Source organism: Megascapheus bottae, chromosome 5, assembly GCF_031878675.1.
Source record: "Megascapheus bottae isolate mThoBot1 chromosome 5, mThoBot2.hap1, whole genome shotgun sequence".
NCBI classification, from domain to species: Eukaryota; Metazoa; Chordata; class Mammalia; order Rodentia; family Geomyidae; genus Megascapheus; species Megascapheus bottae.
The window spans coordinates 4,833,454-5,986,886 of NC_143513.1; the positions used below are offsets into that span (position 1 = coordinate 4,833,454).

Consider the following 1,153,433-nt stretch of genomic DNA (forward strand, 5'->3'; position numbering starts at 1 on the left):
TCGTAGGACTTGAACTCTGGGCCTGGGAGTTGTCCCTGAGTTCTGCTCAAGGCTATCGCCCTACCCCTTGAGCCACAGCATCACTTCCAGTTTTCTACTGGTTAACTGGAGATGAGAGTTTCACAGACTTTAGTGGCTTTGAACCTCTATCCTCAGATCTCAGCTTTCTGAGTAGCTAGGATTACAGCCTGGCCTATTTCAGTACTTTTAGTTAGTGTTCATAAACTCATGAAAGAAAAAATGGAGCTTGGCACTGGTAGTTTATACCTATTGTAAGCCTAACTATTCAGGAGGCTGAGAACAGAGGATAGCTACTCAAAGTCACCCGAGAGTTCACTACCAGAAAACCAGAAGTGTTGCTGTGTTTCAAAGTAGAAGAGTGCTAGCTCTGAGTTGAAGAGTTCAGTGACAGTACTCGGGGCCCAGAGTTCAAGCTCCACAACCAACAGAAAAAAAAAAAAAAAGGAAACTTTGGTTTTTTTTACATTCCTGGGGCTTGAACTCAGGGCCTGAGCACTGTCCTTGGGCCTTCTCAAGGCTAGCGCTCATATCATTTGAGCCACAGCACCACTTCTACCTTTTCTTTTGTGTATGTGGTACCAAGGAATCAAACCCAGGTCTTCATGCATGCTAGCAAGCACTCTGTTGCTAGGCCAAAGTCCTAGCCCTGGAAATAGCTAAATAGGCAAATTACTAGTTTCTAGCAGGATTCCTGGTGTATTATCTTGATAATAGAAAAGCTGGTCACTGGAGGCTTGTACCTATACAGTAATCCTAGCTACATAGGAGGCTGAGATGTGAAAATCACAGTTCCAACCTAGCTCAGGTAGGAAAATGTATGAGACTTTCCAACTAACTGGTAGAGCTGTCACATGGAAGAATGCTAGCCTTAAGTGGGGTGGAGAGGGGTGTAAGGGAACAGCCTTGAGTTTAAGCCTCAGGACTAGCATATAGACACACAAATTCCCAAACCCTTTGAGACTTTTTGCCCTTCTCCTGGGAGGATATTGTGCTGCTCTTTTTGTAGTGATATGTCTTAATCTTTCACGTGTTCCTATTTAACTCAAAAATGGTTAGCTCTCCACTGATTGCTTTAGATTTGCCAGAATAAGCCCAGAGTCCTCAGTATAGTGAATATTCTATTGTCTTAACCTTGTTCCTTCTAGAAAGAGGGCCAGAAAAGTGAAAATCAGAATTACCTGCAGATTCCCTTTACATAAGTTATATTGTGCATTTTATCTGTTTATAGGTAACACCACTGGACAGCCAGCCCTTACCACCTTGCTTGTGAAAAACAGATAAGTTAGTCCAAAGCCACTAGATGGTGCTAGTGGACCCTAGTATAACAGAACTGCATGAGTTTCATTCCTAGCTTAAGTTCCTTTAGCATTCACTTGTCACAGGACAAAAAACTACTAATGTCTCTAAAGGGATGTCACATTGAATCTTTCATATTATTAAGTGGGTGAGGATTTTCTAGTTTGTCAACAAGGCATTAGAAGACAGTTGAATGCTAGTGGTTCACACGTGTAATCCTGGATACCCAGGAGTTGAGATCTGAGGATCACAGTTCAAAGTTAGCCTGGACAGAAAACTCTATGAAGCTGGGCATGGTGGCTCACACCTGTAATCCTAGCTACTCAGGAATCTGAGATCTGAGCATCAGTGCCAGCCTGAGCACTAAAGTCATTGAGACTCATCACCAATTAACCACCAGGAAATGAAATGGTGCTGTGGCTCTAGGGGTAGGGAGGTAGTCTTGAGCTGAATAACTCAGGGACATGCCCAGGTCCAGAGTTCAAGCCCCACAGCTGGAAAAGAAAAGAAAAGAAAACCCTCTATGGGACTCTCTTCAACCATAGAAAACCAAAAGTGGAGCAGTGGCTCAAGTAGTAAAGTATTAGTTTTCAGCAAAATTGCTCAGGGACAGCACTGAGGCTGAGAGTTCATGCCCCAATTCTGGCAAAAGAAGAAAAGGAGAGGAGGAGGAAGAGGAGGAGGACTATGACAACAACGACAATGACAGCACTCTTACTCTTCAAAGCTCTGAATCCTGTGTGGATTGAAGTTCAAAGATGCCAGTGTAGGAAAGTCTATGAAATTCTTTAACTAGGAGAATGCTGGAAGTGGAGCTGTGGCTCAAGTGGTAGAGCGATTGGGAAGCAAAGCTTTGGAACAACAACAGGTTCTAAAAACTAAAAATAGTCTTTTTTTTTTTTTTTTTTTTTTTGGCCAGTCCTGGGCTTGAGCTCAGGGCCTGAGCACTGTCCTTGGATTTTCTCAAAGCTAGAGCTCTACCACTTGAGCCTCAGCACCACTTCCGGCTTTTTTCTATGTATGTGGTACCAAGGAATTGAACCCGGGTCTTCATGCATGCTAGGCAAGCACTTTTAACCACTAGGCCAAACTCCTGGCCCCAAAAAATAGACTTTCTTTATGACCCACAAAAGCACTTACTTATTACAAAACTTTACCATAGCTGGGCCCTGTGACTTATACCAACAATCCTAGCTACTCAAAAGTCCAAGATCTGAGGATCACAGTTCAAAATCAGCCAGGGGGGGCTGGGAGTTTGGCCTAGTGGTAGAGTGTTTGCCTCGCATACACAAGGAACCAGGTTCAATTCCTTGGTACCACATACATAGAAAAGCCGAAACTGGTGCTGTGGCTCAAGTAGTAGAGCACTAGCCTTGAGAAATGCCCAAGGACAGTGCTCAGGCCCTGAGTTCAGTCTCCAGGACTGGCAAAAAAAAAAAATCAGCCTGGGCAGGAGAGTCCATGAGACTGTTTTGTCAGCTGTGGGGCTTATGTCCCTGAGCTCTTTTCACACTCTACCACTTTAAGCCACCGAACCACTTCATTTTCTGGTTGTTAATTGAAGAGTCTCAAAGACTTTGCTGCCTGAGCAGGCTTTGAACTGCTATCCTCAGATCTCAGTCTCCTGAGTAGTGAGGATTACAGGTGTGAACCAGCACCCAAGAGACTTATCTCCAATAAACTGCCCCCTAGCCCGCCCCCAGCCCCATAAAAAAAAGTCAGACATGGAGCTTTAGCTCAGGTTTTAGAACACTAACCTTCAGGAAAAAAAGCTCAGTGACAGTTCCTGGGCTGTTAGTTCAAGCCCCAGCACCAACACAAAAATAAATAAAACTAAGCACAGATTTTTCACCAATCAGCTATATTAAACTTTACTGCTTTCAATCTCAAATGATGCTAATTAAACATTTTCATTTGAAACCATTTTGCTCTTCCATTCAAGATGCCAAATGATGTATTATTAACCTGTGATTTTAATCTTCCTGTAAACACCTATCGGGTTGACAGGACGTCTGGAATCTGGCAGTCTTCATCAGCACCCACTTCAGTTGTCAGTCCAGAGAACAAAGCAGGACCTTCGGAGAAAAGTGGCAGTGACTCTGAGGTCAGGATAGGATCCATTTTTACTGGGCTGCTACAAGGCCTCTGCCTCTTGTGTGTGAACTTGATACCTCTGACCTCATGCGAGGCCATCCCTGTCTCCAAGGAAGGAACAAGAGGACAATTGGCTAATGGCAGGTGGTGTTCAATTGATGGAAGGAATGATTGGAGAAGCAGACCAAAAAAAAAAAAAAAATCAGGGTAACTTTCAACTTGGTATAGCAGGCTATGCATCAAATCAAAATGTTCATAAAGTCTTGTGCCTGGAATTTGATCAAGGAAAGTAGGCAATTTATATATTTTTTTTCTTCTTTCATTGCCAGTCCTGGGGCTTGAACTCAGCCCTTGAGCTTTTTCTTTGCACAAGGCCAGTGCTCTACTACTTGAGCCACAGCACCACTTCCAGCTTTTCTGTGTATGTGGTACCAAGGAATCAAACTTAGAGCTTCATGCATGCTAGGCAAGCACTCTACCAGTAGGCTACACTCTTGGCCCAATTTATGTATTTTTTTAAATTGTTAGATTGAAGCTCACAAAGGTAATCCGATTTGGAAAAGAAATATTGGAAGGATTGCCATTCATGACCAGCCAGAGTCCCCATCTTTTCAGAAAAAGCTGGAGCTGGTGGCTCACGCTACTTAGAAGACCAAGGTCTGAGGATCATGATTCAATGCCATTCTGAACAGGTAAGTGCAATGAGACTCTTACCTCCAATTAACCCAGAAAACTGGAAGTGGAGTTGTGGCTCAAAATAGTAGAGCACCTGCCTTGAGCAAAAAGAGTTTGGGGACAGCACCTAAGCCCTGAGCTCAAACCCCAGGACCAACAACAAAAGATTTCCCTAGCTCCCTTGGTGGATTCACACTGTTAATCTTAACTACTTAGGAAGCTGATGTCTGAGAATTGAGTTTAAAGCCAGCCTGAACAGGAAAATCCCAAGTGGAAATAGTACTGTGGCTCAAGTAGTAGAGTACTAACCTTGAGCATGAAAGCTCAAGTGCCCAAGCTAAGTTCAATCCCCAGGACCAGCCAAAAAAGAAAACATTTTAATTAAATTGAGTATTTCACACTCAGTATATTGTTTCCTTTTTTCCTATGTAGATTGGACTTCCATATTTAGATTTGTATTCCTCCTAACTACTGCTAATAAAAGGATAATCCATTTTGATCACTTATTGCCAAGTAAGCCTTTATGTTTTCCATAATTAAAGGTAATTTACTTAAGTACCTGACATCTCCATTACAAACTAGGTTCCTGTTTCCCAAGAGGCCCATCAGGGTAATTCCCAGGAATGGCAGCAGAGTCTCAGAGCAGCTGCCAGCAGCCAGCATTTAGGGAACTGAGCCCTCATTTCAGGAAGCTCTGCTTCCCAGACAAGTCACCCACCACTCTCAAGACTAGGGCTATGTATGACTCACCAGAAGCAGAAGTCCCTCTCCAAACCTTAGGACAGAGAAAGAAAACACCTGAGGTATCACTAACAAAATGTGTGCTGGTTTTTTATAGCACTTGGTTGGAGAAGCAGAGGAATGCGGAGCACAGAGAAGCAGATGAGCCAGGAGCTAGTGGCTCATGCCTGTAATCCTGGAATCCTAGTGTTAGGGTCCAGTCCCCCAATATTAGGGTCCATGATCAAAGGAACGAGTCTGACACAAAAGCGGAAGTTAAACAGTGTTATTCCGCGCCTAGCATCAAGAATCATACTGACCTGTCAGGGCCGTCTCTAAGATGTGAGTGAGAGAGCGACCCCGCCTAATCTTACAGGCTACTTTTATAGGCTGCCAGCCATGTGGTTGGGCTTGGCCATACACAGGTGGCCAAGGGAATCTCAGCATACTTGAGTGATGGCTGAGGCAACCACTGACACCTTTGCTGTTTGAACTGACCTATCATCTCCATGGGCTTCTGGCGCACTGCTCTGATGACAAAGGAAAGGAGTTTCCTGGCAGGCCAAAGGGGTGGGGTGGGGGAGGAATTCTGGTAACTCCACCTGGTTTAACTGCTCTTGTAATCTGAGCTGTTATCAGGGATTTTACAGCACCCGCCTTAAATACTCCTTTGTCATGAAGATGGGAAATGCCTATAGGGGATGGATTTTGGGAGAAGTCAAGAAAGGGGTCCCTTCACTAGCTACTCAGGAGACTGAGATCTGAGAATCTAGGTTGGAAGCCGGCCCACGCAAGAAAATTTGTGAGACTCTTACCTCTAATCAATCGTCAAAAAACCAAAAGTAGAGTCATGGCTCAAATGGTAGAGCACTAGCCTTGAGCAAAAGAGCCCAGGCTCCAGTAGTGGCACCCGAATGCACGCGCGCTCACACCTGCACGCAAACACAAAGTTGTACAAAGGAGTTTCAGTTCAACGTGTGTAAGTACAGTGTATCTTTATCAGTGTTGTCCCTTCCATCATTCTACATACACACAATGTTGTTTGTTGCCAGTCCTGGCCTCTCATGGCCACTCATGGCCTGCCACTCATGGCCTGGGCACTACTATCCTTGAGCTTTCTCAAGGCTAGCACTCCACCACTTGAGCCACAGCACCACTTCTGGCTTGTTTTATATATGTGGTAACCAAGGAATCAAATCCAGAGCTTCATGTATGGTAGACAAGCACTCTACCACTAGTCCAAATTCCCAGCCCTGTTTTTTGTTTTTCTTAAATTAAGAAAAATATGCCCAGATATACCTGTAATCTCAGCATTAAAGAAACCAAGGTGGACTAAGATAGCCTCTTCTAGGTATCAATACTGTCTCAGAAACAAAAGTAAAGCTTCTCTAAACATCTGCTTGTTTATTATTTTGTTTATTGTATGTTTCTCATTAAAAGGAGATTTATTCCCCTTCTTTGAGTTCGAAAACATGGCTGTTGGTGGCTAAAACTGGTGATACACTTGGGGTGAGCTGTGTGGAAACAGTACCAGATAAGTTGGAGAGGAGATTCACAAGCTCAATTTTTCCTACGGAGAAAACATGGGCAATGAATGTGAACCATGAAGAAAAGGTCATATTTCTCATTTTAATATGCACCTTGCTCATTACCAGTCTGAAGAACTTAGACGATGGTTCATTGAGGAAGAAATGGATCTCCATCGATTTCACTTCAGTATTTTACCCAAGGACAACATTTACAGTTTCTTAAAGGATAGCCATGTGCAGTTTCAGGCTATAAGAAGTCTTATGTGCAGTTTCAGGCTATAAGAAGTCTTACCATGAACTGAACAATATTTCCTCATCACCAAGTGGTGTTAAATTGGCATTAGAGTCTCCTGCCTACGTGCTTGATTTCTTTGTTTTTTTTGGGGGGGAAAGATGGCTTTATATACATGCCATATAAGGATATTGTGGCCAACATCCTGAATCAGTTTATAGCCAAACTCCAAGGCACTGGCATTAACCACCAGGTCCTTGCCTACAGACAGTTGAGAGACCCCAGCCTCTGTTCCACCACCTCAAGCCATTCTTACACTGGCCAGGATCACAGGGAAAGTGTGAAGATTTCTTTAGATCAGGCTGAGTCGCTTGCTGCCAAGTACTTCCTGGCCTGTATGCACCACCTGCACGAAATCCTGCCTAAGAACCACCACCGGTGGCATGGCCTCTTTCCCAAGGGCCTTGCCCTTACCCTGGAGCAGGCCTCGCAGTTCTGGAAGCAAAAGTTTGTTAGAGGAAAGATGGATCCAAACAAGTTTGATAAAGGTGACTCTTATGAGATCCACCATAGCTATGGAAAGGAAGAGAAGAGGAGAAACTATACACCTTTCAGTTGTCTGAAGATTATTCTAACCAGTCCACCACACCAGTGGATCATGACCTTCACTGGTGCCTATTTCCTCACAGTGACCCTGAGCTGCTAGAGCAGAAGCCACAGTCACACAAGATTTCTCCTGCAGCTATAAGTGAGATTTTGGACTTAGTGAAGAGGTCATATTACCAGGTAGCTTGTCAGAAGTACTTGGAACCAGGCCCAGTGACTCATGCCTGTAATCCTAGCTACTCAGGAGGCTGAGATCTGAGAATCACAGTTCAAAGCCAGCCTGGGTACTAAAAAGTCTGTGAGACTCTTCATCTCCAATTAACCAGTAAAAAAAATTGAATGGCTCTGTGGCTTTAGGGGCAGGGTGGTATCCTTGAGCAGAAGAGATAAGAGACAGAGCTAAGGCCCAGAGTTCAAGCCCCATAACCAACAACAACAAGTGCTTGGAGATAATACATAATGTGGACGATGTGGTTGCTCTTTGAATCCTTAGAATCATTTTTCCCCCCATCATTCTTGGGGCTTGATCTCAGGACCTGAGCACTGTCCTTGAGCTTTCTCAAGGCCAGAGCTCTCCTACTTGAGCCACAACACTACTTCCAGATTTTTTGTGTGTATGTGATACCAAGGTGCCACATGCCAAGCAAGTACCCTATCACTAAGCCACACTCGTGGCCCTATCAGTTTTTTGAGAGTCACCAACACTCACTGATGATAAAGACACTAAGGGGGAATCCAGGTGGCCAGAAACCCTGCAGCCTAAGTCAAGTGTCCAGAAAACCAGGAATGCACCCTCTGCCCTGGCCATATTGAACTCTCTGGAGATGAAACTGAAGGGGCTGGAGATCACTTCAACCCATGATTGGGGCCACACTCCCCCACTCACTCCTGTGTCCATAAATGTTTTTGTTTTTTTCTTCCATCTCACTCCAGTCCATCTGCATACATTTATAGGAAAACAGGCTTTCAGGCAAAAACAAAGACTTCCACTATGTTGTATTTTGCTAGAAGGAAAGAGGGTACATTCCTATTGAAACTTCTCAGTTGAATATTGTGTTGAATCCCTGTTTTAAGAAATGAAAACAGCAGCCTCTGGACTACTTAAAGTCCCCAAGAAACAATGCAACTAAAAACAGCTTTTACTTTAACTCACAACACTCTGTCATTTGGCCTAGTTCTTTCTGGACCGCATTTTTGCTAATAAAATCAAATGTATTTTAGGTGTCACTTAGGGGTCCTGCTTCTTAGTGGGTTGGACATCACCCCAGTAGTTAAGGCAGCGTCTAGAACACCCAATACCATTTGCAATCACTAAGAGAAGGCTCTGCAGTAGCCGGCTACGGCTATTGTACATCAGCTAGGATGTTGGGGCTCCCTTAACCTACCAAATTCTGTTGATAAGATTATGACTTCAGTTTTAAAAAATAAAAATAAAATAAAAGTCTGCATAGCTCTTCACAATAAGAAATGGGACTAGCCTGTAAACAGTGGCACTCCTCCATTAGCTTCCATTCACTTTGCAGTCTGTTCATGAAGAAGAGTTAAGTACTAAAGCAAGAAAGTTTAAAGTCTAAAGTGTTTCTCCCACCATCAGCTTTCATACCTTACTTTTTCATTAGCCTTACTGATGAATACTCTGATATTAGTAAGCCCGCCCTCAAGCAAGTAGTGGATTGTGACCTACACAGTGTCTGTGCTCCCTGTGCCAGGTGAGGAGGGTGGGGCTGGGTGGGACCTCCTCTGTCTCAGAACCCCTTTCTACCCCAGGGTTTCTACTCACCCAGAGGCTCTGCAGGTTCTAAGGAGACCAAGTTTGCGATGTGACTCTTCACCTGCTACCTGGAATTGTGTGAACAATGTTAGTCTTTATTCATCTTCTTCCAATAACCAGGAGGACTTGTCCTTCCTTCTCTTGAATCAAATACTAGCTACATTGAAATGAGGCTACTGGATGCAGAACACTGAGCTGTCAGGAGCACCACATTTTTCCCTATATATTTTTTATTGTAATGAATAAAAGAGTTACATTATATTTGCCAGATAGAAGGTGCATTACTTTACATACATTGATACCCTTTCTCATGTCTTGGTCCCCATTTCCCTTCCCCCACTCCTGCCCCCCATCTTGTTTTTCCCCCTTCCCTATCTGATTTCAAATAACCAAACACACACATATATATAATATATCAGGTAACAAGGTGAAATACTGTAACAATATGAGATAACCAAGGGACAGCAAAAGAGATAAAAGATAACAGTACATTAAGGACAACAATCACTCATTATAAGGCTTTTGTTTCTATATCCTGAGGTCCTTTCATTTAGTATCATACTATATGGCCTTATGTATCTAGGTTTTGTTCCATTGTAAATCTCTGCTAGGAGAGCCCAAGGTTTCTAATGATTATGACAAATGAGAGAAACCACTGAGCCTATGTTCCTTTGAGTCTGGCTTACTTCACTTAATATGATTTTTTCTAAGTCTTTCCATTTCCTTACAAATGGGGCAATGTTGTTCTTTCTGACAGCAGCATAGAATTCCACTGTGTATAAATACCACATCTTGTTGATCCACTCATCAACTGAGGGGCATCTGGGTTGGTTCCATATCTTTGCTATGGTAAACAGAGAAGCACCACATTTTTTTTTTTCTTTGCTAGTCTTGGGCTTGAGCTCAGGGCCTGAACACTGTCCTTGGACTTTCTCAAAGCTATAGCTCTACCACTTGAGCCTCAGCACCATTTCCAGCTTTTTTTTTTTCTATGTATGTGGTACCAAGGAATAAAACCCGGGTCTTCATGCATGCTAGGCAAGCACTCTACCACTAGGCCAAACTCCTGGCCCAAGCACCACATTTTTAATCTTGTGATTAAGAAATGATTCAATAAGAAAATGATTCAAGCAGGATCAGATCACTAGAACCTTAATAGGTCAGCTGATAGGATTTTTATTTTAGACTCCCAAATCAAAGATTTCTTGGAATTTTATTTTATTTGTCAGTCCAAGTGCTTGAACTCTGGGCCTGAGCACTGTCCCTAAGCTCTTCAACTCAAGGCTAGTGCTCTACCACTTTGAGCCACAGTGCCACTTCCAGTTTTCTGATGGTTAATTGGAGAGAAGACTCTCATGGACTGTTGTGCCTGGTTTGGCTTTGAACTGCAAAACTCAGATCTCAGCCTAATCCTAGCTACAGGCTAGCTAGGATTACAGGCATTAGCCACCAGCACCCAGCCTTCTTGGAATTTTTGTAGCACAATTAATCATTCTTTTGTTGCTATTGGTCATGCGGCTTAAATTTAGGGCCTAGGTGCCACCTCTGAGCTCTTTTGCTGAAGGCTAGCCCTCTACTACTTTGAGCCATAGCTCCACTTCTGGTTTTCTGGTAATTAATTGAAGAGAAGGATCTCATGGGGACTTTCCAGATGGAGTTGGCTTTGAACCATTATCCTCAAATCTTAGCCTCCTGAGTAACTAGGATTGCAGGTTTGAACCACTGGCATCTGGCTAACAGGGTTTTGGGGTTTTTTTATGTAACATATGGGATCACATTTGAAATTTGTATTCTATTCAGGAGCAAACCATAGGGACTCAAAGAGACATCCAGCAGAAAGGACACTGGAGATCTAAGAGAACATCTGGCTAGAGACACATTATTATTAGGTTGAAGCTATTGAGTGTATCTTTAAAAGATCACTAATCTGCTGGTGTCAGAAAGATGGCACAGGCCAACCCACTCAGCCAACAGACTGCAGTAGCAAAATTAGGAATACAGTTTGGCTTTTTTGACCTGCAGGGTTAATTAGACCATACCCTTCTAAAGGTTTCCAAATTTCTTGCCATGAATAGAAACTTGTGAAATTAGAGCTTTCCAAGTTGTAGAAACTGCATAAAAAGATTCCAATGATAGTTTCTAAAAAGATTTGCTTTGTAAATATTCTAGAATAGTTTCTCATTGTATTAACATTCTTGCACATCACTGGTTATATAAAACCTAAAATGACTATACCTACTTCTGTGTGTATATATGTGTATGCATGCACATACATAACAATACTAAAACTTGAGCTTGAGGTCTCACACTCTTGATTAGCTATTTCACTCAAGCTTGATGCCCTACCATTGAGCCATAGTTCCACTTCTGGCTTTTGAGAGTCTCGTGGATTTTTCTTATCCAGGCTAGCCTCAAACCTGGATCCTCAGATTTCAGCTTCCTTAGTAGCTAGGAATACAGGTGTGAGCCACCATACCTGCTTATAACTGCTTCTTTATTTAAGACAAAGTGACAAAATTCCTACCAGTGGGGACACTATTATCATATTTCCATAACTTCAGTTTTCACATTTAAAGATTCAGTCAACTTTGGTTTAGAAATATTTAGAAAAAAATGCATCTGGCTGGATATGTGACTTAGTGTTAGAGTGCTTGCCTAGCATGCATGAAGCCCTGGGTTCGATTCCTGGGTAACACAAACACAGAACAAGCTGGGAGTGGTGCTGTGGCTCACGTGGTAGCATACTAGCCTTGAGAAAGCTCAAGGACAGTGTCCAAGCCCTGAGTTCAAGCCCCAGGAATGGAAAAAAAAATGCATCTGTACTGAACATGTACATACTTAAACAATGTATAACAATTTACAAACAACATCTTATAACATTGAATTAATACAATCTAAAGATGTATTAAGTACTAATATCAATCTAGAGATGGTTTAAAGTTTATGGGAGGATGTATATAGGTTATATGCCATTACTATAGAATTCTATACAAAGAATGTGAGCATCAGTAAATTTGGACATCCAAAGACATTCTGGAGATAAGCTCTTTCCTTTCTTCTCTTCCTCCCTCCATCCCTTTCTCCCTGCCTTCCTCTCTCCCACATTTCCTCCCTCCCTTCCTTCCTTCCTTGGTACCTGATACTTTTGTTCATTGGCTAGCACTCTACCAACTGAGTCATACCACTCCCCCCCAATCAATCCCTGTGGATATTAAAGGATGACTGTTCATTATGTCTCTTCCTTCCATTTACAGAGGCTCATAGAAAAATGACATCAAAACACAAAGGTTCTGCCAAGAGAAAAACTCAACTTACCACAGCTTGAGATCATTGTTTTGCATGTGTGCTTGTACTCAGAATTGAACTCAGGGCTTGGGCACTGTCCATTTTTGCTAAAGGCTAGTGCCCTACCACTTAAGCCATGGCTCCCCTTTACTGCTCATTAATTGGTGGTAAGAGTCTCACAGACGTTCCTGCCTGGGCTGGCTTCAAACCTTGATCCTCATATCTCAGGCTCCTGAGTATTTTCTATGATTTTTTTGTTGTTGTTGCTGCCAGTCCTAGGGTTTGAAATCTGGATGTGGGCACTGTCCCTGAGTTTGAGCCACAGCACCATTTCTGGCTTTTTCTGAGTAGTTTATTGGAGATAAGAGTCTCACAGACTTTCCTGCCTTGGCTAGCTTTGAACCATGATACTCAAATCCCACCCTCCTGAGTAGCTAGGATTACAGGTATTAGTGATTGGCATCCAGATAATTTTTCCCGTATCTTTTTATTGTAATTAATAGAAGGGTTACATTATATTCACCAGATAGAAGGTGCATTACTTCACAAACACGGATACCCGTTTCTCATGTCTTGGTCCCCATTTCCCTTCCTCCACTCCCACACCTCATCTTGTTTTCCCCCCTTCCCTATCCTATTTCAAATAACCTGAATATGCATATATACAATATATCTGATACCAAGGTAAAATACTGTGACAATATGAGATAACCAAGGGATAGCAAAAGAGATGAGAGATAACAGTACATTAAGGAAGCAATCACTCATTATAAGGCTTTTGTTTATATCCTGGCGGCCCTTTTGTTTGTGTCATACTATATGGCCTTATGTATCTAGGTTTTGTTCTATTGTAAATCTCTGCTAGGAGAGCCCAAGGTTTCTACTGATTATGACAAATGAAGGAAACCATTGAGTCTATGTTCCTTTGAGTCTGTCTTACTTCACTTAATATGATTTTTTCTAAGTCTTTCCATTCATTTCCTTACAAATGGGGTGATGTCATATATAGATGATTTTTTTATATGTAAAAGGAAACCAGAATCTCTCTTAGTTTTTCACTGAGATCTTAATATAAAATACTTAAAAGAGGAAGGATTCATTCTGGCTTATGATTTTACAAGTTTTGGTTCTAGTGATTCCTTTGGAAGTTTCAGTTCCATTAATTCTGAGCATGTGATAAAACAGAACATCATGGTGGCAGGAGAAAATGGTAGATATTGCTCACAAATAGCAAACAGAAAGCTGAGAGAGTATAAGGGACTAGGGACCCTATATAACCTTCAAAAGTACTTCCCCATGAGCAAAAAAAAAAAAAAAAAGAAAAGAAAAGTATAAGGTCTTAAGTTCAAGTCCTAGTACAGGCGCGCACACGTGCAAACATGCACACACAAATATGTTTGTTAAAATTTAAAAAGTCAAACATACGGGCCGGGAGTTTGGCCTAGGGGTAGAGTGCTTGCCTAGCATGCATAAAGACCCAGGTTCTATTCCTTGGTTCCACATATATAGAAAAAAGCCAGAAGTGGTGCTGAGGCTCAAGTGGTAGAGTCAAGGACAGTGCTCAGGCCCTGAGCTGAGGCCCAGGACTGGCAAAAAAAAAAAAAAAAGAAAAAAAGTCAAACATACTAAAACATGGATTATAGGAAAGTTGCCATCCACTGAGAGTGACAGAGACTGGCTTGTATAAAAATATCTGTGTTTCCCTTTCCACCTGTGAATAACATGTGATTTGTTTTGTCAAGGAATTATGAGTAGATGTCATTTCAAATTCCTATAGTGCTAGGGTCATATAGTCTATAGAGAATCATAAATTCTAAGCTAATCTGAGCTACATAGTGAGAATATATATGTATTTGGGGGTGCGGGTGGGGGTGTGGTTTAGTGGTAGAGTGTTTGCCTAGCATGAAGCCCTGAGTTCAATTCCTCAGTACCACATAAATAGAAAAAGTCATAAGTGGCACTGTGGTTCAAGTGGTAGAGTATTATCCTTGAGCAAAAGAAGTTCAGGGACAGTGCCCAGGCCCTGGGTTCAAGCTCCAGGACTGATAAAAAAAAAAACAAAAACCCTAGTATTACAATAAGTGACCTACATATTAATACTCCTTTTCTGACTCCCAAAGCATAAATCACCTAGATTTTTCTGAGTCCTAGACAGATGTTCCTTCTTTTGTAAGGTACTTAGGACAATGTCTGCATCACAGTAAATATTCAGTAAGTGGTAACTTAATTCTCTCTCCTTCACTGTGATCTTAGCTGCTTCATCACTTGGGGCATTCAGTTATCCTTCTCTCATTTATACCTCCTGGTCTAATACATAACATCTGCCAGATAAAATACCTTCTGTTCTCCTCTACCCCTACTTCTAAACTTTCCCAGGAAAAATCAACCCACTTACATTTGAATTTGAATAAGTTTTAAAGACTAAATTAGTATTCTACATGAAGGTATGAAGGTGTTTTCTGTAAACACACCTTTGAATACAGGAGCCAGTAGAAACTGATGCTAGGAGGGTGGTAATTCCTTTGAAAAATAATGAAATTTGTAAAATTAAAGTAAAAGTAAAATGGACATCAGTTTCCATGGTGACAGATGTGGACCAAAAGCAATTTCCCACACTTTGTCCAAGAGTATCAAAGAATACTTTAAAGTAGTACACTGGGTTCTTCATTAGCTAGTAAGAAAAATACAAAATTTTATTTGTAATTAGCATTATTTATTATTCATAATTAACATGTATAAAGCTTGTTCCAGATTTGTAGACTGAAGAAGCCTGCAGACTAGGGAATAAAATCAGGTATATTTATTACTTCCTGTAAGGAAAGTAATTGACGTGAAAGACCAATCTGAGTAGACAAGTGCTTTAAACAATGAATGCTTAATTGGACAACAATGAATCAATCTCTGAGGAAGGGAGTAAATACTACAATATTTATACATCCAAAATTTAACTTTGCTCCTTATCATTTCATATACCTCCATAATATGGTCAGTAAAAAGAAAGCAAGAGTCCAATGAAATATAAAATAGTATTTACCAAAACGAACTCCAGGAAATAGAAATGAGGTGGTTTTTTTTGTTGGTTTAGGGTTTTTTTTGTGCTTGTTCTGGGGCTTGAACTCAGGGCCTGGGCTCTGTCCCTGAGCCTCTCTGTGCTCAAGACTAGCACTCTACCACTTGATTCACAGCACCACTTCTAGCTTTTTCTGTTTATGTGGTACTGAGGAATTGAACCCAGGGGTTCATGCAAACTAGGCAAGCACTCTACCACTAACCTATATTCCCAGCCCCTCTTTTTTTTGGCCAGTCTTGGGCCTTGAACTCAGAGCCTGAGCACTGTCCTTGGACTTCAAGGCTAGAGCTCTACCACTTGAACCTCAGCACCACTTCTGGCTTTATTTCTGTGTATGTGGTACCAAGGAATTGAACCCGGGTCTTTGTGAATGCTAGGCAAGAAGTCTACCACTAGGCCATACTCCAGGTCCATCTTTTCTTTTCTTTTTTTTTTTCCTTTTGCTAGTTCTGGGGCTTGAACTCAGGGCTTAGGCATTGTTCTTGAGCTTTCTCAAGGTTTAGTGCTCTACCACTTCGACTGAGCCACAATACCACTTCTGGCTTTTTCTGTTTATGTAGTACTTAGGAATTGAACCCAGGGCCTCATGTATGGTAGGCAAGCACTCTACTACTAGGCTACACTCCCAGCTCCCTCTTTTCTTTTTAATTCTGGTCTTGTTCATTTATCTGCCATTGGAAAGGTAGAGGGCACAGAAAAGTGGAGGGAGAAAAGGTGAACAAATGCAGCAGTGGTACTCACTAGACACTGTTGAAAATGGACTATAAAACCTGTGGGTAGGGACAAGAGGGAAAAACTGGAAGAGAGTAAGGGAAGGGGTGATGTTGTCCAGAAAGAAATGTACTTTTTACCTGACTTATGTAAGAGTAAGCCTTCTGCACATCACCTATTTAATAAACAATTTTTCATATATTTTTATTGTAATTAATAGAAGGGTTACATGATATTTGCCAGATAAATGGTGCCTTAATTCCCACACATTGACACTCTTTCACATGTCATGGTCCCTATTTCCCTTCTCCCCTCCCCCACCCCTCATCTTGTTTTCCCCGTTCCCTATCCAATTTCAGATAACCAAAAATAAAACAATTTTTAAAAAAAATTTAAAAGGCTTATTTTTGTTAGTCTTTCTTAGCTAATAGCTGGAATTACAGGCATGAGCCACTGGTGCCAGCTGTGTCTGTTTTGAAATAGGATCTTTCATGTTGCTATGCAGGCAGCGATTTCAGGAATTGCTGCTCATAAGCCCTACTGGAAATGGCCTGGAGTTGTACTATATATTAGTGCTAATTGTTAATGTACACTTAGGATGCCCTTTCATCTCAATTCTTCAAAGAGCTCTTAAAGCATTAGTTATTTCTTATAATTATATCTGAGACATAAACTGGTAGAAAGTTAGTATCTTTATTTTATAGTCAGAGAAACTAGGGCATAGACAGGTTAACTGACTTTGCAAAGGTCATATGGCGACCAAGTAATAAAAATGGAACTCAGGCTCATTGTTCTTAATTTCAGTTGTGTGTATCACTTATTATATGGTTATTTAATTTACTAAATGCATTTCTATTCTAAGGAGACTGAGGATAATGTATTGAGAGCTAAAGGTAAGTGACTAGGTCTCTAACTTTGTGCTCAAAAAGTTTTACAGGAATATATTTGGTTTTGCCAGTTTGGGGGCTAGGTCAGGGTGTTGTCCCTGAGCCTTTTTGTGTTCAAGGATTATGCTCTGCCACTTGAAACATAGCTCCACTTCTGGCTTTTTCTGAGTAGTTTATTGGAAAGTCTCATGGACTTTACTGCTTGGACTGGCTTTGAACCAGGATCCTCAGATTTCAGTCTCCACTGAGACTGGCATCCAGCTTGCAGTTTTTATAGGACTTGCTATCTCTGGCTTTCTGAAGCTTTTGCTTAAAATGAACTGTGATTGCATTAGGCCACGTTAGTCTAACTGTGAACCACCACGGAGCAGCTGAGACAGGCTGTCTAATGGATCTAAGCTGGTCCTTCTTGTTACTCCTATTGCTCACTCAGTTCATCCTTACTTTACATTCAGCCTTATCCATACAGTCCACCATCCTCAACGAGTCTGTGGATACTGCCAGTGCTTAGCGTTTAATGTTTAAATATATCATCACAGACACAATTTTACGTGAAATCTATGATGCCATACTAGCTTGTCCTATTCATTGCTGGTATAGCCCTTGGACCATTTTGGCATTAGAATGCATAGTGGATGGGCATGCATCACTACCTGGTGATTCGTTTGTTTTTTAAATGTAGTGATTTCAGAAAACTTCCCAAGGAATACCTGGAAGGAAAAGTGGTTTGGAAACTGGTGACTGTGAGCACACGTGTGCTTAGCTGTGATAACAGGAGCAAGCCTAGGGCATCTCTAACTTTAGCCCAACTCCTCCACAGAGCTCTGAATTCAAAGAGCAACCACCATTAGACAGACATCACTCTCACTTCAGACTCATTGAGTTTCCCTCTTACAATCCATCCATCCTGATCCTCTGGTAAAATATACCTTTATCCTGTCCCATTCCCAAAGCAAACCAACACATCATTGCCTCTTCTTTTCCTCACCCACCACTGGCCCTCACCATCAATTCTCAGATGATCTGGTTTCAGTATTGATGGAATCCATTGGATGCCAACTGCCACTCAAGGGTCTTTATCTTGTGCCTGTGCGCTAGTCCTGGGGTGTGAAGTCAGGGCTTGGGTGCTGTCCCTGAGCTTTGTTTTGCTCGTGGTTAGGGCTCCACCAATGAGCCACAACCCCATTCCTGGCTTTCTGATGATTAATTTGAGTTCCATGGGCTTTCCTGCCTGGTCTAGGCTCCTCAGATCTCTCCCTCCTGCGTAGCTAACAGGTTTGTGCTACGGGTACCCAGCTATCCTTTCTGCCCCCCCTCCATCAGAGAAGCCGTCCTCCACCAAAAATGAATACTTTAAATTATACATCTTTCTAGGATCACTCGTCTCCTGTGGCCACCGCGAAGCCTGGGAGGAGCAGGGTGGGAAGAGGCCCGGGAGCCCCGGAGGCCGTCCAGCCGGCGTGGACGCGCCTCGCCGGCGTTCGGGGCCACCGACCGCGCGCAGGCCCCGGCCCCAGGCAGCCCCGACCCCCGCAGCGGGGGAAGGCGCGGCCCCCGGGCAAGATGGCTGCCTTTCCCCCCACCCCGGGGCTCCACCTCAGACAGGGACGACGCCGAGATCGGGAACGTCCGCGAGGCCCGCGGCCACTCCCGGGCCCCGGGGAGGTGACTTCGCCCATCAGGGCGGGGAGAGCCTGGGTGCGGCCGTCCCGGGGGGAGCGGGCACGGGAGGGACCCGCCTGCCAGCGCCCCTCGGTCTTTGTTCCTCCCGCAGGAGCGGTCCAGCGCCGCCGCGCCGCCGAGGGCGGAAGCCGCTTCCTCCGGGCCCCGCCCCTCTCCCCGGCGACCCGGAAGTGACCTGGCGGCTGCTGCAGCGCGGCCCGGAGGAGGGTGGGTCTCCCCGGAGCGGAGCGCCGGAGTCCTCCACCTCCTCCTCGGCCACCTCCCGCCACCCCGGCTCCCGCCGCCCGCCGGACTCCTCCCCCTGCCGCGCCCCGCGCGCTCGGAGCCTCCCAGACGACCGCGCCGGGAGCCCCGCGGCTGGAGCCAGCGCGGCGAGGGACTGGGAGCCCGCGGGGCGGCGGAGCGCTCGCGGTGCAGGTGAGCTCGGGCGGCCCGGGCGGGGCCCGCGGGCGGCGGCGGCGGCGGCGGGGGTGTGGCCCGGCCCGGCCGGCCGCCGAGATTGCACAGCCCGCGTCGTGCTCGCGGACGAGCCGCAGGACCCGCTCCGGCTGGATCCCTGGGCGGGAGGCGGCGGCCAGGGCCCCCGCGCACGGCCGCCGGTCGAAGCGTAGCTCCTCGGAAGGTCACCTCGCATCTCCGCTGGCCCGAGGAGCCCCGCCCGGGCGGCGCCCGCGACCCGGGCCTCGCCGCTGCAGGCCCCGCAGCGCCTGCCCCCTCCCCCTGCCTCCGGGTTCCCGGTCTCTCCCACCCGATCTACCGCTGCCCCCTGTCCCCTGCCCCCTCGCCCTCTCACTCCGCAGCTTGCCCGCACCCGACCTATGTCTTTGAAGGCATCTGTGCCTGAGTTTTGTGACACTTAGAGGAATGGCTTTTTTCAGACTGAAATCTGAACCGGCTCCGCACTGGTTCACCCTCTATTCAGATAACCTCGGCAGCGAGGAAGAGAACGCCAAGTAGGTATTCTCTTCCGAACGATTCCCAGAAGTGGAGGAGGATGAGATTGGTGCGAGATGACCTACGGAATGGCCGGGGCACGGCGTGTGTGTGTGTGTGTGTGTGTGTGTGTGTGTGTGTGTGTGTGTGTGTGTGTGTGTGTGTGTGTGTGTGTGTGTGTGTGTGTGTGTGTGTGCGCGCGCGCGTGTGCAGGTGGGCGGGGGTCAGCACGCCGCGGTGGCCAGCGTTGTTTCTAGGTTTAGGGGAAACTGGGGAGTTCACCCGGACCTTTGCTCGAAAACCTGAATGTCCAGATTCGTGAGAGCAAATCCTGGTGTCATTGAGGTAGTGTGAGAATTCCAGTGCCACACCCTACCTGTCAAAGCTGAGAAATAAAAAACACCTAATTTATAAGTAGTCTGCTGTGTGTGTGCGCGCAGAGGGGTGGGGAGAAGCTTTTAAAAACCAGTATTCAAATTTCTTCTGAAAATAAATTACGACTTTAGTCATCCAAAAATTGGATGACAGATTTTATTAGGATAGTTGCAGTTGAAGGTGTTGTTTTTAGCTTGTGTTGATTAATGAATTTGAATGCATCTTATTACCTTTCTCTAACTCTATTAATACAGTGTTGTTATAACATGACTCTTGTGACTCTTAAGGCATTGTTATTAGACTGAATTTTTTCAGAGCAGGAACCATGTCTTACTCATCACAGGGTTTCTGTACATTGTGCCTGAAAACATACAAGTGTTCACACATATTGCCTCCCAGTAGTAATTTGTTTTGGCTTGGGATGTAATTCAGTGGTAGAGTGCTTGGCTATCATGCCCACCACCCTGGGTTCAATGCCCAGGAACTCACACACCAAAAAATAATTCTATTGGACAAGAGATTTTTCATTTTTGAACATCAATTAATTGTACCAAGGGGTTTCATTCTAGGTATACAATACTTCTAGGTCATAATCACCCCTCTTCCATTCTCCCTCCTCTACCCTCCCCTTTCCCAAACCAGTCTCATCAGGTTGCCTCGTTTGGTTTTCATATATTCTGGTTGTCAAGTATTTTGTTTCACACATATACCATGCTTTAGTCATGTGTGTATGGTATGTGATCTCTCTCTGTGTATATATGATCATACACTTAGGATCCAGTGTGTGCTTGCGTAAGTCTATTTTTGCTGTTTTTATTTCAAGTTCTTGGTACATTTTATTCTGTTCTTCAGCAGGGTTAATAACTCTTCACCTCCCCAAACCATCCTCCCCTGAAAAGCTAAAATATTTAGGAGATTATGTGTGGGTGATATGATCATTTGTATTCCACTGTTAAGTGTTTACTATTTGAACTTATCCGTGGCTAGAAGGAAGAAGTTTCTTGGCTAAAGACAGTGTTTATTAATAATTATTATTATTGGTGGTGGTAGTCCTGAGTCTTGAACTCTGGGCCTGTAAGCTGTCCTTGAGCCTCTTTGTGTTCAAGGCTAGTGCTCTACCAATTGAACCCCAGGGCCACTTCCAGCTTTTTCTGAGTAGTTTAGTGGTGATAAAGAATCTTGTGGACTTTCCTGCCCCATCTGGCTTTGAACCTTGATCCTCAGATGTCAGCCTCCTGAATAGCTAGGATTCCAGCCGTGAGCTGATAACTCTACCCAATCTTTGTCAAAAAGAGGAGACTGGGAATTAATACTGTTTGGAAAATGTGGTACATCACAGAAGTGCTTGTACTTGTGGCGGTTCATTTTTTTCCATGAATACATGAACATCCTCTGACATCGGATGTGTCCTTGACATGATTTACTGATAGGCATTTTTCGTATTAGTGTTCCAAGATCCAGATGCTCTCTAGTGTCTCTGCTTGGTGTGATCCTCTATTTTGAAGCAGTACTTCAGTACAATACATTTTCTAGGATTTTTTTAGCTAATTGTAGGAATCTTGTTTATGATTTGTTTTTTTTTTTTTCTTTTTTTTTTGCCAGTTCTGGGCTTGAGCTCAGGGCCTGAGCACTGTCCTTGGACTTTCTCAAGGCTAGAGCTCTATCACTTGAGCCTCAGCACCACTTCCGGCTTTTTTTTTTTCTATATGTGGTACCGAGGAATCGAACCCGGGTCTTCATGCATGCTAGGCAAGCCCTTTAACCACTAGGCCAAACTCAAGGTCCTTGTTTATGATTTGTGAAGAGGCTATTACTGTTATAGATAGTTGGATTGTTTTTACTTTAGGGAGGTGGAAGGTCCTATTTAAAGCTGAGTGCTGATGTGGTCTTTCCTGTTTCCTGATGGTGGGTCTGCATGCGTTTCCCAGCTTAGCTTCTACAGGACATGACTAAATGTGCCAGTATCACTTCTTATACTTGGGTTTATCATTGTAATAAGTACTTATTTATTGGTAGTTGAGTGGTGAGGACTGTCACTTTTAAAATACTGTAATAAGAAACTGCAGATGTTAATGACGAAAAGACAATGCTGTATGTGTGTGCATGTGTGTGGCGTGTACCCATGTGTGTGCCAGTCTAGACATTGAACTTAGTGCCTGAGCATTGTCCCTGAGTTTCTTTTACTCAGCGCTAGTGCTCACCCACTTGAGCCATAGTGCATATCCAGCTTTTCCTGAGTAGTTTGTTAGAAATAAGAGTCTCACAATCTTTCCTGCCTGGACTGGCTTTGAACCAGTATCTGTAGATATCACCCTCCTGAGTGGCTAGGATTATGGTCTTGAGAGGCTAGTGCCTGGCTTACATAATGCTTTTAAATTGGTAGGAAAGAGTTAATGATTTTCATTGTTTTAGAAAATGTTTTAATTCTTAGACTAAGAACAAGAAACCTGTAATTTAATATCTTGTTCCTTTCTTTCCCTCCCTCCCTCCCTCCCTCCCTCCCTCCCTCCCTTCCTTCCTTCCTTCCTTCCTTCCTGTCCAGGGACTTGAACTCAGGACCCAAATGCTGTTCCTGAGCTTCTTTTATCAAGACTAGCACTTTACCACTCGAGCCACAGCACCACTTCCGGATTTTTCTTTTTATGTGGTACTGAGGAATCAAACCTAGGGCTAGCAAGCATTCTGTTACTAAGCTACCTTCCAGCCCAAGAAGCATATAATTTCTTATCTCAGTGACACTGCTACTATGTAGAGACCAAATTTCCCTTCTTATATTCAACTGTCCTCTGGGTAAAAACATTTTTCATATATTGATTGCCTGCCAAGTACTGTGATAAGAGCTTCACTTATTTTTAATCTCCACAGTATCTCTGTAAGCTGGGTAGTTTCCCAGTTCTTTACTAAGGCAATGTGAAATAATTTGCCAGAGACTTGGCTCCTATCTTGTGTGTATAGAGCCTGAGGAATGCAGTTAATCCTAAAGGCTGAGAAGAAGGTAATTGAGATTGTGCTGAGCTTCAGCAAAATGCTGACACTAAGCTTAGCACTCTTGGTCATCACGTTTGGCCTAGGGTCATGGGTGAGGCTGTCCAGAGAGCCTTACACAGCAGCTGCTCTCCTTTTTCTGTCTCCAGTGTGCTTACAATACAGTGATAATGTATCCATTGTCTGTGTTTGCTATGATGGAAGAAATACAGTTGGCCAGTCTTGAGCCTGAATGCTGGGCTAGTGCTCTACCACTTGAGCCACAATACCATATCCTGCTTTGGGGGTTTGTTTTGTGGGAGTGGTCATAGGGCTTGCACTCAGCCTAACTCCTATCCTTGAGGGTTTTTTCTTTTTGTTTTGCCAGTCCTGGGTCTTGAACTCAGGTCTTGAGTGCTGTCCTTGGACTTTCTCAAGGCTAGAGCTCTGCCACTTGAGCCACAGCACCACTCCCAGCTGTGTATATGATACCGAGGAGTTGAACCCAGGTCTTCTTGCATGCTAGGCAAGCACTCTACCATTAGGTCAAACTCCTGGTCTGATTTTTTTTTCTTTTTGGCCAGTCCTGGGGTTTGAACTCAGGGCCTGAGTACTGTGTTTGGGCTTTCTCAAGGCCTAGTGTTCTACCACTTGATTCACAGTACCACTTCTGGCTTTTTCTATATATGTAGTACCAAGGAATCAAACCCAGGTCTTTGTGCATGCTAGATAAGTTAAACCTCGGCCCCTCCTTGAACGTTTTTGTTTTGTTTTGTTTTGTTTTGTTTTTTGCCAGTCGTGGGCTTGAGCTCAGGGCCTGAGCACTGTCCTTGGATTTTCTCAAGGATAGAGCTCTTCCACTTGAGCCTCAGCACCATTTCTGGCTTTTTTCTATGTGTGTGGTACCGAGGAATCGAACCCGGGGCTTCGTGCATGCTAGACAAGTACTCTACCACTAGGTCAAACTCCCGGCCCTCCTTGAACTTTTTCACTCAAGACTAACACTCTACCACTTTAACACACAGTGCTACTTCCAATTTTCTGGTGATTAATTGGAGTTAAGGGTGTCATGGACTTTTCCTTCAGAGGCTGGCTTTGAACCATGATTCTTAGATTTCAGCCTCTTGAGTAGCTAGGATTACAGGTGTGAGGTACCAGCATCTGGCTTCTTTACAACTTTACTTATTGCCTTATTGTATATTCAGAAGTATTTGATTATCATTTAGGAAAAATGAAATTCAAGCTCTGTGAGCTTTGAAGAGTTGAGCAAAATTTAGAAGAGAATTTGCATCTTTGATTTAATTATACATGAAAGTGAAGATTTATTTCCTGGAAGTCAAAGAGAATACTCAGTATAAGCCAAAAAAGGGCGGGGGGGGGAGGAAAGAGGGGAAAAAAAATGAAAGCTTCTACAACATATTATGAAAGGTATACACTTCCAGAAAACCAGAAATGGCGCTGTGGCTCAAGGGGTAGGGTGGTATCCTTGAGCTGAAGAGCTCAGGTACAGCACCCAGGCCCAGAGTTCAAGTCCTACAACTGACAAAAAACAAACAAACAAACCCCAAACAAAAAAATTTCAGAGCTAGCATTGTGTAATGAAAAAAAAATTTACTGGAAACATAATTACTGTGAAGTATCTATACAGTTTAATTGTTGACCTCAGTTTTAAGTGTCAGGGTTTGACTTGACAGTATCCTTTTGGACTTCAGGTACAACAAGGTTATGAGATGATTTTGATTCCCAGATGCATTGTGAAGGTGAAACAAAGGTCCTATTTCTACACAGGTCACCTAAGCCACGGGATCTGGTGTGGATTATTGTATGATAGCTAGTAGCTAGCATAGTAATCCATTGGACATGCAAGTTACCCTACAGATTGCAGGTGCTTTCATACATCTATTCTTTCTAGATTTTTTTTCTCTCGAATTGCCACAATCTAGCCCATGGTTCACCTTTCTGTAATCTTTTTCTCACCCTTGCTTGGAACAACCATGATTAAAATCCAGGTTTGTTTTTTTTTTTTTTTTTTTTTTTTTTTTGCCAGTCCTGGGGCTTGAACTCACAGTGCGTGGGCACTGCCCCACAGCACCACTTGCAGCCTTTTTTTTCTGTGTATGTGGTATTAAGGAATTGAACTCAGGGCTTTGTGCATGCTAGGAGAGCACTCTACCACTAGGCCACGCTCCCAGCCCTCCTGTGTACTCTTGACATAATTCACTGCCTTTCTCTTCATGATACTCAGTCCAGCAATACTGTGTTGGAGTGCTAGTGTTTACTTTTCTCCCATTTTCTTGCTTGAATTCTCGTCACTCCTCACTCTAATCTTGTATATTCCCGATGTTCCTTCAGGCTGTACCTTTCCAAAAATTATATATAGATTAGGTCCTTTCCCTAGTGTCTGTGTGGAACAAAATCTTCAAGATTGGGCTGGATAGTGTGGTGTAGTGGTACATGCCCGTAATCCCAGTACTCAGGAGGTTGAGACAGGCATTAACTCAAGAGGGTAAGACAGAGAAGGCGCAGGAGTTCAAGTCCAGCTTGGGCTACATAGACAAAAAAATAATAGACTATACTAGTTGCTTTTCTTTTGTGCTGCCATAACATCTGTCCCAAGTACTTCCCACAGTATGAACAGTGCCTTTATTAACATATTGCCAATTTTATGACCTCAGTGCATTTTGTGACCTCACAACCAACCCCCACACACACCAGCACACACAGACACATGCACACCTGCCTCTTCTCTCTTTTCTCCTAAAGACCTTCACAAGTTTTTTGTCAAAAGTTCATAAACTTTCTCAGTTCACAATACTCTTACTATATCAGTAATTTGTTTGTTTGTATATTGCCTATCCTAGGGCATGAACTCTGGGCCATGGTGCTGTCTCTGAGCTTCTTTCCCCCCCCCCCCCCCATCCATTGTGGGGCATGAACTCTGGGCCTGGGCACTGTCCCTGAGCTCTTCAGCTCAAGGCTACCACCCTACCCCTTAAGCCACAGTGTCACTTCCGATTTTGTAGTGGTTAATTGGAGATTTAGTGCTGGGGCTGGCACTTAGATCTCAGCAGCCAGAGTAGCTAGGATTACAGGTGTGAGCCACCAGGCCTGGCTTCTGAGCTTCTTTTGCCCAAGACTAAGCATTCTACCACTTTTGCCCCAGCACCACTTCCAGCTTTTTTTTTAGTAGTTTTCCTGCCTGTGCTAGCTTTGGACTGAGGTCCTCATGTCTTCAGCCTCCTTAGTAGCTAGGAATTACTGTTGTGAGCCACCTGTGCCCAATTTACCAGTAGTTTAAAAAAAACAAAACTATTCTTAGGTCAAAAGGAAAATATTAAGTTTTATTAAGTAATTGAGCCTAAACAATTTAGTGTTTATCTCCTTATACCTTTAGTCATTTGAAAAACCAATACACAAACCAATAGAACGCACTAAGTATGTAGTTTTCTCTTGTGTGTGGCATGATTTTTCAACTACTGCCCTACTTAGACATAATTTGCAGTATTTTGCAGTAACAATGTCACTATGGAGAAGATTTGCACAGATGTATTTTCTCATTTTTGGAAGTATATGTTCAGATTATTGTGTGTGTGGATTTGCCAAATACTGTCAAATTCCTCTCCTTATGGGCTTGTGTTCATCATCTCTTTCTGCCAGCCTGGTGAATGCTGTTCTCTCTAGCCACTGGTACCTGGCTCAGCATTTGTATTTAAGAGCATTTGTCATTTGCCAGGTGCTGGTGGCTCACACCTATAATCATAGCTACTCAGGAGGCTGAAATCTGAGGATTGCAGTTTGAAGCCAGCATGGACGGGAAAGTCCAAGAGATTCTTATCTCCAGTAAAGAACGAAAAAGCCAGAAATACTCTACTTGAACAAAAAAAAATCTCAGGACAGTGCCCAGGCCCTGAGTTCAAGCACCAGGTCCGCACAGACACAGCCACATACACACACACACACACACGGATACTAGTGATTTAAGTTGTGTTTTTCCCAGTCACCTTTGACATTGCTTGTTTTTTTGCCATGTAAAAGTTTGTTTTGCATAGTTATATATATATTATCCTTAAATTCAGTTTATCTGGTTTGTTTTATAAAGTCTCTCCTCTTATGCTCAAATTGTAGAGGAAGCTTTCATTCTGGCAATGCTCATGTCATTTCCATGTGAAATGTGGTTTTGTATATATTCTATCATTTTCCAAGCCCAGTTATTCCAATGCTGTTTATATATATATATATATATGTATATCTGTTTATATTTTTAAAAAATCTTTGCCTCATTTGTCATGTACTCTATTCAGCTGGCTGTATTTTATTCTGTTGGGTTGTCAGACCATTCATTACCAGTACTACCCTGTGTTAATTGTAGTGGCTCTGTAAATTTTTTTTTTTTAACCACACTGAGGCAAGTATTTATATGGTAGTATGGTCCCCATGATAGCACCTCCTCTCCAATGTTGTCCTAGCTCTTGAATAGTTTATTGTTCTATATGAAATTTAGCATCAATTTGTCTAGTTCCATTAAGAAACCCATTGCCATTTTTATTTTATTAAGTTAAACTTAATTTACTTTGAGAAAATGGATGCCATGATGGTGTTGATATAACCTAGCATAGACCAATCAGCAACTTTGTTTACCACTTTTTCTGTATCTTTGAAGAGTGGCTTATTTACCTTCAAGAAGAGAAGATTTCTTGTTAGGTTTATGCCTATTTTGAGTTAGATATTAAAACTATTAATACTGTATATGATTTCTGCATATTTCCCTGTTACTTTGCCAATTTTTTGGTTTTTGTTTCTGGTTTTCTGTTTTGTTTTGTTTGCCAGTCCTGGCCTTGAGCTCAGGACCTGAACACTGTCCTTGGACTTTTCTAAAGGCTAGAGCTCTACCACCTGAGCCTCAGCACCACTTCCAGCTTTTTTCTATGTATGTGGTACTGAGGAATCGAACCTGGGTCATCGTGCCTACTAGGCAAGCTACTACTAGGCCAAACTCCTGGCTTTGCCAATTATTTTTAAAAAAATTAATTTTTATTGTTATAAAGGAGATAAAGAGGTTATAGTTACTTACATAAGTTAATAAAGAGTACATTTCTTTTTGGACAGTGTCACCCTTTCCCTGGCTCCCTACCTGTTTTTTGTGTTTTTTTTTTTGTTGTTGTTTTTTTTTGTTTTTGCCAGTCCTGGGCTTAAGCTCAGAGCCTGAGCACTATCCTTGGATATTCTCAAGGCTAACACTCTACCACTTGAGCCTCAGCACCACTTTCAGCTTTTTTCTGTGTATGTGGTACTGAGGAATCGAACCCAGGTCTTTGTGCATGGTAGGCAAACACCCTACCAGTAGGCCAAACTCCCAGCCCTACCCATCTCCAGCCACAAAGTGTGTAGTTTGTTTTCAGTATAGTGTCACTGCTACATTTGTTCATCCTTTGTCCCTCCATTTCTATCCCCTGGCCCTTATCCTCCCAGACAGATCAATGCACAAATAAGATGAAAAGGAAAGAAAACCAACAACAAAGGAAAAAAAAAACCTTGTTTTGTTTTTGTGTGGATTGTGGGGCTTAAACTCACCCTGGTCACTGTCGGTGCCCATGGGTAGTCTTCTACCATTTGAGACAAAGCTCCACTTCTGCTTTTTTTGTTGATTAATTGGAAATAAGAGTCTCACAGAAGGCTGGGAATTTGGCCTAGTGGTAAGAGTGCTTGCCTAGCATGCATGTAGACCCAGGTTCGATTCCTCAGTGCTGCCCAGAAAAAGCCAGAAGTGGTGCTGTGGCTCAAGTGCTAGAGCACTAGGCCTTGAGAAAGCACAAGGACAGTGCTCAGGCCCTGAGTTCAAGCCTCAGAGAAAGAAAAGAAAAAGAGTCTCCAAAGACTTTCTTGCCTGACTCTGAACTGTGATACTCAGATCTCAACTTCCTGAGTAGCTAGGATTACAGTGGTTCTGGGCTACAAATTCCTTTTCAAGCCCCAGGAGATTCTTTTGCTCAAGGCTAGCATTCTACCACTTGAGCCATAGCACCACTTCCAGCCTTTTCTGTGTATGAGGTACTGAGGAGTCATAACCAGGGCTTCATGCATGCTAGGCAAGCACACAACCACTGAGCCATATTCCAAGCCCTGGGCTCCAAATTCTTATTGTTAATTTTATCATTTTTTCTCTTCGCCTTTCCAGGTACACCATACTGTCTTCTGTAAATGGTAGGTTTCCTCTACTTTTTCAATGTTTATACTTCTGTTTATCTTATCTAACTGGGTTGGTTGTCTTATATCTCTGGAATGTTGATAAATGGTGTAGAGTGGAGATAGAGAGTCCCTAATCTTCTCTGGATTAGTAAGTGGTGTGTCGATGCTGGTTTTCGGAGAGCTCTAAAGGAGATGCATGAATGAGGTGAAGGCAGCCAGGCTAACCTTCCTAGTGGGCAGTAGCAAACACAGCAAGTAGAAAGCAGGTGAGGACTGCTCTGCAGCTTTCCTGTCCTGCAGCAGCAGTCCTGAGCCTTCTCCACACAGATGGCCCACTTCCCACCAGTCATAGATGTCACAGGTGACGCCCTTCCCCATGTAGGCTAGAGCTGACAGAGGTATGTGAAAATTGAGGGGTTCTCTCCTAGACTTTTCATAGTCTTATATAAGTGGTTCTTTTGCTTTGCAGATGAGTTCAGTTTAGTTTGTATGGACATGCTTCTTTAAGTCCTTGGTTGTCTAGTTCACATGGTGGGGCAAGTTTGTAATTAGATGAGGTAATCCTGAGCCTGGAGGACCCTAGAGTACTACTCAGTGATGGGTGGTTCTAGACAAGATGATCCAACAGTCTGAATAAGATGGGTTTGAGGCTGTTCTTCAGATTTGTTTATGCAGACCCAGTCATCTGCCTAAAATAATGTATTAGTAAGAAATGAGGTTTGAAGCTAGCCAGGGTAGCTCATACCTATAATCCCAGCTACTTAGGAGACAGAGATAAGGAGGAAGATGGTGGTTTGAGGCAAGCCTGTGCACAAAGTTAGTGAGACTTCATCTCAGCAGTCAAGTTAGGCATGGTGGCAGATATCTGTCATCCCAGCCACAGAGATAGTATAAATAGAACAATGGTCCAGACTAAGTATAGGCAAAAATGTGAGACCTGTTCAAGAAATAAATAAAACAAAAAGGGCTGGAGGCATAGCTCAAGGCACCAGTCTAGCAAGTGCAAGACCCTGTGTTCAAATCCCAGTACTGCTAAAAAGAAAAAAAAAATCAAATATCGGCCTTTATTCATCCTGCACACATTCTGTCCACGTAGCCATAGCAAGTGTATAAGAGCACTCAGTTATCTATGTTCTGGAATGTTTTTCGCTGCCTCCTTTAACTCATCCACAACATTCAAGTAATGTGTTCTAGAGCCATAAAAATTTTAAGGTTGGATCCATCTCCACTGTCTGCTGTCATTCCAAAGGCCCCTTCCCAAGGGAGCTGGCTGGAAGGACACTGCATTTATTTTCCTTATGTCACGGGTCTTCCTATACTGTGCAGACTGTGTTGCCCATGCTTATTGCTGGCAGACAGGGTATTTAATGCAGTCTTCTTGCCAAGTCAGTGAGTTGTCACTTACCAGGTGACTCTCTTGTCCATGCCAGCTTGCATCCTCCCTTGGCCTGTGATCCATACAGCCCTTTTCTCTTGAGACTTGCTGCCTCAGTGGCATGAAAGCTTACTTGAAGGAAAGGCTAGAGACTTGAGTACTTCCTTGGAGAGCCTCCAGTCTTACCTTCTTTACAAATTGTCACCAGATACAGGGATTGGAAAGTGATATTTTGTTTCCTTCTTTTGTCTTCCACTCTTCTGCCTTTAGTCCCAGGGAAATCTGTGTTCCCTTTTGTCTTCCTTCTTTCCTTTCTTCTTTCTCTTAAGCCCCTTCTCTTTCTTCCCCTGACTCTCTTTCTGTCTCCTTTTGTTCTCTTTTTTGTGGTAGTAATGGGGCTTGAACTCAGGTCCTCGACACTGTCTCTGAGCTTTTTTGCTCAAGGCTGGTATTCTACAACTTGCCATAATTCCACTTCCAGCTTTTTGGAGATAAGATTTTCACAGACACCTAACCTTTTCCTTCCTTCCAGTCCTCTTCTTCACTGTCTGCTTTTTTTCCACTCCCCCTTCTTTCTTTCATAGGATCTCACTTTGTGTTCCAGGTGGAACCCACTAAGAAGCACATCCTAGCTTTGAAGTCATGTTCCTCTTTGCTCAGCATCCCAAGTGCTGAGTTGATAGGACAGATGTGTACCACCACATCTGCTCCTGTTATCTTTTTGTTGTTTGGTTTTTGTTGTTGTTGGTGGTGGGTTTTTTTGGTGCTGATCCTGAGGCTTGACCTAAGAGCCTCTGTACAGTTCCTGAGCTTTTTATGCTCAAGGCTAATGCTCTACCACTGGAGAGCCACAGGACCACTTCTAGCTTTTTCCTATGTATGTGGTACCAAGGAACCGAACCTGGGTCTTCGTGCATACGAGGCAAGTACTCTATTACCAGGCCAAACTCCCGGCACCTACATGCTTTCTTTATTCCAAAAACATTTTTTGTGTGTGGGTCATGGGGCTTGAACTTGGCTTGGGCCCTGTCCCTGAGCTCTTCAGCTCAAGGCTACTACCCTACCCTTGAGCAAAGCCCCACTTCCTGTTTTCTAGAGATTAATTCGAGATAAGAGTCTCTGGTCCTTTTGTGCCCTTGCTGTCTTTGAACCTTGATCCTCAGATCTCTCTCAACCTCCTGAGTAGCTAGGACTACAGGTGTGAGCCATGGTACCACCTCCCAGCCCAAAAACTCTTTTAAGTGTGATTCCAACTGAAGTTCTAAGTGAACTGTTTGTTTTGCTTATTAACAAGATCTCATTAGTGAGTTGTTATCATAGTATTGAGTACAAAATTGACCCCCCCCCCCCCGGGGCCACGAGTTTGGCCTAGTGGTAGAGTGCTTGCCTAGCATGCATGAAGACTGGGGTTCGATTCCTCGGTACCACATACTTAGAAAAAGCTAGAAGTGGTGCTAAGGCTCAAGTGGTAGAGCGCTAGCCCTGAGAAAGTCCAAGGACAGTGCTCAGGCCCTGAGCTTAAGCCTGGACTGGCCAAAAAAAAAAAAAAAATTGACCCACCTTATTTACAAGCAAAGTAACCAAAAAATAATACTGTGTACAACCTATTACAAAGTTTGAACATATTGTTACACTTAACAATTTGATTGGAACTTAGTACTTTTGTATACATAATCTCATTTGCTATATATACATATGTATATATATAGTTGTTGTTGTTGTTTTGGACAGGGTGTTGAAATGCAGGGAGGCTGACCTCAAATGGATTCCCTCACCTCAGCCTCCTGAGTGGCTGAGTTTACAGGTGTACACCTCCACACTCAGCTCATTCAGTCTTCTCTCTGTATGCCAAGATACACAGGAAAACAGGCCTAGGCTATGTAGAAGTTTCAGGTCAGCCTGAGCTTCAGAGCAAGACCCTGTCTCAAGAAATAAATTTAAAAAAAGGAAGGGTAGATATTATTGACCATCACACCAACAGTGTTTTCCTTTTTAGTCCCACCATTTGAAACATAAAGTTTTCAACACCATTTCATAACTATGTTGCTTTGATTTGATATTCCAAAAAGATTGTAAATGAGAGCATTTTTATAAAGCTTTAATTTGTTCAGTCTCTACATACTTTGTACTTTGAGGTCTCATTGGCTCCTTGTTTGTTAACAGTCATCACCTGTAGTGACTGCATTTGGACATTGCCTATGTGCCCTTCCTCATATGCACAGACAGCTGTGTAGTTGATCTCCTTCATGTTTACTGACAGTGTCACAGGGCAGTGCTGTCCTGACTCTGAAGCCCATGCAGGGTTCACGCTCTCAGTCCTCCTGCCTGGGCCTTACCTGATTAATTAACAGGCCTGAGCCACCACACCCCCAGCCTTGATGTTGTTAATAGCTTTTGTCTCCGCCTCTGTAGTCCATGATCTCCATTTCTTAATTATGCCTTCAGTCTCTTTGGTCTTTAAGACTTTTTATTAGACAGCTGAATATAGAGAATTTCAGTGTGACATTTCTATATGCAAACACTATACCCCATCAGCCAGTCTCCCTTATTCTCTTTCTCCTTTTTAAATTAATTTCTACTTGCTTGATTGTTCTGTTTGCATATATGCACATAAGTATTTCAACCATATTGGGAAGGTCATATTTGCTCTTGCCTCTCCCAGTGATGCACATCCTCCACGATACTTCCCTATCATTCATTCTCCTAAGCAATCTTATACTTGTCTCTTTTCCCTTTTAATTAATTCTTGGTTTTAATTTATTTATTTTGGTGTCAGGAATTGAACCACCCAGTGAACAAAGCAGAATCTGGAAAATCTACCATTGAGTTATATCCCATTTCATGCTGACTACTGAGTTGTGTTGATAGTCACCAAAACCTGATTGATTGATTGATTGATTGATTGATTTCCAGTCCTGGGCCTGAGATCAGGGCCTGAGCGCTGTCCTGGAGTTTTTTCTCAAGGATAGAGCTCTACCACTAGAGCTACAGCACCACTTCTGGCTTTTTCTATGTATGTGGTACCAAGGAATCGAACCCAAGTATTCATGCATGGTAGACAAACACTCTACCACTAGGCCAAACTCCGGCCCCACCAAGACCTGATTTTAAAACATTTTAGTTCTTGGGTTTCATGCCTTGATATTATTTCAAGGGGTTCAGACCCATTTCCAGTCACACTTCTAGCACAAGAAAACCATTAGTTCAAATTGTGTCTCGAGATTTGCCATTTCTGTGTAGTACCTCTGACCCGTGCATGTTTTATGTTGTCATCGTCGTCTTCCTCCTCCTCCTCCTCCTCCTCCTCCCCTTCTTCTTTTTCCTCTCTCTCTCTCTCTCTCTCTCTCTCTCTCTCTCTCTCTCTCTCTCTCTCTCTCTCTCACTCTCTCACTCCCTCCCTCTCCTTCCCTCCATCCCTCTCTCTCTCCCCTTCCCTTCCCTTCCCTTCCCTTCCCTTCCTCTCTCTCTCACTCCCTCTCCTTCCCTCCATCCCTCTCTCTCGCTCTTCCTTCCCTCTCCTCCCCCTCCCCCCATTGTTATTTTTGGTAGTATCAGGAATTGAGTCCAGGATTTTCTACTCTACTTCTTGAGCTATATCCCAGGCTATTTTATTTTTTTAGTTTGGATCTCCTTCACTTGGTTTGAGTTGGCCTGGAACTCAAAGGTGGTCCTGCCCTAGCCCCTCGAATACCTGGGATTGTGTAGCTGGGTGAGAGGGACTAGAGTTCTTAATTCCTGCAGAGTGTAATCCGCACACGCAATTTGTGTGTGTGTGTGAGTGTGAGTGTGACAGAGAGACAGAAACAAGAGAGTGACTGTGTATGTGGGATGTATAGTTAATTGGGGCTAAGAGTCTCATGACTTTCCTTGTCCAGGCTACCTTTGAACCTCAAATCTCAAACTCCCTAAGTAGCTAGGATTAAAGATATGAGCCACTGACACTCAGCTCTGAAACTGATTTTTTCTGACTAGTTTGCTTCCCCTCCCTGCCATTTTCCTCAGATTCCTAAGCTATGTTAGTGTCCATATGTTGCATGACTCATCTTGTGAAGTGATCTGTCTTAAAAGTACGATACCTCCCAGTTCCTTTTCCTTTGGGTGTGTAGAGCATATAGTGGCTGAACAGGTACTATAGAATGAGTTGTGATTTTCCTTCTCAAAAAAAAAAAAAATAGAAATAATGTTTTTACCTGGCCTTGCTGTTCTCATTTTGGTTGTTACTTTCTAACTTATATCCTGATAAGCAAGCCTCTAAAAATAGTAGAGGCTGGCAGTGTGGCTTAAGTGCTAGAGCACCTGCCTACCAAGCATCGGGCCCTGAATTCACACCCTAATACTGCCAAAAAAAGAAAAGTAGAACTAATACCGTCATGTTCACTTATTTGAAGCTCAAACTCCCTGGCTTAAATCCACTTGAGGAAGGAGGAAGTTACTAAATCTGTAGCTCTATAAGGTGGATCTTAACCTAGGCAACTTAAGATTCATTATCTCTATTTACTCATCCAAACACAACCCTATGAACTAAAAGGTAAGGAAACAGGATGACATCACTAAGGACTGGAAAATGTGGCTTAGTGATAGAGTGCTTGCCTAGCATGCATGAAGCCTTGGGTTCGGTTCCTCAGCACCATATAAACAGAAAAAGTCGGAGGGATGCTGTGACTCAAGTGGTAGAGCGCTAACCTTGAACAAAAGAAGCTCAAGGACAATGCCCAGGTCCTGAGTTCAAGCCCATGATTGGCAAAAAAAGGGGGGGGGGTTGTAATACATCAAGAAAAAAATAAAGGGGGAAAGGGCCTCTTCTGGGCATTTTAGAGATGCCCAGATGCTCTTGCTGCAGGCTGCCAAGAAAGTGGGTCAAATCCTGCCTAATTTTGAACCTAAGAGGGAGCTTTCCTGTGTTTTTTAGAGGAGAAAACATATAGGTAGTCCTATTCACTGAGCGACCTATGAGAGAGGTAAAGGCAGAAAAGGCCAGTAAAAAATTCAGTTTTGCAGTCTAGAACTATTAAATCCAAGGTAACTTTTGGTTACCTGGAATTACTTAGTTCATTTTTTGTTTTTTAGGTCCTAGGGCTTGAATGCTAGATGCTAGTCCCTAGATGCTGTTACTGAGCCTCTTTGTGCTAAAGGCTAACTTCTGGCTGATTCAGAGTAGTTTATTGGAGATAAGTCTCATGGACTTCTCTTCCTAACTGTGATCATCAGGTCTTAGCTTCCCAAGTAGCTAGAATGACAGGTGTGAGCCACTGGCACCCTAGAATTTTTTAAATAATAATTCAGTTAAATTGAGGAATTGGTGAAGCATATGAAATTCTGAACTTAAAATCTTTGCTAAGGAAGTAGAATTGTGGCTTGGAGTGGTTGAGAAAAAAAGCTCAGAGACAGTGCCCAATTCCTGAGTGACTGTTTTGTTTTTTTTTTTAAGCAAATTACATCCTTTTGTGCATTATCATTAATCAAAAATATGCATTAATCAAAAATAACCAAACCAGAGTTACTGCTTCTGGTGGTTAAATTGTTTCTTGTTAATTATAGCCTTACTGGAAAATTGTCATGCTTGTTGGCATTTTAGGATATGCGTGTTAAGATGATAATGGTAAAAAAAAAAATTATTGCTCATCAATGATCATTTCTTAGAAACATGGCTGAATTACCCTGGTTTTCCCATCTTTTCTCTAAGAAGTTCCTCCAGCTTGATGTCCCCTGTGTCACACTATAGGCTGGTCCTTCTACCTGCTATTACTTGTCTTAGATGCTATTTTTGATCCATTGTAACCATTAGAAATTGAACTTGTGCGTGTGTGTGTGTGTGTGTGTGTGTGTGTGTGTGTGTGTGTGTGTGTATGTATGTGTATGTTTACAGTCTTGGGCTCTGAACTCGGGGTCTGGGCACTGTTCCTAAGCTTCTTTTGCTCTAGACTAGCACTTTATCACTTAAGCAACAGCATCACTTCTGGCTTTTACTTCATGCATGCTAGGCAAGCATTCTACCACTAAGCCACATTCCCATCCCAGAAATTCTAACATTGACGGATAACATAGTAGTTAGGTAAACTTCAGATAGTCAAAGGGATATATATATATATATATATATATATATATATGTATGTATGTATACACACACACACACCTATTAGCTACTTAGGAAGCTGAGAACTGGGGATCACAGTTTGAAGTCAGCCTAGGTTGGAAAGCCTATGAGACTTATCTCCAATTAGCCAGCAGAATGTTGGGAAAGTGTAGCTTAAGTAGTAGAGCACTAGCCTTGAGAAACAACGACAACAAAACACCAACCTCAGGTACAGCACCCAGTCCCAGAATTTAAGCCTCAGGACTTACACAGACTGCTAGATGGACAGACATATCTGAGCATAGTGTTTAGGAAATACCATTGTCACTGGAAATTCACTTCGGGTGTGCCTTCTGTCTATTCAGCCCTCCCAGGCACCATTGTTTAGCTGCCTGCAAACCTACTGTTCTTGTTGTCATCTACCTAGAGTAATCCCAAATTGTCCACAGACATTTCATTATTAGATAGAGATAGAAAACTGTGTCAGAATCAAAGTGAGAAGGGAAATAAGCAGTTAGATTCACAGCGTCTAACATAATGTAATATTCAGGAATTGTGATTTTTAACCTATAAGTATTATGTAGCCTTAGAATGTTAAATAAGCTGTGTCAAATTAATTTCACTTATTCCTGTGGTAGAGTTTGCTTATATGGAAATATAGGTAGTATTTCAACAGGGCTTACCATCCCTTAAGTTTTTTTTTTGTTGTTGTTTTGTGTGTGTGTGTGTGTGTGTGTGTGTGTGTGTGTGTGTGTGTGTGTGAAATGCCCTTTCCTGCTGCCATCCATTGTTAATCCCAGGCTTTGTTCATTATCACATCCTGTCCACTGAAATGTAACTAACAATTTAGCATTCAGAGTACACCAATTTTCCTATTTCTAAATGTTCTTTGGACTTATATGGGGATGACAACTATATTTAGGCTTAAGAAATTATTCTGCTGGAATTAAAAAAGTACAAGCTTCATCTGCTCAATGCTTGCAGTTTCTCAGTTTGAAATCTTGTAAATGAGCATGTAAGAGCTTTAATTTTTCATTTTTCCTCCTTTCAGACCTTTAGAGTCAGGGCTTCCCAATTAGTGATTGGTTATGAGGTCACTACTGATTCATGAGACCAGTAAGGGTTAAAGGAGATAACTTGTGAGCTGCAATCACTTATCTGAGAGCTAGAATGCTTTGTTGATAAAGATCGCCTACTGAAAAGAGTCTCTGTCTTCAGACAGCACCTGTCACTGTGTAGCCAGTAACATGTTTTTAAATACCTGGCATAACATGAAACTTATAGGTCACATGTGCCCAGTCTTGCGGAAAGCTAAACATAGGCATGACTAGTTAAACTCAGTCCTTGAGTAGTACAGGTTGGTGAACTAGAAATTACTGGTGTGAATCTACTTACTAAGGAAAATAAATACACTTGGCCCATCCCCTACATCTCCTAGATCATATCATGACTACTCTAATTTTTTTTTTATTGTCGTGGTAATATATAGAGGGGTTACAATTACATTTGCCAAGTAGTAGGATCATTACTTCTCACACATTGATACCCCTTCTCGTGGTTTTTGTTCTCATTTCTCTCCCCCCACCCGCTCTCATAATCTAGAATTTTTTCTGAATGACTTAACTCTTTTGTATCCTTAGGGCTTAGATGAGTTTAAATTTCCTTTTGTGGCTCTTCAGTTCCATTATATTTATTTTTTTAAATTTTACAGTGACTCAGCTTAATTTTAATTATGTTCTAAAATCTATGTGCCAGTGATTGCATATAGATTCCCTTCTTGAATACTTGTTTGTTAAACATGCCATTTGAGATATGTAAAAATCAGTGTTAATTTTTTAAAAAATCTTACAGTGAAACTTCTAGGTAAAAATGAAAAAAAATTAGTGACATGTATAATGTACACCTGTAATCTTAGCACTTGGGAGGTAGAGGCATGAAGGATCAGGAATTGGAAGTCAGTCTGAGCTACATAGTCAGATCCTGTTGCAATTAGTTCATGGTTCAAAGCTAGCTTGGAGAGGAAAGTCTGAGAGACTCCTATCTTCAATTAATTATCAGAAGGCTGGAAACAGAGTTGTGGCTCAAAGTGGTAGAGCACTAGCCTTGAGTACAAAAGCTTAAAGCTAGCACCCAGGCCTGAGTTAAAGCCCAAGGCCAGCATCCCCCTCCCCCAAAACAAAAATTTGCATCTGCATTGAACAAATACAGACTTCTTGTCATTAATCCCTAAACAATAAAGAAAATAAATAGTAGCTTTTACATTGTGTTATGTATTATAAGTAGTCTAGAGATCATCTAAAGCATGCTAGAAGAGCATATTTAAATTATATAAGGGACCAGAGCATCCTTAGACTTTGATAGCCAATCTTTTTTTTTTTTTTTTTGCCAGTCCTGGAGCTTGAACTCAGGATCTTAGCACTGTCCTTGGGCTTTCTCAAGGATAAAGCTCTACCACTTGAGCTGCAACACTACTTCCTGCTTTTTCTATGTATGTAGTACTGAGGAATCAAACTTGGGTCTTCGTGCATGTTAGACAAGCACTCTACCATTAGACCAAAGTCCCAGTCCAATAGCCAATATTTTGCTGATATAAGATGCAACTCTAATACTACATGTTAAATTTCTTTATTCTCTAGCTACTTTTTATTAGATGAACTAAATAAAAATGCTGTTTTTGTATGAAAAAACAAAACCTTTCCTATTAATGATTCCATATAGTTTAACTTTAGTAGATACATACAGTGATGATGTTTTGTTCTGGTGCTGGGGTCTTACACCAAAGTAAGAAGTTCCACCCCTAGCCCTCAGTAATGGTTCTTTTTTTTTCTTTTGCCAGTCCAGGGGCTTTAACTCAGGGCCTGGGCACTGTCCTTGGACACTTTTTGCTCAAGGCTAGCTCTCTGCAACTTGAGCCGCAGCATCACTTCTGGCTTTTTCTGAGTATGTGGTACTGAGGAATTGAACCCAGGACTTCCTGCCTGCTAGACGAGCACTCTACCACTAGGCTATGCTCCTGGCCCTGTAATGGTTCTTTTTTTATTATTATAGTTTTTCCCATATATTTTTATTGTAATTAATAGAAGGGTTACATTATATTCACCAATAGAAGGTGCATTACTTCACAAACATTGATACCCTTTTTCATGTCTTAGTCCCCATTTTCCTCCCCCCATGTAATGGTTCTTAACTAGAGATGTGGAAACTTAATTAAGGCAGCTTGTTATAAGATAATGTGCCATCCCTAACCCAGACAGAATTCACTCAGTGAGTCTTTGTTACCTGGTATATTGTATATACTTTATTTGTTTATTTGAAATAGGGTAGGGAAGGGGGGAAAACAAGATGATTGGGGGGAGGGACAAAAACATGAGAAGGTATATCAATGTGCAAGAAGTAATGCACCCAGTACCTGATGAATGTAACTGTAACCCCTCTATATATTACCCGGGCAACAAAATAAAATAAAATAAAAATTTTATTGTTACTATAAAGGTGTTATACAGAGGGGTTACATAAATCAGATAATTAAGTATATTTCTTTTTAGGCAATGTCAACAATTTCTTTTCCTTCTTTCTTTTCCTTCCTTCCTTTCCTTCCTCTTTCTTTCTTTCTTTCTTCTTTCTTTCCCTCCCTCTCTCCCCCCTCCCCCCGTCTCTCTCCCCCCTCCCCCCATCTCTCTCTCTCTCTCTCTCTCTCTCTCTCTCTCTCTCTCTCTCTCCCTCTCTCCCTCTCTCCCTCTCTCCCTCTCTCCCTCCCTCCCTCTCTCTCTCTCTCTCTCTCCCTCTCTCTCTCTCTCTCTCTCCCCCCCCCCCCAGAAATTTTCTACTATTCCTGAGCCAATTTTGGGGTGACATTCATGAAGACCACGTCCAGATGATTCCTTTAAAGAGATTACAGATGAGTCCAGCCCCCACCAGCCCTGCTTTTAAGGGGTTCCTGATGAGCTGATTCAGCTTTCTTTTTTTTTTTTTTTTTGTTTTTGCCTGTCCTGGGCTTGAACTCAGGGCCTGAGCCCTGCCCTTGGGTTTTTTCAAGGCTAGAGCTCTACCACTTGAACCACAGCACCACTTCTGGCTTTTTCTGTGTATGTGGTACCAAGGAATCGAACCTGGGTCTTAGTGCATGCTAGACAAACACTCTACCACTAAGCCAAACTTCCAGCCCCAGTACCACATTAAAAAAAAAAAAAATCCACTCATCTATTGTAGGGGCATCTGTTCTGTTTCCATAACTCAGCTATTGTGAATTGGGCAGCAGTGAACCTGGATGGGCAAGTGTCTTTATTGTATCTTGCTTTGTGATGCTTTGGGTAGATGCCCAGGAATGTATAACTGGATCTTTTTTGTTTGTTTGTTTGTTTTTACTGGTTCTGGGGCTTGAACTCGGGTCTGGGCACTATCTCTGAGTTCCTTTTCCTCAAGGCAAGGGCCCTACCACTTGAGCCGAGGAATGCACCACTTTCAGCTTTTTTGAAGTTTATTGGAGATAAGATTCTCATGGAGCCAGGCTGATGGTTAACACCTTTAATCTTAGCTACTTAGGAGGCTGAGAGCTGAGAATTGTGGTTTAAAGCCTGACAGGAAAAGCTATGACATTCTCATCTTCACTTAATCACAGCAAATGCCAGAAGTGGCGCTGTGGCTCAAGTGGTAGAGTGCCAGCCTTGAGCAAAAGAGGCTCAGTGACAGCATCCAGTCCCACAGTTAAAAGTCCTAGGACTGGCAAAAAAAAAAAAAAAAAGTCTCACAGAGTGTTTTTTTTTTTCCCCCTGAGCTGACTTTGAACCACAATCCTTGGATCTCAGACTCCTGAGTAACTAGGATTACAGATGTGAACCCCTGGTATCAGCTACATGGCTGGGTCTTAGAGAAGGTCTATGTTTAGTTTTGTTGTTGTTGTTTGTTTGTTTGTTTGTTTTGCCAGTCCTGGGCTATGAGCTCAGGGCCTGAGCACTGTCCTTGGACTTTCTCAAGGCTAGAGCTCTACCACTTGAGCCTCAGCACCACTTCTGGCTTTTTTTTCTGTGTGTGTGGTACCAAGGAATTGAACCCAGGTCCTCGTGCATGCTAGGCAAGCACTCTACCACTAGGCTAAACTCCAGGCCCCAGTATGGTTAGTTTTTTGAGTAACCTCCAGACTGCTGTCCAGAGTGATTATACTAGTTTGCATTCCCACCAACAGTTTCATAGGGTTCCTTTTCCCCCACATCCCTGCCAACATTTGTTGATATTCAAATTCACTATGTTGACCAATCTAACTCGGATGAGATGGAATCTCAATTGTTTTTATTTGTATTTCCTTTATGGTTAGAGATGTTGAGTATTTCCTCATTTGTTTCTTTACCATTTTTACCATTTTTACCACTTGTGGGAAGTCTCTCCTTAGCTCCTTTGCCCATTTAGTGATTAGTTATTAGGGAGGAGTCTGTTTCTTAAGCTCCTTTGTATATCTTGGGTGTTAGACCTTTGTCAGATGTATTACTGGTAAAGATCTCCCACTCTGGTGGCTGTCTAGTTTTTCTTTTCTTTTCTAACCAGTCCTGGGCTTAAACTTAGGGCCTGGGCACTGTCTCTAAGCTTCTTATGCCCAAGGCCAGCACTCTCCCCTTGAGCCCAGCACTGCTTCTGGCTTTTTCTATTTATGTGATACCAAGGAATGGAACCCAGGGCTTCATTCATGCTAGGCAAGCACTCTACTACTAAATCACATTCCCAGCCCTGTCTTTCTTGTTACTTTAATAACAATGTTCTTTACTGTGCTGAAATTTTTAGTTTAATGTCATCCCATTTGTCAAGTCTCTCTCCTGTCTGCCTTACTCCTGGGACTCTTTTATGACATACAAACCCTCAGCTTAATTTTAATTATGTTCTAAAATGTAAGTGCTAGTGATTGTATATAGAAATTCCCTTCTTGAATACTTGTTTGTTAAATATGACATTTGAAATACGATGTAAAAATCAATGTTAATAAATTCCTTAAAAAAAAAAGTTTCTGCCTGAGGCTGGGAATTTGGCCTAGTGGTAGAGTGTTGCTTATCAAGCATAAAGACCAGAGTTGGATTCCTCTATACTGCATACATAGAAAAAAGCCAGAAATGGTGTGGCTCAAGTGTTAGAGCACTAGCCTTGCGAAAACCCAAGGACAGTGCTCAAGCACTGAGCCCAAGCTCAGGACTGGCAAAAAAAAAAAAAAAAGTTTCTGCCTGCTGGGCACAGTGACTCATGCCTGTAATCCTAGCTACTCAGGAGGCTGAGATTGGAGGAGCACAGTTCAAAGCCAGCCCGGGCACTAAGTCTTCCGGAAGTGGTACTGTAGCTCAAGGGGTAGGATGGAAGCCTTGCGCTGAAGAGCTTAGGGACAATGCCCCTGTCCCAGAGTTCAAACTCCACAAAGGATAAAAACAAAAGTTTCTGCATATTCCTGTAAGCTCTAGTGTTTCTCCTTCTCCCTCCTGTAATTTCAAAGTTTCTGGTTTTATATTTAGGTCTTTGATCCACTTTGACTTTATATTAGTACATGGTGACAAATAGGAGTTGACTTAGTTTTCTGCATGTGGATGGTTGGTGGGTACAATTTTTAAAGCACTATCTAGCATTTGTTTACCCTTACCTATGAAATGCAAGTGATGAAGTTGTTATGACTATTCTGTGGGATGAGCACAAATAATACACACTTGAAACATGGAAAATACTTCCCCTGAGGCTATTGTCCTGTCCAGGTATTGTGATTTGTTTTTAAAAACCTCTATTTTTCCTGCTTTCTGTAGAATTTTCTCACCAGCTTCCTGAAGCATGTGGTTGGCTGAATAACAAGATTGTCCTAAAAGAAGTTTTAAAAATGTTGATATTAGTACTGGATAATAAAGCCTCCGAGGTAACATTTTCCTGCTCTTTAGTCTTCAAGTTACAGTGATGAGCATATATGGTGAAAAATAGACAAGTGCTCAATCCCTTACAATCCTAGTTGTTCAGAAGACTAAGATCTGAAAGATTTGGCTCAATACCAGCCCAGGCAGAAGAGTTCAAGAAATTGTTTCCAAAATAACCAACGAGAAGCAAGGCTGGTGCTAGAGCTCCAGCTCAGCAAGCTTGGAGACCTGAGTTTGAACCCCTCCCTCATAAAACAAAAACCTGTTGGGCACTGGTGGCTCATGCCTGTAATCCTAGCTGCTCAGGAAGCTGAGATCTGATTCTTTATGTGTGAGCCATGGTCATCCAAATCAGGAAACTGATTCCTTCCTTCCTTCCTTCCTTCCTTCCTTCCTTCCTTCCTTCCTTCCTTCCTTCCTTCCTGTCCTGGCTTGAACTCAGGGCCTGAGCACTGTGGGCTTTCTCAAGGCTAGAGCTCTAACACTTGAGCCACTTTTTTTTTTTTTTATGTATGTGGTACCTAGGAGTTGAACCTGGGGTCTTAATGTCTTAATGCATGGTAGGCAAGCAGTCTACCACTAAGCCAAACTCCTAGCCTCTTCCCCCCCCCTTTGTTATTTGATTATACTGGGGTTTAAACAGCCTCACACTTGCTAGGATGTTACCCTGTACTTGAAATCTCCATCCCTATTTTTTCCAAGGGTGTTTTTGTTTTTTCTTTTTGGTGCTGGTCTTGGAGCTTAAATCCATGGCCTGAGTACTGTCCCTAAGTTTTTCTTGCTCAAAGGGGAACTACAGTTCCCCTTCTGGATTAATTGGAGATAAGATATTCATAGACTTTCATTCCTGGGCTCATTTTGAACTGTGATCCTCAGATCTCAGCTTTCTGAGTAGCTAGGATTCCAGACATGAGCCACAGGCTTCTAGCTTGCCAGCTACTTTTAAGATAGGGCTGGCCTCAAACTTTGATCCTTCCACTCTTAGCCTCCTACGTAGCTAAAATTGCAAGTTGGAACCATGATACCCAACTTAATTTATTCTTAAATTTGCAGTTTTTGGGGGTTCCAAATCTAGTGAGATTTTAATTCAGCTTTGCCATGAAAGCCAGTAGAGTTCAGAAATCCAGGCATCTGTCTCTCACCCCCAACTCCCTGTAAAATGACAAAATTTACAGGCAGAAATTTGTAAATTCTTAACAGCACTGAGGGTGGGAACAGATGGAGCCACCATCAGCAGAGCAGACTGCAGGTTCTAGAAGACAAAATGCAAATGGCTTGGCTGAGGAGGCCCGGTAGGGAAAGCCCACTGGGCAGAGCATGATTGAGGACTGCAGGAAGAAAGGCTGCTTCCTTCCTCCTAGAGTCCCAGAGGACTCAGCCTGAGTCTGTAGCTGCCGGAAGTGGAGAGGTGTTAGGACATGTTGTTCATTAGAGTGAGGTGGATGTTAGGCGCTGCCCACCTACAGCCCACACAGATAGAGCATCCGTCACTGCACTCATTTTAAAACTGTACTTCCAAAAGGGTTCTTTTTGAATTCTGTCTGGAGAGACTGAGAGTTCTAATGAAAGTGTTCACAAACTCACATTAACTCTCCCATTTTGGTATCAAGAGAAAAATCCTGCTTGTCAAGCTTTTTCATTGCCTATGGCCTGAAGTGAAGTGTGTCTGTAAATACTACACAGACTAGTCTCTTCCTAGTCTATTGTGGGACACAGAGCTATACAACAGGAAATCCACTGCAGTGAATTAAAGAAGCAAGAGGGAAAAAAGAGTAGCAGCTAATTGTGATGGGAAATTAAGCAAAACGTGATGCTTAGGACACTATTGCCAGATGTGTAAAGGATATAAAGTAACAGGTTTCAAGGCATATCAATACTAGAAAAATTTCCACTAGGCAGGGAGTGTAGCCTAGTGGTAGAGTGCTTGCCTAGCATGCACAAAGCCCTGGGTTTGATTCTTCAGTACCACATATACAGAAAAAGTCAGAAGTGGTACTGTGGCTCAAGTGGTAAAACCCAAGCCTTGACAAACAGAAAGTGTCCAAGGACAGTGCTCAGGCCCTGAGTTCAAGCCCCAGGACTGGGAAAAAAAATCTCCACTAATCTGGTTCTGGTAGCTCAAGCCTGTAATCCTAGCTACTTAGGAGGCTGAGATCCTAGGATTGTGGTTCAAAGCCAGCCTGGGTGGAAAAGTCTGTAAGAGGCCAAGCATGGTGGTTCATGCCTGTAATCCTAGCTACTCAGGAGGCTGAGATCTGAGAATCAAGGTTCAAAGCCAGACCTGGCACTAAAGACCCAGAAACTCTTTTTTCCAGTTAATCACTAGAAAGCGGAAGTGGGGCTGTGACTCAAGGAGTAGGGCAGTCGCCTTGAGCAGAAGAGCTCAAGGACAGCACCCAGGCCCAGAGTTAAAGCCCCATGACCCACCAAAAAAAAAAAAAAAAAGGCTCAGGGACAGCACCCAGGCCTGAATCCAAGCCCCAGGACAAGCCAAAAACAAAAGAAAACAAACAAAGAAACACTTTTTTCTTAACTTTATTTTTTTAATTTTTTTGTTGGGGTAGTATATAGAGGGGTTGCAGTTACAATCACCAGGTAATATGTGCATTACTTCTCATACATTGATACCCCTTCTCGTGGTTTTTGTCCCCATTTCACTCCCCCTCCTTCCCTCTCCTATTTCAGATAAATAAACATAAATACAATATACCAAGTAATCAAGTCAGATACAGTAACAATATGGGATTAACGAAAGGGTAAAAAAAGAGAAGAGAAAAAACACTCTTATAGACATCATCAATTGTTCTTTTTAAAATTAGACTTGTGCTTCCTGGCTTTGAATATTACTTTTTTTTTTTTTTTAGACAATGCTCTCTCAGCCTCTTTTTTTGATTTTGTATCTGTGATCTAGCTGGTCAGGAGGGTGAGATTTGAGGATCACAGTTCAAAACCAGCCTGGGAAAGAAAGTTTCTGAAACTCCTCCAGTAAACTTCTTAAAAAAAAAAAAAAACCAGAGCCCAGTGCAGTGGCTCACGCCTGTAATCCTAGTTTCTCAGGAGACTAAGATCTGAGGATCATGGTTCAAAGCACAAAATGATCTGAGACTCTTATCTCCAATTAACCTCTAGGAAAACGGAAGTGGAGCTTGGCTCAAGAGCTCAGGGACAGGGCCCAGGCTGGGTTCAATCCCCATGACTCACAAAAAAAAAAAAGTGGAACTGTGGTTCAAGCGGTAGAACATTAGCCTTGAACAAGAGAATCTCACAGCCAATACTCAGGCCCTGAGTTTGAACCCTGGTAATGGCACAAAACAAAACAACAACAAAAAAAACCTGTTATTAATTTACATAGTTAAAAATTTGGAAGTGTACAAACCCTTCTAGAGTTAGCATAAAAAAGTACAACATGTATCATTCATTAGTAGTTATAAATGCTATTCTAAACTGCATGTAAGATCTTGTTTATAAAAAACACTATTTAAAGACCAGTGTTAAGCTACCTGTAAACACCAGTCCTTACTGGACGTTATCATTTCCATTTTCCAGCCTGTTACTAGAGCCCAACACCATACAAACATTCAGCCATAATGTGGTCAGCAGTTGGGTTAGACCTAGACTCTACTTGTATATTTCTTTTAAAATATTTTGATCTTTTTAAGGATGAGTGCATTGATACCCATCATTTCTTTGTGCCAACTCATTTCTCCGTAGCTACCCAACTCTGCCCCCAGAAAGCTGTCATCTCTGTGAATACTGACTGCCTTTGGTTTATGCTGATTGCAACATGTGCATTAGCATATGAATTTATCTAGTTGTTCCTCTTGTTAATGCCTTAGAGATAGAGACCTTCCCTAATGCTTAGGAGACTAGAGACTCTTGAAGGCTTGCTTGCTGAGTGAATGAATGGAAAGGAGTCTAGATTTCATCAGTGGTTCCATGTGGTAGCCAGGGGTTGCACAGGGCTGTTTAATTAGAACTCAATAAAGTTTAAGCTTCGGTTCCTTAGTTACACTAGCCACAGTTCAAGGATTCAGCCACCACGTATGGCCAGTGGCTACCATACAGGATAGAGCAGCAAATAACCCCATTATTACAGACAGTCCGACCCAGATTCATTTCTCTATTTTGCAAATAAAATGAGCTCAGGGAAGTTGCCACTTTCTTGTTCACTATTAGACCATCTGAAAGAGAACTGGGATTCAGAACTAGAAGTTTTGAATCCTAGGCCTTTTTCAGAATTCCAATTAGATGTAAATCCAGCTTAGAGTGCCATGGTACAGGACACAGTCCTAACTCATCCTTTTCTAGTGTTGACTTTTCCAGGAAACAATTTGTTTTATGGTGTTATAAAGCCTTTTTTTTTTTTTTTTTGCCAGTCCTGGGGCTTGAACTCAGGGCCTGAGCACTGTCCTGAGACTTTCTCAAGTCTAGAGCCTAACACTTGAGCCTCAGCACCACTTCGGGCTTTTTTCTATGTATGTGGTACCGAGGAATCAAACCCGGGTCTTTGTGCATGCTAGGCAAGCACTCTACCACTAGGCCAAACTCCCGGCCCTCCTTGGATACTTTTTGCTCAGGGCTAGTGCTCTTGTCACTTGAGCCACAGCACCACTTATGGCTTTTTCTGTGTATGTGGTACTGAGGAATTGAACCCAGGGCTTTGTACATGCTAGGCAAGCACTCTACCACTCTACCACTCTCAGCCTAGGCCATTTCTTTCCTTCTTCCTCTTCCTCTTCCTCCTCCCTATCTCTCTCCTTCCCCTCCCCCTCCCCCTCCTACTGCAGCTGCTGCTGCTCCTCCTCCTCTTCCTCCTCCTCCTCCTCCTCCTCCTCCTCCTCAAGGCACTCAAAGCCTGGCCACTGTCCCTTGAGCTTTTTTCGCTCAAGGCTAGTACTCTACCATTTTGAGCCACAGTGCCACTTCTGGTTTTCTGGTGTTTATTTGGAGATGAGAGTGTCACAGACTTTCCTGCCAGGGCTGGTTTTGAACCAGAATCTTCAGCTCTCAGCCCCAAATAGCTAGGAATATAGTACAGATACAAGCCACCAGCGCCTGGCCATTTTTATATTTTAATTGATCAATTTGCATGTTTCATTAAAAATATGCAATAGTTGAAAAATATATACCTGCAAGTTTCTGTGCCCCTTGTGTAAATGGAGAAAATAAAGTGAGTTTACAAAAGCTTCCCTAGGCAAGGGGTGTAGCCTGTGGGCAAAGCATAGCCTGGCAGGCACAAAACCCTGGGTTTTGGTCCCCAGTTTCACAAAAATAAAAAGAAGAAAGTTTCCCACAGAGTATTAAGAATTTGTCCCAAAAGAGTAGAGGGAAGTCCACTCTAGGAAACATTTAAGCAAGGTAGCCGGCAGTCCCTCTGCTAAGTATTTGCCCACCATGGCTCTGGACCTGTTTGAGATAGAGTCTTGAAAACTTTTGCCTTAGCTGGCCTCCAGCAGCAATCCTAATCCTTTTATCTCCACCTCTCACAACCCAACTATGCAGAGATTACAGGCATGTATTACCCACCACACCAGCCTTATGGTGGGTTCTTTTTTTTCCCTTGTATCTTTGTAATTTCTTTTTGTAATTTTGGTCTTTGTTTTGTTTATACTATATTGCTGTGACAGTACAGCTGTTTACTCCTCCCCCCCCCCCCAGGACTCACCAGCTTTCCCTCACCATTTTCTGAGGTTTTCTTTTTCTTCTTCCCCTTCCCCATGTGAGTGCCTCATTGTTATACACTGTGCCCGGTATGTATTTAGATCTATTTCGGTACACTTAGTCCCACTGATCTATTTAGACAAGCTTGCTTTTGAATCCTCATTTTCTCACTAAGTTCCCTGTGTGATCATATTTCATAGGAAGAAATGCAATGCAGTTAGCTAAAGAAGTTGCATCCTTCATCTACAGCCTAGTTTTTACTTGTCTTTGCCTCCCATCCTTCCACAACAAACAAAGAGCTATATATCCCAGCATCTTTTGTGACATGGGTCCTAACTCCTTTGGTGTAGTAAGGGACACCGTTGCTGGAATTACCCTTTTGTGCATGCATGTGTGTGCATGTAAGTCTTGGGCTTAAACCCAGGGCCTGGGTGTTGTCTCTGAGCTTTTTTACTTAAGACTAGCACTCTACTACTTGAGCTTTAGTTGAGGATTTTTGTCATTCATTCTTATGGATTTTCTTGTTCAAGCCAGTTTCAAACTTTGATCTTCAGATCTCAGCCCATTGAGTAGCTTGAATTACAGGAATGAACCTTTGGAATTACCCTTTCTTCTGCATCATTTATTTGTTCTTTTCTGGATGATGGGTATCCTTAACAATAATAGAATAAACCAAACAATAAACCTTGTCCCTGCTAATACTCAGCTTTGACTCCATTTCCTGGGTTTTCTGACTCTTTTTTTGGTTTTCCAAGTGAAGATCCATTTCTATGCCTCCCCTCCCCATTGGTGAAAGGATGTTTCCCCAGGTCACAGCAACATCTATGTCGCCAAGCCCAGTGATCACTTCTGTGTTAAGGATTTGAGATTCTGGCTTTCAGGACTGCCGGCACTTTGTTACCTCCTGAAGCAGCCTTTCTCAGTGTCAGCTCTCTTTCTCTGCTGCAACTCATATCTGATTTCATCTTACCCAAGAAAGCCTGTCACTTGTAAACTGACATTTAATGTTGGTCTTCCACTAGATGCTGGTGGCTTACACCTGTAATCCTAGCAACTCAGGAGGCTGAGATCTGAAGATCACAGTTCATAGCTAGCCTGGGTAGGACTCTCCAGTTAACCACCAGAAAACCAGAAGTGGAGCTGTGACTGAAAGTGGTATAGTACTAGCCTTCAGCAAAAAGAGCTCAGGGACAGTGCCCGGGCCAGAGTTCAAGCCCTATGACTGAACAAAAAAAAACAAAAACAAAAAAAATGTTGATCTCCATCTCTGTTGTCACTCCTGACCTCCAAACGAGGCCATCCATTTTCCTACTGAAAAATTTAATTATGTGTCTGTTGTAGGTAGCAGTAACAGCACACGCTCAGCTATTCGGGCCAAAAGCATAGAAGTTGCTCCCTCTTTCCTCTCCTCCAGTCACCTAGCATCCTGTCCATTGTTTCTCCAAAATATCCTAGACAGCACCTTGGTTAGAGGACCAGCTGCCTCACTGTGATTCTGGCCTGCCTGGAGCAACTCCACATCCGTGACCCAGGTTCCTCATCTGTTAGGTCAAATTAAAATAGTGTGTACCTTCTCTATGTGCTCATTGGGGTGAGTGTACAGAGCATATACAACGCCTGGCTCCTGCCTTGGATTTTCTTGTAGTGGGATTGGGAACTAGTATACCATTTCTGTTGCTGCCTGCTGCTGAAGCCCAGGCCCTGTCCTGCCTACACTTGCAGGGGCGCTTCCTGTGAACACTCTCACACTCCCTTATCTTACCACACACCAGTAGCCTACCCAATCTTCATAAATGAAATTAAGACACTTTCCTGTTTAGAAGCTCTCCAGTGGTATCCCAGTGCAGGACTTTGCCCTGCCTTTCTGTCTCACCTCATTTTACTTTGCCCATCACTCACCAGGCTTTATCCTGTCTGGCCTACTTCTAGATCCTTCATGAGATTCTGGTCTCAGCTTCTCATCTTGAGATGGGGCATTCTTGACCATCTAGTTAAAAAAAAAACCACTCATTATCCCATTATCACCCTCTATCCCATTAGCACCTTGAACTTATCATAAATATACCTGTCTGTCTAGGTAGAAGTTTTGGTCAACAGCAGCACTGACCATCTAGACCAGGTGTTACAGTTTGGATCTTAAATGTCCCCTAAAAGCTACTGAAAGTATGGTCACCTAATTTATGGCATTGTTGAGAAGTAGTGGAGCCTTATTTAGGAGGTAGGCCCTAAAGAAAGGAAGTTGGTCTTGAGGGGAACACCCTTGAAAGGCATGCTGGGGCCTCTACCGCCCCCCTCCCCCCTCTCTCTCCTTCTCTCCCTATCCCCCCTTCCTGGGGCTTGAACTCTGGGCCTAGGCACTGTTGCTGAGCTTTTGTGCTCAAGGCTAGCACTCTATCACGTGAGCCACAGCTCCACTTCCAGCTGTTTGGTGGTTAATTGGAGTTTATAGAGTCTCATGGACTTTCTTGCCTAGGCTGACTTCAAACTATGATTGATCCTCAGATCTCAGCTTCCAGAGTAGCTAGACTTACAGAAGTGAACCACCAGCACCCAAGCTAGTTTTATTTTGGGGACAGTGTCTTAGTAGTAGGCCCAGTCTCACTGATGAGGCTCAAGGTCACCATCCTGCCTTTGCTTTGCTTCCCAAGATTCGTAACAACAGGCATATGCCACCACACCCCAGCGCCCTTTTCTCAAATATTTTCTCACCGTTACAGCAAGTTAACCCACTAGAGAGAAGGAGTTAAGCTGCAAAAGGGGTCTAGGTTTATTTAATGATAGGTGGATATTATTTCCTTGATGGGTACTGCTTTTCCTGGATAGCAGTGTGCTACTCATAGATATATCCTTGAGAATTTTATTTTCTTTTTCACGTATGTACCAGAAACTCCTCTCTATATCACCTTTAAAATAACAATAATGTGTTTTAATTTCCCAAAATATTCTTCATTTTTCAATCATCAGTGGACTTTTTTTTTTTTTCCTGTTGGTCAAGGGGGTAGAACTTGGGTCCTGGGTTCTATCCCTGAGCTTTTCACTCAAGGCTAGTGTTCTACCACTTTGAGACACAACTCTACTTCTGGTTTTCTGGTAGTTAACTAGAGATAGAATCTCATAGCCTTCCTGCCTGGGCTGCCTTCGAACTGTGATCCTCAGATCTCAGCTTCCTGAGTAACTAAAATTACAGGTGTGAACCGCTGGTGCCCAGCTTCTTTCTGTTTCTGGGTCAGATAATTTTTACATTATTCTGAGAGGTAAGGTAATAACCATTTGGTGTTATTGCTTAAACACACGCAGGTTTTAAGAGTATTAATTGGCACTCAGTGCTGGTGGCTCATGCCTGTAAATACTAGCTGTGCAGGAGGCTGAGATCTGAGAACCAAGATTCAAAGCCAGCTAGGGCCAAAAAGTCTGCAATACCCTTATTTCCAGTTAACCTGGAAAAAGCCCAAAGCGGAGGTATGGCTCAAGTGGCAGAGAGCATCAGCCTTAAGTGAAAAAGCTAAGGAAGAATATAGAGCTCTGTGTTCAAGTAATAAATACCCAACCTCATGTGGTCCATACTGTTTTAAAAATGAAAAAGTAGTTATGTAGCTGTGAAATATAATTGTAGTTATCTGCAAGGGAATATCATAATAGTGAGAAGTCAGTCCTTGAATCATTAGTAATCCAGATTTGCGGCGGTTACCTGAAATATCCTATAATTATCGCTTTCTGAGTGGTGATGAGAACTCAGAATCTAGTGCTTATGTTCTCAATTCCTAAGTGAAGAGGGCATTGGCTGCCTTCGTTCGGTTGAATTAAACTCAGCCTACAAGTTTGTATTTGCAGCAGAAGGAAGTGCAGCCCCTCTCTCCCCCCACCCCACCCCCACTTGAGCCTACACACACACTCAGTGTTTGTGGTGACCTCAGACCCTTTTATTCGTAAGGCCTGATGCCCTGGCCAAAGATTCCTGGGTGCTGTTGGCTGTTGTCATCACTTGGCTTATGCAGGAAACCTGGTCTCCATACTGAGCCCCTGGTTGCATTAAACAAGTGCATGAGGAAAGTGAGACGTGCAAGTCCACCTCAAGCACCACAGATTCTCTCATAAAAGGGTGGTTGAGGTATTGTGTTGGATTCTTCCTCTTTCTGTGACCAAATGGTTGAAAATAGGGTTGCATCATGTAGAATATTGCCAGCCGTTCAGTGACATCCTTACCATTAGGCTTGGCAGGCGTTTTTGTAGCCATATGTTTCTTACTGAAATTAGAGGGAGCATCAATATGTACTCACAGGAAAACCACATGATCCTCTCACCTGTTTTCCTAATCTGCGTAAATACTTGGTGGCTCCAGTAGCCGATCACTGTCAGTGTGCGGCTGCCCAACGAAGTTTTCACATTTGGTGCACGGTTATTATAGAAGTGAACAGTGACAAGAAAGGCCCCCCGAGGGGCTGGGAGTTTGGCCTAGTGGTAGAGTGTTTGCCTAGCTTATACAAAGACCCGGGTTCAAGTCCTCGGTATCAGGTACATAGAAAAAAGCCAGAAATGGTGCTGAGGCTCAAGTGGTAGAGCTCTAGCCTTGAGGAAAGTCCAAGGACAGTGCTCATGCCCTGAGCTCAAGCCCAGAACTGGAAAAAAAGAAAAGAAAGATGCCCTGAGACATAGTACCATGGCATTCGCTGCTATCACTTGTCCAAATGAGCATTCTGTATTTGCTACCTGTCTACAATCACTTCAGAATGGAAGCTAGTGTCTTGAACTCTGAAGACATCAGATCTCTCACCTAAACTGGAATTCTGAAGAATGTACTGAGTGTTCCTTGTTCCTTCGTTTTCAGATTCTTCATAATCCTCTGGAGAAAACTACGACACAAGATGGCTGCAAATAAGCCCAAGGGTCAGAATTCTTTGGCCTTACACAAAGTGATCATGGTGGGCAGTGGTGGTGTGGGCAAGTCTGCCCTGACTCTGCAGTTCATGTATGACGAGGTACGTGCCAGCTTCAAAGTGGGCTGCCAAGGTAGGCTTTGAAGCCACAGATTTCTACCACGGTTTTGGTACAGTTTTGGGTGAATTCCTTGAATCTTTCAAAGCCGCTAATATTTGATTCCACTTTTAAACTTGGTGCCAATATCTATACATAAATTTATGGGCAGGAGGGAGAGACAAAAATGGAGGGACACTTGGTTATCTCATATTGTTACAGATCTTTGTTATCTGGCATATTGTATATTTGTTTATGTGTTTATTTGAAATAGGATAGGGAAAGGGGGAAAACAAGATTGGGGGAGGGAAATGGGGACAAAATCATGAGAAAGTGATAAGTAATACACCTTCTATCTGGCGAATATAATGTAATCCTATTAATTAAAAAAAAAGCAATGTAAAAAAAGATGGAGGGAGAAAGAGTGAACAAATGCAGCAGTGGTACTCACTGAACACCATTGAAAATGAACTATACAACTTAAGGGTATGGATGAAGGGAAGACAGGGAGAGAATGAGGAAAGGAATGACATTGTCCGAAAATAAATGTACTCTTTACATGTAACTGTAACTCCTGTCCATTACCTTTATCATAACAATAAAGAAACATTTTAAATTTTCCCCAAATATTCTTCATACATTAATAACCATGAGTCTGGGGGTTTGGGGGCCTTTTTTTTTTTTTTTGGTCAATTGGGGGACTTGAACTTGGGACCTGAGCACTGTCCCTGTGCTTCTTTTTCCTCAAGGCTAGTGCTCTACAACTTTGAGCCACAGCACCACTTCTAGTTTTGTTGGTCAATTGGAGGTAAGAATCTCATGGACTTTGCTGCTCAGGCTGTCTTTGATCTGCAGTCCTCAGCTCTCAGTCTCCTGAGTAGCTAGGATTATAGGCGTGAACCACCAGCACCTGGCATCATCATGAGGCTTTTACTGTCCCAACTTGCACTTACTTCTTTGCTGTTATTAGTTCTCTGTTCCCTAAGAAAATCAAATCAAAATGTTCCAAAATTGTTATGAGACTATTATGAGCTGGTTTGCTTTCTCTTTCTTTCTCTCTTTCTTTCTCTCCCTCCCCCCTCTCTCTTTCTCTCGTTTTCTTTTTTTTTTTCTTTTTTTCTTTTTGCCAGTCCTACGGCTTAAACTCAGCACTGCCCTTGGGCTTTCTCAAGGCTAGAACTCTACCACTTGAGCCACAGCACCACTTCTGGCTTTTTCTATATATGTGGTTCCAAGGAACTGAGCCCAGGCCTTTGTGCATGCTAGGCAAGCACTCTACCACAAAGGCCAAACTCCTGGCCCATTATGAAACTATTATAATACTTACTAAGGCTAAAGACTTGGAAAGACTTCAAAAAGTAACTTTATAAGTAATACAAGTTTGAATCTTTTAATTTTAGTATTATAAGAGGCCTTCTACTTTAAATTGATAGAGCTGATGGATACAGAACCTAATTGAGACTTGATTGACATATAGAAAATATTAATAACCTCAGTGAGCAAGTTAGGTTTTATTGTATAGTTGACATGTCGCTACACTCATCACTAAATAGGTAAAGATAGTGTCACTAAATTGGAAATCAAATGTTTGTATCAGATTTTATGTTAAAGTCTCAGCATGCATTCTTTCCTTAGGCAATTGTCAAGTCTTAATGATTTAAAGGTTGCTGAGACAACAAGCTGGGTGCCAGTGGCTCACACCTGTAATCTTAGCTACTCAGAATTGCTAAGATCTGAGGATCACATTCAAAGCCAGCCAAGCAAGTCCATAACATTCTTATCTTCAATTAGCCACCAAAAAGCCAGAAGTGTAGCTATGGCTCAGGTGGTAGTGTTAGCCTTGAGCACAAACTAAGGGATAGTGCCCAGACCGAGAGTTTAAACCCCAGGAGCAGCAAAATAACAGTGGCTTCCTCAGTATTTACTTAAAAGTTACTTCCACAATTCTAGGACACACACATTTAGAGTTATTTAGAAAGGGGTTCTTGTAAAGTTGAGACAAAATATGTGTGTGATGGTTTTTGCTTGTATGGTGTCTTAAGAAAGAAAAGTGTGGAAGCGGGCGCCGGTGGCTCACTCCTATAATCCTAGCTACTCAGGAGATCTGAGATTGTGGTACACAAGACTGAGACTCTTATCTCCATTTAACCACCAGAAAACCGGAAGTGGTGCTATGGCTTAGTAGTAGAGCACTAGCCTTGAATGGAAGAGCTCAGAGACAGTGCCCAGGCCCAGAGTTCAAGCCCCACAACCAATGGAAGGAAGGAAGGAAGGAAAAAAGGAAGGAAGGAAGGACGGACTGGAGGGAGGGAGGGAGGGAAGAGAAGGAAAAAAAAGTCTGCTGTTCAAGCTATAAACATCCTGGAAGTACGTTCAGCCCCTCTTGCTTGCATATAAGGAGTCCAACTAGTAAATATAGAAATTAATATAATTTTTACCACTAAGGGAAACTGGACCTCTGTACTATCAGGGTAACTTCATACGAATCTGCAATGATTTCAAAATGTTGCAAATGTGTTCTTCCCCCCTTGTAGTTTGTGGAGGACTACGAGCCTACCAAAGCCGACAGCTACAGGAAGAAGGTGGTACTGGACGGGGAGGAAGTGCAGATCGACATTTTAGACACTGCTGGGCAGGAGGATTATGCCGCCATTAGAGACAACTACTTCCGAAGTGGGGAGGGCTTCCTCTGTGTCTTCTCTATTACAGAGATGGAATCCTTTGCAGCCACAGCCGACTTCAGGTATGTCTGAGGGTACCATTGCTCACAGTCTACTATGTACTTTTGGCTTACTGTATACAGTTCTTCCTAGAGGCAGTGGACAACTGGAACTTCTCACTTAGTAGCTTCTACTGTCTATAAGCATGTGACTGACTGTTCGAGGGCTGCGCATGTGAATACAGATATTTTATATTTTGTGTAATCCTACAGCTATCTTTTGCCAGCTGTATCAGAGCTTGAGTTTGTGACAGCTTGAGAGTACCCAGAGTCCCTTTATATTGTATTTCCAAAGGATTTGTCTTTAGACAAAAGGATTACTACTACTGCCATTTATATGTGGGTCACCTACTTCAGCTCCCTAGCTGTTCAGTCTTTGATAGTCATTGGTGTCTCAGCACCTGTGTAATGCTTAGTGGGCACATTGTCTGGCTTCTCATGATGTGGGTGCCCTGAATTCCTACAATAGAAGTGATCCATTCAGAAATTGCAGAATCTGTAATACACAAGTCATCTCACTATAGACCAGCATGCTTGGCTGTGTTCTAGAATATAGCTCATTTATTCTCTACTAGCCCAGATCTCACATTTGTTTGATTCTGAGGAACAATTTTGATGACTGGGCAGTGGGTTTTTCTGCATACCTAAGAGAAATTCAGCACAATGTTCTTGAGTTGTCTGACAAATATACAATTTAGGAGGTTATTTTTGTGATTTTTATTTCTTTATTAGTAGCCTGCTTTGGTTATGAGGGACACATAGGGAGTGTGGCATGTATCCTCTAATGGAGATTACACAACCTCGCTGAATGTGCAGGCCATGGAAACAGGAGCAAGTTGAGGGCAGAAGGGGAAACATGAGCAGTGATCATTGCAGAGGAAAGGGGTGAGAGGCCATCACGAACTATATGAGTTTAGAGAAGAGGACTTCATACCAGAGAAGAAGACATTTCAGGTCATTGAGTGAGAACACTGAACAGGGGCTGGTACAGAGAATTCCTTTCTTTGTACTTGAAAAATCTCAAGAACTTAAAGGATTCTAAGAAAACAGTCTTTGCAAAAAAAGACATGTTATTGAGACACTTACATTTTTAGTAATTTACTTGCAACCTGGAGTTTGTTGAAAGGAATTGCACATACTGTATGTTAAAAGTACAAAGGGCAGGCCCCAGTGGCTCATGCCTGTAATCCTAGCTACTCGGGAGGCTGAAATCTGAGGATCATGTTTCAGAGCCAGTTCAGGCATGAAAGTCCATGAGACTCATCTCAAATTAACCTACAGAAAACCAGAAGAGGTGTTGTGGCTCAAATTAACCTGCAGAAAACGTGTTGAGGTAAAGAGATCAGGTCCAACACCCAGGCCCAGAATTCAAGCTCCACAACTGACCCCCCAAAAAAGTACAAAGAGAATTGATCTTGAGGACCTCAAAGCTTTGGAAATGTGGAAGTTATGTAAGTATTGATAATTATTCATTCGTTCAACAAATATGTGAGTTTATTACGTATCAGGCCCTGTTCTAGGTGATGGAATAAGTTTTGGCTCCATAGTTACTGAAGCTAAAGTGGCATCTCAAGAGAATAAGGTATTTTTATGCCATGTAAGAGAATCTTGGGGGATGACTATTATAGAAAATAAAGCTGATTTATTCTTCTGGTGCGCCTGCAGTGCATTGCACTTCCCATATGTGAAGACAGCCCTGGTGACTCACCCACAATGGGGAATGCATTTGAGAAGTTCTAAATGGTTACGGGCGGCATCCCCCCCCCCCCCCATGCTCTCAGTGCTGCCTTCTGTCCCATTCCTTCCTCCCCCACCCCCCCCCAAGTCCAGGAGCTTGAACTCTCAGCCTGGGCACCATCTCTGAGCTTTTGTGCTCAAAGCTGGTTCTTGAGTTACATGTAGCTCTACTTCTGGCTTTTTGTAGTTAATTAGAGATATGACTGATGGTCTTTTCTGCCCAGGCTGATTTTGAACCTCAGTCCTCAGATCTCAGCCTTCTGAGCAGCTAGAATTACTGGCATGAGCCACCATACCTAAAATGGTAGAAACTACTGAACCAGACACCTTTTTTTTTTTCCCCTCTCCAGTTGTGGGGCTTGAATTGTAGGCCTGGGTGCTATTCCTAAGCTCTTCAGCTTTGAGCCACAGCACCACTTCTGGTTTTTCTGGTGATTAATTGGAGATAAGAGTTTCACTGACTTTTCTACCTGGGCTGCTTTGACCTGTGATCCTCAGATCTTAGCCTCCTGCGTAGCTAGTAGCTATCCATGATAGAACAGACAGTCTAGGTCCAGGGAACGTGCTGCACACAGACTAGTAGAAAGTGTACTCCTATGGGTAATCAGATAATGAAGTTACGACGAGATAACGGCAGGGCGAGCATACGAGAGCAAGAGCATAGCATACAAGAGTGCCTCCACCAGACTCCTCTAAGCAGTAACATGACCCTACCCAGCCACCCAGGAGGAAGATACCATCATGATACATGCTGTAAGTTGCACATTTCCTAAACACACAGCTGTCCTGGAATCTTACAGTTACCATTGAAAGGTTGTGGTCATTCATAAGATATGCTCATAGTTGGTGATTTATTGTTGTTTGTTTTTTTTGTTGCTATTGTTATTTTGTGCCAGGTCTGGGGCTTGAATTCAGGAATTCTTGCTTTCACTTGGCTTTTTTTGCTCAAGACTGGTGCTCAAGCACTTGAGCCATATCACCAGTTCTAGCTTTTTTGCTAGCCAATTGGAGGTAGCGTCTCAGGTTTTTCTGCTCAGCCTGGCTTCAAACTTGAAGCCTTAGATCTCAGCCTCTGAGTAGTTAATACAGGTCTGAGCCACCAGTGCCTGGCCACTAGGAGTAAGTTCTTCAATTTTATTTTAAAATTGTGTGTGGGGGTAATGGGACTTGAACTCGGGCCTGGGTGCTGTCCCTGAGCCCTTTAGCTCAAGGCTATCACTCTACCCTTGGGCCTGGGCGTTGTCCCTGAGCTCCTCAGCTCAAGGCTACCACCCTACCCTTGAGCCAAGCCCCACTTCCCATTTTCTAGAGGTTAACTGGAGATAAGAGTCTCATGGTGAATTAATGTACCTTCTATAAGGCAAATATCATGTAACCCTTTTATTAATTACAATAAAAAAAATTTGTGGGAAAAAAAAAAGAGTCTCATGGTCTTTTGTACTCAGATTGGCTTTGAACCATGATCCTCAGATCTCAGCCTTCTGAGTAGCTAGGATTACAGATGTTAGCCACCATGCCCAGCTACTCAGAATTTTTGATGAATAAACTGAAACATAGGGAAATTGAACAACTTGACTTGGTCAGGCTATTAGTTAGCTTGGGCATACAGTTGAAATCTGAGGACTCCCATATTTCTGAACTTAACAGTGATGCAATACTGGCTCTCATTTAAACCATTGATAATTCCTTTATTTATTTATTTATTTATTTATTTGCCAGTCCTGGGCTTGAGCTCAGGGCCTGAGCACTGTCCTTGGATTTTCTCAAGGCTAGAGCTCTACCACTTGAGCCTCAGCACCACTTCCAGCTTTTTTCTATGTATGTGGTACCGAGGAATCGAACCTGGGTCTTCGTGCATGCTAGGCAAGCACTTTAACCACTAGGCCAAACTCCCGGCCTGATAATTCCTTTATTATGCTACATCATCATATGTAACTTATGGGCAGGGACAGGGAAAGGGAATCGAGAGAAATCAAAGGATGACATCCAAAAAAAGAAAGGTTTTCATTTCTTGACCTATGAATGACAACCCCTCTAATACATCACCTTAGAAAGAACAATAAAAAAAATAAATAACAAAAATAAGCAATAGACCAGCTGCTCATGTGGTGTGCATCTAGAATCTCAGCCACCTGGTGGTAGAGGTAGGAGAATTGTCAGCCAGTACAAAAAGGCAAGACTCAAAAACAAACTGAAGTACAAGTAGGGTGCATGGCTCAAATGATGGATCACTTGTCTGATATGTGCCACAGAAAATCCTATGACATTGCATTAAAGACATCACTCACTCTGTTACTATTAATTCTAAATCTTAATTGAAACAGTTTAAAACATTTTAGCTGCTCAGAAGGCAGAGATCTGAGGTTCTCATTTCAAAGCCAGTCCCGTCACTAAAGCCCGTGAGATTTATCTCCAAATAACCACTAGAAAACCGGAAGTGGTGCTGTGGCTTCAAGGTTGAGGCCTAGAGTTCAAGCCCCACTATCAACTCCCTCCCCCCCAAAAAAACCATTTTGTTTATAAAACCAAGATTTTGTGATCAACATTTTGCTCCCATTTTCTTCGCCAGCTTTGATCTGATTACTGCATGTAAAATAATGGCCTTTTCCTCCAACCAGTCTGAAAGGTGCTGTTTGGGGGAAAAGTCCTTCTCCATACTGCCCACCCTTATCAGAGGGTGGGGTCTGGGTTGTTAAAATTGGAGATCTTATTTTGAGCTCTGAGATGCAATGAGTTGGTTTTTATACAAGGTAAGAGAGATAATGCAGTCTCAGCCTCCTGTAGGTGTGTGACCAGCCCATTTGTTAAAGAGGCTCTCTGTCTCCATTGTAGAATTTTTTTGTCCTGTTATTAAATATTAGTTGGTTGTAGGTATGTGGTTTTATTCCTGGATATTCTGTATTGTTCCTTTGGTCTTCATGTCTGCTTTTGTATCAGTACTAAGTTGTTTTTGTTACTATTTAGTCTGGTATGGTGACACATCTAACAGTGTTCCTTTTACTTAGAATTATTTTGCTACTTAGGGTCTGTTATGCCTCCATAAAATTATTTTGATTGATTTCTCTATTCCTATGAGGAATGACATTGGAACCTTGATAAAACAGCATTGAATTTGTAGATAGGGTTTAATCAGTATGTTCACTTTTGCAGTAGTAATTCTGCCAGTCCATGAGTATGGGACAAGTGTATATTCTGATGTCTTCAATTTCTTCAGGTTTTAGTTTTCATTGTAGCAATCTTTTACTTATTGGTTAAATTAATACATAGGTTTTTCATTATTGGATGCAGGGGTTATTATAAAGGTATTGTTTTCCTAATTGCTAAGCCTTCTTTGATCAGCGTTTGCGCCCTTTGATATCTGGTTTGGAAATTGAGTGTATCCTCAGTTTTCTGGTCCAAATAACACGGTAACATAGTTTCTATGTGCCTCTGCTTCTTTCTCTATAGGAAAACAAGAATAATAATGCTATAACTTCATAGGTTTGAGGTAGAATATATGACTTGGCATAAACAAAACTCTAAAAACAGTAATGAGCATGGCTTACTTGGTAGAGCACTTGCCTAGCAAGCAGGAGACCTTGAGGTTAAACCTCAATATCACACACTCACAACAATAAGTGAATTAAGTTAAAAAAATAAGCACTTAGGCGCCGGGAGTTTGGCGTAGAATGCTTGTCTTGCATGCACGAAGACCTGGGTTCAATTCCTCAGTACCACATACATAGGAAAAAAAAGCTGGAAGTGGTGCTGAGGCTCAAGTGGTAGAGTTCTAGCCTTGAGAAAGTCCGAGGACAGTGCTCAGACCCTGAGCTCAAGCCCAGGACTGGCAAAAAAAAAAAAAAAGCACTTAAAACAGGGTTTGGCACATGTTGCGTACTTAGTAAAGATGTTACTGGTGGTGGGTAGAGGTGGTGGTGCTTAGGAAACATTGTTTAAGAACAAAGTATGATGCTGTGCACTCTGTCTCTTCAAGCCCCTCTATAAGGTCTTGGTAAAATCAAGTGTATTTATTTTACTTACCTGCTATTCAGACTATTCATTGTTGTTTTTATAAGTTTTTAATGTGTTCATTGTTATTGTAAAGGTGGTGTACAGAGAGGTTGCAGTTATGTAAGTCAGGTCGGGAGTACATTTCTTTTTGGACTGTGTTGTCAGCCCTTCCCTCATTCTCTCCTAGTTTCTCCTTCTTGTCTCCACCCACAAGTTGTATAGTGTCCAGTGAATACCACTGCTGCATTTGTTCACCCTTTGTCTCTCCATTTCTGTGCCCCTCCCAAAGACAGATGACAAGACAAAAAGAGAAGAAAAAAGCAGTAACAAAACCCCACCTCTTGTTTCATTATTTTTAAAATTTGATGTGCGTATGTATGTATGTATGTATGTATGTATGTATGTATGTATGTATGTATGTATGTATGTTAGTCAGGGACTTTGAGCTCTGAGCCTAGGCGCTGTCCATGAGGTCTTCAGCCCAAGGCTACCGCCCTACCCCTTGAGCCACAGCACCACTTTGGTTTTCTAGTAGTTAATTGGAGATAAGAGTCTCACGGACTTTAGTGTCCAGGCTGGCTTTGAACCACAATGTTCAGACTCAGCCTCCTGAGTAGCTAGGATTACAGGCGTGAGCCACCATGCCCAGCCAAATTTATTTATTTTTTTGCCAGTCCTGGGACCTGAACTCAGGACTGTCTCTGAGCTTCTTTTGCTCAATGTTCAGCGCCAGACATGAAAGTCCATGAAACTCTTATCTCCAGTTAACCACTAGAAAACCAGAAGTGGAGCTGTGGCTCAAGTGTAGAATGCTATCCTTGAGCTGAAGAGCTCAGGGACAGCTCAAGGCCCAGAGTTTAAGCCCCTGGACCAAAAACAAAAAAAAGTATAGTGGAATGAGCATATAGCTCTGTGGTAGAGCACTTGCTAGCATGTACTATGCTCTGGGCTCAATCTTCAGTACTGCAATAAAAAGCAAAATAAGCATCTTCCTCTAGCAGGTAATCAAAAGAACAGCTGACATTTGCTGAATATGAGCAGTTACATTTAACCTGCATAACAGTCATATAAGGTATTGTTCTGTTTTATAGAGGAGGGCTAGAAGTACTTTGCTTACAGTCACATTACAAGGAAAAGCAATTTCAGTAATACTCAACATTTTAGACAGCTCAGTGTATATAATTTACCTCTAAATGCTCAGATTATTCCCCCTCATCTCTGTCTGCTATAAGGCTTTAAAAACATTTCAAGAGACCCTTGATATAATGTGATAAGATGTATCAAGAGTAGGACTCGTAACCACTCTGGCCTTCCCCAGCAACCCAGAACACCAGTGTGATCCTGAAAAAGACATACAGCCGGGCGGGGTGGCCCACGCCTATAATCCTAGCTACTCAGGAGGCTGAGATCTGAGGATTGCAGTTCAAAGCCAGCCAGGACACAAAAGGACCTGAGACTCTTATTTCCAGTTAACTTCTAGAAAATGGGAAGTGGGGCTTGGCTCAAAGGCAGGGCAGTAGCCTTGAGCTGAAGAGCTCAGGGACAGCGCCCAGGCCGAGTTCAAGCCCCATGGCCCACTGAAAAAAGAAAGAAAGAAGGAAGGAAGGAAGGAAGGAAGACAGACATTACACAGATAGAAAGACATTCTGCAAGTGACCGAATCATCGCCTCACACTGTCAGTCATCAAAGACTAGGGAAGTCTATGTGGAGGCTTAAGAAACTAAGTCATGTAGGGCCCTGGATCAGCTCCTGGAATACAAAAAGGATACTTTGTACAAACTAAGACTCTTGGGTGGGGACACATGGCTCAGAGGTGGAGTAATTGCTTTGCATGCCTGGGTCCTGGGCTCCATACTTCACTACTTCCAAAAATCATTAGTGATGCATTCAGTGTGCCACATTCATATCATAGTCAGTGCTACTGGACTGTGTTTGAACTAGAGACTATCTAGACAACTTTTGTGTCTGTAAAAGAATATAATCAGGGGCCAGGAGCGTGGCCTAGTGCTAGAGTGCTTGCCTAGTATGCACAGAAAAAGCCAAGAGTGGTACTGTGGCTCAAATGGTAGAGCAATAGCCTTAGGAAAACCCGAGGACAGTGCTGGGGCCCTTAGTTCAAGCCCCAGGACTAGCCAAAAAAAGGTGTGTGTGTGTGAGTGTGTGTGTGTGTGTGTGTGTGTGTGTGTGTGTGTGTGTGTGTAGTACTATATAATATAAAAGGAATATAAATATAATACCAAAAGAATTACTGAAGTAAATATGAAGTAATGATACAATAAGGAAGAACTATCTTTTGCCACATAATAGATGAACTTGTTGCTAGTAGGCATATAATTCTAAATAGAATGTGATTGCAGGTGGCTGAGCACTATTTCCTTGTAACTTGTAGCAGTTTATGTTAATGTTTCTCTTTCTAATTTTCTCCTAATTAGGGAGCAGATCTTAAGAGTAAAAGAAGATGAGAATGTTCCATTTCTACTGGTTGGTAACAAATCAGATCTAGAAGATAAAAGGCAAGTCTCTGTAGAAGAGGCAAAAAACAGAGCGGACCAGTGGAATGTGAACTACGTGGAAACATCTGCTAAAACCCGAGCTAATGTTGACAAGGTACCGCAACTCCTCCCCACCTGCCTGCTGCTCTGCTGTCTGTCAGCGAGGTCCCCGTAGGGACTTATTAATACGTGTTGATTTTTATCATCCCAGAGCGCTCACATGTTAAGGGCTAGGTAGTTCCAACTCCCATGCCCTTAGCTTTTTAACAGCTTGTAGAAAATAAGACACTGCAGCTGAATGCACTTTTCTATTTTAAGCACTAATGGTATCTTTCACCCCAAACCTCCTCTTTTTCTGGTTGCTATAGAGCTGCAGAGTTCATGAATTCTGTCCTTCCCAGGACAAAGGAACCCCAGATACAACTGCCATCTCCCCGCCACTGCTGTGGTATTGCATGCCACTTCCAGCCTGTCTTCCTCTGTCGAAAGGGGAGTTCTCTCTCTCCCATCCTCCCTGTTTTCCCAGTTGTGCAGTGGGCCCTTTACTGGGACCATGGGGAGCCCCCAGCCAAGTTCCTAGCAGCCTCCCCAGGTATTTCATTCTGCTGCTAGAAGCCCCTCAGGATTGAGGGAACCCACCCTGTGGCTGAGGCAGCCCCGAGCTCAGGGACCTACCTTCCCAAAAGGGACACTCTACAGAGGTGCCATTTAAGCTTTGTGTGCAGCTTAACAATAACACATCATTGGAATAAGAGTCTCTCAAATTTGTCTGCCTAGGCCAGCTTTGAACTTGGATCCTAAGGTCTCAGCCTCTTTTTTTTTTTTTTTTTTTTTGCCAGTTCTGGGCTTGAGCTCAGAGCCTGAGCCCTATCCTTGGATTTTCTCAAGGCTAGAGCTCTACCACTTGAGCCTCAGCACCACTTCCGGCTTTTTTCTATGTATGTGGTACCGAGGAATCGAACCCGGGTCTTCATGCATGCTAGGCAAGCACTTTAACCACTAGGCCAAACTCCCGGCCCCTGGTCTCAGCCTCTTGAGTAGCTAGGATAACAGGTATGAGCCACTGCTGCCTGGCCAGGACTATCCTTTTTCAGCCGGTCTCATTGGAGAAAAGTGAAAAGTCCATGAGACTCTTACCTCCAATAAACCGCTAAGAAAAAGCCAGAAGTTTGCTGTGGTTCATGGGGTACAGCACTAGCTTTGAGTGCAAAGAGGCTCAGGAACAGTAAGTATAAGAAGTAGGTAGGACCAGCAAAAAGTAAAAAAGAAGTGAAAAGGATCCTCATAAACTCTTGGCAAGAGGGTAGAAAAGCAGGAAGGTCTCCAGTGTTGGCCAGAAAGACAACATGGGGATGATCTGTCAAATTCTGATTCTACAATTCAAGTTTTAGAGCTCGTTTTACAGGGGGAAAATCTTTACACATCTGTATTCCGTGGTAGTCACTGAACCAGCTGGGAACCAAATGTGGGGCACGTAAGCCCTTCACACCTGTGAGGCTGTGCATCACCAGCTGTGTGTTGTAACATCCACGCCTCATGCTGTCCAGATGCCCCAGCTGAACAGTTAACCACCAGAGAGCCGGAAGTGCAGCTGTGACTCAAGTGGTAGAACACCAGTCTTGAGTGAGAAAGCTAAGGACAGTGCCCAGGTCCTGAGATCAAGCCCCAACACACACACACACACACACACACACACACACACACACACACACACACACACACACACACACACACACACACACACACACTGTACCTATTTCCATGACTCTTTATTGAAAGTATTTAAATGAGTCTGGGAAAAACAATTGGCCAACATAATAGCTATTTAATCCTCACAATTGCTGTTAACTATGAATTAGTGAAATATATACTAGATGCTCGGAGCCTGCTTTCTGGTCTTTACTGCCCAACTAGAGCTCTTCGGGCAGGGTGGTGTGGGTTCCTGCCTAGTGTGTGAGGCCCTGATTCCCTCTGAGCCTCCACAGGTTACCGCAGTGATGCTCATACTCTCTGCTTATTGAACTTACCCTACTTTCAACTTCTTTCTAGGTATTTTTTGATTTAATGAGGGAAATTCGAGCCAGAAAGATGGAAGACAGCAAAGAAAAGAATGGAAAAAAGAAGAGGAAAAGTTTAGCCAAGAGAATCAGAGAAAGATGCTGCATTTTATAATCAAAGCCCAAACTTCTTTCTTATCTTGACCATACTAATAAATATAATTTATAAGCATTGCCATTGAAGGCTCAATTGACTGAAATTACTTTAACATTTTGGAAATTGTTATGTATCACTAAAAGCATGAATTGGAACTGCACTGAAAGACAAATTCACTTAAAAAAGAAATTAGTGTGGCTTCACCAAGAAGCAAAGTTCAACTCCTTTCATAATTGCTTCCATTTCTCACAGTCCTGAATGTAGCTTGAGCTATTTTCTTGGCAGTCCTCCTTGAACTGTTAAATAAAGAGGTGAGATGGGGTGGGGGCCAAGAGGAAAGGCCACTTAATCGGGTGTTTATGACAAAGCTTACATTTTATATCATTTAAAAATGTCTTGGTCTTCTGCTGCCTTGAAAAATGACAATTGTGAATATGATAGTTGAGCTGTCACTTTTTTAAACCATTGTTATGCAAAATATAGAGGAAAAAGTTATTGGCATGGTTGTTGCATATTGTTAAGCTGAGAGTAATTGTCTGTGAGTCTTCATTAATTACCTGGTGATTAATTACATGGTGATTAACTGAGAAAAAGTGGTGTGAACCTGTAAGCAGAGGTTTTTGAATATGCCTTAATTTAGAAACTGAAAACCATCGATTGCATCTCTGTGGGTGTGGGCTGCTATCTGCCCCCACCCCCACCCCCCCTGTCCTGGTGACAGAGTTTTTAATCTTCTTGCCTAGACTCACTGCAGCTTCTATATGGTAGATTCAGAGAAATTACTGTCAGCTAGGAGTCTGTTCAGACTTCTGAAAATGTGTGCCATACTCTGGATCTTGAAGACAAGTTTCAGAGCACCAGATTGCTTTTAGTAACTAGAAGGTAGTTTAAAATAAAGGGCCAGCAGATGCTTGTAAGATACATTTTGGCTACAAAGGTTTAGCCCTGTTCTGTTTGATGAACTGGGTTTTCCCTGAAGTCACTTGTAGGTTCCATCTCCAGAGGCTGGCCCAGGAGGAAAGGCCCACAGCAGGGATGCAGTGTGCACTAGGCCCTGGGGGTGCCTCGAGCTTGCCCCTGCTCCTCCAGTTAGCAGGTGCATGTGAGGTCTGTTCACGTCCACAGTGAAGAACACGGTAGCTGATTTCCTAAGGTCAGCATCAAGCAGTCAAAATCAGGATTTAGTACAGAAGGTGGGATTGGCCTGCATAGACTGCGCCTTTTAAGTGGTCTCCATGGTGTGGCATTCCCATCGGAAGAATTCTAGCCCTTTATCTGGGAGTCTAATTTCACTGGGAGACAAACCACTATCAGTTGTTTTTTTCTTTTCCTTTTTTTCTTTTTCTTCTTTCCTCATTAGAATGGAGCTCAGATAGTCAATTCAACAAGCGTTTTCTTCTTTGTTCAGTTCTAAATTTCAACAGATCAGAGGTGTGTTCAGGCATTCTGGGTAACAGATGTGTATGTATGTAAAGTTGATCAAAAATAGGCTATTGAGGCTCTCAGCTGTAGATACCCCATACAGCTTGTCACGTGAAATATTTGTCCTTGAAGGGTTTGAGATGTACATCTTTCATGTCACCATTTTCCTAGGCTAAGCCATGTGCAGGAGCAGCTTTGCAAGCGAGCGAGGCAGGCCTGCAGGCCTGGCATCCTCCATTGTACGCATTGCAAACTGGAACCAGGGGTTCTAACCACTAATGTTGTCTTTGCTTTGAGACCTTTCCTCTCCTGGGTACTGAGGTGCTATGAAGCCAACTGACAAAAGATGCATCTTTTCTGTCTTAGGCTGATGCCACTACCCAATTTCCTTCCTTTGCAATTTGAGCCATTTAAAGACCAATAAAACGTCCTTTTTACAAAAACAAAACAAAAATGTGTGTGGTGTTAATTGGTGTACACCTTATGCAACTTTTCCCACCAGGGCAGCTTTATGGGAGATTTAAGGACAACTCCTCTTCTAGAGACCTTATTTTTGGACACTCTGGAATGCTGGATTTACTAAGTGATCAATGCTGTTTAAATCAAAGGTCAGAAATGGGAGGCTCCCGTGGGGAGTCCCAGTGGTATGGAAGCCATGTGTGCTTCAGGCCAGCAGGAAATTCACAGATGTGTGTGATGCTGCTAACGGCTAGAAAGGGTGGATGGCAGGTTTTATGTTCATCTTCAAATCAGCACTACCTCCAAAGACAATTTAATTTCAGGTTGCCACCACCATTACCTTTTCACTAAGACATTCTCTTTCATAGTGAATGTCTGGTAGGAAATAATAAACTTGAAGAAATAGCCTTGAGCTAGAAACAATTCAGTGAAATATTGAGGCCAATATTTTGTAGTTTAGCTCATATTACTATCGTCACTGGTAAGCAGTACTAGAATTGACAGTTCACAACTGTCAATTCAGATGAACGTGAACTGAGGAAGTAAGTAAGGATCCATGAAGGACGGGAGTGCAGTTAACAGATCAGCCCAGCTCTAGTGGCACACTTGTAATTCTACCAAGGAGGCTGAGATCTAAGACTCATGATTGGAAAAGAGCCCAGGCAGGAGAATCCATGAGAATCTCACCTTCAGTTAACCAGCAAAAAGCCAGAAGTGGTTAAGTGTCAGGCCAGGAGTTTGGCTTAATGGTAGAATGCTTGCCTCGCATGCACGAAGACCTGGGTTCCATTCCTCAGTACCATCTGCATAGAAAAGCTGAAGTAGTGCTGTGGCTCAAGGGGTAGAGCACTAGTCTTGAGGAAAGCTCAAGGACAGTGCCCAGGCCCTGAATTCAGCCCACAGGTCTGGCAAAAAAAAAAAAAAAGTGGTTAAGTGCCAGTCTTGAATGGAAAGTGAGAACACCCAGGACCAGAGCTCAGGCACAAAAGAGACTAAAGCCTCATTCTAGGTTCTACCTTCTTGTTTTGTTGGTGGTGGTAGTGGTTGTGGGGCTTGAACTCTGGGCCTGGGCACTGGGCCTGCAAGTGTTCTACCACTTTAAGCCACAGTGCCACTTCCAATTTCCTGTTAGTTAACTGGGAAATAGGAGTCTCAGACTTTCCTGCCCGGGCTGGCTTTGAACCTTGATCCACAGATCTCAGCCTCCTGAGTAGCTAAGATTACAGGCATGAGCCATCAGCTCCTACCTTCGGCCCTGTTATCTTTAATGAAATTCATCTAACAATAAACATTTTTCAAGTAACAATGTGTTTGTACACACTCAATATTTAACCCAATGAATCAGATGCCTGCATTAGTGTCTGCCTGTGTGCACACAGCCAGCTCAGGGCCACAAAGCTATCATAACCAACTGAAATGGGAGGTGGGATCTAGTCATACTTCTCTGTACTTTTAAACCCTGCACCATGCAGAGGAGCTGAGTTCGATTCAGACTAATTAATCAGTTGGCCTGCACTGAGGTGGGAAATAGCCAAGGTTTCTCATTCATTCAAGAGCCCTCTTCTGAAAGATGGCAGGTGTGGTACCCAAAGGGCTGGGAGTGAGGGAAGTCCCATTCAGAGCCAGCTGTGGAGTCAGGCCCTACTATGCCTTTATCCATAGTGTCAGCAAAGAAGCAAGACTCCTTTAGCAACCCACAGTATCATCTCATGTTTGTTTAACTGTAAAATAATTTCCCAGTCTTTGGCTCCAGCTCTGCATGCTATTGCTGTAGACAATTGCTTGAAGATACAGGCAGATAAGCTGGAGGCCCATACAGTCAACTGCATTCTCAGGCTGTAACCCTCCATCATTTCTTGAATTGGGAAATGGGGTGGGAAATGTTTAACATCTGTTTAAGATGTTGAAGGGGCTGGGAGTGTGGTCTAGTGGTAGAGTGCTTGCCTAGCATGCCTGAAGCCCCAGGTTTTATTCCTCAGTACCATATACACAAAAAAATTGGGACGTGGTGCTGTGGCTCAAGTGATAGCGCACCAGCCTTGAGAAAGCTCCATAACAGTGCCCAGGCCCTGAGTCCAAGCTCCAGGACTGGCAAAAAAAGAAAGAAAGAAAGAAAATTTGCATGGTTAATCTGATGAAAGGGTTTGATTTTCTTTTTTGTAAAATCAGAAGTGGTTAAGTACCTGCAAGCTCCTATCGATTAGAAAATACTCTTGAAAGCTGTTTGGAACAACCAAGGACTGCCCTGCCCTGCTGATAGGCAGCTGGTCTACCCCCTGCATTTTAGGTTGTATCACCCCAAGTCAAACTTTGTTCTGAAACTGATTTTTGTAAAGGATGCCAGATGTGCTACTTAGATGGTTTTCCTAGGATCCTAGGAGTTGTCTTAGAAGGGACTTTAGAAGCCTTGTTGAAAGTCAACAAAGATTTGCCCCAAACGACACAATCACATAAGAACTGAATCAAAGAGAGAGAAAGAATGCCATTAATTCCTGTCTCAGCCTCACAAAGGCTAGAAGTATTGAGGAAGAAGAAAATTTGAGAAATTATTCGTGTTTGGATCCTATACTGAAGGGCTTCAGTTCACTTTCATTCATTGAGAAACCCCGGCGACCCAGACTTTCAATGCTTTCATGCTAGATTTTTCAGGGAGTATATGGTTAAGCATTGCTGAAGTTTTCATTTTTGGTTCAGCTAGTTGTGATCATCAACAAGCCAAAGAGGACAGGACAAGAGGATCACAAATGGAGATCACCCTGGACTATCTTGTGGGGGAAACAAAAAACAAAACATTTTTCAAGAGCAATTGGGGAAGTACCACCTCCTAGAGCTTGTGAGGATTAATCGGTGCAAGAGTTTCCATGTTAAATGTCCCCACAAAGTTCATGTGGTAAAGGTTTGGCCCAATCATGATGTGATAGGGAGATGATGGAGCCCTTAGGAGGTGTGGCCTAGTGGGGCTATTGGAGGTGTGTCTTTGAGAAAGAATTTGGAACCCCAGCCTTTTCCTTTTCTTTCCACTTCCTGGCTATGTAGTGACAGTATTTCCAGATTGGCAGGTCTCTGGTAGAGCACTTGCTTTGTACAAACAAGGCCATAGTTTTCTTAGCACCACACACGCAAAAATTTCTCCAGAAAACCCCTGGTGAAGTCATGAATCAGGCAACTCTTCAAATCCTCTGGAAGCTCTTCTTTGTTCCTCACCGACATGCACATTGCTTTCTTCCACCACTCATTCTTCTTCTAGGCTGAGCCCAACTTACTTCAGGATTTCACTCTTTTCTCAGTGAGGATAGGCCCAAGGCCAAATCCAGTTAGGAAAGAACATACAAGGGTTCCTTGCCCTTGCCATTAATTGGATTAGATTTTGTGTATTTCAGCCACAGGATTTGAAGAGTTGCCAATTCATGACTTCACTAAAGTTTTTTGGTTTTTTTTTTTTTTTTTTTTGCTTGCTTGTTTGGTTTTTGTTTGGTTTTTGCCAGACCTGGGCTTGGGCTTCGGGCCTGAGCACTGTCCTTGGGTTTTCTCAAGGCTAGATAGATCTCTACCACTTGAGCCACAGCATCACTTCTGGCTTTTATCTGCTACTGAGGAATTGAATCTGGATCTTCGTGTATGCTAGGCAAATACTCTACCACTAGGCCAAACTCCTAGACCTCACCGAAGATTTTCTAGAGAAATGTTTTTTGTGGGTGGTGCAAGAAAACTATGGCCTTGTTTGTGCGAGGCAAATGTTCTACCACAGACCTACAAATGCATCATGAGTTATTTTCCCCCTCAGCATTTTCTGTGCATGTGGCATTGAGGAATCAAACCTGGGGCTTAATGCATACTAGGCAAGCACTCTAATACTAAGCCACATTTCCAGTTCTTGGCAGATATTCAAATCATTATATTGCCATTAAATTATATCATTTCAGTATACTAGAAAAACAGATAGGGTTTTTTGTTGGTCCAGGGCCTGATTGCTGTCCCTGAGCTTTTTTTGCTCAATGCTATTACTCTACCACTTGAACTATAGCACTACTTCTGGATTTTTTTTTCTTTTCTGCCAGTCCTGGGCTTAAGCTCAGGGCCTGACCACTGTCCTTGGATTTTTCTCAAAGCTAGAACTCTATCACTTGAGCCTCAGCACCACTTCTGGCTTTTTCCAAGTATGTGGTACCAAGGAATTGAACCCGGGTCTTCGTGCATGCTAGGCACTAGGCCAAACTCCTGGCCCTTCTGGATTTTTTTTTCCCTTGTAAGTTAGAGATAAAAAAGAAAGAAAGAAAGAAAAGAAAAAGTTGCGGACTGGAAGTTTGGCCTAATGGTAGAGTGCCTGCCTAGCATGCACGAAGACCCTGGTTCAATTCCTGGTACCACATACTTAGAAAAAGCTAGACGTGGTGCAGTGCCTCAAGATAGAACACTAGCCTTGAAAAAGCCCAAGGACAGTGCTCAGGCCCTGAGCTCACAAAAGTTTCATAAAAACCAGTCTCAGGCTGGTTTTGAGCTGCAATTCTCAGATCTCAGTCTCTTGAGTGGCGAGAATTACAGGCATCAGCCACTGACACCAGCTACAATAGTTTTGAACCCCAGATACGTGATTTATTTAGAGTCTGCCTGCTTTGCATATCCTTCATGAGATAAGGTACAGCCTGTAGCAACGAAACCCCAAGCTCCGGGGACACCAGCTTGTCACTGAGGAATATCACCCAGCTGATTCCCCTTTCTTTCCTTCTTCCTCCCCTTTGGGGAGGGCTCCCTGTGCTTAAACCCTGCCCCAGTGCTGCTCAAAATGTGTGTGTGTGTGTGTGTGTGTGTGTGTGTGTGTGTAGGGATCCAAGCTCTCATCACCCCTGCCTTTCTTTTTTTTTTTGCCAGTCCTGTGGCTTGAGCACTGTCCTTGGGCTTTCTCAAGGCTAGAGCTCTGCCACTTGAGCCACAGCACCACTTCTGGCTTTTTCTATGTATGTGGGATGCTGAGGAATCGAACCCGAGTCTTCGTGCATGCTAGGCAAGCACTCTACCACTAGGCCAAACTCCCAGCCCCCCACCCCTACCTTTCATCCCCGCCTGAAACCCACTCAGAACAAAACCTAAGTCCGAGAGCAGATTGCCTAGCAAAGCCCTCTCTGATGATATAGTCCTAGAATAACAGAAATGAGGTGCTAGCCTCGAAAGTGAAGTCAGGAGAAGGGAGAAGGGAGGGGTGCCCTGTTTTTCCCAGCCCTGTCCAGAGGCTCCAGATGTCTGGCTAACGTCTAAGCCAGCGCCTCGAAATCTGCCTCGTTACTGGTGATGTCACCGGAACACGTCTCATTCATTGGTAGCTATTTCCTACCGCTCCCTGGTGGGGAAAGAGGAAGGAGGGAGGGGAAGAGGAAGGGGGCGAGAGTGAGGTCGAGCTGTGATCCTAGGAGACAGGAAGGGAAGTTTCCGTGACGATGGTGAACAGGTGGCACTTGCGCCTCCCCCAAGGGCCTCCCCGGTCTCTGCTGCCATAAAGCCCGAAAACCAGAAATTTGCATCTTGGATGCTGGCTGCCCCCTGGATCTCCATAGCAACGCCCAGGAGGCGTGGCCAGAGCTTCAGCTCTCCATGGCAACGCTTGGGAGGAGGCCTTGGAGCATCCTCAGACTGCTCAGGTCATCAGTTTTCCCTATATAGAACCTGGGAATGATACCAGACCATGATATCTAAGAACAACTCTTGCTTTAGATTTGGACTCTGGATTCCAGATTCGACCTTGCTATGGTGTCAGTGTTCTTACCTGTCAAAATGGAAACAAAGTGGAGGGCCATTAGAGCCCCTGGAGCCATATGCTTCTGCCTCTGGAGTCTTTCAAAGGCCAAATGTCTTTCAGGAGTTCACTGAGAAGTAACATGCCTCAGTTCTCAGCAAGAGGCCATGCCAGAAATGTCATCTCATCACTCTTCATTGGTGAGTTGTCTTCAGATTTAGAGGAAACCACTGCAAAAAGGTGCCAGACACATACATGTACTCCATAATTCACTTAAAAACATAAAGTCACTTGGTAGTCATTATGAGGTCTTCAAATAATTTTTTTTGCCAGTCCTGAGGCCTGAACTCAGGGCCTGGGCACTGTTCCTGAAGCTTCTTTTTTTCCATGTATTTTTTATTGTAATTAATAGAAGGGTTACATTATATTCACCAGATAGAAGGTGCATTACTTCACATACATTGATACCCTTTCTCATGTCTTGGTCCTCATTTCCCTCTCCCCCCACTGAAGCTTCTTTTGCTCAAAACCAGCACTCTACCACTTGAGCCACAGCACCACTTCTGGCTTTATCTGTGTATATGGTACTAAGGAATCAAACTCAGGGCTTTGTGCATGGTAGGCAAACACTCTACCACTAGGCCACATTCCCCACCCAATTAAATCACATTCACTGTCCCAGTAACTTTTTAAAAATATTTTAATAACATCTTTTTGAATGTTTATCTGTTATGTGGTAGGTCTGTGCTTAACTCTCTGTTAACTTTCCCCCTTGATCTTCCTCTGCTCTTACACCATGCCCCTCTTCTGTAATTTATCAGGTGTCAGATTGCTTCTCTTCCTGGCTTCTTTGCCATCTGGGGGCTGTCTGCACTCCAGTTTTCTGTGCCATGAACTTTGTCTCTTAGGTTCTCCCTGTCTTCACTTTCCCCAAAGACCAGACCCCACAACTCTGCTGGAATTGAGGGATCTACAGTTTCTACTATGGCAACACACGTGAGAACACAAAATAATGAATGAGGAGCAATTCAAGAACTTAAGGAAATAATGCCAAGATGCCATGTTTGCTGTTCTGTTGGGCCCTGAAATATTGGCAGCTCCTCCGGGTCCTGGCCTAAGCTGGCTTCTCACCTCAAGTGCCTTCACTGCAGATGTTTCCCAGTTTCCCTGAGAGCAAGCACCCAGCTCTCCCGAGCCGCATGAGCAGCAGCATCCTGTGCATTCCATGCCTCTGTTGAAGAATGCTGATCTCTGCGCTGCTCTGAGTGAAATCTCTTCAAGAATAACCCACGTTGAGACAAGTGCCCACTACTGATTTAACAAAGGACCGGGACCCAGCAGGAGGTGGCTGACCTCTACCAGCAAGGATGGGGTGGCTGTGCCAGAGAACTGAGCCCCCGCCAAGGCACGTTGCACTTGATTTCAGATCTGATAGAATGGGTGTCTGTGTCTCTGAGAAGAACTGAAAGTAGACCCCCCCCCACGCACACTTAAAAAACAGCACCAGGTTTAGTTCTAAGAAGGAATCTTGTCAGCCATTTTGCCTTCATCTGTTTGTTATTAATAACAGTGCTGTGGATAGGGTAAATTGTAATGAGATGAGGTTATTTGGGCTCACTGTTCTTGAAGCCCAAGGCTGAATGCATCTAGTGATCATATTGACCAGGCACCTACCACTTGAGCCATCTGCCCCAGCCCTCCCCCTCTTTTTTGTGCCAGTCCTAGGGCTTAAACTCAGGCCTTAGACAGTGACCCTCAGCTGTTTTGCTCAAGGCTAATGTTCTACCACTTGCACCAAAGCTCCACTTCTGAGTTTTTCTTTTGTTGTTGGTCGTGGGGCTTGGAGTCTTGGCCTAGCCTCTGTTCATGAGCTCTTCAGCTCAAGGCCTATCCCTTGAGCCACAGCATTACTTCTGGTTTTCTAGTGGAGATTAAAGTCTCATGGACTAGCCCAGGCTGCCTCTGAACTGTCATCCTCAGTCCTCAGTCTCCTGAATAGCTAGGATTACAGGCCTGAGCAACGGAGCCCAGTAACTTCTGACTTTTTGATAGTGAACCGGAGATAAAAGTTTCAGACTTTTCTACTAGGGCTGGCTTTACCCGTGATACTTAGCTCTCAGTCTTCTGAGTAGCTGGGATTACAGGCATGAACCACCAGCATATAGTTGGTTATTTTTAGAAAGATGGTTTTGCTTTATGCCTGGGCTATCTGATCTGGACTACCATCCTCCTATTTATGCTTCCATTCATAGCCAGTTAACAAGCATTGCTTCAGGCCACTGGCTGAGGTGGAGTCTCTTGAAGACTTTGCTCAGGTTGTTCTCCAACCTCGGGACTGTTCCTCTGGACTTCTGCCTTCCAAGTAGCCGGGAATATAGGCTTGATCCACCACACCCAACTGCACCCAATATCATCTTCATGAATTTATTGTCCCAGTGGTTGAACATGTCAGTAGATTACTCATTTTCATTGCAGTGTTTTTTTTTTCTGTTTGGATTGTTTCTCAGTGATTATTCACATGTAACCTTCCAGAAGCCTCCTTTGTCACCCTACTGGTCACGTTCCCCCCCCCCCAATAAACTCCCCTCCCATCTCTGTCACTCTATGTTTGTTTTGTCTGCTATATAGAAATGAATCACTTCAGAGGAATTTTTGGATGACTCATTACATCTGGTTCACCCAGGATAAGGGTTTGACAGGAATTCATTCTTTATTGTTGTATGATTATGCAACAAGTTATTCTGCATTTAGATTTCCTCTAAGTTCTAGTTATTATTAGCAATGTTACTATAAACATTTTTGCAATCTTTTAATATTTACAGAAAAAAAAATCTCCATTATTGCTAGGCATCAGTGGCTCAGACCTGTAATCCTAGCTATTCAAGAGGCTGAGATCTGAGGATCAAGGTCCAAAGCCATTCTGGGCATGGAAGTCCCTGAGACTCTTATCTCCGATTAACCACCAGAAAACCAGAAGTGGCACTGTGGTTCAAGGGGTGGAGGGGTAGCCTTGAGCTGAAGAGCTCAGGGACAGCACTCAGGCCCAGTTCAAGCCCTACAACCAAAAACAAAACAAAACAAAAACAAAAAACACCAAGGTATCTGGATGCTGGTGGCTCATGCCTGTAATCCTAGCTTACTCAGGAGGCTGAGAGCTAAGAGTAGCAGTTCAGTGCCAGCTCAGGCAGAAAAGTTGGTGACCCTCTGATCGTCAATTAACTACCAAATAGCTTGAAAATGGGGCTAGAATACTTGAGCACAAAAGTGCTGGGACAGCGCCCCAGCATGCCTAAGGGGTCAGTAGAGCCTAGAGGAAAAACTGGGCCACTGTTTTTCAGGAAAGGAAACAGGTACAGAGAATGAGCAGAAAGATGTCACAAAGCAGTTAAGCCTGGCTCTGCAGACAAGAGGGAACTTGTCAGGTATCTGTGCTGAGGCAGGGAGTTCTCAGCTCCAACAGCCAAACAGCTAAGTGCTGGTGGTTCTCACCTGTAATCTCATCAATCCAGGAAGCTGAGATCTGGGGATCTCAATGTGAAGTGAGGCCAAGCAGTCAAATCTAAAGAGACTCTTACCTCCAATTAAGCAGCAAAAAGAGCTGGAAGTGGAGCTGTGGTTCAAATGGTAGAGAGCTAACATTGAACAAATAGTTCAAGCCCCATTATTGGCAAACAAAACAAACCCCCAATAACAACAACAACAACAACAAACAAGCATGAGGCTGGGAATGTGACTTAATGGTAGAGTGCTCACCTAGTATGCACAAAGCCCTGGATTCGATTCATTGGTACCACATACACAGAAAAAGCCAGGAGTAATGCTGTGGCTCAAGTGGCAGAGCACTAAAGTGTCCAAGGACAGTGCCCAAGCCCTGAGTTCAAGCCCCAGGACTGAAAACAAAAACAAAAACAAACAAAAACCCATCTAGGGGGTCGGGAGTTTGGCCTAGTGGTAGTGTGCTTGCCTAGCATGCATGAAGACCCGGGTTCAATTCCTCGGTACCACATACATAGAAAAAAGCCGGAAATGGTGCTGAGGCTCAAGTGGTAGAGCTCTAGCCTTGAGAAAGTCCAAAGACAGTGCTCAGGCCCTGAGCTCAAGCCCAGGACTGGCAAAAAAAAAAAAAAACAACAAAAAAAAACATCTAGGGTTGGGAGTTTGGCAAAGTGGTAGAGTGCTTGCTTAGCATGCATGAAGACCCAGGTTCGATTCCTGGTACCACATACATAGAAAAAGCCGGAAGTGGTGCTGTGGCTCAAGTGGTAGAGCTCTAGCCTTGAGAAAGTCTAAGGACAGTGTTCAGGCCCTGAGCTCAAGCCCAGGACTGGCAAAAACAAACAAACAAACAAACAAAAAAACATCCAAGCAGTCATAGTTGGCAGTATATGTGAACAGCAGTGAGGCCTAGGAGGAGGAGACTGGGATTCAAGGCTGCCCTTTTAGAACAGCTAGTACCAGGACCAAGGTTGGGAGGGGTGAGGAACAGCAGGATCCAGATGGCCTGCAGGAGGGGAAAGGAGGGGCCGAGCCTTGGACAAGTTTATCTGACATCAGCTAGACTTCCTGTGGGAAGGACGGAAGTAGGGACAGGATGTGGCCAGACAGAAACAGGACAAATCCCACAGGTCTGTGGGGACTGTTTAGGACTAAGCACAAGAGGAAGTCTTTAGACACTGCCTGAACCCAACTCTCCACTTCTGCTTGGTGATTTCATCTTTGGAGAGAATCTGTATTCTCAAAAAGGCCTACGTTCCAGGGGCTGGCTGGGGAAACCCCGTGCTTCTTCCCAAGGCTTCCTTCCTTCACATTAGGCAGATTTGCTAAAATGCATGGATGAATGAGCCTACTCTTGAGTGGTCTCTGAGTGGGTAGAGCTAAAGGGCCCCCCCATTCTGCTGTGTGTGTGTGTGTGTGTGTGTGTGTACTGGGACTTGAACTCAGCTGGCATTCTACCACTTGAGGCACATTTCCACTTCCCATGTTTTGGTGTTTAATTGGACATTAGAAGTTTCCTTGTCTTTCCTTGAACGAAACTCAGAATCTTCAGATCTCAGTCTCTTGAGTAGCTAGGATTACAGGTGTGAACCACTAGTGCCAGGCTCCAAATTATGCTTTTAAAAGTTCCCAGGGTGGGCTGGGAGTTTGGCTTAGTGGTAGAGTGCTTGCCTAGCATGCTCGAAGACCTGGGTTCGATTCCTTGGTGAGGCTCAAGTGGTAGAGCTTCAGCCTTGAGAAAGTCCAAGGACAGTGCTCAGGCCCTGAGCTTAAGCCCAGAGCTGGCAAAAAAAAAAAAAAAAAAAAAAAAAAAAAAAATTCCCAGGAGATTTTGATCCAAGAACTATGTTAAAAAAAAGTCTGAAGGGGCCAGCAGTTTGGCCTAATGGTAGAGTGCTTGTCTAGCATGCACGAAGATCCAGGTTTGATTCCTTGGTACCACATACACAGAAAAAAGCTAGAAATGGTATGAGGCTCAAGTGATAGAACTCTAGCCTTGAGAAAGCCCATGTATAGTCCTCAGGCCCTGAGTTCAAGCCCCAGGACTAGCAAAAACAAAAATCTGAAAAGCTTTGCTGGCTCTCCCTCTGACCTGGGACCCAGGAGATAGCCGGCCAAAGGTACCTTGTGGTCAAAGGCACCTTGTGGTCGTGGAGCTGGCTTTGCTGATCAGTTCCCAGCTGTGTACAAAGGTTATCCTGCATCTCTGGAGCTTTTGCAAAATGGGAGGTAAGTCAGTATCAGTGCATTTAAACCTTGAGCTAAAGAAATGTGCTCTTTTCTCTGAAAACTTGGTAGGGTCATCTTATGGACACGGGAAAACATGCCACGATCCCCCAGTGAGCTCCTGCCCTGAGGATGGTCCCATACCCCAAAGGAATTGCATTTTCCCATATATATGTGTGTGTGTGTGTGTGTGTGTGTGTGTGTGTGTGTGTGTGTGTGTGTGTATGTGTGTGTGTATTTCACAAGTTCAATGCCATTTTTTTTCTTTTTCCCATTTTAAGGAATCACATCACATTCTGTGGCCGCAAATTGAGTTGTGACTAAGAAACTAACACACTCTCTTTTTTTTCTTCCTTTTTCATAATTTCACAGGAGATAGTTATTTCTTGTGGTTGACTTTGAAACCTCAATATGTGATTTAATTTCCTTCCTTGGTAAAAATGGAGGGGCCGGGAGTTTGGCCTGGTGGTAGGGTGCTTGCCTAGCATGCATGAAGACTCAGGTTTGATTCCTTGGTAGCACATAGAAAAAAGCTGGAAGTGGCACTGTGGCTCAAGTGGTAGAGCTCTAGTCTTGAGAAAGCCCAAAGACAGTGCTCAGGCCCTGAGTTCAAGGCCCAAAACTGGCAAAAAAAAAAAGTGGAAATTATCCCAATTTCACTGAAAACACTTTAAAGCTTCTCATCGACAGATCTGACCTGCCAGCTACATTATTCTTGCCCATTTTTGTGTCATTATTAAGTAAACATAACCAGTATGACTTCATGTCAAGTCTAATAATCCAGAAAGCTACTAATTGACAGGTAGTATGTGCAGCATGGATACACTAGAAAATTGTGAATCACTTTCCAGCTAGACAGAGTAGCACCATGAGAGACTTTATCACAGAATTGGGAATAGTACACAGCTTAAAACTTACGAGTTGTTTACATCCTGTGAGTTCCAGTTTACTATTTTCAACTCTGGATAACTAAAATAGGGAAGAGCAAAAGCAGAGATGAGGAGGGCAACAAATAACAGCCACATGCTTCTTAATATAATGCAGAAGTGGGGCTGTGGCTCAAAGGGAAGGGCAGCAAGAGCTCAGGGACAGCGCTCAGGCCCAAAATTCAAGCCCCATGACCCCCCCCCCAAAAGGCATCTCAATTTGCAGGGAGTTTGACCTACTGGTAGAATGCTTGCCTAGCTCACATGAAGACCCGCGTTCATTCTTCGGTACCACATACATAGAAAAAAGCCAGAAGTGATGCTGAGGCTCAAGTGGTAGAGCTCTAACCTTGAGAAAGTCCAAGGACAGTGCTCAGGCCCTGAGCTCAAGCTCAGGACTGGCAAAAAAAAAAAAATATATATATATATATATATATTGCAGAGATTTTTCTGATTGGAACTTTAGACTTATTGATATTGAAAAACTGAATCTTTTGTGTCAAATCTTTTGTCTCTCTGGTGTCAAAGAATGATTCCATGAGCACAGAGGGAAAAGTAAAATGGCAAAGACTTATTGGAGAGAAAGATAAGCAGAGCTATCCCTATACTGGAGAGTTTCAAGGGTAGGCACTGCTAGAATGCAGTGGGCAGGGGATAAATAAGGTGTCTAGGGGGCAGCTATGTAACTCTCAAAATCATAAGAGTGTCTATGAGCCATAGCAGTCCCCACATCCAATCAGAGGATCAACGCAGCCATGTTTCCTTAGGCCCTCTGACTAGGTACCCGTCCAGGCCAAGGCCCTGGTTGGGGGTGCAAAAACACTAGGGGAGCAGACCTTTGTGCTGATGGCCCAGCCTGGCTTTCTCTGCCCTTTCACATACATACACTATCAACATCTTATAGGTGATTCCTACATACCCAAGGGTATGTATGTCTTGGAGTCATTAGAGAATGGAGAACTGTTCTTCCTCAGGGTTCTGGTTTGCTGTTGGGCTACTCCAATCTCCATCCCATCCCACCACCACCCTCAGTCCTGAAGGTCCCTTGCAGTCCACATATGTGGAGCAAAATCTTCACTGATGGCAATGTTTCAGCAGTTCCAGTCTCCTTAAGTTTAGTCCTGCCAGGCTCAAGTGTGAGGCGCCACCTCCTGGCACGATAGTTTTATTTCATTTCATTTTTCATTTTTTTTTTCCTGTTGATTTAATCAAGTCCTCTTCCGGAAACTATTCAGAAAAAGAATCTTGCTAATGTCAGAAGGCAGTGTGATTCTCCAGCATGTGGAAGGTTTTAATACCTTTCTAAATGTCTCCTCTTACTTGTGATTTTACTGGTCCAAGGCTTTGGAAAGAACTATTCTTGGCAAAAGTGAAATGCAGGTTCGCCAGCCTGTTTCCTAAGGAATAGAATGGCTTCTGTTCAACTGTCCCATCTCATGCGGGAGTGTGGCTCACAGTGCAACAGTAACTCTGGGGGCTGGGAGGTACTGAAGGGGGGAGTCTGTGTGCAGCTGGATTCCTCTTGTGGCTTGGTTCACAGTCCCTTCCCCTAGTCTGGTAGAAGCATATACAAAACATGAAGTAGCCATGTGGCAACTACTTTGGAACAAACGCAAGTTGTTCCAATGCAAAAGTGACTGTGTTGCTATAGGACTGTAATACCACCATTAAGAATGTGCAGGGGGCCGGGAGTTTGGCCTAGTGGTAGAGTGCTTGCCTAGCATGCACCAAGACCCGGGTTCAATTCCATGGTACCACATACTTAGAAAAAGCCAGAAGTGGTGCTGAGGCTCAAGTGGTAGAGTGCTAGCCTTGAGAAAAATCCAAGGACAGTGCTCAGGCCCTGAGCCTAAGCCCAGGACTGGCAAAAAAAAAAAAAAATGTACAGAGAGGGCCGAGAGGGCCGGGAGTTTAGCCTACTGGTAAAGTGCTTGCTTAGTATGCATGAAGACCTGGGTTCAATTCCTTGGTACCACATACACAGAAAAAAGCTGGAAGTGGTGCTGTGGCTCAAGTGGTAGAGAACTAGCCTTGAGGAAAACCCGAAGACAGTGCTCAGGCCCTGAGTTCAGTCACCAAAGCTGGCAAAAAAAAAAAAAAAAAAAAAGAATGTTCAGAGAGAACCAGGCACAATGGCTCATTCCTGTAATCCTAGCTACTCAGGAAGTTGAGATCTGAGGATCAAGGTTCAAAGCCAGCCCTGGCACAAAAGGACCTGAGACTCTTATCTCCAATTAAACTCTAGAAAGCGAGAAGTGTGGCTTGGCTCAAGGGTAGGGTGGTAGTCTTGAGCTGAAGAGCTGAGGGACAGTGTCCAGGGTGAACTTAAGCCCCATCGCCTCCCTCCCACATTCACACAAAACGTATAGAGAGCAGGGCACCAGTGGCTCACACCTGTATTTCTAGCCACTCAGGAGACAGATCTGAGGATAGTAGTTAGAAGCCAGCCAGAGCAGGAAAGTCAATGAGACTCTTACTGCTAATTAACCATCAAAAAGTCAGGAGTGGAACTGTGGCTCAAGTGGTAGAGAGCCAGATTTGAACAAAATGAACTTCAGGGACAGTGTCTAGACACAGTTCAAGTCCAAGGATGGACACAAAAATAAAACAAACACAAAACCCAGGAATAACTAGCAGGGGCTGGTTCCTTCTGCTCGTAATCCCAGCTAGCTCGTAATCTCAGGAAGGTTGAGCTCTGAGGATCACAACTCAAAGGCGGCCTGGGCAGGAAAGTCCATGAGACTTTTATCTCCAATTAACCACCAAAAAAGCCAGAAGTGGTGCTGTTGTCCAAGAAGTAAGAGTCATCCTTGAGTGTAAAAGCATTATGCACCCAGCACTGGTGGCTTATACCTGTAATCATAGCTACCCAGGAGGCTCAGATCTGAGAATATTGATTCAAAGCCAGCTTGGGCAGGAAAGTCCATGAGACTCTTCCAATTAACCATCAGAAAATGGCACTGGGGCTCAAAGTGGTACCCTTGAGCAAGAGAGTTTAGGGACAGCACCCAAGCCCCTAGTTCAAGCCTCAGGACAAAAGAAAAAAAAACATAACATGTTTTAACATAAAACAGTTTGTGCACTATTATAATATGATACATTAGGAAATTCCAAATTGTAACATACCTGTCATAAACATGGTATCCCTGAAATTTTAAGCCCTAGTTCTTTTTCCCCCCCAATCCTGGGGCTTGAACTAAGAGTCTGAGCACTGTACTTGACCACTTTTTGCTCAAGGATAGCCCTCTACCACTTGAGCCACAGCATCACTTCCAGCTTTTTCTGTGTATGTGGTACTGAGGAATCGAACCTAGGACTTCAAGCCACATTCCCAGCCCATGCCTCAGTTCTTTTTCTGATGTCACCTGTCCACTTCCTCAGTTCCTTCTGCACTGAGGGTTATTTTGATGGAGGCTATCAATTCATCCCTCCCTCCCTCCCTCCCTCCCTTCCTTTCCTATTTTGCTCAAGGTTAGTGTTTTACCACTTGAGCCACAGCTCAACTTCCAGCTTTTGGGAGAAAGGTAGTTTTTATAATTGAAGAGTCTCACACGCTCTCCTGCCTGCCTTTTCTATTTAGCACACAATTTGGGAGCAAGTTTTAATTGAAGCCTGATGTCCTCCCCTCTCCTCACCCCCCAATCTTCTGGAGTAGTATGCTCTTGCGCCCTCTGGTGGCAAATTGATATAAGGTACTACTTGCTCAATGTCAAACCTTCCACTTCTGAACTCCAAGTAATTTGAGTTCTTCTTACCATTGTTTAATGCTGGTACTGGGGCTTGAACTCAGGACTTGGGCACTGTCCATGAGCTTTTCCCCTCAAGGTTGGTGTTAATATCACTTGAGTCACATCTCCACTTTCAGCCTTTTGATGGTGAAGGGCTAGGAGTTTAGCTTGGTAGAGTGCTTGCCTAGCATTCAAAAAGCCTTAGGTTCAATTCCTTGGTACCACAAGAAAAAGCTGGAAGTTATGATGTGGCTTAAGTGGCAGGGTGCTAGCTTAAAGAAAAGTGCTTAAGGACAGTGATCAGGCTCTGAGTTCAAGCCCCAGGACTAGCAAAAAAAAAAGTCTCATAGACTTTCCTGTCGGAGTTGGCCTCAAATCATAATCCTCAGGCCTGGGTAGCTAAGATTACAAGTGTACGCCACCAGTACCCGGTGAGGATAATCATCTTTATAGATAAATATAGATAAATATTTTGTTTGTTTTTTGTCCCTGGGGACTTGAACTCTGGGCCTAGGTGCTGTCCCTGAACTCTAGAGCTCAAGACTATCACCCTACCCCTTGAGCCACAGCACTACTTCCAGTTTTCTGGTGGTTAACTGGAGATAAGAGTCTCTCAGACTTTTGTTCCCGGGCTGGCTCTGAACCATGATCCTCAGATCTCAGCCTCCTGAGTAGCTAGGATTACAGGCCTGTCATGTCATGGGTACCCAGCTTATAGTTAAATCTTTATTCACATGTTAGAAGAATGTGTTTGGATAAATTCTTGCTCTTGTAATTATGGGATTAAAGGGCGCATTCATCTTTAAAGCTACCGACACTGTTCTGCATTACATGGACAACAGTGGATTTTTATCATTTTAGAACTTTATCATTCTTTTTCCTTTTTTTTTTTTGCCAGTCCTGTGGCTTCAACTCAGAGTTTGGGCATTATCCTTGAGCTTTCTCAAGCCTAGCACTCTACCTTTGAGCCATAACACCACTTCAGGCCTTTACTGTGCATGTGGGGCCAAGGAATCCAACCCAGGACTTTGTGCATGCCAGGCAAGCATTCTAGGCCACACTCCTGGCCTAAAATTATCTTTTTGGTTAAGAACAGATTCTTAGAAATACAGGCTCATACCTATATTTCTAGTTACTCAGCAGGCTGAGATCTGAGGATCTGCCAGCCTGGGCAGAAAAGTCTCTGATTCTTATCTTGAATTAGCCACCAAAAAAGCCATAAGTGGAGGTGTGTGGTTCAAGTGGTAGAGCACAGCCTTGAGTGAAAAGCTAAGGGATCGTACCCAGGCTAACTGCTATCCTCAGATCCAACATGGTATTAAAGTTAAGCTCCTTCATGCCTGTCTGTCTGTTTTTCTTTCTTTCTTTCTTTCTTTCTTTCTTTCTTTCTTTCTTTCTTTCTTTCTTTCTTTCTTTCTTTCTTGTCTGTCTCTCTCTCTCTCTCTTTCTCCTCCCCTCCTCCATTTCTTTCTTTCCCAGTCCTAGGTCTTGAACTTAGGGCCGGAGCACTGTCCCTGAGCTTCTTTTGTCCAAGGCTAGCACTCTACCACTTGAGCCACAGTACCACTTCTGGCCTTTTCTGTATATGTAGTACCAAGGAATCAAACCCAGGGTTTCATGCACGCTAGGCAAGCACTCTGCCATTAAGCCACATTCACAACCCTTTCCTTCTTCCTTTCTCTTGCTCTCTCCTTTCCTTCCTTTGCCTGCCTTCCTTCTTTCCTTTCTTCCTTCCTTCCTCCCCCCCTTTCTTTTTCTTTTCTCAATTCTAAACCGAGCATTGGTATCTCATACTTGTAATCCTAGCTGCTTAGAAGGCTAAGCTCTGAGGATTGTGGTTCAAAGCCAGCCCAAGCAGGAGAATCTATGAGACTCATCTCATTATCCATGAAAATGCTGGATGTAGAGCTGTGGCTCAAGTGGTAGAGTGCTAGATTCAAGCACAAAACTAAAGAAGGGGCCTGAAGTCAAGCCCCAGGACTAGCACACTAAAAGAAAAGAAAATTCTGAATTGGCTTGTTTTTTCTTCTCTTCCCCCCCTCTCTTTTTGAGGGGCATAGGACATGAACTTGGCCTGGGCACAGTCCCTTAACTCTTCAGCTCAAGGCTACCACCCTACCCCTGGGCCTGGGCGTTGTCCCTAAGCTCTCCAGCTCAAGGCTACTGCCCTATCCTTGAGCCAAGCCCCACTTCCCCTTTTCTAGAGGTTAATTGGAGATAAGAGTCTCAGGTCCTTTTGTGCCTTGGCTGGCTTTCGGCACTGATCCTCAGATCTCAACCTCCTGAGGAGCTAGGATTACGGGCATGAGCCATTGCGCCTGGCTTTTTCTTCTCTTTTTAACAAATGCTACCTGTCATCTTTGTGATGATCACAATAATTCATTTTTCTCAGGTGGCTGAAATTTGAGAGTTACAATTCAAAACTAGCCGGGGCAGGAAAGTCTATAAGACTCTTACCACCATTTAATTAGCAAAAGGCAGGAAGTAGAGGTATAATTCAAATAGTGCCCAGACTTAAGTTCCTGCTCCAGCACTACACCAAAAGCAAAAAATAAAACAAAACAACAAAAAACACACAAGAAAACAATAAGAGAGATGGTAAGCCTGAGGGAATTCTGAGTATAGGCTGAATGCTATTATCCCCCTACTATCTCCAGTGCATTGTCCACACAAGTTCCTTTGTCAGGAGGTTTTATGGTCAAGGGAGGCCATGTTTGTTGATAGATCTAACATTAGGCCATCACCAGTGGGACAGAGGTAAGTAAATAAAGTAAATACTTGAAATAGCATGGTAGTAGTCAGTTTCTCCTAACTATAACTAAAAACTCTAAGGTTCAGAAAGGAAACCTGCCACATGGTTCAGGCAGAAAAGAGCTGATTGGGTGGGGGGTGAGCAAACTGTTGGGCTCACACAAGATGGAGGTATGTGGAGACAGAGGGGAAGGGAAGAAGAGAAGAAGGGGAGGAGACTCATGTTGAACTGTATTATATAGGGAAAGGAAGGAGGCAGGATCCTGAGTAGCTAGGATCTCAGAGTCTGGTGAACCACTCACTGTCTGAGGGAGGTGTGACCAGGGCATGCAGGATATGATCTCAGCAGATGAGGAAGTGACCTCAGAGACTGGGGTCCTTTGCTTACAGTCAGGTGACAGCAGGTGATTACTGGTTTCAGACAGGTGAAGAGAAAGTGGGGAAGGGCTGTTTTCTGGGGGTAGGCCTAACAAAAACCTCAAGTGAAGCAACTTTATAAAGAAATGTATTGAGCCTACAGTCCTGAAGTCTCAAAGTCCAAGACTGAGTGATCTCATCAAAACAGCCTAATGGTGTGTGGTGTCATCCCAGAAAGGGTTCATGGGAAAGGAAGAGAAACATAGGGCCAGTCAGGAAGCCAAACAGATGGGCCAGATCCACTCCTTTCATAACAATTTTCAGTCAAGAAGGAACTGAGGGAGGCCTGGTGAAGTTCAGCATTCCTCCAATGGACTCTGGCTGACTTCAGGACCTCCCACTTGGCCTCATCTCTCGTCATCACACGGAAGAGCAAACTTCCAACACCACAACCTTTGAAGGACAAACCTCATGCAAACCATAGTAGCCACAAGGTATGAGAGAAACCTTAGCTGGGTGGTGGTGGCTCATGCCTGTAATCCTAGCTACTCACGACACAGAGATTTAAGGATTGTGGTTTGAAGCTGGACCAGGTAGAAAAAGTCGTGAAAACTCTTATTGTCAATTAATCTGCAAAAGGCTGTAAGCAGGCCCTGATTTCAAGCCCCAGTACCAGCACAAGAGCAAAAATAACAAGAAGATAGCAAAAAGAAAAGAAGAGAAGCAAATTCGATGCTACACTGGGCAGTGGGGGAGCCAGGCTGCCAGGCCTTGCACTGGGGAGTCATAAACTGAGGCATTAGAGACCTGGTGAGCTCCACTGAGCAAGAGGCCAAGGTTCTGGGCTGGGGGCAGGTGGAGGGTAGCCAGCCTGGCAGGAGCAATACCCAGGCACAGGGATTGTCAGTGACATTGTGCAAGGGGCATAAGCACTTCAAGTGTTTGGTCCCACTTGTGGGAGTGGGAATGGCAGTCTCGTGCTGTATGACTGTGCATATATATGTTTTTTTTTTCTGGTGCATCATGGGACTTGAACTCTGGGCTTGGGTGCTATCCCTGGGCTCTTCAGCTCAAGGAGCTGGAGCCACAGCCCCATTTCCAGTTTTCTAGTGTCTAATGAGATAAGAGTCTTATGTTCTTTAGTGCCTGGACTGGCTTTGAATTTCGATCTTCAGTTCTCAGCTTCCTGAGTAGCTAGGAGTACAGGCGTGAGCTACTGGGCCTGGACACAGCAATCTTTTGAAACTGAAAAACTAAGGCCCAATGTTCCCAATTGCCTCAGTGGAACTGATCTCCATTTTTGGCGAGCACAGTGGGAGATCTGGTAACTTTGTAAACATGCTTGTTCTAACTTTCCAAGAACCACCTATGTGCTTTCCTCCTGCTAGGCCACAGGCTCAGCTCTGGTGGCCTCTAATTCCTTGGATCTTCTCAGGCTGTTAGAACCTGATGGTATTCTGCCTCTAGAATTTTCATTCAAAGAGATTAGACACACAGAGTGATGAGAAGTCCTTCAGGAAAGACGCTCCACACTGCCATGAGGAGAACTCAGAAACCACTAATAGAATAACAAGCTATGAACTGTTATGTTTGTGAACGAACTGGTACTAGAGTTAGAATTCAGGGCTTCACCCTGTTGCTTGACATTCTACCACTTGAGGTATATCCATTTCAGCTGGTTAATTTGAGATAAGAGTCTTAAGGACTTTCCTGCCTTGGTTTGCATTGAACCACGGTCTTTAGATTTCAGCCTTGGCTGGTTTATTTATTTATTTGCCAGTCCTGGGGTTCAGTGCCTGGGCACTGTCCTTGGACTTATTTTCTCAAGGCTAGCGCTCTGCCACTTGAACCACAGCACCACTTCTGGCTTTTTTATATATGTGGTACCGAGGAATCAAACCCGGTCTTTGTCTGTGCTAGGTATGCACTTTACCACTAGGCAAGGTCGTACTAGACTGTCCAGAATGGTCTCAAATATACAGTCCTCCAAGTTTAGCCTACCTAGTGCTGGAATTACCATTATATACCACCACACTGAAGGGTCTCATGCCATCTTGAAGGCAGTGGAGATCCACTGAAGGGTTTTTGTTGGTGGTAGTGCTAGGGCTTGAACTCAGGGTCTGGATGTTGTCCCTGAGCTTTTGCACTCAAGGTTAGTGTTGTACCACTTTGAGTCACAGCACTACTTCTGTTTTTTTTTTTTTTGGTGGTTAATTGTAGATAAAAGTCTCTCAGACTTTCCTGTTCTGGCTGGCTTTCAATTGTAATCCTCAGAGGTCAACCTCTTGAGTATGAGGATTATAAATATGAGCCATCAGTGCCTGGCTTTTTTTTTTTTGTGTGAATATGTGTGTGGGGGTGTAGTCATGGGGCTTGAACTCAGGTCCTGGACATTGTCTCTGAGCTTTTTAAAACAAGACTAGCTTTCTACCACTTCAAGCCACATTCCACTTCTGGTTTTTGAGTGGTTAACTAGAGATGAGAGTCTCATGGGGACTTTTCTGTCTAGGCTGGCTTTGAACCTCCATCCTCAGATATAAGCCTCCTAAGTAAATAATAGGATTATAGGCAAGAGTCACTGGTGTTCACTCATTGATAGATTTAGGTGCTGCTTTTTTTTTTTCCAGTCCTGAGGCTTGAGCTCAGGGCCTGAGCACTGTCCTTGAGCTTTTTTAAGGCTACCACTCTACCCCTGAGCCACAACACCACTTCTGGCTTTTTTCACGGGGAGGTGGCATGGGACTTGAACTCGGCCTGGGCGCTGTCCCTGAGCTCTTCAGCTCAAGGCTAGGGTAGGGTGGTAGCCTACCCTTGAGCCAAGCCCCACTTCCCATTTTCTAGGGACTAATTGAAGATAAGAGTCTCAGGTCCTTTTATGCCTGGGCTGGCTTTGAACCTTGATCCTCAGATCTCAGCCTCCTGAATAGTGTCTGGCATACTTCTGGCTTTTTCTGGGTATGTGATATCAAGGCATGGAATGCAGGGTAAGCATGCTACCATTGTGCCACACTCCTGGCCCAGGAGGTTTTGAACACATTTAGTGTGGAGAAGGGTATAAGGAAGATAGTTGGGTACTGGACAAAACTTTGTCCAGCTCTCCTGTCTTAGAAGGAAGAAAGAAACATATTAGTTTCTCAAATTTAATCAAATTTGTTTCCCTTTTTTTTGGTGGTACTAGGGTTTGAACTCAGGGTCTCAAACTTGCTAAGCAAAGCCTATTACTACTTAAATCACCCCTCTTTTCCTGTTTTTATTCTGTGTTTTTCACGTCTGGTCTCCAATGTTTGCCCTGGCCCAGGCTGATATTTTCTTACCTATGGCTTTGTGCATAGCTGGGAATACTAGCTTAAGCCACCACATCTATCTAATTGATTACAAGGGGGTCTTACAAACGTCTGGGCTAGCCTTGAATCACTGCCTCCTGAGCACTGCACTGGGCTCAGTTTCTTAATTGTGCTCAGAAATCTCCTAGAGCTTGTGTAACCACCTAAATATATTAGCTCCACTTGCATACTTCATGTAAATGTATCTGCTAATGTACTGAGTTTTTATAAAACAAGAATTTCAGGATCATCTGGGTGTTATTCTAGAGAGGATTCTCTTGTAATCTCTGGTTTTATTGCTTCAGATTTATCTTTTGAAATCAGTCATGCCATATATAATCAACAGCTGAATAATTAGAGGATCTATACTGCTTTTTTGACAAGTACAAATAGATTCATGAAACACAGATGACACTTTGTATGTTTATCACTTGTCATAGGTTACTAGAAATGGAACTGACAGAACATTCTCTTTTTTGTTGGTTTGGGTGGTAATATACTAGGACTTGAACTAAGGTTTTTATGCTTGATAGGCTGTTGCTCTATTTTTATCATGCCTCCAAGCCCTTTATGCTATTTTTTTTTCTGTGACTCTCTCTGTCTCTCTGTTTGTATCTTTCTTTTTTTTTTTTTTTTGTTCTGTCCTAGGGCTTGACCTCAGGGTCTAAACACCATCCTTGAACTTCTGTGCTCAAGGCTAGCTCTCTATCACTTGAACCTCAGATCCACTTCTGGCTTTTTTGGTGCTTCATCACAGGTAAGAGTCACATCAAGGCCAGGCACTAGTGGATCATGCCTGTAATCCTAGCTACTTAGAAGGCTTGGTCTGAGGATTGCAGTTTGAAGGTAGCCGAGCAGGAAAGTCCATGAAAACAAACTACTCAGAAGAAGCTAGAAGTGGTGCTGTGGTTGAAGCAGTAGAGTGCTAGCTTTGAAAACAAAGAGCGTCAAGGATAACACCCAGGCCATCAAGCCCTAAGGACTAGGATAAAACAAAAAATCACATCACAGGTGGGAAGCATAGCCTAGTGGTAGAGTGCTCACTTAGTATGCAAGAAGCTCTGGGTTTGATTCCTTGGTACCACACACACATAAAAAAGCTGGAAGTGATGCTGTGACTCAAGTTGTAGAGTGCTAGCCTTGAGAAAGCCCAAGGAAAGTGCCCAGGCCCTGAGTTCAAGCCCCAGGACTTGCTGAAAAAAAGAAAAAAATAATCACATGGACTTTCCTTCCCTAATTGGCTAACTACTATGACTCTCAGATCTTAGCTTCTGGAGTAGTGAGCTAGGTTTACAGGAATGAGCCACTGACATCTTGCTCAGTCTCACTTTTTTCTGGCCACTCCTGGGGCTTGAACTCAGGACCTGGGCACTGTCCTTGGGCTTTTTCCTCAAAGCTAGCACTCTGCCATTTGAGCCACAGCACCATTTCTGGCTTTTTTTTTCTATGTATGTGGCATTGAGGAATTGAACCCCGGTCTTTGTGCATGCTAGGTAAGCACTCTACCACTTGGCCAAACTGGCCTTCAGTCTCCCTTTTTGTCTGAGGCAGTTTGATCCATGCTCCAATTTATATATCCTGCCATAGCTAAAGGCACACAGCACCAGACCCAGCCTTCTCTACTGAGATGGGATCTCTCCAAAATTTTCTATTGGACTGTCATGGAACCTGTATCTTCTTCTTAGTCTTCCACATAGCTAGAATGACAGGTATGTGCCAAGACACACAGCTATTGGTGAAGATGAGTCAATTGTTTGCCCTCAAACTGCCTACCTCCTAATCTCTTCTTCCCAAGTAGCTAGAATTGCAAGCTTGTGCTACTAGTATCCAGCCTGCAGAATAGTCTTGAAGTTTTAGCTTTTCAGTATTTAAACTTAAAAGATTATTCAGTGATTTCAGCTACATAGTTTAAAGTATAGTACGTTTTATCCATTCTGGATTTCAGTGGTAGAGCACATGCCAAGTACATGCAAAGGTCTGAGTTTGATCCTCAGCATTAATAACAAAATAAAGCCTGTCATCAATGGTGGCTCAGGCCTGTAATCCTAGCTGCTAGGAAGGCTGAGATCTGAGGATCTTGGTTGGAAGCCAGCCTAGGCAGAAAAGTCTATGAAATTTTATCTCTAATCCAAAAAGCTGTTAGTGAAGCTATGACTCAAGTGGTAGAGTACAAGCCTTGAAGGAAAAACGAAGAAAGATGTCCAGACACTTGAGTTCAAGTATGCCATACCAGTACAACAAAAAGTAAAAAAAAAATGCTGTTGTGGTGGCTCATGCCTGTAATCCTAGCTACTCAGGAGGCTAAGATATGAGGATCACAGTTCAAAGCCAGCCCTGGCACGAAAAGTCCAGAAGCCTCTTACCTCCAATTAACCATCAGAAAACCAGAAGTGGTGCTTTGGCTCAGGTGCATTAGCTCAAGAGCAGAAGCCTTGAACTGAAGAGCTCAGGGACAGCACCCAGGCCCAGAGTTCAAACCCTGTGGCCAACCAAAAAAAAAAAAAAAAAAAAGAGATAGTCATCTGCCCCTTCCCCATGGCTTTTCCAGAAAAAGCTCCCTGGGTTGGTCTTTCTTTCTTCCTTCCTTCCTTTCTTTTTCTTCTTTCCTTCCTTTTTCTTTTCTTGAATTCAGGGCCTATACACTTTCCTTGGTCTTAAGGCTAGTGCTCTACCCTTCAGCCACAGCCCCACTTCTGGCTTTTTCTGTGTATGTTGTACCGAGGAATCAAACCCAGGGCTTCATACATGGTAGGCAAGCAATCAACCACTGGCTTTTTATTGCTATTTCTTAATGAATTGAGTTTAGGAGGTGTGTGTATATGTGTGTGTTTACTTCCTCCACTGGCAGTTACAGATGTATGCACTTATGCCACATCTCAAGTCACCTTCCTCCCTTTCACATTGTTAGTCTTCCTATTTAGCTGCTCTATTGCAGAAGTTACAGACAGTCTACAGTCTGGATCTGTATCTGGATTACAGTGAGGCTTTTAAAAAAATTTTTTTAAGTCAAACTGCAAAATTTGGGTGCTGGTGGCTCACATCTGTAATCCCATATACTCAGGAGGCTAAGAACTGAGGATTGTGGTTTAAAGCTAGCCCAGACAGGAAAAGTCCATGAGATTGTTATCTCCAGTTAAGCACCAAAAAACTGGAAGTGGAGCTGTGGCTCAAAGTGACAGAGTTCTGTCTTTGAGCAAAACAGCTCATGGACAGTGCCCAGGCCTAGTTCGTACCCCTCCCTCCCCCCACCCCCTGCAAGTCCTTCCAAAAAAGGAACAGAACAAATTATCTGATTTATCATTAAATAAAAGAACACCACCTCCCCCCTCCAAAAAATATGGTCAGGTTGGACATACCTGTCATCCCAGCTACTTAGAAGGCAAAAGTAGGGGACTGAAGTTTGAGGCCAGGCAGGGCATAATTGAAATCCTACTTCACATAAAGTAGAATTGGTAATTTGTTGGAGATAATAGTCTCACAGACTTTCCTGCCTGGGCTAGCTTTGAACTGTCATCCTCAGATCTCAGGCTCCTTAGTAGTTGGGATTTACAGACATGAGCCATTGATTCCTGGCTCTCTTAGATTTGCTTAAGGTTGGTACTCTTCAACTTGGGGTTTTGCTGGTTAATTAGAGATATGCCTCTCGTGGCTTTGAACCGTGATCCCACTATCTCAGCCTCCTGAATATCTAGAATTATATGCATGAGCCACTGGGTCCTGACTTGAACCCCGTTTGTGCTAATAAAAAGTAATATAGTGGGGCCAGGAGTTTGGCCTAATCGTAGAGTGCTTGCCTAGTAAGCACAAAGATGGGGGTTCAATTCCTCGGTACCACAAAGAAAAAAACTAGAAGTGGTGCTCAGGCCCTGAGTTCAAGTTCCAGGACTGGCAAAAAAAATATCGTGCTAAATGTATGCTAATAAAAAAGTAGTTAAGGAAAAAGGAGAGGAGAGGAAAGACAAAAAAAAGAAATGAAAAGAAAACAAGTCTGGGAGATAGACTTCTGGGAGACTCCTTCAAGGCTGCTCGAGGATACAGATAAGATATGAAGTTTTGCAAATCTCAGCTTCTATTAGTAAAATGAGCACGGGACAATTGGGTTAAGTTGAAAGATTTCAATAATCTTTGAATTTTTAAATTATTGGTTTACATTTTCCAAAACTACATTAAAAAACTTTCACTTACGATTTATTGGCAGGAGCCAATGACTACATTCCCCCATATGGGAGATGTAGTTGTTAGTCAAATACTCACATTCTCAATAAAACCAGGAAAGACTATCCACATAGGAAGTCTAAGTTTTCTGTACCATTCTTGTTCTATAGTTGGGTTTTGTTTTCATTTTCTTTTCTAACTTTTTAATTACTTTAATATTTTATTGGTACTAGGATTGGAACTCAGGGGCTCTTCCTACTCGGCAAGTGCTCTGCCACTTGAGCCACACTCTTAAACCTTCTGTTTTGTGCAGATGATGTGCTTGAACTCAGGGCCTGGGTGCTGTCCTTTCTCTGTTTCACTCAAGGCTGGCACTATACAACTTCAGTCACACCTCCACTTGGGTAAGAGCCTTCTTGTAGCATCATAACTTGGCAGAAGACATCACATAACAGCAAATGGCCCTCTTTCACTTCTTACAAAGCCACTAATACCAACATGGGGTGCTTATCCCAATTAACTCCTAAAGGCCCCACTCCAAATACCACTAATGCATGACTTTGGGGATTAAATTTACAATATGTGGACTTTTTTTTTTTTCGAGTGGGGCACATTCAAGGCCACAGCATCACTGTAAGTGTAGAACTGGACTTAACAGGAAGTTCGGTAGCATTATTACTGTGAAACATATTATAATCTTAGAAGCATGGACTTCAAAGCCAGACAGAGGCTGAGGGGACAGTGGTAGATTGTCCAGCAAGCCTGAGGTTCTTGGTACAATCTTCAAACAAAGCCAAAGATCTGGATTAGAATCTCAGACCTACCCTTCCTTCATTTGGGTTTCTCTTTATATACTAAATTTCCCTCATTTGTAAACTATGAATATTATTGTTTACTGGTAGAACAATCAGATAACTAACGTCCAAAGAAGAGAATTCATGTGACTGAATATTTCACATAGTAATTACAAAGACAAGTGGAACAACCAAGACCATTTCAAGCAAACTTAAGGACATGCTTGGTCATCCTACTTATAGGTATTGTTCAAAGGATAAAATAAGTAAATACAATGCTCTCAGTAGAGACCTGATGCATAATATTTAGAAGCTACCAGTCAGTTTTTTTTTTTTTTTGTCAGTCCTGGGGTTTGTACTCAGGGCCTGAGCACTGTTCTTGGGCTTTCTCAAGGCTAGAGCTCTACCACTTGAGCCATAGCACCACTTCTAGCTTTTTCTTTTTCTTTTTGGTGGGTCATGGGGCTTGAACTTGGCCTGTGTGCTGTCCCTGAGCTCTTTAGCTCAAGCCTACCTCCCTGCCCTTGAGCCTAGCCCCACTTCCTGTTCTCTAGAGGTTAATCGGAGGTAAGGGTCTCAGGTTCTTTTGTGCCTGAGCTGGCTTTGAACCTTGATCCTCAGATCTCAGCCTTCTGAGGAGCTAGGAACTCCAGCTTTTTCTATGTATGTAGTACCAAGGACTCAAACCCAGATCTTCATGCTTGCTAGGCAAGCACTCTACCACTAGGCCACACTCCCGGCCCCTACCAGTCAGTATTTAATTAAAAAATTCTGTCCCTTCAGTTTGATTTTGCAGTAATATGCTTGACTTTTTTTGGCCAGTCCTGAGGTTTGAACTCAGCACCTGAGCACTGTCTCTGAGCTTCTACCACTAGCATTCTACCACTTGAGCCACAGCACCACTTCTGTTTTTTTCTGTTATGTGGTGCTGAGCAATTGAACCCAGAGCTTTGTGCATGCTCGGCAAGCACTGTACCCCGCTAAGTCATATAAGTCACATTCCCAGCCCACATTCTTTCTTATGATGGAAAATATTATGTAGAAATATGAGGAAATATGAGAGAGAGAGAGAAAGAGAGAGAGAGAGAGAGAGAGAGAGAGAGAGAGAGAGAGAGAGAGAGAGAGAGAGTGTTTGAACTCTGGGCTTGAACTAAGGAGTAAGGAGAGAGCAAGAGCGAGAGCAAGAGAGACTGCTTGAACACTGGGCTTGAACTCAGAAGGAAGCAGTATATTTCTTTTTTTTTTTTTTTGGCCAGGCCTGGGCTTGAGCTCAGGGCCTGAGCACTGTCCTTGGACTTTCTCAAGGCTAGAGCTCTACCACTTGAGCCTCAGCACCACTTCCAGCTTTTTTCTATATATGTGGTACCAAGGAATCGAACCTGGGTCTTCGTGCATGCTAGGCAAGCACTTTAACCACTAGGCAAAACTCCGGGCCCAGGAGTATATTTCTTTTCAGACAATGTCATCCCTTCCCTTGCTCTCTCCCAAAGAGCTATTTCCCTTTTCCCCTCCCATGTCCAAAAAAGTTGTAACGTATCTAGTGAGTATCACTGCTGTATTTGTTTACCCTTTGCCCATCTAGCTGCTTTGGAAGTTAACTGAGCTTAGGTTGGCTTCAAACCATGATTCTCAGATCTAAGCCTCCTAAGAAGTTAGGATTACAGGTATTAGTCACCAGCAACTGGAAGAAATATGAGTATTATTTTTTTTCAAGACTGGAATAAAACTTTAATTGTAACTCAAACAATCAAAAGTTCAGGTAGGGGCCAGGAGTTTGGCCTAATGGTAGTGTGCTTGCCTAGCATGCACGAAGACCCAGGTTTGATTCCTTGGTATCACATACATAGAAAAAAGCTGGAAGTGGTGCTGTGGCTCAAATGGTAGAGCTCTAGCCTTGAGAAAAATCCAAGGACAGCGCGCAGGTCCTGAGTTCAAGCCCCATGACTGGCAAAAAAAAAAAATGAAAAAGAAAAAAAAAGTTCAGGCAGCACCTAGGTCCTGGATTCACGCCCCAGGATCAGTGCGCATGTGCACGCGCAGTATTTGGGTTGGGTGTAGTGGTTTGAATGCCTCAACTCTCAAGAGGCTGAGATAGGAATTCAAGGCCATCTTGGGTAACATAACAATCATCAGGCTGTCCTGAATTAAACATAGACCTTCCCTCAACTATATCTATATCTATATCTATATCTATCTATATCTATATATCTTTCTATCTATCTATATATATAATGAACACATTCATGCTTAAAAATAACTGCATTATATGTTAGTTATGTTAGTACAACTGAAGGTATACTTACAAAAGAAGTTGAGAAGTTTTACCCTTTGACACATCTTTTTTTTTTTTGGTGGGTCATAGGGCTTGAACTCTGGGCCTGGGAGCTGCAGCCTGGAACCACAGCCCCACTTCCCATTTGCTAGAGATTATTGGAGATAAGAGTCTTACATTCTTTAGTGCCAGGATGGCTTTGAACCACAATCTTCAGATCTCAGCCTGCTGAGTGGCTAGGATTAGAGGTGTGAGCCACTGCACCTGCTAGCACTCTACTACTTTGAGTCACAGCTCCACTTCTGGTTGGGGATGGTTAATTGGAAAGAAGAGTCTCAGACTTTTGTACCCAGGCTGGTTTTGAATCATGATCTTCAGATCCCAGCCTCTAGAGTAGGTAGCTAGGACTATAGGCATGAGCCACCACTGCCCAGCCTCTGCACATTTTTTTATTACCCAGTTTAATAAAATTGGATCCTTATGTCTGCCTCTTTATAGAATTTGTAATGTTGTTTTGGTTGGTGAAAGTGTGCTTGGGATATATTGTTGGAAAAGGGAGAAGTGTTTTAATAGCCTTACCGGGTGGTTATTTTTTGATACTACCACAAAATTACATGGTGGCTTCTCATTGGTTAATAGAGTCTAAAAATATTAGTGAGCATTCTATAGTCTACTATATTCAAATCCATCAAGTCTGTTTTGTACTATCAATGATGCTTTTACTAATGTTTTGTAACTTTATTCATTATTCTCTTGGAAAATATTAATTTTATGATTCATGCAGCCTTTCCAGATGTTTACACAATTCAAAACCCTACTAATGTAGAATATTCTAAAAAATATGAACTCACAGGCACATATTCCATTCATTAACCATTAGAATGATGTTAGGGTATGTCATGAAAACTACTGTACCTGAGACAATATGAGTGAAAAAGGTAAACTATTTCTCATTATTATTACAGGTTTTAACTGGGAAGTTACACTAAAAAAACCTTAGTGTTAGAGTACATTTTCAAAAATAGCTGATATGGTATGATAATCTGTCAGACAACAACAACAAAAAAACCTTTATTTTTAAAACCAGGAGGCAAGCCAAGTTCTGGTAGCTCATGCCTTTAACCTTAGCTGCTCAAAGAGAGGCTGAGATTGACTGCAGTTAGAAGTCAGCTGGGGCAGGAAAGTTTGTAAGACTCTTATCTCCAATTATCTACCCCAATAACCAGAAATGGAGCTTTGGTTCAAGTGGTAGAGTGCAAGCCTTGAGCAAAAGAAGCTTAGGGACAGTGCCTAGGCCTTGAGTTCAATCCCCAGGGCTGACACAAATAAACAACCCAGGAGGCAATAGGCACTCAACTACACCACCACCGCAAACAAAATAGCATAATGCAAAACTACAGTTTAAAAGGCAACTTCAAATGTCTATTTTTTTTTGCCAGTCCTGGGGCTTGAACTCAGAGCCTGAGCACTGTCCTTGGGCTTTCTCAAGGCTAGCCTTCTACCACTTGAGCCAGAGCACCACTTCTGACTTTTTCTGTGTATGTGGTACCAAGGAATCAAACCTGGGTCTCTATGCATGTTAGGCAAGCACTCTACCACTAGGCCACACTCAGCCTCAAATCTCTTTCTATACAGGCAATCCTATATACTTACAGAAAGTTTCCAATCTAAAAGTTATTTCCATATTTCAGATTTTGAATCTTACTATTCCAAAGCATGTGGAATATTCAAATATTTCAAAGCTTCCTATAGGATCTCTACTCCTCATCCCAACAGAGAATGTTTGAGGAAATGTGGGTGACAGAACTCCACTATTTTAGTACATTTTTTTCCTACTGTACCTTGGAATGAGGCCATCCATTTGCTGTGGATCAAGTTTTCTTTGTAAGCATAAGGTATATGATGACATTCTCAAGTGGAACTGGTTACACAGAAGGAACGCCTAGACAAACCTCATTTTGCTCTTTGCTCTTGTATTCCAGGCTATTAGTGGAGAGGATGGGGCAGGTTAAAGCTGTGTTTCAGGAAACCTTCCGAGAAACACTTCTTCAAAAAACCCTAAGGAGAAATGTGCTTCAGGCACCCTACTTTTCAGTCCAGCTCTCCAATGTCCTTGACAGGTTTTTCTGTCTGCACAGTGGATCCCCACTGTGTGGCCTACCAAGCCCTGGGGTCCTGGGTAACACTCTGACTTCTCTATTTCTTTGTCTTTATGATACATTTTTGTATTGTTAGTGCAATTTGATATGGTGACAAGCCAGTAAAAATTACTTACATTGAAGTATGAATTATGAACAGTGGTACCAAGTGTTTAAGAACTAAGAGCCAACTGATGGCTTGAATTCAGGGCCTGGGCGCTCTACCACTTGAGCCACAGTGCCACTTTGTACTTTTTCTGGGCAGTTTACTGAAGTCTCACGGACTTTTCTGCCTGGGCTGGTTTCGAACTGCGATTCTCAGTTCTCAGCCTCCTAAGTAGCTCAGATTACAGGTGCCGGCCACCAGCTTCAGGCTAGCTGATGATCGTAATGAACTTGGGAAAGGGCGAAAGGACGGCTTAGCTGTTCTCTCCAAACACCCTCAATGGTGGTGAGCCATTTAGTTTTTAGTCAAATTATACTCATCAGCCTATTAGTGAAGGGCGATCCGGCTAGGACAGAAACACAGTCTGGAGTCATTACTTGGTTACGTGTGGCGGCGCCACAGGTTTGGGTTTTCGACAGTGCCATGGCCGTTTCATTCGTTGCCAGATGGAGGCGAGGCTTTCCCCTCCGCCCTCATTAAACGCAGAGTTAGCCAGCTCAAGGCTGTGTTTACCAAGTGCATTTGTGCGCTAGGACGGGCTCCGGAGCTCGGGAGCTCGCGAGCCCTCTCCTCCCGCGTTCAGTCCCGGGGCCTGGCGGAGGTGGACGCGGCGACGGCCCGGGGTAGTCACCGATAGCCTGTCGGTCCCCAGATTGCTGTCCCCGCCTTTAACTCAGCAGGGAGTCTGGGCCTGAGGTGTCCCGACGAACAGCGGCCGTGAGCCGCCACCTCCGAGAGCATCCCAGGACGCGGAGGGCGACGGCGGAGGGCGACTCCTTTCTTTAACTCTTCTTCACACGCAGCCCCGCCCTCTCCGGAAGTCCACCTTACGCCACTTCCGGTGTGGAGGGGCCGTCTCCCATCGGGAGCGAGCACGCCAGTGCGCGGCAACTGAGTTCCCGCCTCCCTTGTCCCCCTCGCCACCCCTCCCCTGAGGCCTTCACAGAGCGTGACGTGCGTGCGCGCTCCCGACCTTGCGTCAGGGGTGAGGGGCGGGGGAGTCGGGGGTGAGGCCGAAAGAGTGAAACGGGGAGGGGTTGTAGAGGGTTCAGTGCCCAACCAGCGAGCGCCGTCGCCCGCCCTCCTAAGGAGCAGAGGGGGAAGGGGAGGGGCGAGCCGCGGCCGGCCGCGCAAGCCCGGAGCCTCCTCGTGGAGGGAGGAGGGCCGTTCTGCCACCTCTGTTGGCGGCGGCTGAGGGAGAAGAAAGTCCAGGCCCCAAGCCCGCTGTCCCCGACTCCGAAACGCCCCCGCCCCCATCTCCTCGGAAACAGCCCCCCGCCCAGCCCCGCACACTCGCCGCCCGGGCCGGGAGCCGCGGCCCGGCTGCCCCCGCCTCGCCCCGCCCCGCCGCCCGTCCCCGCGGGCCGCGGACTGCGCGAGGCCCTAGGCCGGGAGTTGTTGTCAGGTCCAGGCCGCTTCCTTCCGAGGCGCCCGCGGGGTGTCGCCGCCGCCACCCCCGGAGGACGACGTCGACGCCGAGTAGCGGGCGGCGGAGGCGTGTTGTTGTCTCGCCCGCTCCCCTCCCTCCCTCGCCCCCGACGTCAGGGCGCCATGGAGTGAAGCGGCGGCCGCGGCGGCACTTCCGCGTTGCGCGGCCCGAGCCCCCGCGCGGCCGAGCCGCTCCCCCACCCCGGGGGCACTTGGAGGACTCCGGCCTCCCCGCGGGCCGGCGCCCGGCGCATCTGGTGGTTGTTGTTTTTTTTTTTTTCCTCTTTTTGCTGCCGACGGTGGGACAACGAGTGCGATCGCCGCCAGCGCCGCAGCCCGGATTCCTGCTTCCCTCGGGCCCGGAGGCCTCTGCGTACCCCGCCGCGACCTGGAACCCGGGGACCCGAGTCCCGACCCGGATTATCGTGGCGCGCCTCCCCGCCGGCCCCGCCGCGGCTCCGTGTCCCTCCGCCGTCCCCGCCGCTCCCGTTTCCGGCGGTGGACGATGGCCGGGATCTGACCCCGAGGAGGCCGCACCCGCGCCGCGCTGTGCGGCGGGCTCCTGGCGATGCCGAGCAGCTCGGACACGGCGCTGGGGGGAGGCGGGGGCCTGAGCTGGGCGGAGAAGAAGTTGGAGGAACGTCGCAAGCGGAGGCGATTCCTGTCCCCTCAGCAGCCGCCGCTGCTGTTGCCGCTCCTGCAGCCGCAGCTCCTGCAACCGCCGCCGCCCCCGCCGCCTCTGCTCTTCCTGGCTGCCCCCGGCACGGCCGCCGCCGCAGCCGCCGCCGCCGCGGCCTCCTCCTCCGTCTTCAGCCCCGGCCCCCCTCTGGAGGTCAAGCGGCTGGCGAGAGGCAAGAGGCGCGCAGGAGGGCGGCAGAAGCGGCGCCGCGGGCCCCGCGCCGGGCAGGAGGCGGAGAAGCGCCGGGTCTTCTCGCTGCCCCAGCCGCAGCAGGACGGCGGTGGCGGCGCCGGCCCCGGGAGCGGCGGGGGTGTGACCCCGCCGGCGGAGTACGAGGATGTGAGCTCCCAGTCCGAGCAGGGGCTGCTGCTGGGGGCGGCCAGCGCGGCAACGGCGGCGACGGCTGCCGGGGGAACGGGCGGCAGCGGCGGGAGTCCGGCCTCCTCCTCCGGCACCCAGCGGCGCGGGGAGGGCTCGGAGCGCAGGCCCCGCCGGGACCGCCGCGGCAGCAGCGGCCGTAGCAAGGAGCGCCACCGCGAGCACCGGCGGCGGGACGGCCAGCGCGGCGGCAGCGACGCCTCCAAATCCCGCGGCCGCCACGGCCACGGCGGCGAGGAGCGGGCCGAGGCCGCCAAGAGCGGCAGCAGCAGCAGCGGCGGCGGCAGGCGCAAGAGCGCGTCGGCCACGTCCAGCAGCGGCAGCGGCAGCCGCAAGGACCGGGACCCCAAGAGTCACCGCAGCCGGACCAAGTCGTCCAAGGAGCCGCCCTCGGCCTACAAGGAGCCGCCCAAGGCCTACCGCGAGGACAAGGCCGAGCCCAAGGCCTACCGGCGGCGGCAGCGCTCCCTGAGCCCGCTGGGAGGCCGGGACGACAGCCCGGTGTCTCACCGGGCCTCGCAGAGCCTGAGGAGCCGCAAGTCCCCGAGCCCGGCCGGAGGGGGCGGCAGCCCCTACTCGCGGAGGCCGCCGCGCTCGCCGAGCCCCTACAGCCGCCGCCGCTCGCCCAGTTACAGCCGCCACAGCTCGTACGAGCGGGGCGGCGACGTGTCCCCCAGCCCCTACAGCAGCAGCAGCTGGCGCCGCTCGCGCAGCCCCTACAGCCCGGTGCTCAGGTGAGTCCCCCCGCCCGCCCGGCCGGCCCGCCCCGGCCCTGGCCGCCTCCCCGGGGGCCCCGGGGAGAGAGGCCCGCGCAACTGCTGGGAGCGGGAGGGCGCCGCGCGCCGGGAGCGGTTTGGGGGCCTCCGGGGGGGGGGCGGGTCCTCGAGCGGCCCGACCTCGGGGGTTCCGAATCTTAGACTTGTTGCGCCAACAGCGCTAACAGCCCCTCGGCGCCGCCTTTTGCTTTCCCGGCGCCGACCCTGTGGGTCAGGCCGGGGCGGGGCCCGGCGCGCCCTCCTGGGAGCTCCGTGCGGGGGGCGGGGGGAGAGGCGGCCGTGGCGCGGGGTTGTGGGGGGGACCCTGGTCGGGGGGCCAGTCGGCATCAGGTGCTTGGGCGGGAATTAGACTTGGGTAGTGAAAGGAGCTTCTGAAAAGTTTCCCACGTGGAACTTGGTAGTAATGAAATTTGAGGACCTGGAGATTAGTTTGCGATATTCTCACGGGGAAGAGCCATTTGCATGACCTCTCAGAAGTAAAGTTTTAAAAAGTAGAAAAAAAAGGACAAGACTGTGATGTCTCTGGTGGCTTGTGATCCCACTCAACGGAGCCAGTAACATGGGTGGCGTTGTCTCGGTGTAACAAGTGAATTACGGATTAGTATGTTCTCACGCTACGATAAGCATGAGACTGCTGTGCGGTTAGCCAGACTTTTAAATATTAGAATCTTTGTTCAGACATTTTTGAAGGGTATCATTTAACCTAGTGACATTGTAGTGAATTGTATGTGGTTATTATGTCCGGTTATCCAATAGTTTCCTACAAATTTACGTACATTGATACATCCTGATCCATGATACAAAATCAAAGTTTTTGATTTTTTTTTTCTTTGGCCATTCGTGGGACTTGAGCTCAGGGCCTGAGCGCTGCCCTTGGGCTTTCTCAAGGCTACTGCTCGACCACTTGAGCCTCGGCACCACTTCTGGCTTTTTCTGTGTTGATGATACCAAGGAATCGAACCTAGGACTTCATGCCTGCTAGGCAAGTGTTCTACCCCTAGGCCACTCTTCAGGGCCTGTTTGTTTGCTCTTCAGCTCATGGCTACCGCCCTACCCCTTGAGTCACAGTGACACTTCCGGTTTTTTGGTGATTACTTGGAGATGAGTTTTCAGTGCCCGGGCTGTCTTTGAACCTCGATCCTCACATTTCAGCCTCCTGAGTAGCTAGGATTACAGGCATAAGTCACCACACCTGGCCCTTGAATATTTTTTAAAAGCTTTATTTTATTATTTTTTATTTAATTTTCAGTTGGCCCAGACCTGGGGATTGAACTCAGGGTCTAGGCACTGTCCTTGAGAACTTTTTTTGAGCAAGGCCAACCCTCTGCTTCTTGAGGCATAGTACCACTTCCATCTTCTTCTGTATATGCAGTACTGAGGCATGGAACCCTGGGCATTGTGCATGCTAAACAAGCACTCTACTACTAGGCCATACTCCCAGCCCAATATTTACATTTTTTGAAATTGAATTTGTATTGTAAACTGATTTTGGTCTCAGAACTTTATACCGGTTTTAAGTGTGTGATAAAACTTAGGACTGCATTTATGTTATTAGGCTTTATTTTCTAGACACTTTAGAAAGGTCCTTTATTACCCAATAATGGTAAATCTTATGTAAAATATGGTAAAATACTCACTGAGCACTTGTTACCTGCTCCTCAGTACTGTTTTAGGGATTGGAATTTAGTAGGGAAAAAGGTAAGTCATTGTTCTCATGAACTTTGCTTTCTAAAGGATCATCAGTTATTCATCTTTTCCTCAGGTGTGTAATGACCACCAGTATTTCTATTTTTTTTTTTTCTTTAGCCAGTCCTGGGGTTTAAATTCAGGGCCTGAGCACTGCCCTTGGGCTCTCTCAGTGCTAGTGCTCTATCACTTGAGCCACAGCACCACTTTTAGCTTTTTTTGTGTATGTGGTACCAAGGAATAGAACCCAGGGCTTTGTGCATGCTAGGCAAGCACTCTAATACTAAGCCATGCTTTGGAAGAAGCTTTTTGAATGTCTTGGCCAACATTCCTCACAGCTAGCCATTTGGTATGTGCTGAATACATGCAGGGATAGGAAGGATAATTGAGGCAGCCAGCTTCATTAGGTTTTGGATTTGAGATCTGGTATTGGTTTACTTAGATTGCTTTCTTCCTCTCTCTTTGTCTCTCTCTCTCTTCTTGCTTCCTTTCATCCCTCACCTTCCTTTCCTTTCCTTTTTCCTTCTGATACTGGAAATTAAACCTGGGATTAGCACAGTTTCTTAGCAAGACTATTGAAGATGTTTCCTAAAACCGAAATAGGGAAGTAACATATATATTCTTTTAATTTCACAGAGTAAGTGAAAACTTGCCTTTTATATTCATCTTTACAGATGTCTAAGATATCTGAATTATTGTTGAATAGGTTGATTGTTCAATATCAACTGCTTAAGTCTCTGGAATGGTACTGAACAACCTTGTGTGGTAGGTCAGTGGTGATGATAAGTGCCATACTTTTGGAGTCCTTTTCTCTAGGCCAGACTCATTTTACCTAAAGAAAGTTTTATAGATTTTTGTTGGGAAGGGCATTATGTTAAATATTGTTTATCACATGTTCTGCTTAAATGTGGACCCTAGAACTAACAGCTAAAACAGGTGATAGGAAAACTTAATTTGGGGGCTGGAGGTGTGGCTCAAGTGGTTAAAGGCTTGCCTAATTTTACTCATGTTATCCAAAAAACAACAACAGGAAAAAAACCATCAATACAAAAACAAAACAACCCCCCCCACAAAAAAACATAGGGCTTTGAAGATAAATATATTATTACTGTTTTGGAACAGTTAATTGAATTCATTTGTAACATTATGTAAAAAAAATCAGAATTATCTTTAGTTCTATTTAGGTCAGGTGTTGGTGGCTTACTCTTGTAATCGCAGCTACCCAGGAGGCTGAGATCACTGAGTGTGGTAGAATGCAAACCTTGGGCAGAAGAGCTCAGAGGTAGTACAATGCCCAGCCCCTGAGTTCAAGTACCACATTATCTTCTCCCCCAAAACAACAACCCCCCCATCTCCTCTTTAGTTTTGTAATTGTGTTAGGTGACTAAAGTTTAATGAACAGATGACTGGAAATGTAAGCTCCATAAGGATAATGGAGCTGTTTTTCTCACAGGTAAATTCCTAGCATTCAGCTGGGTTTTTTTTTTTTTTTGGGGTCGGCCATGGGGCTTGAACTCAGGGCCTAGATGCTGTCCCTGAGCTCTTCAGCTCAAGGCTACCACCCTGCTCCCTTGAGCCACAGTATCACTTCCAGTTTTCTGGTGATTAATTGGAGATAAGAGTCTCACTGGGCTGGCTTTGAAATTTAAACCTCAGATCTCAGCCTCCTGAGTAGCTAGGATTACAGATGTGAGCAACTGCACCTAGCCTACTATTGAACTTTCTGTTCAGTATATTTGCACCCTCAATAATTGTTGAATAGATAAATTAAAGACTGATGGTGTTTACTGAACAAACATTATGAATCTGGGCTACTTAAAGTTGTATTATAAATCATATGCTATGCTATGTAAGAAATAGGAATGTGATATTTCCTTTGTTTATCCATTAATGAACTGTCAAGGTAGATATTTTTAAGGAAGTACATATACATTTAAATGGCATTGAAATCACAGTAAAAAGGTTTTCTGCTGTAATATCCTACAATAAATCCTCTCTATTGAACTGATTTCTATTTCACAGCCTACTTTTTTCATTTGAATCTTCAGTATTTAGCTCATGCATTAATTTTAATTATTTGCGTTTCTTATTTGCTTAGATTTACTCTGTTTACCAATTTTTTTCCACTACTTTTTTTTGATCAGTCCTGGGGCTTGCGCTCAGGGCCTGAGCACTGTCCTTGGGCTTTCTCAAGGCTAGATCTTTACCGCTTGAGCCACAGTACCATTTCTGTCTTTTTCTATGTATGTGGTACAGAGGAATCAAACCCAGGGCTTTGTGTGTGCTAGGTAAGCACTCTACCACTAGGCCAAATTCCTGCCCCCCCCCTTTTTTTTTTAATTGGCCACGGAGCTTGAACTCTGGGCCCAGGTGCTGTCCCCCTCAAAATTTTTTCACTACTACTTTTTTTTGTTCAGTCCTGGGGCTTGCGCTCAGGGCCTGAGCACTGTCCTTGGGCTTTCTCAAGGCTAGTGCTTTGCCACTTTGAGCCCAACCACCGTTTCTAGTTTTCTGGTTGTTAATTGCAGATTAGTCTCATGGACTTTCCTGCCCATGCTGGCTTTGAACTGAGATCTTCAGATCCCAGCCTTCTGAGTAGCTAGGATTAATGTACAGGTCAGGTATGTGTCACCAATGCCAGTCTATTTCTTGACTTTTGAGATGTTCAGAGAGAGAGAACCACATAATCTTCCTGGTAGTCCTTGTATAATAAATGTGAATTGTAATGAAAAAGGAAAAGAGAATGATGTTACAACGTTGTAGTGTACTGCAGAGTACCAGGCATCAAACCTTTGTGATAAAAACATTCCCATTGGTGGTTTGGGAAGCACAAGTTCCAAAAAGTTAAGTGATTTGCTTCAAGGTTAGCTTGGATTCACACTTAGGGCTTGGGTCAGGAGTGTGGCCTAATAGTAGAGTGCTTGCTTAGCATGCATGAAGCCCTGGATTTGCTTCCTTGGTACCAGATACACAAAAAAACCTAGAAGTGGTACTGTGGCTTAAGTGGCAGAGTGCTAGCCTTGAGAAAGTTCAAGGACAGTGTTCGAGCCCTGAGTTCAAGCTCCAGGATTGCTCCCCACTCCTCAGAAAAAAATACATGCTTTGGTATTGTGTTGAACCAAACTGCAGTTGGTATCAAGTGTGCTGGCTATCTTCCTTACTGACCTGTTTTGCTAAAAAAATTTGAGACTAGTCTTGAGTTGTCTATCTTGTCTGTCTGTCTGTCTGTCTGTCTGTCTATCTATCTATAGCTAGTCCAATTTTGTTTCCAAATCCAAACAAAACAATGACAAATATAAAATTTCTAGAGTTTTTTTTTTTTTTTTTTTTTTTTTTAAATTTTGCCAGTCCCAGGCCTTGAACTCAGAGCCTGAGAGCTGTCTTTGGGCTTTCTCAAGTCTAGAGCTCTACCACTTGAGTCACAGCTCTATTTCTGGCTTTTTTTCTATATATGTGGTACTGAGGAATCAAACTTGGGCCTTCATGCATGCTAGGCAAGCACTCTACCACGAGGCCAACCTACCAGCCCAAATTTTCTAAAGTTTAATTCAGCTCATTTGTATTTGTAGGTTATTTATTTCTATGCAAAGGGCCGCTCTCCTGCTAGACAAGGTGTCCACTGCTTAATACTATGGTGAACTTACATCTCTGCCCCTAATTTATAGTGTTTAGAGACAGTGAGGATGTTTCAGTCGTCTAGATTTTTTTTTCTATTTTGTACAAAAGTAATCCAGAATACTTAGACTTAATTACATGTCAAAAGTGACAATTCCTTTCTTGTAGGTATGTTGATGCAAAGTCACTGAAGTCAGTTTATTTGCAATCAGTATAATAAATTATTGTATATAATTGGCTCTTCCTCTACATCAGTAGAACGTTCCGTTGTACCAGGAAGCAGTAGAAAAATTGATTGTAGAATATCAGCATCCGGATAATCTGAAAGAGATGGTGGTCTCCAGAGGTAAAGAAGTGAGATCATTGGTAAGCTATTAGATTGCATACTTCTGTTAGAGTGTTTTATCCTGAACACTCAAGATATTCAAAACCAAGTAAGTGAATATTTCAGAATTTTCAGAGCTTCTGTTACTCATAGATTTAATATATACTTGATGGAAAGAAATAGATTACAAGAATAAGTGCAGAAGAGAATGGGGTAGAATTTGGATGAACTATTTTAAAGTCTTAAGTTGTGATCATACTGACAATTTTTTCACTTTCACCAGTCCTTACCTGATATTTACATCTATCCAGTCGTCTTTTGCATTTATTTTCCTTTAGCAGTAAAGCATTCCTTACTTTCCATTTCTAGCTTAGTTCATTCATTCATATGTTCATTCATACCTGTATTTATTTATTTATTTATTTATTTATTTTTGCCAGTCCTGGGCTTGAGCTCAGGGCCTGAGCACTGTCCTTGGACTTTCTCAAGGCTAGAGCTCTACCACTTGAGCCCAGCACCACTTCCGGCTTTTTTCTATGTATATGGTACCAAGGAATCGAACCCAGGTCTTCGTGCATGCTAGGCAAGCACTTTAACCACTAGGCCAAACTCCCGGCCCACCTGTGTTTATTTTTTTAGGTGGTTTTTTTTTGTTGTTGTTGTTTGTGAAGTTCTGGGTCTTGAACTCAGGGACTGGGCATCATCCCTGAGCTTCTTTTGCTCCATGATAGTACTCTACCACTTGAACCACAATACCACTTGCGGCTTTTCTGTTTGTGTTGCTGAGGAATTGAACTTAGAACTTTGTGTGTGCTAGGGAAGCACTTTGCCACTAAGCCACATTCCCACCCCTTACTCATATATTCGTGTATTCATTAATTGTACTAAGGCTTGAACTCAAGGTTTTTACTACATGTTAGTTCTCTACCCTTCTTAGCCTTGGTTTATACTGCCTGTTAGCATTACATTCCTTGTTTTGGGGAAGGATTTTCTTGTTTTTCTTTCATTTTTTGGTTGGTTGTGGGGCTAGAACTCTGGGTCTGAGTGCTGTCCCTGAGCTCTTCAACTCAAGGCCAGTGCTCTTATCACTTGAGCCCACTTCCTAGGAGGATTTTCATAAAATCTGGTGAAATCATGTCCCTTCCATTTTGTAGAATTAAGACTAAACTGCTGGAAGGGTGACTCATTCCAGTAATCCTACCTACTGGAGAGGCAGAGATCAGATTAGCCACCCTGGGCAAAAGGTCCCATATCAGTATTAAAGGTGGGCATCGTTACGTTCATATGCTGTCTTACCTTTTGAGGAACATGTAAATACAAAGAATTGAAGTCCAGGCTGTCCTAGACAGGAGTACAAAAACTCAATTAGAAAAATTACTAAAGCAAAAAAGTCTGGGGGTATTTCTGAAGTGGCAGGTAGTATATGCCTAGCAAGCATAAGGCTCTGTGTTAGAACCTCATTACTGCAAAACAGCTTAAACTGTGTGTCAGCTGGTTGTGGTGGAACCTGCCTTTAATCTGAGCTTTTCAGGAAGCTTGAGGTAACAGTGCTTGTGGTTGGAGGCTGACCTGGGCAAAGTCTGGGGACTCTTGGAAAAACAAACTAAAAGCAAAGGACTAGGGATACGGCTCAAATTGTAGATAGCTTGCCTAGCAATTGTGAGGTCATGAGTTTAAGCTCCAGAACCTGAAAAGGAAAAATAATGCTAAATTTTCAAATACATTTTCATTTAGTGCTTTCAGTGATTTGCCTCCCTCCTCTGAAAACTCTTGTTTTCTGAGGCATTTTTATTTGTCTGTGTATTTACTTACTGTTCTCTTAGGCTGGAAATGGTGAACTCCAAACTCTTTTCCTGTCTTTAGTGCATCCCACTTTGCATTCAAAACTTGTCTCAAATCACACTATCTTGTAATTTGATATTCATCCATCTAGAAAAAGTTATTTTTTTCCTGTGTTACTATAGCACTTAGCTTTCTTTCTTTGTTACAGAGCTTTAAAAATTATGTTTAACCTTCTAGTTAGTGGGCTGTCTATAGTGGTGTTTCTCCCAATTAGATTGTAAGTTTCTTGAAGACCAATTATTTTTCTACAGAGATACCAGTTTCATCTCTAAACTTGGTTTGCAGAATTGGGGAAGTAATTGCTTTAAAAGGAGATAATTTAAGATTGTCTCTCTTCTTGCTTCTTTAATGGAATGAGTAACATTGCTGGTCACTTCAGACCTATTTATATTTTCACTGTTTTCTGATCAGAATAATTGATGCTTTCTTGATGAATTTGAATTTATCTTCAAGTGGAAATTTTCTGAACAGTTAGGTGCCCATGGGTCATGCCTGTGACTCTTAGTTATTGAGGAGTGAGGTTCAGAGCTAGCTAGGCAAGACAGTGCAACAGATCCCCAGTTAATAAAAGAGCTGAAAGTGGAACTATGGTTTAAATGGTAGAATGCTAGCCTTGAGAAAAAAATGTTGAGAAAGCACCAAAGCTCTGAGTTCAAGACCCAGATTAGGCATGCACAGGAAAATTTTGTGAACTTGTTATATCCAATTTAATTTTAAATAGACATTGCTGATGAATATTAGTTGAAAATGTTGCTCGTACTGAATGAAAGTAATTCTGATTATTTCCCTTCTGTATTTTTTTTTTTTTGTGATTGTGGTAGCTTTTGTTATTTTTAATTTGGGTTGGCTTGGTTTCTTACAGAAAGATTTATTATCTTTGCTGTGGATATTAGAAGCAGAAAAATCCAAAAAAATCCTAAAAAGCAAGTTAGACTCAGAAGTATGGTGTTATCAGTGCTTTTTGTTTCTTCAGATTCTATACCTAAATTGGGAGGATGTTATTTGTGACACATTTTGAAGGTGAAATGGATGTTAGAGGACAAAATGTATCTAAAAGCTGGAATGTACATAAAATTTTTAAAAAAGGGTGGGGAGCAAGAGTAACTGAAGGGGTCAATAAGTTTATCAGATTCCCTGATTTTCTGCATTTTTAGTTATATATGGTCCTTTTCCCTGGGATAATTTTACACAAAGTACATTTTGTCTAAGATTGTATAATGTTTTTTTTTTTTTTTTTCTTTTTTGCCAGTCCTGGGCTTGAACTCAGGGCCTGGAGCATTGTCCTTGGGCTTTCTCAAGGCTAGAATTATACCACTTGAGCACTTGAGCCACAGTTTTTTTTTTTTTTTTTTTTTTTTTTTTTTTTTAATGTATGTGGTATTGAGGAACCAAACCAGGGTTTTCATGCATGCTAGGCCATTCTACAACTAGGCCATTCTCCTGGGAACCCTTGCCCCCTCTTTGTGCCAGTCCTGGGGTTTGAATTTAGGGCCTAGGCTCAGCTTCAGAAGGCTTTTTAACCAGTTTGTTTTACCTAATAATGTGGAAGCACCCATTCCTTTCCCTTTTACCAACACTCGGAGTTTACAAATATTCTATTATTGTTTTTATTTGCAGTTTTTGATATTTAGTAAGGCTGAAAACATTGTCATGTTCATTTGAATCACTTAATTTTTTGATTTTGTTTTTTTTTTAATTTAGAGGAGCTATTTAGAGATTTTTATTTTTATATTATTGTTATTATTTCTAATACTATTACTAGTCCTATGGCTTGAACTCAGGACCTGGGCACTGTCAGTGAGCTTCTTCTTTTTTTGGGGGGGGGGGAGTCATTTGTGGGGTTTGAATACTGGGAGCTGTCCCTGAGCTTTTCAGCTTAAGGCTAGTGTCTACCACATTGAGCCACAGTGCCTTCTGAGCAGCTAGGATTACAGGCATGAGCCACCAGCCTTTGGCTGTCCTTGAGCTGCTTTTGCTCAATAGCACTCTATCACTTGAGCCACTATGCCCCTTTCGGCTTTTTCTGCTTATGTGATTCTGAGGAATCTATCCCAGGGCTTCTGGCATGCTGGGCGAGTACTCTTACCACTAAGCCACATTTCCAGCCCCTGTTTAGAGATATTTTGTATTCTATTAGCAAGTTCTTCTTTTTTTTTTCTTTTGTTGATCATGGGGCTTGGATTCACTGCTTGGGACTATCACTGAACTTCTTTGTTCAGGGCTAGCACACTTCTACTAGAACCACAGTATACCACTTCTGGCTTTTTATATTTATGTGATACTGAGGAATTGAACTCAGGGCTTCATGCATGCTTAGGCAAGCACTCTACCACCAAGTCACATTCCCAGCCCATTAAGGAAGGTTTTAGATTTATTTGTGGGCATAGGTGTATGTGTTTTGAGTGACAATATTATATTCACAGACGCCCATTGTTAAAACTAAGTATCTTTCTCCCCAGTTGTGTGTGTGTGTGTGTATGCATGCCAGTGCTGGGTTTGAACTCAGGGTCAGGGCTCTCTGTCCCTGTGTACTACCACTATAGCCACAGCTCAACTTCAGGCTTTTTTGTTGATTAATTGGGGATAAAGAGTCTCTGAGATTGGTGAGCTCTGCCTAGCATCTGAACCGTGATCCTCTGATCTCAGCCTTCTGAATAGCTAGAATTATAGAGCACTACCAGCCATAAGCACTCCTAGTCAAATCTGCTTTCTTTTCCTTTTTCCTTCCTTAAGGCTTGAACCCAGGAGGCCAGGAGTTTGGCCTAGTGGTTAAAGTGCTTGCCTAGCATGCATGAAGACCCGGGTTCGATTCCTCGGTACCACATACATAGAAAAAAGCTGGAAGTGGTGCTGAGGCTCAAGGGGTAGAGCTCTAGCCTTGAGAAAGTCCAAGGACAGTGCTCAGGCCCTGAGCTCAAGCCCAGGACTGGCAAAAAAGAAAAAAAGAAAAATTGGCTTATGTTACTTATACAGGGGGGATTTCATTGTTATACCTCCACAAGTTTATCCTGTGTTCCAATATGATCTCCTCTATTAATTACACAGCTCTTCTCCTCCTCCCCCAGTGTTACATCCTCAACAGGTTTCTTTGTTTCATTTTTGTAGTTACAAATAATCTATCTGGACTATATTCCATCTTCTTTACCCTCCCACTAGCATTATTCCTACACCAACATAGTCTGTTTCTCTTCTCCCAGCCTTTCTTGATTATAAACCTTCATTGTCTTTTTTTTTCTAGAATCTCACTGAGAAACAAAATTTCACTGTGAAACAAAATCTCACAGTGAGCAGTCTAGGCTAGCCTGAAACTCATTGTATATCCCAGCCTGTCCTCAAATTCAAAGGCTTTTCTTCCTCAGCCTCCTGTGTGCTTGGATTGCAGCTGTCCACTATGCCCCAGATAACCAGCCATAGGTTTTTTGTTTTTTGTTTTTTGTTTTTTTTTGAGACAAGGTCTGCCTGTGTAGACTAGGCTGGCCTGAAACATCCTTCTCCCTCAGCTTCCTGAGTGCCACCAATCCAGGCCCAAATCTAGTCTTGACCTCAGGACCTGGACACTAACTTGTTTGCCCTAGGCTAGCATGCTGCCATTGAGCTATATCTCCACTTCTGGCTTTTTGGTGGTTAATAGGTGATGCGTCTGGTGGACTTCTTGCCCTGGCGCCTTCAAACCTTGATTCTCAGATCTCAGCCTCCTGAGTAGGTAGGCAGGAGCCATGGTACCCTTTAAATCTAGTCATTTTATTTTATTTTATTGGTCATGGGACTTGAACTCTGGGCCTGGACGCTGTCCTTGAGCTCTTCAGCTCAGGGCTAGTGCTCTACCACTTGAGCCACAGCTCCACTTCCAGTTTTTTGTTGGTTAATTGGCACTTTCGTGTTCGGGTTGGCTTAGAATCTCGATCCTCAAATCCTCAAATCTTAGCCTCCTGAGTAGCTAGGATTACGGTGTGAGCCACCATCAGTGTTGGCTTAAATCTAGTCTTTTAACAATTCTTTGTGTGTATATCTGTGTGTCTGTGTTTGTCCGTCCGTCCGTCCGTCCGTCCGTCCGTCCGTCCGTCTGTCCGTCTGTCTGTCTGTCTGTCCTAGGGCTTGAACTCTTCAGGCCTCTTACCAGAGATATGGTGTGCAGAAATTTGTCAGATAGTAGTTTATTATTTTTTTTCATGTTTTTATTTTGTTGTTTCCTGTTCTCTCTCTCCCTGTCCCACGATACCTTTGGAGTTCTAGCAGAAAAAGAAAAATGTCCTACACATTGCCCATGAACTTTCTCCTTTTCTTTTCTTAGTACGTTTAAAGTTTCAGGCTCTTGTTTTAGTCTTTAATCGAGTTTTAGCTAGAGCTACTTAACTAATACTAGTTCTAGTCTTTGGTTTTTGTCCCTTTTGAGTAGAGTAGTGGGATTGGGAGTTGGATGTTGGATGTTGGATTTAGTAAATGTGAGATTATTTTCCAAAATAGCTGTCCCTGTTCAAATTTCACTCAGCAGTGTATGAGCTATGTTCCATCTGCATTAAGGTTTTTGGGTACTCTTATTTTAGCCATTATAGTGGAGATACAGTGGTACCTTGAAGTTTTATTTGAAGTTTTCAAATGATAATATTGAATCTCTTTCAGGCTGGGAGCATATCCTAGTGGTAGAGTGCTTACCTTGTATGCACGTAGCCCTGGGTTCAATTTCTTAGTACTTCATACACAGAAAAAGCTGGAAATGGTGCTGTGGCTCAAGTGACAGTGCTAGCCTTGAGCAAAATGTGTCTAAGGACGGTGCCCAGGCCCTGGGTTCAAGCCCCAGGACTGGCAAAAACAAAAAACAAAAAGACTTTCCCAGTTTGTGGCTTGCTTTCCTTAAAAGTAGTTTCACAGAACAAGAGTTTGAAAATTTTATGAATTCTAACTTAGTCTTACTATTAGTACTTCCTCCTCCTCCTCTTCCTCCACTTCTTCCTCTTCCTCTTTTGTTTTTTTCCTGGTCCTGGGGCTTGACTTCAGGGCTTGGACACTGTCCCCTTTGTGCTCAAGACTAGCACTGTACCATTTGAGCCACAACAGCACTTCAGGCTTTTAAAATTTTTTTTATTTTGTGGGCCCATGGGGCTTGAACTCTGCCTGGGCCCTGTCACTGAGCTCTTCAACTCAAGGCTACCACCCTACCCTTGAGCCAAGCCCTACTTCCCATTTTCTAAAGGTTAATTGGGATAAGCGTCTCAGGTCCTTTTGTGCCCTGGCTGGTTTTGAACCTTGATCCTCAGATCTCAGCCTCCTGAGTAGCTAGGATTACAGGTGTGAGTCACTGCACCTGGCTTTTTTTTTTTTTTTAAAGTTGTTTATTCGAGGTTAGAGTCTCTTGGGACTTTTCTGTTTTGGCTGATTTCAAACCATGATCCTCAAATCTCAACCTCCTGAGTAGCTAGGATTACAGGCGTGAGCTAGTGATGTCTGACATACTACTTAGAGTATGATTTATAGTTTATACTTTTTGGTTTGAACTTTGGGCCTCCAACCATGCCATGCCTGCTTTGGTTTAGTCAGATTATTCAGTAACTATTACATTTTTTTTTTTTATTAACACACAATATAGCCAGGGGTATTTTATTGTGATATTTCTACATGCGCATACCAGTGTGTATCTTAGTCTTATTTCCGCCACCACTTTCTCTTATGCAGCCCCATTGTTCCATTTTTATACATTCAAACAATTTCAACCATATTCATCTTTGTTTACCCTCTTTCTTGTGTATTGTTGTATGCTCCTAACAGTGGTGTGTTAGGAGTCATAGAGGTCTATTTGTGTTTTGAGGATTCTTCATACTGGTTTTCATAGTTGTTGCATTTAGTTTAAACTTCTTCCCACAGTGCACGAGTACCCTCCCACCCCTACCCCCCAAATTATTGTCGTGTGTGTGTGTGTGTGCGTGTGCCTATGCTGGAGCTTGAACTAAGTGGTGGGGTGCCATTTCTGGGTTTTTTGCTCAAGGCTTGTACTGTTTTAGCCATAGCTCCACTTCTGTCTGTTTTTGTGGTTAATGGGAGAGAAGAGTCTCAAGACTTCCTACTTAGGCTGGCTTCAATCCTCAGATCTCAGTCTCCGGAGTAGCTAGGATTACAGGTGTGAGCCACTAGCTTTTTCACTGCTTTAACATGTCCCACTTCTGTGTTTGCACAGTTGGATGAGAATTTAAGTACTGTTTTGTTTGCTTCAACCTTTTGAGTTAGTCTCATGAGGTTTTTTTTAAGTCATAGTATGTATTAAGCACCTAGGACAACACATGATAAGTCCTTCTTGCTTTAAAAACAGATCTCAAGGCATGGTTCAGTGAGGTATGCTCATTTCTCAGTGAACCAGAACTTGTTTAAGCAAATGTGTCTAAAATCAACCATGTGTTCTCCCCTCCCCCTTGTAATGTGGCATAAGGAAATCTTTTTTTCCCCTATTTAATGTGGCATAAGGAGTGTAAAGGATAGTACAGTTAAAAAAAAAAAAAGACATTGAGGGCCAGGAGTTTGGCCTAGTGGTAGAGTGCTTGCCTAGCATGCAGGAAGACCTGAGTTTAATTCCTTGGTACCTCATACATAGAAAAAAGCTTGAAGTGGTGCTGTGGCTCAAGTAGTAGAGCTCTATGCCTGAGAAGGCCCAAGGACAGTGCTCAGACCCTGAGTGGAAGGCACGGGACTCTCCAAAAAAAAAAGAAGAAAAAAGTTTTGCAGTGTTTCTGTAATTTATAAAGTCAATACCATTGAAATGCTAACAGCTTCTTTATTTTTTATTTTCATTGTAATTTTGTGGTGGTGGTTTTAGATAGGATCTCACTAGATTGCACAGTCCAGCTCCAAACACCTGGTGACAGTGTTCCATCTGCCTCAGTCTCCCAAGTAGGTGGGACTACATGCATGTAGTACTGGCTGTTGATTACTCTTTTACATCATACAGTTCATTAATCTTTAATGGGCTCACATCACTGAGTTGCATACTTATCACCATTAATTTTAGAGTATTATAATTACTTCCCAAAACACTGTGATGTTAGCCATCACTCCTCATTCCTACCTTTTTCAGACCCTGGCAATTCTTAGTGTCTGTCTGTGGACTTAACTGTTTTGGACATTTAGGTGGAATCATACAGTGAAGTTTTTGTGACTGATTTCTTTCACTCATGCATCTTTTCTGGTACATCTGACTGTAGCATGAATCAATACTGTATTCCTTTTCATATCCCAGTAACATCATATTATATTCATCACAGCATTTATTACCAGTTAGTGGACAATAACTTGAGTTATTAATTTTAAGCTATTATGAGTTATGCTATTATGTATTTGTAAATTTTCATGTAAGTATATGTTCTGGGGTATGTATCTAGGATTGCTGGATTATATAGTCTATGTTTAACTTTTGAGGAACTGCCGAACTTTTTCACAGGGGCTGCAAATTTTTTTTTTTGCAGGTCCCTTTCCTTGAACTCGGGGCCTGAACACTGGACTTGGGCCTTCTCAAGGCTAGAGCTCTACCATTTGACCAAAGCACCACTTCCGGCTTTTTCTATGTATGTGGTACCAAGGAATCGAATCTAGGTCTTTGTGCATGCTAGGCAAGCACTCTTACCATTAGACCAACCTCCTGGCCCTACAATGTTTTTAATCTGAATGAAGGGTCCGATGTTTAATGAAGTTGAACATTTAATTTTTTTCCCAGTCCTGGGGCTTGAACTTAGGGCCTGGGCATTGTCCTTGCTCTTGCTCAAGGCCAGAGCTCTACCACTTGAGCCACAGTACCACTTTTAGCTTTTTTCTGTGTATGTGATACTGAGGAATCCAACCCGGGTCTTTGTGCTTGCTGGGCAAGCACTCTACCACTAGCCCAATCTACCAGCCATAGTTGAACATATTTACATGTGGATTTTGGACTTAAAAAAAAAATACTTGTTTTTTTTCCCATTAAAAATTTTAGATTTATTTATTATTATTATTATTATTATTATTATTATTATTTTGCCATTTCTGGGGCCTGAACTCAGGGCCTGAGCACTGTCCTTGGGATTTCTCAAGGCTAGAGCTATACTACTTGAGCCACAGCATCACTTCTGGTTTTTTTCTGTGTGTGTAGTACCAAGGAATTGAACCCAGGACTTTGTGCATGTTAGGTAAGCACTCTACCATTAGGCCATGATCCTGGTCTCATTTTTTTGTTTTTGTTTCTGCTTTTATGAGACAGGATTTCATTGTATAACTCAGAATGGCCTCACATTTATAATCTTCCTGCCTTAGCCTTATCAGTATTGAGATTACATGTTGGTAATACCATGTTCTTCTCTGGTTGTGTTCCTGTTATTTAATCTTTTTTTCAATATTTTTTAAAGTTTGTTATAATTAATAGAAGGGTTACAGTTATATTTGCCAGATAGAAGGAGCATTACTTCACACACATTGATACCCCTTCTTCTGTTTTTGTTCCCATTTTTCTCTGCCCACCCCCACCACCTGTTATTTAATCTTAAAGGCTTATATAATTAGGGGCTCGAGTTAGCCTAGTGGTAGTGTTTGCCTAGTATGCAGGAAGACCCAGGTTGGATTCCATGGTACCATATACAAAGAAAAAAGTTGAAAGTGGTGCTGTGACTCAAGTGGTAGAACTCTAGAGAAAGCCTAAGGAGAGTGTTCAGACCTTGAGATGAAGGCCCAGGATTGGCACACACACACAAAAAAAAACATTTATATAATTAGATAAATAAGTTACAATTTGCTTTTCATTGTCTCAGTTGTTAATAGTTGTTTTAAAGGTGTGTGTCTGTCTGTGTCTGTCTGTGCGTGTCTGTGTGTCCTGGGGCTTGAACTCAGGGTCTGACCACTCTCTCTGAGCTATTTTGGTTTTTAGATGGTTAATTGGAGATATGAGTCTCATGGACTTTCTTGCCTGGGGCTGGATTTGAACTATAATTCTCAGATCTCCTGAGTAGCTATGATTACTGGCATGAGCCACTGGTGCCCAGCTTTCTTAACTTTTTCACTCTAATGTTCTACCACTTGAGCCACAGTTTCACTTCTGGCTTTTTGCTGGCTAATTGGAGGTAAAGAATCTCCTGGACTTAACTGCTCAAGCTGGTTTTGAACGTAATCCTTAGATCTCAGCTAGGATTACAGGTATGAGTTACCAGTGCCCAGCTAATGCATATTATTATTATTATTATTATTATTATTATTATTATTATATTTTGGGGGGGGTGCCCGTCTTAGGGCATAAATTCAGGGCCTGGACTCTGTTGCTGAGCTTTTGAGCTCAAGGCTAGCACTTTACCACTTTGATTCACAGCTCCGTTTTGGGCCTATTAGTAATGCATTGGAGAACAGAGTCTCATGGATATTAGGTAGTTGTACAAAGAAGTTCCAATTTCATAAGTCAGATTGGGAGTACATACATCTCCATAAAGTTATCCCTTCTACTATACACAGTTCAGTTTTTTACATAATATACATTGAATGTAATGACTGTATTTGCTCATTGTGATGTCCTTTTTCTATTTGTGTGCTCCTCCTTGCTGTCCCCCCCTCTCCAAAGCCTCATATTTTAGCTTCCTTAAAGCAGTAATTGAATTGTCTTTGTGCTCTTATAAAAATCATGTGTCTGTAAGTACGCAGGCTGATTTCTGTCTGGATTCTCAGTTCCATTTCATTGACTTATGTCTAACATCCTTATTTTAGGACCCGGACTTTTTAACTTTTTAGAGGCCTTATAACTTAATTAAATATAAGCAGTGGGGGCCAGGAGTTTGGCCTAGTGGTAGAGTGCTTGCCTAACATGCACAAACACCTGGGTTCGATTCCTTGGTACCACATACATAGAAAAAAAGCTGGAAGTGTTGCTGAGGCTCAAGTGGTAGAGCGCTAGCCTTGAGAAAGTTCAAGGATAGTGCTCAGGCCCTGAGCTCAAGCCCAGGACTGGCAAAAAGCAAAAAAACAAGCTGTGAACAATTGTTTGTGTTCATTGCACATTTAACAATCTAGAGATATTAGAATACCATTGTAAAGATAAAAGTCTTATGTTAGGGCTAGGTACCAGTGGCTCACACCTGTAATCACGGTGACTCAGGAGGCTGAGATCTGAGGATTGTGGTTCACATCCAGCTCAGGCATGAAAGGCCATGAGACATTCATTTCCAGTTAACTGCCAGAAAGCTAGAAGTTGTTGTAGAATGTTAGCCTTGAGTGGAAGAACTCAGGATCAGTGCCCAGGCCTCAAGTTCCAAGCTGGATGGCTGACCCGCCCCCCCCCCCAAAAAAAAAAAAAAATCTTTGTTAGGCATCCAACTGGCTCATACCTACGTAATCCTAGCTACTTAGGAGTCTGAGTTCTTGAGGACTGGGGTTCGAAGCTAGTTCAGGCAGAAAAGTTCATGAGACTCTTATCTCCAATTAATGACTAGAAAACTGGAAGTGGTCCTGTGGCTCAGAGTGGTTACATACAGCTCTATCTTTGAGTGAAGATGCTCAGGGACAACACTTAGGCCCTGAGTTCAAGCCCTACAACCAACCCAAAAAAGATCATGCATTTTGTTTTTATCCTTGATTTTAGGTTTCAAACAATGTTTAGTAAAATCAATAAATATACTATTAGAGTTTACTAGCAGATTTTGCCATGTATTAAGTCATAAGTAAGGAACTTAAAAATTTTAAAAATTGTTATTATAAAGGTGATATACAGAGGTGTTAAAGTTATGTAAGTCAAGTAATGAATACAATTCTTTTTTAGACAGTGTACCCATTCCCTTGTTCTCTGCCAGTTTTTCCCTCTCCTTCCCACTCACAAGTGTGTAGTTCACTTTTAACATAGAGGAAGGAACTTTTATAAAGAAATAGTGAAGATAAGAAGAATAGAGTGAATCTGAATGAAGCAATGGAATATAATGATCAATACTGTAATAGTGTCATTTTCAGTATTCTGAGGTGCTAGTCTTGATCTTTTTATGCTCAAGGCTAAAGCTCTAACATCTGAGCCGTCGCTTCACTTTAGGCTTTTAAAACAATTTTGGGGTGGTTAATTGATATAAGAATCTCATGGAGGGGACCGGGAGTTTGGCCTAGTGGTAGAGTGCTTGCCTAGCATGCACGAAGACCCGGGTCAATTCCTCAGTACCCCACATACATAGCAAAAAGCCGGAAGTGGTGCTGAGGCTCAAGTGGTAGAGCTCTAGCCTTGAGAAAGTCCAAGGACAATGCTCAAGTCCTGAGCCCAAGCCCAGGACTGGCAAAAAAAAAGAATCTTATGGACTTTCCTGCCCAGACAGACTTCAAATTGCAATCCTTAGAATTTAGTGTCCTGAGTAGCTAGGGTTATAGTCATGAGCCATTGGTGTCCAGCTTCCAAAATACTCTTTTTGCATAGTAAAGTCTTAACTGGGTGTGTAAGGCCTCAGGGCCCTGAGTTCAAACCCCAATACCACCCCACCTCTAAAAAAAGAAAATAGTTGAGTATGAGTGGTTCATACCTCTAAACCTATCTATTCAGAAAAAAATGTGATACTGAGAATCACTGTTTAAAGCGAGAACAGGTGGAACAGTATATAAGACTGGCTCCAAAGTGACCAGCAAAAAGCAAGGCAGGAGGTAGGGCTTAAGTGGTATACCTACAGTCAAGCAATCAAGTGGACCTCCAAGAACACCAAAGACAAAAGTCCTTTCTCCTGTCTCCCATCCTCCCCCCCCCCCCACCCCGTCCTCAGAAGTAGGGCAGATTGAGCCTCATAGGATGTTTTGTCAGGAAATTCTCAATTGACAAGAAGCAGTGCAATGGTATTGGAGCCTGGTAGACAAAGAAGGTCCTTAACAGGAGGAGAGGTGGTAGAGGGACATAACTTTTTTCAGATAATGTGGACAGCAGGGGCCAGGAGTTTGGCCTAGTGGTAGAATGCTTGTCTAGCACGTACGAAGTCCTAGGTTCGAGTCCTCAGTACCACATGCATAGAAAAAGCAGAAGTGGTGCTGTGGCTCAAGTGGTAGACCACTAGCCTTGAGAAAGTCCAAGGACAGTGCTTAGGCCCTGAGTTCAAGCCCCAGGACTGGCAAAAAGAAAAAAAGAAAAAGAATGTGGACAGTATTTGGGAGAGAATAAGAATACTTAGTATGCATATCCTGATCTGCCCGTGACTGTGTTTTGGGTTCTAGAACTCCTCTGAAATGTATCTGTATCTGTTGGGTTCTCTTGGGTATGGAGAAGAGCAGAAGTGAATTTGCTGATTAAGATAGTGGCAATAAATCAATGACCTACACAATTGGTAATCAATGTGAATTTGACTTGCTTGTTAATAACAAGTCAAATATCTTTCCTATTAACTGTATATACTCTCCTGTTAATCTTTCCTGTTAACTGTATATCTATCCTGTTAACTGTATATACTCTACTAGGTTGATGTGAGTATTAAATGAGATAACATAAAGTAGTATAGAGCTTTGTCATGTGAACTTTTTTCTTTTTTTTTGGGTGGGTCATGGGGCTTAAACTCTGGGCCTGGGTGTTGTCCCTGAGCTCTTCAGCTCAAGGCTTCTGCCATGCCCCTTGAGCCACAGCCCCACTTCCTGTTTGTTTGTTTTTTTTTAGTGATTAAAGATAAGAGTCTCTTGTTCTTTAGTGTCTGGACTGGCTTTGAACAGTGATCCTCAGATCTTAGCCTCCTGAGTAGCTAGGATTACAGGCATGTGCCACTGCGTCTCTGGCTGTGAACATATTTTTTTTTTTATTAAAGAATTTATTAACATTGATTTTTACATCATATTTCAAATGACAGGTTTAACAAACAAGTGTTCAAGGAGGGAATGTCTATATATAATCACTGAGACCTAGTTTTTAGAACTTAATCCAAATTAGGCTAAGAGTTTGTATGTCATAGAAACTTATTAATTATGAAATTAATTTATGAAATAAAGCATTATGTCTATAGAGTCATAGGTTTTTATGTCTATGTAATTATATTTCCATTACCATGTCCGTAGCATTGGTGGGTATGCAAATATTGAGTCGTCGCTCTTGTACTCTTTAGATTTAATAGCCACATATTAAGGATACCATGCGCCTTTTGATCCTTAGGTCTTGACTTGTCTCACTTAGCATGATTCGCTCTAGATTCATCCACTTCCCTGTGAATGCCATTATTTTATCTTGTCTGTTGGCCATGTAGAATTCCATTGTGTGTGTGTGTGTGTATATATATATTTATGTATATATATATATATATATATACACCACATTTTCTGTATCCATTCGTCTGCAGTAGGGCATCTGGATTGTTTCCATCGCCTGGCTATTGTGAATAGTGCAGAGATGAACATAGCTGAGCAGGTGTCCTTATCATATCTTGGGTTATGATGTTCAGGGTAGATGCCCAGAGGTGGTATGGCGGGATTGTAGGGAAGGTCTATTTTCAGTTCTTTAAGAAACCTCCACATCTATTGCTTTCCAGAGTGGCTGAACTAGTTTACATTCCCACCAGCAGTGTAGTAGGGTTCCTTTTTCTCCACAACCCCGCCAGCAACTGTCATTGTCTGAGTTCAAAATCTTGGCCATTCTTGTTGGGGTAAGTTGGTATCTTAGGGTTGTTTTTATTTGCATTTCCCTTATGACCATAGATGATGAACATTTTCTCATATGCTTCTTCTGATAAGTCTCTCTTTTGTTCCCTTGCCCATTTAGTGAATGGTTTGTTGGGTTTGGGGGGGGATTAGTTTCTTGAGTTCCATGTAGATACTGGATATTAAGCATTTGTCAGATGTATTATTATTATTATTATTTTTTTTTTGCCAGTCCTGGGCTTGAGCTCAGGGCCTGAGCCCTGTCCTTGGACTTTCTCAAGGCTAGCACTCTACCACTTGAGCCTCAGCACCATTTCCGGCTGTTGTCTATGTATGTGGCATCAAGGAATCGAACCTGGGTCTTCGTGCATGCTAGGCAAGCACTTTAACCACTAGGCCAAACTCCCGGCCTGTCAGATGTATTATTAGTGATATCTTTTCTCAGTTGGTTGGCTGTCTCTCTGCTTTTGCAACTATGTTTTTATCTGTACAGAAACTTTTTATTTTTAGGTAGTCCCATTTATCCAATTAGTTGTGACCCTGGGATTCTGTTCAGGAATCTTTTGCCTGTGCCTGTGAGTTCCAGTGTCTCTCCTACTTTTATCATGTAGCAGTTTCACGGTTTCTGGTCTGACTTTGAGGTCTTTGATCCACTTTGAGTTAATGCTTGTGCATGGCAAAAGGCTAGGGTCAATTTTTAGTTTTCTGCATGTGGCTGCCCAGTTTTGCCAGCACCAGTAATTGAATAGACTGTGTTTGTTCCACCATATATCTTTGGTTCCTTTGTCAAATACAAGTTGCCTGTAGGTATGTGGTTCTATTTCTGGGTCTTCTATTCTGTTCCACTGATCTTCTGGTCTGGTCTGTTTTTGTGCCAATACCGAGCGGTTTTTGTTATTATGGCTCTATAGTAGAGTTTGAAGTCTGGTATTGTAATACCACCAGCATTGCTCTTTCTGCCTAGAATTGTTTTGGCTATTCTAGGTCTTTGCTTGTTCCATATGAATCTTTGGATTATATCTTCTATTTCAGTAAATAATGTCTTTGGGATTTTGATGGGGATTGCATTGAATTTGTATATCAGTTTTGGCAGTACAGCCATTTTCTCCCTAGCCATGAGCATGGGATGTCTTTCCATTTCCTAGTGTCCTCTTTAATTTCTTTCATTAGGCTTTTATAATTTTCATTGAATAATTCCTTCACTTCTTTGGTTAAGTATATTCCTAAGTATTTTATTCTTTTGAGGGCTATTGTCTTATTTGCTGGTACTGGGAATTAAACTCAGGTCCTCAAGTTCTCTCTTAGCTTTAAAAAAAAACAACTCACAGCTGGCACTCTCCCCCTTTCGCCATGCCTTATGACTTCACTTACCCTTTTCATGATTTTTTTTTTCTTTTTTTTTTTTTGTGGGTCATGGGGCTTGAACTCTGGCCTGGGTGCTGTCCCTGAGCTTTTTTTGCTCAAGGCTAGCACTCTACCACTTAAGCTCCACTTCAACTAACACTTAAATGAACTGGCGGGGACTTTCTTTCCTTGGCTGGGTTTGAACTGAGATCATCAGACGTCAGCCTCCTGAGTAGCTATGGTTACAACAAGATTTTTTTTTGAAGGTGGGTGGCGGTTAGTCCTGGGACTTGATCTGAGGTCCTGAGCCCTGTCCTTGGGCTTTCTCAAGGCCTAGTGCTCTACCACTTGAGCCACAACACCACTTCAGGCCTTTTCTGTTTATGTGATACTGAGGAATTGAACTAAGGACATTATGCCTGCTAGGCAGGAACTCTACCCACTAGGCCCTACTCCAGGCCCTAAGAATTTTTAATTCTTAGCAATTTTTACTATTTACTTTTACTGCAGGTTGAGAATAGGTGTATTTTTTTTAAATTTTAGTATACTTTCTGTTTGAAGCTGTACATCTTGAGATCCTATCTTATGTTTATGTGGGTACAAATATTGCTCATGTGTATTTTAGTCTGTGACTGTGAATGTCTAACTGTGATTCTGAAATGAGTCCTCAGTGCTGGTTATTTATTATCTTTTGTGGTAAGGTAGTTTTTTTCACTCTTGTTGAAAATAGCTTGCTTACTTTTGATCTATAGGAGTTTTGAGGTGTAGAAACAGTAAATATGTAGGTCTGATTGGTACTGTTATTTGTCAGTTGTATTTCCTTATTGGATTTTTTTTTTTCTGAGGGGTCATGAAGGCATGTTTTTCTTCCCAGTTTTATTTTCTTCTTTGAGGTATCTTTTCATTTAGCCCTATCTTTGAGTATTTATTGGCCAGAGAAACATAGGCTAGTCTGTTTTTTTTTTAAGTGGCAAAATCAAGGAATTCAATATAAAGGAAAAAAAGAGAATACCTTTAAGGGAAATGGCATGAGTTACATGGCTGAAGAGATAGCCAGCCTATTTTTAAGAAAATTATTGTCACCAGATACTTTGATTTATGTTTGTTTCTTTAGAGTTAAAAAAAGGGGGAGCTATGAAATGATTTTGAGAATAAATAACTTGGTTACATTTTAGAGATTCAAGTTAATATTCTTTTTAAATATTAGTCTGAACTTTTCTAATGACTGATGAAGTCTTTACTAATTATTTTTTACCAGACGGTCGGCCAAGTCCCGAAGCAGAAGCCCGTATTCATCTAGGCATTCAAGATCTCGTAGCAGGCACAGATTATCTAGATCCAGAAGCCGTCATTCTAGCATTTCTCCCAGCACACTGACTCTGAAAAGTAGCCTGGCAGCAGAATTGAACAAGAATAAAAAAGCACGAGCTGCAGAGGCAGCACGAGCTGCAGAGGCAGCTAAGGCTGCAGAAGCAGCTAAGGCTGCAGAGGCAGCTGCCAAGGCTGCCAAAGCCTCCAACACTTCTACACCTACTAAGGGGAATGCAGAAACCGGTGCCAGCGCGTCACAAACTAACCATGTGAAGGATGTGAAAAAACTTAAAGTTGAGCATGCACCTTCTCCTTCAAGTGGTGGAACTTTAAAAAATGACAAGGCAAAAACAAAGCCACCTCTTCAGGTAACAAAGGTAGATAATAATTTGATTGTAGATAAATCTACCAAGAAAACAGTTGTAGTTGGGAAGGAAAGTAAATCTGCTGCTACAAAGGAGGAACCAGTATCTCTTAAAGAGAAAACCAAACCACTTACACCAAGTGTAGGAGCCAAGGAGAAGGAGCAACACGTGGCTTTAGTGACTTCTACATTACCACCATTACCTTTGCCTCCTATGCTACCTGAAGATAAAGAAGCTGATAGGTAAGTGAAGGCAAATTTGTCTCATTAACTACTTGAAGGGAAAATGTTAGTTTGAAGTAAGAAGTGACTGCATTTTTCCTTTGTTTTTCCAAAAAAAGTTAGTAAAAACTATAATGGAATGCATTTGCTTTTTTATATATGCCTTACACTGAAATACATTGCTTCTATACTGAGAAAGTTGTAGTTTATGCTCAGAAATGTAGGAAAATTGCCTTTGAATGTGTATCTCATGATGAGTTGGTTTTAGAAATGTCAGTGTTCTCTTGCCATACTTTTTCTTGATGATATTTCAGCTAGGACATTTTATGTGTTTGCCCTGAGTGTTACAATTATTGTAAGCATGCATTTCGGTTTTTTATGAGTTTCTTACATAACTTTATTGCTTTTAGTGATTTTATTACCTAGTTATTTTTAGTCTTAACTCTTAAACTATTTAACTCTTAAATGTAAGAATACTTAATTATACAGATAAAAGTATTTTTTGAATGTGTTTAAATTTTTCTATTATGAAAATTGAAGATGTAACTACTTGGAAACATTTTCTTAAAGGGCTGAAGGTTATACTATAAACATACAGTAGAATACATGTACCTAAATATTGACATGGATATGATTGTGGTATTGTATTACATCATTCATTTTTATGAAGATATTGGAGCTTCCCTCCCACCCCCCCCATTTTGGGGCAGTTTTCTAGGTGATTTTCTTTCCTTTTTTTGTTCATGTTTTTTTTTTTTTTTTTTTTTTTTTGCCTTGGGCTTGAACTCCTCAGGGCTTGTGCTCTGTCTTTGACCATTTTTGCTCAAGGCTAGCTCTACCACTTGAGTCATATCTCTGCTTCTGGCTTTTTGGTGGCTAGAGTCTCGTGGATTTTCTTGCCCCAGCCTGTCTTGGAGCCATGATCTGCAGATCTCAGCTTCACGAGTAGCCAGGATTATAGTATGAACCACTGGTGCCCTCCTCTCCCCTCCCCCTCTTCTTCAGAAGTGTTGTGGTTAATTAGATAATTAGAGGTTAAGAGTGTCACTGATTTTCCTGTTTGGGCTTTGTTTTTCTTTTACCCCCCCCCTCTCTTTCCTTCCTCTCCTCCCTCTCCCTCTCCTCCCTCTCCCTCTCCCTCTCCCCCTCCCTCTCCCCTTCCCTCTCCCCTTCCCTCCCCCTCCCTCCCTCTCTTTCCCTCCCTCCCTTCCTTCCTTCCTTCCTTCCTTCCTTCCTTCCTTCCTTCCTTCCTTCCTTCCTTCCCTCCCTCCCTCCCTCCCTCCCTCCCTCCCTCCCTCCCTCCCTCCCTCCTTCCCTCCTTCCTTCCTTCCTTCCTTCCTTCCTTCCTTCCTTCCTTCCTTCCTTCCTTCCTTCCTTCCTTCCTTCCTTGACCTTGTACTGAGGGCCTGGGCATTGTACCTGAGTTTCTTTTGCTCAAGGCTAGAACTCTGCTGCTTGAGTCATAGTGCCAGTTACACCCTTTTCTGTTTATGTGGTACTGAGGAATCAAACCATGGACTTCATGTATGGTAGGCAAGCACCCTACCATAAACCCATGCTCAGCCCCTGGTCCAGCTTTTGAACTGAGCTCCTCAGTTCTCCTGAGTAGTTAGGATTACAGGCATAAGTTACCAGTACCTCGCTTTGTGATTTTCTTTCTTCTTCTTTTTTTTTTTTTAATTTTTAATATATATTTTTTGGAAGTTCTGGGGCTTGAACTTAGGACCGGGGCACTGTCCTTCGTCTTTCCTCAAGGCTTGCATGCTACCACTTGAGCCACAGCACCATTTCCAGCTTTTTTCTGTGTATGTGGTACTGAGGAGTCAATTTTGGGTCTTGGTGCATGCTAGGCAAGTACTCTACCATTAGGCCAAACACTTAGCCCCTCTTTTTACCTTTTTTTTTTTGGCCAGTCCTGGGGCTTGAACCCAGGGCTTGGGTACTGTCCTTGGGTTTTTCCTCCAAGCTAGCACTCTACCACTTGAGCCACAGTGCTACTTTTAGCCTTTTCTGCTTATGTAGTATTGAGGAATTGAACCCAGGGATTCATGGATAGGCAAGCACTCTACCACTAAGCCACATTCGTAGCCCTTCTTTATTTTCTTTTTGGTTCTTCAATTTAGGGCCTGGGTGCTGTCTCTGAATTTTTTTTGCTCAAGCCTGGTGCTTTACCACTTGAACTACAGCTCCACTTCCTGCCTTTTTTTTTTTTTTTTTTTTTGTGGGTCATGGGGCTTGAACCAGGCCTAGGTGTTGTCTGTGATCTCTTCAGCTCAAGGCTACCGCCCTACCCTTAGCCAAGTCCTGCTTCCCATTTTCTAGAGGTAAGAGTCTCAGGTCCTTTTGTGCCCTGGCTGGCTTTGAACTTTGATCCTCAGATCTCAGCTTCCAGAGTAGCTAGGATTACAGGCATGTGCCACTGCTCCCAGCCCACTTCCTGCTTTTTGGTGATTAATTGGAGATAATAGTCTCAGGAACTTTCTTTCCTGGCCTGGTTTTAAATATCCATACTCAGATCTCAGCTTCCTGAGTAGCTAGCCTTACAATTATGAGCCACCAGAGTCCAGCCAATATTTTTATTCTTTTTTTTTTTCCGGTGGGTCATGGGGCTTGAACTTTGGGCCTGGGTGCTGTCTCTGAGCTCTTCAGCTCAGGGCTACTGCCCTACCCCTTGAGCAGCAACCCCACTTCCTCTTTTCTAGTGATTAATTGGAGATGAGTTACATGCTCTTTAGTTCCTTAGTCCCTGGGCTGGCTTTGAACTGTGATCCTCAGATCTCAGCCTCCTGAGTAGCTAGGATTTTTATTCTTTGGTAGGCAAACCTATTATTTTTCCTGTAAAATCACTAGGTTCACATTTGTTTGCTTGCTTGCTTGCTTGCCAGTCTGGAGCTTGAACTCAAGGGTAGGGCACTGTCCTTGAGCTTTCTCAAGACTAGTGCTCTCCCCTTGAGCCATAGTATCAGTTGTAGCCTTTTCTGTGTATGTGGCACCAAAGAATTAAACTCCAAGGCTTCAAATATCTTGGGCAAGTACCTTACCAGTAGGTCATATTCCTGGCCCTCTATGTTTATTTTACTTGTTTATTTATGTGGCAGTTCTGAAGCTTGAACTTAGGTCCTGAGCACTATCTTTGGACTTTCTCAAGGCTAGAGCTTTTCCACTTGAGCCAGAACACCACCTCCAGCTTTTTCTATATATGTGGTATTGAGGAATTGACCTCAGATCTTCATGCATGCTAGGCATGCACTCTACCATTATGCCAAACTCCTGGCCCTATTTTATTTTACTTTATTATTGGTTGTATGGCTTGAAATCTGGGTGTGGGCCACTGTCCCTGAGCTCTTGAGCTTAAAGGTAGTGAATATTCTACCACTTTGAGCCACAGTGCCACTTCCAGTTTTCTGGTGGTTAATTGGAGATAAGACTCATACACTTTCTTGCCTGGGCTGGCTTTGAATTGTGATCCTCAAATATTAGCCTCATTTGTAGTTAGGTTTGCTAGCTCCTGGCCTAATGTTTTTTTTTAGGTATATGATACACTGATTTTTGAATTCAAGTCTTTAATTAAAGAGACAGGCAGATAACATAAGAGTGAAGACCTGGGAGTAAATTAATGATTGCTGGGCAGCTCTGTTGGTTGAGCTCAACTTTAATGCTGCTATAAAATCTAGGAAGTTGAGTGTTACAGAGCTTTTGCTCTTTTAAAAAGGAAGTCTTAGATTTGAATGTTTATGCAAACCTATCACTTAGAAATAAGGACATCTTGGTGGCAGCTCACGCCTGTAATCCTAACTACTCTGGAGGCTGAGATCTGAGGATCAAGGTTCAAAGCCAGCCCAGGCACAAAAGGACTCTGAGACTCTTATCTCCAATTAACCTCTAGAAAATGGAAGTGGGGCTTGGCTCAAGGATAGGGTGGTAGCATTGAGCTGAAGAGTTCAGGGACAGTATTCAGACTGAGTTCAAGCCACATGAAAGGAATTTTGGGGCTGGGAGTGTGGGTGGCATAGTGGTAGAATGCTTGCTTAGCCTGCAGGAAGCTCTAGGTTCAGTTTCTCAGTACCATATACACAGAAAAAGGCAGAAGTGGTTCTGTGGTTTAGGTGGTATAGCCCTAGCCTTGAGAATGCTCAAGGACAGTGCCCAAGGCCCTTGAGTAAAAAAAATATCTTGGATTGGAATATTTAAGCAAAACTCTAATTGTTAAAAATAATGACAATTCCAATAATTTTACAAATCATTGGATTGGCTGCTATGTATTCTTCCATTTCAACTGTGTGTGTGTGTGTGTGTGTGTGTGTGTGTGTATATATATATATATATACACATACATACACATACATACACGCATACACATTGATCTTTTAAAATATGTTGACTATTGTACTTGACAAAAATCATACTTTGCTGTTATTTTGAGAAGGCTTCTTCATAACTTGAGTTTAGTCTGTCATTACTTGGAGTTGGCCTGTACTTTCCAGGCAAATAATTTATCACTACATGTACTGGCAGCATACCTGTAGCAGAAACAACTTGTGTGTGTGTGTCTTTTGTAGTCTAGTTTGTATAAGATTTTGAATACTAAAATCTTTGTCATAAGATTAAACCTAAAAGGGGAGGGGAGGGAAGGTAGATAAATAACTTTCCAGCCAAATGCCAAACAAGAGGAAGGTGCCAAGTTCATGTCTATTAAATGGGGAACAGGTTGATTGTAAAATTACGATTGTATGACTTTATGCCCCCTCCTCGTGCTGTAAAATACCCCAGAATAAAAATCAAAGTAACAACAATAATAATAGAGAATCCCCGAATTAATATGTTTTCCAGCATGTTTTTCCTTTTTTTTTTTTTGGTCAGTCATGGGGCTTGAACTCTGAGCCTTTGCCCTGTCCCTGAGCTCTTCAGCTCAAGGCTAGCATTCTACCACTTGATCCATAGCACAATTTTTGGTTTTCTGTTGGCTAATTGCAGATAAGAGTCTCATGGACTTCAGTGTCTAGGGTGGCTTTGAACTGCGATCCTCAGATCTCTGCCTTCTGAGTAGCTAGGATTACAGGCAGGAGCCACTGGCACCAGCCAATATGTTTTCCCTTTTAACTTCACTTTCCATTGAGTAACAAACAAGTGTTAATGAAGAAAATGCAGCTTTACTTTGTCGAGCAGGTTTTTTTTGGGGGGCAGTGGGGGGAGTCATGGGGTTTGAACTCTGGGCCTGGGCACTGTTCCAGAACTATTCAGCCTAAGGCCACCACCCTACCCCTGAGCCACAGCCCCACTTCTCCTTTTCTTGTGATTAATTAGAGATTAGAATCTTTTGGTCTTTAGTGCCCAGGCTGGCTTTGAACCATGATCCTCAGATCTTACCCTCCTGAGTAGCTAGGATTATAGGCATGAGCCACCTTGCCTGGCTAGTAAGCAGTTTTTAATCATGTGATGAAACTAATAAAGAATCACTTACTTTATAATATTCAGTAGGAACAGAGAAGTGGCAACTAAAATTTAATTGTGTTGATAGCATGCTTATTAATTATGAACCACAGCAATGCATCTCTGTGAAATATCCATTATTAGACTCATGGCTGCTGTAAAAGACTTCATTATAAGACTTTCAAAATGTCATTATTAGATAGCAGGTTTTATAATGTTTGAGAAATTCTAAATAATTATTTAGTTAAAATATAAGTTAAAAGTCAGTGATTTAGCTTTAGCTCAGTGGGTGTTTGCCTAGCAAATGTAAGACCCTGAACTCATTCCTTTGCACCATTAAAAAAAAAATAGACACATGCATGCACAAATGACACACACACACGCACACACACACGCACTCTCCTGGGACGCACAGGCCAGAAGTTTGGCCTAGTGGTAGGATGTTTGCCTAGCATGCAGGAAGACCCTGGTTCAACTCCTCAGTACCATATACATAGAAAAAGCTGGAAGTGGTGCTGTGGCTCAAGTGATAGGGTTCTAGCCTTGAGAAAACCCAAGGATAGTGTTCAGACCCTGAGGTCAAGCCCAGGACTGGCTGAAAAAAAAATTATATATAAAGACCCTCCTTCCTCTCACCCCCCCCCCACCCTTTCTCTTTCTTTCTGTTTTATCCTTTTTTTTTTTTTTTTTTTTTTAAATTGGTCCTGGTCTTGAACTTGGGGCCTGGGCACTATCCCTGAGCTTTATTCTTCTAGGCTAGCCACTACTCCACCACTTTGAGCCAGAGTACCACTTCTGTTTTCCTGGTGGTTAATTGGAGAGGAGAGTCTCATGTACTTTCCTTCCCTTGGCTGGCTTCAAACCTCTATCCTTAGATTTCAACCTCTGAGTAGTGAGTCACTGGTGCCTGGTGGGATTTTTTTTTTCCCCTTTAATGTTTGCCAAGAAATGTACTCATTACCTTGTTTATGTAAATGCAATCCCTCTGTATATCACCTTTACAACAAAATCAAAACAAATGAAAAGTTGTGTTTATAAAGGTGATCTAGAGTAGTTATAGTTACATGTTAGGTAAAAATTATATATGTATATATATATATATATATTTAATGTTACCCCTTCCCTCTTCCCCAGTTTTTTCTCCTGTCTGATCTTTTTATTTCTTCATAAAAATAAAAATATAGACTAACCAAAGTAAAATTTCATCTGTAAATTCTTGTAAGCTGGAGTCCTAAAAAAATAAAAATTAGAAAAATCAGGTAGGCTCTTGTGGCTCATATCTATAATCCTAGCTGCTGCATGTTTGAAACCAGCCTGGGCAAGAAAGTCTCTGAGACTCTTAATCCCCAGTTATCACCAAAAGAACCTGAAGTGGAGCTCAAGTGGTAGAGGGCTAGCCTTGAGTAAAAAATATTAGGGATAGTGCCTGGGCCAAGAGGTTAAGCCCCAGGACTCGCATAAAAAAAAAATCACTGGGTGCTTGACTAGCATGCATGAAGATTTGGGTTCGATTCCTCTGAACCACATACATAGAAAAAAAAACGAATTGGTGCTGTGGCTCAAGTGGTAGAGGTCTAGCCTTAAGAAAGCTCCAGGACTGGCATAAAAATGTATCTCTGCATAATTCAGAAAAATTAACCCTGAAAAGAGTTGGATGCTGAATTGTTTATGATTATTTAAGTGGGAAATTTAAGTAATAGTTAAGCATATGACTTTATTCTTATAGGAAAGCCTCTGTGGTTACTCCACTAGAATCAACATAAATGATATAATGAAATTAACGAGTTTCCTTGCAAAGCATAGTTTCAGTTTTAAGTTTTGAAGTTGAGGCTATTTATATATAATTTAAGATAAACTAATCTTTACATTTATAGGAAGATTACAAAAATATTGTTGTGATTTACCTTGTAGCCATTTTCCTACTTTTTCATGTCTTTAGTGTGTTACCTTTGTCAGAATTAATCAATATTAGCATATTACTGATTAAACCTCACATTGTGCACAAATTTCCTTAATTTTTACCTGTGTCATTTTCACCCTAAGCTTTGTATTTTGGTATTGAACATTGTGTTTTAGCTAAAATGTCAACTCTGCTTAGTGCCTTCCACTGTGAAATAGTGTAGAATATTCATGGCTGTTACATGCCACCTAATGTATACATGGCCACATTTTTTAGTTTTATTAATTATTTTAAAGGTGATGTACAGAGGAGTTATATGAGTCAAATAATGAGTACTTTTCTTTTTCAACAGTGTCACTTCCTCCCTCATTCTCTTCGTCTTTCTCCTCCCGACTTCCCTTCGCCCAGAGTTGTATAGACCATTTCCAACAGAGTGTCTCTAGTGGATTTCACTGCTCACATATTGAATTGTATGACTTTTTGTTGTGTGTGTTTTTTTTTGTTTTGTTTTTACTTAGCTTAAGAGGAAATATTTCAGTTAAAGCTGTTAAGAAGGAGGTAGAGAAGAAACTCCGATGTCTACTTGCTGACTTACCACTGCCCCCTGAGCTACCAGGAGGAGATGATCTTTCCAAGAGTCCAGAGGAAAAGAAAACAGCAGCACAGTTGCACAGTAAAAGGAGGCCAAAGTATGTGCTTGCTTTCTACCTGCTCTTAAATTGGCCAGAAATTATTCCAGGTCATTTAAATTTATAAAATATACAATTAAGATTTAATTTACTTAATACTTAAGAATAAATTTAGTTTTGAAAAAAATTCATAACTGTGTACTTATCGCCTAATAAAACCAAATCAAATTTTCTCTCAAGGTTTCCAATTATTAATTACATGAATATTTTATGTATTAAAGATAATTTCTTTAAAATAGCTAACACAAAAACACTGAAATCAAACAAGGTGGGAAGTCAGCATTAGTGAGTGGGAATAAACTCAATAATTGGCAAACTGCTTTGTCTTTCTTTACTTATAGTTTCATTCTCCACCCCTCCTTAAGCTCATTACCCATTTTCTCAGAGTCAGAAAGGAGGAAGACTTGGAAATCTGTAACCTAAATTGGTTTCAAATTAAGTGTCTAGATATAAGTCTTTCTCTCAGATACATTTATTCGGTAAGGCAGTAAGTTACTCCTCCATCCCTTTGTTTTGGTGCTGGTACTGGGGCTCCAACTCAAGGACTTGTGCTTTTTTGTTGGCTTTTTCTACCACTTGAGGCACAAACCCACTTCTGGCTCTTTGCTGATAAATTGGAGGTAAGACTCGGATTTGTCTACTCAGACTGGCTTTGAACTGTGATCCTCAAATCTCAGCTTTCTGAGTAGCTAGGATCACAGATAAGAGTCAGTATTGTCCAGTTGTATTTTATTTCTAAAAACCCTTCATAAAAGCCTTCCTGCTTCTCTCTGTTGATTCAAGTAATAGTCCATAGAAGAACCATTATTATTTTTCATTTTATCTTATAGTAGCAAATCAGTGTAATTGGTCTTAGATCACAAATATGCAGGGTAAATGAAATAAAGGATAAAGATTGGGCAGAGGGTGGGTATTGAGTTTTTAAACAGTTTGTGCCACTTTCTTGATTGTATATAAGAACTTCAGAACTATATTTAATAGAATATGTGGGCCTCGCTATGGTGAAATCAAAGAAAAAGATATTGACTGGGGAAAACGCTGCGTGGATAAGTTTGATATCATTGGAATTATTGGAGAAGGTACTTATGGACAAGTTTACAAGGCCAGGGATAAAGACACTGGTAAGTACTCTCAAGTTTGAGGAGCATTTGGGCCTATGGAATGTACTTTGTGTTTCTCATCTAATGTATAATCTTGGGAATTTCCAAAGAGTTGAAATTGTTTTGTTGTACTTTAAAATCTTGTCTTAATTTTATTATGTGTATGTATATACTTATGTAAATATGAGTTCATATAGGTGAGTTATATGTAAATATGGTTTTAAATCTTTGGCATTTGTGTTTTATACTCTATGTTAGTATTGGGGATTTTTTTTCCCACCTCTTTTTTTTTTTTTTGCCAGTCCTGGGCTTGAGCTCAGGGCCTGAGCACTGTCCTTGGATTTTCTCAAGGCTAGAGCTCTACCACTTGAGCCTCAGCACCACTTCCGGCTTTTTTCTATGTATGTGGTACTGAGGAATCGAACCTGGGTCTTCATGCATGCTAGGCAAGCACTTTAACCACTAGGCCAAACTCCTGGCCCCCCACCTGTTTTTATGGTGAGTAATTCTTAAACTATTATTAGTAACTAAGGAGAAAATGACTTGAATTTGTCTTTAAGTTGTAGATTTTTTTCTGAAACTACAACATTTTACTTTTAGACAGTTCTTTTCCTTTTTCATAGAAATTACTTTGTGAGACTTTTAGCAGCTTAAGGTTTTAGAACATAGCTTGGGTAAAATTTTAAAAACTTAGGAAGAAGTAACTGTTAAAATTTGTTTACAGATGCTGTACATTTCCCTAAGCAATGTATACAACAAGTATTTATTATTTATTATTTAGTATATATATATATGTATATATGCATGCCAGTCCTGGGGCTTGAACTCAGGGCTTAGGCACTGTACTTGGACATATTTGCTCAAGGATAGTGCTCTACCACTTGAGCCACTTCAGCTTTTTCTGTGTATGTGGTACTGAGGAACCGAACCCGGGCTTTGTGCATATGAGGCGAGCACTCTGCTATTAGGCTATGCTCCTGACTGTTATTATTCTTTCTTGACATAAACCAGTAGATTAAAATCACCAGGTGTATGAGGTCATGTAATATAGGGGAAGGGATCTTATGATTCTGAAAGACTAAACGCAGTTAGTACATAGAGTAAGAGTTCATATTTATCATGATGTACTATTAAACGAGATGAGGCAATAATTATTAAAAACTGGTAAAGCATGAAAATGTACAATGTTATAGAGAGACTTCATAAAATGGAATAAGTTTTAATGGTTGAAAGATAAAACATTTTGAAAAGACAATTTCTTAACACGTTTTTCTCCAAAATGAAGGTAAAATCAACATACTTGTGATAGTGAATTTTTTCTTATCCTAGTTGATGCTCAACTCTCAGATCTAGAAACATCCAAAATTTGAAACACTTTTGGCCCAAAGCATTGTGGACAAGGTACACTCAACCTGTAATAAGGTTGTGTGTACATTTTCTTTATTATTTAGATCTTCTCTGATACACTCAGTTATATCTAATTATGTATCAATTTACTGTAGGCAGAAAAACACAAACCAGTTGGGTGCCAGTGGCTCATACCTGTAATCCTAGCTATTCAGAAGGCTGAGAGCTGAGGAATGCAGTTCAAAGCCAGCTTGAGCATGAAAGTCCATGAGGTTTCTTTTTTTTTCCTTTTTCCCAGTCCTGGGCTTAGACTTAGGGCCTGAGCACTGTCCTTGGGCTTTCTCAAGGCTAGAGCTCTACCACTTGAGCCTCAGTGCCACTTGTGGCTTTTTTTCTATGTATGTGGTACCTAGGAATCTAACCTGGGTCTTTGTGCATGCTAGGCAAGCAAGCACTGTACCTCTAGGACAAACTCCTGGTCCAGTCCATGAGATTTCTTATCTCTTAACTGTTAGAAAATAACCAGAAGTGTTAGAAAATAACTAGAAGTACGCTGTGGCTCCAGCCCTAGAGTGATAGCCTTGAACTGAAGAGCTCAAGGACAGTACCCAGGCACAAGAGTTCAAGCCCCATGACCGACCAAAAAAAAACCCAAAACAAAACAACCCCACAAACCAGACACTGTTGGATAACTTGCTAGGACTAGGAAGTAATATGAATATAATTTCTCTGTTCAGAGAGATGTGATTTTAATGACTGTCCATCTTTCACTTAAGAAATGCCTTTTTAACTATCTACCAGTGGAAAACATACCACAGTGTGTACAAATTTGTCCTTTCTAGGCAGTTGTAGAATATTATGGGTCAGGCAACTTTCCTTTTTCTTTTTGGCAGTAGTGTTTATTTCAGGGCCTCATGCTTGCAGGCACTCTTTTTTCAGATAGGATCTTGGAACTTTTTGCTAAGGGGCAGGCAGCCTCAGACTACAGTCCTCCTAACTAAGCCTCTTGCACAGTTGAGAATTCATGTGGGTCTCACCATACTTGGCTCATTGAATGTGTTGGTTGAGATGGAATCTTGCCTACTTTTCCCCTGGTTTGGTCTTTAACCACAATAGCTGGGTTTACAGGCAAGCATGCCTGCCCCAAGAAGACTTAGCTTCTTGAAATTCAAATTGATATGTTAAAATCTGAAGTATTTAATTTGTAGATTATAATTTCAGGAGGTAGGAACGAAATTATGAATTAAACTAATTTTAAAATTAAGAAAAGTTATTTGCTTTTGTCAACATGTAATGTGTTTTCATTAATTTTCTAATAGGAGAAATGGTAGCTTTAAAAAAAGTACGACTGGATAATGAAAAAGAAGGCTTTCCAATTACAGCAATTCGAGAAATTAAAATTCTCCGGCAGCTTACCCACCAGAGTATTATCAATATGAAGGAAATAGTGACTGATAAAGAAGATGCTTTGGATTTTAAGAAGGACAAAGGTATGCACGCAGCTTTTCATGATAGTTTAGATGTTGTCACTAATGCTGACTGCATTTATTGGGTTTTAGTCAGTTAAATTGGTCATACTTGCCAGTAGAAGTCCTTTGTGTTCACTAGTTTTTATTTTTTTAACTGTTGAGAAAGCTATTTATAAAGTAGTAGTGTTCGAGTATATTTATCCTATACTTTTACGTTAAGAAGTCCTTAACTCATGGAAACACTTTGGTAGGCATATTTGTTTCTGAAGTATGTAAGTAAAGGTCTTGAAATTGCATTGAATAAATGATATTTGTTGAAGCTGTTATGGAGTTAGCCTGTTAGGAATGTAGTTACTTACCACAGTATATGAACAGTGAAATAAATGGTCTATTTCCTGTCAGTTTATTAGCGTTTTAGGGCAAGATATTGAAACCAAAGTTGATTTAGGTCAGAATTTATGCTTTTCAAATACAAATGTTCTTTTTCCCTAACTAAATCTAATAATAAAACAGATTTAGTGGATATGTTTAAATTCATCATGCTACTTGGCCTGCTCACAACATAAAGTTTTAACTCTTCTAGAGAAGACAGTTTAAAAATGATTTACATACTGTATGATCATTATTTTGCATCACTCAGTTTTTGCTTGGAAATATTCTTATGCAATGTGGAGATCAGAATTATCTTAATGGATGTTTTATCTTCTTTTTTTTTTTTCCCCCTTGGGTCCTGAGAAAACCCTTATTTTTTAGCTTGATATGTAACCTGGTTTGTCCTTTTAAACTTATTTTTCATTGCTGCTTATTGTATGATAGAAAGTAGAGTACTAGTTTGACTTCAGTTGAAAAGTCTGTGATTCAACCAAGCTTTGGTGGCTGATGCCTAGCTACTTAGGAGGTAAGGCTGAGATCTGAGGATCATGGCTTAGAGCCAGCCTGGTCAGGCTTCTTAAGAGCTCGGGTGTGAAAGAAAACAGTTTTTCAGTAGCAGGTATGTTCAGGTGAGAGAGCTGTAAGCCCATTACATGTAATGATTTGAACGTATAAAAATTTACCTTCAATTAACTGCCAAAAAAAGCTAGAAGTGGAGCTGCGGCTCAAGTGGTAGAGCACTAGGCTTGAGCAAAAAATGCTCTGGGACAGTGCCTAGACTCTGAATTTAAGACCCAAGACTAGAGCAAAACAAAACTCTGGGATTTGTGATATAGCTATATTAGTATTGTAACCTTATTATCAAGACTTTTTTCCTCTTTTGAGCCTCTTATTCCTTTATCCATAAAAAGAAAACATGATTTCTTACAATATAGTAAGAATTAAGACATTAAACATATGAAGGTGGTGTATAAGTGTTGTTCTGCAATAACATGCTAAATTAGTATATTTGCTTTTCCTCTAGTGTACACTGTACCTCCTACTTTGACCTATACAATCACCTTCCTTTCTACTCCTCTTATCCCCAATTTGGCATGTTTATTTGCTCACCAAGCTTCATTCACATTAGTATTTAGGATTCAGTATATTTTTCTGCATTCTGAGCTTTACATGTAATGGGCTTAAAGCTCTCTCATCTGAATATATGAATATACATGCTATTGAAAGACTGATTTTTTTTTTAACCCCGAGGTCTTAGTAAGGCAGTATTTTCATGTTGCACTGTATATAGACACGTAGTTTAGCATAACTTTCCAATCTGGGCTCTGGTGGCTCCTAGCTACTTAGGCTGAGATCTGGAGGGTTGTGATTCAAAGCCAGCTAGCTGGGCAGGTCAGTTCATGAGACTTTTTGCTCCTATAAACTACCCCTAAAAAGAGCTAGAAATAGATCTCTGGCTCAAGTGGTAGAGAGCTAGACTTGAGCAGAGGAAACTCAGGGACAGGGCCCATGCCTGAGTTCAAATGCTAGGATTGACATAAAATAAAACAAAAAATTAAAATAACTTTCAAAAATAACTTTCAAATCAATGAGAATATTTACGTTAAATTTCTCTGTGCTCAAGGCTAGCACTCTACCACTTGAGCCACAGCACCACTTTTGACCTTTTCTATCTGTGGTACTGAGGAATTGAACCCAGGGCTTTGTGCATGCTAGACAAGTACTCTTAATGCTATGCCACACTCCCAGTCCCTTAAACATTGTTTTTTTACCTGTTGTTTTTCATTACTGAGGGGAAAACAACAATAAATGAAACAATTGCAGCAACACAGAAGATTTTGAGAGACTAATTACTTAGCAAATAAATGAGCTGTACTTAAAATGATCCTGTCTAAACTGTAACACTTTAAAAAATTAGCATATATTAATTAAATAAGGGAGTTGGTGACATTTTCACACATGTATTTACTGTATCTAGAAAACTTCATTCCTTCAATCATTCTCTTATCTATTTCCCTACTTCTTAAAATAGTTTCATTAGGATTTACTATTCTGTTTTTTTTTTTTTGGCCAGTTCTAGGGCTTGAACTCGGGGCTGGGTACTATCCCTAAGCTTCTTTTGCTCATGTTAGCACTTTTACCATGTGAGCCACAGCAGCACTTCTGACTTTTTCTGTGTTTGTGGTATTGAGGAATTGAACCCAGGGCTTCATGCATGCTAGGCAAGCACTGACCACCAGACCATGTTTCCAGCCCCACTATTCTGTTTTTTTTTTTTTTTTAATGTGGTAATAAATACATTAACCATTTCATTCTCATTCAGCCATCCTACTCCTACTGGTGTGTCTCTATTTTCCTCTTGTCCTTTTCTTTTCCTTATGGGTATTCATTCCAATAAGGGGCTTTTGTTGTATTCAAAGCGTGTGTGTGTGTGCGTGCGCATGTGCGTGTGCGTGCGCATGTGTGTGTGCGCGCGCATGTGCGTGCCAGTGTGCCAGTTTTGGGACTAAGACTCAGGGCCTGGGCACTGTCTTTGAGCTTTCTCAAGACTAGCACTGTACCTCTTGAGCCACAGTGCAGCTTCAACCCATGGCTATGCATGGTAGGCAAGTACTCTACCCCTAAGCCACATTCCTATTCCCCCCACCCCTTTTAGCGCTACTACTAATGATTGAATTAATGATCTATTGCTCTTGCTCAGCGTTTTTTTTGGAGGGGGCAGTTCTGGGGCTTAAACTTGGGGCCTGGCCACAGTCCTTGGGCTTTCTCGAGGCTAGTGCTCTACTTACTGCTTGAACCACAGCACCACTTCCAACTTTTTCTGTGTATGTGGTAACAAGGAATCAAACCCAGGCTTTTCCTGCATTTGAGGTAAGCACTCTACCGCTAGGCTCTACTCTAAGCCCTACTTCCTGAATTTTTTTTTTTTTTTTGTCAGTCGTGGGGTTTGAACTTTGGGCCTGCACATTGTCCCCGAGCTCTTCAGCTCAAGACTATAGCCCTACCTCTTGAGCCACAGCGCTACTTCTGGTTTTCTAGTGGTTAATTGGAGATCCAAAACCATGGTTCAAAAACTGAGATTGGGAGGGTGTTGGGGAAGGGAAATGGGGGCCAAAACATGAGAAGGGGTTATTGATGTTCAAGAAGTAATGCACCTACTACCTGATGGATGTAACTGTAACCCTCTGTACATTATCCCGACAATAAAATAAAAAAAAAAAAGAAAGAAAAGAAAACCCCAGGCTTCATAAAGACAACAACAACAGCAACACCCCAAAAAACAAAAAAACACAAAAGTGTGATCCTCAGATTTCAGCCTCCAGATTAGCTAGGGTTATAGGTCTGAGATGTGCTTGGGTATTGCGCCTTAGTGATTCTCCCCTAAGAGTATCCTCTTTTGGTCTCACTGTATGTGAGTATCTAGAATCTGGTTTACTTTGTTATATCACTGACACTCATTTTGACTTACTATGATTCTTAAGCATTTTCTTGTACTTACAAGCCATTTATGTTTTTATTTATCTATTACCTGGTTATATATTTGATACGTTTTATTAGAGTAATAAGAGTTCAAAAATGGATTTCAAATAAATTTTTAAATTTTTTTATTAAAGAATTCATTAAGATTGATTTTTACATCATATTTCAGATGACATGTTTAACAAACAAGTATTCAAGAAGGGAATCAGTATTTACAATCATTGGCTCAAATACATTTTTTATATAGTAAGAATGTTCATCTTTTGAGTGTTATATCCCAAACTATAGAGGCATTTGGTTTCCTTGCTCTATTTGTGTATTTTTTGTTAATGATAACATTTTGTTAAATTGGATTTAGGAGAAATATTTAGAAAACAAATGATAGATTATCTCAGAATAGCCTAACATGATTAAGAATTCGACATAGTAGAAGGTACAGAAAACTATCTTAGTTATTTTATAAGGCAAACATAAAAAAATAGCATTAAAAGGAAAATAATTAAGACCTTAATTTGGAATGACTCCCTTTGGATATAAGAAAGCATAGAATTGGTAACATTTAAAAAAAACATAAGGAGATAAATAAATGTGTAGGTATTCATAGGGGATGATTCATGACAAAAGGATTGTCACGAATTTAAGAAAAAAATAATTCATAGAAAAGTAGGAAAAGAGTGGCCTGGCTTAGAACTACTGTGATCCTCAAACCTAAGCCTCCTGAGTAGCCAGGAATACAGATGCAAGTCACTGGCACCTAGTTAGACCCAAACACTTCTCAGTATTTTGGATGAGAGGCTCAACCTGTGTGTGCTTTGGAACAAGTGTTAGAAGGTAACACTTAAACGCATGAATTTGAATCTTTGTTGCTATATGCATTCTTTTTCTCATTGGAAAAAAGGATTAATACTTAATGCACAAGTTTGCTGTTGTCATTAATGTAATAATACACATGAAACAAATTGCCTCACATATGACATGCTTATAGATAAATGTTATATTGATTGTGAGGGCAGAATTAAGTCATTATTAGAATGCAGATTTGGAAGAAAGGAATGTTTCAGTTTTAGTTCTGTAGTATAATATAAAACATAGTTTTATATTTTAATTTTATGCAGAGATTAGATATCTGGAATGGTGTGTGCGTGCCTTGCTGTGTGTGTGTGTGTTTGTGTGTGTGTGTGGGGGGGTGTATTTGTATGTGTCCTGGGGTTTGAATTCAACTCAGGGTCTGGGTTCTGTCCCTGATGGATTTTTGGTCAGTTATGGGGCTTAGACTCAGGGTCTGGGCATTGTCCCTGAGATTTTCTTTTTTTCTTTGCTTCTTCTTTTTTTTGCCAGTCCTGGGCTTGAGCTCAGGGTCTGAGCACTGTCCTTGGACTTTCTCAAGGCTAGAGCTCTACCACTTGAGCCTCAGCATCACTTCTGTTTTTTTTCTATGTATGTGGTACCAAGGAATTGAACCCGGGTCTTTGTGCATGCTAGGCAAGCACTCTACCACTAGGCCAAGCTCCCGGCCCCTGTCCCTGAGATTTTCTGCTTCAGGCTAGACCACTACCATTTTGAGCCACATCTGGAATTTTGGTGGTTAATTGGAGTTAAGAGTTTGATGGACTTTCTGCCCCAGCTGGCTTTGAACTGTGATCCCCAGATCCCAGCCTCCTGAGTAGCTAGGATTACAGGCATGAGCCATCAGTTTCTGGCTCTGAGTGTTCTTGCTTAAGGATAGCTCTCTACCATTTGAGCCACAGCTCCACTTGACTTTTTGGTGGTTATCTGAAGATAGAAGTCTTATGCACTTGCCTGCTAGGGCTGGCTTTGGACTGAGCCTGTCAGATCTCAGCTTCCTTAGTAGGAAGGGTTGTAGCTGTGAGCCAGCAATCACCGAGCTCTAGAAGTTACTCCTCCCGCCCCCTTTTTTTTGAAGCAATGTATTCTGAAAGTTTAGAAGCAACTCAATTAAGAAAAAAAATGCAAAGTTTCAGTTACTTCTTATAGACTGATTGATCCACTAGAAAGACAAAAGTGAGACACTTGTAACAGTTTCAGGCAGGGAAAGGAAAATCGGAATGCAATAAGAAAGCCATGTCATCATGTGGACTAGAAACATACAGGGGAAATAAGATCCCTGGGCATTAAGAATACTATAAATTCAGATAGAATTTTTAGGTAAATTCTATATTGGAAGAAATGTAATATAGTGAGGGATGGGAGCCATAGAATATTTTAGAATATGCAAACCAAAACATAACTATTCTGTTGCCCTATAGTGTTTGAGCCCTCTTTAGGAAACTAATCTTCAACTTCATGGTGAAAGAAGGGAAGTGAGACAGGAATTGTTTTTTGTTGTTGTTGTTGTTTGCCACTTATGTGGTCTGTAAATTCTTTGAGTCTTGTAGGTTACAAAAAGGTAATTAAAATTTTTGAATTTTGGGAATAAGTGTGAAATATTTTCACCTGTTTAATTATTTGCCATTGTTGGTGCTTAACATGAATGTATCACTCTTATTATGACATGCTACAGGAGAGACTTGAATAGTTGTTACATTATACAATCACATAAGATCTCTGAGCTTCCTTTTTCTTTTAGTTTGTGTTTAGAATCTTGTTGAAAGTCATGTATTAGAGTTTAGATTTTGTGCCAGCTGTCATATCCTTAGAAGATTGAAGAAAAATATGAACTGTGGAATAACTGTTCTTTTCACAGGCATAGTTCTCCTTTACAGGGTTAATAGGAAAGGTTATAGACAAGCAGTAAGAAAAATAAATATTAGGGAAGGTTGCCTCATTGCAAAAAATGAAACTGAGTGGGATGCATTTTTTCCCTTATAAAAGTGGATGTGGTGCTGCTGGGCATCATGGAGTATGTCTGTAATACAAGCAGCTCTGGTGCTAGAGATCAGGAGTGGTTATGTCACAGGCTCAGAAAACCCTAATCTTTTAACTTTTTTCTACTTAGAGTTTTAAAATATATTTTCTTATTTAATCCCTCTCTGTGTGCCTTCCTTCCCTCTGAACTGAAGGCTTCACTCCGACTAAAGGATATTCTGTTGCTTGAGCCATGACTCTTTAAATCTCCTCTTCGGCCTCCCCCTTAACAGGCCGTCGTTAGAAAGTTCTCACATCTTCTAAATGGTCTTATTTCACTGATCCTTTTTTAAAAATTTCCTGCATCGGGGCGGGAGTTTGGCCTAGTGGTAGCGTGCTTGCCTAGCATGCACGAATACCTGGGTTCGATTCCTCCATATCACATACATAGAAAAATTGGAAGTGGTACTGTGGCTCAAGTGGTAGAGCACTAGCCTTGAGAAAGGTCCAAGGACATTGCTCAGGCCCTGAGTTCAAGCCCCATGACTGTCCCCCCCGCCTCAAAAAAAAAGTCCTGTATCATTCCATATTCTTTTAAATGTTGCAGCCTTATGCTGTATTTTAATTTTTGGTATTAAATATTGAACTAAGTTTCTTTGTCTTTTCCCTTAGAAAAGAGCATGCTTTTTTGGGGGGTGGGGGAATTGTAGGCTTGGATTCTAGGCCTGGGTGCTGTCCCTGAGCTGTTCAGCTCAAGGCTACCACCCTACCCACTTCCAGTTTTCTAGTGGTTAATTGGAGATGAGTCTCAAGGACTTGAGGGCCCTGAGTAGGTAGGATTACAGGCAAGAGCCACTGTGCCTGGCATGAGTATGCTCATTTTTATTCGTACCCAGGGATGTAAGGTTTGAAAACTTAACAGTGTAGTATTGAGTGGGATTATAATGATAGTACTTTGAGAAGGTGCAGGATTTAAAAAAATTTCAAGGGTATGAGATCATTTACATATTAATGTAATACTGTGGAGTAAAAATTGTAACATGGGAGATGAAGATTGTGTGTGTGTGTGTGTTTGTTGTTGTTGTTGATCCTGGGGCTTGAACTCTTGTCACCTATGGTAAGACAGCCTAGATACTCAGGAGGCTAAGATCTGAAGATCAAGGTTTGAAGCCAGCGAGAACAGGAAAGGCCAAGATTTAAAAAGAAAATAAATCTATTGTAATTAATAGAAGGGCTACATTATATTCGCCAGATAGAAGGTACATTCCTTAACAATCATTGCTACCCCTGGCTATGGTATTTTTATCTACAGCTAACTGGGAGAGTGTCTGAGTGTGGAACTGAAACTGAAGGTATAGGTCAAGCAATAATGCACTAGCCTTGAGCAGAAAAAGCCAACCAAGAGGCCCTGAGTTCAAACAGAACTACCAGCATACAATCAATAGACAAACTGGGTTCTCTTAAGTTGAGTCTGCTTCTTTATTCCCATTTTTGTTTGCAAAGAAGAGGAATAATCAGTGTTTGGTATCTGTATTTTGTGTCAGTCACTGAATTTTCTCACTACTGTATAAAGAGCATGGAAGTCTCATGCTAAAATCAATGAAACTTTCTCAGGCCTTTTTTTTTTTTTTGCGGGGGAGGGGGGAGGAGCTGGTCCTCCTGGAGTTTGAACTCAGGGCCTAGATGCTGTCCCTGCTCAAGGCTAGCCTTCTAACACTTGAGCCACAGAGCCACTTCTGGCTTTTTCTGAGTAGTTTATGGGAGATAAGAGTCTCACAGATTTTTGCCTTTGAACTAGATCCTCAGATCTCAGCCTCCTGAGTAGCTAGGATTATAGGTATGTGCCATCAGTGCCTGGCCTAAGGCCTTTTCTTATTTAGCACAGTACTTATTTTGATTGGCTTTTCTGAAAGAACTCTGTTCAGGTTTGCTTTCTTTCTCTTTGGCTGTTTCATTCATAGCTTTTTTCCGCTGGTTTTTTCCCCCTCCCCCCTCATCCATAAGTGCTGATATTCCTAAGAGATAATGGGCTTGGTGTTCCTTCTTTTTTTCAGATGCCTCATAATGGTGTTTGTTGTAATTGTCTCTGTGCCACTACCACTGCATAAAAGTATTTTCAGATCTGAACTCTAGATAGCTCACATTATTCACATTTACATTTCAAAAAGGAACCTCATTTTCAGAATGTCCCCATTCCCACCAACAGCCTGCTCAGTCTTGGTTTAGATCTCAGCTTTCAGATCTCTTTTCCTGATACTTCCATCAGGTTTTTTTAATCTTTGGGGATACTATTCCATTTTTAAGCCTTTTTTTGGGGGGGGGGGTCATGGGGCTTGAACTAGGCCTGGGTGCTGTCCCTGAACTCTTCAGCTCCAGGCTACTGCCTCACTTCCCATTTTCTAGAGGTTAATTGGAGATAAGAGTCTCAGGTCCTTTTGTGCCTGGGCTGACTTTTAACATTGATCCTCTGATCTCAGCCTCCTGAGTAGCTAGGATTACAGGTGTGAGCCGTGCCGGCCATTTTTAAAACATTTTGATTAAAACATTATAATGTAGTTATTTTATATGATGTAATTATTTTGTGTATGCATATATGTTTGTATTGATACATTATGAAGCTTCTCCCCATGCCTGTACTTGGGCTTGAACTCAGGGCCTTGAATTTTCCTTTAGCTTTTTCCTGCTCCTCCTCCTCCTGCTCCTCCTCCTGCTCCTCCTCCTCTTCCTCCTCCTCTTCCTCCTCCTCTTCCTCCTCCTGCTCCCCCCTCCTCCTGTTCCTCCTCCTCCCCCCTTCCCCTCCTCCTCCTCCTTTGTGGGTTGTGGGACTTGAACTCTGTGTCTGGACACTGTCCCTGAGCTCTTTCAGCTCATGGCTACTGCCCCACCCCTGAGCCTGGGCCTTGTCCCTGAGTACTTCAACTCTAGCCTACCAACCTACCCTGGAGCCTCAGCCTCACTTCTCATTTTCTAGTGGTTAACTGGAGATAAGAGTCTCTAGTTCTTTAGTGCTGGCGATGGCTTTGAGCCAGGATCCCCTGATATCAGCCTCCTGAGTAGCTAGGATTACAGGCATGAGCCACCATGCCTGGCTCACCTTTAGCTTTTTTCTTTTTCTTTTTTGCCAGTCCTGGCCTTGGGCTCAGGGTCTGAGCACTGTCCTTGGGTTTTCTCAAGGCTAGAGCTCTACCACTTGAGCCACAGCACTGCTTCTGGCCTTTTTTTTTTTTTTTTTTTTTTTGTAATTAATAGAGGGTTACATTATATTCACCAAATAGAAGGTGCATAGCTTAACAAACATTGATACCCTTTCTCATGACATGGTCCCCATTTCCCTCCCCCTCCCCCGCTTTTTGATTTCCCCCCTTCCCTATCCAATTTCATATAATTCTGGCCTTTTTTCTATATATGTTGTACCAAAGAATTGAACCTGGGTCTTTGTGTATGCTAGGTAAACACTTTACCACTAGGCCAAGCTCCAGGCCCATAGCTTTTTTTCTTAAGGCTGGTGTTCTACTACTTTCAGCCACAGCTACACTTCTAGTTTTTTTCACTGGTTAATTAGAACTAAGAGTCTCATGGACTTTTCTGCCTGGGTTGACTGTGAATTATGATCTTGAGTACTAAGATTACAGACACAAGCTACTGGCTGGGCTCAGGTGGCTTGTGTCTATAATTCTACCTACTCAGAAGACTTGAGATCTCAAGGTCCAGGTTTGAAGCCAGCCCAGGTTCTGTGGCTCAAAGTGGTAGAGTGTCTCGGAGCAAAAAAGCTCAGAGACAGTGCCTAGCTCCTGAGTTCCGGCTCCATGATGTACAAAGAACAAGGAAGTAAGCTATTGGCATACATCATGAAGCTCTTGATATTGGCAATTTTGTACATCTCTGTGCTTAAAGGTAATAAATTTGTTGGATATTTTTTAGGATACAAAGATAGTTTCAAAATAATAGAATATGAAGAGTTTAAACAAAGTGAGTACCTCAAAAATTAGATTTGTAGATACAAGCCTTCAGCTTTGCAGTTTTTTTTTTTTTTTTTTTTTGCTTTGAGTTTTTGTTTTGCCAGTCCTGGGGTTTGAAGTGAAGGCCTTGGCACTGGTCCTGACCTTCTTTGGATCAAGGCTAGCGCTGTACCACTTGCCACGATGTTCTTTCTAGCTTTTTCGGTTTATATGATACTGAGGAATTGGACTCAGGGCTTTATGCACGGGAGGCAAGCACTCTACCAATAAGCTACATTCCCAGCCCAGCTTTCCAGTTTTTTTTTTTTCCTAGTCCTGGGAACTCAGCCTATGCACTGTCCTTCAAAAGGCTAGAGCCCTCCCACTCCAGCCACAGCACCACTTCGAGCTTTTTTTTTTAAATGTATGTGTTACTTAGAAATCAAACCTGGGTCTTCGTGCAAGTACTCTACCACTAGGCCAAACTCCCCACCCCGGCTTTGCAGTTTTTATCAACCCTATTTTTTTTTTTTGGATCCCTGTTTCTTGAATCTACTTCCAGCTTTTGCAAATTTGCTAGTCTTGAACAAGTTATACATATCTAGGCTAATAACAGAGTGGTTAATTGAGAGTTGATCCTTTTCTTTTTATTTGTTATTCCTGGGCCTCGAACTTTGGTCCTGGGTGCTGTCCCTAAGCGTCTGCTCAAGGCTAGAACTCTACAAATGAACACTGTTTGTGGCCTTTTCTGTGATTTATTGGGAGCTAAGAAGAGTCTCATGGACTTCCTGCCTAATCTGGCTTCAAATTGCAGTCCTCAGATCTCAGCTTCCTGAGTAGCTAGGATTACAGGTGTGAGTCACCTAGCTTGATCTTTTCCTGAAATAGGTTTTCTCCAATGAGAGAATATTCTTTCTGAAGAATTTTAGGATGTTTTGTAAATTATGCTAGCTATAATTTCGTTTTACTTTTTGTGTTTTGTCATGTGTGCAATATTGTTTGTGAGTCAATAATAAAAGGAAATGAATGGCTTTACCTTACTTAAATCTGTGCTGTTTAATTTATTTTCGTTTTAAGAAAATATAGTTTTATTTATTATCAAGATGTTATGTAGAGAGGTTACCATTTCATAAGTCAGGAGGTTAATAAATATTACATTTTTAAAATACAGCTTCCACCTTCCTTTATATGGCTCTTTTGAGAATATAATCAGTAGAATCAAATGTTTTGTTTTCAATATTAGTCCTGTTGCCAGTTATTTTTCTATGTGAGACAGTATTTTCATTGCCAGAATAAGCCAACATTTAGACTCTTAGCTCCAGTAGAGGTGAGGCAAGTCAGGGGTCACCTGGTCCCTTGTGGCTGCCATGCATTGTCCTTCCTCTCTTTTGCTCTGTTTTGTTTTTTTCCCCCCGTAGCTAGAGTCAGCAGTCACAGAGGTGTGCTGGCTTTCATCTCATACATACTGATAACCACATAGGGAAAGTTCTGCAGTCTTTCCCGGAGAACAGAAAGTACCTCTTACCAAAATTGAAAGTGAAAAGAAACTGTATGTAAAAATACTGTTTTAAAATAATTTTTTTTCATCCTTCCCTCCTAAACTCTTCAAGGACCTCATAAATGACCACAAACTTTCTTCAGTTTGTCTACAAGGACACGTTGCTTAATTTCTTTTTTCTTTTTTGTGTGAAACAGCCAAACATGCTGTTGGAAGGGCAAAAGGTAGGTAAACTATACTAGAGAGAGAGAGAGAGAGAGAGAGAGAATGAATGAGTGTGTGCGTATGTGTTTTACTAGAGATTGAACATGGGGCCTCACATATGACAGCTCTTTACCACTTAAGCCACATGCCTAACCCCTCTGGGTTTTTTTATTCTGAGATATTGTCTCAGTAACTGCCTTACTGATGTCTCTGTATCCTCTGCCTTGCCCTCCTGAGTACTGGCATTACAGGCATGCACCATACATTTGGTGAGATTTCATAGACTCTTTGCTTTATTTCAGAGCTTGTTAATACCACTTTCCCCAGACATAAAACGAAGTGATAAACCATTCCAATTCCAGTACAAAAAAACTACAAAATGAAAATTAAGGAGAAATCCAAGTAATAAAATACGATAGTACCTAAGATGTAATTGCTTCAAAGTATTTTATTAACTTAAAATAACTGTATTTCAAGTTATATATGAATTAATCTGGCCTTGTTTCCATTGTTGACTGTTCATGTGGCTCCATGTGTTTCTGATTCAAGAACTGTGTTTAATTAAAAAATGTTGGCCATGTGTGTGAATTCAGATACTTCTAGAAATATCATAAAAAGGTAAAAAACCAACAAAAGTAGTTTTACTACAGTAATATGTTTAATCCCGAGTAAAAAAATGACTGTAAATTTTGTACTAGATCTTTGAAAATCTACTGTGTGTTGTGTTTTAACTGAATAGAGCCACAGTTAAAATGTTCAGCTATATGTGTTATAACAAAATGCCTTCTGAGTACATGTTGTTGCCTTAGATATCACATCTAATTAGATGTGTTTGGGATTACCCCTTGTCCTTTTGTTCTTGGTATCTACTTTGTTGTTGTTATTATTATTATTATTTTTGTTAGTTCATGTAGTTGTGCAGCTTCCTCTACTCCTAAAGGCACATTGGCCATTTCAGAGCTGTAAGGTTTGGCTCTCTGGGAGGCTGATCCCATGTGTGTCATGTGGACCTTTTACTGTGAACTGTGAGCCCTAGGCCTACTGCTAACAGCCATGTTGAGATAATATAGACTTAATAATCATTGATAAATGGAAAAAGAGATGTAAATTATATTTAAATATATATATATATATATATATAGTTATATATATATTTTTATTTGCCAGCTCTGGGGCTTGAACTCAGGGCCTGAATACTGTTCTTGGAATTTCCTCAAGGCTAGCGCTCTACCACTTGCACTACAGCACCACTTCTGGCCTTTTGTGTATATTTGGTACTGAGAAATCAAACTCAGGGTTTTGTGCATGCTAGGCAAACACTTTATCACTAAGCCATGCCCCCAGCCCAATAATTTTCTTTGGTGGGTCCTGGGACTTGAACTTGGCCTTGGGCGCTGTCCCTGAGCTCTTGAGCTCAAGGCTACTGCCCTACCCTTGAGTCAAGCCCCACTTCCCATTTTCTAGAGGTTAATTGGAGATAAAGACTGTCAGGTCCTTTTGTGTCCTGGCTGGCTTTGAACTTTGAACCTCTGATCACAGCCTCCTGAGTAGCTAGGATTACAGGCATGAGCCACTGTGCCCAGACAAGTTCATTTCTTGCTGATACGGTTCTGAGGCATTGAACTAATGGCCTCATGCATGCTAGGCAAGCACTTTGCTACTAAGCTACATTCCCTGCTGCAAATTACTTTTTTCTTTTGGTTGGTCCTGGGGATTGAACTCTGGGCCTGGACTCTGTCCCTGAGCTCTTCAGTTCAAGGCCCTACTGGTTGAGCCACAGCACCACTTTTAGTTTTCTGGTGGCTAATTGGAGATAAGAGTATCAGGGACTTTAGTGCCTGGGCTGGCTTTGAACCTCAGTCCTCAGATCTCAGCCTCCTGAGTAGCTAGAATTACAGGTGTAAGCCACTGGACTCCAGCTGTAAATTACTTTTTTTTTTTTTTTTTTGCCAGTCCTGGGCTTGGGCTCAGGGCATGAGCACTGTCCCTGGATTTTCTCAAGTCTAGGGCTCTGCCACTTGAGCCACAGCACCACTTCTGGCTTTTTGCTACATATGTGGTACCAAGGAATCGAACCCCGTCTTTGTGCATGCTAGGCAAGCACTCTACCACTAGGCCAAACTCCCGGCCTGTAAATTACATTTTTGAAGAAGTAGTTGAAGCCTGTGTTTGGTATTCAAATCAATGTTTTGTTCTACTATTTGGAGTAGAAAGTTTCAAGAGTAGAAGAGATACGGATTAGGGGATATCTTTCTTGGAAAAAATAGCTTTATAATCTTAGAGGAGTGCAGTGCTGCAGTTATAGAGAGTTGTTGGGAGATTGATTAGAGGGTTTCATTAGTTAAAATTGAGGTCCATTGTGTTATCTACCCCCTGAGATGCTTGAGTTTGACTGACTAGGTTTTGTTGCTTGTACTCAGGCCCTGTGTACTGTCCTTGAGCCTTTTTGCTTAAGGGTAATGCTCTACCACTTGAATCACAGCTTCTCTTTCAGCTTTTTGGGGGAGAATAGATTGGAACTAAGAGTCTCACGGACTTTCCTGTCTGGACTGGCTTTGAACTGTGATTCTCAGATTCCAGTCTCCTGTGTAGCTAGAATTACAGGCAGGAGCCTGTAATGATGCCTGATGCCTAGCAGTTTTTATTTTTATTTTTTTTTGGGGGGAGAAACCATTTAATGCACTCATGAGAAATTTTAGTTTGTATAAACAAAAAGCATAAAAATTTAAGGCACAGTGAATAAATTTCATATAAACTGACCACAACTGAACAAAGAAAGTAAAATTCAAGAAACATAAAATCTTCCTAAGTCATTATTTTCTCTTCCTGTGATAAACTCCTCCAAGATAAACTCATATATACGTATACTTTTAGGGAGAAAATATTCAGATATTACCTTTATACACATTGATCTTAATAACCAGATGTTTGAAATGAAGTGCCATCTCCAATTTAAAAACAAATCAGAGAGGCCAGCTATAAGAGTTTAGAACTGTTACTAAACAACTTATGGTGATACATAAAAATGAATTCTTTTAAGTACTAAGTTACATAATTTATAACTGAATTTTTTTAATGCCATTAGGTACTATGAACCATCATACCATGAATCCACACAGCCAAAGATTCCTTAAGAGTTTAACTATCCTTTATGAGTTTTTAATTTTTTTAAAGTATTTATTATACAGGGTTGGGTTGGGGGCTTATTGTGATATTTCTTCCCCCCCCACCCCCAACAGTCCTGGGCTTAAGCTCAGGGTCTGAGCACTGTCACTTGACTTTCTCAAGGCTAGAGCTCTACCACTTGAGCCTCAGCACCACTTCCGGCTTACCAAGGAATCGAACCCAGGTCTTCGTGCATGCTACCACTAGGCCAAACTCCTGGCCCCTACTGTTTTTTTTTTTTTTGCCAGTCCTGGGCTTGAGCTTAGGGCCTGAGCCCTAATCTTGGACTTTCTCAAGGCTAGAGCTCTACCACTGGAGCCTCAGCACCATTTCTGGCTTTTTTTTTCTATGTATGTGGTACCGAGGAATCGAACCCAGGTCTTTGTGCATGCTAGGCAAGCATTCTACCACTAGGTCAAACTCCCGGCCCCCCCCCCCTTTTTTTTTTTGTTTTTGTTTTTTTTTTTTTTGCAGTCCTGGGCTTGAGCTGAGGGCCTGAGCACTGTCCTTGGATCCTTGGACTTTCTCAAGGCTAGAGCTCTACCACTTGGGCATCAGCACCATTTCTGGCTTTTTTTCTATGTATGTGGTACTGAGGAATCGAACCCAGGTCTTTGTGCATGCTAGGCAAGCACTCTACCACTAGGCCAAACTCCCAGCCCCCCCCCTTTTTTTTTTATACAGAGCTATGGGGCAGACAGTTTAAAGAGTTCAGTCCAACTGTAGGGAGTGATTATGCCTAGTTGATCTTATTGAAGAGCATAAGTAATACAATAAATTTTCTCCGTGGTGGTGGTCTTACTGCCTCTTGGCTTTGTCTGTGAAGTTAGTTTATTGTGATATAACTTTGACTGCATTTAAAATCCCTTGTATTTTAGGCACTTTGAGCCATAAACTATTTTAAATTTAATACTTTTGTAGAAGTAAAATTTCTCTCAGAAGCTTAAAAGTAGACTGGTAGTTTGGTTTTATTATAACCACGAAAATAATGCACAAATGTCTAAAGAAGAAACATTCCATGTTTTCTCAGATCATTTTCTGCCCAATCCAGAATTACCAGCCTTTTATGCGATTTAAAGCACTTTTATACTTAAAAAATTAGAAATAATAGAAAATATTTTAAGTGCAGATATGTGGACCGAGAATGTGTGTCAAGAGAGACACTCTGAAGTCAATCAACTAGAAAGAAACAGTTTGACAGATAATCAAATACTTACAAAATTCTTTCCTGGCCTTAACTATTCCAAGTTGACTTCATTCATCCAATTTCTGCAACCCCTGGTAGTCAATAATGTTTTTGTTTGTGTTTTCTTATCTTAAATGTTTAATTGTAATCATATTGTAAATAACCTGTTCAGACTGGCTTCTTTCTCTATACTGGACTGAAGCCCCCCCCCCATATACATATCTTATCTAAAAATACCATAGTTTACCCATTCACCTGGTAAAGACATTGTAATTACTTCCAAGCTTTGGTGATTGTCACAGAGCAATAATAAATATTCCTGTGCTAGTTTTTGTGTGGGTATAATAGTTCTCAACTCTTGGGTAATATGATCCAAGATTGTTGAGTCATGTGGTCAGAGTATTCTGGGGTATAAGTTGGCCTAAAAATGTACTTTCTATAGCTGTCCATACCGTTCCGCATCCCACAGGTGACAACTGAGAGATTTTCTTGCACCACATTTTTTCATTAGCATTTAATGTTAGTATTTTTATTTATTTATTTATTTTTTGCCGGTCCTGGACTTGAGCTCAGGGTCTGAACCCTGTCCTTTGACTTTCTCAAGGCTAGAGCTCTACCACTTGAGCCTCAGTACCACTTCCAGCTTTTTTCTATGCATGTGGTACCGAGGAATCGAACCCGGGTCTTAGCGCATGCTAGGCAAGTACTCTACTACTAGGCCAAACTCCCGGCCCCTAATGTTAGTATTTTTGATTTTGTAATCCTGATATACAGTAGAATTTCAGTTTGCTATTCTCTGTTGAAATGTCATGCTGAGCATCTTTTTATGTCTATTTACCATCCCTATATCTTCTGTTTTTGTTTTATTTTTTATTTTTGCGTTTATTTTGTTTTAGTTGAAGTACTCGAATAATTTGTAACCTCCCACATGCTTGGTAAAATGCCCCACCACTAAATACCATTTCAATGCCCTTGTAAAATTTTAATTTGATGCAAGGTCTTGCTATGTTGTCCATGCTGACCTCTACCTTGCAACTGCCCTACCTCAGTATCCTGAGTATCTGAGTTTAGAAGCGGCTTCACCATACTCATCTTTGTTGCTGAATTTTAAGAAGAGTTTTTTGGATATATTAAATGCCAGTCTTTAACAGATACTAATATTGTGAAGCTTTCCTCCCAGCTTCTGATCTTTTTATTTCCTAAGGATGTGCCTTTTAGAGAAAAATTAACCTATACTGTATCCGTTTTTTCTTTTACATACGGTGGTTTTTAGCATTATTGCTAAAAAGTCATCATGAAACCTAGATTTTCTTCCGAGTTATCTTCTAGTAGTTTACTTTGCATTTTATACTTGGTCTGTGCTCCATTTTTACATCATTTTTGTAAGGTCTTTGTTTTTGTTGGTATGTTGATAGCCATTTGTTCTGACAGAATTTGTTGGAAAGACATTCTCCCTTGAGATGCCTGTATTCCATTGTTGAAATATTACTTGGACTGTTTTCTTGTGGGTCTACTTCCAGGAGGTTTTTTTGTTTTTTTGTTTGTTTGGGTTTTTTTTTTTTTTTTTTTTTTGGTTCCATCTGTCTGCTTGTCTGTCCTTTCCCTCTTCCCCACCATCACGTTGTATCGATTATTGTGCTTTATACATCTTTGTTGTTCTGTAACCATGTTCTTCTTCAATATTGTATTGCTGTCCATGTAAACTTCACAATCAGTTGGTGCTCACAAAATAACTTGCTATGATTATTATTTTTTCCATTTGGACTGTGTTATAAATATGTATATTAAGCTGGGAAGAGCTGCATGGTAATTTTCCATGGTGTTGTTATGAGTTATGTCTTTGTTTCTGTACAAAAGAATATGGGATGTCTGTTTCTGTACAAGACTATGGGAACATTTTTTGGTAGATGGTTTTTGGTTAGGATCTCTTACAAGATTGCTGAGGTTATTTTAGTCATTGAAAGACTTGACTGGTTTGGACTGTCTCTTTCTGTGGGGAGAGGAGGAATGACAGGAAGATTCTGGTGATTGAACTCAGGGCCTTGTGCTTGCTAGGCAGATGCTCTACCATTTCAGCCATATCTTTACCCACATGGACAGTCTGTTTTCAGAGTGGTCTTTCCTTCTACTCATGGTTTGAAAGTTGTGGTTGTTCTACTTCTCTTCACATGTATTTTTCCACAAGATTGTTCTTTACATATTTGGTGGCTGCCTTTTGTTAGGACAAATAAACCTTCACGTTTTTTTCCCCACAAGATCATTTTTCACATGTTTGGTGGCTGCCTTTTGTTAGGGCAAATAAACCAAGAAAGGTGGAAGGTTCTGTGTCTGTAACCTAGTCTAGAAGATTACATGGTCACTTCTGGTGATATTCTCTTGGTCACACATACACACCATACTTGTGGGAGGGCATGGATAGCTGGAAATTATGATCATTGGAAACTAGTTTGTGGAGGAAGTTGAGTTCAATTTTTGCTTTTGGTGCTGGTCTGGGGCTTGGACTCAGGGCTTGGGTGCTGTCCCTAAGATTTTTGTGCACAAGGTTAATGGTCTTCTACTTGGGTGACAACTCCATAACTCCACTTGCAGCTTTTTTCATGGTTAATTGAGATGAAAATTTCATAGACTTTTCTGCCTATGCTGGCTTTGAACTGTGATCCTCAGATCTCAGCCTCTAGAGTAGCTAGGATTACAGGTGTAAGCTACTAATGCCCAGTTTAATTCAAATGTTAAGATTCAGGATTTGTACTTATTTGATCTTATGGTTCTATTTATTTAATTTTTTAAAAAAATGAACAACCTAAAAGTCCTAGTTTCAGCCAGTTATGCACAGGTGCTGATGGCTCACATCTGTAATCCTGATTGCTCAGGAAGCTGAGATATGAGGGTTGAAGCTTGCTGGAAGCCAGTGCAGACAGAAACATCTGCCAGACTCCATTTCCTCTTGATCAGGAGGAAAAAAAAAGAAGTCTTGGTTCCTAGAATTTGGAGTAGAATTTTTGTTGTTTTTGTTTTTTTAAATCTATCCTGGGTCTTGGATCTATCCTGGCACCTGGATGTTGTGCCTGAGCTCTTCAGCTCAAGGCTACACCCTACCCCTTGAGCCACAGCGCTATTTCTCGGTTTTCTTCTGGTTAATTGGAGATAAGAGTCTCATGATATTTAGTGCCCTGGCGGACTTCGAACTGTGATCCTCACATCTCAGCCTCCTGAGTAGCTAAGATTACAAGCGTGAGCCACCTCGCCCGGTTTGGAGTAGACTCTTGATTCATACTTTTGATGTTTGCCAGTTTTTGTGATAAGTATAGTTAAACAACCCTCTCTTTGTTGGAGGATGATATACCTTCTTTTTGATAAGGTATTTGTCTATTTTTTATTTATTTATTTATTTATTTATTTATTTTTTGCCAGTCCTAGGGCTTGAGCTCAGGCCCTGAGCCCTGTCCTTGGATTTTCTCAAGGCTAGAGCTCTACGACTTGAGCCTCAGCACCACTTCCGGCTTTTTTCTATGTATGTGGTACCAAGGAATCGAACCCGGGTCTTCATGCATGCTAGGCAAGCACTTTAACCACAAGGCCAAACTCCCGGCCCTATTTATTTATTTTTTGTTCAAGACTGGTACTACTACTTGCTATTTCTTCACTTCAGGCCTTCTTTTTTTTAAAATAGTTTATTGGAAATAAGATCTTCGCACTTTTCTGACTGGTTTGGTTTCAAATTATGATCCTCAGATCTCAGCCTCCTGAGTAGCTAGGATTTCAGATAAGAATCCCTGGTTCCTGGCTTAGAGTATATTTTTAAAAGATTATTGTGACTTTTACACTATTTGTTTTAATTGCTTCTACTGGTGGTATCCTCTGTTTTATCTTTAGGCTGAAGCTAATGTTCATTCCTAGGATATGTCATACTGAACTGTTGTCAATTTTGTAACAGTGTAGTAATTTTTCCAGAGATTACATATCTTCATGTAGAGATTATTTTGTCTTGTCCTACTCTTGATTCTTTTACCTCTAATTTACTGATATTTAATAAAAATAGAAAATTAACTATTGTTTTCAAAATAATTTGATAGACTCCCTTAAAAACATAAAATTATATATGTGTATGTATAAATTAGATATCCAGTTATACACTTATGCAGGTCCTGGTGTTTCAACTCACCAGAGCTGTTCCTGAGCTTTTCTGCTCAAGGCTGGCATTTTACCCTTGACCCTCAAGGCTGGCATTTTACCCTTGACCCGCAGCTCTGCTTGAGGCTTTTTGGGTGATTAGTTGGAAACAAGAGTCTCATTGAATTTTCCTGCCCAGGCTGGCTTTGAACTGTGATCATCAGATCTTTGCTTTTTGAGTAGCTAGGATTACAGATGTGCCCATCGACGCTCAAGCCTTTATCAATGTTTTATTTAGTCCATATGGCAAATGGATTACTCATTGTATAGGCAGTATAACATGTTGTTGTTGCTGTTTTTGTCATTATTTAGATCACTATTTAGACACTTCTCAGTATAATACCCTAGACTGGCCTGGTATTTTCCACAAAATCCCATTTGGCTTTTTTTGGGGGGGGGAGGGGTCGGACGTGGGACTTGAATTCTTGGGTTGAGACTGTCCCTGAGCTCTTCAGCTCAAAACTACCACCCTACCTCTGGAGCCTTAGTCTCACTTCCAGTTTCCAGTGGTTAATTGGAGATAAGAGTCCCTTAGGTTTTAGTGCCTGGACTGGCTTTTGAACCACTATCCTCAGATCTCAGCCTCCTAAGTAGCTAGGATTACAGGCGTGAGCTACGATACCCAGCTTCTTGTTTGGCTTTGAACTTAGGATTCCTGTGCCTCAGCCTCCAGAGTGCTGGTACTACAAGCATTTTACATGACATTTGGCTTAGTGTACTTACTTTATAAACAAGATATTTTCTTTTGGAATTCATTTTCCTATGTATATTTGTTTCATCTGTCCTTATGTGTGACGGTATGTGTTCATTTTCAGCAGTGTCTTAGATGATGAAGTTTATTCCTAGTCATTTATGCTTTTTTTTCCCCTCTATTGTGAGGGTCATTAGATTTTCTTTTGATCTTTTTTCCCCCTCTTTTGGCAACTCTGGTGTTGGAACTCAGGACCTTGTGATTGTGAGGTAATTGCTCTATCACTTGAGCCATACCCTCAGCCCTAAAAGTTATTTTTAAGGAGTAACATGTTGCAGCAATATGAAGTTTTGTTTTTTATAGATTGATTTTCTTTCCTAACATAGTTCCTACATCTTCTGTATTCAGGATATAGTTATTTCATGTACCTATTATATTTTTCTCTCTTAATATTTATAATTTGCCTTGATTTTTGCGTATTAACTTCTGAACAGAGATGTTGTCTTATATACAACCCCTGACATTTTCTTAATACATACAACATTTTGGCTTTGGTAGTATTATAACCTTTCAAAACAGAATGTTTCAACTGGGCATAGTATCTCATGCCCGTAAACCCAGCTACTTAGGAGGTGGGAATGGAGAAAATGAAAGATTGATTCCAACCCCATCTAGCCAAATGTTAGCCAGGCCCATTACAACAACAAAAGGAAACAGCATGTCTGTTAGCTATGTGGGAGATACAAGTTGGAATATCACAGTCTGAGGCCAAGCCAGGGCAAAGTGTGCATGTGAGACCCTATCTGAAACATAATGTAAAAATGGTCAGGAGCCTGGCTTAAAGTGATAGATTCCCTGCTTAGCAATCACAAGGCTCTAAATTATAACTGCAGTACAGAAGAAGGGAACAATAGCAACAAAAAATAGCTGAAACCTGGGCATTGGTGGCTCATGCCTATAATCCCAGCTACTCAAGAGGCTGAGATTTGAGGATCACAATTCAAAGCCGGCCATGGCAGGAAAGTCTGTGAGACTTTTATTTACAATTAACTACTTCTCATTCCCTCCCCCCCCAAAAAGAATGGAGCTGTGGCTTAAGTGGTAGAGTGTTAGCCTTGAGCAAAAGAAGCATAGGGACAGTGCCAGGTGCACTGATGGCTTGTGACTGCAGTGCCAACTGGGCAGACAATACAAAAGAATCCATGTTTAATATCGCCAGTAAAAATCAAGGCTAGAGACATGAGTCAAGTATTAAAAATGCTTGCTGAGCAAATGAGCAAGCAAGCTGAGTAAGGCAAAGCCCTGAATCCAAAACCTAGTACTGGCTCTCTTGAACCCTGTTGAAAAATGATTACCTTTGTTTTACAAGTTTAGTAAGAGTTCTTTGCTCATTTAAAAATAGAGGCTTTTTTTTTTTGTTGTTGTTGTTGTTGTTTTGATTCTGGGGCTTCAACTTTGGGCCTGGACATCCCTGAGGTCTTTAGCTCAAGGCTACCATCCTACACTTGAGCCACAGAGCCACTTCTGGTTTTCTGGGTTTCTGGTGGTTAATTGGAGATAAGAATCTCATAAACTTTTGTGCCCATTCTGGCTTTGAACAACTCCATCCTCAGATCTCAGCTTCCTGAGTAGCTAGGATTCCATGCAAGAGCCATAGAGACTGTTTTATGAACTATGTTCAGATGCCTTGTCAGGATACAGTTTTTCCCTTTTCTAATATGATACAAGTTTTGCTAGCTTTTCCATTCTTAAATTGTAAATAAAATTTTATTTGATTATGATACTTCATTTTATTTATTTCATTTGTCACTTTGCCAGTTCTGGGGCTTGGACTTAGGGTCTGGGCACTGTCCTTGAACTTTCTCAAGGCTAACACTCTACCACTAGAGTCACAGCACCACTTTTAGATTTTCTGTGTATTTAGTAGTGAGGAATCAAACCCAGGGCTTGATGCATATATGCTAAGCAAGCACTCTACTACTAGGCCACACTCCTGGCTCTTTATTATTTAAAATTCAAGGTCTTGCCGGGCACCAGTGGTTCACGCCTGTAATCCTAGCTACTCAGGAGGCCGAGATCTGAGGATCATGGTTCAAAGCCAGCCTGGGCACGAAAGACCGTGAAACTCTTATCTCCAGTTAACCACCAGAAAACTGTAAAGATAAGTTGTACAAGTTTTTTTTTTTTTAATGTATGGATTATTCTTGCTTTTTAACTGGAAGTGTGGCTCAACTGGTAGAGTAGTAGCCTTGAGCTAAAGAGCTCAGGGACATCACCCAGGCCCAGAGTTCAAGCCCCATGACCAAGCATTAGGAGCACTATATTATTTGAATCATACTTGCAGCCCTTTTTGCTTTAGCTTAAGTAGGATATCAGGCTTTTTGCCTAAACCTCTTCAGACCACAATTTTTTTACCTCTACTCCTATAAACTAGAATTATACGTATGTGGCACCAACTTGGCTTTTTTTCCTGATTATTATTTTTTATTATCAGTGATGTGTAGGGGGGTTACAGTTAACATTTGTAAGGTAATGAGTACATTACTTCTCAAACATTGTTACCCCTTCCCATGTTTTTTCTCTTCCCCTCCCCCTCATTTATTTTTTGATTTAGGATTTTGCCTAAGCTGGTATTGAACAATGTCTTAATTTACTGAGTAAGCTGGGATTACAGGCATATATCACCATACCTACCCTGATTATTAGGTCTCTTCTTTCAGCTTTGGGTTCAATTTGTACAAATTTAATTAAGATTTTTAAAAAAGCTAACATACAGTTGCATAGTTATGTATACTGTGTGCTATTTTAAGTTAGCAGGCCTACAGTAGTTACGAAAATGGTTATAATTTTTATTCTTTCAAAATGATCTGGATTTTTATATATATTAATATATAATTCATTCATATATATGTAAACGAACAAAAATTGTATGTTTAGTAGAAAAGTAGAAAATTTAATAAAAGTGTTTGTAGGTATACACTCTTCCAATAAAAGCAATAAAGCAATTCTTTTTCTTTTCTCTCTTTTTTGGTACTAGGGGTTGATATCAGAGCCTTATGCTTGCTTGGCTGGTGCTCTGCCATTTGAGCCATGCCTTCAGCATGACTTTTTGCTGGTTAATTGGAGATGGAATCTCCTAATGTTAAATTTTCAGAAAAAGATGAATGTTTTTAAGGTGATAAAATAGCACTTCTTTTCAAGGATCAGTACCACTACAGGTATTTTATTTTTAAAAATAAAACCTAAACATTTAGTGTACACTGTGCAGAAAATAAGCTATGTAACTTGTGGGTAGGGATAGGAGGGGAAAACCAAAGGTGATACTGTCCAAATTAGAAATACATATTTCTTGAATTATGAAATTGTAATCCCTCTGTATATACTTCAATAATAGAAATAAAATTGTATAGTTAAAAAAAAAACAACTAGCTGGGCTCTGGTAGCTCATGTCTGTGTAATCCTACCTCCTCAGGAGGCTGAGATCTGAGAGGATCAAGGTTCAAAGCCAGCCCAGGCAGGGAAGTCCATGAGACTCTTACCTCCATTTAACCACCAGAAAGCCACACGAAGTGGTGCTGGAATTCAGAGTGCTAGCCTTGAGCAAAAAAGAGCTCAAGGACAGCGCCTAGGCCCCGTGTTCAAGCCCAGCTTACAAAAAAGAAATCCCCCCCCCAAAAGAAACCCCAAAAAACAAAAACCCCCAATCTATAAAGATAAGTTGTACAAGTTTTTTAATGTATGGATTATTCTTGCTTTTTAGGTGCATTTTATCTGGTGTTTGAGTATATGGACCATGATCTAATGGGACTACTGGAGTCAGGCTTGGTTCATTTTAATGAAAGTCACATCAAATCATTTAATTATTGTCATAAGAAGAACTTTTTGCATAGAGATATTAAATGTTCAAATATCCTTCTAAATAATAGGTATGGATGTGAGCTTCATCTGTATGTTCAAATGGAGTACTATATAATGCTTGTCTTGATTTTGTTGAAAACTTATTGTTCCAGATGTCTAATCAACAGCCCTGAAACTTGGTTTCCTGTTGTGTTGTATTTTCTTGGTTAGATTAATTTTCAATGACAGTTTATACTGTCATGTAATGGAAAGATACTAAATAGTTGGTCTTTAACACAGGAAAACAAAATTTCTGTATTAATATAGAACTTTAAATATGACTGAAATAAACTTAAGGCACATACACAGTAATACCTAATTGGGTTGGTTTGGTTGTTGTTGATTTTGGTTTACTATGATATCAAGTAATGTGAATGATCTTCATATTGGTTAAAATTTTTTTTTATCATGGTTTAACATGACTTCTTTCTTCCTGAAGTATGCATGATGCTTATGTTCAATGTTAGTAATAATATAACACGAACCCTGGTGAATTTTGTAATTATAGTAGTACTTTTTCAGTTTAACTGAGCATGTTTGGAATCATTGTTTTATTTTTATTCATTTACACATTTATTTATTCACTATCTATCTATCTATCTATCTATCTATCTATCTATCTATCTATCTATTCATTTACTGCTCCTTAGGACCTGGTGCTGATTACTTTACTACTTGGACCACAGCACCATTTCTGGTTTTCTGGTGGTTAATTGGAGATAAGAGTCTCACAGACTTTCCTGCCAGGACTGTCTTTAAACTGCAATGCCTAGATCTCAACTTCCTGAGTAGCTAGGCCTGAGCCACTAGTGCCTGGCATGGTCCTGGTTTTAAACAGTAGGAAATAGTGGATGTAGCTAGCATCTCCAAGAGCTAAAAATTAAATAAAATTTTAATTTGACCTTATTCTTGGGCATTGTTGGCTTGAGTAAATAATGTGTTCTAAATTAGAAATGAATAGTACTTGAACTAATATTTAAGCATTTTCTTTGGATCATTGGGGTTTGGTTCTAAGATTACTCACCCCTTTTCTAGAATCTGTAGATTCCAAGTTCCTTATATAAAATGGAGTATTGTACTCCCAGGTATTATTGTGTTATGTACTCTGTATTACTGATAGTACAATGGAAATGATGTATAAATAGTTTTACAGTTATGTAGGGAATACTAATACCAATAAAGAAGCTTGCACATGTTCAGTACAGACACATATTTTTTTTGAGGGGGGAATATTTTCCATTTATAATAGTTTGAAGATTCAAAACCTGGGGAACTAAGTGGGTTAATGTATTAATAATAATGACAACTGAAATGTGAGAGCAAGGTTAACTGTTACTCTGTGAATATATCTCCTATACTTCAGTGTGATCAAAGTTAAAATTTATATGTAGGCTTTTCATGAGTATGAAGTATACATTATCAATTCAGAATAGACTAATACCTTTGGTTCATTTTGTCTTATTTCTACCAGAGGGCAGATTAAACTTGCAGATTTTGGACTTGCTCGATTGTATAGCTCAGAAGAAAGGTAAGAGTACTTTCAAATGAATACTGTAGATATTATAGTCTAGTTTTAGAAGCTGTGTTTAGGGTACCTTATTGATAATTTTTTAGTTTTTATGTCTTTATATACAAAATAATAAATTTATACCATATTGGGTAGACTATTTTAATTCTATAATGTTATATATTCATTTAAAATTAATTGATTTTTAACAGGTGAATATAATTTCTGTAAAATGCTTATAACTTAAGACTTTAAAAATTCATTTGTAGATTTCTAATGCAGATCTAGATATTAATATGTTCTGAATTTTTGTTTTGTAAAAACTTGAGTTTTAAAAATTAAACATACACAGTTTGTTTTCATTATTGTTTTAGACTTAATCTTCGTTTTGATCTTAGTTTTTTTCTCTGTTTACGTGTTTTCCCTCTTCTCCCTCCCCTCCTCTTTTCCTGAAACTGTTTAAACAACCTACTGTGAGATCCCTGGCTGAAGCTGGGATGTGTTTCTAACATGGCTCCATCTGTACCTAGAACTAATATGAAACTTCAAAATGCACTATTTTGGGAGGGACTAAATATTATGTAAATAAACCCTGGAATTAATTAGATTTAATAAATCTAGTCAGCCTAGCCCATTTTTTGTGACATAGTTTCAGATTTATTTACCGTATTTTTAATTTTAACATACTGAAACACCATTTCATTTTAGTGGATTAATGTATTGAATAAATTCAGTAAATGGATAAGCAATGATGTAATAGGCAGATATAAACAATGTATTTTACTCTTTTAAAAGAATAAATTCTTACTCATTAATAATGAAATACTGGTTGAGCGTTGGTAGCTCATGCTTGTAGTCCTAGCTCCTAAGGATGCTGAGATCTGAGGATCACAGTTTAAAACCCAGCTTGGACAGGAAAGTCTGTGAGACTATTATCACCAGTTAACCAAAGAAAAGTCAGAAGTGGCTGTGTGGCTCAAAGTGGTAGACTGTTAATCTTAAGCAAACAAAAGCTCCGGCACAGTGGCTAGGCCTCTGAGTTCAAGCTCCATGACTTAAAAATAAATTAAAAAATGAGAGCAAAATACTGCTATTTTCCCAAACTGTAGAGCTGTATTTCAACAAAACAACTTAATAAAATAAGGCCCAATGCTTATTAAGGTAAAATTCACATAGAAGATTAATTAATATAAGATTTATGTTTTGATGTAATGGAGGGGATAGGAAATAGTCGAGAATTTACCATTATAAGGTAATATTTAAATTAGACATAATTGAATATATTATTATTGAATAGATATCTTGCTAAGAAAATAAAACTTTAGTTTTGAATCATACTACTGAATTATTTCACTGGAATTTTTGGCCAGTTCTGAGGCTTGGACTCAGGGGCCTAGGTACTGTCCTTGGACACTTTTTGTTCAAGGCTAGCATTCTGCCACTTGAGCCACATCACCATTTCTGAGTACTTGATATTGAGGAATCAAACCAAGGGCTTCACGCACACTAGGCAAGCATTCTATCACAGACTTTCCTCCCTCCCTTTTTTCCCTCCCTCCTTCCTTCCCTCCCTCCCTCTTTCTCTTCCCTCCCTTCTTCCCTTCCTCCCCTTTCCCTCCCTTCTCTTTCTTTTTCTTCCTTTCCTTCTTTCTTAAACTCACACATGTGCTTAATATATTATTTTAAGAAAGGGTTATGTGTGTGCATGTGTGTGTGCGCACGTGTGTATATGTATGTCTGTGAAAGAAATGTAAAATAGCCCAAGGGAGTAAATTTGTATTTGAGAAAGATCAAAACCCAGAGAAGGTTGGGCAAATTTTTCTCACTTTAAAATTTTATTTTTTAGCTAGAATATAAAAATTGTATATATTTGTTATTTATGTTTATTGGTTTAAAGTATGTATGCATTATGAAATGATTAAGTAGAGCTAATTAAGAAATTTTTTATGTCCAGGACACTTAAAATCTACTCTGAGCAATTTCTAAGAGTATAATGTCTTACTAACTCTATTTAAATACCCCATGTTGTATAAGTATCTGTTGAATTTCTAGTAATTGAAAATATGTACTCCCCCCCTCTTTTTTTTGGTAGTGCCTGAGTACTACCATTACTTTGAAGTGATAAGTGTTGGTTTTGAACTCAGGTGCTTTTCTGCTTAAGCCATGCTCTTAACTATCCCTTTTGGCCTTAGGTTATTTTTCAGATAGGGTCTGGTGATGTTACTAGGGGCAACCTCAAACTTCTTTCCTTCTCTCTCTGCCTCCCACATAGGTGAGATGACAGGCATGCAACATCATGCCTGGCCTGAAATTTTATGATCTTTGGTCGGCCTCCAAGTCCCACCCATGGAACCACCACTGTATTCTATCTATCTATCTATCTATCTATCTATCTATCTATCTATCTATCTATCTATCATCTATCTATTTTTTTTTTCCTGATTACATGTGTTAAGCTTCCTTTCACTTAACATAATCGTCTTTTGAGTTCATCCATGTTGTATCAAAGGTTAGGGTAGCATAGTATTTTGTGTGTGTGCACATACACATACACACATTACATCCTCATTACCCTTTCATCTATAGGTGGTCACTTACATTGATTCCATGTCTATTGTGTTGTGAAGGATTAAATTACTTTAAAAATAAGTGGCTTCAGGGCTGGGAGTTTGGTCTAGTGGTAGAGTGCTTGCCTAGCGTGCACGAAGACCCAGATTCAATTCCTTGGTACCACATACATAGAAAAAGGCCAGAAGTGGTGCTGAGGCTCAAGTGGTGGAGCTCTAGCCTTGAGAAAGTCCAAGGACAGTGCCCAGGCCCTTTGCTCAAGCCCAGGACTGGCAAAAAAAAAAAAAAAGTGGGTTCATGTTGTAATGTACACCCACGGTCCCCTATTTGGCTAGTAGTTGAGGCAGATGGTTGTAAATCTGAGGCAAGAATTGGATAGGTAAGAGACCTATGTTTCAAGATTTCAACTCTAGATTTAAAATTTTTTACATCATATACAATAGTGCCTCTTGGTAGAACTTGATCTTAATGTGTATTTAATTTAAAACAGCTTGAGTGACTTACTATGAAATTACTGAATTTCTCTGGCTGTTCTTTTTTTGGGGGAAATTCTGGTTAGGCATTCTATTTAATTAGCTGGATGAGACTTCACTGTCTGCTTTATCTGTAATAAGAGTGTGTTATATTTGAATATGAGTCCCTTCCTTTTTGTTAGGTTTCAGTGAAGATGGAACCACCTAGTTTCCATTCCCACCTAATAAATTTTATTATGCAGATATCCAGGCAATTTTGAGTGGATTTTAGTCTAGTAAATTTTATAGTACAGCCACATTTTATATATCAGCACTTTTTTCCCACTGGTTTTCCATTTGAAATGCAATATTGGGTTTCAGTAGAGGATTGGAGTTGCAGCATTTTACTGCTCATGGTCCCCTAATGTTGGAATTTTTTTAGTTTAGAGAAATAGGAAATTTGAAATTACATAACTGAGTCTTCGGGTAATATGGAGTAAGTTTTTTTGTTCTATCAAATATACTCTTTCTTTCATTTTTTTTTTTTTTTTTGCTGGTCCTGGGGCCTGAACTCAGGGCCTGAGCACTGTCCCTAAGTTTTCTCAAGGCCTAGTGCTCTACCACTTGAGTCACACCACTGCCAGCTTTTTCTATGTATGTGGTATGGAGGAATCGAACCTGGGTGTACGTGCATGCTATGCAAGCACTCTTACCACTAGGCCAAACTCCTGGCCCCTCTATATTCTTGAAGGGCTTTTATTTATTTGCGGGTTTTTTTTTTTTTTTTGCCAGTCCTGACGCTTGATCTCAGGGCCTGAGCACTGTCCTTTGGCTTTCTCAAGGTATGCAAACACTACCATTAGGCCCTGCCCTGGCCTTGAAATGGCTTTATACTTAAAATCTTTTCCCTCCTTCCCTCCTTCCCTTCCCCCTTCCTCCCTTATATTGGAATAGTTGACTTAAAATTCCATTTGTAAAGTAGGCTTTGTATGATACAATGCCTTAGAGATACATACTTTATCCTAGTGAATTTAAATAATTTAAAATCTACCTTTATTAGAGTGATTGTATTTTCCCAAATGTTCTGGAAATACATAGGTGTTTCCTGAACTTTCTACATTGTTATTGCAATTAGAGAACAAGGGAAAGCTTTACCATAACATAGCAGTAAAGATATTAAGTTGTCTTCAAGTATTTTCTAGTTAACTGCTGTAGTTAGAGTAATTGTGACATTCGATAATTTAGTATCAGTTTTTTTTGTATTCCCCAAACAACTTTTAGTTTATATATCTGATGCTATTACAGATACATCTCATTTGGTTTTGTGGGTTGCATTTGTTTCCCAAAGATGTTTAGTTTATTTCCATGATGAGAAATACTTGGGTGGAATTATACATAGTAGTTGGGCTGTCTTTATGTGACTTCCATATGAAAAAGTTTTCTACATAAGTTGAAATTAACTTCATGTTCTTACATACCAAATGTAATGTGTTTTAAATTCAATGAGTATAAAAACCCGTGGTCCTAACTTGGGAAACTGTAGTTCTGATTTTTTTCCCCCTAGTCCAATTGTATTATCTTGGTCAGGTGGCTTGCCACGCATTTGAACCTCATTATGGTCAATGTATCGTGAAACATTTAAAAATCTCCCAAATCTTGGGCTTTGAGAATAGAGAACTTGCCAGTATGCATGAAGCCTTGTCTTTGATCTTAGGCCTGCAAACAGACATCGCCAAAACAAAACAAGAAACAAAAATAAGATAAAAATTTCCAAAAGTATTGAGAAGTATACCTTTTATGATTCTAAAATTTAATGCAGTCCAAATAGAGTAGTTTCTTAATGGATTATGAAAGTCTACTGTGTTTATATGTAATGAGTCTATAAGGAGTACTGGTTTTTCAACACATTTGCCTCACATACATACTATTTTGAAGGTGATAGCGCCATCTAGTGGCTTAATGTAAGATTACCGTTAAAAGCAAAATTAAATGGCTATATGTACCACATGTCTGGACTAGGTAAAATTTAAAAAAATTAAAATTATTATTATAAAGTTGATATACAGAGGTGTTACAGTTACATAAGTCAGATAAGGAATACTTTGTTTTGGAACATGATGAAATTATTCATTAAAATTGCTTCATCTACTCAAGTAGTTACTAATCGTGCTCTTGTTACTCTTTCTAGGATTGTATCCTGGTTTATTGATTAATTAGACATTACTGTTAGTGTTTATCAAAATACGTAGCTCTGTGTGTGTGTGTGTGTGTGTGTGTGTGTGTGTGTGTGTGTGTGTGTGTGGTTTATAAAGAAAGGAAATGGAAGAAACTCACTTAGCATTTATGTATGTAGTCACTGCAAAAAGTTTCCTGAGATGATTTGTGTTGATACCATTATTCTTATGCACATTATAGATAAATTGAAATTTGGGAAATGTAATGCACTTGCAAGGTCACCAGCAATTGGTGGAGCAAAGAATTAAACCGAGGTATTTTTATAAAAGGCGATTTTCATTATGTTTAGTGATTCCTTGGTTGAGACCTTGTCACCAACTTTGCTCACATTCCAGATATGGATTGCCCAAGAAACCTCATAGTCATCTTTAGAAGGTATCATTCTTTAGCAGGTATCATTGCCTAGTGGCCAATCTTAAGAGTTCTTCTGTAGCAACGGGTCTGTGGAATTTTACTCTCTGCCTTTTCAGCTCTCTAAAAGTAGTAATTTTCTTTTTCTAAGGAGCTATACTTTAGTTTTAGACTAATGAATAAGCTAATTGTGTGGTGTTTACATTTGTGAATTTCAGATAACAAATTTTGTTGTTTTTAAAACATCTTTAAAGCTCCTTACCTAATAATGATCAATCTGTAAGTGAAGAGTATTTTGGTACCACCAAATATTTAAAATGATCTGAGAAGTTTTTATTATTTAGAAGTGTGATGAATTTTATTTTTATCTTGCTAATGACATTGATGTAAGAAGTTTATTTAGTTGAAATTGAAATCTAGGATATTTACCTTCCAGATCATTATTTTTGAGACTTTACAAGGCTTTAAGTTTTTACTTACAAGTAGCACTTTTCTTGAATTTACTCTTTTGATTTTCTAATCAAATCAGATTTTCTAATCAAAGTATAAATTCTAAGGACGTGACTACATGTTTTTCAGTACTGTGTGTTCAATAGGGGTTAATTTACTTTTTGTATAGACTTGGTTAGTATAAAAGTAAAATTTTTTCTTAAAATGAAAAATTGTTAATTCGGTTTACTTTTAAAACATTTAATGTTTATTTTTGCTCTTGTTAATTTTATTTATTTTTTGTTTATATTGTTTTGAGGATTCGAACCCAAGGTGTCACGCATGATAGGGAAGTGCTCTACCTACCACTAAGCCACATTTCGTGTCCTGTTTATTCTTTTTATCTGGTAAATGAATTAATCTTTAGGATACTGAAAACAGGTACCCAGATTTAGAGGGACCAAGTTTGAAATGTTCATTTTTGAGGATTCAAAAACTTCATTCCTTTGCCTTTGGATGTTCTATTTTCATTTTATAGTAGTGCTTTAAAATTTTCCCAGGATTTAAGTTTTTTGACTTCAAAACGTAATTTCAGCTGGGCGCGATGGCTATTCAGGAGGCTGAGATCTGAGGATTGAGGATCAAAGCCAGCCTGGGCACTAAAGAATAACTCTTATCTCCAATTAACCACTAGAAAACCAGAAGTGGGGCTGTGGTTCCTGGGGCAGGGCAGCTCTTCAGAGGTCAGGGACAATACCCAGGCCCAGGATGGGTGGGTAGGGCAGTAGACTTGAGCTGAATTGCTCAGGGATAGCACCCAGGCCTAGAGTTCAAGTCCCATGACCCACCAAAAACAAAACAAGCAATGTAATTTCTATCTGTTACTTTTTTGTTAATAAGAATATAGAATAAGTATTATTGAATGATGTTTATCTTGAAATTATCCTTAATTCTCTTCTAGCTCTGCTTATCTTCAAATTTGCTTTTGTGATTAAAATATTAGTTTTTCAATTTCCCCTTTGCCAATTAAGTGGTAGGTTGAAAGTGAGTTGTAGTGCTGATTTTGTAAGAAAAACCCTTATTACTATTTTGTAACATAGTCTTGCTCGGTAGCCTAGGCTAACCTTGAACTCCTCATGCTCTAGTCTTAGCCTCCTAAGTGCTGGGATAATCGGTGGTTTATTTTGCAAAATTTTTGCTTAAATTATCATGAGTATAAAAATCAGTTTATTATAAATGCATTTAGCACATAGGTAAAGCACCACTAACTTCTGTAAAGTTTTTTATTTTATTTTTTATTTTTCTATCTTATTACTCTAGAAAATGCATTTGCTCAGCCCTGTCAGAGAACCAAAGAGTCGTTGTAGTTAGAACAAGAAACATTATGTAATACTAGAAGAAAGCAATGTGTACTAAAGGTGTAACACAGTGTCATTACATTTTATACAATTATTTTGACTATTTTGAGGAGTGAATTGGTCTTTAAGACTAAAAACAAGGACAGGCAACTGGAAAGTGATGTAGTAAATTTAGAAAGAAAGCAGGATTTTGGCATAGCAGTTGAAAAGATAGGTAAATTATATCATAAGGATATAGTGGAGAATTGTTAGTGTTTAGTGACTGAATATGTGTTGTGAAGTATATCCTGATGCCTATTCTTATAACCTTGCTGGATGTATTATTAGTTAGGAAAGGCTAAAACTTGGTGACAAATATGGGCTATGAAATATAGAAGTGGTTAAAAAATGAGAGGCCTCTGTATATTTCACTTTACTGTTGAATGGTTGTTGCTTACCTTAGCGCACCATTAATGTGTAACCATATCATCAGGTCAAGTGGTGACTGTTTCATACAGTCATCCAGGAATCCATGTTGGAAGATCTGCCACGGCTGTTGCCAGAAGTGAGCAAAGAGGGAGGAATGTTATGAAACCAGGCCTAGCGATGACACTTACCACATACACTCCCTGTTCTGCTGGAGAGCACTTGGTCATGAGGCCACACCTCACTTCAGTGAGGCTGGGAATGTAGGGTAGCTGGGCAGCTGCCATAGAAGAAAGGAAGAACAGATTTTAGAGAACAGTCTCTGCCACAAATGGTGATGCTGTTTGCTGAGACAGGCAACAGGAAGAGAGAAGCAGTTTACAGCAAAAAGGTAATTACTTTTGAATGTGTTATTTTGTAGGTACTTATAGGAGCTGTAATTTACATATGTAATAAGAATAGACAGATAAGACAAGGAAGGTGACAGGATCAATTGGAAAACACCTTTATTTTTTATAGATGATAATGAAAAAGAGGAAAGGGCGGGGGAGTGAAAATGGGAAGAAGGTAATAGTTAATGACATAAATGGAAAGTTGATAAGTGCTTACTCTGCCAGATGCTGACCTAAGAAATACCTAATAGCTAGGTACTAGAGATGGAGCTGTTAGCACACATTAGATGGTAATAAGAAGAGTTAGCAGAATTTAAACTACTAAGCCCTACAGAGCATGTAAGACCAGTGGCTGCAAAGGGACATATGGGGTAATTTTTACCAGAATGGTTAATTTCTTTGAGTAAACTGGAGCAGAGACCTTTGTGATTAGTAAGAAAGTTTAATGAAGATCTGGGCAAAGAGCATTCTAAATAGAGGGTAGAAGGAAGTTAGCTGGTGGACAGCCTGGGAAGAGCAAAAGATGGACGTTTGCCTGAGCCAGGTGTGGGGGGGTGGTGGTGGCTTGTGCTGTAACCCATGCTGCTCTGGAGGCTCAGATTTAGAAGATGAGTTTGGAGCCAGCGCATGCAGAGAAGTCCTAGAAACTCCATCTCCAAAATGACCAGCAAAAAGATGGACTGGGGGCTTAGCTTAGCTCAGGTGGGTAGAAAATCAGCCAAGCAAGTGTGAGGTTGCGAGTTCAAATATTCGTACTTACTGGAGCCAAGGGGATTGTTGAGAGAGAAGGCTGTCATGTGGAGAGACACAAGTTCAGTCCAACCTCAGTGTTCAGGAATATCAGCCGAGATGAGTTTAAGTTTTACTTAGTTGCTAGGGAACTTCTGGACAGTTTGAAGGAGGGTGATACATTTTAGCTTAATACTCTTAAAAAAAAAAACACATTGAAATGTTAACAATGAAGTGAAAGGAAGGGATTGAAACAAACAAAAAATCCCTGAATACATTGTTGGAGTAGTACAAGTGAAAGTTACTGCCAACACCTACACAAGTCTCAGACTTGGATTGTAGTTCTTAAAATCACAAAATGTGAGGTTTAGGATCTACTTTGTTTATAAAAATCTGGAGAGAGAGGAATCAAGAATTTCTAGCCAGGTGTGGTGTTTACATACCGATAGTGCTAACATTCAGGCTAAGGCACTAATATCATGAGTTCAAGGTCTGCGCTGTATGGGGAGACTATGTCTCAGAAGAAATGAGGACAAGGTGAGAAAGTAGAAAAAAAAGGGAACAAAAGGCTCTTAAGTCTCCCCCCCCTCCCGCCCCATTGCAAAAGGTAGGTAGCTATTGAAAGGAGGCTTGGAATATATTTTGGGGTTATTACCTGAAGACTCCTTACTTGTCTGAAAAGTATTATTGGTGTTAGAGAGCTAAGCATCTTAGAGCTTGTATAGGTGTTTGGTTTCTCTTTCTTTTTTTAAAATTTTTTTTTGTATTTTTTAAATATTTTTTTGCCAGTCCTGGGCTTGAGCTCAGGGCCTGAGCACTGTCCTTGGACTTTCTCAAGGCTAGAGCTCTACCACTTGAGCCTCAGCACCACTTCCGGCTTTTTCCTACATGTGGTACCGAGGAATCGAACCCAGGTCTTCATGCATGCTAGGCAAGCACTTTAACCTCTAGGCCAAATTCCCGGCCACTCTTTCTTTCTTTTTTTTTTTTTTTTAATTAAATTTTTGTAATACTGTCTTTGAACTTGGGGCTGGGCAGGTGCTCTACCACCAAGCCACACCTCTACCAGGTATATTCTTCTATGTGATTCTATTTTAATTTCTTAGAGTGATTTTGTCAAGCCTTGTAGGGAAGACCACAACTGTTTATCATTTCCCTTGACCCCCTCTTCCTAATGACTAGAATAGAAGCAAAGTATTGGAATCTGTTACCAAATACAAATCATGACAAAAATGAATCTTTTAGAAATATTTGGAAAACTCTTTAATTGATATGCAATTTTTTTCTTTGTGCTGATCTTGGGGCTTGAACTCAGGTCCTACGTTTTATTCCCCCCCACCTCCCCAAGGCTAGTGATCTACCACTTGAGGCACAGGTCTACTTTTAGTAAGTCTCACGAGTTTTCTTGCCCCTGGCTGTTGTTGAGCTATGATTCTCAGATCTCAGCCTCTTGAATATCTAAAATTGTAAGCATGAACCACCAATATGGCTTATATGTTTTTCTCTGGTATAATTAGAAGATATTTTTATCTAGTTTTATATTTTCATTTTTAGAGATGGACTGCTGAATTTGATAAGGAAGTTAATCTTTTTAAAAAGCTAGTTTTAACTGCTCTAAAAAATATTGGCTACAGTTTGATATACAATTTGATCCCTTTAAAATAAATTTCTTCTCTTGAGTGTGTGTAGTTTCCCCATGTAATTTTAAGTAAAATTATTGCAGATTTATATTAGATATTTCTTTGAATTGTTATCTAGTTAACCTATTATAATTTGATTATAGGGCTTGAATGCTTATAGATGCTTGAAATGTCTTCAAAACTCATACACACACACACACACACACACACACACACACACACACACACACACACACACACACACACACACACACGGATTTTGTTCTCCAGTTAATTTGTGTGTGTCATCTGATGTTTTAGGGCCATGTACATTAAGGTGCTGCCTTGTGTGCTGTGCAGGGGGTCATATTGGTGGCAGCTAATGGGGTTGGGGCGCTGACGTTCAGTGAAGTACAAAATATGAAGTAATATGGAGATAAACTACTGAGACTAGAAATTAGATTTTATTGAGATGGATCATTTACTATTTGTGAAGGAGGTACAGGATTTCATTGAGGAAAAGTCAGGAAGGAATTTAAAAGCAGTTAAGGCACAAAAGGTAACATTTTAAAAGTGACTAAAATCTACTTGAACTAAATTAAAGTTCAAACCCTTTCGCATTGTGTGAAGAAAAGTGATATCAGTGAACAAAAATCACTAAGGAAGAGGTGGGAGTTTTTCCTAGTGGTAGAGTGCTTGCCTAGCATGCACAAAGACCCAGGTTAGTTTCATTGGTACCACGTACATGGAAAAGTTGAAAGTGGTGCTGAAGCTCAAGTGGTAGACTCTAGCCTTGAGAAAAGCCCGAGGACAGTGCTCAGGCCCTGAGGACTACCGCCCCCCCCCCCCCCCCCCGCAAAAAAAATCACTAAGGATCAAATAATGTTAATTTGCTATTAAAATATATATCTTTTAATCCTCTATATTATTTGTACTAACGCGAACATTTTTCTGTGGAATACTGTTAATAATGTTCTGTTTGTGGTAATATTGTGATGCCCAGGTTGATTGCTTTTGACTCTAATGCTTAAATTATTGAGAGAAATTTGACCAAGAGGGACAAAGCAGATCAGACAGTTTTCCCTGTCTGGAACTTCAGATCTGTAGTTGGTAAGAGGGAATTGTTATATCCTTTTTCTTTGTTTCCAAACTGATGTCAGCCCATTTATTTGAGATCAGCGTGAACTGACAACACTGCCTTTCTGAAAAAAATTTCCTATGATACGCCTTCTGAGTTCTTGTGATTTAAATGGCATCTAGAAAAAATGAAATTTAGAATTTGTTTGGTCACCCTGAAGTGTATACTTTTAACCCTCGTCAGTTGCAGGACCTCCTCAGATTTCCTAGGACCTGCTTCATTTGTATAAATCAGGACGAATGTGGCCCTTCTCTGTATTTAATAACGTTTAGCTGGCAAGTTTGTATTGTAATGCTTAAACTTGTTTGTAATATGACTTGGCTAGGAAGTGTCTCTTCTGTAGCAAATAAAACAGTATATGTGTATGGACTCTGTTTAGAAAGTGACAAAGAAATTATCCTATAATATATTATGCCTACTGCTTAGTGGTTCTTTGGGAAATAGACTTCCAGAGGCTGCATTTCTTTGCTTTCTATGTGCAAATCAGAGTGTATCCACATTAATGAAATGCTGCCAAAAGATATGCTCTATTATAATTTTTATTCATTCATTTATTTTTTGCCAGTCCTGGGCTTGAACTCAGGGCCTGAGCACTGTCCTTGGGTTTTCTCAAGGCTAGAACTTCTCAAGGCACCATTTCTGACCTTTTTTTGGTCTATGATACGGAGGAATTGAACCCAGGTCTTCATGCATGCTAGGCAAGCACTCTACCACTAGGCCAAACTCCCAGCCCCAGAATTTTTATTTATTTATTTATTTTTTCAGAATTTTTATTAAAAATATTTATTTAGCTGGGCTCTGGTTCATGCCTGTAATCCTAGTTACTTAGGAGGCTAAGATCTGAGGATCTCGGTTCAAAGCCAGCCTGGGCACTAAAGAATGAGAGACTCTTATCTCTAATTAATCATTAGAAAATGGGAAGTGGGGTTGTGGCTCAAGGGGTATGGTGGTAGCCTTGAGGTGAAGAACTCAGAACAGCACCCTGGCCCAGAGTTCAAGCCTCCATGACCCACCCATACACACGCACACACACACACACACACACACACACACACACACACACGAACTCAGAACAGCACCCTGGCCCAGAGTTCAAGCCTCCATGACCCACCCATACACACATACACACGCGCGCGTATGTGTGTATGTGTACCAATAGTGGATCTTGAACTCAAGGCATTGGCGTTATCATTTAGCTTTCTCTTTCAAGGCTGGCACTGTATTCCTCCAGGAATATCATTAGTTGTGGCTTTTTTTGGTGATCAATTGGGATTAAAACTCTTATGGACTTAAAAAAATTTTTTTTTGTTATAAAAATGGTAATATATAGAGGGGTTAAAGTTATATAACTCAGATAAAGAGAACATTTCTTGTTGTTGACAATGTCACCCCTTCCCTTGTACTCTCCCTTCATAGACTTTTCTAAGACACTTTCGTATTTTCCAAAAGAATATCATATTGCAACAAATACTAACTCTAAAGAGTGCCGTTTATGTTTTTTAGCCGGCCATATACTAACAAAGTAATTACTCTGTGGTACCGTCCACCTGAACTGCTGCTGGGAGAAGAACGATATACACCAGCTATTGATGTATGGAGCTGTGGGTAAGATAGGGTCCATTGATGGTTTATTTTACTTAAAATAAATCTGGTGGGGAGTTAAAATCAGGATATTTGGTAATGATGTAATTTATTTTTTCATTAGATGTATCCTTGGTGAACTCTTCACTAAGAAACCTATATTTCAAGCAAATCAGGAACTTGCACAACTAGAATTAATAAGGTAAGCTAATAATGAGTATGTTTGTAGGGCTGTGGATTTTCCATAGGAAGGTAAAACATTTTCAAGTTTCATTTTTGTGTTTTCAGAACAGCATATTTCTCTTGAAGTGGAATGATTTCTAAATGGAGGATGAATAAAAATTCAAATTCTTCCATACTTGTAGTAAATTTAAAGATTTTTTTTTTTAAACCAGGCCTGGGCTTGAGTTCAGGGCCTGAGCACTGACCTTGGACTTTCTCAAGGCTAGAGGTCTACCACTTGAGCCACAACACCACTTCTGGCTTTTTTTTTCTATGTATGTGGTACCGAGGAATCGAACCCTGGTCTTCATGTAAGCATTCTACCACTAGGCCAAACTCCCGCCCCAAGAATAAAGTTGTGTGTGTGTGTGTGTGTGTGTGTGTGTGTGTGTTTTGCCAGTCCTAGGCTTGAGCTCAGAGTCTGAGCACTGTCCTTGGATTTTCTCAAGGGTAGAGTTCTAGCACTTGAGCCTCAGCACCACTTCTGGATTTTTCCTATATATGTGGTGCTGAGGAATCGAACCCGGTCTTCGTGCATGCTAGGCAAAGCACTCTACCACTAGGCCAAACTCCCGGCCCCAAGAATAAAGTTTTTTAAGACTTGGAGCATGGTCTGGTGGTAGAGTGCTTGTCTAGCATGCATGAAGCCCTGGGTTTGATTTCTTGGTACTACATACAGAAAAAGCCGGAAGTGGCTCAAGTGGTAGAGTGCTATCCTTGAGGAAGTTCAAAGACAGTGCGGAGGCCAGGCCTCTCAGTCCTAGCCCCAGGACTGAATCCCCTCCCCAAAAAAGATGTTTGATAGTAGGTGTGGTTTTATAGAATTTTACTTTCCTTAATTGAACAAAATGAATGTGAAGCAACAAATAGAGAAAGATCCCTAATTTTTCTCCTAATCTGAAAAATATAACTCAGAAACAGAAAAGATCCCATTACTAGATAGGTTGGTAGTAATTATTTTTGCACTCTGTTCTTATGTTTTGGGTAAGATTTGTTTTACTATAGGGTATGGCAGATACGTTAGAGCTGATTTCTTCTCTAGGTATACTATAGCTAGCCTGTTAAGACCCAAGCTAGAAATTAGGATGCCTTATCCAGCTGTGGTGTCCGAGTACAGATTCATACATAACTGGGGCCACCTGCCACTTGTAGGCAATCCCTTTAACCATGAATGACAAGGGGAAAATAAAAAGAAACTAGCTCACTTCAACACCAGAGCAACTGGTTGCTTTTCCTACTCTGTTTTTTTTTTGGGGGGGGGGGGGGGGGGTCTTAAGTCTTTTTTGGTCCTGGGGATCGAACCCAGGATTTTAGACTTGCTATAATGCTTTGTCACCAAGCTACATCCCAGGCGGCCTCACCTACTCTTGAAGCAAATGTCTCAGACATGGCTGAGGGGATTTGAAACACAGTAGTTTAATAAAATGACCAGGAGAGAATCCCAGTTCCTTTAAAAATTTTTATGGGGTACTATTTAGGATTTCCAGCTTGCTAGTCTGGTGCCTCTACCATTCGAATAAAGCCTATAGACCTGCTTGTTCTGGTTACTTTGGAGGTGGAATCTAGCAAACTCTTCTGTTCTGGAAATTCTTGAACTACAATCCTCTGTATCCTACAATCCTAGCCTCTATGATCCTAGCCTATTCTCTACAATCCTAGCCTCCTAACTGGCTAGGATTACAGGTGTGACCTATTGGTGCCTGGCCCAGTACTGTTGCTTGGTTGCTATTGTCTGGATACCTCAGACTGGAGAATTTGTAAGAGTATTCATGATTCTCTGAAAGCCGCAAGTTGCGTCTGGTGGTGGCTTTTATTGAGACTCTGCAAAGTCCTAATGTGGCACAGGGAGAGGCAGCTTAAGCTAGCCAGAGAGAGCTAGCTATTAAATAAAGGCCCTTCCTTGATAATCCATCAATCAATGAAGCCCTCACAATCTTCCTACCTCTTAGAAGTTCCACTTCTCAAATACCATTGATATTTGACTCAGGATTAAGTTTCTAGAAAACACATGAAATTCAGAAGACATTTTCAAACCAAGCTACAAGAGGATGAGAGCTAACTGTAAATACCTAAAATAGTTATCTTACATAACTTTTTTATTATGTGACAGACAAGTAACCCAGAGTTAAAAATAATAAGTGTACATTTACAAAAGTGTCTTATATATTAATATAAAAGGAGAATGAGAATAAACTCAAGCAATGAAATTCTGTGAGACACATGTCCAGTTATTCACCAAAAAATCAGAAGTGGAGCTGTGGCTAAAAATGACAATGCCTTGTACAAAAAAGCTTAGAGACATCACCTAGGCCTTTGTTCAAGGTCTAGAATTGGCATAAAGCAAAGCAAAGAAACAGTCTCTTCAATATCTGAAAAGTGATAGCCAGGCGCTGATGCTCATGCCTGTAAATCCTAGCTCCTTAGGAAGCTGAGATTTGAGGATCTTGTTCAAAGTCAGCTGGGCAGGAAAGTCCCTGAGACTCTTTTCTCCAGTTAACCACCAGAAATTCAGAAGAGAGGATTTTATTAAAAAAAGGAAGGAAAGAAAAAAAGAGAGTAATAGCTCAATTATATTAGTTCACAGGTTAGACCTGTGCTTAGTTTTAAATGTAGTAATGACATTTCATTCATCTATGGTCCACATATGATGGTGGTTCCATAAGATTATATTGGAGCTAAAGCATTTTCAGTCACCTAGTGATGATATCATAGTGCAAAGATTATTCATGTCTATAGTGTTGCCAAATGAGCCTAATGTGATGCCAGACATGTAGAAGCATAGCATGTTCAATTAGATAAGTACATAATACTTGAGAATAATAACTATTTGGTTGGTTTATGTATAAATGTTCAATAATTTTTATAATTTTAGTGTATAGTATTTGTACTTACTAGAACAAAGTTTACTATAAGGCAGTATGCCATGTTTCATGGGAAACAATATATATCTGTGTACTGCCTCTTGATGCATTGAGTTCATATCAGCTGATAACATCCATCATGTACCATCTAGATTTGTGTAAGTAAACTCTATCATGATTATACCAACAGTCATCTAATGGTATAGTTCTCACAATATACCCAAGTTTGAGTCTTGTATTACTTACATGAACAATATAACTATAAATGTAGTTTCTTATGAAAGGACTGTAGAAAAATACTGGAAGGGTGATTGGTCAAGAAGCACTGGACACATTAATGGGACATGTTAAATTGTGACCTTGTACCGCCATTTGAAGATTTAAAAATTAAAAAGAAATAAAATGAAAATTAGATAGAAATTGACCTTAGCTATAAAGTAAAATTTCTGAGATCACTTATTTCCTCTAAATTGCCCCTACAACAGAAAATCCAAGCATATGAAGTAGTACTATCAAAGCATTACTCAAAGAATCAGGCCGCAACATTTTCATGGATAAAAGGCTTATAAATCTTGCAGAAACAAGTAATTGTAACATTCTTTCAACCATTTCGTAACAATGCAGTTAGAAGGAAGCTTATCCAAACTTTAGCCCCTCTGTAAGTAAACACTAGCTGATAGGACAAACTGTCTCATTAGTTTGAGTGGATGACCAAAGAGGTAGATATAGTTCAGTTTTCTTTTTTTCCCAACTTGATTTAGGTAAGAATGGACAAATGCATTTCTTTGCAAAAAAAAAAAAACATTGATGTATAATTAAGAATGAGTATATGAATTCAAAAGTAGAAAAAAATGTAAAAACCTAGAGGAATTTAGCATACTGATTGAATAGAAAATGTTTTTAATTTCTGACTTTATGCAAAGAACCAAAAATTTTTGATGCTGTCTTATGGGTATGACTCATGCAAAAACACTAATGCAGAATTCCATTCAATGACTCCTCTGTTCAAGACAAAGCCAAATGTCCGAAGATTAGAGAATGTACATTTATAAATTTTTCCTGAAAATAAAGTGCTTAAGTTATGTGTGTGTGTACTTATTTATTTATTTTTGCTATTCTGTGTGGCTCATTTTTTCAGTTAAACTGTAATTGGTCCTGGTAATATTGCATGCTGTTTTTTTTCTGGTGGTTAATTGGAGTCTAATTCCCAGCTACCTTCAAACTGTGATCATCAGACCTCAGCTTCCTGAGTACCTAGGAGTTACATGAATGAGCCACCGATGTCGAATGTAAACTTGAGTATAAAGTAAAGACAGGACTGTCGTGTTTGAATGTGGTCACACTGAACACATATGTACATAGAATATATCAGAGAATGACTTAAAGTGCCTCAGAATAAAAGGTTTGGTAAAATGACAGGAAATGTGTTATCTTACATCTAGAGACTAAGAGCTATAATTTTTTTGGTGCAGTTCTAGATAGCTTAAGGATAGCTTTCTACCATCAGAGCCACAGCTCCACTTACAGGTTTTTTGTTACTTAATTGGAGACCAGAGTCTCAGACTTTCCTTCCTGACTTTGAACTGAGATCCTCAGAGCTCAGTTTCTGAGTAGATAGTATTACAGGTGAGAGCCCTGGTGCCCAGCCAAGACCAGTAACTTTTTAGAAAATGCAGTGAAGAGAAAAGGTACCTTTAATAAAGCCATTACTGATTGTAATCCAGTAATATAAAAACTGTAACAGTCCACTTAAATTTTAGAGTGATTTGAAAAACTTGAAAGCAAAATGCTTTTGGCTAGGAGACCACAGATACTTTTTTTTTTTTTTTTGTGGCAGAGTGGGGATTGGTCATAGTCCTTGAACTTGGGACCTGGGTCATGTCTCTGAATTCTTTTGCTCTACCTCTTTGAGCCACAGTACCACTGCTGGCTTTGAACCACAATCCTCAGATTTCAGCGTCCCCAGTAGCTAGGATTACAGGTGTGAACCATCACCACCTGGCTGATTTTTTTTTTAAGCTAGTAGTTTATCCTATATTAACATTTCTAGTAAGAATTTTCAAATACTTGTTTGAAATTGGAGAATTAATGTTTGGGACATTTAACATGAAAATATCTGGGGAAGTGATGAGAACAGTCACCGTGGCTCAACTTCTATATTCCTAGCCATTCAGGAAGCTGAGATCTGAGGATCTCTGCAACCTGTCTGAGGAGGAAAAGTTCCCGAGACCCTTACTTATCTTCATTTAACCACTAGAAAACCAGAAGAGGTGCTGTGGCTCAAAGGGGTAGAGCTGTAGCCTTGATGGAAAAAGCTCAGAGACAGTGCCCAGGCCTTGAGTTCAAGCTTCACAACTGACAAAATAAATACATAAAACCCAAATTGTCCTGATTGTAGTGACTAAGTTCACTTTGACACAGTCAGTATGTAGCTGAGTCTGTAGAATTGTAAGAGAAAACTAGGAATAAATAAATTACAGATCATAGAATATAGTATTGGTAAATCAAGTGGAAGGATGGATAATATTTATTGATTATTGTGTGCTACTTCATAAGCCCTGAGGATACAGTAGAGACGGGGGAGGGGGGGAGGAATCCATTTGTTTTATTTCTAGTTTCTGTTTGGGAAAGTGTACTGATAAAACATAATGAAAATCACCAGATTTTGAGGGTAGAGGAGTGGAGAGTGTTGGGAGAGGTATGTATAAGGTCCCCCATAAGGTGATACTTGAGCCAGAGGTCTGAATGAAGTGGAAAACAGTGTAGTAAAGACCCTGACATGGAAGTATTGAATGTATTCATTGGGTATGTTTAAGTCCACCCACTTGGTAGTATACTGTACAGTTAACAGAAGGGACATGATGGGCTAGCAGATTCTCACTTGGACGAGCAGTATTTCAGAAAGCTTTGTTAACTTAGCTTTAATCCATTTAAGTTAAAAAAAAAAACCAAAACACCCTCACGAAGAACCTGGAATTGTTAACCTGATAGGGATTTGAGAGAATAAAGAGAAAATTTTACCATGCTTATATATTAGCATATTTTTATATATAGTAAGATGGTTCCATTTAAAGTTAGGAAAATAAACTTTGTGATAACAGAAATAAATACTTCGGTGTGGCAAAGTATAGTGAAAAGAGGCATGAGATGTAGATTTCTATAAACTGGGTTCACATGCAAACTTTAAACTCTAGTGGATCAGGATAAGTTCTATACTGCTTTGAATTTGTTTCTTCACAAATAGGACTAAATAGATACGCCTTGCCTTGTGTACATAATCTCAACTATTCAGAAAGGCAGAGACCAGAATAGGCTAGACCTCATTTCATTTTGTAAGCCAGATACAGTAGTGTACATATGTGTAATATCTACTCAAGAGGTATAGATATGCGGATCAAAGGCAGTGTTGAGGAAAAACCTTGACACCCACCTGAAATAGAACTAAAAAGTCAGAAACACAAGGCAGGGGCAGGGCCAGGGCCAGGTGGGTACATGGGTAGAGCACCTGCCTAGCGAGTAAGATGCCCTGAGTTCAAAAACAAAACAGGCTAGGCTAGAGTTTTAAATAAAATGCAAAGTAAAGTTTCCTAGACCATACTTCCCCGCTGATCTTCTTTTCAGTAATGTTTGTTTCCCTGATCTAAAGGATCAGCATTACATGATTATATGTAAACCTGTTAAAGAATGGTAATACCAATCAGAACCTGTTAGAGAATTTCACAAATAGTGATAGTTCTATTTTATTTGTAATTTGCTAGATGGTTCTAGAAGATACCATAGGCAGATAGAGTTCTGTTACAGAAGTACTGTGGGTTAAAAATGATGTGGAGAGTATAGAAAACAGACATGAATGAGGATGAATGAGGGTAAAAATGTTTTTGGTTAGACATGGAATATCCATTACACAAAGGTCATTTTCAGCCCAGATCTATCACTAGAGCCTTTATATTCTGCAAAGCACATGCTTATGAAATAACAAAGCTAAATTATGGAAGAAATTAAAAGATTAGAATTAAAAGTTCTGACATCCCTCTCCCCTTTGCCACATATATACAAAGCCACAGGCCTAGTAAAGGTTTTTAACTGTTAAAGGATTGACTTTAACAGTATTTTAGTTTTAAAAGTTACATACCTTTTCTCCCTCCCCCCCAAAAAAATTGCTGGTGTGAATTCTTGGCATGCTCACACTTCTGAATGTCTGGTTTAATGAAGTCACACTTGGATCTTATCTGTGATGTGTTATTCTCAATAGTCTTTTAATTTTGTGTATTTTGAAATTACTCAAAAGCAAGTAAGTAATAGTAGTCTTGTACAGGTTTTAACTTACTTGAAGTCTTTTTTTATTCCTTGCCATTCGTGGGGCTTGAACTTGGGGCCTGGGCACTATCCTTGGATAGTTTTTGCCCAAGGCTAGTGCTCTACCAGTTGCCATAGCACCACTTTTTTCTGATTATGTCGCAGTGAGGAATTGAACTCAGGGCTTCATGAATGCTAGGCGAGCACTCTACCACTAGGCTATGCTCCTGGCCCCTGAAGGAATGTTTTATACTGGATTTTACTGAAGCTCATTGGTGTTATTTTTCACTGCATGAATCTTTGTGTGTGTGAGCATGCACATGCGTGTGCATGTGTGTGTACATGCACCAGTCCTGAGACTGAAACTTGGAGCTTGGTAATTTTTTACTCAAGGCTAGAGCTCTACCACCTGATTTGCAGCTCCACTTCTGGCCTTTTAGTCTCATGGACTTTTCCTTCTTGGACTGACTTGAACTGAGATCCTCGGGCCCCAGCCCCTGGAGTAGCTATGATTACAGGAGTCAGCCATTCTGGAAGGCTGAATCTTTATGGTGATGATTTTTGTAACATTATGTATTACTTTTGTTGGGAGGAATATTGACTTACTCAATTGAGCAGATCTTCCAAATGTAACATTGTATGGTTTGTTATAACCCTAAACTTGTGAGAAAGCCATCATCATTCAAGCTCATTACATTTTCCAGCATTCTAATTTTCCTTTGAAAGGTAGACTTTCTTAATTTATAATACTGTTGTGTTCCTTGAAATGAACTGTTGTGTTCCTTGTCTTGGTTTACATTTGAGAAAATACTTGACAGATACGTAGAACTGTTATGAGCAATAGTTGGTTTCTGTAGCTAAAAGTAGTGGCTCATATAAAAGGTAGCCACTTAGTCTGCAGTTCAAATAACTCCACAAGTTGTTCTCCTTGTGGTAGTACACCTTTTTTTTTTTCTTTTTTTTGGGGGGGGGGCAGTCCTCGGCTTGAGATCAGGGCCTGAGCACTGTCCTTGGGCTTTCTCAAGGTTAGAACTCTTATCATTTGAGCTTCAGCACCACTTCTGGCTTTTTCTAGGTATGTGGTACCAAGGAATCAAACCCGGGCCTTTGTACATGCTAGGCAAGCACTCTACCACTAGGCCAAACTCCTGGCCCCTACACTTTTTTTTTTTTTTTTTTTAACATTTTTTCTCTTGCCCTTTATTGGTGGTACTGGGGTTGAACGTAAGAGCTTCATTTTTGCTCAGTTGTGTGGCTTTTGTGTTCACAGTTGATACTCTGTATCACACCACTGGAGCTCTACTACAGCCTGGATTTTTTTGGCTGTTAATTAGACATGGAGTCTCACAGACTTTTCCCAAGCTAGTTTCAAACTGTGATCCTTCAGGTACTACCCTCGTGAATACCTGAGGTATCTAGCTCTGAATTTGAGATTGTTTCACAAAGATTATAAGAATAATACGTCTTCAGCAGGTATTTTGTTTTTTTGTTTTATTAAAATCCAGATTTGGGGTTTGAACTAAGTAAGTCTTGAGTGTTATCCCTGAGTTTTTTTGCACCAGATTTGAGCCATAGTTAGACAGACTTTGGTGTTTGTTTTTGGTGGTTAATAAGAGATAAATCGGGTGGGGAGTTTGGCCTATTGGTAGAGTGCTTGCCAAACAGGCATGAAAACCCAGGTTCCTTTCCTCACTCAGTACCACATAGAATAAACCTGAAGTAGTGCTGAGGCTCAAGTGGGAGAGCTCTAGCCTTGAGAAAGCCTAAGGACAGTGTGCAGGCCCTGAGTTTAAGCCCCAGGACTGGGAAAAGAAAAAAAAAAGTCTCCCAAACTTGGCTGTATGTACTCGTATGGAACCTTGATCCTCAGATTTCAGCCTTATGAGTAGCTACGATTATAGATCTGAACCACTAGTGCCAGGTATCTGCTGTCTATAAATTATTCATAATATTATTTAAAAATTTTTTTGATGGCAGTAGAGTTTGAATTCATGGCCTAGAATTTGGTAGGCAAGTATTCTACTTTTCAGCTATGCTTACAGCCCTCTGCTATTATAGAGTTCTTTCTATTCGTGGAAAAAGTGAGGGCAAAAAATATTCTTTAATTTCTTGGCATGATTGTGTGTGCATGCACATGTGTGTTGGTGTTGGTTTTAAGACATAAGCCAGATGATTTGAATGTCACAATAAGATTTTTACTTTTGAAAAAAGGGTCCTTTTCTAAAGCTGGAATGTTTGAATTGTTAGACATATCTACTAAATGGATGGCCTACATATTTCTTTAGGCCTCTTATATTTTATATTGAGGATTTAACATTTGTTCATATTAAAAATGAGTTGCTGTTTCATATAACATACATATTATTTCTGTGTAGTGTATAGTGATGCACTTCTTTTTGTGTGTTATTTAGCCGTATATGTGGCAGTCCGTGTCCTGCAGTGTGGCCTGATGTAATCAAACTACCATATTTCAACACCATGAAACCAAAGAAGCAGTATCGTCGAAAGTTAAGAGAAGAATTTGTTTTGTAAGAAAGGGATAATGCTTAAACATCCATATTGCATTGAATTTTTTAAAGTTATTATGAATTCTAAATGTCACACTATTCTCTTTTGGGGACATTTCTAGGGTATTTGGGGTTTTCTTTGCTACATGCAAATTATCATTTATTATGGAATCAGGGATTTGGCTTGTATGTTTCATTTGGTGATTACCTTGAAGAACTTTTGTTTAGGAAATTATACTTTCAGTTTTTAATTTGTAACAAAATTTTTTTTTTTTTTTTTTTTTTTTTTTTGCCAGTCCTGGGCTTGAGCTCAGGGCCTGAGCACTGTCCTTGGGCTTTCTCAAGGCTATAGCTCTACCCTGAGCTACTGTACCACTTCTGGCTTTTTTCTATGTTTGTGGTACTGAGGAATCGAACCTGGGTCTTCGTGCGTGCTAAGCAGGCACTCTACTACTAGGCCAAACTCCCAGCCCATGTGTAACAAATTTTGATATTTAAGTAAGTATAGGAAACATACTATAAAATGTTAGTATTTAAAGTTTAATTTTTTGCTAGATGCTAATGCCTCATACATGTAATCCTATCTATTTAGGAGATGTAGATCTGAGGATCCCACTTTAAAACCAGCTCAGGCAGCGAAGTGTGTGAAATTCTTACCTTTAAAACACTATCAAAAACTATAGAAGCCTGATGTTGGTGGCTCATACTTGTAATCCTAGATACTCAGAAGGCTGAGATCTGAGGATCCTGGTTCAAAGCCAGTACAGGTATGAGATTGTTACCTCCAATTAACCACCAGAAAATTGAAAGTTGGTTAATACGATGGAGTGCTAGCCTTGAGCTGAAGAGTTCAGGGACAGCACCCAGGCCCAGAGTTGAAGCCCTGTGACTGACAAAAAAAAATTTAAAAAGTTAGAAATGGAGATTTGGCTCAAGTGGTAGAGTACCAGTCTTAAGCAAAAAATCAGTTGATGAGAGCACAAGCCCCTGAGTTCAAGCCCCAGTACTGGCATGCAAAAAAAAAACAAAAAACAAGTAAAAATAAGTAATGGTTTTAATGAAAACTAAGAGCTAGGCATGGTTGGCATATGACACTTAAGTTCAGCACTTGGGAAGCAGAGGCAGGAAAATTATGTATTGGAAGCCAGCCTGGGCTGTACAGTATGACCCTGTCTCAAACAGTAAACAAAATTTACTTTAAAAAATAAAGTCCAAAGAATCATCCAACTTGTGTCTGAAGAATACATATGACTTTTGTAATCCTCTCATGCTAGTATTCCTGCAGCTGCACTAGACTTATTTGATTACATGCTCGCCTTGGATCCTAGTAAGCGTTGTACCGCTGAGCAGGCTCTTCAGTGTGAGTTCCTACGAGATGTGGAACCCTCAAAAATGCCTCCACCTGAGTAAGTGATCTTTCACTTGATTTGATTCCACAGGGCTAGAACCCGGAGAATTTTAATAGAACCTGTATATGATGATCTGAAAATATTCCATGCCTTGTTGAATCAAAAGAACCAGAAAGATATAGGTAAAATAGAAATCACAGACATGTCACACCCAGAATGCAGATGCATGCTTAATGTTTAGCTAACACAGGACTAGCAAAGGCAATTCTTTTCTACCTAAGGAAGGACTGATTGACTTCAAGACTTTAATCTATTTAAATTCCTCAGAATCTACTGCTGGTATTTCTACCAGTACTTACACTGAAATTTTGAGTGCTATGCTAAACATTTTTTGTAGATGAAAAAGAATCCTCCAAGGTAGGTATTACTATCACCACCATTTCACAGATGAAGAAGCAGGCTCAAGGAGGTTAAAAAACTTGCCCAAGAATACAAATATAGTGAGGAGTGGAGCCAACCCTCAAACTTAGTTTAATATAAAAATGAAAATATGGAATTATTCTGACATTTTAACATTAAAATCCGTATGAAAAAGAATTTGATTCCACATACACAGATATATATGTGGAATTATTCCCATAGTCCAATAATCTTTGCAGACTTATTTATTTTGAAACTTGACAAATTAATTCAGAGTTTACACATTGTATTTTGTTGCTATTTCTCTTGTGTCTTTAACCACTTTTTAGGGACTGCTTTTATAATGTTCACTCTTCTGTTTTCTTCTTTTTCTTTCTTGGTGTTGGGAAATAGAGCTGAGGTGAGGCCCCCCACACAAGTCCTCTACTACGAAGTTACATCTCCAGCCCTGGCATTTGCATTTTTTTTAGGAATCTAAGATGGCTCTTTAGCAGATGTGTGAAAGCTATGATCAGCATTAGGTTAGCAGCTTTCAATGCAAGAAGACTGCCTTCCTGATGTGTGCTCTATTCCTTCACAGAATGTACCGTCATGTCCCAAGTGGTAAAAGTGTATGCGTATATTTAGTTGTTTAAACTTTTCCAAACAAGGGTTTAAACAGTTGGAAATGAAATTTTCAGCGAACTTTAAATAGTGACATTTTAAAGCAGTTCAACTGGAATAAGTCTACCTGAATATATATTATGCCCTTTCAGGGTCCAACAAAAATCATTTAGAAAATGTAAAACTATTCGTCATTTTTTCTCCTCTTGAACTTAAATTACTCCTGCCGGTTTTTATTCTAATTCTAATTAACATATTTTATTACATTCTTTTGTACTTATTTAAAGATACTTATTTATCAGTTGTGGGACTTGAACTTGGCCTGGGCCCTGTCCTTGAGCATTTTCTGCTCAAGGCTAGTACTCTACCACTTTGGGCCACACTGCCACTTGTGGTTTTCTGGTGATAAATTGAAGATAAGAGCCTCACAGACTTTCCTGCCTGGGCTAGCTCGAAGTGGAATCCTAGGATCTCTGCCTCCTAAGTAGCTAGGATTAAGAGATATGAATCACTGGCATCTGGCTTAAGAAAATGTATTTATATGAATAAAAATATAACTTTAAAACATGCTGATAATGTTCCATAGCAGTATATTTCACTGTATTAGTAGTATATATTTCAATTTTAAAAAATTAGTAAATTCTTTTGACCGGGGAAGATGATAGGGCTAAGAAACTTTTCCTCACATAGTTTGCATAGTAATTGGTTAGTACTATTCTAGAATGTGTACCCTTGTAGGTTAGCATTTGAGAATGAAAGAATTGTGTCAACTCATTGTGTTTGAACTCCTTCATTATGTACTGAAAGTAAGTCTCTCTTTCTTTCTTCCTTTCTTTCGGTTGCCAGTGGCTCATGCTTGTAGTTGTAGCTACTTAGGAGTCTGAAATCATGTAGGATTGAGTTTTGAAGGCAGTTTGGATAGAAAAGTACAAAGCTCTTGAGTTCAAGCTCCAATGCCACCTACTTGCCTTTCTCAGTCTTTTGTTTTCCTTCTTGTAGTGGTTCTAGGGTTGACTCATAGCTTTGTGTTTGTTAGGTAGGCATTCTATTGTTTGACCAAGCAGGTCTTTTTATCAAAACTTACTTGAGTGCCAGTTTTTGGTTACACATGCCTGAATGACAGTGCTCAGTAGACTTGGAGGCTGGAGGTCCAAGAGAATTCAAGACCAGCGTTGACTGTAAGAAATAGTCTCAAAAGAACAAATCTGAAAATTCTCTATTAATATTCTTTCTGCGAAATAGTTTATTATTTTTGTTCATGCATTTCCCTCTCCCCCCAATGGCATTAGTATACAGTACTTGTTTTTTAGGTCTGTCATGGGGCTTGAACTGAGGGCCTGGGAGCTGTCCTGGGAGCTCTTTTGTTCAAGGTTAGCACTCTACCACTTTGAGCCATAACTCCATTTCTTGTTTTTGAGGAGTTAATTGAAGATAAGAGACTCACAGGGACTTTTCTGCCCAGCTGGCTTTGAATCACCATCCTCAGACGTCAGCTTCCTTGAGCAGCAGCCAACACTAAGGTGTGAGCCACTGGTGCCTGACTTCAGTAGTTTTTGCTAAATGACTTCTTTTTTTGTCAGTCCTGGGGCTTGAACTCAAGGCCTGAGCACTGTCCTTGGACTTCCTCAAGGCTAGTGCACTACCACTTGAGCCACAGTACCACTTCTGGCTTTTTTTCTGTGTATGTGGTACCAAGGAATCGAACCCAGAGCTTCATGAATGCTAGGCGAGCATTCTACCACTAGGTCATGCTCCCGGCCTCGCTGTACTGCTTTATAAATTAAGACTTAATTTTTATCATCAACACACGTATTTACATCTTTCTATTTAAAGTATATGTTCTGAGTGACACATGCCTTCAGTCATAGGTAGCCACTTTGGGATGCATCAATCAGGAGTATCAAAGTTCTAAGCTAGTCTGAGAAATCAGTTAGACTCATTCTCTCCCAACTTAAATGGCAAGCTAAGTGTAGTCTGAAGTTCCAGCTATTCACGTCTCTAATCCCAGTTACACAAGAAGGTGGAGTTTAGAGGGATTGGTCCAAGTAAAAATAAAAATGCAAGACTTTACCTGAAAAATAAAGCAAAAAAAGGAGTGAGATCATGAGGCCATGAAGTAAAGTCCCAGACTCATAAAGGCATATGTATATACATGATAACAAACAATTAAGGATCATTCTGTGAGTAGTAATCTATTATGGAATGTATTCTGTTATTTACCAATCACTATATAAAGCAGTCAGGTTGGGATTATTAAAGACATTGATTCAGTACTTAAAAATGTTATATATACATGTAACTTTTTATATTTTCTAAGAGTAGCTTAAAATAGCTTAAAGGTAAGAATTGGAAGAAAGGTGTGATATTCCTTTGAAAATCAGGTGTATCAAACTAGTCAATTTTTTAGGAATAATCAAATGGGAGTTATGTAGTAAGTAAATCAGAAATTACTCCATTTGATCCTATTCAGTGCCCTGTCAGACTTTGCTGATGTGTTTAAGGGAAAAAGTACAAATAATTCAACAGTGAATTAAACTGGCAGCTAACCTGTAGGTTTCTTTTCTTTCTTTTTTTTTTTTTAACAGTATCTCCTGACAGCTGCATAAAAGCCATCAATAGTTTATATGGTGAACTATGTCTTTCATGACATGACTTGATAAAAGTAGTTTGACGTCATCTGAGTGATAATACATGATCTCAAACATAACTGTATGCCAGCTATGAGAGGCACTGTCTGTGCTTACAGATATTAACCTGCACAACCCCATGAGGTAGAAACTATTGTTATTCCCACTTTTGAGCATAAAGAAACTGAGCCACAGAAGTCACCTAAGGAGACAGCATTTCAGTTTTCAAGGGAGCTCAAGAGTTGGGTCAGGTGGAGGAAAGCTGGAGTATCTTATGATCATCAGTATCACACTATTTTATGTACCTGGAGGGTTTTGTTTACCTTTCGTAAAGATAGGTGCTTGCATTTATGGGAGAGAACAGCCCTTTTTATAGATTTCTTTGCTCTTTTCTCAAGAGGCTGAAATCACTTCATATACCCCATTCTGCAGTGCTACAGTCTTAATTTAATTCAGAGTATCCTGTGAGGCAAAGGCCTAACCCTATCTAATACACATATTCAGAAAGGAAAGTCTTTGGAGGGTTTGTGATGCCTTAAAGCTTCCCAGTATCAATATTTCAAATTGTCCCTTTGTTTGTTACTCCAGGAGGTTTTTACACGCTGAGGCAATGCACCATAGTAAGATGGCTGAGAGGTATGCCTTTGTTTTGTTTTCAGACCTCAGGTGCATAGACTTGGTTTAATCATAATCTTGTGTCACTCATCTTTGGTCCATGCATGGCTCTTTTTTAATTTATTTTAGTTACTTTAAATAATGTTATTAAGCAGCCATGAACCCACCAAACGAAAGTTAGAACCTTGAAAATAACCTACTTTAATCATACCATAACCTCTCCTACCCATCTGTTCCCTTGCCTTCCTCTACCTGAGGTAACCATCATCCCTGTTTTTTGTTTTTTTCCCTTGTATATACTTTTTTGTTGTTGCCTGTATGTATTCATAAATCTTTCCATTGCTTTTAATTTTATAGGATATCATGCTGTTTTTTAGTCTTTTGGAAATAGCTGTTTTTATTCATAATTTTACTATATTGCTAAGATTTCAACCATACTGCTGCATATGCCTTTATTTGATAATGAGAGATGAAGTAATTTTGAAAGAGAGGAGGTATGAAAAGAATTTTCTTGAATGTGCAGGCCCTTCTCAGAGCTCAGCTGTAGAAAAGAGGAGATGTTGCTCCAGTAATCCCCTTAAAACAATTCCAGTGGTCTCCCTTGGAAAGTCATTTTGTACCCTCGAGATAAAGAGCCAGGTTGAGGACTAAAGGTCCACATCACTAGATGGAGTTGCTTAAAGAAATCTGTACATATTCTGGGCAAGTTTATTAACCTTTCCAAGCCTCAATTTTCTCATTCTTAAAATAGATAGAATTAACATTAAGTTTCCTCAGGATTTTTTTTAGTATGGTAAAAAGAAAACATTGATCAAATATTTATAAAATATCTTTCTTTAAGCAAAGGTTCTGTGAAATTGCATGAAGGTACACTTGTTTTGGAACTGTGGGTAATTTTGGCAGTCCTAGCTGTTGAGACCTTTGTTAATGAGTAATGGACTTCTCTATGCCTGGTATGCATTTATAGAATTACTCTACTACTTTGGTTATAGAAGCAAGTAAGAGATTACATACATAGCTTCCATCAGAACTTTTTTGACAAATGTTTATGTTATTGCCTTGGTTCTTGTTTTTAAATCCTGTATCTGGTTTCTGTATCTGGCAAGTGCCGTGTTCAGCCTCCTCCTTCCTGTCCTGCTCATTGTATTACGTGCTGTGATAAAAACTGTCTTGAAAAGGTTGCACCCAGCATAGTCGTAGCCAATTTTATGAGTCCATGTTCTCCATTCATAATTTTGATACATGACTTTTTATTGATTTCTCAGAAGCCAAAAAAAAAAATAGTTTGTCTGCAAAGAATAAAGGTAAAACCATGAAGGAGATGGAGCACCAGGGATGATTTGTTTTGGTATTTTACAAACCTGTGCAGGAAATCTTCTAGATTTGGGGGGAATGGCTTTGGTGCGACATAGTAAATAGCTTTTTGGTTGTTAAAAATTGCTTTAAGTAATATATCTAACAGTAAATAACTATACATTCCACAATTTTATGTTCATATATTTTTTTCAGCCTTCCTTTATGGCAAGATTGTCATGAGTTATGGAGTAAAAAGCGAAGAAGGCAGAAGCAGATGGGCATGACTGATGATGTTTCCACAATTAAAGCCCCTAGGAAGGAATTGTCTCTGGGCTTGGACGACAGCAGAACTAACACACCCCAGGGTGTGCTGCCACCTACACAACTGAAATCTCAGGGCAACTCAAGTGTAGCACCTGGTCAGTAATACGTCCATGGATTAGTTCTCTTCACCTGCACTCCGCTTATTGTTCGTGCCGTTACTCTGCTTGTGGCTGGAAGATGAAAGGGAAGGTCTAGGGACTGAATTTGACATTGTCTAGAAGCTTCCCTGCTCCTGTCACAGCAGTATGAAGCATTCTCAGGGAAGAATATTTCTAAAGCAGAACCAACTTAGATTGGTGACTGGTCAGATTTCTTTTTTTCCTTTGTTCCTGGTGCAGAAGTCAATGTGTCTTGGCAGGGAGGGGGTGTGGGGTATGAGGCTTGAACTCAGGGCCTCAGTGCTATAGCTAAGCTATTTTGCTCAAGACTAGTCTAGTGCTCTACTGCTTTGACCCACAGTGGTACTTCTGATTTTCTGGTGGTTATTTGGAGATAGAGAGTCTCATGGACTTTCTTGCCTGGCTGGCCTCCTGAATACCTAAGATTACAGGCATGAGCTACCAGCAACTGGCAAGTCATTGTACCTTTTACTACCTACCACCACACATGCTTAAGTCTATGAATGCTTGAGTAGGAAGAGGAATATATCAAAGATAGCCAAGATGCATCATAGGTGCTATTTTATGCCATTTATAATATCCATAGGTGGAATCAAACTCATAGGTTGCTTATAGTTATAGATATTTCTCCTAATATAGAATGAGATTTCAAACATTAGTATCTGATATTAAGCCAAAAACATAACAATGAAGCATTTTTTTTTTTGCCAGTCCTGGGCCATGAACTCAGGGCCTAAGCACTGTCCTTGGACTTTCTCAAGGCTAGAGCTCTACCACTTGAGCCTCAGCACCACTTCTGGCTTTTTTCTATGTGTATGGTACCAAGGAATCGAACCCGGGTCTTTGTGCATGCTAGGCAAGCACTCAACCACGAGGCCAAACTCCCAGCCCCTGAAGCATATTTTTTATAAAGTCATTGTTATCTGAAATCTAAGAAAACCTAGGTTTCTTCCTGTGACTTAAACTTCATGAGAAGTTAAGTCTCTTCAGCATAGTCAGAAGTACTAATAAAATCATCTCACTTAGTTAACAAGCTTTTAAAAATCTACTTCTTGCTTTGCCAAATAATTGAAGACCATCCATCTTCAAAAGGAGTCTTTTATATGACAGAAAATGATAAAAATGAGTTGTAAATAAGTTACTATGTGAAGGTAGTAGCTTATTAAATATGGAAGATAGATTAGCACTTAGTGAGAGAGATGTTGATTAGTCCATTAGTTTTGGCTCCGTCAGCTGTATGAATCCGATTGGGCATTTGGTGGTTGATCTTAAATATGGAGTAGATTAGTTTAAATGGCATGAGGAAGATTACCTTGTTTCATATAATCTACAAGATTATCTTTGACTGTATATTAAAGTTCTTCAGATTTTAAAATACAAAAGCAGTGGTAATTTTTGTTTAGAGTGAATATCACATGAGAATACTTTTAGAGAACACATCTGTTTTTACATAGCGAGGGCTGATCTATCATGTTCAATATTACCTCTCCACATTAAAATTTGGAGAAAGGCAAAAGGGAAGCAACAGGACATTTTTTTTCGTACCGTCTACTGCCAAAGGAGGATGGGGCAAACCAAGTAGAGGGTAGTAGTTATTTTAGTGGATGAAAATAAATTGCTACCTAAGCACTGATGGTTCACCCTGTAATAGTAGCTGCTCAGGAGACAGAAATCTGAGGATTGCAGTTCTAAGCTAGGCCAGGCTGACAAATAGATTCTTGTATCTCCAATTAACCAGCAAAAAGTCAAAACGAGAGACACAGATCAAGTGACAAATTACCAGCTGTGAGGGAGAAGGGTGAATAAGGAGATGAGGCCCTGAATTCATGCTTCATCATGGGCACCAAATACCCCCCTAAACCAAATTGGCTCTTAATTCACAGCTCCAATAAATGATGGAGAAATCCACCCCCCACACCAACCAACAACCAAAAATTCTATATTAAGACGTGAGAATCTGAGTCTTTTGAAATAGGGTACATGCTCTGTACCCCATTTTGTTCCCCTTTGTCATCACAATGGTTTTTTTTTTTTTTCCTCCATTCTTGGGGTTTAACTCAGAGCCTGAGCTGTCCTTGGGCTTTCTCAAGGCTAGAGCTCTGCCACTGAGCTATAGCACCTCTTGCAGCATTTTCTGTGTATGTGGTACCAAGAAATGGAACCTGGGTCTTCCTGCATGCTAGGCAAGCACTCTACCACTAGGCTAAACTCTTGGCCCCACAATGTATTTTGAATAAGAAAACTGCTCTTTTTGAAGAGTCATTTTAGTTAAGAATGTTTTCCTGGGCTTACATGGAAACTTTCTGCTAAAATAGACATAATAAGGAAAATGGCTTATGGGGTGTGACAAGCAGACATTGTTCTTTTGAGTCTTTGTGAATAATAAGAAGACTTTGCAAAAGTATGTTTGAATTCATCTAAAGGTAATATTAAGAAATAATGAAAAAAGTCAACAAATATGAAAAGATGACATGAAAAATAATACTACTCATTACTCTTACATATGAAAAAATAGTTTTACTAAACATTACTTTCTTCCATTTGAAAAAATAGCTTTACTCATTACTCTTTTCCATTAGTCTTTCATTGGTGGTTATGGAAATTGCTGTTGATACTGTCTTATTATTACTTGACATATGTAGTGGTATATATTTATTTGAGCCTAGCTGTTAGGTGTGGTTAATCATGCCAAGGCTAAAACTGAAAAGCAGTTGTATCTATTTTGTTGTTGTTATTGTTTGTCTTTTTTTGGGGGGGTAAATGAATTAGTGCTGTCATGTGTGTTATGCATATAATATATTTCTAAAGTAGCTTGATTTTTTTGGGGGGGGGGGGTAGTTGGTTGTGGGGTTGAACATCAGGGCTTGCGTATCATTCCTGAGCCTTTTTGTGCTCAATGCTAGCATTCTATTATTTGAGCCACAGCACCACTTCCTGGGTTGTTTTTTTTGTTGTTTTTGGTCTATTTGGTTTTGGTCAGTCGTGGGACTTGAACTCTGGGCCCGGGCCCACAGTTCTTCAGCTCAAAGCTACTGCCCTACCCCTTGAGCCACAGCGCCACTTTTCTGGTGATTAATTGGAAATAAGAGTCTCACAGACTTTCATGCCTAGGCTGGCTTTGAACCGGTCTTCAGATCTCAGCCTCCTGAATAGCTAGGATTACAGGTGTGAGCCACCGTTGCCTGACTAAGCAGCTTGATTTTTATTTAAAAAATTTGAATTAATGTGCTTTATTGGAGTCTATAAAATCTTCTAGTTTCCATTTAAGGCAAAAGCAAGATTAGGTTCTTGTATAGTAAATTTTATTAAACATAATAAACGGTAGAGTGTAGTGGTTAAGTGTTCAGTTTCTATTGCCAGTTCTCATGAAATCCCTATGACTGATTAATTTGGGCGAGTTACTTAGGTAGTTCCTTCTGTAAAAGGAGGCTAATGTTAGAACCTGCCTTAAAAGGTGATTGTGAGGAATAAAGGGTATACAATAATTAGAAACTGACACTTGGCTACCATGACCATTATTCATTGCCTGCTCAGAAAGTCTTATTTCCTGGTTAAAACTGTAGCATGGGATTCTGGTAATCACTTTGGTTTTCCTTTTGAAGTATTTAGTCTTAAGGACAACACATTTAAAACTGACTGCAGTTTTCTTTTTATCTTAGTTTATGTTACAAGTACATTTCAAATGCTACGTTAGTGAAATAGACTGAGGTGCCCTTTTCACGTTCCTGAAACATCCCCCCCCCCAAATGTGCATTTTATTATGGTAGCATGGGACCATTTGGGGGATGGGAGGAGCTATGAGTTATGGCAGTTCTAATTAATACAAATTTTGTCTTTAGTAATAACAGGCCCTGGACAGCCGTTAAACCACAGTGAATTGGCAATTCTACTAAACCTACTACAGTCTAAAACAAGTATTAATATGGCTGATTTTGTCCAAGTGTTGAACATTAAGGTAAACTCTGAGACTCAGCAGCAGCTAAATAAAATAAACCTTCCTGCTGGAATTTTGGCAACAGGTGAAAAACAGACAGATCCATCAACACCACAGCAGGAGTCTTCGAAACCTTTGGGAGGAATTCAGCCTTGTCAGACCGTCCAACCTAAAGTGGAGGCAGATGCTGCCCAGGCGGCTGTGCAGAGTGCATTTGCAGTTCTGTTGACTCAGTTAATAAAGGCTCAGCAGTCGAAACAGAAAGATGTGCTACTAGAAGAGAGGGAGAATGGAGCAGGACATGAAGCATCATTACAACTCAGGCCACCTCCAGAACCCAGCACGCCAGCATCAGGTGAGTGTTGGCTCACCAGACTCCTAACAGGCTGCACTCTGCTGAGAATTGTTGAACCACTGTGATCTGTGTACTCTTAGGAATAAATTCTGTAACAAATTATCCATGAGTGATACAATTCATTCTGAATACTGTAGGTTTTTTTAAACGTAAACCTTTAATAAATAGTCAGGTGGTTGTTGTTATTTTTTGGTGCCAGTCCTGGGGCTTGAACTTACTTAGCACCTGAACAACTGTCCTTGAGTTTTTTAGGTCAAGGTTGGCACTATACCACTTGAACCACAGCTCCTGTTTTTAGCTTTTTGTTGGCTAGTTGGAAATAAATATCTTGAACTTTCCCGATGGGTCTGGCTTTGGACCACAATCCTCAGATCTCAGACTCTTGAGTAGCTAGGATTGCAGGCATGAGCAACACTGGTCCTGGCAGTAAATAACTTTAATTGTAAATATTAAGGATACTTGACTAGAGCATAAACTTTATGTATATAGTAACTTTCATTCCTCAAGAAATAAACAGGAATATAAGCTGATTATAGTTTTATGTTTACACTTACCTAATTTCTTTATAGTGACAGGCAACAGTAGCACTTGGAAACTTTTTTCCTAATCGTCTTTAGAACCACTCATTGGAAATAGGAATTATTTTGAATATTTTGTTTCCTGTGTGCCTTTCACTCACATTTTGCTTTGTTTTACTTAGGGCAAGATGATCTTATCCAACATCAAGACAGGAGGATATTGGAATTAACACCAGAACCAGACCGACCTCGGATTCTGCCTCCTGATCAACGCCCTCCTGAGCCACCCGAACCACCACCAGTCACGGAGGAGGATCTGGATTATCGGACAGAAAACCAGCATGTACCTACCACTAGTTCTTCATTAACTGACCCTCATGCTGGAGTGAAAGCAGCCCTGCTGCAGCTGCTGACTCAACACCAACCCCAGGATGACCCCAAGAGAGAAGGCGGTATGGATTACCCTTCAGGGGACACATACGTGCCCACTTCAGACTACAAAGACAACTTTGGATCATCTTCTTTCTCTTCTGCTCCTTATGTTAGCAATGACGGCCTTGGAAGTAGTTCGGCTCCACCGCTAGAACGGCGTAGCTTCATTGGAAACTCAGACATTCAGTCCTTGGATAACTACAGTACTGCTTCATCTCATTCTGGTGGTCCTCCTCCTCCTCCCCCTCCCCCTCCTCCTCCTCCTCCCCCTCCTCCTCAACCTTCTGCCTTTTCCGAGTCGTTTCCCAGTTCAGTAGCTGGATATGGAGACATTTACCTCAATGCTGGGCCCATGTTGTTTAGTGGAGACAAGGACCATAGATTTGAATATAACCATGGTCCTATTGCAGTCCTGGCAAACAGCAGTGACCCCTCCGCAGGGCCTGAGAGTACTCATCCTCTGCCAGCAAAGATGCACAACTATAACTACGGTGGTAATTTACAGGAAAATCCAGGTGGCCCCAGCCTCATGCATGGACAGACCTGGACTTCTCCTGCCCAAGGACCTGGATATACACAAGGATACAGGGGGCACATTAGCACATCAGCTGGCAGAGGTCGAGGCAGAGGGCTACCATACTGAGTATGTTTTTCCTCAGGCACATCATTTTTATCTGGAAAGACTTTTCTAGCTGCAGTTTAAGGCAGCAATCCAAGAGACTTGAATAATATTAATTCAACAACAGCTTTATTTTTATGTGGAAAGGGTCTTGCATACAATAGTGAAAAAAAAAACAAAAAAACCTTGCTTAAATTCATGCTGTTCTTAAAACTAGATCTATTGATTGTACATCTTCACGAATTCTAGTTACAATTTTATTTTGTATTCTTGCAGTTTTAAGTGGATGCTCATCTTAGGGACATAAGCTTTTTATGGCCCTCTTGCAGATCTTCTGAACTATGCACATTTGTGCTTTTTTTGTAAGTTTGGACCAACTTTTATGTAAAAACAATCCCTCGCTCCCCTCCAGTTTTACAACAATCAGAAAGGGCACTGATTTATTTGGTATTTTTCTTTTTACAAAGCTACCTTTAGTCAAAGGTCACTGTCAAGTCTTTGCACCTGCTTTCAGTGTTATTGTGAAAGGTGTACTTTGTGCTCATTTCAGAAAATAAAACACAACCTTTCTCTTGATGCAAGTTTTATATAAAAAAAATGGTCAATGTTATTTTTGTTTTGTTTTGCAGATTATCATAGCCTAGCAAAATGCATTCAGATGAAATAGTGGGTTTTCTATGAAAAATATGGGTGGGCTGGGGAGGGTTAAGTAAGTGCCTTAACAGGTAAGCTTAAGGTCTGAAAAAGTAGTTAACTTTTACACCCATTTGTCTTTTAAAGGGAATCAATGCATTGTATTGAAGAGGCAGGAAATTCTCCAGGTCCTAGGGTCTGCCTGATTGCTCTGTTAAGCCATCCCCTCTGCCTCCCCCACTTTGCCCCTTTTGCCTGTCATTTGGTTGTGCTCACTTTGACTACCACCTTCTCTCCATAGGGGAGTGAGGGCCAAGAAGGGAGTAGATAGCAATCAGTACCTTTTTGTTACTTCTGAGAAGTTCCACAACCTGTGTCATCTCAGTGGTTGAAAGTAAATAGCTGAATGAGTAGTTTAAAGGACTGTTTTCTTCCCGATTCCCATACTGACCTCTTTTCCATTTGGAGGACAGGAGTTTAGAACCAAGAATTAGTAACCAAATTTGCATAAATGTATTAAAGTTAATGGGAAGAGGGGTGGCGAACAGATTTTAAGTTAAGCAATTACCGTTTTAAGGAAAAAAGTTAAATTGTTAACTAGAAACATTGTCTACATTGAATTTGTTGAAACAAAAAGTTGTGAGAGAAAAGCTTTCTTTTCTCTCACTTCTATGAAATTCATGACTTCTGCCAGATAGAGCAACATTAGGGCATTTTAACATGTTTTTATTCTATTAAAAGTAACAAAGAAATATGGAATTACCCTTGCTTAAACTGTAATTTTGTGAGTCTTACATATGTTTTGTATACACACGTGTGCTCATGCACACACACACACACACACACACACTCACAGTAATTCTGGAAAGGAACCAAAGGAAAATAACCAGAATTTCCATCATCACTAAATGGAAAAAGACTCTGGGAAATTAAAAGTTGTGCCAATTAACCATTTATTTTCACTGTGCTGGTGACTTTTTGGTTGGAGTCTTAAATGGGAACAGCTATGAGATGGAAAGCTCCAGTTCTAAAGCCAGTTAACTGTGCTATGTATTTGACTTGTGAACCTTGAGAATATTTTAATGAGGATAATTTACCATTTTACTACTATAAAATGAGTTGATGTCAACTAAGCATTTTATTTTTTGATGGATTTTTTTTGGTTGAGAGAAAAAATATTTTGCTTTTATTTGAATATTGAGTACTAACAACTTATAAAACTGCATTACAGGAAGTGAGGAACTATTTGGAAATTAGCAAAATAGCTACAAGTATTCAAGTCTCAGAATCCTAATATGGTGAGTCTTAGACCTTTAGACTTTCCTATAAGTGACAGTATCTAAATTATTCCTAATAGTCACACTTGGATAATTCTGCTGACCATAGCAGCTAACCTAGAATTGAAGATATTTATGTGACATGAATAGCCTGTGTTTTAAAAATTAAATATTTTATATAAAATTGAACTGTGTTTGGATAGTTTTTCTAATTGAGCATTTCAGTTACATATTTGTGTTGGGAGAATGTCTGGGAAGATGAGGAAATTGTTGGCTTGAAATGGAAAACTTGAACTTTGCCTTCTAAGACAGCATTGCTTGTGAGACCTAGCAACATCTTACACATCCCTTAGGAGAAAAAAATGTTACCAGTGAAACCATAATATTGTGCCATTAATTATAAGATACCAGATTTGAAGGTGGTATTACGTGAAAATGTAGTCAATGAAATATAGTAGTAAAAAAATTAACATTTGACACTTTAGTGAAATGGATTGAGGGTTAATAATTACTAATGAATACTAATTAAAAATTAGAAGGCAAGTGAAATCTGAGATAGATAAAATATTGCCTTATTTTGGAAGAAGCATATGACAGGTTAGAAATAAGGTGAAAATAGGAAAGACTGATTTCTGCAAAGTGAATACCTGAGTGTCTCCTATATCAAGTTTCTGTTACTCAGTGTAGGTCCCAAGTATTTTATCTGTTGGAAACTTGAAATGATAAAGTATCCACTTTATTGATAGTTTGTGAAATGTGGGTTCTGACATAGATTAGCTGGGACTCAGTACTTCATTCTGTCAGCAAGTACATACTCAATGCCTACCCTGTTCCATATAGCTTTCTAGTTCTTGGGATAAGTTAATAAATATGGGATGTGTTAAATTATACACTTATGGTGGGCTGATCACAATGTTTTAAAATGTCTGGACAAGCTAGTGGTATTTGCTACTCTGAGCTGTATGTAAGTTATATGTAGGTAAATAGGAAAAATGGATGGAAATTTGAGTAGACAAAGAAGGATCTGGAAGGAAAACAGTTGAAATTCATGGTGAAAACACATTTTGGTTTAAATTTGGCTCCTATCTACAGATTCCCTGTGGCCCTCATTTGGGTATTTTAAGTCTGAATAGGATGTCCTAACAATCAAAACTTATGTGTTCTGTTTCTATGCTAAGAAACATGAGGCTTAGAATGAGAGACTGCCAAGACCCTGCCTTCTCTTCGTAGTCCTGAGGTCAGAGCCCAGAGCTGGGTGCACAGCAAGTTAGTTCTACCCTGAGCTGTGTTCTCAGTCCCAGTCCTTACAGGACCTCTTATAACCAGGCTGGTTGCTAGTGCTTACTCCTCTAGAGCCACATGTGAATTGGACAAACTATGAATAGCCTGAATAGCGTTACATAGAGTAAAATTTTGAATTAAAATTTAGAATACATTTCTTTTGGTGGGGGAAGGTGAGTAGGGGTGTCAGTCCTGATGCCTTAATTCAGGGCCTGCCCCTCAGCTTTTATGCTCTAGGCTAATGCACTACCATTTGAACCACAGGTCCACTTGAGGCTTTTTTGGTGGTTAACTTTGGTAAGAGTTTCTTGCCCAGGCTGGCTTTGAACTGGGATCCTCAAATCTCAGCTTATTGAGTAGTTAGGATTACAGGCCTGAGCCACCAGTGCCTGGCCACAAATGGGTTTATAAAAGTCTACATAAGAATAAGGTTTTCTAAGAACGAAACGGAAAAAATAAAAACAGAACTATAGAGAACTAGCAATTTGTATTGACTTTATTTCATACATGGGTAGTCCTAAAGAGATTCCTGTAATAAAAGTAACAGATAAAACTGAATAATCCACTGAAATGTGCATCCTACATGTAAAGGAGGATTGCTGTCAGCAAACTTATAATTTGCTTTATTTTGGTGCCAGTCCTGAGGCTTGAACTCTGGCTTAGTGCTGTCCCTTAGTTTTTTGTGCACAAGCTTGGTACTTTACCATTTGAGCCACAGCTCCACTTCTGGTTTTTTGGTAGCTAATTGGAGATGAGGGTCTCATCGGCTTTTTTGCCTGGGCTGGCTTCAAACCAAGACCCTCAGATTTCATCCTCCTGAGGAGCTAGGATTACAGGTGTTTTATATCAGTAGCTGATAAATTTTTATGATCTCAAATGGAAAAGAATATCCATTGTTAGATACTGTTTGGTGGTAGCTTGTAGCAAGTCTGATACACAGTTGAAGCAGTGGTGGGAGGTGGGAAAGGAGGAGGTACTCCATGTAAAACTATGATGGTTCACATTAAAAGAAGAACTGCAATTTAAAAAAGTTCCTGGGAGCATTTTTATAGAATAAGGGGCTAGGGTAGTTCTGAACAAGAATTTAGATTTGCCCTATCAGACTTTATGACCCCTTAGGACAATCTGTTTTCCATAAAGGGGGAAAAGAAACAACCAAAATTTTGAAATACTGAATTTGCATAGCTCTGAATGGGATTATTTTAAATGTTGAGTAACGAAAAATACATTTGAAGCCTGGTGCTCATGTCTGTAATCCTAGCTACTCAAGAGGCTGAGATCTAAGAATTGCAGTTCCAAGCCAGCTCAGGTAGGAAAGTCTGTGAGACTCATCTTCAATTAACCACCAGAAAACCAGAAGTGGCGCTTTGGCACAAAATAGTAGAGTGCTGGCCTTGAGCAAAATAGCTCAGGGACAGTGTCCAGGCCCCTCAACCAACAAAAAATAAAAAATACAGTTGACTTAGTAATTTTGCTCCATGACATTGACTACAGAGAATAACCTGTGCCATTACTTGTAAATGAAAAAGTATAAGTAGCTCTAATCTGTAATAACTAAAAGTCCACTGAAGAACTCCATGATTAAAGAAATGCCTTATCTACAGAGCATAGGAGTTTGAAAATGTTAACAGGCTTTGCCAATTATTGATTTGTATAGCTTCAGACAAATTATTGTTACTCTAGGTGGTTAGTGTTTCATAAATGTTAGCTGCTGATAACAAGGAATGGGTTAGAGAGGAGTGCTTCATTGATTTTATATTTTAAGATGTAATTTTAAATTAGAGCTGGGTGCTGGTGGCTCACACCTGTAATCTTAGTTACTTGCATGACATCTGAGGATTAGTTTGAAGCCAGCCCAGTCAAAACAGTTTATGAGACTCTTGCCTCCAATTAATCACCAAAAGGCCAGAAACAGAGCTGTGGCTCAGGTGGTAGAATGCTAGCCTTGATTAAAAAAAAGGGGGGGGGGAGTGCCTAGGCCCTGAGTTCAAGCCCCAGTGCTAGCACCAAAATAAACAAGGAATAAAGATTGTTATATAATACTCATCCTTGAGGTTTAAAAAAAATGGAATATAGAAATGAAAATGTTACTGAGGGAGGTTGGAAGTTTGGCCTAGTGTGGTAAGAGTGCTTGCCGAGCAAGCACGTAGACCCGGGTTGGATTCCTTGGTACCACATACATAGAAAAAAACTAGAAGTGGTGCTATGGCTCAAGTGGTAGAGCTCTAGCCTTCAGAAAGCCCCAGGACAGTGCTCAGGCCCTGAGTTCAAGCCCAAGAGTTGGCAAAAACAAAACAACAAAAAAGCCTTACTGAGGACTCCTAACATATATATGGTCCATCTGTTACCATGGAAAATGTGCTTTATTAATACTATTTCAGTTTATTTTCCTGTTTTCTCTTGGACAGACAAGAATTTTGTTTTCTAGAAGGAAACTGTATAAACATTCTATTAGAATTATTCAGTTTGATCACTTGGCAGATGTGGCTTAAGCAGTAAAGCACTTGCCTAGCAAGTGTGAGGCCCTGAGTTCAAACCCAGTATTGCATATGTGTATGTACACACACACACACACACACACACACACACACACACACAGAATATTTGGTTCTCAATTAGTATTTGCCTGTCTGGGTCAGTTCCACTATAACCTAACATTTTCAGAATCACATCTTGACTTTTAATACAGTTTTAAAACTATACCATGTTTTGAGATTGCTTAAGTTCTCTTAACATGTCTTGATGTTCACACCAGGCAGCCCCTTCAGTTGGGCTCACAACTTCCTTGTCAAGTCCTGGAAGGGCCACTGTTGGGGGGACGTATTTGCTTGGTTTTGCTTGTTCTGAGGCTTTGTGTTTGCAAAACCAGGCAGTAAATACTCTTTTACTTTTTCTTTGGCCAATCCTGGGGCTTGAACTCAGGGCCTGAGCACTGTCCTTGAGCTTTCTTAAGGTTAGTGCTTGACCACTTGAGTCAAGCACCACTTCCAGCCTTTTCTGTGTATGTGGTACCGAGGAATAGAACCCAGGGCTTTGTGAATGCTAGGCAAACACTCTACCACTAGGCTGCTCCCAGCCTCTAGCATATACTCTTACAACTTTGTCCCAGTGAAGTTGGCTAGTTAGATAAAATAGACACAGCTGAGAACAGTATATTTCAGAAAACAAAAGTTTCTATCTGAATGCTCTGCTCATGAATTTGTCATTTTCTGCATTCGTTCAGATTAGAAAACATGTCCTACCCGGTTTTGCACTTAGTATGACCAAAACCTGATACTTGACAGCAATGTTATAAGCCAGTATCTCACAAGAACATCCTTAATAAGGTATTAAAAAAAATCCAAACAAATTTTTAAATGAAACCAATTGACTGTTGTAAGGATAGGAATGGGAACTCCTTTTTTTTCTGTAGTATTTCTCATTAAACTGATAGCACAATTAAGTTCTTCATTCCTCCCTCTGACCTATTTAATGATACCTGATTTTGAGGCAGTTTGAAACAGTAGCCTTGGGAGAAATAATTCATAATCCTGTAGTTCTGAAAGATTATCTTGAGTTCTGTCTTCTTCTGAGGGAGATAATTCAGCATTTTAAAACCTCCGGGCTTCACTTAGGACTTGATAAAGCAGACAAGATTTTTGCTTTCAGCTAGGGCTACCTGGAACTAGATGCATCTTTTTTGTATGTTGTGAGAAATAAATGACATATTCTGACATCCTGAATTTCTACCACTTCTCTTAATACTAGGGATGTAGTCATTATCTCCATATGTATAAGGTAAGAATTTGACCAAATGGAGTCAGCTGAGACTGGAATAATGGGAGTCACACCCAATTCACCTCTTCCATCTTGTCAATTCTACATTTCTTGGTCTGGTACCTGAAGATCTCATTTATTTAATATTTTTATTTATTTTTTATTTTTAGCCAGTCCTGGGGCTTGAACTCAGGACCTGAGTACTGTCCTTTGGCTTTTTCCTCAAGGCTTTACCACTTGAGCTGCAGCACCACTTCTGGCTTTTCTATGTATGTGGTACTGAGGAATTGAACCCAGGTCTTCAAGCATGCTAGGCAAGCACTCTACCACTAGGCCAAACTCCTGGCCCCCTGAAGATCCTATTTCCTTTACCCAAATTCTGTATCAGGTCAGCATGTTTGGGCTATTGATAGCAGAATATCTAGAAGTGACATAAGCAAGAGGTAAGGTTAGGATTCAAACAGCATACAGTAGCACGAAAGGTGTGAAGCTTGGTTCTATCCTCTGAGTGATGGCTTCATCCTTGGTCTCATGTCATGATTATGCTAGCAATCTCAGGTACCAGTAAAAGTGGTCCAGAACCTGCCTCTTAAGAAGCACATCTCATTAGCTAGAAAACAGGCTACATGTACATTGCAAGACCAGTCAGTGAAAAGAGAACAGACTAGAGATAAAGGAATGTTAGAAAGTCCCTAAAGTTACTATTATGGCATTTGTTGAATTGGAAAAAAGACTGACCAAAGCCATACATGGCAGCTCACACCTGTAATCCTAGCTACTCAGGAGGCTGAGATCTGAGGATTTCAGTTCAAAGCCACTCCAGGCACTGAAGACCATGAGATTCTTATCTCCAGTTAACCATTAGAAAACCAGAAGTGGAGTTGTGGCTCCAGGGGTAGGGCAGTAGCCTTGAGCTGAAGAGCTCCAGGGACAAACCCAGGCCCAGAGTTCAGTTCCATGACTGACCAAAAAACAAAAAGACCGACCAAAGGAAGAGTCAAGTTGAGCACAGGTGGCTCATTCTCCTAGCTATTCAGGAAGCTGAGATCTGAGGATCATAGTTCATAGCCTACAGGGCAGACAAGAAACTCCACAAAACTCTCCAACAAACTAGTGGAAGTGCTAGAGTGTCAGCCATTGACAAGGCTGGCCTCGGGCACAAATGAGACCCAATGAGACATTTGGTAACCGAACAAAAGGGAAAGTCTGCCTACTGTCATTTCCTTATGAGTAAACTTCCCAAACTAGAAAGGTAAGAAATGAAATTTGGGCACTGGTTTCATAAAATCCAACCAAATCTAAGCATAATGTGCTCAGTTAAAGAGAACTGAAATTGAGTCTCTGCTGTCATATTCTAGCCTCTTAGGCATTAGATTTTGCTGATGAGTCCTTAGTCTTAGGCTGTGTTTAGTGACCTGTGACTTAGAAATCCACTGAAAACAGGCTAATGTATGGGGAGGAATCTACCTGGATTTAATAGGCAGCTTCGCAGGAGGTACTTGTTTTTGCATGGCCCACTACAAACATAGGCTGGTAAGTGTAAGAAGTGTGTTCCAGGTTGAAGTGAACAAGAGTCAAAGTCAGGAGTGAGTCAAGGATAGGCTCTACCACTTAAAAGCCACAGCTCCACTTACAGTTTTCTGGTGGTTAGCTGGGGATGTGCGTCTCATGGACTTTCCTGCCCAGGTTGGCTTCCAACCCTGATTTTCATATCTTAGCCTTCTGAGTAGCTAGTCTGAATTAACTAGCACGTGGGTGTGATTCAAAGGTGGGACGAAGCTGTTGGAGAAAGACAGGGCTGTGCTGATAGGTCAGTCTGGCGGCCATCATTACAGGAGATGGAAACAGGTCTTCCCTGCACTGACTTCAAAGTCCCACAGGGCTAGGGCTGTGAGGCTTGCTGGCAAAGGCTGTTTCTTTGTTCCCATCAAAAAGAATTAAACAGTTACCTTTTACGGATCTATGAACTAGATGATGCATTTCACCAGTCAGGGCTGGTCATGAAACAAAATGTAAGTACATGGGGACAGAGACATTAGGTTAAGAAAACTGAAAATGCTGAGATCACCACCGCCAGATACAGCATGCAGGCCAGATCCTTTTTGTATTCTTTTGGAGGCAGTCTTTATTGGGCCAGCTGGTTGTCGGTGGAGGAGTGGAGTGGTTGGAGGGGCCTGGGTCACTGGGGAGCAGGGAAAGCGAGTGGGTGGGGCCTCCACTGAGTCGGGGCCTCCAGGTGGGTGGGAGACCTGGCCTTCAGAAGAAAACAAAAGCAGCAGCGTGGGCTGGAGACAGGGGCGCTGGCCGTGAACCTCTACTCCCCGGGTCCTCTGGAGCCACAGGGACCTGCTGGAGGAGGAGGAGGTACTAGGCGGCGTCTTCTGAGAGATAAAATCTGGATGCGGCGAACCCGGGAAAGTCCACGGCTCCAACTCCCCGCGGTGTGGGTACTCGGACCTACGTGCTCGTCCCAGTTGGTCACTGAGGCTTCTGGTGCTTCTGGCAAGTTGAGCAGCGCCAGGTGCTGGGCAGGGCCGAGCGTGGGCCGGGGTCCTGCCCATCGGAGCCCTGGGTGGGGAGCCTCCAATGGGCACCAGGCCCCCACAATAACGGGGAACGGTGTGAATGTACTCATCATGGGCCTGAGTGAGGCCTTCAAATCCTTGACGCGGGGGCAGTGGTCCCACCTTGTCCTCCCTGGTCCGTCTCTTTTGTGGTCAGCCGGGTTCACCTCACTGTCGCCTTCCTCCGGAGCCGGCGGTCTTTGAGGGGCAGGAGAGAAGCAACCTGGACAGCGCCCACTGCAGAGGATGTCCCCGACGCCCGGCAGGGCGAAGCCCAGCGCCTGGACACTGTGGCAGTGTCCACATGCGCCTGGCATTGGCGTCTGTGCCATTACTGACGGACTGGGCCTTCAGAGCTGTCTTAGGGTTTCCTCTGTGCCGCACAGCCTACGGACTCCAGGTTTACACAATCGCGGCCTCGGTCCCGCACACGGCGCAAGCGCAATCCCGGCCCCCAGTCCCGTGTTCTTCCTCCCGCTCCCTCTTCTCAGCCAGTCCTCCCCACAAGTCCTGGGCCTTGAACTCTGCGCACTACCCTGAGCTTTTATTTGCTCACGGCATGTGCTCTACACCTGATCCACAGCACCACCTCCACCTTTTTCTGAGTGTATTGGAGAAAAGCGCCTCACCGACTTTCCAGTCCAGGCTGACTAAACTGTGATCTTCAGATCTCAGCCTCCTGAGTTTTACAGGCATGAGCCACCGGTGCCTGGCTTCATGCCACTCTGAATACCCAGCCACTGATCTTCTCTGCCTTCTCTAGAAGGCCATAGTTAGAGCCATATTGGCTTCTTTTCTTGGGCAATAGGAAGTTCTCTAGGGCATTCCCGTTGTTCAAGCACACCCCATTGCCAGGCTGTACCAGTTTGTCATGAAGTCCATTCATCTATTAAGGGCATGCTTATTGTCTACAAGTTCAGTCAACTATGGGTAAAGAGACTGGGACTGTGAAGTTCTTATATGCAGGACATAAACTTTCCATTTATCAGTTAAAAACACCAAGGAGCTGGGGTGGCTCATACCTGTAATACTAGCTAATCAGGAGGCTGAGATCTGAGGATCACAGTTCAAACCATCCTGGGTAGTTAACCTGTGAGACTCCTACTCCAATTAATGTACAAAAACCTAGAAGTAGAGCTATAGTGCAAATGATGAGTGCCAATCTTGAGTGAAAAAATGATAGTACCTAAGCCGAGTTCAATTTCCAGTAACAGCACATAGACATCCCTAAAAAATGAAAACAGCAAAACAACTTTGACAATTGAATACACACTAAATGGAATATACACTTTTTTTCAGGGGGAGGGGCAGTCCTAGTGCATGAACTCAGGGCCTGAGCACCGTCCTTGGGCTTTCTCAAGGCAAGAGCTCTACCACTTAAGCTTCAGCACCACTTCAGACTTTTTTTTTCCTGTGTATGTGGTAACATGGAATCGAACCCAGGTCTCTGTGCATGCTAGGCAGGCACTCTACCAGTAGGCCAAATTCCCAGCCAGACAATTTTTATTTTTTTCGGTCGGTTGTGGGGCTTGAACTCTGGGCCTGGGTTTTGTCCCCTGAGCTCTTTAGCTCAATGCTACTGATTGCACTAACCTTTGAGCCACAGTGCCACTTCCTGTTTTCCAGTGGTTAATTGGAGATCAGAGTCTCCAAGACTTTTAGTGCCCAGGCTGGCTTTGAATGGTGATTATAGGTGTGAGCCACCATGGCTGGCTCATGAAGACAAATACTTTAAAAGTCAGAAAAAGATCTACGGAAGTAGATTTTGGTGACTTGTAAGAATTTTCACTTTCAATATTTCATTTAACAGTACAACAGAAAAAACGCACATAAACAATTAAGAGTTACATTTCAATATCTTTCAATAATCATAGAAATATACTGACAACTTTTTTTCCCCTAATTCCCTTTTCTTTTTTGAGATAGGATCTTGTTAAGTTCTTCAGGCTGTCCTTGAACTCAAGAATCTTCTTGCCTCAACCTCGTATGTAGCTGGATTATAGGCATGCTCCATCGTGCCTGGTTTCTTAACTTCATCTTTGCAAACAACCCAACAAACTCGGGGACTTTAGCAATCACACTTCTTTATCAAACTTCATTATACATCATGACCTCAGCATATATTAAATAAGAACTGGGAATGTGGCTTAGTGAAAGAGTGCTTGCCTAGCATGCATGAAGTCCTTGTTCATTTCGAAACTCAGTACCATAGAAACAGAAAAAGCCGAGTAATACTGTAGTTCAAGTGGTAGAGTGCTAGCCTTGAGCAAAAGAAACTTAGGGACAGTGTCCAAGCCTGGGGTGCAAGCCCTAGGACTGGCCAAAAACAAAAATAAATTATATATGGATGGTAAATTAAAGACTTGTTTAAAATACTGGACAAAATTGCTGAATGCCTCATATACATGGAGGGTAGGCAGAGTAATATAACACTTGTAATCAGAATTATTATATTTAGGCCTTGAGTTCAAGCCCTAGTACTGGAACAACTTTTATATTTACAAAATATTTTTGCCTAATATTTTGCAGGCACAGTTCTATAAATGGACAGAAAGAGAAAGTACTTGATGCTTACTATGTGCTAGGCTTTGGCCTGAGTTTCACACATATAAACCCACTTATTCTTCAAACACAATACCTCTTCTTTTTGTCATTCTACTTCCTGGCCCCCAAGAGGGGATCCTCTGCCACATTCTCTTACAGCCATACTGCCAACTGCCTGAGGTCTAAAGTATGGATTCATTCAGTTGACTCTGGACCAACACTGCTCAAACAATGAGCCAAAATGAATCATTCCTTCCTTAAGATGCTTTCTTCACCATTGACTCTTGTCACAGACTCAAGAAACTAACCAGTATATCTTTTTGTCCTAAAAAGAAAATAACTACTAAATGGAGGAGTTTGGCCTAGTGCTAAGAATGTTTGCCTAGCATGCATGAAGACCCAGGTTTGATTCCTTGGTACCACATACATAGTAGGAGCTGGAAGTGGTGTTATGACTCAAATGCTAGAGCTCTAGCCTTGAGAAAGCCCCAGGACAGTGCTCAGGCTCTGAGTTCAAGCCCCAGTACTGGCAAAAAAAAAAAAAAAAAAGGAGAGATTCAGAGTGAACACAAATCTAGCTATGCTTGGGTTCTAGTTTAAGTAAGTATAAGTTTGTGCTTTAAGGTAGTTTCTATGACTTTAGATCAAGTTTTAATTTTGGCAGTACTGAGCTTTCAACTCCACCAGTCCCACATTTGGCTCCTTTTTAGTCCTGCTTTTCAGATTCATGTTTTTATCTGTATTGAACTCAAGGTGGGATGCTCTTGATTTCTACCTCCTGAGCAGCCAAGGTTACAGGCATGAGCCACCATGCCCAAGTTTCAAGATATAACCATTAGATAAATTTGAATGTAAAAGTGGTTATAATCAATATGAATTTAACTCTGCCAGTCTCTACTTTCTCTATAAACAGATTTGTTTTTTTTAAAAGATGGTCTATCTACTTAATTTTCAGAAGTTTTTCAAGAACTTTTTTTTTTTTTTTTTTGTGGGTCATAGGGCCTGAACTCGGCCTGGACACTGTCCCTGAGCTCTTCAGCTCAAGGCTACCGCCCTACTCTTGAGCCAAGCCCCACTTCTTGTTTTCTAGAGGTTAAACGGAGATAAGAGTCTCAGGTCTTTTTGTGCCTGGGCTGGCTTTGAACTCCGAACCTTAATCCTCAGATCTCATCCTCCTGAGTAGCTAGGATTACACCTGGCCAGGTGCCCGGCTTGAGTTTCCAAAACTTTTATCTACAAATCCAAAGTAATTACAGAGCATTATTCGACTATTTCTATTTAAAAAAAATTGTAGCACACAACCACACTACAACTATAAACACCAAATATTTTATTTTAAAGGGTTGGAAAAGCATCAGAAAACAAATGTTTGTTATATAGCCAGGAATGTTAAATATATGGAAACTATAAACCTGCTAAATGTGGTAGTCCCTTTCACAGAGCTAAATACTTAAAATTATCCTACTTTCTTCTCTAGTAACCACAGCAATGCTATGAGAAATGCCAACAAGATCCAACTAATGATTGATTATTCAGTCATTTTTGGGGTTCAACTTAATTGCACAAGTTAAGGTTCTGTCCAAGATGTTCCTGACACATGAAGCTTCCAGTTGAATTTCAGAAATGTTAACAAAAGTATCTTCCTTTTTTGCCTGTGAATGTTTGAGTATTGTTGTACTGTTGACTTATATCCACTACAGATACTGGTTCTAGGCCAGCCCAAGGGTCTTCAAGCATTGAAGGCTTGAAATAACTTTCCAACTCATTAGACATTCTTTTCTCTCTACCACGCCCTGATCCAAATGGTGTAGATGTCCTTGGAGAACCCTTCAGGAAAAAAACCATCAGTTAAAAAAAAATACTAGAGATAATTGGTATGTATCCTTCAGTTAAAGGGTAGTAGGAAATCACATAGATAAGTTTTTATGTGAAATCAATTATATTTAGCTACAAAGTTTATGCATCCTTTCATCTGTTTTTTCGTTTTTGTTAAGTGCTTAAACCAGTTTTGTATGCTTATTAATAATTCTTGCACAAAGTGACCTCAAATACTTTGCAGTTTTAAATGTATTAACTCTGCACAAATACAAGTGATGATAGACTCAAGTCCAATTAGTGATATAATTTTTCCCAGAAACACTTTATGAAATTAAGGCTTATTTTTAAAGTTATTTAAAGTGCTAGAACATGAAATTTTTCCTACATGCAGGCTCTACAGGGTACAGTAGGTTTAGCAAAGATCTTGGAAAACATCTTGTGAATCCAAGTTGTTGGCCAGAGTAATCTTCTGGCCACACCAGAAATATAGCCTACTTTGCATTGGCTCTCACTGAGGAACAAGAAATACCTGAAAACCCCAACTTTGCCCTCGAAAGAACTTGTAGCAGAAGACAAGGTAGCTCCAAGAAAGGATTAAAAAAGAAGAAGCGAAGAGGGGAGGTGAGTTACAGTAAAAGGGCACCAACCTAAACCAAAGACGCTATGCATCAAGGATTCATCCACATTTCTCTCGAGAGTCCGAGGGTTCCGAGACAGATCCGCAAGACCCTCGCCCCCCGCCCCCCACCGCCAGTCCAGGAGAGGAAAAGGAAGCTTAAGGAAATCTGTGCGTAAGGGCTCACTCATCTAAGCAGCAGGGCTAACACTCGTTATTATACACCAGAGAATCACGTCAAGGAATAGTAGCAGTCTGCCCGCCACTGCAGTAGAGCTCGGCAAACGCCGCCTGGTAGGTTTACCTGGGCGAAGGCCGGCGGTTGCCCCGGGGAGTAGCCGAATTGCTGCTGGGACCCCGCGGGGGACCTGGAGTAGGAGCCGGGGTAGCCGCCCGGGGACGGGGACCCGAACCGGCCCCCCGAGAAGCTGCCGCCGTGTCGCGGAGAGTGGCTGCTCCCGTAGGGCCGAGCCCGGGGCCCGAACGGTGGCGTACGGTGCGGGCTTCCGAACCCGTCCCGAGGGGAGGGCGGCCGTGGCCCGCCCCCGCCTGGGGCACCCCGGAAGCTGCTCCCGTTACCCCAACTTCCTACACCCGAGCTGGGGTAAGGAGGGGTCGGGGGTCGAAAATTCGGTCGCTGCATGCCAGGAACAAGAGATGAACGCCTCACGGCCGCGTTCTCCCTCCGGAACTGCACCGAACGCCGCGCCTCGAGAGAGCCGGAAGTCAGGGCCCCGAACGGTCCTCCGGCCGCGCGTCCGTGGGGTACTTCCGTTCCTGCTGACTAAAGGTTCCGCCAAGGGCGGTGGTGACAGAGCGCCGCGGAGGGCGAATGGATTTAAGTGAAAGAGGAAGGGAAAGCCGAGGCCACACTTCCCCTGGAAAGGATTCTGCACACCCGGCTCTGCTTAGTAGGAGCTGCAGATTTAAATTTACAGTTATCGGAAGGAAGGCTCCAGGAGATTCCCGCCCTAACGGATGAGAGCGTGCGCTGAGTGGGGCGGGGCCGGCGTGGGGGCGGGGCCCGGCGTGGGGGCGGGGCCTGGCGTGACGCCTGGCCGTCCGTGGGCGGGGCCTGTCGGGGGCGGGCCTTGGCAGGGGCGGGGCTCGGACGTCTCGGGTCTCAGGTGGCCGCGCTGCTGCGCTATTCGGGTTTCTTTTTCCCTCAGCCCTGCAGCCACCGAGCGGTGAGGCGGGCGATGCTGACGAGGGCAGCGGCCCTGTGGAGAACCGGCCTCCTGTCCGGCTGGGGCGGCGGGAGGGGGCTGTGGACCGGCCGCCCGCAGTCAGGTACCCGCGGACCCCCGGCCGGGGGCGGGCGGTGGGGACCCCGCCGGTGCTCCTCCGGTGTCCGGCGCCGCCGACGCTCCGCTTCCCCGGTCCTCCGCCCTCTGCGCCTCCAGCTCGGCGTCGCGCCCCCTGCCAGGCCGGGGTCCCAGGGGCTCGTCGCTGGGGTTCAGCTCCGGCGGGGGCTGCGAGGCTCGTGCTTTGCTTCATTACCCGTAATTCCGTACCCCCAACTTTAAATAACTTTCCAGACTTGGCAACCCCACCCCCCCACCCCGGCGGTACTATTGATGATTTTTACCACTGCAGACCACCGCTTGAATAACTCAGGGGAAAGGCCGTCCCATCAGAGGCCGCACTTTGTCCCTCTTTTTAGTTCTGGTTCAGTGGAAACAAGGTAGGAAGCTGAGTGACTGGTTTGCAGCAAGGGCAAAATGTGGCTCTTAAAATCTTGGTTGTTTCCCTGCCTTGTAGTGATAAAGGAAACTATATTAAAATGCAAGATTGCCACTTACCACAATAAAACACACCCTGGTACTGGATACTTGTCCTTGAATTTCAGGTGGAGAACGAAATTTAAATTTACTACATCCTTATAGAACTTATTTTTTGAAAAATGTTATTATCAAGTAGTTGTACAAAGAGGTTACAAATCCATTTCTCCCATCTCTTAAGGTACATAGTCCATATTTTACATAGCATACATTGCATATAACAACTGCATTTGCTTACCCTTCCATTCCTGTGCCTCTTCCCACTGCCTTCCTCCCCCAGAACATGTTGGCACTTTCTGGTATTCATTTTGTTAAAAAGAAGAACTTAGGGCTGGGAGCATGGCCTGGAGATAATGTGTTAACCTAGCATGCACAAAGCCATGGGTTCGATTCCTTGGTACCACATACGCAGAAAAAGCCAGAAATGGTGGCTCAAGTGGTAGAGCACGAGCCTTGAGGGAGCTCAAGGACAGTGCCGAGGCTCTGAGTTCAAGCCCCAAGACTGGTAAAAGAAAAAAGGAGTCGGGCGCGGTGGCTCACTCCTGTAATCCTGGCTACTCAGGAGGCTGAGATCTGAGGATCGCGGTTCAAAGACAGCCTGGTCCGTGAGACTCCTATCTGCAATTAACCAGCAGAAAACAGGAAGTGGTGTTGTTGCTCAAGGGGTAGGGTGGTAGCCTTGAGCTGAAGAGCTCAGAGACAGCGCCCAGGCTGAGTCCAAGCCCTAGGACTCGACCGGAAAAAAAAAAAAAAAGTAGAACTTGTTTTTACTCCTTCAAAATTTGGAAATGGGAATCTGCTGTGATCTTGAAATCAGCTTGTGGGATACAGAATCATGAAGAACTCCAGGACTTGTTAAATCAACCTGACTGGGAGCTTGGATCTGTGCTTTTTCTTCAGCAGGTGCATCTCTTGGAACCTCTGCAAGTTATTCTGCTTCTCTGACATGTTGTGGGACTTGCCTACTTGAACAGTATGAAATCTTCTCAGCTTGATCTCCTCTGCATCCCCCTTGATGGTGGTTTCTGGAGAAACTTGACTCACCTCACTTAGTTTGTTTTGTTTTTGAGGCAAAGTCACTTTATGTAGCTCAGGTTGGAACACATGTATTTTCTTCAGAAGAACTAATTTCTATGGTTCAATCAAGACAGGATAATGCCATGAACATTTACTGATATATTTAAGGCCTATAAGACTCCTAGTTTCCCAGTTAGTGCTGGCCCCAAATTTACTTTTTTATTTTTATTTTTTTTGCCAGTCCTGGGCTTGAACTCAGGGCCTGGGAACTGTCCTTGGGTTTCTCAAGGCTAGATCTCTACCACTTGAGCCATAGCACCACTTCTGGCCTTTTCTGTGTATGTGGTACAGAGGAATCCAACCCCAGTCTAACGTACATACTAGGCAAGCACTCTATCACTAGGATATGCTCCCAGCCTCCCAAATATACTTTTCTAAACATTCCCTTTAGTTTTATCTGTAACAGTTGGATAGTCCTGAAATTATTGGAAGAATAAGTTATATAATGTCACCTTTTATGTCATCAGTCTACTTTCAACTTTCAGAGGGGTCAGAGGAGTGCAGGTGATAGGAACTAAAATTACTTTTTTTGTTTGTATGTATGCATGCAGATCCTGGGTCTTGAACTCAGGGCCTAGGTGCTGTCTCTGAGCTTTTCTTGTTCAAGGCTAGCACTCTACCACTTGAGCCATAGCTCTTCTTCTGACTTTTTTTTGATGGGTAATTGGAGATTAACCACCATGGACTTTCCTGCCTGGGCTAGCTTTGAACCAAGATCCTCAGATTTCATCTTCCTAAGTAGAGAGGGTTACAGGTATGAACTACTGGTGCCCAGCCTACATTTATTTTTTATAACTGCCAAAGGTATGCAGAGTAAGGTATCAGGCTCATGCTTCTGGCATGTTTTTATCTCACATATATGTACTTGCATTAGAAATCTGGAAGAGAGAATGCAACAGGAAAAATTTGAAGGTAGATTATACATGCCAGCACATATAGGTATGTCTCTGAGGACAGATGGATAGTGAATCATTAATAGCTGCATGAAATTCAGATCTTGATTCAATGATTTCAGTGACCAAGAGAAATTAAATGACTTGCTGAAGTTCATATAGCAAGCAGAGCTGGAACCAGAAGTAAGGCATTCTGAATTCCAGGGTTATTATTTTTTTGCCTAAGAAATATGAGTTTATAAGTCCATCATTTGAAAAATATGACAAATAAAAATATAAAGTTTTGGAAGTGGCACTGTGTAGTTTCTTTCAGGTGTAATCTCTACATCTAAAAGCTACAACCTTAACTATTGATTCTTTGTAAGGATATCCAGGGTTTTCCTAGGCTTTAGTGTATAAATTACGGCTGGTGTCTGATGCAGTGCCCCTGTCATGTGCATACATTTGTTTGCATGGAATGTCAGTATCTGGTCCAGAGGAAGAGGGAGGAGGTTTTGTGTTGGATCTCCTGGAGGTAGAAAAGTGAAGATCTGGAATAAGCGATGTGAAGGATGAGACATGAGTATGTGTTGGCTGCCCATTGGAGGTAAAATGGCAATTCGCATTTTTTGTTGTTAGCAAATAGCCATCATTAGTGCAAACAGAATTGCTTCACTGTGTAGGGAGACCCAGATGAAATGAAAGCATCTATCTGCTGTCAGCCTCTGACTTCAGGTAACATTCTACACAGAGGCATCAACAGACAGAACTTCAAGGTGCTGGGTGCAGGTAACTCATACCTGAAATCCTAGTTACTCAGAATGCTGAAGTGGAAGGGTCATGGTTTGAGGCTAGCCTAGGCAGAAAATTTTGTAAGACCAGCAAATAACCAGCAAAACTCAGGTGTGGGCATGTAAATTATTTTGGTAAGGTGACCCTGGATGTGTAGGCTTATGAGAATGTATACTGTCGAACAAAAGAACAGGCCCAGGAATGACTTCAGCACCACCTTAAAATAACCTCAGCCCTGAATACCATCTGCAACAAGTACAAGAGAAATCAAGAAAGATCTTAAGAAAAAAAAGAAATGAAGAACAGATGGTGGAACTGATATAGCTTTAATGAACATTGAAAGATAGCTGGGTTAAAAACAATCATATCATTAAAAACAAAGCTGGAGATGTGATTTAAGTGGTATAGCACCAGTCTAACATGCACAAAATTCAATTTAAATACCAGTACCACAAAAAGGAGGAGAAGAATAAAGGGAATGAGGAAGAGGAACAGGAAGTGGAGGAGGAGATAAACAAGGAACTTGGTAATAATGATTATATTTGTGGTAGGGAAGTATTTCAGAAATTTAGAATTTAAGGCAAATTATGAGTACCAGCACAGGGAAATTTAGGTATGAAGGTAAATGAGACCTATTTGTTTCTATAGGGCTGTGGATCTTTATTTAGATTACTTAAGTTTCCCCCCTTCTTTTTGGAGAATGTTTCTCTTTTGAACTTGATTTTAATTTTTTTTCTTTTTCATTGAACCTTACCTTTAAAATATCATACTTGGGAGCTCAGTCTATAAAAGTACAAGCGCAGGCATTCAAGCAGGGGTTGTGAAGCTTAATTGATGGAGCACCAGCCTTGAACAACAACAGCAAAAAAGCTAAACAGTAGTGCCCAGGCCCTTAATTTAAACTCCAGTACCAGTTCAAAAAAATAGAAATAAAGCAATGATTGACTTCTCTGAGTTCATTGGGGACTCTTACTTTACCCTTTCTTTTTCACTATCACCAAAGAAACTCTGGGATTGCTCTGAGGAATTCCCAGTGTTGAACCACACTATTTTAAGTAGATGGCAGATTTAAGCAATGCTGTGAATATCAATGCTGTGGTTGCCTTTCGTTTTATTGTGACACATCAAGAAGAGAATATTTTCCTGTTTCTGCATTGTCAGGACTTCTAAATGGAGAAAACTGGAATCTGGGTTAAAGACCAAACCCTGGAAGTTAAAAAATGACAGAATGGGTAGTTTGAGAATTTCCAGGAGGCGTATGTTTTAAAGGGTTATAAACCCAGAGTCTTGAAGACATTCCCTAAGTTATAAACCCAGTGAAGCATATCTATGTCCTGGTAATGTTTGCCTCACTTCACATGAGTTATGAAGCCAGGAATAATCCTTTTCTAATAAGGCCTCTGTGCTTACCTTTCTTACCTATGTCTTTCCTTCCTTCCTTCCTTCCTTCCTTCCTCCTTCCTTCCTTCCTTCCTTCCTTCCTTCTTTTTCCTTTTTTCTTTCTTTCTTTTTTTTTTGTCCGCCATGGGGCTTGAACTTTCGGTCTGGGTGTTGTCCCTGAGTTCTTCAGCTCAAGGCTAGCACTCTGGCACTTGAGCCACTGAACCACTTCCAGGTTTTTTTTTTAAATATATATATATTTTATTGTGCACTAGTTCCAGTTTTATGGTGGTTAATTGGAGATAAGAGTCTCAAGGATTTTCATGCCTGCACTGGCTGAAAAACCGTGATCCTCAGATTTCAGACTCCTGAGTTGCTAGGATTACAGGTGTGAGCCACCAGTGCTGGGAGGGGGGTAACCTTTCCCCCTTCTTAGGGGAAGGTGGTGGTTGGGTTATTTGTTCCACACAAACTCACAGCTTCACCATTTTGAAATTTTTCTTCTGTGATTTAAGCTAACTGTTGTGCAGTCTTAACTACTTCTCATTGAATCATCTGTGAGGTATTAGGTGTGAAAAATGGTGTATTTTAATTTTTTTGTTTTGTTTTGAGACTGGGTCTTGCTATATAACCCAGATTATCCTCAAACTCAAGATCTTCCTACTTCAGCATTTCCTTTTCTTCCTCCTCTTCATCCTCCTCCTCCTCCTCCTCCTCCTCCTCCTCCTCTTTTTCTCCGCTCTTCTTTCTCTTCCTCCACCCTAACACTTGGGTCATTTCCTCAGCCCCTGCTTCAGCATTTACTGATATAACTGGTAATAACTCTAATCTCTGCTTCAGAAAACTTGAGATTCCTTCTAGGCTACAGATGAATGAATAGAGATGGAAAGTTTAGGGCAGGCACTGGTTACTTACACATGTAACCCTTCCTACTTAGGGGGCTGAGATCTGAGGATCATGGTTCAGTACCAGCTGGGGCAGGAAGGTCCCTCTACTAAACTATGAGAGAGAGAGAGAGAGAGAGAGAGAGAGAGAGAGAGAGAGAGAGAGAGAGAGAGAGAGAGAGAGAGAGAGAGAGAGAGAGAGAGAGAGAGAAAGCCAGAAGTGGATCTGTAGCTCAAGTGATAGACTGCTAGCCTTGAACACAAAAGCTCAGGGTCAGCACCCTCAGTTCAGCACTCAGTTCAAGCCCCAGAACTGGTGATAAAGACAGGAACAAACAATATAAGAGATGAAAAGTTTATCATCTAATGTTTCTTACATCTCTTTCGATTGAAGTACTTATATGTATACTGAGAGCATTATCACTTTCTTGCAGCATAGTCTTTAACTTAGTATTTCCTGAAATTTCAGGTTATCAGTTTTACTGTAGAGCTGTGTCATATTAAGGACAAAGTGCAATGTAGGTGTCATTAGCTCCCTCTGTAGCATAGGCCTGCTCTGAACACAGAGGATTTAACTATCATTTAGCTATCCTTAGGTCTTGTTTATAAAGCAAAAGTTAGAACCAGCATGTTTTCAAGAGTCTCACAGTCAAATTCCACTGCTTTATTATATCTTGAAGTCTTTGTAGTAATCACAAATCCACAATGAATGTTCTGTTTGTATTTATTTCTTTCTAGACTAGTGTTCTTCATCTGGACATAACACTGGTATTAATAATAATAACATATTACTAATTTAATAAAGTTTTCTTTGACAATCATAAAATTACTAATGTGATACTTCTAGATGAAGAAAATCTGAGCTTATGAATATTATTTTCCACATGCAAACACTAGAAGTTTGTTTTAAAGGAACCAAATTAAAAATAATATCATTAGATATTGATGATATTATTAGGTATTAATGATAATAAACTTGACAGGGCTGACTGTCCCCTCCAAAAGTCTTGTTGAAATTTAAGTGCATCTGTCAGTTTGATGGTGGGTGGGTCCTTTAAGAGATATTTAGGTCATGAGGACTTAGCCCGCATCCTCTGGATTTTTTTTTTACCAGTCCTAGGGCTTGAACTCAGGGCCTGAACACTGTCCTTGGGCTTTCTCAAGGCCAGAACTCTATCACTTGAGCCACAACACCACTTCTGAATTGAACCTGGGTCTTCATGCATGCTAGGCAAGCACTCTACTACTAGGCCAAACTCCTGGCCCCAAGATTTTTTTTTTTAAGAAAAAATTCAGGAAGCAATGACTTCATATTGATATAGGAATAGTTTCAGATAGTTTCAGATAGTTTAAATCCTGAAATAGGGAAATATAACCTTTTAAAATGCAGTAAATCAGTAATTATATGGTGTGAATTTGAAAGAACATAATCTAATATAGAATAATGGTGACATAGTAGACCTTGAGCTGCTGTCTGTAGAAGGACCATTTTCTGGGCTGGGAGTGTGGCCTAGTGGTAGAGTGTGTGCCTAGCATGCATGACACTTAAGAGTTTGATTCCTCAGTACCACATACAAAAAAAAAAAGCTGGATGTGCTGCTATGGCTGAAGTGGTAGAGTGCTAGCTTTGAGAAAGCCCAAGGACAGTGCCCAGGCTCTGAGTTCAAGCCCTAGGACTTGGTAAAAAAAAATCCAGAAGGACCATTTTCTTTTCTTTTTTTTTTTCATATTTTACCTATTTTATTTATTTTTTTCTTTTTTTTTCTTTTTTTAATTTTTTTTATTGTAATTAGTAAAAGGGTTACATGATATTTGCCAGATAGAAGGTGCATTAATTCACATACATTGATACCCTTTCACATGTCTTGGTACCCGTTTCCCTCCCCCCCCCACACCCCCCACCCGTCTTGGTTTTCCCCCCTTCCCTATCAAATTTCAAATATCCAAATACAAATAAATTCAATATATCAGATAACAAAGTGAGATACTATACCAATATGAGATAACCAAGGGACAGCAAAGGAGATGAGAGACAACATACTACATTAAGGACAACAATCATTCATTATATGGCTTTTGTTTCACTATCCTGGAGGTCCTTTCAATTAGCTTCACATTATATGTCCTTATGTATCAAGATTTTGCTCTATTGTAAATCTCTGCTAGTAGAGCCCAAGGTTTCTACTGATTATGACGAATGAGGGAAACCATTGAGCCTAAGTTCCTTTGAGTCTGGCTTACTTCACTTAATATGATTTTTTCTAAGTCTTTCCATTTCCTAACAAATGGGGCGATGTCATTCTTTCTGATAGCAGCATAGAATTCCATTGTGTACAAATACCACAACTTGTTGATCCACTCATCAACTGAGGGACATCTGGGTTGGTTCCATATCTTTGCTATGGTGAATAGTGCTGCAATGAACATTGTTGTGCTAGTGGCTTTAGTATGTCCTTGTTTCTGGGTGGTTGGGTAAATGCCAAGTAGTGGAATTGCTGGGTCATAGGGGAGTTCTATGTTTAGCCTTTTGAGGCAGTGCCACACTACTTTCCATAGTGGTTGAACGAGTTTGCACTCCCACCAACAGTGTAGTAGTGATCCCTCCTGGCCACATCCCCTCCAGCATCTGTTGTCATTCGTTTTCCTGATCCTGGCCATTCTAGCTGGAATGAGGTGGAATCTTAGAGTTGTTGTGATTTGCATTTCTTTTATGACCAGAGATGTTGAGCATTTCTTCATGTGTCTATAGGCCATTTTTGTTTCTTCTTCAGAGAAGACTCTCTTTAAGTCTTTGGCCCATTTTTTAATGGGATGGTTGTTACTTTGGAGGTTAGTTTTGGAGTGATTCAATTTTTTTGAGTTGTTGATATATTTTAGATATGAGGCCTTTGTCCGTTGTTTGGTTGGTGAAGATCTTCTCCCACTCTGTAGGCTTCCTGATTAGTTTACTAGCTATGCAGAAGGACCATTTTCTAAGTTTGGCTCTTAGCTGGTGTCTGGGAACTTGGCTCTGGAATTGTTGGGAAGCTACAGCAGAAAGATTACAAGTTTAGGGCTAGTGTGGTCTATGCAATGAGTACCAGACCAGCCACAGATACATAGCCAGACTCTGTCTCAAATAAGCAATAATTCAAAACAGATTATGATAACATTTAGTAAGATTGTATTTTGTTGACTGATATATACATTTGGGATTTACACCAAAAAAGGATAACTTTTAACTTTTAATGATCCAAAAATGTTAGTAGTTTCAATTTTGTTAGTGTTTATATGTGTGTGTGTAGACATGTGTGTATGCATGCATGTTTGCACACATATGTGTGCAGATCCTGAGGCCTAAACTCAAGGTCTGGGTGCTAAAAATTGGTTCTCTACTACTTGAACCACGACTCTACTTCTGGCTTTTTAGTGGTTAATTGGAGATAAGAATTTCATGAAAATTCCTGTCTGGACTGGATTCAAACCATGATCCTCAGATTTCTGCCTCCCAAGTAGTTAGTAGTAAAGCTTACAGTTGTGAGCCACCAGTACCCAACTAATTTTTTTTTGAAATGTGTATTCTTTCTTTCTTGCTTGATTTCTTGCTTCCTTGCCTTCTTGTTTCATTTCTCTTCTTTCTTTCATGGTGTCCAATTGTTATCCAAAAAGAAAATAATGGAAATTAATTGTAAAGTTGAGTTTCTTCTGTGTTTCTTGTATATTTTTGATTTGCTTAAAACAATATAAATTTATTGTGAGATACTTCTTTTGTGGTTCAGGAGGCTGACACATGACTCATTGGACTTAATTGAAACATCTGGTTCTTTGAGAGGTTCTATGTAGGAATCTGTTTCCTTATTTTTTTTTTCCAGTCCTGGGGCTTGGACTCAGGACTGAGCACTGTCCTTGGGCTTTCTTAAGGCTATCACTCTACCATTTGAGCCACAGCATCACTTCCAGCTTTTTCTATGTATGTGGTACCAAAGAATCAAACCCAGGGCTTCATGCATGCTAGGCAAGCACTCTACCATTAGACCCATCTCCTGGCCCCGTTTCCTTGTTTTTGCAAACTCTTACAGGTTGTCCAAGTTCCTTGGCTCTTCTCCCTTGCTCCATCTTTGAAGCTCTTTTCTTACATTTTCTCTACTCTTCACTCTTATCTGATATAAATTCACTTTCTCTTTCCTTCCTTCCTTCCTTCCTTCCTTCCTTCCTTCCTTCCTTCCTTCCTTCCTTCCTTCCTTCCTTCCTATCTTCTTTCTTCCTTCCTTTCCTTTCCTTTCCTTTCCTTTCCTTTCCTTTCCTTTCCTTTCCTTTCCTTTCTTTTGTGGGTCATGGGGCTTGAACTCTGGGCCTTGATGCTGTCCCTGAGCTCTTTAGCTCAACTCTACTGCCCTACCCATGAGCCACAGTCCCACTTCCTGTTTTCTAGTGATTGACTGGAGATAAGAGTCTCAGATTCTTTTAGTGCCTGGGCTGGCTTTGAACCGTAATCCTCAGATCTCAGCCTCCTGAGTAGGTTAGGATTATAGATGTTAGCCCTCATACCTGGCTCTGATATATTTTCTTTCTTTCTTTCTTTTTTTTTTTTTTTTTTTTTTGCCAGTCCTGGGCTTGAGCTCAGGGCCTGAGCACTGTCCTTGGATTTTCTCAAGGCTAGAGCTCTACCACTTGAGCCTCAGCACCACTTCTGGCTTTTTTCTATGTATGTGGTACCGAAGAATCAAACCCGGGTCTTCGTGCATGCTAGGCAAGCACTCAACGACTAGGCCAAACTCCCGGCCCTGATATATTTTCTTAATACTCTGATACAAGCTTCAAAAATTCAATTGAGTTTACAGATGAGTTTTTTCAAATATTTGTTTTTTGGGGGGATCTTATTGTGTTGCCTAGGCCCATCATGAACTTGTGGCCTGATTTTCCTATCTCAGCTTACTTGGGTAGCTGGTAGTTCATCATTATCCCTGGCTCCTATTATTTTTTTGTTGGTTGCGGGATTTGAACTCTGGGCCTGGGTATTGTCCCTGATCTCTACAGCTCAAAGCTACTACCCTACCCCTTGAGCCACAGTGCCACTTCTGGTTTTCTGGTTGTTAATTGGAGATAAGAGTCTCACAGACTTTAGTACCTGGGATGGCTTTGAACCTTGATCCTCAGATCTCAGCCTCCTGAGTATCTAGGATTACAGGTGTGAGAGCTACTGTGCCTGGTTATTTTTCTAAAAAAATTATTCATTAACTTATAAAACATTTGATGCTGAAGACTCATGTATTCTTTTTCCTGAGAGTTCAGAGAAAGAAAACTAAACTTTATCTCAACATGATTCTTTTATGAATGGTTGTGTTAAGCAGAAATAACATGGATTATGATAAGAGAATAATTGATCTGTAATTCCTATGCACATAAACACATGTAGATTTTAGTGACAAATAGGACTGAAAAGGTTGGGTGCCTATGACCCTAGGTACTTAGGAGGCTGAGATCTGAGAATCACTGTTAGAAGCTAGCCTGGGAAGACAATCTGAGATACTTTTTATCTCCAATAAACTACCAAAAAGCTAGGCTGGAGCTGTGGCTCAAATGATAGAGCACCAGCTATAAACATGAAAACGGAGTAAGAACATGAGGCCCTGAGTTTAAGTCCTAGTAATAGCACACACACACACACACACACACACACACACACACACACACTGAAATTATCTTGAGTACATGAAGATCTCTTATTCCGTTTTTCCACAAATCTTGTTTATTTCCTGTAAACCTGGAAATTGAAAACTATTTCCTAGTGATCCACCAGTAGGAAACATTGGTATTCATAATAGTATTAATTACGTAGTGTAATTTCCCTAAAATTTCTTCCAGACGATACTACTCTTCAAGGTAAACTTCCTTTCTAAAATTACATGTAATCTATGTTTTAGGAACTGAGCATTTTTCATTACTTTCTTTTGTGTGTGTGTACCAGTCCTGAGGTTTGAACACAGTGCTTGGGTAGTCTCTCTGAGCTTTTTCTATCAAGGCTAGAATTCTATTACTTGAGCCATAGCTCTGCTTTGGGCTTTCTGGTAGTTAAATGAAGAGAAGAGTCTCATGAACATTCCTGCCCAGGTTGACTTCGAATCACAATCCTCAGATCTCAGCCTCCTGAGTAGCTAGGATTCCAGGCATGAATCACGAATGCCTGGCTCTTCCATGGATTCCAACTTGTGTTAGAAAGAAAATGCCCTGCCAAATGTTGCTGTTTGAAACTTGAGCACCCCCTACTTGGGGTTTTCTGAGACAGAATCTTGCTGTGTATCCCAGAGTGACATAGAACCTAGAATAGCCTCATGGTCGCAATCCTGCCCTCAGCTTCCCTAGTGCTAGGATTAAAGGTGGGTGCCCACACTCTGTTAGATGTCTAGCTTTTGTTTTCTCACTCATAAGTTCTAGTGGTAAATTCTCTTGTAAAATAGCAAATAAGGGGCCGGGAACATGACCTAGTGGTAGAGTGCTCGCCTAACATGCACAAAGCCCTGGGTTTGATTCCCTGGAACCACATAAACACAGAAAAAGCCAGAAGTGGCACTGTGGCTCAAGTGGCCGAGTGCTAGCCTTGGGCAAAAAGTATTCAAGGACAGTGCCCAGGCCCTGAGTTCAAGCCCAGGACTGGCAAAAAAATAGCAAATAATTCTTTGTGTATGCATCTCATTTCCTGTTGATCAGTTCATTTTAGGACTTTGTTTTTTCAACTTTGTGTAGCTTGGAACAAGTGGAGAGAGATGCCACAGTTCCAGAGCCACTTGTGTGGGCATCTGTCAATTATTCCCACTTTGGTGCTGCTCAAGTTTATTTGAGTTGTGAAGCCCTTGAGCCTGGTTCCCGAGGCATTTTATCAAGCAGCTCTGGCAAGCAAAGAACTGATAGCAGATTCATTGTAATTATACTTCTTTGCATGGTTGCCCAGCTATAGCATTATAATAGCTTTTCATACTAGAGGCCAAATCAGACAGAGAGTTGTACAAGCTGTCAGTTATATTTCAACTAATCACATTACCATTGATGTACCTTCTCCAACTGGTTTCTCCTGAGGACTTACCCCCCACTTTTGCTCAGCCTATCAGTTCTTTTGCAAACACATACTTTTTCCATCCAGTGCAAACACATACTTTTAAAAGTGGAATGTTGAGCACCATTTGATAATGTTCTCAATAATAATCATGTTTCTTATTTTCTGTTTTTAAATTATTTCCCTTGCTAAGTGATAAGATCCTATCATAAATACGATGATGATGATAATGATAACAGTAGCAATAGTAGTAGAATCTTTTAATGAACTTACTATAGGCCAGCAATTGTGCTAAACACTGTATATATGACATTTTATGTAATTCTTGTAAGCCTTATGAGGAGAGGGAAGTTCACAGATGGAAAGTTGCCTTGCTCAAGGTCATTTGGATGGTAAATAGTAGATCAGGGTAGTCTAGGCATCTCACTGAAGAGTTCATGTTCTTAACTGTTCAAAATTTGTTCATTGGTTTTGGGTTGAATGTATTCTAGAAGTTCTGAGTCTGCTCTGAGATAATAAAATTCACTTGGCTTGTGTTAATTAAATGAATCCAATGTAAAAAGGTATTGCTTTATTAAATGGCCAACTATAAAAAATGTTCAATATTATTGGTTATCAGTGACACACCAACTAAATCTACAATGAGAAGACATTGTGCACCCATTAAAGTGCTGACATTAAAGAGATGAACAATTCCTGGTGTTGTACATCTAGTCCAGGTGCCAGTGGCTCATTCCTATAATCCCATACTCAGGAAACTGAGATCTGAGGATCACTATCCAAGAACCAAAGAAAGCTTGAGCAGAGAAGTCTGTGAGATTCTTATCTCTAATTAACCAACAAAAGCCAGAGGGCTTTTGAGCTTTACAGCTTTTTTTTTTTTTTTTTTTTTGCCAGTCCTGGGCTTAGGCTCAGGGCCTGAGCATTGTCCTTGGGCTTCCTTAAGGCTAGAACTACCACTTCAGACACAGCACCACTTCCGGCTTTTTTCCATGTATGTGGTACCAAGGAATCGAACCCAAGTCTTTGTGCATGATAGGCAAGCACTCTACCACTAGGCCAAACTGCTGGCCCTGAGCTTTACAGCTTTTATGAGCTATAGCTCAAGCGGTAGAACATTAACCTTGAGCAAGATAAAATAATGGCATTTGCAGGGAAGTGGATGAATCTAGAGCAAATCATGTTGAGTAAGACAAGTCAAGACCAAAGGAATAAAAGGCGCATGCTATCCTTAATATGTGGCTAGTAGATCCAAACAGTACAAGAGTGAGGACTCAATATTTGCATACCCAATGCTATGGACATGGTATTGGAAATATAAACATAACTACATAGACATAAAAACCTATGACTCTATAGACATAATGTCTTATTTCATAAATTAATATGTATCTATGATATACAAACCCTTAGCCTAATTTTGATTGTGTTCTAAAAACTAAGTGCCAGTGATTGGATATAGAGATTCCCTTCTTGAACACTCGTTTGTTAAACATGTCATTTGAAATATGATATAAAAATCAATGTTAATTATTTAATAAAAATAAAGCTCCAGGACAGTGTCCAGGTCCTGAGTATCCTAATACTGGCATAAAGAAATAAATAAAGAGGGGCCGGGAGTTTGGCCTAGTGGTTAAAGTGCTTGCCTAGCATGCACGAAGACCCGGGTTCGACTCCTTGGTACCACATACATAGAAAAAAGCTGGAAGTGGTGCTGAGGCTCAAGTGGTAGAGCTCTAGCCTTGAAAAAGTCCAAGGACAGTGCTCAGGCCCTGAGCTCAAGCCCAGGACTGGCAAAAAAAAAGAAAAAAAAATAAAGTCAAGTAGGGATAGAGATTCAGAGGGACTGTGTTTTAGGCAAAATGATTAGGCGAGGTATCTGAGAATGTCTGCTGTTCTGGTAGAAATTTAAATAAAGGGAGAAGACATGCAAATATACTATAGAAGAATGTTCCAGGCCTAGGGAATAGTATGTGCAAAAGCCCTATCAGTTTGCGTTCTTAAGAAATCACATATTAAGACCATCAAAAAGGCATTTTTATGAGCAATGCGGGGGGTGGGGGGTTAGAAAGTAACCTCTTTGAGAGGTGAAGGAAGGAAATCCAGTTGGGGGAAACTGGATCTCAACCTACATGCCATCCTGTTGAAGTCTCTGCCACGCCCAGCAGAATTTCACGGCCACTCCTCTGTAGAGTGCTGCTAGAGCAGTTGAATATTGGGTGAGAGAAAGTTCTTAATGCTCCCTATTTTGCTCATCCATTTGACTAGGGGCTTCCCTGGAAATGTGGTGCTCTTCAGCTGAGATAAGCTGAGGCGAATCCTGACTGAACTAACAGTGGAGGGTGTAAACAATTACACTCTTTACATGTGAGCAATGCTTGGTTTCTTGAAGGGGTGTCTGAGTGCTGTGTCTCTTCCCTAGCCTTCAAAACATGATCAAATAAGGGACAGCTGATTCAGCTGGAGACAAGGGAGAGAAGAGTGGGAGGGAATGAAGTTGCAGAGGTAGCCAGAAAGACCAGGACTTTGGGCTGTGGCAAGATACTGGATTTCAGAGGCACTGTAGCTCAAGTGGTAGAGTACTAGCCTTGAGCTGAAGAGCTCAGGGACAGAGCCCAGGTCCAGAGCTCAAAACCTATTACACACACACACACACACACACACACACACACACACACACACGAAGATACTGGATTTCAATTGGAGTTAGGTAGATTTTGAGCGGGGAAGAGTCTATAGTGTGTCTGACATTTAAAAAGGATCATTGGCTGATATAGAAGGCTATCTCTGTAATAAGCTGTCGTGTTAGTCTACTTATTGCTATATGAAAACATTTTTTAAAGGGCCTTGTGGTTTATAGGCACCTCCAGATCTTTTGGTTTTGGCTAATTTGTTTTTTTAATTAGTAGACATTACTTGTATGAGGAGGAGTTTCATTGCAACATTTCTACACATATACAATATAAACATATAGTATGTCATATATATGTACATATATGATATGCATACAATAGTGTATATATTCACTATATATAATATGCATGCATACAGTATGAGTACAATATCCTCTGTCACACTTCCCTTATCTTCATCCCATGATCTGGTTATTTTCAAGATTCAGTCTCAGTTTTTGTGTGACCCGGCTGCCTCTGATTATGCTTTCTAATACACCTGGGCTGAAAATTCAGTTCAACCCCGCAGGCCTGAGCTTGCTTTTTTATTTTTGCCAGCCCTGGGACTTGAACTCCAGGACCTGGGCACTGCCCTTGAGCTTCTTTTGCTCAGGGGTAGCACTCTACAACTTGAGCCATAGCGCTACTTCTGGCCTTTTCTTTGTATGTGGTACTGAGGAATTGAACTCAGGGCTTCATGCATGCTAGGCAAGCACTTGACCACTAAGCCACATTCCCAGCACTGAAATTGCTTTCTCTGTTGATATAAGATCTCTTGTACTTTTTTTTTTGGCCTAGGCCAAAGTTCCTATTACTTATAAAGCAGAATTATGAAAAATAGTTTACTTTTTATGGCAATAAAGATTGCATACATGGCTGGGAGTTTGGCCTAGTGGTAGAGTGCTTGCCTAGCATGCACAAAGACCCAGGACTGGCAAAATAACTAACTAAATACATACATACAAACATACATACATACATACATAAAGCCAGATTTAAAGAAACTTTGCATACAATAGGATATATAGAATTCTGTATTTTTTACTCTGGATATTAGCAATCAGTACTCTTCAAACATTTCTTCTGTGTTTTGCCAGACACTGACAATGCGAAGCCATTGGAAGGTGTAAAAATTCTGGATCTAACAAGGTTTGTTTTGATTTATCTATATTTTAGTGACTGAGATTTTCCTGTCTTTCAGAAAGTTGGTGTTTTGGGTTATAAGGGGATGATTACATTGAAATGCGGGGAAGGAAGAAGAAAAAAGAAAGGAAAAATTCCTGGATACTGATCTTCTAAAAGATACATTTGTGTAGTAGTCACAAATTTTTTGCTAATCTACATGTTCATATATAACATTAAAATCAGATAATACTTTTCTGGGGGCTTGAACCCAGGGCCTAGGTTCTATCACTGAGCTTTTTTTTTTTTTTGCCAGTCCTGGGGCTTGAACTTGGGGCCTGAGCACTGTCCTTGGGTTTTTTCCTCAAGGCTAACACTCTACCTCTTGAGCCACAGCACCATTTCTGGCCTTTTCTATGTGTGTGGTACTGAGGAATCGAACCTGGGTCTTTGTGCATGCTAGGCAAGCACTCTACCACTAGGCCAAATTCCCAGCCCACATCACTGAGCTTTTTAAAAATAGATATTTATTTATTTTAGTTCAAAGACTGGCACTTTCCCACTGAGCCACAACTCTACTTGCTTTCTATTTTTTTTTGCCATTCCTGGAGCTTGAACTCAGGGCCTGGGCACTTTCCTTGGGCTTCTTATGCTTAAGACTCTACCACTTGAGCCCCAGCGCCACTTCTGGCTTTTTCTGTTTATGTGATTCTGAGGAATTGAACCCAGGGCTTCATACACACAAAGCCACTTTCTCAGCCACAACTTCAGTTTGTGTGTGTATGTGTGTGTGGTTAATTAGAGACTTCTGCTAGGCTGTCTTTGAGCTATTATCTTCAGATATTAGCTTCCTAAGTAGCTAGTAGTACAGATATGAGCCACTGGCACCTGACTTAAAAATATTTTAAAATTCTCTTTAAGTAGTTCTTCAAAGGGTTTTCAATTCAACCTCTCAATTTATAAGTTTAATGCATCTTGATCAATGTTACCGGCTCCATTAGTCTTCCTTGTCTCTCTCAACCCCTCTGTCCCTGAAAATTACTTGGCTCCATTTTTTCACATTTGTCTACCCCTTTCCCCTCGACCTCACCCCATATTCAACAACACAGATTTCTGCTTCTTGATATTCATTTTAACCTATGAGTTAGTTGTTTGAAGGAGTTACACATTGCAAGCCCCCCTTGATACAAATGGCCAAATTACAGTTTTAAGCATTTTGATTCTTACTAGCGTTACTGTGCTACTAGTGTTTGATGCTTACTATTGTGATGATGTACTATTAATAGAACAATTAGTACAGAACTTTCCAGATGATCATTTACCATTGTTTACATTGCAGGGTGTTGGCAGGACCTTTTGCTACTATGAATTTAGGAGATCTTGGAGCAGAAGTTATAAAAGTGGAACGACCAGGTGAAGTTTTTGTGTGGATCAAATAAAACATTTCTCAGGCTTCCTGTTTTACAGGTTGTGACCTTTAACCTTGTACTCCCTGTCACATGTTTTGCGTTGATCTTTCTGCCTCTCTAAAACTTTGCTTTACTCCAAGACTTAAGCTTGCCTTCCTCCAGTTTCATCTGGCCTCATTCTCTATCCTTTTACTTGCTGTACAAGTTTTATATATTGTGTAGTTAGGTAGTAAAGCTTCTTTTAAAATGTACCATATATATTCAAGTACTGTTTTAATCTAGTTTAAAGCTATGTTAAATTCGAATAAAGTCATGGAACTTACAAAAACAGTGTAATATATATAGAGAGAAAGGGGATGAGGAAGAGAGAGGGAGAGGGAGTGTAAGATAAGACGGAGAGGAGAGAGAGAAAGAGAAAAGGAGAGAGGCATTTTGTGCATTTCTGGTGTATACTTCTGGCATTTTTTTCTACCTGAGAGAAGAATGGAAACACGGAAACAATCTAATTTTAGGGATCTCCTGGTATCTCCTCTCCCTCCCCTTTTTCACTCTTTTAATAGATCATGACTTAAAAAAACTGGGGTGGTTGGATTCTTTGGTAATTCTCTGAGAGCTCTTGTCTAAAGAGCCAGATTCACGTCCACATTTCCATGAAGCCATTGGCCAGTTTCTTACTGAGCAGTTCCCTTTATAGACTCTACTGTGTCACTGTGTCATTCTTACCTTTTGGTAATTAGCTGTTCATGCTCCCTGTCATTATTGATTTACCTCCGTTTAAGATAACAAGCATTTTCTCTTGTCCTGTTTGTCCTGAGAGTTTGTTTTTTGAATAAATGAATTTATTCTTGATTCTCTTTTATATTATAAAGATAATGCCTATTTTTTCTTGAAAAATTTGAGCAAAATCTAATGGCTATTAGATTGCTTATAACATTTAAATGACTATAGTTTAAGATATATCCATGCACACAGATTTAGTTTTAGCTATAATTGCCTACATAGGCAACTGTAATGTTTAATTTCTTAAGCCAATATTTACCCAGAACTTACAAAAATCTTAAGTATTCTATTGTATTCCATTTAATTATTTTTTTATTTTGCCAGTCCTGGGCTTGGGCTCAGGGTCTGAGCACTGTTCCTGGATTTTCTCAAGGCTGGGGCTCTACCACTTGAGCCACAGCACCACTTCTGGCTTTTTGCTATGTATGTGGTACCGAGGAATCGAACCTGGGTCTTCGTGCATGCTAAGGCAAGCACTCTACCACTGGGCCAAACTCCCGGCCCCTCCATTTAATTATTGAATCATTTTCTGATTCCTATCTATTTTGTGCTAAAAAGCCACTTGACAATGCCATATTTTACATCTGAAATAAATATGAGAACATTTAAGAATCACTCCAAGTAGATTTCTGGAATAAAATATTCTTTTTTTTTTTTTGGCCAGTCCTGAGGCATGAACCCAGGGCCTGAGCCCTGTCCTTGGGCTTTTTTCTCAGGGCTAGCACTCTATCTCTTGATCCGCAGCACCACTTCTGGCTTATTTTTCTTTGTATATGCTACCGAGGAATTGAACCTGGGTCTTTGTGCATGCTAGGCAAGCACTCTACTACTAGGCCAACTCCTGGTCTTTGTTTTGAAAGATTTTATTAATACTGATTTTTACATCATATTTCAAATGTCATTTTAACAAATAAGAATTCAAGAAGGGAATCTCCATATGCAATCACTGGCACATAGAGTTTTAGAACATAATTAAAATTAAGCTGAGGGTTTATATGTCATAGATACATATAAATCTACATAATATAACATTATGTCTATAGAGTATATATCCCATCATATATTTTTAGGTCTATGTAGTTACGTTTATAAAATGCTGACTCCCTGTGCTGTTCCAAATATTCCAGAGATAGAACTCAAGCCCTGAATGGTTTCTCTTAGGTTTCTCATTCAAAGCTAGAGTTAGAGCTATACCACTGAAGCTAGAGCTGAGTGATTCATTGGACTTTCTAAGCCAGTATCCTACTACCAGAGCCACTTTCCCAACCCTTTTTGCTTTGATTATTTTTCTAATAGTGTCACACTTTTTACGTGGGTCTGGACTGAACCACAATCCTTCTATATACACTTCCCTCCTTACTGAGATGACAGGCATACGCCATCATACTTAGTTTTGCTTGAGATGAAGTCTTTAGAAGTTTTTGCTCAAGCAGGATTAGAACCTTGATCCTGTCTCCTAAGTAATTAGGATTACAGGAGTAAGCCATTATGCCAGTTAGACTTTTATTCTGAAGTAATACCTAGATAACCAAAATTTTATTCCCAAGCAGTATTTAAAATTATTAATATTTTATATAGGGTAACCCACTTAGACTTTTCTGTTTGTTGTTGTTATAGATGTTATAGAATTAGTAATCACTGTTACATATTTAACCTCAGATATTGCTTTACCATAAAGACTCACATCATTTTTCTGATTTAAATTGTCTTTAACAAGCAACTTTTGCAGACTCCATCTTTTCTAAGAGACAGTGAAAGGGCTGAACAATGTGTTTGCTAAACATGTATAATAAGGGGCTTGGAGCTTGGCCTAGTGGAAGAGTGCTTGCCTAGCATGCACAAAGACCTGGGTTCAACTTCTCAGTGCCACATACACAGAAAAAGTCTCAAGTGGGGGCCAGGAGTTTGGCCTAGTGGTAGAGAGCTTGCCTAGCATGCACTAAGACTTGGGTTCGATTCCCTGGTACCACATACATAGAAAAAAAAGCTGAAGATGGTGCTGTGGCTTAAGTGGTAGAGCACTAGCCTTGAGAAAGCCCAAGGACAATGCTCAAGCTCTGAGTTCAAGCACCAGGACTGGCAAAAATAAAACTAAAAAGGATAGTAATCTTCACCCCTGAAGTTTGCCATTTATCAAATCTAAAGACTTGCCAGAGGAACTGTTCTTTTGGAATTAGACTTTCAAGGATGCCACTTAGGTGAGAAGAGATAGGGGAGATTTAGTGTTTAACACAGAAAAGTAAAGAGGTAGGCAGGCCCATGGAGCTCTCAGCCTGAGGATCCCCAGGGCTGAGCTGATCTGTGGGAACTTGTGGTGATGGTTGTGCATGTGGACCAGCCTGGTGGACGAAGTGTTCCGGCTGTCTCGGTGGTTCATAATGGTATATGTTTTTCTGCCTAGGAGTTGGTGATGACACACGAACTTGGGGGCCACCCTTTGTGGACACAGAAAGTACATATTTTCTCAGTGTTAATAGAAATAAAAAAGTAAGAATCTCTCTCTTTTTGCTTTATTTGTGTAATTTTATTATGTAATAACCAAACTTTGGATATTGTGGCTTACTTTTTTTGGTAGATTTAACTAGTATTTCAAGTATTCGCTCACCAAGTGTCAACTAAAATTTCTCCTAATCTTCCTTCTCTGTTAAGTAATTTAAAACATTAAAATTACAATAGAAATGATTTTATGAAAGAGAAATAATTTGGTTCTTTACAGTTGTTATTGATTTAAAGAACACTAATTGCCCAACACTTAGTATTTACTCTTGAAAAACATTCATTGAAATCTTTATCATCCTAATCTATCCTAGTTGTAAATAAAATCAGTAAAGGTTATTTAGATATTTCCTCATGAGCAAAATAAGCTTGCTTTAAAAGGAGAAACTAACATATGAATGGTATGCTTACTGAACTACCACTAGTAAATTCTTTGTAATAATACTTTAATTTATCTTTTTTTTCATTTTTAGAGCATAGCTGTTAATATCAAGGATCCACAAGGGGTAAAAATCATCAAAGAGGTACAGCATTTTCTACAAAGGCATCTTTTTATTGAGATTGAAATTAACAATCTGAACATTAAAAAAACATTAGAATAAAAGTGTTTTAAGACTTTCTTTTAAGGACAGTCTGTTGTTATAAATTCCATTCAACAATGTAGGCTGACATTTTAAAGTAAATATACTGTATTCAGAGCCAGCCTGGGTGGGAAAATCCTTGTGCCTATATCTCCAATTAACCAGCAAAAGGCTAGACTGAAGTTGTGGCTCAAGTGGTAAAGCACCAGTAATAAGTTAAAAAAGAAACTGAGGAAGAGCTTGAGGCCCTGAGTTCAAACTCCAGTACTTTCCATGTACGCACATGTGCATACACACACACACACATACACACACACACATACACCCAAAGAATATGTGACTTAGAATGTATGTGGCCTGGAAAATATTTACTAATTGATCTTTGATAGAAATTTTTCCCATTCTTGATTTACAGTGTTACTTTGTTATGTGTGTGTCTATGTGTGCATGCACACTCATGTATCTAAATCTGTTGATGATGCCAATGAAATTTTTACTAATTAGTATATTTATTTATTTGCAGTGCTAGGAATTGAACCCAGGACCTTGTGTGTGCTAGGCAAGCCCTCTACCACTGATCCATACTCCAGTCTTAAATTATTTAGTTTCCAAAGATGTTTTCCTAGATTTTGTGTACTTATTATCTAATCATTCTACCCATTCTTGTGACACTATATTAGTATGGACAATATAACCTGAGCATTTCTTGAATTTGGAGGGAGAAGAATCTAGTCAATGCCATGTTTCTGCACAGCAAATTAATAGCTATTATTTTAATGACAATAAAGACTTTTAAGTAGTTATGTTTAACTAAATTTTATGTTTAACTAAATTTATTTCCTCTCTTGTGATTTTCTGGCCTCTTACAAAGCCAGAATTCATTGTGTCTATTGAAATTACAATTATAAACATGGGAAAATGGTTGAAAGTTTGGAAGATTCTTCAGAAGTCTGACTCTTTTTTTGGCCTGGAGCTTGAACTCAGGACTTTGTGCTCTCACTTGGCTTTTTTGGCCAAGGCTGGCACTCTACCACCTGAAACACAGCTCCACTGGCCTTTGCTGGTTACTTTGAGATAACAGCCTAGGTTTTGTCTGCTGAGCCAGGCTTTGAACCTTGATCCTCAGATTTCAGCCACCTAAGTAGCTAGGATAACAGGTATGAGCCATAGCTCCCAGCTAGTCTGAGTCATCTTTACTTCTTCCTTCAGCTTGCAGCTGTTTGTGATGTATTCGTGGAAAACTATGTTCCTGGCAAACTGTCCGCAATGGGCCTGGGCTATGAAGATGTAGACAAGATTGCACCTCACATTGTCTACTGTTCCATCACGGGTATTTATTTCAACCCTGCCACACAGCAGTTCCAAGCTTTTCCAATCTCTGCCTTTGCTTGCTAGCTTGCTGTTGCTGCTGCTGCTTCTTTGTCCTCTACTTCCTCTTCTTCCTCTGTCCTGGGGCTTGAACTCAGGGCCTAGGCACTGTCCCTGAACAAACCAAGGGATAGAAAGGAGGGCTGGGAGGCCCTGATTGCTCATCTTGAATCAGAGGACTACCTGTGTGTATGGATGTATATGTGTGTATGTTCATGGTGTGTGTGTGTGTGTGTGTGTGTGTGTGTGTGTGTGTGTGTGTGTATGTGGGGGGATATGTCATAGTACTACACAGTTTTGTATATTTTATAAATTATTGCTAATTGGGGAATGTAATTTAGTAATTTAAGTAACTCTTAAAATAGGAAATTCTAGGGCATGACTCAAGTGATAGGATGCCTGCCAATGAGTATTGTCAGAGACCAAGTTCGAGTCTCAGTATTATATAAAAAAACAGAAAAGAAAAATGGGAAATTCTATTTATAATTCTGTCAGAAGAATTAATAATATTTTCAGTTTTTTTTGGCTAGTCCTGGGGCTTGAACTCAGGTCCTGGCCACTGTCCTTAAACTTCTTTTGCTCAAGGCTAGTGCTCTACCACTTGAACCACAGCACCACTTCTAGCTTTTTCTGAGTAGTTTATTGGAGATAACAGTCTTATGGACTTTCCTGCCCAAGTTGTCTTTGAATCACAATCCTTAGATCTTAGTCTCCTAAGTTGCTAGGATTACAGGCATGAGCCACCATGCCCCTGGCTTTTGGGATTTGTTTTCTGTCCAAGGTGGCTTTAAACCTTGATCTTCAGTTTTCAGTCTCCTGAATAGCTAGGATTATAAATGTGAACCATTGGCACCTATGTGTATATGTTATATTATATATACATATTTTTAAGAAATCATTTATTTAAATAATGGATTGTGGGGCTTGAACTCTGGACCTGGGCATTGTCCCTGAGCTCTTCAGCTCAAGGCTACTGCCCTACTGCTGGACCTGGACATTGTCTCTGAGCTCTTCAGCACAAGGCTATTACTCTACCCCTTGAGCCACAGCACCACTTCCTGTTTTCTAGTGGTTAATTGGCAATAAGAGTGTCAGACATTAGGGCCTGGGCTGGCTTTGAACTGTGGTCCTCAGATCTCAGCCCCCTGAGTAGCTAGGATTATAGGTGTGAGCCACCACACCTGGCTTATTTTTTCTTTCAATATCAGGGGTTGAACTCAGAGCTTCAATCTTGCTCAGATTTCTTGTCTTCATCAGCTTATTCACAACTGGTGCTCTATTATTTGAACCATGCTTCCAGTCCAACTTGTACTAATTTATTGGAGATTTTTTGTGTGGTCTAGCTTTGACCAGTGATCTTCTGGAACCTGAGTAGCTAGGATTACAGTGTGAGCCACCAGCCCTGAGTTATGTATATGACAGAGAGAAGAGCTAGAGAGGAAAATAAAGCAGAGTAGGGAAGACTCGTATTTCCTGATAGGTGCTGAGGCTTCACAGAGCAGGTGACACTTGAGCAGAGACTGGAGCAAAGTTAAGCAGTGAGGCATATAGATATTGGCAAAGGAGTCAGAAGATAAGCAGTGAGTACAAAGGACCTGGGGCAAGAAAGTGACAGGTGAGGCTGGTGTGGCTGAAGCTGTGAGAGCAAGGGATAGATGAGGAAAAAAACCCAGGGAGATGAAGGTTATTGAATCCATAAAAGGCCATGGGCTACTTTTAACAAGTTTGGCCATGCTCAAGTAAGATTGCAAACTACAGAGAGTTTTGAGCAGCATGATACAATCTGACATTTTGTATTACTACCGTTAGAATTACTGCTGTTACTGCTTTTTGGCATTACTGAGTTTTTTTTTTCTCAGTCATAGGGCTTGAACTCAGAGCCTGAGCACCATTTCTAGCTTTTTCCCATGTATGTGGTACTGAGGAATGGAACTCGGGTCTTACTGTGTGGTGGGCAAGCACTCCACCACTAGGCCAAACTCCCCGCCCCAGCACGACTAAGGTTTGAACTCAGGGCTCTGCTTGCTAAGCAAGTGCGCTACCATTTGATACACACCCCCAGCACTGATGTGACCAATTTTTTTTTTATGAAACAATTCCTGTATTTTTATTCCTTTTTTATTGTAATTAATAAAAGGGTTACATTATATTCACCAGATACATTACTTAACAATCATTGCTACCCCATTTCATGTTTTTGTCTCCATTTCCCTCCCTCAGCCCCTCCCCTCGTCTTGTTTTCTCTCCTTCCTTATCCTATTTCAAATAACCAAATAAACATATATACAATATATCAGATAACAAGGTAAGCTACTGTAACAATGTGAGATAACCAAGGGACAACAAAAGAGTTGAGAAATAACATAGTACATTAAGAACAACAGTCTGATGTGACCAATTTTTTTTTTTAATAAGGAAGGTGAATTTACTGGGGAAGAAATAGATGGTGAACTGACCGGCCAGGGACACAGTGCAGACTTGGGAGCTGACACTGTGACCCCGAGCAGCTCTCACGCTCTATTTCTTTTTTTTTATTAAAGAATTTATCAACATTGATTTTTACATCATATTTCAAATGACATGTTTAACAAACAAGTGTCCAAGAAGGGAATCTCTATCTACAATCACTGGCACTTAGTTTTCAGAACATAATCAAAATTAGGCTGAGGGTTTGTATATCATAGATACATATTAATTTATGAAATAAAACATTATGTCTATAGAGTCATAGGTTTTTATGTCTATGTGGTTATGTTTATATTTCCAATACAATGTCCATAACATTGGATATGCAAATAATGAGTCCTTGCTCTTGAACTGTTTGGATCTAATAGCCACATATTAAGGATACCATGTGCCTTTTGTTCCTTTGGTCTTGACTTGTCTCACTCAACATGATTCGCTCTAGATTCATCCCGATATAACCAATTTTTTTAATTAAAGAATTTATCAACATTGATTTTTATATCATACTTCAAATGACAAGTTTAACAAACAAGTGTTCAAGAAGGGAATCTCTATATACAATCACTGGCACTTAGTTTTCAGAACATAATCAAAATTAGGCTGAGGGTTTATATGTCATAGAAACATATTAATTTAAGAAATAAAACATTATGTCTATAGAGTCATAGTTTTTTTATGTCTATATAGTTATTTTTATATTTCCATTACCATGTCCATAGCATTGGGTATGCAAGTATTGAGTCCTCGCTCTTGTACTCTTTGGATTTAATAGCCACATATTAAGGATACCATGTGCCTTTTGTTCCTTAGGTCTTGACTTGTCTCACTCAACATGATTCGCTCTAGATTCATCCACTTCCCTGCGAATACAATTATTTTATCTTGTCTGTTGGCTATGTAGAATTCCATTGTATATATATATATATATATATATATATCACATTTTCTGTATCCATTCATCTGCAGTAGGGCATCTGGATTGTTTCCATTCCCTGGCTATTGTGAATAATGCAGAAATGAACATAGCTGAGCAGGTATCCTTATATAAAAGCATAGCTACTAAAGTAGAAAGACAGCCAACCAACTGGGAAAAGATATTTACCAATAATACATCAGACAAATACTTAATATCTAGTATCTACAGGGAACTCAAGAAAGTAATCCCCGCCCAAACCCAACAAACCAATCACTAAATGGGTAGGGAACTAAAGAGAGACTTATCAAAAGAAGAGGTTAAAATGGCAGAAAATCATATGAGAAAATGTTCATCATCCATGGTCATAAAGGAAATGCAAATAAAAACAACCATAAGATATTATCTTACCCCAATAAGAATGGCCAAGATTTTGAACTCTGACAATGACAGATGCTGGCGGGGTTGTGGAGAAAAAGAAACCCTATTGCACTGCTGGTGGGATTGTAAACTAGTTCAGCCTCTCTGGAAAACAGTGTGGAGGTTTCTTAAAGAACTGAAAATAGACCTTCCCTATGATCCCGCTATACTACTTCTGGGCATCTATCCTGAACATCATAACCCAGGATATGATAAGGACATCTACTTTCCATTTTTTAAGATACCTCCAAAATGCCTTCCAGAGTGGCTGAACTAGTTTACATTCCCACCAGCAGTGCAGTAGGGTTCCTCTTTCCCCATAACCCTGCCAGCATTTGTTGTTGTCTGAGTTCAGAATATTGGCCATTCTGATTGGGGTAAGGTGGTATCTTAGGGTTGTTTTTATTTGGATGATGAGCATTTTCTCATATGGCTTTTTTTGGTCATTTTAACCTCTTCTTTTGATAAGTCTTTTTTTAGTTCCCTTAACCATTTAGTGATTTTTTTTAGGGGGTGTTTAGGGGGGATTAGTTTCTTGAGTTTCCTCTAGATATTTGATATTAAGCATTTGTCTGATCTATTATTGGCAAATATCTTTTCCCAGTTGGTTGACTCTCTTTCTACTTGAGTAGCTATGCCTTTGTCTGTGCAGAAACTTTATTTTTAGGTAGTCCCATTTATCGAGTCTCCTTCCAGTCTGTTGTGACCCTGGGACAGGGACGGGAAGTTTTTGCCTGTGCCTATGAATTCCAGTGTCTCTCCTACTCTATCACGTAGCAGTTTCAGGTCTGATATTAAGGCCTTTGATCCATTTTGAGTTAATGCTTGTGCAGGATGATAGGCTGGGACCAGTTTTTAGTTTTCTGCATGTGGCTGCCCAGTTTTTCTAGCACCAATAATTGAATAGGCTGTGTTTGTTCCACAGCATATCTCTGGCTCCTTTGTCAAATATAAGTTGTCTATTGGTATGTGGTTCTATTTCTGGATCTTCTATTCTGTTCCATTGATCTTCTGGTCTATTTTTGTGCCAACACCATGCTGTTTTTGTTATTATGGCTCTATAGTAGAGTTTGAAGTCTGGTATTGCTCTTTTTGCCTAGAATTGTTTTGGCTATTCTAGGTCTTTTGTTGTTCCATATGAACGGTTGGATTACACCTTCTATTTCAGTAAAGAATGTCTGTAGGAGCCGGATGTGATGGCTCACATCTGTAATCCTAGCTACTCAGGAGGCTGAGATCTGAGGAGCAAGGTTCAAAGCCAGCCTGGGCACAAAAGGACCTGAGACTCTTATCTCCAATTAATCTCTAGAAAACAAGAAGTGGGGCTTGGCTCAAGGGTAGGGTGGTAGCCTTGAGCTGAAGAGCTCAGGGACAGCGCCCATGCCGAGTTCAAGCCCATGACACACAAAAACAAACAAACAAACAAATAAAAGAATGTCTTTGGGATTTTGATGAGAATTGCATTGAAATTGTATACCAATTTTGGCAGTATGGCCATTTTCAGTATGTTGGTTCTTCCTACCCATGAGCATGGGATGTCTTTCCATTTCCTGGTGTCCTCTTTAATTTCCTTCTTTAGGCTTTTATAGTTTTCATTAAATAATTTCTTTATATCTTTGGTTAAGTTAATTCCTAAGTATTTTATTCTTTTGGGAGATATTGCAAATGGGATCATTTTCTTGATTTCTCCTTCTGGTTGTATTGGCATACAGAAAAGCTACTGAATTTTGAAAGTTGGTTTTGTATTCTGCCACTTTGCCAAAGTGATTTAGTAGTTCTAGGAGTTTAGGAGTGGAGTTTATTGAGTCACTCAGGTAGAGGATCATGTCATCTGTAAATAGGGATACCTTAATTTTGTCTTTCTCCATGTGGATCCCTTTGATGTCCTTCTCTTGCCTTATTGCTCTGGCTAAGGGTTCCAGCACTATATTGAAGAGAAGTAGAGAGAGTGGCTATCCCTGTCTTGTTCCTGATTTTAAGGTAAATGGTTCTAGTCTTTCTCCATTTAGTATGATACCTGCTGTAGGTTTGTCATATATGGCTTTATTTTAAGTAATGTACCTCCAATTCTTATTTTTTTATAGTGCTTTCAACATGAATGGATGCTGTATTTTTGTCAAATGCCTATTCAGTGTCCAGAGAAATTATCATATTGATAATTAGCTCTATTGATATGATGTATTACATTAATTGATTTGTGAATGTTAAACCAGCCTTGCATCTGTAGGATGAAGCCTACTTGATCATAGTGTATAATTTTTAAAAATTTGTTTCTGGATTCTGTTGGCTAGTATTTTATTGAGGAGCTTTGCATCTGTGTTCATTAGAGAGATTGGTCTGTAGTTTTCTTTTTTGGTTGGTCTTTCCCTGGGTTGGTGATGAGTGTGATATTAGTTTTATAAAATGAGTTTGGTATGGCTCCTTCTATTTTTCAGAAGAATTTCAAGAGTACAGGTATAAATTCATCTTTAAAAGTCTTTTAGAATTCCGTAGTGAAACTATCTGGACTTGGGTTCTTTTTGGTTGGCATGTCTTTGATTGCTTCCACTATCTCATTGTATGAAATTGGTTTGTTTATTTGACTTATCTCTCCTTGGTTGAATGTGGGTAGCCTATCTTTATTTAGAAAATCATCCCATTTCTACTAAATTTTCCTGTTTCTTTGAATATAGGCCCTGGAAGTACTTATTCATAATGGACTGAATTTCTTTTTTTTTATTTTTTATTTTATTTATTTATTTATTTATTTATTTTTTGCCAGTCCTGGGCTTAAACTCAGGGCCTGAGCATTGTCCTTGGATTTTCTCAAGGCTAGAGCTCTACCACTTGAGCCTCAGCACCACTTCCGGCTTTTTTTCTGTGTATGTGGTACCAAGGAATCGAACCCTGGTCTTCATGCATGCTAGACAAGCACTTTAACCACTGGGCCAAACTCCCGGCCCCTGGACTGAATTTCTTGAATGTCAGTAGTGATTGTTCCTGTAGGATCTTTAATCTTGTTTATTTGAATCTCCTCTCTCCTTTTTTTGATTAATCTTGCCAGGGGTCTGTCGATTTTGTTGACTTTTTCAAAGAATCAATTTTTTGATTTATTAATTTTATGTATAGTAGATCTTATTTCAATCTCTGATATTTCTGATTTTATTTTTGTTATTTCTGTCCTAGTTGTTTTAGAGTTAACTTCAAGAAAGTTTTCAACTTCTTCTTTGATTTGTTCTCTAACCCAAGAGTTATTCAGAAGTGTGTTATTCAGCTTCCAAGTGTTTGAATATTTTTTACCCTTTACTATGTTGTTTAGAACTAGTCTGATTCCACTGTCATCAGATAGAAGGCAGGGGATTATATCAGCCCTCTTGTATCTGCTTAAGTACTTTGTGTGAACTATTATGTGATATATTTCTGGAATATGTTCCATGTGCTGCTAGAAAAATGTATAGTGTTTTGCCTTTGGGTGGAAGACTCTGTGTGTGTCTGTTAAGCCCAGCTGGGTTTTGGTGTCATTTAAGTCAGAGGTGTCTTTGCTTATCTTTTGCTGAGCCTATCTGTCTTTTGGGTGACAGTGGCATATTGAAATCTCCCACTATGACCGTGTTTGAGTCTGTCTTGTTCTGTAGCTTTACGAGAGTTTTCTTGACAGACTTAGTTACTCCCATGTTGGGGGAGTAAATATTTATTGCTGTAGTATTCTGGTTATAAATGGTATCCTTTACTAATATGTAGTGTCCATCTTTATCATTATGTACTGATTTTACTGAGAAGTTAATTTTGTCAGAGATTAAGATTGCTACTCCTGCTTTTTGCAGTGTGTTGGATTGGAAAATTCTTTTCCATCCCTTCACTTGGAGTTTGTCTCTGTCTTTGGCGGTGAGGTGGGTTTCTTGGAGACAGCAAATTGATGGGTCTTGTTTCTTAAGCCAATCTGCTGTTCTGTGTCTTTTGATTGGGTAGTTCAGCCCATTCATATTTAGGGAAATTATGGAGAAGTGGTTAATGTCCTTTGTCATTATTTATTTTTCCTTCTGTTTTTCTCTCCTTCTCTTTTTTTCCCTTTGTGTTTACTGATTTATAGGTGATAGCTTCTTGATTAGAATACTTGCTGCTCTGCTCTTTGTTCTTGATTACTTAATATTTTTTTGTTATGCTGCTTTAGTGTGCATAAATACATATAGATTCTCTTTGGGATGAAATACTCTTGTTTCTCCCTCAAATGTAAATGCTAGTTTTGCTGGATATTTCAGTAGTGTATGGACAAATGAAAATTAAAGGCTAAAATAAGATTTCACTTTATACCCATGAGATTGGCAAGCATTTAGAAGGTTACATATCCAAGAAGATGGGTTTCAAGAAGTGTAAAATGCACTTATCACATCATCCAGACAAATAACATACGTATCCACTTGGAAATTGTCACATTCCCTACAGGTTCACATTTGAAATGAACAATGGTTAGGATCACAGTTTTCTGGACATTCACATATCATTAGAGAATTATTTTCTTGCAGCTTTCACATTCTATATTTTAATGCAGCAAAGAACATTGGAAGAAGATTATGTGATCCTGCAGTTTTTAGCTAAGTGGAGAATGAGTGGATTGTATGGTTCTCAGTTTTAGGGATGGAAAAAGGAGGAGGTGATAGGCAGACAAATGTCTGAAATAGCATCCTTCATTATTGTAAAGATTGTCAGGAGGTGACAGTCACCTCCTGTTACAGCTCATTCTTCTTTATTTCCTGAGAAGGAAATGGGTCCCAAATGGCTGAGGGGCCTGAGATTACACAGCTATTTAATAGTAGATAGGTTTAAAATTCAGGCTTTTCAATTTAATGTTAAGTGACTCAAAGCCATTCTTAGACATATCATTGTGAAGTGCTGACATGGATTTAGTGATTATAAGACACTGTTCTACTAGAGAATTATTTTTGTCATCCTCTTTCATTTGTCGTCGATCACATTTGCAAAGATGGGAGTCATAAACAGTCAGGAAGTCAAAATTTCAACCAATTCCCTGGAAGCAGCAGTCATTTATGAGTTGTGACATTATATGACTATAAAGCAAGCCTCATCTCTTTTGTAGAAGTGTTGGCATTTTTTTCATTTTTAGTTTTGGTAATCGTTTGTTGTAAAATATTTTATTTTGTTTTTGCTTTTAAATCTTTTGATAAGGCTGCTTTATATTTTTCAGCCGAGAGTTGCAAATGTCATGAGTGGAAGTCTAGACCCTTCTGATGTTTCCCGGTAGAACTACTTCTGTTGTTAGCCCTCTCAAAGCCCAGGTCATCTGTTGTCACTCGCATGTTGGCCTGATGGGAATAGTGTTAGAATGGCTGTGCGATTAACATTAATGCATTCCGACAGCACTGTGGCCAAAATTGCCTCAGTTCATGAAAATCGGTCTGCAGAACACAAGTGCTAAACTGATCTCGGAGGAGGAAGGACCTAATTTATTTGTTTTTAAAATTTATATAGTTTTATGCCCTCAGAGAAGACTGAGTATGCACATTAGGGGGCAGTGTTGAGAAAGCTATCATTCTCTAGGAATCCCAGAGGGAACAGTAATGTATACTATGAACCACTGGACAGAAAGAAACATGTCAGGGACATATCTGAATTTATGTCTCTCTCTCTCTCTCTCTCTCTCTCTCTCTCTCTCTCTCTCTCTCTCTCTGTATATATATATATATATATTTAAGTTTGTTGGATTGTGTTTTATAGATAACAGTTCTTAATACTAAGAAAACAAGTCACAAACTTTACCTAGCACCTTAAATTTCAAATCAAGCTCTTATGACTTACTTAATAGGGCCTAGGTGGGTAACAAGGTCCCAAATAGACTTTTTAAGTTACTTGGCCACTTACTTGCCTCAAAAGGCTAGCATTCTTCTCTTCTGGTTTACCCTGAATACTTGAGGCAGGAAGTTCCTAGCAGTTTAATAAGGCAGTGAACATGATATATCCAAAATGTGTTTATTGGGACGGTTTCCTACTCATTTTGGTTCACAGTGCTTTTAGTGCTGATTCCTTCGGAAGGAACATCCTCCTGTAGGCTGGCAGAGGACAGTGGAGCAACCAACTCACAAAACTACTGTTGGTGCATGGCTAAAGACCGTGGTGATTTTATAGCACCCTGGGCATTTCACATCCATGAAGTAGGAGTTAGGACTGCACCAGGTGCTTCTTCTTGTGTTTCCTCTTCTCCTCTTCAGGAGGGATGAAGGAGATCCTTTGTGAGAGACATGTTTATATATGTTTCCTTTTCTTTTTTCTTTTTTTTGCCAGTCGTGGGGCTTGAACTCAGGGCCTGAGCACTGTCCTTGGGCTTTCTCAAGGCTAGAGCTCTACCACTTGAGCCACAGCATCACTTCCAGCTTTTTTTCTATGTATGTGGTACCAAGGAATCGAACCCAGGTCTTCATGCATGCTAGGCAAGCACTCTACCACTAGGCCAAACTCCTGGCCCTATTTATATTTTTTTAAAAAGATGTTTTTTATTTTTTTATTAGTGCTGGTACTGGGGCTTGAACTCAGTTGCTAAGACCTGTTTCTTAGCTTTTTTTTGCTCAGGGTTGGCCTTCTACCATTTAAGCCACAGCTCCACTTCTTGCTTTTTGGTGGTTAATTGGAGATCACAGTCTCTTAATTTGTGGCTTGGAATCATGACCCTCAGGTCTCAGTCTTTGTAAGTAGCTTGCTAAGATTATAGGTGTGTAATCAATTTTTCTGTTTTTAAAGGTTTTTGGAAATTAAATTTTAAATTATGTGAATTCCTTTATGGAATTCTTTTATCTGTCCTTGTATGGACAAATTCCTCTTGAATTAGGGTCCCATAAGGGACCTCAGACTCAATTCAGAGAGATTTTCAAGAGAATCAGATCCACTCTTTAGTTGTAAACAGAAAAGGCCTGGGAGTTGTACTTATGAAACAAAAGAAAAACATATATATGTTAGAACAAAGGGACAGGAACAGCCAAGAGATGGGGTTGGAGGCATTGCTCAAGTGGTAGAGTGCCAGCCAATAAATGAAAGTATCAGATACTGAGTTTGAGTCCTGGTCTTGGACTAAAAAAAAAGAGCCAAGAAAAATTGTAGGAAGGACATGATAGACAGATTCATCCTATTAGATACTAAGATTTACAGAATAGATTTTTGTAGAAATACGTGGGGAAACAATTTATCTTTATGGAGAAAGATAAAATTGAACTAGTGTTCAGGATAAACATTGCACATATGATTCCTGACTTGAAGAAGCTTACACTCCACTGCTAGAGACCTTCCATAAACTAACGAAACACAATGTTTTAGGGCTGGGAGAAGGACTCAAGAGGTAAGCACATAAAAAAAGAGGTAAGCACATGACTAGAAAGCAAGAGTCTCTGACTGAGGCCTCACTACCTCTCATCCCTCCTCCAAAGATAATATGCTGTACATTAAGAAATTGTACTTATGATGGCAGTATAAAGAGATTACTGTGGTAGAGACTCATAGAAGAGAACATGCATGCTTCAAATGGGTGATCAGGGAAAGCCTTTTTTGGGGGGGAAAACACTAAGCAGATCTGAAGGATAAGTTCAGCCATGCAATTAACCAGGCAAGAGGCAAACCAGCAGAGAGACTGCCATGTGCTGAGGCCTCAAGGTAGAAAAGGTCCAGATACTTTATGAAGAAAATGCCCATGTGTCTAGAATACTGAGTACAATGCCTGAGAAGATACTGTAGAGGAAGACAGTGGCTAGGCCAGGCAGGAAGAGGTTTGTGCAACAGACAAAGCTCATAATGGTCACAAGAAGCAGGACTCTGTTGACCCATCTCATTTTAAACCCTGATTTAAGAATGGGATTTGTGTTTCAGAAAGTAGCTGTTGAGATAAAATTTCTTTAGCTTATCAAAGGTCACTGTCGTGTTTCAGTCAATCTCAGAGAATGATGAGCACAGATGCCTATGACCAGTTGTCATGGCAACAGGGAGAATTAAAATAAAAACAAACTGCTATAGTGGGATTCCTATGGAGTGAGTTAGTTTCTCCCTCTTCCCCCCACCCTCTCCATATTTCCTGGTTATTTGCCATAGAAATTTTGAAAAGGAGAAAAGAAAGTCTAGAGATGGAAAGGGAGAAGGAAGAATAAGAAAGAAATGAAGAAAAAAGAGAGGAAAGAAAGAAGGTAAGATGAAGAATGAAGGGAGGAAAGAAGGAAGAAGTGATGGAAGGGAGGGAAGAAGAAATGACCGGAGTGAGAAAGGAGGAGGGAGGGAGAAAGGAAAGGAGGAAGGAAGCAGTGAAGGGAGAGAAAAAGAAAGGAAAGAATAAAAAAACCCTGTCCAGATTAGTTTTCTGAAGATGCTGACATGCATTATGAATCATTTCTACATTGAATAAATAACCAATATGGCATTTTATTTTACATTTTTATTAGCATCATTAGTTGTGTAAGTCCATATTGTGCACAATTTACCTTGATCAGGCTCATTCTTCTGTCACTTTCCCTCATCCCCTTTCCCCATCTCCCACATCAACCCCAACAAGCTTCACTGCTTCATTTCACACATGTGCAGAAAGTGTGTGCATATATACACACACATATATATATCTATTTAAGATTTTGAATGGTTCATTTATTAGTCAAACAAGGAGAGCTATTTACTAATTATAAATTGATTCAACTATTTTTCTTTATTCCTTTTAAAAATAAAGTTTGATTGGAACTCATTTCACATATTCATTTACATATCATCTATGGTTCTGTTTTTCTATATTGCAATTGTATGGCCTATAATGTCTATTTTTAAATTTTTATTTTTAGAGGGCTTGCTTATGGTTGGCTTAAGTCATTACTCTAGTCCAGTATTTTGCTGTAAATTGGAGATGGAATTTTTTTATTTTGCATTTTAAATTTTTCTTTAAGTAGTTGTCCAAAGAAGTTGCCATTTAACACAGCAGTTTATTACAAGTGTGTGTAGCTCACACCTGTAATTCTAGCTATTCAGGAGGCTGACATCTTAAGACTGTTGATCAAAGCCAGTCCAGGCAAGACTCTTATTTCCAATTAACTACCAAAAAAGCCAGAATTGGAGCTGTAGCTCAAATGATAGAGCAAAAGAAGCCCAGGCCCCAATTTCAAACCCCAGGACAGGCAAAACAAAACAAAATCCCCAAATAAAACAACAACAACCCCCAAACAGTTAATAACTACAGTTCATTGTGGTTAGTGTCACTCCTTTCCACATTGTCCCTCATCCCTCTCCTCCACTCCCCTCCCTCCTTCGTCCTCCTTTTGTAGGCTATACATTGAATTCATGGCTGTTTTCTTCCCACTTCTCTTCACTTGCCCAACCCTTTCTCTCTGACCCAGTCCCACCCTGCCTCTTTCAAGTACCAGATTCTTGACATTTATTATGTTGACCTTTGACTTTCTAAGCAATTACACTACTTGAGTTCTCCCTTGAATCTACCACAGTTCAGCCAACATTTCTCTACTCTTACACAACATCTAACAGCAGCTAAATTTATTTTCTAGTATGAGGAAAACAATGCAATCTCTGTTTCAACCTTTGTGTCTTAGGGGCATAAAGTATCTTGACCAAGTTCCCCCTATCTCATTCTGTGTTCCTCTCCTCCCACTAGGCTCCCCCGGTCCCCACACCAGACAGGACATGTTTTACATTCCTACCATTTATTTTTTTTTCGTGTATGGTGATTGTTCCCAAGGTTTGCACCATGGTATGTCACACACGCATGGACTGTATTTTAATCAACTTAATCTTTCGCACTCTCTCCCTACCTCTACTACTCCTATTATAATCCAATAGCTTTCAATGAGTTTTGTTTTGCTATCTTCATTCATAGATGCACCATATTTCAGTGAGATACCCCAGGCTGGCCTTGGATGCAATATCCTCCTAGTTTCTACCACCTGAGTGCTGGCATGTCCTACTAGACCCAGAAGTATATGACCATTTTGGATATAAAAAGCACCCCTCATAGAATAATAGGAACCTGCTGGTATAGTATCCTCCACTTCTATCAGGAAATATGTCCTCCCAGAATTTCAGAAAATTGTTGCTATTCACCCAACTTAATAGTGTGTGATTCCTAACAATAGTGTGGTTTGATATATTTACATTTCATTCTAAACACATTATTTAAAGAACCAATGAATTTATCTCCAATGGGAAGAGAAACTTACTAAACAGTTATGAGTTTTGAAAGCAGCCCCTAACCCTAAGGACTAACATTAGATTTTGTGTGTAGATGTGGACTGATTCCAGCAGTGACTTTATGCTTCATTTTCCCCTAGTGGTAAATATTTTTATCTTCAAGTACTTTATTTTATTCATACACATAGAGCAGATGTGTTATCAGCAGATATTCTTATCTCCCAACCCTATTCTTGTACTGTTGATTCATTTTCTCTGCGTGGATAAAGCCCAGGAAAATCCTGGTTATTTTATAGAAAGTATTAAAAATAAAATATTAGCCCAATATATGCTCAAAACTTCCTACTCCATTGAATATATGCCTTCTTTTTTCCAACTTGGGTCTTTTTCTTTTGGGAGGGGTCAGTTGTGGAATTTGAATTCAGGGTTTGGGCACTGTTCTTTTTTTTTATTGTAATTAGTAAAAGGGTTACATGATATTTGCCAGATAGAAGGTGCATTAATTCACATACATTGATACCCTTTCACATGTCTTGGTACCCGTTTCCCTCCCCCCCCACACCCCCCACCCATCTTGGTTTTCCTCCCTTCCCTATCAAATTTCAAATATCCAAATACAAATAAATTCAATATATCAGATAACAAAGTGAGATACTATACCAATATGAGATAACCAAGGGACAGCAAAGGAGATGAGAGACAACATAGTACATTAAGGACAACAATCATTCATTATATGGCTTTTGTTTCACTATCCTGGAGGTCCTTTCAATTAGCTTCACATTATATGTCCTTATGTATCAAGATTTTGCTCTATTGCAAATCTCTGCTAGTAGAGCCCAAGGTTTCTATTGATTATGACGAATGAGGGAAACCATTGAGCCTAAGTTCCTTTGAGTCTGGCTTACTTCACTTAATATGATTTTTTCTAAGTCTTTCCATTTCCTAACAAATGGGGCGATGTCATTCTTTCTGACAGCAGCATAGAATTCCATTGTGTACAAATACCACAACTTGTTGATCCACTCATCAACTGAGGGACATCTGGGTTGGTTCCATATCTTTGCTATGGGGAATAGTGCTGCAATGAACATTGTTGTGCTAGTGGGTTTAGTATGTCCTTGTTTCTGGGTGGTTGGGTAAATGCCAAGTAGTGGAATTGCTGGGTCATAGGGGAGTTCTATGTTTAGCCTTTTGAGGCACTGCCACACTGCTTTCCATAGTGGTTGAATGAGTTTGCACTCCCACCAACAGTGTAGTAGTGATCCCTCCTGGCCACATCCCCTCCAGCATCTGTTGTTATTAGTTTTCCTGATCCTGGCCATTCTAGCTGGAGTGAGGTGGAATCTTAGAGTTGTTTTGATTTGCATTTCTTTTATGACCAGAGATGTTGAGCATTTCTTCATGTGTCTATAGGCCATTTTTTTTCTTCTTCAGAGAAGACTCTCTTTAAGTCTTTGGCCCATTTTTTAATGGGATGGTTGTTACTTTGGAGGTTAGTTTTGGAGTGATTCAATTTTTTGAGTTGTTGATATATTTTAGATATGAGGCCTTTGTCTGTTGTATAGCTAGTGAAGATCTTCTCCCACTCTATGGGCTTTCTATTTAACTTACTAGCTATGTCGTTTGCCATACAGAAGCTCTGCAGTTTAGTGCAGTCCCACTTATCCAGCCTTTCTCTGATTTGTTGTGATTCTTGGTCTTTATTAAGAAAGTTTCGACCTGTGCCAAGGAGGCCTAGTGTATCTCCTATTCCTTCCTGTAGAGTTTTCAGTGTGTCAGCTTTTACCTCCAGGTCTTTGATCCATTTGGAGTTAATTCTAGTGCAAGGTGACAAAGAAGGATCCAGCTTTAGTTTTCTGCAGGTGCTTAACCAGGGGGCACTGTTCTTGAGCCAATTTATACTCAAGGCAAGTATGCTATCGTTTAAGCCACAACACCACTTCTGGTTTTTGAGTGGTTAATTGGAGAGATAAAAGTCTCATGAGGACTTTTCTGCCCAGGTTGGCTTCGAAGCACAATCCTTAGATCTCAGCTTCCTGAGTAGGTAGGATTACAGGTGTGAGCCACTGGCACACAGCTGGGTCCAGATTTTTCTTTTTTTTTAAATTTGAAGCAGTTTGTGTGTATATGTATGTGATATGAATGTGTATGTTGTGTGTGTGTATGTACATATGTGATATGAGCCTGTGTGTTCTGCATGTACATGTGGTGTGAGTGTGTATGTCTGTAGTGTCTGTTGGGAATGTGTGTTGTATATTAGGTGGTATGAACGTTATGTGTTGTGTATTATGTGGTGTGTGAGTGTTGAAGAGTACAGTAGGCTTCTTTGCTCTTTCAGGACCGATTGCTTCCCACTTGCTATTTGGGGTTCCCTCGGAGCTAGGCCCCTCAATGTATGAGGGACAGAGTGCAAAAGGGTTCTACAACTGTGGCAGTTTACCATGGCTGGGGAGTTTTGAGAGCTCTTCTCTGAGACTTTAGACCAGGTTTTTCTTCTTCTGTGTCTTTGGCTGTTTGCGGTGCTCTGCACATGGTGACGATAGAACTACTGTGCTATTGCAGCTCCCGCTGGAAGAATTCCTTTTAGGATAAACTAGTTCTGTTCTACTGCTCTACTTGGCCAACAGGGAAAATGTCTTCCTTCTTTTCTTCAGGTGGGGGCTGCAGGCATGGCTGAGTTGCTAGACCATTAGCCAATGAGCAAAAGTGGCTACAGGTACCCAGTTTGAGTCTGGTTGTGAACCTAGAAAGAAGTACAGTTCATTCCCAACTCTGTTGGTTTGTTAACATTTTTTTTGCCAGTCTTGGGCTTTAACTCAGGGCCTGCACACTGTCCTTGAGTTTTCTCAAGGCTAGAGCTCTACCACTTGAGACACAGCACCACTTCTGTTTTTTTTTCTATGTACGTGGTACCGAGGATTCGAACCTGGGTCTTTGTGCATGCTAGGCAAGCACTCTACCACTAGGCCAAACTCCCAGCCCCTAGTTTTTGTTAACTTTAGCTAATGGAACCATACTTTGTTATCTTTGGTATTTCTCTTTCATTTCTTTCATTAGTACACATTAGTTTTACAGGGGGATAGTTAAGTTGTGACATTTCCTCCCTGTGTATAAAGTATCCTCATCAGTCTCATCCCCTCAACACTATCCCTTATACCCTCCTCTCATTTACTCTGTTAGCCTAACTCTCTCCCCTCCTACTTCCTCAACAGAGCTTGTTTTACTTGTTTACTGTCACTTTTCCTGTGTGTGCATGCATGAGCGTATGTGTCTGCATTAATGGTACCAAAGTAATTTCACACACATTTTCAACTTTTTTTTTGCTCAGGGATAGCATTATACCACATGAGCCACAGCTCCCCTTCCAGCCTTTTCTTTTTGCTGGTTAATTGGAGATGCGTGTCCCAGATGTTTCTGCCTGGGCCAGCTTCAAATTGTTATTCTCAAATCTCAGCCTCCCGAGTAGCTAGGATTACAGATGTAACATGTTGAAGCCTGACTTTATGAACAATTTTACACATCACCTATGCCAGTTCCCAGGCATTTTCATTTTTTTCCTATGGATTGCTGAAACAGAAATCCAAAACTAAGTAGCAGATTGATCTTTTTATTTCATGCTCTTACAATTCTAGAAGTAGAGATATCCTAGTTATAAAAACTAATGGGTAAAGATCCACCTTGACTCTTTATTCACTAGTATTAGTTGGATTTGCACTTAATCTCTACTTGGGTATAATAACTCCCAATGTAAAGAGTTTTAGGGATCAGGGACCAGCAAGAGAAGGAAAGATGACAATGTTACTGTCAAAGCAGTACATTTTTCAAATTTAATGCTTCATAGACTGTGCCAGAAAAGCATACCAAGACCAAGCCACCCTCCAAAACCCTGTCATCAGAACAGAATTGTTTCCCTTTGTGGTAATAAGTCTGGAGGAAAATACATAAATTTAAAGGAGCAATGTTAGATAAGAACAGATTTTATACTTAAAAGGATAAAGAGTGTTAAAGCTTTGATAGCATTTATTTTGTGAATTCAAATGTTTTTTTCCCCCATTTTTTGAATAAGCTTCCAAACCAACATTAGTACAATACTCTAACTTCTAGTCCTTTACTGAATCATGGAATATTTAGTAGTTACAAAGATCAAAAGTATGTGGAGTAAGAGTCATGAACCCTGAAGGATCAGGGATGGTAATAATAATACCAATTGTTGAAATTGGTGACCCTTGGTCTATAAGAGGCAAAAGACCCCACCAACCCCAGCCATCAATTGAGCTGGGGTCTGACCTGGAATTATAATCTGAAATCTCTGCTTCTGAAGAAGCTAGGATTATAAGTAAGAACCAATGGCATCTGGCTCATTTACCTCTTTTGCCTGACTGTGTGTAGTTGAAGGTGCATAGGATCAATGGTCAGCAGCGGAGTCTAGTCTCCCTTTTCAAGATGTCCATGTTTCTTTTACTTCTTTGAGTGGGATTCTTCTCGTTTTTGCCTCTGATCACTCTGCCATTTCTGACGAGACATGGTATTTGGACTTGGACTTGAGCTATTTATCACATAGTCGAGACCATGGAGAGCACAGAGCATATGTGGCTTGGTCCATCAGTGGTCACCAGATGTGTTGTGGATCTATGACAAACAAAGCTGCTTGAAGAACACAGAGCTGTGGACAGTGTGACTAGTCACATCTCAGAAGATGACCATGGAGAAATGGCGTGATAAGGGCTGAGAATCTAGCGTTATGAGATGCAGGAGTAGGGCAGTAGCATGTTGAACTTGAACTCTCTCTCATGACTCTACTCTTGCCCTACTTATCTCTTCTGGATTTCTTGCAGCTGTGTAAACAGGGGCCTGTAAAGGCCTGTGGGCCAAATGTGACCAGCTGTCTGTTTATTAAAGTTCTATTTGAACCCCAAAATGCCTGTTTGTTTACATGTTCTTTTCTTTTTTGTAGATTGTGGGGCTTGAACTCTGTGCCTGGGGGCTGAGATCTTCAAGCCTAGGGCTCTATCAATTGAGCAACAGTGTCACTTCCAGTTTTCTGGCCATTAATTGGAAATAAAAGTCTCTTGGACTTGCATGCCTAAGCTGGCTTTGAACAGCTATCTTCAGATCTCTGCCTTCTGAGTAGACAGGATTACAGGTGTGAGCCAGCGATACCTGGCTCATTTACATATTCTTATGGCTACTTTGTATTGCAACAGTGGATTGGAGTACTTACAGTAAATACTCCAAACCTGACAAAACAGAACACAAAATGGAAAAAGTTCATAATCCTCTGATTTAGAGCATTAATATTCATGGCCTGAAGGTGGGGTTGACTCTCATGAGGGAGGGGAAAAAAAAACGTCCTTTATTGGTACCCTTCCTTTTGAGTTTTCCAAGGCTAGGTCCTGTGGATTCCTATGATTGAAAAATGTCAGGAATCTCATTGCTGAGCCCATATTCCCAAGTATGGGCATCATTCTCTATGAGGAATATGATTACAGAACCAGTAAGAAATGTTACCAAGAAAAAATTTTCATTTGGTTTGGCTCTAGAACACAATATTTAATATTTTCTCAGTGTTCATATGTGGTAGACACTGTGTGGACAGCATTTATTATGCTATTATGTCCTGTAAATGATAATTTACATATAGGCCAACCACATATAAGTCAGATTGTGATGACAGTATTTATTCTTTTTTTTCCCTTCGGTCATGGGGCTTGAACTCTGAGCCTGGGCACTGTCCCTGAGCTCTTCAGCTGAGGGCTTCCACCCTACCCCTGGGCCTGGTTGTTGTCCATGAGCTGTTCAGCTCTAGGCTACTGCTCTACCCTTGAGCCACAGCCACACTTTCTGTTTTCTGGAGGTTAAAGGGAGATGAGTCTCAGTCTTTAGTGCCCAGGCTGGCTTTGAACAATGATCCTCAGATCTCAGCCTAGGATTACAGGTGTGAGCCACTGCACCCCCAGCCTTCCAATATTTATTCTTAATAAATTGTAGGAAATATGTAATCCCAAATCTCTCAGCTTGGATATATGAGGCTTGTATTATAGTATCTGTGATACTGGAGAATCATTAACTGGTCAGGATCTGTTTGTCCTCATTGTTAAAATGATAAATCCACTCAGCTTTCTGCCTTGGAGTTCAGGCTTGATAGGCTAGTGCTCTATCATCTGATCTACCTTCCAATCCATGTCCTCACTGCTTTCTTGACTACTCATGACTCAAAGCTGCAATTCAGAAAATGTTAAGACTGTATTCTTCCATGGATATTAAAGGTATTAGGTCATGAAAATTTTCAGCTTGAGCTATGTAAATTGGGTATCTTGTATAATAACTGCTGTCCCTGGGCTTTCTCAAGGCTAGAGCTCTACCACTTGAGCCTCAGCACCACTTCCGGCTTTTTTCTATGTATGTGGTACTGATGAATCTAACCTGGGCTTTTGGGCATGCTAGGCAAGCACTCTACCACTAGGCCCCAGGAACTTTTTCTCTGAGACTATATAATAGAAAGCAAAACCTCAGTAGTCAAATCTGGATAGATATTCCAGTACAATTGCTTGTGCAATTTTGTTCTTGTGTAACGTTTGTTTTCTGGAGAGAAAATAGGAACAGTGAAGCTGGCACCTCCTTGGCACCTCTAATTATCACAATTAGAGTACAAATGGTAATAAAATGATATGGTACTGGCTTTGAACTCAGAGCATTGTGCTTGCCTAGGCAGGTACTCTTCCACTTGAGCACTCTTTTACTTTAGGTATGTTTTAATAAGATGACCCCGGCCAGACTCCAACTGAGATCCTTTTACCTATGTCCTCTTGTATAACTTAGATAATAGAAGTGAACACTCATCTTGGCTTATTTGTTGGGATGGGGGTCTCATTAACTTTTTTCTATAGGCTGTTCTTGAGTGGTGAGGCTCCTGATTTTACCTTCCAGGTAGCTGGGATTACAATTTAAGCTATTGGTCTCCCCTCAAAGCTGTCTCCCCTCAAAGTGATAATTGTGTTCTGATATGTTGTTATTAAAATATTCAATCCTTAACAACAATAATTCTTTCTTTCTTTCTTTCTTTCTTTCTTTCTTTCTTTCTTTCTTTCTTTCTTTCTTTCTTTCTTTCTTTCTTCCTGTCATGGGGCTTGAACTCTGGGCCTGGGTGCTGTCCCTGAGCTCATAGTGCCATTTCTGGTATTTTGGTTAATTGGAGATAACAGTTTCATGGATGTTGCTGCCCAGTCTGGCTTTGAACTGTGATCCTCAGATTTTAGCCTCTTGAGTGGCTAGCATTATGTGCACCCAGCTAACAACAATCAATTTCTGTAACTTTATGCATTTATTTATTTATAAAGACAAGGGAGTTTGCCTAATCATTGGATGATTAATATTTTCCTAATTCCTTTTCTATTTTCCTGAAAATAGGAGTATGTTTTCAAATGACTTTTCTTTTCCAGGTCATTTGAAGTGAGCTTGTATTATTCTGAGTCAGAATATGAACTGAGTCAGAACATATGATCTATCATTTAAGAATGCACTTCTTAATCCTCTGCATCAGTGATGTTCTCAGTGGAAATTCTCCACTATATATGGTATATGATGATATCTTCTTCCCTTTAAGTTTTCTCCCATTTTCCAGTTTTAATCCTTACTGTATTTCTGTGTAGGTGTTTTCATAGCTACTGGGTGGAAGAATTTTGGGATGACTTTCCACTGCCGTGTATCCCAGGAGATTAACAAGCCACTTTGGAAGCATTCTCTGATATTCCTTCTGGCTATGTAATAGGGTAGTCTCAGAGTGTTTATTTGCATCTTATATAAAGGTAGCATTAATTAAAAAACACAAAGCAGGGGCTAGGAGTTTGGCCTATTGGTAGAGTGCTTGCCTAGCATGCATGAAGACCCAGGTTTGATTCCTCAGAAGTGGTGCTGAGGCTCAAGTGATAGAGCTCTAGCCTTGAGAAAGTCCAAGGACAGTGCTCAGGCCCTGAGCTCAAGCCCAGGACTGGCAATAAACAAAAACAAACAAACAAACAAAAAGCCCAACACACACATAAAGGAGGCTGTGGAACTTGACTATACCGGGAGGAAAATTGGTGCTGTTTAATGAACTTATGACCAGCTTGTCAGTGAGGATTCTCAGTCCATCAGATACTCCTCTAGTTTTTTTCCATATATCATCCAGATTTTTTTCCATATATTTTTTATTGTAATTAATAGAAGGGTTACATTATATTCACCAGATAGAAGGTGCATTACTTCACAAACATTGATACCCTTTCTCATGTCTTGGTCCCCATTTCCCTCCCCCATCCCCACCCTTCATCTTGTTTTCCCCCTTCCCTACCAAATTTCAAATAACCAAATACGCATATATACAATATATCAGATAACAAGGTGAAATACTGTAACAATATGAGATAACCAAGGGACAGCAAAAGAGATGAGAGATAACAAAGTACATTAAGGACAACAATCACTCATTTTATGGCTTTTGTTTCTATATCCTGGAGGTCCTTTCATTTAGCATCATACTATATGGCCTTATGTATCTAGGTTTTGTTCTGTTGTAAATCTACTAGGAGAGCCTCAAGGTTCCTACTGATTATGACAAATAAGAGAGACCATTGAGCCTATGTTTGTTTGAGTCTAGCTTACTTCACTTAATATGATTTTTTTCTAAGTCTTTCCATTTCCTTACAAATGGGGCAATGTTGTTCTTTCTGACAGCAGCATAGAATTCCATTGTGTACAAATACCACATCTTGTTGATCCACTCATCAACTGAGGAGCATCTGGGTTGGTTCCATATCTTTGCTATGGTAAATAGTGCTGCAATGAACTTCATTGTGCCAGAGGATTTAGTATGTCCTTGTTTCTGGATGATTGGGTAAATGCCAAGTAGTGGAATTGCTGGGTCATACGGGAGCCCTATGCTTAGTCTTTTGAGGAACTGCCATACTGCTTTCCTTAGTGGTTGAATGAGTTTGCACTCCCACCAACAGTGTAGTAGGGATCCCTCCTGGCCACATCCCCACCAGCGTCTGTTGTTATTAGATTTCTTGATCTTGGCCATTAGAGTTGTTTTGATTTGTATTTCTTTTATGGCCAGAGATGTCGAGCATTTCTTCATGTGTCTATAGACCATTTTTAATTCTTCTTTAGGGAAGACCCTCTTTAAGTCTTTAGCCCATCTTTTAATGGGATGGTTGTTTCTTTGGAGATTAGTTTTGGAGTGATTCAATTTTTTGAGCTGTTGATATATTTTAGATATGAGGCCTTTGTCTGTTGTATAGCTAGTGAAGATCTTCTCCCACTCTATGGGCTTTCTATTTAACTTACTAGCTATGTCGTTTGCCATACAGAAGCTCTGCAGTTTAGTGCAGTCCCACTTATCCAGTTTTTCTCTCATTTGTTGTGTTTCTGGGTCCTTATTAAGAAAGTTTTGACCTGTGCCAAGGAGACCTAGTGTATCTCCTATTCCTTCTTGTAAAATTTTCATTGTATCTGCTTTTACCTCCAGGTCTTTGATCCATTTGGAGTTAATCCTGGTGCAGGGTGACAAAGAAGGATCCAACTTTAGTTTTCTGCAGGTGCTTAACCAGTTCTGCCAGCACAACTTGTTGAAGACGCTGTCTTTCTTCCATTCTATTTTTTTGGCTCCCCTGTCAAAGATTAGGTGGCCATAGGTCTGTGGGTTAATATCTGGGTCCTCATTTCTATTCCTTTGGTCTTCAGGCTTGTTCTTGTGCCAGTACAAGCTGTTTTGGTCACTACAGCTCTGTAGCAAAAACAATTCTTAGCAGAGAGAACACAGCAGAAAGAATTTCAATATCAAATTTTAGACTCTATAACAGAGCTATAGCGACTTTGTAGAATGAATTTGGCAAAGAGCCTTCATTTTCAATTTCGTTGAAGAGCTTGAGGAGTATTGGTGTGAGCTCTGCTTCGAAGACCTTATAGAATTCAGCTGCAAATCCATCTGGACCTGGGCTTATCTTGGATGGGAGGTCTCTTATTGCCATTTCTATTTCAGTGTTTGAAATAGGTCTGTTTAGGTGGATTAGGTCTTCTTGGTTCAGTGTGGGTATGTTAATATAGGCTAGGAATTCATGCATTTCTTCTAGATTTTCAAATTTGTTGGCATAAAGGTTTGAAAAGTATTCCCTTATGATGCTCTGGTTCTTGGTAATTTCTGTCATAATATTATCATTCTCATATGTGATTTTGTTTATTTGGGTGTGCTCTCTTCTTTTTTGGTAAGATTTTCTAAGTGTCTGCCAATTTTGTTAATTTTTTCTCGAACAACCAACTCCGTGTTTTGTTGATTCTTTCTATAGTTTTTTTTTGGACTCCAGTTCATCTAATTCTGATTTTATTTTATTTATTTATTTTTGCCAGTCCTGGGCTTGGGCTCAGAGCTTGATTTCTGTCTTGGACTTTCTCCAGGCTAGAACTCTACCACTTGAGCCTCAGCACCACTTCTGGCCTTTTGCTATGTATGTGGGGTACCGAGGAATGGAACCAGGGTCTTCATGCATGCTAGGCAAGCACTCTACCACCAGGCCAAACTTTCTGGCTCCTCTGATTTGATTTTAATAATTTTCTTCCTTCTACTGAGATTAGGTTTGGTTTGTTGCTCTTTTCCAAGGGCTTAAGATGCGACATTAAATTGTTGGTTTGTGATTTTTCCAATTGGTTAATGTAAGCACTCAGAGCTCTAAATTTTCCTCTGAGTACTGCCTTTGCTGTGTCCCAAAGGAGCTGGTATTTTGTGTGCTCCTTTTTGTTAAATTTCATAAACTGTTGAATTTCTGTTCTGATCTTCTCTGTGACCCACTGGTGATTCAACAATGTGTTATTCAATCTCCATGAGTTACAGGGTTTTCGTTGGTGGAGATTGGTGTTCAGTTCCAATTTGATGCCCTTGTGGTCTGAGAGAATTCAGGGAGTAATTTCAGTGTTTCTGAATCTGCACAGGTTTATTTTATGCCCTAATATGTGGTCTAGTTTGGAAAATGTTCTGTGTGCTGCTGAAAAAAAATGTATATTGTGTTGTTGCTGGGTGGAATAATCTGCAGATGTCTGTTGTTCAGTTCTGAGGTTTCTCTGTTGAGTTTTTGCCTGGTTGATCTGTCCATAGGTGAGAGATGTGGAAATTGTTCTATTCTTGGCATAATCCCACAAACAGATAGAAACATTCATTTTCTAGGAAATAATACCAGCCCTAGCTTAGTTTCTTTTTTTTTTTTTTGCTAGTCCTGGGCTTGAGTTCAGGGCCTGAGCACTGTCCTTGGACTTTCTCAAGGCTAGAGCTCTACCACTTGAGCCTCAGCACCACTTCTGGCTTTTCTCTATGTATGTGGTACCGAGGAATCGAACCAGGGTCTTCATGCATGACAGGCAAGCACTTTAACCACTAGGCCAAACTCCCGGCCCTTAGTTTCTTATTCTAGCATGGTAAATTGTAAATTACTTGTGTTTGAGCTAACTTTGGAAAACATTGAGTCTGAGATGACTCTCCCAATACAAAATGTTCTGATATCAGCTTCCTTCAACATTTGGATTTGTTGAAAAAACAAGTCCAAATTTCTCTCTCTCTCTGTCTATCTGTCTATCTGTCTCTGTCTCTGTCTCTGCAAGCCTGGCCCTTGAGCTTGGGGCCTTGGTACTATGCTTGAACAATTTTGCTCAAAGCTAGCATTCTTCCATTTTGAGCCACAGGGTCACTTCCAATTTTCTGGTCGTTAATCGGAGATAGGAGTGTCATAGATTTTTCTGCCTGGGCTAACTTTGAATCTCAATCCTCAAATCTCAGCCTCCTGAGTAATTAGGATTACAGGTGTGAGCCAGTACCCAGCTGTGAATTTCTTTTAACATCAACTTAGTTCTAACTGGGAAACCACATTATCTGTAATGAAATAAACTAACAGAGCAATTTTTATTTTAGTACCTCTACTACCTATGGAGATAACAAATACATTGGTATGGTTAGATATCTTCTTGGTATTTGGCATTCATTTAACAATAAATAGATAAAAATAAAAGGCAGTTTTCATCTAGAGTAATATTGAAATTATATTTTGTAATTATTATTGTCAGAGAATTAATTATGGACTAAGATATTTACATTATTTGTTTCAATCAATGAATAGTCTTTCTCCTTATGTCATCTTATTTCTCTGCCCTTGGATTTAGCATCACTAACAGTATTTGCTTATATAGGAGGCATTACTTAACCCGAAATCTGCTGTTTTTTATTATGTAGAAGTAATAAATGATCAAATGATTATTTTGAAAAACTTTGACAATGGGAGAGTTTGATAAAAAATAAGTATGGGCTGAATGTTACCACCTCGACACAATTACTTAATATTTTGATATAATTCCATAGTATTTTAAACAACCCCCCCTTTGAACCAAGTGAATGTTCATAGTCAGAAAAGAGCTAGTTGAATAGAATTTATAATTCCAAACTAAAGGAAAAAGCTTTCAATGGGACCTCTGGGAGGATTTGTTTTTGTTTCCTGGAGCTTGGTAGATTTATTTAGAGAGCCAGAGAATGTCTGCATGGCTGTGGATTAGGACGCCATCCTATCACTGAGTCCTGTGGATGTTGGGGCGGGATGGGGGGAGAAACAGAGACAGAAGGAGATAGACAGAGACAGAGACAGAGACAGAGACAGAGACAGAGAAACAAACATATAGACAGAGACAGAGAGATAGAGACAGATAGACAGACACAGAGACAGACACACAGAGAGAGAGAGACAGAGAGAGAGAGACAGAGAGAGAGACAGAGAGAGAGACAGAGAGAGAGACAGAGAGAGAGAGACAGAGAGAGAGAGACAGAGAGAGAGAGACAGAGAGAGAAAACACTGTATGCTTCCTAAGAGAGCAGAAGGAAGCCAGTGGGTAGTGAAGATGCCTGGAGCTGAGAAGCATTTCTAAGTGACTAGCTAGAGAAGAGAAAGTTTAAGGACACTCAGAAGTTAGAAATTTCTACTGATGAGATATGGGAAGTCTTTGCTGAACCTGTTTAAATATACAAGTAAGCTTTCATTCTCAGCTGCTCTAGAGAGGTACAATGTTAGATCAGCTTGTCTTACCAATCCTGTAATTCATTTCCTCTAAGGGCCTTTGGTCCCAAGGAATGAAAAACGGTATTTAAAAACCAAGAAAGGGTATTTAAAAACCAAGATCTGGATACTAGATATGCTTATTCTGTAATTATAAACTTTAAAATCTTCCCATCAGTTATAAGAGATTATTTCTCCTGGGGCCATCATACATCATACATGCCACTAAATGCTATTTCTCCTGATTTCATCTTCTTTTTCTGCATTGGGATTTAATGTTACCGACAGTATTTGCTTATTTAGGAGACATTACTTATCCCAAAGTCTTCAGTTTTGGGACAGCTTTAATTGCTCTCAATTTTGTGGATTATTTCAGTTCACTCCATATCTTTCCTACTTTGGTTACTTTTCCTCTGTTTCATTGATTTATTAAGTAAAGATGTAGACTGTACTTAATTGTGTATTTTCCTCTTGGCTGTGGAACAGGGCTAAAGGTGATTCCTGTTAAGTTGTTACTCATTTGGGTTATCCATTTGTCTGGATTTGATGGGGAATAGTGTTTAGTCTCGGTTTGTGTTCCTTGCCTACAGTATCCTCTCTCAGGCTGACGTCGAACTGCTATTTGGAGTGTGGGAATGCCGTTATAGGGAACTGGTATTATGTGAGAATCTGGCTGGGTTTTTATTTTCTTTTCTACTTGAAAAGTTTGTTTTACATTTCTGTCATTTAAAATTTAATTTTTCCCCCTGAAGATGAAAAATATATGACAATTATAATTATCTTCAGTCTTTAATAATTCTAGAGTGCATCTGTCAGAATGTGACCTATATTCTTTTATACAAAATGTTGAATCCTGGAATATGGAACTAACTGTTGATGTGGTTTCTTTAGAATAGAGTTTATGAAACTTATTTGAAGTGTTTGATTTTTTTAACTTAATTTTTTATTTTTTAGTTGTTGTACAGAGGGGTTTCAATTCAACATGTCGGTTTGTGAATACAATGTATCTTGATCAATGTATATTTTAAATCTTATTTCCAAGACAAATTCAGTTTATTATTTATTTTATCAGCATGGTGTATAATAACTTTCACCCTCCCTTCACAAATAAGCCTCCTAGGATTTAGAATAGTCTCTCTGAATGTTTTCATGTTCTTATGAGTGTACTTCAGGCCACTCTTAGCAGAATGTATTTACCCGTCATCAGAAACTTTGTAGGGGAAGATGACAATTAGAAGATGATAATTTCAAAGACATTACTTCCTTTCCATGAAAAGCAGAATGTAGGGCTAGAGGCATGGCTCAAAGAGTTTCTGACTAGCAATCATAAGTGTGGAAGTTCTAGTAACACCAAACAAAAGAAACACACACACACACACACACACACACACACACACACTGCATGGTGTATACTACAGGGAAGATAGTACTTTGATACCAATTATGAAATCTCCTGTCAATTCTAGAAAAGCCTTTATTTTTGTTTATGTAATGAATATGCATGGATTAGCGTAGAACAAGAAGATGACAAGTATGGAGTTTGTAAAGTCTACCTACCTGGTATTAGGCTGTCAAGTTGGGTCAATGAAATGTATTCATATAAACTAATTCCTTCCTTCCTTCCTTCCCTCCCTCCTTCCTCTCTGACTTTCTCTCTTTTTCCCATCCTTCCTTGCTTTTCTTTCTTTCTGTTTTTGTTGGTCCTTTTGTTGGACTTGAATTCAGGACCTGGTCACTGTGCTGGAGCTTTTTTTTTTGCTTGAGGCCTCTACTCTACCACTTGAGCCATACCTCTACTTCTGCAAAGCTAGGATTATAGGTGTGAGCCATTGGTATTCAGCTACAATTTCTTTTCTTTTCTTTTGTTTTCTCTAATTTTCTTTCTTTATTTTTGTTATAATACATCTTGATCAATGTTAGTTTTAGGTACAACTTCTTAAACAAAATATCCTTGTATATGTAACACTGCCATATTGAATATGGTAAAGCAAAAGGATAATTCTGTGATATAGACAGATGTCAGTGTAAACTTTTCTTTACCACGTTTTTTTACATTATAAAATACTATTTAACCTACAAAATTATTTTTTTCTGACTAGAGAGATATGCCCATTAATAAAGCTCACATGTTTAAGTGTTTTGTCATTGATATACCAGTTTGGCTGCCTCACAGTGACAGAGATGGAAGGCTCTCATTTCCAGAGTTTATTGAGGTAGCAAACTATGTTAGTCATAGTTTTGGTCTTTGAACAATGCCTGGATTGTTGGTTCTCAATATTCCAGCTTTGTCCTCAAGCATTTCATGAGTTGTTGATGCTCATGGAAGTATTTTGTGAACTGGTCTCCCCAGTTACGAGTTGTCATCACTTCAATAATTCCTTCTGGGATCAGAGTGAGCAGTGGAGAGTGACTTTGGGTAAGGCAGTCTCACAAAACCTCATTGTTCTCAAGAGTAATCGAAACAGGACAGTGAAATTTACTTCACTGAATTCTTATGTAAATTAAATGACATATCACAAGGAGCACAGTTATAGTTCCTGAAAACAGAAATGGCTCTGTACATGCTATTTCTGAACTCAGGGTCTTGAGCTTGTACTCTGCCAGTGAGTTGCATGGTTATTTTGGGGGTAAGGTCTTGATACTTTATCTGAGTATGCATCTAGATTGAGTACATATTACAGAAATACTGTTTCCATCCTGAGGGAAGGAGAGGGAGAGAAATAACAACACAAAATAACATAAGGCCCGGCTATAAGAATCTAAATTGTTATGTATATTATAGAAGGAAAAATTACATTAAATTAATGGTAGAATTTTGGACAAATGTCTTTCCAAACAACAGAGGGCATTTCTCAATGCTAATAGAAAAAGTCGAGGAAAAACACCAAGATTGCTCATTTGGGGAACATTACTCAGTTAATTCCCGTGGTAGAAGAAATGGCCCCAAGATAAAGCACAAAAGCAAAGGAAACCCTCTCCCCTCCCCAGAAAGATATTTTGCTTCTTAGAAAACTGGCTCTTAAATTATTAGTTTTTCAATTAATTCCTATAAGAACAAAGCAACTGTGAAGAATTTCAGAATAGAGTATGAACTCTTTTGTTCAGGCAAGGAAGAATAACATTGGGAAAGCTTAGTAACTTAACTTTTTAAATCATTCAAAATGTTTACTGTAAATGATTTTTATTTAATTAATTAATTAATTTTGGTGCAGGTCGTGGGGCTTTAACTCAGAGTTTGGACACTGTCCCTGAGTTGCTTTTGCTCAAGGCTAGCACTCTACTTGAGCCCCTTGAGTTTTCTTTTATTGACATTAATATTAAGGGTACAAGGCGTTTCATTGTGACAATGCCATAGATGCATAGACTATATTTTGAGAAAGTTCACCCTCTATATTATATTCCCCTATTCCTTATCTCTCCTCCTCTTTTCAAACAGTGCTTTAGTGGGTTTCATCATGATCTTTTCACAAGTATATATCTATCTATATGTATCAATTAACCATACTGTTTATACCTTTGATCTTCTTCCCTCTCCTAGTATTCTTCTCTCCCTCTCTTCCACAAAATATTACCCCTAGATGCTACAGGAAAAGGACTTTTTATTAAAATATAATAAGTGCCATTAGTATAGATAAAATAAAAACAGTTATTTGATCACATCTGAGCATTTGCTTCTTAGATTTTCCCAATTTCCCCTCACTGTTTCTCTCTCCCCCCCCACATTCGTAATTTGAGTTGGTGTCCAAATGAAGGCCAAAATTGATCAAAATTCTTACTTTTAAGTTACAATTGGTTTCCATTTTTTTTTGTCAGTGCCAAGTCAGGAGCTTGTGCTTTCTCAAGGCTAGGGCTCCACCACTTGAGCCACAGCACCACTTCCAGCTTTTTCTGTTTATGGTACTGAGGAATGGAACCCTAGTCTTCCTGCATGCTAGGCAAGCAGTCTACCACTAGGCCAAACTCCTGACCCTCTTTTTTCTTTTTCTTTTTGCAATTTGGCAAAAATACCAGCTTAACTGACCTGTTAAACAGGAAAAGGAAGTAAGAAACCTTGGAGAAATGTCTGGTTCTTGTATATTGCTTGTATATTGTTGAGCACATGGTCATGATGATTCAATTCTTTTTTTTTCTTTTTGCCTCTTATAATGTGGTTCTCCTAGGAAGCACATATGGTAGAATATTGCACTTTTTATGATAATAATGTCCATTAATGGTGATTGCCTACATTTATAAATTTATTACAAATGATCAATTTATACAATAATGATTTACTTTCTAACTCTGTTGTTTCCTCCATGTATTGGTTAGAAAAATCCTGTAAAACAGATCTTTCTCTTAACAACTGTTTGACTACTTTGAGTTATAGTTTCCTTAGTAAAGATCAGAGTAGATGTAGAAAATTTCCCTTTACTAATTATCATAAAAATGAACTTGTTCCTTAGTGTATGCCAATAGTGATGGTTGATTTTAAAAATATTATGAGCCCACAGAATTTAGCCATTTTAGGTGTTTGAATCCATTGTAGTAAATATCCATAGCAATGCTTAAATTCCCATCTTTGGCCAGTGAGAGCCAAGTTTTTGGTGATCCCGAGGTTTGAACTCAGGGCCTCCAACGTACTAGGCGGGTATACTGCTGCTTGAGCCACACCCCAGCATCGGTGGAGGCCTTTTCAATTTGGCATCTATGTCTGTTGGACATTGCTGATAACGTTTGGTAGTGTCCTTGATTTCTAGTATAACAAGAAATCCCAGGAGAATTTCCTGTAGTTCTCTATACAAAAACCAAGCTTTCTTACTTCCTTTTCCTGTTTTTTTCTTGCTTCCTTTTAATGGAAGGTATATTTAGAGACCCAGGTCTGGGTTATTGTAATACTCATTGCTACAGGTTTTTAATGAGCACAAATATTTTAAAAGATAATACATGCCAGGTACGGTGGCACATGCCTGTAATTCTAGCCACTCAGGAGGCTGAGATCTGAGGATTATGGTTCAAAACTAGCTTGGGCACTAAAATCCATGAGACTCTCATCTCTAGTTAATTACCAGAAAACTGGAAGTGGTGCTGTTGATCGAGGGGTAGGGTGGTAGCTTTGAGCTGAAGAGCTCAGGGATAACACCCAGGCCCAGAGTTGAAGCCGCACAATCAGAAAAAGAAGATAATAATACATATTATACGTTTATTTATATCCTATCATTTTAATTCAGAACAACCTCACTGAAAAAATTTGTAAGGAAAGGAACAAAGCAAAGTCTATATATTTATTGTGTACTCCCTAGAATTACATTATTCATTACAAAATACTTGTTTTGCTTTGTGTTCTTTAAGGTAAATGGTCTATTGTTGGAGTTTTTGTAGCTGCTGGAATATTGGTATCAGCTATCTAGCTAATAACTATAAGTACTAACTTTTTTTTGTTGGTTGTAGGGCTTGAACTCAGGGCCTAGGCATTATCCATAAGGGTTTTTTTTTAACCTCTCTCAAGACTACCATTCTATCCCTTTGAGTCATAGCTCCATGTCTGTTTTTCTGGTGGCGAATCGGAGATCAGGGTCTCACAGCATTTGTTGCCTGGGCTAGCTTCGAACTTCGATCCTCAGATTTCAGCCTCCTGAGTAGCTAGCATTACAAGTGCAAGCCACAAGCGCCTGGCTTACAGTATCAGCTTTAGTTTGTTTCTTAAATCATAGTAGGTATAGGAATTTGTTATGGCTTTGGTCACATGTGTTGAAAGCTTGGTCCCCAAGGCAACAGCTTTCAGAAGCGAGGCCTTTAGGAGGTGATTGGACATACTGGGTCTTTCACCCTACCAAAGGACTCATCCTTTTGTACATCCATACGATGATGGAAATTTTGGGGAGTGATGGACAGTGTAGGATGTGGGTCCATTGGGGGAAAGCAGGTGGGTGGTGTCTGGAGTGTGAGCCTGTTCACCTCATGTCAGGAAGCACAGTGAGAGGAGCCTGTGCTCTGGGTGGTCTGCTTTTCCCCTTTGATCCCACTGGGCCCCCTAGTCTAGGGGCTAGGTCTTCTCCCTTAGTAACTTCACTGTGGAAATGTCTTCGTAGATACACCCAGAAATGTGCTGAAGATACTGCAGAGATCAGATCTCCCATCCCAGCCTCTGTGGCGTTTCATTCTAGGGTGGTCTATTTTGGGTTGGGTGGTGAGGAAGGTCTCATGGAAGGAAGAACATTTTAGGTAGTGCAAAGGCTCCAGGGTAGGATAATCTCTTGATATATTCAGTGGGCCCTGAGGAGACCAGAGCATTCAAGACAGGGCGATGCGACAGTGAGCACAACAGTGTCTGCCACAGCAGGCAGGCCACTCCAAGGGGAAAGTCTCGGCTAGAGTGATGAGAGACCTGGATCTCCTCCAGTTGACTTAGCCTGTAGAAGCTTTGCAGGAAAGTAGTTTACTAAGTACATGTTAAAAAAAAAAAGATCCCAGGGAATCCTGTGTTAGTGACTCATGCCTATGATTCTAGCTACTAAGAAGGCGGGGATATGCAGATCCTGGTTCGAAGCCAGTCTGGGCAGAAATGCCCGTGAGACTCTTTTCTCTAATTAAGCAGGAGTGGAGATGTGACTCAAATGGTAGAGTCAGCTTTGAACAAAAGAGCCAATAAAAATTATGAGGCTCTGAGTTCAAGTTCCAATATAGATTTATTAAATACCAAAATGAGTATAATCAGGATTGAATAGGTGTGACCATGAGCTATTCAGGGAAAATATTAAGAGATAAATCAATCTTTCCCCTTCAGCTTCTTCTCCCACATTTGACATGTTCTCAAGAGTTAGTGTTCACCCAGGCCACAAGATGGCAAGGTTGCTCCTTCGAATAAAAGTAAGTGGATGAAAGGAGAGCTGGAATGTGGGGAGAAGAGAGAAGAGAAGGGGAACAACAAAGAGAGAGAGAGGCAGAGGGGGGACCGAGACAGATAGAGAGACAAGAGATAAGAGAGACAGACACAGGCACACAAGCGCACACAGACACATACACAAACACACACAGACATGGACGCTGGAGTACTCCTCTGCTTTTCTGTAACTTCCTTAATTTTCCTCATCTCTTCCTTGAACATAAAGAACTAATGTGCTTAAAAGTTTCCCTCCTTTAGTGTAGATTTTGAACATAATTGGTTTTGAAATTGTGAGGCTAAATTAAAGAAATTATTTGGATTCTGCACTTAGCTATGTTTCATCTCTCTTTTGAACTTTCCATAAATTCCATTTCACATGTAGCCAACAGAGCAACTTCAGAAAACAATCCTGTTAGCTCCTTGCTTTAAAATTTATTATCCATGATTCATATTATGGAACTATTTATTATTATTAATGTCACTTCTCTTTTTATTTGCCCAACAAATATAAATCCCCCCCCCCAAATATTACAGTTGCATTTTTCTTGAGTCAGAATCAGGCGTAAGTAGCTCAAGTTAGCCTTAAACTCTAGCTCTTCCTGCCTCAGCCTCTTGAATGCTGTCATGGCAGATGTGCTGCAGCACAACCAACTAAATTGTTTTATTTTGTGGTATGGTACTGGGGTTTGTAGGCTCACCACTTGAATTATGTCCCCAGCCTTTTGTGCTTTTAGTTTATTTTTCAGATAGGATCTTGAGCTTTTGCCCAGACCAGACTTGGACAGCTATAATGTTGCCTCTGTTTTTCCAGTAGCTGGAATTATAGGAATGCACCACTACACCTGGCCCTAAAATTTCAAAATGTATAGATTATAACATAGAATTAGTGCTGAGACTAATCTTATCATTTCAATATATCTGGTGGGACTTTTCTCATTATTCTATTTTATAAACAATATGTAATAATACAATCTTTTATAGATTGATAGCTTGATTAACACATACTCAGTGATGCTCAATGGTTTTGAAATGTACTTCACACACACACACACACACACACACACACACACACACACACACACACCATAGAGCTTGAACTCAGGGCCCGGAAACTCTTCCTGAGCTTTCTAGCTCAAGGATAATACTCTACCACTTTTAGCCACAGCACCACTTCCAGTTTTCTGGTGATTAATTATGAGAGTCTCATGGAATCTCTTTGCTCCCTGGACTGGCTTCCAACCATGATCCTCAGATCTTAGCCTTCTTAGCAGCTAGGGTTACAGTCATGAGCTACTAGTGGCTGCTGCTGTTGCTGCTGCTGTGTGTGTGTGTTTGTGTGCATATATGTATATATATATATATATATATAATAAAACTGAATTCCTAAAATAAAACTGAGATTGTGATGTGATTATTGCCATTTGACAGATAACTACATAGAGGTTCAGGGAGAGTAAATGAATTTTTGAAGATTTTGTAGTTGGCAAAGTCGTCATTTGAATACAGACTCTCCAAATGTACAACTCATTCTTTTTTTCCCACTTCACAAGTGAAATAAGCAACTATTTATATATCTTTTTAATAGGAAACTAGTTGGAGGTGGCAATTTAAAGTAATTAGGATATTTATGCCTTCTACTCGTTGTAAGCTAAACAAAAACAGAACTTGTATCACATGGCATTTAATAAGCTGTTGGCTTTTAGGCAGGCTTTTATTTAGAACACTCCATTTGGAGCTGTGGTGATGGGGTGAGGGATGGGGGAGGGGAGGGCTCTTAGTTTGTACCATTTGAAGGGTTTAGGCTTCTGGCCAGATGCCCCTACTGATTTCTCTAACCTGGAGTGGAAGATACTTAATCCTTGTCTGGACTTCCTGTTGAGATAACAGGTGGTTCATGGAACACACAGTTTCCTACCTTATGGTACAGCTTTTCTCTGCTCCTTGAGGCCTGTTCAATGCTGGGAACTGTTGTGTTGAAGACTGGAAGTCTGGACAAGGGCACCATTTGCAAATGTAAACTAGCTGCCCTCAGATTCATTCTCTAAGGCTCCACATACATTTCTCTACTTCTGCCCAGGGAAAGTAATTATTTCCCTTATGATCCCTTCCTTGCCCGTTTAACATTTTTTTAAAATTGTCTTTTAGCAAGTTTACAGCAGGATATTTCACTGTTATACCTTCACACATGGTGAGGAAGCAGTCCAAGTAGCCCATGAAGCAAGGCCTTTGGCTCACCTTCTTTTTTGTTATTTCTAAAGCAGCATGTAAACTAGGCACTAGTGGCTTATACCTATAATACTAGCTACTCAGGAGGCTGAGATTTGAAGGTAGCCTAAGTAAGAAAGCCTGTGAGAAGCATCTCCAATTAAACACGCCCCCCAGTCCCTAAAAACCCAAATCAAAAGAACAAAGAGCCAGAGATGTCACTGTGGATCAAATGGTAGAGTGTTAGCCTTGAGCAAAAATGCTCATGGACAGCATCTAGGTCCTGAGTTCAAGTGCCATGACTGGCACACACACACACACACACACACACACACACATACACACACACACAACTAAAGCATTGTGCACAGTGCATATACAGTGTGTATAAATACTGTCTGTATACTAGCATAAAAGATGGGCTTGGGAAGCTCTTGACTAGCTCACTCTCTGGCTGGTAAATGGGATTTGGAGAGATTCATATAGCTCTTGATATACTCGTTATTATCCAATAGTACACAGCAAGGCTGAGAGCAGGTTTCTCATTTTATCATGGTTCTTGCTGATGTCTCCTCATGTCAGAGAGAGAGGGAGGGAGAGAGAAAGACAGAGACAGAGACAGAGAGACAGAGACAGAGGCAGAGACAGGACATGAAGAGAGATAGACCTTAAAAAACAAACAAACAAGAACACTTTTAAGCTGGGCAGTGGTGGCTCATGTCTGTAATCTTAGCTACTCAGGAGGCTGAGATCTGAGGATCACAGTTCAAAGCCAGCCCAGGCATGAAAGTCCGAGAGACTCTTAAATTAGCCACCAGAGAACTGGAAGTGGCACTGTGGCTTCAGTGGTAGAGCATTAGCCTTAAGCAGAAGAGCTCAGGGACAGCGCCTAGGCCCAGAGTTCAAGCTCATGACCGCCAAAATAAAACAAAGCAAAACAACCAAAAATCCACTTTATAGAGATGCTAGTGGCTCTTACCTGTAATCCTAGCTACTCAGGAGGTGGAGCTATGAGGATTGTGGTTTGAAACCAGCCCCTGCAGGAAAGCCCCTGAGACACTTAACGACAATTAACCACTAAAAGTCATAAGTGGAGTTGTGGCCTTAAGTGGTAGAGTGCTAACCTTGAGCAGAAAAGCTCAGGGACATTGCCCAGGCCCTGAGTCCAAGCCCTAGGATTGGCACGTGTGCGAGCACACACACACACACACACACACACACACACACACACACACACACACACACACATGCTTGCCTAGCAAGTACAGTGTCCTGGGTTCAATACCCAGTACCAAAAAAAGAAAACACAAAGAAATACAGTTAAAAAACCCCCCAAACAACCTGGGGTTTGGGGGAGGGAAAGGGGGATAAAACCATGAGAAAGAGTATCAAGGTTCGAGTAGTAATGTACCCACCACCTAATAGAAGTAACTGTAACCCCTCTTTACATTACCCCGACAATAAAGTACAATAATATTAATAATGAAAAAACCTACACAAGAGTTCTGCGAGGCAATATAATTAAAACATCTGTTCAGATTTTTATTTGTCATATATAGTTTTTGTATTTTTGTGAAAATATGTAAGCAGAATCTCGGAAGATACTATCTGGATTTATTTTATATATTGTCTTGTACAGATGGAAAGTGTCATATGCCTATTAGGGGAGGGTCTGGAGGTAAGTAAAAGGTAAAAAGGTGAGGAGGCTGATATGTAAGAGAAAAGAGTGATAATCCTATCATGGAATTGAGAGTTTTTCCTCCATGTGGACTATTGTCATGGAAGAATGTACGTATAATCGGATTTTTTTCTAGGAAAGCCAGAAATTTGCATTTTGTATTATCTCTTGATTTTTAATCCTTGACATCATAATAAAATTATTTTTCAACCCTCTGCAGGGTAGATTAAAACTTCCTGTCTATGGCTATAGCCTGGAAGTCATCAGTTTTTGACTCACTGATTAATACTTCCTTCTTCAAGGGGTGGTATAGCTCTAAAAGGAACAAATGGTGCAGGATGGGGTGGAAACAAATGGCTATATCACATTTCTGAGCCCGTCCCAGTGTGGATCATTTCTGTTCTTGTTTTAGGCTATGGCCAGACAGGACCTATGTCTCAGCGAGCTGGTTACGATTCTGTTGCCTCTGCTATTTCTGGTCTGATGTATATCACAGGGCCTGAGGTAGGTATCCTTCTTACTGAGTTTATAGGTTTCCTCTTCATGAACCTGTGGGGTAAACTCAAGTTAGTGTTAGGAAGCAACCCAGAAAAGCAAGTGACTATTAAAATGAAATGGAAGCTTGCCTATTACAGATGTACCAAAACCTAACTCTTAATATGGCCCCATGGGAAACAATAACCTGTTAGCAAGAATCAATAGACTAGGTAGTCAACAGATTTTACCTCATTATATTATTCAGTCAAAATTACTTTTATGTGATCATGGATTGCTGTGAGATAGAACGGCTAACTAGACAATGAAGGTTTACTAGTACCAGAGGGCTTAGATATGTACACATAGTAAAGGCTCCCCCCCGCCCCCGGAATATTCTAAATAGTTCTGTATTTGAAAACTCATCATTGAGGTTTCAGATATTGTGTCTGATTTGTCATATGCACTAGAGTTGGACAGTAAGGGAGTGATTTGAGACAGTAGCAATTTATCTCCATTGATGGTGCATTGGGACGTTCTTAAAATACCAGATAAATAGCCGCAGTGTGGTTTGTTAGATTAAAACATGGACTCTTGGGGAAAATTATGTAGACAGCATTAAAGTAAAACAGACACAAAATAGGAAAGGCTAGTAAACAAAAGCACTAAGAAGGATCCATTTAAAAACAAATGGGGGGCCGGGAGTTTGGCCTAGTGGTTAAAGTGCTTGCCTAGCATGCATGAAGACCCGGTTTCAATTCCTCAGTACCACAAACATAGAAAAAAGCTGGAAGTGGTGCTGAGGCTCAAGTGGTAGAGTGCTAGCCTTGAGAAAGTCCAAGGACAGTGCTCAGGCCCTGAGCCCAAGCCCAGGACTGGCAAAAAACCCCCCAAAACCAAAAAAAACAAATGGACTGGTAGGCTTATACCTCCAATCCCAGCAGGTTTTCCTTTAGTTATTTCTTCAGGAAATACTGTTGTATGTTGGGATAAACTGAGATAGAATAACCTCAGCTCTTCTCCTTTGCATTCTTATTTTGAATTCAGAACACTATAGGTAGAGCTGGTGTCATGGCTCAAATGGTAGAGTACATACCTAGTAAACACAAAGTCTCTGAGTTCAAATCCCAACATCACCATTAACACCCCCTAACTACAACAACATTGACAATAACAAAAATTATGAAGCACTACTGAGGTATTAATATCTTAAGATATGTTTTTACAAATACATAATTTTATTGTTATTAAGGTATTGTACAGAGCTGTTGCCATTTCACAATTGAAGTAATGAGTACATTTCTCTCCTTCCTTCGCTTTCCCCCAAACTCCCCCATCTCATTCTTGTCCACAGGCTTCATAATTCATTTTCCATGTGATGGATATGGACTACCATGATTGCTTTTATTTACCCTTTCTCCCTTCTTTTCTTCTTCCCTTTTTATTTCCCCTCAGAAGCTGGAAAAAAAAAAGCCACACATAAACACCATCATCATTACCACCACCACCACCACCACCTCCATCAACACAAGGTCTTTTTGTAATTCCTTCTTCTGTTTTATTTTATTTCATTTTATTTTTATTTATTTTTGTGGATCGTACCAATTGAACTCCACCTGGACACTGCCCTGAGCTCTTCAGCTCAAGGCTACAGCCCAACCCCTGGGCCTGGGTGTTGGCCCTGAGCTCTTCAGCTCAAGGCTTGAGCCAAGCCACACTTCCCATTTTGTAGCAGTTAGCTGGAGATAAGAGTCTCAGGTCCTTTTGTGCCTGGGCTGGCTTTGAACCTTGATCCTCAGATCTCAGCCTCCTGAGTAGCTAAGATTATAGGCGTGAGCCACCGCTTGGTTTATTTTTATAAACATGAAATATATGTATATAAGCCTTTGCTTAAGATATGCCAGGGAGGATTTTTCCCCCCATTCACTGAAATAATGGAGCATGGACTTACCTCTCTTTGTCCCATAGACTTTCATCTGACTAAGATGTTATTATTGTGACTGATTTTATTTAAGGGCACTAAATTCAGCTGGGACTATGTGAAATGTTTCCATCTGTTAATCTTTTAAATTTACTATTCAAGTGTTAAAATGATTGAGAAAACCACTGAGGTAAAGAGCAGCCACGGTTCCTTTGGTGCCCAGAGATGTATTTCTACAGAGATGTCCACATAGTATGGGTGCAGTTTTATATTTATGTATTTAAATTTAGTTTTATTGTCAAGGTGATGTCCATCGGGGTTATAGTTACATATGTAAGGTAGTGAGTACATTTCTTGTCAAACATAGTTTTTCTCCCACTTTTCCTCCCTCCCTAAATTGTAAAGTTCTTTTTGAACATATTGTCTTGTGAGTATGGCTGTGGCATTGGTTCACACTTTGTCTTTTGTCTTATCATTTTTTGTTCCCCTTCCTTCCTTATTTCAGATAAACATATATAAGACACAGGGTACAAAAATCAAATATAGTGACAACAGAGGATAAACCAAAGGGGGGAAAAAGAAAAGAGAAATAACTTCACATAGTATGGTTTTATAATGTATCAGTTAACTGTCTGTGTTACCCTTCTTGGTGACTTTTGGTCTGGCTAAGCAAAGAACATTTATTGAGCATTTAGTAGTTGCTAAACATTATTTATATACTTTGCATTTTAAAATCAGTAAACGTGACTCCTATAAACTATGCTTTATTCACCTACATGTAATTATATCTCTCTAACAGACCCCAGTACTGGGGCTTGAATGTAGGGTCTCCCACACTTCCTTGGCTTTTTTCTTAAGATTGAGCTACAATGCCACTTCTGGCTTTTTCTGTTTATGTGGTACTGAGGAATAAAACCCAGGGCTTCATGCATGCTAGGCAAACACTTTACCAGCCCCCCCCCCCAGTTTTTCATTAGTATAAATTAATTATAATGATATTTTATTGTGATACTTACATCTGATGTACTTGATCAAATCCATCTCGTCTGTATTCCCTTTCCTTAACCCTTTTCTCTTCTTCCTCCCTTTTTAAAAACAGTTTCTAGTGCATTTTATTATACACACACACACACACACACACACACACACACACACAATATACTTCTATCATGTTCCTTTATCACTTCTTCCTCCCCACCCCCACTGGGTCCTTCCACACATAGTCTACCTTTTGCAATCATGTTTTATTATTATTATTACTACTATTATTATTGGTTTAAATTTCACATTTGAGCAAAACAATGCAAAATTGTCTTTCTAAACTTGGCTTAACTCACTTTACATGTTTATCTCTGGTTCCATTCACTTTTCTTCCTTCAGATGATTCAATTTCATTCTTTTATTGTTGAACAACTCCCCATTGTATACACATATCGTATTTTTTTCTCTGATCATTGGTTACTGGATTCCTAAGCTGAATCTTTATCTCAGTTGTTGTGATATCACCTTGGTGTACAGGTCGGTCCCCTTGTTCTGTGTTAACTTACATTCCTCTGGATATATACTCAAGATGGTGCAGTGGGATCTTACGGTAGTTCTACTTTTAGTTTCTTGAGGAAACTCCATACTGATTTTCATAGGGGCTGTACTAATTTACATTGCTACCACGAGTGTGTGAGAGTTCTTTCTTCCTGCTCGCTGCATCCTTGCCAGCATTTACTCTTGCCTGTTTTCTTGATGATTGCCATTTTGACTGGGGTTATGTGGAATCTCACATTGTTTTGATGTTGAACATTTCCCCATGTATTTACTAGTCATTTGTGTTTCTTTTGAGAATTGTTTGTTCAACTTGTTTGCCCATTTTTAAATTGGATTATTTGTACTTTTAGTGTTTAGTGTTTTTGAGCTCTTTATACATTCTGGGTATTAATCTTTTGTTTGATGATTAGCTTTCAAAGATTTTTCTTCCATTCTGCGGGTTGTCGCTTCATTCTAGTAACAACAGCTTCTTCTGATGGTCAAAATTAAAAAAAAAATTAAACTTTTTAAAAAATGTAATCCCATTTGTTAATTTTTGCTTTTATGTGAAGTCAATTCAGAGGAGTAGTTTTCTGTGTCTATATCTTCAGTTCTTTTAAGATCTTGGAGTGGGTGCTGGTGGCTCACACCTGTAATCCTGGCTACTTAGGAGGCTGAGATCTGAGGATTGTGGTTTAATGCCAGCCTGGGCATGAAAGTCCGTGAGAGTCATCTCTAATTAACCACCAGAAAACTAGAAGTGGCACTGTAGCTTAATTGGTTGAGTGCTAGTGCTGAGCTGAACAGCTCAGGGACAGCACTTAAGCCCAGAGTTCAAGTCCCATGACTGACCCCCCCCAAAAAAACCTTTTATTCATTTTGAATTGATTTTTATACAAGGTAAAATATAGGGATCTGGTCTCAGTCTTCTATATATGGATAACCTGTTTTCTCAAGACCATTTGTTGAAGAGACTGTTGTTCCCCTCCATTCATCTTTCCTTTTCTCCTTCCTTCCTTCCTTCCTTCCTTCCTTCCTTCCTTCCTTCCTTCCTTCCTTCCTTCTTCCCTCCCTCCCTCCTTCCTCTTTCCCTCCCCCTCCCTCCTTCCTTCCTTTTTTCTGTCTTCTTTTTCTTCCTCCCTCCTTCCTTTTTCCTTTGGCAGTACTAGAATTTGAAGTTTGCACCTTCTTCTTCCTAGACAAGCACTCTACTACACGAGTTATACCCCAGTCTTTTTTTTTTGCTTTAGTTATTATTTTATTACTATTATTATTAGTTTGAACACAGAACTCACAAACGGATGCTCTACAGCTGTACCATGCCTCTGGCTATTTTTTGTACTGTTTAGTTTTGAGACAGGGCCTTACTTCCTGTCTAGGCATGTACCTGACCACAATCCTATTTTCATTTCCTGCCATGATAGATATGCTCCATCATGCCCAGCTTCTTCCATTGAGATGGAGGCTCAACTGGGTGCAGTGGCTTACGCCTGTAGTCCTAGCTATTCAGGAGGCTGAGATCTGAAGATGGCAGTTCAAAGCCAGCCCAGGCATGAAAGTCCGGGAAACTCTTACTTCCAATTAACCACTAGAAAATTGGAAGTGGCACTGGGGCTCAAGGAGTAAGGTGGTAACCTTGAGCTGAAGAGCTCAGGGACAATGCCCAGGCCCAGAAACCAAGACCCATGACTCACACACACACACACACTCATCTGAACTGCCTGGATCTGTGATCCTCCTAATGTCAGTCTTCCTGACAGCTAGATGATAGCCACGTGGTACCACAATTTAATGGAGAAAGGGGTCTTCTGTGTATACCTGAGCTGGCTCTTAACTCCAATCTTCCTCCTTTTAGCTTCCTAAGTATTGGGATTACAGCATGGGCCACCAGTGCCTAGTTTGCTTTAGTTATTTTCACATAGTGTCTCTCTAGTGTTTTTTCCAGGGCCGGCCTCAAAATTCAATCTCCTACTTATGGTTTCTGGCATAGCTGGGATTACAGATGTTTATCACTGTTCCTTATTGGTTGAAATGGGAGTCTCAATAACTTTTTGCCTGTGCTGGCCTGGATCTTCATTCTAATCTTCATCTCAAGTAGCTGGGACTGTAGGCATGAGTGACTGCACCCAGCCTTAAGGTATTTCTTACCTTACAACATATCGAGATATTATTTTCTCTTGATTTCAATATTATTTATTATTCATGTTAATATGTATGAAAAGCAATCAAACATATAGTGCTTCTATTTTTAGTTACTTTTTAAAGATGTAAGTAGTCTTTTAAGAATAAATCAATGTATTAATTATACAAAAGGATTTCAAACAGGCAGATACTGTACTTTGATCAGATTAGCTTTAATTGTATTACTTTTTACTCTATTCCATCTCATTCCTATTTTTCACAGGTTTCAGTGAGTTGTCTAATACCATCTTCATAACAGACACAATGTGCCATTCTCTTTTCTTCTTTCCAATCTCTAGTTCCCTCAGACAGGGGGGATGGACCGCTTGTGGCTGCTATGGACTTTTTCTGCAGCTGGAAATGTGGTTCTGTTGCCAAGGCCCTTGTGTTGTGCTTGTCTTTTAGCTACGGGCCTTTCCCCACAAAGGGAGCTGAGGCTGTGCTTGCAATGTTTTGCTGTTTTCCTCTACTTCTTTTTGTTCTTCTGCTGTCCTGCCACCTCTTTAATAATTCCTGAACTTCTTCCCCCCTTTCTTTAGAATATAGTCTCTATGGAGTCATTTAACTTTTCTTATTCACCAGCCAAAACTGTGGATGCTTGTTTTCCAAGTTGCTTCTCTCCTCTTTTATCTTTCTAGTGATGTATTCACAAAATAATAAAAATGAGGGACTGGGAGTTTGGCCTAGTGGTAGAGTGCTTGCCTAGCATGCACGAAGACCGGGATTCGATTGCTCAGTACTACATACATAGAAAAGCTGGAAGTGGCAGAGCCCTAGGCTTGAGCAAAAAGCCCAAGGACAATGCTCAGGCCCTGAGTTTAAACCCCAGGGCTGCAACATACATACATACATACATACATACATACATACATACATACATACATACATACGAAGTAACTATTCTCCATCTTCTGGAGACTTTAAAATAAAGAGGAAAAGGCATCTTAGCTATCTGACTAGAAATTTACTGTTAAAGGCAGGGCGTTGGACTAAATGACCCTCTGAGTTTTATTTTGTGTGGGTCATTGGACTTGAACTGTGGTCCCTGAGCTCTTCAGCCCAAGCTTACCGCCCTACCCCTCGAACCACAGCGCCACTTCTGGTTTTCTGGTGGCTAGTTGGAGATAAGAGTCTTACGGATTTTAGGGGCCGGGAGTTTGGCCTAGTGGTTAGAGTGCTTGCCTAGCATGCATGAAGACCTGGGTTCGATTCCTCGGTACCACATACATAGAAAAAAGCCGGAAGTAGTGCTGAGGCTCAAGTGGTAGAGCTCTAGCTTTGAGAAAGTCCAAGGACAGTGCTCAGGCCCTGAGCTCAAGCCCAGGACTGGCAAAAAAAAAAAAAAAAAAAAAAAAAAGAGTCTTACGGATTTTAGTGCCCAGGCTGGCTTTGAACTGTGATCTTCAAGTCTCAGCCTCCTGAGTAGCTAGGATTACAGATGTGAGCCAATGCGTCCAGCTCCTCTGAAAGCTTTTTTTTTTTTTTTTTTTTGCCAGTCCTGGGCTTGGGCTCAGGGTCTGAGCACTGTCCCTGGATTTTCTCAAGGCTCGGGCTCTACCATTTGAGTCACAGCACCACTTCTGGCTTTTTGCTATGTATGTGGTACCGAGGAATCGAACCCGGGTCTTCGTGCATGCTAGGCAAGCACTCTACCACTAGGCCAAACTCCCGCCCCCCTTTTTTTTATAGTTTAAGTTTAAAGGAGGGATTGTTGAATGTAGGATTGATAATTTATAGATCTTGGTACATATGAATGCTGTTTGGTTTCTTTTCTGATTCATAGCACAGAAACATAGTAATGGAAAACTAAAGCATAGAAACTGTAACTAGCATAGAAAGTATAACTAGGAAAGTTTTTTTTCCTTGAAGAACAATATGGATAGAAGTAAAATAACTTTTCAAACTCTATCCTAGTCTCTCCTTTAAAAATATCACATTTTTCCAATCATTCATTCCATTTTTTTCCCCAGTCTTACCCTATTTAAACTCATGAGGACCGCCAGCTAGATGGTATTTTGGGCATCTCTCTGTGGGAGCTAAGTCAAAATGATTTAGATGGTTTTTAGTTACTAGAGTCATGAAAATAGTGTGATTGGTGTATTTAAGGAATTTTTGAAAAATCCTTAATTTTGTGGTACTTTTTGTTGTTGTTGTTGATCATGGGGCTTGAACTCTGGGCCTGGGTACTATCCCTGAGCTCTTCAGCTCAAGGCTATCCCCTTATGTCTTGAGCCACAGTGCCACTTCTGGTTTTCTGCTGTTAATTGGAGATAAGAGTTTCATGGACTTTAGTGCCCAGGCTGGCTTTGAACTGCCATCTTCAGATCTCAGCCTCCTTAGTAGCTTTCAGTTATTTTGTTTTCCATTTTTACAAGTAGAACATGGTTCTCTGTAGATACATAAAGTGGTTTGAAATTCACTCAGGTTGCATAGAATTGGCAACTATTGTCACTATTGTGACTGTAGTTGGAAAAATGACAAATCAGCTCATGTCCTTATAATTCTTGCTTTTTAGTGATGATCTGAAAAGGAGAAAGATTGAATCTCATGATCAAATGATAATATGGAGGTAAAGTGGTAACAGAAGAACAGAAGCTTTTGGATCAGAATCCCGAAGTTCCATTCTAGTTGTGTCATTTTGCAAAGTTAGTTTGATGAGTTACTTTGTTGTCTGTATATTTCTTTCCTAATCTGCAAAGTAGGAATAAAGTTGGTGCTTACAGCATTATTGTTGAGTGTCAAATATGATGGGATATGTTAGAAACATTTTTAAAAAGTGAAGGAATGTTACTTGTATTGTAGACTTAAAGAAGACCCAGAGAGAAAGCTTCTTACTGTTTTACTGACTACAATCTAGTTGAAAATTGAAACCTGATAATGAAACTTTGATTAAGGAAGGCAAAAGAGTCTTGCAAAATGGTCGAGGCAGTAGATGTGGGTTATTGGATTTGGGATATCCACTTGACTTCACTACTAAATAATTAATTGTAACTTGTTTTTTCTATGCTAGTCCTGGGGCTTGAACTGAGGAACTGGGCACTGTCCCTCTGCCTCTCTGTGCTTGAGCCACAGCACTACTTCTGGCTTTTTCTGTGTATGTGGTACCAAGGAATTGAACCTAGGGCTTCTTGCATGTTAAGTGAGCATTCTACCTCTTGCCCATGCTCCTGGTCCAATAATTGTAACTTCTTACTGTATTTTCTTAATCTAACTGTTTCTTAGTACATCATCTGTAATAAGAATATGCATTTAATGACTGTAAGCAGCAAGTTAGATAGTAGTTTTGAAAGTACCCAATAGATACTATATGTTATAAATCCCGCATCTCTGTGTTATACCTTTAAAGTTTAGAAGGAGCAGAAAGGTTTAACCTATTACTAGAAAGAAATGGACAGCATTAAGTTATGAATTATAGACAGCATGTTCCATTCTGCTATAGTCAGTCACCTATCTGATGTGGTGAATGCATCCTGGGATGAAATTCAGAGAGGTTTTTCATTGTCCTGTCACTCATGCCTCAGTTGTCTTCTTTTCTTCCCTCCCTGCCATCCCACTTTGTGATGTTTTGCCTGTGCTTTGTTGAGGTTGAGCTGGAGTTCTGTGAGTGCACGATGGATTGGGAGCTTCGAACCTTCAAGATGTGACTATGTGAAATGTTTTTCTGGTTCTGGTCTCTAGGTGAAGCAGGAAGACCTTTCTCTTTGGGACTGTCTACCACTCATGGCCTTCGAACAACAAATATAGCTTTTTACTCCTCTCATTTTTTTTTTTTGGTGGGTCATGGGGCTTGAACTCTGAGCTTGGGCACTGTCCTGAGCTCTTTAGCTCAAGGCTACTGCCCTACCCCTGTAGTCACAGTGCCACTTGCCATTCCGGTTAATTGGAGATAAGAGTCTCACAGACTTTAGTGCCCAGGCTGGCTTTGAACTGCGATCCTCAGATCTCAGCCTTCAGAGTAGCTGGGATTACAGGCGTGAGCCACTGCGCCCCGCACTCCTTTCATTTTTAACCATAAGGGAATTGAACTCTATAATGTTTGGGATATAGAGTAATGATTTATATCAGATATCTTAGTGTCACTGAGGAATCTAGGTGATAGGTTTTGTTATATCTATTTGTAGGAGAGAGAGTGAAATGAGAGGAAATTTTACTTTGAGTTCCATGTTTTAGCTAATAAATGGAAATTATTTCATGTACAGGAAATATTCCTTTGGGGGAAATTTGTAAATGAACACCACTGTATGTTTTTGCACCCATGAGTGGTTGGAGTAGGTTGTGCTTGGAATGGAAGAGGTATAGAAGATGCTGGATAGTTGCAGAGTCTGAGCCCATGAAAATTGAAGTGAGCTTCTGTGACAACCTTGTGTTGTGAACCCTAAAGTCTTTTTTTTTTTCTGTTAGTCCTGAGGCTTGAATTCAGGGCCTGAGCATTGTTCTTGGGCTTTTTCCCTCAAGGCTAGCACTTTACCACTTGAGCCACAGCACCGCTTCTGGCTTTTTGACATTTGTGGTACTGAGGAATCGAACCAGTTCTTCGTTCGTGCTAGGCCAGCACTCTATCACTAGACCAAACTCTTGACCCTAAAGTCCTCTTTTAATCAAATCACAGCATTGTTTTATTCCCCATACGCCTCTTTATTCTTCTATTAAGATGTTGTTCTTCCACAGATTATATAAATTCGTATACAAGACAAAGGGTACAGAAAACTAAAACAGAAAACAAAGAAAACTGCATATAGGACATAGTAAGAACTTCTTGTTTCCAATTCTTTAGTTCATGTTGATATGCTTTATTATATATGGTCTTATGCACTTAGCGATCAGTCTATTGAGATCCCTGGTTAAAAATATCATAGATATAATGTATGTGAAGTAATGCACCTTCTGTCTGGTGAATATAATGTAACCCTTCTATTAATTACAATAAAATATATGAAAAAATATCATAGATATATGAGGGAATTACAAATGAGAGAAAGCATGCAACCTAATTTTCTTTGGGCCTGGCTTACTTCATTTCATATATTTTTTTCTTTCCATTTCCTTAAAAAACGGCGCAGTATCATTCTTTCTGCTGTAAGCATAGAACTCCACTGTGTATATATACCACATCTTGATCCATTTGTCTACTGAGGGGTATCTGGGTTGGTTCCCTATCTTAGCTATGGTAAATGATGCTGCAGTGAACATGGTTGGGCTGGTAGGTAGCATTCGTATTACCTTGTTTGTGATTATTTGGGTAAATGCCCAGGATGGGATTGCTGTTTCAGTTTTCTGTACCCTTTGTCTTGTATCTAAGTTTATTAAATCCATGGAAGGGAAAGAATAAACACCAGGACAAAGGATGAACTAATGCAACAATGATACTTACCTGACTTTATGTTGGAAATGAATTTTACAACTTGAGAGGGAAGGGAGCAGTGAGGGGTAAATGGGAGAAAATGAGGGAGAAAATAACTGTTTAAAAAGAAATGTACTCATTATCTTACTTATGTAGCTGTAACCCCTGTTCATCACTGGTACAATTATATATATATATATATGTATATGATGTTGCTCTTATTAGTTAAAGCTGCAAGTCATACTAATTGTAGTTTTGCAATGAAAATATTGCCTTTGGGATCAGGAGCATGGCCTAGTGGTAGAGTGCTCATCTAGCATGCATGAAACCCTGGGTTCGATTCCTTGTTACCACATACACAGAAAGAGCTGGAAGTGGTGCTGTGGCTCAAGTGGTAGAGCGCTAGTCTTGAGCAAAAAGGGACCAAGGACAGTGCCCAGGCCCTGAGTTCTAGCCCCAGACTGGCAAAAATTTGCCTTTATATTAAGAACTCCTTTATTTATAGCTTGTGTCTCCAAAATGCCTTGCCTTTCTTTCCACATTCATGCACCATTAGTCCATACAAAGTTAGGAATTCAAGTTTCTAAGTGTTTCTCACATCCATTCCATCTGCTATGCTCTTGCTTGAGAGTCTCATCATGCCTCTCTCTTCTGAGAGGTAATCATGTTATTTAGATGGATTGCTCAGATCTGTACCATGTTCTTATAAAAAGTCTCATTAATCACTTATCATTTGTGTGGCTTTTAACATTCACAAAGTGCTCTTTTTTTGTGTGCTGTTACAGGGCTTGAAGTCAGCTTAGCATCTGTTTCTTGGCTTTGTTTTGCTCAAGACTGGTGCTCTACCACTTGAGCCACAGTTCTACTTGTGGATTTTTTGGGGGGGTCATGGGGCTTGAACTTGGCCTAGGCATTGTCCCTGAGCTCTTCAGCTTAAGGCTACCACCCTACCCTTGAACCAAACCACACTTCCTGTTTTCTAGAGGTTAATTGAAGATAAGAGTCTCAGGTCCTTTTGTGCCTGGGCTGCTTTTGAACCTTGATCCTCAGATCTCAGCTTCCTGAGTAGGATTTCAGGCGTGATCTACCGTGGTGGTGCTCAGCTCTACTTGTGGCTTTTTGATAGTTAACTGGAAATAAGAATCTCATGCCCTGAGCGGAGATACACAGATCTCCCTCTTCTGAGTAGCTAGGATTGTAGGCATGGACTATTGGTGCCTGGCTCACAAAGCGCTTTTTTTTTTTTTTTTAATTTTGCTAATCCTGGGTGCTGTGCATGCTAGGCAAATACTGTACCACGAGGCCATCCTCTTGGCCCTAGTGCTTGCTGTATTATTTTTTTTCCAGTCCTGGGTCTTGAACTCAGAGCCTGAGCACTGTCTTTGGGCTTTCTCAAGGCTAGAGCTCTATCACCTGAGCAATTTAAGACTCAATTTAAGTTGATGACCCCCTCAAACTAACCCTGGCGTTATATACTTATTAAACAGTTAGCTTGATAAGATGCTTGCTAAACAGTTTCACAAGGAGGCAGAAAAGGACAAAATTAGGAAAGAATAGCCAGGCAAGCAAACCCCTGTTCCTGTTTGCTCTGGCAGCTGTTTGTGGTTTTTACCTTTGAAAAGATTGTGTAAACTCTGAACAAAAACTCCTCCCGACCTTGCTGTGTGGAGTGTCTGCAGATGAGTTCCATGCCTGGCATGTATCCTACAATAAACCTTTGCTATTGCATTTTGGACTCCTCGATCTTGGTGGTCTTCATTGGGGGACCCCCTCCTCTGGGCACAACAAGCAACACCACCACTTCCAGCTTTTTCTCTATGTATGTACTTCTGAGAAATTGAACTTGGTCTTTGTGCATGCTAGGCTCACAATTTTTTTTTTTTTTTTTTTTTTTTTTTGCGAATCCTGGGTGTTTGTGCATGCTAGGCAAGCACTCTACCACTAGGCCAAACTCCTGGCCCAGTGCTTGCTTTTTTTATATTTAATTAATCAATGGTAATGCATCACTTGTGGTTGATTCTGTTGTTCTGCTGAGTTATAATAAGACAGCAGTGTGGATGGGGAAAAAATAAACATCTTTACATGTAATTGTATAGTCCTCCCCTTTTTCTGTAGACTATATATGTTGTTAAAATAAAACTAATTCCTGTCTCATGAAAATGATATTTTTATTTTCAAAGGAATATTTCAAAGTTTATTTAAACCTTTTTAATTACAAAATAAAAACTTGTAAAAGTATTTATAGTCTTTATACTTTGACTCAGTTACTTCTAATGTTAATATTTCACAAAATTGAGAAATACAGGAACTCTGTTCATTTTACGTAGGTCTCACTAGTTTTTCACTATCATTCAGATAGGTTTTTTTTTTTTTTTGGTTAGTTTTTAAGGACATGAATGAGAATGTAGGAAAACATCACAATGGGCAGAGAAAATGAAAGGATCTATGAATGAGTATGGAAAGTAAGCAGTAAGGAGACTTTATATTTAGTGTCTTATGCCTTAACTAGAGTCTCTTCCTTTCCAGTCTTCATGGATGAGAGGCATATCTCTTTGTTTCACAGAATGATGACAAATCATTCTTCACAAAGGATTTGCATGAATTGAAAGATCTAAATACATTTAAAATGCAGAGTCTGAGTAACCATAAAATCTAAAAATAGCACTGTCACTTCTAAAAATTATAGTTTAGTGAAATAAAAATATTTCTTGAGTTGTAACAGTCTACATATCAGTTTAAGTCTACTTTTCCAATAAATTATGGTGAGATGTAAGGGCATTTGTTGAACAAGTTTAATTTTATACCCAGAAGTAATTTTTGCCTCAGAGGTATTTTTATTAAGGGCTCTGAGTGATGAATCCCTGTTCTCATTTGTGTAAGCTCACATGAACACCCCATTGATCCTAATTTCAGGAGAAGGGAGTCCTTGTTTATTAGCACAGCACGTGGCATCACTGAAGCTTCATCTGTGGATAGAAATGCCATGTTTGCATTTAACCTATTTCATCTCGGATTCTGTCTTACTGCACTGAAATAGCTATTTCATAGCCACAGTGTGGTTCTCTGTGGGCCTTCCTGCTCAATAAATGCTAACAGGTTTTTGTTTCCTCATTCGTCTGGCATCCTGACAATTCTTTAATGACAGGGATTTATTTATGATGGTTTTTTATAGTGTGGTATCATAGCTCTGGGAAACCACAGCCAAATCTGAGATCCTAAAGATTCTTCTGTTCTATAATTTTAGCTCTTACATCTTCGTATATTTTTCAGTGTGAAATTTATTTTTATATTGTAAACGAACAATTTATAATTGTGTGTGTAAGATACAAAGTGATATTCAATTCATTCATACCATGTGGAACAATTAAGTAAATCCAGCTAATATATCCATTTCCCAAAATAGTCACCATTATTTTGTGGTGAGACTCTTTGAAATTTAATTTCTTGGCAATTTTGAAATGTATAATATTTATTAACCATTATGCTGAGTAATAGAACTCAAAAACAATTATCTCCTTTCTGACTGAGTACACTCTGCACACCCCCTTCCTCCCAACCCTCCCACCCCTGCCGGCCACTCCCAACCTCTAAGCCTAGGCGATTGGTGGTTATTTCTGAGTTTAACTGTATGTGAACAAGCGCTATTCATCTTTTAGTGTCAAGCTTATTCCACCTACCATAATTCTCTCCAGTTCTGTCCATGTCATTGCAAAGGACTCAAGTTTCTTCCAAAGGATGACTCCAATTTTATTATGTACATACATCATGCTCAGTGGATTCTGTAACTTGGCCATTGTGAATAGTATTGCAGTGAAGATGGTAACCTTTTGCTGAATAGATTTCATCTTCGGATAAATACCCAAAATTGGGTTTGCTTGGTCATATGATAATTCTAGTTTTAGTTTTGAAGAACTTACAGCTTTTTCTTTAAAAATTAAAAATTTATATCTTAAAATACAAAATTATTAAGTTTTTTTTAATAATTGCTAAATTAACTTACATTCTCCCCAACAATGTGCAAGCAGAACTCTGGTTCTTTTTTTGTGCTGGTGATTGGACTGAGAACTTACACATGCAAGACAAGAGCTCTACCACTGATCTGTGATTCCAGCTTGAGAGTTAACTTTTGTATTTACTATGAGGAGAGGCTCTCATTTTATTCTGTGCATCATCAAAAAATAATTTCATTGGTATCATTAAGGTATTGTATAGATGTGCTACCATCTCATAAATTAGGTAATGAATCCATTTCTTTTTTTGAACAATGTCACTCTTTCCTTTCCTTTTCCCCAGTTTCTCCATCCTTTTCCTGCCTACAGGTTACATAGGTCATTTCCCACATACTGTGTACTGAATAGCATGATTGCATTTATTCACCCTTCCTCCTTCCCTTTCTGTGTCTTCCTTTTTACCACTACCCCCCCACCACCAGAATAAGTCCCACAAAGCAAAATCAAGCACCACCACCACCATCACCACTAACCACAAACCCATGATTTCATTTCCTGGAGCTCATTTCAATCAATAATATATTTTATTACTATGATTATTTTTTTGCCAGTCCTGGGCTTGAGCTCAGGGTCTGAGCACTGTCCTTGGACTTTCTCAAGGCTAGAGCTCTACTACTTAAGCCTCAGTACCACTTCCGGCTTTTTTTCTATGTATGTGGTACTGCGGAATACAACCTGGGTCTTCGTATATGCTAGGTAAGCACTCTACCACTAGACCAAACTCTCGGCCCAATCAGTAATATTTTAAATTTTCAGCTAAGTTATACCTTTGTGTTTTTCCTGTAAGGTTTTCTAATTGAATTATCTTGGTAAGCTTATAAAAGAATCTGAGATTTTAACAATTATCTAAACATTAACCTTAAGACCAATACCATGTTGCCTTTATCATAATAGCTTTGATATTGGAGGAATTATTTTCTAACTTTGTTCTGTTTTTATATTATTTTGACTATTCATTGTTTTTGGTATATCTATATGACTTATAAGATCAAATTTCATTTCTAAAAAACAAAGGAGGTCGAATTTCATTTCTATTCAATCTCATAAAGTCTTATCTTTAGAGTCCTTTACAAATTCATATCATGCATCTACTGAGATTATCACGCTGCTTTTATCTTTTATTTTAATGATATATTACATTATATTGATTGATTCTAATATATTTAGCCAAATTTGCATTATTGGGAAAAATCTTAATTGATCATAGAAAATAATTTTTATATATTTTTTTGGTTCAGTTTGCTAGTATTTTTTTTTTTTGCCAGTCCTGGGCTTGAATGCATGGTCTGGGCACTGTCCTTAGGCTTTTTCAAGGCTAGTGTTCTACCACTTGAGCCACAGCACCACTTTTGTTTTTTTCTGTGTATTGGAGGAATGAAACCCAGGGCTTGTGTATGCTAGGCAAGCACTCTACCACTATAGTGGTCACACTCCCAGCCCCTAGTTTATTTTTCATATAAAGTGTCATGATTTTAGCCAGGCTGGCTTCAGACCAAGATCCTCTTACCTCTGCCTCCACGGAAGCCATGTAACAATTCAGGTTTTTATTTCTGAAAAATCACTACAGTAGTGATATTCTTTATTTCTGATTTCAGTTATTAACTTTCTTTTTTTGATAGTTAAGCTAAATTTTACCAAATTTGTTTGTCTTTTCAGAGAACTAACCTTAAAATGATTTTCTGTATTGGTTTTCTATTTTTTTACATTTTTTTACTGTAATCGGTAATATTTTCTTCCTCTTTCTTGCTTCAAGTTTAGTTTAGTCTTCTTAGGATGGAAGAAGGGTAGGTGGGTTATTAATTTGAGCTTCTTCTTTTCTTCTTCTCCTTCTTTTTTTTTTTTTTTTTGCCAGTCCTGGGCTTGAGCTCAGGGCCTGAGCTTGGACTTTCTCAAGGCTAGAGCTCTACCTCTTGAGCCTCAGCACCACTTCCGGCTTTTTTCTATGTATGCGGTACCGAGGAATCGAACCCGGGTCTTCATGCATGCTAGACAAGCACTTTAACCACTAGGCCAAACTCCCGGCCCTCCTCCTCCTCCTCCTCCTCCTCCTCCTCCTCCTCCTCCTCCTCCTCCTCCTCCTCCTCCTCCTCCTCTTCTTCTTCTTCTTCTCCTTCTTCTATACTGGCTCAAGGCTAGTGCTCTATCACTTGAGCAGTAGCACTACTTGTGGTTTTTTCTGTGTATGTGGTAACAAGAAATTGAACCCAGGGCTTCGTGCATGCTAGGTGAGCACTCCACCACTAGGCTACACTCCCAGCCTCTTTCTTCTTTTGAAATGCAGACATAAATACCCCACAAACAGTGCTTTAGTTGCATTCCATAACTTACAATATCTTGTACTTTTATTTTCATTCATCTCAAAATAGTTGCTAATTTTTGTGTTATTTCTGCTGCTGCTTATTAATATTTTGGGACTATGTTGCTGTTACATAGTTCTGAGTTTTCCAAAGGTACTTTTGTTACTAATTTTATCCCATTGTGGTTTGCAAATGTGTTTTGTATGAATTCAATTCTTTTTTTCTTCTTTCCTCTTTGCTGTTTGCCCCCTCCATTCTCCTCCTCCTCCTCTTCTTCCCCCTCCCCCTCCTCCTCCCCCATCTTCTTCCTCCTCCTTTTCTTCTTCCTAACACCGTGTACTCATAGGTTGCAGGGAAGGAAAGTTATTTCTAAAAATGATTCAACAGCAGCTAGAATTACCAAATAAGGGCCTGAATGAATGAATGTGTCAACCAGATGAAATATGAAGTGTGAGCTTTTTAGTTACTTGCAACGAAAGGCTTAGTGGAATTTAAAGTAGCAAAATGTAGAGAATGTCAGATACAATGATGAGTGGCAAGGGTGTCAGGCCCTCTTCTAATAGCTTTAGGTGTGAGACATGATTAGAATGTCCAATCAGACTAGTGTGAATTGGAGTTGTTATTCAATGCCAAGCTTTATTTATAATTTGAAGAATATAAGCAATTATAAGGGCTTGTAAAACAAAGAATGATTATGGATGTTGAGAAAGGTGATTGGATTCTTCCCTTTCATGATAGACAAAGCTGTCAATCCCAGACTAGTAGAAAATGTCCATGAAAGACATGAGCTGTACATTACTATATAACATTATTATTATACTTACTCCATTACATTATTGACTCCAATAACTCCATTTCAAACCTGAATTGTTACATGGCTCATTCTTTTCCTATAGATTCTAGGCTTATCTTATAGTCCTAAGAATTTTCAGCTTTTATAGACAATCATGCCAACAGGGTATTTACCAATCATTAGCATATCTATAAGGAAATTAAACTAGATTTTGCACTTTCTTTGAAGAAATCATTTTATTAACTTTAAATAGTTAAATGGTTGTACAAAGAGGCTTAATTTATCATGTCAATTTATGAATGTGATATGAGCAGTGTCACCCCTTGTCATTCTTTCTCCCTCCCATCTATCCCAACTCCAACAGCCCCCTCCATTTTCACATATGCACATTGAATATTATGCCTGTATCTTCTCACCATTCCTCTCTCCAATCATCTGCCCTCCCCTAATGTCCTACCCCTAAGTGTCAAAATATCTCAGCTTCCTAGTATTCATATGGCTAATAAGCTTCCTTATTCATTCAAAGTCTATGTGTTAATTTTTCAGAGGATGTGGAAATCTACCTCTATATGTACTATACTTTATTCAGTTTGATTGTGTATATATGCAAATTTCTCTGCATGTGTTTTCACATATGATTATATTTTAGGTATAGCTCCCACATATGAGATAAAGCATGTGCCTTTTGTGTCTGTGACTTACTTCACACAAAAATTTTTTAGGCCTACATATTTATTTGCAAATGGTAAAATGTTGTTCTTCTAGTTGTATACATAAAATTCAATTTGATATCTTACACACATATGTATATAATAGATAGTTATATCTACCTATATAGGGATAGGTATTCTAGTTATCTATGTTGTTTTTGTGGTTTCTATTTTTTTCCCCAGAGTCAACCCACTTTAACTTCTTCCCTAACAAATTGAATCAATTTGTTTGAATTTAATTTTTTTTGTATATGTGACAACAGTGAAATACACTGGCAAGGAATTTAGATAGTAAAATAAATCTTTTATTTCATTTAGTTTCGTTTCATTTGGTTAATAAGAGCTTGGGGAGAAATGTGATTTATACAGAATATATATGTGTTTATATACAGTAAATACCTTGTTTTCTATGCCTTTTGACTTTTTTGTAAGTTTATCTGTTTGGGGAGGGTAAACAGGAGAATAGAAACAGTGGGACAAATGCGACAGTGATACTCATTAGACACTATGTCGAAAATGAACTACACTACTTGTGGAGGGGTATGGGAGGGAAAAGCTGTGAGCAAGCAAGGGATGGGTGGCACTGTTCAAAACGAAATGTATTTATGAGTTGACTTATATAACATATGTATTTAACTTATGTAACCCCTTGTACACCACCTTACAATAACAATAAAAATATATTCCCATCATCAACAGGTATCTCCATAATAATTTGTTGTATATCTGCATATATAATTCTTATAATCCAAATATATAATTCTTTCTCTTAAGTAATTTCAGAGTATTTGAGAGATCATATGGTGGTTTCATGTTTATTTTAATCTGTTTTTCCCCACCCACCCATCACATCAGGATGGAGATCCAGTTCGTCCAGGAGTGGCCATGACCGATCTGGCTACTGGGCTGTATGCATTCGGAGCCATCATGGCTGGACTGATACAAAGATACAGAACTGGAAGAGGACTGTTCATTGATTGTAATCTGCTATCTTCTCAGGTACCAATCTAGCTAACATTTGAAATGATATTGTAAAAACATGTGTCTGGGTGATACCTTCTTAGAGTAAATCTTGCAATCACATTTGTAAAATGAATTAGAATTTATAATAGATGAACTGTGAAGATTTGGGTGTGAGATGACTATTTCTTTAGAGCCCTTTTAAAGCCTTTTTGTTTTTCCTAGGCTTGTTTTAGTACTATGGATGAGACCAGTATATTTGCCTCTTTTTTATTGTCTCATGATCTCTTTATCAACTTCTTTTCTTCTTCTTCCTCTTCTTCCTTCCCTTCTCCTCTTCCTGCTTCTTACTACTTCCCCTCCCCATTCCTTCTCCTCCGATTCTTTCTTCTTGTCCAATTTCTCCTCCTCTTCCTTTCTTCTTCCTGTTCTTCTTCCTCCGCCTTCTTCTTTTGTGTGAACTCAGGACCTCAAGCTCTCACTTTCAGGGCCTATCACATGAGGCACACCCCATTCCCAGCATTTTACTGATTAATCAGAGATAAAAGTCTCATTGATTTGTCTTCCCAGGCTGGCTATGAACCTTGATCTTCAGATCTCACCCTCCTGAGTAGTTTGGATTATAATTATGAGTCACCAAAGTCCAGCTCTGTAACTTCTTTTTACCTGAATATCTTCACCGAGTGTGTGTGTGTGTGTGTGTGTGTGTGTGTGTGTGAGAGACTCTTTTGGTAGTCTGGTGGTGTTTACCTTAGAATGATTCTTTTAAATTTATAAAATTAAGAAATTAGGATTCCAGTGTGAAATCATTTCTATGTTATCACATTCAATGTTTATTTATTTATCTATTTATTCAATGTTTATGTACTAAATCACAAGATATAGGAAAATGTTTAATACTATTATTTTGAGGCAATGCTGTGCATAAATGTTTTAAGAAATAAGCAATAACAAATATATGAAGATATGTTTAATATTTGTAGGTGATCAAGTCAGAGATACTGCTAAAGTAATTTGAAATTTAGTTGTCTACATGCAAACTAGTGAAAATGCTGAATTTTAGTCAGACGTTGGAAATAAAGATGTATATATATAAACACACATACATAGATATGTTTTATGGGTATATATATGCATATAGATATATGTATATTTCCACTTAGTGAATTAACTTCCAGAATTCTGTCTATGACTCCAGATGAAGAAGTTCTGGTTTAGATAGTTATCATAAGCTAGTGGATTAATAGGGTTAAGTCACTTTCAACATAACATTTTGCCTCCTTTTTTTTTTTTGAACTGGATCTGAACCAGATGCTGTACCATATGTGGAAGTTGATTCTGAATAGATAATTTTTCAAGGATAGAAAAAAGAAAATATTTAATTTGTGCAAGGAGACATTTTACTGTGGGAAAAATTACTTTCTAGACATAGAGACCTCAGTTGGGAATTTCAGACTTAAATGGTATACATGGGAAAATAGTAAAGTTGGAACACTGCTTTGGAGATTGTTTTTTTCTCTTAGTCAAAATTAAAGAGGTGTACAGAAATAAAACAAAAAAGCATCAGAATGGCTGAAGGTGAAATACTGATAGAGTTGGTTGTTTTTTTTTTTTAACAGTCTTTTTGAGTCATGGAACTTTACTGGCATAATAGAACCATCTAAGTTCTCTCCTCAAAGGAGATTTTGCTCCTTCAGGGAGAATCACAGATGCTAGTTATGGCAAGTTGCTGAATGTATTTTATTCCCTTCCCTTCCCTAATCCTTTTTTTTTTTTTTTTGGTCAGTTGGTCCTGGGGCTTGAATTCTGGGCCTGGGTGCTGTCCCTGAGCTCTTCAGCTCAAGGCTATTGCCTTACTCTTAGAGCCATAGCCCCATTTCCGGTTTTCTGGTGGTGGTTGGAGATAAGTCCCAGGGCTTTAGTGCTGGCCTGGCTTTGAACCATGATCCTCAAATCTCAGCCTTCTGTGTAGCTGGGATTACAGGCGTGAGCCAAGGTGACCGGCTCCCTTCCGTAATCTTATAGCTGTAAAAAACCCAAGGTAGTACGAGACATTGGATAAACGTTACAAATCCAAGCCAGGCGCAGGTGATTCATGACTTAATCCTAGCTATTCAAGGGTCTGAGATCTGAGGATTGCAGTTCATGGTGGTGGGTCTGGCCTGAAAGACTGTGAGCCTCTTATCTTCAATTACAGAGAAGTGGGGCTGTGGCTTAATGTGGTAGAGCGTTACCTTGAGCAAAAATGCTCAGGCCAGTGCCTAGGGCTGGAGTTCAAACCCCAGTGCCACCCTGCTCCTCCACACCAGAGTTTCATATTGCCATAATTATTTGATTATCATATAGCTTCATAGTGGTGATACTTTGATTAACTCTGTCTTTCAGTTTAAGATAACATCTTCAAATTCTAGGTAAAAAATCCAATCCAAAAAATGATTAAAATCTGTTATACTTAAACAGGTGGTGATTTTAGACACTTTTCAAAATAGCATAATAGAAAAACAGGGTTCTTTTTCTTCCAGTCCTGGGGCTTAAACTCAGAGCCTGGGCACTGTCTTTCCGTTTCCTCAAGGCTAGTGCTCTACCACTGAAGCCACAGCACCACTTCTGGCTTTTTCTGTGTATGTGGTACTGAGGAATTGAACCCAGGGCTTCATGCATGCTAGGCAAGCACTCTACCACTAGGCCATACTCCTGGCCCCAGGAAACCAGTTTTTAAGAATTGTTTTATCTAAATTTTTACCTGCATTAGATGTGTTACGCTTGCATTTAATTTCAGCTGTGTGGAAAAAGACTGAGTGGTAAAAACAGTTTTCTATTTGTTTTGATTGGATTATATAGCATGATGAATGATTATAACACAATGTCAGTTACTAAAAATGAAATTTTGTACTGCTTTTAAAAGCAATCTAGTGTACAACAGACAAATTACACTTGATTTCAATAGCAGCTAATGATTAGCTGAGAGATGATTGCATTGACCACAACAAAACCATTTTAAGTTGTTCATTGTGGAGACATAAGAATTGCCGGGATGTGGTTTGTACTGGGCACCAATTTTTTTTTTTGTAATTTCAAGGCTATAAACTTTTAACCCTTGTCATAAAATTCTTTTGATTTTCTTCTAGTCCTAATATGATTTAAAGCTGTTCATCCAAGATTGTCTAATGTCAGCATCTAAACAGTGTTCTCAGATGCTGTTGGTAAATAACAAGGAAGTGGGTTTGGACGTGGTTCTAATTATTCTATTGCTCTTACTCTTCTGTTGTGGCTTACAGAAATATTTTTGGGAAGTTCTAATATCCTTCCTGTACTTAATTGTACCCAGGATCCCTTAATTATACTACAATAAGTTCATTTGTTAACACCATAATTATTTTCACATATAGGATGTTTTGTCACTTCTGATGCCACCATCCTTTTCCGGTACTTGTGTATTGTTGTAAATGTACCTGAACATATTAGAGTAGAAGCAACTTCAAACTCACATTGTTTTAACATATTTTTATCAAAAAGTTCTGGATCTCAAACAAGTATAGTCATTTGAAATTCATCTTTCTGTGATTTTAGATACACCTGTGTTTCTGTCTTTTCTTTTTTACCTATGTCCTTTTAGAAAATAATTTTATTGATAAAAGAGTATGATGGGGGAAGATTGGAGTACCTTATTTACAGTGGTGGGAATGCCACAGTGAAATTCTCCCATGTATAACACATTATCCTAATAAAATAGAGGTGACTTTATTGAGGAATATATGATATATAAACTACACTACTTAGGTGACAACTTAATGATTTTTTTGTTAAGTTTAACCATTACTCTAGATTAATATTTGAAATGACTATTCAGTCATATATGGTCTGGGATTTACCTATGGAAGCTCAAGTGGATAGTTTTGAGTGGGGAAGAATTTAGTATTGGATTCCTTTAGAGAATTTAGAAGTCATTATGGTTTCTGTAGGCCCTAGGCATTTTTGCATTGTGAATTCTTTCATCTGTTTAAAACCAAAAGAAAGCCAGGTGCTGGTGCCTGTAATCCTAACCATTCAGGAAACTGATTTCTGAGGCTTGTGGTTCAAAGTCAGCTCTGGCAGGAAATTCTGAGAGGCTCTAATCTCTAATTAACCACCAGAAAACTGGAAGTGGCGATGTGGCTCAAGTTGGTGAGAGCTAGTCTTGAGCAAAAAAAACTCAGGGACAGTACCAGGTTCTACGTTCCAGCTACAGGATGAGCAATAATAAATAAATAAAATAAAATGAAAAATAAGTGCTCGCTTCGGCAGCACATATACTAAAATTGGAACGATACAGAGAAGATTAGCATGGCCCCTGCGCAAGGATGACACGCAAATTCGTGAAGCGTTCCATATTTTTAAGTGAAGTAAGCCAGACTCAAAGGAACTTAGGCTCAATGGTTTCCCTCATTCGTCATAATCAGTAGAAACCTTGGGCTCTACTAGCAGAGATTTGCAATAGAGCAAAATCTTGATACATAAGGACATATAATGTGAAGCTAATTGAAAGGACCTCCAGGATAGTGAAACAAAAGCCATATAATGAATGATTGTTGTCCTTAATGTACTATGTTGTCTCTCATCTCCTTTGCTGTCCCTTGGTTATCTCATATTGGTATAGCATCTCACTTTGTTATCTGATTTATTGAATTTATTTGTATTTGGATATTTGAAATTTGATAGGGAAGGGGGGAAAACCAAGACGGGTGGGGGGTGTGGGGGGGGGAGGGAAACGGGTACCAAGACATGTGAAAGGGTATCAATGTATGTGAATTAATGCACCTTCTATCTGGCAAATATCATGTAACCCTTTTACTAATTACAATAAAAAAAAGAGACCTTAAAAAAATAAAAAAAATAAAAATAAAAATAAATGAATACATGAAAAATCTGGCAGAATAGAGCAGAAACTTCCCAGTGCCCAGGCCCAGAGTTCAAGCCCCATGACAACAACAACCAAAACCAAAACAATAAGAATTATAATGTATGGATTTAAAGATGAGGATAATTTATTATACAATTTATTATATTACATTCACTTTTCCTTCTGACTTTAAAAGAAATTAAAATTAAGGCATTTTTGTATACTCAAAAATATTATGAGGATTAGGCATTGTGCTCTCAGTATCTAATTGATAAGACACTTCTGGAAGAATTACAAGAATAGTCTGTAAGTGTGCCATCTCTGTGAGGAAAGTTGCATATTCAGGATGCCTAAATATAGGTAGAAGACAGAGAGGTACAGAGGCTTAATAGTCTATGAGCAAGTAAGTTAGACAGTGGAGTAGGGGAAGAAGAAAGGGTTCAAGAAATTAGGGGGCAGCTATTTTGCATTTGGTTCTCTTAAAACCACAATGAGATATTAACTTACATTTGTTATTATGGAATATTACTCAGTAAGAAGTTTTGATAAGGAAATGGACAAAAGGCAGTATTTGCATACCATTGCCAAACTGATATGGCAAATGCATAGAGTTTTCCCAAAAGAACTAAAAATAGAATTACCAATGATAGTAAATAAAAATAATTTAAAAAAGGAAAATGGAACTACCATGTGAACTAGCAATCTTAATACTGGGTATATCTCTAAAATCATTTTCATTACAGCATTATTCTTTATAGCCTAGATATGAAAGCAATGTAAATATCCTTCAGCAGATGATTAAATACAGAAATGTGATATATATTTACCATATAATATTATTCAGCCTTCAAAAGATTAAAATCCTATTATTTATGACCATATGGATGAATCTGGAGGAAACAAGGAACAGAAAGACAAAAATATTGTCTCCTCTCACATGTGGAATTTATAAAAGGCAAACTCACGGGAGCAGAAAGTAGACTAGTAATTACTAATGACGAAGGGAATGAGAGCACTGCCTGCAGAGATGTTGGTCTAAGGACGCAAATGTTCGAGTAGACTGTTTAAGAGGTCTATTATACAACAAGGAGACTACAATTAATAACAAATTATTTTGTTTTTCCCTTATCTTCCCTTGTCAAATAAATAAATAAATAAATGTATTTACAGTATGTCAGGTACCACCTTCAGATATAGTAACAACATGCGATAAACCATAAGGGGAAAAGAAGATAAAAGAAATAGCTCCACATAGTACGTTAAGAACAACAATCACAAAGATTTATGTTGGAGGGGACTGGGTGAGGGAAAGTGGAAGTATAACATGGGAAGGGGTCACAATGTTTAAGAAGTAATGTACCCACTATCTGATGAATGTAACTGTAACCCCTCTGTACATCACCCCAGCAATAAAATAAAATAAACAAATTATTTTCTTGAAAATCACCAAGGATACAGATTTTAGCTGCTATCACTTCCCAAACTGATAAATGTATGAAGTGATAGATATATTAATAGCTTTGTTTAATAATTTCACAGGTTTTTTTGCCAGTCCTGGGGCTTGAACTCCAGGTATAGGCACTGTCCTTGGGCTTTCTCAAGGCTACCACTCTACCCTTGAGCCATGGCACCACTTCTGGCCTTTTCTGTGTATGTGGTACTGAGAAATCTTGGCCCCACATGTTATATATCAGTTAAGAATTTAGTTAAATAATTGAGCAGGAGTTAAAGCAAAAATTGAAGTGACATTTGCAAGAAGTTAAGAATAAATGATATACTTGTTGAAGTCCACAAAACTAACTTCTGCTGACAGCAAGAAATAATTTGATTTCTACCTTTCTAATACCTCTCACATCTTATAGTTGTGTTTATTGTTGGTAAAGTTAATCCAGAGCAAATGAGTCTAGGGATATAGTTTCTGGGCCTCTAACCCCAGCAATGGGGCACACAGCATAGAAGAGGAATGGTGACAGGATAGGAGGAATGGTAGATTAGAGCTGCTATTAATTAGTCTAAAAACCATTTGTTATAGCCTTAATTACTGGCTAGTCCATTAATCTAGCACTAAGCACCCTAAAAATAAGAGAATAAATGTTATAATTAGGAAGGCAAAGACATAAAAAAGAAAAATCTGATGACACGAAAAGAAAAATATGAAATATTTTAGATGATCTATTATTTATGTAATTATTTTATACTATTAGAAGAACTACAGGTTTACTTCAGTGCAAAAGATGGTCTTCTGTCTGCTTAAAGATTCAGTGTAGGGGCTGGGAGTTTGGTCGCGTGGTAAGAGTGCTTGCCTAGCATGCATGAAGACCTGGGTTCAATTCTTTGGTACTACATATATAGAAAAAGATGGAAGAGGTGTTATGGCTCAAGTGGTAGAGCTCTAGCCTTGAGAAAACCCAAGGACAGTGCTCAGGCCCTGAGCCCAACCCCAGGACTGGCAAAAAAATTCAGTGTAATGCAGGTCATGTTGGTTTTGTATAACTGAAGTTATAAGTTGTATTCATGGGCGTTATATATTTTTGTATATCGTGAGCTACAATCGAGGATTCATCAAGGCTTTTAATAGATAAATACTTGTGAATATCTCAAATGAGAAAAAATAAGAGAAAGACAAATTTATGGTGATTAAATTTAGCTACCTTATTAAATAATTTAGACATATTTTTGTGTCTTTCAACGTTCTGAAAAAAGTTGAAACAAGATGAAGATATAAAAGAGATAAAAAGAGAAAAATCTACTCGCGATTACATACCAGTAGATTTCTTGGATTTAGATTTTTTGGGGGGGGGTCCTGGGGTTTGATTTCAGCATGGGTGTTGTCACTGAGCTCTTCAGCTCAAGGCTACCACCCTAACCCTGGGACTGGGCTGGGTAATGAAGTTGCAGAGACTTTCCTGCTTGAGCTGGCTTTGTACAACAGTCCTTATACCTCAGCTTTCTGAGTAGCTGGAATTACCGATTTAGGCTACCATGTCTATACCTACCTTGAGTTTGAGTTTCCTTGAGTTGACTTTCCCAACTTTAGAATCACCTGTGTTCTCTACCAGAGTTAGAACAATTTTGTTTTGGTGTTAATTTGATCAATTCCACTTCATCTTTGATCTTATTAGGGTCAGGAAATCTTATATAGAATAAAATGAAGTCATATTCTCTTCAGTTATTAGGTGTCTTTGGCTCCAAATGTTATGATTTCAGTGTAGTAGAAAGATAAATAAAACATGAGTATCACACATTGTGTTTGAGACATAATTTTAGGAAAATTACTTTACTTTTTCACAGAGTGGATATGAAATGTAATTTTAAGCTTTTCCCTTAACATTTATAATTATTTGTTGAGTTATTACATACGAGAAATCCATAAGGGTTTAATTTACTGGACTTCTTCACAATCTAGACATAGCCAATTTCATTTTCTAGATGCTAAGTTAAAAAGCACTTTGGTTTCAATTATTATCATAGAAAGATCTTCTAAAATGATAAATTTAGTTTTCTACTATAGTAAGTGCTACATATGAAATATGATTATCTTATATGTTGTTATTTGATCCCTAATTACTTTTACATATTGATATACATGTTGGGAGTAAGAAAGAAAGCTATATTTGCACTGAATCCAGAATCCATCCATCCATCCATTTTCCCATCAAACTATAACTTGTTCCATATTTACTTTCTGCTTCATGAGACTTTTGCTGTAGTTGGAGATGGAAAATAAGCCAAGAGTGATTAAATATAAAGAGGAATCTAAATAGCTTGATAGACACTTGTCAGATTGGTTAAAAAAGATTAAAGAAATTAAAATGGAAGAGCTTTAATTGAATTTATCTGTTAAATATCTAGCTAGGTTGATTGTTCCAGACAGGGAAAAAGCAATGCAAGAATCTTAAGAATAAAAGTAATTATATTCTAGGAACTGATAAAATAGTGATGTGATTGGATAAATGACTTCTACTAGCTTTGTGATTGATAATTCAATATCTCAGATTTTTGTATCTTTTTTGTTTTTCTCTCTTGTTTTTGTAGGTTGTGGGGCTTGAATGTTGGCCTAGATGTTGTCTCTGAGCTCTTTAGCTCAAGGCTAGTGCTCCACCACTTTCAGCCACAGTACCACCTCTGCTTTTCTGGTGATTAATTGAAGTTAAGAGTCTCATGGACTTTTTTGCTCAGGCTGACTTTGAACCACAAAACTCAGATCTCAGCCTTTTGAGTAGCTAGGATTATAGGTGTGAGCCATCTGGGCCCAGCTTCTGTGTGTGTGTGTGTGTGTGTGCGTGTGTGTGTGTGTGTGTGTGTGTGTGTATGTGTGTGTGTGTATGTGCACGCAGGGCCTAGGTGCGGTCCCTAAGCTTTATTTAATTTAATATTTTATTTTTTTTTGCTGAAGACTAGTGCTCTACCACTTGAACCACAGCTCCATGTCTTGCCCTTTGGAGGCTGGCTTTGAACCATGAAATTCAGATTTCAGCCTCCTGAGTAGTTAGAATTACAGGTATGAGCCACTGGCACTCTAATTTTTTTTTTTGCCAGTTCTGGACTAGAGCTCAGGGCCTGAGCACTGTCCTTGGACTTTCTCAAGGGTAGAGCTCTACTACTTGAGCCACAGCATCACTTCTGTCTTTTTTCTATGTATGTGGTACCAAGGAATTGAACCTGGGTCTTCCTGCATGCCAGACAAGCACTCTACCACTAGACCAAACTCCTGGCCCACTGGCACTACATTTTTTTTTGTTGTTGTTGCTTGTTTGTCAGTGTCAAAGGAGTTGGAAGTGTACATTAAAATACGTTAACCAAGATTAGATGAAAAATATTCGTGATACACTGTGTATCAAAAATAGTAAGGCTGTGGATTCTGCTCATATTCCAAATATAGGAAGAAAAAGGATAATGTGAGAGTTCAGGAACTGGCCCTGCTCCTCAGCTTCAGTGCAAACCCGAGAGAAAAGCTCTCCAGTTCATCTTAGTCTCTATCAAAGACGATATTGAGATAATTCAAGTCCAGGTCTTGAGCATTATACTGACAAAAATATTGTCAGTATGTGTTACTGAATTCTTTTATTCTTTTATTTTGTCTTGGGTTCTAGCTACAAATATCTCTTAACTTTAGCTGGATCATTTCCTGAACTTTTCTTTTTTTCATATATTTTTTATTGCAATTAATAGAAGGGTTACATTATATTTGCCAGGTAGAAGGTGCATTAATTCACATACATTGATACCCTTTCTCATGTCTTGGTCCCCATTTCCCTCAAGCATATCCTGTGCGTATGAAAGGATGTTGAAACTAGATGCCAATTAATTTGAGATGAGTAATAACAGGATTTGTGTACTACTCCTACATAGAATTTACATAGCAATGTGAAAGGACATGCAGTTACCTTCTTCCCTCTTCTGAAAAATACATTAAACATACATTTTCTTTTTGGCCAGTCCTGGGCTTGAGCTCAGGGCCTGAGCACTGTCCTTGGATTTTCTCAAGGTTAGAGCTCTACCACTTGAGTCTCAGCACCACTTCTGGCTTTTTTCTATGTATGTGGTACTGAGGAATTAAACCTGGGTCTTCATACATGCTAGGCAAGCACTCTGTACATTTAATTTTTTATAAGGTTTTTTTAATTAAAGAATTTATTAACATTGCTTTTTACATCATATTTCATTTTATTTATTTATTTATTTTATTTTTGCCAGTCCTAGGCTTTGGCTCAGGGCCTGAGCACTGTCCTTTGGACTTTCTCAAGGCTAGAGCTCTACCACTTGAGCCTCAGCACCACTTCCGGCTTTTTTCTATGTATGTGGTACCAAGGAATCGAACCCGGGGCCTTTGTTCATGCTAGGCAAGCACTTTAACCATTAGGCCAAACTCCCAGCCCTTTACATCATATTTCAAATGACATGTTTAACAAACGAGTGTTCAGGAAGGGATTCTCTATATACAATCACTGGCACTCAGTTTTTAGAACATAATCAAAATTAGGCTAAGGGTTTGTAAACACATTTTAAACATATTATTTCCAAACACACATTCCTCTTTTGTTTTTCTCTTCTCTAACAATCACTTTCTTTCATACTTCCCTCTTTCTTTACCTCCATCTTTTCCTTCTCCTTCCTCCATCCTTCCTTCTCTCTTTTCCTTCTTCTTTCCCTTCCTCCCTCCTTTCTTTATTTCTCTCTTTTATTTTATATCTCTTTGCTTTTTTTGTTACAGTAAAATTGACCTAATTATAATTATAGAGGTCCAGGGAGATTCCTAAGTACTTGTGATTACTGAACATTTGGGAAAAAGAAAGGATTAAAATTCCAAAGAAAGCTGGCCAATATAAATACATATTGTAGGTAGTAGAAAAAGAAAAACTTTTCCCCTTTTTTTCTGCCAGTCTTAGGACATGAATTCTCAGGGCCTGGGCACGATTCTTGGACACTTTTTGCTCAAGGCTAGCACTCTGCCTCTTGAGCCACAGAACCCAGGGCTTCATGCATGCTAGGCAGGCACTCTTCCACTAGATCACACTCCTGGAACAAACATTTTTTTAAGGTGGTACATTTTCAATATTCAGGAGGCTGAGAGGAAAGACTCACCAGGGCTACATAGTGATACCCTGTTTTTAAAAATGTGGTATGTTTGGGTAGAAACTCCAGATATGCTTGTATTAACTCTTTTAAGTGGAAGTAATTATCACTAGGATAGTGTGTAGAAATGAAAACTCATTGATGGTTACTGGTTTAGGAATTCACTGGTCTTTGTTCTTACTCTTGTTTTGTCTTTTGTATTTGGTCTTGGGATGTTGGGAGTGATTTCTGGAAAATATTTTCCTTGATGAGAGTAGATGATGGCATTCATGCCTCAAGGGAAGGGTTTATAATGAGAGCATTATTGTCTTGGGTAACACAGACCCAGGTATTAAGGTTAGATAAGCACCCTAAGCACCCGTCATCTATATATGAATGCACCTGATGGACCATGAAAGGGGATTTTCCTGACCAGATCTTATCTGGTTTCATGTTCAGACATTCTGATTGATAGAGTCATGTAGTCAGAGGTCTGTTTGATGAACATTTTTCTTTTGGTTCAGGTTTTCAAAGTTTGCATCAAATATCCATTATAAAGCTTTTAGACAGACCAAAAGGCTTCATAGTTTTGAAAAGCAATGATGACTTTCTCTTTAGAAATACAAACTTTCATTTAATAGTATAGAATTAAATGTTGTACTCTTTAAAAAGCCCATTGTTCTGTGGATTTCTCATTTTATGACTTAAAGTCTACATTGCGATATTCTTTTGTATTAAATTGCACACTGGTTAGAACAAAGACAAAAGATATGTAAACATGGGGTTCCATTTTGTCCAACAGGGTAGACAGAAGCCTGGTCATTCTTTGCTTTTCATTTCAAGCAAGCACATAGTGCCTTGAGTTTTTTCTCTACATTATCATCTAAGCAATTGTTCTAGGTAGAGCATGACTATAAGCCAGGAATTATAATAGCATATGCTTGAACATACCAGGCAGATAGTCAGAATGAGTGAATTGAGTCTGATGAAAAGCAATAGGGAATCGAATTATATCTTGTCCTACCTAAGGGAATTGTTATTAGTCTAGCCATGTGAGATTATGATCCTAGTGCAGATATGCACTAGTAATATTTAACAACTGATCACAACACACACACACACACACACACACACACACACACACACACAAAGAGAAAGACTTTTCCTTTAAAATGGTACATTGTTGGGCCAGAAGTTTGGTCAAGTAAAATGCTTGCCTAGCATGCATGAAGACCTGGGTTCAATTCATTGGCACCACGTACATAGAAAAGAGCTGGAAGTGGTGCTGTGGCTCAAGGGTAGAGCTCTAGCCTTGAGAAAAAAAAGTTCAAGGACAGTGCTCATGCCCTGAGTTCAAGCCCCACAACTGGCAAAAAAAAATGGTACATTGTTATGGTACTCTGGTGGCTGATAGCTACTTATGATGCTGAGATCTGAAGGTTGAGGTTCAAAGTTAGCCTGAACGGGAAAGTTTGAGAGCCTCTCATATCCAGTAAGCTACAAAAACAAAGTTTAAGTGGTAGAGCACTAGCCTTGAGTACAAAAGCTCAAGGACAGTGCCCATGTCTTGAGTTCAAGCCCTTGGACTGGCATACAAAAACACGGTATGTTGTCAGTATTTAGGAGGTTGAGAGAATTAGGCTCTCTGGGGTTACATAGTGACACCCCGTCTTTAAAAAAGTGGCATATTTTAGAGTTCGAAATTCCCGATATTCTCATATTAACTGTTTTTGCCATGCAAACTCTTTTTCCCCTGGATAGATTTTGTGTCATTGAAAGATAGCAAACATTAACCTGATTCACTGTCTTACAGTAAAAAATCTAAGCTGTTTGGTCTGCATTCTCCCTCCCTCCCTCCCTCCCTCCCTCCCTCCCCCCCCCCCTCTCTCTCTGCCAGTCCCAGGGCTTGAATTCAGGGCCTGGACACTGTCCTTGAGCTTTGTTTGCTCAAGGGCTAGTACTTTACCACTTGAGCTGTGGCATCACTTCTGGCTATTTCTATGCATGTGGTGCTGAGGAATCAAACCCAGGGCTTTGTACATGCTAGGCAAGCACTCTACTACTAGGCCATACTCTGGCCCTTGGTCTGTTTCTCTTAAATAATGTTTTTTTTTCATTTTTTAAATTTAAATTAGCATCTATTAGTTATACAAGGCAGGTTTTGTTATGACATTTCCATACATGTATACAATGTATCCTGATCAACCACATCTCCCTATGTCTCTCCTGTATTCATTTTCCCTTCTTTAAGGAATTTTAACATGTTTCAGTGCTTATTCACCATCATTGTGAGCCTTTCCCTTCCTGCTGGTACCCCCTCCACTTCAGGGTCTGCTTTATTTTCCTGTCATTTGTTTTCTTTTTTCTTCATGGTATTATGTTTTAATTATACCAAGGGATAATGTGCTTCAGCATGGTAATCTTTAATATTTCTTACATTTGAGTATTTTCTTTCTTTCTTTTTATTGCCAGTCCTTGGGCTTGAACTCAGGGCCTGAGCACTGTCCTTAGGCTCTCTCAAGGCTAGAGTCCTATCACGTGAACCACAGTACCATTTCCGGCTTTTTTTCTGTGTCTGTGGTACCGAGGAATCGAACTCGGGTGCATGCTAGGCAAGCATTCTCCCACTAGAACAAACCCTGACCCCAACCTTTTAGTATTTTGAAAGGACTTCTTATAGTGTTATTCTGGAGTGAAGGTTATGGGGAGGTTGATGATATTTGGTGAACTTGATTCAGGGTACAAGACTTTACTGACTCTGGATGGATAGTGGAGAGGCTGAGCTTATTCTGAGGAGGCTTTCAGGCCTCTTGATGCTGGGCCTAGGTTTCTTTCCATTGAACTAATGTAAAAAAATAGATTATGTCCTTTTTTGAGCTGTCTAATCCTCCAGTTGTGCTAAATATAGACTTTGTAGTGTAAGGGGAATACATGGCCAAGAAAAGGATGGTTGTCTGATATGTATGAGAACTGACACAACAAAGCAGAGAGGCTTTATCATATTACAGAGGGTTTTATCATATTACAGTCTAATAGCATATGAAAACATGTTTGTGGCAAGTCACAATGCAGATCATATGCAAATGTACTGAATTTAGGACATATGAGAAGCTGGATATGGGATATAGTGTGTCATCAAAGGCTAATTATGTTGGTATACCTTTGAGGTCCCTTTAGAGGTGATGCTGAAAAGACCAGAGATGTCTACAATTGCACTTTAGATCTTAAAAGCCATCTAGCTTGTGGCATGTGGTCTGTCATTGATAAAAAAATTCTGACTATGATGTAAATTATTTCTGAGAGTGCCTTCTTCAGTTTTAGTCTCTGGTGAGATGTATTAGCAAGAAAAGGGAGAGACTGGCTAGGTATTTGTAACTGTGGTGAAGAATCTGTACTATTCTCATTCCTGTGAAGTGTCTCCCTACTTCGTAGAGATGACCAAAAAATTGTCATTAAAAACATTATTTTTAGTTTTTTAAAAATTTTTATTAAAGAATTTATTAACATTGATTTTTACATCATATTTTAAGTGACATATTTAACAAACAAGTATGTAAGAAGGGAATCTCTATATGATCACTGGCACTTACATTTTAGAACACAATTAGAATTAGGCTGAGGGTTTATATGTCATGAATACATATTAATCTATGTAATAAAACATTATGTCTATAGAGTCATAGGTTTTATGTCTATGTAGTTGTGTTTATATTTCCAATACCATGTCCATAGCATTGGGTATGCAAATATTGAGTCCTTGCTCTTGCACTGTTTGGATCTAATAGCTACATATTAAGGATATCATGTGCCTTTTGTTCCTTAGGTCTTGACTTGTCTCACTCAACATGATTCACTCTAGATTCATCCATGTCCCTGTGAATGCCATTATTTTATCTTGTCTGTTGGCTATGTAGAATTCATATATATATATCACCTTTTTTGTATCCATTCATCTGTAGTAGGGCATCTGGATTGTTTCCATCGCCTGGCTATTAAAAACATTGTGTGTGTGTGTGTGTGTGTGTGTGTGTGTGTGTGTGTGTGTGTGTGTTGGACGGAAAGTAGTTGTGGGAATAATGAACTTGTCATAAAAACTCCAATCACCCTTTTACCCTTAAACTTTGTAGACTTTTAAGTGTTTTTTGTTTGTTTTTATTTGCCAGTCCTGGGGCTTGAACTCAGGGCCTGAGCACTTTCCTTGGGCTTTCCTCAAGGCTAGTGCTCTACCACTGAAGCCACAGCATCACTTCTGGCCTTTTCTGTGTATGTGGTATGGAGGAATCAAACCCGGGCCTTCATGCATGCTAGGCAAGCACTCTACCACTAGGTCAAACTCTTGGCCCAATTTTAAGTGTTTCTAATGTCTTCTCACTATCTCATGGAAACAGAGAATCTATTTTCTTTTACCTCTGTAATAGTCGCATACTGGGAGAAAAAAATATATACTCAAATATTTAAAAATCCTCAAATAGGATTAGTACAGGAAGGTATAAAATATATTTTCTCTCTTGCATGTGTAAGATTTCTTTTCCTTCACTGAGTCTGTTTTTATTAATTTACCCAGCAATCCTTGGCATCATATGCCTATATTCCTTGCATGGATTGTTGCTTGGATTGGACTGATGTAATACATATTTCACCTGCTGAATCATTTGGCCATTGACATCATGATTTCTTTTTCTAGTCCACATCTGGCTTTGCACCTTCCCCCAAACCCTCATGAGATCACCTTAGGAAGAGTCATTACTAAGAACTTAGTATTCAAATAAGTTTCTGTCATTGTTCTGTAGATCAGAAGAACTTCTGTGTGACTTGGCCAGACAAGCACTGTGCCAATTGTGGGATGGATTATAAAAATCATCTTCAGATAACTCGTACAATTTTAGTGAATTTTAGTCATTCAGAATGTCCCAGGGAAGCAGCCTACAAATGAATTAATTCTGTTTTCATGCTGGAGCTTGGGTTAAAATTTGTTTTACATAGGTTTGTTATTTAACGGGTTTAAGAATATGCCTGAATTCCAGAAGATTTCTTCCATGAATTTAGGAATGTACCTGAAATTCTGCTAGGAGAGATTTACTTTTTTAACTGAAAAGAAGGCCTTTAGATCTGTAAAGGGCAGTGTCCTGAGTGACCTTACTTGTAACCATTTTCGGTGATTTGGCTCTGTACGGCAGCCATTTGCTTTGTCTCTTTCCTCCTTTTGGTGCCAAACATAATATGTGATTTGTATTTGAGGTTTCTTTTTCCTACTAATTCTTAATCCTCGGCTTCATGAGATGTGTACTCTAATTCCCCTATTGTTAGTGCCTTTGAAGTCTGATTTCCTTTTGTGCAGTCCAGAGTTCTTACTCTTAACTTTGATTTCCATACATTCCACACTATTCCTTTGGAAACACTTTTTGGTCTCCAGATACCCTTCAGTCTTTCCCACCTTTACAGCTTAATCTTTTTTGACCCTTCCTTGGTTGATGAGGGGCTTGCCAGTACTTTTCAAAACATGAATTACCAGCCATGGCAGTTATTTCAGTGGGGTTATTCTTCTCTCAGTTTTCTATTGCTGCACAGCAAACTACCAGTAATTTTGTATAAGTGTAGCTTAAAACAACGTAGAATTATTTCTCATAGTTTCTAGGGCAAGAAGCCTAGAAATGACTTAGCAGCATCCTATAATCACGTCTTAAAGGCTGCAATACAGGTGCGTGCCAATATCAAATATTTCACTGTTGCACAGAGATCTCTTCCATGCTCATTTTAGTTGTGGAAGAATACAGTCTCTGTGGCTGTAGAGTTCATATTTTGTTTCCCCCAGTCAAAGTCAGTCCCCTCCTCCTACCTTTACTTTTATTTTTGGTGGGTTGTGGGTCTTGAACTCGGAGCCTGGGTTCTGTCCCTGAACTCTTCATCTCAAGGCTACCTCTCCACAGTGCCTTTCTGGTTTTCTGGTGGTTAATTGGAGATAAGAGTCTCATATGAACTTTTCCATCTAGGCTTGTTTTGAACCATGAGCCTCAGATCTCAGCCTCCTGAGTAGTTAGGATTATGCATGTGAGCCACTGGTGCCCAGCTTACATATGCTTATTATTTCAAAGGAAAAGAATCTTTGCTTGATTTTCACAGTAGAAGATCCCATCAGTGAAATGTTGATTAGGGCTGATTAAAATTTAGCACATTATCTCAGATACGCATAATGAAAAATAGTATGTTGAGTCTATAGTTCAAATGAATGATAAAAATAAAAACAATCACTTCATGGATTTGCTGATTACTTTCTGTAAGATAAATGTCTCACTATTTTGTTATTCCCCTTCCCTTCCCCAACTCAGATAAACAGATATATAAGACACAGGGTACCAAAATGAAAAACAGTGACAGTGAGAGATAAATCAAAGGGAAGAATGAAATGAGTTTACACAGCAACAACAACAGCAACAACAACGAACCTCTGTTTACATATCTTGGAGTTCATTTTGGTTAGCATCACTTTATAGGGTCATATGTACATAGCTATTGAGCTACTGTGATCCTCTGATAGGTCTATCCTAGATATGTACTAAGTGTTACGGATGAGGGAAACCATGGAGCCTATATTTCTTTGGTTCTGGCTTACTTGACTTAATATGATTTTTCTCCCCAAGTCTTTCCATTTCCTTATAAATGGGGTGATGTCATTCTTTCTGATGGAAGCATAGAATTCCATTGTGTATATATTCCTCTGTGAGACTCTCATCTCTACTTAACCATTAAAAAGCTAGAAGGGGAGCTGTGGTTCAAGTGTTGGAGTGCTAGCCTTGAGCAAAAGCTCAGGGACAAAATACAGACAGTACCCAGGTCTGGTACACACACACAAAAGAATGCTTATTAGATATCTCTTAAATGGACAGAAGTAACTTTTATTACCTTTTAAAAGTTTTAAAACTAATATTGCAAGACAATATTATTTTATTATACAAACAGAAATAGTCTGAAGAACTGAGCTATTGAAAACATGAAACCATGTTTGAAGAAGACATTTGAAACTCAGGACATGCCATCACAAGAATAAATAGTATAGCATGTCATTAGATGTTGTTTCCCACATTTCCAGTTACTCATCACATCGTTTTAGTTGCTTATAACTACTTCTTGTGTCACATGATTGATTGGGTCAGTGGTTCATGGTAAGAAATATGTTTGATGTATTATCCTAAACAAGCTTTTGAAATTCAGTCTCTTTGCTGTCTGGTCTTAACTGCTGACACTTGATATCCAATTTCTTCATTTGTCTGATTTTGATTCAGATGGATTGGCAAAAATTATCAAGCCTAATACAAATCAAGTTTTTCTTTCGAATTCACATGTAAAACAAATATAGATAAATCATGATTTAAGTATCACTAATGACAATTCAGAGGAATGTGTGCATTGTAAAAATTAAATTGAGGAATTACTATGAAGAGAAGGTTTTGGTAATGCAGGTTTCTTTGCTAAGTAAATAAAAGTAGAGTTCTTAAAATGATTTATCAACTCGATTGGTTTTCAGTGTTTACAGGTAAAATGTTTATGGTTAAAGCTTATTTCTAATTCCATTTGAATAGTAGACAGGCCATATTGCAGGAACTCTGACAACTGCATTACATATTATGTAATAAGATCAAGTTTATCTGTAGAGGATCACTCAATTGAAAAGGTTGCCTATTTATTATTTTTTAAAATCAACTAGTGTGTTCCAATTAAATGCTTCTAAAATCAAGACCATTCAGAAAGTGTAACTAGTCTTATTCTGCATTTTATTTATTTATTTATTTATTTATTTATTTATTTATTTATTTATTTATTTATTATTCATTCATTTTTTTGCCAGTCCTGGGGCTTGAACTCAGGGCATGAGCACTGTCCTTGGGCTTTCTCAAGGCTAGAGCTCTATCACTTGAGCCACAGCGCCATTTCTGGCTTTTTCTATGTATGTGGTACTGAGGAATCCCATCTGTGTTTCTGTGCATGCTAGGCAAGCACTCTATCACTAGGCCAAACTCTTGGCTCTCTGCATGTAATTTATTGTGATGCTGTACTATTCTGAGCATAATTATTATGTGCTGACTTTTTCTTCTATAATGTATGGATATCATAGCTTGTTAAAGTCACCTCCTATTGATGGATCAAATTTAAATTTTTTCTAGTAGTTCGTACCTACGTCTTTAAAAATTTTTTTATTGTAAAGATGATGTACAGACAGGTTATAGTTACACAAGTCAGATAATAAGTACATTTCCATTTATGATTCAGGTAATGAATACATTTCTTTTTGAACAATGTCACCCTCTCTTTCATTATTTCTCAATTTTTTCCCTCCAGACTTCCATCCCCACAAAGTTATTCCTTTCCAACATAGTGTCTAGTGAGTTGCACTGCTGAATTGATTCATCTGTTATCCTACCATTTCTGTGCTTCCCCTTCCCAAATCAGATAAACTTACATACAAGACAAAGGGTACAGAAGTCATAGACAGTGACAGAAGGGAGTAAATCAAAGAAAAAAGGAAAAAAGGAAAAAAATCAAAAACAGAACCACAAAAGTACAATAAAAAGACCTTTGTCTCCTTTCTTGGAGTTTATTCTGATAAGTATCATTTTATATGCATATATGCATATGCATACGGCTATTGAGCCCTTGGATGTTCTCCTGAGAATATCCTCCTTTGTTCTCACTGTTAAATATTTAGACTGATGTTTGATTAATCATTTCCTGGTATATTATTATTTTAACTATCCATTGAGTTTACTTGTAGATTTATAGGCACATTCTAATTATTACAAATGAGGGAAACCATGCAGCCTGTGTTTCTTTGGATTTGGTTTACTTTGCTTAGTATAATTTTTTTTCATGTCATTCTTTCACATTGTGTATATATCACATTTTCTCGATCCATTTATCCATTGAAGGCCATTTAGGTTGATTCCATGTATTGGCTATGGTAAACAATGCTGAGGTGAACATGGTTGTGCTGGGAGCTTTAGTGTGGCCTGGTTTTTGATCATTGGATAGAGGCCCAGGAGTGGAATTGCTGGAGCATATGGAAGCTTCATCTTTGACCATGTCTGTAATTATACCTGCATTTGGCATGGATACATGACTTCTTTTTTTTTTTTGCTAAGCCTGGGCTTGGGCTTTCTCAAGGCTAGAACTCTACCACTTGAGCCACAGCACCATTTCCAGCTTTTCTATGTATTTGGTACCAAGGTATCAAACCCAGGTCTTTGTGCATGCTAAGCAAGCACTCTACCACAAGACCAAACTCCAGGCCCTTGGCTTCTTTTGTTTTTATAGAATCTCTGATTATTTTAGTTGCTCTATGTTTGCCTTTGGGTTATTATCTCCAACTGTTTACTCTCCTCCTCCTCCTCCTCCCCTGCCTCCTCCTCCTCCTCTTCCTCCTCTACTCCTCATTCTCATTTGCCTGTCCCTCTCTTTCTCCTCCTTCTTCTGCTCCTCCTTCTCCTCTCCTCTTTCTCTTTCTTCTTCTTTCTTCTCTCTTCTTCTGTCAGTCCTACGGCTTGAACTCAGGGTGTAGGCTCTGTCTCTGAGCTGCTTTTGCTCTGGGACAGTTTTTCACTACTTAACCTGCAGCTTTTGATATTTCATTGGAGATAAGAGTCTCATGGATTTTTCTGCTAGCTTAAACCATGATCCTCAGATTTCAGCCTCCTGAGTACCTAGGATCACAGATGATGAGCCTAGCCCAACTGTTCTCACAGAAAGCTCAGATATTTTATTTCCTCTTCAGTTTCTCTGATCTCATTATTTTGTTAATTATGGATCGAGCAAATATTCTGATAGAACATGGGGTCATATTTGGCCCTCCTCATTTTCCTTACTATTATGTAATTATTCCCCCTTTTTTTTCAGTTGTGTAGCTTGAACCCAAAGCCTGGGCACTGTCCCTGAGCTTTTCATGCAAGGCTAGCACTGTACCAGTTAGAACCACAGCACCACTTCTGGTTTTCTAGTGGTTAATTAGAGATAGTCTCATGAACTTTCTTGCCTAGGCTGACTTTGAACTGCGATCCTCAGATCTCAGCCTCAAGTAGCTCGGATTACAGTGGCTTGAGCATCCTGTATAATCTTTCATGCATTCAGTCTGCATTTCCTTTGACATACATTTAATCCCAAGTGTTTTTCTAAGTTTATTGATACCAGTTTATTATCATCAATCTGTCTAGACCCTTGCAGAATTCAAAAATGTCCTCTTTCTCTCTTGGCTCTTTTTTATTCTTGAGTATGATTATAAATGCAGTGGGAAGCCTTATCAGGTGCACATCTGAACAGTGTGCTGAGAATGATTTCTTTCTGTGACCTACATGAACTGGTGTGATCTCACCTTTATCAGTGTCTCTAATTTTATTCCTTATATTGTTTATCACCAATCTTTAGTTGTAGTGGTTTGCCTTCAGTCCTCCCTTCCCCCTATTTGTCCATCTCTGATGCTTTAGAAATTTACCATACTGCAAAAACTCAACAAAGAAACCTCAGAATTGAACAAATGTATAGACCAACTAGATCTAACAGACATCTGCAGATTATTCCACCCGGCAACATCACAATATACATTTTTTTTTCAGCAGCACATGGAACATTTTCCAAAACAGACCACATTTTAGGGCATAAGTCAAACCTGTGCAGTTTCAGAAACACTGAAATTACTCCTTGAATTCTCTCAGACAACAAGGGCATCAAATGGAAGTGAACACCAATCTCCACCAACGAAAACCCTATAACTCATGGAGATTGAACAACACATTGTTGAATCACCAATGGGTCATGGAGAAGATCAGAACAGAAATTCAACAGTTTATGAAATTTAACAAAAAGGAGCACACAAAATACCAGCTCCTTTGGGACACGGCAAAGGCAGTACTCAGAGGAAAATTTAGAGCTCTGAGTGCTTACATTAACCAATTGGAAAAATTACAACCCCCCAATTTAATGTCGCACCTTAAGCTCTTGGAAAAAAAGCAACCAACCAACCTCAATCCCAGTAGAAGGAAGCATATTATTAAAGTCAAAGCATAATTAAATGAATTAGAGTCCAAAAAACTATAGAAAGAATCAACAAAACAAGGAGTTGATTCTTTGAAAAAATTAACAAAATTGACAGACTCTTAGAAAATATCAATGTATGTGAATTAATGCACCTTCTATCTGGCAAATATAATGTAACCCTTCTATTAATTACAATAAAATATATGAAAAAAGGAAAATATTACCAAAAAAGAAGGAGCACACCCAAATAAACAAAATCACATATGAGAATGGTAATATCACGATAGAAATTACCAAGATCCAGAGCATCATAAGGGAATACTTTTCAAACATTTATGCCAACAAATTTGAGAATCTAGAAGAAATGAATGAATTTCTAGCCAATATTGACATATCCACATGAACCAAGAAGACCTAATCCAACTAAACAGACCTATTTAAAGCACTGAAGTAGAAATGGCAATAAGAGACCTCCCATCCAAGAAAAGCCCAGGGCCAGATGGATTCACAGCTGAATTCTATAAGGTCTTCAGAGCAGAGCTCACACCAATACTACTCAAGCTCCTCAACGAAATTGAAAACGAAGGCTCTTTGCCAGACTCATTCTACAAAGCCACTATAACCCTCATCCCAAAACCAGACAGAGATTCATCAAAGAAAGAGAAGTATAGACCCATTTCTTTGATGAATATTGATGCAAAACTTCTCAACAAAATACTGGCCAACTGTTTTCAGCAACTCATTAAAAAAATTTACACTATGATCAATCAGGATTCATCACAGGGATGTGAAGCTGGTTCAACATATGCAAATCAATTAATATAATTCACCACATCAACAGGAGCAAAGATAAGAATCACATGATTGTCTCAATAGATGCAGAAACAGCATTTGACAAGATCCAACACCCCTTTATGCTAAAAGCTCTGGAGAAACTAGGAATCCATGGAACATTCCTCAGTATAATGAAGGCTATGTATGACAAACGCACAGCTAGCATTGTACATAATGGTGAAAAGCTAAAGCCATTTCCTTTAAAATCAGGCATGAGACAAGGATGCCCATTCTCTCCACTCCTCTTTAACATTGTATTAGAATTCCTAGCCAGAGCATTGAGGCAAGAAGCAAGCATAAAAGGGATCCAAATAGGGAAAGAGGAAGTGAAACTCTCCCTCTTTGCAGTTGATTCTGTATTTAAAGAACCCTATAGACTCCACTCCCAAGCTGCTTGAACTGATTCAAAACTTTGGCAAGGTAGCAAGGGTATAAAATTAACCCTCAAAAATCAACTGCCTTCCTATATGCTAACAACGAGAGGATGGAGGCAGCAATCAGGAAAGCAACTCCTTCTCCAAAAGCCTCAAAGAAAATAAAGTACCTAGGAATCAACTAAGAATGTAAAGGACCTTTATGATGAAAACTTTAAAACCCTTAAAAATGAAATTAAAGCAGAACTGAGGAAATGGAAAAACCTCACATGTTCCTGGATTGGTAGAATTAACATTGTGAAAATGGCAATCTCGCCAAGGGCTATCTACAAATTCAATGCAATACCCATCAATATCCCAATGTCATTCTTTACAGAATTAGAAGAGGCAATCCAAAATTTCATATGGAATAATAAAAGACCACGTATAGCAAAAACAATTCTTAGCAGAAAGAACTGCGCAGGAGGAATTTCAATACCAAACATTAGACTCTTATTACAGAGCAATAGTGACCAAAAAGCTTGGTACTGGCACAAGAACAGGCTTGAAGACCAATGGAATAGAAATGAGTACCCAGATATTAACCCACAGACCAATGGCCACCTAATCTTTGAAAAGGGAACCAAAAAATACAATGGAAGAAAGACAGCCTCTTCAACAAGTGGTGCTGGAAGAACTGGTTAAGCACCTGCAGAAAACTAAAGTTGGATCCTTCTTTGTCACCCTGCACCAGGATTAAATCCAAATGGATCAAAGACTTGGAGGTAAAAGCTGACACACTGAGAACTTTACAAGAAAGAATAGGAGATACACTAGGTCTCCTTGGCACAGGTCAAAACTTTCTTAATAAGGACCCAGAAACACAACAAATGAGAGAAAAACTGGATAAGTGGGACTGCTCTAAACTGCAGAGCTTCTGTATGGCAAAGGACATAGCTAGTAAGTTAAATAGAAAGCCCATACAGTGGGAGAAGATCTTCACTAGCCATACAACAGGCAAAGGCCTCATATCTAAAATATATCAACAGCTCAAAAAATTGAATCACTCCAAAATTAATCTCCAAAGAAACAACCATCCCATTAAAAGATGGGCCAAAGACTTAAAGAGAGTCTTCTCTGAAGAAGAATTAAAAATGGCCTATAGACACATGAGGAAATGCTTGACATCTCTGGCCATAAAAGAAATGCAAATCAAAACAACTCTAAGATTCCACCTCACTCTAGTTAGAATGGCCACGATCAAGAAATCTAATAACAACAGATGCTGGTGGGGATGTGGCCAGGAGGGATCACTACTACACTGTTGGTGGGAGTGCAAACTCATTCAACCACTATGGAAAGCAGTATGGCAGTTCCTCAAAAGACTTAACATAGGGCTCCCGTATGACCCAGCAATTCCACTACTTGGCATTTACCCAATCATCCAGAAACAAGGACACACTAAATCCACTAGCACAATGATGTTCATTGCAGCACTGTTTACCATAGCAAAGATATGGAACCAACCCAGATGCCCCTCAGTTGATGAGTGGATCAACAAGATGTGGTATTTGTACACAATGGAATTCTATGCTGCTGTCAGAAAGAACAACATTGCCCCATTTGTAAGGAAATGGAAAGACTTAGAAAAAATCATATTAAGTGAAGTAAGTGAGACTCAAAGGGTATAGGTTCAATGGTTTCCCTCATTTGTCATAATCAGTAGAAACCTTTGGCTCTCCTAGCAGAGATTTACAATAGAACAAAACCTAGATACATAAGACCATATAGTATGATGCTAAATGAAAGGACCTCCAGGATATAGAAACAAAAGCGATATAATGAATGATTGTTGTCCTTAATGTACTATGTTATCTCTCATCTCCTTTGCTGTCCCTTGGTTATCTCATATTGTTATAGTATTTCACCTTGTTATCTGATATATTGTATATATGCATATTTGGTTATTTGAAATCAGATAGGGAAGAGAGGAAAACAAGATGAGGGGTGGGGGGGGAGGGAAATGGGGACCAAGACATGAGAAAGGGTATCAATGTTTGTGAAGTAATGTACCTTCTATCTGGTGAATATTACATAATCCTTGTATTAATTACAATAAAATATATGAGAAAAGGAAAAAATATTTTCCTATCTGGGTGATGTTAGTGAAACTTAATGGAAAAATTGGTGTTAAAATGAATTTTGGAAAAGTTAGAGATAGGGGCAGGAGCAGGGTTTATGGCTGGTACTTCGTCTTAGAGGCCAGAATGTGTGTGTGTGTGTGTGTGTGTGTGTGTGTGTGTGTGTGTGTGTGTGTATGCTTGGTATCCTAAAGAAAAGTGAAATGTTTTTATGCAATGGGCCATAGTTTTTGTCTAGTTTTTCCTGTTTCATCCTCAAACTTGTTTTTCTTTATGAGGATTGTATTATTGCAGCTTGATTTTTTGGAGGAAATGAAACAAGCATGAGGAAAATTGATAACAGACACCATGAAGCTGCTTTGTGAAATAGCTGGACATGTTTTTCCTCCAGCTTATAAGGGCTCTGCTCTTTGAAATCCCCTTTGACCATCCCATTGGTTCTCTCGTTAGATAGAAAGACCTGCTATGTTATCTAAAATAATAGTTTTGATGCAGAATGATTATTATTAAACCAAAGTTAGCTTTTTTTGTAGATGAATCCATATAAAGGCAACATTCTGTGTAAATTATATAGCATCCATTTGATGAGCCTAAGTTAGGGGATGAAAATAATGATCTAATGCAATATTTAGAATGGATATGTAGTATGTAGTTATTAACCTAAATGTCACATCCTGCATTCTTTTAATTTGTGGAAAATTTGTCATTAATTGCCCAAGAAACTTCTGAATTTTTATACATAATCACGTCATAGTTGTTGACTTTCTCCCCCTTCTCCTCCTTTAAAATATATCCTTATAAACAGCAGATTACTTTCAGATTTGTAATGCCTTCTTTAAACATGGAGTTGCTAAGTTTATCCCTGTTGCTTTCTTTTTTAAAATAGAATTCCCTTTCCCCTCCTAACTGCTTTGGAGTAGCTACCAACAAATCACACTTTGTTTTTTGATGGTAGCTGGCTTCAAACGTTATTTAACCCTTCTGCCAAGTAAGAGCCTGGTAATTCTGAACTGGTTTCTTTTCTCAAATTACCACCGTAGGTGGGAGATGAGTATGATCTTTCATTTAGAAACAGTTTGAAAGATAATGGCTGACCCTTTGTTCTAACTCACTCCAAGTGGGACAGGGTCAAAAACAGAGGAGTTGAAAACTACAGAGAACAAATAAGATTGTAGATTGATAGCTTTTGCCTCTTCTTGGAAAGTGTCTCAGGTCCAGATTTTTTATGATTAATTATGATTAGCACCAATTCACTACATAATGTAGCCTTGCTGATGTTGCTCTACTAACCACCAATTAACTTTGAAGCAAAATAATAGAAATAACTGATCTCGTGATTAATTGCTGCAAGGAATTATCTTTATTTATTTGATTTGTGACTTTGACAGAGCTAACTAGAAAGTGACTTTCATAAGTATTCATTCGAAAGGAAAATAAAAATAAAAATGAGTACAATATAGCTAGATCAAGAAAGTATTTTATAGGGCCGGGCATGGTAGTTCATGCCTGAAATCAAGACCCGCCTGGGCATAAAGTTAGCAAGACCCTTGTCAAGGAAGAAGCTATTTATACAGGAGGTACAGATAGGAGGATTTGAATCCAGCCTGACTTGGACCAAAAGGTATGAAACCTTATCTCAAAAAACTAAAGCTGAAACATTGTGGCTCAAATGGTAGAGTGCCTGCTTAGTGAGTACAAGGGCCTAAATTCAAACTGAAGTATTTCCCCTTCCACTAGGTATCTGTCTTACAGAAAAGATCTCACTCTTGAGAAATCATCCCTAAATTCAGAAAGAGGCATCCTGAGAGAGTGACTATAACTACCATTGTATTCCTGTTAGATTGTTAAGAGGAATAATAGAGTCAGAAATATAGACTTTGGAAGCAAATACAAAACCATTTTCTCTTTTTTTACATTGCCAGTTGTAAAGTTACAGGCTCACTGTTGCTTTATCAAAGACCCAGAGCTATTATCAGCTTATGTAGTAGGAATTCTGTATTATTCCATTTGATTTGAGAATTCTGACTTTTCAAAACAATTTTGAAAACTATCAAATTAGCTCAAGTACTTAGCACCTTATAGAGAATATATTTGAAGGTCAAAGAAATTGAATTAGGTACCATCAGCATGCAATGACATGTTAAGAGAAACTAGAAATCATGTATCTGTACTTCCCTTCCCAGGCATTTAAAAAAAACTATGAAATGTTATTTTGATTTTCTATTTTGAAAGACACAAAAATGGTCTACAAAATGGTGATTAGTACCAGGCAGCCCGAGGCAGCCCTGGAGTGCTCCATGGTTCAAATGCCCGAGACCAGATGGAAGTCCAGAAGTGGATGACTCAAAGTTTATTAGTTTTGCCACCTGGGCAGTACAGCCGAACCAGCTGCCACAAGGCAGTTCCAATTTCAACAGAGCAGTAAATGAACATAAAAATGAGTGTAAATTCCCAGAATATAGGGAAGGAGAAAGAATGCTCCAGCAAGGAAATTCATCCAGGGCGAGTGAGTCCTGCTGATATCTCTTGTAGGAAGTGCATCTGACATGCCAAGGAGAGGGCTAGAAAAGGTCATACCAGGTGGCACTAGGCCCTGGGGGGAAAATGTCAACCTTTGAGTCTTTCCAGTGGCCAGTATCATTTTGAAATGTGCTTGAATTGCTTGCTTGTTACATTCCCAGCCTCATCTGATGGACTAGAAAGGTCAAATGGAGTAAAAGTTATATTATGATCATGTAATCAAACAAGAAGCAGTTTTCCCCCCGTCTCTTGAAAACTATGGAAAAATGCTTCAATCATCTCCTTTTCACAGTTTGGGTCCCTGTAGTCATGGCTGTCCACTGGAACATAAATCCTTATGAAAGCTCTTGAGTAATCAAGTGGTTTTCCTCATGTTCTCTTCATATAGAGTTGAACTTGATGTATGCCAGGAAAATACTTCAAGATTCAGAAGTTGACACTAAGATTCTACCTGCTCCCTTTAATTATAGAGAGGTGCTCTAAAACCAAAATGAGAATAATGATGAGGGTATGGAGCAAGGAGTAAATGAGTAGAGGTACAATAATTTATTTTTTATTCAATCAGGTTGATTCACTAGTGACTTATTTAAAAAGTCAAATAAGTGGATTTACTAAATCGATTTACTTTGTCAAAAGCTCTTAGGCAGTAAGTAATAGAAAACATGAGTAGACTGGATTAAACAAAATAGAAGCTTACCCTTGTTCCTTTTTTAATGTAATGGAAGGTTCAGAGGAATGTGGCTCCTGGGATGGTACAGGTTATTTTGGTGACTTAAACCTGTAATCCTAGCTACTTAGGAGGCTGACATCTGATGATTGTCATTCAGTTAACCAAAAAAGAGCTGGAAGAGGAACTGTGGATTAAGTGGTAGAGCACCAGCCTTGAGTACAAAAGCTAAGGAACAACATTCAGGTCTTGTGTTCAAGCTCCAGGACTGGCACACACAAACAAGCACATTCAGACACATCGGAGAGGGAAAGGCCTATATCAGTAGCTAATCTGGTTTGCTAGGCTGGATGTTTTGATGTTCCAGGATGCACCAAAATGCCTTTTCTTGAGCAACTCTGCCTTTGACTGTTCTTTTCAGGAGCTGAATGTCTGTACTATATTTGTATAGTTCTCAATTGGTAATTGCTTGGTTCTCATGCAACAATGTAATGCTACTATTTGTTTGAGAATATAGACATATGGATATTTAGAGTGGATCCAGGGACAGAGGCAGATAAAAATGAAGAAAAGAGGGAGAAAATGCATACAAGAATGTAATGTATATCCTACGAAATTAAGAAGAGGAAGGGAAGAGAAGGGGAGGGGAGGGAAGGGAAGGGGAGGAGAGGGGAGGGATGAGTGAGACAGCTGAAAGAGGTGACATTGACCAAGACCTATTGTATTTGTAAAGTGCTTTGTTAAATGGCAACTCCTTTGTATAATTACCTACTATAATAGTAAAAATCTGTTTGGATAGTTTATTTTTCTTTTACAAAGTAAAATCACTTTCACATGATAATGTTTTGTGTACAAATAAAACTAAATTGCCTCTCTGTCTCTTTTTAAATTTTTGTTCTTTCCTTTCTGGTAGGTGGCATGTTTGACCCAGATAGCTGCTAATTATCTTATTGGCCAAAAAGAAGCCAAACGCTGGGGTACAGCTCATGGCAGTATCGTCCCTTACCAGGTAAGAATACAATTTTACCCTGAGTTACTAGGATCTGCAATTTTGTACCATTTGAGTTTGGGAAATGGATTTCTTCAAAAACCCTCCAGGGCATTCTGTAATGTATCTCTGTCTGGGTAAAACAAGGTTCTGTTGTTCTCTTTAAATTCTGTGTTTTGCACATTTCTTCATCAGAAGAAGATTAGAAACAGGATGCTCAAATGGATCAAAGGAACTTGCTGAAAGTGAGTGACTTTGGGGCTCATGTGATTTTTTTTTTTTACCCCAAAGAGGCAGTGACTGTAGCCACTTTAGAAAGCATGATTTGTTACCATGTCAGTTATAAAATGAATGCTACCTTCTCCATCTGACAATAATATTCTCACAGGGTTGAAGTGAAAGGAAAATTTGTGTGTGACAGATCTTTTTGGAGCAAAACAGATGGTTCAGTTGCTGCTGTTCTTTATTAAATGTCCAAACTTCGAAATTATGGACTTCAGCTAGTGTGAATGACTATGTGATGAAACTATGATCTTTGCAAAATAAAAACAAACACTCAACTACTTCTTCCAAGCCTTTACCTTTTTGTAGACCATTCATGTCATATATGATATGTATTAACTTATTTGCTTTATCTTGCACATTGTCTTATATTAGCTCTTCTTGCTATCACTGAACTATTTGTGGAATGAATGAGTGAATGTTACTAGTCATTTTAATGCTTCTTTAATGCAAACATAGATGTTACTGTTTTTCATTTGCAAGGAAACCCATCAGCATTACTAAGTATTGTTTAAGGAATAATCTCCGTAGGACAAAGCTAGTTTCTTTACTATTGAAAAATACCCAGTCGAATGTGATGGTTGGCATCTGAAATTCTAGCTACTCCAGAGAAGAGATGCTGCTTCAAGGATAGCCAGGCACAGAGTAAGGCTGTCATTTCAATCAATAGCTGGACATAGTAATGTACGTCTATCATCCGAGCTCTGTGGAAAGCATGAGTAGGAGGATAATGGTCCAGGAAAGTCTGCCCCAAAATAACTTAAAGAGAAAAAAAAAAGCCTGTGGCTGAAGAGGCAAAGCACCGGCCTAGCAAGCATAAGGACCTAAGGTTTTTTTTTTTGTTGTTGTTGTTGTTGTTTTTTTTAGATGTTCACTTTTCCTCAGCTTGAGTCGTGCCTCTATCCTTGCATTGCTGGTTATTTTGGAGATGGGGTCTTTCAGACTTTTCTGTCCAAGATAGCTTCCAACCTTGAACCTCCACATCTCAGCTTCTTGATAGCTAAGATTATAGATGTGATCCTCTGGGACTTAAGAGTGTGTGTGTGTGTGTGTGTGTGTGTGTGTGTGTGTGTGTGCACTGTTATGTGGGCCCTTGAACTCAGCGCCTGGATACTGTCCCTTAGCTTTTGTTGCTTGAGGCTGGTGTTCTACCATTTGGGCCACAGTTTCACTTCTGGATTCTTAGTGATTTAATTGATGATAAGAGTCTTTTGGATTTGTCCACCTGGGCTGGTTTCATACTGCTGTCATCAGATCTCAGTCTCATGAGTAGCAAGGATTACAGTATGAACTACCAGCTAGAATATCATTTTATAAAGCTCTCTGAAGACCTCAGCAATTTCTTCCGGGAATTCATGCCAAAATTTGGTTATCTTGTACATAGTCTCATTTTTTATCACTGTGAGGTAAAAAAAATATATGAATCTTTAATTTTTATTTTAGAAGTTAAATTATATAGAAATATATTTCTCTTGGTTGAACTGAGTCATTTTAGATGGATTCTGTACCTATTTGATCTTAGTTGATTGTAGCTCCATATCTATAGGAAATATATCTATCAGGGTTCTTTGTTAGGAGCCCAGAATTAATTTGTTTCCTCTTGGTAGAGAACTGGTTGAGCATAATGTTTAAAAAAATAAATGCAAATTTAACCTGAATGAAGCTAGTGTAGCAAGACGGGACCTAGATAAGGTAGAGATCCTGGTCTGTTTTCAATTTTTAAATACATTTGGGGACTATTTTCAAGGGTGAATGCCAAGATAATTATAATTCAGTTTTCTATAATTATAACTTTGCATATAGTTTCAGTTTGAGTTTTGAACTGAGCTATCATGGAAGACCCTGATCTTTCAGGAGTTAGTAAATGTACCCAGCTCACTTTCCGTACTTGTTAAAACCTGTCTTGAAGTTTGTATACCTTGCTATGTTGATTTATGGAAGTAATTATCCTTGATTTGTGTGTTACTTTATAAACATACAATTCTTAACTGCTCAGATTGTTGGTGTTCTCCTCTCTATTATTTGGCTGCCAACAGTTTTCTTCCTCTCCCTCCCTCCCTCCCTCCCTCCCTCCCTCCCTCCCTCCCTCCCTCCCTCCCTCCCTCCCTCCCTCCTTTTCCTCCCTCCTTCTTTTCCTGCCTGCCTTCCTTTCTCTTTTCTCTTACCTTCTCTTCCTTCCTTTATTTTCTTTTATTTCTTTTTCTTTTCTTCCTCTGCCCTTCTCCTCCTTCTTCCCTCCTCCCCCTTCCTTTGAAATAGCAAAAACTCTTTTAAGGGGATATTTATTTATTTATTTGCTGGTACTGGGGCTTGAACGCAGGGGCCTAGGCACTGTCCCTTCATTTTTCATTCAAGGTTGTTGCTCTACTACTTGAGCCACAGATCCACTTTCAGCTTTTTTTGTGGGGGGCAGGGGTGCGGCTAATTGTAGATAAGAGTCTCACTGAGGGGATAACACCGTGCAAGAAGAAATGTAGTTATTTCCTTACTTATATAACCCCCCTGCATATCACTATTACAATACAATTTAAATAAAAAAGAAAAGTTTCATTGACTTTTCCTGCCTGGGCTGGCTTTAAACTGCAATGATCAGGTCTTAGCCTCCTGAGCCACTAGGTTTAAGTCTTAAGTCACATGGCTTTCCAGAGAGGTTTGAATTGAGTTTACTGGGAGGAAGTACTGCTTTCTCTTCTGGGCTCATTTGTGCCTCACAGGAAAAAAAGTTTTAACAGCAGGCTGAGACTCAGAAGTTTTCGAGGAGTGAGATAGAGGAGTGGTTCATTTTATGCTTCTTCTCAGCCTTTCAAATGATGAGTCTTCAAAGAGAAATTTTCCTTAAAACAATCTGATAACTCATATGGTGATATATCTCTATAAAACTTTGCTTCTAAATAACTTCCAGGACAATAGATTAAAGAAAGCAACTACTTAGAGGATTAAATAAAATTATATTGTCTTTGCTTACTTTGGTTTATTCACCTATGAAGTAGGGCAGTAGACTGTGTTTTATTATTTCTGGTGGGGACATTTGGCAGAATTAAATATAAAAGTTCAGACAGGCAGTAAATTTCAAGTTTGAGGAGGTGCAGTGGTTGGTTATTATTCCTGTGAAAACATTAAATCATGTTAGGATTAGGTAACATTGGGAATCTTTTTTTTTCCCGTTATAAATCAACGTGAAAGACCTCTTTGAAAAGTCAAAATTTAGGTCCGGGAGTGTAGCGTAGTGGTAGAGTGTTCACTTAGCATGCACAAAGCCCTGGGTTTGATTCCTTGGTACCACATACTCAGAAAAATCCAGAAGTGGTGCTGTGGCTCAAGTGGCGGAGTGCTATCCTCGAGCAAAAAGTGTCCAAGGACAGTGGACAGGCCCTGAGTTTAAGCTCAAGGACTAGCAAAAATAAAGAAATAAGGGAATACAGATATAAAAGTCAAAATTTAAATAATTCACATTTATCTCTTAATGTGATTACTTCACCTAAAAAGTCACACTGAGCCAAATGCCACTGGCGCAACCCTGGAATCCTAGCTACACAGGAGGCTGAGATCTGAGGACAGAGGTTTGAGGCCAGTCAGGCAGGAAAGAATGTAAGTCGCTTCCTCAGTCATCAAAAGGCCAGAAGTGGATCTGTGACTCAAGTGGTAGAATGCTAGCCTGGAGCAACAAAGAGGAGGGACAGTGCCCAGGCCCTGAGTTCAGGCCTCAAGACTGGCACACAAACACACAGACACACAGTATTTTTTTTTCTTTCGAGACTATTACTAAGGGAGTTATGTTCCTGATTTTAGCCTTATTCTTCTCATTGTTGGCATACAGAAAAACCATTGATATATATATATTTTTTTTTGCCAGTCCTGGAGTTTGAACTCAGGGCTTGGGCATTGCATTTGAGCTTTCTCAAGGTTAGTGCTCTACCAATTGAGCCACAGCACCACTTCTGGCTTTTTCTGTGTATGTGGTACCAAGGAATCCTGCATGCTAGGCAAGCACTCTACCACTAGGTTGCATTCTCAGTCCATGTCATTGATTTTTTTGAAGGTTAATTTTATACCCTGCTACTTTGCCCAAGTTTTAGATCAGCTCAAGTAACTTGGGTGTAGAATCTATAGGGTTCTATAAATACAGGATCATGTCATCACTTTGTCTTTCCCTATTTGGATCCCCTTTAATATTTAACTCTTGCCTTATTGCTCTAGCTAGGAATTCTAACAGTATTAAAGGAGAGAGGAGACAGCAGATATCCTTGTATCATTCCTGATTTTAGGTTCTATGGTTTTCCTCATTTGTAATATTTAGTATATATCTAGGATTGCCCTGGTAGAGAAGCACAATAGCTATGCGCCTATAACCATATAAGATGATTCTAAGTGAAATGAATTCGAAGATATGGAAACAAGAGGTTTTTCTTTGTTGTTGTTTTTAAAGTACTATATAAAGTTATTTCTTTTTCCTTTCAATTCTCTCCCTATCGTTTAATCTCCTGTTGTCACTATATTTGATTTTGGTACCTAGTGTATTGCATATGCATTTATCTGAATTAGAGAAGGGAGGGGGAATAACAACATGGTAAGACAAAGAGAAAAGGGCAATAAGATACTATATCAGAAATGAACTTTACAACCTGGGTAGGGCACTAGTGGGGAAGGAAAGTGGGTGAACAACATGAGGTGGGGTAACAATGTCCAACAAGAAATGTACTCTCTACCTTACATATGTAACTGTAATGCCTCTGTACATCATCTTGACAAGTAAATTAAATTTAAAAATGTAAAAAAAGATAACATATAAACTATGGAATAAAACTTTTAAAGGCACTCCCTCCTCAAATCCAAAAACCTATTCAGATTTTTTTCCCCTGAAATTCTAGGGTATAGTGATTGCCCAGAGATAACATTGTTTAAAAAAATACTGTTTGGAAGTGGTACTGTAGCTCAAGGGTTAGGGTGGTAGCCTTGAGCTGAAGAGCTCCGGGACAGCGCCCAGGCCCAGAGTTCAAGCGCCATGACCAACAAAAAAAGAAAAAAAAGAAAAAAAAAGGAAAAAAAAAGAAAAGGAAATACAGTTTGAAGATCATGAAAAGTTATTAAAGGTTTACTGAACTATTAGATCATTTAAGTTCAGCATAAATTCATAACTAACAAAGTGAAATATGAGAAAAATGATTTTCAGGAACAATCTCTCAGAGGCCCAAAAAGTGGGATCCACTCTGTAAAACCTAAAACTTGCTTTATTGACAACCTAAAAATGGTCGAGATTTCTTTCTTAGTTTTTAGTGTGGTAAAAATCTGTTTTATATACTTACAATTTATTCTTACTTTTATGCTTCTTCTTACTGAAAGTGCAATGAACTTTTGATTGCCTTTTTAGTACTGGTACTTGAACTAAGAGCCTTGCATTTTTTTCATTGAAGGCTGACAACTCTACTGCTTGAGTTATGCCCCCATTTCCATGATTATTTTTGTTAGTTAATTAGGTTTGTTTGTTCATCTGACTTCAAATCCTGATTCCCTTTTCTCAGCCTCTTAAGTATCTAGAATTATAGATATGTACTAGGATGTGCCAACTAAATGTACTTTGATACTGTTTATTTATAAAAACAGCACCGCCATCAAAAACCCTCTGGAGATTTAGTGGGAGCAAAAGAGCCAGTTGATAGAAAATGTATAAGATTACATTCCAGAAGTTTCTGCAAACTTTTATATAAATGAACACTGACAATTTAGAATATTAAAAAGTGGAATTCCTGGTAAATTTAATAAATAGTCAGAACATTCCTCTACTTTTCATGTCCTAAAGGTATTTGATAGATATCTTTTCCATATTTACTGTAAAGCTTGTGGATACCTAAGGCCTTATAAATTTACCATTCTGGTTAAGACAAAATGAAGTCCTTTGTGAAATCAGCCTTGGTTACTTTGAGTCCAAGTAGCAAGGACTTCACCACAATTCCCAGAAAATAGGTCATTGGACAATCCAAAAGGCAGATAAATTTAGGGCTGATATGCCAGCTTCTGGCTTAATAGCTGCTCCCTTGTGGGATTTTCTTTAGAAAAAGCTTGACATTCTTTAAAACAAAATTCCTGGGCTTGAGAAAAATTAGGAATTCTGATGGGAATTGCCTAGAGGATATTCAAAACCTTTTGATTTTTGAAAATTAGTATTGCCACCAATTGACAGATGCAATCTTTTATTTTCATTTCACTGAGTGGTAAAGGAGGAAGTGTGAAGAAAGTCAATGTGTGCCTTAAGCTTAGACCTCTGTAGTATTTCATCTGTTTTACTTCCATTTTCAATATACATACAAATTGATGGAATTGTATGTTTTCCTTACCTATGAAATTTGGCTAGAATCATATGAAAGGATCAAATGTAATTTTAGATATTCAGCCAAATGAGAATGTTAATTATTAGTCTTAGGAATATACTAATTATAATCATGATAACCATCAGAGATAACACTAATGCTAGTTATTAAATGTTTTATATCTATCAACTGAGTCCTTACAATGACTCTTGAAATAGATTTTGCTATTAATCTCACTTTCCCAGGAGAAAAACTGAGGCATAGTGTGTTGAGCTAAGTTTTGCAAGGTCAACAAGTAAGTGATATAATTGAGATTCCAAAGAAAGCTGGGGACTTGAGCCTACCACTATGTGTAGGCAGTGCTGAGTATTCAGTTTTCTCTCTATTTTCATTCTCCTCTTGAGGAAGAACTATGTGACATTTTCCTCTATGCAAAACCCCCTTGAGAACTGCCAAGAGCAATTGAAGAGGTATAAACAATTCTGTTGTTTACACATCACAAGAATCTTTAATTATGTCTTAAGAGCAAATTTCCTTCAGGAAATTAGGATGTATGAATCTTTTGATTGCATATGTTAAAAATACATTAGATTAGTAATTAAGTCAAGTTACAGAGAATCCTCTCTCTCTCTCTCTCTCTCTCTCTCTCTCTCTCTCTCTCTCTCTCTCTCTCTCTCTCTCTCTCTCTCTCTCTCTCTCTCTCTCTCCTATACCTATTGTGTAACCCATGGTTTATGGTCATCAAGCGGCATTTCATTTTTTTTCCAGTCTTGGGGCTTGAACTCAGTCTGGACCCTGTCCTTCGGCTTTTTCAAGGCTAATACTCTACCGTAGCACCATTACGAGCTGAGCCGTAGTACCACTTCCGGCCTTTTCTGTGTATGTGATACCGAGGAATCTAACTCAGGGCTTTTATGCATGCTAGGCAAGCACTCTACCACTAGGCAACACTTCCAGCCCTGTCAAGTGGCATTTCTGTGAGGTTTGTAGGCCAGGGCAGGAATTTGGGTGTGAAAGAGTATTTCGGAACATGGGGATTAACACTGGAAATGAACCAGGCAGGCACATCTACCAATCCTCTTTCAGTCAGGCACATCTCCAGATATTCTATCCCTCTTTCAATCAGAACCTCTTCTGTTTTTGTCTTTGATCAACAACTTGAACTAAAGGATTCTACCAGTCTAGAAAGAAGATTTTGAACATGCTTGTGTATGTTTTGGAGCAGAGAGATAGAGTCCTCAGATGGGAATGAATTTTGAGTGAGGATAGGAAAATAAGAACCCATTTGACTGGTTTTGTTGCTAATACCATGGTTTGAATTCAGAACTTCATACTTCTTGGAAAGTTCATCTCCTCTTCTTGTTTCTGTATGCATCATTTTGTTTTTATTAAGTTTATGTATAATCTAGTATTTGTTATAGACTCATGTAGTAAAGATTCAAATAATTAATCAAACTTATTTCTAATAGAACAAAAGCAACAAACAAAACAGAAATGAGTTCCCCTCTTGTTTACACAAACTAGTTTTCAGGGGCAACCAATTTACCACTTTTAATCTGATAAACTTTTCTACTTTATTTTTTAGATTTTATTTTATTGTCAGAGTAATGTATAGAGAGGTTACACTTATATTCATTGGGCAGTAGGAGCATTATTTCTCACACATCGATACCCTTTCTCATGTTTTGTCCCCATTTCCCTCCCCCCCAACCTCCCAATCATCTTGTTTCCCCCCTTCCCTTCCCTCTTTCAAATAAACATATATGCAATATACCAAGTAACAAAGTCAGATACAGTAACAACATGAGATTAACCATAAGGACAAAAAAAAAGAGAAGAGAAATTACATAGTGCATTAAGAACAACACTCACACAAGATAAACCCCTTTTTTCCATATCCTAGATCCTTTCATTTAGTCTCATCCTATATGGCCTCATTGTAATCCTCTGCTAGGCGAGTGCTAGATATGTATTAATTATTACAAATGAGGGAAACCATGAAGCCTATGTTCCTTTGGGTCTGTATACATTATTTTTCAGATAGTCTTGCTTTTTGTCCAGGGTTATGTCTGGATCATGATCCTCCTATGTTACGTTTTCCACATAGCTGAGACACGGGTGCATGAAGCACATCCAGCTTCTTCCATTGAGATGGAGTTGTGCAAACTTTTGGTCCGGGTTGGGTTCAGACTATGATCTTTCTGATCTCAGCTTCTCAAGTAGCTGGTATTTTAGGCATAAGCCACTGTACCCAGCTTATTTGACCTTTTCTTTTAAAGGTCAAATTCTTAGATGTCCTTTCCCTGTTCCTTCTGAGGATAAAGGCAGGTGTAAAATGCTTTAGTGCTAGGCATCTCTGAATGGTCCATGAACTGAGAGCAGTGGCATTGCTAGAAATGTGATTCTGTTTAGTTTTCTGAACTGAATCTGTAGTTTAGCCAGGTTCCCAGGTGAATTGCTCAAATGCATTTGAATTTGAATCCCTGCTTTGCCATTTCAATATGAATCCACTAGATGTCACTCTTGTAACCTGTTAATGGGATATGAGGGTTTTTTTTTTTTTTTTTTTTTTTTTTTTTTTTTTGGTCAGGACTTGTTAGAATCTCTGGATGTGAAAATATTATTAGATGATTTCCACCCTACCCTTAGGGCTACCAAATCTCACATTAGTTATTTAAGGTAAAATTACCTTTCTCTTCCATCCAAAGTGCTGGTAGAGGTTCTTGGAAATGATTTTCATTTTGTTGAATTAGCACTCTTGCCTACTCTCCATCCCTTCTTCAAACCCCCCTCCTTCAAGCTCCCCCACCCCCTTGCATGAGTTAGTAGATTGTTATGTAACCTCCACACAGGCGAGTCTGCAGATGCTCTGACTCTCTCTCTGAGAGAATTGCACCCTGGGTTGCCCAGCATAGCAGCATAGAACGTGCAGGTTTCAGCTCTGTAGAAATTATCAGAGACAGAAAGGAAGTGAGGCTGTATCCTGAAATTAGCATCAACCTCTGATTGTTGGAGCTGTTGGGGGTGTAGTTTTATAAAGAAGACTGGGTCGTCTTAGAAAATCAAATGTTATCTTGTAGGGAGTTAGTTTCGGCCATGAAGATGAATTTAAGGACATTTACAGGTAAACTAATATCCTAAGGGAGAGGATGTATTTCCAGAGGGAGGAAGCCCCCAAGAAAAGGCCTGTTAACAACTAGTTAGGTCTACATATTAGGAAAGAGGGGTGAAAAGGTTAAAGACTGTGCTTTAGAAGGTCTATTTTTTTTTTTGTCAGATGCTCAGACTCAGAAAAGTTAGGTCTTGAAGTAAATCAGCTTTTTCGTACAATTCTCTTCCCTTTGAGTCTGATGTGGTTTCTCATCTGTTTCAGTTAACAAGGGTAGAAAACAAGTCATAAATGAATAGGTGTGTGTGTGTCTGTGTGTGTGTGTGGGAGAGAGAGAGAGAGAGAGAGAGAGAGAGAGAGAGAGAGAGAGAGAGAGAGAGAGAGAGAGACAGAGAGAGAGAGACAGAGAGAGAGAGACAGAGAGAGAGAGACAGAGAGAGACAGAGAGAGACAGAGAGAGACAGAGAGAGAGAGAGAGACAGCGAGCATGTGTGGTGTGTGTATGAGTGTGTTTTCCCTCTTCTGGATGTTGAGAGGCCTATTTGGTTCATAGAATGTATTGCCAAGTGAATGAAAGGTATTCAGTTTGCTTGATTTGAGACATGAAACATTCTTATTGATATGAAAACAATATAATTTTAGCTAACACATCATTTTCTTTTACAAAAAATAATTATGGCAACTGAGGTATTTTCTTGTAAGCTAAAGAAACCTTTTCCTAATGTTATTATGACGTGATTCTTAGTAACCAGGAACAGAATTCATTTCATTCCAAAAGTCAATTTTATTTTTTAAGAGTAGTGTCTAAACTATATAGTGTAGGGGGCTTCATGAGATGTTCCTTCCTGGTTGAATTGTCAGAGAACAAGCAAAACAAAGGTTAAAATTGTCATCAGGTAGACAGGTAGGAAGGGAAATAGCTTTCCTTAGAAAAGAATCTCTGACACTAAGGTTCTATTATTGTATTATTCCAGGAGCTTTTGTTTTGTTTTGCTTTGCTTTTTTAAGTGCAGTACTGGAGTTTGAAGTCCAGGCTCTCTGTTCTTGGCTGGTTTCTCTGCTCAAGGTTGTCACTCTGCCATTAAGCCACACCTCCACATTCTGGTTCAGAATTTTGTTAGATAAAATTCAACTTTATTGAAACAAAATTCAATCATGAAATAGACATTCCTTTCTCATCCCAGCCACAGCCTACACTTCTACTTGTGGCAGAGTTTTCCATAACATTCGCTTTACTGTTGGGTTTTGTTCCTCTTTCCTTTGTAACTGTTGATGCTCAGGCTGCAGACATGGCATCGGAAGGTGTATAGATTTACTTTGGAGTGAGAGGTCCTTCAGTCCACTGAGATTCTTCAATATACACTAAGGATAACACTGATTGTGTCAAGAGTCATGATATCACCTCAGCAAGACAGTCCATTGGACATATGTGACACAGAGTTTGGCACTCAGTCTAGCACATTCAGCAATCTATAGTTGATATGGCCAATTTCTGCACTCATCCCTGAGTCCTCCAGGCCTATTGTGAACTCTGTTTCTCAGCTGTTGTACATACAAGACCACTTGTAACACGAGTTCTCATTCTCATCCAAGTCATGAAGAAGACTTGCATGTCCTCTGTCTGGCAAATGTATGCTGAAAGGGGCTGGTCAAAGGGTGCAGATGGGTAAGATCACAGAGAATTTAGGGACACTGTGAACCCTAGAAGAGCAGTGAAGAGAGATGTTCTTACAACCTACCTTGGAATTTTCAATGATAAATTCCCCTCATGTTATTAGTAGAGACCTGGTTTGTAGAAAAGTTAACACTTGTCAGGCACTGATGGCTCACACCTGTAATCCTAGCTACTCAGGAGGCAGAGATCTGAGGATCACAGTTCAAAGCTATCCCAGGCACAGAAGTTTGTGAGTCTCATATCTACAGTTAACCACCAGAAAACTGGAAGTAGCACTGTGGCTCAGGATTCTAAACATCAATTTAATCATCGTTTCTAAAGAGAAACACACTGATAGCTTTTTTTGTGGGGGGGGCAAAAATTCCAGATTGCATGGACTTTATTGTTTTTATTTTTATTGTACTTGGATGATGGTGAATGTTTTTTCCAGTTTGAGAGGACCTCTAGTCTTTCAATAGCTGTAACTCACACTTTGCAGTTATTTTAACTTTACTTGGTTTGCAGCTGTCCAGCCCCAGAAAGATACTGTAAAACAATCTCAGAAGACCCACCTCATCCAGAAAACATCTTAGTCAAGGCCTTTGCACTTTTGCCATGAGCAGAACTGTGCTTTTATTGAATAATATCCTCTTGACAATGAATACTGGTGACTCCAATGTAACAGCACCTCTGTAGGTGAGCTGTCTCAGAAGAGATTATAAATTGTTGAAGAATTATGAGCATTATTTATATTAAAAATCATGTTTCTTGCCGTAGAGTATACATTGGATTTTTTGGTCTTTATATTAGTATATGTTTTTTTGTTAATGGCTTACAAACACTCATAAAACTGTAAGAGGGGTGTGGATTGTTCCTTTTTTTCTCAACTATGTCATTCTTGTTTCCCTTGTAGGAGTCAAATTAGTTAAGTTCAGTCCTAGTTCAAAGAAGCCAGGGGGTAGGGAACAAAACTTATAATGGTGTTACTGTGTAGATTGCAGAAGAATCTGAGGTTTGTTCAGCAAATATAATGGTGCATTGAGGTGTTGTGTTAATGTGGGGGCCAGAGGATTGAGCTCTGTGTGTACTGAATTTGTTAAGTGGTAATTGAGGGTTTAACCTAAAAATTAGGAGAAAGTTGATAAGTGCAGAGGAAGTATGAGACCTGACTTGACACAGGCCTTGCTAGGGTTATATGGTAATCTGTAGAGGGAGAAATGAAAAGAAAGGGATTGGTGTTATATGAAGATAGCATGTTGTGAATGTCAAAATAATCTGTCTCTCTAGATAGACAGTTGACAGTTTTATATAAAAAGCAAAGCCCAGCTATTTATATGAATATTGGCTGTATAAATTTTAGAATTATAAAAAAAGAACAACAAGTAAGAATTGTCATTCTAACTTCCTTTCATAAGCTTGGCTGAATGAAAACAAAACAAAACCAAACCTAGAAACTAGTGAAAACTGCTTCTCCAAGGTTATAAATCTACAGAACTATTAAGGAGGAAATGCTAGGGTTATAATATTGTGTATAGAGAAATGATAAAAACAGATAAGTATAATAAAAGAAGCACACAAGAACATAGAAAATAATGCTGGACAAAACAGATCCTCTGGGCATAAGAGATTCATGCTTAGTAAGCAATCATATATTTAACTCATTGACAATATGAACAAGAGGCTCCTAAGCTTTTGGAAAAGCATAATTTATTTTAGAAAGTTATGTGAACTATGGAATCTTTTCTCAGAGTAGTGTTTATACTATAATTTATATGTAGGTAATTATATGATTTTGCCTATGATTTCAGGAGTTTTTCAGACTTCCATTGGCCTTACATTAAGATCACCCATCAAAGACCAATGGAATGGGGTAACGGTAGTGTAATTATGTTAAGAATATAGGACATTAGTCTCAATAGTAGAGTGAGGATGATCATACTCTAAGAGTAAAAGAATATCTCTCATTAATGTCTTTTCATGAGGGAAATTTTATAATTAAGGAATAGAATTACGAGGTCTTGGGTCTAAGACTAGGCAGAGATTGGTACAAAAACAATCCATGACTCTTATAATAATGCTCAAATTCAATTATCTCCAACCTTCTAAAGGGAATCAAAGCCAGAGGGGGTAAAAAGGAAAAAAGAAAGCAATTCTATTACATTATTATTCAGTTTTAGAGAATGAAACCATGATCAAATCAGTGTGCATTAAATTAAAATTAGAAGTGATTTTTAAAAAGTCTGTAATGTAGGAATGAAAAAGTGTTAAATACATTAATTAATGGAAGGGGAGGGAAAATATATCACATATCAAAGATTAGGAGCTCATGGAGAAAGTTTTGCATCCATTTTGAAAAGTAAAAGAAGCAAAAGTCGGGGTAAAAGTAGGTGAAAGATTGTTCAAGTGAGAGTGGGGAAGATCTCCAAGTGTGACAGGTCAGGTGTAAATAAGAAGCCAAACCTGGCTGTAAAGGAATCCAAGAAATAGCACAAAAGGATTGCAATCCAGAAATAAAAGCTTTTTTATCCATGAAAGGCAGAAGGTCAACTGGAGAATCAATGGGACTGCTTGATGATCAGGGTGCTCACGGGAAGAAAGGAAATCTGGAGACTCTATGAATTCTTTGCTTTGGTCTTTGTTAAAACGCAGAAATCTCCACTGTCATCATGCCTTTTGAAGCAAGGGGGTGAGATATGTAGTATTAGATCAAATAGAGACAATGGAACAGGATGTTCTGCCTCATTGGCATGCTGGATATAAGTAAATTGCTGAAACTTCATGACATCTATTACAGGGATCAGAAGGAACTCAAGAGAATGAGCAGACCTCTAAGTGAAATCAGTTACTGTACTCACTCTTTATTGTCTGACTCCTGCTCCTATGCTACTGAAACCTTCTGGGGATGTCCTATCATCTGTTGATTGGTGAACCCCAAAAGTTGTAGCATTGTTGGCCACTTAGTGTAATGAATGAAGAAAAGGATCCTGTTTCCTAGGATACACCCTAGCTATGCAGAAAGGGGAAAATAAACACCAGGGATAATAAGCAAACAGAATGTGCTTCTGACTTCCCAAGTCGGTTAAAAAGTTTCACAATGAAGTGATTTCAATTGTGTAGCCATGGTATCAGGAGGAATCTTTTTGTTACACATAGATATTAACAGAGGAAACACAAAGTAGGAGTGTTGGTTTGCAACAATGAGGAATCTCTGCTTCCTCGGACTCCCCTTTTTTGTGACAGTCCTAGGCTTGAACGCAGGGCCTGAGCACTGTCCTTGGGCTTTCTTAAGGCTAGAGCTCTACCACTTGAGCCATAACACCACTTCTGACTTTTGCTATGTATGTGGTACCAAGGAATTGAACCCAGAACATTGTGCATGCTAGGCAAACACTCTACCACTAGGCCACACTCCTGGCCCAAGTACAATATTTTGAACCGTGTCTCCCTTTCCTTTGCTCTTGCAACAGTTTTTCCCTCCTTTCTACCCCCACAAGATAGCCATTTCATTTCCACACAGTGTCCAGTGGGTATCACTGTTGCATTGGGTCATCTTTGTTCCTTCCTTATCCTCCCAAATACAAACAAACAAGATGAAAGGAAAAGAAAGAAAAATAGCCATAATGACAACTAAAGGATGTCTCTTTTTTCCTCTTTCTGGAGTTCATTTCATAGAATATTTTTATATGATCATCTGTACATAACTATTGAGCCTTTGTCATCTTCTCCTATACATTGCCTCCTTTGGCCTCAGGATGCGAATCTCTAGAATCCTGTATCATTTATTCGGTCGCAGTGCAGGCGTGCGTGTGTGCGTGTGTGCATGTGTGTGTGTGTGTGTGTGTGTCCCCACCCACACACATGTATATTTATTTTAATCATTCAGTGTGTTTATTTACAGATTTATAGGCACATTCTATACCACAAATGAAGAAAATCATGCAGCCTATGTTTTTTTTTTTTTGGCTCTGGCTTACTCTGCTTAATATAATTTTCCCCGAGATTTCTCCATTCCCTTACAAATGGTACAATAGTCATATCTCTAGACATGATTTTCCACTGGTAATTTTTGAGATAATGCCTTGTTTGGGGCCCAGGCAGGCCTGGGTAGCTATCCTCCTAATTTAAACTTCCCATTATATCTGGGATGACAGGAACACATCACTACACCCCACCCAGATATGGGTTGAGAAGTTCTCATGAACAATTTTTCTGCCTGTGGTGGCTTTGAACCATGATCCTCTCACTCTAAACTTTCCATGTAGCTAAGATCACAGATATCAGTCATCAGCTTAGTTTGGAATTTATTTCTAATGGGGGAATGATTTAATTGTTGAACAGCATGAATTATCAGCTCTGTTTAAAAATTAAACTTTCTGTAGTTTGTAAATTAGCAGGATAACTGAGAAGAAAGGAGACTTAAGATATGCTCAGAGCCTCTTATCAGGAGAACTAGGAGTATATATAGGTGAAATAAAACCTCAGCAAAGTCAATGAGAGGCAAGTTACCTATTTTTGAACTTGGAATTTTCATCGGCAGAGTCAGTCATGTAAAACTCTCCCCATAGAAACCTATACTTCTTTCTCACTTTCCTAAAACTTGGGAGATTATAAATGTAAATGCTAGATAGAGACATTTTCCCCATTAATACCTTGTTCATATTTGTTTGTATAATTTATTAGTATGTTTATTTTGTCTTGATATTTCCAAGGCCCTTAATATCTGATCCAGTTTTGACCTTGTATTGTTCAGCATTCATTAACAACTTTTAGTACTGTCTTGAGGATGATTTAGCTCATTTTTTTCTAATGTAACTAGAAGTCTTTTAGAACAAGAGTTGGCAAATTATGAACTGTAGATGTGTGCTGATTTGATGTGATCCTAAGCTTAGTTTTTATATTTTTAAGTGGCTAAAAAAAAACAACTGAAGAGGGTTTGGTAACACATGAAATGACATGAAATTCAAATACCAGCACCCATAGCTAAAGTTTTGTTTAATCACAGAATGCTTATCTGATTATGTGTCTGGCTAAATGAGTATGACAAGAGAGTTGAGTAGTTGTAATTGAGATTTATGTTCTAAAAGCTGAAAAGCTGAAAAGCTGAAATTACTTGCCATGAACCCTTCACAGAAAGAGGTTTTTTTTTTTTTTTTTTTTTTTTTTTACCTTTTCATTCAAAGGTTTCCAAAGGTTTCCAGTCTGGCTCTTCTCCACTGGCTCTTCTGGCTACCCTATGCACACAGCCTATTCTCCAAAGGGGTTTAACAAGAGGATACTAGTGCTGAATGTCTTTGCTGGCTTTTTGCCTACTTAAAACATATAGGTGTTTGTTTTCTTGCTATTGAGTTGTTTGAAGTTATTATTCATTTTGAAAATTAACCTCTTATCAGATGTTTAGTTTGTAAAGACTTTCTTTCTTTCTTTCTTTCTTTCTTTCTTTCTTTCTTTCCCTTTCTTTTTCTTTTTCTTTCTTTCTTTCTTTCTTTTTTTCTTTTTTGGTGGATTGGTTGTGAGGCTTGAACTCGGAGCTTTTCAGCTCAAGGCTAGTGCTGTACCACTTGAGCCACAGTGCCATTTCCAGTTTTCTGGTGGTTAACTGGAGTTAAGAGTCTCATGGTCTTTTATGCCTGGGCTGACTTTGAACTGTGATCCTCAGATCCCAGCCTCCTGAGTAGCTAGGATTACAGGTATGAGTTACCAGTGCCCGGCTAATTTCTCCCATTCTTTAGGTGTCCCTTTACTCTTTTGAATGTGTTGTTTGGTGCTCAGAAGATTTTTGCTTTGTGGCCAGGAGTGTGGCCTCGTGGTAGAGTGCTTGCCTAGTGTGCATAAAGCCCTGGGTTGGATTTCTTTTTCCCCTATGCACATGATTGATATGCTTTGTGTGACAGGAATTGCGTTGAAAATATCATGGACATTTTAACAATATTTATTCTTATAATCTGTAAGCTTGGGATGGCTGTCCACTTACGTACTTCAGTTTTTTTGAAGAAGCATTGGATCTGCTTCAATTTCTGTCTTTGTAATTTTTAAAAATTGGTATGTATTAGTTGTACTCAGGAGCAGGATCATTGTGGTATTTCCACATATGCGTATAATATATCACAGTGAATCTCATTCCTTCTATCAGCTTTAGTTTCTTTCATCACTATTTTACAGAATTTATTGAATCATTTCTCATTTTAATAAATAATACTTCTATTTTTAATGGAATACTTTGATTTTGGGATTCAGTATCATGTATATAAACAGCAGTGCAGGGGCTGGGAGTTTGGCCTATTGGTACAGAGTGCTTGCCTAGCATGCACGAAGACCCGGGTTCGATTCCTAGGTACCACATACATAGAAAAAAAAGCCAGAAGTGGTGCTGAGGCTCAAGGACAGTGCTCAGGCCCTGAGTTCAAGCCCAGGACTCGCAAAAAAAAAAAAACCCAACAACAGTGCAATTATATTTTTTCACTATCCTTTCAAGACTTTCAAAAAACCATGCTTCAGAGTTCTGTATTCTGATTTTAGAGAATGCCCTAGAATAAATAAGGCTTAGTTTTACCCACAAAACTTTAGAAAGTAGTTATCAATGACCGGCTGATAAAGAATTTAGAAATTGGTATTTATTCCCAGTTCTCTGTAATGGCAGCTTTGTTGATTCTTGTTTTCTGAGTTCACAAGTTTAACCTGTGGAAAATTTCCCACGGTTATATTTTGTTCTTAAATGACACAGGTGAATGATGATTGAAGATACAGATTTTCAGGTATTGCCCTCCAGCTTCACATGTCTTGGTACCCATTTCCCTCCCCCCCCACACCCCCCACCCGTCTTGGTTTTCCCCCCTTCCCTATCAAATTTCAAATATCCAAATACAAATAAATTCAATATATCAGATAACAAAGTGAGATACCAATATGAGATAACCAAGGGACAGCAAAGGAGATGAGAGACAACACAGTACATTAAGGACAACAATCATTCATTATATGGCTTTTGTTTCAATATCCTGGAGGTTCTTTCAATTGGCTTCACATTATATGGCCTTATGTATAATGCCAAATGACAGTCATTTGTGTACATTATTTGGAGCTGTATGTGACCTTGACCCCTATACTTTTATAAGACTGGTAATGTAATAGGCATTTACACCAGCATTGCCACAATATGGGAGTAATGCCATGCCATGCTCTGTGGCACTGCCACAGCTGTAATATCAGTAGGGGTTATCTCATGGTTCCACCATTGTAAACACCTTACATTTTATAAGCTGTGTAACTCTAAGTTCCTGTGTGTGATTTCTACCATTAAGATATGCAACATATACCCTACTTAAGTGGTATTTATGTTCAACTTGCTTGAAAATATTCTTGCTGAGCATCGTGTATACATGTAGTCTCTTCATAGAGATGAACTCTTCACTTCCTTAAGTGTCATCACTGATTCCCACGTAAAGAACACTTGAAAATCTAATTCTTCAAAAGCCATGGAAAACCATTCAAAACAATTTTACTTATATTTTTGGCCAGATCTGGGGATTGATCTCAGGGCCCGAGCACTGTCCTTAGGCTGCCTCAAGGTTAGAGCTCTATCTACCACTTGAGCTACAGCACCACTTCCGGTTTTTTCTATGTATGTGGTACTGAGGAATTGAACCTGGGTCTTCATGCATGCTAGGCAGACATTCTACCCCTAGGCTAAACTGGCCAGTTTTACTTAATTTTAAGTTGACTATTGGATTGATACACATCACTCTTTGAACAATGAACTATTCTTACCAAGAGATTAATAGTTTATGCAGTTTATTATTTTTTTTCTGGACTCCTTTCTTCAGAAGTTCCAATTAGACACAATTTAATTAATGTGCTACTGCTAAATATACTTCTTTACTTAGTTAAAGAATAGGCCATTCAGAAATTCACTTTGGTTGTAGTTTTTCTTTTATTTATTTTTGTGACTAAATTCTACTTTGATGAGCTGTTGTTTTAAGTTTGTTCATTTTTATGATCTTCTTTCCTGGAGACTAGACATATTGCAATGATCATATAATCCGCTAGTTATTGTATTTGTTTATTACAGCTTTAGTGTGAGTGTAAAGTAAAAAGAATGCTAAGTCAGCTGATTCAGTTAGAATACATTCCACCATCCAGTGTATGACATTTTGAAGTTCATTTTTCTCTTCTTGTTTTGATACTTTAGTTATACATTAGAAATACTAAAAAATGTGCTCTGGCAATACACACAACATTGGAAATGCTGTTGAGTTATCACTATGTGGTTGTGATGTGAATCAGCAGGTATGCAAGCAGAAAGTGTGTGAGGGTACCACCTGGTCTCTGTCACAAGTACTCACCTCTGCTGACATGGAGAACTCACAGATGGGAATAGATGAGCATGAATTAAACTTAATTCATGTTGACCCAGAGGTCTGATTCCATATGGTTCTTAGGTATTATGGGTTAATTTCCTCTAGAAGGTGATGATGATGATGGTGGTGGTGGTGGTGGTGGTGGTAACGATGATGGCGATGAGAATTGTTTTTATTATTCTTATCTTCTGGGTCATATAAAAATGGACCACAATATGAATTTAGCCAGTGGACTATTGTTGTGTACCTTTGTTGTTGAGCAACACTATTGTCGAGTGGAATCTTGGACACATTAAAGAATACAGATATTTTGTCTTTGATCTGCCATGCAAAAAAAGGAAACCAGAGTTTCTTGTGTAACATGAAATCCTCAACAGATAACAATATTCAACAAGTATCTTAAATTGTTATTGGACTGGGAATGTGGCTTAGTGGTAGAGTGCTTGCCTAGCATGCAGGAAGCCCTGGGTTTTATTAATTAGTACCACATAAACAGAAAAAGTCAGAAGTGGTAGAGTTCTAGTCTTGAGGATAGAGAGGTTCTGGGACTCATCCCAGGTCCTGAGTTCAAGGCCCAGGATGAGCCAATAGTATTAGCAAGTAGTTGTACAAAGAAGTTGCAATTCTGTAAGTTAATTCATGAGTACAACGTGTCTTGATCAGTGTATCCCTTCCATTGTTCTCCCCCCATTTTCTCTTCCCATCTCTACTCTCAAATTATATAGTTAAAAATTTACATACTGTATATTGAATGAATATTGCAGTTGTTCACCTTTCTCTTCTCCATTTGTGTCCTTCCTCATCATCCCTCCCCCCCCAGCCATGTTTCCACTTCCTGGTGTTTGTTTTGTTAAAAAGTTCATTAGTTGTTCAGAGGAGCTACGTATTTGGACTCCTCTCTCTTCTAAGTCAGTTCAGTTTGTTTCTGTCTCTACCAGTAAACATCTTTTACTAATATGTCTGCAAAGACTATGAGTGTTTGTTGGATGAATGAAATCTTTGGTATTTTGTTTTGTACAATGTGGGGATCTACAAATGAAGGGATTAAAATGAATTGTTTAATCTTAGAAAGATTAAAAATAGGGAGAGGAGAAGGATGTAGAAGTGCTTAGTAGCTGGGAATGATTTCAAATAGGTTTCTAATTGAAATAATAGTGATGAGAGCATATTCTTTTGGATAATTTAGATATGAGAAAGATGTAGGAAACAAAATGCTCTAGGCTACTTCTGTGAGCTATTTACTGTTAGTTTTTATAAGAATATTCTTCTTACAATGAATTCAGAGAAAACAAAAGGAAACAAGGAAAGAAGCTAGTAGTGAATAGTATTTTTCAGGAGAGAGAAATTAATGTTAGGATATTTTAACAATTGAATATGTCCCCAAATTAATGTATACCTTGAGGTACCATTTATCTTTAAGACAGAGGTAATTATGGGACTTACAAGGTTAAGCAAAGACATAGTTTACAGTACATTTTTGAACTCATTTTAATAGAACTCAAATAAAGAACCCAGTAAGCTTCTCAGCCTCATGTTTGGCATGTTGTATGCCCTGTTTTACCAACTCAGGGGCTTCCCAATTCAGCAGCTGTAATTTCATGTTGTATTATTTACTAGAGCAAGAGTGGATCTGTACAACAGTCCAAGGAATTTTTTTTCCCAGTCAGTGATACAAGAGCAGAAATACACTCAGTGACAGAGGAACTAAGTAAAGAAGGATTAGCGATCCACTTTGCCCACAGTCTGATTGGGCTTGGCTGGCAGGGCACTTACCGTGCAAGCTGTGCTTTAGTCTTTTCCTCTGAAGAGTAATACTTTCTACTTCACACCTTCATTTTGGAAATTAAACAGGACACTGCTTGTCAGCTGGTTAGCACAAGGCTTGTAGTATGGATGGCAAGGGTAGCAATTAGTTGTATTCAATGACAGATCTTTTTTCTTTAGTATTTCTTAATTTAAGATGACTAGGTGACTGTTGTCACTGCATAATACAGGCTTATTGTAGACAGAGTTAGCAGTAACTGCTTACAAATGTGGGTTTTACTATCCACAGGATAGCCCCTAGGTCTGCTGTGCATGTGGGTGCAAGATTCTCTCATAATTTTTCTGTTATTTTAGCTCTGCCTGAAGAAGGTTCATGAAAATTTCATTGAGATTTATGAGAAAGAATACAATGAATCAATATTCATTGACTTATTCATTCTTTATTTCAACAAGTACTGAGTATCTATAGTATTTCAAGTATTGACTGAGTGAATTCTTTACTTCAACAAATACTGAGTCCCTGCTGTGTGCCAAGTACTGAGTTAATAATGAAGAACCATTCATTGTCTTGGATCCTAGAAACTTCACTTGTAACTGGGAGATGATCTCTTAGTAACTGGTATCATACCAGTCAGTTCACTGTGATTTGCACATGAAGAGTTCTGCTGCAAATTCCTCTTGTTTTTGTGAAAAAATGGCTTTTAACTGGGAGTTGGTGGCTCATGCCTGTAATCCTAGCTACACAGGAGGCAGAGATCTGAGAATCACAGTTCAAAGCTAGCTCAGACACAAAAGTCCATGAGACTCTTACCTCCAATAAACTACCAGAAAACCGGAAGTGGCACTGTGTCTCAAGTGGTAAAGCAATAGCTTTGAACTGAAGAGCTCAGGAACAGTCAACCAGGTCCAGAGTTCAAGCCCCATGACCAACCAAAAAAAAAGAAGAAAAAAAAAAAGAAAAAGAAATAGCTTTTAAGTGGAGTACTCCTTGAAATGGGCTTCTTGTTACATGTACAACAGTGTGTCTTTCAATTTTACTCTCCTCACATGGCAAGTATTCAATTCTAACCTTGTCTTCTAATATTCACTACTGTAGCAGCTTATTGTGTGACAGTTCTATGTACATTTGTGTTAGGCCAGTCATAAAATTACAGTGGGTCACCATGAGAAGCAAGGAAGTTAAGATAATGTGGGGTCATGCCAAAGATGGACTCTACAGCAATGCTGGGCCCAAGGAGCCAGATAAGCCAGAACATAATCCTATCTCATAGTTCTGAGGCATAGAAGAGTTTGCTTCCCTCTGGATGTTAATATTTGAGATTCTAGTTGTGATGAACGGGGTGGAGGGGCTGAGTTATTGGATGGAGGCCATAGGGAATCAACTGAGAATCAAACTTCCCCAAGGAAGCTTACTCAGCTGTAGCAGAGCCAGGTTTCTATAGGTGAAGAGCATTTATGTCAAGAGCATTTATGGAGTAAGAAAGGAATGGAAGAAACCCTTAATAGCTCAGTTTGTCTGGGCTATGTTAGATTAAACGAGATCCGTGACTAGGCTGGAAGTCTCACGGGGAATAGACTATGAAACTAGACAGGGAACAGAAATTTAATATGAGGAGACCTATGGATTTATTGTTCTTGATTGGCCTCATTCTGTGCTCCACTTTCTTCCATGACATGTGCGTGTAACACATGGTTAGAATGTTAAAATTAAGCATTTTATGGTATTTTCCACTCTTAGGAACTTTTAGTATTGCTCCCATAGTGTTAAAAGCAGAGATAGCATTGTGTTAATATTTTAAAAAAGGTTATTGTAAAACTTTCATTTTACTTCTTGAGGTACTGGGAAAAATAATCTTGATTGCTTATTCTCTAATTTAATGATCATATTTAAAGAGTTTCTTGGGTGGGGAGTTTGACCTAGTGGTTAAAGTGCTTGCCTAGCATGCATGAAGACCCGGGTTTGATTCCTCGGTACCACATACATAGAAAAAAGCCAGAAGTGGTGCTGAGGCTCAAGTGGTAGAGCCCTATCCTTGAGAAAGTCCAAGGACAGTGCTTAGGCCCTGAGCTCAAGCCCAGGACTGGCAAAAAAAAAAAAAAAAGAAAAAAAAAGAGTTTCTTCACAATTCTTTTAAGTATATAAAATACAATTATTTTCTAGTGATACATATGTATATATGTGGCAAAATAATAGAGATTGTGGAGTAAAATATGTTTAACACATACTTAAAATGAGAGCCAGTGTCATGTGTGTTTTTTCCTATTAATTAATTTGTTATGCTTTTGTTCTTTAAGTAGTTTCACAAAAGGATAATTGCTCAGCAAATCAGTTTATAAGTCTGATGCATCATTCTCCCATTCCCCCCAGTCTAGCCCAGCTTCTTCCTTACATGTATGTTTTTGACATGGTTTTGAGTTTTCTGTCTTTAATTTTTTAATGCATTTAAAAGTTGTTATTGTAAAGGTGATATACAGACAGGTTCCATTTATGCTAGTCAGATAAAAGAGTACATTTCTTTTTGGATATCATCCCTTCCCTTGATGTCTCCCAGTTTTTTTTTCCTCCATTCCTACCCACAAATTGTATAGTTCATTTTCAGCATAGTATTTAGTGAGTATCGCTGCTCATTTGCTCACTCTTGGTCCCACTATTTCTGTGTCTCCCTCACCCTCCCAAAGACAGATAAATGAACAAACAAATCAAAAGGGAAACAAAAACAGCAACAAAGACCAAAAGCCATCTTGTTTCCATTTCTTGTAGTTCATTTCAATAAATATTAATTTTTATAATCAGACTGCACATAGGTATTGAATCTTTGTGTTTCTCTCCTAAGAATATCTCACTGTATGTGAATTCCTAGAGACCTGTATAAATTATCATGTCCCAGTGTGATTTTTTTGCTTGTCCTGGGACTTGAACTCAGGGCCTGGGCTCTGTCCTTGAGCTGTCTCAAGGCTAGTGCTTTACCACTTGAGCCACAGCATCACCGCCAGCTTTTTTTGTGTATGTGGTACCAAGGAATCAAACCCAGGGCTTCTTGCATGCTAGGCAAACACTCTTCCACTAGGCCACATTTGAAACCTCATAATATATATTTTTTAAACTATCCAGTATGTTTACTTGTAAATTTATAGGTCCTGTCTAGTGACCACAAATGAAGGAAACCATATAGTTTGTGTTTCTTTGTGTTTCTTAATAAGAGTTTTTCCATTTCTTTATACTCATCTGACAGATGAGTAGAATTTCATTGTGTATATATACCACATATTCTTGATCCATGTGTCCATTGAGTGGCATTGATTCCATATCTTGGCTATGGTAAACAATGCTACAGTGAATATAGTTGTGCTTAGAGCTTTAGTCTCATTCTATTTGGGTTCTATTGGATAAATGCCCAGGAGTAGAGTTGCTGCTGGGTCATATGTGTTGTCTTTTGAGGAATCTCCATACTGTTTTCCAGAGTGGTTGAACAAGTTACATTTTTACCAACAGTGTAATAGAGTTCCCTTTTGGCCACGTTCACGCCAGCATTTATTATTGTTTTATCTTTTATTTTTATTTATTTTATTTTATCTGCTGCCAGTCCTGGGGCTTTAAATCAGGGCCTGGGCACTGTCCTTGGATGCTTCTTGTGCAAGGCTAGCACACTGCCACTTGAGGGAGAGTGCTACTTCTGGCTTTTTTGGTGTATGTGATACTGAGGAATCAAACCCAAGGCTTCCTGCATGCTAGGTGAGCACTCTCCCACTAGGCTATGCTCCCAGCCCATCTTTTATTTCTTAAAAGACATTGTAAAGGTGGTGTACCGAGGGCTTGTAGTTACGTAAGTAAGGAAATGAATACAATTCTTGTTGAACATTGTAATCCCCTCCTTCCTTTCTCCTCCAACTTTTCTTCCTCTCCCATTCTCTTCCCCCTCTCAAGTTGTAAAGTTCATTTCCAACATAGGGTTTTATGAGTATCACTGTTGCGTTGATTCATCCTTTGTGTCACCATTTCTGTGGAGACTTTTTTTTTGCCAGTCCTGGAGCTTGAACTCAGGGCCTGAGCACTCTCCTTGGGCTTTCTCAAGACTAGAGCTCTAACACTCGAGCCACAGCACTGCTTCTGGCTTTTTCTATGGATGTGGTACTGAGGAATCAAACCTGGATCTTCGTGCATGCTAGGCCACACTTCCAGCCCTAGCCTTTTTTTTTTTTTTTTTTTTTTTTTTTAATGATACTCTTCCTGCATCCTCCAAGTTCAGTGATAAATAGATCAGAAGTCTGAGAGCTGACAGAGTGTCGAGGAGATGGCCTTCATATCCACATCCATCAGGTGCTTGAGTCTTCAGTCATCTGGAACCTTCAAGACTGACTGAGGCTATCACAAAGCATATTGCAGAGTCTAAACCCCATCATCTCTAGGGCATGCAGCTTACAATTGCTGAATGAAATTAAGTTGCCTGAAATGCACTGAATGGTTAAATCTGTGTGTGTGTGTGTGTGTGTGTGTGTATGTGTGTGTGTGTGTGTGTGTGTGATTCTCAAATGCATTATTCTGAAGCTTTACAAACTTTATTATGATTTCTAAGGATTTTGAAGATGGTAATATGTTAGCATGGGGATATCTTTTTTATAATCATTCCACCCCCCCCCAGATTCTTTTTTTTTTATTGTCAGGGTAATGTATAGAGGGGTTACAGTTGCATTTGCCAGGTAGTAGGTGCATCACTTCTCACACATTGATACCCCATCTTATGTTTTCTCCCCATTTCCCTCCCCCACCCTTCCCAATTATCTTGTTTTCCCTTTTCCCCTTCCTATTTGAAATAAACAAATAAATAAATATATATACAATATATCAGGTAGGAAGGATAGGTTATAATTGTAGGTTATAATTTTTTTCTCAGTAGGGAAACATTCTTTCAATATTGTTTCTGTTCTAAATAGAATTACGGTTTTGTGTTAGTGGAGAAATGTGTAAAATTTTTCTGGTAAATAAACCATGTATATATAAGTAAACTTGAAAAAGATAAACCTAAAAATTATCAAGAATTCTCTAAAGAGGTAGAGTATTTCATAAAGAAGTCTTGTGTCTTATTAAGTAGAAAAATTCATCTTTATCTAAAACACAGGCACAAACATGACTGAGGAACTGATAAGTTCTTGCTCAAATAATTGTGAAGGATTTAATGTAAGCTATCTAGATCTTCTGCTCTCTAAGAATTTGTCTCAAATCTGTATTGACTTTTCCTGAGAACAGGTTGTAGCAGAGAAAAGTAGAGAATTATTGTGTTTCAAGAGCCAACTAAAACAGTATTGCTGTGTTTATAAAACAAAGTGCATATCTTATGGCATGATTATATATTATAGTGATAATTATTGCTATGCAATTTCATGGAATTCATAGGTGAGAATTACTTCGGCTGAAACATTATTAAAGTGTAAATTTCTGAAAAAAAGGCTTAAAGAGTAAAATTGATTCTAGAATTAATAGGCATTTAATTTTCTGATTTTCTCTGTGCTATAATGAAATATGGTTTATAAAAAATATAGCTGAGTAGAAAATACTCTAAAGTCTTACATATTTTTTTCTGGATTTTACTTTTATTTTTTCCATATATTTTTATTGTAATTAATAGAAGGGGTACATTATATTCACCAGATAGAAGGCGCATTACTTCACAAACATTGATACCCTTTCTCATGTCTTGGTCCCCATTTCCCTCCCTCCACCCCCACCCCTCATCTTGTTTCCCCCGCTTCCCTATCCTATTTCAAATAGCCAAACAAGCATATATAAAATAAATCAGATAACAAGGTAAAATACTATAACAATAAGAGATAACCAAGGGACAGCAAAAGAGATGAGAGATAACAGTATATTAAGGACAACCATTACTTATTATATGGCTTTTGTTTCTATATCCTGGAGGTCCTTTCATTTAGCGGTCATACTATATGGCCTTCTGTGTTGCTTTTCCATCTGAATTTGTTTTTAAAGGTAGGACATGGTTTTTCTCAGATCTCACCGTTCTCTATTATTCTCAGTTGACTGCACTTATCACCTTTGGCTTTGCTGCTGTTTGTACACTTCTGAGTTGAATGAGTCATATGAGTGACAGCACCCCCAGGAAGTATGTTGTGGTGAGCAAGAGAACAATTTCATCTGACTTTTGAATGTCACCTTCAAAGGGATCTACTGGGGAAACTTTAGGGATCAGTTTTTTTTGTTTTTCCTTGGTCATGGGGCTTGAACTCTGGGCCTGGGCATTGTCCCTGAGCTCTTCAGCTCAAGGCTACCACCCTATCCCTTGAGCCACAGCGCCACTTCCAGTTTTCGAGTGGTTAGTTGGAGATAAGAGTCTCAGGGACTTTAGTGCCTGGGCTGGTTTTGAACTGTAAGCCTCAGATCTCAGTCTGAGGATCTGAGTAGCTATGATTACAGGTGTGAGCCACCATGCCTGGTTAGGATCATTTTTTTTGTTTTTTTTCTTTTAATTCCTATTCATGTCAGTTCTCCTTCACGAAGTCCACGTTGTTGGATTGGCTCCAATCTGAGTGAGTAGGAATAAAGACTGACATCTGCGGGGCGGGGCCCTTGGGAAATGAGGTCTGTGTGCACTGGTGATCACCTAGCAGGTCTTCCATACCCAAACCATGATGGTTGCCTGTGATTTTTGTCATGTTTGAGTCCATTCATTGTGGCTACGGCCTTCTGTGGACAGATTTCTGGGAAGGAGGTTGATGAGCAGATGCCCAACACATAGAACCAATGCCCAACAGATAGCAGCACTGACTTGATGAATTGAATCCCCACCAGTGTTGAGATGGCCTTTTGGGACCTGCTGTCTCATGACTGCTAGAAGGTCACAGGGTCATACTGGGCTACATCACAATGTCTGTCTCTTAAGGAGGAATTTGAATGGCCATGAAATTATTTTTAGCTTTTAATGAAAGGTGCTCTGTAGATGGTGCTCAATTTCTTGCCTCGTCTATTTTTATTCTAAAATTGGAAATGCTTTAATGCTTCAGGTCTTTCTCTAATTCTGTTTTGTAAGAAGCATGTGGCTGATTATTGAGCTTTTCAGGTGATATATGGATGTTTCTCCTCAAAGTAATCACTGGTGTCATTTCATCTTGCAATGGAAAAAATCCTTTCGTGGGCTGGGAGTTTGGCCTAGTGGTAAAAGTGCTTGCCTAACGCTCACAAAGACGTGTGTTCGATTCCTTGGTACCACATATATAGAAAAAGCCAGAAGTGGTGCTGCTGTGGTCTAAGTGGTAGAGCTCTAGCCTTGAAAAAGCCCAAGGACAATGCTCAGGCCTTGAGTTCAAGCCCCAGGATTGGTTAAAAAAAAATCTGTTCTTGCCAGTTTTGTGGCAATTGTTAGGTGGAATGTGTGTAACTGCCAATGTTAAAACATTTTATTTATTATAAATAAAGAAGTTTAAAATAAAACTTAAAGAAATGCAATTACTATTGCTATTTTCACACAAAAAGGCAGGAATAAAGAAGTATTAGTTGTTCTCATGGGGACAGAAGGATGGATCGGCTTCTTTGTTGCACTAGGATGCAGAAGCAGTCTAGAAATCCATCTGTAGAACCATTTCAGTACTCAGTGCTAGTGCCCCCAGGATTGAAAGAAGATGAGACAGAGCAAAGCATGCTATTAGAAAATCTTGACTTTCTGCTGCTAAACTGATACATCTTCAGGGTTGATATATAGTAGAAGAAATGTCTAATTTTGTATTTCTTTTAGGTATACATTGCATTGCCCAGTGATATAATCAGAGCTGCGGTTAAGAGACAGGTTATTATCAATTAAAACGTGATGATAATAGTATGTATGTACAAAGTTGTTGAAGAAATTAATGTGTGTAAATGTATTTAAGTTGGCTATTACCCACTACTATGTAAAGGGTTATATGTATAAAACTAACTCTAGCCTTGTACTGAAGAATCATGTCTGTAATCCTAGTTACCCAGGAGGTTGAGATCTGAGGATCACAGTTTGAAGCCACCTCAATCAGGAAAGTCTAAATCAGCTAAGACTCTTAGCTCCAATTAAACATCCAAAGGCCAGAAATGAAGTTGTCACTCAAGTGATAAGAGTTGCTCTTCTTGAGCAAAAAACTTCAGGGACAGTGTCTGGGACCTGCGTTCAAGCCCCAGGATGAGGACAAAAGAGCACAAAACAAAACACTAACTCTGCTTCCAGTGTGACAGGTTTTCATCTTAATTACATCAAGGTTCACAAAGCTGTTCAGCTAAGATCCAGGGAACAACCCACAGAAAATATTCAGAGGAGAGTCTGAGGCTGTGAGTTCAGATCAGTTTCTTCCTTGGTGCTTATCATATACCGGTTTCTCTAACACTGCCCTTGCTTTGGGCGGGAAGATCCCCTAGGGTAGGATAGAACTGTACTATGTAGTGAAAGACATTTTTAGCATTACAACTGGAAAAAGAAGCTTCGTCCCTCTTTCCAAAGCCTCCCACTTAGTTCCTTGTTATGTAAGGATCTTATGGTGTTGAGACTGGAATGTCACCAAGTGGGTCTAACATAGCAGGCTCAAGTGCCTTGAATGAAACCCTGGGTAGCTGCTTAATTTAAATTTCCAATGGAGATCCAATCTTTTTCTCAGAACCCTCATGCAGGAAGTTATGGATCTTTTTACTTACAGGATTCACCCACTAACTCTTCCTAAGCTCAGGACAATCTTCTTTCTCGTTGCTTATGCCACACCTGCTCTCACCTTGGTCCTCATTGTCACACCAAATACAGTGGCTCATTTTTTTGTCTCACAACACAGGTTTTTGGAAAGCTTCAGCAAGAAAATGAGGTTCTCTTCTCTTCTGCTGAGGAGGCAGGGAAAGCAGAGTGATAAGGATAAGTGATAAGGAGGTGCAGATTTAGTCAGTGGGACAAGTGAGATATAAGAAAGCAGATGGGGAATACAAATTATTATATGTGGTTTTATTCTTTCTGCTACTGAACAGATGTAAAAACAAGAAACTTAATAAATTAGTATCTTAATAAACTACTCTGCCACCTAATCATAGATATTATTTCCTTAGAAATAGATGATTCTATTTCATTTCCCTCTGATTTCTCTCCCCCTTCTCCCTTCTCTCCTTTTGCCTTCCTCCTCTCCTTATTCTCCCTTTCCTCCTTTTTCTTATTCTCCCCCTCCCCCTTTTTTGATGTGAATAATTTTCTGCTTAAGGCTAGCACTCTACTACTTGGTCCACAATCCACTTCTGAATTCTTATTGGTTATTTGGAGATAAGAGTCTGTCAGATTTGTCTGCCTGGGCTGGCATTGAACCTCGATCCTCAGATCTCAGCCTCCTGAGTAACTAGGATTCTGGGGTTGGACCCTTATTTCTGTAACATGGGGGGATATGACTTGGGCATTGAGGTGTGCAAGGCTGGAACAAAGGCAAGAAATGATTTGAAGGAGTCTAGGGCTACATTTATTTTCTGTTTGTATTTCTCAATGGAGCAACAGGTCACAGAAGAATGTGCAATGATTTTTTTTCTTCATTCTCTTGTGGATTCTACTTTCTAGCTGAATAGAAAGAAATTGGTTCATTGTAGTAATGGATGTCAATTTCCTTGCTGAAGTCCTGGGGTAGTTAATGCTAATCTTGATTTTTGTGGCTTTGTCGTTCGATGACACAGTCAGAACTGAGGTTCAGGGAAAGCTTCTTGTCTATTAAAATAGTGTGATGACAATACCTACAACACAAGATTGTTAAGGATTTAAGAGATTAATGAAGGCAAAGTATTCGGAAAGTTTCCTGGCATTCACCAAGTACTATGTGAGGGGTTAATGTCATTATGTTCAGGAATTATGTTAGATGCTTTATACCTATGTTCTTTCTCATTGAATTTGCCTTAAAAAACTTCCTGAAATAAATATTCTTAGCCTCATTTCACAGATGAGCACTATGAGTATTGTAGAATTTATTACATCCTCAAGAGAATACAACCTAGAAATGGATGAGTTGGAATCAGAAGGAAATGTGGGGCATCTCTTTCCAGAGACAGAAAGGAGGGTGACTCACTCCCATGTGACAGCCTCAGTCATATGCCAATGAGTTTTGACCCCAGCATATATGCAAACTGCTTTTCATTGCAGACAGAAAAAAATACAGAGAAATCTAATCAAAAATATCACAAAAAGCCAGAGGAAAATTAATCTGTGTCTGTGTCTTCAGAGTATAAAGCTTATACACTTGGGATATTTTTGATCTCCTATATGTACTACTAAATGATCTGCTGTAATCAGACCTTTTAATGAAGCAGGCTAATGTGTATTGTAATGAGTTTCATTTTGTTTTGGTTAGGATAATGATTAGGCTTATAATGAGGAAATTTTGGCTTAGGAATTAAATTCAACTCTAATATGTCACTAGAAGCAACATAATTCAGGCCACTTAAACATTTTTAAAACTAGCAGATGTTCTTGTAGAACTGCTCTATATTTTAACATCATCAGGCTCTGAAGTAAAATAAAAGCATTACCTCCTCTTATTTGGCATGTGAATAATTAATAATAATTTGCTTCTCAGAATTCTTACTTTTTCCTAGAAAAGTAACTTATGATTCATAGTATATACACTTTTTACTAGTTAACAGCTTAAAAATTGAAGAACCATGGTGCACACTTACCATCCCAGCACTTGTGAGACTGAGGAAGGAGGATTTTGAGTTTGGGGTCATTTTGGATGACAGAGTGAGATTTCAACTCAAGTAGATATGTGTGCTTTAGTCAGAAAAATACTCCTGTCTTTCATTGGCTGTCATCATCAACCTTACTTTTCTTATGTTATGGTTTAAAGTTGTATCATAATTGAGGGGACCCCTTCCCCAAAATCCATCCCCTATAGGCATTTCCCATCTTTATGACAAAGGAGGACTTGACCTAAGGCCAGGGCTGCAGAATCCCTGATAACAGCTCAGATTACAAGAGCAGTTAAACCAGGTGGAGTTACCAGAATTCCTCCCCACCCCACCCCCCTTGGCCTGCCAGGGATTTCCCTCCCCTTCCTTTGTTGTCAGAACAGTGTGCCAGAAGCCCACTGAGATGATAGTTCAGTTCAAACAGCAAAGGTGTCAGTGGTTGCCCCAGCCATCAATCAACCATGCTGAATTCCATTGGCCACCTGTGTATGGCCAAGCCCAACCACATGGCTGGGGCCTATAAAAGTAACCTGTAAGATTAGGAGGGGTCGCTCTCTCACTCACATCTTAGAGGCGTTCCTGACTGGTCAGTATGATTCTCGATGCTAGGCGTGGAATAACACTCTGTTTAACTTAACTTCCAACTTCCCCTTTTGTGTCAGACTCGTTCCTTTGATCACAGACCCTAACAATAATCATTTCTTTTTGTAAGGAAGAATTATTTGTATGCAATAAAAAGATGAACTTAATTAGATAAAATTCAAATTCATTTACAAAGATTCTTTGCAAAAGCGATGGTTTTATAGGTGATTTACTAAACTTAGACATCTGCTTTGTCTTTGAAATCAGTAACAACCGTTAGTAACATCTGTAACCTTAATTTATTGTTTTCTCATCCTCTGTCAATTTATACTCTAATTTATCTCCGTAATACTTAATGACAAGGCAACGTGGAAGGGAATACAACTTTCCTAAGCAAGAGTGCTGAGAGATGATGGAGTAGTAATGTGAATCCATAACTTCAGGTGTGCTCGGTTCTCTGTGTTAAATGATTGTGGTGGTAGTAGTATAGAAATCCACAGGCTAATTCCCTCTGAAATCAGGAACGAGACAAGGATGCCCACTCTCTCCACTACTCTTTAACATAGTATTAGAATTCCTAGCCAATGCAATAAGGCAAGAAGCAGGCATAAAGGGGATCCAAATAGGGAAAGAGGAAGTAACACTATCCCTCTTTGCAGATGACATGATTCTGTATTTAAAGAATCCTATAGACTCTACTCCTAAGCTCCTTGAGCTGATTCAAAACTTTGGAAGGGTAGCAGGCTATAAAATTAACCCTCAAAAATCAACTGCCTTCCTCTACGCCAACAGTGAGAGGACCAAGGCAACAATCAGGAAAGCAACTCCTTTTGCAATAGCCTCAAAGAAAATAAAGTACCTAGGAATTAGCTTAACTAAGAATGGAAAGGACCTTTTTGATGAAAACTTTAAAACCCTGAGAAAGGAAATTAAAGCAGAACTAAGGAAATGGAAAAACCTCCCATGCTCCTGGATTGGAAGAATCAACATCGTGAAAATGACAATCTTGCCAAGGGCTGTCTACAAATTCAATGCAATACCCATCAATATCCCAATGTCATTCTTTAAAGAAATAGAAGAGGCAATCCAAAATTTCATATGGAATAATAAAAGACTCCGTATAGCAAAAACACTTTTTAGCAGAAAGAACAGCGTAGGAGGAATTTCAATACCAAACTTTAGACTCTATTACAGAGGAATAATTCTCAAAACAGCTTGGTACTGGCACAAGAACAGGCCTGAAGACCAATTGAATAGAACTGAGGACCCAGATATTAAACCACAGACCTATGGCCACCTAATCTTTGACAAGGGAGCCAAAAAAATAGAATGGAAGAAAGATAGACTCTTCAACAAGTTGTGCTGGCAGAACTGGTTAAGCACCTGCAGAAAACTAAAGTTGGATCCTTCTTTGTCACCCTGCACTAGAATTAACTCCAAATGGATCAAAGACTTGGAGGTAAAAGCTGACACACTGAAAACTTTACAAGAAGGAGTAGGAGATATACTAGACCTCCTTGGCACAGGTCGAAACTTTCTTAATAAAGACCAAGAATCACAACAAACCAGAGAAAGCATGGATAAGTGGGACTGCATTAAACTGCAGAGCTTTTGTATGGCAAAGGACATAGCTTGTAAATTAATTAGGAAGCCTACAGAGTGGGAGAAGATCTTCACCAACCATACAACGAACAAAGGCCTCATATCTAAAATATATCAACAACTGAAAAATTGAATCACTCCAAAACTAACCTCCAAAGTAACAACCATCCCATTAAAAAATGGGCCAAAGACTTAAAGAGAGTCTTCTGTGAAGAAGAAACAAAAATGGCCTATAGACACATGAAGAAATGCTCAACATCTCTGGTCATAAAAGAAATGCAAATCAAAACAATGCTAAGATTCCACCTCACTCCAGTTAGAATGGCCAGGATCAGGAAAACTAATAACAACAGATGCTGGAGGGGATGTGGTCAGGAGGGATCACTACTACACTGTTGGTGGGAGTACAAACTTGTTCAACCAGTATGGCAAGCAGTATGGCAGTGCCTCAAAAGGCTAAACATAGAGCTTCCTATGACCCAGCAATTCCACTACTTGGCATCCAGAAACTAGGGTATACTAAATCCACTAGAACATCAATGTTCATTGCAGCATTATTCACCATGGCAAAGATATGGAACAAACCTAGATGTCCCTCAGTTGATGAATGGATCCACAAGCTGTGGTATTTGTACACAATGGAATTCTATGCTGCTGTCAGAAAAAAATGACATTGCTGCATTTGTTAGGAAATGGAAAGATTTAGAAAAAATCATATTAAGCGAAGTAAGCGAGACTCAAAGGAACTTAGGCTCAATGGTTTCCCTCATTCATCATAACCAGTGGAAACCTTGGGCCCTAATAGCAAAGATTTGCAATAGAGCAAAAACTTTATACATAAGCCCATATAGTATGAAGTTAATTGAATGGACCTCTAGGATATTGAAACAAAAGCCATATAATGAATGATTGCTGTCCTTAAGGTGCTATGTTATCTCTCATCTCTTTTGCTGTTCCTTTGTTATCTCATATTGCCACAATATCTCACTTTGTTATCTGATATATTGGATACATTTGTATTTGGTTACTTGAAATTGGACAGGGAAGGGGGGAAAACCAAGTGTGGAGGGTAATGGGAACCAAGAAATGTGGAAGGGTATCAATGTATGTAAATAAATGCACCTTCTATCTGGCAAATATCATGTAACTCTTTTATTAAATACAATAAAAATATTTTAAAAAATAAAAATAAACAAACAAAAAAAGAAATCCACAGGCTATTACAGGTGTACTGAAGTGGATACTTCACCAAGCCTAGGGGACAGGAATCTTAAAGTTTTTAATAAAGGTGGTACCTGGGCACTGGTGGCTTACACCTGTAGTCCTAGCTACACAGAGGGCTGAGATTTGAGGACTGCAGTTTGAAACCAGCCTGGGTTGGAAAGCCCAAGAGAACCTTATTTCCAATTAACCACCAAAAAGTCCATAGTGGAACTGTGGCGCAAGTGTTAAAGCTGTAGCCTTGAGGAAAGAAATTCAGGAACAGCATTCAGACATTGAGTTCAAGCACCAGAGCTGGACTCCCTACTCCCCCCAAAAAGGATATAAGATTCTATAATAGGCAGAGGGAAGAGTGGGCAAAGGAATTCCAGGTATTAGATTCTGAAACCAGGGATCTTGTTACTCTTATATATGGTTACTGAGAATGCTGAGTGCTCCAGGTGGATGATGTCAGTTGTATGGTATGAATTTTGGAAAACATCAGCATTATTTTGTGTGATTGACAGCAATAGATTTCAGACATGAAACTGTCACTGTGATATTTGTGTTGAAAATCACCCACAAACGGATGAGGAGCTAGTTTTAGGAGATGAAACTTTAGATATGGAAATAAGTTCTAGTCTTCTATGTGAGAGGTGATGAAGACTTTGAATTAGGTCAGCAGTAGTAGGGAAACCAATTTTAAATGTAGTTAGGATTTAAATATGTAGGGTAACAAACAAGAAAAGGGTGGGTGTCTAGTAGATATGGCTGGGTGTTGGTGGCTCATATTTATAATCTCAGATACTCAGGAGGCTGAGATCTGAGAATCTCAGTTTGAAGACAGCCTGGACAGAAAAGTCTGAGACTCTTACCTCCATTTAAACACTAAAACAGAAGTGGAATTGTGACTCAAGTGGAAGAACAAGAGACTTGAGTACAAAAGCTAAGGGACAGTGCCTATATCCTGAATTCAAGCCCTAGTACTAGTACATACACACAGAATAGTGTATTACAGGTGGGTTATAGAGCCACCATAGAAGACAGGGGGGTAGGAGATAAAAGGAGTTTGATTTGGGGTACAGTGAGTTTGATATAGTCAGATGGTAACGATTAATAAACACCATATGAGTTTCACATACTGGGCCAGGATATGTTTTGGACCAAGTTTACTTAGAGAATGTTTCAGTAATTTTTTTTCTTGTTATCACCAAATAATTGCATAAAGTGTGTTCTATCCAAATGTACAATGCATCTTGATAAGAGCCATCCCTTCTCTTTCATAGTATTCTTTGCAAAGTACCAGTTGATTTTTGAGGATCAATGAACTCAAGCTATTTATTGTGTGCTCATAAGATCTAGACTGAGACCTCCGAAAAATTAACTGCAAGGATTGCCTAAGTCAGTCCGCAGCCTGAAGAATTCTGTAGCAAAGAAACAATCTCCCTTTGCTTCAGTTATTAAACTTCAGCTGATTTACTTCCCATTTGACGGGTAAGCAAGAGATTTATAATGGACTGCAGCAAGTCTAAAATGTGCATTCCCTCAGGACACAGAGGAAACCACATGCATGCAAATGTGTTCAGCATTGATTTCCCACGTTGTTTATTTTGGCCAATTCCTTCAAACTCATGTATGTATGTGGATTCAGGCACCTGTTGAAGAAAATATTAAGCTCTGACTTATTTTGTCCATTCATCTTTTTTTATGACCATCCTCTACTTCTTTTGTAAAAATTTAAACCATTACTTTTTTTGTTTTAAAGCAGTAAGTGGACGAAGACAAAGCAGAATCTAGGCACTTAACACTTTTATTCAGTCTGTACATGACCACAAGGAGTAAATTCACTTCTTAGATTATCTTCCAACAGACTTTAGATCCTTATTTAAAATATGCACATCACTCCGACAACAAAATAAAATTAAATAATATATGAGTATGCAACTGGCATTAAAAATATGCAAGCCAGTCGTTGGTGGTTCATGCCTTTAATCCTAGGTACTCAGGAGGCTAAGATCTGACGATTGTGGTTTGAAGCTAGCTTGTGAGACTCCCACCTCCAATTAAACTACCCGAAAGACAGAAGTGGTAGAGCAGTAGTCTTGAGCCTATAAGCTTAGGGACTGCATCAAAGCCCTGCCCTGAGTTCAAGCCACAGGACAAACACACATACACACACACACACACACATGGTCACAAAGTAGCTTGTTTTTGATAGCTCATATAACCAGAGTCTTGAAGGTACTTTAAAGGGATTGCAAAACACTAATATTGGATTACTGAAATGGTTAAAATTCAGGCATAGAAGGATCCTTTCCAGCCATAGCTCCTTTCCACTCTTGTGATGTATGCATTATGTTCCTGCCAAACCAGACTTTCTCAAAGGAGCATGCATTGTTCTGTGGTTGGAACTTCACTTAGAGTATTCCCTATATTTAGAAAGTCCTCTAGCCCATCTCTTACTGACAAAATCCCATCCATCCTTCAAAACTCAGCTCACAAGCCTCCCCATTCACATATCCTTCTTGATCCTGCCAACTGGATGCGATATTTATCCCCTTCGAGCCCCCAAAGCACTTTGTATGTACCTCTCTTATGGCTCTTAGCTCATTTTGCCTTATGTTTTTGCTATTGGTGACCTTAATGTTTTCCTGTATTAGGCAGCTGGAGAGGAGGGACTATGTCTTCTTTATTCTTCAAATGTTTGGATGTTAATTCTCTTATTTCCTCAGTATCATTCTCAAAGGGACAAAAGATAGACTAGTCAGAAAGGGGATATTGTATTCTGACTATATTTCTTTTGCATTTTGGATATTTATCAAGTTGAATCTATATATGTACCCATCCATCCTTCTACTATCTTTCTCTATTATCTATCTATCTATCTATCTATCTATCTATCTATCTATCTATCTATCTATCTATCTATCTACCGGTCTGATCAGTCTGACCAAAGTGTGGTATATATATATGGGTGAGACCCTATGATGATACCCATTTGAATAATTAAAATGCTTTTTAACAAAAAAAGAATATTATGGGGCCAGGTGTTTGGCCTCATAGTAGAATGCTTGTTTAGCATGCACGAAGACCTGGGTTCAATTCCTTAGTACCACATACAGAGAAAAAAAGCTGGAAGTGGTGCTGTGGGTCAAGTGGTAGAGCTCTAGCCTTGAGCTAAAATGAACTCCCCTTGTACAACTTATTGATGTCAATAAAAGTAGGAAATGCATCATATTTAATAAGAGAATTGTATTTAGGGAAGAAGTAGTAGAGTGTGTTAACAGGTGATTGAAGACATGCATAGAGACTACAGAGAAATCCGTGGGATAATGAGGAGAAGCAAGAATGTTGGAAGTCTAAAGTTCCATCCTAAGTTGTTCCATCCTACATTGTCCATGTAAACAATGCTCTTTTTCTGAACACAGGGCCTCATATTCTGGCTATGCTTTTTCACTCACAGCCAGCACTCTACCATTTGAACTAAACCTCTAGTTCTGCCTTTTTACTAGTTAATTGGAGATGAGTCCAGGCAGAATTTTTCTGCCCATTATCCTGATTATCTAGGCTTATGGGGATGAGCCATCAGTGCCAGGCTGACGGATGGTCTCAATATCCCATTTCATACACCTCCTATCCGTTTTCAAGTTCTCCTGCAGGTGTGCTAATCGGACCCTGTGTTCATTGGTGATTCTCCACAGCAAACAGCCTTGTTTCTCTGATAGCTGACTGAGGGCTCATTTCCTATCACAGGTTCTTGTTTACCCTGCCACGGTAGATCAAAGATGCCAGATATTTCTTACCTAATGGGCACCTATCAACCAATGAGTTATGAGTATTAGTTAATCTTTGCTTTCTTTATGTATATTTTAGTTGATTCTTCAGAAAGGCCCCTGAAGATTAAGTCTCAATTATCCAGAAATCATTAACATTAAATTTTTTCCCCTCTTTTCCTGATCTTCCTTTTATATCTCTCTAGTCACAGAACAAATAAGGCTAGTTTATTCTAAGACATTCTAACCAAGTAGATGCGTGAAGTCTTAGCAAAGATGATTTTTTTTTTGTATTTTATTTGTTTGTTTAGTCGTGGGGCTTGAACTCTAGGCCTAGGTGCTGCCCCTCAGTTCTTAAGCTCAAGGTTAGTTCTCTACCACTTGAGCCACAGAACCACTCCTGGTTTTCTGGTAGCTGTTTGGAGACAAGTCTCATGGACTTTTATGCCTGGGCTGGCTTTGAACTGTGATCCTCAGATCTCAGCCTCCTGAGTAGCTAGGATTACAGACACTAGCCACCAGTGCCCAGCAAATTCCTTGTTTAAAGTTTCAATCTTTATAATAATGATATTATTAGGATACTTTCTGTAGTCAAACTAATTAAATTAAGGAAAAAGAGGTTTAATTAGAATCATTTTGGAGAAGGAATTTTGGAAGGGTCTTGGAGAGATTTATGCAAGGAGGAAAAGATGAAATTATTAGGGCATAATCTTGGGTATTAAAGTGAGTATATTCTGTCTCCATGTTTAAAAATCTCATGTGTACCACACATTTCTTATATCTCTAAGATGACTTTGGTTTGGTTATAATAAATGAAGTTAAATGTATTCATCTACACTGAACAAATATGTCATGTGCGACTTTTATTCCTCTGACACTGCAGTATGGACAGTGACTCCAGAAGTGATGAGCTAGATGAATCTACATAGTCTCCTTTTATGTCAACAAAGAGGCTTTTAGGGGATGGATCTTGATTCACTTGTTAGAGATTTAAGAAAGAAATTCACTATATTATATTTATTTCTCAAATGTGGCAGGATACATTTTGTTTTTATTTATATTTATCTTTTGTTATTTTACCTGCTCAAGACTTTTGAATTAACTTTAAGAAAAGAAAAGAAAACATGGAAGCAATAGAAATAAAAAAAATCAACTTTTGAAGTGATTTAAGATATGAAAGAAGGTATAAGGCAGAAATTAGGACTTGGAATAGTAACAGAAAAAATAAACTCTGCAGGTGACTAGAGATCTAGAACTATTCCCAACCCATCTTGATTCATAGTTTAATGTTGCCAGGATCATTTTCAAGCCCCGATCTTAATAAAGTAGTTTTATTTTCAATCTCTATATGATAGATTCCCAAAGCTTGATTCAATTTGTCACAATAGAAGATTGCACAGCAGAATGGGAACCAGGAGTTTGGCCTAGTGCTAGAGTGCTTGACTAGCATGCATGAAGACCCAGGTTTGATTCCTCAGTACCACATACATAGAAGAAGCCAGAAATGGTGCTGTGGCTCAAGTGGTAGAGCTCTAGCCTTGAGAAAGCCCAAGGACAGTGCTCAGGTCCTGAATTCAAGCCCTAGTACTGGCAAAAAAAAAGACTATACAGCAGAGAAGACAGAGAGGAGTATATATTTTTTATCCATTCAAGAGTCATTCTTCATTGGATCTCATCTCTCTCAGTAGCCAGCATAATGAACTGAGAATGTTAGTTTTATTTTGCTTTCCCATCTTTATACCATTTATTTATTTTCTTTATTGCATTGTCTAGCATCTCTTTATTGCATTGTCTGGTACAAAGCTGATAGAAAGGATAAGAGCAGGGATTCCTTGTTCCTTGTTTGGTGATTCTGAGATTTGAACTTAAGGCCTTAGTATTCTCAGGTAAGTGCAGTACCACTTGAGCTATGTCCAAAGTTAAGAGCAGCTATTCTTGCATAACGGCTGATATTAGAGCAATAAGATTAATGGCATTTGTAGGCTTTTCATGGATTTCTTCCATCTGATTTAAGCAGTCCCTTTTGTTTACGGTTTGCATTTTTTTTTTTTACAGCATTGGGAATTGAATCTAGGGCTTTATTTATACCAGGTAAACACTATAGCGCTGAGCTTTATCTTTCGTCTTCTTCTATGTTGTTGTCCTTCTCGGACATCCACGAGGGGGTAAGATGGCCACAGAGCCTACGAATAATACAGACTCCGGTGACCAGACTCTGGGTGCAGATCTAACTTCATTTTCCAAAACGTGCTCGCTAAATACAGATGGAGAGGTTGCAGCCATGACATCAAATAGGGATGACCGTCAGCCAATGGTGTCCTGAGACACGCCCCATTCGCTCCAGGCGGGTGGGGCCAGGCGCCCTCTGGCTCCTGACTGCTTGTGTCACTGAGTGTGGACATGCTGTAGGCAGATGGCAAACAGCAGGGTTCCCCCACACCCCTATGTTTACTTTCATTTTCTTTTCTTTTCTTCCTTTTTTTGCTAGGTAATTCAGACTGGTCCTGAACTCAGTTTTCCTCTGTTTGCCTCCCAAGTGTGGGGATTATAAGTGTGCATCATTTCAATCAGCTCTTAAGGTTGTTTTTCATTCATGATTGAATGCTGAGCTTTGTCAAATGCTTTCATTACATCAATTGAGATGGTTATGTGTATTTCTTAAGTGTAATGGATTGTATTAATGACTTTAATATTTATTTCATGGCATAAACACCACAAGATGATATAGTGACCATTCTATAAATGTCTGAATTTTTCTGAGTGGTACACATGTTTAATTTTTTAAAAATCCCCAGTCTGGTCTCAAACTCATGATATTCCTACAGCTGGCCACATGCTTAATTTTTATGTTTATAATTTATTATACAATATTATTTTCATCTAATTCATTTATCTGGTTGTGACATCATGATAATGTTTGCCTCATACATGAATTGGGAAGTGTTTCTTCTTCCTCTGTTTTCTGAGTGCAGGAAGATGAAATTATTTTAGTTTATGGTCTTCTGATTCTTAAGGAGGGAGAGCCAGTTTTACAGAAGTATATAGATTGACATGCCATTATCATAAGAGAGAAGAATGGTAGTTAGGTGGCTGTTGCAATGAATGATTATATCTTTATGAACACAAGACAGAAAGCTTATCATCTTCAGGACTTGAGAAGATTCCCTTGGGTGAGATGAGAAAAAAAAGGACTGTTAATTTTAGGAGTCATGAACTGGAGGAGCATAGTCATGAACTTGGAGGCTTCTCAGTGCCTAGCTCCAAGGAACCTCTTGGACTTCATTCTCCACTTGAGCTGTGTTCATGAATATGCTTTCAAGTGACCAAGGTCTGAACAGATTCCTCGTTGACATTTGGTGAGGACCTAACCTTCTGCTAGCATGTACTTCTTCAACTTTCTTCTGGTTGGATGCATTCTGTGTATCTGTATTTTGCTTATTGCTTATTCTACTTAACTAATGCAACCCATCTTTAAAAATTCTTTGATTCTCACTCCCAAGCTTCAGAGATAAAGGGTATTAGTTGCCTTCCTCCCCAGGAGTCATAAGGATGTGGGAGGGGTATGGCTTCTTGAACCTATATTTGGATGGGTTTGAACAAAGCTAGAAGAAATTCTGCAGTAGAGGTAATCATGAAAGAATAACCCAATTCATCCCTTCAAAGTTGCCAAAATACTTTTCTTTTAAACTGTTCTTTCATGTCGACATTTATCTGCAGCTGTGACTTACCCTTTTCTTGACAATCACGAAATATTCATCTTAACTTCCAAGATTAGGTTACGATAAGGGGTTAGATCTTTTTTTCTTTTGGACTAGTCTGTATTTCAGTCTCTGATCTCTCTGTCTCTGTCTCTGTCCCTGACTCTGTCTCGGTCCCTGTCTGTCTCTTTCTGTAAACAAACACATACTGTGTGATATTAAAAAGGAAAAATTTCCATTATTACCAGCTGGTAAAAGTTTTACTTCGGTTTTATTACACTAAATCTAAGAAATCCTTGATCCTATAGGATACAGTAGTGCCTTATACAAGTCTCTTAAAGTGTTTAAAGGGTCTGTGATGTGGTAGATGGCAATATTGCTAGAGTTGAGTGATTAAACTTAATCATAGACTCTGCCATCCATGCAAAGTCGATATGTTGAGAACTAAGGACTGGACAAGGAGATGAGGAAATAGAATAGAATATGAGAGCCTACTAATTTATTAACTTACAGTGAATACTGTTAGGGTCTAGGCAGGGAATGATTAGTTAAACTTAAGGGTTCTGGAAAGGTAGGTAAGGAACTCATTATTCTCTGGGCTTGTCCTTGCAATTTTGCTGTCTGGGCTTTGCCCCTTCAATTAATCTAAGGAATGATTAAGCCTCAGGGAAAATGGTCTCATAATGACCAGATTCTGATTTTAGCTACAAACTAGTTTAATGACCTAAAATAGGAACTAGGTCTTCTTAGAAGGGAAGTTTACATAAGATCAGAAATAACATGAGCTATAAATCAAGACAAGAAAGGAACTTGTAAGAATGGAGAATTTGAACAGAGAGAACCCTAGGTAATAGCATATCCCAACTATTCAGGCACTCTTGTCTAGTTAGGGATCTTCTTCTCTTACCATAATTATTCTGTTTCTTCCTTTCAGAATTTCCCAAGGTGCTCTCTGTGATATTTTTTTTCAACACTTTTTTTTTTGCTGCAGACATGACAAATTGCTTCAGGAAGGACACATTTGCAGAGCACTCATAATAACAATAACTAATATTTATTGAGTGTTCAGATGTCAGGTATTTCCTAAGTGCTTTATATGGATTATCTCCTCTATATATCATAAGAACTCATTGAACTAGGTGTTATCATTCCCTTTTGTCAATTGGAAAAGCTGAGTCATATGGACATCTTTTTTCCCCTCTAGTCCTGGGACTGCCCTTGGACTTTCTCAAGGTTAGAGCTCTACCTCTTGAGCCACAGCACCACTTTTGGCTTTTTCTATGTATGTGATTCTGAGAGCTCGAACCCTGGTCTCTGTGCATGCTGGGTAAGCACTCTACCACTACTCCTGGCCCCAGGACATTAATTATCTTGACAAAAGTCATACAGTTAGGAAGGGTGATTTGGGGATCTATGTGCTCACACAGTCCTTTATTTTGTTTCACTTGGTTTTTTTTTTTTTTACCTGTTTGGAAAATTAGAATTGATTTGGTATTATCTGATTTTATTTTTAAGATAAGTGAACTAAGGAGGTTATAGGAGCTTAGTATATGATTACCCTAGGAAACCCATCTTCCTGCTTGTCCTGTCCTTTCTGACAACCTGTGGCTTGGAAATCAACTGCTTTAATTATAAGAAGGGCAACTTTATATAAGCTTTCATGGTGGTAAAATTGAAGATAAGGCAGAAAAATATTCTCCAGTAACAATTTCCTTTTGGAAAAATAGTGAATTTTTTTCTCATTTTTCTAGGAATTATTTACTAGTGCTAGCTTTCTTTCTGTTCTTTAAAATTGGCTTTTGAAAATATTTGTAGCCTTTTGGTTTCCATGTGTTGGGATGGGAATCCATATATGTTTTAAAGTAAGATTTACATTATGCAGATTTACAAATATCCAAGCTCTCTGCCCCCCCCCCTCTCTCTTTTTGACCAGTCCTGGGCTTGGGCTCAGGGCCTGAGCACTGTCCTTGGACTTTCTCAAGGCTAGAGCTCTACCACTTGAGCCTCAGTACCACTTCCGGCTTTTTTGTATGTATGTGGTACCAAGGAATTGAACTGGCTCTTCGTGCATGCTAGGCAAGCACTTTAACCACTAGGCCAAACTCCTGGCCTCTCTCTCTTATCTCTCTCTCTCTTTTTGTGTTTACCTCTGTCTGTCTGTCTGTCTGTCTGTCTGTCTGTCTGTCTGTCTGTCTGTCTGTCTGTCTGCCTGTCTGTCTGTCTGTCTGTCTCTGTCTTCTCAGAAAGTGCTGTTATTGCTTTATCCTGATCAGGTAGGATCCATTCTCGTCGGGGTGAGAAAAAGTTCAGTCTCCAAACAGATTAAGCTTTAGACTCTCCAGAGCAAGCACTGCCAACTTTCTGATTTACGTGTGTTTTCAGTGATGAAGCCTACAATCTTCTGTGGGTTTCAATGAAAACAGCAGAGACCCTTGTCCTGGAAACCTCATGTTGTACTTCTCTGATTTTCCAGTAGGTTAGAGGCAGCCCAAGACAGGACTATTTGCCCAGAAGCATTATCTAGTCTTTCTAGCTGTGCTACTTATTTCACTTCTACATTTTTCCTCACATCTTGCATCCTATGCTTAAGCTTACATGTATTTTTCATTTTCTCTTTTCCCTTGGGGTTGTAGATGACTGTAAACTCTATGATAAAGACAGTGATTCTCTTTTTGCTATCATTTTTCCACAAACATACAAGTCATTTTGCTGCAGATTAGGTTTAAATATGAGAAAATAGATATGCTTAGTAAATTATAATATTATAATCTTTCTGTCAATAAATGAAGAGACAGACAAGTTTGGGTCACTGATAAGACTTGTCATATTGCATGAGGCTGGGTTGTTTTATATATCTCACACTTGACTTAGGGTGTAACATTTATTTTCCTGATTCAAAGCAGTGGTAATATTTTTAGGAATACTGACCTTTTTTCTAGAAGGACCACTGTTTTAAAGGGGTAGAAGAACATAATAATAGTATTATTATGAATCCTGTTAATGACTATTAAAGTAATAACATTTTAATCTGTCATTATGTTGGACAAAAAGAAAAAAATGACAGCAGGTATAAAATAAGGAGGAGCCATTTTTAATTTCAGAAGGAGAATTTCCATCCTCCAAAGAGAGCACTGAGACCTGAACATAGGACAGAGTTTCTAACACTGTATGTAGCACTGCAAGATTCTGTCTCACCCCAGTTAGAATGGATATTATCAAGAAATCTAATAAGAACAGATGATAGCAGGACTGTGGCCAGGAAGGATCGCTATTACACTTGATAGTAGGAGTATAAACTTGTTCAACCACTCTCAAAAGCAATATGGAAGTTCCTCAAGAGACTAAACATAGAGCTCCCCTCTGACCCAGCAATCCCATTCCTGGGCATTTACCCAAATGTCCAGAAACAAGGCCACACTAAACCTACCAGCGCAACCATGTTCATTGCAGTATTATTTACCATAGCTAAGATGTGGAACCAACCCAGATGTCCCTCGGTGGATGAATGGATCAAGAAAATGTGGTATTTATATACAAAGGAATTCTATGCTGCCATCAGAAAGAATGACATTGCCCCATTCGTAAGGAAATGGACAGACTTGGAAACAATCATATTAAGTGAAGTAAGCCAGACCCAAAGGAACATAGGCTCCATGGTTTCCCTCATTTGTAATAATTAGTACACACCTAGGACACTCCTAGCAGAGGATTACAATAGCTTAATAGCTATGTTCATATGACTATATAGGATAATACAAAGCGAAATGAACTCCAGGATATGGAAACAAGAGATTTATCTTTGTGGGTGTTGTTTTTAATATATTATATGAAATTATTTTCTCTTTTGTTCTTTACCCTTATGGTTTATCCTCTATTTTTACTGTATCTGACTTTGGTACCTGGTATAATATAAATTCACTTATTTGTTTATTTAAATTAGGGAAAGGAAAGGGAAAAACAAGACGATGAAACAAAGGATAAAGAGTAAACCAATGTAATAGAGATATTCACAAGACAATATGTTGGAAACAAACTTTATAAATTGAGAGAGTTGGGGAAGGGAAAGTGGGAGAAAAACATGGGTAACCAATGTTTGAAAAGAAATGTACTCACTACCTTATGAATGTAACTAACCCCTCTACTCATTACCCTGACAATAAAAAAACTATGTATATTTCCATCAGAGTTTACTATGCATTTGTCTCTATATTTCATTTGCGCTTCACTGATTATCAACTTGTCTCTGTTCTGGTTCCTAACAGAATGGAATTAATTGGCACAGTTTCATTGTAACAATTTTTTTTCCATATTTTCTTTGTGTGATTCATTTTACAACATTTCACACATCTCCACAACCCATTTTGACCCTATTTATCTTCCTTCATCCCCTTTATTCATTCTTCTCCTCTAACTAGCACCCCATCCCTGACAAGACCTTTACAATCCTGTATTTTTTTTTGTATATGCTAGTTACAATTTGCCCTTTTAAATTCCTTTAAGATTACTATTGGAATCAACCTCTGCTCCAGGGATCTCTTTTAGATGGACACTTGCTTCCATTATTCTAGATGGAATCATGTATTACATTCTTGGCCACTTCTTCCTTTTCCTGAGTGGGTTTTCATTTCCAGGACAAAGAGATGAGCAAAAGATCAGAAAAGTAGACTAAATACATACTTTGGATCGGGGCTGACATGCAGAGTTCTCTGGGGGAGGTCAGCTAGGAACTGGAGTAGATATGTGAATAGGTGTGTGGGTTACCATCCTTCTGGGACCTCAGAATGTGTCACTTCTGGGTGACATTGAGCAAAATGTCTACTTTCTTTGGGGTTGAGTTTCCTCATCAGAAGATGAAGAAAATGTGCTAACAAAGTCGTTTATAAAAGAGCTAACCCTTCATTATTCTAAGGAAAGTGGAGAGGAGACACTGGCCCTGCTCATCACAAGACTCTGGATACCCTGTGCAAGAATCGATACCCATGTAATGACTTCTGCAGTCATTTCTTACTTCTTTCCTTTCAGCTGAGTCTCTAGTTGCAGGTGGTGATCTGTATTTACAGAGAGTACTACATGTTTGGCAGCAAAGCTACTTGGAGGGAAACATGCTTTGGAGGAGACAAGGCTCTTTAGTAGAATCCCAGCTCTTCCCAATCTTTATTGTTTAGAAAGATGTCTCCAGCACTGCAAGGGATCGTGATTCTTATTCCTGCTCCTGGTATTGCTGCAGTATGGTTTGGGCTTTAGACTAAACCATAACCAGAAAGATCTGTGGTGCCAAACTGGGGTTTGCTTCAATTTCTATTTCTAGATCTTTTGTGACCTAAAATGCAAGTCTAGAACTCTTTACCTTTCTGCAAGCTGCCTAGAAAACCAGAGATGATAGTTTCCCACAGAGCCCTCAGAATAGCCAGGAGTTTGCCTAGCCAGTCCCCCCACCCAGACCCCCTCCTTCTGGATTACCTGACAAGGCCAAGACCAGGACTACTGGAAAAGGTGAGTCTCAATCAGGTGTATGTAGAGACCCTATCCCCAGGTGTTTCATGCTGTGTTAGAGTAATGGAAGATACAGGGTTCCCAGCCACTTGGGAGAAAGAGATTGAGAGGACTGCAGTGAAGGTCAGTATGGGCAAAAAAGTTAGCTAGAGTGGCAGGAGTTTGACCTAGTGGTAGAGTGCTTGCCTAGCATGCACAAAGGCCCGGGTTCGAGTCTTTGGTACCACGCACATAGAAAAATCCTGAAGTGGTACTGTGGCTCAAGAAGTAGAACTCTACTCCTGAGAATGCCCAAGGACAGTGCTTAGGCCCTGGGTTCAAGCCTCAGGATTGGCAAAAAAACATTAGCTATACCTCATGTCAACAAATAAGATGGATATGCTAGTATATGTTGACAATCCCAGCTATGCAGAAGTGTGGGTAGGAGGGACACCATATTCTGAGTCGATGAAAACAGGAGACACTAAGAAAAAAAATATAAAAAGGGTTGGGGTTGTGGCTCAAGAGGGAATGCAAATACAAAGCCCCATTATCACCAAAATAAAAGAGGTTTATAGGAGACATGAGAATGAGGGTCTCAAGTTTTCTCTTTTGTTTTGAGTATAATGTCTTTTATTTTTTTTATTAATATGATAGCACTTCTTACTTTATTTACTCTTTTGTGCCAGCACTGGGGCTTGAACTCGAAGCCCTATACTCTGCCTTGGCTCTTTTGGTCAAGGGTGGTGCTCTACTACTTAAGCCACACCTCCACTTCTGTCTTTTTGCTGGCTAACATGAGACAAGGAGCTCTTGAATTTATCTATCTGAGTTGGCTCTTAAATATCATCCTCAGATCTCGGACTGCTGAGTAGCTAGCATTACCAGGTATGAGCCACCAGTGCCTGAATTACATTTCCCACTTTAAAGTCAACATTTGAATATGTAATGCTTTAATTATTACAAAGCACATTTATTTTTCTATTTATAATAGCAATGCTACTTAATATAGAAAATATATATTTTTAAATTAATGTTTTTAACTGTCCTTGTCAATTTAGAGCATACCATTATTGTACTAGCATAGTAGATTTTAATAGTGATGCCACTTGAAATTAAGGAGGTTTATTAAGAATAACTAGAAAGCTAACTTGATTAGAGTTTGTGCAATCATGAGCTAATTTAGACTAATCTCTTTTATTTAGAAAGTTGTAATTTAGTCATGAAAATACAGCTGAGGGATAAGTATGCCAAAAATATGTCCTAGTCTTTTGAGCTGTTTTTAAAAGAGTAAATAATATTTCAAAGTGAACTGGATTTTTTTTCATTTAGATCTCATTCATATTCAATAACAGCTGAGAGAATTCTGAATTTTTACAGTGATCATTTGACTTGGGAATAGACACAGAGGATCCCTCAGCTATTTTTTTTGCTATGTTTGAAATTATAGACGTGGAGAAAAAAACTGGGAAATAAAATGAAAGTCTAGATTCTCTGTTTAAGGCAAATGTTGACATACTATCTACTGTATAAAGATATAAAAACTTAAATTGTTTATAAAAAGAAAAGAAAATGAAGCCCTTTTGGGTTCTCTCTGAGGATTACAACAGTAAAAATGAGAAAACAAATTCACAAATTATAGAAAATGCTTGCAAGTTATCATAATGCCCTTGGGGAAAAATTTACTCTTGATATATCTTGTTTTGAGTTAAGGCAAAAGTTTACTCTTGATGTATCTTTTTTTTTTAATTAAGGCATTTCTTTCCTGCCTTATCTCTGTATGAATAAAATTATAATTAACATAGCTATGTGGTATCTGAAAAACAGGATTAAATAGCTTAAGATTTAAGAACAATTCCAGATATTTTGTTTTATTAAGGTAATAAAAGTCAAAAAGCACTCTGCACAGTGTTATCTGAAGTTAAGGCTAATTTTCATTTAGCTATATATTCTACCTTTTAAGTTCATGAAAATATAAAATATTGTGTACACTAACATTAAAATAAAGTGTGCTAAATTTTATAGGATGGTAAAATATGGTTGGATCACAGTCTTAAGAAGATAGAAATAGTCTGCTTTAGATTTAAGCTTATGCCAAAATTTCAAATTTCAAATTAAAAGATACTGCTGATCTTGGGCTTAGCCTGTAGGTATTAAAGAACATATAACTTTAGCAATACTTTCCTTTTAATTTCCCACATTCAGCTTTGGCAGTCCTCTGAAAAAAAGCTTTGGCAGATTTAGCTGCTCAAAGGCTTTTAAAGAATAAATTAGAAGAAGCAACTTTACCCTCTATCCTCAATTTATTTCTGAATGCATACAGAAGAACTGGCAACAAACACTAGAAGAGCATTTTCTTTTATATTTCTCTTAGGTTAAAGCAGGATACTTTCTCTGAAATAAGAGCCATCTGATTCATTTTCTAGTGGGGCTAGTTTTATATTACTGTGAACTCACCCACCACCTACTCCTGCGTACCCATCAGTCCTGGTTTACCTAATTTTCTCAGAAGGTTATTAATGGCTTGTTGATTTGGATGCCAGTAAGCTTTTCCAAGTCATTCATTCCAAATGTACTTTTCTGTGATCTTAGTAGGCATTATTTAAAAAAGGAAGGCAAATTGAAGATGATTCCTTGCTATTAAAAAATAATAGCAACAATACTAGAACTCCTTTAAAACTAGAAAGCAGTGTTCATTATAGTTATCTTTCTAAATTTTCAGTGAAAGCTACTTCAAGGTATCCATATACGAGGACTTGTGTGTTCATCACTTAGGTCAGAGAATTTTATGGTTTTCTTTTTTGTTCTAAAAAACCATGTTAGAAACTGGTGCTTATGCAAATTGAGGTCTATGCAAACTATCTCTTTTTCATTTTCTACAAATAAGAGTTTATTATTAGTTTAGATTAACATGTTATTACACATTAATAAGAGTCCAGAATTATATTTAAACATATGTACAGAGTGAGCATGCATTAATCAACTCAGCCTCGTGTTATCTACTCTCTTTCTAAAAAAATATTTTATTGTTGGGGTGATGTACAGAGGGGTTACTGAACTGTCTCTTGCTATTCTCATACCTTCTAGGGTACCCCATCACTTCCTACATCTTGAAGGTTACCCCTTTAGCCTCTCACCAAGTACTACTTAGCCAAGGAGGAAATCTACTCTGAGAGTATTTTTTTTTTCCTGGGCTTGAGCTCAGGACCTGAGCACTGTCCTTGGACTTTCTCAAGGCTAGAGCTCTACCACTTGAGCCTCAGCACCACTTCCGGCTTTTTTCTATGTATGTGGTACCGAGGAATCGAACCCGGGTCTTCATGCATGCTAGGCAAGCACTTTAACCACTAGGCCAAACTCCCGGCCCCTCTGAGAGTATTTTTTTAGACCCTTTTCTCTTTCATAGTTTTCCTGAGTTAATTACCAAAATATCTTTCTCCTCAGTTGGCTGTCATTGTAGAAGGAATCTCAAATTTATGTAATTATTTTTCCTAATTGGAACCCATACCATAAAAATAATTTTTATGAGGTTTTTGTAATTGTAAACTTATTACTGGAAATATGGAGAGCTCAAGAAAACACCAATAATGTGAGGGAAAGGCAAAACTAATAGAACCAAAACAAAATACAAATCCTTACCCCCAGGTAAGTACATTTTGTGTTTTGTACAAGATGTTTAAGTAATCAGCCCATTAACTTATAACCATTTATTTGTCCTTCCTCAGGAACTTGAACCTCTTTCATGAACAGAGACAAAGAGGCCGGAATGGTCCTGGGCTCTCTGTTCTATTCCGTTATTTCATATTGCTTCAACTCAACTCTATTAACATTATTTTGGTTTCATAGTATCTGCAGAGATTCATTTTTAAAAGCTCCATGAGAATACTTCCTTTTCAACATTTTCTTGCCTATTACTAAATGTATTTTCAGAGATATTTTTGCACCACAATGTCAAGTTACAAACATCCTTTCAGATTTTGGATGACATGGGAAGTAGAGTTGGAAAAGGTAAACTTACTATTAATATGAATATCTAAATATAAAGGTTAATTTTGTTAGAATCAACCTGATAATCATAATCAAATCTTATCATACCTGAGTACTAGTCAACTCAGCCTTAACTTTTGTATATTTATTTGTATGGGTCACTTTTTTTCTTCTATATTTGCTAGATATTTGATATATCTTGGGAACTGCAGTGGATAAGATTTTTCCCAGTATATAATATATGCATAATCGGAGCATACTATTTGCTTACTTTATATCTGATTTATAAATGGTTAGCCTTATCTAAGGAGCAGTGGTGTAACTAAGATCCTGTGCTTTGGAGTGAGTACCTGGGCTCAATCTTCATTCTCACTGACTTACTATGTGTACTTGGGAAGTCACTTATGTCCTTTGTGCCTCAGCTTTACCTTTTATAAAATGAGGATGTTTTGAGGGTTTAAATGAGTTGCTAGATGCAACATGCCTGTTAGTACATCATATTCATACTATAGGAATATTTGCAATTACTACTTTCCTAATATTCATTGTAATCTTTTGGAATCATTTGTATTTATATAGGTCTTTTGTGGATATGCAGATTTTTTTCTTTGAGTACTCAGTATATTACAGATATATTTGTTTTTATTTCTTTTTATCTATCTTTAAATTTATTTAAAATCATTTTAAGTAATTGAACAGAGAGGTTTCAATTCAACGAGTTTGTTCCTACTTCTGACATGTAATTTCAGGTTTTTTTTTTTTTGTGCTGGTCCTTGTGTTTGAACTCAGGGCCTGGGTTTTATTCCTGAGCTTTTGTGCTCAAGGCTAGCTCTCCACCATTTGAACCACAGGCAAATCCAAGAGACATAATTTTTTGGGTGATAAGAGCCTCCTGGATTTGTCTACCTAGGCTGGCTTATAATCATGATCCTCAGATTGTAGACTCCTGAATATCTAGGATTAAAGGCACAGGTCATCAGTTCATAGCATCACTTGAATTTTTAAAAATCTTGGCTCTAGGCTTAAAAAAATTATACTATATCACTTTTTTTTTTTTTGCCAGTCCTGGGCTTGAGCTCAGGGCCTGAGCACTGTCCTTGGACTTTCTCAAGGTTAGAGCTCTACCGCTTGAGCCTCAGCACCACTTCTGGCTTTTATCTATGTATGTGGTACCGAGGAATCGAACCCGGGTCTTCATGCATGCTAGGCAAGCACTTTAACCACTAGGCCAAACTCCCGGCCCCTATATCACTTTGTTGTTCTTCATTCTAGTAATTTGGAGGGTGTTACATATGGTTTATTTTTTATTTATTTTTATTTTTTGCCAGTCCTGGGCTTGAGCTCAGGGCCTGAGCACTGTCCTTGGGTTCTCAAGGTTAGAGCTCTACCACTTGAACTTCAGCACCACTTCCGGCTTTTTTCTATGTATATGGTACCGAGGAATTGAACCTGGGTCTTCGTGTATGCTAGGCAAGCACTCTACCACTAGGCCAAACTCCCGGCCCATGCTTTTAGTTTTTGCTAAAGGATTTTTCTTTTCTGTTAAAATTACTTGATAATATGCTTATTTTCTAATTGCATACATTAAATATCCAGCCGTATTAATGATTTCCTTATGTATGAAATAAAGGAATGTGTACTCTGAAAGGTTTTAAAAATCATAAAACATGGTGAGATCTGTTGGCATGTTTTTGATCTTAATTACTATTTTTATTTCATATGTATTTTCTTTATCTGAGTTTGTAATGAAGTTTATACTTCATATGATTTGTGAGAGTTTCTGTAGTGTAGATTCCAAGCTTTAGAAATTTATATCCAGTTTTAGATTCCATTGAGGCATTTCTCTAACCTTTCTTTTAGGGAATTTGCTAATAGTCTTTTGTGTGTTGTATTTTAAGCTGGGCATGGAGAATCCAAAATATCTTATTTAATTTCTGTGAAAACATAAATACATTCTTTCTATAATGATATTTTCTGCCATATTATGTTAAAATATGTTCTTCACACACAGAAATAAAATTTATGTGATACAATTTATTATTGTATAGAATTTATTTCTTTTTGTAAGGCATAGTAATAGCCATTTAAGATAATGGCTATTGGGCCGGGAATTTAGCCTAGTGTTAGAGTGCTTGCCTAGTATGCACGAAGACCAGGGTTCAATTCCTTGGTACCACATACACAGAAAAAAGCCAGGAATGGTGCTGTGGTTCAAGTGGTAGAGCTCTAGCCTTGAGAAAGTCCAAGGACAGTGCCCGACCCTGAGTTCAAGGCCCAGGACTGGCAAAAAAAGGATAATGGCTATTATTTCACTTCATTATATTTATTCCGTCTTAAGTGAAAAAAGTTTCTTCTGACCTTTTATTTGCTCTTTAAATATCCTGAATAGTTTCTTTTTGAGTTCTGTCAGAGACTTCCCCTTCATGTATTATGGTTAAAATTTCCCTTTACATGTAGGGGTAAGGTATATTCATATTAGTGATCCAACACTTATATGAATATATTGGAAGAACTTGGCAACATAGGACATCTAAGCAAGACATTGTCCCCCTCCCCTGCTTTGGTTTGTTAACTATATAGAGGGAGGCTACCATCCTGTGACCAGCTCTCCACAACTAGCTTCTTTTTCTTCTCGCTTCCCCTCCAGACTTCTGCTAGGCTGTTTCTGATCTCTTTCCTGGGGCTCCAGCCTGCTGTTTCAAGCAAAGCCTACTTCAGTGAGAAAAGTCAACCACCCATCAGAGAAAACTCCAGATGGGTTAAAGATCAAATAAAGCTATATAAATCTTCAAAGGAAATAAGCTAAAATTACTTATATCCTTTATGAGTAGTATAATGCACATATGCTATACTAATCATGTATGCAATTATTTGTATGCAATATATTTATATATTACTGTTTTGTGTATACTAGATACCTATATGTTTGTGTGCTTATATATTATATATCTCTGTGTGTGTGTGTGTGTGTGTGTGTGTGTGTGTAACACACATATGGCCTATGTGGGTAGGAGACTGACACATTCAATCTAATACAACAACAAATTAAATTAACAACTAAGCTGTCTTTTGACACTTTTGCTTGAGAGTGGTACTCTACCGCTTGTACCACAGTTTCACTTCTAGATATTTGGTAATTAATTGGAGATAAGCTTACTCTGAACTGTGATCCTCAGATCTCAGCCTCCTGGGTAGTCAGGATTATAGGTGAGAGCCACCAGTGCCAAGCACCAACTTTTTTTTTTTTGCCAGTTCTGGGCTTGAGATCAGGGTCTGAGCACTGTCATTGGACTTTCTCAAGGCTACAGCTCTACCACTTGAGCCTCAGCACTACTTCTGGATTTTTTTTTTATGTCTATGGTACCGAGAAATCGAACCTGGGTGTTCGGGCATGCTAGGCAAGCACTGTACCACTAGACCAAGCTCCCGGCCCGACTTGGTTTTTATGTGAGGCATAGCCTCATTTTATTTTCTAAGCCTAAGGAGGGCTATTTGCTGCAGATTGTGTATTGAAAAGACTAAATTTTCTCCCTTGCATTGCTGTGTACCTTGTTCACAAATCAGCTGGACATATTTATGGGGTCTGTTTATGGGCTCTGTATTTTGTTACACTGATTTATGTCTTTTCTTGGCTAATATTATACTACCTCTACTTATTTTTTGCAATTTAACAATTATAGAAAAGCTTATTAATGTTATAATTGAATCTCTTTCAGCTGTCTTATCATAGGTATTTCTTTTAAAGTTGCCATCTGCCTCCCCTAGCAGTTTTATTTCCTCAGGAGTGTTCATGCTAGTGTTTTTCTTGGTCTTTCTCTCAGTGATTCCTTCTTGGATGCTGCATTACTTTCTTTTGCCAACAAATAACTCTGTTCACTTTCAGGGATCAAGTCAAGTTTGTAAATCACAATAAGCATAAGGATGATTGTATGAAGGAGGCCAGCAATGTACTAATCAGCAAATGTCAGTCCCTAGATTGGAGATGATGCCTATCTTTTCTTCAGCCTTTCTTAGGTTCAGCACTCAGGACTACTTTAGCCTCTCAGTGTGACTCTCATGTAGTTTCTCTGGGACCAAGGGCACTGGGTGAGCTCTCCTGTGACAGCACTTGGGGGTGATTCCCAGGTCTCTTGGGTTAGTCTGTGTGCTGTGGGACCCCCAACAATACTTCTGTTGGCTCATGACCCGAAGAAAATATAAAATATAAAAATATCATTATAAAGGTGATGTACAGAGGGGTTACAATTACATAAATCAGGTCACGCGTATATGACCTTCATTGTCTCCCAGTTTTCCCATCTCATCCCCACTCACAAGTTGTATAGTTCATTTTCAACATAATGTATAGTGAGTACCACTGCTGCCTTTGCTTCTAATTTCTTCTTTGGAGATTTTACCACCTATTTCCTTTGAATTAATGTCCTTATCACACCAGTATAATGGCTGTGAGCAGGACCTGGGAGGCCAAGAACATGTTTTTTTCAGGATTTGTTTAAGCCATCACTTTCTAATAGCAAGTTTTGGAATATGATTGTAAATTTCTCAAAGGATGGCAGGTTTCGTTAGGCGTCAGTGGCTTATACCTGTAATCATTGCCATTCAGAAGACTGAGATCTAAGTATCATGGTTTGAAGCCAACCTTGGCTAGACAAATCTAAGAGACTCTTTATGTCCAGGTAACCACTGAAAAGTCAGTAGTAGAGTTGTGGCTCAAGTGGCAAAGTGCCAGTCCTGATTAAAAAAAAAATTAACACAGTCCAGGTCCTCAGTTTAAGCCACAGTACTCTCTCTCTCTCTCTCTCTCTCTCTCTCTCTCTCTCTCTCTCTCTCTCTCTCTCTCTCTCTCTCTCTCTCTTTTTCCCTCTCTGTCTCTCTGTCACACACACACACACACACACACACACACACACACACACACACACTGCCTTCACTTCAATTCAGTGAACATTTCCTGAGAGATATTTTGGGTTTTGGGTTAAAAGAATTGTATGACAGAGGTAAGGGCACAATTCATTGATGGGAAGCAGTGAAATGTGATGCAAGTAGATGCTATAATAGAAACGTTATAGTATGTCAAGTGCCAAATGAAATTCTGGCATAAAACAGAAATTCTTATAGTTGATTTAAACATAAAAGCAAGCAAAATGTTTTTTTTTTTTTGCCAGTCCTGGGCTTGAGCTCAGGGCCTGAGCACTGTCCTTGGACTTTCTCAAGGCTAGAGCTCTACCACTTGAGCCTCAGCACCACTTCCAGCTTTTTTCTATGTATGTGGCACCAAGGAATCGAACCCGGGTCTTCGTGCATGCTAGGCAAGCACTTTAACCACTAGGCCAAACTCCCGGCCCCAGCAAAATGTTTTTATTTAAGAAAGATTTCTTCAGAAGTTTGATTACTTAAGCTTTGAAAATATTAGTAGGAATAAGAAACAAAGGTATTAACAAATAGAATCATAAAATACTTTAGTCTTTAAAAAGGAATAGAGAATCTTGGTGCTAATGGCTCACGCCTGTAATCCTAGCAATTCAGAAGGCTGAGATTTGAGGTACACAGTTTGAAGCCAGCCTGCGCAGAAAGTGATGACACTTATCTCCAATTAAATCACAGAAAAAGCCAGAAACAACACAGCTGTTCAAGAGGTAGAGTACTGGCCATGAGCAAAAGAGGCTCAGAAACAGTGCCCAGCCTCAGAGTTCAAGCCTCAGGACTGGAAATAGAAAAAAAGAAGAAAAGAAGGAGGAGGAGGAGGAGGAGGAGGAGGAGGAGGAGGAGGAGGAGTTGGGTGCCTCTCTAGCCTTTAGTGGAAAAGCTCAGGGATGGCCCCAAGCCCTAGTTCTAGCATACACACACACACACACAAAGCAGAAATCAAATAAATAAAAGAAAGAAAGGGATAGGTAAAATTATTTGTAGTCAGTTATAGCATACGATATTCAATCATGACTATCAATGTGACTGGATTGCCAAGTTCCTAGGAGGTCATTGTGGGATATTCCTTTTACATTTTTTATTTACTTTTTTTTTTGCCAGTCCTGGGGCTTGAACTCAGGGCCTGAGCACTGTCCTTGGACTTTCTCAAGGCTAGAGCTCTACCACTTGAACTATAGCACCATTTTCAGCTTTTTTCTATGTATGTGGTACCAAGGAATTGAACCTGGGTCTTCATGCATACTAGGCAAGCACTCTACCACTAGGCCAAACTCCCAGAACTTAAATTTTTTTTCAACAGAAAACATAATCTTTATTACTGACCTATCATTCAGACTCAAATATATGCATAGATGCTACAAGGAATGACAAAATAATTTTAATGATCAGGGACTGGTCTTTATAGCTTGTCATATGAAAGAAAATGTTCAACCTATTTTTTCCTAAAGGTTAAATTTTTTTAAACATGCTTCCCATTCACACAGATCAGGTTCTCTCTCCTCCAATATCAAGTAATTGAAAAAACAATGTTTGCATTGCTCAGATTGTTGTTCAGGGACACTGACGTTCTCCTGTGTATGAGCTGCTAATGGTCATGTAACATTGTCAAACTCCTACCAACTATGGCAAAAAGAAGGTCGCATGACGGGCTATGAAGTGAACAGTCAGAGCCAGTGTCTCTTATATTCTATCATTTACCAAGAAGGATTTTTAAAATTTTTTTATTTTTTGCTAGTCCTGGGCCTTGAATTCAGGGCCTGAGCAGTGTCTTTGGACTTTCTCAAGGCGAGGGCTCTACCACTTGCATCACAGCACCATTTCTGGCTTTTTACTATGTATGTGGTATCAAGGAATCAAACCCGGGCCTTCACGCATGCTGGACAAGCACTCTACAACTAGGCCAAACTCCTGGCCTACCAAGAAGGATTTTAAATGAACAGTACCATCTTTCCAGTTCTCTATTCTCTGAGTGTTGGTCAGCTTAATTCTAAAGTGGTGAAAGAAATTTTAAAATGCCTTATTATACACGAGAATTCTCAACTCTAATGTACCTGACATCAGAATTTAATATTTGCCAAGTGTTTTGAAGTGGTATTTTCTTTTATTTCCTTACTTTTTTTGGTGTTGATCCTAGGGCTTGAAGTCAGACCTTGGACACTGTCCCTGAGCTTTCTTTTTTCTTTTCTTTTTTCTCTTATTTTTGCTCAAAGTTAGTGCTCTACTACTTGAACGCTCCACTTCTGGCTTTTTGGTAGCTAATTAGAAACATGAGTCTCATGGACTTTCCTGCCTGGGCCAGTTTCAAACTGTGATTCTCACATCTCAGCCTTCTGAGTAGCTATGGGATAACAGGCATGAGCCACCAGCACTCAGCATTTTCCTTACTTCCTGCTTACAGTGGAATACTGTAAATATAACTGGAAATAATTCTGGCATGAAATGTAAGTGTAAAGAGCACCATGGAAAATTGTTCTTTTTTTTTTCACTTTCGTTTTATACTGACATGTATCAGAATCCTAAATAAATGCATTCAGTTTAAGAACGTGTAGGATGAGTTTCTGTTGCAGAGAACAAAAGAAAAAAGTTCCTGTTTGCATATTGTAAATGAATATTGTAAATGGATAATTCTTCATAGCTTTTATTGATTGAATTTCTTTGGATGACGATGAAGGTACTGAAAAGTAGAGATTTGATAGCATATATTCTTTTTTTTTTTTTTAACACAACCACATCCGCTTCTGTATATTACTAGACAACTGTGAGCCTAGACAGAATTCCCAGTCTACTTGTGAATCATTTGATTCATTACTGAAAAGGGAAAAATAATTTTGGCTTGAATTAGAAGGAAAAAGAGGATGGATATAATTTAGTCAGTAAAATGCTACTTTCTTAAATTTTATTTTCTAGCCACAAAACTATATATGTTTGGTTTGTGCTTTGGTAGCTAGCTCTCTACACATATCATATTGTCTGGTGTCTGCAAGAGGAAATGAGAAGTTGGTCCTCTCTTTGTACATTTATAGAGCAGGCCCAATATTGAGGAAATCCACTGCCAAGAGGCAGCATGTGGAAGGAAGAGGGTTTGGAAAGCTAGAAATTTCGGTGGAAAGTCTGGTTCTAGTCATTGGCTTTGGTGGCTACCTCTGGCATGTAGCCTGCCCTGCTTCCTTATTTTGTCTGCAACATCACGAGGACAGTTAATAAGTAGCTATGTTATGGGGTACCTCAGTAGTCAAAGGCATTCATGGGCTCATGTGCTCATTGCTTAAGTCCCATGAGGTAGGTATTACTTACATTCTGCAGAGGAAGGAAAGGAAAATAGTAGTATGTTATTAATAAGTTACTGAAATAGGAACCTTTGCTCTCATCCTTTGCATTCTGTTTCCACTCCCTGTGATGGCCTACACTTTCACAAGGGAGAACAGAAAATGTTCAGCATGTGTTAAGTGCTGTGACTAAGTTATCAAAGGTTGCTGGGGACATTGGTGGGCTGGAAGGGAATCGGAGGAAGCCTTAGGAAAATCAAATGCTGGGCGAACTCAGAAGCATACAGAGGCTGAGGAAGGGCATGATGTGAAGGCCTGTGACTAGCTTCTAAGGATGTTCTGTTGTTACTATCTGCAGGGGAAAGTAGTCCTTTTGAGAGTAGTGTTGGGAAACAGCAGTTCAGAAGTGGGCAGGGATTGGATGGCATTATTTAAGTCCATCCTCAGTTTTCGGTACTGGGTAGGGAATTGTTTTACTGGCTCATTTTTGGTGCTGCAGAGCACTGTATCTCTATTTCCATGGACACAATCCTCCTTCATTTTTGCTGGCCTGGATAATTGTACAAACTATATTTTCTTTCGCTCTTCCAATGTGCTCTCTGACTTCTAGTTACATGACTATAAGCCCATCCGAACTTGGAAATATAAGTGGAAATACATAATATTTTCATGTCCCACAATCATCATAGTTCAGCAACATATGATTTTGGTTTGTTTCCATCAGAGTTGTATGGATAATGAAGAATTGAGGCTCCCTACTTCTACCCAGAATCACCAGAGGATTACAACATTCCTAGCTGGTAAAGGGTTCAGGTTTAAAAATTGAAGAATAGTTTTGATTGAATTCTTTCACACCATCACAACGTATGAAGATCACCAAGTGGAACCATTATAAGTCAGGTTGTCTGTGTTCTCTTGAGCCTAGAAACAAGAGTTTGGATCAGGTCTCTCCCCTCCCTTTAGACTCATGGATGGAAGTCCACCTTTTATTTAACATATAAGCGATAAAGACTCTGATACCCATTTCCAATTGAGCTGACATTCTTTTGCTTTATTAGCCCTATACTTTTATCCAGTAAATTTGTTCATGTTGTCACACTGTGCCTTTATTTGTGTAATGCTCTCATGACAATCCCTCCTTTTAATCCTTCCCACATCTTTGCATATGAAATGCCCATCTTATTTATCCAGCCAGATAGCTGCAATAGATGCATCCTAATACATTTCCCAGACCTCTGGCCTCCTCTAGAGAGCTTCATCAGCTACTTTTTGCAGCTCAAGATTTTTCTAGCCTCAGTTTTCCATTTTCTACTTGTGTCTGCATCTGTACTGTACTCACCACGAAACATAATTAAAATAGACTTAGATGTGCTAAATTTACGGTATAAACTTAAAGGCAATTTAGTGGGAAGAATACATTGTATAGTGGTAAGCCAAACAACATTTGTTTTCCTGCTGTCATAAAACTTGCTGTCTAATGAAAGAAGACAGATTTCATTCACTGTGAACTAAACATAAGATTGCTAGAGCGGGGCACTGGTGGCTCATGCCTGTAATCCTAGCTACTCAGGAGGCTGATATCTGAGGATTGAAGTTCAAAGCCAGCCCAGGCACAAAAGTCTGTGAGACTCTTATCTCCAGTTAACCACCAGAAAACTGTAAGTGGTGCTGGGGCTCAAGGGGTAGAGCAGTAGCCTTTAGCTGAAGAGCTCAGGGACAGGGCCCAGGCCCAGAGGTCTCACAGCCAACCAAAGGGGAAAAAAAAAGAATTCTGGAAATGAGAAGACACATTATGGTGACTGCTTCTCTCAGTTTTGTTCTAGACTAAGAATGTTAGGGTGATATTTGTCACTCATTCTTGGACTGATATATGTCACTGATAAATGTCACTCCCCTGAAAACAATGCAATGACCTTGAACGGAAAATGATAAGTGCTTCTGATAAGTTTCCAGACAACTCTGTTCTTTCTTGGGTCCCTCATCTTGATCTGTCTTTTAGACAGACAATCTTAGCTGTTGGAACCCTAAGGATGTTTTGGTATTCTAGTAACTTCATTTGTTCACATATAAGATCAGGCCTACAAGTCCCCCAAATCTCTTCCTACCACAAAGCATAATTAAATTAGATTTATATGATTCTAAATTTATAATACCAACTAAAAGCAATTTAGTGGAAGCAAAACTTTGAGATTGAATACATTGTACAATCCTGTGTTTATATGTTAGTAGTGTCTAATCTGTAGTTAGAATAGTATGTAATTTCTTTTTATAAACTAATTATAAAAGAGCAATTCCTTTTCTTTTCACATCTTCAACTTGTAGTTCCAATTACTCTATATCCATCATGAACTTTGGCATGTCTTCTGTGTGTGTGTGTGTGTGTGTGTGTGTGTGTGTGTGTGTGTGTGTATGTGTGTTTGAGATTCTGATGACTAAACCTATGGTGATATACATCCTACACAAACACTATACTACTGTAATAACTTAAATAAAGTAAGTGCTCATTTCATTAAATGATTATTGAATTTAATATCACGAGTTCCAGGACGCTTTGCTAATTGTTCACATTTTATTTAAGATGTTTTGTAATTGTAATGCAATTAACATGTTTTGAGATGATTCCTTATTTTTCACCTCTGCCATCTTAGAGAATTAGAGATCAAAACAAACATCCTCCCTAAGGCATATAGCCAGTATGACTTTGATACATTTTCACCATTTAGCAATAAACAAGGCACTTTCAAAATTGCCTATGTTATTGCTTGCTCTGGGAGATAACTCAGCTTTTTTGAACATTAAATCGGCCTATGAGATGGGTAATATTTCATTATTAGTTCCAATACAAGATGCCCAAGACACAAGGACCACACGAACTAGTATCTGGCAGAGCTTCTGACACCTTTGTCTGTATGTTGTTGACTCCTACCCCGTATTTTCAACCCTCAGAAGTTATCAGAAGTATACCTTCAAATGGAGTCGTTTCAAGCCCTGAACATTGGCAGTTCATGCTTGTAATTCTAGCTATTCAGAAGGCTAAGACTGAAGATTGTGGTTTGAAGGCAGTCTGGGTAGAAAAGTCCATGAGACTCTTAGTTCCAATTAAGCAGAAAAAAGGCAAAAATGGAGGTGTGGGCTCAATTGGTAGTGTCAGCCTTTAGGAAAAAAAGCTAAGTGCAAGTGAGAGGTCTTGATTTCAAGTCCCAGTATTGGCATATATGTGTGTATGCATATATATGCACACACGTGAACAAACACACACACACACACACACACACACACACACACACACACACAATGTAGTTCCTTCAAAGTTAACTTTATCATTACCTTTAACATACCACCCTTGTTAGAATACCTAGACTTCTAAACACTGTGAGTAGGGTTTGTGCAAAAGTTCATGTGTTTTTGATGTATGTTATATCTGATAGGAAAGTGCATGTCGACCCATTCAAAGTCACAGATTATTTTACAGAGAAAAGATTTGGTTAAATTTATTTGGCAACCATATTCTAAAATACATTTATAAACCCTATTGCCAAAAGCTTTTGTATTACTTTCCTTTACAGTATGTGTTCCTAAAAATAATTTTTAAATCTTCCAAATGGTCAATCATTGCTTTTAGTTTCTTTTCAGTTTTTTAAAAGGTTACTTACTATGAATACACTTGCCAGATTTTACTTAATCACATTTTTATGGTCTAGTCATTAACCTGCTGAGAAAAAAGTAGCTGAAGTGGAAACATTGACATAAGCCTCATTACACTGGCTCCACTGTACCGCTGTCATAAAGAATCCATCTTCTATGTATATTTTCATAGGACACCATTGAAAAGGTAATGGAAAATTAATGCTGCAATGGAGAATTTGATTTCTGTACATAAATTTTTTAAACACACCAACATGGTATATGTTTACAACATCAAGGGGTTTATTTGGAAGGAAGTTTTATCATCAGCTTTATAATACTTAAAACATATTTTACTACTGGCCATACATTATTTCTGCTTCTTACTTTAAATTTTTTTCTCATTTCTTTTTATAAAATATTTGTTATGTGTCTTTCAGTAGGTTGGAAACAGACTACTTATAAGTATTGTCAATGAGGGTAACACCAAGGTTTAGAATTTCTAAGGGGTCAATCTATCCTGTTCTTCCTTGTTAATTACCTTTTGAGCCTTAAAGTCTAAAACATGGTAGAGGCAGTTGGGTCTGAGTCAATCATTTGTTATTACTGTCATCATCATCATCATCATCATCATCATCAACATCATCAACATCATCATCATCTACATACATCTGATTTCAGCAGACATGTGTCTGCACAGTTTTCATGAAGAAGGGAAGTCAGACGTGGAGACCTGAAGCAATTAACATGGAACAATATTGTGATGTGTGTATATACATACATGTAAACATATACATTTGCATATATGTATAAATACTCATAATACATACATATCAATTGGATTATCAGTTTGTGAAAGTTGAGAAGGAATGACTATTTTAGGTGGTCTACAATGGGGTTTATGAGCATAGTAACTTCTAGTGTGTTAACTGGAGAAGTTACCTCACTTTCACATGCTTCATGTTTTGTAGAAACATGCCATGGTGCTGAAAAAGATTCTTGTATAATAAGGGTTCAATAACTTTTATTACTATTATTTTTGAAATATTGAGTAGAATTACATTATTTCAGAGCAGAATGGGAGATAGAGTTTGACAGGTTTGGGTTCTTGTACTCCCAGAGTTTGTTTGTTTGTTTGTTTGTTTCTATCTCTAGGAAGTTTACAAAGGAGGTACCACTTAACAAGCAGTTTATGAATATAATGAATCTTGATCAATATCAACCCTTCAGCATTTCCCACCATCTCTCCCTCCCCCTCTCCTTATTCTTAATTTTGAAGAATGAATATACATTGAATTTTTTTTAACATTGAATTCTTTTTTTTTTTTTTGGTGCCAGTTCTGGGGCTTGAACTCAGGTCCTGGGCACTGTCCTTGGACACATTTGCTCAAGGCTAGCGCTCTGCCACTAGAGTCACAGTGCCACTTCCGGCTTTTTCTATGTATGTGGTACTGAGGAATCTAAGCCAGGGCTTCATGCATGCTAGGCAAGTACCCTACCACTAGGCTATGCTCCCGGCCCCTAACATTGAATTCTTGACTGCATTTTCCCCTTTTTTTCCCCCTACTTCATCTGCCTAGGTTTCTTATTAAATGGTTATTTATCTAAGCTGATATGCTCTCTGAGGGATAGTTTTTTTAACTGGTTAAGTGAAACAATTACACACAGTTTGAACTGTTTTGGAGAATGAGATTATGTATGCAAATTACTAAGTATGCAATCAGACCCAATAGTAGGTACTAAATGAATAGAAGCTACTATAATTCTTTTATTTCTTTTTATTAAAAAAAAGCACAGCAATAATGAGATTGTGTGCCCAGGAACCCTCGGTTTTTACAAAATAACATTACTTTATAAAACAACATAAAGAAAAAACCCAGTGTTCTCAGAGACTCATGTAGTTGAACATTACCTTTCAGCCAAAGGAAATATATTACAGGTTAAGTGGCTGTAAATGCTATGTTCTATTTATACACGATGGAGTTGTTGTGCGCTGTGGAGCCACATTTTAAATATCATGTGTGAGGGCTTTCTTGTTTCTTACCTTGTAAAATGTCCTCATTTTAAATGTCTCTAAGTATATGTAAACATGTATAAAATAACCTGAAACTCTCATAATAAAATATGAAACTTCATCTAGACTAGACCACATTCTTTCTTTTTCACAGTTTTATTGCAATCCTCCTATCAGGAGTTCATGTTTGATCTTAAAATCATGGAATTTTATAGCTGGGAGTGACTAGCCTAACACCCAAAATTTATACATGAGGAAACTGTGACCTGACAAGTTTTGAGTTGCCAAAGGCCATTTGGTAAGTTAGTGGCAGAATCTTGGTCTCTTGTCTCCAAGTGCAAAACATTTGCAGACAAAGGAAAACTAGATTCAGGCAAGAGTGACACCATTGTAGCTTTGGAAAGGTGGCCTTGGGGACCTATAAAGTGACCCTCAGCATATAGCTGGAATTAGAAACTAGTAGGGGCAAGTGCTGGGGGTCCTTGTGAACTTATCCAAGTGGGGCCAAACTCCACACATAGATGGCATTTTGATTGTGGTTTAGATAACAAGTTATCCAAGGATGTCAGGCTGAATCAGAAACATGAGCCACAGGCAAGTTTCAGGATTTAGGTATAGAAGATTTAGTGTCAGAAAAGCAATAGTTCCAATGATGTTCTGTAAATACTTGAGGAAAACATTGTTTATCTTCTAGTGCATATATTTCCTGAATATGGGAAGTTTATAATAATAACTATATAGTGTGCTGATAATACAATAAAATAATTAATGGATGCAGTGAATTAGGTTTGCTAGGCCGATAATCTTTCACTTGAGCCATATCTTCAGCTCTGTTTCTTGCTGGTGAAGTCTAGTTAACTTTTCTTGCCCATATTAGCTTCAAACTACAGTCCTCAGCATTCTGAATAGCTGGGATTACAGCCATGAGCTACCCATATCTAGCTAATTTGTATACTAGTGATTTTGTCTTCTTTCTGCTAAATTGGATTAACTTTTAAAGTTCTGTTTCAGAAAACAACTCTCAGTGGTCTCTGAATCTTCCCATTAACTCTTTAAATTCTAATACAAAATATATGTGGTACTTTTTAGAAGAGTAATTATTTTTCTTTCCTGCTCAGAATTACTTTATAGTTTAAAATGTATTATCATTACTTGAAAGCATTATTACTTGATGTTCTAATGATTCTGTATCTATTTATTTATTTATTCATTCATTTTTGTATGCTGGTCCTGGGCACTGTTCCTGAACTTTATTGCTCAAGTACCTGGGCTCAGAACCTGGGCACTGTTCCTGACATTTATTACTTAAGTGCTATACCATTTGAAACATAGCTCCACTTCTGACCCTACTTGGCTTAGAACTGTGATCCTCAGATCTCAGCTTCCTGATATCTAAGGTTATAAGCAAGAATCACTGGAGCCCAGCTCTGCTCTGAATTTTTTGTATCTACTCATCTCTATGGTAATAAGGTAATGTTTTTCCAAACAGAATTTGCATGGTATTCCAAAGCAGTGCAAAGCAGTGACCAAGTTTTGGTTCATTTGTTAGCTTTTGGTATCCAAATAAAAGTAGGACTTTTTCAGGAGAGGCTGTGATTAGGATCATTCTCATTTACATTCAGAAGCTAACCCTTATGTGTTTCAGTTTCCTGAGGACTTTGCAGTTTTCTACCTTGTGCCAGTACTGGTTTAGATTGTAGTTAGTGAATTGTGTTTTGAATACTGGCTAGGAAGAGAATAGTAAGAAAATTTGTGTGTGTGTGTGTGTGTGTGTGTGTGTGTGTGTGTGTGTGTAGAGAAGTCACAATTGTGTGTCTGGGAGTCAGTGAGAAGGGCAAAGAGGAAAAGGGAGGTTGACTGTGCAGAAGATCTCAGGAAGGAGAGGAGGGAAGGCAAAACAACTTGGAAGAAAATGAAATGGAAATGAAATTGTGGAGTAGAGTTTCTTCCCAGAAAGGCAAGGCAATGACTTTGAGCAGCGTGTGTGTGTGTGTGTGTGTGTGTGTGTGTGTGTGTGTGTGTGTGGTTAAGATGTCAGATTAATGTTGATGAAGAGTAGGCTTAGAAATTGTAATACAGGGGCCTGGAGTTTGGCCTAGTGGTAGAGTGCTTGCCTAGACTGCACGAAGACCCGGGTTCGATTCCTTGGTACCACATATATAGAAAAAAGCTGGAAGCTGTGCTGAGGCTCAAGTGGTAGAACTCTAGCCATGAGAAAAAGTCCAAGGACAGTGCTCAGGTCCTGAGCTCAAGCCCAGGATTGGCAAAAAAAAAAAAAAAGAAATTGCAATACAAGAAGGAAACAAAGAAACAAAGTTGGGAGAGATAGGGGCAAATGATGAGAGGGATGCTATGGGTCACTCATAAACTGACATGCTGAATGATAACCCCTTTGTACAACCACTTAAAGTCAAAATGCAATCTCAAACAAGAAACAAATGACAGAGAAATAGAAGTAGAGAAGAACTTCCATTTGAGAAGCAAAATAATTTACATATAGTCAAAAATTAAAAATGCATTATTCTTTGTGCTGTTGGAGATCAAACCCAAGGACTCATGCAGGCCAGTAAACATTGTCGCTGAGCTACTTTCCCAGTCCTAATGTTTTAATTAGCAACATATGAAAAGAAGTTTCTGAAGACCATAAACTATTAGGTTCTTGAAAATGTCATACTTTTCTCATAACATCTGATTAGCAAGATTTCATGGTCTTTTTTTTTAAACTACCTCATCTGAATAATTAGCTATCATGTACCTAAGAACAAATGAAACTATTTGTATGAATTAATGAAAAAGAAATCACAGCATTTTCTTTTTGTCATTTATTCAAAGCCTTTCCATAAAGAAGTATATACAGTTGCAAGCATAGTTATCCTTTTGAAGCGATATTAAGTCAAACTTGGAATAAATCAGTTAATTTATATAACTAACTCTGATGAAATGAAAAAAAATCACATAATACAGATTTTCTGGCTGTCAGCAGAGTCCTTGTTCCTGCATAGGTCTGATGGACCTAGCATTTCAGATCATTTTGTGATGTGCTCTTCTGAGAAAAATTAGTTGGTATGCTTTCCTAAAAGTTTAACAATTGAACTGATTTGAGGAATACCTTTTGTTAAAATAGTAGGCCACTTTTGGAGAGTACTAAATTCACCAGCAAGTCAGGGGTTTTTGAAAGCATATTTTAAAAAAAGGCTGGTCATGAATGTACCTTCTATCTGACAAATATAACTGTAACCCCTGTAATAATTACAATAAAAATATATGAAAAAAGAAAAAGGCTGTCCATTTTGCATTTTCAACCTTATTTCAGTTAAGAAACAATGTGTGTGTGCGTGTGTGTTTGACTGGAGAAAGGAGAAGGAGGCAAAGGAGAAAAGAGGAAAGGAGAGAGGAAGACAAGGTGGGGGAAGAGGGGAGAAGAGAATAGAGAAGGGAGAAAAGGAATAGAAAGGGAGAAAGGAGACAGAGGGAGAGGGAGAGAGGAAAGTGGACAAAGACAGAGAGAGGAAGGCCTAGCTGGCCATACCTTGCTGCATCTTGTTTATCTCCTGTGATTATTTCATAGACTAGAAATGGATGAGGTACACTTTGAGGTCTTCTTAATTCCTGAGCAATTGAACATGGCTTTCTATTTTGTACAAGTCTATCTTTTTATAGTCACATATAGAAGAGTCAACGGGTCTTTCCTGTGGCAGATTCAAACTAAACTCAGTTGCCAGATTCATAGATATCATGGTGATCTTTTTGCTGAGTAGCACTTTCCCAGGGAGAGAGTTCATTAGTCATATAGTCAAAATGTTCTGGCATGCAATATAGATCTTTCTGTTTTTCCATATATTTTTATTGTAATTAATAGAAGGGTTACATTACATTTGCCAGATGGAAGGTGCATTATTTCACATACATTGATACTCTTTCTCATGGTAACATAGATCTTTCTTAACTGTACAGTAGCCATGTTTGTAACTAACTTGAGGTCAGAAGCATGTGAATTGGCCTGAGTTAGGTTCCCAGTTCTGTTCATCCAAGACAAAGAAGCAACTCTTAAAAACAAGTTCAGACCTTAGGTGGATGGTCTTCTCAAGGTCTTGCCAGGAGCTTGCAGCTAGCTATTTACCTTTTGCATCAATTTCTTTAGTAATGCTCATAAATCTTTCTGAAAGAGTCTTCCTTAAGCTTCCTTTTGCTTGTTTTAGGTCTTAATTCTTCCCTAAGAACTACATTTACCTGCTTCCCTGGAAGAGTCAGTGGGATCTCTCCTAAGTACTCACCCTTCACGAGCAAGCCAGCAGCTGCCACACTGCCCATCTCTGCCAAGCCCAGAGGTCTTTTCACCATCTGTGTGCCTTTGATTCCAGGCCCCTGCACAGGGATCCACTTTATTTTATGGATTGAAAAAAGCATGTTATGTACATGAAATCTATGCTTGGGAATAACCATTTGGAATGGTTTCTAGAAGAGTTATCCGGACTCTGTGATTCAAGGATAAACTTTGGACATGATAAAGGAAACAAAAAGTGTATAATTAGAGGCAGTCACTGTTTCAATCACAGGGCTCCTGGAAGTTCCTCCTATCTGTCATTGTAAAGGAAAGCTTATAGAGGCCTGATTGGACTTACACTCCTTTTTTATATATATTTTTATTGTAATTAATAAAAGGGTTACATGATATTTGCCAGATAGAAGGTGCATTAATTCACATACATTGATACCCTTTCACATGTTGGACTTACACTCTTAAGCTGAGCTACTTTTCCATGAGGAGATTTGTGGGAATTGGTTCTCATGCTTTTTCACCCTCAGTGAATCCTCATCACCAGTCACTGATGCTTCTTCTTTTATTTTGTGCTTCCCAGTTTTCCCCTAAGATCTTTGTACTGTGTATAATACTCTTTAAATCTCCCAGATTGCATTTACATGTGGAAACTGATGGAAGAAAATATATTGATCTCTTATTACTTCTCGGATATTACTCTGGATGCTAGTGTACCTGCAGTTAGTTGATCCATAGCCAGGACCCAAAGTGTCCCTTCAGGCCTATCTAAAGTCCTCCATTCCCAGAAATCACTGTTCTTGTTCCACGTGTCTTTTCTTAAAGGATTGGGCTTCTATGCTTCTTTTCTGAGTTTTATAAAAGTGAATTCGATCTTTTACCTTGCGATCACAATTCCTTATATGTGAATTGGGAGCCAAGTTTCTGAGCCCCACTGATCCAGGGATACAGTGGCTGCTGGATGTACATCTAAGAGGTCAACTACCCATTGTAGGACTTCCAAGAATTAGTCTATCATCTTTTCATTCATTCCAATCCATTATCCCCAGACATTTTCTTGCTAATTGCTTTCCCAAACCACACTAATTCAGGTTTTCCATACTCTAAGAGCTGGGGGTCTTCAGACTCAGTGTGCAGCTCTAATGTTAGGCCTCTTACCAACCCCTCTCTCATGGTGTGTATCCCATGCTCTGCCACTAATAAATCTGGAGACATGATTGATGAAATTAAAATCTGCTTGTAAAAGGTTACTTATGACCCATTCTACAAACTGCTCTTGAGTAGTCCTTAACTATCGTTAATGTGTTTTTCTGGCTGGACTCTTCACTCTCATGTGGTGGCAGCTTGGCTATAGTTCTCTGTACACATGTCAATGCTCTGAAGTAACTTTAGGAATATTGTCATAAATACCATTTTCACCCGTGGCACATAATTGGATGGGCCTGTGATTGCCGTGACTTATTTGAGATAGAACAAAGAATATTTAAAGAAAATTTGACAATTGTTACCTTGGAGTGTTTCTGAAAAATCAGTGTGGATTCTGACCTAGTACTTATGGAGAGTTAATTTTATTAAAGGCTTGGTGCCTTGGGGAAGCTATTCCAAATAATCTGGGTAAAGGTCCAGCCAGTCAGTTGAAGATTCTCAAAGCCTGTTTTTGGCCCATACTTCTCAGGAAGAACACTGTGTGCTATTTATACTATGTCCAAATACCTGATAATGACCCTTCTGAATAATGTATTTTCTTCACACAGGCATGTAAAAAATATTCATTAACAAACTGTAAAGAATTCAGATAGATGAAGACATGATCTCATTCTCTTCCTTGTCATATCCTGGTTGCCAGAAACCAAGTAAATTCTACTATATCTATCTGATTTGAAGAGAAATTTAATTGGCTTAAAGAATCTCAAAAGTATCTCAGAACAGCCAAACTTCCTATAGAAATACAAATCTCACCCTTTTTCTGGGGCCTTGCTTTCAAGGCTACTATAGAATATTGTAATTCAAGATCTGGGTTTCCACTGAGCAATGAGTTTTCAACAATGGCTTATCCCATGTGAAAAATAAGAAGGCAAAGCCAGATTGGTAGTTGTGGGCCTGGAGCCTGCTGGGCTCATCTACCATTTGCTGTGTTGCCTCATCCCAATTGGTAGCTCTGTTGTTGATTGGCAAGTACAACATGCCTCCTTGCCATCTGGCTCAGCCCTCTCCTGCACCAGAAGGTGCAGTGAACTGTTAGTGGTGGGAAAGATTGTCATGATGTACCAGTACAAGCCCAGAAGTAAACTGCTCCACATGCCAGCAAACCGTCTCAGGGCAGTGAGTTCAACTTCATGGAGTGTCTTTTTCCCAGGGTTGGGGGGGGAGTAAGGGGATGATTAAGTCCTTTAGCCCTACCTTTTGAGAAAGAAAATCTTGTTTCAAAATAACTAGTCCCAGAAAGACTTAGGAATCATGTTTTTGTTTTAGAAAAAGATGTACCCATTGTATGTAGTTTATTTATGTCAGAGAAGATACTAGATGCACTGGTATTATAGCTTATGAAGGTCTAATTATACATTTCTAATTAGGAAGGGCTCCCTTTTACCATTTGATTATCTGATATATTGATTTGCTGTGAGGGCATCTAGTTCTTTTATTAGCTCAATAATTAGCTCCTCATTTATCTTTGTGATTGTTGTTCTTGGTGTACTATATGAAGTTCTTTCTTTTCTTTTTTTCCCCTTTATGGTTTATCTCATATTACTGTATCTGGCTTTGGTACATGGTATATTATATAAACATTAATCTGTTCAGTTGAAATTGGGAAGGGATGGGGAAAAAACAAGATGATTGAGGGGAGGGAAATGGGAGAAAATATGGGAAGGGATATCAATGTTCAAGAAGTAATGTACCTACTACCTGATGAATATAACTGTAACCCAGGCCAAACAAACTGATAGCTCAGAAAGCAAGCAAAGTCTGTGGGAAGGGCAGAAATGTCCAAGAGCAATGTCAGTTCTATATCGACTCTCCTTTTTCCTCTGCCCAGTGTTCTCTAAGACTCAGATCTTGCATTTACTCTGGCCCTTGGGTATAGTCATGTGATACTTCAGAAACTACTCTACCCAGAGTAATTAAATTCTGAACTCTCACAATCTTCTGCTTCATATGACTTCCAGTTTTCTCATGAAGTTTGTCCATCTTGTTGAAATATCTAGTCCCTTGATCGAATAACATCAATCAAGAAGGTCTTAGGAAACTTTCTTCTCTAGAGAGATTTATCCTGGGAGTTTCTGTTTGGTCTTCTTACCAGTGAATCTTGTCACTCTTGAATAATGACATTTCATGGTGAGAAAGCTTTCTTTCCCTAAGAAGAATAAAATCTTGTCTGTGAAGAAAGCTTTGTCTTTGATCTTGCCCTTGCAGTCTTATCTCTCTGTTATTTCATACAGGTGCCATAGTTTCTTCCTAAGACTGGGATTGCTTCTAACAAGATCACCCAGCCATGAGTATTTACAGCTTCACTAGGGGCCTTTTGTTGGAGCTGTCCCTTCAAGGGAAGGTCTATTTGTCATGGGTCTATGACATCTTACTTACCTTGTCTGAGATGGAAAGTAAGGCACTAAGGAGAGCAAAGAATCTTTAGAATTGGTAAGGGCCAGGTGTCAGGACATGAGAACCCTAGGAAATCTCCTCATCTGGGACCAAGGATTTAATAATTTTAACAGTGTTGATACTCATTTGCTCCCACTTAGCACTTCATACAATGGTGGTCTGATCTAGCTTGAAACCTCTTTGCTTCTATGATCACCGTGTGAAGCCTTCTAATTCTGACCACCACTGCGTCTTGTTCTTCCTCCTTATGTGTTTAGCTTCTCTCATCAAGACCTCATCGATTCCATCAGATATCACCTCCATTTTCCATCCCTTTACTCTGTTCATACTATTACCTCTTTTTATCACCTTCATCCTCAGACACATAGACCCTGGCTTGTTGCTTCATGACATTCTAGCTAATTTTCTAATTTTCCTAAACTTGTATCATTTTTATTTTTACCAGTCCTGGGACTTGAACTCAGGGTTTAGGCACTGTCCTTGGACATTTTTTTTTTTTGTGGGTCATGGGGCTTGAACTCAGCCTGGGCACTGTCCTTGAGCTCTTCAGCCCTGTTTTCTAGAGGTTAAATGGAGATAAAAGTCTAAGGTCCTTTTGTGCCCAGGCTGGCTTTGAACCTTGATCCTGAGATCTCAGCCTCCTGAGTAGCTAGGATTATAGGTGTGAGCCACTGCACCTGGCTTTCTGACACTTTTTGCTCTGCCACTTTGGCCACAACACCAGTTCTGGTGTTTTGTGAATATGTGTACCAAGGAATCTAATCCAGGGCTTCTTCATGCATGCTAAGTGATCACTCTACCACTAGGCTACACTCCTCCTCCCTTTTTTAAAATTATCTACTCATCTGGCAAAAATTGAAACCAACTTAGGGCAAGAGTACATGTATTCTATGGCTGGGTAATGGAGAGTTGATGGGGAAAGTCTCTCATCTGGACTCTTAGCTTGTCAGCCTATTTATTTATCTATTATTGTCGGGATAATGTGTAGAGGGGTTATTGTTACATTCGTCAGGTAGTGGGTGCATTACTTCTCAAACATTGACACCTTTTCTCATATTGGTCAGCCTTTTGACTGTCTTCAGTGATCTATCAGATCTCTTCATCCTAAAAATCTCCTTCTTCCCAGTCCTCCCCTCAGTGGATAACCTTTCCTCTTATTTGAGGAATAAGTGGAAGTATTTAGTGGAATTATCCCCCAGTCCCCTGAGACATCCCGCTGAGGCTGTACTTGTGCTGGACCACAGGTCTTGGATTGGTCCCCTGCTTTACAACTGGACTTTTCAGATGGAGGGCCTACTCATCTCCTTCAATGCTCTTTTTTTTTTTGGTGATCATCTATTCCAAACTGCGATCTGTTGGCATGGTGACACCAGTGTAGCTCCCTACCTAAGCTCTGCCTACTTCTTTCCTTCCTGGCCCCAGCTTTGTCATGGTGCTTCTTTTTTTCTCCACACTTTATGTATTTTTGTTGTTGTTTGTTTTGTTAGATGATTTCACCTATGAAATAATTTCAGTATAGACCAGAAGCACAGGTCTGCAAGGTTTTACCTGTAGTTCAGACTTCCATCTGGTTCATAATCCCGTGAAAGACATTTCTACTGAAGTATCTCAAAAGCCTCTCAGAAAGCCATATGTCATTTCTTTTTTGCTGGTCCTGGGGCTTGAACTCAGGGCCTGAGCACTGTCCAGACTAGCTCTACTACTTGAGCTACAGAATCACTTCCAGCTTTTTCTGTGTGTGTGGTACCAAGGAATTGAACCCAGGTCTTTGTGCATTCTAGGCAAACACTCTACCACTAGGTCAAACTCCTGGCCCTGTCACCTGTCATCTGAAGTATCTTCCTCACTTTTCCCCTTCTACTCTCAATGATCATATTCAGTGCATTACAACTCCAGTAGGTCGTACACTTAACATAATAATTGAATCCATAGCCTTCCATTTCTAGCAACATAGTCTTTAAGATATTAATGAGTGGGTATTGAATTATTAACATTGTTTTAGAACAAGCTTCTTATGCCCTGGCATGGAAGTATTTTTTTGTGGTTTTATTAATGGATAAGCCATATATTTACTTCTGGATTTTTCTTTTTAGGCTTTTAAAACCAAGGACGGCTATCTTGTAGTTGGAGCAGGAAATAACCAGCAGTTTGCCACAATATGCAAGGTAATACACAAACACTGCATATAGAAGAGTTTTAAGTGCAACAATTCATGTACTTACTGTAGCATGTCAGCATGTAATAGTAGACTGTTTTCATGTTTATAAATGTGGGAAACAAATGGAAAAAGACTGGGACTAAGTTATCATTTTACTTTTTAAAATGAAGGATCTATTTGTATTTTGAATTGATGTACCACAGTTGCTTAAGTTTCTTGGCTTTGATCTATCTACTCGTTAAATAAACGGGAAAGTCAGGAAATGAATTTTAAAGGATTTTTTTAATACTGAGGGTTTTCTTCATTCTTTCTTCTTTCTTCCCTCCTTTCTTATCTTCTTCCTCCATATCAGGTTTAATTAGACCCAAATTTAAATGAATCCCTATTTTATCTATTTGCCACTAGAAAATCTAAAACCTTTTTCCCCCAATTAATACCTTTCTGCAAAAAATTCATGTTCAAAGGTTTAGACATCAAATTTATCTTAGATTTTTTTCTTCAACCAAGCGTATATGTATGTACTTACTTATGTATGTACTTACTTAAGTTGGTCCTGGGGTTTTGAACTCAGGGCCTCATACTCTCATTTGTTAGGCTCTTCCACTTGAGCCACAGCTCTGCTTCTGGTTCTGGTTCACAGGTCTGGCTCTGTGATGGTTAATTGGAAATGAGAGTGTCACAGACTTTTCTTCCCTGCCTGTTTTTGAACTTTAGCCCTCAGTTCTTAGTCTCCTGAGTTGCTAGGATTGCAAATGTGAGCCACCAGTGCCCAATTCAGCTAAATGGCCTTGAAATCATTTGAAAAATTTAGAGATATTTTAAAATTTTAGTATTGTCTACACAAGTTTTTTAAGGAATGTTTTTATTCATGTAGATTTTTAGGTATCAGTCTATTTTTCTGGTTTTAATCCTGGAAATAATATCTAGGCTGTGTGTGTGTACGTGTGTGTGTGTGTGTGTGTGTGTGTGTGTGTGTATGTACGTACATGCACATGTGCCAGCACTGGCCTTTAATTTAAAGCCATGAATTTTTGCTTACATTTCCCCCTCATGGCTGGAGTTCTACCACAGTAGCTCTACTTCTGTGTTTTTGCTAATTAATTCGGTCTAGGCTGGCTTAAAACTGTCGATCCTCAGATCTCACCTTCTTGAGGAGCTAGGATTATGGTTGGAGCCATCAGGAACTGGCTTAATATAAATTAGTTTGAAAAAAGATCTTTAAGTTTTCATTCTTTTTTTCTAATGTAAGCAAAGGTTTGACCTATTGAGAATATTTCCTTCATTGGGAAAGTGTGTGTGTGTGTGTGTGTGTGTGTGTGTGTGTGTGTACTAGTCCTGGGCTTGAACTCAGCATATACACCTTCATAAGCTGCTCAAGACTAGAGCCCTTCCACTTGAGCTTACTCCACTTCCAGCTTTAATTAGAGATAAGAGTCTTACCCTCCTGAATAGCTAAGATTACAGTGTAAGTCTCCAGTTTCCTACTAGGATTAGTGTTTGTTGTTTTGCCAGTCCTAGAGCTTAAACTCAGGGCCTGGGTACTGTCCTTGGGCTTTCTTAAGGCTAGCACTCTATCACTTGAGTCACAGCATCACTTCTGTCTTTTTTTCTGTGTATGTGGTATAGAGGAATTGAACCTAGGGCTTCAAGCATGCTAAGTGGGCACTCTACCACTAGGCTACACTCTGTCCTTGTTATTGTTGTTTTTAACTAATGATGTTGCTACCAGCTTCCATTTCCGCCCCCCCCAAACTTCCTATGAATTGCTTAGAGGAATCTTATTTATTATAGTCCATTTATTATGCAAAAACAATATCTATGACCAGCCCTGCTTTGTAGGAGAGGCTAATGAGCAGAGATATAAGCTTCAGCAAAGGGTTGAGAAGCATCTCAGCCAAGGTGACCCATGGAGATAGTTCTGACAGCAGGAGGGACAGGCACATCTGAGGTGGGGAAAGGGGATTTATTTTTATTTTATTTTTTTTATAATGGTGACTCAGTGAATATAGAGAAAATTGATTCAAACATTTGATCTGGGATCAAAGAATCTTTATTATGAATGGTCAGTGTTAAAAATATGAAACATACGGAAGCTGTTGCCTGTGAAGTCATTTGCGTACTCTAACTGGAGAGATGTAAAAACCGGTTCATTGCTCTAAACAAGTACAGATTTTCTTCCTGGGCCATATGTTTTGGAGTTTCCTCTCTCCAAAAAAAAAAGAAAAAAGAAAAAAAAGAAATAAAAAAGGAAAGAAAGGTTGGGAGAGAGGGAAAGAGATTATTGGTTGGCATATTCTTAACTGTTGAGAAGAACTGAACTGAAATTTATTTTTGATTCATTACTGCTAATTGATTTGAATATTTTGAACTTAAATATCCATAATAGTACTTTTTGAGAAAGTTTTTGTATTAAGAAACAGAACATTTGCCATAAGTCTCAATAGTAAAATATAATATATACTTGTGGTCAGTGTTATAATAGTTTTTTCTCCCACAAAGGATATTGTTGGGGGGTCTTGAAGAATGCCATAGTTAACCTTGATTTTCCCATATATGAGTCAGGAATGATAATTCCTGTTATGAATCATTAAGGCCACATTAGAAGGAGGGTCCTGTGTGCCTGTACAGGGTTTTGCTGCTGTTTGTGTCATTTGTCTGGGCAAGCGAGTGAATGCTGTGATCCCATTAGATTTTCTAATCTTCATACGTACATCCTTATGGGTAAATCTGTTCTAAACCCCCTCTTCTTTCCCTGTTCTGATGTAGTTACACTTCTTTCTCTGTCAGACATAGTGAGTACATTTCTTCTAATCATTTTGATTTACCTAGTAACAAGGGACTTAACATTCAAACTGGCCTTGAAGGAGGGCAAGGGGTGCAATTTGTAACAGTGAACAGTCTAATACTTTTGTAAGTAAGGCCCAGGAGAAGAGATGGAACAGTTCTGCCTCCCGGGGAGAAAGGCAGCATTGCTGAATGAATAGAATTCCATTTACGCCTTTTCTTTCTAAAACAGAATTTAAGATCCTAGCTGGTTAATGCATTTGAGGAGGGGCCCAGTTAGGAAGCACTCATCAACAGAGTGCAGGAATGAGAATATTGAGTTCAAAGCTTGAAGGTCAGAAAATCTTCTTGTGCAGAGAGTAAACCTTGGTTTGTAGCTAATTCCATTTTATGTCCTTTAACATGATACAGAAGAAGAGGGAGAGTGAGCATATGTAAGCTATTTCAAGCTCATTGATGCCAACTCTAATAGGCATTTCTATTTGAAGTATATTGACATCCGTTTTATAGTCATTTAGACTGAAGGCCTCTTTTATTGGGGGCAACATGTAGTTCTTAAGTTTGTGCCCAGAATCTCCTGGAGTTCCATTCTCCAAGATAGGATTTAGTGAGCCTGAGCTGGGGCACAGGAGCTTCAACATGCATAAGCACTATAGTTGGTTGTGGCACAACTGGAATAATTCTTTAGGCCTACTATGAGTCCTGTCACTAGTCAGGTAGCCTCTGACAAGGTACTTAATCTTTCCTAATATTTGCTTCCTCATAGGTAAAACATAGATTATAATATAGAACGTGTATATATATATATTTAATATAACCACACTGGAGGGGTTTCGTAGCAGTTACATAGATAATAAAATACTTAGTATAATCTCAGTTCACTTCATACTCTTTTTTTAAATTTTTTTATTTTTTTGCCAGTCCTGGGCTTGAGCTCAGGGCCAGAGCACTGTCCTTGGACTTTCTCAACCACTCTACCACTTGAGCCACAGCACCACTTCAGGCTTTTTTCTATGTATGTGGTACGGAGGAATCCAACCTGTGCCTTCATGAATGCTAGGCAAGCACTCCACCACTTGAACTCAGAGCCTGGTCACTGTCCTTGTTCACTTTTTGCTCAAGACTAGCAATCTACTACTTGAGCCACAGCACCACTTCCAGCTTTTTCTGTGTATGTAGTTCCAGGGAATAGAACCCAGGGCTTTGTGCATGCTAGGTGAGCACACTGCCACCTGGCCATGCTCCGACCTATCACTTTGCACTCTTAATAAGTGCTTGTATGAATGTTGGGTTAGGAGATTGAAGCTCTGGAGAGGACTTGTCAAATCCGTTCCTCCTGCCCCTTCCCATACTGCACAGTGATAGAGCTGGGACAGAACACATGGAACTCCGTGGGGGACTCTGATAGAAAACAGCAGAGGACTTGAACACCAGAATTTGCAGGATTTCTGAACTGGCAACTCTAGTAACTGTGTTAACTGAAGTCAGTGGCAAATGAAACCCAGAATACCAAGATACAGAGTTGAGCTCCAGCATTCATTCTTATTTCCAGCACAAGCAACAAGTGGCAGAATGTGGAAATCCTGTCTTTTCTTCCACTTTCCTTTTTTTCTCAGCTCTTCAAGCCATTTTGTAGCATGAGAGGCAGAGGAGCCCAAGACAAATCTGACAGGGAAGAACTCTCTTCATTATGACGAGTTGAGTGGTGAATCTGTTTGCTGTCTTCAAGCTTGTCTTCTGCTCTGTGTGCTGAAGAATGGGGTCCCCAAAGGGAACCTCCAGGGAACTGGAGAGTACTGGACCGTGGGAAGGACACTGTGAATCAGTCCTTGATATTGTTGTTTCTGAACTGCTGTGCCCACCCCATACCCACTGCTCTGTGTACAGGCCTTGATTGGACTTGAATTCTCATAACAAATACACAAGTATCCAGATGGAGTATGACCACTGAGTAGGGCCCATGTATGACAGATTCAGACCGCCTGTCCAGGGCCTTGAAATGGAAGCAACATGAGAACTCAAGTATACAGAAAGTGACTTGGAACTTGTGATTTGACTTTACAAGGTCAACTGTCTCCTAAAAACAATCACATCAGTAAGTCAGTAGGATTTATACAAAACCCAGAGACTCTTAAGACAATATTCAAAATGTCCAGGATACAATCCAAAATTACTCAGTGTATGAAGAACCAGGACTTGCATGAGAAAAGACAATCAATAAATGCCAAGGCCAAGACAACACAGATGTTGGACTTAACTCCCAAAGACTTTAAATCAGCTATTATAAATAACACTCTAACCAGCATCACAGACACTGCTGAAATAAATGAGGCGGTTGAAACATTTAGCAAAGAAGGAAGGAAACCCAAAAGAATAGAAGCTCTAGAACTGAGAGATAGAATAACTACAAAAAGAAACTCCATTGCATGGATTTTGCTCAACAGTATAATAAATGATTGAAAAAAAATCACAGAACTCAAATGTAGATCAATAAAAAATATTCTATTCAAAAAAGAAAAAGAGAAGAAAGAAAAAAAGTAAAAGAACATTGCACCTTGGGGTCTTGGATGACGTTAACAAAAATTCCATTATTTTGTCATCATAATTCTAGGAGAGGGGAAATCATTATATGCTGAAAAATATTTGAAGAAACAGTGACTGAAAACTTCCGAAGTTGGTGAAAGATGAAAGGCTATCAACTTAATAACTTGGGAAAATCCCAAATTGGCTAAGCTCAAATATATGCTTAAATATTTCAAAATTTAACTAAAGACCAAAAATAACCCCAGCCCTAAAAATTCCTGTGCATGCCTAGAGTAAGATGGTGTTTTACTTGTGGGAGAATAATGATTCTGTTGACTGTGGATCTCTGGTCATAAACAAAGCTCAGAAAGAACTAGTCTTGGGAGGGAAGACTTGTCCATTCAGATTTGAATATACAGCAGAAATATCCTTGAAAATGAAGGTTAAGACTGGCACTCCTGGTTCATGCCTAATTCTAGCTGTTCAGGACACAGAGACGTGGAAGATCAGAATTCCAAGCCAGACAAAAAAAATCTATGAGACTATTGTCAATTAGCCAGCAAAATGCTAAAGATGTGATTCAAGTGGTAGAGCACTAGCTAAGCAAGCAAGCGAGCTGGCACAAGGCTTTGAGTTCAAAATCTGATACTGGCACAAAAAGAAAGGAGAAAGAAAGAAAAGTTAACTTTTTGCGAAAATAGTCTCCTGTAAAAGACAATTTAGAATTTTAAAACAGCTAACCTATTCTAAGGAGGTTGTTAGAGGAAGTTCTTCATTGGCAGAAGGTACATGACATCAAAAGAGGACAAAGGTCATTTGTAATGAAAGAAGAACAACAAATATAGTCATGTTTGGGTGAATGTAATGGAGTACCTTTCTCTTTGTGAACTTTCTGAAATGTATTTAATGAGTAAAAACCAACATTAAGAAACTTTCTAGGGGCCGGGAGTTTGGCCTAGTCGTTAAAGTGCTTGCCTAGCATGCACGAAGACCCGGGTTCGATTCCTTGGTACCACATACATAGAAAAAAGCCGGAAGTGGTGCTGAGGCTCAAGTGGTAGAGCTCTAGCCTTGAGAAAGTCCAAGGACAGTGCTCAGGCCCTGAGCTCAAGCCCAGGACTGGCAAAAAAAAAAAAAAGAAACTTTCTAGTAAACTTGTTAATGTATACTGACTGGTACAAGATACAAATGTAAATGAACCTATATTTTGGTAAGTTTCTTATATTCTAGTTGAAGTGGTATTTTCTGAGTCTTAAGTGTATTGTGAAAACTAAGTTTATAGGTGTGTGCAGTGTGTATCACTAAAGCAGTTGTCGAATGTTTACACAAAATAATAGCCAAAGTAAAAATTGATTAATGTAAGATTAAAAACTTGCAACAAAGTCCAGAAATTGCATGGAAGAGAAGACAAGAATGAACAGAAAAAAGACAAGAGGATATTAATAATATAAATAACATAAGGTCAACAGTGGCATTAAAACACAGCAATTAAAACACAGAGATTATCAGAAAGGATGGAAATAAAAAAATAAAACCAGGATTCAATTCTATAGTATAGCCAGTAAAGTCACTTCAAATACAATGACAAGGCAAAGTATGAGGAGGGCAAAAGACATAAAAGCATAACAAAATTGTAAATGCTAATTAAAGCTGAGGTGGGACTATAGCACGAAGAACCTTGTCATCAGCTCAGAAAACTTGTTTACAAGACATTTTGCAGAGACTTTTCTAGTACTTGCATTGGCAGAGAGGAGATTAGATGGTGTGAATTTGCCAAGGAATTGGGAAAGCCCACATTTCACAAATAATGTTTCCTTTTCTTATATCTAAAAACTAAATTATAATAGCTCTTGCAGTATCACTGTTACTTTGTTCCTATGCCTTCCTGAATATACAGCATGTTTTGATTTTAGTACTCAATTTTAATCAGCACTACATTATAAAGGTATCATCTAATGGGAAACATTTTATTTATTTATTTATTTATTTTTGCCAGTCCTGGGCTTGAGCTCAGGGCCTGAGCACTGTCCTTGGACTTTCTCAAGGTTAAAGCTCTACCACTTGAGCCTCAGCACCACTTCCAGCTTTTTTCTATGTATGTGGTACCGAGGAATCGAACCCAGGTCATCATGCATACTAGGCAAGCACTTTAACCACTAGGCCAAACTCCCAGCCCTATTTATTTAATTTTTTTGTTGTTTTTATAAAGGCAATGCACAGAGGGATTACAGTTACATAAGTCAGGAGTACATTGCACTTTGGACAATGTGGGTGACATTTTAAATGGCAACTGAACTTAACATATGCTACATGAATGTCACCCATGAAGTAATGACATCATAGGTGACCTCTATGGCCTATAGGTGGTGACCACTGTCCTAACTTCCTCCTGGCACACAATTCATTTAAGAGGCTGTAGATCATAAGAATCTTCTATAGTTTCAGACATGGTAGAACAGAGTTTATCCATGCAGTAATATCTGGAAGCTTTGACCTTCAGAGTGCTTCTGTTGTGTCTTCATGCTTGACTCAAGTAGTTGGTGAGCATGTTACCAGAGCTTGAGATATATAAATATGCAAAGCATTTAACATATTCTGACTTTGTGAAGCTTCCATTCTAGACAGGCAGAGGCACAATTAAATAATGAATAGAATAAGTAAGGTGACACGTTGTGGTGGAAAGAAGGACAAAGTAGGGAAGAAGAAGAGTCAGGGGTAGTATCTATAGTTGGAGGAGTAGCTGAGGAGTCCTTTTTACAAAATTAACACTTGCTGTGTACTGGTGGCTTAAGCCTGTAATTCTAGCTACTCAGGAACTGAGATCTAAGGATTATGGTTTAAAGTCAGCCTGGGAGGGAAAGTTTGCGAGATTCCTATTTTCAAGTAACTAGCAAAAAGCAGAAGTGGAGTTGTGATTCCATGGTAGAGAGCTAACCTTGTGTGGAAAAAGCAGGGGACAATATGCTCTGGCCTTGAGTTCAAGCAGCACTGCCATTGCTTCCCCCCACCCCTCACCCAAGAAGTTAATACTTAAGCCAACTCAATGAGGGAAACCTGGAGTTAGCCAACAGAACGTGTGGTAGAAGTTGTTCTAGGCAAGAGAAGAGTTGAGAGCTGGTGTAACTATCATAAGGTGAAATTGTGGTAGACAGGTGCCTGATCCAGCAAGGATGCTCAGAAAAGCAAGATGAGGAGATGGGAGGAACTGACTTTATTGAGATGACAGGCCATGTCATATCCAGCTTTGGCAATGATCATAAAGACTTTGTGTTTTGCCATGAGGGGACATCAGATGATAGAAAAATTAAAGCCCTTTTTAGTTTTTGTTATCAGGTTTTATTTTCTTTCATGGGATCATTCATTTTTGTCTCCTTCCCTTTCTTTTTTTCCAAGCAAAGGAACCCTTCATAGCTGCTGCTTCTCCTCCTCCTCCTCCTCCTCCTCCTCCTCCTCCTCCTCCTCCTCCTCCTCCTCCTCCTCCTTCTTCTTCTTCTTCATCAACCATAGATACATTACTCTGTCACTCATAGGTCATTATTTCTTTTGTGGGAAGTAGTATCTGGTTGCAGAAGTTTACATTAATGTAGTGTTCAATATATAAGCACTTTCATATATGCCTTCATTTCTCTCAAAACAGCATCCTTTGTCAAGCACCTAATGATGGTTCTGCTTAATAATCTGGAAGCTCTCTCTTTAGAAACAGTCTGAACATTAGTTGGAAGAGCTGAAGACAAAGGACCATTACTGTGAAAGAGGAAAGGAGAATCCAGTCAGTTAAATAAAGAGGCTCCAAGAGCATCCCATTGAGTGCAGGAACTGGGCAATTAAAAATTGTAGCTGAGGGAATATTCTGGGTAAGATTAGACTTGCAAATTGAACCCATGATTTAGGAAATGGACTTGCTTTATCTTGAAATAAATTTATTCACCATGAGGGAGAAAGGATTTTGGACTGTTGTGTAAGATTTGGGGCCAATTCAGATATGGTGGCAGGAAGGTTTTTTAGTAAGGGCACTGTATTTGGTGTTGCTTTTGCAAACTCAAGAGAGTAATGCTGTCTTTATCATTCCTAAAGGAAACACAGGGAAGATGAATTCCTCCATTAAGATGGTCTCTTTACTTTGGAGAATCTTCTTCACTTTTGTCTCCTTTGTAAAATGATTAATGACTTGATTTTATTTAAACTGTGGGAAACAAATGAAACCATTAAATGTTTATATTGAAAGCAAATACATTAATAAAGGCAGCAAGGTTTTCTGTAGGCCACATGGCCTGCCCCCAACCCATAAGTGCTCCCTCTGACTTTCCAGCACAACTGCCAAACTCTGCCTCCACACATTCTTTTCCAAACGTCTTTTCCATTCCAAATGGATCTTGGTACTTTCATTATAGTCTTGTTAAAATTGCAAGATGTCCAAAAGGATTTTCAAGCTAGATTTTTTCCCTTCAGTGAGGAGCAGTGGAAGAGGAAGTATATAAAAGCAATTCTAGGAATAGAACTGAAGACCCAGATATTAAACCACAGACCTATGCTACCTAATCTTTGACAAGGGAGCCAAAAAAATAGAATGGAAGAAAGACAGCCTCTTAAACAAGTGGTGCTGGCAGAACTGGTTAAGCACCTGCAGAAAACTTAAGTTGGATCCTTCTTTGTCACCCTGCACTAGAATTAACTCCAAATGGATCAAAGACCTGGAGGTAAAAGCCGACACACTGAAAACTTTACAAAAGGAATAAGAGATACACTAGGCCTCCTTGGCACAGGTCGAAACTTTCTTAATAAGGACCAAGAATCACAACAAACCAGAGAAAGCATGGATAAGTGGGACTGCATTAAACTGCAGAGCTTTTGTATGGCAAAGGATATAGCTAGTAAATTAATTAGGAAGCCTACAGAGTGGGAGAAGATCTTCACCAACCAAACAACAGACAAAGGCCTCATATCTAAAATATATCAACAGCTCAAAAAACTGAATCACTCCAAAACTAATCTCCAAAGTAACAACCATCCCATTAAAAGATGGGCCAAAGACTTAAAGAGAGTTTTCTCTGAAGAAGAAAAAATATGGCCTATAGACACATGAAAAAATGTTCAACATCTCTCAACATCATAAAAGAAATGCAAATTAAAACAACTCTAGGATTCCACCTCACTCCAGTTAGTATGCCAGGATCAAAAAAACTAGTAACAACAAATGCTGGAGGGGATGTGGCCAGGAGGGATCACTACTACACTGTTGGTGGGAGTGCAAACTTGTTCAACCACTATGGAAAGCAGTATGGCAGTTCCTCAAAAGACTAAACATAGAGCTCCCCTATGACCCAGCAATTCCACTACTTGGCATTTACCCAATCATCCAGAAACAAGGACATACTAAATCCACCAGCACAACAATGTTCATTGCAGCACTATTTACCACAGCAAAGATATGGAACCAACCTAGATGTCCCTCAGTTGATGAGTGGATCAACAAGATGTGGTATTTGTACACAATGGAATTCTATGCTGCTGTCAGAAAGAATGACATCGCCCATTTGTTAGGAAATGGAAAGACTTAGAAAAAATCCTATTAAGTGAAATAAGCCAGACTCAAACGAACTTAGGCTCAATGGTTTCCCTCATTTGTCATAATCAGTAGAAACCTTGGGCTCTCCTAGCAGAGATTTGCAATAGAGCAAAACCTTGATACAAAAGGCCATATAGTATCATGCTAAATGAAAGGATCTCTAGGATATAGAAACATAAGCCATATAATGAATGATTGTTGTCCTTAATGTACTATGTTATCTCTCATCTCTTTTGCTGTCCCTTGGTTATCTCATATTGTTATAGTATCTCACTTTGTTATCTGATATATCGGATATATTTGTATTTGGTTATTTGAAATTGGATAGGGAAGGGGGGAAAACAAGATGAGGGGTGGGGGTGGGAGGAAGGGAAATGGGGACCAAGACATGTGAAAGGGGATCAATGTATGTGAAGTAATGCACCTTCTATCTGGTGAATACAATGTAACCCTTCTATTAATTACAATAAAAATATATGAAAAAAAGAAATTCTAGTCAGTATTCCTTCAGGGAGACACACTAAAGAAAAATAGTGATATTCCTATAGGAAGAGGATCTTTAATTTGATATTGCTTTAATGGTTCACATTGGGGCAAATGTATTTACTTTTTTTATTTAGCACCTGAATAGGACTACTGGGACAGATAACATTATTTTATTTATATGCGGAACAAATAGGTGAATTTACCTATAAGATAAATGTTGACTGTGGTCTCCATTCAAGTGTAGGCAGCACTGCTTTCCTTAAAAATTGTTATTATATAGGTGGTGCTTTTTATGGTGATTTTAGGTTAGTTGTAGCCAATTTTTGTATGCAGATTTCTGCTTTTTAAAGGGAGAATGCTATAATTCTTCTGTATTCTTGTATATAGTTACAAGGCATTATGCACATCTAATAACTCTTTCTGTATACTCATATGTAGACCCCAAAAGATAGTAAAACCTCTTGAGAATGGCAGCACGACCTATCTCCTTATGGAGAGTTTAAAGGCTGAAGAGTAGCAACCTGAGAAGAGGCTGACAGACCTGCAATGCTAGGACGCACAAGGACTTGAAGGTCCATGAGAAATCTGTGAATTATATTCTAAAATGATTTTTGTTTCATTTTAGATCTTGAATTTGCCTGAGTTGATTGATGACTCCAAATATAAAACAAACCATCTTCGGGTACAAAATAGGAAAGAACTTATAAAAATACTATCAGCACGGTAAGCTTAGATCTAGTACCTATGAATTTCAGACCATGGCATAAGCATTTATCTGGTGTCTTGTTGGGGTCTCTTTTGTATTGTTTAGATCATGTTATACTTTTTCTTCCCATTTCATTGGTTAATGAAAAGGTGTTTTAAAGCTGGTTTTGCTTTTGATGCAGAAAATGTTTGAAATATTTAAATGTGTGTGTGCGCGTGTGTATGTCTGTTGCATTAGAGTTTGAACTCATGGCTTTGCACTTTCTAGGCAGTCACTTACTCCTTCTTGTAGCTTTTCAGCTTTTCTGATTCTCTTTAATTTTGAGATAGAGTTTTGCATTTTGCATTTTGTGTTTGTCTCCCTGGATTACAAAGGCCTGTTTATGCTTCCCATATAGCTGGGATGACAGATGTGATACCACTCTGCTATTGGTTGAGATGGCGTGCTCTTGAACTTATTTTCTGGGCTGGCCTCAAAATGCCATCCTCCTAATCTCTGTCTTCTGAATAGAGGGAATTATAAACTTGGGCCACATGCCTGGGGTCATACCTAGGCCTGTGTGTTTCCAGGTAATATAGTTGAAGTAGTTAGAAAAATAAAATTCTGTGAAGGTTACTTCATTTCTGCTTCTTTTGTATTTTGTTATCTTGACATGAAATTCCAAGTCCATATTCACTTACCTACTTGTTCTTTGCTGAATGTCAAAGCATTTCTCTCCACTGTCTGTGTCTCTTCCAAGTGCCAAATGCACTTGAGTTCAATGGGAGTCTGTGCGTGGGACTGAGGCACATAGACTCTGGGAATGGGAATTGGATGCCCCTTTCCTGGTCATCAGTTAAATAGAACTGATTCCGCTGCAGAACCTCAGAGCCCTCAACGATTAACCTTTCTCTGCACGAGAATTAGCCATTTATTTCTGCTTTTTGCCTCTTTTCCTCTTAAGCATTTTTAACTCATTTAACTCATTGAGAGAACTTTTTCCCGTTCACACCATGGTTACCAAGTTTTAATAATAGCCACTTGTGTGAACCATTATCAAAAGCTCTTTGATAGTTTAAATAAATCATGCACACGCTGTGAGAAGAGCTGAGCCCAAGAAAAATATAAAACCCGGGCAGATACAAGGATCATCTTCTATCATTTACTTGCCACGACTTTGATAGTTTCAAGAGCCAGAAAGTTAAGTCCTTGGTTGCCTGTGTCCTGACATTTCTGCTAGAGAACTTGACTTTGTAAAAACTTTCAGCAGGATCAGTAACAGGTGAATTTAAAATTTTGCCTTTTGTGGTGTATGAAATGATTTATCACTTTTTTATTTTTAAATAGACAGAAGTAGGAATGTCAGTCTTCTTGGACCCCTAAGCTTAATATATTTACATTTGGAACCAAGAAAGACTGGAAACATAAAAGAATGATATACAAGAGTTGCGTGGGTGTAGTTTCCAGATGATTAGTAAGAAAAGTGGAACTATTGAGACATAGCTGTCTGTTAGAGCCCTCAGGGGTTCAGTGGCAGGTTCCCGGTTCTCTTTCACTGGTGTGTTTTTCTGCTTGGGTACTCTCTTGTGATCTGAAGTTCTACAAGTGTTCTTCAAGCCCAAGTCTCTTCTGCTCCATGGTGAATCAAACAGTAATGACCAGAAAAAATTTAGGAGGTTGATTGGCTCCCATTTACAACTGTACCATTTGTTCAGAAGAACAAATGTCACTGAATATATTAGTACTGTTTACTGGTTGGTTTTCAGAAGTCTTGACATTTGTCACTTGGATGATGTGATTTTAGCCTTTTCAGTGTTCAGAAACTTGAATGGTTCATCAAAAATGCTAAGAGTTTCTTCAGTTTGACAGGCAGGACATTCCATAATATGATAGCACTTTTCCAGTCTGCCTTTCTTCCTAGTTTACTTCATCAGTAGAAGGGCCCTGCTCCAGCCACACTCCCATTTGGTTTCTTTTCTTTTCTTGCTGGCATGCCTTTCACACATGGCCAGGTTCTGCAACATAGTCATGCTTGCAAGGCTGTTGCTATGTCTCCATGAACTCACTCAGTAATATCTCTAGTCAGTTTCTAAGTCAGAAGGCAGCATGTCAGCAAAGAAGTCTTTTCTGTGCCTCATTTCCAGCTTGGCAGGCATACGCATGCGCAGTGTAGGAAGGATGATGCTTTGTTCAACCTTCTGGTCTTGCTCTATATGTTGTTCCTTTTATTCCCAGCCATCACTGAACCTTACATATGTTTCATAGCAAGAGAGCCTTTAAAATATGTTAACTCCCAACCACAAAAAGAGTCACCAACTAGCACCACCACCATCATCACAGATGATGTGTAGGCCTCAAGGTGAAGCACCTTCTACATAGGTCAACATGGGATTTGAAAGACCACACTTTTCCTCCTATACCATATCACATCCTCAAAAAGACACATGACATGCTACTGTTATTCACGCACTATATCTTAATGACCCTGTTGTCAGCACTGGGGATAGAGAAATGAAGGAAACATGTAGAGTAAATTGTTGAAAAATATCACAGAAGGGGAAAAGAAGTTGTGAATGAGGCTGGCTCCTTCCTTCAGGCAGGATGGAGAAGGCCTGTCTGAAAAAGAAAAGACTTTGAGCAAAGGCCTGCCTGCAGTGCAGAAAGTGAGAGAAAGAGCCCTGCAGACACTTGGGAGAAGAGTCTGAAGCCAAGCCTGTCTGGTGGTGGGATTTAACTGCACAGAGGAGTGGCCTGTGGCTGGGTAAGAGGGAACAGGGATGAGGAGGGCTGGGGAGTAGGAAGGAGCTCAGTTTGCCAGTCCTGGGCTTGAGCTCAGGGCCTGAGCACTGTCCTTGGACTTTCTCAAGGCTAGAAGCTCTACCACTTGAGCCTCAGCACCATTTCCGGCTTTATTCTATCTATGTGGTACCGAGGAATTGAATGCAGGTCTTCGTGCATGCTAGGCAAGCACTCTACCACTAGACCAAACTCCCGGCCCCAATCAGTTTGTGTTTGATAGTCTTTATTACAGAATAGGTGTTTGGTCTTGTGAAATAGGGATGCTTTATTTTTTTTTTCATGGTAGAGTCATAAAGTGGAGTTGCTTATGAAAAACTTACACATAGAAAATGTAACTTGAAGAGAAGCTTTTAGGGAAAAGCTCTACTGGGTAGAAAGTTGGAGTTATTACATAGATTGAAAGTAACTGTAAGGGAAGCTATAGAAAAATGCAGTGGAAGTTGACCAATAGGAGAATGATGGAGGATGAACAATGGATTTTGTAGGGAAGGGAGGGGAAAGAAGGGAAAGAACAGGAAGGGGAGTTGGACTGTTGGGGTGTGTGAACAGGATCCTATACTGTGGAAATAGGTTATTTGCAAGTATGAAAAAGGAACAAGGAAGCATATCTGGGATGCTTTATTTTGGGAGAAAGAGTCAGGGCATATCATAGAGGGGGGTGAGATTGGTTGAATACAATGTACATGGGTGGAGATGTACCAATTATGTATAACTAATATCATAAATATAAGCTAATAATAAAAAAGGAAGTTTGAAGTATTAAACTAATATGGAGCTAGCTAGACCTCCTTTTTTTCACCCATAGAGGAAGTCAGAAATTTCAATGGACTAACTCACTCACTTTATTGAACAGATTTTATTGAACAGGAACTATATGCCATTAGGAATATAGCATATAGCATTGCTGGGTACTGATGGCTCATACCTGTAATCCTAGCTACTGAGGGGGCTCAAATCTGGAGATCAAAATTGGAAGCCAGCTTGGGCAGGAAAGTCTGTGAGACTCCTTTCTCTAATTAACCACTTAAAACCAGAAGTGAAGCTATGGCTCATAGAGGTAGAGCACTAGCCTTGAGCAAAAAGCTCAGGGACAGTGCCCAGGCCCCAAAATTAAAAAAAAAAACAAGCCAGAAAATTAAAAACTAAAAAACACAGGATAACTATGAAGAAGGCATCAGGAAGCTCAATGAAAGTGGTTGATCAATAGGACTGGAGGTAGAAGGGGAAAACAAAGCAATAGAGAGGATTATTCTGAGCAAATTATAATACATGCATATCTGAAACATCAAAGTGGACTGCACTACAAAATGAGCGACAGAGAAGTAGAACAGGCTGTGGTAAATGGAGGGTCATTGAGACTGAAGGAGAGCTAATGAAGAAGGTGAATATGATCCAAGTTGTTTATTTGCATGTGTGAAAATAGAACAGTTAAACCTGTTGAAATTGGTTCAAGAAGGGCAGTGGGAGTCGGGGAGGGCAACCAAGAGGATGAAGTTGATGGAAAATTGTTTACTTCTGTGGAGAGGTCATAGTAAGATTCCCCTTGCTCAACCTGTATATGCTAATACAGAAATAAGAGGGTAGACCTGAGTCTCCTTGAGTTCTCCTGAAAAGGTAATTAAAATAGAAAGATGAACCCATTTTTTTTTTAAAAAGAAGCAATAGTGAGGATTAATCCAAGGCCTGATAAAACAAACAAAAAGGTGGGAGGGGGAGCAGCCAGGTAGAGAGCAAGTCTCATTTCCATTCAAATTCATACTCTTTTCCTTATTCAAGATAGAATCACTTGTTCCTTAATATGACCCAATATGACTACACAGTGTTATAGGGTCACTGGGTGACTCTCACTTAGCCTGGCTTTGGCCCTCCAGGCTGGACATTCAGCTCTCCAAATGGTGAGTTTAACAAACTTGCTTCTTAAAAAACAAAAGACCAAACCAAAGAAAATACCCCAAGCAAACACTTATCTCCCATGCATAAGGCACTGAGACAAATCTTTGACTACCAGAGGCCATCATCACTACTTCCATCACCAAATTCACAAAGGCCCTGCTTACTAGACTTAATTCGGGCACTCCTTGTAGACCTGCTAAAAGCTATATTCTTGATGTTTTGAACCCTTCTGTAACATCTATTCTGCTGAGTCTACACAATTTTCCATATTTTTATATAACCTTGGAAATTATCACATTTTTCAAAAGTACGGCAGCAACAAACTGTGTCTGTTAATAATTTGTTGTCCTGTGTTTCCAGCATCTTGATATACAAGCTATAACTTCTTCTATGTGTTTTTCCAATTCTATGGGGAAAGCTAACTTTTAGTAATGGTGGCTGCCTAAATTACCGTGTGAAGATACCATAGTGTTGCTTGTCGTCTGTTGTTAGACTTTACATCATAAGTACATTTCTTTACTATTCACATAAATTTCCTTAGCCTACATTTTTACATTCAAAAAGTATCTAAAATATGTAAAAATGTAGAAGAATTTATGAGGATAAATTAGTCATAAACATAACTTCAAAAAATAAACTAAAGAATGATAGACTTATTTTTTTTAAAGAGAAACAAGCAAAAAGAAACAAAACAATAAATGCTCCTTACTTTCAACTTGACACCCAACACTGAAAATTGAAGATTTTATGGATTTTCTTTAGAAGTTTGGGCTCCTAAATTGCTACGTTTCAAACTTGGCAATTCTTTTTCCTTGGCTTTTTTTTTTTTTTACGATACACTGTAAACATTGAATACACACTGTAAACATTTAGGTAATTTCATTTACAATCAGGTGTTCCTTTTGTGTGCAAGTGCCAATCATTGGTGTTTGTCACTAATTTTCTTAGTTTTGCATGGCTGGGGGCTTGCTTAGGGCCTGAGCCTCATTCAGGATGGTGGCTGTCTGTTTTGACCATCAGTTTCTCTCAGGTGTCTCCCCAATCATGCCTGCAAGCAAATCACAGGTTTTCATTTTTTTTTAAATTTTAATGTGGAAGACTTCTCCCCCACCCCCACCCCCGAGCTTGCCATTTTATCCCAAGTGTTGCATAAGGTGTTTACCCAGATGCTAACACTGAAAGCAAGCTAGGTAATGCTGAAGCATATTTTTAAAAAAATCCCAAGTTGAAACAGGGAAGAGGAGAAATATTGGAGATTAATCCTGGGCCGGATCAAACAAAAGCCTCTTTTTTTTTTTTAATGCTAGAGAGAAGTTAACCATGGAACGTATGCTACCGACACAGAATAGCATTAAATTTTCAGCAACGAGGCCACAGGAGACAGATTAAGGTGTGATCTGTGTGGAATCTAGGAAGAAAAGGGCAAGGATGATGGATTGGTGGTTGGGGAGAAATCAGAGCAAGGTGCAGAATGAGGATGAAGGAAAGGGGAAGTGATAGATGAAATAGAAATTCAATTCATTTAATTCCCTCCCTCCTCTTTTCTATGCTAACATTTATTGGTCTCTGACTGTTACATGCTGGGCCAAATTATCCAAGATAAAAGAAGGAGCATGAGCTCTTGAATCAGGTCAGGCTTTAATCAGGAAGACAAATCCATAAAACATTGAGCCCAGTGGTGTCTGGGAAGAGCTGGGGTTGACTTACACACTTTGTGTTGTGGAACCTACAGAGGTCCAACTGGTTTGAGGAGAGCTTCCTGGAGGCAGTGTCATTGGTGGGGAATCACAAAGGGCAAATGAAGAGAAATAGTAATTCAAAGAAGGAAATATTGACCTGAGAATAATTTTATAGCAAGAAAACTAAAACCACGAAAGTACTTAAAGATAATATAAAAAAATACCATGGGGTTGGGGGAGAAGGTTCAGAAAACTCATGATTTCTTTTAAACTTTGGGTAAACGGTACCATATAGAGCAAGTATAGATCAATAGATAGATCAATAGAGCCCTAGTCAAACAATTCTTAAAACCTTATTTGACCAATTTCTCATAAATAAAAGGACATTTGATAAGCTTTTAAAATAGTGCGACAATTCCTTTATTAAAATAAGTAATGCTTTCTGATTTTGACTGATTTGATTTTTCCCATAAATTTAGCTTTAGATACGTAATCAAATATTATTTTCAAAATTTATGGTATTAATGTTGAGAAATTAAGTACTCTGAAGGATTTCTAAACAGTTATTGAAATGTGTTGATTTGAAAATTAATGAAATTAAGACCTTCTAAGTGAGCATTTTCAAAATCTGACATCCACTTTTCTTTTTTGTTTTGATGTTTGCTCTTATTTTTAGGCTTGAACTCATAGCATAACTTAGGCAAACTTCCAGGGTTTGGTCTTCTTGGGACTTTTGCAGCTTAAAGTTGAAGGTTAGACTGGTTCACACTGGTAATCCTAGCTACAGATCTGAGGATCTCAGCTGGAGCCAGTCAGGCAGGAAAGTCTGTGACTCTTTTTTTTTTTTTGGTCAGGGACAGGACTTGAACTCTGGGCCTGGGCACTGTCCCTGAGCTCTTCAGCTCGAGGCTACTGCCCTACCCCTTGAGCCACAGTGCCACTTCCAGTTTTCTGGTAGTTAACTGGAGATAAAAGTCTCACAGACTTTAGTGCCTGGACTGGCTTTGAACCGAGATCCTTAGATCTCAGCCTCCTGATTAGCTAGGATTACAGGCATGAGCCACCTCGCCCAGCTTGAAAGTCTGTTACTATTTTTTTCTTTCCTTTGCTTGTCCTGGGGCTTGAACTCAGGGCCTTAGCACTGTCCTTGGGCTTTCTCAAAGCTAGCACTCCACCACTTGAGCACCACTTCCAGATTTTTTTTTTCTATGTATGTTGTACCAAGGAATCGAACCCAGGTCTTTGTGCATGCTAGGCAAGACTCTACCACTAGGCCAAACTCCCTGTCCTGAAGTCTGTTACTGGTAACTCCAGTTCATTAGCAAAAAGTGAAAAGTGGATGTGTGGCTCAAGTGGTAGACTGTCAGCCTTGAGCAAAAAAGTCAAGTGAGATCATGAGGCCCTGAGTTCAAGTCCCATTACCCACATAAAGAAGATAGTTTAGAGCATTTACTTTAGCACATATAACTGTGCCTCCCATCTCATCAGAACCACTTGTGTTTCCTTATAACATGGCCTGATTTCTCCATCATCTATGCCTTCTGACATACTGATTTCTTTACTCCAGGAGGAAGAGGCCTGGGTGTCTCACTGACCCCCACTCAGGCTTTAAAATAGGCAGCTTCAAGGGTGTCCTTGCCTTCCCTGTCTGGGAAGCCCCCGCCTCCTATTCTGTGTATGGAGCCATCTTTGGCACTCAGCTGTCATTTCCTTCTCTTCTTCCTTAACAAGACAATGAATTTCTTAAGGCAGAGACAACCGTGGCTTTGATTTTTCTTCTGAGTGCCTGTTTCTGGCACTCAGTAAATGTTCTTTCAATTACGGAATGCATGAATCAGTGATGAGCAGAGCTGTCTGAACCAGACATAGTAAAGTAGGAAGATCCTCAATGTCAGGGCCTACAAATCCAAAAGAGGCCAGTGGGAGTCACTAATGATGAGATTGCATCCACCAGGTGTTAGGATCAAAGCATATCGGGAAACTTAGTCATCCTCTGATTTAATCTGTGCTCTACTCAAGTGCTCCAATCATCCGGAGCCTCAGGCTGTCAAATATTATCAGAATATAATATTCATAACAACACTCATGTCAAAGTTAGGTTTAAACAAGAAGAAAATGGAGATTTCCAGACTTACTGGGGGAGAATATTAGTCCTTGAGATTCACAATTACAGGCCTCCTTTTTTTTAACACGTCTTTAAAAATTTTTTTTAGATAACAAGGTAAGATACTGTAATAATATGAGATAACCAAGGGACAACAAAAGAGATGAGAAATAACATAGTATATTAAGAACAACAATCACACATTATATGGCTCTTGTTTCTATATCTTGGAGGTCCTTTCATTGAGGGGAAGGGGTCGGGGGAGGGAAATGAGGACAAAAACATGAGAAAGGGTAGCAATGTTTGTGAAGTAATGCACCTTCTATCTGGCGAATATAGTGTAACCCTTCTAGTAATTACAATGAAAATATATTTTAATTTTTTATTAGCATACATTAATAATACAAGTGGGTTTTAATTGTGATAATTCCACAGATACCTACCTTGTACTTTGAATGAATTCATCCCTTCTTTTATATTCCCTAACCCGCTTTCCTTTCCTTGTTTATTAACCTTTTCTTAATCTTTTGTTGTTGTTTTACTATTCAATGTCTGTATCTCTTTTACATTTTTGGAACCTTGTGCCTTTGAAGGATTTGTATTTTTGTCAAACTAACTATTGTGACAGTTAATTTGGATACCTTTTATTTGATCAAGTACTATTTAGCCATTAATCTGAAATCTTGATTGGCTGATTGATCTAACTATCTAGGATTGTAACTATTATGATTTTACTAAAGTATAACAAAAGATAAGTATGGGATTTTAGTTGGCCCACAGTCTTGTGGTAGGTAGCTAAGTGATTTCTGGTCAACTCTTTCAAAAATCAGAAATAGCTCACAGGGTTTAGGAATACATCTAACTTTGTACTGCTTTTCTATAAAGGCTATTAATAGTGCCCATTTTTTTCTCAACCCAAAGAGGATTTTAGATTTTAAATAGCCGAGATCCTATTCTCTTTCAAGAGACACTTTTTCCCAAGTAGGCAATGGATTTGGAGCTTGTGATCACTCCACTAGCTAGTTCTTGTATTTGTGTTGTACTTTTATTAAATAATTAAATATTTGTGTATCCTTTAATTGCTGCGTTAAGAGCTTTCATGGAGAGCTTCAACTGGTCTTTGAATTCCTAAATAAAATCCATCCGTGAGTTCATCTGCTTTTTACTTCTGCTTTGAAACATGGTCTCATTGAGGTTGGCTTTGAATTCAGTCCTCCTGCTTCAGCCTCCCCAGTGAGGGAAATTATAGGTAAGCATACCTGTGTCCAATTCCACTTGTTCAAAGTTTTTCTTTTCAAATTGTTATTATAAAGGTGATATACAGAGGGGTTACAAATACATGCTTTAAAGATGTAATCTTTGGCTTTCCATGATGACATTGATTTTACTTTTTCTGCTGAATGACATTTATTCCGTATTTTTAATTTTCAGTAGAAAATAGAACAATCTCATATTGAACTGCTAACAGTCCTTCTCTTACCTTCTTTTTGCTAGTTCCCACAATTTCTATTCCATTTTGCCCTTCTGCCTCATCTTCCTGCCCCTTTTCTGCCTTTCACAATTTAAGGATGAAAATTAAACCATTATTCAACAAAAAATATTCAAAAAATAACCAACATTCAATAAATAACCAACATTCAACAAATAACATATGAATATCACTTTCCTAGTTGATTTTCATTTATTTACACCAAGGCTTCTCTGAGTAACAGGGTTTCTTGGAGAATAGGGTGGATTTTTGTCATTAGCTGCTGGTGTGATACAGCTTAGAAAGGCTAGAAGGAACCTCCATTCCTGGAAGTTAGCCCTTTCTTATACATAGTTGTCTGATTACATAGGTTCTACTCTTGTAAGGTGAGGAAATGGAGAAGCCACATTTCGAGAGGTCAAATCTTGTAGTCTTTGGTCGTCGACTGCATGGTGGACTCCTGTCCTAAAGACCAGCAGCCAGCAAATATGCTTAACACTGTTAGGAAACTGAGAGGAAAGAAAGAACAAAAACAATACCCGCAAACCCATTCAGCTCCAATGAAGAGTGGAACTGGGACTGCATGGTGACAGGTGACAGGATAGGAACATGGAGACAGGTACCATCATGTAATGGTGCCTGAGCTGGTCTGAGCCTAATTAGTGTCAGGTTAGGGGGCAGGGTCACAGGAAACTCCCAGTCCAAGGCACTGGACTGACAAGTTTAGTAACCTAGCATCCAAGTCCCTGCTAGGCCTCCAGGGATTCAGGCGCGCCTGCCCACCACCTGGGAGGTAGGGCTTCACCTCCCCCACCCCGATCCCCCCATGAAGACAAGATGCCAGACCCTACCATCCACCATGTAGCTAAGCTGGTGCAGGCCAGACAGGAACTCCCTATTGTTCTGTCTGTCTGTCTGTCTGTCTATCTACTATCTATCTATCTATCTATCTATCTATCTATCTATCTATCTATCTTATCTTATCTTATCTTATCTATCTATGCTCTTGGTGTAAGAGTTTGTCTGTTTTTCTGTTTCAAATAGTAGTAGGTGGGTTAAGGGTGTGAATTCTGATTCCTTAGTGTGAATAAGTGTCTCTATACCTTTTCCTCAGCTGTTTTTTTTTTTGTTTGCTTGTTTTGTTTTGTTGTTTTGTTTTTACTCAGTCATAGGACTTGAACTCTAGGCTTGGGCATTGTCCTCAAGCATTTAAGCTCGAGATTACTGCCCTACCCCTTGAGCTACAGCAGCACTTTTGGTTTTCGGTTGGTTAACTGGAGATAAGAGTCTCATGGACTTTAGTGTCCAGGCTGGCTTTGAATCACCATCCTAAGATCTCAGCCTCTTGAGTAGCTAGGATTACAGGAGTGAGCCACCACACCCAGCTTCAGCTGAGTTTTATTTGGAGACTGGAGAGAAATAGACACTGGCTGCTCGGACTAAATGAATGAATAAAGAATGGGCTGAATGCTGAGAACAATAGTAGTAAGGAGTCCTGAGTTTTCTTCCTCTTCACATTCTTGCTTAGGCTGGGAGGAAAGGGAGGCCTCATAAAGCTGATGAATTCCAACCCTCCCTAAACCTGGCAGCCATCAACTCTCCTCTGCCTTCATGTTTTTAACAGACATAGAGAAACTTATTGTTCTCTCCCTCTAAGACATTTTTGTTGGGCTAGTATGCCATATGATCACATTTGAAAGTCTTTTCTGCCAGCCTTATATTTCTGACTTCTATTAGCATCTTATGAGGTTACATTTCATATGATTTATATATATATAAAATATATCCTCAACCTACATATTTAATTGATTGTAATCTTCCCCCAGTTCCTTGTAATGCTCTGAATCCTATCATTGTAGGTTGATCTGGCATCCACTTCAGTAGAGCTAATTTGGATAAATTGATAAGATATTTGGTGTAGGTCACATTTATTTTCTTGGCAACTTTGCCACTATCAGCTAATAGATGGTCCCTCATAAAATGCCCCTATTCTATGTGTTATATTTTCTAGATGTATGTTATTTGGAGAAAGATTTACATGGCTATGTTTTGTTACTGGAAAAGTCAGCATAGAGGGTAAAAAAGAAAGAAACAATGGCTCTGGAAAACATCCCTTCAGCTTGTTTCAGAATGCCAAGGGAACCAAGAGAAACTCGTGACCCGGGCTCTTTCCACTCTGTTAAGAGGATTCTTTGTGACTGAGAATCAAATGATGTCTTTAAAGTGAGTCAGGATGGAATGGAATGGCATCCCACCCACTCTCTCCAACCCCTCCCTCCATTTTTTTTTCCCCAAGAAGGCTATAAACCATTCTGCATTACCTTTTAGTAAAAAAGAGTTAGGTGATTTGAAGGGTGCGTGTGTGTGTGTGTGTGTGTGTGTGTGTGTGTGTGTGTGTGTGTGTATTTAGGGAGGGGATGGTGGTGATGGGCAGCAGGCCAGTAAACTCCATTTCCCCAGATAAAACATTTAATACTCTCAGTTCTCCATTGGAACTTGATGTATAGTTTTTAGATTTATAGAATGTTTGAGTCCTAAACACTTTAAGAGCTGGATAGAACTTTGGAGCTCATCAATTTAACTCTTTCCTTAGTGAAATTACTTAAATCTAACAGTATCATGGGCCACAGATGCCCTGAAATCTAGTGGGAGGCTCCACAGCCTTCTCAGAGTCCTTGCTCTCAAGGAGGCTGTAGATTCAGCCCTTCAGACTTCTCTGGCTGACCTTGTTTTGCTCCTGACTTTTTTGAGCTGGGTGAAGAATCTGGGGGTTGACTTCATCTCCTTATTCTCTGGTTTGTTTCTCAGCCACCCTGACTGATTCCTATTCTGTCCAGAGTCCTGCCTACCTGTGGCTAGGATTAAGAGGTGATCTGCAAGTACGCTATTCCTGCCTTGATTCCATTCTTATCTCCTCTTAGCTTTGGATTTCTAGTACTTCCTTGGTCTTTGATCTTGGATCTACTGATGTTTCTAGAAAAAACTGATTCCACTTCTCTTCTACTGCTGACAGCTGACATTCCTGTTGAGTCTTGATTTTTACCAGCTGTCCAGTATTCTGTCATATCCCATAGTGATCAGCTGCCCCTGGCTATTATCACCTGGACAGTTCACAGTGGATTTGGAAAATTTCTCATTGCTTCTGTGAGAAAGCAGATTGTGTTTCCCTTAATTATCTCATAGCTCATCGGTGAGGCTCAAATTGGGATCTCTTGTGTTTCAGTGCTGTTTGCATGGCATGCACAGAATAATTGCTTATCTTTCCATGAATTTTATGTTTAGATTAATCGTGTGTGTGTGTGTGTGTGTGTGTGTGTGTGTGTGTGTGTGTTGTTCCTGAAGCATGAACTCAGGTCCTGAGCACTGTCCCTGAGCTTATTTTCTGCTCAATATTACTGCTTTTCCACTCAAGCTATACCTCTCCTTTGGCTTTTTGGTAGTAAATGGGTTTATTGCCTGGGCTTGTTTCATTTCACACTGTGATTCTCAAATTTCAGCCTTCTGAGTACTTAGAATTACAGGTTTGAACCACTAGTGCCTGGCCTTGTTTAGAAAAATCTTGACTAAGAGAATAAAGGGAATGTCATTCATTCTCTCCTTCCCACATTCTCTTCCTCCTCTCTTTCTTTCTCTCTTTCACATACTGCCATATATACACAACTTTTAATCTCTATATTAAAAATTCTCAGTTTTCTTTTAAAATAACCTTCATTTCTTTCTTTCTCCCTCGCCCCTCCTCTCCCTCCTTCCTTCCCTCCCTCCTCTCCTCTCCTGCTCTGTCATTCTCTCTTTCTTTATTTCTTATGTGAATTGTTTTCATTTTCTCATTTGCTAACTTTGGAAAAAGAAAAATCCAGACATTGGAATGTCTGAGTTTATTTAAGTCTCACTCCTAAGTTCAATTTAATGAACAGAAACCAAAAAAGCCAACAACAACAACAAAAAAGGAAATAAAAATGCTGGCGTGTGTATTGTGGGCTCTAGAATTGGCCTTTCTGATGATAATTGATGCATCTACCAGTATTTTTTGGAAAATGAGAGTAATAGATGCTTTTAAATTACCTTCAAACACGTCAACATATATGAATATATTCTAAATTACAGAAGTTTATAACTGTTAGAAAACCAGAGTGACATTGTTAGAAACATACCTGTGTTTAATAATTTATCATGCCATTATCTAAAATAGATGAGGATTGAGAGAATAAAGTTCATTGTTGGATGCAGACCAGTGAGTAAAGTTTGTACCCTTACATGGTTCCATTTCTTAAGACAAAGTAATATAATAGTAAATATGATAGCAAAAATAATTCTTAAAAATATAGAGTTTAGCATGCAGCTAAATACAAAGTCAATGTATAGAAAACAGTCCTTTCCTATGTAATCCAAAATTTTAACAAAGATGGGATTCTTTTCACGTTTAACATCAACAGCAACAAATTCAAAATACCTAGGACTAATGAAAACAAATATGTGTGGACTTATCTGACCAAAAATCTCCCAAAGCTCTATGACTTTTCTGGCTAGGGAGACTAAGAAGTACATAGGAGTGCTTGATCTCAGGATTTTGCAGTTGCACAGCAGGTGTTTTACCACCTAAGCCCCTCCTCCAGCCTTTTATGCTCCTAGTTTGCCTGGGAGGACCTGGATGCTCCTATCTATGCTTCTTTCCATGGTATATACCACCATGTCCAGCTTTTTCTGCTGAGTGTCTCATGAACTTTTTTGCCTGGGGTTAGTCTGGAGCTGCAGTTTTCCATTCTCAGCTTCTCATTTAGCTGGGCCGGCAGACTTGCATCACCATATTTGCTATTGACTGAAATGGGGTTGTATGAACTTTTTGCCTGGGCTGGCCTTGAACAGCAGTACTCCTGCTCTCTGCCTTCAGAGTAGATAGGGTTCTAAGTGTGGTCTATGGTTGCCCAGACTACCTAAGGGTTCTGAGAGTCCAGAGCTTTGGTATCATCAGAGATTCAGGATCCAAATATCCATGGATACCAGAGAAAACTAATAAATATTAACATTAGCAAAAAGGAAGAGCACCAAAGAAAGGAGTGGATTTTAACTTAGTTGTATCTAGATAGAATTCTTAGGTAATATTTGCGCTGAAATAACCCTTTTAAAGTGATACTGGGGTTTGAACTTTGGGCTTTAAACTTGCAAGAATGGCTAGGATGACACTTAAACACTTGGGAAAAGCTTCTAGCCCAGCCTTTTGCTTGTTATTTTAAAGATAAAGTTTCAGCTTTTTCTGTCCCCATTAGACTCACACTCATAGCCTCTATATGTCACTCTTAAGAATAGCTAGGATTAGGCTGGGAGTTTGGCCTAGTGTTAGAGTGCTTGCCTAACGTGCATGAAGACCCAGACTCAATTCCTCAGAATAGAAAAAAGCTGGAAATGGTAGAGCACTAGCCTTGAGGAAAGCCCAACAATAGTGCTCAGGCCCTGTGTTCAAGCTCCAGGACTGGCAAAAAAAAAGAAAGAATAGCTAGGATTAGAGGAGTGGGCCAGTAACACTTGGCTGAAATAACAAAGAATTGTACCAACAATAATAACAGTAAGAAGAAAAGCCTAAAATGAAAAAAAAATCTCTACTCTGGTCTAACAATTATATTCTAAGCCTTTTGTCAATGTGAATTAAAAAAACCCCCACAAACCAGTAAGGCTAAAATAAAGATAGGAAATAAAGTGTTTTCTGTCATTCATAATTTTTCAGCTCATATATATTAACAACAAAGATATCTGAAACTATTTCTTTTATGTTACTCTTAATAATAAATGGGTAAAGTTTTATAATCAATTCTTATGCAATTACTTGTCATCTGCTGTAGTTTTCTCCCTGGCAGATTGACTGAGAAGATTGCTTCTTTCCCTTTGATTTTTTTTAATGTGGCAGAGAGTATTAACTTGTGAAGAGGCAAGAGGACAATAGTGTCTTATTTGTCTGGGGGAAAACTTTTCCTTTTCAGTGGGAGAAAGCATGTGATGCAACATAGTTGACCAGTGACTTCTTCCATGAAGTAGGAAAATCAATTTATGCATGCTATTTTTTTGTGGTTGTTTACTGTGTTATTCAATAAAACTCATTTTAACAGTAACCACATGAAGCATCTGAAAGCAACATGCATATGGAAACATATTTGAGAGACATTAATGATTTTGTAGTCACTGGTTACCTTATTTTTTTCTAAATGTATCACTTTTTACACATAACAGTCACAGTTGAATGTGACCATTGATTGAACTGATTATTTTTCAGTTTACTAAATTCAGGAGGAGGGATGTATTTAGCATGCTTTTCAAGGAATCTTTATTTTTCCTACTTCCAAGGCACTGAATTATTTGTCTTATAAAAATAGTAACCTGCCAGCACTACTGGATTACCAAATAACATGCTTTGCAACCTCCTTAAGAACTTCTGGATTTTGAGGAGTGTTAGCTGTGATTGATAAGTGAGGAAAAGTCAAATAGTGGTATAGTTTTCTGGTTTGCAGCTCTGTTTCATTTATGATTCTAATTGCCTGAATCCTTGTCTAGAAATATCCAAAAAGAAAATGAACTTAGAAACTTACCAGAAATATTCTTGAGCCCAGTACTGGTAGCTCGTGACTGTAATCCTAACTCCTCATAAGAGGAAACTGACCTGGAAGATTGTAGTACAGAGCCCACTGACACAGAAAAGTCAGTAAGACTCCACATCCAGTTAACCAGCAAAATTCTGGACTGCAGATGTGGCTCAAGTGATAGAGCATTAACAGTGAGCAAGCAAGATGAATAAGAGCTCCAGTAGTGGTGGGAAAAATACTCTTGGGAATGAGCCAATTTTGTAATTTGAGGCTGGCTATCTATGGGTCACTGATGGTCTGTTCAAAGACCTGTATTTTATTCCAGTTATCATGGATAAATTCAAATTCCTGTTTCATATTTCTCTTGTTATTTCAACATTTCTGTGTTTCTGTCTTTCTCAGCTACTGGCAGGTTTGGTAGGTAGCCTAGAGGAAATTGCTATTGTCCTTGCACTTCTCTAGTCAAGGTCAAGTTTAACTCAAAGCATAAAACAATCAAAGAATACTTAAGTAATACCAGAGTTTCCTGTGGTATGCTGAGAAAAATAAATTACTGAAATCCTTAAAATAATGTAATTAAGTAATTACTTAATTGCTTACAGTTAGTAAAAAGGTTTAAGAATGATTCAGAAAGATTAAGAAGATAGCATCTTCATTTGGATTTGCCAAAAAACCAAGCCATTCTGAGGTCTTGGGTATGAGTAATTTACCAGCGGAATCAATTCTAGGAAACAGAAATGAGCAAGGAATGGAAGCTGAGATGCACACACTGATAAGCAGGCTACCATTGTAGGGTACTGAGGCATACTGGGAAAAATCTGAAAACTGGAGGGGAGGGAGCACAATTCTGAGTCATGTCTTTAGAGAATGGGGATCCTGGAGGCATTTATCCTACAACTCCCCTCTCCCAGTGCCTGAGAGTGAACCTTAGAGATGCAACCCCCAAATTCCTATGTCCAGAGAAGGGGAACAGACATTTAAGATGTCAAGCAGGCAAGAACTCTGAGACACAAGATGGGGCAACAGTTGTGAGTGTCTGAAGACAAGAAGGTTTGAATAGTACCGAGCTGGATATGATTGACTTAAACTGCTCAGGTATCAACTTAGTGCGTCCTATTAAGACAGAGCAGTAGTTGATGATGTGATTTTTTTTCCCCTGAAAGTTGGAAATAGTATTGATAGTAACAATCCCTGCCTCAGAATTGTTGAGAGAATTTAGTGAGTGATTGTTGTTGAATACTGGCATATCACTCTAGTACTTGATAAATAGACTTATTGTAAGGATCTACCAAGGTGGTGGCATAATATGAGGTAGCTCAGTGGTAGGTGACATAGTTTGGTTTATGAGGTTTAGGTTTTTACTCTTTTTTTTTAATTTTTTTATTGTAATTAGTAAAAGGGTTACATGATATTTGCCAGATAGAAGGTGCATTAATTCACATACATTGATACCCTTTCACATGTCTTGGTACCCGTATCCCTCCCCCCCCACACCCCCCACCCGTCTTGGTTTTCCCCCCTTCCCTATCAAATTTCAAATATCCAAATACAAATAAATTCAATAAGTCAGATAACAAGGTGACATACTATACCAATATGAGATAACCAAGGGACAGCAAAGGAGATGAGAGACAACATAGTACATTAAGGACAACAATCATTCATTATATGGCTTTTGTTTCACTATCCTGGAAGTCCTTTCAATTAGCTTCACATTATATGTCCTTATGTATCAAGATTTTGCTCTATTGCAAATCTCTGCTAGTAGAGCCCAAGGTTTCTACTGATTATGACAAATGAGGGAAACCATTGAGCCTAAGTTCCTTTGAGTCTGGCTTACTTCACTTAATATGATTTTTTCTAAGTCTTTCCATTTCCTAACAAATGGGGCGATGTCATTCTTTCTGACAGCAGCATAGAATTCCATTGTGTACAAATACCACAACTTGTTGATCCACTCATCAACTGAGGGACATCTAGGTTGGTTCCATATCTTTGCTATGGTGAATAGTGCTGCAATGAACATGGTTGTGCTAGTGGGTTTAGTATGTCCTTGTTTCTGGGTGGTTGGGTAAATGCAAAGTAGTGGAATTGCTGGGTCATAGGGGAGTTCTATGTTTAGCCTTTTGAGGCACTGCCACACTGCTTTCCATAGTGGTTGAATGAGTTTGCACTCCCACCAACAGTGTAGTAGTGATCCCTCCTGGCCACATCCCCTCCAGCATCTGTTGTCATTCGTTTTCCTGATGTTGGCCATTCTAGCTGGAGTGAGGTGGAATCTTAGAGTTGTTTTGATTTGCATTTCTTTTATGACCAGAGATGTTGACCATTTCTTCATGTGTCTATAGGCCATTTTTGTTTCTTCTTCAGAGAAGACTCTCTTTAAGCCTTTGGCCCATTTTTTAATGGGATGGTTGTTACTTTGGAGGTTAGTTTTGGAGTGATTCAATTTTTTGAGTTGTTGATATATTTTAGATATGGGGCCTTTGTCCGTTGTTTGGTTGGTGAAGATCTTCTCCCACTCTGTAGGCTTCCTGATTAGTTTACTAGCTATGTCCTTTGCGATACAAAAGCTCTGCAGTTTAATGCAGTCCCACTTATCCAGCCTTTCTCTGATTTGTTGTGATTCTTGGTCCTTATTAAGAAAGTTTCGACCTGTGCCAAGGAGGCTTAGTGTATCTCCTATTCCTTCCTGTACAGTTTTCAGTGTGTCAGCTTTTACCTCCAGATCTTTGATCCATTTGGAGTTAATTCTAGTGCAAGGTGACAAAGAAAGATCCAGCTTTAGTTTTCTGCAGGTGCTTAACCAGTTCTGCCAGCACAACTTGTTGAAGAGGCTGTCTTTCTTCCATTCTATTTTTTTGGCTCCCTTGTCAAAGATTAGGTGGCCCTAGGTCTGTGGTTTAATATCTGGGTCCTCAGTTCTATTCCATTGGTCTTCAGGCCTGTTCCTGTGCCAGTACCAAGCTGTTTTGAGAATTATAGCTCTGTAATAGAGTCTAAAGTTTGGAATTGAAATTCCTCCAGCGCTGTTCTTTCTGCTAAGAAGTGTTTTTGCTATACGGGGTCTTTTATTATTCCATATGAAATTTTGGATTGCCTCTTCTATTTCTTTAAAGAATGACATTGGGATGTTGATGGGTATTGCATTGAATTTGTAGATAGCTCTTGGCAAGATTGTCATTTTCACAATGTTGATTCTTCCAATCCAGGAGCATGGGAGGTTTTTCCATTTCCTTAGTTCTGCTTTAATTTCCTTTTTTAGGGTTTTAAAGTTTTCGTCAAAAAGGTCCTTTACATTCTTAGTTAAGCTAATACCTAGGTACTTTATTTTCTTTGAGGCTATCGTGAAAGGAGTTTCTTTCCTGATTATTGCCTCGTTCCTCTCATTGTTGGCATAAAGGAAGGCAGTTGATTTTTGAGGGTTGATTTTATAGCCTGCTACTCTTCCAAAGCTTTGAATCAGCTCAAGGAGCTTGGGAGTAGAGTCTATAGGATTCTTTAAATACAGGATCATGTCATCTGCAAAGAGGGATAGTTTTATTTCCTCTTTCCCTACTTGGATCCCCTTTATGCTTGCTTCTTGCCATATTGCACTGGCTAGGAATTCTAGTACTATGTTAAAGAGTAGTGGAGAGAGTGGGCATCCTTGTCTCATTCCTGATTTTAGAGGGAATGGCTTTAGATTTTCACCATTAAGTGTAATACTAGCAGTAGGTTTCTCATACACAGCCTTTATTACATTGAGGAATGTTTAGGTTTTTGCTCTTGACTGGCAGCTATGTGGTTTGTTGACCTACATAGTCTTAACCATAAAAACAACCTTTTAAAAAAAATCTCTGGTCATTATTAAGTCTTATTTTTCCTTGTGTATTTTTGGATTTAAATATATATTTAGTTCGTTCTGGTTAAAGCACTATCAATTCTATTGACATCCACCTGACTACTCTCTTTCACTTGTTATTATTCATAAATCTGACTTACATGGCAGTATCCAGACCTACTGAGGATTTGGTTACAAGGAAAAAATTGAATCCTCTAGGTGTATGCATTTGACTGCTGGAGTATTCACATGATGTGTCATCATGCAGAGTATATTTCTCTCTTATCCACAGGATATTTTGAATAACCTTGTTATTGGGTTTGGCAAAATCGAGGAATAAGCCTCTAGGATTTCCCTCTTTTATTTGTTTAGAACTCAAACAAAAAACAAATGAGGTTGGCTTAGTAATATTTGTCTTGAAGAACGCCATTTTAGCTATTAATTCTATTAATTTAGCTATATTCCACCTTCTATGCCAGAAAAGGCATTTAAGTTGTTCATGCAACAAATATGTATTGAGCTCCCATTGCATCCAGTACCATTTTATGAGTCTCTGAATGACTTTTCCAAGAATCAACAAAAAATCAGCAATCTCTAGTTTCCCCCCTCTCCTCCTCCTCTTCCTCCTCTTCTTCTTCTTCTCCTTCTATGGGTGACTGAGGTACACGCATAAAGGGTTGTTTCTATGATTTCGTGAGATGACAGGCAAAGCACTAGCACTGTAGCCAAACAAAGAGGTACTAAGTATGTCAGCTCCCTTCTCTAAGTTCTGGAGAGTAGAGGCAAATTCTATCTGTTGATTGATGGATTGATTGATCCATTCATGCATGGTTGCATTTGGCCACCTTCTGTTCCTCTCTTAGTGAGGTGGAAGGAAGGTCAGGGTGACAAGCACCTGGATTTTAGAGTTCATATGACTTTGGTTCTTATTCTTTTTCTAGCTAACTGTATGACCTTAGCCAATCTCCCCGAGCTTTAGGGTCCTAAAGATCATTTCGATCACAAGCTAATTCTGTGTAGTAAACTTGTAATCTATGGAGAGGCTTAAAACTAGCCTGGTCTATCTTAGAAAAATATCAGCTAACAATCGTTAAACCTCTGCCTGAGTAAGATTATGACAGGGAACCAGTGCAAATTGTGTCATGCTCTACAGAGCTTATGGCCAGTAGAGATCCCCCTCCCACATAAGCTGCAGGACCACTTTAATCATCTGCTACATTAAAGACCAAAGAATATTATGAACACTTACTCCTATTTATATCTATCCAAATTGGTTGGGGACTTTTTAAAATGTATTATGTACAATTAGATTTCTGTGCATGCAATTTTGAGTTTGTTTTCAGATTAACTTGAATTTGTTTTATATGCATATGGTATACAGCATGTTCTCTATCTTGGCTATATCATTACTTTGAATTGCTCATATATTAATCAGTTACATATTCCAAAGTATACTAAGGATTTTTATTCCTATTTTGTCATTTGGAGTACTTAATGTTTTGTGGTTATTAAAAGCATTTGATTTGGATACCATTAAATACATGGTTTCATTCAATCAAACTGAATGGATAGATTTATATTCTCTCTCTCTCTCTCTCTCTCTCTCTCTCTCTCTCTCTCTCTCTCTCCCTCCCTCCCTCCCTCCCTCCCTCCCTCCCTCCCTCCCTTCCTCCCTCCCTCCCTCCCTCTCACAGACACGCACACCTAAATAAGTATAATATGAAGTGGCCATAATTTCTGATCATATAAATATCAAGATGGTACAACCATTAGGGATGGAACTGAGAAATCATTATAAAAATAGCTAAAAATCATAACTGGTGTTGGCAGAATTAGATGTTCTTAGATTAATATATATATATATATATGATAAAGAAAATGAAAGAGTATTGAATATTCTAATTTTGGGCATCACCAAATATTTGAGAACCAGAATTATTGTTAAAAATCTGTACCTGGTGTACATAAAAATTAAGTTACAAATAAAAAACTGATATAGAATATTAAACTGTAGCTAGCCACCTGTGGTTTATACCTATAATCCTATCTAATCAGGAGGTTGAGATATGGAGGCTTGTGGTTTGAAGCTAGTCTAAGCAGAAAAGTTATTTAGACTCCCCTCTCCAAAATAACCAGCCATGCTTATGGAAGCATGGCTCAAATGGTAACAAGCCAGCTAAGCAGGCAGGCCAAGTGTGAGTATGGAGCTGTTAGTTCCAGCCTTTATGCCAGGAAAAAAGGGAGCAAAACAAAAAAAATCAACTCTTAAGCAATATGCTGTGTGATTAAGTTATATCTAACTTTATTTCCATGGCTAGGAATGAATTCTAGGTAAAAAAAGGGCATGTGTAGAGAGTTAGCCATAAGAATATTTATTGAAGAATTATTCAGAAACATTAAGTAAGATAAAGCAGATATATCTAAGAACAAGCGTTTGTGTAAAACCACTTATGGTAGATCACTATAATAGAAACTCTGATTTGCAATAGAGCAAAACCTAGATACATAAGGCCATATAGTATGACGCTAAATGAAAGGACCTCTAGGACATAGAAACAAAAGCCATATAATGAGTGATTGTTGTCCTTAATGCACTATGTTATCTCTCATCTCTTTTGCTGTCTTTTGGTTATCTCATATTGTTACAGTATCTCACTTTGTTATCTGATATACTGGATATATTTGAATTTGGTTATTTGAAATTGGATAGGGAAGGGGGGAAAACAAGATGAGGGGTGGGGGTGGGAGGGAACGAAATGGGGACCAAGACATGAGAAAGGGTATCAATGTATGTGAATTAATGCATCTTTTATCTGGCGAATATAATGTAACCCTTCTATTAATTACAATAAAAATAAATGAAAAAAATAGAAACTCTCTGATCATTACTATGAAATAATAGGTAACACTTCTTGATATGGATGTAGGTTTGGTAAATTTAAAATGATCAATAGCATTGTGATGTCTTTTTAATTTTAAAAATATATTTGGGCATGTAAAAATGCTGAGAAAGAAATAAACTGAAATAATTTCTGTGTGATACAGTTACAGTTGACTTTATTTCTACTGGGTTCCTGTGAATGATGAAATAATTTTCTGCAATGATTTGATGTTGCTTTACTCTTCATAAAGGAATCTCTGTGAAAAGACCTAGTATTTCTTTTTTAGCATGCGCAGTCACTGGTGTCTGATATCCCAGGGCCTTGGTAATCAGGGCAAATTTCTCCTTTATAGATAGAGACCATAATTCAGTTTAGGCCACAGCATTATAATGAATGAATCAGAGTTCACTCAGAATCTGTACAAAGTAAGTTATTTCTGCACTCTAAATGATAAATTTTATGAACCAGAATTGTGAATGTGCTAATGATTAGTGTGTGTCTTCAGGCATATTGCGTCCATACTCAGGTCTCTGTCTTTGAGAGCAAGTTGTGTGGGAAGTCCCGAGTGACCATTATAAATGAGATGTAGGACCATATTTCCTGGAGTGTCTTCTGTGCCACCAGATTTGTGCTTTCTGTAAATCAAGATGCAGACATTAGAGAGAACTAACAAATGCTAGGAGAAAGAAAGATAACGTTAGCCATAACTTATAATATGTAGAGATAAATTCCTCAGAGAAATACTATCTGAGGAAACCACTGGAAATATTAAATCTGTGATGATGTTTATGGTAGAAATGGCACCTGACAATTTCCAGCTGTTTCTCTGTGAGTTATAGAAGTACCACAGGCCTGTTTATAGTTACTGAATTGTCAACTGCAGCCTACATCTAGGGAGTCTCATTGATTTGATTTGAGTTTATTCAGTTTGTCTAAAGGGCCAGTACCAGGCTTGCACCAAATTTTGTTTCCTAAGCTTCTATTCCAGTCTCTTTCCCCATTTAACAGTAGCTTGCTTCCCACAACTATTCAGTTTTCTTTATTTAATACTTACATAATACCTATTAGTAATATGTATTGTGTGAACGCATTCATCCAATTCCTTATAACAAACGCTTGAATTAGGCACTGTTCCTTAAAACAACCCCAAAAGCAGCAATCTTAAAGAAAAACAATTAACAATTATTTTTGTGTAAGTTAGAATAAAAGGGTTCTAGTTGGACACTTTGTGCATATAATTCTAGCTACTCAGGAGACTGAGATTTGGAGGGTCATGTTTTAAGGCCAGTCCTGGGCATTTTCTGCCCATGTACTTTTTGTTTATGAGACTTCATCTCCAGAGTAAAATGCCAAAAGCTGGAATAGAGATATGGTTTACATGGTAGAGTGACAGCCTAGCAAGCACGGTTTAAACACCAGTATTACCAGATAGATAGAAAAAAGTTTCTATATGCTTGGGTACTGGTGGCATACACCTGTATCCTGACTACTCAGGTAGTTGAGATCTGAGAATTGTAGTTTAAAGTCAGCCAGGCCAGCAAAGTCTAGGAGGTCCTTACCTCCAGGTAACTTCCAGAAAACCAGAAATGGCACTGTGGCTCAAACTGGTAGTATACTAGCTTTGACCAAAAAAGCTCAGGTACAGCACACAGTCCCTGATTTCAATCCCCACGACACACACACACACACACACACACACACACACACACACACACACACACACATGATTTTATATGAAAACAAAGAAAATTAAAGACAAGCTATTTATTATCTATGAGAAGAAATTTGAAAGGTATAAAACTGATAGAGGATTTGTTTTTGTAATATACAAAATTACCAATGAATCATGTAAAGAGTGCATTTGTGTTGTGGGTAGTGTCAGTCCTTCCTTCACTCTCTTCCAATTTTTTCCTCCCATCCCCACCCACAAGTTGTAGAGTTCATTTTCCACATAGTGTCCAGTGAGTACCACTGCTGCATGTTCACCATCTGTCCCTCCCCATCTCCAAGACATATAAACAAGCAAGCAGAACAAAAAGGAAAGAAAACAAAAACTACAAAAAAGAAAAAAATTCTGGCTATCATTTCCTGGAGCTCATTTAAATAAATATTATTTTGTAGGATCAGATGCACATAGGCATTGTACCTTTCTATTCCTCTCCTAAGAGTATCCTTTTTTTGCTCTCTCTCTTTTGGAATCAACTTTATAAAAATAAGAGAATGTATAAAACAAAATAATAAAAAGAACCACCAACAACAAATAGTCTATAAGACAAGATACGAAATGTCTCCATTTGTGGGAAATAGAACTTCAAATAACCAGGAGAAGCCATTCACCCCTATCAGACTGCCCACAGCACATGTGTGATAATGACCAAGGTAGAGTGAATATATAGAGGCGTAGAAGTGCTGACTGGCATCCAGTGATTTACAGAACAATTTGGAAAGAGATCGTTTTTATGTGGGGAATTTGGTAGTCTTTCTTTTCTACTGGGCTACATAAAAATCAGACCCACCCCATTTTCTCGGAGTTTTGGTGCCTCCTTTCTGCTCATCCTCATATATAGTGACCAATATTCCATCCCAGTCTTCTGTGAGACTGAATTATTAGTTTCTACAAATGAGTGAGAATATGTCATATTTGTCTGTCTATTTTGGCTTACTTTTGTGGGCACAGCGCTCTCTACTTTGTATCCATTCTGCTACAAATGACAGGATTTCATTCTTTTCCTTAGCCGAATAATGCTCCCATTCATGTATATGTATGAATAGTATATATATTATATGTATTTTGACATGTATATACATTCACATTTTCTTTCCCTGCATTCTTTAAAGCATTTTTATGGTTTCATTTTTTAAAATTAGGGTGAAATGTTATCTAATTGCAGTTTTAATTCATACCTAATTCTCAATTAGACTGATAATATTTCCCATCCGTTAATTGACTACTTATGTCATCTTTTCAGAAGTGTCTTGTTATTTGGTCCTTTGTTTTTTTCTATACTGGGATCTGAATCAGAATTGGCTTATGCTTGCTAGGCAAGCATTCTATCTCCTAGTCAATGGCCCTGGTTATTTTTTTTTTTATTTTTTTGCCAGTCCTTAGCCTTGAACTCAGGGTCTGAGCACTGTCCCTGGGCTTTCTCAAGGCTAGACCTCTACCACTTGAGCCCCATAGCACCATTTCTGGCTTTTTTTCTACGTATGTGGTACCGAGGAATTGAACGCAGGTCTTTGTGCATGCTAGGCAAGCACTCTACCACTAGGCTAAATTCCCGGCTTAGGTCTTGGTTATTCTTTTTTCTTTTTTTTTGCCAGTCCTGGGCTTGAGCTCAGGGCCTGAGCACTGCCCTTGGACTTTCTCAAGGCTAGAGCTCAGCACCACTTCCGGCTTTTTTCTATGTATGTGGTACCAAGGAATCGAACCCGGGTCTTCATGCATGCTAAGCAAACACTTTAACCATTAGGCCAAACTCCTGGCCAGGTCTTGGTTATTCTTAAGATAAGGTCTTCCTTTTTCCTCAGGCTTCTGCCTGGACCACAATACACCTATTTCAGATGATCTGCCATGAGTGGATGACAGGTGCATGCCTTCTTCCTTTCAGAGAGAGTTTTTAAATGTACTTTTGTTCAAGTTGGCCTGAAATGACTAGCATGTGTCATTTGTGCCAAGATTAAGAAAAATTCTTGCATGTATGCCCAGGCTGACCTTGAACTGTGTTCCTCCTAATCTCAGATTCCCAAGTAGGTGGGGTTATAGTCATAAGCCACTGGTGCCTGGCTATTTGATTTACTTCTTTTTATTTTATTTTATTTTTATTGTAAAGATGATGTGCAGAGGGGTTACAGATACATAAAGTAAGGCAATGAGAGCACATTTCTTGTCAAATTGTTTTACCCTCTTCCTCATTCTCTCCCACTTTCCCTTTCTCTGTTTCCCTGTAAGTTGTAAAGTTCATTTCCAATTTAGTGTCTTGTGAGTATCACTCTTGCCGTGGTTCTCCCTTTATCCTTTATCCTTTTAGCCATTTTGTTATTCTCCTTCCCTTCCCCAAATCAGATAAAGGCATGGGGCACCAAAATAAAAAGTGATAACAGGAAATAAACCAAAGAAAAAGGAAACAAAAGAAAAAAGAAATGACTTCACAGACTACATTTTAAAAAAACCTCTTGTTTCCATATCTTGGAGTTCATTTCTTTTTTTTTATTTGCCAGTCCTGGGTTTGAGCTCAGGGCCTGAGCACTGTCCTTTCACTTTCTCAAGGCTAGAGCTCTACTACTTGAGCCACTGCACCACTTCTGGCTTTTTTCTGTGTATGTGGTAGCGAGGAATTGAACCCTGGTCTTCATGCATGCTAGGCAAGCACTCTACTACTAGGCCAAACTCCCAGCCCTTTTGGAATTCATTTTTATTAGCATCATTTTAACTAGTCATAAGTTGGCTATTGTTGATCTACTTCTTAATTGTATTATTTGAGTTAAAAATAATTGATATTTTTTGAATGATTTATATACCATGGATATCAATATCTTCTTGAATGAATCATTTGCAAATATTTTCTCCCATTCTGTAGGTTTTCAGAATTAATATTCTGTTGATGAATTCCTTATTGAAGTTTTATATTCATGTATTATTGAATTATTAGCAATGTCTTTGTAATGGTTTCAGTAAATGTCTGAAAAATACTTATCTAGCTATCTAATTATTGTACAAAATGATTTTGGAGTTTAAATCACACTTATCTGGACCTTGTATTCCATAGATCAAGGAAGTAGAAAATGTTGCTCTGGAACACCACCTCCAAGGTCTGAAATGGAAATCCACTGTTGTAGTTATAGTGCTGTGAATAAGGAGATGAGAGAAAATGTGAAAGCATAATGAGTTTCGAGCTACCGATGTTCAATTGTCAGAACTTACTTTCAGAAAATAATCTTTGTCATGTCAGTATATCAGCAGTTCTACCATAAAAGCAGTGTAGAGTGAATACATGAATACTTTCCATTTATGCATAAACATGTAGGCAAGTTAACATTTTGCAAATTAATTTGCATCTGTAGTTATGCAAGCAATCACTATGTGCACCTAAGAAATGCTTTTGTAACATAGCATTACATACATTAGTTATTGCATTTGGATTGTCACATGATATATATCCTCTCTGAAAAGGCAGCTGTAGAATCCTCAAATAATATACCTTTTTGCAGCTCTGAATATACATGTGGAAAATAAGTTGAGAAAACTCAAAGGTTTAGATCTTTATCATAGACTCTGAATATAGTAGTTGATATGGCTCAAACTAGGGGAAAATCCATGACCTGAAAAGGAATATGATTTCTCCTTTGTTGGAACTTTGCTCTATTCTTTTTTGTCTGTGTTTTATTGCCGTGATAATGTATAGAGGGGTTACAGTCAGGTAGTGGTTATACTACTTCTCAAGCCTTGATTTGAGAGTTGTCCAACTTGTTAATGTAGGCACTCAGAGCTATAAATTTTCCTCTGAGTACTGCCTTTGCTGTGTTCCAAAGGAGCTGTTTTTTTGTGTGTGCTTCTTTTTGTTAAATAACATAAACTGTTGAATTTCTGCTCTGATCTCTTCAATGACCAACAGTTCAATCTCCATGAGTTACAGGGTTTTCTTTGGTGGAGATTGGTTTTATGCTGTTGTGGTGTGAGAGAATGTAGGGAATAATCTCAGTGTTTCTGCATTTGCACAGATTTGCTTTATGCCCTAAAATGTGATCTATTTTAGAAAATGTTCCATGTGCTACTAAAAAAATGTATATTCTGGTGTTGCTGGATGGAATAATCTGCAGATGTGTGTTAGGTCTAGTTGTTCTGTGCAATTGTTCAATCCTGATGTTTCTCTGCTGATTTTTTTTTTGCCTTCTTGATCTATACAGAGGTGACAGTGGTGTGCTAAAGTCACCAGCAATTGTGTTTGGATCTATGCGCATTTTTAGTGTGAGTAAAGTTTGTTTGATGAAGTTGGATGCTCCGCCATTAGGTGTTTAAATATTTAAGATGGTTATAGCCTCTTGGAGGAGAAATCCCTTTAGTAATATGTAATAACTTTCTTTGCACCTCAGGGAATTTTAGTTACTAAGGATGGAAACTCCAGCCTGTTTATGGTGGCCGTTTGCTTGATAAATTTTATGCCAGCCTCTCACTCTCAGCATATGCTTGTCTTTTAGGGTTAGATGTGTCTCTTAAAGACAGCAGAAAGATGGGTCTTGTTTTTTGATCTAACTAATGAGTCTATGTCGTTTAATTGCAGAGGGTTAGGATTGAAAAATGGTTCTTAGTTCCTGCCTTATTTCTATTTCATGAGGGCCTGTGACTTGTCAGTTCTCACTGTAGTCACCAGGTGCCATTTCTCTGTTGGTATCATATTTGTGCTGATTTTCAATGTGCAGGACATCTTTGAGAACTTTCTGTAATGCTGGTTTGGTCGATATACACTGTTTCAATTTTTCCTTGCTGTGGAAAGGTTTTTATTTTTTCCTTGGCTTTGAATGAGAGCTTAGCTGGGTACAGTATTCTTGGTTGGTAGTTACTTGTCTTTAGGGCATGACATACATCCTTCCAAGTTCTTCCTTGATCATTGCTCTCTTCTTATTTAAGAGAACTCTACCTATCATGGAGAGAAATTGTCTTTAAATACTTCAAAAACTCTTGCAGGAGATAGGAAAGGAGAAACATTTAATTTGCCCAACATTACTGTCATTGATTTAAAAAATAATTACAAGATTTTTGGCTGGTTCTGGGGCTTAAACCCAGGGCCTAAGCACTGTCCTTTAGCTTTTTTCACCCAAGGTTGGGTCTCTACCACTTGAGTTATAGCTCTGCTTCTGAATTTTTGATCATTAACTGGAGAGAAGAATCTCAGGGACTTTCCTCTAGACTGGCTTTGGACCACAGTCCCCAGACAGCCTTCTGAGTAGGTAGAATTACAAGTGTGAGCCACCAGTGGCCAGATTATCAATAATTTTGAAGCCTCCCAGTTTCATCTAGGGCATGCAAAGCTTTTTATGAAAGTGAGCCTCTTCAGAATGTGGAGTTGGCATGCAGGCCTAAGCTCATCATTTACAGGAATTTAGGCTTTGGATTTGGTCTCAGCTGTAAGGATGAGAAAATAAATTATCTGCAACATCTATGGCTTGTACACAAGTATATGATGTTGAGAACTATTTAAATTGTTTCAAAACAGTTCTGGTTGTTTGCCTGGTAAAACATACCTGATTTATTACTTCCTGCCCAGCTTGAAATCTCTGCATCATACCTCCCTGCAGAGCTGCTCCAACTGTCCATGAGGACTGGGGAGATTCCTGAGAGCCATCATCACTGACCCTAGAGGCTGCATTTACAAACACAGGTGTTTTATAGGAAAAGAAATGAATGACAGCAATAAACAACAAATACACACATAAAGATCCATTTGAGAAGTCTCAGAAACTTAGGCTTTTATATCCATAAATAATCAGATAGACTGCTGTATAAAACGTTAAAATTCCTACATTGGGTTTGCAATTACAGACATGCTGTTTTTATTATTACGTTCTATTTGTATTGTAAGTGATGCCATGTTGAGCAAATCACAACTAGTGTAAATTCCTGAGAACAGAGATGTTAAACAATTTACCCACAATCACAAAACCAGGTGGGGCTTAAGCTTAATAGTCAGATCTGTCTTAATAAATTTTATTGTCTGATTATCTTTCATAGATGGCAAAGTTTGGGATGAGATGAGCTCTGGGATTAAAATATTCATATGAATGTCAATGCCAACACATAATCTGTCCTTTCTCCTAGAAGTCTAACAAAGATCAGCTCAGGAGACCTTTGTTAACTTATAAGACATTATAGAGACATAGTATCATTATTACTAGCCAGAAAGAAGGCAGGGATGATTGGATTCTGGGCAGCACACATGATCTCTGCCTCCATTTCCCACTCAACTACCTACTGTCACTTGTGGGATGTAGGTAGCTTGATTGGCAGTGGCTTAAGAATGGTACCCTGTGATAGAGTTTGGATGAGTCATTGTTAATATCTAATGAATCCGCCAAACAAAATAAGCCTAGAGGAAAACTAGGTCTGGGTTCCATTGCTGGTAGATTTGTGTTTTCATCACCTGCCTTATCAGATCTCCTCTCTAAGATTTAATTTCCACAGCCATAAGAATCCTAATACTCAGATGAGTATTAGGACTTTTTTTTTTTTTTACTGGTCCTGGGGCTTAAACTCAGGGCCTGGATGTTGTCCCTGAACTTCTTTCATGCAAGGCTAGTGCTCTAACACTTGAGCCACAGTTCCACTTCTGGCTTTTATTTTTAAATTTAAAATTTAAAATTTATTTAAAATTAAGCTGAATCATTATGTCATAGATACATATCAAGCTATATAATATATATCAGTATATGTCTATAGAATATATATCCCATCATAGATCTATATGTCTATATAGATATATTCATATCTCCAAATTCATGTCAATGACCTGGATAACCTAAGTATTAAGTCTTCGCTCTTGTATTGTTTGGATCTAATATTCACATATCAGGGAGAGCATGCACCTTTTGTTCCTTTGGTCTTGCCTTATCTCATTCAACAAGATTTTCTCTAGTTCCATCTACTTCCCAGCAAATGCCATTATTTTATCTTGTCTGGTGGCTATATTATATACCACAATTTTTGTATCCATTCATCTAGGTGGGAGCATCTGGATTATTTCCATCTCTTGGCTATTGTGAACAGTGCAGCCATGAACATGACATGAGTGATGTTGCTCAGGGTAAATGCTTAGGAGTGGTATGGCTGGGTTGTAGGGAAGGTCTATGTTTAGTTTTTTGATGAACCTCCAAACTGCATTCTAAGTTGTACTAGTTTATATTTCCACCAGCAGAACAGTAGGATCCTCTTTCTTCTTGTAGAAATTTCTTTATGAACAATACACACACAGACACATACCCATGAAGGTTTTGCTTATCTTTAAAATTAATATAATGTTGCTACCACCCTAATAGGATTACTATGAAGATTAAGTGGCATTTTGAATTACCATGACATAATGGTAAACTGCTTACCACAGTGTCTCGGACTCAGTAAATGTTTTCTAAATGGTTATTTTGATTTTAAAATTATTAATGTTATTAACATATTTTTAGAAGGTCATATGCAAACCTATATCTTGTCAAACCTTATACCACTTCCTGTACTTTCTGAATAATCTCAGTAGACTGATTACTAATTAGTCCAAAACTTACTAAATTAGGTCCTACCTTTTAAAGATTCTACCACCTCCTAATTGTGTCATGGGCTGGTCACCAAGCCTTCAATTTATAGTTTATTTTTGGGTCAATTATTCAAACCATGGTAATGAGTAAGATATAACATGATATGTTTACACTGGAGAGTGTGATGGCATATGCCTATAATTCCACCTATTTAGAAGATGGAGATAGATTAATAGTGGCTGGTCAGCATGGGCAAAATTTAGTGGGACCCTTATCTTAATAACCAGCTATTATGATTTAAACATGTGGACCCAGCCATGAAGGATATAGAAATAGGAAGAGTGTAGTCTGAGGTTGGTCTAGTGAAAAGTATAAAAACTATGTGATAAATAAACCAGGAGTTCAATTACTAAGACCATAGCTAGATAAATAAATAATAGAAATTAAAGCAGCAGAAATGGTTAAAGATATTGTATTAAAGAAAATAAAATTAGACTATCAATCACATGATCTAAATTATATATTAGTGAATGCCATCAACTGTTGTGCAGATAGGAAGGTTGAGGACTCTGGAAAGAATATTAGATTTGCCAAGTGGAATTGGAAATCACTGGAGACTGGCTTTGAAAAGGAATTAATGATCAAATCAGAGTTCAGAGGCTTACCAGTAGTAACTGGTTAGAAATAGATGCATACACATATAATGAGTGATTGTTGTCCTTAATGTACTATGTTATCTCTCATCTCTTTTTCTGTCCCTTGGTTATCTCATATTGTTACAGTATTTCACCTTGTTATCTGATACATTGTATGCATGCTTGATTGGTTATTTGAAATTGGATAGGGAAGGGGGGAAAACAACATGAACGGCGGAGAGTGGGGAGGGATATGGGGACCATGACATGACAAAGGGTATCAATGTATGTGAAGTACTGCACCTTCTATCTGGTGAATATAATGTAACCCTTCTATTAATTTCAATAAAAATATATGAAAAATTGCTTTATGTAGGAATATATTATATATTCATGCCTAAGTCTTGGTAAATTGATACTATAAATGGATAAATTAAATATTTTCCTATTTGCTGTAAAAAAGGAAATAGATGCATACAGTGATTACTAAAAGGGGTAAGAACATCAAGAAAAAAGGTTTTTCCAAGGAAATTTGTTTACCATTGATCAAAATATGGAAGAATAGATGGAGACAGAATTGAGATGCATCAGAAGGCAACAACACGTGGTCTGCTGTTTCCTTCTCTGTAGTTCAGTCATCAGCATTCTGCTCTGCATTGGTGCTGAGTATCAGTCCTCTGTTGAAGAACTTCTCTGTATCCCTAGCTGACAACAGACATCTAGTACCCCGAGCTTAACAGACAAGACTGTCTGTACTCTTGTGATAAACTTCCTCTCTCACAGTACAGGAGATTTCAGTCTCTTTCCTGATTGGCTCATTGTACACATTTCCATGCCCACATGCCTCCCATCTTTCACCTGGAAAGTTCCATCTCATCTTTAGACTCTGGCTCAAATTTTGCCTCATTTTTAAACCCTTTGTTAGACATCCAGTGCCATTGCAAGACTTTCTTTCTGACATATTGACTATAAGATATTCATGCAGATCTTTATCAGAGCATCCTGAGTTATAATTCACCCATTTCCACATTAATCACTGTGTTGTCCATTATGAACATTGAACACACACACAGGCTGTCTTTTTTATTGCTATATTTCCATGGCAGATATAACCCAAATTTTTCCTTAAAGAATCTGGAACTAGGGAGTATTCATGTAAGGAAATATATATTGAAGTATACATACTGGAAATGAACAAGCATCTAGTTTAAAAGAGGAACACTTTCAGCTCCACTCTGCCTTGAAGAAAACCATCTCTGATCAAATATCCTGCATGCAATATGTGGACTGCCTTCTGCTTGGGTTCTGTTAAAGTCTTTCTTTGTGCATCATAAGTGGCTTTGAGTTCAACCAGCTCAGTGTGAAATACAACTGCTGACTTTAAAAGCCATATGAATTGGAACAAATTTATTTTCCTAATTTCCTGTTGGTTAAATTCAGAAATTACTTATCTCCTAACATGGTTGTGAGAATAAAACAGACAAATATAAATGAAGCAGTTTAACAATGAACGTTTACTTATTGTCAATGTTAACAAGCATTCCTCGCATCCTCCCTAGTGGCTTGTGTCTTGGATTGGGCTTCTTTGAAGCTCCAGCCCATTCTCTAAAGAGAAGAGGTTTATGTTTTTAAGTTTAATCGCAAAGTTAGGAAATTACATTCCAGTCTATTTGACAATTAAATCTATGGGTTAATTTAGTAAGTTCATAATTAAGTCTGGGTTGTTTATGAGGCTTGAAGTAACTTCCTAGCAGAAGTCTTTGCTTTGAGAGCTGGATCTAAAGACTCATCCTTGTCTTATCTCTAGGATTTCCCTGAGTGGTTTGCATCAGCATTTCTCTTTTCTTTTCTTTTTAGCAGGAGTTTTGTGGTTAATAAAAACATATGCTTATGAGCTTTTTCTTTGCATAGATGAAGGGAAAGATTCCACATCAGACTTAGATCAAGAGATAGATTTTCAGAAGATGATGAAGATGCCCTCTGGGAGAGAAGGAATGCAGTCTGTTCCATCTCTGACTATTCAGTTTAGGGCATGTAAGAACGTTTCCACGCTCACAGCCATATAGAGACCAATAGGGGTCAAAGCCACAGTTGCAGACACAGCCTCTGCCCTCAGTCTCACTTCCAACGTGTATCTGCTGTTTGCCATAACATGAAATAAATTCTTCTTTTTTGCCCAGTGGTGAAAAGCTTGGATAAGTACTAAAACTTCAAGTATTTCCATGAGTTTCCTGGGACTAGTCTGCAGCTGAGAGTTCCTTTGGATATTGACATGCATTTTCTATGTCAATCTTCTGGGCATGCATGAGTCCAGTGCTGATCATTCTACTTGAAAGTACATCCAACCATTAGAACCTCTATTTATAAAAATTTATGTCATTGATGCCCTGATCGAAAAGTCTCCAAGCTCAAAGTATCTCTTTTAATCTTTCAGCATAGAGCATTCTGATGATGTATATCTATGTACATTTTAGAACTCTTGGCCAGGAGATGACTTTAACAGTCATTAAATATAAAGCATGATATGAAAAATCAATTAGAAGCATGATATTTAAACATTGTATCATAATGTCAACACAATGTATTTGTCAGTATGTAGAATTTCGTATGTATTCAGTATTCAAAATTTAGCATTGATTCAGTATTTAAAAGTATTTCTTTTTTGTTCATTGAATAGTGATAGTTAACATCACTGGCTTAACATTTAAATGTATGGACAAAATATATATATGCATAAATAAATATTTATATGCATGTATTTATTCTATCGAGAATATATGTATTTATTTTTGGTGGCTCTTTTGTTTGAACTCATAGCCTTGTGCTTGTAGAAAAGTATAAACATTATTTGAGCCATGTCTCCAGACCTTTTGAATTAGTTTGTTTCCGAGATTGATTGTCATGCTCTTTTCCGTTTTTTTGTTTGTTTGTTTGTTTGTTTGTTTGTTTTTGCCAGTCCTGGGCTTGAGCTCAGGGCCTGAGCACTGTCCTTGAACTTTTCTTAAGGCTAGAGCTCTACCACTTGAGCCTCAGGACCATTTCTGGCTTTTTTTTTTTCTATGTATATGGTACTGAGGAATCGAACCCGGGTCTTCATGCATACTAGGCAAGCACTCTACCACTAGGCCAAACTCCCAGGCCCGCTCTTTTCCGTTTTGCCTTGGACTGTAATCCTTCTTTCTCTCCCTCTTGGTTAGCTTATGTACTTCTACCTTGGTCTCCTGTGTAGTTGAGATTATATTTACATATGTCATAATACCTGACCCTATAATGAAAAATCTTTACCCATCAAAACAAATAGGAGGGCCAGGACTTTGGCCTTGTGGTAGAGTGCTTGCCTAGCATGCATGAAGACCTGGGTTCAATTCCTCAGTACCACATACATAGAAAAAAAGCCAGAAGCGGTGCTGAAGCTCAAGTGGTAGAGCTCTATCCTTGAGAAAGTCCAAGGACAGTGCTCAGGCCCTGAGCTCAAGCCCCGGACTGGCAAAAATAAAAGTTTGGGCCGGGAGTTTGTGGCCTATTGGTAGATTGCTTGCCTAGCATGCACAAAGACCCGGGTTGGATTCTTCAGTACCATATTCATAGGAAAAAAGCCAGAAGTGGTGCTGTGGCCCAACTGGTGGAGCTTTGGTTTTGAGAAAGCCCAAGGACAGTGCTCAGGCCCTGAGTTCAATGCCCAGGACTGGCAAAAAAAAGAATAAATTCACTATAAAAATATAGGAATGGAATTAGTTTCCTAGTGAAATCTATATTATCTTCATTAAAATTTTTTATTGTGTCTTTATGTTATTATTTGATGGAACATTATTTCTTCATAGAGTTCATGTAATAGGCTTTTCGATAATATATTTAACTTTACTTTTGCTAATTAGCTCTTTTCTCTTTATGATTTTTTTTGTCTACTAATTGGTGATCAGAAAAGTGTTTTTGAAGTATTTTTGTTGTTTTGCAAATTTGAGAAATAAGTTCATATGAAGTCTGCAAATCTATGGCTAATTCTGGATATGTACCTGAGAATTGAGTAGAATTGCATGGATATAAAATATCTACTATATTTCCAGCATAATAATCCATTTTGGCCAGTGTTTCCTTTCTTTTCTTTTTGTTTTTTCTTTCTTTTTTTTTTTTTTTTGTGTGTGTGGGGTTCGTGAGGCTGGAACTCTGAGCCTGGGTGCTGTCCCTGAACTCTTCAGCTCAAGGCTACAACCTTACCCCTTGAGCCACAGCACCACTTTCAGTTTTCTGTGGTTAATTGGACATAAGAGTCTCATGGACTTTAGTGCCCAGGTTTGCTTGGAACTGCAACCCTCACATCTCAGCCACCTGTGTAGCTAGGATTACAGCTGTGAGCCACTATACCCAGCTTTAGCTAGTGTTTAAAAACATCTCTTTGATACCAGAAGCTGGTGGCTTACATCTGTAATCCTAGCTATGCAGGTGGCTGAGATCTGAGGATCATGGTTGAAGCCAGCATAAGAAAGTCCATGAAACTCTTATCTCTAATAAACTACCAGAAGAGCTGGAAATGGTATGGTGGCTCAAGTAGTAGACAGCTAGACTTAAGCAAAAGAAGCTCAGGGACAATGCCCAGTCCCTGAGTTCAAGACCCAGGACCAGCAGAAAACAAACAAAACCCCTTTTGCTAATGATTAGATAATTAGTGAAGTAAAAGCAGTGTGCTATTTCAGCAATGACTGGTTCTCAAGTTCTTTACACAGAAATGATTATTGTGTCACAAAATACTGCTTCTGTATTTACTGTTTTACCAGAGAAGAAAGAAACAGTAAATCTAATTAATAAATTAGCTCTCTGCTTCCTGTTGGCCTAATAGAAAATAAAGGAAATTAAATATGCTTTCTTGTGTGTGAATTACAATTTTAAATTGTAGAAGAAAAGATAGGGATGAATTTGAATTTTGTTGCCTAAACAGAAATATGAGTCTTTGTATGTCTAGAACTCCAATTCCTAAATCACAGTGCAAATAAACAGCTAAAGAGTTGTAGGGAAGTGATTGTTGTTAAGTCCTATATACTTCACATATACTTTTCTTTTAAAACAGCTACATTGCTTTACTTTGTTTTGAGAAATAATTTAGTGCATCAGTGTCTATGCCAGTCTAGTATGCATTCCCAAAGTAAAAAAGTAATGACACCATGCAATAATAATATTTGTAAGTATTATTTAAGATAAATAATGACTCTTTGTAATGGCAATAGTAATTATTATATGCAAATCACTTACCACCATGTTTGGATCTCAACTGACTTCATTTGCCACAAAGCTTTTCTTTATGATGAGACTTTGTGTCAAAGGATACACAGGAATAAAAAAGGAGGAATTACATTTTTTTGTGGTGAATTTTTAGACCGTGGGGTCTGTGTGAATACTCTTACCCATGCATAGGTAGCTGTTCAAGTCATTTCATAGAGACAATTTTCTCTCAAAACTCTAAATAATGACAGCCTTAGAAATGTCTTTTTTGGTTGGGCCTTGGTGTCTCACACTCAGGATACTGAGATCTGAGGATCACAGTTCAAAGCCTGCGTTGGTGAGACTCTTATCTCTAACCACCAGGAAACCAGAAGTGAGGCTGTGGCTCAAAGTGGTGGAGCACTATCTTTGAGCAACATAGTTCAGGGACAACACCCAGGCCCTGAGTTCAAGCCCTATGACCACCACCACACCACCACCAACAAAAGAAATGTATTTTTTCTTCTACATAAAGGAAAAGGTTTTTTTCTCTTTAGTTTATAAAAATTGTATCCTTTCTTTTGTCTGCTTCTAGGTTTATAGAAGAAGTAACCAAAAAATGGTTATGTCTCTTTGAAGGCAGTGGGATCCCGTATGGTCCGATCAACAGTATGAAGGAAATATTTGAAGAACCCCAGGTTTGTATTTGGAAGTTTTTGGTTGCTTGTCTTTTCTATCCAGATTGTTTATATAAAAGCATGTTAGCCATCAATCTTAAGGTTAAGCCACATACTGTGATTTTTTTTTTCTCCATTAAGTTCAAACCGTGGTCTGAAACAAACAAAAAATTCACAATTGATAACCAGCCATCTACACTCATATTTCTCCATCTGTCAGATCTAACCTATTCCTTCACACAAAAATTTCAAGGTCAAAATACTTATTTTTTTTCCTGAAAACAGAAATGTAGATAAAGAGATTGAGGCCAGACTCTCAAAGGTCATCTTTATAGCAATATATATATATATATATATGAGAATTTTCACAGTTACAGCGGAGTCCTGTTCATATTTCTGTCTTAAAATGCCCTAAGCAAGTCATATTTAGTTCTTCCAATTAAAGGTATTCATATTCTTTGATTAATGTGTGTTGTTGTGAGGTATAATTAGACTCCAGGAGAGACTGTCATCCATTGCTTAACAGCTTCCTTGAGGCCCAGGTAGAGGGTGAACTGAAAAAAAGTTTGTCCTATAACACAGTAGAGATGATTAGTTTTAGTTGCTGTTAAGGTGTTTGCTATTATTATTTCAATTAATATAACTACAAGGAATGTACCTTATCTCATATATTAACCCCCAAATGTGGAGAAACTCCACTTTCCTGATATGTTTTAATTAGAATTTAATTATTGAAAATGGAATATACCTTTTGGTAGTAGGATGCTATTGATAGAAATTTACCTTTAATTTGGATAACCTTGATTTTACCTCCATATCTATTTAAAAGGAATTTGGAGCACATTTAATTCTTCTTTTTACCGTATATTTTTCCATATATTTTTATTGTAATTAATAGAAGGGTTACATTATATTCACCACATAGAATGTGCATTACTTCACAAACATTGATACCTTTTCGCATGTCTTGGTCCCCATTTCCCTCCTCCCACCCCGCCCCTCATCTTGTTTCCCCCTCTTCCCTATCCTATTTCAAATAACCAAATACGCATATGTCCAATTTATCAGATAACAAGGTGAAATATTGTAACAATATGGGATAACCAAGGGACAGCAAAAGAGATGAGAGATAACAGTATATTAAGAGCAACAATCACTCATTATATGGCTTTTGTTTCTATATCCTGGAGGTCCTTTCATTTAGTGTCATCCTATATGGCCTTATGGAGCACATTTAATTCTGTGACTGTAATGTACACTTGAGGAAACAGGTGAATGAACTCAGGAATTTTCCTTTCTGTTGTTTTTTTTTCTACCAAGGCTGTGAGTTTTGTTAAGGAAATAACGGTCAGTATGGCTTGAGCCAAGGATTCCTCATTTGGAATGTGCTTTCTGGAAGCACCTCAGACATCAGTGCAGTAACACCTGGTGATTTGTAGCAGTGGAAAAGGTACATGAATGCCTGGATGCATAACTGAATAAGAACCAGCCCTGTTTTAGATTGTTGGACTAAGTGCTGCAGAGTTTTAGGTTTATTTTCACTGGGGACACCTTTCTCTGGAGATATTTCCTTAGCACCTCTCCATTGCCATTTTGGTTGTGCCATCTATGTTTTATCAGGGATAAAGGCACCAACGGAAAGAATTTATCCTTAAATATCAATAGATGTGCTGGGCATGGTGGCTCATGCCTATAATCCTAGCTACTCAGGAGGCTGGAATCTGAGGATCAAGGTTCAAAGCCAGCCGGGGCCCTAAAGAACATGAGACTCTTATCTTCAATTGAGCACTAGAAAAGGGGAAGTGGGGCTGTGGCTCAAGGGTAGAGCAGTAGGCTTGAGTTGAAGAGCTCAGGGACAGCGCCCAGGCTAAGTTCAAGCCCCATGACCACACCCCCCCCAAACCCAACAAAACCACATCAATAGATGTATTCTAATATGACCATTCATTTTAAACATTTATGTACAAAGATCCAAAGCTCTACTTGGGAAGTATCTTAAAGTTGTTCATCTGACACAATGATTCAGAATGAATATAGGCTAATTGGGATTTTCATATCTAATTTCCTCTTGCAGTGCAGTTTAATTACTATAGAGAAAACTAATTACTTCAACTGTTTTGGTCCTGCTAAAATTTTTCTATTTTTTTCTCTAGTACATTTTTGGTACTCAGGCTTTTTAGTAAATGGAGAAGATTTATATTACCTACTATCTTTTATACTTTGGTAGTAGTTGACTCACCAAAAAAAAAAAAGCCAATTCTAAGTAATTCTTGTTACAGTTCTAGCATCAAACATATTTCATCATCCTGTGATTGTTGTTGATAATTGTACCCCAGAGTCAAGAAGAAAGTTGATTATAGTGTTACTTGGAATTTAAATGCCCAAATACATGTGTGATGTGGATTTTTCAAAAGAAAATGAGAGTAATGTGATATGATCACTTAAAAATTGTTCTGGTCCAGGGTCTTGAACTCAGGGCCTGGATGCTGTCTCTGAACTGTTTTGTTCAAGGCTCTCTACCCCTTGAACTGCAGCTCAACTTCCAGCTTTTTGGTAGTTAGCTGGAGTTAAGAGACTCACAAAATCTCTTGCCAGGCTGACTTTGAGCCCAAATTCTTAGATCTCAGCCTTCTGAGTAGCTAGGGTAACAGATGTGTTCAACTGGTGCACAGCAATTACATTTTATCGGCAAAAATGAATGTGGAAATTGTAAATCTTGGAATTGTGTTATATACAAGTGGCTAGGGAGCTCTCTTTACCTCATACTTGGAAATGTTTGTTATTTTAGAATTCCGTAAAAATTAAAAATGCAAAAGTAATGTGCAAAAAAATCAGATTTAAAATGTGAGAAAAGACATTATGAAAGCATTAAGGTACTATCTAAAAACAATTGTTTAGAAACTTTTTTGATTGACTCAGTAAATCTAATAAAGATTTACTAGGGCCTGGAGTTTGGCATAGTGGTAGAGTACTTGCCTAGCATTCATGAAGACCCAGGTTTGATTCTTTGGTATCACATATATAGAAAAAGCCAGAAATGGTTCTGTGGCTCAAGTGGTAGAGCTCTATCCTTGAGAAAGCCCAAGGACAGTGCTTAGGCCCTGAGTTCAAACAAAAAAAAAATTACCAGGGATTTGTCGTCTTTGCATTTTTTAAAAGTAAGTTCAGATTTGACTTAAATGGTAGGTACACTAAATATTTTTGGATTTGTGAATTAACAAATGAAAAAGCTGGTGGCATGTAGCAAGCACCAGGATTTCCAGACCCCCTGGGTGTCTCTGGGGCTGACCAGGTCTTTGCTCAGGGCTGGTGGGATTGCCCTGGTGATCTCAAGAGATTGAGTATAACATAGTAATAGGACCATTGAGTGAAAACAGGTGGACAGTTTTTCCTACGTTGTTGAATTATAGTGTTACATGGGATATTTATTCAAGAGAAATAGGGATTGCTGGGTGATAAATGGTCAGTGCATGGTAAAAATCTCTCCGTATGATGGTGCTTTTAATGATTATGTTTTCGTCATCGATGCCTTCTTTTATGTACCTGTTTTAGTGGATAGAGGCACATCCATGGTGGCCCTGAAAGTGGGGATCCTACATTAAAATCACATCCCACTCATGTGATCTGGAAGTTTATTCTCAAGCTCGGCATCAAGAAGGGCTCAAATTGTTCTCATTTCTGATTACTGAAAATGCTTTTATTTTTCATTCTCCATCAAAGTGTTGTGCAAGTATGATTTCCGCTTGAGGTGTCCTCCCTCTGATGACTGCAGTTTCTTGGCTCTGGGCACAAGAAACTGGCCAGTTGTGTTTGGATGTGGGACTGCATGGCTGGCGCCATCTTCCTGTTCTCCTTGTGTATTGTGCCAGCACAGCTGCTCGTCCATCTGAAAATTACTTTGGGTGAGGTACAAGACCTGGAACATGGCAGGCAGGCAGGAAGGAAAAAGGCTTTGATGAAGTGAAAAGGCGGACTGTCCAACCAGGAAAAGGGAAGGTCAGCAAACTTCAAGAAGTAGAAGAAAATTCCGTGTGTCCACTGATCAAATGGACCATCTGTGGCATGAATATTTTGGTAGATGACAAAAAAATGTACTTGACAATAGAAACTATTTCTAATACAGCCTCTTGTTCCAAGGAAAACTTGATTCTTTGATTCAACTGAAACAGATGATTTATTTTTTTTCTTGGGTAGGTGGAAAGCTATCTGCCTTTTATCCTATGATTTAATGCTATAGACCTTGGCATACTTGAAATGATGCTTTAGGCAGGCGTTGACTGTAAGTCCATCCAGAACCCTATGGGGTCTTTTGTCTGCAACGCTGATTGTTCTAAGATATTTTGATTTAAATGCAATAGTTTTATTGGTTTGCTCCCTCAGTGACAAAATATCTGTTAAGAATCTGCACACATTATAGAGTATAATATAGATTATCTGCTTTAATCGCTTTTTTCTGTGTACTTTCTTAAAATACCTTCTTTTAATAAATCTACGATTGTATAGTACATTAAAAGGATTCTTAACATTTACTATGACCTCAGTATGGTTGTATTTAACGTACCCTGGGGAACATGTGCATAAAATGCATTACGGCTTGAGAGTTTCCAACTCAAACACCCTTAAAAGAAAATGCAGTTTTTAATAAAAACTGTACAATAGAAATAATACAAATTCTGGCAAAACTAGATGTGGCTCTCACCAATGAGAGGCCCTCAGAGTATTGTTACCTGCATTGACTACCCAAAGTGTACCATCCCGCTTCAGAATTTCATCTAAAACTGTGTGAGTATGTGATAATTTTAGTGTATCATCATGTTTGACCGAACTGCTTGGTAAAAAGTATGGATGATTAGAACCTGTGATTAATAATCTTTAATTTTTGGTACTTAATTCCAAGATCTGATGGTGAGGAAAGAAGAAGCTAAGGGTGTTTCAAAACTTGTGTTCTTTGGCTGGGTGCTGATGGCTCATGTCTGAATCCTAGCTATTTATGAGGCTAAGATCTGAGGATCACTGCTCAAAGCCAGTCCCCGGCATGGAAGTCTGTGAGACTCTTATTTCCATTTAAGCACCAGAAAACCGGAAGTGGCACTGTGGCTCAACTTGTTAAAGCGATAGCTAAAGAGCTCAGGGACAGTGTCCAGGCCCAGAGTTCAAGCCCCACATCTGATAACAAACACCCCCCCCACACAAAACCTAAAAAACTAGTTTTATTTGCCATCTTCTCTCCCCTTGCACCACACAAGTCGAATATGTCAGGTGTAAGACATCACCCTGAAACATCACTTCTGAGAACTATTGGGAGGGAACTATCAGAATTTTTGAAATATTACAGCTGGCTCTGATTTTAACTGGTGCCAAACACCTGCAGGCCTAAAAGGACACCAAAACAAAACCTCACCCTGTGGCAGGAAGCCATCCCTGACAACCCTTACTTAACTTGGCCTCACAATCAAAATTAATTTAGCACTTTCTACAGAAACCTTGTTCTTTCCATCCCTAGAGACCATGACAATCCCTTTTGTAAGTATCTCCTATGGGACCAATATGCCATACAAACAGCGTGAAGTATTGAAATATTTGATGACTGAGAATTATCTGTTGTTTTCATCTCATTATTTGTGAAAGTCTATGAAGTTGGAGATTATATTAATTTCTAGGCTAGGTCATCTTCTCTTTTTTTGTCAAGTGATCTATTTATTTGCCTGTTTACTCTGGGCTTTTTATTGGAATTAATAGAGGTGTTACAGTTATACTCACCAGATAGAATGAGCATTACTTCACACGCATTGATAACCCTTCTCATGTTTTTGTCCCCATTTTCCTACCCCCACACTAGCTTATATTCTCTTAAGTTATTTTTGTTTTAGCATATTTTGGCACAATATCTGAGCATCTGGCAACAAAGACCTTTAATATTCATATAATGATTATCAAAACACCCCAAAATATAGTTTTCAAGACCTTTCTAACACACACACACACACACACACACACACACACACACACACAAGAACACCCATACATACACACTGCTGATATATTTTAAGTATAATGTTTTAATAAAGGCCCAGAAACACAACAAATTAAAAAAAGTTTGGACAAATGGGGCTGCGTTAAACTGCAGAGCTTCTGTATGGCAAAGAACATAGCTAGCAAGTTAAAGAAAACCCATAGAGTGGAAGAAGGTCTTCACTAGTCATACAACAGACAAGGGCATCATATCTAAACTATACCTACAGTTAAAAAACAAACTGAATCTCTCCAAAACAAATCTTCAAAGAAGCAACCATCCCATTAAAAGGTGGGCTAAATACTTAAAGAGGCACTTCTCTGAAGAAAAAATAAGAATGGCCTATAGACACAAAGAAATGCTCAACATCTCTGGCCATAAAATAAATGCAAATCAAAACAACTTTGAAAAGCCTACAGAGTGGGAGAAGATCTTCACTAATCATGCAATGGACGAAGGCCTCATATCTAAAATATATCAACAGCTCAAAAAATCGAATCACTCCAAAACTAATCTCCAAAGAAACAACCATCCCATTAAAAGATGGGCCAAAGACTTAAAGAGAGTCTTCTCTGAAGAAGAAATAAAAATGGCCTATGGACACATGAAGAAATGCTCGACATCTCTGGCCATAAAAGAGATGCAAATCAAAACATCTCTAAGATTCCACCTCACTCCAGTTAGAATGGCCATTATCAAGAAATCTAATAACTACAGATGCTGGCAGGGATGTGGCCAGGAGGGATCAGTACTACCCTGTTGGTGGGAGTGTAAGCTCGTTCAACCACTGTGGAAAGCAGTATGTCAGTTCTTCAAAAGACTAAACATAGAACTTCCCTATGACCCAGCAATTCCACTACACTTGGCATTCACCCAATTGTCCTGAAACAAGGACATACTAAAGCCATTAGCACAACACTGTTCATTGCCTCATTATTCACCATAATGAAGATATGGAACCAACTCAGATGCCCCTCAGTTGATGACTGGATCATGAAGATGTGGTATTTATACACAATGGAATTCTATTCTGCCATCAGAAAGAATGGCATCACCCCATTCATAAGGAAATGGAAAGTCCTGGAAAAAATCATATTAAGTGAAGTAAGCCATACTGAAAGGAACATAGGCTCCTTAGTTTCCCTCATTTTTACTTGTAATAATTAGTACACATCTAGGATTCTCCTAGAAGAGGATTACAATAGCTCAAAACCTTGATCCATAAGGTCATATAGGATGAGACTAAACAAAATGAACTCTAGGATATGGAAATAAGAGATTTATCTTTGTGATTGTTTTTCTTAATGTACTAGGGGAAATTATTTCTTTTCTTTTTTTTCCACTTATAGTTAATCTCATGTGGTTAGTGTATTTGACTTTGTTACCTGATATATTGTGTATATGTTTATATTGTGTATAGGTTTATACACAATATACCAGGAGGAAAGCAAGTTGATTGGGAGGGAGTTGGGGGAGGGAAAAGGGGACAAAAACATGAGAAGGGGTATCAGTGTTCAGGAAGTAATGCACCTGTTAGCCAACAAATGTAACTGTAACCCCTCTATACATTATACTAACAATAATATCCAATAAAAAGGGTAATGTTTTAAATGTGGTTAGTTAACATTTGTTGAAATACATTACATTACTCTTAGGGAGATTTACAAGTTACACAAAATTACAATTTATGTATATTTCTGAGTATACATGAGATATTTTAGGTGATTCAAAAATTCAGGTATTTTATATGTATGATTGTTTTATAACATACATATTTCCAAGTTTGAAAGAAATGATGTGTCTAAGATGCCTTGTCCTTATAAGTTGAACCCCTTTGTACAACTACTTAAATAAAAAGTATTAAAACAGAATAAAATCTAAATATAAAAATGCATTTCAGATTTAGATAATTAAATTAAAATTGAGGCTATTTTTACATTAAAATATAATGTAAATAGCAATAATACCCAATTTTATTTTGTTCAGTACATGAGTCATAATACAAAATTAATGTATGTTATTATTTAAGAGGAAAGTTGCTGAAATAATGAATGACAAGGAATGAGAAAAAGCATCTTATTGCATTTTCAATGTATATGTGTCTAAGAAATTTGGATAAGCTTTGATTAGATTCATTTTTTTGGAGTTATCATACTTAAGTTATTTGATAAATGTTCAATTTATAAATGCCCAACTGGAATGCCTTTAATTATATCTGATCTTTTCAAGGAAAAATTAAAATGGATGGCTTGGAGCAAAGGGCAATCATAATCACTCATTCCCACTCAGTCATTCACTCTTTCATCAGTAAACAGTAGTAGGAGATATGCTGTGTTCATGTTCCTGTGTTAGGTATTTAGCAGGTGAGTGGATGTTGGGAGGGGAATCAAGAGGCTGAAGTTGCTAAACACTCATGAGATTGCTGTATAGTTTAAGGATGAAATGTTCCATGTTATAGAACTACATCTGTATAGTTCTTATATTTTAAACAGCAAGAAACAGTAGATATAAGCTCTTGCGAGAGCTTCCTATTTAGTCATTTAGCAAAATTTAAAAATCTAATAAGGAGCTATCAATTGTCTTAACCATGAAACTTACCAAAAACCTCTTTATCCTTTGAAAAGCATCATGAAACTAGTTCATTATATTAATATTAAATTTCTTCTCAATGATTAGGTATGAAATAATGGAGAGTTTCAACTTTAACTACTTAGTGATTTTGATCTTCTGATTTGAGAACCTCAAAACATTTTTTTTTCATACATGAGCACCAGAGATTCATGACTATAATAGCAGCTACACAGAAGCTGTGATCCGAGGATCCAGAGCCAGACTGGGCAGGAAAGTCCTTGAGACTTATCTCCATTGACCAACTGAAAAGCCAGAATTGGAGCTTTAGTTGAAGTGGTACATTGCCAGCTTTGAGTGAAAAAGCTCAGGGGCAGTGCCCAGGCTTTAAGTTCATGCCCCAGCACTGACACCCCTGCCACACCTCCCTGGAAAAAATAGAAGTATTCTTGGTGTCTTAATGAAGTTATACTGATTCTCAGTTTCTGTCTTTGCTTCTGCCATGTCTCTCTTTTGCATGTGTGGTGTAGAACTACAAAAGCATAACCTAGGCATTTTCTGAATATTTCCCAACCATTCAGAATGCACCAGTAAAGTAAAAATCACTAAGTTTTTTTTTTACCAAATCTTGGACTTTTAAGCTGCATCTGTAGTATGTTTTTAAGGGGTAAAATATGAAACCTAAGAAAGGCTAATTAGTATTATTTGGTAGCATCTTGAGACCCAGAATATTTTCTCATTAGTGTTACCTACTTTTAGAGAGTGCTTTAGCACAGTCTTGTCCAGTAATGGAAGCAACTCATGTAGTTTAAGTTATCAAGATGCCAAAATAAAAATAAAATAGTTTGAGTGTGTTGTTCCATTGACTTCTGCCTTTCATTATGTCTGAAGAGAAGTCATGTGTTAATCTTATTTAATGATCTTAACATGTCAAGTGGTTTTTAAATCCTTTCAAGATTTCCTTTTTGCCTTTTGACATTTTGAGTGCAATATATGTAGGTAAATGTGGTCGTTTTAATATTTATTCTGTTATGAGCTAATTGACTTGCTTGGATATATAAGTAATGACTTTTAAGACATTTGGAAAAATTTTGATCATTTCTTCGATACTTTTTGGCACTTAAATTTTGCATGTACACTTTATCATGTTTCACATTCTTCTGACTCTGTTCACTTCTTTAAAATTCTTTATGTTCTGTAGAGTATATAATCTCAATTGATCTACCGTTAGGTTTGTTTCCTCTTCTGATAGTTCAGAGGTGTGATTGAGCTCTGCTAGTGAATTTTTCATTTCGATTAATGTACTTTTTGACTCCAGAATTTCCATTTGGTTCTTTTTAATGATCTGAATCCTCTTTATCTGTTTATTGATATTATCTCTTTGATCAGGCATTGTCATCATACCGTCCTGTACTTCTTTTTACCATGGCTTCCTTTTGTTCTTTGAACATATTTATAATAGCTGCTTTGAAGATTTTTTTTCCTGCTAAATTCACCATCTGTACCTCCTCAAAGGAAATTTCTATTGCCAACCTTTTATTTCTGTATATTTGCCACATATTACTATCTCTTTATATGTCTTATAACCTTTCTCCAATAACTAGATATTTTAGATCTTACCCCTGTCAAAGGAGTTGCTTTGTTTGTTGCTTCTTATATCAAACAATAGTAACTTGGATGAACCTGTGAAGTCTACTTCTGCAATGCAAGCCTCTGATGTCCCAATTGTGTTTGTGATTATTTTCCTATGGGTCAATCCTCATTTAATGTGATCTACTTTCTGGTTAGTCATTTTTAGCTTTTTTTTTTTTGCCAGTCCTGGGCTTGAGCTCAGGGCCTGAGCACTGTCCTTGGACTTTCTTAAGGCTAGAGCTCTACCACTTGAGCCTCAGCACCACTTCTGGCTTTTTTCTATGTATGTGGTACTGAGGAATTGAACCCAGGACATCGTGCATGATAGGCAAGCACGCTACCACTAGGCCAGACTCTCAGCCCATAGCCTGTTATGTTTTTATCTTTTGTAATTGCATTTGTGTTTGTACCTTGGAGGCTGCTATTGTAGTTACGAATTTTGCACTTTTCAAAGTCCCACATTCATCCAGAGACTAGTAGAGGGAATTCTCTTTGAATTTTTTTCTTAGAGGCTCTCACCTTGAAAGTGTACACAGCTATCTAGCCTTCTAGGAATGAGATGTTGATCACATCTTGCTGTTTGGTCTGTATTTGGCTAGAATTTTGTAACTTCCTTGTAACATTAAGGATTCTGCCTTATCAGTGAGCCAGGGTACATCTTATTAAATGACCTTTAGAAATAGCTTAGCACACATGTACCTGCTTTTTTGTTGTTTTGTCGGTGGTGCGGCTTGAGTTCTGGTCCTTGGCATTGTCTTTGAGCTCTTCAGCTCAAGGCTTGTGCTCTACTACTCGAGCCACATCACCACTTCCAGTTTTCTGGCAGGTGAGTTGGAGATAAGGACTTTTGGTGAATGGTCTGGCTTTGAACTGCAATCCTCAGATTTCAGCCTCCTGAATAGTTAGGATTAGAGGCTTGAGCCACTGGCGCCTGGCTTACACCTGCTTTTTTATATGCAGAGTTGACTGCAATAATAGTCTCTAATTCCTTTATTTCCTATCAAACTGATCTGTCTTATGCTTTGCTTATATCACTGAGTTACTAGCTTTCTCTTAGTAGCTCTCCAACAAAATCTTTCTTTCTGTCTTCCCTCTCTCCCTCCCTCCCTTCCTTTCTCTCTCTTTCTTTCTTCATTTTTTTTTCTTTTTGGTTGGTCATGGGGCTTGAACTCTGGGCCTGGGCACTGTCCCTGAGCTCTTCAGGTCAAGGCTAGCACTCTACCACTTGAGCTGCAGCACCACTTCCAATCTTTCTTATTTCTAACAGTGCCCTTAGAATGTTCTCGATTTTTCTCTTTTCTAAAAGAGATTAATCAACCTGCCTTGTATGGAGGTCAAATCCTAGTTCCAGAATGGAATGATAGAGCAGATGAGATAGAAACTCTTATAATCTTTTTTTATTGTAATGTATAAAGGGGTTACGGTTACATTCACCAGATAGTAGGTGCATTACTTTTCACACATTGATAACCCTTCTCGTGTTTTTGTCCCCATTTCCCTCCCCCCATCCTTCCAATAATGTTGTTTTCCCTCCTTCCCTCTCCTATTTCAAATAAACAAATAAACGTATATACAATATGCCAGGTAACTAAAGTCAGATACTGTAACAATATGAGATTAACCAAAGGACAACAAAAGAGAAGAGAAATAACAGTACATTAAGAACAACAATCACATAAGATAAGAAACTCCTATAATCTTGATCACACTTACTTGAACTAGGGTGCCTAGGTTAAATCTTTTGTAACATAAAGCTATAGAGTTTGATGATAATAGTGCTGGTTAATGGAATGAGCTATGATTCAAGTACCTTAACCTCTCACTCTTACTAAAATTAAGTATATTTTCTTGAATGAATATTTCTTTATCTGCTATTTGGCAACATATTTACAATATTTTCCAAAGATTTTCACTTATTTTGTTTTAGTACTAGTGTTTAAATGGTCTTAAAATGATTCTCACCAAGTAAATTCTTGTTTTGTTAGTGAAAGGGCCTCATTCAGTACTTTATACCACATTTTCAGAATTCTACCTGCTTTGTTCTATACCATTTTCAGCTAATCTGAAATCACCCCTACCCTTCTATTTTATGCTTAGTGTTAATTATTACTCTGGTTACATCGTTACAAAGTTCTGACTATGCCTTCTCAGTCTACTTATCTTTAGTTGAATTGATTTGGTAACCCATTACGGAAGACAGGTGTAAGCATTTTAAGTAGTGTTTTAGGTCTAATCTCCCACAGAATAATTGGACTAGAGTCATTATGGATCTTGTTATAATTCACATTTCTAGACCTAACAAAGCCCAGTAGTTTCTAGCATCTTTTTTATCAGGTACATGAATTGGCATATGATTTCTTAGAATTACTCTTCAATAACCTACATGCCTAGAGTTCCTAAGCATCCTTATAAAGTTCTAATCTCAGGTTCTTCCTTTAGGAGCTCTCTTGTGGTTCTTGTTGTATAGTGTGTCTCTTTGGTCATTTACCCCAAAAGCTATGGGTTTTGTCACCCTACATCTCCTGTTACTCCTATAGCTGCATCTGCTTTCCGGACCACATTTCAGAATGGTGGAAAGCAAAAAAGAGCAACATTTGGCTTTAGCCATTGAAGTAGCAAATTTTATCAAAACTAGAGGAATGTTCTCTTAGGCTTTGAAGGTATCTACCTTCTGTGCTGCAGCCACCACTGTCACTGCAGTGTGGCTTGTGCAATAGTAGAATGTAGGAAAGAAAAAGAAATCATGGGAAGTTCTTGTTTACTCTTTCTCAGATGGTATGCTTTTCCTTTCCCCATTAATTAAGCCAAAAGTGAAAAGCTTCTCCTATAGTTTTCTCTGTTCATGTCCAGTGTGTGGTGAATTCAAAACACTAATTTAAAACATTAATAATCATAGAAACAGAAACCTAGCTTCATTTACTGTGTGGTGGCTAATTCTGTTCCTCTCTAGCCCATCTTTTCTTACTTACTATCAAAGCCCCAAATAGCTGCTGCCTAGTCTGTACAGAATTTATAGTGTGAGACAGTGGGGGACAGAATATAGAGTATACTTATTGTCTCATTTCCCCCCAGAACTTCAGTGTTTTAATATTAAACCAAATTTTTCTTTCAGTTCTTCAAAAAGTTTGTTTTTTTTCCATATAAAAAGTTTGTTTTTAAATGGACCATTTTTCATCCAGATACCAGTGACCTGTGCCTGTTATGCTAGCTATGTTGGAGGCTGTTTGAGAGGATTTCAGTTTGAGGACAACCCAATGAGCAAAGTCTATAAGACCCCCTTCTCAGTGGAAGCTGGATGCAGTAGCATGCTAGCTACCTGGAAACCTAACACAGGCTGATAGTTCCTGCCTTGGCAGGAAGTGAGACCCTACCTCACAAAATAATCAACAAAACCAATGCTGGAGGCATGGCTTAAACAACAGTAAAAGTAACATCTTAAAAAGCCTGAGTACCAGCATTCAGACCTCTGTGTTTATAAAAAGGGGTAATTTGAAGTCTTGATATAGTTTGTAAATGGAAATATTCAAAAAGTAAATTTCATTGCACAAATCAGAATTTTCATTAAGTGTATAAATATAAAAATGTACTGAGTGAATGCCTTAAAACTAGAATTATTATATAAAACTCCAATTTCTTCATTGGAAAGAGGAGTATATACTATCAAATATATGTATATTTGAAAATTAATGATTATACTAACACATTACTATTTTCTATTTTTTATATATTGCAGTTCTGTTTTTTTATTTAAAATAAGATGTCTCTTGCTGTAAAAGGAAGGAAGAACATCTTCTGATTTGCAGGAATGAACAGTTAGTCTGTCTAAACTATTTTCCATAAATGCTAAATTTCCACATCAGGCATCTGATAGTTACCGAGCACTTATTCAGTTTCCTCTGGTAAATGCATTATTTGGAGTGTGAAAGAAACAGAATTTTCAGAAAGAAGTAGGATGTAGCCTGCAAAAGGCAAGAAGAAGGAGTGGAAATAAAATCTCTTTTCTTGTTTCTGAGCAGTATTAAATCATCCATCCACTTTTCCACAGCACATACAGTATAAGCCTGAAGTGTCTTCTGGTTCCAGTAACAATGCACTCACGGAATGACTGGGATGTGCCAAAGCCAATGTTAGTGCCTTTCCAAATGGCCAAGTAGAATACCAAGAGTGACAAAATAAGAATATTTCTATTAATGGGTTCTAAAGAAGCTGCACATCTCCTAACCATTAGTAATTTAAACAAGCAAATAAATATAAATAAATAATTGTGGAAGAATAGAAAGATTTTTTTTCATCCTGTAGGAATTCAATTAACATTGAAGAAATGAGAAAATAAAAATAGCTTAAGTCCATACTAAAACCATAGTAAAAAAGAACTGCTGCTGGGTGCTAAAATGATAAGGAAGGGGATTTTCTTATAATTTCAAAGTTTCTGTCCATCTTTTGCTTACAAAACTCAATTTAGTAGGTTCACCATGGTTTAATCTTCTAGACTCCAGCTTAGTCAAAGGATGATGATTAATAAAATAAGGCTTATTATTTCAGCACACCTTGATATGACATGTAACTTTCATTTCCTGCCTTATGTAAATAACTCCAATCAAATAATGGGGAATGGTGTGGCCAACTAAAGTGCAAGGAGATCCAGTCAAGAGCAGATGAAAGATCTAGAGAGTATTACCAAGTTTGAGGCCAAGTCTTGGCTTCATAACAGTATATTATTCTCAATAAGCAAACAGAATGAAGTTAAAAAAAAAAAAAAAGCAGGGACCGGGAGTTTGGACTAGTGGTAGAGTGCTTGCCTAGCATGCATGAAGACCCAGGTTCGACTCTTTGGTACTACGTACACAGAAAATAAAAAGCCAAAAGTGGTGCTGAGGCTCAAGTGGTAGAGCTCTAGCCTTGAGAAAGCCCAAGGACAGTGCTCAGGTCCTGAGCCCCAAGCCCAGGATTGGCAAAAAAAAAAAAAAATTACAAAGAGGAGTAATTAGATTCTCCAGAAACAATAAGTTTGCTAGAGACAAAGATAGAGGATCTATCTCAGATTAGAAAAGTAAGGTTTGTAGATTGGTAATTCTCTAGGTTTGACATTTTTGTTATAGGTAGCTAAGCTTTAGAGTAAAAGCTGGGTGAGAGGTATGACAACTGTACTTTGCAACATTTCTTTGTCAACATATTTCAAAATAAAGAGGCAAAAATAACAAATTTCTCCTATATATAGGAGTTCCATGTGTGTGTGTGTGTGTGTGTGTGTGTGTGTGTGTGTGTGTCTGTGTATAATGTATATACACACATTTACACCATGGGTTTTGTTTTCTCATCCCTTTAAGTTTGATTACAAAAATCCCCATTTTCTATCCCAGAGAATTAAATGTTGAACAGTGCAAATCCTGAATTATTGTTATTCTGTATCATAGCTGAGATTAAATAAAAGTCAAATAAGCAATGCCTAAGGACCACTTAGATAGCTATACACTCCATCAAATGCTCAGATATTCTTCATACAACTATAGTTGAGTCCTTGTCAAGAATTTAACTGAAAGATAACTTAAATTACTTTTTCTTTACAAAACAGACTTTTGCCAGTTTACAAAATGTAATTAAAATGTTACCAGAATGAGTTCACTCCTGGAAGTACATTTCTACAGATTCTCAGTTTTGCAAAATAGATATGTGTCATTTAACTTTTTTGAAAAGTGGTATATCACCCAAACTGGCTTCAAATCCTATCCAACTTCTAGTAATATAGTGAAATAATAATGTGACACTAAATCCTTCTATATCATTAGAAAGTGTTTCCCACATAGATGTACACTGCACACCTGGAGGAATTTTTCCAAACACAGTGATTTGAAGATTATTGTATTCTGCAAAGACAGGCCTCAGAAATTGGAGATACTGTATCTGGATTTCTAGGTGGCTCCCCAAGGATTCCATTGTGCGAGGACAGAATATTTTAGGTAGAAGAACATATTGTAGATTGAACATGGTCTTTACAAATTGAGCAATGACTCACTGATTTTTAAAACTATTTTGATGACGACTGGGAGCGTAGCCTAGTGGTAGAGTGTGTGCCTAGCATGCATGAAGCCCTGGGTTTGATTTCTTGATACCATATACGCAGAAAAAGCTGGATGTGGTGCTGTGGCTCAAGTGGTAAAGCACTAGCCTTAAGAAATCCCAAGGACAGTGCCCACGCCCTGAGTTCAAGCCCCAGAACCAGCAAAAAATATTTTGATGAGATAGTGTAATCTAATGATTTATATGTCTACATACTTACATATTAATTATCTATAGTATTTATCTATTTGTGTATGGTCTATCTATAACACACATGTAAGTTGAAGTCATGGCAATTCTTGATCAGTTCCCTAAACTGACTCAATGTCTTCAGACAGACACAAAAAAAGAGACAGAAAAGAAACAGACCATGTAAAATGACAAATATGAACATAGAGTATGAATAAAAAGATAACAATAGATGAAAACAAAATATCCCCAAGCCTCATTGGAATTCACAGATGAGTTTGATCTGCATTCACATTATGGGCAGTACAGCAGGATGCCAGCTGCTAGAAGTAGAGCAGATGGCACTAGGCCAGCAGCAACATGTTCTGCTGATCTTGAGTTTCACATGGTGTTTGAGCCTTGACTTTCCCCTCCTTTCCCCATTCTTCCCTCCTCTTTCTCCTTCCTTTCCTTTCTTTTTCCAATTAGTTAGAGGTAAGTGTCTCATAAATTTATCTCAGATGGCTTTAAACCATGATCCTCAGATTTCAACCTTACATATAGCAAGAAGTGTAGGTATGAGCCACCGGAACCTGGCTCTTATGATTTTCTATATGAAATCTTATGTAATCAGATTGCATCCCTTTTTCTTTTCTTTCTTCTTTTTTATGTGATAGTACTCAGAGCTTGGTGTTTATGAGGCAGGGCTTAATCACTTGAGTAGTGCTTCCAGCCTTTTGTGCTGTTTTATTCCAGGGCTGGCTTCATTCTATAGTTCTACCACTGCTGTCCACATAGTTGGGACAAAAGGCATGAGTCACAACATCCCGCTGCTGTGCAGGAGACTGAGGCCTGAAGGATTGTGGTTCCAAGCCAGTCTGTGCCAAAATTTCTGTGAGATTCCATCTACACACTAATCAGCAAAAAGCCAGTCTGGATACATGTCTCAAATGGTAGAGTGCCAGCTGAGCAAGCAAACTGAGCAATTATGAGGCCCTGAGTTCAAACCCTAGTGCCAGCAGGAGAGAAAAAGACGAAACTACTTAGTGATGGACCTTCCAACGGCCAAAATTAGAACAAATTATTCCATAAAATTGTGTAAGTGGCCTGACATTCAAAATATAGACCAGCAATATGTGGCCCTTTTATTGTCATGCATTGTTTTGGAATTTGACCAATTTGTGAAAAGAAAGTACTGGATAGCTTTCTAATTTTGCAGCTAAGAAGCTATCAGAGAATGAAAAGTTGGTTTAGGGATTAAACACAGATTAAAGTTATTTGGAATCTTTGTATTAAGCTAGAAGGAGAGGTCCAAAAAGGGCTGATACCCAATTCATATTTAGGGAAGACATGTAACAAATTTCCCACATATATGGAATAAAAAATTGCTAAAAGACACATAATAGCCTCACAATACTAAGCTATGCATACTTTAAAAAATATAACAGTAAATCGAATTAGAAAGATTAGAGAAAAGACAGGTCAAAGAAACTACTAGATATTTTCTAAAGTCCCCTTAGAGGAACTTTTTATAATTTTGGAAAAAAATTGCTTTAGAAAATCATATGCAGTCTAGAAGAAAATGGCCTCAGTGCACCTTAGCTTCATGGCTTGTGAAACTATGACAGTGTTCATCATGGAATCAAATGGAACAATAGAAAGTTTGTAAAAATATCAGTGATCATATTTTATGGAAAACTTTTATCTTTGGATTACCCATAAAAATGCAACAAGGCAAACAACAGTTATTTGCTATCATGAGAGGAACAAAAGAACAAATTCTTGGCCTTGTCAAGGTGGAGTCGAGGAGTGAGACTTTCCACTCCAGCTGGGCACTCGCTGCTTCTGTGATCCTGTGGCTTGAGCTCAGGAGCATGTCAGGTAACACAACCTGACCAAGGCTTCGTTTCTCTGACATGTTGGCAGCACACCCCCATTCTCCTGCTGTGGGAGGAAGTGTTTCTTGCTGTAATTGGCATGGCAAGAGAAAGAATGGAACTGTTTAAAAGAGACACCTTTTCATGGGTTTACCTTTCAGCTGGGTAGGCAATACCTAGGTTTTGTCCTCAGATTTCAACTCATAAGCAACCAATAATTGAACTGGGAGTGGCTAATAGATTTAAAATGCTCCCCTTGCCAGGCACTGTGGAAAATGGTTGAAAACCTAGAATGTGTAATGCACAATGAAGTAACAGTAGTGTGGTAAGGAGCAATTTTCTCATCTCATGTGTTCTACATTTAAATACTGAAATGGCTTACCTGTGAATTTATCATGACTCAGTATTTATAGTCAAGAAGAATTGCCATTACTAATGGAACCATTTCATTTAAGGAATTTCCTTCTCGTGTGTGTGTGTTGGTCATGGGGCTTGAACTCTGGGTCTGGACACTGGTCCTGAGCTCTTCAGTTCAAGGCTACCACCCTACCCTTTGAGCTAGAGTGCCACTTCCTGTTTTCTAGTGGTTAATTGGAGATAAGAGTCTCATTGACTTTAGTGCCCAGGCTGGCTTTGAACCATGATCCTTAGATTTCAGCCTCCTGAGTAGCTAGGATTACAAGTGTGAGCCACTGCTCCCAACTTCTTATTTCTTTATTCATTTTTTCCTCTTTCCTTTCTCTCTTCTTTTCTTACTAGTCAAGCATGTGGTATTTGGAATAGGAGGGAAATAGCTGTATCGGCCACATAATGTGTTGTCAATGAATCACTCACCATGGCTCATTTGGAAAATGGTTAATACAATATTTCGGTGTGAATTTGTTGGGATGATCAAATCAATCAGGTTTCAGGAAATGCAAGCTATTCCTCCCCTGTCATTGAGAATCACCATTAGCTGAGTGCCCCTTACATACCACACACTGTGCCACAACAGTAGCCATGTCTTTTGGTAATCCCAGGGGTTATAAACCTTCCCATATTAGGGAGCATGCCTGAGGTACACAGTCATTAGCTTCACTTGTCCAGTCTTTGCAGACTTCTCTCGTACATACACAATATTCACATTTCCTTCTTTGCCCTTACCTCTAGTCCTTCCATCCCTCTCTGTTGGGGTCTTCAACTTTCTCATCTTTGCATTGCCAGTGAGCTCCATTCCCCCCTTCTCTTTTGGCTATGTTTGGGCACTCTAGTTGCAACTCCAGTATGGATCCATTGAAAGTCAGCCACCGCTTTTGTTTTTTATTTGAACCTGTTCTAAAGGTGTGTCCAACTAGTCCTTCTGTTTTTGGTCTCCCTAGGTGTTTTTTTTTTTGTTGTTGTTGTTTGTTTGTTTGTTTTGTTATCCCTGGCTTAAAAATATCATTTTTTTGCTCTTATTAAGGTGTTGTACAGATGGATTACATCTCATAAGTCAGGTAATGAATACATTTCTGTTTTTGGACAATGTTACCCCTTCCTTTGTTTTCCTTCACATTTTTCGTCTGACCCCTGCTCACAAGTTACACAGGTCATTCTCCTCTGTGTGGAACAGAGTGTACAATGTTGTTTTTCATGTTCATGTTTATTAAAGTCACTTAGTAATTAGCCTAAAAATTCCATAGGTTTTAAGGATGTCAGCCTTTTTTCTCATCCATTGCAATGCCTGCTCACTGAGTCTATATTCAAAGTAGACATGAGCTATGCCTGAGCCCAACAATACAGAGCGCTTTTCCCCAAAGCTGACCTGGCTACAGATACTGGTAAGGATTTACTGTGCCTCAGCACAGACTACTGACATGCCTCCATCAGTCACTCACTCAGAGGTAGGCAGATAATATTGGGATCTCTTTCATCACAGATGGAGCAGATTTCTCTCATGTCAGATTTGCTTTAGACAGAATCATTGCCTCTGAACTTAGAGGCAATGCATCAGAGAATGCATCACCTACTCTAGGTTTTCTATATAGTTGGGCCATGATTACAGAAACCATTTCAGTACAACTATGTGAAGGAATGGTTTCATATCTTGGAATGAATTTACCATATCTCTTACTACCCAGTTATTTCTTTCCTGATGGGCAGGTAGGATGGAGAGAATATCGTGGAAGGAGAAGCTGTCCTCTAACAGAAGGTAGCATATGCTTTGATTACAAGTCTTGTGCCTACTACAAGATACTCTATGAGTCTAGACATAAAGAGATTGGGATTTACTGTAATACTAAAGAATCTGTTCTTAGATATTAGTTTCCTATCTCTACAACTTCAAGCTGTCCAGTTTTGGCCGTCTTGTTTTCCCTCCAAAGAAATATTTTTATGTGAGGTTGAATTGTTGAATCCATAGAACAGAAAGATGAGACTGCCACCTGATTATTTTGGATTTCTCCTAGCACTGAAGCAATTGGCAATCAAAGTGAGTAACTGTTGGCTCTGGTCAATTATTGATCCTACCAAGGGATAATTAGTTTGCTGTACACTAGGACCAGAGAGGACCCAGCACTTTCTCTTGAAACTCTCTTAGTAGTCCAATAGTACATTTACTTTAGCCTTTTTTTTTTTTTAACATTTTTGTGTTATTTTAATTCTGAATGAGAGCTCCATCCAGGTGTTTCAAATCGATAGCATATAATACAGCAATTACTAGTTTGATATATTGATATCTCTAGCTGGCTTTTTGGTGTGTGTGTGTGTTGGTTGTGTGGCTTGAACTCTGGGCCTGGGTGTTGTCCCTGAGCTCTTCAGCTCAAGGCTACCACCCTATCTCTTGAGCCACAGTGCCACTTCCAGTTTTCTAGTAGTTAATTGTAGATAAGAGTCACATGGTCTTTAGTGCCTGGGATGGCTTTGAACCATGATCCTCGGATGTCAGACTCCTGAGTAGCTAGAATTACAGGTGCGAGCCACAGCACCCGGCTCTAGCTGGCTTTTTAAATGCATGCCTATTTGTATTTACTTATTTATCACTAGACTACAAAACTACAGTCAACTTATTAGAACTAAAATAACATGAAACGTACATGCAAATTTTTCTTTTTTGGCATTCTGAAAGAGAAGCACCCATATTAATAATACATCTGTTAAATTGAGTGGGATAAATTTGTTTTCTTGCTAATGGAGAAACAAGTTTATGCTAGAAGAAATATCCTCATTTCTATTAGAATGTACACATTTAGGAATGGATTTAGGTAAAGCTTAAGTTAAAGGAATAAATGTGTAAATTATTTCCAGAGAGAACCAAATAAAGAAGAAAACAGGAAGTAACAAAAAAAAATAACTGGGGCAGATGGCACAAAATTGAAGTTCCCCTCTTTTAACCTTGGGTTAAAAATAAGTAGACATTTCCATATGAAATCCTGCCTTCCACCCCACTTTTCCCGACCCCACCCCTTAATGCCACATTTGCAGAGGCAAAATTTTCCTTTACCCAATGCTGTTTTTGCAAAGTTTGAACTGTCTCTGTGTTCAAGCAGACCTAAAGAAATCACTGCCCCATAGCACTGCCTTTCCCACATCACTCCATATTTATAAGTTTCCATTTGACCAACTGGTAGCTTCACCTTATCTGTCCCTCCTCATTCTTAACAGTTTTCTCCTATTATTTCAGTGATTTTACATATTTTAAAACTTTTCAGATATTTCATTGTTAGCAAAGGCCATTTTGGCTCCTCCTCCCTCCTCCCTCCTCCTCCTCCTTCTCCTTCTTCTGTCTGACTTTAAATCTTTATACTGTACTTACCTTTCTACTTTGATTTTTATTGGTGTCCTTTTCTTACTACTGACATTTGAACTTGGAGTCTCACATTTGCTAAGCAGGCACAATACCACTTAAACCAAGCCCTCAGCCCCTAATGATTAAAAAAACTGGCCAAAGAATTCTTATTTAAGATATTGATTATTCCTCACCAACTCATCATCCTCATTCTCCTGTTTCTCTTTTTTTCTTTCAAATTTTTCATGAACACTACTGTTAAAGGAATGGAATACTTCTTACAATGATTGAAATTTTATTCCTGATAATTAAAAATGTTTTTTCTCAAATATTCTGCTTCTTGGGAAATTATTTCTACTAGCAGTATTTTCAAATAGTTTTTTTTTAAATTTTAAATTAACTTGTACCAATAGTACATTTATGGGAAATCTGTATATTTACCAGCTCATACATTTATCTTTTCTTTTTGTTGCAAGCCTCTGCTAGACTTTTTAATGTGTGTGTGCTTTTTTTGTGGGTCATAGGGCTTGAACTTGGCCTGGGCCCTGTCCCTGAGCTCCTCACCTCAAGGCTACCATCCTAGCTTTGAGCCAAGCCCCACTTCCTGTGTTCTAGAGGTTAATTGGAGATAAGAGTCTCAGGTCCTTTTGTGCTCAGGCTGGCTTTGAACCTTGATTCCCAGATTTCAGCCTCCTGAGTAGCTAGGATTACAGATGTGAGCCGGGCTTAATGTTTATATTTGAAGAATTCAGTTGTGTGTTTTTAGAAGTTGCAGCATTATTTCCTAGATACAAATAGAAATTCCTCTTGTTTCATAGTGAATGAAGTCTTAGAACCACTGACTGTAGAGGAGTATTTGCTTTACCCTAAATGATAAGCCTCTGGAGCAGGAGACATTTTCCTTTATGAATGTGTTTATCCTTGGCATGTGAGATAGCAGTAGCTTGACATTTAATTCAAATGCTGCTGTGTAGGTTAAGCAAAGATCTTTGTTCATCTTTTAAACACTCATTATTTTCTCCTAACAGTGGTAATTTAATATAGCAGAATAATGAAATTAGAAGTACAGATCTGTAATGAAATCCTGGAAAGCAAGGAGGTTTCAATTTATCCTGTTTTAAATGCTATTCTCACTTTGGCACTTCACATCAATTACTGTTTATCGTAAGCTGTGGAGAGGGGTGAAGAAGAGTTACTGGAGCATTCCTGGCCTATTTTTGAGACAGTAAATATAGAACTGCGATTTCAGTTTAGGATTCATATGAGGACAACATTGGAGATGGAATTAGAGCCAAGTTTGGAAGATGTTTACATTTATATGGAAAGCGTTAGGATTTGAGGATTTGTTGAATAGGACAGTGAAGAAAGAATTACTCAAGAATAAAGATTTTGAGCTCAGGTTATAAGAAAGAAAAATACAGTCACAAAACCAAGGCACTCACAAAGAAGTGTCTTTTCTGGTTTATCCATCCTTCAACACTTAACACAATTTAGTTTTGATAAGCTTGCATTCTTTTACGCTTTCTGCTCACTGGTGTTCCGGGTACTCACTAAGAGAACTGAGGTGGACAGGATGGTGCTTGAGCTCTGTGCTGGTCAGACTTGGGGACATCTGGTGGAAGTATCTGCCATCTTGTCACCAAGTTTATTCAGTACATCTGGCTACTTGGACTTCACCCAATTCCTATTCTAGACCATAGTGAAGAATGTTAGAAAAGAATTGATTCAGGAAGTCCATTCATGAAAAATTTAGACTTTGACCTGTCCAGTCTTTCAAGAGACTTTATTAGTGCTTTTGCCAGTAAAGTCCCTTAGATCTCTCTCTCTCTCTCTCTCTCTCTCTCTCTCTCTCTCTCTCTATATATATATATATATATATATATATATATATATATATATATATAGTTAGTTAGTTAGTTAGTTAGTTAGTTTTTGCCAGTAATGGGTTTGAGCTCAGGGCCTGAGCACTGTCCTTGGACTTTCTCAAAGTTAGAGCTCTACCACTTGAGCCTCAGCACCATTTCTGGCTTTTTTCTATGTATGTGGTACCGAGGAATTGAACCCAGGTCTTCGTGCATGCTAGGCAAGCACTCTACCACTAGGCCAAACTCCCGGCCCCATATATATATACATATACATACATACATACATATATATATATTTAAAATCCCTTTTATTAAGGCCTTCTTGGTTGGAAGACATAAGGAAGAATGATGAAAGAGATGACATTGATGAAGATGCATTATACTCATATGCTGACATGATGAATGAAAAGGAAAAGTCCTTATAGCACTTTTTGGTTCTGTTGGTATTGGTGAGATGTACATTTAAAAACCCACTGTATTCCCTGTTTCTCATGTAAATATTTAATGTGCCTTCCAGCAGATGACTTGCATGGGCATATTAATAAGTAATATGACAAGAGGAATGATTTGCTTGTGGTAAGTGTTGGTACTGCAAACTGTTACTGCTGCTAGGATTCTGAGATTCTGAGATGGATGTATTTCTCTACTTAACACTGATCACAGTTAGCTTAGGGTAGTATGTATTGCAGTGTGGTGTGCATTAAAATCCCAATCAGTTTGCTAGGCCTCACCCCCAGAATGTTATAGTTGTGTTTGGGTGGAATCTGAGAATGTCTGTCCTCGGTAAATTCTTGGATGATGATAATGTTGGAGATTAGGCACGAAATGTTGAGAATCAATAGTTTGGGAAGGGTGAATGGAGTGATATTTGTGTTTATAATCAGGCAATTACTCTGATGATAAAAATTCTGTTGCCAGGGCCGGGAGTTTGGCCTCATGCTTGCCTAGCATGGACGAAGTCCAGGGTTCGATTCCTCGGTCCCACATACATAGAAAAAAGCCGGAAGTGGTGCTGAGGCTCAAGTGGTAGAGCTCTAGCCTTGAGAAAGTCCAAGGACAGTGTTCAGGCCCTGAGCTCAAGCCCAGCACTGGCAAAAAAAAAAAATTTCTGTTCCCTTTGGCGGTACATTCAGAACCTGTGTCTGCGGTGCTGTTTTCTGAAGCAGCAGAAACCAGCCAGCAAGTGACAAATTTCATTACTCTACTTCCATTGAATTCTCCCAGGGAGGGCTAAGTATACTACTGTTAGTGCTGGCACTTTTCTGTTATTTTAATGATTTGTTGGTTTTTCCAAGGTGATTTTCCCTTGGTGCCAAAGATGTGAGTAGGAACATCATGATATTTGGGTAAACTGTCTTGATATTTAGTATACCATCACATTGATATTTTCTACTTAATACTAATTTTTATCTCTTCTTTTCTGAATCCTTTTTCTTTCTAATTTCATTAGAGTTACAAATGGCACCACGTATAAACAGTCTTGTAAACACAGCAATGTGGCTTTCGGCATCCCGGTAATGAAAGTTTAAACCGCTTGGAACTCTAGCTTACATTCCATTCCTTTAAGTCTTTCTGATCTAAATATTCTTTTCCATGATGCCAAAAGGGATCTTTGTGATTATCTAAAGTTTGAAATTTTCTTCTTCTTCTCCTTTTTTTTTTTTTTCAAATCAAAGGCACTGCCAAACTCAGAAGCAACTGTGTGAAGAAAATGTGTGGAAACACTACTCATTACAGGTTGGTTTATAAAAAGCGTTGCAGATTGATAGGCCTTTGAAAAATGTTTGGTGACACAAAACTCTTTCAATCAGTTCCAAATCTGGCAACTCTCTTGTTGCATTCGATTTTCTTTCCCTCACTTTCCTTCTCTTTCTAACAAAGACAGACACATCCCTTTTCCTGCGTCCCATTTTAGATGACTGATGGGAAAGTAAACACCAAATATGAGCATGTGGGGATGGTTTATTTCTTTTAGCATTGACTAGAAGGCAGTGTTGAAAGGGAGACACTGCTGTCATTTCACAATGTAGGAAATTTAGAAAAGGTGTTAGAGCTGTTTTAAATAATTTCTATTTTTGGATGATGCCATTCATGAGGGTATGTAGTCTTTCCTTTATAGAAGGAATTTGTTTAAAGTATATCTGAGATCTCTTGGTGACAAATAAACAATGTGTTCAAAAGAAAGCCCTGTAACTTTTTCATTAGATGATTCATGCTTAAAAATGTCAAATGATCAGAAATGAAAGGCCCAGTGATCGGGTCATTAGAAACATATGGTTATGGGGATTATTACGCATGCCGACTCTAAATATGGAAGCTCAGTCTCTCCTTTGGTCCTTAAAAAGATGGCAGAGCCTTTTGTGCCCAGTTCTTTTCTCTTTATGTCTTAACTCAGTGCCTTATATTTACTTTACATGAGAGGCAGCACTACAAAATGCATAGATGTAAGGACTCTGTGAGCATGCCTGAGTCCAGGCACACTGAATCCATGAACTTATTCACGGTGTCTTGAGAAAGACATTTACCTTATTTTTACCTCTCCTTGCTAATTTGCAGAGTGAAAATAATGTGTATATTTACCATGAAAGACTGCAGAGAAGATTAAATGAGACAATACGTGTAATGCCTTTTGAACAGTTCCTGGAACACATTCAGTGTTCAATCAGTGTTGACTTTTATATTTAATTTAGCTAAACTTTTGCGTTACTGTTTTCAACGGGAAGGGGAGAATATGACAGCCATGACATCAATTGTCATTTGAGAGAGCACATGGAATGGTTCAGGCTTGAAGTGGCTTAAATATTATGAATTTAGATGGTTACCTTTATGAAAATTGAAGATGTGTTGAACAAGATACTTTGTATTCATAAACTGTCTACTTGAATGGCAACTCTCTTGTACAACTACTTAAAGATAATAAACTAGAAAAGAAGATTGAAGATGTGATAATTTGGCTGTCGATTTAAGATAGATATGTGCATTAGAAATCGTGCTTTACTACCATGATTTTCCCTATCTTAGGAATGGAAATTTCTGTTTGAAGCCAGTGGAATTTGGACTCTTATTTAGTGAGTTCTGTGATACATATTTCTTTCTGCTCTATTTTCTCTGAAGCAAGTGAAGACTGTGCCAAAGAAGGCTATTTGCTAATCATACTGGAACTTTAAAAAAGGTCTCTAGTGCAACTTCTTTATGGCCATAAATTCTTCCAAACATGCAGTGCATGCTATGGATGATATTTTAGAGGTAATGTGCCTAGATTCCTATTCAATGCAGCTTCCTACTTGAACCTTGATCCTCTTAATTCCTAACTCAACAGTATCCTATTTCTTGGGGAGGACAGACCTGGTAGAGACAAACAATAGAAATATCCAACAGCAAGAGCATAGAGTTGTTGACAGTGCACCATTCTCAACAAGAGCACTTGCCTAGCATACTTAAGGCCCTTTTCTCCATCATGGGAAAATGAAAAGTTCATCATGTTGAAGTATTCACTGTTTGTTTACAAAAGCCATGCTTTTTCTGAGATAGGATGCTTTTTCTGAGAGGGGGGTCAACTGTCAGGATGTTCTGGAGGATGCAGAGCACAGATCTCAACACTAGGCGTGATGAAAAATTCCATAGTCACCATCGGCTGGTACCATTCACACACCATAAAAAAATGAAGCCAGGAAAAACATTTAACAGGTGAAGATTCCCAGAGGAACAGAACAGTTTGCAGAGCAGTCAGCAGAAGCCAGTGAGATCCCAGAGGATGGAAGAGATAGATGCACCTCTTCATGCGGGCAATGCCATCTTGGGAAGAAGCAGGAAGGAGACTGTGCCTCATACTCATGAAGTTAAAGGATTGAATTGTTTTATCACTAGTCAGAAGGTCTGTCAGGGAAGCAACATCACACATAAAAGTATATATGAGCTTTATCATTAATTATTTGCCAGTCCTGGGACTTGAACTTAGGGCCTGAGCACTGTCCTTGTGCATTCTTGAGGTTAGAGCCATTTGAACCAGAGCACCACTTTTGGCTTTTTCTGTGTATGTGGTACCGAGGAATCAAACCCAGATCTTCGTGCATGTTAGGCAAGCAATCTACCACTAGGCCAAACTCCCGGCCCTAATATAATTTTATTTTGTTGTAAAGGTGATGATGTACAGAGGGGTTACAGTTACATAAGTAAGGTAATGAGTACATTTGATACTGAGCATTATTAGTCTCTCCCTCATTTTTCTCCCACTTTCCCTCCCCCCAAATCATCCCAAGTTCCTAAGCATCTTTTAAGTATCACTGTTGCATTGCCTCACCCTCTGTCCTTGGTTCTCACTATTTTGTTATTCCTTCCCTTCCCCAAATCATAAAACATATATACAAGACACAGAGTCACAGAATCAAATACACTGAAAACAGGAGATAAACCAAGGGGTGGGGGCAGGTGGGGAGAAAGAATTTCATACAATACATTTAAAACACCACCACCACCACCACCCTCTATTTCCATCTCTTTGAGTTCATTTCTATTAGTGTCATTTTATATGATCATATGTAAATGTTACCCGCATTGCAGATAGTATTGCTTAACACATTCATTCTGTGTTCTAAAGTAGGTAAGGAAGTTTTCCAAGAACTGAAAAATGTAATCTCAATTGGGGACCACATGTCCTGGAGTTCCTGTGCCTGGAGTTGGGGGTGGGGTAGATAGGGGAAGTGGTTTAAACTAATTTTTCACTTGAGGGAGATTAGAGAATCTATGTCTTTAAATTTCTATCCTGCAATTTTCTGCTCAACTAATTCTCATCCCCGAATGTGTCTCTTTACTCAAGTACTCCCATGAATCCCAAATCTCAATGCTATATTTATATCTATTTGAAAGTTCTGAGATTTATTCTTAAGAATTTTTTTTGTTCCTTGTTTTATTGCTGTTTTTCATTCTCTTCAAGTGCTTTCAATGATAACTTATAACAAGTGGGGAGTGGTTTGTTCTGTAATTTTTAGCTACAATGATTAGAATGGTTTTCCTTACCATTATTTTGCACTTACTTTAAACAGAATATATAATTTCGGACTATAATGACACAATTATTTTAATGCGTACTCAAACTGACCGACAGCAGGAAGTATATATAACCTTCAAATTCCACTACGAAGCAAATGAATTCAACGACCATGCTGAAACTTGAGTGAAGCATGCTTGCAGTTTACTTTTGTGGTATATTGAAGTTTTGCATGTCAGTTTGTCTATTTCATGGGATTTGTAAGCTGAAAGACCTTGACGCTAAGTTAATACAAACAAGATAAAACATTCTTGAAAGTGTATGCTGACCATATGTGGGATTCATTTGGTGATGTTTTTCATTTTTCTTATAAAATATATCTCAAGACCACTAGCTGAGAAGTTTAAAATACACAAATAAGTGATTTCATGGTAAGCAATAGAGCCGTCATTTCAAAGGAGTTAAGTCTAACCCAACCTAAATCCTCATTGTGTAACAGAAGCCAAGCTGAATGTTCTTGTATGTAATGTATTCACTTAATCACTAATCACTCAGTTCATTTCATTTATATATATATATATATATTTAATTTTGTTGTCAGGATAATGTACAGAGGGTTTTATAGTTACACTCATCAGGTAGTGGGCACATTACTTCTTGAACATTGATACTCCCTTCTCATGGTTTTTTTTTTTTTCATTCTGTGTCAGGTACCTGCTAAATGCATGTCAAATGAGAGAAGTGGAAGATATTCCTTAGTGACTTGAGGGTGTAGAGAATGGTCAGGGAGTGGAATTAGCTAATAGGTACATACTAAGATGAAGTTGTCGAATGCTGGAGCTGGGAGTGTGGCTTAGTGGTAGAGTGCTTGCTTACTTAGCATGCATGAAACCCTGGGTTCAATTTCTCGGTACCACATAACACACAAAAAAGCCACAACTGGTACAGTGGCTCAAGTGGTAGGGTGCTAGCTTTGAGAAAGCTCAAGGACAGTGCCTAGGCCTAGAGTTCAAGCCTCAGTACTGGCAAAATAGCAACAAAAACCAAAATGAAACCTAACAAAAAACAAGTTTGCCACTGGTAGCTCAGGTATGTCTTTCTAGCTACTTGGAAGGTTGAGGTTCAGAGAACAGAGGTACCAGGCCAATCCTGAGACCTTCTTCTCAATCTGTAGCTGGGATATGAGTTGAACAGTGTTCCTTCCTGGCTGAGATTAGGACAGAAGGTTCAAGTCAGCCTAGGCAAGACATTCTGTGAGACTCTTTCTTCATAGAAGGAAGCTGAATATAGTAGCATGTGCCTGTGATCCCAGCAATATTGGGAAGTCTAAAGTAGGCATCTGGTATCTTAAGTACCCCCCCAGGAAGGAAGCAAGATCTTATTCAAGAATAACTAGCAAAAACCTGAACTGGAAGTATGGTTCAAGTGGTTGAGCCCCACCCTAGCAAACATGAAGCTCAGAGTTCAATCTCTAGTATTAGAACATAGAAAAGACACCCACATCGCTGACCCAATATTCAATTATTGAAAGAGAGAAGTTTGTAAATTTTTATGCGTGCTGGTTGTACAGAGAGGTTTCTGTAGAGGGAGAGAGGCAGAACTCCCATGACAGAGGGGTCCCAGAGTTCATAGGAGTGAGGAAAGTTACTAGTTTGATCATTCCAGGAGCTTGGCTGTGAAAGGAAAAGTCAGAGGGTGATTACAGAGATCACATTCACCAACAATGGGAGAGAGCATTGCAGAAGGCACTAACAATGGGGATAAAAAATTGCACTTTTTCCTGAGAAAGAAGGAAGATAACTAAAGGAAGAAGATCTTGAACCTGGAACTCAGGAAAGAGATACATTGAGAAACTAAGAGGAAGGGATTATTGTATGGTCTGAAATAGGTGGGAAGGGAGGGGGAGTAGAGGCAGTTTGTGCTTCATTCATTTTCTCAGTGAAGTAGCATGCAAAGTCATCTGGGAATAGCAAGAGAAATAAGGCGATTGGGAGTTTTCGAATGATTGTTCTTGAGAGAGTAAATGTTTAGCAATGCGGTACAGAGACCCAGCAATTTGATTAGAATTTCCTGAATACTTGCTGCAGGTTAAATTGGATTAGGGTTTCTCCACATGATGATGAAAGACTTGGTCCTGGTCCTTGCAAGGTTATGCACATGTGAATTCTAGATTCCTCTTGCGTACAGCTGTGGTGGTTAATAAGAGAAGCTTGGGGAAAAGAGAGAAACAGGTGAATGTTCCTTGAAAAACATCTTTTTTCCCATATATTTTTTATTGCAATTAATGGAAGGGTTACATTATATTCACCAGATAGAAGATGCATTACTTCACAAACATGTATACCCTATCTCATGTCTTGGTTCCCATTTCCCTCCCCCAACCCCTGCCCCTCATCTTGTTTTCCCCCCTTCCCTATCCCATTTCAAATAACCAAATACGCATATCTACAATATATCAGATAACAAGGTAAAATACTGAAACAATATGAGATAACCAAGGGATGGCAAAAGAGATGAGAGAAAACATAGTACATTAAGGACAACAATCACTCATTATATGGCCTTTGTTTCTATATCTTGGAGGTCCTTTCATTTAGCATCATTCTATATGGCCTTATGTATCTAGGTTTTTTTTATATTGTAAATCTCTGCTGGGAGAGCCCAAGGTTTCAACTGATTTTGACAAATGAGGGAAACCATTGAGCCTATGTTCCTTTGAGTCTGGCTTACTTCATTTAATATGATTTTTTTTCTAAGTCTTTTCTTTTCTTTACAAATTGGGCGATGTCATTCTTTCTGACAGCAGCATAGAATTCCATTGTGTACAAATACCACATCTTGTTGATCCACTCATCAACTGACGGGCATCTGGGTTGATTCCGTATCTTTTCTAGGGTAAATAGTGCTGCAATGAACATTGTGCTAGTGGCTTTAGTATGTCCTTATTTCTGGACGATTGGGTAAATGCTAAGTGGTGGAATTTCTGGGTCATAGGGGAGCTCTATATTTAGTCTTTTGAGGAACTGCCATACTGTTTTGAAAAACATCTTCTTAATGCTTCTATCAATGGGCTGAAAGCGTGGCCTAGTGATAGAATGCTTGCCTGGCCCTGGTTTGATTTCTTGGTATCACATACACAGAAAAAGCCAGAAGTGGTGCTGTAGTTCAAGTGTTAGAGAGTACTACCCTTGAGAAATCCCTAAGCTCAAGGACAGTGCCCAGGCCCCAATTTCAAGCCTCAGGACTGGCAAAAAAAAAAAGAAAGATCTCCATCACATGACTGCTTAATTTTCTTGTGCATGCATAACAAACTAAATGAAACTTTCAAACATAGTAGGAGCAAAAAAATCTGTTATGCCATAAATGAAATTTGAAAGGAAAATAGGAAATTAACAGACCACAAAACTAAGAAAAATTACCAATATATTAGCTAGACTTTTAGTTTCTATTCACTGAGGTCCAATTCAAAGTGAACTGAAAAAGAGGAAGAGGAAGAAAAGGAGAAGGAAGAGAAGGAGGAGAGAGGAAAAGGAGGAGGAAGAAAAAGAAAAGGAGGAGGAAAGGGAAGAAGAATAAGAGGAAGAGGAGAGGGAGGAGGAGAAAAAGAGGAAGAAGAGGTTACTGACTCAATTACAAAATTTGGGGATTTACTTCTTCAGGAATGGCTCCATTTAAGTGTTTAAATAATATTATTAGGTCTTGGTCTTTCTGTATATTTGAAAAAAGAGTCTGTTTTTGATACAGCCACTTTCTCTTCTGATACAGCCAGGTGGGAGTATCTCATCTCCCAGTTTCAGGACAGTGACACAGCCACAGTCTGCCCACTGAATCTGGTGGCAGCATATGCGTCGCCATCACAGTAACAAAAGATGGCTATTATTCATATTTTTGCTGAGGTTTGGGACAGAACTATTAAGTCTCCTATCAACATTACCATCCACCTCAGGGGTTGGATTAATTTACTATATTGTAGGCTTTCTTTATTCATAAATTCTGAGACCTTCATCTTTATTGACAAAATAGTCATTAATTACTTTAACATAATTCCAAATACATTCCATGCACAGATCTGGTGTTTAGAGGGAGCAATTTAAATATGTTAGAATCTTAGATATGGACTAAATCACATGTGCATAGTTAAGAAAGAATTTTTGTGGTTCTACAGCCCTGAGTGGATAAAGCATCATAAAGGCCTTAATTGTAGGGCTTTAATATTCAAATGTCCAGGCCCATTAACAAAGATCTTAAAGATTTTGAACTTAATATAACCCAAATGACTATTAAAATATTATTTAATACTTTTAGTACACTATCCAATAGTGAAAATTTAATATCCCTAAAGATTTTTTTAATTAAAAAATACTAATATGCAGCTAATTTTATACTATTTAACTACATTATATGAAAAGGAATTGCTGCTTAGAGGAAGTTAATAAAGTGCACAGGTTTTATATAATTGATCATTGTAAATCATTTTATTGTGTCATATTAAATAAAGTTAAATATCGGTTCTCTTTTCTATTGGTTATAATAATGACCAAGAATATCTCTAAAAATTATTTCCTTTATCTGGTTTGGCTTAATGTCCATACCACTTTACTGGAATTCATTAGTAGGTAATCAATTTAATTTATTTTAGGTGCTACTTTTAAGTCAACAATAAACCACATCATAAATGAAATCAGATAGTGAAATTTTATTGCTATGATAATAACAATGGTAAATATCTATTATTTTGCACCATTTAACATTGCTATTTTGACATAAGAAATGAATACCCCAACTAAGGCAATGAACGTATCCATTTAGCATTGGTAAGTATTAATCCTTGAATTTTGAGACTGTTAAAAGCCATTTTTGAAGGCTGCAGATGTCAGAAATTTTACTGATTACCAAGTAAATGTCCTTGTATGAAAGATGAAACAATAAAGGAAGTTTAAAGTTAAGGGTAAGAAATGGAAGCTTATGACTTTTTCACAGTCAAAATACCTAGTCTCCTCCCTCCAAATATTTCATTAACTAGATAAGGTTATAGCTACTATCACCAAAATTTTTGTTAGAGTGGGGCATTTTGCCCTGCCCGTTCCTGCTCAGAGGTATCTGCTTGTAAATCAAAGCAAACATCATTGTTACACAAGCATTGTATGTGACAAGATATGCTTAACTTTATGAGTTGCATATTAATGATTATAGCATTAAAGCTATAAGTCTGGAACTTTTTTTTCCAGAAGTTTTCATAAGAAAAGCCAAAATAAGGATTAAAAGAATGCTATTGCAATACAATGTATTGTATGTCTTGTAAAGGAAGGATAAAAGGAAACATTAATAGTTCATCAAAGACATTTTCTTGCATAAAGACTAAATATGAAAGACCTTCTGGCTCTATAAAGTAGGCATGCTGACATAGAAAGCTTATTGTGAGGCTATTTTCCAGGGTGACATACAGTACTAGCATATAGTACTAGACTAGCAGACTTTTTTCATATATTTTTTATTGTAATTAATAGAAGGGTTACATTCTATTCACCATATAGAAGGTGCATTACTTCACATACATTGATAGCCTTTCTCATGTCTTGGTACCCATTTCCCTTTCCCCACCTCCACCCCTCATCTTCTTTTCCCCCCTTCCCTATCCGATTTCAAATAACCAAATAAGTATATATAAAATATATACGCTTTTAATAGATAAAAAAATTGATACTGCAAAATTCACTTCTCCCTAATTATTCTCACTACGTGCTATTTGTTTACTTATTGGTTTGTTTTAACCTACTTACTCAAGATGGTAAGAACACAGTAGGAAAATCTGGACAAAGGACATAGGAATAAAAAAATGAGTCTGGCTTTGAAGTGAGTATACAAAATTTGTGCTGACTAATCCAGCACATTTAGAAGTGACCTCAAAGTTGGTTTTGAGATCTCTAGCGACCAACAAAGACAAAAGCCAGATCACTTACAAATATCACTAGTTTCAAAGGATCAAAATAAACAAGTACTCACTCCAGAGAGTAAGACTTCATTAGCACCAGAGACGTAGCCGTCTGTTAATCTGGCACAGTTAGAGAACTGGTTCTCTTTGGCTCAAATGTTAAACAGAACCTTCTGATTTCCTAAAATACTAAACAGAAGTTGAAAATCTCTCAATGACAAGGTAAAAATATTTGATGACACGATTTCTTCCTTACAAAAATGCTTCTGGCATTTTGAATCATTGTAAGAATAGATTATTGTAAACAGATATGGCCAGAAATATGGAAACACTGGAAGAGGCTCAATATTCTTCCATTCAGAGAAATGGAATGTAGAAAACTGTATTTTAACTCTGTAAAAATAAATTCCCGAAGGAGATTAGTGACTATGTTGTCTGTGTTCATCTCTGAATTTAGTGCCTCAGACAGGGTCTGATATACACGTAATAAGAGTTGCTTGAGCTGAATTTTGTTTTAAAAGAATAGGTTATTGTATCCAAGTCTAATTAAATGACATAAATACCTGAAATTTTGTCCAGCTATGGATGTCAATGATAATTGACATAGTTTATGCTATTTTTGTTTGTTGTTTTCCAGTTTGCTTTACACATTTGTTATTATATTATCTGATATATTTATTAAACAAATCTCCATCTCTGTGGAGTAGATGTTTTTTTTTTCTTCTACCCATCATGGTCTGTCTGATGGTTTGAGGTAAGAGGTATTGCTTGACCCCAACACAGCCAAGGACGTAGTATAGCTGGACTCAGTTCTAGAGCTAAATATTTAAAACAGTATATTTGATCCATGACAGCAACTATAATCCAGTTTTGTGAGGAAGATGTTTATCATAAGTAAAAGCATTTTCCCCAACACTTATTTTATATATGATCAGAAAACTTTTTATTTATTTATTCTTATTGCTTATTTCCTGATGGATGCAACTTCGGTTGTCAAATCCAAACAGACTGGAGTGTTATAGCATGTGCTATCTGCACCATGCTAGTGTTTGTGAAAGGAGAGGACAAGTTTTTTACTGAGCTTCTTAGATATTTATTCCACAATCGACGATGGGGAGTCCATGCTACTGATTCTATTTTAGTTTGGCTTCATTTTTATTTTCCTTACATAATTGTACAAAGGGTAGTAGTAGTTTCATTATGAGTACAATACATTCTGATCAATGTTACTCCGTTCTTTTTTCCCCCTTATCTCTCTCAACCCTACCCAACCCCTCAATTCATCTAGTTCTACTTTCACTTATGCACCTTGAATATCATGGATGCGTTCCCTCACCCTTCCTCTCTCCATTTATCTATGATCTATGCAATCGAGATGATGTGGAGTATGTTGGATAATGTGGAGTAGGCTGAAGAATAAAATAACTAGTTTATAGAGTGCTCTATTATTTCATTTAATTATTATAACAGTTCTAGAAGGGGTCAATATCTACATTTCACAGTGGAAGAGAGCAATCCCAGGATAAATAAAATAGCAATATGGATTTATGTAGCAGATCTTAACCAGATCTGGCCTGGATCCAAAGGCCTCAATCTTAACCACCATGTTGGGTGGCTTGACAGCTTTCATGATGGACATTAATGATAGTAGAGTAGTCGTAGAGACATTGTTATTCTCTCCTGAGTAAGAAAATTACAGAAATTACAGCTTCCTGCATTGTCTACTAGTTAAATGACTCTGTACTCACTAGAGAATACCAATGTTAAAAGACAAGTTTTGGGGTTGTTTCTTTTTGTACCAATCTGCTTGATCTGTATTGAAGTTTGGGGTCTTGAGGCTCAGCAAGGTGAAATAGCTAGCCTGGGGACCAAAAGGTTCCCAAAGAGAATAGTGAAAGTGTGCTTGAGTATCTTCCCAAGGGCAGAGTGACTCTATCAGAGCAGAACCTCTACTTCAGATTTGGCTCCTCTGCCCCTACTTTCTTCTATTAACCATGGCTTTTGTGATAGTGAGTAGATGCTGTCATTTTCAGCTCAGCTGGCTAAGAGAAATCTTCATTTTAGCCTGGGAAAGACCCCCTATTTTTGGGGGGTGGGCATGGGGTTTGAACTCTGATCCTGGGCCTGGGCCTTGAGCTCTTCAGCTCAAGGCTACCACTCTACTCCTTGAGCCACAGCCCCACTTCCCATTTTCTAGGGGTTAATTGGAGATAAGCATCTCACAGACTTTACTGCCCTGGCTGACTTTTAACCGTGATCAACAGATCTCAGCCTCCTGAGTAGCTAGAATTACAGGCATGAGCCACCATGCCTGGCTTCAATTTTTTTATGCTCACATTTTATATTTCCTTTGATTCCTGGGAGCTGCAATAGCGAGTGCAGACATATGAAAAGATATGTATTTTTAAAACAACTCTAATCTTGTAGGGGATAAAGAAGAAAGGTAAGTATTTTAATTAAAACACTCTCTGCTCCATGTAAGCTATATTCTTAAGAAAAAAACCACAAATAGTTGGGAGGGTGAATACAGCCAAGTTGGCAGAGATTTGGGGATATAGGAAGTGGCTGATGTTTGCTGTTGATAGTCTAAATTCTGGCGAATCAATGCGCATTTTCTATTTAGTAAACATACTGTAGGTTTGCAATTCTGTACAGCATAAATCCAAACACAATTCTGATAAAGGTTCATAAAGGGTCATATATGAAGGTATTCATCTCTGGTGACTGGTAGTTCATTGTAAAAAGTGTAAGAAAATGTGAGCCTGGAGCAGAAACAAGTATTAGGCAAGAAAAGCAGCAGCAACCATTTTGAAGAGGTCATAAAGATAACACAAAGCAATCAAAGAAGTGCAATGAGCTCTATTGTTAACTCTGGTTACACAGATTAATATAAAGGTATAAAAAACATCAGGATCTATTTTGTTTTTTTAAATTTAAATTTAATTTATTTTTTATTATTGAGGTAATATATATATATATAGGGGTTACAATTACATTTGTCAGATAGTAGGTGCATTACTTCTTACACATTGATAGCCCTTCTTATGTTTTTCTCCCCATTTCCCTCCCCCCAGATCTCCCAATCATCTTGTTTTCCCCCCTTCCCTTTCCTATTTCAGATAAACAAATAAATGTATATACAATATATCAGGTAACAAAGTCAGATAAAGTAACAATATGAGATTAACCAAAGGGCAACAATGGAGAAGAGAAATAACATAGTGCATTAAGAAAAACAATCACTCAAGATAAAGCTCTTATTTTTATATCCTAGAGACCCTTTCATTTAGTCTCATCCTATATGATCTTACATATCTAGTTTTTGTGCTATTGTAATCCTCTGCTAGGAGAGTCCTAGATGTGTACTAATCATTACAAATGAGAGAAACTATTGAGCCTATGTTCTTTTGTAACTGGCTTACTTCACTTAATATTATTTTTCCCAAGTCTTTCCATTTTCTTCCAAATGGGGCAATGTCTTTCTGATGGCAGCATAGAATTCCATTGTGTATAAGTACCACATTTTCTTGATCCAGTTATCTACCGAGGAGCATCTGTGTTGGTTTCATACCTTTGCTATGGTAAATAATGCTGCAATGAACATCGTTGTGCTAGTGGCTTTAGTATGTTCTGGATGTATTTGGTAAGAATTTTTTTTTCTGGAATTATTAGAGCTTGAACGCAGAGACTTCTACCCATTCAACTTTACTTGTTTACTTGCAACTCAACTATTCTACCCAGGCTTCCAGCCATGCTTTTTGCTAGTTATTTTGGAAATGGAGTGTAGCACACTTTTCTATTTAGGCTGACTTCAACTATAATATTTCAGATCTCAGCCTCCTGAGTAGCTAGGATTATAGGACCAAATTACTGGCATCCAGCCAAAAACATTTACTAATAAAGGATTAAGAGAAGAGCAACAAAAATATTAAGGTACTTTTAGTAAGGGGTTAATAAAAAGAACAATTCCTTATAGGAATAGAAGGGGACTGGAGATTAAGAATAAAGGGGAAAACAGATACAACAGAGGGACTGGCTATTGACTCATGATTGCAGTGGACCACAGAATTTGGAATATATTTCAACATTCTATATAGAAAGAGGAAAAAATAGAGATTTATGAAGATAAAGGGTTCACTTTCTTTTGAGGGGTATTGATACTGGAACTTGCATTCAGGTCCTCCTCCTCATTCTTCTTTGTTTTTTCTTTTTTCTTTTTTTACTCCTGGGTAGCACTCTAACACTTGAGCCACACACATCCATTTCTGGCTTTTTGCTAACTAATTGACGATAATACTATGTGTCAGTCAGATAATTTGTCTGTCTGGTATGGCTTTTGAATGTCAGTCCTCAGATATCAGCCTCCTAAATAGCTAGGATTACAGATATGAGCTACCACCACTTGGCTGGCATTCAACTATTTCTCGAACAGGTTTAGAAATATTTGATGGCAGAGGTAGTTTTTAAGATATGTCTTGAAGAGAGAGCCTGCCTGCTGGAGAGGAAGATCAGCTCCAGCACACGTTGCAGGGATCGTTCCTATCTATTTATAAGAACAATGCATCTAGTTCAATACCATCCTTGTCATCTTTCTTTCATCCCTCTTAACCCCACCCATCCCCTCAGTTTTTCTGGTTTCATAAGAATGCATTGTAGGGTTCATTTTAAAGAAAGAAGTGCACTTTGAATGCAGCACAGAGTATGCATAAGGCAATGTGATGAGAGCCAACAGTTATCTGGCACTGTCAGGAATTATGCACCAAATGAAATTCATCCTCACAGTGGTCATAGATATCTAGTCAAAGCCATAGTTACTGTCTTCATCCACTTTACAGATGGGAAAACTGTGTTGCAGAGAGCTAAGTAAACTTTCCAGCCACATGTTTTACGAGTGCCAGAGTCTGGACAAAAAGCCACATGTATCTGAGTCTATCATGTCAGATGTCTATGACATCAGCACTTTGAAAACTATGGCCACACAATCTTTTCCTGTCAGTGCAGATGCAGAAGAGGGTCTGACAGTAAAGTGGTTCAAGGCCTTGTACCAGGCATGGCTTTAATTACCACCTCTTTCTGATTAGATAGCAGAAAGGATATTTGAGAAGGAAGCTGTTCTGATTATTAAGGTCTTCCTATATTATGGAAGTCTCTTTGCTCATGTTTCTGTCATTGAAGTGACGGAGGTCCTCTGCCGACAAGGTAAATCAGGAGAAAACATTTGTAAATACCCTTTTAACCCTCTTAGAGCTGTGCATTCTGAAATTCCAAGTAATAAAGGGATAAAAACAAGAGGAACAAAACTAGACTTTCAACTACAAAGACTGAGGCTATTCATTTATCAAGCTGATCCCATACAGATAAACTCCAAGCTCGTATGCAGTTTAAGTTAGAGGAAATGACTACATGTAGAAGAGGAGATTCTGAACTGCTAGCACCTTGGATGTGAGACTCATCCTGATCTATGTTGGGAGAGATTTTATTTATTAGAAATAAGCTAGATGGACATTTAGGCCAATCATGATGACTAGTGCACATTTTGGAAAGTGACATTTGCCACATGAGAAACTCACCAATGCAAAACAAAACCCAAAATGTTTAGAAAGGGCTTTTCGAGACAGATCCATCTGAACTGAAGTCTCAGCAAATCTGCTTTTCATTTATGCCTTCTTCCTTCTTACATCTCTACCCATTTCTCAAATTCTTCTCTTGCTATTTACACATCGAAACATCTGGGGTTGGACTTCCACCACCTGCTGCAAGGCAGAAATTGTGCTGCTGAAAATATGCTTCCAAATGGCAACGTGCAAATTAATATTCTTTATTTAGTTCAAAGGAATCACGATGTTTGGAAAACTGGTTCTTCTAAACAAATACATGGTTTTTAAGACAACAACAACAACAGCAGCAGCAAACCAAGTATCTGAATCTAGAGAGTTTGATAAAAGAATGAAATAATGAAGAATACAACCCACAGACTGAAAACACACTCTTCAGAGTTTAGATCTGGAAGATTCCGCCATACATCTGTTTAATATCTTGCAGTTTGAAAACCTTTGCCTTGAACAGCCTTCCACAATAATAACACACAGAAGAAAAGGTTATGTTATGACTTTCAGATGAAAACGTGCAAAAGTTTATCTGCTGGATTTGACTGTTTAATTTTTGCTACTTTTGATTTTTTTTTAGAAATATTTTTTTTCATGTGCAAATAGTAATGGACTTTTAAAGTTTGTCTCAGAAAAATGCCAGAAAGAATTTATACTTTGGAGACAATAAATGTTCTGAGGAATGAATAGAAAGTTTATTGGTCGTGTCCCTACAATGCCACCAAATAGGGATTTTATAGAGTGCATTTTAAGAATATCTGTTGGTTGGGATCAGAAACATAAGAGTGGTACAAAATAGCCATGACTGCATAACTTTATTGAAATTCAGTTGTCAGGTATTTCTACCAAAAAAATTCCTTTTATTGATGTAGCAAAAAATCATACTTTGTAAGTCAGTGCTCTATTTTGAGATAATATAGTAGAAGAAATCTCTTTGAAGATCAGTTTGTTTTTAGAAGTATATCTTTGCTTGAGTTTTATTGGCTCTGGGCAAGCGAAGCAGTTTCAGTATACCAAAGCTTTTCTGTTTAGCTGTTCTATGGATACATTTTCCTTCTTTCTTTCTTTTTTTATTCTCACTAAACACAAAGAAGTTGCCGTTGAACAGAGAACTTTCTCAGTACAGTGTGTATTGATGAATGTCATCCGTTTTAACCTTCTCACTATTCTCTTCCAACCCATCCCTTCCCTTACTTTTCTTAATTTTGTAGGCTATACCTTGAATTATTGACTACATTCTCTCCACCTTTAAGGAAAGATTTCTCTCCCCCCCACTCCCAGAATCAGCTAGGAGTCTCAGCCCTAGCCTGTCACCTCTGTACCCTGTATCTATCAGCTACATCCAGGAAAAACTCACAGCCATGAATGCGTGAGAGGAGAGAGGGGTAGGCCTTGCTTGTGACGCACACAAGCTGTCTAACCCAGACAAATTAAGAAATCCTCCACAGCAGGTCTGCTGGTAGGAATTGTCCATGTGTATTTTATTATGCCAAACTGCCTTTGGTGACAAGTTTCACATTAAACAGCTCACTGTCTTCCCTGAAATTTCCCAGTCTTCTCTCATTTTTTTCCCCTCACTCCTAGAGAAAGTTCTGTGATCCTCTATTGTTTGTGTAAACAATATTGTTTAATTAAAGGGTGTCAATCTCCCCTGGGCATACCCTGAAACTCTGCCTTCTCCTCATTCAGGTGCCTACTGATTACCTGGCCTTTAGGGGCCTGTTAGAAGCACTGGTAGTAGCCAGAAATTCTCACTAGGGAAATAAGTTTAGCATACTGTTGGTTGGAGAAAAAAAAAGCTACAGAGTGTTCAGACGTAGCTGAACACATGGACTTTGTTATTCAATAACTAATTCCTCAGCAGAGGAAACATGGTCTATTTCCCATTTGAGGAGCTTACAAAAACTAGTAAATATGGAAAGAGGGATACACATGTACTCTAATTTTATTGAATAGTTCTCCCTCTGCCCTTCCACAGGCCTTCGCCCAACAGCCCCTGACATACTCACCAGTCTTAGGAGATGTAGTCCCAGCTGGTATTAGCATAATCATTACCATATTATAAACAAGCCTGTGGAAAAAGAGCCTCGGAGTTTTAGATGGCTTGTTTTAGAAATGAAGGAAGGTGGGGGTGGAGAACTAGATATTTTGGGAACCAATTCTTTTTTATCCCCTTCCTTCTTCAGAAATAATAGCTTAGATCTCATAAAGCTCAATTGATAGTCTGGATTGAGGAGGTGAAGATGAGGAGAAGCATGACATCTTGAGTATTTCTGGATGAAGGGGAGGGAAAAGTTTTCCATAGAGCCTCTCTGATGGAGGAAGTCTTCATCTGATAGGGGAGTGTTGAGCTGTTTCTTTTCTTTCCTATTGGAGCACAAGTGGAATACTTTTCTCCTTGTTTAATAGAGATCCCGTTGGTCAAGGCCTCTGGCTCTTTTTTCCTTTCTCAACTGTACTTTTCCTGCAGTCGACTAGATGAGAAATCCTGACTTAATAGCTAATTCTGAGTTCACTGCCAAGGCCAGAAATAAAATAGGATATAAAATATACCTGAAACCTTCAGGCCATTAAATGCTGTTAGATCCTGATTTAGTTGTTTAAAAAAAAAAAGAAAGAAACTAGGACAAAGGAAGAAAAAGGATTTTATGAAAATAAAAGCTGGTCCATATGTCCAGGTTCTAAAGATCAGACAGCAGGCTGAAAAGAGCTATAGTATGCTTTCCTTCTTCCTTCCTTCCTTGCTGTCACTTCTCAGATTCGACTTTTATAGGAATCCAGAGAAAAACAAAGTATGTAAACCTCATAAGAATTGTAGATTTGTTCCTTTCAACTTCCAACTCTGGAAATATGTAGAGAACTACACAATTAGTATGGCATTGGTGAGAATGATTGAAAAAAATGCCCATACTGTGGGCTTTCTTAATCTTCTATGGCTTAGTGATATGTTTGTGAGATTCCCTATAAGTTGATCTAATAAGTCGAGCTACATTTAGCTCTAAAACCAGTCTCATAATTCACATGGATCACATGATTTCAACATTTAGGAAGTGCAGGTACACTACTCAAATGTCTTTCAGCTTTGACAAATACGTAAAATAAATTTCACAAGATTCTTTCCTCCCAAGACTAGCTCCAACTCAGATACAGGTCATCACTATGTGTTGCAGACCTGGAGCATAGGTGATCATTATGTGCTATAGACCTAAGGCATACATCATTATGTGGCCCTAACACGTACATCATTGTGTGGACTCTGTACTCAGCCTTCCTGTAACCTCTGCACAGTATCCTCAACTTGCATCAAGTGCTCAAGTTACTTAATGTTACATTATGAATAAATTATCTGATATGAAATGTGTTATCCTCATAAATTGTCTTTTTCCATGATTAAGAAAAATGAATTAGATTAAAACAGTCTTATTTCAAAGTAATGCGCCAATTTTTCCATTGTATGTTTGCAAAGTTAATAAAGTAATTGATATTGTAAAGACTTTGCCAAAAGGCAGGGTAGTTCCAGGCCTCACAATTAAAGCAAGATGTCCAAGAGAGCTTGCTTAATGTATTATTTATTGAGCACTGATGGAATTTTGGGGTAGTATATGGCAACAAAGTTAAAGCTGATGGATTCGCAGTTTGACTGAGAGCCTCTGATTATTTCCTCATTGATAGTAGAATTCAAGACTTATAGCACAGAAGAGGATCATGAAGGGTTTATGATCTAACCAACTCATATTATGGAGATGGAACCAGAGGCTTACCCTAAGCATAACAACTGAGCTTGGATAAAACTCAGTCTTCCTGATTTCCTGAGCACCAGTATCTGCCCTTATCCCACTGGTCCTGCCCCAGGCATCCACTGGGCATTTTTTAATGCATGTTTTGCCTTGCAGTGCCTTTATGTATATTTAGACTCTATCTTTCTCCAACTATAGCCTATACTGTTTATTATTATAAGATTAATAATCTTTAAGCCAGGCACTGGTAGCTCATGCATGTAATCCTAGCTATTCAGGAGGCTGAAGTCTGAGGTTTGAAGCCAGCCTGGGAAGAAGAGTTCCTATGAAACTCTTATCTCCATCTAACTTCTTAAAAGCTTTGTAGTGTGTGGTGGCTCACAGTGGTAGAGTGCTATCCTTGGGCAAAAAGATCTCAGGGACAGTTCCCAGGCCTTGAGTTCAAGCCTTATGATCACCATCAACAAAAGATTAATCACCTTTAGATATAATTTTCTGTAAATTTCTCCTGTAGTAGTCAAGGTTCCCCAGCAAACCCTATATATATATATATATATGTATATATATGTACACACATATGTATTATAGATGCATATATATCTCTATACATGCATAAACTATATAAATTATGTATGACTATATTGTGTTTGTACACATATTATATATAATATTATTTTGATTTCTGAGACTCCACTTATATGTTTGATATATAACATATTTGTAGTTATTCTGTTTCCATGATCTATACATATATATAAAGCAACCCCCTTTAATAATCCTTATATATACATCCCATATGGTTAACAAGGTTCTTTCTTTTTTTTAATTATTCTTTGTAATATGTTTATTGTTATTATTTATTTTTTTTATTGTAATTAGTAAAAGGGTTACATGATATTTGCCAGATAGAAGGTGCATTAATTCACATACATTGATACCCTTTCACGTGTCTTGGTACCCGTTTCCCTCCCCCCCCACACCCCCCACCCGTCTTGGTTTTCCCCCCTTCCCTATCAAATGTCAAATATCCAAATACAAATAAATTCAATATATCAGATAACAAAGTGAGATACTATACCAATATGAGATAACCAAGGGACAGCAAAGGAGATGAGAGACAACATAGTACATTAAGGACAACAATCATTCATTATATGGCTTTTGTTTCACTATCCTGGAGGTCCTTTCAATTAGCTTCACATTATATGTCCTTATGTATCAAGATTTGCTCAATTACCAAGATCCAGAATATCATGAGGGAATACTTCTCAAACCTTTATGCCAACAAATTTGAGAATCTAGAGGAAATGAATGAATTCCTAGCCAATATTAACATACCCACACTGAACCAAGAAGAACTAAGCCAACTCAACAGGCCTATTTCAAGCTCTGAAATAGAAATGGCAATTAGAGAACTTCCACCTAAGAAAAGCCCAGGGCCAGATGGATTCACAGCTGAATTCTATAAGGTCTTCAAAGCAGAGCTCACACCAATACTCCTCAAGCTCTTCAACGAAATTGAAAATGAAGGTTCCTTACCAAACTCATTCTATGAAGCCAGTATAACCCTCATCCCCAAACCAGACAGAGATTCATCAAAGAAAGAGAACTATAGACCTATATCTTTGATGAACATTGATGCAAAACTTCTGAACAAAATACTGGCCAACGGTCTACAACAACTCATCAAAAAAATTATACACTATGATCAAACTGGATTCATCACAGGGAGGCAAAGCTGGTTCAACATACACAAATCAATTAATATAATTCAACACATCAACAGGAGCAAAGACAAAAATCACATGATTGCCTCAATAGACGCAGAAAAGGCATTTGACAAGATCCAACACCCCTTTATGTTAAAAGCTCTGGAGAAACTAGGAATCCATGGAACATTCCTCAATGTAATAAAGGCTGTGTATGAGAAATCTACTGCTAGTATTACACTTAATGGTGAAAATCTAAAGCCATTCCCTCTAAAATCAGGAACGAGACAAGGATGCCCACTCTCTCCACTCCTCTTTAACATAGTACTAGAATTCCTAGCCAGTGCAATAAGGCAACAAGGTTCTTTCTTTTAAGGCTTGCTGAACTCATATATAGTTCACTGTGTTTGTAGCAGACCTCTGGTGAGGGCGCCTGGACTATGGAACCTCGCTTTGACCTTATCAGAGATGGAATTTTTTATAATGAATTGAATAACACAATTAAGGGGGCTGATAACTTCCATGGTCTTTAGCTGGTGAATGGGGAGATCTGGAAAAACCAGTGGTTTAGTTCATCCCAGTATAGGAGAAAGCCATGTTCAGGCCAAAGCAGCCAGGCAAGGGAAGTTCCCTCTTCATCAACCTATTTGTTTCATTCAGGTTTCCATTCTACTAGAAGAGGGCCAATGATAGTATGGTGGGAAGTTTCTATGCTCAGTCTGAATATTAATCTTATCCAATGTAAAACTCCCAGACACATCCCCAAAATAATGTTTGATCAAATTTCTGGGGACCTTATGACCCAGTCAAGTTAAGACATAAAATGAACCATCATGGGACTGAGAGCATGATCTAGTGGTAGAATGCTTGCCTAGCATGCATGAATCCCTGAGTTTGAATCCTCGATACCACATACACAGGAAAAGCCAGAAGTGATAATGTGGTTCAAGTAGAGCGTTAGCCTTGAAAAGGCCCAAAAGTGCCCAGGCCCTGAGTGTAATCCCCAGTACTGGAAACAAAAATTTAACTACTCTTCTTCTTCTTCTTCTTCTTCTTCTTCTTCTTCTTCTTCTTCTTCTTCTTCTTCCTCCCTCCCTCCCTCCCTCCCTCCCTCCCTCCCTCCCTCCCTCCCTCCCTCCCTCCCTCTCTCTCTCTCTCTCTCTCTCTCTCTCTCTCTCTCTCTCTCTCTCTCTCTCTCTCTGATCAGTCATGGGGCTTGAACTCTGGGCCTGGGTGCTGTCCCTGAGCTCTTCAGTTCAAGGCTAGCACTGTACCACTTGAGCCACAGCGCTACTTTCGGTATTCTGGTGGTTAATTGGAGATAAGAGTCTCACAGACTTTCATGCCTGGTCTGGCTTTGAACCATGATCCTCATATCTCAGCCTCCTGAGTAGCTAAGATTCCAGTCATGAGCCAACAGTGCCCGGCTATTATACCTTTTTTAAAATGCCATACTGGTAAGTTTTAAACTTTGCTATGTCATTTTATTCATTTCAGAACATTTTGTGGACTGAATCCTCTTTTGGACAGGGAGAAAAGAGGAAGGAGTTCTACCCTTATGTGCCAGGTTACTCTGAACTTGGATACTAATCATTACTTATTATAGAAAAAATATGCATGATAAAATGCAGATAATAGAAATAAGCAGAAAGAGGAAACACTTGTTTTTGTAATTTGAAGATAAGAGATAAATTTAGAGATATTCCATAGTTTATTTAACCCATTAGCCTTGGTTGTCAAAGTTTTAACCAGAGTTTTGTATACCAATTTTTGTGTGCATATCTGATTATTACTTTATAAAAATAATTTCCTAGAAGTAGATATTTTATTTTCTGGATTTCTTCAATTTATAAATAGTTTGCCTCAGTTGTTTTACCTAGAATTGTAGCCCTATTGGCACAGGGTCTTACAGGGTAGCCCAATCTAGCCTCAAATTTATAATTATCCTGCCTTAGCTTTCTAAGAAGTGCAATTACAAGTGTGAACCACCACGCTTAGCAATATATTTTACAAATTTCAATATATATATATTGAATATAAGTATATTGAATATTTGTATATATATATGTAGTGACCTCAACTTCATACCATCTTTTTTTAAAACTGTATCCTGTATATTCATTTTGGTCCTAAATAAGGTACTTATTTTTGTTTATTTATTACTACTTATTTTGTTTATTATTTATCATTATTTTGTTTATTATTTAGTAGTTGTTTATTTTTAATGTACACTCCATGGGTTTTGACTTGTATACTTATTTATCTTCATCTTCTGTGTCTACCACTGGAAAACCATGCAATATAGTTTTACCCTTATTAAAAAATCCTGTTCTTGCTGGGCATCATTGGCTCACACCTATAATCCTAGCTACTCAGGAGGCTGAGATCTGAGGATCGAGGTTCAAAGCCAGCCCCGTCAGGAAAGCCCATGAGACTGTTATCTCCAATTAACCACCAGAAAACCAGAAATGGCACTGTGGCTCCAAGTGGTAGAGTGGTAGCCTTGAGCTCAAGAGCTCATTCTCCCTTCCCTTCTAATGCTAATTCTCACTTTTAGCTATATGCAAATATGAATACATTGATTTGAGTTGTTAATAAAATTCACTGAAGATGTTAAGTTTATCTTCAATTCAATAGACTAAAACCTAAAAATACCACCACATGTAGTTTCAGCGTGGCTACTTTTCCTATGATTGCTATAGTGTTGTGTACATTTCTGCCTGTCATTTTCTGGCTGTGATTTCACCATGATCTTTTTAATCTCAGCCTTCCATATAGCTTAGAGCTTTAGATATTTTGCCAAATTCTAATACATTTTACCCAGTTTCCTTAGGACCCATTTACTATCTTATTATAACTTCCTTAAGCTGCATAGGAAGCTTTATTGGAGGGCTTTTCTTTTTTTTCCCCTTCTTTCTTCTCCTTGTCTCACCTCTTTTTAGGTCTCTATGATTGCTTGTGCCATTCTTTCATTAGGTTTTCCCACTCACTAAGACTCTGCGCTGACATGCTGAATCCCTCCCTGAGTCTTTCCAGGCCTTTTACATTCATGTGGGTCTGATCTTTGCCTGTCAGTATCTCCCAGGACCCTTCTGACTGTCTCTTGGATCACTTGTGTTTTTGTGGGTCACAACCTTCTTATTTCCTCCCTGGACCTTTGATTACAGCCAAAGGAAGGATTTTATCCTTTGGGTTGAAAAACAATCTTTGGTATAAAAGAATTCAGTTTCTGTTGAATTGTAATCAACTTCTATTACTCTAACTATAACACATCCCTAAACTGTCTCCCACAAGGTTTGCAAACATGGAATTGGTTTAGTCAAATTATAAGGAAGTCCACAATCTAAATTTTTATATTGTGTTCCATCATAATAAATGTTGATAATTCAGGTTGGAGACAACCATCCAAGTACTGTGCATATGCCAGTGTGGACATCCAATGTAGCTGGTTCTGTTAGAATTTTCTACCGAATCAGAGGCTGTGATTCGGGCCTCAGATGAACCCAGATAGAGCCTTGGCCCTCTAGATAGACCAACAAAATTCTGCTTAGTTTTCTTCTCAAGAAGTGACTCTGGTGGGAGAGACAGAAATACAATGATGGAGTGGAGTACAAGTGCATTAGCAGAGAAGTGTTACAGTGGAATAATGTAAAAGAAAATACCATGATGATATAGAGAATTCTAGCAGTTCAGGATGCTGGTTTGAAGTGGTGCTGTTCAGTTAGCCAGCCTGAATATAACTGGAAGGGTAAAATAAATGAGCTGTCAAGGTCAGCATCACATTTAGCTGGCAAGCAGAGAAAGGCCACTTTCAGCTCCATTAGTTTATCAGAATCATTAAGCTTGAACCATACTAGACAGCTATCTCAAACTTTAAAGGGCCTATGGCTTGCTGGAGACTTCTTTAGAGGTCATAGGTTGCTGTTCTCCAGGTCACATGATAGTTTATTTCCCTTAATAGCATGATGGCCAGACAGTAATATCTGCCTCCTAATGACTAAGCTGTAAACACATGACACTATGCCTTAGGAAGCATTTCGTATGGATAGAATTCCACTTTGTGGATCTGAGATTGGGGAAAAGAGGAAGTTGCTATGATGACTACAGCATAAGAGGCCGCTCTGCCCTCTATACCTCTTTCTAATTTGTGACCATTGCCTGACTGATGTTCAAGTTGCATGTTTTTTTTTTTTCTTTTCTGTAAGTTACCCAATGCTTATACCAATGGGGGTAGGGATTGCACTCTTGTTCTTGTGGGCCTGGAGCTCCACCTCTGCATCTGGCTCACCCTGTTACTAGATCACTAGTGCTAGTTACTAGATCACTACTAGATAGGGCCTGCTTATGGCCTGTGTGTCTAACTGGACTAGTCCAGCCCTGTTCATCTATCCCCATTACCATGCATTGGGAGTTTGCTCTACTCATTTCTTTCATCAGCATGACTTAAGATCAAAGGGTAAAGAGACTATATAAATGATAACCTAGAACTAACTTTGCCCCAACACAGAGGCTGCCATCTGGGCAATGTCTCCTATCATATCTTCCCTGAAGGCACGAAGGAAAAGAGCCAATTATGTTCATGTATAACCTTCCTTGCACAGTCACTCTGAGCCACTCCCCTCCTCCCTCTTGCTTCCTGAGCTCATCTTAGTTAGATTAATCAATTGGTTCAGGGATTTGAGATTTCCTGACCTAATCACAGGATTTTGGAAATCTTGATTTCTGTTTATGTAAAGCTTTGGTGTGGATTGCAGGCATTGTACCTGGCTGACCTCACATCTTTCATTCCGTCTTTGGGGTTTGAGATGATTCTGGCCACTCTGCTGAAAAAGTGGGAAGGCATTATTTCTGCTTGTCATAGTAACTAAAGATAATTTACCTCCAAGTTCTATTGATTTTAAAATAATGTGGTTAAACACGTTTGTTATATGACAAGAGTTTACAGAACTAATCAGACAGGTAGTAATAACTTTTGGACCTGTGTTCTAGATTAAAAAAATAACAAAACAATACCTTGTAGTGTTTGTGAGTTTGCTTTTCTTATGCTGTATATGTCATCTCCTCTCTTCATAATAAAAATTAAGGCACCAAAGAAAGGGAAGAGGAATTGAGGGTATTGCTGCAAATTAGATAATAAAACGGTCACTAAGAGGAATAATTCTTTGAGAAAACAATATTCAGCTAACAGAAAGATCTTTAATTAGAAAAACTGTATGATTTCTGTATTGATGCAGTCTGTGATAATTGTATCCTAATGAGCAGCAGATATTGCATGCTGCAGCCTCTGCTGATACCATTGATGTTTCCTTTATCGTTAAATTTTGGAAAATAACAGATGAGAATTCTGTGGATTTAAAAAAAATCTGTGTTACTCTTTTCATTCCTAGCTGGAAATATGTTTCTGTACTTCTAACTATATCCATACAGATATATCTGACTATCTCTCTCCCACGAATCAAATGCTGACATGGTAGTCATATAGTCATTAATCAAACTATCAAGTTGGTAGACTGTGTGGGGGGGTATGATTTATTTAAAATATTTTGTTTACTTTCCTATTCAGTCAATATAGGTGTGTATTTGGCATAGTGAAGATTTACCTGGTCAGAGCAGCCAGCACTGCTTTGGGATGCAGAGAACTCAGATGAGGTCTTTGACATTTTTGTTTTCTAGACATGCACAACACTGACATTTTGATAATGCAATTTGAGTTCATGCCTATACTCCCAAACTACTTAGCCAATAGAGAGAGTCTGAGGCCCGTTTTGACAAAATTAGCAAGCTCTTGTCTCAAAACAATCAATCAACCAACCAAACAAACAAATGAGGTATAATTCAGTGAGGTGATTTGAATGGTAGAGTGCTTTGTTAACAATTTCTAGACCTTGGGTTAATCTCAGTATTGCTGGAAGAGAAAGAAAGGAAAGAAAGAAGGAAGGAGGGAGAGAGGGCAAAAGGGAGGGATGGAGAGAAGAAAGGAGATGGGCCAGGGCAGACTAGGAGGAAGGGGTAGAGGAAAGGAAGAAAAAGGAAGGAGGAAATGAACTACAAAGAAAATTCAACATCTTAAATTGAAACTTCTTTGTACAACTATTGAGGTAAGATAATATCCTACTTGTAGAAAGCATATTAAAGAGAAAGTTATGAGCAGTTGCACGGAATGAAATGATAGAGCTGATGGATTTTCCTGGCTATCCACCATATCTTGAAGTCTTGCCTGGCAGATAGCTTCCTGTTGGAGTATGGCTTTTGTCAGAGAATGTTTTTACATTTATTTTCTCAATGGAAAATCTTTCCCAGCTAATCTACTCAGACTTGCACACTAATCTCTGGAAACAAGCTCAAAGATATACCCCTAAATAATATATTTCTAGGTATTTATTCTGTTTTACATAATACAACTGTCGTGTGCACAGCCAAAACCTCAGTAATCCCTGCCCTAGAATGTCTTTCTACACCTTTTGTATTTTATTTTTTATCGAAGAGTATTGTGGTTTGGGGGATTTTGGCTTTCACGGTATCAATCTTTGGAATTTTGCTTGTTTGAGATTGTGGTGAGGGAAATAGTAGGGATTTTAAACATTGGGGATTTTGATTGTTTGAGGTTTCAACATTTGGAACCATAGCATTAGAATGTGTCTTACAGGGTTATGATCCACTATTTTACACCCATTCACTTGGCTATAATAAACAAAAAAACAAACCAAGCCTGAAACGGCAAGTTTGGGTGATAGGGAGAAATGAAAGGCGTGTGTATGATATGGAAAACTTCAGCGGTTCCTCAAAAAGTTGAATAGAATTACCACATAACCCAGTAATTCCACCCCTAGGTATTTATCCCAGTGAACTAAAAACAGAGCATGAAATAGATACTTTTCCTCAATGTTGATTGTTACACCTATCCCATAGCCTAAAGGTGGAAACAATCCAAAAGTTCAACAACAGATGAATCAATAAAGAAATTATATGATTTAATGGAATACAATTCAGCCACATGAGGCAATAAAATTCAGCTACATAGTGCAACGTGGGTGAACTTTGAAATATGATACTAAAAACGAGCTTTGATTCCATTTCCATGCAGTAAACAGGACAGAAAAGTTCTTAAGCTTGAGAACTGAAGAGAGATTACCAGAGACTTGAGGGAGAGGCAGAGTGGGAGAGTTATTGTTCAATGGGTAGAAAGTTCTTCTTTGGTAGGATTTATTTTTTAAAAAGTCTTGAAAATCAATTGCACAACATGTGGATGTTTGAATGCAATTGGATTGCATACTTGCAATGGCAAATTTTATATTTCATATAATTTATCACAATGCAAAGAAAGCATCAGTCCCTTTTCTTAAATGCATTGGTTCTTGTCTTGCATTTTTTCAAGTCCTAGTCTGCTTTTTGGACATTGATACATGTACCACTAATGTTCTCTTCTCTCCCATGAGGAGAACCCAAGTAAGTTATCTGTGGGCATTTAAATAAAGTGCCTGGATAGTGTGGATTTCAAACATCAATTAAATGAGAGAAAATAAACCCACTGTGCATAAACATGATTAAATAAGAGCATAATTAGATTACTTGAAAATCCTCTAGGTCTTGTCTGAATTTGCAATAACCCCACGAGTGCAATGAGTCTAGTTTAATTATTAATGCCATAAAGTAGTCTAAGCCTAGAGTTTTCTTCAGCATTGCTGTTTATGATTTTAGGAAAGCTACCCATCTGGGTCCACTTGCTTTGTACTCACAGGCACATTGGTCTTCAGCCAGATACTCCATCTTCGTATGTATCAAACATCTTCAGAGAGCTGAAATGTTCCCTTAAGAGCAACTCTTAAAAAGCCCGCAAACTCTCATTTAGATTTGGCGACCACTGTGCTGGGTGTTTGAGTGTTTTAGACTTAGCAGTAAATAATGTTTTAAAACTTTTAATGTTGGTATTTTAATGGTTGGACTCTCTGTATCTCTAGGCAAAGGCCCTAGATATCACAATGTAAAATTCAATAGTCACCCATAAGTTAAGAGACCCCTCCCATCCCATAGTCTCAGAATCTCTTCATTTTCTCTATAGGCATTGATGCAAAATGGAGGAAGGAGGGAAGGAAGAAAGAGAATAAGGAGCACGATTTCATTATGGGATACCATCCTTCTAGGGATCATTGACAAATTTCACTACCTGCTAGAATGTTTCCTCAGACACCTTTGTTCTCTGTAATTTTGCCTCATGATCTTTTAATTTTAAGGGTCCTAACTTGAAGCTCAGCATTGTGGGTCTGTGAGACAGAATGCTAAACCCCTTCTGTGCCTTAAGCCCATCAAATCCTATCAAAAAGAACACAGTGGCAATCTAAAGGTCAAATGCTGGTTAATGATCTTTCTCAAATGTCTGGAACATTTCTTCCCTGTTTTGGTAGTACTGGCTCATGAACTCAGGGTCTCACACCCTTGCTTGGCTTTTTAGTTCAAGGCCTGGTGCACTATCATTTGAGCCACATCCACAGTTCCAACTTTGTGCTTGTTAATTAGAGGTAAGTGTCCCACAATTTTTTCTGCATGAACTGACTTTAACTGATCCTCAGATCTCAGCCTCCTGAGTAACTAGGATTGCAGGTGTGAGCTCCTGAGTAGCTAGGATTGCAGACTGGTTATGCTGGCTTTCTTTTTTTGTTGTTGTTGTTTTGTTTTTGAGATAGGATCTTACTTCCTGCCTGGGTATTTTTCTATTTTAAGTTTCCCACCATTACTGCTGGAATGGCGGATGCATGACAGCATATCCAGCTTTCTTTCATGGAGATAAAGCTCAAGGACTTTTCTAAGCTGGCCCAGAACTGTAATTGTCCCAATCTTAGGCTTCCATATAGCTAGGATGACAAGGACACCCACTGTTACTAGCTTTACACATTTCCTTTCCTTTAAATAATAGGACTCTGCATTTCTTCTGAAACAAGTCAAGACATAAAGATATCAACTAGTAATATGACAAAATGATATAGAAGTGTCAGTTTCTAGAGATATATTCTTTATTGTTTCATTATCAGGATAATGTATAGAGGGGTTACACTTTGTCAGATAATGGGTGCCTTACTTCTCGAACTTTGATACCCCTTTTCAAGTTTTTGTCTCCGTTTCCTTTTCTCACCCCCCTCCCAATCATCTTGTTTTCCTCCCTTCCCTATCCTATTTCAAATAACCAGGTAAACATATATACAATATTTCAGATAACAAGGTGAAATACTGTAACAATATGAGATAGCCAAGGGACAGCAAAAGAGATGAAAGATAATATAGTACATTAAGGAGGTCCTTTCATTTAGCGTCATACTATATGTATAGCCTTATGTATCTAGGTTTTGTTCTATTGTAAATCTCTGCTAGGAGAGCCCAAGGTTTCTACTGATTATGACAAATGAGGGAAACCATTGAGCCTTTGTTCCTCTGAGTCTGGCTTACTTTACTTAATATGATTTTTTTCTAAGTCTTTCCATTTCCTTACAAATGGGGCAATGTCATTCTTTTTGACAGCAGCATAGAATTCTATTGTGTATAAATACCACATCTTGTGATCCTCTCATCAAATGAGGGACATCTGGATTGGTTCCATATCTTTGCTATGGTAAATAGTGCTGCAATGAAATTGTTGTGCTAGTGGGTTTAGTATGTCCTTGTTTCTGGATGATTGGGTAAATGCCAAGTAGTGGAATTTCTGGGTCATAGGGGAGCTCTATGTTTAGTCTTTTGAGGAACTGCCATGCTGCTTTCCATAGTGGTTGAATGAGTTTGCACTCCCACCAACAGTGTAGTAGTGATCCCTCCTGGCCACATCCCCTCCAGCATCTGTTATTAGATTTCTTGATATTGGCCATTCTAACTGGAGTGAGGTGGAATCTTAGAGTTGTTTTGATTTGCATTTTCGAGGTTTATTCTTTAACATTTTGTCCTTGGGCTCCAATGAGCTCTTCTGTTGATAGTTTTGGGTTCTTAGGTGAAATAATAAGTTGCTATGAGTTATCTTGTTTGAAAACATGTTTATGTTAGTGGTGGAGACTGTGACCTTGGAGAGTGTGGCTATATCATATCTTCTCATCCTCAGTCATGGGGTTTGCTATATTAATAGTTGAGTGGCCCTGGGGCTGGGAGTATGACCTAGTAGTAGAGTGCTTGCCTAGCATGCTTGGTACCACATACACAGAAAAAATCAGAAGTGGCACTGTAGCTCAAGTGGTAGAGTACTAGTATTGAGCCAAATATGTCAAAGGACAGTGCCTAGGCCCTGAGTTCAAGTCCTAAGACTGGTAAAAATAGAGTTGAGTGGCCTAAGCATACAATGAGATTGAGTATTTGAATATTTAATCAATATTCACTTGTTAAAAATCTGATGGTTTAAGAGGTTTATCCTTGTGATTGTTGTTCTTAATGTACTATGTGAAGTTACTTTTTTCCCATTAATCTCACGTTGTTACTGTATCTGACTTTGTTACCTGGTACATTGTATATGCATTTATTTTATTTGTTTATTTGAAATAGGGATAGGAAGGGGGGAAACAAGATGATTGCAAGGGGGTGGGGGAAGGGAAAGGAGGACAAAAACATGAGAAGGGGGGTATCCAGGTTCAAGAATTAATATACCTATTGCCTGATGAATGTAATTGTAATCCATTTACATATTATCCCAACAATAAAATACAGTTAAAATTCTGATTGTTCAGAAAATAATATGCATGCACACATGTGTGAACATATATGTATATAGACACATATACATACATACATACATATCCGCCCTCTTGCTTTCTGGGTGGAGAGTTTTGCAGAAAATGACATGACCAGGAATAAGGAGACAGACAAATGAATGGCCACAAAATCAAGGCAGAAATAAGATGGAATTGGTCAGGCTAGTTTATTGGGGTGGAGTTATGTTCTCTTTCCACACAAAACTGAGAATTATTCTAGTAGAGTTAACAATGTCAGAGCATGTTCTATGAAAGTACAGAATGTTGGGAAAGTCTCTTAGAGGACGTGGAGCAAAAGTCCTGTACTCCAAAGATTTCATACTCGTGAGGAGTGATTAAATTGAAACAGACAAATAGTTACTTCTCTTCACTCCCCAATTGTCCACTGTTTAGCCCTGTATTCAAAAATCCAAAATATACTGTTTATTTACCTTCCCTGCAGATCTTTCATAGTGTAGGTTTGTTGATGTTTCTGCGAATCTCTGGTGAGAAATTACTAGAACTAACAAGACTAGGAATATTTGTTTTCAAATGGATTCTTCAATTGACCTTGATAGTTTTCAGTGTTTCTTAATTAGTGTTTGCAAATCTGCTGATTTTACGAAAAATCTGTTTCTTGCTGTATTAGAGGATAACATCACAACAAAATTAGCATTCCATATGTTGTTTTGTTAAACATACTTGGTGGCTTTCTTTAAAATCCCTTGGGAAATGTTTTGAAATTTGTTGAAACAAATATGTAACACTTGAAAATAAATGGCAATAATCACATTGTTCTTTCTGTAAAGTGTTGCCTCTGTTTGGACTCAGGAGAGGACTCTGTCACCATACAGGTTTCCACCAGAATTTACTCACACATGGGTAAACTTTTTCACATATTTTAGTAAAAGCAACTTAATATAAAATTCAACAGATGCTATGATGCCCTTGAGAGCTATGTCTACTTACCAAGGCTAGATGGCAAAAGCATGTATAAAAAGTCCTTTGTTGCAACACTCCTGCCACTAACTTGAAAGAGAAAATCTAGCCTTCATTTTCAAAGGTCTCCCTCTTGAAATCAGAGATAGAAACAGGAATATATTTGATTGGAGAACTGATTAGCACCCAGGGGGAAGTGGTTCCATTACAGTATCCATACCCATTGTCTCTCACCTCCCAGGGTTTGGAACTTTCCACCTTGTAACTGAGGAAAAGGAAGGCTGAAGCAAAGCAAAACTGTGACAGGTCTCCAGTACTGTGTGGCTCAAAGTGGACTTATACTGCAGACTGAATATGCCTAATCCCAAAATCTAACTCTGAAACTTGTTGAGCTCAAATGTGACACAAGTAGAAAGTTCCCTTTTGTTTATAAAATTATGAGAAATAAGGGAGATACAGGACATCAGTAAATGTGTTGTTTTGTTTGTTTGTGTCGGTTGTGGGGCTTGAACTTTGGGCCTGGGCATTGTCCCTGAGCTCTTCAGCTAAAGGTACTGCCCTACCCTTGGAGCCACAACACCAATTCCGGTTTTCTGGTGGTTAATTAGAGATAAGAGTCTCATGGGATTTTTGTGCCTGGGCTGGCTTTGAACCTCGATACTCTGCCACCTGAGTAGCTAGGATTACAGGTGTGACCCACCAGCACCGGGCTATGACATAAATTAATGTATCATTCATGCTTCCTGTACTTAAGACATGCCATATACAGGTAAATATTTCAAAATCTGAAAAAAACCCCACCTGTGAGCTCAAGTATTTTAGAGAAGGATGCTATTAATAATCTTACGAAGTCAAGGCTGGGTAGAGTGGGGGAACACAGGATTGGAGGAAGGAAGGATGAGCAAATGAAGTCAGGATATTCAATATCTGCTATATTAAAATATGAACCATGCCACTTGCATGTAGGGTGAAAATGGGAGAAAGTGAAGGAAGGGGTAAAAATTCCCCACAGGTATTGTGCTCATAATGTGACTTATGAAATTGAAACCCTTTTGTCCAACTCCTTAAAAATAACAATTAAAAAGATCTAACCAAGTAAGATAAAATGTATGGGGGGGTGGGGGAGCAGACATTTTTCTGCTGCATGTTCTATAGGCAGTAGTAGACCTGGTCCCTACACGTTTTCTGGTAGTAAGTAGTTTAGACATGCCACAATGTGTAGCCTTTGTTGTAGTCAGTCCCTGAAACTTAGTTCTGCTTCTGTCACCTTAAAGTAGCCCAAATAGTTTAATAATACCCAGGTACAGATGGCTAGATTTCAAGAGAACTTAGTTTACAAAAATATGGGTCAGTCTCCGTCAGGTGGCTAATGCCTGTCATCTTAGCTACTTGGGAAACAGAGATAGGCATATCAATGTTGGAGGCTATCCTGACACCCCCAGAAAGTAGGGAGGCCCTGTTTCAAAGAACAGTTAGGCATGTTGGTTACAAGTAATCCTAGCTATGCTTGAGGTAGAGGTAGGAAAATCTGAGTCTCAGGCCAGCACTGAAAAAAAAAATTGTGAGACTCTATCTGAAGAATAACAAACAAAAGAAGGCTTGAATGAAGGCTCAAGTGATGAGAATGTTCTTCCTCGAGAGCATGAGGTCCTGAGTTCAAACTCCAATATGGTCAAACCTCTAACTAAAATAACTGACACAAGTTTGGTTACATGGCATTCTCCATTACAGAATTTTGCAAATCTACCCATTGAATCAGCCTGATCTAATGTAACTAACCGGAATATTTCCCTCTGAGACATTGAGCCTCCACTGTTCCAATAAATGACACTTAACTGTGGTAAGAATGTCCATTCTACCTCCATTCCCCAAGGATCTTGTGAAACGAGACAGAAATTGAATACATAAATGAGCAGACTGGTTGTCTATATAACAGAGAAAAAAATAACTAGAAGGACCATACTAAAATGCTAATAATATTTGTTACTCTGTAATTTGGACTATTGAGATTCTTTTTTGTTGTTAAATATATGCAGTACCAAGCAATAATCCTGTATTACTTTTATGATCAACGAAGTCATTTGGCATAAATAAACACATATATGTAAGATGGGAGAAAGAAATGTACTTGAAAGTGTTCTGGATTTCAGCGGATTCTTTCTTTGCCTTAAATCACAAATCAGAGTCTCAGTTTCTTTTCCTGATGGAGTTATCACTGTCCTTCAAATAATCATTTAGTACCTTGAGACAGAGGATACTGATATAAATGAGGATGGGCTTACTATACTAAATCCTGGGTGGATAGGCCTTGCTAATGGGTTCTCTTATAAAAGTGACTGTGCATAACTTTCTGGACCCAATATTAGAAGGCAAACACTCCCTAATGGTTCATTTCTCTCTCCGGTAGCAAACTGAGTACCCCAAAACATATATCCCTCATTTCAGGCTTTTCAGTCCTAAGAAGGAAGATAAATTTCCATAAGGTCCAACATGGTCTTCTGTAGGTACAAAGGACTTGCTAACCATGTTCTGGAATCAACAGTACTTGACCCAGTTTTCTGCACTGTAGGAAGAATGGTGACCAAGGATGGGTGCTCAATCCTTCAGCTAGCATGGGTATGGGTGTTTGATCTATGTTGGGAAGGTAGGCAGGCATCTCCATCAGGCCTGCCTTTCAGACAGTTACAGAACAAGCAGAATGCACCATTTGTTTCCACCCCTTTTAGTAGCTTTCTCCAAGTTTTTCTTCTTACTACTTATCCTTCTTATGAACCAAATACACATTTTGCCATCTAGCTTATTTTTTAATTAGAATGCACAAAACAGATTGATGTCTTAAATTAGCCAAATTGTTACAGTGTTCAGGTATATTTTGCTATGTGAAAGGGAATATGGTTTTGGTTACAAGAATAAAATCCAAATGATGGGTGAGTTTTTGTCGGGGCATAGGGCTATCATCATCAAATCTGATACTTATACTTACCCATAATTTCTTTCAGTCAGCAAATCATTGCTGAGCACCTGTTGCTTGAAGTTTTGTGCTAAGGATTTCTTGCTTTAGGTGAGCTGGGAGTTATTAGATCTCAGGATTATCACATCATTCGACTGCTTCAGTCTTCCCAGAACTTCCCATTGTAGGAATTAATTGTAAGGCTGAGCTCATTTGGCCCTATTTCTTTCCCTCTTACCTATTTCCTACCATTTTCCAACTTTGTGCTCTGTTTCTGCCTCTTAGTCCCCTTTGACATTCGTCTAGTACCCTAAAGAAGTTCCTGCTTTAGCTTTCCTATATTTGTACTCTATGTGGAATAGTCTTTCTACTGACATCAATGGGGCAACTCTCTTAGTTTACTCATGGATCTAATCAAATGTGACTTTAACATCTCTATTTATGACATTTCTATTTACATGCCACTGCTCAGTTCCCTATTCTCTTGTCTCATTTTTTTCCCATAGTGCTCAACATCTCACATGCAGTTTGTATGTGTGTATTTGTGTATACATAGCTGTATTATACATACACATAGATGAATAAATAGGTGTATGAACAAATGGATTGCTGGATGGATAGCTACATAGATGGATGGATAGGTATATTGGTAAATGAATAGATGGATAGATATGGAATTTCACTCCACTAGAACATAAGCTGCATAAAGTCAGATGTTTATGTATTTATGGATATATCCTTAACACGTAGAACAGAATTTAAGCATAATATATGTTAAAATGAATATTTTTGCATAGTATTGAATGACTGTACTTCATATGGATTATATGCTACAAGTCTTCTTAACACTGGGTATATGTTTCTTCCCAGCACATCAGCTAAAAAAAGAAAAAATAGCATTACTACATTAAAAATATTTATGAAGGGGATTCAGTAAAGGGTCCCTGTTACTTCCCAAAGATATGATTAATATTAGGTTTACAAGTTCCTTTCCTTGACACTTGCTTTCAGGACATTTGGCCATAGTTCTACTGTTATTTTTACATGGTGTGATTGTGTTCCTGACATATTTCAGAGACCAGGCTTGTCATTTACTTTGAGGGGGACCCACGAATTTCTCTCATATTTTTGAAATAAAATTTCAGAATTAAATCATATTTATTGTTTCAATCAAAATAGATTTGAATTACAGATGTCAGATCTTTTAAAAACAGCTCTAAAAAAAGAAAGCTTCCATCAGCTTCAGCTCTTGTTTCCCTGTCTCCTGCAAACAAGAGTCAAGGACTTTCCATAAGGACTGCATTAAACTGCAGAGCTTTTGTATGGCAAAGGACATAGCTAGTAAATTAATTAGGAAGCCTACAGAGTGGGAGAAGATCTTCACCAACCATACAGCGAACAAAGGCCTCATATCTAAAATATATCAACAGCTCAAAAAATTGAATCACTCCAAAACTAATCTCCAAAGTTAACAACCATCCCATTAAAAAATGGGCCAAAGACTTAAAGAGAGTCTTCTCTGAAGAAGAAACAAAAATGGCCTATAGACACATGAAGAAATGCTCAACATCTCTGGTCATAAAAGAAATGCAAATCAAAACAACGCAAAGATTCCACCTCACTCCAGTTAGAATGGCCAGGATCAGGAAAATGAATAAGAACAGATGCTGGAGGGGATGTGGCCAGGAGGGATCACTACTACACTGTTGGTGGGAGTGCAAATTCAACCACTATGGAAAGCAGTATGGCAGTGCCTCAAAAGGCTAAACATAAAGCTCCCCTATGACCCAGCAATTCCACTACTTGGCATTTACCCAACCATTCAGAAACTAGGGCATACTAACTCCACTACCACAACAATGTTCATTGCAGCATTATTCACCATAGCAAAGATAGATGTCCCTCATTTGATGAGTGGATCAACAAGATGTGGAATTCTATGCTGCTGTCAGAAAAAACGACATCAACCCATTTGTTAGGAAATGGAAAGACTTAGAAAAAATCATATTAAGTGAAGTAAGCCAGACTCAAACGAACTTAGGCTCAATGGTTTCCCTCATTTGTCATAATCAGTAGAAATCTTGGCCTCTCCTACCAGAGATTTGCAATAGAGCAAAACCTTGATACATAAGGCCATATAGTATGAAGCTAATTGAAAGGACCTCCAGGATAGTGAAACAAAAGCCATATAATGAATGATTGTTGTCCTTAATGTACTATGTTATCTCTCATCTGTTTTGCTGTCCCTTGGTTATCTCATATTGTTACAGTATCTCACTTTGTTATCTGATATATTGGATATATTTGTATTTGGTTATTTGAAATTGGATAGGGAAGGGGGGAAAACAAGATGTGGAGTGGGGGTGGGGGGGAGGGTAATGGGGACCAAGACATGTGAAAGGGTATCAATGTATGTGAATTAATGCACCTTCTATCTGGCAAATATCATGTAACCCTTCTATTAATTACAATAAAAATATATGAAAAAAATAAAATTAAATTAAAAAAAGACTTTCAAAAACCTCCATTGTGTTAAAAATATCAGTACATGTTAAGCAAAATGCATTTAATTTTCTTATATTTTAAGACTTGCTTCATTGGAAGAGTGTTATAATCCATTAGCAAGTTGTGTATGCTTTTTCAGAATGTGATTATTGCACATAAAATGGTTTTAATTGAAAATTTTATGTCAAGGATAGCCTATAGCAATTTTAAGTATGGTTGCTTATATTTATATGTCTATAGTCTATTTTTTAATTTCTTGCACAGCACTTATTTTGAATTATTAAAGGGGTTGTCTTTCCTTTTCATTTATTCTTCTGGGTAATTAAAAAAATATTCTGTCCTATTCAACTGTCGTCACCATCCTGGACATCGAAAAGCTTAAGAAAATTATTCCCCTCCCCCACAAAAGCCACATCTAAGAAGGTCACAAAAGGAAACACACAATTCAAGTAATCTCCATGCTATATCTGAGATTAAGTTGGACACAGATGTTTTAACTTAGCTTGATCTGGCATAATATATACATTTAACAAAATCCTGTTTTGTATTGCTTCTATAAACACTGAAGTCTGATAAAAAGTGTATTGATTTTTCTGCTATTTAAAAGCTTTTGAACCAGTCCTTAAAGCACCAGTGCTCCAAGCCCTAAATTAACTCTCTCAGCATTTGACTGTAGGTTCAGTGGAAGAGTTAGTGTGTGTCTGCAAGTATGTATTTGTTTATGCTTGAAATGGAGTAGAATGGCAAAACCATTTTGTGGTCTGCCATATTTTACTTGCTGGGGATAATCATTAGACTTTGTTCTTGATTTTTTTCTTTCTTAGAAGATGAAATGATCCAATGCTGCTCATTACTGTTCATTTCCTAACCACACTGGAATCATTATAGGCCCAGATAATATCTGAAGTTGCTGAAAAATATGAATGCAACAGGAATAAGGGTTTCCTTCTTGTACTCAGAACATCTAAATATGGACATGCTACTTCTTCCTGCCAATCCTTTGTTCCAGCCGACCTTAAATTTAGGCAGAAGGAGTCCTCCAGAAAGTGACTCAGGCATCATCAATGTGTCTCTGTCTCTTTTGTTGGAAGACTAGTCTTCTCACGCCACATGCAGTCTGCTTCCTACCTTGTGTGGGAACACAACACTCAGACTGTGAGGGGGCTTCTCTAAATAATTTGTTTCCTTTGACAGGAGTTGCAGCCTAGGTATCTGGTAGTCAAAAAATGTGCAAATTCAATGTCTGGAAAAATATTTCTAATTCACCTTACCATTCAAAGCAGCATCCCAACCACTTGAAGTTCAAGAAGATTGGTGTTAATTGGAATCTCTTGTGATTGTATAATGGCAAGCTCTAAGGGGACGGTCATTGCCTAACCTGAGAGCTTAGAAGGCTTTGTGGTTTGTGAAAGGTCTTCATGTAAATGCATGGTTCCGTATAGCTTCCCGAAGTAGGTGTTTTCCACATTTCCATTTTGCAAGGTGATGACACAGAAAGACCCTATCTCTTTGTTTAATGGACAAACAAGTGAGTGGAAGTGAGGCAGATGGTTGGTGATGTTGCATTATTTTCCTAATTTTAAATAAATCATTTGGGTGTACAGTGAGTATATAATCTATAACCCTGACAAGAATACACACTTACCAGTCACACACACACACACACACACACACACACACACACACACACACACACCTCTCAAGCACAAGTAATGACAAAAGTAATACAAAATCCCAAAGTAGAAATCTATAATGCTACTTTATTTTTGTGGTACTGGTGTTTTACCTCAAGGTTTCTTGCTTGCCAGGTGGTTGTTCTATTACTTATGCCACTGTTCTGGCCCCTTTTGGTCTAGTTGTTGTTGTTGTTGTTATTATTATTATTATTATTATTATTATTATTATTATTATTATTCTGCCAGTCCTTGGACTTGAACTCAGGGCCTGGGTACCATCCTTGGACAGTATTTTTTTGCTTAAGGCTAGCTCTCTGCCACTTGAGCCACAGTGCCACTTCTGGCTTTTGCTATGTATGTGTTTTTGGGGAATTGAACTCCGAGCTTGTGCATGCTAGATGAGCACTCTACCAGTTGTCCATGCTCCCAGCCCTGATCTAGTTATTTCTTAGACAAGGTCTAGCTGCTTTTGTCTTGGTGATCTGATTTGTGACCATTCAATTTCTATTGCTGCTGTAGCCCAGATTATGTGTAAATCACCATGTCCAACTTTCTCTGCTGAGATTATAATTTTTTGGCCTAAAAGGTTTTGAAAAACTCCTTCTCAATCTCAGTCTCGTGAAAAGCTATTGGTGCCTCACTATTGGTTGAGATAGATTCTTTTTTTTTTTTTTTTTTGCCAGTCCTGTGGCTTGAGCTCAGGGCCTGAGCGTTGTCCTTGGGCTTTCTCAAGGCTAGCACTCTACCACTTGAGCCACAGCACCACTTCTGGCTTTTTTTTTCTATGTATGTGGAGTGCTGAGGAATCGAACCCTGGTCTTCATGCATGCTAGGCAAGCACTCTTACCACTAGGCCAAACTCCCAGCCCCGAGATAGATTCTTATCAACTTTTAGGCCTGGGCTGGACTCAAATTCCAATCCTGATTCTCTGGTCTACACCTTTTACACAGGAACACAGATGTAAGCCTGATGCCTGGACATGGCATTTTGCGGGGCAGTGGGAACGGTTGGGGGTTAAATACTAATTGTCTTCTTGTTTTAAGATTTTTCTTAAAAAAAGGCAACTTATGGAAAATGAAAATTGCTTTAAGGAGAATTCATCATTCATCTACCAGAGTATGCCAAATTCACCTAAACTCAAGGAATTAACTATTTCCAACTGTGGCCTAGCCTGGAGTTCAGAGGATTGAGACAGGTGTGGCTCCTCCAACATCTGTCTGACAAATGATCTTGTAGAGATGACCTGGCTCTTCAGGAACCCACTAAGAAACATTTGCAGAGATTTTATTTAATGTACATAGTATACAAAGGAAAATACATTCCTTTAGCAGAAAGTGTTGCATAGATTCCTCCACAAGAATGAGGAAAGGGAAGAGAATTCCTACCATCCACCATGGAAGTCAAGAGAGCAGTTTGAGTCTGCCTTTGAATCTTGGCTCTGTACTTCCTGAGCTGTGTAACCTAGAGCAAGTTGATTTTTTTTTCCCCATAGAGCCCTAGTTTCTCATCTGCAAGCCACATGAGAGGGTTGCTTCAATGGTTGTAGGTCACTTTCAAAGATTAGTCCATTAATTTACATGAATTTGGATCATTAAAAGCCTCATTGCAGGACATGTATATGATGGAGGAGTTTAAATCCACTGCCTGGAATACTAAATAAGGGAGGGGCGCTTAAGGAAGAAGTCATTATGGACTGTAAGGAGATGCCGTCTAAAATTTAATGGAAGATGTCAGTTGACCCTCCCATCTCCTGCCCTGCTTGCTCAAACTTCCAATGGCACTGCTCATCATGTAGCAAATTAGCAACTTGGGAAGTCCCATCTTTTTGCTCAGTATCTTTCTCCCCCATGCCTTTGTGTTGTATCTACTCCTTTTCTCCATCCTAATGGTACATCTCTGCAGGAAGGAGCTGGAGTTGATTCTGCTTCTCACATCCCTGACCAATGGTCAGCTCCACATCCATCATTATTTCAAACATGGTGGCTCCTGAGGTAGCTCCCAAAGGTGTCAGAACTCACTGTTTCCCACTTCAGGTTGAATTGGCACAGCTGGACAGAGAAGAACGATCTTCAGATTAGCCAAATGAACAAAGACGACTGAGAAATCACAGAGAAAATATAAATATGGGGTTGAATTTCTACTATAAATGTGAAAGGACCATTAAAAAGAGGAATTCAGGATTCATTCATTGATAAAAATTTATAAGAAAATCAGACTTTCTGGCCCCTTGACCTGCTGTGTATTTCAAATATAATAATCTTATACAAAAAAGCTTTTAATCTTATTCAACTATCAAACTTGACATCAGTGATAAAGTAGCTATTGTTTTGTTGCATTAATTGAAAAACAGGGGAAAAAGAAGGTGATGAAAGCAATGGAAAAGCCTCCCATCCCCCAAGTGTGAACACAGCCTTCACCCTTTTGTTTCAGTGTCATCTGTGACCTCTCAAATGTGCTTGCTCAGCCTTCCTGAATTCCAGAGCCACTTGAAATCAAATCCCATCTTCGACCCAAACTACATAAAGCAGCTCCTCTGGGTCCCTGGCTTTGACAGGATTCATTCTGAAATGGTCCAGCATCATACATCGAATGTAGCAAATTTGTTACTTTTATAACATGACAAACAGACAGGATTTCCCAGAGTCCAGCTGTGGGTCTTTAGACTGTCGTCATGTTCCCCAGACAGACCAACTGTTTGAATCAAAGCCAAAGATGTCCTTAGATCTCAGCTTCTTGAGGAGCATGAGCCACCAGTACCTGGCCAAAACTGATCCTTCATAGAATGAACCTCTGAATAATTATACAACATTTTTATTCTTTATTTTTTTGCTTGGTTTCTGAATGTGGATAAATGAAGAGGACAAGTAGATTGGCCAACTTAAAACATTGTATTCTTGGGAAAAGATAGAGAAATCAATGTTTCCTTAAAATATGGTAACCACGTAGGAAGTCAGGAGTACTTTTTGGGAGTAATGTTTTCACACATTTTAACACTTTATCTCCCAACTGATGTGTCTCTGTGTAGTCCTTTTTCTGATATAGACAGACAAAAGACTGTGTTCACACAGGAAATAAAAGAAACACCACAGGCTAGAATATTTGAATAATTTCTGCAAGACATAATAAGAATTGGACTCAAATTAAAAATTCTGCTCAGCCTGCCATTTAGAGCAGGAAAAGAAACACAAATATAAACAAGATATGTTTTACATATACAACATACATATGTATATAGTATTGGGTATATATATATGTATATATATTATGCATGTGTATTCTTTTTATTTATCTATTGATCCATCTCTCTGATTTGCTGGGGAATTTCTAAGAGGGTTTAGAAAGTAAACAAAGGGAAGCTCAAGATAGATCTTTTCTGTGTTTGTAAAAATTGCTCTATAAAACTAAAAAATTGTGAAATAATTTACCTCCTATCTGGCAAATATAATGTAAATCTTCTATTAATTATAATAAAAATATATGAAAAAACTAAAAAACAAACATAAAACAACAACAAAACCCCAAGAGACCACTTGGCATGTAACTAATTATGCCTCCTTCTTGTTGGAAGTCTGAGAAAATCAAACAAGGTGAAACATTGGTCCTGAAAGTATTGAACAATGCCATCTACAGTCTTTCTAGAACCTATAGTAAAATCCAGTACTGGACAAGCACCCTCCATGAAGATGGACAGATGCAATTTACTAGTTACTAGTTGCTTCCAGAAAGGACAAGTACATGTAAAAACATTCCATATTTTTCACCTGGAAGACTTGGGTCCTCACCAACTGCAAACTCCTATGTGGAAGAGAATCTGTAAAAAGACCAAAGCCTTTACAATGTTGTTGCCTGCAGACACATGAGTGTCCCTTTTGTTGTAGGATCACTGTCATGCTGCCATTTCCTACTTAAGGGTGTATTATGTTCGAGTATGACATCTTAGTATGATGTCCTAGTATTACCGTCTCTCAACAATGATGCTTTTGAATTCCATTAATCCATTTCACATGCAGAAAGAAAACTAGTCAATATTTTACCACCAAACAATTATAATCAAAGTACAGGATCTTGAGTGTTTTCCATTCATCACAGTGCTGTAAGCATGATTTACAAAGTGGTTATTTGATAGCCCTCTTTTTGTAGACGTTAGCTTTTTCTGTCCTGAAGGCAAGCTTGTAACCCAATTTGAAATTTTGGGAACATATCCCTTTATACTACTGTATTAGAGTCATGGCTTGTTCCTCTTCTGATAATTGTTTAAAGTACCATTATCATCTTCATCTCAGGAAGAGCACATGCTCTGAAGTGCAACACTTCCAATTTCTCTGCCATCGTTTCTTCACTGCTATATTTGGGTAACTAATAACAGCTTGCTGGTTGGACCCTCAGCCTGTGGCTGTCACAGAGCAATGCCTCATATATATTGTTTCTATATATGCAATATATTAGAACAATGAACTAGTAATGTCAGCACATAGCATTTTCTGTAATAATAATGCTGATACTAATAGTGTCTAATATTGCCATTTTCTTGGGTTGGCGCTATTCCTTAAAAATAAAATGAACACAATAACAAAATAATTGACTCACTTAAAATGCACAAAACTCAAAGCTTGGTAACTTGCCATGACATACTACCCTGAATATACAAATGAGCTATTTTTCTGAAGTGTATGAGACGAACGAATTCTTACCATGAGGCCACAAATGAATAGAGGAAAATAGACTTTAAAGGACTTAAAAGCAAGTAAAATAGCTATTAAATTCTTGACAGAGACAATGTAAGTCAGAACCTCAAATGTTGTTTTTCTCAAATATGGAATATAGTTTTTCTTTTCTTAACTCTAGAAACTTCTCTATTTCAACATTAGTCATTTATCTTAACTAAATATCAAATATTCTTGCCATTGATAAGTCATCTCTCTCCTGAAATTAGTTGTCTGATGACAATTGGGTCAATGATTTTTTTTATTAAACAATTTATTAACATTGATTTTGACATCATATTTCAAATGATGTGTTTAACAAACAAGTGTTCAAGAAGGGAATCTCTATATACGATCACTGACACTTAGTTTTTAGAACATAATCAAAATTAGGCTAAGGGTTTGTATATCATAGATACATATTAATTTATGGAATAAAACATTATGTCTATAGAGTCATAGGGTTTTACGTCTATGTAGTTATGTTTAGATCCCTGGTAGCTCGCCATGATCGTATAATGGTTAGTACTCTGCGTGTGGGTCAGTGCCTTCCCATCCAGACAATCAAGTTTAAAAATCAGCTGTTAACTCTACAACATCAAAAAACAGATTTCCAAATTCAGGCAGTGGCTCTTTTATAAATATATGTATCATGTTTTAATGTTTACCACTTAAGCCTGAATTGGCAAAAGTACCTTATGCATTACAGCAATCATGGCTTGAAGGAAATGCATTTCCATTGTAGAGTAAATCTTTAGCACATCTACCCTGAATCTTGGAAAAGGACAAAAACTTTATTCCATTAATGCACCTGGTCAGTTGTGTAATGCTGACCAATAAACAGCTGCTAACAATAAGGGTATTGTGCTTATGCAACACCACTCAGGATCTGACGGTTAATCTCTCGATAAATGTTCAACCTCTAGGGAACTTTCTCTTGCCAGGTTGTTGGCTTCATAGAAAGTACTGTGTCTAAAATTGCTCTATGTGAGTTGGTGGACTTGCATTCTGTAAGATCACCTTGGCCTTTGAAGTTGGTTTGAGGATGTTAGGAATTTTTTTCTCCAAGGAATGGGCTGTATAGTGCAGCAACAAATGTAATTTTAGGAACTGTTCTCAGAAGATTTGTTTCACCAAGTTAACAAAAGTCTGTGTTATATTTTTCCTCATCGAAGTAGGTGTGAGTGTGTGTGTGTGTGTGTGTGTGTATTCAGGAGAGGCTTCCATTTGTGTCGAGTGATTTTCATGCAAACATCTCAGAGTGCTTTACAAAAGAATTTTAAAAATTAAAGCAAAACAGGATATGAATCTGTGCTGCCAAACAAGTAAGTCTTTAGGCATGATTTATATTTAGTTAATGACATAAAGAGTGAAATCTGTGAAAGGAAGCAAGTTCCTTGGATCAAATAAAAAGAAGTAGAAAACATACTCATATTTTGTCTATGTCTTCATTTGAGTAGCTCCAAAAATGTTCTTTTTTAGAAGTGCATTTGGAAAACTCTGGGCTAAGTGGACTCTAAGGACAAGTGTTTTAGGAAAAAGACAAGATAATAGTTCCCATGTGCACAGTGATCTACAGAGTAGAAAGCATTTTCCCAGTCATTATTTCATTGGGTTGTCATAACACTCCCATCAAGGAGTTAAGAAATGAGCTAACCCATTTTACAGGTAAAAAAACTGATGACAGGATGAATTAAAGATAGATTAAACTAAGGTCACATAGCTACATAATAAAGAAGAGAGTTGAAATATGGACCTTGAGCTAATCCTGTGTTTTCTTTATAATGTCATGAGTTTTCTCAGGGCCAAACCATGCACAATGAATTCTTCTCTTCTGCTATTATCTCTGCACCAGCACTAATGATTCTTATTTCCCAGGATACCTTGGCATTCTGCTCCTTTTCAGGAGGAAGAACTCATGTTATTGTTGTGTGAATGGAAAATTAGAAAAAATACGTTTTCATCACTATACATTAGTTGTATAAAAAAAGGGAGTTTCATTGTGATATTTAAATACATGCACCAAGGTACTCCACTCAAATACTTCTCCTAAGTCTCCCTTCTACCCATCTTGAAAATTTTCAACAGGTTTTACTGTTCTGTTTCCATGTATGCATTTCAACCATATTCACTCTCATTCACTCTCTTCATTAGCCCTTTCTTTCCCTCTGTTAGCTCCCTACCATAGCTGGTTTTACTCTCCTGTTATTTATTTTTTCCAGTATATCTTAATTGTACAAAGAGGTTGTATCCTGGTAACTCACATGTGTAAATACTATAATTTGGTCAGATGAATTGCATCTATTGCTTTCTCTTTTCTATTCTTCCCTTCCCCTTATGCTCATTAGTTTTCAATGAGTTTCCTTTTGCTGTCCTCATACACAGATAGCATGTATTTCAGTATTGTTTTTTTTTCCACCATCTTTTCCCCTCTCCCCTATCTTTTTTGTCCTCCCAGGTAGTCCCACAGTTATGTACACGTTCTCTTAGTCTCTTTTAGTTTCTCTTAGTCTCTGTCTTTCCATATATATACATATATATGTATATATACATTCATATGACTGTATATATATATATATATTAAGTCTAGATTCTGAAAAGGAATGAAATATGAGGCATCTGGCTTTCACAGTTGGCATAGCTCACTTAACATGAGGACTCCTAACTCTATCCACTTTTCTGCAAATGACATAATTTCATTTTTCCTTATGGCTGAGTAATATTCCATGTCATATATGTATCATATTTTCTTTATCCATTCAACATGTGTTGAACATCTCTGTCTAAGTCTATTGTTCGGCTATTGTGACCAGAACTATAATAAATAGATGTTTGCAGGTATCTTTGTATCTTCATTTCATATTGATGAAGATACTTTTAGCTATATGCCTGAGTAGTGTGATTGAGGCTTAAAGAAGATTTACTTGTAGTTGCTTCAGGAACCTCATAGTGGTTGTATTAATTTTCATTTCTAATAATAGTGCATAAGGATTTGTTGTTGTTGTTGCTGGTCATAGGACTTGAACCCTGGCCCTGGGCACTGTCCCTGAGCTCTGCAGCTCAAGGCTAGTGCTCTACCACATGAGCCACAGAACCACTTCCAATTTTCTGGTGTTTAATTGGAGATAAGAGTCTTACAGACTTTCTTGCCCAGGCTGGGTTTGAACTGTGATCCTTAGATCTCATCCTCCTTAGTAGTGAGGAATACAGGTGTGAGCCACAAGCACCTAGCATAAGGGTTTTTTTCCCCTAGATCCTCAGCAGCATTTGTTGTTGTTGTTGTTTATGGCTAAAGCCATTGATCATTTTTTTCATATATCAGCCACTTACATTTTTTCCTAAGAGCTATATGACCAATTCACTTTATTATTTTCCAAATTGGCTGTTAGTCTTGAAGATTTTTTTTCCCATTCTATGGGCTATCCACTGGTCCTGGTAATTGATTCTTTTTAATGTGCAGTCTCATTAATCAATCCTTTTTTTTCTAGGCATCTGGAGACCTATTCAGAAAGTATTGACCTGGGCTTTTATGGGATTTCTGAGTTTACCTGTATTTTCTTGTAGTTTCAGGTCTTGCATTTAGATCTTTGATCCATTTGGAATAGACTTTTGTGCAGGATGAGAGATAGGAGTCTAGAGACTTTCAATGCTGGTGGATTGTCAATGATAAGGTAATTGTTTGATCTCTTTATTTTTTTAAGCCATATTTAAAGTGACTTTGATGGTTTACCTTTAAAGTCACCTTCCCTTCCAGTGTTTTCCAGAATTCCCCTCTGAGCAGATGTAAGTGGAGTGATCAGAGACCCAGTTTCTGCACTTGTAAGTGGTAAGGAACTGTAGTGGGAGAAAAAAAGAATCCAAAGCATTCATAATGAGTCTTCTTTCTAGGGTCTAGGGTCTTTAATTTCACTCACTGTGTAAAATCCACCTGAGATAATCATCTTCCAAGAGGAAAAATGTATTTTCACTCACGGTTTTAGAGGTTTCAGTTTGAGGTTGACCCGTTGCTTGTGACCTGTCATGAGGCTGTGTAGACTGGGAGCCACTGGCAGATCAAAGTTGCTTACCTCGTGGTGTCTGGAGAACAAAATGAGACTCAGATCCCAGTATTCTCCTTTCAGGACATTATCCCAATGACCTAACTTCTTTCCCAACGGGCCCCACCCACATCTACCCAAGAGTGGGAAAAGAACAAGCCTCACCACAGGAATTTCAGGGCAACATTCCAGTTCCAAACTGTCACACTGACTTGGAACGAGTGGTGTTATCCTTGAATGCGTGGGGTTCTGTGAATGCTGTGGTTTCAGCTGCTAAGTCTCATCTTCATTCCAGAGCAAGTAATTGGTATCTGTTTTGGTTTATGAGACCTATAGTATTGTCTCTTTGAGGTACATTCAGAAGTGGGATTGAATTTTGTTGTCATTGATTTTTTTTTGCCGTTTCTTGAAAAACCACATCTCATTTTTTTTGAATCTAACATTTGGACTTAAAAAATGCTTACTTTTCTTGTGATACTCCTATGAGCTTCAGACAAATCTGGGAACAAAACTATTTTGTGAGTGCAAAATCTTTTGGAAAAGCACCTGGGTGGATCCCAAGAACAAGCAATTGAAACCATGTCTGTGTAAACCAGCTTCTTGAGTGGATCATTTAAGCTGTAAAGATGCCCAAGCGAGACAATGTGAAAACAGAGAAAGCAATATGAGAGCAGCGAGTGCCTGGTAGCAAGTCAGTGAACATGTTACCTTTTATTCTACGACATAATGTGTATATTTGAAGACTTTTACCTTTATAATTGATTTTAAAGTATCAGGATTAACGCATTAGTGATCTTGCATTACCCAATAAATACTGCCTATCCAAAAGATTTATATGACTTCCATATGTCATTTGTTCTTTGATCACTGGTGACAGGATGAAAAATCATCTCATGTAGAAATATCAAGGATGAAAGATAACTGCAATGGCAGCCCCAAGCTGGCTGCATTCCTTCGTCTGGCTTCTTGTATGGGCACACATTGTCAAGTCCCTCAAATCTGTCTGGTGATGAGTTATTTCTGGCTCATTGTCCTAACCTCTGGATCCTTCTTTCTGCCTTGAGCCTTTGTTTATCTCAATATCAATTTGATGGCCTGGTCCCTATTCATTTATTTAGTTGTTTCAGCTTGACTTTCTTTTGTTTCTTAACCTCTGACCCCTGGATTGGTTCTACATGAACGCTTGCCAAGGTTCACTTAGTTTGATCTGCTTTGTGTATCTGTTTTTTGAACCTTACTTACGTGACGGTCTGACACGTGTCATCCCCATCATATGATTCTCCTGATTTCCTGGTCCTGGTGAATAAAACTGTGCTTGACGCTCTACTGGAAGGGGTGTAAAATAGACAAAGGGACCTCTTAACACTTTCCCACTTATCTGGAATACTTACTTTTATGATTCCTAAACTTTTAATAATATTTAACCAGACAAACCTTAGTAATAGTATATAGTGAAATATGCCTCATTTAGCTCAAAATTCCCTTAAAGATGCTGACTTAAGCCACCTCTGGAAGAATAGGAGCTTTGTCAAGGTCTGCTAATTCTTTATTTTGTGTGGACTATGGATATCGAAATATAGAATAAGACAATATCATGTAATCAAGTCCTAAATGGAGCTGCAAGTGTTATAAACAATTGTCCCATAGAAATTTCTGTGATGGTTAAAATATTCTATGTCCTCATTGCCCAAGATGGCAGCCACCAGTTATATTATGCTTTGAGCATGAGAAAGAAATGTGGCTGTGGTGATTAAGGAAGCAGATTTAACTTTTATTTATAATGGATTTAAATGTAAAATTTTCCACGTAGGTAGTAGCTACAGGATTGTATAACACATGTTGTAGAAATGGTGGGAACAGAAATGTAGATATGGACTGTGAGTTAAGGAAGAAGAACTTTGGGGGTTGAAGTGGTAGGGAGAGTGGGAATGCCTTAAGAAGGAATGTCATAGAGGTGGCTGAAAATGTTATAGTTAGGATTATATTCAAGACTGAAAGTAGAGCAGCTCAAGAATGAGGGCTAGGAGGATTAACAATACCAAACATTTATTCATTTTGCAAACACACACTAATCCCACGACAATGCAATGACTCAGGGAATACAAATAACTAGTAGCCCAAAGGTAATACTAAACCTGAGATTTCAATGGAGGTCTAGCTGTCTGTCTCAAAAATTGAAGTTTGGCACCACTATACTGTACTGTCTTATGCTTTGCTATGTTAAGATAGACTCGCAAACGGAAAGTTTCCCAAATGCCCTTCCACTGGTAAGTGGAGGTAAACAGATAATAGAGAGCATTCAATCACAGGAACATATGTAGCAAAATCAAAAGGAAAAGAACTAGAGCTTGAGGGTGTGTGTGTGTGTGTGTGTGTGTGTGTGTGTGTGTGTGTGTGTGTCAAGTGGTAGAATATCATCCCTGAACAAGAGTTTGAAGCTCTAAGTTCGATTCCTAGTCCTGGCACAAAAGAAGAAGATGAAGGAGGAGGAGGAGGAGGAGAGAGAATCACAAATACATATAACATGCAAATCCCAAATGTGCTATGCTAAGAAGATATTGAATGTAAACGCCTAATGTGGTATGACTGTATTTTTTTGCCAGTCCTGGGGCTTGAACTCAGGGCCTGAGCACTGTTCTTGGATTTTTTTCAAGGCTAGAGCTCTACCACTTGAGCCACAACACTACTTTTTGCTTTTTTTAATGAGTATGTGGTGCAAAGGAATGGAACCCGGGTCTGGTGCTAGGCAAGCACTCTACCACTAGGCCAAATTCCAGGTAATTCTAGAAAGGGAATAAAATGGATTGGTATTTGCCATGAGTCAAGGGTGAAGACAGAGTACAAAGAGATGCAAGAAATCTTTCTGGAAATGGTGAAGATTGTCAATATCTTGATGATAGTGTTAGTTATGTAACTCCATTTGTCAACATTCATACAACTGTGAACTATGAAGGGTGGATTATTTTTGCTGTGTGGGAATTGAAATTTAAGAAACTTGATTGAAAAACAAAGGAATAATCAAACTGTATCCAAATTTAAATTCACAAATACAAATGGGAACATGATTAGTTATTATAACTCCAGCTATTTTGAAAAATTGGGCATGAGTCACAATTCCTGGCTTGGATTGCATTTATTGATGTGGAGTTTGAAGTAATGGATGTGCCAACAACTTGTAGGCTATAAAGCATTGAGCAGAAAAGTTAAATCATTCAATATGCTAAGTCACTTTTCAATATACCATCTTATATAAAACCATTCAATATAACAACTCATATAACTCTCTAATAAGACCATTGTCTTTCCTGTTAGAGTTGATAAAAATGGGCTCTAGAAGAAAGATGATGTTATTTCTTCTTGATAATCATTCTACAACTTTTGTAACTTTTGCTTCTGTAACATTAGCTGAAGTATATTGTTATGAGCCATGATTGCCAAGAACTGGGAATAAGCTGGAGTAGAGCCAGTGAACCTGGCAAGACATGCACTCGGAAATTAGGGCACTGAGATGACAATTGAAGCTGGTAACAGCTGCCTACACTCTGGAGACAGAACACAAGTCCTCATTTTGCTTCTTGCATGGGGCATGGAAAAAGAGACTTTGACTAACTCCTGTGTTGGAGCCTATCCTAGTGGGCTACTAGATACATCTCTTTTCATCCCTTTATTCTCTTTGTGCATTTGTGGTATAAATTTAGGAATGAGTCAGAGCTCTACCCCTCCCTCCTTATCAAATTCACTTAACTATCACAAGTCTTTGAAGGTCCAGTATGCTGACCACCACATGAAGATAATGATGTCTTTGCTGGCAAAGGTTATAGTATAACAGACTGTTTACACCTGGGCAGGATTTAAATTTGACATCAATGTCTGATCACCTATAATAATGAGTTTAGTAGCTTAACTAATAAATATTCATGAAGCATAGTCATGGTACCTTTTCTCCCTACAGCTGATGGAAATAAAAATATCATTTAGTTGGAAGCAAAAGCATCTTAAAATAGCCCAGATAGGTTGAAGAACAAACAGTGACATTCCCATGTAGTGCAAAATCCGCATTTTATTCGGAACATGTTTATAAGTGAAGTTTTCTTTTCAAAGGAGAGAATCTTGCAGATGTCTCATCTGGGAGGACTTAGGAGACGAGTGACTTACTTTATTGTTATTGTTAATAATAAAACAAACTGTTCGATTTAGAAATAATTTCTTATCCTTTTTATTGCTCTTTGCACATTTCCTTTGTAGCTTTGAAAGCATCCTTTGTATTTTCGTAGTTTATTCACTCACTCCAATAAAAATAGCTAAAAAAGCAAAACAACAATAGGGATGGGAAGTACACCGTGTCCTTGGATGCCATCTTGGCTCTTTGGATGTTAAAAGGACTGGAGAGATACCAGCAAAATTCGGCAAGGGCTTTTCGGGAAGGTGTAGAGTGTTGGCAATTGTATAAACATTGCAATGTAAATTTTCGTATGCTGTGTAGGAAATTGGATTCTTCAAATACAATCAGATGATTCCAAGTTTGAAAATCTAGGAAATCAACAGAGATCCATATATGGGCCTCAGTGCTGAGGAAGGAAACACGACTGCTTTCCATAAATAGAGCTCACTGCGATTAACAGAGCTGACTTTAGCTGCAAGTCTTGTAATTCTTGGTTATACATTTCATTGAACACTTGGAGCCTCATTCATGGACATGGGTAGAAATCATCCGTCAAAGAATGCATGAGATGTTAGTGTTGGTTTACCTCAAACATCCCTTGCCTTCCTTATTTAAAATCTATTGGGGGCTCACACGCCACTACATTGAAGAGATTAGTGAAATTCTTGATAATTTCCTTGATGATCCATACTTGCATCTCATTTCCATTATTAGTGGTGAAACCACGATGAGATATATGACTCAAGGGTCATGTAGTTTTTCTCCCTTAATTTCCACATTTCCAGCACATTCGAGTGCTGATACCAGTAGATGCTAAGTGGCTATTTGATAGCTGAATGAAACAGTGGCCATTTCTGGGCAGAACTACTAAAGTACAGGATTCTGGTAACCCCATCTCATATTTTTTTGCTTTCTTATTAATTTTTGTTTTCTATCAAAATTCTGCTTCCTTCAAGAGGAAATACTTATACAAATCATATTGCTAATTTCCCCCTGAAATATTTTTCAAGCAAGAAAATTGGTTTGTCTTGGCTTTCTGAGCAAAAGGTCTTGGAGATAATCTGGTACAAATCCTGATGAATGTTTTCCGAGAATCCTTCCTACTGATAAAGACTCTTCTATCATCTGTGAATCATGGGCATTTGGTTCCTTTCAAGCACATCAGTAGAAAAACCTGTTTAAGTAAAATATTACTCAATTTATTATAATAGTGTGGTTTATTTTGGAAGCTTAGTATATAAATATGGTCATGTAATAATTAGTGCTATTTACCACCTGTTTCCAGTTTCTGACTCCTGGTAACTCTAATAGTGAGACACGGGGCTAGGCAACTAGATCTTACTACTGTGTTGGGGATAGCAGGTGTATTTCATTTCCAGTCCACAGCATGTAAAGGCTGGTCAAAGAGCCTACGGTGCTTTAATGGTCTTTGGCATAGTAAACTGGTAAATACTTGTGCTGCTGGCTGCTTTACCAGCCTGGATTCTTGAGTGTTTAAAGAGAGAAGTCACCCATTGGCATAACTACAGGAAAGGGATAAATCATTGCCATTGAAATTATTGTTCCCATGGCATAATGTAGCTTATCCTGGCTCATATAACTAACATTTCTTTTATCTATTTATTTGATCTTTGGAATCCTCAGATGTTATCTTCTCTTTCTGTTAATTTGTCAAAAATGCATGATTTTATTATACCTAGAAATTATTTTGAACAATTTTTAACAGTCTAGTACTGCCTTTTCATGTTCTTCTGGCCTGTAGTAGGCTTGTGGTTTCTCACAGATGCAGTTTCTTTCTTGTTGGTTCATTGGTGGGGTGATGCTCTAATAGATTCAGATCTCTGAAGTAGCACCACAGGCCAAAATGTGAACTACTGAAATCCACATGGGCATCCTTATCTGTAACCCAAAATACAGCAGTAGGAAGCAGTGGCTAGACCATCACATTTGCTTTACTGGTACCATATCTATTTCCTAAATATTGGGCCATGATGGATGCCTACCTAGTATTGTTACTCTGTTGTATCGGGAGATTTCCATCAGTCATGATTCATCAGAGACATTCTCATACTCTTGGCTATTAAAAACGAACATTGGCCTGTTCCAGACCCAGGGAGACAGACAGATACATGCACAGTTCATTTAAATATGTGAGTTAGCTTGGCCATATCATGATTTTAGAAACAGAAGCTTCTTTGAAAGGTGATCAATGATAGGTCCTCCATGAATCACAATTTCCTCCTAACTAGAAAACTAAAGAAAGGCTATACTATAAGAAGGACTGCTTATGCGGACATGAAATTGTGCAGGGAAAAGTGGGTGCAGAGTGGGTGGAGAAGGTAAAGGTCAAATGAGGTGTGTATTTGTGAGGTACATGGGGTGGTGAGAAACAATTGTGGGACATGCTTTCAGAAAAATAACTTGAGAGGGAAGATAATGTGAAATAACTCTGATCACCAGTGACAGTGGCCACCATTCCAGATGCACCATCTCTAATAACAGCCCGTGCTTTCCAGGCCTTTCACATGGGGTATGAATTTTAGGGGTTACACTCAACTGGAGAGGAAAAGCAGGTTGACCTTTCAAGATTCAAAGGAGTAGTTCTGAATGAGTATCATCTTTCACATCACCTCCTTTTCCAGCCACAGTTCTGCACTTGATGGTGGCCGGAACCTCGATTTGGATCACCTTTCTCTGCACTTCTGAATGAAATTCTGTCTCCTGTTCTTGTCATCCATGCCAAATGCCACAGGAAATGGCTCTGCTCTGTGGTCAGATGAGAGAGGCGGGGGGCAGGGGGGGAGAGGAAGGTGGAAACCCACACTTGAAGGAAAACCTCAGAGGTTGATGCTGGAGATTTGCTGGCTCCCCATTTTAATCCATGCCACAGGATACCACAGGCTTGGGGGTGTTTCTGAAGTGTGTGGGTAGCTTGTATATTCTCATTAATTAGGAAATTAGATTAGGAATGACTTTCTTTAAAGTTGAGGAAATGAAGCATGGGAGAGTAGATGATAGCTCGGCCGTTTGCATCAAATTGCAGTGGTTTGGTTGCCTTTCCTCTCGTATTAACTTTAGCTCCAAAGCCTGCTCAATTCTAAGAATGGATTTATAATGCAAGATTTCTGGTATGATTCCTGACTCATTTTGAATAATATAAATAACCTTATTTATTATAGGTCGTCTTTTTCTTTCTCCAAATTAGTTTTCAATTTTTCATGTTTCAAACTCAAATTTAAGCCAGGCACTGGTGGCTCACACCTATAATTCTAGCTACTCAGGAAGCTGAGATCTGAGGATTTGAGGTTTGAACCTGGCCTGAGCAGGAATGTTTGTGAAATTCTTATCTCTAATAAACTACCAAAAAGCTGGAAATGGAGTTGTGGCTCAAGTGGCAGTATGCTAGCCTTTAGAAAAAAAGCTCAGGGACATGCTCAGGCCCTGGGTTCAAGCCTCAGGACTGGCATATGTGTGTCTGTGTATCCAACTACCTGCCCCCACCTTAAACTTAAAACTGAATTATGCTTGATCTTGGGCTTACAAGGAGCTTGTAGATAATACATAAGAAATAATCATTGTGGACCTAGACTGTGACCTACTGCTAGAGTGCCTGTCTAGCATGCACGAAGCTCTGTGTTTGATTTCCTGGTATCACATATACAGAAAAAGCCAGAAGTGGTGCTGTGGCTCAAGTGGTAGAGCTCTAGCCTTGAGAAAGCTCAAGGACAACTCCCTGAGTTCAAGCCCCAGGACTAGCAGAAAAATAATAATTGCTTCTGTGCTTACTTATATAATTCTAGACCTGCAGTTCTACTTTGTAAGCAGTTTTTTTCCCTTATTTTCCCTACTCTAGCTCCCCTTGCTAGTGTCTGAATCTAGGAGATCAATGCTAAGCTGTGCTTTATTCAGTTCTCTAAAGCCTACGATATGAATACCAATGTCAGTCTAAATTGTTGGCACTGAATCCAGTTTAAGTCTTCAAGACCTCCTAGGTGCTGAGCTCCCAGTGTTTCTCACTGTAGGGAGACAACATTGGCTTCTGCTTCAAAATGGAGAATGTATCTGTCCCTGTGTGGGTTAGCTTTCTTTATAGATTCCCAGAGTAATGTTTATTGTGCCGGTGGGCTTTACCTCTTTCTCTGGGACTGGTATTTGGACCCACTTCTGAAGTCTGTTCTGCAAGTTCTGATTTCTTCTTGGATATGTGCCCCCAACTTACTTTATGATTCTTTTTAAGGAACTTGCTCCCATACAAACAAATGAGAGCAAAAGTAATTCCCCCCACCAAAGAGCAAAAACCAGAGAGTTTATCCACCCAGGCATTGGTGTGAGTCAGTCTCAGGTTAGACTCATGCTGGGCTCATGCTCTTCCATGAAAATCTACTTTGGGCAAGTCTTTTTCAAATCAGATGGAGAAGAATGTGTGAAAGGCCCTAGACCAGAATCCCATGTGACATGATTACTAGATTAATGGATTATTAGTGTGGACTCACACACGTGCTGAATATTGGGCAAGAGATTAATTTGATAAATGGCACACATTTCATGAGAAACTTCAGAGCATCTGCTCAGTCTCCCAGGCTGTCTCCTCACTCTGGGAGATATACAGGCAGCAATGGAGATGTAACTAGCAGGTGACACTTGAGTTCCCACTTCCTCCATGATTAAAGAAAAATGCTGAAACACCAATTACCAGTGGAAATAAAGTAGAAATCCTGAAAGTAAGAGTAAACCATTTTTTTTGTTTTCCTCATTAAGGGGTTATACATGCTAAAAATGTCCAACCAATCTAGATGAAGAGCAGTGGTTTATTTAGATACCCTTCCCTTTCCTCCTCTCCCCACCCTCTCCCTTCTCCTTCATTCTCTGCCTCCCTCCCTCTCCTTTCTTGCTTCTCCCTCCATCTCACCTTCTTTCTTTCTTTCTTTCTTTCTTTCTTTCTTTCTTTCTTTCTTTCTTTCTGTCTGTCTGTCTGTCTGTCTTTCTTTCTCTTTCTTGTTCTCCTCTTTCTCACTTTTTCTCCTGCCTTCTCTTTCTTTCTTGTTCTCTCTCTCCCCTTTCTCTCTCTCTGTCTCTGTCTGTCTGTCTGTCTGTCTCTCTCTTTCTTTTTCTTTCTTTGTTCCACTTGCCCATACCTCTAGTCCTTTTTGCTTTGCTATTTTTCAGATTGGATCTCACTTTTTGCTCAAGGTTAGTTTGGACCACAGTCTTTCTACATGCAGCATCTCTTGTAGCTGGGATGACAGGTATATGCCATCGGCTTGTTTTGTTAAGACTAGATCTTGTTGGCCTTGAATAGCAGTCTTCCTCATCTCTATTTCCTGAGCAGCTGGGATTACAGATATGTGCTACCACACCTGGATAGAATTTTATAATTAGGGATAATTTTGTTTGGATGGTTTTTATGCATCTTTTCCTCCATATTAGTAATTTTCAAGCACTGTTTTTCTTTATAAAAATTTTATTGTAAAGGAGATGTACTAAAGGGTTACAGTTACATAAGTCAGGTAATGAGTACATGTCACCCCCTCACTATTCTCTCACATTTTTTTTCTTTTTTTTAAATTTTTTTTATTGTAATTAGTAAAAGGGTTACATGATATTTGCCAGATAGAAGGTACATTAATTCACATACATTGACACCCTTTCACATGTCTTGGTACCCATTACCGTCCCCCCCACACCCCCCCACCAGTCTTGGTTTTCCCCCCTTCCCTATCAAATTTCAAATAACCAACTCTTTTCTATTTAATTGGTCTCTCACATTTTTAATGCATTCAATACTGAGGTTTAAATTTAGGGCCTCAAGCTTACTAGGCAATTACTCTGCCACTTGAGCCACAGCTCCTGGTCTGGCCTTTTGCTGATTAATTGGAGAGAATTGTTGCATGGACTTTTCTGGTGGGACTGGTCTTGAACCTTGATCTTCAGATCTCAGCTTCCCGAGCAGCTAGGATTACAAGCATGAACAGCTGGCTTCTACTTCATCATTACCACTTTAATATAGCTGCATAAATATAATTCTATGAACTCAGGACCAACTGTAGAGAGAAGAAAAGTGGCTATGTTTTCTATGTCCCATATGTACATGAAATGCTGGCCTGTTGTGATAGCTAGAAACTAATACATCCAACTTATTCATATCATCTGACATAGTTGAACAAAAGATGCATCATTAGTAAATGGCTTCTAGGTATACATTATAGAAGTTGAGAATCTGTCACCTGGAGATATTCTGTACCAAATGCACATGGTAAAAGGATCCTCTCTTGTTCTAGTTTACCTTGTATCTTGGGTCTCTGACTTGAAGCTCCGGGTTTGCTTGGTTATCTAGAGGAGAGATCTTATGTCTGCAGACTCCAGCTTGCTTCCTTGCAGAAGAAATCACCCAGTACATGTGTCCTTGCCACAAATCCATGTGGTGCTATGTATTGGATTACTGAGTGATAAAATAATGCTGTTTAGAAGCATTCTCTGAAGGTTTTGAGTCTATTACGGAAATAATTACATGAACCACAAAATACCCTGGCTTTGTGTTGTAGTTCACGAGCTCAAAATTCCATGATGTGGCATATCACAGCAACTGTACTCTCCTCCCTCCCTGTGTCAGATGACAATGCAGAAGGGCCAAGCCTTCCAGATGTGACTCAGAACTGGATCTTAGCTTCAAAGGACTGAATTCACTGTGTATCTAAACCATGGACTTCAATCCGCCTATTTATTTCCCTCATGTAGCTGGGGTTACAAGCCTGTACCACCATGCCCAGTTGTTGGCCGAGATCAAGTTTTGCTAACTTTTATCACATGCTGACCTCAAACTATGAACTTCTGATTTGCACCTACTTTGTCTGGTTTTTAAGTTAGGAGTTGGTTGATTTTTCCCAGGCTGGTCTTGAACACATGAGCCTCCTGACTTCCACTTTCCAACTAGGTATGTACCATCATACCAGCCTTAAGTAATCACACACACACACACACACACACACACACACACACACACACACACACACACACATTGGTATACATAATGAAAAAAGAAGCTAAAGAAATAGGCCGGGAATGTGGAGTGTGGCCTAGTAGAGTGTTTCCCTCACATGCATGAAGCCCTGGGTTTGGTTCCTCTGAACCCCATAAACAGGAAAGGCCAGAAGTAGTGCTGTGGCTCAAGTGGTAGAGCACTAACCTTAAGAAAGCTCAAGGATAGTGCTAAGGCCCTGAGTTTAAGCCCTAGGACTGGCATAAAAGACAGGAGGAAAGAAAGTCAGAGGGGGGGGAAGGGAGAGAGAGAGAGAGAGAAAGGATGGAAGGAAAGAAGGAAGAAAGGAAGGAAGGGAAGAAGGAAGGAAATAATGGTGACACAAGTATATGGACTTACCACAGAAAAAGAGAGAATACCAATATAATATATTGATGTATTTAATTCACTTATGACTTATTTTTTCCCTCAAACTTTCCAAATAGGCAAGAAAAATAGTTTTAAAAGAATTATATTTATTTTAAAAATTGAACACTAGCAATCACATCGATCAGTTTTTTACTTCTGTTCAGGAAGGACTAGTAATTCTTGACTGAAATATAGAGGTTAGTATATTTGTGTGCCGCCACTAGTAGGACACGATATGAAGCTGGAATGTCATTTAAAGTTTTCCTTCAGCCTCATCCCCAATTGTGTCTGTGGGCTGTAGGATCTGCAGGTGGGGCTATCCTTGAACTGGGATGACAGACTTACTCTAACCATGGAGAACCCCCTCACCCCCTCCCCTGCTGCCCCTGCCTGCCAATCCTGTGTTACTATAACAGAAAGAAGTTGTGGCTTCCTTAGGTGAGCCCATTAGAACTGTGTTATGGCATGGATCTTGTTTAGGTTCTTAGGTGCTTGTGTCCAGTGTGCCCGTGTTGAAGAGTTGAATCTGGAGGTAGATGCTCATGGAGCGTCCTGGCTTTGGAAAAGGCTGTCACATAGTCCCCGGAAGTTCACAAGAGCTGGAGCCTAGAAAAGAGAAAAGCTGACCTTCATCCCTTAGTTCTGGCGTCTAACTGCTCCGTGTTTTCACTCCCTCTTACAGATGCGCCTGCCATGTACCGGTCTGCCACAGTGTGGTCCAGTTACTCTCCAGAACAATGAGCAAAAAACGCTTTTTTCTTTAAAGTTTCCCAGTCTCAAATCATTTATGATAGTAAGAGGAAGCAAATCCAAATTTTCTCCTTCCCTTATGGAATACTCTATTTTGTTTTTTTTTGTCATTTTTTTGTTTATTTTTCCTGACTCACAACCTCTCCATTTTATGCCATATCCCACCCTCAGCACAATAACCAAAGAATCTTCTTTTGTAGAGGTACTATGATTTGAATTCGGGGCCATCTGCTTTCTGGGCAAGCACTCTACCACTTGAGCCACACCCCATTTTAGTTACTTTTCAGGTAGAGTCTCATGCTTTTTCCTCAGTCAGGACTGAGAGCATCACCTTCCCTCTATACTCCATCTCTCACACAACTGGGATAACATTTATTCACTTATTAAAAGGGACTTCCCTTTTCTTTTTCTCAGGCTGGCCTCAAAGTGCTTCATTCTTGATCTCTCTACCCCCAGAATGGCTGTGATTATAGGTATGTGTCGCTATGCCTGGCCCTTGCTTCATCGTCTTTTAACAGGATGATGCTCCTAGAATTTTTCCTGATTCTAGAAATATTGAGAATCCCTCCAATACTCCTGGATAGGTGCTTTTTCAAGCTTCACTGGGATGGGGTTTGGAGTAGTGGGACCCTACTTAAACATAAGTAGGTTCTGAACAGTGAAGAATTCTCATCTGAGGTCCAGAAAACTTCATTTCTTGGAGGAAAAAGAAAAGTTTTCTTTCATACTTATTCTCAGCTTTGACAATGGCTGTTTAGAAGAGCATCCTGTCTTTATTCTTAGGAGACATATAACCAAAGGACCTAGGAAGAATATCTTCAATTTGATTTCCTATATTCTTACTGAATGTTTATGCTGAGAGAATTGGGTATTAGAAAGCAAAATTGTTTAACTACATAATAACATAGAATATATATAATATAAATACAGAAGAGCAAAAAGTGCTTCCATTGGTATTTTTATTGACCCAATATAACCCATAATATAAAAACAAATATTTTACAATTCCCTTGTTTGCAATAGTGTGTGAGGTGTTTTCTTTTTTTTTTTTTAAGACAATAGAGATCGTACTTTATTGATCTTAGAGATTTTGACAGAGTTGAGTACCATAGTTGTTTTTCTGTTCTGTGTGTGATATTAAGTTCCTGTACAATAAACAATTGTCAGATTAGGACAGCAAGCCACATCATTTAGATTTTATTGTCTGTGAGTTTGATGGGCCTAAGCCTTGCATCTGCATGGATGTTGGGAAGGTTGGGTTTCTCTACCATTAGGCCTAGGTAAACTTGTCTTCCAACAAGTGTTCAGAGAAATAGAGATGGAAGGGGTTCCCCTTTCCTATTTGATGTGCTCTGTTTATCCAAAGCAAATGAGGGAATCATCTTTGTATGAATTTCATTTGGGAGGTCACATTTGGGGTGTACAAGCTTGTCCTTCATAGCTTGTGTTTCTAGAATGCACCAACATGCAATTCTGTTCTTGCTGCCCTGTGGAATATTCTTCAGTGGTTTGGAAGGATAGATTATATTCTTGCATTAACTATACCAAGTAACTCTAAACTTCATCTGTCACCTCCCCAAACCCTCTGCTTCCTCTGCAGACACCCCACAGTGACACAGCCCCCCACTGATCATGAGCTTTCTTCTATACTTTTGGCTAGTAGCGGAGGACTGGGCCTCAGCATGGGATTCCATGCTGACTTCTCATTTCTCTGCCTGATATATTTTGTTGGGAAAAAGGCAATATTTCATACCATCTCATGGAATGCCAACCAGGGAATCTTGCTAAATCCTTCTCGGTGGGTTTTGGGGTTAATAGAGAAAGCAGACAATCTTCCCATCCAGGCTATATTTGTTGTTCCTTTGTGCTCCTCAAAGAAAAGCAGAGAAGGAACTTGTTATGCAGTGACGATTGCATGAATGGAATCTGTTTTGCTTATTTTTGTTAGGCCTTTGCCTTTCAAGATCAATGGCCTTCTCTCTAACACCTTCAAGTTGGGTCACCTTTGATGGTGAGAAGGTGTCCACTTTTCTTTCTGACTAGCAGTCCCTGGTGAAATATAAATAAAGGATTTAGTGAGAGAGTGCACTGATATCTAACCTAAATCACAAAGGATGGAAAGATCATTTTCATTCTAGTCTGGGAGAAAAGTTCCTATTGAATATTTGACCTCTGTCCCTTCAGAGGAATGTGTGATGTAATCAGTTTGGGACACTTTTCTGTAGCTGAGTACCAACCAGGAGTGAGTTAAAGTTCCTTTTCTAAGAGATTCTCACACTCCTCAGTGAACTGTTTCACCTTTGCCCTCTCCTCCTTTGCCACAAAGCTGGTGTGCCTGAAGTCTGGAAGTTCACTAACACTTTACAGGGAGGGGAGAAACAGAACAGAGTGCCTAGGAGCAGAAGAGGACAGGACAGGAGGTCAGTACTCTGACCCGGATTCAGGGGGTGTTTTGGTTTTTTTTTTTTTTTTTTGAGAACTTCACCAAGCCCTACCAGGCTGCTGGACACTTCTAGGGAGGTTTTGGGGATGTGCGCCCTCTGCTGAGCAGAGCAACCAATGCGGTCACTCTGTAGTAAGAACTTTAAGCATTAATTTATTAATTTATTAATTTTATTAATTTATTAATTTAAGGTAAGAAACTTTAAGCATTAATTTATTAGTGCAAGGACATACATACATACATACATACATACATTATATTTTTAAGAGGTGGTGCTGCTTTGACAGTGTAATAATAACTGTGAAAATATAGCTTCCTCTTTGAAGGAGAACTCAGTGTCACATTCTACTGAGTCTTCTCATAACCACACATCTTCCAGCAGGTACTGTGCCTTTAAACTTTAGCTTCTCTTGTTCCATGGTACAGCCCAACAGTGTGAATGTGTTGGTGCTCAGAGTACATGTGCAGAGGGTTACCAGCTGTGCACTGGCTCTCGCCTGTCATCCTAGCTACTCAGGAAGTTGAGATCTGGAACATCATTATTTGAAGCCAAGACTGGATAGATGCATAGAAATGTTTGCTAGACTCTCTCTCCAAAATAACCAGCAAAAGCAGGGCTGGAGGTGTAGCTCACGAGGTACAATGCCGGCCTAGCAAATGGAAGGTTCAGAGTTCGAATACCAATACTGACAAATCAAACAACATATTAATTACCAATTAAGTAAACCTTTACATTAGACACAGTCCACAATTTGAGGGAAGTAAATTTGACATGTTTGTATGCTTTTATTCATGTTTAATATCCATCTGTCTAAAGTAGATACTCTCATTTCATAGATAAAATTTGATTTGGGATAATTAATTAATTATGTGGTATTGGAGATTGAATCCACACATGCTATTAAGCTACATCTCTTTTCATCAAACATTCAGAGGCATCTGAATAATGCATAATGTATTGCACAGGAGATGGGAGACAAAAGAAAAGAAAATCTAGGGTGTTGAAAAATTCAGTCTAGGGGACTTGCAACATAAATGGTATTAGTAAAATTGGACATGAGCGACTCATGTTGTAATCCTAACTACTCAGGAAGCTGCGATCTAAGTATTGAGGTTCAAACACAGACTATGCAAAACGTTTGTGAGACTCCATTCTCAGTGAGCAAAATGCTTGACTCTCCAATAGTAAACTGACAGTCCTGAGGGGGAAAAAAACTGATCAAAAGTGCAAGGCCCTGAGGTTAAGACACAATAAAGGAGAGAGAAGGAAATAAAGGACTTAACAACACCACAGAGGGAGAAGAAAGTAAGTAAGTATTAAGGGATGATTCTGTGTTTTCCAGTTAGACAAACTGAAGCGTAGCTGACAGGTGGTGGAGAGAAGAATTGGTAGGTGTGTTACTCACATGGAAGCTGAAATGCAAGAATTGTGAAGGGTAGGGGAAGGGCTAGCAAGTGTGGATATTATAGCCCAAATGTCAATGGCTTTGTCTAGTGTGCCAAGCAGGTCACAACTGTCCAATGGAGACAGAGAGGCATCATGGACTGTCTCAGGAGACACAGTGATACAGGTGATACAGGATATAGGTGATACAGGAAGATGCAGGGTAGATAGAGGATGGGAGAATATAACAACTGTAACAAGATACTTGTTCCATTGTGTTGCAACAGAAATAACAAAAGAAGTGCAGTATGTGTAGAGATGTAGCCTGTAATCCCAGGCACTCTGGAGGTGATCAGAAAGATCATGGTTCAAGTCTATCTGGGGCCCAGAGTTAGCAAGACCCTATCTCAACCAACAATCTGAGTGAGTGGTGTGTACCTGCCACACAGGATGCTTCAGGAAGATAGCAGGTTCCCTCCATGTTGGCCTGTGTATAGAAATACGAAAACCAAAACAGAATAGGGGTATGGCACAAGTGGTAGAGCTCCTGCCTAGCCTGGAAATAGAAAAATGGAAAATGTGAATCTCTTGATTCAAGGAGGAATTAAACCTTTACTTTTCTTTGTATTCATGAGCGTAAATAGATCAGAAAATGCTTAGAATTACAAACAAGATGAGGGGTGGGGGTAGGGGGGAGGGAAATGGGGACCAAGACATGTGAAAGGGTATTAATGTATGGGAATTAATGCACCATCTATCTGGCAAATAGCATGTAACCCTTCTATTAATTACAATAAAAATATATGAAAAAGAAAAAAAAGAATTACAAACCTGTAATGAGAAGATTTTAGAGATTATTGTTGTCAAATCTTTTGTGTTGCCCATGAGGAACACTGAAGATTTTATTTAAAGCCTTTCTGGAAATACAATACAAATGATTACTAACATGCTCTGAGAGGTTCTATAGGAAAAAATATTGATGCTTGTTTAATGCAACATTTCTTACTTGATGGTCAGCTTAGTATTTCTCAGAGTTCGGATAATGTTCCTTTAAACATTTCCTTTGTAATTAAATGAACAATGTAAGCCCACAAGCTCAGTTGAGTTAGTAAATATTTATTGGGCTGTTGATATTCTAAGTACCCTCTTAGATCTTCAAGGGACAGATATTATTTATAACATGATAATAATTAGGAGTAATAATAGTAGCTAAAACTCATGTAGTACTTACTGGGTGCTAAGAAATTAGCTAATTACATATGCCCACCCCCTCAGTAAATGCTCACAAACTCTAAGAGGAGTATTATCTATACTTTAGATGGTGATGAAATTAAGGTCTGGAGAGGCTGATTCTCCTAAGGTCATAGACTGTGGACCACAGAACCGAGACTTGGGCTTGTTTGAATCATGTCTCACTGACATGCTATCCACACTGTTCTTTCTTTGGAAAACTTATGGCCTAAATCACGTCTACCAGCATGCCTTGGCACTGCTCGCTCATGCCTGTAAGCCTAGCTATTCAAGGAGGCTGAGATCTGAGAATCTCCCTTGGAAGACAGCCTGAGGAGAAAGTCCATTAAGCTCTGATCTCCAATTCAACAGAAAAAAACTAGAATTGGAGATATGGCTCAAGTGGCAGTATGCCAGCTGTGATTGAAAAGGCTAAGGAGAGAAAGAAGCCCTGAGTTCAAGTCCTACCACTGTCATGAACAATGAACAAACAACTGCTATGCAAGTGTTTTGACTTCAGGGTCTTCGACTTGTGATTTCTGGGAGGAATTCCTGAGATTTTGCCATCCTCTGGAAAGGATTTCTGACTTAGAGAGCCAGATAGCACCCTTCCTCTCAGACTCTGAAGCTATTGTATCAAAGAGCCTTTTGTTGGGCTATAGGATCTCGTTTCTTCCACATTACATAATGCAACATACATGAAGTAGATCAGGATATAGCTAATTTACAGCTTTCCCGCACGGTTCCTGAATGTTCCCTTTTAAAGTGAGAAAAACATGCACTGTATTTTCTATCTTCCTTATACACCCTAGGCAATACCTAAATATTTAACTCTTAGTAATTTGTGTTTTTAATGGAATCGAGTTTTCCTTTTGAGTTATTTTCATAGAGTAACTTTGGTTGTCCAAACATACTCTTGAAATACGTTGGGGATTATGGTTTCAACACATGTAAGCCTAAGGCCAAAGTATGAGTAACACATGATATTCTGTTACATTTCATGAACAAACCACTGTTTTGTGGTCTAATACAAAACATAGCTAAGTAGTTTAGATCACTATCAGGCATTACAAGGTTAGGTTTTCAATTTATGTGATTACTCAAAGCTCATTAGAAGTATATTCTCTAGCTCGAGGGAATGTGGCCTAGAAAATTGTGGGTCGTTTCCCTTGTGAAAACGGTATATTTTTAGTTCATTTATTATGTTTTGAGTTGATCTCAATTATATCCTTTTGTACTTTCAGTACAATAGTCAAATTCACAAATAAACATACAAACTCTATTTTACCAATGAGCCAGATGGAATTAGGGAAAAAAGGATAAGATAAAAGAAAGGAAACACATTGCTGTTATTTTATTAACTTAAGCTCTGTCTTTAGAACCTCACAGAGACACTCTATCCATGAAACCAGTATGGCAAATTGTGTTCTTTGGAGTGAAGTAACTGTTAGTGGCAGAAAAACTCTGGCATCGGTGTATACAAGAACACCAGCTTGGCCTTCTGCTGGTTTCCTAGTTCTGAGAACCTGGGCCAAGTGTCATACATCTGATCTTTTATGGTATGTGAGGAATAACATGAGCTATGCCATGACACATGTGTTGGGTCATACCTGTGATCTTGAGCACAGCATTTAACTTTCTTTGAACCCAAGTTTCCGCATCTATGTAGACAGGTAGTGTCTATAGGAAGGGATCACTGTGCAGAGTGAATTGGGAAATGAAAGAAAGGACCAGACAAGAGCAGGGATGCAAGGTCGCTCCTCACTGCAAGCTTCTGCTCTCATCCCCTTCCTTCTAAGTCAGAAGCACACAAATACGTTCACCAAAGGATGGTATACTCAGGGGGAGTCCAATGTGTAACTCATCCAAACAACTAAAGAGCACTTTACCACAAAATGAACTCCAGCATGCTGAAACATGTTTTATCAAGGAAACTTGGGAGGAGGGTTGGGTGAGTGTGTGGGCAGAAACAGGGAGAGAGTAAATACAGTCGAGATATCCAATGCACATGTGTGAAAATGTAACCAGATAGCTTGAAGTTGTGGGTGGAGTCAGGAGAGATGGCAGAGAATTAAGGAAGAGGTGGCATTAGTCAAAACGTATTATATTTATAATCTGACTTGTTGAATTGAAACCTCTTTGCACAACTACTTAAAATAATAAAAAAAATCTCCAGCATCTTCACTTTGCCCTTTCACATTTTGTTTCTGAACTTTTATTTATAAATGAATGCTTCTAAAATTGCATTTACAATCTTTCATTAGCAACACCAAACAAATTTAGTGTATGACTGTGAACTCATCCCTGAAGGGTTGAGAACAGGCATGGAGATTTTATTGTTCATAATGTACTGGTGTCAGAATTATCTCTCTGAATTCTTGATGAGTTCACATTCCATAATACTTTCTTTTAAAAATTAGTTGTATGGGGAAGATTTCATTGCTACATTTCCATACAGCTTTACAGTACATTCCCATTTTAACCACCTCTTTCAATCTGCATTGCTTCTCTTTCCCTTTCCTCCCAAAATTTCAATGGGTTTATTGTTTTATTTTCATAGATGCAAACAATCTACCTTTTACCATATTTATCTTTTTACATCTTCCCGCTGGAATCTTCTCACCAACTGACAGAGCCTATTTCTTTCCTCTAGCCCCCTACCTCCCTTTCAGTTAGTAGCTTCCCCTGAGGCTCTTTATGCTGTTTTGATATATAGTTGCAATGTATTTCAAAATTATTCATCCTCTATCTTTGTCAAAACACTTTTTAAAGCGATATAAAAATGCATTATTGGCAATAACAAGGACCATTTTGGCAATAGTTCATTTCTTTGAGTTAAAATGGAAATGTTGACCATGTTTTTTTTCCTTAAAAATGGAGGTTTCAATTTTATATATGCTTAATTGGTTGTTTGAAATAGGGGAGGGAAGGGGGGAAATCAAGTTGTGAGGGGGGAGAGGGGAGGGAAATGGGAAACAGGACATGAGAAAGGGTATCAATATTTGTGAAGTAATGCACTTTCTATTTGATGAATATAATGTAACCCTTCTATTATTTACAATAAAAATATATGAAAAAAGTAGCAATTTTGAATAAAGGCCATTATTTTGGTGGAAATGGAAAAAAAATGGAGGTTTCATTAGCAGGATTTTCCCTCTGAAGGCTTTAGGAGATGAGGAGAGGGTAGCTGGATGCTGCTCTAGACGAGCCTTGCAAAAGAAATATTTATGAAGGCCAATCTGTGTCTTTAGTAGACATACATTCATGGGAATATGTTCATGTGTAAAAAAAAACACATTTAAATCTGGCTGTATCTCTACCATACCTTTAAGTTAATTCCTTGAACCGTTTCCATTTTTTAATTTTTTTTATCTTTGGTCACCAGGAAGCTTAAAATTGGGTCTGTGGCCCAATTATATTAACTTTGTGATACTCAAGCTTGGGTTTATTTTTCTTGGCCTTAACTTTTGTAATTTGTCTTTTATTTTATTGTCTATTAGTGATCTCATAAAGTGTGTTGAGTTGTAGGGAGTTGTAATAGAACAAATGAATGAAGAAAAAGGGAAAAACTCTAGGAGAAGCTTTTGTTAGAAGAGACTCATTCTAAAATGACTTGGATATTTGACTTGTAAAGGGAAAACATGGGTCAACTTACACCTCATTTGCTCCTCCTTGGAAGCTGCATTTGTTTTGGCAAAGCCTGAACCGAGTGTTGGAAAAGGGGAGATTCTGAGAAGAGACCAGCAAATCCTAGTAATTTTCCATTGCCCTTAGGATCACAGAGCTGGTTGAACCATAATCCAGATATTTTAACAACTTATTATACATGGCTTCACTTTGAACCAACGGGATTTTGTCGTGCTTATGATTTCAAATTCTGTCATGAGCCTTGGTGTTGGCATATTTTTTAGGCCATTTATTATGGATTAAGTCGGTCTAAGATTAATAGTAGTAATTCTCCAAGCAGCTGAGTGTACATCAGTTTGCATCTGGAAGAAGGCTCCAGGGTTGATCCAGAACTCAAGGCTGGGAATCCTAGCTGGAAGCCGCATGGGATCATGTGCTTTAGACCTTTCCCTTAGAACACGCTTGGTTTGGATATCAGGTCTTGGATTGCTTGCTGTTAGCATACAAGTGGGCATCTTTGGGTACACTGGTATATATTTCCTGGCTCTCTTCTACATTTTTATAGTCAGAGTGTTTCCGATTTAGTACTAAAATTCTAGATGACCATATGTTTTGAGATAGTATTCTTTTCCCAAGGTTGAACATGAAAATGTTATTAGGCTATATGAATCTGTAAACAATCATCCTTTCCCTTATTGAAAGTCAAGCAAATGAACATAGTTTATCAGAAAATGCACTTTAAAGTAGCATTTCTATTCCCATGCTGTATCACAATGGTCAGTAATGTCTTATTGAAAACAACACTCCAGGAAGTTTTCCATTTTAAGTCATTGATGTTAGGATAAGATTGAAAGCAAAACATACTGGGTGTCCTTCCATAAACAAATTTGGAAAACAATGTTACTGAATTTTCATGTGGCCTAATGGATTTAATTAACTTATTCATTAATTTCTTCAATGCTGAGGATGAAACAAGTTCCACTCCTTCTCCCAGGGGTTTTATTTTAGATCAGATGGTATTCCTAAATTCTGTGTCCAGTGCTTTTCTTGAGACAAAAATTCTGTGAGAAAACCCCCAGGCAGACTGAATGCAAACAGTAAATAAGATGACAGTGAAAATGCTACCAGTTGTTAACTTTCTGAGTATCTGACAAATGTTTTGCTAAGTACATTCAAAGTTTGAGCTCACTAAACTTGTAATCCTTTTAAAGCAAAGATTGTTATGATTCCATTTGGTGGCCCCATCAAAGCAGGCATTGATTTTTTAAAATCACCATTTTATAGCTTAAGAAAGTTGAGCCTCAGATCAGTTAAGGAACTTGTTCAAAGTCACAGAGCCAGTCAGTAGTAAGTAGTTTACTATTTATTCTGCTCTACTCAGCCCAGGTGCAAAGCTACTGTTTCAACAACTGTCCCAGAGCTGCCGCCTATATATTTCTATTATTAACATTTCATTAATTTACATTGCCTCAGAGCACTAGTAGAAACAGTGTTCATTTTTTTCAAAATATTCTTTTCAATAAGCTAAAAAATCCTTATCATAAGTATATTTGTCATGTGCACAATGGCTCATGTTTGTTAAAATGGTATGTTTGTGTATAATATGTTCAGTGATTAATGTTTATTGATATGGTGTCAGGGATTGTACAGAGCTATTTGTATGTGATGGAAGATTTCACTCTACTATTATTTGGATCACATTAAAAGTATTAACAAAAGCTGGTCACACCTGTAATACTAGCTACTCAGGAGTTTGAGATCTGAGGATCAAGGTTCAAAGCCAGCCCAGAACCTGAGAGAGACTCTTATCTCTAATCTCTAGAAAATGGGAAGTGGGGCTTGGCTAAAGGGTAGGGTGGTATCCTTGAGTTGAAGAACTCAGTAACAGTGCCCAGGCTGAGTTCAAGCCCCATGACCACCCACACACAAAAAAGTAATAAGAAAAAAGAGTAATAATAGAGCCCGTTTCAAAAATTGCTTTGAGAAATAAGTATGTTACTATGAAAGATATTTGAGGACTGGGATATATAACAAGTGGACAATAAATGGTAGTTCTTACAGTCTTTGCATTGTAGGCAGGGAGCTTGAGACTTTAATGGGGCTGAACGTTGGCTCTTAGACCTTCTACTTAAAAAATATTACTCTACTTAGTAAAAGTAGCATATGATCATATAAAATGATGTTTCTTGAAATGAACTTCAAGAAATGGAAATAAGAAGTTTTGCTATTTTGCTTCTTTCTTTCTTTTTCATTTTCTTTTCTTTTTTTTTTGGCCCTTTTCTCCTTGGTTGCCGTTTTTGATTTCTGTACCTTTGGTCTGTTTCGGGGAGGGTAAGGGGTAACGTAGAAATGGTGGATCAAAGGGTGAACAAATGCAGGCATGATACTAGACACTAAGTTAAAATGAGTGATACATTGCAGGGGAGGGATCGGGAGGGAAAACTGAGAGAAAAAACAAGGTAAGGGGTGACACTGCTCAAAAATAAATGAATTCATTTCCTAACTAGTGTAATCGTAACCCCTCCGTACATTACTAGAACACAAACACAACTACCATACATCAAGAAAAATTCAGGACCTTTCTTCCCTCCCTCCCTCCCTTCCCTTCCTCTTTCCCTTCCCTTCCCTTCCCTCTCCTTCCCTTCCCTTCCCTTCCCTTTCCTTTCCTTTTCCCTCCCTCCCTTCCTCCCTTCCTCCCTCCCTTTTCCTTCCTTCCTTCCTTCCTTCCTTCCTTCCTTCCTTCCTTCCTTCCTTCCTTCCTTCCTTCCTTCCTTCCTTCCTTCCTTCCTTCCTTCCTTCGTGCCTGCCTGCCTGCCTGCCTGCCTGCCTGCAAGCAGTATAGCATCAAGATAATAGGCTTTCCATTTGCCCCACCTTTATTGCATTATCCTTTCTGTCCCCATAGCTGTACACCTAAACTCTCTGTGTCTCTCATCCATGCAGCGGTGATCATCAGCAGTTTATGTCTCCCAGTATTGCAGTGTGAGTGAAATGAAGAAACTAAACTCTTGGTAGAGTGCCTGACATCTGGTAGTGTTCAAATAAGACTAATATTATTATGGCTATTAGGAATAAAACCACATTTGTGTTATAAGAAATACATTTTGAATCTTAAAGGCACAGATTAAATCCTGGGAGCCATATTCAGAGAATACCAATCATACACACAAGGAGTTTCTCTGAGGGTAGGTGAAGCCTTTGGCCCTGCAAGTCAGCAAGGACTCGTGGAATCACAAGGAGACTGCTTACATGGCCTGAGTGGCTGATTGGGCACTGCATGGAAAATGCTAGAACAATCCAGAACGTTGTGCTTATTTGGGGGGACTTTATTCTGTGCTGTAGAGAATCAGAATTTCCTTAGCTCTGTCGTGACTTTGTTTTCTGGAAGAGAGAGCAGGAGATTGGGAGTATCTGCAATGACTCCCAGTGGAGTCTGAGGCTTTTTTTTTGGCCATTCTCAGGGCTTGAACTCATGGCTTGGACACTATCTCTGAGCTGCTTTTACTCAAGGCTACCCCTTGAGCCACAATGCCACTTCTGGCTTTTTTCTATTTATGTGGTACTGAGGAATCAAATCTAGGGCTTCATGTGTGCTTGGTAAGTACTCTACCCCTAAGCCACACTCCCAGCCCTCTGGTTCTTGAGTTTATTTTGAAAGATAAACTCAGAGTCTTCTTCCAACGGATGAAGAGCACATTCGTTATTCCCTCCCGAGTCTGATGAGGTGCCCATCACTTGTGTGCTATTCTTTGGACTTTATTATCAAGTTGTTTATCTTGAATCTTGTTCACATAAGGGTTCTACAGCCCCTGCTGTCTGAAAGCCTAGAGTTTTATTCAGGCAATCACCCTGGAAGGAGAGGAAAGATAAACAAGCAATCATAAACAGCTCTAAGGTTATGTTTGTTTCAGAACCAACTCCATTACCCACTTTATGTTTTAAACTATATTTTAATTAAGCAATTGTACAGAGTGATTACTGTTCAACATGTCAGTTTCTGAGTACAATGCACCTTGACTGATGTCACCTCTTTCATGGTTTTCCAGTAGATTTTGAGGGTGGCTGCTTCACTCTTCTTCCTTTCCCTTAATGTTGGTAAGTGCTGAACTCAAGTAGTTAGCAGACTGTTTGGTTCATTTTGTATAAGACAGGTCAGAGTTTAATACGAGCTCCACTAAAGTGATGTGCCACCCTGCACTGGGAAACAGTGGTACATGAAGTGCAACCCAGACATTTTTTTCTGGACTTTCCAAATCCTTTTACTAATGAATACACACACCTGTCTGTAACATGCTATGTTGATTTGGTCGTGGTTTATTTTGGCATCTCAGAGTTAGTGTCTAATATGTGCTAATTTTTCAAGTGGCCACTTATAATTGGAATTATAGATGATACCTCAGCACAATCGTATTTGTGTTGTCATTTCTATATCAATTATTGTTTTGGGGGGTGATTTTAATTCAGGGCATTGCGTTTACTGGGAATGTGCTGTACTGATTTAGTTATATACCACCAAGCTCTTTGTGTCTTGGTTGTTTTGGGCATTGGGTCATGTTTTACTCCTCAAGTTTGCACGTACTACTATTGTCCTATTTTCATTTCCCCTAATAGGTGGTATGACAGGCAGATCACACCATACCTGGCTATTGGTTGAAATGGGTCACATGAGCATTTCTTTTGCCCAGGCTGACTGTAAACCACAATCTCTGCCAAACTCAATCTCTGCCTCCTGAGTTGCTATGATCACAGATGTGCATTCCTGGTGCTCTGTCTTTTGTAAAGGTCTGTTAAGGTGATATCATGGTTCATTTAAAACAAAGGCTTCAATTCAGAACTTAACTACAGTATTTTGTTGTTGTCAGCAAAAGGCAGGGCAATAGGCATGACTCAGCCTAGAAAACACAAGGTCCTGAGTTCAAATCCTTGATACTGCCAAATATAGATATACAGCTATGTTAAATTTTGCTTCTCCATATTTTAATCTAACCAAATTTAATCATGTATGAAACCACTAAAGAATGAGAAACTCTCCATTTAATCACTAGAAAACAAGAAGTGGCACTGTGGCTCAAGGGGTAGGGTGGAAGCCTTGAGCTGAAGAGCTCAGGGACAACACCCAGGCCCAGAGTTCATTGACTTGACTGAGAAAAAAATTACTTAATGACACTTTTATTTTATAAATTACTTAATGATAATAGTGATGAAAGCAAAATGTTAGCTAGGTGCTGATGGCTTGTGCCTGCAATCTTAGCTACTCAAAAAGGCTGAGATCTAGAGGATCATGGTTTAAAGCCAATGCAATGTGGCTATGAGATTCCATCTTCAATTACCCAGCAAATTGCCCAATGGAAGATAGAGAACCATCCATGAGCAAGAAAGTAGAGTAAATGCACACATGCACTAGGCCTGAGTTCGAGCTCCAGTACATCCTCTCTCTCTCTCTCTCTCTCTCTCTCTCTCTCTCTCTCTCTCTCTCTCTCTCTCTCTCTCCTCCCTCCCTCCCTCCCTCCCTCCCTCCCTCCCTCCCTCCCTCCCTCCCTCCTCTCTCTCTCTCTCTCTCTCTCTCTCTCTCTCTCTCTCTCTCTCTCTCTCTCTCTCTCTCTCACACACACACACACACACACACCACACACACACACACATTTTCTGGACCTTGCAGAAAACTCACAAAATAATGGATCTATTTGCTAATTCATGTTCTTTCTTAGGTAAGAAAAAAACTACTGATTTTGGCGAACCAGAAGTCCTTGGTGATGTTAATAAATCTGTAGCTCAGTGGGTCCTATTCCTGAGACAGAACAGGCATTGGACATGTGTTCAGTACTTGAACTTTGCCAGTCAGCATTGTAATTTCTCATCCACAGCTCAGCATAGTCATTGGGGCGGGAGTACAAAGCTTCGGAGTTTCTTCAGTGCACGGGAGTACTGAATTCTATGCTATGTTAGTTTGTCTATGGAACTCATCAGAAGAGAGGGTTTTCACATGGCTGTATATCATAATAAGACCCAATAACTTTAATTAACAAAAATCTTTTCTTCCTCCCTTGGGACTTTCTCCTCTTGGTTATAGGTGACATGTTTTTATATGTAAGAGATGAGACCCAACACTGCACGGTCAGTAAAGCAACTAAGCCAGGCACTGGTGGCTCCTGCCTATAATACTAGCTCCTGAGGAAGCTGAAATCTGAGGATTGTGTTTTGAAGCCAACCCAAGCAAGAAAGTCTGTGAAACTTATAATCAGCAAAAAGCCAGAAGAGGATGTCTGGCTCAAGTGGTAGAGTGCTAGTCTCAAGTGGAAAAGCTAAGCGAGAGTGCAATTCCTCAGTTTCAGCCTCTGTACCAGCACAAAAACAAAAACGAAAGAAAAGACCTAAAGCAACTGCTTCTGTTGATGATGAAGTTGATGTCTTTGAAATTTGAAAGTCACCCACAAAATTTAATGTGCGTCATAGCAGTGGAACTTAGTTACTGAACTTAAATGAACTCTCAGAAACACGATCAGCTCTTTTCGTTCGAAAGGTCTTAATAATTTTGATTTAATGTCACTACTTAACATTTCAAAACCTTTTAAATATATGGCTGAATAATGACTGCCTCTCTATCATGTGCTAGATGCTGTACACTGTTTGTTTGCTTATTTTATGCTGATACTGGGACTCAAACTCAAGGCTTTTATTTAGCTTATATATTTAAGGCTAGCACTCTACCACTTGAGCCACACCTCTACTTCCAATATTTGCTGATTAATTGCAGATAAGAGTCTCTGGGATTTGTCTGCCTGAGCTGGTTTAAAACTACCATTTTTAGACATCAGCTTCCTGAGTAGCTAAGATGATAGGCATTAGCCACCAGCGACTGGCATGACAAATTAGTTCTGGACATGAAAAAATAAAGAATAAGTAAAGTTCAAGGGTTGTTACGAGGTTCCAAAAGCTAGGAACTGATGGGGTAGGAGTACAAACTTTATTTCAGGGAATAAATCATTCCCTTGAAGGATCTGCTGGACTGTGTAACTGTGAGAAATCACAGAGGTGATTCGGAGGTGGCTGTTTGCCAGGGCCTTCTGGTCTTGTATCTAGAAAGAAGAGCTATCAGGAAAGGGTCTTCAGTAGGCCCAAGCTGTGTTCCTCTCACTCTCATTTCCTCTCAAGGTGTCAAGTGGCACTCCAGTCTTAATAGTGGAAGTTTAGGAATGGCATATTTAACAAGATATGTTTTGTTTGATTCATAGTGGCTGTCTTGGCAAAGTCTAGATTTTTTCCATTTGCGTTTTAATGAACTCATGTAGTCAATAAATGTTTTCCCTTCAGCCATGAAAAAGATATCTTTTGTGGATTAAAAGTCAGATTTTTTTAGAAGTCAGGTAGAGTTATGGCTTTTTTCCCTGATATGCTACTAAGCAAATGGATATAATACATTGTTTTATTTACTATCTTTCTTTAATGTATTTTTTTCCCAGGGAAAAGTCCAAAAACATTTGCCTCTATTCCTCACTATTTTGAAGGAATTGTTCTTAAAGACTGGAATTATGTCTTTAAAAGGTGGATGAACCACATTTTAATGTCTAGCGGGATACCTTTGTCATATGGGGCTCAATGAATACTCTTAGATGATCAAGGTTAGAATGAACTTGTAGAGCGTTCACCCTGTCCTGGCTTTGAATAAGGTCATCTCCAAAGTTTCCGTCAGGTTTGAAGCTTTCTGCTTTTATGCCATCTAAAATACCCATGAGATACTTGCTTTTGACATTTTTTTAAGAAGAAATTTGACTCTCATAGGACAAGAGCTCAGATGTCCAGTAAAAATTCCAATGGTAGATTATGTGGGGTTTTTTTCTTATTCACTGATTTATTCTTTTAGGAAAAAAGAGAAGAAAAGAAAATTAGTTAATAAGGCATCACTAATTGTCTATATAAAAATGTACTAATGGAATTAAAGAGTTAAATTTAAACATTCCAGAAGACTTAAAACATCTTAGAAATTTCATGATTTTTAGATTTTATCTATAATGATAATTTTAGTCATTGAAAGCCAATGATCCCATCCATATTTTTCAGTGTAGAACAATGATTGTATTCTGAATATTATTACCTATGCTATTTAAAAATCACACCTATACTTCTTGTTACTCAGGAGTCTGAGACGTGAAGATTGTGGTTCAAAGCAAGCTCAGACAGGAAAGTCCATAAGATTCTTTTTATTTTTTTTGTCAGTTGTGGGACTTGAACTCTGGCCCTGGACGCTATCCCTTAAGCTCAAGGCTAGTACTCTCCCACTTGAGCCACAGCACAACGTGGAGATTCTTATCTCCAAATCACCAGCAAAAATCTGCAAACAGAACTGTGTCTCAAAGCAGTACAGCCATACATAGCTTTGGATATAAAAGCTCAAGGACAGTATTCAGACCATGAATTAGTACACACATCTACAAAATCTAAACATACTTTTTAAAATTTCTTGATTGTTATTGTAAAGGTGATGTACAGAGGGGTCACAGTTATATAAGCTAAAAAAGAGCATATTTCGTTTTGAACAATGTCACCCTCTCTCCCGATGTTTCCCTCCTGTCCCCATCTACAAGTTGTGTAATTTATTTTCTGTGTAGTGTCTAATGAGTACAACTGCTGGCATTAGTGCACTATTTGTCCTACCATTTCTAAACATATTTACCTGCCATCCATTGTTCAAAATTACATTGTACTGTGTTTATTAAAACATTTATTCCATCTCAAATGATAATTTTATTGCCTTTTTCTATATAACTGAGAAAATACCTTTTTCTCAAGATAACCCTGCTCCTCCATGTTTATAATGTAATTCCATTCCATTCTTTTTCTAAAATAAATTCTTCTTGGAGCCTACTGATTTCCTGTTTTAATTTTGATGGATTATTAGCCCTGTTACAAAGCTAATATGCTGAAAATTACTTTCAAGGGACTCGAGTTGGTTTCACCATTATATATCACTGGTGTCTTTCTCTTTTGATGTCCTCATTTTTATTTTTCGTGTACTGTGTGACATCTCTCCTTGGAGGGCTTGTAAACATCTCGAATTTAAATTGATCTTTCTGCTTCTAGTCTTGTCCTAGCCACAGTCTTCTTCATCTTTATTAATGGCTACTCTATCTTTCCAGTTGCTCAAGTCATGAATCTTGAAACCATACTTGACATTTATGTCCCACATCTATAACAACAAGAAATGCTAGTTTCACTGCCAAAATATCCCAGAATCTCACCAGCATGTGCACAAGAGCTGTATGTACTACTGTATCAAAGTTGTAAACTGATCAGACAACTTTGCCATCATTGATAAAGTGACTTACTTAAGAGGGGGCGCCTAGAATGTCTTGAGTTATATTTCAAACATGAGATTCCAAGCCAGCCCCAAAGACCTTTGATAGCTAATATCTAGAAAACTCAAGGAAAATGGGAACGGTAAGAAGCAATTGTCAGAGACATGCTATCAGTTACTTGGCATCTTAATTCTTAAAAGACTTTATGTTACTGTCTCATTCCATTATCACAATTTTGGTGCTATTTTCCACTGGTTTGCAGATAAGGAAATGAAGACCAAATTCAAATGATTTTGTTTAACCTCAGTTAATAGTGATGGGATCAAAATTTGAATGACTTTCCTGTTTCTTTTTTACTCTTTTTCATTTCACTTTTCTCATCTTTGGGAGGTTAACTAGATCTATTTGTTTGAACTTGCGGGCAGAGATTTCCACTGACCATAAATGCACAGTCTCAGCACTGCCTGTGCCAGAACCTTCTGGCCTGAGGTGCATTCTAGTGCTGAACACTCAATTGTCCCTCTCATCCAGCCAGCAATAAAGCACAGCCTCCTATACTGGTAAGGAAGGACTTTCTATATTTTCTTTCAGAGGCAGACATGTCTGTGTCTGGTGGAATCCATATATCAGAGAGAAAAACTGGGATTCTTTTTGTTTATGGGTTCTTAGTTTTATTTATTTCTGCTTTTGAGACAAGGTCTCACCATGTAGCATTGACTGGCCTCAAACTTGCAATCCTCCCACTTCAGCTAAATTATTAGTCACAACTCTAGAATTATTTATTAATCCTCTAGTATTTAATAGTTTCAATTGTTTCTGTTTTACAGTAAATCTAAGTATACAGAAATCTAAATCTATACTGAAAATGAAAGCTAAAGAAATTTCCTGTCAAATACTTGGAAACATATTCTTCATTTGATATTGCCAAGTGGAATATATGTGTGTGTGTATAATTTTTTCTTATTCCCTCCCCATCATCTAAAGTACCCCAAATTATATAAAAATCAAGTTATTTCTAATATTTTTATGATTTATTGTTTTTCCTTACCAATTTTTGTATATTAGTAGTAATTGAAATTTTCATCAGATTTATACTTTTTTTAGGATTTTAATGGTCTGATATTAGAAAATCTGACATACTATAGAGTAATATGACTACTATACAGTAGCTTTATATGTCATGAAGTGTTATTTTTATTTCATAAATATTTATTGTTTTATGTCTTTTTGTTTTTAGAAGGAAACCTGTTTTAAATTTTTTTCTGCAAATTCATTTGTGAAGCATATTACATATGCTCTATGGGTGATGGGATCATCTTTGGCAATTCAAGTTTGCTCTTCTTTGACTCTCATGAGTAATCATGAGTTAGACGGGTATTATGGTCACCACATGATCTACAGATTTAGTAAAAGAAGTTAAATATTTAAGTGCTTTGGAAAGAAACTAGTCAGAATCAAAAACATTTATAATGATTTTAACACAGTGTAGTAAGAGAGAGAAAAGAAAGAAGAGAGTGGGTGAGAAAAAAAAAAGAAAGAAGGAAAAATGGACATTTAACTTCCTGGATGTATCAATGTGAAAATGTTAGAAAGAGAGAGGAAGGGAGGAAGGAAGGGAGGAAGAAGAAAGAAAGAAAGAAAGAAAGAAAGAAAGAAAAAAAGAAAGAAAGAAAGAAAAAAGAAAGGAAGGAAGGAAAGAAGGAAGGAAGGAAGGAAAGAAGGAAGGAAGGGAGGAAGGAAGGAAGGAAGGAAGGAAGGAAGGAAGGAAGGAAGGAAGGAAAGCAGGCTGTTATAATTAGGATTGGGTATTTAGATTTTTCTTTATTGGATTAAAACATAGTTTTGGAAATTTTGTAGTAAGCTGCTAGGCTTTAGGTCAAAAGAGTGCTGATGTTTTCCATTCGTAGTCTTAACATTCTTACAGTGATGTTCCCTTGCTGGTATTTCCAATTTAGCTCTCCAAGATGTCTACTGACTTTTCACTTTGATTCTGACTTCACCCATTAAAGAGCAGGACAATTTGGTGGTTTCTCTCTCTCTATTTTTTTTTTTTAGAAAAGCAGCTAATCTCTACAAATACTTTGATATGTCCAGAATAGAAATGTGGCCATGGCCAATTACCATGGTCCTGTAATTGTAAGGGCACTGAGCGGATGGACCTTCAGCTTTTTTTGCTAGTTATTTTGTCATATATTTTTATTATAATTAATAGAAAGGTTACATTGTATTCACCAGCTAGAAGGTGCATTACTTCACAAACATTAATACCCTTTCTCATGTCTTGGTCCCCATTTCCTTCCCCTAACCTCCGCCCCTCATCTTGTTTTCTCCCTTTCCCTATCCTATTTCGAATAAGCAGATAAACATATATACAATATATCAGATAACAAGGTAAAATACTGTAACAATATAAGATAACCAAGGGACATCAAAAGAGATGAGAGATAACATAGCACATTAAGGACAACAATCACACATTATATGGCTTTTGTTTCTTTACCCTGGAGGTCCTTTCATTTAGCATCATACTACATGGCCTTATGTATCTAGGTTTTTTTCTACTGTAAATCTCTGCTAAGAGAGCCAAAGGTTTCTACTGATTATGACAAATGAGGGAAACCATTGAGCCTATGTTCCTTTGAGTCTGACTTACTTCACTTAATATGATTTTTTTCTAAGTCTTTCCATTTCCTTACAAATGGGGTGATGCCATTCTTTCTGTGTATAAATACCACATCTTGTTGATCCACTCATCAACTGAGGGGCACCTGGGTTGGTTCCTTATCTTTGCTATGGTAAATAGTGCTGCAATGAACATCATTGTGCTAGTGGATTTAGTATGTCCTTGTTTCTGGACGATTGGGTAAATGCCAAGTAGTGGAATTGCTGGGTCATAGGGGAAATGCAAATCAAAACAACTTTGAGATTCCACCTCACTCTAGTTAGAATGGCCACGATCAAGAAATCTAATAACAACAGATGCTGGAGGGGCTATGGCTAGGAGGGATCACTACTACACTGTTGGTGTGAGTGTAAACTTTTTTAACTACTATGGAAAGCAGTATGGTGGTTCCTCAAAAGGACCTCCAGCTTTTAGAATGAACTTGGCCTCTACTTGAGCCATTGTCTGCTGGTACTCATGTCATACCTGACATGACCAGATTGTGTGTATCTCTTCCCAGCTACATGATCAATGATGTCACCTTGGTAACTTAAAAAATCCCTTGATTTACACCATGAGAATCAGTAAATTTACAAACTAGAGTTCTCATCTCATTTCACAGAGCCAATTGTTAACCTTTACCGACAAACCATCAGTTTAAGCGCATGTGATATTCTGAAAATATGCTCAAAGATATTTAGCTTCTTTTATCTTTCTTTGTAAAATATGGGAAGCTAGCATCTATTTCACAAAAATTTATGAACATAATGAAATACAACAAAATATCTTTTAACATGGTGACATTTATCTTCCTTGTTATATTAATAATAAATGATAAACAGTTAATGTTAACTGAGATTGCTTTACTCACCTTTATTCAGCTGGCAAAGACTAGGAAATGACTCCTGTTTTTATATGGATTAAGTTTTGGTTAGCATTTTTATCTCTCTCTCTCTCTCTTCTTTTAAACAGCCTGTGGCTTTAACTCAGGGCCTGGGCACTGTCCCTGAGCTTTTGTGTTCAAGGCTAGTGCTCTACCACTTCACCACTTTGAACCACAGCTCTACTTCTGGCTTTTTTTTTTTGTAGTTAAAAGCCTCACAGACTTTCTTATCTGAACTGGCTTTGAACCCAGATTTCAGCCTCCTGAGGAGCTAGGATTGTAGGAGAGAGCCCCTAGTACCTGGCTGTACATATCAATTTTCAATATTTTCTAATCCAGCACCTATTTTTCTGTATGTATAATATATTCAATCTGTATGATAGAGTAAGGAATATGCTTTTTTGTCTAGTTTACTCTGTTTCCTTTTGGGACTTCCAGAACCAAGGTTTTATCCTTGAAGCAATTTATTATTAACCTGTGATTTTATTCATGCTATTATCATGCTATCATGTGTATTTATATAGACATGTGACATTACTATATTGTTTTGCTACAGCAGGTGGAGAAATAACTGGGAAATGAGGAATTGGAGAGGCATTAGAAAGTCCACCATTAACAGCCCAGCAAGCATGACAGAGTGCTCAAGGCCTACTCTTGTTTGTTATCTTCTCCTCCCTTTCTTCTTTTGTTATCAGTGATAAAAAACAACAAAAAAAAACCAGCCAATGTGGATTCTCTTAGATTCAGAACTCCATTTCACTCCCTAGCCACCAAAAGAGAAAGAACAGGTGAACTCTTTCAGGTTCTAGATTCACCCTGAAAATGAGCCTTGAGGCTGCTCAAAAGCAGGAGCTAGACTGACATTTCTTGATGTGGAGCAAGCAGAGAAGTCCTGTGAGAAAAAAGGAAGGTGGGTATTCAACAACTAGAGGAAAAAGTCCTGCAGGATACAAAACCACATGATGGACCTTTCTGGCTTCATGTAGGCCATCTGGACAGCTTATCTTTTCTTTTTTAAAAAAAAAATATTATCAGGATGATGTAGAGAGGGGTTACATTTGTAAGTTAGTAAGTATATTACTTCTTGAACATTGTTACCCCTTCCCATGTTTCTCTCTACTTTCCCTCCCCCAACTCTTTCCAAATTGGAAATCTTATTTCCAACATATTGTCTTGTGAATATTTCTGTTTTACTGGTTCATCCTTTGCCCTTTGTCTCATCATCTTGTTTTTCCCCTTTCCTTCCCTTATTCAAGTAAGCAAATAAATGTGTATACAAAGCACCAGATACCAAAGTCAGATACAGCAGCAACAGAGGATAAACCATAAGGGAAAAAATGATGAAAAAGAGAAATAAAAAAGAAAAGAATAGAGAAATAAACATATATGCAATTCAATATGCCAGGTAACAAAGTCACATACTGTAATAATGTGAGATTAACTAAAGGACAACAAAAGAGAAGAGAAATAACATAGCACATTAAGACCATCTGAAATAGGAAAGAGAAGGGGAAAACAAGATGATTGGGAGGGAGTGGGGGGGAGGAAAATGGGGACAAAAACATGAGAAGGGATGTCAATGTGTGAGGAGTAATGCACCTACCATCTGATGAATATAACTGTAACCCCTCTATATATTACAATAAAAAAGAGTAATGAAATAAAACTTCACCTAGTACATTCAAAACAAGAACAAGAATGAATCTTTTGTTTTCCTATCCTGGAGTTCATTTTGCTTTGGCTAGCTTACCGTTAAACCAGTGAGTTCTTAGTGTTTTTTTTTTCCCCCTGTATCATCTTATATCTACGATGACCATATGTCCTAGATTCCCTTGATTGGGCAAGATTTCAAATATTTCTGCTTTTGTTAAGCCACTGACCCAAGTTAGGACTGGAGAATACGATCTGATCACTTTTCTTAGGACCTCTCCTCCCTTCCCCCTTCCCCAGCAGCCCATATCATATGTATTCCAAGAAAGAAGTCTTCCTTTGAACAGCACTATCAAGCAGCTATTCAAAACAGTCGTTCCCAGATTTCACTATGTATCAGAACCAAACAGTACATTGGGTAAAATATCAGCTCCTCAGGTACCTGTTCCTTCCATGCTTCTAGCCCCAGAAACCCATATCTGTCTTTCTCCAAGTGTCTCCTGTGGTCAGGAAACAGCCAATGTGTACATAGGATTTAGGGGAAGTGGTGGAAGGATCAATGCCATTCATACCCCATTTATAGCCTCTTACAGCACTGCTCAACCTGTTTTGGTTTGTTTTTGTAAGCCAAAAAGTCTCCTGAAACTTTAGAATTAAATTTGCCAGTGAGAGGTCTGCAATCATTTTTCCATGGCCTGCAATCATTTTCCCATAAAAGGACGTCAGTTTTCATCAAGTTTTCAATGGAGGTAGTAGCAAGAAAAGTTACAAACCTAAGGCATACAGCCAGGAATATAAGGAGATACATTTTTATTGTTATTATAAAGATGATGTACAGAGGGATAAATAGAGAGTATATTTTTTGACAGTATCACTCCTTCCCTCACTGTCTCCCAGATTTTCCTTCCCATCCCCACCTATATGTTATATAGTTCATTTTCAAGAGTCTAGTGAGTACCATTTATGTGTACCCCTCCCAAAGATAGATAAACAAATAAAACAAAAAAACAAAGTAAAAACTTATTTCCATTTCTTTGAGATCATTTTGATAAATAATATTTTATATGATCCGAGGCACATAGATATTGCGCATTTGTGTTCTTCCCCTAACAGTAATATCTTCCTCTGGTCTACTGTGTGTGGAGAGTCCTGTATAATTTAGAATGTCCCCATGTATTTTTAGATTTAGCTTCCACTTATGAGAGAATAAACTAAGTGCTGTTTATCTCTCAGCTTAGCTTGTTTACCTCACCTAACATGATTTGTTCTAGATTCGTCCATTTCCCTGTAAATGAAATAATGTTATTCTTTTTCATGGCTGTGTAAAATTCCATTGTGTACAGGAACCACATTTTTTGGATCCACTTATTAATTGTAGAGCTTGGGTATTGTGAATTGTGCAGCTGTGAACATAGATGTGCACATGTTGTTATGGTATCCTGGCTTATGATGTTCTGGGTAGCTGCTCAGGAGTGGTATGGCTGGGTTGTATGGAAGAACCATGTTTAGTTTTTGGAGGAATCTCCAGACTAATGTCTAAAGTGGTTTTACTAGTTTACATTCCCACTAACAGTGGGATTGTTCTCCACATCCCAACCAGCATTTGTTATTGTTCAGATTCACAATGTTGGCCAATCTAACTGGAGTAAGATGAAATCTCAGAGTTGTTTTGATGTGTATTTCATTTATGAGCATTTTCTCATATCATTGCCATTCTTATCTCTTCTTCTGAGAAGTCTCTTCTTAGCTCCTTTGCCCATTTAGCAATTGGCTAATCGCTAAATTAAACTTCAGGAGGGGTTAGTTCCTTGGGTGCTTTGAATATTTTGGACATTAGGCTTTTGTTAGAGTTATTGCTGGTAAAGCTCTTCTCCCAGTCTGTTGGCTGTGTTTTCAGTTTAGTAACTTGTCCTTTAATGTGCAGAATGTTTTATTTTGTTGAATCCCTATTGTCAGTCTCTCTCCTATCTGCTGCACCTCTGGGAAACTTCAAAAAGCTCCTGCCTATGCCTTTGAATTCTAGTGATTGGGAGATCATTATAAAATGACTGCAATCATGATTCCTTACCTCTCTTTTTTCTCTTTCTCCCTCCCTCTCTTTCATTCCCTCTTTGTCCTTTATTCTTTCCCTCCATTTTCTTCCTTCCTTTCAACTCCTTTTTCCCTCCATCTTCCTTCCTTCCTTTCCTTCCTATCTCAGAACTACATATCTCATAGTAATATCCTCTCTAAATTTAAAGAAACAACACACACACACACACACACACACACACACACACACACACACACGCTTCCTATTAAATGTAATTGGCTGACAAAATTGAAAATACTTGCCAGAAAAAAGGTGATTCATTTAAAAATAAATCATCATTGGCTGGGCATAAGGGTGTGTTGTGTGTGTGTGTGTGTGTGTGTGTGTGTGTGTGTGTGTGTGTGTGTGTGTGTGTGTGCACTGAAGGTTGCCCTTATGCAAGGTCTGACCTTTCTAGGAGGGCTTCTCAAGCCCTCCCTGCTCTTCTGTTTGCCTTATGTGCTCTCGGAAGCAGGTTCTGGATGTGTGATGGGGAAACTCCAACTGCCTTACCTTGAAGTTAATATTCTCCAGCTGTGTTGCTTCAGCTTGAGGACACCTTTTTCCTGACAAGCACTTGTGGTATAGGAAGCCAAACAATTGATTAGAAACTTCAGGGCTGTGAGTTCTAACTCTGGGTCTGCCCTGACACAGCATGTGACCTTGCAATTCATTTGATCTCTATCCAAACTCTCTGATGCTTGATAACAGGATTTTCTAAACTCTGCCTGCCAATAAAGGCATATGGAACCACTCCTTGGTTCTACGAGGGGAGGCTACACTTCATTATCCTTCCGTCTTTTAACTCTCCATGCTTGTCCATCTCCTCATAGTGGGATCTCCATAGTCTAACTCTGGCTCCTTTTCCAAAGAAACAGCTTTTTTTTAATTTTTTAATCCAAAAATGCACCAGGAGTCCTACTCTATTTCAAATTCCAAACTTTGTCCCTAAATGTTTTCCCTGTAATTCCAAATTGCCCAGGCTGCTTTAGAGCAATACTGGATCTCCCAGGGCTACTGTAAATACAAGAGCGAAATTTCCCTCTCATTTTTCCCCACTGCATTCGATAAAGTATAACTTATTGTTTTATGAACCCCTACAAATTATTTTTATACTCTCTCTTTACTTTTTAACATGTCCTTTTCTAGAAAATGATTAAGTTAATATGTTTTATTAAAAGCAATATAATTCCAAGATCTCTGTACTTTTTCTGGTTTTGTTCTTTGAGAAAAGATCTTATACATTGATAATGCTTGCCTTATAAATTTTGTGAACACACACACACATACCATTATAAAATCTCAAATGCTGATGGGTAGCATAGGAGAGAATGGTATTTCTCAAGAATCTTAAAAATTACTAATATTTTTTGCTCCACTGAAAACAATGCTGAAGAAGTTCAGTTGAGGACATTTCTCATTAACATCCTGGAGATAATGCTTACTGTTTCACACCTGCTTATGAGGGGAAACATGAGGATACTGAGGTACCTAGCCTGGACTCCTACTGGGTGCTTGCATACTCACAGCTGTAACCTGAGCTACTGGAGCTGAGATTTGAGGATCATGATTCCATGACAGTCTGGGAAGGAAAATCCATATTAGAATCTTATCTTCAGTGAACCACCAAAAAGCTGGAAATGGAAGTGTGGCTCAAGTGACAAAGCATTGGTTTTGAGTAAAAGCTAAATAAGAGCAGAGGCCCTGACTTTAAGCTCCAGTACTAATACACACACACACACACACACACACACACACACACACACACACACACACACACACTTTTCACAGTGAGTAAAGGCTGTTTGAGACCCTGTGTGTTTAACTAACCCAATAAGACATTACCTGTGAAAAAGAGCCACAGGTACATATGTGGTTCTAAAACTTTAGACTCCTATCACAGCTCAGAGGATAAGAAGAAGGTGGGAATGGAGGACACTAGCAGATAGTATTCTGCCTCCCACTTCCTGCCTCATCCTTGGTTTCATATGTGCACATGTGCACACACACACACAGTGAGCAATTTTTTTAATCTGTTTTCTTATGGACTTCTAAGTCGTGTTTCATTTGAAGTATATGTAAGATCATGCTTTGAATTTATTGCCTCTTAACAACCTTACTTATCAGAGTACATTCTTGTCTTTTCCCCCTTTCCTGATCTGGACATGCTAATGGAACTCAGATGTGAACTGAGGTCACCCCTGACTCTGAGGTTGCCCTGTCCTTTGAGATCTAAATGAAATAGTCCCAGTCTACCATTTCCTATCTCCTAGAAATCACCCATGGCTCTTGCTCCCATGGGAAGCTTTTCCCGATGTACTCTTGAACTCCTGCCTCTTTCCTTCCCACCTGCCTGTCTCCTGGCCCATGTAATCTACATGGGGAACTCTGTACAATTCCTCCACTCCTGCTTTGCTCCCGTAACATACTGTTCCCTAGTGAATAAACTCTGGTCAGGAAATGGGAGATGGTTCACATCTGAGGGAAGCCATAGAGTCAGATATTGGGCATCATTGTTAAAATCTTTAAGACTCTATCCATGATCATTTTCCTCTGTCACACCAGTTATAGGCACTCTCTTTCCTCCTCTCCTCCTTCTCTTCCTGGTCTTCCTCTTTTCCTTCCTTCCCTTCCTTCCTTCCTTCCTTCCTTCCTTCCTTCCTTCCTTCCTTCCTTCCTTCCTTCCTTCTCCTCCTCCTCCTCTTCCTCCTCCTCCTCCTCCTCCTCCTCCTCCTCCTCCTCCTCTTCTTTCTGCTTTGCCTCCTCCTCCCCTCTTCCCTTCTACCCCTCTTCCTCTTCCTCCTCCTCTCTTCCTCCTCTGCCTACTTCCCTTAATCCTCATTGCTCTTGGCATCCTTTAGTTAAAAAATTCTCTCTAGAGCCGGGAGTTTGGCCTAGTGGTTAAAGTGCTTGCCTAGCATGCATGAAGACCCGGGTTCGATTCCTTGGTACCACATACATAGAAAAAAAAATCCGGAAGTGGTGCTGAGGCTCAAGTGGTAGAGCTCTAGCCTTGAGAAAGTCCAAGGACAGTGCTCAGGCCCTGAGCTCAAGCCCAGGACTGGCAAAAAAAAATTCTCTCTATTTCTTCTTCTATGCTTTATTTGATGCTCCCTTCTTATAGGTAACGTCCTCTACTCTCAGAGCCTTACTTCTACTGCACCAGTCGATGTATTAGGGTATTTTTATAAACAAAATGAATTTGTTTACAACACTTTAGTTTAAGTGATAGCAAATGCTGTTAAGAATGCACAATTGGTGGGAATAAAAGTTAGTTCCATTTACAATGAAAGTCAGCATGGAAGTTCCTTAAAAAACTAACATCAAACCTTCTTTATGAACCATACCACTATCGGGCACATATTAAAGAATGTAAGTCAGGATACAATGGAGACACACAAACAGTCATGTTTATTCAGTTCTATTCACAATAGCAAAACTATGGAATCAGCCTAGATATCTTTTGATGGATGAAGAAAATGTGGCACACAGTCCAAGGGAGTATTATTTCTTAGCCAGAAAGAAGAATGCAGTTGTGATATTTGCAGAAAATGAACAGAGCTGGAGATCATCATGTTAAAGTGAAATAGCCCAGAATCTCCTATGCGGAATCTGGACATAATATACATAGAATGCATATATATAATGTATATATATGTATACATCAACACACCATACCAGCAAACATATGTATACAAACATGGGGAAAGAGAAAGAAGGAATGAGAATGGTGGGGAGTGAATAGTATCAAAATGCATTGTGTTTCTGTGTGAAGATGGCACTAGAAACCCCACTGAAAGCTGTTGAAAAATGAGGGAAGAGTCAGAAAGGGTGACAATAGCAATAGAGAGAAAGATCTCAATCAATGAACAAGATATGCATTTGTGAAATACCACTGTGCAACCATTTCATATACTTAACATACAATAAGAAAATAAATGACTTCATTAGCAAACTATAGCCCCACTTGAGAGACATAGCTAGTCTAATCAGTGAGCCCAACCAGAGGCTAACCCCAAACTCTTGCTGAGACAGTCAGTATTAGTGTCAAGAGTAGGTAACAATATTGATGGTGATAGAATCATTTATTAAGAAATTGCACAGCCTTAGGCACGGTTTTAAGTAGATTAAATTCCTTTTGTTACGGAAATTTTCACACTGGAAAAGTGCACTTGGATTTGTTCTTAGTTAATAAAGTAGATTAAGACTTGCCCCAAATCTCTTCAATAGGAAGCACCGCCTTGTGGTAAGCCTGACAGTAACCTTCCTTCCCTTAACTCCTTACTGTGGACAGAGGACATGTCTCTTCCTAAATATTCCTGTCCAACTCTGGTCCCCTTGGTCACCTGAGAAGTTCTGTCCACTCTCTGTCATTTCTTTGCCTCCTCTGAAGACTTCCATGGAGTCGGAGGGATGCTGGCCTTTTACATTCTCTTCTGGGAATACATATTTGTTTGGTTGGTTTTCCAGTGGACAGGCCGGAATGAAATGTCCGGAGTAAGCATCCTTTTCTTCCTCTTTCTCTCATTAATGAGAGAAGTCCCGAGGAAGGCGGGGCCTGTGGGTTCAAGCACACATGGGGCACATGTGGCCTAGGCCCTTGCTCTAGATCTTAGTGTGTTTCCTAGGGCACACTGGTTCTCTTCCAGGAATCTCCACGGCCATCGAAAATGCACAGTAACACCTCCGTCCCTAGCATCATGCAATGGATTGTTTCCCGTTGGTTTCCTAGCATCGGCATATTGACTTAACATGTATTCAAAATACTCAACGGAGTCACCATTTGAATGGGAAGGAAGGCAATATGAAAAAAAGTTCTAGTTTTCCATTCCTCTTAATTTTTACATGCATTGCCCTCACAAAAATGTTTTAAAAAAGATGTATTTCAAAGTATCATCAGAAGAGATCTGGTCTGTCATTCTTACATGATTTCTCTCTCTGGTGAAGAAAGACATGTAGACACAGAAGCCAAGATCAGTGGAAGACCCATGACCTGGAACTCCCTTTCCAGGGCCACTGAGCAGTTCAGTAACGTGCACAAGTCTGGAAGGAACTGAGAACGTTGTCTCTTCCCTCACATCAGAGCTCACACTCTTGTTTATGGCAGCTGCTTACTGAACACTAAACCTAGGCTGCTAGTGTTGTCAGCACTTAGGCTGTTGAGTAGATTTGTATCTAAATTGATTGCAAATGCAAGAGCCACAGTGGAGGTTTTAGATCATTTATCACCAATCCAGCCATGTCACCCTCATCTCCTATGAATAAGGATAAGCAGGGAATGTCTCTGCGTGCTTATCTGAAACCTCTGGTTGGGCAGAGTGTGTCCAATCAGCAGAATGTGTCATGTAAGTTTTCCTTCAACCATAGACTCCTCTTAGGTAAGACAGGTACATCAGACCCTCTGGCCAGATGAGTGCACTCTTCAGGTTTCCCACCATATTCACTAGAGATGTTCCCCCAACAGCAACTTGACTTTTTTCTTCTTAACATCAAGACCTACAAGACAAAAGAAAACATGTACCTGAGACCCAGTCATCTTTCTATGTTAGCACTTTCAATTCTTAAAGTGAAAAGTAGTTAAAGCTTTGAAAGTTCCCTTGGGTTTCAGCATCCTCCTTTGACCCCCCAAACCTTGAAGGCCATCACCACTACTGAATTCCCTAGGTCACACCCACCTGTGAGGTCTGAGCAGGTTATCTGGGGATGGCAGGCAGGCAGGCATCTTGACATTTCAAAGAGTTTTCTTTAGGATTTCAGTAAAGAGGGCTCAATTGTTCAAGTACTTTAACTACATTATTACAGACAGTACATATAAATAGCTGCACCAATTCCTTCCCTGTCAGTAGCCCTCCTCACTCTTCTGCATCCTATGCAAATGCAGATCTATACTTTTTTTCCCCTTGGAAAATTACAAAAATTGTTAGGTCCTATGTGCAAGATGCAGGTGGAATAATGATAATTAGCAAAGATAGTCATTAGGCAGCAAGCTCGAGCAGACTTGTTTGTCTGTGCAGCCATTAGACCGACCCTTGTCCTGGGCCACATTTACTCTACTTTTCTCTGTAGGTAAGATTCTTGTGTAGCTGATACTATAGTGGAGAAATGATTAATGCAGGGGATTAAGAACCTCAACATTGTTGGAGGAGCTGGAACAGACAGTTGACCTCCCAGAATCAACTGAATGATCCCAGAAATGTTCTGTGTTTTCTTTGCTTAGGGAGGCTGCCAAGACCTGGGTAGGAAGAAGATGCTCAGGAAGATAGAGCTACCCGCTGTGATTGCAGATCTCTCTCTCTCCCTCTCCCTCTCCCTCTCCCCCTCCCCCTTCACCCCCCCACCTCTCTCTCCTTTGCCCTGAAAAACCTAACTCAGGAACCATGGAAACTCTGATAGGAAGTGTGTTATTCCTCTCTCCTTCTCTCTCCACAGGACTCTCTGTGATAAACAACACATGTAAATTCATGAGAATGGTAAAAAACAAACTTTCCTGAAAGCCTAGTTACAGTGGTATTTGGGAATTCCCCATCCACCCTCCATTAAAAAAAAAAAAAAACAAAAACCCTTCCTAATATCTTTCTTACCAGAAGGAGACTAGAATAGCTGATGAGCCACTGTATTCTTCCTATCTGCTAATTTGGGAATTTGAAGGTTTGAATACTAAATATTTTTATGTAGATATACATGTAACATTTGTATTATGCTAATGTAAATGATTATAAACCAGTGTACATACTGAAATGATTTGGAGGTATCATAGTGATTAGTTGAAAGTCCTATCAATTTTCAAATTGCCATGTTAGTTTCCTGAGCTCTCACATTGTACTTGGAACCATACTTTGTGTGTGTATGTGTGTGTGTGTGTGTGTGTGTGTGTGTGTGTGTATGTGTGGTGTGTTTTCCAAAAAATGTTATTAGAAATATAGGATAAGGAAACTAAAGCCATATAATGAGTGATTGTTGTCCTTAATGTACTATGTTATCTCTCATCTCTTTTGCCATCCCTTGGTTATCTCATATTGTTACAATATTTCACCTTGGTATCTGATATATTTTATATGTGCTTAATTGGTTATTTGAAATTGGATAGGGAAGGGGGAAATCAAGATGAGCAGGGGGAGGGTGGGAGGGAAATGGGGACCATGTCATGAGAAAGGGTATCAATGTTTGTGAAGTTATGCACCTTCTATCTGGTGAATATAAGGTAACCCTTCTATTAATTACAATAAAAAAGAAATATAGAATGAATGTTTTATACCATTCCCTCTGTTGAATGTAGTTGTAAAGTCTGTCTTTTTATATTTTAATTGATATTCTTTATCAGTCAGATATTTTTTTTAATTTAAGCTTTTTATATTTTAACTTCATAGTGTATTTTCAGAAATGTTATTACTTGCACATTGTTCTGGGCTCTATAATTCATATGTAGTACTTATGATTTATGAGCTAGGTGTCATTAATATCATATGAGGGAACTTTCCCAAGATTCATAGGTGTTAAGTGGTTTATAGTGAAGAACTGAATCTAGGACTAAAAAAAGCATCCCTCAAAATTATTAGTCTAACTTCAGTGCTAAGTATTTTATTTTTATTTTATACCTTCAGTTTTTTTCTTCATTTTAACTATGTGTGTATGTGTGTGAGAGTGAGAGGGAAAGATAGGAACAGACAGTAAAAAAGAGAGACAGAGACCAAGGTAAGACAAAAGATGCTATGTTCCTGAAGGTAGCTAGAATGACCAGAAAGTTAAATGTGAAGTTTCAAGGTAGACAAGAGACAAGGGAACTTATAAGTTCCAGCTCTGAAAATGAAGTTTGAAGACCCTGGGTGGACTATGGAGTAGGCATATCTTAGAAAGAGTCTTAATATCAAAGACTCTGTAGAAGGAGAATGTGTTACCCAAATCTGTTAATATCTCAGTCATGAATCAAGTTATGTTATTTAATAAAGAACCAGAAGAATCTTATTGTTCAGTATTTGTGATGAGAGTTAATCTTGCCTCATCTGTCAGATCATGTATTATTAAATATCCATTTTGTAAATCTAGATTATATATTTTATATATGGGTAATGGTATTATATATAGAACTTCAGAAGAGCATAATGTTCTTGACTGTTTTAATGGTTCTAATTCATAAGATCAACTGCATTTTGTGAACTGTAGAGTCAGAATGGGAAGCTTGACAAGAAATACCTTTACATTTTCAATGTGAAACACACACACACACTGGGAGAGACAGGTTTCATTAGGGGCCCCCGCCTGTGTTCCTCTGCCCTCTGACTTCTCACTTCCTAATTGTGAACCTTAAGTGTAGGACATTCTCTCTTCCTCAAGCCAGATCAGAGCTTGCTCGTGCTTTTTCATTCTTCCTTCCTTCTGAGACCAGCATTCCTGACTCCAATCATGGCTGTTCCGTCTGTGGATCGTCCTTTAGCCCACACCCAGTGTCCTCTAACATAAACTCCCAATCTTCACACCTGGAAGACAGAAGCCTCTTGGAATGCTCCATGTTGGAAATGGAGAAGTACATCTTGGCTCATCTTTCTGTTCAGTTAGCATTATAAAATACTACTATCTGCCCATAGCTGTCCAGCAACATCCATCAACTGATATATGATTTCAGAGGGCCGAATAGCCACCAAGTAAGTAGAAACTGTGGCTATCAGAGATTCTCTTAGTAATATTAGTCGTAGTAAAAAAAAAAAGATTTAGATTTAGCATGGGGTCAATTGGAGAGCTCTTCTGACAGCAGCACAGGAAAAAAATTAAGAAAAGAAAAGCACAAACAAACTCTTCCAAAAACTCAGTCTGCATGAGAGAAATAAAAGATGTATTCTGTCCCCAAGCAACATTTAGCCTAACAGAAATGATAATTTTCCAACTACTCTGATACAACAAATATTATATAGTGTTGTTGATGATGTTGTTTGTTCTTATACTGCTTGGTTTTTTTTCAAGAAGTGCTTTCAGATAAATAGTTGTACCCCTATGATGAATTTTATCAGAACTACTCATGACTTTAGATAATTTGCCACAATGAAGCTATGATACTTTTCATGTAAAAGTACTTTGGGGGGTGTATGATGAAGATAAAAAAGGTTATGACTGGGTAAAGAAGAGGGAATGATTGATTGTTTCAGATTTGCTACAGAGAGGGCATGTGCTGCATAGAAAGCAATAGAAAAGCTTAATCTTAAAGAAAGTTGCTTAAGGGCCTTTCTATTACCTTTTAGGCTACTGACCTGGCTGCAACCAAAAAACAAAACAAAACAAAACAAAAAAAACCCTGATTGGATGATGTTCCTATTAAAATAGAAGATTCCAATATCCAGAATGAACTGAGTAAACCATGGGGTGGTGACTTGGAATTTGGTTGGAGGAAGTGCATGTGATTACTGATCAGCAGATTCCTGTGGCATTTTCTCATAGCATTTGGTGAAGTCCCTTTGTATCCCATGGCATGCTGTGCTGTCTAAGTGTAGCTTCAATTTCATCTGTTACTACTACTCTGCATGTGTCTTTTTAAAATGTGAACAAAGGACCACATCTCCCTATTTAACCATTACCCTCCCAGTATTATGCTCAGCACAGACTCTGTATTAGCTGAATGTTGGCAAAGAAATATAATGAGAAGTTATAATATTAGCCAATCAGGGAGCCTCGTGTATTTGTTGGTAATCTCAATATGTGTGGCTCAAGTTGTAGAGTACTAGCCCTGGGCACAAAAATCCTATAATCCTAGCTACTCTGGAGGCTGAGATCTGAGGATCACAGGTCAAAGCCAGCCTAGGCACTAAAGTCCGAGAGACTCTTATCGCCACGTAACCACCAGAAAACTGAAAGTGGCACTGTGGTTCAAGGGGTAGGGTGGTAGCCTTGAGCTGAAGAGCTCAGGGACAATGCCCAGGCCCTGAGTTCAAGTCCCATGATTGATGAAAGAAAGAAAGAAGGAAGGAAAGAAAGAAAGAAGCAAAGAACACAGAGAAAAGATCCTAGCATCTCCAACCAGATAAACCTGGCATCAAATTCCAGTTTTACTTACAGACAAGGATTTACTTACCAGACACCTAATCTGAGCAAGCCACGTGGATGACTTGGATTTTCTGTTTCTTTGCTTATAAAATGAAAGTAATCATACAGGTTTTCTAATAATGTTGAAATAAGTATAGGCTGGGTATAAAGGACTTCCAGATGGCTTCTAGTTCTTAGTAGGTACTTTATATGCTTTTGTAGTAACAGTATGGCTCTTGTTTGATTGGTGATGGAGGACCGATGAGATGTGAGATGAGAAAGCTCTGAAGAATCCAAGTCACTGTGCTTGAATACATATGCGCAAACGTGTAAACTGTCATTAAGATACTTGCTAGGCATTTGTCCCTGCAGAAAGATAGAGCATGATGCTTCTGCCTCCTTAATGAACTGTTCCTTCCAACTTCTGGTGGCTGCCTTTTCCCATCAAACCCAGCAAGTCAGAAAAATCAAACAATGAATCCTCAAAAGCTAAAATTAACCCTTGGAAGTGAAATAAATATTTACATATGGCTTCCATAAGCCCGATATATGTTTAGACCTTTAGTACAGTTTGATTTGTGGATCCTATCACCTTAAGACGTAGACTTCTTAGCAGCTGGGAACCTTATCCAGCCTGTAATTTTTTTTGTATTGTGGTCTATTATGTCTAATGACTGTCAGAGTTCACCAATAAATACACCAGGCTCCATGTAGATACATTCATAGCTAATGCAGCAAGCTCTCTAATAGAAAAATTTTTATATTCATATATATTTTTTCCTTTACTTGGCTGCTGTATTAGTAGACTCAAAGACTCAGCTACAGATGTCTGTGAGGCTATCTATAAAATGTGCAGGTGTTCAGCATTAGCAAATAGTTCTTATTATATGGATCAACTTTTGGCAGTTAGTAATGATGTTTCCTGAGATTGAAAAATGATTTTCTACCTTAAACAGTGGTTTCACATTACTGGAATGCTGAATTAAAAAAGAAGAAGAAAAAAAAAGAAAAGAGAAAAAAAACACCCCACAAAATTCCTCTCATCAAGTAGTACTGAAACTGTTTTTGTTAGTTGTATACATTTCATGATTTGTATATTTTATAGTAGAATGTAAGTCTTTCTTTTAACTGTTGTGGTTAAGCTTAGGTCCTTTGCCAGAGGAAGCAGACTATGAAGAATTAGGAAGCGTAATGCATCCTGGGTCTGTTCCTGGTAAAGGGGCCTTGGGCCTGGCTGGAAGCCAAGGAAGGACCTGGGGCTAGAGATGCTTTCAAGGCTTTACAAATATTTGGGCATTTTTGTGTTCAACGTTTGGAGACTTGGTTTAGCTTATCAGATATTGGCAAGTGCCTTTTATGCACATTTGCAAGGAGTTCAAATGCCCTTTGTAATATAACTCTTGCCCCTTTCGGCCTGAGACTCTCAAGTGGGCAGAATTTGAGGATCGTGTTTAAAATGATTCATGGAAAGCAGAGAATGCCTTCTGTCTGCATAGCCTATGTTTCTTACTGACCCATTGCTGAAGTGAGCAGATGAGCTATTTGGCTTATTACATTTTAAGTTAAAAACACAAGACAAAACTGAAAGTACACAGAGATAGTTTCTTTTTGGGGAACACTACAGGAAAAATCCCATAAAGTAGGTTTGCAGTAGGTTAAAGAAATTTGCATTTAATGTTTGGTCTCTGCACTGCTTGCTGAGGTGTTCAGCTAAATACATAAATGACAAGAGGATTTGCCCAGTGAAGTGGGATTGAGGATCTCTAATTGAATCCAACCTCAGCAGGCTGGTTAACTAACTTTCCATACTTGAGAACTCCATCACTGACTTTCTGGAATCTCTACAAAGCAGGTATAAGCCCTGCTATCAAGGTAAAGCAAACAAACCAATGTCAGATCTGAGCTAAGCTGTCCTTTGCCAGATTTGAGTTACAGCCTGTGGCAGGAAAACTCAGCACTGTCCCATGTGTAAAGGTTTACGCCTTCATCATTTTCCCTTCCCTCTACTTCAGGTCTTCTCAGCAGAGTGCATTTCAGGGTTTTGTTCAACATATGAAAGGCTCGATTTCAAAGGCTCAGGGTTTTCACATCCATGTCAGTATCACAGATTGAAACGTGAAGCGGGTATGGAGCTGCATACTTCCTTTAAACCTGAGCCAGTCATGCTGCAAAATGTTAGGGGAGGCCCTCTTTCATCTCACTCTTTAAAGTGAGGTTTGTTGATGTAACCCAATTTCCAGTCTGCGGAGGTCATCCTGTAATGCAGTGCCTCGATGATAAGCCCATCACTCCTGTTTGATGTTTGAGTTTTCCTGTTTCCTGGTTTTTCCCTCCACTTTGGTGTGGAGAGTAAGTTTGATAATAGCCATCCTCTGACTTACCAATGTGGGTCGACAAGAATTCGATTGATACTCATAAGGTAGCTTAGCTTGAAACAACACTTTTGCAGTTACTATACAGTGGATATGATTATGAATGGGACTATAGAGATAAATATGAGTTTATAGACTGTGGGTGTGTGCATGCATGTGTGTGTGTGTGTGTGTGTGTGTGTGTGTGTGTGGCTCGAACTGATGTGGTGTATTTTTTTTTTTTTAGTCTCTATCTTATGATGCAGAATCAAGTATAAGGGCCACAGCCTGTTGTTTGGAATAATGCAATTGTCCAAGTCATTTGAAAATCAGGCCACTGAAATACATGTTGAAATGCATAACAGTGCCAATATTTGGCCATGTGTGGTTTATGAAAACATATGATTTAATGTTTTCATTTCATCTAATTTCATATGACCTCAGTTCTATATGACCAAATTGGTCTTGTGCTTTCTGTTTAGAAACATCTTTTGCTATCTTTTTTTTTTTTTCATGGAAGCCCAGGACCGTAAGGGCAAGAGACAATAGATTCCCATGTCTGCCTATTGGTTTTTGAATTGGTTCTTTCTGGAAAAGAGAACAACAGAATGATGTAGGATTTAAATTATGTTGCTGAAGGTGACCTTGGAAGATGCATTTGTCCATCCAGGCTAAGGCAGGAGAACCATGAATTTGAGGCCAGCCTGGGCTACGTAGTAAGACATCAGCTTGGGTTACAGTGAGGCCCTGTCTTAAGAACAACAGACAGGATATTTATAGTCCTTTCTTGAGGTATTTTTCACTGTGAATGCCTTGGGCATTACAGCTCTGCAGCAGTTACAGTCACTGGGCATTCCAGGGGGGAACACGGCAGTTGGAAAAGAAACAAGGCCATTTTGAATATGTCCCTTTAAAATACATTGAAATTCTATTGTCTTCAAGTCACTATCAAGGCTAGGTACATCAGGATGGATCCTAGAGAACATGTCTCCCTCATTAGCTAAGTTGTATAGTGAAAATCCCCCAAATTCCCTGGTGAAGGTCTTCCAGTCCATCGAGGGCATTTCAGAGCATTGCCAGATCAAGGTGAAGCCATTGGATTCCTCGGAGTTGCTTTAGGGCATGCGCCGTAGAGGAGGCAGGCCTTCTCAGCCTTTCCACATCCCTTCCCTTTCCCCTCATTGTAACTCTGTCATTTGTGTTTTATATTTGAAGAAGGAGCCAAACAGCCAAAAAGAAAACCTTTTGTAAAAGACCGAATCAAAAGATGTGTAGGACATCCCCTAACTCATTGAGGAATCAACTTTTTTCCTCTTTAAATATCAAAATGCACAATCTGACAGTGTATGCCAGTACAATTCAAGGAGAATAATTTTCTTCCTTTCCAGGCATCCCAATTGAGGCCCATAAAATAGAAACATCTGTCGTTCTGGAAGTACTGCGAAGAGGGGAAACTTTCACCCTTCCTGCCAGCCTCCTCCCACAGGAAAGGGGACTTATCTGATGGCTGATTGGGGACAGTAACCTGAGGGAGTGCAGCCCCTTTGGGGCTGCTTTCTGTCAGCCCAGCTTGCTTACAGGTGGAACATGCTCTTCCGGGGGAGCTAGGGAGAGGGCAGAGCCTGATTATGACCTCAGGTACTAGACACATGGCTTGATCCTGCCTTACTAGTAATAAATGATTAGATCCCTATCAGATTGTCACATCAGTTTCCAAGGTTGTATGAGCGGAGATTGCTGAAAGGAAATTCCTTGAAAAAACTCTAGCCAGTGGAGTGTCGATTCCATGGCAATTTATTCTTGATTTCCTTGCTATAGAGAGCACCCCTTCTCCTCCACCAGTCTTGGCTTGTCTGAGAGTATCTTCCATGTTCAGCTTATGTTCTCTCCTGACTCCTCCTTGTGTCCTGGGCATGCCACAGCCAGCACATGATGGACTAGCTGCATTGCCCAATCAGTTATGCATATTCTATTTGTGATGCCTGTTCTGTTTCTTGGCCCCTAGTCTTCCCTCGTGGCATACTTTCAGCTTAATTCACAGCCTGATGACCTCCTATAGAGGTGTCTGTGTTTTACACACATGCATACATGTCTATAGATGTATCTATAGTCAAATAAACTGTCTATAGATTGATTTATATAATGCATATAAATATATAGAGATATACATCTAAAGATCTATATACATGACATATAGATCAATCTGTCTGTCTATCTACCAAATAGGATTACAGATAGGAGCCACTAGCGCGTGGCTTGTTTAGTGCTTTAAGTCTCTAAGTTCTAGGAGGACAGATGTACTTTTGTTCAACTTGGAGTACAAGGTCTTGTACTCAAGAAGTATTTGATCCTGCCTCTGGAGGCTGGTGCTGCTGGCCCAGAAACTTGGCTCCCATACCTCCAGCAATCAGCGCAGAGAACGGGGAGCACATGGGTCAGGATCACACAGTGACAGTGGATACCCTTGAACGGGAACAGGCTTTTATAGCTGACACCTTCTGAAGAAGCAAAAAGAAATCAGGTGAGAATGGGTTCTGTCAGGGTCTTCAGTACTCTTGCTGTTCCACAGGGATTGGACAAGTGGCTGAAAATCTACCATGAGAAATTCTCACGAGGTCAAGGCTTTGGAAGGGTATCAAATAACGTTGTGACATGTTTCAGCTTTCCCTGGGTAACTAGGAGGGAAGGGATAGGTGTGCCTACCCAAGTCCCAGGAAGGCCATGTGAGAACCTGTGTGGCTCATATTGTTGGGTCTCCATGCTGCGTTTCAGTGGAATGTACATGGCACATTCAGAAAGAACATCTTCACTCCCTCCACCACTGCTGCTATCAGACATTACAAATCAAATTTTGACAAGGTGTTTTAGTGATTTAGTTGAACCTGTATGAAAAACTCTTGCCCAAGCAATGTTCTGAAGCAGACCCTGGTATATTTCCTGAGTTCATGTGAAGACACAGAGACACATAGCGTTGGATCACTTGCCCACATTTGATAAAAACAAAATGGCAGATATATAAGTTTATACATAAAGTGGTAGCTGCTATCATGTTCCTAGCATTGATTAAATCACTTCAAAAAGCACAAACATGGGGAACCAGGAGCTTGGCCTAGTAGTAGAGTGCTTGCCTAGCATGCACAAAGACCCAGGTTTGATTCCTCGGTACCACATACATAGAAAAAGCCGGAAGTGGTGCTGAGGCTCAAGTGGTAGAGCTCTAGCCTTGAGAAAGCCCAAGGACAATGCTGAGGTCCTGTGTTCAAGCCCCACAACGGACAAAAAAAAGCACCAACATATCAATAACCACAAAACTAATAATGGAAATATATTTTGATATGCAACTATGACATACAACTCAGAAGTTAGGATCAAAAGGGTTTAATTTGATTTCATCTAAATCAGTAGCCAGGTTCACACTGTCATCTCAACTACATGGAAGATGAGATGCAAAGGGCTATGGTTCAAGGTCAGTGGGCAAAACTAATTAGTGAGCCACAGAAAAGAAGAAGTTAATGGGCAACCACTGAGTAAGTGTGAAGCTCACAACTCAAACCTCAGTACTTCCCAAAACAAAGATTATATTTAACTATCATAAAACGAAGACAATACAGTCTAAAAATATGATTCTTACTATAATAGCAAAATTACAGAAACATGCAAAGCTGAAAACAAAATTCACTCTAATTCTACCAGTCATTGTTAACTACTACGAATACTCCAGTACACTTCCACTAACACTTTTAATGAGTGTGCGAGGTTATTATGTATTTTTACATACTTTTAATATTTTGATGCATGCGTTTTATGTCACATCACTCATTTTTTCATGTATTTTGTAGATTTTTAGATATTTGATTCTATACATTTCATGCTAATTTGATTATTTTCTCACTTTTTCCAATTTAAATTGTTTCTGATTAATTTGGGGTATGTCTTTTGTAAACAATACCTACTTATTGTAAGTTGAATGGTGTCCCCTGAAAAGATATGTAGAAGTTCTAATCTCTGGTATCGCTGGTATCTAATTTCTGGAAACCGAGTCTCTGAAAATGCTGTTGAATGAAGAGGAGGTCATACTTGATGTGATAGTCCTTAGAGAGTATATCTTTGCTTTAGTTGGAGACCTTAAATATTTTCCAAATTTACTAAATCATATTGGCAGTGATGCGAAAATGATCATTACCACTAAACACCCCTATATAATTAATATATAATTAGGTTATGATATTCTACATGAATTATATCTTGTAGGGTTTTTAAAAAATATGTTACTTTGGTAGTAAGCATAGATGGGTTCATTGATTGGTTGACCAATTCCTAAATCTGTTAAGCTCTAGTTAGCGTACTTGGTAAGATAACTGGTAAAATATATTTCTGATATCTCTCACTTCAAGGTCAAGGGTTATTTTCAGTTATTAAAAATAATCATGTAAGTGAAATGGATTCCAGGATATGGAAACAAGATGTGGTTCTTGGTTTTAGTGTACTATTTGAAATTATTTCTTTTTCCTTTCCTTTTCCCCCCCATGGTTTATTTTCTGGTATTGCTGCATATGATTTTGGTACCCTATGTACTATAGATATATATGTATATATATGTATATGTTTATCTGAATTAGGTAAGGGAACAGCAAAATGGTTAGACAAAGGACAAAGGGTGAACCAATATAACAATGATAATCACAAGACACTATGTTGGAAATTAACTTTACAAGTCGGGGTGGGGGGGCTCTTGGGAGGGGAAGTGGGAGAAAAATGTGGGCAGGGGGTAACAATATTCGAGAAGAAATTTCCTCACTACCTTACGTATGTAACGGTAATACATCATTTTGACAATGAAATTAAATTTTAAAAATAATCATGTAATAATTTCACAATCTATTCTGCATTTAGAATTAATGTGTTAGTATTTGTGATTTTCCATTGCTTAAGAAATGATTCCCAAAGATATAGTTCAAAAGGACAAACATTTAGTATCTCAGTTTTTGTATGTGCCAGGAATCTGAGTAGAGCTGAGTTAAGAGACTGTGGCTCAAGGCAGGCCTGCCTGCAGCCTCACTTGAAGGTCCTGTGGGGAAGTTTGAGCTGGGCTCAGTGCTGCATGACATGTTGAACTGAGAGCCTCAGGTTCAGACAGGCCCTGGGCTGGAGGCTTCTCCTAGTGTCTTGATGTGTAGACCAGAACATGGCAAGGTAAGCTGTCAAGGTGAGGCAGAATGAGAATGTGAAAAATGGAAAGCAGTCCTTTAGACTTCATCTTTGGCATGGCTTTCTGTTATGTCTGCTGTATTCTACTCACTAGAGATAAATTTAATCCATAGTCAAGAAAGCGTGTATTCCAGGCAGAGGAGCCATGACAGGCTACCCTAGAAGCTGTTCATCAAATGTTAGATGTAGCTCTCTACTCATGGATGACATTTTAAAAATCATCCTTCAGAGCAGATGTGAATCATTGAAGGCCAGATTGAGGAAGCTGGACCCTGAGTGGACTGTCATTGCTGATAAGCTTCTATTAAGGATTGTTTAACCTACACACACAATTTTAGGCAGAAGTGGCTGTCAGCACTCATTTTTGCAATAAATCAGATCTTCATTGTCACTGGTATTTGACATTAAAAATACATTTCTAGAAAGGATCAAAATATTTCTTTTGCATTCCTGAATGGTTTTCTTTCACTTACTGTTAGAGCTTAGAAATGTTGTCAAGATGTACCTAAATAAGCATTTTTTTCACTGTACTGTTTTGAACCATTGGATCTGCTTATTTCAATCTTTGTTCATTTCAAGGAAAGTTTCCCTTCTGGTATCTGTAATTATTTCTACTAATTTTTTCCATTTCATTGTTTTCTTTAGAAATACTCTTTAGCCTATGGTGCTTTTTCTGAATTTTTCCATCTGTGATTTCCATTGTCCTTTTTAGCTACTTTCATTTGTATGTCAAGAAAACATTTATAACTATTATTGATTTGCATTTTTGTATCATTCTGTCCTACCTTCAATTCATATTTATAGGATATGACTTCTAATAGTCTGATTTTTATTCATTTTATCATTGTCCTTTTAACATTTAATATCTTTTAAGCTATTTTTTCATTAAAGAGTATCTCTTCCAGCATGGTTCTAGCATAGGCTTATGGTAGGCTTACTCACGGTGGCTGAAATCTGAAGAATCATAACATAAAGCCAAGTCAAGCAGAAAAATCTAATTTGACTGCAGCCAATAGCATTAAGCATTGTTGCAGGAATGGCTCAAATGCTAGAGTGCTATTTGACGTAGCAAGCAGAGCAGGTGGTACAGTGTTATTTGAGCTAGCAAGGACTTAAACTCAATGCCTTGAGTTCAAACTTCAGTAAAAGCAAAAAGAATAGAAAAGATTATTGATTTTTATCTAAAGATGCCTCATTGTCTTGTTCTCCATGGAGAAATCTAGATGCTTCTTTGCAATTTCTACCCAGTCCTGTAATAATGTTGTAAAGTGATTTGTTCTTCCCCTATCTGTATATTATTTCTTCTTGCTTTTTCTGAAAATTATTTTCTCTACCTTTGAGTAAGTGTTCAGGAGTCCATATTTTCCAATAAATAAGGAACTAGAGGTAGGAGTGATGGTTCATATCTGTTATCTTGAGTACTTAGGAAGAAGAGATTAGGAAGATCCAAATTCAAGGCCAGCCTGGGCAAAACAAACAAACAAACAAACAAATGAGATGCCCATTTCAACCAGGTTCTTAAGAACCCATTTTATTGCTGAAGGCAATAGGGGTTCAGTGGTACATGCATACCATTCCAGCTTTTGGGGAATTGTCAATATGAGGATCGCAGTGCAGGCTGACAGTGGCACAGAAGATTCTTTTTGAAAAATACTTGAAACAAAAATGCTCAAATGGCAGAGCACCTGCTTAGCAAGTTCGAGGTGCTGGTTTTTAAACCCCAAACCCTGTTTTAACCAACAAAAGATAAAATAGAAAGAAAGAAGGAAAGAAGAAAGGAAGAAAGGGAGGGAGGGTGGGAGGGAGGGAAGGAAAGGGAAGAAGAGAAGAAGAAAAAGAGAGAGAGAAAGAAAGAAAGAGGAAAGAAGGCAGTTGGGCACTGGTGATTCATGCCTGTAATCTTAGCTACCCAAGAGGCTGAGATTTGAGGATCAGGATTTGAAGCCAGCCTGGTAAGAAAAGACTCTAATCTCCAATTAACCACTAGAAAACTGGAAGTTATGCTGAAGCTTAAGTGGTAGAGCAGTAGCCTTGAGGTGCTCAGTGGTGGCACCCAGACCCCAAGTTCAGGCTCCACGTCTGACAAAAGAGAGAGAGAAAGAGGTGGGGAGAGGAAGGGAGGAAGGGAGGTAGAGAAGGAGAAAAGAAGGAGGGAAGGAAGGAAATGCTTGATATATCCTTTCACATCGTTTACTTTATTTAGTTGGCACCTAGAGTGCAGTGATGACATGTTTGGCTCTTGTTTCCTTTCAGGCTAACGTTACAGATAGCTTCAATCATTTGTTCTACTTTGATTTTTTTTTATTTCTCTAGATTTGATGAATCAATTAAATATACACTTTGCATTACCAGGGCTCGGTGTACACTTCTTTTCAAAATGTCCTATTTTATTTCTAGAGTCCTATTAGATACATTTAAAGTGGACCCCAGATTCAAATAGAACCTTGATATGTATGTACATTTCCTCTTGTGCCTAGTAAAATTAAAAAAAAAACTTGAATCTAAAATTAGTGTTTTCTTAGTTCTGCTTGTCTCTTCTGAATTTACAACCTAAATACTGAGATGATTACTTTTATCCCTCCAAAATAAAATTGTTATCTTACAAAATTATAAACTTGATCAAGGCTTTCTTGTCCATTCTCACTGCTCTACAGAGCAGAGAGCAATTGGACAGAACTTGGATGCACCTCACTTCCTTTGAGGAGTAATGGCTTAGGGTGGCAGCTGTCTCTTGCACGGTTATTTTCTGGGTGTATTGAGTAAGTTCTGTCCCTTTACTGAACATTATTCCTGGGTACTGCGAGTTGCCTGGTCAGATGCATAGCGCCCTAAGCTTAGTTCATGGAAAACATTGACTCCTTTGAATACCCCTCCCTAATCACTCGGAGAATAGGCTAACCTGATCAATTGGGATGTTTTAAAGGAAATCCATCTATTAAGTCAGAGAAAAGTAGTGTTTTCCTCTTCATGAATGTTAAAATTAGTTTCTGTAGAAATGATTTAGTTGTATTCACAGTATTGTGGGCCTCTATGTGACACAGTAGCAAGTACATATCAGCTGTTAAGAAACAAAGAGCTTGCTTTCCTACCAATGACATATGTTTTAAAACCACCACCACTACCACCACTTCAGAAAATAAATAAAAGAATACCAGAAAGAAAGTTTGCACACACAGAAAAAAAGTAGAGAATTAGTTTTAAAGAATACATCACTCATTTTCCCATGAGGTAGCCAATCTCACAAACACTGAATATTGATCGAATTTTTTTAAAAAATTGGATGTTCAATTAAGATGGTATTTATTTTCGCAACAGGGAGATGGATAGCTCACATTAGTGAGTGAGAAATAGTCTTTTGCTGTTGTCATTTATGAGAATGAAAAGTCTAAGAATTCAAGTTAGAAAAAATTCCATTTCTAATTGCAGTTCAGCCCACAAGCTTGCACATCCTATAACAAGAAATCTTGTTAGCTGCCAAAATCTGCCATCCAATCTGTCTGGTAGCTGATTCCGTTATTACATTTTGATGTGCCCTTGACAAGCTTTAGCACACACAAGCTCAACATCTCCTTCTCAGCCCCTCGGTACCAGGCCGATCGTTGGAGAGATGACAGAGGCCTGTCCTTGACTCTCTATTTGCATAACTGGCATGTTTATAAACAGATCAGAGTGTAAGGAGAGCAAATGCTTATTCACATCAGCCACCCTTCTTGTCTTGCCTGACATTGAAACTAAATTTACAGTGACTTTGTCCTGCACTGCGTGCTTCATGCACAGAAAGACCCAAACTGGTGGCTCTTATCTACAGTCCTACTTACTCAGGAGGTGGAGATTTGAGGATCACAATCCAAAACCAGCCCAGGGAAGGTAAGTCTGTGAGGCTCTTATCTCAGATTAACCAGAAAGAAGCCTGAGTAGAGCTGTGGGTCAAGTGGTAGAGCCTTTTGCAAGGCAAAAACAAAAAATTTTACACCCAGACTTTTGAGTTCAAGTCCTGGGACCAGTACAACAAAAACAAAAACTAACCAACCAACAAAAAAAACCCCCAAATCTGAGTGCCTGAAAGACTGTCCTTAGGGAGTTTCAAACTGTGAACAGAGAATTCTTTCTTTTTTTTTCTTATTGTAAAACATTATTTTAGCACGTGCAGTGTGCAGCATCCGGGGTCTTGAAATCCTCTTTAGGTGTCTGTTTCCTGTCCTGGGACAGCACTGGCTTCTCTGTGCTCTAACTCTCCCACCCAGACTTATTTGTGTGCCCAGACTAAAGTGGAGAAGCGTTCAATATTATTGCTAACTTGATAAATACATTGCAAAACTCAAACACTTAGGAGACAGGAAATAAAAACACTGCCACAGTGACTTCACAAATATATCCCCCTTTTCTCTTTTTTTCTTTTTTCTTCTCTCTCCCTTTTTCCTTCCCCCCTCCCCACTCCTTCTTCTCTCCTGCTCCCATTCGCTGGTGTTAATGTGATATAAATGCTTTGGCCAGGTTTTGTTTGAAAGGTCATAACCTGCTCCTTGGGAATAGAATACTTTCAACATCATCCTTAGCCTCACTAAGTTTTATTGCAAAGAAGAATTTGCTCTTATACGCTGGGCAAAGAATTAATCTGCAGACTTGTCCACTGCTAACCTCAACTGTTAGAATAACCCTGGCTAATAAGGCGATGACACATTGTTGCCCAGGACTATATCCAAGCCTGGAGCCCATGAGTGTCCTGATAATGGAGGATCATCTGACCAAAACAGGAAACTACTCACTGGTTATATGAGGCTGGGGGTAGAAAGGGAACAGTGTTGAAATCATAAAGGTTCCATTTGCTACATTCATAAAAATATATGTCAAGAGATGTATTTCATGAATTGTGTTTAATGACCACTATAAACTTTCTTCAAAAAATATTCAGTGGAGAATACTTTCAAACCCACGTGTGTGCTTAATTCCTGATTCTCTCCTGTGCCATAATAGGGGGGGTTTGAAGTTGGAGGCTACATGCAGCTTCCTGTCTCATTAGCTTTGCCAAAAATATATTGCTTTTGAAAAGGTAACTTGTTAATGAATCATTGAGGGGAGATAAGATGGGAAGGGGAGATAAGAAAGTTACCATTAATTGAATACCTTAGACAGCTGGGAAGCTCATTTCCAAGCTCTTTCTTTACCCATGCTCTGCAATTTTACATCATAAGCAGAATACAGTTCTTCAAGATAAAGAATTATCCCCATTTCACAGATAACAAAAAGATAAAAGATGAAGTCACATTCCCAAAGTCCCACAGCCAGCAAATTAAAACCTAGGGGTTGAAAAGGAGGATAACGGAAGTCGAATGCTGTTGAAATAGATTGCTTGAAACTATGAAAAAAAAAAGATAGGCCATCAAGTGTCAAAATCATGCCTGTTCTTACTGCATCTTTTTGTTTCAGAGACAAGATGTCTGAACACCTAGATTTGACCCTAACACAAAACACTTCCAGGCAGAGTGTACCTAAAAGGGACAGTCATAGTTCATCTTAGTTGATCAATATAAGATAGAAGCTATTTATGAGAAGTAGTAATGGTTCTGGTAGATATAAGAAGCAGATAGACTCACTGTTAGAGATGGCCAGTAAAGAATCAAGATTAGCATGCCTAGATTAATCTTTCTTATTTTAAAATATACAATTAAACAACTGTCCTAAGAAAAGTCTTCCTTCTCTTTCACATGTAACCAGTTCCAGATGTGAAACTGCTTCGCTGCAATAATTGCTTGAGTTTGACTCTGACTGGCTTGACCTTTCTTAAACCCTGTTCCTCTCTCAACCCATTTAGATGCTTGTTTCCAGACTGAAATCAAACTTAGACCCTAAAATGAGGCATGTCTGCAACCTGAAAATTCCAATTTAATTTACACTGTTCTGGAAACATTACAAGTCGAAGGGTAAGGGAGAATGATGATCTTGCTAGGGCCTAAAATCCAAGCCCACTCTATGGTGTGTTCCTGTGGCTTAGCCCCTCTTCCAGGCACAGCCCTCAACTGGGGCCTTCTTGGCTTGGAGTCAATTCCCTGCAGTTAACATTCAGTTCACACATCATTGGGTGAAACCCCAGTTACGGAGAAACACTGTTCCTGTCATGGCAGAGGTATGCTGCATGCACCTGCAGTTTGAAGTTTTTGTTGGGGGAATAGACTGAAATGAATGAAAAGATGGAATCTATTTTTTTGGTACTCCACCTGCTGTAGTATATTTTTGTTGGACAGAATAACGAGAGGTGTGTTTATAGCTTCGGGGTAAGAATGCTTTTGGGGTTACATGGTTTTAAGGCCTTTTTTTTTTCTTTAGAGCTATAAATCAAGTATCTGGGAGAACAGATAACTATATCTCCATATATTTATATATTTAATTATTATAGAGTTTGGGGATGTATATATGTACATCTTACATATTTTCTTTCCCTTTGTTCAAGAGTTATCTTCCATCTGCCCTTGCTAGCAGTACCTGAATAGCCCATCTGTGCTGAGTTTTAACAGTGACAATATAAGCAGGATAAAAACATTAAAAAAAAAACCCACTTGCTTGTCATGCTTTTAAACTCAGTTACCAGATTCTGCTTTAAGTATCAGGAGGGTGATTTGACCCCAAAGTCTGTTTGGTCTTGTTATATATAATTAATAAATCTCATGAAGTAGATTTCATAATCCTTACATCTTTGCTAGAGGTCCTAAAATGAAACAAGAGAAATCGTTGGCTCAAACTCTTGTGGCTCTTCTGTTTCAGGGCTGGGAAGAGAACCTTGGTCATTTGACCCTGTTATGGATAGCAGAGCCACTCTGGCTTTTTATGAGTCATTTATTGGAGATTAAGAATCTTATGGACTTTGCTGCCTGGGCTAGCTTCAAACTGGGATCCTCAGATTTCTGCCTCCTGAGTAGCGAGGATTACTGAGTAGCTAGGATTACAGGTGTGAGCCATGGGGAGCCTGACTACAATGAATTCTTGGTGGCATCCTCACCTCCCCACTTCCTACATTCATTTATCTACCCCTCTCCATGCCTTCCCACTCCCTTTTGTAATATCCCAGCCACTTTGCTGGCCCTGAACCCCCCATCAAAAGAGTCAGTGAACCTAGCGGAGCTAAGAGTCATTTAAATAATCCTGCAGCAGCTACTCTCCACCTTTGGGTTGATATAGAGCAGCCCAGTGCTTCAGGCTTCAGTAGGGTTGAGTTTTTAAAGGTAAATACCACATGCAAGCCATCATAAGTACACACAGGTGGTCATCATTGCATGACTTCACCTTGTGATGCCCACAATCAATAACCACAAGGATGGGACCACACACAGGTGGTCAAGCAGGATAATCAGTTTTAAAAAAACAAAAGCAGGGGCTGGAGTTTGGCCTAGTGGTAGAGTGCTTGCCTACCATGCACGAAGGCCTGGGTTCGATTCCTCAATACCACATACATAGTAAAAAGCCGTAAGTGGTGCTGAGGCTCAAGTGGTAGAGCTCTAGCCTTGAGAAAGTCCAAGGACGGTGCTCAGGCCCGGTGCTCAAGAACAGGACTGGCACAAAAATAAAACAACAAAACAATCTGGCAACTAAGTTTGCATTCCAACTCCTTATTTGTAAAAACCAAATCTTTGATAGAAGTAAGACAGGTTATAGTGAAGCCTCATGCCAATTGTCATTCTCCCATTTCCTCTTTTTCCTTTACTCTATCCTGTTTCATTTTCCCAAAATGACTCTGGTCCCATTGTAAGTTTGATGGGCAGAGTCATCTTCTGTAACTTCTTCCAGCCAACTCAGAGGCTTCCCTAGCTAGAAACCTATGGCCTTAGCCTATTTTTGCTAATCATTGCTTTAACACTGTACACTTCAGCTTTTATTTTCATTTGAAGCCTCAAAGCACTAGCCACAGCCATTGCCTTGGGTCACTATTTTATAATAGGCATTTTTTTTTTCAGTTTAACACTTAGAGAACCTTTGAACTGATAGTTTTTTCTTAATGTGAGATTTACAAGCACCATCGCTGTACCAGAATTCCAGACTGGCATATGCCTTTTTTTAAAAAAAAAAAGAAATATATTCAATTACATTTCAGATAAACTTTTTTTAACCTTTAAAGTTTCCTAAGAGGCAATTTTAGAAATACCAATCACATCAGCCACATCAGATCTCCAGTGTCAGTCTGCAAGGAAAAGAGGCAGTATGAATTTGGTCCACTTGGCTCCTCCGCCTAGGTTTAGATGAACTGTCTTCATGCCAGGATATTCCCTTCCACCACGAATGGACTCGTCCTAGGGCCTATTCTACCATGTGTGGACTTCTAGGCCTGTCCCTTTCTCTTCACAAATACCCAAGTGGTTTTAGATGGACAGAACAAAGTTTCTGATACCAATAGACCTTCACATTTAAATTTCTAATACTTGAAGAATTGACCCCCACCCTGTTTTCCCTGGTGTATACAGATACCAGGCAAGCCACCAAAGTAAGTGCAGACTGCCTGACCCCAACAGGACAATCTAAGCATAACTGGAAGCATTCCAACATGGGGCCAGCTGAAAAGCCCTTCATGTTCCTTGGCCTAGTGACTTTTGCCTCCTTGCTTAGACCTAATAGAAACCTAACTCCTGTTTCCAGCTTGGACACACAGTATCCAAACCTGAGAGAAGGCTGTGGCCCTCACTGCTGTCTCTCAATAAACAGTCCTCACCTATGGACGATCAAGTCTGGCCTGTTTTCTTCCTTTCTCCTTCATTTTCCTAACAATAAAGATTTTAGCCAAAGGAAATAAGCCCCAAATTCCCTGATGCTTTTTTTTTTTATCCCAACCTACATCACAGTGTAAACAGCTTTATGCCTTAAAGTGCCTTAAAATAGCAGATCTCACTTTGCAAATCAAAATATTCTTAAAAAGCCTTTTAAATACTAAAGCCTGATGATCTTTTTGGAGCTTAAACCCATTCACCCATTTACCTTTTTGGGAGTCAAGCCCATAGGGGTTTTGGGGAGATTAATTTAGTGACAGGAGCCACAACTGCTAGCTCATTGACAGGTCCAGTTACTTATAGGGACCCAAACCTTGGCAACTTCTTATGGGCGATCTCGATCTTAATTGTGTAAGTCTCCAACTGACCTGAGAAAGAGTCTACAAAGACAAACAAATACCTCTATCCCTATTTCCTTCGCTCTACCTCGGTGAAATATACTTCTCATAACTCTCCAGGCCAAAGTATCAAGGGCTCTGATTCCTTCTGGAACAAAAGTTGTTTTGTTATTTACTGGATGTCAACTGACACACCTAGAAACAATACAATGCATAAGGTTTTTCAGGTGGAGAATAAAGTAAGTCTGTGACAATTGGTAAAGCTTCATTTCCCCCTGTGGATGTTTTGATGTGCTTCTTGCACAAGTTGTCTTCCTAGTACATGAGGGATTAAAATTCTCATATCTTCTAGTATCTTCCAACCTGAGTAAGCAGGAAGTTCTGGAAGAGAGGTCACAACTAAAAATTCAATTGGCTTCATCTCTCCTTTTGCTGCCAGCCTGCCTGTTTTGTCAGTAGCCTTGTTTCCCCTTTCCTCCAGGGAATTATTCCTTTGGTGGCCTGGACAATGTATAATGGCCATCTTTTGGGGGAGCCAGACTGCATCCTGCACTGCCAAGATCACTTCCACATTCTTTGTTTTCCTGCTGAGGTTAACAGGCCTCTTTCTTTGCATAATGTCTTATGGGCATGAGCTGTGGCAAAAGCATTTCTACTATTCCTGAAGAAGTTTACAGTCTTTCCTTCTACCTACCTTAGAGCTTGAGTTAGGGCAATCAGTTCTGTTTTCTGGGCAGAGGTGCCTCTACTTAGGGCCAGGAATCAGTTATTCGGGGATCCAAGTCCTGAGCCAGCACCCCTTTAGCTATACTCCTTTGCTCAGAGCTGAAAAGGCTTTTGCAAATTGGGAAGGGCCAAGGCTGACACCAATCAGGTCCTGCTTTAGTTGGTCAAAGGCCTGCAGTTGCTTCTCTCCCATTTTAGGGAAATAGCTCCTCTAGCTGTAGTTGAGTACAAAGGCTTGGCTATTTCAGCAGATCCTGCTGCCCAGCCTTTTTGTTTTTTTTTTTTAGTTGAAGGGGAAAAGGTATCTTTAGAATGGCTTCAGTTCTTTTGGACAGGGTTCACTGTTCCTCGTTCAACTCATAGCCCAGATAAGTAGTCTGGTATGCAAACTTATGCTTTCTCAGCTTTGTAGCTCAAATGCTCAACCTTTTTGAGCAAGTCTCAGGTAGCTGCCTCATAAGCGTCCTTGCTTGAGGCTATCAGTTGGAGGTCATCAACGTTGTAAGAGTTACTTTTGGACGTTCAGAGCAAAAGGCTGGCAGGTCTTGACTTTGAAGCCACAAGAGTTGGAGAGTTATTCAGACCTTACAGACGTCTTGTCCAAGATAGCTGGACAGAGAAGCCACCTTCTGGGTCTGTCTATTCGAAGGTAAAGATGAACGGATTGGCTTTTGCTGAGGGCAGACATCACACTGGTTTCAGTCTCCTGGAAAGTGATTGTGGCATGCACCTTTGAAAACATCTGACAGCACTGATCCTCCTCCATGGAGGTAAGAGAGGATCTGTAAAAGCTGCTGACTGTCACCCAAGTGGGTTAATGAGTAAAGAAAATAGACTCAAGGAGTTAAAGCCTAAGGTTTTCAGAAAAAGGAGGGGGTAAGCCCTCCTCAAGGTTCCTGTGCTTCCGAAGAATGGAGTATCTGGTTTGGGTGATCAAGCTCCCCGAAAATGATCCTATGGACTGAGTAAAGAAGGGGCAGATTAAAGGAACCCTCGTAAGGCCAGATAACATTGAACTCCTTCCAGTCAAGCTCAGAGAGCCCAGAGATGGCCCGTCAACACTGGCTCTACTCCTGAAATCAGAAAAACATTCCAGAATTAATTCCACCGGGGGTAGAGACGGACATGGATTGGCCCAGGTTATCCTGTTGGTAAATGGAAATAGCTGCATACAGAGCCAAGGAATTAACTCATGGCTCTATACGCAAGCCTCAAATGGGGATTGAACTTACTCAAAGCCAGCACTCACCTGTCCTGGTCCATTTCTGGTTCAGTTCAGGTTCAGTTTGGGTTCATTTGGTATAGAGACCATAAAACACTCTCCAGGCTGTTTCAGTTGATTCAAACCAGATGGGGTGATGTCTCGCCACCACCTGAGGTTGGGGTGTACAGCCACATCCAGCTCACCCATGAACCTGATTCAGCCAGCACCCACAACACAAGATGCCACTAGGCTGTTAGTCCTCAAACCATGAAACACTTACCTCCAGAGGATTCTTTTCTTTTAACAGACTCCTGTTTAATGTTGACCACAGGAAGTATCTGGCTGGGAAAACTACCACCATCGCTGGACATGAGAGGAATTCTCTCAGAGGCCACCCCTTTGAAAGATTGGGGTTCACCTGTCCTGGGCTTCCTGAAATCAATGACTGAGGCTGAGATCTTACTGTGGCCTCCAGTCTAATATCCCAGCCAATTTGAGGGGGCCCCAAACACCCCATCAGAAGAATAGCCAGCATTCAGTGACCTGTGCTAGGAGTCATTTTAATAGTGTAGCAGCTGCTCGCTGTCTTTGGACTGATAGTCCAAGCTTCAGTGGGATAAACACCACATTCAGGTGATCATAACTACACACAGGTGGCCGACATAGTATGATATCACCTATTGATGCCCATAGTCAATAACTACAAGGGGCCCAGGAGCATAGCCTAGTGGTAGAGTGCTCACCTACCATGTGTGTAGCCCTGGGTTCGATTCCTTGGTAGCACATACTCAGAAAAAGCCAGAAGCAGTGCTATGGCTCAAGTGGCAGAGCACTAGCCTTCAGCAAAAAGTGTCCAAGGACAGTGCCAAGGCCCTGAATTCAAGCCCCGGAACCGGCAAAACGAATAAAAAACAAAACACCCCACAGGATGGGACCACACACAGGTGGTTGAGCAGGTTAAACATTTTTACAAAAACAGAAACAAGTTGACAGCTAAGCTTGCCAGATTATTATACCTTTCAAGTACCCAGTTCTTGGTGTTTCAGTCCAGCAGGGAGGAATAACAGAAGCAGCTATTTTCTCCTATTACTCCGGTGACATATTAGTGGGAGTAGATAGCCCGATCATATCCTGATTATCTAGTTCTGGTTGATGCGGGTGACTCCCTGTAGGTAGACATGATTCAGGTGATCAGTTTTCTTGGTTTAAAAGGATTTATTGTTGCTGAATACTTTCTCGCAGAGAGGTTGTGATCTTATCCAGTTTCTTTTCCTTTTTCGAGTCTCTATTTGGATTTGGAACAGATAACTCTAAAGTAACAGGCAAAACAAAGCTATTTATCCTTTCTATGAATGATTCCTCCCCATCAAAGCAAGAATTTCCCCTTTTCCCAAATACTTCAGCTAAAATCTTAGGAACATCCTGGAGTTCGTTCTTTACCAGTGCCTTATGCTTAGCCCATTAACCTGTTTTGTTGGTTTAACCTCTAAAACATAATCTTGATTTAACTGTTTTCCCAATTTCCATTGATAACACATAGCAGGTACCAATCTGGTTTACTTCAAGAGCCTAAGTGGCCTCCCTCTATGCCTTGTTTTCTTGTAAGTCATCTTCCACATGTAGAAGATTGAAAAATAAAGATTTGGTCATATCATTTCTTTACTTAAAAACGCCTGAAATATATTCTTATCACAGCCTTCAAGGAATACAATTAGTCTTTTTACTCTTTTTTTTTTAACCTGCTGGGCACTAGTGGTTCATGCCTGTAATCTTAGCTACTAAGAAGGCTAAGATCTGAAGATCATTGTTCAAAGCTTGACTGGGCACAAAAAGTCTGTGAAACTATGGAAAGCAGTATGGCAGTTCCTCAAAAGACTAAACATAGAGCTCCCCTATGACCCAGCAATTCCACTACTTGGCATTTACCCACTCGTCCAGAAACAAGGACACACTAAATCCACTAGCACAGCGATGTTCATTGCAACACTATTTGCCATAGCAAAGATATGGAACCAACCTAGATGTCCCTCAGTTGATGAGTGGATCAACAGGATGTGATGTTTATACACAATGGAATTCTACGCTGCTGTCAGAAAGAACAACATCACCCCATTTGTAAGGAAACGAAAAGACTTAGAAAAAATCATATTAAGTGAAGTAAGCCAGACTCAAAGGAACATAGGCTCAATGGTTTCCCTCATTTGTCATAATCAGTAGAAACCTTGGGCTCTCCTAGCAGATATTTACAATAGAACAAAACCTAGATTCATAAGTCCATATAGTATGATGCTAAATGAAAGGATCTCCAGGGTATAGAAACAAAAGCCATATAATGTGTGATTGTTGTCCTTAATATACTATGTTATCTCTCATCTCTTTTGCTGTCCCTTGGTTATCTCATAATGTTACAGTATTTCACCTTGTTATTTGATATATTGTATATATCAGATGAGGGGTGGGGGTGGGGAGAGGGAAATGGGGTCTAAGACATGAGAAAGGGTATCAATGTTTGTGAAGTAATGTACCTTCTATCGGGTGAATATAATGTAACCTTTCTATTAATTACAATAAAAATATATGGAGAAAAAAAGTCTGTGAGACTCTTATCTCCAATTAACCATCAGAAAACCAGAAGTGGTGCTGTGAATCAAGTGGTAGAGCACTACCCTTGAGCTGAAGAGCTCAAGGACAGCACCCAAGCCCAGAGTTCAAGCTCTGAGATAACCACCCCCCCCAAAAAAATAGAGAAATAGGAAAAAGACATGAATATTCCAAATGTGTGGGATCAAAGAGTGGGAAAAAAGTATAACATTTAAAGTAGGTATTGGAACAAACATCTTTTAGTATATAGGAGAAAATTAAACCTCAAAGGCATCTTGGAGAATATTTCCAAGGAAGGCCTGAGCATTGTCCCTTAGCATTTTTTTTTCAGTTGGCTGTGGACCTTGAACTCTGAGCCTGGGCTCTGACCCTGAGCTCTCAAGCTCAAGGCTATCACCCTACCCTTTGAGTCACAGTGCCACCTCTGGTTTTCTGGTGGTTAATTGGAGATAAGAGTCTCAGGGACTTTAGGCTGGTTTTGAACCATGAACCTCAGATCTCAGCCTCCTTAATAGCTAGGATTCCAGGTATGAGCCACCAGTGCCTAGATCCCCTGCCATTTTTTTTTAATTGTAAAGGTGATATACAGAGGAGTTATAGTTACATAACTAAGGGAGTACAGTTCTTGTTGAACACTAGCTCTCCTCCCCCCCTGCTCTCCTTCCTCATATTGTGAAGTTCATTTCCAGCATAGTGTTTTATGAATATCACTGGTGTATTTGTTTCACCATTGACCTTTGTCTCACCACTTCTGTGATCCCCTTTTCCATCCCCAAAACAGATAAACTTACATACAATGTAAAGAGTACTGAAATTAAAAAAAATGACAAAAAGGGTAATCAAAGGGGGAAGAGTAAATGAAAAAAGAAGTAACTGTATACAGCACGCTAAGAACCACCCCCCCCAACAGAAAAAGAATCTTCTTGTTCCCACATCTTATAGTTCATTTTGATTAGCCCTATTTCATAAGGTCATATGCACATAGCTATTGAGCTATTGTGATCCTCTGCTAGAACTATCACAGGCATACGCCAATTATTACCAATGAGAGAAACTACTCTTCAAAGTATTATTCATAGTATAATTTCCACTTTGGACATTCAAAGCCCACTCCAATTATGGCAAATTTCACTAGCTACTTCTTCATCATGAGACCCTCACCCTGCCAAAAAAAAAAATGAGTTGGTGTTGTGTGCTTTACTTCTTATTTAGATATGACTTGCAATGTTGCCTCTTCTGTGATCATAGAGGATGAGGACTTTCTAATTTGTACCATGGTACCCTATTTTATCTACTTTATAACCATAAATAAAACCTAACATGATCTTACTACTTTTATTTTTCCATATTTTTAATGCTTTGTATTCCTATACTAATGCTTAAACTCCTGAAAACAAGTCTTCTTTTTTGTTCCTTGCATTTTCAGTGCTGCTAAAAGAATATTCTAGTATCTGGTTACTGAACAATTAGCAATTTCTGGTCTTTCAGTTATGACTTGGAATTCAAAGGAATAATGATTATTATAGCAGTAATTTTATTTTCTTTTTTTCCATATATTTTTATTGTAATTAATAGAAGGGTTACATCATATTCACCAGATAGAGGGTGTATTACTTCACATACATTAATACCCTTTCTCATGTCTTGGTCCAGTAATTTTATTTTCTATAGGCAGAAATCAAGAAAACTTTAAATGACATTATAGCTTTATCATCGAGTTCTATTAATGTCAGCCCACCAATATACTAATGTACCTCTATATTTTAGTCAAGAATTACTAATTATTCCTGAGCAGAAGTAAAAAGCTTATCAATGTTATTGCTTACATTTAATTTTTAAAATAAGTATAATTCTTTTAAGACTATTTTTTTTGCCTATTTGGAGAGTCTGAGGGAAAGAGTAAGTCACACAAATGAATTAAATATATCAAAATATTTTTCACTTGAAAGTCATTTGATCAAAATAACTTCTGATTTTGTATTGGTATTCTTTCTTTGCCTGTGGTCAGTCCACATACGGTGTCACCACTCTATTCTTCCTTCCTTCTTTCCTTCGACCCCCCCTCACATTCTCTGTTTCCTCCTTTCTTTTTTGCCAGTCGTGGGGCTTGAACTTAGGGCCTGGACACTGTCCTTGAACTTTCTTAAGGTTAGTGCTCTACCACTTGGTCCACAACAGCACTTCTGGCTTTTTCTGTGTATGTAGAACTGAGGAATCAAATCCATGGCTTCATGCATGCTAGGAAAACACTCAGCTACTAGGCCACACTCCCTGCCACAACACTACTATTTCTTCTTTTTTTCTTTATGTACACCAATGTGTGTGTGTGTGTGTGTGTGTGTGTGTGTGTGTGTGATTACTTAAGACTCACTCTCCCACTTCATCTATTTTTGGAGGTCTTCTGTGAGCACGAAGGTCTCTTGTTATGTGTGTTATTAAATTAAGCTATACCGTTTCCATGGCCAGTAACCATGTGCTTGTCCTGAAGGTAGTCTCAACAATGTTCAATCTAAAATATGGAGGTCTTAGTTCCACTCCCATTGATAGGAGTTATATCTGGTAGAAAACTTTGCTCTTTAAAGTGTGATCTATGGCCCCAAAGTATTTACACTGTGGTTGTATTAAAAGGGCCAGTGCTTGTGTTTTTTTTAAATTTTATTTTAGAGTTGGGTTGATGTACAGAGGGTTACAGTTATATTCATCAGGTAATGGGTACATTACTTCTTGAACATTGTTAACCCTTCTCGTGTTTCTCTCCCACTTTCCCTCACCCCACTCCCTCCCCATGCATCTTGTTTTTCCCTTACCTTGTAAATTTTTTAAATACACAAATAAAAACATATATATATCTAATATACCACGTACCAAAGTCAGATATAGTAACAATATGAGATAAACCTTAAGGGGAAAATAAGATAAAAGAAATAGCTTCACAAACATAAATCTCTTGTTTCCATATCCTGGAGTTCATTTCACTCATCCTATGTACATAGCTTTTAAGCTATTATAATCCTCTCTTAGGAGAATTCTACACATACTAATTGTTACAAATTGGAGAAACCATGGAGCCTGTGTTTCTTTGGGTCTGGCTTATTTCACTTAATATGATGTTTTCCAAGTCTTTCCATTTCAATACAAATGGGGCAGTGCCATGGCATGCTGATGGCAGCATAGAATTCCACGGTGTAAATACACCACATCTACATGATCCAATCATCTGCTGAGGGGCATCTGGATTGGTTCCATATCTTAGCTATGGTGAATAATGCTGCAATGAACATTGTTGTCCTGGTAGGTTTAGTATGGCCTTGTTTCTGGATTTTTGGGTAGATGACCAGAAGTGAGATTGCTGGGTCATAGGAGAGCTCTATGTTTAGTCTTTTGAGGAATCGCCATACTGCTTTCCAGAGTAGTTGAACAAGTTTGCACTCCCACCAACAGTGTAGTAGTGAACCCTCCTGGCCACATCCCCACCAACATCTGTTGTTATTAGATTTCTTGATCATGGCCATTCTAACAGGGCTGAGGTGGAATCTCAAAGTTGTTTTGTCTTTTATGGCCAGAGATGTCGAATATTTCTTCATGTGTCTATAGGCCATTTTTATTTCGTCTTCAGAGAAGTCTCTCTTTAAGTCTTTAGCCCACCTTTTAATGGGATGGTTGTTTCTTTGAGGTTTTTTTGGAAGATTTAATTTTTTGAGCTTTAGGTATATTTTAAATATAAGATCCTTGTCTGTTGTATGGTTAGTGAAAATCTTTTCCCACTCTGTGGGCTTCCTATTTATCTGGCTAGCTATGTCCTTTACAGAAGCTCTGTAGTTTAATGCAGTCCCATTTGTCCAAACTTTCTTTAATTTGTTGTGTTTCTGGGTCTTTATTAAGAAAGTTTTGATCCATGCCAAGGAGCCCAAGTGTGTCTCCTATTTCTTCCTGTAAATATTTCAGTATATCTGCTTTTACCTCAAGGTCTTTGATCCATTTAGAGTTGATTCTAGTGCAGGGAAGCAGATAAAGATCCAACTGTTTTTCTACATGTGTTTAGCCAATTCTGCCAGCACCATTTGTTGAAAAGGCTTTCTTTCTTCTAGCCAGTATTCTTGGCTCTTTTATCAAAGATTAGGTGGCCCTAGGCCTGTGGGTTATTTCTGGGTCTTCAGTTCTATTACATTGGTTCTCAGGTCTGTTATTGTGCCAGTACTAAGCTGTTTTTATTACCATAGCTTTGTAGAAGAGTTTGAAATTTGGTATTGATAATCTTCCAGCCCTGTTCTTTGTGCTAAGGATTGTTGTTGCTGGTTTTTTTTATTATTCCATATGAAGTTTTGGATTGCTTCTTCTTCATTAAAGGATGATGTTGGGTTACTGATGGGTATTGCATTGAATTTGTAGATAGACTTTGGCAGTATTGCTATGTTCACGATGTTAATTCTTCCAATCCAGGAACATGGGAGGTTATTCCACTTCCTTAGATCTATTTTAATTTCCTTTTTCAGGTTTTTAAGGTTTTTATCACAGAGGTCCTTTACTTCCTTGGTTAAGTTAATTCCTAAGTATTTTATATTCTTTGAGGCTATTGTAAAAGGAGTTGCTTTCCTGATTTCAGCCTCGCTCTTTTTGTTGTTGGCATACAGGAAATCCATTGATTTTTGAGGGTTAATTTTATACCCTGATACTTTACCAAAGTTTTGTATTAGACCAAGTAGCTTGGGAGTGGAGTCTATAGGATTTCTTAGATGCAGAATCATGTCATCTGCAAAGAGGGACAGTTTTAATTCCTCTTTCCCTATTTGGATCCCCTTTATGTTTGCTTTTTCAGAAGATCAGTTCTTGTCCTAACATGTTGTGGTTGAATTCTAACCTATCAAAATCTACATGTTGGATTTCTGAAGTACCTTATCGTATGACTTTAATTGGATATTAAATCTTTTCTGAGATAATCAAATTCTATTGAGTTCATTAGTGGTAATCTTTTTAAAAGGAGAAAATGAGCTGGACACTGATGGCTCACAATGGAAATTCTAACTACTCAGGAGGCTGAGATCTGAGATCATGGTTCAAAACCAGCCCAGGCAGAAAAGCCCATGAGCCTATTATTTCCAAGTAATTATAAAAACAAACAAAACCAAAACAAACAAACAAAAGCCAGAAGTGGAGCTGTAGCTCAAATGATAGAGCAGCAGCTTTGAACAAAAAACTTCAGGGGTAGCATCTGAGTTTAAGCCCCAGGATAGGCAAGAAGAGTGATGGGCGGGGGGAGTGAAGGCCAGATTCCCACGTAGAGGCACAGTGTTATCTCCAAACATGGAAGACAGCCAGAAGATTTTCCCCTCAAATCTCTCCAAATGACTCAACTCTGCTAACAACTTGATGCTGAATTTCTGGGCTCCAAAACTCATTATAAATCTCTGTGGTTTAAGCAACCCCATAGCAACTTTAAAAATCTAATATACAACAGGAGAGCTCCAAATCAGAACCTAAAAAAAAAGTTCCAAGTGGTTTGTAAGTAAGCATGTCAAAAGTTGAAGACAGGAAGCTAGAATGCTTTCAAAAAAAGGTAAGAGAAAGGGGGCCGGGAGTTTGGCCTAGTGGTAGAGTGCTTGCCTAGCATGCACGAAGACCCAAGTTCAATTCCTCGGTACCCCACATTCATAGCAAAAATTCAAAAGTGGTGCTGAGGCTCAAGTGGTAGAGCTCTAGACTTGAGAAAGTCCAAGGACAGTGCTCAAGCCCTGAGCCCAAGTCCAGGACTGGCAAAAAAAAAAAAAGAGAAAAATTGAACACACTCATAAACAAAGAGGATTTAATGGAGTGTCTATCCACCTGGGAAGTTGTGGGAATCACTTAGGGAACTCTTCAAATAATGTGAATGTGAGAGGCCTGATCCATACTACTTCTTAAGAAGAGACTCTAGAGATGAGTTGCTGGTATCAGCAAGCGTTCTGGAAGAATTCAGTGATCAGGCAAGGATGAAAACTGATTTATTGAATTACATAACTGAAAAAAATTCTGTGTCGTGTGGGCTCTGGGTGTGGTGAGTCAGGATTTGACTTGGATTATCTGCTCTCCATGTGTTGGTGTTCATCCTCAGATGATTTCTTTCAAGGTCACGAAAGTTCTTCTGGAAGCAAGGGGAATTCCATGCTTCATCAGTCACCTGCAGAGGAGGAGGGTACTTGCTTCCAGTTTGTCCAAGTCTACTTTCGACATTGCTTAGCTCCTCATTAGGTGCGAAAAAAGGTTTGAACCTGAACTGCATGCTTTATTTTCATGTCTTTAAAGCTGAGCAAATGGATTCTCAACTTTAATTGGTCAAAGCCAATCAAAGCTCCTAATAAAAGTTCTTACCTCTTAAGCTACAGGCTGGCTCCACTCCTACTTTACTGAGCTTTTGCAAAATGGGAGATGAATATCTGAGTTCTGGGTTTGTAAGTCTATTTTCATACTCTATTTATATGCTGATCAATACATAACTGTGAGAAATAGGAGTAAAGCAAACAGATAGCATCCATGTTTATCTTTTCTTGGAGAAGTGGGGGAGCAAGGGTATTTTCATAGAATAAGAGACACAGGGGGATCACAGTGTTGTGAATTAGCTACTGTGTTTTGTGCTCATAACTCAAATGATGTTTGGACAGGTATAAAAGAAGGAAAGGGCTATATAAAATAGACCAGTGTTGAGGGAGAAGTTTAAGTGAAAGCTCAAGGAATCATAAGTGGAAAGAGAAATTGTGATGAGGATGTTATAAATGACTAAAAGTACCTAGCATCATTTTCACATATATACATCGAATATCATGACTGCATTCTCTCCATCCTTTCTGTCTGCAGTCATTGGCAGGATCCCCTCAGGAAAACACATGTTTCAGCTTCCTCATCTTCATTTTGAGGACTGACTAACTGATTTAGTTGCTCAAAGGAGTTACACCATTGCAAACCTCTGCTGCATGTGCCATACTTTAAAAATTATGTTCCTGTACATATGGATATCACTATGTATACTCATAAATGGATGTGTTGAATTAGAGTGTCTTTGTACAACTACTCAAAATTTTTTAAAAAGAAAATAAAGGGACTGTAGGCTTTAATGGAAAGGAAGATAGATGTGAAAGTACCAGGAAAAAATGGAAGAATATTATATTTAGAATAGCAATGACTTACTATTTGTCTTATTGTAGCACCAGATAACCTTAAAGTCATTGTTTAGTTTCTGTTTCAGTGTTCCTTTGTGATCTTAGAACCAACACTTACTGTTTCTTAGGCTGATTTTTTTTTAATTCTGAAATATCAAGGACATGCCTTAGTACATTTTGTGTCGCTATAAGAGAATACCTAAGCCTACGTAGTTCGTAAAGAGAAGAAAATTATTATTTGTGCTTTTGGAGGCTAAGCATCCAAGGTCAAGGGGTTTGTACTGCTATATCATCCCATGATGAAGGAGAGAAAGTACAAGGGGTTAGAAAGGAAAGAACATATGAGCAAGAGGCTTCCAAGGCATTTACAGCAAGCAAGTTTCATGATAACTAGTCCACTCCCAGGATAGCACTAAGCCACTTGTGAGTACCGCCCTTGACTGACCCAACACAGGACATTTAGGGAGCATATTTAATCTTAAACTGACACACAGTGTCTTGCGTGTCATCATGTATGGCTTGTCTTTCATGTATGTCTGCTCTTCCATGTAGAATATTGTGTTTATGAGCTGTGTTTAGCTGAATTCAGGATTATTGAAAATATTTCCATTGTATCATAACTGTGGAATCTTAGAATTTTTTTCCCTAGTACTCATTGTTTCATTTACCCTGATTTTATTTATTCCTGTAGATAAGCTTTTGTTTATTTTTCCAACATGGATTATTATAGATTTATTGTATGTAATTAAAATATTTTTCCAAATAGTTTTAGCATAGGAATTATTCTATTTATTTTTTGGAGCAGAAAATGTGCTTAAAAAAGAAGTTAACATCGGAGATCTTTTTGCTTTCAGGAAGATGGAATAAATATATTCCCTATTTTGTTTGCTGAGCACAATTTAGGACTCTAGATATTATATATGAAGTAAATGTAAGAAGATTGACCTCAAAGCCCAAATGAGACACACAAGGATGAATTTCTTGATTTTTCTTTTGGTTTACATGTGTCACATTTGGAGCGGAAGAAGGTGGCAATCTGGAAAGAGCTACAAACACTAAAATCCCTAAGAGAGACTAGCTCTAGGTGGCCAAAGAACCCAGAAAGGCAAAATCTAGTAAGGTAAAAATCTTTAAGAGAAACTTCGATACTTTAGGCAAAAAAAGAAAAAAAACCTGAAAAAAAATCCAACCTGACCTCATCTGTGGGCTAATTGTATTCTTGACTTGCATCTTGTATGTTTTGCCAAGCTATGTTCCAACTCTTCCTTCTCCCCTACAGAGTAATGGCAGACTCTACCTCTCTCCCCTCTCTGTCTCTGTCTCTCTCTGTCTCTGTCTCTCCTCTCCCTCTCTCCCTCTGTCTTTTTTCTCCCTGTGTCTCTCTGTCTCCTTCATCTTCTGCCATGGAACAGTGAGACATAAAGTTCTTCACAAGGTACTAGCAGATATTGGTCCTATGCCTTTGGACTTTATAGCCTTCAGAGTTGTACAAAACCACATTTTTCTCTATGCATTTTTTTTAGCCTGTAGTATTCTGTTATAGCAACATAAGGGAGAAGGACTAGGCTATCTGCTCTATCCAGGAGTGCTAAGCCTGTCTTTTATGCTGCCAGTGGGGGGCCATATGAGGAACAGGGGAAGTGGCCTGTTGGAGTGGTTTTGAGAGTGGAGAGTGAGGATAAGGGAGAGTGATGCAGGGATGAGGTTGATCAGGATATATAATTTGCATGTGAGGAAATGTGCCAATGAATCCTCATTTATACAAATAGCATATGCTAGTAAAAAATAATGATCTGCCTCTCACATTCAGGAGCATCTGAATGGAGGTGTACGGGGAGTCAGAACTCCTACACCAAACCACCTGGGGTGAAGGAGTGTCTACTTTGTGTATCACAAAATGACTTTCTACCCACACCTGTCAATAAGAGGGTAACTCTACTGAAGCAGTTAGATGAAGTTACCTATGGTTTAAATAATGTCATATAATGGAATACTCAGCTTGTGGAAGTGCTAACAAGTCATAATCCTACTAGAAGTAGGACTATCAGTAGATACTAACAGAGATCATAAAGACACCAGAATTATCTGATACATTTTTGGTCAGTTGTGGGGATTGAATTCAGGGTCTGGGCATGTCCCTAAGCTCTTTTTTACTCAAGGCTAGTGCTCTACCACTTTGAGCCACAGCTCCACTTCCAGGTTTTGAGTGGTTGATTGGAGATAAGTCTCATGGGGGTGTTCTCTGTCCCGCTGGCTTTGAACTATGATCCTCAGATCTCAGTCTCCTGAGCAGCTAAGATCACAGGAGTGAGCCACCAACACCCACCCTGAGAAATATGTTAAAGCAACCAGAATTAAAATACTCCAACTGGAAATTTTAATATTCTTAAAAGAAATGCAAGTATATACAATTTCAGTGAAGAAAAAGAAAATGGAAAAGAACGTAAGGGAAGAAAAGAACCAAATGGGAAGAGCTGGCTATAGAGGTCTATGCTGGGAATAGTCTCAGCAGAAAAATTACAAGTCTGAGGCCAGCATGGCTTTCATGAAGAGTTCCAGGCTTGCCTCGCTATGTAGTAAGACCTTGTGTAAAAGAATAAAACAAAATAAAATTCTACAAGTAAAAGAATAAAACAAAATAAAATTCTACAAGCAAAACACCCCAAAAAACAAAAATTCTATAATAAATCAACTGAATATTTTAAGAATCGGAAACATAATAATGGAAAGACAAATAGACAGAAAGCAAACAATTACAAAAGAACATTCAATGACTAGATTCAATCCTAGAGTGCAGGGGACAGACAAAAGCCAGTGAACTTGAAAAATTATCCCAATGAGCAGCAGAAAGAATAATTAGGAGGTAAAGACTGGTTGTTCATAACACCCTTGTTATTTGGGTCCAGAAAGGATGGAGATTTCTATTCTGATCAGTAATACTCTTCAGAAACAAATCTCTGGTTTCGTTCTGCTCGTCTTCCTCACTTTGAATAGTTCTTTTTTTTTTTAAGTTTATTTGAAGTTTGGACTCTGCCCTTCACATCAGTTTCTTTTTTCTCAGATCATTTTTAGTGTTTTGCCTCTTACCTCCCTGAAGTTCTTTTTTGCCTCCTAAGGCACAGATTTACTTTTCTACCGCTTAATGCGTCAGTGCTATCAGGGACTCGGATGCTGCTCTGAAGCCATCTTGAAGACAGCCTGTGGGTCTGCTGTAAGCCTCACTGCCTAGCCTCTTTCCTAATCAGGCTTGAATACCATTCTGTCTCTTTCCATCACTCTCCCTGAACCCTGGAGTCACTTCCCCTCACACTCCTCTCTTCCATTTTTACTTCTTTTCAATTTATGAATGAAACACTCTGTGAGGAGTTTTGTGGTTCGATTTAAGGGTACTATGTAAAGCTGAAGAGAATTATAGAACCACCCATAAAATGTCTGGGCCCGAAGTACAACATACACAGAGGATCTACAACTCATAAACTGCTTTTACAGTCACCTACCAAGTAATAACAATAAGGGGCTTAACTATATTATAGTTATTTTCATACGAAAGGCTGAATTTTGGAGACAAAATTCCTCTGCCTTGGAACTGATGTATGTTTCCTAGCTTCTTGTTGTTTGCATTGTGAATTTATCTTGCTGTAAAGAAATAATTCCTCTCCTAATTTTTATCAAGAGTTTTTGCTCAAACACATTCTAGATACCTAGAAATCTCTTCTATGATCCAAGCTCATTTCCTATTAGAGTCATTTAAAGCCGTGATAAACAAATATCACAATAATAACAGTGAAACCCAGTCATCAATTTAGAACATTCAAAAGTTCTACCTGGATGAAGAAGGGGAAGAAAATAACTCAAGATTCAAGTGTTATTAAGAAAGAAAAACCTTAAAATGCCTTAAAATCTAAAACTGGCCAAACACTATTTCTTCTTAGAAAGAATGAATTTTCTTCAAGGAGTGACTGAATAAAATAGAGACATTTGTCCAACATATAATCTGTGGAAACTTTTATTGCTTTGTAATATAAGGGCCTACTGTAGCCTACTGTCTAATCTGAAATTTCACTTTGAAGAAATGTAGCTGATTACTGTCCCCCATGGCAGAAGGGAAAGTATCGTAAGAGTAGGCAGGACCTACTCATTTTACTCACATTTATGATATACCTTTTCCTATTTCTCTATGGAAATGCTTATGAAGACAGAAAAAGACAAAAATATTTTGAAAACTAGACCATGGTGAACCATTTGGTGGCCACAGGAATTCCCACCAGTGACAAAAGGAAAGGAACAGAAAAGGGACCACAACTGGCCGCTGGATGTATGCTCTAACTTCTAAAAATTATATATGGTCTCATCCAATGGGAAATGAAGTAAAAAAAAAAACACATATTGGAAATGTTCAAAATGTTACTAGTTAGAGTGTATGTTAGGAGAATCCAGACAGGTTGAATTTTTTTTTAAAGAAAGATGCTTGATTCAGAGTTAATATTAAAAAGAAATTTATGTACAAGTATATGAGAATATATATTGGCCCTAATAAAGAATGATAAAAAAGGAAACCTATTATATAGGAGATAAAACAGAGAAGTTCTTTCATTTGGGGAATAGAGGTAGGGTACAAGCTACTAGGAAAGCACTTTTGTCTGTGTGTACTGGGACTTGAACTCAGGGTCTGGGCACTCTCCCTTAGCTTTTTCTACACAAGGCTGGTCCTCTACAACTTGCACCATACCAACACTTTCAGTTTTTGCTGGTAGATTGGAAATAAGAATCATATGATTATTTTTGCCTGACCCGGCCTCAAACTTTGATCCTCAGATCTCAGCCTCCTAAGTAGCTTGCATCACAAGTGGGAACCACCAGCACCCATCTAGAAAGCAACTTCTGACTAAAGCTCATCTACTTAGAAGATGAAGGAAGGTGTTAAATGACTTGATTACATTGTTAGGATTATGAGGCTGAAAAGTCCTTGTATGAAAATTATATTTAATGCTATATTATATTTTATAAAATATATTATTGTTATACAATATATCACACATATTATAATGTACATTATGTAATATATATATTACAACTCCATATTATATTTAATTCAATCCTTTAAAGCATAATTATATTTAAGCATATACTATATATATAGTATATATACATACATGTATATGTATGTATACCTGAGTATACATGTATAGTACATGTATATGTGTACTTCACAGTGCATAGATATGTATACACACATGTATATGTATATACCCACATATACATATATATATATATATGCATTAATTGTTCCTTGCCTTGACTACCTGGAAACTAAGGAAAACCCTGGTGTGAGGCCAGCCTGTGGATACATATGAGACCTCTTCTCAATCAATAGCCAAGTATAGTTGCACATGTCTGTGGTGCTAGCCATGTGAGGGGTCAGTTCAGGAGGATTGTGGCACCTGGCTAGCCTGGGGAAGAAAAATTCATCTCAACAGAAAGAAGCTAAATGTTGTGGTATACAGCTATCATCTCAGCCAAGGCAGGGAGAAAAAGTAGGAGAATTGAGATCTAAGTGGGTGCTTTGCAGAAAGTGAGACCCTGTCTCAAAAGTAACCAGTGCAAAAAATGGTTACAGGTATGACTCAGTGATATAGCACCTGCCTAACAAGTGTAAGGTTATGAGTTCAAACCTTCATACCATAAAATATCTATAATCCTAGAACCACCACTGGTGGAATATTTCATTCTTTCCTAATAATGTCTATATAGCTTTCTAACTGACTCCTAACTTTGATAGTTTCTTTGCAGTATTGGTGCCTACAAGCAAAGAGCATTTCATTTGGCATAGCTAATTCAATGGCGACCTAACTCCTGCACTGGAAATGTGCAATAGAAAAACACATGCTAGGGTAGAGTGCTGAGTCCAGAGCCAAACAATTTACTTCTTATCGAAGTCTCACTTTTTCCAATCCTATTTGCTCTTTTCTAATTTATCCTCCAGTTCCTTTCAGTATAGTATTCTTTCTTGATGAAAATTTAATAGCCAGTCTAGATAATGCTCACTTGGGATTTGATGATATTTTGTGTTACTTAAGAGAGATGGGCTATTTTATTTTGAAATGAATATTGCTAATATAGATGCTTTTATTCTAAATTAAAGACTTGAAAGAAAATATAACATCACATTTTGGATTGATCGGATTTTTAAGGAATAAGTTCACATGTGATCATGTGTTAATCTTCACAGAAAGTATATTTTTACAGAGAAATGCAATCATTTTCCTAGGACAGAGTAGAGAGGAAGAATTTACTGTCAGAATCACCTAAATAAATAAAGCTTAATTTTTGAAGTCTAATAATAGATGGATTTAGTTCTTAAAAAAACCCTTAAAGTCAGCTGTTTAACACCTGCAAATGATTCAAGATGAACTGTTTTAATAAGTGTTAACTTTTTAAAAGGAGGAAAAATCAGCAAACAGAAGAAAAAAGAAAAACCTCCATACAGTAAATGTTAGCATCTGAGAATCTCCCTTGGCTGACTTATGAGTGTTACTTAAAAGTCTGTCTGAGATTCATTAGGCCATTTAATATCACAGGTCTGTCCATATGTAGACCAAATGTTTAAGAAAAGATCACATACTCACCAAAGACGTACAAGAAAAAAAACTCTAACAGCTTTGTTTTGAAAGTCCCATTCTACTACCAAAAGGTAACTCTACTTCATCCTTCTTCCTCCAGCCCTCCACCCCCTCACCCCAGCCAGGATATGACTAGCTTTTGTTTAATGAGATTTTATAGCAGAACAAAATCCCTTGTTACACATGAGTGTAATCACCATGTAGAGAGAATCTTGGTATTATTTGTAACTGGAAATCACATAGCTACCAGTTTTCATCTTCCTTGTTCTCTTTGATTATGGTGAAATTAGTTCCCAGATCCAAATCTAATGTGTGTGGTCAAGGGCATCACAGTCATTCTGATTTGGGGTTGATGATATCTAGAGCATTAGTCTAGTGAATGTGGCTCTGGGATCAATAATGAGAATGAGATGAATCAGCCTGTCCACTTTATTACTATGACTCATCTGATATCACCCATGCTTACAATGAGAAAGTTCATGCACTTGCTTTCAACTTGAGAAATGAATTTTAAGTACAAGCATATTTCCACTAGCAAAGGATGACTTTGATGACTTCCACAGGAAGTCTTCAAAATAACCTAGCATTACTCTTAAGACACTTTAGGTACTGGTGATTTAGAAGTGTCATTATGAGGACAGTCATCAGTGTCCCAGGAAGACTGGGACATAAATATTTACGGGTGCTCATATGTTTTACATAAGATGAAGTCCTATTTCCATATAACCCAGGTACGTTTTGTTGCATACTTGAAGTCTCTCTAGACTACTTATGATACCTCATACAAAAAGTGTTATGTAACTACTGTTGTACAATATCATTTAAGGGAAAAAAATAACACAAGGAAAAAAAACACCCCAGAAATGTTTAGTATAGATGCAATGTTTGATCTAAATATCTTTGATCAGTGGTTCCTTGAATGATAGATGCTGAGCTTATCATTTCAGGGTTTATCAAATAGCAACAAAGTGCTGAACTAAGTCAATTATATTGAAGTTACCTCACCAGGTATTACCGAGGACACTTGACAGCCTAGGCTGTTCACATTGCAGATTCTTTCATTCCAATCTTAGTTACGTAGATCACATGTTACACTTCACAGTAATACAGAAATTATAGGCTTGCTCAAAAAGGGTATAATAGCCTTGACTATGGTCAAGGCAGAGTAGAGGTAGATGCCCACTGCAGTGATCAGATAAGGTACTTGTCATGACTCACAGAGCCATTGAGGCACAGTGGACTTAAGCTTGATTCAAGGTGCAGAGCAGACCTCAGACAAAGAGTAGAGTCCTATTTGACTTGAAGAATCAAGTAGTACACATTAATTTATAATGGGAAGCAGTGCCAACCTGTCCACTTTTCTCCACAATCTTATTTCCTAAAAAGTCCATACTTGAGTACACTAAGGCTGTGTGTGTGTGTTGTGTGTGGCTTGGGTCTGGACACTGTCCTTGAGCTTTTGTGTTCAAGGCCACTACTCTGCCAGTTGAGCTACAGCTTTTTGGTGGTTAGTTGGCTGGCTTTGAACCATGATCCTCAGATGGTAGCCTTCTGAGTGGCTAGGATTACAAGTGTGAGCCACTGATACCCAGCAGGTTTTTTTTTTAAATATATATATATTATTTTTGAATTTTAAGCCTTGAACATTGATTCTATTCTATAGATAATGAGAATTTAGCTTGTGCTTCATTTCTCACCAACCTCAAATCTTGTTTACTCGCTTCCTTTCTCTTTCAGTTGAGTATATCTCTGTACTTGTTAAATCAGTGAAATGCTTCTCACAATGGAGATACATGTTGTCTTATGAGTATACTTGGTTGATGTTTTTCATAAATTTAACCATTATCTTTATTTATATGCTGACTAACTTTCCAGGTTTGTCGTCATAATTTACCAAATTCTCTATTTGAGTCACAAAAATTAATGCTGCAATAAGAAATCAAAAGTTGGGAAATAGGAAAGGGAAGGGAAGAAAACAAGATGATTGGGAGGGGAGAGGAGAGGGTAATGGGGACAAAAACATGAGAAGGGGTATCAATGTGTGAGAAGTAATGTACCTACTACCTGAAGAATATAACTATAACCCCTCTATACATTATCCCGACAATTTAAAAAATGAAATCAAAAGTTGGATAATGTGTCAGTTAGCATTTACCTGAAGACATTGTCTTGGAAACCTCTGTCTGTTACTCTAGCCTGAGTTCATTCTCTGCAATCTTGATGCTCCAATTTGTTCCAGAAGCATCCCTTTATCACCACTTTAGGGCTCATTTCTGGCATCTTATTTTCCTCATACGATTTTGAGACTTTGCCTTGTGGAAAAACTGTTTATCTTCTGTGCTCAAGGGGTTTGTCCTGAAGCTACTCTCTCTTCCTGCAGAGTTGCTCTTAGCATGTCTCAGGCTACTCTACTTCTTCATTCTTGATTGTGATTTATTTCCTTGCTAGAAAATTTTTGAAGCCTGGAGCGGTGGCTCACGCCAGTAATCCTGACTATTCAGGAGGCTGAGATCTGAGAATCAAGATTCAAAGCCAGCCCGGGCACAAAAGGACCTGAGACTTTTATCTCCAATTAACCTCTAGAACACGGGAAGTAGGGCTTGGTTCAAGGGTAGGCTGGTAGCCTTGAGCTGAAGAGCTCAGGGACAATTTGAATGATATGTTTCAATCTCATGGCTGAGTTTTAAAAATTTCCTTTTATAGTCAACGTGATATACAGAGAGGACAATTACATACCTTAGATAATGAGTACATTTCTTGTCTCAGTGTATCTTAATATAGATCTTCCTCCCCCACTCTGCTAGTTGGATACTCATAGGTCCACTTAATCTGGGTATGTTCTTACATCATTTCTTTAGTTATTTCATAGCATGGCTTAATCTCTTCCTACTTTCTAGTTGTTATTCTAGTTTTGCTGTTTTCTTCTCTTTGAATTTTAATAATGTAATTCTACTTGCTATATCATCTATACCAAACTTCACTCCAATATTCTTTTGGTCTCTGAATGTACGAGCACCCTGTAGGCTTTTAAAAAAATAATTAATTTTTAAAAATAAATCAGTGTCTCACCTGGTGCCATTTGAATCTAGAATGTCCTTCAAAGAGTCATGTGTTGAAGACTTAGTTTTTATCTGGCCCCACCTACCATTGTATTTGGCCTCACCACAGATACAAAACAAAGCTGCCAAATGACCGTGCACCTCTGAAATGTCAGTCAGAAGAAATCTTTCATTTTCTAAAGTTGTTTATCTCATAAACACAAAGCCGACTAACACATGTGAACAAATGTCTTCCAGCTGATTTGTACTTTCTTTTGTTCCTGGCAGCTGATTTAATTTCTCTACTCTTTCCTTTTTTTTTTTTTTTTTACATAACTTTGCCCCATTTTCATTCTGAGGCAGTATATGTCAAAGTTAGAAATATAAGATGCTTTAAACTGGCCATTAAAAAAAGGATATTAGAAAAAACTGGTCATGCCATTTAGTAGTGACCTTAATGACTTAGCTATTTTGTATTTCTGCTTCCTTACAAAAATATGAGCATATAATAATCATTTATGCTTATTATGTTGTTATATGAATAAATCAGTTCATTTATATATGTAAAAAAACTTACAGATAAAAGAGTAAAGATGTTAATTTGTATAAATTTTAATTAATATATTACATATGATATGATAATTATATAGTTGTTATAATACATAATATAGAAAAATATGTAATATTTAAGAAGCTATTGCAAAATGTAACATTACTTAGCACATTTAGATATAATTATATTGAAAGCAATATGAAAAATGAAAGGGTCTAGAGTCAAATATGCTCAAATTTAATACTAATTATGTTTCAGAATGAGATACAGCTAATTTTCCACCTTTGAAACTTTTCTCTATTTTCAAGATATCCAATAATGAAATTTTATTTTCATTGACTAAGAAAAATATAAATAGACACATATGAACGATATTAATACATCAAAATTGGCATATTTTAAAAACAGACTTGACTATTCAAATTCTGTATTCACATTTCCAAAGATATTTTGGAGGCAACAGGATGTTTGAAAATCATATCACTAGAATGGAGTTATGTAAAAAGCAAGTCTGAAGGACAGTGGAGAGGAGATGAATAAGAAATTTATACACTGATATTTCCTAGGATAGTTTATCAATTAGAAACAAAAAGGCTTTCCATGAGATTTCAGTCAGGCTTATTGTTATAAAAAAAAAAAGACATGCTCAGAAAACTGCACACCAGGGGCCGGGAGTTTGGCCTAGTGGTAGAGTGCTTGCCTAACATGCACGAAGACCCAGGTTCGATTCCTTGGTACTACATACATAGAAAAAGCCAGAAGTGGTGCTGAGGCTCAAGTGGTAGAGCTCTAGCCTTGAGAAAAATCCAAGGACAGAGTTCAGGCCCTGAGCTCAAGCCCAGGACTGGCAAAAAAAAAAAAAAAAAAAAAAAAAAAACTGCACACCAACACATCTTCCAATTCCTACTACTTTGCACTTTTTGTCTCTGTCTGAGTTCTAGCAACCTGAGTGGAGGAGCAATCCTCTCAGATTACAGGTTTTTTGTTTTTGCTGGTTCTGGATTTTGAGCTTGCAAAGCAAGTGTTCTACCACTGAGCCATGTCTCCAGCCTAGTCTCTCAGAGTTTCTTAAAGACTAAATTCTCCACTGACCAATAGCTCCTTCCTTCCACCATTGAGCAAACACAGACACATCTTCATTAGATTCCTACTAGGAATCATACAAAGCTATGCCAAAAGGCTCATTTCTCACAACAGACCCAGATCATCTGCAGCATCTCCAAAGCTCTGATAGCAGCCAAACTACTGGGCATTTGTCATATAATTGAGTGACAGGGGGTGAGATGGATGGGGTTGAAAGGTGTGGAGTCAGGAAAACACTCTTGAGTAAATCCTGAGGATTCATTGTACAGATTATTTTCTTTAGTGTATTCTTGCTCTAATTCCTCTGATTTACTTTTGTGAATTTTCCGCATTTATGCAATAAGGAGCCACTACAAATTGCCACTTAATAGGACCAGTTCCTCATGTCAAGAATATAAAATGAGCCAAGAGAAAGGGAAAATAATCGGTTTTTGTTTCTTTTCCTTTTAAAGGACTGATGCATATGTCCTCCATACTAGAAAGAATTTCAAACTTAGGATGAGATGAATGGGTTTGTTCTCTTACGCAGTTGGAGTAGCAACAAAAATGAATCTTGCTATCTGAGCCCTTATTGGTAAATGAGAAAGGATGCCCAAAACACATGGAGCTTGGGACTTGGGTCAACATGGGAAACAAAATGGTTATTATTAGGTTGTCTTCAACAGTTGACTTCAAGCTCTTCATAAAACTAGCATTTAGTAAATCTTCATACCTATGGACAAAACTATTTTTGTAATGAGTTGAAGAAGGCTCAAAAGACATCTCCAAGCCACTTTGTATCTACTTACTGCTAGATTTGCTCTATAAAACAAACATTATCTTCTTCTCCATAGCTAAAGATGTTAATTATTGTCATATTTGTTAGTTATATTAATATAGAGGTTGTACCTAATATTTTAATTATTGGAAATTATGCTTGCTCTGTATTTGTGCTGCAAATTATGCTAGTGGGAGAGAGAGAGAGAGAGAGAGAGAGAGAGAGAGAGAGAGAGAGAGAGAGAGAGAGAGAGAGAGAGAGAGAGAGAGAGAAGTCACAGAGAGACAGAGAGAGAGAGTCACAGAGAGACAGAGAGAGACAAAAAGAGAGAGATTCATATAGATATACAAATGGAATCTTGCAAGGAGCAGTGACTATGTCTGAAAATTGCTGACAGGCCCTGACCAGAGCTGTTATCCCTCTATTAAAAGCCACGGCCTTGGAGACCATGGAGACCGAGATTATGACCTTCACGGTCAAAAGAAGAAGAATTCAGTACTTAGAGAAATGGATGCTGATCCTCCCTGGTATTGGATAGCTGAGGTTCTGCAAGACTAGAGCTGGATTCTGTAAGAACAGGGAAAGAAATGAAATGGATTGGATCTACTCTACAAGAGAGACAAGACATAGTCTGACTTTCATGGACAGTCCACATGGTTCCCATCTGTGCTCCAATGTATATGTAGAACCCAGGAAATGGACTAATTTACAACAGAGACTTTTGTTGTAGTTTTGTTTTGATTCTCTAAGACCAGAGATTTTGCTCTTCTGAGCTAGATGATAAACAGAAGCCAGGTTGTTTGCTGATCTTGAGATATCTGCCAACAATCAAAACCAGCTTGATTGGTCATTTTCCCCAGAAGGCCAGGCCAAGCTTTCTGTGGAGAGTGGAATCGGAATTGCTGTGTAAGATGTTGACAAGTGTAAGGGAACTAGAGTAGGACAGACGGCTACTTGGATGGCAATGACTTTGTTAGCTAAGCTACACATTATAGAAGTCTTGGCTTAATAGTACTACATTTGTCAATCTGTACCGGGACCATTCTTGACATTAGGTTTATAGGGTTCAAGGCAATAGCTCCTTCCGTAAGATCTTTTTGACAGACTCACCTAATGCTTTCCATTATAATTCTTCCTTGTCAATAACAACTACTGTACTTTGTTCTAGGAAGAGAAAATGGCATGAGATGTAGGGGGAGGAAGAATGTAAACATGTCAAAAAAAGTGTGCAAAATTCAAGAGAGATTACAAAAAATGTTCATAATTTACTGTGGAGAAAAATACCCATAACCTAAAGCCACATGATTTCACAGATGAAAAATCAAGTTTCCATGTTTTTTTTTTATTTTAATAGGGGCTAGTAGTGCCAGAGTTGGAACCTAAATTCCCTGATGTTGAAGTGGACATTGGTTCTCATTACACTATATCTTCCTCACCTGTCTTAGATATACTTTCATAGTGTGTCTCGATAGTCCCTCTTGAGAGGATGTTGTCTCAGGACTGAGCTAGGAATTCAACAGAGAAGGGCCATGTTACAGGGCACTTAATGTTAGAATGGTAATGCTTAGCAAAGGATTGTAAGAAACTCAATAATGCATAGAAGGTAACAATTCTACCTTGTAGGGAGCACAGATTTTTTTTACAGTTACCTTTTTTATTGTATTTTATTGTAATGTATAGAGAAGACAGATGTTTATACATCTTAGGAAAACCAGTACAGAGGTAATCTGTACATTTTCCCTTTGGAGAAAAGATATGTGTTTGCCAGCATAAGGGGTAAAAGGATGAGGGGCTGGAATAAGAAACAGATAAAGGTAGTTGAGGTCTAGGGAATGAGAATAGAAAAAAGAAAACACCCAGAAGCTTGAAAACCCCAATTGCTTGGACATTGGGCGGAAAGATGGAGCTGGAAATGTGCCATAGGGTGAATCCCCTCCTACAGCGGTCACTTGCTTGAACCCAATGATACAACTGGCTTCTTCAGGGGCCAGGAGAAATGTATGTTCTGGAGGGACAGAAGGTAGAGGAGAGAGAATGTTTGAGAAAAGAAATACATGTGGAAAAGGGCTAAGCAACAACATTATTGACTTTTTTTTAAGGTAATTCCTAGGTACTTTATTTTCTTTTCTTTTTTTTTATTGTAATTAGTAAAAGGGTTACATGATATTTGCCAGATAGAAGGTGCATTAATTCACATACATTGATACCCTTTCACATGTCTTGGTACCCATTACCCTCCCCCCCACACCCCCACCCGTCTTGGTTTTCCCCCCTTCCCTATCAAATTTCAAATAACCAAATACAAATAAATTCAATATATCAGATAACAAAGTGAGATACTATAACAATATGAGATAACCAAGGGACAGCAAAGGAGATGAGAGACAACATAGTACATTAAGGACAACAATCATTCATTATATGGCTTTTGTTTCAATATCCTGGAGGTCCTTTCAATTAGCTTCATACTATATGGCCTTATGTATCAAGATTTTGCTCTATTGCAGATCTCTGCTAGTAGAGCCCAAGGTTTCTACTGATAATGACAAATGAGGGAAACCATTGAGTTCCTTTGAGTCTGGCTTACTTCACTTAATATGTTCTTTTCTAAGTCTTTCCATTTCCTAACAAATGGGGCCATGTCATTCTTTCTGACAGCAGCATAGAATTCCATTAACGCTATCGACTTTGTTGCAAGAGCTGAGTGGCTCCCGGCTCACCTACATTCCTAGCTACTTAGGAGGCCTAGGGACAGAAGATCCCAGTTCAAACCTGGGCAGAAAAGTGCATGAGACTAGCTACAAAATAACCAAGAAATGGAGCTCAAACCCCCATTGTATTTATATATATTTTTGAATCCATGAAGCTCCTTCTATCACCCAGGAGCCAGTTAAAAGGGACTCACAATCAGTACAACTCAATCAGTGAGACAGTGGCGAGGGAAGCATGTTCTAGAAAGTTTGCTCAGGACACTGTTAGGGGGAAGGGAGATGGCTCCTGGAGAGGCATGCTTAGTTCTGACATGTCAGGAAAGCAATTTGATTAAATGATTAAATTGAGGTAAGAGGTTTTCTTTTCTTTTCTTTTCTTTTCTTTTCTTTTCTTTTTTCTGGTCCAAAGGCTTGAATTCAGGACCTGGGTACTATTCCTGAGCTTCATTATTTTTTCTTTCATGCATTTTTAAATTGTTTTTTATAAAGGTAATATACAGAGGTGTTATGGTTACATAGGCAGTTCATACATTTCTTTTTGAACAATGTTACTCCCTTGGTCTCTCCCAATTTTTCCCTCTTGTTCTTGCTTACAAGTTGTATAGTTCATTTTCCATAATTTTTTTTTGCTGTAGGCTATTTTATTTTTGCTGTAGGCTAGTATTCTACCACTAAGCCACAGCTCTGCTTCCAGACTTTTCTGAGTAGTTTATATATGAGTCTCACATATACTTTCTTGCTCAGGCTGCCTTTGAACTGTGATCTTCAGATATCTTAGCCTCCTGAATAGCTAGGATTAAAAGTGTGAACCACTGGCAATCAGCTGTACGAGTTTTGATTAGGTAATTGGGACTGAGGTCAGAGCGCTTTACCACTTCTGTAGTCTTTAGGGAGAGGAAAGGATTTGTGGATGTGCCCAGAAGTTCATCCAAAACTACCTTTTGGTCTGGGAATGTTCCTCAGCCTTGGCTGCCATATTTCCACTTGTTAGACTACTCACCCCAATACACCACATGGTAAATGGTTATCTCTTCGCCTTTGCTCTGTAATGAAAGTTGTTTCAAAGATGTTCTAGCGTCAGTAAAGTCTCAAGGTGATAAGAATGATGACTAGCATTTATCTTAGGGGGTCTGTGTGGAGATGAAAGTGAATCACAGCTAGATTAGATAGAAATCAAACTTTATTCTCTCCAAGTGCTGTATGCATATTCACTCATTTAAATTTTAAAACAATTGCTTGTGAGGTAGGTATCACTTATTTTAACAGATGAGCAGGGTGAGGGCCAGAGAGGTAAGTTTCCTGAAGTCGTACAATTAATATCAAGGCAGGAATTTGAACCAGACCTTTGGGCCTCATTGTTTGTCTACCCTGTGCTACTGCCTCTTGAAGAGACTTGAACTATGTGGGTATATTGATTGACAGATGAAGTAATACAGATTAAATGGGAAAAAAATCCTGGCTTGTATCTAAGGCTAGCGTTTATTATATTCCCAGGGATTAGATTTTCAAACCTGGAACTATGATGACACTTTGATTTCATTTCTTCTCCAAGCCAGTTACAGGACTAGAGTGGAGGTATTTAGTATTTCTATAATCCGGATAGTTCTAGAAATTTCTAGAAAAATCTTCATTTAAATCACTGATTTCAAACAATTTTGCTCTAGCTTTTCAAAGAACTATCCTGCCCAAAAAGATACTTCATCCTGCTCTGTTCTCACTATATTTTGTGAAAATATTTCCACAGCTCAAATAAATTGAAGATGTCATCATCTATCGTGTGAACCAGTATACATCTGGCTATTTCTTGGAGTGCCTTCTTACAGAAGTTTAAGTCTTTCCTGGCTTTATCAGCCATTGTCCTTAAAATGGGATCTCCAGATGTTATCCATCTATCTTGATTTGACTGACTTCCACTTTCTTTTTCTACTTTGAAAGTTTCTGTCAAAAGCCCCAAGTGTAAAACATTGCCCCTAGTCCAAAACCTATTGACTTTTTTTCCATCATGCAAAAAATAAACAGCAAGCAAGCTCAGCAAGGACGTCAAGTTGACGCTCCCATGTTTGGGATGGTCTAAAATGTGTGTGAGGAGACTTTTGGCAAAGGTGCAGAAAGGAACTTCTCTAAGCTCCAGACCACTCCCCTCTCCTTCTCTCTGTCTCCTCTCTCAAGCTTGGCATTTAGTGACTTTGTCCTTAGCCTGTATACATCTCAGTGTAGTCTCAGCCTGGAATAAGCTTCATTCTCAAAGAGCATTTTAGTTCTGTCTCTATTATTTCCTTTGCAAGAGAAATTTTCTTAACATTCATAAATAAGTTTGCCATATACTGTCATCTACCTCTCTTCCACCTAACTTATCCCTAATTTGGCAGGGGAGGAGGATTGTCTGAAAAGTGATTCACCACCAGGTTAGTTGACAATTTCTACGTTGTTCTGGCTGGTTTCTAAATAGAACTAGCCCTTGGTTCAAATGATGTGAATGCCTCTCCTTCTGGTTCTTATAAAGCCAACAAGTCAAAGATGCCAGAAAGTATAGAGTGGGCAGGTCCCTCCTTTTAGAAAATATCATTGCATACAAAATGGTTCTGCACTTTCTAAAATCAAGTTATCACCTTGCCTCAAGATAGGAGAATGAATCTGGTCCAAGTGCCTTAGAGACATCAGAGGTGAGTTGATGACCCAATACTACTTAATCAGTTCTCCTGGCTTTTCAGTTTGCTTAAAGAGAAGACATGATTGTGATACCTGTCCTCTGTTTTATGATGCAAATCTTATTTGGGAAAAGAACTTACTGGGTATTGCTGAAAGAGACAGACTCTCCATCTTCACACAGTGGTGCAGATATTCTGAAATGTCTTAAAGAGCTTAGCTAGTTCACTGCTTTGATTATTTCACTAGTGCTTTCTTCTCTTAATCATTTTTCTGTTTCCTGGCAACCCTAAGGATTCATGGAGATTTTGATGTTGGGGTATTTGAGTAGTGTCTGTTGTGGGACGAGGGTGTAAAGAGCATTAGAGCCAATGGGAAGATAGTAAAATGCACAAATGTATGAGAGAGAGAGAGAGAGAGAGAGAGAGAGAGAGAGAGAGAGAGAGAGAGAGAGAGAGAGAGAGAGACAGAGAGAGAGACAGAGAGAGAGACAGAGAGACAGAGAGAGACAGAGAGAGACAGAGAGAGAGAGACAGAGAGTGTTTTGGTGCCAGGGCTTGAACTCAGGGCCTGAGCCTTATCCCTTAGCTCTTTCACTCAAAGGTAGTACTCTACCACCTGAGCCATAATTCTAATTCTGGATTTTTGGTGGTTAACTGAAGATAAGATTCTCACTGAGTTTTATGTATTTTTTTGAGCCAGGTTTTGTTTTTGAACCATAATCCCCAGTCTCAGCTTTCTGAATATCTAGGATTCCAGGCGTGAGACATTGGTATTTGGAAGAATATTTATTAAATGATCAGGTAGGAAAGAAATGCTGAAAAATGACAGAGAAAAGGCTCTAGATTTATTATAGGCCTGTCAATTCACATTTTGGTAGTTTGTAAGCAATTCTCTTCATTGCTAATAAAATTTCCTTCTTTTTGTTGTAAAAGGGTCTTAAAATTGACTGGAGTTGAATGTTGGGTTAACTTCACAAACTGGAGGTAATAATGATTATTATTGCATTGTTAGATATATGGGCGACATAAATTATTTCAGATACAATCCTCAGCTCGTAATAGGCTCTTAACATGGTACTTTCCTTCCCATCATTAATTAGGCAAAAAGTTCCAATAACTTTACAGAGAGTGAGAATGTATTTGCATGACAGTCATGACCGAAGCACACACTGATATATGTTCAGTGTATTGACTTCTCTAACTCTTCCTATGAGCTTTGTCAGTCAGGTATAGTGGTGACTGTTCTGTTAAGACAGGATTGTCCAACTTCGACATAATGACATGGGGACTGCCTTGCCTACTTGCGGGGATGCCTCTTCTCATTTGTGAAAATGAAATGAAAGATCACTTCAAACTTGTCAAATGCCTATGGATTTGTGGGTGGAATTTAACCCAAGGTAACAGTGACAGGAAGGAGATGTAAAAGTGAGGCCCAGAAAGGTTTAGATTCCCAGAGGCCTTAAGTGTCACCGTCATGACTGAGAACTTCTCTGGCTCCCAAATGCCTTACTGCTCAGTACCCTCTGCCACCACCCATCTAACCATTTCTCTTTCTCCTTTCTGTCCAGTAGCATTTGCCTAGTGGGTAGTTGCTGTGTGCAGGGAATATGCACATGAGAGAATTCTTGTCCCATGACATTTTGATCAAATTTCAAATCCTCTAAAAGTAACTTGGCATTCATCCTCAAAAGTGGAATTGTGGGAAAGGAAATCAATGAGAACCAAAGTGGAGCCTGCTCATCCAAGGGCAGCTCTGGGCTCAGAGAATAAGTTTGAGTTCAGACATGGGGCCTGTACTATGGGCAAACCCATTTCCTAATGGTGCTATCTTGAGTCATCACTGCCTGGGCTTTGTCCCATGTTTGGAGTAAGTAAATCATCTTAGTCACCAAGGGATAAATAAATAATGTGCTTCTCACCCATGTGCTGTTGTGAAATAGAAATGACACCCAGATCCACCATGAGCCAGATGTGTCTTTGTTTTCCTGGCCATTGTGTAGTCATTACCAAAGTCTCCAAGCTCCAGTTCCAGCCTCTTCCTCCTGAAGCAATTGAGCTACTAGGAAGGTGTGAGAATGTGAACCGGTTCTAATGCTGTCTCGTTCTCTCCCGACTCTCTCTCTCGTGCTCAGCAACATTTTCCTCATTACTTCATAAATACATGAATATTTATTACCACAAGGGAAAACATACTACTGTTCATAATGACTGCAACTGAAAAAAATGATAATAAACATGAGAGATGAACAGGACTTGGGAGAATTACAGTTGAGGGAAAGCAAACTAGGTTCTGTGGAATGTTAAACCAGCTGTCACCAAAGAGCAATTAGAACATTAGGGACATGCATAAGGACATTGTGTTGGCAGAAAGTTAGTGTCACTGGTTATAGTGTCAATTGGTGTGTAATTAACATTTTCATAAATATTTGCACCACAGTATTTTATGCATAGTAGCAGGTATTCCAAATCTGTCTGTCTGTCTCTGTTTCTGTCTCTGTCTCTCTCTTACATACATACACACACACTAAAGGGCTAAAATAAATGTTTTTACACAACATTTAAGATCTGACTCAAAATTCAACTGGTACACATATGAAAATAGAACCTGTTGGAATGTTGAAATTATTTTAAAAATAATAGGATGGGGAAGTGCTAGAACAGTTGAAGTTGACTGGGTAGAATGTGTGCATGTATGGAACTGTCACATTGAAACTCTTCCTTGCACAACTAATGCATGCAGCAAAATGCTCCATACCTTAAAAAATCTTTAAACTCAACTGTTTTCTTTTCTCCTACCTTCCATATAAAAAGTAGCTGACGTAAAACTGGATGATAGAGAAGAGATTGTCTCAACTTCCCAGAGAAGCTAGAATCCTGGAGATCCACTCAGGAAAAAAAAACATTTAAGGAGAGTCTCACAAGATGGAAACTTTAGCAGGGATTTCTTTTATTATAATGGGATAAGTAGGGAGGAATAGAAAAAAGAGAAGTATTTCCTGCTCCCCATACAGGAAATGGAAGCTGAAGATTCAGGATGACCGCACCAATCTGTAGTCTGTTCAGTGCCATGGCTAGTGTATTAGTGATAGTGCTTTGAAGGCTACTGGCAAGAGAAGGCAGTGCCAAAGTCCTCTGCATCACACAGGTAAGTGTCCCAGCTCCAGGTGACCTGAATGGAAGCTGTTAGGGAGGAGATGGTTGGCAAAGCAGGATTTCCAAGTATAAACTACAGTGGCAGAAGATGGTGTGGACAAGGGCTCACCCTTAAAGTCACAGGAAACTCAGGAATCTTGTACGTGTGTTTGTAAATGGGGTGCCAGCTAGGGACTGGCCCATTTGGGATAGGCCTCTTGTGTTTTCAGCAACCCAGAACCTGGAGTCAACTATGGTCTGCTATTTGCTGTGGTGAGATCATAGGTGCTTTGAATGTCAGGATGTCAATGTATTCTTTGCCTTTGAACTTTTAGTTTGAGAGTAAAGTTGGTTACTAAGATTGGCTTAGTATTCTGTTGAGATTGAAGCTTTACATTGGATGATCTGAGTAATTAGCCTGTTAAAATATTTCTAATCGTGGGCACCTCACACTTTTCAACTCACAGGTGAGTAGCAGCAAGGTGGGTGTCTGTGGGTGGGTGTGAATTGAGGGTGGGTTCAAATGCCTCTGAATTCCAGATATGGCTTTTGGTCCTCTGGAAAACCTCAAACAGTCATGCCTTTCCAGGCTTTCAGATTATGCCTGGAATCAGAGCCACATCCATTTCGATTCAAATTTGTGATCTCTCTACATGATGATTAATATGTGAAATTTCACCCAGTTTTTTTTTAGAATAGGTTTTCATAGGTGGGAAGTTGCCAGGTGGGTGAGGCACAGAATTCACCTGGTTTGCAATAGCCTGTCAGATGAATTCAGTCTGGTTCAAATTTGTCAGATAATTATTGGGCATAAGCTGGCTAGTAGGTGTGTGCCATGTCCTCCAATAAACAAAGGTGGCTTTTGTTTTTCTTGCTCTTAGTACTTGGCTAGGTTTCTAACCATTAGAAACATGGTAAATATATGAATAGCCAGGATGATAGCGCACAGTGTGATGAGTCCAGACAGCTGAAGGGGAAAAGTGTGGGTGAGAAACATATGTGTAGGTAGGGCTTAGTAGGGACTGGGAAGAAAGGCAAACTCAGGCAGCATGTCAGTAGACCCAGAGTAGAAGGCAGAGGGCTGCACATAACAACAGCTCTTGCTGGTGTGTAAATGGTGAACATATCTGAATGCCAGAACATCTAGAGTTTGGAGTTAGGAAAGCTCCTACGTATGCTGTGAAGCTCAACTACATCCTGTAGAGCTTAGAATATATAAATATATATATATATATATAAATGCTCTCAATTATTTAACTATGGACATGATTGGAATCATAACCAAGACGATTTGGTTTAACCCCTGAAATGTAAACTCAGAGAAGGTTTCTGAGACCTTTTCCTAGCATTTGCTTTGTTAAAAAATCTTTGTGGTTTACTCTAACAGCTACCTGAATCTTGATTTATAGGGGAGTATGGAACACGGATAAGGAGGAAGAAGATAACATTGATAAGTGTGGGTGGAGAATTCTTCACTTCATGAGTCAACTACAATACCTGGGGTAGTAAATGCTCAGAAACCCAGTGGACATTGCCTTAGCCCTGTGTCTTATATTACACACATGTATTAGCTAAGTGGGCTAGTATTAGATCTCCAGACCCAGACTAGGATTCAGAAGACCTGTACTTTGCTTTACAGGAAATTGGTCTTGCTTGAGTGGAAGTGTGTGTGTTGTAGGATGTAAATGATTATGAACTAGGAGACTCAATCCAGGGAATCGGTAATAAGAAACCTCCCTAGTAGACTTCTAGACTTCTGATCAAGTAATTTGGAAAAGCTGGGGGAAAATGCTAATTATGCTATCAGAGTATTTTGAACAATTCTCCCTCTCTCTCTCCCTCTCTCCCTCTCTCCCTCTCTCTCTCTCTCTCTCTCCCTCCCTCCCTCCCTCCCTGCCCCCCCCTCTCTCCTACCTTCTACTGTTTATGGCAAAATAGGTAAGTGTCAGAGTGAATTACTCAGTGACTTGTGCTTGTCCTGGAAATCTAATGAAAGAAACATGTTTCTAGACTATATTGATGATTGTGTGTGTGTGTGTGTGTGTGTGTGTGTGTGTGTGGTGTGTGTGTGTGTTGATTCAGGGATGGGAGTGTGGCCTAGTGGTAGAATGCTTGCCTAGCATGCATGAAGCTCTGAATATCACAGGGCCATTTCTCAGTAGCACATACATAGATAAAGCTGGAAGTGGTGCTATGGCTCATGAGGAGCCCTAGCCTTCAGAAAACTCAAGGACAGTGCCCAGGCCCTGAGTTCAAGCCTCAGGAATGGCCAAAAAAAAAGTGCTGACTTCAGACAGATTTCAGAGAATAAGTATGCAAGCCACTCAGTGGTTTGTAATACATCAAGTACTGCTTCTGGTTGGACTTCTTACGCGTATTTTTTGTGATCCCACGAGAGAACATAGCAGGCAGCCCCCCTCCCCAGTGGCTCACTGAACAGGAAGAAAGCCCCCAGAAAATAAAGCTAACCTCCCATCACCTCTAAGTGACTTCCTGTAGTTAACCCAGTCTGCAAATTATAAGCAAGTGCTAGGGTTGAGCATTTTGGTTGGTAGTTGGCCGGCTGAAACCTTAGCTTCTTTTTATCACATCTTCCTTTTATAGCTTCTGCAGGAAAGGCCTGGGGGCTCCTGAGGCCACTTCCACGCCCACCCGACATGATGACTGTGAGGCAGGAACCGCTGGTGCAGCTTTGTCATTTCGTGACACTGATGCCCACTCCCTCTCCCACACAACCTCATTTGGTGTCTCCGGAAAGCTCTGCCCACATTAAATGACTGTCTTTTGATGTGGCTTTGTGGCTGAACTTGTCCTTAGGAAGTGAATGAGGTGAGCATCGTTTCACCAGCCACCACGGCCACTTCAGAGAGCTTGGCTCCCCTGCCACAGCTCAGGGGTGATGGGTAACACCCCCTGTGTTCATCGCCACCTGGCTTCAGGACCCAAAGCCGCCTCCACACATGGCCTGGCAGCCTGTCCTCTTCATATGCCCTCTGGAGCATGTGTCCCGGCACACTGATTATACACAAGGCATATGCAAAGATTTTTTTCCCCAGATGATAATTGGGAAAACAATCAACAATTTTAATATATATGCATATATACATATATATATATTCTATGACTAGAGAGATCAATCAACTTTGTCATTTGGACACTGGTAGTTTAGAAGAAATTTAAAATGGGATTTCTTACCTTCCACTCTGTTGAGGGGTATTTGTCTTGATTTGGTGCTGTTTCGAAGGAAGGAAACAATAGAGTGAAAAATAACACCTTTTATCTGACTTTTTCAGCAAAATCAAGAAAACAAAGATATAGAATTATTGGTTGCCTGCAAGACCCTTAATTGGCCCCTGTGGCTCGCACCACTAGGACTCTGTCTGCTTGATCTGTGCCTGTGTGCCGAGCAATGAGTCCTTGTGCATGTGGTATTGGCTCATGTTAAAACCACTGAATGGATCTCATTTTAAACATCTCTGCTTTAGGGATCAATCTACTGTAAAGTGACTTCCAGTTTCTTAGTGTTCCATCAACATGAATCAGCTCCAGGTTTTTGAGGTTGAGAGAACCATATAACTCTAATAGCCAATTTGGATAATGAATTTATAACTGTAAAAGAAGAACCTACCTTTTAGTCAAGGATTATGGGTTTGGAATCCCAGAGTGGGCTAAGAAATTGTTGCACTATTTGAAAATAAATAACAAGGAGAGCCGGTTTGTGAACGCATTGTCAATTTGTCTGTCTTTGTATCACTTTGATTTGCTTCTGGAGGTGCTTTGTGTGTGTGTGTGTGTGTGTGTGTGTGTGTGTGTGTGTGTGTGTGTGTATTGCTTCTCCATTGTCACCGTAAGCCTGAGAACAATGCTGTGATGATCATTCTGAAAGAGGCTCCTACAGGAAATTGGGCTGCAAGAGGGGAAACGTATGTGTTTCCATGAAGGAAGTACTTGGAGAAAGCTCAATCTGGGAAAGAAATCATGGTGTGTGTATAAATAGATTTCTGGCCTTTCGCATTTACGTGGTGAGATAGTACTTTGGTCCCAAGGAAAGCAATTGCTTTTGGACATAATCCTTAAGGCATGTGAAAGATTCAGGTTTAATTTTAAAACCAGCACCTACATTCTTCCCATAACCCACTTTTCTTAAACCTCTTGACCACAGACACATATGCCACAGCCACCAACATCAGGAAACTTACAAATGGGAAAATTGAATTTTACTTAGAAAAGGAGAATTAGCAATCTCCACAGATTTAAGTATCAAATATTGTTTCTCAGTAAGCTCTGATGGGTTTCATTTCTTACCAAAGAATTGACTTCCTATGTTAAAACATGCTTGTGTTATAAATCACAACCCAAACCTGTACTTAGAAACATACTGACAATAAATTTCAGCAACAAATAGAACATTTTATTGGGAGCAAGAAAGAAGCAGGTATTTGGGGGGTGTTTTTTTTTTTTTTGCCAGTCCTGGGCTTGAGCTCAGGGCCTGAGCACTGTCCTTGGAGTTTCTCAAGGCTAGAGCTCTACCACTTGAGGTCAGCACCACTTCTGGCTTTTTTTTCTATATGTGGTACTGAGGAATTGAACCCGGGTCTTCATGCATGCTAGGCAAGCACTTTAACCACTAGGCCAAACTCCCGGCCCCTTGGGGGGTGTTTTTATCCACTTTGAATAAGTTGAAATAGACATTTCTTGCTGTTTGGCTTCAGAAAGGAAAGCATGCTTTAAAGATGTCCTAAAACTACCTTATTCACAGACTCAGCACCTTTGCAAATCCTTCCCTCTCTAAGTTGTGAGAAAGTACATAGGGCTTATGCAGCCACGTGCATGTCCATAAGGTCATTCAATGGCACTCATGGATAAATGCACACTAGACTCATAGGAATGGCCACAGGATATAGTCTTAATGAAGTCTCTCCTTGGCCTGACCCGTAGGCCAAAGCCTTCCTGCCTTTCTAGGTACACATGCTATATCTCCCATCAGCCACTCACTGGCTGCCCTATGAGTGCTAAGGGCTTTCCTGTTGCCTCTCCCTTGTTCTGCCAGTCACAAGAGAGACACAGGACAAACCCTTAGCTCTGTTACTCAAAGCATAGGGCCAGGTCTACTGTTCATTACAGGGATCTAGCTACTTGGGCAGCATCTGTAGTTTCTGCTACTACAGATGAGTTCTCAGTAATCGTTGTTCACTGGCTTATACTGGGTTATAGCAGTACTTTTCCAGCTTCAGCATGCATCAGAATCACTTAGATGATAACTTAAAAGTCATACATATTGCTAGGTCTCCACTCTGTTTACTGATGACAGAACAGATCTGTTCAAAGATTTATTCCAACAAGTTTTCAGGTGCTGATAATGCTGCTCAGTATTGGGAACCAACATTGAGAGTCCCTGGGTTGTAGCTGGCAATATAACTTGGTGATTAAGTATTTATTTAGTAGGGAGGAGTCTCTGGATTCATGCATGAGCATCTCCAAGGATTAATCAATCCATCAATCACCAATCATCAAAGCAATCCACCTATCCCTAGGCTATTGAATACATATTACCTTGAAGATAATTCTCCATTAATAGAGACCTAAAAGATATTGGAAGCTGTTGCTCCTCTCCTCTCCGGGGCAGCAACACGGGAACGGGGAGGGACACACAGGGCCAGCCTGTAGTCCCCCGGGAGCCGAGCGAGATGGTAAGTGTCGAAGACCCAGCCCTCCCCCAATCACCGGGGAAGAAAAAAACCACGCTGAGTCAGAAGCAGTGTTAACCATGAAAACGCATCAGATCTCTCTGCTGATCTCTGCTGATCTCTGATGCTCTCTGATGCTCTCTTCCTTTATTGCGTCAGACAATTAGTTATATACTGTTAGGGTAGGAGAAGGTGGGCACTGGGAAGCTAGCCAACAGGAAGAGTGCCTCTGTGCTACCACTAAGGGTCTGGGTGGGGCTTTCAGGTAGTGGGCAGGACAGGTGCAGGAAAGCGCGCGAGACTTGAGCTGCTGCGAGACCCGCGAAACTGCGGGGGGTTCAATCGAGTCACGTACACAGAGATGCCTTAAGAGAGGTATGCAAAAGACCGAATGCCTAGACAAAGCCCTTTAATTGCAGCTGAGCCAGAATCAGGCCTCAGAGATGGAGGCTAGGCCCCAACAGGAAGCCATGTAACTCTTGACTGGAATTTTTATTAAAGAAAGGAAAGGCCTCATATCTAAAATGTATCAACAGTTCAAAAAATTGAATCACTCCAAAACTAATCTCCAAAGTAACAACCATCCCATTAAAAAATGGGTCAAAGACTTAAAGAGAGTCTTCTCTGAAGAAGAAACAAAAATGGCCTATAGACACATGAAGAAATGCTCAACATCTCTGGTCATAAAAGAAATGCAAATCAAAACAACTCTAAGATTCCACCTCACTCCAGTTAGAATGGCCAGGATCAGGAAAACGAATAACAACAGATGCTGGAGGGGATGTGGCCAGGAGGGATCACTACTACACTGTTGGTGGGAGTGCAAACTCGTTCAACCACTATGGAAAGCAGTATGGCAGTGCCTCAAAAGGCTAAACATAGAGCTCCCCTATGACCCAGCAATTCCACTACTTGGCATTTACCCAACCATCCAGAAACTAGGGCATACTAAATCCACTAGCACAACAATGTTCATTGCAGCATTATTCACCATAGCAAAGATATGGAACCAACCTAGATATCCCTCAGTTGATGAGTGGATCAACAAGATGTAGTATTTGTACACAATGGAATTCTATGCTGCTGTCAGAAAGAATGACATTGCCCCATTTGTTAGGAAATGCAAAGACTTAGAAAAAATCATATTAAGTGAAGTAAGCCAGACTCAAAGGAACTTAGGCTCAATGGTTTCCCTCGTTTGTCATAATCAGTAGAAACCTTGGCCTCTCCTACCAGAGATTTGCCATAGAGCAAAACCTTGATACATAAGGCCATATAGTATGAAGCTAATTGAAAGGACCTCCAGGATATTGAAACAAAAGCCATATAATGAATGATTGTTGTCCTTAATGTACTATGTTATCTCTCATCCCTTTTGCTGTCCCTTGGTTATATCATATTGTTACAGTATCTCACTTTGTCATCTGATATATTGGATATATTTGTATTTGTTTATTTGAAATTGGATAAGGAAGGGGGGAAACCAAGATTGGGGGGTGGGGGGAGGGTAATGGGGACCAAGACATGTGAAAGGGTATCAATGTATGTGAATTAATGCACCTTCTATCTGGCAAATATCATGTAACCCTTTTATTAATTACAATAAAAATATTATTTAAAAAAAGACAGGATGGAGTATATGACTATTCCAATAGCAAACTTTCTAAGAAATAATTTCTTCAGAGGTTGTCTCTTGAAGTAACCATAATTCTCTCAGAGTTATGAAATACACTCTGCGTGTTAGCTCTCATTGGTTTCTTGCATTAGTATATATATGACCTTAAATCTGCTTTTATTTATAGAGGAATGGTACATTGTAATTTTTTTACAAATATTAGGAACAAATGATTTGTGAGCTGTCTCACAGTTTATGGAAAGGTTATAGAGATAGACCCAGATCTTATTTTATACAGGATGACTAAGGAATATGGATGGAGGTAAAAGACTTTATCTACAACACTAGAACTTTCTTCTACGCACTCTGCTACCATCATTCCTCTAGATCGTGATAAATTGTATTGGGGTTTTTTTTTGGGGGGGGGGTTAGGGTTTGGTAGAGGGTGTAGATTTTGTAAAGCATATTTAAAAAGATGAGAAAATCTTTCTAATCACATGTTGAACCAGCCCAGAAGAAGAAGAAAAAAAGAAAGATGCAGAAAGTAAATGATTTCATGTGAGTGGGAACAGCCTAGCACCATGAATATTAATGGAAATTTAGGCTTCATAGTTCAACAGGACTTTGTTATTTGATTTTTATGGGGGTTGAATTTAAGAAAATTTTCCCTCAGGGATTTTTATTTAAAAAGCTGTCCAGGGACCCAAGAGCATGGCCTAGTGGTAGAGTACTCGCCTAGCATACATGAAACCCTGGGTTCAATTCTTCCATACAACATACACAGAAAAAGCCAGAAGTGGTGCTGTGGTTCAGGTGGTAGTGTTAGCCTTAAGAAAGCCCAAGGACAGTGTCCAGGCCCTGAGTTCAAGCTCCAGGACTGGAGGAGGAGGAGGAGGAGAAGGAGGAGGAGGAGGAGGAGGAGGAGGAGGAGAAGAAGAAGGAGGAGGAGGAGGAGGAGGAGGAGGAGGAGGAGAAGAAGAAGAAGAAGAAGAAGAAGAAGAAGAAGAAGAAGAAGACACCATCTAAAATCACCTCAAGTGTTGTCTATGGTTAGAAGGTGGATTGCAGTCCTCATAGTATTATGAGGCAAAGAAACATGAAGTCAGTTGTCGTGCTTGCCCTAGCAGGCTGATGTTGGGTCTTCACCACTGTTTCACAAGGAGGCACTACTTCCAAAGCCTAGTAGGGGCAGGCAAGGATCACCAATAAGCCAAACTCAAGGAGTCATAAGAAATGCAGGGTGGAGAGCACTGAAGCAGTCTAGGGCGTCCCCTTCCACTTTGGAGGAAGAGAATTCAGAAAGCATTAGGGTTTTACCATGAACACTCTAGTTTGTGATCTCAACATGGAACCCTGCCATGTTCACTCTTCTCTACCTCTGTCCTTTTCTACCACCCTCTGGCCAAACTCTGACCCCTACAGGCTACTGCTGTTTCCGTTGCTGTAGTTCTATGCTTCCAAGGAATCTTTCTGTGGACTCTTTGAACCATTCAAGTTTCTAGCATTGTGCTGAGTTCTATGTGTGTTTGAACTTTGAACCCACTGTTTAAATGTCTCTGTATGGGCTGGGAGTGTGGCCTAATGATAGAGCGATCACCTAGCATACATGAAGCCCTGTGTTCAATTCCTCATTACCACATCCAAATAAAAAGCCAGAAGTGGTGCTGAGGCTCAAGTGGTACAGCACTAGCCTTGAGAAAAAGTGTGCAAAAAGAAGTCTCTGTGTATCCTCAGTGAGATCAGTGAGATGGTAGGTTTGTGGACTTTACACAATGTCCTATCAATGTGCAATGAAGACATATGTTTTTGGGCTCCTTTGTTTGCCTCACAAGTTGCTCTTCCATGCAAACCAGGATTAGGGACGGTGCACTGAAGCACTAGTTACCCTGAGGCAGAGATTCCCAAAAGTTCACTCTTCACCACCAAGTTATTACAGCCCTGCAGGAGAGGCTCACACCCAACAAGAGGAAATAAAAGCCCAGCAATACGCAGATTGAGCAAGGCAGGCCAGACATTAAGGGGAGGGCCTGGCTCTGGAAACTGACCTTGACCTGGTGAAGGTTCATAGTGCAGAAACTTCAGCTTCACTGTTCAGTAAGTAGTGTGTGTGTGTGTGTGTGTGTGTGTGTGTGTGTGTGTGTGTGTGTGTGATTTCCATCTTGGGGACACATAATTACTACTTTTGAGCTTTTTTTTTTAGAAAGGAATGTAAAAAAGGAAAGTTATCTATTCTACATGGGTAGATGCAGAGAAAGTACACCTGCCACTGAGATCTGGGAGGGAAAAGACAGGCTGGAATACTCAGGTAACAACAAATAACTGGCTTCCATATCTAAAAGAAAGAATACAAGTAGCTTGTTTACAACCTGGAGACATACCTTGGGCTCCTCCACTGTGATGCTTGTGGGATCCAGTGGCCCTGGGCAGCATCACACTTCCGTTGCCAAGATGAGTATCCTGGATAAGTTGGGATCTTCCCCATATGTGGGGGGTATGAGAGGGGCTGGCCCACCTTGCAGAGACAAGGAGGGATAGTTGATTCCCCAGTGTCCCATCTGTCCACACTTTGGCAGGGTCCAGATAGTTGTAGAGTAGGGCAAGCTCTTGCCCAGTGGCCTTCCTTGCCACACTTAAAGTATGGTCTGGGTAGTGGGTGTTGGGCGCCTCTTCTTTGAGGAGCCAGAAAGGCAGCAGCCAGGAGCTGGCAATTTTTCCTGTTATGGGCAGCCTTACCAGCTTTTTTCTGTTCCTCCTGATTGTTAAAAACCTTAAAGGCCATGCTCACCAGATTACCTTGGGGGGTTTGAGGGCCATCCTCAGCCTTTTTCAACTTTTTTTTTTAATATCGGGAATTGATTGGGAAATAAAATGGTTATTAAGGACCACTATACCTTCTTTTGACTCCAGGTCCAGCTTAGTATGACGCTAGAGTTCCACTATAAGGCGATCAAGAAATTCTGCTGGACTTTCAGTGGGTCTCTGGGTAACCTCCTTTAGTTTATCATAGTTGACTGCATGGAGGGCTGCCTTCTGGAGGCCAGCTACCAGGCAGGTTACCATCCTATTTCTGCTAACCCTTCCAGAGGCATTATTTTCATAATCCCATTGGGCTCTTCCTTGGGCACAGCCGTTGCCCCTACTGGGAAAGTATTGTCTAGGCAGTGGATTTCATCAGCATGTGCCTGGGCTGCAACCCAAACCCTTTCCTTTTCCTCAAAGGTAATGGTGGAGGACAGGACTGTATACAAGTCATGCCAGGTGAGGTTATAAGTCTGAACAAGGTATTTAAACTCTTTGGTATAATTATTAGGGTCTTGGGAGTAAGATTCCAGTTGCTTCTCGATCTGGGAAAGATGGGTCATTGAAAAGGGGACCTGCACATGAAAAACTCCATCTGCCCTTGCCACCTCTCACAGAGGAAATAAGGGGGCTGCTGGAGGCTGTGAGCCACCAGTGAAGGATTGGGTGTGAGCTGCGGGAGGTGAGGAAAAAGGAGATGAAGGGGGAGGAGAAGGAAGGAAAGGTTCAGTCTGGGGAGGAGAAGCACAGTCTTCAATGTTGAGCAGGGGATCAGGCACTTTAGGTTTAGGAAGAGGCTCCAGGCTCTTAGGTGATTTGGCAGGGACTGGATGCCCCTGTGCCAGGAGGCTAGGGAAAGTTGAGTAGGATTGGTAGAGAGAAGGGCAAGCATGGAGAGCAAAGAAAGCCTGAACATATAGAACCTCTGGCCATTTACCATTGTGTCAGCAGAAACTGTCTAAATTCCAGAGAATATTATAATCCAAAGTCCTATTTTGGGGCCATTGAGACCAATCGTCTAGCCTATACTTTGTCCAGACACGATTGCAATAAAAGATGAGCTGTTTTTGCTTTATGGAGTCTCTGAGTAGAAGAACATTTAAAGAGCATAAGAAATATCCCAAGGGGGTGCCCCGGCATGGGTGAGACTGATGAGACCTCATTGTAATAAGAAACACTAAGAGGAAGTGAGGGTAGAGGGTGGTCAGTGAGGAGGTAGGGGAAGAGTTAGTGAGGACATGGGGGGGGCCCCAGTGGGTGAGGACACCAGGGAGGGGTGGAGTCAATGGTGACTGGGGGCGGAGTCAGTGAGGACATCAGGGGGTGGAGTCAGAGAGTACATCAGGGAGTGGAGTCACTGAAAATGGGGCAGAGTCAGTGAGAACGACAGGGGGTGGAGTCAGAGAGGACATCCTAGGGTAGAGTCAATAAGGATGTTGAGTGGGAAAGAAGAGTGTGGGAGGGAGGGAGACTCCAATCTCACTAGAACAGATTGGGGGGTGGGGGTCTTAAATTAGACACGGGGAGAGAGCCCTAGGCAGGGGTGGGTTAAAGGAGACAGGAAAGAGGCCTGCAGGCAGGAGTCACTCAACAGGAGCAGACAGGAAACATTATAGCAAATGCACTGCCAGCAATGGGAAAGGCAGAGGTCTGGGAGTAGAGTTTTCTTTCTCTGGTTCAAAGGGCAGGGCAGAAGGCGGATTGACCCTAGAGAAACAGAGGGGATCCAGCCACTCCTGACCCTCTCCCCCAGTCACAGCACCAAATGTAAGGTCTGCCAAAAGGAAACTCCATGCAGTTCAGGAGAAGAGGGTTTATTGTGTGAGGAAAGAGCAGACTCCTGCCGCCCAAGATTGAGTGGGGTGAGCAAGACAGCCTAGGGCGGGAAGTGAGTGATTATATAGGGGGAGGAGTATAGACATAGCAGAAGTGGGTGTGATCTCAGAGGATGGGGAAATACCTTAGTGGGGACCTCCCACTGCCCCCAGGCATGCCAGTTGCCAGGGTTACAGGTGCTGGGCAGGGAGGGTGCAGGAGGAGAAAGCCAAGGGAAGAAATCATTTCTTCCAGGCAGACCTAACAGTAAGTATGAATTTTGAACGATGAATCAGACATTGAGTATTTTAACTAGTTTACACAGGTTGTTAGATGTTTCTCTTGTGATTTGCAGAACATAGTATTTATTAAAGTAACAACATTGACAGAGAAGATGGTAGATGAGGTATAACCAAAAATATAACATACCCTCTTTTAGCCACAATTAATTTTATAAGTGTACATTTAGCTGTATTTTCTTGCCAACTAAAACCTATTGTGTTTCAGCATTTGGCAGAGCTAGAAAGCAGCACACATCTCACATTATATATTGGGCTTGCAACGTGAATCCTTCCCTTCATAATTCCTGTTCACAAGCCTCCCTCTCCAAATGCACTATGGAAGGCAGTGATTTGGTGACCTGGCTGGGTGGGGACATGGCAAAACAGAGTGAAGGTCATTTCCCACATTGTGCCTTCCTGGATCACTGAGTGTCCTTCTTGGAAATCTGCATAATAGGTCCCTTTCTTTAACCTGCATCTGTTCTGGTAGAATGTCCTCAACCCTTTCTGAGGCCTATAGGTAGGGCAAGCCTCCCATCTTTTTTTGTGTTATTTGTCTCGTTCAGCCTCTCTTATGAAACTTGAGGCCAGTTATGAAACTTTTGTGACCATAGGGGTCTAATGATAAATGCTGCCATACTTCCAACTATGTGTTGCGTTGAGAGTGTATGAACTCAGGTTCCACTGCCTTGCAAGTGACAAAAGCAGTTTAGACACAGCTACCTGCTCTTTGTGGTTCGCCTCTGGCCCTAACAAAAGTAAAGGCAGAAAAAGCTTGATTTTGATGTTCTGAAGCAGGAGTGAATCCTACTAGTTGATTTCCAGTATATGGACATAGCAATGTGTTTAGAATTGCTTGAATTATTCCTTCTGTATCTTACTAGGCATCCACCCTCGCCAACCCAATGACTGCACTGGGCTGGACACTTTCCTTCATATTCCATTCTCCTCTCCTCCCTCCTTCCCTCCCTACTCTTCCTTCTCTTCTGACCTTCTCCTCCTTTCTCCTCCCCTTCTTTCCTCCTCGTCCTCGTCATTGTCTTCCTCCTCCTCGTCCTCCTCCTCCTTCTCTCCTCCTTTTCCTCCTCGTCCTCCTTCTCCTCCCCCTCCTACTCCTCCTCCTTCTCTTCCTCCCATTTTTTTTCTTCTTTCTTCTTTTTTGGTGCCAGTTCTTGGACTTGGACTTAAAGGCACAGTTGCTGAGCCACAGCTCTACTTTTGTGTTTTGAGGGTGGTAATTAGTTGGCAATAAGAGTCTTATGGTGTTTCCTACTGTGGCTGGCTTTGAACTGTGATCATCAGATGTAAGTCTCTTGAGTAGCTAGAATTACAGGTGTGAGCCACTGGTGCTTGACACAAAAGGTATTTTGAAATGAAGAATTTTTATTACATTAAGAGAGATCATGTGGTCTCTACTTTGCAATTTCCATGTAGAAAATAATCATTTTTTTCAGAAACATTGAAACTTTGTGTCTCTTGATGGTTACATTATTTAGGTAACAATGATAATTGGGCACAAAACAAAGCAGAAGAAATCTGAGTATTCACCCTCCCCTATTTAATTATTCTCTACAAAGTCAGTTTTGAGTTTTGTGCTACACTGATTTACATGCCTCTGAAAACAGAGAGCTATGGTTCTATGCCTTAGATTCTGTTTAATCTCTTGGTTTTGCCTGAAGTCTTGAAGTTGACCTCAGAAAAAGCCTCTCCCCAGCCCCTACTCTCCAAATGAAAGCCATGTGCGTGTGTGGGTTTCCTTTGTAAAGTTTTTCTCCAACATTTTAACTATTTAGTAAGACATAGATCTTAAATAATAGACTTTACATCGGCTGTTATCAATTAAGTCACATTAACACCACCCTGGTTCTCAGAAATAAGTGTAACCCTAGGCATGTTGCTCTGCCTGTGACACCCCAGAGAAACTAAAACTCACATTATTTACCGGTCCAAGTATGCAACATGATACATGAACATAACATGGACATGAAATTCTTCATCCTCTCACAACTCTACTCATCCTTTCTGCACTCTCCCACACAGACCTGCAATCTGAAATCCCACGTTGCGCCTTCTGACCCTGGCTTAACCGCAGAAAAGTCCCATTCACACGGAAGTCCTGTCAGATTTCAAAATTCCGGTTGCAAATCACAGGTCTGCACCCCGAGAGACTCCAGGATATTTGAGCTTCCAATTGCCAGGAGTTGAAATTGTGTAGTAAAGAGGAATTGCAAGGATGTCACTTGGAATTGTAAAATTTACACCTTTAATTCTACTGCACTAATATTTGAAAAATTAAAATCACTAAAGGAAACAAAACCCCCTCTTGTTTCCATTTCCTGGAGTTCTTTCCATAAATACTGTTTTATAGGATCAGATGCACATAGGTATTGTGCCTTTGCGTTCCACTCCTAAGAATATATTCCTTTGGGAAATGCTGTTGTGGCTCAAATGGTAGAGTGCTAGCCTTGAGCACAAAGAGTCCTGAGTACAAAGGCTCAGGACAGTACCCAAGCCCTGAGTTCAAGCCCTACAACTGACAAAAAAAGAGTATCTTACTTTGGTCTAGTTATGTATGAGTGCCTAGAGAGCTATATAATTTATCATGTCCAGGATATTTTTAAAATCATTCAGTGTGTTTACTTGTGGATTTATAGGCATATTCTAGCTATCATTAATGAGGGAAGCCATGTAAACTGTCCTTTTCCTTTTGTCTCATTTGCATTTTCTGTGTTGGGGAATGTAAGCAGGGCCCAGAAATGGAGGGACAGGGGGTGAATAAATGCATCAGTAGTCCTCACTGGACATTACGTTGAAAATCAGCTATCCAACTTGTGGTTGGGGATGGGAGGGAAAAACTGAAAAAAGGCAAGGAAAGGAGTGACATTGTTCAAAAAGAAATACACTCTTTGACATATAAAACACTAACTCCTCTGTATATCACCTTTATAAACAACAATAAAACATGCATGAAGAAAAAAATCATTCCTCTTTAAAATAAATTGACAAGTGGTCTCCTCCTCCTCCCTCCTCTTCTTCTTCTTCTTCTTCTTCTTCTTCTTCTTCTTCTTCTTCTTCTTCTTCTTCCTCCTCCTCCTCCTCCTTCTTCCTCTTCTTCTTCCTCCTCTTCCTCTTCTTCTTCTTCCTCTTCCTCTTGTTCTTCTTCTTCTTCTTCTTCTTCTTCTTCTTCTTCTTCTTCTTCTTCTTCTTCTTCTTCTTCTTCCTCCTCCTCCTCCTCCTCCTCCTCCTCCTTCTTCCTCTTCCTCTTCTTCTTAAATTTATATTTTTTGCCAGTCCTGTGGGCTTGAACTCAGGGCCTGGGTACTGGCATTGATCTTTCTCAAGTGTAGCACACTACCACTTGAGCCACAGCACTACTTCCAGATTTTTCTGTGTATGTAGTACAGAGGAATTGAACACAGGGCTTCATGCATGCTAGGCAAGCACTATACCACTAGGCCACATTCTGGGCCCCAATCAGATCTTCTTGGGAGTGAGTCATAAAAATTCCATGATGAACATTTTCTGGGCAGGTGTGAAAAGGGACTTCTGCTACCATGACCTAATGTATAAATGTGTGAACATCTAGACTTCCCTGGCTGCTTTCTCCTACTTCCTTGTGTCCTTTCTCCCTCTATCCTACCAATAGCCCAGGATCTTTGATGCAAGATGAAAGGAATGCCACCCATTATTTCACTGCTGTCCTTTTTTTTAGTCCTGGGGCTTGAACTCAGGGCCTGGGCACTGTCCTTGGACTTTCTCAAGGTTAGCTGTCTACCACTTGAGCCACAGCACCACTTCTAGCTTTTTTGGTGTATGTGGTACCAAGGAATCAAACCCAGGGCTTTGTGCATTCTAGACAGGCACTCTACCACTAGGCCATGTTCCAGGTTGCCCTTATTTTTGACCAAGAAACAAACTCAATTTTCATTTCCTAGTAAGGATGTACTCAGTAGCAAAACATGAACAAAAACGATGTACACTTGGCTACAATTGATTCTTCCTGAATTCCACATGTGTGTAATATCAGAGTGGTAGCTGGGCAAGTATACACCAGGGTATTTCTACCTACTGTAGCTGAAATTCACAGTGTCTAAAATGGAGTTTATCTTTGCCTCCCCTGCTGGGCTCTGTTCTATCAATGGATAAGGAGAGCATTCTATAAAGCCTTCAGCCTGCCAGAGACAATCAGCCTAGACTTCTTGTACTTTGTTCAGACAAGCCCAGCCATGTTCAGTCAAGTGTCATCCCACGTTGTTATTATATATCCTATCTGGTTCCTTTTAAGTTCCTTGAGATGTATCCTTGTGTGTTTTTCATTCCCATCTGCTATATGCATTTGAGGCTGGTCTCCGTGTCCATTGTGTGTGCTCTGCATCTGCCCAGGGTTGCTGACCCATCTCTTCCATGTGGGGTGCTGCTATTGCCGCCACCACCCACTTCCCTTCCATCCTTGTTTTCTTCTTTGTCTTCCTCTTGCAACCCCAGTACACATCAGTAAAAAAAAAAAAAAAGATTGGATTTCATTGTACTTATTCTCAAAATAGCCACATTCTCTGCTAGCTGGTATTCTGAGATTAGAAATACTTTCTTATTTATTTACTTTTCATTAGTGCTGGACAAAGAGTCCCCTACTTGTCACATGTTCCTTGAATAAAATGGCTGGACTTGAACATTATACAATATAAACTTGAGAAATCTATTGATGAGTTGGCATGTCTCTGACCTCAGAATATTGTTTACCCCTGTTTTGGTCCTCAATAAACTCTTCTGGAATTTGGTTAAGGACTACAAAAAAACTTCCAACCCTGCACAGGTATATTTCCTCCCAGATTTCAGACAGCCAAAAGTATGCCATTCATCAGCAAGGCACAACAATAGATTTCAGCTTGTTAAGTCCTCTTATGTAAATGGTGACTGACTAGGGATAAGTCAGGGAACACAAATAGTGGATTGACAATTGGCTACTGAGTCTACAGTCTCTTTGTAACCTTCATATGTAAATTCCTTTCAAAATTCACTTTCAAAGTCCCCTGATACAAATTTAATTGCATGATGAGATATTAAGTTCCTGTTGTGTTTAAGACAGTGAAATAGAGCTTACTAATAAAAAATGATAGGACTTGTAAATGTATAAACAGAGTAAAGTTTAGATCTAACATATGAGCCCAAAATGAATTAGGCCATAAATATTGTTTAAGATTTTTGGCTAATAATTTCTGAAAAAAATTGAAATATTACTATATATTACTATAAATCTGTATATATGATATTATATATACATAAAGTATGCGTGTGTGTGTGTGTGTATGTGTGTGTGTGTGTGTGAATGATATGGGTATGTGTGTGCATGCAAGCGTGAGTGTGCCAATGCACCAGTTCTGGGGCTTAAACTTGATGTCTGGGCTTTGTCCCTTAGCTTTTTTGTTCAATGTCAGCACCCTACCACTTGAGCCACAGCTCCCCTTTTGGCTTTTTGATGGTTTATTAGAAATCCATCTCATGGACTTTCCTGTCTGGGTTGGCTATGAATGATCCTCAGATCTCAGGCTCCTGGATAGCAAAGATGACATGTGTGAGCTATTGCCATCCAACTTTAAATGCACTATTTTATAATAGAAGAGAAGAATCCATATTTATTATATAAAGTTAGAGAAATCATAAGCATGGCAGCCAGTGAAAGAGACCATTTGGTAATACAAAATAAAACCCTATATGTTTATTCAACAAAACCAAAATAAATAAAGACAAATACTGTATTTTTTAGACTTCACGATGTTGATTGCATGATACAGTACAATTAGTGTCACTAGGGAAAAACAAAAAATACTACCAGTTAAACTGTGATATATCATCAGTGATAAAATATGACTTGATTTTTGAAAATGTTAAAATATGGATAAAATCTTTGCTTCTTGGAATCAAGGAAAATTTTAGTAGCTAACTAGAAAAATAATATGACAGAAAAAAATGTCATCTACTTACCTCTAGTGGGAACGTAATTTGGAATAATTTTTCTGGATGCAATTTAGCAGTTACATGCCCAAATGTTTCAAACATGCATCCTTTTGACCCAGAAATTTCACTTCTTGGAATGCCTGATGAGGAAATAATCAAGAATGTGTAGAAAGATTAAGCTACATATTTGTCCATTGCCATAATATTTATAAAAGCAAAACATTGGAAGCAATTTACATGCACAAAAATCAGTGATTAGCTGAATAAATTATAGCGTATCCATATCAAAGCATCATGTTCAGTATTTAAATATGAGGCTGCAGATGGAGAAAATTGGCATAGGAAGATCTCCATCACATATTTTGATTCCAAATTTTTCCTCAAGAAAATATCAATAGATGTAGTTACAGAGAAATGAGCTTACAGAGAAGATACATCTGGAACTAAATTTATACGAAATGTTGTTTGTCAGAGAGATGAGAATTGTTTCTTTTCCTTTATGAATATATTTTATTTTTTATTTTTGGTGCTAGTCCTAGGGCTTGAATTCAGGGCCTGAGCCTCTCTGTCCCTGAACTTCTTTGCCCAAGGTAGTGCTCTACCACAGCTCTGTTTTCTGGCTTTTTGTAGTTTAGTGGAGAAAAGAGTCTCACAGACTTTTTCTTCCTCAGGCTGGTTTTGTACCATGATCCTCAGAGCTCTACCTCCTGAGTAGGTAGGATTCCAGACATGATTCACAACACCTGACATATTATAAATTAAAAACAAAAACCAAAACTATCTGGGCACCAGTGGCTCATGCCTGTAAACTACTCAGGAGGCTGATATGAAAATTACAGGTTGAAGGCAGCTCTGGCAGGAAACTCTGTGAGAATTTTATCTCCAATTAACCACAAAAAGCCAGAATGGAGCTATGGATCAAGTGGTAGGGTACTAGCTGTGAGGAAAAGAAGCTCAGCGATTTCTACCAGGCCCTGAGTTTCAGCCCCAGAACAGAAAAAAAATGCCTGTAATGGTACAATGGTGAAAATTAGTTCCTATTTAAAGCAAAATGGGTGCCTTTAATAGAATTGAACTGCTACTCCACTCAAGGAGAGAATACAATTTAAAAAATGAAATGATTCAGAGTCACAGAAGCTATGCCTTTGGTTTAGGTTATTTGTATAAAATCACATTTCATGCAAAGTAATGAGTATCATAATATAAATACCTAGTATCTCCTGGCTTATTGATACTTAGCAGTCATATGGCAGGAATCCATTGGTGTTTCATAAATTCTAATCCCTGTAACCAGACCCAAGAAAGCCTTGGGGACTTTTACAAAAACTTTTTTTGAGATGTAGCTAGACACCTGAAAGTGAATTGGTTAGTATATAGTGTAAACTGATATTGAGTGTCACATGTTTTCCTTTTTTTGCCAGACCTAGGGCTTGAACTCAGGGCCTGGACACTGTCCTTGAGCTTTCTCGAGATTTGCACTCTACCACTTGATCCACAGCACCACTTCTGGGTTTTTCTGTGTATATGATAACCAAGGAATTGAACCCAGGGCTTCATGCATGGTATGCAAGCACTCTTCCACTAGGTCACACTCTGAGTTCTGAGTGCCACATTTTAACATTTGTTTTTCATGCTGTGATATTTGCTTGAGATTTGGTGTTATTAAGTATTGAGGAAAATCTCTCATTGTAATTCTAGGTAACAGGTAGAAATGGAGTCTGATCAAATGGCATGCTTTGTCTATATAATGTAGCTCAAATAAGATAATAGTATTTTATCTGGTAAGCATTTATACATATTTCTTTCTTTTATACATGAACTGCTAGGCTTTCTGCCTAGTTAATAATAGATGAAGATAGCTTTCAACTCTTAGTGAAGATTGCTACCAGCAGTTTGGAGATTTAGGCATATAAATAAATATTCTTAAATGATTCTGTAGTGACATTTTCTTTTGTTCAATGAACGAATTTGGATATTTTAAAGAATATTGATTTAAATGAATTCTGCACATTTTTTGTTTGAGCCAGTATTCTCAATATTTTCTACAAATTCTGGAAACAACTTGTTATAGGATCAGAAGCTACAGAAATACATATTTATAGTCTTTTTCCCAAAGACTGTATATGGACAATGAAAACAGATACACAAGTAGATCATGTAGAACAGAACATTATATATGGTTCTCTACATAATAAAAAGATAGGTTAGAGATTTCCTTTGCAGTATTTCATTGTAGTATTTTTTTTGTGGGTCATGGAGCTTGAACTCTGCCTGGGCATTGTCCCTGAGCTCTTCAGCTCAAGGCTGCCACACTACCCTTGAGCCAAGTCCTACTTCCCATTTTCTAGAGGTTAATTGGAGATAAGAGTATCAGGTCCTTTTGTGCCCTGGCTGGTTTTGAACATTGATCCTCAGATCTCAGCCTCCTGAGTCATTATGATTGCAGGCATGAGCCACCGTGAGCCACCGTGCCTGGCAAATTAAGATGATTTTTTTGGGGAGGTCTTTTTTCGTACTGGGGATCAAACCCAGGACGTTGCATTTGCTAAGCAAGCACTTTGCCACTGAGCTATATCCCAGCCCCTGTAGTATTATGTTTTATAATATGTAGATAGGTAAATTATTATGTATAGTATATAATTACATATAATATAAAATATAATTGTTATAGTTTATATATTATATAAGTTATATTTATAATATATCGAATATAACATTGCTTGTATTTTTATATATATTAACATTTAATATTATTTTATGTACATTTGATGCATTGCATATATAATATACATAAATACATTATTTTATATATTATATTTTGTATTATTGTACTTATTCATTATCTTGTTATGATTATATTCATTCTAACAAACTTTAATATGTTACCCTCTGTTAGAGTTTTTTCTTGTGTCCTTATTGAACTTATGCTAAAACTCCATGTCCTAAACAAAGCCTTATGCCATCTGACACATACCAGCTCCATTGCAGCCTGCTCTTTTCTTGTCAGCTCTTTTCATCCTTCTGAGAGTGAATGGTACCCTGCTTCCTAACACGAGGGCCCTTGTACCCATGGTCCTTTCTGAAACTAATGGGGTTCCATCCTTTCTTTTACCCTTATTCTTCTCTTGCTGATCTAGTCCCATTCTTCTCTGTTTCTTCTCCTGGAACTTTGCCTTATCTCATCTTCCCTTATCAATTCCTCAGTACTACAAAAACAATAGTCCAGATGTGGCTCAAGTGGTGAAGTGCTCAGAGACCAAGCCCAGGCCCTGAGTTCAAGCCAGAGGACCAACAAAAGAAGAAGAAAACCAAATCAGTATCATGTGATTGCTCTATAAATGTAAGCCTTTTGTAATAAAAGGCATTTTCTACATCTCAAGCCTAATATAGGATATAAAAACTTTATGGTGTTTGAAAACATGAAGGAAAGCTTTGCAGATTATGGTAAGATTTGAAAACATTGAGACTATTTTTCTCTATGTTTTCCTAGGTTCTGACAGGTTTGTAGCAGTAGAGTTTCTTCTCTTGAATTTTATAAACTTTATCATCCAAAGGCACTGCTAAGCTTTATTTTATTTTGTGTATGTGTTTGGGGTCCTGGGTACTGTCCCAGAGCTTCTTTTGCCCAAGGCTAATAATGCTTTACCCCTTGAGCCACAACTCTATTTTCAGGGATTTTGTTTGCTTGTTTATTTTATTTATTTATTTATTGGTACTTTGATGGCAACAGGTATCTCACAGACTTTCCTAGGCTGCATTGAGTGGTAGATCTTCAGCCTCCTGAGTAGTTAGGATTGCAGGCGTGAGCCACTGGCACCCAGTCTAGTGACTGAAAGTCACTGGGACATGTGATGTTTCAGCCTAGAGACTACAAGCAAGAGTCTTATGAGTAGGTTCTGGGGCCAGGCTTCAATGACTCTTTCCTCTCAGAAGCAGTGGTGATGCATTATAGCTGAATCCTGTCACTACCTATCCGTTGAGGTCCACATGAGAACTCCTTGATTTAAAAAGTAGGAGAGAGAGGCATCTCGGTAATGTGGGAAAGAAATACAGATCCTATTTGATACGAGGTCTCAGTGAAAGGCAATTCATTCGAGTAGTGTTTTGTTTTCATCTGCTTAGGGGTGTTATGGGCTTTCTTTCCAGAGTGTTCCATTTAAGCCTTTAGAAGAGTTTGCTATCTGCAATGGGGTGGCAGATAAAGATGGCAATCAGAGCATCTCACTGTGAGACAAATGGTGAAAGACTACAATGCTTGGAATTTTATTTGGGACTGCAATTTTATAAATGATGGACTATCTCTAGGTCAAATCTAGTCCAGATCAGTCATTACCATCTGTCACCAAGTTACAGCCAACTGGCCTCTGGTTGGTGGCCATTATGAAAGCCATTAGTAATTTCAGTTGGCTTCTTAATGAATGGACATACTTTATGCAGAGAACATTCCAGAATTGACCATTTTCTTAAGTGGTTTCATTCTGTTCCTGTAACCTGGACATTCTTGGCCTCAGAGGGAAACGTCTTCTAGTTTGCAGTTGCTACAGTGGGGCTAAAGTTTCTTCTATCCCCGTTGATGCGTTTGTGTACAGTTTGTGAAGGCATGATAGGATTTGAAATTTTGTTTTCTATAGCCTGAAGTTGCATAAGAGCATTTGCAGTGAGACTGTTAGAGCTGGAAGAGTTTCAGGAATGTCCTTTTGTGAAGGATGTTTGTCTTGCCTATGTCCATTTTAGTCCTGTATGAAAGAAAGTCTTGTAGAAAATTCTGACCAAGGGGAATAAACCTATCCATTTAAATATGTGGAAACCTGGACTGGGTTTGGAGCCATTTTTAGTGTCCTATTTTATTTTTTATTACAGATTTGAACAATTCTATCTATGAAATGGACAGGACTGAGGATGTCGTATTTTGGGATAGCACATTTTGTTACTAGTAAATTCTCCTAAATAATAAGCAAGATGAATAACAGCCAACCAGGGAGACTATTAAATGTTAAAAAATAAAAAGACAGACAGCTGTGAAAACAAACAGCTCTTCAATGTAAATAAAAACCTAGCTTAGGTTACTGCTATGAGGAAGGAGGGAATTCTTGGAAGAGTCATAGTTTGGGAGCTATTTTGCATAATAAATATACATCTAACCAAGTAAAAAACCTTGGTGCAGCACTCATTGTCCCAGGCTGCATAGACAATACAGCTCATTTAAATGCTCCATGGGAATATTGGCTCCTTCCATGTGAAAACAGGTCTACATGGATAGAGACAGTTCCCAAACAGCAGTCAGTCAAGCCATTTGCATGAACGTGAACTCGGTAGCTTTGATACTGGTTGTTTTGGAAGCACGGTGTGGTAACAGGCCAGAACATTGGAAACAACAACAACATCAAGCACACTCTAAAATGGTGCGGCGTATTCCTTGTACATTTAGTGGCCCTCAAGGATCTCTGATGAGTCTGCCTGTCTTCAGCTTGCGGGTCTCCACACCGGATCTTAGGCTGGATGAGGGCTGGTGCTCTGTGGACCTAGTCAGCAGTGTACAGATGCTTCAAGAAGATGCAGCGCCACCTGGCCTGGATAAGTGAGTTTTGTGGTTCCCAATGGTCCATTCAGAGTTTTTACTTTTATGTAGAGGATGAATTTGGAAGCCAGACAATGTGTGATTCCCCCTGCTGAGGCACATTTCTCTCTGCAAGGGATTCACTTAGCCTGAGTGGTGGGTAGAGTCCCAGGTTCACCGTTTGTCCTGCTTTAAGTAAACCTTGTTGATGCTTCAGATCTAGCAGGTAGCAGGCAGCAAAGAGCATTTTCTGTGCTCTAAGATGCTGTCTGCCTCCCCACTGAGATTGGCAATGAAGTGGTGCAAGACTTCATATCATTTACTTGTTGTTTCCTTCATCAAATATGCACAAAATTCAAGAAAAAAATCTTAAACTATGTTTAACCCAGAGAAAACTTTGGGTACAAGAACACAAAACCAGGATAAATGTACAAGTCAAGTACTTGGGTTTCCCAGTACTTGAAGGCTTGGACAGCTAGCCTCTCTTCCAGGGTGGGGTGGGGTGGGGGGGAGGCGTAGAAGGGGGAACCCTCTGGTTGTTGGTCTTGCTTAAATCAGAGATGATTGGATTAGAACTCAAAATTCAAAGCAAAACAAAGCAACCCCATCTCATCCTAGTATTGCTGAGGATTTCTTGAGATGACCTTAAAGTAGATCACAAATCCCTGTGGGATCTCATTTTCAATTTATCACACGAGAAACACGTCCGAACAGATCCACTTAGGCCTGTATTTTTGAAAGTCAATATTTTGGATATTATTAGCTTGAACATAGAATAAATTATGGACATTATAAATGTGAAGTTTCACTGTGTACATTATGAAATCATTGCCTGCTGTGACCTACTATGACACAGCGGTACAGAAAGTTTAAGTTTGCCCAGAGTTGCCTAGATTCTACTTCCAAAATCATCACAAGTGTAACGCTACCATTGATAGAATCTATTTAGACAAACAGTTCACAACTAGTGTCTTAGGTACATTGGCTATCATATATTTTCATGAACTTATATTTTTCTGAGTCTACTTTAATTTAATATAACCTTAACAATGAAAGTTATAAGGAATAAGGGGGAAATGCTCACAAAATTTGAGTACACTGTAACTCTTGTATAAAGATAAGTTTTGAAGTCGGAAGTGACTAAATATTCTCTTTCACAAGATTTACTCCTTATAGACTTTTAGAAGACAGGGTATAAATAAATAAATCAGTGCTGGGGTAAGTAGCTTACTTACTAGGAAATTGGAGTTGGTAAAGGTATTTCAGGCACCACATCTAAAAGAGACCACCAATTGCTACATTACTGAATCTCCTGAACAAAGGAAAAGAATTTCTTTCTATTTTTTTTTTTTGCCAGTCCTGGGCTTGAGCTCAGGGCCTGAGCCCTATCCTTGGACTTTCTCAAGGCTAGAGCTCTACCACTTGAGCCTCAGCACCACTTCCAGCTTTTTTCTATGCCTGTGGTACCGAGGAATCAAACCTGGGTCTTCGTGAATGCTAGGCAAGCACTCTACCAGTAGGACAAACTCCCGGCCCCTTCCTACTATTTTTGAAACCTGGTGTTTAGACCTCAGCCCAAAGTCCAGGAGTCCCAAGTTAGGTCCAGCCACTTGCTCACCACCCCCTTATGCATGAATAAAGAGGCATGGTAACAGGTGAAGAGATCGGTTACATGACATGATGGGAAGATAACATTTCAATACATTTCCAAGTATTACCTAGGTATACATAGACAAAGGCTTCAGGTTAAATAGAACTGGGTGTCAGAGGGTGAGAAGAGTGTGCAGAGTTCACAGTGCCAGGTCCGCAGGTTATAAGTACAGCCTGGTTGACTGGGACATAACAGGAACAAAGGGCTCACCTGAAATTTTGGCTTTAAGAGAATATGATGATGGCATTGCTTCTCTGAGGGGCAGTTCACCTTTCACACAAGATGGTTTTCAGTATATCTGCTCATTCTTGGGGATTGTAGTGTTGTCTGCAGCTGAGAACAGTTCCGATCTAAGGACCCAGACCCAAAGTTGGGAGATTTTCAGTTAATTCATAGGGCCCAACAAGAACATCTTGTAAGTTGCCTTTTCCATTTTGAACAGAAACAATCAGTTAAAAGCCAAACCTAAACAACAAAAAACCCTCTTGAGTAAATGAAGAAACAGGTGGCTTTATGGTATGATTTTATAACATGCTCAATACTTACATATTTCTTTCCTAAGTTGAATTACCGTGTTGCTATCAATCTTTCCTACCAATTTCTAGACAAATTTTCACTTTGTGATAGAGAATGCTCCTTAGCATCATTTTAGGTGGGGTTCTTTCTTTCATTTTTTTTTTGTTCTATAAAATGTCCATGTGATACACTGAGTCTTATCCTTCAATGTGCTAAAGTTATTTATAAACTAGATGGATCACAAACAACATCTGTACATACTCTCAGTTAGTCCTTACCATCTGAAATGAATCAATGATTTGCTTCAGGGATCAACGCTCTGCAGTTCATATCCAGAAAGTAAACTGGCAGAGATTTCCATGGACTTATTATAGGATGTTTGAAACTTCCAGCTAACTGAAATAGTGAAATGCTTCTGAGGAACTTTGTGAAAAGGGGAAAAATGGAAAATTCACAAGGGTAGCACACCCACAGGTGCCTATGTAGCTGTGTGGTTGCACGCACTAGCCATTTGTTCATCTGGTACTGGCTCTCCAGTGTTAGCAGCAGGAGGCAAATGCGTTAAAATCTTGGTCCTGTCATTTCACCGTGACCTTTGAAAATGACTTAACTCCTCTGATTTCTGCAGTCGAAGCAGGTCAGAAAGAAAGCTTTGTCTGTAGGAGAGCTGGCACAGCGCCCTTCCTCAGCTGTGCTCATCTGTTTCTCCCCACCTTCCTAGCAGATACGAAAACTGCTAGTTGTGCTTCTGTTTCAAGCAGAAAGGTATGGTGTACACAGATTTTCCTCATTGGATTCTTGAGCAGGTGACTATTTCTCCTAGACAGTATTCTGATTTCTTGAAGTCCCAGTTCACTGAAAAAGAATGAGGGTGATTTTGATTTGAAAGGAATGGAGTTTGGGATATGAAATTTCTTGTAATGGCTCTGACTGATGATGAGTTTTAATTAAATCATAAAAACCACACAGGAAATGTCTCCTTGGATCTTCAAGACTAACTTTTTGGTGAAAGATATAAACTATGAGTTAATTTCAATGAGACACTGCATTTACTTGACTTCCACGCTGTGTCCTGTGAGCTCGTTGATGACAGTGAGTCCTAACCACACTACATCATGATTATCATTGATTGTTTATATCTTTATGATATGGGGTCTGACTAACCTCTGTGCTCGATGTCAACCACCTAATAGGCACTTTGAAATATTGACGAAATCAAAAAATATATGTATGTATTTCCTGTCTGTTTCCCAAAATGATTCTGAGTGGTTTAAATCAAATGCATATGAAACAGAGCAATGAAATTAAGTGAAAAGGAAACCAAATACTATAGGAAGAAAATGAAAAGATCCTTATAAGTTAAAGGCTAGGACATAGGCTGAGCTCAATGGAAAGTTAGACTTGAATGTGAAGAAAATAAATGAGCACAAGATTGCCCATATTATTTCCTGATTTTGAGAAAAACAAAACAAAATAAAACATAGGACATTGCTGATGGCCAGAGCCACGTCTGACTCTGTCTGTCTACTCCCTCCTCTCTCCTATTAAGATCTGGGGCTGAGGGGTAGGGCTCAGGGTCTAAGATCCAAGTATATGGCTTGGTTCACTGAACTCTATTGAAGTCTGATTATGCAATTTGAAAATGCATTATGTTTGCCATATACGATGTATTATGTATAAAGATATACCTATAAATTTTACATGCACAGTTTAGAAAGTTATGGAAATGATATCTAAATTATATATAGTACAATTAACATGTATGCTTTAATGTATAGTTATTTCATGATAGTTCAACTTCTATTGGAGCCCACATTACATATTTTAAACAAAAAGACAAACTTGAAGCCAATCAAAACATTAGCAAACTCATTTCTAATTTAGAGCTGAGAAAATAAATAGGGAGATGTATTAAACATGTAGTCTGCTACTATGCTAGGGGCCTTTGGCTGCCGTCGTGAGGAACCCATTTTTATAGCCATGTGATAAACCCTACAGTATCCAAAAGAGCTGGAGGGGAAATGCTGGACAGAAGCAGTGGAGCCTCCCCTGTAGTTCCTATCCCGCCTTCTCACTGCAGCCAGGCCTGGTGTTACTTCTTCCCAGGACTTGTGCAGCTGTAGGTCTTTTCATGCAGTTCACAATACATGGAACCCTGACACTCCTGTGGTAGTTGTTACCTAATCCTGAGGCAGAAACTTCTCTACACAATGAATTCCTGACTTATGCGACTTCCATTTTTTCTTTCTACACTATAATAATTGCATGTTGTATATAATGGTATCAGGATGTCATAGTAGAAAAGGTATTGTCCCATGAAGGTTATTCCTGAGTTGAGAGATATAAAGTCACTTCTTTGCTTTAACTTCCTATATTTTAGAATGTGTAATTCAGAGGTCAGAAGGTAAAGATTTATGGTTTAATAAGAAAATAATGTTCTTTTAACACTGACAGAAAGGGAAGCGAAATAATTTTTTCACAAGTTTTAAATACATATGTATATATGTACATATAGATATATGTGTACAGGATAGATAGATAGATAGATAGATAGATAGATAGATAGATAGATAGATAGATAGATAGACAGGTTGTTTTGCTGGTACTGGGGCTTGAAGTCAGAGTTTTGAGGTCTAGGCTAGGTTTTGTCAAGATTGGGGCTCTGTCCCACGCTCATGGGCAGGGAGAACCAATATAGTGAAAATGGCCAGCCTGCCAAAATTGATACATAAATTCAATGCAATCCCCATCAAAATCCCAGACATTCTTTACTGAAATAGAAGGTTCATATGGAACAAGAAAAGACCTAGAATAGCCAAAACAATTCTAGGCAAAAAGAGCAATACAGGTGGTATTACAATACCAGATTTCAGACTCTACTACAGAGCCATAATAAAAAAAAAACAGCATGGTATTGGCACAAAAATAGACCAGAAGATCAGTGGGACAGAATAGAAGATCCAGAAATAGAATCACATACCTATAGTCAACATGTATTTGACAAAGGAGCCAAAGATATACAGTGGAACAAACACAGCCTATTAGATTATTGGTGCTGGCAAAACTGGGCAGCCACATGCAGAAAACTGAAAATTAACCCTAGCCTTTCACCACGCACAAGCATTAACTCAGAGTGGATCAAAGACCTCAATGTCAGACCAGAAACCTTGAAACTGCTACACGATAAAGTTGGAGAGACACTGGAACTCATAGGCACAGGCAAAAAAAATCCTAAAGAGAATTCCAGGGTCACAACAGATTGAAGAAAGACTCAATAAATGGGACTACCTAAAAATAAAAAGTTTCTGCACAGATAAAAGCATAGCTACTAAAGTAGAAAGACATCCAACCAACTGGGAAAAGATATTTACCAATAATACATCAGACTAATGCTTAATATCCAGCATCTACAAGGAACTCAAGAAACTAATCCCCCCCACCAAACCTAATGAACCATTCACTAAATGGGTAGAGAACTAAAGAGAGACTTATCAGAAGAAGAGATTAAAATGGCAGAAAAGCATATGAGAAAATGTTTATCATCCATGGAAAGGAATAGCCAAGATTTTGAACTCAGACAATGAGAGATGCTGGCGGGGTTGTGGAGAAAAAGGAACCCTACTGCATTGCTAGTGGGATTGTAAACTAGTTCAGCCACTCTGGAAAGCAGTGTGGAGGTTTCTCAAAGAACTGAAAATTGACCTTCCCTACAATTCCACCATACCACCGCTGGGCAGCTATCCTGAACATCATAACCCAAGATATGATAAGGACACCTGCTCAGCTATGCTTATCTCTGCACTATTCACAATAGCCAGGGGATGGACACAATCCAGATGCCCTACTGCAGATGAATGGATACAGAAAATGTGATATATATATATATATGTGTATATGTATACACAATGGAATTCTACATAGCCAACAGACAAGATAAAACAATGGCATTTGTAGGGAAGTGGATGAATCTGGATCGAATCATGTTGAGTGAGACAAGTTGAGACCAAAGGAACAAAAGGTGCATGGTATCCTTAATATATGGCTATTAGCTCCAAACAGTACAAGAGTGATGACTCAATATTTGCATACTCAATGCTATGGGCATGGTACTGGAAATATAAACACAATTACATAGACATAAAAACTTAGGACTCTGGGCCGGGAGTTTGGCCTAGTGGTAGAGTGCTTGCCTAGCATGTACAAAGACCCGGGTTCGATTTCTTGGTACCACATACATAGAAAAAAGCCGGAAGTGGTGCTGAGGCTCAAGTGGTAGAGCTCTAGCCTTGAGAAAGACAAAGGACAGTGCTCAGGCCCTGAGCTCAAGCCCCAGGACTGGCAAAAACAAAAACAAAAAAAACAAAAAAACCCAAAAAACAAAAAACAAAAAACTTAGGACTCTATAGACATAATGTTTTATTACATAGATTATTATGTATCTATGACATACAAATTCTCAGCCTAATTTTGATTATGTTCTAAAATCTAAGTGCCAGTGATTTTATGTAAGGATTCCCTTCTTGTTTGATAAATATGTCATTTGAAATGTGATGTAAAAATCAATGTCAATAAATTCTTTAAAAAAGAATTCAGAACTGAAAAAAAAGATTGGGGCTCTACCTCTTGAGCCACACCTCCATTTCCTCATATCATATATTGAATTGGTGTATATATTGTCATATATGTATGTAAGTTCACATATATATGCACCTCTCTCTCTATATATATGTATATATATGCATATATATATGCCAAGTACAACAGTGTCTCCATAAGTTGAATCTAAACCATTTTGCATAGTCTTTTTTTTGAACATTAATTGTTCTTCTTTGAGTGTTATTAGTTCCCCAGTCTTAGGTGATAGAAAATTGTTGCATTTGGAAATGGTTGGTCAGGCAGCTTTCTTCATCTTCAGTGATGGAATCCAGTTCATAAAGCCTTTCTTCTTATAAGCAATTTCCATGTAGTTGATTTCCCTTTGTGGACATTTTACCTCATATACCATTACCAAATAGCAAGTGGTGTTTGGTCTTTGTTATAGGATAGTGACGCATTTCTGAACCTGACTTTGGAAGGTCAGCCTATTCAGGAGAAAATATTCTTTTAACAAGGCTGTGAGGTGAATCACATTAATGTCTTTTTCATTCTTCAGAAATTGACATATAGAGAGACTTTTTTTTGTTTTTTTGTTTTTTTTTTGTGCCAGTTGTGGGCTTGAGCTCAGGGCTTGCGCACTGTCCTTGGACTTTCTCAAGGCTAAAGCTCTACCACTTGAGCCTCAGCACCACTTCCGGCTTTTTGCTATGTATGTGGGGTACAAAGGAATCGAACCTGGGTCTTCGTGCATGCTAGGCAAGCACTCTACCACTAGGCCAAACTCCTGGCCCTAGAGAGACTTTTTCAAAAAGTTTTTCTTGCCAGGTGCCAGTGCTTCATACCTATGATTCTAGCTACTCAAGAGGCAGAGAGCTCAGGAGCATGGGTTGAAGCTAGCCTGGGCAGGAAAGTCTGTGAGACTCTTGTCTCCAATTAACTACTCAAAAAAGCCAAAAGTGGAGCTGTGGCTCAAATGGCAGAGAGTTAGCCATGAACAAAAGTAGCACAGAGCCACGGCCCTGAGTTCAAGCCCCATGACTAGCCAAAAAAACCAAATCAAACCAAAACAAAAACAAACATAATAATAGAGATACAAGTGTACTTGTTTTTGTCTCTGGTGAGGGTATGAAAGAGTGTTGTTCGTTTAGGGGAGGTTATTTGTGTTACTTGCTTATTTTTATTTTTGTGCCAGTGCTGGGGTTTGAACTAAGTGCCTGGGTGCTATCCTTTAGCTTTTTTTCCCACAGTTCTGGCACTTGAACTTAGGGCCTGTCCTTGGGCTTTCCCAAGGCTAGAGCTCTACCATTTGGACCACAGTACCACTTTCAGCTTTTCTAGATATGTGGTAGCAAAAAATAGAACCCTCGGGGCTCGGAGTTTGGCCTAGTGGTAGAGTGCTTGCCTAGCATACACGAAGACCTGGGTTAGATTCCTTGGTACCACATGCATAGAAAAAAGCTAGAAATGGTACAGAGGCTCAAGTGGTAGAGCTCTAGCCTTGAGAAAGTCCAAGGACAGGGCTCAGGCCCTGAGCTAAAGCCTAGGACTGGCAAAAAAAAAAAGGAAAAAAAGAAAAATAGAACCCAGGTCTTCATACATGCTAGCACTCTACCATTATGCCAAACTCCTGGCCTCTCCTTTAGCTTTTTTATTCAATGCTGCTGCTCTACAACTTGAGCCATAATTCCCACTTTGAGCTTTTAGGGATTGAGATGAATCTAATGTATTTTTTGCCTGGGGTGGCTTTGAACCTTGATTTTCAGATCTCAGCCCCCTGAGTAGCTAGGATGACAGGTGTCTGCCACCAGTGGCAAGCGTTTTTGTTTATATAGGGAAACATAAACTAAATTCTAGTCCCAATTCATATAGCTATAGCTCAGGAGTAAGAATACAGGCTATCTTGTGGCCTTTCTGACTAATGACTGCAAACTGAGTAATTCAAGCCTCAAGTATTTATTTTTCACAGATCTAGAGGTTTGGGGTCCCAACCAATCTGATGTCATGAGTACAGATTCTCAGGAGAACCTTTTCTTTCATCCTTGTGTGGTGGCTCGTATGGTTTGACTTCTGGAAGCATCTCTGTCTCCTCTTCCTAGCCAATGACATTAATCAGTCTTTTCTACACGCTTTTTAAAAATAGGATTTAAAGCCGATCCCCATAATCCCCAGTCATTTCACTGTCTTAAAATCCCATCTTAACATAATCACATCTGCAGATCCTCTTTGTCTAAACAAAGTCATGTGCACGAATTCCAGGGATTAGAGCTTGAGGCGGTCATTCTCTGGTCTGCTGTGGGCAATTGTGCAGTTCCACTCCAGGATGAGGCTCCAAGAGATGTGTCTTAGATCACAGACTCATCTTTGAGGAAACCTTCACCAGGAGCAGGACAATCTCCACACCCGAGCTGTGATGTCAGAGCTGAAACATGGTTGTAAGTAGGGAGCTGCACCATATAGCTACAAGTCAGAAGGCAAATGTTTGCCACTGAAACAGAAGAGCCCTTTGAAGATCTAGGCAGAAAGATCTGTCTAAAAGGCAGGTCTGGGATGCATAAGCCACTGAATAGACCTGAAGTCCGAGAGAAGCTCTGGCTTCACTCCTGGATGAGTTCAAATCCCTCAGTTTCAACATCTGTGTCTATCAACTCAACTCATTGAAGCCAAAATTTTATGCTCATGACACAGCTTTGGCTTGCTGATAGTATCTCTATTCAGATCCACAACATTATCAGTGATCCAGTTGCACTTATCCAGATTAATACCCCTATACTGACTTTCCTTAAAACTCTTTTCTTAAAAGAGTTCCCCATATCACTTTCCCTAGGTCAACAAGATCAGCTGCAGTGAACCCAGTGTTTCTCCCACAGATACATAGCATTCCCATGAAAACCAAAGAGTAATATAAAAAACACTGCATTTTTTCCAGTTTTAGATCTACTGTCTTCATACTTTGAAGGCTCAGAAACAAGTGAGGTATGGGGATAGTTCTGTCCTTTCATAAGGTGGAGGAATTCTTTTTTTCATATATTTTTATTGTAATTAATAGAAGGGTTACATTATATTCACCAGATAGAAGGTGCATTACTTTACATACATTGATGCCCTTTCTCATGTCTTGGTCCCCATTTCCCTCCCCTCACCTCCGCCCCTCATCTTGTTTTCCTCCCTTCCTATGCTACTTCAAATAACCAAATACACATATGTACAATATATCAGATAACCAGGTGCAAAACTGTAATGATATGTGATAACCAAGGACAGGAAAAGAGATGAGAGATAACATAGTACATTAAGGACAACAATCACTCATTATATGGCTTTTGTTTCTATATCCTGGAGGTCCATTTATTTAGCATCATTCTATATGGCCTTGTGTATCTAGGTTTTGTTCTATTGTAAATCTCTGCTAGGAGAGCCCAAGGTTTCTACTGATTATGACAAATGAGGGAAACCATTGAGCCTATGTTCCTTTGAGTCTAGCTTACTTCACTTAATATGATTTTTTCTAAGTCTTTAAGATGGAGGAATTCTTTTGAATAATGAATGAGAGGCAAAGAAGGCCCAGTGTTCAGTGCCCTCAATCTTCCCATAGGCATCACACATCTGCCTATGGGGCTCTTGATGGCATCGGTTCTTGAGAATGGATTCTCTAAATGTGACATTGCTTTCTAGAGGCTGGCTTCACATTTATCAACAGCTGGTCTGCTTTGAGGCTATGCAGATAGCTTGTGTGCAGGCCCCGTGTTTCCTCTGTGGTTTCCGGGATGCTAAAAAAAAAAATCTTTCCCTCCGTTCAACTTAGACTGTATCAAGAGTGATAAGGAATCTTAAACATATTTGGCATGCATGACTTTACTAGAGAAGAAATCGTCAAAGGAGCAGATGCTAAGTGCTTTGTTGTATCCTGCTGGCTTACATTTTTCGTGGTCCTACCAAGGGAAGTCTTACTATACCAAATAAGGAGATGCCATATTGTAATTAGATCCTGAAGATTTAATTCCCACAGATTTTACAGCACCCTGACATTAAGGAAACAAGAGAGCAAGATGCCTATAAATATTACTTACATCTCACTCTACCCGATCTTCTCAGGCAGTATTTGTGCCAGCAGAAGGAATGGCAAGTGGCTAATGTCAGTCATTTGGAATATATGAAGCCCTTAGTGGCTCCTTCTTATTCTTGGGTTGAACCCAGGTCTGGATTGGAGGAATCACATTATATCTGGAAGTGATCTTGAACAGAGTATGGTAGAGAAATGCTAGGTATGGCCATTACATAGCATTATTGTCTTCCTTTGTGGCAGTACTGTGACATAAAGGTGAACTCAGCCTCTTGAGTAGCTAGGAGGACAGGCGTGAGCGCCTGGTGTTTATCATCACATAACCTTAGGATATACAAGTTCCTGTGATCTCCCCACATCAGTGTCTTCAACTCTGAAACAAGGATGAGAGCACCTGCCAAGTCCTGGTAAAATTTAAATCATCAAGTAGGGCATGGGAATTGCCCCTCGATACGTGGTGGACAGGTGTCCCATCTTTTGTCTAAACCTAGTCATCCCCTTCACTGGTCGACTATCTAACTCCAACCTGCTACTTTGGTCCCAGAGTGGTTGGCCATGATTTAAATTTGAACAATGATTTTTTTTTCCTGAAAAACTGGCAACATTTTATTTGTGAAATAGTGATGTAAATGAAATGACAAAAATTTGCCTTTAGTTTATGGGACAAATCTGTGTCTATTTATTTGAAATCAAATAATCTTGAAACATAATGTATAGAATACACTTCTTATTTCCTTGGTAAACATTTATTCTTTGTAATAATCATAACATGGGTCCCTTCCCTGGCAACCAATGGACTTTTAGATGTCCCTAGATTTGCACCATATCCCAGCAGCCTCTGCCCTATCTGGCCTGAGAGAATGCCATCAAGATGCCTACTTCTCTAAGTGATGGCTGCCAAGTCTTTAGAAAGTCAATATCTCAAACTCATCATTTTCCTCAAGCTGGAGAAGAAAGCTCAAAAGCTCTGGATGTCAGGTAGCAGTGGCATGGCATTCTCTGTGGTGGAGGCCTCTGCTTAGGCTGGTTCTATATTTTTTAAGCTGCACTTCTGCAAAACCTTTCTGCACCTCCATAAATTCAATCTTGGTGGAGCTTGAAAGTCTGGAGTGGCGTCAGCAGCAGTGGTCTCGGTGTCTGCCAACCTCTTGCCCTGGCACTCCATACCTCTGCCAGCAAGGAGCAACAGCAGTTCCTGCAGCTCCCTTTTCTTCTCCCTCTTCTCTTCAGAGAGCCAGTTGATGCGTTCATCTTTCTCCTGACACACACAGCTCATCCAGGATGTCCATCTGTTCTTGACACACCACTGTGGACTCTTTGATGGCACTGATACCTCTGCCAGCCGGCGACATCGCTGTTGGAGGTCATCCACTTCACTCTGGAAGTCCACCTTGTCGATCAGGTCTTGGATGAAGCAGATTTTCATTTTCTTCTTAGGCATCTGCATATGTTCCTTCCTGTCCCCAGACCTACCATGGTTCCAGCTCTTGGGGAAGAGAGCCTGGTGCTTCAGCTTTGTCTGGCACTGGATTGCAGGTTGGCCAGGTACCTGCAAGGGGCTTGCTGCTTCTTCAGCTGCTTGCTGAATTTTGACCTTTTGGACTCAGCAAATGAGAGCACTTTAAGGTAAAACTACCTCATGCTTTGAGGATTGTGTATCCCCTCTGGGATGGCCATGTCCTGTGGACTTACTTCTTCACCCCTTTCTTCCTCACTGCCTCCTCCTTTACCTTCCTTAATGAAATCCAGGAAGCTCAGCTAAGCCTGCATTTGCTCCTTCTGTTGTTTTGCTGCTTCCAGGTACTTCAGTGCATCCTGTAATTTTTGAGTCACTGTCAGGTCCCCCAATTTGTTCTGCACCTGCACTAACCTCAGCTGCTCCAGCAACTGGGCCAGGTACTGGTCATGCAGCTCCTGCAGATTCCGAACTGCTTGGCCACCTCTTTCCATTCTTCTAACTCCTCCTCTCAGTGCTTCAGCTTCTCTTGCAGTGAGCTCCTCCTTCTCTGCACTCAGCCTGTGAAAGGCATCCTGCAGCTGGGCCAGCTGATCTTTTAGCTCTCTGTTGTGCACATCTGTGCCTCTCAGGGTCTCAAGGATCTTGTGCCAGTCCTCAGCATGCGACTCCCATTCCTTGGCCTTCTTCTACAGCTGTTCTTGCTGCTCCAGGTTCTAGAGACTGAGGCTCTGGTTTTCCTGGACCTGGGTCTGAAGTTGTTGCTCCAGATTCTTTAACTCCTTCTGCATCTGGCAGGCCTGGGCCTGCAGCTGCTGCTCAGCCTGAGATGGTCCTGCAGGGGGCTGTGGCTCTGCCAGCTTCTTCTTCATTTCCTCCAGGTTGTTTTCTAGGTCCACCATCTGCCACAGGTCTTCCTCCCTCTCCCCTGTTAGCTGGCTCCTCTCCTGTGAGAGTTGCCGGATCTTCCACCATTCATGTGGACCTCTCCACCCTCAGGTCTTCCACAAACTTGTCTCTCTCCAACTTTAATGCAGTCACCAGACCTCTCATGTTGTCTAGTTATTTCTTCAACACTGCCCACTCCCCCAGTGCTTGTTGAAACTTGCGAATTCTGATCTTCATGTTGGACTTCTGTGTCCAGAGCACGTCCAGCTTCTCCTACAACTCTGCATTTAGTTCCTCCAGGTTGTTGTAACTTCTGGTCTTTACCTGGAGCTGAAGCTGTTCTTCTTTTCAGTCTCATTCTGGAGGTGAATGCAGTAACTGTCTTCTCTAGCTCTTGGATGTGCTCCTGTGAAGCCTGAAGGCTGCTGATCAGACCTTCTTGCTCCACTTGTCTTTCATTGGCTACCTGTTCCATGTGGGTCAGGGCAAAATGCAAATTGCCTTCTTCTGAAACCAATTTCTTTATTGAAAGCTTGTGGATTTCCAGCTTTGTTTTCAATGCTTCTTGCACATGGGAAATCATCTCATTTTCTTTCTCCTGGTGATCCTACAGGTCTTTCTTTTCTTGCTTCAGTTGTTTGACCTTATGGCAGAGCTGTTGGTTTCTTATCTCGCTGGAGTCTAGGGTGGGCAGCGGGTGTTGGTAGCACCTGTCCAGATCCCCAGTGTTACTGGAACCTGTGACAGTCTTGACCCTGGCAGATCTGACTGTTTCCAGAGGCAGGGAAGGCTCAGGGTTAATGTGATGTTTGGCTGTACCCTAGTTGAACTGCAGTCCCCAGTAGTTTTGAGGTTACCTCCCTTTCCAGTTTTCTTCTTTTTCTTGAATTTTGCTGGTCCATCATTTTGTATCTTCTACTGATATTCTTGCATTTTCTTTTCTGCATCTCTTTTTGGGGGTCTTGTTTGTTCAGATATCCCAGCACTGGGAAGGGAAAGATGGATGGGCCATATTCCCAGACTCATTGCAATCTCCTCTATTTTTGTAGTCACTAAAATCTATGTCTCCCTCTTACTATACCACCAAAATCACCTCAATTCTCTCCCTCACCACTCAGCCACCTCTACCTTCCTCAACTGCTGACAGTGGTGTAAGCCAAGAGGGAATACCAGAGCCACTGGGCAAGATGAAATGTGAGCGTGGCCCCAATTCTTATATCCCATTGGCCAGAGAGAAACATGACATATTAGGGGGTATGACCAGGGGGTGTGATCCAGGCAGAATGGATGGAGACATGGTGATAGCTGCAGTTCCATCCCCTTCTAACTCTGTCCAGTTTGGTGGGGGGGCAAGAGTGAGACCTGCTTTAGCAGGATAGGTGCACAGTTTTGCATGTGCCTTTGCTGGATTCCCTTATACAATGGTGACCACTAGAGTTCCCCCCAGGCTTCCAGTTGTCCTCCAGGAAGTGGCACCAAGAAACACAGCTATCTGCCCACATCCAGAAGTAACTTTATTATTCTAACCATATATGCTGACACTTGTATTCTGATTTGGGAGCTAGTGGGGTACACAAAGTTCTTCATGCTTTTCCAGTTCCAGGGGGACTGGAGGGCTCAGGGACATCATAGGTCCAGGGCTCCTCTCCTTGAGGAATGGCCATGCTGCTCTCTTAGGCCATGCCTAGCACAGCACCTACTTTACACACTTTGGTGATCTCAGAGGAATCACACAATCATTGACAAAACCAGAATGTCTGAGAAGTGTACTCTGCCGCCGCCTAGGCCTATGTGAAACTCACTCCCGCACTGTTCATCTTTTGTGTGTAGTTCTGTGGTTAGTCTTTCCTGTATTCCATATATCACAAGACTCCTGATTCATTTCTTGGAAACCCTCTGTGCTTCCTTGTGTTTTCAAGTCTAGGCCTTATAAAGTCTTTAGCAATTTGAAGACCCTCTGACTGAAAATTCTCTGATACCAATTTATTTTTCCCAAGATGAAATGTCTTCACTCATTCTTTCTAAGCGCATACTTCTTGTGTTGAGGTTTAATATCATCTCACTTAAACTTACTCTTGATTGAATTGTATTTGTCCTTCAAGACTTACTCAAATTCTTCAATAGCCTTGCCCAATTCCCCTGGACAGCACAATATTCTCATAATGGGGATGGTTTCTAAATACAGATTCTTATCAGAATAATTTTTAATACATTTAAAATTTAAAAACAATATGAGATTATCCAAATGGCAACACAAGAGAAAAGAGAAAAACAGTGCATATCATAGAATTCCTTTCATTTAGTTTCATCCTGTATGTACCTAGGTTTTGAGCTATTGTAATCCTCTGCTATGAGAGTTCTAGATGTGTACTGATTATTACAGAAGAGGGAAACCATTGAGCCTATGTTCCTTTGGGTCTGGCTTACTTCACTTAATATGATTTTTTTCCAAGTCTTTCCATTTCCTTACAAATGGTGCAATGGTTCTTTCTGATTAGTGGCATAGAATTCCATTGTGCATAAATACCACATCTTGTTGATCCAATCTCATATTGTTACAGTATCCCACTTCGTTACCTGATATATTATATAGATGTTTACTTGTTTATTTGAAATAGGAGGGGAAATGAGGGGAGGGGTTCAGGAGAAGAAAATGGGGACAGAAACATAAGAAGGGATATCAATGTATGAGAAGTAATGCCCCCTCTATCTGCCGAATATAACTGTATAACATTGAAATTAAAAATTAAAAAATGTAAAAACAGCCAAAGTCTGAGACCTCAGCTGGAGAATGTTATTCCCTAGACCTGAGTTACACATTCTGAGAACCTTGTTTTGAAAGTGGCTAGGTATGAGCTGTCACATCCAAGATTTTATCTTTAAGTATATCCTTCAAACAATATGCACATTGAAGCCTGCTGAAGTACCATGAACCCACCAGAATCCTGTGTTCACCAAGCCATGGTGAAGGCTAGGTGCAATTTGAAGGGGCAAAGGCCAACCATGGCCCAGCATGTCACATGTGTTCCACTGCTCTACAGGACTTCATTTCCAAAACACAAGTTCACAGATAAAATTGTGGGAGATTTCAAGACAGCACTAATACAGCAGGGCTTTCTGAGGACAGACTGTAGTTGTATACAGATGCCATATCTTCACAGCCAGCCTGTGGACAGATCTAATACAAACCCCTGATGAACAATGACTAGCTTACACAATCACAGCAAATCATTTGCCCTGAAATCTAATAAAACGCTTCAAACAGAAAAAACATGACAACATTTTCCCTTATTTATTTCTTCCAAAATTATAGCTCATTAAATGGAAATTCTGAAATGACAAGTTTTTCACTTAATTTCATTATAGCCACCTTTATTCTAGAGAAGTCCTAGAAATGTTTTAGTTCCAAATAATTTCTCAAGTAAATAACACCACTCTTCACTCGATTTGGACTAGTTGTCCATGTCTTCCCAGCAAACTTAACTGAGAAATAACTGGCAGGAAGCTAAGCATTTTGTTCTTCAGTAGGAATAGCGAGCTAGGCTTATGCATCAGGTCAACAGTCCTATCTATTTCTATAACATAGTAGACAGTGGCAGTAGAAACAGAAAGAAAGTGACAGAAGGAAAAATCAAAGGAGGAAAAAAGAAAGGAATTATGCTCTGTGTTTATGGTTTTGAGGCTAAAGATCATCTTTGACAAGTTCCAGTTCCATATGAGATTCAATAGTGATAGTGGTAAAAATTTCCTGGAAGGATTAAAACTATGGATGGTATATTTTTTTTAATTTAATTTTATTGTCAGGGTGATGTACAGAGGGGTTACAGTTACAAACATAAGGCAGTAAGTATAGTTCTTATTCGACATTGTTATTCCTTCCTATGTTTTTTCTCCCACTTTCCCCACCACCTCTCCCCAAGTTGTAAAGCTCATGTCCAACATATTTTCTTGTGGGATCACTGTTACATTGGTTCACGCTTTGTCCTTTGTCTCACCATTTTGTTGTTTCCCTTCCCTTCCCACACCAGGTAGCAAAATCAGATACAGTGACAGCAGGAAATAAACTATGGGGGCGGGGGAACACAAAAGAAAAAAGAAGTAACTTCACATAGTACACTGAAAAGAACAACCCAAAACAAAATCTCTTGTTTCCATATCCTGGAGCTCATTTCACTTAGCATCATCTTATATGGTCAGATGTACATAGCTATTGAGCCATTGTAGTCCTCTGCTAGGAAAATCCTAGACATAGACTAATTATTACAAATAGGGAAATTGTGGAGCATCTGTTTCTTTGGTTCTGGCTTACGTCATTTAATATGATGTTTTCCAAGTCTTTCCATTTCCTTACAAATATGGTGAGACCATTCTTTCTGATGGCAGCATAGAATTCCATTCAGTATATACACCACATTGTCTTGTTCCATTCATCCACTGAGGGGTATCTGGGACATATCTTTGGTAAATAATGCTGCAGTGAGCATAGTTGTGCTAGTAGCTTTTAGTATGTCCTTGTTTCTAGATATTTGGTTAAATGCCCAGGAGTGGAATTGCTGGGTCATAGGGGAGCTCTGTGTTTAGTCATTTGAGGAACCACCATACTGCTTTCCATAGTGGTTGAACGAGTTAACATTCCCATCAATAGTGTAGTGGTGATCCCTCCAGGCCACATCCCCACCAACATATGCTGATATTAGATTTCTCGATTATGGTCATTCTAAAAATGGTCATTCTAACTGTGATGAGGTAGAATCTCAGTTATTTTGATTTGCATTTCTTTTATGGCCAGAGGTGTTGAAAATTTTGTTATGTGTCTGTTAGCCATTCTTATTTTTTCCTCTTCAGTAAAGTCTCCCTTTAAGTCTCCAGCCCACTTTTTAATGGGGTCATTGTTTCTTTAAGGGTTTGTTTTGGGGTTATTTAATTGTTTGAGTTCTAAGTGTATTTTAGATATGATGCACTTGTCTGTTGTATGTTCTCTCTCTCTCTCTCTCTCTCTCTCTCTCTCTCTCTCTCTCTCTCTCTCTCCCTCTCCCTCTCCCTCTCCCTCTCCCTCTCCCTCTCTCTTTCTCTTGTTGGTTGTGGGGCTTGAACTCTGGGCCTGGTCGCTGTCCTTGACCTCTTCAGCTCAAGGCTACCGCTCTACCACTTGAGCCACAGTACCACTTCTAGTTTCATGGTGGTTAATTGGAGATAATAATCTCATGGACTTTAGTGTCCAGGCTGGCTTTGAACCATGATCATCAGATCTCAGCCTTCTGGGTAGTGAGGATTGCAGGCATGAGCTACCAGTGCCCAGCTAGTTGGTCACTTTTGATGGCTTCCATCTTTTTGTTGTACACCTTGTATGGACTTCTTTATGTCTTTTATTTTGTTTTGAGTGCTCTCTCTTAAGTTTGTTACCTGAGAGGGTATACTTTCATTGGACCCCTTTTCCTTTAGTTTGAATTCATTCAGCTTTCTGTGTGTGGATTCCATGAATTTCTCCAGTAATAATTGATTAGCTCCTCCAGTAGTCTTCTTCATGCTTTCAATCTTTTCATTAATTATGTTTATCAGTAGAACTTTTACAATATTTTGAGGATTTTCCTCTAGGTTCTTAACTGATTGCTCTGTTGCCTGTTTATTTTGAGTGGAAGATGAGATTCTTTTACGTGCCATTTTTCTTGAGTTTCTGCGGTTTGTTGGCCCATTCAGAAATGAGACCAAATCCAATACCACACAAGAACAATTTTTAAGACAAGAACCAGCCCAGAGCTCTATAGTTGCATAGACTTTAGAGGTTCACAACCATAAATAGGTATTTTCACTCTCTCTTTCCTTTTATGTATTTAAAAACAAAGCCAATACTACCACACAATACAGTTTTAAGACAAAAACTAACCCCAAGCCCTGTGAATGCACAGAGTTTGAGAGGTTCAAACTCATAGGTAGGTATTTCCCTCTCTGTCACTGATTTTCTTTGTTAGGGAAGGGTATTTTGAAACAGGAGTGGGGATTATATAAAGTTGTGACTAGTGAATAAATACTTTATGAGGTTTAAATCAGTCTGGACTGAAAGGGCATAACTCAAAGAATAAAGATACAGACTAGAAGAGGGACAAGCAACTTGGGATCTGCAAGCAAAGAAAACCAAAGGAGCAAAGGACTAGAAATTAATAGGTATTAGGGAAAGCAAGAGGACAAAATAAGAGAAGAGGAATGTATGTAGGGAAGGAAAGCAACCGAGGGAAGATAACTAAAACCTAAATCCAGAGAGAAAAGAAAAGAATGAATAAAAAAGAAAAAGAATTAGAAGAGAAAGCAATGAAAATATTTTAAAAATATGCACGTATAAATAATACTGAAATTAAAGATGCTAAGATTGAATAATAGGGGATAGGAATGAAAATATAGTCTGAATTAATATGCCCACAGCAAAGGCAAAGGCCTAATAATCACTGTTGGCTATGTATCTAGGAATGAACAGAACTATAATGAAGTAGGAAAAAAAAGAAAAAAAACTGAGCAAAAAGGGGGAAAAATGGAAATAATGGAGACAATTAGAATTAGGAAAAAAAATTCTTCAGTTTATTTCGGGGATCTTGTGTCTCCCCGGTGTCCACTGTCCAGTCTCTTGATAGAGCCTCTCATTTCCTTGCATTGCTCAGTTTGCCTTTGGCTTAGTTGGTTTCTCCAATCAATTAGTTTGAGTGGGCAGGAAAAAAGTTCTGCCTTACCTTGGAGTCACTCCGAGGTACTTTGAGTGTGCTTGGGTCTGTGGCATTGTCTGGAATCAGTGGCTTTTCCCAGAGTGACTGGCTCCTGAGACTGTCTTTGGTCTGGGCTTTTTAAGCTTCTGCAGCTGGTTTTTCAGCAGTGCCTCAGAGGAGCGGGGCTGCCTCTGGCTAGGTTTACCAGGTGAGGAGAGCTGTCCCTCTCTTCCCCTGGGCGGAACTGACACTCACTGATCAGATTCCTTTGGCAGGTTGAAAAATGGCACCACAGTCCCTGCTTCTCAGGCCTGAGTTTCCTGCTAGCTGCTCTGATGGGTTGTCTGCCAGGATCAAAGACTGTGTTCTGCTTGGTTGGTGAGGAGGGGCTACCTCCAAGGGCTGCTCTGTGGGAAGGAGTGAGAATGTCTTTGATGGGGTACTCTCTTTCCCTTGGTTTTTCTGATCATCTGCTATCTGCGCCTGTCTGTAGGATGAAGATGTCAGCTTCTAGATGGCCAGTCCAGGCTGCAGGTGAATGGAGAGCTGAGCACTCCATCTCTGGCACCTTTGTCTTGGGTCTGCTGTTGTGGTGGTGGCAGCTGCTGTCCCTGCTACTGCTGCCAGCAGGTGCTCAAATCTGTCTTCTTAAGCAGGCTGCCCAACGTTTTCTTCTCTGGCCAAAAATCTCTGTGCTTTCATGAACAATGATTTCTTAATCAAACAAGTAAGAATAGGGAAAACTTCCATGGCTCCTGCAAAAGACTCAGGGATATTTTAAGTAAAATTGATGGCTTTTTGCTCTCAGACTTACTTCCAGGTCTTCACCTGGAATCTTCAGAGACTCTCAGGAGAGGAGGACTAACTCCAGTCAGAAAGATGATACATTTACAACCTCCTGACCTGCTCTTAGAGGTAATCAAAATTCACAGTTTCCCCCCACTGGGCAATCAGAGACTTCCTAAGAGGAAAGGAGCTGTATGGTTCTTCTAAGTGAAGACAGCGCACACATCTTATTGTTGGCCACCCCTTGGAAAAGCTCCTTTCTCCGGATTTCGTAGGCCCTTGTGCTGGAAGGGAGAACATGCTTTCTCAACTTTCACCCAAAATTTGTAGCAACTAGTTCTGGGATAATTTAATTAAAGGCCCCACTGCCAAGGAAGTTTGAATTAAAGAAGTGAGTCTGGACTTCTAATATCCTGACGTGGAAGTTCATAAATCACCTTTATATTTCACTGGGTTCTGTTGTGTTTCCTATTGTATTTAATAGTTGTTATTCTTCTTACTTCCTGGACTAATTAATCTTAGGAAAGCTTGGAGCATCAACTTAAACCTTAAATATGCACTTTAAAGAGGACAAAATGATATCTGGAAAATCTCTGTGCTTGACAAAAGAGAGGACAAGCCCAGAGAAATCTGCTGGTACAGAAGCGGTCAGAAACCACACATAGACTGTCAGCATTGGCTATACCAATTAGGTTTAAATGGATCTTTATGGGCCTTAAGAAATGGGCTCTGACAATAGCCGAAGTGGTAGATTGCCTATTGGCTGGGATGCACAAAACCCTGGACACAGTTAAAAAAAAAAAGTAACACACTTGCACAATCCCAACCTCACACTGAAAGGAAAATCCAAGAGAATTTGGACTGAAATTTTGGCTAATGCATGACTCACCATTCTCAGTGAGTGAACCGAGTAAAAAAATCCAAAAGGAAAACAAATTTAAAAGCTGCATTGAAAATTGAAGAAGGAAACAATAGTCTATCCCCACTTATTGAGCAAAGGATTGCACTGTAGGCATGGTTCAAGTGGTAGAGGACCAGCCATAACTGAAGAAGCCAAGCAAGAGGGAGAGGCCCTAAGTTCAGGCCTCAGTTTCAGTATAGAAAGAAAAGTGAGGAAAAGAAAGAACTGCAAAATATTGAATGCAATAGCACCTAATTGTAGCTCATAATAGCCTATTCCAGTGAGCAAATATGGCTCTTACAGATTGTAGTGATTTTCCAGAGAAACACAGCAAGCTCTGTGGCCATAGCATAGAATGCTAGATCACAATTTCCACATGGACTCACACTAACTGCCTTTCAATCACTGCTTTTCTTTTCTTCCCCCCACTTCCTTGTTATCTCGATTTTCCTTTCCTTTTTTTCTGTGTCTTATTTTTGTTTTTGCCAGTCTTGGGCTTGGGCTCAGGGCCTGAGCGCTGTCCTTGGACTTTCTCAAGGCTAGAGCTCTACCACTTGAGCCTCAGCACCACTTCCAGCTTTTTTCTAGGTATGTGGTACCGAGGAATCGAACCTGGGTCTTCGTGCATGCTAGGCAAGCACTCTACCACTAGGCCAAACTCCCGGCCCCTGTGTCTTATTTGTTGTTGTGGTAGTGGATGTTCTGCGGCTAAATCCTAGCGCTTTCAGATATCACAGGAAAATGCTCTCTTAGGAAGTGATGTACCCAGTCTCCCAATGATACACCCATCAAACTGTATCCAATTTGGTTTTTACTTCAACACTGGGAAGAGAAAAAGTGAGTTCCAGGAGAAAAATCATCACAAAATTGTAATTGTAATGAAAGCACCCAATTTTATTGTGAGATTTAAGAAGTTAGGCAATACCCAACATGGACATCTCCTATTAGAAACCAACTGTGGTTATTTAGGAAGGAAATGAAATATTTCTCTTTTAATTCATGTTTAGTATTTTTTACACATGACTGTTATTAAGGCATAAATACATACTAGATTGTTGTAACATAATTACCTAATGAAACAAAATAACATAAGAAACAAAACTAAAGACTTCCTTTATGCCTGGGGGCATTATGAAAAAAATACCAATACCCCAAGAAAACTGGGAGCAAGGAATCTTGGAAATATCTGTCTTGTAAGTTGATCAGGTGATAACTGGATGAGCATAATCAAGTTTTCATTTTGGTAAATATACAAGTTAAAATTTCTGGAGGAATTGAATGGTAATAGGTAGCAATTTGTATTTTCCAAAATAGTCACTGTGGGAAAATGGTCTCTGGCAATCTCAAATAAAACTATATTGAATTGTTGTTTCTAATTGGGATTTTTAAAAAACTGTCACTAAGATACTAACATGGTCCTAATTTTTACCAACTTCTTGAGACAAATACATATATATAATAAGATTCATCCCTACAATTGTATTTTTTATTTTCAAAACTTAAACTTATATTCAAGACTTAAAAGTTAGAACGGTTGAATGTATAGGTATATTCAAAGACAATGCAAACCAAAACTCAGCTGGTGTCACTTTAGTAATATTAGATGCTACAGACTAAAACAAAATTTATTGCTACATAAAATTTATTGCTATATAAACTTTATAGCAATATAATTTTTTGGCAATATTAGGATTTAAAGTAATGGCTTCTGTGCTTGCTTGACTGGTCCTTTACCTTCCTCCCTCCCACCCCCATCCCACCAGCAGTCCTGGGGCTTGAACTCAGGCCTGGGCTTTCCTCTAGTTTAGTGCACTACCACTTGAACCACAGCACCAATTCTGTGTATCTGGTCTGAGGAATTGAACCCAGGGTTCATGCATGCTAGGCAAGCACTCTACCACTAGGTCACACTCCTTATGTCATACCTACAACCCTTCATTTTGCTAGTTATTTTGAGGACTTTTCTTCCTCAGGATGGCTTTCAACCATCTGATCTCTTTCTCCTGAGGATTATGAACATGAGGCACAGGTAGGTACCTGACATGAAGCAAAATTTTAATTGGTCAGAAAGACAACATTATCCTAAAGCTGATACATAATGAATAAGTTAGTAAGTTTGACAATGTAGTAAAATGATAAAGTTCCTATAAAATTAGTCTACTGAAACTTTCTCAAGATGAGAGGAAAAATCTGAATTGTCCAAGCTATGAAAAAAATAATTAAAAATCTCTTCAATTAGTTAAGCATTGGTTCTAGATAATTTCAAAATGATTTTCCCCACTACTACATTGTTGGTGAGAATGTAAACTTGTTCAATTATACTGCTAAGAAGTATGCAGCTTCTTCCAAAGACTAAATATAGAGCTTTACTATGACTCAGCCATTCCACTCCCAGGTATTTATCCAACTGACCAAAACCAGACCATACTAAAGCTACCCCCACAACCATGTTCATTGCAGTATTATTTTCCATATGGAATCAACTGAGATGCCCCTTAGTAGGAAGAACTGATCAGGAAAATGTATATCTACACAATGGAATTCTATCAGAAAGAATGATATAGACCACCTGTAAGGAGATGGAAAGACTTGGAAAGAATATATTAAGCTAAGTAAGACAGACCCAAGAGGACATAGATTGCATAGTTTCCCCCAATTTCAGTAATTAGAATGTGCCTTATAAGTTTATAAGTAAAGAGAATGGATGATAAAACATAGAAAAATATACTTGGACATGATAAACATGATTCTAAATATTCACACAATGAGAACAGAGGCTATTCTTAGGAGAGGATAAAAAAGGCTCAAGAGCTATATGCATATGATCATACAAGATGATGCTTATTAAAATGAACACAAAGAGCTGGAAACAAGAGGCTTTTTGACAAGGTATTTTTTGTTATTTTACCTTTTTTCCTCCTTTGTCACTATTTTTGATTTCTGTATTTCTTGTCATATATATATATATAATTGTTTTAGGGAAGGCAAGGGAGAGGAGAGAAATGGTGGGACAAAGGGAGAAAAAAGGCAGCAGTGATACTCACTGGACACTATGTTGAAAATGAACTATACAAGTTGTGGGGGAGGGGAACTGGAGGGGAAATTGGAATAAAATGAGGGAAGAAGTAACACTATTTATTCTAAAATTACCTGACCTTTGTAACTGTAACTCCCCTGTCTATCACTTTTTTATTAAAGAATTTATTAACATTGATTTTTATATCATATTTCAAATGATGTGTTTAACAAACAAGTATTCAGGAAGGGAATCTCTATATACAATCACTGGCACTTAGATTTTAGAACATAATCAAAATTAGGCTGAGAGTTTGTATGTCATAGATACGTAATAATCTATGTAATAAAACATTATGTCTATAGAGTCATAAGTTTTTATGTCTATGTAGTTGTGTTTGTATTTCCAATATCATGTCCATAGCATTTGGGTATGCAACTTTTGAGTCCTCACTCTTGTACTGTTTATACCTAATAGCCACATGTTAAGGATACCATGTGCCTTTTGTTTCTTTGGTCTTGACTTGTCTCACTTAACATGATTCACTCTAGATTCATCCACTTCCCTGCAAATGCCATTATTTTATCTTGTCTGTTGGCTATGTAGAATTCCATTGTATAAATACACCACATTTTCTGTATCCATTCATCTGCAGTTGGGTATCTGGATTGTTTCCATTGCCTGGCCATTGTGAATAGTGAAGAGATAAGCATAGCTTCGCAGGTGTCCTTATCACATCATGGGTTATGATGTTCAGGGTAGATGCCCAGAAGTGGTATGTTGGGATCCTAGGGAAGGTCAATTTTCAGTTCTTTGAGAAACCTCCACACTGCTTTCCAGAGTGGCTGAACTGGTTTACAATCCTACTAGCAATGCAGTAGGGTTCCTTTTTCTCCACAACCCCACCAGCATCTCTCATTGTCTGAGTTCAAAATCTTGGCCATTCTTGTTGGGGTAAGGGGGTATCTTAGAGTTGTTTTTATTTGCATTTCCTTTATGACCATGGATGATGAACATTTTCTCATATGCTTTTCTGCCATTTTAATCTCTTCTTTTGATAAGTCTCTCTTTAGTTCCCTATCCATTTAGTGAATGGCTTGTTGGGTTTGGTGGGGATTAGTTTCTTGAGTTCCTCGTAGATGCTGGATATTAAGCATTAGTGTGATGTATTATTGGTAAATATCTTTTCCCAGTTGGTTGGCTTTCTCTCTACTTTTGTGGATATACTTTTATCTGTGCAGAAACTTTTTATTTTTAGGTAGTCCCATTTATTGAGTCTCTCTCCAATCTGTTGTGACCCTGTGATTCTGTTCAGGAATCTTTTGCCTGTGCCTATGAGTTCCAGTGTCTCTCCTACTCTACCATGTAGCAGTTTCATGGTTTCCAGTCTGACACTGAGGTCTTTGATCCACTTTGAGTAAATGCTTGTGCATGGCAAAAGCCTTGGGTCAATTTTCAGTTTTCTGCATGTGGCTCCCCAGTTTTGCTAGCACCAATAACTGAATAGGCTGTGTTTGTTCCACTGTATATTTTGGCTCCTTTGTCAAATACAAATTGACTATAAATATGTGGTTCTATTTCTGGATCTTCTATTCTATTCCATTGATCTTCTGGTCTATTTTTGTGCCAGTACCATGGTGTTTTTGTTATTATGGCTCTATAGTAGAGTTTGAAGTCTGGTATTATAATACCACCTGCATTGCTCTTTTTGCCTAGAATTGTTTTGGCTATTCTAGGTCTTTTCTTGTTCCATATGGACCTTTGGATTGTATCTTGTATTTCAGTAAAGAATGTCTTTGGAATTTTGATGGGGATTGCATTGAATTTGTATATCAATTTTGGCATGATGACCATTTTCACTATGTTAGTTTTCCCAATCCATGATCATGGCATGCCTTTCCATTTTCTAGTGTCCTCTTTAATTTTTTTGTTAGACTTTTATAGATTTCATTAAATAATTCACTTATATCTTTGTTTAAGTTAGTTCCTAAATATTTTATTCTTTTAGGGGCTGCTGGGAATGGGATTATTTTCTTGATTTTGCCTTCTGTTTCTGTATTGTTGGTGTACAAGAAGACTACTGACTTCTGAAGGTTAATTTTGTATCCTGCCACTTTGCTAAAGTGGTTTATTAATTCTAGGAGTTTGGGAGTGGAGCTTTATTGGGTCACTCAAGTAGAGGGTCATGTCACCTGTGAATAGGGACAGTTTAATTTCTTCTTTCCCTATGTAAATCCCTTTGATATCCTTCTCTTGCCTTACTGCTCTGGCTCAGGGTTTCAGCACTATATTGAAGAGAAGTGGAGAGAGTGGGCATCCCTGTCTAGTTTCTGAATTTAAGGTAAATGGTTCCAGTCTTTCACCATTTAGTATAATACTGGCTGTAGGTTTGTATATGGCTTTAATTATTTTAAGGAATGTACCTCTTACTCCTATTTTTTCTAGTGCTTTCAACATGAATGGATGTTGTATTTTGTCAAATGCCTTCTCCGTGTCCAGAGAAATTATCATATGACTCTTATCCTTAGCTCTATTGATATGATGTATTACATTAATTTGCTAATGTTAATCTAGCCTTGCATCTGTGGGATGAAGCCTACTTGATTGTATTGTATAATTTTGTAAATTTGTTTCTGGATTCTGTTGGCTAGTATTTTCTTGAGGAGTTTTGCGTCTGTGTTCATTAGAGAGATATGCTCCTTCTGCTTCTATTTCTCGGAAGACTTTCAAGAATATAGGCGTTACTTTATCTTAAAACATCTTGTAGAATTCCACAGTGAAACCATCTGGACCTGGGCTCTTTTTGGTTGGCATTTCCCTGATTGCTACCGCAATTTCATTGTATGAAATTGGTTTGTTCAATTTGTTTACCTCTTCATTGTTCAATGTGGGTAGCCCATATTTATTTCAGAAATCATCCATTTCTACTAGATTTTCTTGTTTCTTTGAATATAGGCCCTGGTAGTACTTATTCATAATGGACTGAATTTCTTAGATATCGGTTGTCATGGTCCCATGGGGTCTCTGATCTTGTTTATTTGAGTCTCCCTTCTCCTTTTTTTGATTAATGTTGCCAGGGGTCTGTCAATTTTGTTGACTCTTTCAAAGAACCAACTCTTTGATTTATTAGTTTTGTGTATAGTGGATCTTATCTCAATCTCTGATATTTGATTTTATTTTTGTTATTTCTGTCCTTCTAGTTGTTTTAGAATTAACTTTGTCTTGCTTCTCTAGGTGTTTCAATTTCTTTTTTAGGTTATTTACGTGCTCTTCTTCTGTCTTTTTAACATGCGCTCCTAGTGCAATAAATTTGTCCCTTAGATCTGCCTTTGCTGTGTCTCATAAGTTCCTTTGTGATGTCTCTTGATTGTCATTACATTCAAGAAAGTTTTGAATTTCTTCTTTGATCTGATCTGTAACCCAGGAGTTATTCAGAAGTGTGTTGTTCAGCTTCCAAGTATTTGAATGTTTTTTTGGCTTTTACTGCATTGCTCGGAACTAGTCTGATTCCACTGTGATCAGATAGAATGCATGGTATTATATCAGCCCTCTTGTATCTGCTTAAGTTTTCTGTATGAACTATTATATGATCTATTTTGGAGTGTGTTCCATGTGCTGCTGAGAAAAATGTATAAAGTTTCGCCCTTGGATGGAAGACTCTGTGTATATCTGTTAAGCCCAGCTGGGCTATGGTGTCATTTAAGTGGAGGGTGTCTTTGCTTTACTTTTGTTGAGTTGACCTGTCATTTGGTGAGAGTGGCGTATTGAAGTCTCCCACTATCATTGTGTTTGAATCTATCTTGTTCTGTAATTCTAACAGAGTTTGCTTGATGTATTTGGGTGCTTCAGTGTTGGGGGAGTAAATGTTTATAACTGTAATATTGTGCGTATGGATTGTACCCTTTATTAATATGTAGTGGCCATCTTTATCTTTATGTACTAATTTTACTGAGAAGTTAATTTTGTTGGAGATTAAGATTGCTACTCCTGCTTTTTTGCCCGGTGCATTGGAATGGAAAATTCTTTTCCATCCCTTCACTTAGGGTTTGTTTCTGTCTTTGGCAGTGAGGTGAGTCTCTTGGAGGAAACATATGGATGGATCTTGTTTCTTAATCCAGTCTGCTGCTCTGTGTCTTTTGATTGAATTGTTCAGCCCATTCACATTTAGGGAAATTATGGAGAAGTGGTCAGTGTCCTTTGTCATTATTTATTTTTACTTCTGAGTTTCTTTTCTCTCTCTTTTCCCGTTTTGTGTTTAGTGATTTATATGTAATTGCTTCTTGATGGGGGTTCTTGCTGTTCTACAATTTGCTCTTGATTATTTAATATTTTTTGTAATGCTGGTTTAGTGGGCATACATTCATATAGCTTCTCTTTGGAGTGAAATATTCTTGTTTTTCCCTCAAATGTAAATGCTAATTTTGATGGATATATCTGTCTGGCTTGGCAGTTGTTGGTCTTCAAGGTATGAATAATGTTTTCCCAAGCTTTTCTTGCATTTAGGGTTTGCATGGAGAGGTCTGCAGTTATTCTATTTTTTTTCCATTGTAGTATAGCTCTTTCTTTGTTTTTGCAGCATTTAAGATCAGCTCCTTGGTATTTGGGTCTAGTGTTTTTACTATGATGTGTCTAGATTAGTTCCTTCTAGGATCTTGCCTGCTTGGAGTTCTGAAACCTTCAATAATGTGAGTATTTTCTCTTTTAAGGTTTGGGAAGTTCTCTGCTTTGATTTTGGTGAATAAGGGTTGCATTCCTTTATCAAGGAACTCCGCCACTTCATAGAACCCTATTATACAAAGATTGGATTTCTTGGCTACGTCTGCCAGGTCCTAGAGTTTTCTTGGTGAATTCTGACTGATTTCTCCAGACTGATGATTCTCTGTTCCAGCTCTTGCATTTTATCTTCCATTCCCGATCTTCTTTTCTTCATCTCAGTCAATCTGTTGCTTAATGTATCCGTTTTTACTTGAATTATGTACACGGAGCTGATTATGTCTGCTGAGAGGGCATTAATCTTTTCTTCCATTTCTCTTTTTAATTCAAGGAGCTCCTTGGTAATTTCATGCTTATGTTCCTGGAATTGTTTTTGTAACTGCTTTAATCTCTTTAGTCTTGTTCACAATCATTTTCTTGAATAGAATCATGTTTTGAGTCTCTTCAGGTGTCATTTCTTGGGTTGATGACATCTCTCTCTTCCCTTCACTCTTGTTTCCTTTTGGGCTTTGTGTGGGACTTTGACTATTTATATGTGTCATAATCCGTAGTTGCGCTTTCTGAGGCATCGAAGACTGTTGTTGTAGGTTCACTCTGTGGTCGGTAGGTGGCAGTCTTTACTTGGTTTAGGACTGGTTATTCTGGGAATCTGTGTATACATGTGGTTCTCAGCCAAATTGGTTCCGCCGCTAACTAGGTCAGAGTTTGCAGCTTTTACAGGTGTTCAGCCTGTTCCCAGAGGCTGTGTGCCACTGCTCTCAGTTCAACCAGTGGCCCCACAGTGGGCCATAGGATGGAGCTGAGCACTTCGGTCTCAGCTAGCCTGGCAGATGGCTACTTTTCCTACCCTGTTCCCAGGGGTGGGGCCCAGCCGAGGAAGTGAACTCTGAGGTAGGAGCTGCGCCTTTTTGGCTCTCAGAGGGTGAGCTTTGCCCCTGCAGGTCTGCTCTTCAGTTTCCTGCTGTGTTTCAGCTGCTTTGGCTGAGAGTCTTTCTGTGACTCGATGGAGGCCTTTTGGTGTTGTCTTGCTGGAGACTCCCAGTAGGAGGGCACCCCACTTAGGTTTGGTTCAGTCAGATGCTGGCTCGCAGACTCCCGCACACCCCTGCCCGCTGTTGGAAGGCAGGGTTTAGTGCCCCTCAGTCTCCAGTTTCAGTGGCCTGGGAGAGGAGGCTGTTGGGCAGGTGGGAGCAGGAACACCCATGCCCCCTTTGGTGGGGTGCTGGGTCTTAGCGCCTGCCCATCTGTCAGTTTCCAGTCAATGGGGGCGGGGGCTATTGGGGGAAGAGACAGGATTCTAAATTCCTTGCCCCCCTGCACTTGCCAGTCTTTCTTGGGCGGGGTGGAAGGGTCTGGGTTAAGTTCCGTAACTCACCACCAGCTCCGCTTTCCCAATGGGTTTGGGGGAATCCACTGGACAACTTACTAGTAGGGGTTTGGCTGTGAACTGCTCTGAGGTGTTGGAGGGTTGTTTGCCTCCTCTCTGGTCTCCGCCACCGTATGTGCTGCCGTGCCCGGTCTGTGTAGGTTGCTGTGTCTGGATTCCACCACTTGCTGTCATTGCTGGAGTTCGGGACCTCCTGGGCCTGGCGCCTTCTGTCGCAGTTTTCACCTGGCAGCAAGGGATGGGGGAGGGGTCCTTGTGTTTCAGATTCTTTGAGAATGTTGGATATAAGCTTTATCTGGATTTCTTTTCTGGTTTGTGTACTTCTCCGTTGCTTCTTGAATTTGTAGCTGTGGGTTTCTTAAGGCAGTTGGCTCATGGGATTCCCTGATTCTCTTTTTGTGGGAGAGAGCTAGGCTGGGTCCCTATTGTCTCGGCGCCATCTTCTGACCTACCCCTGTCTATCACTTTTACTATAAAAATAAAATGACATTCTATTGAAGGACCATATAATTCCAATTTTTCAAAAAGGTTTTCAGAATATAGGAAAAATCAGTACTCTAATTTACTTTCTGAAGCAACTTACTCTTGATAGGGAAACAAAATAAAAATAATGTAATGAGGAAAAATTACACATTAAGCTGGGCACTGTGGCAAACGCCTGTAATCCTAGCTACTCAGGAGGCTGAGATCTGAGGATCACAAAAAGACCTGAGACTCTTATCTCCAATTAACCTCTAGAAAACAGAAAGTGGGGCTTGACTCAAGGGTAGAGCAGTAGCCTTGAGATGAAGAGCTCAGAGACAGAGCCCAGGCTGAGTCCAGGGCCTATGACCCATGAAAAAAGAAGAAGAAGAAGGAACGAAAGAAAGAAAGAAAAGTTTCAACACATTAGGAAACTAAACTCAACCTTAATGTATTCTTAAAATGTAGTTTTCTCAGCATTAGAAAATGTATTAATGTCCTAAGATAACATTAATAAAGAAAAATCATATGATACTCTCAATAGATGGTCAAAAAGTATTGGAATATGATTCTATCCCTTGAAATATGTAATGATTAAACACTACATCCATCTTATTTTAAAAGAGAGCTATAAAACTATTTTCTACCAGTACTCTATTCATCAATATATTGGTGGTTCTAGCCAAGAAAACAGCACAAGCAAACGAAAGTTGTAATTATTAGAAGAGAAAGCAAAAATGTAATTCTTTAATAATTATGCATATAATTTTATGGAATAGAGACTCTGCAGATGAATTATGAGTAAGAATGCTTGCCAGATTTCATCTCTAGATGCTAGCAAGACACAGAAAGTTTTATTTAAGGAAAAATAGAAGGGTTCATTTTACCCAAGCAGCTATCCAATACTTTCTCTAGGGGTAAATGTAATGAAAAAATACATAAAGCTTTTATGAAAAATGCTCACACTCTATAAAAATATTCAAAATTACTTAAATAAATAGAAATTACTAATGCAGTTGTGTAATGGGCATTAAGATAATATTGTAAGCATATGACTTTTGCCCAGTAGGGTTATCCTGAAACTTGACAGGCTAAGTTTAAAATTTATAGAGCAGAGCTAAGGGCCAAGGATTTCTGAAGACAAAAGCCAGGGTCAATCTCGCCAAACAAAACACTGATACTTACTGTAAATCTACCATGATTTAGGCAGTGTGGTGTTGACAACAGGATAGACAAACAGACCCATAGAAGAGAACAAGGAAGCACAGCCAGCAGGCAAAGCAGTGATGTATGGCAGAGAAGGTATTGTGGATTCAGGAGGAACTCCTGCCCTAAATAAGCACTCTACATCAAGAAAGGAAATCAAATCTCCCCTGACATCATGCACAATATTTAATTTTAGGCTTCTGGAAGCAAACACATGGAAAACTAAAATCTTCAGAAAACATCTGAATAATCCTTTTCATTTCCAGATTAATGTCGATTCATAGGCAGATCTTAAGAAATGCCATGCCACTTTTTACCAAATTCTCCACTGGCAATATCTGGTAAAACCATGGTTTAGTAAACTGAAATATAATATCCCAAGCAATATGTTCACAGATGCTGTCAGGAGAATGAACATCCCATCAGCACAGGCAATTTTCCTGTTTCCCTTTGTGGACACCCCAAACACCTTCCCCGAACCTCCATCTTTCTTCTAAATTCATTCTTAGGATTTAGTCACTCAAATGAACTATGGAAACTGAATACATGTGCGATACTATCCTGTTGGCAAATATTTTTCCCAGTCTATCATTTTTATTTTCATCCACACACTGTGTGTGTGTGTGTGTGTGTGTGTGTGTGTGTGTGTGAACTCAGGACCTTATATTCTTGGCTTTCTCCAAGGTTGGTGTTCTACCACTTGAACCATACCTCCACTTGTAGCTTTTTGTTCCATAATTGGAGGTAAGAGTCTCATGAACTTTCCTCCAGGGACTGGACTTGTACTTTGATCCTTAGATCTCAGCCTCCTTAGGACCTAGGATTAAAGGCATAAGCCATAATAACTAGCTCATCAGCTCATCCCGTTATTTTTACAAAATGATTTTAAAGACTTTTTAAACTAAAATTTTATACTTTCTTATTTTTACATGTAAGTTCATACTCTATTAGGAATTAATTCAGTTAATTTTTGTATGAGTTTGTGAGAGTTTTTTTTCTGTTTCTTGTTTTGTTGTTGCTGTTCACATGTGGTTCTTTTTCCTACAATGATTTCATTTGCACTGCAGTAAATGCTCTTCAATATGTTTGTTCCTTTGTCAAAAAATCACTTGAGCATAGATGTATGGATTAATTTTTGAGTTTTCTATTCTATTCCACTGATTTATGTGTTTACTCCATTGCTAATACCATATTATCTTGGTAGCTACTTTATGTAAAACAGCTCCCTGTAGAATACTATTCCACTTTTTTGGTAGAGATATTAACAGAATTGCATTAAACTTTGGCTTGGATAATTTTCATTGTTTTCATACAGAAATATGATTGGTCTTTCATCCTGTCACCTTATAGAACTGGTTTATGATTAGTTCTAGGCATATTCTTGTAAGCTTCATGAGATTTTACTATGAGGGCATTCATACCATACATGATTTCTTCTTTTTCAGTGTTTCCTGTTCTGAGTTTTGCTATGCCTATTATATTTGTTGTCTGTATTTTGTTAAACTCAGTTATGTTTCTTCCTTTCTAATTTACATATCTTTTATGTTTTCTATTTTTTCTGTTTTTTCTGCAGTGGCTAGAAGTTTTATTAATATGTTAAATAAAAATGGTGAAGTATGCCTGACTTCTAAGGAATTTCTGTTTTGCAGTGTCTGCTATTACTACATTTGTAGTTACTATTGTTGACCTTAATGTGTCATTTCCATATTATCTTCGTTGTAAATTGCTACTGATGGCCTCAACTTAGGTCCTTCTGCTTTCTCACCTGATAGGTAGAGTTAAATATTTATTCTCATTACAGAGCTTAAATTACATTATGAAAATTAGTTCAAGTTTCTTATTTCCTGCCATCTCTTTTAAATATACTTTTTTTATTGTATAGGTGATGTTCAGAGGGAATACAGTTACATAGGTCAGGTAATGAGAAAATTTTTTAAACAGTTAAATTCAAGAATTTTCTAATGTGAGTTCATTCATCTTTTTACTACTAGTTCGTTCCTTGTGCCTCACATATGAGGTTCTATGGATTTTGCTGAACTGAATGAATAGATGCAGTTATGATTCACAGTGAACAGACCTGGCTGTTTCATTCTTTTTCCACATATCCTCCCAAATATCCTTCTTAGATGACCTTAATTTTGATGTGAGGAAGGAAAATACAGTCTTTAATTAAACCTCTTATGTTTCACAGATATTTCATGATCTATAGAGAGAGTATGACTTAAAAAATTGTTTTTGTTTGCATTTTATTTTTGGTCTTGCTGGTATTATAAAAATTTTTTCTGCTTTATTAAAAAAGACCTTTTCTATTTAAACTTTTATTTCCCACATCGCTCTACGGTATACATTTTACTCTTCCCTCCATAATGAATACATTACCATTTGACTCTACCATTAGGCTGTCAATCTGTAAAACCCCTGGGAAAGAGAGAGAGTCCTTGTATTTAAATAGGCCTGATACTTTGCTAAAGAGGTTAGTGCACTTGTTACAGTTCTATTCTTGTCAAGAATAGGCTTTTGAAATAAGATGAGAAGAAATGGAATTCAGAAGAGCTACCACACCATGAAAACTCTAGGAAGAATAACATAAGTCAAACAAAAGGAAAAGAAAAACTCAGTAGATTTCAAATGGACAAAAGTCACAACAGAGTTCAACAAAAGGTTTTAAGCCTTTTTACGTTAATAACTCTAAATGCAATAAGGAATGACCTGTGTGGTCAGACTAAGGGTAAAGCATGACGTTCACCAGAAGAAAAGATTGCTGTTGGAGGTTCTTAAAGATCAGATGGCAGGCCCCTGTTAGTGGTTAGAAATGGAGCATTTTTTATTTGAATTTACCAGAAAGGATGATAGAGATAAGAGTGTTGACCACATGGGAAAAGAGATAGAGACCAAGCCAGGTGCTATTGGCTCACTCCTGTAATCCAAGCTATTCAGGAGGCTAAGATCTGAGAATCTAGGTTCAAAACTAGCCAGGGCAGAAAAGTCCCCATGAGATTCATCTCCAATTGATCACTCAGGACCCTGTGGTTCAAGTGGTAGAACATTAGCGTTGAGCACAGAGAGTGTCAGGGGCAGCGCTCAGACCTTGAATTCAAGACCCACAACTCCCCCGATCCCTTCCACACACAAAGATAGGGACCCATGTAGTAACCATTTTCAAAGAATTGCTTTGAAGGGTGGTAGCAGAGAGTCCCTCCATTTTCAGGGAAATCTGAAGGAGACAATCTACTCAAACCAAAGCTGGAGAGATTTATGCTAAAATTCAGACAGACTCTCTAGGTTCTAAGATCCTCTAAAATATTATTAAGCAAAGCAGGGTCTGTCTCACAAACAAGGCTGGAGGGTTCCCCAAGACTTGTGTCATCAGGCCAGGTCTGTGGGGCACTGTCCTCGGGGCACTCCAAGCCCATTCACCAGGGCACAACTTTTTTCTAAGGACTTTACAATAAAAAGGTGGGTGGCTGCCTAACCCGGGATAGGTCAGTTGTTTCTGTATGTGGGAATGGGAATCCTGCTTTTGGCTTCTAATTGTATAAAGGCCACCCTAAATGAGAAATGGCAGTTAAGCCCTTTTGCCAAACATGACAGATTTATACTCTGACTTTCAAAATGGGGTGGTTTTCTGTGCCAAAGACTTGCTCGGGTTAAGGTATCCTACTGGAAATGTTGTGTAGGCAGTCCCCTTCTCAAGCCTGTCTCTGTGAAACTCTTCAATCAGCGGCTGCTAGCATTTGCTTCACAAAACTTTTGACATAGGTCCCTTGACCTTTACCAAGTACCCTTCCACGCTTGACACTTCACATTTGCTTCCTGATTAAAATTCAGCGTTAATTAATTTCCACACTATCAGTTCAGTTATATTTAGCTAAGAACGCTCACTTTTGTCTTTTGTGAGTCGTACTGACTGTGGTGTTATTAGGAAAAGGTAGTCAGAAGGGCAACAGAGATAGGAGAAGAGAAGACTGATTCAGTGTGCAGATAATTGTTTCGAGTGAAATTTTAGCCTGGTATTTTTGTTCCTGTGCTCAGGAGAACTGAGATTTAGCACCTCCCGCTGGCATTTAGCCCCCACCCTCACACAGAAGGAGGCTGTGCTGGGTGGATGCTGAGAATGAGCCACACCAGAATGAAATTATAGCTCAGTTCTAACACTGGCCAGAATTGTCTCTGGCCAGCTCCTGACTACAAAGCCGATAATCCTAAAAGAGATGCCAAACTTGGCCACAAAGGTCTCCTCAGGTAGAGGGGTCCTCTCAGAGGGGGATGTTGCCATGACTATTTAAAGAATGTGCTTCCTCTGGGGCCACCATTCCCCCAGAAAGTGCTGGATGCCAGAAGACTTAGCCAGATGACAGGTGCAGTCCCTAGCTGCAAAGCCACCAAGAAACTGGCTTAGTGATGACTTCAGCCATAGCGTGAGCAAAAAGCTCTTTTAGATGGATGAGACTCCAGAAACTGGACCTCTTGTCTTGAGTTTTCCAAATGAAAAAATGTGTAAGATATTTTTTATTAGCATACGTTAGTATGTAGAGGGGGATAAAGATGATCCATTGTGACATTTCCATACATGTATATAATATATTCCAATCACTGATCAGACTCACTTTGTGATCAACCCCACTCCCCACCAATGTCCTGATAAAATCTCAACAGGTGTTTTTGCTCTATTTGCATATATGCAAATAAGGTACTTGCATCATTTTTGCCCTTGGTGACCCACTCCTTCATTTCCCCCTCCTGGTGATAAGTACCTCTAACAGGGCCTATTCCATTTCCCTAATTTTATTCAGCGTGCATTAATTGCACCAAGGAATTTCACCACAGTATTTCAGATGGGTATATATTATATTTTAATCAGAGTAACTCTCAATATTGCTTTTTCTTTACTATCCTCACCATCCACACATTGATCAACAGTTTTTATTAAGATTCCTTATGTCATCTTTATGCACAATCACAATGTATTTGAAGATCATGCACCCTCCTCTCTTCCTCATCCTCTGAATAGTACTATGTTTAAATCACATTCTATGTGCATATCTATCTATCTATCTATCTATCTATCTATCTATCTATCTTATGTATATATATGTATACATGCCTACATAGTCAAGTCTATAATAGTGTTTATATGTGTGAATGTGTATGTATTTATATAGATATATTACATATCTATATGTACATATATATAGGCATCTGTATATTCTAAGTCCATGTTCATGACTTTGATTATATATATCTTTCTGGTCCCATTTTTACAAGTGAGAGAAATATGCAAAATTTGACCTTTTCACATTGTCTTATCTCCTGCAACATGAAGGATCTCTAGTTCTGTCCTTTTAAAAAAAATAAATGTTCTGATTTCAGTTTTCTTTATGGTTGTATAGTATTCTATGACCTAACATACTAGATGAGAAATCATTTGTATTAGCTTTTCTATTTCACATTACTGGTTATAAAATTTCTGTTAAGATTGTGAGCTGGTAAATCTTGCTTTTATCTGAAGGTCAAATGCCAGAGAATTGACACAGCCATCACTGTTTGGGATGTGGACATGAACTCATAATCCATGAGTCTGCTATACCACAGAGATGCCTCTGTTGCAGATAGGACAGAAAGGGACTGCTTGACAGTAGAGGTGAAGCACGACTTACATATAAGTTGTCCATATATGTCTTACTAAGGCCTTAGCAATAGATGTTAGGTTTTATTCTGAGGCAGTATACCCAAGCGTTTCCCAAGTATGCCACTAAAAAACACACAGAAGCATTTTCATTTGCTGATCACAGAACATTTCCTTCCAGCGATTAATTCAGTCTTTGGGTTCCAGAGTCAGTTGATTCCTTCATCTCATCCTCTGCCTATATCTGGAGGGCATTTACCCCTTACTTCCTGTCCTTTCCTTGGATAAGAATCCCATCCTCCATTTCCTAGTGTCAGCAGTTAGTCAGGTGACTCTGAGGCCACTCCTAGGCCTCTAGTCAGGGCCTTCATAGAGTACCCTGAATTGGTAAGTGGCCTCAAACCTTTGCTGGGAACCACATCTGCCATTTTCAGATAGGCTTATCCCCTTCACATGAGTGGAGATGTGGAGACTTACCCTGGTCATACCATAGGAGATCCTAGTCATTACTCTAAGATGGGGTCTTCTTGAGAGTGGGGCTCACGCTTTTTCTTAGTTATCATGGAGGCCCCATTCCAGGATAGGAGAGCCATATCTCTGGAATCCAGTCTCAAGATTAAAGGCTTACTACCATGGAAAACATCCCCTGTGTAACCTTCCTGCTCAGCTTCTGATGTGGGTGGGCTTCCTCTGGGTATTCAGCCAACTGACTGGTCAGAGTAGTCCAGTATTCTCACTGGGCAGACCCACTCCCCTTCCCCAGAATAGAATACCTCGAGGGTGTGGGCCTCATCTGAGGTCCCCTGGTCCAGGTCTTCATTCTCTCCACTATGATCTGCTGCAGTTTACTGTGGCTATGTCCTGGCCTGAGGTGATACAGGAAAAAGCTGAGATCCCAGGTACCAGGAGCAGCAGTAGAAGAGGCAGGGGAAAATCATCTTCTGTATTTAGGAGCAAATACCATAAAAAAAAATAAGATTGCTGGTGGTTCATGCCTGTAATCCTAGCTACTCAGGAAGGTGAGATCTGAGGATCCTGGTTAAAGGCTAGCCCAAGCAGAAGTCCACATGAGACTCCTATCTCCAATTAACCACTCAAAACCCAGAAATGATGCTGTGGCTCAAAGTGGTAGAGCATTAGCCTTGAACAAAAGAGCTCAGGAATAGCACCTAGGCCCTAAGTTCAAGCCCCACACCCAACCAAAGACAAGAAAAAGAAAAGAATGGGAAGATTTTATCCAAATGCATTTTCTCTACTTTTTGAGTCTTTGAATCTTTTCTTGACTTCACTTACTGTACATGATAGGAGAAAAGATAAATTATTTCAAATAGTTATTTGGAAGTAAATAGGTCTGTTATGTCTTTGTGTTATGTAACATTTTTCTTCAATGTTGTCCTACCCATTTACCTTGAGATTGAAGATAGCTGTATTCTGTAAGTTATTTCTCTCTTCTATTTTTTTTTCTGTTTTAAGGTGTTACACAACGGCCTCATTATGGAAATGAAGCATCCAACTGTGGGGAAGATTTCAGTCCCAGGTTTGAAAATCAATTTTATTTTCTTTGACACTTCCTATCATTAATTGTCCCATGTGTGGTCTACTATAAATAGCTGATGAGTCCCTGGACAACTTATCAACACATTAGCCAAACATAATTTTGACTAAAAGAGGAATGGTTGTGAATATCGAGTAAAGGCCAGTGCTAGTGGCTCTCATCTGGCTCTAACCTAGCTGCTACTCAGGTGGCTGAAAGCTGAGGATCCCAGTTCAAAGCCATCCTGAAAATAAAATTCAGAGAGATTCAATCTCCAATTAATCAGCAAAAAAGCCAGACTGAAGGAGTGGTTTAAGTGGTCAAAAACCCACCATTAGCCAAAAAAAGAATGCATGCCAGAACAGTAGATGTGTCTTACCTTGAAGAAATATGTCACTGCCTCAGTGACAATAAGGGTTGTGGCTTTCATTTCATTTTATGCTGGGGAAGTTTTCTATCCCTTGAGCTTTGACTCCAGCCTTTTGAGCTCTAGTAATTTTTTGAGATATACTCTCACATTATCAGCATAGCCTAAACCAAACCCATCTACTTGTGTTTTTCTCATAGCTGAGTGGCAGGGATATACCATTCAACATTGTTTTTTTGCGGAGGGATTGAGTCTTGCAAACTTGGTTTTTGTTTTTGTTTTTTTTGTCTCAGATGTCCTCAACTTACAATCCTCCTCACTCTTTTTTTAAATCAATATTACTAGCAGGATGATGTATAGAAGGGTTACAGTTATATTCATAAGGTAGTGGGTACATTATGTCCTGAACATTGATACCCCTTCCCATCTTTTTTCCAGTTTTTCTTCCCCCCACCCACTCCCAAGTTGTGAAGTTAATTTCCAACATATTGTCTTGTGAACATTGCTGTTACATTAGTTCCCCTTTGTCCTTAGTCTCATCATCTTGTTTTCCCCCTTCTCTTTCCTAATTCAAATAAAGAAACAAGTGTGTATACAATACAACAGGTACCAAAGTCAGATACAGCAGCCACAGAGGATAAACCATAAGGAGAAAAAAAGAATAAAGAAATAAGTTCACATAATACATTAAAAATATCAACCACAGGATAAAGCTCTTGTTTCTCTATCCCAGAGTTCATTTCCATGGACATATGCAGATAGCTTTTGAGATATTGCACTCCTTTGCTAGGAAAATCCTAGACATATACTAATTCTTACAAATGAGGGAAACCTTGGAGCCTGTGTTCCGTTGGGTCTCGCTTACTTCACTTAATATGAATTTTTCAAGTCTTTCCATTTATTTATGAATGTGAGTGTGTTTCTGATTACAGCATAGAATTTCAGCTTGTATATATACCACATTATCTTGATCCATTCATTTACTGAGGGGCATCTGGTTTGGTTCCATATCTTAGCTTTGGTAAATAATGCTGCAGTGAACATTGTTGTGCTGGTAGGTTTAGTATGGCCTTGTTTCTGGACATCTGGATAAATGCCCAGGAGTGGGATTGCTGGGTCATAGGTGAATTCTTTTAGTCTTTTGAGGAACCATTACACTGCTTCCTAGAGTGATTCAACAGTTAACATTCTCATCCACAGTGTGGCAGTGGTCCCTCCTGGCCACATCCCTGCTAGCATCTGTTGTTAGATTTCTTGATAATGGCCATTCTAACTGGAGTGAGGTGGAATCTCCAAGTTGCTTTGATTTGCATTTCTTTTGTGGCCAGAGGTGTTGAACATTTTGTCATGTGTCTGTGTGCCGTTCCTACTTCCTCTTCAGAGGAGACTCTCTGTAAGTCTTTAGCCTATCTTTTAATGGGATGGTTGTTTCTTTGAGAATTTGTTTTTGAGAGATTCAGTTGTTGTTTTTTTTTTTTAGCTGTATGTGATTTTAGATATGAGGCCCTTGTCTGTTGTATGGTTAGTGAAGATCTTCTCCATGCTGTGGGCTTTCAATTTATTTTGCTAGCTATGTCCTTTGCCATACAGAAGCTCTGCAGTTTAATGCAGTTCCCAATTGTCCAACCTTTCTTTGATTTGTTGTGTTTCTGGATCTTTACTGAGAAAGTTTCTTCCAAGGAGCCCTAGTGTATTGCCTATTCCTTCTTGTAAAGTTGTTAAGGTATCTGCTTTTACCTCAAGGTCTTTGATCCATTTGGAGTTGATTCTGTACAGAGTGACAAATAAATAAGGATATCCATAAGTTTTTAAAGTGTTCTTCATGTGTTTATAAAGCACACAATCTAGGAGTCAGTTATCTCTAAACAAGAGTTACAGTTATGCAAACATTTTTCTTAAGCTCACATATTGTTCATCAAATGACTTTTTCATTCGAGCTTCGGATACCTATCATGCAGTTCCAGGTATGAATAGGAGTGTAAATGGGAACCTATATGGTGCCTCTTTGCAAGGCTTGGGATTCTGGTGTGTTTATTAGAGGCCCTGGTGAGGGAGGAGCCCTTTAGTCTGAGCTCACTGTTAGTTTAAAGTTACGTTCAGATACCTCTGTGGCACAATAATTGCTCACAATTAACTAATATATCAGATTTGAATGCTTACACCTCAACTAAATCTCTATCCTCAATTAAACCAACCAGCCAACATTCTGTATACTACATAAGAATGGATGAGCTTGGGCCTTTGCACAGCTTTGCAGAACAGATCAAGGAGCTGAGACCCATGAAAGTGGGGTGGAGGGATGTCCCTGTTTCCATGGAGAACCATGGCCTAACATGGGCTATAGCAGAATGCTCTAGAAGCACAGACCAGAGAGGACTCACCTCATATGTGGGCTAAGGAAACATGCCCTGACAGAAGAGAGGCAAGCAGCTCTTTGAACTCTGAGTATAAGGCACTCAGGAGAAACTGAGGAAACACTGATATGGAGAAAGAGGGAGGGATGGGATCACAGTTACCCTGGAGGAGAGGTCAAATAGATAAGGTCTGAAATTGAGCCAAAGACCAAGTAGGTGCTGGTGGTTCACACATGTAATCATTGCTTATTTAGGAGGCAGAGGACCACTGTTCAAAGTCAGTCCAGATAAGAAAGCTCTTAGACAGTTCCTCCTCCTCCTCCTCCTCCTCCTCCTCCTCCTCCTCCTTCTCCTTCTCTTCTTCCTCCTCCTCTTCCTCCTTTCTCCTCCTCCTCCTCCTTCTCTTCTTCCTCCTCCTCTTCCTCCTTCTTCTTCTTCTCCTTCTTCTTTTGTTAGTTGCAGGGCTTGAACTCAGGACCTGAGTACTGTCCTTGAGCCTTTTCACTCAAGGTTATTGCTCTACCACTTTGAGCCTCAGCTCTGTTTCCTGGTGGTTAATTATAGATGAGTCTGATGGACTTTCCTATCTGAGCCGGCAGGAAAACGCCTTTCTGAGTTTCAGCTAAACTTAATAAGGGATTGTTACATTTCTGCCCTAAACTCAATAAAGGGCATTCCTAAACTTACAAAGGACAAAGGTGTGATCAAGTCCTACCAATACCTTCTGAGCCGTCCTAAAATATTTTGTGGATGATGATTAACATAAAAAAGTGTGAGAGGGACTGGGAGTCTGGCCTAATGGTAGAGTGCTTGCCTATCATACATGAAAACCCAGGTTCAATTCTTTAGTACCACATACACAGAAAAAGCCAGAAGTGGTGTTGTGGCTCAAGTGGTTGAGCTCTAGCCTTGAGAAAGCCCAGGACAGTGCCCAGGCCTGGCAAGAAAAAAGGATGAGATAAAACATATCCCATAAAATCATTTGTAATCAGATGCCAGTGGGTGGCTCATGTTTGTAGCCTAGGCTATTCAGAAGGTTGAGATCCAGAGGCGTGAGGTTCAAAGCCAGCCCAATCAGAAAAGTCTTATCTCCATCTCCCAAATAACCAGCATAAAGGCAGACTGGAGGTGTGACTCAGCACTGGCCAAACAAGTCCTAGACCCTGAGTTCAAACTCTAGAACAGGATGGAAAAAAAGCAAGGATTTCTGAAAAATGTATCCACAATTATGAACAGATCATGGAAGTTACCGGAAAGTGATTTATTTCACTTTGTTTCCTTTGTTTACCATTGAAGCCTATACAAGAAATGGTGGTCTGGCTACCTGGTTTCTTCTGTCATGACAAATCTTCTAGGCCTCATACTTTTTCACCTTGTCCTGTGGCTTTTTTTCTTCCCTTGAGTTAGAAAAATTAGATGTTTCTGAGAGCACATACTCTCCAAGTACAGCTAAATGTCTATAATGGATAACAGCCATGGAGAAAGCTGTCACAAATCTCACTGGGGGAAGGAGAGAAGAAAAATGTAGAATGACCAAAGTTTCAGCTGGGATTTGAAAGTTGAAGTCTGCTAGAATTTGAAGTGAAACCAATTCGAAAGTGAAAGGTGAGGTAAGTGATTTCTGCCTGTAAGAAAGACCTTACAGAGGGCAACAGGAAAAGAGTGTAAAGTTTTCATGTTATGTGTGTGACACCATCGATCTTTTAGAAGGAGTAGAATCCTCTGGGGAACAGGTTGAGCTGTAGAAAGGAGGAAAGGGATGAAATGGAGGTACTGCAGTCTGTCAGTAGACAGAGAAAAGCTGACAGGGAAGTGAACTTTCAGATACATTACTTAACATACTTTCCTGGCTCTTAATTATCATTGCTGTTGTTAGTTAATTATTGTTTTGTTTTACCATTATGAACCCTAACCAAGGCAAGGTACTGAGTGTGAAATGAATCAACACATTCTTGTGTGACATGACAGAAAGGACTGCAACCTTCCCTGGCAGTTGTGTTCTATGGGTGAGGACCCTTCCATGGTTGTTCTCATTTAGTGGAGAAGCATAGTACTGCAATTTCCCTTCATCTCTGGGAATGCTTTCCACCTGCTCCAGGGCAGCCAAGTTACTGTCACTGCTATGGCTTATGGACATCCATTGGTTGTGTTGATCTGGGGCTTGAGGAAGAGAGTCTCGTGAGACCTGGGCTTTCACTCTCGGGGAAATCATGTGCTGTGAGGTGGGACCAGGAAAGTGGCCCAGATGTCAGGTGTTTTCTGCAATGTGTCATCCCACAGATCTTAATGGGTTCCTGATAATTAGTGGATCTGCCTCACAGACAAGACGCCTTCATGTAAACCTTGCCCTGAGTTATCAATGGATTACTTTTAAGTGTCCAGTGAGAAGAATGACTGTGTGCTACAGTTTTCCTGGATAAACCTGGAACTGGATGAATTCACTGTGTTTTCACATGTCAGTATAAGCAGTGAGCCTTGAGCAGGTTTGCTAGCAGTTTGCTGGACCACATATACAAATCAAAACAAAAGAAAAATAAAAAGAGCCAGGGAAAGTAGATACCTCAGTGACAGCAAATGTTTCCTTTTCGTTTGTTTTAATTATCTGAATAGGTGGTGCAGAAAACTCCTGGGATTAGTGCTTGAATCCTTGCTATGTAAACGGCAGCCATTTTTCACTGGTTATCCAGAGAAATCTTATTTTTTTTTCCCTGCATCAGATTTATGTGCTGACTTTCTGGTGGGCATCTAGGGAATAAAGTAGATTAATGAAATGTAATTAGACATGTAAACTGATTACATGTGTCAAAGTAGGCATCAGGTAATCATTAAATACAAAAGTCTTAAAGATTATAGTCTAGTCTGGATTTTCATTTTAAGGAGTTCAGTTGGATAATAAAGAAGTTACATCACCTTTTCATCAAAGGGGCTTTGGCTGTGGGGAGTTGCTTGATTTCCTTGTTGAGTTTATTTATGGTGGGTGAGGAAGTCATTTTTAATCCTTGCTGAAGGAAGTTTTTTCTTCCTGCCTTACCAAGAAGTAACTCCATTGCAGGACGAGATGACAATTGGAGAATTGGGTACGGTAGCTTGTGACTCTAATCCTATGTCAGAACTGTCATGGCTTTAGGATAGTCTGCGTAAAAAGTTAGTGAAACCCATTTCACCAACAAAATATTTGATAGTGCACATCACAGATTCCAGTTATGCAGGAGGCTATAGGTAGAATTATGCGCCAAGGGAGGTCCTGGGTCAAAATACGAGATCCCACCTAAATAACTCAATATGAGCCAAGGAGGGTTGGAGTGGGGCTTGTTTGCTCAGCTTGGGCTATGCTGCCTCCTGTATGTGCATTCTGGACAAGCTGTAAGGAAGTCCTGTCTGTGTGCTGTCATCATTTATCTAGCTATGGAATTACACACCATGAGACCGACCTTGGCTTCATCCTTGGAGTACAATTAAGACACCACATAGCCGGGAAGGACTGCAGGGTCTCCAAATACTTCCACAGTGCCCCCTTTGTCTAGACCTGATGTAAGTCACAGGGGGCTGTGTTGATTTCACACTGGGCAGTCCATTAGTCTTACTCCTCAGAGTCCTGTGTCTTTTAGAAGTGTTAGAAACTCTATATCTGCTAGTTATTTCCGCAAACTATACACTTGGCAAATAGTTAAGAAAAAACTGTGTGTGTGTGTGTGTGTGTGTGTGTGTGTGTGTGTGTGTGTGTGTGATCATGCCAATGTTGGGGGCTTAAACTCAGGGCCTAGGGTTTCTTTTCTCTCTCTCTCTCTCTCAAGACTAGTCATCTATCATGTTAGCAACAGTTCCATGTTGGGCTTTTTGGTGGTTAACTGGAGATAAGAGGCTCATAGACTCTTCTGTCTGGGCTGGCTTCGCTCTGAGATCTTCAGATCTCAACCTCCTCAATGAGTATGTTCTGTTGACTGATTTTAATGACATCATTATGTTAAATATTTGTATATGAAAGGAGAGAATGTAAGCAGCACTCTGTTGAGTTTTTCTCTCTACACAAGCATTTTGCATATACAATTGGTTTTAGCTCCTGGATAATTCAGTAAGACCGTTTTTGAGAGAAGGGGAAAACTGAGGCTTGCTGAAGGTCACTGCCATCGCCAAAGCATTGTGTAGACATTCAACCCCATGTTTCTGCATCTCTGAAGTCTAACCTCTTTCTGGCCAGAAAAGGAAAGTTGAGCCTATTACTTTCTCCTTCACTCTTTAACTTAAAGCAGCTGAGTATATTTTAAATGGTTTCAACTGCAATGAAAACATTTTTATCTTAGAATAGTATTGAAATAGTGCTTACATTTCAAGAATGTTGGTTGAGATTGAGTCTACCTCCTTTTACAATTACGTTTGTGTTTCACAAAATCTCTAATTGTGTTGCTATTTACACAAACTCAGAAGATTTATTGTCAGGCCATTCTGCTATTCTCAAGAGCATGTAAGTGTAAATGCACCAAAGCATGTGGATTACATTTCGCACAAGTTGTAGCATTTTCACACATTAACAGAAATGTGGTTTGGAAGGGGAAAACAAGAGAAATGTTTGGGATCTCTATGCAGATTTCAATCATCAAAGGACCCAACATGTTAAAGTTACAAGCCTGTTTTCCCCTAGCTTTTTGTCTTTTTAGTGATTTGCTAATGGCCCAAAGTCTGTCTAGGCTAGTTTCTATTTGTTTGCTTGGAGTTGCTTTTATTTTAAAGTTAGAGCCTAATTTCTCTTCACTGCTCCAATGCTTTCTTGGTAAATGAAAGTTAAGATGGTTTCCTTCATGCTCTCACCCTACATACGTGTTTGACTGGATGGAGTTTGAAAATAAAATAGTGATAAATAATTGTATGATTCCATTTTTTATACAGTACCTAGAGTGGTTAAAGCCAAGGATACAGGAAGTTACTGTATCCTTAAAACACTTAAAGTAGTAAATATTTTGTTGTGCACATATGTTTTACAACAAAAATGATTAATGAAAAAATTAATTTTCTAATTTCCATTTTCATGAATACACATGCTATTTCATCTATAAATGACATTCAGACAAGCTTAGGCAGAATGGAATGAGTATGGGTTCAGTTAGAGAGAGACCTGAAATGGAAACTTGGCTTTGAAATTTATATGTAGAAATAATAGACATTTCCTATAATAATCTATCTTCAATGCATCTTTCTTGTTTTGTCTTCATCTTATTTGAAGATCTAATACTTATCTCACTGTAACTTGTAATAATTATATAGCATCAGACAGATGGCCACTGCTTAGCAAATAGAAGAATAATCAATAAAACTTCTCATAGCACCCACAGTAGCCAGAAGTCTTAAGAAATTTAAAACAGAATAAATCTAGCCCCATTGTTACTTTTCAACCAATAAACATGGAAATAAGCACCCCTGTTTCTCCAGGAAATACAACCCCCAAAGAGAAATACAATCAAAACAAAATTTGTTTATTTCATTAATATGTATATAGTATTTACAATGGTTAAGTGCTGGCTGACAGGGAGCTCAGCCTAATGTGACATGTGATTGTGACCGATCAAATGAAATGGAACCAGGGCTGGCTCATGGCTCTTTCTGTGTCTCCATTAGTGTTGCCTCTGTCTTTCTCAGTGTGTGTGTGTGTGTGTGTGTGTGTGTGTTGGCCCCTTTATCTATTTCCAACTCTTGGATAAATATTTTGTGCATAAAGCCAATGGAGACATTGCAGTATGAAAAGCTTCTTTTCCCAAACATTTATTCTCTGACTGATCATGCTGGTGAGAATTGTTAATTCCTAAGTCATACATTAACATTTGGTTTTAGAGATTTGAGAGGTTGATATAATCTAGCATTGCCAAAAGCTCTTCTGGAAAGGATCCCACAGTCCTCCTCGCCCCTCCTCTGTCCTCCCTTCTCTTCCCTCTCTTTTCTTTTCTTTCTGGACAGGTCTTGGGGCATAAACTCAGGGTCTAGGTGCTATCTCTCAGCTTGTTTTGCATGAGGCTAGCATGCATCAGAGCTCTACTTCCAGCTTTTTGATCTCTGGTTAACAGGGGTGGCTTGGAATTGCCATCTTCGGATCTTAGCCTCTTAAATAGTCCACAGTTTCTTGCAACAGCAAAGATTATCCCTCAAAGAAATGACTGAGATGTTAACTAACTTCAGGCAACCTGCACTGAACAAAGGCCAGTGACTTCTCTTGGTTCCAGCCTGCCTCAGAATGGCAGATACTCTACTATGTGTGTGAGTCTGGATTTTGACAGCAGAGCTCTCCCATGTGGTGCTCAGGAGAAGATCCTGAGGGACAGAGACCGTGGATCACCCCACTGGCATTGTGGGCCTCTTGGAGCCACATCAGACAAGTGATAATGGCCATTTACTGGAGAAATTGGCTAGTTTTTTACTAACAACGGGAGAGAAAAAGCCTAATAAAATGGACTGTCCTCCAAGGGTCAAAATCTTCTCTTGCTTTTTAAGCTCAAGGGACCAAGACCTAAAGGAAGATTTGAAGGGCTAAACAACAGTGAATTCTTGGCAGAAAAGCGGGTCAGCCCGGGGGAGCCCCTATGGCTCAGGCACGGGAACAGGGTGGTCCCCAATGGCTTTCCCTTCAGTTCAGCCCACTCCAGTGAGAGAGCCTCATTTACAATGAAAGCATTAATGACAGAAATAGACCGAGGACAATGCTGAAGTGCAGATCAGGAATAGCTCACAAAGTGATACTCTTGCCATTAAAGAAAAGGAGGAGGAGGTGGAGGAGGAGGGGGAGGAAAATGAGGAGGAGGGGGAGGAGGAGGAGGGGGGGGGAGAAACAACAAAAAAACCCCCAAAAAACAAAAAACTGTCCTGGGAGCTAAAGAAATTACTCAAGAAAGCAAAGGCTTTCTCTTCATTGAGCTTTAGTAAAACAACACTGGGAGAAATCTGCACAATTATTCCTACTCCCATTTCAGAAATGGAGCTGATTAAGTGGAAGGTGGAAGGCAACTTTCAAAATGTGTCAAGGAAGATGGGGTGATTAAGGGGTAGCGTTTAAGTGGCACAATGTAGAGAAATTAAGATACACAACTGCATTGCATTGAAGTTGGGTATTCGGGAGCTGCCTATAAATACCCAATTAATTGCTTAACGGGACAAATGAGAAGAAATGGGCCTTCACAAACTGGAAAGGAAACTTGAAGCTTATTAGGGAAAAGGTATTTAACAGGGAGGGTGATTTTCCTGTCTTATGGGAGAATTGGTTCCATGATTTTCCAAGTGATATTTTAGTGTGAACCCAGGATTATCCTTTTTAAATTTTATGCAAATATTTTTTGTGTGTTAATTCGCTGTAGAATATGTTGAATGGAGAAGCATGATTAATTTGCCATAAGATATTGTGGAGCAGGTGATATAATATGCAAGATACCTTCTTTTCTTTCTCTTTCTTTTCTTTTGTCAGTCGTGTGGCTTGAACTTTGGGCCTGGGTACTGTCCCTGAACTCATCAGCTCAAGGCTACTGCTCTACCACTTAAGTCACAACATCACTTCTGGTTTTCTGGTGGTTTAATTGGAGATAGTGTCTTACAGATTTTTGGGCCCAGGCTGATTTTGAACTTGGATCTTCAGATCTCAGCCTCCTGAGTAGCTAAGATTACAGATGTGAGCCACTGGCACTTGGCTGCAAGGTGCCATGTTTTAGCCTCTATGATAGCCATGTCCTGAACGAATAGAATCAGGAAATAGATGCATTGTGTTACCATGAGGAGTAATATAAACCAGTCAGGACATTACCTTAGGACCAGTTAATCAAACAAGTTAACATGTAACTATGACTGTGTCTGAGAGCTTGACAAATCCAATACCTAGTCATCGTATCAACCCATAGTGAGAGGCATTGTTGCTTCTATTCTATTTTGCAGATGGGCACCCTGAGCTCAGAGAAACCAGTCGCCTGACTAGTGAGGGAAGGGGAGAACTAGAGTTTGTACCCAATTCTGAGTTACTAAAACAAACAAATAAAAAATCTCTGCCCTTGACTGTGGTGCTCTGCTGCCTCCTGAAGGCCTGTCTGATGACCACTCTATATATCTTAGGCCAAAGGCTCTGGACTAGAAGACACTCCCGAGACTGGCATGGCTTGCTTGTTTATAAGCAGGGCTGAGTTCTACCCATGCTTTTCACACTTAACCAGAGATCCTGGCTGGTCTGGGTTGTGTAGGAATTAATGAGTCACAAGAATGGAAGACAAAGTCTTCAGCCCTACTACCCTGAGCTCTCAGAACCAGACAATGGAGGAACATGGTCTCCTTTCAAACATAACAATCCATATGAGATTCAGACTTCCTTTTTGTGATGTTTTTCATGCCTTTGGGTCTTTTTAGATTGCAGATCTGTTTTTACAGAAATAGAAAGGATTTCTCTTTCCTGAGCCCTTTATCATTTGTGGCACTGTGGAATGTCTCAGGAACAAGCAGGGGAGCCAATTTTAAAGAAAGCTTTAAGGAAAGTCAGCTCACCAAGCCTCACCAAGTAGTGGTGAGGCATCAACCGCTCCCTTGCAGGGCCTCTTGTAGCAGCGGCAGACTACTCTGGCAAAGCCTGCTTATAATAGGGAAAGAAGTTAATAGTTTAAAAAGTGTCACTTCTGGCTCTTTAACTGGGTTAGAATAAAGGAGTATGGTACCAGCCACAAATGAGAATGTCTCAACTCCTGAGAAAGAGTGGCAGAAGCTTTTGACTCCTTCCTTTAGATATTCTACTGGGTTAGAAAATGTCATGTTGATACCCCTGTGTTGTGAAGTGGGGAAGTCAGTAATGTGCATAGGTCACAAGGATAAGTTCAGCCCATGAAGCTTTCTTATGAAAGCTTCCAACTGTGGGCAGATAAGTGATGACTTACTTCAGCAAATGGTAATGTGGAATAAAACAACATCTTAGCTGAATGTAAAAAAAACAACAACAAAAAAAAACCCGAGTAAATCCCAAAGAAAAGAAAAACCATGAAATTGTGGTTATTTTAAACAACTATACTCAGAGGTACAAAGTAGCCATACATTACACAATTGAAGTAATTGATTTAACTGTTCATTATGCAATGTTTTTATAGTTTTTAAAGACAGAAAATTAGAAGCAAGCAAGCATACAATCTATAGATTATTTTTTGTCTTTTTGTTTTTTTATTTTTATATTATAATATATAGAGGGATTACAGTTATATTTCCGGATAATAGGTGCATTACTTCTCACACATTGATACCCCTTCTCACATTTTTGTTCACATTTCCCTCCCCCAACCTCCTCCAAATCATCTTGTTTTCCCCCATTCCCTTCCCTATTTCAAATAAACAAATAGACGCATATACAATATATATGTATATATACACACTTGCCATGCACTGGAAACAGAGAACAAGGAATGATGACTAATCTGTAACATGCCTACTTGAGGAACCATTTCCAGTTGTGTATTTTAATCTGTACTTTTCATTGCAATAAATAGTAGCCATGATTGTAATAGTTTTCTGAGTTCTTCTGAATTTTTAATACGTTACTAAACTTATGGGAAGTATCCAGAACCATTGACAACGGTGACAATAAATATAAAGGATACAAAAAAAATTGTCACTCAACTTTCATGAGTTGTGCAAGGAAGTTAGGAAATTATATATTATATATAATATATGTATATATGTATATCATATATAATGTATATAATATATTATTTATATAATATAATATATAATGTAATGTAATATAATTTCAATCAAAATTTCCACTGGTAGCTCAAATTCCATGTAATCTCTACTACATGCCAAATCCCAGCTCACCACTAAGGCATATTTTTCCCTAAAGAGAAAGAATGTTGACTGAAAAAAATGTAGACTATCCCTTTCCTTGTTCATGGGATTGGGATAAATTTCCCCTCAGTGCAACTCTTAGCTCATCTTTCTTTTTTTAACTCACCAGAGCTGAATGGGTCTTACACATTCATGGAATTTTCAATCCTGGGAATTTAATTCTGTTGCAGAATCTTAGCAGGAGTATAGATGCTCTGTTTCATTTTGTTTGGCTATTTTTTACAATACTTTTCATATATATAATATATACATAAAGCATATTAGCTATGATAGAGAAATCACATCTGACAGCCACGTTGAAAGAAAATAAGTTAGTTAAACCATCTTTCTGGAGTCATTCCAGAGATAAGGATGGAGTGGAGTATGAAACAAGTAATAAAATCCTGAAGGTTTGTTTTCTTGTTTATTTTTGTACCAGTACCTGTACCAAAGATTGAACTCAGGGCCTCATGATCTTGCTTGGCTTTTGTGCTTAGGCTGACAATACCACTTGAGCCACACTGCCACGTCCAGCTTTTGCTGGTGAATTGACTATAAGCATCTCACATTCCCTTGCCTGGGTTGGCTTAGAACCAGGATCCTTAGAAACTCCTGGATAAGTTAGGATTGCAAGAATGAGCCTCTGATGCCTCTTTCTCTTTTCTTAATAGTACAAAATGGCATCTAGAGGATGGATAGAGGACTGGAGGACATCTCAAAGAAACATCCCTTTGAAAAGCCCCTGAATGTTGTTGAATTTTCCTCTTACACACACATTAACAAATAACTTGACACTTAGGAAGAGGCTCGCAAGCATTGCTTTAATCTTGGAGATGTAACCACAGAACCTCTGCTCCTATAGAAAAAGAGAATGGACAAGAGCAGACAGTTTGCCATGTCTGTCACCACCTCATGTAAAACTTTTGATGATTCTTCTTCTTCTGAGAAGAATTTCCTAATTCCCAAGTCTCCGGGGTTGTTCTTCTTTGTTCTGAAAGGATTTGTGAACCAGAGACTTCACTGTGTCCGGTGTCTATGGATAGTGTCACGCTCCTGATTTGTTTTTAGCTATGATAGAATTTCATGTTTGGGTTTATGAGCACGTCTTTACTGTGGGATCATCCTATAACCATTGTGACAGAATTTATCCTTGAAAGGGCTGATCATTTATAAATGTTTTCCTTTACTCAATGGAACACTGGATAAAAATCACTTTCTATAACAATTCCCTGGCTTCTTACTTGACATGGATTTGTCAAATGAAACCTTTTCTGGTTGTAGTACCATTAAGAATGTTCCTAATTTTTTCAATAAAAATATTTTTATAAGAGCTGCTTTGTCTTCTTCCAATAATGTTTAAAATAGCAACTCAAAATATCCCATTGCTTTCATTATATTATCTTTGTCAGTCCCTTTATCTCTCACATAGCATGTGTTGCTTTTAACCTGTTGGCTCAAAAGCAGTACCACAGCAATTCAAATGGTTAATAAAAGCAAATTTCACTTGCTATGAGTGATAAGTAGCTCTCAGACAAGGGAAATCCTTGGGATTTGATGACATCACCTTGCCTGCAAAGACACATAATTTTCTCTGCGTGTTTTTTGTCTGTGTCTCCAGCAGTTGAATTTGTAGAATGGTTTATCTCTGGATAAGTACAGTGTTTTCTGTCATTCCATGAAAATGAGTGTGGAAAATTAAGGTGTGCACCCCCATGGAGAAAGGTGAGGTCAAATAATTCATTTTTAAAGCTGAGGAGTCATAAAGAGTCACGTTGGAGGCACAGGGCTAGTATTAACCCTGGAAACTGCTCCCTGAGGGGCGCTCACTTCCTAGGTCAACTTAATACTCTGCAGAGCTGGCTTAGCCTTCCAAATACCTGCTTGCTGAATGAAACAGGAAATCATTGAAAATGGATGCTGTAAATCTGTTTTGCACAGAAATGTGCTGAACAACTTTTAGGGAGAGCAAATGTATGACACTGGATTTTAGATTTCTACAGTATTGCCTAATTCATCTGGGAACCCAAAACTTTCTTCTCAATTCTTTTCCTAATTTTAACGCTGATCAAGGTTGGATAATCTTGCGATTATTTCAGAGTTTAGGAAGTCAGTCTCTCTCTTTCTTTTTCCCTCCCTCCCTTCCTTTCTCCTTTCCTTCTTTCCTTCATCAACCCCCCCACCCTCTTGAAGTAATGAGGTTTGAACGCTGGACTTTATGTTTACTAGGCAGGTCCTTTACCATTTAAGCTATACCTTCAGTCCTGTTGCCACTGTGGTTATTTTTTTAGATATGTGTCTTTTTTTTTTTTTTTGCCTTAACCATCAAGAACTGTGGCCTTCCTTTCAAAGCTTCATGCCATAGCTGGGATGTCCTGTGCATACCACCACACTCGGCTTTAGTTTGAGATGGGGTCTCATTCACTTTTTGCCAAGGCTTGCTTGAAACCTAAATCCCAATTTCAACTTCCAGAGTAACCAGGAATATTGGTATGAACCAGTGGCACCTGGCTCCACTCTCTGTCTCTCTGTCTCTGTCTCTGTCTCTGTCTCTGTCTCTGTCTCTGTCTCTCTCTCTCTCTCTCTCCCTCCCTCCCTCCCTCCCTCCCTCCCTCCCTCCCTCCCTCCCTCCCTCCCTCCCTATCTCTCTTTCTCTCTCTCTCTCTCTCTCTCTCTCTCTCTCTCTCTCTCTCTCTCTCTCTTCTTTCTTTCTTTCTTTCTTTCTTTCTTTCTTTCTTTCTTTCTATAAAGTGATAAATCACACCCTCTCTGAGTCCCAGGGAGACCATCAATAACCTGAGGGCTTTCACTAGATAATTACAATGATTTATAGAGCCACTTACTTGTCCAAGTAGCAGGAGACAATAAAAATGAAACTATTTTATCTCATTTATGTAAAAAAAGAAGTAAGTATCCCGTATCCCTTGCTTTACTTACAAGATTAGACATTCTTAATTAGCTCTGAAAAGCTCCCACATCCCTGAATCCCAAAGAATGAATTTGCAGTGTTCTCACTGTGCATGGTGAAGATCCAGGGACTTTGATGACTGTGAAAGGGTTTTGTTACATTCTGTTTTTCAACTTCCCCAGTGGCTCCAATCCATAGCCTTTGCAACAAGGGTCATTTCTGGTGTTGATGACATTTGTGCGCACATTTTACAAAGCCTCCAAAAGACTTATGGGTTTTGATAACATATTGTCTTATGCCACACATTTAATTTTATATGTATGCATGTATGTGTGTATGTCGGGGTTTTTATTCCTCGGTCCCTCCCGACTTGCAGGAGGGATGGAAGAACATGCCCTGACCAGGACTTGCAGAGAAAGGAAAGGGCCGATTGATGGCCCCCACCCAGACCTCCCTCACCAGAGGACAATCAGACATGTCAGGGAGACCCGTCAAGGCAGGAACTCGTTTATTGAGGAAGTACATTCAGCTAATATAGGATGCAGGAGCCTATCAGCACAAAGGTGGGGAGGGCTGGGGAAGGTAGGTAAAGAAGGGGAATCATGTGTTATCCCACAGGGTGGAAGGGTTCGGGGCCTATCCAAGAGATAGGATAGCCTTACTTTACATCACAAACCACAGCCATGCCTTCCATCCAGGCAACAGGCAGGTTGGGTCCCAAAGCCAGGAAATGAGCACTGGGCCACGAGTTAGGCCTCCTTTTATAGCATAGGTTTCCATTTCCCTGATGTGACGTGCCCCACATCTCCCCCTTTTTTGTTTCATTAGCAGGTGCTCGCCTTACTCGAGGGTGTGCCTGTCTTAGGTTGCCCCGTCTGGGGATCTTACCCATCACTGACTACCACCCTAGCTCTTCAGGCAATTTACCTGTAGGGCTAGCAGACCCAAATGGAGATTTTAAGTAGGGGAGATGGCCAACACCCACAAAGGAAACCCTTCTATCCTCTGGTCTACACCTGTACATCCTGGTAAGGGCCAGGGCCAACCTCATAGGATTCCCAGTCTGCATCTTGTAGCACAGCGTATTGTTGTTGGACCACCATTAGCTGAACAGCTTTTAACCTGATTTCTAAGAAACTGAAGGAGCTTTATTGCTCACACAAGCTCTGAATGTGAATACAAGGATCACTGTAACTAAGGGGCCCATGAAGGGGAGAAGGTAAGGGAGCCAACCATTTGGTCCAGTCCATAGTTTGCATTAAGTTCATTTCAGCAGCGTTTGAGAACTTACTGCAGCCTTTTTAAGCAGATCAAGGCCTCGACGATTTTGGAAGACGACTGCAGCCAAGGAATCAAGTTGAGATTGTAGGTCCAAACTAGGGTCTTTGTCCCAGGATGAGGAGAAGGAAGGCGACTGCGGAATCCAACCACAGCTAGGCAGAGCGTCCAGTTTGGTCTCCTCATTCCTGTGAATGAGAGGGAGAAGGAAAATCATACCTCAAGAGGGGGTGCTCTTGGGTAATTATTTTTTAGTTTTCTGGCAATATTTTAAATCTCTAGCCAATACCGAAATTGGGTTTGGTTCTCCCACCAGGAAGACACATCCAAATCCTCTCCCCACACTAATGAGCGGATCAGGGCCTTTCCATGATCCAGTAAGAGGATCTCTCCAATGGACTTCAACCTTTAAGTACAGTGTCTGATTAGACCAATGTCTCCAAAGTCAGTCAGAGGCTGATCCTTGGAAAGATATAAAATGTTTAGTGTAAGCATGGCTGTCCTCAATTGATCATGGGGGTTGCCTGCCCCTTTTTGTTTTATTAGTTGATTTTTAAGGTCTTATTGTATCTCTCAATTATAGCTTGTCCCCTGGGATTATATGGTATCTCAGTAGTATGTTTAATATTCCAAGTCTGAAAAAAAATTTGTAATGATTTGCTCATAAAACAAGGCCTATTATCCGCTTTAACCTGTAGGGGTAAACCCACGATAGCAAAACATTGTAAAAAATGGCTTTCCGCATGTCAGGCTCTTTCGCTGGAATGTACAGTAGCCCAACAAGCATGTGAATGAGTATCTATAGACATAAATACGTATTTTAATTTCCCAAAGAGTGCATAGTGGGTTACATCACTCTGCCAGATAACATTAGGTTGAAGGCCTGGGGATTGACCCCAGGGGATTGTAGAAGTGGGACTTGTAAAAATGGCATGCACAATTTACATGTTCTCACGATCTTTTTAAAGTCCTTTATAGGGACCAGGGGGAATCTGTGATGCAACCCTCTCCAATTTAAGTGAGTCAGTTCATGTAACCCGTGAGCTAATTGAAGGTCCTGCTGAGGCTGAGCAGTAGCTGTAATAATCCCATTGGATGCCAATTGATCAGCCATTTGGTTCCCTCACGTCAGCTTCCCGGGCAAATCCTGGTGTCCCCTGAGATGCTGTAAAAAATAGGTTTAGCTTGTTTTTTTAACAGGGACTGGACTTGAATCATTAAGGGAGTATATATGTGTAAGTGTATGTATGTATGTTGTATGTATGTATGTATGTATGAATGTACGTATATATATATGTATGTATGTATGAATGTACGTATATATATATATATATATGTATTTTTAGCAGGTACTAGGGCTTGAACTCAGAGCCTGAGTGCTGCACCTCAATTTTGTGCTAAAGGACAATAAGCCACACTTATACTTCCAGTTTTTGTTTGCTGGTTTGGTTTGTGTGTGTGTGTGTGTGTGTGTGTGTGTGTGTGTGTGTGTATGTGTGTGCATGTAGTTAGGCAGAGATAAAACTTTTATTTTAGGGACTTTGCTGCCAGGCTGGCTTAAACTGTTACCTATAAATCTTTGCCTCCTGAGAAGAATTTCAGGTGAGAACCACTAGCATCCAGCAAGTTTCATATTTTAATCTATAAAAAAATTACTCCGACTGTGGAATATAAGGTTTAAGACATCATAGTCAAAAGCTCCTAGGAATTTGACTTGAATATGAAGAAATAATGTGTCTTGAGTTTCTGTGGCCACTAGTGTTATTCCATGCACAACATTTTGGCTGATAGTAAAAGGCATTGGGGGGAAGTTAAATAAAATGATTCACATATTTTAATAATAATAATGATAATAATAATCAAAAATAATGATAAATTCTAATTGGGACAGAATGCTTATTGTTTCAAACTACATATTTCCCAGTAGCATTCGTGTGTGTGTGTGCGTGTGTGTGTGTGTGTGTGTGTGTGCGTGTGTGTGTGCCAGTCCTGGTTAAACTCAACTTGGAATCACTGGGATTATAGGATATGACACTACTCCATGGCTCATGCTGTCTTTGGAAAACTACTGACCAAACTTTTCAACTGCAGTATTGCTTGGTATGGTTTTTGTATAGCAGATTTAGGAAACAAGAAAAAAAAGGAGCAACTCTATTTAAAAACCCTAAGAGTTGCCTGAATATCTCTGAAAAATTTGAAAAATAAATGGATTTTACTAGTAAGGTAGATGTACTTAAAAGAAAGGCCAGCATAGGTGAATGAAAATGAACTGTGCTCAGGGTGAGTAGAGTGTCTTGATCAATTACTTCCTATGATTTATAAGTCGGCTCAGCACAAGGAGTTCCTTGTCAGGATGTGAATCCCCAGTTTTTGAGGAGAAATGCATGTATGCACAGAATTTCCAGTTCAAATGCCAAGGGGTCTATCTGCAGTGAATAGTTAACTTGCACTGGGTACTTTGTCAGACACTGGCACGTGCCTAACGTAGACTTTAAACATATCTTTCCATCTTATTGGGTAGGTAATTTTTTTCTTTTGACTTAACAGATTAGAGAATTCGAAGTTTAGAATGACATATTTTCATAGTTAGGGTCACACAGCTGAAAAGGGGTGAAGTCAGGGTTGCAGCTGATGTGAGTCTCATCTGAAAATCCTTGTGCTGGACCAGGCTCTGGCTTTGTCTCTCCATGGGGGAGAATCTGGCCTGCCTTTAAATGGCCCTGCTTTACTCCTTTTACAGGGCAAGCCCAGGGTAGTAAACTGTCTTTGGCTTAAGTGTAAAGCAAGAGAATTATTTCTGCACTTCAGCTGCTCCCATGGAAATATAAATAAGTTAGTACAGATGCAACCTTCCAAGTTCACTTAAAGCTACAGCAAGGTAACATCAGGTCAGCACACAAAGTCAGAAGGAGGCGCTCTACATATAGGTTGAACACAGATACATCCAGAATGGTCCGGCTGCATTCACTTCCTGTGCCCATGGTTTCTCTTCTGTTCAGTTGCAACACACTGTTTTCCTATGATATCTCTCAGTCCCCATCATGCCTGCTACCCCCTATGTCTTTGCCTGAGTTCAATTGAGCAACCCTGAAGTTAGGTGTCCATTCTTCCACTGGGAAGGCCTCTGGAGGTCCAGATGTCAGAAGATTGAACCAAGTCAACTCCAGATCAACTCTTGCATTTTAAGTGTTATTTGATTTTTAATTGATGTGTAATGCTGTATGACTTGATGAAGCATAGTGTATGTAATACATCCATTGATTCTATTACTTGACAATCTCAAAGCTGCTGTTGGTTCCTGATGAGACCTTTGAATTTGTGGTTTCTTCTCCTCTGTCTCATTTTCCCAACTATCAATATAAGAAAAGAGAAGACAAGAAGCACACTTGTTCAGAAGGAGATTCCACCTTTCTTTAAATGGAAAGAACTTTTGAGTTGTTGTTTTTGTTGTGGAACTTGAACTGGGCCTGGGAGCTGTCCCTGAGCTTTTTCATTGAAGGTTAGTACTCTACCACTTTAAGCCATGACATCATATCTGGCTTAATTGCTGGAGTTTAATTGATACGAGTCTCATGGATATTCCTGTCTGGGCTAGCTTCAAACTGCAGTCCTCAGATCTCAGCCTCCTGAATAGCTAGGATTACAGGTATGAGCTACTGGTACCTGGCTTTGAGTGATTTTTTTTTCTTCTACTCAAACCCAGGTTGATTAAATCACTGATTTTATCTGTCTTAATCATTTTTCTTTTTGATTGGTATATGATCCTTTCACATCATGTTCAAATCCCTGTTTCCTATTCTTTTAGAAAGTGATCAATTTATACTATTTTTAGCATCCTAAGGCTTCTAAGACAATTTGCAGTGTAATTTTCTCCACATTATTTTAGTTCTAAATGTCAACACCTCTATTTGAAAGGGATATTGGAATTCATTTTGTGTTCAGCTCAATCATGTGACAATATAAACCAAACACTTCTTTATATAAGGTATAAACCAGAGCTGGACAGTACCTGGTTTTCTGACTTTTCTATGACCTTCCCATGGCAGACATTGCCAATCAACCTTAGGCTTTTGCCCTGATTGGGGAAGACACGACTAATCATACCCAGGCTCTTTCCCACCAAGCCTGGATGCCACTTGATTTTAGCCCTTTTTGGCAAAGAGCTCTAACAATTCTTTGGAGTTGGTATACAGGATGGAGTCAATTTGCCATCCATGGAACAATGCCCATGTAATAAACACCAAGGAAAATATTGACTTTTTATTTTCTCCCGAGGGAATACTTTGAAACCTTAATGAAAAGATACTTTACAGTAAACGGTGAATTGAGAAGGCTCTGACACATTTAGAAACTCCATAGCAGTGTAATAGGATCTCATCTACAAACAATACTTGGTGTAGAAATTAAGTTTTTGAAGTTAAAAATCTCACCATCAGTGTGGGTGCAAATTGGTCAAACCTGTAATCCTAGCTAGCTCCCTAAGTAGCTGACACTGGGAGAATTGAGACTCAAGATTAGAAGGTCAGGAAAGTTCTTGAAACCCTTTCTTAATTGTACTCAGCAGCATGTACTTATTATCCTAGTCGTCGTGGGGATCCTGACAAAGACAACTGTTGCCCGGAAGTGAGACCCTATTTTTGAAATTAACTAGTAAAAAAATTAGGCTAGAGGGCATGCCTCACTGGTAAGAGTATCTGCCAAGCCAGTTCAAAGTCCTGAGTTCAAACACCAGTCCAATCCCACTATCAGGATCAAGTAGAAGAGGTAATTTATAATTCCTTCCTCTTCTCTAGATGGCTTCCTATACTTTCCAGAGTGATGGCTGAGATTCAGTACCAACTAACATGCAACTGACAACATGCAATTCATAGTCTTCATCCAGGCCCTGATAAGCATCTCTAAATTTTCCCCACTTCTCTCCTCTCTTTCACTTAGGCTAAGGGTTAACTTAGGGAAGTAGAATACTTTCCCATCTATCCTATTCGGCTAGACTGGAAACAATAATTCCTGTTTATAGTTACATAATGGGATGGGTTTTTTTTTTGCCAGTCCTGGGCATAAGCTCAGGGCCTGAGCACTGACTTTGGATTTTCTCAAGGCTAGAGCTCTACCACTTGAGCCTCAGCACCACTTCTGTCTTTTTTCTATGTATGTGGTACCGCAGAATCAAACCCGGGTCTTCGTGCATGCTAGGCAAGCACTCTACCACTAGGCCAAATTCCTGGCCCCATAGTGGGATTTTTTAACAGTTCCTTTTTTTGGAGTTATCATTTAATCCAGGTCTGAATGGTGTTATATTTCAGAATTACTTCCTATTGCTCTTGAAGAAAGGATGGCTCAACTGTTTGAAGCACTGTAACGCATAAGGAGATACACTAGGGGGCACTCTCTTCTGGGAGGCCTAACATTACTGGGGTTTGAAGCACTGTCTGCCTGGGGCTGGGAAACATAAGGGTTGGACTACCCCAGTAGGTCTTTAATCATTTCCTTGGGGGCCTTTGTTCTTCTGGAGGCTCTCTTGGTTACAAGAAACAGACACACACTTAAGTTGCCTCACGTGAAGGAGGATTTATTGAAAGTTATACATGGAAGAAGCTGAATGACCAGCTTCAGTAAGAGCAAGGGCTGAACGGGCGGGCCCCGCCCTCACATCTCTGTCTCTGAATCCTGTGCTCCTGTCTCATTCTTCCTTTATTTCCCAGCTGGCTTCCTCTGTGCATCCAAACCACTGGCCCCTCATAAATCCAGCATGCACACAGTCCACAATGGCCACACACCTCCGCCTAGCACCAGTGGCCTCAGCTAGCCAACTCAGCTCTCAGATCCTACTCGTCAATTCTGCAGACCTGGTTCCAATTCACCATCCCGAAACAACCCACTGATCATCATGACACAAAGACCCAAGTCCAGATGTCAGACGCCCTGGAGGCAGGGCCCAACTGCTTTCACCAGGTGCCACTGGGGCTTTGGAAACAGACTAGAGCACCTCTAGCTGCCTTTGACATCTTCTTGGGTCTAGCGGAGGTTGCAGTGGTCTAGTGAAGGAATCAGTTCCCTGGAGGTCAGGAATTATCATCAAGCTGAAGCAGTAAGGTAGCCATTTCCAAATTTACCACCGCAAAGCTGACAACAGGTTTAAAATGATGTTTAGGAATTTGATTATGACATGTAACCCATTTAAAATGTACAGCTATCTTCATATGTACACATAGATATGTATTTCTAATAGAATCCTTTCAGAAGCACTCACGTTAGATTGTCTTATTTCAAGAATGTTCTCTGTCACCTACAAGTAAGAGCAGGTTGCAATGGAAGGACCCTTTACCTTTTGCCCTGCATTCTGGAGATAGGGAGAAAAATACACAGAATAGACCATAGACTTGGGAACTGAGTGAGCTAGGTTTCTATGATGGCCTACTTGATATAAACCTGCACCTTTCTTCTGTTGACCTTTCCACGCAATGAAGCATGGTGTTAGTAGCAATGTGGGATCAGTTCTGAGAGCCTTGATTCTAAATTTTATATAGAAATATGTTTTATGGTAGGTAAAGTGAAGCAGAGTCTTTTGGACACGGAAGAGATTTTCCACTCTATTATTTTCTGCATGGTTTTGACATAGTACAAATGAAGCCAATATTACAGTCCATTTATCCACTCCTTTCTGCTTACTTCCAGCATCTAGGCATGCACAGTCCTGTGCAGAGGCGGCAGGCAGACTGTGAGGAGAAATGTTGGGGAAACAGATGAGGCAGGATTGCACGATAAGACTTTGCTGGAAGTTGAGCTTATTCTAGTTCTACTGATGTCTCTGTCCTTGGACAGGACTCAGTTTCCTTTTCTGCAAAGTAGGAATCGTTTTCCCTCCATGACCTTTAAACTACCAAAAGGTAGTTTGCTTATTAATGATGTTAGGAATGCTTGGAACTTATAAATATTTCCTAAGAAGAGCTGGTATCTTTTCTTTCACTATAAGATTGAAGGAAATATGCAACATCTCTTCTGTTCATCTGTAATTTAGTCAGTTTGTGTACATACTGCATTGCATTAAACGCTGAACTCTGATCCTCATGTTTAAACAGATGAAATACAAAATATGAATAGTATAAATTGTATGAAACATTTTTGTCTCCTACTTGGAGACCGAACAATTCAGGGTCACCACAAACATTATACAGACCCGGCTGGAAATAAGTGGATGTCTCAGACAGTGGCTGGAAAATGATCGTAGGGCAAAAGTTGCTGAAAACTATCTCCAGGGGTTTATAAGAAAGCATAGGGACATTGACAGTGGGCAAGAAGTAAAGGGATTTGTTTATTTTATTTGCACATTAACTTTTATAATACTATTCTTCTAAAAGCCTCAAAAGGCATCACAGACAGCAGACACTAACCTCTTCTTTCTCACAAGACTTTGTTTAGTTGGGTTTGGTGTCATGGATGAATGTTTCTTCACTCTCACTTTAGGACAATACAGTTTCCAGTCAAGGTGGTTTTCCCTGAAGGAGTTGGGGGTAGCAGACACCACCCCAGGGCTTTTATTTCTGAGATCCTTGGTCCAGTCCAGGATTTATAGGATAAACACTCCAAGGATTTCACCTGATTTATACCAGGTGACTGGTGGCAACATTCAACTACAACTCCAGTGCTTCTCCCTAACTCCAGATTCTTACAGTAAAGCCTTTGCTTTCTTCTCCCAGAACTGACCATCATTGTCCTCTGTTCTTTTGTATTAAACTTGGTGGCTTGCAGGTACAGTGTTCCCACCATCGAATCCCTCCCCGCCCCCCAAGGCCAAAACCCTAGAAGAAAAGAAATTGTAGATAGAAGTAGAAGGTAGTGGCAAGGAAAATCTGAAAAGGACCATGTTTTGTTTCAGTTTTTAAAAACTGCAAGTGGACAGAATAAAACTCCAGCAGTTACATATAGCCACACATCCTGCCTTCCCCAAAGAGAAGCATATAGCAACCATGAGGCCGGGCTGCACAGCCCAGTTTGTGCTTACAAGGCGCTAAGTGCTCCTTGATGCCAAGTAAATTTTGGAAATGACTCTCCTTTGTTGACAGTACCCTCATTACTGATTGTGTAGAGTAATTTATCAGGCATTTCTTAAAATAAACCGTTCATTTATACTAATAGGACTTGGCAGGAAGAAAAAATTGGCAGGACTTGGAGTTCTTTGTGTGGGTTTTCCCCCCTTTCCTTAAAAAAAAATTTGTTGCCTTCAAAAAAAATAAAACAGCGACCCTGACAAGTTTTAAACATTTTACAGAACCAGGTTGGAGTTCATTAAAGCATAAAGGATGGCACTATAAATCTTCAAAATGGAATAAAGGAAATATTTTGAAGGGCAAAGTTCACTAAAAGATAAAATAAGTACAATACCACGGATTATATGGGGTTTTTTTCATTCTGCAGGCATTGGGTTCCTCCTGTTGATAATTCTATTACCTATTTTTGGTATTGCTTGAGCTATTGCTTCTCTTGTAGCTTAGGTTCTCTTTTTCCTTGAAATATGTCAGCTAGCTGCTTCCCTTTAGATGAAGAAATGTATCAGAATTGTTTATATATACCCAAGATGGTACTCAAAGGTTTTTCTGTCATCTCTATATTCTTAGACTTGGGTCTCTGGTGATAATTTTCCATGATACATGCCCTTCGAAATGAAAAGGGCATTATGAAAATTGATAACTTTTTCAACCAAACAAAATGATAATTACAGAAGTCATAATAAAAAAACCCCTAAGTAGCAACTGCATATTTTGCCTCTGAAAACTACGTATCAGCTCTTTGCTAGCGCCTTTGTGTATGTTCACATTTGTGTACATATGCCTGTATTCTGACATGTGTACGTATATTTGCCTACCCCATCATGGATAGAATTGCTTTTACTTTACATAGTGAAAATGTATGAGTCCTACTATATGCTGACATTTAGACATATGAGTGGGCTGTATGACTGCAAATGGAGGCACAATCAATGCAGCTTTCTGAGAATGAGTGAAAGTATTTCAAAGTTTAGGTGTCGGGTGATGGTTGAATCACACTTAAAAGGGTAAAAGGCATATAACAGAGGGTAAAAGGAATGTTGTTTGCCTATAGTTTATTCAGTGAGTGACTTTATTTCTCAGACAGCTTCTTGGACTCCTTTATGTGAAATGATGTTTGGTTTGTTTCAACCTTCTTTTTTCAAGACCTTAGAGTTTGTGTACAACTCAACTTTTAGATTACTTTGTAATTCCAAATTTTGTATAATAGTTTATAATATTGAGAGTCACAATTCTTTCTGGGTGAATAGAGAATATGCATAGATTTTTTCTATGTTTTAAAAAGTACTTTTCTACAATATAATATTATCTTATATTTAAATAATATTTTCAAGAGAGAAAAAAATTGTGCCATTTTTTACAAGTACAATGTTAATGAATAGAGAATTGCTTTTCTGGTGTTTAAAATATGCCCGTTAGTGTTTCCCCTCTCTTTTCAGTGGAAATTAGGGCTTTCTACAGTCACATTAAATTCTATACATTCCTACTTTCTATATACATTAATTTTAAATATTCTGATTAATTCAATGATAACTTCTGATTCTCTAATTTACTAGTAATATTATTGTGGATGCAAGTTTTGCTGTCCCCCCCCAATCTTACTCTGTCACTTTCTCTCTTTCTTTCTCTGTCTCTGTCTCTCTTTGTCACTCTCTTACTCTCATACTCTCCCCATTTTTTCTCACATAGTTCACCAGTTTTCTCTCCCTCAGGTGGGCAAGCACTAAGATATAAGGAGCATATATTGCTTTACAATATTTTTCTCTGGCCTTTGAATTGTTTGTTCATTTCCTTTCACCTTTAGGCTGTGGATTAAGACACACAGGTGCAAAAGTTTGAGATAGCATCACCAGTTTGGTGTGATTGTTATCTTGTGGACAGGGTAAGTAAGTCCATAGGAAATGCATGTAGATTTCCTCTTCTTCCTCATCAAGGGTTTCCAACAAAAACTTTGGCAGAACTTTTCCTGCAGTTAGATTCTTGCTTGTAATTCCAAGTTGAAAAGTTTGGGGGCAGTATGTATTTGGATTGGCACAAAGGAAAAGAAGGGAATCCAGTGGAGGAAAAAAATTATCCCCTTCAGGGAAACAAAGTAGCTCTATGAGTCTTACTTTACAGTGAGTCTGTTTCATAAAAATGCCATGTTGTTTAGTGAATGCAGTGGGAGAAGGAGGAACGGAATACACATTGGTCCATGATTCCATGATGATTTTTTTTTTTTTTTGCCAGTTCTGGGGCTTGAAGTCAGGGCCTGAGCACTGTCCTTGGACTTTCTCAAGGCTAAAGCTCTACCACTTGAGCCACAGCATTACTTCTGGCTTTTTTATATGTATGTGGTACCAAGGAATCGAACCCAGGTCTTCAGCATGCTAGGCAGGCACTCTACCACTAGGCCAAACTCCTGCCCCTCCCCTATTTTTTTTTTAAATCACAGTGTAACATCTGCTTACAAGCTGCTTTTGCTAAAAGTCCAGATTCTTGAATACAGGCTCATGAATTAACTAAAAGGCAGCAGTAAAGCTACACATTCCTACCTCCATTTTGGACCTGTCAATTGTCTGAGCCATCACCTGCTGGTGAGACTAGCAACACCTTTAAAACTAGCAAGAGCTGGATATAGCCATGTCATGATTTCAAGCAGGCTTGGAAGAGACTGTCCCACTGGAAGAAAATAGGAACAGAAGCTGGAGGTGCCCCCACCTCCTTCCCCGGTCCCTTTCCCAAAGCAAAAACTGAGTAACCCGCAATCAGGCCACATCTGTGACCAGGGCTTCCTAGCTATGTATACCTTTTCCCTTGCCCTACTTCTTTAGATGCCCTAGTGAAATTAATCCATACCCTTAGTAAACTCACACAAAACTAACTTGCATGAAAAAGTCAGTTGGTTGCTCAGCTAAGAGAGGTCAAAGATAGCTCTATCATTTAAAAAAAATTCCTCAGTGATAAGCTTAGGGGTATGACTCATTGAATGCTTGTTGAATGAATACACATTCCACTATAGGAAAAGCCTTTAATAGTAGCCTAGCATTTCTATCCATTCCTGTTGTTGGACCTTTTTTTTTTTTTAGCTTAAATGTGGCAAGTCACTGGAGTCTGGCTTCATAGAAAACAGAAGCAGGTAGTTTGGGAGTGTGTGTGTGGCAGGGGGTGTGGAGGGGGGAGGGGGTTCCAGAACTTTGTGAGAAATGAGTTTAGCTCCACTCATCTGCATGCCTTTGCACTTATCTGAGACTTCGGCCCTTCTGACAACCCCTAGGACAGGGTGAGAAACATTCTTTTCATTCTCGTCATCAGTGCATCTAGTGGACCATTCAGAACTGCTGAGGTCACCGACTCCTCATAGTTATTTATTCCCAACTCTTTTGTATCATTAAAAAAATCCAACAAGACTAGAGATTACATTCAAAGACTAGCATCACTTGCCTCTGAGAGGAACTCTTAGAAACTAATCCCTTGTTAACGTGCTCTGAATTCTTCAGCTCTTGGGCCAGCAAGTAGCCCTTCTTTGACCCTTGTTTGGTTCATCTTTTCTGTAGGAGGCACTGGGAAAGAAGCCATAATAAGACAATGGTGAGTACAATACTAAAATGGCTTCAAGATTCCTTGAGAATAGTTTGGCCTCCTCACAACTTGCTATGATTACAATATATTCAGGTAGTTCTGTGTGTGGCTGGGAAAGGATGAATACTGAGGGAGGCATTAGAATCTTGTCTTTGCACCTGAAAGTTTTCTTAACTGAAATCAATCACTTCACCATGCTGAACCACTATTTTTAAAATAAATAAGACTTTACTGTCAGAGATAAGTTTTATTGAGATATATGTGTATAGGAGCCTGCAAATGCAAAGTAATATGGATATGCTATCTTGGTAGCAAAAACATTCCTGCAGAAATCAGTTATCAGGGGGAGACACATCTTCTAAGTATGGCCAATGGCTAGGCAGTTTTACTCAGTCAAACTCATGGCAGTTTCTGGAACACTGTTTTCCCCTAGATAATTCCACCAAAACTGGAAGTGTTTTCATTTCCTTTAAATGTTTTATTAACTAAAAACTGGCTCCCAAAGTAAAACAGAACTACTACACAATGAACATTATCCATCTCTTCTATTAGGAAGTATATACCACAAGACAGGCTACTCCTGAGAAAAATGGCAAGATGGCTGGCCCCATATTGTATTGAGATGACTACCTGTTTACTTTTTTTTTTAATGAGGGAGGGGAGTTGGCAGGAGGGATTGTAGGAAGCATGGTTAAATTTAGCTCAATTAAATAACTTCTAATAATTGGAAGGTCTTCCTACATCCAATACTCAAATTTTAATAGTACTAGAATCATAAGTGAACCTCCTGAATCATATGAAGAGATCCACTGCAGTTAAAGTTTGAAATTAATATTATTTCTTTGTTGTTGTTGTTGTTGTTGTTGTTGTTGTTGTTCATGGGGCTTGAACTCTGGGCCTGGGCACCATCCCTGAGCTCTTCAGCTCAAGACTAACACTCTACCCCTTAAGCCACAGCCCTATTTCCCATTTTCTAGTGGTTAATTGGAGATAAGAGTCTCATATTCTTTAGTGCCCGGGATGGCTTTGAACCACAATCCTCAAAACTCAGCTTCCTGAGTAGTTAAGATTACAGGCATGAGCCACCGCACCTGGCTTGAAATTAAGGTTTCTTTAGATCGAGTGTTGACCAGGAATTTAAGAGAGATCTAGAATCATCTCCAAAGCTGATCGCCCAAGTGGGGAAATCTTCACAGATCTGTAAGCACTTTACTTTTTATTTGTAGCACAATGCACATTGTAGAAAGTAACATATAGGTAAATAAAATTTACAGGTACTAAAATGCATTTAGTAGTCTCTAAATGAGTGCATTTCTGAGTAAAAATATATCTTTAAAATGAACAGTTATAGTTATGTTACATTTTATCAAAAAATAACAGGAATATGCATTTATTTATTTAAGGCTTTTTTTCCTCCAGTCCTGGGGTTTGAACTCAGGGCCTGGGCACTGTCCTTGGACACTTTTTGTTCAAGGCTAGCACTCTGCCACTCGAGTCCTAGCACCACTTCTGGCTTTTTCTGTGTATGTGGTTCCAGGGCTCTGTGTATGTTAGGCAAGCACACTACCACTAGGCTACGCTTCTGGCCCCTATTCTATTTTCTTTGGTGGGTCGTGTGGTTTGAACTCTGGGCCTGGGCGCTGTCACTGAGCTCTTTACTTCAAGGGCAGCACTCTAACACTTGAGCCACAGCACCACTTCTGGTTTTGGAGATAAGAGTATCAGGGACTTTCGTGTCTGGGCTGGCTTTGAACTGCGATCCTCAGATCTCGGCTTCCTGAGTAGCTAGGATTACAGGCGTGAGCCACTGGCGTCCAGCTTGCATATGCCTATTGTTTCAAAGGGAAAGAATCTTTGCTTCATTTTCACTATAGAAGATCAATAAGTGAAATACTGATTAAGGCTGATGAAAATTTAGCCCATTATCTCAGAGAAGTATAATGGACAATAATATGTTGAGATTATAGTGCAAGGAAATGATTCGGAGAATGATTGAAAACTAAAAACAATCACCATTCATGGATTTGCTAAGGATTACTTTCTGTAAGATATATGTAATGGACTGTACTTAGTTTCATGTATTGAACATAATACCTGTGATTTGCAAAGAGAAAATAAACATCTTAGTTATGAATTTGGCCTTATCCTGAGTTATTTAACTAAACTGGCAATCATATCAGATTTTAATTAGGTTAATGAATGGTAAAGATATTTTCAGAGTAGAAATTAATATTGGGTACATTAGTAGAAGCAATTCTAAATATTTTTTGCTAATTACATTGGTGCACATTATGCAAACAAATGACAGAGTAACACCAAGCAATTTTCTTTAGAAATAACCAAAGAATAAACACCATTAATTCCTATAGTACATGACAAATTAAGCTGGGATATGTATCCCCAGTTGTCCACAGGAGTAGTAGTGAAATACTTAAAAACAGCCCTTACTGAGCAACCACGAAACAAAAGGAAATGTAGAATGTCTTATCAATGCGCAGAACCTTTCTGCAGAGAAACTGTTGTAATGAACTAAAGGGAGACCATAGAGCCTATTCAATTTCTGTTTGCTGTAGAACTTCTCCCTGTGGGTGCTTGTCCATGCTTACACTTGTATGCTTTTCTCTGTCTGTGCCAGCTTCTGCTTTCCACTTGCCTCTCACATCTCCTTCTCATGTGGTCCAGGTTGTGAAGCCACTAACTCCCTGAGGACATTAGACTTTATTACATTCTTAGAGACTTTAGTTGAGACAAGGTTCGTTTATTGCAATAATCTGAGAAATGACTTGTTTTCTGTTTTTCCCGAAGAATTAGGAAAGAGCATTTTTTTAGCTTGATTCACTCAATATTTAGGATGTAAACATGGGCTCTTGATTGTCATATTTACTTCAGGGAAGTGGGGATGCAATGATGTGATGCCATTGCACCAGTGAAGGTCTGATGTATGCTTAGAATCCTGGTGAGACAATTCATTACCTGGATCCATATATATATATATATATCACATATTACATTATATTATGTATATAATACATATTTAAAAAGAAACAATATATATTGAATACTGACTATGTATTGAATCCCGAATATATATTGAATACTGAATATATATTTTCTTTCATTTTAATACTGTTTCCTTTTTAGTTTGACTTTGTTTTATCCATTTCAGTTCATTTTATTCCCTATTTTATTCATTTCTCTTAGGCATTTTTATCATCCTAGTTTTTAATTGATACATTATTTATACATACTTACCGGGTGCTGTATGTTTTCAATAAGCAGATATAACATGTAATGATAAGATTGGCATATACATTACTTCATTTATCATTTCTTTCAGTTAGGGCATTTAAAATCTTCCTTAATGGTTATTTTGAAACCCACAATGCAATGCTATCAACTGTAGTTACCTTACTATGTTATAAAGCACGTTATTTCTACCATGAAGATGCACTTTTAATTTTTATATATTTTTATTGTAATTAATAGAAGGGTTACATTATATTTACAAGGTAGAAGGTGCATTACTTCACAAATATTGATACCCCGTCTCATGTTTTTTTAATTAAAGAATTTATTAACATTGATTTTTACATCATATTTCAAATGATGTATTTAACAAGTATTCAAGAAGGGAATCTCTATATACAATCACTGGCACTTAGATTTTAGAACATAATCAAAATTAGGCTGAGAGTTTGTATGTCATAGATACATATTCATCTATGTAATAAAATATTATGTGTGTAGAGTCATAGATTTTTATGTCTATGTAGTTGTATTTATATTTCCAATACCATTTCCATAGCATTGGGTATGCAAATATTGAGTCCTCATTCTTGTACTGTTTGGATCTAATAGTCTTATATTAAGGATACCATGTGCCTTTTGTTCATTTGGGCTTGACTTGTCTCACTCAACATGATTCACTCTAGATTCATCCACTTCCCTGCAAATGCCATTATTCTATCTTGTCTATGGCTATGTAGAATTCCATTGTTTATATACATATACATTTTTTTTGTATCCATTCATCTTCAGTAGGGCATCTGGATTGTTTCCATCGCATGGCTATTGTGAATAGTGCAGAGATGAACATAGCTGAGCAGGTGTCCTTATCATATCCTGGGTTATGGTGTTCAGGATAGCTGCCCAGGAGTGGATTGGCAGAATCATAGGTAAGGTCTATTTGTAGTTCTTTAAGAAACCTCCACACTGCTTTCCAGAGTAGCTGAACTAGCTTACAATTCCACCAGCAGTACAGTAAGGTTCCTTTTTCTCCACAACCCCGCCAGCATCTCTCATTGTCTGAGTTCAAAATCTCGGCCATTCTTGTTGGAGTAAGGTGGTATCTTAGGATTGTTTTTTTTTTTTTTGCATTTACTTTATGACCATGGATGATAAACATTTTCTCATATGCTTTTCTGCCATTTTAATCTCTTCTTCTGATAAGTCTCTCTTTAGTTCCCTACTCATTTAGTGAATGGCTTATTGAGTTTCGGGGGGGGGGATTAGTTTCTTGAGTTCCTTGTAGATGCTGGATATTAAGCATTAGTCTGATGTATTATTGGTAAATATCTTTTCCCAGTTGGTTGGCTGTCTTTCTACTTTAGTAGCTATGCTTTTATCTGTGCAGAAACTTTTTTATTTTTAGGTAGTCCCATTTATTAAGTCTTTCTTCAATCTGTTGTGACCCTGGAATTCTCTTTAGGAATTTTTTTGCCTGTGCCTATGAGTTCCAGTGTCTCTCCAACTCTATTGTGTAGTAGTTTCAAGGTTTCTGGTCTGACATTGAGGTCTTTGATCCACTTTGAGTTAATGCTTGTGCGTGGTGAAAGGCTAGGGTTAATTTTTAGTTTTCTGCATGTGGCTGCCTAGTTTTGAATAATTGAATAGACTGTGTTTGTTCCACTGTATATCTTTGGCTCCTTTGTCAAATACATGTTGACTATAGGTATGTGGTTCTATTTCTGGGTCTTCTATTCTGTCCCACTGATCTTCTGGTCTATTTTTGTGCCAATACCATGCTGTTTTTGTTATTATGGCTCTATAGTAGTGTCTGAAGTCTGGTATTGTAATACCACCTGTATTGCTCTTTTTTCCTAGAATTGTTTTGGCTATTCTAGGTCTTTTCAGTAAAGAATGTCTTTGGGATTTTGATGGGGATTGCATTGAATTTGTATATCAATTTTGGCAGGATGGCCATTTTCACTATATTGGTTCTTTGTACCCAACTTTTCATTTTTTAATTTAAGATTTTTTTTTGGTCAGTCATAGGACTTGAACTCAGAGCCTCATTATTGTCCCTGAGCTTTTCAGCTCAAAGTTAGTGCTCTACCATTTTGAGCCATAGCTCCCCTTCTGATTTTCTGGTGGATATCTGGAGAAAAGAGTCTGAGACTTTTCTGCCTGAGCTGGCTTTGAACCATGACCCTCAGTTCTCAGCCTCTTGAGTAGCTAGGATTACAGACATCAGCTACCAGTGCCTGGTTGATTTAAATTATTTGGATAAATACTCAGAAGGGAGATTTCTGTATCACGTGCAGGTTTTGAGTTTTTATGAAAGAACACCAGGAAATAGAGAGTCTTGAGCACAAAAGCCTACTTTTCATTGGCAGGAATTAACTTTGGATAGGCACCTGTTGTTTCTTGCGCACAGTATTATTGTATGTGTTCTCATCAGCTTCTCTTCCTCATGACTGATTTTAACAATGAGGTAAAGGAGAAAGCTCAGAAAGCTGGAGAAATGGTGGTACTCATCATGCTTCCCTTGACTTAATAAACAGCTCAGGACAAATTCAAGGTCAAGTGTCTGCTCCCCAAAGATTTCTCTGACATGTGAGAGGATAAAATGTTCCACACATTCTAGTTCTTCCATCATTACGTTTTCAGTGTAGTACCGGTTTGGAGAGATATGAATTGGAGAAGCCAAATAACCAGTAATGAGCTAGCTAACGAAGATGTTTATTTTTTAATACCTTTTCTCTCATGAGTTAACTCAGATTAAATAACCACCACCAACAACAAAAAGCACCTACATACTCAGATTATAATTGGGCGAGCTACAGAAATGATTTGTAGGTAAAGTACATTTCGGTAAAATAATCCAAGATTTTTATGCCATCCTGTGTTTTCCTTGGGGTACATAATAATTTAACTTCTGCTCACTTTTGCCTCAGGAAAACAGACATTTGTGTTATTAGCAGTCATGTGGGGTTATTGTTTTGGGGTAAAGGACACTAAAATTTACAATGTTGACTAAGTTTTGAGTGTGCCTGTTTTAGATAGAGTATTGTTTTCTGTCTTAGACAATTACCAGGAATTATTATATCTATCCTCAGTGAGTTAAATTACTTTTCTGAAGCAATCTTTACATCGGTCAGTCAAAGAATATTACAAATGAAGTAGAAGATTTAATCAATTGAGGTGGCTGAGATTTGCTCTATTTCCTAGCAGCTGAAAACATAATATACTCCCAGGGTATGGACATTATAAAGGAAATATGCAGGCAGCACACTAAACTATTCTGCAGAAAGATCATGAAAAAGCAAACAAAACTCTTTTCTTAAACAAAATCCATAAACTTCGTTTGTCAAACATTGATCATATTTGACAGACAAGGCACTTACTGCTTACACAAAATAAATCTTTTTCCCCTTTCAATTAAAAACAATAGAAGTTGTTTTGGTTAAAGGTAAAAGTGCTGGATTAAAAGTAATGGTAACACAGATTTGTCTTCATCAAGTGACTGACTGAAATCTATCGTATCTATTGTCAGTGCAGCATAAGCAAATCATTTTTCTTAAAGAGAGAAGCAAAATAATTAAAAATCAAAGAATGTTTTCCCTTGCTTGTTTTTAGCAGCTTTCTAACCGGTTTGAGTTTCTAAGACCCGGAGGTTAAGGCCAAGGCCGGAGATTTTATTTAATCAATCCAGCAGCTGTTGTTGTCTGTTTTAGTTACAGATCTATAAGGCTCACAAAGTAGGTTGAAAGCAGTGCCACAGCATTGGACATTAGCCGTCATTTGAGAAATAAATTGCTTAATGCTGTTTCCATAGGTCCCATGTAAACAAACAGTAGAATGTTTGCAAGTTTTTACAATCAAGAGTAGTGTTTAATAAAGACAGGAAGAAATACAAATGAAAATATTATTTCTGGATTTAATTTTTTTCTAACTTCAGTCCAAATTCTTATTGTTGAACCAATCAAAAAATATTATTACTTATATACTTATTACTTAGCATTGCTTATGGCCTCACCTGGGCTGCCACTCTGTTATTCTGAACATGTTACTGAAATGAATTGTTTTGCTACTGACAGAAGCTTCCTATAGGATTAATCAAGAATACTGTGAATGCTGGGAGTATGGTTTGGTGCTGGAGTGCTTGCCTAGCATGCACAAAGCCCTGGGTTTGATCCCTCTGATTCACATACACAGAAAACTGAAGCTGATTGCAGACAGAGCATGGGTCAATTTCAAGAACAAAAGTATTTCTGCTCTAAATGGACAGCTGTATGCATTAATGAGGCCCATTCTAGAACCTCCATCAGCAGCTGTTTTTTGTTGTTGTTGTTGTTGTTGGTTGTGGGACTTGAACCCAGGGATTGGGTGCTGTCTCTGAGTACTTTTGCTCATGGCTAGTGCTCTGGAACTCTGGTACCACTTCTGCTTTTGAGTGGTTAATTGGAGATAAAACTCTCGCAGGGATTTTTCTGCCCTGGTTAGCTTCGAACAAAGATCCTCATATCTCAGCCTCCTGTGTCGCTAGGATTACAGCCATGAGCTGCTAGTGCCTCTCCTCTATCAGTTTTAAAGACAGTTTGATTCTTAATGTGTCATCTTTCATAGAGCTGAATGCTGATAACAACCTGTTCCTAGGTCTTTAGAGTACCAGGCTAGATCGAGTAGAATTCTGGCCTAGTAGATCAGGTATAGTTCAGCATTTGAATCTTTTCTTTTCCTGTCCTGGGGCTTGAACTCAGGGCCTGAGCACTGTACTTGGGCTTTCTCAAGGCCAGTGCTCTACCATTTGTGCCTTAGTACCACTTCTGGCTTTTTTTGGTGTTTCTGGTATGGAGAAATTGAACCCAGGGCTTCATGCCTGCTAGGCAAATACTCACCCACTAGGCTGTGCTCCAGGCCCAAGCATTTGACTTTTGAAGACATTTTCCAAAGAGTTATAACATATCCCTTTGTTTGAGAACCACTGTATCTCCATACACCATTCATGTTTTCCTTTTGAAAGTTGTAATTATTTTAGTGGATTTCTATAGATCTAGATGTATATTTATAACCTTTGCATTGTATTTATACATTTGAGCCTGGAAAGAATTTCTGCTTGGGTATCCATAATACACATCTCTGGGGTTTGAAAGAGGTAGGAGGGGTGGCAGAGAGCATAACAAGGGTGCCACTGATTGGTCAAGATATATCTAACCTGGGGCCGGGAGTTTGGCCTAGTGGTTAAAGTGCTTGCCTAGCATGCATGAAGACCCGGGTTCGATTCCTTGGTACCACATACATAGAAAAAAAGCTGGAAGTGGTGCTGAGGCTCAAGTGGTAGAGCTCTAGCCTTGAGAAAGTCCAAGACAGTGCTCAGGCCCTGAGCTCAAGCCCAGGACTGGCAAAAAAAAAAAAAAAAAAAAAAAAAAAAAAAAAAAAAAAAAAAAAAAGATATATCTAACCTGACTGGATGCATCAGAAGTGATTAATGATGCCCAACTTCTAACTCTATCATTATCCTTTCAGTACTTGGTTATTTTATTGGTTAGCATCTGTGCTTTCACTCTGTTCTCCGAATTATAGAATATTGTAGAAGGCCACTTGCTCTAATTTTTGTGTTTCTGGCAGCCTTCTTCATGTTGAGAAGTCAGCTCTTGAAGATTAGTTTGTAGGCAATCTTTTCTGTTTCTCTGTCCATATAAAGTTGAACACTTCTCTTGGACTTTTGGTTTTCTCTTTTGACTACCTGATGGTTTTATGTTTTTTTTTCTCACCAGTTGATTTAATATTACTATTAGTATTGTGTTACTCATAATGTATTTATCTTCTGTCAATTTTGGAATTCTGTTTTCTCCTTTTGAAGCCCAGCTAAATGTGTCTAAAGATCAATTGAAGGCTGATTTATTCCTTTCACGATTTTTCGATCTCAACTTCCGCATATTTTAGTCATTGTATTTTCTGTTGTATGCTGATTACTGTCTTTAGTTCAGCTTTACAACTGGCTTGATATTATTTCAGTCATATCTAATCTGATACTTAACCATTCTGTTGAGTTCTTAATTCACTTTTAGGAGTTATGGTTTATGCTTTTAAATATTTATACTTATAGTAAACTTTTGGAAACTGATTTTCTCTCCTTCCCTTCCCATCCCTCCCTTAACAATTTTATGTACTGGCTCTGATTATCTAATAGCTGAAATTCTAGCGTGTATGCATGTGCATGTGTGTGTGTGTGTGTGTGTGTGTGTGTGTGTGTGTGTGTGCATGTGGTGTGTGTGTGTTACAGTTGTAGGGGTCTGGATTGAAAGCACATTTCCTCTGTGTTTATTTCTGATAGACTTATGATACTTTGAGCCTAACCATTCCTGAAACTGCATTTCCTTCTAGAGTTTTTGTAGCCATCAAAATGTTATAAACTCCTAGTCCCAACCTGTATGGGGCTTAACTTGTGCATCTCAAGGATATTATTTGCTCTTTCTGGTCAGAGTCATAGGCAGACAAAGCATTTTTCATGCTCTTGTACTCTGTGAGAGGGATTTTATTTTCGGATTATCATTCTCCTGAGGATATAACCTTCTGAGGAGCTAATTTAATACAAGGATCTCAATCATGACTCCTCACCTTGTGCAATCTTTAGCCACACCTTTCTTTCGATGCAGTCATTGACACCATTAGCATAAGTCAGTAAACATTGGTGAGGTGCTTTGGGAAAGCTCCAGAATTCTTTTGGCTAACATTTTATAAGTTGCTATGACTATGGGGTCCCTTCCCTGACTAACCACCTCATCTAACCTGAACTAAAGTTCTGATAGTTCAGCCATACATTAAAAACAATGTCTTTGATCAAGGAGATTGTTTGAGCTATTTGACCCACCATATTTCCATAAATAGAAGTTCCAAGCAGTCTTGAATCTCTTGTTCTTATTTTATGGCACAAACACTTTGAACAAACAAAAATGAGAAGAATATTAACAGACATAGTTTTCAGAGCACTCACATTTTATTCTCTATATTTGCCTGTATATACTTAGAGTAGGCATAGATTTACTAATCAGACATGTGAGTAGATGTTCCATAGCATATGGGTTTGTAGTTATAGTATGACACAAAGGTGGGAAAGGCTGGGTTAAACAAGGTAGCCAATTTCTTCACTGTAGTGATTGCATGGTATGTGAAATGCCACAGTGACAGGGCACATTTTAGAGAGGATTCAATCCCTGGACTGTTTTTCCTGATGTATACTTAAGGAAAGCTGGCACAGAGATTAAAATAGTGTCTCCAAGGCTATCTAGAAAGTGCAGAGCATATCCAAGGCCAGTTCTCCTAACTCTTTCCCTTTGCTAAAAAGCCACTTGGGAAACCATTTTTAGTAGTACCCATCCCCAAATGAAATGTGTTCAGAGCCATCTTCTTTGGTAATTGAGAGCCAAGCTGGCTTCTCCCCTGAGAAAACTAAGCAGGCTTGCTCCAGAAGTTTTTAAAGAAAAGAAAATCTTGACTCAAAAATCAGTGGTTTCAGTGGCCTAGTGGTAGGGTGCTTGCCTAGCATGCACAAAGACCCGGGTTCGATTCCTCGGTACTACATACATAGCAAAAAGCCAGAAGTGGTCCTGAGGCTCAAGTGGTAGAGTGCTAGCCTTGAGAAAGTCCAAGGACAGTGCTCAAGCCCTGAGCCCAAGCCCAGGACTGGCAAAAAAAAATCAGTGGTTTCATATCTTTCCCTGAAATACAGAATTGATGCTTTCATGGGGTTTCAACACAAATCAACAGTGAGATAGAGATGATTGGGAGGGAATGGGGGGAGGGAAATGGGGACAAAACATGAGGAGAGGTATCAATGTGTGAGAAGGAAGGCACCTACTCCCTGATAAATGTAACTGAAACCCCTCTATACATTACAATTTAGAAAACAATAATAACAAACACTGAGATAGAATAATCCTGACTGTTTTTTGACAGCGTTTGTGTTCTCCTGGAATCATAGTTTTTAGTTGGCAAGGAACAAACTTCCAAGAACAAGTTGTGACAGAAAACTTTTTGTAAAAAAAAAAACACTTTTGGATTGCAACCAACAAAATGTGCACAGTCTCTGATGGTTAGTGTATTCTCCCTGCAATTACATAAAATGGACTGTGAGAAGTTGGGAAGGTAAAGTGCAAGGCTATTTACATTTTTGTGCCAAAACATTATGAAGTGAAATAATCAAACATTCTTAGTGAGTGCAGCACATGAAAATTAATAGGAACATTTTGAATATGTGATTATTTACTTGAAGCAATATAAATGAAGAGTTCTGTTGAGGTACTTTCTTGACCTCTTTTAAATGTTTCTTCTCCTTACTCTTCTTTTTTTTTTTTGGTTTACAGTCCCTACTTGTTTATTTAAAAATTCCCTTGTATCCTAAAATTTCCTCCTTTTAGAACCCCCTTACTCTGTTTGTCTCGGTATGACAAATACTTCTGGTGGGGAATAAATAAAGCATAATGCTTTATGTCCACAAAGCAGTAAGAGGTGCTTATTGGCTTTGAAATAGAATAGCATGGGTGGGCATTGGGTTTGGAAACCTAGGATTGATGTTTTGTGTAGCCCTTGGTCTGAATGGGTGAATGCAGAGCAATGCAGAGGGTTGTTAACAGAGCTATGGCAGAGGGAAAAAAATCTTCAATGGAAGGATGAGACGTAGCAGAGCATTTCTGAAAGGTACTTTATAAGATGAAGAAATATATCGTGGGGAATCACTAATGATAAGGAAATGGAAGAGAAAAAGAAGGAGGAGGAGGAAGAAAAAGAGGAAGGGGAGGAGGAAACAAAAAGAAACAGCAGCAGCAGAACTATGAAAATTTTACTTGCTGTTAGGTTGGGCACTGGACACACATTAGCATAGTGTGCTATTTGTGTCACAGCTTCTTTCATTTTCTCTGTTTTACAATCGAGGCTTTAGAGAGTTAAAGGAACTTGTTCAAGATCTTAGATCATGAATAAAAAAGATCAGAGACTTGAACTTGAGTTGTTCTGACACTATGTTCCTGCTTTTAATTCCTAACTTATGATATTGTCTCCTAGAACAGATGTGATGGTAATCCCTATCTTTCAAACTACCTTTGACACACTGGAGAATGCCTTTCTTTTATCTGTGGATCTAGACCAGTGAAGTCTGGGATTCAGATTGGCAGCAGCCTTGGCATGAAGCAAGTGCCGATGGGAGGCATGGCACCAGGGGAGGATAGTGGCAGCAGAGACCAAGCAGTTCTCTGTGGGTGAACCAGGTCCCCAACACCCAGGGAGCAGAGCACCCATAAAGCAGGGCTGAGGAGGGCTGGGACTGGCTGAGATATGGATAAAGTGTTAGAGGATCAGAGGATTTTTTCCCCAGTAATTAAGATCAGATTTCCTTACTTGGCAGCCTGCAGAGCAGAATGAAGGGAGTTGTTGAAGTCTTGTGATGAGTTTTCATATATCTGGTAGGCTGGGGAAGAGACTAGGTGAGGCATAATTTAGTTCCATGCAAGTTAGTATGTTTGCAATAACGCAGAATGAACTGATTTCCTTAAATTGTAAGATTGACCTTTCAATACACAAGAGCATTTCGCATAGTTACTGTAAGGACTCCCAAGTTCAAATGGCTGTTTCAAACCCAAACTCCGAAGGAAAGAGCTCTCCAACTATCTATTCCTTCCCAGTGACCTGTTTCCTGAAATCTGTTCTTCCCTTCATACACACTCTCTGGATTGAGGGCCTCTTCAGCTACCAGAATTGGAAATAACAGTCATTATGTACAGCTTCCTCTTCTTCAACAGCTTAATCCTACTGCTGCCCTGTAGATACAGCTCTCAAAATGGCTTATGTCTCTCTACCTCTATATACTGCCTCTCCTCTACCTTACAGACCAATGGATTTCTGTTATGTGCAAACTTTAGAACAGATACGGAGTATCATCCTACTTTCCTGTCATCAGAATTATATGGTCAATGTAATCTAAAGAATGGGCCCTCAAGGAATATCCAAGGGCTGCTTTGCTTAGATTTTAGCTTCTACTTATATGTTAAAGATTATATTTCGGGGGCCAGGAGTTTAGCCTAGTGGTAGAGTGCTTGCCTAACATACGCAAAGACCTGGGTTCAATTCCTTGGCACCACATCCGTAGAAAAAAGCTGGAAGTGGTGCTGTGGTTCAAGTGGTAGAGTGCTAACCTTGAGAAAGTCCAAGGACAGTACTTAGGCCCTGAGTTTACAGCACAGGACTGGCAAAAAAAAAAATGTATTTCGTAGCTTGGAAAGTAAGGGCTTCAAACAAAGACTTGCTCCACCCTCCCTGTCTGTGTTTCTGGTATCCAATCTCCCATTGTCCACACTCACTTTGAACGTGGGGAATGACATAATGCGCACAGGTTCTCTTGGTTCCATCCAGAATTTGAGTACTCGTAACCCAGTGGCATCCTCAGCCACACTCAGATTCTCCAAGCTTCTCTACTCCAGTGAACAGGTACTCTTTCTACTGTTTATGAAATTGTATTGGACTTGTAAATGTGCTTATATCATTTGCTCCTATTTTCTCTCTCTCATCCTCAGCCTCTTGCATAAAACCTGGGACAAGTAAGGCCTATGATAAGTGGCCATTGTCTGAAGAATAAGACAGTTCTTTCTCCTTTGATATCAACTCTGTTGCTTCTGTGGCACATGGTTTTTGTGTGTTTCTTTGAAGACTACACAGATGACAAAGTATCTAAAAAAAAAGATACGTTTTGAGTTGCTGAGGTCGAACTGAGATATTGAGAACCAGGGATTATTTGTTAGTGGTAAAACAGACAGAGTCCTAATGTATTGCTTGTTAACATAGCATTCATTAAAATGAGAAGTAAACCTTAACTAATTTTTTTAACAAGTATCATATACATCTTAGCTTCAGACAGTAATATTTCAAAGTATATTGGTGTCTTGGATTTTGGAATAAAAGTTATCATGTTTTTATGTGTGCTATATTTAATGGTGGGATTAGAATAATTTCCTTGCAACATAGGAAATAATATCTATCTCAAAGAATTCTCATGAAGACCCACAGGGCAAGGCTGCTAAGCTACTGATGTAGTGGCTGACTTATCACTTAATAATGTTTCTTTCTTGTTCTTTTTTTTTAAAAAATCATTTTCTGTTAGATGGACCGTATCCCCCAAGTGTGAGGTTTGAGAATATTTAATAGCTTGTCACTCTTAATTACAAGCTGAGCTACTCTAGGGGCAATAGAAAATCCTGCAGAACTTTGCTCTAGGAAGAGCAAATGAATGATATTGAATAGCTATGTTCTGCAGGCCAAATACCTGAGAAAGACTCCAGCCACATCAACAAAAGGAATGCTTTTTGGGGCTGGGGAATTGTGAGCTCAAACTCATTGGAGAAGACTCTAGAACTAAAGTGATCTAAAAGGCTACCAGAGGTGCTTCTCACACGAAAAAAAGAATCTGGGGCTGATTTGTTTTGTGAGGTCCTTCAATTCCCTATAATTGATACTCATATTTACCTGAACTTTCCAATCAAATCTTTTGTTTAAATTAAGAGAAAAAGAAAAAACCCCAACATCAGGGCTTTTGGAAACTTTTGATAACTTTGATCCAATATATTTTGCTTTGGAATAGAACACTCTTTTTTAAAGCTTCTAAAGAAAACATATTAAAAATATTTGTGAGTTTTGTGTAAAACATTGACAGAAGTATGTTTTCTTAATGAAAATTACTCAAACAACCAGAAGAAAAGTAAAACAGACTCAAGGCAGAGACAAGGGTTGGTTGATGGCTGGCATGTGAAGCTCTTTACCGTTCATAACATATTTAGGTTACTTGAGCTAAGGAGGAAATTGCTACGGATTAGGTTTATAGCACTTGTCTACATCTCAGAAGTGCTACTCTGTAAAACTTGTCAAAGGGAGAGAGCAGAAAAAGAAAAGAAAGCAATCCCATTAGGAAACTGGGCTTTACATCCTGTCGTTTATTAAATTTGTCAGTTGAGGCAGCTAGGATTATGGCAGTAGATTTATTAATTCTTCAGAAAACCTGGCATGGAGAAAACTTACACTTGGCACTAGCTTGGTAAATGCAGAGAAGGAAGTTTGTGAAACAAGCAAATGCTGAATACCTGCCGTGAAAAAGTCATTACTTTAGCAAACCTGTCTGAAAGGAAGCCAGGTAACAGACTTTCCTGAAGATCAAGAATCTTTTTTTTTTATATATATACATAGGAAAATTCTTTCTTAGCTCAAGTCTTATGGTGCAGAAGTCTCTGTGGACCTGGAAAATGACATTTTGCTTCAGGCTGACATCTATTTTCATTTCTAACATTCAGAAGTTATTGTCACAAATGTGCAAACAGGAATCCTTTCCTATGCAGCCAACAAAGAAAACACAAACAACAGAATTCTTCCTGATTTCCCATCCTATCATTGTGGCTGTTTGCAGAGCTCTGCTCTTGCTGATATTACCTGAGCTGGACTGTGCATGAGTGTGGCCTCTCTGGAGGGAGCAGTTGTCTGAGGAGGGGCTGGGGCTGGACCAGGTTCTGTCCTTGAGGCCTTTTTAGGTCACTGTTATCCATTCTATATACTTAGTAACCAGAGTTTTTGTTATTTTTCACTTTAGCTCACTGTTCATTCCAATTGTTCTGTTTCCTTGTCTTCTTCCCAACAAGAAACTCAAGGTATACAGAAGTTTACATTATCTTCAGAATCCATGTTATTATATCCTAAATTTAAAACTAACAATTTCAAAGCACTCACTAATATCCCTGGCATTATTTTAAGCACTTTATACTTATTAATTAATGTAACTGTATGATAATCCTTTCCTAGCCTCGTGAAGTATTTGGAATTATCACCACATTTCAAAGATAAGAAAAGTGAGATGGAGACAGGTAAGCATCTTGGCTCAGGCCACCAAGCCAGGCATTTGCAATTGGGCCAAGATTTACGTTACTAACCATCCCTGACATTCATCTCAAACAGACACTCAGTTGTGGGAGACAGCACATTTAAAGTAAACCAGATCAAATGTTCACTCAGAAGCAGGGGCTGGCTGTGCACACAAATAGAAAAGAGAAGACAGGTCTGGAAGTGTATATACTGTTAAATTGGTGAACACTTTGTTGGATAGAGCCAACAGGACTGAAACCTTTGTGCTTTGACACACCAATCCCCCAAGACATATATGAGTTTCAGTAAACACTGGTGAGCTATAGAATGTACATTATTAGAAGCATTCTCAATCCAAAACATTTTGGAGGTGTCCTGGTAATATTTCAGTAGAGGTTTGTGCATGATATGCGCAAACTTATAAGAGAATAGAATACACTAAAATTTTATCCTCCAAATTTTCCTCTGGTCTGATCTTGTGGATGAGACTTGATGTGAAAGTCCTTCAAACAAACTCACCTTCATGGCTTGGATTTTTCTTGGGCAATGGAGTGGGAGTTTTTAGAAGCTAACAATAATGAGCCAGTCTAAGGTCTTGGCCATGGAAGTCTAAGTTCTACCATGAATCTGACCCATTTCTCACAGATCCATTTCTCCTAGAAACAAATAGGTTTCAGGGAAGTGAGTCGGGGTTTGAAGTAAGTGTGGAAATGAAGCCTGCAGGATATTGCAAATGGGACTGAAAGTTTGATTTCTCACATGTGTATCTTGAACACAGGAGGAAGGAAATCTCTAACAACCCTGAGGATAGTATGTAATTCATGTCTTATCACACGTGTGTAGGTCCCTATGGGCAAGAATCTATAGAATTAAAAATGCCCTTGCCACTAGCTTCTACATCTCTTTTGGGCAAGAAATAAAATCTTAATATAGAGTTAAACATTACTTGTAGCAAATGCTAGGTGTAATTACTGAGCAAACCAATCATGACAAGTGGAATGCCAACAACAACAACAAATTTTCCTATGACACGAATTTGAAAGTCAGCTTTATTTATTTCTTTATTTCTTTATTTATTATTTATTTGTGAAACAGTGAATTGAAGCAGAGTAAAATTAAGCTAAATAAGAGGAAGCAGTGAAATTTTGTAGACTGTGAAATAGTCTCACTGGGAACATTTTAGAGGCTTCATCACTAGAGTCATTTCAAATGAGACTAGACAAATGACTTGAAGATGTAATGTGAAGAGCAGAGTCGTAGAGAATGGATGAGTCAACTATTTCTCTATTCCCCTGTGGATTGTTCCTCAGTATGTCAGTCTACACACACACACACACAGACACACACACACACACACACACACACACACACACACACACACACAGAGCCACTTCTGAATTGTCCTCTTTCTGACTTTTCAATTTGATCATCGAGAAAGCATTTGAAAACTGCCCAAATGTCAGTCAATTGCTATGTCTACATTTGCTGTCTCCCCTAATCCCACTTGGCCTTTAAGGTGGACAAGGTTTTCTGTGCAGACTATAAAATATTTACAGTTTTTACTCTATCATCTTTAAAGCCTTGTAAACACTTTCTCTGATGAGTCCTGGTAACTGTTGGTCATGAGTAGTTGAGCTTGCTTTCTAGAAGCTTCCTTTCTAGAAGCCATTGGAAGAGGAAGAGGACAACATAATCTCAGTCAAAGATCTATATACCGATGCCAGACGCTTCACTCATCAGATCTGGGGCAGCTAAACATTCCTCTGTCCCTTGAATAATGCTCACTTTCATGGTTGGGTGAAGAACCAGTACTAAAGAGCCAACTTAACATTGGAGCTCAGAGTAAGGATTTACATATCATCCCTGCTTCCTTTTCTATAGCCTTTTCTTTTTTGGCATCAGAAAATACATAACCAGCCAGATTTTCTTTACTTATTTTTTGTCCTGTTTTCTATTAGTAAGTATAGCATGATATTTCAATGAACTTTAAAGGTTACTGAGTGGCTATTGATTTAAAATATAATGGCTCTTTGTTGTAAGAAATTAAGATGCTGTTAATATGTTATGTTATTTTTGGAAACATTTACCTATCCACAGTACTTGGTAATCATAGGATCGAAGAAGAGTAGACATATTTGTTTTGAACTATAGTGTTGAGAGAGGAAACTTTTGGGGTATACTTCATTCCTTTTCTGCTCTTTGATGTTCCTGGTCAAGATCAAGGAAGCAGTGTCTTCACCTTGTCTTATTATGCTACTAACAATAAAATATTCTACTAAAACAAAAGCAAAAAACCCCAAGCAAATGGAAGCCAGCAACTCACACCTGTATGTAGTCTTAGCTATTCAAGAGGCTGATACTTGAGAGTCATGATTCAGAGGCAGCTGAAGCAAGCAAATCAAAGATACTCTTATCTCCAGTTAACCAGCAAACAGGTAGAAGTAGAAGTTGGGCTCAAGTGAAATAGCCCCAACTTAGTGCAGAAAAGCTAAGCAAGAACTCTAAGTTCAAGCCTAATATTCCTAGAGACCTCATATCCTAGCAGACCTCTTACCAGCACCTTCACAGTCAGTGTCTTTATTTTGTGACTACAAAGGTGTGGTAAGCAAATTGTTCTTAATTTACTCATAGGAAAATTTTTCTAAAGGGGTTCAACTATGTCTAAAATCAATCACAAGTATATACGAGAACCAAGATAGTCTAATATGAAAGCCTGTGTCTTTAATACCTGTGATAGCTCATTTAAACCTCGTGGAACTTGCTTTGCTTCTGTATCCCTCCTTTCCCTCACATTATGACCTCTTTACTCCATCTTCATGAAGAAACAAGAATCCACTTTCCAAACTAACATTTTTGGACCATGAAAAAGAAAACAATTATTGTTCATTTTTCAGTGATTGATATAATAGAGTCGTGCTACTCTGGTTACATTTATTTGGAGGGGGGTACTTTCAATAAATAAAGCCATGGTTCTAATATATATATATATATATATATATATATATATATTAAAATGGAAGCCACTCCCAGTACAAGGGTCTGTAGCATTATTCTTTCTTCAAATACTAGCTTACTCTGGAGTATGATACACATTATTACAATCATCACGAGAAGTGTAAGTTATTGAACAAATGTATTGTTAGAAGAATGAGAACGAAGTGGCTTCTGTTACTTTGCTACCTGATTACCTGGAAAGACCAACTTCAAAACCCAAGTCTAATCACTAAACATACAAAGGGAAGGATACCAAGTCTGACACTGGTGACTCACTCCTATAATACTAACTACTCATGAGAATGAGACCTGAGGATCTTGATTTGAAGGGAAAAAAAGTACTAGTGATCTTTATGTCCAATTAACCAGCAAAGAACTAGAAGTAGAGCTGAGCCTTAAGTGGTAGAGCACCAGTCTCTAGCAAACAAGACCTATAGACACTGCCTAGGCCCTGAGTTCAAATCCCAGTACTGGTTCAAAGATTAATAAATAAAAATGAAACAAAGAACAACAATGAACAGGAGGATAAGTGTGGTGTTTGGAGACATTTAAACAATAACATTCTAATTATTGATTCATAAGTGCCAAGCATAATCCTGCATGAATTGATGACTACCTAGAAGGAAAAGTTATATGGGTATCTTTCTTCCATAAGCTCAAATTTTTATCCCTTCTTGGCATTAACCTAGCATTGGGTATAAGCCAACAGAAGAAATGCTTACAAAATCTTATGCTAGTATGTAACTGAACAAAACACACTATCTTGCCTCTCCAAGAAGAATAAAGGGTCCATGAGAGTAGACACTCGATGCTTTTTAATGAATTGCTATTTCTGCAGCATCTAGTAAAGTACCTGGTACATCACAGGTTGCTTTTAATTTTTTTGAGCTGTCCTGAGGCTTAACTCAAGTCTTGGGTGCTGTCCCTAAGCTTTTCATTCAAGGCTAATGTTCTACCACTTGACACAGCACCACTTCCTGCTTTCCTTCATGATTAATTAAAGAGTCCATAGACCTTCTTGCCCAAGTTAGCTGTGATTGTGGATCCCCAGATCTCAGCATCCTGAGTAGCTTGGATTATAGGTGCGAGCCGCCACCAACTGACACTAATGTGAATATAAATGGACGCCACATCTCTCTGGATCTATTTCTATTTGTATGAATTGAAATTGTCAGATTGTTCACCTTCTTGTTAAGAATATCACTGCTCACATTCTCAGAGAATATAACACACCACAAAAACACTTTCTGTATAATTATGCATAATTCAAAAACTGGGTATCTTAAATGAAAGCATCTGTGTGGAAACATGATAAGACACTCAAGTCCAAAGCCCTGTCAATTTATATGGTCTGAATGATACCTAGCTTCTCCTGGGTAAACACATAAGTGCTAAATTACCATAATCAGAGAGGAGTGGCATTGTGTTTCTCCCAGCTGGGCTGCAGAAAACAACTGTGGGCACCAGGGGACCAATTCTGCACCCATCTGGGACAATTTAATTCCATTAATAATGCTAGAAATGTTACAAAAACATTTGGGGAGGGCAAGAGAGAGTAAAATATTGGGCATGAAAACCTAGTGTTGTTTCAAAAGGGTCTTTAGGGTCCATTTGTTTTCCATTGTTTGCTGTACTTTTTCTGGATCTGTTTTCACTTTTATTTGTGGTCAGCTTCGATATGTCTACACGAAAGCACATTTCAGAAGTCAAAAGAACTCTGTCTTTTTTACAGTATGACTTCAGACAGTTGGATGGATTTAGTATCCACTCACTCCTGGGCCAGTTTTTCTCTTGCCTGTTTGAGGCATGCTTGTTAAAATACTGCTAAGAAGAAAGACACTGTCATTAGAGGCATGTGACGCCAACCTGTTGGGCTCAGTGCTGGACGAAAACCATGCCCTAAGAGTCTCATGTTCTTTTCCACCATAGAATTCTTTTCTCCAGAAATTTTCATTGACTACAGTGGGACTTATGAGTGTACCCAACTGGTTGTAGCCAACATACCATTGGGGGCATAAAGCCACAGAAACATTGTTTGCTGTTTATACAAGTCTTCATCGATTTCTGGACGCTGAAAGAGATGAACACATTGTTTCTGAATAAACTTATTCATCACAAAAGGCACTGGAAATGTTGTTGCTTGGGTTTGGTTAGAAAGCAAATCACTTACTGGTTGTCTGTCTGGAAGCCAAAATCCATGTGGATTTCCTCTCCGAGCTGATGTCCCCACTGCCACCCCAGCCAGCAATGCGTTATACCAAGATGACTTGTTTCAATGGAGAGAGCATTCACGCCAGCAACACGGCCTTACGAACATTGAGATTGGCTCAAACTCCTGAAAGGTTTCTTATGAACCATTTGGAGAGACACATCACCAAATGTTCCTGCCTTACATCTTCCAGCCCCGAGTCCAGCCTGGGGAATAGTAAACATTTCCCCTGCTAGGAATCAATATTTCTTCTGTGTAGTTCACTTAATGGCAGTTGTCATTTGTTTTATGTCCTTGTGAAAAGAGCACATTATTCCTTTGGGGTACTTTTTAATATAAAAATTCTAGTGCTTTGCTTTTGAACATATTAAATGGTTCCATGTGTATTATCAAGCTATGGTAGTAGCATAAATATGGTATTGCTCTGACTTGGTCAAAAATCTTTTTTCTTTTTTAATCTGTGTGAAATGTCATCTAGGGAGCCTCAGACATGTATAACAGTGAACAGACAGAAGGGGTCTCTTGAAACATTGTGTCCATCTTAGAAAGGCACACTGGGAATTTCCAAAGAAGCAATGTCTAGATACATTCCCCACATCTCAAATATCAAGTGCTTGGAGAAAACCATTAACTTTAATGCTATCTTCTTTGTGTTTTCAAATTTACAAGTACCTAGGGCTAGATTGTTTTTTGTCATTGTTGTTATTCGGAATTCCTGCTTCTAAGCTAGGGAATATCTAAGTCTTATCCTATTGATGGAGATTGGTTCTCAGTAGTGTTCAGGTGGTCTGGAATAGCCCATTTCAGGGTTTTTGTTAAGCTCATGAGTAAGAGTTATGGATATTCAACCTTTCTATCCATACAGCTTTATATCTCTTTCAACACTTCTCTGAACATTGAAAGTAATTTCCTCCTTAGGAGTTCTTTGGATATGGAGATTCTGTTCCAGGAAATTTTAACCTTCCCTTCTCAGCCACCATCACTGTGCCTCTTGTGGGCAGCCTGGTTTTCCTCTTTGTTCCTTTGCTCATCTATTTCCTTTTTCATTACATTTTTATAAAGTTAGAGGAACCTGTGGTGGTTCCGAAACATCTTGCCTTCCTGCATCATCCTTGAGAGAGTGTTGTGCTGGCTTTGTACACTTTCCTCTTTTATTTGTTTTATTAGGGAAAAAAACCCACTCATCATACCATCATTATGAATGTTTATTCTGAGAACAAAGTTCTCAGTTCCACATATGTGAATTCAGAATGACTCTATCAATTAAGTGAGTTGCTTTAACTGGTCCTTTACCACATTTAAAGGATCATAGAACAACCTTCGAATGTTAATAGTTGGACAAAGTCTGGAATAAGAACCTTGGAGGAAAAAAAATGGCACAGCTTGATATGGAGACAAAGAGGTATTTCTCAGGTTCTGCCTAGTTGCCCTGGTAGTTTGGGGAGAATCTGAATCACAGAGGACACCTAACCTGTTTCCCCTGCAGTGCTTCTTCCCTCCTCCTCCTTCTCCCTTTCCTCCTCCTTCTTCTTCCCCTCTTCCTCTTTCTTCTTCCCCCTCCTCTTCCCCTTCTTCCTCATTTTTCCTCCTCCTCCTCCTCCTCTTTCTTCTCCTCCCTCCCCTTTCTCCTCTTCCTTTCCTTCCCTTCCTCCCCACCCCATGATTTCTCCTCACTTTCCTGGGGTTTGAGCTCAGGGCCTGAGCACTGTCCATGGGCTTTGTCAAGGTTAAAGCTCTACCACTTGAGCCACAGCACCACTTCCAGCTTTTTTCTGTGTGTGTGTGGTACCAAGGAATCTAACCCCATCTCCTTGCATGCTAGGCAAGCTCTCTACCACTAGACCAACCTCTGGGCCTCTACTTCTTAAAATGGTAAAGCTTAAATGAGTTCATAGGTATGAAACATTTAGCACAATACCCTTCTCTGGAATCATAATGAGTTACCAACTAGCAGGGGTGGTAGCAGAGGGACAAGAAAGAGGTTTCAGAGTAACAGTAGCTCCACTTGTATGCAATTTTCTCAAATGGTAGAGAAGCATTGGCAAGTCAAAGTCCAATCGTATTTGCATTTTCAAGGAACATTTTGGTTGTTGAATACCTTGTGGTTGGAATAAAAAGTCTTGATGTGCAAGAGGGGGAAGAATGCAAAGAAGAATTCCATGCATATCCTACTAAAAAAAGGGGGTGGGTTGGGAGGGAGGGATGAGAGGGTTAAGAGGGTTGAAAGAGATGACACTGATTATGATCCACTGTATTTAGTAACTGCTTTGTTAGATGGCAGCTACTTTATATAACTACTTAAAGATAAATATAATTCAAAAAGGAGATCTGGACATGAAGCCTTTCATGATAGATGCTAAGGCAAATAGAATCTGGAGGAGGTGATTCTGTTTCTCCATAGAACTAAAACACTTCCCCCCCCTCCCATAACTTAGGCCATAAGAGAGAATCCAAACCTACTCTGTAAGCTGAAGGATAGGAGAAGAAGTGGGTTTGGGTAGAGGGTCTGCAGGTGAGATCTGTATAACCAAACAAGCAGCTTCCACAGGAAGTAATCTGAAAGCAGTTTGAGTTCCAATGAAAGGAGCATGTGGCTACACTGCACATCCCATGGACCCCCCTGTCCCCTCCTATTTCCCAGCTGAGCAGGCACATGAGGAAATGAGAGCTCTCAAAGACTTCAAGGTGAAACACAGACCTGGATGCTGAATTCCAAGGCCAACCTGCGGGGATTTAGGTGACGAGGCTCGCCTGAAGGGATAGTCTAGAGGGCACTGAGCAGCAGAAGGCTAGGCAGACTGAAGAAGCAGAAATAGCCTTCAGGAAACTTAAGAAGCCTTCAAATAGTAAGAACTAGACTCTGCCATATCTGAATTATTTGCACAGAGCCATCCAGATGTTTGGGCACTGTCTCACTCCCTCACTTCCCAACTGGTCTCTGGGGACATCGCTCCCATTCCCCACGCCTTACTGTGCTGCAGCATCACAGAGACAGTTGGTTTAAATTCTTCATCCTTCCATTGTCCAAACCTAATAAGGAAGTCAGTCAGCTTCGGGTAGGGATAAGGAGCTGGTGATGAGGGGAGCATTCCTTCAAGGGCCTTTTGATCTTTAAGAGGCTCCATTCCCTACTTTTATGCGAAAGTATCTCGTGTGTGTCATTCAAGCAGATTGGTTTTCCTCCTCATGAATAGAATTTCTCTGGGAGATTTTATAAGAAACAGAGTGCAGGACATTCCAAAGTCAGGCGGAGAAGGAAGCCACATGACTATCTTGAACACCTCCCCAACTCCTTCATCTCACTTGTAGATATTAGTCTCCAGCTGTTGTATGCCTCAGTGCCAAGGTTAAGTTGCTCCTAGCCAATTCATGTCTTTTCTTGACTGTTCCTAACCAATTGGGTCCTGGGTCTAGCTATGCTATACCCTGGGGCATCTACTTTCATGTCTGGAAACTTGGCAAGGTTGGTTTGGCAGACAGATTTTTATGGCTGTTGAAAACTTGGATTTCATAGAAGAATATACCTGCTTTAAAACTCTGATCCTGTCCTTTCCCCAGGTGACTCAGCTTCAACAGCACTTCCATTTTCCTATCTATGAACAAGGTTGTTATAATGATTTGATAAGATAATGCACTAAGATGCTTAACAGTACCTATTTTAAATGCACACCTTAGTCTGTATTATCTTTCCCACTTATAATCTTCCTTCTAAGACTAGTGCATATGTGTTTATACACTTGCATTCTCTCTCCTTCCCTCTTTCTCTCAATCCCTTTCTTTTCTTTCTCCCTCTACAAAAATGGTACTTCCATCATCCTCAGAATTCAGGGTTACCTCAGTTACCACACTAAAATTCACTTCCTTAAGTCTGCATCAAACTTGCCTTTGTCTTATTTTATTGTAAAGATGATGAACAGAGGGGTTGCAGTTATATAGGTAAGTTGATGAGTGCATTTCTTTTTAAAAAATGTTACCTCCTTTCTCACTTTCTCCAATTCCCCCTCCATTCTTCTCTCCCCACATTGTAAAGTTCATGTCTAGCATGGCTTTTAGTGGATATTACTATGGCATGGGTTCACCCCTTGTCCCACCATTCCTGTGGTTCCCCTATTCTTCCCAAATCAGATAAACTTATATACAAGATCAAGGGAATCAAAAACAGTGACAACAGGGAATAAACAAAAGGAAAAAAAAGAAAAATAACTGTGGATAGTACACTTTAAAAAAAAAACTCTTTTTTTCCATTTCTTGGAATTCATTTCAATAAGCCTCATTTTATATGGTCAGATGCACATAGCTATTGAATTATTGTGATCTTCTGCTAAAAATATCTTAGACATATTCTAGTTATTACAAATGAGGGAAACCATGCAGTCATATGTTTCCTTGTGCCTGGCTTACTTTGCTTAAGACAATTTTTTTCCAAGTCTTTCTATTTCCTTACAAATGGACAATGCCATTCTTTCTGATGGAAGCAAAGAATTCTGTTGTGTATATATACCACACCTTCTTGATCCATTCATCCACTGAGGGGGCAGCTGGGTTGATTCCATATCTTAGCTATGGTAAATAATGCTGTCACAAACATGGTTGTGTTTGTGGTGTTAGTGTGGCCTTGTTTATGAACATTTGGGTAAATGTCCAGGAGTGGGATTGCTGGGTCATAGCAGAGCTCTATGTTTAGTCTTTTGAGAAACCCTCATAGTGCTTTCCAGAGTGGCTTAACAAGTTTATATACTCATCAACAGTGTAATGGAGTTCCCTTCTAGCCACATCCCTGCCAGCATCTATTGTTATTAGATTTCTTGATAATGGCCATTCTAACTGGGGTGAGATGGAATCTCAAAAGTTGGTTTGATTTGTATTTCTTTTATGGCTAGAGATGTTGAATATTTATTTACATGTCTATTGCCATTCTTATTTCTTCTTCTGAGAAGTCTCTTATTCTTTAGCCCGCTTATTAATGGGGTTGTTGTTTCTTTGAGGAATTGTTTTGGTGAGGTTTAATTTTTGAGCTCTAAGTACATTTTGAATATGAGACCCTTATCTGTTGTATGGATAGTGAAGATCTTCTCCCACTCGGTGGCTTTTCTATTTTGCCATGCAGAAACTCTGCAGTTTAATGAAATCCCATTTATACAACCTTTCTTTGATTTGTTGTGTTTCTGCATCTTTACTTAGGGGGAAGTTTTAACCTGTGCCAGGGAGCCCTAGTCTTTCCCCTATCCCTTCCTGTAATATTTTCAAGGTATCTGGTATTAGATTGAGTCTTTGATCCATTTGGAATTGATTGTGGTGCAGGGTGAAGGATCTAACTTCAGTTTTCTACGTGTTTATTCAGTTCTGCCTCCACCATTTGTTGTAGAGGCTTTCTTCCATCCTGTTCAAACTTTCCCTTTTAAGACAATGTCTTATGAATATTGAGAGTGTGGGTCAAGTTTAAGGCTAAAGGTACTACTGAGGTCATAATTTAGCAAGCCCATTGTGTGCAGAAAAGAACAGCCTTTATACAAGAAATAAACAGAATCATTGCAGCTCTGAAATACTAACTTCAAATCCAGGGCCTAATTTGGTAGAGACACAAAGGGAGAAGTGAAAGAGGAGCTTCATGAAGCTGTTATAGTCTGAGGAGATGGGAGTATTATAAACAAGAAGGGATTGCTGTCAGTGTCTTTTGAGATAGATGATGCATGAACATATCTGTGGTCTAAGAAGAAAAACATGAGAAGGGGTATCAATATGTAATAAGTAATGTACCTACTCTCTGATGAATGTAACTGTAAACCCCTCTATACATCACTCAGACAATAAAATACTATTTTAAAAAGGTAGATTTACTAGATGTCATGTGATAACACAGCAAGGAAGACCTCACTAAATGTCATATCCTTAGTGACAATGAACCGCCTAGATGTCAGAACTATGAACTAATGGAATTTCTGTTCATTATTAATTACTCACTCTGAACCGCCTATCTTTGTAGCTACTCAGGAGGCTGATATCTGAGGATCGTGGTTCAGAGCCAACCTAGACAGGAAAGGGAAAGTCCATGAGACTCTTTTCTCCAATTAACCACCCAAAACCTGGAAGTGGAGATATGGTCCAGGGGTAGAGCACTAGCCTTGAACACAAAGTAGCTCAAGGAGAGGGCCCAAGCCCATCACACAAACAAAAAAATGTTCAAATTCCAGGACCATCATATTTTTTAAAGTATATCATAGGATATCTGAAGTGCAATCATTTTTAAGGGGTAGGATGAGGAAATAGAAATGTTGAGAAAAAGAGAAGAAATATTCACATAATCATATGAGCCAAGGAGAGAACTTCCAGTAGAAGTTGATGATCAGCAGAGTTGAATACTACAGATCTGAAAATGGTTGCTACCTGTCTCTATTGCTTAGAAATACTCTTTAATAGCAAAGAATGTGTTTCTTCAAGTTTTCTGGAGCAAGAAATCAAGAGTTTGCAATTTTAGTGTGCACTCCAAAAATGACATTGACTACAACCTTCTTACTGTTATTGTGCAATCAGATTTAAGAGACTAGGCTCATGGAAAATCCAGGCTTCACAAAATTGGAGAACTGCTCAGAAGCTAGAATTAATTTAGGTTACCGCACATTATTTTCCATCAAAATATCATATCACTTCCTCAAAATGTGGTACACCCCAGTGTTTCTGCAAGTAGTTGCCAACTGCCTGGTACTCTAATGGGGTCTACATGCCTAAGTTCCATGCTATTTAACTACACTTAGAGTATTCAAGGGGAAAAATCCATTTTTCTCTAGTTCATCTTCATATTTCTAATTAGGCAGAGATCTCAGCATGCGTAGATTGGTAGTTCATAGATTACTTGTATTGCATCTCCCCTTGGTATCCAGCTAGCTATAGCTAGGAAGATACACTAAAAATCACTACTCATCATAAAATTCCATGGTACATTGCTTTCTCAGAAAAAAAAAAAGCTGGGGTAGGTGGGAAACCAAGGTCCTGGGAAATACACCCTGTTTTAAAACCTCTTCTTTAATATTATGGATGTTTGTAATCTGAAAGTAGTTTCATGTGGAGAGAGGAAAACAATGAAAACAAGTATTGGGGTTTCAGTGGGTTGAAAAGGAGATCAGAAATGAGTCAGGGGAAACTGGACATATAGATGTATTGGTAGGAAAGAAGGAAATAAGGTAACACAGCAAACAAGTGCTTCAAATACAGAAGGAATGGAAGTGACCCTACAATGCAGAAAAAGAGACTAAGTTCTTTAACCTAGAAGGATGCTATCATTTACCTTATCCATATTTGCCATCATCATGAATTCATTTACTTGAGGAAAGCTGGTAGTGTAAGTATGAGGAAATTTTAAGAAAAGTAGGGAGAAGGATTAAAAATGAAAGAGAGAATGTATAAGGAAAGGGAGATACTATGGAACTGGTTGGCCAGAAAGATGAATGTAAATAGGGAAAAGGAAATGGGAAAATAAGAGAAATGTGGTATTGGTAGGCATGAGGTTGATCAGATGTCCCTTGGGAGAAGTTATGAGTTTGCTTAGATAGCTGATGAAGGCCTCATGACAGGCCTTGGCTGAGATGGCTCTCATAACTCACTCCCCTAGAAAGGCAGGATTTTTCTAGATCTTCTTTTGCATCAATAAATATTTGCCATTATTGTATCATCTTAGTAATGATTTTTACCATACATCCTGTCGGAATTTCTTGGAATAGCTCACTTAAAAATTTAATACCAGAAATAATCCCAGTGGATAAGTCAATTAGGTCTTAAAAATAGAACCTTTGTTAAAAAAGCCATTTCAATTTCTTTTCTGGCATTGTATTCTGTCACTGATAAATTGCCCCCCAGGCTTCTCTCTTAACATCTTAGGTTAAGACTGTCTCTAGGATGTACATATACCAGAAGCAGTAAGATTTTTTTTTCATTTAAAAATAGATCCAAAGGCAAACATATTTCAAGTGGATTTCCTACTATGGGGATTTCAAAAACTAACACTGGAGAATGAAGGTGGAAACTATAATTTTGCATTTATACTCAGTGAATGCAATTGCTTCTCCTCTCATTTTCCATTTCTTTGAACTAACTGTACTACAACTGTTCACTATAAATATAGACTTTGTAAGCATTTGAGATCTCCATTTTCATGACTGAGAAAAAATAGGCCGCTTACCAAGTTTCCTTTCCTTTCTTCCTCCTCCTTCCCTTCATCTTTCTTTTGCCTCATCTGCTACTTTTCCTCTTTTCTTGAGAGTGGAAAAGAAATTATCTGAAGAACTGTTAAAAGGGATATTTTATACTTAAATTTTCATTCCCTTGAAGCTTCAGATCAGAATTTCAAATAACTGTGGCCAAAGCATATGTCCTAATGCTGTATTATTGACCTAATGAGGCCTTTGACTCAGTCAAAAACAATTTGTTTCCTGGTTTAAAACTAATTAACATCTGGGAAATGGTGGCTCATGCCTATATCCTAGCTGCTCAGGAGGCTCAGATCTGAGATCTAAGGCCTGTGATTCAATGCAAGCTCATACAAGAATGTCTGTGAGTCTCTTATCTTCTACAAGCCACCAGGAAACAAAGTGAAGGTGTGGTCCAAAGTGGTAGAATCCTAACCTTGAGCAGAAAATCTTAGGGATAACTCCCAGGCCTATAGTTTAAACCTCACAACTGACTAACACCTCCAAACAAAAAAGAAACCCCCAAATAATAGACCTCTACAGATCACCTAGCAGGTTTCAAGTATTGGAGACAAGTGATGAATATGCGAGAGTGGTGACCTGTAGATAACAGTTAGATGAATGTAATGGCTTATATAAAATAGAAGTTTGAAAGAGAAGTAAAAATGGTGAACAGTAGATAAAAATCTTTATCCCTTTCACTTGTTCAGAATATGACAGTGAAGTTTCCTAAGGCAAGCAATTTGTTGATAGCAATAAAGCTGACTGATGTTATTGTCCAAAAACTACTGACAGGCCTGCTTGACATTTCAAAGATGACTAAGGGATGTATAAAGGTAAAAGTACGTGTGTGTGTGTGTGTGTGTGTGTGTGTGTGTGTGTGTGTGTGAAGGACAAAGGAAAGGAGGAAGGGAGAAACACCAAATATGAAGAAAGAACACTTGTGCAGATAAGGAACCTTTACAACCACACATGCTGGCATTTTGGTGGTTAAATGGAGATAGGAGCTTCACACACTTTCCTGACCAGGCTGGGTCTGAACCACAATCCTCAGATCTTAGCCTCCTGAGGAGATAGGATTACAGGCCCAGATTGAGTAATTTATATTGAAGAGACTTTAGGAGTATTTCAGGACCCTAGGCTCTCTGGATCCCGTAATGCCACCATCCTCAATATGTGTTACCAAAGCTATCTGGAAAGATAGCTGTTCAGCTTTGTGCTGTGTGGCCCAGGAGGGTTGGGCTCAGGCCCACAAATGGTACAACTCTTGCTTGCATTTGTTGGAGAGAGGTCAGATGAATGGCCCAAAAGTAATGGTAGGTGAAACTGGGTCATGAATTGTTACTAAAAGTGCACAAGGACAATGTTGTTTTTAGTGGACAGGTATCATTGTCTCTGACTCATGCCCCTCTTTCAAGGTGAAACAGACAGCAGTAAGTCCTTAGAGATGAACAAGTGAGGTCTTCGCATTTGGCACTCTAGCTGCTTCATTTCTCAAAGATCTTAGATGAGTTTGTGTTATAAGTATATTATTTGTATGTGTGTGTGCTTGGAATGAGAAACTTCTTAGGTTCTCAAACTTTCTGTGGATACTTAGTTTGTTTCATGAGAGAATGTAGGAAGTTTTCCTATCGTGTGTGTGTGCGTGTGCGTGCGCGTGTGCGTGCGTGTGTGCAACTATTTACTGTATCAATTCCATGAAATAAAAAGGAAGGAAAAAAGCTTGACTTCTTTAAAATCCATTCATGAGTAAGGAAAATGGGAATGGAATGTCGCGTGTGCTCACACAGAAAGAGACATTTCCTCAGCTCTCCCTGCCAAAGTGGACTTAGCTCCCTTACGTGGGTGAGTCAGGTGGCCCCAAGCTCCTAGGACTGTCTAATGGCTGAGACAGCGTTCCCTCTGAATGTACATAAATATTTGCATCCATATATAATGTTAAAACTATATGCACGTTTTTCCCTTAATAATATTTTTATTAAGTGCCTACAAAATAATTACAAAAGAGAAACTCAGTTTATCAGGTGAAACCATGGTAAACTATCAAGCACAGTATTTTCAAATTGCTCAGCTACTTGTCTCTGAGCTTAAGGAGTAGTTACTTAAAACCTACCATCCTGGATTACTTTTAACAAAAATAACAGATGGCTTTGACATTAATTTGAAAATAAATATAATCTATAACAGGTATACATATACAAGAAGTGAAGTAATTCCTGGCATCCTTCAACTGATACATTATCTTCAAGTTTAGGGCAAAGCATTTAGTATTCAGGAAAATTCCACGTAAGATTGTGTTTTATGATTTTTTTCCTGCGAGCATAGGAACAAGCATTATCAGCATGCTATCCACCTGTAAGGCCTAGCGTTGTGGCTGGTAACTAGGGAATATCCACAACACTGAGAAGAAATCTGGATAATAAATCAGGCCCAGAACAGCTGGTGGAGAAATCAGATGGAGAAGGAGAGTAATCTGTGAAAGGTATTTCACTTCACTTGAAACGTTTTGTAACCACTGGGTGAAGAAGCGAGACCTCTGGACCTCACAACCAAAGCCTAAGTTTTCTGCAGCCTAAAAGAATGGTTTTCACAAAGTATACATCTCAAAACCAAGAATTTCCGTTTAAGTAGGGGATGAGGAATGCTATCCCGGGCTCTGGGCTGTTTCTGAATCCTCCCACAAGGCGTCAGGCTTGATAAGAACAGGTCTCAGGTTTCTGGATCCTTTGGCCTCTTGGGTCATCTCTATTACCACTGCAGGCTACAAGTATGTCAAGAGAGAAAGAAGGGGCTTTGGTTCTGAGAAGCCTTCTGCAAGTGAGAGCCTTCCCCCATCTCTTAGGACTCAAACTTAATGCCTTGTGAGTAACTAAGAATTTGGCCGAGAAAATATATTTCAAGTTTGTAGAATGCAATGTGTGTTTTCTTTTCTTCTCTCTCTCTCTCGCTCTCTTTTTTTTTTTTTTTGGTTGGTTGTGGGGCTTGAACTCTCGGTCTAGGCGCCGAGCTCTACCGCTCAAGGCTACTGCCCTACCCCTGGAGCCACAGCCCCACTTCCGGTTTTGGAGATAATTGTCTCACGGTCTTTAGTGCCTGGGCTAGCTTTGAACCGCAATCCTCAGATCTCAGCCTCCTGAGTAGCTAGGACTACAGGTGTGAAAGTGTGTTTTCTTTTCCTTCTGAAATTCACACTTTCCCACTTTAGTTTCCTTTTGGCCCTGGGTGTTTCACATCTTTGCATCATGCATAGATTCTTTCATTCTTCCTTCCTTCCTTCTTTTTTTCTTTCTTTCTTTTTTTCTTTCTTCCTTTCGATGAATGAAAAGGAAGAAGCATAGTAAGCACTGGCCAGTGTAAGAAGGCTGATCAAGGGAAAAAAAATAAAAAAAAAGACAAAACAGATACTGGAGCAAATTCAGATGGAAATCTACAAAATGCAAATGGCAATCAGAGGTGACATGGGCATGTCACATGGGGAAGGTAGCCCCAGTGTCAGACATTCCACACTGGAGAAATTCCAGGGGGCCCAGGCTCCTGCTGCTTTAAGACAAAGGCCTTGGAATGGAAAAAGGAAGAGAAGCCTTCCATGGTAGAGTTCAGGAAGGGAGCTAAGCTCAGGGTCAGGGACAAACCAGCCCCCACATATGTGAGTGTGGATGCCATTTCTCTTCTCACCAGCTTGAATCTGATACTGATTTGATTACTGTTCTGTAATCAAGTGAAAATCAACAAGTTCTTCATTTCACTGAAAGGTTAGGCAGCGGAAGATTGGATCTGCTATTAAACTGTGAGCAGCGCTCTTTGGATTTGTTTAGGCCCCAGTTTTGGGTCTGGTCCTCTCAACATCCGGTGGCCAGGAGACTCGGTATACAAGGTCTTTGCACATTCGTGGGAGTTGTTATCATTCAGCCTTCCTTTCATTCTAATTATGGCTGGCAAAGGGAAAGCCACAGGAACATCAATGTCAAAAGATCAGGTTCAGCAAAAGAAAACACCAGGAAGCCAGTCCTCACTCAAAAGGAGTGGGATGGGGTGAAAAAAAAGGTAGTAGAAAAGAAGGAAAAGGAATAATGCAGACAAGGATCCGATGCATATCCTACAATATTAAGAGGAATGAGGGAAGGGGTGAGTAAGGGAGGGAGGAGTGAGGGATGTTAAAAGGGGTTGAATTGATCAAGAAATACTGTGTTGATAAACTGCCTTCTTACATAGAAGCTCCTTTGTACAACTACTTAAAGATAATAATCAAAAATACAAAAAATTATACCCCCCTCCCTATCCACACACAGCAGAAACCTTATTGTAATTTACTTTAGCAGTGCAGAAATGTCTTGCTCTGTCACAAATTAGGGTCTTGAAACCGCAGTGACACCCACCAAATTGTCACTTTAAAATATATGCATAGTGGGTCTGGGAGCATAGCCTAGTGACAGTAAAACTCTGATTTGATTTCTTGATACCACATACATGGAAGAGGCTGGAAGTGGTACTGTGGTTTAAGTGGTACAGAGTACTAACCTTGAGGAAAAGCCCAAGGACAGTGTCCAGGCCTTGATTTCAAGCCCCAGAACTGGAAAAAAGAAAAGAAAAAGAAAGATTCAATTTTTTGAGCTGTTGATATATTTTAGATATGAAACCTTTGTCTGTTATATGGTTAGTGAAGATCTTTTCCCACTCTATAGGCTTTCTAGTTAATTTGCTATGTCCTTTGCCATACAAAAGCTCTGCAGTTTAATGCAGTCCCACTTATCCAGACTTTCTCTGATTTGTTGTGTTTCTTGGTCTTTATTAAGAAAGTTTCAACCTGTGCCAAGGAGACCTATTCCTTCTTGTAAAGTTTTCAGTGTAACTGCTTTTACCTCCAGGTCTTTGATCGATTTGGAATTAATCCTGGTACAGGGTGAAAAAGAAGGATCCAACTTTAGTTTTCTGCAGGTGCTTAACCAGTTCTGCCAGCACTACTTGTTGAAGAGGCTGTCATTCTTCCATTCTATTTCTTTGGCTCCCTTATCAAAGATTAGGGGGGTTAAGATCTGGGTCCTCAGTTCTATTCCACTGGTCTTCAGGCCTGTTCTTGTGCCAGTACCAAGCTGTTTTGGTCACTATAGCTCTGTAATAGAGTTTAAAGTTTGGTATTGAAATTCCTCCTGTTCTGTTCTTTCTGCTAAGAATCTATCTTTCCCACCTGCCAGCCAGCTGCTGTTCTTGATGCTTATTGGACAGCAGAGGAGATGAAGGGCTTGACAAGGAGGCTATGATATTAGCTGTCTTCACCATGAATATAGCAAAATGAGGTGGAAAAAAACCAGACTTTGGGTAGTATTATTTGATTTTTGGTCTCCAATGTGCTTGAAATAGCTTATAATTGTTTAAATTTGAAAAACGATAAGATTTTTTTTACTAAGTAAGAAGACATTTCTGCCAAGGGGCATACCATTTTGTTTTCCTAGTTTCTATTGAGAGTCCCTCTACCATCTCCAAATGGCTTCTGAAGCCATGTTACCACTGGTTCTGTGCACAGTTTCCCTGTGCTTGAAACCTAGGCAGGAAGTCATTTCAAGAGGCCACAGGTCACAGCACCCCTGGAGTTCCACACTTCCCCTTCACTAGTCGCAAAGACCTCTGGGGAGAGAAAGAGACCCCCCAACATCTAGCTTTACCCTTAATCTTCCCTCTGCACCCAGATATTTCTGTGGCCCTTTTCTTCCTCTACATTTAGGTATCAGCTTAAATGTCATGTTCTCTGAGCATTCTATCAACTTAAACCACCCTGTCCCTTACCTTCCTTTTGTCTGTACTCATTTTTTCTAGGATAACAAGTGGCCAATGATGACTTACATTTGTTGAAATGCCGAATTAACAGTACTCATTGACCAGCTATTCTCAACCTTTTGCAAGGCATATCACTTCACCGGCTGCCAACAAAAAGCCTTCTGAGAAGAAAGAAGCCCAGAGATGACATAGATTTTATTTGGTGTGAATTCCAAGACTAGAATTCAAATCTCTCTATTTTCCCTGTGTGTGTGTGTGTGTGTGTGTGTGTGTGTGTGTGTGTGTGTGCGTGTGTGTGTGTGTGTGTGTGTGCTTGCATGCGCTCGCTGGTAGGGAGGCTTGAGTTCATGGCTGTCATTGGAGCCACAGTTTCACTTTCAGCTTTTTCCTGGTAACCTAGAGATAAGAATCTCATGGACTTTCCTAACCCGAGTTGGTTTGCATCCATAATCTTCAAATATCAGCTTCCTGAGTGGTGAGGATCACAAGCTTAAAATACTAGTGCCTGGTAATTTTCATTCATCTTTCCCATATATCATGCTCTATCTCTCCAACAAGGAAATTGAGAAAAAGCAACATTCCTATACATTCTAAGTTATCAGCAGGCCTGTTATTCACATTCACCTGATAACCTTGAACTTCACAAACACTCAGGGAAGTCAAAATTGTCTTAATGTTAGAGTTGAGAGAAAGCAACTTTCTAGGAGGTGAAATATTTAGGGTCCAACCATCACCTCTTTATTAGAGGACTACACAATGGGGTACACAAGACCTCCCTCACAGGAAAAAGCTATGTAGGATTTTCTCAAAGAAATACACACACACACACACACACACACACACACACACACACACACACACACACACACACCCTTGCCTAAACATTGCATAGTCGTTTCTTGTAAAAGGCTTAAAACTGTCCAGAGCATGAGCTTACCCAAATTTGCTTTTGGTAAACAATTCCAAGTCTGTATCCTCCTTTCCCATTCCCTCCTTCTGATTCTAGGACCTTCCCCTAGAACATTCCCCTTCTCCTTGTTGCTTGTCTTGCTGTTGTCTCAGAGGCGCATTAGCTTTGGGGACAACCCAGAAGTTGGACATAAGGAAACAGGTTAGGCCAGAGAGGATGAGCTGGCAAACAGCCAGTGCAGGAAGGCAGACGGTGCCCAACTTGCAAAGGGGTTTATTTGCAAGAATTTCTCTGGAGGACTCATCCAGATGCCCAAACAAATTTCACCACAGCAACAATATTATCAATGATGAATAGGATCTTGGAGTCCACCATGAAGCTCTGTGCAATGCAGATTTCCAACTAAGATACTGTGCAAAATGCTCTTAGAGTTCCTGAACGCATTGCCATGTCAGTATGAGTCACAAGGATTTGGTGGGAAATTATAATCTTCGGATTCCAAGTGAGGACAGCCTCTCCTATGACATGTGTTTTACCTCCAACTCTCGTGTCTGTGTGAAATTTTTCTTATAAATCCTTCTTACTTCTGAAGAAGTCATTGGAGGGCTTATAGTCTCCCAGGGTAAAGAAAAGGCTGTGTGCTCTAGGGGTAGAATAATATGTCTATCATTCTAGTTGTTTTTTGAAAAAGGGGAACGAAATTCAGAGACCCACGAAGAGAGATCCTGAGGCAGGGCAATCGCCTTGGTTCTAAATAGAAACTCTGGTTTGAAGCAACACCACGTTCCGAGTAGTCTTGTGTGAGAAGAGCAGGCAGGAGGGGGGTAGTTGAATCGATAAAGCCAAGCACCAACTAGAAGAGGCCATGAGTACACAGGGTGGCTATCTCCATGTGTGTCCTGTAGCCTGATGTAAAGAGTGTCAATGTAGACTCATGGAAAGCAGCCAGAACACAGATCTGTCAGCCATGGTTCTTGCTTTTCTTCCTTATTTGGGGGTTAGGAGGTTTCAAAGCAACATATAGGTTCTCCGAGTCTTCTTTTCCTTTAAAGTTAAGTAAGAAAAGTAATTACTCTCTGTTTGCCAGGGTCACTGTGGTCATCTGACATGAGGTGATGGTAGAAACACTCTGTCTCCCATTGAATGCGGGCTTAGTATTATACTTGGAATGACAAAATGGGCCACATGTTCCCTCAAAGTTAATATTTTTCAGTGTTCTGACAACCAAATAGCCAAGAGAAGGACAGCTATGAAATTCTGTCTCTTTACTGCTTTTGTTTATTAAGTACTCCTTGTAACAGAATTATCTAAAGGGGAAGGGTTCTCACCTCAGCCCACACACCCTTCCTGTACCAGTCCCTCTTCTTCTGGCCCCTTCACATCTGCCCAGCCCTCCATATAAGTCTGCTCTGGTTCCTAGGCACTCTGCTTCCACTGAGGCTGCTGCCAGCCCTTAAAAAATACACCTTTTCAGGAGCTTGTGCTTCCCTGTTTCTCATTGGAGAGAAAGCTAAAGACCTTTAATAAAGTCTCTTGATAATAATTAAATATATTCACATTTAACTGCCGATTACTGCAAGAAAAAAATCCTTGTCCCAATTTCAAGAACAGAAATGTTGCTTTTCAAGACCCCGTGGCCATAAACATTAATATTCCATAAGCTTTTTTTATTTCTATTTTTGTAACTACCTGCTGGATTATTTCTCCCATCTGCATTTATCAGTGAATTTGCCAGGTAAGCCTCCGGACTGCAACGAATTTTGTTTTTTAATGGCAGTCTTGTCTATAAGCCATTTTAAAGTTGGGAGATATATTTTAAAATAACAATATTAATAATATTTCTGTAACCCTTTCCATCTTAACTCAGGCTGCTTCATTAATACATAGCGACTTACTCTGAGATAAGGTGCTATGAAATTGCCTATTTATCTTTATACTGACTGAACCCAAGATAGAGCTGGCCGTCCAGCGGAACAGCTGGACAGTGGTAAAGGTGGAGTGAGAAATTACTGAAACTCTTTCAGAGTCACTTCGAAGAACATCCATTGGGCATCACAAAGCATTCTCATTAGAATTCAATTAATAGGACTCTAAAATCAGTAAATAGGAAGTTAGTAAACAAGTTTCTACCCCTTATTATTGTTTGAAAATCAACAGAACTATTTGAAATTGCTCTCAGCATTGTTTCTATATGAAACTCACAGTGAAATGTGCCAAGTCTTTTTCTCTTCAGGGCTGGTAAGTTCTCTTTTGGGTGCTAAAGGCTATCATTTCACTTTTTTACTTATTTTATTGTCGGGGAAATGTTTAGAAGGGTTATAGTTACATTCATCAGGTAGTAGGTGCATTACTTCTCAAACATTGATACCTCTTCTCATGTTTTTGTCCCCATTTCCCTCCTCCATCCCCTCCCAATCATCTTTGTTTCCCCCTTCTCTTCCATATTTCAAATAAACAAATAAATGGATATACAAATATACCAGGTAACAAAGTTAGATACAGTAACAACATGAGATTAACTAGAAGGGGGAAAAAAAGGAAAAGAACTAACCGCATATAGTACATTAAGAACAACAATCACAAATATAAACCTCTTGTATCCATATCCTAGAGTTTTGTTTAGTCTCATCCTATCATCCTATATGACCATATGTGCATAGCTTTTGAGCTATTATGATCCTCTGCTAGGAGAATGCTAGATGTGTACTAATTATTACAAATGTTTCCCTAGTCATTTTAAGCAAAAAAAAAATCCTGCATATGCTTTTAAGTTTTTTGGAAATGTGAAACACCACATAGGAGTTTTAACAGTACCAAGATTCCTAATTATGTCTCAATGGCTATAATAGAGAAACATAGACCATACCTTAGTATAGTTGAGTTGATTGATGAGTAGTTAGGTCCAAGTTGTGGTGGGTTATTGGAGTGGGAGTGAGTGATGGTGAGATTTTTTTCAATGACACATATTTGTTTGTTGTTAACGTGTGTGGTGTAGTGTGTGTGTGTGTGTGTGTGTGTGTGTGTGTGTGTGCAAGTCTTGGGGCTTGAACTCAGGGTCTATGTGCTACTCCAGAGCTTTTGTGCTCAACAGTACTGCTTTACCACTTGTGCCACACACAGCCCCACTTCTGGCTTTTTGGGTGGTTATTTGGAGGCAAGAGTTTCACAGACTTTCATGCCTAGGCTGGCTTTGAACCATGCTCCTTAGATTTCAGCCTTCTGAGTAGCTAGGATCACAGACATGGGGCACTCATGCCTGGCTGTTGTTAACATTTTATCAATTATGTGAAGGCTTATTTTGCATATGGCACAAAAATCGGCAGATATAATCAATTTGCCATCAGAGGGTTGAAAGTAGCCTGGTGGTATACTTCATAAAGACATTGTTAGAAGTAGTAAACCAAATGCATTAGTGAGGTAGAGCAATCGGCTAAATTAGCCAGATTGAAGGATTTTGTTTTACTAAAAATTCATTGCAAATAGAGTGATTCATTGTTTAAAAGTGCCTTGTGTTTTTATCATATATGATTGGGATGTTAGGTATTTATACGGAGACGTCACAAACCTTGTACACCTAGTATATACTAGAAAGTTCTTTTTTAATATGATATCTAGAGTAAAGCAAATTACAAATCACCTATGGCCTGGGCAAAGGTTACCTAGCTCTTAATCTTAGCAAAAGAGCTGTTTTTTAGATAACATAATTATTTCCTGGTTCAGGACTTATTTTCAAACACTTCCTTTGAGTCTTTCTCTCCTTTTTATGTTCACTCTCTTGTTTTTGTCTTACAGATCCATGAATTTCTTTTAATTTTTTTCAGCCTGATTTTTCTCTTGTTAGAATGGTAAATTTGATTTGTCTTCATGTTTTCTCACTCTGTCTTCTGTCATCTACCTACTTGGTTTGGTGTGTCAATCCTTTACTTCTTTTTGTATTTTTTCATTTTTAAAGAAACCTTTGGACTTAAAACATTCTATTTAATTCATAACTAATTATGAAGCATTTGTATGTTAACTATGTTAGAATCTCTGTCCAATAATTCTAACATTTGATTTATCCATTGAATGCCCTGTCTCATTCTAGCTGTGACTTCCCTCGTTGTTTCTATGATGCATGAATGAAGTTAATGATTCTGCATATTTTGTTATGAATAGAATGGCCATGCCAATGGATAGTTTGACCACCCTTAGTCCTGTGGATAAGAAGATTAGGGTTTTCTTAGTGTTTGTCTTGCATCTTATAGATGCCTTTGAGAATGAGTTCTGGGCTGGAGCTTTTGTACCCTCCTCTCTAGAATCATAGGTGGCAACAGCAAAATACCAGAAAACCCTCCACAGGATCATTTCTCAAGTCCTAATATCCCCTGGCAATGTACCTTCCTCTGTCCACCTCTAAGAATTTTCCATATACATTTTGTTGCCTTCTGTTCAGTACTTTTTAATTAGGGCTGTTATTGTGTTTCTGCCAGAATGAGAAATTCAATGTATTGCTTTGTGAAACAGTCTGTTCAGATTTTGTTTTACATTTGCTAATGGTAAAATAGACAATCACCCTTTAGAAAGTAGATTTCAAAGTGTATTCAAAGCATGACTGTGAGTCACTACATGCCATCCTAAGGTAGCTAGCATTCTCCCATCAGGTCCCACTGTGCCATTGCAATAAGAACAAGGATATCCAGCAAGATCCAGGTCCTGTGGTAAGTACTTAACACCCACAAACAGTACTAGTTTGACCTTCATGCTACAGATGTGGACTCTTTGAATCTGCAAGTGATGAAATGGTTTGCTCAGTTCCACATCAGTAAATAAGTAGCATTAATAATAAACATTTCCTAATATCCTTATTCAACTTCAGATAACATGTCCTGTCCCCAAATTCTAATTTGTGGTGTAAGATCAGCTCAGCAACATATATATTTGACTTGGCAAGCTGGAAGTTTGAGGTTAGAAGCCTTTTGTTCACATTTTAAGGAACACCACAGTCCCTGAGGTATTTGACCTCTCTGTAGTAAGGTGATTTCCACCACTGAAGGATGGGGAAAACAAGAAAATCTTGGTGGTGGGGTGGTGGGAGTATAGCCTAATGGTAGAGTGCTTGCCTAGTATGCAAAAAGCCCCGAGTTTGATTCCTCAATTCTACATACACAGAAAAGGCTGAAAGCTGTACCATGGTTCAAGTGGTACAGTGCTAGCCTTGAAATAGTCCAAGGATCGTGCCCAGGACCTGAGTTCAAGCCCCAGAACCGGCAAAAAAAAAATAATAAAAATAAAAAAGAAGAGGTTTTGAAGATGCTTTCTTCAGAGTTTTGATGGCCCAGGACTTTGTATTCCAATCTCTTTGGGACTGAATGTGGATTTATTGTTGCATGACTGAGGCAGGCAGGCCCTATTGCAGAGGGACCTTCTCCATGTGTATTGAATATTTTGTTTCATAGAAAACAACATCGTGGTTATCACTTAAAATATGTCATGTATTTGGCATTTTTTAATGTTGTAATAGCTCTTTTTATAGAAATCCAACTACCAAATCTTTTTTACAGCATGTAAAAATAGTCGGTTTCCTCACATAAACTTTATGTAAGTGTACATAATTTTAAGGTGTAAAAACATTCAGAGAAAATATAATGCAAAGATGAGTATTAAAATTATAACTCACTGTAGTTAAAACAATTAGACTTTTCTTTTTCTTTTTTTTTTTTCTTTTTGCCAGTCCTGGGGAGTGAACTCCTGGCCTAAGCACTGTCCTGGGGATTTCTTCGAGCCGAGTGCTCTACCACTTGAGGCACAGCACCACTTCTGGCCTTTTCTGTTTATGTAGTACAGAGGAATCAAACATAAGTCTTCGTGCAAGCACTTTATCACGAGGCCAAACTCCTGGCCCCAGACATTTTCTTTTATGGTATTCAGATTGTTACATAGCTACTGTGTTAGAATATTTTTTCTTTTTTGAGTATTTTATATTTAACCACTAATTTTTGCTAATACAATAAACCTTGCTGAAATATTCCTCAGGAGGGGCTTCCTATCTTTATCTGGGACTAAATCTCTTGGCTCTATGGACCTTTGGACTTAAAGACTTATGAACAGTAACTTTTTCGATCTGGTTCTCATTAAGTTGAACTATATGATCACTTAAATAGGTTCAGGTAAATTGAGGTTTATCTTGGTCCTATCTTGTTAAAGAAATCCTGAGCCAATTAATTGGTTTAATTTTGATTACACAGGAAATATTTCAATTACTCCTAAAATAAGCGATGTGAAATCCTAAACAAGCATCCTTTGTAGAGGAAGAATTGATTTACTCATTATGATCCATTGTGTATGTTGTGAAAGTAAGCGCTCTTGTGGGGCTGTAAGACATCTCTGGCCTACATCCATTTACTTCTAAGAAGTAAGAAATGATATTCTTCATATTTTTCATTGATATGAGCTGGAGTGTTTCTCAGGCAAAACTAATGAAGTTCCAGTATGCAAAGAATGCCCTTTTACTCAGCATGGATTAAGAATATCCTAACAAGTGTCATAGACAACAACCAAATCTACTGGGTGAGGAAGAAGAACACAGAGCTTGTGTTCTTGGAAACCATGCAGAGAAGTCTGTGAGAAGAAAGAATATTACTCACGCATTTAATGAGTGTATTGAAAAATGAACATAGTTCAAGTTTATAATGAAACTATGAGAATGAAAACTACATTTCATGTTTTCAATAGTAATTAATTCTTTTCACCTTATGTGCTAAATGGTATTAAATAATTCAAAAGATACTGGGAAAGAAAAGCCACAAAATAAAGGCACACAAAGAATTGGCAAGGCATTTTCAAAGATTCAATCCAATAGCTAATGAGGAAACCATGGAATAAAAGGAAGGAACAATAAATGAGAAAATGTTGTATGCCACAACAGACATGGATTATTATCACTATTGTGTAAATTCACAACAGCTACTAGCAAAGAGAAACAGGGGAAACAAAGTCAAGTTAATGTGCAATTGTAAAAATTATAGACTCATAAATAAAAACCAAGAGTTGCATTTTTGAATAGAAAAGTCATTAAAAATCTGTAGGAATTTATGTCCTCCCAAGAAGAAATAATGAGCACTCAAAAAGAGGTCTGACAGTGTTTTACTGGATAATTCTACATGATTAATAGAGCCTTAGGTATTATTGTCGTAACAAAACATTAACCTCCCCAAATTAAATTAATGCAAATCCCATATCATACCAATATCCAGGTGATAAAATTTGCTTTGTGTGAATAATTAAATTATCTTTTACTGCCTTATTTATACAAATACAGAAACCTATTCCGTTTGTTCATTTGTTTAACTAATATTTTTCAGCATCTTATTTTGCTAGCTGCTAGATAAATAGTGGATTCTTTCCCTTACAGAACTTAGCAGTTTTTATCCATCCTATGAGGTCTCTACACTCAGAAATACCACATAACTGTTGGGATATGTGACCTTTTGAACATAACATTATCTTTCTCTTGGGTAGCCCAAATGTAAATTGTTTACTCTAATTATATAGATACAATGAGAAGAAACCTATAACATGGTATGCAATATTTTTGGTTATAATAGCCTATTCTGGTTCAATCTTGCTTTTGGGTTTGTTTGGAACTGTTTATTTTGCTAGAATCTTGACATCTAAGATTGGCAACAAGCATCTGTTTTATGGTCTCAGAGATTTGAGAAAGAGTTCAATGCATAGGTAAACTGCACCATATATTCATCCATTCATTCTCTTTCATCATGTTAAATAAAATTAAGATCCCCCTTTATGATGACATCTGCATTCTTGCAAAGAGAAGCCAATAAAGATAAGTTAGAACTCTGGAAGAGGAAAAAAAAGAACAGTTTAAGTGGGGATAGGAATCAATAAGGCGTTTAGTAGCATGTTGAACTTCTGGTAGAGGTAAATTTCATTGAGTAGAGACTTGAAGTGTTTGGAAGGGGTGTTCCAAATAGGAAGAACAGCTGGATCTGGGTGCCAATGGCCCACAAAGCTTCATCCTGGTTCCTCAGGAGGCTGATATCTGAGGATCATTGTTCAGAGCCAGCCCAGGTAGGAAAATCCATGAGACTCTCATTTCCAATTAACCACCAACAAGCTGGAAGTAGAACTGCAACTCAGGTGGCAGAGCATTCACCTTGAATAAAAATGCTAAAGAACAGTGCCCAGACACTGAGTTCAAGCTCTAGGACTGCTAAACACACACACACACACACACACACACACACACACACACACACACACACACACACACACACACACACAGTTGGAGCCGAGACATTAAGGAGGAACATGAGTTTGAGCAGCCATGACAATGAGGAAGCTAAACAATGAGGAAAGAAGACATAAGCAGATAGAAGGTCACCGTGAACAGAGGAGGAGATTAGGTAGAGCTCATAGGGCATGTCCATGTGTGAATCATAAAAGCCTTGACAGAAATTGAGCAGAGAAATGTAATCTGATTTATGTTTCAAAAGGCTGACTGTTGTCTTGTTGAGAATATGCATGGTGAAGCAAGGTGGCAGGAAGCCTTGGCAGGAAACAATCCCAGAGCTCCAAGAAGGTGATAGAGGTCATGACCAGGCTGGTAGAGAAGGGTAACGAGATTGTCTTGTAGTTTGAAGGTAAAAATCAATAGAATTTACTGATGGGTTGAAGATGGCATGTAAAAGCTAGAGAAGAATAAAGGTGTTTACATTTAGCAGAGGGAATGACAGTGGAGAACTGTTACGTTAGTGGTTCTCATATTATAGAAAGCCTGGGAGCAGGGAGGTCAAGTGTGATCACGTGTGAGACATTTCACAGAGAGGACTGACAGACTAGCAAGGTAGTGAAGGTACCGCATGGCCGTAACAGGGAGTTGTTTGTGTCAACACTGAACTGGGAACATTCTGAGTAAGAGCCATCCCCAAATCCTTTCTATTTGGATCATACAGGAGGGGAATGCAGAGATCAAGTCTTTTGGCAAAAAAAGAATATTTCCCCATTTACTTGGCTTCAGGAGGAAGGTCTAACTCATGGCCTTCAATTTTCTTGCAATATGATTATGATTTGTGTGATCTTAGAGGGTGTTTGGAAGGCAGAGAAGATGGTAGACAGAAACCTCATTCCTTTAATACAGGACAAAAAAAACCCCAACAATATTTTATTAAGTTACAAAATATCTTCAAAGATTTATGGAACATTTCAAAGCTCATTTGAGGCAAGAGTCACAAATAACCACCTGCTTCAGTTCTACTCAGATTCTCCTCTCAAGACTCAATTGACTTGCAGTCTGGCTTCTTCGACTGGAAACTTCTTCCGGTATTTTCCTTAATGGACCAGAGAGGCACAGGAGGTGAGGAAAAGGTCACTACTTTGAAGGTCTATGAAGCTTAAAATGTTCTGGCTACAGATTTTAGCTGAACCAATTTTGTTTTCCATGGTGAAGTCTAACCCAACAAAATCTTGGGAGTATGCCCGAGGAGTTTGTGTTGAATATCTGAATTTTTGTAGGCAAAGAAGCAAAAGAATTGATTATTTTGGCAGAGTACACATTGTCAGCAAGGTGCTTCCTCACTCTTTCTGGAGTTTTCGGAGGTGTGAGAAATTATGAGAAACAAACACAAGTGTTGGAAAGAAGTTTCCAGAAAAGAGCTCCTTCCAGAAGGCCATTTTTTAAGCATTCTTGTGGAAGGGCTGGGTATCCTACTTTGAGGGGAGACAGCATGTTTAAGCATGTTTACTAATGAATATGAATAGCATTTCCTTATGGGCCATATTTTTTTTCCAGTAGGAAATGGATAATCTACTATGACATTTCAGTGGGTTGGAACAAGATAGATAAATCAAACACAAGCGGCCCTGTTTCTTTTTCAAATGAAAGATAAATGCCTTAATGGGTTAGCAATCATGAAATAGACGTAAGTATTTGTAATATGGTACTACGTTCTAATACCATCTGTCAAAAGATGGTATTTATTCAGCCACTGAAATGAGAACAGATTTCCTCGCACATTACAAAGAGGAAGTGCATTCTCGTGTTAGCGAGCATGCACGCCCTGGGCCAGCGAGTCCTAATGAGATCCCAGTGTTGACAAGCTGTGGGATCTTGATGTGATAGCTTCATTGTACTTTTCCCATTGATAAAATGATATCACAAGAATCATACCTCTGAATGTCATTTAGCTTGTCAAAGATGATAATGTATGGAAAAACCTTCTGCCAAGTGCCTAACATTAGGTAAATGCTCAATAAATAATAGTAACCTTATTCTGTGGCCAAAATTGGCTACACACAAAATGAGCAGTTTCAAAGTACTGGGAATGTCTGGAGTGAATGTATTTAGAAGAATTTTGGAGGAACTAACTTAATGACTAAAACTCAGGCATAGGCTTGGTCTCAGTAGACTGAGTTATACCAAAACAAAAATATTTCCCAAATAATAGTACTTTGAAACAATATATTCTCCCTTCCCCACCCCCACCCTTCCTCTCTCTTCTCCTTTCCTTTCTTTCCCTTGACTTTCTTTCTCATTCTATTTCTTGTGGCCTTTCCACATTCATCATGGGTCCACAGAGCTGCAGGCTGGTGAAGTAGTCTCCATGTCACTGCTGCTGCTTCTGTTTATAGGTAAGAGAGAAGGAAAGTTCTAGAAGGCTTTGAAGCAACATTTGAGTATTCTGCCCTGAAACTGACATACACTTTCCTTGCTTGCGCTCTTATCAGGCTCACATGGCCTTACCTCTGTGATTGGGACCATTATGCTTATGGAGGGTAGAAGCTGGAAATTCCATGGACAGCACTGGTGACCAACACAGGCCCAGAGATGTGGCTGTGATAGTGCCGTGTGAGACATTTTTCATATATGTTCCTCACATTATTATTGTTTTCTTTTTTCATATATTTTATTGTGATTAATAGAAGGGTTACATTATATTCATCAGGTAGAAGGTGCATTATTCACAGACATTGATACCCTTTCTCATGTCTTGGTCCCCATTTCCCTCCCCCCACCCCAACCCTCATCTTGTTTTCCCTCTTCCCTATCCTATTTCAAATAAACAAATATACACTATATCAGATAATTATAATAAAAATTATTATCTTTCAATAGTTGTACAAAGGGGTTACCATTTCACAACACAGTTTATAAATACAGTACATCATGATGTCACCTCTTTCAACATTCTCAGCCATCCCTTCCCTGCCCAACCCTCCCTCCCTCTTGAATTTTTGAAGATGTACATGGGAGTCTTGTCTGAATTTTCCCCCTCTTCAAAGCTCAGCAAAATAGAGTACCAGGAAGTGGGAGCTTGAAAGGATAGGATGTGGTCAAGGCAAATGTGTAGATGAATTGTGGGGTAGATTTTTTTTTGCGTTAAAAACTAACAAAAGTTTAGTATGCCAGTAGTGATAGATGCATTTGAGCGAGACCAGGATGTACCATTGGAGCTGACGGCACATGCCATTGTGACCTTGAGTTTTGGTGAATGCTTGACCCGAAAAGCAGTACCGTAGATTGAGTTCTTCTTCTAGAGATATCCAAAATCTTTCTTATTGTCTATAGCCTTCTTTTACCATTCCAGGCTATTTTAAATGGCTTTATCTGTTTTGATCTCACATCTAATGGGTTTAATGTGTTCTATCTGTATGGCTCCATTTGGCACGTTGTATGCTGTGGCTCATATAAAAATATTGTTATTGTTATAATGGTGAGTTCAAGCACTGAAGGGGAAATTGTGAAATAACTTGACAATGGAGCTATCATTTTTAGCAAAATGAAGTTTGGCTTCTTATTACACTAGTGAGTCCTGAAAATCAAATGGTATCTCCAATATGTATCTTAGCAATGGGCCAAAGAAGCCAAATAAAAACATTCAGTACAACATTTCATATATTATAAAATAGCTGTTTGCTTTTATTCTTAATATTTTTAAATGTTGACACTGAATCAGAAATTTAAAAGGAATAAAAAGACAACAAATGAAAAAAATTCCCTGATATATTTATTTTAAAATCTAGTCACTCTCACTTCCACGGAGATAAGAAGGGGGCTAAGTTCATTCATTGAATCCATCATGCTGATGTGCTGCCAGTTAGCTTTGAGGCAGAGTGGTTCCCTGGGTTTGGGAATGCATGGTGAAGGCTGGAAGACTACTGGCTTCTGGAAAAAGGGAGTTAGGTTCCCTGCCTCCTGATGATGTGATATTATGTTCCTATTGCTTGAATAGTCATTATGATTTCCCAACACTTTTTGGCTACCTCTGTTTCCTGCAACTGTTTGCATTATTAAGTTGATCTGGCTTATAGATATGTAGTTGCAGTCTGGAGAGAGAGTGGCTTTGGGATGTTCGTATACACTGGGTAGATTCCCTCCCAGCCTAAGAATCATGGATCATTTCTTAAAAGAGGTGAGACCCAAAACAGTTGGAGTGTTGTTCCCAAAGGGCCTCAAACCACAGATGGAAAACACTACTGAGCTAGTCTGAGGAATTCTGTGGCGGGCCAGGCACTGGTCTACTTGTGCCTTGAACCAAACAACTTTCCATGGAGGACACACTGAAGGCTTTATTTATTTAGGGGAGGATAAAGAGGAAGGCATTGCTGGACAGAAACCAGAGATGCAGGGATGTATTGATGATCCCGTGACTGGTACTTCCAAAAGCAGAAAAGAACAGTTAGCAATGGGTATCTATGAACAAATCTGGAAGAACTCTGATATCAAAAGAGAATAAAATGGTGAGATGGCAAGGCAGGAAGCAGTTATGGACACATTCTTTTAGGACTCCATGTCAAACAGAGTTTTGCACCTTCCTTTGCTCTTTTCTTTTACAAGGAAGGGGTGTGACCCTTGACAAAGGGCAAGATTTTATTTTTAATCTTTATTGAAAAGGTGATGAGCAAAGGGATTACAGTTACATAAGGTAATGAGTACATTTGTTTCTCTTTCTTTCTTTCTTTCATTTTTTTATTTTTAGTCAGTTGTGGGGCTTCAAGTCTGGGCTTGGGTGCTGTCCCTGAGCCTTTCAGCTCAAAGCTAGCACTTCACCACTGTGACACAGAACCACTTCTGGTTTTCTGGTGGTTAATTAGAGATAAGAGTCTCAGGGTCTTTTGTGCTGGGCTGGCTTTGAACCATGTTCCTCAGATCTCAGTCTCCTGAGTAGTTAGGATTACAGGTGTGAGCCACCAGTGCCTGCTCAATGAGTACATTTGTTTTTATATGCTGTTACCCCATCCCTCACTTTTCTCACTTACTCCTCCTTATGTCCCCTCTCCTAGTTGTAAGGGCTAAAATTTTTCTTTGAAGGTCATGGGACTTGAACTCTGGGCCTGGGCATTGTTGTCTCTGAGCTCTTCAGCTCAAGGCTACTGCCCTACCTCATGAGCTACAGCACCACTTTCGGTTTTCTGATGGTTAACTAGAGATAAGAATCTCACGGACTTTAGTGCCAGAGCTGGCTTTGAACTTCGATCCTCAGATACCAGCCTCTGAGTAGAGGACTAGAATTTTTAAAGCAATACTATCTATGTGTCTCATAGCTGTTCTACCTTAGCCTTTGGACTGTAAGCAAGTAATTACCCTTTTAAATTTATTTTTTCATTAGCTGTATCTCAAATCTATAAGTAAATTCCATGAGAGTAAGGGCCAAGTATGTTTTTAATTTATTTTATTTGCTGATTATCTATCTGTCTGTCTGTCTGTCTATCTATCTATCTATCTATCTGTCTAGCTATCTGTCTATCTATCTCAGGTATTCCAAATTATGTGAGGGCCTATTAGTAAACACAGATAATGTTATCTACCTTCAAAGTGATAGCCATAACTAAATTAATAATTAAATATGTTATGCTGTGTTGTTTAATAGGATACATGAGGTAAAGTGTACTTTTAAAAAATCATCTTGGAATCACAGTAAAATTGATTTTCTTGGTCTATATTCTAACAATGAGTTAAAAATCTTGCCTCAACTTTGGATTTATTTCATATTTGAATCTTAACTTCCCTGATATTTTTAGACATTTTATTATTTTTATTGTGTTTATAATTTTATCTCATTAATATATTTTTCTAAAATTTTATTACATATTTAAACCATTAGGCACTTGGTTTCCTTAGATTTGGCTTTCAGTGGTCTTTGTTTTCCTTTTCGACCTCTATGTTGTTGTCACTCTGACCCAGATGGTAACCTGGCACCTTCCTTCCCTTAATTCTTAGAAAGATTTTACTGAATTAAAAAAAAAACATCCTCCTCCTCCACTCCTCTTCCTCCTCCTCCTCGTCTTCCTCTTCCTCCTTCTACTCATCCTCCTTTTTCCTCCTCTCCCTTGTATATTTAAAACAAAATGCGAGAAGCCAAATGCCAATGGTTTACACTTGTAAACCTACTTCTTAGGAAGCTGAGATCTGAAAATCCTAGTTCAATACAGCCTGAACAGAAAAGTCCTTGAATCTTTTATCTCCAATTAACCAGCAAAAACTGGAAGTAGAGATGTGGCTCAAGCAGTAAAGTGCAGCCTTAAACAAAAGACCTAAAGAACAGTGCCCAACCTACGGACAAGCCCTAGTACATACACATACACACTAAAAGAAAGAATGAATTTTCCTGATCTTCAGAGCAGGGAAAACATTCATGTCATTGGTCTGTGGTCTATGACATGTGTTAGGAAAGAGAGGTTTACAGATGTTAGATCTGTGAATATTATCTCCATCTAATGTAGCATATACAGAAGTATTCTCATTCACGGAAATTTCCAGAGAGCTCAGAGCACATGTGCTGGCTTACTCATGGACTTGCTGTTACCTCCATGTAGATTTTATTTGTGCTTCTCTGTGCTCCTTAAGTTCAGGTTTTAAGGTGATTGTATGAAATGAGCTACTCTGCTGTGAATCAGTTAGTGACTGACATCGAGGGATGGTGTGTATCTGGTTGGCAGAATGTCTCTTTGTCACTCACCACTCCAGGCACATCCCTCCCAAAGCTGCACACTGTGAGCAAAGAGCATGCCCTTCCACAATGGAAGAGGAGCTGGCCTCCATCCAGGCTATATGGGTATCTGTGATTCCCTACTGGAACTTCCCAATAAACTCTCAAGAAATAGAAATGTACTTGTTTTTGTAACATCTTCTTGGGACTACTATCAAATTTTTCTCCTAAAGCCTAGTCAAACTCAGTTTAAAAAAAACAAGTAGAGGGGCTAGGAGTGTGGTCTTTTGATAGAGTGCTTGTCTAGCATGCACAGAGACCCAGGATTGATTCCTGTGTACCACAGACACAGAAAAGCTCAGGTGGTAGATCATTAGGCTTGAGAAAGCTCAAGGATAGTGCCCAGGCCCTGAGTTCAAGCCCCTGGACTGGTGAAAGAAAAATAGCTGGCAGGAAATGTTCTTTCCCCCTTCCATTGCAAGCTCCCAAAGGGATGTTGTGGTGACTTCCATAACCGTGTTGGCAAGCAAGTTTTGTGTGCTTTATTATGGGCTAGGGAATGCTTGCTGGATGCTTTCTGTCCATTTTCTCAATTAAATCCTTAACCTCAAGTCTGTGGGGTAAATATGATTATACCCAGTTTACAGCTGTGAAATAAGTTCAGAGAAGGTAAGTAGTTTATCTAAGATGCCTCTGCTAGGAATTACAAGAGCTGGGGTTGGGGATGTGGCTCTGTGGTAGAGCATCTGTCTAGTATGCAAGATTCTTGTTTAAAACTAAAAGTAAAAGAAGGAAAGAATGAAGTGAGGGATGGAAGGATGGAAAGAAGGGAGAAAAGAAGCAATTATCAGCACTGAGATTCCAACTTAAGCCTCCTCGTCAATCAATCTGTTTCCAGAGGCTTGATCCAGGCATGTTCTGACTGGGGATTTATCAGTATGAAATCACTAGTGCTGTGTGTTGAGACTGCTCAGTAAGCTTTCAGTTGTCTTCACCCTGGGCCAGATGTCTAGTTTCAGCAAGACATATCCTGAATCTATGGTCACAGTTCTCGTTCTACCTCTGTGTGTCTTTGTGATAGGAGGCACAGCTTTTGAAGAGGCCTAGGACCCACTGGGCCAAATATGTTGGCAGCTGATGGCGGTGGGTAGGTCAGAAGATGATTGCATGCTTGGATGGACCTGTGTCATATGTGAAATAGTGGCATATTCAAGGTCGTGCCTGGCCTGGGTCCTGTAGGCATTCACCGGGATCACTCTACACTGCTGAGTTAATTATCTTTCGAGGACCCATTGCTAATGTGCTTCCTGGTTTTCCCCTCTTTAACAGGCCCTGCTGTGAGGTACAGTAAGTTCAGGATGTCAGAGGCCACGCCACCGCCTCTGCTGGGGCAGCACACAACCCACATCCTGAAGGAAATCCTCAGATATGATGACACGGCCATCGGGAATCTGCTGCATGCTGGAGTAGTGGCCCAGCACGAAGCCATGTGACAAAGGAAAAATATCACTCTGATTTCCTGCCTCAGTCTCTTCGGAAGGACTCTGGAATGAATGAGTTGAGAGCCTTTCAAATATATGTCAGTTTTTCATTCATTACTATTTTATCTTCAGAATTTGGGTTCAATTGTAGGTTTGTGAAATTTTTTGATGAGGATTCAATCCTTTTATCCTGAATCCCAAAGAATCAAGAAGTATGATGCAATGGATACATTAATTAACTTGATTTGATCCTCCTGTAATGTACATATACCTGGAAATAACAAAATGTACAATTACAGGTGGGAAAGAATGATGGAAGAAGTGATTGTGGTCAGAAACATTGGACACATAAAATGGGCACATCAAGTTATAAGCCCCCACCTCCACTTGTATAAAACCATTTGAAGTTTAGAAAATTAAAAAAATAATAAAACTTTTTTTTTTTGTTTTTCTGGAAAAATACACTTCTCATACTAATTACTTTACTGGCCTAAATATTTGCCTGTTCCACCCAATAGCATTGAAAAAGAGCAGATCTCTTAATGTGTTCTACTTGTACAAAAAGTCCTCATTTAAATCTCTGTGAGGAAGTCAAAGCAATAAGCAGAATGACAGTTTGTGATTGATTTTAAAGGGAATACCTTCATTTCCAGCTCATGCAGTCTCCCTTAAGCTGTAACACAAGTCATGGACTTGTTGATAGCCTTTAAAATCTGAGCTCTAGTCTCCCTCTTGGAAGTATTTGCCTTGTTATATATCTTTGGTGATCTCCTGATATGTGGCAGAAAATTAATATCTCCCAATGCATTTAGGCTATAAGTATATCTGCATGAATGGGCAAGAAATGTTCATCAGTTAATACCTTATTTTGAGCCAAGTTCACATTTAGCAAATTTTCAAATGAAGATTAGACAAATCTTTGGGTATTAAATAATAAACAATGATAAGCAGGAAAAGGATAGGAAATATTTCTTGGCCATGTAAGCTTGCACTATAGATGATCATACAATGCCTCCATAGTTTAATTTGATGAAGAATTCAAAGAATAGTAAAACTATTCCTTGTCTGGAACGTAAAAGTTGATGAGTTTAAATTTTTACTCAATCTATGCAGCCCTGCCAGTTACAGACCAAAGAATGAGAGGCCCCTCAGAATCCTCACTCATGTCCCTAATAGAACTGTTCAAAATGCTTTAAAACAGTGTCATTGCATCCCAAGTAGTGATTGAAATTACAGATGTCCGTCTCTCACACTGTGACTTACAGCTAATTTTCTTTCTTTGTTCTTTCCAACTAGAATGATTTGAGTCATTTATTTTTTAACCAAAGTGTTTCCAGGATCAAGGATTCCAAATAAATTAAAAGAAAAAAGCTTGTCTTCTGACAAGGTCTCCAGAGGCTTTTTCTTTTTAGAAGAAAGCATATTCATTTTTTTTAAACAATTATTGCCCTCCCTGCCCTGCTGTTTGTGGACATCTTATTCTGAAGGACTCCTGCTGTTACTAGTTACTGCCTCTAGTTAGAATTTCATTATGCCCCAAAGTAATCTGAGGCCTTTCAGAGGCCCTTTTTTCCCCCGCCCTACCTAATTGACAGATGATACACATTTAGAGATGCTAGTGGCAGGCCAGGCATTGAGACAAAATGTCTTTAATGTCAATTCAGAAATCAATAAAAAGCCAAATGAGAGAACTGGAAAAAAAAATCACACCATCTCAAGAGGCAGACTTAGCATATATCCTGTTGATTCAGGTAGATACCACAACATGAAAACTGCTTAGTTATGGAAGAATGACTCTTAAGTATCTGGCTAGCTGTGTGCTAGGGAGTCCTGATGATGCATACAAGAAAATACCTCCCAACTTTCAAGTTAACCAAGGCTGCAGTCTTCCCAGATGGCAGTGTCTCCAATGAAGCCAAGCCAAGGTCTTTAGTGTAGTCATGTATCTAACTACCCAGGGTTCCACCTTCCCAGATCAGGATAGTTCAGGAGAACACTTAACATAGGGGCTAACCATCCAACAGAAAGCATTTCTTCCACTGATATAGTGTAATAAACAATTTATGTTTCAAGTTCAGATAGATAATTAGGCCTGAAAGAAACATTGTACTTGCTAAATTTTCTAGCAATATCCCCCAGACCAAGTTATTTTTCTAAACCAATGTGCTGCTTTAATGATCAGAGCCTATTATCTTACAAATTTCTGAAACTGAACACACTTCTACCATGCCATATGGTCCCCTTCAATTTGTGTTAAGGACTGCCTGCTGGCTTGTGTCTGAGGTTGGTCTGAAAACTTTGTTGAAACTTAATGGGTTAATCATTATGGAACTTGGGATGTGTCCACAAGCAAATGGGCCTTTTTTATTCCTTAAGCTTCCCCCATTCTTCCCTTCCCCGACTGCTATGATTTTCTGTTTAATCAAGCATGATGTTCTTTAGCAAGCAGTCTGATATACTGATGGTCTCCCTAGCAGAAGAGTATTGATCAACACGGTGTAAGTACCCTAATCATATGGTTTAATCTTGTCTGTCTGTGATTCGTCTACTGAGGTTAGATCTACAATCACAGCATAAGCAATGAGGTCTTGTATTGGAAATGTCATTTGAGAGCCTTAAGCAGAATATGTACATCTCCAAGGGGAAGGAGGAGCTTTGCATGAAAACCCTTGGCTTTTAAGTCTTCTTTGGGAAATTTACACTGACTTACATCTCAGTTGAATTTACCTCCTCATTGTGGGAGAGAGTTTTGTTCTATATTTGGGATATTGTGCATTTGAAAAGTTTTGAAGTTGTGAGACTTGCTGATATAGCTGTCCTAGAAGACTTCTACAAGATTCCTGCTACAAGTCATTATCCTAAAGCCTTTCAGAATGAATGAACACACAGCTGGCTAGCTCTTCAGATCTTAATCCTCTTAGGAATGTTCAAATTTGAATGTCAATTGCAAAGGAGGTGTGTGTGTGTGTGTGTGTGTGTGTGTGTGTGTGTGTGTGTGTGTGTGTGTAAGAGAGAGGGGGGCAGAGGAAGGGGGGAGGAAGAGAAGGAGGGTGAGGGAGGAGGAGAGGGAGAAGGAGACACATTTTACAACCCACATCTTCATTCTTAACTGTTTTCATATTAATCTTCCAAGGTAGTACTCTTCTTTCATTGACTTGTATTTGTGGGAGACTTCCTGCTATAGAGAGCGTTCATAGCTGGTGGAATTCTTGGGAACTCATGATTATGAAGTAGCTTCTCATCCTGATTGTCCTCTTTGGGAGGTCACATAGCAAATTTACTTTTCTGTCTTGACTTTTGTGACACCAGTACATCTCTGTGATCATTGTTATGTGACCATTGTTATGTAAGAGGTGTACACACACACAAACACACACACACACACACACACACACACACACACACACACACACACACACACAGGCTCAGGTTTCCATTCTGAACAGCAGTTAAGAAAGCCCCAAGATGCATTGCATAAATATTCATCTTGTGATCCAAAAGCTTTCTCAGGCATTGTGAACCAATTGCATTTCTAGTCATATTAGTAAAGGAATACCTAGGTGAAGTTTTTAAAAATTACTGCTGAGGTGAGACGTTTAAGCAGTTTCTCTATACATACAGAACATGCAATCTTCTGAGCATGAATGGCCCCACGCTTTTACAGAAGATTGGTAGTATGCATGATGTTTTTAGGGAGTAGGATTTGTAGAGATTAAGCAACTTTAATAGATATAGCCAACATCCTTTTACGAATAAATATTCTACTCTGTACTCATCTTTATAATAACAATAAAAATGAATCAGTGTTCTAATATCACTTGAGGTTCAGATATCCTAGACATAATATATGAAACTACTTTAGATGAATACATTCATTCTACATACTAGAGAAAGTAAGTACAATAGAGAAGAGCTGGGAAGGACTGAGAATTAAGTAGGTGGAGTCACAGGAGAGGACAAACGAGCACAGCCAGGAGAGACAAATATAAGGGCGCATTTCCTGTGAAGGTGCTGTGGAACATGTGCACTGGGAAGAAATGAGGTAGAAAAGCCAAGAGGGAAGGGCGAACCTGGAAGGAGCTCAAACACGCCCTAGGAAACAGATTTCAGTCACCATTCACTGTAATTTTTCTTGTGAATTGTTTTCCCATTCATTAAGGTCTTAGGGTTAAAAGGACATGAAGGGAAAATTGAAAATTATTACTTTTGCAGGGTGGATACCTCCTTGCATTTCTGTTTTTGCTTCTCTTCTCTCTCTCTCTCTCTCTCTCTCTCTCTCTCTCTCTCTCTCTCTCTCTCTCTCTCTCTCTCTCTCTCTCTCTCCTCTCATTATATCCTTTTGTACATTTCTTGTACATTTCTTATTTTCCCCTTATTTTCTTTGAACCTCCTTCTTTCCATCACTTTCCCTCTAGTAATAATCCTTTGTGCTGTTTTCCTTTCCCTCTTCCTCTTCCATCTCCTCTCTTCTCTTCCTCATCTTCTCTTTCTTCGTGGATGAACATGTTCACACAGTGGCAAAGAATCATATTACACAAACACCGACACCAAAACCCTGTGTTTGACCTTCAGGAAACATGGGACTTGCTCAGTAATTTGGGAGATAACTAGTGGTAATTCTGGCATGACATCACCACCACAAACAGTCTCCAATTACTCTCTGGGTGGGGCTGTTCTTTAATAACTAGCTGCCACATCTCCCTTGAAATGAGAGAAAGAAATGAAGGAGAATATTCTAAATGCCACTTGGGCTGGTGCAGACCCATGGGCTTTGATCAAATACCCCAATTCCAACAAGAAAACAATATCCAAAATATTAAAACAGAATCTATCAGAGTCCAGACTTTACATGTCTGACCATAGACATTGGAGTCTTGCTGCCATGTTTTAGAGGAGGCTTTCTCTGGGGTATGCTGGTGGGTTTTCTTTTCCAGCAACTGAACTTAGCCTCAGACTTGGTTTCTTGTTCTGCTTTCATGAAAGTCAGTTCACAGGGTGTTGGGGTACTGACTCATCATGTGACCTCCACTGTTTTAGTCAGATAGCATCTGGGAGGATGGAACCTTGGTTTTGCCCTCTGTTGATAGGTCCATGTGATTCTCCTGGCTTCCTTTACTTCTTCCAACAGGATGCAAAACATTTGTACACATCCCTCCCTTTTCCCCCTTCCTTACTTTTCCTGTGCAAATCAAAGTTGGTTTCTTTGGCTCCGGATGGTGCAGATTTTGGAAGAATAGGTTTCCTGTGCCTCCTGTGATTACCCACACCCCATCTTCTCACCCAGAAGCTCTGCTCAGAGCTCACCCAGCAGCAGGACATTTGGGCTCAGAACACACAATCACAATATTAAGAAGAAAGAAATTAATGTGAAACGGATGCAGAAGAATATCATTGCTTCCACGCCCTTTACCTCTTTGTGAACCCTCAAGAAAAATTTAGATTTCCGTAGACTCTCTTGGTATAAGATGTGGCAACATGTGTAACACACATTCATCCTGAAAGTCTTGGATTTATGTTGTTAGATTTTTACAAAGAACTTCCTGCTGCTTGAGATAGAAAGTTTGAAATGTATTGTGAATGACTGTGTCTGTTGCTTGGAGAAGGTAAAAAAAACTGTAGTTTCCATTTGAGGGATGATGGGTGAAGAGTCATTCTTTGTGAAAGGGGGAAACTCATCGAATTCAAAGTGGAATTGCCTCACATTTGGTCAAACTTGCCTGTAGCACCCCAAGCACAAGCAGAGGACAGCACAGAAATACTCTCATTCACAGCCCTCTCTGGAGCTGTGTCTGATACCCTGAGTAGCTCCTGCTTTGCTGAACCCACACAATGGGAAAGACTGAGTCAATAGCAAGCTAGTGTGTTCCATTGTTAATAACACAAGGGGAGGTATCCAGTCCCTCTGGTTTCTAGCAGTGAGCTCCTGCAGGGCCCAGCCATTCCCATCTGCTTCTCTAGCTTGACATTCTGAATCTCAGAGAAGCCCAGTGAAAGAACACAGGCACAACCCTCAGGTGCTCAAGATTTGCTAGCTCCTTCTGTTGCCTGAACTTCTGGACAAACCACAGGGAGATGACGATGATCCAACTCAAGCATTTCATGCAGTTACACTCATACTCCTCAGGTGATTGGAGGTGAAGGCTCTGTGTGGGTGCATTTCTGGGGGAAGATGTATTAACTCAGCAAAATAACTCTCAGATCTAGAATAGGCCCTGTGAGAGGAGGAAGAAGACTCTGATTTTCTGCTTTTCATTTCCTGCACAGAATAAAGGTAAACCTACAAGATTCATCCATGTAAACTAAAGACTATTTATTATGTTTATGTACTTACAAACTATGCATATCTATCTATCTATCTATCTATCTATCTATCTATCTATCTATCTATCTATCTATCTGTATCTAGCTATCATCTAGCTAACTCTATTACCTATCTATCCATAATCTATTAATATTTCACGCTACACAATGGATAAAGTTCAGCAAGGCAGATAGGTTATCTTATGAGTTCTATAATTTGTGTTAATATGGATTCCACAAGATGATGATGAACAGAAGGACTATACATATATATTGAGCTCTTATATGTAAAACACTGTTCTATGTGATCTCTATATGTTAACGTATAATAAACATACTAAACATGCTTGTTGATGCCTGAATAAGGCAATGTGGGCACACTCATGTGTTTTCTGCCCTTTTCAGTGTCACTGGTTGCTCCTCTGTTACTATCCATGTCAATGCTTCTCTCAGGTTATTGTCCCTAAACTTGAGGGCCTTTGAGATCTTTAAAGTAAAGGGTAAGATCTTATAGGTGATGGAAGATCTAATCCAATCATTTTGACCTTTGCAAATACTGTAGGAAATAACAGAACTTCTAAGAGGACCAGCCTGGCATGCATGCTAGGGGCAGGACCCTAATTGAATCTCCTCTGAGTAACCTTTCAGGATGCAGTACTGTTAAAAGTCTAGATATGAACTTACAGAATCTTTTCCACCCCAGCAGACTTTTTTTTTCTGTTCAGTTGTTTCCAAATGTTAAAGAAAGTCATAGAGTTTCCAATGAAATTGGTCAGAAAAATTGCTCCAAAGAAGGCTGCTGAAATGAAAACCAGAAATCCTACAGCACTTGAGTTCCGCCATGGAGAGGGCATGCCCTAACGTGCTAGGAAACACTTGACCTGCTGCTCAGAACTAAAGGACGCAGAGATGGATTGAGCAGGGCAAGTATATTACAGCTCATCAGAAAGGTTGAGAAAGGGCAGAAAAGAAATCATCCCCATTTCCAACTCAGCTTTAGATTTCTGCATGATTTAAAAATATAAGACATTTACAAAATGATACACACACACACACACACGTACACATTGCAAGTTGTTTAAAAAAAGAGTTAAAAATTGTATTAATATAAAAACCATGTGGCTAGGCATTGGTGGTTTATACCTGAATCCTGGCCTAATCAGGAGGCTGAGATTTGAAGATCACAGTTAGAAGCTAGCCTGGGCAGGAAAGTCCATGACACTCTGATTTCCACTTAACCACCAAGTGCTCTTAGGTGTACTTTACTCAAGAGGTAGAATGCCAGCTTTGAGGGAATCCACACAAGCATAGCCCCCTAACCCTGAATTCTGGCCCCAATACCAGTGCAAAGAAACAAAACAAAACAAAACTGTGTCTTTGTATAAAAACCTAGTCTTATCAGTGTACTGACTGAAAAACAAAGGTCACCTCACAATATGAGTATTTAAATCCATGAGTTGTGCAGGTAAGTTCCTTTGGTCTGGAGTATCTTCCAGGTACTCTAGAGAAAGAAACTGTCTCTGACTTGCATAGCAGGAAGAGGGAGGTCTCTCTGTGTTGTTTGGTTCCTCAGTCTCCTCTACTTATCTGCTTAGAACAGTCCTTACACATTGAGTTGTCCCTACCTGTTGACAGGCAACTCTCCAATTCAACTATCATGTTTTGGGGGATGTTGTTCCCTATTGGTTTTGCAGTCTTCCCACTCTTAGTACCTACTGTCCTGGAGATGCCTAAAAAGCACCCATAGAATAGACAGCCTCTTGCCAACTAGCCTGCCACTTCTAGAAGAGAGCACAGCCATTGATACCAGAGTATCAATCATACTTTCCAGAGACGATTACCATTGATTCTTCCTTCCATCCCTCTGAGGGTTGTCTTCCTCTTCAACGTAAGCTGATCTTCAAGCTGCTTTGTTTTTAACCTTCATGATCTAAGTAATTTTAGATGGATGAGCAACTGCAAAAACAGTGCATTGAATTGCCATGTGCTAGTCACCCAGTTTCCATCCAGGTTGGCATTTTATATAACTAGGATACAATTACGTGATCCAGAACATTTAACATCCACACAGTAGTATTCACCAATCTATCAACATTACATAAACTTTAACAGATCTTTCCCTCTGGTAGGCAAAACCCTTTAAGATCAACTCTATGCTTCCCAGTTCCTGACATTCCTCCCTTCACCTCTCCCCCCCATCTCTCCCTGTTGCTAAGTGCTGCAGTGGGAGAAGATGAATGTCTACCATCAGTTGACTCTAAACTAGGGAGGCAGAGTGGGCATGACTCTCAGGGAGTGCTTCTACTAAGGTGCTAAAGGTTAAAGACATTAGGGCTAGAGATCTGAAAGCACAAGGAGGACTTGGTGTGGAGAAAATCTCTGCTGCTTGAGAAGTCACAGAGCAGGGAGTCTGAGTGGCCTTGAAGAGTAGAGGCTTCTGACAGTGAGGAAGGAAGCGGGGGGCCACAGTCCAACCATTGAAAGGTCAGTTCTTCCAGTAACATGAATGAATTGGAAATGGATTCATTCCCAGAGACTCCACACAAGAGCACAAGCACACCAACATATCACTTTTCATCTTGTGGTATCCTAAGTAAACTTCTGACCTTCGGCACTATGAGCTAATGAATTGGTGCTGTTTTAAGCTTCTAAGCTTACTATAATCTGTGAGCCAGCAATCGAAGAAATGAAGATAGCCATAATCACCCTTCTTCTGGTCAAGGATGCATTCCAAAATCCCATGTCACAGTTAATTATTATATTTTTCTTCTTTTCCACCCTTGGTCAGAGTGCTAAACGTTCTTCTTTTAACTACCTTGAAAATGTCTGAAGTGTATTGTGTTGTCATTTTGTAAAATGTTTCTCAGTTTAGTTTTATGAGAAATTCTCTCATCTGATCAAGTTTATGTATGCATGTGTGTGTGTGTGTGTGTGTGTGTGTGTGTGTGTGTGTGTGTGTGCTGTGGTCCTGGGGCTACAGAGTCTGGGAGCCATCTCTGAGTATTTTGCTTAAGGCTAACAACTTTGCCACTTGAGCTACAGATCTACTTCTGGCTTTTTGTTATCAAGTGAGATAAGAATCTTGCAGACTTACTTGCCTAGACTGGCTTTGAACTAGTTTTCTCAGATCTCAGCCTCGTGAGTAGCTAAGATTACAAGACGTGAGCCATTGGCTCCCAATTTAGGCTTTGATTTTTGGTAGGAAATTTCAGAGATCACTTTTGGATCCTTTCAGTATATCCAAAGTAGTTATAATAGGTTATTGTATATTGTATTACTAAATTTTTCTCTTTGATCATTTGGTCAGGATTGTATCTTCTAAGATTGTTGTCTTTGCAATTAATAACGATATTATAAGGAGATATTTTAAGACTATATTAGTCTATGTGGACCAGTATTTCAAACTGTCATAAGATTGATGGTTTCAATCAGAGAACCTCATACTCTTACTGTTCTAGAGACAAGAAGTACCTAACCAATCTATCACCGTGGTGAAATAATGGGGCAGTAGGACTGTGCTGTCTTCAGAAGATCTGAGACCAAATCCCCTTACATGTTCAGTACCATGAGCTGCATTCTTTTTTTGCTTTAGCTCATGGCTATTTCTCTATCTTCAAAAGCCAGTTGTGTAACATCTTTTTGTAACTCTGACTTCCTGCTCTTTAATTACATGATCTTTTGTGCACCACCAAATCTCTCTTGGCCTCCCTTTCATAAGGAAATGTGCAGTTCTATTTCAAGCCCACCCACACAATCCAGAATAATCTTTTCATCTCAAGATACTGAACTTAATCACATCTACAAAGTCCTTACCATATAAAACAGCATTTATGGGTTCCAGGTATTATACTGTAGTATACTGTATTGGAGGGGTTAATTTTTCTGGTAAACATAGAAATCATACAAATTATGAGCTTTTCATTGTGTTTTCACTCATAATTATTCTTACATGAAATACTTATGCTGTTCCATTTCTACTTTTCCTGCTCCTAGATATACTTAATATATTTCTTTTGTGAGTAATCATTGTCTATCCTCCAATAATTTATTTATTTACATATTTGGTTACTTGTATCAGTAAGGACCCAGGAATATCTATTTTAATTTATTTGTTTATACTTATTTATTTTTATTTTGTGGAAAATAATTCATTGAAGTCTTGTTGCTACGTTGTCAAAAACTTGACTGTTTTAAGCATCTTGTTTTCTTTTTTTTTGGTCAGTCATGGGGCTTGAACTCTGGGGCCTGGTCGCTGTCACTGAATGCTTCAACTCAAAGCTAGTGCTCTATCACTTGAGCCACAGTGCCATTTCTAGTTTTCTGGTAGTTAACTGGAGATAAGAGTCTCACAGACCTTCTTGCCCAGGCTGTCTTTGAACATTGATCCTCACATCTCAGCATCCTGAGTAGCTAGGATTGCAGGTGTGAACCACTGGTGTCTGACTGTATTAAGCATCTTAAGAAGGCTCCCCATTCCCTTTCACTGAGCTCCTACCTTTGTAAAAGTTATTTCTCATTTTCTGTCAACACAAAATATGCAAGATTCTGTTGTAATTGCTCTGGCAATTCCTTGGAATTAGTTATTTTTTAGTTTCTTAAGTACTCATTCAATTTACTAGAGAAGGATACATAAAAGCCAAGATTTGGAGTCATTGTTACTAGAGAGTCATTACATCCAGACTCCCTCAGCAGACCCAGGAGGAAAGGTATGTGTGTGTGTATATATATATATATTCATACATCTTTCAATGTATTTGATATGTACACAAGGCCTGTGTCAGAGGCTAGGTAGCTTCCCCTTTTGCTCTTAGAAAGCAACCACTATGTGAGAAATCTGCCTGTCATCTTGAGAAAGCCAACATTAGCCATGGAGAGAGTGGGAGAGACAGGCAGAGTGACAGAGAGAGGGAGAGAGAGAGAAGGAGGAAGGGAAGAAAGGAGGGGCAGAGAACCATTCTCAGGAGCAACCACATACTAGATGATGTGTGAATGAGGCTTTCTTCATCTCCTTTAAGCAAACAGGTGAATACTGAAGAGTGACCTCAGCTGATATCACACAGCATGGAAGAACACCTAGCTGAGCTTTGTACAGATTTCTGATCCCTGAAAATTGATTTTGAACTCATTAAGTTTTGAGATGGCCTGATACATAGCAGGACATAATTGTATCTAATTTAGAACAAGACTCCAGTAAGTAACTGAAAAACATTTTGGTTGAAAATTTCATGGGATCTTAGCTGATATAAATAAGAGGTAATATAGTACATGGTTTATCAACTACTTTCTGTATTGAATTAAGGTGATCAAAAGTTTGTAACTGAAAGATGTGCTAAGGTGAATTGATTTAATATGGTCAGTAAACAAGTGGAGTATGCCCCCCCATGGAAGCACACACACACACACACACACACACACACACACACACACACACACACACTCATTATATACATTTAGGGGAGAGAACTGGTAGATTAAATTTACCACTGGTTTATTGATGGAAACTTTAGTGTGGGAACTTCTTATGAAATTCTTGTTTTAATTTCTTGTAGTAAGTATGTTTCTACACTGGGAGTTAATAGAGAGTCCTTATCCCTTGTCAGTTACATTAAGGATATAAGACAGTTTACAGGAGTGATCTTCATCCTTAAGATAACCAGAGATCTTGTAACCCACCCCTGTGATGCTGATCAGCACACAGTCCCCCTTGGCCCTAGAATGCTCTGTATTCTAGGGGATCTTATGGGATAATTTCTAAGATCTGTTACTGTGATTCCTTCCTTCCTCTGGCTCTTCCATTTAGAATCACAGTACAGATGCCTGGATGTTGACAAAACTGATGGAGTGTTTGAATCTATGATGCTTAAATGAGAAAGATACTTTAAATGAAGAGTTGGCAGCACTTTTTGGTGTCCAGCAATCCAGAAACTGTAGGCAGGAAGACTGTTTATAAAGTAAAAGATACAAGGGGCCAATTTACACATCCCTTGCCATATCTCTGTTTATTTGCTTGACAGATGTTAAAATTGCTGAGCGAATTGGGGCTGATGTGCTGAGCATGAGTCAGGGTCTCAAGGACAAGATCATCTGCTCTGGACCCAGCTTGTTTCTTTCCTCAGAGGAACCCAGTAAGGTCTTGATCAGTAAGTCCTTAGTCATATCCCCTGCCTCCTCTCTACATCCCTGAAAACTTGCATACCAGCAAGTCATACAGTCTTCTCTATCACAGGGACCTGGTGATGGAGAACCTGAGGTCATGAAGAGTCTACCTCTGTGTGAAAAGACTTGACATTTAAAATAATGTCTTAATTGTACTGATAAGATGTAAGCGAGGACCAAAAAGCTCACCAACATTGATGAAAATGATCTCACCACAGGAAATGATATTCCAAAGAACGGAATGGAAAAAGAATATCTAAAGGTCACAAGATAGAGTTTAAGCCTAGATCATGACTTGTGTTTGGCTCTAATTGTCAACTCTCTGAACTTAAGCAAGTTATACCTAGAGGACACGTGATGGGCGGGGCATCTGGAAACCAGAATCTTGCATTGGTGTGCTGATTTTTCTCCCATTATCAGGACATGAACAGGGTCCCAGGTCCACCCATCCAGTCTACATTCTGTCCACATCCACCATTCAACCCATGCCCTTCTTACTTCCTCTCCTCCTTCCCATTTTGTCACTCCTGTCCTTTCCTACAAATCAATTTCTGAAAGTTATCTGTCCTACAGACTTTATAAATTCATTCCAATCACAAAATTGGCATCTGACTTACTTTTGCTATCAACAGTGCGGTTGAATATTTTGTTTCTCTGTTAGACTTCAGGCATATAGACAGGATTGAACAAAGGAGCTTCAAATTGAGCTCAGAGGACAAGACAAACTTGTTTGCAAGCAAACAATACATAATAATTCATACAATGCTGCATGAGAACCCTAGTACACTTGAAGTTCATACATAGGAGAACTCTGGATTCTGGTGTGTTTAGGAAAGTAATTATTTCCCGCATGAGCTTTTCCTTTCAAGGATAAGTGAGATTTATATAAGTAGAGACGGAAAGAGCATTAAATGCAAAGGTAGTCCAACTGTGGAACCTGGGAAACGTCTTTGAAAATAGAAATATGACATAAACAAAGTTACTTGGAAAATAATGGAAAGGGATTATCATATAGACAGGAGATGGTAGTACTGGGACAGGCAATTGAGGGCCTTCAAAGCCCCATATGTGATTTTTCTGTAGGCTCCGTGGGCACTATGGGAATTCCACCAAGGCAGTGCCAGGTGCCATGATGCATTGTTGTGAAATTGGCCATGGTGGTTACATATATAATGTAGTGAGGAAAAGCTGAGCGAGAAAAAGAGTCAGTGATCTCCCTGGGAGAGATCCCTGTGTGATCTCCCTAGATCATTTTTACATTTTGTTCATGTATCCATGTTGTGCTAGCCTACCCAGATTATAAATGTTAGGAGTGAGTCTTTTCCTGATTTCATGGCATGCCCCTTCTTGTCCACACAGTGCTAAGTAGCAAGTAATTGTTGGGGCATAATTATTTATTATCATGCAATGATTTTTCATCATGTTTAGTTCGCTGTTTCAAACAAATTTTGAGCCTACATCATGATAGAAGCATGTAGGAATTTATGACTTACAGTACATTATCCACATGTTGCATCCCCCAGGGTTAGGACTATAGAACCACTTGTATCCAATGAGTGAGGCTGTGGACCCCGAGTTAAGCTGAGAGTCAGAGGCAGGATCTTAAGATGTTGCTACTCCATTTTCAGAGCTCTAGACAGTTACCACCTCATCAAGCTTCAGATTCACCTTTCTCTGGAGGAATATGTCTTTAAACAAGGTCATGGTAGTGGTTTCAGTTAGCACATGGGAGACATTGACGTGGAGTCTGAGAAACTCTGAGGCCATCTGTCTGCCTGCTTCACAGAGAGTATCATGGAAAATCTCTATTACAGATTTAGGCTGAGCCCATATGTCAATCTGCAAAACAGCATTGCAGCTAATTATGGGATTCTCTCTGGTCAGTTTAGTCATGGCCAATTAAAAAGGCTCTAGTAATTTCCCTCAGTACTGGATTCTAGATTGTCTTGCTCGTCTCCTTAACACTTTACTGTTTACTTGTCTTCCTCGTAGAGACAGAAATTTCGCAAGTGCATGGCTTGTGTCTCATATTTTCTGTGTACTTGCTTAGCTCCTAGGAAATGGATCTGTGCTCAAAATAATTGGTGTATTGGACCACTGATTAAAAAAAAAACTCCTTTCAGAAATCCAGACCCAAACATCACTCAGTGGTGAAGATGAAACTTTGGCTCTATTTGGAAAGTCTTCCGAAATTGTGAGGGGGATTCTGTATGCTTGAAGTGTATAAAACAGTGAAAAAGAAGCTGTATCCTATTGTCCAGTAATACCCACAGCTTTGATAAAGCTATACCTTTTATACTGAGCCAAATGTTTTAGCCTATGATTCTCACCTTCCTTTTCTCAGTTGTAACTTGAGCCCCAAATCTGTCTCAAGCTCCACTTCAGAAATCCACTAGAAGGAAATCTGAAGTAACACAAAGAAAGAAAATTTACTGTTATTCCCATACTCTTAAGGTATAACCAATTGCGACTTTGATAAAGACTATATGGGAATCAGTGGAGATAATAACAAGAACAAAAACATTGCTGGGTGCTCAGTTAGTGTTTTTTCACTATTCAGTATTCCTTCAATTACACCTCTAAACTAGTATTAGTGATCTTATTCTCCTGTTATGATGGATTTGGAATGGACATAGAAGTCAACTTTGCCCTAAGGGAGGAGAAGGTTCCTGGAACTCATCGGGGAAATGTTTCCTTTGCTTTCCAATTGTTAGCCATACTGCGGTCAAGAGAAGAAGCCATTTGGGAATGAAATTCATGCTGAAAACAGCCTACAAGGGAGGGAAAGATGAACTCAGACTTCCCACAACCCACCAAGTCCACAATCCTTCTGTGTTGTAATCTTATTCTCAATGCCAATTTCTATAAAGCACTCCTTTTACTTTTGAGCTTCTCTTCTGTTTTAGCTTTTCCAGTTACTTCTGAGCAAGCCATCTTCTAACTTTGCAAAGATTATCTCAGTTATCGTGATAATTCTTTGGGGTCAATACTACCTTTGTCTTCAAGTCTCTCATGGGCAAACTGGGAAGTTGACTGTTCATGTATCTTTCCTAAGATGATGGAAGCTTAACTCCAGAACCTACACTCATAAACAGTAGTCTGAAAACTCACCGTCTTTAAACTGCCTGCCAATCAATTTTAGGGAAAGATAAAAGGCTCAATCTTAGGCTGGGGATGTTACATTGTTAATACGTTAAATAAAAGGAGATTGTGTATTTATACCCAGTTGAAGGTGTAACTGGGGGGCTAAATGCCAATAGCACCTTGAATGCATAAAAATGGCCTCAATCTGCCTTCTTTCCTTCAAGCAAGCAGAGGCAGTATTGTAGAAGGAAAGAAACCTTGGAGTTTCCTGTCCACATTTCATATGGGGAATTTTTGGGTAATAAGAGATAGAGTAGGTTTGTAGGGATGTAGATGCCCTTTGGGATAGCTTAGCGAATCACCATGTTAGATGAATGAGTCTGTGTTCCTCAGGCGCTTCCTTTATTTTTATTTTTTAATATATTTTTATTGTAATTAATAGAAGGATTACATTATATTAGTCAGATAGAAAGTGCATTTTTTTTTTTGCCAGTCTTGGGCTTGGGCTCAGGGCCTGAGCACTGTCCTTGGACTTTCTCAAGGCTAGAGCTCTACCACTTGAGCCTCAGCACCACTTCCGGCTTTTTTCTATGTATGTGGTACCGAGGAATCAAACCTGGGTATTTGTGCATGCTAGGCAAGCACTCTACCACTAGGCCAAACTCCCGGCCCTGGGCGCTTCCTTTATTGACAGGTGCCACTCAGTGCCAGGGTGCTTCTGTCTGGCCACCCAGTATTCCCAGAGTCTCCTGTGCACCATGATTCACCAGGAGTAGCCAATTCTTTGGCTACTCCCAGAATTGATGAAAGTTTCTATTTCTTTCAGTATTCACATGGTCTTTTCCTTTAGAACCTGGATGAAGCTCAAAAACATTAAAAGTAGAGGCCACCTTAGAATTCTTTGAAAGACGTTGGTCTATTATCATTTCAGCCTCCTTGAAGTTTTCTGTAGTCAAAGGATCAGCTTGGATGAAGAGTCTCCCTTGAAAATATGGCTTGTAATCAAAACATTGAATGATCTTTAGATACAAATGTAATAAACAGTTTAGAAAGAGCTTCCTAAAAATATCTTTCATGTTATATCCAAATGTCTGTGTTTGCGTGTGTTTACCGGAAATTACATGTGATTTTAAGGTTCATCATTGAATACTTTACTCCTAAATCACTTACAAATGTGTTATAGGCACTTTGATAAGCATCTTTTTATACTTAGGGATGTGAAAGTAAATTTGACATATTTTTTGGATTTTCAGTAATATACTGCAGGACTTAATGTGTAATGAATGTGTGGGAAGTGAGTTAGTAAAATGTTTCTCAACATATAAACTTTTCCTTTTTATAAAATTTTAATCATAGCTCCTTTTCAAAAACCACTGACAGCACAAACTTTCAAAATACAAATGACAGGAACCTCACTATTCACCATAAAAGAAATTTAGAATTCCTTCCCTCCTTCCCCCCCTCCCTTCCTTCCTTCTCTTCCTTCTTTCCTTCCCTTCCTTCTTGCTTGCCTGGCTATCTGCCTGCCTCTTTGCTTCCCTCTCACCTTCTTTCCCTCCTGTTTTCCTTTCTTTCTTTCTGTTCTTCGTTTTTTGGTAGTATTAAACTCAAGGCCTAGTGCTTACTATGCATAACCTTTGCATAATAACTCCAGTCCAATTTATTTAATTTTTCTTTTCTTTCTTTCTTCTTTATTTTTGTGGGTCATGGGGCTTGAACAATGCCTGGGCAATGTCCCTGAGCTCTTTAGCTCAAGGTTACCACCCTACCCCTTGAGTCAAACCCCACTTCCCATTTTCTAGAGGTTAATTGGAGATAAGAGTCTTAGGTCCTTTTGTGCCTGGGCTGGCTTTGAACCTTGATCCTCAGATCTCAGCCTCTTGATTAGCGAGGATGACATGTGTGAGCCACTGTGCCCAGCTACAGTCCTATTTCTTTTAGCTTGTTAATAAATAGAATCTCTTGCTTTTTAAAAAAGATTTATTGTGAAGGTGATATATAGAGGGATTACAGTTACATTCATAAGGTAGTGAGTACATTAATTCGTCAACATTGTTACCCCCTTCCATCTTTTTCTCTCACTTTCCCTCCCACTGCCCCTTCCAAGTTGTAAACTTCATTTCCAACACGGTTCACCCTTTGTCATGTGTCTCTATTGTTTTTTTTTTTATTTTTCCCTTATGGTTTAGCTCCAGTTGTTGCTGTATCTGACATTTGTTTGTTTATTTGAATCAGGGAAGGGAAGGGGAAAACAAGGTGATGAGACTAAATTCTCTTTCTTTTGTTCAGATGCTAGATTTAAACTGTGATCCTCTTATATCTGCTTCTCAAGTAATGGTGATTGCAGGCATGTGGCACCATGTCTAACCCTTTTGTTTATTTTTGAATCTTAACTTGTATAACACCAAGAGATGACAAGTCATAAAACGAGTGGACTTTAGTAGTTGTTGCTTCTAGAAATATAAAAACTTGTCTGAATTATTAGATATCTGAGAATTTATTTTTTATGTAATGCTGAGTCTGCCTTGATTTGAAATTTCTGCAGTAGGTTCATCACATTAGATTGCATTTACCATCTATGTGTATGAATATGTCAGTTTTTTGCAAGCATATGGTGACAGACCCCAGAAGGTAATAAGACAATCTAAACCAAGTTCTATTATTCTACCCTCCCCGTGTCCATCTTATTTTATCTCCTCTTCTGCATCTCCAAAATTTCATTTATTTTTGAAAGACAGGAAGTATTCTATTTCCCTTCCTTCCTTCCTTCCTTCCTTCCTTCCTTCCTTCCTTCCTTCCTTCCTTCCTTCCTTTTTCTTTTTTCGGCCAGTCCCAGGGCTTGAACTCAAGGTCTGAGCACTGTCCTTGGACTTTCTCAAGGCTAGAGCTCTGCCACTTGAGCCACAGCACCATTTCCAACTTTTTCTATGTATGTGGAACCAAGGAATTTAACCCTGGTCTTCATGGATGCTAGGCAAGCACTGTATCACTAGGCTAAACTCCCCATGCCCTCCTCTTTATTTTTTTCTATCCATCTTCCTCCCCTCTTCCTCCTCCACTTTCTCTTCTCTTTTATTTCATCTTCCTCTTCCTCTTTTCTACCTCCTTATCTTTCTCCTTCTCATTAGTCTCCCTTCCTCTTTCTTCTTTCCTTTTCATCTTCCTCACTTCTTCTTCACCTTCGTTTCTACTCATTTTTCTCTTCATTCTCCTCTTCTTTCTCCTTTCTTCTTTTTTCTCTTCCACTTTCTATCATTTTATCTCCCATCTTCATCCTTCTTCCTTTTTCTTCACTATCCTTCATTTTTCTCTCTTCTTTCACTACCTCCTCTTCCTCATCTTCATTTTCTCTAAACGAGGCAGGGAGAGATTGAATGTCAAATTTCCAACCTGCCTGTATTCATCTCTAATTTTTCCTCTGTTATAGAATCCTATCCTTGTTTAATTTATATCATCCTATTTCAAATTGTTATTTTCTTTTTGACTTATGCTACCCTCCATTCCATAAACAATTCCTGACTTCTCTGGACTCATGTTCCCCATGCCTGACTGCAGCCTGCTTCAGGTAGTCCCCCATGCATGGTTACCCTTCAGTGTCTCCTCACACCAGAACACAACATGGTGACCGGTCCAAAGCTTTCTTGTGAGTCGGGTTCATTGTCTGGTAGATTTCACTTTGGGGTGCACATGGAGAGGAGTCGTTCTCATGACCAATGGTTCCCATACTATTCTTGGACAGGTTTTGTCTTGCTCAAAGGAGTATCAGCCTGTCATCTGTGTCTGGTGGAAAGTAGACACTGCCCCGCCCCATCCCTGTACAGGAGTGTAGATGAGGCTGTGCTCACCAGTGGCTCTGCACTACACAAACTCTGCCTACCTTTCACTACCAGCTCCATGCTGTCATTTCTAGCATCACTACCCCCCCCCACATACCTCAGAGTCATGTTTTCTCTATCTTTTATTTTAAATATAAATGACCACTCATCCAACAACTTCACATCTTCCAGAAATTCCAGGGTGTTCTGCTGATGTCTGCTGATATGACGAGGCTGCTCTGTGAGCCTTTTACTGGTCAAAGCAAATAATGAGGCACAGACAATATTAGTGGGGCAGGAATGTACACTGTTTATTGACAGGAAAGCCAGGCAAATGGCAATAGATACAGGTATAGATCTTCCTAATTGAGCAAGATTGCAGGAGTACAACACACACATTTGAGGAATTAGTGACAACAGGATATTTGTTCTGTATATGATTTCACATTCTGAAATTGGCTGGCAGCTTTCTCAGGGTATTATTTGATTTATTCTTTAATGTCCAATTTTTCTTGGAAATTGATATCTAAATTTGGCTTCAGTTTTTTTCCTTGCTAGACTAATTCCTAATTCATGGGTCAGGCTATGTATCCCTGTTATACCCACAACCACAATGAAGATAGAAAATGGCTCATCAATCCACTGTACTAAGTGAAGGCTCATTAATGAGCCCAGCTGATAAGGTCCTCTTCATCTCTCCATTTAAAAATTTCTCAACACCTTCTTATCTTATGATTTTATGACCCAATGACAACTACTGCCTAGATCTAGTATTTTATTAAGGACTGAACAATAATATTTTTCCTTAAACCTTATCTTCATTTATTAGGTAAGAGTCATAAAAAGTTATGAATAAACTCAAGTTCAACCATAGCTACTGTTCTTACTTTATGCTCTTGGATAGGAATAAGATTTCATTTGAAATCATTTTATTCCAGAGAACCTCTTGGGTACCTTCCAGTTCTAATGGTTTATGATTCAATGTCATGTGTTCAACCAATGTTTCACAACAGAACAAAGAAGCACAGCGGATAAAGGGAGATCCTATTATGATTGCAGGGATGTGGCCACTTTAGAGTTTCACTTTTCTAGAAAAAAATGGACTATTATGAAGTGGACCCCTGTCGGGGTTTTTAGTCCTTGGTCCCTCCCAACACGAAGGAGGGATAGAGAGAACACACCCTGACCAGGATAAGCCTAGAAAGGAGAGGGCCGACTGAATGCCTGCACCCAGGCCTCCCTCGCTGGAGGACAATCAGAAGCGTCAAGGCAGGAACTCGTTTATTGAGGAAGTCCATTCAGCTAATATAGGGTACAGGAGCCTATCAGCACAAAGGTGGGAAGGGTGGGGAGGTCCACGTGTTTACTCTCACTATAGGTCTCAGCAGAGAGTGATAAAGTAATAACACATTTGTACATAATGATAATCAAGTCTCAGCAGATAGTGATTCACAATACCAATGATATAGCTCAAAATACATAGGCAAGGCATCATTCAAGACAGCTCATTTCTTTATGTAGTGGTTATTTTACTCAGTGATGCAGATTCATGGGCCAGCCTGACCCTGCACTCAGCTTCCAACAGACCCCTGAGACTTTTCTTTTCTTTTTTTCCTTTTGTGTAATGCAAGAAAAAGTGAGCTTCAGGCCATAGACTTGGCTCTTGTAGATGATTATGAGTTGTACATAAGAGCACTTCACCCTACTGAAGAATACAAAACTGGGATTATGAAGTGTAAAAAAACGTAACCTACTTTCTTCCTCCTTACCTACTTCAACCCAGGCTGTGAGACCCTCAGCTTAAGCCCTCTGAATCTTTTCCCACATACTGCTAAAATAGAAACATATTTCATTTTGTTTCTATGTGCTCAGAAACATGAAGAAACCATCCCTAATTTCTACTCATGACCCATCACACAAGTGTTGGCTGCTTTGAAAACATCACCTACCGCTGCTATAGAACACAGCTCTGCTCTTTGCTCCACCATGTGCTAAAATTTCTCTCAGCCCCTTTGATGTGGCACAAATTCCTCTCCTTCATATTTGTGTTTCATCTCATTACATGGATGGGAATGTAGTCCTCTTGGGTACTCAATGATTTACAGAGATTTTAGGGAAGCATCCCTTTCAAGTGGAACCCATCTCTCTTCTCTTAGGGTTTAAACACACACATGGGGTTTCAATGAATGGATGATGAGAATGGCAGCCACTTTATTACATATCAACTGTGTCTTTTGTTGCTTTGACTGGGAAACACAGATGGCCCCTTGCATTCTCTGATAGAAAAGAGGACACTGTGAGGCCTTTTTCTTCACATGGTACTTGCAGACCAAGAAAGACAGCAAGCTGGGAGATAATTCCAGATCTCATTTCCAGGCCTTTGCATAGTGGCATGCTTTCATCAAGTGGAAGTTGACACTAACTCCTACTATATTGGGTGTTTCTGCTGAATGGAGACGAAACCCTACTTCTAGAGGGATCATGTCCATTCTGAAGTTTTCACTCCCACATCAGGGAACGCAGGGTAGAGAAGGAACACCAAGGATGACTGGTTGATCATCTATTGTGGAAGAGATGGTGACATTCAAGACAACCATAGGAAAAAAATGCATGTGCAAAAACAATCACAAAGAAAGATGGGTTGGGAGTTTGGCCTAGGTGGTAGAGTGCTTGCCTACTATGCACAAAGACCCAGGCTCGATTTCTTGGTACCACATACATAGAAAAAGCCAGAAGTGGTGCTGTGGCTCAAGTAGTAGAGCTCTAGCCTGAGAAAGCCCAAGGACAGTGCTCAGGCCCTGAGTTCAAGCCCCAGAACTGGCAAGAAAGAAAAGAAAAGAAAAGGTAGATGGGATATTTAGCTTGTTAAGTAAATCAATATTGTCTCTAATGGTTACCTAAATTTCTTGCCGAGACCCTTCTGAGATCTTTATTTTCATCCTGATTTCCATTTTGGAGACAGTCTTTGATGTTTTGAACTGTTCTTGCTATGGACAAGAGTAATGCATTAAGGTCCTTGATTAGAGGGAAGATCTCTCATTGCACACTGGATGACATATTGATAGAAAATGATGAAGAAAAAAAATCTCCCTGTCTTGGGAGGTTTTGAAACAAGAGTTACGGTTGAAGTTTCTTATGGTTTCGTTCACGTAAATAATTTTGCCCAAGGCTTTGTTTACTCTTTTTCAAAAGCTATCAACATGGCCAACTTTGACTGGGATTTTTTTTTTTTTTTTGGTGGCTTACATCTGTTATCATCGCTACTTGGGAGGTGAAGGTCAGGATGACTGTAGTTCAAGGGCATCCCAGGTAAAAATGTGATTGAGAGTCCACCCAGATGAGGATCGTAGGCCCAGTGACGTACACCCTTCATCCCAGCTATGCAGGAAGGCCGAATAACAGCATCATGGTTCTGTTCTACCTTATCTAAGCAAAAGCTAAGATTCTGACTCAAAAATAGCCAGAGCAGAAAGTTCTAAAAGCATGTTCCATATAGTAGAGCACAAAGCCCTGAGTTTAAGGCCTAGTATTTTTTTAAGTCAATTTAAAAGTCAATTTTGTTGTGAAACACAGGGTCCCTGGTTAATGGAGAAGACATGTAACTCCAATAAAATTTCATCCTCTTTTTCCTTATTGAAGGCAACCATCATGCTTTTAGTATGTGTATTGTTTATAGTATACAGCAAAGCTCTGAGCATGTGAACATGTGTACATATGTGTGCACATGTAACTTCAAGATTCCCATTGTCATTTCCTGAAGATGTGCATGGATGAGTTAGTTCACTGTTAGAATGCGCCACTGTTAGAGCCAGGTTTCTGTGATATTTCCTAGCCACTAAATTCAAGTTAAACTAACAAAGATGCTGCAGACCAACACTGCTTTTTTCAACACAGTTGAAATGTATTTCATTGAACAGAACAATAACTAAGTCATTCATTTCTTAGTTCAATTTTAATATGATACTGAAGGTTGGTATTTTTCAGATAAAACCAGATTTATATTACTTCAGTCTCTTCCAGAATTTGCAATAAGTCCTTGGTTATTTCTTGGAACGATTAATTCCATGTGGTTTGGGAGTTCAGAATACATATCTGTCCCTCCATCTAGTATTGAAACTTTTCCTGCAACTCCATCCTGCTTTTCTCCTTGCAGCCCAAGTCTTTGGCTCAAACAACAGAGTTCAGGGTTTGCTAGAGAGAGCTGTCTTCAACATTCTCTGACTTTCAGTTGTCTTGCCTAACTGAAATTAAAACAGTACACCAAGGCAATCAGAACTAGATGTTCCTGATATCACTTTTACATTTCTTTTTAATGATGTAGGCTTGTTAATTAGGCATCCATCCAGTTCATGAGCTGCATGAGGTGAAGAACTTTCTCATCGATATTTGGAATGAGAAGCAACATGTGTTTTGTGGGCCGGGGGCACTGACCCCAGCTTCTCAGATGCTGTTTATTTGTTATAGTCAACCTTCATGGGTGATGTTGAGGAGCTTTGGAATTGAAATTACAGAGCAATAATCCGCTGGAACTTAGAGTTCATTTTATTTGATTCTGGCAGCCTAAAGCCAGTTCTCCATTGGAATGTATATTTTAGAACTGCAATCTGAAATGATATTAGTTATGGTATACAATTGCCATAAGGATTAACATGGCAATGCATGCAACATGCTGGGTATAGAGCAAGGACTTGTTAAAAGTCAGCTGCAATGACCATGGTAAGGCTAGGAAGTGAACCTTTCAGAAGTCAAGGGTGGAAACCTCCCCGTCTTAATGTTTCAAGATGAGCATGCGCTGTGTGATGAAAAGTATGGCAGACCCCTGGTGTCCTTTATGATTAGAACTAGTGGTTGGCATGGCTCCATTTCAGCCCTGAAAGGACAAATACACACTATCACCTTCAGGGAGTGTCCCACAGAACTGGGTCTCTACAGGACAAGCAGAAACACAGACACTGTCCATGCTAACTTCAGTTGCTGGAAATTTAAATAACAGAAACATTCTGCAATGGAAAGTTTGTTTCAGAAAGAGGAATACTATAATCATAGCTCATAAAAATCAGACTGGACTTTCATATTCTCTCATGTAACCCAAGTAAAAACAAGAAAAAAGTAGACTGTCAAGGAATCCCCACCCTAGGCTAGATTTATATTTCCTGACATTTGGCACTTTGGCTGGGATCAGACTCAGTCCAAGGTGTTTATACTCACGGAGTCCACTGGAAAATGTTCTAAGCCAGCAGCAGTAGGTTGCTACCTGGCTCTCAGATGCTTGCGTGGGCAGGGAAAAAGCTTCAGGAACCTTCAACAAGTGCCTCTCTCCAGGTCTGTGTCGATATTAACTTGTAGTTGATGATTGGAAATCACATTCTAGGCTTCCAGATCCATCTGTGTCTCCTTATCCCACAAACTTCTGGCAAAGGAACAAATGCTTTGGGTCCCCTGAAGAGCTGTGGCCTCCTTTTATGACTTTGTTCCCCGAACTATATTCCCTGCTGTAAGCTCTCAGAGCTGGATCGTGATGACAATGACAGATGCCCCTTGGGTTTGGCTCAGTTCTCCCATGTGAAGTTTTGAACCATTTTCCCTGAAGGAATGGGTGTTTGGGGGCTAAGGGGTTTTGGCGAAAGGAAGGAAAGGAAGAGTTATCTATGTTTGCATTTTTTTCAGCATGGGTCACAGTGACCTGTGAGAATGTAAGAATAGCAATTTGGAACAAAAGAAACATGAACACCAACTCTTGCTTGGCCAAAGCAGGCAAGTGATTAAGAGGCTCTCAAGGGAGGAAGAGAGTAACGTTCTTCTAGAGTATTCTAGAGTTACTAAAAGCACAAGTGAGCAGAAGGAGAAATAGGACAGTGTTTTGTGTGTGCATGGTCTGTTGTTCATTACAATGAGAAGTATTTTTTCCTGCCTTACAAGGACCCTCCCTGTGGCACCCATTTGAGAGCAGAGCGTCAGTGTGAACCTGCCCTGGGGAATGCTCTGCCCCTTGCTTTGGCCAAATTGTTTGACCTCTTGAAGCCCTGGTTTCTTCACTGGTAAACAGAGTTGTCTCGGTTCCATGAATTGAAAGTAAACACCAACGTTTCTAAAATGGGACCTTTCAATGCCATTGAAAGGTGGCTGGGAATAGTGGTGTTGGTGATGGTAAGAATGGTATGTCAGTGATGGCGTGGTGTGAAGGGTGGTAGTACAAGCAGGAAGACAGGCAGAGACCCATGTGGGCTCAAATTTCACAGAATGAGTTGAGTCATGCCCATGAGCCCTAGCTTAAACTGGACATAGCAGAATCCAAAGTTGACTGGCCTTATATCATTACTACCTTCCACAATGTCTATGTGCTTACCACTTGGGGCTACTTTTCAAGGAATCAATCAATCAAACAAACAAACAAACATTAAATAAATAAATAAGTACATGAAGCAGGCCTGTTTCTAACTCTTTTCCCCTCCCCTCACTTTCTTAAAAAAATGGCAATGAAGGAAGTCTCAGCAGAGGGCTCAGCAGAGACAACATTGTGTTTCTGCCTCATTGGAGTCCCTGTTTTCCCACAGCTGGAGAGACTAGGTGGTTTTCCATGTCAACAGCCTGAAGTTCGATCCCACCTCAGTCCTCAAAGGAAAGGGTGCCATTTTCTCTCACCCATCCCCATGGAGCCAACATTGATGCTGGGATTGGCCCCCTCCCAGAGTGACTCATCAAGCCAGAGTTTGTCCTTGCGCTGACCCCTGATGTCTTCCTGGGATGGGGTGAGACCTGCTGAGAGGAAAGGCAATCATGATATCATCCCTAAGCCCAGGCCACATAAACACTTCCCTTCCCTTCAGTAATGAATGGGCTCTACTGGGAAGGCCAACTTGTCTTGGTGTGGCCCTCCTGGGTCAAGGGCGTGGATAAGTTAAACTTCTGTTGGTGCTGGGAACATTTAGATATCAATTTCCCAACTTTTTTTTCCCGTATAACAGATCATTATAAGGAAGGGAAGTTGTGGAAGGACCTTTACCTTTTTCTCCTTTGCTTCCTTTTAAAACAGACTTTACAGAAGTAGAAAAGGAAATCACTCTATGAACACAACATCTAAAGTGCCAGAATTTCATAGATCATAGGCCCTTAAGATATCAGGAGACAAGTCTAAAGGAGAGAGCCTGACATCAGAATAGATGCAAACTCGAATTGTGAGTCAACATGCCACTTTATGCCAGTGGACCCAGTTTCCTCAGAAATATAATGGTGCTATCAACTGCATACAGGTATGTTACAGATGTTTTGTAAGGCAATGCTTACACCCAGCCCCATCTTTGGTAGCTAGGCATCATGTTCTGGAATCCTGAGGAGAAAATGCTGAGGCACTATTTGAATGAACAACTACACTTGGAGTGAAGTTTTGTGAGCTAGAATTCAGCCTGAACCCTGAAGAAAAATGTGTTTTTTTTTCCCCAATGGGTGGAGAAACATCCTGTGTAGAGAAAGGTAAATTCATCAAGAAATAAGTCACTTATAGTGAAAGGGTTGTGTGTGGACAGAGAAATGAATGAAAAAATAAATGACCTGAGCTAACATTTTGGTGGGCTTGACTTCTCATAACAAGAGAAATTTCTAGAACAGAGTGTTGCTATAACAGACAGTTGTTACCAACTACTGGCTTGCCAATTTCCAGAATTATTAACCCCCAATGAAAAGAGAGTCTGGAGGCCCTTCTGCTGGCATGTGGAAGGAGGACAACCTGTCATAGCACATGCTTGCTTTCATGGGTGAATTTCTGATCAATGGACAGTTCTAAACTCCTAGATATTCAGGGTCACAAAAATCTATTTATCTTAAATCCAAAAGGGTAGCACCAGCCTGGATCTCAAGGTCTGGAGGCCAGCATTAAGTAGGGGTGTAATCAATAACTATGTATGCTGTGGAATGAACTTGAGGTGCTTGACAAAAACCAGGTGATAGAGAACATTCTAAAAGAAAAGTCTGAGTTCCTTTCAAGTAAGCTGGGAAGCTAGCATGGGAAATGCAGGCATCTGTATGAGATATGATCTGTGATACACACACACACACACACACACACACACACACTTCACACACTTGAGGAAGATGTTGAGTAGGAACACACTGGAAGCTGGAACCAGTTAGAGAATTTCTGTAGTAATCAAGAAAGAGGTAATGATGACTCAAATTGCTATAGCATTAGCATCAGGGTTGTGGAGACTAGCAGAGGTGGGATTTGAACTCATGGCCACAGCTACAGCCACGGGCAACATCTGTGCAGCCCTTCATTTACTCTCTGAAATGGCAGCACTTGGTTTGAAAACAGAGCACTGTGAACCATGTGCTGATGTCTCTTTTTACATTGTGTTCCTTAGGTATCTGTGCTGGAAGTTGGACAAAGCATTGAGCACCCAAAAATAAGACCCCAGAGGATAAGATATCTATATGGGCAAATAGGAATTTACATGAGACCGTAATCTGCAGCAACTCCTAAATCTACTTGGTTTTCATCACAGCAGCCATCCTCTTCTTCTGTGCCGCACCAGAGCCTAAAAACACTGAGAATATATACCAATAGTTCTTGTGATGCTCTAACAACAGGGATGTGTAGGCACAACAACAAGGTGTTTTTTTTTCACAGCCATGTTACAAAACAATGCAAGATTTATACTGAGATAATACAAGGTATATATTGGATATGGTATTCAAGAATAAGCCAAAACTCCAGGCATGGATTGGTTGCATAAACCTCATTTGTACATTGGACACATTATTTTTTTTTCAGTCCTGGGCTTGAGCTCAGGGCCTGAGCACTGTCCTTGGACTTTCTCAAGGCTAGAGCTCTACCACTTGAGCCTCAGCATTACTTCTGGCTTTTTTTCTATGTATGTGGTACCAACTAAGGAATCGAATCCAGGTCTTCGTGCATGCTAGGCAAGCACTCTACTGCTAGGCCAAATTCACGGCCCCATTGAACAGATTTATAGGCCACAGGCAGAAGTTATTTACTGCCTCGGTTGAAGAAATGAGAGTGCAGGCGATTAAAGTCTGGAGGCAGAAGTGACCCTTCTCTGGAACTCAGACCATAACTGCTTCTCACTGGGACTGGCTCTGATGCTCTCTTCCCTGCACTGTCCGAATGAGTTAGGAGGAGACAAACAGCTTGTGGCCTAATGCTGCATGACTGTGTTTGAGTTAACTGGTTTTATTTTTGGCACAAAGGCAGCAAGAAAATGCAGAGGTACTGGATCATGATATGATAGATGAGGCTGGAGATCTGGGTTGATGGGCTGGGCTGACCATGGGGCCTCACAGCTGGAGAGAGCATGGGCTCTGGTGGGTAGTCTGGCCAACAGGCCACGAAATGCCAACAGAACATCTGTGAAGGACAGGCTGTCTGGGTGTGGCTTCAAGCTAGATTTTATGGTCTCAGTGCACATGGTCTGCAGGGCTGTCTGAAATGGCTAGTGGCATACCTTGAAGTTGTGTGCTTGGTGGAACCACTTCGGTGGGAGAAATGGGCTTCTCAAACCATTGCTGAATTGATGTTTGCCTAACACCAGGTCCAGGAAAACTCACACATTACCTTGGAGTGCCTGAATCCTTAGTTTTCAAGGGTCTTTTCCCTATCTGACCGCAGATCTCGGCCTGCTGCAGAATGGGTACTCAGATTCCAGTCAGTCCTCTGAGGGTGTGAATGGGTTCTTGTCATCACAAGTTATGACCCTTTCCTCGAGACATCTCTACATTCCTACACAGACACCGTCACCCGCACCCAAAACCAACAAGTCTCCTGCCAATGACAGGTGTAATTTATTGGGGCTAATTCTGAGCAAAACTCTAGGAAAAGATTGGCCCCTTTCTTATTTTCTACTCATCTGTGAGCTTAGGCTTCTATTGTCTAAAATCATCAGGAGGCAGGAACGGGGAAGACCGCATGGTGGAGGCTTCTTGCCCCCTGCTTTCTTGTAAAGCAGTGGTGACTATACACACACTTCTCCCCCAATCCCTTGAAAATCTACGCTGCACCCAGCATCTATGGAAATTAGAGTTTGGTACAGGGGCTCACATTTGAAACCTTAGCTACTTTGGAGGTAGGGAGAAGGAGGATGACTGAGGACAGTACAGGCAAAAAGTTGGTGAGAAGTGGTCACAGCCCCTAATAAACTCAATGTGGTGGTATCCTTGTGTCATTCCTGCTCTGCAGGCAGAATAAATAGGAGAATCTTAAGTCCAGGCTATCTCAGGCACAATCACAAGACCCTGTTCACAATAGAAATGATGCATAAAAGGATGGAGGAATGATTCAAATGGTAAAACAGCTTCTTGGTAAATGTAGCATCCTAGAGTTCAAGTTCTGTTGCTAGTCATAATAATGATAAAAAATGAATAACAATAATAACAGCAATAATGAAATAAGACTATATTTTTCACTTGCATCTCACATTTCGAAATGCTCCCATTACAATCAGGGTAAACCTTACATTTTCTACGGTGGCTCTGACTTTTCCTATTTCCTCTATCTCTTCTTCTTGCCTGATCTTTCTGTGATGGTAGTTTCTCAGATCCTGCTGAAAACGTTCACCCTTCCAGTCTACTCAGATATAATCTGTCCAAATGATATTCACCTCACACACTACACAAAATAATTCCTTGCTTCAAGTTTGATTCTTTCTTCCTGTCTTGGTTTTGTAAGATACCTTCAAATAATTTTATTCAGGTATCTATATATTAATTGCCCTGTTCCTCCTGACAATACAAGCTATATGAATACAGTCCCCTTGCATTTCTTATTCAGCATTTACAACAAACTGGCACATCACAGTCAATATTTACTTTGATAATGAATAAAGGGTCTGGATGGTTTTAATTGGGGCAGGATGTGGATACAGGTGAGCAGCTAATAAAGTAAGACAAAGACTGTGGACTATAAATGGTTGTGTTAATTTATTTGTACTTTTTATCTTGTGTACCCAGACTTTAGGTGTGCTCAGGCCACCATAGCAATCCCCCCCCCCCCCCGCCCGCGCCATGTCCTCCTGACTCTGTTGCCAGGCTGCAAGGGGATCCACTCTCATGGTTTCAAGCTCTGTGTTTATCTACCTGCCTGATTACTCAGGACCAGAGCAGCTTTCAGCTGGAAGACTGCCTGTAAGTCCTGCCTGTTGTCCTTCCCAGAATCTCTGTATGGGCTGATGGCTAAAAGGCTTTCCCTAGAGAAGAATGCATACAGACTTAAGGAGATGTGTAAGTGTGTGAACACAAATACAAGACTACAAATATTCACAAAAGAATGACATCACCAAACAGCCAAAATGAAAGAACCAATAACCTAAATAACAGAGAAGTGTGAACTGCCTGAAAAAGAATTCAACATAATAATATTAAAGAAGGTAGTGAGAGCTGAATCAAAGGATAAGAAACTAAATTATACCAGGAAAACCATACAGAAATAAAATAGGCAAAAGGAAGAAGACATTAAAAAACAACACTCTAGAGTTGATGAACATATTGGTTAAACAGAAAATTTTCATAAAGAGCTTGAACAGGAGATCAACACAACCAGAATCTCCAATAAGCTTGAAGAAAGGGTCTTTGAAATCACTCAAACAGAAAAATGCAAAAGGGAGAAAAAAGGAAGAGAGAATAATACCGGGGACATACAGAAGATCTTAGAGGATAGGCAATATAGATGTTGTAGGAAATCTGATGGAACAGAGAAAAAGAAAGTGAAACCTTACAGAAATAATGAAAAAAATGTCACATAAGGGGAGAGAGAAATAGATACTTGGGCCTATTTAACCTAAATAATTCTAAATAGGTGAAACAAAGGTTTTCATTGAGAACCACTAGAACTAAAAGGCAAAGAGAAAGCAGAAGTGTTGAAAGCAGCCAGGAAAAAAAGGTGGTGTATCAAATGACAAATCAGTTATTAGCAGACTTCTCAGCTGAGAAGTCTCTTGCAGGACAGGATGTGGTGTGAGATCTTCAAAAATGCTGGAAAACAACAAAAATGATCAAGAAACAGAAGAAGACAAAACACTGTCAAGCAAATGATTATGTCCTACACAACGGCTGAGCAGAGGCTGTGGCTCATTCCTACATTCTGAGATAGTCATAAGATTGAGATCTGAGGATTGTGATTCAAAGAAATCTTGGGCAGATAATCTAAGAGATTCTTATTTCCAATTAACCAGCAAAAACAAAACAAAACAAAACAAACCAGAAATGGAGGTATGGCTCAAGTGTACAGTCTAATAACCTGGAATAAAAAAGTTAAACAAGAGTGAAAGGCTCTGAGCTTAAGCCCAAGTACTGGCACCTGTGTGTGTGTGTGTGTGTGTGTGTGTGTGTGTGTGTGTGTATGTGTGTGTATATGTGTATGTGTGTGTGTGTCTATGTGTGTGTGTATGTGTGTATATGTGTATGTTTGTGTGTGTCTATGTGTGTGTGTGTGTCTGTGTATATGTGTATGTGTGTGTGTCTATGTGCGTGTGTGTGTATGTGTGTGTATGTGTGTGTATATGTGTATGTGTGTGTGTGGGTGTGTGTACATACACACACACACAACATACCCCACACACAAACAAAAATGCAGTCCAATGAGATTTTTGATCACCTTATCACCATTAGGCCTACATTACAAGAAATGCTAAAGAGAGTTCTTCAACTTGACATTAAAGGATGCTAACAAATTGGAAAGTTTTGAAAGCTTTTAAGCAAAAAATACCTGTGAGAAATCACTCAAAAAATACAATCAAATTTGAGAACACACTATTTCTCTATGGAGGTAAACAATGTCACTTTAGTATTAAAGTTAAATGTTTTAATACTTACTACAGCTCCAATAATCTCATAGATACGCGATTATCTAAAAATGTAAATTTGAATGTTAATAATGTTCAAGAATGGAAAGAACAGACATTTTATATGATGTCAAAATTAAATTATCAGATTAATAACTGGTAGGAGATTCCATGATTAAGTAAACATCTGCAGTAGAGAAACAAAACAAGACTTCAGAGAAAGTTAACCACCACAAAAAAAATTAAATCACAAAAGACAATAAGAGAGAAACACACACATGCATATACATATACATATGTAAGGGTCTGTATGAAACATGCTTAATGGGCTTATGAATTTCCCTTTGACATACTGCTTTTATTTCCTTTGGATTCTCCCCTACCCAGAAATGGAATTTCTGGATCATACGTGTTATATATATATATATATATGTGATGTATATGATATATATGATATGCTATATCATATATATAGCATGATATATATGCGACATATATCATATATACACCACATATGTATACTATATATATAGCATATGTATACACCATATATATGTGGTATATGTGTGGCATATACATGGTATGTATTTGGTATATATATGGTATGTATGTGGTGTATATATAGGGTACATATATGGTATATATATGATATATATCATGTATGTGTATATATACTCATATATGTGTAGTTTTTTGTTTCTGGTTTTGTTTTGCTTTGCTTAATATTTCATGCTGCTTCAAGGGTTGAACTTGGGGATGGGATGCTGTCCGCTAGAGTTTTTGTTCAAAGCTAGTACTCTACCCCTTGAGCCATAGCTCCACTGCCAGCTTTTTGCTGTTAATTGGAGATAAGAGTCTCCTGGATTTCTTTGAGGATCACTTTGAACATCGATCCTCAGATTTTAGTTTCCTGAGTAGGTGGGATTACAGACGAAAGCCACACCTCCATACTGTTTTCCATAGTCACTCCTTCCCAAGGAACATGACCAGCAGTGTACAAGGATTCCCGCTGCTCCATATCATCACTAACTTTGTTATCCATTAGTTTTTGATATAACCATTCTAACAGATGTGAAGTGATATTGCTTTGTGGTTTTGAGGGCACCATCCTGATGCTTGCTAATATTCTGAAAATATTTTCTAGATTTGGTCTTTCTATTTGTATGTCTTGTTATAAGAAATGTATACACAAATGCTTTGCCCATTTTTATTTAGACTATATACCTATGTATATATATATATGTATACACACATATACATGTATTTTTCACACATATATACATATACATGATAGAATATCACTTGACTTTATAAAAGGAAATCTTGTTTCATCTCATTTGAGACAATGTAGATAATCCTAGAGGACATAATGATGTCAAATAATCTAGATATAGAAAAGACAGAATGAGTTCACATACATAAAACTTAAGTGTCTTTCTTATGGAAATCAAGAAAGCAGAAGGATGGTTTCCAGAGCCCTCCAGGCAACAGTGAAGGAGAAATGGGTTGGTTAGAGGGTACATTGTTTAAATAATGAATAAATCCTCGCTATCTAATGTATACATGTTGACCATAGCTGATAATACTGTGTTAAATTATAATAATTGACATGTCCTGAGAGTAGATCTTAAATGTTCCACAAACACAGAGTCACACACACCTCGTGCATGCCTTAGAACTAAGACGCCAGAACTCTGGGGCGGGGCAGGGGGGGTGATGGATGTGTTAATTAGCTTGATGGGAGTCTTCATGCAATGTGTACACTTATCAAAACATTATAATATGTGTGTTAAATATATAAAAATTTTTATTGGTTAATCAGGCAGTGGCAAAGCTGGAAATGTGTGTGTATGTACACATGCAAGTACATTTGAGTGTGTTTGGAGCTTACATCTCAACAGAGATAGTGTAGGATACAAAATACAAAGGGGCCCTAGGATCCCTGAGAAATAAAGTGAGGGTTGTGCTTCAGAGTGACCACTGTGGCGGCTTGGATGGAAGTAGAGAGGTCACAGAGGGTCACCAAGAAGCTAAAGTGGCTGAAGGGTACTGAGGATGATTCTGAAGCAGAGGAAGGAAGCGAGAGGAAGGAAGAGAGGAGAAGGAGAGAGGGAGGGAGAGAGGGAGGGAGGGAGGAAAGGAAGGAAGAAAGGAAGGAAGGAAGAAAGGAAGGAAGGGGAGAGTAATGAGTGTGTAAGTGGCAAGGTGACTGGAAACATTAACAAGACCTCAGAGCCATCAACTAGATGGTTGTTGCTTGGTAGAAATGGGTTACTCTCACAGTAGTCAAACATTTTAGCTAAATGAAGAAATTATTATTCAAATAAAGTCTTATTCAGAACTTGCACATACACAACTGATCAAATACAGTGAATTTCCTGGGGCTGGAGAGGGGCCTGGGAGAGTCCACTGTTTCATGCCTGAAAGCCTCTCTCCTGTTGGTCCCCAACCACAGCCTGAGTCCTGTTCCTGCAGCTCCCTGGAGCTCTGAGGGTCACAGAGTGGTAAGTCTTGGTGTGGGAGGAATGGTGCACATGGGCTTCTTCAGTTTCTTCTCTTCTCTTCTCTTCTCTTCTCTTCTCTTCTCTTCTCTTCTCTTCTCTTCTCTTCTCTTCTCTTCTCTTCTCTGCGCAATGGTGGAGGGCATCCCTGCCTCTGAGTTGTAGCCGCTCACACTCCCAATCACAAGAGGATCTGTGACAGAGTGTGAGCCACCATTCCAGAGGCAGACAAGGCTCTTTCCCTCCCTCCCCGCTGCCCTCTGCACCCTCCCTGCTATAAATGTATCCTGTGATCGTAATTACGGCCAGGGAACAGAAGTGGCTCCAGAGCCTCCTTGCTCGGGGCTATTGTGTCAGCAGTATACCTCTGAGAAGCATATAAAAAGACAAGCAACTCTGGAGGTAAAAAGAAAGAAAGGATAAAGGGAAAATAGAACAACAAACAAAAACTCATAAGACAGCATTATGAGTATTCCCTGGAGAATAGAAAGGCTCCAAAAAGCTAACACAACGTCTCTTGCACACATAACATGGTTTTTATAAGCTTCCAGGTTCCTTTTAGTGATATTTTTTTTCCTTTTCTTTTTTATTTCTTTTTAGCATTTCACCCATACAACACACATTCTCTTTAAGGAAATTAAACACAAGACACTTACTGTATATTTAATTTAAAGAGAAAGAAAAACAAATCTGTCCATGCTGAAATATCATTAAGGAAAGTGACCCAGAGCTGGAAAGGGCCAGGAAATGGAGTCGTTTTTAACCTGCCACTGCTTCCTAGCCTATGGCATACAACTTCACCCTGCTCCAAAGTGTAAATTCAACTTGTTTACAAAGCCAGAGAGTGGCTGGAGCTCCGGTATCAGCAGAAACCAGTGGCAGAAAAGGAGCTCACTCTAGGCCTTGCTAGGGGGACGCAGGAGGGTGATCTGCCTCATTCTGGTTTCAGGGGTGCTCCCCCCTCCCCATCTCCTTTATTTTAGGTAATGCTCCAAGATTTTCTCAACAAAACACTGACAAGGCTGTGGGCAGAGTCCAAAATGAACATCCTCTTGAGCCTTCCATCTTTGCAAAGTTGGCCTGTGCTTTTATTTTTCATTTGTTTAGATTTACTTCCATTATCTTTAAGTAGTTGCACAAAGGATTGTGATCCAGTATTTTAGTTTCTGAGTATAATGTCAGTTCCTTCCACCATCTTTCTTCATCTCTCCCAACCCCAATCTCCTTCACTTCCCTGCTTCTATTTTCACATATGTATTTAATATTAAGATTGTATTCATCCATCTTTCCTATCTGTCTTCCTCCCTTACCCTCTTTGCCTCCTGACAACAGGTATAATGTTTATGTTGTTAAACTGTTGGTTGTTCAAAGGAGTTACATTATTGGAGTCCTCCCTGCTTAGATCACAGTGTAGCTGATAGATTTGTGTATATACTATACAGTCATGTATTTGTATAAAAGGAAACATACATGAGTTCATATAATACACTTCAAAAAGTCTGAGTTCAAATCACATATACAAGGTCAAATGCATATATCCACAAACATAATAACTACACGACCAGTTAAATATCCTTTCCCTTCTGCAATTATCCAGTTCATGGAGGTCCCAGGCCAACTGTCGGTAGGGTCCCATAGAAGCTACCTCTAACCCATCCAGCTCTTCTTTCTCTGCCTCTTCAAACCCACAACTGGGAATGGCCAATCCATTGTCTGAACTTGTGACAATAGTCTATCATTCCGGACAGATTTCGGAACCTCATGATACTTCTCTAAGTCTGATTATGAAGGTTAAGGCCCAGAAGTTCTAAGACAAAACTTGCTTTTGTATTGGTTGATGTTTGAAGTCATTTGTACATCCCAGCCCAGCATAGTCAAGAAGGCAGGCGCTGGTGGCTCACACCCATAATCCTAGCTACCTACCCAGAAGGCTGAGATCTGAAGATCAAAGTTCTAGGTCAGCCAGGACAGGAAAGTCCTTGAGACTCTTATCTGCACTTAACCACCAAAAAACTGGAAATGGAACTGTGGCTCAAGTGGTAGAGTATAAGCCATGAGCAAAAAGCTCAGGTACAGTGGCCAGGTCATCAGTTCAGCACACATTCACACACACACACACACACACACACACACACCATATATTATAGCTAGTGTGAGCTGGGTGGGTAAATACTAGTGCACATTGAAACACTGAACAGACTAGTGAAGAAATATGAAGATGCTTGTCTAGTATCTGTGCTCCAAAAATCCTGTTTCCACAAGGAACCTAAAAGAGTTCATGAAGTCACTGGTGAGTAAGATTCTGGGCTGGAGAGGGTGAGGAATCCTCAGAGGAAAAATGGCACCTCATTCAATTTTCCTTTGTGAAATGATTGAGCTACACATGATTTCCTCCCCAAAGGATTTTTTCCCATCAGGGGGCATGAACTCAAGGCCTGAGCACTGTCCTTGGGCTTTTCTCAAGGCCAGCACCCTGCCACTTGAGCCATAGCACCACTTCTGGCTTTTTATGTGTATATGGTAAAAGGGATTGAACCCGGGTCTTTGTGCATGCTAGACAAGCACACTACCACTAGGCCAAACTCCCGGCCATCTCCCCAAAGGATTTTAACTAGTCTTCAAAAGCACCTGAAATTAAAAACATAAGATCAACGAAGGCAGACATATTAAATAGTCTGAGGTTGATGTTTTGTTCATTAAGCTCATAAGGAGTAGTTCATTTTGGATGCATATTGCTGGACCTTGCAGGACTAGGTATGGGGGAATGGCTTTTGACTGTCAGGTTGTTGTCTGAGATTTTTCATCTTGGGATTCATATGGTGGTTGGTTGCAGGAAACCTCGCCACAGAGAATCTGTGACTCACAGCTCTTATGTGAAATGGAAGCAGAACTTGTTGACCAAGGATTAGAACAGCAGCAGAGGACTCAATAGCCATTGCCAGGACTGAGGAGATATCTAGTGGGACAAAGACTCAGACTAGCAAGAAGACCATCAGTGGCTGTTTTGGCTGATCTTAAATCTCCAAGTGCCTCATCAAGATCCTCTGGTCATTTCTTGTTGGCCTATGCTGCTTGGTTCTGTTTTCAGTGATTGCTCAGCAGGCTAGCACCTATCTTTTCTTTTTAAGAGGATAATCTTTTAAACAGTAATTACCAGTCATGGTCCTAAAGTAATAACACAGTTGTGTGTATCCCTGTAGGCCTTCCCCAAGGCACAGTGGAAGGTCAGTTCTCACTGAATGGGATGCCAAACCAGTCTTGATTTACAGCCATCTTCAGGCAGAGAATCACAAAGCACTCCATGTCCACATTAACCTTGCAGTTTTCTTGGCCGGCAGCTATCAAAGCAAAGGATGCCAGGCAATAATAAATCAAATAGAATTGAGAAACAGCTCAAAAAGAATCAAGAAAAATCCAGACTAGATCTGGTTTCTGATTGGGCTTAGTTGGATTTCAGTCTTTAAAATTCCTTAAAATGATGCACAAATGCTAAATGTGGAAAGAGGTACTGGATATTAAGAGAATTCTAGAATCTCAGGACCAATGGCATGATATGGAAAGCATCCACTGGCCACTTTGTACTATAATGTCAGAAAAAGAAGCAGTATGAACATAAGCACCAATCTAGATCCCAAATAATGAGAGAAGAAGGGTGAAGAGAGCCCAGGTTAAAACTTAGTATCATTATTATGATTCACCAGGACTTGCTGTGATCTTCCTCTGGATATATAGAGAGGAATATGAACATTTCTATAAACAATAACTGCCTGTTGTCCTTCTGAGAAAATACTGCCCAAATATGTGAATGATTAGGCTGGTTTTCCCATGAATTCAACATCAGAGAGAAACTTGTGATCATATACAAAAAATTCTTGGACAAAATGTTTACAATTCATATACTTTTCCTCCTTTTTCCAAAGGAAAAAATACATGGAGCTACAGAGAAGTAATTAGAGAAGTAAGCATGTTGTAAGCATACTGTTGGCATGTTGTTTCACCAGAACAATTTAATACTAATAATAACATTAATTAAAAATAAATCAATGCTGTTTAACAACATAACTATTATTAATACCAATTAATAACAAAATCTCAAGTAAATTGTATTTTTCCATTGGCTTCCATGATCTGGGTATTTTTATTGATGTCTGGAAGTCTAAGGCAGGACTCTGGCTTAGAGAAATGGATACTTGTATCAAGTTCTTTCTCTGTCTAGGTAAAGAAAGATGTAAGCCCTGAAAGACTGAACTATCTTCCCAATTTCAGATTTTTTTTTAATTCAAGTTTATTTTCAAGGTGCTGCACAGAGGGGTTACATACAGAAGGTAGTGAATACATTTCTTGTTGAACATTATTATCCCCTCCCATGTTTTTCTCCCCCTTCAGATCTTCTGACTACAAATTGAAGGATCTTTTGACCTTCCTGTGGCCTTAGCCAAGCCACTATGGATGGTCATTTACTTAGATAAACCATCTTTCTGAAGGCTAGACAACTGTGTCTTGAGGTCCAGGAAACCTACCGATGCTCTAGTAAACATACTCAGAGAACACCACCTCCACTCCTTTCTCGGCAGGGGGAATTCTTGAAAGTGACTGTAGAAAGAATGGGACAAGGAAACAAGATAAAGAAGAGGGCCATGGGCTTGGCAAGGGCATGGCTTTTGCTCACATCCCTGCCTAGTTTGCCTTAGGCACCTTTAGATACCTGTTCAGAGGCTTGCTGCTGCCTGGCCCCGAAGAGCCAGCCATCTTTGGCCATATTCTTTTCGTACTTCAGAATGAAAGGAAAATCAAAATCCCTGTTCTAGCTGGCCAGATCTTCTCCCTTGCAATCCCTGCAGATAGGAGAGGAATAGCAGTCTCCTGTCATACACAAGGCAAGGCCAGGCTCTATGCACTTTCAGCAGGAATTGCTGTTAACATTAAATATTCATGATTCCAGATTCCAAATGTTGCCCCTGATCTTTCTGCAAAAAAAGAAAGAAAGAAAAGAAAAAAGGAAGATCACTAAGCGCTCACGAGCCCTGAGCATCTTGAAGCTGTGACTTTGATCTCTAGTAACTAGGCAAGATTGGCATCTTGTCCATTGTACAACTATCATGAGTCCATCTGTGCTGGAGGCATGTAGACACTGACCCTCTCCCCAGAGCGCCCCAGGCCAGGGTTTGCCTGGCATACATCATGCATGCCATCCTCACAGCCAGCCAATCATCCTTGGCTGCTCCAACAATGTTTGTGCTAACAATCATTATGACTTTATTACAGCCCCTTTCAGCAACTCATGAGTTTTTACTGCCGTATTACAAGTCTGTTTATAGTTAAATGGCAGTGAGTACTTTTAAAGCAAGTACTGTAGATGTTTTTACGACTGAGTTTGCACCATCAGAAATGGGTAGCCTGTATGTATACAGGCAAGGCCCAGAACACCAGGGAGTTGGTTTGGTAGTCATCTAAAGAGGAGAATAAAGGGGCTTTGTATTGGCCAACCAGGCAGGCTCCTATCAGACAGGAGCTTGGATTGGAATTGCTACCAAACCATGGGTTCTTTGTACCTATGCTGATGCTGGTTGAATCCCATCATTTAAATAATAGTATTTTAGTTGATTAAAACTTAGGCACTTGAAAAGTATGTGGGGGAAGAGGTCAAGAGGAGGGAGAGGAAGAATTAAGAGAGGAAGTGGTGGGAGATGCAATCATAATGTTTAGTGCATATCTTATGAGATAGAAAATTGAGGAGGAGGTTGGGATTGGGCAAAGGTGGGTAAAAATGATGAAAGGGGGACATAGACCATGATGCTTATGCTTATAAACAGATTTGTTAAATGGACAACTATTTAAAGATAATAAAAATATGATTAAAAATCCCTTAAGATCCTTGAGTTGCAATGAGAAAAATCTGTCAAACAATAAGATAGTTAACTCATAGCAATAGAAAAAAGAAGATAGTGACAGCAACTGAAAAGATGGAGGAATGAGAAATTATGCTTAATGTACATAATTTGAATTAGAAGGATTAGAGAACATTATAGCTGGGTGCTAAAAGCTTATGGCTATAATTCTAGCTATATCAGAGGCTAATGTCAGAGGATTACAGCTCAAGGCCAACTCTGGACAGAAAAGTCTTAGAGATTTCAGGTCAAAAGTAACCAGCAGGGCCAGGAGTGTGGCCTAGTGATAGAGTGCTTGTCTCGCATGTGCAAAATCTTGAGTTTGATTCCTTGGTATCACATACACAGTATAAACTGGAAGTGATGCTGTGGCTCAAGTGGTAGATTTCTAGCATTGAGAAAGCTCAAGGACAGTACCCAACCCCTGATATCAAGCCTCAGGATTGGCAAAGAAAAAAAAGTAACCAGAAAATAGCAGGGATATAGCCTAGCTGAGCAAGCTTACTGAGTGAGTTCAGTTCAAACCTTGGTATCAGTTCTCCCAAAGGTTACGAAGAAAAATTGTAATATAGCAGCTTGCATGTACTCGAAGATACTGAACTGCACCCTCACAATGTCTAAATGGCAAATTTCATTTATATGTTCCTACAATAAAAATTACTTGGAAGTTGAGGCCCAATATTATTAGCATCATGTAGATAATGATGGGGATTTGGATTATGGAAGGACTAAACTGCTGATAAAAATGGTAAATTCATGGTGTGAGAAGTTGAGTTATAAAGAAATTTCATATTGTAGAAGACTTCAACGACCGATTCACTCACAAATACTTGAAAATTCGAATGAGCATATGCACCAATAAAACTCACAATGAACAAATTCCATCAAATGAAACCTTTTACTTTAGTCATTTCTAGCACAAAGATGATTTAATTTCCATTTCTGAGGAGAAATGAGCTTTCTGTTATCAAAGGCCAATTTCAAACACTGTATACAAGATGAAACAATTCCTTATTGATTTCAAGTTTCTGACCTTTTGATGCTAGTTTGGACAATTTATATTTTGTCACCACACCTTAGAATGACAAAGATTGATGAAAAGAGATTCCAAGTATAAATAATAAAGCAAATAAAGTAAATATCGACTATCTTATTTACATTTGGAGGTGGTAAGCAAAAAAAATGTGTGCATTCCTCTTTTAGGATTTCTTTCAGGGTATCTATTTTTAGTATAAACCCCTTGATGTTTGGCCCCACTTTCATGTTGGCCAAGAAAATGGCCCTTGATTGGACCTACATTCAATCCCAGCCCTTGCATCAAATCCTGCTTTGAGAAAATTATGGTACCAAGTTTAACTATTTTAATTCATTTTTGGGGTGCATTTCAGTAGCCTTCACATTAATGTGCAGCAATAACTTACTGGTTATTTCCAGTGATTATTATTACATTTGTGTGTGCTGATCCTGGAGCTTAAACTCAGGATCTGAGCTATTTTTGTTCAAGGATATCATTCTGCCACTTGAGCCATAGAGATACTTCTGAGTAATTTATTGGAGATAAGACTCACAGACTTTCCTGTTCCAAATGGCTTTAAACTGCAATCCTGAGATCTCAACCTCCAGAGTAGTTAAGATTACTGGTGTAAGGCTCCAGCACCAAGCTCCAGTACTTATTTTGCACCAGAATTCTCAAGAGTATAGCAAGAAAATAGTGGAAAATATTTTCTTGTCATTTTGCCTTTGTTTGGCAATACTGTGGAACTGAACTCAAGACCTCCTGCTTGTAAGCATGTGCTCTACCACTGAACAACACCTTTAACTTCTGGGAAATGTTTTCAAGAATCTTAAGAATGTGACCCAAGAATTATATTGAGCAAAACAACACAACATGCTTGAACATCCCAATGTCATGCAGTCTTTACTTTGAGCTCTTTACCAAGACAATCTAAAGAGAAAATCTTCATTCCCAAACAGGAAGCACTCTCTGAGAACATATTAGTCAGAGGACTGATAGTATGTTTTAGTGTGGGTTGGTGGTAGATTTCTTGTCTGGCATGCACAACTGGCTTCGTCCTCAGCATTACAAAGATGGACAAAAACTGAAACATGAGAAAGACTAATGACAAACAGTGAATATAAAAAATTGTAGATCTCAGACTGAAATAAATATGGAGACAACAAATATGTATGGTTCTGAAAAAGTACAGAAACTAGTAAAATACTGGGGAAAAAGAGAAGTCATAGAGCAAACACATTGACTGCTACATAAAAATATATGCACATATTCACACAATCCATATGCATGATGTATGTATGTATGATGTATAGAGAAAGAGAGAATATCGGGGATGGAATTTAGAGCCTTGTATATCATCAGTAAGTTCTTCCCCTGAATTACATCTCCAGCATCATGCTATAGAACTTGGAGTTGGCAAAGGAAATAATAAAATATCACTAGAGCAGGAGGTCTTCTACCAAGCAGTGCAAGCCTTGTAGGACTCAGTATGATTCTTTCTTCATTGTGCTTGAGTTATTATCAGATTTAGATGTTCTAGATAATCTTAGATCCTCTAGGTGCTTCTTTGTCTATGCAATGGGATGGGGACTTGAGTTCATTGTAGGAAGTTGAAAATGAAGGACATATGACTTAGAGAAATATTGGTCCTAAGTGCGAGTATGAATCTATAGAACTGTGAGAGTAGGATCTTGGGGTTTGGATCTAAAGGCATCTACGGAACTGGATCCTTAAGCCTTTGATGAACAGATTAATGAGTGCATACTCTCAGTGTAGAAATGCATTGAGATCTTGACTTAAAGCACCTTTGTTTTATTTTCAGGCAGGGGTCAACATCATGGAAACAAAACATCTAAAGGTGCTTAATGCAACTGTTTCCTTGCTGGGATCTGGATTCCTGATTGTAATTATTAGATAGACTGAGCCCATGAATAACAGGTTAAATAGCCAACACTGCTGAGCTATCCCTATGTCAGGTGCTATGCTTGTAAAGTGCTACATAAACGAAGGTGGCATTTAACTACTGCCAGTTTTATGTGCATGGCTTCATCTAATGCTCACAAATTATATTATGAAGCGGGCGTTGTTGCTCTTCCATTGCACAGCTGACAAAACTATCTGAGACTCAGCATATCACCTAATGCCATGGGGCTGGTAGGTCGCCGAGAGCCTAACTCCACATTCAGTGGACAAGACAGTTCCATCAGGAAGCCATTATGCAGCTTTTGGATAGGATCTTTAACTACGAACTGTGGGCAGATGGGGAGAACATGTGCCAAAGGCTGAGACATGCTGTGTTTTGCAGCTGTCATCCAGAGTGTCCGACCAAACACCCTCAGCAGACATGAGATACAGGAGTGAGGAGAGTGTGATAGTCTATTAATCTTATCATAGACTCCATATTCACTGTTGATCTCTGAGTACCATTAGGTAGAAGGCCAGTTTCATGACTTCATAGTATCAACACATTTAAAAGGAATGGTTGAATTTACTTTTGTCTAACATCTATATTATATAAATCAGTAAGATAAAGCCTCATATCCAACATTGGCCTCATGGAAATATTAGAAATATATCACCAAGACATACCATCTAAAGACCACAAGAACTGTCAAGACACAGGCCCAAATAAAAGCTTTTAAAAATGGTAGGACCTAATAAATATCTCTCAATCCTAACTCTCAATATCAATGGACTTAACTCTCCAATTAAACGGCATAGGCTGTCTAGTTGGATCAAAAAGCAAGAGCCATTGTTCTGCTGTCTTCAAGAGACACATCTTACCCCAAAAAACAAACATCTTTTGAAAGTGAGAGGTTGGAATAAACTCTATCAAGCTAACGGCCCCCATAAACAGGCTGGAGTTGCCATCCTCATATCAGATAAAATAGACTTCAAACCAAAATTAGTAAGAAAAGACAAAGAAGGTTACTACATACTACTAAAGGAGTCTTTCCTCCAGGAAGACATAATGATCCTAAATATTTGCACACCCAATCCCGGAGCTCCAAACTTCATCAAGCAACCTTTACTTACACTGAAACCATACATAGATCGAAATACAGTGATTGTCGGTGACTTTAACACACCACTCTCACCTATGGAGAGATCAACAAGGCAAAAACTCAACAGAGAAACCTTAGAACTGAACAAGTATATAGACCAACTAGATCTAACAGACATCTGCAGAATATTCCACCCAGCAACAACACAATATACGTTTTTCTCAGCAGCACATGGAACATTTTCCAAAATAGATCACATCTTAGGCCATAAAACAAACCTGGACAGATTCAGAAACACAGAAATTATTCCATGCACACTCTCAGACCAAAAAGGCATCAAACTGGAACTGAACACACATCTTCACCAACGAAAACCCTGTAACTCATGGAGACTGAACAACACATTGTTGAATCACCAATGGGTCATCGAAGAGATCAGAACAGAAATCCAACAGTTTATGAAATTTAACAGTAAGGAGCACACAAAATACCAACTCCTTTGGGACACAGCAAAGGCAGTACTCAGAGGAAAATTTATAGCGCTGAGTGCCTACAACAACAAGTTGGAAAAATTGCAAACCAACAAGTTAATGTCTCACCTTAAGCTCCTGGAAAAAGAGCAACAAACCAACCCTAATCCCAGTAGAAGAAAGCAAATTATTAAAATCAAAGCAGAATTAAATGATTTGGAATCCAAAAAAACTATAGAAAGAATCTACAAAACAAGGAGTTGGTTCTTTGAAAGAATTAACAAAATTGACAAGCCCTTAGCAAATATTACCAAAAAAAGAAGAGAGCATATCGAAATAAACAAAATCGCAGATGAAAATGGTAATATCACGACAGAAATTACCAAGATCCAGAATATCATGAGGGAATACTTCTCAAACCTTTATGCCAACAAATTTGAGAATCTAGATGAAATGGATGAATTCCTAGCCAATGTTAACATACCCACACGGAACCAAGAAGAACTAAGCCAACTCAACAGGCCTATTTCAAGCTCTGAAATAGAAATGGCAATTAGAGAACTTCCACCTAAGAAAAGCCCAGGGCCAGATGGATTCACAGCTGAATTCTATAAGGCCTTCAAAGCAGAGCTCACACCAATACTCCTCAAGCTCTTCAACGAAATTGAAAATGAAGGTTCTTTACCAAACTCATTCTATGAAGCCAGTATAACCCTCATCCCCAAACCAGACAGAGATTCATCAAAGAAAGAGAACTATAGACCTATATCTTTGATGAACATCGATGCAAAACTTCTGAACAAAATACTGGCCAACGGTCTACAACAACTCATCAAAAAAATTATACACTATGATCAAACTGGATTCATCACAGGGAGGCAAAGCTGGTTCAACATACGCAAATCAATTAATATAATTCAACACATCAACAGGAGCAAGGACAAAAATCACATGATTGTCTCAATAGATGCGGAAAAGGCATTTGACAAGATCCAACACCCCTTTATGTTAAAAGCTCTGGAGAAACTAGGAATCCATGGAACATTCCTCAAAGTAATAAAGGCTGTGTATGACAAACCTACTGCTAGTATTACACTCAATGGTGAAAATCTAAAGCCATTCCCTCTAAAATCAGGAATGAGACAAGGATGCCCACTCTCTCCACTCCTCTTTAACATAGTACTAGAATTCCTAGCCAGTGCAATAAGGCAAGAAGCAAGCATAAAGGGGATCCAAGTAGGGAAAGAGGAAATAAAACTATCCCTCTTTGCAGATGACATGATTCTGTATTTAAAGAATCCTATAGACTCTACTCCCAAGCTCCTTGAGCTGATTCAAAGCTTTGGAAGAGTAGCAGGCTATAAAATCAACCCTCAAAAATCAACTGCCTTCCTCTATGCCAACAGTGAGAGGAACGAGGCAATAATCAGGAAAGAAACTCCTTTCACAATAGCCTCAAAGAAAATAAAGTACCTAGGAATTAGCTTAACTAAGAATGTAAAGGACCTTTTTCACGAAAACTTTAAAACCCTAAAAAAGGAAATTAAAGCCGAACTAAGGAAATGGAAAAACCTCCCATGCTCCTGGATTGGAAGAATCAACATTGTGAAAATGACAATCTTGCCAAGAGCTATCTACAAATTCAATGCAATACCCATCAATATCCCAATGTCATTCTTTAAAGAAATAGAAGAGGCAATCCAAAATTTCATATGGAATAATAAAAGACCCCGTATAGCAAAAACACTTCTTAGCAGAAAGAACAGCACCGGAGGAATTTCAATTCCAAACTTTAGACTCTATTATAGAGCTATAATTCTCAAAACAGCTTGGTACTGGCACAGGAACAGGCCTGAAGACCAATGGAATAGAACTGAGGACCCAGATATTAAACCACAGACCTATGGCTACCTAATCTTTGACAAGGGAGCCAAAAAAATAGAATGGAAGAAAGACAGCCTCTTCAACAAGTTGTGCTGGCAGAACTGGTTAAGCACCTGCAGAAAACTAAAGTTGGATCCTTCTTTGTCACCTTGCACTAGAATTAACTCCAAATGGATCAAAGACCTGGAGGTAAAAGCTGACACACTGAAAACTTTACAGGAAGGAATAGGAGATACACTAGGCCTCCTTGGCACAGGTCGAAACTTTCTTAATAAGAACCAAGAATCACAACAAATCAGAGAAAGGCTGGATAAGTGGGACTGCATTAAACTGCAGAGCTTTTGTATGGCAAAGGACATAGCTAGTAAACTAATCAGGAAGCCTACAGAATGGGAGAAGATCTTCACCAACCAAACAACGGACAAAGGCCCCATATCTAAAATATATCAACAACTCAAAAAATTGAATCACTCCAAAACTAACCTCCAAAGTAACACCCATCCCATTAAAAAATGGGGCAAAGACTTAAAGAGAGTCTTCTCTGAAGAAGAAACAAAAATGGCCTATAGACACATGAAGAAATGCTCAACATCTCTGGTCATAAAAGAAATGCAAATCAAAACAACTCTAAGATTCCACCTCACTCCAGTTAGAATGGCCAGGATCAGGAAAACGAATAACAACAGATGCTGGAGGGGATGTGGCCAGGAGGGATCACTACTACACTGTTGGTGGGAGTGCAAACTCGTTCAACCACTATGGAAAGCAGTGTGGCAGTGCCTCAAAAGGCTAAACATAGAACTCCCCTATGACCCAGCAATCCCACTACTTGGCATTTACCCAACCATCCAGAAACAAGGACATACGAAATCCACTAGCACAACAATGTTCATTGCAGCACTATTCACCATAGCAAAGATATGGAACCAACCTAGATGTCCCTCAGTTGATGAGTGGATCAACAAGTTGTGGTATTTGTACACAATGGAATTCTATGCTGCTGTCAGAAAGAATGACATCGCCCCATTTGTTAGGAAATGGAAAGACTTAGAAAAAATCATATTAAGTGAAGTAAGCCAGACTCAAAGGAACTTAGGCTCAATGGTTTCCCTCATTCGTCATAATCAGTAGAAACCTTGGGCTCTACTAGCAGAGATCTGCAATAGAGCAAAATCCTGATACATAAGTCCATATAATGTGAAGCTAATTGACAGGACCTCCAGGATATTGAAACAAAAGCCATATAATGAATGATTGTTGTCCTTAATGTACTATGTTGTCTCTCATCTCCTTTGCTGTCCCTTGGTTATCTCATATTGGTATCTGATGTATTGAATTTATTTGTATTTGGATATTTGAAATTTGATCGGGAAGGGGGGAAAACCAAGACGGGTGGGGGGTGTGGGAGGGGGAGGGAAATGGGTACCAAGACATGTGAAAGGGTATCAATGTACGTGAATTAATGCACCTTCTATGTGGCAAATATCATGTAACCCTTTTACTAATTACAATAAAAAATAAAAAAAAGAAATATATCACCAAGAAAGCCACTTATAAATATGGACCTTAAGTATTGGAAAAAATTCTAGTAATAAGTTAATAACTCATCACTTTAGTCCATCAAATAAGCATATTTTAAATGAATTGTATATAATATTAGAGAAGGTACAAAGAGAGAAAGGTATTGTCAGAAAAAAGATTCAGAGAGTAATTTGGTCAATTATACCAAAAGCCTTTAAAAATCTGAATACATTCCAAAGGAAGCAGTTTTCATATCCAAGGAATTTGTACCTAATTTTGAAACAAAGATGTATTAATGCAATGTATTTTGTGAAATAAAAAGGTATTTAGCAAAATATATTGCTATGAGAATTTTTCAGCAATACATAATAAAGAAAATGACCAAATTTTGAAAGATTCAGTGTTGAGTATTATTACATGTCTGTTTTAATGTAGTCATAATCAACTTGGAAGATCCATGTTTCATTTCACTATCTAATACTGTGAGACAAGAAAGATAATGGGAGATACCTGTGGCTATAAAAATCCACTCTGTATCTGTCAAATGTAACTATAACCCCTCTATACATCACCCAGTAGTAAAAGAAAAGAAAAGAAACAAAAGAGACAAAGTCTAAAACTAATCATAATAAATAAATCAATAAACAAACAAACATCCATCCACTCTGGATTAGTAAAGAGCAAACCACTCTGCAGGCTGAGGCAGGAAGATCTCTTCTTTTCATGTTATACACCAGCCTGGGCAACAGAGCGGCACTCTGCCTTAGGGGAATATAAAAAAAGAAAAAGAAAAAGAAAAAAAAGTAGTGTTATTTTACTGGCCTGTGGGGTAACCTATGCATTTACTTTTTTGTATATATGTTATATTTAATTTTTAAAGACTCTGATTAGTACTCTACCATGGAGACACACCACCAGCCCTTATTTGACACAGATCATTTTTGATTTTCAACCTTTCTTCCTGTGTAACTATGCACTGGGACCAAGATCTACCTGCATTAGGTTTCTATTATAGCTGGATGACAATATGTGTGTGCCACCACACATTGACATGGAATGTTACAGAGGTTTCTGCCCACGTTGGGTTGGAACCCTGAGTCTCTTGGTCTCAGCCTGGTGTGGCTCTGGAATGACAAGTGTGAAAAATCAGTGCCCAGCTTTATGAGTCTACCTCAGAACTTTATTCAGGATAGCAAAGAAAATCTTAGAATATCTAAAATACTTTCAGGCTCATCTCTGGGTTGTTATTTATGTTATTCCCCTCTTTATTCTCCTGTTCTTTTTCTTCAATGAACATAAACTGCAATCGTAATCATAAAATCTTATTAAGTAAAAGAGAGGAAACCCAATCTTCTGTGGCAGAAATATTGCCCTAGCCATTTCCCAAATCAACAGTAACTTCTCAGGTCACCCGGATTCAAGCTCTGCCGAGAACAAGCCAAGGTCTGGAAGGCAGGGGAGGACTCGCTGAACCTGTTGAGTCTGAGTGTGACTTGTAGTGACAGCATGCACCTTTGCCTGCCTTGGACTTACTGCCTTGGGGTGCTGAAGGCCCACAGCCAAAGTGTGGGTGAGACACCCTGAAGATGACTGGTGAAGAGGGGCGGCCTTCTCTAACCCACGGCATACTTCTTGTTTCCTCCTGGTGGCTTTTTCTTGGCTTTCTTTTGTGTAACTTCATCTGTGATTCTGTTTTCCCATTAGTACCTGCTTCCAGATACTTCACCAAGTATTTCAACTGGATGACTTGTGTGGTTGTTCTGGCATCTTCTTAGCAAGTTTACTCCAAGGAAATGAAGTAGTTTGGGCTCACCTCATGGCTTTATCAGAAGGTTTTTCAGAAGAGTGAAAGCTGTACAAAATTCCTACAGAGTGGCGGCTTTTAGAGCCAATGTGTCTGAGTCAAAAAACAGCAAATTTGTTAGACAGGGCCTCACCCAAAGGCATCTTCCAGGGACATGCTCACATTACTTGCTGAATCCTTGATTTGAGGTTCAATAGGGTAATTCGCTTTGCATTCTCCTCATTGGAAGCTGGTGAGGACAGAAATTGCTTCCAGAGTTGGAAAACTGCAATTCAGTCCAGCTGTTACTACATTAAACTGGATGTAGGCTCCCCACCCCACCTTTCTCTTTCTGAAATGGACAGTATACTCCAAGGCCTGCAAGCTCACAGAAGAAGATCTGAAGATCTGGTAGTATCTGCTGAATATACAAGAAGAACCTGAGACAAGATTCAAAGACTTTACAAGAAATGCAAACCAAGTTGGAGATGGAAAATTAGGAACAAGGACAACAGACATTATGTGAAAATATAAGGATGGCAAGATACCCAGACTGGAAAGATTCACTCTTAGTGGAGCATAGAAACAATTATAAATAGATTAGTAATTGCTGTTTACAGAAAAGACTTAACTTCTCATCACAGGTTTAGTTTGAGTGAGGCTGAGATATCTATATGTAAAAATAAGGATCAATTTTATAATGAGGTAGAAACTTGAAAGTTACTCTGTGTCTGTGAAGTGTGTCAGGATGCAGAAGGAAAGAAAAAGAGAGAGGGGGGAGTTTAATGGCATTTAGGAAGAAAATGATGGAAGAAAATATTTATAATTGCTAGTCATTAAAACTACAGTGGCAAGGAATGAAGCAAAAACTCAGAAGGGAAGGAATTATGATGCTAGGTGGTAAAAAAAAAAGTTTGTTTTATTAATATGCCTGTATCCTTTCCACACTCCATCACCTTCCCTTTTAGTAGGGCAGAAAACATGGTTTCACACTTACTAAATAACTCAAAGAGGCCATGATTTTATTTTATCTGGGATGCTTCTGGTTTAAATATACCTTGACATTATTCCTCTTTCATGGTTCTTTTACCCTCTCCCAATTTCCTCAAATTCCCAAAAGTAATACCAGAATTAAAATAATGTTCCCTATACATGAATCACATATATGTACATATATATACACACATCATATACACACATATACATACTCCATTTATACACATATATACATACATCATATATATATACATTTATATATGCATTAGTTTACATTTGCACCAACAGTGTGTTAGTGTTCTCCCTGCTCATCACTACCAGAATTTGCTGCTTTTTTGTGGGTCATGGGGCTTGAACTTGGCCTGGGTGCTGTCCCTGAGCTCTTCAGCTCAAGGCTATTACCCTGCCCTTGAGCCAAGTCCCATTTCCTGTTTTCTAGAGGTTAATTGGAGATAAGAGTCTCTGGTTCTTTTGTGCCCTGTGCCAGGGCTGGCTTTGAACCTTGATCCTCAGATCTCAGCCTCCTGAATAGTGAGAATTACAGTCATGAGCCACCACCCTAGACTCTTGCTGCTTATTTTGACATCAGTCATTCTGATTAGACTTAGATTCTCCATGTTGTTCTGATTTGCATTTCCTTCATGGCCAGGTAAGTTGAACATTTCTTCAAGTATTTATTAGCCATTTTTACTTCTTCAAAATTTGTCCCTTCTGTTTATTAATTGCCTATTGATTGGCTTGTTGATTCTTTGGGAGTTCATGTTTTGGAGATTCCTATATATTTTGCTTATCAAAACTTTGGCAAGTATACTAAGAATTTTTCTGCCATTCTGTAGAGTGGTAAATAGTTTTCCTCCATTCTGAGGATGACTGTATAGTTACTGTTTCCTCTGCTGTGCCTAAAGATTCTCAGTTTGATGAGTGCTCATTTATTAATCCTTGCTTCTATTTGCTGAGCTACTGGGATTCTATTCAGGAAATTACTGACTGCATCTGTATGTTCCCAGAGGGGAATGGGATATGCATGTACTTTGTGTGTGTGTGTGTGTGTGTGTGTGTGTGTGTGTATGTGTGTATGTGTGTGCACGTGCACACTGCTAATCATGTTCACTGGTGTTGGCCAATCATAATGTAGATGGAGAAGAAACTTGAGAGTTTAAATAAGCTATCTGTTGGTGTTTTGTCCTAAGCACTATCCCAATGCCGTACATTCAATATTGGCTTTAATTTGACAAATTTATAGCAGTGGAGTTTACCGAGGAATAAAAAATGTATTTGCTAAATTTCCTATGACAACTTTCTTTTCTTTTTGTGAAGAACTAGGTCCTTATCCACTATGTTACTGGAGGCTTAATTCAACGTTTTCAAGAGCTAGATCTCTCTTAGGTGTTATATAGGCCAAATTCATTATATATTTAGATCTGTACTTTGTGTTATTTGTAAATTCTTTCCCATTTTATGGAACTGTGATCATAATTTTACTAATTCAGATAATTTTTGGAGGTTTATTGTGGTTGTATCTTGCATCTATGATTTATTTGCTTCTGAGTCCTTGGTCAGGAACACAACTCCGGATTATCCAACCAATTATAACATCATTTCATGGGAAAATTTCAGCAGCTGAAACTGTTGACTAACTATAATCAAAACTAGCAGCTTGATAGTGGATAAACTGGAACTAAAATTTTGCTTTGGTTGACAATCTCCAGTGTTCACAAGGAAAATCCCAAGTAACTCCATCTATCTCTGATTTATTGTGCATAGTTCCCAGGCTCGATTGGGGCCATCTTATAGTTCTTTTATGGTTCTGATGACCATTGGTAAGTTATTTTCATGAACAATTTCCAAGTTAAAAATAATTGCTTTATTACCATATGATATGGTTATCTGAAGGAATACACATTCGGGCAATAGTTTATCCAAAAGAGCTGACTCTACTTTAATGCAATATGGAGCTCGCTAGCTTCACAACAGAACAGAACTTGGTTTTCAGTTAGTTTGCATTCCGTCAACATTTGATAGCACTATTGAGGTACTTGAATCAGTTGTCTCAAAGCACAGTCCTGTTTCACTTGCTCCAGCTCTGTTGACCTCTCCAGTCATTCTCCACTTTAGAGCTGCTGGAATGTGGGAGACTACAGATTCTTCTCAGGTCAGATGCCATGGAGGGTGTAGCTAAGGTAGAGAATTATTACCATGCATCTCAGGCTGTTCCTTGGTGTTTTCCACTCACAGATGATGCTGTGCAACTTGAACACCACCACCAGTTCTTGCCTTTTGCCAATTAATTGGAAATTAGGGTCTCTCAGATTTGTCTGCCTAAACTGGCTCTGAACCATGATCCTCAGATCTCAGCTAGTATTTCAGGTATGAACCATTGGAACCCAGCATGCTCACTGATTTGTGTGACACACCCAGTTTCAGAAATGGTAAAAGAGCAAAATGTTCTTACAACTAAGAACATTACATCATCTCCAGATACGTACTAATCTATGAGAAGTTAATCTGCAATCTAAATTAAAATAGGATTTTTGCTAAGCAAATGAAATTTCAAGGTAAATTTTCTTCCTCAGTATACCAATCTTAGTTTTGCTTTTAGAATCTCTAGACTGTTCATTGCAGAATGCCTCAGTGAGATGTTCCCAAAATACCGCTGTCCAACATATAACTTAAAGTCCATTTACATGCTACTTCGCCTTTGTTCCTTTCTTTACTGTATCACTTAAGGACATCCCTAGACCTTTAGCTTGTTATTTTTGGAGTATGGTCTCATATTCCTGGGATGTCTGGGACCACAGTCTTGCATGACTGGAATGATAGAACACCATATAGGCTTTTAATTGGTTAAGAAGAGATCATGCAAACTTTTTGCCTGGGCTGGACTCGAACCATGACCCTGCTGAACTCAGCCTCTAAATAAGCTAAGATTTTTTTTTTTTTGGTCTTGGGGCTTGAACTCAAAGGTAACATTCCACCACTTTGAGCCACAGTGCCACTTCCAGTTTTTCAGGTATTAACTGGCGATAAGTGTCTCATGGACTTTCCTGCTTGGGCTGACATTGAACCATGATCCTTAGATCCTCAGGTGTCAGCCTCCTGAACTAGGATTACACATGTAAGCCACTGGTGCCTGGATTCCTGGCTCAAGCTACAAACTGAAGTGTGAGCCATCACACCTAGCTGAGATTTCTTTTTCTTTTTTCAATAAATGAATAAATAATTATTTCAAGATATATTAAGGGTATTTAAAGATATATTAAAGGCATATCTATACCTACTATCTGTCTGAATGTTTGTCCATCTATATCTTTAAATCTGTGTTTAAGCTGTATGGCCTCCTCTAGCTATTTTACAAATTTAAATATATTGTATTTCATTACATTCTTAATTCCTTTCTAATTGTTCTTTCTTCCTAATTTGCTCTGATTTGTTCATTATTTATGAACGTTTGCATCCAAATTTTTGAAATTTTCTGAATTTTCTTGTTACTGAATTGGAATATCATTTCATTATGTGGCATGCCAATACTTTGTACAATATTTTAAACTTCTTTCATGCATACCATGTTTTATCTTGGAGAAATTTTTGTATTCATATGGAAATAGTATGTATTCTATTTTATTGTGGAATCTACAGATGCTTTTTACATGTAGTTAGTATATATAGCTTTATTTAAGTCATCTATTTTTTCTTTTTTCTATTTTTTTCCTAACCATTACTAGAAATGTTGCACTAATGCTTAATATTATGGTTCTTTAAATTTTTATTTATCCCTTCATTTTCGTTAGTTTTGCTTCATGTGTTCTGGTACTTTGCTTAGCTGTGTAAGGCTTGGTAAAGTCTCTAGCAAGAGATACAAATTTAAAGTTTAGTTTTTCTAGTTACTATCTATGTTAGCCCTATTTTTGTTACTATTCAAACAGTATGTTTTCCCATTTATTTGCTTTCAGCCTATTTTTGGTTTGAATATTAATTGTGTTATGTAGACAGAATAAAGTGGGTATAATATGCTTTCTTTGTTGTTTGATTAGTGTTAGCAATCCATTTGTATATATATTGGAATCTCTGAGATGTAATTTAACATTTTAACGTTAAACTGCAATCTATTGCAATTAAGATGCACTCTATCATTTTGCATTTTTTGGCTTTTTATTGACTTATCATTTCTTTATTACTGTGTACTTTAGTGGTAAACGCTTTCAACATGCCACCACAATTCTCTCTCATTTCTTTCATTATTTCCTGGAATTTTTGTCACAGTAGTTGCTATGGAGATTATAATTAATGTCTCAATTTATAGTAATTTAATTTGGATTCTTAACAAATGAATAATCATTATTATTAGTTGATAAATACTCCAAAATTGTAGCAAATGAAGTTTGAAAACAAAGCTTTTCTTCTGTACAAGAGCTTGAACTTAGGGCCTGAGTACTGCCTCTCAGCTTTTTCACTCAGTTGAGGCCAAGCTACACTTCTGGCTTTTTGATCTCCTGGAATTTTCTGCCCAGACTGGCTTCTAATTGTAATCCTCACACCTCTGCCTGGAGGGGGCAGGGGGTGTTGATCCATTCTTCTTGGCTCTGTTGCTTTTAGGACTTTGAAATTTGTGGAGGAGTAGGTGTCCAGGGATAGTCCCTAACATCATGGCCACAAAGAAAGAGAAATGAAGGGGGAAGGGGCAGGCCTGGGTTCCTGCTATTCCCTTCAAATGCAGTCACCAATGAGTTAGGAAGCTCTCGGTCAGCACCAGCTTTAAAGGATTCACCACCTCCCATTATTGCCACAGGCACTGATCAGGCTCCAAGGAGTGGATCATTGAGGGGCACTGCAAATCTAAACTGTAGCACCCAGGTGATTTTAGTCGAATGTGTAAGATTTTTTCCCTCTTCAGCTTTGTCCACCCTCTCCTGAGTGGTATTAGTCTCTTAAAATTAAAGCTTTACCCTGGATATGTGTAGCAACACATGTCTACTATCTTGGAATTCTTTTTATGTAGGAAATACATTGGGGGCCAGGAGTTTGGCCTAGTGGTAGAGTGCTTGCCTAGCATGCGTGAAGACCCAGGTTTGATGCTAAGGCTCAAGTGGTAAAGCACTAGCCTTGAGGAAAGTCCAAGGACTGGCAAAAAAGAAAGAAATAAATATATTGGCATCAGGATATCCTAAATTGTACGTAGAAATGGGGGGGGGGGACTGGGAGAGAACAGAGGAGAGATGACACTGTACAGAAAGAAGTGTGCTCATTAACTGACTTATATAACTGTAATACCTCTGTATATCACTTTTTATCAGAACAATAATGTACATTTGAAGCATTTTAAAAAAGAAATACATTGGCATGATCTTCTCCCTTCTCCTACATGCTTAACTGATATCCTTTTTTTTTTTCTTTTTTTGCCAGTCCTGGGGCTTGAACTCTAGGCCTGAGCACTGTCCTTGGACTTTTCTCAAGGCTGAGCTCTACCTCTTGAGCCTTAGCATCAAACCTGGGTCTTTGTGCAGGCTAGGCAAGCACTCTACCACTAGGCCACTCTCCCTGCCCCAACTGATATCCTTTTATTTGTCACATGAATTTGAATTAATTCATGGAGTGCTGCATTTCATCATGAAGTGAATGATTCACAAGGCACAGTTGCTAATGGCTTATTTTCTTGGCTTTCGTTTATTCAGGGATGCCTTACATTTTTCCTGAATTTTCTTTTGAGAAAAAATTTGCTATGTGTTTAACGGTGTTAATTCTCTGTCAGCAAGCTCTATTTGCTCTGTCTTACAATTTCTAATCTATTGGTATTTTCTTTTTCTTCTTTTCTTTTTTTTTTTTTAACTGGGTCATGAGGTTTGAACCCTGGGCCTGGGTGCTGTCCCTGAGCTCTCTAACTCAAGGCTACCACCCTACCCTTTAGCCACAATGCCACTTCTGCTTTTCTAGTGGTTAATTGGAGATAAGAGTCTTATATTCCTTAGTGCCGGACTGGCTTTGAACAGCAATCCTCAGATCTCAGCCTCTTGAGTAGCTACGATTACAGGCATGAACCACCATGCTTAGGCTCGATTGGTATTTTCTAATTAATAATCATTATTGTACTTTGCTCAAAAGCCTTAGAAATTACTTCCTTTCAGCATTTGGACTTACTTTCAATTATCTTTCTTTGGTACCCTAGTTCTTCCTCGGGCTCATAACTGGTTTTGTTCCTGTCCCAAATTTCTGGTATCATTTTGTGTTGAAAACGTAACATAATGTGGCAAGTTGAGAATTCAGATTCCACCCCTTCCAATAATTCTTTTATTGTTCTCTTTTGGTTGCTGTTGTTGCTATTGTAGCTACTGCTGTTTGTTTAGTGACTTTCTGGAACGAAGTTTTATAAAAATCCATGCTAGAGTTTATTTGTGTATATGTGCAGGTTTTTTTTTTTCTGTCATTGTTTTGTTCTTTGGGGACAGGGTCTGGCTGTGTGGTCCAAGCAAGCCTTGAACTTGCAATCCTTCCCTCTTCACTGTCCAAGGGCAGACATTGCAGGTATACACTCCTGTGTTTTATTTTGGACATGTTTCCCAAAGATCCAGGCTAACACTTGGTCATGGGTCCAGGGAGCTGCTGGGTGTGGTGTCTGGTAATCCGGAAGAGATTCCAACCACTCTGTCGTCCTCTTTCTCTCTCTCTTTGGTATCCTTGTCAGGACGTGCTGCTTATCCCTAAAACAAGAGCCAGCCACCCATGTGCCGAACCTGAGGCAGAATAACCGCTTACAGTTTATAAATTGACAGTGTCAGGTATACCTTTCCATGTCAGAAAGCTGACAAATACAGTCTACCTTCTTTTTCCTTTGTGTCCCATGAAATTTTTACCCAATTATTATCATGATCCATGAAATCGCTGGATAGAGATTGCCTCAGAATTGATTCCTGAGAGGTTCCTGGCCTCTCATTTTTGTCTGCACAAAGGCAGGTCATCTGAGTGCCACTCCATCTGGGACTTCTCTTCTCAGTTGTGTGGGACTTGAAATTGAGCCTTCAGTTCCTTGATCAGATTATGAAGAATAGACATGGCAATGTCTAGGCATGGGAGTATCTTATCCAGTGTATAGTAAAGAAACTGCAGAAGACAACCCTCTTCCCTCCCCCCAACCCCCTGCAGAATCCAATGTCATTTTGATTGTGGAAAAGAATTAGCCAGGGCCGGGAATTTGGTCTAGTGGTTAAAGTGCTTGCCTAGCATGCATGAAGAACCGGGTTCGATTCCTCGGTACCACATACATAGAAAAAAGCCAGAAGTGGTGCTGAGGCTCAAGTGGTAGAGCTCTAGCCTTGAGAAAGTCCAAGGACAGTGCTCAGGCCCTGAGCTCAAGCCCAGGACTGGCAAAAAAAAAAAAAAAAAAAAAGAATTAGCCAATGTGATTACGGGAAAGAATTAGCTAATGTTTGTCTTGTGTTTGTGTGAGATAGAAATAAATGAAACATCCTCTTTAACTGGTTTGCCTCTCCAAGGAAACCCCCCTGGATAGCTTGATGTGTCTCTTCACATCCTGTGATATTGCGCAAGTAACTGAATATCAAACAAAAACTATTTTTGTAGGCTATTTCTTCCTTGGTTATCATCATCCCATTCGTTCAATGCAAGACCATACCAGTAAGGCTATATCTTTCAACAAACCACCACCGATGGTCCTGTTCCAATGTACTTACAATATAGATCACAAAGGCACTTTTTAATGGGTGACTTTCTCCATCGTTGCATGATTCATGCAGCTGGGACTGGAATGTAACCCACAAACAGATTTAGTGTCAACTCTGGCGGCGTCTCTGCTCCCCCAGCAACCTTTGATGCTTCATTGTCCTGTTGCTAGTAATGCCCATTAGTTTTTAAGCCCTTTGCAAAGTGGAAAATCAATGATCCACAAAAGGTTCTAACACCTCATTTGTACTCCCTGCTGTCTAAGTTGTTTTTTCCCAAGAGTCTCTGCAATTTCTATGGAAGTTGGGAGTAACATCATACAGCTCTTATGTATGGGCCATACATATTCATATACAAGTCAGTCCTCACTTTACTCAGAGTGTACAATGGCATCCATATTTGTAGGAGAATCTCACATTACTAGAAAAATTCTCTATTTTACTTCCTATTCTAATCAAACAATATGTTTAAAACCATGCATGATTCTTCAAAATAAGTATGCATTTCGGGTAAGAAAAACACCTTCAAGGGTCCCATGTAGAGCTAAAATTTTTGAAAATTCAGAAGCATTTTTCCGTCATCAAAGAAATATTTTAATTTGCTTTAAAATTATTTTTATTATAGAATTTATTAACACTGATTTTTACATTGTATTTCAAATGTCATGTTTAACAAGCAAGGATTCAAGAAGGGAATCTCAATATATAATCACTGGCACATGCATCTTTTGTTCCTTTGGTCTTGACTTGTCTCACTCAACATGATTCCCTATGGATTCATCCACTTCCCAGCGAATGCCATTATTTCATCTTGTCTGTGGGCTATGTAGAATTCCATTGTGTGTGTGTGTATAATATCACATTTTTTGTATCCATTCATCTGCAGTAGGGTATCTGGGTTATTTCCATTGCTTGGCTATTATGAATAGTGCAGAGATGAACCTAGCTGAGCAGGTGTCCTTGTCATATCCTGGGTTATGACATTCAGGATAGATGCCCAGGAATGGTATGGCAGGATCGTAGGGAAGGTCTATTTTCAGTTCTTTAAGAAACCTCCAAACTGCCTTCCAGAGTGGCTGAAGTAGTTTACATTCCCACCAGCAGTGCAGTAGGGGTTCCACTTTTTCCATAACCCTACCGGCATTTGTCATGTTTGAGTTCAGAATATTGCAAATAAATATTTTTAAAGACAAATATTACAAATATATGGTGCAGCAACTTGGAAAAATTTGTCGTGCACTTGTTATCGTTCATTCTTCCTCAGGCCTAGATAGTCTTCTCACTTTTGTACAATCTTCAGCATTACGTATCATTTGCATTTTTGTATGTGCTAATCCTGGGGCTTGAATTCAGGGCCTGTACACTGTCCCTGAGCTCGTTTTGCTCAAGGCCAGTACTCACAACATGAACCACAACTCCACTTCCAGCTTTGGGGTGTTTAACTGGAGAGCAGAATCTTACTTATTTTTTTTCCCAGGGCTGCCTTTAAACCATAATCCTTAGGTCTGAGCCTCCTGGGTCATTAAAATTATAGACACGAGCCACCAGCACCCAGCTATATACTTTTTGTTTTTCTTTCTTTTAAGGCCTACATCTGTTAGTATACAATCACATTAATTTTTTTCACTAAACTTCTATTTATCAGTTCACAAACTTGTATGTTTCAGTTCAACCCAGATTTGTCTCACTGGCAGGCTAAAAAGTCCTCTAGCAGGCAGATCTGAAAAATATTAACCTATCACAAGTACTCTAAAGTTGAATGTTTGTTCTGGGAAGATTGGAAAACTTTTTAAGATGGGGACAAATGTTATACACACACACACACACACACACACACACACGTGCACACACACAATATTAGGTAATCATATAGGGTGGTTTACCGTAATGGGAGGTGAGCCCCCATGCCTGACTCCCATAGCCCCTTGATTTAAGGTCACCTTAAATTACATAGTAGATTCAAAATATTTAGAAGTACTTGAGAATGCTTAAGTGGTTTCAAACTGGAGTAAAGTTCACCAAATCCAATGTAACTGTCCTGTAAAGGTTGGATGGCTACCAACCTACCCTTGAGCCAAGCCCCACTTCCCATTTTCTAGAGGTTAATTGGAGATAAGAGTTTCGGGTCCTTTTGTGATCAGGCTGGCTTTGAACCTTGATCCTCAGATCTCAGCCTCCTGAGTAGCTATGATTATAGATGTGAGCCACTGTACCCAGCTTGGACTATGGATCTTTTAGATTGCGTGATCTTATTCAATATGCTTTGCTCACCAGGAATCCCCAGACTTTACAGATTTCTTTTAGAAAAAAATGATCATGAGGGCTGAAAGTCTGGCCTAGTGGTAGAATGCAGGCCTACCATGTACAAAGATCCAGGTTTGATTCCTCGGTACCACATGCTTGCTAATGCTCTTTGCACATCTCTAGGTTGAAAAGGGAACTAATACCTTGAAAACAAGTGTGTTATTCAATGGGAAAGGATGAGTGATTTGCTTCACCCAGGGCTGGTCACACAATGGCTTCAAGCTGACTTTTGATAAGGAATTCAGCTACGTTCAATGTTCTTATTAGATAGAAGCTGTGTGGTCAGATCCTGGAAACTGTTCTTCTGTAATCTTCCCAGCTTGTTTATTTTCAAATCTACCTCTCACTCTTTCAGACAAAGTTCCAGGACTAGTATCTTGAGATGAGTTTATTTTTAGTTCCCTCCCTTATGATAAAGGCCAAACCAAAAAAGCATTGCATCTTTAGCAGTAATCACTCATTTCCGAGAATAACACATAAAAAAACACTATTATGCTACTCCAGTCATTACTGTGCTTTTATAGAAACACTTTCAATAATGCCACTTCAAAACTCATCTCTTTATTTTATTTTATTGTTTGCACTATTTCAACACGTATATATCATGCTTATTTTATTTTCAAGTATTCTGTGCCTTGTACCCAGAAGTAAGAGACATGTCTGGCTGAAATAAAATATTTTTGGCTGACTAAATTAAGATTTATCACCACGTTTCTTGGCCCACTGAAAAAAAATATGTCCAAGCCCCAATTCAGCCTACTAGTAAGTCAAATATAGTTATTTTCCATTATATTTACTCTTTTCAAATTTTGCTTTTCCAATGCATCTTACACATTATCTACTCTGATATTAGAAATTCCACTGGTCTTCAAACATCCACTTATTCTCTGTTTTTAGGAATGAAAATTATTTTGTCTGTCTTGATCATCAGGGTATGTGTGCATACCTTACCTGGAGCCAATTTGTACTGAGACATGTTAATGATTCCCTTTGGAAAGCTGTGTTAAATTAAATAGAACACTCCTTTCCAATTTCATTTGCATACAAAATTTAATAATATGAAATGGAATTCTGTGGGATAAATTTTGCTTACATATATGCACATTCTACCATGACTCAATCTGGTTATATTTGCTTCTGGTGTGATTGCTCTGTTCATTCTCTCTGGTAGGGTAAGTGCACTTAGACAATCTAGAAACCATTGTGAATCATTGGGACTAAAGTTAAAAAGAGAACAACTGCACTTGGTGGTTCACAGCTGTGATCTAATTACTCAGGAGGCTGAGATCTGAGGACTGCAGTTTGTAACCAGCCCATGCCGAAAAATAAGTCCATGAAATTCTTATCCCCAGTTAACATCAAAAAGCTGAAAGTGGAGCTGTGGTTCAAGTGGTTAAACATTAACCTTGAACAAAGAAGGTAAGAGATGGTGTGCACACCCTGAATTCAAACCTGTGTACCAACACACACACACACACACACACACACACACACAATCTCTATTTGCGAAGGAGATCAGGGGGTTATACAATCAAAAATGAACAGTTTGAAGAAAATGGTTTTTTTATCACAGACAATTTAGTTTTGAAGAGCCTAAAACTACTGAGAAGAAACAAGACTGTAGATTTGACAGGATTTGTACAAGTGGTGAAACAAAATAAGGCAGCTGTTTGAGAGGCAGACTCCAGGAGGAAAGAAACAGGATGGAGCCTACAAAGGAAGGAGAGACAAGAAGGCTTATGAGAGCAATTCTGCATTGAAAACAAGCTAGTAAATCAAGCTGTTTTGCATCATTCTTGCCCATACATTGGTGCTCACATGATAGCAATATTTCCTTTCTGGTAATGAATTGTCCTCTTTTGCTCCTTCAGATGTGAAGGACTTTATTAGGAGGTGATTAAAATCTTGATCAAACACAGAGGAATAGGCTACTACTCTGGAAAGGATTCATGGTTTGGTTGAAAGAGCTTCTGGAAGGAACAGTAAAGGGGAAACATGTGGGAGAGGCCTGGGGTTTGTTCAAACAGGGTGGAGCTTGTTTAACTTAGCTTGTCCATTATCCAGAAAGAGGAGCTTGTGGATGCATCAGACTGCCCCAGCTATCTTTTGGAAAAATTGTTGCTCAGCTGTACAAACTCTTAGACTGTGTGTGTGTGTGTGTGTGTGTGTGCGCGCGCGCGTGTGTTCCTGGCACTTGAACTCAGAATCTGAAGCAATTTCCTTCCCAGGTTACCTTTGAACTGTGACTCTCAGATCTCAGCTTCCTGAGTAGCTAGGATTATAGATATGAGCCACCCAAGCCCAGAATCTTGGATGTTTTCCAAGCATGTCCTTTTCTAAACTCAATGTCTATAAAACAATTTATTTGTGACCCTAATGATCTGCTTTGTTATCCAATTGGGGTACTTCCCCTGTGGGCTCCTGTCCCCTCTGTCTCTGTTTCCTCTGACCCTATTTGTCTGTCTCTCTCTTTCCTTTTACTGAGGTCCTTTGCTATCTACTAGCTAACTTTCCTGCACAGGTCAGGCTAGGGCTCAATCACACCAGCATGGAAAGGTGCTGCCAGGATCCCTAAGGCGGGATGTTATCTTTGTCATAGCTGGAAAAGGGCAAGTTGAGATTGGATCATGAAGTGTTATTCCAAGTCACAAAGTTCATGTGGACATGATAAGAGACATAACAGAATTCTTACTTAGTGACTAAGAAGGCAAGCACTGGAGCTCTCAGAACTCAGTCCATGTCATAGGAAACCGATAACTAACTACATCCCCCCACACCCAAGCAATCAAATAACCTCCTCCCTGCTCCTCAATCTTGCACACCTCTACCCTCAGCCAGACTAAGTTGAGGAAGTACTTGCATGAATTCTGGCTATGTAGATTTGGGGTGCCCTTTGCCAAATTATGGAAACTCATGGAAAAAAGAAGTGGAGAGAATCATTCTGTAGAAATACTTGCAATCCTCACAAAATCCTTTCCCAGTATTTCTTCCCCCAATATAAAATCAAAGACAGAACTCCATGGTCCCAGAGAAACTATATTTGATGCAAGAGTGAATGCTCTTTGGAATACAATTTCAGTAATAGATTATATTTAACACATTCATACATACCCATCCATTTCTCTTTGCTTCTTTTGTAAACTAAGACAATTTCCATGTGAAACACATACTCATCCTAAAGTTGATAAAGTTTGGAACAAATTCATCAACTTTTTTCCTGTGGGTGTCATTACTTCTTTTATAAAAGTATGATTTTATTATTATTTTTGCTTATGTGGTACTGAAGAATCAAATCCAGGACCTCATGCATGCTAGGCAAATATTCTATTACCAAGCCACATCCCAATCCCCTCATTCCTTCTTTGTAAGCAATCTCCACAGGGAATTGTTTCTAGTATTCACCCTTATTACATTTTTAAAATTTAATTTTAGTTTGTTGTAAAGGTTATGTATAGAGGGTTACAGTTATATAAGTAAGGCAATGAATACATTTCTTGCTGAACTGTGTTGCCCCTTCCCTTGTTTTCTTCCCACTATCCCTTTCCCCCATTCCCCTCCCAAAGTTGTAAAGCTCCTTTCCAAACTAGTGTCTTGTGAGTATTGCTCTTGTATTGGTTCACCCCTTGTCCTTGTTTAAATGTCAACATTTAAGGGTGCTCAGTCCCTTGTATAAAACTACAAAGTATTTGTATGTAACTCATGCACAACCTCCTGCACACTGGCACACCTCTCCAAATGGCTTGTATTATCTCATATAAAGCGGTGGCTCACACCTGTAATCCTAGCTATTCAGGAAGTTAAGATCTGAAGATCATGGTTCAAAGCCAGCTGGGGCAGGAAAGTCCATAAGATTCTTATCTCCAATTACCCAGCAGAAAACCAGCAGTGGAGCTGTGGTAGAGCACTAGACTTGAGCATAAAACCTCAGGGACAGTGCCTAGTCCCTGAGTTCAAGCCTCAAAACCAGCACAAATGAAAAACTAGCAAATTTTTAAAACGTAGGATGAGATAATGTAGACATATCTGAATATTTAGAAAATAGTAAGCTGTAACACCACAGACAGCGCTGCAAGAGAAATTGTCCTGTCTTCAGAGTATGGCAGATCTGCGTCTGCACGGCCAGCAACCACAAGAGAAGCTGGGAGCTCAGCTCCATTTCCTGTCAGACAATATCATTATGGAAAATCATGATCAGGGGCTGAACCCCTCCCTAGATAGGAGGCAAGCACTAGTCACAATTTCTCACATAGGCCCCTCTGAAAAGGCAGGCATCTCTAGAGGTGAGAGAGGACATTGAAACACAGAACAAAGTCCCCCAAGGTCTACAGGAAAGTAAGTACCACTGATCACACGAGGAAAGAATTAGCTGGTAGAGTAGAGGAACCATGTAGGACTGAGCACAACAAGAGACACGTATAGCTTCTTCTATAATTCATTCAAGGAAGCTACACGTGTCTCTTGTGCTCAGTTCCACAGGATGACCTTGACAGGCTACAAGGCTTCAAGGTCTTGCTGTGTTTTTTTTCTTGTTGACTTTTGTGTCAGTGGTGTCACCATTCATATGGTGACAGTCAGACGTGAACTTTACAGCAGGAATCTCTCAATATTTTTTGTGTGGGGGGTAGCAAGATATAGATGCAAACTATATTGATACTCTATCATGAACATGTCACAATCAAATTTTGTTGTGTTTGAACTCAGACTCCACGCTTGAAACTGTAATTCCTTTTTATTATTATCTCCATAGAGATGATCCCTTTGGTTGAGCTATAGGATTAGAATTGATGTTATAAACAAAGAAGGTTTCTGTCCTTAAGAAGTTTACAGTCTGGAGGGAGGGAGATTTGGGAAATGAACAGGAGTAGGGAGAGTCAAGTTTTCTGATGAACTTGCCTGTGCTTACTGGCGACTCAGAGAAGGGAAGGGGCCTTTATGAATCATCTGCCACACAGAGGAAGGTGGGAAGGAAGCACGTTGAGAGAGTAGAGGGAAAGGCCTTCCATAAAGAAATGAAAAGAGGCCTGGAGATTGGCCTAGTGGTTAAAGTGCTTGCTTAGCATGCACAAAGACCCGGGTTCAATTCCTCGGTACCACATACATACAAAAAAGCCGGAAGTGGTGCTGAGGCTCAAGTGGTAGAGCTCTAGCCTTGAGAAAATCCAAGGACAGTGCTCAGGCCCTGAGCTCAAGCCCAGGACTGGCAAAAAAAAAAAAAAGAAATGAAAAGAAATAAATCTGGAGAGGACAGCAAGGAAGGCAACTAGAAACAATCAGTGGAGTCAACAGGCTGACCTTAAATGTGAACCCATGTTGTTGGTGTTTGGGAAGAACTGAAATATTTTAAGACAAAAAGCAGCATGCACTGATTTATATCTGAACAAATGACACAGAAGCCAATGACCCAAGAAGTGTAAAGTGGAGAAAAAGACCCATTCAGAGAATATTACAATACCCAGGAAAATGACCATGGGAATCTAAATGAAATCCAGAGTAGTAAAATGAATGCAGGAAACAAGTGTGAGAGATTTAGAAGGGTTCTGTGTGGCAAATGAATGAGTGAGACTGAGAACTGAGTTTCAGAAGCCTTAGAAGAGTAATTGTATAAGTCATTCAGGTGGGAGATGGATATTGTAATAAATCACACACTGAGCCATATTGTTTCACATTTTATATTTCACGCTGTTCTGAAGGACTCTGAACTATGGCCACTTCATTGTTTCTCTTCTTTCTCAAATTCTATGATTCACCAGTACTTTAGGCAGAAACTCCACTTCTAGCCCTGATGTCATTGCCTAGGAGTTGTTTGTGCACTGTCTCTGCTTCAAGGATATGGACAGGGCTTTTTCTTCTTCTAGCCCTCTTGTTATTCATCGTCATTCTTTGCATTGCCATTCTTTTGTTATACAAATAGAACAAGTTAGCAATTGGAAAGAGGAGAATTTAAAAGAGATAAATAAATAAACAAGAAAGACATCCAGCAAGTACAAAACCTGGAGAGAAAGCTCCAGTTAGCTATCTTTTGGTATAAAGAACTACCTAGAAATTGTGTGCATCTGTTGGCATCTGCCAATATGGTTATATAAAGGTAGAATTTCTACATCTTCATTTCCTGCTTTTAAAAATCTCACTCATATATATATGTATGTTAGTTTATATATAATATACATATCTTAGTTTATATCGAATATGTTAGTTTATATACACATGATTATTCTTTATTATCTAGCCTATTTGTTATGTATGTATATGTATAATATTTTTAATATATATTTTATATAAAACTTCTGTGTCTTGATTCATATTGAAAGTGGGTTTTTTGGTTGGTCATAGGGCTTGAACTCTGGGCCTGGGCACCGTCCCTGAGTTCTTCAGCTCAGGAATATCATTCTACCTCTTGAGTCACAGTGATACTTCCCCCTGATGGATATTGAAATATCTGGTGAGAGAAAGCAGGAGAAAACGAAGGGGCAGGGTAACAATGTTCAAGAATTGTACTCACCTCCTTAGTTAAATAATTGTAACCCTTCCATACATCATCTTTACAATAAAAAAAGAAAAAAAAAGCAGACCAACAATAAACAAATAAATAAATATGTAATACATGATTTCCAAATATCTGGAAATTATTCTAAATATCTGTATTAGCAATGTATATTCATGTTTCATAGTTAAATTCACTCCATAGAGGACATTAACTTCATCTTATTTTTCAAATAAAACATATCTGGAATTTGATGTTACTTTTCTTGCTAGCTAAAGGTAAGACTAATGCTTGTGCAGCAGAAGACAGATATTCAGGTCAGAGACAATAGGTTTGTTGAAACTCTACAGAATGAATATCGGAAGCCCTTTGGCTCCCTTGTCACCTGCAGGAGTGATTCCATGGACCCCTCAGGACACTTCCTGTAGTGGGGTGCATAGCAATGGAGGAATAGTAAGAGGGGAATCTTCCTCTATTATGCAGGCAGTACAAAAGCACTAGAAAGTGGTCCCACTATGGAGTGTAAGGAAATACATATTCAGCAACATATCTAGTACTACAGGAGACCATGAAGGACTGTGCCCCAACAGTAATCACCCCTACCTAGCCATTGAGAAAACATGCTAAGGATCATTTCAAAAGAGTGAATTTATTGGACTAGAAAAGTGGGCATTGCTGCAGGCATTCTGTTTAACTCTCTAGAAACTTGCGCTTGCAGTTTGCCTTCTCAGAAACAGTGTTTTGAAACTGGACAGTGCTCATCCTTTAGTCAGGGCTGGCCCATCTCATCTCAGCCTTTGGTCGTCTGCTGCTATTCCTTGCTCTTCTGGGATTCTACCTCATTAGAATTAACAGGAAGGATATTGTAGCAGAGCCATTTCCTGATTGGTGTCAAATGGAAAAATAGATTGCTTGCCCCACTTAGGTGGAAACAGGAGTGCTAAGATAAGTGACAATGCCCCTCCCCCTTGCCGCAGGCCAAGTCTCTAACTCACCAGGCCCAGGCCTCTGCTTCCTCATTTGATCTAACACTCTGGGCAAGGATCAAGTTATAGGCATGTGCTCATAGGTAAATTTTAATGGCATTTCAAGGCATTCTGAAAAAACAAAAAAAGTAATTCCTTGAATTGCTTTTGTCAAATAATAAAATTATTTGACCTAAGTCTCATTGAAAACATATGTGGAAATATATAATTTTTTTCTTTTTAAACTATCTTTCCTCGGGGGATTTTGACTCATGCCAATCTGAGTTCTGAAGTTAAAAGTTTCAGTAACTTTCTTTTCCAGGTGTGTTATCTTGAAACATTTCAAAGAAAATGGGAGAAGAACTTTGAGCAGTAACACTGTTAAAAGCAAGACTGGAGCACCAGACTGCTCATTAAGTAGGAATGAGGCAAACAGAAGGGCCAAAGCCTGTCCTGTGAGATGGAACCAATATAGCCTACTGCCTCCTGCCTAGATAATGGCTGGATTCAGTAGGTTCAGACATGGCAAACTTAGTTTCCATCACAGACTTTTCCTATGAGTTGATCACATTCATCTCTTTGATTGGTTTTCTTATGTTAGACAAGAATGCACATTCCTCTAGAATTGGCTCTTCTAGTCTCTCTCCCTCTCCCTCTCTCTCTCTCTCTCCCTCCCTCCCTCCCTCCCTCCCTCCCTCCCTCCCTCCCTCCCTCCCTCTCTCTCTCTCTCTCTCTCTCTCTCTCTCTCTCTCTCTCTCTCTCTCTCTCTCTCTCTCTCTCTCTCTCTCTCTCTCTCTCTCTCTGTCTCTCTCTGTCTCTCTCTCTCTCTCCCAGTTGTGGGGCTTGAACTCAGGGCCTGAGCACTGTCCTTGTCCTTGTACTTTTTGTTCTCAGGTTAGAACTTTACCCTTGAGCCATAGTACCACTTCCAGCTTTTTTTTTTTCTATGTATGTGGTGCTGAGGAATTGAACTGGGGTCTTCGTACATGCTAGGCAAGCGCTCTACCACTAGGCCAAACTCCCCGCCCCTAATCTCTTTTTATTTATAGGTTGAGGCTCAAATATATAAACGGATACATTATATTCTCTTTAGATTTCTTCTGTACCTCGTTTACATCCACCCCCCTCCCAACCACTCTGCTCCAGGTAAAAGTTATTTTCTATTTTCTAACCTCTTGGTTAGACATACAAATCTCTTGAATAGGAATGAATCCAGAAGGAGGAAATGGCTACTATATCCTAAATGTAAACTTGTCTCCAAATTAACAATGTGCCTATAGTACTTAACGAGCTAATTTTGAAATTAAGTGGCTCACTTTTCTTGATTTATTGACACTGTTCAGAAAGACTTCTCTCTGAGAGACATCCATTCTACTACCAGAACCTGAAGAATCAGCTATCAGTATGGGCTAAAATATCTGTGTCCTTTTCCAAGCTCAAGGAAGCCATAATCCCAGTGTAACCATATCTGAAAATAGAGTAGATTAGGAAGTAATGAAGGCTAAATGAGGTCTGAAGGTGAGGGAATCTATCTGACAGGGCTGAAGGGAAAGAGACATTGAAGACTCTTTCTATTTCTGTCCTCATCTCGGTCTTTGTCTTCCTCTCCACAATGTGAGGATACAGAAGGATACAGAACTCTTATCAAAACTCAACCCTTCCAGACTTTGACCTAAGACTTCCAACATTCAGAATTCAGAAAACAAGTCTCTGTCAGCCATATCTTTGCTATCTTTTGTTACACAGCCTGAGCTGGCTGATATGGTTATGGCCACACTTGAGAAGCAGCCATCTATTACTAATATCTGAGATGAGTAGCCCAAAGTACTGAAAGGGGTAATTGTACCCCATTGATCACAGCCTGAACCTCTGAAATCTCTTCTCAGGAAACAAAAGAAAGTAATAGCACTAAAGGAGCATATGCATATGAGCTCAATTATTGGTAACTGTGCTGATCAATTCTGCATTTTTCTAAGTCTTGAACTCAGTCCTCAACTACGTAGTTACTCCTCAAACTTCACAGAAAATACTTGTTGAATTGTCTACCCTGGGGCCTATAGTAAAGCTCTCTGAAAGCAAAAGCATCTTATTTACCTCAGTATCTGTACATCTGCCATAAAGGTTGCATGGTAAACATTTGCTTCATAATGAATGAATGAATGAATGCTATTGCCATGTTTGGAGAATTTTACCTCTTCTCTTATAATAACCTAAATAACACTAATTTGGATACCTTCATTCAATTCTAGACTACAAAGCAGAGAAGCTGTACCCCTGAATTATAGTGTATTCTAGATCTGTATCTGTAAATGGCTTCCTAGAGTTCTAAGTCACACATGAGATGCTGAAATCATCTAAGTCAGTTTCATAAAGGGGCAAATGATTCTATTTACTTCAAGCATAGGACTCTATACCATCTAAGCAAATATCAGAATATCTCTTTGACTTGGATTTTTTTTTAATGCATAACAGATACAAAGAATTCTCCTGGATTTCCTGGGCAAAACCATCCAGTGTAGCTACCCTTCAAAGACAACAGAGAGACAAAGGCAAAGAACTTGGTTGAGAGTGTGGGTTGAATGCACACCAATGTCCAACTAATGTGTTGTACATTATAGTAAATACAAAGTAGAACATTCTGGAGAATCCTGTGTGAAAACCAGGCAACAATAAGTTACAGGCATTACTTTCATGCTCTGACTTAGCTGAAATCCATGGAAACCCATTATTCATGAATTTCTAGCTCCAATCTCAATGGACAGAACCTGGAGCAGCCGTCCCTCCCATCCTAGCTTGGAGAATGGCATGAATAGCAAGGGCGGGACACACGTTGGATGAAGATACACAATGAAAACTTGCAGTTTTCACAGAAGAGTATGTCTGCTGAATCTTCTGGGGTGGTGAGTAAGGCAAGCAAATGCTTCCATTATCTGCTCCTGAGGCTTCTAGATGTGGCTTTAGAGACCATGGAGAACAGAAGTTAGACTCTACATCCCAAGACAGGGTTGAATCATGACTTTAGTGATGACTTGACAGATGATTCCTTAGACCTCTAGAAACTCATCTAGTCAATAAAACTAGAATATGTGGACTGAATGGGATTAGCACACTCTTCCAGGCTCAAGTCCTGAGAAAGCCTTGTGCTATGGCTTTTATTTGGGACTCCTTCTTCGAGTCATGGCTAAGCTTATAGGCCACTGAATTCCATCCCATCATTATAGCCCGTCAACATTTACCAGAAGAAACTTTGTTGCCTACCCACCCTTTGATTATTGTTTTGTTTTTCTCTGCAGGCGCATTTTCTTCTTTCCTAGCCAGGCTCCCATTTATGAGTAGGATTGTGTATGCTGGAATCGTGCACTATGTCTCATGATCCCATTTGAGAGAAATCTGAATAGGGATGCTCTAATCTTCTTCTTTCTAGAGGTTACATAGAACCCACAGGGTTAAAGTCACATCCCCCAGGCTGTCCGGTGAGAGAGTTGCTTGACCACAGGATGCTATGTGAGGTAATGGTCCCACAGGTACCTGCTCCTCCTGGATCAAAAGTGCAGAAAAATATAAATAAATGATCGGATTACACAGTGAACTCTAAATGACCAATTTTGGTTCAAATAAAGGCCTTTCCCAACCTCCCAGTTCCCTGATGATAAATCTCGCAGCAGCAGGCCTCATCCCTCTCCAAAGAGCAGACTGCCTAGGCATGTTTTCACCCTCTGCACTTGTCAGGATGGAGTGAGTGTGAGAGCTGCACACACATGTAACCGCAGACAATTGGCCTTGAATGGGTTCCTCCAGTCAAGGCCATTTGGCTGCGATTCTAGCTGCTGCTGGGAGGGAGAGAAGAGAGAACTGGTTGCGATGTCAATAATAATAGAACATACAATAGACCATCTGCAAAAAGAAGCTGTTGAGGTGACTCCCAGAGTCTGTTGGCTGCAAGGTTAAAGGGACAGGACTGAGCTCCAGCTCCTAAAATGAATAGCAATGTCATTTTCAATTTCTCCCTGCTTCTGGTTTTCTCTTCAGAGCACATTATTTAAAGTCTGTCATGAGTTTAGGTGAATTCATAAAGCAATTTGCATGAAGCAATCTTATTTTATCCAGACCTGAGTGTATTCCATGGGAGAAGGAAAATACAAAAATGAGGGTTCTGGTACGTATTTCTCAATCTTCAAGTTGCATGAGGGTTTATAGCAGAAGGGACTGACCCAAGCTTACAACACAGATGCTCTGACCAGAAATCCAAACCACTTCCTTCTATGGGGAAGTTCTTTTGATAAACATTTTTCTGAGATAGTCAGAGACTATGGACATAACACAAGGCTATTCTCCTTTGTCTTGTTTCTTTGACACTCCTGGTCCTTGCTTTCCTCTCCATATCAATTAAGGTTCATCAGTACATTTCTTTTTGGGAGATCTTCTTCTGTGCCGTCACTTCCTGCTCTTTCCTGGAAGCCCTCTTGTTGGAGCTGGCTGAGGTCTTCTTGTGTCCCGATGAGCCTGCCACTTGACCTTTAAGCCTAAGCTGTCTTGAGACTGAGACTTGATTCTTTCTGGTCAGTGTGGACTTTGGTGGACAGACAACTCCCTTGAGTCACTCACAGGATCCTGGATTTCCCCTGCTGTCTCTATCTGTGAACTGCCAACAGGCTTCTTGCTCTTGTTGGATTCATTAGAAAAGCATCCCTCTGTAGACCACAGAAGCTTGGACTGGGATACATGGCTGATTGTGGAGCTTTGGCAGATCCCTGGCTTCTGCCTGTACCTATCACTCAGCAGGTAGACTGCGTATGAAGATGGGTTTCCTTTCTAAAAAACCATGTTGAAATTTCATCTTCAGCTGAAACTATTAATAAGTAAACCCCAGAGGGACATTTGAGAGGCAAATGGGATTCTGTCCTATTGAACGGACCTATCCATTCGTGGATCAGTGGGTTAATGGATTGTCTGGAGGCTGAGTCTTCTTTTAAAAAAAAAAGCCAATTTAGCCTGGTCCCTGGTGCCCTCTTGCCATGAGATGTCCTTGCAGCTCTGCCAGCAAGAAGCACATCAGCATATGTGGCTAGAGTCATGAGCCAAGACAAACCTCTTTTCATTATAACTTACTTAGTCTGTGGCATTGTGTTATTAGCAACAGAAAAATAGACTAAGACATCCTAATGGATGACAAAACCTCCCTTTCTGCTTCTACCCAAAGTGTCCCAGGGAAGTCAGCTCTCAGAGCAAGTCAGGTAGCGATGGTTCTCTACACAGCTTTGATGCCTACATCAGTTCTCTGCAGTCACAGGCAACTTAAATCCTGCCATTCATTCATTCACTCACTCATGTATGCATGCACACATGCATTCATTCATTCAAACATTTTTTGAGCCCAAGTGTGGGGCACATACTATAGGAAGCTGGGTACCTTGAGAGACACTATGAAAAGAGAGCTGGCAGACGCTGTCACATGGTCCTTATAGCAGGAGGGGGCACATATTACTTTATCAATCAACAGAGTAATGAGTGCTACGGAAGTCACAAGAAAGGAAATAACTGCGAAGCAGGGAGCAAAAGTTGGAACAGGGCTTTTTGTGGTGAAACTGAAAGGATCAGATTTAACCATGCTGGAAGGATGAGTGGTCCAGTCTGGAAAATGAAAATAGCAGGATGCCAGGCTGGCCGAATAGTACAGACTTGCTCTTACAATGAAAGGGAATAGAAAGAAATAGTAAGCTGGGTGAGGTGGCTCAGGCCTGTAATCCTAGCTATTCAGGAGGCTGAGATCTGAGGATCCAAGTTCAAAGCTAGTCCGGGCACTAAAGAACGTGAGACTCTTAACCCCAATCAATTACTAGAAAATGGGAAGTGGGGCTGTGGCTCAGAGGTAGGGAGATAGCTTTGAGCTGAAGAGCTCAGGGACAACACCCAGGCCCAGGGCTCAAGCCCCATGACCTCCCCCCAAACAAAAGGAAAGGCAAGAGACTAGATTATCATGTGTGCACAAGACAGATGATAGGAGGACATATCGATGGTTTATGGCTGTCTCCTTTGTGCAATGGTAGGCATTGAAAGGCCTACCATTGGATGAACATTCTAGGTACTTTCTCCAGCTGATCTCATAATGGAATTCCTGGCTGGTGATGGGTTGAACAAAGATGATACACCCACATATTCACTGTTGATTGCTTCCCAGGGTGATCTTTTGCTTTTCAGGGTGGAGTTATGCCCTGTGTCCACTCTCGTGGCTGGGAGAGGACTTTCCTTGACTGGCTTTTTCTTTTTACATTTTGGATATCCATCCTGAAACAAATCATCTTGGCACTCCTTTCCCACTCATATGAGAGAGGTGTGATGCTTGCTATAACTCTACTCTTTTCCAGGCCTCCAATCTAGCCAAGCATGTTAACCTGAAATGTTGTCTATAGTAATCTAAAGACCAGAAATCGTATTGCAAAATGTGTGTGTATCTGTGTGTGCACATTTTAACTTCCATGTAGGTACTAAATATACATTTGCATTTCTCTCCCAGGGTTCCAACTCTTACCAGACCCAGAAGGCCAGCAAGCCGGTGGTCTGATGAGCTGACTGCAGAGTGTGTCACCGGTAGGTCTGCCAGGACACACTGAAGCAGACCTGTCCCTGCAGGGCCTTGGCTTCCATCTGGTGAAACTTCATTTTAACCCAGGTGTTGGTGACAGGGTTGAGTCATATAGAAATGAGAGATTCCTTTGTGTTTCTTTCCTTTGTGGCTGGCCTACACCTTTTAGGAGAGAAGAAGGGGGGAAATTCCTATCCCAGTACTCAGACATGTTAAGGAAGAGAAATAAATCCAAGCACCTGGACCCTTCCATCGATTCACTATTTTTTTTTCTTATCCATTGCTAGAGGGAAATTAGGATACTCAAGCAAAGTTCAAGGAAGGGAACAGGACTATCTTTCCAGAAATTCTCTGGGAAAAATATGGAGCACGTAGTCAAGTGACAAATACTTGTTAGACTCCTAAGTTCCTATTCTCACCCTACTCCTTTTTAGTCACACGGCTTATGCCCTCCAGTCTGTCCCAGCCAAGTCTCATCAATTCAATGCCCTCCATAATAAACATCGCTGTTCTGCACAGCTGGGGGTCAAGATACCGGCCAATTCTATCTCTCAGTGAGGACTTTCTTCTTGGCTTGCCATCAGCTCCACCATCTCTATTTGAGTCTTCATAGATCAGAGCAGGAGAGAGAAGCTCTCTGGGGTTTCTTCTCATAAGGGCATTCATCCTTTCCCAAGAGACTGCCCTAATTATCTTGAGTGGAGGTACACAGACCTCCTCACTGACAGATACCAGGCCTTGTGACTCTATCTGACAATCTCAGTAGGAAAGCACTGCGCTTCTACACGTGACTGAACATAACTATGAACATTCATTGCATCGCTTTGTCCTGTTCTCCACAAATTCATTGTCCTCAGGACTTGCAAATATACTTTTTCCACATTACAACTCCCACATACTTAATCCAGTAATGTCTCTAAACTCTAAAGTTGTTTCTCCTAAATACAATATAAATTAACTATATATACATCTGTATATATAGATATGAATATATAAATATATAGATGATATAAATATATAGATGACACAAGGTACAATTCATCCCAAACAAGAGTTCTTTATCTGTGAACCTTTGAGAGAAGACAAACTGTACTTCCAAAATACAATGAGAGTACAGACAAAGGATAGTGTTTTCATTTCAAGAAGAAGATATTAAGAGAAAGAAAGGGATGACCGATCCAAACAAGTGTGAAATCTAACAAGAGAAATCCAGGAAGAATGTAAAACTCGAGGATAACCCCTCTCTGTGTACAGGGACAATAGCATCTCCCATTCCTGTGGCTTGGTTGCTTACCCATGGAAGCTGTTCCACTCTCAGAATCAGGATGGAGCCAACTTTACTCTTAGTCTATGTGCTCCAGACTACCATTCAAACTGAAAACTCAGACTATCTTAACTACCTTTTTCTTTTCTTTTCCTTTCTTTATTTGGCCTTTCTAGTCTCCTCTTTCTTCCTCAGTCACTGTCAATCTGTCTGTGTCTCTCTGTCTGTGTCTCTCTGTCTCTGTCTCTCTCTGTCTCATTCAGTGCTGAGACCAGACTCAGTGTGTCATGCATGTGAGACACAGCACGTGATTTACAGAGTGAGTTACACCCCTGTTGCCTTCTTTCCTTTTCTTGAAAGATAGTATAGTCCCGATTAGTTTTAGGAGCCCATAGTGTCCAATTCTGTCCCTTTAAGTTCAGCTTTAGCAGTCTTTTGTTGATATTATCAAATATTCAATCATACTCTTGGAGTTCTCTTCAAAGCAAGCCTTCCTGGATTTTCTTTTAAACGAATGATGTCAAAAATGTTTAAGTTCCAGTTCCTTTGTGTTTAAATTTCTCCCTAATGCAACATCTTCTCTCCTCTCATTGAATGATACACACAGAATAACCTTAGAAATCACTTCACTATTACAATGACATTGCTCATAGATTCTACAAAACACTACAACATGATCATAATCCAATCAAGTTATCTGTCACTTTATAACAAATATTGCCTTTCTGTTAGCGTCCATCATATGTTCCTTATTTCCATGTGCAGTGTCACCAGAATCTCCCTTGATCTCTATAGTTCTAAAATGGCTTTCAAAATTTTCTACTATCCATCATGAAGTACCAAAGCCACTTTGCTTTGCTTTGCTTTGGTGCTTGTTACACTAGCACTCTGATTAGTACCCAAATCTCTACTCACTTGTACTGCCTTAACAAAATGCCATCAACTGGGCATCTTAAGCAATGGGAATTTCTTTTCCTCATAGTCCTGGTGTTTGGAATCTGTGTGCTTTCTATGATCAGAAAGCTGAAGAGTCCCATGCTTATGATGTGAAGTCTTGTTCAGTGGTCTGAACTCTAAATACTCATCAGTTAGGAGAGCCTTGAAAGTTCAAGTTCCAGGGCAGGAGAAGACTTGATGTCTCTACTCTAGTAGTCAGTTGAAGCTGACTCTCTTGTCAGTCCTTCTATTAGACGAAATTCATTTTCACTAGGAAATACCATTTCCTGTACTTTGGCTAATGAGTCAAACATTAATCCACAAGCTTGTGGACAAAGCTCAGCATAATGTTTGTCCTGATATCTGGATACCTCATGGCTCAATCAAGTGGACACGAAAGTGTAACTGTCATCATAAATGACTCTAATACTCTCTGTGCTGGTCATCACTGCAGAAAAAAAAATCCACTGGGAAAGTTAGAATTTTCAAATACAAATTTTACTTTCTGTGGATTACTCATAGTACTTTAACATTAATACTGTAATTCAATCTTTGCCTTGAATATCTTACCCTAGGACAATATGACCTGCCATTGTACTTATTGAGCCTAAGGAAACCTTATTAGACTCTTATGCTATGCAAGGAATAATGCTCTCTGCTTTATAGGCGCAATCTAACTTATCAAAAATAGACTCTGCTGATTGCCAGTGGCTCATACCTGGAATGTTACTTACTCAACAGTCTGAGGTCCTGACAAGCATGGTTTGAGCTCAACCTGAGCAGAAAAGTCCATAACACTCTTTAGCTTTAAAGCTTTAATTAATCAGCAAAAAGTCAAAAATAGTTGTGTGGCTCAAGTGGTTGAGCACCAACCTTAAGTGGAATGACAAAACAAATGCAAGTTAGATCATGAGGCCTTGATTTCAAGGCCCAGGGAACCCCCTTCCACATACAAAACAAAATAGATTCTCAGACTCAATATAAAATATAGTGCACGAGCATTTCTTGGCAAAGAAGTCCAGGAACCTGCATTACTAACAAGAACCTCAGGGAATTCTGAAGAACAGTACATGTTGAGAACAACTGTCTTGAACTCAAGACAGGCTACCACCAACCCAAGCTTTTCTTCCCTTTGTTTTAGGAAGTACATGGAGAATACTATATTTTACTAATGTGGCCTTACTTGAATTTGTCAGTATTTTATCCTTCTTCTGTGCCTCCAGTTGTAGGTTATATTCTTGTAGGGTGGGGCTTGGGGAACATTTCTATGCTGGTTGGTACCCGTGGTCCAAGATCTCCTTACCTCAGGCTATTTATTGCTATTGAACACATCACCTCTTTGCTGCTTGAAACCCTAACAGACTGCCTCCTCCTTGATTTATCCAGTATTATATTACTCCCCACCCCCTCCTTCTTGGTGATTTAAGGAGCTGTTTTTATTGTTTCTAGAGCCAACACATCTGTCATGTATTTCCCTCCAACTTAAAAACATTGGAAAATCACTGGCTACTGAGCAGAGTCGTGCCTGCACCAGACAAGCATTACTCTTGTAATTGGCTCTCACCGAATGAGGCTCGACTTTCTAGGCTTCTACTCTCCCAGCAGCCAGAGTTAGGCATGAAAAACCCACATGAGATAGATAAGCCTCCCCACCTAGATTTGTAGGTGGGGATACCATTTCTTTAGCTGGTGAATTCAAATCAACTTGTTGGTTTATGTACCATTTTCCATGTTTACAGATCTGTACTCTGTGTCCTTGAACATGGAAAATGGTGCCACTGTTATAGTTGAGGATAATGGTATGTAACAAAGTATCTTAGCAATGAAGAAACAGGGAGCCAACTGTAAAAAGACAGTCGGTTGGAATCCTTATCTGTAGTGAAGATCTTACCAGGCAGAAATAACCAAAGTTAAGTTTATTTATTATAAGCTAGAAAAAATAAAGAATTTCCTTGGAGGATTTCAGAAAGCTCCCAGAAACATCCAGTTCAGATCACACGTAGAAAGCAAAGTGCCTGGGTTATAGAGAACCTGTGGCAGAAGGAGGCAAATCTGGAACTTTGGAGAGAATCTCTGCTTGGCCCAGCTCCACAGGTGACCCAATTTGAACTCCATAGACAGTAGAAGATAGAATTTCCTTTTGTCTTTTAAGCCTCTTCTCAATTACTAGATATATTTGAATGTTGTATAGCCTCAGTGGATACAAATCCACCCCAAACACGATCCACATTTCTCTTATGTTCATTGCAATATTAACCTCCATCAATTATTAAATATGTGTATATATATATATATATATATATATTTCAAGTGTTGTTGCAGCTTTACTTGAGGGGTAGCCGGCCTTCCATATTCACACCTACAAACAACTGTAGATCAACGATCTAGTTAGACTACAATGCTTGCATCTGCACTGAACAAACATAGACATCTTCCCTTGTCCTGGTTCCCTAAACACTGTAGTATTACAAATGTTTGCATCACATTTACTTTTGACATTGTAAGTAATGTAATGTTCAAAGATTATATAGCAAATGCCACACAAATATCTCTAACAGATTTAAGCATCTGTGTATTTTAGCATCTTCAGATATCCTGGAACAAATTCTTAGTGGAGTTTGAAGAATGACTATAGATACAATTTCACATATGAGGAAATTGAGTCTTAAATTACCCATAATTGCCCAGTGAGAAATGAGGAATTCAGGCTTACAGGACCCCAGAATGGATACATGCTACCACCTGTATGGGTTTCCATCACTTCTACTTTTCTCTGGTATTTGTAATAGATTAGGCAACACAACTTATTTTATATCCATCTAACTAATAAAAGTTATTGACTCTAAGCCTCCTTTCATCTGTATTGTTGTATGTTTCTATATAAGCCAGTATTACCCACTTTAGAATGCTGTGGCATATATAGATAGAAATAGAGAGATGGGTATCTGTCTATCTAATTACAGTGCAAATTTGGACAATGCTGACGGAAACAATCTTACTATCAAGTGTGATGCTGTTTTCTGTTTGTTTGTTTGTTTGCCAGTCCTGTGCTTAAGCTCAGGGCCTGTGCATTATCCTTGAGTTTCTTTTGCTCAAGGCTAGAACTCTACCACTTGAGCCTTAGCACCATTTCTGGCTTTTTCTAAGTATGTAGTACCAAGGACTCGAACCCGGGTCTTCGTGCATGCTAGGCAAGCACTCTACCACTAGGCCAAACTCCCAGCCCCCGTGATGCTGTTTTCTTTGGTTATATCCTTCCTTCCAGGCCCGCTCCCTGAAGACTGTTAGGAAACAAAATCCAGGCCTCTGGTTTTATGGCTGTGGCTGCCCTGCAAACAATTCCTGTTGCCACCTTGGAGTCACGCAGCAGACAGCAGTCAGTCTTTGCTCTTTCAGAGATTGCCACTTGGCAGAGATATCCAAGAACATCCATATGTTCATCTTGTTCCTGGGTCAGGGGTGCCCATGGCTTTAAACAGTAAGTAGAAGTTGCTAGGACACTTGTGCAGAACCACATCCCTGGTTTCTGTCTAGAGATCCTGGCTGACTCCGTCATTTGATTTAAGCTCTGAGTGCGCAACTTCTGTGGGGAGGAGCAGGTTCTGACTCATTGTTAAAGGGAAGGTCATGGAGAACCTGCTTGGAGTTAGGGATTGTACCAGTGGTGAATGTTCACTGGTGAAAGAGCCACCATTCCCAGCTCAGTGTGAGCAGGAGACATCAGAACAAGTAGGTTTGAAATGTGACTACGCCTGGTGATGGAGAAGGATATGATTTAAATGCTGGAGAATGTGATAAGAATCACAAAGAAGAGAAACATGGGAGTTAGAGGTTACACGGGGAAATGAAAAGTCTCAGAATGTATATTTCTGTCCATTCTGGACTATCATTTGATTTAGAAGATGAAAGAGCATTTTTCACAAGTGGGGGTGGGAGCAACCAAAGCCTCTGTGTTTTTCCCCACAGGAAGTTTAGGAGGACTGTGAATGACCCTGGAGAATAAGGAGAGAATTTTTAAAGGAGTTAAAATAGGCACAATATATAGTCCCATGTATATGTATATATATCCTATGTATTATGTCTTATATTCTGTGAGCAGAGAGCTATTGAAAGTTTTCAGTGGAGAGAGATGGTCAGATTTGTTTTTTAGAAGATTACTCTCCTAACAGTCAGCAAGATGAATTAGAACAAGAAGGAAAACCGGGCCCATGTGGCTAGTCAAATTGCAGGTATACCTTTTCATTTTAGTAAGAATTTATTTAAATAAATAAGAAGACCATTTGTTTAAAGCTGTGACAACCACAAGGATCAGATATTAAAAGGTACAGAAATTCCATTAGGAAATTAGTTACAGTGGGTTTTTTGACTAGTCATAAATCAATTATAAATTATCTTAATTTTTTTCTTCCTCCTCCTCCTCCTCCTCCTCCTCCTCCTCCTCCTCCTCCTCCTCCTCCTCCTCCTCCTTCTTCCCTTTAAGTAGCTATACAAAGAGGTTTCATTTCAACAAAGGAGTTTATTAAGAAAAATAGATCCTGATCAGTGTCACGCCTTCAGCATTGCCCCCATCTTTCCCAACCAAATGTCCTCAAGTTGGAAATCCTAAAAACCACAGTAGGCCAGTTTTATTATATCCTGACTTTTTCTTTTTTTTTGGTGCCATCCTAAGGCTTCAACTTAGGGCCTGGACACTGCGCCTGAGCTTCTTTGCTCAAGGTTATTGCTCTATGAGCCACAGCTCCTCTTCCAGCTTTTTGGCAGTTTATTGGAGATAAGAGTCTCACAGACTTTCCTGTAGTCTATCGTTGAACTGAGATTCCCACATTGATATAGCCTGATGCAGAGCTAGAAGTATAGGCATGAGCCACTACGGGTACCCAGCGTTGTCTTGATTTTTTTTAATGATTTCAATTTTATGTAGCACCAACTGCATTTTGTCCTCAGGCCAACAAAATGTTTACTGGCTCCATCTTCCATTATGCAAAGTTTATAATTTATTAAAGAATAATATTCTCAATTGAATAATATTGAAGCTGCTCTTTTTAGCCACTGAGGATAGTTATTTAATGATCGATGCTGTGTTCAGCAACTTGTTTCAAACATTCATCATGTATCGTGGAGCTAGATCAGAAACTACATAGATGCAGACTGTTTTAAGAGATGTCGAAATGAGTAAGTGTTTTAGTAAGCTGCCCTTTCCCCCATACAAGCCAGTGAAGAAACAATGAGCAAGTCTCCACTGCTAAGATGGGAAAATACGAAAACCACCCCAGCTTATTCCACTCATCACCATGGTTACCTCATCTATTACACAGTAAAACAAACAGAGCCACTGACTATAACCCTTAATGAGCATATGTGACTCCGATAATATTTATCAGGTTTATTTGTTTGAGGTCACTGAAATGAAAAGAAAATAGTGCAGCAGTGGATCATTAGTCTCTTCTGACGTGTTCTGTAATTCTAAGAAAAACATTAACTGCCTATTTTTAGCAAGTACCTCCATCCACGGAAGTGATCGTAGCCCCAAGAAGTGAGGCCAGGATGGAAAACAGAAATTCCCAGAATTAAACTTCCTTGCTCATCTTTTCTACAGTCATAGGAAATCTATTAGCTCCGTCATTTCTCATCCACATGGAGAAATGTTTTACATCAGTACGTTAAGCAACTCTCCTAGCAAGCCTGCCTGCACCACTATCTCTGTTAAGTTAGAGTTTTCTCAGCCAAGAAAAATGGAAAAGGTCAGCTCCTTCGTCTATCCATCCCATTATACAAAGCCCTTATCACTTATAGCTTATGTTATTTGTACTCACCTAATCTGTTTCTATTCCTCTATTAAAAATGGCTAAATACATTTTGTTCATTTTTTAAGACATTAATACAGGTTGTCTCACGACACTGTCTATTTCTGGACACACTGCCATGGTGTTTAGAGGAAGTAGCAAATTAATGAAATTATGGCCTTTTCCTTATTAAAGTGACCAACCCAGAAGGAAAAAAAATAAAATGCGTTAAAGACAAAGACCTAGATTATAAACACTGAACACCCAAACAGGATCATAGGCAGATATATACCAATAAATTGACCAGAGCATGGAAAATGTCGGGAAGGATTCCAATGGTGTAACTCCCTGAACAACTAATTTACAATTTAACAAAATGCATATCAGGAAGTTGAGCCTTGTGTTGGTGAGGCAGGTCAAGGGAAGAAGGGTCAGATGAATGGAGAGAGAAAGGATGGACAACCACAGTCGTAAGATTCAATGTACTTATGTGGAAATGGAACTGGAGCGGAGGGGTGGGTTTTGGAGAACTGTGGGAGAATGATGGAAGAGTTGGCATTGGTCAAGATGCATTGTATTCATGAGCTGACACACTGACCACTTAAATATAATAAAAAGGAATAAGAGGGGCCAGGAGTTTGGCCTAGTGGTAGAGTGCTTACCTAGCATGCCCAAAGACCAGGGTTTGATTCCTGGGTACCACATACCTAGATAAAAGCTGAAAGTGGTGCTGAGGCTCAAATGGTAGAGCTCTAGCCTTGAGAAAATCCAAGGGCAGTGCTCAGGCTCTGAGCTCAAGCCTAGCACTGGCAAAAAAAAGGGGGGGAATAAGAAAGAGGTCATCAATATTTCTCTCCAGTATCTGAGAAGGAAGCAGTTTTCCAGTGCTAATCCTGAGATCTTACTCTTGAGGGACCAAGAAGGATTCTGGGCACTGGAGGAAAGGGACCATATGGAAATAGTTAGAAAATAAATCACAAGGCACGTGTAGCTTAAAGTTGGGTCATTGAAAGAGAACAAGACAATTTTTGTTCAGAAGAGATTTATTTTTAAATAACCATAAATTCCATTAAGCATGATCTGTGTCTTTTGAATTTCCTTTTTTAATTATCATCTTTAAATAGTTGTATAAAGGAGCTCCCATTTGAAAATCTATGATATATCTTGATCAATTTTAACATTTCAACAATCTTATCCATCCCTTCCCTACCCACCCTTTCTCTTCACTTTTCACCATTTTTGGGGGGAGGGGGTCATGGGGCTTGAACTCTGGTCTGGGGGCTGCGCTGTCCCTGAGCTCTTCAGCTCAAGGCTACCGCCCTACCACACGTCCCATTTTTTAGTGATTAATTGGAGATAAGAGTCTCTTATCTGGCTTTGAACCTTAATCCTCAGATCTCAGCCGCCTGAGTAGCTAGGATTACAGGTGTGAGCCACTGCACCCAGCTTCTCACCAGTTTTTGTAGGCTACACATTGGATTCTTGTCTGTAATTCCCCCATCTCCTCCTCTTTATTGTCTCCCCCTTTTCCCTTGATCCCACCACCAATCTTTGCTAGTGCCAGCTTCCTGGTGTTTTATTTTGCTGAACTTTGATTTTGCCTTTCTAAGCAATTATATTATTTGAGATTTCCCTTTAATCTACCTTACAGTATTCAGTGGCAAAGAGCTCCCTTGCAAATGCAATATCCCCGGTGTTCAAGTGTGTCTTTTGTCTGTCTTAGCAGGAGGCTTGGAGAAAGGAATAGACATAGGGAGATGGTTAACAACTTCCCTTTTGACGTGGCTTCACTGGTTTCTCTCCCTCCCAGAGAGCCTGCTATAGGTGATGGGTGCTACAGACTCATGATAGTTTGGGTTTACTCAACCTTTTGAAGTTTTGTAGTTATTAGGAAAGCCAACAGACATCCAAACACATTTAGTTTAAATGTGTGCTGAAGTATGGAAGGCTAAGGGCTACTCTCAGTGAAAAGAAGCTGGTCTCAGTGCTTCCACTCCTTCCAAGAGAAGGCTCTCCTAACATGACCAGGCTCTGGGTCTCATTTTCCTTAAGGAAGACAGACTTTAGTCCAGAGGATCACTTATAAAGTGGTAGACGCTACTGGAATAACATTCAACAAAACTTATTGTAGACAGTGCTATACAGTGTAGTACACTCGAAACATGGCTAGTGGTGTTGAAGGTTATAGTAGTACTGGAGGGAGGGAAGTAATATTATTTATTTAGAGGAAAAGCACAACTATTCAGAAACAAGCTCATCAAGAATAAAATAAAGAGCTCCCATACACCTACTCTTTTAACATTCTTCAGAATTCTCTATTTGGTAAATAGGTGTTTCAGAAGAAAAGTTTTGCAAGAATACTGAAATTCTTGTTGGGGGGCTTGGTTGGTTTTTCAAAGTGCATTTTATTATCTTAAAGTATCTTTCATATTTACATATCTTTATATAAGCAAAGCAGTTACCATTCAGCAAATCGGGTGAAGAGTATAATGCATCTTGGCCAATATCACCTCTTTTGGTTGCCTCTTTTTAATATACGATTTGTCAATATGCATCTCTAAGACATGCATGATTCTTGTACTTTCTAAAATTAAAATGTCAGGGTGTGTGCAGGGGTCACCTGCACACAACATGCAAGTGCAGAATCTGAAGTTTTGTGGGACCGGAGCCCCTCTTTCTAACTTACCTCCTCCGCCAAGGAGTGCTGGGCCCACCCTGTGGGCCCAGGCCAGCTAAAGCCCCTCATCACAGCTGAGAGTGGGCCTCACCCCGCTTCCTTTCGGGTCCCAGACGTCCCCACAACTACCTCTCCAATGCATGGACCCAGTGTCGCATCCGGACAACCCTGGCTACCATCCTACAGCTCCCGCGTGGAATTAGTTCCTCCGTGGGACGTGGGCCAGGAGGCGACTCCTTTCCAGCCTTTCTCATGTGGCTGGAATTCAGTGGCTGGTTCTGCATCTTTCGAGGTGCAACTGAGAAGGGAGGGCCCCAGGAGCAAGATGCCACGGGGCAGGGCGGCTGTCTAAAATTACCCAGTGAGGTCCTAGGATACATTTCTAACCACCGTTTAAAACGTCTGTAAGAAAAAAACACATCTGTATGATGTAGATTGCCAAGAATTACTTGTAAACATCTCTCAGGCTGAAGACAATATCTTAAAATGAAAAAAAAACTAAAATATCTTTATGATTGATTTATTAATTATGAATTTAAAGTATTCTTTTTAAAATTTTTTATTAAACAATTTATTAACATTGATTTTACATCATAGTTCAAATGACGTATTTAACAAACAAGTATTCAAGAAGGGAATCTCCATATACAATCACTGGCACTTAGATTTTAGAACATAATTGAAATTAGGCTGAGGGTTTGTATGTCATAGATACATAATAATCTATGTATTGAAACATTATGTCTATAGAGTCACAAAATTTTATGTCTGTGTAGTTTATTCTTAAATTATTATCTCTAAGGGGTTCCGGTTCAGCTCCTAGGGTGATGAGCACAGTGAATCTGGCTGGATGTCACTCCTCCAGGCGGCTCTCCCCGCTCCCTCCTGAGGTAGCTCCTCCCCCTAACTTCCCAATTATGAAGCTGTTTCTGTGGTCCTAGAACTGGGATGGGTGTATGGTTGGTCCTTGCTATAGCCAAGGAAGCTAGTGGAAAGAGGAGTGGCCAGCTGCTCATGGAATCCATCAAGCCTCTCCCCACCCTGCCTGAGTTAGGTCCTACTCACTTCCTGGCTGTAAGGATTGGGAGTTGGGCAGGGAAGGCTGAACCCATGTATAATTCCCCATGGCAGAGTGGAGGCTCTAGGGAGGCGAGCAGTGGGCTTGCACCCTGAAGCAGTGAGAGGGCATCGTGAATTCCTAAGGCACACATGGACAAGAGGACAGAATCCAGGGCTGTGTGTGTGTGGAGTCCTGGGGCTTGAATCAAGGCTTCAGTGTTGTTCCTGAAATTCCATTTCATGCTTTGTTTTTTGGAAGTTACTTGTGGAATAAGACACTCATGGACTTTCTTGCCTGGGCTGACTTCCAATGGTAGTCCTCAGACTTCAGCCTCCTGAGTAGCTAAGATGACAGACTCATCTGGCACCCAGGAAGTCTAGTGACTTTTGAATCATTAATACTAGGGTGACAGTATTCCAGAAGTCCAGTGTAGCAAGGAAAAATAACTAAAACCAGAAAAAAATGTCTACATTCCTCTTTCTCAAAGATTACCCTTAGCTTGAGAACTGGCTAGGTTTCTAATATATTTTGTCTTAGAACTCTTTGATCTGAATGAATAAATATCATACTCTAATTCTAATAAATTAGAACACATTGCTAAGGACATGCTTCTTGAAGTGTTGGAAGAAACAGAAATAACTCAGAATTCAAACAGAGGAAAAGATCTGGGCAGAAGATACAGCCAATGGGCATTGGTGATAAACTCATGTCTGTGTGTTTGTCTATGTAGTCCAATCATCAAACGTTTCCTTAATCCTCACACAGAATATGTTTCTGACAGGAAATGAAGAGTAAGCCTATTGGGTGAAGCAACAATGAAGTAACTGAGTCAATAGTCAAAGAACTTGTCTGAAGTAGCTATCAGATTCTTCATAAATGCTCATTATTTTCTTCCTTCAGCTTCTTAGACAACCATCAAGCTACCCCCAAGACATAAACACCCCACACCACTTTCTCCCAGCATTCTCAGGACTTGGTGTCATATGTTTAATTTAATTTTTAGCTTTCTCTCTCTCTCATTACACTAAAGAAAGTTCCAAGGAAACGTTGATTTCTTTGTGCAGTGTTGTGTCTCCAGTCTTTTATGGGGACCAGGAGTAATAAGTGCTTAATAAAAACTTCTGAAGGAGGACTCTTGGATTAGGATCAATCATTCAGTGTTCCTGAGTACTTTCTTCTCCCATATTGGAGTTCTAGATTCTTCCATCTATTATTTCCTTATCCTTAGCACCTTCTACCTCCTCTCCCTCACTGCAATCATCACAGAGAAAATATCTGCATTTCTACACATGGAGAACTAGAGAATGAATGGCCCCAGAAGGGCAACAGCTTCTTGACAACTATGCCTATGAGTACAGGAGGCCAGGAATGGACATAGCCCAATTCTTTCAGAAAAGTTGCCGTGCGTGTGTGTGTGTGTGTGTGTGTGTGTGTGTGTGTGTGTGTGTGTGTGTGTGTAATTCACCTCTCAGAGTCATTTTCTGTCCAAAGCATTGATGAAAAGGGACTAGATTAGTTGAATGAAAAGTAAAGTCACAAAATCATTTTTCTGCTGTTTTTATACATCAAAGCCAAATGTCACAGTATGGTGTTCTTAACCTCCCCAATTGCCTGGTGACTTGTAAGTGGCAGGAAACAGCTTCCTCCAGCGTGAGCAATTGGGTCCCACATGGAGCAATATCTTTGGAAAAATGTCTGACATATAATAGGCACTCAACACGTTTGGGAGGAATGCATGGACAAAAATCCCTCTGGCTGCTTCCAGTCCCCCACCTAGGTTGGTGGCTTGCATTTAGAGGATTTGTGCTAGAGTTAAGTATATGTCCATACCTTTTTTTCCCCCCTCTCTTCCTGAGAAGCCCAGCTGTCCCCGTGTAGCCTCTGTCTTCCTGTTCATAAAACATTCCTTGCACATCTGGATACTTGCAGAAAGAACCGCACCAGCCTGCACATGAAATTTGCAGCACTTAGCGTCTACACCTGTGGGCTGAGTGATCTGGAATATATTTATGTTTCCCGGTCACAGTTTGCAGTAGTGAGATTTGACCTTTTGAAAGCAGTGGTTTGTTGGGAGATGGTTCTTAGTTCTTTTAAAAAAAAATAATGATGTATACATTACAAGCTAGATACCTCTGCCTATTGAAGACTGAAAGAATGAGCTTAAAACCAAGTAGATTCACATACTCAGCTTGGGGGATCCAGAGGGAGAGGGGAGAGGCCACCCATTCCCTGCCAGCTTTCTGTCTTGCCATTTTACCACCATTGTGGACACAGGAGAGACAGACTTGGTGTAACAAGAGTGGCCTTAACACAAGTGGAGTGGTGTTTTCACAGGAGATTGATTTCAATGTCCCACCCTCCTGAATCCAGTTGCAAGCTGTTTCATTTCCAAAGGCAGACCCAAGTTTCCCTGGCTATCTACTTTACAGAGGGAAGAAGCAAGTCTCAGTTTATAGACACCTGTAATCAATCACCAGATGAATGAGGTTTACAAAAACCATTGTATTAGGAAAGTAGGAATCGCAACTGTCAGGGTGATGAGGAAAAGAGAGAATGAGAAGGGAGCAGACAGGTGAGATCTTCCCACTGCATGTTCTCGAGATGCCCAATGTCGCCTAACAAGTCAGGACAGAGCCAGCCCTGAGCTAGCAGCTGGTACCCCATTAAAAACTCATGTGGTCCATGGCCTTTGTTTGAATATGCTTGTCCCACACATTTCAAATTAGAGATTATGAGGAAAACATTCTCCAAGTCTTATGTGTCTGAAACTTTATTTCTCTCTTTCTCCCTTCTTCTCTTGCTCTTTCTCCTCTGTCTCTCTCTCTCTCTCATCTCCCTCTGTCTATCTCAGCCTCTCCTTTCTCTCTGTTCTTTCTGTCTCCCTTCTCTCTCTTCTCCCCTCCCCTTATTCCTCTCCCTACTACATGTCTCTCTTTTCCCTATCCTTTCTCTTCTCCTTTACCCACTCTCTGCTCTTCTTCCCCCATGTCTCTCTCCTCTCTGCTCTATTTGTCTCTGCCACTGTCTCTCTGTCTCACCTCCCTCTTTCACTCTACACGTCAACCAGCTATGAAGCCTACTGGTCTCCCTGCTGCTGCATCCTTGTGTGCTTTCCACTGCTGGCCCATTGCCTAGACCTCTGCCCTCTCCCCCTAGACTCACTCGCAACTCCATTCTCCATTTTCAAATCTGTGCATAAACCACTGTGCATGTGGGAAAGAGGGAGAGAGACATACAGACAGATACACAGATAGGCAGACACACACACACACACACACACACACACACACACACACACACGAGTTTTATAGGTCTGTAGCAGCTCTGTTGAGCTGCTACAGATGTTGAAATTACACTTACAATTTATTCCAGAGACTATACACTGAATATTGTATGCTACATAATTTGGTGTTTGGGGTGTAAGTAGAAGCAAGTAAAATATTACCTTACACCCAGTGAACCCTAATTAAGTGCCATATACAAGCACAATAAATATAGTAGATTGTTGCAATTTTCATGTCACTGTCATTAATGCCTAACAGCCTTTTCTCCCCAGGACAAATGGATGGAGTCAGAAATCTTAAAGCACTGTGCACAAATATTTCTGTAAGTGGTGAACTCTTCAGCAGCAGTATTATAACTTTCATGAGCCTTTTCCCTCCTCCTTGTTCTCATGGCTGGAACTCAGGGACTGGGCCCTGTCTCTGAGCTTTTGTGCTCAAGGATAGTGCTCTACCACTTAGGCCACAGCTCCACTTCTGGAGTTTTAGTAGTTTATTGGAGATAAGGGTCTCATGGACTGTTTGCCCTGGTTGGCTATGAACCACGGTCCTCAGATTCCAGCCTCCTGAGTAGCTAGAATGACAGATGTGAACCATTAGTGCCTGGCATAAGGCTTGTAATAGCACTTTTTCTTTCAATGCTGCCCTCCTCCATTAAAAACAATATGATTTGAATTTTTTGACTGTTTTGGTATAAAGATGAATGTAGTACAGCTGTGTGCATGGCTATATGCTAATCATTATGTACTTTCTTTTTACTTCTGACCTTAAAAAGAGCTTTATATTTATTTTTGTGAGTTTCTAGATGAATTCATGTTTCAGGCCTGTCTTCTTGTCCCTTTGTCCCCTTGGGAAAGCTTACACTTGGCTAGAAATTTTTCTTAGCAGCAAGATGTGTTCTGGAGAGAGGCAGAGCTGTTTTGTTTTGTGTTGGTTACTGGGCTTGAACTCAGGGCCTTGAGCTCTTGCTTAGCTTTCTTGGTCAAAGGTGGTCCTTTACCATTTGAGCCACAACTCTACTTCTTGGGTTTTGTTGGTTCACTGGAGCTAAGACTTCCATGGGCTTTTCTGCCCAGGCCAACTTCAAACTGCTATCCTCACACTTCAGCCTTCTGAGTAACTAGGATTACAGATGTGAGACACTGGTGCCTGTCTTATTTTTTCTTTGTTTTTGAGATCTTGTTGGCATGGAGGTGCATGAGGACCTGGTGGTATGGTGGGAATAATAGAAGACTTACTGTACTGAGGGAATAATTACAGTGGTGATAATGATGATGTTGATGATTGATCATGATGATGAAGATGATGATGATGATGATGATGATGATGATGCTAGCAATAGAATAGAACATGACCATAACCAGGAACTCTGTGGGAAGAAGAAATGAGAAAGGAAGACTACTGAGAGGCAAAGATGATTAAAAGACCTTACATGTATATACATCATGACAGCACCAGGAACGCACTGAGAGCTGCTTGAAGAAGTGGGGGGGGGGTGTGGAGGAGAATAAAGGGGAAGAATGGGAGTAGGGTGGAGTGGGTGAAATTGCTCCAAGTATAGTGTGCATAAGTAGAAATATCCCAATGGACCCACTCCATATCTCAAATGCATACCTGTTAAAAGATAAAATACTTACAATAAATGAGGATGACTCTACCTAGACAATTAGCTCCAGCCCAGAGCCATATGGGAGTGGCATAGAGATAAGAGAAAGCTATCTCTTATGATCTTGGAGTGCAAAAGGTCAATGGGGAAGATAGAACCTAGGTACAGACCCTGTGGTGCCGACTTCTGTCTCATGGCCTGGTGGGGAGAGGATTTGCAAGATCTCTGGGGGTTCCTTTTATGGAGGTGCTAATCCTATTTATGACATTCTGGAAGCTTCCTCTCCTAACACCACCAAAACACACACACACACACATACACACACACACACAAACACACACCACAGAAGTGAAGCTGTGTGTGCAGTAGGGTGTTACTTTAGCAACTTTAGCACAAAGCTCAAGGGACAGGCTCTGAGTTCAAGCCTCAGGACCAGCACAAAACCACCCCCCCAAAAAAAACCCATTCCCTATGCCTCCCCCCCAAAAAATCCCCAACAACCAGGTCATGAAAAGAAAAATATATATGTATGATTAGCTTACAAAATCAAGTGTCCATCTGAAATTTACTGACATGAGAGTTATAAGACTGGTCAGTGTACTTTGTGTTTTGTTTTGTTTTGTTTTGTTTTGTTTCTTTCTGGCCAACACAGCTTAGGTCTCCCAGGGTACAAGTCTTAGCTGTTTTTTTTTTTTTTAAATAATCATGGTAGCAGGTGTTGTTCTGTTCGCTGTCTTTTGGGTACCTTCAAAGCACTGAATACATATTAGTATTTACTTCATACAAGCTCAGTACTTTATGATAGATGTGCTGTGCCCTGAGGCACAGGGAGGTTAAGTAAGTTAAAGTCTCACACTCTGGAAGGCCTGGGGTCTGTTACAAATTCTTGTGATTAATCTTACAGGGACAAATTTTTCATGCCCATATGTCATTTCTAGGATAAATGAGCAAGTGGTATATTAAAACCAAACCAAACAAACTCAGCCCAGTACTCACCAAAGATACTCACTGAGGCAGCCTTAGGGAAATATTACCAGAGAGGGTTTTTTTAAGTAATTAAAGAGCTGGTATGTGTGGAATTCTGTGCCGTATGCCTGGAACTTTCTAAATTTTCCTTCATTTTCCTTCTTCCCTCCTCCCACAAAGCCAGAGAATTCTGACATCTCTATTTGTCATTGCTGAGAACTGTGTTACCGACGGAGGCCACTAGGTGACGCCACCAAAGAGCAAGTCTGTTCCATTTACCTTCCAATTTAACTCAGATACAGGTGGGCCAGCAGAAGCTGGACCTTGGCAAGCCAAAGAAGAGTTGTCATAAATAAATAAACAGATGGCTACAGAGAAGGATAGGGTTGCATTTAACGCATATATTTGGGTAAGCAAATAAAACAAAGAACATGTATATCCAAAGAGGCTCTGCTTGTTTGATAGGCAGGCAACAAGGGCCAATGCAAATTTCTTGCACTTGGAAAAAGCTAAATAAAACAGAAATCGTGCCTACTTTCTCAAAACGAAGCTACACTGCAAAACTGTTAAATCTGTGGATGAGACAAAAATTTTGAAGTGTGTGTGTGTGTGTGTGTGTGTGTGTGTGCGTGTGTGCTCATGTGGGATGTTTGTATAGTCTTTATGTGCCTCCAGCACAGGTAATAGATGTACAAAACTGTAACTCAGTAAGGCCTGCACCCCTCCCCCACTCCCAGCTCAGCCCAACCTATCATCTGACACCAATCTCTTGCTGCTAATCCCATCCAAGCTGAACAGGTGAGAACACCTACTGTTCCTAGCAAGGTGACCTCACAAGGAGACCATTCCAAGTATCCTTCTTTTGCAACCACTCCTCCATTCCCAGCAGGGTCTCTCTGGATGAAGCTGAGCCACAGCATGCCTTCCTTATCTTCTTTCCCTCTGGGCATGATGTCATGCAATTGAAATCCTGCCAGTGTTTGGGGTGCCATCACCCAGAGTTCTATGACTCTTAATGGTAGGCATTTTGAGAAAGGTATAGATACCTGAAGGAGGAAAACCACATCTCACCATCTTCTGCTGGTGTTGAGGTGTATTTTCCAAGCTCCATCCTTCCTTATTCGTGGGCACCGTTATGTCTTTCTATTGCTTCCTGGAGCACCTCACAAAGGCCATATGTATCTGCTTGTAGCCAGTGCAACTGAGCTCCCCAAACACAGATTCCCATGAAAACGGAACAAAAGAGGAGGGAGAGGCAGAGCATGTTAAATGTCTCATTAGGCATTCTGTCTGATTCTCATTAGATTTGCTGACTGCTTCTCATTAGGCCCATTGCCTCAACTTCTTTCAGGCCCAGAGTATGTAGGCCAGTGCTTATTGTCATGGTTGGTCCAGGAGATCTATTTCATTTATTCATAAATTGAATGTGGCTTCTGAAAAGTCCCAGGCAATTTCTCTTGGCAAAGTTAAGGCCAGGCTTATTGTTGTTATTTGCTTTTTTTTTTTTTTTAATCCTAAGCAAGACGGGCAGAAGAAATCATTGAAAAGACCCAGCACGAAAACTTCAAACAGTGCTGCAGAATTGGGGCTTGGGAGATCATTATTGCAGCCAAAGGGCTGGTCTCCTCTCCAGACAGCAGACGTCTGCCACAGGACTTGGTGGGAAAAGTAACAAATACCACCGCCTTCAGAAAATAACCACCATGGATCTATCAGGACACCCAGAGTCTGGAGAAGTATGGCTGTGAGGGATAAGAGTGAGCTGTACCTTTTGTCCTCTCTGTCATGTGGGACCATGTATACCATGTGTTGAGTTAAGGGCCACATGATATTATAAGCCACTCTACAGCTGAGTAGCCTACAGAATGCATGGCCCGAGGGAGAAGACAGGTCTTACATCTCAATTATTCTTCTCGCCAAAACAAAGTAATGGATGAAGCCAGATCGCACTACAGGTCATGCAGTGAAGGGAATGTGCACATAATTGTTGGTTATGCTCGCTAGAGTAGCACAGAAAATGCATGGCTCCTACAGTCAGCGCCCATAGCAGTAAGCGTTTGCTCAGCAGAGAGACACACTTCCTGCATTCTTGATTGGCTGCTCCTCCATCCTGGTTGAGTTTCTCATCGGAGCAAATATGATACGGATCTGACACAGTTTTGAGGATCATCTGTTTCCCCAAATCAGAGAGGTAATTCTCACAAAAAAAATTATTTGGGTTTTTTTTTTCTGAACAGGAAAATTGAAAGGAAGAGATTTAGTAACTTTTAAAAAAACTTGTCTTTCAGCAAATTGTGTGATCTGTGATAAAGACCCACCTGGGAATATCAGATGGCCCAAGAAAAGTCTTCTTGAGATTGGATTCCAATGGAAGATTTGACCTTTCACTCTGTCCCTCTTTCTCTTCCACCCAAAGGAAAGAGACAAGATCTCTCCTTATATGGCCTTTTTCTCCGTCAGGAAGCAGGACGGGTACTCCCCAAGGAAGGAGAAGAGCCATGACTCACTGAGGAAACAAAGGGTGGGGTCCCTCTCAGACATGGCCCAGCTGCTCCGTGAGCTGGAAAGACATGGGAACTCCTGTTCTGTGGGTTTTGTTCAAGGGTGAAATGTCCCATTTTTGGAACACTGGCATCAGGGCTTCATCCTGGTCTATATGAAAAATTTCTGACTACATAAGCGAATCAATAAGTGACATTTGTACAAGTATTGCTTTTGTGTGAGGCTTGGTGGTCCATCTTTAAGTGATCTCAACGGAAATCAGAGGATACAATTGGTGATGACAAAGGACACAGCCATCCCTTAGAAGCCTTCTAGGAAGGCTGCTTCCATTCCCAACACTGACTTCTATTTTCTTTTTCCTTTCCGGCTGAGACTGGGGCTGCTGGACTTCAGGACCTATAATCAGCTCTCAGCTTTTTCATTCAAGGCTCTACCACTTGAGCCACAGCTTCATTTCCAACTTTATGCTGGCTAATTGCAGGTAAGAGTCTCATGGACTTTCATGCCTGAGCTGGCTTCAAATCACAGTCCTCAGATCTCAAATCTCCTGGGTAGCTGAGAATACAGATGTGAATTACTGGTGCCTGGCAACCAATATTGACTTTTAAGCAGCTTCAACCTATTCCTAGGCTGCCTTCTTCCGGTCAGACTTTTACTTTAGAGGAATTTCACCACCAAACATTACAAGAATTATGTATGGCCAGCAGTAATGCTAACTTGCAGCATTCCCAAACCAAACATGTCTTCCAATTGGCTCCTGGATGACCCTGCGTTAGGAAACCCTTCTAAGATGGCAGATATTTGTGTGTTAATATTTGAAAGACAAAAGCTTATTGGTTTCTGTGGGCTGTGACTGCCGGGATGGCATACTCATTTTGGCTCCAAAACCCTTTAGCAAACTGCCCAGTTCAGAGATGGGGCTAGAACAAAGGGCTGAAAATGATCTTGGCCTTTCAACTGCATTAGCCTATCCAAAGTTTCCGTGTGAGAACCTGATCTCCTAGAAAGTATTTCTTTTATTGCCAACCATAGAGAATCACTGACAAAACTAATTAAAGAATTTGAACCTCAACCTTCTTTTGGTTAGCTGACCCTCAACCAGGAGCTGGACTGCAAACAAAAGCCCTCTGAGCCAACAAGATATAGAATGTAAGACTCTCACCGGGCTATGGAGGGCTGCACGCTCATATTCTCCTTTCTGAAAGAGCTACTTGAGTCCAAAAATACCTCGCTTTCTTTTTCTTGCATTTTTTTTCTTTTACAACGGAAAAAGATTTGGGTTGCCATCAGAAATAATGAAGTTTGAGGTTCCTGAGACTTATTCATTTATTGGATTCGACTTTCTGCCCTTCCCTTGAATTCCAGGAGCCAGGTCAAGACAGTGAATTCTCATGGAAAATTAAGTACTTTTGCAAAGGTACTTAAAGAAATATGCTTGTTTCAGGTTTCAGACTCTCGAGGGGACAGTGGTCATTGATTTCCAGGCTTAAGACAACGATAAAGACTTCCAGATATAAATGGACTTACATGGAATTCAGCCAGTCTACCTGAAAGACTTCTTACTGTAAAGTACTTGATCTCGCCTGTCTCCTGTATCCAATCCCCTCCCATCTGAAGATTACATCATTTGGCAGTCATTGAAATGATCACATAAACTGGCATTTATTGATTAAATGTTAGCTGACTGAAGAGTAGTTGCTACTCTTCAATCTATTACTACTAAAGTTTGCAAAATGATTTCTGAAAGTTACATGATCATCTACAGAAAGGCTCAATTGTAACATGAGTCTTGGTTAGTCAGTTATGCTGCAGATGTAACTTTTAAGAAAAGTTACCACAGGAAGGCACCTGGGGAAGTTTATTTTATCTTATTAATATGGAAAAATAGTGGACTTGGAGATGTGCAACTTATTTTTAGTACTCACCACAGGAACACAGGCAATTTCATTTGAAAATGTATTTTCTTTCAGTTTTAAACTTTGGTGGCCATGTCAGGAAAAATCAAAAGAGGGCAGGCGGATCCCTCCTTGGATTCTGCACTAATTTGACTCACTGTGCATTGATCACCTGCATGTTTATGTTTGGTTAGTTGAGATTACCCCTGTTGGTCAGGCTTTCCAGAAAGCATTTTTGCATCAGGTCAAGAGCTACCTAATCCAGAGTCAATTTACTTTATATACAAGAGTGGGAACATCTAAACAAGAGCATATGCAACTGTATTTTATTTTCAGAACAGGAGCACCAGAGCTCCTCTGTGGATTTCACCCAGCAAACCGGATGCAATACTTCTGCTCTGCGTCTAATCCCTCCCTCTGGAGTGAATCTAGTTACTGATGCCAGATAGATTCTCTTGCAAATGACCAAATTCTTGACTTTGAACTTTTGGTGAAAGATTTAATATGCAGTGATCAATGAGTAAAACGACGTTATGCAGTCCTAGAAATATGTAAAAAGTAAGACAGCAAATGGGGAAAATTAACATTCTTGAATCATTTGACCATGAGAGCATGGAATTTGCTTTAAGTGAAGGCTTCTGTGACAATGGAATCTAGAAAGAATTTCAAGTAAAAAGTCTGATGGAAAATGAAAAGGATCTTATGTACTTTTTTTTTAATCACTGTGTTCAATTGTGCTTATGTAGAATCCGCTGTTTTTTCTTCCTTAACAAAATCTTGGGTGTATTCCATAACTTCCTGGTCACATTTGGTAATTAAAACTTAGTGTGGCTTAATTTAAACCCTTAATTGCATATCCAATTTAAAGCTAGAGCTGTGACTCTGGCTGCTTAGAAAGAGGGTGGGGGCAAGATGTGTCTCTAGAGCTATGCTGTCTCCTCCCGCTCTGAGCCCAGCTCCTCCAGAGAGCCCAAAGGAGACCATAGATTCAGAGAAATCCTCCCTTCACTGGCCACTTGCTGTGGGACAGAGGTGTCCCAGGCATTGCTCTGATTGCTTCTAGTCCCAGCCAGGCCCAGTGCTTTTCACACAAGGGGATATGCATATGTTGAAGTCTGGCTGGCTCTTTCCTGAGCAGCCTTGTCTACCATGAGCCCTGGATAAGCAGCTGAGGTCACAATTTAATAGCAGCTAGAAGAAGCCCACACAACACTCCCAGAAAAGTCAGTGCTCCTTCAAGGGGAGTGAAGGAAAGGCTGGGGCCTTCTTTCATATCACTAGAGCACAGATAAAAATGAAGTGATCTGGAAATGAACTTGCCTTTCCAGATAGATCTGCCACATATTCCTTCACGTTCTTGTCTTCACATCTTCAGAGTTTCTAGACTACAAGTTGGCCAAAGCCTAGGAGTAGTCACTGATCCTGATATTTGGGGATTTTTGCTGCGTCTTGTTGGAATACAAAGGGATCTCTCTATTCAGTGGTGGAGTAAGATCACATTTCACCAGGGTCTTATCTACTTAGGAGGCTAAGATCTGAGGGATAAAGGCTGTGAGACTCTTATCTCCAATTAATCAGCAAAAAGTCAGAACTGAAGGCATGATTCAAGTGGTAGAGCACCAGGTATGAGCAAAATAGTTGAACAAAACCATGAAGCCCCAAGTTCAAGGCTCATACCACACGCACACACACACACACACACACACACACACACACACACTTACATTTCACAAGCCTATCTTTATTATTCCTTCTCCAAAGGAATTTTCTCTTTAGATATCAAAGAAACCAACAACCCCTTGTATGTCTGTGTGTGGGGGGGGTGTGAATGAGAAAAAGAGAGAGAGAGAGAGAGAGAGAGAGAGAGAGAGAGAGAGAGAGAGAGAGAGAGAGAGAGAGAGAACGAGAGAGATCCAAGGAAAGAGGCAGAATGGAGTTTAGTTGTCTAAATTTCAGGCAGAGTACCACAGGTAAAATTGGCACTGGAGATGTATGTAAATTTGTTTATAATCCTGTTATGAAGTCACTGCTAATTCACAGTCTCTGTATCACTGGCTCATCTATGTATCTACCTGCCACTCATGCTTCCCTCTGTCCGTCCTTCCTCCTGTCCATCCATCTGTTTCCCATCTATCCACCCACCTCAGTGTGCTGCTTGTTGTCAAGTCAAAGTTTCAGTATAGTGCTTTTACTATGTAAGCCAATCGAATTCCTGGATGTCACTTGGGATTGGTTCAAGTGAAGCAGGAGAAGCTTCAGACTACCCTGAACCCCACAGAGAAGGACCTTGTCATCAACCAGTCAATAGCTCATCTCCTTTGTGATGCTTTCCCAGCCATGCCTGGCTTAAAAATTAACTTTCCTTCAAGACATGTGCATCATGTAATAGATTTCATGCACATGTAAACTGACATGCATATTTCAAATCAAATGGCTCAGTAGGTATTTGTGATGTGAGCAATTTCTTAAAGTGCATTGAAAATAAAGTTCAAACGAAGAGAATAAACTTGTTCTCTGCCTCTAACCTCATAATACCAATAATGCTTGTTTTTGAATCACTTGAAACGATCATTTGTTTATTGCTCATTATCAACCTTCACAAACCTGAATGTAAACCCTGAGATCTGAACAACTTTGTCTGCCCGTTCATTATCAGTCCCTAGAATATGAATTAGCAATGTATGCTTCACTAACTGAAACATTTGGTTAGTGTCTGTTAATGACTCAACAATTGACAATGAGTGAAATATATACTTTGCTGAAAAATAAATGGGAAGACATTGAGGTGGATTTTAGGGCTCAGGAATTCATCACACATTCCTCAGTGGAGTGATGAATGGCTGGGGTTAGTTTTGGAAACTTCCCTCAAGGTTTAGATTGTGAGCTGAAGCCTGCAAACACTTGCAACACTTGAAGTTAAGCTCCTCCTGAGATCGGCTCAGGCAGTGGCCTCTGGAAGAAATTGGTAAATGCATTCTACAGATAAGAAGGTGACCTGGACAATGCAGAGGAACCCCAGAGAGGAGAAGTACCACGTGAGCTTAGGCTGGAAGGAGAGCAATCTGGAGGCATTGGTCAGAAGTTTATATTTGGTCCAGATGGTAAAGGCAAGCCACTGGAGGGCCATGTTTACACATTTTCAAAATCCAATTAGAATACCACATGTTTTTATGGTCTAATCACCCATTTTGGACCCATTAAATAAATTAGTTGAAAGAGAAAAACAAAGGGAGAAAAAAATAAAATGATGTGTCATTCGATAGCATTAGGAAATCATGGGATAAATGTGTTAAATTGGAATGTCTGACCTGGAACCAAATGACTCCAAATATGGTCTTGATGACTGAGTCTCGAACTAAGGGAGGCCCACAGATGACATTTGATGACATGCAGCTAAGACAAACATACACAAGGGTGGTTTGGGTCAGGAAAATAGGCGTCTCTCTCTCAGTGAGTGGTTTGGCCATTCTCTTTCTGAGGGCTCTGTTGAGGCCTGCTGACTTGTTCAAGCCCTAGATCGCAGGCTTTCTATAAGACACAGGCTCCTGTGCACAAGGAGGAAGCAGCTGTGTCTGTGGAATCCCCTCTGGAGAGGAAGGAAGTCCAGCCATCCAGATGGGAGCCGGAGGAGGGAGGAGGCCAGGAGGGAAAGCAGGCGCTGGGGAGAGAGGGCAGCTGACAAGCCTGGGATCTGGTGCTGCATTTTCTAGCCTATGTGCCCTTTTGTCAGCCTAGGCCACATGTTGAATGGGTGGAAAAGGGAGCGATATGAGAAAGCAGGGGAGTGTAGACAGGGAAGAAAATGACATCATCTTGGAAGAAAGTAGCAATCCCCCTGTTCTTGTGCTAGGATAATTTTATTTCTCAGGAATTCACTATGGAAAGTGTGGGGATACATGGTACCATTGAGTGGGAAAGCCCTTGTCCAATGGGTGGGTTCCTGGTTTATCCCATCCCCAGCTCTGCAAAAGAAACCATGCATGTGGACCCACAATCAGACATACCCATAGGGTAAGAAAGCTCAACATTTTAGAAATACAAGACCCCTAGCTTTGAAGTTTGAGAAGCTCTTTTATCTGAATAGAAATAAAGTAAACTCACCCCTTCAAAAAAAATGCTAAATAAACACAAACAAACAAAACCCACCTGAGATAAATCAAGCTAAGGAAGCAAAGGTCTCTTTTGGTTTGTGGTTTCAGAGGTCTCAGTCCACAGTTTTGTGGCTCTGTTGCTTTGGGCAGTTGTAACACAGTTCCTTGGGGGTGGGGTTCATTTCATTGTGGCTGCAAAGCAAAAAGAGGAATGTGACAGAATCTCAGTCCCCCGCACCCCCCCCCCCACAGAGCACTCAGTTGGCCAATGACCTAACTTCCCCCCTATAGGCCCCACCTATTCTAAAGGGGCTACTATATCTCTCAACAGCCCCATGGGCTATTGAGTTTTGTCTTTCATAGACATGAGCCTTTGGGGGAGGATTTCAGATACAAATCTTAATAACTGGCCTTCAAAGGTTGAGGCAAACTGGACAGAAATGAGCGAAGTTAGAGCCTGGAACAGACTATAAAGAGTCCTTCTTCTCCCCTAACTGCACCTACAAAACTGACACGTAGATGATGGACCTAGCATGAATTTGGCCACTGAGGCTGACCACAGGTGCAGACGGAAAATGGAAATAGGCTTCTTTGAGACTGCTCTAGGGCAGGGGTTGGGGGAGAATGACTCCCTGCTCCCTTCTCCAGTGATACTTTGCATTGCTTTTCTGTTTCATGTCACACTCTGCCCTTGTATCTTTCTTGAACACAGCCCAGGCTTAACTGACAACTGAGGAAGCCAAGTGGAGAAAGAGCTGGAATCATTCACCATTCAGCTGGGAACATAATGATTCCCCAGCTTCTTTCCTATGGAAACCTTCCCAGAAGCCGCCTCACTGCAGGGCCGAGGGATCCTCCCTTGTTAGTTCCAGCTAACGTTCCTTCCTCTTAAGCATTTATTGTACTCTGCCTGAGGCTTCAGACTTGATTAGCTCACACTCTATGTATAATCTTCTTCCCTCTCTAACTCACTGCCTTCCTCTGTGCTCCTTAGCCTCTGTCAAAGGCAAAGTTGAGGCGAGTATCTGAAGGTGGCAGGCAGCATCACATGAACCCTGCATTTGAGCCCAGATGCCCGACATTGTGGTCCTGGTCTCCAGAAGTTAAGGTTGCTTTACATGGAAAATAAGAACAATTATACCAACTGTGTGGAAATTTATTCTTCTGGAAGAGACAAGGCCACCAAAAATGAGAAGAACAATATAGAAAGTGCTCGCAAATGACACAGAGCTGCAATCTGAGGCCTTTGGCGGTGAATTCATTAGAGAAAAAAATTGTTATATTTAAATGCTTCATTTACACTGTGATTACTTCAGTTCTGTCTATACACGTCTGCTCTAAGATTCATAGTTATTTTATGTGTGAGGACTGTTACTCACATATTTAGGTACACTAATCTCTTATCCAAAGAAACACAAAGAACAAGTAAAATAAAGGAAATGAACGCAAAAAGAAAAAAAGTATGAGAAGTGAGTTGAGTATACGCTATGACTCTCAAGATCTGTGAAAAAAAAAAAGATGGAAAGGAACACAAAAGATCTTGCCCTTGCTTTAGTATGTCTGGATTAAGAGCTCATGTAAATTTCTGCAAAAGTGAATCATATGGTCCCAACACAACAATAACACCATCTACCAGTTAATGTCAATAATCCAAGTACAGAAATGGAATACACATTTCATGCACATATATGGACACACCCTCAAGCAGATCCTTCTTTTTAACTAAGAATTCCACTGTTTTGTTAGAACAATGGTAAGTACAAATGGCATATGCTTTTACATTTCCAAATAATGTGTGATTTCTGCTCCTTTGTCTAACTGGTCATTTATCACAGGTCATTGACATGGACCTGGATGGCTTTCATGTAGTAATGTGTTTTTCTCAGTATATCACATGAAATGAGTTTGATGATTTCAGTTTCTTCCCCTGAGGTCCATAGATAAAGCAAAAGCAATTTTGCTGAAGCCAGTAGCCTCGTCCAAATACATGGTTGCTTGTGCTTTGATAATAGATAGCCAGTAAGTTGATTCTGACTTCAGAAGCAGCCTTGGAAAAAATATATACACATACATATATATATACATATGTGGAGTGTGCATGTATGTGCACGTGCATAAGTTATAGGTGCTATGTATGTATGCGTATGTTATGGAGATATTCATATATATTATGTGCATGTGTACAGTTAATGAGCTGGTTTAGTACCACTAATATTCTTGTGAAACATTTGGTAATTATTTAATAAAAGCTTTATCTTGGCATATATTATTTACTTTGAAAGGGAAGGAAATAGAAAGCCCTCTCTCTTTCTCTTGTATATATAGCATATATGGTCATAATCTAGTGAATTGCATAGTCTTACCCTAAACATTTTTGTAATGTTTGTGAAAGATGAACTCCTGTAGCTTATAATCTGTGTGTATGTGTGTGTTCATGCATATAAAATTATGACTTGTAGATATTGATATAAATCACTGATAATAAGGTAACTTTTATTTCCCAATAGTCCTATGTTAATAGAAGGAAGTAGAGATTAATTAGTAGTCTGGTAAGCTGAGACTCTGAGTTTTTACTTTGCATTGGCTGATGATGATGATGATGATGATGTGTGTGTGCTGTTTATTTTGTGTTACATGTTAAATACAGAAAGTGATTGAGTCAAATATTGCCCTAAATGGTTATGAGCAGCTATATTTAAACTTATAATTGTCCCCCTATAATAGAGACCTTTAAAATGTACATTTCTAGGCTTTACCTCAAAGTTTGTCTATTAGAATACTGGGGAACAAGAGTCTTGTACATTTTTGTGTGCTCCCCAGAGAGCTCACATTAGTAGCATGAGGTGTAAACGAAGGGATGTGTACTTTCTCATCTTCAAATGATAAATGGCATTAATCAGTCCATTTGCATCAAGATGCATGGCAGTAACAAAACTGGAAGGCTGTCTGGGTGTCTTTCAGAAAAGGCCCTGTGAGGGACATGGCAGATTCAGTTCAAAATCTCTCTACTATGTGGTAAAATCCATCCAGACTGATTCTACTTCTCCGTGTGTCTGTTTAAAACTAATTATCCATTAACATATATCCACAAAAGATCTTTTCTATTTGTTCTTTGAATGTCAGCTGTTTACCATATAAAATGTTCTATATGTGTACATGTGTAGCAGGAGCACAGAGGCATTCCAGGAAGCACAAGCTCATAAAGCAGCTCTGATTGGCATAGGAACTATCCTACACCATGCAATGTTAACAATATTACAACGGTGTGTCGCAAATGATTTTTAAAGGGACAATGATCATTAGACTGAGAGGACAATAAAAGTTATGGATGTGAAGAGAACATAATCTACATTCTGAAGGAACTGGGGAACTAGTCCCCCTTTTTGAAAAAAATAAACCTTACCACTCTTGCTTTCCTCCTGAAAACCACAACTAGCATTTAGTTGTGAGGAAGACAGCCTACCAACAGAAATTGAAGCCCTTTCTACAAAACACCTCACCAGTGCAGCACAGAGCTATCCAGGCAGTCAAAAGAAAAGCTTGAGGGACTGTCATAGCAAGGGAGAGGCCAAGTAAATGCCATTGGTTTCCTGGATGGAATCTGGAAACAGGAAGTAGAAACTAAGGAAATGCAGGCACAGCACTCATGAGTATTTTACCCAATAAAAACCTTCTGGAGGGGCCGGGAGTTTGGCCTAGTGGTAGAGTGCTTGCCTAGCATGCACAAAGACTGGGGTTCAATTCCTTGGTACCACATACATAGAAAAAAGCCGGAAGTGGTGCTGAGGCTAAAGTGGGGTAGAGCTCTAGCTTGAGAAAGTCCAAGGACAGTGCTCAGGCCCTGAGCTCAAGCCCAGGACTGGCACAAACAAAATAAAATAAAATAATATAAAATTTCTGGAGATCTATGGACCTAAGACCTACATGAGAACAACCTAGACACATAGAAGACTCTGACATGCCTATTGTAAATAGATTGAGCTTATTGGTTTAGCCTAATAGTGCTCAAGCTTCTTTGACATGGGTTCTTTTCAATTTTTGTTTTTGTCTCTTTCACACTTATTATCCATGAATTTTCTAGGGAAGTAGAGCTCTTTAAACTTGTTTTAGATAATACAATAATGGAACATGCTAAGTTTTTTTTTATTTCTTTCATCCATTCATGAAGAAGGAAATGACTGAAAATATGCATCAGCACACATCTTAGAACTAAAAATACGGTTGATACTTTGCCCACCTGTATCTTTGAATGGTATCCTATCATCTCAGCCTTGGCATCCATAACTTGCAAAACTCTGCAAGTAATAATCCTATTTGGGGTTTTGTTGGGTGGAGTAAATGACAAACAGATCCTGTCTAGTTATATTTTACTTGGCTGTGTGGAGCTGTAGAAGAGATGGGGGTAACCTGGCTGCTCAGTACTGGGGAGTATTTTGTATCGACTCAATGAGTTGAATCTCCTGAACTGTACTCAAGAAGCTGGTGGACTGGATCCTGAATGTCAGTAATTAAGGCCTCAAAGAAGAAAACCGCCTTGGGGCTGAGGGTAAGCAGGTTCTTTTGGTAAATGGACAGGCCATTTTAGGGCTCACATTCAATCTCTACACATTAGCTATTGCAGCAAGTACTTTTTTGTGTGGGGTTTGGGGCTTGAACTCAGCCTGGGCTCTGTCCCTGAGCTCTTCAGCTCAAGGCTACCATCCTACCCCTGGGCCTGGGCATTGTTCCTGAACTCCGTCAGTTCAAGGCTACCACTCCTTGCAAGAACCAAGCCCCACTTCCTGTTTTCTAGAGGTTAGAGGTAAGAGTCTCAGGTCTTCTTTTTGTGTCCGGGCTGTCTTTGAAACTTGATCTTCAGATCTTAGCCTCTTGTGTAGCTAGGATTATAGGTGTGAGCCTCCACGTCAGGCCTGCACAAAGTACTTTACACATATTATTTTAAACTGACAATAGCTATGAAACAGGCAATTGAATATTTTTCCATTTACAAGTGAGAATTGTTAGAAAACTTGCAATAACAACTTCAGGCAACTGGACCACAGATCCCAAACTCATATTTTATTATTTAGACATTAGGTAGGCCTGTGAATCTGTTTATTGCATTAGATGAAAACTATCATGAGTGTAATTGTTTTACTTCCACCCATCCCTCCTCTTATCTTTCCATCTTTCAGGCTGCCATAGTAAGGGGGGAAAAATCGACATTCCTGAACCAAGATCCTTTTGCAGGCATAGGCAGCGCACTAGTTTTCCTCTGCCTGGGCTAATATTTCTGATGAAGATAGAGGGCAAGGCTTTTATGTAAAGAAAGAATCTCCTCTTCTCTATGGTTTCTAGGAAGTAGCTCTTACAAGCAGCACCTGCTTTGCTAACCAGTCAGTCTCTTCATTGCTATATCATCTGGCTTCTGCCTTCTACCACTAGAGGATCATCATCAGAATGATGGTCCCACCACTTCTGTCATTGTATTTTTACACCAGTGTCCAATGATTCTCCAACAAAAGGGATCAAGGCAGAAGGACAGGCCTCCAATGGTGGAGGTAGCTGGCAAGAGGCTCTTGGGAAATCAGAGTGAATGGAAAGATGTAGCCTGAGGATATGCTCATGACTGTATCTTATGTCTTGTCTGAGGGACAAGATATTCCATAGTGTAAATATCACAACTATGTGCTGTGCTATAAATCTGCCTCCAAAGTATCATGTGCTGAAGCCTGAACTTACAATATGGTGGTGATGGGAGGTGGTGTCTATCTAATGGGCGGTGATTAGACTGGCAGGGGTCCCCACAAAGGCATAGATAAAAGCCACCATTGTTTACTCCAGACCAGGCAGGTATCATTGTGTCTGGATTCCTTCACTTTCTTTGCCCTTCCTCTTGCTCAATGAGCCCTTTCACCCTCACTAGCAGATGAGAAGAAGCTAGCTAGCATCACAATCCTAGGTTCCAGAGCCATGAACTAAACACCCCTCCATGCTTAATAAATCACTCTGCCGGCCGTGTTCAGTTCTAGCACAGGATGCACACTAACACAGGGGACCTTGGGAAAAGTGAATTGCTATTCAAAAGCTTTATAAAGGAACATTTTAATTACTGAAGTCACTATAGCTTCATTGGTTGGTCTTTAGCTTTTTGATTTTTAAGAATTCAGGGAAATAAATTTCTGTATATTGTTATTATTTTCTTGTTGTTGTTGTGTATCAAGGCTTGAACTCAGGGCTCCCTATTCTTTATTCAGCTAACGGGGTCAAGGTTGGCAGCTTATAACTGAGCCATACTTCTAGTCTGGCCTTTTGCTGGTTAACTGGAAATGGAGACTCACAGACTTTTTTTAGCCAAGTGGACTTCAAACTTAAATCCTCCAGGTCTCAGACTCTTGAGTAACTATGATGACATGTGTGAGCTGCCAATGCTCAGCTTGAAATCCATTATTCATTTTAATTTTTAATAATTGCATCTAAAATATTGCAGTCTTAGAAATTGTTTTGTGATTCTGAGAAAATAGAAACACACTATTTTTTTAAAAAAAATCTGGACAATAGGAGAGCACATTAACTACAGAATAGATGTGCCAAGGTAGAATTTAGGGATTCTTATCACCCAGACTTGCTTTATGCTGATTCTTCTTTTTTTTCTCTTGCTTTTAAGTTAAATTCAAGTGTATTTTTCTTTTTTATTAAAATAATATGGCAAAAATACCTAAGAAACATGTTGGTGAAAGAAATGTTAGTGAAAGGAAAGGAAGAGAGAAAGAGAGAGAGGGGGAGGGAGAGGGAAGAAAGGAAGAAGGGGAAGGAAGGAGGGAGTGAGGGAAAGAGGAAGCAACTGAGGAAGGAAGGAAGGAAGGAAGGAAGGAAGGAAGGAAGGAAAGAAGGAAAGAAGGAAGGAAGGAAGAAAGGAAATAATACTTTAGAATCTCACCATCTAGCAATACCTAGTTAATGCATTCCTATCATGGGGACATGCACTCTTGCTTCTATAACCAAGAAGTCTGTCATCCTGCTGTTTAGATAAGATGCCTAGGGCCTTCATTTCCTCACTCTGCTCAAGACCTTGGCAATTTCCTAAGACCTCACATCCTAACACTCACCTGCAACCTGCTTCCTGCTTCTTTTGAATCTTGTTCTCTGCCCTTCCATCTACAGCTGGTCTTTTGTTTGGTGTTAGCCAGCCATGCCCCTAAGTATGGGAATCAGGATCTGTTCCTGATTCAATAACGTATCAGTCACCCATTGGAGGATTTCTTCCTGCCTAGCCATCAAGGCTGAACATTCTGGGATGGGAAGACCTTTGCCAGTGAGAATTAGTGTCCTTCCTCTCTCTACTACTTGACTAATCACTTTCTCTCCTTTTGCTTTGCTATGCTCTTCTCATAAGCAAAAAAAATCACACTCTTCACCCACTTCCCTTTTTTCCCCCCACTTTCTGGCAAAGCCATACAAATGTCTGAAGATCTTGTTCTACACCTCATGAATTTCTTTTATTGGTACTCATTATCAAAAGGAGTCCATCACTCTCATGTAAACATGGGATTTCCACAAAGGCAGAGAGACAGAATCCACTGAAGACAAAGGGAGCTATCAAGAAAACCACAAGGTAGGGATTTCAAGGGAGACAGAAAAAGATAATCTACCTCCAGGTCTTAGGTCACTTCCTCCCCTTACATGGACAATATAAAGGGAAAAGAGTGTAGAGTAAGACAGGCTTCCCTACATAGAGCAGTCAGTGGACTGGGAAACATCCCATTCCCCCCAGAAAGAAGTGAGGAGCATCAGGTTTGGCATGTAATCACCAGTGGAATGTGGCTTTCAAGAACACGTGGGACTGGGTAGAAAGGTGTTGTCTGCAGTTGGAGAGTCACAGAAGATGGACTTGAGAGTTCTGTTTGGGAGAACGTGGCAGGAGAGAAGGGTTTACTTTGCTGTCCTGACTTTTCATTTCAGGGAGTTCTGGTCTACCAGCTCCACAGAAGACTCTTGAGATTTCTTCCTGGGCCATTGTGATGGAAGGGATGGGGTTGCGTTGCTAACTGAGGGAATACCATACAACAATAAGCAAACGACTTTATTTAAATGACCTCAGTGAGGAAGGAGCCTGGAGAAGTTAGCACACAAACTACAGAGAGACAGAAGCCTGATATCCAGCCTGGCCTCAAGTGCATGAGACCTCTTATTACAGACAAGACGAGTCACTTTCCTGCCCCTCCCTTCTCCCCTTCCCTAGGGGACCCATGAAGGGACAAGAAAGCCAGTTCATAAAATGGAGCAAATACATAGGAGAAGAGAAATAATAACCACCAGCCATCCAGACCTTGACCTGTACATGTCTCCCATTCGATGAAAAGTTTATTTTGAGCCAAGTTCTAGGATGTGGTGATTACCTGACATTAGGTGCTTTCAGTTACTGAATTAAGGCTGCCTTGCACATCCTAGTAACATTGACTTGTGTAAGAATGATTTAAAAACAAGCAAGAAAAGAAAACAGAAATAAACATGGGCTTTATCCATTTCCACCAGATGTCTATATGTTCCTTTTCTCATAAAATCTGAACATACATTAGAAGACAAAAACAACACTCAAGAATGGATGGATTCCCCTGTACTGACTTAACTATTTTTTTCACAGTTCTGCAATTTCTAAGCATCATTAAACATTCATGTATTTTTTTCACCAGTATCATCGTCATTTATTTTGCTTTATACCAATACTGATATTGGTTTCTTAACTCTTGAAGAATTTCTTTAGCACAATTGTGAAATTGCTAGAGTCAGGGTTAAATGCATGAATAAAATGTGAGACAATTCACAACAATTGACATCTCACCTGCCTGGGCACTTACCATAGATACACAGGACCCTTCCCTTCTGCCTCCTCGGAGCTGTTTTGCTCTTCTGACCATGATACATGCTCCAAGAATAATCCTACTTGTGCTGAGGGCCCATTCTCTCTCATGCTGGGTCTAACTGTCTCGAATGCTTTTCAGAGCTGTAAACCTCACCTATACTAGCAGCTCTATTTAGGTTGTTCCAGTGTCTGTATTCTTGTGAGCTATATCTATAAATTCAATATTATTTAAATGCATCGGGTAAATCATTTATACTGGAATGAAGCAAACAAATCCAGTAGGTAAATTTTTTCTGTATCATATTTTTCCTTCTAAGATACTTGTAATTATTTCTGGTCCCATGGCCTCTGTGAAGTTGGAATTTGGATTTATTTAATCAATATAGTGCCTGCCAGGGAAAGTGTGATTTGTGAATCTTTTTTTTTTTTCTTGAAAGGTGAATAATTGAGGGCTGCTATGAGCTTTCTTCACCATTTGGTATAGGGAAAATAATTTTTTTAGAACTCCTAATAAATGTTTCAAAACAGGAGTTTAATGAGGGGTAGTCCCCATCTATATCTGGTTATGAGACGTCCTCTCATGAAGTATAAATCCTAGTTGTCTGCCTCTTGTCATTTTCCCCCTGTTCAATACACAACAACATAAAGAGCCTATTTTGCCAATTTTTAAGCAATTAATTTCATTCTCACAATTGTCTTTTTTTCCTCCTTAAAGTAAAACTAACACTTAATTATCGAGAGGATTGAATGCATTGTAAATAATAAATGCTATCTTAACTCCTTGGATCTCACCTCATGCTATGTTATAGCTTTACCAGGTCTCACAAAATATCAAATATATGAGCCTTAGAGGAGAAAAGTCTCCATGCTAGTAGATGAAAAAATTCCTAAATTCCAGAAGGGTGGTGGAACAGATGGATACTTCTGGGACATGTGTGTGTGTGTCATTTCTGTTTTACATTTCCTTGGCTCTGCAAGAGAACGCGTTTTCTACAAAGTATGGTAGCTAAAGCGAGGGATCATGTTAAACTAAACCTGGAAGCAAGAAATGAGGACTAAATAGTTTAGCAAAAATGCCGTTCCATATGTTAATTCTGAAAAGTTTCATTATTGAAACCGCAGATTTAAAATAACAGGGCCATAGACTGAGACACAAAAGATAAATAACAACTCACACAATAGAGACTGTTTGTCGTACTTAGACATTTACATGCCATTCTAACTCATTTTGTATGTGTATTTGGGGGAGTTTTATTCACTTAAGGAAATTAAATGTCTTAATAAATGCTCATGAAGTCATTATAGGTTGGTGGAGTTCCCTACTCCAATGCAGTGATTTGTTATATAGAAAGTAAAATGTGAGCAGTGTGAATTGGATTCTTACAACTCCATCTCTTGCCTTGACAATCAAATTCTAGAGAAGTTATAGCAGCCCCACAGTTTGTAAACTGGATCTGAAGAGAGAAACCAATGGAGGGACCCCCAGGTGTTAGAAATTAAAAAAGAAATTCCCCTTCTGAATATCACAGCTCCTGTGCTCGCATTGCCTAGGGAAGTGGGATGACTGAGATGTAGATCAATGTCCTGTACTATGCAGGGCATGCAGGCTAATGTACAGGGCTTGCAGATGCACAGATGGGGGACACTTTGGCTTTGGGGAGGCTAGCTTCTCTGAGTTAGGCTGCACACCTGCTCCACGGAAAGACCTTCATAGAAGACTCTCAGGAGCAAGTTTTCTCTACCCAACACTGAGGGGGACAGGAGTAAAAAAAAAAGACATTGTTTTTTGAAGAACAGAGCTGAAGTCTGTCATATGCAAAAGTGTAATAGCTAAGGTCACATAGAATGTTAGCTCAAAACATTGAATAGGGTCTTAGGTCACAGGTCAAACACTTGATAGTCTGCAAAATCAGAAAACAGTAATTCCAAGCAAAAACAACTCAGTCATTAGTCTTTGTCCTTCTGATACATTTTTTTTTTAAATCTGAAAACCTAGTAAGCAACAGTGGCTCATTCCTATAAACTTAGCTACTCAGGAGGCTAAGATCTGAGGATTGTGGTTCCAAACCAACCCGAGCAGGAAAATCTGTGAAACTCTTATCTCCAGTTAACCACTGAAAGAAAAAAACTGGGCAGAAGTGAAGCTATGGCTCAAGTGATAGAACTAAATCCTGGAGGAAAAACAAACTCTCAGGGACAGCACATTGCCCATGAGTTCTAGCCCTAGGACTGATACAAAAACTTAAAAAAAGCCAAAATGAGAAAACTTACACATGAAACATTCATTAAACCCTTCTATATGTATAGAAGAGTAATTAAAAAAGGAATTAAATATCCCAAATCTACATGTATCCACATATATTCTGAAAATATTAACACAAAAATCCTTTTACAAGTAGTAAATGTAGTACATAATTTTGGTAACTTGAAAAAGAATATTAATACCATGTAGTTACTTAATAGTAAAATATAAAACTGTCAGAAAATTTACTAAAATTTCTAGATTGTAGTTAATATTGGGGTATAAGGGCAAACAATATACATAGGGGTACTTCAGACATATCTGATAATTTCTCTTTCTTTCTTTCTTTCTTTCTTTCTTTCTTTCTTTCTTTCGTTTGTTCTTTCTTTCTTTTTTTGTGGGTCATGGGGCTTGAACTTGGCCTGGGCGCCTTTCCTGCCTGAGCTCTTCAGCTTAGGGCTACCGCCCTATCCCCTTGGGCCTGGGTGTTGTCCCTGGGCTCTTCAGCTCAAGGCTACTGCCCTACACCTGAGCCACGCCCCACTTCCAGTTTTCTACAGCTTAATTGGAGATAAGATTCTCAGGTCATTTGTGCCCAGTCTGGCTTTGACCCTTGATCCTCAGATCTCAGCCTTTTGATTATCTAGGATTACAGACGTGAGCCACCACGCCCGGCTTTTGTATCTGATAATTTCTTTCCTAAAAAGAAAAGATCTTGGGCTGGGACTGTGGCCTATTGGTAGAGTGCTCAGCTTACAAGCGTGAAGCCCTGGGTTCAATTCCTGAGTACCACATACACAGAAAAAGCCAGAAGTGGTGCTGTGGCTCAAGTGGTAGAGTGCTAGCCTTGAGAAGGATCAAGGACAGTGCTCAGGCCCTGAGTTCAAGCCCTAGGATTGGCAAAGAAATCTTAAAAGAAATGTGTTATGTCATAGGGACATCATTTATGAAATGTAGGGTTAACTATAGTTGGAAAATTCTATATATTGACTTCAGTTTATCTGAAATGTAATTAATGGTCTTGCATGTCCAAAATGCAATCAGCATGTTATATTTTTAAATGCAATAGGGATGAGGTTTATTAAAAGTAATAAATTCAATGATGGATACAGGCAGACAATTAATAAAAATCATGGTTTGACAGGAGACCTCTCATCATTTTCAAGGAAGAGAAATGGAAGATATGTTAGGCCCCTCCCTTCACTGTACAGATGCAACCACGTCTTTCCAAGTGATGGAAGACCTCAGGATAGCAAATTTCTGGCACAACGAGCTTGTCATTCTTAAATCCATCAGCACACAGAGTTCCAAGCAGACTGGAGGAGGGATAAGGCAGAGAAGCTTCTCCCACCAATTCCCACGGCCACAGGTGGAACTTTGCTCCCAAGCCAGCCCAAGTGTTTGGCCATGGGCATAACTGCTGCAGTTATCCACATCTCCAGATCTTTCTTCCTGCCCACAGCCAGCTTCACAGGTAGCCAAGGCCCTTTATACAAAATGGAGGAGCCACACATTTTGTTTGAGTTCCCTTGGCTGCTTTAAAGACAAGCCACCCTGCCTGTTATTTAGCTGGTCCTGCTGGCAACAGCTGAGGACCACAGTCTCTGTTAAAGGGAGAGGCTATCTTTCTTCACCCAGTTGTCAGTTACATTGAACTTCCTATTTCTGCTACTTGCTAGACCCCTGCAGGCATATCTACTCTCTGTCCCCATTTTATAGCATGGATTTGACCAATCTGTCACATACTCATCATCAAGCACTCTGAATCTTTTGGAATTGAGGATGGAAGGCTTGCATGCATCTCATCTCAATATTGCTGTCTGGGGTTAACTCTATTTACTGACAATAGCAGTAATGATTCCTCAGAGATGGTTGTTGGAGTTGTGCTTAGATAACTACAGACTCATCAAATTGACACAGCATTCAAGCACAACTCTAGGCATTGTCTGATCATGTCTAAGGCACCTGACCACAGATGTGAATGAGGTGATCCTCAAGTTTTATATGTGAAACAATGTTAAAGAAAAGTAATAACCAGAACAGAAGTTCAACCATTGAACTCAGAAGCTTAACGGTTGGTCCTTTCATATCTCCAAGTCTTATCTTGTATCTTTGCCTTCTATAAACTTCTTGGAGGGAATATCAGAGCAAGAGTCTTCTGTAAAGCCTTTTGTTATGGTATCATCCCTGGAAAGAAGATGATGCCCAAGTGAGGACTGTGTAAAAGTCAGAGTTTGCCTGTTCCAATTTCCAGCAGCTCTGTGATGACCAGGAAGAGAAAAATGTACTCATGTGACTTGCTAACTTGAAGCTTATATGGTTGCGGAGGTCTCTCTCTCTCTCTCTCTCTCTCTCTCTCTCTCTCTCTCTCTCTCTCTCTCTCTCTCTTTCTCCCTCCCTCTCTCTCTTTGACTTCTAACTCTTGGATCTGTAGAAGGTTCTGTGGTGAAAGAGGCATGCCAGGAATAGATGGGACAAATATGCAGGAAGTTTGTACATTCACTTTATACATCCCGTGATCTGTGGTTGTGAGGGAATCCGAGGTATTCACGACAGTGGCACTACTATTCATGGACCCTAGCAGACATAAACCAGTCATCTCATGCAGAGAACTCTCAGGCTCCCCTTGGGAAAACAACCAGTGAAAATAGGGTCATGTTTAGTTTTATAATGGCATCCAAAGAGCACAAGAAAGCTGATAGAAGGATGTTCAGATTCCTCTTTGATCTGGTTCCATTTTCACAACCTGTTAGGGGCTAGAATAGTTCAGGACTGAAGATGTCATCCCCACACAGGCCTGACCCTCTGCGTTGGTGGGAGTTTGTTATGCTTTCCAAGCTATGCTTTAAAATGGGGTTGACATGGGTTTTGATTAAATGATTATGCCTGTCAAATGCTTAGCTCAAAGCCCAGAATTCAGAAAGTCCTCAGTGAATGATCAGATGGCTTCATTTTTTCATGAGCTGGCAAGTACCCATGCCTGTCTTAGGGGATGGATCCTATCTCCTATTGCTCACATTGCAGCAGGAGAGCCTGCATTAGATACAAGAAGCCATTGAAAAAGGAATTATTTTATTTCTTCTGCGGTGGAGACTCTGAAAACCTGGAGAAAACACTGTGGAATCAAGGGGCAGTCGATCAAAAATGAAAAGGAAGACTTGAAGAAATAAAAAGCATTTGGATTTACTGTGTCAGAAGAATGATGAACGGTCCCAGGAACGATTACAAACACATCCAATGTGATTAAAATAAAGAGCAATAAACCTAAATGAGTCAGCTTTCCAGCTCTGGAACAATGGCAAGGTGTCAAGCCTGGATCCTGCAGGGCAGGCTATCTAAGATCCCTGCATCCAACTATACAACTAGAAGCTCGGCAGTGCTGGCCTTTTTGACTGGTGAAGTAGTCAAGATTCAGCTCTCCACAGTGTGAACTGGCATTCCTTCTAGATTAAGTACTAGGGAGTATATAATGGCACTGCACACACTCTTGGCATGTTTTTCAGACAACAGATTATTATTTGTGAATGCTTGCAGGCCATCTCTGTTTCTCCTTCCTCAGGCCTTCCTCCCCTTGTGTTCTCACGGATATGGGAGGCCCCATGAGAACTCCTTAGCAAATCCAGCCTACACATCATGAGATGACCCCAAAACCCAGTCATTGACAACCTCTACCTCTGAAGGAAATGGGGGATGCTGGGGAGGGGCCTGAGTCACCTAATTCTGAAGGTTGAGCTCTATCAGGTGAGTGCTCCTGTTTCCACTGGCAATGCAGCCTTGGCTATATATGTCTACTTGACAGTTCTTAGTCACCTATTAGTCAGACCACCCCCAAATCTGAGGGATGAACTTTCTCCTCTAGACTTTGCCTATGATGTCTGGTAACTGCCAGTGTAAGCTATGTGTGGTCACTGCCCCTCCACTTCTGTGACTGAGGCTGATACAAAGCTATGTGGATAGTCTTCCATCAGCTAGGCCTTCTATCTCTGAAGTCCCCTTTCCTCACAAGCCTACCACGAGTATGTGAAATTCCCCTGACTACCATCCAGGGAAATCTCAGGCCAGAGATGTTTCTTTCCTTCAGTAGACTTTATAATTCAGAACAGTTTCATTTTATTTTGTTTTTCAGAAAAATATCAGAAAGGATGAATTTCCACCTAGGTTTTCCATTTAATTTCCCCTACTATTCATGTGTTGTACTGTTTCGATACATTTCTTTTCACATTAACATATTATTATTAGCCAATCTCCAGACTAGTTTGTTTTAGAGCTCACTATTGCTGTATGTTTCTATGAGTTTTGACTAATACCTGTTACATAGCTACTCCATTTTGCTATAACATATAGAATGTCTTAGTCTCTAAAAATCTCCTTGACTTCACTACTATGTCTTTTCTCCATCCCACACCTCAACCCCTGAAACCACTGTTTCTTTACTTTTGCCTCTTCCAGAATGTCACATCATTGGAACCATACAAAATTCAGCCTGTTTAGACTGATTTCCTTCTCTTAGCAACCTAGTCTTCCCAGGAGTTGATAACATGATTCATTTTTATTGCTGAATTACCTTCCCTGGCATGTATGTACCCCCATTTTTTCCCTTTCACTTCCTGAAGAATACGTTAATTGCTGTTACAAATAGTCATGTTCTATGTGATCATGTTCTTTCAGAGCTATTTCTTTCCCCCTAGAATCAATCGAGATTCTACTTAGAATCAATCTAGGTCTTCGAGGCTCTACTTAGTTTTCTTAGAGAACACACAAAATGGAGTTTTCATTATAAAACCATTCATTTGAAAGATGGGTTGGTGAAGTGAAGTTGTTTTTTTTTCTTTTTAAATTCTATTGTAAAAGTGATGTATTGAAGGGATACAGTTATATAAATCAGGTACTGAGTACATTTCTTTTTTTTTTTTTTTTTTTGCCAGTCCTGGGCTTGAGCTCAGGGCCTGAGCACTGTCCTTGGACTTTCTCAAGGCTAGAGCTCTACCACTTGAGCCTCAGCACCACTTCCGGCTTTTTTCTATATGTGGTACCGAGGAATTGAACCGGGTCTTCATGCATGCTAGGCAAGCACTTTAACCACTAGGCCAAACTCCCGGCCCGAGTACATTTCTTTTTGATCATTGTTATTTCCTCCCTCATTTTCACCCAGGTTTTTCCATTCCCCCCAAGATGTAAAGTCTATTTCCAACATTGTGTCTAGTGGGGTTCATTGATGAATTAGTTCACCCTTTGTCTAACCATTTCTGTGCTTCCCCTTCTCCTCCTCAAATCAGATAACTTACAAACAAGATGAAAGGTATTGAAATAAAAAAAACAGCAACAAAAGGAAACAGAAAAAAAAAGAATCATAAGTAAAATAAAAACCCACTTGTTCCATTTTCTGGAATTCTTTTTGATAAGCATTATTTTATAAGATCATATGCACATAGCTATTGTATCCTTGTGATCCTCTCCTAAGAATATCCTCCTCTGTTTTTTCTTACTTTCAGAGTTCACGTAACCTTTCTGATTGCTATTAATCATGTGCTGATCCTGTGATAACATAAAAGGCACAGAACATATGTTGAGGAGACCAGACATAATAAGGAGCCAACAATATTCACTTGTTTTTCTTCCTGACATTCTTTACTTCTTCCCACCCCTTCTATCATCCTTTATTGTTTATAAAGTCTCAGAAAAATGGACTTCCAGATTCTTTTCGGCTTGGATTTTCACATGTTGCAATGGAATATCTGTTTCAGTTCCTGATCAATTGAAGATTACTAATTGTGAATACATGCTAAGAATTTTTGTTTGTTTTCTTTTCCTCTGATGTTAGGATGAAAAAAAAATATTGAATCTGGGTTCATCCTGGGGAGAGTCCTTCCTGACTGGAAATGAGACTGCTGCCCCCTCAGTTGTGTCCACTGGCTGGAGGAGAGGCCAGTGGAGAAACAGGAAGAAAGATGTAGGTGGAAGGATATGGGAAGTGCTCACTCATCCATCACTCACAGTTGGAGCACAGATTAGGGCATCACAGATAATGCAGCCGGCACCTATTTTCCCAAAGAGTATCAAAATCAAGATACTCTTCTCTGCTAACAGCTGAGTGACCATTGTCTCTGGGATGAAACTCTGCCAGGGCCGCAGGTCAGTGAGGACAATAGTGGTGTGGTGTGGGCCCTGATTCATAAAATTGGGGATCTTTGTCTGCACAAAGTACTACCATAAAAGGTTGAAAATGAATATCATCTGTTTTCAACCTAACTGCTTCACCAAATAACAGCAAAACTATCCACAATGGAATGTTCCGACCTGATGGTGAACAGTGGTAAAAATAGTCTCTTAGGGATAGATAAAACAGTCATGTGACAGTCTGTACCCATGTGGTGCTTTGGCTTCCTTGACCATTATCTGAACTTTGCCAAACCCAGTTGCTTTTTCCTATTTTCAAAGGCTAGGTTTTTAATTCCTAGTCTCCAAAAGTTTCCAGAAGCTGATATTCTTCTCCCAGATGCTTTAAAATATGCTGACCATTAATCCTGGAATATCTGATCCACTTATCTCCATGACTGTCTTTCTGCTCTCTGGACAGCCTCACAAAAATGAGAGTTGGACAGCTGCCCTGCATTCCCATTGCACTAGTATCTTCCCTTCACACTGCATTCCTGCTTCTGCCTTGTACCTGCCTGTTTAGGCATCTCTATCTCCAGCGTTTTAGGCTCCCAGAGATCATGAGCTGCTTCATTATATCCAAACATTTGGGTTTTGTGCCTAGCAAACCATAGATCCCAATTATAAATGAGTGGACTTGAAGAAATCTGAAGCACAAGTTGGTAATGAACTGAAGAAGGAAGGGGCCTAATATCATTGCTTTTTACACTTGAACTGTGGGACTCTGGATTTCAGAAGCAAATACACAAAACCAAAGCATCATTTTCCCCAGATGAAGCCAAGGACATTTTATTAGGCTTAGGGCTCCTGTCTGACATCTGGTGTCAGTGTGCCTTTTGTCCTCTGCTTACAGCGTCTACATGTTATTCAGAAACACAGTGTACCACCACAGCAAAGTAGCTATCTCTGTGTCTTCTCCAGAGAGGACAGAGCTATCTCTGTGTCTTCTCAAGAGACAACAGAGGATTGCTGGGAATTCAGGGAAAGTTTGAGTTCTCTGATATAAATGGTACTTTTTCTCCTATTACTTCTTTTTATATTTTTTTAAATTTTGGACAGAGTATCCAGAAAAGTAAGCCCAGAACCACTGTGAGAATGAATACAATTTCTAAGGAAAACAGAGATGACAAAAACCAAAAACACAGAAGGCAGCCTTGACCTTTAAAACTAAACACGCTAGGGCCCACCTCTGAAGTAATCACCATAAGAGGAAAAGAAAATCTCGAGGCCACCATATAGTGATGTGGGTTCTGTGCAGAACTCACCCTCTGGTTCGGGGCTGCATCCTGACTGGCATGGAGTGAGTGTACTTAAGTGGAAACTGACAGAAATTCCTTAGTGTAACTCATGTTTTAGATGGTTTAATGGATATATGGCAAAGGAAACTGTCAGGGCCCAAACATATGGTCACTCAACCCTCAACTTGTAGGTGGCTCTGGCACCAGGAGTCCTGCCACTATGGGGACATCTGAGTCACATGAGATCTTAAGTTACCACCAGTCAGATCAGCAATCACTGTCTCCTTTCAACTGCCTACTGCCTTCCCACAACAGCTCTGTTTCTTGGCCCCTGTCACATGATGAGATATGACTAGTGAGCCTTCTCCACTTATCTGTTGACCTTTAGGATGGGAGGTGATCATCCATCATTGGCTTGGGAAGACTGCATGCAGCAAGAACTCTAATGTCCAGCCATGTTTATACAACCCCCAGCTGAGGGTAACTCTTATAACATTGTCCTGGAATTCCTGAGTCTTTATGGTTTATAAACTTTTCTTGTGGCCCTGGGAAGCCAAATGCTTTATTTCAGTGGGTTTATCTTTCTGCGTGTGTGCGTGCATGTATTCAAGCAAGGGAAGTCCTGGAAAATCTATTTCAAATGTTCATTTCTATTTCCCACTCTTAGAAATATTGATTTAGTTAGTGGAACCCAAGCATTTGAAATGTCAACAAGCATCCAGGTATTTTGGGTCCGGGATGTTTCCTGGGGTAGATCTGAAGAAAGAGTGACTTAGGGTGAGCCTGGGGTCCCTCCACAGAGCTTAGCTGATCCCATTAGACAGAAGGATCTCGAGTAAAGGTAAACCGAATCAAGTCTGGAGAGCCAAAGGAGTAATACAAAAAAAAGTACAAGAAAGTAAAGCCCATCCAAGAGAAACAAAAAAAAACCAAACAAACAAAAAGGCACTGACAGAGAAGGACAGAATTTCCAGGAAGACAAGATTTCAGATCTACAAAGGTTTAAATGGGTCATATTGTGCTTAGAGGCCATTGGGACAGAGTATGGGGACTGCATTTTGTTGCTCAAGTGGCTGATGGCATAGCAGTTGCAATAGAATGCTAAACCATTGCAATGACACTTTAGGCATGCACAATTCAATTCTATTTCTCTCTCTTTATTTTTTTTAATTTTTTTTTGCTAGTTCTGGGCTTGAGCTCAGGGCCTGAGCACTGTCTTTGGACTTTCTCAAGGCTAGAGCTCTACCACCTGAGCCTCAGCACCACTTCCAGCTTTTTTCTATGTATGTGGTACCGAGGAGTTGAACCCGGGTCTTTGTGCATGCTAGGCAAGTACTCTACCACTAGACCAAACTCCTGGTCCCTCAATTTTGTTTCTCATTGTGTTTAAAACCCTTCAACTATAAATACATTGGCCTGCTCCAGTTTGATACTCAGAGTCAGATACTTAATTTCAAAAGTGCATGTGAGTGTGTACACAGGCCTTTGGGAGCTGCAATGTGGGGTGTCTTGACTTGGGCAAAATGTGTGTGATCCAGAGAATGTGGATGTTAGATAAAATGATGAAGAGTTTAAGGGAGAATAGTTAGGATGTGAGGGCCATACTCTTCTGTTCCTTGGGTCAAGCCAGCAAGTCTTTGGAGCTGAACCTTGAAAAAGCAAAGCTCACAATGGAGTGCTTAGCTGGAGCTGCTAGAGCCAAAGCTGCCCACATGTAGCCCCTGAAGAAGGCAGCTAATGAGGACTAATTGGGCTGCCCTGTACACCAGGCTGAAGGGAACTGGGTCCTGGACAGGCTGACCTTTTCATTGACTCGCCATTTAACATGAGCTCCAACAGTGCTACATTTAAGGGGGCAGCCACATTCTTCCTCGTGGCCATCCATCCTTCTTTGCTTTTTTTCTTTTCCTCTTCCTTCCTTCTGTCTGCCCTTCATTCTGGCCTTTTGAGGAAGGCAGCATGGCCCCAGAGTAGAGTTGTTCTGCCAAGGAAAGACAAGCATTCCTTGTTGTCTGGCCCACTCTCTAGAGATGATGGGAGGAGGGGGGTCAGAACTTAATGAGACCCCCTGCCTCAGAAGTGGAGTGGAGAATTTGAATACCATGGCTCTGCTCCTGCTAACTGTTGGCTCCAGCTTTCCCCTGCAAACTGGCCACTCTGCCTACCTCCCTGGTCCTTATGTGGATGCATTGTGAAGCTGGGACTTTTGCACTGAGGGCAGTGGCCTGGCCTCTGCTCCTAGGAAATTGCGTTTGTGTCAGCAGCTCTCTGCTGGACACAGTCTTCCTGTTCAGACTGCAGAGGGTTGAAGCTCTAGGTTGCATTGGGGCCATGATTGGTGAGTGCAGCCTGGACCTTCCCCAAGGGAAGGTTCTTAAAATTGTGTCAGTGTCTCCATGGTACACTTGGATGGCTTCTAATAATCAAATAAAATCATAGCAGATTTGCTCTTGGGTGCTTTAACGCAGTCATTCGTGACATACCTCACTTATTCCTACAGCAGGGCAACTGAAACTCTCATCTTAGAGCCACTGGGTCTTTCTAGTCCAGCAAGGCCATCCCCAAGCCTAAAGGTTAAGACACACCAGTTCACATTGGAAGTGTGTGTGTGTGTGTGTGTGTGTGTGTGTGTGAAACATAGAGGAAAGCATTTAAAATAGCATGTTTTAGAGAAAATATCACATCTAAGTAGCAATTCTGTGGATTGAACTTTTGAAATTAGGTTATTTTTAAAGTCGAATTAAATAATATATCAATCAAATAATGACAAAGATGCTGTGTTGATAGTCTCAACAAATCACCATTGGCTACTTTCTGCTGTTTGGGGTTATGAGTGAGCCACTCAGGCCTTCTGATGGCTCCCTACACCTTGGGCTGTTCATACCCAAGGTGTTTTTCAGAATTGCCCCTTTTCAGTACCTTTGTAATTTATTAGTCGTTAAATTATCTTTAAGTAGTTGTACCAAGGAGTTTCATTTTGACGTGTTAATTTATGTTACAATGTGTGTTGATCAATGTCACTCCTTTCATAATTCTCCCCTATTGGTCTCAGTCCTAACCATTCCTTCAAATTTCCTAGTTCCAGTTCACACACACCCGCGCGCGTGCTTGCACACGCGCACACCCACACCCCCCCCCACACACACAGTGAATATCATGGCTGCTTTTGCCCACCTTTCCTCTCTCCATTTGTCTGCCTTCCTCCTTGTGATCTGACTTTGTCAGCAACACATCTCAGTGTCCTGATACTCATTTTTTTGAACTGTGAATTAGTTCAAAGTAGTTATACCACTGCAATCTGTTTCTTCGTATCCTGTACTCTAGCTGATGTGCTTATGCATGTGTGCATATAATACTGCATATGTTTTCATGTATATTTATTTATTTATAATTTACATCGAACTTCCACATATGAGAGAAACAGGTACCTTTCGTCTCCCTAAGCCTGATTTCCTGTAATTAACATCATTTTTTCCAGGTCCAGCCAAAATGATATATTAGTTTTTCCTGATGGATAAGTAAAATTCCTCTCTTTCTCCCTCTTCCTCTCCCTCCCCCTTTCCCCCATCTATCTATATTTCAGATTTCCTTGAGCCATTTGTCCACTAAAGGGCATCTGGGATGATTCCAAGCCTTGGTTGAGATGGATAGTACAGGAATTAACATCAATGGGCAAGTGTCTTTTCTGCATCCTGACTCTTGATCTTCTAGATAAGTGCCCAGGAGTGGTATGGTGAGGTCATAAAGTAGTGCTTAGTTATTTTTTATGAGGCATCTTGAAACTGCTTTCCATGGTGGCTGTAGTAGTTTACATTCTTGCCAGCGGTTAGACTTCCAATGAGAGCCTCACTCAGTGACTCTTCTCAGAGGCCTCAGTTTAGATCATACTGTCCTAAAAACTTTTCTCCTCTTCAGGTCATCCCCTGATGCCTTTCAGTGCCAAACATGGTTGTTTCTCACATTCCATTCCAACCGATACATTTTTTTAAAAATTATTGAAGTGCCCATTTGTTTTGAACTTGTATAATTCTTTACGAATGTGTCAGGTCTCTCCTGTATATAGCTTTTTGGTGCCTTGACTTATGTTGGGAACATTATAGATGGTCAAAAGAACTGCGTGGCTAGGCGCTGGTGGGTCACACCTATAATCCTAGCTTCTCTGGAGGCTGAGATCTGAAGATCACAGTTCAAACCAGCCTGGTCACGAAAGTCCATGAGACTCTTAGCTCCAATTAACTCCCCCAAATTGGAAATGTCACTGTGGCTCAAGTGGTAGAGCATTAGCCTTGAGCTGAATAGCTCTGGGACACTGCCCAGGCTCAGAGTTCAAGCCCTACAACTGACAGAATAAAAAAGGTAGTGTGGAAGTTCAGGTATGCTTGGGTACCCCTGAAATCCCAGCTAAAAAAGGGTTTGAAGTAGGAGAATCTAGGTCCAAGTTTGGCCCCAGGCAAAACTAAAACACCCTATCTGAAAAATAAACTAAAGCAAACAGGACTAGGGGCATGCCTCCTGTGACAAACACAAGGCCTGGTTTCAAACCCCAGAACCATCATAAAATAACAAAAATTATATAAAATTAGTGAGTGAATGAAGGAACATGATGATGTTTAGCCAAGTGTCTGAGCTTATCAGGAAAATAATTCAGTTAAAGTACTTTGATGATCAGTAATCCACACTTTTTATAGATACTTAGATAAGAATTTTTCTACATAAAGAAATTTTCTTCAATCTGTATCCTGCTTAAAAGCCAAACTTCCACCCTCCCTTGAAGACCCATTTTAAGCCCTAGCAATCAATGAAGACTTTTACAAATGATACACTACATAATATTCTGTAAGATTCTGAAAGTAGACAGTGATGTGCATGAGCCCAGACAATGTTTTTGTCTCAAAATATTGAATTCATTGTACTTAAAAATCTGACATGCTCGATTGAAACCCCTTTGTGCAATTATTTAAAGACATTAAAACTTTTTTAAAAAAGGAAAAGCATTGATAACCAAGTTTGCCAACAAAAGAACTGCCAATGCCATGGCTTACCTGGGCATGAGACTGCAAAACTTTTGGTTGCCTTCCCAGAAAGCCGTAGAGTCCTCTGGTGGTCTTGGCAGACCTCTCCACGGGCCCATAGAACCCGTCAAGGGTGGAAATGCCTTCGTTATCGATTCATAGCTTTGTGTGCACTGTGTTTTTGGAAAGGTAAGTTTGAGTCTCCCTCCAACTTTTCTTGAGAAAAGACGAAAAAATGGAAACTTCTTAAGTAATTGATTTAGCTTCCCTGAAACTCAGAGTTCTTGGCAGGTCTAAGGTCGGAAACTGCAATAAGATTCCTTTGGCTGCTATGTGTTCGACATTTTGGTTCTTAATCCGGATAAAAATGAAGCTAAAAGGGACTAGGTTCCAGGGAAAACAAAACAGGAAAAGAATTATCCTATCACACACACAGGCCCTACTGGGGTGGGGATGGTAATGGTTCTTATCCTTAGATTTTTCTTCCCAAGAAAGCCTTAAACTGGAGGGGCAGGGGCAAAGTTGTGTGAAGATCTTGAGAAACTGGCAGCTTCGAAGACAAGGTGTTCTTTCTTGAGCTGGGATAGGCATAAAATGAGGCATCTCTCTCTTCCCTTCTTCCATCCTTCCTCATAGTTCTGGCTGTAAGTACTAGGCTGTTTGTTGCAGGCTGTGTGGAGAAATACCTCAGTGCTTTTGACCTAGAGGCTCTCCATAGATACTAGCTCTACTTCTTCTTTCCCTATATTCTGTAAGCAAGGTGTTGAGAGTTTAACCCTTAGAAAGGCTATGTTGTTATTATTATCGTAAGGATAAAGTACAGAGGGAATACAGTTCTGTAAGTCAGATATAGAGTATATTTCTGCTGTCCTGATTGAAAACTCAAGCGTAGCAGCTCAGACCTGCATTCAGGGTTCACACCTGCAGTAGGTATATGGCTCTGAATAGATGCATAGGGCCTCGGGAGCTATTCACTCTTACTGTGCTCATTTTACACAGGCCTTCTGTAACCAATTCAGATTTCAGAAAGGGAAGGGAAAATGGATCACTGTTCTGCGTAACTGTCTTACAAGCTGCATGTGAACTCCTCACAAGCAGCCTGCATCCACAGAAGGAGAATACATTAATCAAAGAAGGCCAAAGCTCTGTCTTCCTGACCCTGCCTCATATTTTCCATACATTTTGGGTCTCCTCTCCTTTAATTTTACTATAATGTACTGGAGGAAGTGTTATTTATCTCAGAGTCACTACCAGGATTCACTGTGATGGTACACAGGACACAGACACAGTAGAACTGGGCCAACAGAAGGCACTCCCTAACTCATAATTTATGGTGTTATTTCTTTTATATGAGCTTTATTGTTTTATTCTAATCAACTTCTGCCATTTCACTAACTTCTCTGTTGGTAAGGCTTGGTCTCCTTTTCTAACTCAAAGTCCTCCATGACTCTCTGTTCTATGGACATAAAACCATCAGGAGGTCACCCACCTAAGGAATGTTTGTCACTGGAAGCCAAGGTGAAGGACGTCAGGCAGGAGAGAGTGGCCCTCTTGTAAGAGAGATAAAAGGTCCAGCTGGGCGCATGTGGTGTACAAGGCTATATGTGAGAGTGGAAGGAGTGTGTAGAGCAGAAGCATGGATAAGGAAAATCAATGGATATCCTAAGAATTTGGGGGAACACAATGTTCAAGGGATACTTGAGAAGGAAAGAGGAATAAATAAGATAGCAATAGGAATAAACCTGTGTCTTGGTTATCTCATATTGTTACAGTATTTCACTTTGTTATCTGATATATTTGTATTTGGTTACTTCAAATTGGATAGGGAAGGGGGGAAAACCAAGATGGGGGGCCGGGGGGGAGGGTATTGGGGACCAAGACATGTGAATTAATGCACCTTCTATCTGGCAAATATCATGTAACCCTTTTATTAATTACAATAAAAATATTTTAAAAAAGAAAGAGAAGGGAATAATACCTAAAAAGGGGAAAGGATGAAAGAGGAAAATAAAATTTGTTTCTTGCCTTAAAAAAAAAAACAGAGTACTAAAGAAGAAAACAGGGTTCTTTCATTCCACCACTGGCCCCCTAGAGCCATCCTTAAAGCAAATCCTAAGTTTTTGATGAGATCGCTGCCTTCCCTGCAGTATCTCTGTATTTGCTTTATTTTCACCTGTTATATCCTTTTTGTTTTGATTTGTATTTTTTATTGTTGTAAGTTTTTGCTCATATCTTTTTGATTTTGCCACCATGACTGGTCTTCAGGTGCCGATGGTCCTGGCGATAATGTCCTCGTCATTTCTTGCTGATCATGTGTCTTTGTAAGCGAGGGGGAAAAATCCAGTGTCTACTCACAGGCCTGGCCATAGTGCTTTGGCTGGAAAGAGCTATTTCCTATGAATTCAGTGTTTTTGTTCTGCCTGGCTCTCACCCTCTGTCACTACAGTGAGAAGTGGGAAGGAAATTCACTTCCCTAAATGGACACAGCGCTCCTTGCGGCTCTGTAAATCTCATTCTGTCTGCTCCTCATCTCCTTTGCTCTGCTGCTCTTGGACTCCTGATCTTGAGGATGTGAATGCAGAACAATGTTCCACCTCGAGCTGCACATTTAGCCAGGAGACTTGGCTGGGACTCTGAGTAACTGGACAGAAGCTGAAGATGATATTCTCAGACACTTCTGAACAGCGAACCCCTGAAACTGGACGAGGGCTCAGGCATCTTTCCTGACTGTTAATAGGTAAGCCAAATAGTACTGAAGAATTCCATTTCATTTTTGTATTTGAATAGTTTTTCTCGTTCCTTTTATTTTCCTTCAAATAATCAGTCTTTTGATAGTTAAAGTAATGTTGAATACAATAATATGACTGAGAATCTCAAGGGTCCTAATTTCCAAGTTTATTACAGAGCTACAATAATGAAAACAGCATGGTGCTTCCACGTGACTGCTGACCCATGCTGACATCTGTTTCCTGACACAGGTTTCTCTGAGAAAGATGTCACATTCTTGTTTTCCACAGGGGATGAGTGTTGAGGTGGAGTGAATTATTTACATGTGTATTGCCAATATATTGTCATTTCTTCCCACAGCTGGTATTTCCCAACATGTCTTAGAAATTTTCTTTGTGCTCTATATTCTATTGGAAAACTGGTGATTTCCCATAAAAGTTCATTAACTTTTCTACATCATCACATAGCATCTCAGGATCCTTGAGTGACAGACTGTGCTTGCGTGGGGTGTCTAATTAATGTTTTGGCTCTTATGGAAGGTTCAGTCAAAGCTGTCTTCAAGTGCTCAATATAGCCCTGCCCTAGGAAATGAGCACACGGGGTTAGAGAATAGATGTAAAATGAACTTGCATTCTAGATATAATATTCCTGGACTAAGTGAAAGACAGTGGACTTTTAGATAGGTTGAAATATTTTATTACCAAGAAATATCTCCAGTTTCTGCAGTTACCTCACCAAGGTGAGAGGAAGAGCTATGAGGACATTATTCCATCCTTATTCCTTAAAATATTTATCACAGTCATGATTCAAATGTCCTAATACCATTTCCATCAAGTTGTTCTTTTCTTTTCTTTTTACACTAACAAATAGGTAGAAAACCTGTAGGTTGTGTGAAACTGCTCTCTACATATGTGGTTTAAAAGTTCCAACAAAAGAGCAAAGACACAGACACTTGGCAAAGAATTCTGTTACTCTTCACTATTACATTCCTTGGAAGGATAACCAGAGCCCAGTGTGGTTGCCTTCACCTGAGGATGAATTGTTAGGTCCTTCTCACTCTCATGGAATCAGAGCCTTTACCTGTGGAGTTAGACTCTGAGTCTTTGGGATCAGTTCCTAGGTCTATGGAATCAGAGCATAGACCTATGGAATCAGACTCTAAGGAATTAGACCATACAGAATTAAATCCTAGACCAAGGCAATTAGCCTGTAGACATATGGAATCAGATTCTATACCTATTGAATCAAACTCTAGACTGATAGAATCAGGCCATAGATCTCTGGAATCAAGCCCTCTATGGAATCAGACCCTAGGCCTAAGGAATTAGACTCTAGACCCATAGAATCAGACCCCGTGCCTATGGAATCATATTCTAGACCTATGGAATCAGACTCTAGACCATGGAATCAGACTCTAAACCTATGGAATTAGACTGTATGCCTATGGAATTAGACACTAGACCTATGAATTAGATCCTAGACACATGGCATTATACATTCTAGTCCTTTGGAACTACATTCTACACTTATGGAGTTAGACCCTCAAACTATGGAATCAGACCCTAGAATTATGGAATTACACTCTAGGCCTATGGAATTAGACACTTGACCCATTCAATTAGACTCTCAATCCATAGAATAAGACTCTAGACTTATGGAATTATACCACAGACCTATAAAATTGGATCCTAGGCCTATGAAATTAGACTCTAGACTTACCAAATTACTCTCTAGGACTATGGAGTAAGACTCTAGATCTATGGAATTAGCTCCTAGACCTACGGAATTAGACCCTAACCTATAGACTCAGACTCTAAACCTATGGAATCACAAACTCGATGGTGGGACCATCAATCTGTGTTTTAGAAAGCTCTCCTGGTGATTTTGATATTCAGTGAAAGTTACAAACATGTTTTACTATGCACAGTGTCTGATTGCTGAGTACCTGAGCACTCACTGTGTGTCTGGATAGATGGACATGCTTTGCTATTGAGGGTATCAATCTTTTGGGGCTAACACTATGACACTTTCCAATTTGCATATGAGAAAACTGAAGCTCAAAGCAATTAAATATTTTTCCCAAGGAGTGTGTTCTATTTCAGTGCTTGGAAACATGAGGCAGTCTATCCTTCTTGCCAAGGGAAAGAAGCACTGTCCTGTGTTGAATCAATGGCTAGCCCTTCCCTCCCAGGACCAAGTAGTTGTAATGAATGAGCTGTGACTCTCATGACCTCTTCCTTGAAAATGTCACTTATTTTCCTTAAGGCCTCAAAGTATGAAAACATGAACATATTGTCTGTTTGACCTTTGTACTGATGAACACCACATGTGATTAAGAGAGGTTTCAGTTAATTAATGTCCAAGATACACTCAGCAGAATGCAAGTCCTGGATGCATTCAACTGTGGCCTGTCACTCTCCTCTCTCTTTATTTTTATCTCTACTAGTTTCAAGGTATTTTTTTGTCCCTAAAATTCCATTTCAATACCAAATCATACAGGGATAAATGTCAACTTTTTTTTCCAGTCTGAACATCCATCCTGTCTTCCCATGAACATTCTACTTTCTTACATTTCTGTATCTACAAGCCTCCACCATATACCACGGCAGAGATTTACTGCACCACACAATCATTTTGTAGATTGTTAAAACCAAGACAACATCAAAAAATGTGTAGTCATTCTGGAAATACCAATTTCACCTTTTGTAACCCTATTCCCTTACCTACTTTACTTTTCATACTCTAGGGATAGTTTATCTCTTGAGGGAGAAGGTATCTTCCAATATAATATTTAGCAGCTATCTATATATCTATTCATCATTTGGTTTCTTGGAAGAAATGCACACCACAATTAAATCCCATGTTGAGATGCAGTTAAGTACTCTGTTAGGGAGGGCTGAGAATCCTTGGTGGTGGATGCATGGAGAGAACTCTGAGATGCTTGCTTTCCTGATATCTACATCCTCCAGGCTGAAACCCTGGGACTACAGATCTGCTTGTACCACTGCTCTCATCTTTATTTACTGTGTCTCGTCTTGGCTATCATCTCCTCCTGAACTACCCATGCACAGAAATGATTCATAAATCCCTCAGTGAACATTTGCCAGTTGCCTACTGTGTGCAGATGTACCTTCCATCATCCTAAGGACAACAGGTGTCCCATAGCTCAAAATGCCCCATTATGTGCTGTGCCATTGCCAACCCCCCTTCCCTGCCTGGAAATACCTGCTCATCTGCTCTCGGGGCCTCCTCATTGCCTGCAGGTGGCACTGACCGACTGTGCTAAGTCAGGGCACCATGCTTTCTAAAACCTACATCATGGTGCCACATAATTGCGCAGGTTCATTCTCTAGTCTCTCTCCTGCCATCTGTACTGCTCAGCCAGAAAGGGAAGCTCTGTCTCAGATCTTCCTGTATCCTGAGATGGACCACATCGATTGGAGTAAAGAGGTGATTAGGTAGTAAATAAATACACGTTTTGGCTAATCAGAATCAACAAAGGGCATTCATTATGTGATCCTATGAGAAAATGATGGATCTGGAGGATGGTAAGAGAGAAAGGACAGGCTAAAGTTTGACGAAGTCATCTGAATTGCAGCCATTGGCCCTTTTCAGGGAAGTGAGCTACTGAGGAGCCTGTGGCTGTCAACTTTTTATTCCATGCAAGCATGATCTGGAATGTAGTCACAGAGTGTTAGGATGTAGCTGTCTTCAGGAAGATGCAAAGCAATGGAAGCTCTTGAAAGCAGGAATAGAGTTTCAAGTAGTATCTGAACTTCGGTGTTGCTTGCTGGCCTTCTGTGCTGGGAGAGGGAGTTTTAGCATATTAGCAGAGAGCACCGGTCTGGGCAGTGAGTCATTTCCTCCTTCCAGGTCTCTGTGGGGTTAGCAGTGAGGCTCAATTTGGAATGAATTTGGAGTGACCCCTGATGTGTTTCACCCCCCACAAAGTAGCCTTAAAAATATCTTTGTGTCTAACCGGACGTGAGTTAAACTAAAAAATGACTCTCTGCTAGCCAGTAACATGGGTCATCAAGTACAGGGCGGGAGTGCAGCTGGTGAATGATGTTTGTGTTGCCTCTTGGGGAAGGGAGAAATGTTAGGAGGACATCCGAGAAGAAGGGGCAAGTGTCACCTGAGCCAGAGCGATTTTTAGAACTGCTACTGGGTGAGCTTATGTCACTCCGATGAGTGCAGAGTGAGGCTCATGGGGGATTTAGATTAGTGTAGGACAGACAGACAGACAGACAGACAGACAGACAGACAGACAGACAGACACACACACACACACACACACACACAGACACACCATGGTGGGTGCATTTTTGTTCAGGGATTCCTTTGCTGTCAGCACCTAACAATGCTGACCTTGCAGATTAACAGCCAGGACACTGTGGTGGTAGATGTTTATGGTGAGAGAGCATCAAGGGAATGGAAGAGCACCTGCCCCATAACACACTGTTTTCCTGACCGTGGGCCTTGGTGACAGTGTGCGGGTCTCATAATCAGCTGAGCGTATCTGAAGGATAGCCACTGAGACTACACTGGAGAGAAGGAGAGGGGAAAAAATAATATCCAACCAACCCAGAGGAAGAATGAAAGCCAGCTCTATTTTGCTAAAAGAGAGATTCAATTTCAACCCCTGGAGGAAAAAAAATAAAAATGAAAAATAGATACAAAGGAAAGAGAAGAAAATCGCTAAATCCAGTTTCTGGTGGACTCAGTATACATTCTATGCGCCATGTACCTGAGCTTAGCACAGTGGTGGAATGGCAGAGGCACAGGCGCTGACCCATGGTTCCACATGGAGACTGCCGACAGTGGTGGGACGTCGCTCCTGACCTTCTTTTGTGGACAGCGTGGTGATAGGAAGAGGAAAGGCTCACCCTCCACCTTCTGTGAGATCCAGCACAGCTGCGTTTTCGCATTCTTGAGAACCGGACGAGTTTCCTGAGCCTCGGTTGATGTACTGTACCATCTTAGGTGCAGCTGGAATTTGAACACCAGGGATCCCAGGCGAAGCTCTCTAATCCTTACTCCAGACACATGGAACTCCTGAGACCCGTGTGTATGCGTGCATATGTGTTTTTATGTTTTTAAGGGTTTTTCAGCTGTGCTTCTGAGAAAGCAGTTCAATCCAAACTTTCAAAATGAGGGAGCAGCGTGTTGGGAGAGGGGGGCTCAGCAGTCACACAGCTGTCCAATTCTGCTTTTGTCACTTTTAAGGTTTACAGTGGTAAAACCAAAAAAACAAAACAACAAATAAACAACACTTATTCTTCCATGTTCATCTATTTATGTCTTTCAATTCCGGTTTCCTCTTCTGGAGTCTAGTGATGGAAACTATAATCCTTCCTTTGCTTTGAATCGTGGACGAATGAATCTAGAATTAAAATCATGGTTGGGGGAAAGGCTTGGATATCCATTGCAATCAGTTTCAGCATTGCACAACCAATTTCAGATAGTCTTGTTTTTCTGTTTTCGTTTTTTTTTTCTCAGTCTTAGATTTGGGGAGGAAGCTGTTTTATGAATGAATCTAGGCCTGACACAAGAAGCCCGTGAGATTGGTCTGAGGGCCTCGGCTGGGTGAGTAGTGACATCTGGCTCTCATGAGTCTGGCATTCTGTGATTCAAGGATGCACGAATAATAATCTTTGATAGTGACCACTTGTGACTTGTGACAAACAATAGTAAATGCCAGAGAATTGCTGTCATCACCCAGCTGACCTGCTCAGGCATCTGCTGCCCTTGATGTTATGGAGGTTGCTGCTGTTAGAAAGACAGAAAACTCCAGCCTTCTTATCCCAGCCTCCCCTAACCTCTCATGTAACTAAACCCCAAGGACTTTTCAACCCTGGGAGTTTCCTGAATGCTCCTCTCAGGGAATCAGAAGTGCACACATGGACTGATAACAGAGGGCCCAACTTCCACCTGGATCCACTACTGAATCTGAGAATGAAGTAAATTATTTAACTTCTATTTCTCTGTTTCTTCATCTGATCAAAAATGAAAAACAAAGCTTATATATACTGAAGCTTCCTAGGACTTACGAGCCAGTCTCTGATCTAAGGAAGACCCTAACATTTATTGCTGCTCGATTTGATAGGATGGGGTTGGCTTATTTGCCAGTAAGGAAATGAGCACACAGCCAGACTGAGAGCTATTGGAGTTTCCTGAGCCTTTTCTAAGCCTCTGAAGCAGTGCTTCTCAGCCAGGGGTAGAGCTTTATGTAGGGGACATTTTTTGGACATCATTGCCAGGAGAAAGAGGAGGGATGAGGTGTACCTGAGACTAAGGACAGGAATCCTGATTGACAACCTACTGTGTATAGGTATAAAACTCAGAGCACAGTTCTTGGCATATCAAAGTGTGCAGCTGTCAGCCTGGCATCCCAGCTGATGTCATCCCCACTATGTTTCTCATCCCTAAGCTTCTTTCCCTCCCTCCCTCCCTCCCCCTTTTCTCATCAGTGATATCTTTAAAATTATCTGGACCTTGTCAGAAATGGCCAAGAATAGAATGAAAGTAGAATGAATGCTAGTGCTTTCTGAGTGCTCTTGTCCCTCTAATGGTGTCTCTTCTCAGACCTCTGAGAATGCCAGTTTCCCATCTCTGGGAACTGCAGCTCTTTCAGTGTCCTGGCTTCCCACTGGCCTCTGACCCCCTCTGCCTTTGGTGTGCTTGATTTTACCCACCTCACACACAGGAAGTGTGGTCACTCACTCCATACTTCCGGCTGTGTCAGCCATGACCTTTCCTGTTAGTTTCAGAATATTGGAGCTTTGATTTGTTCCAGACTTAAGTCAATAAGGCCCTGCTCCCTACTTTTCTCTAGTGGTTTATGTCTCCACAAACATGCATGCCATCTTCCTCATGAAAACCACGGAGTACACCAACACTGAAAACTCTCCATAGCCTTATAAATTCTGCAACCACCAAGTCTTGCAAAATCACCTTCAAACACGAGAACCTCCTGCAGCCTTCTCTGTCAGGAAATTTTTCTTCAATTTGGGCCATTTTCCTTTCACCCCTGCGTGGTTGTAATCATGCCCTTTAGGCTACATTTGTGACAAAGGACTTTAGGCTCTAGATTACCCCCAAATGTCATTTTGTTTATGTGTCACCCTGAAGAACATGATATAGGTAGTCTGAACACATGTGCATATTTGTCTGTTTGTGCCTGCACACACACGTGCAATATACATGCATGAGCCTAACCCCAACAATGCTGGAGTTACTGTGTCAGTAAAAGCATGGGATGTGTTTTAGGGGGAGGGTGTACTCTATAGAAGAAATTGAGGAAATCAGACAGGCAGTTACATGGAAATTAAATTAAAATTAAATTACATTAAATTAAAATGTAAACTCCCTCCACACAGCTGCTCATGCTCGCTGGTAGTACCTCACAGCGTTAGCGAGATGCCTGCTCTCCAGTGATTGGGTTTCGATCAAGAAAGGGAGAAGTTACATTAATCAAAAGCAGATGGGGGCATTGAGCTTTCTCCTGGTTAAACTATGCCAGTCTTTGAGGGGAAAAATGGAGCAAGTTTCTGAAGCAAAATATTTGGAGTTTGGGAAGGTTTTTATTTTTTGTCCCATATATATTTTTTTGAATGGAAAAAAAAGCTCCAAAAAGCCAAGAAGACACAAATGGATGAAATGCTTTGAACATATGGGGTGGAAAATTGTACTCTGTTAAGTCAAAAAGCAGCTTCTGCTCATGTTGTGGCTGAGGCTTCGCAGGTGCCTGGATGTGACTGTGCCACCTCACTGCTTCATGGATTTGGCCCTGGTCCTCCCCTCCAGTGACCATGGGGGGAGATCATATTCGGTGATGCAGAAACTTGTAGAACTGCTTGGAACCACAGCTGGTGTCAGAGCAGATCGTCTCCTTTCTTGCCCTTTTGTCCTCATACAGGAGCACTGAAGCACTAAACAGCTCTCATTCCCACTTCCTCCCAGCTTCACTCTCCTCAAGGGAACAACTGGTTTTCAGCTCCCCACTCTTAAGTTAAAGTGAAGAGCTCCTTTCCTGTAACTTATTTTCATTTCTCCTAGATATTGTTCCTACAAAGCTGCCTCTCTTTATGCATTTTTAACTCTACTCCAGAACGTTTGTCTTATACCCAATGGCACAAACCCAATATTTGCAACTTGACTCAGGGCTCAAATACAAGAATAGATATCATTTAAAAACATGCACTTTCTGGGGAAATCCTCTCTTTCTCCCTCCCTCTTTCCCTTCTATTCTTTCCACACAATTTTCTTGTTTCTTGCTCCTTTTCTTTTCCATCCCTTCCTCCCTCCCTTCCTTTCTTTTCTTCCCTTTTAGCTTTCCTTTCATTCATTTTCCTGATCTTTCCTTCCTTCCTTTATTCTTTCTTTCTCTTTCCTTCTCCTTTCCTCTTCCCCTTTCCCTTCTCCTCACTTCTTCTCTCCTTTCCTTTCTCTCTCTTTGATTACTATCTCCCCGTCTTCTGAAAAAATCCTTTCAGAATGCAAATGATTCTCTTTATTCTTTTTCTTGAAAACTCTTCTCCATGTCGACAAGCTTACAAACTACTAACTGACATGCATTACAATTTCTGAACACAGGACACACACTGATTCCCAGGCAAGCAGTTACTTACAAGCTGTTGTTCCAATTTTGTGAGCTTCTCCTTACCTCCCCAGCTAAGTTAGCTGATAAGAGGTCTTGGAATTCATATGTCCAAATGAGCATCATCTCCTCTTGATCATCATATTGGCACAATATGTAATCTTTTGCCACTTGTATTATGAATAATATGAATTTTTGATCCAATTTAGGAACACCTCTAGAAAAAAAATTCTGTGGAATCTGTGGTCACAAACATGCAAGCTGCTAAGTGTATAGTGTATGGTCGTGTGGTCCCACTGTGTGTGCCGAGCCTGGGCTTCAGAAAAAGTATCTATCAGCATCTGCAGTCCCATACTGGTTGTCTTTAACTTCTTAATGGCACATTCTCCCTGCCTCTCATCTCTACCTTTCCTCTTCTTCTGGAATGAGGAGTTCTCCCAGGCTCACAGCGATTTCAATCTGCATGCAGTAGGTACATGCAATCACCTACAGTGGTGGTGTTAACTCAGGCCCTGGGAAGTGCAGGGCACATATGGCAGAATGTGGATGTTCAGGCTTCAAATCCCATCACACATCTAGTGAGAAAGGCATCAAATCTGACCAGGAGCAACAGCAACATGTCCCTATCCTTTATGCAGTGTCAGCTGCTCAAGAGGTTTTCATACCTAGTGGATAGGAAGCATTGTATCAAGTGGTTGCGCTGTCCTTTGTTTCATTCATGCTGTGCCCCCGAGACTTCTTTCAGCTCTTCTCATTGTGGAGGGGGACGTTGGGTGCCATGACTTACTCAAGCTCATGCGGTTCAGTGACTTCTGGGGAAGAGAGTTGTGAGCAGGTTCTCAACCACAATGTATGTGATTAAACTAAGCAGAAATAAAGAACTGGAACCCCAGGAGAGGAATTTCATAGTAAGGGGCTGGATAAAAGGTTTTTGAGGAGAAGTTCAGAATTTGCTGGAATTTTTTCATATAAATCTAATGCCACCACCCTCCCATCTCACCTTTTTTTGTGTGTGCAGGTCCTGGGGCTTGAACTCTGGGCCTGGATGATATCTCTAAACTCATAGGCTCAAAGCTAGTGCTCTATCATTTGGTCATTGATCCTCAACTTCTGGCATTTTTTGGTGTTTAATTGGACATAAGAATTTCATGGAGTTTCCTGCTCAGCCTGGCTATGAACTATGATCCTCATATTTCAGCCTCCTGAGCTACTAGGATTACATGGTACCCCTGGTACTGGGCTAAATTTAACACTTCTTTCTTATTTAATCCTTAATCCCCTATATATGTCTATGTATGTGTGCATGTATAGCTATGCATACATGGTAAAAATACTGATCCCAAAGATATGATTTTTTTCCCTTGTAAAATGTGATGCTTTCACTGAAGGCTAGAAAAATTATACAAACACCAGACCCTTAGCCTCTCCTCCTCCATGGAAACATGCTTTTCCTATTTCAATTTATCACCAAACTACCTCCTCTTAGGATATTTTTGGTATGGGTTTGTTTGGGTTATTTTCTTCCTCAGAAAATTACCAAGACTTCCTGTCCTTCATAAGAAAACACTGAAATCCCTCCATTTATTACTCAGGTTCTTTTTTTTTTCATCTCTTCTACTTGGAATCTAACTGTCCTTTCCTAGTCACTCTGCACTTTCCACTCTTGACTCTGCAGGATTTACTTCATTGACTTTTCTTTTTGCCAGTCCTGGGCCTTGAATTCAGGACCTGAGCACTGTTCTTGGGCTTTCTGAAGACTAGAGCTCTACCACTTGGGCCAGAATACCACTCTGCCTTTTGTCTTTTTCCTATGTATGTGGTACCAAGAAATCGAATCAGGTCTTAGTGCATTCTAGGCAAGCACTTTACCACTAGGCCAAACTCCTGGCCCCTTCATTGACTTTTGACATGTGTTCCATGATCTACGTTACACATATCATGCCTGTGAACCCATCTACAAGGTAGCAATCCTATCTACAAGGTAGCCAAGATGTGGACAAGCCATAGAACCTGCTTAAGATCATACATTTGGTAAGTGGTGTAGACATAGAAGGCAGACACACTTCTGTCTCAGTCTGTTTTTTTTATCTTTACTCCGATTCCAGTTATCATAAAATCTAGGGAGGGCCGGGAATGTTTCATGTTGAGTCACACATGTTGGAATTTCATATATGAGGTGCTTCAGTACATGATTCTGACTGAGGGAAGATACTTTCATACTTAAATGCAAGATTATTAAGTAATTGAAGAAGTTTTGTCATGAAAAAGCTCGTTCCAATTTTTTCTGCCTTCATAGAGGAAAAGGAGAGAGGAAACGTGGTTCTGAAATTTAGCTATTTTATACTCATAACTTGCTTTAGTTAAATGGCAACTCTTTTGTAAAATTACTTAAAGATAAAAAGAAATTTAGGACTGGGGATGTGGCTTAGTGCAAGAGTACTTGCCTAACATGCATGAAGCCCCGAATTCTATTCCTCAGTACCACATAAACAGAAAAAGCAGGAAGTGTAGCTGTGGCTCAAGTGGTAGAGTTCTCACACTGATCAGAAGAAGCTCAGGGATAGTACCTAGGCCCCAGAATTGGGAAGAAGAAGAAGGAGGAGGAGGAGGGGGAGGAAGAGGAAGAGGAGGAGGAGGAGGAGGAGAAATTGGCAAAGAAAAAAACTTCCAATTTTTATCAACACCATCAATCATGCTGTACAATAAACATATATATATAATTACTGTAAAAAAATAAAGGCATTAAGACCCTCGGTGGCTATAGCAAAGCAGAATTTAAGAGTCAGACTGGGCTAGTAAGGATATCTCAAAGCCTCTCTCCTTTTCGTCTTTGTTGTTGTTAGTTTTCTTGAGGCAGTATCTCATTATACAAATTACACTGGCCTCAAACCCAGGGCCAACCTGCCTCACCTTCCTGAGTACTTGAGATTACTACAGGCATATACCACCATGCCTGGTTGTGGCTACATTCTACTATTTTGACCCCATGCTTCAATTCTCCTTCACTGCAGGACTCAAGTTGCCTTGGGAATTTTCTCTCATCCTTCAGGCTCACCTTGGCATTGCCTAGTGACACTCCAGTCTTCCAGGATCACCTGTGCTTTGGGGTATGCATTATGTGGGTGAGAAGAAATCATGGGTCTTCATTTCACTGGGTAGAAAGTCATCAAGCTGGAACATTAGTGTTGAGGTAATCACTCCCTCCTTGTGTTTACAGCAAAAGAACAGCTGCCACGGTTGACTTCTGAGACAGGAGCTGCCGATCCATACTTGCCCAGCAGATGTGCTTGGGTAATGAGCAAGCAGCCAATGTGCAAAAAGCATTTCACAGGGCAAGAGCAGAAAGTTTGCTTTGTGTAGACTCCAGTTAACCCTTGCTACTTGCCACTGGACCAAAAGTGGGGCTGCTGGACATGTGGTAAAGAACAAAGCAAAGGTGGACTGTGAAAATATTCTAGAAAAGCAATGCATTAAACAATGTTGGAGCCAGGAATTTGGCCTAGTGGTAGATTGCTTGCCTAGCACGCACGAAGACCCAGGTTTGCTTCTTCGGTACCACATACATAGAAAAAAGCCAAAAATGGTGCTGAGGCTCAAGTGGTAGAGCTCTAGCCTTGAGAAAGTCCAGGGACAGTGCTCAGACCCTGAGCTCAAGCCCAGGATTGGCAAAAACCAAAACCAAAACAAAACGATAAACAATGTATGTTTAATGAGGAAATTGAGTGGGAGTCAAATGCAACTGAGACTCTCCTGTAAGGAAAAGGCAAGGAAGCTCCTGTAGACTTTGAACATGCCAAACAGGTGCAGAAATCCACTGTGCTGGGTGAACTTCACAAGGAAGGGGTTCTGCCCCATCTGTTGGAGCCCCTGGATGTGATATGCTTTGAGATGTGGAAGAGAACACTCACTTTCCGCCAACATTAACTCATTTCTCACTAACGCTTGAAATTTTGTGTTCAGGAGAGCTTCTTTTTGTGTTATGTAACCAAGTAAGGCTCATTTAAACAAAGTGTCCTGCCGAGGGAAGACATGTTGATGCATTAGTTTGTCAGATCCTTTCCTATCTTCATCTTTCTGAACTCCTATGGGGCTGGACAAATGATAGAGGGAAGGTTAAACTGATGCAAACCCCTGAGCATAGTGAAGACCTTGAACATCTGTTTTTCCCTGGCTCAGCTCTGTCTCTTATTAACCATTAGACCTCGGGATACATCTTGACCTTGTAGCATATAACCTTGATAGCTTAGGGGATTTGAATTCAGGAAAGGTCCAAGGAGGAAGAGAGGCTATGAGTTGATGGCTCTGCAGATGGGACATGATGATGATTATGGAAACACATGGACAGCTGGGAAGCAACAGATGAACATAAGATAGGAACAATGTATGGTGGTGGCTGGAGACTGGAGGGCCAAAATAGGTCTGTGACAGAAGCATGGTACTTTTCCAAATCTCCATACAGTGGCAAGGAGGCAGTGGGATGGATTGGAGTTTCTTCATGGGTCAAGGAACCAAAGCCTTCACTATAGATGTGGTAAAATGCTGGTTTGAGAGTAACCCTTGAATTGTGTTCATGGTGTGTGTGTGGCGGGGGGTGGGGGGGATCCTGTTAGCAGGTTGATCTGCTCGAAACCAAAAGTCATACCCTGGGGTCTTCTGTAGACACTGCTGGAAAGAAACATAAAGCAGGATTTCCAGGGCTCACCTAGAGTCAAAGATAAAGAAGGGAGAAAATGGTAATACCCACCCTTGAAATCTCAGCTTCTTTAGGAAGGATCTGAAGGAAGGAAAACCTCATTATTGCTACCTCATCAAAGCCATCTTTAGGAAATATGTGAGAAACCCCTTGATACCAAGGAAATGGAGCCAAGGGAAGAGTTTTCTGTGCTAAGAATTCTGAGTAGTTTTAGGCAAAGTAGTCAAAATTAAGAGTCAAACATAAGCCTCTAATCTCTGTAAATTACCCAGTGTCAGGCTTTTTGATACCAGCCACAGAAAATGACTAAGTATCTTTGTAGCATCCTTATGGAATGAAATCTCAGAATTGATTTCTGTGCATTACAAAACTGTGCTTGTTTTATTTAATTTTTATTGCTCTTTCTGTACTCCTTTTTTTTTTATTTTGTCCATCATGTGGCTAAAACTCTGGGCCTGGACGCTGTCCCTGAGTTCTTCATCTCAAGGCTACCGCCCTATCCCTGGAGCCACAGTACCACTTCTGGTTTTCTAGTGGTTAATTGGAGATAAGAATCTCATAGATTTCAGTGCCAGGGCTGTCTCTGAACCTCAACCTCAATCCTCAGATCTCAGCCTCCTTAGTAGCTAGGATTACAGGTATGAGCCTGACTCTTCTTAATCTCTCCTCTCTCTCTCTCTCTCTCTCTCTCTCTCTCTCTCTCTCTCTCTCTCTCTCTCTCTCTCTCTCTCTCTCTCTCTCTTTCTCCTCTCTCTCTTTCTACTCTCTCTCTCTCTCTCTCTCTCTCTCTCTCTCTCTCTCTCTCTCTCTCTCTCTCTCTCTCTCTCTCTCTCTCTCTCTCTCTCATATTCTAGTCCTTGGCTTGATCCACCAGTCAGGGAATGGATGCTGTCTTTGAGCTATTTTTTCTTGAAGCTAGTGCTCTACCGTCTGAACCAAAGCTCTATTTCCAGACTCTTTGGTGCTTAATTGAAGATGAGTCCTGTGGACTTTTCTGCCTGTGCTGGCTTTGAACCTCAAGCCTCAGATCTCAGCATCCTCAATAGCTAGGATTAGAGGTGTGAGCCACCAGTGCCTAGTTCATATCTTTCCCTATCCTCTTCCTTATTCTATTTTAGTGTTTGTTCTTATGCCTGTTAACTCTCAGGCTTCAAAACTTTCCAAAAGATACCATCATCACATCTTGGAGTTGCCTAAGAGTTTGCATGTGGTCTCATGTCAAATTCTCATCAAGTAACAACCACCCAGCTTGGTTAATCATCTAGAGTTTCCCTCTCCAGGCCACTCTGGCCATAGGTTCTGATCCACACAGGAGCTACCCTCACCTCTGTGGTGCTGACTGCTGCTGTGCTGAGTTCCCCAGAGGCCTTGTCAGGGTGCTTTGTAGGAATTACTCTCCTGATCTTCCTTTTAAGCAACACTGACATAAAGGATGACCCAAAGCCAGGTGCCAGTGGCTCATACCTGTAACCCCAGCTACTCAGGAGGCTGAGATCTTAGGATCATGGTACGAAGCCAACCTAGGCAGGAAAGTCTGTGAGACTCTTATCTCCAATAAATCACTCAGAAAAAGCTGGAAGTGGGGAAGTGGCTCAAGTGGGAGGATGCAAGCATAGAGTAAATGAAGCTCAGGGGCAACACCCACAGTTCAAGTGCCAGGACAAGCAAACTTAAATAAAATAAAAAGACCACCTAAAGCCAATGTTAGTGCCTCAAACTATTTGGAGTGTTTTCCAGACCATCCTCCAGCAGCATCTCGCAGGCCTGGACAACATGAGATGCTCTGAGTGCTTGACACACTGCAATTCACTGTAAGGCTGGGGGCTATGGCAGTCTCTCACACATGGCTCAGAGAGTACCAAATCATATAATCCCAGTAGGTGGCATCATCTCTGTATCAAAGGTGGGTACTGAAACTCAGCAGCACCCCAGGTCATCCGCCAAAGTGAAAATGGAGAAAGAAACTCTCATCTACAGAGGGTTCTGCTCTCAATAGTAACTCATTTAACCATCAAACTCTTCTTCCTATTCAGAGCTGAAACCCAGGTACATAGTATATGCATGAGGAAAGAGGGAGACGACATAATACCATGACAGTCTTGTCTAGTCTAGTCTAGGTGGCACATACCTGGAATCCCAGCAATTGGGAGGTGAAGGCAGAAAGGTCATTAGTTTGAGACCAGCTAGGATTACATAGTGAGATCTTTTCTCAAATAAAAAGAGTCCAGAGGGGAGTCCAAGAACAGAGAGAAAACTGTTGGGCCTTGACATTGTAAGAAGTCACAGGTACATTGTATGTGTTATCCAGCAAAGTCAGTTTGTCTTCTAAGGCATTTCAATTCGGGCAAGGGATGGTCCCAAGACTACGGGATATTTCAAGAAGCTGCTGCAACATCCGAAGGATTCTAAGAACCTGACTCTTTTTCCATCCCCAGTGGAGGACAGAGACCACCCCGGACATCCTGCCCGAACAGGGGTTAATGGGCTACCTACTGGACTGCTTCTGGGAGACATTGCCTTATTTCCTTCTTCACTTCCATTTCTATAATTTGAATTCATCCGAGAAAACAGTAGCTTCAAAATTACCTAACACAAAACCAGTGCCTGCCAGCCAGCCAAAGAGCAGTCCCTACCATCCTCATGCAGGCAAAACTCCTTGCCAAAGCCAGGCAGCCAGGGCTTTGGGTTTAAGGATGGCTACAGAGTTGAGCACAAGCCGAATGCAGAGAAGTCATTGGCATATTCCCAAGGAAAAGGAAGAGCAGGTTGAGTTGATCCCAACTCTCTAAACAGTGTCTCTTGTTGGGAATGCTTTGACAAGTAGCCAGAGTACCTCCCTTGCCTGCCCCTCCTCATTCCACCAACTGACAAAGTGTAGGTTGTTGCTCTAGGTGAGTACCAGCTTTGAGGAAACAAGGAAAGCAAACAAATACTGCTGTGTGGCAGGAAGGTTCCCAGGCTCCATTTCAAAGGCAGTCCCTTATGGCTTTGTTTGCTCCTGTTTTTTCCCAGCATAGGTGTTTGATATCACACAGATCTATTCTGAGATTTCCAAGGAGAGGAGGATTTGGTTTACCATGAGTAGCCGGGAAAATTTCCCAATTTGAAAAAAAAAATAAAAAAGGAATACGTTACCTGTCCACTGGGTGTATTTAAAAGTCTCCAATTGTGCTGGTATCTAGATGCAGATGGGACATGAGAAAGTTCAAATTGGGTATCTAAATCAAAACAACAACAACAAAAAAGAAAAAGTAAAAAAATCCCCTGTGCAATGGCTTGTCAGTGACAACTTTGAGGCACAGTTTGTCCTTCATTCAAGAGTAGCTTTCTCACTACGGCAAGGCTACTTAGCTTTATTGTGACCAGACAAGACTAGGGGCATCAGGGAATTGATAGTATGGGAAAATTAGGGATGGATTAAATAAATTTGGAGGAAATAGGAAATTATAGGAAATTCCTATAATATCACTGATGGCCATTCTGGAGCTCTCAAATGTCTTCCCCCCAATTCCTTTCACAAAAAAATAAATGTGATTAAATTGTTGGAAGAACTCATTTGCTTCCTTTCATTCCAGCCAAGGTGCCAAAGGTGTCCAGTTTCAGCCATTCTGAAGAAAAAAAGACAATCTGTTTTCAACCAAGTGGAGGAAAAGTCGAAGAGGTTGTGAATGTGCATGAACATAGGGCTCAAGATGGATGGTTAGGGGCCCTGGGCGGGGTAGGCAGAGTGTGTGCAGCTGCACTTGGTGTCCTGGATCCAGATCAAGCCACTGGAAGGAAATTGTTTTTAGTTTGTTGGTTGTAGGTCTTGAACTCTGAGCCTGAGTGCTATCCTTTAGCTTTTCAGCTCACAGCTAGTGCTGTGCAACCTTGAGCCACAGTGCCACTTTTAGTTTTCTGGTGACTAATTGGAGACAAGGGTCTCACAGACTTTTGTGCCTGGGCTGGCTTTGAACTGAGGTCCTCAGATCTCAGCCTTCTGAATAGTTAGGGTTACAGGTGTGTTCTTTAGCCCCCTTCCTCATCCTCCCCCCCCCACAGGTTGTGGTTGTGCTGACCTACCTGTGACATGGTGACATCTAGACAACAATGGTTTTGTGTTGTTCCTCCTCCCACTGCCCCACCCTCTCTCCCCCAGTCAAAGTTGTTCTCAGAAATCCTTGAGGACTAAAAGCATAGGAGTATATCTTTCTACCACCCACTAGGTATTTTATATTTTAGCAGAGGAAGTTCTCATATCTAACTTACTGGAAATGATGTCTTAAGGTGAGTTCTCAAAAGGGAGGCATGGGTTGGAGTTTGGCCTAGTGGTAGAGTGCTTGCCTAGTATACATGAAGACCTGGGGTTTGATTTCTTGGTACCACATATATAGATAAAAGCTAGAAATAGTGCTGTGGCTCAAGTGGTAGCCTTGAGAAAGCCCAAGGACAATGCTCAGGGCCAGGACTGGCAAGTGTTGGGGGCTGGTTAGGATATCATCCCTACAGACAAAGGTGCCTGCCTAATGATTGGCTTAAGACAGGTGCGTGATACCTGGATTAGGAAATAACTTTGTTAGCAATGTCCCTTTGTAGGAAGAAAAAAGAATCCATTTAAACCCAGTGAAATACTTTATTTTGTTCACCTTCATGCCATAAGGAAAGATGAGTTCCAGACATCACCCCTACCTCGTCAAAGCAAGGAACAGCATCGTACTACCACCTCAGCATAGCACATCAAAAGTTTATGCCATTTTGAGACAAGAATGGCAAAAGCCAGGAGACGGAAGGTTATCTTCCTGTACAAGGGATTTGGGTTGAAGTGACAGGTAAGACCTGAGCATTCAGTGTAGGAATATTGTATCTACTATTACTATCAATAAATGATTCACAGTCTACAAAGGGATAGATTTCAAATCATGTAGCCAGCCATCAGAGACATGGCTCTGCTCTGGGTATGGCTGAGTCTTTTTATCCTGGAGTAAAACACAGCCCAGGCAAAGGGAGGAGACCCTCTGGGAAGAAGGTCCAGCCACAGAGTTGGCAGGGAGCTTCTCCTACATCAGTGGCCATCAGGGTAGCTCTATGGTGCCAGAGATGGAGGCAGAAAAGAGCAGGACTCCAAGACTCACAATGTGCTAGGGATACATTTCAGATAATTTTCCTCATCCTCACTTCACAGAGGATCAAACCTCAGCAAACAAAGCATGCAATCATCTTTAGATCCATGTGCATTGATTGAATACCCTGGAGCTTCTTCCTAAACCCTGTCTGACCTTGTAAAAAGGTTGAAGAATAGACCAGCACTGGATTAGAAAGCCATACATTCAAACTTCTTCCTTTAGAATTCTTTCTTTCTCTCTTTCTCTTTGTTCAAAGCGGGTTGTCTGCTACTTGAGTCACACTCCCAGTTCCATATTCTTTCTAGTTAATTGGAGAGAAGATTCTCATAGAGTTTTCTGCCTGGGCTGACTTTGAACTGTAATCCTCAGATCTCAACCTTCTAAGTAGCTAGGATTATGGACTTGAGCCACCAGTACTGTGCTCCTTCATATTCTTAACGTGAAATGATTAATCCATATAATTTGTGCATAACTAATCCTGGCATGCCTATTTAAAAATGTCTGGAAAATACTTCTTAAAAAAAAGTAAAACTGTGGGCTAGTTTAAATATAAAACACATAAAATTAAAATACATGCGACTATACATCTGTTTAATACAAGTAATTTCTAGAATGAAAAGTGATTGTGATATAAATTAATGTGTTTATGCATATTCAATGTGTAATTTGACTAAACAAATAAATCCTAGCAGTTTCATGTGTTTAAATTGACTAGAAAATTCCCTTTCATTTTCCTCTCAAGCCTTCATAAAAATTTCAAATAAAAATAAGCATTTATAAGTAATAAAATAGCCTATAATTTTGTTACTTGCACTTAATAAAATATTTTTTTAATATTCTAACATTTATTTTTGAAATGTGTTAGACAGCATGTCCAGGATTTTCAAAATAAAACTGGATATAACTTATTCAGTTAGGTCAGATTTTTCTACTTTGAATGAGGTTGCTTTAAACAGTTGTGATTTTATTGGTGGATTTTAAATCTCTGATTATATCCTCACACACCTAGAGCAGATTCATTGGATTAAAAAAGTATGAACTGTTTATGGTGCCTCATGCTCGTGACCTTATTGCTTTTCAGAAAAAGCTTAAACAATTCTTTTTCCATTAGCAGATTGTGAGTACGTGTTTCCTGTGTTGACACTTTGGGTTTATTTCTGGACCTGAGATTTATTAAACATGTCTAGTTAGGATTCAAATGCAGTATCAGTATTCTTGAATTAGGGGAAAAAACAGTTTGTGAAGGAAGAATTTTCTGAAATTTATTGTAATTTTTCTCCTCTTGGATGGTTAACTTTGTGTTTTCCTAGGAACGGTTGGGATAACCTGCTAATTATTTCTTTCTTCCTTAAGCTCTTCTTATTCCTCTTTTATTTTGCTATTGATTTAAAAAAGTCATACACTTTCCAATAAAGTCAGTTTCATTTATCTGAACATCAATCTTACAATTTACATTCACTAAAGAAATTCCTTGGTTCATGGGTCAACTTTTATGCCAGTGATGTAGTACTTATATTATATTTTAATTTAAAATACATTTTAATATTTTTTAGAGTAACTCTTAGCTTCTTTCACATGTATTGTTTCCTATGGTCCCTAGAGCCCACAAGTTCCCAAAATAAGAAAGAAAACAGCTGTGGGGCCGGGAGTTTGGCCTAGTGGTTAAAGTGCTTGCCTGGCATGCATGAGGACCCGGGTTCGATTCCTCGGTACCACATACATAGAAAAAAAAAGCCAGAAGTGGTGCTGAGGCTCAAGTGGTAGAGCTCTAGCCTTGAGAAAGTCCAAGGACAGTGCTCAGGCCCTGAGCTCAAGCCCAGGACTGGAAAAAAAAAAATTGTATCAAGTCTGTAAATCCTAGATCTATTTGCCTTAATCTATTCTAGCTGTATTAATTAGATTCCCTAGAGAGTATCATCACCAAATATGGACTTTAAAATAGATATTTCTGGCCAGACACTGGTGGCTCATTCCTGTAATTCTAGCTACTCAGGAGGCTGAGATCCGAGGATCACAGTTTGAAGTCAGCCTGCACAGAAAAGTTCCTGTGAGACTCTTAGCTCCAGTTAACTAGTAGAACAGTTAACTACTAGAAAAAGCCAGAAGTGGCACTGTGGCTCAAGTGGTAAAGCATTGACTTTGAGCAAAAGGAGGCTTAAGGACAGCACCCAAGTCCTGAGCTCAAGTACCAGAACCTGAAAGAAGAAGAAGAAGAAGAAGAAGAAGAAGGAGGAGGAGGAGGAGGAGGAGGAGGAGGAGGAGGAAGAGGAGGGGAAGGAGGGGGAGAAGGAGGGGGAGAAGGAGGGGGAGGAGAGGGAGGAGGAGGGGGAAGAGGAGGAGGAGGAAGAGGAATGGGAAGAGGAGGGGAAGGAGGGGGAGAAGGAGGGGGAGGAGAGGGAGGAGGAGGGGGAAGAGGAGGAGGAGGAGGAGGAGGAGGAGGAGGAGGAAGAGGAATGGAAGAGGAATGGGAAGAGGAGGGGAAGGAGGGGGAGAAGGAGGGGGAGGAGAGGGAGGAGGAGGGGGAAGAGGAGGGGGAAGAGGAGGGGAGGGAGGAGGAAAAGAATGTTTCTGGAACTCTGGCAATAATGACTTAAGTCTTTAATCCTAGCTCTTCAGGAAGCTGAGAATTGAAGATCTCAGCTCAGACCAGCCCAGTTGGAAAACTCTGAGATTCTTATGTCCAATGAACTAATAAAATGCCATTAGTGGAGCTCTAAATCGAGTGGTAGGGCTCACCCTTCAGTGGAAAAGCCAAGTGAGAGAATGAGAGGCCTAGAGTTCAAGCCTCAGTACTGATACACACACAGAGACCCATATATATGTGTATACATGCATATATACATATATATGTATATGTGTATACATACATATACATATATATGTATATATACATGTAATATATACACACAGATATAATAAATGTTTCTGGTGTTGATTTTAAAATGCTATTTTTAAGATTTTATTAACATTGATTTTTACATCATATTTCAAATATCATGTTTAACAAACAAATATTTAAGAAGGGAATCTTTATATACAGTCACTGGCACATAGATTTTAGAACATAATTAAAATTAAGCTGAAGTTTTGTATGTTGTAGATACATATCAGTCATACACTTTTACCAAAGCTTTTGGTTTAAAAAAATCACATATTGTGTTGGAGTCTTTCCAATGCATTTTAATATCTATCGAGATTAATCATATGGTTTCTTCATTACAATCTTAGACTTTTATTCTAGTAATCTGCTTATTCATTTAAAATGTATATGCTTTTGTATAAATCATTGTTTTTGTTTTTTGACTTGGTAGTGTTCTGCATTAGGCACGATTACTAAATGCGAATGATAGAAAACCCAAGTACTATTGTGGAACAAGGAAGGGCTATACAGCTGATAATTTAATTGTAAATTCCAGCAGCAGAGTTCATCCATGAGCTCATAAGAGGCCATCAGTACTCAGTTTTATTTTTTACAGATGCCAAAGCTTCAATCATCCAGAACTTTACAAATAAATCAGAACAGTATTTTGCCAATAGCTCTGTCTCTAGTCCTATGCCATTTCCTCATTGAACAAAAATTGCCACATGTCCAGCCCAGGGCCAATTCCTGGGGCTGTGGGAGTGGGCAAGGAGATTGACTAAGAAGGCATTGGGTGCTTACTTGTCCTGAGGCTGGGAGTGTGGAGAACAGAGAATAGGGAAGAGTGTTTTAACTGGGACAACCCTGAAGCATTATCAGAAGAATAAGGATGTGGATGGCAGTTGCCTGCACATGCGTGCGCGCGCGCGCACACACACACACACACACACACACACACACACACACACACACACACACTTTGTTGACCACACAGCCCTCATGCCTTAATGGCATGAAAGCTCACACAACCACAGAGCTGAGGTACTTGGCTATGTCCAAGCTTGACTATTCCCCAAGCTGTTGACCCTGCTGGGTCATAGGGGAGCTCTATGTTTAGTCTTTTGAGGAACTGCCATGCTGTTTTCCCTAGTGGTTGAACGAGTTTGCACTCCCACCAACAGTGTAGTAGTGATCCCTCCTGGCCACATCCCCTCCAGCATCTTTTGTTTGTAAATTTCTTGATCCTGGTCATTCTAACTAGAGTGAGGTGGATTTCAGAGTTGTTTTGATTTGCATTTCTTTTATGGCCAGAGATGTCGAGCATTTCTTCATGTGTCTATAGGCCATTCTTTTTTTTCATATATTTTTATTGTAATTAATAGAAGGGTTAATATTTCTTCTTCAGAGAAGACTCTCTTTAAATCTTTGGCCCATCTTTTAATGGGATGGTTGTTTCTTTGGAGATTAGATTTGGAGTGATTCAATTTTGTGAGCTGTTGATATATTCTAGATATGAGGCCTTTGTCCATTGTATGGTTAGTGAAGAACTTTTCCAACTCTGTAGGCTTTCTAGTTAATTTGCTAGCTATATCCTTTGGCATACAGAAGCTCTGCAGTTTAATGCAGTTCCACTTATCCAGACTTTGTTTGATTTGTTGTGTTTCTTGGTCCTTATTAAGAAAGTTTCAACCTTGCCAAGTAGACCCAGTGTATCTCCTATTCCTTCTTGTAAAGTTTTCAGTTTATCTGCTTTTACCTGAAGGTCTTTGATCTATTTGGAGTTAATCCTGATGCAGGGTGACAAAGAAGGATCTCGCTTTAGTTTTCTGCAGGTGCTTAAACAGTTTTGCCAGAACCACTTGTTAAAGAGGCTGTCTTTCTTCCATTCTATTTTTTTGGCTCCTTTATCAAAGATTAGGAGGCCATAGGTCTGTCTCTGGGTTAATATCTGGGTCCTCAGTTCTATTCCATTGGTCTTCAGGCCTGTTCTTGTGCCAGTACCAAGCTGTTTTGGTCACTATAGCTCTCTAATAGAGTCTAAAGTTTGGTATTAAAATTCCTCCTGCACTGTTCTTTCTGCTAAGAATTATTTTTGTTATACGGCGTCTTTTATTATTCCATATGAAATTTTGGATTGCCTCTTCTATTTCTTTAAATAATGACATTGGGATATTGATGGGTATTGCATTGAATTTGTAGATACCCCTGGCAAGACTGCCATTTTCACGATGTTAATTCTTCCAATCCAGGAGCATGGGAGGTTTTTCCATTTTCTGAGTTCTGCTTAAATTTCCTTTTTCAGGATTTTAAAGTTTTCATCAAAAAGGTTCTTTCTACCATCCACTAGGTATTTTATATTTTAGCAGAGGAAGTTCTTATATCTAACTTACTGGAAATGATGTCTTAAGGTGAGTTCTCAAAAGGGAGGCATGGGCAGGAGTTTGGCCTAGTGGTTGAGTGCTTGCCTAGCATGCACGAAAACCTGGGTTCGATTCCTCAGTACCACATACATAGAAAAAAAGCCGAAGGGCTGGGAGTATGGCCTAGTGGTTAAAGTGCTTGCCTAGCATGCATGAAGACCGGGGTTCGATTCCTCAGTACCACATACATAGAAAAAAGCCGGAAGTGGTGCTGAGGCTCAAGTGGTAGAGCTCTAGCCTTGAGAAAGTCCAAGGACAGTGCTCAAGCCCTGAGCTCAAGCCCAGGACTGGCAAAAAAAAAAAAAAAAAAAGATCCTTTACATTCTTAGTGAAGTTAATTCCTAGGTACTTTATTTCCTTTGAGGCTATTATAAAAGGAGTTGCTTTCCTGATTACTGTCTGCATCCTCTCGTTGTTGGCCTAAAGGGAAGTGGTTGATTTTTGAGAGTTAATTTTATACCCTGCTACCTTGCCAAAGTCATGAATTAGCTCAAGCAGCTTGGGAGTGGAGTCCACAGGGTTCTTTAAATTCAGAATCATGTCATCTGCAAAGAGGGAAAGTTTCAGTTCCTCTTTCCCTATTTGGATCCCCTTTATGCTTGCTTCTTGCCTTATTGCTCTGGCTAGGAATTCTAATCCTATTTTAAAGAGGAGTGGAGAGCGTGGGCATCCTTATCTCATTCCTCATTTTAGAGGGAATGGCTTTAGCTTTTCACCATTAAATATAATGCTAGCTGTGGTTTTGTCATACACAGCCTTTATTATACTGAGCAATGTTCCATGCATTCCTAGTTTCTCCAGAGCTTTTAGCATAAAGGGGTGTTGGATCTTGCCAAAAGCCTTTTTCTGCATCTATTGAGATAATCATGTGATTCTTGTCCTTACTCCTGTTGATGTGTTGAATTATATTAATTGATTTGCATATGTTGTGGTTCTGAGTTCTTTATTGAAATAGTTTGCAGGTCTCCTGCTCTTGTTGATTTAAGATCTCTCCAACTCTCCCTTTTGTCTGCCACTGTCTCCCATCTCCATCATTCCTCCATTACTTTTCCTTTTTGCCAATCTTTGGGCTTGACCTCTATGCCTGCAAGCTGTCCCTCACCTCAGGTTCTTTTGCTGAAGGCCAATGCTCTAACACTTGAGCAACAGCACCACTTCTGTCTTTTTGGAGTAGTTTATTGGTGTTAAGACTCTCATGGACTTCCTATCCCAGGCTGGCTTGGAAATGTGACCCTTAGCACTCTGCCTCCTGAGTAGCTAGGTATGAACCACTAGCACCTGGCATGAGTCCATTTCTTTGGTGAACACCCAAAGGGTCCTGGGACTGGTTGAACTGTCTTATAACTCAGGAGGGTACTGTTCATTAGAAAGATCTTTTCCCTGCCTTCTCTGCTTCCCCTCAACCCCACCTGAAGACATTCAATTTCAAGGTCCCCTGCTGCCTACATCATTACTTTTAATGTATTTCTGAAAATAAGGGAAGCCCATCTAAGGGTAAATGGAACCCCTTTCAGCCACCATGTGAGACATAAAGGCAAATCACAGTATAGCAAGAGCTGGAAGCTGAGATTTATAAACCAAAGAACTTTCAGGACAGATGAATAAATCAGTCAAGCAGTACACTAAGAGTTGACTATTATTCTTGATCATTAGAAATTATGATGAGCTATGAGACATTCACCAGTGGCACTGTGGTGGTGAGAACTGGGTTTTGTGTGGCTCTGGTTAAGGCTGACATTTCTGAAGGAGGAAGGAGAAAGGGATGGTGGTATAACTCAGGGGAAGATGCCAAGGCTCAAGCTAAGATGGCCTCAGCTCAGCAGAGATTTTCACACTAAGGATAAGAAATACCATTGTCTCCTTGTTTGTCTTGAAATGAACCCAGGGGAAGAATTGGAAGCCTTTTACCAGCTCAAAAACCAGTAAAGATTCCATACCTACTTTGTGTCTTTTCTCTCTTCCATCTTTTGGCACTATTCTTTTCTTGAAGTCTTGTTACACTTCAAAAATAATTCATCCCAGCCCCTAGAATGGATGGATTTAGGTGTGTGGGTAAAGCACAGTTACCAAGCTAACACCTGGAGAAGTTGACTAGTTGGTGTTTCCAACTCTGAGCAGTGAGCCTTGTCTGATACCATACATTCTGACAGAAAAGAGAAACAATTTGTGTTAATTCCACTCCATTTCAAACATACTTGTCATTGTCTGTCTTGCAAACAAGCTGTTGTGTTCTCCCCTGTGAAAGAGAAAAATAGAATGTCATTGATTTCCTTAAGTCCCCGAATTCTTCTGTCATTTAGCATAAGAAGCCATGCACTTGAAGAGATGGTTATATGCTATTTTATACTAGTAGCTAATTGCTAATCTTGTATTCTTTCTCTCACCTGTATAGATCACCAAACATCATAATGGCACTTAGAGTCCTTTGTGTAAGAAATGTTAAGGGAAGATGGCCTAGTGAATGGGTTTTTTATCCATAGAGACACTGCTGTCCAGTCTGACTGAAAATGAGAACTCAGCAGGCATGCATCCTTGCATCCATCTGATCTAATGCCCTGAGCTATGTTCTCTTTCCCCTGATGTCTGTCTTTGTATTTCTGCCTCTCAGTTTCTATAATATAAGAATATAAAGATAACAATCTTGCCAATACTTCTTTAGTGCCTAAAATATATTTGGCTATTAGATGTTCTTGGACACTTGAGGTCCTTGGTGCCACAGGTACAAGAAATTTAAATCGATGTAGAAGTAGGCCAGAGATTTTCTATTCTTCACTGAGGAAATCTCCAAAACACAGGTTTTAGGCCCTATAGAATAAGAAATACAGTGTTTGATGCATAAATAAATATGTATAGAGACAAGATATCTATATATGTGTATATAATACACATAGAGGACACACACACACACACACACACACACACACACACACACACACACACACACCAGGAGTTGGTTTATATTGAATTAGTAACTTTCAAGCCAAACTAGAATACTAGTAATAATGATAGATGGTATCTATGATACTATTTTTGCATTATTCCACAGGATCCATTAAAACTCATTATCTAGAGAGTATTATGTAAGTAAGATGTGAAATCATCTCAGAGGAAGGAGATTTAGTTTGGAAAAAGAAGTCAAAAATATTCACGCTCTATCATTTGATATTTGGCAAAATATCATCCAAGCAAGGCAACCTTGAGAAAGTAGAGTTAGTTCAAATTTTTGGTTCAGATCATTACATGGTTGGTAGCTTCCTCCAGCAGGACTGCACACAGAAAAGACACAGCAAGTGGGGGACACACAAAGAAAGGTCCAGGTTTCCCAAGATTCTGAGGCAAATAGGAGTGTATTTTGTTATTAGAGACGCTAACTTTCCTGGAACTGACAAGAAAGCCTTTTGCTCTGTCTGTGATGTGTCCCTGGGAAATGACAAGTATTTATTGCATGTGCACCTGTCTATGCCCCTAATAGGACAAAGTGGCTTGTTCTTGCCATGACAATAAGGCAGGAAGTTTACTGCTCAAATATTATTTATAGACCATTGTTGAACCTGAGATTTCGCTTCCTTGTTAGGGTGGTTGGATCTTGGATATCAATTTCCTCTGTCTGTACTGATGTCCCATGAAACTACTTGATTCTGGTGAACACAAAGTTTGGCAGCCCTTGATAAAACATGTTTATGAGTTAAGTCAAAATGAATCCAAAACATATGGATTAAATTTCCCTTGAAATATCTAAATTAAAGGTGGAAAGAGCTTCAGAGAATGCACTGGGGAGCTGCTGCTCCTTAGGCCAATGTTCAAGTCTGGGTTATTATTTTTCTTCCTAATCAGCAAAGCTACAAGTCTGGAGCTTGAAGGAATCCACCCTTGATCTTAAATAGCTTCTACCATTTCCAGGCAGACAACTTTGGTATTACAATGATGGCTCCACCAAAATCCAGAGGGCCACCTGGTTTTCAGAATGGAAGAGCTTACTTGAGTATCTGCTTCATGCAAACCTTAAGTACAATTAATGCCAAAAATATAGGATTAAAAAAATGAAAGCAATCTAAAAGAATAGTTTGCAGCAGAATGGATGACATGGGTTTTTACATGTATAGGCCAGAATAAGAATGGATAGAGCTCACCAATTACTTTTTAAAGAAATCCAAGTCTGAAAACTTTTCCATTCATTACTGTTTCTGCATTTAAGAAATAAACCTGCATTTCCTTGTATCTCTTAATATCTGGTTGTTTGTTTCTGGAACAATAGTATGATACTGAAATTTATCCTATGATCTTGACTATTTGTTTGACCATCTTTAATTAGAGTAGTAATGTGCTTTTTTTTGACAGTCCCGGGCCTTGAACTCAGAGCCTGGACCCTGTCCTTGGGCTTTCTCAAAGCTAGAGCTCTACCACTTGAGCCACAGCACTATTTCTGTCTTTTTTCTATGTATGTGGTACCAAGGAATCGAACCTGGGTCTTCCTGCATGCTAAGCAAGCACTCTACCACTAGGCTAAACTCCATGCCCATTAATTTTAATTAAAGGTACTTTGAGGAGTCAGGAGTTTGGCCTATTGATAGGGTGCTTGCCTAGCATACACGAAGACTCAGGTTCAATTCCTTGGTACCACATACATAGAAAAAGTCAGAAATCATGTTGTGTCTCAAAAGGCAGAGCTCTAGGCTTGAGTAGGCCCAACGATAGTGCTCAGGCTCTGAGTTCAAGCCCCAGAACTGGCAAAAAATAGGAACTTTGAGTATCTCTTAAAATTTATTCTCTTTTTTCATTCTATCTCTCTACTCTCTATACCTATACTTAATAGGCATATTTTACTCAGAGATCTCCTAATTCAAGGTTATTTTTCCCCCAAATTATCCCACCTTTCCTAAATACCTACTTGACTGCTGAGGTATAAAAGTATTCTAGCATATTTTCTTATAATTTTAATAATTTATTATTTTTCTTCCTCCTACCAGAAAATTATGACTATTTTCCTTCAACAAGAGTATTTCTCTAACTTCAACCAAAACAAGTCTTTATCAATCAGTATAAATTTAGAAGTTTGTATTTGCTTATTTTCTCTACATGTAACCAAAGAGATCAATTATTTCATTGGAAAGATGTAGATTTTTTCTCAATGTAAAGCTTCATTCAGTAAGGCCTGTGTACTATCACAAGTCAAAAATCTGACGATGTGCACAGTTTTCAGAATTCAAAGATGCAATAATGTCTTTAGAATCAAGAAAAACTGGAACTTTTCAGGGAGTAAAACCATTCTTTTTCTTGTTAGTGCTTTACCTATTGTAATTGGACAAAGGCAAGTCACTCAAATTTTAGAACACCTCAAGCAAAATAGTGTGCTCTCTCTCTCTCTCTCTCTCTCTCTCTCTCTCTCTCTCTCTCTCCCTCTCTCTCCCTCTCTCTCTCTCTCTCCCTCTCTCTCTCTCTCTTTCTCTCTCTCTTTCTCTCTCCCTCTCTCTCTCTCCCTCTCTCTCTCTCCCTCTATCCAAAGGCAATAGATTTTCAACTCATTACACAATGCTTGAAGTTTATTTCTCTATAATTAACACTCCTCACCAATAAATATCCTCCTCAAAATAAATCTGTATACCAGGTAAGTTCCAACTGTTTGGCACCAAGTATAGTTTTCTTTACTTTTTTAACTCTAATTTTGGCATGCACTGGTTTTGTAGACTTACATATATGCATTTGGAGAAATGGCTTTTCAACAAAGTTTAGGAAAGCAAAGTTTTAAACATTTAGATAAAACAGCATGTCTTGTGCCAGAATGATCTGATTGTGTGTGTGTGTGAGTGTGTGTGTGTGTGTGTGTGAGGTGGGGGGGTGATACATGGTGGAAGGCCCAGCTCACACATCCTTCTCTCTGCAGTCAGCTCCATGCTATCTAGAGTCTTTCCTGGCCAGCTTTAATTGGGAGAAAGTAGGAAAACATTAGATCAGATGATGCTTTTTGTCATGTATTCTCAATGACCCTCCATTCAAGAGTCAGTTCAGACTTAGGTGAAAAACTAAATAATACTTTTTTCAGGTCTGTGAGGTTTTCAAGGGAGACTGGGGTATTTGGGAAAGGGGTCATCCCAAACAGGTGCTGAATGGCTGGTAGCTGTTTGAGGACATATCTAGTCTGTTAGGATATTTCCTCCATTCCATCATCATCCTGAGGCAGACATCCCTATGCCTTGATGTACTACTGGCTGTCTTAGCTAGGTATTAAAGTCACTCTCCATGTTGCTCTCTGACAAGTATTCCAGCTGTAACATCTGGCTGCTCCTGTATGCTTTTCTAGCAGTTATTGACTTATAATTTGGGGCATCAAATTCTTGAGAAGAGTCTTGGTATTTCTATTGTTCATGTTCTCCTGTCATACATGGAATAGTACTACTGTCAGCTTATGTTTATAATCCAAGATACATAAGGCCTGAAATGTGAGTACTGAGGCTCGAAGCCAACCCAGGTAGGAGTCTGTGAGAATCTTATCTCCAATGAACCAGCAAAAAGCTGGAAATAGAGCTGTGGCTCAAGAGGTAAGGTAGTAGCTTTAGTGAAAGATCTAAGGGACAACATTCAGGTCCTGAGTTTCCACCCCAGTACTGGCATGAAAAAAAAAGTAAATTTTGGCAAAGATTACTTTTTCATAAAGGTAATTTGTACTTCCTGCCTTTGGTTTTATATATACATTATATATTTCTGTATTTATAAACTTCTTGGTCTCACAGTGAGAAACTACTTTAATTTTGACCAACACCTTAATGATTCATTTTATTTAGAACAATACATTTCATAAAATCAACTGGATCAAGTGCAGGGAAATAATACATAGATGTAACAATTGAACATATGGTTGGTTTTATTTCTTTAATTTTCCATTTCTTATACCTGTTTCTTAAAACTATTATACCCAAAGAAGAATACATAATCCATGTGTAGACCATCAGACCAAAAATTACATTAATGACTCCTCAGATATTAACAAAAGATGCTTAAGTTTCTCTCTTGGTTAACATGTATTTTTTTGTACAAATAGTATTAAAGTCAATCACTTTTCTTCCTAATCACTGATGTGAACTACTATTGACCTATCTTTTAGCCTTTTCGATGACCCACCAAAAGTACCAATCCCGGCATGGGCTGTAGGCTTATTTCTGACTTACTGAGCTCACATAGATGAGCACCAAGTAATTTTATTTTGAGATTAATTACAGTGATCAAGTTCTGGACTCCCCTGGGAAGCATTACACAAGATGAAAAGAGTTCAGAGAAAGATGGGCGACATTGATCGAGATGCACTGTACTCATAAAATGACATGATGAATTGAAACGCCTTGCTGCATGTACTTTAAGATTATCATCCTAATAAAAATAATGTCTGTTGTTCCCTCATGGGCCCGATGACCTGACATGAGCCTCCACTCCCACTCTTCTTAAATGACCATCACGCTACTTGCTTATACCAACATGTAAACATAAAATGAAAATTCACGATCAATTTAATGCTAACACATTAGAAAATTTGTATTGAAGATTTAAAGGAGATTCCCATCATATCATACTTAACCTTGATTTTCAAAAACTAGGAAAGTCAATTAGTGCATAATAGTCAAGCAGAATAATGGAAATGCACATACAATTGTAGCATTATTCACATCACGTAAAATTGAATACCTAAAGAAATCAACTGAAAAACAATTAGAATGAATTTATCCCATTAGGAATAGTTACAAGATTAAAATTTAAAAATCAATAGCCTTATTTTTTGTCAATGATACCTAATTAAAAAAGAAAACCAAAGCAGATCTTTCCTTTGAAACAGGAGAATAAGTATTACACATTTTTTCTTTTTTATTAAAGAATTTATTAACATTGATTTTTACATCGTATTTCAAATGACATATTTAACAAATAAGTATTCAAGAAAGGAATCTCTAAGTATTACACATTTTTGAAGGTAAATACTTAGATATCAAATGATTTTTAAAAGAAAACTAAGAACATTAAACTTGTATCTTGTCTTGAATAAGTACAATTAAATTTGAAAAAAATTATTTATTCACTTGATCAAAAAATATTTGAGGCTCACAGCATATCAGACATTGTTTCAGACCTTGCAGAGACTGGCAAGTAAGATAGATTTCAGAATTCTCTGACTTCAAGAAGGAGTGACTCTGTTATATAAATACTGTTTGCTAACCAATTCCACCTCACTCCAGTTGGAATGGCCATTATCAAAAAAATGTTAGTGGGGGACAGGGTTAAAAGGGAACATTAATACACTGTTAGTGGGAGTGTTCACTTGCTCAACCATTCTGAAACGCAGCATGGAGGCACCTCAAAAGGCTTAAACATAGCTCCCCTATGACCCAGCAATCCCATTCCTTGGCATTTACCCAAATATCTAGAAAAAGGTCATGCTAAACCTACCAGCACAACCATGTTCATCGCAGCATTATTCACCATAGCTAAGATATGGATCCAACCCAGATGCCCCTCAGTGGATGAATGGATCAAGAAGATGTGGTATTTATACACAATGAAATTCTATGCTGACATAGGAAAGAATGACATTGCCCCATTTGTAAGGAAATGGAAAGACTGGGAAAAAATCATACTAAGTGAAGTAAGCCAGATGCAGAGAAACATAGGCTGTATGGTTTTCCTCATTTGCATTAAGTAGTACACTTCCAGGATTCTCCTAGCAGACGCTCACAACAGCTCAATAGCTATGTGAATAAGGCCATATAGGTTTGGGATAAGTGAAATAAGTTCCAGGATATAGAAACAAGAGTTTCATTTTTGTGTTTGTTGTTCTTAACCTACTGTGTGAAGTTATTTCTTCTCTCTTTCTCTTATGGTTTTTCCCCTTATGGTTTATCTCAGTTGTTACTGTATCTGACTTTGGTACCTGGTATATTGTATAAATGTTTGTTTATCTGAAATAGGGAAGGGAAGGGGGAATATCAAGATGATTGGGGGATAATGGGATAAAAACATGGGAAGGGGTATCAATGTTTAAGAAGTAATGCACCCATTACCTGACAAATGTAACTGTAGTCCCTCTATACATCATTCCAACAATAAAATGCAATTGACAAAAAAGAAGGGGTGACTCAAATGGTAGTGGGCTAGCCTTGAGCAAATAAGGCTCAGTGACAGCACATAGGCCTTGAGTTCTAGTCCAGGACCAGCCTCAGAATCAGCCCCAAGACCAAAAAATGAAAGTAAAAATAAAAAGAAATTGACATGCAGGGCTGGAGAGGCTGGGAATATGAGAGGTGATTAAACAAACCAAGGAAATACTCAAGTACAAATCAATAGGCATGTGGATCAATTTCTCTTTTATTTGATACCCTCCCTCTTGTTGGTAGTGGGGTTTGAAATCAGAGCCTGACCCCTTGCTATATTGGCACTCTACCACTTGAGTCATGCCTTCAATATTTTTTTATTAAAGGATTTATTAACATTTATTTTTATATTATATTTCAAATGACATGTTTAACAAACAAGTGTTCAAGAAGGGAATCTCCATATACAATCACTGGGACTTAGTTTTTAGAACTTAATCCAAATTAGGCTTAGGGTTTGTATGTCATAGAAACATATTAATTTATAAAATAAAACATTATGTCTATAGAGTCATAGGTTTTTATGTCTATATAGTTACATTTATATTTTCATTACCATGTCCATAGCATTGGTTATGCAAATATTGATTCCTCGCTCTTGTACTCTTTGGATTTAATAGCCACATATTAAGGATACCATGCGCCTTTTGTTCCTTAGGTCTTGACTTGTCTCACTCAACATGATTCACTCTAGATTCATCTACTTCCCTGCAAATGCCATTATTTTATCTTGTCTGTTGGCCATGTAGAATTCCATTGTGTGTGTGTGTGTGTGTGTGTGTGTGTGTGTGTGTGTATACCACATTTTCTGTATCCATTCATCTTCAGTAGGGCATCTGGATTGTTTCCATTGCCTGGGTATTGTGAATAGTGCAAAGATGAACATAGCTGAGCAGGTGTCCTTATCATATCTTGGGTTATGATGTTCAGGGTAGATGCCCAGAAGTGGTATGACGGGATTGTAGGGAAGGTCTATTTTCAGTTCTTAAGAAACCTCCACACTGCTTTCCGGAATGGCTGAACTAGTTCACATTCCCACCAGCAGGGTAGTAGAGTTCCTTTTTCTCCACAACCCTGCCAGCATCTGTCATTGTCTGAGTTCAAAATCTTGGTCATTCTTGTTGAGGTAAGGTGGTATCTTAGGGTTGTTTTCATTTGCATTTCCTTTATGACCATAGATGATGAACATTTTCTCATATGCTTTTCTGCCATTTTAATCTCTTCTTCTGATAAGTCTCTCTTTAGTTCCCTTGCCCATTTAGTGAATGGTTTGTTGGGTTTACAGGGGTGGGGGGGGGATTAGTTTCTTGGGTTCCCTGTAGATACTGGATATTAAGCATTTGTCAGATGTATTATTGGTGAATATCTTTTCCCAGTTGGTTGGCTGTCTCTCTACTTTTTCGACTATGTTTTTATCTGTACAGAAACTTTTTATTTTTAGGTACTCCCATTTATCGAGTCTCTCTCCAATTTGTTGTGACCCTGGGATTCTGTTCAGGAATCTTTTGCCTATGCCTATGAGTTCCAGTGTCTCTCCTACTTTATCATGTAGCAGTTTCACGGTTTCCAGTCTGACATTGAGGTCTTTGATCCACTTTGAGTTAATGCTTGTGCATGGTGAAAGGCTAGGGTTAATTTTTAGTTTTCTGCATGTGGCTGCCTAGTTTTGAATAATTGAATAGACTGTGTTTGTTCCACTGTATATCTTTGGCTCCTTTGTCAAATACAAGTTGCCTATAGGTATGTGGTTCTATTTCTGGGTCTTCTATTCTCTTCCACTGATCTTCTGGTCTGTTTTTGTGCCAATACCAAGTGATTTTTGTTATTATGGCTCTATAGTAGAGTTTGAAGTCTGGTATTGTAATACAACCAGCATTGTTTTGGCTATTCTAGGTCATTTCTTGTGCCTTCAATATTTTTTTTAACTATTTGCTTTCTTTCTTTTTTTGTTGTTGTTGGTGGGGCTTGAACTCTGGTCCTGTGCACTGTCCATGAGCTCTTCAGCTCAAGGCTATCAGTTTATCATTTGAGCCACAGAGCCACTTCCAGTTTTCTGGTGATTAAATGGAAATAAGAGGCTTATGGACTTTTGTGCGTAGGCTGGATTTGAACCATGATCCTCAGATTTCAGCCTCCTGAGTATCTATGATTACTGGTGTCAGTCACTGGCATCCGGCTTTTTTAAAAATCATATTTTATTGTAATTAATAGAAGGGTTAGATTATAGTCACCAGATAGAAGATACATTAAACATTTCCACCAAAACTGGCCTTGAACCATTCATCCAGATCTCAGTTTTCTGAGTAGATAGGATTGAGAGTATGAACCAGCAGAACCAGGCTTGGTTGAAAGTTTTAATGTATATTCATACAATAAAATGATATATGGTTATTAAAGAGAATGAAACAGAGCTGGGTTCATATTTTGTAGCTATTTTATTTGGTAGAAAAATAAACTTAAACCATATGCCAGTAGCTTAGGCTAGAAATCCTCGCTACTAAAGAGGATAAGAGCTGAAGGTTTGCCATTCAAAGCCTGTCCAGTTATCAAAACCTATTAGATTCTAATAGGCTAATTAATCGCTAAAAAAGCCAAAAGCGGAGCTGTGGCTCACAGTGGTGAAGTGTTAGCCTTAATCAAAAAAGGTCAGGTACAGAGCAGGCTTGGAGTTCAAACCCAGTGCTGACAGGTGCATACACACACACACACACACACACTTGACTAATATCTGGATAGAAAGCAATTATTAATTCAATTTACTTGTGATAGAAGAGTTAAAATTAGATCTTAGAATATTGAATATTTATGATAATCTCATAACTAACTTTTTGGACTTGTTTGATTCTTTTTTCCTTTAAAAAAGCAATAGCTTTCCACTTTTTTTTGTCCTGACAGAAGAAAAACCTGGGGAGAGACAGACAGAGACAGAGACTGAGAGACAGAGAGAGAGAGGGAGAGACAGATGGAGGGAGGGAGGGAGAGAGAGAGGGAGAGAGAGAGAGAGACAGAGAGAGAGAGAGAGAGAGAGAGAGAGAGAGAGAGAGAGAGAGAGAGAGAGAGAGAGAGAGAGAGACCGTGAGCAGAGGGATCTCATGTGCCTTCAGGCCCTTCAGAGAAAGCTGAGCACAGCTGGCAGGAGCCAGCGATGAATCCTAAGGGACAGAGCCCAGAGCCAGTGCCCGCCCTGTGCCCTGGGTGCCCTTTCCCCAGCCTGTGCATGGGACTGACTTGCCAGGCAGAACCCGGGCGCCACTGGGTTGCTTTTCCTATCAGCAAAGAGATCAGAGAAGGATGTTGTCCTGTTTATCATGTCTGCCCTATCTCGCCATCAGTTCTTTCCTTTTCTGTGAGCTGACACCATGATACCCTGGGGCGCAGAGCACTGCCTGACTCTGAACAAACAACAATGCTGGGTGCTCCCCTGTCTTCCCCTGGGATGGAAGGCCGCCAGAGAGGCAGTGCGGGTTGGCGACTTCCCTGGCAGAGGGGCTTGGTTTCCTTGGCAGAGAAGTCCCTATATGTCTTTAGCCATCAGTGGGTTCGCCTTCGTTAGAGGGGAGTTGACTGTGGCCTGTGCTACAGGGTTCAGGTATCAGTGAGGCTGGCAAACTCCCCTCCCAGCTGCCACCTGAAACCTCCACAGCCCTCCTTTCTTCTTTCCCAGCTTCTGATGCTAAGAGAGAGACCTAGCCATTATTGTTGGGACACAGAGAAAGAAAATCAGCCTTTCTGCAGCCCTCTGTCACTGTAGGCAGATCAAGTGCCTGGTCCAAATTAAAAAAAAAAAAAAGCCATCAGGGGAATGCCTGGTGCTCCATTGTTCTTTCTTCAATCTCTGTAGTGGTTTCTTAGCATCTTGTTCTCATTCCCCAGTGATGTAAGAAGCAAGTGCAAATCCAGAGCTAGTAGGAATCCTGTGACTCCTAAAGCTGCCAGATCAGAAAAGCTGCAAAAAAAAAAAGAAAAAAAGAGAATATCCAACAAGACAGGGTGTGTGTGTGTGTGTGTGTGTGTGTGTGTGTGTGTGTGTGTGTGTGTATGCAGATGGACACCTGGTTATCCAGCCATGAGGCATCAGAGTGAGGTATATATTTACCAGATCCTGGTATGTAGTGAGAAAATGAAGATAGGTTCCATGGATTCAAGAACAAATGCTTCCCTAGTTACATGGGAAGTCTAGGAAGGAGTGTGTGTGTGTGTGTGTGTGTGTGTGTGTGTGTGCGAGTGTGTGTGTGCAAGTGTGTGCATGGACTGTCTCTGAGCTTTTTTGCTCAAGGCTACCACTCTACCACTTGAGCCACAGTGTCACTATCAGTTTTCTAGTAGTTAATCGGAGATGACAGCCTCCATGGTCTTTCCTGTCTAGCCTAGCTTTGAACTGTGATCTTGAGAACTCAGCCTCCTGAGTAGCTAGGATTACAAGCATGAGTCACCAGGCCAGTTAAGATTTGGAGGCCTCCTTTACCGCATCCCTAGTTTGGAGGCATGAACCTGCCTTCCAAAATGATATGGGAGGCTGGGGTGGGGATGGTTGTGGGTCCAAATAAGCCCAGGCAGCCAAGTTGAAGAGACTTCATCTCCATCAACAGAAGCTGGAGGTGGCAGTATATGCCTGGGCCCAGCCAGGACTGGAAGCTTGAAGTAGGCAGACTGTGGACAGGTGACTGCTGGGCACCAAGTGACACCCTATTCCAAAACTAGTCAGTTGACACCAGAACCAGGGGTGTGGCTAGTAGTGTGTCACCAGTAGCAGGTTGAGGTGCTGAGTTCAAATCCAGTACCTCCCAAATTACAGAAATATTTTGAAAAAAAATAACCAAACAAACAGATAAGAACCAAGCTTTGAAAATAACAATATTGATCTGACATATAGCACATTTTAGTTTTTTAGTTTACCAAGAATTATTGAAAGGAATCTAGTCCACTGGCTCTCAAATTGTTTACTTTCCAAATTGCACACTTGAAACTTATTGAAGGCCCTCAACAGCTGTTGCTTACATGAATGATATCTGTCTAGAATGACTGTGACTTAAATTACAACCGAAAAATCTCTTTCAAATTTACATATCAAAATGACAATCAAAAACCCTATCGTGTTAACATATGTAATAGTTACCTGAACATAACTTCATATGCATTTTCTGGGCTCTGGTCTTGCTAGGTAAGCGTGCTAACACTTGAGCCAAGACCTCAACCTTGTTACTTTTATTTGCTTAATAGTTACGATGTCACACATCTTGAGATTGTATTTGAATTGTGATCCTCCTACCACTGTCTCCCATGTATCTAGAATCCCTAGCATGCATTGTCACACCTGGCTGAGTTCTTGAAATAGGGGCTCACATAATTTGCCTGGATTCTGTTTTCTACCATCTCTATATTCAACACAGCTGGAACTACAAGCACATACCACCACACCAGGCCTGAAAAGAACTAAAGTGAGAATGAAATTAGGGAGTGATAGCATAGCTTAATATCTCTTTCAATCTTTTTATGGCTTGCTTTCATTAAAGACAGCTGGATTCTTGAAAAAAAATGTCACTAGTACTGTTATTTCTATTCTCTGGAAGACAAGTACACTGAGATGGAAGGCCAGCTGTGCTATGGGAAATCAAGCCCACTGAGGCTGTGCTTGGGGAAGACTCACATTCTCCCTTCTCTAGCCTTGACAAACTGGGACATAGTCAAGCTCAAGCCCCTGGCAAATGTTTGTGGCAATTTGAAGGTATTTGATGGATTGAATAATCAAGAGTTTGTGAGCTTCAGACATTAGATAGCTAATTAATTTTTTTCTTAGAATAAATGTATTTGTAGCCAAGGCCATTTTACACACAGATCCCTCCAATTGTCATCTGGCCACAGGTTACGTCAGGCAGGATAGATCTCTTGGTTAAAAGTTTATTTTTATCTCCCAGAGATTTGTGGGAAGATGATGAGCAAATGCACGGAAAAGACCACTGAGAAGTTTGTGCGATTAAATATAAGATTTATTTGTTTATTTCTGTGTTTGGTTGATTTTTGGAAGGGCCAGCGTGGATGGGTGCCATGTTAATATCAGAGAATATATGGACCACACAGACTGCTCGAAATGAGGAGAAGCAGTAAGGCTTAATGCATGAAAGTTCAATAATAATTTCTCACAAGGTCATGAATCTGAAAAACAAAACACAAATTGGTTTGTGGCAAATGGATCCAAATAACTTCATAAAATACTGGACTATTTGTGATAATGATTTTCCCCTCTTCCTTCATATGAAGAAAACAGTGACTTTGCAACAGGATAATTCCAAATAACAAGAAAATACACACACACACACACACACACACACACACACACACTCTCTCTCTCTCTCTCTCTCTCTCTCTCTCTCTCTCTCTCTCACACACACACACACACACACACACACACAGATGCACACACACTTGCACACACATATACACATCCCAATTTGGTGACTTTGTCAAACTCCAGCCTTTTCACAATTTCTAAATTTACAAGTCTTTATTTTTAAGATGACACCCTAATGATTCTTAATCCATGAGATATCATAAGTTGTAAGACTTTGGCAAGTTAGTTAACCCATCAAGCTCTATCTTAGCATAAAGTAAGTATAACAATCTAGTCTTTCTGGAGTTTTGAGGATTCACACCTGCAGTGATTCTAGATCAAGGCCCAGGAAATGTTAGGAAATGCTTAGGAAATGTTCAGGAAGTTCACTCACTCATGGCTTTGCCTCCTCTAGCAACAATTCCAAACAAACCAGTCCTTAACAGACTATGAATTTCTGCTTTGACCTAAGGATTCTGACTCTGTGGGAGATGCCTCAATAGAAACTTATGACATTCAAATTAATTTCTTGACACATTTGGGGATTGGTTATACAATTTAGAGACTATATGCCCTTTGGTTTAAAGTAGAATGTGTTACAAGAGCAATCACACATCAGGAGAAATATGAAACTGCTGTGTAGAGTTACAATTATAAATAGGTGCATTGTTTACATTGCCAATTACAAAATACAAGGCAAATTGTTTACAAACATACCATTCTCTATACTAAGTTTTTTTTCTAGCTTTATTCCAAGTATAGGCTTCAAGATATTGACTTAAACTGTGTGTGCCAATGTTTAAACAGAAAACAGACAGACACACACATACTCCATTTTGAAAATCTAGTGGACTGTTGATAATTGTTGAAAAAATCACTTTTCATTGCTGTCTATTAAATTGGATATCCTAAAAGACACAATCATGACCTTTTTATAAATTCATAGGATGTATGTTAATTATATTTATTTCTTTCTCTGGAAAAATAATTTAATCTAGCCTCTAGGAGATTTTATTATGATGTTTCCTGCGAATTTTAGTTCAAAGTTTGCTTCACTATCCCGGATTGTGCAATAGAAGCCTGCTCGTTCAGTGGCAGAAGAATAAAAGACAAGAGTCAAGAAATTATTTTTTTGTGCTACACATCTCTTGTTTTATATGCCACTCAAAGTTTTGTGTCGTTTCCCCCTCATCTATCCCAAATAGAAAAATTTACAATGTTTGTGTTTATCAGCATTTCTCTTATCAAAATAGCTGTTGTAATCATACAATGCATTTATTTTTGTAATCTGTTTTCTGACTCTTAACCTACAAAGAAAGAAAATTTAAGAGACATAGGAATGCAGATTGAAATTCCATTGTGTCTACAAACCTCACAGTGGATTTTACATATCTATTAGAAAGAATCTTGTACCACTCATAACGAAATGGAAATAATTAGAAATAATTATATGAAGTAAAGTAAGCTAGATACAGAGAAGCAAAGGTTGCATGGTTTCCTTCACTTGTGGTAGATAGTATGTGCCTATAAATCTATAAGTAAACACACTGGGTGGTATGCCAGTGGTTACAAATGAATAAACTGAAGTATAATAGACTCTGAAAAGCTCAAATAGTATAAACTTTTACAAAGATTAGTGCAAAGCCCAGCAAAACCAACGCCTGGAAGTGGGTACATGCAAGGGGTGAAGAGTACTTAAAGGAGATGGGTAGACAAATGAAGGTAGGGAGGAAGGGGGAAGAATGTAGTCAAGAATCTGTTGTATGTACCACAAAAGTAAGGAAAGCAGGGAATGGGTGGGTTGAAGAGGAATGAGAATGTTGAAGGGAGGGATAGTGGTCAAGATGTATCACACTCATAAGCCACTTGGTTATAAAACATCTTTGTACAATGTCATGAATTTTAATGATTTTAATAATTTAAAAATATAAAAGAATATAGATGTTTCTGATACATAAATGCTTTGGATTAAACCAAAACACATAAATGTTACAATTCTGGTTATTTGGATGTCAGGAGTCATGTCCCTCTTCCTCCTTTTTTTGTGTTCCTTCTCTCTCCAACGTTGATGAAGTATCTATACAAACTGAACTCTTGAATTCTATTAGGTACAATTGACTCACTACCAGATTCAATGGAATTGTTAAACCCAACAGTGTGTGAAATAAATTATGGCTGCCTAACAATAGATTGGTTTTATTCTGTTTGCTTTCCTTCACATAGTAGAGAAAGCCAATTTTATGAAAAATTCCCAGCAATGCCCAAGTTAGAAAAAATAATCTTCTGTTGTGTTGGAAGCAAAAACCACTGGTGAATCATCATGCTGAAGAGTGGCCACACAAACGCAGACCACACAAGACTTCAGACAGGGCCCAGCGTAGGTCAAAGCGTAGTCAAGCATTTCAACTTCCTTATGAAAAAAAAAAAAAAAAAACCTCCGATGGTTGACTTAGTACTTTAAGTTTCTAAGCTGAAAGATTTGACTGGACTTGCTGTGTCTTCATGGTCCTTTTCCATTTCTTTGGATTTGGTTAAAGGAAAAAAAAACTAATATTAGTGACTACAGAGTTGATTTAAAAGTGAATCATATTTGAATGAATTAAACTTGTTCTTTTTCCCCAAAAGTTAAATAATGCAGTTTAATTGATGTATTTGTTATATGTCACCAGTATATTAAAAATCATTTAAAGATTCAAAGTCCCCCAAATAAATTGAATGCTAAAAAATATAGAATGTAACATATAAGAAGGAATAAAATTTAAGTTGAAAGGATCAAGGAGTCATTTATGGAGAGAAGTCAAGGCTATTCTTATTCCTATGGCAAACTACAGGTTGGAGCAGATTGGCAAATACTGTTGATAAATCCTAAAATGATGGATGGTATCTCTTATTTTAATAATGGTTCATGAATAAGATAGTAGATTCCAGAGTCTGATGTCCACAGCTTTGTCATTTCTAGAACGTTCCATGGTTGGAATCTTCTTCGACTCTCCAGCTTAGTTTCTTTGTTTAAGCAATGAACATTTCAGTTCTCGTTCCATGGCTTAAAAGCTCATTTGTCCTCCTCACTACTGTTATTCAATTGTGTGGATGTACCACAGTTGATCTATTTGTTCACCTAATTAAAGACATATTGGCTAATACAGAATTTGGGTAATTGTGAAGAAAAATTCCAGAACTTATAGATTTGTAGAATTCATACCATGAAAATGGCCATGCTGCCAAAAGCAATCCACAGATTCAAAGTTTCAATAGAATTCTTTACAAAAATAGGAAAGTCTATCTAAAATTTCATATGGAATCTTTGAAAGACCCTGAATAGCCAGTCACTGATGGCTCACATCTATAAAGTTAGCTAATCAGAAGGCTGAGATCTAAGGAACTAAGTTCCAATTCAGCACAGGCAGAAAAGTCTATGGCACTCTAATCTCCAATTAAATAGCAAAAAACAAAAAAATAGAATTACAGCCATAGCATACACGGTAGAGTACTAGCCTTGAAAAAGACCCTAAATAGCAAAAGCAATCTCGAGCACAAAGAATTAATGCTGTCGGTATCATGATACTGTAGTGCAACCATATTGTAAAATCATAGTAATACAGACACTGTTACCACAAAAGAGACCTGAAAGCCAATGGACCTTTGTTGAATGGCCACAACTTTGTATAACTACTTAAAGATAATAAAAATATTTTTAAAGGAAACGAAGAAAGGATGCATTTTATTTATAAACTGCTTTGTAAAGTTGTTACCTCTTTACAACCATTGAAAGATACTAAAAATAAAGCAGTCAAACAATAAATAAGCAAATAAATTGAAGACCCAGAAATATAACCACACAACCATTGCCATCTAATTTTTGAAAAAGGAGCCAAAAGCACACACTAGATAAAAGATCTCTTTAATACATTTTGCCGAAAAATACTGGTTATCTACACAAAAAGATTGAAACTTGATCTTATTTCTCACTGTACACAAAAATCAACAACAAATGGATCAAAGAACTCAATGTATGACAGAAAACTTTGAATCTACAACTGAAAAATATAGGGAAAGCTCTTGAAGTTCTAAGCACAGGTAGCTATTTTCTTTTTAGAACTCCATTTCACAGGAAACAAGAACAAGAAGTGACAAATGAGTGCATTAAATTAAAAAGTTTCTGCAAGGAAAAAAGAAGCAATTACCAGAACCAATAGACAGTCTTTGTAATGGGTGAAAATCTTTATTAGCTGTTTAATGGATAAAAAATTTTCATTTGACATATACACAGAAATATAAAACTAAATAGCAAAATAATAAGTAAGCCAACAAACATATTGAAATGACAATTCTCAGAAGTATAAAACCTAATAGACAAATAAAGCAATGCTTAACATATTTTTCTATATAGGCAATGCAAATTAAAATGACACTTAAATTCCACGTGATCCCGATTGTTAATCATGAAGAAAATAAACAACATCAAATGGATGGTTAGGATTCGAGAAAATACAAAGGTAACACACTGTTGATGGGAATGTAAACTAATGCAACGACTGTGGAATTCAGTAGATAGGTAATAAAAACTAAAAATATGCCTACCTGAAGATCTCACCACACCATCACCAGGCATATATCTTACACACTGTAAATCAATATCTAAGAAAGGTGTGCGTTGTTATATCTATTACACCACAGTTTATAATAGCCAAACTGGAATCTTTCAAAGCATCCAGCAACAGAGGCATGGATAAAGAAAATGTGGTACATATATATCATGAAATAGTACGAAGCCATAAAGAAAAATGAAATGCCATTTGCAGGAAAATTGATTGAACTGGAGATCATGTTGAGAGAAATAAGGCAAGCACAGAAATACAAATACTGCATATTGTCACTCCCCTGTGGAAGTTAGAAGTAAAAGACACATATTTATTATCATGTTCATATATCTAAACACAGATACAATATGTGTATGTTTAAAATTTTCACACACACACACATAAATACATATGAGATCTCAACACAGAGATCATCCAGGGAAAGGGAAATGAGGAAAGAGGTTTATTTATTTATTCATCCCATCCTGGAACTTGAACCCTGGGCCTGGCCATTGTCCCTAAGCTCCTTTTGCTTGAGGCTAGCAAACACTCTATACTTAACCCAGAGCACCACTTCCAGCTTTTTCTGTAATTAACTGGAATTTAGAGTCTCAAGGACTTTTCTGCCTGGACTGACTTCAAACCATGATCCTCAGATCTTAGCCTCCTGAGTAGCTAGGATTATAGGCATGAGCCACTGGGGCCAAGCTAAGAAAGGTATTTTAATATATAATGCATACCAATCTGAAATATCATGATAAAACACTTTGAGGTAGATAATATACACTAAAAATTTAAATGCATGACAGGGAAGGAAAGCAAACTCTGGTGCAGGGAGCAACTCTCAGTGGGAAGAATGAGGGTAATTGAGGATATGTGTATGTTATATGCATATGTATGCATATATATATATATACATATTATGCACATGTGGAAATGTCACAAGGAAGTCCCTCATTTACCATTAAAGTGTGTTAATAAAATAAAACAATAAAAATACAACTAAAGCTGCCAAACACATTTGTTCTAGTTCCTCACTATGTAAAGATACAATAGTAGTTAAAAGATTTTTTGCAGGAGGAGGGTTTTTTGTGAAGTGAGGGATATTTCTGTTTAGCCAGTTCCCAGGTTACTGAGTGGTCTCATCATGAATGGCTGTCTGATTTTTGCAAAGTGCTTTTTCTGATGTGACAATATGGTTTTCCTTTAGCCTGTTGATGTGGAAGATTGTATGAATTTATTTGCAATGAGTTTCCATATGGAGAATGGATCCTGCTTGGTTGTGTGGTGTAATTCTTTTTATATATTGTTGGATTCTTTTTGGAAATATTTTGGTGGAGTGTTTTTTGTCTTTACATTCATGGAGGATATTGATTTATAAGTTTCTTTCATTTGGATGTTTTTGTCTGGTTTTGGTATTGTGTAATGCTGGCCTCATATACCACTCTTGTTTTAAACAAACTGTTATCTACTGGATTAATCTATCATAACACAAAATTTTGTTTTGCCTATATACTTTCTCAAGTGCTGTTTATTTTTTTAATAAAAATTATGTAGACATGACTTCTGACACCTGATTTTTTGAGAAAACTGATTTTTCACGTATTTTTGCATTTATGTTCTTCTGGAAGCAAGATCTTATAATATTTGTTGTAAAAATCTTGAATGTAGTTTGAATCATTTTCTGGCCTTTCTCTATAAATTCTAGGCTATCTTTAACTACAGATATTCTCTCTTCATCGTCTTACCTGCTATCAATACTTTCCACTTTGTTTTGCATCTTCCCCCCTTCTATTTAGTTGTTTTTGATCACTTGAAACTTTAATTTTAGCTCTTGTATGGACTTACCTTCTTAATTTGGATTGGAGTGCTCTCTTTGAAGTCCTTTAGCTCAGAGACTCTACTCTCTTTGGACTTTTGTTCAAATTCATTCAGCTTTCTATTTGTGGATTCCATGAATTCCTGCATTAATCTTTGATTGGCTGGCTTCCTCACGTTCATGTATCTCCTTCTTGATGCTTTCAAAATTTTCCTTGATCATGTTTACCACTAGCGTTTGTCAAGCATTTTGAGGACTCTCCCCTAAGTTTTCTACAGACTGATTTGTTGTCAGATTATTTTGCATGGGAGATTTGAAACCTTGATTTGCCATATTTCTTAAGTTCCTTGTTTTACCCCTTTGAAAATGGGAGCAAGACTTATACATCATAAGATATAATTTTAAGATAAAAACCAACCTTATTCTCTACAGCTGCAAGGACTAGAGAGATTCGCAATCTTAGATGGGTATTTTCACTCTCTTTCTCTCTCCTTTTGTGCTTTTACAAGCAAATCTGATACCACTACTGAACATAGTTTTATGGCAGAAATCAATCCAGTCCCTATAATATTTAAATCATTCTGTACCTACAGTCTAATTCAACAAATACATATACAGTCTGAGTGAACAATCCACTCTACTCATGTGGTTACTGTATCTGACTTTATTATCTGGTATACTGTATATACAGTTATTTATTTATCTGAAATAAGGAAGGGAAGAGGGAAAATAAGATGACTGGAAGGGAGTGGAGGGAGGGAAAGGGGGACAAAACATGAGAAGGGGTATCAAGTTTCGAGAAGTAATGATTATTCCAACAATAAAATACAATAAAAATAGTCTTATTTATTCTTTAAAAAAAGATAGTTTTGAAGAGTACAGAATTCTAAATGGTGATTTTTGCTGTAGATACACTAAATGTATCTATCTCTCTTTGTTAAAAGGTAAGGTACTTTTAAGCTTGGTTTTCCAAAACTTCTTTGTCTTCTATTTTCAGCAACTTTAAATAATATGTGTAGCTATAGGTATTCCTTTGTTTTATGTGCCATTACTGGGGTTTGAACTCACATTGGATATTTTGCTAAATGCTGGTATTCTACCACTTGAGCCACAGCTCCACTTTAACTTTTGGGGTTATTAATTGGAGATAAGAGTCTCATGGACTTTCCTGCCTGTACTGGCTTTAGCCTTGATCCTCAGATGTCAGCCTCCTGAGTAGCGAAGATTACAGGCTTGAACTCTTGCTACCTGTTTTTAGAGATTCGTTATTATGTTTTCTTGACTTCTTGGGTCTGTATTGTGGTGTCTGAAAAGAACTTGGAAAAATTCTCAGTCAGCTTCTTTATATAACTCCATATGTCATTTCTGCTCCTCTCTCTTTCCTGTTCTTCTGTTATTCTCATGACTAGTAGGATATATCTCTTCTCCTGAAGTTGCAGTTGCCTTATAATTCTTGGCTATCCTATTCTATCTTATTTTCTATATTTTGCCTCTGTTTTTCTCTTTGAGAAAGTCTATTGGTTTATTTAAAAGTTGTAGAGTCTTTAATAATGTATGGCCAGCATACTACTGAGTTCTTTAAAGGTACTTTTTATTTCTGTTAATGTGTTTTGTAATCTTTATCTTTTCATATGTATCCTATTTTTTGCATCTCTGTTCTGACATGATATTTTTTTGTTTTCTATTAGATCCCTTAGGAAATTAACCATAATTAAAAAAATCCAGATATGGTAATACTAACATTCCTGTTTTATCTTGGTCTGTTTCTACTATTTTCCTCAGTCTTTTATGTTCTTCTTGTCTTTAAGTGTGCTTGGCAATTTCTTTGATATGCTAAGCAGTCTTTTGAAATATGATGTTAAATTGCTTGCTTTATATATGGTCATTGTTACTTATTTTATTTTATCTTTTATTGGTTTTAGGGCTTGAACTCTTGGCCTGAGGGCTGTCACTGAGCTCTTCTGCTCAGGGCTAGTGTTCTACCACTTTGAGCTATAACATCACTTCCAATTTTCTAGTGGTTAATTGGAGATGTGTCTCAGAGGAACTTTTCTGTCTAGGATGTCGTTGAACCACTATCCTCAGATCTCATCCTCCTGAGTAGCCAGGATTAAAGGTGTGAGCAATTAGCACCCAGCTCCACTTTTACTTAAAGAATGAAGAGATGGATGAATTTTCAGCCAATATTAACATACCCAAACTGAACTAAAAAGACCTAATCCAACTAAACAGACCTATTTCAGGTACTGAAATAGAAATGGCAATAGGAGATCTCCCATTAAAGAAAAGCCCAGGGCCAGATGGATTCAGAGCTGAATTCTATAAGGTCTTCAAAGCAGAGCTCACACCAATACTCCTCAAGTTGTTCAATGTAATTGAAAGTGAAGGCTCTTTGCCAAACTCATTATAACCCTCATCCTGAAACCAGACAGGGACTAATCAAAGAAAGAGAACTATAAATCCATTTCTTTGATGAATATCAATGCAAAAAAATTCTGGCCAACCATCTTCAGCAACTCATCAAAAAATTATGCACTATGATCAAACAGGATTCATCACAGGGATGCAAAACTGGTTCAATATAATTCATCACATCAACAGGAGCAAGGACAAGAATCACATGATTGTCTCAATAGATGCAGAAAAGGCATTTGGCAAGATCCAACACCCCTTTATGCTAAAAGCTCTGGAGAAACTAGGAATGCATGGAACATTGCTCAGTATAATAAAGGCTGTGTATGACAAAACCACAGTTAGCATTATATTTAATGGTGAAAAGCTAAAGCCATTCCCTCTAAAATGAGGAATGAGATAAGGATGCCCACGCTCTCCACTCCTCTTTAAAATAGGATTAGAATTCCTAGCCAGAGCAATAAGGCAAGAAGCAAGCATAAAGGGGAATCCAAATAGGGAAAGAGGAACTGAAACTTTCCCTCTTTGCAGATGACATGATTCTGTATTTAAAGAACCCTGTAGACTCCACAACCAAGTTACTTGAGCTGATTCATAACTTTGGCAAGGTAGCAGGGTATAAAATTAACTCTCAAAAATCAACCACTTCCCTTTAGGCAAACAACGAGAGGATCCAGGCAGTAATCAGGAAAGCAACTCCTTTTACAATAGCCTCAGAGGAAATAAAGTACCTAGGAATTAACTTCACTAAGAATGTAAAGGACCTTTATGATGAAAACTTTAAAATCCTGAAAAAGGAAATTAAAGCAGAACTCAGAAAGTAGAAAAACCTCCCATGCTCCTGGATTGGAAGAATTAACATTGTGAAAATGGCAATCTTGCCAAGGGCTATCTACAAATTCAATGCAACACCCATCAATATCCCAATGTCATTCTTTAAAGAAATAGAAGAGGCAATTTAAAATTTCATATGGAATAATAAAAGATCCCGTATGCAAAAACAATTCTTAGCAGAAAAAACAGCACAGGAGGAATTTCAATACCAAACTTTAGACTCTATTGCAGAGATATAATAAATAAAACAGCTTGGTACTGGCACAATCACAGGACTGAGGACCAATGGAATAGAACTGAAGATCCAGAAATCAACCCAACTAATCTTTGATAAGGGAGCCAAAAAATAGAATGGAAGAAAGGCGGCCTCTTCAACAAGTGGTTCTGGCAGAACTGGTTAAGCACCTGCAGAAAACTAAAGTTGGATCCTTCTATGTCACCCTGCACTAGGATTGACTCCAAATGGATTATCGACCTTGAGGTAAAAGCAGATACACTGAAAACTTTACAAGAATGAATAGGAGATACACTAGGCCTTCTTGGCACAGGTCAAAACTTTCTTAATAAAGACCCAAAAACATAACAAATTAAAGAAAGTTTGGACAAATGGGACTGCATTAAATTGCAAAGCTTCTGTACGGCAAAGGACATAGGTAACAAGCTAAATAGAAAGCTTACAGAGTGGGAGAAGATTGTCACTAACCATACAACAGAGAAAGGCTTCTTATCTAAAATATATCAGCAGCTTTAAAAAGTTGAATCACTCCAAAACTAATCTCCAAAGAAACATCCCATTAAAAGAGGGCTAAAGACTTAAAGAGACACTTCTCTAAAGAAGAAACAATGGCCTATATGAAGGAATGCTTGACATCTTTGGCCATAAAAGAAATGCAAATCAAAACAACTCTAGAGTGAGATTCTACCTCACTCTAGTTAGAATGCCCAGGAGCAAGAAATCTAATAACAGACACTGGAAGGGATGTGGCCAGGAGGGATCACTATTACACTGTTGTTGGAAGTGCAAACTCATTCAACCACTATGGAAAGCACTATGGCAGTTCCTCAAAAGCCTAAACTTAGAGCTCCCCTATGACCCAGCCATTCCACTACTTGGCATTTACTCAATCGTCCAGAAACAATGACATACTAAATCCACTAGCACAATGATGTTCATTGCAGCACTGTTTACCTTAGCAAAGATATGGAACCAACTCAGATGCCCCTCAGTATATGCTTGGATCAACAAGATGTGGTATTTATAAACAATGGAATTCTATACTGCCATCAGAAAGAACGATATCACTCCATTTGTGAAGCAAAGACCTGGAAAAAAAATCATATTAAGTGAAGTAAGCCAGACTCAAAGGAACATAGGCTCAATGGTTTCCCTCATTTGTAATAATTACTCCAAATCTTGGACTTTCCTAGCATAGGATTACAATAGCTCAAAAGATAGATACATAAGGCCATATAGGTTGAGGCTAAATGAAAGGACCTTCAGGATATGGAAACAAGAGCTATATAATGTGTGATTGTTGTTCTTAATGTACTATGTTATTTCTCATCTGTTTTGTTGTCCCTTGGTTAATCTCATATTGTTACAGTATCAGAATTTGTTACATGGTATATTTTATACACGTTTATTTGTGTATTTGAAATAGGAAAGGGAAGGAGGGAAACAAGATGAGGGGAGGGGGAGGGGGAGGGAAATCAGGGCAAAAACATGAAGGGTTATTTAATGTGTGTGAAGTAATGCACCTTCTATCTGGAAAATATAACTAACTCCTCTATTAATTACAATAAAAATATATGGAAAAAAGAAAAAAGGAAAAGGAAAAAAGAAAAAATAAAGGGAAAATAAACAAGATTAAACTGAGGTGGCTGAAATGAAAAAAAAGATGGTATATTGTATTTCATCATTAGCTGGCAGTTTTTTTTTGATTATTTTTTATTGTAATTAATAAAAGGGTTACATGATATTTGCCAGATAGAAAGTGCATTAATTCACATATATTGATACCCTTTCACATGTCTTGGTCCACATTACCCTCCCCTCCACCCCCCCCCCCCGTCTTTGTTTTCCCCCCTTCCCTGTCCAATTTCAAATAACCAATTACAAATAAATCCAATATATCTGATAACAAAGTGAGATACTGTAACAATATAAGATAACGAAGGGACAGCAAAAGAGATGAGAGATAACATAGTACATTAAGGACAAAAATCATTCATTGTATGGCTTTTGTTTCAATATCCTGGAGGTCTTTTCAATTAGCTTCATACTATATGGCCTTATGTATCAAGGTTTACTCTATTGCAGATCTCTGCTAGTAGAGCCGAAGCTTTCTACTGATTATGACAAATGAGGGGAACCATTGAGCCTAATTTCCTTTGAGTCTGGCTTACTTCACTTAATATGATTTTTTCTAAGTCTTTCCATTTCCTAACAGATGGGGCGATGTCATTTTTTTTCTGACAGCAGCATAGAATTCCATTGTGTACAAATACCACAACTTGTTGATCCACTCATCAACTGAGGGACATCTAGGTTGGTTCCATATTTTTGCTATGGTGAATAATGCTGCAATGAACATTATTGTGCTAGTGGATTTAGTATGCCCTAGTTTCTGAATGGTTGGGTAAATGCCAAGTAGTGGAATTGCTGGGTCATAGGGAAGCTCTATGTTTAGCCTTTTGAAGCACTGCCATATTGCTTTCCCTAGTGGTTGAATGAGTTTGCACTCCCACCAACAGTGTAGTAGTGATCCCTCCTGGCCACATCCCCTCCAGCATCTGTTGTTATTCGTTTTCCTGATCCTGGCCATTCTAACTGGAGTGAGGTAGAATCTTAGATTTGTTTTGATTTGCATTTCTTTTATGACCAGAGATGTTGAGCATTTCTTTAAGTGTCTATAGGCCATTTTTGTTTCTTCTTCAGAGAAAACTCTCTTTAAGTCTTTGGCCCATCTTTTAATGGGATGGTTGTTACTTTGGAGATTAGTTTTGGAGTGATTTAATTTTGTGAGCTGTTGATATATTTTAGATATGAGGCCTTTGTGCGTTGTTTGGTTGGTGAAGATCTTCTCCCACTCTGTGGGCTTCCTAATGAATTTACTAGCTATATCCTTTGCCATACAAAAGCTCTGCAGTTTAATGCAGTCCCACTTATCCAGCCTTTCTCTTATTTGCTATGATTGTTGGTCCTTATTAAGAAAGTTTCTACCTGTGCCAAGGAGGCCTAGTATATCTCCTATTCCTTCTTGTAAAGTTTTCAGTGTGTCAGCTTTTACCTCCAGGTCTTTGATCTATTTGGAGTTAATTCTAGTACAGGGTGACAAAGAAGGATTTAACTTTAGTTTTCTGCACGTGCTTAACCAGTTCTGCCAGCACAACTTGTTGAAGAGGCTGTCTTTCTTCCAGTCTATTTTTTTGGCTCCCTTATCAAAGATTAGGTGGCTATAGGTCTGTGGTTTAATATCTGGGTCCTCAGTTCTATTCCATTGGTCTTCAGGCCTGTTCTTGTGCCAGTACCAAGCTGTTTTGATAATTATAGCTCTGTAATACAGTCTAAAGTTTGGAATTGAAATTCCTCCAGCGCTGTTCTTTCTGCTAAGAAGTGTTTTTGCTATACGGGGTCTTTTATTATTCCATATGAAATTTTGGATTGCCTCTTCTATTTCTTTAAAGAATGCCATTGGGATGTTGATGGGTATTGCGTTGAATTTGTAGATAGCCCTTGGCAAGACTGTCATTTTCACAATGTTGATTCTTTAGCTGGCAGTCTTTTACAAACCCATGTCCTCAAACTGTGAACTTCGTAAGTAATTTTGCATTTTGATTCCCTATATCCAGGTCAATACCAATTAGCAAGTTGGGAAGTGGTCTGGATCCTTGGCGTTTTCCTTCCTTTGTTTGTAAGGCTAGAAGGAGGTGGAGTTAGATATTTTCTCTCCCAAGTTCAGCCAAGCTCTTATAAATCCCTGATCTGTTAGAAACTGGTAAAATCTTGAGTTCAGGCTTTACTAATCGCAACAACCTGCTCTAGTGTGCTTTAACATGTCTGTTTATCCTGGTTGAAGGAAGGATGGTCAAGGAAGCTTTTCTTCTGCTCTCTACTACAGCAACCTATTAGAGCTCCTAGAGATAAGTTAAAAACCTGAGTGCATCCCTTGATGGTTGATAGATTCTCCCTTTTATTTACACCAAGCTTCATCAATTTATCAATTACAGGTGAATTTTCCTATGTTGGTACTGACTCCTGCTTCTTTGTTTCTCCTTTAATAAGATGTAATTCTCTCTACCTGCCTATCCAATTTGGAGAACAAGTTGGTTTATTTCTCATGAAATCATAATTCTGTCTAGCATAGTGATGATTAGTAATTGCCCAATAATTTCATGTTCATGTATAACTGAATGATATTCAAATATCCTCAACTTGAAAGAATTTTGAGTACAGTCTTTGTTTGTGCCCCTAAGGTGGCCTAGATGACAGTCCTGTATTTAACGATTCCAGTATAGGTGAGATGAGAGGTATGCCCTGCTGCTTCCACCTTTTTATTGGTTGAAATGAAAGTCTTGTCAACTTTTTTTGGCCCATCTGGCCTCAAATCCTGCTTCCTGAGCAGTTAGGTTTACTGGCATGAACCACAAAAGATATTTGAGATTATATTTTGAGGGTAGGGTTTAGGGGATGTCTTGATGGATTCAGTGTAAAGGCAAAGCCAACAGAAGAATCAGAAAAGTTTGCTTGAAGTCTGGCTCATCAACTGAGAATTTGGTAGTGCATTTACTGAAAGATGGAAAAGCAAGCATAAAGCAGGTTGGGAAATGGGTAAAAGAGACATAGGCAGGTTAATTAAATGTGCAATAAATTTACAAGGCTTAGTAGAACTACACATATGGGAAACAAATTAATGAAATCTATAAGTGCAAATCTTAATGTAGAAGACATCAGCATTGAGGTTGTGCTTATACTTCTGATCTCAGATGACATCATCAAGAAACTGTGGATAGAAAACTATGCTCAAGGATAAGTCTCTTAGGGCTAATTATTCAAGTCAGGTGGAGAAGAAGAAACAATAAAGATATTAGGAAGAGTGAGTGGGAGGGAAGAGAGAGACAGATTGAGAGGAGGGAGGGTGCGATGCAAAGGAAATGATGCAAAGACCAGCATCCAGCTGTGTGGAGCACTGGTAAGATGCTAGAGACAAACAGAGGCTGAAAGTGTCAGAGGCTACTGAATTGAGAGAGAGAGAGAGAGAGAGAGAGAGAGAGAGAGAGAGAGAGAGAGAGATCCACTTTAATATGCATTAGGGCCACCTGTGAAGTCTGAATGACTAGAAAATGGCCATAACAACAACATTCAAGGGAAGGAGAAATAGAGATTTTTGATGGAACTGCAAATTATGGCATCTTCCTTAGCCCTTTACTTTTTATTCCCTGGAAGACTGGTAGTTGGAGCCTAGAGGCCACATTTAGGGCAGAGACTTTCCATGTGCTGATGGATATATAGGGCATACTGGACCTTTGGAGAAGGTCAATTCTCTGAAGATTTGTTCTAAGTATAGAGAGAAAGATGGGAAACCACTTCTAGGAGGAATGAGAACATGTTAAAATGGGTTCTCTGAATACTTTTGCCAAATAAAGGCTACTAGTACTAAAGTGAAGGAAGTAAAAAAGAAAAAATCAATCCCCACAGAGAGAAGACTAACCAAAACCTTTGGGATGATGTGAAAAGAAATAGAAACAAACTCTAATTGCTAGCTGATAAAATTCCATAGGAAGAAATGTCAAATAGCAAACACAAGTTCCAAGTTCCAGAAAAGGGAAGGACGCAAAGGCTAAAGGCATAAGGAGAGAGTTCTGTGAGACTAGAAAAAGAAATTTCCAAGTCTTCAACACAGATTGAGAACACACAGTCTGAAGGACAGACTGGATGAATGTAAATGGAAGGAAAGGACCACAGACCTCTCCAGGGAATTGGTGAGGCACAGACATGTGCTTTGTGTTTCTTGTTACACTTTGATAAAAGGAGATGGTCAGGATAGAAGCATGGACCCATGGAATATTCTGTCAGCTCAGAGAAAGCACAATATTGGCGTTCCACCCCCAACCACTCCCCCAACCCCAAGAGCTGGATCATGGGGGAAGATTAAGAGGAAGCCACGGTGCCAAAGGGTGTCCTCATCCACAGTACTCTTGGTCATTGCTAGGTATGAAGTAGGAGCCCAAGCACCATGTAATTATAAAACTTGAGATCGCCTGAAGTCATGATTGCCTCACCTTTTAACAACTTTCATGGCCTCTTGTTTCCAGCCTTCCTTTTGCTCACCCTTCATTCTAGGTCCTCCATGTTGGAAGGCTGGAATCATCTTGATGGCCTCTCAGCCACTAGTCAGGTTCTTAAATGTTGTAGAAAAGCCAACAGAATTTGTAGCATCTTCCTTCTTCAAAGTGTCACAGTAGCTTTTTTCCCCCAAAGGCTTCCTTTTTTTTTCTTTTCCTTTAACAGCCTGGAAGAAGCCATTTGTGGTTTGGAATGTGCTGAATCTACATTTTGGGGACCCTAAAAAAAGCACAAGGTAGTCTATTTTAGTCACGACTCAAGATGTAGTCATTACTGCAAGACATATGTTTAGAAAGGAATTTTCTAACTTTTTTTTTGGAATACCTACTTCAGAGGTGTGTGTCATTGTGGCTAAGGAGTATTAGTGAGACTGATGACGACTGTTATGCTGTGTTCCTGTGTCCTTATATGACTGTGGCCAGAGCCACAAACTGTCTCCTTAACGCATGTAAAAAGTAACTCCTCCGAGGACAAGAAAGAACTCCTTCAAAATAACGAAGACATCAGCTCCAAATACAAACACCTGCATTCCGTCTCTAAGTTTCCTTCAGCATTGCCTGGGTAAGAATGTGACTCTTCTTGCCCCCAACCCCCACCCCCAAACCCCTCCTTGAAGTCATTTTTTCACTTCCTAATTGTACCTACCACACTGGATATTTCTTCCCTTCTTCCACTAAACCTCAAGCTATTTTCTTTGGTCAACAAAAGAGGCTCAGAGAAGTTAAGTCCCTCAGTGCCACAGTATGAGTTAGGTAAAAAGTTGGCATCAAATGCCAGGTTTATGGATTTCAAACCACGTGGTTCTCTATTTTTTTTAAAAAAGAAAGAAAGTATACCCATGTTCCATCCAGTAAACACAATAAACACAATTAAAAAATCAATATGTGAAAACTCATGACCACAATACAATTCAAATATGTATTCTTTACACAACTTCATTTTGGTTTCTTTGATTTTACCCAGTCTGTAAGGGACCAATGGGCTGTTAGTACTGCCAGCAAGATGAGACATTTCCTGTCAGCTCAGGTGCCAGGAAACTCTAAAATCATTTCAAATTACAATCCCATCAATTGAGAAATTAGGATGTCTGAAGTAAGACAATAATTGTAATTTCTATTTTCATTCCAAGGACAGACTCTTCCATTCTTTCTTAACTGGCAAGGCCTACTTAGGAAGCTACCCAGCTTGTATAGAAAGATATGTTTAGCTTCTTTCTTTCTCTCCAAATTTTGATTTGGCTAGTGACTGATACTACCATGAACTGTCCCTTTCTTCATCTGATTCTTTTTTACAGATGGTCTTTTCCATCCATGGATGGATTATCTACCTTCCAAGTATCTTTTTATGTTGAACTGAAATCACTGTAGGCTTTACTCATAAGAAAGGACTCTCCCTTGTACTCTCCTGAATGAGAGACAAATTACTTCCCAAATGTAGTCCTTCTTCTTGCTGTCCTGTCACATCCAACCTTGTCAGGCATGAATAAGCCTCTAGCCCAAGATGGGCCCACATTCCAGGAACATGCTCAAGCTTGCTTTCCATATGGCTCTATTCTTGGGGCAGAGTAGGAAGCAACAACCTACTCTAGTCCCACCACTCAACAAATTCTCTGAAGGCTGGCAGTGACTCACCCACACAGGAGAGAAATAATATTCTTCTGAGGCATGAAAACTCCTTTTCAGCAAACTTTGATCTTCTATTATGGCCTTGGTTTGAAGAATAATTGAAGGATCAGTTCTCCACCATTTTCTTTGTAAATTCTGTGTGTGTGTGTGTGTGTGTGTGTGTGTGTGTGTGTGTGTGTGTGTGTAATAGGGCTTGAATCCAAGGCCTAGGTGTTGTCCCTTATGCTCTGGGTTGGCATCAAATTGTGATCCTCAGATCTCAGTCTCCAGAGCAGTTAGGATTACAGGTGTGATCTACTAGTGCCAGAAAGAATTCTTCATTCTCATGTGTGGATTAATCCTGGATTCATGGGATCATGGGAGTTTGAAAGTCACTCCCTTCCCAGGAGATTGCTTTAAGAGTTTCCTGGCACAGGTTATGTCACTGGGAGAAGTAATCTACTTGGTTGTCCTAAAAGATCTTTTCCAGTTACAGGCACTTGGAAAAGAGGCAAAAATATAAAAATACATATCAGTCACTTTTGATCTGTAATGGAGCTGGTTAAGCTGACAACTTTTCACTTAGCAAGATCTCCAAATACTTTTGAAACTCTTTTAAGCAGGGTGTATTCTGCTCAGGTAGGGAGTTATTTCTACCATCCATAGAGATCCTACTCTAGGATTCAATAGAAAAAAAAAAGATGGAGGAAAAGATCTGGCTTTTCCTAAATGAGACATTCTGAAAGTCTCTTGGTATTCCTCTCCTGTAATAATTGACATACTGAGGAAAGTAAAACCAGTCATATATTGGGTTACATATATGTATATAACTATACATATAGCATAAATGTCTATAAAAATGTTGATGTATAAATGTCTATATAAATGTTGATACATATATAATTATATCTATATAATTTATATAAATGATATTCTTATATTCTCATAATTCTGCCAATTAAGACAGTTTGATTAAAATTTGGTGACTTAGCCAATGATTTATATTTCATATGACCATATATATTACCATACTACTCTTTTTGCACTTATTTTATTTAAGTATTTGGAGCACTGACATTTCTTTGTAAACATAACAGTCCTTGAGATTCCACTGTAATTTGCTTACTAATTTTTTGTCATTCCTGGGGCTTGAACTCAGAGCCTAGGTACTGTTCTTAGGCTTTTCTGAAGGCTAGAGCTCAACCATTTGAGCCACAATACCACTTGCAGCCTTTTCAGTGTATTTGGTATGAAGGAATTGAACCCAGGGCTTCATGCATGCTAGGCAAGCACTCTACCACTAGGCCATACTCCCAGCCCGGATTTGTTTTTAGCTAACTGATCATTGGACTTGCAGGCTATCGGCCAGTTTTCAGTATGTCCATATTGCAAAGAATATCTTCATTGCTTAAGTTTAACGATTTTTTAAATCTTTGTGTGTGTGTGTGTGGTAGGGGGGGTCATGGGGCTTGAACTCGGCCTGGGCACTGTCCCTGAGCTCTTCAGCTCAAGGCTATCACCCTACCCTTGAACCAAGCCACACTTCCCGTTTGCTAGAGGTTAACCAGAGATAAGAATCTCAGGTTCTTTTGTGCCCGAGCTGGCTTTGAACCAGTTTTTTAAATCTTCCTAAAGCTTGTTTTATCTCTAGAATGAGACAACACATAAAAATGATTGAAGAAAATATTGAATTTTCTCCAGAATTAAATGGCATGAGTTTCCAGATTGAACTGAAAAGTATCTAACACAAGGGAAGAATAGACTCGCGCCATGAAGCATCACTGTAAGATTTCAGAATGTTAAATATGATGATGTTTCTCCAGGATATGGAAATGAGAGCTTTCTATCATGTAATTATTGTTCTTAATGTACTATATTATTTCTGTTCTCTTTTGTTGCCCTTTGGTTAATCTCATATTGTTATAGTATCTGACTTTATCATCTGACATATTGTATCTACGTTTATTTGAAATAGGAAAGAGAAAAGGGGGAAACCAGATGATTAGGAGGGGGTGGGGAGGAAAATGGGGACAAAATATGAGAAGGAGTATCAATGTGTGAGAAGCAATGTACCTACTACCTGGTGAATATAACTGTAATCCCTCTATATATTACAATAAAAAAAGAAAAAAAATCCTCTAGAGACACAGGGTGCCAGTGGTTCATACCTGTAATCTAGGTATTCATAAGGTTAAGATCTGAGGATCACAATTCAAAGGCAACCAGGAGAGGAAAGTCTGTGAGATTAGTATTGTCAATTAAGCCAAAAAGCCATACGTGGAGCTTTGGCTCAAGTGGTAGAGCATTAGCCATGAGCAGAAAGCTCAGGGACCGAGGCAAAGTTTGAGCAATGCTTTGAAATTTTACAAATAAAATAATTCCCTCTAACTATACCTAGCCAATCTAACAACAATTATTAAACATACAAGGTCTCAAATATTTCTTCTTCCCCCTGCTTTATCTCAGGAAATTTATTTTTCAGACATTAACCACATGAGGAGGTGATAATGTAGGAAGAGAAAGAAGAGGAGATTGGGAAAATGGGAGAGTCAAGTTGGAACTGAAGCCACATTGGGGAAATTCCAGCATGATAACCATGCCTCAGGAGAGACAGCCCAGGGTAAGACATTGTGACTGAAAAGATAGGTATGTTGAGGTATGCTATCACTGTGGCTTCTGCTTTTGTGGTATATATTTTGAAATCTGATGGAATGACCAAATCAACTAGTGCTTCAGAACAAAGAAGTCTGTCATTAAAGAAGTCCAGAGACCCAGAGAAAAGGGACCACGCCCCTTCCACAAAAAGAAGCTAACAAACAAAAGGATGATAAAGGGAAGTTCAAGAATGAACAGTTACAAGGGAGGCACAGAGATTTCTGAAAACAAATCCAAGGAACAGCAGGATTACTGGTGCGATTTAGCTGATGAGAAATCAGTCTGATAAGCTTTTCAAATATGTTTAAAGAATTAAATAAAATATACAAACAGAACTAAAGGAATCCAGGCAAGTGTTAAGGAAACAAATGAAAGGAAGGAAACATAAGTAATGTACAAAAACGTGTGACATTGTCAATAACAGTTTCAGGGCATAGCAACACTAACCAGAAATATTTTTTCTGTCTCAAAATATGATAATATATGATTAATGTGAGAGAGAACACATAGATGAAGTGGTAATAGAGACAACCAAATCTTTATCAAGACAGCAATTCATTAGGTAATAGCATTGATAAGCCAAAATTCATAAGTATACTATTATTTAAGAAAGGTGAGTATTAAGAAATAAGACAAGCAAATAATATTGGCTAATAGTGAGAATAATAAAAGAAATAATAGCAAGAGTCTAAAGAGTTACCTTGGGGAAAGTCTAGAGCAAATGAAGAGGAACAGGGCAAGAAATCTGGTTGGTAGAAGCCTCTTTGAGTAGTTTGTTTTGAAAACCTGGACTGCATTTATTATAAACAATGGATTGAAACCATTGTGCTAATTCACACTTCTTACAGCAATGGAACCATTTAAAAAAGTCTCCAGATATCAGCAGCTTTGGAGATCTGGCTTGGTGTGCTCAGCTGGTCCAGCAATCCTGACGCAAGTGGATTGTTCATCCTTCAGGTACTGCAGTTGTCCCTGCATCAGCATATAACAAAGGAAGCTTTCTGGAGCTGGATTACAGCTACCCAGACCTCCCAGGATTCTGGCTGAGAATACCCTTTTATTTAACAAAGAATTATGACCAGGATTGGATTGCAGTAAGTTAACCTTCCATTTAATTTAATTCTCCATGTTGAATTGGTACTAAAATCTATTTATGGTCCCCCCCCCCTTTTCTTGTTTCTTCCAGGAACATTATCTGGCATTCTAAACTTAGGGAAAGTCTGTATAAGGAACCTCTAAATCTTGGCAGAATGTATAAATTGTTAGAGATCTCATGAGTAAGACTAAGCTGTGGGATGTCTCAGAATTGACCTTCAAGATCATCTTTTCCAACCCCCTCATTTTATGTTGCAGGAAAGAGCAGCCAGAAAGGGCTAAGTGATATATCCAAGGCATACACATTTATTAATGGCTCAGAAAGGAAGAGAATTTAAGATTCAATGGTTCTTTCACTGTACTGCACCAGATTATAACAACCCAGCACAGCGGAGCATCACCTTCTCCTGCACTGAGCTGCCGTGTCTCGGTGATGTTGCATTACTATAATATACTCCATGTGGTATACCACAGTAGACATCATGGATCCCACACCACACCACACCAAAGGGCCTCGAACCATGGAACAACCTGGGAAACATGTTTGCCTCCAATCAGTGGGTTTAACCCACGGAAGCCCATTCACATCCATGCTGTGCATTGGCTGTGGACTCTGTTCCTGTCCCGAATCCTCAGCTGCTTGTAGTGCTGTGATAATCTTGGACTTGGTGTTCTGCACTGTCATTGACTTTCCTGCCAGACTGGCTCTTGCTGGATGCTGGGGTAGGGGCACTACCCCTGTAAGCTATAGGTATCTCCTTTGTCATTTTAAAGCCAGATAACTTCTAGGGGCTGGTTCACTGGAAGACAACATTCTCAAATCCTTCTGTGGCCACAGTCAGCATGGTTCTGCTTTTTTTTTTTTTTTCCAGTCCTGGGCTTGAGCTCAGGCCTGAGCAATGTCCTTGGACTTTCTCAAGGCTAGAGCTCTACCACTTGAGCCTCAGCACCACTTCAGGCTTTTTTCTATGTATGTGGAACCAAGGACTCGAACCTGGGTCTTCATGCATGCTAGGCAAGCACTTTAACCACTAGGCCAAACTCCCGGCCCAATGGTTCAGCTTTTTGACAATGTGGACAGCCGAAGAGCTTGGGTTTTCCATTGGAAAAGATTACAGCCTTGACTTTGACTTGCCCTCTATGCTAATGATTGGAGCTATTCACTGATAACCTGAGCTAAGTGCACCATTCTCGAATGAAGAGGAGCAGCAGCAGTAGCAGGAGCTGTCTGTCTGTCTGTCTGTCTGTCCATCTATACTTTTTCTAGTACTCGGGATTGAGCCCAGTGCCTGGGTCCTGTCCCTTAGCTTTTTTTGCTCAAGGTTAGTGTTCTTTCACTTGAGCCACAGCTGTACTTATGGCTTTTGGGGGGGGGCAGTTAATTGGAGATAAGAGGCTTATGGTCTTTCCTGACTGGGCTGGCTTTGAACTGGGATCCTCAGTTCTCAGCTGTCTAAGGATTACAAGCGTTAGCCACCGGCTCCTAGTTTCCAAATGTTATATTTTTGAAAGAGTTCTCATTTAGCTAAAATCTTGGCCCTTGAAGTTATGTCTGGATTTCTCATTACTAGTTGGTGACCCCTGAGTGTTGGTTTTCCTCATAGGTGAAAGGGAGACAAAATAATGACAAAAATTCCATAGGACTTTTAAAAAATTGCATAGCACTTAACAGATAGTAAATGTTGAATAATGGTTCAGTCTCTACTTTTGTTTCAGTTCATCCTTTCTTTTTGACAAACATAAAAAGCCTCAATAATGTCATCTAAATCCAAGAAAGTTTGAGTAATCGTCCCCAATCACAGTTAGGAGTGGAAATGAAATCAGAAACTCTTGTTTTTACCCCTTCCCATATCCTGGCCTTTTGATGATCAAGCCCCCCAGTCAGTCTGATTTTTCTGAGCAATTCCCTGCCCACCTGTGGGGAGGCTCCAGCTTGGTTCCCCCCTGGTGCCAGGCGGCTGCCTGAATCGTGACAAGAACATGTTGATCCCTGTTGGACTCATGCCTAGCCCACCCAGCAGAAACTTCCCCGCCAACCTCTGCGGCAAGGACAGCTCTCAGCTCCGGTTCCAACCTACAGAGCAGGGCGGGTGCCAACTCTGCTCCCTGCCCCAGGCCTGTCTGGCTGTAGGTAGGCTGTCCTGACTCATCAGAGAATCCTGAGTTCCACTAATGCTTTTTGTCTAATATCTTTTGCAGAGCCACATAGGGATGGAGAATGGGGAAGGAAGGAAAGAAGTTTGTGTTTACCATCAACTTCACAAAGCCAACAGGAAATGGCTCAGGGTTGATCAACCACCACTACCCTGTCTTTGAGCCAAGGAGAGCCCCAATCTCAGTGACAAAAAAATTAATCACACCTCAGTAGAGAGTTTATCACCTAGAATTCAGTGCTGGAATATTGGAGATTTCCCTTTGATTCACTGCAGTACCTCCATTTCAGTACCTGTGTCTATTTTAATGCCCTGGAATGCAATTCTTCTCTGCCTATTATTATTCCCCACCCCCCCCATGGGTTTTTCCGACCCTCGGGGTAGATTTATGCTTCTAGCTGAATGATTACTCAGAGCGTCTTTGCCAAGGGGTGTTCTGTTCCAAGAATGACACATCTCTTGGGGATGACTCTACCTAATAGAGGTGGGTGGAAGGTCAGGGGAAGCCCCTAACCAGGAGAAAATAATTTCTTTGTGTGCTTGAAGAAAAAAAAAAACCATTCAAATGATGAACAGCCTGATTTGGGGGCTGTGTGTGGGTGAGCTTCTCCAGTGTAATCGTCCCCAACGCTCCCTCATAAGGAGAGATGGTGAATTTAATGAGCAGAAGAATTCTGACAAGCCTTAAAGCCAAAGGCAATTAGCAAAGGATGAATAACTTGAATTCCTTGCAGTTATGAAATCATTTCACCCTGATGAAATTATACTATACGTGCCTGTACCTTCCTATTGTACATGACCTGTACATCTAGATGGCATAAGAGATGGCAATGCATTGTTTTATTTGTATATGTGAGGATTTTCTAATGGGCATTCAGTCCTAGACGGTGTCATAAGAAAGCAGAGGATGGTGGTCAACTTTGACTGGAAATGTCACATCCCAAGGACCAACTTGGTACCCCACCAAGCTGAATTACCATGGTGCTTAGGGTGCTACAATAGTAACTGCTCAAAGAACCCTACAATAAAACCCTACAAGGTTTTATTCAACTCTATTGTCTGTTGTCCAAATATAAAACAGGAACTCCTTCCCTCTACACCCCCACCTCTGAAATCCTGAAGGAATCAATGTTTTCTATAATATACCCTTTGAGAAATGCTGATCTACTCTAATCCAGAGCTTATATCTTACATGACATGCCAGAGGCTCACTTCTTTGATGATGCTAATGGTTAAATGTATCTGTAGTAAGATACTCTGTGGTGCTTTGTAGAATACCATGAGAATTAGAGAAATGTCATTCTTTGAAGTGGTTTGTTTTCCAGAAACTGCTGTCACACAAATTCAATGAAGGACTTGTTATGTGGATCCATTATTAAGGAATGGTGAAATATCTTTGAAAGACTGAAAAATAAAGTTGTTTTTAAGGTTTGTATCACTTCTTAACTGTAATATTATACCAGCTTTAAGACTAGATTCTCTTACTCAACATTTTCATTTCTTTATCCCACATTACCACCAAGTTGAACTTTTGAAATTTGATAATAAGCTGTCATCCACCTTGATCAAAGCCCCTGGCCCTCAGGTGAAGTGTCCTTCACCAAGTTTTAAAGATCTTCTAGCCTTGTTTTTTTTTTCCCCTCCTACTCTTTTCACCTATGGTACTGTGAGATTACAGCTTCACAATATTATAGGCTTTCCTTGCACTGGGGCAATTTCTGAAATATTTAACTGTTTTCTCTTCAACTCTTCTAAATAATCTTTTCATAGAGAATATACTGGCTGTGTCCAACATTTGTACAATTATTTCACATGTGCTTAACATACTACAATCCTATCGGTTTCTCTAGATAATGGAAGGACTTCTAGGTTAAAGCATTTGGGACCACATTTTCTATTCTTAAGATTAAAATGTTCAGTTGGGTAAAAAATGTAAAAATGATACAAAATGTAAAGACTCATCATAATTCTGTAATATATTAAAGCCTGAAATATCTGAGATGGTTTCAAATATGTCACCTATTTTTATGTTGTCTGACTCAGCCAAAGAACTTTTCATTCTCCTAATATAACAATTCCTTTTCTTGTTAGCTCTCAGTAGCATTGTAAATAATTAGATGCCAAACAGGCATGGTTTGTAATCTTTCTGACTTCCTCTCACACATAACACATGTGCAAGATTCTTAAATCTTTTCCAGTACAAGTAAAAATAAAAATAAACTGCAAATACTTTCTAAAAATGCATTGGTTGTTTTATAGTTCAGAATTACATTGGGAAAAATAGGATCAGGCAGTTCCTGCTTAGATTAATTTTTTCCATTTCCGCATTCTAGCTTCTAAGCAAAGCTTTCTTTCATCATGTGTGGAGAGACATAGTGTCTTATGAAATTCAGAAATCCATCTAAATGGTACTTTCCAAACTAATGAGAACTCCAATGACCTAAACAAGCAAGAATGCATCGCCCCAGTCCCTGTCAGCTTCTGCACCTGAACATCACCTTTCTTACACATTTCTCTGAGGGTGTAAGCTATGACTCATCTCCACAAAACTCCATGGTATGTAATATGTGTCTGAGATGCTGAGAAGCATTGTAGACATGATGTTAGACCAATATTTTGCTAAGAAAGGTGAAGTGTCTTTACTTTACCATAAATTACTTTGCCATAACATGATCATTCATAAAATGATATTCTGGCCCTGTTTAGGTTTGTATCATTGCCTTCCTTGTAAATTGCACTCAAGATTATTACAACATTCTGATGAATTGGCATATCATCACAGATCTTAGACTCCATCCAGTTCTCTTATCCATGGTAAATTTGGAGTGGACTTATTTGTTATAATTTGTCTTCATGAGCCCCATGTTTTCTGTCAAATTTAGAAGTCGTAGAATTTGAGTAAATTCAGTGGGTGCTCATTCCTCGCAAAAGCTTAACATGTGTAGGTGCTAAGACAAGAGATGAGCAACATAAAAAAAATCACGATTATAAAGGTGAAGTACAGAGGGGTAAAGAGTACATTTCTTTTTGAAGTGTCATCTCTGTCCTCTTTTTCTCCCAGGCTTTCCTTCCCATCCCACCTCATCCACAAGTTGTACAGTTCATTTTCAACATAGTGTCTAGTGAGTATCACTGCTGCATTTGTTCATGTTTTGTCCCATCATTTTTGTTATTTCCTGTACACTCCTCCAACCAGATAAATTTACATACAAGATGAAAGATACAGAAAACAGAAACAGTGACGAAAGAGAATGATAAAAAAAAAAGCAAAATAGCAACAACAGAAAAAGCCCTTGTTTTCATTTCTTGGAATTCATTCCAACAAACATCATTGTATATAATCATATACACATAGCTATTGAGCCTTTGCGATTCTCTCCTAAGAATATTCTTCAGTATCATTGTGTGAATGGAAATGAGAAACTTTTTATTAATAAAATAAGTATTTTGGCCTCACTACCCATAGCCTGACACTGGATAATATTTATTGTTAGTACTGTGAAGGATTACTATTGCTAAGATATTTCTATGATACTAGAATATTTGAGTGTCAAAAGTTCTCTCAAGCTTTAAACTAAGCTGGAAGTGAAGGAGGCAGAGGATCTTTGCTGAAGCATGTATAGAAGTCAACTGTAATGTCATAAAGCAGAAGCATGATAGAGAACAAAGCTGGTGAACTCTAGTCCTGGTGAAGGAGGGAGAAGATCACAGCCAGTCTTCCAGACTGGGACAGATCTAGAAAGATCCAGTTGATTTTAAATTTCACCAAAAGTTAACCCATCTATGATTAAAGGGATTTAGGTACAAAATTATTATCAAAAAGAATAAAAAGGCGTTGGTGGTATAGTGGTGAGCATAGCTGCCTTCCAAAAAGAATAAAAAAACATGTATGTTGTCTTTTTTCTGGAGAGAGGATTTGTTTCCAATGATCATGGGGCTTGAACACACATCTTGGGCGCTGTCCTTTAGCTGTTTTGCATAAGGTTAGTGCTTTACCACTTGACTCAAAGCTCCACTTCTGATTTTCTAGTGGTTAATTGGAAATAAGAGTCTCATGGACTTCCCGCACAGCCTGGCTTTGAACCAGGAACCTCAGATCTCAGACTCTTGAGTGGCTAGGATTCCAGGCATGGCCAAATCAGCCTGGTTTTAGGAAGCAAAGAGACCATGGTTAATATTTAATGTTGGAACAAATCTTTGCAATTTGGACACAATCTGAAAAGTTACAAAGCTGATGTTACCTTTAAAAAAAACAAGCATGTGTTCAAATAAGACATGCAAAAATAAGAGAACAAAGTGTGTATCAGTCTCAAATATTAAAAAGTACCCGGTTCTCCTTGAACTGGAGCCAGTCTATTTTTGAACACCAGTTCTTGAGAAGCGAGGCCCAATCAGAAGTGTTTGCTGGGGCCAAGTGCGAAACCCCATTGCATCCCACAAAGCTGGCAGGGAAAGAACCTGACTTTGCCTCCAGCAGGACCTTCCTCTCCTCCTTAACTGCGATTAGTCACTCCATGTTTAAAACTGAAACGTTCATTTTAAATACTACAAAAATGTGGCACGGAGTGCAGGCAAGGCATCTGTTCCAGCAAAATGTTATGTTTTGATCATTTAAAAAAATGATTTTTCTGTTTTTAAAGAAAGTGTGTGGACATGGGGATGAGTCAGTCAATCTGAGGGGTACTGTATGCTGGGTTATTTTGAAAGCTGCAAAATTTAAAAATACATGGAAAAAAATAATTTTCCTTAAATATTATCTCAATTTTATTCTTTGACTTAGTATTTCTTTTACTTTTTTTAATCTTTCCATAGCATCAGATGCATTGCCAGAAAAAAATGTGCCATCTTTGAAGGCTGCTATGCTATCATCATCATATGGAATTCTAGATACAGGGCTACAAAAATGTTTCTGGTGATATTCATGGATCTAGGTAATCTGTATTAGGAGAGAATGATCTAGCTTGGACCATAGTGATTTACTTGAACTGGAAGAAGCATTTATTTTTATAAACTGTGTCTGATTACATAAACATTACCCAAATCAATTTGGTAGTCAGCTAAAGATTCTACCACTTCTTATTAGCATTATTATTCAAGTAATATTTTTTAAAATTTTGTCAAAACAGCAGTATTTTCTTTTTGCCTCAACTATAAGCCTTTTGATTTTCTAAAAAAAAAGAAATGTACTTAGTTTGTTTCATTTTATTTCGCTGATTTATATTTCTCCCAAATTCCTCTTTTTCTTGAGAGATTTTAGACTACACAGTAAAATTTTAATAACATTTTGTTTTTGATTTAACATTCTTTGGTCCTTCAGTGTTCTGTTTGCATGGAGCCTCAAGAGTGAAACTACAGTGCTCTGTCTCTGGAAATACCCATATATAACATGGATAGCTTTCACATCACTTTGAGGAAAGAAACCTTAAGATTTAGTAGGGAGTAAATACCAGCATGCTAGGCAAATAACCTGTCTTGAGTCACCATGTCTGTATCTGGTAGAATAGAAATAAGTCAATTGTCTACTTCCTGGATGCGGAATTCTGAGACACAGGAAACTATTTGCCTTTGTTCAGCACTTAGGAGTTCAAGTTTAATATAATCCCACCATATTGAATGAAACAGATCAGAACAGCTACCCTACCAACTATTTTTATCTTGATCTGTTCGTTTTGGCCATCAAAAGCAGAACAATCAATTGGACCGACCATTCTGAGACACAAATTGGCTAGTAGGAAAGCCAAAACACCAGATTGGCTGCTTTTTTTTAATTAGTGTTTTTCACGGTATGAAAATATTGGGTGAAAATGGAAAAACTGAGTCAAAGATCCAGATGTTTGATCCAGTCTTTGCCAATTAGCCACACATTTTTGTGGCACTCACATTTGCAATTGAATTTCTCAGCTCTTTACTGGGAAGCCTGTCAGCATATATGTGTAGCCTAAGAGAAACCATAAATATGAACACAACATAGTCTCAGGAAAAGGATCTCTTCTCTACCATGACAATTGCATGTGCATCTGCTGTTTATTCCTCACTAGACAGCTTCCTGGACAAGAAGGGGACAGGGCTCATTGCTCAAAATCCTATGGCACACTTCTTTGTCTAGGTGAGTGCTGCCTAGAAATGAGAATACTGGTGTAAGGTGATGAATGGCCAAGAAGAGCTCTTCTGAACTAGTCCAATTCATCATTTAGGTACAGTTGTAAGAGCCCTCACTGCAACATTGGCAAGAAATGACTTGCCCACATCATTTAACTTGGCTTTCTCATTACACACTGACCATGGAAAATACTGGGCATTAGAATAGTATACATAGAGTTAATTTATGTAGCCTAGAAGGATGTGCATCACACTGTTCTGCTAAATTCAGGCTGCTAGAAAGACTAACATTTTTAAAAGGAGCTTTGCAAAAGGAAATAATATGAGTGGAGAACTGGTGGCTCATCCCTCTGAACCTAGCTACGTAGGAGGCTGAGATTTTTGCATCATGACTCAAAGCCAACCAGAGCAAGAAAGTCAGTCAGACTTTAATATCTTATTAACCACATACAAAAAAAATAAGTCAGTAGTGGAGCAATGGCTCAAATAGCAAAACACTAGTCTTGAGAAAAAAAAAACCCTAAGGGACAATGCCCAGGCCCTGAGTTCAAACCCCAAAACTGACATGAACACTGATCGATCAATCGATGAATAATTAAACAAAACAAATAATAAGATCAATTTGAAAGAGAAAATGGCTAGAGATGAAGGCTACACGTTAAATACCATGGCTTCTTGCTCATGGCTTGCTCATTTGGCTTCTTGTTCATGGCTGACATTTGTTAGCTTTGCTTCATCTGTACCCAGGCACATATTAATTCTAAGCCACAATCACAGTATGTATTATCTGTAATTTTTCTTTTCTCCTCTTTGGATGCATTCCTCTTGAAATATCACATTTTAATTATGTGCATAGCAATATCTTCAGTGATTCTTAACTCAGCAGCAGCCAACTCATTTTCTTCTGATGGTACAATGACCTGTCCTGTGGGAGAATCCATCTGCTTATGTGCCTTACGCTACATCTACATGAGGAACAGGTTTTATATGTTTTGAAATGTATCTTTTCTCTTCCCTCATAGTGTTTGCTTAGAAAGGAGAAACCTGGAAACCAGGACAAAATCATTGCAATCAATAAGCCTTTCTAGCAAATCCAATAAAATGAGCACACTTGCATCAAAAACATAGTTTGAACATTTGACCCTATCTTTAAATATTTAATCTTGGTGCCAAACATATATAGATAGCATTTATGAATGTAGGGATTGACACAGAGGATGGCAACAGACAGTTGTATTTTCATTGTGATTATTACTGTTATATAGACCCAAGAAATAAAATATTTGGTTCTTGGGACTTTGTGAATGTTAATGAACACTTTTTTCCTTTTGAAGACCTATTTGTCTAACTGATGTTAATAATCCATCTCTAAAGGTAAGTGGTTCGAGATAGCTGGCTCAAATTCTAGGCTTGACATAATCATTGGTGGAAATGAGCTTAATAGAATGCCTTCAAAGGACATTTTGCATATTTTTTTGCCAGTCCTGGGGATTGAATTCAAGACCTGGGCACTGTCCTTGGGCATTCTCAAAGCTAGTGCTCTACCACTTTAGCCACAACACCACATCAGGCTTTTAATGTGTATGTGATATCGAGGAATCGAACCCAGGGCTTCATGCATGCTAGGCATGCACTCTACCATTAGGCTACACTCCTGGTCCACATTTTTCATTTTCTCCAGTGGGTAGAGTGGACTTCACCGATGAAGGTCCACCATTAATTATAGAAGTCTACACCAGGAGATTACATTTAAGATCTGTATTCAGAGAGAATCGCACATTTGATACTGGAATAGAGATGGGAGAAGATTGGAAAATGTCCTGTAGGAAGATATATTTTCAGATAAAGGGAAGAAATGAATGACATTCTGCACACGGTTGTTTATCAAAGAACTAGATGGCTAAATGTACGAAGTATTGTATAACCTAAGCACTGCCAAACATAGCAGTTCCCCAGGAGTCCATGATGAGAGGCAAGCAGGGCCTCCTTCAGACGTAAATGCTCAGCCCTGGTGGTAAATTCAGATAGCAGATTGGTAGGCTGTTTGTGGTTTCTTTACAAATGTCAAAGACCTCAGTTTATGAGTTTCCTATCCCTGACCCACAAGCTTGGAGGTACCATGGGGTCCTGAATTTTATAGAACTCACTGTGGCTGCTTCACTTCAGAAACCTACTCTGCCATGCAGGCTGTATGGAAGCCCCTTATTCCTTGGCTGCCAGTTGTTTTTGTTTGTTTTTTCTAAAAATTCCTTCACACACTCATCCTCTGGTCTAGGTTAGTGAGATTTGAGTTAATTTATAGACCCCAGCCACATTCCAAGACCTCTCGCCATTATTTGGATAAAGCAAAGTAAAAACACACTAAATGTACTAGCTACTGAGAGGATAGAGAAAAAATTTGCTTAGCTATATTTAGGTACATTTTTCCAAGAGAACAAAGGAATACAAATTGATTTTTAAAAAGTTATATTTGTTATTTCTATTATTACTATCATTATCATCATTACTGTTATTATTATTACTAGTACTGAAACTTGAGCTCGGGGACTCACACTCTTATTTGGCTTACTTGCTTAATTCTGGTACAATACCACTTGAGTCATATTCAACATTTTTGTGGATGAATTGAAGATAAAAATCATCCACATTTCTTTTTCTGTCTGGGCTAACATTGAAATCTTGATCCTCAAATCTCAGCCTCCTAAGTAGTTAGGATTCTAGGCATGAGCCACCAATGCCCAAGTGACACGATCAGTTTGAAAGTGGTCAAGGGATTTTAAGAAAGTAAATAAAAATTTCATGGAAATAAATGATTAAATTAAAGCTCTGGAAGTTGGTTTTGTACCATCCATGCATCTCAGAAAGGAGCAAGATCTAAGCACTCTGCTGTGTCACCTGAAGGAGAGATGTTGCATTTACTGAACAATTTTTTCACAGGTAATGTTTTTAGATTTGTGCCAATGTTATTATCATTATCTATTTTCAAATTATATTTAATAGTTAATTGAATTATATTTAATTATATTTAATCCTCAATTACATGGTTCCCAAGGCCTAGGGGAACATGTTTTATAAATCTCCTTATATATTAGACCAATTATTAGGTTCTTGTCTCACAGTTTCCTACCCAATCTTTCCATGGTCTGCTAGTGGCAGTAGTTTTGAGATTCTGCAAGCCAACTGATGCTTCTTAGAATATTCTACCAACAGAGTGTTAGAGGGGAGCTGAAGAGATGAAGGAGTGAAAAGGACTTGCTTTCTCTTATCCGTTTCTTGTCCAATGATTTCACCCTCTCAAAGAGATGGTTTCTCTCTGTAAGAGCCACTGAAATGGACAGAACAGACTGAATCAAGCTTATTAGCATTCCTTTCAGAGACACCATTAATATCTGAGCAATATTTTTCCCATAGGTCTGTGTTTAGCCCAGAAAGCTGCTCCTCCAAGCTCTAAGAGTTGATGTTTTTCAACTCTTCTCTCAGTACTCCTAGCCTTGTGTGTGGTAACTTTTCTATGGATGCTTCAGAATTCTCTTTTCACTCATCGTGTATGTGTGTGTGTGTGTGTGTGTGTGTGTGTGTGTGTGTTGTTACTGGTACTTGAACTCAGAGCCTTGTACTCTTTTTTGTTTTTGCCAGTCCCAGGGCTTGAACTCAGGACCTTAGCACTTCCTTTCTCAAGGCAAGTACTCTACCACTTGAGCCACAGCACCACTTCTGGGCTTTTTCTGTGTATATGGTGCAGGGGAAATGAACCCAAGGCTTTGTACATTCTAGGCAAACACTCTACCACTAGGACACACTCTGGATTCGGCCTTGTACTCTTGCTTATCCTTTTTGTTTAAGGCTGAAGCTCTACCACTTGAGTCATACCCTCACTTCTGGCTTTTTACTGGTTAACTAGAGAACATTCTCAGCTTTTTCTTTCTGGTTGGCTCTCAATTGTGATCTTCAGACTTCAGCCTCCTGAGTAGCTAGGATTACACACTTGAGCCCTCAATGCCTGGCTCTCCTTATTATTTCGGTTTTCCTATTTAGGAATATTTTTGTAAGAAAAAAGAGTTGTCTCTGTTAAAATAATTAGAATAATTCCTGTCTCCTACTGAATCATAGATGAGGAATCTAAACTTTTAATGGACCAATTAATTAACTGAAGTTACTTTTTTTAAAGTTCCAACAACTTATAATTGTAGATCTGAACTATAGTTTATCTGACTAAATCCTTTACTCAACCCTCACTCTGACCAGCCTCCAGGTAGACATCAGCAGAGAGGGTAATTTTTTAACTGATTACCACCCACTTGAATTAGTCAAGACTTTTATGATGTTAGGTGGTAAAAATCCGACAACTAGATCAAGCCAAGGGAAGGATCTTGACTCACACAAATATATATTTGGAAAGGCAGAGGAAATTAGCTACGTATATCACCAGGACCTAAATGGAATAGAAGAATCCTTCACCTCACTACAGTGAATCCACTGGTCCACATCCCTGTTTCCTGTTTCCAGGTTTTAAACAGTAGAACTCCCATGTGTTGGCTTTTGTGTTCCAATCTCACCACTTGACTCAAAACTCTTGGGAATGAACTTTATGGGCGCCATTTGCATCAGGAATCTCTGCATGCTTTAATCACACATGATCAGCTATGGAGAAGTCTTCATGTTGGATGTGCTGCTTTCCCACAATGTTAATATGAACAGACATCATGAGGGAAGGTTTAAATAAATGAAGGGAAGTTACCATGTGAATCCCAATGTTACGGTGGAGAAGGTATTTCCCAGTAGACACTTGTATGCCAGTGTGGGTAGGCAAAACAATAAATCTGTAATACTTCAATCTTGTATAAACTTTACATTCATAGTCTGCATCTTGTCTACAGCACACAATTGCAGAACACAGACTGGCCTTTTGTAGCAACAACTTAATAATCTTTATTAACAAAATGAGTGTGTTATTTAGTAGGTGGTAGGCCATACAAATACAGATTTTGAAAAATGCTTTCCTATTTTGGTTTGGTGTCTTATACTGCTGGTAAATAATTTCTTCCATACTTGTTTAAATGTGATAATCAATATACAGTCCTCAGTCTCAAATACTAAATATTTTTCTAACAGTATTCCTGAAGCCAACTCTGGCTTTCTTCAAGTTGGAAAGAATTTATTGCAAAGCAACTTAACAGCAGTGAAGCCCATGGTTTTCAGCACTGAATTTGAAGATCCATGAGGATTTTGTTTAATCCACACAATGACCTGGGTAAACAAATATGATCATTCTCCCTTACTAGTAGAGGAAATTCAAAACTGGTGAGACCAATACTTTACCCAAATCAATAGAATGAGTTAGAGGTAGTTTCAACTTCTACCTTGCTGTCTCCAGATCCATGTCATAGAGTATTGTGTAGAGTGGTGTGCTTGGCAGACACCTCTTAGGAGTCGCTATTGGTGCTTACCAGCTACCTCTGCATGGATCCCCTGTCCCATCTTTCTAACATCTTCATCCAGGACTTCTCATGAAGTTTTCTTTAAAATAAAGTAAACCACAGAGTCTTTATGTTAGCATCTTCCCTGGTGTGTACTGACTGGATTCCAGTCTCCACATTTACCACTCCAGTGCTGACTGTCTAAAAATTTCCAGACATTGTCTGGAGGATCACAAAAGTCACTGCAAGTAAGGAAATACTGTTTGAAAGCTACCCATCCCTCACAAAAATACGAAGACCATTGGTACTGATAATGTATTTTAAAGAGTGTTTTTTTCTCTTTACAGACTTTTAAGTATTCAAGTTACAGCATCATACTCTGAAGAGGTGTATGATTCTTGAGTCTGTTGCTCTTCTTGTGATCTTATCTGGGTCATATCCTTTTCAAAGCCATAAAATGCTACAGGCAAACACTGAGGAATAATCTTAGGAGTTGAAAAATTGATTTCTCACTCATGGCATTTGACAGATTCTTCCTTAATTCCTAGGTATGTTGAGAAACTTAGAGTGGACTACTTTGGGAAGGAATGTAGACAGATGATTTGCTGCATTACTCTAACTGCCAACAAATTGAAACCTGAACCATTTGAGGATCCCAGACCAGTTTTAAAATCCAGAATGATGTGCACTAGATGTACATTCTAATGAGGTCAGTTTAAAATGTATAGATGATGTGGTAAATGGCTTTAACATATCAGGTGAGAAGGTTTATTTTGACTCAGAGGTTTGAAAGTTTCAGTGGTGCGGAAGCACAGCGTGGCAAGGCTGTATGGCAGAAGCACGCTGTCCAACTCATGGCTGAGGAGCAAAGAGAGAGGAAGAAGGAGGTAGGCAGGTTCCAGCTGCCACCATGGAGATGCCACCACTTTCTGACAGAACTACATCACTTCACATTGTGGGCCTTGGGGAGACATTCAGCAGGCAAACCAAAGCAGAGTATCACACAAAATGAAAGTTGTTTTTTGTTGTTGTTGTTTGTTTTTAGGTTTTGACTGACACACCATTGCCCAGATTACTCCAATCTACTTATCTAGCTTTGATCAATTCTCAAGCACAACAAAGAATTAGCTTCTGGTTGAAGCAAGGCACACATGGGGATTTTATAGAGGCCAATTAATAGCTTTTTACGGAACTTCCAAGTGAATAGGAAAAGATCGTTTTAGAGATGCCACTTTTGTTTTTAGTAAGGTTTCAAAAGTTATTTTATCAAAGTAGTATTTTAGGCTGGGCATGGCCATTCACATGTCTAATCTCCGTTATGTAGGAATTGGATACAAGGAAGATCATGGTTCAAAGCCATGAAAGAAAACAAACGAGAGTGCATCTCACTTAAGAGGCCTAGTGTAGTGGTGCATGCCTGTCATTCTAGCTATGAGGGAAGCAGAAAGAGGAATACCATGGTATAGGCCAAATCAAGCAACATTGTGAGATGCTATCTGAAGAAAACTAAAAGAAAAAGAATTGAGGGTATATCACATGCGAAAATAGTGCCTTCCTAGCATGGGTAAGTCACTGAGTTCTAACCCCAATACCACCAAAAAGTAATTATTATTTTCATTCTGTCAATGACTTGTCCTTGTCTCCCTTTTCAATTCATATAGAATAGTCTCTTATTTAGATATGTCTATAATTTGTGGCTCAATTTTCCTTTGGGTGCTTGTATTCCCACTGATAACTGTGCATTAAGACAAATGCCTCTGGTCACAATCTACCTAAGTTCTAAGTGCATGAGAAAACCATAATGAATATGTGTATAAGTATACATACATACCTACATGTATCTCCATGGGTATGTATGGAGATACATACATTTATCTATGTTTGTAGACTATATATACATGTACCTATGTGTACATGTATATATAAAGATGGTCTAAGGATAGGCAGCTTCAACTGGAGTTTCATCAACTCACCCAGACTCACAGGCACAGTCACACATGCACGAACACACACACACACACACACACACACACACACACACACACACACACACACAGAGTGATGTGTGGTAAGGTGGTAAGGGAATTTGATTCAGAAATGTTCATTAAATTTGGGGAGTGAAGAAATTAGTTTTCCCGAATATCTTAGCTCAAAAGATAATAACTCTAAAGACTACATCAGAGGAAGTGATGAGAGAAAATGGCCAGTCTTCCCTTTAGAATTGCCTTGACTGATGAATGGTGCTTCACTGGCATTGGTAAAGGCACATACAATTTCAGTGCTTGCTTTTTTCCATGTTCTGCTTCTTGGCCATGCAGGTTAAAGAGCCCCTAATCATTCTCCATTCATTTTCCTCATGTGGTTTCCCAAGTTCCTCTAACTAGGCTCTCTCTTCTGCCACAATCACTGTACATAATTCATTTAAAAATTTAGACATTTCTAAATATCATAGTCAGTAATCTTACTTCATGTGTCTCTACCTCCGTGCTGCATGTTTGATCTTGTCACATCTCTGCTCAAACCCTGTCCTGAATCTTCATTTCCATGAGAAAACAGTGCCACAGTCCTGTCACCACCCAGACCTCTAACCTTCTCTTCATCAATGCTCTCCAGCCACATAGATCTTCCTCATGAAAGAAACAATTTACGTTAAAATGTTTGATACAATAGTTAGGGAAACATCTTGTAGTGGAAGACATTGCTGGTTTGGTGAACATAGACTAACATTTCAGAAAAACGCAAGATCATTTCGAAAAACCCAGCACCAGAGAATAGAATGTCCGATTGCCATCTTTCCTAGTTCCTCAGAGTTTGAGTTAGGGATGTGAAGGCTATAGGAGAAACACCTAATAGAGAGGTGGCAGCAGATGGCTCTGTGGAGCTGGGTTGATTGTGAGGAGAATGTCATAAGGAGTGCCTCAATTCTGGACATACCTGGTTTCCAGATGACAATGTTTGGTGATGGCTCCAATATGAATATTAAAAAAGGAGAAGTGAGATGCATAAAGATTACTGACTATGATATTCAGAAATGTCTAAATTTTTAAATGAATTATGTATAGTAATTGTGGCAAAAGTGAGAGCCTGGTTAGAGGAATTTGGGATACCACATGAGGAGGAAATTGTGTGGGGGTGAGGGGCGAGGAGTGGTTCAGACTCTCCATATGAATGCCATCACACACACATTTCTACATGGGTGACTTCAGACACATTCATTCCACATGAATGACTCTGAATATATGTCTTCTACACCAGTGACTTGAGACATACCCATTCCATGAGAGTGACAAGATGTTTGAATGGGTGGAAGCAGAGATACACATGGTAGCTGGCTAGTGAATGGCTGTCAGAGCTGTCGAATTTGTTTGAATATTTGTTGATTTCCATCACCAGATGGACTTCTCCATCTTGAATGAGATTCCGCTTCTTTTGTCCTCTAAAAGTTGGGATTTATTTAGGTGTGTTCATCAACTTTCCACTATTCTAACAATACACATGAGAAAATGAACTTAAGAAGAGGAAAGACTTACTCTGATTTATGCCTTTACAGTTCATGGCTGTTCACCCCATTGTTCTTGAGCCTGTGGCATGACACACTACCATGTCATTATCTGTCAATATCACGGTAGAAGTGCACTATAGGGGGAATTTACTCACCTCATATTGGCTGGGAAGCAAAGAAAGGAAGTGGAAAGATACTGTTTCCTCCAGGCTACATCCCCAATAACTTCCTCCCACTAGAATCTACCCCCAAAACATTTCCTTACCTCTCAATACAACCCAGTCTAGTGACTAATCCTTTAGTATATGTGCTTTGGGGGTCATTTAATCCCAGACCATAGCAGAAAGGTTAGTCATCCCTGCTTTGATTCAAATCAAATCTTGGTCCTCAGGAGTATCAATACAATTTGAACTCAAGATCAGCAAATGATGCTTCCACAGTCAAATAGCTTTTGTTGTATATGTGATGAGCACTTTATACTTAAAACTTAGCAAATAGAATCTGCTTACTCCTCCATGCCAGATTTACTTCTAATCTGCGTCTTCTCTGTGTAGATAGTGTATGTGTATGGTATCTCAAGCCATGAAGTTAGTATTTCTTTTCTGTTCCTCGCACCACATTCCACTCATTCCCAAGTAGTGTCAAGAATATCTTAAAATGAAGATATGTTTTACCAGTCATGGACACCCTCATGCGTTGAGCCACTCTTCCTCTTGTATCCTCTCTGTTCAGTCATAGGTGTCTAGACTCACATCTCAGCTGGTTTCTGATTGGGACAGGACACCAAACAGAAGAAGGGTAGGGAGGAAGGACCTGGGCTCCTCTTCCTGCTCTATATTTGAGATGCTGTCTTGTCAGTAGCTCCTGATAGTCAGCCATAGACTCCAAGGAGGCCACCTTCTCTTCTGGTCTCTGATCTGAAAGGGTGAGGGGGGCATCCAGCTGTTGGCTAATCTCCAGAGGTTACCCCTACTCCTCTCAGTTTCTCAGATCCTCATCCGCCAAGCAGTGGCCCATATTAAACCTCTTCTTTTTCTCTTCATTAAGACAAAAACATTTTCTCACTTTTGTACTTGGATCCTCAGAAATACATTACCTGCTTTTCCTGCCAGTACTTTTTCCTCAGGCTACAACTTGCCATCATGCTTTAACCTGTCCGCCGCTGACAGATCTGCCACTGCTACAGTCACAGCCACCAGAACCCATTGTTGAAAACTCATAGCTTCCTACTTGTTGCCTTTCTGTGTAGGTAAAATAAGACTCACTTCTTTGTCTGCCTATACTTTAGTATGCATACTTTAGGCGTTATTTTTCCAACACCATCTCACTCATTCTCGGCTCTATCTTTCTCCTACAGGCCTAACCCTTTTTATGAAACTCCTACTCAAATATTGATTTTTCTGGTCTTTTTTTGTATTTGATGTCACGGGATTTTTAATTATGCACTTACTTACATGTTTATTGTTTTTGATTTTCTGCCCAAAACTTCAGGAGGTAAGAGAACAAAACTCTAATGGTTGTTCTCATTTTGCCAATGCCAGCTTGACTTGCAGGATGTGTTTCTAGAGGAGAGGAGATAGTGTTTGAATAAATGAATGAATTCATAGTAATTGTTCACACTGGCTCTTGTCAGAAGCATAACTAATAACTGTTAGGTCCGCCTGGAAGAAATGACTTCTTCCCTTGGCTCTCTCCCCCTGCACCCTGAAATCTGTAACCCTGGCAACTGGCACACCTGGGGGCAGTGAGAAGTCCCCACTGAGGTATTTCCCCATCCTCTGAGATCACATCCACTTCCGCTGTGTCTATACCCCTCCCCCTATATAATCACTCACTTCCCTCCCTAAGCCCTCTTGCTCGCCCGACTCCATCTTGGGTGGCAGGAGTCTGCTCTTTCCTCACACAATAAACCCTCTTCTCCTGATCTGCGTGGAGTTTCCTTTCGGCAGACCTTACAATAACCAATCCAGCTGTTACATTTGGAGTCAGCAAATGCATCTGTCTCAGGCCTAGACCCCTAATACTCTATAGAACTTGGTACTAAGCTAAAAGGAAAACTAGAGAAGCTCTGGTTTGAAGAATGAGAATGTAACAATCCTTCCTGAGCCCATGTTTTCTAAACTCCCATTAATTTCAATGGGCTCTACTTTCCAAAGGAAAACCTCAAGTTCTTAGCTTGATATATACTATACTTGTGGATCTAGGTCCAGAAACAACATGGAGACAACTCTGTGTCCCTATGGCGTACTGTCAATGTGTATGGCTACCACTATATGGCTCTCATACCCCAGTGCATTCACACAACACTCCTCCCTTTACCCAGAGAAGCCTGTGACTATCCCTCCCCTGGCCTCACAGGACAAACCATAGGCATATCACTGCTCTGACACCAGCACCACCTCTGCTGCTGAGATTTGCTAACCCCCACCCCCTAGTCAGTCCTCCCTCTGTGTCCCTGATGTTACCCTATTAGGCAATTTATCATGTTCTATTTTAATTCCTTTTTAAAGGTCTCACCCTGTACTAGGCTACAAGCAGGGACCATATCTTGTGCTCATTTGCATTCTAACACACAGTACAAGATCGGAACGGCACTTAATAAGCTTATATTGATTTTAATTTGGCATTTGCACACTGTGTCATCTCCAGGAGAAAAAAAAAGTGAGTTGGCTGCAACAAACTTCTATTTGCTTCCTTTTTCCTTTTCGTTCCCAAATTATACTTCTCAATGGGTTGTTCCCCTTTTTCTAAAGCTCTTCATTTTGTAGCTTTGGGCTCAGCCACAAGCCCATCTGCTCCCACTGCCACCTGGCCTATTGACTCTGCCTCCTGTTCCCACTTTCCTTTCCTTCCTCCTCAGTAGCAAATCTAACCCTAAAGCCCAGACTTTCTGCATGGGCAGGAAGAATCTGTGTCAGGAATGTGATCCTGCTGTGGGCAGAGGGTGGCACAATGGCCTTGCCGCCCACTGCCCACCTTCCTCATCTTGCTCGGTACCAAGAGATGTCTCAGGCTAGATGAGCTCATCCATTCTGGCTCAACCGCCTCGAGGGTGAGGTGGGAGGAGAGAGGCTGCAAAATCAAAGAAATAATCAGAGCTTCATTTGCATGCACTATCAATTTTGATTCCAGGAAATGTTAATAGCTGCAGAGAGTAAGACCTTCATACCTCTTTATGCTGAAAAGTAATTCCCTTCTGCCTTTTCCATTCCAGGGATAAGCTACTAGAGATTTAGCTGTTAGTGGGACTAGGTAAGACTGACTTCCATTGGTGGCGGGGTGGGAGAGGGGAGGGGAGAAGTACACGCCATGAACTCTCACCTTTCCACAGGAGGCTGCCTCTTAGCTTCCTCTAAACAATGTCTTTTTCTAAAGGGAGATAGAAAACAAAACTACTTTATTGGTCTGGATAATGATCTATTTGTGTGATTGGCACCATGGAGTCATCTGATTTCTTCCTTCCACAGTGCTCTTCCTCTGTTGAAGGGACTTAGAAAGCCTTGCAGCCCCGTGAGTCTGCCCGTTCAGTTGAAATCAGTTCAAGATCATCCAGGTCTGCAAAACTCTGCTAAAGCAGCTTGCTGCATAATTTACCAGAGAAGAGAGGGCCATCTGGAGAGCCAATCTGGAGAAATTGAGCAGAGGCAGAGTCTCCCCCCCACCACCCTTAAGTTATCCTTATTGACTCCCTGCCTATATTAGGCCTCCACAATTCTTGGTGTGAGTCCTGAGACATGTTGGTCTAGGTCAAAGGCCTTGGCCTTCTGGCATCCAATGTTGGTAAAAATAGGATCTGGATTACCAATACTAGTAGCCCCACCTACCATGAGTATTCAAGGCTCTCAGTCTTGCCCCATGACACTATGAGGGCTGGTGCCATTTCGAAGCTCAACTGGTTTAGCCATGCTTAGAAAAGGCAGCTGCCCACAAAAGAAGGTGAGAAGGCTCTTTGAAATGAAAACACAATTAAAATGAAAAAATTCGAAGAAATCTTGCCTTAACCTTCAGTTAAAGAAGTAAGTCATTGCTTCCACTGAGAATCAATCCTTTGTGTTAAAGCAATTTGTTCTTTTGTTTCCAAAGCCTTGGAAAGGATTCTATGGGACAGTAAACTCAATGAACTCTTACCAGGAGTGGAATTTTCTTCCCCCATTGTTTGAGGGAGCCTTAAAGAGTTCCTACACAATTGCTTGCCCCTCCTTCCAAAGAGCTTAGAGAGAAAGCTTAGTGACAGGAGAGGAAAGCAGTCCATCTCTGTTACAGTCCCACCCTGACCCAGCTTGGCTTCTCTGGTGTTCAACCATGCACTGGCACCAGTTGGTTTGTAGCAATTTCTATAAATGAGCCACTGAGCCATATTCTGAGAAGGGAGAGAAACAATACAGACTTAGATGGATGAACCCAGCTTCAGGTGAGAAAGATCAGTTCCATGCCCATTCTACAACCAGGACAGTTTTTTAAAAAATATACTATATTTAGGATATAGAAACATAAGCCATATAATGAATGATTGTTGTTCTTAAGGTACTATGTTATCTCTCATCTCTTTTGCTGTCCCTTGGTTATCTCATATTGTTACAGTATCTCACTTTGTTACCTGATATATTGGATATATTTGTATTTGGTTATTTGAAATTGGATAGGGAAGGGGGGAAAACAAGATGAGGGGTGGGAGTGGGGGGGGGGAGGGAAATGGGGACCAAGACATGTGAAAGGGTATCAATGTATGGGAATTAATGCAACTTCTGTCTGGCAAATATCATGTAACCCTTCTATTAATTACAATAAAAATATATGAAAAAATATTCGTGTTATTTTGAAGTAGTTAAAGGGGTTTCAATTCAACATGTCAGTGTGTAAATATATCAGTTACTTCCTTCATCTCATTTTCCACATATTTACAGTGAATATAACGACTGCACTCTGTCACACTTCCTTTCTCCATTCAGTTACCCCCATTTCCCAGACCTAATTCCATGCCCCAAACTCAGGTTCCAAGCTTCTTGGTACTCATTTGGTTAGACAGTAAGTTACTTGTTCTGAGGAGTTACACCACTGGAATCCTCCCGTCTGTATAAAGTCTGATATCAGATAAGTGTGTAACCATCCAGACATAATTTCCTATCAAGCTAATAGAAATGACAATACTTTCTTGATGGATTATTTAAAAACACAACATATGTCAATGTTCTACCACATGTCTGTATGTTCAATTGAAAGTGTTGGTTTTCTTTGTCTTTTTTAGAATGCAAGGGAGTTTACTCAAACCAGCTCGATTAGTTCAGCAGTGTAGAATTTCCTCCAGGTATGCCTCAGGGGAACTGAAGTGCAGGCTCTTGTCTTTGTGTCTTAAAGGCAGGGCACCTTCTGTTTCCTTTCCAGCCAAAGTCTTGAACTTGGGTGTGGGACAGTACGGGAAGATTTGTGCAGTCTTGCGTGGACGTCTACAGTGCCTCTTGAACAATGTTTTAATTATGGCCCTTCAGACAGAACTGCACCTGCTCACCTGACTATCTGGGAGGAAAAAAAATCCTCCCTTTGCTTCTGCGATTCCACTTTTGAACCATGATTGCTTTGCCGAAATCGATATCGACTAACCTCAGAGGGTTTGGATTAAATTCTCTTGTTGATAAACATGATGAAGTTTGAATGCTCCAGGGATTCTCATTTAAACTCTCTTAACCTTTTGTGGCCCAGAAAAATGGGAAGGGGGGGAACATCAATACTGATCTTGCCATTTTCATTCGTTTGTGGCTCTCAGAGGAGAACGTGCTCCAAGCACACACTACTGTGAGGCTTTTGGCACTATTATTTGGGTGTCTTGTTTTGAGATCCTAGAAGGAATGCTTGAGTGCACACAAAATAGAAGTGATCAACCAATCATGGATGACTCACGAATACATGATCATGTTTATCCTGAGAATTGTCAAAGTGAGTCTCATGAGGTTTCTGGACCCCTTGTCTAATAAATATCTTTTTCTTTTCTTTTCTTTTTCTTTTTTTTTTTTTTTGGTCGGTCATGGGAGCTGTCCGTGAACTCTTCAGTTCAAGGCTACTGCCTTACCTCTTGAGCCACAGTGCCACTTCCAGTTTTCTAATGGTTACTAATGGTTAATTGGAGATAAGAGTCTCACAGACTTTACTGCCTGGGTTGACTTTGAATCTCTGTCCTCAGATCTCAGCCTCTTGAGTGGCTAGGATTACAGTAGTGAGGGACCACACTCAGCCTAATAAATATCTTTAAGTGCATGTATGTAACATTCCCTTAGAACAAATTTGTTTCTCTAGGAGTACAGAAAGATCTATAAAAATAACATGAGATGCGTTGCTTTTTGATTATTAAAATATGGACATATATGTGGTAATGGTCTAAATTTTGGAAGTCATAACAAAAATATAAAATTTCTTTATAGATTTTTCATTAGCATTGTCAATTGTACAAAAATCATAGCTTTTGTTGTGATATTTTCTGAGTGTGTGTGTGTGTGTGTGTGTGTGTGTGTGTGTGTGTGTGTGTGTGTATGGACATGCATATGCACTGGTATTGGGGCTTGAATCATGACCTTGGCTCTTGCCTAGGTTTTCCCTTTATAGTTGACACTCTACCATGTAAGCCACATGTCTTATTCTGGATATATTCTGAATTTCTTTGTACTCTTTTTTAATATTATTTTATTTTATTGTCTGGATAATCGCATTGCTTCTCACACATTGATACTCCTACTCATGTTTTTGTCCCCATTTCCCTCCCCTTCCCCTTTCCAAATCATCTTGTTTCCCTCCTATTCTGGATTTCTTTCTTTCCTTTTTTCTTTCTTTCCTGGACTGGCTTTGAAACTACTTCTCAGATCTCAGCCTCCTGAGTAACTGCCATGGATGGGCAGCTTCATGGTGACATTTTCATGTATGCAAGAAACATTTAAAAATCACTTAGAGTGAGTATATCTCCATTTTTAAAGAATTGTTGAGCAGTTATTCACCTCTGAAACACGGTCAGGTTTCAAAAGAGTACTACATGCATTTTTAAATTTTTACTTAAAAATAATTTGTAAACATAATAAACCCATGATGAATATTACACATTGATTTTGAGACTCTTTCAGTCAACATCTAGTCTTGGAGGTTTTTTGTTGTTGTTGTTGGGTAGGAAATGAGACACCAGCCCTAGTAAGAATATTGGGTTTATCTGGAGAAATTTCTTTGAATTTTTTTTTGCCAGTCCTGGGCTTGAGCTCAGGGCCTGAGCACTGTTCCTGGATTTTCTCAAGGCTAGGGCTCTACCACTTGAGCCACAGCACCACTTCTAGCTTTTTCTAAGTATGTGGTACCAAGGAATCGAACCCAGGTCTTCATGCATGCTAGGCAAGCACTCTACCACTAGGCCAAACTCCTGGCCCCATTTCTTTGAATTTTTAACTTCTTGTCTAGGCTGTTTAAACTAAGAATCTCCCCAGGTGGGATTCAAGATAATCTCTATTTTTAAAGGCTACTCATGGCCATTTGATTATCAACAGGCCAGTCCTGAGAACGGCATATATGTCAGACTTCCCTTCCATCCTCTGTCCAGAATGCTTTCCTAGCAGTCCTTTAAATGCTTCTTTCTTTCAAAGTCTCTTAGTTTATAGGCTCAGTTTACTTTCACACACCTAGATTTTCCTACCCTGGCACCTCCATGTCCTGTCACTGTAATAGCAAAGCAGGTGACATTTCAGGCTCTGACCACCTTGATCTCTGTTTGAATTTTCCTCATCAGATTCCCAAGTGCATAAGAAGATGGAGGTGGCAGGGGAGGGGCAGGAGGAGGCCGGCTGGCTCCAGCATGTGCCTGGACAGAGTGAGAGCTATATTTGAGGGGGACTGGGGTGGGGGACCGATTCTTGGAGTCACTCTCTGGATCTGGATCGTGGGCTTTTTCTTCCTCGTGAAGTCTCTGTGCTGCGTTTTATTCATTAGCACCTACGAGGGGACTAATTGCCATCAGGCATGTAGGTGGAATTCCTGGCACCGAGCAAGAAATGGAATAGGTTTGATGACAACCAATGATCTGCCAAAGCCCTGTCAGAAGGAGAACAGAGTCTTGCTGTCACTCATCCACCCCTTTAAATTCAAATGAAGATGCTTCTGAGGAGGGAGGGGTGAGGGGGGAGCTGGCACACATCCAACTTTGCATTGAAGACATTGTATATTCTAACTGTATATGTGAGAGTCCCTGCTCTTGCTTGATGCTGTTTCTAAAATAAGAGAAAGGCAGAAAGAAAGGGGAGAAGGGAGTGAGAGAATGAGAGAGAGGGAGGGAGAGAGAGAGAGAGAGAGAGAGAGAGAGAGAGAGAGAGAGAGAGAGAGAGAGAGAGAGAGAGAGAGAGAGAGAGAGAGGGACAGAGACAGAGACAGAAACAGAGGCAGAGGCAGAGGCAGAGGCAGAGAGACAAAGAGAGGGTCAAGTCAGAGGCCTTGTTCTAGGTCAGGAGCACATAGTCCTTTCTGTAATGCTGGTAAATAAGGCATGACATAGATATCCCTGATAGGTTCCCAGGGGTCCTCCCACTTCCTAGAAGCATTAGCATCCCCTCATAGCGGACATAGTGTGAACTCCTCATTTGCTCATGGACACGGTGTTCCACCGAAAACAAGAGCTGTTATCATCTGAACTCAGAGGTTGCAGTCAAGCAAGAGACCAGGAAAGCCCTGAGTGATCCAAATTTCAGGTTTGCCTTTGACAGTAGTTCCACAAGGGGCCTTAGGCAGGAGCTGCATGTGTGTGATCATATCCCTTAAGGATACAATCTTTAGGTTGTATCCCCTTAGGTTGTACTATCAGTGGGTAGTAATGCACTCAGACCTGGTTTTTTCCCTGATAAATGCCAAGCCTGCTCTGAATTCTCCCAAGTAATAAAATTCCCCTACCTCATGAAATAAAACTCAGCCTTTCCCACAGGGGACAGCCCCACCTTTCCTCCTCCTTCTTTAAGCCCATTCTCCTCCTCTCTGCTATTTTCTGCCACAAGGAGGGAGTAAATCAGTTCCAACCTCTGCAGTGTAGATCAACCATTACTCAGTTATGTGAAGACGTGACTCCACTCCCTCATGCTGACTTCTTCCCCCAAGAAGCTGTAAAATCCATGGTCTCAGATAAAAGAGTAAAGAATAGAAAGCAGCTTGAAAGACCACTTTGATTAGATGACCTTATCACAGTCCTTTGAAGCTAGTAAATCAGCAATTATTTAAAAATTTCAGTCCAATCTGTAGAGCAATAGAGGATATTTTTTCTCCTCAGCAAATTGCTTCAAGAAGTTTATCTTCCTGACTTCCTTGGCAATTCATTTCACAAGTACTTTATTTTGTTTTTCTCTGCTTGGAGGATGACTACATATTCTTAAGATAACTACGAATGTTATGCCAGTGACATTTGTAGGTGGAATCAAAATAACATTAATTAGGGTTATTGAAGAGTTCCCTCGCTTTAGCCTGTCTGTCAGTAACAAAGACACAGTGTATTTTCCTTAGCTGTCATCAAAGCTAATCTTTGCCACCTCAATATGTTACCTTAAAGCACCTCTACCTGCCACCAAAGGAATTCAGTTACAGATATTCTTTTTTTATATCAGTTACAGATATTCTGTATGGAATCATTTTACTTGGAAAAAATGGTGTCTAAAAATCATTTATACTTTTTCTGTTGGATAATATTTTTTCCAGTCCCAAACTTGGGGCCTTTCTATTGGTTAGATGAAGCTTTCATATATTTCTTTTCAAAGGGACATTTCTATTTCTAAGGGTAGTGATCTTTTTGGTTTTTTAAAACTAATAGGATTTTATCAGGAGAGGAAAGAGGAAGTCAGGCTATGTAAATAAGGGAGTTTGATTTTCTACATTATATTTTGTGCCCTGATATATGGAAAAGAATATTATCACCTTGGTGCACTGTCTGTAAAACAGAAGGAAGATGGATGGGGAATGCAAATGAAAAAGAAGGGAAACAGTACAGATACAAAATTACACCAAACTGGCCTGTGGGGGTTCATTCATCTGGGAAGCAGAGGGATAACACATCAACTCATGTGAGAATGCCTTTTCAGTAACCTTCCCTGAACTTTTTTATTCTAAAAGCTTTCTATGGAGTGACTGATGATTCCTCTTATTTTCAATGGATGGTGGATTGGCATCCTAGCAGGACACCTTAATCTCACGTCATATCAGCCCAACGCACAATGGGTTGTATGTACTGCGTTAGAATAACTGTTCATAACATCACCAAGGGAACAGGGTACAGCTAAGATAGGATTTACTCTGATAAAACAACAACCAAAAAAACCCAATGGATCAGATATATCCAAGGATAGATTTTTTTCTTTAGTAGTAGAAAACATTTGATACAGATCCACTGGTAAAATACAACTCCCCAGAGAAAATGAAACAGATCATGAGTTCCAAGAGGGGAGAATTTACGATCAAAGTCACAGAGGTAAGCAAATGTATGGAATGATCCAGAATCTCTATATGGTGTCATGTACACCAGAAAGTGCTTCTTGGAGTTTGCTCTAGTGATTCCCTAGGAGTAGAATTTTATGCAAAATTTGAGATGAGAACTGGAAATATGCTTATAAGTGTGAATTACTTCTGTTTTTCTTTTAAAAATGAGCCTTTAAGCATTCTGTATGACTTTATTTGCTCACAGACAATGGTTTATTATTTTTCTGCATTTATTATATACTATGTTTGCTTCATTTATTTATTTGTCCAAGTTATTATTGGTTTTTATTGTTTATTGATATTTTATTGTTTTTTGAATTTCAGGAGGTTTATAATCAACATTTTCACCAAAATGTAAAATCTGCTGATTGCCAAATATTATTATATAAAATCATTTTCTCTCCTATACAAAACAAAACAAAACAAAAACAAACTAACAAACAAAAAATGGTTGGTCAAGTGGATTACAATGTAACATGTTCATCAAAGTACTGAAAGTACCTGGTGCTTTCACCAGTCCCCCTCCCATCATTTTCCTCCACCCCATCCGTTCCCTTTCCCCTGACTCATTTCCTGTTTTCCAGGTCCTTTATCACATGCACACTGAGTATTATGGCTGCATTTTTCACCCTGGTCCTTTTTACCTTCATCTACCTCTATTCCACGAGGCTCCCACATACAATCTCATACTTTAGGATGTTCTGAAAGCCCAAGAAAGGTGTCAAATTCATCCTGCAGTTTTGTTTACATATTGCTTTTCAAACAATACTTTTGTATACACTGGTTACTTTGCTAATGATCACCTCTGAATTTATACCATGTGTCTCATCTGTGTCTCATGAGGATCAGATATATGTGTATGGTTAAAAGGCATTTTGAAGCTTGGCTTACTTTGTGAAGTACTGAGTCAATGATATAAAAGGCACATCCAAATTATATGTGTACTAATTTTGTTGGTCATGAGGCTTGAAATTGGGGCCTGGGTATTGTCCCTGAGCGACTTTTGTTCAAGGATACCACTCTGCCATTTTGAACCTCCAGCTCCACTTCTGCATTTTTGAGTTAATTGGAGATATGAGTCTCAGAAGGACTTTCCTGCCCAACCTGGCTTTGAACTGTGATCCTCAGTTCTAAGCCACACATGAGCCATTGGTGCCCAGCTAATTTTTTTTTTCATTTAACTTGGGTCTTGGTATAAATCTATGCAAAGAAGTTGGTCATATTTTGGGGGAAAATACAGGTTATTAAGTTGAATTTCTTTTCTAGATGAGTTTACTGTCTATTCTTTGCTAGATATTAATTTCCTCCACATGAATCTCCTTGATGCTTGCACAATCAGCCATGTTCAATTCAGGGACACAAATCATTCTTCCACACGCTCAGCTAACTAACCCAGTAATGAGTGGATGGAGAAGATGAAAACTTCATTTTGAAAACTCAAAATCATGCAACTTCTTTGGACAATAGATTTACTGTTTAATCATGAAAATGGCAACACTGCCAAAGGCTAGCTACAAATTCAATACGAATAAAAATCCCAGCATAGCTCTTTTTTCTAACATCACTCTTTAATCAAATAGAAGAAGCAATCAAACAATTTATATGGATTAATAAAAGACTCCAAATAGCAACATTTATCCTCAACAAGAAGAACAGTGCTGGGGGAATATAAATACCAAACTTCAAACTCTATTACAAAACCATAGTAATAAAAACAGCTTGGTAATGGCACAAGAATAGGCCTGAGGACCAATGTAATAGAACTGAAGACCCAGAAAAAAAATGTGCAGATCTATGGACTCCTAATCTTTGATAAGGGAGCACAAAAAGGAAAAAGAAAAAAAACAGACAAAAAAACAGGATGGAAGAAAGAAAGAAAGGCAATCTCTTCAACAAAAGGTTCTATCAGAATTGGCTAAATACCTGTAGAAAGCTAAAGTTAGATCCTTACATATCATTCTCCACCAGAATCAATTTCAAATGGATCAAAGACCTAGAGATTCCCTGAAAGCATTAAAGGAAGGAATAGGAGAAATGCTAGTGCTTCTTGTCTCAGAATGAAAATTTTCTTAATCAAGACCCAGAAACACAACAAATTTAAGAAATGTTGGATAAATGAGATTGTCTTAAACTGCAGAGCTTCTGCATTGCAAAGGACATAGCTAGCAAGGTAAATAAAAAGGCCACAGATTGAGAGATCTTCACTAGCCATTTAACAGAAAAGGGCTTCATAGCTACAGTATACTTAGAGCTCAAAAAGTTAAATCCCCCAAAAACAAATTCTAGAGAAATAACCATCCCCTTAAATGTCGACTAAAAACTTAAAGAGAAATTTCGCTGAAGAAGAATTAAGAATGGCCGATACATGAAGAAATCTCCAGCCATATTTACCCAACCATCCAGAAACAAGGACATACTAAACCCACTAGCACAACAATGTTCATTGCAGCACTATTCACCATAGCAAAGATATGGAACCAACCTAGATGTCCCTCAGTTGATGAGTGGATCAACAAGTTGTGGTATTTGTACACAATGGAATTCTATGCTGCTGTCAGAAAGAATGACATCGCCCCATTTGTTAGGAAATGGAAAGACTTAGAAAAAATCATATTAAGTGGGGCCGGGAGTTTGGCCTAGTGGTTAAAGTGCTTGCCTAGCATGCATGAAGACCCGGGTTCGATTCCTCGGTACCCCACATACATAGCAAAAAGCCAGAAGTGGTGCTGAGGCTCAAGTGGTAGAGCTCTAGCCTTGAGAAAGTCCAAGGACAGTGCTCAGGCCCTGAGCTCAAGCCCAGGACTGGCAAAAAAAAAATCATATTAAGTGAAGTAAGCCAGACTCAAAGGAACTTAGGCTCAATGGTTTCCCTCATTCGTCATAATCAGTAGAAACCTTGGGCTCTACTAGCAGAGATTTGCAATAGAGCAAAATCTTGATACATAAGGACATATAATGTGAAGCTAATTGAAAGGACCTCCAGGATAGTGAAACAAAAGCCATATAATGAATGATTGTTGTCCTTAATGTACTATGTTGTCTCTCATCTCCTTTGCTGTCCCTTGGTTATCTCATATTGGTATAGTATCTCACTTTGTTATCTGATATATTGAATTTATTTGTATTTGGATATTTGAAATTTGATAGGGAAGGGGGGAAAACCAAGACGGGTGAGGGGTGTGGGGGGGGAAGGAAATGGGTACCAAGACATGTGAAAGGGTATCAATGTATGTGAATTAATGCACCTTCTATCTGGCAAATATCATGTAACCCTTTTACTAATTACAATAAAAAAATTTAAAAAAAATTAAAAAAAAAAGAAATCTCCAGCCATAAAAGAAATGTAAATCAAAACAACACAAGATTCTTCCTCACCACTGTTAAAATGGCCATCATCAAAAAATCTAATAACACCAGATGGTAGGGGGAATATGGCCAAAGAGAATGCTACTATACTGTGGGTAGGAGTGTAAACTTGTTCAGCTACTCTGGAAAGCAGTATGGAGGTTCTGCAAAAGACTAAACATAGAGCTCTCCTATGACCCGACAATCTCATTCCTGGGCATTTACCCAAATGACCACAAACAAGGCCATACTAAATCTATCAGCACAATCATGTTCTTTGCAGTATTATTTATCATAGCAAAGATATTGAATCAACCCTGATTCTCCTCAGCAGATGAATGGATCAAGAAAATGTGATATATATATCATATATTCATACATATATATATATATATATATATGAATTCTAGGCTTCTGTCAGCAAAAAATGGCATAACCCATTCAGAAAGAAATGGAAAGACTTGGAAAAAACATATTAACTGAAGTAAGCCAGACCCAAAGAAACATATGCCCTATGATGTCACTCATTTATAATAATTAGTATATGTCTATGATAGTCCAAGCAGAGGATCAAAATATCTCAGTAGCTATGCACATAGGACCATATAAAATGATAGTAGGTGAAATGAATTCTAAGTTATGGGAACAAGAGGTTTTTCTGTTACTGTTGTTTTTAATGTAATGTGTGAAGTTATTTCTCTTTTCTTTCTTTTTTCCCCTTTGGTTTATATCCTATTATCACTGTTTTTTTTTTATCTTGGTACCCTGTGTTGTGTAGATACCTATATCTGATTTGGGGAAGGAAAGGGCAATAACAAAATGCTGAGACAAAGGACAAAGGTTGAACCAATGAAACAGCAATACTTACAAGGTACTACGCTGGAAATGAACTTGACAGTTTGGGGGAAGGGGGTAGGTAGGAGGGAAAGCAAAAGAAAAATGAGGAAGAGGGCAACAATCTCCGGCAAGAAATATACTCACTACCATACATATGTAATTGTAACCCCTCTGTAGATCAACTCGGCAATAAAATTAAATTTAACAATTTTAACAAAATGAACACTAGGAAGCTGAAACATGCTTTATTGGGGAAGTAAAGGGGAAGAGAGTTAGATAAATAGAGACAGAAAGCAGAGGTGACTAAAGACACAACAATAAACATATATATGTGAAGATGCAACTAGGTAACTTGAGGGCTTGGGTAAGGATGGGAGAGATAGGAAAGGATCCTAGGAGAGATGATGTTGATTAAGATGCATTGTATTTATGACATCATAGAAACTAATATGTTGCATTGAAGCTGCTTTGTACAAATACTTAAAGATAATTTTTAAAGTATGAATGTATATATATGTATATATATATACATATGTACATATATATGAAGTATGGGCATTGGTGGCTCACAACTGTATTCCTAGTTACTCTGGAGGCTGAGGAGTGCGGTTCTTAGGCAGACCAGCAGGAAAACCTAGGAGGCTCATTTCCAATTAACCATTACCTTGGAAGCAGAGTTGTGCCTCAAATGGTACATCACTAGCCTTGAGCATCAAAGGGTCTGAGATCAGGCCCTCAATTCAAGCCCCAGGATGCACATGCATGTACTCACAATACACAAACACACACACAGACGCACAGACACACACACACACACACACACACACACACACACACACACACACACACAGGAAATGCTAGGCAGTTTGCAAAACAATTTATCTGTATCAAATTTGTGTATTAAGAAAGATCTTAATACAAATTTGACTTTTATCCTGACAGTGATATTTTAAAAACTTAAAAAAATTCAATTCTACCAAAATTGCTAATATTTTTGATAAATTTGGTTAAAAGCCCTTCCCCCTCTTTTAAATTCTCCAAGATTCTGTCATCAAGGCTGGCCTCCCTCCAAGGTCACTGGAAAGGCCCTCTGCCCCCTCTCCCACCTTCAGTGATGCCTGAAATACTTTAGGTAGGAGATCAGTCAATCAATTTTGCCTCCACAATATGAGTAATCTGAGGAACACCTAGACGTCATATGGAGATGAAAAGTGAAATCAGACATTTCCTAAGGCAGCAGGTATGGGGTGGTAGAAGGGAGGAGAGCATTCAGTGGTGCCCGAGGGCCAAAGGAATACCAGCTGTACCACTTCTACCAGAAAGAACAAAAATATGAATAGGAAAAGCCAGTTTATTCAGGCTTGTTGTACTGAAATTGCTACTTACTCAATGACCTCATGAGGTGAAATAGAGCTCTGTATGCCATCAGTTGGTGTTGTTAAGGGCATATAAATTCCATAGAAACACTAATAAGACATTTCCATACTGAATTCCTCTTAGTTATCTCCTACAAGTTTAATTTTAAATTAGATACATCTTTAAGTTTGGTCTAAAGTCTCATAAACAGCAACAGAAGCAAAACACTTAACATAAAAATCATTTTTCAGAGCGAAAGTGAATAAGATAAGAAATAACAGTACATTATGGGTTTCACAGTTCAAATAATTGTAGGTCCTTTTCCCAGAACTATTGAACAAAACACAGAGGAAAAGCATGAGTGCTATGCTCATTTAAGTAAATATAAATGTATAATCTGATGATTCTTGCAAATAATTGTGTGAGATGGTCCACATAAGTAAAAGTTAATAATCACAAATATTTTGTGTTCAATTTGGTTTTTCATTTCTTGAAAAAGGATAATTTTAAGTTTACCAATCAGAACAAGTTTACTCTATTCACTGAAATCAATTAGTATCTAGAGAAGGAACTACTACCTTGGTGTAATAAAGATAAATAGGAGAAATGAGAGTAATAAGATCAATAGAGCTCAAAAGAGTTTGCTATTGAACTCATGAAGCACTATTGTGCCACAAGATACATTAGTAAAACATTCAATTGTTGTTATTTGTTTGTGATAGGAATTTCTGGAGAATTCCTCAACTATACAAAATTATTCCTATTATGGAGTCAAGCCATATTTTTTGAAATTTGATTTTGGCTGGCAAGGGATCTGTTATGTTGCCAGCTCTGTTAAATCTTTCTGGTACATTCTAAAGAGGTCTACCATTAGCTTTTGATTTGGTTCCCATGACTCTAGCTGTTTCTGCATTCTTTCTTCACACTGTGCTTGTTGAACTTTTTCTCTTTTGGGTTCTACCCATCATGAGTAAACTTAAAAAAGAATTAAACACACCCAGCATTCCTTAGGCTATATGGAACAATGAGGAAAGGAGTGGTGAGGGAAAAAGAATTAGCTTCTTGTGAGAGACACTAAAATGAGATGAAATGCTAAACAAATGGATGAGTTTTTCTAAATTAACTTAATAGATTCTTCAAATAGAACATGATTTATCTGACCAAACTATTCTATGTAATATGGATCTGACTCTTGCACTTTTCGACTAAAAACAGATTACTTTAGTGAATACTACAATGAGTGAATGATGGTGGTTTTTGGCTGGAACTCAGTTATGGCTTAGTTTGGAAGAATAACCTGTCGACTAGATTTTCCACTTGTTTGATGTCAGGATTTGGACCTTAAATATTCCTTAAAGGACAAGATAGTAAAGATTGGTCTCCAGCTTAGTGGTACTATCCACTATTGGGAACTTAGGACATTAGGCCAAGTTGGAAGAAGGGCACAGAGCCTGTATTCTTAGGGGGATATTCAGATGCGGGCCAACCTCCCTCTCCCTCTCCCTCTCCTCTCCCTCTCCCTCTCCCTCTCCATTGGAGACCGGGAGCTGTAACAGACATTTCTTCTTCACAAGTTGGTTTTCTCAAGTTTATTGTTACAGTGAAAGATTCACCATCTCAAATCAGTCCTCCCTCCCAATAATTTTAATGGAAATATCTTAAAACGTTGAACCTATTTTGAATGCCTCAAGGGGAAGTGTATTCGTGCAGAATTCCAGGTTAGTGAAATGTAAATGGCTGTGAAACTCAAGTGATCCCAGATTGCTGGATGTTTTTTTCTTTTTCTGCATGGTAAAACCCAATTAAATAATAACTTGAAAATGGTTACCATTCACCCTTCCCTCCTGATGGGAAAAAGCTAATCTGAATGGACTAAGTAACTAAGGTCTTAAACTTGAGAAATTGAATTTTAAAATAACAGCTTTAATATTAAACTATAAATGGCCTATAGACTTGATGGAGCTTACAGACTACTTTTTTAGTTAATTCCAGATTTATGATTATATTCCAGAAACTTACACTGTTCGATGACTCATAGATAACTGAGATAATAAAGGAAGGTTTTTGCCAAATTCAGGTAAAACACTTGTGTTTGCAAAACATAACATCTTCTTTGTATTTCAGGTGTAACAGATAGTTTACTTTCTGTTACATCAGTGGTTGGCTAAGCATGGTTACCAAATACATAAATCTTACAAGTTCATATGACTGGTTTTCCTACAAAGGCCAACCCTGTCTAGGAATATAATAGTCCTTTCAGTCTTTCAGATGTCTGAAGCAACGAGAGGAAAACATTACTTTTGGATTTGCTAATGCTGTTTATTTCCCCGATGTTGCAATTTCATCATGATTAGCAGGAGGTATCAACAATGCATTTAACAACAACAAAAAAAACCACCCTGATTTTTAGTTTCAGTGAAAGGGGTTGAGCAAATGTCTTTGAGGTTAACAAAAGACAGGATAATGGCCAGTTGCAAGCCACAAAACAAGGTAGAGGAATGGATGTGTTGTGTTCTGCTGGAGTACAACCCTGAGAACAGTTGGCTTGTCTATGCATTATAAGTTGTTAGACTTACATCCATTTCGGTACGTGTATACACAAGCCCAAAGAGACAGACTATGTAACACTGCTAAAACCTCGATGTGGACATTAGTATAATTGTGTGTGTTGTAAGTGACTGCTAGCAGATTTTGTTTGAATGGTTAGAGGATGGAGCAATTATGGATTTTAAAACATCAGGGATACTATGGATTACAGTTTACAAAATATCCATACATCTACAAAATATAGAACTAAGATGAAACTGAGTTGTACAGCAAAAGCATTAGGTGTTTTATGCAAAAGAATCTGGTTCTTAGGGACCAGAAGAAAAATTAAACTATCTCCATGATACACTTGACATGTATACTATGCCCATTGTTTTCATATGATTTTCTTTTAGTTAACAAATGCTTTTATAGTATTATTATGAGGCTAAACTCTTTAGGAATATGAACTCATTTGGTAATACTAGTGACTCTATGTACTGGGTGAGTCAATGTAGCATGGAACACTGTTTTGCCACAAGTGAGTTTTGAGGCCTTCCCATCATCATAAAGAGATGGTGTATGGCTAATTTCCATTCCCATAGCACATGGGCCTATGCCTCACTTGCCAGAAATACCCAATGTCTTTGCCTAGAGAGGAATAGTAGATATCACCTCTTCTTGCACACCTGGGAGTGGCTGGCTCTTGCTCTACGCCCACCGTTCAGTTCGCATACGGTCCCTGTCTTATGGTTATGGCTGGGGGGCGGTTGGAACATGAGAAAGTATTGATTTCCCTTTCTAGTAATGTCTTGTCTAGGGATCCATCCGAAGTCATTAGAAGATACAAATAAGACGTAAACTCAAATATCTGATAGTATGGAAAAGTTACTGAACTTAGGCCACTTACCTCTTTAGGTCCTGTGGTCCCTAGGCAAATTTATACCTTTCCCAAAAAGGTAAGACTGAAATGGGATTGAGAAGCACAGCATATATCTATCTACAATTTGGCAGTATTCTATATATTTTTTTAATTGTGGTGATTAAACTCAGGGCCTGGTTGTTGTCCTTGAGCTCTTTTGCTCAAGACTAGCTCTCTACTAATTTGAGTCCCAGCTACAATTCTAATTTTCTGGTGGTTAATTGGAGATAAGAGTCTCATGGGGACCTTTTTTTTTTTTTTTTTGCCAGTCCTGGGCTTGGGCTCGGGGCTTGAGCACTGTCCTTGGACTTTCATGACATTAGACGAGATCGGGCGCATTCAGGGTGGTATGGCCATAGATATGTCCTTGGACTTTCTCAAGGCTAGCACTCTACCATTTTGAGCTTCAGCACCACTTCCAGCTTTTTGCTATGTATGTGGTACCAAGGAATTGAACCTGTGTCTTCGTGTATGCTAGGCCAGCGCTCTACCACTAGGCCAAACTCCCGGCCCCTCATGGGGACTTTTCTGCCCTGGATGGCCTCGAACTACCATTGTCAGATCTTAGCCTCTTAAATAACTAGGATTACAGTTGTGATCCACTGGTACCTGGCTCTATTATACTTTTTCCCAAAGCAATACATAACAATTTGCTCTTCTTTTACTATTTATAAAGGCTACTCAAATGATACTTTAAGACTAAGCATTCACTGGTATGTAGTATGTCAGTTTCTATTAGTTGAATATTTAAATTTGCAATTGACTTAAGCAGATAACCCTTTCTCTTCTAAAATATGCAAAATGCAAAAAGAAATTAGTCGTTAACATAACAGAGTTATCTTCAGTTCTCACAATCACTTGTCTCTAGACTATTCTCTCTTACCTTCATATTGTTATTAAATTTCTGTTCTTGTCAACATGGCTATCACTTGTATTACTTAGAAATTGATTTGGGAGAATAACAAAAATAATACATTTTTCAGGAGCTAGTGGTTCCTAGCTGTTTGGCTGAAATTTGAGGATCAAGGTTCAAAATCAGCCTGGGAAGACAAAAGAAACTCCATTTAACTTTGAGAAACTCCATTTGTCTCCATTTAACTTTAAGAAGCTCTTCTCCCCAATTACTTGGCCAAATGTCAAAATGGCAAGCATGACCCAAGAGGAAGAATGATTGTCGGGTGCAACCACACGTGAGAATGTGAGTTCCTGACTTTGGGTTTCAGTACTGACACCAGGATTTTATCTTGTACATCCTGGTTCTGGACTTTCTCAGGCTTTCATAAGGAATAGCTTTGAAGCATTTGAAAAGATTGGTCTTAAACTCACAGGATGAAGAAAGTTAGGGACACACTTGAGTAATTAGAGATCTTGGATCATTTTCATGCAGTAAGTTGAGAAGTTCATTAAAGAAAGGCAATCTGTGGTCAACATGTGAAAGATCTTAGTAACAACAAAAGACAATTTTTTTTTTCACGATGGAGGGTTATGAGGCATCATTCACCTGGGAACCTAGGTACATATCTGTATTTTTCAGAGCTAACAGATGACATTAAATGACCATGGAGAAAAGGGTAGAGGAAAGTCTGATAAGAGACAAGAAAGCTTAGAACCACAACCATAGAAGAGAAAACTGACTTACAAAAGAGGCAAGAAGAAAGAGAGGAAGAAGACAACATTGACAAATAATTGGAAATCATCCTTTGGGTTAGTAAGAGAAAGATCTGCTAGCTTATCTAATTTAAAGATGACAAAGAAAGACAATCAGGTCAGACTGAACTTGAAAGCACAGAGGTTTCTATGAATATGTCTTCATAACGTTTCCTTTAAAGTGTTGCTGCTTGTGGATGAAGAGGATGTGAGGTTCAGGGGCATTTGCCTAATGTGTGTTTGTGGAAGTGAGGGAAATTGGCTGGGCTTAACACTAGAAGACATGCATTATTTCTGGTTAGCCAGAAGTCATGTTGAATAATTAGCACTGTAAGCAACATTCCCTACTCATGATATGGAATTAAGCATCAGTTTCACAGTGCAATTCCAAGACTGGTTTCCTTGGAATACCTTCACTTCTTAGGTTTGGGGACAGCACAGCTATGTGTGCTCTTAGCTGGACTAAGAAAGAGAAACACATCCTCATTCACAGTCTCTTGGAGCTCTCAAGCTAAGCTTGTGAAACTGAGTATGTAAACACCAGCTACAGAAATGTAAACCTGACAGTAAACCTACAGGTATAGTGACACAACACACTTTGAAAATATCCAAACACTGACAGCTATCTGCCCAAAGACAAACCATTGTTTCTTTCCACCAGCCCTCCATTTGTAGGACAGCATGGCAGGGCACCAGAGAATCAGCCAGACACAGCATTCACGTGGACCACATGGAGGTGAAGGAAATAACCCACAGCCCTTACTACTGTATAGCACCTGGGCACTGGAGAGGAGCAACCATTTGCCCATATAATTAAAACAAAGTGCCATTGTGAAGAAATGATTTGAATGCTATGGAGAAGAAATGATCTGAAGGACAACAGCAAGGGGAAAGAAGGGGTGTCTCTTTGGAGGGTCATTATAACATTTGCTTCCATTTTCCTCTGTCAACCTGCCCCTTCCATCTAGAACATGCAAGAAATAGTTTCTGACATTTGACATTTTAGACATCTATAGAGATAAATTCTTCTATCGGGGGTTGTTATATGTGAAGACTAGAATTACCCTAGAGGAAAAGGGGAGGGGGTAAAGTTCTGGTAGCTGCTGGAGCGGCGGTTATGCCATTCTCCTGCAGGGAACATGACGTTGGGCTCAGGATACAAGGGCACTGAGGTCTGCAAAGCTTGTCAGAATTCAACCCCTTACCTGTCTGATTACAAAGCTCTTACTCTTCCCACTGCTCTCAACCTAATGCCCCAAGATAGGGGTAATCTGTTTATTTTAGATGACAATATGTGCATTGCAACATTTGCCTTAAGATAAACATAAATGTAATAATATGTATCATTACAAACACAGAGATTATAAATAAATCATTGTCCATCGTTAGACAGACCTTAATGAAGGCCACCTGGAGGTCTTACGGTTCACAGAATGGCAAGGTAAACAAATAAAATCATGCAACTGGAACCTTGTCATACTAAGAGCAGATGGGGATTCAGAGTGATTGGCAGTTCCCATACCTTCCTGGTGGGAAGTGAGCAAAATCTCAATCTAGTGAAAAAGCTCCAGACGTTTATTTGCTATTAAATATACAAGCATGAGCTACCCATTCGGTTTGCATGCATCTTACCTAAAGCAAATGAAATTGCTTTTCTATAGCCCTAGATCTACCTATGAGTCTATAGGAGCTTTGCAGAGATAACACCAAACGAGAGATTGTAAAAATCCGTCTGTTCATGAGTGAATGAATAAATGTGATACACATATGTAATGGAAGGATACTATAAAATAACAAGAGAATAAATTGTCAAAGACACATGAGCATAACAGATAACAAATAACAGGAGAATAACTGATCCATACAATCACGAGGAAGAATCTTAACAGAAGCCTGTTAAATGAAAGAAGCAAAACTGGAAAGGCTGGGCATAGTATTATTTTGCATGATTTTGTAGAAAAAAACCACAAATTTCAGATACAGATATTAGATAGGCCACTGTTTGTTGGAGGCTGAGGTGAGAGACAAGAACTCACTCCTAAGGCAGAAAGAAGGCTTTGTGGAATGACAGTAATACTTTCAATATCTTGAACTTTGTGGTGGATACACGGAAGCTTAGGTTTATAAATTTTGTTCTTGTACCTTAGAATGCAAAGAATGGATTTGGAGCTGTGTCAGGTACATGTTATTTTCAAGTGCATACAACTGTACAACTAAGAAGTGATTTCTCCCATATGTTTCACTCAACTTTCCTTATGCACACAAGGCTCTTTCCAGAACCCTATTTTCATACAGACACGAGTATTTCTATTGCATCTCTTTGAGCAATTTTCAAATCCCACCCACAAGGTATCATTTTTGATGAAAGATTCTATAATGGGAATATGGACACCGGAAAACAATGAGTTAGTAATTGGTTCCGTCCAGCACCACTCCAGTACAGATGCAGACAAAGCATTGGAGTGTGAAAGGATTTGAATGCATGACGGGATGAATGGAAGTCCAGATGGGGAATCCTGAGGAGCAGCCTCATCTGAAATCCAGTACAAAACAATGGTCTTCAAGTCATGTGAAATACTACACAAGCTAAAACTTATAACTAAGTCTTATTGCCCTCTGGCATGGCTGGATAAGCCTTGTGAGGTCTAAGACCAGAGGACTGAGAGCAGAAATTTATGCCACAGACTAAGTTCTTGAAGCCCCAGTGGAATATTGGCTTTGTGGTCCCCTTGGCTGTATGTCACTGCACTGTGAATTGTCATTATACAGAGCATTCTAAAAATGGTGGGGGGCACTGTGACAAGGAATATTTGATTTAAAAAACTGTTAAAAGTAAAAATAAAAATTTAAGAGCTATTTTGCAATTTCAAAACTTGCTTCATGTTCGAGTGATGTCTGAACATGCTTGGGGCTATCACTGAAATTATTATTTTTTCTCAACCAGGGGGGTGTACTATTTTTTAATTACTTTAAATGTCCAAGGAAAATCATGTTTCTTTCATTTAAAGAAAATACGGGACATTTTTTTTCTGAGAATTTTTACTTAGGCTATTATTCATTTTATCAGTCAGCTAGAACCTTGAAGGTTAAGAAGTGTAAATAATATAATTACATGGGGCAAGTTTAAAAAATGAGAAACAAGATAGACCCAGAAATTTGTCCAAATGTGTCTTAACAGAACCACATGTAGTCTTCCAGGTTATTGAAAAATTCATGGGTTTTCAATACTCCATAATCTATTCTGGGCCTCACCAGTTGCACAGCAAGGTCAAATACACGTGTAAGAGGAAATAGAATCAATGTAAAGAGGAAAAAGAGGAGAGGTACTTTACAGAGTTCTATGTGCTTTGCAAGTGTGTATCAATACAAACAAAGCTTGCCTTCTAATCCCAGGGGCAGGATTTCAAAATACAGGCTTTGCTAGAAGATTTATCTAGATTTTCATCACCAGATGAAAGCCAAACCATAACCACCACAAATAATTGATCCATTAAAAGATGCGGCTCCAGAAATTGTAGGATATGAGTCATGCGGATAGATGGGAACACAGGTTATGTCCCTCTTGGCTACACAGGAAAAAATACAAGGAAACTAATCAGAGAAAATGTGCCTGTGAAATTCCCACATAATTGGCCTCTTTCTACCTTGAATGTATAGTCTGTTCATACTGGAGGCCACATTAATAGATACGGTTATAAGGAAAATGTAATGTGCCAAGAATATGTCCCAGGTAAATCTGGCATTTCCTTTAGGGAATATGTAAAAACTTTCGGAAGGATTGGAAACTCTGTGTGTGTGTGTGTGTGTGTGTGTGTGTGTGTGTGTGTGTGTGTGTGTGTGTCTGTGTGAAATAACCCATGATCATTGTTATGCTTTGTTTTAATCATTCTTTGATCTCTAGTGTAATTTTGCCTTTTTGTTTGTTTTTATTTACTTCTATTATTTTTTCCATATAATTTTTTATTGTAATTAATAGAAAGGCTACATTATATTCACCAGATAGAAGGTATATTACTTCAGGGGGCCAGGAGTTTGGCCTAGTGGTTAAAGTGCTTGCCTAGCATGCATGAAGACCCGGGGTTCGATTCCTCGGTACCACATACATAGAAAAAGGCTGGAAGTGGTGCTGAGGCTCAAGTGGTAGAGCTCTAGCCTTGAGAAAATCCAAGGACAGTGCTCAGGCCCTGAGCTCAAGCCCAGGACTGGCAAAAAAAAAGAAAATAAAAGAAGGTGCATTACTTCAAAAACATTGATACCCTTTCTCATGTCTTGGTCCCCATTTCCCTCCCCCCACCCACGCCCCTCATCTTGTTTTCTCTCCTTTCTTATCCTACTTCAAATAACCAACTCATTGTGTGGATTGAAGGTCATGAGTGAAAACTATAAAGTGACTTTCTTATACTAGTGCTTAGTAATATTTAAGAGGACTTTTGAGAAGGGGAAATGTATGAGTGTATGTATGCACATGCCTTCTATATATCTCTATGTATGTCATATATGACATATACTTATATGCTCTCTATATCTATAGATAGGTACACACACATATATCAAGGCACTGTTTTCTATATGTGTGTATGTATATACACACTATATATACACATACACACACACACACACACACACACATCCATATATCTCAAGGCACTGGTCCATGGTTGTTGAAGAAGTCTGTCTGTCACCACAGCTGCATGAACACTGTCTCATGCCTGCCATGTTTTATCTGTATGGGATAGGATATTAATCCAGTATTATGGAGAAGCTTATTTGTTTTTTTAGTGATGGCCTAGGGCTTGAAGTTGAGGTCTGGGAATTGTCCTTGAGTTTCTTTTCCTTAAGGATAGTGCTCTTCCACTTGAACCACAACTCTACTTCTTTTTTTTAGTAGTTAAGTGGAGATACGAGTCTCACGGACATTTCTGCCTGGGCTGACTGAATCGTGATCCTCAGATCTCAGCTTCCAGAGTAGCTAGAATTACATCAGGAGCCATTGAATGTCTGGACAGAAATGTTTCTTGGAGGGACCAGCAAATATTTTCTCCCTCCGCCGAGTCCCTTCCAGTTTAGGGCTCTGAAGTGGTTGCTTTTGGTATCCATTCCCAGTAGCTTCTCCTTCCCCAAGACTCAGAGACTTTGCGGTCTGAGAGCCCCTAACCTGAGAGCCTCATCTAACCCCAATCAGCAGAGGCCTCACTTTGCCACTGTCCCCTGACTGGACCTGAAAGCCACTGGATGTGACTTGGAGCAGTGCCTGTGAGGCCTAGGCTCACAGCCAGGGGGAGGGCCTAGCTGTACCTTCTGTTCCAGGCACCCATCACCCACAGGCCAAGGACTCTGGTTCAAACCCCAGGGCCTCTTGCATCCCTGCAGGTCTTGCATGCTAGCATCACTCTTCACATCTCAGCAGGCACTACCCCTCAGCCACTCTCAAAGGGGCTCCCAGGTAATTCTTCTGGATTGTGACTTGGGTTTCCAGTGTCTGGCTTCCTGTAGTGTGGGTTTTATCCTTGCTGCCTCTTTCTGTGGCTGCTTTCATGGTCCTGCAATGAGACCCAACTTGTAGAAATGGTGACAGGGGACCACAGGTACCCAAAAAGCTACAAGATGGGTATTGCTTTCTTTCCACACTGGCTTTGCACTCTTGGCCTTCTCCTTTAGTGTCCACAGCACTGTCTTAGATCCTGGGTTAGTCCACTGTTCTCAGCTCTACTGCAACTCAGTCTGAACCTAATAAGTGAGGTGAAGGTAGTAAAGACTTCCAGCGGACACAACTGGTTTGTCATGTGAACTCAGCCTTTGTTCTTTTCTACCACTGCTCTCAAGAGACACAAGCTCCAGGACCAGGATTGAATACAGTGCCAGTGAACTAGTTCTAACCTGTGCCTCCCCCCGCCCGCCCCCTGACACACACCTTCTCAGAAGAGAAGTCCCTGCTGTTTGATATTTCAGGGGCAATGATGCAATTTTACCAACAATTTTACTGAACTATTGCCTCTATTTTGTGCTTTCCTTCAAAAATGAGAGAAGACTGAAAAGCACAGCTGCATCCCATTGAACCAGGCATGAATAAAAATTCTTATATGTTTAATTTCTTTAAAATTTTTCCTTACTATTAATTAATGATGATCCCACAAAGAACAAAGTTTTGAAAGGGTGAAAGCAACTAGGGAAATAAAGATTTTAATTTTCCTTACAGAATAAGACATTTCTCTAATAATAATAGTGTTTTTCATGTACTTAGTAAGGTAATATGTCAGATTTGAAAGAGGTTATGAAAGTTGGGTGGTATCAATTTGTACATTACATTTGATCCATCTGGGGTTTGAATTCAGAACCTGGGAACTGTTGCTTAGCTTTTGAATCAAGGCTCGTAACTATCACTTGAGCTTCCCTTACACTTTCAGCTTTTTGCTAGTTAATTGGAGATGTGTCTCATCGATTGCTGGCTTCAAACTGGGAGACTTATATTCCCAGCTTCCTGAGTAGCTAACATTAGAGGCAAGACTAACAATGCCTATCAGTGAGCTCCTTTGTTAGTATTTCTGAAATGTATTCTTCCTTCTGCCTGAATTGGAAGAATTACTGACCCAATATTACTGGGCTGAATTTATTGAGAAAAGTCATAATCATAGGTGGTAAGGGAAGAATATCTTCATCAAGTATGAACTATACCACAAGAGCTGACATAGAAATCCTGTGTACTGCAAAGTTCATAAAAGTTAACTAAGAATCAGAATGTTTATTTTTAGTGTAGCATCTGACATCTTCTGAATCATGACAGAGCTTCAAGGTGTGATACTGATCAAATGAGAAAGTATATTAAATATGGCAGGCCATTAGAATTCATTGGATAGATACCTGTATAGCCAGTATTTAATGAAACTTAACTTCTCTCCTAAGCATATTCATCCATTTCCCTCTCCCTCTCCATATACCAAAGAACAAATGTATTGTTTTAAGCAGGGAATATTTCAAAAGTCAAAATCAGGAAGGGTTGCTCCAGGTCTGCTATATAGTTCTATTACAAAACAATTTATTGAGCATTTGCTGCTTTAATCCTTTTTCATTTTTTCAAAGACTTCATGAACACACAGTCTAACATTTTATGAAATATTTTAAAAGAGATTTGAAAACGGTAAGCTCCAGGATTTCTATTACCTGGGCAATACTTTGTATTAGAAGTACCTGCAATTATGTTTGCTTGTTGAGCAAGTGAAAATTCTTAGCTCGCATCAAGTTGAAAGGGGGGGAGGTGAATATATGTGATAGGAGATCGCCAAGTCCTTATAGCATAGATGTTAAATCTGAAATTTGGGAAGGAAAGAAAATCTGCAATCTAAACTCTGTACTGGGCCAACATAGAGTAAGTCACAAGACATTCCCCCAAAGGAGAGCAACCTGATTAAACAGCATTTGTTATGTTAGCCAAACTCAGGGGAGTTTACTCCAGTCCCCAGTCAGGCTGAAGTAAAGGTGGGCTTCAAAAGCAGCCCTGAGATGTTAAGGAGCACCTTGCCTGCCTACAGGTGGTCATGACTGCTGTTGGAATCTCTAACCATTTCTGGGTTCCTGGTTCACTTCTGACTTCATAGTCCTTCTATGTGCTCCTGTGCTATGATTCTTTCCTCTCCAGATCTTCTCTTTAGCATGACTGTTTCCTCTTTTATTCAGCTTCTAATGTGGAGCCCTTCTAGACTTCCCTATTTGTCTTAAATCTGTGTTAATATCATGCACTACGTAATTTGTTCACAGTAGAATAAGATTTGTCTCATACTTTAGGAATTTGGGGATATATTCCACTGAATTGAACAGACTTCCAAGTTAAAATTACATGGCAAACATTATTAAGAGGTTACTGCTGTGAAGAGTTTAAAAAGGAAAAAGGAGGAGCTAGGAGTGTAGCCTAGTGATAGAGTGCTTGCCTAGTGTGCACGAAGATCCAGGTTTGATTCCTCGGTATCACATACATAGAAAAAATCCACAAGTGGTGTTGTAGCTCAAGTGGTAGAGCTCCAGCCTTGAGAAAATCCCCAGGACTGGAAAAAATAAAAAATAAAACAATGCTAAGAAAAATCTGGGTAAGTTTCACAATCAGATGTGAATAGGATTTTCACATGTGATTGCAGAAACATACTAGATATTATGGAAATCATGAAATGTGATGTCGTAAGGCAGAAGGGAAAAGGACGAGGACTTAGTAACCTCAACCGCATTTCAGAGAGGAAAGGTGGTGGGCACCCAGAGTGGAAACTGCATCTTTTCTAGTTTTTTTTTAATTTTCTTTTTCTGTAATTCCTACATTACTGGGCATTCTGCCTAGCACATAGTGGCATTTAATAAATGTCTTTTGTGTCCTAAGTGGGAATAATTCCCCAGTTAAGAAACATGGCAGATATGTATAGTAGGAAGTTGGCAGGTTTTGCAGAATGCTTTCTTTTCATCAGAGGAATAGTATTATAAAGCAAGGATATCAATGTCAACTCTGTGTTATTATTGCAATTACTAATATACATTCAATCCGGTCAATATTTCCCATGATTACCATTTTCCAGATGCTGTGGACGGCATGAGGCAGGGGGTGGGGTGGTGGAGAGGATGTTGAGATAAATGAAGTCCTTTTTGTTTAAACATTTCTCACTGTCTTAAGCTAATAACAACAAGGCAGTGGCTTAATACAGACCTTTTTCTTTAGGAAAATATCCATGTATAGAATGTCAGAGTGTGCTAGGTCCCCTAACTATATTTCCAGACTATTGCTCAGCAATTGGTACCCTACTTCTGGATGTGTAGATGGACGGATGCGTGGATGACTAGGAGAGAGACAGGTGAAGATTCCAACTGTGAATCCTGTATTACACCAGGACCAAGTTTCTCAAAGCTGCGCATCTTGAAGGAGTTAAGGCAGAAAAATGTGAAGGGAAATTGTGCTGAGAAGTTATTCTCTGTTGAACACTGATCCAACAATTTATATGTCCTACCTCATTTATTGCTCAGAACTTGGTCACATAACCACGTTATTTTCATTCCACAAATGAGGAGAACAAGGCATGTTGCAAGTATTGTCCTGAAGAGCCAGCAATTTGACCACAAACTTCATATTTGTTTACATGAAACTAAAATATATTTATGTACTAGATCAAGAAGTGCAGAGGAAAAAGGGTGATCCTGTCTCAATTTGGAATCTTCCTTTTTTCCATCACCAGTTCTCCTGGGTATGTGGTGAATGGCTGAGAATCTTTCTGCCCCAGGAACAGATTCTGCTAGTCATATTCATGCTAAATGCCTGAGGGTCTAATTCTAAATTTTATCTGGGTATCAGTGTGTTAAAATTGGATTTTTTAAAAAAGGGTGATATACCATGCAACTTAAACTAAAGTGATGGTTCAGTAATGAAAATGTTGCCCTGTAAATCATACCTGTAACTCTGGCTAGTCAGGAGGCTGAGATCTGAGAATCATACCTTAAAGCCAGACAGCACAGGAAACTTCATGAGATTCTTACCTTTCACTATCCATTAAAAAAGTCAGAAGTGGAGGAATGGCTCAAGTGGCAAAGTTCTAGTCTACCATCAGAATAGGCCTTGAGTTCAAACCTTAATACTGGCACCAGAATTAACTAATTAATTAATTAATAGGGAATGCTTTAGAGTACAACACACACAAGCTACTGCATAATTATTAAATATTCGCTGGCATTAGAGAACATTTTGGACTAGAGGATATGGCTCACTCTCCTAAGAACAGTGCCAGCTTTCTTACCTGAAAATAATAGCTTGGGAAAAAATTAGGAGAACTTTCTTTAAAACAGGAGCCATGAACCAGATCTGAACAGTGAAACTAGGGGATGGATTTGGATTTGCACAACCACAAGCAAGAACTATGACAATGGAGATGAGCTTCTGAGAATATTTTCTGAAAGAAAAATACCATTTTGCCTTTTAAAACTGTTCCTTACGTTAAAAATAAGTTGAGGTTCACACATGTGTAATTTTTAAAAATTCTCTCAAACCTTACTAATTATTTTTAAAAATTATCTCTGTTTTATTTGCTTTTGCTTTTGAATGTTTAAGATAGGATTTCATAACCCAGAATAGTCTCAAACCCACAATCCTCATACTGCTGCTTTCGAAGTGTTAGGATATAGGCTATTCACCTGTGCACACATTTTTACTTCAGTATAATTGAGGCATGAGAACGGATGATATCCTGTCATTATAGCAAAATGGATAAATGTGGATAATATTATGTTAAGTGAAATAAGCCTGGAATGGCAAAGCAAATATCACATCCTCATCTGCGGAAGCTGGAAAAGTGTTTGCATAAGATTAAGAGTAGAATAGGCATAAGATGAAGAATAGAATATAAGTTACCAGAGAATAGGAAATGTATGAGAAGAATTACTGGGAGATGAGACACTTGGTACTAAAATAGAGTTATATAGTGCATGCACCAGTGGCTCATACCCATAACCCTGGCTAGTCAGGAGTCTTATCTCTGAGGATCCTAGTTTGAAGTAAGCCCTTGCAAAAAAGTCCATGACTCTATGTCCAGTTAGCCAGCACCATGCTTGACTAGAAACATGGCTCAAGTGGCTGAGCACCAGCAGAACAAGAAAGCTGAGTGAGAGTGAAAGGCCTTGGCGCGCGCGCGCGCACACACACACACACACACACACACACACACACACACACACACACACACACAGAGCTGCACTGGGGAATTAGTTTTAATGTTTTATTGTACAGAAGGGTAACCGTGGTCCAATAATTTATCATACATTTCGAAACATCACTAGAGAAGAATACGCAGGCTTCCCACATCTAGAAATGAAAATATTAAGAAAATCGAAATGCCAGTCACCCTGATTTGATAATAATGTCTTGTAATCATGTATTGTACCCCATAAATAAGTACAAATAATACATGCCAATTAAAGTAATAGTACAAAATGAGAGAAGTTACATAAAAGAACAGAATGTTCTTGTTAATGGTGATTATGAAAAAATTAATGATGTGCAAATGTGCAGAATATACAACGATAAATTAAAAAGTAGAGAAAAACCTTCCAAAGGGAAAATATGTTTTATGTAAAAGGCCTATATTGGACTTTATCCAAGGGGATTTCAGTGGTAGAATCAAATTTCTATCACAGAGTTGCATTGGTAGGCCAACTTTATCTAATATAGTGTTAACACAAGGCCCATGGTATTTTAATATTCTTTATTTTTAAAGAATTATTTTGTAACCTCACAAGATAATTATAGTGTGTGCTTAATTTAAGGAATAGAATGCAAGATCACTATATGTGTAAATGGAAGTGATTTTCCAAATCCTGGACCCAGTCTGTTTTAGGAAGAGGGTTGGACTCTCCTGTGACTCACTGCTTTCCCCCACTTTGCAATTTTCCAGCTTCCTGGAAGCCCTACCATTCTGGTGGTCCAGCAGGGAAGCACTCACCCAGAAAACGAGCTCGGAAGACTCTCCCATGAGTTCTCAGTTCAGTGTTTTGTTTTCTTTTTTCCCATGTATTTCACTTGTAAGGAAGGCCAAAATGAACAGGACAAGCAACAGATAGGGGGAATTATTAGTCTTTTTCATGTGTCAGGCTAGAAGATGTGCAACTTATAAAATTTTTGAACTTAAAAAATGCTTGCTAGAAACTTAATTTGCAAGTACACATTTGCAAGTAAGTCCAAATTTATGTGCTGAGCAAGATAAAAAAAGTTAAGACTTCTTTTCTGTCTAACAAAAAAATTCAAAAAGTATGATTGTTTACTCCTAATAAACACTTGATTAGACTGATAATGAAAACTTGGTTCTTTTAATAAGATGAATAAGACTTTCTAAATCACTCATTTTAAAAACAAAATAGCCTGTTTGAAATCAAAATTGCCTGTTTCAAAATGTCTATTGGAAATTTTGTGTATGCTGCCGTTTGAGTGAGGTTCTGCCCCTCCAGTACCTGGCATTTCCCTCTCTACTTCTTAAAAGAATATAAGAAAATGTCTGATCCAATAGCATTTCTGAAAAATAATTTGAGTAAATAGATACGTATTTTATTTATAAAAGTAAGTTAGGAAGTCTAAAGTGATAGACACACAGATATACACATGCAAACATACACAGACAGACATGTATACTCATACACATGCACAAACATATGATACATACTTAAACACACACATACATAGATATGCACATATATACAGACACACTGATGTACATATCCATGAATCCACAACCATACACACATAGTCACATAGACACACAGCCAGATAGCCAGCCTTATATAGTCACATATGCACACACACACACACAATGTTAACTATGTGAGGAGATGAAAATGTTCATTGGCTGGCGGAAGTAACCAGTTCACTATGGTCGTATAAGTTGTATAGTGTATTTGATAGATACATCTTGGAGATAAAAGTTCAAACTTGATCAGAACAAGCTAGGGTTGTTCTGTGTCCCATGCAGGGTTAGTAAGTATGACAAAGAGCCCACAAGGCTCCAGCAGCAACACCTTACTCCTTCCTTTAACACTTCCTCCAGCCCCACTCAAGGATTTGCTGTATCAGTAAAGGACACAGCTTTGGGGAAGACTTAGGGCATGGAGGAAGTAACAGGAAGATTGTGTGGGGAGAAAGCCAGTGGCAAAAGGCTTTGTGAACAAACAAAAATGGAATGGAGATTTAAGGAGAAGGGCCCTTTTTTCAATGAACCCTGACCCACCCAATACATTATTAGGAAGTACACAGAGGCTGGTTTCCTGTGCTTCCCTGTAGGTAAATACTGCCAGTGAGGAAAATATAAACTCCTAAGGAATAATATAACATAATATTATGCATACTATGCACTAGTTAAAATACTATAAATTATGATATAACAATAATATTTAAAACAGAAGCAAAAAGCCTAATGACTTAATCACTTATTCATCATGAAATAGAATTGTTTAGAGAGGAAATTAGTGTGTGTGTGTGTGTGTGTGTGTGTGTGTGTGTGTGTGTGTGTGTTTAGAGAGGAAATTTGTGGTGTGTGTGTGTGTGTGTGTGTGTTTAGAGAGGAAATTTGTGGTGTGTGTGTGTGTGTGTGTTTAGAGAGGAAATTTGTGGTGTGTGTGTGTGTTTAGAGAGGAAATTTGTGGTGTGTGTGTGTGTGTGTGTGTGTGTGTGTGTGTGTGTGTGCCTTCCAGTCCTAAGGCTTAAACTCAAGGCCTGACTACTGCTTTGAACATTTTGCTGGAGGCCAGCATTCTACCACTTGAGCCATAGCCACTTCCAGCTTTTGACTGTTAACTGGAGCAAGAGTTTCATAGACTTCCTACTCAGGCTAGCTTTGAACCTTGATCATCTGATTTCAGGCTCCTGAGTAATTAGTTCAAGTGTGAGCCACCAGGGCCTAGGCACCATAAGTTTCTCAGCCAAGTAAGCAGGGATATTGATGAGAAGAGACAAGATTAGTCTTCATGAACCACTGGGGAAAGTTAAGTATGAAACTATACATTAAATTGAGATCTGTATCTTAGACATGGTAACATATACAGGTCTCAATGCATTTACACACAAATTGAAGGATGGTTTACTTAGAGGAGAAGTCCAAAGGTATAATTTCTCTGAACAACTAACATACTGTTTCAAAGGTATAACTCCTCTGAACAGCTAAAGTGCTGTTTATCAAAATGATTACTAGGAAGTAGGGGGATGGATAAAGACCAGGACACAAAGGAGGTAGCAATGCAGTCATTATATTCAATATACATTATGTAAAAAATGAACTATGCGGGGCTGGGAGTTTGGCCTAGTGGTAGATTGCATGCCTAGCATGCACAAAGACCGGGGTTCAATTCCTCAGTACCACATACATAGAAAAAATTCAGAAGTGGGGCTGAGGCTAAAGTGGTAGAGAACTAGCCTTGAGAAAGTCCAAGGACAGTGCTCAGGCTCTGAGCTCAAGCCCAGGACTGAAAAAAAAAAAAAGAGAACTGTGCGACTTGAGGGTAGGGACAGGATAGGGCAAACTGGGAGAAACTGATAGAAAGGTGATATGATCAAGATACATTGTACTCATAACCTATCTCAGGGAATTATATCATTGTACAACTACTCAGAAATGATTAAAAATTTCAATGGGATATATTGTATGTTAGAATGAATACAGAATATTGATAAAGTTGCTTGAAAAAATAGCTCAATAAATTAGCTGAATCAATTATGAGTGGCAGAACGAGGGAAATTTTTTTTTTGCCAGTCCTGGGCTAGAGCTCAGGGCCTGAGCACTGTTCTTGGACTTTCTCAAGGCTAGAGCTCTACCACTTGAGCCTCAGCACCACTTCTGGCTTTTTTCTATGTATGTGGTACCGAGGAATCGAACCCGGGTCTTCATGCATGCTAGGCAAGCACTTTAACCACGAGGCCAAACTCCCGGCCCTTAAAGAAAATTTAGAAGCATGAAAGGAAATGTTTTTATATCACATAATAATTATCTCAAGAAGGAAAGAATAAATGTAAAGGGCCAGAATAGCTGAACATTTCTTCATGTGTCCATTAGCCATTTTTTACTTCTTCTGAGAAGAGTCTTCAGTTCACTTGCCCATTTATTAATTAGATTGCTGGCTTATTTACAGGTTTATTTTTTAAAATTCTCTGTATATTCTAATTATCATATCATTGCCTAATGTATAGCTAGAAGAATCATCTCCCATTTTGGAGGCTGATTTTTAGCTTGTTGGCTTTGTCCTTTTATCATTCAGAAATTAGTAGTTTGGCAAATTACATTTATCAAGTCTTCCTTTGGTTTCTGGATTTTTGCACCTTCTGAGGCCAAAGAGCTCTTATGTTTCTCCTACTCTTTCCTGTGATAGTTTCATGGTTTTCAGGCTTACATTGATTTCTTTTATTCATTATGAATTGATGCTGCTGCATGGTGATAGAGAAGGGTTAAGCTGCAGTTTTCTACATGTGGATGTCCTGATTTTCCATTTGTTGAAGAGGCTGTCTTTCTTCCAGCCTCTGTTTGTGGTTTCCTTCCAGCCTATGTTTGTGGTTTTTCTTATCAAACATTAGATGGCTACACAACTGTGGGGTTCGTTTTGGGTCTTCTGTTCCATTGGTCCTCAGGCCTAATTTTGTTCCAGAAAAATAGGTCAGTAAAATGTGGTTTATACCCACAGTCTAATTTTACTCAATTAGAAGGAATTACATTGTATTATTTGTAAAAGAATGGCAAGAGTTGGAAAAAACATGTCATGTGAACTAAGTGAAATGTACCTGAACTCAGGGCCTAGGCACTGTCCCTCAATCTTCCAGCTCAAGGCTAGCACGCTGCCACTTTGAGCTCCGAAGCAACTCTGCCTCACTAGCACTCTGCTGCTAGATTAGAGACCACAGTCTTACAGGAAGGACTTTGCTCTGCCCGGGCTGGTTCAGAACTGCAGTTTTCATATCAATAAGTACTTTAAAAGGCCACTTTATTCCAATTAAAAGCAACAAGGATGGGGCTGGGAGTTTGGCCTAGTGGTAGTGTGCTTGCCTAGCATGCACAAATACCCGGGTTTGATTACTTGGTACCACTACATCACATACATAGGAAAAAGCCGGAAATAGTGCTGAGGCTCAAGTGGTAGAGCTCTAGCCTTGAGGAAGTCCAAGGACAGTGCTCAGGCCCTGAGCTCAAGCCCAGGACTGGCAAAAAAAAAAAAGCAAACAAGTTGGTCAACACAGAAATAGTCTCTAAGCATGATCTACGTGGAACTTAAGGGCCAAAATTACATCTGAAGAAGAATCCGCTGTCCTCCTCTGTGGGCCTGCTGGAAACTTTACAAAGAAACTTAAAAGGGCAAACTGAAATAGCAATTAAACAATGATTTTGGTTGTCTTAATTTTTTTCTCTTTGAAACAAATATTTAGGACAATCTCACTTCCAAATTTTGTCCAGAAACCCATTTCTAATTTTTTTTAACTTTACACTTTAGCCTTTATTTGCATTTGAAGAACCCTTGTAAGCTCAAGGCACTCTCTTTGCCTCCAGGCCTCCTTTTAGAAGAGGCATTTTTTCCCCTTGCAGTTTGAGCTACTGCCTAGAACTCCAATAACATTTTGAACTCAACAGTTTTTTTTCTTAATGCAAGAACTACAAACATCGCTACAATGTAAACAAGCTCTATGCATTACAGTACCAGATTTTTTAAATGCAAATTTCAGAATCTTTAGAAAAGTAAAAAGGGTCTTTTTAAAGTAGCTCTTCTTAAAAACAATACAATAATCCTTTAAGACATTTGAAATAACAAACTTAAATCATTTTTCTTGAAGTATAGACTTGAATTTACCCAACTACTTTTTTGTGTTTCAAGTACAAACTCAACTCATTCTTTTACACAGCATGCTGACAATTTAATCTTGAACATGTTCACTCACACACATTCACACATTCATACAAAAATCTTAAAGCGCACAAAATCAATATCGGCCGTACATTTTCTGGAACTTTTAGTGCCAAGAGATTTTTTTCGAATCTTACTCTTGCAGGTGACAACCAAGTTTTAAAACAAAACTTTTTAACAAAGGTTCCCTGAAGCTAATGCATCACTAGTCATCAAAAAGCAACCACTTCCCCTCATACTCCTGTAAGCTTTGCACTATCCTCATTCAATGATTCTGGCTTACCTATTTCACACATTTGGTACCAACTGACCTTGAAATAATTTCTCCAATAGCTCAAAGCCAATTTTCACTGCACCTTTGTTTATGGGCTTAACTTCATTAAGATTTATAGGTGTAACATTTCCTGAAGATTCAGGTCCTTAACCATGACCTGTGTTATCACTTTTTCATACTTTCCTAAGTCCTCTTCAAGATCATACTCATTTTCTTTACATTGTCCATTTGGTTGTTGGTTTCTTGTTATTTTTCCCAGACATCAGAATTTAGAAAGAATACTGGGTTGCTTTAACCAATTTTAACTCTTAATTTCTTTTGTGAGGGTCTTGTACTCTCATTTTCAGAAATGCACTTGGGGATTATTTTAGGAGGAATCTCTAAAGTATCACCAGTAGCTTTTCTCTTTGATCTAGTTTGTCTTTGGTTCTCTTCCAATGACTGGCATTCCTTGGATAGTTTAACTTTTTTCTTCATGTTACTAAATTCACTGTCACTTTTTCTTTTCCCATTCCCTTTTGGGATTTTTCAATATTCCCAAAATATACTGTTCTTCCTTCAAATAATATTAAATAAGTGCTTTACTCCAAATTTAAAATCAGAATAAAAATATAATACCTGAAGTATGTTATTAAGATAACAAGTATTGCCGAGATTATTCAGTCCCACAAATAGTAACCAGTGTTCTCTCTTCTCACAGTTTATAGGTGAGGACTATGCTGCAGGAACAACGATCAATTTCAGATCCTCTATATTCAGAAACTTTTTCTTCATTTTCTTGAGAATCTGTGAAATCTAAGGCTCTCTTAGTTTAATCTGCCAGCCCTTCATTCATAAATTCCTTTATATAGCTAATTTTTAAAATACTTTAAAGAAGAAAATCATAAAGGGCAATAGTAAATAATTGTCAAACTAATTGTAGAGGTTGTACCCAGTAGAAGAAAAAATGGAATGTGTCAGGTTAAAAAGACTTGGAGGGCGTGGAAATGATTAAAGGGAGCGGCAGGGAAGCAATTATTAGATTTTCTAAGAAATTTAGGAGATACAAAAGACAAAAATAGGTGCTGGTTGCTCACACCTGAAATCCTAGCTACTCAAGAAGCTGAAATCTGAGGATCACGGTTTAAAGCCACCTTGGCAGGAAAATTCATGAGACTATTACCTCCCATTAATTCCTCAAAAACAGCCAGAGTGAAACTGTAGCTCAAGTGGCAAATTGGTTCAGGAACAGTACCCTATCTGAGTTCAAGTCCTTGGACTACTAGAATGGGAAAAATAAATAAAAAAGAAACTCATATGATAACATTAAAGCACTTACACCACAATGATATAATAATATATTGAAGAGTCCTACATGTATATTCTCTTTACCACAAAATTTCCAAAATGACACAGAAAAATAGAGCATCTTTAAATAATAAAAGATCACATTTGCCTTTCTTCACCCCAACACATAAGCTTGAATGTCATTCAGGCATATAATAATCTTTGTCCATAAACTACATTAAAAAATTAGTTAGTGCAAAGGCATATGCCTATAATCCCAGCCACAAAAGAGGCAGCGATAGGAGATATAGGTTTGAGATCATCCTCAGGGAAGTGAGAACACCCTATCTGAGAAATAAATTAGAAAGCCAAATGAGCTAGGGGCATAGTTCAAGTGATAAAGCACTAGCTTAGCAACCATGAAGTCCTAAAGTCAAGCCACAAACAAAATAAACAAACAAAAATAAACAAAATTACAGCAAACACAACAAAAAGTAAGTGGGGAAAATTTCCCAAATTATACTTAATGATCTCTGCAAGGGATTTTTCTTGTGTCAGTTTGGTCAGTCATTCCATTGTCACTCTGACTCACTGGCTTACTAGGGACCAGACCACTCCACTATGCCAGCCTTGCTTTTCCCCCACCTTGTCTTGCTTATGCCTTCCAAGGATTCCTTTGGGACCAGTATCTAAAGTGTTCCCTCCAGTCCTTCCTCCGTGGAAGATCTCCAAGGGACTCAGCTCAATGGAAAGATCAGAAGATCTACTTTAGTTCCACTTTACTTTGAAACACACTTTGTCCCCTGGCATTCAAAGTTATAGCATTTAAAGGCGGAGCCTTCCTTACAATGTGTAATAGTAGATTTCATTGAATGTAAAAGGATAATTGACAAGGACACCAAGGGTCTATGATCTATGAATCAGTTACTGCTCAGAGAAGAGAAACATGGTTGAGATCTTGGAGAACTGGGGAGTTGATCCAGGGCCTGAGCATGCTGTGAGTGGCAGACTTCACAGTTCAGGTGAAGGGGAACATTTACAGCGCTGAACACTTAAAGTCACAAATAAAATTTGCTTATGAAAAAGCACTCATTCTAAGAAATTTACAGAAAGAAACTAAAAGGTGGGCTAAGAAGAGAGTAGCGAAGGAGAAATATGTGGGATTGAATTAAGATGGAATAAAATGAAAAGAATGCATGTTTCCATTGGCTAGTAGATTGTCAGATGGTTGAGTAGAAGCTGGAAATGTGGCCATCAGGATGAGGTTGAAGAGTTAAGGTCTGCAGAAGCCAAGAATTGTTCAATCCAGCAGAAGTAATGTTATGTGACTTTTTCAAGGCTCCAAAAACAGACACTGTACATATATATCAACAAATAATTTTCAAAAATACATCAAGAAATGGAGATGTATCTTAGATGGTAGAGTTACAGCCTTGAGCAAAGAAGTGAAGCAAAAGTAGAAGTTCCTGATTTTAAGCTTTATGAGTGGCACAGAATTACAATTTAAAATTCCAAAAAATAAAAATAAGCCCTCTAATACCATGGATCTTCTAATCATCAAGTAGCTTTTTTGATTGCTGTATAATATGAAATAGTTATTTATGTGGTAGACATTTCAGCTTTCCAAATTAAAAAGAAAACCCATTAAGGGGAGGAAAATGAAAATTTCCAGAAATCAAAATAACTTATTAGATTTTTTTATAGAAATAATTTCCATGGCAGAGTTTGACAAGATGATGATACTTGGTAATTTATGCTAATTTAAAATGAAAATTGTTACAAAGAAGATACTTACCAACTCATTCTTTTATCCATTTCTTTTGTAGATTGATGCATTAAATAAATCTCCACTAAGGCACTACCTAGGATTTGAGCAAATATTGTTGAATGGAATAGGCTGATCATTTTCATTAGCTAGAGCCATTGTGTCAAAGAGCAAAAGTCAGTTAAGAGGATCCCATACATAGATGTGTGTATATGTGTATATATATTCATTACATATGTATTAATATTAAAAGGTATGGAAAATTCATGTAAAAGAAACACAAATACAATGTTGTGATAGAGAATTCCTAAGCAAAACGAGTAACCTTTTACCCTTTCAAAAGGAAGGCTAGAATTCATTTATAAATATATAAGTAAATACTTCAGATGGTATCCAAGTGTACACAAATTTATTAACTGAAATATTGTAGATACAGGGGAAAACACGAACTGCGCAATTCCTTAGAAAGGCTGAATCATAGTTTGATAAAATCAACATCAGGAAGAGACAATGAAGAATAAAATCAAAGCTTAATGCATATGTGATAAACTTAAGGGAGGGCAGAGGAGGGTTGTGGGAGGTGGGTGAGAATGGTGAAAAAGGGTGACATTGATCAACATGCATTGTATTTATACACTGTTTTGTTGAATGTCAACTCATTCCTAAAAGTTCAGAAAGATGATAAAAGTACACATAGAGTCAAATAAATGCCAGTAATTAAAAAAGCAGAAAGGTTCAAAAAGAGAAACAACATCGAAGCAAAGAGATGATGCCTAGGGAGGGAAACAACTGGGGAATTTAAAGAACGGATGTGAGTGAGCCTGTCTTCAGTCCACAGGGACTGGGAGAGACAAGACAGCTGCAGAATGCAAAGCTAAGTTGATGGGGCTTTCCATTTAGATAACTGAATTAAAAACTGAAATGGAAAAGGGGTGTGTGTATGGGGAAATATGTATACATGCGAGTGTGCTTGTGCGTGTGTGTGTGTGGTGAAAAATAGTTATTTCCACTATTTTTTAAATTAATATTGTGATATTAGCATACTTCAAAGCTGGTGTGTGTGTGTGTGTGTGTGTGTGTGTGTGTGTGTGTGTGGTGTGTGTGTGTTGTGTTCTTATGTTCTTTCACATACATTTAAAGCATGAAGTCCTAAGAGACTTAACCGTCTCTAATAAAAACTCATGTAGATATCAGAAATACTACGCTGTTCTGGTTAGATTTTTTTTCTTGTGGTTCAACACAGATGGGGAAAGTATTTTGAGAAGCTTAGCTATTTTGTTAAATGTTTATGACTCTTAAATTCCCAGTCTTTTAGGATTAGCCAAACATGTTGACATTGATGGTGAATTTGAAGGGAAATTAGACAAATATGTTTTTGTCTCATTAAGCAACAAAGGTCTAATAATAGCTATCAGGGTTGGTATGTAAAGTGAGGCCACTTGGTTGTTGCATAAAGATATGTTCAAATTCCCTTTGAAGTTTTGATTTTCAAATTCTTTCACCCCATATCCAGGGGAATCACTGAATGAGCTGTCTAATCACAAATCCCCAAACTTTCATTTTTCTACAAAGAAAGAAAAAAGTAGCCTAAAAGTTGAATTTCTCCAGAAGTCTAATTTTTTTTGGTCGGTCATGGGGCTTGAACTCTCTGCCTGGGCAGTGTCCCTGAGCCCTTCAGCTCAAGGCTACCACCCTACCACTTGAGTCACAGCACTGCTTCTGGTTTTCTAGAGGTTAATTGTAGGTAAGAGTCTAGTGGATATTAGTATCGGGGCTGGCTTTGAACTGCGATCCTCTGATCTCAGCCTCCTGAGTAGCTAGGACTACAGGCGTGAGCTACTACACCTGGCTCAGAAGTCTAAATTTGGACCCTTCCAAAATTCTATTTCTCATATGTACACAGGAGAGAAATCAATCACCCTCCCTTTTGGCTCCAGTGGTCACTGGAGGAAGGAGAAAACATTTGAGTTTTTTGTTATAGTTTTTAATCTCTTGGGCTAGTGATTTTATAATTCACAGGAATTATATATCATCCTTGTTTAAATAATTGTAGCAGTTAGGTACGTAATGTTGTAATAATTCTGTCAGAACAAGATGGTAATATTTAGCAAATTACTACAGGACTTCCCACAGGGATGGACAGACAAGGAGAAAAAAATAATGTTATTGAGTAAATATTGCTTCAGACACTCTCCCATATTGGTCGCGAGCAATCACTTTCATCTTCACAACAGTACTTGGATTATTTCATTGTAAATCTGACTGATCCAAAAGCTAACAGGTTTCTGATGTTTTTTCAGACTCTGAGGTTGATGACATTTTCTTCTTTTATTCAAGTTTAACATGTCTTATGGATGAGCCAAGTGAAAATAGGAGAAATGGTGTCATAATGTTAGTCACTCATACATTAGACATATGGATTTGTAACAAAGTATACTTTTTTTGTCTAAAAAATTGAGTGATGGCTAGTCATCCACTCAGACTCTTTAACTAACCACTAGATGGATCAGAAAGCAGAATACTAATTAGGAGAGAATAATTATGAGAGATGCTGGTTATATTTTGGGCCTTACAGTGAAACATTTCGTATTGGTTATCTTAGTCTACAAGCAATATGAGCAGACATATTGTAAGCATGATTATTTAAAAAATATGAAGTGTCTTGTTAATGGTTCCTTATAAATAATCTGAAATTGAAAGTCAGACAAAAGAACTATCCGGTAAGACTCTCAATAATGATTTTACCACTAAGGAATATCAGGTACGTAACTTTTCCAGTCTTTGTTTCTGTCTGCAATCTATAACATTGACGCATTTTGAAATTCCTTTTGTGGCTGGGAATGTGGCCTAATGGTAGAGTGTTTGCCTAGCATGGACAAAGCCCTGGGTTTGAGTTCTTGGTACCACATACACAGAAAAAGCCGGCAGTAGTGCCATGGCTCAGTTGGTAGAGCACTCATTCTGAGCAAGCTCAAAGACAGTGCTCAGGCCTTGAGTTCCAGCCCCAGGATTAGAACAAAATTCCTTTTGCCTTATGAGATTCATAGATCTGATTTTATATATATTTAGATGTATCAAGATGAAACAGCCTGACCTTTTTCATATATTTTTATTGTAATTAATAGAAGGATTACATTACATTCCCCAGATAGAAGGTGCATTACTTCACATAGCCTTTCTCATGTCTTAGCCCCATTTCCCTCCCCCACCCCCGCCCCTCATCTTGTTTTCCTCCCTTCCCTATCCGGACTTCAAATAACCAAATATGCATATATACAATATGTCAGATAACCAGCTGAAATACTGTAACAATATGAGATAACCAAGGGACAGCAAAAGAGATGAGAGATAACATAGTACATTAAGTATAACAATCACTCATTATATGGCTTTTGTTTCCATACCTTGGAGGTCTTTCATTTAGCATCATACTATATAGCCTTATGAATCTAGGTTTTGCTCTATTGTAAATCTCTGCTAGAAGAGCCCAAGGTTTCTACTGATTATGACAAATGAGGGAAACCATTAAGCCTATGTTCCTTTGAGTCTGGCTTACTTCACTTAATATGATTTTTTCTAAGTCTTTCCATTTACTTACAAATGGGGTGATGTCGTTTTAAAGCACAACTTTTTTATTTCAAACATATCAATTGCATATCCCTCTTATTTGAATATAAATTCTTAAATAATTTTATATTTGAAATTTCTGGGAAAGTACTACTTAGATATTTCTTTTTTGCCAGTCCTGGGTCTTGAGTTCAGGGCCCGAGCACTGTACTTGGACTTTCTCAAGGCTAGAGCTCTACCACTCAAGCCACAGCACCATGTCTGGCTTTTTTGCTATGTGTGTGGTACCAAGGACTCGAATCCAGGTCTTTGTGCACACTAGGCAAGCAATCAACCACTAGGCCAAACTCCCGGCTTGCTTTGGTGGTTTTTAAATCATAAATTTATTCCTGTGTTTAGAATCTTCAATCATTGAACATATTGCTTCAGAAAAAAATGTTCAATAATGAGTATATATGAGGTATTTTCTTTTATTTTAATTTTGATAAATATGTTTAAAAATTGGCAGGCTATTTTATGTGGGGTTTTTTGTTTTGTTTTGTTTATTTTAGTATTTTTGACAATGTTATATCATCATGGCCTCAGGATAGTAATTAAAAACCCAGTCAGAGGTTGCTAATCATTTCCCATTATTTTAGTAATTTACCATTTATTTGGGAAGAAGAGCTTATTAAATAAATTGGAATCATGAATATTAATTAGAAAGAGATTTCTGAAATGAGCTTTCAAAGTAATAGTATATATCAAACAAGAAATGTACAAAATATAATTAAAATTTTGTAAATGTTAAAGTAAGGCTTTTGAGAAGACAATCTCTATAAAATAGGAATAAAAACTCCTGTTTATTCCCGTACTTTTTTTTACTTTAAGCAAATGAATTTCAATTCAGCATGTCAGTTTATGAGTACAATGTGTCCTAATATCACCCATTTTATTGCTTATTATTCAACTTTGATACACATAGAAGAGAGCTAAGTGTTACATTAGTAATAAAGTTGTAAAACATATTGATCCAACTTAGAGTCTAATTGTGATTTTATACCTATTTAGATCTAGTGCTCATTACATGTAAGAATGTGTTTCCAGAAAAAAAGCCTATAAAGTATAACTTGAAAAATCTCCAGGAATAGTTGTAAAATAATTGAATTTTTAAATTAAAATTTGAATGCATGGGGTTCACATATTGTTGGTGAGCTGTCTTCCTTCTCTTTGCTAACTGCACACTGTGTGAAAGGTTAAGAGGAAGGGAAAGGGTGGGTGAAGACAATGTGGATCCCCCAGATGTGTTGAGGATTTCAAGCCCTTCAGAAAGGAGAGAGAGTTGGGTGGGAGGGAACGGAGAACAAGGATGACTGGAGGGTAGCAGCTGATGTTTGGGGGAAATCCTCATGCATCTATAAGGAGCTTTTGATTGAGTTGCTTGTGCATCCACAGTGATATGCATAGAAGGAAGTTGAATGTTAACTAAACTTAGTAGTATACTTGTAGAAATAAATATCATTCTAACTTAGAATGCAATTGCAATTTAAATATAAATAGAATCCTAGCTCTTGTTTTATAAATGGCCTGAATGGAATATTTTTTTCCAAATAAAATTTTTGTGGATTTGTTTTTGTTGGAATAAAATTCAGTAGAAATTTAGTAGAAGGTTTTTGCTTGCTTTTTTCTTTAACTTTGAAAGGGGTTTGAGAGGTTCCATGATAGTCTGAAAATGTACATATTCTCAAAATTCCTGTGTTGAAATGTTAGCCCTAGTGTGGTAGCATCTGGGGGCAGGGCTCTGGGAGGTGTCTAAGTGATGGGATTAATGGGAAAGGGAAGCCTGAGAGTTAGAAGACATTGTGTTAACCAGGAAGGGAACCTTCACCAGACACCTTCCCTCTGCCAGAGCTGTGGGAGATACATTCCTATTGCATGTAAATCATAGAGCAAATGGTATTCTATTACAACATCCAGAATATAGTAAGACACACAAAAAGCTAGGCAAATACCACATTTGCATCCAGCTCTATATGCACATTAACCATTCATGTTGTAGAAATGTCACTCAGGTAAGGATCACTATGATATCTTTGTTGTATTTACTCAATTACATATATCCTAATAGAATGCTACAGGGACACATAAAGAGCCAAAGTATACTATACTGATGTCCTATTCCAAATGATTTATAGCAATAAAAATCTTTGATTCATTAAACGCTTGAAATGAAAGAGACCTTAGAAATCATGTAGATAAAGATTGGCAAAATGCCACCTGGGCCAAATAGAGCTTGCTGCTGCCTGTTTATTTTTGGACCAAGCGCTAAGAATGGTTTTTAGATTTTTAAGTGATTGAGAAAACTGAAAAAAAAAGAGCAATGTTTCATTACATGAGGAAATCACATCAAATTTCAGTCCGTAAGTAAAGGCTTAATAGGGCATATTTTATTGCATAGCAACATTTACACTCCGATGGCAGCATGAATCTGTGGGACAGAGAGTTTCACACAGAGAATTCCATGTTGCTTTCTGTCCCTTTACAGAAAAACATTCGTCAGTCTCTGATGTGGACAGCAAGTAAGTTTGTGCTGGGATTGATCTGCAGTGAGAAGTTTATAGGGCCTGTTTGAGATGGCCCCTGTGGGTGAGTGGAGTCAGAAGTACATGGTGATTGACAGGCAATGTCTGCTGTCTCTAAGATTTCATGGATGCCTGAAAACATAAGCATTGCCTTACCAAGTCTCTTTTCAAGCGATCCCCTAAGACCATGTCCATGAATGCTAAGAATCATGGAGAGAATTTTTAAATTCTACATTACCCTGATACCTACCCAGAATGAGGGCTTTATGGGTTTATGATGAAGCCTTGGGATTATTATCTTTAGGCACTGGTACAGGTGTTTTATGTTAACCACAGCGGCAGGTGGGCCTCTAAAGTGAAATTAACAATATTAACATTCAATTTAAAATTCATTCCCTCAGTCACATTGGCCATTTTATATGTTCAACATTTAGGTAAACACAGTGGCTTTGTAACAGAGCTCCTCAGAAGGGTATTTCATGTAGTGAAGAAAGTTCCGTTGGATACACAGCTAATTTAAGAGATTCCAAGATCCTGAGAAAGCTTAGATGTTTGCAAATTACCTTAAAAGTAACATTACAGGGGCCGGGAGTTTTGCCTAGTGGTTAAAGTGCTTGCCTAGCATGCATGAAGACCTAGGTTTGAAAAAAAGCCGAAAGTGGTGCTGAGGCTCAAGTGGTAGAGCTCTAGCCTTGAGAAAGTCCAAGGACAGTGCTCAGGCCCTGAGCTAAAAGCCCAGGACTGGCAAAAAAAAGTAACATTACTTCATTTTTATACTTTCAGTAATATGTAAAGAAAAAGAAAGTAAAAACAATAAGAGAACCAAGAAATTTGGAACACACATGACAATCTTTATGTACTGTATAATTATATGATATATCCATTATTGAAATGACTAAAAGTATGTATGCATTGAGAAAACCCATAAAGTACATAAAAGGAAGAGGGGGTAATATTTTGATATCATCTGCCTGGAGGGTGTAGTTGAAACAGCACTGATTAATCCATATGTCAACCAAAAATCATAAAAGAAGTGTTTGCCTTGGGGCAAAGATTTTGAAATGACAGGAAACCCCATAGGTTTCAGGAGGTTTACAAGTGTTGGAGGAAAAGGTGAACCATAGGGGAAAACTAGCATGGTGTGCCAGTCTTGACATCCCCGACATGCTGGGCCACTGTACAGCACAGTGAATACAGGAAATTATTCAGACAGACACACAGACACAGGCACACACACACACACACACACACACAGTGCAAAGAACCATTTCCCAGGTCAAATGAGTTCACCTTTCCCAGGAAATGCATGATATAACACACACACACACACACACACACACACTCACACATCATACTACCTTTAGGATATGTGTGGCACATACCTGAGTGCAGAGCCCTTCCCAAGAAATGGATGTTCATGGTACTGACCACAAGCTTTGCAACACATGCTGCTTCCTCTTATGTGCAGGAACAGCACATGAGTTAGAGAGCAGAGCCTTAACATGGGGATCTGGGAATGACCTTTTGAGATGCCATCTGGGGGTATTATTAGCCTGGCAGGATTGCCCTGGGGGATGGCTAGCTTTCAGTACCATCAAGGGAAAAATCAGAACTGATAAAATGTTTATATGGAACCTCAACTTTCTTCTATCTTACTTACTTGGTATACCCAAGTAAAATAAATTGGAAAGCCCAATGTGTTTTGTATCTACTTGCTTTTTATCTCAGGACTTGAAAAACCAAATGAAATTGGAATATAAACAGAGAAATGTGACAAGGCATAGTGAGACGGTCATTAGTTCCAAGGAAGAAACATGCAAAAGTCCGTGTTACCACAAATCTGTGGAACATATGAGCTGTAAGAAGTCAGAGGAACTCTTTATGAACTTCAGTGTTCAGAGGGTGTTTTGTCCTTTGAATGACGTACTCACCAGGGACTAAGGACACCTTTAAGCAAAAAAAAAGGATGGTTCATAGTTTGTAATGGTGTAAAAGCAGAAAACATCAACTGAATATTACAAATTTCTGAGTATTAAAACTTTTTCCAGAATAGAAAATAAATGAGAAAGTGTTAATTGAACTATAAGTAACATCTATGCCAAACCTAAGAAGTAAGAGATAGAGGAGAAAACGTAACAGCTATAGGAGAAGTAATCAACGGAGAACGAGTAGAAGAAATTTTCCTTGTTGGGAAGACACATAGAGAACTTACAACTCAATCCTCCCAGGGATGTGCGAGGTGGATTTGAGGACTGCAGTTCAAGTATGGACTTTAATGTCCAGTGTCATCATGTGATCAGAGGTCTGGGCTGCTTCTGAAAGGAACAGCACTCTAAGAGGTGCAGGCCACGTGTGTGCTGATGGCACTGTTGTTCATTTTGGCAAAGATGAACAGCTTACTGTCTGGGTAACATTGCAGGTAAAATCAGCCCCTCAGAAATGTAGAGACTACCCACAGGAATGCACTAGATTATCATCTAAAAATGGCCTAGGTTATTATTATTTTCAGCCCCCATGCTGTGAGTACCCTTCAATGCACGTCTCACTCCTGCATACTGCCAACCACTTCTCGACCACTGTGTCAGTCTCTATATGTTCTCCCATACTAAGACTGCGTCTATGCTTTCATGATGCTCGTGTGTGTGTGTGTGTGTGTGTGTGTGTGTGTGTGTGTGTATGTGTGTATGTGTGTGTGTACGCGGGTATGTGTAAAATTATACAAATCAAGAGTCACGTGCTTGAAGTTATTTCCCATAACCAACCTCAAATAGCAATGGTTCAGATGAAAATCCTTAAGCTTTTGCAATGTATCCTTAAATATTATCTATTTAAAATGTTAGCAAGTATATAGACATACTTACTATCTATACAGTATGTACTGTATAGATATATTTTATCTATAAGCTATAGTAATATTATATTTATATATTTATATATACTAGCTTAGGTATTGATATCTAGATTATATCTATAGATAGTATACATATCTATATACTATATGAATCTATATATTATACAGATATAGCTATGTAGTATATTATACATTGTGTATATATACATAATATGTATAATAACTACATATATAGTATAAAATATATATCTATATGTCATATATCTATATAATATCTATAATATCTAACTAGCATCTCTTTTGCATACATATAGCACCTATATTGCCTATAGATACCATGTAGCTCTAAATAGATACACAGTATATAGACAGTACAGAGATAGATAGATACTGTCTACATCAATAGATATTTGTTTCAATTCATGTAGATTTGAGGTGTCTGGAATGAGATCCTGATTGGGGGAGCCTTAATCTCATTCATTGCTCTCAGCCTAGCTGAAGACACAGAAAATGGCTCTCTTTTGTTCTCTCTCTCTCTCTCTCTCTCCCCCTCTCTCTCTCTCTCTGGTTTCATCTAGTTGGTATCCTCTGTGAAAGTCCGGATGCTAATGAGAAGCAATGAATATACATAAATCTTCATATGAATGCTTCAAAGGTGTGTGTTGGGCACATCTATCTATCTATATACATATATATATATGAATTCTGACCATATTTATGATTCTTAGAATTTTTACAAGTCCCTGAATAATTCAGAATTTAAATAAGTGTTTAGATTTTTCAGTGCATTCCTCAGTAGCTTGTATATAGTCCATGGTTTTCCACAGAAATGACCCAAAAGTTCTGGGGAATACTTCAGGATATTTAGATCCTTGCTCCTACACCCACCTCTCCTTCAGAGTGAGATTGTGGGCCTTTTGTTGTTTCATCTAACTTCATAGAGTGCATGTGACTCAACAACACTGAACACCACTGCAGCAGATCCTTGCTTCTCTGGGCTCTTCATATCAGCCTAACCTGAAAACTTGTTTAGAACTACAGAGGCTCATCCCATTCTACTTTCCTAACTGGTCTATGTTTTCACAGGATCACTAGATGAGGAACTACAAATTCCATTTTGTGAATATGAGGTACTCACCTATAATCCTAGAACTGGGAAGGATGAGACAGGAGGACTGAAAGTTCAAGACCAGCCTTGACTACATGAGGCATTCCAGGACAGTCAATATATAGCAAGACTATGTTGAAAATAGTAAATGAAGCCTGGTGCCAGTGACTCATGCCTGTACTCCTAGCTCTCAGGAAACTGAGATCTAAAGATCATGATTCAAATCCAGCCCAAGTAGGAAAGCTCATGGGAACCTTATCTTCAATTATCCTGCAAAAAGTGGAGCTATGGCTAAAAGTGGCAGAGTGCTAGTCTTTTTTTTTTTTTGCCAGTCCTGGGCTTGAGCTCAGGATCTGAGCACTATCCTTGGACTTTCTCAAGGCTAGAGCTCTACCACTTGAGCTTCAGCACCATTTCCAGCTTTTTTCTATGTATGTGATACTAAGGAACCAAATCTGTGTTTTTGTGCATGCTAGGCAAGCACTCTACCACTAGGCCAAACTCCTGGCCCCAGATACTAATCTTAACAAAAAAACCCCTCAGGAACAGAATCTAGGACGAGTTCAAATCCCAGGACCTGTGCATGTGTGTGAATGTGCACGCATACACACTAAATGACAACAAAATAAAGCATTGTACTGGATGACCCTAAAATTTATATTAATTCTTAGATAAAGCACTATATATGATTTCATATATATGTGTTAAATACACATATTTACTATATATGTATATATATTTTTACTTAAATTTTTTAATCCTTGGATGTCTATTTCAGAAAAAAATGAAATCATCGAAGATATACAACACAGAAACAGATTTTTTTATTTTATGTAATGACAATGTTAAATGAAGGTTATGTGGTCTTTAATTATATAGTTAAGAGCAGATCTCGGTTATCCTTACATGAGAACATCTGGTGGAAAGCAATAAATGAAAATGACAGAAGTAAGAAAGGGAAACAGAAAGAAAAAGAAAGCAGAATGAAGAAAGGATAACAAAAGAAACAAATAAAGAGGAAAGGAAGAAAAACGTAACGAAAGAAGGAAGAAAGAAGGAAGAAAATAGATAAGATGGAATAGCTGAAAATGACAATCTTGCCAAGGTGAAAATGACAATCTTGCCAAGAGCTATCTACAAATTCAACACAACACCCATCAATAGCTCAATGGCATTCTTTAAAGAAATAGAAGAGGCAATCCAAAATTTCATATGGAATAATAAAAGACCCCGTATAGCAAAAACACTTCTTAGCAGAAAGAACAGCACTGGAGGAATTTCAATTCCAAACTTTAGACTCTATTACAGAGCTATAATTATCAAAACAGCTTGGTATTGGCACAAGAACAGGCCTGAAGACCAATGGAATAGAACTGAGGACCCAGATATTAAACCACAGACCTATAGCCACATAATCTTTGACAAGGGAGCCAAAAAAATAGAATGGAAGAAAGACAGCCTCTTCAAAAGTTGTGCTGGCAGAACTGGTTAAGCACCTGCAGAAAACTAAAGTTGGATCCTTCTTTGTCACCCTGCACTAGAATTAACTCCAAATGGATCAAAGACCTGGAGGTAAAAGCTGACACACTGAAAACTTTACCAGAAGGAATAGAAGATACACTAGGCCTCCTTGGCACAGGTTGAAACTTTCTTAATAAGGACCAAGAATCACAACAAATCAGAGAAAGGCTGGATAAATGGGACTGCATTAAACTGCAGAGCTTTTGTAGGGCAAAGGACATAGCTAGTAAATTCATTAGGAAGCCTACAGAGTGGGAGAAGATCTTCACCAACCAAACAACGGACAAAGGCCTCATATCTAAAATATAGCAACGGCTCAAAAAATTGAATCACTCCAAAACTAATCTCCAAAGTAACAACCATCCCATTAAAAAATGGGCCAAAGATTTAAAGAGAATCTTCTCTGAAGAAGAAACAAAAATGGCCTATAGACACATGAAGAAATGCTCAACATCTCCGGTCATAAACGAAATGCAAATCAAAACAACTCTAAGATTCCACCTCACTCTAGTTAGAATGGCCAGGATCAGGAAAACGAATAACAACAGATGCTGGAGGGGATGTGGCCAGGAGGGATCACTACTACACTGTTGGTGGGAGTGCAAACTCGTTCAACCACTATGGAAAGCAGTATGGCAGTGCCTCAAAAGGCTAAACATAGAGCTCTCCTATGACCCAGCAATTCCACTACTTGGCATTTACCCAACCATTCAGAAACTAGGGCATACTAAATCCACTAGCACAACAATGTTTATTGCAGCATTATTCACCATAGCAAAAATATGGAACCAAACTAGATAGATGTCCCTCAGTTGATGAGTGGATCAACAAGTTGTGGTATTTGTACACAATGGAATTCTATGCTGCTGTCAGGAAAAAGACATCTCCCCATTTGTGAGGAAATGGAAAGTCTTAGAAAAAATCATATTAAGTGAAGTAAGCCAGACTCAAAGGAACTTAGGCTCAATGGTTTCCCTCATTTGTCATAATCAGTAGAAACCTTGGGCTCTACTAGCAGAGATCTGCAATAAAGCAAAACCTTGATACATAAGGCCATATAGTATGAAGCTAATTGAAAAGACCTCCAGGATATTGAAACAAAAGCCATATAATGAATGATTATTGTCCTTAATGTACTATGTTATCTCTCATCCCTTTTGCTGTCCTTGGTTATCTCATATTGTTACAGTATCTCACTTTGTTATCTGATATATTGGATTTATTTGTATTTGGTTATTTGAAATTGGATAGGGAAGGGGGGATGGAGGGGAGGGTAATGGGGACCAAGACATGTGAAAGGGTATCAATATATGTGAATTAATGCACCTTCTATCTGGCAAATATCATGTAACCCTTTTATTAATTACAATAAAAAAGACTTTGAGAGAAAAAAACATGGAATAGAAGAGTGTTAAATATTGATGATGATTATGATGATGATGATGATGATGAAATGAAATTCAGCTATAACATCTGTAGAGATGGTAGAGAACATTTAATGGCTAGCTTTCTAGAAATTTGAATACCCACTAACTCATTGGAGACATTATAATAATTCAGGAAAGAAGGCAATTTAGATCTTTCCAGCCATAGTTTACAAACTTAAACAAGGCCTGAGCCCGCCTGCCTCTCATAACCAAGAATAACAATCTATCCTGGAGTTATTCTCATTTCATGTTAAAATAATGGTAGTGACATCCCAAATGGGCCTCAAGAAGGAGATACTGACAGACAGACAGACATTACCACATTCAACATGTTTGAGATTGTAGACATTTCTCTTTGGTTTCCATCTTTCTCATGCTTTTTCTCTGCAATGGGTCACCAACATTCTCATGTCTTCTTACATGTTTCCTTCTTACCTTCCTCCATCTTGAACTCCATAGGCATTCAGGCCAGGCCAGACATTGCTACTTTGTCATTTTGGGAAGTTGGCAGGAGCTTTGTTCACACCATCCCTCCAGCTTCAGGAGTCCGACCACTGCAGTGGTCACCTGCCTGCCTCCCCATCTTGGCCTCCTCTCAGGGACATGGTGTGGCTCAGCTATCTGTTCTAACTCCTCCTCTCCACCTGGCCCAGCCACTGCTCCGCCAGGCCTCCCTGGGTTGCCCAATGTTGTTATGGCAACCGACAGTCAGTGGGCCTGGGAGATGCCATGCCCAGCCAGAATTGGCAGGGAGAGACGTGGAGCAGCATCTGTGGGGGACTGGTGAGGCTAAAGTATTGGACTGGCCTCTCCTGTGAGGAAAGAGGAGACCATGGTGAGATCACCCTGCTGGTAGTAGCTTCCCGGGAAGCTTTCCCAATTTACTGGAAAGGCTGGAGAACTGCTTGCAGGCCTACCGTGTGCTACATGTGATTGCAGCCTTGGATGCCCAGATCAACCCTTTCTGATCCATGTCTGCAGACCATCCTGACCCCACCCTTAATGCCACGAGATCATCCCACCACCGTCGGATCATCTCACGATCACCGGGTCATCCCAGCACCATCGGATCATCTCCAAATCATCGGATCATACCAGGATCACCAGAAGAGGAGGAGGGGTGGGGGTAGGAGGTGAAGAGAAGATGTAATGCTCGAATTCGGAATCCCTACCCAGACGACCACCAGAGACTGGAACCAATGTAAACGCAAAGGAGTCTTTATTGCAAGCTCGAGCAGTCATCTATCCATCTATGGGACAGCCTGCCCTGAGAAAACATCATGTGTTGTTCTTTCTGAGAATTGTTCCTGCAAGGCTTTTTCTACTGTATTTCCTGGTATTAAGACTGCCGTTTGTCGGGGGTTAAGTTTCAGAACAAAAAGAGGTCTCATGTGAAATGGGGTTGCTCAGGTCTCTCATTGAGAGAGACAGAGACAGAGAGAGAGACAGACACTGACACAGAGAGACAAAGAGAGAGAGTGAGAGAGTGATGTTGAGGCTAGGTGTAGAAGAGTACAGAAGAAAACATTCTTTGCATAATTTAGTACTTCTTTTCTTTGATTATTGATTGATTATACTACCTTTGTCTCTGATTATTGGTTTCACATTTGAATATGTGTCTTGGGATTTATTAGGAGTGCTTTTGTTTACAACCACGAAAACCACCTTTAAAGCGGGTGTCTCCGATTTGTGAAACATTCTTCCAAATCCAGAAAACATGATGAAGGAAGTATCTCTGGTCGATATTATAACTCTGTTCCAGGCACCAGTCTCCTTGACCCTACAGTGTGTTTCATCAATGGTTGACAGTGCAGAGGCTAGCAGGGACACACCTGCCTGCCTCAGAGTCTCCATAGGAGAAGAGCGAGGATCAGAAAGTGGAGGAGCTTTGTCTGAGTCATGCAGGCTCTGAGCTACTTGTAGGCTGAAGTTATTAGTATAGTACTTTCTGCTTCCTCTTAATCCTAAATTCACCTTCTAAAGTCAGGGGAAGAGAGCAGAATCACAAGGAAGGGAGGAGAGCACTTTGGTTTTAGAGCTGGGAAAGTTGTATGCACCTGTGCATTGCTTCTCTGGGCCCAGCCTGGCCCAGCCTAGGCATTGAGGTCAGGAATCAGCTGCCACCCACTCTGAATGTATAGGCTCACTGTGTGAAGCCAATGAAGCAGGACACTCTACAAATATGCATAGAGATATTTTCACAAATAAGCCACTAACAAAGAACAATAATCTTGAAAGAGGAAGCTAGAGAGGAAGGAAACATAACAAAAGAGTAGTGGTAACCAACCCAGTCTTCATTTTAAAGAAAGTCATCGGATACTACGTCAAGCTTATCATCTAAATCATATTTATTGTGGGAATAATCAAAGAAGAAAAAGAACTTGAAATTATTCTGGGGAAAGGATAGTTGTACTTAACCTTTTGTCTTAGATCATGATATGTGGTTTGAATATTAAAACACTTATATGGTCTGGACACTCAGTCGTGGGAATATGGTTAAATAAATTATAATACAATCATAGAAAGGGAAACATTTTGGTAATATTGGGGTTTGAACTCAAGACCTTGTGTGTAGGAGGCAGGCACTCTAACACTTGAGGCATACCTCAAAAGCCCTTTAGTTACGTTTGCGTAAGGTCTTGTGTTTATGTTGGGGCTGGCTGAGAGGGTGATCCTCCTCTATATGTTTATTGTAGAGTCAGGGTGATAGGTGCACAGCATCATGAGTAACCTTTGGTGTTTTGAGATGAGGTCTCTCTATCCTTTTGTCTGGGCTTGATCAGTACTGACCTCTACCTTCTCAGTAAGTAGGTTAAAGGTGTAAGCTTCCATGCCCAGGTCATTACACAGAATACTTGACTTAGGCTAGAAAGATGAGTTGATCTGTTCATTTGTTTGTTTGTTTGTTTAATATATTTATTCACAGACAGGAATATGTCTGTTACAAAAGGATAAATCAAATGAAAATATCAAATTATAAAATCACACGAAGAATATTGCCTATATATATGTGTAACTATACTTCTAACTCTGTTTCTATATTACACTACGAGATGAGAAAAGACCAAACTCTACAATTCAATGGAGTAAAACGGAAGAAAAATTTAAATATTCTGCATCAATTGAATATTTAAATAGTAAAACTGTATTGTATTTACTTTTTCTTTATTTTTGTGCCAGTCCTGGGGCCTGAACTCGGGATCTAGGTTCTGTACCTGGTAGACCCAGGCTCTACTACTTGTTCCACAGCTCCACTTTTAGCTTTTTAATGGTTAGAGGAAAGGGTTTCACAGATTGTTTTTTTGCTTTGGCTAGCTTTGAACTGTGATCCTTAGATCACAGCTTCCTGAGAGGTATAAATCTTTTAATGTACTGAAGCAAAAATTATAGACTTAAAAAAGAAGTTGTGTGTGTGTGGGGGGGGCAACTCCTATTGATGACATGTTTCATAGTTAATTGAATTTTTATGTAATGTAGTACAAACTCCAATAGAATAATATTAAAATTGCATCCTAAATTATTTGAATGTTATTTCTGACTTTGAGGCAGACGAAGTAGAAAAATAAGTGTTTACCCCCAAAATATGGAGAAGTAAAGTTTGACTTGATCATGATCTATGTAATGAAGGCCCCACTTCAGAAATTAATAGATTCAGAGATGTATTGAAATTTATTTTGAATGGATGTAATTCCTCTGACTAAATATTTGAGATAAATATGTCTATAATAAAAGAACAAAAGATTAGGAAATTAAATTATGGAATCACATGTAGAATTCTCTGTTTGTCTGTCTGTCTGTCTATCTATCTTTCTCTCTCTGTATGTGTTTTAGTATCCCACTCACCATTTTAAAAGTTGAGTGAAAGCTGGGCTTGGTGGCTCACGCTTGTAATCCTAGCTACTCAGGAGGCTGAGATCTGAGGATCAAAGTTCAAAGCCAGCTCAGGCACTAAAGACCATGAGACTTTTATCTCCAATTAACCAGTAGAAAACCAGAAGTGGTGTTGTGGCTCAAGGGGCAGGGGAGTAGCCATGAGCTGAGGAGCTTAGGGACAGTGCCCAGGCCCAGAGTTCAAGCTCCATGACCACCACCACCACCAACAAAAAACAAACAAAAAAAGCTAAGTGAATGGACATGAAGCCATGACAAATGTCATTATGATGATCACAGTCCTCTATATTTATGAGTTGTTGGTTCATTCTCAATTGACTATTCTACTTTTTTTTCTCAAACCAGTTTTGAATGTGAACACTGAGCCCAATTTTCAGCTCTGAAGTAGGGGGTCTAATTCTTTAAAAAAAATAATTCTTGAGTGTGTTTGCATGTGTGAGTCCACAAAGCAAACTTGTCTATGTCTGTGTGCATCAAATCTCTTAGAAAACACAATCCCATACTCATGAAATGTCATCAACTAGGAACAGCAATTTTGGAGCAAATGAATAAACTGAAAAGAAAAAGAAATGAACAATACTTTTTAATATTTTATCAATGTAAATAAAATACATTAAATACAGCACTAATAGGTACACGAATACATGCATGACTAATGTGGCTCTTAGAGTAAATTAATATATATAACACATATAGCAGGGTAATATATATAATATATATATATAGAGAGAGAGACAGAGACAGAGACAGAGAGAGAGAGTTCTTATAGTAAATTGGACCTCAGGTACAAAGTATGTGCATATTAGCAGTGTATGCCCTATTAATTTCATTATTTGCTTCCATTTACATTTAAATACATTTGTTTATTGTTTAATGGCAAAAATCCTTGACATGAAAATTAAAACTGCAGTGTTCTGTACATAAAGACAGAAAAGAGTGAATATGATTTGCTGTATTTTCATATTTAAATGTATTTATTCCACATATGTCAAGACATAAACTTCAAAATATTGAATAAGGTCAAGCATGGTAGCCAACCCTTGTAATCCCAGATCTTAGAATGCAGCGACAGGAAGGAGAATCCTGAGTTTAGGCTACATAGGGATACCCCAACAACGGACAAATCATAAAGAAAATATACATATCATAAATATTTACCTGTAAATATATACAATATTATATGATTACATATACACATACATACATTACATACAAACCATTATTGACCCACAAAGGAAAATGAAACTACACGTCATCTCAGGAACATGGATATAATGAGTGATCATCATGTTGATTGAGACAAGCATGGAATCTAGATCTAAGATGATGATGATGATGATGATAAATGGTTGTCAAAGAGGGATGGTGGGAGGACAGTCTGAGATGGACATAACCATCCACAAATCCTCCCACATGAGAGAGGAGGAAAGTAGGAATGTGTCTCCCAGTGGTAGAGCACCTCCAGTCTTTGAGGAACAAAAACACCAAGTGAGAACACAAGCATGAGGCCATGAATTCCAGCCTCAGTCACACCACAAATCACAAGTAAGTGCTGTTACAGCTATCAAAAATGAATGGCTATTTCACATTCTCATCATCTTATGTATCATCTCTTCCCTTGAAATCATAGTGAAGAGCAATTTTTTAATGTGACCTATTGAACATTTTGCATTATTAATCACTTTTGGTTCTAGAGCTATGAAAATAAAGTTTATAGCAGAGAAAGCATATTATAGGAATTAGAAGCTATTGTAAAAGAACAAAGAAACCTAATGCATCTACCATCTGAGAAAACTTAAAGCATTTGCATATATTCTCTGATTCTTTTATTTGTTTTCCTCCTGCCTAGTTGATTCTATGTACTCATGGACACTGCATCTGTGGATTCAACCATTGATGGATTAACCGTATTATACAATCATGGCATCTGAACAAAGGACATGTATAGATTTTTTTTTCTCATAATAAGAGTATAAATGCTACTTATGTAGCAGTTGATTTTTAGTAGGCATTACAAGTAACCTGAGGTTGATTGAAAGTGCACAGGAGTATGTGGGGGATATATGCAAATTTTTACACCATCTTACATAAGGGGCTTGAGCATCTTTGGCTTTGGAATCTGCAGATGATCCTGGAAGAAATCCATCGCTCTACAAATGAACAACTGTACACACATCCCTGTGTAAGCTTTATTTCTGCTTATATTATAGAATTTCCCCATATCACCAATATTTTTCTTTAATATTTCTAATAGTTACATGTTTCTTTGCACATTCGCTAAATTATCCAGAACTTGATTTTTTTTAATACTGTTATTTGCTTGCAAGTAAACTTGGAGAGGACTTGTTTCATTTGCCTGTTCAATATGCGAATTCTTGAAGAGGCTAATGAGTTGAGGGTATACCAGATGACTCTGAACACAGGATGAGCTCTGGGGCTCAGGCTAGGTAGCCATGTGTGAAGGGAGGACAGCTGGAGCCAGTGCAGGGGCAGCACTTGAGTCCATCCAGTACAGCAACTGCTGCAGGACTCCAATCTGTCTTCACAGAGCTCTTGTGCCATCAGGCCAAAGAAAGCTGAATAAGAGAGGCTTCATCCATTTGTAACTGTGACTTGCAATTAGAAAGTTTTCACTGGGAAGTTAGAGAGACTGACATTATCTAGTTCCTTAACAAGTAGTTGTGCTATAGAAAGAGAAATTTTTATATGAATGATGTTTTCTACAATGAGCTTAATGTAAGTTTACTCAAAGGTCAAGGTTGACTTTGTAAATTGTAAATTCAGAGAATAGATTGATTGGCTTATATTGCACAGTAAAATTGGTCCAACAATAGACATTTCTTTTTACTCTATCTTTTTCTTTGAAATGTTTTGGTATTATGTATGAGATTTCACCATGACTACCGAAGTATTCCCAGTTAGACAAAAAATATCGTTGCAAATGTGTCAGTAGCAGCCAACAGATAATCCAAGCATAAGTTAGAAATGGTAACTGGAGAGAATGCTGGAGGGAATGGTAGATAAGAGGAGACAAGAAGAGCTTTCAAACCTGTCAAAATGACCCTCTTCAGACCAGATGAACCAGGGACCCGCAGCATATCTGCCCTTTGCCTAACAGATGTCTCAAATGGAGAATTATAAGGATGTAACAGTTAATTCCTCTTCCAGGGGATTGTTTAGAATTGGAGGGAGGCAACATGGCCTCAGATAGCTGTGGAGCACTCAAATAAATATTGTGGTACATATCCCCTTTAGGAAATAGCACTAATGCCTTTCCTTTGGTGAGGAAGGCCCATTGGTGACCAGACCCCCTAACGAAAGGAAACCACAGTGATCAGTGGGGGATGGTGAGCCTGGGAACCTGGGGGTCCCACTAGTACCAGCACCCGTATTGGAGTGAGTCTATATGGTTGAGGTTTCACCAAGGCTAAAGCTAAATGAAAACAAGACTGAGGATGCAAAGCTCATAAAAATAAACCACTCCTTCCTTTTATTTTCAACTACATATTGTATCCAGTAATGACTTCTGGTACAACTCATTTCAATGAACAGAATTAAACAAGCATGAGTTTCCATGCCAAGGATGAAATCAGTTCAAAGACACAAATGTCATTGTTATATATATATTTAAAACATGCACATTTAATAGTTCCATACATAGACACTAATATAAGGAATTTGAGTAAATATTCTCCCAAGAAATAAACCTACTAAAACATTAATAGGAAGATGTTTCTCAAAGAATATGTTTATTTTTCTTAATTGATGCTTAAATAAGTTAAATATTATGAAAACTTGCCTTTGGATTTAGAAAAACATCCCCAAATTAAAATACAATAGAAGCAACAAAGGGCAGATTATTATTTTAGGAAAGCAAATTAGTGAACTAAAAGTCCACTCTCAACCATTTTCTGTTATTCAGAGAATATATATAATGTAATTGTAATAAAAAACGGTAAAAGACAAAATGACGTATTTAGGAACAAAGTAGAAATTTCTATTTTCTGAAGTTATCTCTTTTAAGTTCTACCTGAAAAAGGAGTAAATATTGTTAAACCATTGATAAAAATTCCATGTATCAAAAACTTAATTGATTTTAAGGGTATATTAGAAAGAAAATTAACAGAGAAGATGGAATGTAAATATAGCTGGGCAAATAGCTACATTTCTGTAAAAATTTAAAAAATCTAAAATATCTGAGTAGGGGATAATTAAATTACTAAACAAGAGAATGACATAATTGGGTTAGCACCAAGTATCTTTGTAATAATAGTAATAATTGTCTATAGACAATAGATGTCCTGTTTTTCGTTTTCCATGAAAAAAAAATCTGATCTTACACTTCTACAACCCTTGTTCCCATATGAAAACGACTGAGAGACCTCGATCCTGAAAGTTTCAAAAGAAATAGATTTTCTTCCAGGTGATAATAAAGCAAAGTAATTTATGTTCTCAGGCCAGGAATTTGGCCTAGTGGTAGAGTGCTTGCCTAGCATGCAGAAAAGATAAAGAAAAAGTTATTTGGAAAGTGATTGACTTGAAAGTTTTTCACATGCTAGAACTTTAATAATTGAAGTCTTCCAGTACTGCTGTAAGCCAAAGACAAAAGATCAATAGAATGCAATAGCTCATGTAGCAGAGACACAAAGCCCATAGATTGGAATAAGGAATAGTTTATGTAGTGTTAGGTAGTGACTTTTACAGACAAGACATGACAATAGCATTAGTTTTAGTGTATTTTAATACTTTCTTGATAGTGGATTTGAAAAATACCTTAAAGTATTGAAGTTTATGCACAGATTTTTTTTTAATCTTTTCAGAATTTTAGGCTTAAGTTTAATCTGGAAAAGAAGACTAGCACTGGATACACTGATTCACACTTGTAATTGCAGCTACCAGGGAGACAAAGACTGGAGGATCTCAGCAGATGCCAGCCCAGGAACAAGACAGGGAAAAAACAAAATGGACTGAGTGTTGCAGCTCATATGGTAGAATACTCCTAGCAAGTATGAAGGCTTGAGAGGAAGGGAGGGGAAAAAGGAGAGAGGGAGAGAGAGAAGGAAGGGAAAGAGAAGGAAGGAAGGACAGAAGGAGGAAGGAGAAAGAAACGAAGGAGCAATTCCCCTTGAAGATCTCCTGAGCTTTACTAGGTCCAGAAGTTGCCTTACTTCATGGTTTCATTCACATCTCACATTCAGAATAGGAACAGAGCATTGTACTGTGTGGGATTTGGATGAATTTGCCCTTGAGGTCAACATCACCTCATGAATGTTTATACTTTGCAACCAAGGTCAAGGTCACCTCAAAAATGTTTGTATTTTCACTCTTCCAGTACGAGTGCGATGAACACTTGGTTCCATTTCTTATATAAGTAAGCAGACAAGTCATAGTCCTCTCTGGAATAACCCTGCATACAACTGCTTCTTCTGTTTCCCTGAAGATATGGCTGGACTTACCTCTCACACTTCCCAACCTTCTCCCTTACACTAGGCCCTATCTTATGTATTTCCTGCTACTAAAAATGCTAACTCCTCTCATCTTCCCTGCTACTCTCCCTGCCTGGAATGGGTTCCTAGGATGGACAAGGGCTGGCACATGATCATACATCTCAATCTAACTTAAGGTGTCCAAGAACCACTTAAACTCTTGGGATCAAGCCATATTCTTACAATTTTATTTTTTTGCCAGATCCCTCACCCAGCAAGGAAACAGCAAGGAAAGCTGAAGACTCAGCCCAAAGAAAGGACTGAAGTCCTTTCTTTGAAGGCTCTCCAGTTCTTTTCCTTTAAAAATATTTCATAGTTATTGTGAAGGTAATGTACAGAGAGGTTACCATTATGTAAAGGTAGAGTATGTTTCTTTTTTGTTGTTGTTTGTTTGTTTTTGCCAGTCCTGGGCTTGAGCTCAGGGCTTGAGCTCAGGGCCTGAGCACTGTCCTTGGACTTTCTCAAGGCTAGAGCTCTACCACTTGAGCCTCAGCACCACTTCTGGCTTTTTTCTATGTATGTGGTACCGAGGAATCGAACCCGGGTCTTCATGCATGCTAGGCAAGCACTTTAACCACTAGGCCAAACTCCCGGCCCTGTCTCAAGTTCTTAATGTCAGGGGCATCTAGTTGGTTTACCTGTGAGATGTAACCTTATTCATTAGTCATTCACATGTACAATTCAAACTAACCCATATACTATTACAGATTGTTTTGGTTTGTTTCTTTAGTTCTCTACATTTTTACTAATGCATCCAGACAAATACTTATCATCTAAAAGGAGTTTTTACTTATGGTTAGAATGAAGAAACCCAAGCTGGGAAGGAATTCCAGGATGTTCCTTCTAATTCAGCATTCATTTTGCCCATTGACGTGGCACTGTCTTACTTCTCCTTGGGCTCTTTGTTATGATTCTCTTTCCTCCTGCAAGATTTCTTTGATCTTTGTCTCATTAGATCTCTTACCCAGTACTACCTTTTGAGTCCCTGAAATAGCCATTGCTAACACTACATTTCTTGTCTGGGATCAGAGCTTCCTGAAAGTGGAGTATTTCCTAAGGTTCCAAGTTATTTCTGCAGAACCTAGCATATGGTAACTGTACAATAAATATTGCTGAATAAATAAATAAACTCAAGCGAGAATACAGATGACATGAAAAGTTTATCTCCTCCTCTCTTTATCCCCAGAAGACCCCCCATCCTCCTGAATTCAAAGAGGAAAGTTGAACCCCCGTCTCACATGAAGCCAATCTTAAAAGCTGCTTTTAGAAACACCAGTGCACACTCACACACCATTATATGTTATTTCAGGCTGGTGTAATAATAAAACTGTCAATCCTATGAATAAGTACTGTTTCTTTCCTTGGATTCTTGCTCATGTTCGTGTATATTTATGTATTACTAGAAAAGCAGCATTCTTAAGATTTCTTAGATTGTTTTGATAAGATATGACTCTACTTTTCCCAGCCTTTCTTATTATAAAAATCTTTAACAAGCTCTCTAAGCAGTTCACACATGCTACCTTACATTTTTATGTGATGTACAGTGAAATCCTTTTTTCAATTTTTTTTTTATGGAAAGTCTTTCTTCATGTAATGCTGAAACAGTGACAGTGTTTCTGGGGGTGTAATGGGATCTGGGCAAATAGATTGTCAGCATTCATGTGGAAAACACATAACTTATCCTATTTGTAATGGGAAAGAGCTACCAGTGATCAGTAATCGCTATTTTTGCCTGGGAATTTCTTTTTTTTTAAGAATCAATACATCTCTAAATGAAAATACTTCTATATTTATATTTGTGTTGTTATCTAAAATGAATGTTTGGTATTTGCTGACTCTCCTATTTATTTAGTATCTTAATTCCTGTGACCTTTAAGGGAAAAGAAAGATAGTAGTACATGAAGGGAGATGGTTCTGTAAAGGACAATATGGTTGGTGCCCAAACCCACAGTGTCTCCCAGCCACAGGCCACAGCAATCTGAGAGTCTCAGGCAGAACAGTGGGCAGAAATGGGCAGCCTCAATGGTGCAATGAGGACTGTCAATAATAATGTTGAGAGAGAGAGAGAAGATGGAGATAAGGAAGGAAGAGTAAAGAGAATTCTAAACTATTGGCTACGTCTTGGCTTCTCCTTTCATCCTAGCCCACCATGTAGGTCTTGTTCTTCTCACCCTCTTTGGTAATTGAAACCCCAGGAGGCGATGGAGCCAGGAGATGATTTTCTTATACCATATTTGCCTCATCAGAACCACATTTCTGGGGACCCAGGAGGTGTTAGATTTCGGTGATATTCATATAATGTGGGCTTCCTGTGTTTGCTTTTCTGTAACAATATATGTATATAGCAAGAGCCATGGTATTTCATTCCTGTAACAGAATTCCCAAGGTGGGAGACTATAAAGAAGAGCTTCAAGTTAAACTTGTAGGGGTTGAAGGGATGACAATTTGTCATCTCTGTTGAGGATCTTGTGACATGTGACATTGTTGTTGTCGGGATCCTTTGTCCCCAGTCCCTCTTGAGGAGGGATGGGGAAAAACACACCCCAACCAGTCCAAGCCTCGAGAGGAGAGGGCCCACTGTCCTCCCGCACTCAGCCTTGCTTCTCTGGAGCACGAACAGAAACGCCACGCAGCTTCATCAAGGCAGGAATCTCCCTCTCTAAAACTCCCCTCCTTATATTGGGTGCGGGAGCCTATCAGCACAGCAGGTGGGCAGGATAAAGAGGTCCACTTGTTTACCCCGACTACAGGTCTCAGCAGAAAGTTATTAGAATGGCGTTACTCGGCCCCCAACAGTTGCCACAGGAATACATGGAGGAGGAGACCCAGGGGAACATAGAAAGCCAGAAAGGCAGGGAAAGGACTTAGTCTGACTCTTAGAGCACAGCATTTCAAAAACTAGCAAGGATTTCTGGCAGCACAACTTAATCTCTTAGAAGATAAGGCCCACAAGACTTTCCACTGTGCTCAGCCTCTAATTGTCACCATAGTGAGAACATGGCTCTGTGTGACATACCTTCCTATGGATGACACACTCAAGCTATGCCCAGACCATACCAACCACTTGTATCAGAAGAGACAGTATGGATGATGCTGTTGTCATGGACCTTCATAAAGAATACACAATGGAATGAAAACTGACATTATCAGGAGAAGGTTTCAAGTGAACACCGAAACACTCAGATGCCTTTAAGCTATAATATATGACTTAGTTGATACTTTAGAGATGTTTTTGATATGAAAGCATACATGTTCAATAAAGGAGACCAATCACATACAGTACCTTAACAGAGAGAAGACAAGCTGGTATAGCAACTCTCTAGTATGCATGAAGCTCTGGGTTAGATCGGAACACTGTGGAAAAAAAATAGGAAAGGAAAAAGGAAGGAAGGAAGAAAGAAAGAAAGAAGAAATAAAGAAGGAAGGAAGGAAGGAAGGAAGGAAGGAAGAAAGAAAGAAAGAAAGAAAGAAAGGAAAGAAAGAAGGAGAGAGAATTGTTATTTGAAAAGCATATTATACTAATGATGGTTTTCTGGATGTGTTGAAGAATCTATTACTTATCAGCAAGTCTGGCAGAACTCACTGACATTGTTGGTAGGAGAAAGTATAGGTCCTCCAAAATGTATTTGTTGACATCATTTTCTGAACCAGAGCCGAATTTGTATGCAGCGTGCTCTGTTCCGCAGTGTGTATTCAAGCCAGGTGAAATGTCCACTGATACCCTGTGTTCTATGAAACAGAAGATAGATCCCAACATTTCAAAGAACCATCGACATAGTCAACCAACCAATATTGACCGAAGGTTCATCAAGTGTTGGGTCCTGCTGTAGTACTTGTGGCAGGGTGAGAAGCAATGTTCTCTTATCTTGGCAAGTAGAGCACCAGCTTCTATGAAAAAATAGAGGCTATCCTTCATCAGAGTCAAGAAAAACAACAACAATTACAACAACCACAACAATAGAGAGAGAGAGAGACAGAGACAGAGACACAGAGACAGAGGGAGAAAAAGAGAGAAAGAACCATTTGTTTGTTGTTGGTGGTGGTCATAGGGGCTTGAACTCACGAACTGGGAGCTCAAAGAGTTCAAAGCTAACTCTACTACTTTGAGCCTCAGCTCCATTTTTAGCTTTTGACTGGGTAACTGAAGATTAGAGTCTCATAGGGTCTGGACTGGCTTTGAGTTGTGATCTTCAGGTCTAAGCCTGCTGTCTGGTTGGGATTATATGTGTGAGCCATTAGCACTTAGCATTGGCTTAATTTTTTTAATGCTTAAATCATACAATAATTTACTGCCCTAAAAGATTTTATTCTTCACATGACAGTGGAGACCAAGTGTATTTTCTGGAATTGGGCAGGATATTTTCCTCCCTCTTGGCCAGCCTGATACTCTTCCAGCCAAATAAGTTTGGAGTTCCTCTAGCCAATCTTTCTCAACTTCCCTATACAAAACACCTCGTATTAAATAATAACCAATTACTTCTTCTGTGTCAATCTTATTATATTGCATTGCCCAGCAGAAAAGCCACTGAACAGCTACATGCCTGGTGTCCCATCCATAGATGTGTTCTTGAAATGTTCAGAGAATCCATAGTGAATAGGAAAGTGATGACTTAATGAATAGTGTTCGCTCAGTGTTGAGATGTATATTCTATGTTCCAAAGTAAATTTCAAACACAAACCAGTATGCTATCCATAATAAGCCTCTACTCAATGGGCTAAGGCCAATTAGAAGAAATCCATATGAAAAAGAAATAACTCAATAGAAATCATATTGACTTTTGAATATGTGACTTTCAACTGATAAAAATCACGTAGGAATTACGAAAGAAGACATTTCCCTAAAAGGAATCAGCTGGTAAACAAAACTCAAAATAACTTGTAATAATGATATAGATTTTAAACATATTGAATTATTTATCAGCTTTGCATGTGAAAGCCTTAGATCAAACCCATGCTGAACAAATTTTATTTTTAAATTAAAAATAATTTTACTTAAACCTTATTATTTAATGCTTGCTTTCTTTATCCACCAACTACTCTCTTCCTTATTGCCCTAAATGTGGCTGTATGATCTCTGAAAGCTTTTAGTATAGTGCTTTATTTGCTCTCTCTCTCCCCCCCTCTCCCCCTCTCTCTCCCTCTTTCTCCCTGTCTCTATTTTTTTTGTGTGTTTTTTTTTTTTTTTTTTTTGGTCAAGGGGTTTGAACTCTGGGCCTGGCTGCTGTCCTGAGCTCTTCAGCTCAAGGCTAATGCTCTACCACTTTGAGCCACAAAGCCATTTTTAGTTTTTCGGGTGATTAATTGGAAATAGAAGTCTCATGGACTTTCCTGCTCAGGCTAGCTTTGAACAGCGATCCTTAGATCTCAGCCTCCTGAGTATCCAGGATTACAGATGTGAGCCACTGGCACCAGACAAATTCTTCTCTTTCTCTGGGCAAAAGGTTACTCCTTTCACAGAGAACTCACCATTAGCCTTGAAGTGGTAGGAGTCAATTACAGTGAAAGAAATGACTGTGATTCCGTTGAGAGCAGGATTTGGAAAGACATATACAAATTTCATCTTTACAATAAGATCTTAAAACTGTGGGAAAAATTACAACTTCTTAGACTCTTAAGCTATTAAAACAGGTAGTCCTAATAGTTCATACCTGTAATCTCAGGACTCAGGTAATAGGAAGATGGAAAGTTCTATGCCTTGCTCAGACTACATAATGAGTTGTTACCTCAAAACAAGGGACACTAAAGATGAAAATAAAATCATGAGGATTTGTGACCAATGTTTCATCTACAATATTCAATATTGCAAAATGAAAATTTCCATAAAGCAGAACCTTGTCAAGGCATTGTTTGCTAATTAAGAGAATGGGGACCCTTCATATCGCTGGAGTGGACTGTGGACTATTTCTCAAGACTGGACATGTCTTTTGAACAGCGTCTAATTAGGACTGACAGAAGGACACTTGCCAGAGCTAGGCGACATATTCAAAAAGTGCTCAGTAGCAGAACAATGCCCAAATGACACATCACCTAAGGTCATCAGCCATGCCCAGTGTAGCACACTGTACCCATGCCAGCCTGTTTGTACCCCTATAGACCTCCATAGATTTAACCTAATTGACTAGACTTGAATATACATGGATTGGAGGGAATTTGTGTGGCAAATTCTGTCATGTGAGACAAAGAAGAAAGGCCGCACTGCTTCTACGTAGGCTAGGAAAAATCCAAATGACTAAATGAAGAGAATAACACAAGCAGTCATGACTTTACTATGAGATGTCATAGCTTGAACCTGGTCCAGAGTGTTATGATACAGGTCCAGAATAAATTCAGTTTCTGAACAAATAAATACTAAAGGTCTAAAGAAATTCTAGAATAAAGGTCTAGTCTTAAATTCAATATGTTTAAGAAGATCAGAGTATAATAATAGTAGGCACTGACTTTACTGAGTCCCTATAAGAACTGGGACCTACACCTGGAGTTTCTTCCTAGTCTGCATTTTTCATACTTCACAAAATGGCTATGAAAACCAGAAAAATCATCACAGTTTCAGATGTACACTAGAAACTTGAACAAAGATTCATACATGAAGGTGCCTCTGGCATGAGAAGACACATTCCTTCAGCTCCCTAAGCCTGCCCTAAATACAGTTCCAAATGAAAAGTCACAGCCTTGGGAATCAGGAGAGGAAGAGTCCAACTGGCTGACTCAAACATCAGGAAAGCAGCAAAGCTAAAAATCAAGAAGAAGAAGAAGGCTCTCATAGAGGGCAAGTGAGGCATTTGGGAACAGATTTCACAAAAATAGAAGTGCAATTAAACTAATGTCTTCCAAAATTTGTCTGGACATACATACACCTACAACCAGGGCTGCTATATTTTATCTCATTAAATGCCTGGTTATGGATGGGCAGGTTTGCCATCTGCTTAAATAATAGTTTTTCTCTTCTCCATGAACTGAGCTACAGGGCTGAGGACAATTAAAGAGTCATTTCCACAGCCATCTCACTCACGGCAGGAACTCTGAGATGGCAGTATCACCAAGCCACTTCCACACTGGCAAGTGCTCCCAGCTACAACCTCATCTCCAGAGGTAAATCTTCCCAGCCATGATCACGAGCACGGACATCCACTTGGAAGAGAATAGAAGACAGATTAGGAAGAGATCCAGCCTCCTCCTTCTTGGCAATCCCAGACTGACAGTATGACTTCCCGTGAATTCTAGAGATAAGCGATTTTCAAAATTCAGTTTTAAATTAGTGGGCAATGATGACATTTGGTGCAAAAAGTGACATGCTCAAAACTGGAACTTGAGGAGGAGCCAGATATCTCCACCTCCTACCCAGGAAGAGATTTCAGTCAGGAATCCAAGGATGGACAGTGACTGTCAGCGGTCTCTAGTAGAGAAAGATAGACATTTTCGGGTGGCGTTTAAATGGGAAGATGGGGTCTTCTTCCACCTTGTTCTAAGTCAGAAAAAACCCTGCAGTGACAGAAATAATGACTAATATTTATCAAGCAATAATTGTGGCCTAAGGACTCTTGTTAAGTAGGTTGCTACTCTGTATGTGCAAGTCTTAGAACAACTCAGTGATATGGACATTAATAATGATTGTTACTGGTTTACATGGGAGAGAACTGAAGTGTAGTTGTTAATGGGCCAGTGTGATGTATGGATACAAATTCTACTCTAGCAGTTGGTTGTTCTGATGTATTTATCGAGTAACCCACAAATAAGCTGTCAAGATTAATGACAAGTCAAACAGGTCACTACTGAGAATTATGCCAGGGAAACAGCACAAATTGGAGCTTCCTTGAACAAATTGGGAGGTACAGTCAAATTACCCATCCTGCTTCTCTAATAATTTGAATCAAAGGGATTAGGATCTCCAGAGGAAAAGAACCAATAGAATGCATGTAGCTGCTCTGGTGGGGATTTATTATGGGATTTGGCTCCCACATGCATGGAAGCTAAGAAATGCCAAGACTGGCAACCCAGAATACCAGGAGAGCTTGTAGTCCAAAACAGACAAAATTTTCAGGCCTGAGTACCATAGGAGATGACTGTGTAATTCAGAGTCCAAAGCTCTGAGGAACTGGATCTCTGTCCTAGTGGCAAAAGGCCCAAGACTCTGGAGGTCTGATGTCAGAGAGCCGGAAAGATAAACATTTCAGACACAGAAGAGAGAGTGCACTCTCCTATTTTTTATATCCTAGCCTGCAATATTTTATGTGGGCCTATCACCATCCAAGATGGAAGAGGGCTAGACCTACACTTCCATTCCATCCATTTGCTGTGAGAAACACTTAGGGAAATCTGTTGCTAGAGAGAAAAAGTCTTCAGGGGCTCATAGTTTTAGGGGTGTCATGCTCTTTTTCCCTAGATATGTCTGTCAGTAATGTATACCAAAACAACTTACCCACCTCGTGGCATGAAAAAAAAAATGAAGAGAACAGAAACCCTGGTCACCAATGACTTTTGCCTATAATCCTAGCTCCTCAGGAGGCTAAGACTGAGATCTCAGTTCAAAATCAGCATGGGCAGGTAAATTTATCTCCAGGGAAGTAATAAAACCAGAAGAAATGGAGGTGTAGCTCAAGTGGACGAGTGACCACCTTGAATGAAAAATCTGAAGGATAGCACCTTGTCCTTGAGTTCAAGATCCAGAACAAATAGAGGAGGGGGGCATGAGAGTGAGGGAGGGAGAGAGAGAGGGAGAGAGAGAGGGAGAGAGAGAGGGAGAGAGAGAGGGAGGGAGAGAGAGAGGGAGAGAGAGAGGGAGAGAGAGAGAGAGAGAGAGAGAGAGAGAGAGAGAGAGAGAGAGAGAGAGAGAGAGAGAGAGAGACAGGGAGGGAGGGAGGGAGAGAGACAGGGAGGGAGGGAGGGAGAGAGAGAGAGAGAGAGGGAGAGAAACACAGACAGAGATGGAGAGACACAGAGACATGGACACAGAGAAAGACAGAGAAAGACAGAGAGAGATACAGTGAGACACACAGAGCAGAGCAGAACAGAGAGAGAAATAGAGAAATAGAGACACAGAAACATAGGGATGAGAAACAGCAACAGAGGGAGAAAGAGAAGAGAGGAAGGGAATCAAAAGAAAGTAATAAAAAAAGAAAGAAAGAAGACAGAAAGGAAGTAGACAAAGAAAGAAAAAGAAAAAGAAAGAAAGAAAAAAGAAGAAAAAGAAAAAGAAAGAAAGGAAGAAAACAAGCAAAGCAAAGCTAAGGTGCAGGGTTGTAGTCTACCTTCTGAGAACCTGCACTCAGTTATCTGAAGAGCTCCCAGTTTGTTTTACCTTTAAAATTTTAGCCACTCCCCACCCCACCCTTAGCACCATGTTGAAGACCAAGCCCTTATCCAATGGACTTTCAGGGACACAAAAGATCTAGGTACAGAAATCTGCATTGCAGGACCGTTTGTGAAACTGACTCATAGTTACCCAAAGAAAGATTTGTGCAAACTGGTTTGTTTTTTTTCCTTTAGTTTATTTTTTCGTGTGTGTTTTGGTTTTTCTTTTAGAAAGTGATCCCACTGAAGAGGAGAGTTTGACAAGCAAGAGATTCAAGCCGGCAGTTGCAAGTCCATCCATCCTGGCACTTGGAAAAGCCATATGGAAATTTCTTGAAGTGATGGATGAGACAAACTAAGAGCTGTGGTCACGCATACATGAGTGCTGGGCAACTTTCCATCATGTGTAATGATGTCCCCAGGGAAAAAAATGAGGGACTAATATCCAGGGGAGGTGAGGGATTATGCAGTTATACCTGTAACTTGTAGAAAGGTGGGCTGAAAGAACAGTAAAGTGAATTAGGTGTCAGTGTGACTGCGATCTCACTGGTAAAATCTATTTAAGAATGTCTAGGCCAAAGTCAAAGGAAGGGGAAAAATGAAGAGTTCTTGTTTTTGTTTTTGTGGGTCATCAGTCTTGAACTTGGCCTGGGTGCTGTCCCTTAGTTCTTCAACTCAAGGCTACCACCCTACCCTTGAGCCAAGCCCCACTTACAGTTTGCTAGAGGTTAACTGGAGATAAGAGTCTCTGGTCCTTTTGTGCCAGGCTGACTTTGAACCTTGATCCTCAAATCTCAGCCTTCTGAGTAGCTAGGATTACAGGTGTGAGCCACCGTGTAGGCTGAAATGAAGAGATTTTTTACCAAATATTTTTAAAGTTTTCCATTCATATACAAACCTATTAGCATTAACATCATATTATTTCTTACCAAATGCTTGGTGTAAAAGAGAATATTTAAAGTAACAAAAATCGCGAGTCCTCTGCAAACCTACTAGTCAAACTAAAATGCCAACTGTACTTATAATTGTCTTTAAGTTGGAAAAGGAGAAATAAAGCTTAGATTTTCATTTGTTTGGCTTGTTTTTGAATCAGGAAAACATAACCCAACTTTTTGAATTTCATGAACTAATACTGATTGGGTTTTTTTTTCTGCCTTAGCCAGAATCCATTTTTGTTTCTAAGCCTGAGGTGATCATCTACTTCTTCAGGATTCTCTTCAGCATTTGCACAATCCAGCTCCAGTTCTCTGCATTCTAGAACCACAAAAGTGATAACATAACACAAAACTGAAGGGAATTGTGTGTTTGTAGGTGCAGAATCGCTTTTATGTGGTAATGTTTCTGTGTTCATTACCTCATGCTGTGAAATGGATTAACATATAGAAATCTGAGATTGCAGTGTCCTAATTATTAGAGAATCTCAATAAGTATGAGGTCCATGTTGTCTGGCATGATGATCCTCACATGGGCACAGCTAAATGTTTTTAGGAGTCAGAAGTCCTAGCTTCTAGTCCTATCCTTTATCCGGCTTGTAGCTTTGGTACATCCCTTCTTCCTTAGAAGAGGGATAAGTTCCATTCTCACTGGATTGTTAGAAAGATTCAATTAGACAAGGATGTGTGCTCAAAGTGTTTTATCGGAGGAGGACTTTCCAACTCTTGGTTGGGTCTGCCATGATCTCTCTGCAGTGCAATGTTGACTACCAAGAGAAGGAGCTGGATTTTGCAAAGTCACAATCAACTATATTGTGATATCTTATTTGAAGTGACATATTGTTTCCTGAACCCTCCTACCTTGATTCTTATGTGCAATAACCTTGATTCTCATCTATATGTACATGTGTGCATGTATGTGCACGGCACGTGTGTGTGTGTGTGTGTGTGTGTGTGTGTGTGTGTGTATTAGGGATTGAACTCAGTGGCTCTAGCTCTCTTATTAGGCTTTTTGACTCCATCCAACTTTTACTTCTAGCTTTTTAGTGGTGATTTTCTATCTCAGCCTCTTGAGTAGTTTGGATTACAAGTGTGAGCCATTAGTATATGGCAGTATATAATATATGCTTTTGTTTAGATTCCATTCATTGACTTGAACCACTTTCCTTTCAGTGGCCTGTGTGTGTGTGTGTGTGTTTGTGTGTTGGTATTGGAACTTGAGCTCTGGGCCTGGGCATTTTTCCTGAGCATTTTTGCACAAGTTTAGGGCTCTTCCACTTGAGCCACAGATTCACTTCCAGCTGTGTGTGTGTGTGTGTGTGTGTGTGTGTGTGTGTGTGTGAAATTGGAAATAAAAGTCTCATGGACTTTCCTGCTTGGGCTGGCTTTGAACCTCAATCCTCAATTTTCAGCCTCCTGAATTGTTAGGATTGCAAGTTTGAGTCACCAGCCCTTATTTTTTTATTTCTAGAATTCTCTCTTTTCCTGTAGAAGCAATCTGACATTTAATATTAACTAACCCCCAAATTGAAAGAAATACACTATTTACTTGCGCTATATCATTATTCTTTATTTTCTGAATTTGATTATATTTTTCTTCTCTCCAAGTAGTTGTACAGAGAGGTTATCATTCAACAAATCGGTTTACAAGTACAACGTATCTTCACGGGTATCTTTCATCATTTTTCCCCTTCCCTCCCAAAACTCTCTTTCCTCCTAGGTTTCTAATTGCATAGCTATGCATTGGTTATAATGACTATGTTCTCTCCACTTCCTTTTTTGATTAATCTTCTTTGTTCTTCCTTTCTTTTTCTTTTTTTAGTCCAAGACCAGGATTTGAATCTGGTACCTGATGCTTTCGTTCATTGGCTAGTGCTCTAACCATTGGAGCCCCGCTCCAACCCGAGAATTCTTTGTGTACTCTTTCCAAGCTTTCAGACATGTGTGGGTGGTAACTTATAATCAGACTTGAGTGAAAAGAACATTTGAAAAGTCAATATATATTTTATTCACATATATGAATTTCTTGCCATAAAGGTAACCGGTAATTTTTATAATAATGGGAAAATAAGAGAATGATTTTTAAGTGGCATATGTTTCTAAAACATGCTACAGGAACATATTTTGGACAGACTTTTATTTCTCTGGCTTTTAAAGTGGATTTATGAGGAAAATTTGGTTTATTTTCTCTATAGAATGTGTGACTAAATAAATTACTGTCTTCTTGTTAATATTTCTCTTATTCTACAAGTTGTTTTTGTGTTTAGGATGAATTGTTTAGGAATAACTTTATGAATGAATGAAAGGGATAGACTGTAAATAGAACTTTGTGAAGACTAGTCCTTTGAAGTTTTAACTATTAGCACAGAAAATTAAAAACAAAATAAAAAGATGACAAATAATAGAAGATGAGAAGAAATCTCTGGGCCCCATTCTGGGAAATCTTATGTGTAACTGCTGATGATGCAATCTTCATACAAGACAACCGAGAACCATCTGATCAACTGGAATTGCGTTATCCAAAGAGCCAGGCTCAAAATGGTGATGGAAGTGAAGACAAGATGTCATCATAGATGATGTGACAAGACAGACATCGATCTGAGCCACACGAATTGCTGTAACCCCCCCTCCCCATTCACAGATTCTGCATCTGGGTACTCAGCCAACTGCAGATCAAAAATATTTTTAGAGGGCCAGACACTTTCGACACATGTCTTTAATCCAGAGGACTGGTGCTCAGAACCAATCTAAACAGAAAAGTATGTGAGGCTCTATTTCCAATGAATCAGCAGAAGGCTGGGCTGGAGGTGTGACTCAAATTGTAGAGCCCCAGCTGAGCAAGCCAAAAAGTAAGACAACACCCCTACTTCAAACCCTAATAGATGGGAAGGTATGTACAGGATATGTGAGTCTTATGCCATTTACTTAAAGACTATCTGCTATGGATATCAATAATGACTATATAGAAATATTTGGTACCATTTATACCTGAAAAGTCTGTTTCCATTCAGATTCTTTGGGGTAAACATGGTGATAAAACTTAAAATGCATGACATCCTTTAAAAATCTATCCTTTGTTCATTATAGATGAAATTTATTTATTATTGTGTTTCTACTACCAGGTCTTCAAAATTAGAATGGAAGAAACCACCTGGTTTTGAATGGTCTATGTTTGCAAATATCTTGCACAATATGAACGTTAAGTTATTTGTCAGAGTTTTTCATGAAAGCTTATACTATGTCCTTACTTATCATAATTATGCCCTCTGGAGAAAGACCAAGGGCAAGTAAATTCTTATTTTATCTATCCTTTTATCTTTAAGTGATCATACAAAGCAGTTGCAATATAACAAAGCAATTTAGGCATACAATATATCTCTATTATCATCACTCCTTTTGACATCCTTACCTAACCTTTCCCTCCCCACTCTTTCCCTCACTCTTCTTAATATTGCAGGATATGCATTAGATTCCTGATTGTATTCTCCCCCTCTAGAAAAGTAGCACTTCAATGAACTATTAAACAAAATAATACGTGATTCATATGCTTAGTTACTGTTGCTATTATTTACTAACATATACTGGTTCACCAGTCTCATACACTGAGACAGAGATTGGGGGCGGGAAATCAAGTGAAGGTAGAATCCTGTTATTAAATTACTAAAATGCTTTCTGCCAGCCAGGAAGAATTCTGTGGACCTCCTGGCCGCAGTAGTTTCATTGCTATTTCACAGAAGTGATGTGCATGGCTTCATGTGTATGTTCATATGGGGATCTAAGGTGCAGTCTAGGATATGGAACCCGTGGATTAGTTCATTTCTTCTATATCTCTTAAGACAGGGCTTCCAAAGGCTGCTGGTCAACCACTCTCATTTCCTCCCAGGTTTTCCACCTCCCCCCCACCCCGACACACACTCATTTTGTGCCCTTCCTTGCTGCCCTTCCACACAGAATTCCATTTGAGGAATGAAACCAATTCTTAAGGAAGTCAGGAACTTTGCATCTCAGAATGAGAGATATATTGAACCCCTCCTCTGAGATTGATGTGGGCTTGACCTTAAGCAACCTGAAGAATTGCTGGAAGAAAATAAGTACATTCCACTAAGGATCTGGGAGATAATGACTGTGAATACTAATCAAGGTGCTACTATGCTGCTGCTACTAGATAGTGACAAATGACTAAGACAGATCGTATGCAAGGGTGTGTAGGTGGGAGGAGGGCGGGTGTGAAGAATTAATTGGGAAGTTAGCAAATGGCAGTTTCAGGAGGAAAAAGAGCGATACTACACTTTGGAGTTCTCCAGCCTTCAGATCTCCTTGCTTATGCTTTCTCGAGAATAATTTGAAAGGGGAACCAAACCAAGAAACTTTCTTAAAGACTACGATGTCAATTTATTATCCATTGGAAGAATTGCTAGTCTTAGATTAAATGCAATTAGAAGAAATATACCTAGGTCTATTTTTAGGGACTCTGTGGTTTAGCTATTTTTGTATTTTTTCAGTGACAATTGTTCAGGAATAACTTTACATGAAAAATGAACACGGCCAGGCGGGACGCACTGTTGGTGAACATAGGTATATGTTGGTGTATCTTGAGACTGTCATTTTTTTTCAATTTTTTTTCACTGTGCTATAGGAATGGGATGGGTGAATTAACATATTATAATGAATGGGCTAAATATCCAGTCCTGAAGACAAATAGAGGTACTCAAAGAATTTTGCCATTGAAATGAAGAAATCTATAGTTTATTTCCATGTGCTATTCTTAGAGTGAAAGCTATTACTGTTTGGAAATAGAGGGAAAGAGAGAAGAGGTGCTCAGGAAAAATTTCTTTAAAGGATGTCTATCTGTCTCATGACTACATTGTGAGATGACGTTTAGAAAGATCCAGTCACAGAAGAATTTTGTTTTGCTGTGTTGGGAGGTTGTGTGTGTGTGTGTGTGTGTGTGTGTGTGTGTGTGTGTGTGTGTGTGTGTGTTTTCTGTGCCTTTTAATGTCTTCCTCACTTTAAGGAAGATAGTGAAACGCAAAGATGAACATCTTGTTTAAAGTCACATACCAAGAGAAAAATCACATGGTGAAGCAACTCTGGTTCGTTTCTAACAGCATTAAATGCAATGTGGGCACATCACTGTGCATCTACTATGAACCTAATTGCCAACTAAACTGTAGCTGACTGACAGGTTCCTGACATCAAGTACACCCTGTTCCGGCCTTCTCAGAATATCTTTGTCCTAAATCACAGGGAGGGTTTTACCTGCTCTACATCAGAGTTACAACCTGGTTATCTTTATTAGTGAATTTTACTCTCACTACTCCAAACGACTCTTAAAAAATGAAAAGGAGGGCCGGGAATTTGGCCTAGTGGTAGAGTGCTTGCCCAGTATGCACGAAGACCCGGGTTCGATTCCTTGGTACTACATACATAGAAAAAAAGCTGAAAGTGGTGCTGTGGCTCAAGCAGTAGAGCTCTAACCTTGAGAAAAGTCCAACGACAGTGCTTAGGCCCTGAGTTTAAGCCCCATGACTGGCAATAAAAAAGAAAAGAAAAGATTATAGTCATATTCAATTTGGAGAAATAATTTGCTTTCTTTCCAATGCTTACTACTAATAACTATCCAGACTCCTTGAGTCCTTTGGGGCTGTGGAGGGGAAGCAAGGCATAAAAGTATAATTTCCAAATATAATTAAACTTAGTAAAAATATGCACTTTAATCCAGTGGATTCAGTCAAGTCTAAAGGGAGCAGCTACCTCTCCACCTGTGCCAGTCACAAGGGGTGAGCAAAGGAGGGGGTGATTGGATTCCCACGAGTAGAGACAATGGAAGTGTCTGTGAATCTTTGTGCACCTTAGTGGGTGCCCATTGCCTGAGAGAGGGAAAGGGGCCCAGTCATTTGGAGATGGAAGAGTGACTGCATATTCAGAGTATGACCCCCCACTGAGACCGGTGAAGCAAGGAATTGTAATAAGAGACAGTAGAAATAGCCTGGAAACTGAGCTCTCACTCAAAGGACATTGCTTCTGAATGTGTGGAGATGAGAGAGGTTAGAGAACAAAATCAGAGAGCAGATAATAGCACTGCAAATAAGCATAAGGTAAAAGTTTCCTATCCTGAATAGTTCCATATACAACATTCTCCTTTTCTTCTTTCCTTGCTTCTTTTCTTCCATTCATTTATATATCATAATGAATGCATTTCTACAGCCATCTATAGGGTGTAACAAAATGAATACAAGGAATCTGAAACTCATTCTATAATGGGGGTGAAGTCGAAGAGAGCATAATACATGAAGGGAGAGAGGAAGGGTGGTTGAATATAGACACAATATTATATGTATATATATGTATATGTATATACATATATGGAAGTTGAAAACTTGAGGGGAAGTCTGGGAGTTTGGCCTAGGGGTAGAGTGCTTGAGTAGCATACACGAAGCCTGGGGTTCGATTCCTCAGTACCACATACATTGAAAAAAAGTCATGCTGTGGCTCAAGTGGTGGAGCTCTAGCCTTAAGGAAAAAAGCCCAAGTACAGTGCTCAGGCCCTGAGTTCAAGCCCCAGGATTGGCAAAAAAAAAAGTGTGGAGATAGGTAGAACTGGGAGAGATAGGGAGAATGCTGACATAGGTGGTGATACAGATACATTATATTTATAGATGGGCATGTTGAATTGGAATTCCTTTGTACAGCTACTTATTGATAATAAAAATGATAAAGAATAACAAAAATATAAGGTGACTTACAGAGACAACGCCAAAACTAAGTAAATGAAAAGATGGGGCACGAGGGATAGGCCAAAAGAGAAGGAAGTAGAGATATGGAAAAAGAGTGAACATAGTAATATGATTAAGATGATTATATAACTAACTTGGACACTTACTACATTATGGAGACAATGTAATTTATTATGTACTGATTCAAACTCCACAGTAACCTGTATGATATACTCTTTTTTAGGCTACTTTGTAGATGATGAAAATAAGGCCCAGAAAAGACTCTTGTTGCTACTTACTGTCAGAGACTGGGTTCTGTGTTCTTTCTCAGCAGCCTTTGCAGTCTCTCCAACTCAGGGTGGCTTACAGCCACAATACAATAGTTCTATATAGTTTGTTTGTTTTATAGGCAATCCTATTGTCTTCCGTGTCCTGAAGACCGCCAGCCAGAAAGCTCCGTCAGTATCTGGACATCGGGCCAGCTGCAGGCTGGGTGGACCCAGCAGGCACTAGAACCTCCCATGCCTCTTAAGCTGGTCAGCCAAATCCGCCAAGTTTCACCTGTACTAGGTCAGGCAACCCACTGATGTCACTTGCTATGAGGAAAAAAACTTGAGTCAGAGCCACACAGGTACCACTTCTCCCATCCCTCCGGAGGATCTGATGGGTGGATACAGAGACTAGGCTGTTTGGGAAACAATGGCACAGGATTCGAGCAAGTGACAAAGGATGTAAATGACATACTTGATCATTTCATCCTCTGGGCTGCCATTATGACCAAATCCCTGACTTCCTATTTTAAACATGGCTTTATACCTGGAGTGTTTTGGAGTTGCTTTTTGAGGGGACATATAGATCCTAACAAATAGTCTAAAATGGAAAGACATTATAAAATAAACAAAAAACAAGAAAAAATATTAGCTATAGATAGATATGAATGTTCAATGCCTTAGTTCTGTGGGTAAAATGGGCCAATCATGTGTTTGGGACACACACACACACACACACACACACACACCTAGAGTATGAAAGGACATTGTGACTTGAGAAACTTAGAATAGCTTCTTTGTCTCCATCCAGCTTTGATCTCCATTTTCTTGGGATTTTTGTGCATTTGTTTATCACATTGAAAAGGAATCTGCTCTGCTTTCCTAAAAGCATTGGATCTTGTCCTCACACTGCACCACCATGGACTGAAAGACAAAATGCTGCTAGGGAAGAGCCAGCCCAGTAGGCTTTCTGGTAAAAACAAAAAAAAAAAGCCCAGCTCAGCCAAGCAGGCAGACGAGGTCTGACTTCCACAGCTTGCTTTTCTGGGTGGGTGCTGGAACAATTCCTTTTGGTCAATGGACTTGTCTGGGTAGGAGGAAATTATTTGCAGAAATGGGATGGGGAGTCAATAAGCTGATCTGTGTTAAAATGTTTGGACAGTGATGCAAAATGGATGATGGTATTCATTTTTTATTCGTGTGGTAATCTTGAATGAGTAATTTCATTCTTCACATTGCTGTTTTAAATATCTGTGGGTTAGCTCTGAGGGGGAAAAAAAACCAATTGTATCCCATTGGGCCATCCATGGCCTTCAAAAATTGGTAGAGAATTTAAAGCATCGAGGGACACATGACAGAAGTTTAAAGTTTGAAATTAAGTGCAAAGGAAATCTGTGATATGCCATGTAAATGAGTAAATATTTAAAAAAAACACAACAAATACGAATGCATCAAATTAGCCTGCTAAAGGACAAACACTCACAAACTGAAATTCATAATACAGTAATTTATATTTCATGAAACTAAAATCAAGTGCCAGTGTCAATATTCAGAACAGAGTTTAAGAATACAGTCAAGGTGACTAAAACTCTACTTAACAAAGCATATAGCAAAATCTTTATAAAACCCTACAAAACTCGTCTTCCTGCTTGGAAATTTTTAATAATTTTTTTTTTGCTAGTATTTGTTAATCATGTGTCCCAAACACATGCTTGGATATATATGGTTGCAGCAAATACAAACAGTACAATTAGTCATTTATTTAGTCAAGTGTCAGCAAGCTTTTCTCCTGTAAGGAGCCAGAAAACAAATATTTTATGTTTTATAGAATGTGTTACTGCTATATATTCTCTATTTATGTGTATGCATATGTGTTTCTGGGTATGTTTTAACAATCCCTTAAAAACATAAAAGCCATAAGTAATCTAAAGACCATAAAAACAAACTCATCAGTCAACAGGCCAACGTTTGTCCATTTTTTATATTTATAATTTATGAAAACATTCTTGTATTTTGTAGTTTATTTTAGTATAGAAAATATGTAAATATATAATATATACCATATCATATATGGTATTTGTTAATATGTAATATATATAATATACAATTAACATAAAACTAGGGTATTTTATCCATGTTATATTTAACATAAGAATTCATACTTTACAATACATACATATTTTGCATTATGATATAATATACAGCTAAAACAATAGCTATTATATTATATTGGAGTTATAATTTCTCACACTTTTTTCTTCAAGATCACATGAAATGATCTCAAAATTGTCTAAATAATGTAATTATAAAATAATCTTATTTTTCTAGACTAGAAGTTCTCCAGATGTGATCCCTAAATACCTGGGGGTTCCCAGTGATTTTTCGATGTGTGCTCCAGGTGAAGTTTCCTCTTACCACACGAAGGTATTGGACATTTTTCACTTTTCATCTGTCATGTGGACTTACCTGCAACAATGGAATGCAGAGGACAGTGGTAATTCTGTTATACTGCTGGAGGGTAGAAGAAGGTGATCAGCACACACTTTTCATATTTCTTTTGCTTGGTCTTAGAAAATGTGAGTTCCTCATCAAAAATATGTTACATATGTTAAGGAATAATATGTCAATGATCATTATGTTAAGGAAGTTATTAATTTCTAATATGATTCAAATATAAGTAACATTAGTGAAAAGTCTTTGAAACTCCTCAGTAATTTTTAAGATTCTGGAGGGAAACAAAGACATTGTGAAGGATGAATTCTTGTTTACTATAAGGCCTGTATGTATTAATTAAGTGCAGGTCTTTTTGTTACAGCAGATTATTAGAAATAAACTATTCCAGACTGCTAAACTCTTTGCCACTTATCTGAGGAAAAAAATTGAACATAAATTCAGATCACTACTTCCTGGTGTGTGTTCTCAAGACAGATTTAGTTGGGTTATTGTACATAGAATGAGGCAGGATCCAAGAAGTCCCTGACTGGCCTGTGACAATGAGAAATGCTAGCAATAAGTAAGTTCCTAGCACGGGATAAACCACAATGGGTACATGAATTTAAGGTCAGAAAGTTAAACCAAATGCAAGCTCTGATTTCACTCTAAAGTTGATGATGCAAATCCTCAATGACTGTGCGAAGGATGAGAACATTCACTTCCAAGTGGAAGGGGTATTTGTTAGGAAACTCAAAGTAACTTTGACAACAATGAATAAGAAAAGAAAACCAAAATAAAGGAAATGTACATGTCTCAACCCCCCAATCGTATACACACACACACACACACACACACACACACACACACACACACAGACTCACACACACCACAGGTGCCAGCTTCTTGGTTTTTATTTTATTTTATTAAACTGTAACTTAATTATTCAATGGTGTTTCACCATTGGATTCCCCATGGTGTATGTCATATTTTATTACTTTTGTACATATGTACACAGGACTGCTTATGTTTATATATAAATTTGCAACTTATAGCCAACATACAAGTATGAGAGAAAACATGTATCTTTTGTCCCCAAGAACCTGACTTTATTTCATTTAACATTGTATGATACAGCGTAGTAAGACACTTCTTTCCACCAAAGCTTCTTTATACCTCCCTCTTTTAACCCCAGTGACAATGACATGAAAGCATGATAGCTTTTCCTTAACCTGGCTAGTGCCTAAGTAACTAAACAACACAAATAACAACAAACTAGCTTTACTGACATTGGGTCTTATACGGTCCAGTCATTCCAGTCTTTCACCACCTGCTTTTCCCTCACTGCAAGTTCTGTCTTCTTCTATAGTTTAGGCTGAAAGTGCACAGGAGTGTGTGGGGGATATATGCAAATTTTTACATCATCTTATAGACTATTAATAGATTTTCATAAATTCAGATCCTGGCACTATAGATACTCAGAGCCTGGATAGAGATAAAGTGTGGGGCATTTTTTACCCTGCTTTCATGGTATAGTACAATTTCTGCCTTTATAATTAGGGGATTTTACTTGGAAAAATTCATCTTATTGATTCCTTGATTGATGCCTTGATTACTGAATCTGATGGGAAACAGAGATTGATAACCTTGCAAAGAATCCAATTTCAATAAGTGAATGAGTCTTCTAAGCTTTTTGTGATTTCTGTTTCTATGATAACAAAGTGAAATCTGTTGTGTTGGAAACCAGTTAGGTTTGTCCAACACAGTTAGTATGTGAATGAGAATGAAGCCTCAGCCTCAACGTTGAATTTTCTGGCTGGTTCTTTACAAAAATCACTCTGGAGGTTAATTTTCTAAGGAGGACTGCATACTTTCTTGGAATAATTTCCTCAATTTTTTTTTAAAAAAGTGTGAATCATAGCCTTTCTCTGATTTTAGACTTAACATGGGGATTGCTTTCCAAAAGTCCCTGTAGCTTTCTTTATCTTGCCTATAGTGTTGTATCATTTTAAAAGAAGATGATGCAAGTTAGATTTTTTTCTCAAAACACGCTCTTTTGCAAAATTCCCAAGTCAAAGTATATGCAAAACAGTTTTGTCCATCTATAGACAGTTATAATAAGAACATAATGAAAAATGCACCTCCATATTCAAAACAGGGAGGGTGGGACCAGGGGGAGAAGAGCAGAGAAATGAAGAGAGGAAGGGGAGAATACACCCACAAAATCCAATGTAGGGCCTACAAAATTAAGAGAACAGAGGGAAAGCTTGGGTTTGGGAAGAATGGTGGGACATGATGAAAAGGGTGACATTGACCAAAATATATGGTATTTATAAACTGTTTTGTTAAATAGCAGCTCCTTTATGCAACTACTGAAAGATAACAAGAAATAGAAGACATCGGCAATAAAAATTAATATTCCTCTAATTTAAATTTCATCACCTACATACTTCATTTCTACCTCTTCTAATTTTGGCTCCTCATATTTTGATTCTTGTACAATATTTGCTTTATTGGATCTACAGTTCAAGGCTCAATAATCTTTTCAAAATGTATATATCAAAGATTATAGTTTCCTTAGGTTTTTTCCACCAAAAGAGTTCCATTTTTCAAAACTGAACATTCATCAACTAAGCCAGGTTCCACAGGAATAGAATCTGTCAGTAATACTGAAGATTCCTTTTGTGTTACCTGACTAATAATGTTTTAGAATTGTGGAAACCAGTCAATTATCCATGCTGGGACTGACTTAATTCTACAGCTTCATAAAATCAGTGAACTGACTTGTGAACCATGAACCATTTGTTCTTCCAGTTTTCTTGATTACAAGAAAGGGACAAGACCTCAGTTTCTTGCAAGCTGGCAAAAGCTAATTGCTTAGGCTTGATTTCTCTGGTCACTGGCATGAATCTATGCACTGCTCAAACCTTACATGGGATTGAATGAAAAATTTTGACCTTATGGAAGACTATTCATATTTTCAATTATTTAGAGAAGGAAGAGCAGAGCTAATGGAAGTTGCTGGCGGAAGGAGAGACAGAAGAATTGCCTCTGTACCTACCATTCTCTTGTTTAGAAATTTAGTTTTATATGTAAAGTTTGCTTTGCAAGAAAGGGAACTATGCATTTTAACCAATTGATTCAGATGCTGTATTGCATTTAAAATAATGTCAGGAGACTGGGCTCGAGATGCACGTCTGTGTTGCCAGCCCTTGGGAAACTGAGTCAGGCATTACAAGATGCATGGTAATTTGAAGGCCTATTTGGGCTACATAGTGAGATCCTGTCACAATGTACGACAAAGCCAGAAAAAAAATGCCTTGGGAGAGCAAGAGGAGAAAGCGAGTTATAGTACAACTCTTCTCCAAGCTCAAATAAAATACAACACAAGGAGAAACTTGTGCAAAAACTTTAAGCACTACATTATATAAAATGGATTAATAGCTCCTGTGATGAAAATAGTGGTAATAAATGCAATCTAAAAGAATTTAAGAAAATAATCCTTCTGTACCTTTTTCTGTATTCTGTGGTTCACATGAGGAACTCCTGTGGAAAAAGATGACTTGAACTAGTAACTATGCTTCAAGTTTTTTAAAAATTAAGGGTAAAATAGAAAAGTTCAAGATGATTGCTTCCTTTTAATAAATACAAAACAGCAAACTCTCTGCTGACTTTTCTCAGGCCTCTGAAGAAATTAAAATCAATTAAAGACATATTAGGTTTTCCGACTTCTTGCTTTTATATTCCATCATAATTCATGCTCTTGGTGCCTGTTTTAAATTATTTTGGTGGGGGGGGGATTGTTCTTGTGTTCCAAAAACAATTCCACATCAATGTCTCTTCCTTTGGAACTGATAAAGATAATAATTTGGAGAAAAGTTAAAAGAGTCTTAGATCATATTTTAAGTCCCTCTTTTGAGGAGACAGATCATTTTGGGTTTTTTTTTTGTAGCTTTTCTTTTACAACTGCAGCCATTCTCCTCAGAACAGTAAATGGAGTGGTGATTTTCCTTTTGGTGGAAGGGTCTTTCCTTCTACCAGGACTTTAGAATCCCTGGTCAAATTTAATTCTCATGGACAGAGAAATATGGGTTTATATTTCTCTCTAAATCTTTTGAGGGAAGTTGAGCTGGTAGCAGTAGTTCTTCAGAAAACCACTGGCCCTAAAAGGTAGGTGAAGGAAGAGAAGAAGAGAAGAAAATGCAGGCAAGAATCCAATGTCTATCCTACAAAATTAAGAAGAGTAAGGGAAGGGGAGGGGAGGGAGAGAATAGGAGGATGCTGAAAGGCTATAACATAGATCACGATATAGTATGTTTGTAAATTGTTTTGTTAAATGGCAACTCCTTTGTACAACTGCTTAAAGATAATAAAAAGAACAATTAACGAAAAAAATTTAGTTAATTCTGGCACCTGCTTTATTAAACTTTTGCCTGCCTTAGCATTCAGGATAGTCCTTAAGAAGTACAGACTACTGCTACAGCTCTGCCCACAAATGTGTTCATATCTTTAATTTCCTCAGAGCGGTTAAAATGAATATGAGATATTAAAAAGGTATTTAATCCTCTTGATGATTCTCATAATGTCTTATAAATCCTCTGAACGTAATAGGGCCTTGAATTTATTTCTTTTGGATCTTGAGCCAAATTGTGAAACACTTAGATGGTTGACATGTAATCTCTTATTAGCTACCTTCAACAGCCTATTGCTAAAATGTAGAGAATTTACTGCAACCCCTGGGAAAGTCTCTGTGGGTGGTCTTGCAGTGCACTGCTAAGGTAGATGCTTCTGACTCAGATTAGTAACTCATCATAAATGCCATGGCTAGTGATTCCAATGTTCACTAACACACCCCCTCCCCAAAGAAAATACCAAAAACTCACTAAGGATTCCCATAAACACATGAGCATGTGCGAGTATCTCACACATACATACACACACACACACACACACACACACACACACACACACACACACACACACACACACACACACAATCGATATATACAGCCTGGAAATCTTAGGAAAATAAGCAACCCAAGTTCCCTGAGTTGGACAGTCAGCAAGTCAGTGATTTTGTGGTTTGACCCTCATCTAGTACATCAATCATGGAAATTTCTTTCTCTCTCCATTCCAAGTAAAACCACCCCTTCCCACACAGCATTCATTACCATCACAATAGCCTCAGCTCCAAATTAGAGCTTGGATTGGATCCTTCAAGCCTTTTTTTTTTTTTTTTTTTTTTGAAATCCCATCTTCCTTCCTGTGGAAACTTAGCTTTAAAACAGATCTCTGGAGGATCTTGGTAAGTTAGTCTCTGTCTCTCATTGTCTCTCTCTGTCTGTCTCTGCCTCTTTCTGTCTCTCTCTGTTTCTCTCTTTCTTTCTCTCTGTCTTCTACTCTCTCTCCCTCAAGGTTTTCATTATGCTACCTTGCAACCCAGTCCAGATTTTTTATTTTCCCATAGAAGACCAGATTTTCCTTAAGTACCATATGATTTTCCTGCTTTTTCTTTTTTTTGTATTTAAGATGAGAGAAAATGGAAATGAAATGACCTTGGTTTCCCAGGCCTGGAATTAAAGTGCTCTTCTTAACATAGGCATGATTTCTATGTAGTCACTTTGATGACAGCCTCCTCCCTAGTTAATACAAATCAACCCTCAGAAACACTTTACAGTGTGCCCTGTCAAATCGGAGATATACATTTTAATATTGGAGGTGAATGTGATATTTAACGTTTAACTGGACTTTTCAAAAGTCTGATTGGAAATCTGTTGTCAAGTGACCTTGAATATAGCAGTAGTGGAGGGCGGATTGTCTGAGAGTTTTCAGTCTTTCATATTCATTAACAAACTGTATCACTGTTTGGCAGGTGGGAAGATGCCAGTTACAACTGGTTCAACTTCATGCAGGCAGAAATCTCATGTCCTCAGTGTTATACTTCCTGGCAGAATGACAATGACTAAAAAGACTTTCTCCCTTAACTTTGTCCCCCTTCCAGTTGATTTTATTCTGAAAATGCCATTAATTCAATATTTATTCTTATTCAAAATGAAATGGCTAAATCAAAGCCCATGCTTTCTACTCCACACTTTCCTCCTCCAATGATCTCCTTTGTTCTTGGCACAACAAAAGTTATGAGGCCGACAGTATAAATCAGGGAGAGCAGTTACTTCGCATGTTCATGTTTGCTTATGATTTTTCACTCTGTATCTATGGTGTTAAAATCATGTATGGCATTGTTTCCTGCAGGTAACGCAGTCCCAAGGTTTAGTGTGGAATTTAAATGCTAAATGTACTGTAAGGTATAGCAAGGACATCTTCTGACCTGAAATGCCCTGTGCTACTGTGACCCACGGACTTTCTTCTGATGAGACATGGAGACCATACTCAGGAGAAGACAGGGGACCAAGCTGCTGTAACAGGAAACACGAGCAGTCCTGAGGAGTGGGGTGCCATAGGCAGTGGTTGGTACCACAGATAGGTGCTGCAGGCAATTCCTAACTGCTCTGGGGAGTGGCAGTGGAATATGAGAAGGTTCTGAGTTGTTTTCATTTCAATCATTACATGTGGGTAAGACAAAGAACCACTCCTCTCCTCCTCTCATTCTTTTTCTTCCCCTCTTTCTCCTTACCTTTCTTCTCCTTTCCATCAGCTTCCCCCTCTTTCCATTTCCTTTCTCTTCTTCTGGCTTTCTTGCATCTAGGATCTTGACTTTAGCCTTTTAGTCAAATTGGTTACCTTTTAGTAAAGTAATTGTTTGCTAACTAGTCCCCATTACCTATCAACAACCGATTTTTATAATGAGAGAAAAAAGAGGAAAAGAACAAAACAAAGCATGATCATTGGGACAGAAGGAATGGCTAATACCTGAAATTCTTTCTCTTTCAGAGGCTTAGGTCTAGAGGATTTTCATTCAAGGTCACCATGGGTAGGAAAGTTCACCAGACCACAGCAGTAGAAAAGCATAGCTAAGGACATGATTTGAAGGACAGAAAGGCAACCTAGAGCCAGAAGGTCCTGGGTTCAAATCCCAGTACTGTTACTAAAACATGACCATGGATAATGAATCCTAAATTCTCAACAATTGATTTACAAATAATATTTTTTTAGAAGAGAAGATTCCTATATATTGAATAGCCCTGGTTTTTGCATATTAATAATATTTTGGTTACAAGGGAAGCCAATATTTCCAACTAACTTTTCATTACAGAATTTGTTCTTTCCTTTTGCTTTCTTTCCCTACTTTGCTGGCTGACCTGGGCGTTTTTGGTACCACTGGTTTCCATCTGCCCCAAGCTGAACTCTGAAATGCAGGTATAAATTACTTTTCAACACATTTCTGCTCCTCGTTTTAAGTGCCCTACTGAAGAGAAGTTTCTATTGGCCTAAAAATAGATCTGCTGCCATCTGGAGCCCCAAGTTGCTGCATTTTGTCTTTCACCTCGAAGCAACTCCGGCAGTCCAAAACAAACTTCACCTGATGTATTTGTATCTCTGTCCAACTGCTCTGAGAGCATTCTGGAGCTTTCGTTCTGAGCGAATAATTCTCCCTTGTTATCACCAGGTTTCCTGAAGGGATCAGATGCTCATTCATTTGAACATTTTCAAATCATCCAGAAAAAAGAAAACTGAAATCCCAAAGTTTGATTCTCTTTAGCTTCAGTAGTTACACTTTATTCAACTTCCTATGCTGTATATAGACTGTTGTAGACTGGTTCTAAAAGTTCTCCAAACCCACAGGCTCCTCACAAGTCTTAAAAAGTGAAGGGGACAGGGGCAAGACAAGGTCAGGTAGGTTGTCTCTATTTTTAAAAGATGAAATTCAACATACACGCCTAAGTCCACCCTGTTTTCCTCTGTGATTTGGAACTTTGGAACTTATTACCTTACAGCAAATCCATACACACTTAGAAAACTGCCTCAGTATCTAATAGGCTAGCAGGTTAGAACACTGATGCCAAATTTCAACAGAATTCCTTCCAATTTTATGTATTGGAAGGGGAGAATCTCTGTTTTGCAAAATGTTAGGCACAGATGTATTTAAGCAACAATGGTGAAAGTTATGTACTCCACACATCCCCTTTGTATTTTCTCTTTGATTTCTAAGTTGTTATTAAGTCTTTATTTTCTCTGCATTCTATAACCTGGTCATCATGGTTCCCTGGGAAATCTTACCAAAGGATAATGGAAGTAAAGTCACCTCTGTTGTTTCTGACACATGCGTTCCCACTATTCTCTATTCCAGACACCTATTTCCAACAAACCCCTAGAACCCTGGCCTTGTATGCATTAGAAGTCAATTCCTCTTCTTGTCATCTACTCTAATCCAGTAGTTCTACTGTTCTGGTCTCTAATGAAATAAAACCGTCAAGGCATACACAAAAGTTCCCTCAAAGGCAACAAGTCAAGAGAGTCTGTCAAGGGTCACTCCTCAATGATTCTCTCATCTCTTCCTCCCTACCCATTCTTTATAAGTAGGGAAATTTAATTTCAATATCCTCCAACTTCATCTAGCTCCAATACATGGCCAAATTACAGATTCAACTCTTCATTACCCATTTACATTTATAGACTAAAACTCTCTGAGCATGGGTACCACACACACACACACACACACACACACACACACACACACACACGCACACACATTATCTGTCTGTCTGACTGTCTGTCTGTCGGTTGGTCTGTCTGTCCTGGAGATTGAGCTCAGGGCCTGAGCACTGCCCTTTTGCTTTCTCAAGGCTAGAGCTCTACCACTTGAGTTACAGCGTCACTTCTGGTTTTCTTTTTTCTCTATATATGTACCAGGCAATCGAACCCTGGTCTTTGAGTATTCCAGGCAACCATTCTACCACTAGACCAAACTCCCGGCCCCCCTCACATATATTTTTTATAGTGATTGAATTGAACTAGGGGTCTTGCCTATGCTAGGAAAATCCTCTGTCACTGAGATGTATTTGAAACTCTTGATTTTTTTCTACTGGAGTCTTGCTATACAGCCTATGCGGGGTTTGAACTCATATCTTCTTGCCTCCAATTTTCTGGTGTTGGAAGTATCCCACTGTGTACCTGCACTCCAAGGCCTTTTCTGGTACTCTGAAACATCTCAAATAATATCAGCTTTTTGCTGTTGTGGTGATGGTGGTGGCAATGTCGTGGGTCTAAACTCACGTCTTGAGCATTATTCCTTTTTTTTTTCTGCTCATGGCTGGCACTTTGCCCCTTGAGCCACAGTTCCACTTTCAGCTTGCTGTCAATGAATTGGAAATAAGAATCCCACAGACTTTCCTACCCAGTTTGGTTTCCAACTGGTTTTAAATTCAGATCTCGGCCTCCTGAGTAGCTAAGATTACAGGTGTGAGCCGCCTATGCCTGGATAACTTTTCTGTCTAGTCCAGTGATTTTTCAACTATAGGTACCATGACTGGAACCTTTAAGAAGGAAATGAAAATGCCCAAGCCCTGCTCTGTAACCACCAAATCAGCTGACTGATTATGAAGGGTACTGTAGCATCCTTGGAACCATTAATCTCCTAACAGTTCACTTATCAGTCTTAAAACACATCGTATGGTTCCACACCTTCATGCTTCAGTTGTAGAACTTCTTATGTCTACAATTCTTCTGCTTTTTTTTCCCTTAATTAAATTTCAAGAATGCCTAGTTTTCCTCCAGGGATTATTTTAATAGTAGCTACTTCCTAAGACTTCTTCAATTTCTCCCTTACATTCTCTTAACCATAAAGCACTTCATTTATACCTTTTCTGGAGTACAACCTGATTTATATGAGTTAAAAATAGATTTTTTTCCCTCCTGATTAAGTATGAACTCCATGGGAACTTTAAAATTGATTCTGCTTATTAACTGCTAGCAGAAAAGGAGTTGTATCTTCACCCATAATCCTAACTCTTCAATAAAATTTTCAATTGAAGGGAAATGTTGATATATTTTGTAATTCTTACAAAAAAGATGGCATTTGCTAACTCAGTCCTTTAATATGTAATTTTATTTTTAAATATTCTCCTGTTAGTGAGATACTATAATAGAAAAAAATTATCTTACAGAAAGATTATTAATTAGGCTCGTATGCAACTGTCTCATAGAGCAGTCAAAGAGGATCACTTGTGAAATGTCTGACCTATAATTCAGTCTATTAAATTTGAAATGCAAAGAATAATATGCTGTCTTAATGAGTCTCAAGAAAACTACACCATAAAAATAGTTAAGGTTCAAATTTTTTAAAAATGGCATTTGAAAAAAATTAGAGAATCTTTTATTATGAAGTCTCAAATCTCTTTTACATTCATTTATTAAAGAAAATATCACATGTGAAAGGGTATCAATGTATGTGAATTAATGCACCTTCTATCTGGCAAATATCATGTAACCCTTTTACTAATTACAATAAAAAAAGAAAATATCAATGATGTATGTGTGGGCTTGTTTCTTCTTTGATCTTTAGTGAACAGTTTGCAAAATTCATAATAAATATCTGAAAATATAAATTAGAAAGTGTGTTATTGAATAACAATATTGCTTCCTAAGCAGGTGTTCTACCTCTCGTGTTACAAGCCCAGCATTTTCTTGCTTTAGTTACTTTTTTGGAAGTATGGTTTCCTATTCATGCCCAATGCCAGTCTCAAACTGTGGGATCCTCTATCCTCATCTGTCACCTAGCTGTGATCACAGGCACACATCCCCATATTCAGCTTATTTCTTGAGATAGGGCTTTTGTTAACTTTTTGCCTAGGCTGATCTTGAACTGCTAACCTAGTGTTTTCTACCAGAAATAGGGACATGAGCCCCCCCCCCCCCCCACCCGACCAGGCAGCTACATTTCTACTTTTTTTTATTGGCCAAGTCTGTTCGGATGTTTTCAAATAATCTGTTTCTCCCATGCCTCGTATGTTAAATTCAAAACTTTATTAAGCATGTCATAATCATTTGGCAATATTTTATCTTATGATACTTCACAGTGTAATGTTAGTATGCTATGAAACCCTACTTTCCTATTTTACATGTGATAATTCAGAAGATTTGCACCCATGGTTTGTGGTTTCTGATGATGTCAATCATAGTGTCTTGTTTCATTATGTGCGTCGAATATAATTTAATCCATGGGTATCTGGAAGCTTAAATTATGGAAACTGCCCTCCCAATATTATTTATCCATGTTTCTTCCAGGAGGCAAGCCAAGCTATTATCTGGAACAATTTGAACTGCCTCTGAAGGATTCTGCTTCAAGGGGACAATTCAGATTTTGCTATGGAAGCCTTGTGGTGATCAGGAGGCTGGGAATCACATCTCTCAGAAAGGAATCTGCATTCAGCCAACAGCTCGCACTCACCTAATTAATTCATGTTAGTCTTTTTATTTTTCTTGTTTGTTTTGGGGGTGATTTCGTTGTGACCCTAGAAATGCTTTTGAGATTCTACATGCAGTAGTTCTAACAGAAGCATGTCAGAATTTCCTGGAGTTAACCTATGGAATTCCTCCATGCAGATTTCTCCTTGGGATCAGAATGCCCACAGGTCTGTTTTCGAACTGTCCTAGGGAACAAAATGAGGAAGAGAAAATCAAGAGACTTCCTTATTTCAAAACTGTTTAACATGCATGGCCTTTTCCCTTACATATATATCATACTGAAAATGGATATATATCACTTTGAAATGATTTTCTTCCTCAAATTGGTATATCATGCACACAGTGAAATGGATTGCTTTTCTTCTAAGATGTCACTGGAAATCCGTCTGCACTCAAACAGTCTATACTAGACATGAATATGCATACAAGTTCGTTTGTCTCAGCTCTAAGAGAGTTCTCATAAAGAACCTCAGGAAAAAATTATACTTTATATCCTTTAACACAAAATCTTGGAAGAAGTAGTACATCATAAACCAATGGCTTCATTATTTTAATCATTATTTAATTATTGCGTGTAAGTAGTTGTTTAACTCACTAAGTAAACATTATTGGACTCTCTGAAGCCAGAAGTAATGTGAAATACTATTTGACTTCAGGCTACATTAATTAATTTTCAAGTATCTAACCAGTGTGCTACGATTTAAACAAAATAAGATGTTAGAACATCTTATTCAATTAGTGATTTTTTTCCTTGTCTAGTCTCTAAATTAGATAATCTAGCTTGATGTGTAGAATAGAAAATCATTCCAATTATTGAATGGCTAAAGAAGAAGGAAATGATCTAGCAATATGAGCTTGTTTATTTTAAATATTTAATTTTTTTATGAATCAATCAGCATGTTAAATTGATGGCCTATTTCTTATTTGAGAGGAAATTCATACCTCATATCAAACTCCTTAACCTCTAAATGAATCCCAAGTTTCAATGACAATGAAAGTGACAATGAGATGGAACTTTGCAGGTTCTCAGTAAGAATCTGTAAAAAGTGTGCCATATTTTATGCAGTAAACTTGCTTGCTTGCTTACTTGCAATAGAGGAAAGACAGTGGATACACGGTTGTCACTATTATTGAAAATGAATCACTTCAGTGTAGTTGATAGTTTTCACTGGGGCAGACAAACTGAGATGACCTACATTATGTCATCATTTTGTTGTGGACAAAGCTTGTATACTGTAAGATTAGCAGAGCCTGGAAGAGTAGGCTACAGTGTTAGCCTTTAGCCTGCTATTCATTGTAATATCCAATTCATTTTTCATATCTTAATTTCTGCATATATTTCAAAAAGCATGTCCTTTTATGAAACTAGAAGACTGACTAGGTCCCTTATTTGTTTTTCTGATTAATATTAACAGAGAACTTTATCTGGGAGCTAGTTTATGAAAATTCTTGTTGATTTTCTAATGACTCTGTACTCTTGCTGTTATTCCTTATCTTTTTAATCAAATTATGAACAGTAAATATACAAGGGGAGAAAGTAAGAAGAAGCTAATCTCAAGTGGAAAACAATTAGTCCTTAGATATTTGGTAATTAGCTAAAGTGAATTTTTTTCTTGACAGCCTTTCAAAAAGTTGCAATACATTACAAGTCTGTAAAATAAAAATAAATCAAAGGGCAAGGCTCCTGTGGAAATTCTAGCACCATTCAAGCATATAAAGAGATGAACAGCTTTATGAAAGCTAGGATTGTTGAGTAAGTTGCTTTAGTGTCCTAAGAGTACAATAAACTTGCAGATACCTTTGGCAGACTTTAAGTCATACTTATTTTTCCAACACCATCTATTCAGTTACCTCTATTGACATTATCACCATCTTTGTTTATTTATTCTCTTGCAAGGTTTACCTTTCTGGGTTCCCAGACTTTCTGAGATAGTGAAAACAGGTTATGGTAAACTATATTAATGTTCCTAACAGCTGCTTTCCCTCACTCAGGATCCAATGGCCCTTAGTGAGTGGAGTCCATCCAAGAATGGCAACAACTCACACTCTTTTGCTCTCATTCTCTTTTCTCTACTAACTCTGATTATTTAGAATAAATGCCTTTCGTGTTTAATGACATCCAAGGGATGTGTGCTGTGGCCTCCATTGGAATCACTCCCACAAGCCTCCACTGCCTGAAAGTCCATGTGTGTGGGTGACTTGATGATGCTCCCATGAGAAAAGATTTGCTCCATCTCACGGGCACACAGGCTCTTTCAAGGTGAAGATAGATGTAGCTCCCTCCCAGTAACTTTGGGTAGCCCTCACCAGGCTCCCCAACACATTCTCGTGGGACTTCTTCATGACAGCTCTCCAGATTTCCTGGCACAGCATCTTTCTCAGAGTCAAGTCATGAGCAGTTTCAGTAACTTCTCTCAACACATGGCTACCCTGCCTCAGGCAAAAAAGCACAGGCTGAGTGGAGGCCTAGCCCTCGGTGAGTTTATTTTAGGTTTCTATTTTTCTGCCTGACAATTTACAATTACTCAAAAATTAAAAGGATATAAGCTAGATATTTTCCCCAAACCAGAAAGTCCATGGTCTTCTCTAACCAGTCTTTCTCATAGTTTTTTAAATTCTTCATATCAATAGTAAATGCTATAACTTAATCCCTTCCTCACTAAGACAAAATTAACACCAAAGGTACTTGGCTGTATATAAATAATACATCTTAGAATGCAGATACACAGCTTTGTTTCCAAGATTCTATAGTACATTGGCATTGGTTCAGCTCTAGCCATTTTCTCAAGAAACCTGTCACTACTGCAACAGGCTGAGCTAGCTTATGGTTTCTCCCCAGGAATCTAGAATAGCCTGCTGTTTGCCCTAGTGAGACTAAATTCATCTACTTCCCTTTCAAAGGCCTGCATCTCATGGATTCTTTTAGTTTTCAAAAATTCATTCTCATTCTAACATTGAGCAAACTCCACACAAAGCCTGTATGACCAATATTCTTTGAAAACCTGCTTCACCTCCATGTCCTTTTCTCAGATAGTATTCCTTCTCTTCTCAAGCAGTCTAAACATCGTTCTTCTTGGCAGTGTTGTTTGTGTTTCATCTGTGGAGACTTCCTCCCCAGTAACTGGTATATTCCATTCAGTATAATGTAGCCCCGAGTAGATCTGAGACAGTTCCTTAACAATCTGTAATGGAGAGTGCTCATTTTACCAGGAACACAACTTAGGACTCAAAGGCTCCCATTCTAAAGATCAGGAGTCACTTCCTCTTCAACCTGTGGTTTGCATAAGTTGATTCTTATGTCCAAGCTGACAACTGGGACCTCAGGATCAAAACTTGCCCCAGATCCCACAGACTAGTGAGAGGGCAAAACAGAAGAGGAAATGAAAGCTTGGAGAATGTCCGCAGTTGGTGGGCCCCTCATCAGTGCTTACAGTTTCTCTTTAAGGTAGGATATGCATTGGTTTGTAATAGCTTTATTTCTATACTTGTAGACTCACTGACTATTTTTTTGCCATTTCCTGGAGCTTGAACTCAGGGTCTGGGCACTGTCCTTGAGCTTTCTTAAGACTAGTGCTCTACCACTTGAACCACAGCACCACTTCTGTCTTTTTCTCGTATGTGGAATCTAATTCAGGGCTTCATGCATGCTAGGCAAGTACTTTACCACTAGGCCACATTTCCAGACTCACTAAGGCTTTTTAAAATCTTACTTAAAAGCCTTTCCAATTGTTCATTGATTCTCAATAGAATTTTGTCAGGGAACAATGTGTGCTTTAAAAAAGAAAGAAGAAAGAAGCCAGGTGCAGAGGCTCACGCCTGTAAAACTAGCTACTAAAGAGGCTGAGGTCTAAGTGGTTCAAAGCCAGTTGGGGCACTAACGTCTGTGAGACTATTATCTTCAATTAACCATCAGAAAATTAAGTGGCACTGTCTCTCAAGGAGTAGGATGGGAGCTGTGAGCTGAAGAACTTAGGGACAACGCCCAAGCCCACAACTGACAAAAAAAAAAGTCTCCCAGGCCCAGAGTTCAAGTCCCATAACCAACAGAGAAGAAGAAGAAGAAGAAGAAGAAGAAGAAGAAGAAGAAGAAGAAGAAGAAGAAGAAGAAGAAGAAGAACAACAACAACAACAACAACAACAACAACAACAAGAACAAGAAGCAGCAGCTTAGCAATCTGAAGTCTCAAGTTTCAATTGCCTATCACATTCAGTGTATATTTTGCTGATTGTAAAATGGGTTCAGTTATATAATTTTTTCTTATTTTTGCCAGTCATGGGGCTTGAACTCAGGGCCTGAGCACTGTCCTTGAACTTTTTTCCTCAAGGCTAGAGCTCTACCACTTCCAGTGTTTTTCTATGTATGTGGTACAGAGGAATTGAACCCTAGTCTTTGTGCATGCTAGGCAAGCACTTTACCACTAGGCCAAACTCCTGACCTGGTTATATGATTTTCTTATAGATAGCATCTTCTTTAACATACATGTATATATTACATTATATTCAAACTATGCTTGTATAATAGAATTAATACAAGTGAAAAATGGATTTTCTCTCTAGGAAATTGCAAGAGAAGCTATTAAACTAGTAGCAAGACAAATGGATAAAAACAAGTCAGGATATTCCAAGGGAAATTGCAGAGAAGCATTAGCAGTAGAGTTCTAAGATGAGAATCCTGCCAATTGCTGCTACTGAAAGCAGTAGCTAACCTGGTCCTCAAATCACCGGATCTCAAGTCTTCTTTCACATTTGGTTTCCCCAAGCCTTGGTTCTACATGGGTGAAACTTCTAATATTCTGTTTCCCCAGAATAGCTATGTAAGAAGCATCCATCTTTGAGGCAATTTCCCTGGCTCTCTTTCTCTTTCATTATCAAAAATACCTTCAATAAGACTCATTTCCATGAACATTTCTCTTAAAAGATGATTTCTGATTAAATTGATTTTGAGAGAGTGAACAGCCCCCATGCTGAGATGTGTATGAGTGATTAGCTTCATGTCTATGCATAAAGAGATTTACAAGATTTTTCTGTTCATAGATAACTTTTTGACTCAAAGTTATTGGGTCAGAGAAGAACTCAAATGCACTAGGAAGTTCACCTTTAGTAGGTGGAACCCAACTGAGTTTGAGGAGAGGCTCTTTGATTCATTTGTAGGTTTTGCTTAAACCCTGGGATATAGAAAGACACACCATTTTCAGTCCCCTATGGTGTGGGATGATGGCATATCTCCAGATGCTGCTTATGTCATTCTGACCTGGCCAAGATTTAACACACACACACACACACACACACACACACACACACTCACACTCCCTCTTCTCTCCCCTTTGCTTCCTTCCCTCCACTCTCTCTCCTGCTCCCTCCCCTTTCTTTACGTATTTTTTGTTTCTTTTCCTTCATTCTGCTTGCCTCAAAAAAGTACTTATTTAAAAAAAAACACCATTCTATGTGCAGTTTTGGCTTCCTGTTGAAAGGTAATGGGCTGTGATAAATTATCACGGGGTTTTATAGTGTAATCTCTGCTCACAAACCATAAGATTAGGATGTGTTGTTTGGCCATCTTTGAGTTGGCTTGTTTCTCTGGCATTTCCTCCTTTGTCAGGGAAAGGGTGTTGAGGCTCTTCAGTGAAGCAACATCCAAAGTTTCTTCTGTCCCTTCCAACAGAGATCAGTAACTTATTACTGCTTTCTAAATAAAACCTGAGTCTAGGTTCATGTTCATCTCTCAGACTAGCTAAGAGTTCTTTATAGCCTACCTATGATTATTGAGGGCATATTTTCAGGGCTCACTAATAGGTTATTTTGAAATTTCAGATGACTTATGTCATGTCAGAAACTGTTCTCCTGGTCCTAAGAGCTGAATCCTTCTAACACACCAAGGCCAACTCCATTGCCCACACGCATGAGAAAGTTAGGTAGGAGCAACTGCACTGGCCAAACCCTTTGGCTAGGGCCACAGGTTCATTTATTTCATATCTCACTTCCACCACTTTTGCTCTTCCATGCTAGGTTCAAGCAGTGAAAAAAAAAGACTTGCCTTTATTACCCAACATGCCCCAAACTTTATACCTGATTGCTCTACTAAAGACACCTATGGGCTCGCCTCACTTCTACTACCTAGCCTTTAGTCCCAGCAGCCATCCTTTGTCCACCAGTGCTGCCAGTGCCCTTTGTCTATGACCTTGTGATACTCCTTAGCCACAAAGCAGTGGTTCTGGCACCATATGTAAGTGCTATCTATCTATTGTCACTCTCTCCCACTAGGAGTCCTCTGCTGTGACTTTCCCATCAGTAGAGCCCTAGGGTAGTTTCTACTGAATGCTCACTGAGGGAAAGCATGTGGCATGTGGCAGGGATGATAGCGAAGGTGTGAAGATACTCCCTGAGCTTCTCCCCACAAAGCATTGACCTCCTTCCCCTGCCTCCCAGACCCTGATCACCTGTTTTATTGGCTCCCTTTATTTGGTTTACTAAGGACAGAGAGTAATGGTGCCAGACCCTGGGAAGGTCTGATAGTAATTCTTTCCGGAGGTAGTGAAAACTTTCCTCCTTTGACAAATACCAGATCTAGGAAAATGTGGAGTAAGCCAGCTAAGTCAAGCTTCAGGTGGCAAATTTCCTATACTTTGTCTCTTAACCTTTCTTCTTGGGCTCTACTCATAACTTTGATCTGTTTTTTTTAACCATGTTATTCTTAAACATTCATTAACTAATGATTTTTGTAAATTGCTTTATGTATCCAAAGTCTGTGCTGTCATTACTAGGTACTCATTTTTTGGTTGTAGTAATGATGATGATCAAAAAACTAGTACAAATTGAATGCTCAAATATATGTATTTTCAAAGAAAAACTTTCATCTGATAATTTATCCCCATGAGGTGGTTAACTTAATCTTACTTCAAAGGTGCAATAACTAAGACTTGGGGGCTTACAATAAACTCAATAAAGTCAAGATTGCATAGCAAGTGCTAGGATTTTCTTCAAGCCCTATCTCCTTGTCAGCTGAATCTGAATATACCAGAAGAAATAGCCTTACTGGTGGGAAGTTTGTCAGATTTATAGCAGATTTACAAGGGAAATCTGAGATGTGACCAGTGAGGGGGTGGGGGGGGAGGATGAGGAGTGCTAGAAATAACCTTTAATTTTACTATGTGGGTTCACATCTTAGTACAGTAGCAAAGCACTGACATGGGTCAGAGGTATTTGATCAGAGGCATCTGACAGCTGTCTGGCTCTCAACCCACTTGGCCTATAATGGAAGTAGAACTGGTAAAGACTTCGTTCCATGGAGTGGCACTCAGCGATGTGAGCTCACCTCCCTACTTCCCCTAGGCCTCAAGAGTTCATGGAACTTGAAGTCAGATGGATTCTACTAATCCACCAGTTGGATTAATAATTCTTTATTTGTGTTGGAATCTTGAGCAACTTAGTTGTTCCTCCCTGAGGGGCTATGTCCTTATCTGCAAAGTGATAATGGTATTTATCCAATTTCTTTCTTTAGAAAAATATTGTCAGGATAATGTATAGAAGGGTCAGTGTTACATCCATCAGGTAGTCGGTGTACTACTTCTCGCACATTAATACCCCTTCTCATGGTTTTGTCCCCGTTTCCCTCTATTTATCCCATTTCTCATCAAGTGTGTTAGACTTGTCACTGATGTAACAGAAGGTCAAAAGTACACATACTAAAGGGAAGGAAGGGTTTCTGTCTGTGGTCACCGACTGGACAGCAGTAGCCTTGGAATGAAGGAGAGCATGCTGGGGACACACATGGTGGAAAGCAGAGAGGTAGAGAAGAGAGAAGCTGGAAACAAGACACACTCTTCAAAGGCATCTATCCAGTGACCACCCTGTCCTCCACCTGGTGCTGTCCTTAGCCTCTACCACTTCCTAATAATGCTATCGAGTAGCAGCTCCACCAACGGGTTTCATTCATTGGGATAGTCACAGCCCTTGTGATCAACAGCTTCCAGAATACTCTATCAACTACCAACACAGCTCCACCACATTCCATATGCATGCCTGAAGACTAGCTGTGAAAAGGGGAGGTAGATGAAGGTGTGTGTGTGTGTGTGTGTTTAAGACAGAGTCTTGCTATGATTGAATCCAGGTTGGTATCTCACACTCATAACCTAATGCTTTCCTCTTTCTGTTTTTACCTTTCCTCTCTCTCTCTCTCTCTCTCTCTCTCTCTCTCTCTCTCTCTCTCTCTCTCTCTCTCTCTCTCTCTCTCTCTCTCTCTCTCTCTCTCCTCTCTCTCTCTCTCTCTCTCTCTCTCTCTCTCTCTCTCTCTCTCTCTCTCTCTCTCTCTCTCTCTCTCTCTCTCTCTCTCTCTCTCCCTCTTTCTCTTAACAATAGCTCTCAAGATCTCTCAAGGGAGTACTCCAGAGGTGTTTATTTTTTTTTGGGGGGGGCTTTTGTTTTATGCATGGCCTGCAGGTATCTATTATGCCCACCAATTCTCTAAAAAAGAAAGTTGATGCATTTTTACCTCCCTTTTTTCATTCCCAACCTCAGTGTCTGTTTCCCTTCTCGGACTCTTCCAATGGGTCATGTGTGTACCCTCTCGTTATTATTCCTGATGACTACCCCAGCCAAGCTTCCAAATGGACTCTGTGTGATTAGTAGGTAAGAAGAGCCAAGAAGCCAAGAGAGACTCCTTTGGAGAAAGCAACTTACAGAGATCTGGCTGCATAGGTTGGACCTGACCACATTCCTGCATAATTGCCTCTCTCCAGACTTCTGTCTTCAGCCAGATTCCAGAAATGGGCATTTCAGAATGTTTATCAAATACTCTTTATTCTTCAGATGTATCATTTTCTTTGTAGTCACTGTGTGGCTCCATTGCTGTGAAAGATTGCTATTTTAAACAACCTGAATGTACTCAATAACTGTAAGTGCTCTGTACATCATCTTTACAGTAAAAATGAAAATTAAAAAAAAAGAAAATCCACCCCAAAATACACTGAGAAGCTCAACTTACATGTATAAATTTTTCCTATTACTAACGCAAATTCTTCATAGTTGCCTTATTAGAATTTCCATCATTCCATTCATGCATTTAATAGTTTAAAAAAGTTCAATAAAAAGAGGAATGAAAGTATACAGAGAAAAGAGCACACTGCCACCTCACAAACCTCCCCACTCTCCACAAACACACCAGTGTCTTCTCCCAGAGATGTTGACAACTCTGTATGTTTTTGTTTTGCTTAAGGACATGCATTAGTCATTCGAGTCACAGCACACTGTTTCCTCATGTGTATTTCCAAAATATTTTCTTTTAGACAATGCAATGCTTGTGTAAAGAAAAACAAACCCCACACATAAGCAGCCCTACTATCTAGGCATCTCTATTCCTTTATCCTTTGAAATATGACTCAGATGGCTTCCTGAGGTAGACAACTATACACCAGGCAAATCGACGCACTCACAGAACAGTGAAAGAGAAGATAAACCATTTCTTTAGGAAACTATGAAAACTTTTACTTTCACATTTACATATGTAAACTTTCACCCCCTTCTTACTGCTGTATCATTCGCTTCTAAAGCTTTCTTTACCAGGTGACAGTCCCTACTTAGGTAAGTTTGGGAAATACAGGCAGTTTTTTGAAGCTGATCCTGTTTCTGGAGTGTGAAATTTATGCAGCCCAAAATATATATGGACCTCAACAACCTCAACTTGAGCAATGTAATGGTCTGAGAACATAAATGAAGCTTCATCTCTCTGTTTACCCTTCACATTAAAGGTTTTTTTGTTTTTGTTTTTGTTTTTTTTTTCTGGCTGATGAGAAAAAAATTTAATCCAGAATTTGTAAGCTCATCCTTGATCTAAATCTTTATTGTACCCCTATCACTGCTATCATATAATCATTAAAGTACTATTAATTTACTTTCCTTGGAATCCATAATGGCTACCTTTATTTTGATGATTACAAATGATTCTACAGTCAGCCTCAAATCGTTTTTTATTGTCATTATAATGTATAAAAGGGTTACAGTTACATTCGTCAGGTAGTTAGGTGCATTTCTTCTCACACATTGATACTCCTCATGTTTTTGTTCCTTTATCCCTCCCCCAACTCCTCCCAAACATCCTGTTTTCCCCTTTTCCCTTTTCTATTTCAAATAAACAAATAAATGTATATACAATATATCAGGTAACAAAATCAGATACAGTAACCTCATGAAGTTAACCACAAGGGGAAAAAAGAGAAGAGAAATAACATACATTGAGAACAACAATCACACAAGATAGTTCAAAACCTAGGTACATAAGGTTGTATAGGATAAGACTAAATGAAAGGAAGATTGTTGTTCATATTAGGAGTTTTAAGTATGAAAGCACTTCTGTGCACAGGTCCACATTAACATTAATGTACTACCTATAAAACAGAGTCATATATTATCTCTTCACCACCTTAATTCTTCCAAGAATTAGGTGTTAAATGAGGCCTTTTCTCTTTGCCTAGATGAGAGATTATTGTTTTGCATGGACTGCATTTCTAGACTCTGGCATCTCGGAGAATTCTTGCTTCGTATTGAATGTGAGCAGTTCTCAATGAGCAATAACGTGAGCAGAGAAATAGTAGGAAATGCATTTCTGTAAAGATATGAAGGTGGATAACTGAGATTCTTTCTTATGGGCAATTAGGTTCAATTCCTTAACTACTCTATTCTAAGAAAAGCTTAACCCTGCCACAATTAAAGGTGAAAAGGTCACATTGTCCCAGTTCATTTTGCAACACAAGTAAGATCATTGTAGCCTGTGAATAGAATAATAGTGAAGAATAAGGCGTGGATTAAGTGAGGGATATTCAGCCATCTGAGCCTTGATGGATGGATGAGAGTCAAGGATAAATTGGATGTTTCTGGTTTAGTAAATGTGTGAATAAATTCCATTTACTAAAATGTGTTGGAAGGGGACAGATTAGGGAAAGGACAATGTTGGGCTCAGCTGAAACATGTGTCATGCTCTAAATGTTTGTCCCTAACATGAATCATGAGAAATCATCACACTCATGCCATGCCACCTAAGCATTTACTGGCTAAGGTAGCAAATCAGCCAATGGTAACACCGCAGGCGAATTTGAAAATTATTAACAGAGCTAGGATCAAGTACCAACTTGACTGGATTGAGGAATGCCTAGAAAGGGACAACAGTGCTTCAGGGAGCATCTGTGGGGTATTTCTAGAGAAAATGGGTGTATGAGTTAACAGCATGCATGCATGGTGAAGGTTTACCCTCCCTGTGGTAGCATAGAGTGAACAAAGAGCAAAGGGAAAGCAATGTCCTCTCTCTTCTAGGCAGGGCCATTTTTCTCCTCTCCCTGGACATGGGACTTCAGATTCTTTGGGCGTACACTGCTAGTTCTTGGCAATTCTGAGTCTTTGTCCTTGAACTGACTGTTGTACCATTGGTTTTGCTAGCTGTGACACCAATAGATTATGAACCATGTCACTGGATCCTCTGGATCTCCAGTTTACAAATGGCCTGCAACAGGACATTTCAGCTTCCATGATCATGCAGCCAGTTCTAATCCACCCTCCTCTAAATTCACTTATCTATCTATCCATCCATTTATCATCTTTCTTCTCTCTCTTTCACTTATCTTCCCTCCTTCCTTCTATCTTTTTTCTTCCTTTCTTCATTTCTCCCTCCCTCTCTCTTCTGCCTTTCTTTTGTCTTTTATCTACCTTCATTCTTTCTGTCTTCTGTTATCTATCTATCTATCTATGTATCTATCTATCTATCAAACTTATGTTGTCAGCTTGACTAACTTCCCTTCCTTATTTTATAATGTGAACTACTCACAGGAAATAAAAGTAGATTAAAGCACATCTTTCCTTCTAAAACCCATTATGGTTGTACCAATTAATAGTTCAATGAAATTAACTGATGATTTCCAAGGAAAATACAGAAAAATTCACCATGTGTGCTTATGTAGCAAAAAATGACATGAAATACATGAAATTATAAAAGAGATTTCCAGCTTAGACCAAAATATACAATCTCTCCAGATCATTCAGTTTAATCCCTGTTAGCCTGTTTCCACAGTGGTCTGACCCTCTGTTCCCATGTCACGTGTTTGTACCATGTCCCACCCAGCAGCAAACATCTATCTTTGGGCTTCTAACACAGAGAAAAATTGTCCAGATTTTCTACATGACACTGAAATTTCATTTGCTCTATAAAACATAAAATTCCTGCAGAACAAATCTGGTAAGACTTGAAAACACAAACATTTCAGCCTGAGGGCCTAACAGAGGAATTGCAGGTTCAGACTCATTAGTTAATTATAATACATTGGATAAACTACTATTAAAATCTGCCTGTTTGAATGAGATTCTTGAGAATGCTAACACCTAATTTTCTGAATGATAATGCAGAATGCTAGTGTTTTAGCTGTTTATTATTCAATGCATGGTATAATGTGTTGTGTTGTGATGTAGGACATATGTTATTAGGTGGCATGTTGTGTTGTCATGGGGCATGTGTGCTGTCCATGGTGTATGGTTTGTGTATTGTGGTATGTTGTTTGTGGTGAGGTGTGTGTTGTTAACTGTTGTGCTGTGTGAGCTGTATTGTGTGTGTGTTGTTATGTAGTATAGGGTATGCTGTGGTGGGGTGTGTTGTTGTGTTGTGTGTTCTGGGTTGTTACGTGTGTATTGTCATGTGGTATGGTATGGGTGATCATGTGGTATGGTGGGGATGCTGTGAGTGTGGGTATTATTGTGTAGTATGTGTGTTGCATGTGGTCATGTTGTTTGGGTTGTCATATGGTGTAGTGTATGTGTTATATACTATGGTGTGTATATTGTGGTGTGCTATGTATTGTGGTGGTATGTGTAGTCATTTGTTATGTTGTTGTGTAGTATGTGTGTTGTCATGTGGTATGCTATGTGTGTTGTGGTGTACTGTATGTGTTGTCATGTGGTGTGTTGCAAGTGTTATGTATGCTGTAGTATGGTATACATGTTGCAGTCTGGTATGTGTGTGGTGGTGTGGTGTGTTTGGTATGAAACAGTGAGAAAGCAACTTGTAGTAAAAAGGGAAGAAGTTTGCACTCAGGGAGGAATTTGGGTATGCATTCCATTTGTCACTGCCCAGCTTTGTAACTTCATGCATGAGATTATGAATTCTTTTACTTACGTTGACCAAACTAAAATTGCTTCTATTTCTAATTTCTTGCTGTTGTTTTTTAATTTGGGATAGTGATAACACTAGGATTTGAACTCAGTGCCTCCCATTTTCTAGGAAAACGTTCTGCTACACCACTAAAACCATGCTTCCAGCCATTTTTATATCAGTTATTTTTTTCAAGAAAGTCTTCTATTTCCTGTAACTACCCCAGGATTGCTCTCCTCCTATTTATGCCTCCCACATAACTAGGGTTACAGGAATGAGCCAGCACATCCAGCAGCATTCAATTCCACAGACCAAAAAATTCAGATTATTCTAGCTATAGTCTGGGTATTTTCTAATTATGGAATAAATTCACAAAGGTAAATTCACACTTAACAATTTACAGCGAGTTCTGCAAGTCTCTTGAGGAGGTGTGTATGAATGCAAGAATATGTGTGCATGTATAGTTCATCAAAAAGTTATTGTGCAAACCACAGGGGTGATTGGGAGTGGAGGGAAATAGAGAGACTGGATGATTGTGCATCAATCCTTGTGCTTAGATGTGTATGTTCTGACTGACTGTTATTGCCTTTCTGGTCCACAGGAAAATCCCCTTAGCTTTTCTCCTCTTGACTTCCCAAAGCATGGATGGTCAGCTCCAACTGGGTGACTCTGAACTTGGAACCCTTGTTTTCCCATTCCTTGTTTTGTATTTACTTGGCTCTATCTGAGCTCCTACTGGGTCTTTCAGGCCATGTCTTCATGACTCTGTAATGTCCCTAAACATGCCAATGGAGCAAGAGATGTGACAACAGAAGCCAGATACTCTCAAAGCCCTGCTAGTTCCTCTCATCTAGCAGTGAGCCCTTTGGGCAAAGTCTGCAAGGTGTGACTCACATACTACCCTGTAATCCATTAGATGGCTTGTGATCTTAATCAAATTCTTTATTACCTTAAATCTTGGTTTACTGTTCCCCTGGGCAAAAATCACAGCAGTAATGTGCTGGATGATGACTTCATGTGTCCACCTGGTAGACTGTAGTACACTCTCCTTTCATTAAATACTAAGCCCAGGGTTGCTTGGAAAGCATCTGACTTTAAGGAAATATATTTGATCATCTAAGCCTCATTCCTTTGCCCAACTCCCCACCAGACAGACTTTCAAGGATTAAGTCCCTAAGAACGAAACTGAGCTGTCCCTAAAGAAGAAGAAATTCTGCACTGGGATATAGCTATCACCTCTGGCCCGAAGATCTCCAACCTGCCAGTCTGCCTGGCAGATTTCTGACTCGCCAAACTTCCCAATTTATAAACAAAGTCCTTGAAACTGACCTACTTATCTGTAGAGTACATAGAATCGCTTTTCTATGTGCACATTTGTGTGTGCTCACACTTCTGTTGTTGTGTGTACATGTGTGGCTGCATTAGTACCCCTGTGCAAGAGTCCATGTCTGTGAATTGTCCTTTCTCTGAAGAAACCGGCATATGTTGATTAATCATTTATTGATTGACTTTATCCAGGTTGCCTGCTTCCAACACCATCCTCCATTTCCTTCAGGCTGCTATGAGATCATTCTTAACACATTCTGTTCCTGTCATTCTCCTGTAGTTTCTGTGCCTTCTGCATGATTTTATTTGGATACAGTTATTCATTCCCAGAATCGTCCTACTTCCCAGCATTTTTATTTGGGAAGTCTGATTGAAGTTTCTAAATCTAGGAAATGATTACAAAGTCCCTTCCTCCTTCCCTCCCCCCCTTCCCACCTCCCTCCCTCTTTCTCTCCCTCCCTTCCTCCCTTCCTCCCTTCCTTCCTTCCTTCCTTCCTTCCTTCCTTCCTTCCTTCCTTCTTTCCTTTCTTCTTCCTCCCAGCTTCCTAGCAAGGCTGGGAACAGAATTCAAGAGTATGTAAATAATAGGCAGGCATTTTACCATGGAACTATATCCCCAGCTACCACTATTCCAATTTTCCTTTTTGTCAATTTTAGAAGAGGCAGCCCTTTTTCCCCCTGGGGATCAGATGATAAGAAATAGAGCATTTTGATGGTGTACTCCAGTAGCTAGACAAATTCTATATTTCTGTTCTAAGCCACACTCAAACTTGTTAATATAGTGGTTGTGGTTCATAGGAAGACTAAATTAAGGACTTCTGGCAAAATGCCAGTTTGAACAAGAGTATCAAGTCATGATTTTCTTTAGTCCACCCTGTAATCTCATAGAAGTCACACTTCCCTTGCAAATTCCCTGATCAATTGGAGATATGTCCTTAGATCTATGCATCTCTAAATACTAGATTCATCCAAGAAGTAGGCTGAATAATGGCTCCAAAAATGTTGGCAGCTTAATCACCAGCATTGACCTTTAAGGATAAAAAGGAAGCTACAGATAGGGTCAGGTCAAAGGTCTTGAGATGATTCCAGTAGCTGGTGGCTAACCCCTGTAATCCTAGTTTCTCAGGAGGCTAAGATCTTAGCCCAGGCAGGAAATTCTATGAGGCACTTATCTTCAATTAACTACCAGAAAACTGGAAGTAAACCATGGTAGGGTGCTATCCTGGAGTTGAAAAGCTCAGAGAGAGGGCTCAGGCCCTGAGTTCAAGCACAGTCAGTGACAAGAAAGGAAGAAAGAAAGAAAGAAAGAAAGAAAGAAAGAAAGAAAGAAAGAAAGAAAGAAAGGAAGAAAGAAAGAGGGAAGGAGGGAGAGGGAGAGAGGGAGGGAGGGAGGAAGGGAGGAAAAGAGAAAAAGAATGAGGAGAGAGAAAGAGAGGGAGAAAGGGAGAAAGGGAGGGAGGAAGGAGGGAAGGAAAAAAGGAAGGAAGGAAGGAAGGAAGGAAGGCAGGAAGGAAGGAAGGAAGGAAGGAAGGAAGGAAGGAAGGAAGGAAGGAAGGAAGGAAGGAAGGAAGAGGTCTTGGGATGGGAAGGTTACTAGGATTCTGAGGGTACAATTGCTATAATCACCAGGTCACATAGCAGAGGAAGTCTGAGGTTGGAGTCAGGTCTATTTCATCAGCTGGGAGAAATCTACAGGTCCAGAAGATGAAGAACTGCTAGCCAATGAAGGGACTCAAGAAACCAGTGTGGAAAAGACAAGGATACAGATTTCTTTTTTTTCTATAAAACTATGGACAAGGATTTTTAATCTTTCATCTACTACAGTGTTTTAGAAACTTGAAGAATAACAAAATATTGCCTTTATTGCCTTTGTAGTTGTACAAGAAAAAGGTTTTCAATTCAACATGTCAACACGTCAGTTTTTTTAATGTTTAATAGCATGTTTTCTTCATATATTTTTTATTGTAATGAATAGAAGGGTTACATGATATTTACCAGATAGAAGGTTCATTAATTCACATGCATTGATTCCCTTTCACATGTCTTAGTCCCCATTTCCCTCCACCCCACCCACCCCTCGTTTTGTTTTCCCCCCTTCCCTATCCAATTTCCAATAACCAAATACAAATATATCCAATATATCAGATAACAAAGTGAGATACTGTAAAAATATGAGATAACTAAGGGATAGCAAAAGAGATGAGAGATAACATAGTACCTTAAGGACAACAAGCATTCATTATATGGCTTTTGTTTCTATATCCTAGAGGTCCATTCATTTAGAGTCATACTATATGGCCTTATGTATCAAGGTTTTGCTCTATTGCATATCTCTGCTAGGAGAGCCCAAGATTTCTACTGATTATGACAAATGAGGGAAACCATTGAGCCTAAGTTCCTTTCAGTCTGGCTTACTTCACTTAATATGATTTTTTTCTAAGTCTTTCCATTTCCTTACAAATGGGGCAATGACGTTCTTTCTGACAGCAGCATAGAATTCCATTGTGTATAAATATCACATTTATTGATACACTCATCAACTGAGGGGCATCTAGGTTAGTTCCATATCTTTGCTATGGTAAATAGTGCTGCCAGGAACATCATTGTGCTAGTGGATTTAGTATGCTCTTGTTTCTGGATGATTGGGTAAATGCCAAGTAGTGGAATTGCTGGGTCATAGGGGAGTTCTATGTTTAGCCTTTTGAGGAACTGCCATACTGCTTTCCATAGTGGTTGAATGAGTTTGCACTCGCACCAACAGTGTAGTAGTGATCTCTCCTGGCCACAACCCTCCAGCATCTGTTGTTATTAGTTTTCAAGCTCTTCAATGAAATTGAAAATGAAGGTTCTTTACCAAACTCATTCGATGAAGCCAGTATAACTCTCATCCCCAAACCAGACAGAGATTCATCAAAGAAAGAGAACTATAGACCTATTTCTTTGATGAACATCGATGCAAAACTTCTCAACAAAATACTGGCCAACCGTCTACAACAACTCATCAAAAAAATTATACACTATGATCAAACTGGATTCGTCACAGGGAGGCAAAGCTGGTTCAACATACGCAAATCAATTAATATAATTCAATACATCAACAGAAGCAGGGACAAAAATCACATGATTGTCTCAATAGATGCAGAAAAGGCATTTTACAAGATCCAACACCCCTTTATGTTAAAAGCTCTGGAGAAACTAGGAATCCATGGAACATTCCTCAATATAATAAAGGCTGTGTATAACAAACCCACAGCTAGTTTTATACTTAATGGTGAAAAGCTAAAACCATTCCCTCTAAAATCAGGAATGAGACAAGGATACCCACTCTCTCCACTCCTCTTTAACATAGTATTAGGATTCCTAGCCAGTGCAATAAGGCAAGAAGCAAGCATAAAGGGGATCCAAGTAGGGAAAGAGGAAGTAAAACTATCCCTCTTTGCAGACGACATGATTCTGTATTTAGAGAATTCTATAGACTCTACTCCCAAGGGATAGACTCTACTCCCAAGCTCCTTGAGCTGATTCAAAACTTTGGAAGGGTAGCAGGGTATAAAATTAACCCTCAAAAAACAACTGCCTTCCTCTACGCCAACAGTGAGAGGAACGAGGCAATAATCAGGAAAGCAATTCCTTTTGCAATGGCCTCAAAGATAATAAAGTACCTAGGAATTACCTTAACTTAAAATGTAAAGGACCTTTTTGATGAAAACTTTAAAACCCTGAAAAAGGAAATTAAAGCAGAACTGAGGAAATGGAAAAACCTCCCATGCTCCTGGACTGGAAGAATCAACATTGTGAAAATGACAGTCTTGCCAAGGGCTATCTACAAATTCAGTGCAATACCCATCAAAATCCCAATGACATTCTTTAAAGAAATAGAAGAGGCAATCCAAAATTTCTTATGGAATAATAAAAGACCCCGTATAGCAAAAACACTTCTTAGCAGAAAGAACAGCACTGGAGGAATTTCAATTCCAAACTTTAGACTGTATTACAGAGCTATAATAATCAAAACAGCTTGGTACTGGCACAAGAACAGGCCTGAAGACTAATGGAATATAATTGAAGACCCAGACATTAAACCACAGACCTATGGCCACCTAATCTTTGACAAGGGAGCCAAAAAAATAGAATGGAAGAAAGATAGCCTCTTCAACAAGTGGTGCTGGCAGAACTGGTTAAGCACCTGCAGAAAACTAAAGTTGGATCCTTCTTTGTCACCATGCACTAGAATTAACTCCAAATGGGTCAAAGACCTGGAGGTAAAAGCTGACACACTGAAAACTTTACAAGAAGGAATAGGAGATACACTAGGCCTCCTTGGCACAGGTCAAAACTTAATAAGGACCAAGAATCACAACAAATCAGAGAAAGGCTGGATAAGTGGGACTGCATTAAACTGCAGAGCTTTTGTATGGCAAAGGACATAGCTAGTAAACTAATCAGGAAGCCTACAGAGTGGGAGAAGATCTTCACCAACCAAACAATGGACAAAGGCCTCATATCTAAAATATATCAACAACTCAAAAAATTGAATCACTCCAAAACTAACCTCCAAAGTAACAACCATCCCATTAAAAAATGGGCCAAAGACTTAAAGAGAGTCTTCTCTGAAGAAGAAACAAAAATGGCCTATAGACACATGAAGAAATGCTCAACATCTCTGGTCATAAAAGAAATGCAAATCAAAACAACACTAAGATCCACCTCACTCCAGCTAGAATGGCCAGGATCAAGAAAACGAATAACAACAAATTTCTTTTTTGACTCAAAAACAGAGATGTCTTATTGACACCTTAGTTTTAGTTCAGCAAAGATAATTTTGGTCATTCATCTCTCCCACTGTGAGACAACAAATCTATATTGTTTAAACTACCATAGGTTGTTAGTTTTTTAGGTTTTATTTGATTTAGTAATTTGTTACAGCAGCCTTAGGAAATGAATCTAATCCCCTATGTTTTAATATTCCAGGGTAGCTGCACTGTAGCCTTCCAACCCAGCCCTCCTCAACTATCTCTACCGCAAGAGTGTTATATCCTCCTACCTCACAAAAATCGCCTAACAGCATTCTTTTCCCAAAAGACATTTGGCAAAAGTCAGCTTCCTCCAATAGGGGAAAATTACTTAACTCCTGAGTTTCTTGATTCCTACAAATGACTCTAGCAGGTAAGAATCTTGGACCACAAAACTGAGTTATTCCAAGAATGTAACTGCTTTCCTGCAAATGAACTTGATTTCTATTTCAAGACTTTCTGACACAGATGATGGAAATTGACCAGCAAGGGATTCAAGTTGGGCCCCTATTTCTGTCTAGAATGAGATTCCTGGGTGAGGCTAAAAGCTGAAAGGCTTGGAAAAACAGCGTAGTTTTCCTCCTTCTTCCTAAGTCATTTGGAGTTGTTACTCTGGGCAGTTCCCAACCTTGAGAACTCTCTAGAACCATTAACTCTCTGTTTCAACTCAATTTGGAAGACATGCTGTTTTTCCCGTTGCAACTTAGAAGACCAGGAAGACTGTGTGCATTCACACACAGACAGACAGACAGACAGACAGACAGACACACACACACACACACACACACACACACACACACACACAGATGATATGCGTACTTGTGCACACAATGCATATTTTCTTGCTACTATAAGTGTAGGAAAACTAGATTTTGGCCTACTAAAATAAAGGGAAAAGTTTGGCACAGATGGTTCATGCTTATAATGCTAGATAGGAGGTTGGGGTCTGAAGGTTTCAGTTCTAAGCCAATCTAAGCAGGATCTTCTCCCCCACCACCAACAAAGGAGCCAAAGCCAAAAGCAGGGTTGTGGCTCAAGGGTAGAATACTAGCCTTGAGCATAAGAAGGTCAGAGACAGCACTCAGACCCTGAGGGTAAGCACCAGATCAAAACACACACACACACACACACACACACACACACACACACACACACACAAGAGGAGAATAAAAATTTTGTACTATTGAACCCAAGACTAATTTAATAATTCTATGTGCTTCCATCTCAGACTTAGCAATATGCACTGAAGTTTATACCTTTCCACAAGTTGGTTGCTTTCTTATTCTTAGTATTAAATGGTAACCTATGATCTGAGATGTATCCGATTTTTGTTTTTTCAATTAATTTACCCAGGGAAGGGCATCGTGGCTTCTTCCAAGCCTTGGCAATCACAGATCGAGCAGCTATATACATGTGTGTGCAGAATTTTGTGTGAACATAAGTTTCCAACTCATTTGGATAAAGACCAAAGAGAATAATTGCTGGATCATATGGTAAGAGTTTGTTTCATCTTATAAGAAATTGCCAAACTGTCTTCCAAAATTATTGTACCATTTTGTATCCCCAGCCCTGATGGGTGAGAATTCCTGCAGCTGCCTAGTTCTGCCAGAAATCCTGCTAGCAGTGTTTTGAGTTTGCCTCTTAATGGGTGCAAAAGGCTTTGTCTCTCTTTGTGTTCTATGGAATTCCATAGTAACATCTGATGTTGAGAACTATTCTATACGCTTTGTTGACAGTTTTCATCTTCTTCGTTCACTTTCTTTCTCATACTTTTTACTAAGTAAAATGATACATAGTCCATTTTGTCAGTGTTTACTTTATGATTTCTTTGGAGATTTTGGATAGTAGTGTCTTATCAGATAGGTCTTTGAGGGTTTATTGGGGGAGCTTAATTTTCCGAATTCTAACTATATTTTGGATCTGAAGCCCTTGTCGGATATATGTAGCTAGTAAAAATCTTCTCCCATTCTGTGGGCTTTCTATTTATTTTGTTAGCTATGTCCTTTGCCATATAGTTCAATGTAATCACATCAATCCAGTCTTTCTTTGATCTGTGTGGTTCTGGATATTTACTTGGAAAGTGCTGTAATATTTTCAAGGTGTCTGGCCTTGCATTGAGGATTTTGATCCATTTGGAATTGATTCTGGTGCAGTGTGATATATAAGGCTATAACTTTAGTTTTCTGCATATATATAGCCAATTCTACAATCTTTCTGCCTGCCTGCCTGCCTGCCTATCTATCTATGTATCTATCTATCTATCTATCTATCTATCTATCTATCTATCTATTTATCATCTATGTACCATTTATTCAAGAGGCTGTCTTTATTCCATGTTGTGTTTTGGGATCCCATATCAAATATTAGGTGACTATAGATCTTTAGGTTTATTTCTGAATCTCTATTCTGTTCTATTTGTCCTCAAGTCTACTTTTGTGCCAGCACCAAGTTGTTTGTATTACTACAGCTTTGTAATAGAGTTTGAAGTTTGGTATTGATATTCCTACAACACTATTCTTCTGCTGGGGATTGTGTTTCTATTCGGGTCATATATTATTCAATATGAATTTTCAGATTGCTTTTCTCTATATCATTGAAGAATGTTCTTTTGCATAAATTAGCTCATCTATACTGTTTCTTTTTTGAGACAGGGTAGTCAGATGAGTTCAGATAAACTCTAAAGTTCTGGAATTACAGGAATATGTCACAACCCTTGGCATGTAAATTATTATGTTGAGCCTGTATTGCTACTTGCTCATAATTGTTTTGCTGAGGACTTTTACATTGATATTTATGTTTTCTTTTCATTTCCTCTTTCCTTTTCTTCTTTCTTAATTCACTCACTTTACTTTCTCCTTTTTCTTTCTCCTTTCCATTTTTCTTTTGTGAGATTTTAGTATCAGGGCAATTCTGGTTTCATAGAATGAATAAAAAGAAACTTTTTTGAGTATTTATACCTTTCTAAAATATAATTTTATTGTTATTACTTAGGTGTTGCAAAGAATGGTTACCATTTCACAATTCAGGTAATGCATTTATTTAGAATTTTTTAAAGACTTTATTAGCATTGATTTTTACATCATATTTCAAATGACGTGATTAACAAACAAATATTCAAGAAGGGAATCTGTATATGCAATCACTGCTACTTAGATTTTAGAACATAATTAAAATTAGGCTTCTGGTTTGTATGTCATAGATACATATTAATCTATGTAATAAAACACAGTGTGGTGGCTCACGCCTGTAATCCTAGCTACTCAGAAGGCTAAGATCTGAGGATCAAGGGTCAAAGCCAGTCTGAGCACTAAAGAAACTTTTTTGTTTTTACATTCTGGAAGATATTATTGTGAACTAGTATTATTTGTTCCTTAAAAATGTAGTGTAACTCACCTATGAAATCATCTAGGCCTGGTACTTTTTATTTGGGAGATTATTTGATTTTTTTGAAAGGGATTCGTAATTGTCTAATCTCTGTAGGAATTTTGACACATTATGGTCTTCAGCAACCTGGGGCATTTTCTCAAGGTTAGTGAGTTCTTCCTTGACAGCTGCTCTACTTTTGATTCTTGCTTTATCAGAAATTAATATAATGACTCCCATTTTATATTAGTCATTCTTTCTTCATATCTTTACCTTAAGCCTACATATATTTCTGTGTTTTCAGTCTTTTTATAATGAGCCTCACATAATAGAATTTTGATTTTTTTATTTAAATCCACTATGTTGATCTCTATATTGTGTTTGGTAGTTAAACCACAGGCATTTCAGTGGTTATTGGTGTAGCTGGGTTAATATATACTAGGCATGTTACTGTTTTCTATTGCCAGTGAATATTATTTCTAGTTTTATCTGCAACTCTTTTTCTACCTGTTGTGGGTTTAACTTAGAATTTTATCTGTTTCTTTTACATTCGCATATCAATTCTAGATTTCTGGTTTTTTTATGTCTGTAGTGATGAAATAAATATTGGCATGTAGTTATTACACTTACAATTAATCCAAATACACTTCCTTCGTATAAAATGGGCATCACTTATAAGACCAATCTGTTCCTAATCCCTCTTTTTACTCTTACATTATTGCTGTCATTCATTTACTTTACTTATACATGGGAATACATCTCTATATATATACATAAATATAATAGTACATGTTATTTATAACTAAATATTTATATAAAATAAATGTTTATATTAGCTGTATTTTGAACCAATTGTAAGCTCTACCATTAGTGAAGAGAAATATAAATTGATTGTCCCAACTTATTCCTTCTACAATAAAATTCTGATCATTATGCAGATCCAAATGTCTGCCCTATAGTATATTATTTACTCTTCTTTAAACTTCTTTTAACAAATGCTTCTCACTTGATCCCTTTTTGCTGAAGAGTGGACAGGATGACAAAAATCATTTAGAGTTTGTCATTTTCTTTCTCCAGAACCATTTAGGCCAAGTAGGGGCCCTGAGTTCAAGTTTTTGTACAAAAGGGGGAAGAGGAGGCTGTGAAGAAGGAGCAGGAGGAGGAGGAGGAGAAGGAGGAGGAGGAGGAAGATCCTTTGGTATATTTCAGTGGCTCATTTCCTCTTCTATCTGCCAGAAGCAGGATAGAATTTTTATCTGATAGTTTGAGCATCTGTTCAAGCTCCAGGAGGTAAAAAGTCAGGGCATCTTTATGCACTGAGATGGAAACTGGAAGACTGTATGCAGTACATAAAATCATCCCCTGAACCATGTACAGTGAGAAGAATACACAGGTTTTCATCCCCAAAGCCCAACTTTCCTCTTAGCTTCCACGCAGCAGTTTGGTGAGTCAAGGCCCAGCATGTTACCACTCACCTCTGTTAAACAGATGTTCAATAGACCAGTGTTTCTTATTGCTTTTTAAACTCAGGGGACCTTTGAACATTTGACTGAGATTATGATTTTTCTATGGCTAAAAGAACCTGCCTACCTGCTGTTGATCAGAAGGTCCCAGGAATTCTTCCTACTGAGAAGCTTTATATCTGAGCCTTTTTGACTAATTTCAATTCCCTAGAAAGATCTATATGTCCTACTCACAGGATTTTCAGAGTGAGGAATAAATCCCACAAAATAAAAGAGGACAATGTGCTTAGTGCACACCTACTAGAAATTATCTGGTAACCCCTGGCATTCTCACCACAGCCTTGTGAGACATTCAAAAGAAATCTGCCTTGTAGGGTATGTTTGGTGTTAATTATGTGCCAACATCTTTCTTACTATTTTACCAGCTTTTTCAAGTTGTTTATCGTTGTTATGAATGCATTTCTTCACATGTCCTGTCTTTCCTTCCCCCCTCCCCCCCTTTCTCTCTCTGTGTTTTTTCTTTTTAAGTTGGGAAGTGGGTGGGTTGGTTCTAGTGTTTGAACTTCATCAAAGCATGGACACTGTCCCTGAGTGTTTTGTTCAATGTTACTGCTCTACCACTTGAGCCACAGCTCCATTTCTGGCTTTTAGGGTAGTTAATTGAAGATAGGAATCTCACAGACTTTCGTGCTTTGGCTGGCTTTGAACCTCAATCCACATATCTCAGCTTCCTGAATAGCTAGATCACAGGTGTGAGCCACCAGTGCTTAGCCAATAATTTCTCTAATAGAAAAAGTAATTGATCATGTAAAATGGGACACTTTAAAGAGTACCAAAGACTCTCATTCTTTTTAGGAATTAGAGATGACAGTAGCATCCACAGAGATTCTCAAGGGCTGAGTACAAGGTTATTTCCTTCTTGAACATACGAGAATACTAAGACAGGTGAATCACTCTAGTTTTTCAGAGGCCACATCCTATGTGAATTAGATCTGGTTTGAGTACTGTCATGCTACAAATCTCATCACATAGCCACAGAGAGTTGGGGCAGGCCAGTGAAGCCACCTATGCAGATGCCCTCATGTGCCTATCCTTAATCCCTCCAAGGGGTGTCATCACTCTTCCCTTTAAAGGCCAAATAACCCTGTATTTGATCACATACCAGCTTCAGTCACTTTAGATGTGAGCGAATGTATGTTAAAGATCTGTGAAAGGCCTGTGGGTCGCGTCACTGGCACTGCTCACAATAGCAGGCTTTTTTCCCAAGAAGGAGAGCCTAATTACCTTTCGAAATTCCAAAAATGTCAAACTGATTACGGTGTGTGCTTTTTTTTTTACATCACATGCACCTGAGTTATTTTGGGATAATGAGCAATTTTAATCTTGCTTAATAAAAGCTATTCGCAGGGCATTTTAGGAGGGATCTGCATATAAGTAGTTTTATGAAACCACTTTCCTCTTTCAGTGGCATTTATTCAAGAGTATGCAAATTCATCTAATACTGGCAGATAAATTTAGAAAGCAGAAGGGCAGAGCTACGGACCTAATTGAGTAAATTTTCTGACATTTTTTCTCTTTCTTTTTAAAAGATATCTCAGGGAATATTTTTTTAAAAAATACCCTGAGATTTGAATTTGATGCACTACCTATATGCTGTTAATGGGATGTGCTGAGTTTTGAAGTTGAGTTTAAATTCTGGTTTATAAACACTAAACTTGAAAAGGTAGAAATTGTTTAAGCTGGGGTGATGAAACAATGAGTTATCAAGAGATGTTTAAAAGAAAAAATAGACAAGCAACCCTTATGAAAGACCATTTCTTTACATTTTTAAGAATGAAGTCAGAAGTGGCACTGTATCTCAAGTGGTAGAGTGCTAGCCTTGAGCTGAAGAGCCCAGGGACAGTGCTCAGGCCTACAGTTCAAGCCCCATGACTGAAAAAAAAATGAAAATCTTAAAGGTTGATCTTTGTATTGTAGACATCAAATTGAGTTGAAAATTGGTTTAAGAAATTGTAATAGTTTCTTTTCACTGACAAACTAAAAAGAATCTACAGGATGAGGCAGATCATTTTGGAGAGAGTGACCTGAAGTATCCTAGACCTGGTCCCCAAGGCTGAGAAGTATGAAGATGGCTTCACAGTTTCTGCTGCTTTCACGTCCTGAACTACTCCAGACACTGGTCCCAGGGAGATCAGCAGAGGCTCAGCTATGTCCATCGGGATGGAGTCAGCATGCAGCAAATTCATCCCTAGAAAGTTTGTGTATTCTCTCTTCTGCCAAAGATGCCTGCCTCCTCCAACTAGGAAAGAGATAATGTGCAGGTTCTGCAAGCACATGAGGGTTTTCTCTGGGACTTCCCAACCTTCTGTGGTTAAGGATTTAATTGTGCCTACCCATTCTGAACTCTTCACTCCTCCCAATCTCGTTTTTTTCTTATTAACTTGAAGGTGAGCATCGATTCATTCCTACATCCTCCTGCTTGTGCTTCACTCAACAAATAGCTGTCTCCATTGAATAAATAGCCTTTTAGGTTGCTCTTGTAGTCTCATGTGAAGGATCTCTGATCCTGGAATTCTGTGATGACAAGAATACACTCCTGCCTTCAGTAAACCTATGATGTTCAGCATACTCCGTCTTAAAACAGCTCTCTTGGTTCCATTCCCTGTCCTGGACACAATGCTACTCTAGTATTTATGAAGAAGAAGAAGAAGAAGAAGAAGAAGAAGAAGAAGAAGAAGAAGAAGAAGAAGAAGAAGAAGAAGAAGAAGAAGAAGAAGAAGAGGAAAGAAGAAGAAGGAGGAGGAGGAGAAGGAGAAGGAGAAGAAGAAGAAGAAGAAGAAGAAGAAGAAGAAGAAGAAGAAGAAGAAGAAGAAGAAGAAGAAGAGAGGAGGAGGAGGAGGGAGAGAGGAGCAGGAGGAGGGAGAGAGGAGGGAAAGAAGAGCAGGAGGAGGGAGAGAGGAAGAAAGGAAGGAGGGAGGGAGGGAGGGAGGGTAGGAAGAAAGGAAGGAAACAAGGAAGGAAGGAAAGAAGGAAGGAAGGAAGGAAGGAAGGAAGGAAGGAAGGAAGGAAGGAAGGAAGGAAGGAAGGAAGATCTCCCTGGTTGCTGAGTCCCTCCTTTGGTCACATCACTCCATAATGGAGACTGAGACTTCTATTTCAGGGCCTGGAGGGCCTCTCAACCATTCAAAGATGCTGGCTGATCCTCCTGTGCTCCCAAAGAAGAGACCAGAATTAGCTTAATTAAGGTTACAGTGTCAGCTGAGCCCCAGAGATCATTAGATTCAACAATGTTCCATGTTAGAGGTGGATGGCACACATTCCAGACTGGTAAGCATGACAACACCACAAAACCAAAGTGGAACTTGCTGTTGAGTTTGTCTCCTTGTGCAGGGTTGCCTACAAAGGCTCTGCATTGTGTGTTGAGATTTCTTTAGTACCCATTACTGTGGTTAGAAGATTTTTTAAAAAAAATCAAAGTTTAATGGTGCATTCCAGCTGGCTCCTTGAAAGTTTGGTATCTATTTGCATCTATTTTCAAAAGAGTTACAAAGACTTAGATACAGAAATCCCAATATTTTCTTGAAGCAAATAAAATTTTAGGTTTTGCTTCATTTTGAAAGGTAATAGAGTTTGTCATCCCAGCACAAAGAAAGAAACATATTGATAAAAATATAGTTCCAGACCAGGAGCTTGGCCTAGTTCTAGGCATGCCTATCTAGCATTCATGAAGACTGGGGTTCATTCCTTGGTACCGCATACGTGGTGCTATGGCTCAAGTGGCAGAACTCTAGTCTTGAGAAAGCCAAAGACAGTGCTTAGGTCCTGAGTTCAAGCTCCAGGACAGGCAAAAAAATCATATATGCACACACACACATACACACACGCACACACACATATTTCTATATAGTGTCGGCAGGACTCCAATGGCCCACACCTTTAATCCTAGGTGCAGGAAGCAGAGATCTATCCTGTCAGTAATGGCCTTGAAACTCTTATCTCCAATTAACTATCAAAATTCAGAAGTAGAGCAGTGGCTCCTATGGCTAGAGTGCCAGTCTTGAGTGAAAAAGCTAAGGGACAGTACCCAATACCTGAGTTCAAGCCCCAATACTGGCACAATTTTTTTTTAAAAAAAAAGGTAAAAAAAATAGGGGCCGGGAGTTTGACCTAGTGGTAGAGTGCTTGCCTAACATGCATGAAGACCTGGGTTCAATTCCTCGGTACCACATACATAGAAAAAAAAAAAACTGGAAGTGGTGCTGAGGCTCAAGTGGTACAACTCTAGCCTTGAGAAAGTCCAAGGACAGTGCTCAGGCCCTGAGCTCAAGCCCAGGACTGGCAAAAAAAAAAGTAAAAAATAAATTTGTTTTGTAATTGTTTTTACGTTGTACTTTCACCTGTCTATCTATTTTGCATATATATATGAATATACATATACATGCTTATATATGTAGCTATGTATATATACATATATACCTTCTTTCCTCAGCTGCAACAGATCTGCCTTCAAGTGTAACCTTCTCTTCAGTTGCAGTAACTAAATCTGATGCTCTGTCACTTTCAAAATGACTTACCTTAAAGTAAGTCTGCCTTATTTGACAGGTATGTTGAGTTACCGGTACACATCTAATTTATGTCCTAATATTATTTTCTTTGAGTATAAGTTTTCTCAGTCTTGTGTTAGTCCTAAGGTAATTCTTTTTTTCTTCCCTTTTATAGAAGAAGATTGAATTACAAAAGCAATGTTGAATAATGTATGTTGACTTTGTGAGGAAGCAAAATGTATTCATATCAAAAATCAATATATGTATATGCATGCATCTACACACAAATCCTAGAAGTAACTTAAAAATGGATGAACATCAACCAACTAACCATTAAATGGTAAAGAAAAATTCCAATGTTTTCACCCATAGGAAATATTAGATCTTCCAAAGGGAAGAAAACTGGGTATGAAAGCTGATAAAATTTGTGTGTGTGTGTGTGTGTGTATGTGTGTGTGTGTGCACGCACGCGCCCACATGCATGTGTATGTGTACGTGTATTCTAAGACTGGTCTTAAACTCAAGACCTGGGCACTATCCCTGAGTCTTTTTGCTCAAAGCTTTTTTGATTATGGTCTTTCCTGCTCCGTCCTCGTATCTCAGCCTCCCGAGTGGCTGAGGTTACAGGTGTGGGCCACTGGTGGCTGTTGGAGAACATTTTTGCCCAGGCCCATTTCCTATTGTCTTCTCATTCAGTTCCATTCCTATTTCCATGATCCTGGAGTTCTGACATGTAGGCAGTGTTTTCTATAGGTGTCTCAGAAGGGCGAGTCTATGCAATAGTAGTGACAATATCTCAGGTGCCAAGCAACTAGTCACTGCTCACAGAGATCTAGGGACACACTAAAACCTTCCTTTGATCTACCATAGCTTAGTCAAAGTATTCTTCCTTGTGACTTCAGGTCTTGTTTAACAGTTTGGGCTTCTTAAAGAATTCAGCTAGGAAGCTTCCAAGAACTTTCAGGGCCCTACTCTCCATTGTAGATACTATAGGCAGTCAATCCTGGCTCACTCATTACTAAAATCCATCTGTGGAGGAGATCCACCCATGTTGTTGTAGGTAGATCAGAAGGAGCTGGATTTGAGGGGTCATTTGTGGCATTTGTCAGTGCCATTGGTCTCAGCAAATAGCACCTCAATACAAGCCTTATTTATATACAATAACCTGCTGATATTAAGGCATATAACCTTTTTATAATTTTTAACAGCCTCAGGGCAGTAGGGTCCTATTAGCAAAAACTAACGTTGCCAAGATAACGCTAACTAAGGACTTCTCAGCTGAAATATTATCTGTTTCAGTCTTCTAGATATAATTTGAATGAATCAACTTGAAATAGTTCTACTAGGTACTGGTTCACAAAACCATCAGAAAAATCCCAGCATTGTGGTGCATGCCTCTAAACATGACAACTCCGGATGCAAAGGCTATCTTGGGAAAAACCAGTCGAGCTACAACCTCAGTCCTTGCTACTACCCTCTTTTTGTTTGTAGCTATCAAGCAGTTCTCTTAGATATCACTTCTTTTGCTTTAGTTTAAACTTAGGGTTTGTGATCTTGACAGGTGCTCAGGTACTTTGATGTCATCTGATGTTACCTACCACAGCTGCAGATCTGGGTTCATCCATCCCCATAGGCTATTTAATGAAAAATAATAATATCTCGGATGAAAATATTTTTGCTGATGTTTCTTCATTCTATTAACCTGGAATGACAAAGTACTCCATTTTGGGGTTCTTCATATTGCTTCCTCTGTGATTGCTTTATCTTCCTGTCTCTTCCTTTATGCTTTTTCAATCCTTTCTAAACCCTGGGGCAAGTTCCCTTGCACCGGCCCCCACCTCAGTCTTCCCCTGCTCCTTTTCCATCATGTCATGATTAAATGACAGTCTGGCTACTTTTCAAGTCCTTTAAGAACTGCCTCTGGTGTCCTGACTGGAGAGAAAAGGCGGAGGGTTAGAGACTCCACGACCCCAAAGGGACACTTGTTCCAAATCAGCCGAGTGTCTGGGTTTAAGAGAACTATGTGTTTACCAGGTGTTAAACTTTGACTTTTGCAAAGTCCAAGGGTGGATGATCTTTTTTCTCTTGCCATGGCCTTCAAAATTCTGTGACAGTTTTCTCTCTGGTCTTGGAGTTGTCATGATTATTAATTCACAAATTATAAATTTCTTGATCACCTGTTATGGCAAGAACAGAACTTACTTTGCATCTGTCTTCTCTCATCCCCAAGGACACCATATGTCCATTTCTGGCTTTTACCCTCTTGTATAAACATAAAGATTTGGCTTTCTTCTGTGAGTATCTTCAATCTCGGTAAATTATACAGTACACGTCCCTCTGCTGCAATCTTGATATGTTCTCCTTGACTCATGCATCTTCCAGACTTGAATTGGCTCATTTACTCTAACACTCTATGCAATTGTGTTTTCAATTAATACTGTATTCCCACTCTATATGTGTTTTTTAGTATCTGTCTTGCCTTCCTTCTCTTTCAACTGACCTCAACATATTCTTTTCTTTTTTGCTAGTACTGGGACCTGAACACAGGACCTTGCATTCTTGCTTCACTTCTTTTTTTTTTTTTTTTTGGCTCAAAGCTGATGCTCTGCCACTTGAGCCTTGCCTATACTTCTGTGTTTTGCTAGTTGATTATATTTTAGTGTCTCAGATCTGTCTGGCTAGCTTTGAATTGTGACCCTTAGATCTCAGCCTCCTCAGTAGTTATGATTAAACATGAGTTACCAGTGCCTGCTGCTCTTTCTAAATGTAGCAAAGTTTTGGCATCATTTATATCCTCTATCCAAACAACAGTGACATGTGTAATGAAAAGTACCATTTGTGACTCTCCTTTGTGCCACCTTACTCTTGAATATCTAAGAGTCCATTTTCAGTTACCATAATGAAATAACTCAAGCTGAGCAGTTTACATAGAGGTTTATTGAGTTCCCAGTTCTGCAGGCTCAAGTGTCTGGTCCTGACTCTTCAAGGCTTCTCCTCCTCGGAAGCTTGCTTGCTTGCTTCATGGTGAATGGCAGCATAGCAGGAATAGTCTGGCAAGACAGGAAGCCATGATAAGGGAAGCACCACACTAGCACTCTTAGTTACAAGCTTTGGGCACATCAACCAGGGGTGTGGGAGACACACTCAAGCCATAGTCAAACAATACAAGCAGGAAAGCTCGGGGCAAAGGCCGTCTGTGATGGAGGGAAGCAAAGGGAGGTATCCCAGAAATCACAGGAATCCCTCGTTCCATCTCCCAAGTGCTTATCTATACTAAAGTTAACACACATGTGCTCTGTCACAGCCAGTCTCCACACAGTCACGCTATAGTGATCAATGATCATTAACCACCAAGAGGCCTAAGGAAACTTTGGGATTGGGCCTTAAGAATTGCCAAGGATTGTTTTGAGGAAGGCCAGGTGGAAAGGAGGGTTTGGTGAGCATGTTTTCTGGCCAAGAGCTGCCCCCCCAGCCTTCTGGTAATTGGTCAGTTATGTGAGGATGGTCTCTGTATTTGTGAAGTAGAGCAGAGATGATAATTTTCTGGATCAGGATCGGCCTTTAGGAAACATAATACAGACAAAACAAAGGGATTTTTATAGTATTCATTAAAGTAGGTAGACTGATGTCAAGAAAGAGAGTAAGATACTCACATTCGAAAATACCAGAGCAGAAAGGTAGGTCCCAAGCTGGGAGAAAGGAGGGGAAGTGATAGCTTTGTACCAAACCCAGTGCTAGGAGTTTTCTTGATATATTTATTTCATTTATATATAATATCTATAATTTTAGTTATTTTCTTGGTTTATTTTATTCTCTATGGTGGTCTCATAAGAGAAGGAAACTCAGAGAAACATAAGGAGGCCATTTACACAAACGGCAAAGCAGAGCCAGAACACATGTGACTTGCTTTATTTCTCATTATCTTCCAGTGATGCTATGATCAGGGCCTGCTCACCTTTGAGCTAAGTCAGTTACAAGGTATTCATCTTGAGACAACAACTTAGTTGTTGGCTGCTAACTCCCTTGTCTCCATAGCTGGTGCTTTCCTTTTGAATTTAGTGACAATGGTCAACTTATTTGAAGAAGAGGGAGGAAGGAGATATCAGAACCTCTTCAAATTCAGGAGAATTCAGCTACTTTCTTTTTATTAAAATTGTGATGTTGATGAAAATATGCAGAAAAATCTAGAGGGTATTGTGAGTCCTAGGAGAAAAATATTGTATATATTAACCTTAAATGAGTGAAAAATGTCAAGAGAAAGTTTCTTACACTATTCCTAAGAATGTCTAAGACTTTCTACAAATATTGACATATTCTCTTCATCTGGTCACTGACTGTGGCTAAATAGATAACTTCATCTGGAGATAACATCATTAGTCTAAATTGGACCCTTCTTGCTCCTCTCTGATAGGCTCTTATCAGAATTCTTTTCAATCATGTCCTTTTCAGAAGTCCCCATATCCTAACTCATGCCCTCTTTTCGTGTCTACAAGGACTCCGTGTTGTGGCTTTCCCTGTGTGGCTGGCACTGCAGTGCGTTGACCCTAGCTCTTATCTACTCTGCTCTCATCCTTTTATTTGGTCGCGCTATCATCACTATGTAACTCTAAGCGCCCGCGTGTCCTTGCTGCCTTTATCCACAGATGGCATGTCCTCTCTCCTATCTCTTCCAGCAAAGCAGTACTGATAGGAAAAGCAAAGAGCTAAGCCGGCAGCTGGACTGCCTATGGCTCTCAGTCTTCTTCCTGGCAGGCCCAGCTCTGGCTTTGCGGAATCCCCTTCTGGCTCTCACCCTGTAGCTGGGAACAGGTGTCCATGCAAATTCTCTCCAATGCCATATCCAGTGTTGCAGGAGGCAGATGCTTCTGGCAGCCCATGGCAGAATATCAGCTCCTTTTAGAGCAAGTCTGTAAGGAGCATGAACCCAGCCCTTCAACAGGTGGATGAAAGACAAAGATTCCAGAACTTTCCTAGCACACCTCCTGGGACTGCCACATAAGTGTAGCAAATGTCTTTCCATCCTGTGATCTGGAGATCGTTAGAGTAAAAGTTGAGCTAGGTGAAGCCTGGTGGCATGCCATCTGCCCTCTATTTGTGACCAGAAAATCCAGGCAAGAGGACCACAGAGTGCAAAGTGTGTGTTAATAAACAGTTATTAAAGATGAAAGCACTCCATTCTGCCTGTAACAAGTCCCAGATCCGCTGGGGCCAAGGCTGCCCTGCATGTTGAAACCACACTCCTAGCCCACCAAGCCAGCCTCAATGATATCCAGTAGGAAATTTCCAAGGGGCCCAACATAGAGCTGCTTTTGACATCCATCCTTTCCCTGGCAACCTGATATACTCCATATCTCTTTGTAACCACTTGCAGATTGAGGTATACTTGCCTTATCCAGGTTCAATAAAGAACAGCATTGACTCTGTTTGCCCACACCTGGGGGATACTTGTTGGCAGTGCCTCTGCTGTGATGGCTAAGACTCTGCTTTTGCTCATGCTTCAGCTCCACTAGAGGGGGGTGGCCCATCCCCTGATATCCATGCAATTGTGCAGGACAGGAGGGAAGGGAAGCCCCACCATCAGCAGCTGGTGTACCCAGGGCCCAAACCACACTCTAGCCTGGGGAACCTGGGTTCAACCCAGCAGGCGACCTTTGTTTTCATTGTCATTGTTGCAAGTTCATCCTAACACATTGAGTGTCCTGATGAGGTTGGAATGGACCTTTGGCAGAAAGCAATGGCATCTGTCATCTCTTTGCTTTCCAATACTCCAGCTCAGAACCAGGCCTCTGGCCATACATTTCCTCTTTCATCCTGTTTGTTCCTGTGGGCCGGTTGGGTAATGGATGGCTCTGGTCAAGCTTGGTGGCTCCCAGGTCTCTGCTTTTAAAGTCTGTTTGTGTGAGCCCAAGTCCATTCCTCAATTACGAATAAACAGATTTTGAATAGTACTAGGAGAAAAACAAGATGAAAAGGTTACAGGGTAGACCTGTGAGTGATAACCCTCCCGAGACATTTGTAGACCAGTCTGTCCTTGGAGAAGGGCCACAGTTCTAGAGAAAGCTTCAGTGTTGAGAGGTCAAGTCCAGAATGGTACAAGTCAGGTGGATGGACGGCATATGCCTGATTGGCTTGTTGTGCACCACAATCTCACATCTGCCTCCTCTGGACTGCCCCACCCTAGGGCAGGCTCCCCAGTTCTATACTATCTGCTGGGGGGGAGCAGTTCTGAGCTTGCCTTGCATCACTCACTCTGTCACTCCTGTGTCATGGTTTCAAATGCTTCCATTTGTGTCCCATAGTCCTTGATCTGACCATCAGTGGATAGCTGAGGTACTGCAGCCATGCTTTTTTGTTTTTCTCTATTGTGCCTACTGGGTTTTTTGTTTGTTTGTTTACTTATTTGATTGTTTTATGCTGCCCATTTGTTTCTTTCTTTTGTTTTCCTATATACTGAGTTCCTTCTCTTTTCACTCATATTTCTCGGGTTTCTGCTTACTTATGCTTCCTGCTCTTCTGTGTGTCTGGAATGCTTCCATCCTCTCTTTATCTAATTAACTACTGTTTATCCTGTGGATTCTAAATGCCACATCGTATTGAGATTCCTGGGTTTTATACGAGAGCTCAGTCTGTTGTGAATACCTATGGAACAACAGCAACCAAGGCACTTGCTCACTTTCTCATCACCATGAATGGCCTAGCCCAGTATCTAGGAACCTGTATGAATATCTTACTGACTCTGTGGATTTTTACCACCATTACCACTTCAGTTTTCGTTTTGATTTTGTTTCTGTATCGTTTCATTTTGGTTTGTTTGGTGGCTGGCTTTAACTCAGGGCTTGGGCACTATACCTGAATTCTTTTTGCTCAAAACTGGTGCTCTACCATTTTGAAACACAGCTCCACTTATGGTTTGGAGGTGGTTATTTAGAGAAAAGAGTCTCACAGCCTTTCCTGCTCAGGCTGGCTTTGAACCTCGTTCCTCAGATTTCAGCCTCAGGAGTAGCTACAATCACAGGCTTGAGCCATTGGCACCTGGCTAATCACCTACTTTTTTTTTTAAATCTATGTATTTCCATTTGTCTTTCCTTCACTTACAGGAATAACAGAATTCCCATGATCTTAAAAGTTGGTAGGTCTTTATTTTCCAGCCATTGTGCAAAAAAATTTGGAAATCAATTGATGAAAAATGTGGCCCTATCAATTCCTTTTGATGCTTTTCCTCTCCTTTCTTTCTTTCTGGGTTTAGATCTCAACCTTCATGGTACACAAGCCCCTGTCCAGGCATTTTCTTGTCCACAGGCAGTAGAAATATGGCAAGACACGTTCCTGCTGATCAACTGGTCAAACCCTACAAATGAGCATAGGGCAATTCCGAATGAATAGAACAGGGTAAGAGAAAATACATTTACCATCTCTGTTGAATGTGAGGCATGAAATTTAATTTTCTCCTTTCTTTCTTTCTTTCTTTCTTTCTTTTTTTCTTTCTTTCTTTCTTTCTTTCTTTCTTTCTTTCTTTCTTTCTTTCTTTCTTTTCTGTGGGTTATAGGGCTTGAACTCGGCCTGGGTACTGTTCCTGAGCTCTTCATCTCAAGGCCACCGCCCTAAACCTGGGCCTGGGCCATATCCCTGAGCTCTTCAGCTCAAGGTACTGACCTACCCTTGAGCCAAGCCCCACTTCCCATTTTCTAGAGGTTAATTGGAAATGAGAGTCTCAGGTCCTTTTGTGCCCAGGCTGGCTGTGAACCTTGATCCTCAGATCTCAGCCTCCAGAGTAGCTATGATTACAGGCATCATTGTCTCCTTTCTACAGTGGTGGTAATGAGGGTAATGTTCAATCTTGCATAATTCCCTTTCTTTTTTTTTTGCCAGTTATGGGGCTTGAACTCAGGGCCTGAACACTGTCCTTGGGCTTTCCTCAAGGCTAGATCTCTACCATTTGAGCCACGGCACCACTTCTATGTATGTGGTACCAAGGAGTTGAACCTGGGTCTTCGTGCATGCTAGGCAAGGACTCTACCACTAGGCCAAACTCCCAGCTCCCATCTTACATAATTCTCTACATGTTTCTCTTTAAATGTTTAAGCAATATAACCTAGAGATTTGGGGCCCATTTTTCTGGCCTCCCCATACTAGTGACATGCGTCCGTCATGTTTGGACGAAGTGGCCGTCCCTTTAATACAAGAAAAGAAAGCATAATTAGTTTGTTGAATTGCTTGATTAAATTTTGTGTCTTAATTTAATATCAAGCTTACAGGAACTAAGGCCACTGAAGTGAACTTATCTCCAATTCTTCTCCTTTTTCTCAAGCCAGACTATACAACAAGTCTTACAGTGTCTTTGTTCCTCTCCTGTGACACATCCTGCCACCCCTCCTGCATCCCAAGCTCAATTCTTCTGAATGCCTCCCACTTCTCTCCCACCTGACCACCACTGTGGGGGTTCCCATTGATGACCGCTGGTATTTTCAACCTATGTCTTTCTATTCTGTCTTTCCTCAGCTCAGCAAGAATGGCAGAATCCTCATGATCTTAAATAAGTAGACCTTAGGAGAGAAAACATTTCTCTTTGCTCATCTTTACTGCCTTTATCAACACAGACAGCAGCTTTCTCACCATTTACTGTGGACTGAATTCTATCACCAAAGATTCTTATGGTGAAGCTAACAACCAATATGGTGGCAACCACAGATAGAGACAGGGATCTCAGGGTATTTAGTATCTGCTACCTCTACCACAGAGTGCTTGAGATTGAACCTGTGACCTCAAAGATGTTATACAAGTGCTCTACTGCTGAGCCATGCCAGCACCCAGCACAGAAATGGAGCCTTCTGGCTTAATTAAGGTAAAGTGAGATCTTAACGGGGACTCTGATTCAATAAGTGGTCTTCTCAGAGGAGGAACAGTGAGTGGGTTCTCTTGCTCACTTCTTCTTTGTAGACTTAGAAAAATGATTCTGTGAGGACTGAGTAAGACCGCTGCCATTTTGATTCCCTCACCATCAATTTAACCTGGCCCGATTTTGGTCACTTCTGGCACCTTATCTTGAATCTCTTTACCAGTTGGCATACCCATCTCCAATTGTTGTGTGAGTTGGCTAATGCCAACTCATACAGACCTGGTATTCCCCAGTATGACTGCCTCTTGCAGCCAATGAATCATTGCCATTGGCAGACATAACCCCATCCTCTTCCCCTCAAGGTAAGTTGTCTTTGTGGTGTTACTCAAACTTTAGAGCTCCCTGTGGGCCAAGCTAATGTTAGTCTTCAACTAAAACCACATAGCTCCTGACCTGGCCTGCCTTCCTTGCTTGTTCACAGCTTACTTCTAAATAAAACACCATTCCAGACTCATCACCCTCGGTTCAGCATCCAGGGAAATTAATCTAAGACAAACACTTGCTTGAGAAGTTTTCCACATGGCTTTTCCTCTTCAGCATGGATGAACTACAATTAGATAGCACGGGAGTTGGTTTTGAGCTGCAATTCTATCCTAGTTACGTTTAGTCAATCTACTTTCTTTCCATACTCTAAAAAAAATCTCTTTTTCTAAACCAACATTTGCTTTACTTTAAGTATCTTCTTAGATTTAAACATCTTTGGGAGGAGGTACTTGAGCTCGGGGTCTCAGAGCTCTTTCTATTCAAGAGTAGCTTTCTACCACTTGAGCCACAAATCTACTTTCAGCTTTTTAGTGTTTAATTGGGGATAAGAGTCTCATGGGCATTCATTCCCAGGCTGGTTTTAAATCATGAATCTCAGATCTTAGCCTCCTCAGCAGCTAGGATTATAGCAGCCTTTCATTTAAGTAAGTCAAAGGAATGTTATCTGTTAATACTTAAGGGATCAAGATTTAAGTGGAAAGCAATGTAGATATTTCAATATATGGATAGATAACAGATGATAGGTAGGGAGATAGGCAGATAGGTAGAGAGAAGATGGATGGAAGGTTGAATGAATGGATGATAGATAGTTTGATAGAATATAGATGTTAGTTAAATAGAAGATAGAAGATAAATAGCGGGCAGCTAGATAGAAGATATATGACAGATAGGTGATAGACTGGTAGATGAAATATGGTTGAATGGACAGGTAGCTAGGGATGGGATAGCAAGATACACAGACAGACAGAATGAGGCAGAATTGGACATCATTTATTTATTTAGGTAACTGCCTTCTGCATCATCTAAATGGAATGAGTGGTGACATGTGATCGTTTGTGTTCAGAGCATGTCATATGATGACATACACAAAGCTGCTATCTCTGTATTTTTTAACATTTATTTATAAGCAATAGCTTGTGATGCATTTAAACTAAAGGTAATGACTCTATTAGAGTTCATATTTGCAATAGCTCTATCTCCTTCCTTGTTTGGCTGTCTGATTGACAACATGTGGACTGAGATGCCCCTTGTGAGTTTCCTGGCTATATGGGAAGGTCATTAGGTCATTAGGGCCTGCTCTTGAAGGAGACTTAGGAATTCCTGTCCCTTCCTCTTGATGCCAGCAGTTTGCTCCAGTCCCTGCTTCCCACTATTGACATCAGCCCCCTCTCCTGTAGAGGTTTGAAAGTAATGGTTCTGCCCAACTGTGGGGCAACCCCAAGTCCATTAGCCAAATGTATTGCTTTTCAATCTTTATACGTGGAATATTTCATGCATCTTGCTATGGTATAGAAAGTTGATCAGCCCAGTAGTTTTAATAATAGTGAAAGGTTGAAAAAGTCTAGCTACATATCAATAAGAGACTAGTTAAGCAGAAGTTTAAAAAATCTCACGCAAGAGATGTCTTAAGATTGTGTGTGTGTGTGTGTGTGTGTGTGTGTGTGTGTGTGTGTGTATCTGTCTGTACACTATCTTAAAAAATCTTTTTTGGCATATTGTTGAAAAAAACAGCTTGTAAAACAGCATGTATATTTTGATCCCGTTTATGTGTCAATTATATACATATATGGTCATACATATATATACATATATTATAGAGCGAGTTTTGGAAGGTTGTCCATCAAATAAATCATTGACAGTAGTTGACTTAGTAATTAGCTTGGGGACTTTTTTTTCTTTCTTTCTTATATTTTTAATTTTCAAAAAGCTGTCATACTTTCTCTTTGTAAGTTAGGAAATAGTAAGAACACTGCTTTTAAGTTCAACATATAGTTATTTGAGGTTTTTAATCCATTTGAGAACTTGAAAGTGATTTATGCATTGCAATGCACACAGCTCTCTCTCTCTCTCTCTTCCTCTGTGTGTGTATGTGTGTGTGTGTGTGTGTGTGTGTCTGTGTCTGTGTGTCTGTGTCTGTGTCTGTGTGTCTGTGTCTGTGTATTATTAAGGGGATATCTTTTTTTCTGTAGGTCTTACAATTTTTATTACCCCTCCTAAGGGGGTTTACATTTTTTTCACAAAAATGTATATATTAGAAAACTATTAAGGGAAGATCTTTGAAAGTTTTTTTAATGTATCTTCAAATACAGTCATTCTGTGAGGTTGGTCTTGCTATCTCACAATAAATAGTGAGAAATTAAAAGAAAGTAGTACAGGTCTTGAGAATTGGCATCAGTGGTTCATATCAATAATCCGTAGTCCTCAGAGGCTGAGCTCTGAAGACTGAATTGCCAATGTAGCCCAGATAGAAAGATTTGTGAGACTCTGATCTCCAATTACGCACCAAAAAACTGGACCTGAAGCTATGGCTCAAGTAGTAGAGCACTAGCCTTGAACAAAAAGAAGCTTAGGGACAGTGTCTGAGTTCAAGCACCAGCCCTCAGCCCTGGAAAACATGGCCCTGGCCCATAATTTTTTGACTGAGTGATTGTTGTCCAACTTCCATCTAGACAATTCTTTAAATCATTCCCCCATGTTTCTTCCTCTAGACACCTTTCTCTAGTGATGCATATTATTTATTGTTGTATTTTATGGTTTACCTTGTTGTTACCTGTAGATATTCTGCAGTAGGTGAAACCACCACACACACTGCTTTATATCCCACTCATCACAGACCCTTAACATATAAGCATAACTGTGCATTGACCGATGGTTGACATTGTCCAGAGACCAGTCACCTTCATTGTCCTGGTTTTCCTCTGCCACTTCCTTTTTTTTTTTTGCCAGTCCTGGGCTTGAACTTAGGGCCTGAGCACTGTCCTTGGACTTTCTCAAGGCTAGAGCTCTACCACTTGAGCCTCAGCACCACTTCTGGCTTTTTTCTATGTATGTGGTACTAAGGAATTGAACCCAGGTCTTCGTGCATGCTAGGCAAGCACTCTGCCACTAGGCCAAACTCCCAGCCCTCACTTCCTTGTTTATTTCTTCCTGTGATCTGACACTGTCCAATGCAGATCAAGAAGGGGGGAGAGGAGGAGCCTTCTCCCCACCGCTCCTCTCCCTTCCCCTTCCCTCTCCTCTCCTGTCCTATAGGTACTCCCCCATAGATCTATGTGATACATAGACTCATATCAAAAGCCCAGCCAGAGTTTACTGGCTTTTAATTTTATATACTTACAATTCCTTAACATTTGAAATATTCAAAGCTCTTTAAATGAAGAGTCCTAAGCAATTCTTCACCATTCCATAGGGCTTTTTCAAAGTCTGAATTTTGCTCTCTTTTTTGGTTATTGTGTAAAGCATCTGGAATTTTCTGTACCTATACAATGGAAATGGAGCCAAATGTTTCTCAGAGCTGGTAAAGTCTCCTTGAATGCTTCTAAAGTACTTCTACTACACTTTTAGATGTAAAACAATAGATCTACTTAGGATTATTTAAAATGTAGGAGAAAAAATACTCCAGGATATATGGCAACATATTGTAAGTTTCATATCACCTTCCAAATAGAACCACACTTGACCCCATATAGCAGCTGACACTCATCAATGTGTAACAAATGGGCAGAATGTCAGTGTCCCATTGAGTCATGTATCAAGCTGCTGGTTTTGTTGGACAACCTGCAAAGTAATTGTCATGAAATCTCCTCTCTTGTTTTTTTTTTTTTTTTTTTTTTTTTTTTTTTTTTGTCATTTGTCTGGCTCAAACTTTGGGCTTGGGAGCTGCCCTAACCTCTTTGTGCTCAAGGCTAGTTCTCTACCACTTTGAACCACAACACTCCTTCCAGTTTTTCTGGTGGCTAATTGGAAATAAGAGTCTCATGGACTTTAGTGTCTGGGCTGCTTTGAACCTTGATCCTCGGATCTCAGCCCCCTGAGTAGCTAGACTTACAAGTGTGAGCCACCAGCACCCAGGCTTACATACTTTTTAAACATTCTGAAATACTGCAGTGCTGGCCCAGTTATTTCACTTGGGAATCTACGAAAACCATCACATTCATTATTTCTAAATAATTGTCTGGAACTGGAAAGAACGTATACCAGATAGGGATTACTCAGATAACACTTCCTAATGACTTCATCACTTTCTAAGTTGTAACATCGAGCGTTTCATGAGCATGGGAAATCCCATTATCAAAATAGAGCCAGATGCTCTTACATTTATTTTGCATGTCATTATGTAATTTTCGTGTCAAGACCTGAATGGAATCTTTACAGAGTTTTTAAATAAATAGCAACAGGCCAACAATGCTTGCTATAGCTCCTCCCATTGTATCCTGTGCCAGTACTCGCTCAAGATCAAGAACACTCCTGAGAATGGAAGCTAAGATTGTACAATAACTTAATGACAAAAAATAGGGCTATGTTCTCTGCCAAAAAGGTCAAAGAAATTGGGTGGAGAAAAAATGTCAGTGGAATGCCTGTGTTCTGTGTAATAAAACAAGATATTTTAACCTTCCAAAATAATATAAGGAAAATGTTTCACTTACCAGTCCTCTAACCCCGACGTTAAAGTCCATTAATAGCCAGCCATGAGCTTGGCACCAATTGCTCACACCAATTGTCTTAGAGACTGAGGTTGCTGAGATCAAAGCTCATGTTTCAAAGCCAGCTTGGGCAAAAAAAATATCTGTGAAACTCTTCTCTCCACTTAATCAGAAAAAGTCAGAAGTGGAGGTGTGACTCAAGATATTGAACCAACCTTGAATGGAAAAAGCCAAGTACAAGGCCTTGAGTTCAAGCCTCAGTACTGGCACGTACACATGCTCACGCGCGCACAGACGCAGACACAGACACAGACACAGACACACACACACACACACACACACACACACACACAACTAAAAATCAAAAGCCAGAAATCACAAAGATTATATATTTATTGAGGTAAAATTTTTCTTATCTAAAACTCTCCAATTGTTTTGCTATTATTTACGGGCATAAAAAAATTTGATAAGACTGGCCTTTCCATGAAGTATAGAAATCAAAAGATATGGCAATATTAACTTTAGGAAAATTGTTTTAGGTCAAACATACAGAGTGAAAACTACTATGATCCTATGTAAAGCACAATTCATAATTATCATGTAATAGTCATGAGGCTGTGTGCATTGAATGTTAGCAGTAAATATTTAAAGTAGCACATTGTCAGATTTGTAATTGTTAATTATGCTCTAACAATGATCTCTCTGCCTTTCAAGATCAAGAAAGAGAAGCTGAATATTATAATTAAAAATTTTGAATCAGCATCACAGAGACTGAATATTATAATTAACACACTTGAATGAGAATCACAGAAACTGAATATTATAATTGATAAATCTGAATGAATATCACACTTTTGTCCCTCTTTGTAGTCATAAATTAAGTGCTGACAAAATTTTATTCTATATGGTTGGTGTCCTTTATGGAGATGTTTATTTCTGTGTTTTTCATTATTCGTGGTAAATTTCAGTCCAAAGTACTAAGTAGAAAACTTAAGACTTTAATATATGTGCTTTTCTAATACAATTTTATTATCTTTAAGCAGTTATACAAAGTACTTGCCATTCAACATAGCAGCTTAAAAATACAAAGCATCTTGATGAACATCATTCATCCCTCCAAACCCACTCCTTTCTTTCCTTTGCTTAATGTTATAGAGCATATATTGAATTTTGGACTGCATTCCTCCCCTCTTCTCTTCATTTGTCTAACCTGCTCCCTTTTGCCCTACCCTATTCCCTTTCAAGATGTTTTGTTTTGTTTCATTTTTGTTAATTGATTTTTTTACTAGTCCCATGGCTTGAACTCAGGGCCTGAGCTCTGTCCTTGGAATTTTTCAAGGCTTGAGCTCTACCACTTGAGCCACAGAACCATTTCCAGCTTTTTCTATGTATGTGGTACAGAGGAATCTAACCTGGGTCTTCGTGCGTGCTAGGCGAGCACTCTACCACTAGTCCATACTCCCAGGCCCTCAAGATGTTTTAAATTATGTGCCATTTTGAGTAGTGGGCTGAAATTTTGAGCTGTGTGTGATATGGTACCTCTGTTCATCACATCTACACCATGCACAGGACCTGTCTTCAGTCACTACATAGCCACCTTGGTTTTCACATTGACTATTGTGAAATTATATGGTTGCCATTCCTTTACTTAACAAACCCTAAACTCTAAGTAATAATACAGGGCAATATTATTATAGCATATTCTTATAATTAATTGTATTATATTTATAATTATTTTTAATCTCTTACTGTGCTTAATTTATCAGTTAATCTGCACCACAGACATATATGTCAGGAAAAGACAGTACTCAGAAAATTCAGGGCAGTTCATGCTATGGGTCTCCAAATGTATCCCTTACAGATAAAGGACAATTTTCTTCTTAAGGTATAAAAGAAAAATCTCAGAATGTTCCCAGCTTCAGAAATATTGATAGACAGAATTCTTTAAATAAAGTACAATAAAATGAAGTTTTATAACAAGGTTGGCAAGGTTGGTCAGAGGAAAATAACAGAAGTCTAACCACTTTTAAAGGCAGAAAAGTGTCTTAAACTGTATTGTGAAGGAAAAAATGTAAATTATATAGTTGTCATTTTAGTTTGTTATTTTTTCCTACATGAAGACAAGACTTGGCATATGGTAGGTGTTAAATGAATAGTCACTTAATTGACCAATGCTGAATATTTAGAAACATAATAATGAAAATAAAGACTCTATGTAGGCTACATACATACCCTCAATGACACTTAATTCAACACAAAAGAATGAAAATAAATGAGCTCAGCCAATTCAATCCCAGAGGCTGGATAAATGACAAGAAATTATATGAATATAAATTAAATTATGGAGAATAATAGTTGAGACAAAATACATATATGACATAAAGGGAAAATGATAATGTTCTAATAATTTTAATTTAAATAATATAGAAAATATAATTGGAACACTAGGTCTCCTGTCATGTAAGCAAAATGAAGATGGTGTATTTAGAAACATGGAGACTGCTGTATTATTACCTACTTCTGTCTATAAATTTAAGAATTTTAGTAGAAAATATTTTTAGAAATCAAAAAGTGAGTAGTCTTTCATTTGTTTTTGGTGGGTTATGGGGCTTGAACTCTGGGCCTGGGCACTGTCTCTGAGTTCTTCAGCTCAAGGCTACAGCCATACTCCATTGAGTCACAGCCACACTTCTTCTTTTCTCGTGATTAATTGGAGGTTAGAGTCTCCTGGTCTTTAGTGGTCTTTAGTTCCCAGGCTGTTTGTGAACCTCGGTACTCAGATCTCAGACTCCTGAGTAGCTAGGATTACAGGCATGAGCCACTATGCCTGGTTTATCCCCTTATTGGTTCCTGAAACATTTAGAGAGGATGGAAGGACACACAGTTGGAGATACATTTTCTTTGTGCTTTGGTACAGGTCTTGACAGCTTGAACTAGGACTCTAGGCACCTATCTTAAGCATTTTTTTTTTGCTCAAGATAAATGCTCTACCACTTTAGCCACAGCTCCAGTTCTGGTTCTTTGGTAGGTAAAAAAAAAAAAGAGTCTTAAGAATTTGGACAAAAAAAAAAAGAATTTGGACGAGTAACCCCAAAATGACTTCACTTTTTCTTTATATTGAAGTAATTACTGGTGGTTGTCTCTAAAAGAAAAATAAAGGCCCAGGGACTTGTTCATGAACTTGATAAGGAAAACAGCCTTTTTTTGGTGTGTGTGTGTGTGTGTGTGTGTGTGTGTCTGTGTGTGTCTGTGTGTGTCTGTGTGTGTCTGTGTGTATAGAGAGAAACAAAAAGAGATATCAAGACAGAGGAAGGAATCAATTTTGATTTAGGTAGAGATGGCATACATGCACAGTAAATAGATACAGAGCTAAAGAAACAATCAACAAAATGAACAGGAAAACTATAGAGTGAAAGCAAATATCTGCAAGCCATATATCTGATTGAAGGTTAATTTCCAAATATATAAGGGATTCAATAGCAAAAAATTAAAAAGACAAAGAACCTGTATAGAAAATTCTCCAAAGACATAACAATGGGCAGTAGCGTTTGGAGAAGATGCTCAAGTTCTCTAACAACAATCAGGAAGGAAAACTGGAGGTGACATGTGCTATCACCTTGTCACATCTCAGCATTTCCATTATCATAAAGATGAGTGACAACCATGCTGCAGAGGGTGTGAAAAAAGTGAACTTGCACACTGTGGATGAGAATGTCAATTAGTACAACCCTTATGCAAATCAGCACAGCTCTTATGTAAATCCATACAACCTTTATGTAAAGTAGTACAGGCTTTATGCAAATCACTACTGCTCTTCTGTAAATTCACATGGGCCTTATGTAAATTAGCACAGCCATTAGTACAAAAAGTATAAAGTTTCCTCAAAAAAAGTGAAATGTTGCACCTCTATGCGTATTATTCACAAAATTTAAAACATGGGGGCAACTGGACTGTTCAGTTGTGGTATGCACATCACATGATATAATTAATATATGTGTGTGTGAGAGAGAGAGACGTGTAATGTTCATTCTGTGCATGAATAATAGGTGCATATAAGCAAATACAATGGACCATTATTCCACCATAGAAATAAGGGGCTCTTTCCAGTTGAAACAACATGTATAAATCTTGAGCAGCACAACTACAAAACAGGAAAGGCAGGTGACAAAGGATATTGTCTACATGTGCAATCCCAAGCAACCAAACCCAGAAACAGAGCAGAACTTGAAAAGTGGTTGGCAGTAAGCAGGGAGGGGAAAGAAAGGAAGTGATGCCAATAATGTGAGAAGTTCCGGGAACCTGACAATGGAGAATGTAGCAAAGCATGTCGAGTTCAGGCAAGGCTGTCAGAGTCAAGGCAGGGATTCTGATTGAGCTCCATCACAGTGATACTCAGCTCAGTCACCTGAGAGGTGAAGCTTAGAAGCCACTGCACAAACGGAAAAAAAAGTATTATTTTTGTTTACCAAATAAAATAACCCAGATGTTTCTTGGTGACCTCATGTCTGACAGCTGTGAATTCACCAATTGCAGAAACATCCAATCATGTAATCTGGTGCCTATGGTACTATTTAAATTAACATGACAAGAAGTAGGCAACAAAATTCCCCCACAATGCCAGCTACATGTTTCACAAAAACCTGTGACTGAAGTGAGAGGAATGAGAGAAAAGAAGGCTAAAACAAAATGATTATAATTTAAACTTATTTGATTTCTTATAAGCTCTTTCAATTATTTTATAATGATAGTCCTGTTGGCTCCATGATGGTCATTTCCAACAAATGAAATAATTATATATATATGCACACACATTTATGTAATGTATGAAATATATTTTGTTTATCATGTCATGAATAACATTTATAACCTATGTGAAAATGTGTATATATCCATTTTATATATATAATACGTAATGTCATACATATAAAATATTATATGTTATATGCTATATTAGCTATCCTATATCATATAATAGATAAAGAGTATCCATATATCTTATACAAAGGCATATGAGTACACCTTTATGAAATTGAGTATACACTGTATGAACAATTTAGGCAAATCCAGATCTTAATTGCAACATCTTACCTTTCTTGGCTCTGATATGTGTGTTGGTATATTGCTCAAGAAAATTTATATCTAGCCTGTGTTAGTTCAGTGCACATTGTAGCACCTGAGTTTCTGTTAACTGCAATGTAATTACACCTCATGCACAAAAATGTTCTGTACTGACTCATATGCATGAAAACAAAACTGGATCTCTGCCGAAATACCATGCCACTTGCAGTTATAAATTGCCAACTGTACTTGGTTTCTGTGCATTCTCAATGCTGGGCTCCGAATCATTTCATAATGTGTATTTTATGCTCTATGTTTCAAATTCCTCTTTCTGATTTTGAGTTCCAATATAAATCCTTGATATGCTGCATACACAATAAATGCTGTGCATTTTATTGATTGACTAAATCATGTTTAAACCAATCATTTGGTACAGCAAGAATAACTGAAATTATTCCATTAAGAATCTGTTTCTCTCTCTCTCTCTCTCTCTCTCTCTCTCTCTCTCTCTCTCTCTCTCTCTCTCTCTCTCTCTCTCTCTCTTTCTCTCTCTCCCTTCCTCATCTTTGCCTATGTTTCTGTCTCATTTTATAAATACTGGGCTCTCATTTATAAACCTTGGCTAAATTTTCCAGTGAGGTTCAATTAAATTTCTTCCTTTTAAATCTATATTTTTAAACTGTAGTGTAAAAGATTTAAAACAACTGTCTTATTTTCTGTAAGTTGGGCTCACCATTAGCATTCTCTAGCTTTTACATTATACTATATTTTCTAGTTTTACTTTATAGATGAGATATATGTGTGAACTCATCTATGAGTATATCACATATATACAACATATGGTGTGTGTTTATATGTAGAGCATATATATGATAATATGTGATTCTAAATATGATATAGGTAGATGTTTATTTAATAAAGTCATCTACTTCATAGAATTTAATTTAAACACCTGTTCTGTTGAGTTCTGTTACTCATACACTTTTAGATTTCCTCAAAGATTGCAATGATACCTATAAGTTAATATCAATCACTGATATCAGTAATTGGTCATAAGTCTTGAGTGGCATGGCCAAAGTGCCAGGTAGTTCTTTTTTTTTTTTCAAGCCCCAGGACTGGCATTTAAAAAAAGAAAGAAAGAAAGAAAGAAAGAAAAGAGCTGGTGGGGCAGCTCACATTTGCAATCCAAGCTACACAGGAGGCTGAGATCTGAGGATTTAGGTTCAAAGCCAGCCCGGGCTGAGGACTTTAGACTCGTTTTTTTTTTTCTTTTTTTTTCCTTTTTTCTTTTTTTTTTATTGTAATTAGTAAAAGGGTTACATGATATTTGCCAGATAGAAGGTGCATTAATTCACATACATTGATACCCTTTCACATGTCTTGGTACCAGTATCCCTCACACCCCCCACCCGTCTTGGTTTTCCCCCCTTCCCTATCAAATTTCAAATATCCAAATACAAATAAATTCAATAAATCAGATAACAAAGTGAGATACTATACCAATATGAGATAACCAAGGGACAGCAAAGGAGATGAGAGACAACATAGTACATTAAGGACAACCATCATTCATTATATGGCTTTTGTTTCACTATCCTGGAGGTCCTTTCAGATAGCTTCACATTATATGTCCTTATGTATCAAGATTTTGCTCTATTGCAAATCTCTGCTAGTAGAGCCCAAGGTTTCTACTGATTATGATGAATTTCTTATAAAATAAAAAGAGCTTTATCTTGTGTGATTGTTGTTCTTAATGTACTATGTTATTTCTCTTCTTTTTTGTTTCCCTTTAGTTAATCTCACATTGTTACTGTATCTGACTTTGTTACCTGGTATATTACATATAAGTTTGTTAATTTATTTGAAATAGGAAAGGGAAGGGGGAAAAACAAAATGATTGGGTGGGTAGGGAGAGGGAAATGAGGACAAAAACATGAGAAGAGGTATCAATGTGTGGGAAGTAATGCACCTAGTACCTGGCGAATGTAACTGTAACTCCTTTATACATTACCCCAACAATAAAAAATAAATACAAATAAAAACTATTCCTTCATTTGAGCTGGCTCCTCTCACTTAGGATGAGAGAGGGTTAGCTGCTTAGCAGGAAGCAGCAGTGTAAACCTGCCTCCTCTTTCCCTTTTCCCTTCTGCTATCCCTTCCTCTTCCTCTCCCTTCTGCTCTCCTGTCTTCACCAAGGACAAAGTGCTCAGAGTATGAAAGCAACTTTTGACATAAAAAACATCTAAGGTTATTGGATGCCAGTGTCAGGAGACTGAGATCTGAGAATTATGGTTCAAAACTCAGACTGAGCTGGAAAGTCTGTGAGACTCTTATTTCCAAATTATTATATAGATTTATATGTATCTATGACATATAAATCTTCAGCTTAATTTTAATTACGTTCTAAAAATCCATGTACCAGTGATTATATATAGCGTTTCCCTTCTGAAATACTTATTTGTTAAATATATTTGAAATATGATGTAAAAATCAATGTTAATAAAATCTTTAGAAATAATAATCACCAAAAAGGCAGAAATGAAGTTGTGGCATGCCAACCTTAAGTACAAAAACTCAAGAACCCGAGTTCAAGCCCCACAACCTGCACCAATAAAAACAAACAAACCAACTAACCTTGAGGTGATAAAGAATACCCTCTAGCATGATATGAAGGAAGACAGCCACCTCTAGTGCTTTAGTGACTAATCATGATTGCAGCCAAGATACTGCTTCCTGCCTGAGCCAGGAGGCATATTAAATATCCCCAGGGCCTATCCTGCCAGGCCTGGAAATGGGCTAGCCTATCGGGTGGCAGAGTGATATAAAAGGATGCACCTTTAGTTTCCTGCATTTATATAGCCAACTCTACAATATTTCTGTCTGCTTGTCTGCCTACTTATCTATCTATCTATCTATCTATCTATCTATCTATCTATCTATCTATCTATCTGTGCCCCTGAAGTTACCTTCATTTGCATGTAGTTTCCCTTCACACCATTTACTGGTTTTAAGTGAAGGCTTTTTAGCATACAGAGAATGAACACAAGTGAATTCAGGTTTCTAGAAGTCACACCATAGTCAAAACAGGTGAGGACAAACAGGAGGAAAGACATAGTGTCTCTTCAAGCCTTAAGAGAACGTTCCCCTAGTTTTCTGCACCACATTTCCTTCTCTTCATTTTGTAGGAAGAGAGCTGTAGGCTCAGTTTGACTTTGAAATGCACAATTGAGGAGGCCAAAATCATTACCTTTTGAGAAGTAAATCAGGCCTATGATGACGGCACAATACTTGAATAGGTGCCTGAGAACGAAAATCCACTATCTTCTAACATCAGTGGAAAATAGTGAACTTTGCAGCCAGGCCAAGCAAAGTTGTTTTCTTTTGGTAGCAACTAAGTTAAAGTGAGAATGTAATTATTGTGACTTCTAGATCTTTTTCTTTCCACGGCAGTCTGCTTTTCTTACTGACTGTCTTGCATACTTTAAGGTACTGCTGCTGTTTCACTGAACTCCTCTTGGTTACAAAAAGCCTCTGCAGAAGAAAGTAAGCAACACGGTTCATTAGAGTCTGTAGAGCAGAGAATTCGAAGAATATATAATTATCTGAAATCACTGAATCCTCTTTATCATCCCTAAGCCATGTGGCTTTGTGGGAAGCCCTTTGAACAATCACATCATATCACAATTTTTAAAATAATAGCAAATGAAAGCTTAATACTTAAAAATATTTCAGAAACATTGGTTTACAATTAATGGATGTTAACTACAAATAAAATGACTTTTCCTCTAAGTTCCTGAGGGATATGCAAAAAGCGAATTAATATCCATATGCAGTATGCTTGTCTGTCTAGTGAAGTCAGACTATTCGGTGATCAATTCAGAGTTTCATATATGTTAAGCTTCATTTGTAGTCAGTTAGCCAACCAAAGTCATAAAACTGTTACACAACATATATGAGTTTTCCATTCAATTATGGAAGTCCACCTGTTTTCCTCTTTCCTCAAAAGGCTGTGCTTATATCACTGACCAAAGGTCTTATCATTAACTGATTGGAAACAAACATGAGCCAAGAGGAGTCTATTTTTCCTTTCTTCAATGTACCTGTGGTCAGGGAAATAACCATAAATCCAGGACAGGATTTGGTAACCAAACTTTTCTAGCCTCATTGTTTCTTTGTGGGTCCAACTCCAACAGAGTCATACTCCAGAGAAAAGAGTGTTGCTGGGTTAAATCTTAGCCCCCTTGTCTGCCCTGTGCACTGACAAACTCATGCCTATGTGACTCATTTTCTTGGGACTTGCATATTTACCCTGCCATCTTCTGATTTTCTAAGATTAGCTCCATTTGTCAAAAGTACTGATCTGCTCTGAAAGCCACTGGGTCCATTGAGATAACTTTTTCAACATGCACATGTAAGCTCTAACTCAATCTGTGATGATTTCATAGCTTGAACAGAAAAACCTCCCTGGTGGTTTCCATGACTGGAAAAGCTATTGTAAAATATGCCACCCAAACTTAATGCTTTTCTGCAATGTTTTCTCAACTGCAGTCACATGAGGTTCTGACTTGCCCCCAAGTGCAGGCTGGGTTCTGACCAGATGCATTCTGGGAGATCTGGTCAGAAGCCAGCTCTTGTTGGGACTACAGCAGAAGAAAATGAAAAGCCTAACAACGCAAGTTCATCTCTGTCACACATCTGCTAAAGTTCCAATGGCCAAACCATTGGAACTAGACCCAATGCAAGGGTCTAGCTGAGCCTTCTGAATCAAGACCCCAAAGACCAAACCACACCATGGAGCTCAGCAGCAGTGGCACAGCAATTTAGACTCCTGTCAGGTTCAAAAATAAAAATCACCTAACTGTCAAGGTGGCTTACATACATACACAGTGTGTCATTTACATAGCCTTAGGTACAATTGTAAACCTTTTAACTATTTTTGGTCTATCTAAAACAAAAAAAAAACCTTCTAGAGTTAAAGGTCTTATGGGACAAAGCAAAATTAATTCACATACAACCCCCACATGCACACATACTCATACAACACACACAAGAGACTACTGAACATATAAGAAACACAGTGTGTCTCAATTGTTGAGCATCTTTGGAAATTTTCCTAACAGCAGTTTAAAAATATCTTATAAATTAATTTAAAAAGCATCAGAATGCAGCAGCTTAATTGTGCCTATGACAGTGGAAAGGTCCCTAGACAGATGTGAGTCAAGATGTGTGGATGTGTGTTCTTCACACATGGCAGAGTCCCGTCCACACCAGGTCTCTCTCACTGTGCCATCCATAACCCTAGGATAACGTTTTGCTCATAGTAGCTGCCCCATGGTGATTGGCTCATTAGGTATACCATCTCTGCTCCCTCTGGTCACATCCCAACATCTGGAACTGCTTTGGGGCCATAGGGCTTATTAGCTTTTAACTCTACAAACCAAATGCTTTTCTAATTTTAAGCATCGTATCATTGCCCCATCCATTTCGAATTTTCCAGAGCAATTGTTCTCAGCTCTACTGTCTACAGACGACTTTGCTCTTGCAACACATCGTGTGGATCAACTCCTCCGTCTGCTTCCATTCACCACGGCAAGAAACATCCAACCAGAATTAATGGGCAACCAGGCCCCATTCTCATTGAGAGCATCTGTTCCTTATTAAGTATCATAAGTAATATATTAATTCTTGCCAGAAACAAAAGTAAAGACATTGTCATATTAAAAGCATTACCAGTACAAAAGACCAGTCAGCAGAGCACCTGGAGGACTCACTGGTTCAGGCAGCCCCCGGGGTGCCATTAATCTGGGAACTCAAGATGTCAGATTTCTTCTGTTTGGTTACTGCAAAAGACAAAGTCTGCCTGAACTGCAGATCCCGCCCAGTCTGAGTTGACTGGTGTGGTTGTGCTGTTACTATGAGAAATGGATTCAAACTTGGTGAGATGATCACATAAACCCCAGAGTTGTTCAAAGCATTGCTCATTCACTGTGGATCCTGGGAAGGGCACAGAAGAGGCCTGTGGCTAACTCCACCATTTGTGCATATCCACCAACAACCTGGAAGTTACAATGCATTGATGATCTTTTAACAGTCGTTCAGCCAGCTGATAGTATAGTCTAGCCAAAGTCGAGATCCCCTACAGCCTGAGCCAGGATCCATGTTCTGTGCTGCACACAAGTGATCGTTGGGGATTCCTTTGATTTCGGTGCAGGGTCTGTGATCATTGCAAAGGGTATAACCTTCCTGAATGCTTGACTTCCATAAGGATATCATGTCTTTTTTATGTAATGAAGAAAAATAGTGCTGGAGCTTGAACTCAGGACTTGAGTGTTATCCCTCAGCATTTTTTGCTCAAGGGTAGCACTCTACCGCTTGAAGCACTTTTATCCTATTTTTACAGAGAGTAAAACAGTTGCTCAGAGTGGTTAAATAATCCCTCGACCAAATTATTTTGGAGTCGACATATAAAGCAGGTACAATGGATGTCTATTTCGTGTCTAGTACTCTTTCATTCACATGCCACTTTATATGTGTTTAGCTTTTATGTCAGCTAACTTACCAGTTTCTGCAAACCTATCTTACCTTTATGGTTGTAGATCAATTATTTTCATGGAAATGAATTAATTGCAAATGTTTGCCTGTTTCCTAAGTCATTTTAGTAATCCTTCATCTATCTTCCTACTGTTGCAAGACTGTGATCTAAAAGTACTCATATCATTCTTTCTCAATTTTGCATTGAAAATGATTCTGAACACAATTATCTTTTCTTCTGGTAGCCCTGGGACTTGAACTCTGGACCTGGATGCTGTCCCTGAGTTCCTTTTGCTCAAAACTAGTGCTCTACCACTTGAACCACAGTGTCATTTCCAGTTTTATTTTTGTGATTAATTGGAGACAAGCGTCTCATGGACTTTCCTGCATGGTCTGTCTTCAAAGTTTGATCCTCAGATCTCAGCTTTCTGAGTGTTAGGATTACAGGCGAGACATCTGGCTGACAAGTACAGTTTTTCATTTCATTTGTTGAGTGTCTTGAAAAAAACTAGACTATCACTGATATCCATAGAGATGCTGAGATGCACCGAAGTTATGTAAGAAAATACAACCATCTGACTTGAATTTTCCAGCCTGAATTCAAGTTTCTATGTCTTTACTGATAGACAGAATATAGGAAGCTTATTTTGTGTATTAAATATTTGAGTGAGTGGTGCTGAATTCCTAGGAAACTCTCTTTCCTTAAGCATTGTTACTGTTTTTTCAATGGGTTCAGAGGAGCAACCTTGCTCCTGTTTCATTCTGCTGAGCTGCACTGATGGTAGAGTCTGCACTGTCAATAATATCCCATTGTTTTAGGACACTTTCGATGTAGGATAGCTGGTTGCTCCTAGTTCTGTCACTAATAGGAGATGAGTATTCGTGTCCTCTCATAGTTGTATCTGAATTTATCCTAATGGATAATGTTGCTGAATATTGTTTCATGCACAATAATTACTTACCATCATCCTTGGAAGAGCTTCTGTCTATTCACAATGTTTTGCCATTTTTTAATAGTTCTTTTATTTGATTTTCAGTTATTAAGCATAAATAGTTTTAAGATAGATTAAAAATTCCTTGTCCAAATATTTAATTGGCAAATGTTTTCTCCCACTTCAAAACTTGCTCTCCCTTCTTTTAACAGTGTCTTCTATAGGCATTTAAATTAAGTATTTAATTTAAAATATTTACACTTGATGTTTTGTTGTCATCTGGCAGAGAACATGCTTCTGGTGTTGTGTTTAAGAATCTCTTGCTGAGCTTTTCCTCCTCATTTTTGCTCAGATTGAAATCCTTGAGATATTTGTTACTGAGAGAACGGTGTTAATATCGTTAATGACACTTGCAGATTTGTGTTCTCCTTATGATTCTAAAAGTTATTGCTTTTTCTGAAGGAGAGGGCTTGCTTTCCTTCATTCTTTCTTCTGGTTTTCATTTTTCTATTGTTATTATAAAGGTTATGTACAGAGGGGTTACAGTGACGTAAGCCAGGTAAGGAGTGGTACATTTCATTTTGGATAATTTCACCTCTTCCCTAACTCTTTCCCAGGTTTCCCTGGTTGTATTGATTGATTCTTTTTATTTTAAGGCTCTGTTACTATGTGCATATATTTATGATTGCTATATCTACTTGGTAAAGGAACTTTTTACCATGTTGCAGAATTCTTCCTCCTGAGAATTTTTCTTTACTCTAAAATCAATTCCTTCTAACACAGAATGGCCACAGTGACTTTATTAAATTATGCTTACTGAAGTACATGTCGTTTTTGCATACTTTTCTTTTAATCTGCCTATTATAGCATTTAAAATATTTTTTTCTTTTAGGAACTTAGTCTCATTGTTTTAATTCATATATTTGGCACAGTTTCATTTAAAGCAATTGTTTTCTTACTACTAGGATTTAGTCTGATCATTTTGTTTGTTTTGTACTTATTCTCTTTTTTTTTTTAAAAAAATCTCCTTTCTTATTTTCTTCTTTTTGGGATTAAAGTGGGCATTTCTCAGACTTTCAGTTTAACCTATTATGGTTCAGATTATATCCTATTAAATTTATATTCTAGACATTACTCTAAAACTTCCAACATACATACTTAACTTTCTGTAGCTGACTTCAATGGAAATAAATGGTTATTATTATTTTGCCACTTGGAGTGAATGGTAAATTTATGGCTGTAATGATCAATTCTCTCTTGTTAGATAATAGTTTCACTTGGTTACCTCTATAGACATTGGTAGTTCCATCAGTCAATATTTTAATGTTTAACTTTACAGCCAAACCAGTTTTCTTTCACAAAACTAAAAACAATACTGTTTATAAATAATCTGTGGCTTATCATTTTAATTCCTGATGTTTCAGCCATTCCTCTTCTATCACTTCTTTTCTGCTGGAGCAACTTCCTTCAGCAATTCCTTAAGAAGATGAGCCAGGAAGTTCTTCCAGATTTTCTCTATCAGAGACTATCATCCCTCAATGATATTTTCACTGTACACGGGTTTGTGTTAGTCATTCTCCTCTTGTGACTCATCTTGAAATTGTTAAGAGTTTCTTTTTACCCAAGTTGCACATGTTGGTCCCACCATGAGAAGTCTTGGGCTTTCCTTATCCTATCCTTGCAGGAACTATTGCTGTCATGCCCATGTCTGACGCCAAGTGGCAGGAGACAGAGCAAGAGTAAAAGCAATAGCTTGTTCACCATTCTGGAGACCATGGATCCTGGGAATGGAAGAGAAGCAGCCCCTGACTCATACTTCCAGCTCATTTCTGTGGCTATAAGCTATTGCCTTTGGGTAACTTGAGGTATGAAACACAGAGAAAAAAAAAGGGGGTTGGGGGATGTGGAAAGAGAAAGAAGATGAGGAGAGAGGGCGAGAAATTAGTGGATGTGTGCATTTTAGAGTGTTAGAATTTCCCTTTCTTTGTGCCTGAGTCTGAAGTGGCAGCATTTTCTAGAGGCCTTTCTGTGTGATGCTATGTCTAATGCATTGAGTTGGATCTAGGAGACAGTTACAGTGATCAAGACAGTAAGCTTCTCCCTGGTGGGATAGTATCTATCATAGAGTAGAGCTGCCTTCTGAACCTGCCTACTGCTGCCTAGCTTTGAGTGCTCTCAAATAGCAGCTATCCCAAATGTTCCACACAGTGTATGCTTCCATCTTACCAGAAACCGGGAGCCCCCTCGACTTTCTATTCCATTTGCCAGAGTATTGAATTGGCTTAGCCAGGTCACTCTCCTAAGGAATGAATAGCTCCTTATTTATTCAGAGGACTTTAAAAGAAGGACCATGTGCCAACACAGCCCTAGAATCTAAGGGTAAGGGACGGTGTGTGCTCAGATGGGGCTGGTAACATGCAATTCCTCTTCCTGTGCCCTTGGGGAAATAGCATTGTTGCTAGGGTAGAATTGGATGCTTTTCTCCTTGTTTCCAAGGAATTAAGTGTAGGAGGCAAGTTGAGCCAGTTAGAGGACCTCATTTCTTTGTGCCTTGACGCCAATGGCTGCAAGGATGGAAGAACACATTTGGAGCCATTTGTGCCCTGAATGTCTGAGGTGGCTCAGGTGACTCTGGTCTTTGTGATCCAAATTCCATCCAGGCTGGTACTATCTGATAGTTCTCAATGAATTGTCTATTTCATTTTGTATGAACGTATTTCGGTTCAAAAGTCCAAAGGCTGGCTGGTTTTCTTTCTTTCTTTCTTTCTTTCTTTCTTTCTTTCTTTCTTTCTTTCTTTCTTTCTTTCTTCCTTCCTTCCTTCCTTCCTTTCTTCCTTTCTTTCTTTCTTTCTTTCTTTCTTCCTTTCTTCCTTTCTTCCTTTCTTTCTTTCTTCTCTCCTTTCTTTCTGTCTTTATTTATTTATTTTGTGGGTCATGGGGCTTGAACTTGGACCTGAGCATTGTCCCTGAGCTCTTCAGCTCAAGGCTGCCACCCTACCCCTTGAGCCACAGGGCCACTTCCTGTTTTTTTTTTCTAGTTGTTAATTGGAGATGAGTCTCACGGACTTTAGTGGCTGGACTGGCTTTGAACGGTGATCCTCAGATCTCAGCCTCCTGGTAGCTAGGATTACAGGCATGAGCCACCTTGCCAGGCCTAAGGCATTCTTTACTTAGGAGAGAATACACATCCGTAGCAATCACATGTTCATCTGTGCTGCATCAGAAGCAGAAAACAAACTTCAGAACTGAAAGGACCTTGAAATTGGTATTAGAACAAGGTAGTAAACAACCCCTCAGGAAAGTTGGCCCTTCACTCCGACTAATAACACTCTGTCAAAGCTGGCTGTCTTATTCCTCCTTAGAGTCTTCTAAGCTCAGCAAAAAGTATGAGAAAACATAAAGGCATTTGTAGTTAGTGAAAAAAATGAAGTTGATGAATCTTTCATTGAAAATCAAGATTAAGTTTCCAGTGGTTAAAGTTATATTCACTGCTGGCTGGCTGAAAGCAACTCTGTGTTAAAACACACACACACACACACCTCATACACATCTTAGACATCAAATAATTCTTACAAAACAGCATTTTGATGAGCTCAGTGTAAATGAATCGGAAACATACGGATTAAATTTCCCTTGTAAGGCACAGGGGCTTAACAATTAAGAGGAGGAAAAAGTGCCTGACGAAACATGTTTTGAATTTAGTCATTCCTAAAGGTTTGAAAAATAGCTGAAAATATGTTTTCAGGCCACTCAAAGAAGCACAACTGTGTCCTCCAAAATTTTCAAGAGTAGATCTAGAGGTTTTATTCTTTCTAGCTCTCTGCTTTTCGTCTGGGGATGGATAATGGAGAGGAGGCGGGAAGTCATAGACTGTTCTCCTTGCACACTTCCTTCTATACTGCTGTCCTCTAGGGTAGTTCTAGTTCTGTGTCCTGTCCCTTCTCAACACAGTCACTTTTGAACTCAGGAATGATAATATACTCCTTAAAGTTCTATAAGACAATTGGTTGAAAGCTCGTCCCTGCCTTTTTACTAACGTTGGCAATCCATTCAAATTTGAAAAGAAGAATAAAGGAAGCGGAGGTGAAGAGAAGGAGAAGGAGGAGGAGGAGGAGGAGGAGGAGGAGGAGGAGGAGGAGGAGGAGGAGGAGGAGGAGGAAGAGAGGAAAAAGGAGGATGGGGAGGAGGAAAACAAGGAGGAAGGGGAGGAGGAGGACAAAGAGGAGGAGGAGGAGAAGAAGAGCAAGAAGAAACCTACTAGTGCTAAATAAGTAAAAATGAGTCAGAAAAGTAATAAGTGAATTTATAGGAATATTGAAGTTCTAAGAAAGCAATAAAGCACACAAAACAAGATACAGGGTGTGTTTTACTGGAATAATCATTTATTGAATTTAGATGCATTTTCTAAAGTACAAATACACACACCCTATATGTGATCATTATTCAAGTTTAAAAATATCTATCCTTTCATAGTGAATTATATTTTAATCTTGGGCTTTCCAATGTAATTTTCATATGTTTGTTTTTGCTAGTTAATTGCAGATAAGAGTCCCGCAGACTTTCCGCCTAGGAAGGCTTCAAACCAAGAATCTCAGATATCATCCTCCCGAGTAGCTAGGATTACATGTGTAAGCCACCAGTTACTTTTAGTATTTCTTTTAAAACTCTGAATTTGACCATTGACTAAGGATCATGAGAATGTATGTGATTTATTCAAACAAGGAAGGTCTAGATACTGCTTCTAATTGATAACCAGTGTGGGTACAGACAAAGACTTTTGTCTAGCCACCTCTATTCTTATACTATTTTGGCCCAATAAGAAGATCCAATGAACCCCAATTAAGTATATTCAATAAGTTTAAAAAATTAGTGTATAGGGTCAGAAGTGTGACCTAGTGGTAGAATGCTTGCCTACATGCATGAAGCCCTGGGTACAATTCCTCAGTACTACATACACAGAAAAAGCCTGAAGTGGTACTGTGGCTCAAATGGTAGAGTGCTAGCTTTGAGAAAGTACAAAAACAGTGCTCAGGCCCTGAACTTAAGTCTCAAGACTGCAAAAAAAAAATGTATAGAAAAGCTACCATTCAAGGAGGCACTGTTGACACATAGAATGCCTTTTGTGAAAAACACAGTTTTTTTGTAATCTATTTCAAAACATAAGCCTAAAAATGTCCTGTCTATATTGAATTAGTCTTGACAAGGGTTTCATTACAATTCTTGTCTGGAAACAAATGATTACTTGTGAAATTTTAACCAATGAGTATATAAATATGACTCCATTATACCACTTTATTAAAGAAAAGAGCAGAAAAGTTATTCAGAAGAACTTTCAGGAAGATAGGAATGCATGTGTGTATACCACAATGAAGTATGAAAAAGCTCAGTATTTGCTTTAAGTTTAAAGTAGCAGAATGACCATGCCCTGGAAACTTTGACCCTTGAAGTGGAAGATAGAGATGGTGAAATTCACTTGAGATGGAGCTGTAAGGTCTAAGCCAATAGATAAATAAATATTTTTAAAATTGAAGAATTGAAGATTTGCTTTAAAAAAAAATAACTCCTTGTTTTGTGACTGTCCAAGACAAGAGTGAAGAATGCCAGAGGAAAACATATTTGGTGGTTTCAGCTGCCATCTAACTCTCATTTGTGCAGTGGCAGAGGTTTTTCCAATGACACCAAATAAGCAGTAAATAAAGACAGATTTGGGAAAACATTAAGTGAAAACAAAAGGAAAGAAAGAAAAACATTCAATGTTTTGCCACTCTTTAATTACTGCTATTCCTGAAACTTTTAAGAATGGCACCAACTGAGGTATAATGAGGGTAAGGGGGGAGTGGTAATGATGCAGATTCTCAAAGAATAAACATGAGCATATTCTGTATATTCTGGAGAACTCTTGGAATTAGTATCTGCTTTTGCCTTAGTCCCTTCTTTTGCCCCTGAGGATCAAGACAAATTCAGAACTCTGATGACAACACAAATCCTACATGAGAGGAAACACCCACGATCCCCACTGGCTGCTAATATTATACCAGAAAAAGTGGCTCTTAAAATCTTGACAGTGAAGTCAGCATTAAACTCCAGAACTCTTTCCTGTCCCAACTGGAGTCAAAATTTGAGGCATGTATCACCTGCGGTGGAAAATCTCCTTCTGGTATTTGATGGGGAGTGGGATGGAGGTATGTGTCTTGGAATGATTCTGAGGGTCCCCAAGTTTGTTCTGCTCACTATGACTGTGTGTAGGCCTTTCCAAAAACTACAGCGACTAGATTATATATGGCCGTAACATCAGCCGAGACACAGAGACACATCCCTTTAGTCCCCACCAAAGGTGATGTCAGCAGGGATGACCAGGTTATCTCTAGTATCCTTTCACCACTAAGGAGTCCTGGTGCACAGATGAAGACTGTCTTCATGGCTCCTGAAACCCCCTCACTGAGAGCCCATCAGTCTACTCCCGCTTCTCCAGTGCTGGGATGCATGTGTTTGTGCGTGGGTGCCATCAGTGAGGAAAGACGAAAACCTCGAAGCAATCAACAGCAAAACTTCAGAGTGAGTCTCACACAGAGGAAGGTACCCGCCCCCAAATGTGTAGCTGTTATATGTATGGTGACTTAACTAAAACTAGGAAAGAAACATCATTGATCTATCGGTGCAGATTTAAAAACACATTGAACTTTGGAGATGGATTTTAAAAAGAGAAAGCAAGAAAGACATGGAAGAGATCCAAGAATAATTTGACAGTTTTAACCTTGCTGGTAATCAAACCCCTCAGAGTCATTAAGAAAGACAAGAGTAGGAGGAGAAACATCTGGAGCAATGTGAGCAGATAAGAAACTGGGTGGTTTTTTTTTTTTTCTTATAAAAGCTAAATGCTATCTGTAGGAAGTGAAGTTATTAAAAAAAAAAGTGAGGCAGTAACCCTGAGGGCATGTGGGGGTGAACAGGACACATTGCCTCTTTTCCAGGCAATTCTTCCACTTGGGAACTATCCATAACAATATGGAATGCAGAGCTCAGACCTTGCTTAGTCAGCAAAGGTCTTCGGCAGATCAGGTCGGCCTGCACACCAGCATGTTCACATTCCACTCTGGTACCCTCTCCTGGGCACTGAGGATCAGGGTGTCAGGGGACAGAAGGGCATACAGGTGATGACAGCACAGGCTTGGCTTTGAAGCCATAGAGGTTTCTATTCAGATGACACCACTGTCATTTCATTATGGAATGTACAGAGAGAGAGAGGGTTATTTCTCCTCCCTGAGCTGCAATTCCCTTCTTTGATGAGTTTGGATAACGATGTGAACTTTGGAGAGAGAGAGAGAGAGAGAGAGAGGGAGAGAGAGAGAGAGAGAGAGAGAGAGAGAGAGAGAGAGAGAGAGAGAGAGAGGGAGGGAGGGAGGGAGGGAGGGAGGGAGGGAGGGAGGGAGAGAGAATATGTGTGTATGTGCGTGCGTGCATGCGTGTGTGTGTGTGTGCCAATCCTGGAGCTTGAACTCAGGGCCCTTAGTGCTGTCTCTGAGCCTTTGTGCTCAAAGTCTTGAGCCATTTCTGACTTTGTTTAAAGATAAGGCTCCCCTGCTCAGGCTGTCTTCAAAAAGTAATCCTCAGATCTCAACCTCCTATATCTAGGATTATAGGTGTGAGCCAAGCTAGCCTAGATTTCTAAATGACACATATACTTGCTTTGATATCTTGCCTGCGAAGAATAATGGAGACACATTGATTCTCAAATCTACTTTTCACCAACTCTCCCCTCCCCTAGCAATCATTTATTTGGTGCTACATAGCCTATGCTAGTATTCAAAATGAAAAGAATGAGAAATCTAATTTCGATACCCATAGTCAAAAACTAGTAGTTATGATGTAAGAAAACAAATCAAAGAGATATTGAGTAGCCAAATGGTGAGAGGAATCCAGGCCACCTTCCTAGTTGAGTAGAATGTATTTGGTCAGACAGGATTAGTAAAAGGCAGGGCAGGGATGGGGTGAGGTTGGGGTTCACACACTATGAGATGGTTGAGCCCTTAAATGAGAAGCAGAGAGCTGGAAGAGAAATAGAGAGGGTAAGAGGAGAGTGTGGAGGTAAGTTATGGAGTGCCAGAGACAGAATGGCACAAAGCTAACATTGCTCTGCTACCTGGGGTGCTGGATTTCCACCCCCCTTTCATTGGTTTCCCAGAATGCCTTCTGACACATTGGGTACATTGGAGGATATGAGAGAATCAGAGACCTGGATTGTTCTTGGTGGTGTTGCCTGAAATGACTTCTGCAGTTATTCCAGGCGTGACTCCTTAGCTTATGAGGCTATGAGGTAAATTTGAAAATTATTTCCACACACAGAAAGGGAGAGGATGGCAGGATCCAGGGTAACACAAACGCAGCCAGTCAAGACTTATGTATAGGCTAGTATTTCCATGCAGAGCCTGTAACCATCCTGGAGAGCCCTGCCTGCGATGAGGACATAACACACCATGCCAGATCAAACACTTACAGCTTCTTCCCTCCTGGGGAGGAGCCCTAGTGAGGCCTCTCGAACTCACCTTGGGCCCAGGCCACTGGTTCTCCCAGGGAGACCACGTGTTCAAGCAACCCTTCAGCATCCTCAAGAGCATCTTTAGACAAGCTAAAACACTGGAACTGCTTTCCAAGTCCTCAACATCAACCTCTGGCTCCATAAAAACAGATCCACAGGCTTCTACAAGATTTTCAAAGTCCCTCTTCAGTTCATGACACTGATTTTTTGTTGTTGTTGTTGGTCATGGGGCTTGAAATCTGGGCCTGGGCGTTGTTCCTGAGTTCTTCAGCTCAAGACTAGAACTCTACCACTTTAGCCACAGCTCTACTTCTAGTTTTCTGGTGGTTAGAGATAAGAATCTCATGGACTTTAGTGCCTGAGCTGGCTTTGAACTGAGATCCTCAGACCTCAGCCTCCTAAATATCTAGGGTTACAGGCATGAGCCACCAGCACCTGGATGAAACTTTTTTGTTGTTGTTTTACAGTGGTAACTCTTAAGCTTTGTCTTTGTTCAGTTTGCTTTCTCTCTTGGCTGGTCCTCTACTACTTGAGCCATGCATCCATGGCATTTTCTCATTATTTTGGAGATGTACGTTCATGGACTATTCTACCTGAGCTGGCTTTGAAACATGAGCTTCTAGATCTCAGCCACCTGAATAGCTAGGATATCAGATGTGAGCCACCAGCACTTAGTGGAACTTTATAAAATCAGAAGGGAAGTGTAAATGTGCATGGAGGCATATAAAGGACAAGGAAAGACAACAAGAAACTTTCAGTCCTCAATAACTATGTGCATATGGCCATAAAAAGTAATGCTTTTCGATATTAAAAAAGGAAGGAAGAATGTAGAGCATTTCTTATATCCTGAGCACATTCCATCCTTTGAACTGCCGCTGAAATTTCTCCAAGTGCATATGATGGCAGTTTGAATTTGTTCCTTACTTTCTCCTAGTTTGGGACCCTGGTGTTGCACATGAGTTTATCTCCATCCTTTCCCTCTCCCCGTGAATTTGAAAGCTACCGCCATGTTTGAGAGGTCTGCTGACCTCCTTGATGAGCTGTATTGATCACCATAGCCTATACTTTCCAAACTGGTCTTTGAAATAAGTGATCCCATGTTTCCTCTACTATTCTTCTCTCTTTCTGTCCCAGAAAGTTTTCTCATTATGAAGACTGAGGTGATGTGCTGGCAACCTCTCCCAAACCCTCAGTATCCCTCGAAGATAATTATAAAAGTGACTTAGAGGCAGAACTCATTTGGAGGTGATGTCTTAGGTAGATCTTTCCAGAGGCATAAATGTGATGCTTTATGGCTCTGAATGGAGCCACTGAAGTTGATAGATCTAGAAGAACAGCAGGTTGGCCACACTGTGGGTACAAAGAAGAAGCATCTCCAGTATGAGACACTGAACCTGTTCCATGGAGTCTTCATAGGAAGAGAAGGATGCAGTAATAATGTTCGTGTACATCCTATGAAACTAACCCAGAGAAAGAAAGGGGACCGGAGAGATGGGGAGAATGATGAAAGGGGGTGGCATTGATCATGATGCACTCTGCTTCTAAATTGATTTGTTGAAGGGTAACTCTTTGGTACAAATACTTAAAGATGATACAAATCTAATATAAACAACAGAATTTTTCTCTCTCTCTTTTTTTTTCTAGTAGTGGGGCTTGAACTTGGGGCTTTGTACATTACTGAGCTTTTTTTCTCAAGGATAATATTCTAATATTTGAGCTTCAGCTTCAGTTATGGCTTTTTTTTGGTAGTTTATTGGAGATAAGTCTTAAGGACTTCCCTGCTTGGGCTGGCTTGAAACCATAATCCTCAAGTTTCAGCCTCCTGAGTAGCTAGAACTACAGGTGTGAGCCACCAATTCCCAGCCATATTTGAATTCTTTTAAAACATTCTTCAGGAAAGGATAGTGTGAAGTACACTTCTATGATCAGAAACCAGAGGAGAGAAACAGACTACCCGTGTTATATATGCTGCTCAGGGGTTGAGAATAAGCGCATCCAGTTCACTGTGAGCAAGAGCCTGTGCAAACTGAGAGTCAGTGTTGGTCACCAAGGCAAACGACAAGCCACAGGTACCTCAGGTTGAAAGCCTGTGCTGTGCAGTTGTGGGATGCTGCACCTATTTCTTTGCTCCAATCAGAGGGGGCCTTTCTTACATGAGTTTATAGACAGCTCAGAATCACCCTGGTCCTCATTTCAAGAACTGAACTAGCTGGTGGGGGGAGGGGATCTGGTTTAAACCAAAGGCCTTGGTCATTTTAGGCAAGCAGTCTATTTCTGAGCTACATTTCTAGTCCTTACATTGATAATTAAAAGATCCTTCCTTAGAAAGAGATAATTTGCTTAAACAAGACAGAATATGGTACCTAAACCTCAAAACCTACACTCCGTATATCAGTTCAAATCTCATTATCACTTTACAAGGCACTATTAATCGCCACCATTTTGTTACAGTGAGAATGCATATTTCTACCTTGTACATTTGTTTTTGCCAGGCCTGGGCTTCAGCTCAGGCCCTGAGCACTGTCCCTGAGCTTTCTCAAGGAGCTCTACCACTTGAGCCTCAGCACCACTTCTGGCTTTTTTCTATGTATGGGGTACCAAGGAATCGAACCCGGGTCTTTGTGCATGCTAGGCAAGCACTCTACCACTAGGCCAAACTCCCGGCGCCTACCTTGTATATTTTTTAATGTAATGCAAAATAAGTAAACTAGGTTTTAAGCATTCTTCCAGGACTCTACAAAAGGCATCAATAAAATATTATATCCATGAATGACAAATATATGGATGGAATCAAAAGAATGACAACCGCAGACCCTAAGTTTCCAGCGATCTGGCCCCGTACTCCACTCGGCGTGCTTTTATCTCTTATCTGGTGCCCAATTTTCCTAATTGCTGTCACTCCATAATGAACAATAAGTGAGACAAATTGATCACTGGAGAAGGGACTCTGAAACAAATAAACAAAAACAGTCCAGACCAACCCTTCCACAGGGAAATTTCATCCTGAGCATATTTCATCCTAGTATCAAAACTCTGATGCCAAAATAAAGACCAGTGGAAACTATCATTGTGATTTATCACTAAATTATTTGCAAATATTTTCCCATTTTCTTTCCTACATCAGTTGTCTGAGGTGGATATAATGACTAGATAGGAAAGCTGAGACTACTGGAAATTCTTACTGTGGACATTTTCACTCAGCCATCTTTCTCTGATTGCTTTTAAATTTATGCCTTGTTTGGATGACTTAAAATAATACCCCAAAACTGTAACATGATAAAGATTGGAACCAGGAGCCTGAGTAACTTCAAAGGTGTTAATGGGCTTTCTTCTAAATATCCCAACAGACATCAACATATTGAGATAGACTTACTGGCTGAACATGTGTTAGCACAAAAAGAGTCTCCCGGCTATGACCAGGAATTGGTGGCTTTACAACTGTAAATCTCACTCCTCAGGAGACTGCTGTCTGAGGATCCCAGTTGGAGGCCAGCCCAAGCAGAAAAGGTTGTGAGATTTCTTATGTCCTAAGTAACTAAGAAAAAGCTAGAAGTGGGGTGGTGGCTCACGTGGTAGGACACCAGCCTAAGGGACAGTGCCCATGCCCTGACTTCAAGCCCCAGTACCAATGCATGTGCATATGTATGTGTACTCATGCATGCACTGCCTATCCCCTCTCAATCTTCTGTCCTTCCATTTTGAGTTGACAGTATATAGACTTCCCATCCCAAGCCTGGGAAGACTGGCTCTTCTGACCCTAACCCTAGTCTCAGCACCTGGCCAAGAAAGCAGCTAGCTGGGTGGAGGCAGTGGGAAGGCCTGACTAATGTCTAGACTGTGCAGTGCAAGCAGCCTGCCTGAGTGTGCATGCAACTGAGATGTGTGATCCATGAGCCTCTGACTCTGCAGAGAACGGCTCTAGAAATAGCCACCGCAGTGTGCATCCTGTTTCCTCCCAACTTTTGCAATTACCTTAATCTTTCAGAACCATACTTTCTTTCTGTCACATGAAACATAATAATAATAAATGAGTAATAATAATAACCCAATAGTAGGAAATTAACTTCTTTTCCCCAAAGCTATTGTGATTCTTAAATAAAATATCCCATATAAAATTCACCCACCACAGCCTAATGTACAGCACAATTTAATATATACTACTTATTTTTCTAAATCTTGAATAAATATTGGTGATGGGGAGAACTGCCAGTATTGGGGCTTGAATTCAGGGCTTGAAGCTCTTGCTTGACTTTTACATACAAGGAGCTGCCATTTGAATCTCAACTCTACTTCTGGCTTTTTTGGTGGTTAATTGTAGATAAGAGGCACTCATCCAAGGCCTGGAGGGTTTATAGGATTTACAGAACATCTCTTCAAGGTTTTGGGGGGAATATCTTTGACATAATCATGATAGGATGAAATTAAGAAGATTTTATGATGCATTTAGTGCTTGAAAATATGAGAATCAAAGAGATAATTATCCTTTGGTAGAATATGGGAGAGCAGAATTGGCTTTCTTTACTGCCTTATACTTTTTTCTTTCTCTTCTCTCTCCTCCCTATCTCTCATTCTTTTTCTCTGCCTCTGTTTGCTTGTCTGTCTCTCTCTTTGTTTCTGAGACAAGATCTCGCTATGTATCCTAAGCTGACTTTAAACTCATTGTGCTGGGACCATAGGCACATGCTAGTATGGCAGGCATAAGATCTCTTTTTCAGCATCCAGTTGTAACTTTCATCTTGCCCCAGGTTGATTCCACCAACACAGTCCTTCTCTAGAGGAGAATGAATTCTCAACATGTGCAAGAAAACAAGGGAGAACCTTTAGAGTGCATCACCAAGAACTTTATGAATCTTTCCGAGTTTCTCCAAATCCTAAAAATCTCCAAATCCTGATTGAAAATATTCTTTTTGCTTCATTCACTTTATAGAGATACTTTGGGACATGCACACCCAATTCAAACCAGCTAAAGGAGAAAAGGCAAAAATCCTCTGGCTCCCATAGAGGATACTAGGTGCTAACTTCAGGCAAAGCTGGACACCATCTCTCTTGAGAAAACTCAGCCTCAAGGTTTCTATCTGTCTCTTTGTTCTGCTTCTGCTGTACTGGCTGTATTTTTAATCCAAAACTCTCTTTTTGCTTGGTTTCCTGGTGAAAGGCAAAAGAATATATCACATCCCAGTTCTTGGGACTCAGGAGTGGTCATTTACTTGGGAAAGTATTCTTCATAGACACCATCAAGAACCTTGAGATGAGATTATCTTGGATCATACAGGTAGCCCTAGGCCCAATGGCAAAAGAGCCAGAAATGGAGGAGACAGAGAAGAGGGGAATACCTTGGGAGGAGGAATTGAGTAGCAAGAAGCCAGAAGGGATGAGGCAGGATCCTGTCTTAGAACCTCCAGAGAGGCCTATTGACTTGTGGCCATATTGACTCATGAATTTCAGATATCTGGGCTCCAGAAATGTTTAGAAACAGACAGAGATAGAGATGAGAGAGAGAGAAAGAGAGAGAGAGAGAGAGAGAGAGAGAGAGAGAGAGAGAGAGAGAGAGGTAATTTCTGTCATATGGAGGCACTGTTATTTATTTATTTGTTCACTTATTTATTCATTTACTTAATTAGCTAATTAGTTAATAACAGTTTCCAGGAAGTAAGTAATTACAGTGGTATAATCTTGCAGTACTCCAGCGCTCCTATTCTTACACTTCAGAGCTAAAAAGAAGAGAGTCTTTCCCTGTGTTTATTATGTGCATTCTGAGGCTGACTGAAAGGGGCATCTCCCATCTCAAGAGTCTGTGTGAGCAGCATAGTCGTCGCACTTCTAAATCCCACCTCTCACCCCCTAAACCCTTCCCAGGCAATATTGGCCGGGTGACAGAAAGGAATCTCCACATCAGGATCAAGGTTATTGTCTGTTAACAGAAAGACACTGAAGAGAAAACCAACAAATGGTCACCACACCACCACAGGATGCACCCAGATGGCTGCCAGCGTGGTGTGGTTTGACTTTCATGGTGTTGATGATTGTGGTAAATGTGTTATGAATACACAATGGGCGTTTTTGTGATTATTTATCCCTCTCCAAACCTAGTTGTTTGGCATTCTTTTGGACATACCCAGGTTTTCTCAAGTGTGAGCTTTCTTCCGTCACAAGCAGTGGGGAGGCCAGTGGGCTTCCTCCGCAGGTGAAGAAGGCACCGTGGAGACACTGAGGGTAAGCTGGGGTGCAGATGGATCAAAGGATCCGTAAGTTTGGCCTGGGAATTTTCAAGACTTTTTCTTACCTTATGACTGCATCCAGGCAGGATTAATGCAGGATTAGAAACATACACAGACAACACACACACAGCTATCAGGGGATATGCCAGTCTGTATGTCAAATCATTTGTCTGAGGCTTTGCAAAGAGCAACCATTTGGGGTGATATTATTGTTAATATGATTGTGAACTACTTTATTTAAGAGTTGTAGACTTCCTGGGACCGGGAGTTTGGCCTAGTGGTAGAGTGCTTTCTTAGCATGCACGAAGACCCGGGTTCGATTCCTCAGTACCACATACATAGAAAAAAGCCCTAAGTGGGGCTGAGACTCAAGTGGTAGAGCTCTAGCCTTGAGAAAGTTCAAGGACAGGTCTCAAGTCCTGAACTCAAGCCCAGGACTGGCAAAAAAAGAGTTGTAGACTTCCTAATTAGTCTATGTCTCCAGTAAAAATGAGTATCTTCTTCTCTTCATTATGCTTTTTAAAATTATTTATTCTTATTTCATAGCTGTTCTGTTTATAGCATGCTTTCAGCAAACACAGACTTCATTCATTTGGCATCTGTCTGTCTATCTATCTATCGTCTATCATCTATCTATCACTGGTAGCAGTGAACCTGGATCCAAGACTCAGTATCAAAAAAAAAAATTAAGCAAGTAGTATTGACAGTTTTCTAATTTTTCAAAATATAATCTTCCTGATTTCTTCCAAAATGAGAAAAAAGAAGGGGAATATATTTATTATTTTTATTTTAACAACACTTTTTAAGAAATAAAACATGCAAGCCACAGCAAAAATATTAACATACTTGATCACCTTAAAAATAAAGGAACTTGAAGTCAACCTGGACAATCTGGTGAAACTCTACCTCAATTTTTTTCTCTTCAGGTCTCTCAACTGACCAATATATCTCATTACAGAGTAACTACAAACAAAAAAGTGAAAAAATCAGGATCCAGAGTTTCATGCTTGTAAATCCAGGTACTCAGGAAGCTGAGATCTGAAAAAAATCAAGGCTTCTGGAGATAGTGCCTGGAACAAATCAAAGAGGTAGAAGTTGCCAGCAATGATTCACAAAGCTAAGCAATTCATCCTAAATTCAAGTCCAGTATCAGCCAAAACAACAAAAATTAGAACAGTCCCCATGAATCAGTCTGGACTTAGGGAGTAGGGATGAGTCTTTGGGGCAAAGAAGCTCATAGACATTACCAGTAGAATATGAGTTGCTGCAACTTTTCTAGATGGGCACCTTCATGATGAATTTACTGATGTGCAGAGATCATACTGGCAATTCCACTTCCACTTCTGTAGCAGCCCCCCACATGGCCAAAGAGTCTTACACAGCAACAATAATAATCAGAAACACAAATGCACCCACTAAGACAAGAGAAGTAAACTGTGATATAACCACAAAGCTGATCTAGAACATGTAAAATGAAAAGCAAATTTTTCATGTGCCAGACTAAACAAGGCTTGGAAATATGTGATCTGAACAAGATGTCATACTATAGTAGGTAGTTTATATAGATTTTTTTAGTGCATCCTGTGACATATTCCATATGAATGCACATGATGGATTAGAACTGAGCCACAATAGAGAAGAATGATTTGTTCCTACTTTGGGATGTTAGCTTTTTCAGGAATGAGAAACAGAATGAGGTAGGTAGGAAATGGGATATTTCAAACTATTTTATTTCTTTTTAATAAAACATTTGGAGAACTGGGTGCTCTTGCTCAGGCCTGAAATCCTAGCTACTCAAAAGGCTGAGATCTGAGGATTGCTGTTCCAAGCCAACCCCGGCATGAAAATCTGTAAGACTCTTATCTCCGATTAACCATCAGAAAACTGGAAGTGCCACTATGGCTCAAAGATGTATAGTGCTAGCCTTGAGCTGAGCTAAATTGCTCAGGGACAGTGCCCATGTCCAAAGTTCAAAGCCCCATGACTAGCAAAGAATAAAAGAAGGAAACAAAGAAAGAATGAAAGAGAAAGAGAGAGGGAAAGAAAGAGAAAAAGAGAAGAGGAGAAAGAAAGAGAGAAAGAGAAGAGAAAGAAAGAAAGAGAGAGAGAGAGAGAGAGAGAGAGAAAGAAAGAAAGAAAGAAAGAAAGAAAGAAAGAAAGAAAGAAAGAAAAAGAAAAAAAGCAAGCAAGCAAGCAAGCATCTGGGGTAGTAGTCAGAAAACAACTTAGACATCACTCACAAGGAAAGCAAGTCATATCTAGCATATTTTTCTAGTCTAAAAGTACATACAGGTCAAAGTCAAGGTCTTCAGTGACAGTGTCACAACAAGGCATTTGTACCAATTCCTTATTTCTTCCTTTCTCTCATTTTTCTTTGGCAATTTTATCCTTAGATTGCCTTGTAAAGTGTTTTGGAGATCATTTTTTCCCTTTGTTCTATCCTTGTTGAAGAGAACTCTTCTGTAAGGAAGTTACAGTTTTAGGATCTCCTCAGTGCCCCAGACTCTGCCAAAGAAATTATTGGTTTGAGATTTGCAACAACCTCATCAGGCAGATAGTGCTTAGTCCTATTTTCCACCTAAAAAGTCCTGAACTCAGATAAATTGAAATCCTATTGGCCCAGGTCATATGACAAACTAACAGCAAGATGAGTCAGGATTTGAATGCAGGTCTGTTTATTACCACCATTCTGGAATCTTTGCCTGGTATTGTTTGTATCTTACCATTGGCTTTATAAACCAAGCTGAGGACTAGCCAGGGGGCACTTATTATTTAAAGCATTTGCTATGTGTTTTACAGTTGTTTTTATTACTTATTCCTATTTTATAGCTTGTCTCAGTTTATAGTGTGCTTTCTGCAATAACAGCTGGAAAGAAAAACAAACAAACATGAAAAACATCTCTGCTTTACTGAGAGAGGCTCTGGCTGTGTCCATGTGAACATCAGCCATCCTGAACTCCAGTTGTCAGTTTCAGTTCTACTTGAGGGAGAGTGGTCCCTAGTACTCAGACCATTTCAAGTGGAAGAAGAGCCCACATGGGCTTGCTTCAGGCAAAGCCTTTCACTTTTTACCAAGTGTTAGGGCCCACCAGATCACTTAGATTATGTCTAATCCTCTTAATAAGGGACTTGTTCTCATTACAAAATATCTTAAGGGTTGTTCTGCCCTGGCATAGCAGGGCTGGAGAAATGAGGGAAAAGATATCAAATGACACAGAAGCCTAAAGTCAACCAGGAAATCCCTCCCAATCTTCATCCCTTCCTCCCTTCCTTTCTCCCTTCCTTTCTCCCTCCCTTCCTTCCTTCTTCCCTTCTCTCCTTTTTCCCTGTCTTCCTTTCTTCCCTTCTTTTCAATTTTCCTGCATGCCTACCTTCCTTCCTTCTTCTCTCCCCTCTTTTTATCCTTTCTTTCTTCCTCAGTTCACAGATCTAAACATGTAGGAGGACATGAATCACGCCTCCACAAAGAAGTCTTCAGAAGGATGGGACCTGGGAGAACAATAGAAAGAGAATAGTGCTGAAGACAAGACTGTTAGAGTCCAGGGCCTTGCCCAGCCTCTGGGCAAGGAAAAGGGTTCCCTTAGGAAAAGGCTCAAAGCCTTTGATTTTACCTCCTTGAAGAAAGAAGAGCACCGAGAGGGAGCATTTGTTAGTTCCCTCTGACATTGTCACCAGAGCCCCGCTTTCTCTTCATTCTCTTAAATTCATTCCCAATGACCATGTCAGAGCAATTCAAGGTAAACACCAGGCACACCCTTCTTTTACAGCGGAGACTGAGAAAGTGTGTTTTTAGGATATCATCCCATATGCACTCACACACACACAGTCACACACCAAGACACACTCAGGCATACACATACTTAAAATTGTTTGGTTTAGCGGTTCCTCTGAGAGATAGTTTCTTTCTTGAGGATTTGCATTTTGCCAAATGGTGGCTCATGAAATACTTAATGTATTACACTAGGAAAACACAAACACATGAAAGAGCATGCTGGTGAGCTCTGGCTTTCCAGTGCTACCCGCGACACCCCCTCCACAGCTTGCATCTCTCCCCACCCCAGCGTTGCCCCCTCTGACTCCTGAGTTTGTCACCTCAAGGGCTCAGATGGGGCTCTCTCCCACCTCCCTCTTGTTCTTCTGGTGATGCTGGGCACACCTGCACAGTCCTGGGGAATTTCTCATGTAGATTATTTAACTGAATCACATCTGCAGTGCTTCCTTTTCCACATGAGGCAGGATTTCCAAAGACACTGGGTGATTAGGACGTGACATCTTGGAGGGGGGGCATTAGCCTGCCTTTCACACCTGGTGTCCACATAGTAATAAAACTCTCTGGAACTCAATGGCACCTTATGAAATAAAAAGATTTCCCACATCCCTTATTGGGGCAGGATCTAGTGGCTCACGGCATGGGAGAGCATCCTAGCTGAGTAGCAGAAGCCGTTGTGCCAGACTTCCATCTTCAGCTCAATTCTTTGTCTAGGGCACCAGGAAGGTCTACTTTCATTTGTTTGCCAAGTCCTGGGCCTTGAGCTCAGGTCCTGGGCACTGTCCTTGGGCTTTCTCAGGGCTAGAGCCTTTTCTCTATGTATATGGTACCCAGAAATCAAACCCTGGTCTTCATGCATGCTAGACAAGCACTCTACCGCTAAGCCAAACTCCCAACCCTACTCTCATTTTTAAAGTTCAACGAAAGACCAACTTCTCTCAATTCCCAGAATAAGTCAGGAGATAAGTCAAGCAATCTTTGGAAGTGATCAGTGTCTGCCAGGAAATCAACTAATACCTGGCAGAAAAGGTATGAATGCATTCCCATAATATTCATATTGTGTTTTTCTTAGATTGATGGTAAGAAATAGACAAGTGGCTCACACCTGTAGTGCTAGCTACTCAGGAGACTAAAATCTAAGGACCATGGTTGGAAGCCAAGAGTCTGTAGAGACTTATCTCTATTACTGGAAAAAAGCTGTGGCTCTAGTAGTAGGGTGCTAGCCTTGAGCAAAAAAAAAAAACATGGCAAAAGAGCTCAGTGACAGAACTCAGGCTGAAATGGACAGATATATTTTTGTTGAAATCTCTTGTAATTCTTTGAGATTTCTTGATACTCCTGTTTCTTGAAAGGCTATGACCAGGCCTCCTCTGCCTGGACATGGATCTGCTGTCCTTCTGGACAAGGAGCATGGGTTTTAACCATCAGCACTCCAGGAAGTTATTAATCATGATCATTTTGTACATCTCCTTTAGGATTATGTTTTCTAACATTACTCTGACAACTAGTGTAAAGATAAGTGTAAAGTAGGTGGCCATCCATTGTCAGACTTTTTCACAGTTGAATCTCTTTATTGTAATCTCAACTTTCTTATGCAAATTTATGGCATGAACTGGAATCTTTCTCAAAAGCCCTTTAACCAAACAAAGCATCAACATGCTATAGGTTTCTTTGAAAATCAAATCCATGGCTAGTAAGAACTGAAAGAAAAACGACATGAGCACAATTTTTTTCTTTCTTATTTTGTCCTCAAGGGGAAGAAAACTGTAATGTGAGGTTGTAGGATGTTGATAAGACTTTGTTATAATCTGAGTTTTTCTCCTTTTATGGTCGTTTATGCAAATGAATCAGAGACCAAGCTACAAGTCCCCAGAAGAGCCTAGCTCTTTGGTAGATATGACAACTCTCATGTCTGGGCCCTGTTCATGTGACTTGTACGTGTCCTGCCTAGACTGCAAATCATTGGTGGGTACAGCTCAGTTTCATTTTTTAGCCTGGGGCCAAAAGATGCTTCTTTGATGAGTTTGCTGATCATACCAGTGTAGGATAATAACTCTTAGTATATGGCTGTTTTCTTATGCTCCTTTGCATATTTCTGAAATTGAAATTAGTGATCCTTGAGACTGGTTTTAAAGTCCTCCCTTCAGTCTACACTCTCTCATTAATACATTTCAGGCACAACTAGCAATTGTAGATACTGTGGCATATTGGATACAGAAGACAATGAGTTCTAGTTTACATTCTAAGTGCTAAATATCTCTATTCATTCAAACTGACTCCTTTTCAGGTTTTGTTTTAAGCAAATAAAGTATATATATATATCTCAGTGACTAAGACTGACAGAAGGTCTTTAATATTTTGGAATTACAAACTCCTTAGAGAACCTGTTATGGCTGTTTGGGGTCTGATATCTGTTGGTGACCATCAGACCCTAGGTGAGCATGGTAATTATTTTTTATGTTCTATCTTACTAATTTTCTTAATGACATTTTTTTTCCTGACTTACAATGATTTTGCCATTGACTACCATGTTTTTTTTCTCTGTAATGATTCTATTTTTAGAGAAAAGAAAATAGAATTTCAAGCAAGTTAAGTCACTCTGCAAGGTGCAGAGAATGAATTAGGAGGCAGGCCAGACAGAGTAACCCAGAAGCTTCTATGTGTTCTGAAAAGACCATGGGCAAAATAGTGTGTGAGCATGTTGGTGGGAAGGAAAATGAGCTGAAAACCAGAAAATTGCACTAAATTACATATTAAGTTACAAGAAAACATGAGCACAGTGTAAACACTCCTTTATCTATTTTAGTAATTTCAGCAAAAATAAGACTGGTGGCTGACATTCGTACAGGATTTGTTTTTGCACATCTTCAATCAGCAAGCCAACATCTGACAGCCAGATTACCCAGGGCCTGCTGAATGCTTCAAATAGCATTTTCAGAAATGTTTTCCCCAAATGCTAGTGCTGAATGATAGATCTTTCATGACATCTACAAGGAACAAAAAGAGAATAGAATAAATATATAAAATAGTCATCTTTTCCCTGTTTTATTTGTTTTGTCTTCTTCTCTACAAAGATTCACTCTGGATTGAGTTTATGTAGTCACTTATTTTACAGCAACTTAAAATGAAAATAGCAAGGTATTTTCTGAGTAATCTCATCAAATGAGAGAGGAACAGGGCTGTAAAAGGAAGATCGTTAGCCCTCTATTGAATTAAAATCTTTATTTGAATTTTCACTGAGTTTTATATCTCTCTTTGAAAAGTGACTAAACTTGTGATAACTAAAACATTTCCAGATGTCTAAATTCTTTTCCCTTTGCATCTTTGTCTACCAGGAAAGGAAGGATCTGAGGCAGTGAGTAAAGGAAGAGGAAGAAGACCAGGAAAGTCTCCTTTTGATCGAGTGAGGTATGGAAACTGAGGAGCCTTTCTGTTCTAGCCTTCAATGATTGTCCCCAAAGCATATTTTTTAATTTCCTTGCATTTTGATGCTGTTGTTTTTTTTGTATGAGTTTTCTAAAAAGAAGATTACGGGAGATCTTAGTCGAATGGTTCTGACGGGCAGTGGTGGCATAGGAATTATGGGAGCTGAGGTCTTTCCTAACAGAGCTGAGACATGAAACTCAGCCTTCGACAGGCAGTGGCCTCAACTTCTCTGCTACCATTTTATTCTTCCCTCCCTCACCCTGCTGTTTGCTTCCTGCCACCTCACTCTATAAATTTCTAACTAGTGACACAGATCCTGGACTAGCATCAAAGTTAAAGTTAGGAATTTAATGAGAAACAGATGATCAGATGACCACACAATTACCAACTAGGAAACTAGTTTGCCCCCACTAGTCGGGCAGGGTATTAGTAGCATAGGATGGTAGAAACATGACACATGTGATTCTGAATTAAGACAGTGAGAATCTTGGTCTTGTTTCCATTATCATAAGTTACCTTTAAGATATCCATCCTGAAGCACCTCCAGCCTCTATCTCAGCAACCACCACCATCATCTAGTGCTAGCAAATACAAACGTGTGGAGAGCCAGGTGCCAATGGTTCATGCCTATAGTTCTACCTACTTAGGAGGCTGAGATATTATGATTGCAATTCAAAACCAGAGAAAGGAAAGTCCATGAAACTCTTATCTCCAATTAACTTTTAAAAGAAGTCAGAAGAGTGGTATTCTAGTGCAAGTGGTAGAGGGCTAGCCTTGAACAGTAAAGCTCAGACACAGTGTCCAGGTTCTGAGTTCAAGCTCCATTGCCAGGACAAAAAAAAAGAGTGGGACTCATCAATTTTCTGCAATTGCTGAAGTGAGGCCTAAGAAATCAGGAGATCTGTTCTGATAGAACCTTCCAGACAGGAAATAGGAAGAAACAAGTAGAGTTAGATTGCAATGGTTCTCAGAATTAGTGTGCCCATATATGGCCTGTTGCTGGCCTCCCTGCAGGAGGAATACCTGTGTGGATTTCTGAACCGTTATCTGTGTGTATCTACCCCTGACCATTTTCTAAAACCAGATCTCAGGCCTGTGAATCTCCCAAACATCTCAAATGCTTTTTTTTTCAATCCCAAGGCTTTGGACACAAAATCAAAGATTTGAATGAAGTACCTGTGTATTCCACCCAGCCAGGAATCTTATATTGCTCTAGAGGTATGTCTGTACTATAGACATTTTCTACAGATTGGTACCTCTGTTAAATATTTACTGCTTGATATTTATAAATGTTGAGTTGATTAATATTCTGAAAGTTAGCTTCATACAATCTCGAGAACTTAAAATGTGAGTCTTAATTTTAGAGCAGCTGTATAAAAGGGAATCTGCAATTGTCTGTGTAGATTTCCACAAGAAAAATCCCATGATTGTGGTTAAAAATAAAAATTAAAAATACTTTCATTCTTATTTCACCTCTGTTTTTTCTTCTTGGTTTTCTTAAAGGGTATTTTATAGGATTATTGCTCAACAGAAGACCCATTGGGAAATATGAGGTCTCTTGAGGCTTCCCAAACAATTCATTTTAAAAATTATCTTTAGTAGTCTTACAAAGAAGTTTCATTTCAACATGTCAATTTATGACTATAATGCATCTTGTTCATTTTCCCCCATCTCTTCCCAACTTTACCATTCCCTAACTTTTCCTTAGTATGCCTTCATGTACGTACATTGAATATTATTCCTGCAATCATCCATTTCTCTCTTCATTTGTCTAACCTCCCCACAGCCCTGCTCTCATGCACACCATAAGTTCCAGCTTCCTGACCTTCATTTTGTTAACTGTTAGTTAATTGTTGAAGAGAGTTATATTATTTAATTCTTCCCTACATATAGCAAATATTAATTAATATGTTTGTATATATGCATATCTACATGAACTGTATAGTTTTGATTATACTTATAGATACACAATTTAGATCTATCTTCCACATATGAGAGAAAATGCCCTTTGTCTCTTTGAGCTTGATTACTTCATTTAACATCGATTTTCTTGATCCATACATTTCCGTGCAAAAGGCATACTGTTATTTTTCCTGATTGATGAATTCCATTGTATGTATATAGCACATTTTCTTGGTCCATTCATTCACTGAAAGGCATTTGGGCTGTTTTCATAACTTGGCTATGGTGAAGTGCTACAATGAACATGGGGGTGAGAGTGTCTTTCCTGTTTCCTGACTTTGCCAAACACTTCTTCAAGAAATACTTCCTTTTCCAACTTTACTTGTTAGCTCCATAATCCTCTGGGCCTGAGTATACAAGCTCTGCATCTTTTGTTGCCTCACTCCATATGGCTAGACTCACCCATACTCCACTCTCTACATTAGTTTATTATACCCTGTGGTCCATTCTCCTCCACAAACCCTTCCCTACTTCATCCATGCTAAGTACATTTCCTCTGAGCTTCCACAGTATCAGCATACTTCTTCTTCTATATGTCCAATCACTGGTATTTAAATGAAACCTGACCCACTGAAATGTACTGATAGTAACATGACTCCAGAGAAAAATATAATTAATTTCAAATCACATCAGAGAAATTTTATCAACACCTACAAAGACAAATTTGTTAATGATAAAAAAATTACTTAACAAGAGATAGGGCTAACTGGGAATAACTGGGAATAAATGAGGTTTAACCAGTCTTAGAGGAGTGGATCACAGTGGTTTGGAACATTACCCTTGTCCAAGAAAGCCAGTGATCAAGATTGCAATTCCCTGTCACCAACCATGGAAGTGACTTTTGACCCTCAAATACTCTTCTCAAATCCAAAGACTTCTGTATCTTCAGTCTTTAGTACTGTGTATACTTATTGCACTGAATATGTATAAAAAATAGGAAGAAAATTTCCATTCTGGGTCCTGACCATCTCCATAAATTGGAATCAAAAACAAAATGAAGAACAAGCCCACTCAGAATCATTTGAGAAAAACTTACTTTCAATGACTAAGAATTGAGCACCATAAAATTAAAAAAAAAAACTTTAGGAACTATGAAGAAACATTTAAAATAGGTGATAAATAGGGAATTTTCAAAAAAGAGAGAGAGAAATGATAAAGAAATTATTTTGTAATGGAAGAAAACAGAAGAATTGAAAACAAATAGAATTCCTATTTTATAATAGGAATATAACTATTGATTTATGGGAAGATGGTAGTTAGATGGCCAAATCATTTGGTACCAATTTGTTTGGACTGAGGACATTCACATAAAATCAAAGCATCTTTCCCAGGATCATTTTGGAAGAAAAATTCTCTATGATGAAAATAATTGCAGTTTCTTTCTCAGTAAAATAACTACACTCCTCATGTTGAGCAGTAAAACAGTCTGACATTGTAGAGCTTCTGGAACTATTATTTCCAAAAACGTATAACCCTGACTAACATTTTCTAACCATGATTTATTCTGTGTTAGACAATTCGACTGCTATTGGATGTTTTGGCAATTGAGAACATTAACTAATATTTAGTGTATAATATTTAGTCTATTAAGATAGTATCTGTGTGACATGCACATTGGACTTCATAGATATATCCCTTTATTTAAAAAATATACACTAACATTTTTATGTTGGTAAAACATATAGGTTGAATGTAATAGCTTGAATTGAGTGTTATTAAATTTTGGGAGATTTGGAGGAACTAATCCAAGAATGACATTTATCTTTCATTAAGCAAGGGTATATCATAAAAATAGAAACCTATTGGTGTCTGTCAATATCTCATTGAACAGAGGAGATTTCAAAAGTCCAGCCTCGCAATTCAATAGGAAAAAAATCCATCTTAAAATAAAAAGATAAGCCAGGTGCAGGTAGCTCAGGCTTTTAATCCTAGGTACTCAGGAAGCTGAGATCTGAGGATCACAATTGAAAGTCAGGCATGGCAGGCAAGTCAGTGGGATTCTTAACTCCAATTATCACAGAAAAAAAGGAGAATAGTGCTATGGTTAAAATGGGAGAGCACTAGTCTTGAGCAAAAAGGAGCTTAGAGATAGCACCCAGACACAGAATGTAAGCCCCAGGACCAGCAAAAAATTTAAAAGTTTAAAAGAAATCAAAAACTTAAAAAAGTGATTCACCATATTAAGTACTTACATATATACTTGATTCTATTTTGTCTAGGCTTGTTACACACCAAGAAAAATATTATCCTAGCTGAAGATAGGCAGTTGCTAAAAAAGATTCAAGTGATGGGGGCTGGGAAGGGGGTAACCTCAGGGCATATACATCCAAATCAAAAAGGGTGAGTATTATTGCCTATTGACACCAAACAGAAGTTGCAATCTCTCTCCTTGAGATATTCACCCACTGACGAGGCAGAACAGTTTAAGTATCACAATGCAACATTATCCTTTCACCACATTTCCTCTATGGGATTAATATATTTGTTTACAGGATCTTTAGGTAACACTTCATAGTAATTTCCTTGACATTTTTTTTAAATAGAGCAGTCTCTGGTTATTTAGAATGCAGAAATGATTTGTACCAATTTAATTGTCTCTTTTGAGATTTGATATCCATGGCAAACATCTTGTTCTGCTTTGTTTTGGGTGGTTAGTGTTACTGTATATATCCCATATGGGAGTTTCAGAAATTGTGGGTAGATGAATGAAGGAAAAAGCTTTCAGACTGATCGTCAGGGACTGAAATAGTGAAGGAATGAATCACAGGAGATTTAAAAGGTTTCACTGGGATTGGAGAAGAACCAACCCTGCCTCCCCCAGAGGGGTTTTCAAATGCTTTGATTCCCACAAAGTTTTAAAGTACTTGGCTGTCCCCTGAGAATCTCAACACATTTGATGAAGATTAGAAAGATGAATTTTTTATGTATACAAAACAGAGTATTGAACTGGGGAGCTGAGTGGCTAACTTGATTTTGAACATATTTACTACTGGAAAATAATGGCTTCCTGTTTTTGACAAGAAAGCAACTTCAAAAAGGGTTTACAGAAGAAAATTAAAAGGTTTCTTGGACAGCGAATATACCAACAGCCTTTTGGAGTTTGATTCTAAGTGAATCTGAAAACAGAATAACAGTCCCTTGAAAGGCACTTGGGCTTGAAAACTAATGTGAAAATTGTTTAATAAATGACAATTTGGTCTAAATACAGCCTTCTAATGAAGAGTAGTAATGTCTTCTAATAGCCAGCCCTATTAATTCTGCTTTCTACTTTCAGTGCAATGTTTTCCTATGAAGGTCTAAATGTTAACAAATTTCTTTAGGCTTCTTTAGGGGAAACCTGACTAAAAAGATGCATGCTAATGTCTCAGATTGCAGGCATTTGATTCATCTTTATATTCAGTGAACTATAAATTTAAGCTTCTGGGCTTACTGAGTGAATGAGACCTAGGCTATGGCTCATGAAGTTCACGACATTCTGCAAAGATCAGCAAACTTGCTCCAAATGGATCTGTGTCCATCAGAGCTCTAACACTGTAACACTTTTGGTCATTGTCCCAGAGCAATGCAGCTAATTGATTATAAGGTGAGACTCATTTTATGGTTCAGATGTAA

The 1,153,433-nt window shown here is 39.5% G+C and overlaps 4 protein-coding genes, 2 non-coding genes and 1 pseudogene across 11 annotated transcripts; 6 read left to right on the top strand and 1 right to left on the bottom strand.

The window, feature by feature from the left end:
* Positions 1-6,278: 6,278 nt before the first annotated feature.
* LOC150062770 (DNA primase large subunit-like) lies at positions 6,279-18,566 on the top strand (annotated as a pseudogene).
* A 216-nt stretch (positions 18,567-18,782) lies between these two features.
* Positions 18,783-68,956, top strand: Rala (RAS like proto-oncogene A). The gene is made up of 5 exons (XM_090332606.1): positions 18,783-18,997; positions 53,842-53,992; positions 56,522-56,730; positions 64,867-65,041; positions 66,976-68,956. Exons 2-5 carry the CDS (start codon positions 53,879-53,881, stop codon positions 67,096-67,098), a joined length of 621 nt encoding a protein of 206 aa, XP_090188732.1. The 5' UTR covers positions 18,783-18,997; positions 53,842-53,878; the 3' UTR covers positions 67,099-68,956.
* Positions 68,957-102,946: 33,990 nt separating this feature from the next.
* On the top strand, positions 102,947-204,328 carry Cdk13 (cyclin dependent kinase 13). Of its 6 annotated transcripts, XM_090332611.1 has the most exons (16): positions 102,947-104,239; positions 127,912-128,571; positions 136,399-136,569; positions 137,551-137,690; positions 140,336-140,506; positions 152,776-152,802; positions 165,755-165,920; positions 167,363-167,419; positions 180,578-180,679; positions 180,780-180,857; positions 190,446-190,562; positions 191,816-191,947; positions 196,129-196,176; positions 197,665-197,870; positions 201,734-202,183; positions 202,884-204,328. In XM_090332611.1, the coding sequence occupies exons 1-16, from the start codon at positions 103,017-103,019 to the stop codon at positions 203,774-203,776; spliced, it is 4,641 nt and encodes a 1,546-aa protein (XP_090188737.1). In that variant the 5' UTR covers positions 102,947-103,016; the 3' UTR covers positions 203,777-204,328. The 6 variants fall into 6 exon arrangements, with proteins under 6 accessions (XP_090188737.1, XP_090188733.1, XP_090188735.1 ...); XM_090332607.1 differs by lacking the exon at positions 196,129-196,176; XM_090332609.1 differs by lacking the exon at positions 196,129-196,176 and having other exon boundaries at positions 201,914-202,183.
* LOC150062773 (small nucleolar RNA SNORA76) lies at positions 181,963-182,057 on the top strand. Its single transcript, XR_016535756.1, has one exon. It is a non-coding gene; the product is annotated as a small nucleolar RNA SNORA76 (small nucleolar RNA).
* Positions 204,329-214,684: 10,356 nt separating the features above from the next.
* Positions 214,685-219,229, bottom strand: Mplkip (M-phase specific PLK1 interacting protein). The gene is made up of 2 exons (XM_090332614.1): positions 218,546-219,229; positions 214,685-217,634 (listed from the first exon to the last, which is right to left on the bottom strand). The coding sequence occupies exons 1-2, from the start codon at positions 218,882-218,884 to the stop codon at positions 217,434-217,436; spliced, it is 540 nt and encodes a 179-aa protein (XP_090188740.1). The 5' UTR covers positions 218,885-219,229; the 3' UTR covers positions 214,685-217,433.
* Positions 219,230-219,367: 138 nt separating this feature from the next.
* Sugct (succinyl-CoA:glutarate-CoA transferase) lies at positions 219,368-772,099 on the top strand. Its single transcript, XM_090332615.1, has 14 exons — positions 219,368-219,531; positions 235,827-235,878; positions 237,191-237,264; positions 240,442-240,527; positions 241,010-241,060; positions 242,327-242,447; positions 280,655-280,746; positions 300,343-300,486; positions 330,329-330,424; positions 406,657-406,728; positions 418,706-418,803; positions 457,643-457,745; positions 690,664-690,727; positions 771,488-772,099. The coding sequence occupies exons 1-14, from the start codon at positions 219,441-219,443 to the stop codon at positions 771,649-771,651; spliced, it is 1,308 nt and encodes a 435-aa protein (XP_090188741.1). The 5' UTR covers positions 219,368-219,440; the 3' UTR covers positions 771,652-772,099.
* Positions 304,716-304,822, top strand: LOC150062776 (U6 spliceosomal RNA). The gene has a single exon (XR_016535692.1). It is a non-coding gene; the product is annotated as a U6 spliceosomal RNA (small nuclear RNA).
* Positions 772,100-1,153,433: the final 381,334 nt, after the last annotated feature.

Excerpts from the sequence above, each read along its gene's own strand:
- Mplkip (XM_090332614.1), bottom strand. The coding sequence starts at position 218,884 with ATGCAGCGACCGAATTTTCGACCCCCGACCCCTCCTTACCCCAGCTCG. Across the intron at positions 217,635-218,545 it reads AACCGCCGGCCTTCGCCCAG|GGTTCTCCAAGGACATCTAC; the intron begins GTAAACCTACCA and ends TTTTTCCTGAAG.
- Sugct (XM_090332615.1), top strand. The coding sequence starts at position 219,441 with ATGCTGACGAGGGCAGCGGCCCTGTGGAGAACCGGCCTCCTGTCCGGC. Across the intron at positions 280,747-300,342 it reads TGTATATCACAGGGCCTGAG|GATGGAGATCCAGTTCGTCC; the intron begins GTAGGTATCCTT and ends CCATCACATCAG. Across the intron at positions 406,729-418,705 it reads AGTTTGCCACAATATGCAAG|ATCTTGAATTTGCCTGAGTT; the intron begins GTAATACACAAA and ends GTTTCATTTTAG.
- Rala (XM_090332606.1), top strand. The coding sequence starts at position 53,879 with ATGGCTGCAAATAAGCCCAAGGGTCAGAATTCTTTGGCCTTACACAAA. Across the intron at positions 56,731-64,866 it reads GCAGCCACAGCCGACTTCAG|GGAGCAGATCTTAAGAGTAA; the intron begins GTATGTCTGAGG and ends TCTCCTAATTAG. Across the intron at positions 65,042-66,975 it reads CCCGAGCTAATGTTGACAAG|GTATTTTTTGATTTAATGAG; the intron begins GTACCGCAACTC and ends ACTTCTTTCTAG.
- Cdk13 (XM_090332611.1), top strand. The coding sequence starts at position 103,017 with ATGCCGAGCAGCTCGGACACGGCGCTGGGGGGAGGCGGGGGCCTGAGC. Across the intron at positions 180,858-190,445 it reads GCACAACTAGAATTAATAAG|CCGTATATGTGGCAGTCCGT; the intron begins GTAAGCTAATAA and ends TGTGTTATTTAG. Across the intron at positions 197,871-201,733 it reads CAACTCAAGTGTAGCACCTG|TAATAACAGGCCCTGGACAG; the intron begins GTCAGTAATACG and ends TTTTGTCTTTAG.